Here is a 1,153,433-nt window from a genome sequence, read left to right as displayed (position 1 = left end):
TAACTGCACACAAATACGTATTTAATCAGCATTTCTAATGTGCTAAGCTAGCACAGCAGCTGATATTGTCATGGGGCTAATGCATAGTCCTTGCTACACTGAGGGACCATTGTTTGTTTGCTGCTTGTCATGATGGGAATTGCAGTTTGCAGACAGAGCTATTTTGCAGGTTTGAGCTCATCAGATAAGTGTTATTCCTTAAAATGTTTGTTTTTTAAAAGAAAATAATAAGAGAAACTAGTAGCAGAGATCTAAAGATACTGACAATAAAGGTAACACAAATCTAACAAGAAAAGGAGTACTTGTGGCACCTTAGAGACTAACCAATTTATTAGAGCATAAGCTTTCGTGAGCTGTAGCAGATGAAGTGAGCTGTAGCTCACGAAAGCTTATGCTCTAATAAATTGGTTAGTCTCTAAGGTGCCACAAGTACTCCTTTTCTTTTTGCGAATACAGACTAACACGGCTGTTACTCTGGAACAAATCTAACAGATATCAGTAGCATTGAGTGAACCTTTTGTGACACAGTCACAAAGTAATGGAACTGTTCATTACAAAATCTTACAAAAATAGGGTAGAATGGAATCCTTTTTTAAACAAAATCAATTCATGTTGTTAACAGTGACATTCTTTGGCTCAATAGCCTGTTAAAACTATTTCACCCAGCCCAGTAGCTCTGTGGTTTCTCCTTCATACTACTACGTGAGTAATCTAGGTTAGATTCCCAGTTCCAGGGACTTGTTTTGGGAGCTGAGAGGGATATAAAAATGGAGAAGGGACCCTGTGGATCCCAGGAAGACATGGTGAGGATCCTCCTTTCTTCCAAACCTGTGTTTGGCAAAGATGTGTTTATTCGCTTTTAGAATGTATCCTATATTTAAATCTAGACTGGGGTGGATCAGACAGGTGGTACAGTTTAGTGAATTTAGCGTTTTGTACTTAAGACAAACTATCTGATATATGCAAAAAGAAAAGGAGTACTTGTGGCACCTTAGAGACTAACCAATTTATTTGAGCATGAGCTTTCGTGAGCTACAGCTCACTTCATCGGATCCGATGAAGTGAGCTGTAGCTCACGAAAGCTCATGCTCAAATAAATTGGTTAGTCTCTAAGGTGCCACAAGTACTCCTTTTCTTTTTGCGAATACAGACTAACACAGCTGTTACTCTGAAACCTATCTGATATATTTCACACATTTTTATTTTGGGGGCAGTGATGGCAACTCTCACTGAAATCACTGTGTGAGTCTCTTACCCAAAGAATGAATGTAACCAGTTCCCAAAATTTTGCCCAGCTAAGGGCTGAATTGGTAATGTGCCAAAAAAAAAAAAAAAACCCAAACATAACCAACCAGAAAACAGCACCAGATTTCCATAAAATAAAGCAAATTGCAACCACCTTAATTTAATAGGCAGATGAAGCCTGCAGAGGCTACTGGTTCCAGCACACAGCATTCCAGCTGAATTCTTTGAAGATGAGGTACAGGATTACACTGAACTGCGTGGTGTGCCATTTTCCATATGGCCATACCCACTCTGATAATGGTAGCAGAACCAGCTCTGCTTTAGTAGAGACAGTTGTTTACAATAGAAAAAATGAGACCGTATGGCTGCCGGGCTTATTGTGGGAAGGGAATGGAAGGAAGCAGTAAAAATAAGAAATGGTACTGACTGTTGCCCAACTTCTCTGTTAAGTGGCTTATCCTGATTCAATGTTTTTTCCCCCCATGTAATATGTATCTTGGATTTACTGCAAAGACGTCAGAAGTAAAAGCAGACAGAAGTCAATAATGTATGTGATTAGATGGCAGTTTGGAAGTCTATCTGATCAGCTTTTATGTGCACACCGTTTTCAAAGTAATCCCCAAATAATAACAATCTATTAAAGATTTTTATATTGAGTCAAATGACAGGCAAAGTGTTATGCATCAGAAAACTACTTTTATATAAAAAATAATTAAGCTAACATGCTCATAGACATTTTTTAAGACCAGCTGTCAGAAAACTCTTGCAACAATTCTTTTTAAAATGTTTTTGATGTGGAATAAAAGACTGATTTCCCTTTTAAAGTGTTTAAATTATATTGATGGGGGGTTAATTCTAAGCAAAAAGAAGCTGTAAAAATCTTTATTGCAAAAATGAAATACTCTTTATTTGTGAAAAATGAAATCCTTCTCCTGCAGTTTAGGACATCAAGATAGATGAGCTAAACCCCTAGGCACCTCATCTGTGTCCCAGCAGACAAAAGTCAGTAGACCTCACAGGGGACTGAGCAGAAATTATATTTAAACTAGTTGTAATTCATTTATTAGATAACCAGAATCTGTAATTTTAGTCCCTACCTTATGCTTTTGTACCTGCCTTTTGGTTTTAATTTATAGATAATTATCTATACTCTGAAAATTTTAAAGAACTACTGTAAACAAACATGGTATACTCTCTGACTAATGATAATAAAACACATTAACAAAGACAAGTTATTAATCCTAAAAAATGCAATCCAGTGAATCATTTCGGGGCTACTGACCTTATCAAAGAAATCATTTGACACATAATTGGCACTCTGCCATGCTTCGCTGACACAGGAAAACCCCATTAGGTAATGGTGGAGTGAGAGAACAAAATATTTGAAAACATGTTAATTATTAACACTGTATGTGAGCAATGTAAGTAGAAATAACAGTACAAATGTTAGACTGTCAGCCTATTTTCAGAATGCTGTTTGAAAGCATAGTAAAATAAAATATATTCTAGTTGCTACATCATTGAAGTCTAATGCACTGAGAGTTAGGACATATGGTATAGTCAGTAGGATCACATGTCTTAAGCTAGTGTGTATTTAGGTTGTAAGCTTTAGGCTTGTAAGCTTCATTATCTGAGGAATGTGATACCAGAATCAATCATTTTTAACAGAGGCCAAAAATTAAGCTAACAAAGGTAGGTCAAAACAGCATAGATGGTGTTGAACATGAATGCCCATGGTTAAACCAAATATTTTTCTAACTTCTGGCAATCAGTCATGCAGTAAAGTTTTTTAACTTAATGCTGAATAAGGCCCAATCCTGCAAAGACTTATGTTCATGCTTAACTTTTATCACTGAGCATTCCATGTGGGCCATTAATTTTAAAGAATCTTTTATTTCAACCAAGAGCCACTTCAGCAGAGCAAAAATCCCAAGGCAGAAGTTGCTGCACTTCAGAACATCACTTTCTCTTTGTTTTTTTTAAGAGAGCACAATCATTTCATGTACCTAATACAGAGACATCTGACTGTAGCTGGCTACTATATCCAAATTTTGTCAAAAGTTAACAAAATTTGTTGTCTAAAACTCATTAAAATACATTTCCACATTCATTGCCAAGGGACTCTTGTGGGTCTGCTCAAAAATAATTTCTTTGAAATGACTCTGCAGCAGGACAGACACTTGCTAATCTCTGATATGGTTCCTTAAGTAATAACTTCCTAGAATGCATACATTTATCTGGTTGTATTTTTTACAGGGCCTATACATGCATTAGTGTGTTTTTAAGTACATTATTACTTGCGGGAGGTTCAGACTCAAAGTTATCCTTTCATATTTCTCATTCTGCGAGTTTTTAAAATGTTTGTTTAACCTTTGCCTGTCTAATGATTACAAGTGAGACAATTTAGCTACTGCATAGTTGAAGCCTGTTTGAATGTTCTTAAAATATGGATGTAAATTTTAAAAGATATAACCAGATAAATGTTGGTTTTAAATGTATGCTTTCTAGGAAGTGATTAGTTTAGGAACCATTTCAGGGATTTGCAAGTGTGTGTCCTGTTCGAGTCATTTCAGAGAGATTATTTTCTTTGTACTGCTATAACAGTAAATGTGAACAGCTGTGATATCCGCAAAGTAGACTGTTCTTTTGCATCTATTCATGTGGCAACATTTGAAATGTTTTCCTGCACAGGGGGATTTTGCATTTTATAGATTTAGGTATTTGTAGTGCATCCATCACTATGTATCTTCTTTCATTGTTCCTTGCAGTGAATGACACAGAAATGTAGTGGGAAACAACATTTATAACTGCTGTCCCAGTACTTAAAATTCTTTCAGGACCCATATGGTCCACAAAGGGAAAAGAGCCAGGAAAACATGACCATACTGTAACAACAAACCATAACAGGAAATTGTGTAGTTTAAAGGGAAACTATGCTTTAGATTAAATATTTTGGGGAAATGCTGTTTAATGCAATACAGAAATAAATGTTCTCACAATTGTATTATCTGTGGGTGTTTATGGAGGCACAGATGTAAATCATCAAATATAGTAACAAACCTTGCAAATATTTATCATCATTTATTTTGCCTACGCACAAGTGTTATTAATCCGATCATTAAAAGCTAATTGTTCAAATCAAATACAGTTATGTTATGCTGTTTTGGTTTAATGTTGCTTTATAAAACAGAAATATATCACTGGGAATCTTGTTAAGAAAAGGCATTGTTAGGGGCAGGGCATATAATGGACACAATCAGAAGTGATGAGAGATGACTCTACTTGCTGATTTGCCTAAACAAATATTTCACCATTAGAACAGAGGATAAAAAGCAATCTTTCACTAATTGGGTTCAAGAACCCATAACAGACTATTCTGTTAAAGATCATCTATGCACAAAGCCAAGTACACACCCAAAAACACACACTCTAGAGAGACAGCCAAAATAAATGCCTACTTGCACATAAGATACGTTTTTGTCTCCTACTCAGGGCTGCTTGTGACACATAGTCAAATGGACAGCTTTCAGGAATTTGTGGGGATAAAAATGAAAAAGAGAATCTGGTCTTGTCAGTTACGAAATTCAGCTAAAATGATACGTCACTTACAAGGCTGCTTAAAAGTGACCACACCCCTCTTTGCACCAGTTTAACTAAATCAATTTAAAAACCAATTTTAGTTAAACTGATTCAACTTCTGGCTGTAGTCAAGATCTCTGTAAATCTAGATAAAATGAACAGTCACATAAGGTATGGAGCACTGACAGAATATCTGGAAGTATGAGCCCATTGTTGGAGTTTAAAAAGTTAATAACAGAAGCAGATGCCATTAAATATTTAATTAAAAATAGTGTTTGCACTGGCAGTAGGTTTGAAATGTTAGAAAAGTCTGAGAATTTGGATATTCCTGTTTTGAGTATCTTGAGCGATAGGAGTTACATGCCCCTATCTCTCGAGATACTCTAAACAGGACGGCATCAGCTCTATAGAAAGCCAAATTCCCCAAATTAGTTTTAAAATTAAAGAAGGTGCCTTAAAAGTTTATAAATGCTCTTTTATAGTATATAGTGCATGTTGAAAATGGTGTGGTGTTTCAGGAACAAGTGCAGAATTTTGTAGGTAGCCGTAAAATCCCAGCCATTGTCTTGGAGTCACTCCTGAGAAACAAGTTTTGCATGGATGCAAGTTTTGCATCTTGAAAATTAATTTTCGATTTCTAAATCCTATTTAAACACGGAATATTCAAATAAACTTTTTTAATCAAAAGCTAAACAGCCACAGGAACTCTTTCATCTGTCAAAATAAATCAGACATGCTAAGCTCAAACTGTTGTGATTCATGGGTCTTTCAACATGCAAGTCATGGGTCTATACATTTTTAAAGTGGTAGCAATACATTCTTAACTACAGAGTAGTGTGGCCAATCTGATGCAGAGATCTATAGAGTACCAGACACTGTAAGGAACAGGTTTGCTTTTTCAGCCCCCATCCCGGCGGCACAAGCCCTGTGGGAAAGTAATCCTTCTCTCCAATCTTCGACAACCTTTGGGATGATATAGGAGCAGCATTAATTGGTTCAGTGGTAAATCCTGTCCAGGCTTTTGATAGAAGGTTGTTTATAATACAGGTTCTTAAAGAATGGTAAGGTTAAAAAAGCAAACGTGAAATAGAGAAACTCATCAAGGCCCTGAGACATCCCCGAGGGAGAAGAGGGATGTCACGCAGTGTATAAACCTGATACTGAATGCTTTTCAAGTACTTGAGAAATGTTTAGATTTTATCTAGATTATAACTCCTGGTAATGTATTACACTTTTCACAGTTAGATATGCTAACTGTCTTTGATGCTGCATCTATAAGTAACTAGAAGGGTAATTGAAATGCTTATCAAGTACATTTTGATAAGTTTAATCAACTACATGTGATACTGTACAATATATCAGGAAATGTAGAGAAAAACTGATGAATTAGTACTTTAAGAGTTTATGGTCTCAGGCTGTGATTTTATCAGATGTCTCAAACTAAACGGGATTGTGCTGCAACAGTTCTCTATGGGAGATAACTACTTTCATAAGCACCATGTTTTTTTATTTATGTTGGCAATTGAGTAAGGCCATGTGTCCTGCCCTCTGAGTCAATATAGAACTAGTTTCAGAGTAACAGCCGTGTTAGTCTGTATTCGCAAAAAGAAAAGGAGTACTTGTGGCACCTTAGAGACTAACCAATTTATTTGAGCATGAGCTTTCGTGAGCTACAGCTCACTTCATCGGATGCATACCGTGGAAACTGCAGCAGACTTTATATACACACAGAGAATATGAAATTCTCTGTGTGTATATAAAGTCTGCTGCAGTTTCCACGGTATGCATCCGATGAAGTGAGCTGTAGCTCACGAAAGCTCATGCTCAAATAAATTGGTTAGTCTCTAAGGTGCCACAAGTACTCCTTTTCTTTTTGCGAATATAGAACTAGTTCCTCAGCTAGAGGACACTGTGCCAGATATTGGAGAGGTTGTCCTCAGAATATATGTAAAATAGAGATGGAGAAAACTTGGAGTCATCAAGTTTTTTTTCTTTCTCAGGAGAAAGGGTGCTAAACTCAAGTGTCCTGGCCAAATTCTATCTTGAAGTATTATTCTAAATACTATTTCTCTTGCCATTTCAAATGAATATACTGGTCATATTTGCATTCTATCCTAATGGTCTTGTTGTGTTACTGTTTGTAATCAAGGGTTGCCTATTTCCATCCCAAAATTCACTTTCATTTTAGTGTTGGAAGAAGTGATACCTGAACATGTGTGTGGCTAAGCTTTTCAGACCTGTGTGCTTAAAGTAAGGTGCCCACATGTGGAATTAGAAGCCCAAATAAAAGTAGGTTGATTTCGAAATTTGCTTAACACCTGCACTTCCCACTGATTTTAGTGAGACTTTTGGGTGCTGAGGACTTCTGAAAATCAAGTCATTTACCTTTAAGCAGATGAGTGAAAAGCCTAATTTAAGCACCCAAATTTACACACACATACTGTAGTTTTATAAAACGTATATACCATGTTTAGGGATCCTTGGAGGTAAAAGGCCCTATATAAATGTAAGACAGTAATATCATGGGCATGCTCTAGCTTCTGGGGGAAATATTAAACCTTCTGTCAAGAATGAGAAAAAGCACCAGAAATTATGGAAATCTGACTACTTCTGTAACCTCCTGTAGGCCTTACTTCAAACTCATGATGTAGTGGCACATGAAGTTTACAGTGACGAAGCTTTGAGAGTTACGCCTCCTCCCACCTCTCCATACTTAAACGGAGATTCTCCAGAGAGCGCCAACGGTGACATGGATATGGAGAATGTAACACGAGTCCGACTGGTACAGTTCCAGAAGAACACAGATGAGCCAATGGTATGTAGGTAACAGTACTGTTCTCTTAACTCTGTAAATAGGACGAGGTGACAAACTATCTATCTTAGTAGCTTCAAACCACAGTGTTTATACACAAAAGTCGTATTGCTTTAACTGTATGAGTATAGTTGAAGTGTGATACAACCAACATAATGTGGACACAGTAATACCAGTTTTAACGTGCTTATACCAGTATAGCTTATTCCCATATGGAAAGGGGAATACACTGTACTGGTATAGTTACATAAACATTAGAGGCTGTACTAATATACGTAGTCTGATTAAAAACAAATCACACCTCTAACTGAAATAGTTATACCAGCACAGAAACAGTGTGTAGACCTGGCCTTAAAATTTAAAATAGTACTGGATAGCTTGCAGTTCAATAAATTATTTTATTTTAATAAAATAATGGTTCTTATGGATTGTTTGTACGGCAGTTACAGTCTTGAAGAACTATAAAAACATGATAAAAAGAAACCATGTTAGTGGAGTTGCACAGTTTGACACTCCAATTACATAAGTCCAAAAATAGATGCCCTGTTAAGATTTCGTAAGGAGGAATGTATTTTGAATACACTTCTCCAAAACACTGTTATACTGTGTAAAATTTTTATTGATTATCATAGATAGACTATAAAATATGTAAAAAGAAAAGGAGTACTTGTGGCACCTTAGAGACTAACAAATTTATTTGAGCATAAGCTTTCGTGAGCTACAGCTCACTTCACATTGGATCCGATGAAGTGAGCTGTAGCTCACGAAAGCTTATGCTCAAATAAATTTGTTAGTCTCTAAGGTGCCACAAGTACTCCTTTTCTTTTTGTGAATACAGACTAACACGGCTGCTACTCTGAAACCTATAAAATATGTAAAATTCTTTTATGCTACAGCCTGCATACTAAATGACGGTGTCTTCTTCTTATAAAGAATCATTGTCTTTACTGGTAGCAAAAAATGCATCTGTGTTATAACCAAATTTTATCAGTTTTTTAAAATAGGAAATTAGTTCAAATAGTAAATGGAAAGACCTGTAAAAAGAATATTACATCTCCCGGAAAACAAATGGTATGCTTTGATTTTTGATGGGGTTTGAAAAATAGCAAAAGGGGAAACTGTGTGTATGTTCAGCATCTGGAATGTTTCCATAATGAGTTTTATGGTGGTTACTTGATCTCATAAGAGCAACAGTGTATAAATTCATAAACTAAAGGTGAAATTCTAGCCTCTTTGAAGTCAATGGCAAAACTCCCATTGATTTCAATAGGGCCAGGATTTCCTTCTAAAACATAGTTTCATCTCAAGCTTGCAGCAGAAGTGACCATTCTTAGTGGTTGAAGCAGGTTGCTGAATATTTTTTCTTAATGATTTAACAATTTCTTTTACTAGGGAATCACTTTAAAAATGAATGAGCTGAACCATTGCATTGTTGCAAGAATTATGCATGGAGGAATGATTCACAGGCAAGGTAATCTTAGGATGTAAATGGTTTTATTCTCAAATTGGATTACTCCCATAATCAAATACATTTTGTGTAACAAGTGAGACCCTGATCCTAAAACGTACTGTTCCACACCAGTGGATCCCTGTGTCTGCATCGAGTCCCATTAACTTCACAGGGTCACCACTCAGGTGCAAGGGTCTGCTCACCTGGAACAAGTTTCAGGAAAGGGCCCTGAGTGTTTAATTTTAGCTTTAATAGGTAATGATGCAGGTCATCTCAAATTGCTTCTACAGAATGTCAGTTCTAAACTATATGTAGTTTTGGAAAGTCGTATTTATCTAATTATTTTCTAAAATTCTCAGAGTAAGCAGAATATTTTTTCTTGATATATCAAAAGTCTCTGTTCAGCAGAAATTCCACATTTCTCCATGTATTGTCACAGAACTTCTGAGACTCTTGGCAGTTTGACTGCTGAGGTACCTAAATGTGAATCTGGAACCAAAATTTTTCTCACCCATGCAGCTTGTATCTTTGTGTTTGGCTTTCACTGCTCTGAGCTATTGCCAAACCTTTAGACCTGTGCCTGTTCCTCTGTTCCACTCCCATCCTGTGTGCCCAGATATATGTCAAAAGTAATTAATGGCTGAGCTGAGAGTTACCTACTCAGTAGTGAACTAACTCTGGCAGACTGCAGGTATGAGTTGTGTGTCTCGGGAAGTTTGCAATTTAAAAACTGTCATTTTGTGACACTGATCAAACTTTTCTTAAAAGTGGCAGATTTGAATTTGTGTGAACTTGTATATTTGCTTAAAGGGACACCATCAGCTTGAATCTAGTCAGCTTTTTTAAAATGAGTAGAAAAGGAGATTTGGCATATAAGAGTCAGGTTGCTTTTTTGTCATTGACTTCCTTTGGGATCACTTAGATGGTAATCATCCGCCATGTAGTAAATAGGTTATTACTTTGTATAATAGCCAGAGGTGCTTCCAAAATTAGGGGGATAGATCCTTTTTAAGTTGTTATAGAATTTTCCACTATACCCATCAGAGGATGGTGCCTTGCTATTTTTAAATCATTGTACAGCATCTGGAATTTTTGAAACTTCTAGGAGGTATTTAAGCTTTTCTGTTTGTGCTTTATTTAGCTTTGGAATGCTTCTGAGTATATTTAGAAGTCTTGAAATGTTGCTACTCTTTTGAGTCTTCTACATATAAGTTGAGGCAAAATACAGCAAATGCTTTAGCATTTTCATTACTCATTCATTTTTCTTGGTGTTTTAATTGGATATTCCAGGAGTCTGCTGACTTTTTATTAATTTATTCAAAATTTCTTTGAGTTGTCCAGTTTAGCAACTAAAATGAAAGCTGCCAGTAGTTTCACGTGCTACACCAGCCCCTGAATCCCCTGACCAAATTTTGTGGGTTTACCATCACATTTTCTTATTTTTAAAAATTGTTTTTTTTCTTCTATTAATGTGAGGTAGAACAGAGGGCTTCCTAACTAAACAGGAAAACTGACAATACACAGAGGACTGTCAAATACTCCAAGTAAACAAACTGGAAAAATAGCAAAGTATAATTACCCCCATTTTAAAGATGGGGAAGCAGAGGTTGGAAGCTGAAGTGACTTGCTCAAAATGAGTAAGTGGCAGAGCTGGAGTTAATCTCAAGACTTCCTGACACTCCATTTTCTCAGTGTGAGGCGTTTTAATTAATCATAAATTAATCACTGAAATAATTAATGTGTTGGATTCAGATCCCAAAAATTCAAGGGGAATAAAAAGGTAAAATAGCATCTTTGAAATGCTGTATGACTTTGTATAGACTTGTGTATTCTCTTAAAGGGACAGCACCAGCTGGAAATCCAGTTGGACTTGACATAAAAGATTAAAGGGATACTGTCCGTTTAATAATGGGACTTCTATTTGAACTTACCTACTACTGTTACAAAAAACTTAAGATTACTCGACATGAAAGAGATTAGAAACAATGTTTGCCCACCTCTAAAGGGATTTGCAATGTCTATCGTGCTTTGAACAAAAAAAATAATTATATAAGTGCTTACTAATGGGTTGTTCTAAAATAAAAAGTGTAATTCTTTATAGAAACAATTTAATTGCCAAATTGTCTTTTGTCCTCTCGGGAACAACTTATATTTAGGTATTTGGTTCTGTAGTTTCCATAGAACTGTTTTTAATCAAAAGTAAACGTAATCTCAAAGTGGAGATTTTTCATTATGCGTTACAGCAATAGTGAATTATTAACCAAATATAACAATAACAAAAAATCTAACTTCTTGTTCTGTTTGATGAGCCTGACTAAACATTGGTAGTAGTTTTTATTTCTAATAGTCTTCTGCAATCAGTGATCGAATATAATGCATGTGATTGTACCATGTAATGTACTGTCCCCTATGTGGCTTATTAGCTTCAGCTGGATATCATTCCATATATTCAGTATTCAGCCAAATGCTATAATTTATATATTCAAAACACTCTTAATTTCCCTGCTGTAGCTCTCAATGGCTGCATGCCAGTGTCAGTTTTCTCTTCTTCGTGAGTTGGCAGTGTGGCAGGTGAGCTAATTTTTGTGCTCTCACCTTTTTCTTTGTCCTACATAATCAGTGTTTTCCAAGCAGGGTCAACCTGTGCAAAGACTCTTTCATCCTTGCTCCATGTGAACTGGTGGTAACACCCCAGTTTCAATCTTTAAGAATTGTACACTTTTGGGATAAGTGCACAGATTGTATTTTAAATTCTTCCACAGTGGCTTATTTATGTTTGAACTTTTGCCCTTGTATCAGTACTTTAACACAGAGTACTTGTGGATTTTACTCACCTGGAGAATATGTTTACACTCCAAATAGTGTTAATGCATTTTTCTTGCGTCTGCTGTAATACAGCTAGACTTCCTGGCAGCTTCAAGCATCCAAAACCCAAATGTCTAGGTTTTCTGCTGTTAAAGTTTTTGTTTTGGCACATTTGTGTCAACAGGTGTATTAATTTTAAATAGGGATTAGGCACCAGTATGCTACTGCTGACCCAGGACACAGACTTCCTGCAGAAGACATGATGCTGTAGGTTGCCTATTCATATCTGTAAGAAAATGATTTAATTTGGAGCTCCCACAAATAGTTAAACCATGAATCTGTAAACACCTATGCCCTAGAACAACTAACAAAGCATTTTGTGAGCAAAGATTATGCTATTATAACAGCATGAATATGATTACATGGTGAAAAGAGACTACGGTAGTGTACATGGACTGCCTCCAGCTTTGCCAGCTGCAGAACTCTCCTCCAGCTGCAGAATTTGCTTCCTCAGAGGAAACTGTTCCCTGCTCTGTCCACCGGAGTGAGGCGTGTCTCTGACTTTTATACATCACAAGAGCACATACTGGCTGATGCTGTGCTAATTTGGGTTAGGTGAAGGCAGAGGAAGGAGATTGCCAACCCAGGGGCACCCTGTTCTTTATTATTGTAGATTTATTTATATATTGCCATAGATACAGAAAAATACAAAATACAGTTGATAAATAGAAACTACAAAATACAGAAAAGCCCCTGCGCAAAAGAGCTCACAGTCCAAAGTGTGAATAAATAAAATACAAATAATAAACAAGGGGCAGGACAGGGTGTGCTGAGCAGATGTACACCATGGTATGGGAGTCATTAGGCTGGGGGAGAAGACACCACATGGAGATGCCAGGAACATCACCTCCCAGCAGAAAAATGGGGAGAGGTTGTCCCAAAATGATAAAAGCCTCAAACCTCCCTCTCTCTCCAGTGACCCAGTCTGACCTCTTTCTCCCAGCTACTAACCAACCCGTCTCTCCACCAAGACAAAAGTTCAGAAGTCTGTAAATCCCCTCTCAGTTGCACACCTCGTACACACACCAACTGCTACCTTCCAATTATGGATTGTCAGTACTAGCTTCTGCCACAGCGTAAAATAAATGGAAAACATTCAAAAGAAGGGATTGTATTTAACTGTATTATCAAAATGACTAGCCTGAAGAGCATATTCATGATCTTTATTTCAATTTTTCATTCAATCATAATTTGTGTTTGGATGTTTCCCAACAATGTTTTTACACTGTTGCAGAAAGTATAGCATGCCCGGGGATATTGTGCATTATTGTGCCATAACCATGAAGGTATCTGCATGCAGAGCTTAGTTCCAGCATGGTACAGAGCTCTAATTATTTTGGAATCAAATGTATTTTTGTAGAAGGTGTAAAGGGCTGAGAAAGTTTGCCAATGCTGAACTTGTATAACTTTTTGTTAGAGGGTTAGGTCATCAATACGCCAGCTGTGAACTGTTTTCATTTGAAATTCAAATACAGAGCTGCTGCATTCGCATACAGTAAACTATTAACTCTGTTGAATCCTGATTAATGTTCCAGAAGGCAGGACAGAGGAATTGCGCTGGAGTCCCTACCCCTTTTTGCTGTCAATAGGAAGCTCCTGTGGAATTGATTAAAACATTTTTTGTGGGATGGAGGACTTTCTCCTGAACAGATTAAAAGTTTGAGAAATTCTGTTCTGTAGCCTTCTGGGAGCTTTAGTGGTCCACAGTGCTGTGTAGCAGTGTCACAGACTGGAGTCCAAAGGGTACTCAAAAAGAAAAGGAGTACTTGTGGCACCTTAGAGACTAACAAATTTATTTTGAGCGTAAGCTTTCGTGAGCTACAGCTCACTTCATCGGATGCATCGAATACAGACTAACACAGCTGCTACTCTGAAAAGGGTACTCAGGCATTGTAGTTCATGATAGTGCCTGTTAGGACACCTCTTGTTAAGTCAGGCTCTCTTTCTGTTATAAAGCACATGGTTTTGGAATTCAGTATTTCTGCCATTTCAAATCCAAGCTGAAATTTAAAACTCAGATCATTAGCATGAATGTATTTTTTTCTTCAATCAATATGGTCATTCTAGGTTTAGCAAACAGCAAAAACACCATTCGTAGTTTAGGTGATTTATTGCCAGCGTCCGTTTCCAGAATGGCTTCATTTTGAAAAATAGATTGCCAGCTGTTGGTTCTTCAAGTAAAACTAATTATGTTTGGTAAAGTATTTGGAAAAGGATACTTGGAAAAAGAATTTAGTTAATTCACAAAACAAAAAGTAATATAGTAAATGTATAGTGAATGGACTACCTATGTAGAATGATGGCCTTGCTACATAACAACCACTAGCAACCACATTATTTTACTGTAAAATCTTTCACAATATGCACATTTTTCTTAGCATCCAAAGCTGCATTGGAATGGACAGCACATTTGCACCATTGATTTCAATGAGACTTTGTGTGGTAAAAACTGTGTACAGTTATGCTCTGTAAAGAAAGAAAAAAATATATTTAATAACAATTAAAAAATCACGGTTTCTAGAGTAGAATTGTTCACTCTGAGTTCCATTGCTTTGTGGGTTTCAGCTAGACACTAAACCCTTATTTTAACATTTTATTTTAATGTCTTTGTACTGCCAAACTCTGTTTTAGTTTTGGTATTGTTTCACAGTTATATTATAAATGTACACATTAACTATTTGTTTCATTAATTCTGCAGGTACGCTCCATGTAGGGGATGAAATCCGAGAAATAAATGGAATCAGTGTAGCAAACCAAACAGTGGAACAACTACAAAAAATGCTTGTAAGTCCCTAAAAGTTGGTTGACATTGGTTGTTTAATATTTTTTAAATAAAAATTGATCCTTTTTTCTTTTAACAAAGCCTCCCTAAATCACAGTGTTCTCCTTTGTCCTTCCTTTCTTGGTAGCTTACCTGATCCCCCAAGACAACCCCTTTCCCCATCCTAACTCCCCCCCGCCCCCCCCCAAAAAAAATCATCTAACCAATTAAGCAGTTCTCTAGCAAACCACAGACTTCTCCAGGGTTTCTTCCACTGTGCCCATTTGTGCATGGAACCCCCTCCCTGAACTAATCCATCAGACCACTATCCTCTCCTCCTTCAAATCCTCTTTTGTGATGCCTCCAAGTAATCACCAAGTGTTTGTTTGAATAAATAGGCCAGGGGGCAAGTGGATGAAAGGCACTTGGCATAGATCCATACGTACTTATTGGAGACAATCCAGTATAACGCAAAGAAAAGGGCATATTTTAAAATTGTGTCTATTAGATTGTCTCCATCTCTCTCAGTATCTACCATATATGTGTTACCTGTCAGCTAAGATTATAAATTCTTCAGGAGTAGGAATCATGTCTACCTCTGTACAGTGCCAAGCACAATGACAATCTTCCTTTTTGTGACTTTTATGATCATTTCAAAACCCTGTTGTAAGAAGCATACTGTAAAGCAAAAGATTTAATTACCTTTATTGTTATCTTTGCCTTCATAGCTACAGATGTAATTAATTATCCAAACTTTTTAAAATCCCACCACAGTATTTGACTCCCAACACCTTTTTCAATAGTGAACTTCACAGGCTTGACGCTAATTAGTATAAAATATTTTAATTTGTCCCGCCCATTGATTTAATCAAGTGACCATTTGGTCTCATTACTGGGCAAGGTAAAGAAAAGGGATTGGCAGGAGCAGCACAGGGCAGTGGGGGGAGGGACAGCTGAACTGCCAGCAACTGATAGCCTGCTGGGCGGCTGCCACACAGGGAACTTAGGGGAGTGGAGAGCTGATGGGGGGCTGCCAGCCCACCCTGGTTCCAAGCCCCCACCAGCTAGCTCCACCGGGCTGCTCTTCCTGCAAGCAGTGGACAAAGCAGGCAGCTGCCAAGCGACGTTATAAGGGAGCATTGCACAACTTTAAACAAGCATGTTCCCTAATTGATCATCAACGAAACAACATTAACTGGGATGACTTTAAGTGAGGCCTTACTGTACTTCACCGTAGGATGCGCGCACCCATGTGCCCTCTTGACAGAAATTTGAATTAGAAGTGTCCATGAATCCATACCTGCATGTTACAGAGCCTTGTGCTTTAGAGCAAAGGCGTATAGAAAGGAGTGGACGTGCTGCTACTACAGTTCCTTCTCAACTGGCTGCGACTTGAAACGGAGCAACTGCATGACTGCTGCTTCCTAGCAGATATTACCAGTTCTTTTATTTGTTTGCTTTCTCCTTTATTTTCTCTAATATTTAGTTTAAATTTTGTTTATTTTGTTCCCTTCTTTCCACAAATTTATTACATTTTAGAGAGGTTCCAGACACCACCCCCTTCCCAATTCAGAACCAGTTCCTTTTTCTACCAGCCTTACTCTGGAAGTATGACAAAAGCCCCAGGATTCATAGCCTTCCAGACCTGCAGTAGGTACTTTCCCCAGAGCACTGGGCTTTCTATCTGTATTCAGTGTCTCAGAGACTCTCATATCCCATTGAAGTGCAAAGTTTGCACAGCATTTAAAAGGGAGATGAGATTGAAGCTTCCCCTTATGGAACACTCTTGAAGACCTGCAGGGTCAGAGTCCCCCCGCCCCTTCCCCCATTACTTCAGCGGTGACGGAGGTTGCTTCAGAGACAAAGGACTCGAAGAAAAGAAAGCTTCCTTCTCCTAACAGAGCCTCCGGGAAAAGAGGTAGATTACCTCTTGGAACTGAACCTGAGGAGACGCCGTGTTCCAGGGTGAGTACCTCCAAGGATCCTACAGGCACCAGCATCTGGGCTTTGGTACCATCAAAATCAGATAACTCAGAAAGATAAGCCTGCTAGTAAGCACCATAGAGAGCCAATTATTCCAGCACCACTAGGCATCAAGACTGCTAGAAGCCTAAAGACTTGAGGAAACCTAAGGCACCAGCACCATCTTCAGATAGTATGCACCTAGAGCGTAGAGGTGTCACCTCAACAACCACTTCAGCACCATCCTCATAGGTGCCTCATTTTGTATCTCCGGCGAGGGTCCCAGTACCATCCCTGGTCCATCTACACATTTCTACAGCCCTCTGGCACCTTCAGGGTTCTTGTCACAAAAGGACTTATCTACATCAGAGGAACTGGAGTCCCCCCTCTTGCAGGTACCAAGAGAAGTTCCCCACTAATACCAGTACTACCATGCCAGCCAGGCTCCTCTCCTCCGCTCTCAGCAGGTCACCCGATACCTGTCCATAAGCACCTGTGGTAATGCCTCACCCTCTGGTGTCATCTCCAGCACCAGTGCCCAGAGCCACTCCTTTGCATTCTGGGATAACACCTCCAACTCAGAAATCTCAGTACAGGGCTGCTCAGCTTACTATTTGACACCTCGGGCAGTGTACCTGGACAAGGACACACCAGAGACTAGACAATACCCCAGACCCTCCAAACACGTATAACCCTTCCGTACCCACAACCCCAGTGCGCCTGCTGGAATCCCTGGACTGCCTATGTGGACCAATTCTATAGGGTTCCTGCCCACAAGAGAGAGACTGGAAGTTCCACAGGCCTCAACAACCACCAGCACTGCAGCTACAGTCACCGATACTGCGTGGTTCTCTGGTACGGAAGGAGGATCAGGAGGAGGATCTACAGCCACCTCCAGAGGAGGAGATATCTTCTTCTCATAAATCCTCCTCTGCCCCGGAGAAGGCAGTTGTGCCAATAACCTTCTTTGTATGTAGATAATATTAGGTCATTTCAGGACCTAATAAAGAGATGTAAAGGATCGCTTCAGATCTCAACAGAGGAGGTGCAAGAGTCCCAGCACTCTGGTGGTTATTCTTTACACCACCCCACAGAACACAATAGCACTGCCCGTTAATGAGGCACTCTTATCTCCAGCCCATAATTTGTGGCACATACCTGCCACTTTCGCACCTACATGTAAGTGGATGGACCAAAAAAAATTGCATACCAGCCAAGGGGCTGGAAATATCTTCTCCCACCCCAACTCCCTGGTGGTGGATGCAGTTAATGAGAGAAAATGCCAGAGTAGATCAAGATCCACATCTTCTGACAGAGGCCTCTTTGGTAGGAAGAGTTATTCCTCTGCTGCTCTTCAGTTCCAAGAAGCAAATTAACAAGCCATGATGGCAAATATGACTTTACTAGCCTATGCCAAATTCACTAATTTTATTAACAATTTGCGAGAGGACAAGAGGGAGCAATTCTAGGCCCTCACTTCTGAAGGACAACTGATAGCCAAGACCTCTTTACAAGCTGCCTTTGCTGCTGATGATACAGTTTAACCATCTTTAGCTGTTATGTGATGAGGATTCTGGCTCCAATCATCCAGTCTGTCCAGGAAGGTACAGAATACGGTGGAAGACCTCCCTTTCAGAGGGCTGAAGCTGTTCAGCAACAATAATAACGCCTCATTGTATTCTCCCAAGGATGCAAGAGCAACCCAGAGGTGTCTTGGGATCCATGTTCCTGGAACAAAGAGATGTTTCAGCAAATCAGACTGCACAACGATCATAGCTATTCCAACATCAACAGTACCCGGCCTGTTCCAGACCTACTGAATCTCCTAGAAGGAGGCCTGGGCCTCACAAGAAAGGGTGACGATCTCCCTACCTGGACCTCCCTCCAAATGACGGTTATGGCAACCTGGTCAAGGGACATGAACCATGCCCTTCCCTGAAGCCACTGTGCAAGCCTATCCTCCACTCCACCTCCCTTTGGGGACAGCCTATCACAGTTTCTACCTAATTTGAGAACTTATCACCACAGACAAATTGATTTTAGAGGTAATGGCTATGGGATACTCTACCCCTTCCTCCTCTCTCTTCAGCGACTCCTCTCATGAGGATATCTTGAAACAGGAGGCCCAGTCCCTCCTCAGTATGAGAACAATAGAGCCACTCCCCCCCAGAATTTGTGGGAGGAGGATCCTAGTCCAAATATTTTCTGGTTCCCAAAAGAAATGGCATTGGAGGCCAATCCTTGACCTTAGGATCTGGACACCCATATTCATGCACAACACTTCTGGATGGTGACTATGGTTATCATAATCCTTCTTTGAGTCAACAGGTTTAGTTTACTGCCCTCAACCTTCAAGACACATATTTTCACATTGTAATGCACCCTTTCCACAGACATTTTCTGCACTTCATCATTGGCTCAGAACATTATCAATACCATGTCCTTCCCTTTCACTTTCCACAGCCCGCACAGATTTTTACAAAGGTCCTCTCAGTAGGTACAGCTCACCTACATCAAGACAATATTTCAGCCTTTCCCTGTTTAGACGATTGGTTTCTCTAGGGATGCTCCACTCTGGATGTCCAACTGGCAACCAACAAGGCTCTAACCTTGCTTCAGTCCCTGGGTCTTTGTATCAACCTAGCTCTTGTCCAGAGGATAGAATTAGTTGGAGATTCCCTGGACTCTCAAACTGGTAGGGTCTATCTACCTATCTCCATTATATCCCATCTGATCACTACCCTACAGCTAAGTCCCCGGCCGAATTCAGCTCCTAGCTCATATGTTGGCCCTGTCATTCACTACACTACACGCAGGACTGCATCTCCAATGCCTTTGGGCCTGGCTCAAAACCTCATACACACCAAACAAACACAGCCTTATCAAATGCATTTCCATACCCCCCCCCCACGGGTGCTGGGCTCCCACAGATGGTGAAAAGATCTCCGATGAAGGTCTGTGTGGGAATCCCATTCTCATTCCTGCTGCCAGCATGAATCATCACAATGGATATCTCCCTTCTAGGCTGGGGAGCTAACTTACAAGGTTCCACAAACAAGGCATATGGTGTCCGCAAGCAATGTTGCTTTAGAACGAAGGACAGTTTATGCCTGTGAGGTCTTTCTCCACACATTTAGGGTCATCATGTCAGAGTAATGGTAGATAACAGAGCTGCAATGTCCTGTATAAATTGACAAGATCCCAGTCTTTATGCACAGAATCCCTAAAATTGTGGATCTGGTGCATTGCCTGTCACATAGAGATCTCTGTGATTTTCCTACCAGGCCTCAAGAACATGGTACCAAAGGCTCTAAGTAGAAATTTCCATCAGGACCACAAGTGGGAGCTCAACAGTGTGATCTTTCAGAACATCTGGAAAGTATGGGGCCTTCCCTTAGCAGATCTCTTTGCAACCCTGACCAATACAAAATGTCAACTCTTTTTCTCCAAGGGGAGACTCAACTGCGACTCTTTGGTAGATGCTGTAGGGACCAGGACAGGGGTGGTGAAGCCTAATGGTCAGAGCTGGGGTCAGACGCCAGGAACCAAAGCCAGAATCAGAATCATGCCAAGCTCAGGACTTAAGTCAGGGTCAGGAGTCACACCAAAGGTTGAGCCAGAATCAGTGTCAGGAGTCATCCCAAGGGTCAGGACTGGAATCAGAATCAGACAGCTGTGCCAAGGATCAAGCTGGAGTCAGGAACCAGGGAACGGTGCCACGGTCAAGAGTCAGCAGTATCAAAGATCAAACCAAAATCAAAGAACAATGCCAGGGTCAAGCAAGAGTCAAAGTTCAGAACAGCAGCAGGTCAGGAGTTCACTCAATTGCTCAGACAACTTCTTCTAAATTATTCTGGCTTAAATAATGCATCTGTGCCAGATGTCTCCTCCAATGAGTAGCTTCCTAAGCAGAGCCTATGGTGGGCCAGAGTTCTGCTAAACCCCTCCCATGCTGGTTTTGCAGAGCTGTCAGGAGACTGTCATGGTCTATGAACTGCTTGGGGACTCATGAGCCCATGTTCAAGACCCACAATCCTTCACAGGTGCCCTACTAGTCCCAGGGCCTCGTTGTCTCCTCTGTTCTTACCTCCAGTGCTGTTAATTCTTAAGACATTGATCAAACTACAACAGCAGCAGGCGAGAATCATCTTGATGATGTCTTTTTGGTCCAGACAAGTGAGGTATTCAGATCTACATCACCTTTCTATAGAGAGACCCTGATGCCTCCCTCTCAGATCAGACCACCTGAGGCAGAACTCTGGCACCATGAGACACCACCAGGCTTCTGTCCCTGAACCTTATGGCCTGGCTGCTGTGTGTTTCTTGGTTTTAGAGTCAGACTGTTCAGCAGAGATACAATCCGTACTCCTGAATAGTAGGAATCCCTCCACTCATAAAACTTACTTGCAGAAGTGGAAACATTTCCTTTTCTGGTGTTCCTGTCACTCTATATCTGTTTCTGAAGCTCTTCCTGCAAGGATCCTTGATTATTTGTTTGAATTAAAAAAACAAGAACTATCTATGAGTTTTGTCAAGGTGACACCTAGCAGCTATTATGGCCTTTAATTCACCTATCCAGGGCCTCTCAGCTACATTCCTCAAGGGTTTAGCTAATCTGTTCCCATGTATCTGGAACCCCACACCTCTGTGGGACCTTAACTTTGTCCTCAGTGTCTTAAGGAACTGTGCACTCGAAGCTCTGGGCACATGTTTGTTCCTTTAAGACCCCCTTCCTGGTACCCATCACCTTGGCTAGAAACGTGGAAGAAGTTGGAGCGCTTTCGGCTGACCCACCTTACGCTATCTTCTGCGGTGACAGAGTCATGGCCACGCCCTCATCCTCTGTTTAACCCTAAAGTTTTGTCAGACTTCCATATCAATCAGGATATTCATCTGCCAGTATTCTTCACCAAACCACACTCCTAGAGAGAAGAGGCAAGCCTTCTCACCTTAGACATTCGGAGGGCACTAGCCTTCCGTCTGGACCCTTCATGGTTCCCCTAGACTGGAGCTGCTGTGGCCATGTAATGAGCAGATACAGACCTTTGGACACTGGTAATTCAAATCTCTGGACAAGAGCTTACAGGCATACATTACACCTACAATGGAGCACCCATAGGGACAAAACATCTTGAACAACTCAAGTTATTGAAAGGTAAGTAACCTCTCGTGTATATAACATATAAATTGAATGGGAAGAAAAATTAATTTCTTCTACAACAAAGGCACAATGTAAATCACAAAAAAATAGATGAGGGGAATGGAAATGAAGAAAAGTTTACTGATGTGTACTCAATTCTCATTTAAAAATACAGCTGTAATCTCTAGATTTCTGAGGACCTGTCATGCTAATTCACTAATGGCGTATGTTTGGTTTTATGTTAATAAGAGACCATCTGAATGCGTTTGGTTCTAAGTGAAACCACATGTTGTAAAAGTTTTCCAGTTTATTTCTGAATGTTTATTTTTGGAAGAACTGCTGCTGCTCTCAGAAAGGTTGTGCTGTTTCCTTACAGATATTAGAGTGGTTTCTTGTGTTTTATCTGCAATGTCTTGTTTTTTAAAGAGAACATTTTCTTTCTCCAGAGGGAAATGCGGGGGAGCATCACGTTCAAGATTGTTCCAAGTTATCGCACTCAGTCTTCATCCTGTGAGGTAATGAGTTTAATGAACCATTCCCATCCTTTCTCAGTCCTGTAACTAACTGCCTGCTGATGGCTGAATGTTACTGCTTTCTGGGAAATTTTCTGCCTGTGCTGTTAGATCACGCACACCAATTTTACAACAAAGATAACGGAACAGGAGTAGGTCCCACCCACCTACTCAGCCCTGCCTTCATATTCATCTCATCAGCACCTTAACTAGCCCTTTACAGCCTATGATGTTAAAAGAAAAAGGAAAAACCTCTCAAGTGTCTCTTCAGTTAACATGGAAGTATGGAGTCCCCTGTTTTAAAATTCATGATTTAAAATACTTTCTCCAGGAAGTCTATTTGAGCTCCTAAGTTAAGGAGCTTGAATAAATATTTCTGCTCTGTTTAACATGAGAAATGTATGGATTGATTGATTGATTTGGGCTGTTAAGGGTTAATTGAAGATCCTGTTTCTATATAAATCTGTTCAGGAAAATTTGTGATAATTAAATGTCTGTAACAGTAACGTGGCTAAATATTATGTTTCTATGCAGAATTGGTAATGTATCATTATTCAAGAAAAACAGGTTTGGAATTCAGTACTCTTTGAATTAGGAAAGTGGTGCTATGGTTTTGCAAGTTTATATAACTCTTCCTTGCACACACAGCTATTTTCCATGTGAAACTGAAAGGAATTAAAACAGTGAAAATGGCTATTAGGGAAGGATATTCTTCCTATTTGCGCTTACAGATTGGCATAAGCACTGTGTAAGCAATGCTATTCTTTCCATGGTGCATGCTTGGTTCTTCAACAGGAGGCAGACTCAGTATTACACCAGGGTGCAATAGAGAGCATTCCACCTCAGTACCAAGGGAGCGGGTTCTATTCCCCATACTTCCTAATCCCCAGAAAGGGCAGGGAGGGTGGAGACTCATCCTGGACCTTCAACAGCTCAACATCTTTATCAGGAAATGGAAATTCAGGACGATTTCACTGGTATCTGTAATCTCCTCCCTGCAGGAGGGAGTGTGGTTCATGGCCCTCAACATGAAGGACTCGTATTTCCATGTGGATATTCATGCACCATAAAGGCAGTTTTTGTGGTTGGACAGGAGCACTTCCAGTTCCGCGTCCTCCCCTTTAGGCTTGTGATGGCACCCAGGGTGTTTACAAAAGTATTCACAGCAGTAGCAGCCCAGATAGATGCCAGAGGTTTATGGTGCTCCTATACCTGGTCGACTGGTTCCTGGTTGGACAGTCTCACCAAGAAGTTATCTCAGCAATACAATCTCTTCAGCACCTCCTTGCAACCTTGAGGGGGGGAGTGTAAACGAAGACTGTTTTGTCACCCACAAAGACAATACATTTCATAGGGGCACAGCTGGATTCCATCTCTGCACGAGCTTTCCTCCCTGAAGACAGCTTTTACACAATGAGCACCTGTTCTCTCGCATTATCCACAAGCCTCAAACTACAGTGCATTAGTGCCGCTTGCTGTTAGACCATATGGCTGTAGGTATCTATATGACATCGTTCACCAGACTCCACTTGCGGTGCCTTCAAGCCTGGCTCCTCATGACCACAGAATCATTGTTCCCTCTGCAGTTCTCAGCTCCCTTGCTTGATGGTCCAACCCAAACAAAGTCAGGGTGGGGACTCCCTTCAGCCCTCCCACAAGAGCCACCATCTTGACGGATGCCTTCCTCACAGGTTGGAGTGCTCATTTAGACTACCATAGAGCCCAGGGTACATGGACCCCAGAGGAGGCCTGGCTCCATATAAACCTTCTGGAGCTCAGAGAAATCTGCCTAGTCTGCAAGGGCTTCCTCCACCTCATATGCTCACTTCATGTACAGATACTATCAGATAATATCACAGTGGTCTACATACCAAACAGGGAGGAGCGAGATCTTGTCCTCTCTTCCTGGAGACATTTGGGCAGTGGAACTGATGTATCAGGAATCAAATTGCCATACGGGCCGCATACCTCCCAGGTGTTCAGAATTCCCTGGCAGGCAGACTGAGCTGGAGCTTCTGTACAGACCGCAAAGGGGAAGTGCATGACACAGTTCTAACCAACATCTTCGCAAAGTGGGTACTCCCCGATAGGAGCTCTTCACGTCACAGTCAGAGAGAGAGCTTCCCATGTATTGCTCCAGGGGAGCCATATGCAGACACTCCCAGGGTGATACACTCCTGCCCTGGACAGACTGTCTCAGCTATATCGTTTCCCCTATTCCCCTCATACCTCAGGTTACATGGAAGGTCCTCTGCAACGGAGTCACCATCATCTTCCTAGCACTACTGGCTCAGGCAGTTCTGGGTCACAGACTTCCTAGCAGTGTCCGTGTGCCCACCCATCAGGATCCACCCATTTCTGGATCTCCTAACCTGAGACACTAAACTGGGAGGAGAGGTAGATACGCTGGAGGGTAGGGATAGGCCCTATACAAATTAGAGGATTGGGCCAAAAGAAATCTGATGAGGTTCGACAAGGACAAGTGCAGAGTCCTGCACTTAGGACAGAAGAATCCCATGCACCGCTACAGACTAGGGACCGAATGGCTTGGCAGCAGTTCTGCAGAAAAGGAACTAGGGGTTGCAGTGGACGAGAAGCTGGATATGAATCAACAGTGTTCCCTTGTTGCCAAGAAGGCCAATGACATTTTGGGCTGTATAAGTAGGAGCATTGCCAGCAGATGGAGGGACATGATCATTCCCCTCTTTCGGCATTGGTGAGGCCTCACCTGGAGTACAGCGTCCAGTTTTGAGCCCCACACTACAAGAAGAATGTGGAAAAACTGGAAAGAGTCCAGCAGAGAGCAACAAAAATGATTAGGGGGCTGGAGCACATGACTTATGAGGAGAGGCTGAGGGAACTGGGGATGTTTAGTCTGTGGAAGAGAAGAATGAGGGGGGATTTGATAGCTGCTTTCAACTACCTGAAAGGGGGTTCCAAAGAGGATGGCTCTAGACTGTTCTCAGTGGTAGCAGATGACAGAACAAGGAGTAATGGTCTCAAGTTGCAGTGGGGGAGGTTTAGATTGGATATTAGGAAAAACTTTTTCACTAGGAGGATGATGAAACATTGGAACGCGTTACCTAGGGAGGTGGTGGAATCTCCTTCCTTAGATATTTTTAAGGTCAGGCTTGACAAAGCCCTGGCTGGGATGATTTAGTTGGGGACTGGTCCTGCTTTGAGCAGGGGATTGGACTAGATGACCTCCTGAGGTCCCTTCCAACCCTGATATTCTTTGATTCTATGAGACGGTGGAACATTCAAGCACCCCATTGTGGGCTCACTCCACCTCGCGGCCTGGTATTTGGATGGGCATTGGAGATAGAATGCTCCTGCTCTGCGCCGTCCCAGAAATCCTTAATCAAAGTGGGAAAGACTACTAGAGCCTGCTACAAGGCTAAATTCTTCCACTTTTTGGCCTGGGCACAATGCCACCAACATTCCCTTGACACAGTGGGCATTCCAGTTATCCTTGACTACCTCCTTGCCTTAAAGAAGTCAAGTATAGCCCTTAGCTGGCTGCAGGTACTCTTAGCAGCATTTAGCACATTCCTTCCTCCAGTGGAGGGACATTCTGTCCTCATGCATCTGGCCACGATGCAATTTATCAGGGCCTTCCCACCAATCATCAAACCTGTGCCTCAATGGGATCTTAATCTTGTCCTGTCAATGCTCACAGGCCCGCCCTTCAAACCTACCATGACATGTGCCATGACCCACCTCTCCATGAAAATGGCATTCTTAATGGCCATCACTTCACCCAGAAGGGTCAGTGAGCTAGCAGCCATGATGTCAGCCCCGCCTTACACAGTATTCCACCAAGAGGAGGTCTCCCTTTGGTTATCTCTGAATTCTATATCAATCAAGCAATCTATTTGCCTGTATTTTTTCTGAAGCGTTACGCTTCTCCTGAAGGTAAGAGGCTGCACTCCCTCACCCTCAGACGTGCCCTGGCATTCTAGCTTCAAAGAACCAAAGCCATTAGGAAATCTCCAAGGCTTTTTGTCACCATAGCAGAAAGGTCATGTGAACAAGCCGTATCCTCACAGAGAATCTCTATGTTGGTCTCCAGATGCATATTAGAATGATACAATATAGCAAAGCTCCTCTTCCCCCCTCCCCCACGGGGGTGTTATATGCCACTCCACACGAGGACAGGCAGCCTTCATAGCATCCTTATCAGATGTCCCGATGCAGGACATTTGCAAAACAGCAACTTGGTGCTCTGTCCACACGTTTATGGCACACTACTCCCTGATTCAAGTGGCAGCTGTGGATGCAACAATGGGAACAGCAGTATTGCAAGCATTGCTGCTGTCAACTTCCTCACACCCTCCTCCAGGCTGAATACTGCTTGCGAGTCACCCACGTGAAGAAGAACTGGAGATTCCTTACTGTAGCTGGAGGTTCTTCGAGATGCGTGGTCCCCTATCTGTTTTCCACTACCCACCCTCCTTCACCTCTTCTTCAGACCCTACTACATTACGGTAAGAGGGGGATCTGGAGAGCGGTCAACCTGCACTGCCCCTTATACCTTTGGACAGAAGCATGCAAGAAGATACTGCACGTGTGCATGTCAACGGACACTGCTTGAAAGAATTTCTGAAATCTGGCACATGGCAACCATGTGTACCCACATGTGGAAAACAGATAGGGACCACATATCTTGAAGAACCTCCAATTACAGCAAGTAACCTCCATTTATGTTCATCGCTTTACATATAATGTTATTACATACATTTCACCATGATATCATTGACCTGCAAGCTATTCATTTTCAAATAATACCTCACAAGGCCTATTCTGTTTCAAGATTATTACAGTGGTGTATAGGGTGTGAATACAGGGGTCCGTTCGGTCACAATCTGGTCTTAAAATAGTAACATAATCTACAGAAAAACTATTCTAGTAATTTTTGTGGCGGTTTCTAAGATTTATTGTTCTTCCTCCTCCAAGGCATGGACAATTAAAGTCATCATAGTACTGTAGTCCAGCTTTACATCTAGAGGAATACAAAATTGGTGCCACTAAAATTCTTTAAAACTCTAAACCGTTGATCATATGAGTCAGATTTTTCTCTACACATGAATTACCCTCAAATAAACAGAAGTAACTGTTCTTAAAATCAAACATAGTATGCTAGTATTACTTTAGATATAAAGGCATATTATTTTTCTACATTTGAAAAGTACCACTTTTGAGTACCTGAGACTTGCAGCTGTCCAGTTATATCTGTCCTAATATGTGGCTCCTAAGTAATGTTTAATGGAGTGCTTGTTACCTGAACATTAAGCCATCAGTAATTGTAGAGATATCATATCCCTTCATGCCTGCTGTAAATGAAGTTTGATCCTCCGATTGTGTAGAGTCTCCATAGTTAATCACTTCTGAATAATGTGGTTACTCATAATGAGATTTAATCCAGGCTGTTGTTATATTTGGTTGAGATTTTCAAAGGCAGGTAGGGGATTTAGCTACACAACTTATGTTAGCTTCAGTGGGTCCGCTTTGAAAATCTCAACCTGAGATTTATTCCAAGCTTGTTCAGATCTCTGGCTGTCACACAGTGCATATGCTTCGCCATCTTGTAGCAGATTTCTTCATGCATTTCTCATGGCATGAGGGACATAGGCTCCTGAATCTTGCTCATCCATGATAAGGTAAAGTGAAGTAGGTTTGGAATCTGGGTTTTATTTCACTTGGGCAGAATTCAGATTTTTCTTCACCCAGGGTTCATTAATTTTTGGAAGAACTAGTTGAGATGCTCTAGAAGGACCAAAAGAGGACTAAAAGACAAGCCAAATCCCTGATGCCTACAAGAGGAGTTACCAATTAAGGCTAAACTATGTAGTGAGACATTAATATCCCAGAAGGATATTTTGGGACATTTCCATGCTTTCACTATGGTAATAGACACTTTAGAAAAATCAAAGACAGAGAAATTGTATTTAGCATTACTGGATTAGCTAGAAAGGCAGATCTGACTAACTTGCCAAATTCCCTACTTCTAATTACTCCAGGGAAAATAGAAGCCAATGCAGAGACATTGGTTTCAAGAGTGACAGTGGGCTGGCAGTCTGCCATCTCACTGGGCATGTGTTTGAGGATTAGAGACTTAATTTCTAAAATGGAATTTTTATTTCCTGGCTTAGATTTTGCTGACAATACATTGTTCCTAAAATCACTGTTGTGTAAACTATTGATTATTCATCTATTGAGGGCATCTGCCATCCAGTTATCAAGGTAGTACACAGTCTGAGTCCTACTGATACTCACATAGTGCAATATCCAGAAACGTCTTTTTTCCTCCTTTGGCTAGCCAAGAAATTGCACCCTTCCTCTTAGACACAGACTCTAGCCACAGTGATCACTGCAACACAGTCTACCAATGGTTGATTGTGAATACCATGCAGAAGTTTCAGCTCATACAGTATATAGTGTCCCATCCAAAATAAGACATGAAGAGAGCGTATCATACTGGCATTCCATGTTCCGTCTTGGCTCCCTGTCTAATTCTTTATCTACTTCAAGTTCCTGGTCCAAATTGTTATGCCTCTCAATGGGATGTTTTGCTTGCACATTCACAAGGAAGGACAGTGACTGACAGCTGATTGAAACATTTTTGGTAGAAGTGCTTGTGTTGCGGAACTTTTGACACAGAAGACCAGAATGAGTTTGAGTCTCACCCTTTTCGGAACACAATGCAAGACTCACTTTGTTACATAAATCTTCCCTTGGTAAAGACATCTCTGGTTTTCTCCTGAAAAATCAACCAACAAAAATGAATTTTAGAAGTGCAACAACCTAGACAAGGATTGAGAAAAGAATTATTAGTCAGACTTCTTGTACTTGCCACCTAGACTAGACTAGACTACTATTCTGAACTATACATTTGTAGCGATATACCAGTCAAATACTCTTACTTTCCATTTATACAAGAACCTGAGGAATGATTTTCAGTTTAGGATGCAAGAGAATGCTGACAGAGGTACATATTTGCAAGTAACTCTTCTCTGAAAAGAGCAACTTCTAAGTCTTTGAAACGGTCTATGTGAGACACAGGCAACCATTAAAAAAATTGAATTGAATGGTAATCTCTAGTGGACTCGGAAACACTTAATAGAAAGCATTTCTTCCCCCTGGAATGTGTCATTTTTGGTGCCATTTGTAATGTATACAACCCTAGGCCTTCCCAGAATCCTTCCTGTAAAATTACAGAAAAATCTTTCTAGATTTATCCATGAAAACAGGACACCTTGCACCAGATTGGAATTGAAATATGTTCATAGATTCTAACACTCATTTCAACATACATTGTGGGCTTTAGTCTTATCAGATGTGAAAATGGAACCATAACCTGGCTGCTGTTGCTGGGGTCTGGTTTGACAAGGGATTAATCAAATATCACTAATAGTGAGTGCCGAAAGGTCACTTCGCTTCAAGTCACTAACCAACACCTTACCTCCACCAACACTTGGAAGTGGTGGGGATTGTCTCAGCTAATGATGAAGATATGGTGGTAGAGCTGAAGAGTCCGTCCAAATCCAGGAGCAATGTGTCCTTTTGTTTGTTCTTGCTTGGCTTTGGGGTGACATAGACGTATCACTTCACTTCTTTCTCTCCTTAACGTAGTGTTTGTTTAGGTGGCCTAAGCAGGACAAGTTTGGGAAGTCCTGGGGCTCAGGTAGTACTGCCTTAATCTAGGCTGTTGAAAACATCCAGTCCAAACTTGCATTAATTCTGGCCTTCTTGGAACGCCTGGTCCATCCTGGGTTTGCCTTCTCTCCCCCAAGAGGATTGACATTCTTGGACACTTTATATGAGATATAATTCTCCCCTTGAGCTGTTCTCCAGATAGAATCTGAATTTTTCTAGTTCTAAGCAGTCCTGGTATTCTAAGAAGAGGTCCATTGTATCTGCTATTTTCCGATAGGCTGTATGCAATGCACAATTGTGCTCTCCTAGCTTGGAGTCTTGTCTTTTTTAGAAGAAACTTCCTAGACATTAAAAATTGGATGAATGCCTCTTGTAGTTGTCAAATCAAGATAGCCCTAAGTTCATAGTTTCCACCATTCCCTTTAGCTTTTTCTTAGACTCATAGACTTTCAGTCCAGAAGGGACTATATGATCATCTAGCCTGACCTCCTGCACGTTGCAGGCTACAGAACCTCCTCCCCCGGCTCCCGTAATAGACCCTTAATTACTGAGTCCTCAAATCATGATTTCAGTTAGAGACTTTACCATTTACACCAGTTTAAATCTGCAAGTGACCCATGCCCCAGGCAGCAGAGGAAGGCGAAAAACCCCAAGGGTCTCTGCCAATCTGATTGTTGGGAAATTTCTTCCTGACCCCAAATATGGCGGCCAGATAAATCCTGAGCCTTTCTGCAACACCCAACAGTCAAACACTTAGGAAGGAATTCTCTATAGTATCTCAGAGCCCTCTCCATCTAGCATCCCATCACCAGTCATTGGAGATATTTGCTGCTAGCAGTCGCAGGTCAGCGACATGCCCTTGTAGGCTGTCTCATCATGCCATCCCCTCCGTAAACTTATCAGCTGAAGCCAGTTAGATTTTTTTGCCTTCACTGCTCCCCTAGGGAGGCTGTTCCAGAACTTCACTCCTCTGAAGGTTAGAAACCTTCATCTAATTTCAAGCCTAAACTTGTTGATGGCCAGTTTTATAGCCATTTGTTGTTGTTGTCCACATTGGCGTGTAACCTATATAACTCCTCTCCCTCCCTGGTATTTATCCCTCTGATGTATTTATAGAGAGCAATCATATTTTCCCTCAGCCTTCTTTTGGTTAGGCTAAACAAGCCAACCACTTTGAGTCTGCTGTCGTAAGGTAGGTTTTCCATTCCTCTGATCATCCTAGTAGCCCTTCTAAGCATCTGTTCCAGTTTGAATTCATCTTTCTTAAACATGGGATACCAGAATTGCACATAGTATTCCAGATGAGGTCTCACCAGTGCCTTGTATAACGGTACTAACACTTCCCCATCTCTACTGGAAATACCTCACCTGATGCATCCATCCTAGGATTGCATTAGCCTTTTTCACAGTGGCTCGTAATCATCATGTGATCAACCAGTACACCCAGGTCTTTCTCATCTTCTGTCACTTCCAACTGATAAGTCCTCAGTTTATAGCAAAAATTCTTTTTGTTAGTCCCTAAGTGTGTGACTTTGCACTATTAAGTTTCATTCCAGTTTTCAAGATCTGTATGATATTCCGGTTCTCCTCCGTATTGGCAATTCCTCCTAACTTTGTGGCATCTGCAAATTTTATTAGCACACTTCCACTTTTTGTGCTAAAGTCAGTAATTAAAATGTTAAATAACTTTTGTCCCAAGACAGATCCCTGAGGAACTCCACTAGTACCCTCCCTCCAGCCTGACAGTTCAGTTTTCAGTATGACCCATTGCAGGCTCCCCATAAACCAGTTCCTTATCTAACTTTAAATTCTCATATTAATCACCACATTCTCCCATTTAACAAATAATTTCTCATGTAGAACTGAATCAAATACCTTACTGAAATCCTGGTAGATTAGATCTATTGTATTTCCTTTGTTAACAAATCAGTTTCCTTCTCAAAGAAGGAGATCAGGTTGATCTGGCACAATCTACCTTTTATAAAACCATGTTGGATTTTATCCCAATTACCTGTTTATTTCTATGTCCTTAACTAATTTCTCTTTCAAAATTTGTTCCAAGACCTTGCATATAATTGAGTTCAAACTAATAGGTCTGTAGTTTTCCAGATCACATTTTTTCCCTTTTTTAAAAATAGAAACTATATTACCAATTCTCCACTCATAGTGTATGACCTCTGAGTGATTCTTGGTTCCCAATGTTGGGAAGCGGGGCACTTTTCAAAGGGGTACCAAACTTACTCAAGGCATGCTTTTTAAAATTTTGCTTGGGTTTGTGATAGTTTCCAACCATTCACCTGTTCAAGGGGCACTATATAGATTTCATGGAATCAAACGTAGCCCACAAAACGTTGACTACCTAATGCTACTAGGAAAGTCAGGACAAGACACAGTCCTCTGAAGCTCCTCAGAAGTAAAAGCTGGTCAGTGGAGCATTACACTGAGACAGATCTCAGAATACCCTCAGGGCCACAGGCCTTTGTAGTAGGCCAAGAAAACTTCCTTGGGGAGGAGATGCTGTCAAGAGCCTGTGCAGCTATGTGGTGCCTTCTGCCTCCATCTGAACTTTTTCCTACCCAGGTTAGACAAATAGGCTGAGTCTGCTTCCAGCACTTCCCAAAGTTTGCCCCTTGCCAAACTGTCATTTGACAGGCAAACCAAATCAAAGGTATCCAAGTTAAGCCATATTTCATCTATACTAGACAGTCAGAGAGGTGGGGAGAGCCAACAGGAGATGACCACATCTGAGGGGACGAATGACTCCTCCATATGACTGTCATAATTTAGTGCTAACTGGAAAGGGTCTGCTGAAAGTGGAAGGAAGCTCTCTATGTAGGAGAAGGAAATTACAACTTTTTGTCTGAATGCATCCGATGAAGTGAGCTGTAGCTCACGAAAGCTTATGCTCAAATAAATTTGTTAGTCTCTAAGGTGCCACAAGTACTCCTTAACTTTTTGGAAGGAGAAGTGTCTTCTACACACCATCTAATGTTATTTAAAGGGGCAGATGATAACCCAAATACAGCAAAATAAGGAAAATTCCTTGAAGCATAGATAAAAAAATGTTAATACAAAGTAACTTATTTGGTCTCATTTGGATAATTGGAAGTTGTTGCGCTTGAAGATTTTTGCAAAAAAAAAGAAACAATAGACGTGTTTCTGCCAATCTGTTAAGTACTGTCAATGACTAAGGCAGCCAAATGACTATGTATTTTCTCCAAACCCATCTAATGGAAATATCCAGAGCTATTTGGTTTTTATGGTGGATTTTATTGAGATAAAAAGATCTTAAAAGTGATAAGACTAGCAAACTTGCAGCTCTGCTGTTTCAGGTCTGGAGCTCCTCTAGGTGGCTACTCATGGAATTTCATCTTAAACCATACCCAATGAGTCAAAACTTAAGTCCTGAATGCTTTGTTGAGTTTATACAGCACATCAAATAGTACGGGCAACAACAATAAATAGTGCCTGTTATTTGAACTATTCATTCGCATTTTGAGATAGTTATGAGTGCTGTTATATAACTTTCTTGAATATGTTAATACATTGTTAATGGTGAAGTCTAATCAGATAAATGTCTCGTGAGCAGTGTAGGTGGGGTCCTGGCTTCTAATCTTCTTGTTAAATGCACTGTCATTTGATAAGCTATACGCAAAGGATTTCAATTTTTTTTTTAATCTGGTTTTTCTCATTTTGTTGTCTGTAACGTTATGATGCTAACAATTGAACATATCTAAAAGGATTTTAGACATGGAACATTACAGTTCAGCACTCTTGATTTTTATACAATGTGTGAATTACTTATTTTGTTTGCTGAATAAGTATCCAATTAGCGCTTGAGATTTCTTTGATGATGAGCTCATATTGTAATGTACTGTGCGCTCCAAATATCAAGGGTAAACAGGAGGTTCAGCAATTAACCCTTTTTTCCCCTATACAAGACCCAAAATCATCACAAATCGCCATTTCCCATTCCATAATATGTCCCAGCATGCGCTTTGCAGATAATGTCTCAACCACCATGGAGCTCCCCTGGAGCATAGAGCCACCTTGCAAGGCTCAGGCAAGTGGTGGCTTTTTTGTTATATGGAATCACAGAATAATAAAGTGCAGGGCTGGAAGGGACCTCGAGAGGTCGTCTAATCCAGCTCCCTGTGCTGAGACAGAACCAAGTAAATCTAGACTATCACTGACAGGTATTTATCTAACTTGTTCTTTAAAAACTTCCAGTCATGGGGATTCCACAACATCCCTTGAATCATAGAACATCAGGGTTGGAAGGGACCTCAGGAAGTCATCTAGTCCAACCCCCTGCTCAAAGCAGGACCAGTCCCCAACTAACTCATCCCAGACAGGGCTTTGTCAAGCCTGACCTTAAAAACCTCAAAGGAAGGAGATTCCACCACCTCCCTAAGTAACGCATTGCAGTGCTTCACCACCCTCCTAGTGAAATTTTTTTTCCTAATATTCAACCTAAACCTCCCCCACAGCAACTTGAGACTGTTACTCCTTGTTCTATCACTGCTACCACTGAGAACAGACTAGATCCATCTTCTTTGGAACCTCCTTTCAGGTAGTTGAAAGCAGCTATCAAACCCCCCTGCCCCCCCCCCCAATTCTTCTATTCCGCAGACTAAACAATCCCAGTTCGCTCAGCCTCTCCTCATAAGTCATGTGTTCCAGTCCCCTAATCATTTTTCTTGTCCTCCACTGGACTCTTTCCAATTTTTCCACATCCTTCTTGTAGTGTGGGGCCCAAAACTGGACACACTACTCCAGATGAGGCCTCACCAATGGCAAATAGAGGGGAATGATCACGTCCCTCGATCTGCTCGCTATGCCCCTACTTATACATCCCAAAATGCCATTAACCTTCTTGGCAACAAGAGCACACTGTTGACTCTCATCCAGCTTCTCATCCACTGTAACCCCTAGTTCCTTTTCTGCAGAACTGCTGCCTAGCCACTCAGTTCCTAGTCTGTAGCAGTACATGGGATTCTTCCGTCCTAAGTGCAGGATTCTGCACTTGTCCGTGTTGAACCTCATCAGATTTCTTTTGGCCCAGTCCTGTAATTTGTCTAGGTCCCTCTGTATCCTATCCCTACCCTCCAGCATATCTTTATCTACCACTCCTCCCAGTTTAGTGTCATCTGCAAACTTGCTGAGAGTGCAATCCACGCCATCCTCCAGATAATTAATGAAGATATTAAACAAAACCGGCCCCAGGACCGACCTTTGGGGCACTCCGCTTGATATCAGCTTGATGTACAACTAGACATGGAGCCATTGATCGCTACCCGTTGAGCCAGATGATCCAGCCAGCTTTCTGTCTACCTTATAGTCCATTCATCCAGCCCATACTTCTTTAACTTGCTGGCAAGAATACTGTGGGAGACCATATCAAAAGCTTTGCTAAAGTCAAGGAATAACAAGAAATCCTATTCCAGAGCTTAACTATCCCTATAGTTAGAAAGTTTTTTCTGATATCTAACCTAAATCTCCCTTGCTTCAGATTAAGCCCATTACTTCTTGTCCTACCTTCAGTGGACATGGAGAACAATTGATCACTGTTCTCTTTATAACAGCCTTTAATATATTTGAAGACATTATCAGTTTTCCTTCAGTCTTTTTTTTCCCCAAGGCTAAACATGCCTATGGTCAAGTTTTCTAAATCTTTTATCACTATTGTTGCTCTCCCCTAGAGTCCCTCCAATTTGTCCACATCTTTCTTAATATGTGTACCCAGAATTGGACACATTATACCAGCTGAGACCTCCCCAGTGCTGAGTAGAGCAGGACAGTTACCTCCTGTGTCTTACCTATGACACACCTTTTAATGCATCTCAAAATATTAACTTTTTTGTCAATGGCATCACATTGTTGACTGATATTTAATTTATGATCCTCTATAATTCACATATCCTTTTCAGTAGTACGACCACCTAGCCAGTTATTCCCCATTTTCTAGTTGTGCCTTTGATTTTTCCTTTGTAATTGTAGTATTTCACATTTGTCTTTATTGAATTTCATCTTGTTGATTTCAGACCAATTCTCCAATTTGTCAAAGTTGTTTTGAATTCTAATTCCGCCCTCCAAAATACTTGCAATCTCTTCCAGTTTGGTGTCATTTGCAGATTTTATAAGCATACTCTCACTCCATTATCCAAGTCATTAATAAAAATATTAAATAGTATTGGACCCACGACTGACCCCTGTGGGGCTCCTCTGAATGCATTCTCCCAGTTTATCAGCAAACCATTGATAACTACTCTTTCAACTAGTTATGCACCCACCTTATAGTAATTTCATCTAAACCACATTTCCCTAGTTTGCTTATGAGACTGTCATGTGGGACTGTGTGAAAAGCTGCAGTTTAGCAGAATTTTATTCTGAATGTATTTACTTATTAGAAATGTATTTATTTTGGCAAAATTTTATATTTATACCAAGGAGAGTATAAAATTTAAAAAAAACTTGAAACTTTACAAAGCCATGGCATAAGGTGCAAAAGAAAAACAGGAAAAAAAATGCAAAAGTTTTAAAAAGTCAGTTACCTCACCCAACCAGCCAGCTCTAGGCTCCAGCTAGGGTCCTCCAGAATGGTTGAGGCAGTGTGCATAGGGACATTTCATGGAGCAGGAACAGATCATTCCCAACATTGGCACACCTAAATGACTAGAAAGTTTGTTCAAAATCAATTATATGCTGAAGACTGCTGTTACCCATCCTATTTAAATTGTTCAGCGTATAATCTTTAATGTTTTTGTGAAAGATAGCTGCTGATGTGCAAGATCATTTTGATTGCCACATGAGGCAACGCTTAAGAAGTGGTCCCAAATATTGGGGAAATTCAGAAAACTGACTCTTGAGGTATTAGTAATATTTAATGTATAGGATAAACAAGCAAATATCAAATTATGAAAAACTATTCCATATTTTGGGATACTTGTGCAGTTTATAGTATGGAAACTTTCTCCAAAGAAACAGCTGAAGAAAGTATTATAAAGCTGTGGATGTAACTCTTCTTTTAAATATATCTGTGTTCCTGTAATAGTGTTGTGTGTTAATGAACCTTGTGTCTTATTTCAGAGAGATTCCCCCTCTACATCCAGACAGTCCCCAGCTAATGGTCATAGCAGCACTAACAATTCTGTTTCGGTAAGACCTCCAGTTCCAGACAGAGAAAGTGTGCAAATTTTGTTGGTGCTCATCTACCATTACTGTTATAGTTACATGTTTTCAGTGGAAAATTATGTTCTGCTGATATAATCAAGGCTACTACAATTATAACTCCCCATTTTCTCCTTTTAAGGTTTTTTTTTTTCAACAACATATTCTTCTCATTAACATTAAATTAATTAAATATTAATAAGTGTAACATGGCAGGTCATTCATCCTTAAAATGTTCTTAGCAATCCCTTGGTCCTAGTTGCCTCAAAACTAAGCAAGGATTTAAAGTGGAAGCATTATTTCCATTCTAAACTTCTGAAGCAGTGTTTCAAGGAAGAATAATTGCAGAGTAGGTATTTCAGGGCTTTTCCAATGTTGGAGTTTTGAGAGACCTCTGGAATGTGTATTCGTTTCCGCTATCTGAGTTAAGGAATTGGTGTGCCCTCTGCTGTTGTGGTACGTGCACATACTTTGTGAAATATGAGCCTTGCCTGGGTATGGAAAGCAAAAGGAAGTGGCTTTAAACTGCACTACAAACCAAGCTAGTATCATCACATCTTTAACACAAAGTACTTCCAGTTCAGCATGTATCCAGGTAGAAGGTGCTCTTGATTTCAGATATTTCTCAATAGATGTTGAAATTTGTATTGTTTATCATTTGTCACTGTCGTGATTTATATGGCAAAACATTACAAAGCATCTGTATCTGCAAGTTCCTTCTGTAAGATTTCTGTAAGAGTGCTGCTGACACTCACAGTTGGGCGCACTCTGGTAACTTCAACAATGCCATCACTTCATGGGATTGTGTATCATCTGAAAAACCCAGACCAGGGCAACTTTTCCATCAACTATTAAAAGTAAATTATAGTTTAGAAATGATTAGCTTCAAAGTAAAGTATTTTAATTATAACAATGAAAGATAATTATGTGGATGGAGAACTTCAATAAATTTCTGTGAAAAATACTGAACTTGCAACATAATAGACACACTCATAAATTTATTCCTGATCACAATTTAACATTTAATATCTTTCTAAGATAAAATTTAGTAATATTTATTGTAACTATTTCCTATTTTCTAGAAACACATCCAATTTAAAGTATCTATTAAATTGAAAAAGGCATTCTTATAGAAAGCCTCTTTCACTTGCAGGTGCTTTTGTGTTGAAGATGCTGAATCATTTATTTAAATAAAAAAAAAAAAGCACATTTTCTATCTGCTTAAACTTTTACCTGCTTTCTTCAGCTTGCTGCTAAACAGCCTGGGTTTGATTTTCTTTAAGAAATAAGAACTTCTAAGAAATGGGTTAATGTTTTATACACATGTACATGTAACATTTTGCTGTAATGTAACAAATTATACTAACAAATGATGTTGTATACTCTAAAAAAGTAAAATGAAAATTTCTTCTCCTGGGTTGGCTTTGTTCTGCAGGACTTGCCATCAACAACACAACCAAAAGGACGACAGGTGAATAGATATCCTCCATGGAAACTTTTCTAAACTTAGCTGCTAGTAGCCAACCCCTTCTTACCTTTTTCCATTCTGTATGTGCTGGACTATAACATTTAAGCTTGAAGAATGCGTCCATTTTGTTTTTAACTCATTGTATATGGCTAATGCACAGTAATGTTTTTTCCATCCATTTATTTGTGTGTGAGAGACACTGGGAGGTTCATTGTAATTTCAGACTATGTCATTTTAATTATTAAGAACACATTCATAGATACATACAGCACTATTCAAATTTGAAACCTGCACAGGTTTTCACTTTGGAATAAAATACAGCTTTATGCTGTGCCAGGAATTTAGATCAAACTGTGGCAAATAAAGGAAGCTTAAAATAACTTAAAACCTCATTCTGAGAAAACTTTAAAAGTTGTTCATTATTTTAGTTTAGTTCATAACTGGTTATTAATGTTTACTAAATGCTAAGGATTACTTTTATGAAGGGCCACTAAATCTGAAGTTATCATCCCATTTATAAGGCTAATTTACAACCCCATACTCTAGCTTCACCAAAACCAGCACGCTGCAAATTTCATGCACCACATTTTATTCCACGGTACAGATTTCTTCTGGAAAATTTTGAGCAAATTTCACAAAGCATTTAAGGGAAAGAGATTATTTTTGTTTCTGATCTCTTTTCAAAGATTTGTATAATGTTTAGCTCTTATCTCTGTAAACTGAATTACAGTCCATCTTCATTTTTCCTGTAGTGCTTACGGAGCACCTTGGTTTAGTTAGATATTTGAGGGTGTGTAAATACCAAACACAAGTAATTACATTTTATATATATAATATGCACCTGAGTTTGTGTATTATGTGAATGCATCTATTTGAAATACATGCTGCAATGTTTGCATCGCTCCAGCAGCACTTTGTCCTCAGTGACAGGTGTCTTCTTTGGGCCAGATTCTGCTTTTAGGCTCTTTGGATAGGACCTTTCTTGGCTGTTTATGGAACAAAGCAGTACTCTGAGTGAGTACGTATGGCAGAATCTGGCCTACTAATAGCAGCCCCTGCTTTTTCGCAGGTAGAGGGAGCAGAGGGCCCTGGCTGCATTGGAGCCAGGTGACATGTGAAACCATCCTTCACCACCAGCAGAGAGGGAAAAGGAGCTCAGCTGTTGGTGCAGGTTCTCTCTCAGAAGTGCATCTTGGGTCAGAAGAGCGGGAAGAGCCAGGAGGCCCTTGATTATTTAATTTATTTTTTTTTAACATAAGGCACTCAAGGGATTTTTCAATCCCTTCTTACCCTTATGATCTTGGCCTGAAGTAAAACAGTCTTACATAGTTTCATAGGCCAAAGCAGGACTTTTCCCTCCCAAGAAAATTCCAAGAAACTTCTTTAAGGTTTCTGCAAATGCTTCCTAATGATTCTCCTCTGCAGTTTCAAGGAACTTTTCTTTGTTTCAGCTGCTGTGCCATCTTGTAGCACAAGAAGCCCCAGATCCATCTTCATCAGTGACTTCTTGTAGGCCCAACCTTTCCAAGGACTGCCTCTGAGGAAGGGGAAACTTCCTCTGAAACTGAACTAGAGATTCAATCCCTAGCTCTAACAATGCAAAGATTTGGAAATAATTTACAAGGAATATCATTATAACTATGAAATTCAAGGCACTTCAGGATGAACAGATTTTGTAAACGTCTTTTTTTATCAGGCTCAGTCAGCAGGGGGACCTGTTCAAGCAATGGGTTACTCTCCTTTTGTTTCCCGTTTTTGAAGTCCTGCAGTTTCCTTTTGTTCTCTAGAGGTCCCAGGCAGCCAGAGTCTAGTCGTACAGATGCTCTGTGAAACACCCTTTAAGACTCTGTATTCAGCTGACTTTTTTGCTTTCCTTCCCTTGAAGTATTTTTCTTAGTGTCCATCAGTTTGGCCAGGACAGTGGAAGAATCACCATGGGCCCAGAATGGAGTTGGACCCATTCTAGGTTTTTGTAGGGCTCCTAAGATGTATTTAAAGAAGTCCAAACTTTTCCTTAAAGGGCCACAGCAGTCTCTGGATGGAGACATAGTGCATAGGGAAGAATCATACTAGAAGTAAGAGGGAAAAGAAAGGAGGAACTTCTAGGGGTACAAAATATTGATCGCTATTCTAGCCTGTTTGTACCAGAGATGGGGAAAGGCAAGGGTGACTGCAGTAATAATCAAATCACAAAAAACAAATTAGTAAAAAGCAATGAAAGTGTTTTTAAATCCCCATTTTACAGATGTGTCCATTGAGGAAAGAGAATAGGTGACTTACCCAAGATCACACAGAGTCAATGGCAGTGAGGATAAGATTTTAAAATATTGAAAATCCAGCCTTCTACTCTGGCACCTGTCATCAGATGCTATCATTTTAAATAGATTTCAGGTATGAAGGGCGGTGACTGACGATACTAAGATTGCAGCCAAGCATATGGTAGAAACATTGTTGAGAAAAAGAATTGGGTTAGTTATGTAGTGCCATAATGCTTAGCATCCGGGTGCTATTACTAAACTGTTAGAGATTTATTGGAGCTGAATTTGAAAGGAAGTAAGGTGGATAAATGTTTATAAATGTAAGTAAAATATATTGCTCTGTCTTCCAATCATTTATTTAAAATACATATGATTTAAAGCAAGCAGAGCAAATTATGGTCAGAAAAGTGTCTGTGTACAAACAGCTCCTCTTTACTGTGTGTATCCAGAGACATATCTGCTTACTTTTCTGACCAAAAACACCTATTAACTTTGTATTGCAGAGCCAATAGAGCTATCACAGACTGAGCTATATCTTTTTCTGGGGTATATGGCACCAACAGAATCCTAAGTTCCAACTGGAGAATTTTTCTTACTAGTGAGTCTGCAAGAGCCATAAAGATCCCAGGTTGAGTCTTCAAGGCTTCCAGTTAGGGAAAAATATCTTACTGGCAAACCAAGCACATTTGATGTGGAAGGTGGTATTGTGCCAATAAACACAAAATTTCACAGTGCTGTTTTTACAGTCACTTTTCTGACTATAGTCAAATTTTAAATGAGGGAACGGATGGTGTCACAGACCTGGTAGCACATCCCCTGTTGGACATTCACCAGGCTGCTGAGTTTGGATCCAAATTCTGGATCCTGCATGCTGCTAAGCCTTCTGAGGTAGAGCAGCATCCAAGCACTGTCTCTAGCCTCTCAGGCTTTCTCTGGGGATACAGTTTCCCTGTCTAGTACCCCTTGTCAGAAGTGGGACCCCACTGCCCTAGGTCCCTCGACCAGTTCTGTACCCAGGTCTCCTCATTATCTTTTTCAGAGCCCCACCCTCATGGATACTCTGGTTTAGTTTAACCCTTCAGGAACATGTGACAGTTTTTTAACAAGCAACCCATAGGCTTTTCAGAGTAACTTCTTAAAAACACGTGCATTATTCCTAAGGAAAGCGTAGAGATTTACAGATCCGTACACAAGTAACAAACCATCATCACCACAACCATTGCAAATCCCAAAGGGACATAGCCTCCTTACATATTGAGTGCCAACCAGACTGATCTCTAGCTAGGTCCTTAAGACAATCCAGCTGGATGTTGCATCTGTTTTCCGTCACTGGCAATCTTGCCGTGCCATTGAAATGCTTAACGACCACATAATTGTCAGCCATGTAGCAGCATTCCTTAGTAACCACACTTCATAATTCATTGGTCTTCCATCTTAATAATATTTCTATACCAAGAAAGCTGCCAGAATTAAACCAGTGCTGATGGAGGTGGTTGTGGGGGTCAGCCACGAATATCCTCGTTGCTAAAATTGTCCTGCCACTTAATATGGATCAGCTGTTGAAGACAACAAGAGGTAAAAACATCAGTCACCACTCTTCAGCCTTCCTTGGTGCCCATGTTTCATTGCTATATGGTACAGTTGGCATAATCATAATCCTGTAGATCCACAGCTTTGTAATAAGCCTGATGTCCCAGCTTCTCCACAGAAACCACTGATGAAAAGCCTGGAATGTGGCAGCGGCTGCTGCTATACAAGAATCCACTTCTTTCAGACCACAGCAAACCTTGCATGCAAAAGCCCTCTCTCCGGTTTCCTCACCACTCCAAGCACCCTGTAGGGTTTTGGTCAGTCCTTTCAGGGTCTTAAGAGTCTCCTTTCCCCATTCTCAGCCTGCAGGTTTTTTCTCTCTGCCTCACAACAATTACGGCAGTCAAAAGGTTCTCTCTAGCTGAGAATGTGTGTGTCTTTTTAGCAGCAGCTTCTAATGCCTCTTCCTTTGTTCTGCCTTTCTCCTGGGGATTCCTTTGCTCCAGCCCCCCACTGCAGACAGCCTGAGATCAGCAGTTTCCTTTAGCGTGGCCAGTCTCTTTAGCATATTCATTGTCCTTCTTGTCAGGGTGCATGGTATTTGACATGGTTCCTGTCAACGAGTAGCTGATTCAATCTATGTTGAGGGTTAGTTATACATAGAGTTCATAAAATCAATCAGAATTCATAAAGGCGTACATTGACAAATTTCCCAAACCATCACATCTCATCCGATGAAGTGAGCTGTAGCTCACAAAAGCTTATGCTCGAATAAATTTGTTAGTCTCTAAGGTGCCACTAGTACTCCTTTGCTTGTATCACTAATGTAACTTTGGAAGTTAGGATATCTGTTTTCTATTCTCAGTTCTGTCACAGATGTTTTGTGTGACCTTAGTCAGGACATTTAACACCTTTGAGATCCTCTGATTCATGGCACTACATAAATGCAAAGCCTTATATTATTTAAAACAGAACAGTTAAAAACTTCATGTCTGCTGTGTGTACTCCTGAAAGCATACCCTTTTCAGACTATTCATTTTAATACCATTGTTCTAGGATGACACACAAAGTAAGAAACTGGTATTGAAAGAACTGCAATTGCCTATCATTATTGGTGCCTATGAGTGTATATACAACTGAGAATGGATTTGCACTAATTTAAACTATACAGAGATTACCTAGATTCCATCGAAGCAAATATATTTAATAGGGACTATACTGGGTTTCTTATTACGTCTAGTGAGAATTTGGTTTAGTCTAAAGGAGTACTGATAATTATATAGTAATACTTCTTACCATCAAAATCATTAAAATATAATCCAACTTGAAAATGTGTTATGTAGCTTTTGTTGAAGGTAAAGTACAGTTCAAGCCATGAAATGTAGTACTGACTTTCAACGTGTAATTTTAGATGACTGCTAATAATATACAAATTTAGATTTTAGTTTTAAATTTTCAGTAATACCAAAATCTATATTAAAGATTTGTAGATAAGATTCCACACAGAATGCGAACATTTGCTGTTACTCTTAGACTTTACAATATGTCACCAGTATTAAAGGTAACATCACATTGTCTCCATTGTTTTCAGCTGTCACTTATGTTTTCATCATTGTTTCTTCTGCTTGTAAGCATACAGTGTGTGGTAGCTAGAGGTGCAGATCAAATTTTCACCTACTATACTTAATACCAATGAGTGGTAATATGGCAATGTTCTTTACAAACTCCTGTTTTATAGATATATGTAAGAGCACAATTTGAATATGATCCAGCAAAGGACGACCTCATCCCCTGCAAAGAAGCTGGCATCAGATTTAGAGTTGGAGACATTATCCAGATCATTAGCAAGGATGATCACAATTGGTGGCAGGGTAAACTAGAGAACTCCAAAAATGGTACTGCCGGTCTCATTCCTTCTCCTGAGCTTCAAGAATGGTATGTTTTTTGGTTTTCTATAAAAATGAATTTATCCTTGTCATATTTACCTTGGTATAGAGCAGTGTTCTCAACCTTTCCAGACTACTGTTCCCCTTTCAGGAGTCTGATTTGTCTTGCATACCCTGAGTATCACTTCACTTAAAAACTACTTCCTTACAAAATCAGACATAAAACCACAAAAGTGTCACAGCGCACTATTACTGAAAAATTGCTTACTCTCTTGTTTTTACCATGTACTTATAAAATAAATCAATTGGAATATAAATATTGTACTTCCATGTCAGTGTATGGTATATAGAGCAGTGTAAACAAGCCATTGTCTGTATGAAATTTTAGTTTGTACTGACTTCACTAGTGCTTTTTATGTAGCCTGATGTAAAACTAGACAAATATCTAGCTGAGTTGATGTACCCCCAGGAAGACCTTTGTGTACCCCTGGTTGAGAACTATTGGTATAGAGGGCATGCTGGGTTGGGAGTGGTATGTCTCAGTGGGGGTGCAACATGCAGCAGTGTGGAGATTTTGGCTGGCACTGCAGCCTATAGGGCAGCCCCAGGAGACTGCTGTATCTTACCCAGGTCTTCGCTCCTGTCTAAATTATGCCAGGGACATCTGCAGACCCTGAAGCAGCCTAGCATCAGGGACACAAATGTGGTTTAAAGCCATCTTAGTCCCCTCTTTCTCCTGGGCTGTGAGCTCTAAGAACAGTCCTGATAGCAATGCACCTATAAAATATATGTATTAATATTCATCTCTGTAACTGAACATCTTTAATAGAAGAAAGTTTTGAGAAGTCTTGCTCTACACTCGTAAATTAAAACAGCCTTCTTTTTGAAGTATCACATGTCCTTTTAAATACATGTTTATAATAGAAGAGTTAATACTTCAGTGAAAAATGGATACTGTAGTAGGTTGTCCGTAACAACAAGCTAATTAGTTATTTTTTCCCCTTCACATGCCAGGCGAGTAGCTTGTATTGCCATGGAGAAGACCAAACAGGAGCAGCAGGCCAGCTGTACTTGGTTTGGAAAGAAAAAGAAGCAGTACAAAGACAAATACTTGGCAAAGCACAATGCAGGTATGAGAAGCAAGGGTCTTTGAGACCGGGTTAAAAATTGCTTTGCCAGCCAAACCTTGTTTGTTGTTTGCCAGCTGGCACTGCCATGAATCTAGTGAGTTATATAGGAAAAGTTAAGTAAAGCTGTAGCTGTACCAGCAGTTCTATCCTGATTCTCTGTCCAGTATTTAAACTTATAGTTTAACCAATAAGATTGAATCCAACAAATCTGCAACAAGATTAATTCACTATAACATATCCAACAGTAGTATTGTACTGCTCTGGTTTCGGTATTTCAAGGAACTGTGGAAGCTAATGAGATATAACTTTAGTAATCTGTATAAAGTGTTTTATACCATACTATACTTCCTGTCTACAGAGGACTCTGCCGCAGCATCTAGACATTCTTGTCAATAGAGATTGTGTAAATTAGAACATCATTTGCAAAAGGGTGTTTTCTTGAAGCTTTACAGCTGAAAGAAGAATAAATGGCACTCTGAAGTTAAAAAGTGTGATTTCACAGTTAAACTTCCAATAGAATAACATATAACTTCTGCTCTGTTCTCAAGTTATACCGTAGATTCAGCTTTAAACATATATAACCTTGATTGCATTTGGCTGAAATTAGACAAATTCTTGGAGTTATTCCCTTAATGCCTGCAGTTGGCTGAGTTCTGAGGACTGTATTCTATCTAGAATGGTAAAAAAAAATTAAAAGTGTTTTGATAGACTTTGAAAAATTTTGAAAACTGAAATTTTGCAGACTCATAGGGCCTGATCCAGCAAATCTCTCAATAACTTCAATGAGAGTTGGATCAAGCCAGTAATTCTTTATGTGGATTTGAAGTATCTTGCTATTTTAAAAAAATTTAAAACAGTCAATATGTTTAATCTATTTTTACTGCATTTTTATTTACGTTGCAAACTATGATGGTAATACATTATGATACTCTTGTCATTAGAGCTATTAAGATTTTATCAGAATCACAGGATACATATCTCCAACATTTTATAGTGAAGTGTCTTTATGTTTTACATTAACTGCAGCTTTTCCAGTTGTGACCCTCTGGTGTCCAAAACAGAAAAAGCCCATTACAGTGTCAGTGGAAGCTTTCAGTTTTCTCAAAAGATTAGTCACAGTGTAATGTCAATTGCCATGTCAGTACAGCTGATGTCCTACTGGCCCTCCAGTAGAACATATGGTACTAAAGATAAAACCACTCGTTCCAAAACCCTTGTTGTACTGTACCTAAGCATTAAAAGACCAGATGAATACAGGTTGAAAATCTTTTAATTTCATTTCTTTTATTGATATGAGTTACTCTTACCATTTTAACATTTGCATTTAATTAAAATAGTGTTGCAACCATCTTACAGAAATTAAAAAGAAAACTAGAGAGAATGAGAAATACATGCCAGACTTTCCTAGTGACTTGATATAGCAGAGATATTTCAGGTTACGATGGAGGTGTGCTGGCTTGCATAGTGCTTGCCTGTTTTACTCCTATGGCCAGTGCTGTTAGCCTGTCACCTCCAAGAGCACCATATTTCTCACAAAATATAAAAATAAAAATAGAAGATCATCATCACAAACACAAGTTTAAAAAAAAAGGGTATCCTTGACATAGTACCATTGGTACATATGCCCAGAAACAATGGGCTAATCGGACTATGGGTTCTAATTAGGGTCTGTTTGGAAATCTTGATTCAGTTTTAGTGTCTTTGATTTAGAGAAATAAATTATCTAATGCAGGAGATTGCAGGGCACCAAAAATAATACTATACCTATAAGACATAATTAAGTTTGGTAAATGCAGTACTGAATAGAGCTACCCTCAAATATTATAGTATTCTTTTTCTTGTATATGATTAGATTGATTTCCTGAGGTGTATATAGCCTTGTGAAAGTGAGCAGAGCTATAATAGTTTGTATTTAACCTATGTTCCTGCTCGTATCCTCTGAGTACCAATAGGCCAAGGATAAATTGTTCATCTTCAGAACAAGATAAGGTTATAGTGTGGGGCTAATGAACAATTAGGGTTTGAATGTGTGGTTGCCAGAATCTTATCAGCAGTTCTTATAAGATTTGGGCCCCAAATGGCAGTCATGGTTCTGTGAGATTTCTCATCTTGAAAGGTAGAAATTTTACAAGATCATCTGTTTGGAGATTTCCACCGTTTTGAGTCATGATGTCACAAACTGGCTGTTTTCACAAGATTTTAGCAACATCTGCCCCGGAACTGGAAAATAGGCTCTTTCTTGTTTTGGATCTTACTAGGAACAAAAAACAGCGGAGTTAGTTTGAATCTAAGGAATCTAATTCAAACTCCATAGAGGGAGTCACACAAAAGCATCCCAAGGTAGAATTTGCTCCTCTTTGTTGTAGGAGCATTCACAGGAAATTTTTAACATACATATATTTTAAGTCTTAAGCATTCTGAGTATTTTCCCATGCTACTATTTTATGGAAGAGAAAAGGGTGCTGGAATGTAGTTGGTACAACAGCCTTGCAGGCAACTAAAAATGTATGGTTTCTAAATATTTAGGAAAATAGCTTAGATTTTGGTGTGATTTTCCAGGATATCAGCAGCGCTTGTCACCAGATTGCTTTGCAAATCAAACAATTTATGAAGCCATGGAGAAAATAGCGTAATTGCTTATTATATTAAAAAAGACAGAATTTTCTCCTTTGCTGCAAAGATAATTGCTGTCACACCTCACTTTTGTCCTTAATCAGTTCTCAAGTCTTGGGCCAAGTCCTCAAACAGTGTACAATAAGAACATGCCAGATCTTTCAAAAGTCTGTTTTAAATCAACCAAAGTTAACATTACTTAATAGTTTGTCTTTATTAGATTCAGTTACCATTTTCAGGTGTGTTATAAGATACGTTATAGTGATATTGAAATGTATTGGGAAAAAAAATATTTTTTTTATTTTTTTGCAGAAATGCTATTGCAGGACTTCGTAAAATATCATTCCTCAGATTTTAAGTTATGCTTCACAGTATGCATAAAATAATGACTATTAGAATACTGCCAAGCTTTTATAAAATGCGTTTATCATTTCTTAATGTTATTTATTTGCCTTGTGTTTAGAATATTGCATGGGAAAGTTTATTTTGTGCATATACTTTTTATTTTACTAATATATTACAAGCCATATCTCAATGACCCCTGTACATTTTTCATGCTGTCTTACTCCCAATGGCCTCTGTGCATGTAAGTAACCTGTCAAGTGACAATGCCTCTTTATTTGCTTCTTACTGTTTCCTTTCAAATAACTCCTTTTCTTTATTAGCTAGTTGCACAGAAACATTAAAAGTTGTTTTTAAATGTGTCCCTGTATTCCTCATATCTTGTGTACAAAAAATCATTTTCCACTTGTGTATGGAAACCCTACAGTCATTAGGTAATCCCGTTCAGACCAAAGCATATCTTCTCCATGCTTCTAGTTTGTGGTTAAGACATGAATATGCACCATTTTTGTTCTTTGTTTGTGGTGTTTGTTGTTGATATGTATTTCAGTTCAGGAAGAATAAAGGCTAGATTTTTTTCCAGTGGGATGAGTTATTTGAGGGTTAGATAGTTAAAGTGACAGAGACGGTTAGCACAAAATAGATATACCACTCTTCCTAATGTTGAATAAACTCGTTAGCTAATTTAAATGAATTCAAGTTACAGCAGAGGCATACTCCATCTTTGTAGGTTCTTGGAGTGAAGAAAAATATAACCAGAACCTTCCTCTAAAAGTACATTTTAATATTTGGAGAAACTTTGAGGGAGATATTTTTCTTTAAATTGAATTTGGAAGGTTTTCTGACAGACTAACAAGTTTGCAAATCCATATATTTTCTAAGTTAAGAAGTCTTAAATAACTAAACTGACCAGTTTACAGTGTGACCAACAGTGTGTTGAAGTAGTTGTACAAAGGTTTCTAAGTACATTAAATGGATCTGAATTGCAAACTACATTACTGCAATGACTACTAGGATTCATTAAAGCCATAATATAGTAGGCTTCCTTCCTTTTTAAGACCAGGATTGTAATACTGGTAATTCTTATTAGAATGGATCCCCCTTCTTTTTCGTAATTGCTGATTGCCACAATCTTTATCTCTAAATTAAAGCATTCTTCTTTATAATTAGCAGCCTCCTGCCTCATTCCTTCATTAGAATTTTACTGAAATGATTGTGTTACCACAAATATTCTATTATTGGCTATAAGGAGGAACAGCATTATTTTAGTGGAGAAAACTTGATTTGACACACATACTGTACCTTGGCAATTGACAATGATCAGAATAGGCGCTGCAGAAAATATACATTGCAGTTAAATTAAGATTTTACTAAAATGAGATTTTTTTAAAAAAAATAAATATGCCCGCAATATGGTAGAGGTTCTTTCTTGTGCAGAAATGTCATCACTTTTTGTTGCAAATCTTCATTCAGTGTCAAAAGTTTTAAAAGCATGTGAATAAAAATAGCATGTGTTTGAAGAGAACTCTACTTATAATTAACATGGTAGTTGTTTAAAAAGAAAACCACAAAACCTAAATTCAAGCTACTTGCTTATGCATTTCTCATAATTCTCTGATAAAACATGATTACTAAAAGTAGCCTCTACCTTTAGTGTAAATAGATGTTCTCATATTGTATTAATGTTGGTCACTGTCTGTATACTTTATTTAGTACTGCTAATTTCCTAGGCATGCAAAAAATGTGATAGCATGCCATTTTAACTAGTTTTGATGATCTGCTGAATGCTGCATGAAATGACATGCAAGCTGTTCTGAGCCGTTCAATAGCTTTGAATGTTAGTACGTTTTTAACCATTTTTGTGGACTTAAAAATGAATGTTTTTATTAAACTTGCAACCATAAAATGTCTAATTAAAATACATTTCAGTATGGTCAGTTTATATTTTTTAGAAATATGGTTTTGGAATGTACATTTAATATTACTAAAATTACAGTTTGGCATAAATGAAAATCTATTTCTTAACTCACTTCATACACATTTTTCTCTTATCTTTCTATTTTGTGTTGTTTTAGTATTTGATCAATTAGATCTCGTCACGTATGAAGAAGTAGTAAAACTGCCAGCATTCAAAAGGAAAACACTAGTCTTACTAGGTAATTTTGAGTATACCGTATCATTCTAAACAGAACAGTAATTTTAACAGTATGTTTTGAATCTCTTAATGGTGATGAATATAAATTTCCTCTTCGTGTTGTGAATTAGGTGCACATGGTGTTGGAAGAAGACATATAAAAAATACACTCATCACAAAACACCCAGACAGATTTGCATACCCTATTCCACGTAAGTAGCAATGTTAAATATAGCACAAAATTATATGCATTACCTATATGATGATATGCCCAGTTCACTGTTGCATGTGTAATTGTACTCTGTTAAAGCTTAAGTATAAGTTAATGGTGGTTGAATCATAATACTGGGGAGGAGAAGGAGGATGTGGTATGGAAAAATACCATCAATTTTTGCACCTAAATATATACAGCATCCCTTTCATTTGGAACATTTTCATACTATTCACATAAAACCTTCCCCCAGATGTTTGGCATTTTAAGGTTTAAACCTAACAGTCACTTTATTCACATATATTATCTTTTAAGTATTTAGTTTATGTGTCGGATCAGTCAAGACAGGAGAAGGTCTTCAGGTCACAAAATTCCCATGAAAAGAAATGTAAATTGGATTTCGATTAAACATTCTATACATTTACCTTATTTAACTGTTTTACATTACTCTATACAGCCTTGAGGACTGTTACTTTAAGTTCCTGTAGAATTATCCAGAGCTGAGGTTAAGAGCAAAGCGCAGTTCATTTTACTGTTTGCAAATAAATTGTTACCAAAATCCCTGATTCTCCTTCATGACCTTGCTGCCACAGATCCCCACTATAGGATTTGCATGCCCTGCCGCAGGAGCCACAGAACCCTCTGCAGTGTAATTAACTACTGGGGAGCAAACATTTATTCCTCAAATTCAGCGTTCTGAGACCAGGGGCATAAACACCTCCACCAACTAGATGTCCCCAGTTCCACTCTCTTCATCGGTGTGAAGGGCCACAGAACCCAACAGATCCCCTTCATGGGTGCTCAGACATGACAGTGATGGTTGTGGCATAAGAACCTAGACAGATTTATACCTTGTTAGCTTTTTGTTTTATAATTAAGGTTAGACGAGTTGTAGTTATGGGAAGTTAGTTGTTTTTGTAGTTAATGGAGCCCTCGGTGTTAATTTTTAGAACCTGTCTGTGCTGGCGGACACAGAAAAATCATATGGGTTTAAGAAAAGTTCTTCTTTGCCCACAAAATCCTTGATTGTGTTGGTTACTCCCACTGCCTCAATTGCTTCCCCACTAAACTCCCTCTTAGAACCCCTTCGTTATGGCTTCCACCCTATGCTTTTCACTGAAGCCATTTTTACTAAGGTCACTAATGACCCTCTCATTGCCAATTTTACAGGGCTTCTCTCTCTCTCCCTGCTGCTTTCAGCAATCAGTTAATTCCTCTCTTACCACTCACTCTCCACCTGTGGCTTTTGGGATTCTGTTCGTATGCTTGTAATTTTCTGACTATTCAATAAGCCTCTCCCTGGGCAGCTCCTTTTTCTCTACACTGCAATCATGCTGTCATTCATGGCTCTATCTGAGGCCCCCTCCTTTTCTCCTATACGCACGCTCGCTCTCTCGCTCTGGCAAATTGATCCATGGTCATGGTTTAAACTACTATGTATATGGTTATGACTCCTAAAAATCCTTCTGTCACACTGTCTGGAGTGGTTCACAACCATGAGTGCCAGACTCAAGGCAGACTGTCAGAAAGCGGGCCAGACACCCCAACTGGTGGTATGTTCTGTAATTAGATTTCACCAACACAGTAGCAAATGTGAGCTTGTGGATCACTGTAAAAGTCTTACCATGGGGTCACCCTTGGCCACTCCAGTCTATCTTGCCACCCAGGCAAGCTGGACTTAGTGATAAATGGTCACGTACATCAAAAATCACAAAATATTCAGGTTGTTGCCAGTCCCAAGAGACCAGTCACTAGGGTTACCAGACAGCAAGTGTGAAAAATCGGGACGGGGTAATAGGAGCCAATATAAGAAAAAGACCCAAAAATCAGGAGTGTCCCTATAAAATCAGGACATCTGGTCACCCTACCAGTCACTTTACCCTCAGATCAATTTGCACCTTAGATCTCACAACAAAAACAACACTGGTAGCCAATTTTACAGTGAACTAACTAAGGATTTATTAACTAGGAAAAAGAAACGAGAGAGTTATTTACAGGTTAGAGTAGGCAACATATAAGCACAAATGAGATACAATCTGTGGTTCTGAAAGGTGACAGAGATGTTGTAATCTGTCCACTGAATGTCTTTTAGGGCTAACCCAGCTTGACCCTGGGGATCTCTGTTCTTACTTCTTAGCTCCAGCCCTTGTGAGAGTCCAAACAGCAAAGAGAAAGCTATTTCTTCTTGTAAGCATCTTTATATGCACTTCCCCCAGAGTTCAAACCACTGGGATGATTGCTCCTGCACTTAACTTCATGGGTGGATTGAGCAGTCAACGAAGTTTTTGTCCTACATTGGCCCATTTAGTTTTGATAGTCCTTCTTGATGGGAAGGGGAGCCACTCTTCTTCCTGCCTAAGTTCACAAGTTCAAAGCAGGCATTTTTCCAATTATAAAACAAAACTTGCATATTTCTTATAGCATGGGATACAGCCATTATAAGTTACATTAATGTATTTAGCAACTTATGGACATCTTTACAAGTCTAACACCTACTTTGAACAATATTGACCTATGGGTGAGCTGATCTGGTTTCCAGTTATGAATTTCAGTACTCAGTTGACACCTACAGCCTTGGCAATTGCTAGCACCTGGTTTACCAGCGTCACGCTCTTCTCTCCCCACATTCCTTTGCCCAACAGCCCCTGGCAGCTGGGAGAAGCAATTGCAGTGAAAGTTCTGCACAGACCCTACAGCCCTGTGCTAGAGCAAGCTCAGTGGAGAATCTAGCTACCAAACTCTTCACACAGGCTCGGAAGAGAGGTGTTACTGTGATTTTTTCAGAGGCTTCTAACTTGGCCATATTTGGGTGAATTATCATGAATACACCAAAAGACACATCCCTGACATTAGGGTGACCCCACCCACTGCCAAATTTCATGTCCCTGTTCCAAAGCATAGAGATATGAGAGCTTCTGATCTAAATGGTTGTTTTAAAATAAATAAATAAATAAAAATTAAAAGCAATTGAAAACAGGGTTGGGCAACCTTAACTACAGCTCCGTCTATAGTACCAAAGGATACAAGATTGAGGAAAGGGAACTAGAGGAGAGAGGAAGCGTGGGAGGATGAGAGGTGGTGAGGAAATTTTGGGAAGATGGGGCCAAGGCCTTACAGGTGGAGAGTCAGAATGATGCCTTGAAGCCCAAGATTAGATTGAGACAGGACAGGTAGGAGGGAGTGCACTGGAGACCTCTTTCAGAATTTATCAAGGTTTGAGGAGGGAATTGAAGGCAGACAAGAGTCACTGGGGGTTGAATATGCAAGTGTCTATCAGGAGGGTTTATTCACCAAGGACGGAGGAAGGCTTGGAGGATTTCAAAATCCCTTTCTCTTCTCTGTGCTTGAGGCCTACGCATAGTTGTGATACAAGCTCCAAAGTCAATTGAATTACTAGTGTCTTCTACCAAACTAGTCACCATTCTGTGCTAGCAATTATTCAGAAATGGGATGGGGGGACACACCTTACAGAATGTCCTCTCCCTGCACCTTTGAAGTTTAAAAGAATCATTTAAAATAATAGATGGTTAATGTAATCCTTGGTTCAGCAAGTGAATAAAACTTTGAAAATATAAAAAATATAATCAAGATTTAGAACAGTTTGGGCAATGGGTTGTTACATGAATAACTATTACTAGGTCAACAAAAATTAAAATTTAGATTGTGTTCTTTTGCATTCCTTGACATTTCAGACACAACCAGACCTCCCAAGAAAGATGAAGAAAATGGAAAGAATTATTACTTTGTATCGCATGACCAAATGATGCAGGATATATCCAACAATGAATACTTGGAATATGGCAGCCATGAGGATGCAATGTATGGGACAAAACTGGAAACAATACGGAAGATCCATGAACAGGGACTAATTGCAATACTTGACGTAGAACCTCAGGTACTTATTGGAAATGTATAAAAATGCAAAGCTTATCAGAGACACCTGAATTTTATTTTGTTACATTCTATCGCCAGTCATTTTTTGACCTTAGAATTTAAGACATATAACTCATCATACATTTAATGTGAAAAGTTTTTAGTATGTGGGGCAATGGTTCCACACAGGGACTTCAGTGTATGAAATCATCTTCTACTGATCATTAGGGTAAAACTAAGAAGTAGAAATGAGCTCACCATTTGGTTTGGCAAGGGACCAGTACTGCTATGAAAATCTGCTTACTGCACACTTTAATATAATAAGGGAAATTATTGTTACATTATTGTTCACTGCACTTTGCTGTCCATTGAAGCAGCTGATTGTCTGTGCCAGCCAGCTGTAACGTATTAATATGTTCAGCCCTAGATTTCACTTTGATAGCACACCCAGGAGGGAATTTTGTTCTGCATTGTCCTGACTGTCCCCTACTTCCCTGCTGTTACTGGGTCAGCAGTCTCAGAAGTAGCATTCTCTATCATCACTGATGCTATAGGAAGGTGTTGCCTATAGAATGGCTATAGCTGTATTTATTAATGTCTGTGTGTGTTATAATAGCATCAGTGAGTAGGTAAATTCACAAACTCAAAGAATATGAATACTTTATTCACAGTGTTGCAATTTTGATATAAAATCCTAAATGGAACATTTAGACTAATTTCCTTTGGAACCTCCCACGTTGATATGAATTTCAGTTGATGGCCGAGTATTTATATGTTTTATTTTTAGCTGTGGTGCCTTTGAATTCATATTCAAGCAGGTTAAAGGACATGGGGAAACAAGAGACCAGTCCTGAAATAACTTTCAGGAGCCAATTAAAAATATGAGCTGCTGAGCCCAGAAGACAAGTCTGACAGTTATTTTCCCTGGGTCATGACCTCTCTGCATTCTTTCTCACCAGCCATTGCTTTGGTTTGCAGGGCTCATCCCCCTGTGAGCAAAATTAACTAGTCGTGACCAATATTGTCTGTTTTCTCTACACTGGCTCTTCTCTTCTTTTGTGGCTGGATTCATGAGATCACAGGTTTGGTTCTGGACAGTGCAGTTGATGGACTTTGTTTCACCTAAGTGGAGACTTTCAGAACAAAAATAAGACGTCTGACTACATTGTATAATGCAACTCACCTAATTTGTTACAGTTATGGTAGTACTTGTCCATGAGCCCAGTTCTAGTTAATTACCTGTTTCTGTATTCCAGGTTCAGGTATTCTCAGTTCTGTGAGCTTCCCTGACTCATGTAACCATGTTTTTCTGTAGAAACAATGCATAACTGATGATATCTGAAAGTGGATTTCAAGCAGCAGAGAGGGACATAAACTCAGCTGGCTGTCAGGCTAGTTTTTAGAAAAGGACCTCTTTGTACTGCTTTGAAGTGGAATATAAGTGTCTTTCACTCTACATTCTGCCCAGACAGTTGAGATCAGCTAGGTTATGTTTGCTTGCTACCTACCTATCCCAAGTTTCAGTCTGGATCAAGCCAGGTGGAGGGACTCATTTGTGGAACTACCTATGTCACTCATAAATCATTACTGTTTGAGTCAGGTTAATCATAAGCATTGTCTTTACATTTCCCTTCTGCATAGAGGTAGCTTGGAGCTTCTCTAGCAGGGTGCTTGGTCTCAGTTTATGATTATTGAATTATTAGTATTTTCAGTGCCCTCACGTTTTGAAAGCTTCATAGTTTTCACATCAGAACATTTTTGCTTCAGCAAAAATAAAAATAAGTTTTTATCTGTAGGTTGAGCAATATTCGCAACCACAAAATGTTTTGTTATGATATTTTAGTCAGCGTTTACTATAAAGTACAATTTATATTTTGACCCATTTAGAATACCATAGCAAAAGTTTTTCTAGCTAATGCAAATTTTTCAGCATAAATATAAACTGATTTTTAGTGTTTTCTGTAGGAAAAATATCCTGCCTATGAAATCTTGGATGCTTTCAATACCATGGCAATTCTTTATGCTGATGAACTTACAATTTGGGCCCCAATCTTGCAAAGACTTAGTGGAGTAAATGGGACTGTAAACTTACGCATATCTGTAAGTCTTTCCAGGATCAGGGTCTTAGTTCTTAATATTTCTTGGTTATATTTTAAAACTGATCTAGAGTCTTGTTAGTTCTTCCCTCTGTTTGTATATTTAAACTTGTATCCTGTTGATTGATTTGTTCTTCTTCTCAAGTATTTAATGTTTTTTACGTAGGCACTGAAGGTCCTGAGAACTGCAGAGTTTGCTCCTTTTGTTGTTTTTATTGCTGCACCTACGATTACCCCAGGCATTAATGAGGTAAGGCTTATTACAGGTAAATGTTTTTATCAGGAGACACAATTAAAGGGATAATTCAGTATGTGAATAAGATCAACATTTTAACTGACCAGTTGTCTTTTATAGTGGGGTCAGAACACCACTGAAGTTAAGATTGAGATGATTTTACTGAATAACAGATGATTTTTCCTATGTTTAAATATAAACTTGAGCTGCAAGGATCCGTGCACTGTCACTACTAGGGCAGCACTTCATAGTACTCTTAGCTCTTCACATGACAACTTTAACATCAGCTGATACATAGATCAGTACTGATCATTTGATATCCTTTTAAAATATATTGTTCAGTTTTATTTCCTCCCTACCTAAAAGAATTGTTTCCAAAATCCTTGCTATGGCCATTGAGCCAACTAATTGGTCAGCTGTCCAAGAATTTCCATTTTCTGAGTCATTCAATGTACTTCACTCTTTCCTCCCCAAGTAGAAGGAGGAAGGAAGCTGCTACTAAGTTTCATCTTTGAGAAAAGAAATCCCAAAGCTATATACCAGAAACTGGCTTATTAAATTCAAATAACATTGTGATGCTCGGGATTGTGAACAAAAATGGAACGGATACCTGCTTGTGAGAAAATGTTAAGTGTTCATGTTCAAAGAGAGTTTATGTAAGGATTTCTCAGGATTTAGCTTAAACCAGAACAAACAAAACATTTATAACCAGTTCCTTCCTTTTTTTTCACTCTAGAAAGGTGTTAAATGTATCTGAATAAGAACTTTCTCTTTGTAGCAAATCCCTCTTCCATCTCTTTGATCCTGCAGGGAAGTGATAATCCTGTGTTTGTAGCAACAGTTGGCTTCCCCAGACATAATGTGTGTAATAACACAAATATAGAATTAGGACTTCACTACAGATTCTTGCAGATAAATGATGGGCCATAAAGGATAAAGATGTTCAAACACAAATACCATAAATAATTAGTAAAATGGCAAGAAAATTATGAAAAAAAAAAAGGAAAACAAAACCTTTTTGTTTTTCAAGTGTTAAGTTACCCAAACACGGAAATGAAGATGTCTCAGAACATTCTGATTTTAGCTATATTAAAATGATGTAGTGATCATTCCTCTGAAACATTGCTGATGTTATCATTTACTGTAAATTTATATGGACAAATATTAAAATGCTGCATCTTAGTCCCCTGTAATGGTAGATATTCTTTTGCACAGCAGATTGCATAACTGTTTAGGGCGGGGAGCTCAAGAGCGCAAGAATAGGTCCTGGATTGTTATGCAACTTTTCTGATTATTTTAGCTGGAGCTGTTGTACAACTCACTGTAAATGCACAAAAGCCCCTGAAGATCTTCAGTACTATTTTTGCCTTTTAAAAAAAAATCCATGTGTCTTTTGGCCCAAAGGTATTACAGAATTATCTGATTGTTCCAATGTGTTGTTTCAAATCTCCTACTCTGAAATACCAGTGGTACTTCTCTTTTGACCATTCAGAAGTTCATGTTGTAGAATGTGAGATGGGGGAGAACTGGGAGGGTTAATATGAGAAAGTAAATTGCTGTTTGGGGATGTACTGAGCTACAGTGTGAGCACATGCAAGATTGGGCTTTTTTTCCTTCATTGGGATAGAAGACGTAGGGGAAGTTAAACCAAAAAAGGTTTAGGGTTCAAATATTTAGCCTCATTATTATGCTCTTGTGCTGTGTTTAGTTTTTATGGCCCAGATCCTGCAATTTGATCTGTGTGGCATAAAAATTCATCCAGGTGGACTCTGTTGCAAAATCGGAATCATGCTTTAATGTTTTGTATATTTGCTAAAACTGTCACTGTCTGTGAACCACTAACACTCACTTTAAAAAACAATAAGAGTGGACACTAATGCAATCTGGGTCCTACTCACCTGGATCTATTGTGCTGCATGAGAGGGAATGGAATATATACAGAAGCTGTGGTATGATGAGTCTCAGCAAACTGGGTTTTTGTGTGCATACTTCATATTTCTCATTCATTTTTACTTTTACAAAAGATTCATTTGCATAAAGAATAGCCCTTTCTCTTGACCTGTTTATCCTGCTTTGTTTCATTTTTGCAAACACATCTGTAAATGACTGTCTTTTTTCCTTATGTTTTTTCTTGAATTATCATCTTTGCCTTTCTTTTCATTTTCCTGCGTTCGTATTCATTTTACATAGCTGCCAAAATGGTGCAGAAAATTGCCTGTAAGTACCGGCTAGAACCTGATAAGATGCAATCCTAATTATTTTAATAGATTTAGAACGTAGACATCCTTGTTCCCACTCAACATTACTTTTGCCATTAGAATAAAAGTATAAAGTAATAAAGACCTCAGACATCTGTGCTAAAGCTCATTCAAATGAAAGGATTATTCACTGGCAAAAAGAAAAAAGTTAAAAGGATAGCCTTAAAAACAAGTGAACCCAGAGACTTTTATTCCTACTCTAGGAAATGCACATTATGACTTTGTGATTAACACGGTTCAAACAGCCTTATCCTGCAATGCACGGTTGAGCCATTTTAACCGACTGTAGAATGCATGTGCAGTATCTCCAATTTACAGGGATCCCACTGTGACTGAACAAAGATACAAAATACAGTGCCTTTCTGGGTAAATATTGCATGGTTCTGGTGGTTTTATGAAGCACAAAGCCAAATGCTTGCTGTCGTCAACCACAAAACATGTAGTAATCCCCAGAAATGCATGGCCTGAAATGCGTTACTGCCTGTTAAAAATACAAATTTTAGAGATTTCAAATGTCCTTGCAGATCTCTAGTTTTAAAATTTTAATTTAAAAACAAAAAATGATACCCGGGCTGGTTGCCAAGCTAACCTTCACTATGTAAAGAGAGGTCTTAATGGGATGTCAGCTTTGAAGCCTGATTATGGCCACTTACATGCTAAGTGACATAAATCCTTTAACTGCTAATGACCTTACCAGAAACATTTAGCGAAAGCTGTTATCCAGTGTGGCTATATATATATATATCTTGCGTTCTGATATTCAGGTTTTTTTTAAAAGACAAGTGCACAAATAGTGCTGTAAATTTGGACTATGCAGATCAGAGATAATTCTGTCATATATTCAAATTAGAGGTGGGCCCAAACCAAAAACCTTGATCTGGCTCCTCCTCCCCAAACTTTGAGGAAGTTTGGACCCACTTCAGAATTTTGCAGCTCAGGCCAATCCTTAATTCAATAATGTAAAAGACTTACTATTGTCCTCAAGAATGTAGGGGAAAAAGTACTCCTGGGGGAATTCTGCATCACTGCACATGTGCAGAATTCATGTCCCCCACAGATTTCTTTTCTTCCCTGCAGAAAAATGACTTCTGACAGGGAAGCAAAGGGAATCTGCAAAAGCAATCATCCTCCCCTCCCCGGCAGAGCAGGCAGATTGGTTCGGGCACCTGGAGCAGCCAGCAGAGATGTAAATCACTGACAAGGCAGGGGGGCTGTAGAGTCATGTGTGTGAAAGAGAGAGACACTCTGTCTCTCTCGCTTGCTATTGCATCATGCTTGGCTTGGAGGGGCAGGGCTTCAGGGTGTTTCTGAGGAGGTAGGCATGGGACAGGCACTGTCCCATCAGGCAGAGCAGAATGTAGCAGCCTGCCTGCTTAGTGAATTGTTCCCATTCTCTTTGTGAATTCCCCCAGGAGTATAAAACAAGTGTAAATGTTTAATAGCTCCTTTACATTGCCAGAGTGGTGTAAAGGACAGTATGGCCTTATAAATGCTTATGGTGCTTTAGAGATTAGAACTAGTCTAAATTTTTGGACCAAAAAAATTTCCTATCAGAATGTGCTCAATAAAGTGTTTCCTACTGACCTTTCTGGAGATGGTCAGTAGTCAATATAAATTGTGAGTTTGATTCTCCAGCCTTCACTTACTCTTCAGTTGCCTATGTTGTAACACTGAGCGTATGGCTGCATATGTTTGTTGACTAATAACTAGAAATAAAGGGTCAAACCTAGTTACATTACTGTTAGGCAAGGGGGTTTGGGAATTTCCTCCCATGCTCCCCACTTCAATTCTCCATCCATTGTATTGTAGTTGAAATAAATTACCGAAATAAATTGAAACCAAAGTGATTATATTACATTATTTTGACAAATAAAATATGCAGAATTTTATAATATTGTGCCTAGAATTTTTAATTTTTTGCTGCAGAATTTTTAATTTTTTGGCACAGAATTCCCCCAGGAGTAGGTAGAAGTAACATTTTACATTTCCATGGGGGTAAGTGTAAGTAGTGTAGGTCTCCCAAAATGCAGTCTCCTTAGTTGTCTATAAAATATTACTTAGGAACAACGACGACAGTTAAATGTTATAATCTAATAGATATTTTTGAAATACCCTCTTTGTTTTTGCAAAATCTAGGGCCAGAGCCAAGTAGAAGTAAAGATTTGAGAACAACTCTTCTCATTCTTTTCCTATTTTCTTTTCCTCATTTTCTTTTCCTTTTACAGATTCCCTGCAGATTTCTATTGTCTGTCCTAATTTATCATTATTAAATAGGAAGTGTAAATAAAAAAGTTTATATCCATAAATTTATTGCGTATTGCTGACACAGGCATGAAACTGTCTGTGAAAACCTACATTTGTCTCCCAAGTTCTAAAACCTTTTATATTCTGACATACAGTATTAGTCCAGTGGCTTCAGGTTTATTATACTCATTTGAAATATACAGTGTCCAGTACGTTATATTTTTAATAACATTGAGGTTACAGACATAAAATTAATTAGATATCTTGAAAGTGCAAAAAAAAAGTAGCACTTGTACAAATATAATTTTTCACTTTGTAGATCAAACACAAGGGGTCAGATCCTTAGCTGATAGAAATCATTGACAGGTTTTAGAGTAGCAGCCATGTTAGTCTGTGTCGGCAAAAAGAAAAGGAGTACTTATGGCACCTTAGAGACTAACAAGTTTATTTGAGTATAAGCTTATGCGCTAATAAATGTGTTGGTCTCTAAGGTGCCACAAGTACTCCTTTTCTTTTTGCAGAAATCATTGGAGCTCTGTTGAAGTCAGTTGAGCTATGGTAATTTATGATAGATGAGGAATTTGCCATGGTTGCTGTTATTTTAGGGGAATGTCCCAGTGGTGTATTTAGCACAATCTAAGGTCTCTCTTTATCAGTAGTTGACTTGAGAATAGCATAGGACAAATCTGCACATATCATTGTTTTTCACAGAAGCCTCATGTGCTTGTTTGGATGCATAATACTCCTTAAAAGGACATTCTCTGTACACGTCTGTGTGAGGAGCACTTGGCTACATTTATGTTTGAATGTAGTTTTCAAATATGGAGAGAGTGAGTCACCTTCTGTTGACTACTGGGGACTGTACAGTTTGATATGCTTCAGGAAAGCAGCAACTCCTATCAGGATCTAGAATTGTACTCAAGGAAATGGTTAGTTTCATGGTACAGGAAAGGAAAAGTGCCTCATTCCAGTTTTCTCCCACTGAATGCTGATTTTCGGATGCCCCAAAAGGTGCAGCTTCCACATCTTTTTTTATACAGTGCAATCCCAGATACTTGGTCAGTTGAAGAAAGGGAACCCAGTTGACCTCGTAATATGAAGACTCTGGAAATCAAATGTTGTGACCCATATAAGTTCAAGTAAAAAGACCACTCAGTGCTGCTCTGTGCTTTATAGCACAGGAGTGCTGGGCTGCAACTCTTGGTACATAGAGAACTGAACCATGGCTAATTGAACTGGTGGGATAACACCAGGGTAGGTTCTAACAATGCAGCGTGACCACACTGGCCATATTGTTTGGGGAGTAGTTTTGTCCCATTTCCATATTGCACTGTGCAATGACATTTCATTTGCACTGCCTCCTGGGCACCTATTCCACAGTTCCTAGAAGCAGTGGCTTGTGGGAGATTTCAGATGATCTTCTAGTATCCCTAGGGAATTGTGAGAAGAGAGTTTAAACTCCCATCATTCATTCTCACCACAGAACCGAGGCAGCAGGCGGAGGGAGAGAGTCATCCATAGAACAAGCCCCCTGCAACCCTGCTCCATTTGGAAGCCCAGAATGTGAGCAGTGCTGGCCTTGGAGGAGCATGGCAGGAGCACCCACAAAATATGATTCCAAAGGCCATATATGATAACCTGGCCTCAATTTAGGGCAGGTTCCCGAGACAACTCCCAGAAGAGGTGGAGGTGGTAAAACTGGTGCAGCTATTCTTGGTGGGTTTGAATTGCACCAGTAGAATTTAGAATTAGAATACAGTCTCGATAGACCATAAGATGTTAGAAGAGGGTTATAATGAAAGAGAAATTAGAAAGTAATAGAGTGAGAATTTCCTAAGACTGTCCACAGTAAATATTTATTAAAGTAAAAGGAAGTGAAACTCGAAGACTGATGCTGAGTAGTAATAGACATTACAGAAATTGTCCAAAAAGAGCTGAAACTTGAAAATTCATCCTGTCATGCTTCCCATATCGATGTCTGGATAGATGCCAAACAGCTTGTATTTGTCAACTGGATATGTTTTCATTCATGAACTGACACTCTTTCCATGTTTGTACTGGTTCTTACTTTTATTTTTTGTAATCCTTATGCGCTAGCCCATGTCTGTTTAACCCTTCCCACAAATTAGATAAGTGTCCTGATGTGTCTTGAGTAACCTCCGTTGATGGATTATGATTTTGTGTAAAGTTACAAGGATGAGGCAAGTTACAATTTCTTCCTTGTAACATGCATGGAATTCGACGTTATGTAGGGGGCATAAGTCATTCATGAATCTTTAGATTAGGTTTTATTTTTGCTGTTTCCTTCTCCGTAACCAACAAACAGAAAACTGAACAAAAGAATCTAATACATCTCTCTTGCTTTCTTTTCCAATCATTGTGCAGGATGAATCTCTTCAGCGCCTGCAAAAGGAATCTGAAATCTTACAGAGAACATATGCACACTACTTTGATCTAACAATTATCAACAATGAAATTGATGAAACAATCAGGCATTTGGAGGAAGCCATTGAGCTTGTTTGTACAGCATCACAGTGGGTTCCAGTCTCCTGGGTCTATTAGGCCTTTCACCAGATAACTGAAGAATTTTATCAATACTGGGAACCACCTCATACATGGAAAACCTCTTTGTTATTGACCTTGTGTCAACAGATCTTGGCCCCTAGAGACTACCTAGATGTAGTGTGACCTAAATTTATAATTATTGTCATGTCCTAATAGATAGGAGGAGAAAAAAATTAAACACTAATTTAAAGAGACAGTATCTTTTTTTAATCAGTTCTCCTAAACTTTAATAAAATGTATGTTTCAATATATGTATTATTCAATCCTTTGGAATGTTATATTTTTGGAAATCATAGCTTTTTATTTCAAAGGCCCCTGAAAACTGCACAAAATAGATGCTGCTTTCTATAATCTATTTTAATAATAATAAATGATTCTGTTACCTTAACTTGGGGGTGGAACACTACATTCTGTTTAGAGTCTGATTTTATGGATTGGGATAACTTGCTTTCCTTTATTTATTTGAAATAATTAGTCTAGTGATTACAAAACAAATTCATAAATTTTAAAGGCCTTTCTTTGCTCCTTTTTTTTAGAATAGTACTTTTATGTAACATCCAGATAATGTGATACTGTCTCTTTGAAGAACTCTGTAAACCTTTTAGAGATTTGAAATTGGGTCTTGACCCTTAATGCATGTGGACAGTCGCAAGCGTTCATGCCGTTGGTGTATCTGTGTTGAAAAAAAAACCTGTAATCTACAGCAAAATACATTCCGTTCTTGGGAAAACGTACCCAAGGGAATAAAATAAAATATTATTATGACTAAGTTGTAAACCTATGCACATCCCTTGCATTTTGGGCAACTTTATAAAAAAACTGATTTTTATTAATAATAATCATGTAGTGAAATGTGTTTGTAATTTTGTCTCAATTTAATTTGTTGTAAGGTGGGCGGGGGAAATTACTGGTTTCACCATTTCAGATCTGTGTTGTCTGAGAGTATTAACGTTTTAATTAAGTTTAAGCAAAGAAATGCTGATTTTTAATATGTATGTAATTGTTTAAAAAATGCACACATTTTAAGAGAAAATCCTGTGCAATGAAGAAACCAGTTTAGGCAATGCGATAAACTGGCTATTCCAAAAGACTCATCTACAACAGCCCTGTAAATTCCTTAAAAATGGTAACTGACTCTACAGTCTGACCAATTTTTTTTATTTTAAATATACTTCCTTTTATGTGTTCAACAATTAAATGCCTTTGGGTCCTTCATTTCATCATAGATTTCTTCAAGTAGTTCTGAAAACAGTCAGCTCACTCTTAGATTTTAAGAAATCTTTCTTGACCATACTTAAATTAATCAAAGGCTCTGATGTGAATTCAAGTCTATCATGGGACTCTGCTGAGCACATAAACTTCATAAACACAGCTTGACCAATTTATGAGCAAGAGCAAAGCCCAAGAAAGCAAATTCAGCCATGTATTCACTTCAGAGCTCTGTGGTTTCTGTTTCGTCATCTCATTCCCCTTGGCCTGCGTGGTTTACATTTCCTCTTAAAGCAGCTGAGCTAAATTGAGCATCATCACCACAATTCATGACATCATAATCTACCTGGTCACAGGTGACAGACATATGATGATCCAGAGTCTTTCTCCTAAGAACTCAGTTGTCTGTTTTATTGTATAACATGAACTTTAACTTGTGTGTTAAATTATAACATGGCCATGAAAGGATTATCCTCAAAGTTAAAATGTGATTGACCTGCAGATTGTTTCAACTGCTTGTGAACGCTGCATATAATCAAGGTATGTTCTCACTGTAAAACCTTTTCTCAAGAGACTAAAAGCTTTTAAAGCATATAGGATGATACTGTCCTTCCTCCTGCCCCCTGCAGCACAGACCATGCTGATTCTGCTCTCTTTTCTCCTTGTAAAGTCCTTAGACAGCAACAGAGTATCTTAGGGTCCACCAACACTTCAGATACAGCTTGATGAGCCAGGTTGCAACATGGCTATTCTGTGAACCAGTCACAACACAGTTCCAGTCTGTAGTGTAGATGAAACCTTGATCCAAGGCTTTACCTCGGTTACAGGACCCATCTACAATATACACTAGAATTGTGTTATGTCCCGGTCACAGAATAAACATTTTGTAATTGAGTCCTTTGACTTAGTTATATTTGTAACGTTTGTATATAGGCTGTTGGAAATCTGATAACAAAAAGGTTCTTATGGACCCTCACCTATGTAGCCCCAACAAAAGTGTGACATCGATTGTTTAACAAGGGATAGCAAAAAGTGTATTGTTGGAAGTTGTTCATCCACTGTGGCCTTAGCATTTCCAGAATGTTTTAAAAATAGACTGTGACCCTGGTAGTAAGTGAAAATCCAGAAACAATCGTCAGCATTCACTAGTGCAGTAACACTGTAATTACGGTCACATTTGAGCAGACATTCTTGCAGACCAGCTCTTCATATAGCGACACTAGCCTCAGCTCAGTGCTAGGTCAGGACACTCTCAGTCTACCTATATGCCTGATAAAGCACGAAGATGAGCAGACTAAACAAAATGCAACCAGGAAGCATTCCTGTTCTTAGAAACACAAGTCTTATTCTGTGGTAAGTATATCTCTGACTTCATTGACACCTTCTTTATCTTCAATGTTTGTAAAGTTAAACAGGTATTTGTACAGTAACGTGTATGCTATTTAGGCCATAATCCACCAGAAGGAAAATTGGACTAAGCAGGACGTTCTGGTTCTGTCAATTTGAATTACTTGGAGATTCTTTACAACCAGCCTCCTAGAAAGAGAAATCTGCTACTTTACATATTATTAATAAGCAGTGATTTAATGTAATTGACTTGTGGGAGGGAAGAAAGTGGAGTCCCTCATTTAGGCAGTGCTATACAGTAGTCTCTGTCTCAGTAAACAGATCTTTGGATAGATTTGTTTCTTGATGCAATATGTCCAACCGAGATCAGCCTACCTTTAAGGAATTCTAGATCAGATCTAGATGCCTTCTCTGCTCCATTTATGCCACTCACATGGCAGAAAGAGCCGAAAGCTGCCATAGCTACCCAGCTGAGGGTTTCCCTGGTATGGGGAAGACAAACAGGTATAGAACTAGTGGTGAGGGGATGCAGCTCATTGTGTTTCAGCTGTCCCCAGCTGAAGGGTGGCCCCTGACATTATGTCTACACTGGCGGGTGCGGGGACGGAATTGCAGCAGTGAGTCTCAGAGCCTGTGTGTACAGACTTGGACTCACGCTATGACACTAAAAATAGCCAAGTAAACATTCCCGCTTCAGCTCTGAAATTCTGGGAGGCAGTGGATTCAGAGCCCGAAGATGTTTTACCTTATGTGGTTATCCTTACATAGAAAGAAATCCACCCCTTCCCCCAGTTTCAGAGCCCCAGCCCTAGCGGGAATGTCTAAATGGCTATTTTTAGGGCTGTAGCATGAGCCCAAGTCTGTATACCTAGGGTCTGAGTCTCACTACCCCGTGTGTTTTTTTTTGCAGAGTAGACATACCCTTAGGGACTGTAGCCAGCCAACCTAACTTAAAGCAGACATTAGGCTGCTCTAAATTGTGTTGGGACTGACTCAGAAGTGGCCCTGGAATAAGAGAGTTGTACCAGTCTTTGGCTCCAAGTCTTTATCATTCTTTAAGTTGCTTGTGCACTGGGGCTCTTAGCATCAGAGAGTTTATTAAGTAAATTTGATCCTTCCAGTATGCGGCATCTTCCATCTGCCTCTTGCCTGTGGAGTTAGAAGTTGTAGGATTCTCTATTAAATGTTCTTTTAACATGTTTCCATTTCCTTCATAAAAAGAGAGAACCCTTGTTGTTTTATGTTTCAGGTGATAAGATTATAGAATTGTAGCAGTAGCCAGTTAGGAAGTTGTGGCAACTATACACGTACAGCTTTTTAATAGCAGAAGGACGTCTCCTGTTCCCTTCCCCTCTAGATTTAGTCCTCGGACATGGGGTGGGTTTTTTGGTCAAGAAAGATGCATTGCCATATTCTCTTAACTTCAGAGATCAGTAGCTACCTTGCACATTTAGCAGTGTGTTTTAACCTAGGAGATTTAAAATATTTGCTCCATTTTAATGCTTCTCAGATATGTTTCGTCATTATTAAAAATGAAAGGTGTCCTCTAAATTTCACCTTAAATATGGCTACTAAAAATCACAATAGGAAAAATACTTACATATGCAGGCTGTAACTTATTATTTATTTTCCATTCTTTGCTCAATGAAAACTGAAAACCACCTTACTGGAAGCTGAATATTGGGAAAAGTTGCTGAACATAAAGTTGACCTTTCAAAATGTAGATAAAAATATCCAGTCCAAGCACTTTGTGGTCTTGCTCTACTCTACTAAGATTAGGCCTAGCTGCTCTTATTTAAGGCAGTTAAAACCTGGATCTAAGCAGTAACATGTTTGATATACAAGATTTTCTAGAGAACACAGAAAACCTACAAAACCTTTCTAATGAATTCTAGATGAATTAGAAGTAAAATATACTGCAACTCTGCTGCTTACAAAATATTTTCTTAGGTCCAGTCAAGTAGGTATAATGGGTCTGGTATGTGTGTGGTTCTGCAGCGTGGAGTCGGGAGTGGCTTAGCTAATGTGGGCATGAGCCAGGATATGGGACACATGCAGTGCAGACCTACCCTGAGGGTTGCTTCACATAATAGCACTCAGACACCAGGGTGGTGGGCGCATTAGATTAACTAAGGGAGAACAGTTTTTTTCCCAATATTATATAGAAATATTCCAAGCAGGTTACAAACATAATTCTTGACATTTTTTCTTCTAGCCTTCAATTAAGTACTATTAGTGCACCCGGCAACAATTTTTGCTTTCTGTTCTACTCCAATCCTTTGTAAGAGGGGTTAGAGTGCTGAGACAAGGAAAGAAGCTTTTGACCTCTGATGATCTAGCCTTGGTGTTAAAGGCTTTTCTAGCTCATTTCCCAAGCCTGTACATTACAGAGAATTTTAGTTCTTACCATGGAAGGATGTTTCACTTAGCAGTAACCTCAGCCAGGCATGCTGGGGAGTTACCAGCATTAATCACAAATAGCCTTTTCTTAGTTTTATGAAATGTAGTTTTCTTAATCCTCTAGTTCTAGAAAGAAATAAGATTTTTTTTTCCCATGCCGTATCAATTACTGGCCACTGATACAGGGAAACCAATGCCATGGCAGTAAGTGTCTGTATTTCAGCAGTGCTGATGTAAGTGCTGGACACCCCCCCTGGCTTGAAGTGGTTTCAATCATATACAGGGTTTCAGTTTGGTTCAATGGGTCTCAGCGCCCCCACTATACAAATTGTTCTCAGACCCCTGAGTGCTGAGCTGCCCCAATTCCAACTGCAGTCACTGGGAGCTGTGGGTGCTCAGCACCTCTGAATGGCTGGCCCCGAAATGTGATGTCCTCTTTCCTTAAAGTTGTCTGTTTCTTTTGGAGATGAGAGAGAAGGAAGAGATCCACCAGATATGCTAGGTGAGCCCAGAGGGTGTATTCATGTTGAACCAGCGGTTAGTATTGTTCAAGAGAATGATCTAGGTGCATCTTCTCATGGAACATTGTCATAATGGTTTGTGTTTGGTATTAGCGAAGTATGGCAGTTGCAAAGTTAACATGTCCCTGGCAAGTAACCATCACTAATTTTCTCACCAGTGCAGAGGAAATAAGCCAAAGGAAATGAAGGAGCTGGTTTGTGTTTAAGTGTGACTCACCTTTAACTTCAGACTGAAGGAGCCTTCACTTTTACTGCTTTTAATTAAATAGTCCAGGATAGTGAGGTGAGAGTCTCTTAAGCAGGAGGGGAAAACATGGTCTTTGTGCGGCAGGAGCTACGTTGGGTATGTCTACACTGGGGGGGAAAAAGTGTGTTCTTAAGTGAGCTAAACCATGTTAACTACCTCAGGTTAAAATAGTGGAGATGTGGCAACTCGGCTGTTAACTCTGGTTAGCGGGTACAAGGGAAACTGGGGTTGAACCTTAGCTGTTAACCCAAGCTAAAAGCTGAGTTGCTGTGTCTTCACTGCTATTTTAATACATTAGCCACCACAGGTTAGCTAACCCAAGTTAAGAACACGCCTTTTTTTTTTTTTTTTTTTTTTTTGCAGTGTAGATGCACCCTTAGAGCCAGGGATGCCACCACAGGGAGTGCCCACCTTTTTAAAAAGATACACAATTTGAGGGATTTGTGGTTTAAATTATCTTCTGAAAGGTCACCTGTGACCAGGACAGCTGTGGATTGTTTTTTGGGTGTGGGAGGGAAAGGTTGACATGCTAAAGTAGCACAATTACCTTGTACTAATACCAGGATATCCTGTTTGTTTAATTGTGGTGTGGAAACATCACAATTGCAAACCTGATTCTAGGATTTGTTTTTCATAAAATGTTCCCATCCCCCCATTACTGCCTTTTTATAAAAACAAAAAAAAACAGTTTTTTTGAAGTATTGTCTCCATGATAAGAGGGAGAGTTGGGGATATTGTAAATTGCACCATATCCAATTTAAGTAGCAGAGCAGTGTATTCATGTACAGTGACACTGGTATTTGGAGGTTGTCCTTTACCACCAGAACTATGGAGGATTTTAAAAGCTTCAGATTCTTCATACACCTCCGGCTTTCTCCTAAATGTGTATCTATGTATGTGCCTTTGGAACACCTGAGCTGGTGGCTGTTCCTCTGCCCGCTTGCCAGAATAAGTATAAAACTGATGTAATGACTAAGTGTCTGAAGCATGAGTCAATGAAGCACTCTATGAAGTTATCCATTGCATGGAGGGGATTAGAGAAACTCCACATTATTTATAGACTGAACATAGGAGACTGAACATTGGAAACTTTAGAAATGGGCTTTTGTCATTTCAGAGTTGGAGAAAATAATCCATAAATACAATGTATAAAAGGCAGAAAGGACATTTGTCTAAGCAGCTGGCTCAAGATAATTCAGTTATGAGATGATCCCTAAAATAGTATGTAAATACGTTTTTTGCTCTTTCCACTGCAGATGTAAGCCGGTGTCTAATTCAAGCACACTGAGGGTTTCCTAGGACTCACCTGGAGGAAGAGGGGAGAAATATCTTCCTCATTCTCTCTCCTGCTGCCAAAAAATAGTTCATTGTTGTTCATTAGAACAACACTGCTGTAGAAGAGTGTCTGTCACCCTGTTAATGCTGAGTTCTGTTTCTGGAGGGTTTTAATATCTCTGCCAAATCATAACCTGATGTGACAATTTGGGGATTTCTCTGTTCTAGAGCAGTTAATTTTATTTTTACAGTATGTAAACTAATGTAGCCTTAATTATGCTGATTTCTGAAGGACAGCAGGAAAGTGTTCCAACTCTCCTGTACATGATCATATGCCACACAGTGAACTCAGTGACTCTCTTTTTTTTAAATGTTGTTTTTGCAGACACCTAAGGCAGCCTGGTCTTAACCCACTGAAGCCAACGGAAAGATCAGTAGGCTTTGGATCAGGCCCTTAATCCTGTGTTTGTACTGGTGCCTATTCATGTTTTTATTTACTTATTTTTCTGATTGCTCAGGCAGTTAGTTTGAAAAATGGCTTCTGCGGAAATGCAGTAATTCACTTTTCATAGTTGTTTGTTTCAGCTGTGCGTTCCATCTTTGCCATGGTTTGAGTGCTGTACAAATCTTGACATTGTATGGAATTCGCATACTTCACTTTACCTCAGTAGGGATCTTTCAGAATTGTCAAGTGGGTCAAATCCTTCTCGCCAGACACACACAAGCTGCAGTGCGACTCCAGATGTGAGTCCAGCCTGAAGGGTTTAGCGAAGGGCATCGCTACTTATTAGAGTTTTGCAGGGCAATAAATGATATTCCATGCATTCTATTCTAGCTGCTGAGAATCCCAGCAAATGAAGCCAAGTGCACTAGTTGTGATTTGTTATATGTCGAAATTGTGCTTAGCTCTGTTCCAGACACAGGAGAATTAAGTTCCTGCCCCAAGGAAATTATAATCTTACGGCCTACATCTGAAAATCCAGGTTCATGTGAGCAGTCCTATTGAAGGAACTAGTTGCATAAGTAAAGACTATTAAGGCAGGTAAGAATTTGCAGGATCTGGCCCTAAATATGTAATAATAGGTAGAATATGGTGTAATGGCCGGGCAAAAATGTGAAGCTCTAACTGCAACAAAAAAAAACTTGGTTAAAATAAAATTAAACATCTGTCTAGGTAAGGCACAACCTCGGTGACTATAGTTGTGTTCTGTGACTCAGCCCAGAGAGCCAGGCAGTGTTTAGGCTGCAGCTTTAACTCTGAATTTCCTTGCCTTTAATGGTTTGACAGTCCCTGAACCTTACGTAAACAGTCTGCAGCGTGCGGTGGAGATGTCTGATGTTCACTCCCCGCCAGAGCTGGACTGATAGTGTGTCTGCAAAGTAGAGAGGATATATTGGTATTAATCCAACCAACAGAAAAGTGGGCTGCCTGTGGAGAACAGAAAGTATGCAATGGTCCTGCTGACAGGGTACTGGTCAGGAGACCTGGACTCTGTTCTTGGCGCTCCCACTGATCTGCTGTGGTGAACCTGGGTAAGTCACGTCACCCCTCTGTGCCACTGTTTCCTCTCACATCTATTGTCTGTCTTGTCTATTTAGATTTAAGCTATTTGGGTCAGGGTCTGTCCCTCACTGTGTGTTTGTATGCCACCTAGCACAATGGGGCTCTGATCTCAGTTGGGACCATTGAGTGCTACTTGAATACAAATAATACTTCTGCTGCTTAAAATTGCCCACTAGGCTGAATGACCCTGAAAATGGGCCTCTGGGTGAAAGTCTGAAGAATGGGGAGGGTGATTTAGGGTTTATGATGTATTCTTTCTGTAACAGTAACATCTCAAGGCTCTGATCAGGATTGAATTAGGTGCTGCACAAACACAGAGGAAGACATGATCCCTGCCCGGAAGAGCTAAGTCTAAAAGAAGTGTAGAACATTACACCTGTTTGCTTGCAGTAATTGGTTTGAAGAGTACCCAGAAGTTACCTACTACAGGACAGGCCCAACAAAGAAAATAACAGAATGCCACTAGCCATCCCCTTCAGCCCCCAACTAAAACCTGTCCAGCACATCATCAAGGATCTACAACCTATCCTGAAGGATGACCCATCACTCTCACAGATCTTGGGAGACAGGCCAGTCCTTGCTTATAGACAGCCCCCCAACCTGAAGCAAATACCAGCAACCACACACCACACAATAGAACCACTAAACCTGTCCTTGCAACAAAGCCCGTTGCCATCTGTGTCCAAATATCTATTCAGGGGACACCATCATAGAGCCTAATCACATCAGTCACACTATCAGAGGCTTGTTCACCTGCACATCCACCAATGTGATATATGCCATCATGTGCCAGCAATGCCCCTCTGCCATGTACATTGGTCAAACTGGACAGTCTCTATGTAAAAGAATAAATGGACACAAATCAGATGTCAAGAATTATAACATTCAAAAACCAGTCTGAGAACACTTCAATCTCTTTGGTCGCTTGATTACAGTTCTAAAAGTGGCAATTCTTCAACAAAAAAACTTCAAAAACAGACTCCGAGAGACTGCTGAATTGGAATTAATTTGCAAAGTGGATACAATTAACTTAGGTTTGAATAAAGACTGGGAGTGGATAGGTCATTACACAAAGTAAAACTATTTCCCCATGTTTATTCCCCCCGCCCCCTCTGTTCCTCAGACGTTCTGGTCAACTGCTGGAAATGGCCCACCTTGATTATCACTACAAAAGGTTCCCCCCACCTCCTGCCCCACTCTCCTGCTGGTAATAGCTCACCTTACCTGATCACTCTCATTACAGTGTGTATGGTAACACCCACTGTTTCATGTTCTGTGTGTATATAAATCTCCCCACTGTATTTTCCACTGCATGCATCCGATGAAGTGAGCCTTAGCTCACAAAAGCTTATGCTCAAATAAATTGGTTAGTCTCTAAGGTGCCACAAGTCCTCCTTTTCTTTTTGCAGATACAGACTAACACAGCTGCTACTCTGAAACCAGTAATTGGTTTGTGTCTCAATTTGAATTGCTGTAAATTTTGAGGTTTTTTAAAACAATTTTGCATTCCTCATGTTGTAACGACTTCAGAGTTTTTCTTTCTAGTATTGCTAGTGTTCTCTTTTCATTCTTGTCTTCATAATAAGTGCATATCCTCCTTCCAATACATAGGTTACTCATGAGAGGTTTCTGACAAAGGCAAGGCCCCATTTTAGTGCCTGTGGAAATGATTTTTTCATCACAAAAAAGCAAAGCTCTGCACACGGTGTCTTGAAAACAAGCCCTTGGCTTTTGTTTGATTTTCACCCATGAATACCAAATGCTTGCTGCTCTAACGTCACACCCTTGCAACGTTTGTTTTTAAAGCTTAGTGCGCTAGTGTTAATGGGCGTAAAAGCATCTAAAGCCTTGTATCAGCTCCACTTTTACTGCTGAAAACAGAAAAAATATGCACGGGGGGCATCTCTGAAATCGTTTTGGTCGCATCATATCTGAACTGAGCGCTTAATTGCTATTTATTTAATGGTGCCCAGAGGTCATGATCCAGGATCAGGGCTATGTTGACCAGTTCAACCACAATGGTAGATGTGGTCTTTGTCCAAAAGAGTATATACCATGTAAGATTAATACCTAATTTCTGAAAGAGACTTTTTCAAAAGGCCGACCTATTAAACCCCCCAAATTGTGGTTTATATTGAAAATGTCAACTCATCTAGACTATAACGTGGCAGTCAGTACCGGGCAGCATACTATTACGGGGACAAGTATCTGTGGTGTCCTACTGCATATTATCAGCAGTCTAGTGATCAATCTGATGTAAGCCAACAGGTCAGACATAATGGAGTGGTCGTTTTTAGGCTATTAAGGAGAAGTAGTAAAGTAAAGCAGAAATGAATGAATAAAATACCAAAAGAAAAGAAACGCTGAGAATAGTAAGCATGGAGAATGCCCGTAAACCTGAAAGGTAAGGTAAAGCCTAGTAAAGAATGTTTTTGCTGTTCTTACCCTGTGGGGCTGAGTGTTTGGAGTGAAATTCTTCCCTCTGCCAGAGGACCAGCACAAGACATATGCATTAAGCATTCAAGATAAAGTTTCAGTGGGATTTAAGAGCTACATGGAGGGAAAATTCAGTCCCCATTGAGAGGGCATGACAACAAATTACAGCCATCACCACTGACTGGTACAAAGCACTTGCTGAATTTTTCCTGAAACAGGATTTTTTAAGCAATTGAAGGGATTTAAGTAATGCCCTCTGACATCTCCTCCTCTATATGACGTTGGGCTGTAAATACAAGTTTTGTCTCTCCCTCCTTTTAAGGCAAAGAGTTTCTCAAAGTGGGGCTTGGGAATTTGCATGTAAGTCTGATTTCATGATAATTTGTTTAAAACTTTTCTTTCTGTAAATGTTTCTGTTATTTCAGTATGTCTTTACAGCTGGTGTCGGAGCTTCGTGTCAACTCTTTAATAAGAGTCTATTTCATACAGTTACATGCACCAAATAAATATAATAGCTACAGCCAAGAAGAAAACCATCGCTAGGAACAGGCATTGGTCTGCTATGTTGTTTACCTCCTCAGTGAGAATTTGAACGACGTTAGCCATTTAAATTGGATCCAAATACTTCAGTACAGTTAGCTGATTAGATTTAGCTACATATTGCAGCGCAGGTCCTCATTTATAAACGAGAGGTTCACTGCACAGCTTAGGAAGTGAAAAGCCAAGGTGGCTTTTGTGCTCCCCTGATCCTGGGGTTGACATGGGCAAAGTTGCTCCTCTAGTGCAAGTCTCCTGAAGGCTTCTGGAAGTTACAATGACATGGGCAGATGCCATAGAAATCTGGGGTCAAAGGTTGGTGTCCATAATCAACACAGTTCCTCTTTTCTACCCTAATCAGCCCCTGCTCTTGCATAGTTTAATAGCTGCTACTATTAAAGACAAAGAGGAACATCAGCAAAGAAGTATATACTAGTATTTATTCACTTAATAAACTGAATTGCCACTTATGCTGCCAAAAATCTTGCAGGAGCCTGCATACCTCGCTGTGAGAGTCTGATGTTTTTCAGCTGACATCAGTGTAAACACCTCTTCTAGCCTACTAAGGACAGCAGTACACCTTGACTATGTGCAACAAGGAAGAGGAACATCTGGGCTCAGTGAAGGCCTTGAAAGGATCCCGTGGAAGAAGTTTTCTCCAGAAATGTGCAAAATAAAGGAGAGCTGGGCTTGATCCCAAGCCCCATATTGACGTTGGACATATCTGAAATCCAGAGCTAGATTTTTCAAATGGCATCTATCATTATAATGGCCCAAGCCAACATCCCAGATCTCAATGACACCCAACTTTGGGGTCATTTTCCATCTAGCTAGGGGCGCTGGAACAACTTTTATAGTGGGGGCGCTGAGAGCCATTGAATTGAACTGCAACCCCTGTATAGGATAGAAACCACTTCAAGCCAGGGGGTGCGGCAGCCCCTATGCATCAAATTTTGCAGCTTGAGCCCATCCCTAGAACAAAGTCAAACTATTCAAACCAAAGATAAGACTCCATTTTAATTTGCCTCCTACTCAACAGAAGTTATTTAAAAACAGTTTTACTGTTACTAGATGCCTCAGTGTAATACTCTGTATGTTAAGAACATAGGGTCTTAGAAAGAAGCTTGGTGAAAGGTAAACAAATAGACAGGACATGTATAGCCCAACACATGCTTTAAAATTCCCACGGTGCACTGAAATATCCTTCCAGGCTTTCAGTTGCAACTATTGGTTAATGAAACATAACCCTTTGTTTTCCAGACTTCTTCTTTACTGGGGGGGAGCCACTGTTAGGATATAGATATTCAGGCCTGTCTGTAAAGGCCTGTACTCTGAGAATTTAGGTGTATTCTTCTCACTTAGCAAGTTATAGAGGTATAAAAGAGAGAATCAAAATCACTGTCTGCCAGTGTAAGGGCCTTCTCTTACTATGACAGTCTGAGGCCCTGTGCTTAGGCTAAGGCCTTTGGCTAAGCAGCAGAGGCAGCCATAAGCTGGGAAGCGACCGGTCACATCCTCACATTCCAAACTAGTCACATTGAAAGAAGGTGCTATTGGGCTGTTAGGAATACAATCCTGTCCTGATGATGCCTATGGCCTCCAGAGAAAGGGAAGTGCCTAGAAAATGTAAAAGGAAACTTAGTTTAATAGCATCCTGTCTGGCAAGAACTCACTTATCAATAGCTGGGATGTGAAATCCTCGCTTCTGTATTGTTTTGTCATTATAGTTCCCCTTTTTGCTATTGTTTGTCTGTATAATCTCTGACTGGTTCTGTGATTGTTCCTGTCTGCTGTATAATTAATTTTGCTGGGTGTAAACTAATTAAGGTGGTGGGATATAATTGGTTACATAATCCATGTTACAATATGTTAGGATTGATTAGTTAAATTTCAGGAAAATGATTGGTTAGTATAGCTAAGCAGAACTCAAGTTTTACTATATAGTCTGCAGTCCATCAGGAAGTGTGTGGGTGGGGGAAATGGGAACAGGGAATGGGAGTGGGGAAATTGGAATCATGTTTGGCTAAGGGGGGAAATGGGAATGGGGGGGAATTGGAATCATGTTTGGCTAAGGGCAGGAATGGGAACAGGGACACAGGCGTAAGGCTCTGTGGTGTCAGAGCTGGGAAGGGGGACACTAAGGAAGGAAACTGGAATCATGCTTGCTGGAAGTTCACCCCAATAAAGATCGAATTATTTGCACCTTTGGACTTCTGGTATTGTTGCTCTCTGTTCATGCAAGAAGGACCAGGGTAGTAAGTGAGTGAAGGAATAAGCCCCCTAACAGTCACCAAATCAGTCAGCCAGAGTTAAGGAAATGTATTAACAATGTGAGTCAAACTGTTTCATGTTAATGAATTTGCCTGTGTGTGTACATGCACATACTATGGCCTCTTCTCAACAGAAGTAGAACTGCTCAACTGTGTGTCATATGTTCTATACTGGTAATAACATGCCAATTGCTTCTTAGCTCAGGTAGGCTTTTCAATTGGGAGAAGATGAGCTCTGGCCCCTGTGGTGCAGTGAAGTTGAGTGGCAACGCTGTACAGCATATTAACAGCTATGAAGTTTCTAGGCAGCCACAGATTTATTACGGAAAAAAGCTTTCTGGGAATGGTAAGACTATTTGGCTACATAATTTGTAAGGAACTAAGACCACTGCCCCAGCACTCTGAATTTCTAACTGTTGTTATCAAGCAGTAAAATGTCGTATGTGGTGGCATGTTCCTCATCCCACATTATTGTTTCTCAGATGTCACAGCTGAATCATAAACTTTGAGTTGATTCAGATTCAGAGCTTAACCTGCCTCTTCGGAATTAAAAAGAAAGACCTTTGAAGCAAGAGTTAACTTGAAATCTACATTCTGCTTCCCTGTAACAATTGCACAATAAGATGCCCTTCAGTTTTTGTGTATCGTGGAGCAGAAGATAAAAATATTCCGTTCATACAACAAATATCTATCTGTAGGAAATGAAAAATAACCCCTGTGCCCAGTGCACTAGCAACTTGTGTCAAATTTCTATTGATAAACCTTCAGTGATGGGGTGAAATAATGCTCCTCTAAAGAAATCTTCAACTTAGTCTACAGCATTTGGCTGGTACGGTTTTGAAAAACAACCATTTATAATCCACAGATGAATTTAGCATTTAAGAAGATTAATGCATTCATAAATAGCCTGGAAAGCCAAAGTCATTGAATTTAATGCACCAAACAGGTCAAACTGGCATTTATGAAACCATCTGGCATCCTCACTGGGAAAAAAATTGAATATAACTACAGACAGATCAGGAGTTTACCTCCACTAACATGATTTAATTTGGGAATATTTACCACTCCACCAGAAATTGCTGGCTGTTAATTGTCATGCAGTTGTTTTTCTTTGAAAAGGTGGGGTAAATAATACCAGAGCCCAATAGAGGTTATCATTAAGCCCCGAGAGACCCCTGTTTTGGCTGGTACACTTTACTGAGGAGGAGGATACTTCTGCTTTTAAAAACCAACTGGGCTGGAAGTTCATAAGCTGAACAGTCATTTTGCATAAGTTAAATGGCCATGATTTCTCCCATCTCCCATGAAACTTGCAAGAGGACTGGGTTTCCTCATGACCTTCTTGTGGGCATAGAATAGAATCCTAGAATATCAGAGTTGGAAGGGACCTCAGGAGGTCATCTAGTCCAACCCCCTGCTCAAAGCAGGACCAATCCCCAATTTTTGCCCCACATCCCTAAATGGCCCCCTCAAGGATTGAATTTACAACACTGGGTTTAGCAGGCCAATGCTCAAATCACTGAGCTATCCCTCCCCCCCAAATAATGCTAGTCCCGTTTTTTCACTGGGGGCTGGGCAGGAATCTTTCCCTCACTGCCAGTGTGGCCAAGGCAGGGTGGTTTTTTTCACCTTTCCCACAGCAGATCTGGGACCCAGTACAGTGGGGTAGGGGGGTTAAGTCATAATATCACCCTTTAATAGGTAAAACTTGTGGCCGGTGTCCAGTACACATACGCATTATGGAAGGGTCCAGTCACCCACTAAAACGGACAGAAAAAAGATCTGAAAGAAAGCATCCCTTAAGGATTCTGAGGAAGGGGTTGGAGTTCCCTTTTCTGGTACAGCAGAGAGCTGACTCCCCCCATCCCCTTCCCCCCCACACACACACTTTTTTCTAGCTCTCTTTAAGGGAGCTGAGGAAGGACAGTACTGGGCTCCTGTGTCTGGAACAGCAGGGAACCAACCCCACTTCTTTGAGTCCTCTTTTACCTTATACAAGGAGATGGCGGCAGGATCCAGCACTGGGACTGGGTGGGAGATTATTTTGAAATGATTAAGGAAAGGATGGTGACCTGCGCTGTACAATTTACTGCCAGATATTTTAAGTGAATAAAGTTGTGGCCTAATTACCACATCCATTGCTGCCTCTTTTCAGTTGTGAGGGGCTTGGCAGAAACGAGGAGTAGACCTGTTTAACTCGGAATGGTCACATTCCTTGAGGACACAACCACTAAAGAGTTGTTAAATAATGGCCTAGTGGAAGCTATTGTGGTTGGCCTGTGTGACTTACATGCAGAATCAGTCATATTTTTAAGCCCTTTTTAAAACTCTGTTTCCCCAATTCTTCCCGGCAATAGCCAGTCACAGATTTAAGCACAGGGAAACTGCTAAAATTAGTTTTTGTGTGGTGAAATCCTGTATTACCCACCATCATTCAGCCATTTATTCCCCAAAGTCTCTTGTCTATTTTCCTTTTAGTTTTGTCCTCCCCAGAGAGTGCGGGGTTGGTTTGTGTTTGTATACCCACATACAGGCCCCAAAGAAATTACCAGGTCAGAGAAGCCTGCTTTAGAGCCATATTTCTTCAGGTGCCCCCACTGTTGGTCTATCACCAGCACAGCTCCACTGGTATTAGGTGGGAGGGCTAATATAGACAGGCCACTGGTGGTTTTGCCACCGTGTCATCTAAATCTGCTCTAAGGAGGGTTAGACGACAAGTTGGAAAAAGCATTGCTGCCCTCTCTACATGAGCGCGCTCACTCTTCTGAGCACCACTGAGGCTGTACAGGTGCTAGAGCAGTGTCTCTCAACCTTTTGGGTACCAGGAACCGGCCTGCTGCCTTCCTAAACTGCGTCAGGGCGATCACAGGGACTGGCACCGGTCCACAGACCGGTCATGGAGAAACACTATATTAGAGCAGTGGTGGGAGAATGAGAAAAATGTAGGCCCAGTCAAAATGGCTTGCTCTTCCCAAATGCAATTTCCAATGTGACTGATAAGCCACAGACCTTAGCACAGGGCTACCGACCTGCTCACTTTCCCCCCTTCCTCTTGGCATTGTGTAGAATAGATCTGATTCTCCTCCCACCTTGGTGTAAATCAGAAGTAACTCCACTGAAGTCAATGGAGTTATATCAGCATAAAACACCATAAGCAGATGATCAGGTTCCTTATGTGTCTCAGGATCTATGGGTGAGGCTCGCAGTTTACAGTTCAATCCCTGCACCCATGAAAATCAATGGGAGTTTTTCCAGAGACTTCCAGGGAATCAGGATTGACCCTAAATGAATATATGCTGCAGTGCTGTCTTCAGTAAGGTGCCCTTTCAGTTCACATCTAGCGGGGGAAAGCTGCGGTCCCAGAGACAATAGTTGGCTCAAACTCCTTATTATTGCTGCTGTCTCATAATGTTCTGTCAAAGTACATGGGGTTTTACAAACACAAAAAAGATAAAATCCCTGCCTCCAGGAGATTAGTTACTTCCAAAGATGGGCCCAAATCAAACTCCTGGACCCAAACACCCGCTGTATTGCCGGGAAATTTGGAGTCAGATCAGCATCTGAACTCTGCAGCATCAGCTCCTCTCTAATGACTACATTCTACAGAAACTCAGTTCTTAAATAGCAACGTGCTTGAGGCAGCCCTTGGGTTATTTACTCTGCAGAACCATCACTGCTTGAGCTGTAATGAGTGCCAGGAGGTGGAAAGAGCAGGAGATAGCATATTCCCCCACCCCTGAAGAAGCCTCATCACCTAGCCTGTCCAACAGGGTGGTGTTGGTTAATATTTCAGAGGTGTTTGCCATCCCCTCGGGAAGGCCCTCCTGGAGCAGAAGTTTGGAGATAAGGCTGCTGAACTTGCTCTCTGTGGTAGAGTGAGGCTCTTCAGTCGGGGTTGGGCTGTAGGACGTGACGTTTAACTCCACTGGGTCAAGACAGTAACCTTCAGGTGATCTGTCAAATAGCACATCCGCCAAGTCAATACCAGCTACTGAGGAGGGGGAGACACAAGGAATATCCCTGACAAGTCTGTAATTCTCCATCCACTCCTTCAGCCATTCAAGCCTGCAGTCACACTCCCAGGGGTTCCGGAAAAGATAGAGCCTTCCCAGGAAATAGACTGGCTGGAAGACGGAAAAAGGCAGGGTAGTTATGTTGTTACTGTTCAAATGCAAAGAGACCAGGCTGGTTAGGTTTTCAAAAGCCCCTTCTTCAATGTAGTTGACCCTATTTCGGTCCAAGTACAGAACCTCCAGTTGAACCAGGTTCCGGAACCAGGTGTTGGACACATTCCTGAGAAAATTCCCACCAAGATTGAGCATTTTCAGGTATCTCAGCCCATCAAAGGAGTTTTCTGGGAGGTCACTAAGCAAGTTGTCATTCAGATAGAGATACTCCATTTTCTGACAATCTTGAAAGGCTTGGTCATGAATGACATTTATTCTGTTGTCTTGGAGGTTAAGATACTTCAGCCTGGTGAGGCCTTGCAGAGAATTATAGGCTACAGCTTCTATCTTGTTTCGCTCCAAGTAAACATGGGTCAAATTCTCCATGCCTCGTATGGCTCCAGGGATCCTTCGGAAATTGTTCTGGAAACAGAAGAGCTCCTGAAGGGCAGGGAGCTCTATGAAAATCCTGTCTGGGATGTTGAAAAGGTTGCAGTCAGCAAGGTCTAGTCTGACAAGCTTTCTGAGGGCAGTGAAAGTGCGAGTGTGCAGGTAGCGGATGTATTCGTTGTGAGCCATTTTAAGCTCAGTCAACCTGGGAAGCCCTTTGAAAGCCCCAGGAGTGATGAAGGAGATGTTGTTGTGCTGGAGTGAGAGAGATTTGAGGGAAGGCAGGGTCCCAAAGGCCCTCTCTGAGACGAATTTAATACTGTTTTTATCCAGGTTGATAGAGGAGGCTTCACAGGGGAAGTCGCTGGGGATCTGCAGAAGGCCGGCACGGTCACACAGGACGGAACAGCTCCGCTCCTGGGTGCACACGCAGTTGGCAGGGCAGGAACGTACGCAGGCCCACACAGCATGGATGTGAGGGATACACAGAATGACTGGTGGTGGGAGCAGTACAATTGCCACACAGATAACGGGGGGTTGGGGGGAAGAGGAGAGAGAGAAACAGGAGCAGTTAATAAATGTTAATTATGACCAAAAGACTAATTTATGCCTCAGATCTAGCCAGACCGCTAATAATGACCCATTAAATACAGTTTCACTTAAGGAGAACCAGGAACTCTCATGGAAGAATCCTACAGAATTTACTCAAGAAGGGTTATTTGGCCTCCTGTGGAATTCTATAATGGATTTAATCTCTCTCAAATTCTGTCGGTTCCTATATAATCCTGTTGAATTTATTTCCTACTAAATTCTTTTAGGAATGTTTCCACCTTCTGTCACGTCTTTCTCAGTATCACCATAATTAATGTCTAGGTACTCCCACTGGGACTGAGCCTGGGATGCTTTGGGGGTTGGCAGGTCTTTCAGCTGGGCGGGGGATTGGCTTGTTTGTTTGGGAGAACTGCAAGCAGGTTTGCCAGCTAGCAGGAGGAGTGGTTAGTTGTCTGAGGCATTGCAATGTCCACAGGTTTTGCCTCTTTTTCCTGGGATAAGTCCATTCATTTTTAAATTTATTCCACTAGTGACCTGGGTAGGAGCTTTAATATAAGGAGAACTATCAGCAGTTAAAAGTAAAGTGTAGTATTTAAAAAGCCATTCCTGCAATGGATTTGATGGAAAAACATGAGGGAAAGGCAGGTTCAGGAATATCTTTGAAACACATTTTTCCTCAGACTAGACATTCCATATTAAAGGTGATGCTCTGAGCCTCCGGTATTGTGCTTGCTTTGCTCTACCCATTGGTTACTATTTCCTAGCACCCTGGCTGCCTTGCAAGTGTGTGGCTGCCATAGCGTTCTGGCTGTGTAGTTAGGATCAAGCAAAAGGATGTACAGTGATGAGGAAGGTGAAAACTCCCTGGTTCCACTCAAACAAGAGGAGCAGGAACTGGAGGCAGTGTAAGCAGGGACAGATGAGGCTGTGTGTGAAGGGAAAGCCTACACAGCTGGAAGTCTGAGAAATACAGTCTTCAGGGAGAGAACTGAAAACATTTCATTTTGTACTTGCTCTCCCAAGGTGTGTCCCACCTCCTGTTCAACTGGAATGAAACAGAGCATCCGCAAGCTCTTGACATTGTCATTGGCAGGGTGTCGCCTGCTGAGTGATTTTTCTGTTGCAGTTTATCAGCTCTCATATCACTGCTACTTTTTAAAAAAAATAACCAGGTGTCCTCCTCATTGCTAGCCAACTCTCTCACAGGACTGCCAGCCTCACGAGTTTCACGCTGGGCCCTTGAGTAGCAGAAGGGGCATTCACTGGTGAGACTGCCCATTCCTCAAAGGCAAGCTGCAAGACTAAATGGTGCCTGGCCAGATTTGCTCTCCTCGGGGACTAATGGTGCAGTGATTGCTGCCTTTGCCTGCTCTTCTTGTGTGGTGGTTTGGAAGATCAACCACTTGTTTGTGGTGATTTTGCTATAAAAGATTAAGTTTCAGCAGCTCTCCATCTTCTATATAACTAGACTCTTTGGCTTTCCTATACAAATCAAATTGTTGTTTGAAGCTTTTCTGGGTGTTCTGAGCATTTCTGTCCCTTTTCAAGGTGACCTGTGCAGAAATTTTTTAAAATTGGGTTTGTGCCTTTTTTAAATCCTTCTTCGGGCCCCAATCCTGCAAAGCAAACTGCCTGACAGAACCCTTTAAAATCAATGGGATTCCATGAAGGCATTGGGGTCTGACCATATGGGTCTCTGGAGGATTGGAGCCCTTATGTTGTATAAAGAAAGCCTGAACATGGGAGCAGGGTGCATCCCCACCAAAAAAAATTCTGATTGTTTTTTACTTTAGAAATTACCCTGGAGGCTATGTGGGAACTGGAGAACTAGCAAAACGGTGACACTACAAGAATCAAGTCAATGAACATAGAATAATTGAAAGGGGGGAGGAATTTTATTCAGACTGTTTAAAATTCTTTTTTGTTTTGTTTTTCTTAACATGCATTTAACTGCAATAACTAATTAACATTTTTGATAAAGGAAGTCCTTTCCTAATTCAGCAATCAAATCCCTTCCATTATAGCTCCTCCGGCAAAACAAGAGATGACCTGATTTGACTTTCCTGATAATTCCAAGGTAAAAAATAAGCATAATATTGTTTAAAAAAAACACTTTTCAGACTCTTTGTAAATTATGAAGAGGGAAAAAAAGCCCAAACCTAGTGAAAACTTTCCTTTGCAAGTCATCGTAAAGGTTGGTGGAGGATTTACAGATTTCAGTCACGGTTACACAGCAGCCATTTTAAATTAATTATTTCCATTACAAAGATGTAAACTGAGACCAAGAGAGACTAAGTGACATGCCCAAAATCATGCAATGAGTCAGTGGCCAAGTTCAGTACAGACCCCGGGTCTCCTGACTCCCAGTTTGCTCTCTAATCCCTTGACTTTTCTGAAGAAAACATCTGAGTTCAGGTCAAGCCAAGTCACTTCCTAGTCTGATGAGATTCTAATAACAAGCAGTTTTTTTGTTGGTCTGCTGAATGTGGATCTACCGCTAGCAGATTTTCACAACACAATAGGTTGTCTATTTATAAATAAATCTCTCTAGTCTGCATAAAATATTGAATCCATTATTGGGGACAATCCAGCCTTAGAAGACAATGTCCTCCAAGCAACAACTCTCCTCCCCCCCACCAAAAAAAAAAGCGCAGAACCCCTCACTATCAGAAGATTTGCAGTATTTTTTCCCTTATTTTTTACAGTTAAGCATCCTGCTAACATCCTTCACCTGAACACCACCAAATTCTGAGAGGGTGCAAAATTCAAACCTAGTTGCCAATCTGAATTTGCACCTTGATCCCATTTCTAATCTCTTTTGACAGCAGATCTGTATTCAAAGCACTGACACATTTATGCTGTTATTATGCAAATAATTTTAAAAATGATGAATGTGTTTAAATCTCAGCTGGAAACAGGAAAACTCTGTTTGTTCAAAACTTTTTTTTTCCCCCAAAAAAACACATTTGCTCCTTGGGCTACGTCTGGTACAGTTCAAGCAGCTATACTGGCTGGAACTTTTATCTCCTGTCAGCTCAGACAGAGAATCTGTGGTAATATTGGTTGAATTAAATATGTGTAATATAAAAGAATGAAAAAATATTGTCAGTTTCAGAATATCACCAAACTGGTTCTGTGATTGAGATTGAGAAGTGGGGGGTGGAGGAGGGGAGAATTTTTTCTCAATTCAATTTAACTGCAACATTATTTTAAATAACTTTAATATTTGCACAAATGAATGAGAAGACCTACAAGTTATCTGCATTGGGTTTTCAGCAGCACAAGGAGACAACGTTTGAAATGATATAGTTAGCCAAAAACATTCAAAGTGATTGGTCTAATCCTAGAAACTACTATTGGCTTTCACAAAATAAAAATACTGCTCACCATTTAAAATGATGACAAACATCACCTTGATTATTCACTTGTGGCATTTCAGGTCTGGCAAGTAAACTTCTGGGATCTAAAAGTAGATGGAAGGAACGGAGATCATTTCAGTCCATTATCATTTACACATATCATCATCCCATTATAAAGTCTGTGTCTAGAAAGGAAGATTGAAATCCACAGAGAAAGGTTTTTCTAAACCAACTCTCTCCCCTAAGCTTCAGACCATCGTATTGATTTCTTCCTTTTATTTATTTTTGTCACTGACCTTTTCAGTGCACACTTCGATTTTGTACTATTCTTCACAGGGCTTTTCAGCAAGGGCTTGCCCAAATCTTTAACATGAGGTGAACCACTGAAATGTGCCTAGATGGATGGGAATAAGGAAAAATCATTAGGCTGCTAGAGACTGATCACGTAATCAGATCTACAGATGCTTTTACACAGCAGCGTTATTGAACCAGCAATGAACTGCCACAACGAACCCTTAATAAAATAACTCATTTATTCATGGTTACATCACTTACCTAATGGAGCAATGGCCGCATCCGCCATCCTTCTCTGGACCTGGCCATTAGTTCTACTGGTCCCTCTCTGAAGAGTTGGCATTTTTTCCCCTCCAAAGCTATCATTTAATGGCAGGAAAATCCTCTGTATCAGAGGAGGATTAGCAGAGCTGGAAGAACGTTTCTGTCCTTTAAAACTCCAAAGCAAAACAGGGATTGCTGACAAACCAATCTGCTGCATTCTCCCCCCCACCACCACCACTCCACAAAAAAATCAGCCTAGAACTGGCTCTCTGCCATCAACATAGCATTACTAGGAATCTAAAACAAAGCCATTACAAAACAGGGGGGGGGGGGAATGTAATTATATTTTTGGGCAAGCACAGGCTTATGATTTCAGCTAATCGAAATAACGATGGCTGAACTAACCAGACCAACACAGCACCCTCAGCTTAAAAGCCTCCCAAACTCAGGGATATGCTCCAGTCCAAACCACAGGCCCAATTCTGATTTCCCATCGTTTGTTCAAAGGTACAATTCTACTGACCTGAATGGAAGTTGTCTCTAAATTACATGGGCATGAATGAGAATCAGATTCAAGCGTCATGTATCTTTTGCACTGATACACAGCCTGCAATGAAACCTGGAGGAGAGGGAAAGAGGACCGGGGGAGATGCACAGTATATATTACTCTTGAGAGAAAACACCCATTCTGTCTAAGAGTATGTTCTGCTTGCCAGGCTGATGTTTGTGTGTGGAGTTGTCAGGACAGGATCTGTACATGGCAATACTGTTGCATGCAGGACGTGAGGCAATATTTAAAGCCTCTTTTGACAGAATAATAATGGTTTCTTTAGGGTGTGTTAGAATTAAATGAGAGAGGCTGGGATCACTCACTAACAATGCCTGGGGGGTGGTGGAAAAACCCTTTGCCTTCTTTTCCGGTGAATTAATTTCACTCTTTCAGTAAATGAACTGCAGCTAGAGCCAGTTAATCTGAGTTTGGGAGCAAAGCCAGCATGTCCCCTGGTATCTTCAGTTGGCATCTCCTCACCCCTCCTTACACTGAGATCCTGGCCTACCTTCCCCACCTCTTTCTCCTTTGTGTGCCCACCCCTCCTGCCCCGCCATATCTCCAATCTGTCTCAGGTCCTTGCACACTGCACTGTACTTCCTTCCTGTCTCTACCCCAAACCCTCCCTTTGTGTTTGCTCTCTCCTCCAGATACTATGACTTCCCTGCACCCTCCTCCTTTCGTAGCAGCCCTAGGCACTGACTTCTGCTAACGCCGGTGGGTGCTCGACCCCGCTCCTGCCCCTGCCCCACCCTCATTCCAACCCCTTCCCCAAATCCGCCCCGGCCCTGCCTCTTCCCCACCTCCTCCCCTGAGTGTGCCACGTTCCCTCTCCTCCCCCCTCCTCTCCCTTCCTCCCGAAGCTTGTTACGCTGTGAAACAGCTGTTTTGCAGCCTCAAGTGCTGGGAGGTAGGCAGAGAAGCGGGGATGCGGTGCACTCGGGAGGAGGCAGAGGTGTAGTGGGGTGGGGGGGCGGAGAGAGGAGCTTGGCTGCCGGTGGGTTTTCCCCGTGGGCGCTCCAGCCCCGGAGCCCATGGTGGCACTGCCCACTGCTGTTGCTGGTGGGGCCTGCGGCCTCTCTCACTTGCTGCTGTTCCCTGTGTGCTGCAGGTGCTGCAAGGAGGTACAGGACAAGGGAACAGGGAGAGGGGCAGTGAGAGCTGGGAGGAGGAGGACAGGCAGGTTCTGAGTTCTGCAGAAAAGCTGAAAGAGCGGCTCCGGGTCCCCCAGACAAAGGCAACTCAGTGAGGCCTGTGACTCAGGGCTAAAATTTGAGTGAAATCGGGAGTGCTGGTAATACACTTCTAGAGGAGGCACTCAGGTGACAAACAGTTTGGACCCGCTTCCTTTTTCCTCTAGAAGGGATAGGATAGACAGCCACCAGTTTCTTTCCCCTCCCTGCATTTTCCTAGACAGGGGGGTGAGTAATTCAGTCAGCCCAGGCACTGAGCGTCAGGGGGAGAGAGGCTGGCACAGGAAGTACCAGTACTGACAACAGTAGGTTATTCTTTAAACTGGTAGGGTATATTCCCAATATCCATCCCAGGGTCCAACCGCACTAGATAAGCATTGGAGCTTCATGTGCCTACCAAAATAATCAGCAGTGAAATAGTTAACCTCTAATGGGGCATTAGGCTTCAGAGTAAACACATTGTTTAGATGGTTTACTGAGCACAAAGTTGTTAGTTCACACTGAGAAGCCCGTCTGACTCTATTACAACACATATGGCTTAGTACATTCCTTTGGAGTGCACTGGTCTGACTGTAAGTGAGCAACTCCCAAATGACCAGGCCACCTTTCTCTGCCTGGAGCTAGCTGTGATGTTACTGGGTCAGGCTGCCTATTTGTGAACATCAAGCTCTGTGGACAAATTGCTGTAGTTTTGTGGTTCACATAGCATGTTGCCAACTCTTGTGATATTTGGGGGTTTTCTGGTTGTCCCAGCTCCTGGAATCATGTGAATATGTGAGGATCTCAAATGTGTATTTTATATATATAGTGAAAGTGCCTAGCACTCATGGCTGCAAAGAACAGAAAAGCTGGAAAATGTGAACTCTAAAGGTTCAAAACCAGAAGGCAATTAAAAATTGTATTTTTATAAGCTCATGATTTTTAAGGCAATCCTGTGATTTGGCGGGGGAGGGGTCTGACTCATGATTTAGTAATGTTTGGGGTTGGCAATACGGCTAGAGTAAGTGTGGGAACGTCCATTGTGGCTGCTGTTGAGCTGAAACTGTGCTTAGTGTTACACAAATTATTGCTGTGCTGTGTGAGTGTATTTTTGGCCACCGGGGCCCTTTGCCAGGAATCAGCCTACTGCCTTGTTTACCTCCTGAAACTCCACTGAAGTCTGATGCCTGGATGCAGCTGAGGTCAGAATTTGGCCTGGTTTCTCTATTGCACAAAAATCTGTTTACTTCAGTATTTGTGATCCTCCTGGAAAGAATCTAGAGAATCAGTTTAACTCCTTCAGTGCTGCACTGGTGAGGTAACCATTGATATTGCTCAAAAGCTGGCGGTGGGGAAGTGATACTTCCAGCACAACCCCCACCAATATCCACATCGAGATTGCTTCTAAATATGGCTCTTTCTTGTGTGGGTGTTTTGATTAGCAATGAGTCCCATGACAGTTATGGGTTTCTTTGCATATCATTATGTCTGTCAGTATGTCAGGCTGAATGGATTTTAAGTTGTCACTTGACAGCACTAATTACTGCAGTTAAAAACCTCTTTCAATTCCTTTTAAACCTACCTTTGAAAATAATGGAATTATTTTAATGGAACTTAATACCCTAAGACACCTCCAGCCAAATTCTGTTCTCTGTTAAAGCAGTGAAAATGCAGAGTAGCTCCACTGACTTGAGTCAGTTTAAATTTTACATTCAGGCTTCTGAGAGCAGAATTTGGCCTGCTGCCTTTACAAGCATTGTATGCAGTGTAGCTATAGCAGTGTAGAAGTTGGTCCATAAAGCTATTACCTCACCCACCTTGTCCCTTTACAAGTGATACATTCCTAAGGTTTGTGGTATATAGAGACCATGCAACTGTGCACTAAGATTATTTAACGGTCTGCCTATATTACAGCACTACAGTTACTGCACTGGAACTGTGCCTGTGTAGCACTGTAATGTTTATGTTTCCTATGTTGACAGAAGGGTTTTTTCCCATAGATGTAGTTAATCTGCCTCTCCAAGAAGCGGTCACTGTGTGGAAGGAAGAATTCTTCCATCAGTCTAGCCGCATCCACACCGGGGATAGGTCAACCTAACTACGGCACGCAAGGCTTGGAATTTTTTCACAGCCCTGAGCAACGTAGCTAGGTCGATCTAATTTTTAAGTGTAAATGAGGCCTAAGCCTCTTGCTGCCAACTTGCAACGTGTTTCATTTCATAGCCCTTCCTGTCAGCAGCTGGAGCTGATATATTTTGACTTAGTTCCTATTAGACAGAGGTACCCATAGAGGTATTTTTGTAAACTTCATTTGACTTGTCGCTGTGCAGCGTGCATATAACCCCTGCGGTGTGCTGTTCAAAGGAAATATAACACAGCCATCTTGCTAACCCTCACCTGGGCTCCTGGATGTGGTTCAGTGCATCATGGCCTGGGTCCACACCTGAATTTATCTGGATAATAGAGCCGCTGTACAGAGGCTGGTATGCAATTTGGGTTGAGAGACACTTTTTGAGAGCTCTCGCTAGGAGACTGCAAAATTTCAAATGAGCAGAACAGATGGCGGCTGCAGCCTCGGGCAAATGTTTTTACAAACCTGAAGGGGATGTTTCAAAAATGCATGTGTGAAGTTTATTTGGCATGTTGGGCTATTAAACTATTTATTTAAACCTAGGAAATGACCTACGCAGGGCATTATGTACTGCCATATGCACCACAAATACACTCCAAATTGCTCTGCATTCCAAACCCCAATTTAGCACCTAACCCGGTTCCCCCCCCCGCCGGAAAATCTGGGAAAATAGGTGAGGCCTGCAGCTTTCTTTGAAGGTCACCAATTCTGTCAGATGAAGGGAGGTGGGGAGGAGATATGTCACACCAAGCCCTTCCCATTTAAAAGCCATTGGCTGTTAGCTTGGCATCGCAACTGATTACAGCTGACCTGGTATCACAAGGTTGTCAGGACCCAAATCATTTAGGCCAAACTCACCTTAAACTTCACCTGGAAATCAATTTGTAGCCAATGCAGGGCATGGCGCATAGGGATAATAGGCTCCCAATTTGAAATGCCCCTTGGTACAAGAAGCAACTGCATTCAGTTGCAATTTCCAAATAGATTTCAGGTGTAGCCCTCTGCGGTGCACACAACTAATCTAACCTCCAAGAGGAGAAGGCCTGGGTAGCCCCCAAAAGAAAATCACATGGATCAAACAGACTCTTAGCAGCTGCTGCTAACAGGACATGCAGAAGCAGCTGGAGAACACACCAGGCCTCATGTGAGTAACAAGTTACTCAGCCAACCCCAGTCAAGGAAACTGATCTCATCTCTGGCATTTCTTTGTCTCGTCTCCCCCAGCTTCAAAGCCCCACCTCAGTCTTATTCGGAACGAGTCTCCACGTGCTAATTCTCACTCAGGCCTCAGCCTCTGCTGGATACTGGGCAAGCTTTAGTTTATTGCTTTTGTATCAATGTAAAATTGAAAGTAACTAGTCAGAAAACATTTCGACTGGCCGTATTTCCTGCACTGGCCATGTCAGATGAGCTAGAAATAGAGGGCCAGACCCTGAGCCCAGTTAAGGCAGCTGCAATGCTCTGGTGATGCAAAGCTGCCTAAAACCTGACTCAGCTGGCCAGGGAATAATTCTTTCTATATAAGGAAATCATACAGGAGCACAGAATTACCATAGTGGTGCCCATGACACCCCCAGTGGCCTCAGCAAAGAAGTGTGCGTGGCTGGAGAAAGGGGATGTTGCCAAAGCATCTCTGCTTGAATGAACCTTGATTGCCAGCCTAGCCTCTGGGGAACAGCGGGCAGCTGTTTTACTTTACGCCAGAGATCAGGGCTGGTGTAGCTTGGCTCAACATGGTTGAGGGAGGGTGTATAGGTGGCTTAAAGCTGTATGATGGACTTGAAGATCTGGCCTATAGAGATGGGTTTATCTATATAATGAAAGCACTGCAACCCCCCACCCCAGCAGCCCTGCTATCCACAGTCATGGAAGGGAACCATGGTACACCCTGCAAATGAGTAATTAGCTGTTACTGTCTTCTGGGATGTCTGAGAAATAAAGGAATGGGCTCACTCCATAACACCTCCATCTACTTCCCTAGGCTCTCCAAATTGGCCAACACCTCTTTATCCTCCATTGTGTCAAAGGCACCCAACAGATCTAAAAGAATCAGCATGGAAAGTCCATCTCTATCCATCCTCAGAACCACTTGATAGCCAGCCAATGTGGTCTTCGGGTTGCCAACTTTCTAATAGCACAAAACCAAACACCCCTGCCCTGCGGTCCTGCCCATGCCCTGCCCCTTCTCTGAGGCCCCACCCACTGCTTGCTCCATCCCCCCTCCCTCCATTGCTCACTCTCACCCACCCTCACTCACTTTCACTGGGCTGGAGTTTGGGGTGCAGAAGGGGACTCCGGGCGGGGGCAGGGGGCTGGGGGTGTGAGGGCTCTTGCTGGGTGTGTGGGCTCTGGGTTGGGCCAGGAATTAGGGGTTCAGAGTGCGGGAGAGGGCTCCAGGCTGGGGCAGGGGTTGGGTGCAGGTGCTCCGGCTGGGAGTGTGGGCTCTGGGGTGGGGCTGGGGATGAGGGGTTTGGGTGCAAGAGGATGCTCTGGGCTGGGATTGAGGGGTTTGAAGGGGGGGAGGGAGATCAGGGCTGGGGCAAGGGTTTGGGACGTGGGAGGGGGTCAGGAGTACAGGCTCCGGGCCATGCTTACCTCAAGCAGCTCCTGGGAAGCAGCGGCATGTCCTCGCTCCGGTCCCTATGTGGAGGCGCGGCCAGGTGGCTCTGCATGCTGCCCCATCCGTTGGAGCCCCCGGCTCCCATTGTCTGTGGTTCCTGGCATGGGAGCTGTGGGGGTGGAGCTTGGGGCAGGGGCAGCCTGTGGAGCCCCCTAACTGCCCCTGTGCATAGGAGCTAGATGGGGGGACATGCCGCCTCTTCCCAGGAGCCATGCAGTATGGAGGCTAGCAGGGAGCCTGGCAGCCCCGCTGCGAGGATTCCTTTTCAACCAGGTGTCCTGGTCGAAAACTGGACACCTGGTCACCCTATGTAGGCTCTATATGGCATACTTTTAAAATAGCTGTTCCCTGGCTGAAATATTCTCTGTTGTCCTTTTGAGGAAAGCAGAGAGCACTCTGGGAAAGAAGCAACCCAGAATGCTCGCCACTTGCACCACAGTGCTTCAGCACTATGGCTCCATCTTCAGGAGGGGGAAATGTTGCAGTCTTTCTGAGAAAGAGGCAACACTGGTGGACATGCAACCCTTTGGGATGCAGGCCCTGGCAGATGTACACAAGCTGAGGGCCCCAATTCCTGGAGCGTTAAAGAAAGCTTTATTAGAAACAATACTCAACTTGCTGGGTAAAGTTACTCTGTCCAGGCCCCCTCTGGAGTCTTCAGGGACATTCTTAAATTCCTGTGTAATAGGCAGAGCTGCTTTTTACCTAATTACTCACCATTTTGCACATTCTGAGTCCTTCTGTTTGGGACAAAATGTTTGTTTAATTTATTATCTAGCAATATGCATACACATTCAGCAACCCTTCACAACGACTAGTAGTTTCCTAGCTTAGTTGGTACTGAGGCTATTAATCCTCCTAAAGCTGATGTAATAATTGTACACAGGCAATTTACAATGAAATCAGACAAATCACTGAGAAGCTCTTGTTGAAACATCCCTGCTATGTTAAATGTGTATGTTCCAAGGTATGATTCTGCTAGAAGTTGGCCTCAAGGGTGCTGGAACAGGAGGGGTCTGGAGGGCCATGGCCCCACCACTTTTAAAAGTGCTGAGAGCCTGGGGGGTGGGGGGTAGGAGTTTGGGGGACTGGGCAGTGTGAGGGTGGGGGCTTGGGAAGTAGGTGTGGTATGGGGGTGGGGGCTTGGGGGAAAGGGCAGTGTGAGGGCAGGGGCTCAAGGAGAAGGGTTGATGTTGGGGCAGGGCCATGGTTCAAGCTCTGGTGGCCCCCACACACTTCTAAGAAAGTTTCACTGCTCCTGGCTGGCCTGCACTGTATGTGTAATCAGGAGATGTATGCTCTGTTCCCTTCACTGCCATTGTCTTGCTCCTTTGCAGTGGCCAAATACTAAAGGTATGTTTATGCTACAGTGGCACAGCTATGGTACTGTAGTGCCGGAGTATAGATACTTCCTACATAGATGGGGGCAGGGAGGGCGTTCTGTCGATGTAGTTAATCCTCCTCTCTAAAAGGTGGTAGCTAGGCTGATGGAAGAATTCTTATGTCAACCTGGCAGCATCTACATGGGGGTTAGTTCAACCTAACTACAGCGCTCAGGGTACAAATTTTCTCACAGCCCTGAGCAATGGAGCGAGGTAGATCTAAATTTGTAGACTAGACCTTAACCTCGGGGTGTCACCCTTTGTCCATCCTGAAAATGGGGACCATACCATCCTTATCCCATTAGGCTTCTGTAAAGCACTTTGAAAGCCAATTTGGGGCTGTGTGTTCACATATGTCTGTACAATGCCTAGTACATGGGGGCTCCAATCCTGATTGGCGCCTCTGTGTGCTATTGAACATGAAATAAGGAATAGTGTATTGGAAAAATTTCCTGGTATAAAACAGTGATCTTTAAGTAATAGCTGATGAAGAGCCACTTTTGTCATCTACCATAGGTGCAGGGAGCAACAAAAGAAACCTATTCCCATATCAAATCATACCTAACAATCAACTAAATTAACACTCTAAGCTTAAGATTACAGCATTATGTATTTAAACTTATTTTGGGGATTTACAAAATGAGCTTCTCATGCTTCCTTGAGCACACGTACAAAACTGAAATGCCTTAGCTTACTAACAAAATGGCTATTAACAAATTGACCCAAAGTCAGTTACGAGACTTGGCCAAAAACCCAGCAAAAGAACTTAATAAAATCCTCACCCTAAGGTGATATCCACCACACTAGGTACAAAGCTGTGTCTTTAAAATGCGTTAACACCCCTGTGTGTAGACAAGGTAATTTGTTTTTTAACATATATTAGCTGTTACAGGTCCAGCCTAGGTTCCCCGGTTCCCCTCTCCCCCCAGAGTTGGTCCCCTATCAGCTAAAAAGGTGTTTAAAAAAAAATTACCTTGTCTACACACAGGGGTGCTAACACATTTTAGACAAGGTAATTTTTCTTTTTTTAACACCGGTTAGCTGATAGGGGACCAACTCTGCGGAGGAGAGGGGAACCTAGGTTTGACCTGTAACAGCTAATATATGTTAAAAAACAAATTACCTTGTTTACACAGGAGTGTTGACACATTTTAAAAACTCACCCTTTTTAACTGCATCTCCGCCCAAGTAAATGCTTTGTACAAATAGCTGCATCAGTGGCACGCCCTAAAGGTCAACTAACATATTTTTTGGACCAGTCGGAAGGGATTTATTGGTTTCTGTAGACAAATTAACTGGGGAGGGGGGAAGCAATGGTAGAGCCCAGCACGAAGCGTAAAAAGACGTGATTAAACTGGAATAGAGTTTTTCTTTGGTCACACTCAGCTACACTGTGTTCGGCACCCCACACCCATTGCTGACATCAATTGTCAGCAATGGGTATTTTTCCTTACATAGACAAAGATTGTGTGAGCAATGTGAGGGTATCTGCAGTAGGCCCTGTGCATGTTTACACTGCAGCTGGGACTGAGTCTCTCTGTCTGGATTGACTGACTTACACTAGCAGAGCTTGAGCTAGCGTGCTAAAAGTAGCAGTGGGGATGGTCAAGCTCAAGCAGAAGCTTCAACTCCCAAGCTCACCTGACCCCCTAGGCTTCAGAGCCCAAGTTGGAACATCCGCAGCACTATTTTTCACATGCTAGCTCAAGACCTGCTAGTGTGAATCTGTCTATCTGGGCTGGGAGACTCACTCCCCGTTGTAATGCAGACATGCCCACAGAGGCTTCAAACAAAATAACAGGCCTAGGTGGGCATCTTAGGGCTGGTCTACACACGTTTTTTGTACCAGTATAAACAGAGGTTCCAAAAGTGTGAGGTGAGGCCCCATAGGGGGGCGTGGTGGGCCTGAGCCAGGCCCCCCTCGGGGGAGGAGAGGATTCACCATCCAGCCCCACCCCACCCACAGTTCTGCTCCTGCCCCACCCCTGGGTGTGTCCCCGGCCCCACACCTGGCCCCGTCCCAGACTCAGCGCAGCTTCGCACCTGCTGGGGGCCCAGCTGCCGATCCCCACCGCGGCCTGGCCACAGCTCTGTTCCCAGCCCACCCAGCTGTGGGCCTGGCAGCTGTCCCCCACTGTGGACTGGCTGCAGTTCCACTCCCAGCCTCAGCCCCTGGGGGAGACACAGACAGGGGTACAGGGCTGGGGCAGGGTGGGGAATGTGCAACCCTGAAAAGTTTGGGGACCACTGCAGCATAAGTATATCAGCTAGGGGGTGTAATGGTTTTAACTAAAATAGTTATATTAATACAACCCCCAGTGTGGGTGCAGTTATACTTCTATAAAGATGCTTTATATTGCTCTAGCTTATTCCCTTCTTTATATGGGTATATAAGCTATACTGCCACAAGCCCATTTATACTGGTTAAACTGCTGCCATACTAAGGGGGGGTGTACTGGTTTCATTATGCTAGTCCAGCTGAAGTGGTACAACTTTTGAGTGTAGACAAGACCTTACATTTCCTGCCACACGTGGGAGGCCATATTGGTCCAGGAGCAACAGTTGCTTGTGCCATTTTATTTAACAACCCCAGAAGAAACAAGACCTCCACCTGATGGCAGGTAAGGTGGATCTTCTTGCATAAGAGCTGGACTGGGTCCCAAGCCTAGCAGCAGGAAGGCCAATAAGGCCCTGGCCACCCAGATTAAAACCACATTATCAGCTGCATGGTTCTGGTCCAGTTCCTTGCAAACCATGCTATAACCATATTAATAAACTATGTTTTAGTCTAGGTGGCGGGAGTTGTCTCCTGTGTTCCCCTTCTGTGGTCCACTCCAGGAGTGCCCAGTCAGGTCTATCCTCATATTGCCTGGGTATATGTCACCTCAGAAAGGGATACACAGCTAAAATTTCTAGACACCATTAGCTACTGCAGTCTTTATCTACCCCAAGTTCTTTCTTTGTCTTTTGGTCTCTGGAAAACCTAGTTTGAAAGAGTAGATGCAAACCACCAGGGGCGATGTATCGCTGGAGTTGTTTACAGTCTTAGTGACTCATCGTAATCACCTCTCCCCTACTGTTTTTAGTTCTTGGAGGAGCTATGGTAACCCTCTCCCATGGGGCAGAACAGTCTTATGAAAAACATTCATAAATTTAATACAATGGTCCCCAAAGATAATGCATGTGGTTGCAATATCTGTTACAGGGTTTCCTATTGAACAGTTTGGTTAGCACGGTCTGGAGGGAAAAATCTCTCTCTACAGTAGTTAGGAAAACTACTAGCACCAGCTATGCTTTAGCAACAAGCGTGTTTAAACTGGTTTGATTTTAGCCCACTTTAAGCCATTGTGGAAAACTGGGACTGTCCCAGTGTGTGGTAAGTGGAGTGAGCTGACACTGCCCTCACTGGAGATTTCCCAACACACCGGACTAATTGCCCACCATGCAATAGCAAACTGGAGTTGCAAGCTTTCAGATGGCAGTCACCACCCGTGAGGGCAATTCTCATCATGCTGGTGCCTGTGTGCTGCAGGGCTGGGTGGAGAGCTCAGCACAAGACTTGAGGAACGTGCCCTCCCACTGAGGGCTCTGAAGACACTGCTAGTCATCTCAGCTTTGCATCATGATCCAGCCCTCCCACTTGGTGCTTGGTTGGGCACAGGCCCAAAACAACCATGTGCAACCAGTCAGTGAATACCTGCAGTAGCTGTCTGGTCAGTTTTATTCACTGCCCACTCATCCTCAGCAGTGGCAGATAAGCCAGTGGGCCAATGGGGCCTGTGCCCAGGGGCCCCGACCCGCTCTGCTTACCCAGCACTCCTGGCACGTAGCGGGTGCGGGGGCTTCCCTGCTCCCTGGCAGGAGTGCCAGGAGGGGAGAGCGGGGCAAGCCCCCGTGCCCCAACCCCATCTCCCTAGCAGGAACAGGGGTGGGAAGAGACTGCAGGTGGAAGGAGTGGAGAGGGGCCCCACTTGCTCTGGCCCAGGGCCCCACAAATCAGTAATCTGCCTCTGCTCCTCGGTACCCTGTGTCTGAATGCTAGGCTCATCAGTACAAAAGACTCACCTGCCCTGCCCTGCCCTGCCCTTCAAATGAACGAGAGCATTGCTGCTCTGTGCTGCTTCCATGTTTCTGGCAGTGAGCTCGAAAATGGCATGAAAAATAGGGAAGGAACCGAGGGATTTATGGGAATTTGACTCCAAACTCCCACCATTCCCTGAAAGGCATGAGGGTATTGAGGTTACACAGGAAGTCTGTGACAGAACCAGGAACTAAACCCAGCTCTCCTGAATGCCACTCCATGTCTTCACCACTCTATTCTGATCTTGGTGCATAAAGTGTAGCGTTAAACTCCCTGCTATCCATTCAAAAATAAATCCTCAGTCATGGCTGTATTGTTGGTTTTTTTACATTTGTACAAAAGTGAGATAAGCCAATAAAGCTTAACCAGAGACTTAAAATGTGGTTATTGGTTATTACAAAATTGAAAATTGCGAGCAATTAGTCTCTAATGTGCACTAATTGCTTACAGTAATTAGAGGGGATAAATTAAACTGTCAAGAATTTGGAAAAGTGACCGACTCCAATGGGATTTGGTTCAATTAACTATCTGAGAATGATAGGCTTCTGTAGAGGCTGTTACTGAAATGGTGGTGCTTGTGTTCTCAGAAAGAAAATCCCAGATATTTTCTTCTGCCACACTGACACGCTGATTTATTTTCTCCTCCTTTGGAAACAAAAGAGGAAGAGCCAGTTAATGGTAGCTTATCATGGTGGTTTCTCTCCCATGAGGCTGTAGTCTAAGATCTGCATACGTCACTCTTCCCGCATGTTTGATGTTACCCCTGACCAAAAAAAAAAAATAAAAAAAATTAGAGCTGCAATAAAATGTAATTAAAAAAAATCTGGGAGAGCAGGAAATATCAAGTTATATAAAGACGTTTCCTAAGCATGAATGGTGTCACAGCCTAATTAACAGGCCCTCCTTCTGTCCTTGTTTAGTAGCAGACTTACGTTACCATACTTGCTCAGAACCAGGGTCTATTTAGTCCCGTATGCAGCCTCTGATAGTGGCTAGCACCAGATGGCCCCACAGTAGGTAGATGTGGGATAATCTGCCCTCCACATTAGGCCTTTGGATTTAGTTTTTGGAACCAGACAACAGTCTTATTCAGCTTTGGATTCCAGTTACATTTAAGCCTGTTTGTCAGTTCCATTTGAGCTGAATGGGAGCCTGAGCTGACCTATTGCAATTCTGACACAGGTTTGTTTTCCTTTGCCATTACAAGTGCAAAGAACACCCAAAGCAATATGCTTGAATGGAAAACCACAAACAAAAAGCATTTGCACTGCACGGCAGTGACTAATTTGTGCACCTGTACAGGGTGTGGCTCTGAAAGTGAACTAAAGTGCATCAGATTATAGGTGGGGCTGAATGGGGTGGTCACACCTGTACCCAGTTAATGAGCAAACTGCTTCTATTTAAACTGGGATGGGCGCTAAGGAAGCCAAACTAAAAGAACAGAGCTTTAATTATTTCATAATTAATTAAACTCTCTGCTGCTCATTTGTAACCTATTTCAGAGCTTATAATTTTTCCTGGCAGGGCTCAGATAAGCTTTGTTATCAAAACCCACTAGCCACAAGGAACTCTGCACCTTATAGCTGAAAGTCAGTTTGACTTGCAGAGTTCCAGTTACAGATCAAGCTCTCCTCCCTTGGAATGCACTGGGTCGTGTGCAGATATAATTCTGCTAGTTGACACACATGCAGTAACAACAATGCTGAATCACAGAGAAAGATCAACTCTTAATTCTCTAAAGTCAAATAAGGCCACAGCTCAGCCCATGATGTTCCCTAGTCCCAGTTCTTAACAATAATAATTCAGTTTATCATCCTTTCCAAACTATACCTCCAACCTCACTGTAATTTTCAACCACTTTATTCCCCATCATTCAGTCCCATAATCTAGAAGAGGTCATTTCTGTAAACAGCCTGAGTCCGGTCCCAGAATGCACTGTGTTCAAAGTAAAAATTGGGATTTTTTTTTTTTTATTATATCTTTTCTCTGGTTACTCGGGAAACTGGCAGGGATCTCCTCAGGCTGTACACATGGCTTTCTTTTACATTTGTTTTCACTAAGGTTTCACTGCCACCCCGGTACAGCAGAGATTGGCATCTTATAACTGCAATACATCATAGCCATCTCTATGTTAAAACTGCCCAGTACACTTTTATTTTTAGTTTCATTGCACAGCCCTGATTCATTCCCTGAATATCCTCCAGCTTGTGCACTTAACCAGGCAGAGGTTCTGTGGAAACAACAGTATATGATCCTGTAATTAAAACATCTGCACCAGATCTTTGATGGATGTAAACTGGAGTGGTGCCATTTACATCAACAGCGCTATGGCAATTTACACCAGCTGAGCATCTGGCCCATCATCACAATGCATGCACATAATTTTTGAGTGCTTGACTTTGTAGCCTTAATAATGTTCTTTTAATTAGGTTGGGGTTTTCTTTTGTTTTTTTGGTATGTACTAAATAAGCTGCATCCGCATTCTGCATGCAACAAAAGCATGAGCTTTCTATTGCAGCTACTTTTTTTTTTTTTTTTTTTCTTTTTCCTGAGTGACAGAAACTAAGGCAGTTAGGAATGCACCAAGGATGAGTGAATATGCTGGAAATGAAGACTGTAGGTGCATGTTAATGTACCATATGCTTGATTTAGCTGCAAAGCAAGTAAGAGCTATTTGTGTCCTTGCTGATTAATAACAGCCACATATCCCTGTGGCCTTGTTTAGAAACTAGGTCCCTGTGAAATAGATCTGGCATTGGAAAGGAAGGCCCTGTCAGGTGAATCAGCAGAATGTACAGTGATTAACATGTTTACTGAACAAACAAACAAAAAGGAAATGTTGAAACTGCCTGATGAGTGTAAGGGTGCTGGAGCCATTAACATAACAAAAGAAAGACTTGTCCTACGCTGTGTTTGTGTGTGTGTGGATGAGAGAGGTGGGCCCTGGCCCATTCTTTTAATTCACACCTTTTTGTATTGCAGCTTCAGCTAACTCATGGATGCCTTCAGAATATGCCTGTCAGACACGTTTACTGTTGCGCCTTCCCCTCACCATTTTGAGTCTTTGGGCAGGTCTACACTAGAAGCACTACTTCCGTGCATCTGCACTGCTACAGCACATCTGGTGAAGACTCTTTCTGCCGATGGGAAGGTGCTCGCCCATTGGCATAATTACTCCACTTCCATGAGAGGCAGAAGCTGCGTTGGCAGGAGAGCATCTCCTGATGACAAAGCACCAATGTGGACAGCACTTACGTCACTGTAGCTTGCGTTGCTCGTGGTCGGGGGCAGGGGAGTCTGTTTCACATCCCAGAGCGACATAAAGTAGCTCAACTTAAACTGTAGTGCAGACCTGCCCTTTGTTTTTATAAGTTTCCATTGTTGACTTGTACTGAATGTAATGTAAAGGTGATGCATAAAGAAAATGATTGGATGTGTGCTCTTTTCGCTTCTTTATGAGGTGAGATGGTGGCCGGAAAAAATTCTTTTTTCAAAGCATTTTTCCTGTTCATTTTTACCTGAGAAATTCAGGTCATCTTGACCCTGTTTTTCCTGAAAGCATCTGTGGAGAACCACGAGGCTGCTGGCATCAAGGATATTGTGGGTGTGCAGTCTGCTTCATGGAGAGAAATTATTTTTCTTCAGGCCATTTCAAACACTTTTGTTGTTGTTAAAACCTACTTAACACAAATGTCTAAGAAACACAGGAGAAAATGTCTTTAAGAATCCAACACTCCTGTCTCTTTGATTAAGGTCAAGAAATTTCACACTCACATCTGAGACCTCCCATGATAAATCTATGTCTCCAAAGGCTACCCCAGCAAAGTCAGGGGAGATCAGATTCAACTTGCCTCATTTGAGGGTGGGGGTGAAAGAAAATTTTTTGAGCCTTCTGTATAAATCATAAACAAAGTAAAAAGGAGAGAACCAATTTTTCCCCCTTCCTTGTCATCTTTAATGTCTCAGCAAGCCTGGAATACTGTGTATTCTCATCTGGTGCACAGTTCCCATCTGATAGAAGAACTGAAAGTTACAACTAAAGATCTCAAAAGGAGAGTAGATGCAGCTTTAGGTCTCAACGGCCCCAGAATGAAAACTATTTTGCTATAAATATTTAAATAGTTTAGCAAAGCTTTGACCTCAGCATCTCTTTATTTATAACTGCCTAGAAGGTCTTAGAAACTGGAATCTGCTTTTTTAACTTTCATTTCTCTTTTCAACATGAACAACCATTTATAGAATCAGAGGGTTGGAAGGGACCTCAGGAGGTCATCTAGACCAGCCCGCTGCTCAAAGCAGGACCAATCCCCAATTTTTGCCCCAAATCCCTAAATGGCCCCCTCAAGGATTGAATTCACAATCCTGGGTTTAGCAGGCCAATGCTCAAATCACTGAGCTATGCCCCCCCACTCATTAGTTGTTGTAGGATTTATCATAAGTTCATTTGGTCTGCTGGCACTGATTTTTATTATGAGGAATGATTAAACATTTGTTTTGAGATACTTAGATGTTTTTTAACAGGTATAAAAAGGAGGTTATATTTGGGGCCTACCCTTGTTTGGCTCTTTTGCCTGAGAATTGAGCGTCCCACCCAATCTAAGATTTACAACGTAGAAATATCCCTGTGCTGTTTTATATAAACCCAGAATATTCCATTTTAGCCCTGCACATAGAGGGTAACATTTTTCAGTCATGCTGTCGTTTTATTTTATGGCCCTTCCTTTTCATCTGCAGAACACAGTTCTCCGAATAATGAAGGGCTGCACTTTCCTTGCTCTGATATGAATATGCAAAGTGATGTATTTACAGTAGAGGTGACAGGACTTGAGTTTCTGGAGCCGCTTCCAATGTTGACTCCATCACCCTAGAAAGGGCAATCGTTGTGTATTCTTTCACTCAATCCCCAGATCTGAGTGCAATTTCGCAGTTGTCACTTGGAATATTTTAAAGAGTTGCTTTCTCCAATTCCAAACACTTTCAGAAACTAGAAGATCGGTCCAAGGCGAAGTCCCCGTAGTGAACAATCTTGCAGCCTTACCTCTGGGCGCACATTGCAGCTGTAGGTAGGAGGGTAGAGAGCTAAGTCCAGTCCCAGCTGGAGCTCACAGAAATGATTCCATTTATTGGGAAGGATTAAAAAGAAGATTTAATTAATCTCTGAATTTCCAGTGTGCAGGCTCCCTTAGGGATCTCAATAGTGCAGTGCCAAGGCAAATCATGAAGCAACATTCATTTATTTTTCCCCACCCATGAAATTCAGCAATTGAATACTAGAGTGTCAGACTACATTTTGTCAACCAGGGTTATTTAGGGGAAGTTGGCATTGAATAAAAAGAAATAGCAGACTAACATAACACTTCTTGAGAAGGATGCATAGAAGCCCATATTACAAGGGATGTTCCTCTCTCTGGACCTAAATTTACCTGCATCCCACACAAATCTGGCATTATTTCCATTTGAGTGCTGTGAACTGTTTACATCTGAAATGCTGAATCATGAAAGTGAGGAGATAGAAAATGTCATCTGGCCTAAGAAAAGGAAGTGGCAGTTGGCAGGAGCCATGGCAAGACAGGCAGCTAAAAGGTGATTCGGGAAGGATTTAGAATGGTGGCCCATGGATGGCAAAATGAACCAGCGCAGCTGTGAGCCAGATACAGAGTGGAAATGGCAACATAGGTACAAGTTCTTTAGGACAGGGACCGTCTTTTTATTTTGTGTCTGTACAGCGCCTAGCACAAAGGTCTATGATTTGTATTACCAAGAAGCTATGGTAATAGAAATCATAAATAATTTTGGGATGGGAAGAGCACAAGACTCACGAAAGTTGTGCTGAATGCGGGGAGCCTTCATCCAGCCATGGACTGAAAAAATCAATAATTAAAGAGAGAAGAAATGAATCCTACATTGTTTAAAGCTTCCTGCTCTAATAATAAGAACAGGTTTGTGTCTGTCTTTCTGGAGATTCCCCTCTCCTATCATGTCCCATATTTGGGCCTTGTAGAACTGAGAGCATCTAGATACCATAAATGCTGACACAGATTAGATAGAGATGAGTACATATAAGAGAAGCTAGGTAAACAATCCCAAGCCCTTCTAACCATGCATACACATATGTACAGAATGGGGGCTTTTGGGTGGCCTTCATGATACATTGGGTAGCCTTCTGGGTCCATACAGGACAAGGGACTGAAGAGATTCATAGAATAGATTCATAGAAGGTTAGGGTTGGAAGGGACCTCAGGAGGTCATGTAGTCCAACCCCCTGCTTGAAGCAGGACCAATCCCCAATTTTTGCTCCAGATCCCTAAATGGCCCCCTCAAGGATTGAACTCACAACCCTGGGTTTAGCAGGCCAATGCTCAAACCACTGAGCTATCCCTCCGCCCCCCCCCCCAAAAGAGCGTTTGTTTGCTTGCTATTCAAAGTTTCTGTTGTAGATATGCACACAAAAATAAATGTGGGTCTACATCTAAATTGGATTGTCTGGAGGGGAAAAGATGCTTGAGAATGTCTCCTTGGATCAAAGTGGCACAGTCAGATATTGGATTGTCTGTGCCAGATCAAGATGAATTCATCTAAATTATAGATTAATGTTCGAACTGGAAGCATAAAGGAATCTCTCTCTCAAATCAACTATAGTCTAGATTTGGTTAGAATTGAATTAATTTGTTTGTCATATGAAAGATGCCTGAGCTTTGGCCCTGGGGCTTTTAGAGTTTCACACTTTGCACTGAGAAGAGAACAGCTTTTCATTGTTTTATGTACTGAGGATATGCCTGGATTCCCTAAATCTGAGTTACTGACTTTTACAATACACTTATGCCCACTGTAAGATCCAAAAATAGGGAGGCTGAAGTTTTGAAATTATCTTTAAGGATCAGATCCAAAGCTCACTGGAATCAATGGAAAGACTCCCATTGACTTTAGTGGGCTTTGGTTCAGGCCCTACATGTTTTTGCCATTACACTACAACCACAATGAGTGAGGGAGCGTTCTGCTTTCCTAGAGTCATTGATTATAAAGCCAGCAGGGACCACTGTAATCTCCTACATAACAATGGCCACGGACTTTCCTGAATGAATTTCTGTTTTTCCGAAAGATAAGATCAAGTTCAAACATCCAATCCTGATTTTAAAATTGACACTGATGGAGAATCCGCTATGCCCTTTGGTAAGTTGTCCCAATGGTTAATTACCCTCACTGTTTAAAAACTTGAGCCTTATTTCAGTCTGAATTTGTTTAGCTTCAACTTCCAGCCATTGTTATACCTCTGTCAGCTAGCTGGAAGAGCCCATTATCAAATTTTTGTTCCCCATATAGATACTTATAGACTGTTGTCAAGGTTCCTCCCCCACTCTGAACTCTAGGGTACAGATGTGGGGACCTGCATGAAAAACCTCCTAAGCTTATCTTTACCAGCTTAGGTCAAAACTTCCCCAAGGTACAAAATATTCCACCCTTTGTCCTTGGATTGGCCGCTACCACCACCAAACTAATACTGGTTACTGGGGAAGAGCTGGTTGGACGCATCTTTCCCCCCAAAATACTTCCCAAAACCTTGCACCCCACTTCCTGGACAAGGTTTGGTAAAAAGCCTCACCAATTTGCCTAGGTGACTACAGACCCAGACCCTTGGATCTTAAGAACAATGAACAATCCTCCCAACACTTGCACCCCCCCTTTCCTGGGAAATGTTGGATAAAAAGCCTCACCAATTTGCATAGGTGACCACAGACCCAAACCCTTGGATCTGAGAACAATGAAAAAGCATTCAGTTTTCTTACAAGAAGACTTTTAATAAAAATAGAAGTAAATAGAAATAAAGAAATCCCCCCTGCAAAATCAGGATGGTAGATATCTTACAGGGTAATTAGATTCAAAAACATAGAGAACCCCTCTAGGCAAAACCTTAAGTTACAAAAAAGATACACAGACAGAAATAGTTATTCTATTCAGCACAGTTCTTTTCTCAGCCATTTAAAGAAATCATAATCTAACACGTACCTAGCTAGATTACTTACTAAAAGTTCTAAGACTCCATTCCTGGTCTATCCCCAACAAAGACAGACTATAGACAGACCCTTTGTTTCTCTCCCTCCTCCCAGCTTTTGAAAGTATCTTGTCTCCTCATTGGTCATTTTGGTCAGGTGTCAGCGAGGTTACCTTTAGCTTCTTAACCCTTTACAGGTGAGAGGAGCTTTCCCCTGGCCAGGAGGGATTTCAAAGGGGTTTACCCTTCCCTTTATATTTATGACAACTGTGATCAAGTCACCCTGTAACTTTCTTTGTTAAACTAAAAAACTTGAGCTCCCTGAGTCTATCACTACAAGGCAGGCTTTCTAATTCTTTAATCATTCTTATAGCTCTTCTCTGAACTCTCTCCAATTTAACAGTCTCCTTGAAGCGTGAACTCCAGAACAGGACACCGTGTTCCAATAGCAGGCGCACCAGTGCCAAATACAGAGGTAACTTAATTTCCCTATTGCTACTTGAGATTCCCCTTTTCAGACAGCCAAGAATCTCATTAACCCTTTTGGCCACAGCATTGCACTGGGAGCTCATGTTCAGCTGACGGTCCACCATGACACCCCCGCAAAAAATCTTTTTCAGTCACTGCTTCCCAGGACAGAGTCCTCCATCCTGTAAGTATGGCCTACATGCTTTGTTCCTAGGTGTATAAGTTTGCATTTAGCTATATTTAAATGCATCTTGTTGCCTTGGATCCAGCTTACCAAGCAGTTCAGATCAATCTGTATCAGCGACTTATCCTCTTCCTTATTTACCACTCCCTCATTATTTATGTCATCTGTAAATATTATGGGTAGTGGTTTTATGGTGTCTTCCACGTCATTGATAAAAAAGTTAACATGCATAGGGCCAAGAACAGATCTCTGCTGGACTTCACTAGAAAAACACCTGCTCGATTATGTTTCCTCATTTACAATTACATTTTGGACCCAGTCAGTTAGCCACTTTTTAATCCATTTAATGTGTGCCATGTTAATTTTGTATCATTCCATTTTTTTAATCAGAATGTCATGCAGCACCAAGACAAATACCATACAGAACCTCTAAGTATATTACATCAACTCTATTACCCTTAGCAACCCAACTAGTAATCTCCAAAAAATATCAAGTTAGTCTGACAGACTCTATTTTCCATAAACCCATGTGGATTGGAATTAATGATATTTAGGCTTGGATGGATCAGATTTTTAGAGGTAAATGTTAGTAAACATTGATTTCACTGTACACACCCAAACAGATGAAAAATATTTCCATTGATGATGATAATCAAAATGTACAGATAGGCAATGAAGAAAAATGCTGCTTGAAAACGTCTTAGAGTTTGATTTAAGGATTTTTACTTTGTATATTTTGACATGTGATGTGGACAATTTATATTTTACTGGTTATTCAGCTTTGACTTGTTGAACTCAACGTCCACGGTCATTAAATAATTGTCTGGCCTCCCTCACTGTCTGACCCTGCCTCCTCGCATAATTTCCCACCACTGTGAACATTTAAATTGAAGGCTGGTTTTGTGGTTGGTTACACTGGACTGGGATTCAAGAAGAATGAGGGGGGATTTGATAGCTGCTTTCAACTACCTGAAAGGGGGTTCCAAAGAGGATGGCTCTAGACTGTTCTCAATGGTAGCAGATGACAGAACGAGGAGTAATGGTCTCAAGTTGCAGTGGGAGAGGTTTAGATTGGATATTAGGAAAAACTTTTTCACTAAGAGGGTGGTGAAACACTGAAATGCGTTACCTAGGGAGGTGGTAGAATCTCCTTCCTTAGAGGTTTTTAAGGTCAGGCTTGACAAAGCCCTGGCTGGGATGATTTAACTGGGAATTGGTCCTGCTTCAAGCAGGGGGTTGGACTAGATGACCTTCTGGGGTCCCTTCCAACCCTGATATTCTATGATTCTATGACCTGGATTCTATTCCTGAGTCCTTGGGTGACCTTGCCCACTCATTGTATCTTGCTCTGCCTTGGTTTCCCCATGTGTAGGCTATTTGGCCTCTTCAGGGTCCTCCGCAGCCTACAGTGGCTTGCTTAGAATTCAGGAGACAATTCTGGCTGGTTTGGTGCTGAGGATCCTTCCAAGGCTTGAAGGATGAGGATCCCACACTCACAATCACCTCCTGTCTTGGGAGGACCACAGGAGAAAGCAAGGGTTGGTGGATGGGGCAGCTGCAGGCCTAGCTGCCAGTGTTATACTTGGCATAATGTATTTTTAGATCATGCCTGTGACCCTCCAAGGTGTCATGGTGTGGGAGAAAGGGCAGCTCCAGAGTCTTTTCTCATTAGGAACCTCCTGAAGTGAAAACACAACACTGAGACCAGAGGGAACTGAGAATAAGACTGGCTTGGTGCATGTCATAGGCACTCAGTGCTGAGAATGGGGCATGTGGTAAATGCTACGGGCATAGAGCACTAGACAGTGTGGGGAACTGAGAACAGGTGGACTTGGGGCATGTCTCCGGGCTTCATTTTCCCCATCCGAGGTTTTGCGCTGGGCGGATCTCTTCATTTAAGCAAAGGAAAATGCTCTGAAGCTGTGTGAAAGGGGAGCTGTTATCCTTCTGTTCTAATCTGATTTGTCTCACCCCAGTCCTTGCCAGTGCTAAGTAATCCAGGACATCTTCTCCACCCATAAGGCTGATCAAGCATATCCTCCAACTTCCTGCCAGCATGTGAATGTCCTCAGCCAGCTACCTGAGGTGCAAAGGCATGCAGCTGCTAGCTTTGCCACCACCCCATGAATTGTTACTGACTCCCTGCCTTTTCCCTCTACCAATCACACCTCTCTCTCTCTCTCTCTCTCTCTCTCACACACACACACACACACACACACACACAAAGGACAGAGAACTAGTGGAATTTTTGCTTTTCCTCAGTCATGTGGGAAAAAGTAGAGTTAGTCCATCAATATGCATTCAGAGCTTTGTTGGTGTTCCCATTGAAGTCAACTGAAGTTTTGCTATTGACTTCAACCAGCGCAGGATCAGGCCTCAGTCTGTAGTGACAAGATTGAATTGTCCCTCTTTGCATTAATAGAACTTACCACGCTTAGTGGAAGGGTCTGTCTAATAACCCAATAAATAGTAACCACTAAGAGTAATAATACTTGGCACTTGATGTCTTCAAGGCTTTATACAGACCTGTCTTAATGAAGCCGCACAATAGCCGTGTGAGGTGGGGAAGTATTACTATCCTAGTCTTACAGGTGGGGAAACTGAGGCATTTCTAAAGTCCAGTATTAACCTAACTCGCCTCTCATTTAAGTCAGTATTTAGCTCCCTTTCAGTTAAGTGGGAGCAGAGCTACGCCAGCACTGAGCACGTTGGAAAATCCAAAGAAAACATATGGTTTTACAACCTCGTGTTAAAACCCTGGTTCAGACCTCAGCACGATCAGCTACAATACACAAAGGCAGACAAAGGTCTTGTTCAAATGGGCCCATAATATATGGAACTACTCCTGTTCCCATGAAGCCAAAGGTAAAACTGCCTTTGACATCACGGGGAGCAGACCATGTAAGCCAGACAATACACCAGCTGCTGAGATGAAGCTCCCTTTTCATCAAATGGTGCCGATTTTACAAAAGGAAAATATCAAATGATACAGAGCAGTACATGTGAGTAACAAGACAGAAATTCCAACCAGCAGAGATGCACCTTCAGCTCTGTAGAGTGTTTTCCAAAACTGGAGCAAACTGAGCAACCCCGTCGTTTCTCTTGTTAGCTGTGACCCACTCACTAGCACAGAACTTCAAATGCCCTGAATTGTGAACCAGTGACACAGCTTCACCCAAAGAATTTTCATGTTACAACACACCGAAGAAAGTATCCGGTTACATTCTGAACGCACAACTTAATTCTAGTCAGAAAAATGAGGCAAGGACTGACGCCTAAGTCAAGAACTCAGGAACTAGCTCTTCCTTCACTTTAGAGATTGTCTGATATTTTTGCACTATTAAGAGTGTATAATGACTTATCTGGGCATGCAGTTGATGTCTCCTGCAGAACTGCTTTGATTTGAGAAGTACTGATGGGGTAAATAGCTTATTATGAGGATTTGGGGGTTACTATATGTAAATTTGTCAATCTGCATCAAAAATATGTCCCTGCACAATTAGTGGAAAATGACTTAGCTATCCCACTAATCTACACAATTGAGGTCTGACAAGGCAGTTACATGTTCTTGTTTGTGGCTAATGATTTCTTGGTTGTATACCATCTACTGGCATTTAATTGTTTGGGGGTGTTTAGGTTTTTTGGTGTTCTACTTAAACAAATTCTTACAATTAAAGAAATGTAGGTGCTAGAAGAACACATCATGGGAAATATAAATCCCTAAAAGCCTGGAAAATAGAAATGTATCTACACAGAAAAGTTTTAAAGTGAAAAATCTAGCTAGTGTCTATAACTTTTCCCCACCCACAACAGACACAATTTATTTTCCTGCTCCCAGAATTTTGGCCAGTTTCCTTTAAAGTGGTTTATACCACTTACTACTGATGTGTACAGGAAATTTGTTTTATTTGTGCCACTTTTTTTTCTTTTTAATTAAGACAAAAACAGCCCAAATCTGCCCTGATCCCAGCATGGACAGGGCTGACTCATTGACGTCCCGTGCTCGCACAGATGTGTTACTGATAAAGACCCCAGTTTAGGACAGCACTTAAGCACATGCTTAAAGTTAACTGTGTGTGTAAATCCTATAGCATATGCTGAAATGCTGTCCTGCTTAGGGATACTTTCCTGAATTGGGGCCTTGAAGATATCTGGTGATACCAGCATTAACTCCAAGCTCCAGCAGGTTTGAATTAGTTGCTATCTTAAACAGCTCATTTGCATCAATCTGTTCCTCTCCTTTCAGAGGCTTATCTACCCCATAAGCGTCACTCTCCACTCCTGCCTTTTGTTTTACTAAAATATGTAGGTCATCAGCAGACTTGCTTAATCTTTCCTCGTAACTCAGATTCTCAGAATCCTGGCTCATTTCATTAGGTTTCCTTCTGCTACAGCTTTTCGCCTGCCTTAATATCCTTGATTATAATATGGTGAGTAAACAATATACTCTGTGCACCCTAAACCCACACAATTGAATTCCTCTCACCTATCCCCCCTCCATTTAGGGGTAATCTCACATGCTCAATAATTTTCAAACATCTAACCAGATTTCAGCTTTCTGCTGCTTTTTACTCCCTCATACCTGAGATGCTCATGTGAATTCCATGCTTAGGAAGGCAGTAGATTAAGAGACCCGACACTTTCTGTTTACCCACAGAACAGGCAGTAACAGTGCCAGCTTCCCCACAACACTTTAAGGCAGAGGTCTCCAAACTGTGCAGCACGCCCCCCTCAGAGGAACGTTCGGGGGCGCTTGGCGGAGTCCAGGCCAGCCCCCACGGGATGGGAAGGGAGCACCACCCAGCGCTGCTCAGACCCCCCAAGCCTAGCCACGGCCTCAGGTCGGAGCCAAAGGCTGCATGTCTTTCTTCTTATAACGTGCATCTTTTTCTCTAATCTTCCGATCCAGCAGGCTTGGATCCAACGTAATGGGATCTGACATATCTAAGCAATGCTTTCTAGTCCCAATGTTGGTTCCTTAGTTTTTTGTTCAGCATACGTATCTGCTGAATGTCTGCCTTATGGATTGACTCTGAATACAGAGGCTGACACCTGTGCTCCTGTGTTTAGGATTTGCTGATTTTGGATCTTCCTTCTGAACTGGTGTTTTCTTGGAGTCCAGAACTATGGTTGACATGATTTTCAGAGATTATGTTGGCTTTTATTGCTAGGTGAATCAGAGGCAGAGGAGAGTCTATGCAATCTTTTGGCTCTTCTAAGAGGCTCAGACCTTGCTGGCTTGGCTGCCAATGCTTCCCATAAAAATATTGCTTGCAACCTATTCTGCCTTTTTTTGGGAGCCTTCGGCATGAAGGTTGAACTAATGAAGCATCTCGATGGACTGTTCCTTCAACATGTCTCCGCCTTTTAGGCCTGTTGGACTCCAAGAAGACCAAAAGGCAGGAGGCACAGTGATTAAAACCTGCTTGGTTTGAGGATGTCCCATCCCAGAACTGAAGATGATCTTATACCTAACTATTTACACTAAGACTTTAAAACCTATAAAGATGTATGTAATTCTATCTTAAAACTATTTAAAAAGGACTGAAAAGAAGGAGCAGGTCATCAGTCAGATGTGGTAAGAAGACTGATTGTCCTTCATGTGGGAACAAATTATACTGCTAGATCCTTGCTGGGATCCACCAAGGAAAACTATGCCAGGCTCGGAAAGATGCTTAATGAAATGGAGACCCACATGCTCTTCAGTGGGTTTCAACCCGTCCCTAGCAGAGGAGAACGAAGGTGAGACAAGAGACAAGATTATGAAGATCAACAGATGGCTCAGGCAGTAATGCTATAAGGAGGTTTTGGGGATGTTCAACCACTGGGAGGCATTCATGGACAGAGGACAGTTCTCATGGGATGGACTCCACCGGAGCAGGGAGGGAAATAAATTTCTGGGATGGAGATTGGCTCAACTGATTAAAAAGAGCTTTACACTAGGAATTTAGGGGAGATAGTTGGCAGATGTTCATGCAATCTCCATGCCTTATTCTAACACTGAGTGGGAGAAAAATCAAGTGAAAGAGGATACAGCAATGTAGAAAGAATCAACAGAGGGTAGGAGAATGGACAAGAGGAAAGATTGTGCCAGTACCACTGATGGTAACAGCCAGGTAGGTGATACTGGCGGTAAAATGACCTTACCTAGTCTGGCAAGGAATCTGGGTGAGGCCAAGCAGGAACAACTATGATGTCTATACATCAATGCAAGGAGCCTGGGTAACAAACTGGAGAAATTAGAACTACTGGTACAGGAAGTGAACCAGATATTATAGGGGTAACAGAAACATGGTAGAATAGTTGTGATAACTGAAATACAAGTAGTGAAGGGTACGTGCTGTTCTGAAAAGAGAGAAATAATAGTGAAGGTGGTGGAGTAGCATTGTATATTAGTGATGAGGTAGATGGTAAAGAAATTTGAATGGATAAAACGGAATCTGTTTTGGGTCAAAATCACTTTGGGGAAGAACGACAGCAGAGGCTCCACTGGGATAATGCTGGGGGTCTGACACAGACCCCCAGGATCCATCGGGATATGGATAAAGATCTCTAATATTTTTCATGAAATAAATACTACTGGGAATTGTGTGATTAGGAGAGACTTTAATTTCCCAGATCTAGATTGGGGGACAAATGCTACTTATAATGGTAGGACCCAGGTATTCCTGGATGTGATAGCCAACAGATTTCTTCACCAAATAGCCACCAAACCAACAAGAGAGGATGCCATTTTAGATTTAGTATTTGTAAGTAGTGAGGACCTCATAGAAAAACCCTTTGTAGAGGACAACTCTTGGTTCAAGTGATCATGCATTAATTCAGTTGAAACTAAATGGAAGGATACACAAAAATTGGATCTCAGAGTGGTAGCCGTGTTAGTCTGATCTGTAATATAGAAATCTGCCTTGATTTCAAAAAGGCAAACTTTGAAAAATTAAGGGAATTAGTTAGAGAAATTGACTGGATTGAAGACCTCAAGGATCTGAATATGGAGGAGGCTTGGAATTACTTTAAGTCAAAGTGGCAGACACTATCTGAAGCCTGCACGCCAAGCAAAGGGAAAAAAATTCATGGGGAAGGATTGCAGACCACACTGGGTGAACAAGCATTTCAAACAGGCTTTAGGTAAAGCAGAAAGTCTACCAGGAATGGAATGAGGGATGGATCAACAAGGAAAGCTCCCTCCCAGATGTCAGAAATTGTAGGGGAAAAGATAACTGCCAAAAGCCAAGCAGAGCTGGACCTTGCAAAGGGAATTAAAACCAATAGTAAAAGGTTCTTTAGACATATAAGGAACTGGCACATGAAATTGCAAGCCCATTAGCAAGAATTTTTAATTCATCTGGAAACTCAGGGGTTGTACCGTATGACTGGAGAATTGCTAAAATAGTTCCTATTTTTAAGAATGGTAAAAAAAGCGATCCGGGTAACTACAGGCCTGTTAGTTTGACATCTGTAGTATGCAAGGTCTTGGAAAAAAATTTGAAGGTTAAGGACATTGAGGTCAATGGTAATTGGGACAAAATACAACATGGCTTTACAAAAGGTAGATCGTGTCAAACCAACCTGATCTCCTCCTTTGAGAAGGTAACAGATTTTTTAGACAAAGGGATTAATAACAAGAATTTCTGTTATAAACTGGGGACGCATTACTTGGAAGTAACAGAGGAGGAGAAGAACCTCAGAGTGCTGGTTGATCACAGAATGACTAATGTTGGATCATATTAAAGAAGTTCTGTATTAAAATCACAAATGAGTTTGATTCCCCATAGTTTAAATTCCAGGGTATTATTAATTAAGAGGTCTCTTGGTTTTTGGTACTGTTTCTCTTCTTCTATGTGTGAAACTTGCAAGCTGCTAATTGTGTTAGTACATTCTAAGACAGAGTCTGTTCTCAAAGCAATTCTTTGTAACAACAACCACTCACACAGAGAGAGACTCAAAGCAATACTCTGTAACAACAGAAACAGCACCCAGAGGCTCCCCACCCTTTTGTTGTATTAACAATTGTGATTAAAATAGAGATAGAGGATGTATGTGGATGGATGCTTGGTGTGGATAATAACTGACTGATCAGGAAGGTGCCAGCCTAAGAATCCAGTGTCCATCAGCTGAAGAAGGCGTCAAGTGGAAATAACCAGAGGACCCCCGGAGGGCAGACTGGAATCCACCCAACAGCCTCAAGAATGGGAGAACCAAAGAACAAGATAACATCTGGCAGCACGGAGCCATCAGGAATGTGACATCTGCTGATTGATTCAGCAACAGCATGATGAAGCAATTCCCATAGTCTGGCATAGGAAGAAACTCCTATAAAAATGGACTCTAGAAAGTGAGAACTTTGGGGTCTGATTCTGCAAACCAACTTCCAGGAGCATCAGATGAGCGTCTGACGAGGCCCTGCTCCCTCCTCATGTCCAGGCCACCTGGCCAGTGGGTTAGCACGAGCAACTCTAAGGCTGGTAACTATGATAACAACCTTGCAGAACCTGTGTGTGTGTGTATGAATGAATGTGTGAATAGATATGAAATTGAATGGAATGTTATAGCTATAACTAACTGCTTACTATGATTCTTTCTGTATCCACAATAAATGTGGTATTTTACCTTTTCCCCTTTAATAAGATCCTGCTGGTTTTTATTTTATTGGTATAACATTTTGGTGGAGAATTGCAAAAGGGGGAATATTGGTAAAAAACCTCAGTTATTGTAAATATTGGTGTGCACACTGCCAGCTTTATTGAGCGAGGCATTTCTATTAGGTTAACCAGACCTGCTGGCCTCCGAGAAGGTAGCAGGGAAAAACAGGTTAACCAGACCTGCTGGCCTCCGAGAAGGTAGCAGGGAAAAACAGGTTAACCAGACCTGCTGGCCTCCGAGAAGGTAGCAGGGAAAAACAGGTTAACCAGACCTGCTGGCCTCCAGGAAGGTAGCAGGGAAAAACAGGTTAACCAAACCTGCTGGCCTCCAGGAAGGTAGCAGGGAAAAGTGTATAAATTAAGCTAAGGTTACTAAAAACGATGAGGTTTAACCAGACCTGCTTGCCTCCGAGAAGGTAGCAGGGAAAAACAGGTTAACCAAACCTGCTGGCCTCCGGGAAGGTAGCAGGGGACCTGCTGGCCTCCGGGAAGGTAGCAGGGGAAAAACGCATAGATTAAGCTATGATTTCAGAATCTAGGCTGTGTCACTTGCTAAGTAATACCAGGAGTGACAAAGAGATTAAAATATCCGTGTTAAAATGTTTAAAAGAAAACACGGTAAGCTAGTACCAGAGGGAGGAATGGAGTCAGAAGGAACTCCAACCTCATCTTTTGTTAAAAAAAAAAAAATAAAAAAAAATTACACCTTTTAAACAAATCCTTCAAAAATTTGGGCACAGTCCTTGGACTAAACAAGCCCTAGCTGATGTCTGCACTATTTCAGACCTAGAGGATAGATTGGCTCAGTATATCCTCATATACAAACCTTCTAGTGCTGCCAAAAGAGATGCAGCAGCAATTTGGTTGTTGTGGGAGGCATGTAAGGATTCTTCCCTCCGCTTGTCTTCATGTAAAGAGGAAAAGGCACAAACGGAAAAGGGAGCAGACAATTGGAAGGTGCTGGCTACAAATATCCAAAGCCAGCTGAAAATAGTGAAAGAGGCACTCCAGGAATACAAAAGAGTGAAAAAGTTAACTCTGCAGAGGCTGGAGGGACACAGGTAAAGGGGGAGAAAGTCCTATGAATGGCACCCCCAGGCATAATTACAAAAAGAAAAGAGAGTAAAAAGATTAACTCTGCAGAGGCTGGAGGGAATTAAGCAGCTAAACTTTGTGAAAATGTTAAAAAGGAAAAGTGTTAGAGAAAGAGCATTCTTGGTTTCTTTGCAGCCATTCTGAAGGAAAAATGGGCCCTTTTCCAAAGGAATGTCTGTAAATTAGCCAGGCAAAAATAAACTATCTGATTAAAATCATTTGATTGGACAATTTAGTCAAATTTGCTAAAAGAACAGAAGGGGGTTCTATTGGAACTTAACTGCCTCAAATGTATAAAGGGAATGTAAGATGTAAAAAAAAAAAAAAAAAAAAGAGCAGCGTGGAAGGGACGTTAAGGAAAAGAAAATGTGTATGTATCTGTCTGTGTGTGTGTAAATATGTAAAGTTCTAAGGACCAACTGGTTTTGTTTTTGTTTTAAATAATGCCACTAAAAATCCATTTGACTCTTTAATTCAAAGTTGCAAAACTGACAGACCTGTTTGCTAGATACAGGTAATTAGTGTTGTTTGGCTTTGGGATTTGGCATTTAACCCTTAAAAGGTAGCTCAATGCTTTAAAAAATTTAAAATGTTTTTAAGTTGTGGCTGCAGCAGGGCAGTCAAAATCAGGAAAATATAAAAAAAAAAATTCTGGATTTCTTTTTGTTTGTTTGATTTTTGTTTGTTTGTTTTTGTAACAAAATAGCAGATGAGAGTTTTCAGAGTAACAGCCGTGTTAGTCTATATTCGCAAAAAGAAAAGGAGTACTTGTGGCACTTTAGAGACTAACCAATTTATTTGAGCATGAGCTTTCGTGAGCTACAGCTCACTTCATCGGATGCATACCGTGGAAACTGCAGCAGACTTTATATTCTCTGTGTGTATATAAAGTCTGCTGCAGTTTCCACGGTATGCATCCGATGAAGTGAGCTGTAGCTCACGAAAGCTCATGCTCAAATAAATTGGTTAGTCTCTAAGGTGCCACAAGTACTCCTTTTCTTTTTGCAGATGAGAGTTGTAATAAAAAAAAAATTAAAAAAAGACAGTGCCCCTCTGAAGCAACAGCAGGGGTGAGGTGCACAAAACAAAAAGAAGCAATGTTAGAAACACTGAGTCTTAAAATGGCTCTGAGTAATCAGACTGTCACTTTGATAAAGGTACATGAAAACTCTGTAAGCAAAAAAAAGAAATAATTACACCTTATGTAAAAATGGATCTGGATAATGTTATAGAAGTTAAACTATGGAAGGAATGTGCATTTGCCCCAGAACATGTGCAGGGTATATTGTAGAAGGGGCAAAAGAAATGCAAACATACCATGCTACTTAATTAAAATGCTATTAGGGCTCCAAAGGGAGCCAGAATAGGTTGGGTTTTCTTTTTCAGATTGCTGTGTGTTTTGGAAGCAGAAGTTAAAAGTAATCAAAACTCTGGTGAAAGTTGATTGTGTCCCTTTTAAGATAGAGTCTCTGAGCTGCTGATGGCTTTAAATCCAAAAGCAGGAAGTGTCTGTGAAAATGCAAATGACCTAAATGATAAAGGAAGGAAAGAACTAGCAGCACAAAGGAGCTGCAGATAAAAGACTCACCTGGTCAGCAAACAAATTGTCTAACTAAAAGGCATGGGATAACAAGATAATTTTAATAAATTTAATGATAATAAGTACCCCTGTAACAACGTATAGTGTGTATGATTTTTGGAAAAATCCTTTAAGGTTGTATGGTAATGATGCTTCTCAGCTATTACCTGTAAATAAACTTAAAGCTTAACACAGCAGGAAAAACATTATAAACTTGGCCTGCTGTATAAGAAGGAAAACTGAGGTACCCCACCTCATGGATTTAATGACTAAACAGTGGGATAATTTCCCCATAACCCTTAAAAGATAGAAGCCATTGAAACCTGGCCTGCCTATAGAACAAAAACAGGAAAATATGGGGGTAATTCCTCTGTTTTGCCTACAATCAGTAAGGGTATTTGTAAAAGAAATATTTTAAGCAATAATCTGCCACCCCAAAAAGGGGTAGAAACATGTTTTTTTGTCTTTCAGAAAATCAGGAAAAGCTGATGCCAGCTGAAGAGCAACCCAATACCATGAATTTACTGTCACAATAGAAACTGTGTTTTCAGTTCTGTGTTTTGTCTTGTTGCTAGCACTGTTGTGTGTTTAAAAAAAAAAAAATACTGAAGACCTGCAGGTACTTAAAAATAAATTAAGCTCTCTGTCCCAGCTACAGGACAGCATGATACAAAAACAAGTACATGCCAATGTAGACTTGGTCCAAATTGGTCTGGGTAACCTAAAAGCCCGATGGAATCTTTGGCAATGGCTTAATACTACCACATGGCTTATGCATAAGAAAAAAATTTAGAAATAGGAAACTACACAGCTATAGCTATGGGATGCACTGAAATGCAGATACTTGCCCTAGCTACTTTGGAACACAAAACGTTCTGGGTCATATTGGGAAATATTAAGGGTTTGATGCATTTGTTAAAACAAAGAAAGAGATCATTGTTTGACACTTATCAATATGAATGGATGCAATATGTTTCCAGTATTGTAAAACCAGACTTGTTAATGGGAGAAATTGTTGTCAAAATTGCACACCAACAGTCCCTGGAGGCAAAGGTATTGAAGGTTAGCCCACTCCCCATATTACACATGGGATCCTTCTGGATACCCTGGACCTCGAGCCAGTGGGCTGCGGAGGGAGGGAAGCTATTGGACACTAGAGGTTGTACGAATGGACTCCTCAAAAGTGGGTGTGCCTCACCTTGCCTGTTGCCCCAGAACTTTGTAGTAAAGATACATCACTAGGATCATGTATGTGGGATGAATTGGAATCACAAACTCAAATTGCCTCACAGTACCTTCTCTTGAATAGGCTACATAGAAAGTGACACTGACGATTATAAATCTTAGTGTCAAAAGGGGGATTATGTTGGATCATATTAAAGAAGTTCTGTATTAAAATCACAAATGAGTTTGATTCCCCATACTTTAAATTCCAGGGTATTACTAATTAAGAGGTCTTTTGGTTTTTGGTACTGTTTCTCTCCCTCTATGTGTGAAACTTGCAAGCTGCTAATTGTGTTAGTACATTCTAAGACAGAGTCTGTTCTCAAAGCAATTCTTTGTAACAACAACCACTCACACAGAGAGAGACTCAAAGCGATACTCTGTAACAACAGAAACAGCACCCAGAGACTCCCCACCCTTTTGTTGTATTCATCTCGCTTTGTTAACAATTGTGATTAAAATAGAGATAGAGTATGTATGTGGATGGATGCTTGGTGTGGATAATAACTGACTGATCAGGGAGGTGCCAGCCTAAGAATCCAGTGTCCATCGGCTGAAGAAGGCGTCAAGTGGAAATAACCAGAGGACCCCCGGAGGGCAGACTGGAATCCACCCAACAGCCTCAAGAATGAGAGAACCAAAGAACAAGATAACATCTGGCAGCACGGAGCCATCAGAAATGTGACATCTGCTGATTGATTCAGCAACAGCATGATGAAGCAATTCCCATAGTCTGGCATAGGAAGAAATTCCTATAAAAATGGACTCTAGAAAGTGAGAACTTTGGGGTCTGATTCTGCAAACCAACTTCCAGGAGCATCAGATGTATATCTGACGAGGCCCTGCTCCCTCCTCATGTCCAGGCCACCTGGCCAGTGGCTTGGCATGAGCAACTCTAAGGCTGGTAACTATGATAACAACCTTGCAGAACCTGCGTGTGTGCGTGTGTGTATTTGTATGAATGAATGTGTGAATAAATATGAGATTGAATGGAATGTTATAGCTATAACTAACTGCTTACTATGATTCTTTCTGTATCCACAATAAGTGGTATTTTGCCTTTCCCCCTTTAATAAGATCCTGCTGGTTTTTATTTTATTGGTATAACAAGGTTATGGGGCAAGTGATGCTGCTTTTCCACAATTTCAGCCCGTGCACGTCAGCAGAAGCATTCTATGTAGAAGTCCAGTCTGTTGTTTTGACCTTCAGGAGGAGTCCACCCAGAATCCTTCTTTTTGTAGTGTTGGTAGGAAGGTCTCTGTGGATTAGTATGTTGTTCAGAGGTGTGCTGGAAATATTCCTTGAGTCGGAGACGTCGAAAATAGGATTCTAGGTCACCACAGAACTGTATCATGTTTGTGGGGGTGGAGGGGCAGAAGGAGAGGCCCCGAGATAGGACAGATTCTTCTGCTGGGCTAAGAGTATAGTTGTATAGATTAACCATATTGCTGGGTGGGTTAAGGGAACCATTGCTGTGGCCCCTTGTGGCATGTAGTAGTTTAGCTAGTTTAGTGTCCTTTTTCTTTTGTAGAGAAGCAAAGTGTGCGTTGTAAATGGCTTGTCTAGTTTTTGTAAAGTCCAGCCATGAGAAAGTTTGTGTGGAGGGTTGGTTTTTTATGAGAGTATCCAGTTTTGAGAGCTCATTCTTAATCTTTCCCTGTTTGCTGTAGAGGATGTTGATCAGGTGGTTTTGCAGTTTCTTTGAGAGCGTGTGGCACAAGCTGTCAGCATAGTCTGTGTGGTATGTAGATTGTAATGGATTTTTTACCTTCAGTCCTTTTGGTATGATGTCCATCTGTTTGCATCTGGAAAGGAAGATGATGTCTGTCTGTATCTGCACGAGTTTTTTCATGAAGTTGATAGATTTCCACTCCATACGGCTAAATGCAGTGCCTTGCATAATGACAGGTTTCAGAGTAGCAGCCGTGTTAGTCGGTATTCGCAAAAAGAAAAGGAGTATTTTACATATTCTATTTCAGCTCACCATGAAAACCCTTTTTGGGAAGTCTGTCCTTGTCCATCCTGACAACATGACCTGTCCATCTAACCTGAGCTTTGGGTGATCATTGTCCCAATGCTGATTGATTTTGGTCTTTCAGGGATGTTAATGTTTGAAACTTTGTCTCATCAGTGAACCTTCAGAATAGAGTGCAGACAGTGCAGATGACTTTTTTCAAGTTGCTTAATGTGTCTGTGGTAAACTGTCCATGTTTCGCACAGTTAGAAAAGGGATGCTCTCACTGCTGCACTGTATATCAGTTTTGTTGACTGTTTGATGGCGTGCTGACTGAGTATCCTATGGTAAACTCTTCCAAAGGCCTGCCTTTCATATTCTATTTACAGTAAAAGCTTTGTTATCTGGCGTGTTGGAGCAATGGGAGGTGCCAGTTAGTTAAAAATTTCAGTTAACCAAGAGTTATACTTGCCAATGGAATACCAATTTTCAAAGAATTAGAAAACAATAAAATTAATAAAGTATAAAATAATATACAGGTACTCACTAATCCAGTATTAGTACTGCAATGCAAAGTGGTTGGTTTCTTGAAGCACTTAGGTGTATACAGGTTTTCTATACAGTAGAAACAACAAGGAGTCCTTGTGGCACCTTACAGGCTAACAAATTTATTTGGGCATAAGCTTTCATGGGCTAAAACCCACTTCATCAGATGCATGGAATGAAAAATACAGCAGGCAGCTATAAATACACAGCACATGGAAAGATGGGAGTTGCCTTACCACTCGGTAGGCTCACATGGTAAGGCAACTCCCATCTTTTCATGTGCTGTAATATATGTACCTGCCTACTGTATTTTTCACTCCCTGCATCTGATGAAGTGGGTTTTAGCCCACGAAAGCTTATGCCCAGATACATGTATTAGTCTCTAAGATGCCACAAGGATTCCTTGTTGTTTTTGCTGATACAGACTAACACGGCTACCCCCTTGGAAATCTATGCAGTAGGTTATCTTATGACACTACATATCACTGTGGACAGTGCATGGTGTACACCCAGATCACTAAAAATACACTTAACAATAAAACTATACTGAACATAATTTAAACTTTCTTTGATGATTCAGAAGGCACTTCAGGATCTTGCAGTGCCTGATGGTCATCATTACCAACATCAATTTTCATTGTAGAAGTAGAAGGTGTAGGAGCTTGGGCTGAATCTGTAATGATCCTATGACACACCCTGGAAGCTGCTTTTTTGAATAAATCCCTGATATCAGCTTGCTTACTTGTCTTCTGCTTCTTTTGCATAAAAGTAGAGTGCAGAATGTGCAATTGTATAATTTCCTGGGCAGTATACTAGTCCCAGTTACTAGATTGAAGATTTGTATTGGGAGATATCAGAAAAGCTGGCTAATAGAACTTTCTGGTTGATAAAGTGCTGGATAACACAGCTTTTACTGTAATATTTCTTGATCCAGGGAATCATTACTTGAGATGAGGCTGCCAAGGTATGAAAAGTGATTGACACTCTTTAGTTCTGTACCATCAATGTTGATGTTTGGCTCAGTGGTAATGGATGATGGAGCAGGTTGGAAGAGGACTTCAGTTTTTTCCAGGCATCTGATGGTGAGTCCAAACACTTTAGTTGCCTCTTAGAAACTGTCAAGGATAAACTTAGGTCACTTTCATTATGACTAAGTTGAGCACAATCATCTGTAAAAAAGCTTACGGGTTCCTAAGCCTTCAGAGACTGAAGAGTTTTCTATGAGTTCTGTGCCCCTTATGTAGATGCCATTTTGAAGATTGTCCAACTGCATAACTCAGAACATCTGCAAAGAGATCAAAAAAGGCTGGTGCCAGTACACAGCCTTGTTTCATCCCATTAGATATGGAAATGGTTTAAAAAGGCCACCACCTGAGTGTACTTGACCAGTCATGTATTTATATAATTGACATGGTGTTAATGAATTTGGTAGGACAGCCAGAGTTTTCTAGAATTTTTCAGAGCCCACTTCTGCTCACAGTGTCAAACACTTTTTTTAGATTAATGAAGGATACTTGCCTACTTTGTAAAGTGCTTTGAGATCTACTGATGAAAAACACTAGAAAGAGCTAGGTATTACTAGCAACCAACTAATATATTGGCAAAACCACAGGTGCAATCTATTCTCAGTAGGTTTAATGAAAAAAGACTAGCTGAGCGGAAGCCTCAACAGACAGTCTATATAGTATCTCTAATAAGTTTGCAAAACCTGTTTTCAGTGATTTTGTACATGAATGCACTCAAATAGCAAATGTTTTACAAGGTTGGCCTGTGTACTAATGAATCAGATCTACTCTGACCAGCCTCACTAAGGTCCATGCAGCTGTAAGTAGAATAGAATAGGAGAGCGTAGGTAAGGATTACTCATTTGGCAAGTGTAGAAACATTAAAGGAGATGTTATTCTACTGATTATTGTCCATGATGCCCAGGATATTCTGCGTTATACACCAATGAATACTAGCAAGGACGAATAACACTTTTTATGGGAGGAGTCACGTACTGTTGGAAGGCTACAGGTGCAATGTAAAGAATTCCCACTGGAAATCATTAGATAACTCTGACGTTTAATTCAGATTACCAGCATCCCCTTCAGGGTGTAAACTCCTCGAGGCAACAGCTGTCTTTGTTTGTGCAGCACCAAGCACTCTGTCACTGGCCTATATATACTATATGCCCTGTATGCTATCAAGCCATTGGCCGCTGACTCTGCTCTGCCAACAATGCCATTTGTCAAATTTTCTAAGAGGTACTGTGGTGCTTTCTGGTATGCAGTGTTTGTGACTATTAGTCTATATAATTGTTTCCTACTTAAAGATTAACTATGAAAAATAAGTTATTTTTGATAATAAATGTTATAAACAAGTGCAAAAGAACCAATAAGTCTAAATTAGTCCATACCAAAAGGCCTACTGATATAGTTCAAGGACTATGTTAAGATTGGACTTAATAATTAAAAAATATAGGGCAACCACATTACTTATTGCCAAATTTGGCTTTATGGAAATGGATTTAATTAGTAAACAAAATAATGAGGGGATAAACTATGCTGCCCACTTTTCCCCACCTCTTTTTTAAAGGAAACTTTAAAAAAGCATCTTGGCTTCTCAGCTAATCTCATGTTCCTTGACCCCAAGACAGAAGGAGCAGACCGGAGTGAAGGAAGGCCATGACATTGGCCTTCATCAGACCAGTGGGGATACCTAATTGTCAGAACTGCAGTCTGCAGCGGAACGTAAGACCCTGTTCTGTCTCCCTTCCCTTTTGTGTTACTTTCCCCTGCCCCACTGTTTTTTTACCTTTATGCTCTCTTAGCTTTTCAGTGGATCCCGATTTAATTGCACTGCATGCGTTACCACAGTAAAATGAAAAAAAAAACCATTCAGCCCTGCCCTTTTGAAGGAAAAAACAAACAAACAAAAAACAACCAGACAATATCCCTGACCGAAATGTAAGCCCAAGTTCAAGCAAAAAGCGTCATGGCCGATGTATCTATCTAATGCCTTGCCTCCATCCATGACTGACCAGCCATCAGTGTTCCAAGAGCATCCAAAAAAGCCATATTTCCCCCACCCGTTGTAACCTGTCTCTCCTCCAACTTGTCTGGTTATTAAAAACAGAAATAAATACACTTCACACAAGACTGAGTAAAATTAACCCTTTCCTTTTCACAAAAAAAAGATGTGAGTAAAAATTAAAAAACTCTAATAATTTGCCTCCAAAAGGGGAGAAACTTTAATAATACGTTTTAATTGTTTGAAATGGAATAATTATGCCAACCAGTTTCAGTGTAAATGCTTGCTTTGATTTACTGTTTTTCCTTGTGTTTAATCAATACAGTTCCAACTTTAAAATGTATGCTTTTGGGTATTTGCCAAAAAAAACCAGCATCTCTGTAGAAACCCCTCTCAACTTTTGTATCACTATTTTAATGTTGGACAATTTTAAAAAAGTTTAACAGCAATGCAACAGGATTGCTCCTTATGCTCAGAAGTCCCCATAAAAATCCACATGGCAACACATTGTCCCTCAAATACTGCCTTAAAACTTCTCTCTGTCATAAAATCTATGAAGGCCCAGCAGCAGTTAAGCAGCGGGTGTGTGGTGACCACAGCTTATCTCGTTGGTCTTAATCCTTCCATTGTTACCTTGGACGCCTTCCTTCTGACTGTTATCCACCTGTTGTCACTCATCATATATTTGACTTGTAACCCCTGAGTTACAGGGAACTGTCTCTTTCTTGTATGTCTACATGGTGACTAGGTCAATGGAGCTGGGACCTCCGAGAGCAGTGGTCCCCAAACTTTTTACCTTGTGCCCCTCACCCCTGGAACCAGGGCCAGGAGCATGGCCATGCCTCTGGGAGGGGGAGGGTTAGGGGGCCAAGGCTGGAGCCACACCTGGGGGCGGGGGCAAGACCAGGAGCAGAGCTGAGGCTGGGGGCGGAGGCTGGCAGCCGGGTCCAGGAGTGGAGCCACAGGTGCTGAGTCAGCAGTCAGGGCCTCAGGCGCGGGGCCAGAAGTGGAGCCTGGGGCTAGCAGCTGGCTGGCAGCAGCAAGAGTGGAGGGGGGCCAGGAGTGGAGCTGGGTGGCACTCCCTTCCTGCTTTCCCATGGGGGCTGGCCAGGGCCCCAGCCGCGCCTCCTCTGCACACTCGGGGGGGGGGGGGCATGCCCCACAGTTTGGGGACCTCTGCTCTAGACATTAGAGTATTACAAATAAGAAATAACACTGATAATTAGGAATCAACCTTTTAAAAAAATAATATACCTGCATGTTAGTGCTTGATTTAATTCAGTAAATGAAACCAGCTTTTCCTTAGCTTCCTTTTTGGGATGATTCCCCCCACCCCACCCCACCCTCAAAAATCCTTTTCCCCGCTGCCATAATGAGGAGAAAAAAACAGTTACCTACCTCTCATAACTGTTGTTCTTTGAGATGTGATGCTCATGTCCACTCTACATCCATGTCAGGTGTGTGCGCTTGCCGCATGCCCTGGTGCCAGATGTTTTTGCCCAGTGGTATCTGTAGGGCCAGTTCTAGTGCCCTCTGGAGTCATGCGCATATGCGCTGGTATAAGGGGCACCGTTGCCCCCTCCTTCAGTTCCTTCTTGCCAGAACTCTGACAGAGGGGAAGGAGGATGGGCAATGGAATGGACGTGTGCAACACATCTCCAAGAACAAGAGTTACGAGAGGTAGGTAACTGTTTTTTCTTCTTTGAGTGCTTGCTCATGGTCATTCCATGTCAGGTGATGATCCTGCATTTGTCACACACATAGGTCTCCCCAAGGCAATTCAAGCTTCTCTGATGGGGATCACCGACAGGATTGGGCTTCTTGCACAGCTTGCATGGCTTGAAGCCCAGGGATGGGGGCATGCCCCGTCCCCGGGCTAAGTCCCTCAGGGGACTATCTAACAACCTATGCTAAATTAACTACACTAATTATATACAACTATATACACTAAAATCACTGCTGAAAACAGATAGGAAAGACCACTGGTATGAACCACTTGCTGAGGCAAGAGGACATTCCCGTACCATCACTGGCAGTAAGAAGGAACTGAAGGGAGGCTGGCAGAGCATATGCGTGTGACTCCAGAGGGCGCTAGAGCCAGCCCTGCAGATACCACTGGGGGAAAATCTTCCGGCACTGGTGCATGTGATAAGCGCACATACCTGACATAGAATGGACATGAGCAAGCACTCGAAGAAGAACCAGGCTTATACAGTCCAGTGAGCTCTTGAATGCCTCACCTCTATCCCCATCCTAGATTCTCTGCCTCCAGGTTTCTTCCCACTAATGGCATTTACTTCCCTATGTCTGGCTAACTGGAAGGGCCTGTCCTCAGGGTGGTAGATATCAAAGGGCAGGGGAGGTTAAGCCTCCCCTAACCCAACCCATGGCTCTGCCCTGAGACCCTGCCCTCACTCTCCCTCTCCTGCAAAGCTGGTGAGGGGGCTCAGCTCCAGCCAGTGGCCTGGAGCTCGGAGCTTAGGCCGGTAGTCAGGGGCACTGTTCCCTCTAAGCTGATCCTAAACCCTGGCAAAACACCACGCGCACAAAAATTTGCACAGAAGCACAATAATTGGTACAGAAGACATTTTTTACGCACATGGCCAGTCAAAAATTAGAGGGAACATTGGTCAGGGGCGGCGACGGCTTGAGGTGCTGGCCATGGGTGGGGGAATGTTTGGGGCTCTAGCGGATGGGGGGAACGGGTCCTTGGATGGAAGGGCCGGGGGCTAGCCTCCCCGAAGGAGGGGTTCACCCACCGTCCAGGCCTGTCCTTTTTACTCATCCTGTTTTGGTCTTTCTGCCATTCTCAACACTGCCAGACACTGCACTTTTGAGACACCGTGCTTTCTTGGTTTCCCTGCTTTGCTTGTCGCTTCTCCAGTAGCTCCATTAGTAACTCCTTTGCCTCCTCTTCTGCCCTGTGCATGTTGCTCAGGGTTCTGTCCTCAGGCTGTGTCTAGACACCCACCATGGCTGGCTTATGTCAGCTGGCTCGGATTCACAGGGTTTGGGCTACGGGGCTGTTTCATTGCTGTGTAGACTTTCGAGCTCGGGCTGGGACCCAGGGTCGAGGACCCTGTGAAGTGGGAGTGTCTCAGAGCTCAGGCTCCAGCCCAAACCCGGAAGTCTGCACAGCAATGAAAAAGTCCCACTGGCAGAGACCTGCAAGCCTGAGTCGACTGGCAGGAGCAAGCCGTGGATGTCTAGTTGCTATGTTGACATACCCTGTGCCACTTCCCAGGGGATCCAGGGTTCTGCGGCACCTCACCACCACCTGCCCTTCGTGCATGTTGATGGGAGTCTTGTCTGTGCCAGCTGTGGATCAGCTCCCTAAAAACCACCACCCTGTAGCAACAAAAGCACTGGCTTCCAGGACTCTGCAACCCTCTGCCTCTCTGGCCAGGTTAGTTATATTACAGAGAGACAAGATGGGTGAGGTAATATTTTTTATTGGAAGGGCTTACTGTGGGGGGAATCCGGGTGTGGGGTGAGAGGATTCTGTGTGGGACAATCTGGGTACAGGCAGCCCTGGGGGAGGGGGGAAATCTAGGTGTGGGGGGATAAGACAATTACCTTTTCCGTAACTGGTGTTCTTTGAGATGTGTTGCTCGTGTCTATTCCACAATAGGTGTGCGTGCTCGCCACGTGCACCGGTGCTGGAAGTTTTTCCCCTAGAAGTACCCGTAGGGGGAAGCGCCCCCGCACCCCCTGGAGCGGCGCCTTCCTGGCACGGTATAAGGGGCGCTGCGCTCCCCTCATCCTCATTTCCTTCTTTCCAGACAACTCCGACAGAGGGGAAGGAGGGTGGGATGTGAAATAGACATGAGCAACACATCTCGAAGAACACCAGTTACGGAAAAGGTAACTGTCTTTTCTTCTTTGAGTGATTGCTCCTGTGTATTCCACAATAGGTGAGTCCAAGCTATATCTGTTGGAGGTGGGTAGGAGTTCACAAGTTCTTGGGATGGAGGACAGCCCTGCCGAACTTGGCATCATCCCTGGCCTGGGAGACGATCGCATAGTGCAAGGTGAATGTGTGAACCGAAGACCACGTAGAAGCCCTACAAATGTCCTGGATGGGGACATGGGCCATGAAGGCAGTCGAGGAGGCCTGCACCCAAGTTGAGTGTGCCCTCACAATAGGCGGCGGGGGAACCCCCACCAGCTCATAACAGGAACGGATGCATGAAGTGATCCACTTAGAAAGCTGCTGAGTGGAAATTGGCTGACCCTTCGTGCGCTCAGCCGAGGCAACGAACAGTTGCAAAGACTTTCTGAACGGCTTGGTCCGCTTGAGGTAGAAAACCAGAGCTCGCCTCACGTCAAGTATGTGGAGACGGCGTTCCTCGTCGCATGAGGCTTGGGGTAGAGGACTGGCAGAAAAATGTCCTGACCCATGTGGTAGGCGGAGACAACCTTCGGGAGGAACGCGGGGTGTGGGCAGAGATGGACCTTGTCCTTATGAAAAACCGTATACGGTGGTTTGGAGGTTAGGGCCCTGAGCTCCGAGACCCACCTGGCTGATGTGATAGCTACCAGGAAGGCCACCTTCCACGAGAGGTGAGACCAGGAACACGTGGCCAGTGGTTCAAACGGGGCCCCCGTGAGATGAGCCAGCACCAGGTTTAGGTCCCATTTCGGAACCAGGGGCTTGGAATATGGGTAGAGATGGTCCAAACCCTTAAGGAACCGGCCAGTCATAGCACAGGAAAACACCGAGTTCCCTTGCAACGGGGGATGAAAGGCCGATATGGCCACCAAGTGTACCCTGACCGATGAGGGCGCAAGTCCCTGGGCCCTCAGGTGGAGGAGGTAATCAAGGATAAGCTGGATCGGGGCGGCCGTCAGGGAAACACCCTGGCCTGCTACACGCCTCGAAAACTGAGACCACTTCACCGCATAGGAGTGGCAAGTGGAGGGCCATCTACTTTTGAGGAGGACGCGCTGAACCTGTTCGAAGCATGTCTTTTCCTCGCAACCTAGCCACTGAGCAGCCACGCCGTGAGGTGAAGCATTACTAGGTTGGGATGGAGGAGGCAGCCCTGAGAGAGCAGGTCTGGGCGGAGCGGCAACTGCCATGGCGGAGCTACCACCAGCCCCGAGAGGGTCCCGTACCAGTGTTGCCTGGGCCACGCCGGGGCAACAACGAGGACCCTGGCTTTGTCCATCTTTATTTTATCCAGGACCTTGCTGATCAGAAGGAACGGGGGAAAGGCGTAGAGGAGCTGGCCTGGCCAGGACAGGGTAAAGGCATCAGAGATAGCGCCCCTCCCTAGGTCCCCCCTGGAGCAGAACCGGGGGCATCGTTGGTTCTGCCTGGTCGCAAATAGGTCCACCTGGGGAGTACCCTACCTTCGGAAGAGCTGTTGGAACTACTTCTGGGTGTAGAGACCACTCGTGCTGAGAGGAAAAATTCCTGCTCAAGTGGTCCGCCCTGACATTCTGGGTGCCCATCAGGTGAAAGGCTTTTAGGTAGATGTTGTGGGCTATACAGAAGTCCCACAGACTGAGGGCTTCATGGCAGAGGGCAGAGGATTGGGCCCCACCTTGCCTGTTGATATAGAACATCAAGGCCATGTTGTCCGTGAGGACCCTGACTACCTTGGCCTCCAGGTGCGAGCAGAAGGCCATACACGCCAGTTGCACCACCCTGAGTTCCTTGACATTTATATGAAGGGGTAGGTCTTGCAGAGACCACAGGCCTTGGGTCTGAAAGTTCCCCACATGGGCCCCCCAAGCCAGGTCCGACGCGTTGGACACCAGCTCCAACGAGGCCATGTCCCTGAACGGGACCCGTTGGAGCATATTGTTTGGGGCAGACCAGCACCGCAGAGAGCTGATCACCGAGTTCGGCACGGTGAGGACTTTGTCCATTCTGTCCGTGGCCTGGGAGAACTGCAAGGCCAGCCAGAGCTGGAGGGGCCTTATTCTGAGTCTGGTGTGACGGACCACATATGTGCACTCAGACATGCGATCCAGCAGTTGCAGGCAAGCCCTAGCTGTTGTCCCCGGGAACCTTGTGACTGAGTCAATGAGCCCTTTCAGGGTCTCGAACCTGTCTGGTGGGAGAGAGGCCCTGGCCAACATTGCATCCAGTAGCGCCCCAATAAACTCTATGCATTGGACCGGGACTAACGTGGACTTGGTGTTGTTTATCAACAGGCCCAGGGCAGTACATGTGGACAGGAGGAGCGCCACATGATCCCTCACCTGTGACCGGGAGGTGCCTTTGACTAGGCAGTCATCCAGATATGGGAATATTTGGACCCCCTTGCATCTGAGGTAGGCCGTTACCACCGCCATACATTTTGTAAAGACCCTGGGGGCAGTGGACAGACCAAATGGTAGGACCGTGAATTGGTAGTGACTCTGTCCCACCACGAAATGGAGGAAGCGTCTGTGCCCCTTGAATGTGTGGATGTGGAAGTACGCGTCCTGTAGATTGAGAGCAGCGTACCAGTCCCCAGGATCCAGGGCGGGAATGATGGAGGCCAGGGAAACCATGCGGAACTTGAGTTTCACCGTGTAGTGGTTCAGTCCTCGCAGGTCCATGATGGGCCTGAGCCCCCCTTTGGCCTTTGGGATAAGGAAATACCAGGAGTAATACCCCTTGCCCAGGAACTCCTTGGGCACTGCCTCTATAGCTCCTAGGTCCAGGAGCCACCCCACCTCCTGCTCGAGCATAGCCTCATGAGAGGGGTCCCCCAGGAGGGATGGGGGCGGAGGGCGGTTGGGCGGGGAGGAGGTAAACTGAAGAATGTAACCTCAGGAGATGGTGTTGAGGACCCATCGGTCCAAGGCGAGCTGTGACCATTCCGGGAGGAAAGCACATAACCTACTGGAAAAAAGGAGCTTTACTGGGGGTAGGTCCCTGCTGAGAACTGGCAGGGTACCCCTGAGTGTCCCGTCAAAAACGCCTTTTGCCCACCTGCCTGCCTGTAGAAGACCCAGGCTGGGAGGCAGGCTGGGATTGCCATTGCGCATGCTTTCCATAGTCCCGCTGCTTTTTGTGGGTGGCCTCAGCAGGAGCCTGCTGCAGCTTGAACTTGGGTTTTGCCGGAGGAGGGACATAGAGGCCCAAGGTCTGGAGGGTCGTATGGGAGTCTTTCATGCCATGCAGCCTTGTGTCTGTTTCCTCAGCAAACAGAGCCTTCCCATCGAAAGGGAGATCCTGCTTCACTGGAGAGCTCAGAGATCAGAAGCCATGATGCCCGTCTCATGGACACCGCTGAGGCCATGGACCATGCAGCTGTGTCCGCTGCATCCAAAGCAGCCTACAGGGATGCCCTTCCTCCACAAGGGCCTTAAACTCCTTCTTATCGCGCTCCCGGAGGGGGTCCTCAAACTTGGGGAGGGATTCCCAGAAGTTAAACTCGTAGCTACCCAGGAGAGCCTGATGGTTTGCTACTCGTAGCTGAAAGCTTGACGACGAATAAACTTCTCTCATGAAAGTATCCAGCCTCCAAGAGTCTTTGTTCTTGGGGGTTGGGGCTGGTTGCCCCTGTTGCTCCCTGTGGTTGACCGACTCAACCACCAAGGAGTTGGGCGCCTGGTGGGTATACAGATACTCGTGTCCCTCGGTGGGTACAAAGTACTTGCACTCTGCCTTTTTAGAGATGGGAGCCAATGAGGCCGGTGTTTGCCACAGGGCATTTGAAATTCTTGCCACCCCGCCCGGTGCTGAAGGGAACAGCACATTGAACAGGGAGTCTGAGGGCTCTTCCATCTCCTCAGCCTGGAGGTGGAGGCTTGCTGCCACCCTTTTTAGGAGGTCTTGGTGGGCCCAGTAATCCTCCTGCAGAATGGAGGGGCACGGAGCAGCAATCAGCTCCTCTGGACGGGGCGAGGCTGGTGTGGGGCTTTGGGTATTGTCCAGCACCAGAGGATCCACCACCTGGTCAGACTTGGGGCAAAGTCCCCATGACCTTTCTTCTGGTGGTCGAAAGATGGACGCTGATGGTGCTTCTGAAGCCCCGGCCATTGAGCAAGCCCCCACTGGGCCACGGTGCCCACTGGGCCGGCCATGACATTTGGTGCCATTGCGCTTGCTGAGGTACCGGCGGGGCCGGCTGTTCAGGCTGGCGAGATTGGCCTGTAGACGGGCGGCTGGGCTGGCGTAAGATCCGCTGCTGCCTCTGGACTGGGAGTAGCGGTGGTGCCAGGATCTACATTGGCCACGGGACCATGATCTTGACACGGAGAAGCGGCACCGACGGTAGTAGCTGCTCAGTGAATGGCCTTGACAGGTGGACCAACGTCAGCGATATGCCAGCAATTGATGCCCGGGGCTACGGTGCCTTGGTGGGGACTTGGAATGGGAGTCTGAGCAGGAACGGCGTCGATGATCATGCCACGACCAACCGTGATATCTCCTGCGAGACAAGGACAGTTGGCGACGTCTGCCACGGTCCTGTAGGTATTCGCTTCGCGAAGACGAGCAGTGCCAGGAGTCCCAGTGGGGACGGCACCCATCCAGACAGTCTGGCCAGCGTCGAGGGCAATCCATGTGGACTGAGCCCTGAGTGGTTGCTGGGCGGTGTCAGGAACGTTTGCTCGACCAAGACTGGTACCAGGCCAGTGGCAATTGCGGTGATCCCAGCAGTGGCTTGCCTCTGGAGTGTGGGGCCAACATCAGCATGGACATGATGTCCCTGGCTGCCTGGAGGGCTTCGGGCATAGATGACATCCGGAGAGGCCTGCTCCGAAGGGGCTGGGCTACTCCACTCAACATGAGTCAGAGGCCTAAAGCCCGATGGGGATCGAGGACTACCCGACATGGGCCTAGCCTCTGTCCCAGACTTCCCTCGGTGCTGCTGCGAAGAGGGAGTCTTTCTGGTCCTCTTGGCATGCCCTGTGGACAGGGAGCAGTGCCAACTGAATGATGGTACCGGTGGGTTTCTGCATACTGACACCATGGTGTGCCAGGGTTGGGGCCAGCGCCAACTCCATCAGGATTGCCCAGAGCCTAATGTCCCTTTCTTTTTTGGTCTGGGGCTTGAAAGACTTGCAGATCTTGCACCTTTCGCTGATATGCGTTTCTCCCAAGCAGTCTGCGTGCAGGTGGCTCCTTGGCATAGAGTGCCTACAAGAGCCACACACCTTAAAGCCTGGGGCATGCCCTGGCCTGGGCTCAATGTCTAACTAAACTAACTGAATTAGCTAACGGACTACAGGTACTACTGAGTTCTGGGGACGAACTGCAGCAAAGCTGGAGCTGAGCAGTTCTGACGCACCTTCACTGGTGGCAAGAAGGAACTGAGGGTGAGAGGAGCACAACCCCCCCTATACTGTGCCAGGCAGGTGCCACCTGAGGGGTTGGGGGGGGCACTCCTCCTTAAGGGTACCGCTAGGGGAAAAACTTCCAGCACTAGTGCACATGGTGAGCACGCACACCTATTGTGGAATACACATGAGCGATCGCTTGAAGAACTGGATGCACAGAAGTGCGTTTCCCAGGTGAAAGTGGTGAGGGCTCTGGGGGTGGGAGTCTCAGCAGGGGGGTTGAGGCTCAATTGGGTGGTGTTTGAGTATGGAGAGCTAGGGGGGTTCTGGGTTCCCCTAGGAGTAACTGCAGCTTACTAGTTATGCCTTGCACCACAGTTTGGCTGAACACACAGGCACAGTGCTTGTATATATAGTGACAAAGTTTATTAGTACTTCATATCAGAAATAAGTGGTTATATATAAACTAGTTCTTCTCCTGTCTCAACTTACCCAATGTTGTCTCTGCTTTTTTCAAGCAAGCCTGGCTGAGATTGCTTTTCCATGATGCAAACCTGCTGTCTGTTAGTGGCACCCAAACTTTTCCACTTGCACACCCCACCCCTGCAATGGACTCTCCCTGCCCCCCCGGGGCTGAGTCATGGTAAGAGTGGAGCTAGGTAGCACTCCCTGGGGGAGGGGGGGTGTCCAACAGTTTGAGGACCACTGCCCAAGATTAAGGATGTCAGTCTTTCTTTCTTTGCACTCCTATATATACCAGCATGTGCCCTCAGGATTTACCACTTCATGTTAGGTTTCAGAGTAGCAGCCGTGTTAGTCTGTATTTGCAAAAAGAAAAGGAGGACTTGTGGCACCTTAGAGACTAGTGTTCTGTGTCTGCCAGCTTGTCATTCACATTTGACAGACACCCCCCAATTGTAGGAGATATGTACACAGTGCTTCCCCTGGCAATAAGTGGCTCTCTCACTGGCAGAGTGTACCTCAAAAGCAGGCCACACCTAGGGCATGTGTCTTACCTGCATACTTTAGACTATGTGAGGAGGTTGGTGCACACACATTCTTTTCCTGTCTACACTTTTATGAAAAGCACTATGACAGAGGCTTTCAGTACAGAACCAGGGGGAAGCCAAGGTGCTTTGCCAGTCAGCATCCAGGTTTCTTTGGTCACAGTCTCCTCTGGGCATCCAAATCTCTTTCAGTTTTATGGTGTAATGGGTCAGTACTAGTTCCACCCAGATTGTTGGAGGTGGTGTTGCCAGATTTGCTGGGATAAGTGGCATCCGGGCTCTGATGTTTTCTTCCCCGCCTTCTATTTGCTGGTAGACCAGAAGGGGGGGTGTCTGCTCACTCACGGAGCCTCATCCTTTGGGCTCTTTGGAAAAGGGCAGCTCTGGGTCTGAAGTGATGTGTTACTCTTATGTCCCTGAATGTATAAGTCCTGCAGGCAGAGGATTTATACACTCAGTGCCTATTGGGAAATTGACCCCGCCCCCCCTTAAAAAAGGCATCAGCTATGCCTATTGACCAAAGAAATGAGTCTATTAGAGGTCAGCTATAGTTTAAATCCTGAGAGTTTAGCATAAGGCACCTCACTCCCAGTCCCCAGGGGGTTCTTTTGAGTGTGGAGGGTGGGGGTTAGGACTGTCAAAAGGAGGGCAAAGATGAACTGTCTTTACAAACTAGGCTAGATTATTAATTTGATGCTTGGAGACAAATTAGACTGCTCACCCATTCCCTCTCCATCCTAGGTGGGCAGGTTCATGGCTGCTCTGTGCCCCTTATATGCCTATGTACAGTGCCAAGTCATTACTATGAAAAAAGTAATCTGATGTTACAGGCATAAGGATAGAGCCTACTGTTAAGGACAGTTGCAGGTCATTTGAAAGTTACTGCAACTGCTCCAGAATTCTTTTTTGCTATGACTCTAACTCAGACACTATTATGACCACCATTTTTTTTTAGTAGTGCTTAGTTTTTCAACCAGATTTGTGAAATGTCTTTTGACAGTAACTTCCGCATCACCCCACTCTTCCCTTGAGACATTTGCCTCTTACAGTGGAAATTAATCCTGTTTTACCAACTCTTCCCCCTAAAGTTCATGAAGGCATTCTGACTACAAACCTTAGGTAGGCTAATTAGCAGCTCTGATTCCATTCCCATTCAAGTCAGAGGCAAAAGCCACCTTGACTTCTTGGTAGCAGAGACAGAGTCCCCTTTCCTGAAATACTGTCATCCTAGTTCCTGGTTTCAGAGTAACCGCTGTGTAATCTGTATTCACAAAAAGAAAAGGAGTACTAACCACTTTGAGCATACAGCTCACTTCATCAGATGCATACTGTGGAAAGTACAGATCTTTTTATACACACAAAGCATGAAAAAAAATGGGTGCTTACCACTACAAAAGGTGGTCTCTCCCCTCCACCCCACTGTCCTGCTGGTAATAGCTTATCTAAAGTGATCACTCTTACAATGTGTATGATAATCAAGTTGGGCCATTTCCAGCACAAACCAGACTCCAGTGAGAGAGTGTTGAATTGGAATTCATTTGCAGATAGGCTTGAATAGAGACTGGGAATGGCTAAGTTTAATTGTAGCCAAAGTCATTATGCAAGGTAACGTATTTCCCCTTGTTTTTTCCTACCCCCCAGGTGTTCTTGTTAAACCCTGGATTTGTGCTGGAAATGGCCCACCTTGATCACACATTGTAAGGAGAGTGATCACTTTAAATAAGCTATTACCAGCAGGACTTGGGGGGGAGGGAAGGAGAGAGAAAAAGCCTTTTGGAGTGGTGAACACCTATTTTTTTCATGTTTTGTGTGTATAAAACAATCTTCTATACTTTCCACAGTATGCATCTGATGGAAGTGAGCTGTAGCTCACGAAAGCTTATGCTCAAATAAATTGGTTAGTCTCTCAGGTGCCACAAGTACTCCTATCCTAGTTCCTGTATCTCTAATACAATTGTAACCAATTTCTCTGCAGTGAAAGGCCAGTTGAATCATTGGGCAGTAGCTGAAGCCCTACTTTATCATTGAGGAAAAAAAAAAAATGCATTGACCTTGTAATGTATTTTGGCAATAGTTTGTTACTTTGAGGCTCCTTAATTTAAAACAGACCAAATAGAAAAATGTAAGACAAGAAAATGTAAGGGGAGGCTTTGCCCATGCCACCCTTCAGGCATAGGAGTTCCCCGTAAACACTCATGAAGCTGCCTTGTCCTTTAAATGGCTCCTGCCCTGGTGCCTGTACAACAGCTCTCCACCACGGCTAGGCAGGAGATCTAGTTTTCGTAGTATTCAGTTGCACTCCCATTCTCTACCTTTTTTAATACTTAATTCTTCAGTATTCTACACAGCACCTTGTACAATAGGGGCCACACGACTGATGCTGTGATGTGGAATTATTTGAATACTTACCTCCTCTCCCCAGAAAACCAACTTAAAATGATCCCCATCTGACTTCTGAAAGTTTTAAATTTTCCTTATAATGTCAAATAGATAATTGCTTGAGCTTCACCTCTTGTCAGATTGGAGATTAGAATGACCAGTCTGATCCAGTATAACAGTCCCACCTAAGCCCCATGTTTTTCAGAGGCAAAGAAAGAACAGGGTGTTTTATCATGTGATCCTGTCCTCTAGTCCCAGCTTCTGGCAAGGCCAAATGTCCCCACATCTGCCAAATCATATTTTAAAAAGCAGGCTAACATTTTCAGAAATGCCACATGTAGAATGTGCACCAAGCCTGAAGACATCTGTCCATTTAGCTCAAGGGCAGTCCAAGGGCCCCATTTCAGTTCTACAGCTTTAGTGCACATATGGCCAGCCTTTTCATCAGTTGCACATGCCTTGTGCATAGAAGGGAGTCTATTCCAGCATTCCTTTGCTATTTCTAACTTTGAAACATTATAAAACTGATTACACACAATTAGAAGTTTTGTTAACGATTGCAAAGTTTTTGGAGCCACTAAAAAACAATTCATAAAACAGAGCCTGGCCTGTTCCATTGCAGAGATGGAAATTTAGTTAGAGGGCCATGTTCATTTTAACAAACCCTTGCTAAAGACAATAGCTCTAGCTAAACAAAAGCTAAGCATTAGGAGGGCTATACCACCATTAGAATTTTATCCCATTTCCAAGATCAGTACATCTCAGTAACATGTTGGAACAGTACAATATTTAGTTCTTGCAATTTTCCTACAGTGGAAGCTCTTTCCATTAGCCAATGCACATTATCCCTGAATGTGTGGTTGTGACCCTTTACAGTTTCAATTTGGTAGATTACACCAAGCATAGGTGGTGCTTGGAGGCATGACTAATTGCCACTCAGCAACAGTGGCTGTGCACTTCAAGATCTCACCCCTTTTCAACCCAACAGCCAGTTTTGCCTTTGTAATAGGTCTTTTAAACTAGGCAGATCCTGATTTATGAAAAATGTAATCATTCTGAAAATGAAAATTCAGGCTAACCTGACTTTAAGCTGTTTCATATGTGTGGTGTACCATTTACTACAGTAAATTTGTAAGTCAATCTGCAGCTGTAACATGTCCAAGACAATGTAGGGTTTCCTGAAGAAGCACACACTCAGGTCCTGGACATTTTTTTAATCCCATTAGAACAGCCTAATTTTTTGCTATGATCTAGTCTCTCCAGGACTGCCTGGAATCTGCAGCCCCAGGGAGGTGAAGCCTAATGTGTCTAACACATTTTTGCACCCTCCCAATTCTAGGCTACTCTAAAAGTTTAATTACTGACAGTCAGGGGCCAGCAGCTCTGCCCAGAATCTCCGTGCTGCTGTTCCACCCTCTCCTACCCACTGCATACCCTAAACTCCCATTTGTGATGGGGTCCTCAAAAGACAGCTTGTGGCAATCTGCCCCAGATTCAGTAAATTGTGACCCCTGGCCAAATCAGACTTTTAGAGCACCTTTACCTGGCATTCAGGGGCTGGAGTAAGGGATGGGGGGGGGAGGAGGAGAGGAACACAACATGATGAACAAACCAAACAAAAAACCCACAAAACACACTCACCTTCCCTGTCTACTTACTGCAGACTACAGTTCTCCCATATACACAACAACTGAGGCAACACTTACCCCTCTCAACTGATAGCTATACAGGACAACTCTACCACTATATTTTGTGCTTGCAATTTTGTAGCACATCAGAGCTGGCTGAAAGAATAGAACACAGTCTGGCACCTGGCATCTTTATGCAAGATCAAAGATTGTGCCAAATTGTTCAGTTTACAGATATGACATGAAATAGTGATGCTTAAAAATGAGTGGACTCTGTGCAGTTCAACTTTTTATTTTAATAAAATCAAGAGTAATGCACAGCACATGCAGTGCTAGCATCTAAACTAATACAATAAGCAATTACTAAACCTACAGTGACTTGAAGTTGAATTTTTACATTCAGCAAGTTTAAACCCATTCTTTGCATATGATTTTTAATCCTTATTTCTGAACTGAAAATATTGTTGGCTGATAAAACTTGCTAAAATGCACAAGTCACTGATTATGCCAATACAACAAAGATAACCACATGTTTGAGGATTGCAATGTGCCAGACATTCACTGAAAAATAAACAAAAAAACCCACACACAACTAAACAAAACTCACGCAAACAAACATCTGAGAATCTGGACACTTCACATCAGTGTTTAGAAGTGTTTCATTAATATCTTAAGACAAGTGTATCAAAACCTTGGCATGTTTAATTTTAAGTTGCCAATTTTTGTTTTACTATCAGAAAGTTATGGCTACACCGCCAATGCCGGGTCTGCTTAATTTGACTTAAGAGTTTAATATGACTTAAACATTAAAAGCTCACACTACCCCGAAATATATAATTTCACGCATACGGTGACATTCAACATTCAAGTGCCAGTGTTTTTGTACTGTCTTTTGGTCAAGTTTCTTTAAACTTTCAAAGAATCACTTTTAGGCTTACAAAAATAAATATTTGTCAAAAATGTTCAATAAATATTACACAAAACTAGCAGCAAAAAGTATCTAGAAATCTCGTGTGCAAATAGTTTTCTTCCCAGCTATCATTCCCATGGTCCCAAATAAATTTTAGAATCTAGTTCCTTCTCCTTAGACAAGCTGCGTTCAATCTCCAAGAGACAAAATAAGATTGGAAGTTAAGGACACGCACACAAGACCTATATAAAATTCTCTGAATGTGCAATAAAAGAAGTATTTTGTAAAAAGTTATGGGCAAAATGTACAAGGGCCTAAACCTAGACTAATTGAAATAGCACCATAACAAATGACCTCAATACTGTCAAGTGCACCTACTTAATAAAAGTTTTAGAACAAGGCACAATACACTTGAAAAAATCTATTGCACTTTAGGAGATTTTTGCCATTTTCCTATGCCACTGTAGATTAAGAGTTGATAATGGCTCTGGCCACAAAAGTTAGCACAGAAATTCCAAGTGGCAGAGGCATTTTACTGGTGGACAATACTTATCTTTGGCCAGATTTAGCATAAACAGACTATAAATACAATGGAAACCTATGCAACTAAAACTGACTAAAACTGCACTTTAATAGCAGAATTGAAACCTTGTGCAGTTATGTACATTTCCAACCTCTGTGATCTCAAGATTTGTTAGTTACTCTTCTGGAGCCATTTTACAAAGTCTACAGTAAGCCAGTTTAACATCTCAACGCAGCTTGAACAGAGTAATGTGAATCTGCATTAAAATAAAGCCTGCTGCATAATTCTTCCTGTTCATACCCTCTTGACCAAAAAACATCAACACTAGCATGCGTTATTAGACCAAAATCAGTCAGGCCCTTAAGGAGGACCAGTCACTGTTGTGGTCAGCCATTCTACCATTTCAATTTCATATGGCAGGCATTTTTAAAAAGTCTAAATAGATGAATTCTCCTAAAAACTATTTCAAGTTATCAGACCTTTAAACGTTCCCTGTAATATTCTGCCCACATTTGGCTAGCTCACATTAATGATCTGCCTAAACATTGAAAAAGGAATTGCTGTATTTACTTGCATTAACTTCAAAAACAGTGCTTTTAATGTATGCATGTATCCATACATCATCTCATCATGACTGGAATGGCTTATTAAAGACTATCAGGTTCTAAGTACCTATCCAGGATAGAGTGAGCAAATCAGAACTTTAACTTAGTACAGTTTTGCCACATTAGAAACTAATTCCATTGATATGCTTCAAGATGTTTGTTTGTTTTTTTTTTCCAAATCTGCAAGTATCAAAAGCCCTAATGCAGGCTACCGCATAAGTTTTTGTAATATTATGGATGAATCGATGATTCCTGTTTAAGTTGTATCACACCTGTGTGCCAAGGTTTGATTTTAGCTCAAGTTCAGTAATTTTGATTTTGTCAACAATTGATATCTTGAGCATTACTGAGCCAACAGGACATCAAAATAAAAGTTGTCTAAAGTTAAAGGCACAGTACATTAACAAACAAATGATCCTCAGTCACAAAATTAGAAATGCAGTTTGGGGTTGGGGTGGCTGGGAGGGGAGTTAATCCTGACTACAGCAATGGAATCTTCACCTTCAAAATAGGGCTGCTTGTTCCTTTTGTTTCTTCTGTGACCTTGAGCTCCCTTAAAAAAAATTTCAGTGGAGAATCACAGCTGGTAATGTACTGCGAGTTCTTGAAGCTACACAAGGTATAGTCTGGCTAAGTTACATGTGGTTTCCATATTAGCTTGTTTGGTGGGATGTCTGCTGCAAGCAGACTCAGTTGCCCCACCAGTCAACCCCCTGGGAGTTATAGTTTCCTCCATATCCATCACTGTTGTAGAAGCCGCCTCCATAGCCACCACCTATTAGGAAAGAACAAAACCACATCAACTTACTAAAACCTTTATGTCCTTACACAGGCTACCCTTTTCTCTTCTTCCCTGGACAGAAGCTTTCTGTGGACCAAGACCGGGGGGGGGGGGGGGGGAGGGAGGCAGGGGGAAGAGAGGAGGCAGCGGATGAGAACACACTGACAATACATGGTATCATAAAGCTAAAAATTAAAAAAAGAGATTAGGAAAGCTTCAGTGCGTAACCAGTTTACAATAATTTTGGGTGCCACAACAGATATATTGTGCCAGCTAAATCATCCGCTCAATTGTAAAGTTCAGTGTAACAGGCTATAGTAAATTCACAGCCCTTACACAGACGAACATTTAAGAGTGGGCTACTTTATAAAATTTGTTTTAAGACAAGACTTTGTTTTCCTAAAAAAGGTTCCAGAGCTTGTTTTGAAGCTGCCATCACCGGCCCCCTCCTTTGTATTGGATTACAAGGACAGACAGACAATTACCTCCAAATCCTCTGCTGCCTCCATGGCCGCTGCTGCTACTGCCACCACCACCGCTGCGGCTGCTGCTTGGTCGACTACTGCTAAAGCTGCTACTGCCGCCACCGCTACTTGTTCGATAGTCTCTGGCACCAAATCCTCCACTGAACCGACTACCCAGAAAGAGAAACATTCACAGCTTGTTCTTATTGCGGTCTGGCAGAATGCAATTATTAAGATAGCTGCTTTGAAATCTAGGGCAGAGTTTTGTAAAGCTGTTTGAAATGAATTTCTGCAGAATATAGTAGTGCCCTTATCGCTTAGTTTCAGCGCCACTGTTTGTTGCTTGCAAGCCTCTCACTGCAACTTGGACAGCATGAGGCTGTCAATGTTCCATTTGAAAGAAGCAGAAGAAAAGGCGCTACTGTCAATCTATGCACCTTACTTTTCAGTTGACTAAACCATAATAGATGGCAAGAATGTAGACTCCTAGACTACCGAGAGAGTTGCTTTTTTAGAGTTCAGCTATAGGTCTGATACAGTACAACCCCCCCAGTTGTACAGGGGTGAAGAGGAAGCATCTGAAGAGCAGTACTAGCTATTTAAGGAACTAGTGACAAATACCACTATTCACTCAAAACTGATAACTACAGATCATTAACATGAAGAATAAATGAATGACATTTCATAGGCACTTGTTTTTTAACCCCCCATATTATGCTGGGTATTTATTCTGCTGCACCATCTAGAGTTGTTTCTATATGAAGGAGTTCATTCCCTCTTAATCTGTAGCCATCTAAAGATGGCTACAATATCTTCAGCCCCCATGTTCACTGGCTTGGAACCCACAGTATAGCAGTGCAACAAGAAATATTCTTGTCCATATGGCAGCAATTCATTTATTGGTTAATAGGACAGAATGAATATCTTACAGCAGGAAAGTGTCTCAGCTGATGCAATATGATTGAGACCTTGCTTTTTACTGCATAATAGTGGAAGCTATTAAAAAAATAAAAATCACATTTATCTATTCCAAGTGGTAAAGCACACTTGGTTTTCCAATGGTTTCTAATGTGTAAAAAAAACAACCAACCTTGTCTTATTTGTTCCTCTTCCCAAAATGATTATTCAGCTCTTAAAAGAGGAATTATTCCTATCTAGTTTAACTGGATTTTGGAGACTTTCAGAATAGGAGATTTTAACATAGAGGGGACTTTAACGACAAGATGTGGCTTCCTACAGGGGGCTCATTTTGAAACAAAAACTGAAGGAAAAAAACTAACGGAAAAGCAAATTCTCAGAGATCCTTTATAGTAGAGTTGGAAATACAAATGAAGGCAAATGTTAAGACCAACAACTTGGAGCAGTTTAGAGGACTCACACTGCAATCAGACAGCAATACTAAAATCTCTCAGCTAAAACTGTCTTCCATGTTATCTGAAGTTTAATTAAAGCAAAGGTTTAGGCAATAGGAACCTGAATCTGCAACCGTGGAACTGGCATAAAATGGATTATGCCCTTAAGTAGTCAGAGTCCTATTCGAGTTACCTCTTCGAACGCCCACGACTGCTACCACCCTTGTGAATCTGCTCATAAGCCATGTTTTCCAACCATGATGGTACTTCCTGTTTCGCTTCAACAAGGAGATCCAGCAAGTCCTTGGTGATGTTTATGTTCCTCTCATTGAAGAATGAGGTGGCAAGCCCTTTAAAAAAATAAAATAGATTCTCAACATTAGGTAACTTGGTATGATGCTTCAAGACACTATTTCTGTGTAGCTCAGATGAATGTGTACTTGAACAGGAGGAAAAAAAAGTACTTGGTGGGTTTTATATTGAACAGGCTAGGCTTGTACTGAACTTTAAAGATATCTGAAATTGGTCTTAGGACAGGAAGCTGCCTAATAAAATAAGTATCCATCACAGACACCACTAGGCTTGGAGTGCAGACAAACTAGTTAGTTTCTCTTTACTTGAGAGCATCTCAGGCAATACAAAACATTAGAATACTATGTAATTGGGGTATTGCATAGGAAGATACCTAGCAGATGCTGAATTTCCTCTGAGATTTACAGTAAATCAGCAAATGTCCAAATATTTGTTCCCGTTTCCCTCCCTGGGAATTCACTTTGAGAGTTCTCTCTCAATGAAGCAGAAGTGTCAGTGAGCCTTCTCTTGTGGCAAGTTGCCTTATTAACCTGATGTTAGGTAGCCAGCCTACAGGACTTGGTATAAATTTTATCCAGATTATGGTGTTATACTAGCCTTTGCAGCAACAACCTGACTGCAAATAATTTTATTTGTGTTTTAACAGAACATGCATAAATGGCAGTTGGTCCATGTGCACTTGCATGCAAGAATTTAGCAGCTTTCTTAAAGAGAAAAGCCAACTGGAGCTCTGCTATACTGGTTTCTAGGGCTGTTATTTAATAAGTTAACACATGCCATTAACTTAAAAATTAATCAGCTTTAATTGCACTGTTAAGCAATAGCATACCAGCTTAAATTTAATTTTTGGATTTTTTTCTACATTTTCAGATACATTGATTTCAATCACAACCATTTACAGTGTGAACTTCTATTAAAAATATTTCTGCTATAAACAAAATATTTCAATTCACCTCATACAAGTACCAGAGTGTAATCTTTGTTGTGAAAAGTGCAACTTACAAATGTAGATTTTTTTGGGTTCCATAACAGCACTCAAAAAACAAAACAGTGTAAAACTTCAGTGTCTACAAGTCCACTCAGTCCTACTTCTTGTTCAGTCAATTGCTAAGACAAAACAATCTGCTTACATTTACAGGAGATAATGCTGCCCTCTTATTTACAATGGTCACCAGAAAGCAAGAACAGGCATTTGCATGGTACTTTTGTAGCTGGCATTGCAAGGTATTTAGTGCCTGAGACGCTAAACATTCACATGCCCCTTCATGCTTTGGCCACCATTCCAGAGGACATGCTTCTACGCTGATGTTGTTTTTTTTTTTTGGAAAAAAAAAAAAAAAGCGTTAAATTTGTGACTGAATTCCTTGGGGGAAGAATAGTATGTCTCCTGCTCCATTTTACCTGCATTCTAACATCTGAGACTGCTATAACTAATAACCCAGCACATTGTTCATTTTAAGAACACTTTCTTTGCGTTTTGTCAAAATCTGCAGTGAAGGCACCAATGTGAGATTTCTAAAGTTTGCTACAGCACCTGACGCACTGTTTAAGAATCTGAAGTGCCTTCCACAATCTAAGAGGGATGAGGTGTGGAGCATGCTTTCAGAAGTCTTAAAAGAGCACACTCCTGATGTGGAAACTACAAAATCCAAACCACCAAACAAAAAAAGCCAACCTTCTGCTGGTGACATCTGATTCAGATAAAAGTGAACATGCATCAGTCTGCACTGCTTTTGATCACTATTTATCAGAACCCCTCATTAGCATGGATGCATGTCCTCTAGACTGGCGATCACAAAGGGATATATGAACCTTTACTGCATGTGGCACAAATACTTTGCCACACTGGTTATAACAGTGCCATGTGAACACCTGTTCTCACTTTCAGGTGACAAAATAAAAAGCGGGCAGCTGCAACTGTAAAACTTGTTTGTCGGATTAATTGGCTGAAGTAGGACCAAGTGGACTTGCAGGCGCCAAAATTTTAGCTTGAAGCCAAAAATAAAACAGGTTTTTTGGTACTTAATTCTACATTTGTAAGTTCAACTTTCATGATAAAGACTGCATTACAGTACTCATATGAGGTGAATTGAAAAATAGTATTTCTTGTTTATAGCACAATTTAATATAAAGCGAGCACTTTACACTTGTTGTAATTGAAATCAATATATTTGAAAACTTAGAATATTGTTTAAATTTTGGATGTTTTCTAAAAAATAAATCACAGTTAATCACTTGACACCTACTGGTTTCCCATACTGCCTTCCTACCTATTCTACTATGGCTTTAGACATGGGGAAGGGGGGGAGAAACTGGAGCAATAAAAGACTTGCATGGAATTTTGCTCAGTTTAATAAAACTGGAATTAAGATTACTGCTACAAAGACTAGACGTGGGTTTGTCTGAAACAGTAGGTCAAGTAAGCTTTGTTTTGTAGTTCAAGTTTACTCTATAGCTAATCTATATATAGTGTTACTTATAACCCACTGGAATACTACACTTGAAGAGCATCTTCTAGCAGACAATTCACTTTTAAGAGTCTTACCAAGGTTTCCCACACGGCCTGTACGACCAATGCGATGCACATATTCTTCAATGTCACTTGGCAAGTCAAAGTTTATGACGTGTTTCACATTTGAAATGTCCAATCCTCTTGCTGCAACCTAATGGTGAAGAAGTTCAACTGTCAGCTCTTAGCAAAGCTTCACAAGAATGAAGTGAAATTTAACATACATCTTCAGAAAGAAAAAATTAGGGACTTACTGCTGTGGCAACCAGAATTGGGCTTCTGCCTGAACGGAACTGGTGCAGAGCTTCTTCTCTGTCTCTCTGAGAGCGATCTCCATGGATGCTTGTACAAGCGTATCCTTCGTGGTAGAGAAAGTCCTCCAGAGAATCAGCTCCCTTTTTAGTCTCCACAAACACCAGAGTCAGTGAATCTTTGCCTAATGCAAGAAGTTAAAACTACAGATTTACCACCAGCAATGCTACATCTGCAAATATTTAGCACCCCCAACTGGTAAAAGGTAGTTTCTGTATCTTCGGTTGCAGTTTAATTGTGTATTTATTACATTACTTCATTCAATGAGAGATGAGTACCAAGGCCATTCCCCCTCCCATGATGTTTATATTACCCAAGAAGTTTATTTGCATGCATACTGTTTTAAGTCAAAGCAAAAACATTCACAACATATGAAAAAACAGGGAGGAAAAGACTAACAGCTTTTCCTCCACCTAACATAGATTCTCATTACCTGAGCCATTAGAGCTGTGTTGAAATTCTCCCAAACAGTCTTTACCTGTGGCATTTAGCAGGTCAAGCAGAAATGACCGTTTGTCTGACTCTTCCACCCACACTACTTTCTGTGTGATGTTCTCAGATGTAGAGCCAACTCTGCCAACAGCCAGGAAGATATATTCATCCAGGAAGTCACGGGCAAGCATCTAGGAGGTAGACAGACAAAAAAAAAAAATTCACCATTTTTCCCCCCACAAAGGACTGGGGGAGTTCAGAAAGTACATTAAGCTTGTAGGTCAAAAAAGCCTCAAGCCAGACAGTACCTGGATTTCCTTGGGAAAAGTAGCACTGAACATCATGGTATGACGAACTCCCTTTGGTGGCATAGTATCTTGTTCAACAATACGGCGAATTTGAGGCTCAAACCCCATATCAAGCATGCGATCAGCTTCATCCAGTACCAGGTATCTGGGAGTAGATGAAGAGGATCAAAATTGCTTAAAGTGAGGAAAACCGGGGTTTTTTTTGTGTTTTAAAAAATCCACACACATACCAGGCTATTTTTTCCAACCACCATTAACTATTTAATATAGTATGACAGAATTATTCAGTGATAGCTTGTACAACCCAATGTGAGTCAGGAAGTATTTATGAGCTATATGCAGCTTTAAAATGACAGAAATAGTCAATTTAACAGTATTAAGGCATCCTTTTACAAATGTTTGACAGCTAATTTGACAGCTACAAATGTTTGTCAGTAAAATTCTCTGCACACACCAGTATGATCATTCCCACTGGAACCTCAGCTTAGAGTAGGGTTTCCTCAACAAATTTTGGTTGCCTCAGAGCGTGGCCACCAACTCTTGGCTTACTGACTATTTTTCCTAAAATACTAATTAATTTTAGGAAAACACCAAACATGCATATAAGTGTCCCAAACCATTGTAATTTATGAAGAGTTTGGGTTTTTTGTTGTTAACTGAGTAATAAAAATGAAGTAGTTGTCTCTATTCTTTACCTAGCCTAAACAGAACAGAAACAAGAATAAGGTGTTTTGCATGCTCTTATCTTTTGTTTCTTTTGCTGGCCTTTAAAAAAGGCCACACATTTGCTAGCTAGTAAGCCTGCTGCTGTGAAAAGTGGTATTTGTATGTTTGCTTCTGTGAAAAATATTAATGAACATACAAATATCACTTTTCACAGCACATTTACTCAGCACTGGCAAGCTAGGGGAAAATTAAGCTGTGGATGTGGAGGAAGGTAGCGGGGCCAGCTCAGATTTGGAAGGTGGGGGGTGAGCCTGGAGCCAGCACCTGAAGCCCTGTGACCAGGAGCCCACTGTCATGCAGCTCAAAGATGCAGTGGGGGCCAAGGGTGATGGGTGAGCCTGGGACCAGAGGCCAAAGCCCCGTGGCTGGGGCCTTGGGATGGAGTCCACTGCTACACACCCAGAGCCCAGGGATAGATGAGGCAGCGGGGGCCATAGAATCATAGAATATCAGGGTTGGAAGGGACCTCAGGAGGTCATCTAGTCCAACCCCCTGCTCAAAAGCAGGACCAATCCCCAATTAAATCATCCCAGCCAGGGCTTTGTCAAGCCTGACCTTAAAAAACTTCTAAGGAAGGAGATTCCACCACCTCCCTAGGCAATGCATTCCAGTGTTTCACCACCCTCCTAGTGAAAAAGTTTTTCCTAATATCCAACCTAAACTTCCCCCACTGCAACTTGAGACCATTACTCCTTGTCCTGTCCTCTTCTACCACTGAGAATAGTCTAGAACCATCCTCTCTGGAACCACCTCGCAGGTAGTTGAAAGCAGCTATCAAATCCCCCCTCATTCTTCTCTTCTGCAGACTAAACAATCCCAGTTCCCTCAGCCTCTCCTCATAACTCATGTGTTCCAGACCCCTAATCATTTTTGTTGACTACAGGCAGATGGTGGTGAGCCTGGGGCCAGCACACACAGGCCACTGCATGGCTGGGGCCAGAGCCTGCTGCCCTGTGGCTGAAGTCCAGGGCCGAAGGAGGCAGTAGGAACCAGGTGTGGGGTTTTTTTGGGGGAAGGGGGGCGAGGAAGTGATAAGCCTGGGGCCTGCTGCTCACCACCATGTGGCTGCAGCCACAAGCCCAAGCCCCACCGCCCCCAGGAAGGTAGACAACTCACACTAGCTGCCTGCTCCTCCAGCATTTCTGGCTCCAGAGGGGGCAGGACTCAACTCCTTCTAGCAGGCCCAGGGGATCCCCCCCTCCCCCATCACTACCCAGGAGGCAGGGAACCCAAGAGAAGGCTCTGGTGGCCATGTTTGAGAAACACTGGCTTAAAGCATCCCCTAGCTTGCCAGTGCTGAGTAAATGTGCTGTGAAGAGTGCTATTTGTATGTTCATTATTCATACAACAGGTATAAAGGATTAGTATTGTGAAATTTAACTGTTCAACTAGTAAGCCTTTCCTAAATAACTGTCTAGCAAAACATCAGAAAAGTCTTATGGATTACTATTATTTACATTTAGATGTTTTTTCGGTGTACAAACCAAACAGCTAAGTCCCAGGATCTTGTCAGAAATTCTATAGACATTTCTAAGATTATCAAATTCCAAGACCATTTCACCTACTTGCAAAAGTCCAATCCAATCTTTCCCCTCTCCATCATGTCAACCAGTCGTCCTGGAGTTGCCACAAGCAAGTGACACCCACGTTCCAAGTCACGTATCTGTTGACCAATGTCAGCACCACCGTAGACAACACAAGGACGAACTTTGGAACGATATGCAAACTGTAAGAACAGAACTAGTTATTTTCTGTTTTTTTAAAAAGCTCAGGATATTGTACTGACAAGTTGCCAAAGATACCTTTCTGGCTTCTTCATAGATCTGCACTGCCAGTTCTCTAGTTGGAGCCAGGACTAAAGAGATTGGGTATTGCTTACGGCGTCCATACCTTCCATTTTCCTGAAGACAGACATTTAGAATAAATACTTGAAACTAGAGCCATTTCAAACCCTGCACACATGCTTCCCGCATAATTCTGAAACTTTGCCACCAGCACAGCACTCTCGGCTGAGCTTGGATCACAGACAAAATGGACCATCGGCAGCTTTCTTTGCTCTAAAGTGGACCACTACCTGCAATTGAGGCTCTCAATGTTATTTATATTTCAAAGGACCTGTTGCTGAGTTGTTAAAAAGGAGTACAGGAAGTCTTCCACTGCAGAAAGTCTCAATCATGCTTTAGGCACTGGTTCTAAAGACTTGTGTCCCAGGTACACTATCAGGTATACCAGGTGACAATGCTAACAGTGTGTCTTTAGGGGGCAGAACTGCAGAGATTTTAAAAACCCCTGGTGAACATTACTTATTTTTAAGTCTGAAAAAAGGGATTCAATACTCTGGACTTTTTTTTATTGGGGGAAAAAAAAAGTCTTATTGCTGCACCAGGGAGTAACTTTACTTAGAAAAAGCCACATTTCAGGGTAGACGGCTAAGGCTACAAGACATGCTTATTACCAGTATGTTTTTTTCAACCTTCATTCTGGAAGCCACACTGCAAGCAATCCTCTCTTTTTGAAGATTATGTGACTAGTCCTAAAGGAGAGTTTGGTCCCTAGACTATCAAGAATGGCTCTGTAGTCCTCTACCAGCCTAAACTAAATAGAAATTTGGCTGCAAGCAGTTTTGTTTTAAGGTGTTCCTCTTGTTATAAGAGCCTGATTACTATAATTAACATAATATATATAATAATTATAATTTAGTATGTATGTTTGTCTGAATGAAGACAGGATTTGTTCATTAGATGGTAATACGCTTTGTTTGTGAGCCAATACAAAAAAAAAACCATGAGGACCATGATGCCTATAGGTGAGCAGACAAGCAACAAATGAGCAGCTCTCTGAAACGCCCCCAATAATTTAGAGGGCAAAGAAATTGGGCCCAGGCCTCTCTGAAACAGACTGCTTGTTAGTATGAATGCTATAATTGGACATCTCTAGAAAGATGAAACAAGAATTGCAGACAAGGAAAGCATCCTTTGGTGGACTCAGCTTGTTTTAACATTTCTGGGATTGCACATCTAAGAACTTGCCTTCATAGCCCTCAGAGCATCACCTGGACCATCTGTATAGATCTGACTCAATATTGGTAGAAGAAATGCAGCAGTTTTCCCAGAACCTATAAGAAATACAAAGGTTAATCTTAACTCAATGGAAGTATTGATGCTTTTATTGTCATCAGCCACAACACCTTACACAGTATTCTAAACACCTAGCTGAACTAGACTGTACTCCTGACATTGCTAACAAGGCAAAAGATAAAAACGGTTACCTTTTTGAAACTGGTGTTTGAGATGTTGCTCATGTCCATTCCATTTTTGGAGTGTGTGCCCACCACGTGCACTGGAAATCCCCCCTGCCAATGGTATCTGCAGGGGACGGCTCTGGTGTGGCACATGTATGCCCAGGCATAAGTAGTGCTGCTGGCTCCCCTCCACCCTCAGTTCCTTCTTGTTGGAAACTCCAATAGTGGGGAGGAAGGGGTTGGGTAGGGTCATGGAATAGACCTGACTACTACATCTTGAAGAGCACCAGTCACAATAAGTCTTTTCTTTGAGGTCCATTCCATTGTAGGGGACTCCCAAGCAGTACCACTGGAAGCAGGTAGGTGTTCATGGACATGTTGATTGCAACAATGCTCTGCCAAAGTCAGTGTCATCTCTGGCCTGCTGAGAGTGATGGTGAAATGCATTGTAAACATGTGCAGTGAAGACTGCATGGCAGCCCTGCAGAGGTCCTGGATAGGGACATCTGCTGCCTTCCTGGTGCAAGACACCTGAACCCTAGTCAAGTGAGCCTTTGCTATCAGAGGCACAGCCTCCACTAACTTGTAACAAGTATGGATGCAGGTGGTGATCCAATTTGAAATCCTCTAAGAGGACACCTGGAGGCCCTTCATTCTGCCAGCTCTCATGATAAAGAGTTGGGTTGGTCTGTGGAAAGGCTTGGTGTGCTCCCAGTAGAACGCCAGGGCATGCCAGAAATCCAGAGTGTGAAACTGCCTCTCCCTATTGGTTGGGTGAGGCTATGCACAGAACACCAGGAGGAAGATATCCTGGTTGACATGGAAATGCAACACCACTGTAGGCAGGAAAGCTGGATGGGGCTGCAACTGGACCTTGTCTTTGTAGAATACCATATACAGTGGCTCCGAAGTGAGGGCTTTAGTTTCTGATACATGCCTTGCTGAGATAATTGCTACAAGGAATGCAAACCTTCCGTGACAGATGGGAAAGGGAGCAAGAAGCCATGGGCTCAAAGGGAGGGCTCTGCGAGCCTGGAGAGAACGAGCCCAGGTCCCATTGGCAGAAAGCTATTCAAGGCCCTTCAGGAATCTGACTGACATCTCATGCAAGAATACAGATTTACATTGGATGTGAGGATGGAGAGCTGATATGGCTGCCAAGTGCACCTTGAATGAAGAAAAGGCAAGGCCCTTGTGCTTTAAGTGAAGCAAGTAATCCAAGATGAACTGTAAAGGTAACTGGATCAGGGAGATGTTGCGCTCAAATGCCCAGTAAGAGAAATGCTTCCACTTTGCCAGGTAAGTTGCTCTGGCGGAGGGCTTTTTGCTTTCTGAGAAAACCTCCAGTACCTGACTAGAGCAGGCTTGTTCCTCTGGATTCAGCAATGCAGCATCCACGCTGTGAGGTGGAGGTACAGTTGGCTCCTGCACTCCCAACAATGATCCTGTGACAGGAAGTCTGGGTGGTTGGGCAGAGGCCATGGCCAGTTCCATGAGACAGTTGGAAAACAGGAGAGCAGGATCCAGGACACAGGCTGGAAAGTCACCTTTGACCACACCCTCAAAATGCCTGCTCACCACCCACTTGGTTATGGGTGGAGCTCAAGCAAGCAGAGGATGGTGGCTGGTGGTCTTGCTGGTGCTTCTAGCCCTTGCCCTTCTTACAAAGGGTCTGACTGAGGTTGGCTCTCAAACCTATGGGTCTGTTGCAGCTTAAACCACTTCCTTACTGGCACGTACAGGCCCAGTGTGCAAGGTAGCCCTCAAGTCTTTCAGGCTGTGCAATTTACTGTTTGTCTGCTCTGAAAACAATGTCAGACCATTGAATGGAAAGTCTTGGATCAACTGTTGAACCTGTGCTGAAAGGCCTGACAACGGCAACTAGGACACTCGCCTCATTGAAATAGCTGAGGCCATGGTTTGGGCTGAACCTCTGCACCAGTATCCCTGGCTTGCATCTGAGGCCACTTGTAAGGCTGCCTTGGCCACCATCCTGCCCTCATCTAGGATAGCCAGGAAACCCTTCCTGGGTTCCTCTGGCAGGGAGTCAGAACTTGGCCATGGACTGCCAGTTATTAAAATTATAGCAGCTAAGCAAGGCGTGGTGGTTTGCCACTCAGCTGGAGATGTAGAATAAGTTTTTCTACCAAAGAGGTAGAGCCGCTTTGCTGCCTCCTTCAGTGTTGAGCATAACACAAGGCCAACCAGGATCATTAGCTGCTGACACAATCAGTGAGCTTGGGGCTGGGTGGGTATAAACATACTACATCCCTGTTAACGCTGCTTATTTGGAAATGGGGGCAGCGAGGCAGGTGCCTGCCCCACGGCCTTAGTGATTTTCATCACTCCCTTGTGCACCAGCAATGCCACTGGCAGGGGCTGCTGCACTCAGTACATCAAATGAGAACTCGACCTCCAGCCCCATGTTTGAGGTGACCATCTTCAAGAGCTCCTGGGGAGCCTTGGCATTGTCCTGGGGGGAACTGGGTGAAAGGGCTTTGCTATCACCTCATAAGGTGAGGATGAGGCAGGTATGTGTCTGCCAACTCTGCCACAGGATCCTTAGCCAAGGCTGGCTAAACCCAGGGAGCCTGCTCTGACTCTACATCTGTGTCAGGGGTGGGCGAGAGGCTGTTGCTGACAATTTGTTGGATACCTATGATCCTGCGATGGTTGGGGAAATCCCTAGGGGTTCCAGAGTTGGCAGGGGGCAGGCCACTGGCCCTGGGGCCATGCTGGCAGGAATGCTGGTGCCCTTGATGGGTGGTCCTAGGCCACAGGCATAATCTCCTCCCTGCTGTCGGAGCCTGAGGAGGGGGGAAATACACATCTGGGGGACCAGGATGGTGCCAAGGCTGCCTATCTACCCTGATCATCAGTTCTGGCCCTGAACTTCTGCAGAGGATCTGTATGAGGGTGATGGCTCCCAGTGCTGTGATCCTGGCACCAGTAACCTGGCAACTGACACTCTGTGCTTAGTGAGGGATGCCGTTCTGTTGAGCAGGAATGTGAGTAGACGGACATGTCTGAGACTGCCGACATGCTTGTGGTGAACTGTACCAGTGGTCCAGCAATGGGGATCTAAGGACTGGTGTCTTAATCCTCTGGATTGGTGCCATGTCCTGGGAGGGTGGCTCAGGTGCTCAACTGCTCAGCCCTCACAGATCTTTGCTCTTCTCCAGCCCTCTCCTTCCCTTTACAGGATGTAGGAGAACATCCCCTCCCAGCCTTTGTTTTTCAGCCAGTAGCAGCAGATGGGCGCTTGTCTGAGGCCGGCGCCAGCAGCACGCTCCGCAACCAGGCAGTGGTGCTAGGAGCAGAATCCAATCTGGTTGGCTCCAAGGCTAAGGAGCACCCAGAGACGAATATCCCATTCCTTTGTGTTCTGTGGTCTGAAGCTCTTGCAAATGTGACATTTGTAGCTAATGTGAGTTTCCGCTAAGCACTTCAAACAGCTCCTATGGCAGGAATCAGCAACCTTTGGCACATGGCCCACCAGAGTAAGCCCCTGGCAGGTCAGGCCAGTTTGTTTACCTGCAGCATGTGCAGGTTCCCACCTGACCACGGTTCACTGTCCCAGGCCAATGGAGGCTGTGGGAAGCAGTGGCCAGCACATCCCTCAGCCTGTGCCCCTTCTTGCAGCAGTGAACTGTGGCCAGTGGGAGCCACAATCTGCCAAACATGCAAACATGGCAGGTAAACAAACCTGCCTGACCCACCAGGGGCTTACCTTGGCAGGCCGCATGCCAAAGGTTGCTGATCCCTGTTCTATGGGAACTCACCTCACTGGCATGGGTATCTTACAACAGGCAGAAGATTTGAAGCCTGGGGACCAGGGCCTGCCCTGTCCCTAGGCTAAGTCCTGTTTGGGACTAACAAATCCACTAAAACCACACTAAGAGAACTATTAAATAAAAATTCTAACTAGCCACAGCTGAGAGGAGTAAACTTGCAGAGGCAAGGAGACATTCCAGCAGCATCACTGGCAGTAAGAAGGAACTGAGGGTGGGGGAGCTGACAATGCTCCTTATACCAATGCATACGTGTGCCACTCCAGAGGGCGCTAGAGCTGGTTCCCTATGGATACCACTGATGGGAAAGAACTTCTGGCATGAGTGCATGTGGTAAGCACACCCCCCCCCCCCCACAATAGAATGGACATGAGCAGCCACTCTAAGGGCATATCTACACTTACTGCCAGTGTGATCAATCCCGCAGGGGGTGGGGGGGTTGATTTATTGTGTCTAGTGAAAACACAATAATTGACTGCTGAGTGCTCTCCCATTGATGCCGGTACTCCACTGGAGCGAGAAGCTTATTTTCATAGCTGAAGCTGCCTAACAGACTGACTTAGCTAGCCTGCCACCACCCCTGCCCAGTGTAGACCAGGCCTAAGAAGAACCAGGTACTCAAGGCAAGTAATTTTATCCCCCCTACCTTTCACTACATTCTGAGTTAATACTGATCCCACATGGGCCAAAGAAACACTATAAAAACATGGCAGTTGTCTCAATAGACAGAAGCCACCATCTGCCATTAAAATTATGTACTAAGCCTTAAAAATGCTGTATTCTAAGTACTAAGAGGCACCTGGCACCCTCAGAAGAGGACATGACAAGTCAGTCACCCCCACCTCTATTATTGGTCAATCCAGATTTTGCGCTAGTGTGCTCTTGCTCAAAGGATAGCAGGCTACAGTTCCCAGTATGAGGGAAACTCAGGAGCACTAAGTTTGTCTGTCATGAGCAAGCAGCTGCTTCCTTTCTTTAGAAATTTTTAATCATCATCTGCAGTTTGAAGATTTGATCCAATTCCCACCCATTTCAAGCTCAACTGGAAAGTCAAAATTGTTCTAGGTGCAAGGTCAGAAACCTACCTGTCTGGGCACAGGCCATCAAATCTCTCTTGTCCTTGATGATAGGTATAGCATGTTTCTGAACTGGAGTAGGACGGGTGTAGCGAGTGAGCTCAATGTTGCCCATGATAATTTCTCCCATGTCAAGGTCACTGAACTGTAACAGACATGGAGGGGTGGGGGGAGTAGAAAGGAGAGTTAATGGAGAATTGACTTCAGAACCTTCTCACCTGAAAATATAACTCAGCCCAAGTGACTCATGTATCCATAAGATTAATCTGCTCAGTACATGTACATAAAAAACAAACTTAGCAACATTTTAAACTTGACATATTCAATGATGTACTTGGTTCCTCTTTGCCTGTGTATAAGCAGCATAAAAGTTTAAGACCAAGTAGAAGTCAGGCTTCCAAGCAAATGAGACTTATGCATAACCATAGAACTAGTGGTCTCATCATCATGTGACATCCCATCTAAAAATCTTCTTAGAAAGCTTTAAAAAGTGACAAACCCCAACCTCATCCCTACAACTAAAGCAACAAGCAGCTCTCACACCACTTCTATAGACCAAGGCATCTTCCAGTAAAGTCTTTCAGGCATTTAAACCACGCCCCACCCCCCAAAAACCCACACACACCACACACAGAAGAGCATCACTAGTTCCTTCTCTGCCCCCTTCCCTTGAAATCTGTCTTTAAAGTACTGCAGTGGTCCTTAATTCAGAGTTTAATCTTGCACAAAAGACCAGTGTGGTCAACTGAGAAACCTGCAAGTCATGATTAGTTCATCATGAAGAGATGCTAGAAAGGCAGACACTAATCAGATATTCCAAAGTTTATTAGTTGTCCCAAAGCTCTTGCGGACTGACTACATGGCAGGTCTCCTGATCATGGACATACTGGCAGGCCATCACATGTGCTGAGAACCACTAAAGTAATAAAAACCCCAGAAAGCAGTGTTCACTTGTTGCTGCCCTACTTCACCATAGAGTAGAATCTATCTATCTATCTATACAGTAACTGAAGTGGAGATGTTTTATCCCTATGGGTGGTCCATCATAGGACTGATATAGAATTCTCAAAGCACTCAAGCAGGAAACAAGGATGGGGTATAGGATCACCTTGTCATGGTAAAAAGGCAGTATAGAAAAGGTCAGCCATGAGTGCCCCCAGATTCCCTACCCTCTGGCCAAAGTTATGGTGATTAAGAATCAAGTCTTCAGGAACAGGTGGAGGAGTGAACAGCTGGAGGACCCCACAAGTTCAAACGGAGGGTTCCTTAAGTGAGGAAACAGATAATACAACATGCTGAGGAAAAAAAATAAAGTCCTTTGACTGGTGGATAAGAGGCTATATAATAGCAGCCAAGTAAACTGCAGTAGAGCATAGGTGATTACCTGCTGGATTTATAAAGCACCAGGGTTATCAAGTATATCTGAGGCGAGATTCAGAAAGGAATCCAGACTGATGGATACACTAGACTTGAAAGCACCTCAGCTTTTGTAGCTATGTTCTCTCCTTGCTGCTCAGGAGTAGGGACTGAACCTCAGGACAGTAGTCCAACTCTATGCCATAGAACCAGTTAAGGAACTATGCCTTATGGTATAGAAATGAGATGGGTTATGGTACCAGTGTCCTGCTATCTCCAGAGATTCGCTACAAGGGAAAGACAAAGGCACTCAGATGTGAAGCAGGTCCAGGAATCATTCTTGCCTTAGCTAGGAAGATGCTATTAGGATAGCTACTACTTGCTTATTTCCATTTGTTCAAAGCCCTGAAGATCAATGGTGTGGAAGCAGGTGTACAACTGAGTGGCCTAGGGATAGAGAGGATGCCTCCACCCATGGAGATTAAACTATTCCCTCAAGAGCAGAAGGGCTGCAGAGATCTACTTCCAGGAAGACTTGATTGGCAAAGACTTTAAAATATCAAGTTGCTGAGTTCCTAGTCATGGCCTTGGAAGTGCCTGCTCAGACAATATGCTATGGAGTCCATTAAAAAGGGACACCCCCCCCCACCCCTCCTTGCTTGCCTCCCCCCTAGGACTTTCACCTCTGGTCCAACCCCCACAGCTGGTCATACCCTGCACCTGTCCTTAGGCCTAAGCACAGAGGACATTACAACCCAGCCACAACTTTGGACAATTACCTCATTATGGCAGTTGACCTTCCATAGCCTGGGCAACAAATAAAAATGACCCTATTCAACCAGACACTTATGGATTCCAACAAATTCCAATACCTGCTAAAGGACAACAGCTCCCCAACCACAGGGCAAGGAGTCCAGGACTGAACTGTTACCATTCTACACTGGCCTCCAAACAGCCCCTTCCATCCCCATTGCCTACACAAAATGGGGATGTGTTGCAGGGTAACCAAAAAAACAAGAGGTGTGGAAACTCAAGTGCCCGTGGTGGGAAAACAAAGGCTGACTCAGACATGATGAAACAATGAACCCAACCAAAAGCCTACCTGCATTCCCAGAGTTCAGCATAGGAACTTATCAAGTAGTTCTGGACACCCCCTAAAGGAGTTCCAAGGAAAGACCCATGAATCCAATCCTTGCCCTTCCTGGCTTGTGAATGGGTCATGCACACCTGATTCAGAGGAGAAATCTTCTGTTCCTCCTTCAAACATACAATAGTCTGACCAACAAAGAAACCCAACCTGGAGATTTCAGCCCTAGCCATCTACTGCCCAGTGGCAAAACTCCCATTCCCAAGCAAGCTCAGAGAAACGAGCGAGACCAACTACAAGCTCATCTAACTTAAGACCGCATTCTAGACCAGCACAATCTGGATTCGGGCCAGGACATGGAACTAAAACAGCTTTAGAGAGCATTAGTGCCACTTTCAGTCAATAGATACAGGACAGACATCCATTCTCATTGGCCTCTCTGCAGCATTCAATGCAGCTGTCTTACTAGAGATGTGATGAGTCCAGGGTAATGCACTAAAGTGGCCTGAGTCCTTTCTGGAGGGATGCACCCAAAGAGTAGTGATGGAAACTACACCTGCACCACTAGAACCCTTGCTTGCAGGGTTGTACAAAGATGGTCCTTTTCAATATCAACACGCAACTAACAGATGAACTGTAAGATCATATGGACTCAAGTACAGCAAGATGCAGATGACAGCTCTACCTATCCTTCAGCACAAACACCACAAGACAGCCCAGTGCTTGGATGAGGCCAACTCATGGATGAAGCTGAACCTGGGTAAAACAAAACAGGTGGTGCTAGTGGTCAGAGAAAACTATTGAGTTCACAACCATGGTGTAGATTGCAAGTTCCCATTTACAATGGGTCAGTTCAGTATGTAACCTAGGATTGCATTTGGATTCTTTTGGACACGGTTTCACATTGCAATAGCCACAAGTAATGCTTTTATCATCATCTCCAGTTGGCCAGGAGACTGTCCCATGGTGGTGAAGACCTGGCCTCAGTCATTCATGACTGTCATCTCTCAGCTGGACTACAGCAATACACCATACTTGGGCATGAAAAAACCTTCGACACTTTGTAAACTCTGGCTAGTATAAGACACTGCAGCTCATCACCTCACAACACAAGCTACTGTGAGCATATCACATCTGTCCTTCACTCTAAGTGGATTCAAAATTTTATGGGAAGCCAAGTTGTAGGTCTGTTCCACCCCCACCATACCACACCCTGCACTGCCCCAATGAGCATCCCACATCTAGATCCCCAAACAGCTGAACCCATACCCCCACCCAACCAGCACCTTGACACCCCCTGTGCAGCATCCCATTGTCCCTGCACCCTGAACCTTCCCAACAAGCCTGTGCCTCCAGATCCCCACACTGAGCTGCCCACACCCAGAACCCTCTCACCCCACACTAGGATCCTGCTGAGCTGAGCCTGTCCCATACCTGGTGTGGAGGGGCAGGCCCTTGTGCTGCATCAAGGTTGGGTGCAGTCTCACTGCTGAGTTGGGCGGGGGGGGGGGGGGGGGGGGGAGGGAAGGAAAGGGGAGGCAGGACCAGCTACAGGGTGCTCCCCATTGCCATGCTGAAGCCTCTACATTTTATTTGACAAATAAAATTTGCAGAATTTTAAAATACCGTGCAGAGATTTTTTTTGGTGCAGATTTCCCTCAGGAGTACACAACAGAATTCAAGGGAAAAAAAATCTGCACAGGAGACAAACCTTCTCCATGGGTGATGAGACAGTAGAATGAAGTCTCCCAGGAACTGAGGGCCATAAACCCTCACCACCTTCTACTCTAAGTGCAAGGTGCAGTTATCTACTATAAGCACACTGCAACAGGTTTCACACACAAAAACCCAACAACTTACAAGACACTTCACCACATATGCTTTGAGTGAAATCTTTCCAGCTGCACACCTATGATGGAGCTATTAAAACATAAGGGAAGCTGTCAAACAAGTGACTCTCGCCATTCAGAGCTTGCTTACCAACTGCTTGGTCACGCTTTCTGATTCACTGAAGTATGGTGGATCCACTATGTATCAGGAGGAAAAAGTTGCTGGACATAGTGTAAGCATTAGAAGAACCAACTCTGATTCATCAAGTTTCACCTGGAAGTTTACTTGGTATATGGCAACTGAGTCTAGATTCAATATTAAAAATTTATAAAAGCTTACACTTTCAATATGTGGAGGACAGTTGCTGCCTGTTGCCTCAACAGGAATGTCATCGTATTTCTCAAAGTTAATGCCTGTATTGCCTCCGGAGAAGAGCTCTCTGAAAGCAGAAGAAGATCGAAGAAATCAGTATTCCACTAGTTAACCTAGATTTGATTGGCATGCTGATACCTAAATGGAGTTACATTACTCACTGTTCCAGACGATCACTTGGTGGAAGTGGTTTTGACCAGTCATCTTCATCTGACTTTTCAGACCAGCGACTATTTCCACCACGGTCAAATCTGCCAAAGCCACCCCTATCACCACGACTGCCAATGCCATCATAGTCACCGCCTCTTCCACGGTCCTCAAATCTAAATACAGCAAAAAACCTAGTTAGAAATCTAGCTCAACAAGGGTGGTTGTCTGACATGGAAACTGAGGCCCATTACGTTTAACTGCATATTAATTCCACACAGTAGGTAGAATAAGGTAGTGCGATTCCAGATTTGGAATATAAAATTCAACAAAACAGGGCCCTGCCCATTGAGCTGGTGTATATTACATATACCCTTTGTTTGGTAAAAGTTAGTGACTGATATTTTTTGGGGAAACCTTAATAGTGCTGCTTCATACATTAACTGTTCAACTGTTTGTAAACAAGAGCATGGATAGCCTAATAATCAAAATAGGAAGCTAATTATAGGAGTTAAGAATTTTTTTAAAATACTGTTACTTAAGAAGCAAGTTGAGAGAAACTGAGAGTTTACCTGAGGAATGGCAATTCAGAATTCTCCCTTTACCTGAGTTTGAATTACAGGTTTTAGTGGACACCTGTTCTAGAAAGGTGAGAGTTTTGTACAATGGGGAGGCACAATAAGCAATGTTAATTCATTGAATGTACTTTATAGTAAAAAAATTCACAACTGGCAAGTTTAACTTGCTCCTACATTTTATTCCTCACACAAATAGAAATTTTCCAAACTGAAGTACACATGGCCCTTTGTCATGTCAATACGTGCATTATACAGGCAAGCTCCCTCTTTGTAAAATGGGCTTTGGATAAAAGGTAGGAAAAAAAAAGTCCTTACCTGGGTTGCATTTAGTTTTAGGTCTGGTAAACCACGTTTGAGAAAATTCAGGATACGGGACTAACGAGTCGAAAAAGGTCACTCTCACCACACTTGTGCATACAAACATGAGGTGTTTAGAACTGACCAAATAAAGGGAGAGAACCTGCAAGAGTCTTGCCCAATTGTTTTATTAAATTCACTCAGATTGTTCTCAGCTACACTTTTAAAGAGAAAAAAATGAGAACATTCTAACTTCAATTGTGTCATTTTACATTAATCACTTCCTCCCGATAACTAGTAAGTGTTCATCAATGATGCAAGCATCCTATTGCCATTTCCACAGAAGTGGCAAATCACTACAACTCAAATATCATTAGCTAGTCCAAAGACTCAAGCCAATTCACTCAGTATTTCTCAACCTTTGTGCTGGCAACCCCCTGCCTCAAGCTTGGGGCTTCAGCTGCCCTGCAGCGTAGGGCTCCAAGAATCCGCTGCCTCATGGGGCTGAAACCATGCACTTTAGTTTTGTGGTGCCCTAGGCAATTGCCCTGCTTCTTACCTGCTAATGCCAGCCCTGCTTACAACCCCTAGGTTGAGAAACACTGCTTTAAAGTTATTTACAACCCTGCCTACCCTGAAAGGCTAGTTTTCCAAGCAGGGTTCTCATTCTGCTGCCCCAAATTAATAAGTAGCCCTGTTTCCATGTCATATTGAGACCTGAAGCTAGAGTGTGGCAAGATCACAGTTGTACCATAAAACTGGTATTAGTGCAGATGTAAAAAAAAAAAAAAAAAGTTTTGCACTGCATGGAGCAAGAAGATACTAACCTGCCTCCTCTTGACCCATTCCCACGTTCACTGAAGAAGCTTGATTTTCCACCACGGTCACTCCGAGCACCAAAGCTGCTGTATGCATCCTTGTCTCTACCAGAATTCCACCCACTGTCAAATCCTAGACATGGAAAAGAAAAGGCTTACTTTTCTAGTCATAAAAAGTCAGTACGTCTCTGTTCAGGGTAAGAAGCCAATTTCAACACGCAAGAGACTCCTTTCAATCTAAAGCCACCATGAAGGTGCACATGGGTTAGGAGCTAGCCAAAAAGAAAACATCGGAGTGTATTCTCCCCACCCCCACACTTTAGTGATTTAGCACAGGAGAGAGATTTCAGACACATGGCTCGCTATACTCATGTAATTAGAGGATATTGGAAAGTTGTACAGTATTAACAAAATGACAGGTCAAGCAAGAGATTCACATTTTGGAGTCCAACTATGCAGTTATTTAAATCTACACTACACAACTTAAACACAATGACTTAGTACAGGGATAGTGAAAGTATGGCTTGTGAGCCACATACAGCTCTTAGTGTTGAAGTGTAGCTTGGAGCCGCCGCCCCCCCCCACAAATTCTCCACCTACCAGATGGAGGGTGGGCAGGGAGAAGGGAAGCTTGGGACCTCTGCCTTACAGCAGGGTGGTGGGGTTGGGACTTCTGTCCAATAGGGAGGGGGTCTTGGAGTTTCAGCCCCATGGAGTGCACCTGCCAAGGCTTGGGGCTGTAACAGGAGCAGAGCTGAAGCCCTGAGCCCTGTCAGGTGCACCCCAGCTCTTGAATTCTGAGACTGTTGTATGTGGCTTGGAGTATCAGTAAGTGTGGCTACCCGACTTAGTATAAAATAGTCTCAGTATGCTGTGCTCATAACATCAGTACCTGAATTGTTGCAGTTTAAAAAAGCCCCAATGGAAAGCAAACTGAGCTCTAATTTACTAGTCTAATCATATTCTGGGAAGGAATGTCCACAGGTACTTAATGAAGCCACTCTTCACCACTCCCCAGCCATAGTATCTCATTCCTTACAGTTCCACTGTACTGCAAATAATAAGACACCCATGACTGGCTCAATCGCTATGTTATCATACATTGTTAACAAAAACTGGAACTACTAGCAAACTGCTACCCTTGAAAAGTCTAGCTTTGGAGTTGGGGAATCAAGCAGATCCCCCCCCTCCCCCCCCCTTCTTGTGCATAAGTCTGAGTTCCAACCTCCCTTGGCTGCTGAAAACAAAATTTCTCCAACCCCTACAAGAAAAGCAGGCAAAACTCCCCAGTCCCCACCCAAAAGTGAAGGGGTCAGTATGTCTGTGTAAAATGATATCTTTGCATCCAGAAGTTTTGAAATTGTGACCTGTAGGATCTACTTTGAATGAGCCTTCTGACCTTCAAGAGCAGGAAAATCAGACTACAGACTGTCCCTATCTTTTTTTGGCTACCTGTTTTGAGACAAGAAATAAATACTACGTCAAACAACTCCCCTTTCCTGTAAAGACACCAGGAGGGTTAAGAGTGAAATATCTAATATGAGACCACAAATGCTAAAGACAGATTTGCAGATGTATGGAGTCATGAAGAACAAAGTTAAAGTTTTGTGATAGTTGTAAGTAATTCAGAGAGACTAAAAGCACTGACACATTGGTTTTGATTTGGGAATAGTTCTACGACCATATTTGCATTTTGGTCAGGCAACCTGCAGTTTAACATCTCAAAAACCTTTATTAGCAAGACAGTTTAATGACTAGAAAAGGCACCCCTTACACACAAGCAACAGTATGCTGTCATTTTGTGGGTGCTTTCCAGGGACAAAGTTAAGAATCTGAGATTTTGATTACTCCACTTGAGCTAGAACACTGGTTTGTAGTTATGGCACTGGACTGGGAACAAGGAAATCAGTTTAATTCCTTGTTTAAGTACAGACTTCCTGCATGACCCTGGGCAAGTCACTTTGGTAGCATTTCTCTCCTTTTAGACTGTAAACTGCAGCAAACTCCCACCTCTTGTATTCTCCATTTACAGTGTAAACTCTTCAAATCAGACCTTCTATCCATGTATAATGTAGCAGCAGCAAACAATGGCATCCCAATCTCAATTAAGGCCTGTAAGCCCTACTGCTTGTATCCTGGTAGGTGAAGACAAGCAGATCAGCACTAAACCAGAATTTCATAAGCCACAAGCATTCATGTGAGATCTGTCTCAAATGCTACAAACTTAAAGGGAACTGAAACTTTCAGCAGTGAAACTATTCTAAAGTTATGGCAGAGTAGTTCTCATCAGGTCTCCTGCAATTTGGTGTGGAGTGCAATTGGCTGAAAGGTGACAGTTTAATAATCCCCTCGCCCACCTCTGTCATCATGTCCAGATCCTCCTCTAGATCCAAACCCATTGCGATCACGATCATAGCCATTCATCCGGCTGTCTCGGTCATAGCCATTCATATAGGCATTACCTCCGCGACCAGAGTCCCAGTTGGGGGAATCTTTGGCAGAGAATAAAAAGTGAAACAATTAAAGGAAAAATGTCACTCATGCCAGTGAGCAGTTTGCAAGCTCCATAGCACTAATCCAGAGGTGGTGTGTAATCTTTACTGCCAGAATGCAAAAAGCTGCAGCAATACAGAATCCTTCCAAAGACAGGGGATCCTTTTAGGTTGCTATCCTTAATTGGGGTCACAGGCCACCTATTGGGAAGGATCCATAGCAAGAACAGTTTCTAGTTTACAAAAACTTGTTCACAAATTGTTAACTCTTATTGAGGAGATTCCAAACTCAGCCAAAATCAAGTCTGAGTTTGTTCAAAAGGCTTCTCTGAAAGCTAGTTTAGTGAGATAGGTCAGAATGTTAGTGACCTGGAGCAAACATCAAGACTATCCTGTGCACTATGGTTATTGTCATACTTAAGTTGGAGCCTGCTGCAAGAACTCTGGGTTCTTGAGAATAGCTCCAGTACTTCATATGAAGATAATTGAAAAATAGTAATTGAAGGAGATTTAAGATTCTCCCCTCCAACTTTATGTGCTCCTTAGTTAACAGGTTAGAATAAAGGAAGCCTGACGGCTTGGTTTAAGAGTCAGGAAAGCCAGATTTTAGTATGTTACACAGGATGAACTCCTAAGAATTTTGGATTATTATGTAGTATACTGTGTCACATAAGCGAAGCTGGTTAGTCAGACAAGTCTTACTAGCAAGGCACTATTGGAAGACAGCTCACAGTAAGAATGGTTTTGAGAAAGGGGAATAAATGTGGTTAGCAATGAATCAACGACTGGGTCCAGAGAGTTAACAGCTACATTAATGGAGAGGTCTCAATTGTTAAGATTTCACTGGTGCAGAAAGAAACAGATCCTAGGAGGTGAAGATTTTGATATCCTCATTTCCGATATGGAATGATGCAGCAAGACATGGGCATAGTGAATTAGTTTCAGCAAGGTTTAGACCCAGTCTCACTACACAAAGCTGTGCCAGTTTTAAAAGTCAGTCCAGCTTTCAATTGAAATAGCACAGCTTTGTTTCAACCAGGCCTTAGTAAAGAGATATGCAGCCACTCAAAGACAAACATCTATACCAAGGCAGTCAATGTCATACTAGCTAGAGAAAATAGTATTCAGAGAGAGTCTTCACTCTGAGTGAATTGTAATCTTAAACTTGTGAAGGCAAGCAGAACAGATTACAAGTTTAAGGAATGAGCTGTGCAGTTAACGTGCAAGAACTAGGAGACAGTATTTTAAATGGTGAACTACACTAGTGATGAAAGAACATGGCAAGCAAGATGCAGGATTTTACCTAGTGTCATTTATACCCATGCAAGTGTCCAAGTTAGACGGTACACACTTTCCTCCACATTAGGAAGTGCAACTCAAATAAGCCAGTGGAAGTCAATTTTAACTTTGAGTCTCATTATGCATGATGGCTTTCATCAGTTTCCAAATACAGAGAAGTCTCAAACCTTGGTGCAAATAGAACTGCAATGTTAGAAATAAGAGTCTGATGGGAGTTGACTTACTCTGCAAGTGTTTGTTGAGTCCTTGGCTTTATAACTATTTACAGGCAATCTTTGCCAAAGTCATTTTACAAGGCTTTCCCAGTAATGGAATGGCAACCTTTCATCTCCCAAATTACTACTAGACCCCATTGCCTCAGACACCAGTTCTAGAGAAAGCCATGCTAAATGTTGTACTATGGTATAGTAGACAAAGGCTTAGGGGGAAAAACAACAATTTAAAAAACCCATCAAACATGCTTTTAAACCTACTCTTCATCCATCCGTGGTGATTAAATGCAGAATGGTGCTGACTTAGGATAGTTGTCCTTTTAGCCAAATTAGCTAAGGATAAAAGTCTACAAGGGTGCCATTTCTTACCAGTGTAGCCCCACTGTACTCATGAAAAGCAAGAACTCATCTATATGCATGTCTTTCTTCTGCTTTAGAATTGGTATAAAGGTTACCATTAATTACAGCCCATGAACAATAGCCAGCATCAAAATGCTTTGTTTTGGAAGCTTGCTTGGATACCAGATACATGTATATTCTTAATATGTCACTTTAAGGTAGTTAAATATATCTTAGGTCCGTAGAAGCTGTTAAAAGTGTTACATAAAAACATTTTAAGCCAGGCAGCAGATAGTATACATGTATATCCAAAACAGCTGAAATGCTGTCAGCAAGGACATGGTTACCAATTTATTTAAAATGAAAAAAAAAAAAAGCAAATTCAAATATCACTTGTTAGTTCGTTAAGTCACTGCTGTATGGCCAGTTCCAATTCATGCTATAGAATAGCATAGTTATACATCATTGCACTGATGATATTGACTTACAGCTTCTTGGTAGTGGCCCTGAATTGGAATGGTGGTTTTTCATGTAGTTACAGATATTTCCTGTCGTAAAGAGAGCCATGAAAACTCCAGGGATATAGCAGAGTCAAAACCAAAAGGCTTAAAGAAAGCTTAAGACACAGAATGTATTCTATTATTTCTCCAATCAAGCATAGTTCCATCAACCTGATGATCAAAGAGGCATTACAGAGAACCTAAACGTACAGAGATAAATTTTAACTGCCTGGTATGGCTACAAAAGAAAGGGGGAAAGACAGATTTCCCTAGAGGACAGACAAAATTCCACAAGTTAAAGGCTTTTGTTTTCTCCCATGCATGCCACAGACAGTGGCTGGCACATTCATGAGTCAGCTGAACAGTATAGCATCTCATTTCATCCAGTAAGATTGAACAGTGATTTAGCCAGTTAGTGATATGTAAACCCTATTAAAGAGCAATGGTAGAAATCTTTCTTTAAGTAGTATTATCTTGGGCCAGCAAGCATTTGAATCACTTCCACTTCAGAATTACTTGAACACTCCGCCTACTCCACCAGAGAAGAATTTGGTAGCAAGATGGTCTCCGTAGGCAGTTCAGAAGAGGATTTTAAGGATGTACCCACATTAGAAATAAGGCAAATGCAGAAGTAGCTCTCTTCTACCCCACAACATGGCCTTGGATCCACAGCACCAGGACTTTCCAATCAGTAACTGCATCCTGAAGATTAGAAGCTATGTATTTTTTGTAACAATCTTGGAAGCAGGCTAGAGCATTTTCTGCCATCTGTAGTAAGGTGAAGTAGTGGCATCCCCATAATCTCAGGGCTATGCCATGGGTAAGTTTGGAAAGTTGTGGGCTAAAGGGAAAAAAAAATCTCATGTCCATAAGCAATGACAATGGGATTTAGAATGAGTTACCATGCATAGAAGGGGAAGTATCAGCAGTACTTTGGCTCCACCTTCCTGTAGCTGAGCAGTCAGGGAGGTTTGGGACTTCAGTCTACTAGGTCTGGCCCATCCTATTACTTATCAATTCATTATTTATATGCAGTATTTTCAATTTAAACATGAATTGACAATTTTCTTTACCAGACCACTCTTCAGCCCCAAAGGCTCTACACATTCCAGCATATTCAACTGATAAACAGGCTGACTTGGTGCTGCTTTAGGCAATGCCTACCTAGGGAAAAGGTGTAATTTAATGTTAAGGTAAAGGTTAGTCATAGTATGGGGGGGTATGCTTCAACAGCCACAAACCTGGGGATTAGCAAGTGCTCTGCTCAACAGTTTTAACCTTGAATTTTAGAAGTGCTTGCAAGCAGAATAAGTCCGTTTATGGTTTGTGCTAAATGGCTCCAGGAGTACTAGGCTGAAAGGTCAAATTAATTTCCATTTCAGTATCTCCAAAAATCAATTGGTGCCATTATCCCAGGAATACTAGTACTTCAGACTACCTAATGTTGAGAAGTGAATTAATACAGGGATCTCCAGAGTTCACTAGGTTATCAGAAGTTGCTAAGTCAAGTAGCATTCAAGATGCTTTGTATTTGTTTTAACTAGTCAAGATTTGACAATAAAAATCTATTTTAAGTCATACTCTTGTAATTAATGAATAACAGAATACAGAGTTTATGGGATGGATTACTGTTGTGGTTTTGCTAAATTTAGCACGATACCAGATTCGAGCTAGTCAGTCTTCTTTCCACTAGCAAGTTGCAGGAAGTAATGTGACACAGCTGATTGCCAGGTTCTGTAGTTTTAGTTGCCCAATTCTAACTATTAGGCCAGCGGTCAGCAACCTTTCAGAAGTGGTGTGCCGAGTCTTCATTTATTCACTCTAATTTAAGGTTTCACATGCCAGTAATACATTTTAATGTTTTAGAAGGTCTTTCTATAAGTCTAAATATATAACTAAACTACTGTTGTATGTAAAGTAAATAAGGTTTTTAAAATGTTTAAAAAGCTTTAATTAAATTAAAATGCAGAGACCCCTGGGCAGTTGAGTGCCACTGAAAATCCCCTCGCGTGCCACCTTTGGCACACGTGCCATAGGTTGCCTACCCCTGTATTAATCCATTGTCAGAAATTATGCCCGTGCCATTTTTGCTCTACCTGTTCAAGTGGATATCATGTCCACACTCTACTGCAGTGGAGTGCAAATACCACTCATTGAGCTGTTTGAAGGACTTACCTCTTTCAGACTCACTAAGATAGAAAAGAAAAATGGAAGAAGGCAGGATTCCCCTCCTATGTATTACACTGACAGGGATACAATTTCTATGCTTCCTCCCAAACTGTGAACTATCCATAAATAGGTAAAGATTAGACAGCTTCATTTTATCTGATGCCTCACAATTTTATTGTACCGTAAGCAGCCCTCTTCATAAGCCATACATAAACCACAGTTTATCATATATTCCATGTTTCCCTATGGCAGCAGGAAACAGGTGTGTGGTTTTGGACCATAGGAAAAACAACAAGGGTATACCACGGATACTGCACTGCTGCTATTACCCATGGGTTTGTTTTTAAAAAAAAAAGACATTACACAGAATCTTAACTGAAGTGTACCAGAACCATTTTTACTACTCATGCCAGCCAGCAACAGTATGTACGGAATCAAGAAGTGCCTCCTATCCACAGGAAAATGGATCCCGACTATATACTTCCTCAGAAGCGACAGCAGGAGTGAAGTTAAACTAATTTTGGCAGATATCACACTGCACTTGAGCTATCCCCACACTAGCACCAATGAGGGATTAGAACCAAAACTGCTGACCCCAGATCACTACAGCAAAACAATCATTTGTAAGACTAAGAGTCCATCTTGCTTCAACATGGTCCATTTGTTTATGACCTACGCAACTTGGAAGCTGATGTAGTCTCAGGCTCCCATTTCACAAGTAGCTTGGTAGACATCCTGTGCAGTATAATCAAGTGACTGTTCAACTACAACAAAGATCAAATTTAGTGTTTAAGCTAATGATGCAGCCAATGAAAGCCAAGGACTTGTATGACTATGTAAAGAACAATCTAGCAGTATACATAGTCATTTACACTATGAAGAGTAGTGTAAAAATATCTTACTACTGAGATGAGCGTTCAATCATGATTGGATACTTGCAGTTGTTCTTTGCTGTATATTAGCATTAATTAATGCCACCACATTAACAAAAACACATACCCTGTTTTGAAGGTTCTCTATTCCGTAAATGAGGAGGAATGTATCGACCTTCTAAAAAAAGGAAAAAAGAAAAAATAGTTAGTTTTGTTCAAGAACCACATACAAATGTGTAGCAGCAACATCTGTTAAAACTGGTCTTCTCCACCAAAAGGGTCTTTATCCTGAGAAAAATCTGGTTCAACTACCTGCCTTAGTCAGGGGACTCTTCATACAACCACACCATCCCAATTAAAGCCCATAGAACCTGCCTGAATTCTAGAGGCTTCAAAAGCAGCCCAAGACAATGCAGTTATGACAGGCATTGTGCTGTACACTGTTTCACAAGAATGTATTTGCCAACCCCTTCTATTCAACACAAATGTAATAGTGCTATGTGGCTTTATGGCTTCATAGCAGAGAATTGGCTGGTTCTCCAGTTTTCCTTGGTCAGTGGAGTTTGGCAGCATTTTGGCTAGCTAGATTTGACCCAACCCTCTCCTCTGACTTTCGACTTCTGAGACTAAGGGTAGAACTCCGTTTTAGCATGTTGACACTTCAGGAAGCATTGGCCTTACATAATACCATTTTAGAGGACTTTCCCTAGTAAGTCCATTGAAATGCTTCTTGCTGGCCTCCCCAATAGGGACCTTTCAGAAAGGACATCTTGTTGCATCTCTCTAGAGAAGACTGTTTATTTGGTGGGCTTGAGTATAGTATAGGAAGATGTTCTCTCTCTATAGTACTCTACTACTTGAGCATCATCAGTCTCATACAGATGCTGTCAGGAGATGTTGATGTCTCTAGATATCCAGAGACAACCCCACCCCCACCCCTTTCAGAGTACTACTAGAAGCAAAATGATTGCTCCTTTGCTCCCAATTCACTACGTCAGCAGAAGAGAACACCAAGCTACCCTTGCTTCATAAATATGAAATCCATTCAGTCTAAAGGAAGATTCCCTACTGACACCACCCATATCAGGGCCTCAATCCTGTGGTGCAGTTAAAGAGCCTCCCAGAAATGCAATTAATTCCATGTGCCAGAAATTGCAATTCATGTCTTCAAAGCATCACTTAACTGACAAAGTGGAAGTAGACTGGCATCCCAGAACCACTATGAGAAGATGCCTATGCAAGACAAGTAACAGCCCCAGTAGGCAACTAAATTTGAGAGTTGAAGGGCCCCTCATGCAGCTTAGCTTCTAACTAAATGCCTGCTTCAAAGACTTATCCAGTGGTGAAGACCAGAACAACTAGTCTCAACCTTGGAGACCAGCTTCTGTCAAGTTAAATCCTTAAGGATCTGAATAGGTTTTGCCTTTAAACAGAGAAGTATTAACCCATGCTACTCATTGATTCAGTGCATCCCTTTTCCCCACCAAAACAGTCAACCCCTTTGATTTCCCTCCTTACATTAAGTCACTTAAAATAAAAGCCCAGAAATAGGTTGTTTTTTAAAGCTGTACATAACAACCAACAGCTATTTTTCTACCTATGTATCTGGGTATAGCCAAAAGAGAATATGTACATTTTTAAATTATATACTTACTTGCTGTGCTTCCACCACTCTGAGAGTCTGAGGAATTCAGGTCTAGACCAGCAAACTACCAAAAAAAAAAAAAAACACACAAACCATTCCTGTAGTTTATATTAACACATTGCCATCAATTCATATCATGGCATTAAGAATTAGATTACTAATGAAACTTGGGTTGCTATTTGGAGCACTGGAGAGATTCATAAGAACAAATAAGCTTCTAATGTACAGGAAGAACAATTGTAGAAGAGTTGAGAATGATCTTTGGTCCTATTCTACTTCCACAGCGCAGGGAAAATTCACTTTTTGAATGCCTTTATACTCACAAATGAAAAGTGCACCACATGCAATGGCTGCTTGGTAACCAGAACTTAGCTCCCAGCACTTGCAATTCAACAATTAAGATTATCAAACCAAAAACTGCCATCATTTCCCTCTTATGCTACTAAATTTTCTTTAGGACCATGGGAACACTTTAGAAAGCATCCTTGCAGCGTTTTCTACAATGAATATCAAAGTTCCAAACACACAATTTTAAAAAAACCATGGTTGTGCCAGAAGTGGAAAGAGCACAGAACAGTTTTAAGGCACAATAAATAAAGTTTGATTTTTGTGTAATCATATAAGATGGCTGTCTTCCTGTCACTAAACTAAACAGTATGGGGGTAAGGAGCCACTGCTTTAGTAACACTTGCAAAGTAACTATATGGCATTCAATCTAGGCCTTAAGAACTAGAAAAAGGTTGGTTTAGAATTTTATTTTAAGTTTTCTTTTACAATAGAAAATACTAAATTGAAAGATTAAAATATATTCAGTGGGTATACAAGCTTTTGATACAGGTACATTACTATGTGTTAATGTATTAATCTGCCTGTATTCGTAGCTTTGTTTTCATCTATATTAACACAGGCAAAAAAAATCTTGCTATTACAAGACAAGCTGTGATTTGCCAATAGTTGTCACAAATCGAGATTCAACGTGGAGTGGGGTTAGGTAGCCTACTAGTTGCACAAACCAACTACCATTTATAAAAAAAATTCAGAGTAAATCTAACTCCTGGAAAAGCTGAAGTACATTTAAGCCTGCTTACAAGAATGTCTACAAGTGTTCGCTGAAACCACGATTGTGTAAGATGACAATTTTTTTTATGTAAGTGGAGATGGCATGCTGCCAAAAGCCAAGTGGAAGAAACCTTCCATATGCACACTGTTCTTGATGTCACTCTATGTAACTTGCATAAGGGGGGAATGTTTCCATTTAGGTAACAGATGCCCAACTCCCACTTCAAAATAAAATTTGCTAATTTTTTTCCAATCCTATGCAAACGAAGTACACAACATATGGGCTGTTAGTTTCAGAGGTATGGTGTTTACACTTGCTGCCCACTGACACCACTGCTGTGACAAGCAAGCGTCACTCCAAATTCTGGGGACAGGATCGGGGGAGAAGGTAACCCAGCGCAGAGATTTCTCCGATTTGGAGTTTCAACTGTATCCTTAACACGGCCTGCCATTTTAACCTAAGGCTTATGGACGGGGCGGAGTCGGGAACCGCTGCAGCCGCTGTCCTGGCTTTTCCTCTCGAAGTAGGACAGACAGCCGGTCCGGGCTCCGAGGAAACACGTGACCAGTTGCCGGATTAGCCGGGAGGCTGCTCCCTGCAGTATCTGAAATCCCTGCCTGCAGCGCTTGCTGCACCGCCGCAATGAGATGGCTGCCGCAATGGCAAATGCCGGGAGGAGGGGAGCGGGTTCCCCGTCACAGCGCCGCCCAGCGAGGGCCAGACTCGGGAAACGAGCGAGCGCGCAGCGCGAAAAAGCAAGGCCAGTCCAAGCAGCTCCCCGGGCTACTTGCCCCGCTTCCTTTCCGCGCTCCCAAAGCGCTGCTGAGGCACGTGGCCAGAGTCACTACCCGACCCCGCGGCACGAGTACATTAGACCTGCGGGCCCCTAGCGACTCCGGGCTTACCCCCCCCCCCCCCGTTAGATGCGGCCACCAGAGGCTCCGCCCGCGGGGGGAGGGGAGGAGGCGGCAGCGCGAAGCCGGGTCCGCCCGTGACACTCGCCGGCAACGTCTCAGATACGTCCTGGCTCAGCTGCGTCACTGGGGCCCAGGCAGGAGCGGGCGCGAGAACAAAGAAACCCCCCCCCCCCGCCCCCAGTCCCGGAGCGCGCGAGACAAAGGCCCGGCCCAGCCCGCCGCCTGCCTCCGTCACTCGCACAATGGCCGCCATTGTCGCCCCCCCCCGCCCGCCCGCCGTTCCCCGCAGCCGCCGCCAGGGGTGCCGGCCTCACACAAAAGCCGGGCTTGGGGCCTGCTCGCCAGGCCGCAGCGACACGCGCAGCCCGGTGGCCGGGAGAAACCTCGATCCCTCGCCCCGGCCCCGCGATCGAGACCACCGCGGCGATTAATCGCAACAATTAAGTGCGCAAGAAGCCGGCGGGGGGAGGGGGGGGCTAAGCAAGAAAAAATATCGCGACGTCATCATCAAAGATTGAGGCCGAGTTCGTAGGTTTCAGGATAATCGTGACTCGATGCTACTGCTCCCTCCTCCGCCCCCATCGTCGCTTATCTCGCGGCCCCGGCGGTCCCTCACCTGCTGGTCTAGACTGAGGGCATTTTCCACCGCCACATGACTCATAACGAGCGATCGTCTCGGGAGGTCGCGCTCCGCGTCTAGAGAGTCAGATTCGCCGGGTCTCGAACTCGCTGCTGCTGCCGCTTGTTCACCTCGAATCGTTTCGCCTCTCTAACTGAAACCCCCCCGGCTCGGCCCGCCCCTTATATACCCCCGCCCCCTCCCTGCCAGCGTGCTGACTTCAGCACGCAAACTACGCCCCCTTTCGGCTCGCTCCCTTCCCCCGCCCCTGCAGCAAGGATCCCGCGAGAGAACCGGCAGCTCTCGATTAAGGGAGGGGAGGAATCCAGAACTATCGCGATATCTCTGCAGGCTCGTCCCCTCGGTTTTCGATGGAGGAGGCTTCGGAGACGTCGCGCGAGATCTCCTACCATGGGCTTCTATGACCCCAAGCGGAGCCGCTCGGCTTTCCTGGAGGATACCGCGAGATCACCTCCTTAGCTGTCCCCTCACACCCACCCCCGGATTCCAGGAGAAAAGACTCCCGAAGTATCGCGAGATATTTTCGCTTTCCCCGCCTCCCCCCTCGACTCAGAGCTCGCGACAGCGCGCAGTCAGCCCTTCTCTCGCGCGGTTACGGAACGTTCTCTCCAGAAGGGACCCGAATCTAGGTCACGTGGGCGGCCCGGCGCGGGCCAGCCGCCATGTTATGAGCTTCGCCGGCGCTGCTGCGCAGGGTCTAATGGAGGCGCGGCCCGGCCCGGCCCAGGCTCGAGCGCTGCGAGCCGCGGTTGGGTGCGGGGCAGAAACTGCTCGTGTAACCGGGGCGCGGCGTGACCCGCCCGGCCCGAGTGTGACCTAGAGCCGGAGCCCGGGCAACGGGGGGAGATGACCCCCCCGCGCGGGCTAATGCCCCGTGGTAGCTGCCCACGCCGGCCTGTCCCTGCCGCCCCCAGTGTCGCTGTTTCTTCCCGCTCTGGAAGATCCAGCCTTGCCCCCGCCAGCTGGGGGGATCCGGGCAGCCGCCTCTGCTCCGGCCTTGGCTGCGGCGCCCTGCCTCGTTGCTGCTGCCATGGTCTGCCCGGCACATGGCCCTGAACCTGGCAGCTCTTGTTGCCTCCATCTCCCCCTTTAGCGTCCCGCAGCGGCTACACCTCCAGGCGCGCCTACCCCAGCCAGCCTGTGCCGGCTGGGACCAAGTTGGAGGGCCTACACAGAAATGCACCAGCTTGTCTTTTGAGACACCCGCTCTACCCATCAGATCTCTTATTTCGCAGCAATGTCCGCTGCGAGTTTTGGTTTGGCAGTGATGGTAGCCTTGTCTCACCTCTGCTTCTGCCATAAACACTGTTCTCATGGTTCCCATCAAAATCCATAAAGTCACCCACTACCTTAATCTCAAGATTCAGCTGTGCTGTAATGTCTGTGGCATATTGCTAGCCAGTGTTGGCTAGACAGGCAGGCAACTAGCTCTTGTTTATTATGCAAGAGCATGATTGTGTGCAGAAAGTGCAGTAACAGTAAAACAAACATGTTTCATCCACCTGCTGTATCCACAAACCTTGAATTCTGGTCCTGTAGATATTAGTAATGTCAGTCACTTGAGTAGTCCCATCAAGGTCAATGAGACTACTCAACTTGTAGGTCAGAGCCCTCAGCTGTAAATTATCTGGGCCAGGAATTGAACTTTTACTACATATTTGTATAGGACTTAACACAACTGGGCACTGATCATGGCCTCTAGGGCACAGATTCACAAAAGGCCATAGGCACTTAAGTCCAAAAGTTTGGCACTACCAAATTCCTCAAAAGCTGCTCAGCTGCTGCTTAACATCCCTTGGCCCCTAGCTTTTTGCCATAGAGAAGAGATTCTCATACTGGGTGGCACGGAATGTATGGGGGGGGGGACACAGGAGAAGCTTTAGCAGAGGGAAATTGCACACATTCAGAGCTAGGTGGCTGGAGAGCAGTGGCTGCTGGTTGGGCACCCAGCTCTGAAGGTAGCACCACCCCTAGCAACAGCAGAGAAATAAAGGTGGGATGGGATTGCCACCCTTACTTCTGCACTGTTGCTGGCAGCAGTGGTGCCTTCAAAGCTGGACACCTGGCCAGCAGCCACCACTCCCTGCTCTGCCTTTAGAGCTGGGTACCAAGGGAGGCAACTGTTGGCTAGGTGTCGCAGGGGGAAAGGCATAATCTAGTACAGACACAAAGAAAGGGGGGGGGGTGATTAAATAAGTTTGAGAACCACTGTCTTTGAGGTCCCATGGCACGTACAATACTGCTGGGGATGTGTGAAACACCTATCTCACACTTAAGCCCCAGCAAGCACCTCAAGCCCAGTGAAGATAGCTATTACCCTACCCATCTTGCCTGCAGGACCTGATCTGGTAAGTGAGCTCTGAGCACATGTACTGGATCATCGGACCATATAAGACTCCAGAGGAGTTGGTGCCTCCCTTGTAACCTTTTGTCTAGTTAGTGGTTATAGCTCTCACCTGAGGTATCAGCGATCTTGGTTCAAATCCCCTCTCTGCCTGATGGGCAAAAAGGATTTGAGCCGGGGTCTCTGACCTCTTGAGAAGTGTCCTAACCATCACTGTGGAACAGCTTCAACAGGAGAGACTGAAAAAGACACGCTCCCATCAGAATATCTTATAGCCTATGGTTCGGACACTCCCAAGAGGTGGGACTGGAAGTCCCCTCTTCAGATCCTTTCATCCCAGTAAGCAGGGGGAAAAATGAAGCTGGGTCTCCTCCATCCCAAGTGAGTGCTCTAACTTGACCTGGGTACTTTCACAATGTAGATACACCCTTAGCTTGGGGGTGGGGGAGGCACATACACCCACATCACCCATTTCACAGTGGTTCTTCCTCTACAAACACAGGGAAGGAGAGCATTCCTACCGCATCATAAACATAGGTTGACTTACTACTGTTATTTGTACTATCCCTATAACACCTGTGCATCAAAATCTTTTCTCTCCTATTCAAATGTGATTTGCAACCACCTCCTACCCCAAAATTCATACACAGGCTTCCCCCAACCTTCCCTAAAATTGAAACTCTACAATTTGAAGTCCTCTCCTAGGATTAAACTCTAGCAGACTTGGGTACAAGCAAACAACCTTCCAAATGAATTGTACATAGCCCCTTTCACAGACATATAACAACTATTTAAGGAGCATTATCTCTGTTTTTAAGCAACATATTTACCATTCTTCTGCTTTGTTCCTCCATAAAGCTCTCCTAGCTGAATGTGTCTCAACAGAGTTAAAAAAGCATGTCTGTTTTCCCCCCAGATGTGTCTATTTATGTAATTTAAATGTTTGTAGGTGTGTCTCCATCATTGTTGGTGCCTAAGATTAAAGGAAAACTGTTGGGTAGTTTAGAACCCAAATTTAGTGTTTAGAGGGGAAAGGGTTCTAGAAAACGTATTGTTAACAAGCGTTTTAATTCATTTTCTTCTACATTTTGTTTGGATTTAAACTTCCCCCTACAATGTTTGCCACCCTGACACACCCTTGCCTCCCTCGGCACCCAGCCCCCACTGAGCCCCAGCCACCTTCACCTGGAACCCCCCCACAGATTCCGATTCCCACTGCACCCTGAACCCCCCCAATGAGCCCCTGTGCACCCAGGTCCCCAATCCCCCTGCATTTGGACCCCACACTGAGCAGCCCAAACCAAGACTGCCCCACACAGAACTCTCTCACCTCACACTTGGATCCCCCCACACTAACCCTTCCTCCATACTTGGATCCTGCCAGGCTAGCCCCACACCTGGATTGTGGGGCAGGGCTGGAGATGCGTGCAAGATTCTGTTCCTCTTGCTCACTATCTTGGTGCACCTGGCATGGAGGGGCAGGGGCAGGCTTCAACAATACATTTGTTTGATGTGTGTATTGCATGTGCTGAAGAAAACCATGATTACTGGACAGGGTCTGTTTTGTGCTGAGAAAACATCTTAGACTTATTTTATTGAACAACAACAAAAGGTAGTAGCCCTTCCATCCCAGGAGAACAGGGTGTATTTCTTTCTAAAAATATAGGGAAAGAGAAAATCCGATCTACCAGTCTTTCTGAAAGACATATTTTGACATATGTCATATAAGGATTTCATTTCAGTTTAGTAAGGTTAATAAATCAAAAGTGGTTATTAAAAATGAGATTAACTCTGTGGCAAGTGATGCAAGCAGATCTGCTTCATGCAGGATACGTGTGCCATAAGGAGAACTTATGTGCAAGATAGAGATCTCAGTTTGGAGTGGGCTGTACAAATCTTGTTTTGTTGATGTTGCTTTCCCTTTTCTTCTCCTCCTGCATGTTTGCCTGGAATTTGGGGAATAAACTGAAAGCTGAATTCAACTGAAGTTCATCTGATTTCAGGTCCTCATACACAAATGGACCCAAGTTCACTCACTGGACACCCAAGTGGAGCAGTTGTGTGGAATAGGGATGGAACCAACAGGTATCTTTAGAAACATCACGGGGCTCTATAGCCTCTTCTAGTTCCTATAGAAAGAGCTAGAGGTCAAAGGGCAGGTCTACCCAAGAAATTTGCATCAGCGCAGCTGCACTGATGTAGCTGTAGCACATCTGGGGAGGATGTTTTAAGCCGATGGAAGAGAGAAGCTCTCCTGCCGACATAGCGCAGTCGACACAAGGTGGGTTAGGGTCAATATAACTATGTCAGACGGGTTGGATTTTTCACATCTTTGAGTGATGTTGTTATACGTCAGTAAGGGTGTAGTGTAGACCTTGCCAAAGACTCCTGTGCCTTCAGTGGGAATTAGATGAAGCACCTTGAGAAATTACTCTAAAAAACTATATCGAGGATATAATTTTCTATTACATTCCATAGCAGAGATGGGCAAACTACAGCCCACGGGCCACATCCAGCCCTTGAGTTCCCAGTCGGGGAGGCTAGTCCCCAGCCCCTCCCCCACTGTCCACACGCCACCAGCACTCTGGCCCGCCACTTCTGCTGGGTGGCGTGGCTGCAAGCTCCTGCTGCTCTGAGAGGCATAGTAAGGGAACAGGGAATGGTGGGGGGATGGGGTTTGGATAAGGGGCAGGGGGTTTTGAGGGGCAGTCAGGGGACAGGGAGTGGTTGGATGGGGCGGGGCAGTCGGGATGGGGAGCAGGAGGGGTTGGGTAGGGGGTGGGGGGGCAGGGGACAAGGAGTAGGGGGGTTGGATGGGTCAGGGGTTCTGAGGGGGGCAGTCAGGGGGCGGGAAGTGGGAGGGGCTGGATAGGGGGCAGGGGCCAGGCTGTTGGGGAGGCACAGCTTTCCCTACCCGGCCCTCCATACAGTTTTGCACCCTGATGTGGCCCTCGGGCCAAAAAGTTTGCCCACCCCTGTTCTATAGGATGATGCAAAACATCTATGGAAAAGTGACTCTGTGACCTTTAAAAGTTTTAATTTAATTAAAATATTACTCTGTTTTAAATTAGGTCCATCAAATTATTTTACTATATCTAAAACCAAGAAAAGCTAACAGAAGGGAAAGACAATTGCGTCTACATTAAGATAAATACAGTATTTCTATATTAAGACAATGTTTATGTAACTCTAAAACCAGGGAGACATGATTCATAGTTACATTAAAGTGTCTGGTTCTGTTTATTCAATAATTTGTTTTTATGTTAATGTTGATTTTTAACTGGTAGCTGGTAAACATGGCAAATAATTAAGTTAAAATTTTAAAAAGGGTGATTACATAATGAACATAAACTGTATTTGTGATTTCAAGTACATTGTAATTTAACTACCACTAACAATTAGTAAATCCAGAAATTAGACTGATTCATATTAAGCCCCTTGCCCCCCCCAAATATAGAAGTCAGATTATGCCTATGATCCTCCTTAACCCACACAGCAAAGCAAGCAGAAAGGAGGTACTACTTCCCCTCTAAGGGGAATGAGCATTTGTACTTTCACTATCCCCGACATTTCTTGGTGATGGTGGTAGCTGCTACGAATGGGAGAGATGACACGAAGCACTGATGCTAAAAGGCAAAAATGTGAAGAGGCTGGACTTGTTTGGATGCAATCTTCATTCTACAGGTAGGCTGCAACTCAGAATTGCAAACCAACAGGGACTCGTGAGCACTATGACTTCATCTTCTGGGAGAACATTCTAAAATTTGCAGTAATGGTGGATGAGGGCAAGCCAGTTGCCAGAACTGCTATGCAGGACACTTTGGAGGATGTAAATGCAGCCCAATCTCAAGATCTGCTGAAAAGAAAGGGCAAGGGTTATAGGAAATAACATCCGCCACCCTCTTTTTCAGCATCAGTGTGCTCATCCCATCCAGACATCTCGTTCAAACAGACATTTTGTTTCATTGGTCAAGGGCAATGTATCAGTTACTCTAGTTCCATCTGTTTCCCACCTTTTGTTTACAGATCACTTACCCACTTCCTGAGTGCTTAGACCAACATAACATCGGATTGGTGGGTCTTAAGGATGGTGGAACTAGGATATGCCCTGTGACAGGTTCAGTCACAGAGATCCTTTTGGGACTGTCACCTGACGTGCTGAGATTATCTCTGAGCCCGTTTTCCCTGCCAGCTTGGGACTCCAGAACCCTGCCTTATTGAGCCAGACATGCTAGCCTGCTGCAACACAGACCCAGGTCTGAACCACGCCCCCAAAGCTGCAGACTTTAACTAAAAACTGCTCAGCAGGTTTCCTATCTCCAGCACCCAGACCCCAATGGGATCCAAACCCCAAATGAATACGTTTTACTCTGTATAAAGCTTATTCAGGGTAAACTCATAAATTGTCCTCTCTCTGTAACACTGATTGAGAGATATGCACAGCTGTTTGTCCCCCCACGTATTAATCACTTACTCTGGGTTCATTAATGAACAAAAGTGATTTTATTAAGTATAAAAACTAGGATTTAAGTGGTTTCAAGTAATAGATAGAACAAAGTAAGTCACCACGCAAAATAAAGCAGAAACACACAAGTCTAAGCCTAATACATTAAGAAACTGATTACAGGTAAAATCTCACCCTCAGAGATGTTCCAATAAGCTTCTTTCACAAACTAGACTCCTTCCTAGTCTGGGCCCGATCCTTTCCCCTGGTAGAGTCCTTGTTAGTTCCAGCAGACATCCAGCAGACACCAGATTTAAGATGGATTCCAGTATCATGTGACACGGTCACATGTCACTGTAAGACCTCATTCTTCATTACCCACAGGCTGGCCCACACATACACAGAAAGGCTTGCAGGTAAATAAACCATCTACAACCAATTGTCCTAGTCAATGGGAGCTATCAAAATTCTAAACCACCATTAATGGCCCACACTTTGTATAGTTACAATAGGACCTCAGAGTTATACTTCATATTTCTAGCTTCAGAAACAAGGATGATACATGCATACAAATAGGATGAACACACTCAGTAAATTATAAGCTTTGTAATGATACCTTACAAAAGACCTTTTGCGTAAAGCATATTCCAGTTACATTATATTCACATTCATAAGCATATTTTCATAAAACACGGAGTGCAACGTCACATGCCCTTCATTCAGTTCATTTCTACCCCTCCTTCCCACTCCCCTTCTCCACCACTCTCATGAGATCGTCCTTCAGCAAAAGGTTCAATTGCCTCTTCAGGCAGGATCCATAGAAGAAGTCCCACTGGGCCTTGGGGGAAAGGCTTCTACTCTCAGTAACTCCTTATCCCCAAAGCAAAAGGAGGTCTCAGGCCTATTTTAGATCTAAGAGAGTTGAACAAATTCCTGAAGAAAATAAAATTCCACATGATTACTCTAGCCTTGATTATTCCCTCCCTGGAATAGGGGGACTGGTACATTGCCCTCAATTTAAAGGATGCTTATTTCCATGTCGCAATACGACACAACCTTCGGAAGTTTCTCAGATTTGTGGCAGATGAATCCCACTGTCAGTTCACAGTGCTCCCATTCGGTCTCTCAGCTGGTCCGCGGGTGTGCACAAAGTGCCTGGATGTGGTGGCAGCACATCTATAAAAATCAGAAGTTCATGTGTTCCTGTCCTTGGACTACTGGTTGATGAGAGATTGGTCTGAGGCTCAGGTGTTATCCACTGTATCCTCCATCCTGTCCACATTCGACGTCCTGGAGCTTCTCGTAAATTGGAGCAAGTCAATTCTAAAACCAGTACAGAGGATAGAGTTTATTGGAGCAATCTTAGACTCCACAAAGGCCAAGGCTTTGCTACCGCAATCCAGATTCCAAACAGTACAAGGCTTGGTGCTGCAACTTCTCACCATGGCATGCAGCTGTCTCAGTCTCTTGGGTCACATGGCAGCATTGTACCTATGTGGTTCAACACACCAGGCTGCATCTTATTAATCTGCAAGCATGGCTAGTATTAGTGTGTGTCCCAAGTCGTCATCATTTGGACAAAGTGGTTTAGATGCCCTTGTCAGTTTTGTCATCTATGGATTGGTGGATGCACCCTCTGAAAGTCTGTGTGGAGATCCCCTTTATCCCCCTGCTACCAACCCTAACTCTAGTCACAGATGCATCAGCCCTGGGCTGGGGGACTCATATGGGGTCCCTGCAGACTCAAGGTCTCTGGTCATCTCAGGATCTAATGGTTTATGACTAGCCCATTCAGCTCTCCTCCCACATATAGTAGGAAAGAACTTGTTAATTCTAACAGACAACTCTACAACTATGTTTTACATAGACAGGAAGGAGCACCTCAGCACAGTTATGCCAGAGGCAATTCACCTTGCTGCTTACCTTCCGAGGAAGCAGAACAAGTTGGTGGATCAACTGACCAGGACCTTCTCTGAGCACCACCAGTGGTCTTTACTCCCAGACATTGCCAGATCCATCTTCCAGCTCTGGGGGACTTCCCAAGTGTACCTATTTGCAACAAAATCCAACAGAAAATGCCATCAGTTTTGTTCCCAGGGCGGGTCTCAGCCCAGGCTTACTGACAAATGCTTTTCTGCTACCCTGGAGCGACACACTCCTTCCCTCCGGTTCCCTGGCTGCTCAGAGTGTTGTTCAAAGTCAAACAAAACCATGACAGGTTTCAGAGTAACAGCCGTGTTAGTCTGAAGTGAGCTGTAGCTCACGAAAGGTCATGCTCAAATAAATTGGTTAGTCTCTAAGGTGCCACAAGTACTCCTAAACAAAACCATGTGCATCTCATCCTTATAGCACCGGCGTGGCCCCAACAACACTGGCACTCAACCCTACTGTCCTTCTCAATCAAGCCTCTGTTGTCTCTCACACTGGAGCCAAACATGGTTTCTCAGGATCACGGCTGCCTGCTCCATCCCAACCTGCGAGCCCTCCATCTGACAGTATGGATGTTTCATGGTTAATACCTTTGGAGAAATCCTGTTCTAAGGATGTTCAGAATGTGTTTCGGAATAGTAGAAAACCCTCAACTGGGGCACGTACCTGGCTAAATGGAAGTGCTTCTCCATGTGGTCCTGTCAGAAAGGTGTATCCTTACACCATGCACCCTTGAACCTCATACTGGACTATCTCCTGTGTGTAAAACATCAGAGTTCGGCGATTAGCTCTGTAAGACTACATCTGGCAGCTAGTTCAGCCTGCCATACCTCAGTGGATAATAGATCCCTTTTTCTCAAACCTATCATTACCAGATTCCTAAATGGATTGGTCAGATTGTACCCACATGTGCAAGATGCTATACATCCTTGGGATCTGAACTTGGTCCAAGCAAAGTTGATGGGACCACCATTTGAACCGCTTGCAACTTGCTCTCTGCTCCACCTCTCTATGAAGGTAGCATTTTTATTTGCCATTACCTCAGTCAGAAGGGTGGGCGAGTTGAGAGCCCTAGAGTCCCCTTATACAGTTTTCCATAAGGATAAAGTTTATCTTCGCCCTCACACAAAATTTCACATGATGGTAATCTCTAATTTTCATGTTAACCGGGCAGGCTATTTGCTGACTTTCTTCCAAAACCCCCATGCATATGGAGATGAGGAGAGACTTCATTCACTGCATGTGAAAAGGGCTTTAACTTTCTACCTGGCGCATAGTAAGTCATTTAGATCCTCCATGCAGTTATTTGTTGTGGACAGAGCTAAGGACCAACCAGTTTCCACTCAGATAAATCTCATCTTGATTATCTGGATCTCTTCATGCATTCTTTTATGCTACTAATTGGCTAATATAACCCCGCCAGCTAGAGTACTGGCATATTCTACTTGCTTCCAGGCATCTTCAGTAGCTTTCTTGGTGCACGTACTGATCATAGACATTTGTGAAGTAGCAACTTGGTCATTGGTCCACACTTTTGCTTCTCATTATGCCAGTTCCCATCAGTCTAGGGACGATGCCAATTTCAGGCAGGTTGTCCTATAATCAGTGATGAGCTGCCAAAATCTTAAGAACCGGTTCCCTATAAAAAGTTCTGATTTAAGGGATGTGCCCCGTTATGTATTTTTTGTACCAACAGGGTTACCATTCCCAGGAGGAATTTTTAAATTCCTGGGCAGCGATTTAAGAACCAAAAAGCCTGATCTGTCCAGGAAAATACGGATGTATGTTAACCCTGCCTAAAGTTCTTTTTTAAAAAGATGGGCCTGAGCTAGAAATGAGCTCCGTTTCACATGTGTGGGTCCCCGCCACTCCCTGGGGGTGTGCTAGGGTGACCAGATGTCCCGATTTTATAGGGACAGTCCCGATTTTGGGGTCTTTTTCTTATATAGGCTCCTATTAGTCCCCTGTCCTGATTTTTCACACTTGCTGTCTGGTCACCCTAGGGTGTGCACATGTGTGGGTCCCAGCTGCTCCCTGCCCCCCTCATTGAAGCAGGTGTGCAGGGTTACTGCTCTGGGAACTGCAGGACAGGGGGTGCAGAGCTGGCTGGAGACAGGGGCATGGGGCAGGGCTAGCTGGAGGCAGGGGGTGCGGGGCTGGCTGGAGACAGGAGAGTGCAGGGTTGGCTGGAGGCAAGGGGGTGTGGGGCTGGCTGGAGACAGGGCAGGGGCTGACTGGAGGTAGGGGCTGGCTGCAGGCAGGACAGAGGGTGCGGCAGGGGCTGGTTGCAGGCAGGGAGTGCGGGGGTGGCTGGAGGCAGGGGCTGGCTGCGGGCAGGGCAGGGGGTGCAGGGGTGGCTGGAGGCAGGGGCTGGCTGTGGGAAGGGGCTGGCTGCGGGCAGGGCAGGGGGTGGCTGGAGACAGGGGCTGGCTGCAGGCAGGGGGGTGCGCGGGTGGCTGGAGGCAGGGCAGGGGGTTGCTGGAGACGGGGGATGGCTGCAGGCAGGGGGTGCGGTGGTGGCTGGAGACGGGGGCTGGCTGCAGGCAGGGGGTGGCTGGAGGCAGGGGCTGGCTGCAGGCAGGGGGTGCGGGGGTGGCTGGAGGCAGGGACTGGCTGCGGGCAGGGTGGTGGGTACTCACGAGGAGAGCAGCAGGACGCAGCCCAGGTCCAGCAGAGCAGCCGGGGACCCACCAGGCAGCATCGGGAGCCCCAGGGCTAGGGGAGCAGCAGCAGCAACAGGGTTTGTGCCCAGGGCCAGGCAGCAGCCCACATGGCTCCCGCAGCGCCCCCGGTGGCCGGAGGAGGAATTACATCACTTCCTGGCTGGAGCCTATCAAAGCCTCAGCGCCCCCTGCAGGGAAGCAGGTTAACAACCGGTTCTAAAACTGCTTCAAAATTTAACTGGTTCGCGCGAACCGGTGCGAACCGGCTCCAGCTCACTACTGCTTATAATCACTGTTCAGGTAGAGGCTGAGCCCACCTCCATGTTTGTCTGCTTGTAATCACCAACAGTAGAATGGACATGTGCAAAGACTCAAGAAAAACTGGTCACCTAGCTTCCTATAACTGTTGTTCTTTGAGATGTGTTGCACATGTCCATTCCATGATCCATCCTCTTTCCTTTCTCTGTTTGAGTCTATCCAGTACAAAGGAACTGAGAAGGGTTCTGGTCAACTCTGCCCTTTTTTACCAGCACACAGTGTTGTGTGGTGACAGAGGGTGCTTGAGCCACCCTGATGGGTACTGTTGAGGAAAAGAGTTGTCTGACAACTGAGCACGAGGCACGCAACTACAGTGGTATGGACTCAAAGAACAACAGTTACAGAAAGGTAGGTAACCATTTTTTATTTAACACAAAATGGAACATTTCCAACAGGAGAGAGTGAGAGAAGCCCACCCCAGAATACCTAATAGTGTGCTGGTTTGGACACTCACCTGAGCTGCGAGAGACCAGTGCTCAAGTCTCTGCTCCAAATCAAGCAGTGCTGGAATTTCAGTCTGTGCCTCCCACATTCCAGGTGAGCACCCTATCCAATGGGCTGTTGTTTGTCTTGCTGTTTTTTTCACAAGAAAGGGCTGGTTTAGATTCCCTACTCTAGGAGAGCATTCACAGCTCAGAATCTCAAGCAGAACAAGGCACCTCCCTCCAGTCCATTGGTCAGGAACCTAAATATCTTTGAAGATTTGGTCCTATGCCCTGCCCCTGTTTTGTGCATTTCATTCCTGGTTAACTTAGGTGACACCCTGCTCATGTTGGCTTCTGAGACTTCCTTTCTTGGATGCCTAAGTCTGGCCACACAATGCAAGGAGAACCTGGGTGCCTCACTCAGGGCCGAAAATTCCACCAGGCAGCAGAGCACATAGGGGTTAGATATTGCAACACTTAAGTACCTTTGTGAATCTAGCCCTTTATGTATAGCCAGTCACTCAGGCTGCAATCCTGCAAGCTGCTCTGTACATAACATGGGGTCTGCCCATATGGAACTGTCCGCAGCATTATTAGCATCAGTTTCCCCTGTTATTTTTATGGGATTTTCACACAGCAACAGGGAAAAAATAAAATAAGAAGATATGATTGCCCAACCACAAAAAGTAGCAAGGGCGGGTCAGAAGAAGGGGTAGTTCATGAAGCTACTTTTGATTTTGATTTTTAATTGTCTAGATTTAAAGTTGATAGTTTTAAGTGCAATGTAAAAAGTAAATAAATAACGTAAATTATTACCATTATTTTTTAAAGTTCTTCCAGTGTGAATAATTGGTTGAGCTTATGAGGCCTTAAACTAAATTCAAAGGCATTTCTCTGCTCATCTGAATCATGATAACATTTGAATACCATGTCCAATCAACTGCAAAATTTCAGGGAATATTCAAGGCATCATTGGGCAGAATTTTATTGATTTAGGGGAAAATTGGGAAAATGGAAGAACTGGGGACACACAAAGCCCCGACACCTGGTTAGAGCCACCAGTCTCAACCAGATTGATCACAGAATCCAGTTAAGGCAGCCATTACCACCTTCCACAGTAACAATACCCCCATCTCAAATATTGACACCCTGAATGACTTATCTCAGAGCCAGAAACAAAAGAAATGACAGTAGGTGTGATTGGTATACAAACTCCCCACTCGACAACCAGGGGTTAGGGGGCTGCTCTGGGCTTAGCCTGCCAGACCTGCAAGGCATGCACAGGCTGGAGGAGAAGATTAAAAAGGGGGCAGAGCAGCTCACTTGTGGGTATATCTGGGAAGAGGACAGACTGTCAACCCTCAGCCCCTGAGCAAAGGACTGACTGAATGTAGGAGCTTCCCAGACAACCACTGCCTGAAGCCATTCCTGAGGGAAATGAGGGCCAGATTCGACACACCCTGAGCGGGATTCATTCCCCTCCGACTCTTATTAATTCAGTTTATTTACATTAATTCCCCTGGCTTTTTGTTCACAGACAACCCTGGAAGGGGAGAGACTTTTAAGTGACCTGGTCAGAGGGCCAAGTCACAGAAAGAGGCATGTTGCTGCAGAAGTGGAGCAGCCATTAGTGTGAGACCTGCAGTGGAGAGAGAGCTGCTATGTCATGCCTGGCCACACCGAAGCACCAGCAGTGAGTGGACCCCTTCACGGGGGCACCCAAAGCCACTGCCGTAGGGGGAGGGAGTATACAGAGTTCCTGATGTGATTTTATGCTTTGTTGTGTCTGGATTATCTGCCATATGAGATCTCACTCTGACACAAATTTAATTAACAATCTCCAGCTTTATTGTGGCTGCTTACAACATGGCTTCTTCAGCCTCATAGCTTCTCAAACAGTTCCCCAGGAGGTGTCGCTTCCAAACAGTTTCCCACAGAAAATATGCTGCCTGAAAGGGGCTGCTAGCTTTCATATGGTTACATCCGTTCTCTTTAAAAGAAAACTGTCTAGCACCTGACCCCAGCAATAACTGATAATCTAATCTAACATATTCCGTTTTGATTCTCACCATTCTTGCAGTTACTGCATTCATCACCTTACGAGTTTGTTTAGCTATATAACTGTCCAACTGGGAAGTCCATCACACAAAATCCCCCAGATGAGCAGATCTGTTAACAATCTGCCCTCCTCTAGTACAGTGTGATTCACTGGTACCGCCCTGGTGCTGTCTTCCTCCTATCTGGTCAACTACAGTCTCTAGGCTTGGTGTTCTTGGAGTCTCCACCAAAAGACCCTCTTCTTCCTGTTTTTCCTTTGGTAGGCCTCTGACACTGTCTTCTTCTACAACTCTGGCTTGGGATTCTCCTGCAGTAGAACACTAGCATGTGTTGTCTGTATTGTCATTAGAGGTTTCTTTTGTTTTCTTGAGGTGCCTACAGTTTCACCTCACTATCTGTCCATTGTTCATGTTGACTAGATGAAACCTCTGGTTTCCTGCTTGCACCACTGTAGCTTTGTGCCAGAACTTATCCTGTTTTGTTAATGGTTGTATATGCTCTTTGTCATCTGACTCCAGATCTGGCAGATCTGTTATAGTAAAACACTTGTCTTTTTCTGTTGGTTCCTCCATAGTCGCCAAGGGAAGCACCGCAGTACCCAAGCTCTAACAACCTTCTGATTGTCAGCAAGAGTGTCTTCGTTCTCTGGCTCATCAGTCTTTGGGACGGGTACAATTTAGGTCTTGTGGGGGAGTATTCCTATGATCTAGCAGTGCTAAGTATGGGTCAGCATGTGCAGTTTTTGCTTTTCTCAACAGTTACTTTAGCAGTTTTTACTGCTGAATCTACTTTGCTGTTGCTTTGAGGATACCCTGGTGAAGATGTTATGTGATCAAAATCCCAGTTCTTACTGAACTTCTGGAACTCTTCTGAAACAAACTGTGGTCTGTTATCAGAAAACATGATACCTGGTATGCGATTCCATGCAAAGTGTGCTTTTCTTTTCCATATGACTGTTCTGGGTCCTGGTTTGGTAAATAGTCTATCTCCCAGAACCTGGAAAAATAGTCCACAACAATCATGTATCCTTCATCCCCAAAGGTAAAACAAATCCACTCCCATCTTTGCCCATGGTCTTTCTGGAATTTTTGTTGCCGCAGGGTCTCTTTTGGTTGACAGTCTTCCCAGGATCTGTATACCTCACACTTTTACATGAATATCCATAAATTGCTCATTCATTCTGGCCAGTATAAAGTCTCTCTTGCTCACTTTAAGCAACCTTCAATTCCCAGATTGTGATGAATGAACTTTGTGCATAATCTCATTCTTTAGAGCTGCTGAAATAACTACTCTTTTTCCCTGAAATATAACATCATCTGTACGCACAATTTGTCTCTCTACTGAAAGAATGGTGTTACCTTTCTAAGTACTTGGTCTTTTGTCTCTCACCATCCTTGTGGGATCATGAGTTTCAATGTCTGCAGCATTCTCTCTTGCACTGTATCTCTATGTATATCTCTCAGCCTTTCTTCCAAGATAGGTAGGGACTGTACCATATTTATTTTCTCCCTCTCAGTCTCTGCAGATCCTTCCTTACTGGGTTCTGGCAAGTATTCATGGGCCTAAGATGTGCACCAAAACCAAGTCTCTGCCTGAGCAATACTTGATCTGTATGTCGTACATCTGAAGTCCTATCATTGTCTGCTGTAAGCACTTTGCTATACTGAGTAATGGCTTTCATCCAAATGCTTTTGAGAGGTGTATGGTCAGATCATATATCCACAGTGCAACTGTAAGTATATTGGTGATTTTTTTCCATTCCAAAGAGTATTGCTAACAACTCTTTTTCAATGTGAGCATAGCCCTTCTCTGTCACAGACAATGCTGTGCTTGTAATCACAACAGTTTGTCCTCCTTGCAACATGGTAGCCTGACACCCCAACTCGGATGCATCACATTGCAGCATCAGGGGTTTCTCTGTATTGTCATATTTCAGAACGAGAGCCTCCTCAATCATGTTTTACTTTCTGGAATGCTTGCTTGTGTTGGTCTGTCCATTCCCATAAGGTGTTTTCGTGTGTCAGCTGTCTCAGGATTTCGCAGCTCTCAGACAGATGGTTGAAAAGCTTTATCATATAATTGGCATTGCCAGGAATTTTTGGACTCCTCTAACATTGCTGGGTCTTGGTATTTCTCTAATTGCCCTCACTTTCTCAGGGTCTACTTTCAGGCCTTTGGAGGTCAACAAATGTCCAATCTGTGGCACCTTGGTTATGGTCAACCTGAGCTTGCTAAATTCAATTTAATATTCTTTTTTATGTATCGCTTTAAAAATTGTAGTAATTTGTAGTCATGATCTCGTTGCGTTTGTTCTGGATTGTTACCCTCTCCCACTATCAGCACATCTGATATTGTCTGGATTTCCATCAAGTCCTCCAGTGCTTGGGTCAATCTGCTCTGGAATACCTCTGTCTCGGACTGATTCCTACTAGCATCTTTAACCATTGATTGGTATCTGCCAAATGGAGTTGGTTGTAAGTAATAAGAAAAGGAGTGCTTGTGGCACCTTAGAGACTAACCAATTTATTTGAGCATAAGCTTTCGTGACCTACAGCTCACTTCATCGGATGCATACTGTGGCTTTCCACAGCATGCATCCGATGAAGTGAGCTGTAGGTCACGAAAGCTTATGCTCAAATAAATTGGTTAGTCTCTAAGGTGCCACAAGTACTCCTTTTCTTGTTGTAAGTAATGTGATTCTTCATCCAGTTCAATATCCCAATCTCTTCTTTATATTGCATACTGTAAAAAGTCTCGCTTTAGACAGATTTGGTAATATCAGTCCTCAGTTGTCCTCAATAATGGTCCTCAATTGTTGGCAGAGGGAAATGCTCCCATTTCAAGGCTTCATTTAAAGGCTTTGGGTCTATGCATATTTTCAGTTTTCCAGATGGTTTTCTTACCACCATGAGACTGCTTATCCAGTCTGTGTTCTTCTCTACAGGCCGTATGATTCCATAGGCTCAGCAGTTCCTCATTTAATGGCTGTAGTAATGCACTGGGTACTTTTTTCTTTTTGGCAATTTAAATGGCTTCACACCGGTGTCAGTCTCTATTTTATAAAAAGCATCTCACTGTCCATCTCCCTGAAACACACTTGTATGCGCCCTCTATATCATCTTCTGGGCCCAGGTAATACCATCCAAGGTATCTTCAGTTACCCTGCTATCTGCTTTCATTATGTTCTGGAACTGTATTTTTATCAGGTTCATGGCTTGGGCATCCTTGCTGCCCAGAAGTGGTACTGCTGTCTCACCATCTATGACCACAAAATCCAGTCTGTATTTCTTTTTGCTCCTTGGATTTCTTAATTAAATTTTACATTTTCCCATGGGCTTTAATGTGGTATGATTGTACATTGTTAACAGCTGGTTAGTCTCTTCCAATCATATGTCTGGGTTCACCAGATTGATTGGGATAATGTTACAATTTGCACCACAATCTAACTGAAATCGTATCACTTTCTTGCCGAGTAACATGACTGCATACAACCGTTTCTTGTGCTTATTAGGGTCGGTCTCCTTTCACTGTGTTTACCCGCTATTCAGTCACCTACATAACGTCCTCATACTCAATATTGTTCTCTTCAGTTACTCTGTGTGCCTTGGATTTGTTTTTCTTTTCTCTGGACATACACATGGCTGCAAAATGATTAAATTTGTCATAGATGTGGCATTTTTTCTCATAAGTCAGACACTTATTTTTGTTCTATTTCACATGTTTTCTCCCACAGTATTTGCATGTGCCTGTACTGTTGTCATCTACTGATGTTGTATCTGTTTTTTATTTCTCTTATATACTGTGTGGGCAGTTTCTTCTGCCTGCCTTTCCAGGCTTCTAATCGTCTTTTGTATAGCTCTGCAGCCCTACATATTTCCAAGTTTCTCCCCCAAATCAAGTCAGCTTCCCTCAGCAACTGCTCTCATACTTACGAGTTTCATCCCACATGCTGTCCAATCTCTTATTAATGAATCTTTAATAATTCCAAAATTAGAACTGGCTGCTAGCACTTTTAAATCAATGCTGTACTCATCTATACTCTCTGCAACTGCTTCTTGGGGTTTCAGTGAATATCAAAACAGCCTGTTATTCTTTCTAAGGTGCGTTGAGCTTCGGGAATTTCCATGCACAAAGTCTCACTTATCTTTCTCCCTCTTTCTCCAATATGGTAATAAAACAGTTTCATTTTCACAGCATCCTCTATCTGCCAGAGCAATAACTACATAGAGGTTAAAATTCCTCTTTTCAGCTCTTACATGCCTGAGCTAAATTCTTAGCTTGCAGATTTAATGTCCCTGAAGCATTCAGACTCTCCATTTTCTGTTATTAGCCTTTTCTCGTAAGACAAACAATGTACTCACAGAAGTATTCTGCCCTCTGCAGTGAAGCTCTGAATGTTCTCTCCTGCCGTTTCAGATTTAATTACCACTGCCACCATGTTTTATGCTTTGTGTCTGGTTCATTTGCATTTTAAGATCTCACTCTGTCACAAGGTTCATTTACAAACTCCAGCTTTATTGTGGCTGCTTACATCATGGCTTCTTCTGCTTCATGGCTTCTCAGACAGTTTCCTAGGAGGTGTTGCTTTCAAACAGTTTCCCCCAAGAAACAGTATGCTGCCTGAAAGTGTCTGCTGGCACTTGCATATTGTTACAGAGGGAAAGGGTGGCATATAGAGTCCTGGGAATCAGGGGAACACACAGAACCCCTGGCATGGAGGATTCTAGTTGGTGGCAGTTGGGATGGTGTTTTGTAATATGGACAGCTGACCAGCAGCAACAGAACTGAGACAATTAATTTATTTCACATAAGTCACCAGTCTTCAGAAACTCAATTTCAAATCCATTTGTTTTAACAGTTAAGGATAATGAGATCCTGTGGCTCCATGGGTTTCAGCTCACTGAATTTCCATCTTTTGAAAATGTGGCTCTTAATAGTATGAATCTTTTTATCAAGAGGTGCTTAGCCATCTCAAAGGAAATTTGATGTCAATTGATACTTTCAAAAAAATTATTTTGACACCACAGCACATCTATAACTTCTTTAGACCCATTACACTGTGAATGGAAGCATTACCACTTGTCCCTCTGTGTTGATATAATAGTTGGTTTGCCCCTTTGCAGATATGAGATATAATTAAGGTTTCATAATGGAAGATTTGACAGGGCATAACCTATCCCCTGCCTCATAATTTGTAATAGTCTAAAGGTCTCTGATATATTACCTTCATTTGTTACCCTTGTCACCAGGGAGTTATTTATACATAAAACCTTTTTTATACAGAATACTTCATGCTGCCCTGTTAAAGATTCTTCCTGCAGGAAGAGATGTTGCAACTACCAGGTCAAGAGTTTCTTTTGCCACCGCCTTACAACTATCAATCTGTGAACCTGTCTACACTACTGCAGAATTACATAGCAAGAAACCCATCTGGTCCTTGTGAGCAGGGACAATAGGTATGTTTATACTTCGCTTAGGAGCTGTAGAGGGCTGAAGCCTGAAGCTAAGTTCCTGCAGAGCTCTTAAACTCTACAAGAGTGGAATTCCTCTTCAGTTCCACACTTGGGTTTTGCCTGCACTTGCATTTTTACAGGATATCTCCCACCAGTGCCCTACCACCAATGCAGCTCTACTAATAAAACCAGTGGTGGGTGCCCTAGTATAGGCAGAGCTCAGGTGCTTTTACACTGTGCCATCTGGTCCTGCTTCAAGCAGGACTAATTGACATAGTGTTAATGCATGTGTCAGCCAACAGCCCATCACACTAGTGCTTTCAGTGTTACTAACACCAGTGGAGCTGAAGCATTGTTAACAATGCTGGGAGATTTTTAGAAAATCTTAGTGTGGACAGGGCCTCTGTGAAGAAGTCAATATCCCCTCCCACAGCAGAGGGCTGGAAAAGCTGGAGATCAGTTTGCAGGCTATTATGATATCATTGTCCTACTCTATTTCTCAAGTCCTCCAGAGAGTTCTCCATCAAAAATCAGTGACGTCATTGATAATGCTGTTATTTTTAAGCTTAAAAATCAGTAGAATCCCTCAGTCTCTTTTTTAATTACATGGCCTTTATACATAATACAACAATAAAATGTGAAAGCAAAAAAAGTCTAGTGCACCATCAAAGTTGAAATATAGTTTCCATTCTAAACTCTGTTTGTTAATTTGATTTTTATTGCTGTAGAATAGTACAGTATACAGGCTCAGAGATACATTACAAAATACAGGGTGGAAAGCTTCACTCTTCATTACTACAAAATAAGGGAAAAGGTTTTTGACTTATATTTTTAAAAATCATTAGGCACAGTAGTCAATACTTTATTCGATCCCCCCCCCCCCCCCCCGCCCCGGCAAAATTGGACAGGAGTGAGAGGAGCTGGGAAAAGAGGAGACAGGAGAGGATCAATGTGTCAGATTTAATCTTAGGATATCCTTTCAAGAAACAGTCTCATTTACAAAGTGTGTGTGTGTCAGGGGAGTGGGAGGTTGTTCCTAAAGTGGTCCGTGGAGAACACCATTTATGTGCAAACTTCGGTCCCAACCCTGAAGTTTACAATACATGTGTAGGCCTACCCATGTGTTGTGAGCGGCAGGGTCAGGGGCTTTTGTGTGAAATCCACCCATTGTGCAGAGGCCAGTGTAAGGCCTCCACACTTTGTAAGCCCTGCGTAGAGGATGTGCAGGGGGCCTGCAGCAGAGTGGCTGCACTCCCACATTTACTGTAGAGAAGACCTCTCTCCTGGTTCAGCTCCAGGAGACACAGAAGGCTGTGAAAGATGACAGCCAGGTGAAGAAGCACAGAGGAAACATGTGCATGCAGATCTGGTGTTCAAGACACCCCCTCACTGGTGCTGCTATTCTAACCTGTAGTTTGTCAGAAAGGTGGGAGAGCACTACACATCACTGCAGATCTATGTCCTGGCGCTGGGATCAACTTAATCTCTAGTGCCTTCTACCTGCATAGACACTGATTCCTTAGGCATTATGTGGGTGGATTTCACCTTTTCAGAGAATGCTACTAAATAATCATTATTTACACAGATATACATCACTGTGCACATTTGCTTAGTGACACAAGGTTCCAAGCTAGTTGAACCTATTCCAACAGAAAGGGAAAGTCAGGATTTTTCAACCTCCTGCAAATAACTGTTCAAAAACCCAGCAGCAAGAGTTGAGTTAACATCCAGTTATGTCTGTTGTACCCCAAGACAAAATTCCAGGATACCGGGAACCAAAAGGCCAGTGATTTTTCTCACTGTCAGTCAGAAGATGAAACTACAGTTGAGATTGTCTTGGTACAGTATAAGCATAATACGCAAAGCCACAGTCCCTATGGAGCACCTCCAACAGCTGTGAGAGGAGAGATTTGCCATCTTGCTTAATTCCACTGCTGTCCAGTACCAGTGTGTTAAAATCTGGGAACTTGCAAACTGATCTGTAGAGGCTCATATGGGCTCTGCGCAGGCATAACGGTCCACCCACACAGGTCTGATTGCAGATCTAATGCATCTGAGGGAATTGGCTGATGTGATTGCAGATCCATTAGCCATTATCTTTGAAAACTCGTGGAGATTGGGGGAGGTCCCAGACAACTGGAAAAAGGCAAATATAGTGCCCATCTTTAAAAATGGGAAGAAGAAGAACCCTGGGAAGAACTACAAACCGGTCAGCCTCACCTCAGTCCCTGGAAAAATCATGGAGCAGGTCCTCAAGGAAACCATTTTGAAGCACTTGGAGGAGACGAAAGTGACCTGGAACAGTCAACATGGATTCACCAAGGGGAAGTCATGCCTGACCAACCTGATTGCCTTCTATGATGAGATAACTGGCGCTGTGGATATGGAGAAAGCAGTGGACGCGATATATCTTGACTTTAGCAAAGCTTTTGATACAGTATCCCACAGTATTCTTGCCAGCAAGTATGGATTGGATGAATGGAGTATAAGGTGGATAGAAAGCTGCCTAGATTGTCGGGCTTAATGGGTAGTGATCAATGGCTCAATGTCTAGTTGGCAGCCAGTATCAAGTGGAGGGCTCGGTCCTGGGGTCAGTTTTGTTCAACATCTTTATTAATGATCTGGATGATGGGATGGATTGCACCCTCAGCAAGTTAGCAGATGACACTAAGCTGTGAGGAGAGGTAGATACACTGGAGGGTAGGGATAGGATCCAGAGTGTCCTAGACAAATTGGAGGATTGGGCCAAAAGAAATCTGATGAGGTTCAACAAGGACAAGTGCAGAGTCCTGCACTTAGAACAGAAGAATCCCATGCACTGCTACAGGCTGGGGACCGATGGGCTAAGTAGCAGTTCTGTAGAAAAGGACCTAGGGATTAAAGTGGATGAGAAGCTGGATAGGAGTCAGCAGTGTGCCCTTGTTGCCAAGAAGGCTAACGGCATATTGGGCTGCATTAGTAGGAGCATTGCCAGCAGATCGAGGGACGAGATTATTCCACTCTATTCAGCACTGGTGAGGCCACATCTGGAGTATTGCATCCAGTTTTGGGCCCCCCACTACAGAAAGGATGTGGACAAATTGGAGAGAGCCCAGTGGAGGGCAACGAAAATGATCAGGGGGCTGGGGCACATGACTTACGAGGAGAGGCTGAGGGAACTGGGCTTATTTAGTCTGCAGAAGAGTGAGGGGGATTTGATAGCAGCCTTCAACTATCTAAAGGGGGGTTCCAAAGAGGATGGAGCTTGGCTGTTCTCAGTGGTGGCAGATGACAGAACAAGGAGCAATGGTCTCAAGTTGCAGTGGAGGAGGTCTAGGTTGGATATTAGGAAATACTTTCACTAGGAGGGTGGTGAAGCACTGGAATGGGTTACCTAGGGAGGTGGTGGAATCTCCACCCTTAGAGGTTTTTAAGGTCAGGCTTGACAAAGCCCTGGCTGGGATGATTTAGTTGGGGATTGGTCCTGCTTTGAACAGGGGAGTGGACTAGATGACCTCCTGAGGTTTCTTCCAACCCTAATCTATGATTCTATGATTCCAAGTTTAGAGCCTTATATTGCAGCCATAGGCGCTGATTCTGTGGGTGCTCTGGGGCTTGAGCACCCACAGAGAAAAATTAGCTGGTGCTCCGCACAACTGGCAGCGAAACTCTCCTCTCCTTGCCTCTTGTTCAATCCACCCCCACCCCAGTGCGCCATGTCCCTGCTCCTACCCCTCCCTCCCAGCACTTCCCGCTGCCTAATAGCTGTTTGGCGGTGCTTAGGACTTTCCGGGAGGGAGGGGGAGGAGCAGGGACGTGGCACGCTCAGGGGAGGACACAGAGAAGAGGCAGGGCAGGGGCGGGGAATTGGGGGAAGGGGGTGGAGGAGGGCAGTGCAGGGGTGGGAAGAGGTGGGGCAGGGGAGGGGTGGCGGGTGTCAAGTACCCACTGGGCAGAGGGGAACTCGGCACCTATGATTGCAGCTCTAATAAGTGCAGTGAAACAGTATATCACGTGTAATATGTATTATATCTCTAGTGTGAAAGGGTGTGAAAACTCCTTTCTCATTTAGCCCTTATCCAATACCTACTGGAGTCAATGGGACTATCTCCAGAGATTTCAGGGTACTGGGTCAGGTCCTTAATCATGAACACACAAAGAGGACAGAGATTACATCATGCAGCCCTCTTACAACAGGCTAAATCCTGGCTTTGACCTTGCTTTTAACTTTGTAAAAATTCCTTTTTTATTTAAATGTCTTATTCTTAATTTCAGCTCAGAAGAAATTTATTTTTGTGAGTTATGGAATTTGGTCAAATTAAATACTAAATTACGGGGACATCACCTGCAAAATCATTCCTCAATCTGAATTTTTTAACCTGCTTTTGTTAACATATCCTAGGATTACTAGAACTGAATGAATTTAGTGAAAAAATATTTTCTGGATTTTTTAAATTAGTTTATTTTCAGCATTTTTCAAACAGTCAGTTTCAGCATTTCTCAAGTACAGTCAGTTTCCTTATTGTTTATCTGTATCCTTTCACCAGCAACAGGGGAAAGAAAAGAACTGAAAAAAACTGGAAAATGTGATTACAAAACTATATCCATTGGCCAGGGAACTAAGGGGCAGGTGTGTTACCTCCTTCTAACTCATTTTAAAAATTGGACGCGTTTCAAGTTGAGAGTACCCCTTTAAAAATAACTTACAATAAAAGAGTTCCAACTAGTCCTATGGGCTAGTCCTTGCTGAGAACTACAGCATGAACTGATTTGACAAATTTCTGTTTTGAAATGGAAAACATTTTTAAGACAAAATAGCTAATGTTGGACTGTCCAGCAAGTCCTAGACTAGCACAAAATGCTGGCAGGGGTTACCATTTTTGTTAGACACCTTGTTTAGATTTATGATGATTGTTGTCTGTGCCAGCAGAGCTTTTAACTTCGGTAGGCCTCTTTTTAATACGGTACTATAAACATTACAAGTTCCACCAACACAGCTATGAAATGTGTGTATATATATAATATATATATATATATATATATATATTAGGGCAGCAGAGATTGTAATTTCTGTGAGATCTCTGACTTTTAAGATGTGTCTCAAAAGTTATAATCTTCACTGGCCTAGCTGTGCTGGCATATACTTTTATACTCATTAAGATCTTCATTAAAGAATCCTCACTCCCTTAGGATTTACTTCAATAAGCTGAGGACAAATTACAACTTTTACCCTGTCTACACTAAGATTTAGCTATTTCGTTGTAAAAAAACACCTAATTTTCCTAGAGTAAAGATGGTCCAAAACAGCTTGGCTCTTACTCTACGTGTAGGAGGCAAAGACAGCAGCATTAACACTTCTGTAACATTCCCCACAAACCCACTATGGGCTGGAGACCCCATTGTACTCTTTTCATGCTCACAATATGGTCAAGGCACCCAGGTGTAGCTCTTCTATTTCCAGTATGGGTCAGAGGCCCAGCTTCCAGATAAAAACCAGAGAACTTCATGTAACTTGTTCATCCTAAACACAATTGCTGTGGTAACCAGTATTCCATGCAACCTATGTGATCTGAAGACCTGGTCGTACTCCATATAGAGGTTGGCAGGGAGGATGTGAGTTAGCATCATACAACAAAAGACTATAATGGTGTCATTCATATACTCAGAAAAGCAGAGTTAAATTTAATATAGCAAAAGATAATATTCTCTGGCCAGTACATGGAGGTTGGGTGAGGATAGGTGGAGAACTAGAAGAACCTCGAATGAGAATTACTTCACTTTTAATCATTTAGTTATTTTTTAACTATGGCATTTCAGTAACACAGTTTTCTGTAAATTTATACCATGTAATCTCAACCTTAACTCTGCCTTAAAGTTTTTTGCCCGGAAATATTTCATGTAATGTATTTCCATCTAGTGCCCATTCCTGTCTGGTGGTATTAATACCTCAGAGCAGGGAATGTTTGTAGAACACTAAGCACTCTGACGGCACTCACTAAATAATAATAAATCAGACTTGCTTACTGTTAACAACTAGTAAAAATAATGTTCATGCTCTCCTTGGATACAAATCTTCTGGACTCTGCTCAACAACCTCATGTGGGTGAAACTGGATATAGCACTGACTTTAATCCAGCAGTTTAGATATTTGGCATGGATAAAGCCAACACATTAGTTAAAGAAGATCTCCAAATCCACAGTGTAGCTCCACAGCTAGAGACTATTATATATTATAACAAGGTAGAGAAACAGAGTAGCAAGTGCATCCAGATCAGCATTTACAACATGCAAAAAAAAATAATAATAATAAAAAAATTCAAGCCCAGACTCTTTCCCCTGCTGCAGTCTCTTAGCTCAGCTCTGGCAGTGCAAAGGGTCAGGAGAGCTACTGTAGATCAGGATTCCCCTGGCAGAGGAGAGCACTCATCTGATACAGGCCTTGTCTACACTCAGAAAAAAGGTATGATGTTAGATGAACACATTTGAAAAGGCTAGGGTAAACAAGGCAGTGTAGACTTTAGCACATCAGGCTGGTTGAGTTAAATCCCTAGGCTCTCCCCTAAACTCTAAGTAGACCAGTTTAGCATGTATTAAAGGCAGTGTACCTTGTCTACATTAGACTTTTAAAGTGTATTTAGCTAGAACATGTTAGCGAACATGTGTTAACATCACACCTTTTATTCTAATCTAGATAAGGCCATAGAGACTACTCAGCCAATTCCTTTGCCACTCCTCCATCCCCACAATCTCTGGCATAAGGAGCATATTGGGGATGGGAAGGGGCAAGTCTGCATTTCAGGTATTCTCCACTGGTGGATGCTCCTTTGTATCCAGATGATGTAGTATAGAGCAGCCCACAGGCTGCTTAAGTGAACCACGGTCAGCATAGAACACACCTCAGAATCAGGGAGTTGCAACTCATTTCGCTGATGATATACACACATTCTGGAATGGGAAAAGGCACCACTGGGTAACCTTATCTTTGTGTTAACGATGTTTTTGGTAATTTAATTTCCTTGGTTTAAAAAAAAGAATTCTCAGTACCCCCATGTACCATAGTCCAACTCTCCCCTCCGCTGCCTCTGGCTTGTTGGCAATGTTTCCCTGTCCATCATCTCATCCCCTATCTTTCTGCCTGTCCAGAACAGCCTGGATCTCCCTTCTCAGCCCTCCCTCTCACAGAGAGATAGGTGTAAGCCCAGAGCCCACACACTGAAGAGCTGGGGAGAGAACGCAGGAATACTTTAGGGACTAGAAGGATTCAATGGGGACAGTTTTGAAGATGAAGGGACAGACATGGGATGACATGGATGTGGGAGTTTTGGGGGAACAGATGAAGCCGCGCCAACATTCCCCACTATACATCTCTGACCCTCTCCTTTTTAGTCCACACTTCCCTGCACTGTTCAGATACCCCCCCACACACATTTCCACCTCACTGCTCAGACTCCCCCACTACTGTTCCAAGTCTTTCATCATTCCAAATGCTCTGACCAACTTTCCTGCTCTTCCTGGTTCATGCACCACACATGCACACCAGCGCCATACTCCTTGCTAGAGGCAGGAAGAGAAAGGAGAATGGAGATGCACAGTCCCTGTCCCAGATCTGGGCCTAGTGTATGGAGAAGGGACTCTACATATCCATCTGCAGCATAGAAGGTTCAGAGAGGTGTGACGTGGCCCATTCATCTCAATGAGATGTTCTCAGCTAAATGAGTACACCCCCTGGAGGTGACTAAACTTTAAATCAAATAGATCCATCCAACTCATCGGTGTTTTCATCTCCTCTTCCTTCCTCTTCATCCAGGCTCACACATGAGGGGGAGAGTGATTCAGAGCCCCCTAGACAAACAGGGATCCCCAGGTCACATGGGAGGGGGATAGAGAGAAGGGTTAAGAACCCTCCAGAGCAGCAGAGCCCCTCAGATTTCAACACACACATGGGGGCAAGGAGAGGGGCTTAAATGCGCCCATAGTGGGCCCCATATGGGGGGTTAGGACCCATCAGAGGGGCAGTACACCTAGATCCTGGCTCACATGTGGGGGATCCTTGCCCTCTCTGGGACTGGCTGGGGTTCTCTGCTGCCCCATTTTCCCTTCTCTTTTTATGTGCATTCCCCTCCAAATTCTGGTCATAGAATCATAAAAGATTAGTATTAAAAGAGACGTCAGGAGATCATTTAGTCCAACCCGCTGCTCAAAGCAGGACCAACACCACCTAAGTCACCCCAGCCAGGGCTTTGTCAAGCCAGGCCTTAAAAACCTCTAAGGATGGAGATTCCACCACCTCACTAGGTAACCCATTCCAGTGCTTCACCACCCTCCTAGTGAAATAGTTTTTCCTAATATCCAACCTCGACTTCCCTCACTGCAACTTGAGACCATTGCTCCTTGTTCTGTCATCTGCCACCACTGAGAACAGCCGAGCTCCATCCTCTTTGAAACCCCCCTTTAGGTAGTTGAAGGCTGCTATTAAATCCCCCCTCACTCTTCTTTTCTGCAGATTAAATAAGCCCAGTTCCCTCAGCCTTTCTTCATAAGTCATGTACCCCAGCCCCCAATCATTTTCGTCGCCCTCCACTGGATTATCTCCAATTTGTCCACATCCTTTCTGTAGTGGGGGGCCCAAAACTGGACGCAATAGTCCAGATGTGACCTCACCAAAGCTGAATAGAGGGGAATAATCACTTCCTTCAATCTGCTGGCAGTGCTTCTACGAATGCAGATCAATATACCGTTAGTCTTCTTGGCAACAAAGGCACACTGTTGACTCATATCCAACTTCTCGTTCACTGTAATCCCCAGGTCCCTTTCTGCAGAACTGAGTTAATCCCCAGCCTGTAGCAGTGCATGGGATTCTTCTGTCCTAAGTGCAGGACTCTGCACTTGTCATTGCTGAACCTTATCAGATTTTTTTTGGCCCTGTCATAAAAATAAAGGGAAGGGTAACCACCTTTCTGTATACAGTGCTATAAAATCCCTCCTGGCCAGAGGCAAAACCCTTTCACCTGTAAAGGGTTAAGAAGCTAAGATAACCTCGCTGGCACCTGACCAAAATGACCAATGAGGAGACAAGATACTTTCAAATCGGGAGCGGGGGGAAACAAAGGGTTTATCTGTCTGGGTGATGCTTTTGCTGGGAACAGATCAGGAATGCAGTCTCAGAACTTCTGTTAGTTAGTAAGTAGTCTAGCTAGAAATGTGTTAGATTTCCTTTTGTTTAATGGGGTATAATAAGCTGTGCTGAATGGAATGTATATTCCTGTTTTTGTGTCTTTTTGTAACTTAAGGTTTTGCCTAGAGGGATTCTCTGTGTTTTGAATCTGATTACCCTGTAAGGTATTTACCATCCTGATTTTACAGAGGTGATTCTTTTACCTTTTCTTTAATTAAAATTCTTCTTTTAAGAACCTGATTGATTTTCATTGTTCTTAAGATCCAAGGGTTTGGGTCTGTGTTCACCTGTACCAATTGGTGAGGATTTTTAATCAAGCCTTCCCCAGGAAAGGGGGTGTAGGGCTTGGGGGGATATTTTGGGGGAAGACGTCTCCAAGTGGGCTCTTTCCCTGTTCTTTGTTTAACACGCTTGGTGGTGGCAGCATACGGTTCAAGGACAAGGCAAAGTTTGTACCTTGGGGAAGTTGTTAACCTAAGCTGGTAAAAATAAGCTTAGGGGGTCTTTCATGCAGGTCCCACATTTGTATCCTAGAGTTTAGAGTGGGGAACCCTGCTCCCCTACACTAATCCCTCCCCTACCACACATTCCCATTTATCCCCCTCCCCCGAAACCTCCCTTCCTTTGCCACAGCCCCAAATGCCTCTTCCCATATTCTCCCCATTCATCCACCCCTTCATCTCCCCTTCTTTACCTGCACCATTCCCTCATACTCATGCACTGATCCAACTCCCCCCCCACACACACTCCTCATTGCTCTGACACCCTGCCCCCCATATTCCCTATGTTTGTACCAAAAATGTTATAGGAATCTGAAAATGTTATGAACAGCTCACATTAGGGGTGCTGTGTATTAGGAACACCTGGACCAAATGACCCAGAAACTTGTTTCCTTTGATCACAGTCAGTCCCATTGTTCAGGAAACATGATTACATTAGCCTAACTGCTTCCTCAAATCTTCCTCATTCCTCCTATTTAATTAATGCCAATTTCCATGTCAGTACTTCTAAATTAAATTGGAGTCTGCATGTGAATTTTAGAGAACTTTAAAATACTGCTCTTTATCAGAAATTTTGGTCTCAGGGCAAAACTTCCAAGGGGAAGTTCATTCTATTAGGAGCATCAGTTTGACATACAGCACCCTGGAATTACAAACTTTACCCTTAATAACTTTTTCAATATTGCTTCCCCAAAGGGCCAGTAGGTGACATGCACTAGCTGAGATAAATCCCAAGTGACTGAGGTCAGTTTGGGGATCACAATCACAGTTTGACCCCTAGGTATGTGCACAAAAGGAGATGATTTTTTAAAATGCTGTTTTTGTGGGGCTGTAACTTGGTAACCCTTTGCTCAAATGACTCCAAACTTGGATCACTAGCACTAGCCAGTATCCCTATGAGGCACAGCCAATTTCATGACAATCCAAGTCGGCATGTAGATTTTAGAACACTTAGAAAAGTCCACCTTTAGACAGAAAGTGGCACTCGACCTTAACTGCAGCAGACCTGCTGCTTTATTATAATATTTAAAGAAATAAAAACAGAAAAAAGAGTAAACCTCCTCCTCCTGTCATATTTGCAAAGTAGAATTACAATTAATTCTATTTCAGGATGTCAGCTGCATAATAATAAACAAAAAAACAAAATATTGAAATACTGAAGCTGTATGTCTATAGCACATAAATAAATGCCCTGCTTAGAATAGTCCAGAGTGTGAGGTAATACAAAGTCTTCATATATTTAACCAATGGTCAAAACAAGATAGGATAGTTTTCATGTAGAAGATTAAATCATATTACACAGTTAGTGTCAAGGTTCCTCCCCCACTCTGAACTCTAGGGTACAGATGTGGGGACCTGCATGAAAAACCTCCTAAGCTTATCTTTACCAGCTTAGGTCAAAACTTCCCCAAGGTACAAAATATTCCACCCGTTGTCCTTGGACTGGCCGCTACCACCACCAAACTAATACTGGTTACTGGGGAAGAGCTGTTTGGACGCGTCCTTCCCCCCAAAATACTTCCCAAAACCTTGCACCCCACTTCCTGGACAAGGTTTGGTAAAAAGCCTCACCAATTTGCCTAGGTGACTACAGACCCAGACCCTTGGATCTAAGAACAATGAAAAAGCATTCCGTTTTTTACAAGAAGACATTTAATAAAAAATAGAAGTAAACAGAAATAAAGAAATCCCCCCTGTAAAATCAGGATGGTAGATATCTTACAGGGTAATTAGATTCAAAAACATAGAGAACCCCTCTAGGCAAAACCTTAAGTTACAAAAAAGATACACAGACAGAAATAGTTATTCTATTCAGCACAATTCTTTTCTCAGCCATTTAAAGAAATCATAATCTAACACATACCTAGCTAGATTACTTACTAAAAGTTCTAAGACTCCATTCCTGGTCTATCCCCGGCAAAGACCCAGCATACAGACAGACACAGACCCTTTGTTTCTCCCCCTCCTCCCAGCTTTTGAAAGTATCTTGTCTCCTCATTGGTCATTTTGGTCAGGTGCCAGCGAGGTTACCTTTAGCTTCTTAACCCTTTACAGGTGAGAGGAGCTTTCCCCTGGCCAGGAGGGATTTCAAAGGGGTTTACCCTTCCCTTTATATTTATGACAGTTAGTCAATTTTTTAATCTACCAGAGCTGAGATGTAGTGTATTTAGATCTCAGTACACACAGGTAATGAATTAAAAAAAAATGCAATGTACATTAAGAGCTATTCATCAAAGGCCTTACATTTTTTATGAAATGTGTTCCTGACTGCCTCCTTAGCAGGCAGCCCTGGGGGTCTCTTCTGGTTTATGTCTGATGTTCCTAAGCTCTCATGCTTCAGGGCCTCAGCCAGTCACCTGCGGGGGTTAGGAAGGGCTTCCTTCTCTCCCCCAACGTATTCTGGTGCTATGTTGTTTTGGGGTTTTTTTTTGGTCTACTTCTTCTGAAGCATCAGAAATGGCCATGGCTGGAGATGGAACACTATACTGGGCCTTTGCTCTGAGATGATACTAAGAATTCTCTCTCTCAGGGGACTTGGCTTGGCTGGTTCTTGCTGACATGCTCAGGGTCTAACTGATCACCGTATGTGGGGTCGGGAAGGAATTTCCCCCCAGGTCACATTGGCAGTGACGGGGGGGGGGGGGGGGGGTTCACCTTCCTCTGCAACATGTGGTGCGGGTCACTTACCAGGATCATCTGGGTATGTCTTACTTAATCAGTTCCCTGACATTGCAGGGCCTCAGGCATTGGTGCACCTCAATCCCTCCTATTCTCTGTCTCTGGCACACAATATCATAGATTCTGACAGGTTGTAACAGTGTGGTCTAATTTCAGTTGTTGGGGGTGGTATACGGATGGCTGGGTAGTGTTTCGTGGTCTGAGATATGCAGGAGGTCAGACTGGATGATCTGGTGGTTCCTTCGGGCCCTAAATTCTATGTCCTCCCTATCAAGAAGATGGCGGTTGAACTGGTTTAAACAGGCAACTATTGGGCCAGATCATCCCTGTCATAGTACAACTCATAAGGAGGGGTTCTGGGGGAGGAAATCTCTACAAACATTCCACCATGTGTCTCCCTTGCGTTGCCCTGTTAGGGGTGTGAATTTGCCCCACAGCAAACCAGGCCAAGGGGCCCACCCAGAAATCATGCAGATTCCAGGGGATCTGCTCCAGGTTGTATTATTCTTAACTTGGAAAGGCCTCAGGACCAGTGAGGGAATGAAGTGTGTCCCTCAACCATGTCCCCATTCAACATAGCCTATTCCCAGCCCCGCATGGATCCCAGCCCCAAAGATGGATCTCTGTGGACTCTTGGAGATGGATTGTAGAACAGAGATGACTGACTTTCCTTCTGACCAAGAAGGGAGAGATCCATATGGAGGTCTCAAGGGGACAATCCTCCCTATTTGTTTTAGGTGCTAGGCATGAAGCTGATCCAGAAAAAGAAAAAAAGAAAAAAAACCCCACATCTTCAAGCAGCGCAAGCCCTGTGGTTGCTAGTTCCACTGCAGTCTGATTCATGCAGGAGATAAGTTTGCCTATTGCAGAGGGCCCCAAAGGGGAAAATGCAACCTCGTGTGCCAACACTCCACTACCACTGGAACTGACTCCCCCCAAGCAAGGAGCCTCTGCATCACCTCCACAGGAGTCCTCGGTGCGGGGTGTGTTTCAGGACATGGCTGGGGGAAGACCTGCTCTCTGGCAATTATACACCCCTGCAACGGCACAACTTTAGGGCATCTGTCAGAGCTTTGACTCTGCCACAAAGACGGCAGCAATTTTGGGCTGCTGTGTAAGACTGCCAACGGGAAAGCACACTGTGTGTGTAGAAATTGGTATGCAGAACTTCTTATTGGCCAGCAGCCACAAAGGCTGCTTCTTGCTGGATAGAGCCCTGAACTTTAATTGCATCTTCTGCTTTGATGCTCTTAGATATTTTGATCCTGCGGCTAGTTACAGAACACACATTCTGAAGTAGGATTGGTGGAATTAAATTGAACTTCACATCAGAATCTCTCTCTCTTGTGTAATCATAGAGCAGCCCTGTGGGTGGTTTTTTTGTGCAGCTGTGTTTACTTTATGCAGTATGTAGAACAAGAAAATAAGATAATTTATGTTCTAATCACTATCTGTTTCCCAAGTACTAATTTTTCTGCTAGGTTTATTGCTCCTTTTAGACCTACCATCCTCAAGCAGGGATTTTTATGGTTCTTGTACTTAGAGCTGGTCACATTTTTTTGTTCAAAACTTGTTTTAATTTAACTTTTAATTTTTCTACAATTTATGTTTTTTTAAATTTCAAAACAAAAACTGTTCGGGGGTCATTTCCCCCCTTTTCTCTCCCTCCTTTTCCTTTTCCTCTTCCTCCTCCTACTCCTCTTCTCCCCAGAATTTGGTTAGCAGGCACTCCTCAACAATGTGTATCATTGTTTGATCTGTGCCACAGCTGCAGCTTGGATTGTCTCAAAGACCCCAGTGGTGTTGGTTGGCTGCACAGAGGCCTTGCCCCGTTCAGAATCAGTTAAGAATGGCCCATGGATGTGGCATGTCAAAGCTGGTGGGCAAGTAGTAGGGTCTATGACAAGGAACTGATTGCTGGTTGATGATAAGCACCAGTCTTCCTGCCACAGGGACTCTGCTGTCATGTCGTAGTGTGGCAGCCTCGACCACAGTGGGTGTCGTGATGAAAGACGTGCAGCTGGTGGGCTAAAAAGGTCGTTGAACAAGGGAAAGCTTGGGTTGACACCTACCTACTCAAGCAGCTTGCCAGCTGCAATCTCCCTCCTGATGTAAGGAGGAACAATGTGGCTCAAAACTGGAAGCCATGAAGGATGAGTCAGTTGGAGAGTTCCTATGATGATGCGCATTGTTGAGTTGAGTTGCACGTCAACACGTTTGGTGCGTGCCAACCAAATCCATACTGGTGTACAGTACTCTGGTATCGAGTACAAGGTGGCAAGGGCTGAGGCCCTTCGGACTGGAGCATCCACTCCCCATGAAGAACTTGCCAGTTTGCTGAGAAAGTTGTTGCATGTCTTGACCTTCACTGCTATCTTGCTCAGGTGACTTTTGTATGTCAGTGTTCAGTCAGGGTCATGTCTAAGTAAACTGGGCATGCTTCATGCTTCAGCCTCTGGCCATTCATTATCATGTTTAGTTCCCTCTTAGCGTTGGCTTGGTGGAGGTGCAATGTCTTGCTGGTGCTGGGCTGAAAGCGTCATGTCTTGCAGCAGTCAGCCAGCTTTGCAGAGTTGTCACTCAGGGTCTTCTTCAGCTCAGAGAAAGCTGGAGCCTGTAGCCCGCAGCAGATGTTGTCTGCACAGATGAACTTTCAAGTCTGGGTTGATGGCATGTTATTGATGTACAGATTGAACAAGGTTGGGGTGGGGGAGGGCCTAGAATAGACCCCTGGGGCAACACATTCATCTGTTTTTTCGAAGCACTTTTTTTCTCATCCATGTGCACCCTGAACCGTCTGTCGCAGAATAACAGTTTGATGGCATCAGTAGCCCATGGTGGGAGGATTCTTGATATTTTAACAAGTTGACCTGTGTGCCGTACTGTATCATTCACTGAGTGAGGTCAAGGAAAATCGTGCCTCTTTTCAGGTTTCTTTGAAAACCATTTTTGATGAATGTGGTTAGCATAATCCAGAGCTTGCCCTGAATCTTTCACAGTTCCAGAATTGGACTGTTATATAACATCAAGTCTGGCACTGCTGTTGGCTAGGACAATGTCCTTGCAGAGTTCCTGAAACATCTTGGCCTATGCGCCCACTCTTGGCTGGCTCAATTGTGCACAAGGATCATCAATGAAAGAAGACTGCCGAAAATCTGATGCATGTCAAAAATCATTGGCCTCACAAAACCAGGTAAAGACCCAAACCAGGCATCAAGCTATAGCCTGATATCACTGCTTTCTGTGTGTCCTAAGGTTCTAGAGTGCTTAATATTATTGCGAATAACATCAGAGGTGGAGAACAGCTTGAATATTGAGCAAGCAGGCTTTCAACAAGATTGAAGCACATGCAACCAAATTTGAAAGAAAGAAAATTTCAAAAGGTTTCATAACAAAATTCAAAATTATCAATTTTTCTCATGAAATATAGTTACCATTTTCCAACCAACTTATACTTCAGATAAAAATAACCAGCCAATCTGCATGTTTAAAAAACGTATATACACTAAGCATTTAAAGGTGTTCTGAAAAGAAATGCCCCTTTCCCCTCTTATTAATTTACCATTTACCAATTTCAAAAGGCCTTAAAAGTTTTTGTCATCGTTGTTGTTTCTATCTTACAAATATCAGGAATATAAAGTTTTGTATACATTGTGTTTGCTGGAGGACTCCTTAGAGGACCAAAGAACTGAAGTGGGAGTTTCTGGACCCTCAGCTGAAAGGGGTAGGGGAGTCTGAGTCTTTAATAAACAGAGCTTTTTTCCTATTTGTTTGTCAGGTGTTTAGGTGCTAATAAAATCAAACAAAACCCAAAGACTTTTATAGGGTTTGATTAAAACTCCATTCCCCTCTCAACTGCTCAGGTTTCAGTCTCCTGTGAGTCCATAATCCCACTAGTTCCCTAGTTATCTATAGAGCAAAAACATCAAAAACAAAGCAGGTGAAACTTAAAATTTCTAAGGTAAAAACAAGAAGGAAAAAAAGCCCATCACCCAGACTTGTCATAACAAAACCAAAAAAAGCCAAAACCAAAATTCGTTTTCCTTTGTCAGGTCATCTTTATGAAAGAGGGAATCTTTTCAGACTGCTCTTGGTTTCTAAGACTGCACGCACAGGCTGCCCTGACTCTAACCACCAGGGATACTGCCACCAAACAAACCTTGTCATTAATTGGTTGTTAGGAGGCCCAGTAGGAAATGCAGAATGGAAAAACAAGGCAAGTAAAAAAATGAATTCAGTGAAAGAATCAAGCAACATTAAAGAGACACATTTGCAAAGGTCTCTGTGAGGTCACTGTAGCATTATATATTTGCTAAAGCCAATGGGTCTGCACTGTTTTTTAAGCTTACGCGTTGCTCTGGGTATCTGTTTCACCTCTTCCAGCTTTTCTGTGCTTGTCTTGCTAAGCTTCTCCATGGCTCTAAAGCTCTCTGTCAACTAACTCCCCTGTGCCACTCCAGGCCTCTTCCTCAACTCTTTCTTCTTTTGCAGCTCCAATTCTCTCAGCCCCTCCAATACCATTTCAATCCTATGTCTCAGCTGCTCTAAAGAAAAGAAAATTAGCTTAGTAAATGTCTCTCACTCAGCTATCCACTCAAAGATTTCTTTCTCAGCAACAATCACCCAAACACTTTCTCTCTGCTCACTGAGCTACCCTTGCACTTATTTATTAAAAAAATCAAGGAATATATACAACTGAAAAAAATCCAGAACCTATTATCCAGGCATTCATTAGTTATTTCTTCATGCAATTATTTTTTTCAAAGCTTATTTTATTTTTAAAAATATTGTTCACATTGTCACCACTGCTTTTCTCAAATACATTTGGCTTGTCCCTGAGTATGTTGGGTTTTTGTGGTTTTGTTCTTGTCATTCTCAGCCTCCTAAAAAGACTTTTCAGAGAAGAAAGTGGATCAAATACAATCCAGTAGAACTGGTGAGGCATTCCAGCACACTCCATGAGCAAGGTCCAGTCCCCAATGGTCCCAATTCTGGAAAGACGTGGCACATGTGAATAATGGGACTACTCACATGTGTGAAGTTACACTTCTGCTTAAATCTTTGCAGAATCAGGGATTAGAGTCTACATTAGAAAAGGTTTTCTATATAGCTGTAGCTATACAGGTAAACTCTCATAGTGTAGACACAGTTTATACTGACAATAGTGCTTTTGCTGATATAGCTTATACTGGTTCCATGAATGAAATACGCTATACAGGTAAAAGCAGCTTTTTGCCAGTGTATCTGCATATACATATACCCCTTCATTTTCAGTTTAAACTGATTTTTACTGAAAAAATCCCAGGTTTTACTAAAAGTATTATTTGTTTTTTTCCGATTTTCACCCTACTTTTATATCATTCAAATATATAAAAAATAACTTGTTTTATTAGGAAAATACAGTATATGAGATATATGTATTACGATAATACACAAGTCTGTCTGTATATGCAAACCTGCCTGTTGAAGTAAGGTTATGTATTAGTCTAGAAGATACACACAGTAAACAAACAGGCACACACATATGACTGCTCTGAAGTGCATTCACATCTGAACATACTGATGAATCTCACTCCCACCACATACACACTTCAAACTATCAGCAGATAATGGTTTAAAGATTTGACACACTAAAATGGCAAGAAAACAAAAATCTGTATTGGAATACGTTTCAGAACACAAGGAAGTATTCAAAAGTTTAAAAAAACAAACAAACAGGAGCAAAGGATGAAGTTGAGTATATGCGCTGCAAATACTGTGGTCCAATTATTAAATGTAAATATTTATAGGCGATTAGTTCTAAGGCTACAACAGCAAACTGTTTATTAAAATGAAAAGTTTTATTTGGGGATTAGCGATGTATTGTTTTCTTAAACTCAGAGGTGGCATTGTGTTTTGAGTTCTGTTTTAGTTCTGCAGCAAACCACACTGAATTCCATTCATCAAAGCATTAATCCACTGAATACTTTCTACCCATCCTTCCATCCATCAAAATAAACCCTCATATTTACCCAGAAAAATTAATAGTTTTTTTTGCACCCATTTTCACCTGTTTTTGTTGTTGTTGTAATAACCATTGATAAACTCCTGGAAAAATTAAATAAAATAAAAACCGAAAATGATGGGCCCTACACATACACTAAGGTTTGGTCTACACTTAAAAATGAGATGGATCTGAGCTGTGTCGCAAGTCCTGGCTGTGAAACATTTTGTGCCTTGAGCACAGCAATGTGGTCAATCAACCCCCCCAGGGTAGATGCAGCTAGGTTGATGGAAGAATTCTTCCGTTGACCTAGCTACTGCCTTTTGGAAAGGTGGATTAACTACATCGATGGAAAAACCCCTTCCATTGTTCTAAGAAGTGTTTATGCTATGGCACTGCAGTGCCATAACTGTGCCACTTAAGTAGCTGTCATATAGACATGCTGTAGCACCACAGTATAGACACCTCCTACATTGACGGAAGGGGTTTTTACATCAATGTAGTTAACCCACCCCTCTGAGAGGTGGTACCTTGGGCCTGGTCTACACTAGGAGTTGAGGTCGAATTTAGCAGCGTTATCTTGATTTAATGCTGTACCCCTCCACATGTCGAAGATCTTTTTTTCCGACTTAAAATCAGTTTCTTTACTCCACCCCCGATGAGGGGATTAGGGCTGAAATCGGCCTTGCCGGGTCGAATTTGGGGTACTTTGGATGCAATTCACCGGTATTGGCCTCCGGGAGCTATCCCAGAGTGCTCAGTTGTGACCGCTCTGGACAGCACTCTCAACTCAGATGCACTGGCCAGGTATACAGGAAAAGGCCCACGAACTTTTGAATCTCATTTCCTGTTTGGCCAGCTAGACAAGCTCACCTGCACAGGTCACCATGCAGGGCTCATCATCACAGGAGACTATGCAGTCCCAGAAACGCCGAAAAGCTCCAGCATGGACCAAACAGGAGGTACGGGATCTGATCGCTGTATGGGGAGATGAATCCATGCTGGTAGAACTCTGTTCGAAAAAACGAAATGCCAAAATATTTGAAAAGATCTCCAATGGCATGAAGGACAGAGGCTATAACAGGGACCCGCAGTAGTGCCACGTGAAAATTAAGGCGCTCAGGCAAACCTACCAAAAAAAACAGAGAGCAAACGGCCGCTCCGGTTCAGAGCCCCAGATATGCCGCTTCTATGATGAGCTGCATGCTGTTCTAGGGGGTGCAGCCACCACTACCCCAAACCTGTGCTTTGACTCTGTCCAAGGAGTGGGAGGCAACACAGAAGCGGGTTTTGGGGGTGAGGAAGATCATGAGGAGGAGGAGGTTGTAGATAGCTCACAGCAAGGAAGCAGTGAAACCAGTTTCCCAAACAGCCAGGATCTGTTTATCACCCTGGACCCAGTACCCCCCGAACCCACCCAAGGCGGGCTCCCGGACCCTGAAGGCGGAGAAGAGACCTCTGGTGAGTGTACCTTTGAAAATATTATATATGGTTTAAAAGCAAGCATGTTTAATGATTAATATTCCCTGGCATTCGCGGCCAGTACAGCTACTAGATAAGTCTGTTCACGTGTCTGGGGATGGAGTGGAAATCCTCCAGGGACATCTCAGTGAAGCTCTCCTGGAGGAACTCCCAAAGCCTTTGCAAAAGGTTTCTGGGGAGGGCAGCCTTATTCCGTCCTCCATGGTAGGACACTTTACCACGCCAGGCCAGTAGCACGTGGTTGTGAATCATTGCAGAACAAAGCATTGCAGTGTATGGTCCTGGTGTTTGCTGGCATTCAAACAACATCCGTTCTTTATCTCTCTGTGATACCCTCAGGAGAGTGATATCATTCATGGTCACCTGGTTGAAATAGGGTGGTTTTAGTAAGCGGACATTCAGAGGTGCCCGTTCCTGCTGGGCTGTTTGCCTGTGGCTGAACAGAAATCTTCCCCGCTGTTAGCCACGTGGTGGGGGGAGGGGTAAAGCCATAATCCCAGAGAATTGAGCGTGTGTGTGTGTGGTGTGGGGGAGGGGGTTAGTTGGGTTTTTGCAGCATGTGAACCCGGAAACTACAGACCCTCCTTTTAAATGGCCAACCTATTTTTAATGGCCAACCCAATGGCTACTTCGTATGGGAAATGGGGGCGCTGCTGTTTGAAACCATTCCCACATGTTATGAAGGTTAAAGAAGTCAAAAGACTGTGGCTTACCATGGCTGCCTGCAAGCCGAATTCTGCTGCCTGGCCCTGCGTGAGTGATCTCTCACACCAAACCAGCATACCCTCAATAAGAGGCAAAATGCGACCTTGTAATGAAAGCACATGCACTATGTAATGTTAACAGCAAGGTTTACCGTGAAAGAGACTACCCATTGTTCTATAAAATGTGTCTTTTTAACTACCACTCTCTCTTTTTTTTTCCTCCACCAGCTGCATATGTTTCTCCTTCCCAGAGGCTAGCGAAGATCAGAAGGCGAAAAAAATGCACTCATGATGAAATGGTCTCTGACCTCATGCTGTCCTCCCACACTGACGGAGCACAACAAAATATGTGGAGGCAGACAATCTCAGAGTGCAGGAAAACACAATATGACCATGAGGAGAGAAGATGGTAGGTGGCATCAGCTTGCTGAAAGAAGGCAGGAGTCAATGCTCAGGCTGCTGGAGGATCAAACTAATATGCTCCAGTGTATGGTTGAGCTGCAGGAAAGGCAGCAGGAGCACAGACTGCCACTACAGCCCCTGTGTAACCAACCACCCTCCTCCACAAGTTCCATAGCCTCCTCACCCAGACGCTCAAGGATGCAGTGGGGGGTCTCTGGCTACGCAGCCACTCCATCCCAGATGATTGCCCAAGCAACAGAAGGCTGGCATTCAATAAGTTTTAAAGTTTTAAAGTGATGTGGCCTTGTCCTTCCCTCCTCCACTACCCCTCCCGGGCTACCTTGGCAGTTATCCCCCTATTTGTGTGATGAATAAATAAAGAATGCATGAATGTGAAGCAACAATGACTTTATTGCCTCTGCAAGCAGTGATCGAAGGGGGGAGCGGAGGGGGCTTGGCTTACAGGAAAGTAGAGTGAAACCGGGGTGGGGGTGGGGAGAGGGGTTTCTGTCAAGGAGAAACAAACAGAACTTTCACACCATAACCTGGCCATTCCTGAAACTGGTTTTCAAAGCTTCTCTGATGCGCACCGTGCCCTCCTGTACTCTTCTAATGACCCTGGTGTCTGGCTGCGCGTAATCAGCGTCCAAGCAATTTGCCTCAACCTCCCACCCCCCATAAATGTCTCCCCCTTACTCTCACAGATATTGTGGAGTGCACAGCAAGCAGTAATAACAATGGGAATTTGGTTTCGCTGAGGTCTAACCAAGTCAGTAAACTGCGCCAGTGTGCTTTTAAATGCCCAAATGCACATTCTATCACCATTCTGCACTTGCTCAGCCTATAGTTGAACAGCTCCTGACTACTGTCCAGGGTGCCTGTGTATGGCTTCATGAGCCATGGCATTAAGGGGTAGGCTGGGTCCCCAAGGATAACTATAGGCATTTCAACATACCCAACGGTTATTTTCTGGTCTGGGAAGAAAGTCCCTTACTGCAGCTGTTGAAACAGACCAGAGTTCCTGAAGATGCAAGTGTCATGTACCTTTCCTGGCAATCCCATGTTGATGTTCATGAAACATTCCTTGTGATCCACCACTGCTTGCAGCATTATTGAAAAGTACCCCTTGCGGTTTATGTACTCACTGCCTTGGTGCTCCGGTGCCAAGATAGGGATATGGGTTCCGTCTATGGTCCCACCACAGTTAGGGAATCCCATTGCAGCAAAGCCATCCACTATGACCTGCACATTTCCCAGAATCACTACCCTTGATATCAGCAGCTCAGTGATAGCATTGGCTACTTGGATCACAGCAGCCCCCACAGTAGATTTGCCCACTCTAAATTGATTCCCAACTGACCGGTAGCTGTCTGGCATTGCAAGCTTCCACAGGGCTATTGCCACTCGCTTCTCAACTGTAAGGGCTGCTCTCATCTTGGTATTCTTGTGCTTCAGGGCAGGGGAAAGCAAGTCAGAAAGTTCCATGAAAGTGCCCTTACGCATGCGAAAGTTTCGAAGCCACTGGGAATTGTCCAGACCTGCAACACTATGCGGTACCACCACTCTGTGGTTGTTTCCTGGGCCCAGAATCGGCATTCCACGCCATGAACCTGCCCAATTGACACCATGATGTGCACATTGCAGGGGCCCGTACTTTGTGAGACGTCTATGTCCATGTCCTCATCACTCTCATCACTGCACTGCAGTCACCTCCTCTTCACCTGGTTTTGCTTTTCTTGGAGGTTATGGTTCTGCATATCCTGCTGGGTAATGCGCACGGTGTTTATAATGCTCATAGCTGCCGCAGTGATCTAATCGGCTCTCCATGTTCCCAGTGCTATGGCGTCTGCGCTGAAAAAAGGCGCGAAACGACTGTCTTCCATTGCTCTGATGGAGGGAGGGGCGACTGACAACATGGCTTACAGGGTTGGCTTACAGGGAACTAAAATCAACAAAGGGGGTGGCTTTGCATCAAGGAGAAACAGAAGGATAGAACTCAAAACCCTGGGTTGAGCAGGCCATTGATTTCACGGAGGGAGAGAGGAAGGGAGGAGAAAATGAATACAAAACAAATCTGGTCTATTTATTGTTTTGATCCACTTCATCTATCTTTATACATCTTGCTGGCAGCAGACGGTGCAGTACAACTGCTGGCCATCGTCATCTCCTTGGTGCTCGGCAGAAGACGGTGCAGTATGACTGCTGGCCATCATCGTCTCCTTGCTGCTCATTAGAAGACGGTGCAGTAGGACTGCCATCAGGACTGAATCGCCATGAGATGAAACTTAAAAGGGAAATGACCTGGCTGAGTCACTTCCATGTTTGCCCAGGCGCCCCTGACTGACCTCACTGAGGTCGGCTAAAAGAGCACCCTGGAGTATGGCGACGATGGCTACCATCATACTGCACTGTCTGCTGCCAAAAGGCAATGAGCTGCTGCTGTGTAACAATGCAGTACCACATCTGCCAGCACCCAGGAGACATACGCTGACGGTGACCTGAGCGGGCTCCATGCTTGCCGTGGTATGGCGTCTGCACGGGTAACCCAGGAAAAAAGGGGCAAAACAATTGTCTGCCGTTGCTTTCACGGAGGGAGGGAAGGAAGGGGGTGCCTGACGATATGTACCCAGAAGCACCCGCAACAATGTTTTTGCCCCATCAGGCATTGGGATTTCTACCCAGAATTCAAATGGACGGCGGAGACTGCAGGAACTATGGGATAGCTACCCAAAGTGCAATGCTCCGGAAGTCAATGGTTGCCTCGGTACTGTGGACGCACTCTGCCGACTACATGCACTTAGAGCATTTGTCTGGGGACACACACAATCGGCTGTATAAAAACGCTTTCTACAAAACTGACTTCTATAAATTTGACCTAATTTTGTAGCGTAGACATAGCCTTGGTCGACAGAAGAATTCTTCGGTCGACCTAGCTGCCTATATGCCGGAGATTAGGTTGAGCTAAACTACAATGCTCAGGGTGCCAAGTTTTTCACATCGCTGAGCGACATAGCTGGGTTGATATAATTTAAGTGTAGACCAGGTCTCAGTGGGACAATGCATGCAGAGCCATCCCTCAGGGACAGCAAATCGGGCGACCACTCTGGGCCCTGCGCTTTGGCGGCCCCCGTGGACTGGTGCAATTGGCCAGCGCCACATGGGCAGCGGGTGAACCGCTGTCTGGGGGAGGCTATCCCCAGCCCCACCTCTTCCACGCGTGACCTCCCCAGCCCTGGGAAGGTGGACAGCGTGGCCCCAGTCCCCTGGAGCCCAGCAGCGAGGCCGAAGTGGGGCCTGGGGGGGAGGAGGGGAATGGAGTGTGGGCAGGGCTATGCCTGGCTGTTTGGGGAGGCACCACCGCCCCCCCAGCTTCCCCATCCACCTTCTGTGCAGTAGGTCCCAGAAGTGATGTCACTTCTGCCCCGGGCCCCACACTGACCTAGGGATGGCCCTAAATGCATGAGGTGGATTTTTGCAATATGTGAAAGTCAACAGAGTTTGTCATGTTAAGCTTGTGGCAGTGGCATGTGGAATAAGGACATTATTATTATTATAATTATATTATATTATTATTATGGCATGTGGAAGGGGATGGGTTGATACAAACTACTTTTCACTAGTAACTGTGCTGTTAGGACTGGAGTAAACACTGGTTTGAAATTAAAATTCCCCAAAGCTCCAAGGATGGTATGATTCCCATTGTTCCAGGGCAGTAAATGGCTATATATATAATTTGATCTTTATAAATAAGTTTTGTGTTAGGCCTCTAGAGGTCCCCATAGCCTCATGAATGAGAATGTACTAGGCAGATAGGAATGAACAGCACAGCTCTGTTTTGTTTGTATTTCCATCTCTGTTGGAACTTTGAAGCTCTCATCTTCCAATTTATCCAGGTTTTATTTAGTTGTGAGATACATAAAATGCCTATGACACTATAATTCATGGGAAGGCTTAAAAATATAGCAATCAGAGTCCCTTTTGTTTAAAGCGTTGCTCTGAAAAGTAACTAAAAATGAAACTTTCTTACTGACAAAACAGGCTGTTCCATATGCATATTCAGAATCACTTCCACTGACTTCAGTGACAAAAATGTTTTTACTGCTTTCTATCCCTGACAGCAGTGCATAGCCAACAGAGCTGAGTCTGCACCCCCTCATGTATCAACACCATTCTTCACTAAACTTCAACCACATCTTTGCAGACCCACTGATCACAAGAGGGTTACATAAGTGTCAGTGAGGGAATAATTTGGCATGTAATGTCGTTTTGCTATTCATGATACATGAAAGGAAAGAATCCAGGTTGGCTCTTAGAGTCCAAGCTGAGTTTGCTGGGCTGGAAATTAGTTTAAAAAACATTCTTTTACTTTTAAACTAACTGCATTTGATCTGGAACTAGTGAGATTCAAACAGCTGCACTGTAACATTTAAGAATGATAACCAAGGGTTAAATTGTGCCCACAAGATCTGCCCAAGACCTTTCCTGCCCCGTGTAGGAGCAAAAGGGGCTCCCCGAGGCCTCATGGAGGGCTCTTCATGGTTTGGGGAGTGAGCAGGCTGGGTGAGGAGTGAATAGGGCATAGCTACAACGGGAATGCGCATCAACCCTGCCTGCACAAAGGATTAAACAAAATATTCTCTCTTCAACGTGAGGAAACTCCTTTAGGGGAAATCCAAGGTAGTGGCTGCCTGTGAGCAAAGATGTGTGTGTTGGGGTCCATGGCTAGAATGGAAGCAATGGGTTTCTGTGAATTCTTGGAGATCCATGTAATCTGAATGCAGAACCACAGCTTATTGCAGGAGGGTCAAACCCTACCCCAACAGAAGAATGTGAGAAACTCTGTGAGGGAATCCTTAGCAATTTCCTTCCCTGTAGTGCCCTTGTGTGGAAGTGGACAATCTGCCCCCTCCGCCCGATATTTTCTCAGCTTTGGCAGTGGCTTGAGGGTTCTTTTGGACACTCTACAGTAAGTGAACAGATGTCACTTCTACGGTCTGTGCAGCAATTAAATTTTTCCTTTTACATGAAACATTGTAATTCATGTTTCAGAGTAACAGCCGTGTTAGTCTGTATTCGCAAAAAGAAAAGGAGTACTTGTGGCACCTTAGAGACTAACCAATTTATTTGAGCATGAGCTTTCGTGAAGTGAGCTGTAGCTCACGAAAGCTCATGCTCAAATAAATTGGTTAGTCTCTAAGGTGCCACAAGTACTCCTTTTCTTATTGTAATTCATGTGCCTGTTGCTTTTCTCCCCCTTCCTCTGGTGATAGCAGGTTGCTTCCATCTCTTGTATCTTGCTTATGTGAACTGCAACACGTATTAATGTGTTTGCCCATGTATTTGTAAATCTCTCCTTTGACATTTTTATAGAAGATTAGTGTGAATGTTTTTTTTGTTTTTAAACATACTCAGGCTTTGATCCTGCAATCTGATCCTTGTGGCTGGACTCTTAATCCCATTCAAAGCCCTACTGAAGCCAATGGGGCTCAGCACAACAGTAAGAGTGCACTGGTTTGTGGGACTGGGCCTTAATCTTCATCATGCATGAGATACAGAAACCATCACTCCCAGAGGTAATTCATTCACACAAAATGGTTTGTGGGATAAGCATATTCAGGTAACAAAAGAGAAGGGCTTAAATTCAGTGCAAGCTCTGTTACATTTTACCTGGGCACATGGGGGCAATTTAATTGCACTAGCCCTTAGTGTATTTGAGGCTAAGGTATACGCTCAAATTTTGTATAATGCAGAAATGTGTGGATGGAATGATCCCAAGTGACTGGAAATGATTGAAAACAAATTTCTTAGAAGATTCTTGGTCTCCCAAATAATACCTGTCTTGTCTCTAAGAGCTGCTGAGTTATCAATTCTCTTCTGTTCAAAGTGCAACAGCACAATATTAATTTTTGGATTCATATTCATTGTATTCACCCAAAGCATTTGCCAAGGTTATGCTTAGAGAAACAGCTCAGCAGGCCTTTCTCACATAAGGTCCCCTGGTTGGAGCATATTCAAAATTCTTTGCATTCTCTAGGCATCTCAGAATTAGAAATGAGTAGATTTAACTTTAAAAATGTAAAATCCCAAATCAAGTCAAGAATAGAGAATATTAATAAGCAACTGGATATGGCAGTTATTTCTATCTCAAATATGTCACCTTGGTTCCCCCTTATTAAAAAGCATCTTCAAACCATACAGCTAGCTTACTTAGAAGGCCGATATATTGGTATAGAGAAATATAACCATCTCTGTCCATGTACCATAGGACAGGTGGAAGACCTACCCCGTTATTTATTACATTGTAATTTGTCTTGCCACTTGAGCCAATAATGACTGTCCGTATTTTTGCCCCAGATACCCTTTTTTTTTTTTTTTTACAATCTCTCAAAAAACAGAATATTTGTTAAGAACTGACAGTGAATCTGTGAGCTGAGCGGTTTCCCTATTTGCATGCTCAGCCGCAAAAATAAGGAAAAGGCAAGTGGCATGGTGATCATATATGGTTTAATGTTGTATTTCCTTGTTAATTCTTATTGACAAGTAATTCAACATTTTAATTTTGGATTTAGTTTTAAGTTATATTGTAAGACTTTTCATTTTTTGCACATTGGCCCAAGGCTAAGTCGCTCTTACAAACTATTGATCACTCCCAGAACGTACAAAAATAAGATAAATACTTATAAACAACTGTAACAAGGGTCTTATCACTGATCAACTACTAACACTTTCCTCTTTTAATTTATACATGCAAAAAAAGAATCTAGTCTCTTCTCATCCTGCTGACTCAGGGCTGGCCTTACCATGAGGCGAACTGAGGCGGCCGCCTCAGGTGCCAGACTGTGTGGCAGCACCACTAGGACCCAGAGTGTAGAAAATTGTGTCTGCTGCTGGGGCATATGTATTCTCTCTGCTCTAGATGCACAGAGATGGTGGAGTGCTGTGCTGGAGGAAGGAGAGCACAAGAGACATAACAGGCAGGCAGGAGAAAAGGTGAGAGGGAATAACAGAAAGCAGCAGGAGCTGCAGGGAGAGAGAGGAGGAGGAGCCTCTTATATACCTCTCTAGCACCCCCAGGAACCTGGACTGATTAACACCAGCTTCTCAGGGAGCTTCCTGTTTGCTGCTGCTTCCCTGAACCTACCTGAGGAGAACAGGCAGTCAACTCAAGTAGTAGGAGCCAGTTAGGCCCTTAAGATGCTGATATCTTCCCTCACTCAGGCCCCGCTACCAGCCTGCTTATTTGTCCTCTTCAATTGAGTGTTGAGAGCCACTATAGCTGGCACAGAACAGCAGTCATGAGTGAAAGAAGAAAACGCCCCTTTGGGGCAGCATTCAGAAAAAGAAAGAAAGCAAAGGAAGGTTTTCTATATATGCAGGAAGCAGCTCTCCTGAGATACATAGACACAAATGTTCACGGTGAGCCTTCCGGCCCCATTGAGGATGTGAGTGGTGAGGAGATGCCTGATCTTCCAGTTAGTCAGAGTGCAGGTGACCTGGCAGCTACTGCAGCATCCATATCTCCATCTCAGATGGATGTAACTGTGCACATTCCTGAAGAAAAGTGTAGATCAGAGAAGAGTGTGGTAGAGGCGCAAGAAACAGCTGCTGCTGAGTTTAGTTCCTTAAATCTAAATGATCCAGGACTGTGGACCCACTTGAGCAGTAGCCTGAGGGACTTCCTTGTACTGCATGGGCCACAGCAAGTGAAAAACTTCATGTTCCCCAAAGACAATGAAAATAGAAGTTTCCATCCAACACATTACTGGTGTGAAATCCCCAATGGTGACAAAGTGGAGAGGCCATGGCTTATGTACTCAAAAACCCAGAATGCTGCATACTGTTTTTGCTGCAAACTCTTCCAGTCTAATGTTCCAGCCACATTGGGTTCTACAAGAACAAAGGACTGGAAAAATCTGGCTAGAAATCTGGCATGCCATGAGAAGGCAGCAAATCACCAGAGAGCATTCCACAGGTGGAAAGAGCTTGAGATGAGACTTGATTAAAGGCCACCATGGATGACCAGCATCAAGAGAAGATTGCATCAGAGTCTCTTTACTGGCAAAATGTTCTGAAAAGGCTCGTTGCCATTGTGATAATGCTTGCTACTCAAAACTTAGCACTGTGTTGCACTTCAGATCAGCTGTATATGCCAAACAATGGAAACTTCCTTAAAATTGTGGAGCTGATGGTTGAGTTTGACGCTGTACTCCAGGAGCATTTAAGAAGAAATGTACCACCCAAGAAATGTACACACACCACTACCTTGGAAAAACAATTCAAAATGAGACCATACAGTTACTGGCAACAAAAGTCAAACAGAAGATTGTGGCGGATCTGAAGGCAGCAAGATATTACTCTATTATTCTGGACTGCACACCTGACATCAGCCATATGGAACAAATGACTTTAATGGTGTGTTTTGTAACAACAACAGAACCTAGTGAAAATGACCCTGCAAAGGTGACTGTCAGAGGGCATTTTCTAGAATTTATTGACACTGATAGTACAGGAGCTGGTATGACAAATGTGCTTCTTAAAAAGCTGGAAGATACAGGAATTGCGATAGCTGACATGAGCAGTCAGGGCTACGATAATGGTGCCAACATGAGAGGAAAGAACAGAGGAGTACGGACACATATCCGAGAGTTCAACCCTCAACCTTTTTAGTCCCATGAAGTTCTCATTCATTGAACTTGGTGGTCAGTGATGCAGCATCAGCTTCTAGTGAGGCTGCTGAATTTTTTAATGTAATTCAAAGCATCTATGTATTTTTCTCTGCAACAACTCATCGATGGCAAATTTTGAAGCACCATCTGGGAACATCCTCTCTGACACTGAAAGCACTGAGTGCCAAACGATGGGAAAGTCAAGTGCAGGTGATAAAGCCTATCAAACACCAAATTGGGAAGATAGATGATGCCATAGTTGCCATTATGAAGTATGATGCTCTGACAGGAACTGTTCATGGGAGAACAGTGGCAGAAGGAAATGGAATCACCAGAAACATACATAACTTCAAATTTCTGTGTGGCTTAGTGTTGTGGCGTGACATACTGTTTGAAATAAATGTTGTAAGCAAGAAACTCCAAGATTTGACCTTGATATATCTGGAGCAATGGAACAACTGGACAAAACAAAGTCTTCCCTACAGTCTTACCGGTCAGATGAAGGATTTCAAAATGTTCTGAAGAGTGCACAGGCGTTGGCAGAAGAACTTCACACTGAAGCTATTTTCCCACCCATTTGAGAATACAAGAGTCACTGAAGAAGAAGACATTTTGATTACGAGGCATGGGATAATCCCATAAGAGACCCCAAATAACAATTCAAAGTTGAATTCTTTAACCAGGTGCTAGATTGTGCAATACAATCAGTTGAAGAACATTTCATGCAGCTCAAGGAACACAGCAGTATATTTGGGATGTTGTAGGATATTCCAAAACTCCTCACTAAACCTGAAGAAGACCTACACCAGCAATGCAGGACACTAGAGGCAATGTTGACACATGATGACATGCATGATACTGATGCGAGTGATTTAGGTGATGAACTGAAAGCCCTTTCAAGATACATTTCAGCAGGATCAACTCCAAAGGCTGTTCTGGAATATATGTGCACAAATAAGATGATCACCCTCTTTCCAAATGCTTTTGTTGCTCTGCACATACTTCTAACACTTCCTGTAACAGTTGCCAGTGGAGAATACAGCTTCTCCAAGCTGAAGTTAATAAAAACACATCTGCGCTCCACAATGACACAGGAGAGGCTGGTTGGCCTTGCAGCCATTTCACTAGAGCATGAGTTGGCCCAGACTGTGGATCTTCGGTAGGAAGCAGTTCAAATCTTTGCAACCAAGAAGTCACAGAAAGCACCACTTTGATTATTCAAACAGCTAAAAATGTCAGTGTTTACTATGCAGACAAGAAAAGTTACATTTGCTGTTCAGGCATTTGAATGTTAAGTGTTACTTAAAATTTTTGAACAAGACATTTTAAGTTGTTAGTTCTCCTTTATTGGGGTAGGTAGCAGAGCAGTACCATGAGAGGAGTAGACCAGGAAGAAGGCAGAATTGAGACCTTTCAAAGTTTTGGCCCAAACAAGGGAGAATGGCGGCGTCATTTGAGCTCCCCGCCTCAGGTGCCAAAATGTTGTGGGCCGGCCCTTTGCTGACTTCCCTTTCAAGATGTTGTTGGAGGGAAACGCTTCTCCCTGTTCCTTCATTGGATGGCAATCTCACAGAAATACTGTCCTGTCAAATACAAAGTATCTCCCATCTGCAACAAACAGAACACCCTAGCCTTTTACTAGTTACAGTGCAATTATACTATAGCCCTGGGGTCTAAAACACACAGCCCGCAGGCTGCATGCAGGCTGCAGAGTTATTTTCTGCAGGCTGCCATAGGCGCCTACTCCACCGGCAGCCAAACTACCCTCACCCCCTACTCCTCTCCCCCCCTCCAAGCGCACCACACCCCCACTACTCCGCCTACCTCCCAGCGCTTCCTGCCACCAAACAGCTGTTTGGCAGCACTTAGGACTTTCCAGGAGGGAGGGGGAGGAGTGGGGATGCAGCATGCTCAGGGGAGAAGGCGGAGAAGAGACCGGGCCAGAGTGGGGATTTGGGGAAGGGGTTGGAATAGGGGCAGAGAGGGGGCGGAGTTGGGGCGGGGACTTTGGGGAAAGGGTTGGAATTGGGGTAGGGCCTCATGGACTAGACAAGCAATCTGAGGTATGAAGTTCAGCATGTATGATTCTTTGCTGTGAGTAGTTGGGAAGAATGTTTGTTAAAAGTGGCAACATATTTTGTATGAATAGTTACTTTAAAAAGTTCCTTCCATTACAGCTATGTTGATAGACTGGTTTTGTGTAGATCATCATCAGTGTTACTGATCACATAAGCAATAGTTACAGGTGTTGCAGTTCAAATACAAGACAGCACAAAGCTTTAAGCAAGCAAGCAGGCTGGTCTGCCAACGGGCTGCCCCTGTCAGCTTTCCACCCTCTCCTTTATTCTTTCTCTCCCCCCGCGCATTACATTCTCCAACAGATAAAAAGAATACACTGGCTTTGTTTAACATTCTTATTTACCAATTTCTATCTACCGCATTCCTTGCTCTCGGGCCTTGAGCCCAGTCCTGGGAGGCTTCCCATGGTTCATGTCATCTGGGCAAGATTCCAAGGTTCATGCCCTTGAGAGGAGCTGTGTGTGCACTGTTCCTACACAACACTCCGGGTGTGCCCTGAATGTTGCCAAGTGCATGAACCTTGTATGAATGCTACATACAGGTGTTTATATTTTATTAAAACCCCTCTTTGCATTACAGTTTTAAAAAAGTTAATACATTGACTTTTAATAGCATACTATATTACTATTCATTTTTTTTCATTTTTGACTATACTTTTGTTTCGTTGTATGAAAAAGTTTCAGTGATGTGGCCCTTGGGCCAATGTACTAGTCCTCATGTGGCCCTCGTGGTGATTGGAGTTTGAGATCCCTACTATAGCCCATTAGCCTATAACTGTCATAAAAGGATTCAATAATGCAATATACACCCATGACTTGTATACTCCGTGGAACTAGTGCATACAGTTTGTATCAAGTTAATGGAGAATTTTTCTTTAAGTTTGTTTGGGTCCATCAGTGTTTGAAACCCCATAAACTGTAAGCAAAAGCAAAATGGGATTTAAGCACATGCTGAAGGGCTTTGCTGAATCAGGGTCTGAAAAAAGCTACTAGGGACAACAGTAGCTGGAGTCTTGAATTTGTTCAGTAATCATTCCAAGATTACTTTCTGCTGGAAATGGGATGGTCACAGGATAGTCCCATAATATATTTTACAGTCTGTGTCATCAAACATCCCCTCCAGCAATGATCCACCTTGTTAGGGAATAACAACACTACCGTGTTTGAAACTGCACTTTGTTAATGTACATGAGGGAACTTCTAGTGCACACCAGCAGGGTCTACATGGTTTGTGTGCAACACATTGGTGCACTTTAGAAATCACACCCCTCTAGTGTGCATGGCTGCACCATGTGGACAAGCTCTAATAGAAATGACATACTTATAAGATGAGAGATAACTTAGATTGTAAGCTCTTTGGGGCACGGACCCCTTTTTGTTCTGTCTGTACAGTGCCTAGTGCAGTGGGGTACCTGGTCCATGACTAGGGCTCTTAGGCACTATGGAAATACAAATAAATAATAATAAAAGTGTGACAGAGTATACTACAACATTATACAACTATATTTATCCTTACCTAATTGGTTACTAGTTACCACTCTTCATTTGCTGTAGAGGACACAGAATAGCAGTGACCAGTATAATGTGCTGCTTATACAGATAACATGTGAAGATTCATACAGTGCCTTAGTGTCAGGATGGTTTGCCCGTAATGACGGAAGGTTTTTAACCCCCTTTTGTCCTGGGGAAACCATGAAGCAGAAAGTTTAGCACAAAGGAAATTCTGGATGTTTACATTTAGCTCAGTTCAATGAGAGGAAAACGCTGGCCTACAAACAATTGCACATGTGAGTCTACACCTGCTGTGTTCATTCTAATTTCCCAGTGACCCAAACTGAAAACAACAATAGACTCACTGTGCCGGAAGAAAGTAAGTTGTGATAGTATTGGTGATCCCATAAGAAGGGAGCGGGACCTCTTCCATGCTGAAAACACAGGCTGTAACAGCAGTTTAGACACTCTTCACTTCCCCTTTTCATAGAGGGACAGCAGCTGATTACGGCCAGCCACCGAGGGAATTATCTCCAGTTTGCAATAATTGCAGTTTAGCTCCTAATTAATATAGATTAAAATCTGACAAAGGCACCTAAAAATGGCTGATGAAGAGTTTTCATGAAGATCCAGATTCACTTCTCAGCCCGAACAAAGACTATTGAACCTCAACTAAATGATGTAGAAGTCTTTTTTAAAAAGTCAGCCTAGGCAACCACTTCACACAAACAGCACTGTCTATCAAGCCAGTAACTGGGATTGCCAAGTGGCAGCCTACCTTTGGAATGGGTCTGCCAGCTCAGGGAAAGTGGCTTGATACAGGGTCTCCAAGGTTAGAAATGACATTAACCCCCAGATATTTAAAAAATGAGATATAGAGGTACAGACCATTATTTCTTTGATCAAAGTGTACAAGCGTTTTAAAAGACAAACAAACCTAAACCTTTAGAGTGGTGTTCTGAAATAGTGCTTTTTACAGAGAGGAGGAACCTTAGCAAGGCTTGGGTAACACAGTTCTAAGAAAACACGCCCTGTTCACACTGGACAGGCAAACCATGTCAGAGCCCTGCTAGCAACACCCATACTTAAACAAGAGGCTCGTATACCTGCACATCCACCAATGTGATATATGCCATCATGTGCCAGCAATGCCCCTCTGCCATGTACATTGGTCAAACTGGACAGTCTCTACGTAAAAGAATAAATGGACACAAATCAGATGTCAAGAATTATAACATTCATAAACCAGTCGGAGAACACTTCAATCTCTCTGGTCACGCAATCACAGACATGAAGGTCGCTATCTTACAACAAAAAAACTTCAAATCCAGACTCCAGCGAGAAACTGCTGAATTGGAATTCATTTGCAAATTGGATACTATTAATTTAGGCTCAAATAGAGACTGGGAGTGGCTAAGTTATTATGCAAGGTAGCCTATTTCCTCTTGTTTTTTCCTACCCCCCCCCCCCCCAGATGTTCTGGTTTAACTTGGATTTAAACTTGGAGAGTGGTCAGTTTGGAAGAGCTATTACCAGCAGGAGAGTGAGTTTGTGTGTGTATGGGGGTGGGGGGGATGTGAGAAAACCTGGATTTGTGCTGGAAATGGCCCACCTTAATTATGCACATTGTAGGGAGAATGGTCACTTTGGATGAGCTATTACCAGCAGGATAGTGAGTTTGTGTGTGTGGTTTTTGGGAGGGGGGTGAGAGAACCTGGATTTGTGCAGGAAATGGCCCAACTTTATTATCATGCACATTGTGTAAAGAGTTGTCACTTTGGATGGGCTATCACCAGCAGGAGAGTGAATTTGTGGGAGGGGTGGGGTGGAGGGTGAGAAAACCTGGATTTGTGCTGGAAATGGCCCACCCAATGATCACTTTAGATAAGCTATTACCAGCTGGACAATGGGGTGGGAGGAGGTATTTTTTCATATTCTCTGTGTATATATAAAGTCTGCTGCAGTTTCCACAGTATGCATCCGATGAAGTGAGCTGTAGCTCACGAAAGCTCATGCTCAAATAAATTGGTTAGTCTCTAAGGTGCCACAAGTACTCCTTTTCTTTTTGCGAATACAGACTAACACGGCTGTTACTCTGAAACCAGCACTCTACTTTGACTCCCCCCATCAGGACGGAGGAGCCAGGGGTCCCTACTTGAGTGGACAGTGGGGTGGCCACCATGGGGCCCCCTACAGTAGCGGCTCAGCGACAGCCTCAAGCCCCCCTACAAGCGCGGGGAGCTGCAGGGCGCGCAGTCCAGGGGAGCCGACCCGGGGGCGGGGGGGGGTTGCTGAGCGTTAACCAGTGTAGAGCGGGACCGGTGTGAGCGCCACGTAAAACATCCCGGGGGACGCCCCCAGCCTTCGGCGGCCATTCAACTAAACTAGGTTGAACTAAACTCGGTTTCAAAATGAAGTTAAACCGGCGCAACCCCGCGTGTAGACAAGCCCCCTCAGGCTCGGGGCGTGGCAGCCGCGAGAGTGGAGTCGAGCGTAGGAATGTGGGCGGGGCGGTTACACGCTATAGCGTCACCGCGGCGGTTACTGATTTGCGGAGACGTGCCACGCTGCACGGGCCTGGCTCCCAGGAGCGAATGTGACACAGCGCCCTGCTCCCGACGGTAATGACGTCACATAGGGAGGGGGCGGGGGCTGCACTTAGAGACACGCCCCTTCCCTCAGCATCACTGGGCCCAAGCACGAGCCTGGCCTCCTCTCACCCTCCATGAGAGGCGCATGCGTCCCGCCCCGCCCCTCACCTCACCTCACCTCAGACTCGGAGTTCGACCAGAAGCGAAGGCGACGGGACTACGTTACCCGGGAAGCTAAGAGGCATGACGTCACCGCGCGGCGCCCGTGCCTTGCCCCGGAAGGGTTTAGCGCCGCCATGACCCCCCCCTACCGTCCTTCCCCCTTCCTTTCTGGAGTAGGCAGCGGAGGAGGTAGGAGCAAGGTGACGCTACAGGAGCCGGGTCCATCCGCCCCCATCGGGGGCGACCCAGCCCCGGCCGCCCCGAGCCTTCCCTCGGCTCTTCCCTGCGCCCTTGGCGGGAGGGGTTTGAACGGGTCGCGAGGTTTCGGGGCGGGACCGGGCAGGGGCCCGAGGTCCGAATCGCAGCCGGCTCTTGGGGCCTCCTCGCCTCGCGCCCGGTTGTCGGCCCGGCCTCCCAGGGCGGGAAGGGCCAGCGCGGCGCTGCGGGGGGCGGCGGCGGCGGTTGGGTTCGGGGGCGCGGCGCGCGCAGAGTCAGCGGTTTGTCGCGAGCCGGGTCCGTTCTCCCCGCAGAGCGCCATGGGCCGCGTGATCAGGGGCCAGCGGAAGGGCGCCGGGTCTGTGTTCCGAGCCCACGTGAAGCACCGGAAGGGCCCCGCTAAGCTGAGGGCGATCGACTTCGCCGAGAGGCACGGCTACATCAAGGGCATCGTAAAGGTGGGTCGGGGGCTAGGGGCCCCGCCGGGGGGCGTCGGGCTCAGGCCGCGGGTGGGAGCCGGCGCGGGGGTAGCACGTGTCATCCCCCCGGCCATGGCGGGACCGGACTCGGAGAAAGGGCAGTGAATTGCTCGAGGCAGGGGTGGATCGATTTAAACTCTGTTTTAATCGCGATTCAGGTCAGCCAGCTGCAACCTATTGCAATTACTTCAATCATGTTTTGTATTTGTTCTCATGGGTTGATATACCCGTTAAAACATGATTTGCAACTACAGGTAACCTTTACCTTAAATATGATTTCCATGGCAGTTAAGGCCAAACCTTCCTAGGAGCTCTTGTCCTATCATTAGCTAGGTAGCTGCTTTTTCCCTGGCTCTGAAAATCTAGCTTCATAAATTTTTAAGAACACAATTGTTTCATTCACTCTTGTTTTTTGATAAATTAGAGGCGGGAAATAAAGCTTTCATCCTGTCTCAATTTCCAGTCTGAACTTTGAAATAGTGGAAAATGGAAAAAAATATTCTCCATCTGCTAACTGAACAAACCAAAAGCAATTAAGGGAGAAACTTTAATGCACGACAAAGTACTTGCAGGTGGATGTATGTAAATACCAGAATTCCCTCCATTGTAAGGAATGAAAATATAGATATTTAATGTGGTACCTCATGTTGACCTACTTATAAAACCTAAGTTGATATCAAAGTTAAAGATTAATTTCCCCTGATTCTGTATAATTAAAGCAGTGCTCTTTAATTGCAAAATTTGAGGGTTCATCAATACAACATATACGCATTTTTAAAATCTACACTGGCCCTGTGTCTCCCAGGAGGATAGTGCCAGAGCTGGAAGTAGAACCCACATCTGACTCCCAGATAGCTAAGGGAATGTCTACAGTTACTCTTCTGTAGTGGCACAGGTATAGTGCTTCATCATAGACACTACAATGATGGAAGGATTCAAGGGGACAGGTAGCTGGATGAAAGAATACTTCCATTGACCTAGTGCAGCCTATACAAGGAGTTAGGTTGGTTTAATGACATTGCTCCTGGGGTATGGATTTTTTCACACCCCTGAGTGATGTAGCTGAGTCAATCTAATCTAGTGTAGACTAGCACTAGACCAAACATTAGCTGGGTTTTTTTAACACAATAAATTCCTCTAAGCTTCTTAGAAAAAATACTACTCTTAGCTTGACACTTCAGATGGTTGTCAGGCCAGAAGGGAGTTAGTCTGAAATCAATTTGAAAGTCTTTTAGAGGAATAGAACTTGTTAAGTGACCCAGATTGTTTGATGTTCAGACAGATCCTCTGAGCAGCAATCTAATTGCAACAAATCAGTGTGATCCTATTGGAGGAAAGAAGGGGCAGTCTAACAATACCAAACACACACCTACAAAAGCTAAATGAATTTGGCAGTTCCAAATCAATTAAGACCTTTACATAAATATATTGGCAGTTCTGAAACTCTGACAGATGTGGATTGGGAGGAGTTACTTGGAGAGCAGTTGAAAAAGTTCCTCTCTTTTTAAATGGTTCTCAAAATAGCTTTTTGGTAGGTCTCAATTAAAATATGCATAAACATCTTATTAAATTGATGTTAGTGAAAGCCAAATGCCTAATTTTGGAAGGTCTGCAGGGATTAAAAAAGGGCAGTAAGTGTGATTAGCATGAAGTAATATATTTAGCTGAGAACTGTTACAGCTAGGTTTTTGATCTGGCCATCTTGCAGAAGTGAACTTGATCTGAACTTAGAGTGAGGGTTGAGTAAAAGACTGGGAGTGTGTTTAAGTAAAGATTAGTACCAGATTCTAACTTTCTGGAGGAGTTAGAATAATGTTTAAACTACTTGTCTTAAGAGCCTGTTAGGTTTAAGTATTTGCTACAAGCTTATGTATTTGTCACTAATCTGAATAAATGACATAGCTGTTTCTAAATATGCTTTTTATCACATCAGGATATCATTCATGATCCTGGCCGAGGTGCTCCCCTTGCCAAGGTTGCATTTCGTGATCCATACAGGTTTAAGAAAAGAACAGAGTTGTTCATTGCAGCTGAGGGTATTCATACTGGCCAATTTGTTTACTGCGGCAAGAAAGGTGAGTTAGGACTGCAGCTAGTCATGTTTAAATGGCCTCCAGAAGCTGGTAGTTTAGACCAGTGGTTCTCAACCAGGGGTACATGTAGCCCAGGGGGTATGCAGAGGTCGTCCAAGGGGTACATTGATACTCATTTAGATATTTGCCTATTTTACAACAGACTACGTAAAAAGCATTAGTGAAGTCAGTACAGACTAAAATTTCATATAGACAATGATTTTTTTATACTGCTCTATATGCTATACACTGAAATATAAGTACAAAATTTATATTCCAATTGGTGTTTCATAATATGGTAAAAATGAGAAAGTAAGCAATTTTTCAGTAAGTGTGCTGTGATACTTCTATTTTTATGCCTGATTGTGTTAAGTGAGTAGTTTAAGTGAGGTGTAACTTGCGGGTACACAAGACAAATCAGACTCCTGAATAGCGTACAGTCATCTGGAAAGGTTTAGAACCACTGGCTTAGACTCATATGATGGAATCTGACCTGCATGTTTGTCTTCCTGAGAACTTTACGGCATGACCTTGTGAGCCCTAAGATTTCTAAAAGTAATGTTTAATGCACTGGCCTTCACTAGCTGTTTGCAAAGTACTATGTTTTTATATGGAGCTGGAAACATTTCACCATCCAACAAATTCTGCAACTAATTACAACATTTATAATCTAACAAGGTGCATTTTTTTTGTCCAGGCCTCTGACAAACTATTCCTTAGAATCCCTTACATTTGACTGACTGATTACCCTAAAGTCACTGTTATTGAAGGAAGGGGGGAGGGAAAGTGTACCCAGATAGCATCATGTTGGTAACCCTATAAATACATCTAGTGATACGTAATAGTTTAATACCTTATTTCTGGTTTGAGTCTGTATATTGTACCTGAAGATATCTATACATATTTCTGGATTTTTCAAGATTACAGTTAAGCTTCAAAAAGTCCCTCTGAGGAACCTGGCATTGGCCACTGTCAAAAGACCAGATACTGGGCTTGATGGACCTTTGGTTTGACCCAGTATGGCCGCTCTTATGATGTGCATCTACAGATAACTAAATGGGTCTATTTTTTCAGCTCAGCTTAACATCGGAAATGTCCTACCTGTTGGCACTATGCCAGAAGGCACCATTGTCTGTTGCCTTGAAGAAAAGCCTGGTGACCGTGGTAAATTGGCCCGTGCTTCTGGAAACTATGCCACAGTTATCTCCCACAATCCTGAAACTAAGAAAACCCGAGTGAAGCTGCCTTCTGGTTCCAAGAAGGTGATCTCTTCTGCAAACAGAGCTGTTGTTGGTAAGTCACAAGTGACAGTGGTCAATTTATGTATTGTATCTTAATGGTGTCCAAACTATAGTGAAAGGGGTGGTAGTAAATAGGCTCACTGCTTAATACCTCAAACACAGGTGATCTAGGTTGGGGTGTGTGTTGCGTCTTTGAAAGCTAACTATACACACGTGGACCCAAAATAGCCTACATGTTATATAGGTGTACATGTGAATAAATAGTTTGTACATGGGAGTTTAATGTACTGCTTTAATGTGGGTCTTACTGCACAAGTTGTGTTATCATAAAGCCTAGAATCTTTACTATGCTAGGCATTATACAAAGAACAGAAGACATTCTCAGCCCCCAAATAACTTAACACATTAGCCTATATACTTTATCATTAAGAGTTATTAGGAAGTTATTGTGTTGGATTTAAGAAGTTCTAATGGTGTGTAGGCTTGGAAATAGAGTTCAAAAGTAGACTGTGATAAACTCCAGTTCCAGAGAGGTATCATAATACACATGTGCAGAGAGCTGATCAGTTTATGAAAGCATGCAATTCTGCTACCCTTGCTTGGAAGACTTGCAAGGAAAACCTTCAGTTCTGTAGGAAACAGTATTGGTGTTCCAAGAGGTGGCAGGCTTCCTTTCGAGTGAGTCTAAGGCTAAAGCCAAAGCCCCATCAGGCTGTTGCAGGTGCTCTGTATTAGATGAGACATACAGCAGATCCTGACTATCTGATCACTAAATCCTGTGGTACTACTTGCAGAAGTTGGGATGGCTGCTTAACTGTCCAGTCTAAAAGCTGAGTTACACTGTTTCTCAACCTGGGGGTCATGGGATGGGTTCAGTGGTGGCAAGCAGGACAATTGCCTGGGGCCCAGCAAAGCTAAGTTCCATGCTTTAGCCCTGGGTGGCAGAGCTCAGGCTTCAGCTTAGTGAAGTCCAAAGGCAGTTACCAGTACAAGAAAGTTGAGAAACAGAGTACTACCTGCTTTTTTGAAATTGCATGAGGACACAGTATTACTTATCCTAAACTATTATAGCAGGTGCTATGTGAAGCTAGCAGGAAATTGTTTTAAAAACTGGACATCTTTCATTGTAAACAATCCATTTTACCAGTAGCTAGTTTTTGGACTTCAGTAGCAAACTCATTACTTCCCTGTACATTTCTTCTCTGCCACAGCTGGGTAGGGTTGCTAATTTTCTTTGGACATAGTCCTGGAGGCTTCGTGAGATAACAATCTCTAATTTCTAGAGACTCCAGGAGAATCCTGGAATGTTAGTAACCCTACATCTAGGGGCACAGGGAGGCTTGACAACTTTTGCATTTAACACACATACTGGTGGAACAGAATAAGGGCAGGGGAAGCAATATAAAAAGACTGAATATGCAAATTACACAGGCTACAGTAATTTTCATAGTTAATTCATTACATATCTTAAGCTGTTATTAGCAGTGTGCCAAGTCAGTTATGACCAGTGTGTTGAAGGTAAAACCCAGTAGGCGTTAACTGTTTCTCCTGATCTTTCAGTGATGATTTGTTCTAACTGAAAGGTTGTCACATCTCATTACTCCAGGCAGCTGTGTTGGCGTTGTACAAGCAATTCTGGGAAGTATGACCAATGATCTAGTATTCAGGACCATCTTTTGTGATCTAGTCTTACTATTAAAAGGAGAAAAGTTACTTAAATAGAGATTAAAATTAAGAACTCTTCCTTTGCAGCCCACCTTCAATGCATAGAGATACTAGAACACCTGTTTGCAAGAATGTAGTTTCACAGTATCTAACCTTCATGAAGCAATTCATACTCTTGTCCTGGGTGTGAAATGTTTGTGTGGACAGTTGCACATTTGTGACTCACTTTCACAGATTAGCTAGCTAGACAAGATTTCTAAAACAGTTTTAAAATCGCAAAATTGCAGTCCATTTTTTCCTTAGTGTGAATGGGTACTTCCCCTTAAATATCCCATCACTAACAAAGCCATTTGCTAATCATTTTAGCCAGACTTCACTGCATGAGCTAAAGCTTTCAAAATATAAAGTGATGACCATAACATCTTAACTCGCAACTAATTAATTTGTATTTTTAAAATTAATTTCAGGCATTGTTGCTGGTGGAGGTCGTATTGACAAGCCTATCCTAAAGGCAGGTCGTGCCTATCACAAATACAAGGCAAAGCGAAACTGCTGGCCACGTGTCCGTGGTGTGGCTATGAATGTAAGTGTCTCAGCTTTCAAATGTCTGTCCTTCTATAGTTCACGTAAGGGCTTAACAATTGTCATTCAAGATTCAGTGGTGCTTTTGGCAAGAGCTATTGAGTGTAGGCGATATAAACTGTCTAGAAAGTGCATATAGTATTGCTCTACAGTTGCAAACATCTGCTGTAGAGCATGCATGGTAGGTAAAATTATTCCTTGATATAAAGTAAGGAGATAAAAGGTATAAAATAAGTTCTAGAGCACACTTACCTTGGTTTGAGTGTTAAGTTTAATTTATTTAACTGAAACATCCCTTTGTCTACATTTTTGACCTTGTTGACTTTCTTTATAGCCTGTAGAACATCCCTTTGGTGGTGGTAACCATCAACATATTGGTAAGCCTTCAACCATCAGGAGAGATGCTCCCGCTGGTCGCAAGGTCGGTCTCATTGCTGCCCGTCGTACTGGTAGACTGCGTGGAACCAAGACTGTGCAGGAGAAGGAGAACTAATGTCTTTCAATACAGTTTACACAATAAAAGGCTTTAAAAACCCCCATATCTGTCTTGTGTAAACCTTATGAAGGAATGATATCAGCTTCTCGGGACTCTTCTATTAGTGAGGAGACTTTTGTAGGGTGAGGGTGGATTGTGGAACTCTTGCTTTCACTGAAGGGATAAATGGGACTTTAGTCGCAATCAAATAGCCTGGTACTAGGAATAGGTTTTAGAAACAGTTCAGATCAGATTCGCTATGGGATGAGGATAAGATTGAAGCTATCACCTAGTGTTAAGGGGGGGGGGTAAGAACTTGGTCACCCACCTCTCCTCTTCCCTGGAAAGGAATGGGTGGCCTCTACCCATGCCTTCCTCTAAAGTGTGGATTAATAGGTGACGGTTCTCTTTCACATATGCACTCAGTTTTCTGTGGAGGAGAATCTCCTTCAGGCACTAACTGAGAAGTGTATTCAAGTAGTTCAAGGATGGCTTATGCACTAGACCATTTGAAATAAACTTTGTGGAAGGGGAAGGTCAGGAAAGTCTATTTTGAAATATTACCACTGGCTTATAAAAACATCTGCCCTGTCTAGCCTTAACAAAACTGAATGTTATGGCTGCTGTTCTATTTGGTGCTAGTACAGAGTGAGCAAGCTGCAATAATAAAGCCTTGTGGTGGGGAAAGCTTAGTGACCAGCAAGTACTACCCCATGATTGTCTGTTAGTATGCTAACTCCACACAAGGGAGTACCTGCTCGTCAAGCTACACCAGAACCTCCCTTATACCATCAGCATTATGCATTAACATTACAATTTTTTGGAAAGGCAGCCACAATGCTGTTCTGCCTGAGAATACCTCACACTTCCCTCATGCCTCCCTGTAAAGAAAAAGGCAGATCTTTGGGTGGGTAGGACAAAGGCAAGAAGATGATTGCTCTCAGTGAACATATAAGCTGTTGCATGAATCATGCACATACTGTTGTGCTGGAAAAAAATTTCAGCTTCTTGTGAACAAGTCCTGTTTGGAAATCACCTATACCTTCTCACATTAGCCAAGGGGCTGCTGAAAGTAGTATCCTCCATAAAGGACCTTTGCTAGGCACTACATGAATCCACATCTCTTCCATCAAGCAAGTGTGGGGGGTGAAGAACTGAAGGAGTGCTCCATGTCAACTTAGGGTATGTGTCCACTACGAAATTAGTCAAATTTATAGAAGTCGGTTTTTTAGAAATTGGTTTTATATATTTGAGTGTATGTGTCCCTACAGAAAATGCTCTTAAGTGCATTAACTCAGTGGAGTGCTTGCACAGTACCAAGGCTAGTCGACTTCTGGAGTGTTGCACTGTGGGTAGCTATCCCACAGTCTCTGCTGCCCATTGGAATTCTGGGTTGAGGTCCCAATGCCTGATGGGGCTAAAACATTGTCACAGGTGGTTCTGGGTACATATCCGTCAGGCCCCCATTCCCTCCCTCCGTGAAAGCAAGGGCAGATAATCATTTTGTGCCTTTTTTCCTGAGTTACCTGTGCAGACGCCATACCACGGCAACCGTCACCGTATGTCTTCTGGGCGCTGGCAGATGCGGTATGGCATTGCTACACAGTAGCAGCAACCCATTGCCGACTGGTAGCCGTCCTTGTCGTGTCTGAGGTGCTCCTGGCCACATCAGCTGGGAGCGCCTGGGCAGACATGGGCGCAGGGACTAAATTTGAAGTGACTTGACCAGGTCATTCTCTTTAGTCCTGCAGTCAGTCCTATTGAACCATCTTATGGTGAGCAGGCAGGTGATAAGGATTGCTAGCAGTCCTGCTGTACCATCTTCTGCCAGGCAGGCAAGAGATGAGGATGGCTAGCAGTCGTACTGTACCATCTTCTGCCGAGCAGCCATGAGATGTGGATGGCTTGCAGTCCTTCTGCACCGTCTGCTGTCAGCCAAAGATGTAAAAGATAGATGGAGTGGATCAAAACAAGAAATAAACCAGATTTGTTTTGTACTCATTTGCTTTCCCCCCTCCCCCATCTAGGGGACTCATTTCTCTAGGTCACACTGCAGTCACTCACAGAGAAGGTGCAGCAAAGTAAATCTAGCCATGTATCAATCAGAGGCCAGACTAACCTCCTTGTTCCAATAAGAACAATAACGTAGGTGCACCATGTCTTATTGGAACCCTCTGTGAAGTCCTGCCTGAAATACTCATTGATGTAAAGCCACCCCCTTTGTTGATTTTAATTCCCTGTAAACCAACCCTGTAAGCCACGTCGTCAGTCACCCCTCCCTCAGTCAGAGCAATGGCAGACAATCATTCCGCGCCTTTTTTCTGTGCAGATGCCATACCAAGGCAAGCATGGAGGCTGCTCAGCTCACTTTGGCAATTAGGAGCACATTAAACACCACACGCATTATCCAGCAGTATAGGCAGCACCAGAACCTGGCAGAGCAATAGCAGGCGAGGAAGCAACATCAGCACAGTCACTTGAGTGATCAGGACATGGACACAGATATCTCTGAAAGCATGGGCCCTGCCAATGCATGCATTGTGGTGGTAATGGGGCAGGTTCATGCTGTGGAACGCTGATTCTGGGCTCGGGAAACAAGCACAGACTGGTGGGACCGCATAGTGTTGCAGGTCTGGGATGATTCCCAGTGGCTGCAAAACTTTCGCATGCGTACGGGCACTTTCATGGAACTTTGAGACTTGCTTTCCCCTGTCCTGAAGTGCACGAATACCAAGATGAGAGCAGCCCTCAGTTGAGAAGCGAGTGGCGATAGCCCTGTGGAAGCTTGCAACGCCAGACAGCTACCGGTCAGTTGGGAATCAATTTGGAGTGGGCAAATCTACTGTGGGGGCTGCTGTGATGCAAGTAGCCCACGCAATCAAAGATCTGCTGATATCAAGGGTAGTGACCCTGGGAAATGTGCAGGTCATAGTGGATGGCTTTGCTGCAATGGGATTCCCTAACTGTGGTGGGGCCATAGACGGAACCCATATCCCTGACTTGGCACCGGAGCACCAAGCCGGCGAGTACATAAACCGCAAGGGGTACTTTTCAATAGTGCTGCAAGCTCTGGTGGATCACAAGGGATGCTTCACCAACATCAAAGTGAGATGGCTGAGAAAGGTACATGACGCTCGCATCTTCAGGAACTCTGGTCTGTTTCAAAAGCTGCAGGAAGGGACTTTATTCCCAGACCAGAAAATAACTGTTGGGGATGTTGAAATGCCTATATGTATCCTTGGGGACCCAGCCTACCCCTTAATGCCATGGCTCATGAAGCCGTACACAGGCAGCCTGGACAGTAGTCAGGAGCTGTTCAACTACAGGCTGAGCAAGTGCAGAATGGTGGAAGAATGTGCATTTGGACTTTTACAGGCGCGCTGGCGCAGTTTACTGACTCGCTTAGACCTCAGCGAAACCAATATTCCCACTGTTATTACTGCTTGCTGTGTGCTCCACAATATCTGGGAGAGTAAGGGGGAGACATTTATGGTGGGGTGGGAGATTGAGGCAAATTGCCTGACTGCTGGTTATGCACAGCCAGACACCAGGGCGGTTAGAAGAGCACAGGAGGGCGCGGTGCGCATCAGAGAAGCTTTGAAAACCAGTTTCATGACTGGCCAGGCTACGGTGTGAAAGTTCTGTTTGTTTCTCCTTGATGAAACCCCCCGCCCCTTCTTGGTTCACTCTACTTTCCTGTAAGCTAACCCCCCTCCCCTCCTCCCTTTGATCACTGCTTGCAGAGGCCGTAAAGTCATTGGTGCTTCATATTCATGCATTCCTTATTCATTCATCACACAAATAGGGGGATGACTACCAAGGTAGCCCAGGAGGGGTGGTGGAGGAGGGAAGGAAAATGCCACACAACACTTTAAAAGTTTACAACTTTAAAATTTATTGAATGCCAGCCTTCTGTTTTTTGGGCAATCCTCTGTGGTGGAGTGGCTGGTTGGCCGGAGACCCCCCCACCGCGTTCTTGGGCGTCTGGGTGTGGAGGCTATGGAACTTGGGGAGGAGGGCGGTTGGTTATACAGGGGCTGTAGTGGCAGTCTATGCTCCAGCTGCCTTTGCTGCAGCTCAACCATCCACTGGAGCATACAGGTTTGATCCTCCAGCAGCCTCAGCATTGAATCCTGCCTCCTCTCATCACGCTGCCGCCACATTTGAGCTTCAGCCCTGTCTTCAGCCCGCCACTTACTCTCTTCAGCCCGCCACCTCTCCTCCCGGTCATTTTGTGCTTTCCTGCACTCTGACATTATTTGCCTCCACGCATTCGTCTGTGCTCTGTCAGTGTGGGAGGACAGCATGAGCTCAGAGAACATTTCCTCACGAGTGTGTTTTTTTTTCTTTCTAATCTTCACTAGCCTCTGGGAAGGAGAAGATCCTGTGATCATTGAAACACATGCAGCTGGTGGAGGAAAAAAAAGGGACAGCGGTATTTAAAAAGACACATTTTATAAAACAGTGGCTACACTCTTTCAGGGTAAACCTTGCTGTTAACATTACATACATAGCACATGTGCTTTCGTTCCAAGGTCGCATTTTGCCTCCCCCCACCGCGTGGCTACCCCCTCAACCCTCCACCCTCCCCGTGGCTAACAGCGGGGAACATTTCTGTTCAGCCAAAGGCAAACAGCCCAGCAGGAACGGGCTCCTCTGAGTGTCCCCTGAAGAAAAGCACTCTATTTCAACCAGGTGACCATGAATTATATCTCACTCTCCTGAGGATAACACAGAGAGATAAAGAACGGATGTTGTTTGAACGCCAGCAAACATACACTGCAATGCTTTGTTGTACAATGATTCCCGAGTACGTGTTACTGGCCTGGCGTGGTAAAGTGTCCTACCATGGAGGACGCAATAAGGCTGCCCTCCCCAGAAACCTTTTGCAAAGGCTTTGGGAGTATATCCAGGAGAGCCGCAAATGCCGGGCAAATTAATCCTTTCACATGATTGCTTTTAAACCATGTATAGTATTTTAAAAGGTACACTCACCGGAGGTCCCTTCTCTGCCTGCCGGGTCCAGGAGGCAGCCTTGGGTGGGTTCGGGGGGTACTGCCTCCAGGTCCAGAAACAGTTCCTGGCTGTCGGGAAAACTGGTTTCTCCACTTGCTTGCTGTGAGCTATCTACAACCTAATCATCATCATCATCATCTTCTTCATCCCCAAAACCTGCTTCTGTGTTGCCTCCATCTCCATTGAAGGAGTCAAACAACACGGCTGGGGTAGTGGTGGCTGAACCCCCTAAAATGGCATGCAGCTCATCATAGAAGCGGCACGTTTGGGGCTCTGACCCGGAGCAGCCGTTCACCTCTCTGGTAGGCTTGCCTCAGCTCCTTAAGTTTCATGCGGCACTGCTTCAGGTCCCTGTTATGGCCTCTGTCCTTCATGCCCTGGGAGATTTTGACAAAGGTTTTGGCATTTCGAAAACTGGAACCTAGTTCTGATAGCACGGATTCCTCTCCCCATACAGCGATCAGATCCCGTACCTCCTGTTCAGTCCATGCTGGAGCTCTTGCGATTCTGGGACTCCATCATGGTCACCTCTGCTGATGAGCTCTGCATGGTCACCTGAAGCTTGCCACGCTGGCCAAACAGGAAATGAGATTCAAAAGTTCGCGGTTCTTTTCCTGTCTACCTGGCCAGTGCATCTGAGTTGAGAGTGCTGTCCAGAGCGGTCACAATGGAGCACTCTGGGATAGCTCCCGGAGGCAAATACTGTCGAATTGTGTCCACAGTACCCCAAATTTGACCCAGCAAGGCCGATTTAAGCGCTAATCCACTTGTCCGGGGTGGAGTAAGGAAATGGATTTTTAAGAGCCCTTTAAGTCTAAATAAAGGGCTTCATCATGTGGATGGGTCCAGGTTTACATCGATTTAACGCTGCTAAATTCGACATAAAGTCCTAGTGTAGACCAGGGCTAATACAACTTCCCCTCCACATTGCATTGTCAGGGCATAAGGCCGCAAGGTTCAATGCCTCTTAATGGCTTCAGTTGTAAGGAGATATAATCAGAATTGGATACATTATATACAAAGGTTTCAGAGGAACAGCCGTGTTAGTCTGTATTCGCAAAAAGTCTTCAGCAGGAGTGTCTCTTTGAAATCACAGCAGCTGCTACAAATCAAGGAAAGTCCTTTGGCAGCTGAATACTATTGACAAATCTAGCCCCATTTGTGTGTATTTGCTGTGGCATCAGCTTGCCAGTTTTATTCAAGTCCATTGCTGGCACAGCAGTCAAGAAGAAGAATTCTGACCTCACTCACCCATGAGTTATACAACATGCACAGGGTTGTGTATGCTGGTTTATTTTTTTAAAAGGGAATAGAATACAGCTATGTTGGGGCTAGAGACCCAAAGAAAATAAGCAATATGGTTTGTAAGAACTAAGCTCATTTCAACCAGTCATGTGATGCTACCTGTAGCATTTTTGGTGCTGTAACAAGAAGTGCTGTTATCAAACCTCACATGAATTCAAATACACATTCAATTATGTAGCACTATACACTTTGGAATATAACTCAAGAGGAATTGCAGGTTAAGGAGAGCAGCAGCCACTGTTCTTTAAGGCCCATTTATTATGGTTTATTTCATCCACTTTATACCAGCATTCAATGTGCTGAACCCACCAGTGGAGTGTTAATAAAAATCAGAGTAATTTCCACAATACCTCACTTTAAAAATGTCTAAACCACACAGCTTCAACTAGGGGAAAGGCACTTTCCTCTGAGCACTAGCACAAAGTTTAAAATATCAAAAAAGGTCCATTCACAACAATCAGAATACCAGGGTTGGAAGGGACCTCCGGAGGTCATCTAGTCCAACCCCCTGTTCAAAGCAGGACCAATCCCCAATTTTTGCCCCAGATCCCTAAATGGCCCCCTCAAGGATTGAACTCACAATCCTGGGTTTAGCAGGCCAATGCTCAAACCACTGAGCTATCCCTCCCCCCATATTCACCTTTTACTCTGATTCAAAAAGGGCAAACACCCCCACCCCAGCTACCACTGAGCAAACAGGTACAAATTTCAGACCAAATGGTCATAATCTCAGTTATAAGAGCTAGCCTTCCCCCCTGCCTCCCCCCATGGTGGGTACCTCTCATTTGGTGTCAATTAAATACAAAAAAAATGTTAGTTTCCATTAAGGGCGAGGATGTAAATTTCTAGCCCACTCCCGTAAACTGATCAATGCAAAGTATTGCAGTGATTTGACCTAGACATTTTTTAAGCACCCACAGTACAGGGAGACAGTCTGTACCTTACAGATTCTGAATCCTTCCCACAGCCAAACCACTTAGAGGCCAACCTGTGGCTTTTCAGAAGTTAATATGCGGCTCCTTGTATAGGCACCAACTTTCCAATGTGCTACAAGGTGCTCACTGCTCTACCCCTGGCTCTGCCCCCACCCCCTCCCCTGCCATGCCCTTGCTCCCCCTCCCCGCATGCTACAAAACAGCTGGTCAGGAGCTGCAAGGAGGGAGGGAGGGGGAAGCACTGGGGCAGGGGGGAAGGCAAGGAGCTGATGGGGGACTGCTGATGTATTACTGTAGCTCTTTGGCAATGTACACTGGTAAACTCCAGCTCCTTCTCAGGCTCAGGTTGGCCACCCCTGACTTAGAGCACAAACAAGGCTCTACCACTCCTGTCTATCCTGAGCCACTCTGCATGTCCTTTAGATTAAATTCCCACTAAAAATCATTTTCCTCAACTGCTAAAGGCAGCTTAGTGCACAGTGGTGCAATCACACTAGGCAGAAGTCTGTTACATTTGCAGGGATGAGGAAGGAGGAAAGAGAAATACTGTTTCATATTGTTTCATCTAGAAGTTAAGGCCAGCTCTGGTTGTAAGTGCCTGAGAGAGGCATTTATAATGGAAGTGCCTTTTGATAATAGCCTCAGGTTTGACCTGTCTAAAACAACTTTGGGTTAAGTTGTATTGTAGAGCAAAGTTTTGGGGAAAATTATATAAAAAGCAATTTAATTGGCCAGTCTTATTGTGTACCGTCCATTAGTAGTGCAGCTGGGTGGTGTGACAGTTTGTCCTCTCACATGCCAGCCACTCCTGCCACGAAATCATAATCCAAAACATTCCCTTGCTCTGGATAAAAATCCAGCATTATAGCATCAAACCTAGAATAGGAAGAGGGAAGATGATTCAAAGGTTTGAGCTTAAATTACTAACAAAGGGAAGAACCAAGGTAAATATAATTACACGTTAAGTCTAATCCATTTGAAACTTTTCTCATGCATGAAAGTTGCTCTTTAAGGCTAGTTGATGGAAAAGAACATCAAAACCAATTTGCATGAACTGTATCGTAAGGATCCACTAACCTACACACTTAGGACAACAGCAGCAAAAACAGTACCCCACTATATTGCTGAAGGCAGCAGCAAACCTATTTCATGTAAATATACAGGATGCAATGCCACATTTCATTCTACATTCACACATCCAGAAGAGGATTTTTGAAGACTTGAGTCTGTTCACTCTGCACCAAACTTATCAAGAACGAACACCCTTTTAATGCATAACTAAACTAAAGGCTGTATTGTAGTAACTGATGCAGCTTCTAGTCTGTAAGTAAAGATCCCTTCCTTTAGTTTATGTAGAGCATCCTTGAATATAAAGAGCAAGTTGTAAACACTCCTTTGGAAAGACCCTATTTGTATGTATAAAAATCCTTGCACTCAGGAGAAGTCAGGTTGGACACAGATTTCAAAATTAACTCCATATCTGGTAGTAAAGGACCAGTCACTTATTACAGATGAACTAGAAGAGGGACAGGTTGAGATTCCAGAGGTTCATTCCAGAAAGTGAATGTGATAAAGTTTAATAAAAATAGACCTAGGGACAAAAATAAGAACTGGACACATCTATGTACCGACAACAAAAATAGGGAAATGGTTCCTGACATAACAGGGATTCTTGCAACATGATGGAATGACCAAATCAGCGGGACACTAATACCCGGAGACAATTGCACTGGAAATATAGACTAAATCATAGAGATGGAGTAGCAGTGCTATGCTTAGAAAATTCCATAGACTCCTACAGGGTAATGATGGGGAACACCATCCGGTAGAATCTGTATGGATGCAAATTCCAGGCCACAGGAATACAAATATACTAGTTGGGTCCTAGCACCAAGTCATGAAAAGGACACTGAGGTTCTGATCCAAAGTCAAATGAAGTCAATGGTACTTCATTCCTATTGACTTAATTCTGCTTTGGATCAAGACAAGAGTATACAACATAGAGGGAGATCAAAAGAGCTAGTAAGTCTAGTAAAACAGTAATAATGGGTAATTTCAACTACTGCACATAAACTGATCAAATGGCACAACAGGACAACTTACAAAATCCCTTCTTGGAAAAATGAATTCGAAAGCACACAAGAGGAAGGGCTATTTTCAATATAGTCTTAAGTAACACACTGTTTAGATCAAGAATAACTCCGCTATTAAGTGACCAATGCATAATTAAGTTCAACATTCTTGTGGAGGAATCATACCAAAAACTAGTATCGCAACTGTAAACTTAGAATGAGGGGTTTAAATTAAAAATGAGGAAGCTAAGTCAAAAGGCCCTAAAGAAAACACATTAAAATCTTAGATTGAGCATAGTCTGAATCATCATTCTCAGAGTCACAAAAGGTGTTCGCACCGCTAAACAAACATAGAAGCAGGAAGGTGGCTGGCTGGGGGAGTCAAGTTATATGGCCTGGGTTAAGGGTTCCTTTTAAACCAACCAGTTTTCATTCAAAAATGGAAATTTAGCTGAAGTGATGACAGAAAAGAGCATAAACTATGGCAGTTAAAATGTAAGTGGAAATTAGGAGGGCTAAGAAGGAATTGGAAATGCAAATAGCCAAAGATGTACAAACAAAAATTCTTTAAGCATTTCAGAAGCAAGAAGCCTACACGAGAATCAGTGAGTTCACAAGTCTGCCAGGGAGTAAAGGGAGAAGTTAAATAGGATACGGACTTCACAGAAAAGCAATACACCATTCCTCCTCACACTGGATGCTGGGTTGATACTCAACCCAGACCTACCCCTTTCAGGTAAAAAAGATGAAGCACTGTCAGAGACTGATGGCGCTAGAGCAAATAGATGCATTACAGAGCAACTGGTCTCCAGGATCTGATGGTATTCACTCAAGAGTTCTGAAGGAAATTAAAAATTAATTGGCTGAGCTGCTGAGAAAAATATGCAAACTTTCATCGATCACTTGCTATGCCATAGGATGGCAAGGTGGCAAATCGACTACTTATCTTTAAAAAAAGATGGTAGGGATGATCCTGAGAATTGAAGACCTCAGATTCACTGCAATGCCAAATGGATTGAAATAATTAAAAATAGAATATTCTATCTGTAGAAACCTATGGTAAGTAGAGCTGGACATGATACAAGAGGGATGACCTAGTGCAATTTCTGTAAAGGAGAACTGTGCCTTTTCAATCTACTAGAATATTTTCAGCAGGGCAACAAAACAGATAAAAAGCACTAGTTGATTTTTCATTTGGAGGTTCAAAAAAGCCTCCTGCTTTTTTTCACTATAGGAACCAACCACTAATTGAGGGGGTTGAGTAAGATGGTTTCTCATTTTGTATAGCCCACAATGTGGTTTCTTGCAACTTCCTCTGAAGCATCTGCCAGTGGCCATTGTCACAGACAAGATACCAGATTAGATGGACCACTGGTCTGAGGCAGTAAGGCAATTCCTATGTTCCTAAATAGATGATACTTCACACAAAACATCCGCATTCATGCTGTTGCCTTTATGTTCGGTATTGTTGCAGTCCATGAATGTCTATTTGATTTTGGTGTTGCCCGGGTTGCTGTATTTTTCAAAGCTGAAATCAGATTTATATAATGAAAGTTTAACTATTCAAATCCCCCCCGTTTATCAGTATTGATATCAGTCACCTGCTGGCACCCAGTGCTCCTCCCATTTCCATTTTGAAATGCTCCAATGTTGCTAACAGGATGGATATCATGTAGTTCTCAGAGCACTGGGGGGGGGGGGGGCACAGACACAGACAAGCCCAGTGGTAAGACTGTTCGTTTCTTTCTTCTGTAACTTTACTTCAGCAGCTTTATAAAAAAATGTAAACAGTAAAAGAGAGCAAAATAAATATGAATAACGTAGAATAAAAGTGTGTCATCAAGGGTGCCTTGCATTAAAAACATCTTATTTGTGGCCTACGTGATAGTCTATGGTTCTCTCACCCCTACCACTAAAGGGCACACACTTGTATTAATCTGGACAGCAAGTACTAATGTGTAACAAATGCGTATTATACCCACTGACCTGTTCAAACCAGCTGTTGCTGGTTATTGAGAAGGAGACACAGATTATACAATTTATTTGCTCACATAATTTACAAACAAAGGAAAGATCAAAATTTTTATCACATGGTTAATATAGTGTCAAAATTAGTTCAAAGCAAGTCCAGTGTTAATGCAGCACAATAGGCGAGATTTAAAGAACTACAGCACTGGTCATTAAAAATGACAAGAGAATTGTGAAATATTATCTTCAGTTAAGATCTCGCCGTACTGGAGACTCTGACAGGAAGTAGATCACGTTTCAGAAGCAAGGTACTAAAATGCCAATGTTCCTACATGAGTTTCCACTGCTCAGTTCTAGTACAAGGCTTTGCTTGCTACAAAGTATACATGCAAGTTGAATACCAAGAGGCTTCCATTCAAAATTGGAAGCTTTAACAGTGGAGCTCTAAAGAGATAAATTGCATTTTCTTTACACCTTCATAAGGGCATGTTGTGAATCACCAAATTTTAAGCAGGGACACTATGCCATACAGTATGGCATTCTTTGAAAGTTTACCTACTAGTATGAAAAGGAACTGCCCTATTACAATTTTTTTGGGGACTTTTACAAATTAGTCTTAGGATGGTCACAAACACTGTGGGTGATCCTTATTTGTACACACACACAAACAGATACAAGATCTTACTAACAGATATGTGAAGTCTACTACTTCACTAGTATTGTCTCCTCAGTCCAAGTGTAATTGAACAGATCCTCTGTAGTGATTCAGAAGTGTCCATGCACTTCTGAGCATTCTCCATCTACTCATCCAGGAGTAGTGGTGAAACAATGGATCTTGAGTGAAATATAGGAGATATGTGTTTGAGGGAGATAAATCAGAGCTAAATGATACAGGGCAGTGGTTCTCAACCAGGTGTATGTATACTCCCGGGGGTACACAGAGGTCTTCCAGGGGGTTCATCAACTCATCAGATATTTGCCTAGTTTTACAACAGGCTACATAAAAAGCACTGGTGACATCAGTACAAAAAAAAATTCATACAATGACTTGTTTATACTGCTCTACATACTTACATGGAAATGTAAGTACAATATTTATATTCCAACCGATATGTTATAATTATAGGGTAAAAATGAGAAAGTAAGCAATTTTTCAGTAATAGTGTGCTGTAATACCTGTATTGAGGCATGAAAGACAAAATCAGACTCCTGAAAGGGGCACAGTAGTCTGGAAAGGTTGAGAGCCACTGATACAAGAGAGCCCTGAGAAAGTAAAAGGCCTTATCTTCAAAAGTATACACTGTAGAGTTTATAATGGTATCTATACTTATTACACAAGTGAATATGAAAAATCTGAGCATGAAAAGTGATTTGGGCCATATGTTCAACTGGTGTAAAATGGCAGGATGTGAATACTTGACAGGTTTCAAGCAGCTCATTGATAAATCACTACACTTCTATCTTTTTCACAAGTAAAAGGAAATTCACAGTTTAAAAAATCTGATCCCCCTTAGCACTAGAGATTACTCCTGGGGAAACTGACTACTGGCAAATGGGAAACATTTGTGGGATTTTTAAAGTTTTGAGTTGCCTTAATCAAAAACTTTCCCTTTTCTGTTTAGCACATAAAACAGAGTGGTAACTGTAAATGTACATATATTGGGGGCATCTGAAAGAGTTTAATTATCATCATTGTGCTTTTTTTCATTGAAATACTAATGGCTGGTGCTGCAACATGCACTCAAGACACCATGGTGGTGGGTGACTTTATAAAAATATAGATAACTAGAGCAGATTCTTATTCTTGCTAGAGTTCATGCACTTCTAAGGGTGGCTTGTTTCATAATGTGGTTATTTTTTTGTACATCAACACCATAAACCAACACAATCATTTACTGGGCCCCACTTCTTCTGTGCAAAGTGAACGTAAAATGCTACTTAATCCAGAATTCTTCAGTCATAGGACACACAACATTTCACTCACTTTGTACAGTCCATTCCAGGTTCTGGCCCTAGCTCTGATGGTGCAAAGCTGGCTTGTAAGAAGAATCCACAGGAGGCATTTAGCCATCGGTGGCTCTTCAGCACTCCCCCTCGGGTCCTGGCCTAGGTGGCAATCCTGAAGGAAAGTGGGCACAGCTGGAGTATCTGCATTCTCTCTGATCGCAGCAGCTGTGGGCAGCCAAATATAAATTAGACCAGCCTTTGGGCTGTTCTAAGGGAGACTGGGGTCCAGTCTGGCCCCCAGCTGGCCTCAGGATCCAGGGACAACAGAAACTTCAAGCTACCTTTCTCATCCCTGTTCTGCACGGAGCACAGTGCAATTGAACAGAGAATCTGACCCCAAATCATGACAGTGGATGCAAGGCAGAGGACAATCAGGCTATTTTGCTTCTCACACGAAGCACAACAGGTTTACTTCTGTCTCCAAGATGCTTAAAGCAGATACAACTATATTTCATTTGCAGTTCAAGACATCCACAACAGAACCTCTCAACCAGCCTGTTCTTCAGCTGAGTCCACATTTTTCTTCATGCTTTGCTGGTACTACTTTGGCCCGTAGAGTCAAATGCCATACTCATCATTTGAAACCTATCTAAAGAACATTACCAAACTACTCTGAAGACAGTATATAGCACCATAATACAAATCTGTCCTAGGTTATTCTACAGACATTACGATCTACAGTGACAGTAATCCTTTGGTTCAAACTGCAGAAATGTTCAGAAAACCACTGCTAGACTTTGCTTGAAATATACTGATTATAGTTACATTGCCTGCATAATCAATGTAGCAACTTAAAAATGCTCAAACTGTGATCTGTGGAACATAGGTTTTTCACATGGTACTAACCCTCCTTTCCTTATTTCCAGCTATTCAATTGCTTGGACAACTAAAAATACATACTTCATGTTTATTCATGTAAACAACAACTGTGGTTGTCACAGGGATGTTATGTGATCTTCACAATCTTGCACGCTTCCTTGAGATCAAATGGCAGGGGGAGGAGCATGCAAGATTGTAAATGGGAGGAAAATAGTCCATGAGACAGTCTATTAAGTGGAGGTCCTAGGTATGAATGTCTGACAACCCCCACTTTAAGCGACCCACAGGCATATTATGCGTGGAATCAGAGTTCAAATGATCCAAGACCTTTGCTCCATGGGCTAATGGGAGCCAGATACTACTACTATAGTGGCCCATAGGTGGGTGGAAAAAAGTCTTTGTCTAGAAAATTCTGCAGCTGCATGGGTGTTGAAAGAAGGAACAAGCTCAGCTGGCTGTGAGACCACTGCCATGTTTCAAGTAGTATCGAGTCTCGGTAGGAGTTTCAGGATGTAAAGGGTAGAAAGTGTCAAATGACCACGGTTAAAGGCTCTGACCCACCCATGGCTGAGTCCTAACACCCTGTTTCCATAACGGGTTCAGCTGTGGGGTGCAAACCACAGCAGGAAGCCTTATAAAGCAGCTGTGTGGTGGCTTGAGGATACTTTTGTGAAGACCTAGGGAGAAAAGGGCAGAAGAGAATGACTTACACACCATTCGGTGGAGATTTTTCTTATCAGTTTAGGAGGGACTCATGGGATACATAGAAATTGCTGCTTAGATGGGAAGATGGTGGCTGAGAGAGCTTTGAAGACACAGGGTTAACATGAGAGGTGGTGTCCAACACCGAGGTTCAGTGAGGCGAGGAGAATGGTCTCTTGGGAACTGGTAACATAGGCATGTGTGGAATAGCACCACTTTACACATGCCCAACTTCTGTCCCTCCCTCCCCAGTTAATTGGCTGAAAAGTTTGATTTTTATGATCAGTTAATGAAATAGGTTCTGCTCCTGCGTTTGCAGTTAGCCTGGATAATCCTAGGCTTTTGGATTTGCTTTCAAAAAGGTAAGGACATTGAAGCTTCTCTCAGATTTTTTTTTTTTTTTAAATACAGCCAAACACAGCAAGAGGTACCTAAGTTAGACACAAGTTTTATGATCCAGAAGTGGAGAACTAGAGAAGCCATCATGGATCTACTTGCCAAGAGACAGGAATTGCTTGAGAATGAAAAAAGGAGGCTTGGATTCATGAACTACTTAAATTTAACAGTGTGTGTAGTAGCACTAAGATATTAGATTCCAAAAAAGCCGTTTTTGAGATATTGAGAAATATCGTGAGATCCAATAGGAAGATATTGTTATCACAAGTGTAAGAAGCGGCTAGTTCATTGTAAATGAGAGAAATCCTAAGAGACAGAAAAACTGTACCATTTTCCAGATCATCTAAAATACCTATTGATAAACAGATAAATAATTAGAAATTTATAACTATACAAATCAGTATTCTAGGGAATAAAAATACCTAAATAAATGTACTATATTCCTGAAAAACACTATTGGAAAATCATGGGAAACTAGGGGTTATCAGATGATGTAACAAGAGCAAATGTATCAATCTTTAAAATAAGATGACAATAATCCTAGCAATTTAAGGGGAGAAACCTAGAAAGCAGTAATGCTGAGATGGACAAAAATTGAACATGATTTTAAAGGAATAAAGCAGCAAAAAAAGCCAAGACAATTTTGTGCTGCATACACAGAGGCATCACAGAAAAATAAGACAACAACTCTCTACCTGGCTCAAGAGTAACCAGACCTGGAAATACAAATTCAGTTCTAGTCTTGTCATTACCAGAAAACCATCACAGAGTCCAGAGAAGAGCAAAAAAAAGGTCTTGGATCCTGGAGCAACTGATTTACATGGAAAGATTAAATACATATAAATTAACTGGTGACTAAAGGGGATATAAAAGTGTACAAATTTATAAAGGTGCAAATATGAGGACAGACATTTATCACAATACAAAGAATGTTACTAGGAGTAATAGAATTATGTTAAGAAAGGGAAAAATTAAGATAATCATCAGAAAGATTTCTGTCTTCCAAGGGAAGTGATAGAAGCCCCATTGCTTGGGACTTTTAAAACTAGACAGGACAAAATATTAATAGATCTGTAATAAGGAACAATCCTACATTGACAGGGAGATGGACTGGATGACCTAATTTTCTTTCACCAAATTTTACTGTTCTGTGACATGGAGATTTTGGATAAGATTTAAGTTTATTTACTTAGCTCTATTTCCACTTTCATGACTCACCATTCATTCAGAGAGATTAAAAAATAGATTAAGTTAGTAATTATTTTGTGAGATTGTGTTCAACAGTGACAGTGATTTTCTATGCTAAAGCTCTATTTACTACAAGTTAGTCTAGAAGTTCATTTAGTTTCTGTCAAAAAGTGGCTTTTAGTTACTAAGCGGTTTGAGTTCTAAAGTTGAAAATATAATTTGGATACTTAAAATGTGGCAGAAAATTAGCCCTTATTCAGGAGAGATTTTTCTTCCCAAGAGTTAAGTCTGTTCTTAATTCTTTTGATACCATTTCCCCACCTACATTTAAATACAGGTGCTCTGGATGTGGCTTTTGGTTTAGGCCCCAAATCCAGCAATGTAATTGATGTGGGCAGATCCCTGAAGAGCCCAACTGATTTAAAACAGGACTCCTCACAGAGGAATTTATGCAAGTCCAGTCAAGATGATCAGATTGCAAGATTGAGACCTTTGACTTTAGTGTCCTTGGGACAGGAACTAGGTCACCTCCAGGTCCTTCACAGCACCCTACACATATTTTATGCACTAGCACTTAAGTCAGCACAATTCTAAGTACAGCCTATAAACTGCTGCTGCAGAGGCAGCACTGAACAACATTTCTTATGGGAAAGGAAAATAATGGCCACTTGGCATTTCAAATGTGAGAGAGTCAGGAAGGCAGTTTAATAGAAACAAAGACACCAGACATTTTGGTACTAACTTTAAAAATGGTTAGATTGTGTAAAAACTGACAGTGCCAATTACAGTGGATTAAAGCCCTTATTGCACAGTAGATAATTTTGCTAGTCCTTATTAAAGTGGAGGCTTAGTGCAGATTATTGAAATTTAGTCACAGCAATCCCCACCAGCTGTGGGGAGAGGGCCAGAAATGCCCTGAAGCAGGGCTAGGGCATTTATTGTGCCCCTCCTTGCCACTAGTAAATCTGCTGCAGCAGCTACATAGTGGTCCCACTTCGTCTGCACAGAGAAGTGGAACAGAGATGCTCATCTGCAGTAAGGAATGGAGACCTTTAGGAAACCATCCCTGCTGCCACCTCTTTGCTTCCCTGCAGCATTCAGATTACTTGTGAGAACAAAGAGAAGCTGGGGTCTCTCTTTCCCCTGAGCTCAGAACTCGCAAGAGTCTCATTTACTTTCACTTTCTTAGAACTACAGAGATCTTAGTGAAACATGGAGTATTCACAAGGCGGTGATTTTTCTAAAGACCTCTGCATCTTTGCTCCAGATAAAAGCCTGGTCATTTCTGTGACTGTGGGCATAGCGAGAGCCTGAGAAAAGGGGAGCTGGGAGGATGAAGAGCACAGTTACATGTACTCTCTGTTTCAGGGCACTACATAGTGCTGACCCGGAACTCCCACACTGGCCCAAGGGAAATGTGAGGTCTAAGATAGCGGCCCCATCTCCAGCAGACTTAGCAAATAGCAATAAAGGAAATACACTTTTAATGTGGGTTTGCAGTTTACCAGATTGTGGGCTAACAAGGTTTTACTGCAATCAAAAATAGCTAACTACTACTCTGATCCTTTCCTAATATCACACTTCTCCCTTTATTTATACAATTTAAAAAACTTTAAATCATAACATTTTTCTAACTTGTTTCTAACAATGCAATGCCAGCATTGCAAACTTTACAACAACACTTAGATGTTAAAAATTATTTTAATAGGAATTATATAAAAAAGAAAAAACACCCATATATTTTAAATCATTTTACCAGCATGCTTATTGCAGGCCAAGGATTTTGAGAGCTAGGAAAACCAATTAACAAGCATATAAAAACCAAAGCAAAACCTAAATAAAGTTGCTACAGTGGGCTAATTTCAGCCAATTTAGCTTTGGCAGAGTAGCAAATCTGATTTGCTGTGAGTGCAAAGTGTTATTAGGAGGGTTTTGGAAGAGTAACTGCTCTTCCTCAGCATATACACTGAAATATACACACTAGGCACAACAGAAGGATTGAGAAAGCATACAGTAGAAACTTCAACTCACTTTCCTTAATTGGTTTGTTTCTTAAATGATCAGTTTCACTCTGATAAGTGACCCCACAAAAATGGCATTGTGGGACTGCATGTTTGTGTCTCAATTTCCACAACGAAACATACTAGCTTACAAACAAAAGTATTTATTTCCCCCTCCTAACTGCCAGTCCTGCAAACTCATTCAGAAATCTCCAAGTAAAGCTGGGTGGCTTTCCTTCTTGTGCATCACCACCAGTAATACAAATCCTGCAGGTCAAATTATGCCCCCACTGACCACTGTAAAAGCCCGTTTTCTTCAATGGGTTTACACAGGGGTACTTGATAAGTTCTGAAATTAGAACTTAATACTCTCATTGAAGCATAAGGAAGAATGGAGTCCCATTCACACATACCTGTGTTAACCCTGCAGTAACAATAGTAAAAATTTATTTTAGTCACTAATGGTAGCAGGAATTAATCTAAATACACAGAGGGAGAACTTCTGTTAGGTAAAATGCAGCTTTTTATAGATACACTTTACCACCACATAACATGACCTATGAATGTTCAATTTGTATGCATTTAAATGTCAAATTGTCAGGAAAATGAGAAATTGTTTTATTATTTATTGGCTCTTATTTTGTGGAAGACCAGAGATTCCCCACTATCTGTTCTAAACAAAAAATATCATCCAGAAATTATTGAAGGGGAAATTAAACCTTTAGGCACTTTGAGGATGTGTGCCATATCAATATTGAGGTATTGGATATAGCCTGAAAATGACCACTGCCATATTGCTGCAACTGTAACATGCATATTAAACTTTTTGCTAGTACATTTGTTACTTAAATGAATACAATGTAAAAACTATTTTGCCCAGAGTGAAGAAAAGATTTTCTCCCCAGCACACTTTTTGCTGTAGCTATCTATTTTGAAAAGCAAACACCACCACAGGCTAGCTTTCTTCAAAGTGGCAGATGCAGGATAACCTCAACTTGCCATCTGAAAAATAACTGCTACCAGTCATGATTCCCCAATTCAGGGGAGAGGGGAAAAATCACAACCTTCAAAAAATCTCACAGGTTTTTACATGTCTCTACAATCATTGCACTGTTAAAATTAATCACATTTGGCAAGGCTGAACTAGCACATTACATGTTCTTACCTAAATAGAAAAAAATGCACAATCGTCTCTGAGACAGTGTGTTTAACAATAATTACTGGTCCAAATAAATATGAACTATTTCAGCTCTAATATGAAGGCTACTATTTTGAGTTATAACTTCCAGTAAGTATCCCCAAACACATGTGGGAAAACTTCTCCCAAATTTAACAAGTTTAGGTAAAATGGTATTATTAAAAAACCATGAAAAACTGAAGTAAGTGGTTGAGCACTAAAGAACACATGGAAGCACAAAAGTGATCACTGCTACATAGAATATTAAAAAAAAAATCAAATGAATTCATCTCTGTAGCCCTCCCTTATATTACACTAAATGCATAAGAATGCACTTATGATTTTTTTTTTGTTCATTTCAACACAGACCTTCTGTTTGATTAAGCAGCTTTGTTTCTATTAACTTAGTTGTAAAAAACACCATCAAGCTTGTGCTCATTAAATATATATATATGTATATATAAAAACATACAAAAAGTACAAGATAAATCACATTAAGAAACTTTTACAGGGTAATTGTCCTAATTTTTTATTCTTAGTCAAGGGCCCAATTTTTCTGTGCACAAAAATCTCAACGTGACTGTAGTTCCAGAATTCAGCATAGTGCCATTGCACAGAATTAAACTTTCTGTGCAGTCAAAAAACAAAACAAAAAAACCAACACACACCACAGGACAAAATATTCTTCTTAAATCAAATTCTATTTGTGAATTCAGCAAAATAATTTCTATAAAATAAAACAGCAAAATATTTAAATAGTATAGGGTGGGCTGTATCTGTTTTGCAGGGGTATTTGGTTTTTAGACAGGTTGCAAAAAATTACACACATTCAAGTTACCAATTTTCATTTAAATACAGTATTTACTGATGCGTTTCTTGAAGTCTTTAAACAAATGTTTATTCCAGACTAGAGATACCTTAGAATTGTATGTGACTAACCAGTAGTTTCTTTTATAATTAAACCCTGCGTCTAAAGTCAAGATTTCTCGTATAATGGTTAAAGAGCTAAGACAATTCTTGCTTTCAAGTAGAACTGTGAATGAGCAGAAAACCAGCAAGTTAACTTGGTGCAGTAGCACACACAAGTACTGTGTGATTTCGTTGACTTCCACTTCACTGGGATGCAGTAGAAGGAAAGTGTTAGTAGTTTATCTAATAAGCTCTACCAAAGAAACAAAACAAGCACACCAAATACAGTCTATTATGCTCCAGGCATCCTGGCATAGCAAAATTTTTGCATATTTGTTTTAAATCTTTTAAATTCCTATTACTGAAAACTAAGTGTTTTTATCCCACCCAGAGACAGAACTGTCCAACATTAGATGTGAGGAATATATGTGCAACTGAAAACCACTTGTTTGTCACATTTTCCCTCCCTCCCCCATTTTGTAGTCTAGGTGTAAGAAAAAGCTCTGAGCAATACAGTTGTCACTTTGGGACAACTACTGTCATGGTTGGGTTTTTTGCCCCGATTGGCTACACTAACCTGGTGTGAAGCCATGCTAAATGTTACAGCATAACTACAGCTTCAAAGTGATTAACCTAATACCAGAATGAAAAAGGCAATGAAAAAAGATCTAGAAACAATGTTACATCACCAATTTTCCACATCAACCAAATAATTAAAAGGTTACCAGCCATTACGTTGCTCATAGTAAAATCGACTCCAGTGGCAAAGAATTAACATGAAACTATTTTTGTGGTTGACATGGATAGGCTTTTTCATAAAGGAGTTGATCCAACTGCCATTAGGCAGGCAACACTGGTTGCAGAGCGCAGCGGATATATCAAGAAGTTACTTTTTGTTTTTGTAGATCTGTGAGTCTCATCAAGACAAAAAAAATGTTTCTTGCTTAAGAATTAACAGTCAAACATTAATATACTATATACACCTTTGCCATTTACACATTAGCATCAGGCCATTTATTACAAAACACTATACACTTTCCACTGCAGGCAGGTTATATATTGACAGCAATTTTCTGCAGATAAGACAGTGAATAGACTCTCCACTCCATGTTGATTAGGAATAGTTTTTCTAGTTTTAAATATTAGCCAGACACAGAGAAAGGTTGGACTGTAAGGCCTGGGTGCACAGTCTTGATGGAGCAAGTTAATTGATTATGTGCATTTAACTAATCTTTCGTCTGAGGCGGGGAAACTTCTTCACTGCCTTCATAATTTTCTTGTGCTCGTTGGCCAGTTCGTTGAGGGTTGTTCATATGATGTGCTGCTGGACCTGTATATGGCTGTCCATGCACATGGTTATTCTGCAAAATAGAATAAAACATTTTAAAGAGACCTTATGCTTGGGAAATTTTTTCTAAGCAATTATATTGATTCCCCCCTCCTTTGAACATACCCCAAAGCATAGTGAACTGGTTAATTAGTAATACATATTTCAGGATGTTTATTAATTACTGTGAAGTCTCCTGCTTTATCTTTTAAATGAATTTATGCTGAAGATTCTGAATTGGAATTGCGAAGATTAAGCTAGTGAAAAATTAGTAATTCCAGATTTTAAATTGCAATTACATGCAAAACAAAGCAGGAAAAAGAGGATGAATGGAATGCTGCCTATGTGATATGTACAGTTTAGATTAAAATGTAGATATAGTTCTACCAGAAGATAAAACGGTATGGGAGAAAAATTTAAACACACACAATAAAAGAAATTAGTTATAAATTGTGCAAACATACATTAAGTTTTGCTCGCTAAAAAATAATTGCAACGGAAGTCAATAAAAGCTGAACAGTTATTTTCCCCAGATGCTAACAAGTACAATTTTTCAAAACTAACTAGTACAATTTTTAATTAAAAATACACCTATACAACTGTCAAATGTAAAACGTTGTCTGCCTATGACACTTCAGGGAACTGCAAGATTTGACCAAGCATAAACCTATTGCAATACTAAGAAAAAAGGGTTGTTTTTGTTACAGGGTGAGAAATGCCAGCAGTTGTGAGAAAGTGAACACATCACACAAGTAAAGAATTAATCAGCGAGTTTGTGATAAACTGCAACTTAACTCCCAGGGGACGGAGGAGTCTATATCACTTGCCAACTGCTCTGCTGAGAACATCAGTAAGGAAAGCAAGATGAAGGGGGAATGGGTTTGGGCAGGGCAGGAAATGAAATGAGCGGATTCAGAATATATAAGTGATTTGAGAAAAGTAGGAAAATAAAAACTACAGTTAATTCAGGGACCTACTAACTTCGGTATTACCAGCTCAATAATTCTAGTATGGTTTCTTTCACATCTAGCTTTCTATTTAAATAGATGCTAACAAAATAAGTCACTTAACCCTGAAACAGATTTAAATTTGATATGCACTTTAAACTTGGATATCAGGTTCACAGAACAAATTATATATGGGACAAAATCATTTTTAAGTACTTACTGAAGTCTAAAACAATTTACTAATGTAAGGCTGGATTCTATCATTTAAGTCAATGGTGCAATTCGCAGAGTAAGGTGCTAAACATGGAAGAAGCACTGCTTAACGAAACCAGTATGCATTCGCTAGGGGATGGCAGTCAGCATATATGCTTTTAGTATGAACGATAAATAACTTTATGGTAAAATTTGGGGTTTTATGTGAAATTCTGATGGAGAAATTGCTTCTAGTAAATGGTGCTCAATGTTCATCCTTATGATCACTCTATAAGTGTGAGATTTGAACTATAATGTGTTTCTAGTTAAATATTTACTACAGTGAGAGTTAGCATGAAAGCTAAAACAAAAAGTTAGACTTTAGATCCTTCAACGGAAAGTGAAACTCTGCACTGTTTACCTGTTGATACTGGGAACCGGGTGAATGAGGATACAATGGCGCATCTTCTGGTGGGGAGGATTCATGTTCATCTGGGGCATCTGGGTCATCTGGTTCCTAAAATTAACATACAGTAAAATATTATTTTCAAGTCAAATCCAATCCCATCCTTAAACTGTAATCTCACTGTTCTTGGGAGACCAAGACACTCCTCCTCTCCCTCCCCCCAACATTTTAAAAAAGTAACATTAAGTGACAGCTTGCTCAATATCAGAGAAAAGACTTACTTCTGATATAAGTTATCAGATATCACCTTATCTCTTCCTAGAATTGAATTTCACCATTTTAGTTCAATTAGGGGTATTCCAACTTTGGAATCAGTTAATGCCAGTACAAACAGTAAACAACATGAGAGAAGATTACTACAAACCATCAGCACTATACAACTGGCAGTCAGTGGAAACTACTGTTAATTTTAGGCAGTTTCAGACTAGCAAATGAAGTTACAGAACTTCTTACTTCTAAAACGAGCAGAAACCAGGAACAATCTGCTGCCCAACTCACTGTTGCTACTACTGGATAAAGTACAAAGGATTTTGAGCATTTAAAGCAGTAATTTTATTTAACTTCCCATTTGCTGTGAAGTCTAATTTTTTACCTCCTCTGGGCAGAGTTCACAAGCTTTTGCAAGGGTCATTCTAGCACTGTGTGATCTTTCCAAGAAGTAACCATTTGAGGTTTCATTACTCTGTACGGGGGGAGACCAATTATTATACGTGTATTGTGGATTTCCAGTATATGGCCTACGCTCAAGCTCATCTCCAAGCCATTCTACTGCCCAGGTCCATTTTCTCTTCAAATCTCCATTGCTCTGCAGAGATAGAAAAGTGACAGTTCAGAATCCCATTTTTATTCTTCAAACACCAATACTTCTCTATTGCCACAACATCCACGCATTGGAAAACAGGTTACTGTCTTCACACCAGCCCACTGTTTAAGCAAAAGTTCTTTTTACTGAGTACATACATTTTTCCCCCGAAGGGAAAAGCATTGGTGAGTTTGGAGCAGCTGCCACACAATCATTAATACAATCTGTATATTACTGTCAAGTTTAGCTGAATCCCTCCCTCCCACTTCCTTCTCCTGATCTTTTGACAAAGAAATATCCAAATGAGTTTTACTTAGAAGAAGAGGGCAATTTACTCTGTTGTAATTTGCTTAACTTACTTTTTGTCTAGAATTCTAAAACAACAATGAAGTCAGAATGGAAGGTATCACCTGTAAGATTTGGTAGGCTACAGGACAGTTGCTGAAAAGAGCTACCATGCACTTGATACACTGGTAAGCTCTTTTCTGATAATGGTTCTTAGAACGCTGAATGGTGTCAAATAGCCCATCCCTGTCATCTGGGATTCCTTTAAGTGCATTGTGAATCCTGGAGGGGGAAGGAAAAAGGAAAAAAAAAATTTTAGTCCTCAAATTTGTTACACATTATAGAACAGTAACTGGAATGACACTTCAATTACACTGTAATTATAAAAGTTAATATTCTGATTACAGGATTTTGTACTAGGTGTGTTCATCAAAAAGTATAACAGTAATTACAATGCAATGTATTAATTAGGACTCTAAAAGGGTTAAATAACAATTCAGTTATATGCTTGACCTCCTGGATATATTAAATCAGAGTAATCACAGATACCAAAAAAGCATAACGACAATTATAGCTATAGCAATAAAGTGTCACCCATTAATCATTAGTTCTCAATCAACAGAATTAAAACAAATCCTTTCCATAAATATCTACCACCCATTGTAATGTTAGAATATAGTTGCATCTCAGAAAGAACGGTTGCTTACCTTACAGTAAATGTTGCCTGAAATGTCATCAGTGTGGATCCCACTATAGATGCACATGCGCCTCATGCATGTGAGATGATAGTCTTTTGCTGGGACCGTGCATGCACCCCGTGCTTCTTCACATTCCTTTACGAGGGTATAAAGGGCGGAGCGTCCGCAACTGCCCCTCAGTTCCCTCATCAATTCAGAATCCCATATGCTGAGGGCTCCGAAAAAGTTGTTATGGAGGAAGGGTTGTGGGATCCACACTGACAACATCTTGAAGAAGGTTTAGTTCTGTCCACACAGAGGATGAATGAACTTGAAATTCCACAGTATGCAGTTTTAATCCTGGTACAGAATGGGTTTTTGGAAAACAAATTAACTTGATTTGAATGGAATTCTGAGACCACTTTAAGGATGACCATATGATGAGGTATCAGTACGACCATGTCTCCGTGAAATGTCATGTAGACAGATTCAGCCACAAAGACCTGGAGCTCACAGATTCTCCTAGCCAAGGTGATGGGAACCAGAAAGACCATCTTTAAAGTAAGATAATACAGGGTGCATCCCAAGAGTAGCTCAAAAGGGAAGCACAGTAAGATTTAGGAAGAGGATATTACGGTCTCACACAAAAGAGTTAGTTCTTTACCTGGGGTTAAAAATATAAAGAGGTCTTTGTGGATCTTCAATACAGTTGGTTGTGAGACGATCAAAGACAAGTGTACAGGTGAATGACAAGCTGAAATTGCTGCCAGGTGAACCACACATAGAGCTAAATGAAAGGCCAGAATGTTTTAAATGCAGTATGTAGTAAGATCTTTGGTACCTATGTTTCTACTGAGACTGGGTTGTGCTGGGCCACCCATATGGAGAACCGCTTCTATTTTGTGGAATTGGTCCTTCTTGTATGTTGCTTACAACTATGTATAAGGATTTTGTGCATCTGAAAGGAGCAGAGTCTGTCAATGGTTCTCAATCAGCCAACGTCCAGGCTGTCAGATGTGGTCACTTTGGGGCTAAATGCAGAATATAATCATTGTTCTGAGATATGTCTGGCAGAGATATGGGAGACCTGAGTGGACATCTGTAGCAGGTTTCTCACACAAAACTGCCTTAGCCAGTAAGACGCCATGAGGGTAACTGTGGCCTTGACCTGTCTGATCTTACATATTACTCTGGGAAAATTGGGGAAAAGGCATAAGTGAGGCTTCAGTTCCACAGACTTCCCACGAGCAAAAAGTTGGACATTTGGTGTTTTCCCTGGTGGTGAAGAGGTCTTTTGTGGGGCTCTCCCACTTCGAGATATCTGCTGGATGATGGAGCTCTGCAGTGACCACTCATAACTGGCGAGTGATTGTCTGCTTAAGAAGTCCTCTAGGCTGTTGCTGACTTCTGGGAGATGAAGAGCCACTGGGGTTATCCTGTGTTCCTGACAACATTCATAACACGATCACTCCCTGGAATGGGGGTAATAAGCACACACTGGTGTGTTTATGTAGACCACTGAAGATGTGTTGTCTTTTATGCAGAATTTCATATCACCCTAGGACCAGGACCCTTGCATCTCAGGTGGTCCAGGTGACCACCCCAACCTGTCTCTGACACATTTGTGATTAGTGTCACTGTTGGAGGAAAAACAGAAAAGGGTATTCCAAATGTTTTTGGGGTCTAGCTACCAATTCCTCTCTGAGATGACTCGAGGTAGAATATCTGATGACTTACTGGGAAATAGACTGACCCCTGAGTTTTAAGGGTCGCAGGAGAAGTCTAGCAAGTGGTGAGAAATAATTGCCATACTGACATTTGACTTAATAGTCTGAGACAGGCCTGCACTGTCATCATGGCCAGATTTGATTTTATTCCATTCAGCAGTCATTGCAAAGAGGGGAACTTGTCCTTGGAGTGACGTGAGGAGGCTACCACAGTTCCTATGATTGCTCTTTTGTGATAGAGTAAGGAATAATTTCAGTTCACCAAGAGGGCTAGCTGGGTGAAAAGGGAGAAGGCAATTTTCAGACCCAATGCTCTTCTGCTGGAATCCACCTTCGTTCAGCCAATCATTCCAGGTAAGGGTAGATATGGATATCCCTTCTCCTCATATAGGATGCCACAACAGCAGCCGATTTGTGAATATTGTGTGTGCTATGGAGAGTCCAAACAGCAATACTTTGTACTGATAATGGACTCCACTGTGAGGCTTAAGCCTGGTCTACACGGAGAAGAATATCGATCTAAAATACGCAACTTCAGATATGAGAATAGCATAGCTGAAGTCGATGTATCTTAGATCAACTTAGAATTACTAACTTCATGTCCTCATGGCACAGGATCGACGGCCGCCGCTCCCCCGTCGACTCCGCTTCCGCCTCTCGCCATGGAGGAGTTCCGGAGTCGACGGCAGAGCAATCGGGGATCAATTTATCGCGTCTACACTAGATATATAGACATGGCCTTAGGTACTTTCTGTGGGCTCGGTGGATGGCTATGTAGAAGTACACATCCTGTAGGCTGAAAACGATGAATCAGTCTTGAGTCTGAAGGGATGGAATGATGGAGGCAATAGTTACCATTCTGAATCTGAGATGGTGTATATATTTCTTCAGAATTCTAAGATCTAGGATAGGATGAAGACACTGTCTTTTCTGGAATGAGGATATATCAAGATGCCTCTTCCCCTGTATTCTTGTGAGACTTCTTCTGTGGCTCCTAGATGAAGCAACAAGGCTAATTCTGTTTGCAGAAGGCTGAAAAGGGTCCCTGAAGAGGGATGGGGAAGTGGGTAGGCGGGGGAAAGGACTGGAAATGGATGGGACAGTGGGCAATGATGTCTAGCACCCATCTGTCTACTCTAATTGCAGACCAGGCCTATTGGAAGGAGGTAAAGTTGGCTTGCTGAGGTAATGATTGGCTCTAGACAGGCTTTGGTGTGGCTCTCAACACTTCTGTCAAACCTGCTACCTCAGTGCAGGTACAGTGTGCGTGACAGAAAAGGACAGTGGTTGTCTCCTGGAATACTGGGGCATTTTTCTGAGAGTGTTTTCAGGTTTCCTACTTTGGGAGCAGGTGGATGTTCTCTGTCTCAGTTGTGATCGGGCTTGTGTATATACCTAAACACTGCAGTGTGGCCCGAGAGTCCTTTAATGAGTGGAACACCACATCACCAACACATAGTAGGAAGGTGATATGGAAGGGGGGGGTTCAGCTGTTGTGACCTGCACTGGATGTGCCATGTTTGTCTTTCTTCCACAGGACAGAAGCGATTTTGTCTGTACAAAGTGCAAGCTGGTCTCCATATTGGAAGAGAAGATTGAAGGTCTGGAGCAACAGATAACGACCCTGCGTTGCATACGAGAAACGGAGGATTTTCTGGACAAAAGTCAGGATATGCTTCTACGGGCACAAAGCTCTAAAGATTTAGAGCGGGTTGCACAGCGGAGCCAAGAGGCCAGTGAAGAAGCTTGGCAACATGTGACCTCCAGAAGAAGAAGGGGGAATGTCTGGGTTCCAGCAACGCAGACACAGGTAACTAACCGCTTTCATGTTCTCTCCACAGGTACCATTGCGGAGAGTGGACCAGATGATATGTCTTGGGGGGTGGGAGCAGAAGGAGACTCCGCTGGTTGGAAGGCATAAGATGCACTGTCCTGAGATGAGGGGTTCCACGACCACCACTCCCAAGAGAAGGAGGTGGGTGGTGGTGGTCGGGGACTCTCTCCTCCGGGGGACTGAATCATCTATCTGCCGCCCTGACCAGGAAAACCGAGAAGTCTGCTGCTTGCCGGGGGCTAAGATTCGCGATGTGACGGAGAGACTGCCGAGACTCATCAAGCCCTCAGATCGCTACCCCTTCCTGCTTCTCCACGTGGGCACCAATGATACTGCCAGGAATGACCTTGAGCGGATCACTGCGGACTACGTGGCTCTGGGAAGAAGGATAAAGGGAGTTTGAGGCGCAAGTGGTGCTCTCGTCCATCCTCCCCGTGGAAGGAAAAGGCCTGGGTAGGGACCGTCGAATCGTGGAAGTCAACGAATGGCTACGCAGGTGGTGTCTGAGAGAAGGCTTTGGATTCTTTGACCATGGGATGGTGTTCCATGAAGGAGGAGTGCTGGGCAGAGACGGGCTCCACCTTACAAAGAGAGGGAAGAGCATCTTTGCGAGCAGGCTGGCTAACCTAGTGAGGAGGGCTTTAAACTAGGTTCACCGGGGGAAGGAGACCAAAGCCCTGAGGTAAGTGGGAAAGCGGGATACCGGGAGGAAGCACAGGCAGGAATGTCTGAGAGGGAAGGGCTCCTGCCTCATACTGAGAATGAGGGGCGATCAGCAGGTTATCTCAAGTGCTTATATACGAATGCACAAAGCCTTGGAAACAAGCAGGGAGAACTGGAGGTCCTGGTGAAGTCAAGGAATTATGACGTGATTGGAATAACACAGACTTGGTGGGATAACTCACATGACTGGAGTACTGTCATGGATGGTTATAAACTGTTCAGGAAGGACAGGCAGGGCAGAAAAGGTGGGGGAGTAGCACTGTATGTAAGGGAGCAGTATGACTGCTCAGAGCTCCGGTGCAAAACTGCAGAAAAACCTGAGTGTCTCTGGATTAAGTTTAGAAGTGAGAGCAAGAAGAGTGATGTAGTGGTGGGAGTCTGCTATAGACCACCGGACCAGGGGGATGAGGTGGATGAGGCTTTCTTCCGGCAACTCGCGGAAGCTACTAGATCGCATGCCCTGGTTCTCATGGGTGACTTTAATTTTCCTGGTATCTGCTGGGAGAGCAATACAGCGGTGCATAGACAATCCAGGAAGTTTTTGGAAAGCGTAGGGGACAATTTCCTGGTGCAAGTGCTAGAGGAGCAACTAGGGAGGGAGCTTTTCTTGACCTGCTGCTCACAAACCGGGAAGAATTAGTGGAGGAAGCAAAAGTGGATGGGAATCTGGGAGGCAGTGACCATGAGTTGGTTGAGTTCAGGATCCTGACACAGGGAAGAAAGGTAAGCAGCAGGATACAGACCCTGGACTTCAGGAAAGCAGACTTCGACTCCCTCAGGGAACAGATGGGTAGGATCCCCTGGGGGACTAACTTGAAGGGGAAAGGAGTCCAGGAGAGCTGGCTGTATTTCAAGGAATCCCTGTTGAGGTTACAGGGACAAACCATCCCGATGTGTCGAAAGAATAATAAATATGGCAGGCGACCAGCTTGGCTTAACGGTGAAATCCTAGCGGATCTTAAACATAAAAAAGAAGCTTACAAGAAGTGGAAGGTTGGACATATGACCAGGGAAGAGTATAAAAATATTGCTCGGGCATGTAGGAATGAAATCAGGAGGGCCAAATCGCACCTGGAGCTGCAGCTAGCGAGAGATGTCAAGAGTAACAAGAAGGGTTTCTTCAGGTATGTTGGCAACAAGAAGAAAGTCAAGGAAAGTGTGGGCCCCTTAATGAATGAGGGAGGCAACCTAGTGACAGAGGATGTGGAAAAAGCTAATGTACTCAATGCTTTTTTTGCCTCTGTCTTCACGAACAAGGTCAGCTCCCAGACTGCTGCGCTGGGCATCACAACATGGGGAATAGATGGCCAGCCCTCTGTGGAGAAAGAGGTGGTTAGGGACTATTTAGAAAAGCTGGACGTGCACAAGTCCATGGGGCCGGATGTGTTGCATCTGAGAGTGCTAAAAGAATTGGCGGCTGTGATTGCAGAGCCATTGGCCCTTATCTTTGAAAACTTGTGGAGAACAGGGGAAGTCCTAGATGACTGGAAAAAGGCTAATGTAGTGCCAATCTTTAAAAAAGAGAAGGAGGATCCTGGGAACTACAGGCCAGTCAGCCTCACCTCAGTCCCCGGAAAAATCATGGAGCAGGTCCTCAAAGAATCAATCCTGAAGCACTTACATGAGAGGAAAGTGATCAGGAACAGTCAGCATGGATTCACCAAGGGAAGGTCATGCCTGACTAATCTAATTGCCTTCTATGATGAGATTACTGGTTCTGTGGATGAAGGGAAAGCAGTGGATGTACTGTTTCTTGACTTTAGCAAAGCTTTTGACACGGTCTCCCACAGTATTCTTGTCAGCAAGTTAAAGAAGTATGGGCTGGATGAATGCACTATAAGGTGGGTAGAAAGTTGGCTAGATTGTCGGGCTCAACGGCTAGTGATCAATGGCTCCATGTCTAGTTGGCAGCCGGTGTCAAGTGGAGTGCCCCACGGGTCGGTCCTGGGGCCGGTTTTGTTCAATATCTTCATAAATGATCTGGAGGATGGTGTGGATTGCACTCTCAGCAAATTTGCAGATGATACTAAACTGGGAGGAGTGGTAGATACGCTGGAGGACAGCGATAGGATACAGCGGGACCTAGACAAATTGGAGGATTGGGCCAAAAGAAATCTGATGAGGTTCAATAAGGATAAGTGCAGGGTCCTGCACTTAGGACGGAAGAATCCAATGCACAGCTACAGACTAGGGACTGAATGGCTAGGCAGCAGTTCTGCGGAAAAGGACCTAGGGGTGACAGTGGACGAGAAGCTGGATATGAGTCAACAGTGTGCCCTTGTTGCCAAGAAGGCCAATGGCATTTTGGGATGTATAAGTAGGGGCATAGCGAGCAGATCGAGGGACGTGATCGTCCCCCTCTATTCGACATCGGTGAGGCCTCATCTGGAGTACTGTGTCCAGTTTTGGGCCCCACGCTACAAGAAGGATGTGGATAAATTGGAGAGAGTCCAGCGAAGGGCAATAAAAATGATTAGGTGTCTGGAACACATGACTTATGAAGAGAGGATGAGGGAACTGGGATTGTTTAGTCTGCAGAAGAGAAGAATGAGGGGGGATTTGATAGCTGCTTTCAACTACCTGCGAGGTGGTTCCAGAGAGGATGGTTCTAGACTATTCTCAGTGGTAGAAGAGGACAGGACAAGGAGTAATGGTCTCAAGTTGCAGTGGGGGAGGTTTAGGTTGGATATTAGGAAAAACTTTTTCACCTAGGAGGGTGGTGAAACACTGGAATGCGTTACCTAGGGAGGTGGTAGAATCTCCTTCCTTAGACGTTTTTAAGGTCAGGCTTGACAAAGCCCTGGGTGGGATGATTTAATTGGGGATTGGTCCTGCTTTGAGCAGGGGGTTGGACTAGATGACCTCCTGAGGTCCCTTCCAACCCTGATATTCTATGATCTGTTTGGCTACTAAAGAGCTCTATTCCCTCAATAATCAGCTCCTCTATTGTGCATTGCACCTCCTTAGGAATGCTTAATGCTTGCAACCAGGAGGCCCTTTGAATGTTAACGGTCACAACCACTAACCTATCAGCCATTTCCAAGGCATCCATGACTGTTGCTAAGACAACCTTATAAACAATTTGGCCCTCATTTATAAAGTCCTTGAGGTCCTCCATGCTGCCCTGAGAGAGTCTGGTTAGGAAAGTGACCACTGTCACAAGTAAGGGAACTGTATTCCACAAACTGAGCTTGATAGTTTGCCAAGTGAAGTTGTAAGAAGGCAGAGGAATAGGGTTTATGCTCAAAGAGAACCAGCCTTTTAGGGGCTCTCTTTTGGGGGTACACTTCTTGATTTGGACTTTTTTTGGACCACTGAAATCACCAAGATACTGAGTTAGGATCAGCACAGAATTATTAAAAGCCCTTATCTGGTATTTAGAATGTCTTATCAATCCTCTTGGCTGTAGGAGAAAGAGTTGCTGGAGCCTGCCAGAGTCCCTTTGCAAGCTCAAGTATTCCCTTGTTAATGGGGAGGAAAATCCTGGCTGTGATTGAAAAATTCAGGATGTCAAAGAATTTATGAGACGACTTCTGGATTACCAAGATTTCAATGTCTAGAGTCTCTGCAATTTGAGCCAGTAGCTCCTGGAATGCTTTGAAAGAATTCAACACCGGTGCTGCCACATCCAGGGAGAACAATGATTCCTTAGGGGGGGGTCAAGAAGGCTGTATGTATTCCTCCAGTGCTGCCTAGATTTGTCCGTGATCACCTGAACCTGGCTCCAGCATGGGAGGTTGAGCTAGCAATTACAGTGGGAGTGAGATCTCCTTCCCTTCCTTAATAGGTGAGAAAGGGATCTGCTTTGAGAGACATGCGAAGGTGGTCCCAATACAGCCAAGAGGGTATACTATATTGGTATTAGCCCAGTTAAGTTTGACCTGCCCACTGCCACACATTGAGCTTATGATGGGCTCTCCAAGAAGGGAGCCTCCAGTGTCTTCTGCAGAGTCTCCTCCTGATCGTAGAGGAGATAGATCTCTGCTGAACATGGAGAAAAAATGAGGTGAAGGTGAGGAGGAGCACATCTCTTCAAGTGGCAGTGCCGTAATGTGGGGTGATCTTGGTAGCAGAGATGCCAGTGCCAAGCTCTACTCAGAGGACATCTCGGGTGGAGACGTAGACTCTTGCCAGTATATACACCTCAGGGTTCTACCAACAGTGCCCATGACAGTGGCTGAAAGACTGAGAATGTTCTGGCTGGTAACATGCAACCATGTCTTTCTTGAGCCATGCTAGTGGTTGAGCTTTTATCCCTAGCCCTCACAGTAGCAGAGCACTGTGACTTTCCTCAAGGCAGGACTGGTAGTGGCTGCGCCCAGTGGTGAGTGGAACAAGACCATCACAGGATAGGCAGGAATCAAAGCTGTGGGATTTTTAGTTTGCCTTGAGGTGTGGCAGTTGGTGCAAAGTGCCTAAACCCTCTGTACTGGAAGGCTGTCCTGTTTTTTTGCAGCGGTTCAGTTGAAAGCAGTCCACTTATTAGTGGAGAGAAAGAAAAACAAATTCTTCAGGTAGATCAGTGAAATAGAATGGCAGCAAACACTAATAAGTAGTGGGGTGGACCTGGGCAATAAGAAGGAACTGGGACATGGCTGTGATCACTCCACCCTATATACCCTCATAAGGGAGCATGAGGTGCCACAGACCCAGTGGACACTGCTACTCAAAACGCTCTTATATAACATGCTTGAGATGCATGCACACATACAGTGAGATCCACAGCATGCATACTTGAAAAATCCGAGTTAAACTCGTATTTCAAATGCTGAAAATCCAACAGCTGGACATATGAAAAGCAGTAACATTCAGAATCCCAAACCAACCCAGCACTTTTGCACGTCTAATGTTGTGTCTTATTAAATTGTTTCCCTCTCCAAGAGTGTTTCTTAAGCTAAAGACTATGTGAACTTTATACATCTAGCTCAGTTGGATATGCAAGTGTTGACACACCATACAGGGGTTCAGAATCTGGGGAATGTTTACACTGAAGCTGGGAGCAAGCTTCCTAGTCTGGGCAGACAGATTCATAATAGCCTGGCTCAAGCAAGAACGCTAAAAATAGCAACATGGATGATGTTGCGTGACAGCTCAGGCTCTCAAGCCCATGTTACACTCTGGGTCCAAGCTCAGGTGGCTAGCCCAAGCCTGCAGTGGCGCCACAATGTTCACACTTATGTTTAGTGCACTAGCTTGAGCTGAGCTAGTAAAAGTCTGTCTACCTGGGCTGGGAGCAAGGCTCCCCTCCGTACTGTAGACATATCCTGGAAGGTTTGTTGGGAACAACTTCCTATCAATATGTAAATCAAGACTTAGAAATAAATAAATAAATTTAAAAAAAGATCAGTCCCCAGTCTTTGGAGCACAGCAAGCCACACCACTGTCTTTTCAGAGGTGGTCTTCAGGGATATGTCCAGGTAGCAGCTGAAACTAGAAAGTCCAATGCAACTCTAAAGGGAATGACTTAAGGGCCCCCTCAAATATTTTCATCATTGCAGTCAGTTTTCATTGTAACACTCTTTCAAATGATTTACTAAAATCTAACTAACAACATATTTCCACACACAAGCTATCAAGCAGTGGCTGTATTTCAAAACATGGCTTACTACCACCTAGACGACGTTTATTGCAAGTTGTACCCCTCTTCCATGATACTTTTGATTTTGATTGAAGCTACCAGGAAAAAAAAAGTCAGTATTCATAAAGTTGCAAAGAAAAAACATTGAGCATTTTAATGGTCATTTTAAAAAGTCCTTATTCTCTCAATTGGTGAGAACTGTGTTTCAAACTGGTTTGAATATTTGGACACTCTTAAAAGAGACAACTGTCTATTAAAATGTGACCTAATGTAGAATGTTTACTGTCTTCAAAAACCGCAACTCTCCTAACTTCATGCTTCATACGTGTCAAAGGTAATAAATAATCCTATCCACATAGGAATGTGTCATGACCAATAACACCACTATTAACACAGTATACTCCTCTTAAATGGATTAGCCACTTTACTTTAATGTTTCCAAGACAGCAGTCTAGCCTAATGACACTGAGTACCAGTGACTGCTGCTTAACTGGAATATTAGTAAAAGGTTCCACTTTTAGAGGGATGCATTCAATTGGTGTTAAGTGGCTAAGTAGCTTTCTGCCAGCTGTGAAAAAAGTGAAATTCTAAGCTCAAGTTTTAAATACACAAGTTGCCTAATTTTAAAAGTAGGGATAAAAATGAAGTAAGCTGAACATAAGTTTTGTCCTTGTGTTTTGAATACCAGAGTTTAAGTCTTTTCAGATTTTTTAAGTCCATTTCTCTTAATCAGCAGAACCATTTAGTTGGGAAGAGAAACTGTCCAACAGGGGTGCCCCATATTATAAAAAGATGGGAGTCTACCGTAAAATGGAAAAAAAAGAATACTAACCTGTGGGTCTGCCAAGAGTCCTCAATTAACAGGATTTGCAAAAGCAGATCCAAGTAAGGTCGAAGTTCATAGGTGTATGAATATGCAACCTTAAAAGAAGTGAAAATGAAGTGAAAATTATATCTCAGAAAAAAATGTTTCTTAAAATATTATGTTGTAATAAAGATAACTAGGACATGAGTTTGAGATGGTTGCAATATTCACGTTCTGAATTCTCAATTCTGCTTCTCTGGCACTCTCTCTCAGACAGCATTGTCACTCTGGGGCCTTCGCTTCCCCAGGATGAGTTTGGCAAAACTCCCTCAGCTCTTGGGAATTTTGATTCCAAGGGGTGGTGGTAGTAGCAAGCACTGCACAGAACATGAACCAGGCCCTTACTAGCTGTTGCACACAACCTCCCCACTATTACAAGATATAAATATTGACATTTCAGCATCCCAGCCAATTACCTCAGTTGTACAGCATATGAATCTCCTGAGGAGACAAGACCAGCAGAGAGATTTACAAAGGAAAGAAACGGACTAAAAAATGAAACTAAAGAAAAAAGAACACCTCAAAAAATGTGACACCCAAACTCTGAGGGGAGGAAGGTAGATGAAGGAGAATCCTGTTTGAAAAATATAGCTTCAGAGAAGCAGAACAACAAGAAAATACTTTCTATTACAATTCTTGCTTCTGGAGAGTAAGCAGCATAAAGGTTATCCCAAAAGAAAAAGTAAACTGCAAATAGCTGCAAAAAGCAGTAATATTAATGTCAATGTTGTTTTTTAAAGATACCACTAGACACTCCAACCTATACGATGAATATAAATGTCACAGAGAATAAAACTAGTCCAACCTAAAATAAGGGACATCCAAAAGTAAAACAAAACTTCTACTGGGGTGGGAAAATGTGATCTTCCTTACCTAGGAAAGAGTTTTTAGAGTAGAGCTTGGAATCGAAAACCAGATTCCTTCCTAAAGACTGAATCCAAGTAAACATGCTTTGTAAATGTGTGAGAGGACTACATAGCTGCTTTGCATACCTTTGCAAGAGAGACATGTCAGATAGCCAGTGGTCATAGCTTTGGCTCTAACCAAGGGAGCCTTGATATGGCTGGCATGAAGATGAAAAGCTAAGTCATTATAGAGGTGTCTGGCAGCAACTTCATGGTTAGCTTTGCATCGTAAAATAGACTTAAAATAGGGAATAATTTCCTCTCTCTCTTTAAAAGTAGGTGGCCCAAATGGTGCAAAATTTCACAATAGGTTAGTTTGTATGCCCTTCAATTTTCTGTGTGGATTCTGTTTGGCTTCTCTTCATACATTTTTAAAAGGAAGTCTCAAGTTAGGTTCTGGCTGAAAATTTCCCTTGGCAGGCCTAAATTTTCATTATTGATGACAGACAATGCTTTTTAAGAGCTATCTTCAAGGAACTTGCCAGAAAGGTCGGTTTGAGAAAGCCTGTGCAAAGGAGAAGGGTTTGTTAAGTGTTGGATTTAAGGTAATTTTTAGCCAGTATTCACATTAAAACTGGAAGTTTACATACTATGCATGCAAGCCTGGTTGATGGGAAGGACCTGGCTCACACAAGCCGAGCTGGTTGATCGAGGGGTCTGGCATATGAAAATACGACTGGTTGAAGGGGGTACACATACTCCTTAATCATCCCTTATTAAACTAGTAATACACCAAATATCTATAATCAATAGTGTTGGAGGGGAAATCTGGTAAAGGGGTGAATGCAGAAAGATGAAAATGGTGCATGGTCTGTGGTGCACACTAGTTGTGGTAAAGGTAAGGTGGGTGCTTGTGAGTGGAGTACAGTCTAGGTACCATTAGGTGGCTTAACTTTTGTTTCTTTGCTTGTGTGTGTTTGGATCAGGCATACTGAGTGTGTAGGAACCCTAAGTGCTTCACAATGGACTTCGTGTATTAATAACAAAAAAAATGCATGATAACTAGACGCACACAATCCTTTTAGTAATAGCACTGCCCAGTGAATTGCTGTCAAAGGAAACTAAGTAGGGTGGACTTTCTAACGGTTTTAGTTCACTTTAGATAATCCCCCCTAAGATCTTTTGGCATCAAGCATATGAAGAATGTTCTCACTGGAATGGGCATGCCAGCTAAAAAACAGTACTCAGCAGATAACCTAGCAGATACACTGAAGTTTTGCAACATACTGACTGGAAACAAAAAAAGGAAACTTGAAGACATGAATCAATGAGACTGAAGCTCCTTTGCTGACTGTGCCTAGGAGGGAACTAGCCAGTTTGTGGGTGGCGACACACAAAGGCCAGTTTGATCTGGTTGTGCTATACCCTGTTATCATTGCCCTGGGGGCTCCTAATTCTTAGGATCTGGGCAAATTCTACAGTACTTCAATATGAAGCCCCAAGAGAGAATCCCAGCAGAAGGCATCCAAAGAGAAGTTTATTTATCACATATAAATACAATATCTAACATGGATATCACTTCTCCCTGTATGGCATATTTTTACACTTACATATGCCCAAACTTATCCCATCTGCTTCCCTGATTTTTATTTTATTTTACCTGCCAGAGAAGTTCACTTAGGACAGTGGAAGAGAACTGAGGATTTTCCCAACAACAGAAACGAAGCAATTTGATGGTCTCTTCTGAGTTGCTACAGTCTTCAATGATTTTCTTCACATAGCTAGTTCGTACGAACAAAATGTCTGCCACGTTCTGCTGAAGTGCCATTATAGGCTGTGACAAATTAGGATCACCATAAGGGTTTGAAAGTGGGGGATTACCTAGAACAAACAAACAATACTGATGAAACCGTACTTAAGTACTTTTTAATATAAAACGAATACATATTTAAACTCTGGGACTAACAAATGAAAGACACATGGTATAGTCAATGGAAAGACTTAAAATAAGACACTGAATTTGTAATAAACTATCCTCTCTGCGAAAAGTTCTCTGGCATACAGAGCTAGATTCTCTGACATTGAGGCAGGGGACTTGTGTGACCTGAGTGAACTACCTCTTGTTTCGTGGGGCATTACCACAGTTGAGGTCACTGAAAGCATTGGAGCTCTTCTGGTATATAAAAGAGAATGACTTGTTGGCAGGGTGTCCTCAGTGAGGGCCCTTCAACTTTGGAATATACTCATTGTCCCACTTGTCTAAAATAAGCCCAAATCTGTTTAATTTTAGAGCATGGTGCAAAGTCCAACTGGCAATTGGGATACGAGGGTGTGTGGTGGTTTGGATGGAGACAGATTTTTGTGGAGGGGGGGTGGTCACTGGTGAGGAAGGTAAGAGCCTGTGCAGGAACTGAGGTTGGGGGATTTAGTTCTGTAGACTTATTTGTTTTGTACAGAGGAAAGTTGTTGCTTTGCTCCTGGTGTTTTGGTTTTAGTTGGATTATATTTAGGGTGACCAAATTTCCCTATGCTGAATACAGGACACCTGGTAAAATTACTCATATTCAAGTGAGTTCAATGGCAATCAATGAGAACTATGCAGTACAAACGTTCAAATTAACATCAAGTTGACTGAGCTCCTGTTAAAAAGAAATACTACACAATACTTTCTTATCTTTAAGGCTTTAGGGTTCACTCACTCCTGTACACCTCTCACATGTGGGGGTGACCGACCGACCCTCCCTGCCCAGCACTCTCTGACCTCCATAGGACCCGGACTCGCCTCTCTTGGTACCCAGCGCAGCATCTTCCCGAGGAAACACATGAGGGGGGCGGGGGAGGAGGAAAGGGGACATGTAGGGTCACATGCCCCCTCCCCAATATCTGCCAGGGTTTACACCAGAATGTGGCCAGCAGCAGCCTTTCAGCACTGTGCAAGATGGAAGGGACGGGAGCTGCTTCCAGCCGCAGGGGACAGGCGTGTGTGACCTGGCTAGCGTCTTTGCAGAGCTCATCCCTTACCCCCTCCCAATTCCACCCCCATGGCTGGAAGCAGCTTGTCCCTTCCTGCCTGCAGAGTGTTGAAAGGCAGCTAACAGCTGCCTCCTGTCCCCCAGCTACAGCGTGGGTAGGAAGGGGTTAAGCCCTAAGGATGCACTGTGCACCAGAGCCCAGGGAACCTGACTGCAGGGGCATCATGGAACCTGGCCAGAGAGGTGACTCAGCAGGGGAGGGTACCTAGGCAACGGAGCAGCCCCACACTCCCTGGGGACAGGACCCAGGACGGGGGGAGGAGGGAATGAAGAGGGTGCTAAGCCCCTGCCAAGGGGACTGCTGTGGAGCCTGGAGGTTTGGGTCGGGAACAGGATGGAAATCGCTTCCCTCCCGCCACTCCAGAGTTTAGCTGAGGGGTGCAGAGGCTTCCTCGTGCCAGCACTGTGTGAGGCTTTGGCACATGCAGGGCTCGGCTCCTTCTGGCCAGCACCCCAGGCTGCAGGATCTTGGGCTTTCCCGGGGCACCGGCTTAGCAGAGTTAATTTTTAGTTAACTTCTCATCAGGTATGTCACTTCAACTCCATTAATTTTAATGAGAAGAATTTAGCACAGTCTTTATAAACTAAAACAGCTAACTGCAATAGGTTTGATATTAATAGGTCCTCTATACCTTCCTAATTGTGTTCTTTTAAAAGGCCTACACAGGCTTAATGGAAAATGATTTGTAGTTTTAGTGAGTTATGTATATCAAGATAGGATTTGGCCACCGCAGAATGAGGAAAATCTTTATTGCAAAATGTGAGAAACTGCTAAACATAATGAACCTCCTAAGACTATTGCTCCAATCAGTACATTTAATAAATAGCAAAACACCGCATATACTAATAATTTACCAACTTATAACCAATGTTTTCAATTAATTTAAAGAAAACATGTAAAATTCACTATACCATTGATAGAAGACTGCATACGTGATGACACATTGCAACAACGGATTAGCTGTGACACTACAGTGTACAATTTTCCCAGTTCAGCATACTGATATTTGATTGGAGGGCCTGGGCCTTCATCCAGAGCCACAAGCATGAACGTTGCAGGTACGCTTAGTTTCAGAAGTTGTGTCTTTTCTGCTACACCTTCAGAGGGGACAAAAAAATTACACCTCATGGATAGTATTGACAACAATATGTTATTACAAGCTTAACTCTTACTGTTCTTATGTAGTTGGATTTTTTGGAAAAAATTCTGAAGAATTTGAAAAAGTCATTTTCCACTGCTGGTTTTTATTCATGCTCTCAGTTATACATTCCTTCCAGGAGGGAGATGGGGGCACGGGGAAGAAGCTGGACTGGATTCTTATTAGAGTTTAGCTGAAAACTGCATATATCAGCAGAATTGTGAACAAAAACATTTCCACAATGGTGCTCATTAGTGCTCACATAACTAGAGATCAGTCGCTAAGAACATAATGCTCCAATAAGTCTGTTAGTCTATAAGGTGCCACAGGTCTCTTTGCCACTAAGAACATGAGAACGGTCATACTGCATCAGATCAATGGCCCATCCAGCCCAGTATCCTGTCTTCCGATAGAGGCCAATGCCACATGCTTCAAAGGGACTGAATAGAATAGGGTGATTATCAAGTGATCCATTCCCATTGTCCAGTCCCAGCATCTGGCTGTCAGAGGCTCAGGGACACCCAGAGCACGGGGTTGCATCCCTATCTTGGCTAATAGCCACTGATGGACATATCTTACATTAACTTATTCAAATTTTTTTAAAATATTTTTGGCCTTCACAACATCCCCTGGCAATGAGTTCCACTGGTTGACTGTGTATCATGAGTCTCAACTGTCTCCAATACTTTGCAGGAAGAAAGGTAAAGCCCACTTGTATCAGACTGGGAGAGAATCAGAATCCAAAGTGATTAAGTTGTAGATCATTACTGCAGCAAAAACATGCCTTAGAGTACCTTTATGCTTCATGATAACCTATATAACTATCAGTCATTCAAAATGCTGACCACAAAAAACTGACATTTTAAATTAAAAAGATTTATCGAGTTGTGGACAAGCTTAATTAATCAAATCACAGTAAACAACTAAAAATCTCACCAACGGCTAAACTGTGCTGACTGACTGAAGCACAAAACAGGGAAGCACTCAAGCCTACCAGAAAGCAGCATGTCAAGAATGATAGTGAATAGCACCATACTGCATCAACACCAGTCATTAGAAAATGATTAAACTTACATTATTTAATGAGTAGACAGCCACCACGTATTCAGTAGAGTAAAAATAAAGAGCCACTGTAAGCAAATATTGCCCCCAAAATCAATATTAAGATTAAAAATAAACAAGCCTTGCAGTCTTGGGAAACAGAAGATTAAGTCCAATTCTTAAGGTTTCCTCTCTGAATTGGTTACATGATGTAGTTAGAGAACCCCTCCAAGTAACTGATTTGCTCAGCTGATCTTTGCCAGAGCATAACTGCTTATCTCATTATAACAAGTCCACAGCAACATGATTAGAGTAACAAACTGTGCGACTCATCATCATAATGCTTAGTTTTTATATAAACACTTTACAATGTCTAAACACTGTACAAACTTTAATTAACCTCCCTCCCTGAACCCCCTGAAGTTATGTACTAAAGTTTTTAATGTAATTTAAAATTGTGATATGCTGTTCAGCACCTGGAGCAATTTGGCAGGGGGCTATTTGTAAAAACAATATTACTATCACCATTTTAGGATAGAGGAATCAGTGGTTAACTGACTTACTCAAGGTTAGCAAGTCTTCTGCTGACCTAGTATTAAAAGTTTATAGTCCCAATCTTTGGCTACTAGACCACACTGATAACGTACAGTCTAGTGAGACTTTGGGCAAACCATTTAGCCTCTCTATGCCTCACCTTACTTATTGTAAAATGGGACATTATTTCACAAAAGTGTTGTGAAGTTTCATACACCCATTGTCAGAAATGTTTTGAAATACTCAGTTGGAAGTGCTATATAAGTACCTAATATTCTTAAAAGTATTAACACCCCCACAAGTACAATATGGCCTGCAATTTCTTATTGATCCTGGTCATCTCATTACTTGAGTCAGCATGGTTAGTTTCCTATATGTAAAAACAGAGTGCCTTACAGCAACACCATTAAGCATATTTCATAAACTACTTACCTAGGTTGGCATACATCACAAACAGATTGAAATACTGTTGCAAATGGCGCCCATGCTCAGACACTTCCCTTCTAAGAAGGTTTAGTACTGCTCTCAGCAAGTGATCACTCAAACTTAAGTTATCATAGGCCTGCAAAACAAAAAAGTTCTAACATTAATGGCAGTTCCTGAACAGTTTCCATTCAGTAAATCCATACATGGGAGCTCAATACCTGATAACACGGTCAGCCTATTTAGGTGTCATTTTTCATGCAGCGAACTAGTATAAGGTGAAGCCCTTTTAAAGTGGAATAGTTAAAAAACAGGTTTATGAAATTCTAAGACAGCCTCAACTACTGGGTCCAAAGTGAGAGAAATAAGAACGCTTCACAGTACTCGACAAAAGAAAAATATTCACCGTTTTCCAATTAAGATGCAGTACATATACTGGGAAAGACAACCAAGTGCCCAAATTACAGTTAATTTTTTTAAATCAAAAAACGTATAATTAAAAGAAAAACCCATTTACAACTAGTGAGGAAGGAGAATGGGCAAGCGATATTCTACTATAAACATAGACTTAAGGGAAAAAATTGCTTGCATGTATTTTGATCCTCTCTGGAAGTTAAGAACTTAAGATAGATCTGAACTATCAGAGAATAAATTCGGATATGTATTTAAAATAAATGACCTGTATATTAATTAGAATGTGACCAATCATCATAGATAATGCAATAAAAATAAGCGCTGTTCCTTAGCAAGAGTAAACAGCCTCCAATAAAGTAAAGAATTAAAGGATTTCCCTGTTAATTCTCTGGGGAAAAAATTAAGAGTTCACAATTTTAATATGAAGTAAAAGTTCATATACCAACACACAGAAAAACCTCTCTCTCCAGATTTAGCACTGGTACTCATCACTATACTACCTGAGCACGTCACAGGATCATAGCTGGCATAGTGAGGTACCCTTGTGAACTTTATTAAGTCTTTGGCTCTTCTCCCTTTCTCTGGTTATGGGAAGCACTATTTGAGTGTGGGTCCCATCCCCCCCAAATTTTACTGAGGATTTTTTTTGGGGGGAGGGGGAGGATAGGGTGAACAGAGTTTGATTGTGGCAGAAAAGGTTTATCAAAGGATTTGCAGCTTTCCCTACATGTAGTCACACTATTGATTAGACCCATCTACTGTCTAAGTTTGTTCACTGGCTTGGTCACCTCAACCACCAATGGTTTAACTCCAGCTCTGATATGCTTCCTTCTAGGCTTTGTGATTTGCAATGTCCAAGAGTGTATCTGTCTTGGCAGGTCAGAAATGGGTGATATGGTCTCTAATGTAGCTGAGATATGATTCCTTACTGGCATTCACAATCGGGACCAAGGACTTGAATTGGCATGAGAAGGAGAAGGAGCCAGTGGAGGGAGTAAAGTACAGGAGTGCTGTACTTATGGCAATCTATCCCATGGAGGAGAGGGCAACTACATTCTGTGCAAATTGGAGCCTTTGAATTGTTTACACAGTCAGCTTCTGACACAGTGAATAATTCAACCTGGAGATGACAAATCTCTGCATCAATGTGGCCACATCCTCATCTGGAAGGAAAAGGTGAATTTTCCTAGAAAGCTGCAGGTGGAACATGGTGTTTATCAGTGATGTAACCTGCTCATGCAGGCTCAATGATGAGCTAAAAAGGACCCCAAAGCTTCTTACCCCTTTAATGAATTGTGTGTGCGTGTGAACACAAAATTAGATATTTTTCATTGTTGTATGCAGTACTGTAACTGTGTTGGTCCCAGGATATTAAAGAGACAAGGTGGGCAAGGTAATAGTTTTAATTAGACCAACTTCTGCTGGTGAGAGACAAGATTTCGAGCTGCACTGAGCTCTTCCTCAGGTACGTGAGAGAGACAAGCTTTCAATCTACCCGAGAAAGAGCTCTATGAAAGAGCTCAAAAGCTTGCCTCTCTCACCAACAGAAGTTGGTCAGTAAAACATATTATCTCACCCACCTTGCCGAATACACAAAATTAAAAAGATGGTGGAAACAGTTGGTCATTTAATCCAGAAGATAGGCCTTTGTTCTATAGTACTGAAAGGCCAAACCTTGCTTCATTGCAAAGAACTGCCAATAGTAAGTCCTCAGAATTTGTGGTTCTTTCTGTATCATGACAAAAGATCAAGCCTCAAGATCATTCAGGGCAGTTCTGGAATGTTCTAGGGCACTAGTCTTCATATAGAGATTGGTTCAAACAGTTCCCATCCACCACCTTCTTGATTCATTTTCCTATAAAGGTGAATTGCAAGATTGGGTGATAGCTGGATGAATATTTAGCCTTTATAGATCATGTTATACATCTTCAAGTCACTTCACAAACACTATCAATCCTCAGTGTCTCTCTCTGTCAAGAATTATAGGTTAAGTGGTACCCATATTTTGAAGATAGGAAACTGAAGCAAGAGAAAAATGACTTGTCCAAAATCTGAGTGGGTGGCCAAACCTCAAGTTTCAGACTCCCTATTCTGAGCTCAAACTACTGGAAAACACTGTCTTCTGCCTCCTTCTATGACTTCAGTGTCAAGTGATGGCTTCCCTAAGCAGCAGTTGTACCTCAGCATATTTCATAAAATCAGCTCTGTACCCTACACTAAGGAATTAATAAATCAATCCAACCAGTTACTAACTCCATGTTGACTTTTGCTAGCCATTATCAGCTAGGATATCCACCCACAAGCAGTGGACTTAAATCCATAATGGATTCTCCAGACGTCGTGAGGTATGACTCTACCAAATAAATGCAGTGGATGTACTCATGCCTTCTCACTTGGACAACTGTGTATCTACACTGAGACAAACTGAACAATGAAACTTCTTGAGACACCAATTAATTAGACTCTTCACCTGAAGAACAGCTCCAATCAGTAATGGCAAACCATTTATATTTGCATTGATTACAGCTTTGTGAAATGTTCCCTAGACTCTATTGAGTGTTCCTCTGATCATAACTTCATCGTTCACTCTGCTTGTGACTCATGGTCAGAACAGGTAAGAAAAAAGACCCAAAGCTGACGCAGCACAGTCAGCACTTCTAAAAAGTGCTATATTGTAGCAGGCCATGACCACCTCCCACCCCCAAAAAACCTCTCCTCACAATCCAGATGTGGCTCCGACCACCTGTTAGAAATAAACCCTGATATGTGGAGCCAAGAGTGACTGTGGTGGCTACTAATCTAATTTTTCAATTGAATGAGGCATAAAAAGAATGCACAAGTGTGTCCAGAATGTCTTTTAGTTATTGATACATTACCAGTCACTGTAGTATCTAATTGGAGACTTGCAGCGACTTGAAACATTATATAACATTGATGAGACTAATATTGATATACTGCATCCAGTTCTGGGGTCCACATTTTAAAAAGGATGTTGAAAAATGGGAGAAAATGCCTTAAGCTAAACAACTTGAGTCCTTTGTCTTTCAGTGTATCTAAAGAAGAACGAGGGTTGACTTGATTACAGTGTATAAATACCTTCACAGGGAGAAAATATGGAGTACTGAACAGGCTCTTAAATCTAGTGGAGAAAGATATAACAAAAAACAAGGTCTGGAAGCTGAAGCCAGATAAAAATTAGTGCCTAATTTTTAAAATTTAATTTACCAGTGAGGGTAGATAGTCATCAGCCATTGCAACAAACCACCAAAGGAAGTGTTGTCATCTCTTGGTAACTTCAAATCAAGACTGGATGTCTTTTTGGAAGGTATGTTTTAGCCAAACACAAATTATGCTTTAGTCAAACAAGTTATTGGGCTCAATACAAGGATATATGGGTAAAATGTAACAGCCTGTGATATACAGGAAGTCAGATTAGATCATCTAATGGTCCCTTCTGGCCTTAAATGTCAAAAATCTTGCTCCATAATCACATCATCAAACCCAAGAGCTAGGTTTCAAAATCTCTTTGACTGAGATGACGACATCCATTGTTCTAGTCAGACAAAAGAATAACTCTTGAAGCATACTGGCATTAGGTGGAGCACAGTCAAAAGAGATCTAAGTGAGTCTTTCCAATTCTCCTTTAAATAGATTCTGAACATGAGTAAGACAGATTCCTGAGAGAAAGCCACACAAAAGTCATTAGATGTCTCCTTCACTGAAGACCTTATGACCAAAAGCCTGCAGACAACAGGTAAAATAAACGTCAAAGACGACAGAATAAAGTACCTTAAGTTCCCAGTGAAATAGTGGCCCAGTGGCCATTGCTAGCCTGGAAAAAGAGACTTTAAAATTTGTCCATACTTTTGGTTAAGGAAATTAGTCAAGTAAACGTAAATAAAGGTTCCGAAACCCCAGACGGTCTTGGAATAAAACATACACACGGTGAGACAGATTGACACTTAGGTTCCAATCCTGCAAACACTTGTGAATAGTCCCAGTGAATTTAATGGAATGACTCGTGCTTAAAATTACATACATGGTAAGTGCTGCAGGACTGGGGTCTTAAATAAGCACTACAGCAATCATAATGGTTCAGGTGCTTTGGTACCTCATATGGCATAAATGATGAGACAGAATGAGATGTCCCTACAAGCTAACCTCTGGTAGACATCTAGGTTAGAGGACATCTTTCCTCAACAGAGTCTGAATTGCTTGATATTAAACTGATAGAAATCTGCCCTAAAAAAACCCATCAAGGTATTTAGCAGATTCGCAAACTTCCAGCTAAAAAGACAACTAAATTAGTCTTAGTGTATCAGTTGTTATTATCTGTAGAACTGTAGCATGTATGGGCCATAGTCATGTACCAGGACCCGATTGTACTAGGCACTGTACAAACAGATAGATTACAAACTCTTCAAGGCAAGGACTAAGCAAATCTCAGTAGACCACAGTGCATAGTCATAAAGGAATGTGGAGAGATGCATTTACTAGGTCCACAGAAGTGAAAAAGTCCCCTTAGAGATATTACCACTAAATCTAGAGTCTCCATCTGGAATCTAATTTTCTTCATCCATTAAGCTGTTTGACATCTAGAATGGCTGACCCTGCTCGCTTCTGGACAATGAAGAAAATGGAGCATAATCCTAAGAATTTTTTTCTCGGGGAACAGTTTCTATTGATCCTATGTCCAGGAGATGAAGAAGTTACTCACATTATGCAGTAATGATGGTTCTTTGAAGTGTCCCCCCCAACAGGTGCTCCATTGTAGGTGTGTCTGTGTCCCTGAGCAGCTGATCAGAGAACTTTGGTAGCAGTGTCTGTTCACCCAGGACATGCGCTGCTCCCCACCTGCCATGGGGCTAGTTAATATGCATAGGTGAACCCTACCCTCAGTTCCTTCTCTACCCATAGAGTCTAATCAACTACTAGAACACCGAAGTAGATGGGAGGAGGATGGGTCGTGGAGTACCCAGAGAGACATGCATCTCGTAGAACCATCATTACTGCACAAGGTGAGTAACTTCGACTTTGAGTAGTGTCCCTATGAGTACCCCACTTTAAGTGACTCCTGAGCAGTACCCACCACTAGAGGCTGGAACTTTGCAGTTGAGTTTGATATCGATGATAGTGCTGTGGGGCACCAAATTTGGTGTCTGGATCCGAATACTCCAGGATGGCACAATGTTTTTCCAAGGTGTGTGCAGATGCCTATGTAGCTACTCTGCAGATTTCTGATATAGGGATAAAGCGACGGACAAGGAGACTGACCTGGTAGAGTACATGCATACTGAAGATATGTTGTTACATTACACAACTGTAACAGAATTTCACACAGCTTGAGACTCAAGAGTGTCCTTGAGCTGAAATCGCTGAACCTTTTGACTTATCTGTAATGGAGAGGAAGAGTCAGATTTTCTGAAAACTCTTGTCCTGTACAAATAGAAAGCCAAGGCTTTCCTCACATTGAGCGTATGGAAAATGGATTCCTAGTATCCTGAAGAGGTTTGGAATAAAAGGCTGGAAGCTGAATAAGCTGTTTCATGTGAAATGCAGGAGTCATCTTGGGAGTGAACTCTGCATGTGGTCTGAGCATGACTGTCAGGGAAGAACACAGTGAAAGGGGCACGTGCCATCAGAGCCGTTATCTCCCCTATCCTTGCAGAGTTGATGGCGATCAGAAACGCCGTCTTCATGGAAAGGTGAGTCAATGAACAAATGGCAATAGGTTCAAATGGTAATCTAGTCAGTCCTTCTAGCACTAGGTTGAGATCCCGTTGGAGGGCTGGGAAGTCTGGGTTGTGGAAAGAGGTTTGCCTTTGAGAAACCTCTTCATAGTCAGATGGGAGAAGATTGAGTATTCTTCTGCCTGCTGGTGGAAAGTTGCAATTGCTACTTGATGAACCTTTTGCAAACTAACAGAGTCCAGATTTCTTGAGAGTCCACAGGTAGTCCAGAACTACCGGTAAGGTGGCTGTAGTAGGAGTCACACCTTTGGGCTGGCATCAGATCAGAAATCTCTTCCATTTTTGTAGATAGGTACAATGAGCAGCTCCTTTCCTCCTGTGCCTCCTCAGAGGAAGATGTGTTTATGTGCTGGACCCATGAAGGAGCCATGCTTTGAGCTGCAGAATCCGCAGGTTAGAATGGAGAATCTGTCTCCTGTTCTGTGATAGGAGGTAAGGTATGATTGATATGTGGCAGTAAGCATCTTGGAGGTCGAGGGCCAAGAACCAATCTCCTTTCTTTAACGTTAGAATGATCTTTGATAACGTGACCATCCTGAACTTCTGAGCCTTGATAAATTTGTTGAGGGCTTGGAGGTCCAATATGGGTCTCCAACCCCCTTTTTTCTTCAGTATCAAGTAGTAACAAGAATAGAAACCTCCACCCCTTAGATGTATGGGCACTGGCTCATTGAAGAGGGACAGTGAAGGGTGTTTGGAAGGAGGAAAGGAGGAAGAAATGGATCAAGTATACATCCCAGATGATCTCCAGCACCCATTTGTCGGAGGTTATTCATTCCCAGGTGCTGCAGAATGGAGGGAGATGGTTCCCTAAGGGATGGAATTTTCCAGAGTGATGCAGCAGTTAGAAGAGTGTTCTATAAACACCTCAACCAACCCGTCAAAACTGTCTTTTCAAGGTAGAGGGTTGAGAGGAAGTTTGCTGAGATCCTGATGTTTTCTGTCTAGGGAACCTGGTCTTCTTCCTTTTGGGTTCATATGATCTCTGTGAATATTGAGATGAATATTGTGATGAATGGAGAACTACATTTTCTTTTGTATCCAGGAGTACAGATCCTGAGGGATCAAAGGGTGGCCCTGGAATCTTTTAATGTGTGAAGGGAGGCATGGGTCATCTCTGTAAATATTTTTGTCCCATCAAAGGGATGGGACTCCACAGTCAATTGGACCTCCTTTGGGAAGCCAGACAGATGAAGCCACGAAGACTGTCTCACTACAATAGCAGTAGAGATGAAACTAAGCTTGGCATAGTTTTGACAGTCATATTTAGCCAACAAGGTATGACAATTCGCTACTAGGAACTGGAGGGTGGCCAAGGAGTTCCTGCAAAAAAGGTCAAGGCGCTTCCAGTTACCGTCATAAAGGGTTGACTTAAACTGGTGTTGGCGGCCCTTAGAAATAACTGCATCCACAATATTAGAATTGGGAGGTGGGTGTGAAAACAAATTCCTGCGTCTTTCGCTGGCACATAATATTTCTTGCACGCCCACTTGCAAGTTGGTGGGACAGATGCAGGAGTCTGCCATATTATCTTGGTGGGGTCCAGTAGAGTCTCATTAATAGGGAGGGCCACTCTGGAAGAGGTGGAGGAACGTAAAATGTCCACCAGCTTCTGGTGCAACTCAGTCACCCCTTGCAGAGGTATTTGTAGTGCTCCTGCCACCCTCTGTGCCAAGTCTTGGAATAGTTTAAAGTTATCAGCCATAGATGGCTAAGGGGGCATCACTGTCTCACATCAGATGACAACAACGAGAAGTGGGCTTGAGAAGTGATTTCCTCCACAACTTGGGCCTCCAGTTCCTCCCTTGCCTGCTCAGGGGGTTCAGAGGCCCTTGAGGCAGCAGCTGAAGGAGGGTACTTCCTTGGCTACTGGTAGGCCACTGTAGAGATGGAGGCCTGTTACCTTTGGGCCTGCCAAGGATCCCAGTACAGTTACTTTGATGGGAAGGTGCCCAGTGGTTGATACCACAGCTACCTCTCTCACCCACTTGTCTGCGGTCAATCAAGGCCATTCTCTGAGAAGTGGGAAATTCTGCCAGCTAGATTCAGGTCTGGGTGGAGGCACGTTTGTTCTCATAGTGGACTCAGAATGGGTGGATCCACTTCTGGATCTTCCACCTTCATCCAGGGTTTCTGCCCTGATATACCCATTGTCTTTCATTTGATTCCTTTGTGAGGAGGATGTACAAAAGCAGCATTTTTGTCTGTTGCTGGGTTTTGTTGTCCCTCAGACTACTGGGTTGGGAGGGGCGAAAGTGTTTTGGTTTGGCTATGGCTTCTGACACTAGTTTTTCCCAAAAAGGAGAGAGCCTGGGAATTTAGATGAGCATACAATTTGTTTAGAGTGAGCATCAACCTTCCAGGGACAAAGCCAGATGTGACATCCGGCTGCTGAGGTGGATACTATGGCCCTGACTGAAAATCTCATTGTATCCATTGAGGCACTTGCCACGAAGGCTGTTGCTAGTGAAAATTTTCTTACATGTAGACCAAAAGTCAGGATGGTGTCTGTCTTTCGTGGCCTTAAGGTCAACCAACTAAAACATTGTGGCTCTTGGAAAGCATGTAGCCGCTAGGATGCTCTAAGGGTGGCTGATGAAGCCCCTTCTGCAGGTGGCTTTCACCTTTCTATTAGCTGGATTTTTGGTAAAGAAATCTCATTCAGATGAAATTACCATATCTTTGCGAGAGATGCCACTGCAGCATCAATCTTTGGTATATCTGTAACATTTTTTGGCTATTGCAACTTGTAATACCCAAGTACATGCCTGCTTATGCTTTTACCCTTATCAGGGGTTTTCCACTCCTCTCTGATCACATCATCCAAAAATGGGTGAGATGGGACTAGTGTCTCAGGTGAGGATTTAGAAGGCAGGTTATTTACTTTTAGGTTTGTCCCTCTGCCTGCTCAGTAAGCACTACCACCTTTCTGTAGCTAGCTTTATGCAGTGCCTTGAGCCCTCTGGATACGTCTCCCGCAGTGTCCTCCCCTGCGGAGTCCCACTCCCTCTGCCAAGGGGATGGGATTTCATTGCTGGAGTTCCCCAATTCAAACTGGGAAGAAGAGGAACAGAGAACTTACACTGCATTTTAGGTCTAGGGGGAGTGGAAATCTGTAAATCCTTAAGGGTTTTTTCCGTCCGGTCCTGTTCTTCCCCAGGATTTACCAGGGCCGCCCAGAGGATTCAGGGGGCCTGGGGTCTTCAGCGGCGGGGGTCCTTCCGCTCCGGGTCTTCGGGGCACTTCACCAAAGACATGGTGCAGAGGTACCCCCGCCGCCGAACTTTGCTGCCAAAGACCCGGAGCGGAAGAAGCAGCGGCGGGGCCTTCACTCCGGGTGAGTTTGGCGGCACTGAAGGACTCGCTGCTGAAGTGCCGCCGAAAAATCTCCGGGGGCCCCTGAAAACTCTCGCAGGGGGGCCTCGGGCAAATTGTCCCCCCCTCTGGGCGGCCCTGGGATTTACCCCCTGGCTTGGCCAGATAAACTTCTCCTCAACCTTGGAATCTTTCCCTCTCTGTGCTGCCAAATCAGGATTTTTTATGCTGGAATTGCAACTTCTTGGGGCAGAAGGACCTAACATGCCTGTCCGATTCAGAGTCCCGTGCCCTAGCAGTGCAAAGGTTGGTTGGTTGAGAAAAAACAGGGCATAACTGACCCTCCAAAGAGCCTGCAAAAGCTGTCTCACAAATAGCATATCGCTTGGATTTAGCTCAGTAGCTCTGCCATGCCGGGACACTGGGCACCGAGGGGCACTATAGTGCTGGCTCTGGGTGATTGAGACCATCTCACTGCTAAATAGCAGATCTAGGAAAGGGAGAGATAGAAACCCTGTTCCCTAATACATGAAAAAAACAGATACAATAATAAGTTAACAAAGAAAAGTCAGGAGCAAAGTGAACCACCACGTGACTGCTGAAGTGGAGGGAGACGATCTGGCAGTACACAGGCGGCCAGAGAAGCAGGTATGGCTAGCACAGGCTGTGCTACAGCTTTGAAATACCTCCAGAAACTGCAGACAGGAGGGGAACAGCCCGTATTTATCTGAATTGTGGGAGACACTGGGCTACAGAAAAGAGCCTACTATTTGCAACTCCCTATTTCACATAACAGAAGCCTGTGCTTTTGATTCTGAAGGTCCTGGCTTCAGACTCCAGCTGACATCCCACAGTGGAGGGGTCATATATAGCAGTTCTCAAAACTAAGAGCAGGAGACCACTAAGTGAGGAACTGTAAGAGGTTCTGGAGAACTGCACTCGGTAGCAGAATTCAGAATCAGAGGACATTCCCACATTATGTTTGTGTTTGTGACACAAACACAAACAAGGACACACAAAATGTGTCTGCACTGATTTCCAGAAAGATCTACAACCACTACCTCCACCTTCCTCACCCCCACACCTTTTTTTTTTTTTAAATCAAATCTGCTTTCTGCAAAGGTAGACAACAGAATGGTTGAAACAGCTGGGCTGCTAAGGAAGAGGGGAGGTAGTAGGCTCAAAAATCCCAGCAGCCGATCCATCTATTTACATTACAAAGGAACTTGGAGCTGCCCCATTTTTCAGACTAGATACACTTGAACAGAAAAAATGACTGTGGGACCAGGGGATAGTGCATCATTATTTATTACAACAGTGCAATAAATAATGCAGATGCAGAAGTTTTCATTCAGCTTTTAATATAAAAACACCTGCTGGGTCTAAGTGCATAGCTGATACATCAAATCCACCTGTGGAGACTATAAAAGGAGACCAAACAAGGATTATATAGCAAAATTTGAGCTGCCAAATGAAGTAAAACTATCAGTGATTGAAACATGCCCAGCTTCATCTTCATCATCACAGATGCTGTATTGCTAGATTTTACACCATTTACCACTTTCTGAAGAATACAAATTGAAAATTAATAAAGCCTACTGAAGGTTTGTTTCTGGAATTTTAACAACTACAACATTGCAACAGTTTTACGCATCCAGACTGACCAGATTAAAAAAACATAGTAAACTTTTTTTTTCTTTTGAACTATATTGAAATCATGATTTTTGGTGCCTCTAGTGTTGCAGGAGTGTGAATGAAAAACCTGAAGCTCACCTCCATTAAAACCAAATGATTTGTAAGAAATTATAAACAAATATTTGTTTATAAACAATTGTCCAAAGTTTGCAGCTTTGATGCTGCCACTTGTTCCAAATGAGCATTTAAGTAAGTTGCAAAACAAATAAGTAGATGTTTAGACTGAAAACTGTTGTAAATACCTGACTAGACGGTCCAGGAGAGGCAAAAGGTGAAGGACATGGTCCGTCTTGCAATGAAAAATGTGCAATAAATACTATAAGCTTTGCAAATGCACCCCTCACTTCAGCACTAGGGCATTCCAAAAGATACTCAGAAAAGCGGTTTGAAACATTAAAAAGGACGTTGTGTGCAAACCAAAAGCGTACATTCTTGCTGTGACGAAGGAGGATGCATAACGCATCATACCTGAAACAGAGAAGATACATTACAACTGTGATATTAACATCGACATTAAAATAACAATAACTTTAACAGATATTTACAAGATGCAACCCTCATTTTCTATAGCATAAATGTCTTCCATTTGCTCTCTTAACCACCCATTCCTTTAGAAATTGAGGAAAAAGCAGATTTCTGTACAAACATAGGTCTTTTTGATCATCTGTCACATCTCCACAGAAAATGTGATTACTTATCCTGACTAGAGCTGTCTTAACTGTTTTGTTCACTAAACAGTAAAAAGGACCATACTGTGGTTTTCTTTCATACAAATTATTTCAAATGAAAGTACTGAAATTAGAATTAAATATTAAGCCAGAAGGTTTTCATTTCCATCTCCAACATATGCCAAAAAGCAATACGTACCCCAACTTCATCAAATTTGCACTCTAATGTAGGCTCCCAAGCTGAGAGTCATTGCAGACTCAATTCCTCTGTGGATCAGGCACGGGGGGGGGGGGGGGGGGCATAACTGATCAATGGATTACACAAGCACCAGGTGGGTCAAGACAAATATGAAATGTGTATTTTGGTGATTCACACCATAATTTACAGTTTATCGTAGTTTCTAAGTACAAAACCTGCTTTAAAAAGGTCTTCTGATTGTGGGAATCACATGCAGTTGTACTACCCCCACACACAGATCAGCAGTAGGTTATGAAATGTTTTGATCATCAGATTCCTAGCTTAGACCCTTCCTACTTGAGCTACAGGCGTAAATGCTCGCTCCTTTCTAGACCAATCACTGGAGGAGGGTTTAACACCTTCCCAGCGTGTTATACGACTATTTACGAGTCAGCAATTGAGTACTGCTGATTCTGTTCCCAGCTCTGGAAGAAGTGTGGGGTTTATGGTGGTTAGAGATTGACTAAACCAGTATGGGTTAGCCTTTTTGAAAGACAGTATGGTACAGAGCCTAAGACAGGTTTCTCATGTTTCAGACCTGGGCTCTTTGTTTAGGCAGTGAAGTTGCATAAACTCTCAGCTAATGTATTTTTAAAATGGGGGTGATATGTGTGTGTGTCCCAGAGTATCAGATTTCTTGCAAAAGGGTAACAAAGAAAACAGACAATCCAGCGGAAAACTGCCAAACGTGGTGATTGTAAACTCTTGCAATTCTTCGCACCACATCATTTTTTATCAAACCACCATGAGACATTCAAACAGCACTCAGAGATTATATTCTATGTTTTGGGTTGTGCCATTGCAATGGAGATTTTTAAAGAAAGTACTGTTAAACATGAATTCTGTAACACAACCGTTACTATAGTATAGCTTATTCCTGCACAATCATCATATACATCAAAAGGAGGCTAGCCCTCACTTCAATTTAGAGCTCAATATCTCCCCTGTACTTCCCCATCCAGATTTAGCTCTCATCTCCACATACACATTTGAAATAGACATGGAATGAATACCTCAAACAGCTTTAACCCTATTTTTACACAACCTGAATTTCTTAAAGGAAACCAAACTGTCAAAATGGTACAGTCATTGTTAAAGACTAATATACCAATCACTGGCAGGGCCACGGACTATTTTCTTTGTGTGAAATCCTGTGGTGAACAGAAATCTAGCAGCTAGCTGAATACTGATCATAGTTATTTCTTCTGCTTCAGGCAACAGGTGATCTTGTCCTAAAGAAGTGTAGACAAAATAAAAAACAAATAATTTTACCTACAATTGGCAAAAAGACTAACTAACGTTCTTGTTTGGTAGCATAAACCTGGTCAAAACAGAATCTAACATAACGTCCAGAACCTCTCATTACTGATTAAGGCCTAATCTTTCAAAAGTGAACAGTAATTATGGGTTAACTTGAGATACCTGAAAGAGGCACAATTTTCAGAAAGTGCTCAGGTTCCACTCTGAAAAACATAAGCCGCTTTCAGGTAAATCTGTGTGCCCAACTTGAGATATTAGTCACTTCTGAAAAATTAGATCTAACCTTGAAAATTTGGTTAGATAACAGCTGACTGATGGAGTTAATCAACCAAAGCAGCTGCTGCTAATTACTTTTGCCTTTAGTAACATACTCAAACAAAAAGTAAGAAACTTCAACGAACAAGTAAGACTTCAAGAAACGATGGCAGGAAAAAAATGTCAACAGTAGTATAGAAATTTAATACATCTGGTATCCATAAGAATTATTTTAGTGATTTTTGAAACACAGTTTAACATAATAGATAAAAAATAAGGTAATAAATCCTTTTTAAAATGAAAATCAGAAAAATTATTCTAATGGTGCAGGTAACCTTAAAGGAAAGCAGTACCCATTAGGAAAAAAAAATGTTCAAAACGAAATGCAATATATTAACTTTTGATAGGACTCAAGAATTCTGAACAATGATCATAAAATCTTTCCTGGCAACAGAGACTAATTTTCTATAAGAACAATAGATAATAAACTTTCAAATACTAACCTGGAGGAGGATTTAAGTAGACACTGTTACAAGTAAGCAATTTCTTTATAAACTGGAAATATTCTAGACTGTACTGCATACGGTTATGCATGAATTGCACATTCTGTTTCCGTACACTTCGCTCAATGGCTGATGGCATTTTAATCTGGTGGGGTTTAGTGGTCATAGCTAGTTCTGAAATATATTTTATTAGTTCATTGTCTTTATCCATTGTGTCCATACGTTCATAAAAAAGAATGTAAGCATTCCACCACCTCTTCTGGCGTCTGTAGGACATGCGCTTCATCATATGATCAAACACCTCCCCCATGTACTCTCCACCAAAACACTGATTTTTCATTTCTTCATCATCATCCATTTTACACTCTGTTACATCTCCATCATCAAATTTATACCATCGATTTTTCTCACCATCTCCACCATTTCTCTGGATAATGTAAGAGTAATAATGTCCACCACTGGCCTGACCACTGTGTACTAATACACCAACTAGCCTGTATTTAGTGCTCCCAGAGTGCTCATTTTCCGGCTGTTCATTTTGTATCAACTGATTTTCAGGATTTACATCATCTCCTTCCAATTTAGCTACACCTGCCACTGTATAAGGCTCCATGTCCAGCTCCCGTGGAAATTCAAAATAATCATTGAACTTGATTGCACATTCCCTTTCCCAGTCATAGTCAAATCGTTTTAACTGGATAGCAAGAACTGGAGGCAACTTCTTAATCAACAAGCGTTTCACTGTATCAACCTAAAAAAACAATCAAACAGTATACTAACAGATATTGATTCTTAAATTTTCATTATCACTCAACACAAAATTTAAGGTCTAATGATGAAAAACCCATTTAATAAATGCTGTCAATGTTTACCAATAATATACTGAGAAACTTCAGCATCAATAGAATCTTGGCTGCAAAGCAAACAACATAGTGTAAATAGCATTTCAAATTTCATACAATAAGCACGCAATGGACTTGGAAGTAAAATAATATTGTTAACATCTCATTGAATTATTGCTAACTATTAAAACAGTAGCAGTTCTCTACAGCCTACATCACCATGATATCATCTGACCTGTTTAGGCCACTGTTAAGCTATCTGTTATACATTTCAAACAAATTTCCAAGTTACTTCTGAAAGGTTTGCTTACAAATCCACTTTTCCATAAGCAGATACACACTTTCAAAAAAATGCAACACTAAAAAACAGGGTTGCAGTAACTTTAGATATAGGAGAGAAGCAGGTTGGTCATTTGAGATCTGGATTCCTGACACAAATTCTGAAGTCTTATTTAAATAAATGACGGTTTCCTAGAAATATTCACAGTGAAACTGCCTCACCCAACCACAGACTGATAAATTATGTGCTAAAAAATAATCAAATTTAAATATATTATGCTAAAAACAAGCTAAAACTTTGTTAAACCAGTAACAAACTTGCACAAAAATAAATCACAAAAAGGATCATTACCTTTTTGTTGCATTTTTCACAATGATATGCATTTGCACCTTCCAATAAGTCTCCTTTGACATATTGTTCCAAAGAATCAAGCAGGTTTTGGTGATTTCTAATATCTACATTCAGAGTTGTAAAGGATTCCTCGCACTCGTACCTACAGATATGATTGGTGGGGGGGGAGGGGGAGAGGGAAAGGGGGAGAGGGAAAGGGGGAGATACAAACGTGTTCATTTGGCAATTTTACATGGTTTGCAAAACATTCTAGCACAAAATGTTTTGTTAGACATTTGATTACAACAGTGACACACCAAAATAAGAAGCCATTCTTTATTATATAAATGTATGTATTTAAAGTCACTGCTTCGACTATCAAAGATGACAGTTGAAATTACTTCCTCTTAAGTGCTAATTCAAAATGGTAAATCTTTGAACACATCAGCCTGTTTTAAAAATAAAGTACAATAGGTTTGTATTAAGCTTCAACATGAACTCCTTCTCAAACCACACCCCTCCACCAGGTGATTGATAGTCCAAGCAAAGGATAAAGGGTTTACAAAAATAAATATTTGCTACAGAAAACTCAACTCCATCCCCTAAAGCTAACAGCCACTTGGAATGAATCAATAAAGATGGTACCACAGTAAGCAGACATGAAGAATGACTAAAACAATATGCTACTGTATGTGTTGCATTGCAGATTTGAATTGCAGCACTTATCTGTGTGCACTCCAGCTGCGTTCAGTGTGTTAGGTGTAGTTGTATTGAATGGTGGCATGATTAGTTGGAGCAGATTAGCAGAGGTGTAACTATGAACCTCTTGCTTAAATTTCAACCACTAATCCTACCCTGGACACTCATGAGGCATTGCAAATTTCAAAACAATCCAAGCAAGCAGAGAGATTTTAGAGCACTTAGAAAAACAATCTGTTAAAACAGTGGGTCTCAATCTTAATAGCTGCTCAGTTATAGTAATAGGTGCATTTTTTTTTTATAAGTAACACATCAGATTATACTTTTTTCTGTGTAGAGTGTTTGACTACACAACGTATAGTCAGTTTCACTGGTTCCTTTGTACAGTCACTCAGTCTCTCCTGCTGAGCAGGACTCTGGCACAGCAACAGTACAGAAAAATATTTTAGAGAGAGGAAAATGCAACTGTAAAACCACAAAATTGGTAGGGGCAGTCAGAGGCAGGTATAGTACCTGAAACTACTTTTAGCTCATGTGTTCGAAAGTGCATACACAGGCTAAGAATAATTGGATTTTTACTGGTAAATGTGGGTAAACATCTATTTCACTGCGCACATACAAACAGATGAAAAATAATGCCACTAATAATAAGCAAACTGGACAGATAGGCAAAGTAAGAAAAATGCTGCTTGAGAACTTAAGGTATGATTAAAGATATTTACTTTGTATATTTTGATGTGATGTTAACAATTTGTGTTTTAACTGTTGTAAAATTTTAACTTTTTGAATCACAACATCTACTGTTCTACATTATGGCCTGACCCTCCACCATAATTTCCAACAACTGTGAAGATTTTGATAAAAATAAAAATATTAAAAACATTGATATCTGTCAAAACTATAAAAATTAAATAGAAATTCTGTCAAACCTATGCATACATTTTAAGCTGATATCCCTTTAATTATAGGTAAGAAACAATGTAAGAAAAATTACACGCAACTGTCTCTTGCTAAGTTAAGGATAAAACAATTTTTAAAAATCCCCTTTTTTAGTAAGAATAGAACTGTGGTCATTTAATTAGTGAGCTGCAAAGCTTTAAATCACTTGTACACTCCTATAGGCTCAGTACTGTAAACACACTACTAGGTGAGATGTTTACTACTTTGAATAGTACCATTTATTTTAACAGTTCTATTTACCGCAGTGAATTCCCTGACTAGCAGCAGTTTTGCTTGATTGGGTCCTAAAAGCAGCAAATATATGTATCTCTTTAAACATGTCAGACCTGTGTTTTAACAAAATCTGAGACAATTATGAGACCCTGAGGAAAACGAGCAGACGACTCCTGTTTCCTCTTCCAGAGAGGGACTGATGTTGTACCTACCATAAATACAGGCTGAAAGAGCTGTTCTATTCACACAAAATCTTTTTGGAATGAAATTCTTAATGCTTAGTCTCAAATTAAAGCTCCAAGAAAATGTTTAAAAAAAAAATCAAATCTATTTTTGAGTTATATAAGCATGAAAAATGATGCATTCCAATGATCCAAATATACATTAATGTATATAAGTAAAAAATGAGAATGAAGAACCCAGATGCTGCATGGTCACTCAGTTGGGCAGCAAAACAAAACAATCTTGAATCTTATTCATATGAGCTCAAAACTATCACCTGGTTTTGTTGAAACTTCATACACACAGTCCTTTAACTTTAAGGAAAGGGTTTGTCTGCACACTGACTTGCACTAGTTTAGTTAAACTAGTGCAAACCCGTGCATGGACAACCCTTATTCTGATTTAGTGTAAATCTGACCTAACTTAAACAACCCTGGTTTAACCCAGTTTAAATCAGTTTAAAATTGCAACTTTTGTTAAAGCAGTGCAACTGTGTTTAGACGAGCCATATATCTGGAACATGAGAAAATTCATAACCCTTCCCCAAAAACAACACTTATGAGTAAAAAAAAAATCACTGTAACTATCTTTTGGTCTTTGTAATATCACTCAGAGAAAAAGTCTGGATCTCAGGATTCTCAGCATTCTGAACAGCTCTTTCCAATTTTTGTTAAAACATGTAATATCACTACTATATTTTAACAGCTAGATATTCTCCCATTTTTGGGGCTCTCAAACAACTTTTTAATTAATCTTTTGCAGTTCAGTAATCAACTATAATATACCCAAAAGTAAGTTTTGTATGTTTTATAATCAAAAACAAATGGTAAAAATTAGAGACCACCACCTGAATTGTTCTATTACATTACAACTTTTTAAAAGTATTTTTGGAAATTTTTCTATTTCTTCCATTAATAGTAATCCTACTTCTTTCAAGATATCAGTGTAGGCTAGTAAGCCGAGTATGCATTTAGGGTCCATGCCAGGTATGTAGTACATTTGCTGAAGCTTGCACTGCACTGTCTTCACTACTGTTACCTGCACTAGTTGGATTCACACTAGTTTAGGTAGGCTATCCTGTACACAGATTTTACTGTGTACACATACCCCGAAACACAAATAGGTTATGACTGAAGAGCTCCTCTAACCTACAAATGATCTAATCTGCTGTTAACCTTAGAGCTTCAAGAAAATTCAAGTGGGAATGTATTATTGTATTATATATTAATTTACCCATTCACTTTACTTTCAATGATCTTATTCTGATAATATTATAGTATTTTCTATTAATTATGCACTTTTCAATCTTTGTCCTCAAGGCACTTATTTTAAGAAGCTCATAGAAATTACTTAATTTTCCTAAACTTCAAAAAAGGTGGCAGATGTTTATCTTTAGGATTATTCATTACATGCATTTTTCAGCACCTCACATCTTTTAACCATCTAAGATATCTTGACAGACTTGCTTAACTCTCAAGAAATGAGTGGACAAGCGTGCACTGACAGAAGATTGTACTTTTATAACCCAATTTCCAGCTGTAATTTTTTCCATAGTTGACCTTTTATTATCTGGAGTTTGGCTTTCCCAACTTGATAAACTATAGTAAGTACTTTATATTAGAGCTAAAGTGATGGCTTCAAACAGCCACCCTAGGAGGGTATATTTAGCTTCCTATCTGAAAATCTACAAGATAGAGACTTTACAAATCAGTTGACACTTTCTGGCATGTCTGACTTAATGCGTTCTGATGTGACCTTCAAATTAACAAATCAGAGCAATGAAGCAGCAATATATGGAGACAATCAATTAGGACATATCCTGGACAGTAGCTGACCTTATTGATATTTATCAAATGAAAGGAAACTGAATAGATCAAAAGGGTTCTGCCTGTTCTACACAAATGTAAAGAATCTTTTTCTCTAACTTGTAAGCTGTTGTATACTCTCCTCTATTCTAGGCTTCTATGATAAAATTACTATTATTTTGAATCCATTCCTTCAAAACATTCAGTGACACCACCTATATAACACTCATGAATTTGGAACTTTTACTTCCCTGCCATCTCTCTCACTCTATTTACCACCAGCCTCCTCCTCCTCCCAAGACACCATTCTTCCAGGGCCATCCTTTTTGCTAATAGATACTGTTACATAAGTCTGGTAGAAACAAACCCATAAGCCAGCTAAACCAAATATTTTCAAAGGCCAAGAAGTAAACATACAACCACACAAGTTCCTGAACTTTGAGAAACACCCAGGTTATTACACATCTCTGTCATTTTACACACATTTAGCCTTTTCGTATGGGGAAGGAACACTTTTTTTTAAATTAAAAAAATCCAATGTTTTTAGCAACTTGCAGTATTTTTGCTTTCTTCTAGCAAGAGAGACATATTAAACTCATAGCTAGCAGGTACTTACTTCTCTTAACATTATTTCTTGAAGTGGTTACAGTGCGTGCCCAGTAATTCAACTGGGGTCAACAAAACAATCATAATAAAATCCAACTGGATCATTATTGACCAAATCTGCCTTTTCTGTTCGTTTCCAATAAAGTTATATTTCTCAATAAAAAGGTACACAAAATTTTAGGACACAGATACATTGGCAATTTAGGAGACAGTTGCACCTTTCATAAATATATTTAAGTATACGTTATTTTAAATAAGAAATAATTGTATACTACTATAATATCTGATTTAATTCGCACCTTTTTTATTTAATGGAAATAGCTTGGTGCTTGAACTGAACAGAAATAAACATGCAATATGGTCAACTGGGTCTTCATCATGTTGTTCTAGGGTGAAAACAGCAGTGGGGCATGTTTTAGGACTTTGCAAAGTGCATTTGGTCCTAGGCACCCCTGTTCTAGTACAGATGGTTTGTGTTCACAGAGTGATTTAGAAATTTTTGAACACAGTTGATAGTGGGGAGCAATAAGACCAACAGAAACACTAACACACTGTAAATATTGTTAAGACTTTGGCCAAACACGATAGCAATTTCCGTTAAAGGCAAAATATATCCTCAATATTAATGGGGTTTTCCAACGTACGCTTCTTCTAACAGAAAGACTTTTATAAGGCAGTTTATTTGCTTTACAACATTTTTGTAACCATCTTCTCTCATAAATGTAGAATGTTTTACTGTGAAAAAGGTGAAACGAAACACTTACCTATGTGGGCATCCTTGACAAATCTTCTGATCAGCGAAGGACCCTCCCAAAACCTTACTTAACATGGCTGGATGCCCCAAAGCTTTTAAAGCTTCATCTAGACTGTCCACCAAGGAATTAAAAAATTCTAAAGCATCATGTTGTTCACGGAGATTAACAGGTTCACCCCAAAGTCTAAAAAGAAAAAAAAATGTTTTGGGGGTATTTTTGGAGGAGAGAAAAATACACTGAAATTATAATACCTCTATTCACTTTTACTGAGCATAGTTAACTGATTGCTTATGGTGTTGTGCATCAACTGGCACAAAAACTAAACATTCCCTTTCACATATAACCTAATATCTGGCTGATAAGTCTCAAAAATTGCTAGAGTTCAAAGATGTCGCTGTTACTTCTGCTCAATTCAGCTTACTTTTTCACCATTCTAAATAGCACATATAAAACCACATGAATCTTTAAATTTATACAAACTGTTTATGTCTAATACTTTTTTCATATCACTGACTTCTATTATATTTTAATAGTCTCAGTGACCAGAAATCAATAGTAAAAACCAATTCTCTATTTACCTGAATTGTTTCCAAAACCCTCTTGGTACGTAGTATTGTAGTCTGGAAGCTGCTAAATGACCAAAGATGACTTGGAGATGTCTCAGAACTCCAATATTGTATTCTTTTCTATCTTCTGTTTTACTTAACACTGGTTTATCTTCATACTGATGTGGATAACCAAACACATCATCCCGAGGATCTACATTGCTCTATCAAAAACACAGTCATGTAATCTTCATTAACATAATGAATAGAAGCAGAATATAGGAGAACTAAAACTAGCAACAAGGCAACATGTACAGTATGGTGCACTCTTCGTTTACAGAACGATTATCGGAAAAAACTAGTAACTTGTGTACTGTTTCCTCTATTTTAACTTATACATGCTACATGTAGACTGTTTAATCGACATTGTAGATGACATTTTCAATCATGTATTCCATCTGAGGGAGAAAAAATGAAGGGGAAAAAGCAAGCCTGACCTTTAATCTTTTGGACCTTCTACTTTAGTCTATAACATTTCCAAATAAGAAATATTAGGTTACAGTTTTGTTGCCAGAAATGTAAGGAAAACCCATTAAAATAAAATTCTATCTGATGAAAAAAGTTATGACTTAAACGTATTAAAACAGATGACCAGCAAGTTCTGTACAATTACCTCATTGTCCTGCTTCTCATCCCCAGACATATCATCGTCTACATCACTGCCTGTGCCTTCAATTGCAAGAATACCATTTCTGATAGCTGGAATCATGTATAGCTGCTGAATGACAGAATTCATGTAACAAGTAGCACCAGCATTTTTTAATCCTACAAATCCCTTTGATGGCCGAGGCCCAACAGGTGGCAAATATTCCCATTCTGTAAGTGCTTCACAAGCTACAAGAGAATAACCAAAATTGATTTTAAAATTATTTTATTACAAAACAATATCTATTATGATAATCAAGGCAATTCCATAAAACTGAAATTACTATTTGTTCACAACGTTATATTAAACGAAGTTTAACTTACCAAACCTTCAAACAGAAAATAGTTAAAAACCTCTAAAATTGATGCCCGCATTTGTTGCCAATGACAGTTTAAGTGCAACCTTTAAGTACACTATCTTATATAACCAACTTAAAAATAACTATAGCTAATGCCAAATTAGCAGCAGAAGTACTTATTCCCTTGAGACCAGTGATTTGCCTTTTAAAGACACTTAAGTTGAAGAATTCAAAATCCACTAGCAATGACAAGGAATCAGAGTTCAGAATACTGCACCAGTTTGGCTCTGTAACTTGTTTCCTTATTAAAAGTAAATAAATGTCTTAGAAGAATACTTCTCTAGTCAGACTATACTCCTCTTAAATCTCTTATTCTACATCATGTTTATTTATGCCACACATTTTACTTCACAGTTGAAAGCAATTTCACATAAAGATATCAATATGGCTTACGGTTGGGTTTTCTCTGAAAATGGGTGTTATTTACAACTGGAGGTTCTTCGAGATGTGTGGTCCCTATCTGTATTCCATATGTGAGTTCGCTCCATGTGTCCAAGACTGGAGACTTCTAGCAAGTAGAGTGCACTGGTCCACCCCTGAACAGTTGCTTCCCTCATGCTCTGCACCAAAGGAATAAAGGATGGTGCGGACCGATGCCTCTCCAATTCCTTCTCTTACCATGAATCAGATAGGATTCAAAGCTAAGGGGAAGGAAAGCAGGCAGTGGAATATAGATAAGGACCACACATGCCTAAGCAGGTCCAGTTTCAAGTAAGTAACCTCCATTTCTTCTTTGAGAGCTGGTTTCTATGTGTATTTTCACATGTGGGTAATTGGTAAGCAGTACATAAACAGGAGCAGGGAGCAAGGATGCAATTGGTACAGATGTCTGTAATACTGCTGTCCCAACAGGTGGATCTGCAGAAGAGGTCTGGACTAAGGCATAATGTTAAGGTATGGATGGAACTCCAAGTTGCAGCTTTACAAATGTTCAAAGAGATGCTACAGAGGTTGCCTGTGCTCTAGTGGAACGGGCCCTCACCCTTTCCAGGGGAAGAATTACACACTGATGATAAAGAATGATACAGCTGGACATCTACTTAGAGTCTCTGATCCAATAATGCTTGTCCCCCATGATCGCTCTGCTATCGTGACAAACAGTCTACGTGTTTTCCTAATTGGTTTCTTTCTTTCTTTGCAGATATATTGCCTACAGCTCTTCGCTGTAGAAGACAGTCCACCTCCTGACAGAGGATTTCCTTGTGAGCATGGTCCCTGAAAAAGGGTCAGCAAGGGCATGGTCCCTGAAGAGGGGGAAGAGACTCGATAGTGCAGTTGGACGGAATGATCTCTAGTACCCACCTGTGACCTGTTATTCCCCTTCAGTTGTGGGTGAAAAGGGTGAGTCGACCAAAGGTTTGGGGGGCAGAAGGGAGTGATATCAATAAGGGTACATGGTTCTCAAGCATCCCATCAAAAGTAACCTGGTTGGTGGATGGAGGTTGAATGGATGTAGCTGTGGTGGAGAAAGCTGCATATATAGGCCTTTATGCCCTCTGACGTTTGCACAGAAGTTTTTAAGGGACTGGTTGTAGAACACCTAAGGGAAAGGTCTTAGCTTGTACACTTGGTTTATGGTGTTTTCTCTTTGGGGCCAGGGTATAAATACTCAAGGAGTGGAGAGTTGTCCTGGAGTCCTCAGCAAGCATAAAGATTAATCAGTCTTTTCATTTAATAGATTAGGGTCCTCAAAGGGCAAGTCCTCAATGGTATTCTGGACTTCCCTAAGGAACCCCAAGAAGTGGAGCCAAGGTTCACGCCTCATCACTACAGCTGTAGCTATACCTCTAGATGCAGTATTAGCCATGACCACTGCACCCTGAAGCTTAGCCATCAGTTTACCTTCATCGATGAGGACTTGAAATTGGGCTCTGGTCCTCCTGAGGGAATTTGTCTTTGAACTTCAAGTGTTTGTGAAAACATTTTTTGCCAATAGAGACTCATAGTTAGCAATTTTGAACAGAAGGCTGGTGGATAAAAATATCTCCTTTCTCTAGACGGTCAAGGTATTTAAGCACCTTGTCTGCAAGGATTGCCTTGCAGTGCTATAAGCATGGATGTCTTAGTGGCTGCTTGTACTACTAGGGAGTTGTGGGCAGCGGGAGTAAACAGAAACTCCGTCCCTTTAGCTGGTACAAAATATTGCCTCTCAGCCATTATTGGGATGGGAAATTAGGAAGAAGGAGTATGCTAAACTATCCTGGCTGGTTCCACACTGGCCTTGTTTGCTGAAGGAGTATGCTAAACTATCCTGGCTGGTTCCACACTGGCCTTGTTTGCTGGGTGGGTCACCTGACCAGGATTCAGAGGGCTGCAAACTGTCAAATGGAATCTGGATCTCACTCCGCACCTTCTGCAGGAGCTTTTGATGTTGCCCATGGTAGTCAGGTGGGGATGGCAGGGATGGGGTAATTGCCTCATCAGATGAGGAAGGTGACACCATCAGAATCATTGGTACTGGTGAATCTGGTTCGATTTCTTGTATACTGACATTAGCTAGAGGAGGAAGGCCAGCAGTATCCATGTACTAATCTGGGGTGTCTAATGTAGGGATCTTATGGGCATCAATATGGCCAGTATGAAGGATCAACCCATTGGGGGGACCCCAAGACACTGGGTACCACTGGTCCTGTGGGTACTCATATTTGAGTGGAGGATGGATCCAAGACCTCCTAGAGTCTCTGTCCAGACTAGTCTCCTTCTGTGGCAGCAATGGCTTATGTAGAACATCTGAGCCAGCCAACTAAAAGGTAAGTTCTGGTTCCAACAGCAATGCTGTTGGTACTAGTGAGTGAATGTTCCAACTTGTGGACAGGATATGGAGTATCCTTTTCTCCTTAAGGTAGTTCCTCCTCCAGTGTGGAGATGTCACTCAGGAGAACCAGACCCGAAGGGAGAGGCAATTGAGGATAAGGAAGGGTGAAAATATCCTCTGAAAAGGTACAGGTTTCAGTCCATCCTGGAGGGTGAAGTGTCCCGATGGTTATATGCAGCATATCCATGGTCATGGTGGTCTGTGGGTCCTTCTGGGGACAAGACAATACCATGTAAGAGGAGTCCTATCTGGAGTTCCTAGTTGGTGTCAGCAGGTGTTGATCCTTTGGCTCAAGAGCTGGATTACTATAATGGGATCCATTGGTACCATTCTCCTTTGCACCTTATCCTCATAATTTGGAGGTTTAGATGATCATAGGTCCTTAGGATCCAATCATGAGGACTTGCCCAACTTGGACAGAGTAGGAGAGGGATCCTTTCTTTTAGGAGAAGACCTGGAGGGGGATCTGTTCTTGAGTATATTAGTGTGCCCTTTAGTCTCATCAAAAGCCCAGACGTAGTGATTCCCTGGGCTTAGCAGATCTGGCCTCTGCTTCTGAGCTTGTGCTTGAAGGGATGGTGTTTTACAATGGTATCAATTTGTGAGCAAGACGGTTTCCCTGGCCTGGATCCACGTGGGGTCCCATGGCTTTCCCCATGAGGTACTTCTTCAGTCAGAACTCTTGTCCCTCACAGGTTTGGAGAGGGAGAGTGGCAGCTGCTGACCTTAGCAGAGATATTAGCCTCCCCAAGACTGTAAAGGAAACACTGGTGTTCATCACTGACCGAGAAGATGACAGCTCTTAAACCCTAGGACTCTAAGCACAGTCCTTTTCCACAAGAAGAGGATCCCCAAGATGGGGAGAAACTAAACTAAACTAGACTATAAAAATACTAAAATGCTTAAACACTATGAATACTAGAACTATATACAATTATATTTACAGGTTTTGAAAGACTATGCAAAGATAGCTTCAGACACAGGATTCTGACTCAGGCCATGAGACAATAAGAAGGAACTTGAGCGGTGTTGGTCTGCACCACTCCTTATGCTCTCAGTAAAGAACACGAGGGAGCAACTTGACAGAGGCCCAGACTAACAGAGTACTTGCTAGAAGTCTTTGGTCTCAGGTGCATGAAGTGCATGCATGCCATGTGTGGAATACACATAGGAACAAGCACTTGAACTATTCCTTGCATCCACACCCCCAGACTCTCAACTAGTCTTTTACTGTCACCAAGTAAGCTAAAATCAGTGACCAACAGGCCAACCTAGTGATGTCCCAGCAACATTGTAATGCAAGCAACTCTGATTTGAAAGTGACCTATAAATTTATTCCCCATAAGCTTGTGATCCATTGTGTATATAACACACTTAGGCTCCCGTGCCTTTGCCATTCCTATGAAAATCCATCCAAATTTGGAGAAAAGTTATAAGCCTTTGAAAAAATCGCTGTTTGCATATGCTCAGTAGACTTTAGACTATAGTAACTAAATTCCCTGAAGATTCCATCTGCACTGGGCATGCTACAGCCCAAGGGTCTTCAGGACTTTCCCTGCAACTCTGCTGGGTCTGGGCACCGGAACTGAGAGAAGGGAGATGGTCTCCTGGGCTCTCAGGGTACGTCTATACTGCAACATCAGCCCCTGCTTGAGCCTGGACTCAAGGCTAGCCTCCCTTGTGTCTATACTGTAATTGTGCTAACCCAGGGCTCTAATGCACAGTCCCAGGATCCTGCAGGGCTGGAGTGTCCAAGTTTGAGTCAAGCTGGGACCCAGGTTTCAAGCCCTACTGCTTTGCAGTGTAGATGCAGCCCCACTTGACTCAGGTCCCGGGAGTCATCTGGAAGTATCCCACAATTCCATGGGACAACTTAGTCCTCTCTATCCCAACAATCTGGAATCCACTCTATTGAAAATGGAAGCCACAATCCCTCTGCAAACTGCAGAAATCCAGGTCAGTGTTAACCCATTCTGGTCTGATCACCTATTTGCAAGCACACTATCAGAGAGCCTCCTCGTTTTGCAATGCAGAGAAAACAGATCAAACCTTTTGCAAAGCAAGCTGCTTCCTGGTAATGTTCAGGGTGGGCAGTAAAGTTTTCCCACAGCACTTTATGGTCCTAGGGCTAGAGCAGCCACATGGAGGGGATGGAGGTGCACCATGGGAAGCCTAGGGATTCTAGGATATGGTTACTTTGACTCAGGTTTGCACACTGCATTACGGATGCCAGAGCCCTTGGTTTGAGCATGGGTCAAAAAATTCTTAACCTAGTTAAAATACAATGTATTTTATATTGGGCTTACATTGCAGTGTAGACCCTCAATGACCCTCCTGCTGGACCCAGGCAGCACAGAGGAGGAAGCTGCCAGATTCAAACGCAAAAGAAACAAGAAGCAGACCTGTGGGGGAGCGTGTGGGTGGAGGTAAACTGAGACAAGGAGGCTGTGGCAGAGACTAACACTGGAGGCTAGGGATTGGGATGTGTCATGACTGCAACTGTCTAATCAAGAAGATGGACTAAGGAGTAGAAAAAGGTGATGGGAGACCAATCTGAGGAGGAGCTGGAAGAACTGGGACTGACTGAGACAAGTAGACAGGGGATGAAGGACACAAATAGGGCAAGGAGTTCAGGGAGGGAGACAGGGAGTATGGGGGTGGAAAAGAAACTGGGACAGTCTGGGCAAGGAGACTGGGATGTGATCAAGTTATTAAAGACGATCATAATGCATACAAACCATGGGGCCAAAGTAAGGCTGCAGAAGCAACCTTAACACTGGTATTCCCTAACTTTGTAGTGATTGACTTTACAAACTTAAAGTTAAAGATTCTTTTAATCGGTGTGTATGTGGAGGGGTGTAATTAGCATCAAAATCAGTTGACACCACAAGTTACTCGTATAAGTGGGAGGAAACACTTACATACATTATAATACATAGATTAAATAATTAGAAAATAGATGGTTAAAAATACTACATACTAGTTATTGCTGTACCTATGTAATACATTTCAGTCAAGGTGTCTACTATTTGTTTGAGGTTTCGGACACACCCCACTGCTAGTGCAACTAGCAACTCAAAACCAGCATTAATGGTAGCTGGTGAACTACAGACTGGTATGGCTTGCTCAGCAGGCAGTTCTCCATTTCTCATGTATTGTAAATATACATTGGAAGCTGGAAAGATGAAGTCATCTATCAATTCCTGAAAAACAGAAAAGTTGTTACCCGTTACTATTAAAAAACTGAAGTATTTTTCAACAGTCTGGAAAGCTTTACATTTATGAGAGAGATGACTGAAAAGAATATAGATAAGCTAAAATGTATTTCATTCTATAATAAAGAAGAGCCTAAAAAATTTGAAGTGGTAGTCTTATTTTTTTGGAAATATTCTATCTTCAAGTTAACTCTCTTTTTAGAATTCAATTGTAAGTCTCTAATCAATCTGGATCAGTGACAAATCTTGCTAAATTAGTGTATCACCTTTGGAAAGTACTATTCTAGCTGTTGCTTTGTGTTCTCAACAAGAGAGCTTCAAAGCTCAGAGCTATCACCCTACTCATGCACAGAAAACACTTGATTAACTATTCAGACATGATGGAGTTGTACATAAACTTGAACACAAAAGAATAATAAATTAATTAGCAAGAGCTAATAGACTGAATTTGGGACATGAAAGGAAAGAATCTCTGTGCTCTATATCTGTCTCACTATGCATAGTTTGTCAAGCTAACTTGTTGCTTCAGTTTCCCCAGCTGCAAAGCAGACTATAAGTAAGGCCCTACTTGAACTGTGGGAAGATTTTCAAAAAATTGCGGCTGAATTCTGAACAAGCCATAGAAAATTGCAGAAAAGTAATAATGGAAATTATTTGCGGTAATAAAGTCTGTTATTACTTTTCTGTGATTTTCTGCTGTTGGCCGCCCAGGCTGAGAGTAGGAACACTGGGCTGCTTCTGCTGTTGGTTGCCCGGAGCTGACAGTGGGGGCTCCCATGGTCAGCCTCAAGCATGGTGGGACTCCTGCTATCAAAATTGTGGTGGAAGCTAAATATTGTGGAATATGCAATTTCTGCAATATTATAAGTGGGGCCTTACATATAAAGTTATCTCACTAAGTTGTAACAGATCAACAAACGGTGGTCTGAAGATGTAAAAGGCAATGTAAACGCTAAGTATTCTTAATAGACCAACATGTCCATTATACTTTGAAAAGTTTAATAAATTCCAAGTAGAACCATTTGCTTTACAAACAAAAAATGCTTCATGGAATGAGGCACTTTTGTGGTTCCATTCTGTAAAATAAAAAGTTTCTCCACATTTTTTTTTTACTGGTTTCAAAGTAGCGATATTCAAAATTAACATATAATACAAACTGTAACTTACTTTAATGAGATTAGCACCTCCCTTTTCACAACCAATATGATATTTCTTTTCAGGAGTTTGGAATGCCAACAACTCTTTTGTTACTCCAAGGTGGCCTTCCAAGATCGTCTCTTCAACACCTGTTTCTCCTGTTCTTTTCACTTCATCCTAATATTTTAAAAAAGTTAGAAGGCTTGAAATTATGTATCTTTTGTGAAATTTACAACTAAACTTTAATCTGAATTTTTGGAAGACCAATCTCTATAATTCACCTGATATTACAACTTACCCTAATCCTTTTAAGCCAGTCTATTTCATTATTAAGAAGAACTTCAGCATTGGGCACATTAATATTACTGTTGTAAGCGTAGTTAAGAAGGTGTCTTAATAGGGTGAAGTAGTCTCCTGAATGCTTAGCTCTCTCTCTTGCAGTACTCTAACACAAATATAAATAAATAAATTTATAAATGCCTTTTTTATTTAGAGCCACTAAACCCAGACAATTTTTTCCTAAGCTGAATAGAACTGTAATAGAAAAATAAAATGAAAAAGTTTAATATTTGAAGAGATTAACAGTTGTGTGTAAACTTAAAAATGACAATTTATTTTGGAACTAAATACTTGAAAAGCAGCTTCTTTCACTAACTTGTAAAGATCAACTGAGGAGATAAAACGTTTAATACAGAGCCAGAAGTACACTGAGTTTGAAAGTCCTGACAGGTACAGAAAATGAAGGATGAACTGCTTCACAAATATGTAGCTTAAAAACAAATTTATTCATAATTTATGCATATTTATCTAATTTGCTAAGGAATAAACATTTCAAAAGAAGTTTTGCCATTCACTTTTAAAATAGTTACATTTTAAAAAATATATTTTTAGTATTTGTGTAAGAGACCATTTTTACCGCTATCAAATTGGAATGATCCTACAACGCATTGCAACACAAGAGCCATAGCAGCATAATTAAAGAAAAAACGTTCAAAACATGTAAATTCAAGTGCATTATACATGGTAGTAAGGTACTCTTAATTGAAATTATTTTTTATCTTATCACTCATTTCTTATAGAACACCAAACTGTACTAGAATAATGGAAGTGTTAATTTCAAATGCCTTACCCCTAACACAGTAAACAGCAGTGTAATGAAGAAAAGCAGAGGTCTCTGTCCCATACAACACCTGGTAGCCATTAAAAAGAATTGCTCCTGTGCCATCTGACGAACAGTTCTGAAAACAGTGAAAAAAACATTTAATTTTTCCTATAAAGGATAAATACAATTTTAATGTGGGCTAAAAAAAATACCTCTTGAAATCCACGAAAATTTTTGTTAAAAGAGAAAAACACACAACTGTAAATTATATGTTAAACTGCACAATATAGTCTTTTTTGGCAAAATGTAAGCAACAACAATACCTTCACATTTTAGTTATTGTCCCTCATTTGTTTTTTCTTTCAAGAGAATCACTATTTATAAACCAAAAACTATAAAAGAACCAACCATTAATACGACAAACTTTTAAATATCTCACCTTGCCCTTTAAAACAAGATGAGCAAAAAATCAATGATGTTGTCTTTTAGTATAAGTGAAGGTGATCTGCAAACAGATTTAACAAACACCCACAATTTTGTATGACTGCCAGCCCTTGCTCCATGGCCCAATACCAACATGGTGACATTAACCCCATACTGGAATCCACTAGAGAGCGTGGGGTGGTCTATTCAGTACTTAAAAAAACAAAAGGCCCCAATACGTTTGTAGACTGCAGCTTCTTTTTAAATATCTTTTATTCCATAGGGTGTAAACTGCATTAAAAGAACCTTTGCAAAACTATGCAATACAAATAAGAACAGTTTATTTCCTAGACTGTCTCCTTATTCTATAGCAGATGTAACTTCACCTGCAGACTTATATGCATTGGGGCATCAAATGAAGTCAAAACTGATGACCGGGACTTTAGTGAGATATGAGAATGCAAAGTTTAAAACAAATTACATCCTGAATGCCCTCTACCTTTGCTATTTGTGAATTTCAGCATATAATTCTCAAGTTACTGGACTTCTGGCATCCTAATTGCAAATCATATTTAAAAAAATCAGAGTTGAAATGATTTATGAGCACGATGTACCTAATTAAGATTCTTCTAGTCAAGTAGTACGACTTGCTGAGAATCCCCTTAAGTGATCCACGTTTAAAATTAAATGCATATACTGCAAAGTAGGGGAGGAAGACAAGGATGTAATCAGAACACATAAGGAAAGCTCTCTGAATATTCAAGCGGCTGGAAAGGATAGAGAATTGAGACGATCATGCAACATAACATACAGCAATACTGAATCAACATGTAACATGCAGCAACATATACATGTAAAAAAGAACAATACCATATGTTCACAAATGGTTGGAATTCGATGAAACTTAGTTTCACCATTTAAAATAAAATAATAGAAACTGGAATATGCAAAAAAAGTGCTATTTAAAAGATATTTTTAAGCATAAGGTAATTTTTATTTGGCAAACACGTAACAGGAAAAACAAACAGGCCAAGTTCTCCAAACCAACCAACACACACACACACACACGTCTTTGTCATTGTGAACTGTCATCACACTAAGAGACTAACCAATTTATTTGAGCATAAGCTTTCGTGAGCTACAGCTCACTTCATCGAATGCATACTGTGGAAAGTTTAGAAGATATTATATACACACAAAGCATGAAAAAATACCTCCTCCCACCCCACTCTCCTGCTGGTAATAGCTTATCTAAAGTGATCACTCTCCTTACAATGTGTATGATGATCAAGGTGGGCCATTTCCAGCACAAATCCAGGTTTTCTCACATCACTGTGAGAGAAGCAATTAAAATATACTTTAATAGAATTGATCAGTTCAGGAAAACATCATCCCTGTTCAGTTCCTTCCACCTTTAAATGCCTAGATCTGCAATGAATCCACACTCTGTGCATCTAGTGAACCAAGTGCTGTGTCATTGAAGCCTATTCAGCCACAGACAAAGCGTATTCCAAAATGGATCAGATCCCATTCATTGTATTCCACAGCGGCCTTCTGGGCAGAAGATATGGGCGCCACAACAGGGGAAATCTGTAAAATTGCCACCTTGTCAACCATCAAGACTGTTGCATCCGATGAAGTGAGCTGTAGCTCATGAAAGCTTATGCTTAAATAAATTTGTTAGTCTCTAAGGTGCCACAAGTACTCCTTTTCTTTTTGCGAATACAGACTAACATGGCTGCTACTCTGAAACCTGTCATAAAACACTGTAAGCCTTATTTTTCACTCCCAAGCAGAAGTGTCTTTTTAGCAGGAAGATGCTCCAAGAGGTGATCCCAAAATTACTAATCTCTCTTACTGTAGGGAGGGGGAAATATTCCTCTATTTTTGTTCTCCCTTCATACTCATTTTTTCTTACTGCTCTTTCTCCCCGAGTACAAGATAATTGGAACAATTCAAGAATGGAAAAAATGTACCAGATTTCTTTTCTGTGACTGACTTCTTTTCAGTTCCACCCCCGCTGAGTGAATTTTTTCTGGATATATATACGATGACCTATTCAAGGTTCACGTCTATATATATTTAGCACAATGAAAGAAGGTATTAGAAGATTATAACCTCTTAATAAAACTTTAATGATTCCATGCATCTGTGAAAGTACTCATCAAGCATGAGAGTGGGAGGGGAATAGCTAATGCTCTGGAACTTTTTGGATGAGTCTGAACTGCCACTAGTAGTTTCAAGAAGAGAGACACTACCCATGTCCAGAAAGGAATTCTGTTGTACAAAATGACTTCATTTAATCATTTTATCTGATAGATCTTAGTGTGATGAGTCCAAAGAGCAACCGTTTTTCCTCTTGAAAAAAGCAGTAAATCTTGTACCTTTTAACAGCAGAGATTTGGTGACCACTATGCCTTTATGGGCCACAAATATGAAGTAATTGTATACAGTAGATTTTGAATAGATGGGTTAAGAGAGATCCCAGACACGGAAGATCGAGATAACTGCTGGTTTGGTTAGAGACGCTGCTCTAACAAACTTGGAGGCTGATCTACATCAGACTTGGATGAGTCTGAGACTGGTTTATACTAACACATGGGATGCAATGGTGGTTGGTACATGGTCAGGTTTAGTTCCATCCTGTATGGAACGCGGAAGAGCTGAAACACTTGATATTTCCTAGGACTGATCTATTGTGAACACCAGTGGGATGGATGGAAGGCTTGCAGCACCTGCTATTTTGAAAGAATATTGCCATGTTTAGGAATTCAACAGTCCTGGAATAAGTGCTCCTGCCTGTTAGTAAGCTGATAGAGTGGAGACATGAGATCTCTACTTGGTCTGAGTACCATACCTTCAATATCTGTTTTGGGGGATGAGAACAACAGCTGTCTTACTCCTTTTTTCATCTTTTGACATACTTAGCCTAATAGTGAAAGAGTGGAGGAAAGCCAATCTGCAAATTTGTGAGCCTGTTTCCTGATGAAGGAGAGCCTTGCCTTTGTGTTACATCTAGATAGCTCTATGGCATCTCTGAGTGGTGTAGCTTTGAAATATGAGCAGAAACACTTTTGTTGCGGGGACAATTTAAGGACCATTCTGAGGTGTTTACCTGTTAATTGTTCAGCCAGTCTCCTCTTCTTTTCAGGGTATTCCCTTATATTTTATTGCCATAACAGAAGGTAGGTGACATTTTGCCCACAAAAGAATCCAAATTTCTCTGACATTTTGATTTGAGTTTCTTGAACCCTGCTGCTTATTTATGTATGCCAGGAGCATTGTGTTGCCTGACTCAAACAGCATTTGCCTTGCTCTCAGGTGATCTGGGAAGTCCAAAAGAGCCAATTCAACTACTTTCCTCTAGGAAGTGATAATTCTGAAGATACGACGCTATGAAGATCTGACCATGCCCACCTTCCCCACGTATTATGGTTCTTCAGCTATGATCAAAGATTTGGGGGAAGTGGGGAGAGGAGATTGCAATCATATTCCAGGTCCCCAAAAATAAATCTGGAAACTCTTTCTTATGTGATCTTGCCTGTTGAATAATCTCTTTGCATGAGATCAGAAGACTTATGTCCTGGATATAGATGGAAGAATGACACTTCAGAAGTCAGTCCTTGGATCTTATTAACCCCTCTCTGCTTTAGGAAAACTGACTTATCTCTATCTTGACTCTGAAAAGAGAGATTCTTTAAATTGATCATAAATGCATATTGTCAAAGAATGGAGAGGGCCCTCTGGGTTACTTCTAGTGGTTCCAGGAGAATGCTGTTCTGATGAGCAGGTCCTCTAAGAATCGGTATAGAGAAGTTCCTAGAGTTCTCAGCTGGGTTATCACCACTACTAATAGTTTTACAAACACTTGAGGTAGACAACTGACCAACGGGTAACTTATTGTATTGACTGTGCTGACATCCTTCATTTTGCTAAATCTGGCTTGCTTCACCACGATGGTGGAGAAGGGAAAACCAGAGATAAGAAGCTCAGTGGGTGGCCCCATATAAGTGGATGAGTCCCTTAAATTTTAGCACATGTGAGAGAGAGAGAGAAAAAAATTGTTAGCTAATGACACCATATAATCTTTAAAGGCTGGGATCGTAATGGATGACTCAGGAGAACTAAAGTGCTGCTCTGTTTAGCAAGTTGGACACAGAATTAAGACATGAGGGAAAAAAGGGGTGTGGGTCAAGCCGCAGAACGCAGGTATGTTTGAACTGCCTCTAGCGGTTGCAGGAAGAAAGACACAGTACAATTGTCCCATATACTGAGAAAGGTCAGGATACAGAAACAGAACAAAATTTCTCAAAACTAAAGCACCACTTCAAATTTGGCCCCAGTTAGCAGCAATCAAAAGTAAACACTGTCTCTTAGCTGTTCACTTGTAGTCTCTAACCTAGCAGTCAAAGGCATAACAAGATCTAATGGCTGGAAGCTGAAGCCAGCAAAGTTCTGACTGGTAATAAGATAGTTTTAACAGCAAGGTAATTAAACACTGGATTACCAAAAGGACCTTATAAATTCTCCATCATTTGGAGTCTTCAAATCAAGACTAAATGTTTTTCTAAAACATGCTCTAGCTTGGCCACAAATTGTGGTAAGATGCAAGATCCAGAGTGAAATTCTACAACCTATGTTAAGCAGCAGCTCAGTTTAGATCAAAATGGTCCCTTTCTGGCCTTCGAATTTATGCATACTCAATTCGAATTCTGTAGTCCAGTTACTGATGCATAAATGCCAAGAACAGAAAACTCATTATTACAAATGGCATCTTTGACAACCAGTTTTAGCAGTCTCCTATGACTGAAGGGGTCTGGATACATAGCTTTGAGGTGGGGTTGATATGCTATTACTATATGCTTTCTGTAAACAGGTTACTTCACTTTCTAGTGCAGTCAATCCAATACCTTTCATAAGTAAATTTACTTGAAGATTTAAAATTCATTCTAAATGTAATTTGTAAGATGTTTGTAAGTTAATTCTGTGACTTATCAGCACTGAGAAATATACAGCATGTTATACTTGCATCAGATGTTTATGCGAATGCCAAATATAGTTAAATGTTAAGTTAAATGTCAGTTCTTGCAGCAATACAAGCAGTTGCTAATTATCATTAAAACATGATTTGTCATTACAAAATAACAGATGTCATTCATAGTAATAAAAGACTAACCTAAATAGTTATTCTGGTTGCTCCTTTCAATGTCAAAATATTAGCCACACTAGCAGGACCAAACAAATTAAATCAGGGGTGGCCAAACTGTGGCTTGTGAGCTGCATGCAGCTCTTTTACAGTTAAAGTGTGGTTGCGGGGGGGGGGGGGTGGTGGTGGTGGGGAGTGCACACGCTTAGAACCTTTACCTTGCAGCGGGATGATGGAGTAGGGGCTTCTGCCCAGCGGGGAGGGGGATCTTGGGACTTCAGCCCTGTGGAGCACGCCTGCTGGGGCTTCAGCAGGAGTGGGGCTGAAACTCTGAGCCCCAGCAGGTGCCTCCCGAGGGGCTGAAGCTCCAACCCCCGGCCAGTGTGCCCCATCTCTTGAACTTCTGAAGACTGTCATATAAGGCTCAGTAACTTGGGCCACCTCTGGATTAAATTATATAGTGAAAGGAAACTTAATGCAAAGTGGTCTATTGAATGCTCATGTAGAAAAAAATTCAATAGTGGAGGGATGCCCAAGTGTGATCCATGACAGACTACCAGGTCTCACATAAAAAAAATTCAAAAAGTGTGTAACTGCAGATCACAAATTCCTTGCCTTGTCAAAAAACCCAGTTGAAAGAGGATGCAGAAATCTATTTGCTTGAGATACCACTTTTAGCTGCTATGACAAAAAGAGTATACTGCTGGAAAAGTCACAATAAATCAAACACAACAGTTATGTTGTTGGAAAAAACAGAAGATCTAGACTGACATTTCATGCAGAAGATTTTATAGTACAATGGTCTTTATTTTAAAATAAACTACTTCAAATTTAAAAGTTACTGGAGTTAACCAAGCATCAAGCCATTTAGTAATGGAGACTATATGAAGCAGTGTGTAACACACACTGCAGATGTGTATCCCTAAAGGGAACTTTCTCTCAACAGTGCTTGATATGTGCTGCACAAACACTGCATGGCACATATTAGATATAACTGGACATGGACGACCTCATCATGAATGGTGGGTACCTCACCTACATCAATCAAAAATTGCAGGGGAATGTATATTTTGCCTCATCTACATTTGATTGTCTTTCCAACTCTGAAGGAAAACAAATTTCTACACACACACAGAGTCTGATGAGATGAAAATCTTGATTGATCTATGCAGTGTTTCATTTCCCAATAAATGCAACATACTTCTAGATCATTTAACACATGGAGTGTGAGACCCACTTCCTAGAATTCAGATCTTATGAGGTATTTATCTCTGTAAAGGAAAATGCTACTATTAAACCAAATGCAGATGCCAGATTCTTGAATAACCTTATACTAAACTATCTCAGAGATGTCAGGCATTATTCAAGCTTGCACAGTCAGGACTGCACAGCTTTGTACGAAAAAAAGTCTTCCAACGTTCAAGAAGAGGTGAACAATGAACAACTTTACCTATATCTCTGCTACAACCACCCTCCAAGTTTGATGTGTAATGTGCATACACTTGGAACCAAAAAACCCCTTGATTTTATATTACAGAAAGGCTGCTCTAAAAATACAAGAGATTGGTGAAAAATAAGTCTATTTAATATCTGTTAGCGTGATTAAAAATAAAGTTAAGCACATTTTGTCTGTCTGCATTTTTTTTTACTACAAGCTATGAAAACTAATATGTAAATTAATTAGATGTGGATCTCAAACTTTTGTGAAGCTGCTAAAGCAACAATCAGTATCACAAGGTACTAGCAGCCTTGTTAACTGCAGCCTATGATAATGCAGGGATACTTAATCGTACGGCTAAAGAACACTACTGTAAACTGTAACACAGTAGTGAGGAATGATACTTACCATTTTGTTGTGATTGATACTCAAAATATTCATGAACAAAATACTACGGGCAATGGGCCTATTACTGTTCTTCAGGTCACATTTTACTGCTATATGTTTAGGGTTCATAGAATTCATTTGCGATAACTGATTTCAGAAGTTGAAAAAACAGCATCTTGAAACACATTGTGTGTCAGTTGCTTTCACACCCACAGTCTGGCCTTTTGACGGCTTTCAAGCAAACCAAAAGATAGAATGTGTCCTTGCTTCAGGTCAACGTGAAGTAATTATGCTTATTCTCTGGTATTAAGCCTCCCCACTCCCTGCAAAAAACTTCATACCTGAAGTTCATGTTCCTTGTGGCTATCCTCAGCTCATATATAACTAAGTTCATTTATCCTGGTACCAGTGATTCAGTCTTTGAAACACCTGTCTTAGATAACATTCACTCTGGCTGACGTGGATTGCTATATTAAGAGGCAACCACATTTCAAGTGTTTCTCAACGGAAAGGATTTGTTAGGAGATACACACAGAAAAAATGTTTTTCCAACACTAGTGTACAAGATGTGCTATATGCTAAAGAAAATGTCTGGAAAGTTAATCACAGAACTTCATGCAGAGTAGTGTAGAAATCTTTACAGCTTGTCACATCTAGATGGAAAAGAAATCAAACACTGTGGGTGAAACCCTGACTCCATATAAGTCTATTTCAAAACTTGTATTGACTTCAATGGGGCTAGGATTTAACCCAGATAACTAACATTCCACAGATTGGACAATCATGACTTAACTCACTTACCTATTGTTGATCTTTCAAAATACAAACTCAACAAAATAAAACTCAACTTTTTTGAATGGCATTAAATACAACATTTACTGGTCTTTTTGGAAGCTTAATAAGCACTCTGTCAAGTCAGTTGGACATTTATAATACATTAAGGGTTCTCCCTCTTACCAGTAAAAGAAAAGGATTAGAGTTTTTGAACAAATGAGTACAAGTGGAAAAAGTAACAACATTAGTGTTACTAATACATGCATCACATTATGAACGAAAGTCAGAATGGCCAAATACCCTCTTCAGGATTTCTAAAACACTATTTTCTGGTTTAACTGACTTTTGAAATAAACAGCACAATGCTTAGTGGTACTGAACACCTGCAACTCACTGATTTCAGTGAAAGTTGGTGAGACACAGAACCTAGTTACAAAGTTATATTGCTAAGCAGCATACTAATACATATTTGTACATGAGTAACCAGTTAATCATAAAAAAGCAAACGTATTTTGAACTTAACACAAAGCAAACCAACACTGAAAGTCTTTAGTATTTCTGTACAAAAAACCCCCTTGTAGTTAAAAAGATGATAAATAGCTGCAACATCTACTTTGTGTTTTAGATTAGTTTGTACAGTGTTTTGAAGAGGTAAAACACTATACAAGTGCTATTTATTTTAAATCACTTACTTGCTGTGACAGTGCAATAGCAAGTCAATGATAAATGTCTGCCATGCCTTTTCTTTACTAAGTGCATCCAATGCTGTTGGAATCAAAGCAAAACACAAGGTCATCACCTCCAAAGCTTCACAGCAAACTTGTTCATCTTCCATGTCTGGCTCATTGCCTGCATTTGTCTGTAAAGTGAATCAAATGAACAGCATGAATGGATATGGAAAAGTGCAACAAATCTGCCTGGCATCTAGCTATACACTTAAAACACAAGGGGATACCAAGAGTTTGTGTACCAATGCCCAGCTAAATCTACAATGCAAGTTATCACATACATTGATTCAGTCCTCTCTCCCCTAAACTCTTTCCACTCACCTGCTGCCTTGTGTCTTAAATTATAGGTTCTCTGGGGTAGGAACTGTCTTAGTATATATCTAGTAAAGTGAAGTGCTGACCTGTTTGGGTCCTGCAGGTGCTAGTGTAACAGAACGAATACATAGTAATATATGCAGAAGAGACTGTGCCTTTTTATACTTAAGTTACAAGCACTTGGATCTTAGTTATAATTGTTTAGTTACTTTTCCTTCCACTTTTACATTGGTAGCGTCTTAAATACAATATTAACCAATTTCTTTCCCGCCCTTGTCACATTAGTATGCCTTAATATTATTCCACCCTCCCATCCCCCAATTAAAGTTTCTCAATACTACTTGTCAAACTAACACATGAAGATATGGACTGTATAAAGCACCACATAACAAAATGCATAGTTATACCAGATTAGTAAAGGCAAAGCTCAGAAAAAAAGATGCAAAATAGGATGCCTATCCTTTTGGTACATAACTGAAATCCTCTCCAGCAAAAGACAGTTCACCTAGTCCAACTCAACAATCATTCCCTCTAAAGAGATAAGAAAGCAAAACAGCTTAGAAAAATTTTATTTCTATTGGGGGGGTGGGGGGGACCTACAAACTGCTTAAGGCTTTAGACACCCTAACACACAACTACAATACTATTCAAATCTCAGAAGCATTAAAATGATCAATTCAGAGAAGCTCAGCCAGCCACTTACAAAAACTAAAGCATATTCTCAGTCTTCTTCAAAATTCTTATGAATAAGCAGACCCCCATTTAGAGTGAGCATATTCACACATACTGTATACTTACATGTATTAAAAATACTCATTTAATGTTAAGACTGAGAAATTAAGCACTCAAGGACCCAGAAAAAAGTTCTGGTCCCCTCAGGTAAGGGACCAGATCCCCAGTAGGCAATAGAGACAAAGTCAGCTGCGACAACACAGGCTGCATGGCAGTCCCATTGCAACACAAAGCCAGACAGCTGCAGGGTCATCCCAGGAACAAGGTAGTATGAACCCAAGCCCATGGGACAGGATGTTCCGCAGTACATTTCAGGGTGTGCATGGAGGGCCAAGATCCTGGAAGGTCCTATACACCCTTGGGCAACACCACCATGTTTTTATATGTTCCAGAAGAGTCATTACTTCGCAAACTGTGCAGAAGGAGGAGGGATGAATATTGGGTTGGAGTTTGGGGGAAGACCACGGAAGCGCGAATATCAGTTTTGTGGAAGAACTGAGGTGCAAAAATGGAGGAGCTAGCGGATAGAAGTTACTATCACTGTATGTTACTGCTAGTTGCTCACATTTTTTTTTTCAATAAAAAGAAAAAAGTTTCCAATGCAGTGCAAATGTGGAGTTTAAAATTTTGCAAGCAGAGCTGTTCTTCAAGTACAGCAGAGTTGTCCCTGAGGAGTTGGTCTATGGTTCTAAGGTGCTCAGGACCTATTTGACTAACTGAGGTTCTTAGTACTCCTTTCCTAAAATCAGAAAAGAATAGAATTTTCTTCAGATCAAATAAGCCAAATTTGAATGGTCATCTTTTGATCATTTTTGATCAGACATGAAATTTTTTTGACTGGAATACAGCCACTCCACCATACCTTCTTGCATAACTAAAAAATGGCTGAACTGATTTTGCCAAAGTTTCTACAAGGTGATTTTTAAAAAAAAAGCAAGCACAGGATATAAAAAATTAACTGGTTTGAAAAAGCTTTGCGCCAATAGAACATATGCCAAATTTCAACCTTAACCATCGCCAACAGTTATATGACAGTATTATAGAGGGGTATATACACACACACACACGATATGCATTTTAGATGACAGATAGAAAGATCACAGGGTTAAGTATGTGGGAAGAAGAGAAGGGTAGAGTATCTTGTGTTAGCCTTCTCACAGGGGTGATTTTCACCCCAAGTGAAAACTGGGTGAGTATCTAAAACAAATGTGAGAAATTCCTGAAGCAAAGTTAAATGGCATTTAAAATTAATGTGCAGGAAACATTCTCATCTTGTGTACAATTCTCAACATCATTCGTCCAACTATAGTTTCTCTCTAGTTATTTCTGTGGCCATATACATTCTTATTTAAGATACATACTCACTGCCTAATGTTTTCAATTCTATCTTTAAATATATAGTTTACATATACAAACTGTAAAGCCTGAAACAGACAGTACAATACAGAGAGTGTCAAGGTTCAACTGTGGCTTTGCCACGATGCCACAGTAAACAGCAGCACATTGTTGCACTGCTACCCTTCCACCTGGTTTCCTCGTTATTCTAAGGAGGGAGTAAACTGTGACAGGTCTATAGCACAGCAGAGGCTCTCCAGTATGCCAGGGCAGCTGTACTGGCTAGAGTGTTGGCAGAAAAGGGGACAAGGAGCCAAGACTTCAAGTAGTTCTGCCCTAGCCTGCCCCCTTCCGTACACCTGCATATGGATCTTGCTTCCCCTCCCACACACTTTTTTTGTGATATGGGTAGCAAGTGAAGAAACATTTGAGAAAAACTTCTGCTTCTCTACTACCACACTAGCTTAGCCAGAATTTAGCCCTGTTAGCAAACTTCAAATAAAGGGAGGATTACTCTTCTTAGTGAGGAACTCATTTTGTGAGAAATTGAACAGGATACCTAGGCAATCAGAAGTGCTAGGGCTACTAAGCTAGCTAAACGAGAAGCTGCTTCTTCTGGAAGTAAACCTATTTTTCTGTAAATCAAAAATTTAAGCAAAAGGTCTAGTATACAAAGAATAAAAGCATCCCATCAAATTCCTTCTTCCTTTACTTAGCTAAGTACTTAGCAGTGCCAGACTTGATTAACTTTGAAAATTCAGAGGAGATAGTGAAGAGACACGTGAGACAAACAGAACTTGCTCTTTCCAGAATTCAGCAACTTCCTCAACTACATCATCCAACGATACACATGAATTTGCAATACAATTCTAGGAGTTGGTTATGTCATTACTTTTAAAATTTTATAAGCCACCGTTGATAAGCTGAAGGTTACTTTTACAAGAACAAGGTTCTGAGTAGTGTATACCAAGGGGAAAAAAGATCCAAAAGCTTGAGACAGTATAAACATTTTGCATGATACCCAGAAATATCTCCAACTCAGATTGGTCTAACCCACCCCTTAAATCCTGTGTATGCAAAGATCTGATATTTTACACTCCAAGTACGTGCATAAACAATTAAGGAAAATAAACCGCTATACATGCTATCACTCAGTTTTACCAGTGCTTCAGTGTCAATTTCAAAATCAAATTTCTTCCAAAAAAGGCAGGCTAAAAACATTTTTCATTCCATATGTGCCTAGTCTGAGCTTTAAAGACTAAAGCATTTGAATTATCTAAATTACAAAAGTACACCTGAAAAATTTAGCATGATGTTTATTTCATATTCTGATACAACAGAAAAAATGTGACTTCAAGTTTAAGAAATTTCAGCCCCAAAATAATTGAAAATAGGCACATGGCATGGAAATGCCATCTTAATCTTAACTTCAGTATCACAATTGTGACCCTACATTAGAATCCAAAGCATATTACCAACAAGAATATAACTATTTGAAGATAGGTCACATTTTGAGCCTAAATTACTTGACACTGTCCTTTTTATAGCTGACCAAATAATTAAATAGAAAAAGAAGTTGCTTAAGAACTCTTACCTTTTCATAAATTTTACTAATTTCCTCATTTGAGCTGAACACCAGCTGTACTGACCCACACCCTGATGCCCAGACAATTTTTTGTACTGCTCTAATAACACAGATATCAGGGATGTATTTTGAAGCCTGGAGACAAAGAAATAAACAAACCACGGCAACATTAAAATACAGTTGCTAGTAATATTAAAATGGACTCTACACCATTACGGCAACTAACCTCGTAAAAATAGAATCTTTACACTACTTTTTAAGACATTTTATATTGAAACAAAACAAAAAAAGATGCTATAACTTAGAAAGGCTTGTGCCTTCATTTAGCATTTTACACTTCACTTTCATCTTAGCAATGCTCATGAAAGCCAAATATGAGTATTAGGTAGTGTCTCAGGGTCTTCCTTCACGCCACTATAGTTAGTGAGATATAAGTATTATAAACTGATATTAGATAAGTGACAAAAATATTTGATACTGGCCAAAATTTGGCAAAAATATTAAAATTATTTTCAATATTGTTTTTAAAAAACCTAATCTGCTCAGCCATTTTTCATTAGAGAAGTATACATAAAATATACATTTACTGGATTTGTTTGCTTAGTTCTCAACTCCAAAACAGCTGTGATTTGGAAAGCAATTAGCCTATAAAATGGCATAACTAATTTTGATAAAGAAAAATAACCAAGATATTGCATGTTAGCTGCTATCCAAACACAGAAGAGTTCACCCAAACCCCTAATTAATTTTCAAAAGGAATTTTGCTACACATAGGCCCTACAAAGTTTATCAGAGAGCCGAACACCTACAAAGGTTATCTGAGTCTTGTTTTATGAATGAATTACTAGAATTCAACAGTTTTGGGGCATAGTTCCTAGTTTATATACTAATTTTTTTAAACTTTAGCATCATGTTTTTATCTATCACTAATTGCTGCAAAAGAGTTGTTTGTTTTCCAACATGCTTTATAAAGGTGTGATTAATTTAAAATATGCAACCAGAGAGAAATATTACACCTTTCCTGCCCCCCCGCCCCACCACCTCATACACAAACACAAGTCCTTAACATTCTCCTTCAGGAAGGAGAATTAGCAAAAAGTAAGAGTTAAGGACCACGTTTTAGTTTTGAGGAGTACTGCATCTCCTTCCTCCCCTTGACCACATTTATGTCATAGAATGTAAACTTGGTTTTATAAGCCATAATCACCTTATAAGAACACCTAATGTATTTTTTGAAAGCTGGAGGATATGGTATTTGAGAATATTCATAGCAAATTATATAGCCCAAGCTTTTAAAAAAAAACTAACAAAATCCTATGCCTCAAGCTAGCCTTGCAGGTCCAGATGCTGGCATCTAAGTAAGTGGCCTGGCTTTCCAAGGTGTTGAGAGCACAGAAGCTCCGAAGCTGCCTAACTTGAGAGACATTTTTTAAAATCCTGGTCTCTGACTCCTCTTTTTAGACACTAAAAAAAGTATTCCGTTTAACATTAACTGTACTCACTTTATATAATGAAGAGGAAGAAAGCAAATTATACTCTCAAACATGAAAGTCAGAATTCTTGCAATTTTATATTTTAAGTAACTGAAAGAAGTCAGTCTTAAAGTGACAATGTCAAGATTTATAGGTCCAAAATCTGACTCTCCCCACCCAATTTATCTATTTTACAATAATAAGCAGATAAGGATAAAATCCATCTACAGTCCTAATGAAAAGTCATGCATTTCAGCTATGGTGTAATTAGACATTTCTCTCTACTGTGAAGTAAGCATGAAATATGACAGCCAAGTTAAGTTCCCAATTTTTATAGCACCTTAAACAAAAACAGTAGTTCTCATACTAAAGCCAACTCTATGTTTAGTTGAGTTACACAGTACCTTTGGGAGCCCTTATATTGTATTTTGTTGATGGGAGCTATACAAACATAAAATAATTCCAATAGGACTGTTTGGAACAGTAAAATCCAAGGCCAAAGGGGAAAATTGTTAATACATAAAACCATCTGCAAGATCCCAAGAAGTTAACAGAATGTATATTTCAAATTAATTACTATAAATACATATTTGGTAAAGGTAAGCAATAAGTTTTCTGTTGCTTTACTTTTAGTAACTTTTAAATAAAGCACTGTATTGATTCATATATATCAAATATTTGGTAGTACAAACACCTAAAACATTACAAAAAATTTAAATACCACAATCGTAACTTCTCCCAGTTTGCAACAAGCTTTCACCGAAATTTCATGAGTTCATATTCAAGGCAACATTGTTCAGGAAGCATACGTCCCTCTAATAGGGGAAAACTTCCAATATCCTTTGAGAAGGCTGGTATCTAGTCACCTTTTTTCTGTCAATGTATATCTTCCAATACTCAGATTTATTAAACACTGAACATAAAAAGCTTAATAAACTGGTTCCATCATGAGCTTTTAATCCTAGATGAACCTACACTACGACTATGGAAATGGCAAGAGCTAGAACAGAAAGTAGGAACTTCACCAGTCTCTCCACCAACTGATTCACCTTGCATCAGAAGCATCTCAGTAAGAACTTTCACATATTAAGAAAACAAAAATAGGTTTGTTAATTTAGTCTGGAGAAAAGTTACATTAAAAACTTGAAGTATGATTATTAACAAATACGTAGATTTTTTTTAATGCCCTTCAACTCTTACTCTATTCTTCCCTCACAGGCTGCATCCAATGTCTCAAAATTAAATAAAAAACAAGCAAACAAAAACATTCTGCTGAAGAACAACAAATTATTGGCCACCAAATCATACAAGAAAAATCTTGCAGGATAAACCAGATAATACTTCAGATTTAGCTCTTCAGCAGTTCTCTTCATTTTTGCAAATAGAGACTATTTTAGCACTGATGCAGTGTAATCTGAGTCTCGTTCCTTTGATCTGTCTCGCTAGTGTTCTGCTTTTAATATTTTTTTTTAAGAACTTCATTCACACAGAGCACGTAAAAATCACATTTCACATCCTGCCCTCCCTCCAAGATCTATTTCTTCTATGGAAAAATCTGTGTCTAAAGTAAATGTCTCTACACTGGCAACTTCATATACAAAATTCATGACTGATGCAGCTCCATCAATGGTAGCAATGATGAAAACTAGGGATCCTGTTTTGGTGTCCAGTTCCATCAACCTCTTTTTCTCAAGCCTGTGTCTTTTTTTACTTGTGGCAGACGCTGTACATTTCATATTGTTAAAATGGTCATGGAGGGTTTCTACACTTTTGGATATCTCAGCAATGTTCTGAGGTAATATGAGGACATTATTTCCTATACAGGTCCTGAAGTCCAAGTCAGCATTGCTTCCACTTTGGAAGCTGATGCAGCACCAATCATCTGGAAAGGAAGTTGTAATTTTTCCTTTGGCCACCCTTTTACCTGACAGGCCACAACGTATTAAACGCATTACTAAAAATTCTAAATCTAATAACTGAGACAACATGGGTGAAATACTATCTTTTACTAGACCATCTTCTGTTGGTGACAGAGATAAGCTTTCCAGCTTACACAGTGCTCTTCTTAAGATATTATCTCACCCAGTATTGCATAAATCTAATAAGGCTAAGTCACACCATTTAGATAGATGATCCATTTGTGAGCAAAGCTGTTCACTTTTCCTCCACCCAGGTGATCCAATTTTCAATTATGTGTAGTTTAAACATTTTTATATTATATATATTGTTAATAATCTGAGACCTCAACAGTTGAATTTTTTGTATTAAAAGGCATTTCAGGTCACCTTTAATAAAATATTTAACCTTTTTCTCTCCATTTTTCCTATTACTCTCTAAAAAGCATATTACCAAAGACAAACATAAGAGTAAAAAAGACTATAATATTAGTAACAATATTTTCTTGTTAAAAATATTTCTCTGGTTATTCTTCAAATACATTGATTACCTCAAGAAAAATTATGCTAAGTTTACTTTTAAAATCTGCAACAATACTATACCAACTGCGTTCTGGTCTCACAGTATCAGAACCCATTAATATAGATGTGCAGAACCTTACATAGTTCACTTAGCTAATACCATCTGAACTCCATTACACATATTGGTTTTCCCAAGTAACCACATGAAAAAGATGTAAATAATTTTGTAAAGAAATAAATCATTCAATATTTTAAGTGTTAAAAAATAAAAAGTATGCAAAATATCCTACTTGTATTTTGAATTTAAGGAAATCTATCATTTTCCTATATGAAAGGAAATCTAAGAATATGATGAAATAAAATGAAAATCTAGTAAAGAAAACTTAGGTTTTACAGGAAAGAGTATACTAACCTCATCAGATATTTGCTGGGCAAGACGTATTGCTACATTTCGTAGCATGCACTCTGAAGTTGGATTGGGAATGTTCTGTAGGGCAGTTTGCAGCACCACTGCCTGGTCATGGGTAGCCTGGTTTATCTGGAATAAGTTATTTTTATTATTTACATTTAAAAAAAAAGTATTGAAAACCCTAAAGTATGAAACTAGAAATTATCTGATAGGCGTGGGGAGAGGAGACGAGTGGAAGAAGATGTATTATATTTAAATACAATACACATGCAAAAAAAAGACACTCATTTTTGTTATTTCGAATACTAACCAACCTTTCAATACACACATTCATGTATTTGATATTTTGTTGTTAAAATTGGTATTCCAAACTCAAGTTTTGGATAAAGTCCAAATAGCTTCTTAAAACATTACAAAAATGGGAAAATGTAACTGTAAAACTATAAACATACTGGCAAGGAGAATCATAAATAGGTATAGAATACCTGAAACTAGTTTTAATTCTTTTGACATTTGAATAAAGTTTTAAATTGACAGTTCCCTCTCCCCCCCATCTTTTGAGACAGGAAAGGAACAGGTTTATGGGATGCCATTGGACTGTAAACAGCTGGTGCCCTTAATGGTGTCATTCTTCAGCTAGATGTTGCTCTCCAGAAAGTGTCCAGAAAAGTACACCTTAATTTTCTTTTAAAAATATAAATTCGCTGTTTGGACATTATTAGAACTGATGTAAAACTTGAGTCAGAAGTATAAGAGAATGGTCTTTAGTAGTTCTCTGAATTCTTTTTACTGTTTTCCAATGCCTGGGTCCATGCTTTTAACATGTGACTTAGGAAAAACTTCCTCAGAAGTTTTTGATCCTCTTAGCTTTTAGTAGAGGTTCTTCACAAACACATTCCAGTTGATTGGACCTAGTGTACACCCTCCAATGCCCCAAAGTAAATTTGTTTCTGCATAAGAATTTAACAGTCAAAAAACAAAAATAAACATTCCACAGAATGGTAAAAAAACAAACAGCTGTAGCTTCTCAAGCTCTGAAAGGTGGTAGGTGCAAAAGTGAGAATCCAGACAGACATAATCAAGGAACAAGCATTACAAGTACGTAATTTTCTTTTCTAGATTTTTGCTAAGGCTAGAAAACTTGAATGGTATTTCTAAAAGAAAAATGTTATAAAAACTGCAGCAACTAGAAGCAGTGTCTACAGTGAACAACAACATAACATACTTTAAAAACATGAATAAGAAAATTTAGGGGGAGGGGAGAGGAGAGGACATTTTATCTAGACAAAGAAATCTCCAGAAGAAACCCAAATACATCAAAAGTGAAAATTAAGGCAAAAGTATTCAAAAGGTGGACATCCCAAACACAAAATTATAAAAGATGGGAGTCTGGGCACCCCTCACAGGGAGATAGGAAAAGTAGCACAGAAAACCTGGATTTTTCTCTTGATACTAAATCTAACAATGATTTGTAAAATGCATGGAGAAAACACAATGTGACTGTTTTAGAAATCTCCTATAGAAAGAGACAGTAAAACTGCACTGGAGTCTGCCTTGTGACCACTAAGTTCTGATATGGTACGAGGAAAACTGCCGTGGTCATGAGACTCCCTCTATTGTATGGTTCCTGCTGGCTCTGGCAACTCCTTTCCACTACATTTACAGCATCCTGGATCATGTCCTGGAACATGAAGATATTGACTAACTACACACTAACAGTAGCATGGACTGATCCTTGGATCCCTTCCAATGTGGTGTTTCTGATCAGCCAAGAGTCAGGTGTTGAGGAGACTAGCAGGTCTGCATGTCTCAGGAATAGTTGTGGAACCAGGAGCTTTGGTACAGAGGTCAGCATTGCTGGCAGCAAAGGAGTGCGAGTTGTAGCCACCAGTGCTGAGGGTTTTGAGCTGTATGGCGTAGGTACTGCAGGTGGCACCACTGCACTGCTTGGTGCAGAGGTTCTTTTCAGCTCAATGGGTATTGAGGTGGAGGGTTTCACTTTGCTTTGTGAGCCTCGGTTTGAGGTCGCCCACGTAGGGTCTTTCACTTTCTGGGAACTCTCAGTACCTGGCCTGGTATCTGTCAGACATAGTATGATCATACTGCATACATTTAAAACTAATGAGTTGTTTGTCCCAGACAACCATAGGGAAGATGCCCTTCAAATCCCACAGAGACTAGCTAACAGAGTCGAGCAAAGAGAAACATTAAAAAATTCTTCCAAAGAACTGTTCCATACCAAGAGACAAAGCCTTGAAACACTACCAATACTGTGTGTTGGAAGGCTGAAGCTTCAAAATGTGTACAGTGTTCTGCACTAAAGCAGTACAGATATACATACCAGAGACCCAAAGGCAAATGGCACAGTGCCAAAGGATTGAAGCCCCCCACCCCCAAACAGTGTTAAACACCAAAAGTAAAGAGCCCGATAAAGGTATCGCCCAAGCCCCTGCAACCCATGTTTCCAATACGCTAGTTAAAGTAGCCCAAGTGAATGCATGAAAAACACATGAATTACTTTAAAAAGAACTTCAAAGACTAAAGGGAAAGAATTACTTACCTTACAATAACTGTGGTTCTTTGAAACCACATAGATTTCACTTTTGGTGTGCATGTGCCCCATGAATGGGAGAGCAGATTTTTCTCGCCAGCAGCATCTGTTGGGGCAGCACCTATACCTGACATCATAAAGGGAAGAGTGGGCCAACCACATCTCTGTTCCTTTACCAACAATATACCCCAGAGGAGTAGGACGGGTCATAGAACCCATGTGGACAACACATTTTGAAGAACAGTTACTGTAAACATTCTTTCTTAAAGTAATTGTCCATTTGGATTACACTGTTGGTGCATGTAAGTGTCAGTAAAGTAACAGCATCAGCATCCGCCTCTCACGAGCACTCGTCTCTGGCTGATAGGTGCCTACAATCACTCAGTGTTTTTTTCCAAGGGGCAGCACCCACCTCTCACAGGCACTCCCTTTCCGGTCAGGTGTGAGCCTGCTTTTCTTTCAGTTCTTACAAGGGGTGGCACCCGCCTCTTGCGAGCGTCTCCCGGTTGATGGCTATTTGACAGGTCTTCAGCAACTCAGCCCTCTGGCCAAGTCTCTCACACTGTCCCCCCTTCTGAGGAATACAGTCTCTAGTTCTTTCTCACGGTCCTGGTATGGGGCCGTAGCACCAAGGATTCCTCCCCAGAGACACTGCCTTTTTTAAACAGACCAACAGGGCTTGCTACCCTCAGTTGGTATCCTTTTGGCAGCCCTTGCCTGGGCTCAATCTTCAGCCAAATTAGGAAGGCCCATCACAGTACCCTTGCCTGGTCTGGCTAAGTTCTGGGCTCAGTCTCCTGGGCTCAGCCTGCCTGCACTGACCTGCCCAAGGTCCTGCTGTTCTTCCAGCCAGCCAGGCACTCCTGCTTCAAGATCCAGGCAGCAACTGACTGATCTGCCTCTGCTGCTCCTTTTTACAGGGCCCTTCTGGCCCCTCGCTGTCAGCTGTCAGCTCCAGCAGCCCCTCTGGTTGCTTCTCTTCAGCCATTCTAGACCACCTGGAGGACTTCTCCTCTGCTCTCTTCTGGGGCAGGGTGAGGCATAGGTGCGTGGCTTCCAGCAGGGGACCTCTGGACCTAGTCTACGCTGTCGCAGTGCACAACAAGCAGATATACATTTGTTTGGAGACTGGAAATAGGAGTCCTACTTAAACAATGACTGCAAGACAATCACACCAAAGCAGGCATCCTATCTGGAAGCCACCGTCAAAGAACAGGTCTTGTAAAGGTGTGTATCAAGCACCTCATAGCTGCCCTACAGATTTCAGAAATAGTAAAATTCTTCAAACAAGCAGCAAAGGTTGCCCAAGCTCTACTACAACTAGGTAGATCTAACCTGACTAACTACTAACATGCCCGTATACAGTTGAAGACTAAGATAAGTTCAGAGAGGATACTGCCTGATGCACATCTCTCTGCAAAGGCCATAAAGTTTAGGTGTATTCCTGAAGGCTTTTTCACCTGTAAACGTAAGAAAACTGTGCCCTTTCTTCATCAACTGTGACACGTTTAGCTTCCCATGAGGGGGAGTCAGGCTTGAAGAAAAAATGGGATATGAATAAACTGGTTCACACAAAATTCTTAAAACAGGAATTTGGAAGGAGTCCTGAGAGTAACCCTATCTTAAAACATTATGCTCCTGCATTCATAGATTATAAGGTCAAAAAGGACCATTGTATTCATCTAGCCTGAACTCCTGCATAACAGAACATAGAACTGCCCCAAAATACTTCCTGTTTGAACTACAGCATATATTTATTTTAGAAAAACATCTAATCTTGATTCAAAAATGGTCAGTGGTGGAGAATCTACCACAACCTTAGTAAGTTGTTCCAATGGTTAATAACTGTCACTGTTAAAAATTCTCACCTTATTTCCAGTCTAAATTTGTCTAGTTTCAACTTCCAGTCAGAGGATCCTGTTATACCTTTGTCTACTAGACTGAAAAACCCATCATCAAATATTTGTTCTTCATTCTCATGGCTCTTTCCTGAACCCTCTCCAAATTAACATCCTTCTTGAACTGTGAACACCAGAACCAGATACAGCATTCCAGCAGTGGTGACACCAGTGACAAATTCAGATGTAATTTTACTGGCTCTGAATATAAGATATGACCTCTGTTTGCAAAACCATGTCAGGTAGAACAGGTAGCGTGACTGAAGGATGAGTTGACAGGTTCACCAGATCCAAGTACCAGAATTGTCTGGGCTAAGCTGTGGCTACCATGCTCAGAGAAGGAACCTAGGTCTCAAAGCCCAAGTTTCAGTCCAAACTGCAACTTCAAAGCACTGTTTATACAGTTAATTTTAGAGCACCAGTGTCACCCCCGCTGACCCAAGTCTGTTGACTTGGACTGGGAGGCGCTCTCTTGCTCAGTCCAAAATTCTGTGTAGAGATACCCTTATAGTCCACTAGTGTTTGTCTGCTGTCTCAATTTGCCAGAGCATTTTGCAAGCCTGGAAGATGGTCTGATTTGATGACAAATACTCCACCCCAGACACAAATGGCTTCTTTGGAGAGCAGACATGATTGTACTCCTATCTTGACATAACGTATGGCTGTGGTGTTGACCATTATCACTTGGATAATGAGTAGAAATGATGTGCATGAAGATGTATGGCTCTGAGCTCCACAACATAACATGAAGTTGAGCTTCCTGGGGTGACCTAATGCCCTTGTGTCTGCAAGTGGCAAAGATGAACTCCCCAGCTGTACGCAGCACATCACCAGTGTCTTAGTAGGCAGCGATGCAGCAAAAGGTACTTCACACATGAAGTGGGTTCCTCCACCAACCTAACAGGAGGACTGGAAGGGACCTCCAGGATTACTGAGCCTTATCTCCTGCTACTGCAGGCAACCCAGTCATATAATCCCAGCTTTAGAGGCAAGGATCCTTGTACCAGATGTATCCCCTAATATATACATACACTCTTATTTATTTGCCAAAAATAACCCCCACCCTATTATCTACATTAGTTATACTAACTACTATTAACTAGCCTAACAAGACATCACGATGTGCAGAGTAAGCAGAGACTGGGGTTCAGTCCTGCTGTCAAGGGTGGTAAAAGGAACTGAGAGGTGGTAAACCCACTGGGACCTTTATGCCCTCTGGTGGGGGGTGTGATGGACATAAGGGTGCAGGTGCAGCCCCATCAGGCACATCTTGTCAGAAGAATCTGATCTTACATGCACAGGATGCATATGCACCAAGAGTGAAATTCACTTGGACAGTCATTGGAACTCACAAATACATGTAAATGAAGGATCACAGCAGCAAATACCTAGTGAGACAAGCTGGAACAGTATTGGAAGAGCTGTTCTTGCAGTAATTCTGTTACTTTCCAGAGTCAGAAAGGAACTGAACTTGCAACAATGGAGGTGCTAGGAATTGGTGAGGCAGAACCTTTTACTATCTCAGACATTTAAAAATGATTATTATTAGTTCCTTATTAATCACACAGTTGAAATATACATCTAACACAGAAAAATAAGTAAAAGTGGTATTATTATAGGAAGGCATCTTTGTAGACCTGAATGTAAATTACTGCATATTAGTGTTTCTATAAAAGACTGACTTTTTTTTTTAAAAAAAACCTCAAAAAGAAATGTACATTACCGGTGAGACTGGACTTGTGCCCTCTACAACTGGCTGACAAGCTTCTGCCACAGCTCGAACATGGCCAAAGCCAATTGCTGTTAGCAACAATTTGGCTATTTTTAGAGCATTAAGGTAGGCTCCCCTTCTAGTTTCCATATCTGCGTTTGGCAGGAAATTATTTCTAGTCAACATGCTCAATACAAGAGGCAAACCACCACTTTTTAAGAAGTTATATTGGAAGTCACTGGCATCTTCCCCCAGAGGTGCACTGGCAGGCATTAACAAGGCATAGACTACCTGCAAGAAGGAAATAAAACATTAGCAAACGCACACGATACACTTTTTCTAAACACATACACCAAAAAATGGAAGTACACAGAAGTACATTTTATACAATGATTTGATATTTCTCCCCATGCACACCTCCCACACTTTGCTGCTTTGATAGGTATTTTGAATCTTTTTAGTTTTACACCAGAATTTGATCCTGTTCTTCAACTCCACCATAGAAAATGTAACCTTAATGCCAAAAAGAGTGTTAAAATATAAATAAAAAAAGTTTGGGTTTTTATGTTTAAAGAAAAACATTACAAACCTCTGTTAGATATAGCACTTGTGAGGCAGAAGGGCCAAAGAAGAGAGAGTCAAGGGATGGACTAAGGCTGCTTTCACCAAGTTTTGCATGGTCTAAGCAAATAGCTCTTAGTTTCTCTACTGTAGTGTTATCTGCAATAAAAACACAACCTCTAAACATTACTGCCATAGTTACCTAAAAATAAGTCACTGAAATTGACAATTAATAATTAATACCCATCAATTTGAGAAACTTCAAAGGACATCAGATAAGAAAAGATGCAGGAATTGTAACTGACATACAAATTCAGATTCTTCAGAGTTTACTGTGTTATATTTATTACCAAAAGCACTTAGAAACTCCTCCTATACAGTAGTAAGTGTTGCAAAATAGTTTCAATTTTAACACCTTTCCCTATTTTCAAAGATAAACAGGCACTGACAGCTAAAAAACTCTTTAAAATATTTAACTTTCTATTATGGACAAGATATAGCAATACAGGAAATAAATGAATGAACAATCATGACTACCATACAACTAAATTAGTAGGAGGAAGGATTTCATGATAAATATTCCACTTCCAGAAAATGGATGAGATATAACCTCAAAATATAAAGAGATTAAAATTATATTCTGACCTGGTGGCATAAGTTTCATAAGGACACGTGCTCCATCTCTAAGAGGTGGCATATTTAGGCTACTGCCTAAGTCTGCAACTTGCCAAAGAAACGAGATGTATCTAGGATGCAGTGACATGATCTAAAACAAAAATAAAAACTTGTCATGCTTTTTCAGCAACTGAAACAATTTGTGCTAATATTTACAATGTGTCATTTTTTAATTGCATAAGATTTTTGGACTAATACATATACTTACCACTCCAGGCAAACAGCTTTCAATTTCTGGGTTTGGACCGTCACTATAGTGATTGCCATGGTTGCCCGGAGAACCAGTTGAAGAGTCAGAAGAACTATCAGGGCTTGAAGGCATATTGGAACTTATTTGCGTAAGCTTGGCTGTAATTAGCTGAAAAATAAATTTGTAGAAGATTAATATATTTTAATAAGTATCAGATATGAAAACTATAAACTTTAGAACATCTTATACTAGTAGCTACTAACATAACATTTCACTAAGTTGGAATGGATCATTTGAAAAAGTATGCAATATTGCAGTAATAGTGTTTGTCCCACGATATTAGAGACAATATCTGTTGGGTCTTCCATTGGTGAGAGAGAAAAGCGTTCAAGCTTACACAGAGCTATTCTTCAGGTCTGGGAAATGTACTCAAGATTCTCACAGCTAAAAATACAACATGGAACACATTGCTTAACATAAGTAGCAACACATTTCAAGGGACTACTCAAGGTTAAGTGGCCTGTTAATACCTTTCCAGTCATTGGTGTGCGGGAAGCTGGGGGGCTTTGGGGGAACAGTGGGTTATAGATTGTTGTAATAATCCATAATTACATTATGGCTTACAATAATAATTATAAGAAGTCTTCATTCTTGAGTACTTTCCCCAAATCTGAAGAAGAGCTCCGTGGAAGCTCGAAAACTTGTCTCTCAACAGAAGTTGGTCCAATTAAAGATATTACTTGCCCCTCACATTTCTAATAATGATATTCCTGCTCTCATTTCTCACCAATAATTATAGAAATGGAGTAATATTAAATTACTCCATTTCTTACTTTACTAATTGACTAAAGTAATAGCACTCACCGTTTTATCTTTAAGATTTAATTGTCCAATTAACTTCCTATCATCTGCGGGATCTATCAGCTCACCACCAATGAACAGTTCTACTTTTGTATGTGCACTGTTGGCTTTAATACGATTCAGAATACAACGCCGTACAGAACCAATTGTGTCATTGGTGTGAGACCAAATATCCAAGTCTTCTACCTGCCGACCTTGGTTTGGAAAACGAACCACCAGCGTGATATGTTTACCACGAAAAGCTCTGCAAAACAAATGGAGAGCACATGCTAAATAAAGTCGTTGCTGCTGGCATAAAACAAGTACAACAAAAGTGGTTATTTTTCTTGCAGTCATTTGTACTGCAACTATTACAGAATGATTTTCTGTAAGTCTTTTGGAATGTGCAAGCATATGACTATTTTGCACATGCACTGCTGCATTAAATTGAACATTTGTGCAGCCACAAGTCAGAGTGGAAAATGCACACCCACAAACTTACTGAAAAATCAGTTCTACACTTGCATTCTGAACATAAGTAAAAGTAATTATGTAGTTCAAATTTTGGGTCTCTCTTCACAGTTTGCAATTCTCTGTTCAAATCTTGGAAATAAAATTTCAGTCCTATTGGCTTATTCTGTTCAGTTTAGCACTTATATTTTATTCTTTTTGCAGCATAAAAGTCAACATGAATTTGCCTTGTTTAATTTGTTGTTGTAATTACTGAATGCTATTAGTATTTTAACTAACTTTTGCTCCCACTACTGGAGCAGCACTTCAAAAATATAGCAAGGTCATGAGGTTTTAAAATTTCTTGGCAGCAATGGTGAATTAAAAAAAGATTTAGTAAACTCAGAACATTCTCACCAGATAATTAAGATGGATTTTCATGGTGAGTAATCTTTAGGAACCTCAATTTATCCTTTACTTGTTTCTCAGAATTTCTTGCCTCATTTGTTAATTATTTAAGTAAATCTGGAATGGTTAGTAGTTAGTCTTCCCTCCTATTTTGCTCTGCTTGTGACAATCATTTCTACAGCAACAGACTGAAGTAACCAACACAAGACTACTGAATATATGACAGAACTAGGAAAACTAGGACTTGTGAAAACCTTTTACCCAAGCACAAATGTCTAAAATAATATCAAAGTGGACATGGAAAATTGCTGGTCATATAGAATCATAGACGTGGAAGGGACCTCGAGAGGTCTTCTAGTCCAGTCTCCTGTACTCAAGGCAGGACTAAGTAATATCTAGACCAGTGGTCCCCAAACTTTTTCCATCACTCCTCCACCCTTACCCATAAAGGAACCTATCTGCACTCACACCAGAAATCATGGTCGGAAGCCATGGCTAATGCTGCAGTCAGGAGCCGGGACCAGAGCTGCAGTCAGGCCAGGGAGCAGGACTGCAGCTGGAAGCTGAGGAGCATGATGCCCAGGGCCCAAGCTACAGTTGTGGCTTGGGCCAGAGCTGGGGGAAGAGTGGGGCTGAGTGGTGCTCCTTCTCCCACCCCTTGGGGGCTGGCTTAGGCCCTGCCACACTCCCCCAAATGTTCCTCTGTGCCCCTCTAGGGGTGTGTGCCCCACAGTTTGGGGACCGCTGATCTCGGCCACCCCGACAGGTGTTAGTCTAACCTGCTCTTTAAAAAAAAATCTCCAATGACGCAGATTCCACAACCTTCCTAGGCAATTTATGCCAGTGCTTAACTACCCTGACAGTTCGGTAGTTTTTCCTAATGTAATTTAAGCCCATTGCTTCTTGTCCTATCCTCAAAGGTTAAAGAGAACAATCTTCCCTCACAGGTCATGTTTCCTGGACCTTTAATAATTTTTTTTTCTCTTCTCTGGACTTTCTCCTATTTGTCCATATCTTTCCTGAAATGTGGCATCCAGAACTGGACACAACACTCCAATTGAGGCCTAATCAGCGTGGAGTAGAGCGAAAGAATTACTTCTTTGTCTTGCTTATGACACTCCTGATAATACATTGCAGAAAAATGTTTGCTTTTTTTTTTTTTTGCAAGTGTTACAACGTTGACTCATATTTCGCTTGTGATCCACTATGACCCCCAGATCCCTTTCTGCAGTACTCCTTCCTAGGCAATTTTGTATTAGTGCAACCGATTGTTCCTTCCTATGTGAAGTACTTCGTCCTTACTGAATTTCATCTTATTTTCTTCAGACCATTTCTACAGTTTGTCCAGATCATTTTGAATTTTAATCCTATCCTCCAAAGTACTTTCAGCCCCTCCCAGCTTGTTATTGTCCACAAACTTGTAAGTGTACTCTCTCTGCCATTAAATCATTGATGAAGACATTGAACAGAACTGGACCCAGAACTGATCCCTGCTGGACCCCACCTGATATGTCTTTTCATTAATTAGTCTGTGAATTTTTTTATTTGTTGTTTTTACTTTTGCTCCAGTATAAAAAATTCACTTTAAGGTAATCCAAAACGTGGAATGCAAGTATTTTACAGTATCCCAGTAAACATCTCTTGAGATATAAGAAGGCACTGACAGCACTAACCACAGTACTTATTGCAGCAATAGTGGTCATGTCAAGCAGAGGACCGGCTTTCCTCTACAAACTGCATAAAGGATCTGAAGTGGAGGTTACTTACTGTAACGGGAGGTTCTTTGAGATGTGTGGTCCCTACCCGTATTCCGCACGTGGTACGCATGAGCGCCATGCACCTGAATCCAGAGATTTGGCCCACACATCCTCTTGCTCCCACTAGAGGGTATAAGAAGCAGTGTAGGTTGACGCCCTCTCAGTTCCTCCTCTTACCACAAATCTAATCAAATCTACAGCATAGTGGATGGAGGGCATGTAATGGAATACTGATAGGGACCACACATCTCAAAGAACTCCTGTTGAAGTAAACTCCACTTCTTTGAGTGCTGGTCCCTATGTGTATTCCACACGTGGGAGATTCACAAGCAATTATCAGATCACAAGTGGGTGTGAGGAAGCCTGCAACGAAGATGCATGCAGCTCCGCAGCAGAGGCTTAGATTAGCGCATATCTAGCAAATGTATCTATGGAGCTCTAGGTGGCTGCTCTGCATGTCGCACACTGGGACCTCCTGCAGGGATTCTACCGTGCTGGCCTGCACTCTGGTGGAATGGGCTGTTACAGTGACAGAAGGTGGGATGCGAGCCAGCATTTCTTAATTCTATAGCATTTCTTAATTCAGCCATAAACACACTTAGCAATTCTTTAAGAAGATACTGACCACATGATCTCTCCGTTATCGCAACAAACTATCTTGGAGATTTTCTGATGGAATTGTTCCTTTACAGGTAAAAGGCAAGGACACTCCTAATGTCGAGGGAGTGAAGTCTTCTCTTCAGGACAAGCGTGGCATTTCACAAAAAGGACAGGTAAGTGAATACGCTGGTTAAGGTGGAATCTGGAAACGACCTTGGGGAGAAATTTAGGGTGAAGGAACACTTTGTCCCTGCGAAACATCGGGGGGGGGGGGCGGGTTGTGTCCACCATAATGGCTCCTAGTTCACTGATCTTCCTGGCTGAAGTAATGGCCACTAGAAATGCCATTTCCATGGATAGACAGGACCACGGAACATGTTGCTAAGAGTTCAAATGGAGGTCTAATAAGCTTTGACATCACGAGGTTCAGACCCTATAGCGGTGTGGGTTTAGTGACTGGTGGAGAAGCACTGATGAAGCCCTTCATGAACCGTGTCGTAGTTGGCTGGGTAAAGATAGACTGTCTGTTGGGGAGAAGAAGCTACTAATGACTGCTAGGTTGATCTGTAACGAGCTGATCAAAAGAACAGATTTTTTTTTTAAAAAAAAGAGACAAGAGGTAATCCAGAATGATCAGGACGACGCTTAAAGGGACTGGGAGTGACTGATTGTGCTGCACCCAGGTTGACAACTGTTTCCATTTAGCCAGATAACAGGATCTGGTCTATTCTTTCCTAACTCTGGGTAAGTATAGCCTGGACTGCGGCTGAATAAGAGCGATCTACTTTTGACACCCATCCAAACACCAGGCTGTGAAGTGGAGACAACCCTGGTAGGGGTGTCTGACCCTTCCCTTGTCCTGCATCAAGAATTCTGGGAAGGGGTAGATCTTGATTGGAGACACTGAAGCTTTGGGAACCAAAATTGCTTGGGCCAGTAAAGCACTAGGAAAATGACACTGGCCCTGTTGTAACTTATCTTTCTCAGCACTTATGGAAACAGGGGGATGGGAGGAAAGGCTCATCCACGAAACCGCTCATCCATGACAGTAGAAGCATGTCACCTTGAGAGTCACGACCTATGGCTCCTCTGAAATAACACAGGGGTAGTTTCTTGTTTGTTACACAGAAAGGTCCCATAGAGATGTGCCCCAAAGCATGAAGATGTTTGTCAGGCAGAGTCACAGACTTCCCATTTTTGGTCTGCTGGGAAATGCCTGGGGTAAAGTTGCCTGCTAAGGAGTTGTGGATACCAGAGAAGTATGCTGCCTGGATGGTGGTGATGTGCCTGATGCACAAGCTCCAAAGCCTAACTACTTCAAGACAAAGTGAGAGAGACCTCACTTCTCCTAGTTTATGTAGACCACAGTGGTGATATTGTCTGACACTACTGGGATGTGGACGGAGCGAATGAGTGGAAGGAAGGTCTTGCACACAAGGCGAACTGCCCGCTGCTCCAGGATGTTGATATGTAGTCTGGCCTCCTGCCTGGTCTACATGACTTGTGCAGCGTAGCCAGAAGGCGCCACACCAAAAGGGATCGCATCTGTTACAATAGTGGCACTAGGAACAAGGGGGGACAGTCATCCTGGAGTTGATGCGGTCTTTGTTGGGCGAGTAGACCAAACTGAGCTAGGCCTACAGGAAACACAGATGAAGCCTGGCAAAGGATGTTACATAAGTACACACTGCCATACAATCTAGCAGCAATAGGCACATCCACACTATAGTCCTTGTTCTGCGGAAAATCAAAGAAATTAGGTTGTGCATCATCTGAAACCTTTCTGCAGAGCATGGCTCTTACGTAAACAGATCCCAGCACTGCCCTGATAAAGTTTGTCCGGGGGGGGTGGGGGGGTGGAGGGGAAGGGGGAGAGATAAAAGAGACTTTTCTCTGTTCACGCAAAGCCTCAGGGCTGTGAAGCTTTGAATGAGGTACTGAATAGCCAACCTGACCTCCTGTCAAGAGCGACCTACAAGGAGCTAGCTGTCGAGATATGGAAAAACTCTGTGGCCCTGACTTTTCATCTGGGCCACCACCACAGAGAAAACTTTTGTAAACTCTCTGGGAGCTGTTGCTAGTCCAAAGGTGAGGACCTGGTATTGGAAATACACCTGGCCCATGATAAACTGTAAGAACCTCCTGTGGGGGGTGTATGAATGTCTGTATGAAAATATGCATCCTTCACATAGAGAGCCACAAACCACATCCCTCCTTGAAGAGAGGGCATTATTGATGCCAACATGACCATCCTGAATTTCATCTTCTGTAGGAAGACTGGGAGTTGCCAAAGATCCCGAATGGGTCTCCATCCCCAGTCTTTTTTGGGGACTAAAAAATAAAACCCTCTTCCTTGATACTGAGGATCTATTTCCCCTCAGTGTAACAGGGACTCCGCTTCTTGTGGAAGAATTGCCTCATGAGAGTGGTCCATGAAGGGCAATGGGGAAGGGAAGGAGATGAACTCTATGGACTATCCCTGATGTATAATCTCCAAGACCCAACTGTCAATAACAGTTAACTCCCAGTTGGAGGCAAACAATGAGATGGCCTCCAAAGGTGACAGAAGGAGAGGCAGGTGGCATCAGAGAAGGCGAGCAGGTCTTGACTAAAATGTCAAAAATTGTTCCTAAACACAGACTGAGAATGGGTCACGGTCATGGTAATTGGCAATGCGGAATTGCAAGCCCAGAGAGAAGATCTTTCTCTCCAGGAAGTCCAGTTTCTTGGAGCCCTTTTCTGATGGGGTGGTCCTTCAGTATTGAGACCTGTTACAGGCTGCTAAGGAATGTACCACCAGGGAGTTGGGAGCAAAGTCGGAGAACAGGAATTCAGCTCCCTTTGCTGGAACAAAACAGCGTTTCTGAGCCGTCTTATGTGTGGGTGTGAAGAACACTGGGGTGTCCAGACCAATTTTTCCAATTCCAATAAGACCTTGTTAACTGGATGCAGAACATCCAACGGTCAGTGGTGTGGGTCTTGGACTTCCTCCAGAGATATCTGGACATCACTAGCCATTCTTCAGAGTACGTGCTGGTATTGCCTGTCATAGTTTGGTGGGGATGAGGAAGGAGAGACTGCCTCATTGGGGGAAGAGGAGGAGATTCCTGTCATCATCTGTGGTTCCGGTTCAACACCATCATCATCCTCACGCACCAATGGAGCCAGTTGTTGGCGCAAGGGAGAAGAGTAGAAAGACTCCTGTGTGGGTCCCAGACATCTATACAGAGATCCTATGGTCCCCAATAGGGCCAGAAAGAGGAGTTTGATTGCAGGCCCATAGCATATGGAACCATCGGTCCCTAGGGAGGTCATGTTCATACGGGCAGTGACCATAAGTCCTGCATCGCCTGTCTGGGTTTGGTTCTCACTGGGGAGGTGAAGGATAGACTGGTTCACTGGATTTGTCCGAACCCAAAAACTGCTCCTGCTGTAATGACAAAGCCGTCAGCACCAGGGCAATCCTGCCTGATGGTTGTAAGCGGGATGGTTCCTGGGATATCCAACTAATATCTTCTTCTGGTGTGGTAATGTCCCTCAAGAACACTGATCCAGAGGAGACTGCGGGTAGTAGAGAAATATATCCTCCAGTGCTGTATAGATCTCTGTGCACCCTGGCACATGGGGAGTTCTGATGGCTGGCACTGATAGTACTAGTGCATCCCTATTTCTAATTCCCTATTGGGTGGAAGTGTCGATAGCACAGAGTCTGGAGCTGCATTTGTGGACAGGATCAGTGGATAATGGCCATTGTTCTTCAGTACCAGAATCATGAACAGAAAAAAACGGTCACTCAGTTTCTTGTAACTGTTCTTGTTCGAGATGTGTTGTTCATGTCAATTCCAATCAGGGACGTGCACACCACCCGGAAGATTTTTCCCTTAGCAATGTCTGTACAGCCAACCTGGCGCCCCCTGGAGTTGCCCCTTCATGGAGCTCAATATAGGACCCTGCCGACCAGCCACCCCCTTAGTTCCTTCTTACCACTGGTGACGGCTAGCTGGAACAAACTGCTGCTCTTGCTTTGCAGGCACGTTTGGGCAGTGTCCACTGTTCGTGTTTATAACTTCTAGTTTTAATAGTCCCAAGGGTTCAGGCTCTGTGAGAACTGTGGAATGTTAATGCCTCAGAGCGACCTGCACTCTTCCTGTCTTCGGTGCCTGGGGGAGAGCCACCAGAAGGAGAAGAGCAGAATTTGCAAAGGGTTCCGCCCTAGGACCTTGAAGGACAGAGGTCAAAGATCCTTCTTCCTACACACCTCAATGGGCTTCAAGAAGGAGTCTCTCTCTTATGGACAGTCTTTGACCCCATGAGAATGCCCCTTATTCTCATGGGAAGCCTTTGTGGAAGAGTCTTTGGGCAGAGACACCCACAGCTCTGCTCCTACTCAGAGGGGTGGGCACTGCTTGTTTGGTGAGGCCAATGGGGCTGTGGGGGGGGGGGGGGAAGGGAGTCTTACTGACCCAGATAGGAGAGAGGCTTCCTTGACTTCTCCATTAAGCGTTTTCTAAGGTGAAGCTCATACCTTTGCGAGTTGTTAGTGGAAATGAGCAACAAATACTGCCAAAATAAGGGTCTCACCCAGACAGCAGAGATAGCATTGGTGTTCGTTGCTGACGGAAAAGGGTCTAGGGCAGGAGATGCAGTTTTTGAAGCCCAGTCCCGAGAAACAAACTATACTAAGACTAACTGACTAAGCTAAAGAACTACTTACAATCTTATCTACAGATTTTCTGAAAGGCTGAAACAAGAGATGACACTGAATTCTGACTCAGACCATGTGGCAGTAAGAAGTGAAAGAGAGGACATCAACTCACACTTCTTATACCCTCGTTCGGGAGCACTTCTTATACCCTCGTTCAGGAGCATGAGAAGATCTACTGTGCATATACAGGCCAATGAACGCTGCTTGTTAAAATCTCAGGACTCAAGCACATGGTGTGCATGAGTATCATGTGAGAAATACACACAGGGACAAGCACTTGAAACAAGAATCCTTTTTCTTCAACACAAAAAATGAATATTTTTGAAATAAAAGGAAATATAGCAAAAAAAATACTTTAATGACAGTGTGTGTCAACTACAGGACCAAGTGCCAGAAATTCAGATTTAATTCTAGTTCTGTTAATCAATTAGTTCCTACCTGCATGTGGATGCTTACCTACCTCACAAAGGAATTGTGAAAGTTAGTTATTTAGAATGCCTAATAAGTTCATTACATTAATTTAAAGGTGTTTTTGAAGGAAATTAAATGTTATTTGTTCAATAGTTTGTAATATTCACTTAGGATAACTGCTACAGGATTTGTTTTATACACTGGTTAAGGAAGTTAAATTAATTTTGAAACAAACATTTTCCACTGTTAAGATCACTTTAATGAAGATGAATCACAGTAGTTCTGAGTTCTTCACAAACCTTGACATAGGAAGAATTGTTCTCTCTTCATGGTAATCACTGTCACATTCATTTATATACTCCCTTAAAACAGTCAATACTCGCACCATTCGTATTGCTTCTTGCCTTGCACAATTAATACTGTCTTTATCTCCATCCAAAACACACAGTGTATCATAGGAGGCCTTCAAACGATCAAAGCAGGATTGAATGAAGTCTTCATGGATAACTACCTAATGTAACGTACAAAAGAAATTGGGACAATTACAAAATATTACATAGCCACCTTTCAGCTGCAGAATCAAACAAACGTGCTATAAAAACTTAACTGAAAACCAAATCTTTACTCAAGACTATTCACAACTTTGGTTTTCTCCACACTAACATTACAGTTGATAACAATCTAATACAGTGTACTTTTTTCTTTTTTTTTTTTTAAATACCAGTGCTAACTCTACAACTTGTGTGTATAGTACAAACCTTGCCCCTCAACCCACCAACTTGAACCAAATAGCTGCAATGTAAGCAAAGTGCAGCTCTGTGCAGGATACTAAGTTGGACTGCTCTCTCATTTAGTTGCCACTCACCACAGACTAGAATATGGAATATTTACATATCCACCTGGCAGGTAGTACCTATATCTTTAGACGGTATTTTGCAGACTGCTGGTTTTGAGGACTAAAAAAAAGTGTCCTTAATGGAACAACAAAGGACAGTGGAGTGTAGCAAGGAGTTGTGGGTTAAAAAATACAACTAACATTAGATGCAAGAAACTGGTTGGAGGTGATCTGGAGGGCACAAAAGTCCTCAAAATCTTAGGATTATGTTTTCAAATGTTTATACTCAAAACTACTGAATTCAAGAAAGGCACAGAAGGTTTCCGTTACTGCACTGCCCTCCCTGGCGCCATGGCTGCAATATGCATGAGCAAGCTGGTAACAACACTGCCCACTAGTACTATCTTGATAACAACAAAGGAAATTTCAGAAATCCCAACAGTTTATCCTTTCCATGATCTTTCTAGAAACTTGCAAGTCTCTCTCACTTTCTAATGAAACATACTAATAGGCAAGTCTGAATCTTGAGAGAAAGGATTTGATTCTCCAGAGCTTAGTTAAGATTGCTCATTTCTGAGAGCTTTGCAATGCTCTCTTATGTGAGAAGTGAAATGCATTCAAGGGTTGTATTAGCCACCATTGGCATGACCTAGCCCCAGCCAGCGAACACACTGGACAAAATATCACATACCTCAAATCCCAGCAGAATGCAAAACTAAGTATCTGGCACGAGCCACTGTTTTGCTAATAGAAATACAACAGACATAACTAACAAGTGCATTAAACTTTGAGATTTCTCAAAAGCCAGTAATTTTAATCTTTAAACACTGTTAGTAGATCACTAAATCTCTGCAAACAGCTAAAAGGAATGAAAGGGTAGGTTCACAAACATGCTGTACATATTAAAATCTGCACATGGGCAAGAGTGCATTGTCCAAAAGGGCGTTCCATGGATGGAAACTGTCATTTTCAAAACTTTAAGCTATAAAAATATCACAATTGTTAAATTTTACGATAATCTTTATTCAATTTTACATTCCACTCAATATTTTTTACCTGATTAACTTGTAACCTTGGACCAAGATTAGTATAGATCTCTTTAAGCAGATCTATTGCTCTGCTGGCAATGTCATCATTTCCCTGAATCACAACCTAAAGCAATAAAAAAGTATGAATGCATTTTAACTCTTTTTGGTATCCAGTTTAAAAAACAAAAGGACTACACATGAACATATCCTCATAACAATGGATAAATTATTTCTTCTTGTTCATCAGAACAAAAAAGTAACTAGAGTATATAATCAAAATACAATCATTGTAAATTATCTGTCTAATTTCAGAGTAGCAGCCGTGCTAGTCTGTATTTGCAAAAAGAAAAGGAGTACTTGTGGCACCTTAGAGACTAATCAATTTATCTGAGCATAAGCTTTCATCACGAAAGCTTATGCTCAAATAAATTGGTTAGTCTCTAAGGTGCCACAAGTACTCCTTTTCTATCTGTCTAATGTGACCCTAATCAAGATTAAGATTCAATCAAATTAACTGCTTTAAAAGAATTCATCGGTGTCTGCAAAAAACAGATCGTGCTTTGTCAAGTGACAGAATGGCACACAAAATTTTCTCCATGCTATGTTTCTAGTGCCACTAGTTTTAAAGAATATGCATTCTTGTTGTATCATTACAAGCTAAGTTTGAGGCCCAGAAAAACATTTAGTTAGCTACAATTAAATCTTAACCTTCCAATGATCTAAATGTACCAGTACTTACAAGTTTTGTGTTTATGTTAGTTAGGAATTCTGGGCAATTAAGAGAAGTTAATTTTTTAATTCAACAATTTAATATCATTAAAGACCTCTCTCAACTCAAGATAATCTGTGCCACCATTTAAGATGAGATTTAAAATTTACTTCAGAACCTAGAAAAAGGAGTGTTGTACCTAATTTGAATATTAGGAAACTTACTGCTAGCCACTGGCCTGAATTGAAGCTGAAAAGCTGTCATAAATTGGTCCCACTAAGTAGCAAGATAGTAGCTCCAAGCAGAAGGGCAGATCCAAGGAAGTTACTGTCCACAACTGACAGCTCGGAAGAGCACCTCCATTGCTTTTTCACTGGGCATATCCCAAATGTTTGGATTACACTCTAAGTCAGGGATCGGCAACCTTTGGCACGCGGCCCGTCAGGGAAATCCTCTGGCGGGCCGGGCCGGTTTGTTTACCTGCAGCATCCGTAGCTTTGGCTGATCACAGATCCCACTCGCTGTGGTTCACCATTCTAGATCAATGGGGGCTGCAAGAAGAGGTGGCCAGTACATCCCTCGGCCCAATGCCACTTCCTGCAGCCCCCACTGGCCTGGAACCAGCAAACTGCAGCCAGTGGGAGCTGCGATCGGCCGAACCTGGGGACGGGACGCTGCAGGTAAACAAACCAGCCCAGCACACCAGCAGATTTCCCTGATGGGCTGCGTGCCAAAGGTTGCCAATCCCTGCTCTAGGTACTTCAAGTGCTTTACAAAATGAAACATTAATGCTGATGCTGTAGCACAGCCATTATACACTAGACATCAAAGGTATTTCAGAAACGGAATGCTGAAAGTTGGAGTTGATAACGCCAGTGTGCTCTATTTAATAACTATCATGGGATCATCAGCTGCCACCTAGAAACCACCAACCTTGAACAAAAAAGGATGTCTAATCTTTCATCCAAAAGACTGCATCCATAACTCTGCAGTAGTGAGCATAAGCTCCATATTTAGTAAAAGGACTAAAACAATGATCACCTTGTTCAGAGATGAGAGCGCAATACCTGTTTGTTACTTACACAATACTGCAACTAATTATATGAGCCAGTTTCTCAGATGCTCAAAATAAAGTTCAGTTCCATTTCCTGTTAACTGGAAAGATAAATCTTTTCCCGTAACCCCGAGATGTTACTGGCCATTAGTGGAAATGGTGATTTCATAAGTAAAATCACTGGTGAGTGAGAGCATAAGGTAAATGAACAATGCACATCAAAGGTATTTTAAAAATTAAACAAATGGGATTGGTTTTATGGTACAAACAAAACATTAATTTCACATGCACAGACATTACAAATACACTCAATTTTTTAATTCCTCTTTCTTTGTCTGTCATATTCGGAGTTCAAGGTTCAGCCCTGAGAAATAATTAACTTAGGAGTATGAAAGGAAAACAGAACCACCAATTTTCATGCAGTTAGTCTGAAAAACACTTAAATTACAAAAACGTACGTCTACACAGATTTAGTTACAGTCTTAAATAATTTTGGTTTTAACAAAAACATAGCAGTAAGCCATTTGCATGTTTCCTCTTTTGTACTTACCCTCCAAAGGTAGTCTAATCCTATTAATTCCAAGTCATCCATCATATAAGCTCGTCTTTTCGCTACTAGCTTCCCTTCTCGACAGTTCACAGCTTTGAAGAAACGTTCAAAACATTTCATTCCATTTTCTGTTAATAGGGAAGGATCCAACTGAAGCACATTATTTTCAAAGAAGTCTTTATTAATGTCAGGGTCTAAATCTGGTTCATCGCCCATTAGTTTGGAATACCACTTAAAACAGGCTTCACGATCACAAAGATAGACTGCATTTTCGGCTAAACACTTCCATATTTGCTTCGCCTGAGGGGCGCAGAGCCACAGCTGACCATCCTTCAATAAAAATCTTGAGCAAAACAAAAACAATTAATAACACTGACATCTTAACATTTTAGAGACACTAAAATTACAGTCAACATATGTTATAGGCCTGAGTCTGAAAACTTTTACTCATATGATCAGTCCTCATTCACGAGTGGTTCCATTGTCTTCATCAAAGTAAAAGTTTGTAGGATCAGGCCCCAGAATTCTAGCTATGTATGGAAACTAGATTAGACAAAAATATGCATTACCTATAAAGTATTGAACATGATTTTTTCTCTCCAAAGACATTTAACTAACGTCATTACTATACAAATGATAACTTGAATTTTTATGTCATGCTTCTTTCCATATTAAGCAAAACTATATTTAAGCAACCAAATCACTGGATTATCTAAACATTCTTAGCCCTCTTAATTCTGAGGATGCAACAGAGTGAAATGAAAAATTACATCTAACAATGGATTGAGTTATCGATATTAGATTGGAGGTAGGAAGTTAAGAGAGTCTGAAATCTGTAGTGAAATTCTAGGGTACTTCATTCACAGTTCAGAACATAAGACAGAATTACTCTTCATGCATCTTTTAATTCCAAGAAAAGTCTTGGAGAAGTTTGTAACTTTACAGTTATCTTTCACACAGATATACTTAATAATTCTTGTAAGAACATTTCAAGAAAATACACAATAGATTTTACTCTTCAAGAATCAGTTATATATGGATCAAAGTAATATACTCTGACTGTATGTGAGAGAAATAGAGGACTAGAGTAACAAAATCGTTCATACCAATCATAAACCTTATGTTTATAGTATATTATGACATGCAATTATAAATTTGGCAATATTATTCCATTATATACATACCAAAATCATTGCCAAATTTCAAGAAAAATATAGTTTAACTATTAGAAGATGATAGAATGATAATTGTTTAAAGATTGGTGGCCAGGAGTTAGTCCCCACTATTTGGTAAAGTAACCATTTAATAAGAGATTACTTACCTATAACTGGAAGTTCTCTCAGACGAGTGGTCCCTCTCTGTATTCCAGTGAGGGTGGGTTTATGGAGCCAGAGAATTTGAAAATAGTCACGCCTGTTCGTTTGCGCACGTGCCCTTGCTTTGCCTTACGGTTTTGTCAGAGGCAATAAAGGGTAAGGTGGACCGACCGTGTCTCCAGTTCCTTCTCCACGACAAATCAGATCCGCAGCAGAGGGGAAGGAGAGCGAGAAGTGGACTATAGATAGGGACCACATATCTCAAAGAACCTCCAGTTACAGGTAAGTAACGGCCTCTTCAAGTGATGGTCCCTATTATATTCCACTGAGGGTGATTAACAAGCAGTACTTAATTTGGAGAAGGGTGCAAGGACAAGGATGGAATGGTTGAACTAAGGACAGCCACACTGAATGAAACATCCATTGCAAAGTCCTGCACCAAGCTGTAATGTGCAGTGAAAGTATGTACCAAACAACATACGGCTGCCCTACATACGTCTGGAAGTACCACATTGTGCAGGATGGCCATAATCAATGCCTTGGCTCTTCTAGAATGGGCTCTCACCCCAAGGGGTGCAGGCAGTTACTACAACTGACAGAACGTAATGCACCCCAAAATCCTGTGTGTGGAGATTGCTGGTCCCTTAATCCTCTCAGCTATAGCTATAGGGAGTCTAGAGGACTTCCTGATTGGTCTCGTCTTCTGCAGGTAGAAGCTCATGGCCCTGCGGACACTGAGGGAGTGACAATGCTGCTCTTCCACTGAGGTGTGAGGCTTTGGAAAGAAAACAGGTAAGCATATGGGTTGATTGACATGAAACCAGGATACGATCTTCGGTAGAAACTTGAGGTGCAGGGACAGGGAGATTTTGCCCTTATGGAACGTGGTGGTGGTGGTGGGGGGTGTCTGCCATCATAGCTCCAAGTTCACCTACCCTTCTGGCCAAACTAATAGCCATTAGGAAGGTCATTTTCATGGAAAGGAGGGACAGAGCATGAAGCTAATGCCTCAAAGAGCAGTTTCATTAATGCAGCTAGAACGAGGTTGAGGTCCAACTGGGAGGTGATAGGTTGTATGGGTGGTAAAGTCCTCAGCAGACCTTTTCAAAACCTGAGGGTCAACAGATGTGTAAATATGAAATATCCTTCCACGGGAGGGTGAAAGGCACTGATAGCTGCTAAATGGACCTTGAGAGAAAAAGAGTCCTGACATCTTCAAGGACAGCAGGTAGTCCAAAAGGGGAATGTCCACTTCCTCCAGGGAAAGCCCATTCTGCTGGGCACAGGAGGTGAAGTGTTTCCACTTGACCTGGGGAAGGTGTAGCTGATCTGGTCTGACCAGTGGAGGATGAGAACATCACCTTAAGAGTGGATGACACCACCTCCCCTTTGAGCAGTATGCGCTGTATTTGTTATTGACGTGGGAGGCAAAAGGGTCCCCCATTGGCTGAAGATGTCATTTACTATGGAGTTGTGAAGCTCCCACTTGTGATCAGCAATGAATCTTCAGCTAAGTCTGCAATCACATTCTGAGTCCCTGGAAGATAGGCTGCCGACAACAGGATCTTGTGGGCAACGCACCAATCCCATAGTTGACCACTTCCCTGCACAGAGCAATCAACTTCGTGCCCCCTTGTTTGTTGATGTAATCAACAATGGTGGTGCTGATAAGAACATGATCGTAGCGAATGGAAGGTAGAAATGCTTGACATACTTGTACTGCCCAGAGTTCAAGAATGTTGATGAGCATCCTGGTATCCCAAGGGCTCCACGTCCCTTGTGTCATGTGTTCTTTAGTGTGTGCTCCCAATCCTGTAAGGGATGTGCCGGATAATTGGTCTGTCCATGGAGGATGGGAGAAAGGGGATCCCTGTACAGACCTGCTGTGCATCTATCCACCACTGGAAGGAAGAGAGCACTGTGCCGGGGGACTGTCAGCATAAGGTCCATAGCATGTCGCGTAGGTAAGTAGACTCTCTGAGGCCACATCTGTAGACTGCAAAGGAAGCGATGTACATGCAGACTGCCATGAGGCCAAGAAGGGATAAGCAAGTTCTGAATGGGACAGATGGACTGTTGACTACCTGGACGAGTGCCTGCAGAGTATGGAATCTGTCCGTTGGCACGTAAGATCAGGCTGTGACCAAGTTGATGGAGGCCCTTATGAAGTCTAAGGACTGTGTGGGAATTACAGTTGATTTTTCCATGTTGATGCTGACTCCCAGGGAAGAAAGGAGTCTGAGCAACATGGAAGCTGAGATTCGAGCTTTGTCTGTGTATCATGCTGCTAGCAGCCAATCGTCAAGATAGGGGAAAATAAGGACTCCTGAGCATCAGAGAGGGCTGCTATGACAGAGAACTTTGGTGAAGACCCAGGGAGCAGGGGTGAGTCCAAAAGGAAGGACCCTGCACTGAAAATGCTAAAGGCCCACCATGAACCTCAGGAATCTTCTGTGGGCTGGATGGATGTCTGTGTGAAAACAGGAGGCCTACATAGTGAGAGTCATAAACCACCTGCCTTTTCCTAGAGACGGTATGATGGCTACTAAGGCGAAACTTGGGCTTGCAGATAAAGCGATTGAAGTTACAGAGATCCAGGGTAGGCCTCCACCTCCCCTTCTTATGTACCCAAAAGTAAGGGCTGGCCTTCACTATAGGGAGATTGACGCTGCTGCAATCAATGCAGCAGGGGTCGATTTAGCGGGTCTACTGAAGACCTGCTAAATTGATGGCAGAACGCTCTCTGGTCGACCCCGGTACTCCACCTCTCCGAGAAGAGTAAGGGAAGTTGACTGGAGAGCACCTCCCGTTGATGCAGTGCAGTGAAGACACTGGGGTAAGTCGACATAAGCTACGTCAACTCCATCTATGTTATTCGCGTAGTTGGAGTAGAGTGATTAAGGTCAACTTACGCCGGTAGTGAAGACAAGCTCCAAGTCTAATAGAACCCCATGCGCGGATAGTTCGGAGGAATGTGCTCTATCACTCCCCTTTGCAGTAAGGAGTCTACTTCTAGTACCTGGATCCTGTCATGAGAGTGGTCCTTGGAAAGCGATCAGGGTGTGGGATGTGGATGAGGTAGGGTGGTGAACTCAACTGTATAGCCATAGTGGATGACATCCAGGACCAGCTTGTCTGCTGTTATTGAGCTCCAGACTAGTAGTAAGAGTGATAGATGACCCACGAAGGGGGTGAGTTGGTTACATGGCAGTAGGCATGGTGGTCGACAGCTCTTCAGTGGCACTCAAAAATATTGTTTCTGAGCAGTCTGAACATGACAGGATGAAGACTGCGAAGGCAGGCCTGGAGAGCAGGATTGTAGAGTCTTCCGGTACTTACGAGGAGGTTCATATGGCCTCTGGTGGAAGAAATGGGGGGACCTGAATCCCTGTGTAGGTGGCGGGCAGTAGAATTTTCACTGGATAGATACCCAGTGATCAAAGTGTGGCTCTGGCATCCCTTAGGGAGTGGAGGGAATCATCGGTCTTCTAATTAAACAGGTGTGACTCGTGAAAAGGGAGGTCCTCAGTGGTATTGTGCACCTCTCTGGGGAAACCATATGAGTGCAGCCATGATTCTCTCTGCATGACTATTTCCAGGGCCATCAAGTGTGATATCTGCAGCATCCAAGGCTGACTGTAGTGCTGTTCTAGCCACCAGCTTGTCCTACTCCAGAACAGACTGGAAACAAGCTCCATCTTGCCGAGGAAGCTTTTCAGTAAAGTCCTCCAATTTACCTTTGTTAAGGAAATCATATATGATCAACAAGGCCTGGCAGTTTGAAAATTGGAAGCTTGCTGAAAAGAAGACCTTGCTTCCCAGAAGGTCTAAGCTTTTACCCTCATCTGTTGGGGTAGATCATGGGTGTTGCAGCCTGGACCATTCCACTGATGCTTGTGCCATGAGGGAATTGGGTGGGGGTATATATAAAAAGAGAAACTCCGAACCCTTCACTGGTGCATAGTATCTCCTGTCTGCCCCTTTGGGGATAGGAGTGCAAGTGGTCGGGGTTTGCCCAACTTTTTGGGCTGGTTAGAGAATGGCATCGTTGATCAGTAGAGCAACCCTGCTCAGTAGTGAGAAATGAAGGATGTCCAGGAGCTAATGCTGCTTGTCTTGTACTTCCTCCAGCGGAATATGATGCTTGTCTTCCATGGTTCGCAAGAATTCTTGGAATTGCTGAAAGTCATCTGGCGGCAAGGGGGAGCCTGAAGTTGCTGCAGCATCTGGAGAGGACAATGGGAAACACTCTTGCTCCAGTGGTACAGGACTGAGCGGTTTGTCCTCCATAACCAGTTTGAAGTGCCTGGTCAAGAGTGTCATAAGCAGGGATGGGCAAAGCCTCCCCCACCAAACATGCACGTTCTCAGGGTGGGTACTGGGGCCAGAATCCCCAACAGGGCCAGCAAGATGAATCCAGCATATGCTGAAGAGGGCCCCATGGGGAGGGCAACCAGTGACTTCCCTGTTGGTGGAGAAGGGATACTCCCACGCCACTGGTGATCCTTTCAGGTACTCGTACTGACACTTCTACTCCAGCAGAATCCTCCAACGATGAGAAATCAGATCCTGATTCCAATGGCGGTACCGTTGGAGACGGCAGAAGTCTGTAAACCACATGAGAATGAGTCAAAGCACAATCAGACTTTAGCAAGTCCTATATAGGAGATTGGACCGCCCTAGGTGAGGTTTGCAAAGGAAAGCATGGAGATCTCTGTTCCCTTAGGGCAAACTGCTCATGTGGCTTTGGTGCTTTCTCCCATCACTCCAGAATTAATGGTACCGGTTCTGTCGCCAAAATTGAGTGCATGCTCAGTACCAGCGGATCTGCCAGTGTGCGCAGTTTCTTCTCATGCTTGTACGCCATGGAACATGCGGCCTCTCCATGGCTGGAACTAGTGGGAGATGCATCATCCTTTGTTTTGGAGGAAGACTTACTGCCATGCTTATACACATGCTTCCTTGCCTCCTGACTAGGCCTCAGCACAGGGTCCATAACCCTAACCCGGGTCTGACTGAGGCCTCCGGCGACTTCCGTGAGGTGCTTCTTGAGGCGGAGAGCCCGGCCTTCTCAGGTATGGCTTGGGAAGGACCAGCAGATACCGCTCCTGAATGAAATGTGGGCTTCTCCCAAACAGTAGAGGTAGCATTGGGACTAGTTGCTGACCAAGAACGAACGCGGGCAAGAAGCACAGATCTTGAAGCCTGAAAGCTTCGGGATAATCTGTTTACTGGTCCTACCAGCATCCACACACAGGTACTGGATTATGCCGAAGATTTCAGGCTTCAAGATCTGTGCTTGTGTGTGATCTGTGTGAATTCCCAGTCCTACTAAAACTAAACTAGGTAAAAAAACAAAACAAAAAAAAAACAGCAAAAACAGTAGACGCAAACTAACTAAAAAAAATTCAGAATTATATATAAAAAGTGTCAGACGAGAGGACACTAGCAACTACAGCTTGGATTTGGACCATGCAGTGATGAGAAGGAACTGGGGACGCAGTTGGTCTGCCCAGCCCTTTACAATCTTGGACGAAATAATGAGGTGAAGCAAGGGCTCACGCGTGGACCAATGGACACTAGTACTTCCAAATTCTCTGGCTCTGGACACATGGCACGCATGTGTAAACCCACCCTCAGTGGAATATAATAGAAACCATTACTCAAAGAAGTACTATTTAGTTTAATCTATAATCAGTTCTGAAATTCAAAGTTATAATATGAATCTGCATTAAAGAATGAGTTTAAAAAAATTTAGGATCAGACAAATGGAAGAATGATACAGTCACAAGGATAACAAATATACTGAGGGAGATAAACTGTGAAAGAATACCGTTATGTCCAAACTAAGAACTTGACAAGTTTCAAGCAGTATCATTCTGTGGCAAATAATTTTTAATATTCTCTTCCTAAATCCTTTGTTTTCTTACTTTATTCAAGAACTATAACATGGTCGTTATAAAATCCAAACTCACCTTTTCCATGTTGCTCACAGTAAGTCAATCATTTTAAAAGGTTTATTTTAGGCATGTGCATATGTTAATGGCTAAGTAACCAAGAGTTTATTGCTGCACCGTTTGTTACCTTCAGTTATTGTGCCATGTCTAATATTAAGCCACGATCCTAACCTGATACGCACAGAGGTGCAGCCCACCACACACAAAGAGCTTCTTTAAATCAATGGGACTTGGCACATGCACTGCGGTGTGCCGGCACACATTTTAATGCACAATCAAGGCCCCATATTGTAAATTCTGTGGGGGAGGGATTATGTCTTTATGTATACAACCCCTAATACTCTCTTGGGTATTCTAATACTATGTCCTCTTTCAAACCCAGGAATTCCAGCATTTTACTTTATTTTGCTATCTTGATCTGCTGGAATTAAATGTTAATGCCATACACTAAGCTGGACAACTGTATAAAAGAAACAAAAAAGTTCAACATAATTGTTTCTTTCCATTTCAGAAGTTTAAGTTATGAACTTGTTTGCCTTCTAGAGAAAATGACTTAAGTTACTCGAAACTAACCGTAGGAAGTTAAGTCGCTCCTGTACTTCTTGCACATGACTGTATCTACTTCCTGGTCTTACAGTTTGTGGATCATACTCTCCATGCTCTGCAAATTTAAGAAGTTTTATTAAGCAATACATACAGAAAACAGATGCTGATTCTAAAGTCTTGTTGCTCTGCAGAAAACCAAACCAATTTTAACAAAAGTGATTCATAAATCTGTAATAAGACAATCTTCAGAGACCTGCTCAGAATTAAAGACTAAATTAAGATATACACTGTCGAAGATGCTTGGCCTACAATTAGATTCACCAACTGTATTTTTACTTGCAGATGTGCACGTGTGTCTTTCATTATGAATAGAATATTAAAATATCAAAGAATACTACGTTCTGCTTACTCAGACAGCTGCATTTCTCCATCGCTCAAACTCTTATTTCTTTGAAAAACAAAGCAAGCAGAGAAAAAATCCTGTACACTGGATATATGGTTGATAGGTTACCCAGCAATGTCGACATTTTAACAATATTGTAACCAGCTTTCATTGTGGCAAGAATTATATCACTTTAAAAAGTGGTTTGTTTTAAAGATGGGTTATATATTGGAGATACCAACTATGACAATGTTTCTTTAAAGCTACCATAAACATTTGTTGTCACATCAGGGGTTTAGGAAGTAGGGAGGGAGAAGAGGCACGACAGCTATCCAAAGCAATTTTTATATTGATGAATCAGTTTTTTTACTGAAATGTAGATACTGAGTCATAAACTGGCAATTTCAAGATAGGACAGAACAATATTTATTAGCAGTTAAGATGTTGTTACATGTAGAATTAGTATTTCTAATCCTTTCATTGTAATGGAAGTTTTTTCAACTTTATTGTTAGTAATGAGTCAAAAGTCAAAGCTACAAAGAATGCATGTAGAGAAAGAGCAACATGATATCGTTTGTCAGGCCAAGTTATATATTTTGGGGTTTTTCTCCTGCAAGATTTAGCAAACTGGTTCTTCTCATATCTGTGTCATATCTTATACACTAAGTTTTATTTCTGCATTTGTACATGCTACAAGTGCAACTAGAATACAACATGGTTTTATTGTGACAAAACCAGGAAGAAAGATCTGAGCTGCAGTGTTATATTTGAAAACTTCAGGAAGATTTACAGTAACTAATTTTACTAATCATTAATAGTTTACAACCTCATAGTATGATAGTGACAATCATTTAGGTGGAAATAATACTTCCATTTCAAATCCCTAATTTCAATCCAAACTAGTAAAGTTAATTTTGAGGCTGAAATTTCTTGCATCCTTGATCTCAGCCCAGAAATGAATGCATGTGTTTGTGCTTGCACACAAAGTTTCATAAAAACATTCTATTTGAATTACCTCACTGAAAAAATAAAAGCATTTTGCAAGTATCATACAGCAAGTTATCCACCAAATCATTTAGATTTTCACTCAGGATGAACACTACTCATTTTTCTTGGAAAAGTAACTAATGATGTTATGTGATTTTTAAAAATAGTAAATATGAGCCAGTTATTACTTTAATAGGTTATCAAAGAATATCTGGTTGTCTAGACTCCTTGCTTCTCTAACAAATATGGATAAATTTCGTCATGTCAGAGTTTACCCATAAATAAGTTCCACTGATTGTCTCACCTAATGCCCCATTCCAAGTGGTCTACAGTGTTATATATGAGCAGAGGTTGATTCCTTCTCTGAATAAAGTGCTCCATCAATAATAATAAAAAGAATAATCCTTTACCCATACTGCTATCAGCCAAGCCCTGCCAAGCCCCATAATGAGCAAGGGTGGAACTTGGACCTTCTAAGGGCTTGTCTACACAGGAAAGCTACTGCAAAATATGCTAGAGTATGAATTTAAAAGCATAACAACCCACACTAACTCAGCACGTGGACACTTATTCCACACTAAAACTGCCTTTGTAGTTTAACAATCCATTTCTTATGTATTACCCACTTAAACCACTTCTCTGTATTACAGCTGTACTTCCAAAGTGGATTAAAGCTAAATAGCACAAAGGGTCTTTTATTGCAGAATAAGAGTGTCCACCTGGTAAGCTAGTGTGAAATAGCTACTGCGTAATACCTATTCTAGCCTATTTCCCCATGTAGACCACCTCTAAAAATGCAGTCTTCCACAAAGAAACCCAGCTTGTGTAACAGACTGCAACTAGTTCCATCTCCTAAAAAAACCTGTCAATGTGATTCTGGTTGCTCTGCTTCAATTAATTCTTCTCTTCTTTGAAAAAGGTCTGAGTCAGCATGTGAAGTACCAGTTGTGCTTATCAATGATTAGTGTACTGCTGGCTTGAACACACCATTGACCTGCTACTGTATATAGATATAATAATCTCCATGAGTACTTAATTCACAATCACTAAATTAAAAGAAACTCGTATATATATAAATTTAAAGAAAATAATGCCCCTTCCTCAGTTACTAACACTTAAGATTAGTAAAAGTAAAATTTGAAAAACTAAATTTATTTTTCACTATTTATGACACTATTTGCTGCTTTTCATAAAGTTATCCAAGCTGTAATGGAAAAAAAATAAGAGGTATAAATGGTTAAAATAATGAAGGATGAACTTGTGGTTAAGGCATGAGCCTGGATACAATTGCCAGCTCTGCCACAGATTTCCTGTGACCGCAGGCAAGTCACTTAATCTCTGTGACTCAGTTTGTCATGTGTAAAATAGAAAGTATTGTTCTCCCTTTCTCCAACCCTTTGTATGTTTTTTCTATATAGACTAAATTCTTTATAGCAATGACTATTTCTTACCACGGGTTTCTGCGGTCACTAAAACATAAACAGGGCCACGATCTCTGGTGGGTCCTGCCGACATTACTCTAATACTGTTGTTGCTATTAATTGTATTGTGCTAGAATCTAAATGCCCCGGTCAGGAATTAATGCACTAACATTTTAGGCACTGTAAAAACCTCAGACAGTCCCTGCCCCAAAGAGCAATAGATGACAATAATACTTTAATTATATTCATAGTATTAACTTTTCTGTATCACCTGTTGCTAGTTCATTTCACTTCGTAGTAAATGTTCTCCATAATAATGTTCGGGTTCATGGTACTGTAGAAGATTTAACTTTAAAAAACTGAAATATTTTTATTTAAATAAGGTTTTGTAAGAGCCCCCTAGCTTTGTAAATAACTGGGTGTGTTTGTGTGGGCCTGTATGGCTGTCATAAAATTAGATCATATCTGGAGCAGAGCTCTTTGATGAAAGGACTGTCTTTTTATTATGCTTCTGTACAGTGCCTACCATAATGGGGCTCTGATCCTTGAATGGAGCAGCTAAAAGATACTACTAAACATGTGTTAGCCACAAATGCATAACAACCTCATTATAATCCAGAGAAACAACCAGACTAAATCTGACAAATAACGTGCATTACTTTTGACAAATGTGACACGTGTGGGAAATTGTGTCATGATAGCCAGTCTCTCTATGCAATTCATATATAGCAGAACCCCATCTATCCAATCTAACTGGGACAGAAGCTAGATCAGATAATCAAAAATTCGGAGAATGTGGAGAATGGGTAAGTGCAAGGCTGCAGCACCACCTAGGGGCCACAGGAGAGACTGCCTGCTTCTGGACCTGTGTGCACTGGTTGTTTGGTTAATAACAGAGAGCCAGATAACGAAGGGACATATAAACGGGGTTCTACTGAATTGTAAAGATACAAAATAAATCAATTTCCTATTGCTTCTAAGAGAAAAAACAAATTTATAGATCCAATAGTCAAATGCATACTGCAAATGGTTCAGAACTGGGGGAAAGGAACGGTCTGAAAAGACAGTCATCTATGAATGTGTGAAAAAAGGTACACCAACTTAAAAACTAGTCAATTTAGTCAAGAATTTCAGGTACTATACCTGTCCCTACCAATCTCTGTGGTTTCACAATCACATTCCATTTTAAAAAAAAAAAGATTTCCCTACTTTGTTGCTTTGTGAAAGACCCATGCAAACAGGTGAAACTGAATATACTCAAGAGCACTATCAAATACACAAAATAAACTAAATAAAGAAAACTATGTTTTTCCCATTCCATTATAGTAATCCCAGGTGTTATTTGTCACAGTAGAAGATTAAAAAAATATATATACAAATGTGTGATTTTTATCGTCTAGTAAACTTATCACTGGGAATAGGTGAGAGAAATGTTACATTTAGGAAGTAAATGCTGAATAAATTCTACACTTTTCCGTGTCTGAAATTCAACCGTCTGTTTTCCTACCTTGGGCTCAGTCATTTGGACGTTCGCTATTGCTCCCACACTTCCCCTTATCTCAGTGGCTATTCTTGGGAAAGCTCTTCTGACAGACAAAAGGAATAATCTCTTGAGGTACAGATTTTATTCTTCTGAGTTTCCCTCGTTTCCATTTTCTCTTTCATTCTCCCTTAATTTCTCTTCTTTCCTCCTCTTGATTTCCCCACTCAGTCCTGCTTTCTGTCCCTCTGTGCCTCAGCATTTTAGTACAGCAGTTCAACTCAGCCAGAAAGTTTAATTTTCCAGCCAATCAAGAATAGGTTCTCAGGCAAAACTTTACACTCTAATAATTACGAAAAATGTCTGGAATATAAATCACTCTGTTGGGGAGTAAAAAACCTATCTACCTGAATCACTACAGAGTAATACTGAAAGTCCTAGGCCAGGTAAACATCAGGCACGTGACAGAAGAAAATGACAAGGAACATGAAAAATTTAGATATAAACCATTTATTTCAAAGAAAAGACAACTATACATCAAATCTACTCAGTCACATGCTAAAATCAAGAGAATAAAAATGAGACACCTGGCACAAAAGTTCAAAAAAGCACACAGCAGCTACAGACCCTAAAACAAAAGAAAAGGAAGTAAAATCCTTAGTTGTAAAGTCTCAGAGGGCATGTGTACCAATGAATAAAAAGGGAACCAGGAAAGTAGGTAGTAATTCAATATGGCTAAAAGATAAAAATTTAGAGAAACTATTCAAGCCAAAGAGAAATCCTTCAAAATTTAGAAATCTAACCATAGTAACAGAAGTATAAATACAGCAATCAGTATGTAAGGGGAAAATCAGGGGGACTAAAATTAATTATATAACATTCAACATTCAAAGATACAAAAACGAAGAAATTCTTGAACTTCATCAGAAGTGGGAAACCTGGAAAAGAATTTGAGAGTCTGCTAGATCAGCAGGGAACATAGGGCACAATTAAGGAAGATAATGACGTTGCTGAGGAGCTAAATTCACCAAAGAGGATGTTGGGGAAATACCTACCATAGATTTACTCTTTTCTGATAACAAAGATGAGGTACTGTCAGAGATTGAGGTGTCAGAAGAAGTGCTAGAACATACTAATGACTCAAAAGACAATGAGTCACAGATAGTATACCTCCAAGAGTTCTAAAGAAGCTCAAGAATAAAATGGTTGAGCTACCACCAAAAATGTGCAAAAAGATATTGTACCAGAGAACTGGATGACCACAAATGCTGTATCTATATTTTATAAATGCCTGTGGAGTGGCCAGAGGACTTATAGATTAGTAGGTCATACATATTTGCCTGGTAAATGTGTTGAAATAATTATTTCAGGGAATTCTATGCCAAAAATTAAAAATTCTGCGACAAAACTGCAAAATTCTGCAATTTTATTTGTCAAAATAACACAATATAATCATTTTCAATTATTTGCTGATGAGTATTTTGAAATAAATTACCAAAATAATTGAAAATGGTGTGATTACATTGTTATTGCATTTAATCACATTTAATATAGCATTTAATTTCAGAAAGGGGAACTATACAAAAATGAAGACGTTAAACAGAAATTAAAGACTACAGTTCCAAAAATGAAATCTCTGCAAGCTGCATGGAAACTTTTTAAAGACAACGTAATAGAGGCTCAACTTAAATGTATACCCCCAAATTAAAAAACATAGTAAGAGAACCAACTATGGCTAAACAACAAAGTAAAAGAAGCAGTGAGAGGCAAAAAGGCATCCTTTAAAAAAATGGAAGTTAAATCCTAGTGAGGAAAATAGAAAGGAGCATAAACACTGGCAAATGAAGTGTAAAAATACAATTAGGAAGGCCAAAAAAGAATTTGAGGAACAGTTAGCCAAAGACTCAAAAAGTTATAGCAAATAAAAATATAAATATATATTTATATTTAAGTACATCAGAAGCAGGAAGCCTGCTAAACAACTAGTGTAGGGCCACTGGATGATCAAGGTGCTAAAGGAGCACTCAAGGACGATAAGGCCTTTATAGAGAAACTAAACGAATTCTTTGCATCGGTCTTCACGGCTGAGGATGTGAGGGAGATTCCCAAACCTGAGCCATTCCTTTTAGGTGACAGATCTGAGGAACTGTCCCAGACTGAGGTATCATTAAAGGAGATTTTGGAACAAATTGATAAATTAAACACCAATAAGTCACCATCATCCTACTACCCCTCCCCTCCGCACCCAGCTGGGACTAATATCCTTGGGTGGCCAGGGCATCCACGTGTGCGCACACACAGATTTACCTCTCCCTTGGCTGCCTGAACAGATGAGCCCGGGCTACTGGGGAGACAGTGAGTGAACACTAGTGCAGCTTCTCTTTGTTACCTCACAGAAACCCATTTTCTGCAGAAAATAAAGAGAATCTGCAGGGAGACTTTTTTCTGCATGAGTGAGGGAGCGCGGAATTCCCCCAGGAGTAAATATACATTAACAAAACATCCAGAAGATCATGATATGACACGATCTAACCAGCATGGTTTCTACAATAGAAAACCATGTTTCACTAATCTTAAAATTCTTTATACATCCAAATAAAGCAGTGGATAAAGGAGAAAAAATGGTTACCTACCATCTCAATTTTTCTTGTTTGAGATGTATTGCTTGTGTCCATTCCATTCTAGGTGTATGTGCACGCACGTGCACAGTTGTTGGAAATTTTTGCATTAGTGGTATCCGTATGGTCGGCAGTAGCGTATATCAGGCACCGCCGGCCCTGCGCCCTCAGTTCCTTTTGGCGGGGAACTCCAACAGAGGGGCAGCAGAGCAGGTAACTGACTAGACATAAGCAACACATCTCAAAGAGCAACAATTATGAAAAAGTAGGTAAATTTTTCTTCAAGTGCTTGCTCATGTTGATTCCATTTCTTGGTGACCCACAAGCAGTGCCAACAGAGGTGGGCTCAGAGTTCACCGTCTTGCATCTTGCAGCACTGCTCTGGAAAAGCCAGCATCATTCCAAGCCTGCTAAGTAAGTACATAATGGGACAAAAGCATGTGGACAGATGACCAGGTAGCAGCTCTACAGATCTCTTAGATCAGCACCTGAGCCAAGAAGGCTGCTGATGACACTTGCGCTCTAGCTGAGTGCACCTTGACTATTGCTGGTGGAGGCACTTTCACCAGCTCATAGCAGTATTGGATGCAGGCTGTGATCCACGACAAAATCCTCTGAGCAGAAACTGGGCTCTCTTTCATCCTTTCTGCCACCGCAACTAACAGCTGTGTTGACTTGTAAAACAGCTTTGTCCTGTCCATACAGAAAGCCAACGCCCTCCTGACATCCAGGGCATGCAACCTGCATTCCTATTTGGATTTATGGGGCTTCAGGAAGATTACCTGTAAGCGTATGTGCTGGTCGGTATGAAACTGGGAAACCACGTTGAGCAGGAACGCTGGGTGTGGCCACACTTGGACCATATAGGGTAGTTCTGAAGTAAGCGCCCTGATCTTAGACACCCTGCAGGCAGACGTAACTGCAACTCAGAACGAAACCTTCCAGGAGAGGAAAAGAAGAAAGCAGGAAGCCAGAGTTTCGACGGGAGGCCCCATGAGTCTCGACAGCACGAGATTCAACTCCCTGGGATGAACAAGATCCTGGATGTGATGGTAGAGACACTCCAGACCTCTCAAAACTCGGGCCATCACGTTGTGAATAAAGACCAACCTGCCTTGGAACAGAGGATGGAAAGCCGAAATAGTGGCCAGGTGGACCCTGATCGATGGCAGGGACAGGCCCTGAAGTTTGAGATACACAAGATAATCCAGGATCACCTGCAGCGAGAACTGCTCAGCCTGGACACATCGTTCCAAAGCCCAGCCACATGAACCTTTCCCACTTGGCCAGGTAAGTTGCTCTGGTGAAGGACTTTCCGCTACCCACCAAGACCTCAGGCCAAGCTCTCCTGCTCTTCCACATTCATCCATGCAGTAGGCATGCCAACAAGTGCAACGCCTTCAGGTTCAGGTAGTCCTGGGACAGCAGGTCTGGCCAGAGAGGTAGCCGCAGCAGGACTGCTACTGAAATTTCCAATAGCGTGCTGAACCGGTCTTGGTGAGGCCGCTCAGGGACCATCAGGATAACCTTAGCCCTGTCCTGTTTGATCTTCACTAGAACTCTGTGGATCAACGGCACTGGTGGGAACGCATACATCAGGCCACCCCGACCATGGGAGCAGGAAAGCATGTGGCAGGGAACCCCTGTCCATTCCCCAGAGCGAGCAGAACACGTGGCATTTCCTGCTCTGAGACAACACGAACAAGTCCACCTGTGGGGATTCCCCACTTTCATCATACTGACCTCCTCTGGGTGGAACAACCACTCATGGCGAGACGAGAAGGTCCTGCTGAGGCGATCTTTTGCTTTCGGGATTAGGAAGTAACAGAAGTAGAATCCTGTCCCTGTCATGTCTCGAGGGACTTCCTCCACTGCCCCCATAAGCAGGAGGTTCTCAACCTCTTGAATGAGGACTTGCTCGTGAGAAGGGTTCCTGAAGAGGGACGGGGGCAGGGAGAGGCGGCCAAAAAATTCAGGGTATAGCCTTGAGACATTATTTCCAGAAGATGACTGAGGAAAGAACAGGGTGGATTCAGGGTGCAGTCTTCAGACACTATCTCCAGAAGATCTCCAGAAGATAGTTGAGGAAAGAATGGGGTGGATCCTGAGAGGGGACTGGGGTGTCTCTCCTGATTACACCCTCAAAATGAGGGCCGGGTTGTGCAGGTGAGCAAGAGGAGAAAGGGGGGCAGCAGTAGCTGAAACTAACATCTGTCTCTTCTCCTTGCAGATCCTGGACAAGACAGCCAAGGCCTTGGTGGAGGGGGTGGCTAGAACTGTTTTCTTGCAAACTGCGGCAAATACATGCCCAACCAGCAAAGGGTGGCCAGAGTGTCTTTTACCCCATGCAACCTTGCATCCATTTGCTCTGAAAGAGAGACAGAACCCATTGAATGGGTGGTCTTGGGAGAGACTGGAGGTCTGAAGCCAGGAGCTGCACCTCATAACCACTGCCAACATGACCACCCTAGCCACAGAGTCAGCCATGTCCCACACCATTTGGAGGGAACACTGAGCGGCTGTGGTGCCCTCCTCCACCAGGTGTGCTGAATTCCTGGACCAAACCTTGCGGGAAGGACTCCTTCAATTTACGGAGGGAGTCCCATAGAATTTCAATTTATCTCCCTCGGAGGACCTGATGATTCGCCACCCGGAACTGTAGGCTGGCAGTTGAATAAAATTTTCCTCCCAAACACGTCCAATATTTTGGCCTCTTTATTTTTGGGAGTCAAGATGGTATGCCCTTGTTATCTTTTTAATTGGGCACAGACCACCAGCGAGCCCGGGGAAGGGTGGGTGTAAAGGTACTCAAACCCTTTGGCCGTGACAAAGTATTTATTTTCAGCCCTTTGAGCTGGGAGGGATGGATGAAGGAGTTTGCCAGAGGGCCTTGGCAATTTTGAGGACTCAGTCATGCACTGGTAGTGCGACAAGGGCCAGGGTAGAGGCTGACAGGACATTAAACAAGATGTCTGCCTACTCAGCCATTTTCCCCACCTCCAGGCCCAAGTTCTCAGCCACCCGTTAAAGCAGGGCCTGGTGTTCTTTAAAATTGTCCAGCAGGTTGGCCCTCGAGGGTCCCGAAACCACCTTGTCTGGGGACAAAAATGATGACTATACCGTCGGGGGAGGCCCTGGGGCATCTTCTCCCATGGGGGAGGGAAGCTCAGGGGTGGGTGCAGTCTCCTCTGCCTCGACCTCCAAGCATATCTCATACACCAAGCCCGATGCAGTCAGTGCTGCCAGCTGTTGCTCCGAAGAGGCAGCCGATGAGTGGTGTGAAGGGGACATGACCATGACCGGCACTCCCCACGCACTCCAGTAAGGCCACTGGCCGTGCTGCCCAGGCGGCGCTGTCGATGTTGACGCAGCCTCGGGTGCCCATTCACACCCCTGGAGTCTAAGCGAGGGGCTAAAGGAATCCATGCCAAAGGAATCCCCTTCCGGTGACCATGATGGGGCCGTCGATACCTGAGTCTGTCTGCTGACCGGCACAGTCGGAGACCTGTGCCTGGAGCGAGGGGACTGGTGCCAAGGGGACCGGAGACGTGACGGAGAGTACTCCCACGGGGTAGGCGACCAGGACCTGCACTAGAGAACAACCAGCGAGAGGGCAAATGGTCCGAGTAGTATGGAGACCAGCGTCTCCCTCTAGATGATCTGTGTGGAGATGGCAGGGACCGCAATTGCATTGGTGGTGACCAAAAGCAAGCCCAGAGGCTCTGGCCTGCAACTGTGGCGATCTGCAGCACAGAGCTGGAGACTGCTGCTTTGTCTCAAGGGAATCGGCGGCACTCCACTGCCCCCTGAAGGGTTTTAGTGGCTGGCTTGGCAGAGGCTTCCCACGAGGGCAATTCCTGTGGCATGTGCTGCATCGTAGGCACGGGCAGAAGCCTTTGCTCTCTTAGAGCCGGCTGAGCTTCTGAAGGCGTCAGTGGCGTCAGGGGTTTAGGTCCCATGCCGCTTCCGGGAGGGCCCCAATCGGAGAGTCACGAACTTGTGGCTCTGGAGTGGCCAGGAGGCCCGAAGTGGGTCCCTTGCCCAATGACCCATTGCCCTTCTTGCCTGGTGCCAGGAAGCGGTGCTTTCTCACCTTCTTTTGGGGCACTGGCGACAGGGAACCATACTGGGCAGAGACTGGTGCCAGCGGTGCACTGCACATCAACGCTGAGGTATTCAGAGTCCTGGCAGGATGGCACGGAAGCCGGATGAAGGGCAGACTCTGTGAGGAGAGATCGTAAATGAATATCCCGCTCTTTCTGCGTGCAGGGCTGAAAGTTTTTACAAATATGGCACTTATCTCTCAGGTGTGATTCCCCCAAGCACTTGAGGCAGCTACTATGTTGATCGCTTACAAGCATAGGCCTGTTACAGTCCACGTGAGGCTTAAACGCGGGAGACTGGGGCATGCCCCGCCAGGGGCGAAGTCCTTGCTGGGACTCTAACTTGTAACTACAACTACACTTAACACACTAACTGCTATAAAAAAAACTATTTACTAGGCCCTAAGGCTCGAAGTCAGTAAAGATGAAAAACTGCTAGCCCTTACTACGCAAGGAAAGGTGCTCCGACTAATCATCAACGGCATTAAGAAAGAACCAAGAGGGCATAGGGCTGGCGGCGCCTGATATACTAATACATGAGTGCCGACCCTACAGATACCACGAAGGCAAAAATCTCTGACAACTGTGTACGTGGGCGGGCACACACCTAGAATGGAACTGAAATGAGCAAGCACTCAAAGAAGAACTGGTTAATTTTTTTCAACTTTCTAAAGGCCTGACAAGGTTCCTCAAAAGAAACTAATCACCATGTATTTCTCATGGATCAAAAACTGGCCAAAAGCAGGAAACCAGAAGTGTGGGAATAAATGGTCAACCTTCTGCCATGATAAAAATTGAATAGCAGGGTGCCTCAAGTGTCCACATTAGGTCCATTTGTTGTTTAATATACTAATGGCTGGGAAAGGGGGACTGAGCAGTGAGATAATAAAATCTACAGTGGCACTAAGACCTGGTCTACACTACAGGGTTAGGTGGAATTTAGCCGTGTTAGGTCAATTTAAAAATGACTGTGTCCACACAACCAACCCCGTTCTGTCGACCTAAAGGGCTCTTAAAATCATCTTCTGTACTCCTCCTCGATGATGGGAGTAACACTAAAATCGACCTTGCTGGGTTGAATTTGGGGTAGTGCGGAAGCAAATCGATTGTATTGGCCTCCAGGAGCTATCCCAGAGTGCTCCATTGTGACTGCTCTGGACACCACTTTGAACTCCGATGCACTAGCCAGGTACACAAGAAAAGCCCTGGGAACTATTGAATTTCATTTCCTGTTTGGTCAGCGTGGTGAACTCAGCAGCACAGGTAACCACGCAGTCCCCCCAGAATTGAAGAGCGTAGAACTTTTCTATGCTCCCCCTATCATCTCCATCCCCGAGGTTATCGCAGATTAGAAGGCGAAAAAACACACACTCGCGACGACATGTTTTTTGAGCTCATGCAGTCCTACCGCACTGATAGGGCACAGCTTAATGCATGGAGGCATTCAGTGGGAGAGGCCAGGAAAGAATTAAGTGAGCGTGAAGAGTGGAGGGAGGATGCAATGCTGAGGCTAATGAGGAAGCAAACTGACATGATGAAGCGTCTGTTGGAGCTGCATGAAAGCCAACACCCCCCGCTGCATCCACTGTATAACTGCCTACCCTCCTCCCCACGTTCCATAGCCTCCTCAGCCAGATGCCCAAGAATTGGGGGTGGGGCGAGGCGGCTCCGGGCACCCAGCAACTCCACTCCAGAGGATGGCCCAAACAACAGAAGGCTGTCATTCAAACAGTTTGATTTTTAGTGTGGCTACAATAAGCCATGTGGCCTTGTCCTTCCCTCCTCCCCAACCCCACCCAGGCTACCTTATCCCTTATCTCTTTTTTTCTCCCCTCTTGTGCTTGCATCTCCCTCCTCATTTGTTCTGTCTGAACTCATCGGAGTCTCTTGGAGCTAACTTTTTTCTCGGGGGTGGGGAGAATTGGGGAGAAGAGGATGGAGAGGGGCCCTGGAACTGGCCAGAGTTGCACACAAAGGGGTGCTCCTACCATCTTCAAGCCAATGTACAGGGGTGTCTCCCCAGTCAGAAGCAGTCCCCATGAGGAGTCTTCAGAGTCTGAACTCTCGACTGTCTGTCCCGCCTCAGAAATAACTGGCAGATACAGGATCTGGGAGGGATATGGGCTTCCCTAGGCAGTACAGACAGGCAATATGACTGACTGTTACTAGGAAAAGCTTTTGGCAGTCTACACAGCTCTTGAAGCTGGGAATCCTTGGAATGCTCTCCCTGTCGCTGATAGAGAACATGGGAGCAGGATGAGCGTGTGAATTGCTCCCCACCTAGGGCAGGGTCCCAAAACTAGGAAACTGAACTCCACCACTCTATCTAATTTAGACTAATTAAAAAAAAACAAAACAAAACTTATTTTGGGGGAAGGGTGGGGGCGGTTATTTACAGAGAAAGCAGAAGTCGTCAGCACACACAATGAGCCTCCATTCCAGACCATGAGCAGTGAGATGGAAATGAAATCGCGGTCGGTCTGGCAGCCCCCTTTATACCTTCGGTGCAGAGCATAAGGAGAGCAGGGGCAGATGTGTGGAACAAGTGGACACTGCTAGGGAAAATTCTCCAATCTTGGTGTATGCAGCACATACACAATCTAAAGTGCATTACTCATAGGAACAAGCACTCTGAGAAGAAAAAAATTTTTTTTTCACAGAATACATAATTGAACTGTTGAACTCATTGCCAAAAGATGTCAATGAGACCAAACACACCACAAGATTAAAAGGAACTGGACATTTAGAGGACTAACAAGAATATCCAGGGTTATAATAGTGCCAGCAAATTTCAGGCAAGATTAAGCCTCAAAATTCATGGTTTAAAACAATCTGACTACTATGGATTAGGAGATCTTTCTTCTGAAGGATCTGGTGCTGGCTACTGCTTGAGACAGGATACTAGACTAGCTGATCCACTTTGGGAACTCCTATTCCAAAAGCTCACTTTATTTTAATTTTAGAGAATGACACTATAGCCCCAAAATGGCAACCACAGTGTTTTCTTATCAAGCAACCAAATCTGAAGTCTTGTTTGTCCAAAATATGCCTGGTTGGAATTCAATACAAGTATTCAGTCTTTAAAATATCCAATTTTCTTTTGAAATTAGAGGCATTAGACTGAACAATAGGCTACTACCAATTAAATGCTTGTGGGCTTTACATTGTTGGGGAGCCACTGCAATCCTGAAAACAGCATGAATGGACTGAAGACAGCATGAAGGGCTTTTGAAAATAATTTTAATACAGAACATTTGCCGATACGGGCAAGACAAAGGAAGCTACATCAAAATACCCAAAATGAGATCTGCAGACATGCCAAATACGGAGTGGGACATATTCAATTTTGACAAATGTTTAAGAGCAGACCAGAAGTGTTAAGAGGACAATACCGTTGTCAGCATCAACTTAGGTGGTTTATTTATTCTTCAGAGCAGAATTTACCTGCGCTGAAACAAAACCTGTCACATTTGAACAGTTTCTTTAACAAGGCCCTACATACAACCACACAAGCTAGACCAAATTTCTGCAGCAAAACCACCTCCTTTCTACAGCATTTATGTGCTAAAGAATTGACATTTTGCAGCAGCTTCATTTCATGTGAACAGAATCTGTTTTCATATTTTTATATTAAATATACTTTATATTCTTTCCACATTTTCAGTTATTCTTGGGCCACAGATATTCATCTTACCAATCCTTACCTTAATCAAAAGTTGAGGGGGAAGCTGGGGCTTTTGGCACCCAAGGAGGTATCGGAAACATTTTAGAATAAATAAGCAAATTAGCTAAATCTTTCTGCTAAAATAAATCAGCAGAGAGATAGGTAAACAATATTGACACAAACTATCATCTTTTGGTTTCAGAATTTAAAATTCTTTGAGATGAGTGGTTCAAGTTCACACCTCTCTATTTTTCAAGCTGTCTGTAGACACAGGAAGACACCGCTGTATTGGAATACATTTGTTTAATGTGTTCTTCACAACCATGATGACCAGAATCAGTTTTATTTGCTGATCAAAGCACAAAAGAAATAGGGCTAATTGCACTATGAAGTCCTGCACAATTCACTATAAATAGCAACTAATTTTGGTGTCATGAATGCACACAGCCTAAAAGTACCACAACTTTTTTCCTCCAGTTTGACCTATTACCCTGATTTTAATATCCATTTCAACATAAAGGAAAAAAAACACCCTTAATTTTATCAAAAAGAAAAGGAGTACTTGTGGCACCTTAGAGACTAACAAATATATCTGAGCATAAGCTTCCGTGAGCTACAGCTCACTTCATCGGATGCATTCAGAAAATCATCTGCTTCTCCCATTCTTTTTACCAAAGACAATATGTACTGTGACAGGGTCGGGCCGGATGGCTACAGAAGAGTAACAGAAGGTAGATATATTAGCCCCAGGTTAAGTAGGTCCCTTTCCCCTGTGTAAGGGGAAAACAGGGAAGATTCCAGAACAATCAGGAACCTTCTGCAGACAATTAAGACAGACAGTCTGAGTAGAACACCTGCAGACAATCAAGAAGCTGTTAGAATCAATTAAGGTAGGCTAATCAGGGCACCTGGGTTTTAAAAAGGAGTTCATTTCAGTTTGTGGTATGCATATGAGGAGCTGGGAGCAAGAGGCATGAGGAGCTGAGACTGAGAACGCGGACTGTTGGAGGCCTGAGGCGTACAAGCATTATCAGACACCAGGAGGACGGTCCTATGGTAAGTATAAAGAAGGTGTTGGAAGGAGGCCATGGGGAAGTAGCGCAGGGAGTTATAGCTGTCGCACAGCTGTTCCAGGAGGCACTCTAGACAGCTGCATTCCACGGGACCCCAGGGCTTGAACCGGGAGTAGAGGGCAGGCCCGGGTTCCCCCCAAATCCTCCCAACTCCTGGTCAGACACAGGAGTCGTCGACCTGGACTGTGGGTTCAGAAAAGTGGCCAACCTGAGGCTGCTGTGAAGCTCCAAGGCGAGCAAATCCGCCAATAAGCGCAAGATCCACCAAGGTAGAGGAGGAACTTTGTCACAGTACCCATCCTGAATACTTTCCCAGGGAGATTCACTCCTATTTGATAGACAAGAGGAATGCCCAGACTCTGAAATCCCAGATTCAATTCCAGATTCTGGAATGAAGTGTTCTTCCAGTGGTTACAGACCTTTCTGCCATTGCCTCATTCTTCTTCCCAGCATAGCCAATAGCATATCCTTGTTCCCCTCCAACCTCCAAACTCCTATTTAACCCAGTGTCTGTCCATCTCCCTACCCTGAATTCAAGCCAGACTGTTGCCTCTTCCATGCTACCTGGGTGCCAGCAGGGGAACAGTGAAAACACAGAAGCGAGTCTTCCCTCTTCTAATATACCTCCACTGAGCCTGGGCAGACAGTAATATTCATAGGTTTACAAGCTGGCCAAATTTGGGTGGATTTTCACAGGGAAAGTAAAAAAGAATCTTTCTGATTCCAAGAGGCAAGCTCCCTGACAAATTCCAAGTCCCTGCTCTAAACCATGGAGGCGCTAGACCTTTCCACTTAACATAAGGAAAACAATTTCTCCCCAACTTCATTCTCAGAAAGGGCTGACCTGTTTTTGATGAAACTTTCCAAATATTTTCAGCCCAAGGAAGACACTAGGCATAAAAAAATATGTCAGCATGAATAGTTGAAGTTTGGCAAACTTATTTGGAACTGGGAACGACCCCACAGGCAAGTATTAGACAACCTTAACTATAGGCAGCACCACCAATGATATAAAACAAATAAAAATTGAAGCGGGAATTCAAACAGAACTTCAATACAAATTGGTGGCTTAAATTTGGTGCATGGAATGTGTTCCAAGAAAAAAGTCTTTGGAGGTCTCCTCATCCAATTACTGAAAGAGGTCAACGTGGCTTTTTTAAAAATCTGACAAGATCAGCCCTATTCAGAATGGTCTGACCCACCAATTTCAAACTGTTTCATTAATTGCAACTTTTACTATTATTTAAAATGTATGTATCCTGGGATGAACATATACAAGATTTACATACTCGGAACATCTGTTACCCACTAAGTGTTCTAATTCTAGGTTTCAGAGTAACAGCCATTTTAGTCTGTATTCGCAAAAAGAAAAGGAGTACTTGTGGCACCTTAGAGACTAACCAATTTATTTGAGAATAAGCTTTCATGAGCTACAGCTCACTTATGCTCAAATAAATTGGTTAGTCTCTAAGGTGCCACAAGTACTCCTTTTCTTTTTGTTCTAATTCTGTGAACCTTTGTACCAATAAGCTGAAAAGGAAAAAGTGTTACTGTTCCAGGAAAAGAACTTTGGACAATGTTGGTTTTAAGAGAGCTAAGATATTCATATAAAACATTAACTTCCTGTGAAATAAATGTAATGGTACTCTTCTCCATTCCCCCTCTTTGTTCTAGACAAGTATAATCGGTCAAATATCTGCATTTGTGAATATTCAGTACATTCCTCCAATGGAAGTCTGAAGTCAAGAAATTAACACATGGGACATCCTGAGAATGGTATGTTATCAACACTTATCTTTTCCTTATTGGAAAATAATGGATTTTACATAGTTTGTCCTCATTCAGAATTATATATTATCCTAAATTTCAGTTATCCAATATTTTAGTTATCCCCAACCTAAATATTCAGGTAACTTTAAAAGTGCCACACCCATTTTTAATAAATGTTTATGCACAAAGACTAGCACATATCCCACTCCATTTTTCCAGGCAAGACAAAGCCTGAGTTATGTCAGCACACACAGTAAATTTTGATAAAGTTATATACAATTGAAAATAAGCTATTAGAATAGAAGTGCCATCTCTACATTAACTATTGCAGTGCTATTATAAATGTAATCACTTAAAATAGGAAACACCAGATGAAGAAAAAAAAAACTGACTGTGCAGTCTCCAGGTCTCTTAAATGAAGGTTGCTCTCAAGGCCTTGTGAAAATAGGTTGAAGTAAATCTTGGATAGTAGCACAAGTTCAAGAGCTGAGCTCTTTAGGTTACGAAGTCAAACACTGAAGAGTTAGGAAATGCCTGAATTAAGGCTGTCTGTGCAACATGAGTAACCTTCTTTTAACAGTTTTTCTGTATGTAACCCCTCGAGGGAGGGCGTTGGGGGGGGGGTATATAAAAGGAAAAAAAAAATTTCTAATGTGCAGCTGTAATAACAACCGCCTTCCCCCATCATGCATCTGTAAAGTTTGAATCCTGAACTCAACACTGCAGCACAGATATCTACCATTTGAGCTACACAGCTAATTACATTAAGCTCACAGGCTGTTAAACCCTGGGGTGGAAGTGGGTGGCTAGGCACATATGTTGGGTAAGCAGGGCACCCAGCTCTGATCTCTTTCCCCATTTCACCCTCTGTTTGTGGGGGAGAGTTCCTGCCCCATGTGGTGCCAACAAGGTGGACGATGTGCCCCAGTTCCATGTGTTGAATACAGGGCAGGCTGGGCACTGTTGACATGACCTGGCCCATCTTTCTTCTTTACCTCCTCATCCCTGCTACAGTTGTACAGCAGCGACTAGGTTGCCTGCTCTTGGGATTCCCAGTGCAGAATAATCTACAGGGGACTGGCCTGACATTGGAATATGTGCATATTCATTATTATTTTGGCATACTGACAAAGCAAGCAACAGAAAAGAAGGGTTTTTCAGAAGTTTATAACTCAGCTAAATATTAACAGAATTTCATGTAACTAATAAATAGCACTTCTCTGGCCTCAGGGCTTTCTCCCTACCAAGTTTTAAATGCTTGCTGTGAACAAGGAAGATGATAGAGCTTCTAAGACTAAGAATATTTTATGATGGTAAGTGCTATGCAACCGAAATATAGGTGTTACTACCAACTCCCTCTGTAATAATGAATAATGAGATTTACACAAAGCTACAAGTGGGACAGAATTTAACATTTTCCACAAACACAACTATCACAAATTAAGCAGGGCATGAAAGGATTATCTTTAACTTGAAAGTAAATACAAGCAATGAGACTGCCACTTTTGAAGTTCCACTACAAAACGCATTTGGTTTTTTAAATTTACATTTACAAGAGTAATCTTAAAATTTAAATTTGACTTGTTTTGGATTGATATACATGTGTAGGCCTCCAATATCTAACAACCTATGAAAGTGAAATAAACACTCTCTCTCCCCACTAGCAATATGTTGCTTTAAACACCGATTTTCAATTGGAATTATGAAACACTTGATTTAGGAAGCAAAAATATAACTTACCTTTAGCATACTGTCTCATGCTTTCCATATACGCGGACAGATTTTCTGCAACCAAAGTAACTAGGGCGTGATTGTGCTGAAGTTGATTGATTAAGTCATGGCGGTAAAATACATGGGGACTTCGCTGAGTCTGGCTGTAATTAATACACAAATTTTAGAGTAAATAAGATTTCTTGCATCTAATGAATTTTTCTAGAAAAATTCATTTTTTTTTAAAGGAAAAACGTTATTAGGACTTGACCAATAATCAATCACATGGCTATATTCTGGGATGCCAACATTTTTCATTGACATTTGAAATTTTTTTATCATTTACGAAGTGAATGGAAACAGTTTGACAGACCACTCCCACTGTCCGTTCTTGAATAATAAAATACGCAACTGTAAAAACAACTATGTTCAAATATTTCAACGTAATATATCTTGAATTAGCCCTATCAAGGAGACAACAGAATCACTTCTCTTTGAGTCTTCGTTTGAAACTATAAAGTGTGGAGGCCCTCGATTTATTATCCTTTATCCAACCCCTATGTCACAACATAGCTTTGTCTTCAATTAAGTTGACAGCATCATCTTAAAACTGTTCAGCCCAGTATTAAATATGATCATAATCTGATTAAAGTTAATTGATCTTTTTTTATTTGCTTGAAAGAGGTCTCTAATTTTTTAATTCTTGGGAAAATATCACCCCATTTTCTACCTATATAGATTACATAAAGTAGTAGTTGTAATACCCTCATTCTCGGGAGCACAAAGGGAAGGCAACACCTGCACAAGAAGGGGATCTACTTCAGATCACCTACTATTCACTGAGGGTTCTCCACCACTCACATTAATAGTAGGGTTGATCATGTGGATCCAGTTGTTTCTAATATTTGGCTTCCAAGGTGACCTATGCTTTTTAAGTCTGATTTGTCAAAATAAACCACTTCTCTCACAAAGTGAAAAGCAAAAATAAAGCAACCACTGCAAAAATTAGAGAATTATAGTTGGTGGAATAACCCAAGTTTTTTTTTTTATTTTGCTCATTGAAATGCTACATGGTCCCTCAGAAAAGCTAATCCTCCATCAGGCTGATGGGCTCAAAAGGGAAGAAGAATTTCTGTCCACTCATAGAAGTAGCTCTGGTAGCAGCCACACTGACCAATAACGAGCTATATTTTCAGAAACATTGGCAAATTCCACAACATGAGCACTCAAGTTATTTCTGCAAATACTGACAGACTAGAGGCCAATTTTACCCATTGGTCTGACTGAATTGTGACATCATACTTTAGTAATAATTTTTTGTAAAGAGTAGCTATGAAAAATGAAAGCCTGTATCACACACAGCTATATAATCTTAAGGAAATTTATCATTTCCATAGAAGCAAAAATATTTGTTGAACCTACTAGAGAGAACAATCATTGACTAGATTGTCCCTTCAACTGGAAAAAAAGATTTTGGTAGATTTCACCTTTGCTGTCATTTTAACACCAGTAAGTAAATTAAAATATATCTTTAAAAGATTTTATGTTGTGTTGTATTTATTGATACCAAGTGGTATCATGACCAGTACAACTTGCAGCCTTCAAAACAGAGTTCTCCTGCCAAATTAACAAAGGTTAAATCTTTTAAACAAAAACTACAGGTCTAACTATCAAAGATCACCAACAAAGTGCAAATTACTTCCCTGCCCACAATCAACAGAGTATATTGAAAGCAGATTAGGGCTCGTGAACCTGAAGACAATGAGTCAAATTCCCTGCTGATGCGAGTGTGCACAACCCCAGTGAACCGTTTCAGAGTGGTAGCAGTGTTAGTCTGTATCAGCAAAAAGAACGAGGAGTACTTGTGGCACCTTAGAGATTAAAATTTATTTGGGCATAAGTTTTTGTGGGTTAAAACCCACTTCACCAGATGCATGGAGTGGAAAATATAGTAGGAAGATATTTATATATACACACACACACACACACCATGAAAAGATGGAGGTTGCCTTACCAACTCTAACAAGACAAATAAATTACAGTGGTAATCAGTTGAATTCGACCCTATGATGAAAGGAGGTCTTACCCCTGTTGAAACTTTGGTTTCTTGATGTTGCTATTCTGGTTAAAGTAAGGCTATGTCTGCATAATTTATGTAGCTCAGGGGTGTGAATAATCATTCTGAGCGACATAAATTACACTGAAATAAGCTGTGACACAGGGCCAAAAAGGGTTAAGCAACTTGCAGGCTAAATGATCCAAATTCAACCTTTAAAGGCATATTAGAGAAGTAAATAAATGGTAATTAAGGCTATTCCTTATAAATAGCTAACATAGCCATGTTAGACAGAGCTTTGAAATGTAAGCTTGTATTGTTAAAGAATTAGAGGCAATGCTCATTGTATGTGTTCACTTATATCTTGTTACATGTTAACCATGTAAACAGATACTTCCTGTCTCTTACTGTATCTGTTAATTCAAAGATACAAAGGGATTATGAAACTTGGGTATAATAATGTCATTGTCTACATTTCACTTTGAAGTTAGTAGTAAACTGTCTATGAACTGCTTAATGAATTACCACCTTATGCTAGTAAATGTAGCTAATTACCGGTCATTAGAAAAGAGAAGGTTATTTCAAAAGCCTATTGTTCACCCAAGGACTGCCCGTTACCAAGAGACTGCAAAAAATCTCTTGAAAGACTCCTGGGACCTAATCCTTTCAACTGAAATCTGCTTAAACTTTGACAGGGGTTTGAGTTGCAAGACTGTGGTCTCCAATGCATTCTGGATCGCCCTGATATTGGATGACAGGTTTCAGAGTGGTAGCCGTGTTAGTCTGTAACAGCAGAAAGAACGAGGAGTACTTGTGGCACCTTAGAGATCTTGTAGGTGTTTGTCTCGGTCTGAGGGGTTGGAGCAAATGCGGTTGTATTGCAGAGCTTGGCTGTAGACAATGGATCGTGTGGTGTGGTCTGGATGAAAGCTGGAGGCATGTAGGTAAGTATAGCCATCAGAAGGTTTCTGGTATAGGGTTGTATTTATGTGACCATCGCTTATTACACTGTAATGTCCAGGAAGTGGATCACTTGTGTGGACTGGTCCAGGCTGAGGTTGATGGTGGAATGGGAATTGTTGAAATCATGGTGGAATTCCTCAAGGGCTTCTTTTCCATGGGTCCAGATGATGAAGATGTCATCAATGTAGCGCAAGTACAGTAGGGGCATTACGGGACGAGAGCTGAGGAAGCGTTGCTCCAACCCCTCAGACAGAGAAACATACAAGATCTCTATCAAGCCTTCTTACAACTACAATACCCACCTGCCGAAGTGAAGAAACAGACTGACAGAGCCAGAAGAATACCCAGAAGTCACCTACTACAGGACAGGCCCAACAAAGAAAGTAACGGAACGCCACTAGCCATCACTTTCAGCCCCCAACTAAAACCTCTCCAGCGCATCATCAAGGATCTACAACCTATCCTGAAGGACAACCCCTCACTCTCACAGATCTTGGGAGACAGGCCAGTCCTCGCTTACAGACAGCCCTCCCAACCTGAAGCAAAATAGTCACCAGCAACCAGACACCACACAGCAAAAACACTAACCCAGGAACCTATCTTTGCAACAAAGCCCGTTGCCAACTCTGTCCACATATCTATTCAAGGGACACCATCATAGGACCTAATCACATCAGCCACACGATCAGAGGCTCATTCACCTGCACATCTACCAATGTGACATATGCCATCATGTGCCAGCGATGCCCCCTGCCATGTACATTGGCCAAACTGGAGAGTCTCTACGCAAAAGAATAAATGGACACAAATCAGACATCAAGAATTATAACATTCAAAAACCAGTCGGAGAAACTTCAACCTCCCTGGACACTCAATTGCAGACCTAAAAGTCGCAATTATTCAACAAAAAAACTTCAAAAACAGACTCCAACGAAAAACAGCAGAACTGGAATTAATCTGCAAACTGGACACCACTAAATTAGGCTTGACTAAAGCCTGGGAGTGGATGAGTCATTACACTAACTAAAAACTATTTCCCCATGCTAATTTTCCCCCTACTGTTACTGGCACTTGCTTATCAGCTGTTTGAAATGGGCCATCCTGATTATCACTACAAAAGTTTTTTTTCCTCCTGCTGATAATAGCCCACCTTAATCGATTGGTCTCGTTAAGAGTTGGTATGGCAACCCCCATTTTTTCATGTTCTCTGTTTGTATCTTCCTACTGTATTTTCCACTGCATGCATCTGATGAAGTGGGCTTTAACCCATGAAAGCTTATGCGCAAATAAATTTGTTAGTCTCTAAGGTGCCACAAGTACTCCTCGTTCCTTCTCCTGATACTGGATATGGACACTGGACTATAAACCTGATCAACTGATTCTTTGCAACTCTGAAGCTCACCATCGCTGCTATGAAACTGCCCTAAGAATTTTATTCAAGTCTGTAAGTATAATCTTTTAACCAATACTTTTTCTCTTTTAAAAAATAAATCTTAGTTTAGTTAATAAGAATTGGTTGTAAACATGTATTTGGGCAAGATCTGAAATATTCATTAACTTGGTGGGTAATGTGTCCACTCCTTTTGAATTGGTAGAACTTTTTATATGATGAACAAGATTTTCAATAATCCTCATCATATTTGATTTGGCTGTCTGGGTGGGACCCCAAAGGCTGGGTTGATTTAAGGGAACTGTGTTTTGGCTTCTGGGTAACCAATAAAGTGTTACAGAAGCAGATTTGTTGCTAGCTTGGTGGATCTAAGTATTAGAATAACCTCCAGCTTTGGGGATTGTCTATCTCATTCTTTGCAGTCTTAGCGTGGCCACCCTGGAACCCCAGTCACATAAGCACTCGTGTGCATAGCACTACGTCAGCAGGAGGGCCTCTCCTGCCGAAACAGCTTCTGCTTTTTGCAGAGGTCATTTTATTAAGTCAATGGGAGCGTGCTCTCCCGGCGGCATAGAGCATCTTCAGCAGACATACTGCAGCAGCCCAGCTGCATCGGTACAGCTGCAGTGTTGTATGCACAGACATGCCCTAAGTTTCCCAAAAGGTGTACCTTTTCCTTGTAGTAAGAAGTCTGCTGTGAAAGCAACTATCCAAGTATTTATAGGTTTCAGAGTAACAGCCGTGTTAGTCTGCATTTGCAAAAAGAAAAGGAGTACTTGTGGCACCTTAGAGACTAACCAATTTATTTGAGCATAAGCTTTCGTGATCTACAGCTCACTTCATTGGATGCATTTATATTTATATTGCTCTCAAAACTTTGTTCATGTGCAAGTTAAGTATGACACCTAGGCCATTCCCCTGAAGAGAATCTCTCCTGTGCAAGAGAGATAATTAAATTTAACCTTAACATCCTGCTGTGAACTCAATGCCCTTATCTTTTCTAAATAGCCTTTTAATTGCCAATGGCTCAGATACCCAAGTGGGAAGCAGGATACATCATCATAGAGATTGCATACATCAATATTGCATGCAACACTCTATGCAGTGTTCTTCAAATGAATTGTCACAAACATCTCTGATTGTTCTAGGAGTTTGATTTGAAAAACAAATTCCAGAGACTCAAGTGATAATGTGCACTGAGAAAAACAAATATCCACTGTTAGCAAATATGTATGTATTGCACACCATATTAATATCTATTACACACTATATAATACATAAATGGTAGCACAAAGCTTTGTATGTGAATGGTATTATTCTTACTCTTGTTCACTCATGCTAAGTATATCCTATAGTACTTTGCAAAACTGACATCAGCTGTAGCAGTAGCAAATAAAATGACAACCCATCAAGAAAAAATAAGTGATGCTATCATCTGTTACAAATTGCACATCATCCCTCAATTTTTTCAGTCTTATCCATTCCTGTAAGCAGACAGGGTACTGAAACTCATTTGAATACTCTGCCTGCTCACAGAACTATTCAGGTAAAACAAAGGAACAGTGGAACATGCATACACAAGCACAAACGTTGGAGTTTGCAGAAACTTCAGCACCCATACTGAAATTTTCAGTTTTGAGGGGTCAGATATTTTTGTGATGAGGAGACACAGTAAGTGAAACTAAGCTTGTTAATTTCAACAGATCCTATTAAACAGTTAATATATAAAAAAGATTTAGGCTAAACTTTCACTTTCTTTTATTCCAGAAAAGCATGATAAAATAGAAAAAAGCAAAGCAAAGAACCAATCTGTTACAATTAGAGAATTTTAACTAATGGAAATTTCTGGGTAATCTCCAATTTGCTTTTCTTAAACAACTTATTAAGAAGTCAAGAATTCCCCCGAAAAGGTCATTTTGCATCAACAAAAATCCCGAAGGTAATTGAGCTGTGTGATTCTAATTAGGTAATTATATGGCCTCTATCTTCAGAAAGGTTAAAATCTATGAATTTATACTTTCATTACCACTATGAGAAAGGGAAGTATTATACAGACTAGGGACTGAATGGCTAGACAGCAGTTCTGCACAAAAGGAACTAGGGGTTACAGTGGACGAGAAGCTGGATATGAGTCAACAGTGTGCCCTTGTTGCCAAGAAGGCTAACAGCATTTTGGGCTGTATAAGTAGAAGCATTTCCAGCAGATCAAAGGACGTGATGATTCCCCTCTATTCAACTTTGGTGAGGCCTCATCTGGAGCACTGTGTCCGGTTTTGGGCCCCACACTACAAGAAGGATGTGGAAAAACTGGAAAGCGTCCAGCGGAAAGCAACAAAAATGATTAGGGGACTGGAACACATGACTTATGAGGAGAGGCTGAGGGAACTGGGATTGTTTAGTCCGTGGAAGAGAAAGGGGGGGGGGGGATTTGATAGTTGCTTTCAACTACCTGAAAAGGGGTTCCAAAGAGGATGGATCTAGACTGTTCTCAGTGGTAGCAGTGATAGAACAAGGAGTAACGGTCTCAAGTTGCAGTGGGGGAGGTTTAGGTTGGATATTAGGGAAAAAAATTTCACTGGGAGGGTGGTGAAGCACTGGAAAGTGTTACTTAGGGAGGTGGTAGAATCTCCTTCCTTTGAGGTTTTTAAGGTCAGGCTTGACAAAGCCCTGGCTGGGATGATTTAGTTGGAGATTGGATCTTGCTTTGAGCAGGAGGTTGGACTAGATGACCTCCTGAGGTCCCTTCCAACTCTGATATTCTATGATCATCCCCATTTAACAGCTGAAGAATGAAAACTCAGAGATATGAACTGAATTGCTCAAGGTCACACAGCCCAATGAGAGTGTAATTAGGAGATTGTAACATCTCAGTTTAACAGTCTATATACACTTGAAGTAATAAAGTAGTCAATGATTTATTCTTGTGCCTGAATGCTTAAATCCAATAATTTTTAAATGGTTTATACAGGCGCACGCGCACACACGTATTTTAACAGCAAAAACAAGCTTCAACAAATATAAAATTCATTACCTATCCTAGTTTATAAAAAACTAGGACGTTGTCCACAACTCTATCCCATTCACATTAGTTCTTTACCTCAAGTTCTGTGGTGCTTCACCAAACAAACTACAAATTTCTCTAATTTGTTTCAGTGCAGGAATGACCCATTTGTCATTTGTGCGAAGCTCTTCTATAAAACGATCTATCCACTGGATCTTTTGAGTATCCCGATCCTTAAAAAGCAAGTTTTCACAGTTTAGTATACATCAAAAACAAATTAAAACTGCTTTATCCATTTTTATTTTTCTATCTATGTGCGTGCATAAATATAGAAGAAACAAGTAACTGAACTATCAGACTAATTTTATTGAGCTCTGAAATTTCAAATCACAAGAGGGAAGTCCAAGTGGCTCATGGCATCAGCAGAAGACTTCAATGGTGTAACAGATCCATAATTTGCAATTTGTTCATTCTACATATTAGTTCCATGAATTTTAAAATTTGTTCTTTTCCCTTTGCATCTCCACAAACCTGCCAGGAGTCTGCCCTGAATCAAAGTAGTTGCAGGATTTGAGTACACTAGAAAAACTACCAGATGTTGATAATGGATGTTGGCAACAGGTGCATCTGAAATGGTGCTGATTTTGGTAATCATGCTTAGAACCTTGACCTTACTAGGCCAAAGAACAAGTGTTTCAGTATCTTTTTCTGAAAAGAGAAGAAACCAAGGACTGGTCTAATAATATTCTTCAGTGCCACTGCACATGGAAGGATTAGCAACTTCCAGATACTGAATATGTAGTATGATATATACTTTGGTACAAGTAATATTGAGGAAGGGATAGAGAAGAATACTGAAAATGTGTCATATAAATCAGTATTACTCCTTTAAATGGATTATATTCAATTCTGACTAACCCATCTCACAAATGATATAGCAATAGAAAAGACTCAGAAGGGAAATGAAATCATTAGAGGCATGTAAAAACGTGGGAGATTTAAAAATTGACTATTTATTTTAGAAAACATCAGTAAGAATAAATGGTCAATTAGGTTCTTCCCATTTATCTCCTTTATCTTCCAATAAAGAGTCAAGGATTACCCAGAAAACAAAGCAAAAAATTTAAAATTGACCGGGGAAATGCCTTTTTCCTCCCAATTCAGTTGAGGACCACCTCTTACTCCCACGTTACCATGTGTCATAGGGTAACTGAGCTCTGAGGAGGTCAGGCACTCAGCCTACCTGTGACAGGCTCCGCTAAAAAGAATGAACCAAACCAGGTGGCTGTGAAGCAGTTAATTAGTTAAGGAACACATGGGCCTAATAAAGACTTACGAGAGTTCAGTCAAGAGCCCCAGAACACAGGAAGCTCCAAGGAGAGAACCCCCAAGACTCCTGGTTAGGAAGCTACTTCCAGTGATGCCTCCCTGGTGAGCAGAGGCTCAAAGAGAAAGAGGAACAGAAATTGTTCCCAGGCAAGGGACCTGAGCAGCCCAGGAGAATGCACTGGGCATGAACCTCCCCAGAGAGCTACTAGGGACTTGCTCAGCAAAGAGTGACGCACTGTGGGGGGGAAAGTAGTATCCGGCTGAACACGTGGCAGAGGCCTAACCTCCAGGCAGGGTATTCAACCTGGTGTGTGTCTAGCTACAGAGCACCTAAGACTGCTTACCCCAGAGAAGTACGGACAGAAAATATCATAATGCCACTACCTAAATTCATGGTGCACCCACCCCTGGAATACAGTGTACAGTTCTGGTCGCCCCATCTCAAAGAATACAGTAGAACTCAAAAAGGTTCAGAGAAGGGCAACAAAGATGATTAAGGACATGAAATGGCTTCCATACAAAATGAGACTAAAAATAATAGGGCTGTTCAGCTTAGAAAAGAGACGAGTAAGGCAGGGATTATGATAGGAGTCTATAAAATTATGAATGGCGTGGAGAAAGGGAAAAGAGAAGTGTCATTTACCTCTTCCCACAATAGAAAAACCACAGGTCACTGGATGAAATGAATAGGCAAAGGGTTTAATACAAACAAGAGGAACTACTTTTTCCACACACTATACAAACAACCTGTAGAACTCATTGCCATAGGATGTTGTAATGACCAAAATTACAACTGAGTTGAAAAAAGAACTGGTTAAGTTCATGGAGGATAGGTCCATCAAGTGCCTATTAGCCAAAGCGGTCAGGGACACAACTCCATACTGACTACCAGAAAGTGGAGTGGAAGACCGAGTGGATCACTTCACAACTGCCCTATTCTGTACACCCCACCTCAAGCTCTGGTACAGGCCATTGTCAGAGACAGGATACTGAGCAAAACAGACCATGCTCTGACTCAAAATGGTAGTTCTTATGCCCTAATAAAACCACAATCAATTTCTTACCTGTGAACAGCTGTAATCTAAAATTTTAATGTGGGCACTAAGAGCCTGGTCCATGATATCAACAGGTACATCATCACTATGTGCCAAATTCCACAGAAGGTTCAATACTTTGTGTGCCATCACACCATCTTTATCATCCTCTGCAAGACGACGGATTAACTCAAGTAGTTTTTCCCGTTGTTTTTTGCTTGCATTTGTCCAGCTTGCCTGGTAAACAAAGAATTTCATTCAAAATGAAAAGCCACCAGATTTTTACGTTTGATCTTATACATTATGACATGTCCAGTTACAAAAGAATACTGTGAAAATAACCTCCTCATTTATTTTTAATTAATTGTCAATCATAAAAGACACATATTAAGAGCACAAATTTCAGTGATTACTGTTGTACAACAAAGTTCTTTTAAGAATTAAAAGAAATTCTGGGGTTTAAGGGTTCCTTAATTATGAACATCAATACATTCCATTGTTTTGAAACAGCTGATAAATCATTTACTGTTGACATTTTAAACAGTAACCAAAATGGAGTGGACCTCGGCTGCTTTTTGTTATTGCTTTCTAAAGACTCCCCTGCTTATAATTAAAAGCCATCTAGTAAATCATTCAAATGTTACTTGTTAATCATTTAATAGTTATAATACTGATCTCTCTGATGCAATAGACTGCCTGATAATACAAAAATTTTTACTAGCATACCTGACCCAAAATAAGTTACTCCACATCCCTTTTCTTAAAAGAGGCCACAAATGATATTAACATTTACTTTCCTTTTAATGTAATTTCTGAGTACTCATTTGAATAATTTAGTAAATACGGTTCTAACTTTCAATAAATTTGAAATATATATTTGAATCCTTTATTTACATGAAAACATTGACTAAAGAAGCACCTATCCAGTCAACTGCACACACAAATCAGAGAACTGGATCCCACAAAGCAGGCGCAAACTTGCTGGTGCAGAAGTACCTACTGATCTACTGAAAAATCGGGCCCTATACTTTTAACGGTGGCTATTAGATCCAAGTATGCATGTCAGTATCTTTTAAAAGCAACTATAACCCACCCCTTCAAAAACGTGCAGAGAAAAAACAAAACAAAACATTCCTGAATGTCATTACACAAAAGCACTTGGCATAAAAATATGTTATGAGAATAATTTCAGCATCACTCAGTATAAAGCTAGTGCATGTCATATAGTTGCAAGTATACAAATACAATAAAATATTTTGAAATACAGAATTTTCCATGTCCGACATGTACATATACATACACATACTGCCCTTAGTTGAATAAAAGTTAGCTTGACAATGGGAAGGAAACATCTGAGAAATCACTCTTAACACTAATATTCCAGGACAAATAGTTAAAAGTAAGTGGTTTAACAAACTGACAAAAGCTCAGAATTTAGAAGTCTGTCATTCCATCACAAAATTATACCACTGTGAGACATTACAACAAGAGTTTCAGTATATTTACCAAATTTACATATACTGATACTGTACTAAGACTTGAAATGCTTTTTTTTTTTTAAATCATATCATTAGGGATCTGCCTATTGGCATAGTAGTAAGAAGTTACTCACCTTGTGCAGTAATGATGCTGTTTCAAGATGTGTCACTATGGGTGCTCCACTGTAGGTGTGCTTGTGTCCCTGCACTGGTGATTGGAGAACTTTGGCAGCAATGTCCATTAGGCCTGCACCTGTGCGCTCTCTCCTCATGCCCCACCATGTTAGGTGCACGGGCTAACACCCCTCATTTCCTCCTCAGAGTCATTGACAAGAACTCTGAAGTGGATGGGAGGAGAGCAGGATTTTGATGCATCCATAAGGACCCATCTCGAAGAACCATCGTTACTGCACAAGGTGAGTAACTTCTTCTTCAAGTAGTGTTTCTACTGATGCTCCATGTAAAGGACTCCCGAGCAGTGCCCCTATTGGAGGGCTGGGGTTTCAGAATCTGGTCAGTTACAGACGACAGTACTGTAGGAGCCAAAGATGGTATCGGAGGCAAAGTTCCCATTGATCACATAATGTTGTGCGAAGGTGTCGACTGATGGCCATATCACTGCTCTACAAATTCTCAGATAAGGACATTCTTGAAGGCTGCGACAGATGAGACCGACCAACCTTGTGTAGTGTGTATGAATAGTATCTGGAGGGGTTGGACTGCAAATGTAGTAACACTGTCTAATGCAGTTTGAGAGAGACACTTGGAGAGGCTCTGGGCTGATACTGCTGAGCCGTTGGATCTTTCCGCAATGAAGAGGAAAAGTCTAGTGGGCTTCCTGAAACCCTTCGTCCTATCCAGGTAGAAGCCTAGGGCTCTCCAGACATCTAGAGTGTGTAATATAGCCTCCCTGTTGTCTTGGTGAGGGTTGGGATAGAAGGTTGGAAGGTGAATCAACTGGTTCATGTGAAAAGGGGAGGTTGCTTTAGGAATGAATTTTGGATGTGGTCTGAGAATAACCTTGTTCCAAATAATACCAGGGGGCAGAGGAGGAGATGCATCATCAGTGCCACTATTTCTCCCAGCCAAGGTGACTGCTATCAGGAAGGCCATTTTCACTGAGAGTTATGTAAGTGAATAGGTAGCCATGGGTTCAAAGGGGGGTATGGTCAGTCCTTTCAATACCAGGTTTAGGTCTCACATGGGGGTAGGGAGTTGGTGTTGTGGGAAAAGATTTACTATACCCCTGAGGAGTCTTTTAGTCATCGGGTGTGATAGCACTGAGTCTCCCTCTACAGCAGTGGTCCCCAAACTTTTCACATCATGCCTGCCCCCTTCTCTAGGGAAGACGGGGCTGGGAAATAGACCGTGGCTTGTGGCCTGTTGCAGACAGGGGTAAAGGGGCTAAGGCTGGGGCCACAGAGGGCAAGTCTGGGGCTGGGGGCAGAGAGTGTGACTGCAGCCAGTGAAGATAGGGAGTGCTTCTCTGCCCCCCTCTGCAGCAAGGCTGTCTTGGTCGGGCTCTCGGGGACCAACAGCATTCGGCAGAGCTGCGGTGGATACCTGGTAATCCACGCCTCACGCTCCTCAACTGGCACCGGGATGTTGAACAGGACCGTGAGCTACTACAGGCCAGTGGCCAGGAGGATTGTCCTGAGTAGGGCAACCTCCTTCTTGGAGACAGGCGATGATGGCCCAGCAACTGGTGGTCTCTGGTGTCTGATCGGCCCTGGGCCCTTGGAGATGGTCGGGGCTGGTCCCAGAGTTCTTGCCAGGTGGCACGTGCCTCAGAGGGCCTGCACCAATCTACCAGCGAGGTACGCCTCAAGTCCCTCAATCAGTGCCCCTGGCGTGGGTACCAAAGAGGGCTCAGCTGAGCCTTCCTCTCCAATCCTGAGGCGTGACGGCTTTGGGTGGGCAAACGCTGGCAGGACATCCCTCTCGATGGGGATCGGTACCACTGAAGCGGGGACACATGCACAGGTCCCAATGTGGGTTTTACCCAATATGGAATGGACATGAGCAAGCACTCGAAGAATTACTACAACTTCCTTATCTTCACTAGGATATTACCTCGAGTTAACTGAGTTAAAAAACACCCCTTTCCCACCCCCCCACCAAATGAAGACAAGACCCTGGACTACAAAAAGGGAACGATAAATAGCTTCACTTTTAAATTTACTTTCTGAATGAAATGATAGTGTTCAAGGAATAAAACTGAATTTACTGAGCTTGAAGACACAATGAAGATGCATTAGCTGAAAAAGCCAAGGGAAACTAGATAAACAAGTTGTCAATAAAACAAGTAGAGTATGTCTACACTTAAAACGTTACAGAAGCACAGCTGCACTGCTGTAGAGCTTCAGTGTAGACACTACCTACACCAATGGGAAAGATTCTCCTGTCAACATAGGTAATCCGCCTCTCCAAGGGGCAGTAGCTAGATCAACAGAAGAATTATTCCGTTGACCTAATGCTGTCCACATGCGGACTTAGGCTGGCTTAACAATGCTACTCGAGGGTGTGCTTTTTTCACACCTCTGACCAATGTAGTTAAACCAGCCTAATTGTCGAGTGTAGATTATGCCATAGTCTAAATATTTGTTTTATTTCAGAAGAAATATTCTGAAAATATCCCAGACTGTGCTCTAAACAGTACAGCAGTATACAAAAGTTACAACCCTGTTCATACCTACATGCAAAGGGAAGTCCCCTGTCTGCGGAGACTGCTAAAGAGTATGACAGACAATTTAAAGAGTTCTACTGTGGTAATTTGAATATATAAAAATGCTTTTAGCAAATTATGCACAATCAAAATACTAATCTATTTCATCCAGTACATTAAAGGCAAGTTCACTGTATTCAGTATTTACAGTAACAGAACAGCTGAAAAATGCAGTGTTACCTTAAAGCAATCAAACAGGTGATCAAGTTGTTCAGGAGAGAAATCCCAAGCCAACTTTGCAAGAAGATCATGTACATTCTTAACAATGGCTTCATGTTTTCCAGCCTGTCAGAGAAACAAAATTAACATTTGTAACTATCTATACTAAGATAAACATAGTAAGATATAACACTTCAAATTTGTCAGATGATTACCTGAAATGGGTAGGAAGGATTACTACCCCACCACCAAAGCATAACCCACTTTGACTACATAGATTTCCTCAGTGTAACCTGATTGTCTGGTTTTATTTTGTTAGTTTAAGTTTAAAATATCAGGTGAAATTAGCCCTGGTCTACACTTGGGGGGGTGGGAAGTGGGAGGGGGAGAATATCGATCTAAGTTATGCAACTTCAGCTACATTATTCATGTAGCTGAAGTCAACGTACTTAGATCGATTTACTATGGTGTCTTTACTGCAGTGAGTCGACTACTGCAGCTCCCCCGTCAATTCTGCCTGTGCCTCTCGCGGAGCTGGAGTACAGGAGTCGACAGGAGAGCACTCAGGGGTCGATTTATCGTGTCTAGACTAGATCCGATAAAATCAATCCCCGCTGGATCGATAGCTGCCCGCCAATCCAGCAGGTAGTATAGACATACCCTTAGTTAGTGAGGGATTGGGTTTAAAAATAATCTGTAGGTCAAAGCTTGCCCGATTTTTCACACTTTTATGTAGAAGATAATGATTTCTGCAAAGAATTTAAATTGAAATTTCTAACTGAAACAAGCTGTCCTGCACTTCAATCCATATTCCATCATGCTGCTTTGTTCTGTGTCTAAATGGATTTTCAATACAATATTTCTATACTGTATCTTAAAGTCTTCCTGAGATAGTAGTGGAGGATGGCTAATTGAAAGCCTTCCTTAAAAATCTGCTGACAGCACTCTAAAGGTGAACCTACTCATTGATCAGCAGTGCATCAGAAAACAGCCATGGTAAGAGAGGTGTCATATAAAGACTTTTTGAAATTGAGGGGGGAGAAGAGAGAGGCTTAACCAATAATTGTTGGCATTTTGATTTAGGGAAAAGGTAGAAACCAATTTTTTTCTGGTTTAATGCTAAAAGAGATGCCTTATTTGTGTTCTATGCCTATCAAGCATGAGGATTCCTGACTAGATGAACCAATAGTCTGATTTGATATGGCATTATTTTAAGCAGACACGTTTCAAAAAATTAATATGTAGAGTTGCGAGACTAACCCATTATTGTAAATTGTAAAGCTTCGCAAACAAAATTTAGAGATACTGTCAATCTCATTCAGTGTTAAAAATTAATGCATTAATAGTAATGAAATTCACTATTTTGTAAACTCTGCATCAGTATTTCACTTCACCCCTTGCAGTACTCAATTCAGTATCTTAAAATTATATGGTGTGCAGTGTTACTACTTTATATTTGTTCTAAATTTTATCCACTGACTTTTACTTTCATATTATGGTCCAGATTTTAAAAAAAGAGGGAGTGACTGTGGCAGTCATACTGCTGAATACGCCAAATGTTCAGTAATTTTAATTTTCCTGATTCAATAAATCTACTCCTAATTTTAAATTTAAATAATTCCAATCTATTTGAATACGACCAAACTTTTTAGAAATTAGTGTCCCCCTGCTGACCAATTCAAATCTCAATTTTTTTAAATCAATTCCTCCAGTTTCTTCTCTGGACTTCTTTGAACTCCCTCCAATTTGTCGTCTTTCTAGTATTAATGTGGCATGTATTTAAATGCTAACATCTCATTGCCATTAAACCAACACCATATGGAGAGAGATGCAATCACCAGTCCAAAGTGGCTTTGGCCTTTTTTCCTACTCAGATCTAATTTATCCACTATCATGCCAATGCCTATTTTTGGCATTTCTGATTTTTAGCTTCTTTCCTCCCACTGAATCGGTTTATGATTATTTTCCCCAAGTCAATCTCAGTTTGTTATTTTCAGCCCCGTTTCTGAACTTATTCATTCTTTTTGTTACTATTTATGATGCGTGCCTTTCACATTATGGACAGCTATGAACACAAGGTCACTGCACAAAGGACAGTATAAACACCACAAACACAGAAGAGGGGATTACTCTGTCCTCAATGGTGTTTGCAACACCTCTCAACTTAGTATCTGTGAATTTTCAGTGGGGAAACTTGTGAGTTTTTACGCCAATGAACTGGACAGCATTTCTCTGTCTAATCTTTGAATCAAAGAACCAGTTGACGGTAATCATTAACACCTTCCACCCTAGCACCCCATCTGTCCATCCTCCCAATAAAGTTTAAAACATTGACACCATGAATGACTTCTCTCCAGACAATAAAATGAAGAAAGAACGGTGCATGGGGGCCCACACAGTGCCCCTAGAATGGGGAAGAAGAATGTGGGCACTCAGCCCATGGCATGTGGCAGAAAGGAGATATCAGCGGGCTCATAGCAGAAGGAGGGGAAGGAGGGGCAACAGAGCCCTTTGCATGAGGGAGAGGGTCAGGGAGGGGGTGCAGGGAGTCCCTGAAATAGAGGTGGGTGAGAGAGAATCAAGGAATGGAAAGAGACCCCGGTGTGTGCAATGTGCTCAGCCTGCAGAAGCAATGAACCCTGTGACCCTCTAGGTAACATGCTGTTTATTCCCACTTCTAGATCATTAATGAAGGAAAATAAGATGGGGTCCCAACACCAATTCCCTCCCCTCATGACACTTCCCTTAAACTCAATCTGTTGCCATTGAGCACTAGTATTTGCTTGCAGACTTCAGTATTACTCCCCAAACCTACATGAACTAATTCTGTTGGCAGGAATTCATGAGACACTTGAAAATGTTATACCGAAAGCTAAATATTTTAGATCTCCTAACAGGTTAAAGCAGCATGATTTCCCTTGTACCCCACAACACGTGCTGGTTTGATCTTATCACTGTATTTTTATTTGAGTGCTGTAACAAGAGGCTGAATCAGTTTCCTTGGAACTGAGGTGAGCATGCATTGTAATTGTTGGACTCTTCCTTTTGTCTTTTTTTTTTTTTTAAAAAGATGAGAACACTAGTGACACTACAAGCTTTCAGGAACAGTCACTAGTTTTATGGATATACCGGGTGTTCAGAATTCACTGTTTCACACTTTATTTCCTTCAGAAGCTTCAGAATACTCATTTGGCTCTCAGATTTATTGCACTTAATTTGCTCCAGTAATTTCTTCTTAGGGCTTGCCTACACTTTAAATGCTACAGCGGCACAAATCCATTGCTGCTACTGCAATATCATAGCACTTCATTGTAGACATTACGACGCCAACGAACAAGGTTCTCCCATTGGCATAGGTAATCCACCTCCCCAAGAAGCAGTAGCTAGCTCACTGGAAGAATTCTTCCTCTGACCTAGTGCTGTCTACATAGGGGGCTATGCCAGCCTAACTACACTGCTCAGGGGTGTGGATTTTTCCGACCCCTGAGCAACATAGCTGGGTCAACTTAACGTTTCAGTGTAGACCACGCCTTCGAGATTTCATGGGAAATGGTATGTGTTCTCAGCGAAAATTAAAGCACTCTCAAAAAACTCCCTTGTCCTCTACAGTAAAACTAAGACAAAATATTCATTTTAAATGCTTTACACTACTTCATTATCTTTAATTGCCTCATCTTGTCCACTGGTAGGCTAGAGAATCTAGAATCACACGCCGCTTAATATATATTAATCCCTCCTCCGTACCATTTTATCATCTATGCCTTTAGAATTTATTACCTCCTGCCTAGTTAGTCCTGCCCAATGAACTTGTAGCACATCTGAGAAGGCAGTCTGAGATCCTGGACTTGAGTCCACCTAGCAGTCTAAATTTAGTTTTCAAGATCTCCTCCCCCATTTCTTTTTGTATATACCAGTGCACACCACCAGCAACACAATCTCAAAGCACCCTCTCGTCTACATGAAATCCAATACCCTCCTTCCTTATTTGATAACATGCATGCCATTTGCTATGTTGAATAAAAGTCATGATTTGACTTAAAATTGTAAAGAGGTGCTATAAAGTAAGATCAATCCTGCTTAAGGACAGGGCAATAGTTTAATTCCTTACCTGAGCTGCCCAAATGTTGTCAAGATCTTCCAAAGTGAGGGCTTTTTCTTTGATGACAAAACGAAGAATCTTCTCTAACTTTTCTACGTATTGAGGCTGATGAAGACTATCTCGTAATACGATTGATAAAATATTATTTTGCTGGATCCATTCCTAATTTTAAATTAAAATACAATTTCAAAATACTGAAGTTTTTGAGAAGTAGATAGTTAAAGTTAAACGGAAAATGTAAGCCAGAAATCATCATTCTGTCTCTTATAAAGGTAACACACACCAAAAGGGAAGGATATTTATACTTCACTTCCAATTTCTAGAATGCAATACCACCACTCCCCCCAAATCAAAGCAAGTCAGTGCTTTATACAATTCTGATTCCCTACCCATTGTAATAAATAAGATTTTTTTTCCTGCAGCTGTCTTCTGAAGGCAAGGTCGGCAATAATTCCCATGCTTTGTAGCTTCAGTGGACAAGGATACTTCACTACAAATGTTTTTCAAGCAAAGCGCAACAGTGAAATCTGAACATAAAAATTCTCATACAGCTTCCAGTGTAAGGGGACGGGGGAAGACTAAGCATCTACTTTTTCCAGGGATACATTTTTTCAGTAGCTTGGAGCCACTGAAGACATTTCAGTGACTCAGGTGTAACCTTTCTGTAACTCAATTGGTACACTTATAGCATAGCATGTTACATAACAAGAGGATGGTTGAACACTGGAAAACATCAGGGAATGAACTATATTCTGAAAAGGGTACTCCTTAATCAGCTTCACCTCTTTAAATGCCTCAACTTCTACTTGAATTAGAGAAAAAAAGAGTTCAAGCAAGATTTAAGAAGTGGAGACAAAAATTAAGATGATTTCAAAGGTTGCACTGATATAGTGCAAGGAACGCAATGTAGTCCAGCTCTTTCGTTCAGACTGAGGCATCAGCAGAATGTCTACTGAGTGCCAGAACTAAAAAGGAATGAGAGAAGGTGGCCATTCCTTCAGAGTTGCTATATTTGATTATATAATTAGAAGAGTCAATCTGGCACCTCATGTAAGACTTGGACAAACAAGGTTTTTCAATTATCACCTGTACTTTATATTTTCCAGTATAAAGAGATTATTTTTGGCAAAAAATTTTTTTAAAAAATGAGTATTTCTAACAAGAGTCAATCCTGCTTGAGATGCCTAATCCCACAGTTGTGTCAAGAGCCACTTATTCACTTATATAGTACATATAGCGCAAACGCTGCATAATCCTGCCCCATAGCATTACTTCTCCAGATTATGAATTTCACAGCAGGGAAAAAAAGTCACTAAACCCGGAGAGCATGTGAACTTTTTACTCTCTTTCTCTCGCTCTCACTAAAGCAAACATCTGTAGCAATTACATCTTAAAATGCAGCATGCTGGAACTTGATAAAGGTTCTATTTCAGGGATTCCTCAAATCTGTACTCAGGGACAAACCAGCACTCAAAGCAAGTGAATGTATGGACTGTATATTAAATTTAAAAAATGATTATGAATGTATTTAACATAAAATCAGAATGAGCCGTTGTATCTATAAAAATATATCTTTAGGTAAATTTATAAAAGTCTTATCACAAAACTATTCTACGAAAAGTTTTTCGGTCAAACAATTAGGATGTATACTAAAGACCCACATGTAGGGCAATCACTTTCAAAATTTAATTTGAACTGTTTAAATAATTCTTTTGTAATTATCAACATTGCTCTCTGAGAAATGACTCATGTAATTTTGTTTAAATTAATGCTGTACTAATTATAGTGGTACAAAAAAGTGTCAACTTCAGTACACATCTATTTTTACGTTCAATTTAAAAAAAGAATTCTTTTAAATTGTGCTACACCTTGACACACAAGATCAACTTCGAAAATAATTTTTTGCAGATCTTATAAATCTCTGAATACATTTTAATAGCAATCCTGATGGTAATATAGTGATGTCAACAGCAAAGCATAAAAACCCTTATGACACACTAGTAATTACTGTGACTAATTATGAAGATAGTTAATTTTCATGACTTTGGATAACACCAGATAATGAGGATTCACATAAAGTAATGTACATTATTACTCTATCTCTGAAGAATTACTACTGCATTTAAAGAAAAAAAGTCTTAACCTAATTCAGGTAATAAGAACAAAAACTTACTGCCATTCTCTCTGCTGTAAGCCACTCTTCCTCTTCAGGATTACCATGCCGATGCGTATAATATGACACACTAGATATCACCTTGTTAACTTCGTTTAGTGCATTCATTTTACCATTGAAAGAGGAAATTTGCAATAATCTGTAAGAAATATTAAGTGTAAGAAATGCAAAAAGACAGACAAAAAAATAACCATTCCAACAGAAAGAGTGCCTTACCTAAGTATCATTTTTAACCTAAATATTTCTAAGTTTTTTACTGTTTCTTCTTGTCCTGGGACTCTGGAAGCTAAGTTCTTTAGAGATTTGATTATCATTGACAGAGCATCATTTTTGGCTTCATTCTTTGCTTCTTTTTTCAGTTCATCATCAGTTAAGTTTTCTAAAAACTGTGGAACCATTTCTATAATTGGAAGGAAGTATTTCTTGACTGTGTGTAGCGTTAGAAACTCATAGCATTGTCCAAATGGTCTAAAAAACAATAAAAAACATCAGATGTAATGTGAATACTTGGCTACTTTTATTAAGATATTAGAGTATTTTGTTCAGGAAACTGGTTTATTTACAAGTGAACAAAATAACAAAAGGTAATTCAGATTCTGGACATTCAAGTAAACAATACTGAATAGCAGATCACAGTACCCCTTTTCAGAAGAAAAAAAATAAATGATACTTGAAATCCTTGCATTTATTTTCAATGAACATATCCCAAAACTACTATGCTTTCTAAGGAACTTACTTGATGAGAGCTGCAATTATCTGAACATTCAATGCTGAGCCACTCATAAAACGATCATGCAGGATCTGAAATCCATTTAATGTGCCAAACTTGTTGATGAGATCTACTAGCCAACCCTGCAACACAATAAATTAGTTACTTCCTCATTTTTAAAAACTGTTACCATTATAAACTGCCAAAAATACAATATTTGCCACTACAACATAAACATCACTTTTGTTTAGAGACTCATTATGCAACCAATATAGTCATGTTTTTCTATTTGTAAGGGTAACACAAGTTACATATGATCCTACACAATCCAGGACATGCTGTTTCTGGGTTGTGGTGTTTTGTTTTTTCAGCAGAAAGACAATTCTGTCTTTATTCATTAAACTGAAGCACAGGTATTGTACCTATTAATTATTCAAAGAACTTTGTCAAATATAATTTGTTTGTGTATACATGTACTCTGAGTAGTAAATTAATAGTAAGCAATGCATTTCTGTTCTTCTAATTTTGGTCAAATTAATTTAGTAGATACTGACTAAAGTGAAAAAGCAAGATGAAAGATTCATTAGGTGAAATCTGCCCCACTAAAAAAACCTCCCACTGACTTCAGTATGGCAAGAATTTTGCCATTACTTATTTCCATGGGTGAGACTATTTGCACTAGGAAGCCCCAGAAGGATAATCAATTAATTGTTTGATCATAAATGTCCAAAAGTTGTAATATAGGATAACATACATTCCCAGTATTATTTAAAACTTGGACATGTACATGCATAAAATCACTTTTCCTCCCCAACATCTATTCCTATCAATCTATTTTTACATTGTTGGTAAAAGGTACCATTGAAACAGTATCAAATACATTCTCTCTTATTGTGCACTGCAAATCAGAATTGCTTCTTTTCCACATGAAAGCCAGTTTTCTTTCAAGGTCATTCGCCTACCAAATCCTTTTTTCCCCTCATTAGATCATGTGAAAGTTCAAATGTACCACATTCCAAGTCTCTTTCTGATCATCTTATGTGATCACCAAAAACTGACAAATTGCGGGAGAAGAGGAACGTTTGTTTCCTGTTCATCCTGAAGCCATTGGTTCCACTCAAATTAGCTTCCTATAAAATAAACAGTTTCTCTGAAAATAGGAGAAACATTATGCTTAACTTGGAAGTTACTGGAAGAGCAGATCAATTAAAGTTGGTTTTGATTTCTAAAAAATCACAAAATGTCTTATTAGTAAACTGGCCAAACAAATATATTTCAAGACTCTTGAAGTCTCTGAAACTCTCAAGTTCATTATTTCAGTTAAAGCCTATATTATTTGCAGTGTGTGTCACTAGCAATGGAAAAAAAACAAACAAAAAACCTCATTCTATCTAATTCTACCCCAAACCTAAACGGTAGTTCTCTAACAGATAGGCACACATTTATGGAGGACATAATTATTAATAATCCCAGTAATCTATAAATGTCCGCATTACCGCTACTTCCTGCTTCAACTGTGATCCAGCATTTGGCTAGATGAGAGTTCCACCAAGCCAAAAAAAAAAAAAATTAATCTGAGTTGGCTGGATTGAGAAAAATCACACATTGCTTGGAACAGCTCTCTCACCCTGGTTAATCAGTGGTATACATTATACCATCATCCTCTCTATACCTGTTATTTCTATCTGGGATGACTATAGGAAAGTGTGTGTGTGTGTGTGTTTGGGGTAGGGGGGAGTGGACGGGGGGGATGTTAATAAACTAGGCAAAATGTTCATTAGACCATGGTTATTTTCCCTGGCCAAGAATTTGGGCAGCTCTCCTAGCATTTCATATCATTTTTAGTTTGATGAAGTAACAGTTTGATACTTAAATCATATAGATGTTCTAGGTTGAAATTTGAATTCCCAGGTACCTTATACAATGTGGTGTTCATTTACACAACACTTTTCTGAGAGAATGACTTTTTTGAATCTGGCAAATATACAGCTAGTTTAAGCCAGACATTTTCCCAAAAGATGATTTTCATATAATGTTAAGGAAGTGTTTGATTTAATTAAAAATAATATTGTCCCATGTGCTACTCTGTGGCATCTTCCAGTTTTATTCCTGTAACAAATCAGTTATCCACTGTCTTCTGAGCAAAATGCTCCATGGCCAGTGCAAAAAGTAAAGGATACCGCAGACACTCCTGATGAGTTCCACTATATAACTATCAGAGAACACTTAACCCTACTAATTCCCATAGTTGCTTTTGGTATGGAAATAAGACCAGTAATCCACTTAAGGAAATAAGGACCAATGGGGAACAAAACTTTAACTAAAAGATTCCACTACACCCTATCCAACACCTTCTGAGTCAAGTGATCAAACAAAATTTTTTTTTAATATTTGGCACTATGAATGATTTATACATTCAATAGATTCCAAGGCAAGAAGGGGCCCTTTTGATCATCTAGTCTGACCTCAAGTATTGCATAAGCATTATCTAACACTTGCCTACTCTTAATAACCCTACCCTTGCCTACATACCCTCTGATCCAGATGTATGTAAACTAATAGTTTGGACAGGAAACATGGAGCTAGTATTTTTGTTAAGATTTTTATATCATGATTTGATAATTATATGTGGTCCAACCTGAGGAAGAACCCACAACGGTGGCACCCTGTATAGATGGAGGGCTCATACACACAGTGCAGCAATGCACACTATGGGGTGCGAATTCTGAAGTGCACCAAAGTTGAGCACTAACTAGCTTGTGTAGACTGTGCACAGCAGCAAGGATTGCACGGGCCAGTTAGTGTGCAACATGGTGTGTTTTAAAAATCACACCCCACAACATGCTCTGCAGCACCATGTAGATAAGCCCTGAGATCTTTCCCTAACAAAACAGTATTAAATGTACCCTTTGAAGGACCTCCTAATATCTCCTTGTAAAATTAACATGGCTAGCCATAAGACCATGAAATTTATCACTTTTCTTGCTTGCTATTGTCTCTATGACCATCACCTAAATAATTTCTGCATCCGAAGTTGGTTTATGAATCTCATGATCTGTGACAAACCTGCTACTTCCAGATATTTTCAAATAACTTCAGACTGTGGAGCGTCTGAGGTATAGGGGTTAATCTACTGAGCATCAAAAGCTGGCCATATTTCATGAGAGTAACTAGCTTTTGCTGATCATTTTTAAATGGTGGGGGAAAAGCCTCCAGGTTTTTAATCCTCAGGTTTTTCAGCCAACTTACTACATGTATTTCCTTTTTCATTTAATTTCTCTTTGTATACTTGAGGGCTTTTTCAGTGATGTCTATGGTCATGATATTCAGTTTTCCCCTAACAATAGCTAATTGTTTATCATTTTAAGCCTATATGAATGTGCTATCTCCATCTTGTGTTCCATTTTTCGAGGTCCCCCCTCACCCCCAAAAAAAGATTCTGCTTATCAACTGACCTAAACATTGCTTTACCTGCCTCCCATAGAAACTCCTTCTTTAAACTGGCTTTTATCACACATTTAAAAGTACTGAACAATGTCATCTTGAATTACTGCAGCCTAATAGTCGTCCTCAAGCAGCAATTTTCCAAGCAGATGATCTTTGTATCCTATACCAGCTATCAAATATTACCCTTTGTAACAGTATTAATTTCTACAAATCTTGCCAATTTCAGTAATCTAAAAAAAATTACTTATTTTAGTATACAAAATGATAGGTGTGGGAATACCATATACAGTCTTGTTTCCTAAATACAAGTCTCTCCAACGAGACGTCTTTAGGACAAAAGTTGATGCAGAATCTGTTCTCTCACCTCCCTGCACCCCTGCCCAGTTCAGCCAAATAAGAAACCTGTGAACTCCTTACAACTCAGGTTAAAGACAATATAGTTTCTTGTGAGCAGTGACATTAAAAATGCCATGCCATTGTGGAGTTGTGTTTACTGTGCCTCAATAATTCTGTATTAAAAGTAAAAATGTGTGTTTTTGAAGTCCTACCCTCAACTTGAGATCTGAAAATCAGGCTGTATTATTTACTTCTGACACATCACTACTGGTAAAACTGACCCAACCACAGTGTAAGAGATTTAATTAAGTTGCAATTGAGGTGTATATTTCAATTTAAAATCATTCAGATCACAATTGCAACTTAAGTACATCTTTGTGGTAAAGCATAAGAAAAACAGCTTGACCTTAATATTCCAGGTTAATAAGCCAGACTTCTAGAAGTTTTACTTGTGAACTCAGCAAGTTTGACAAAGTCAATAAGATAAAACAAGAGTCACAGAAAAAAATGGTTAACAACCTTTTGTAACTGTTGTTCAAGATATGTTGCTGATGCCCACTCAATGCTAGTGTGCATGCGCCACGTGCACTGTTGCCACAGATTTTTTCCCTTAAAGGTATCCATAGGGCCTGCCCTAGAGCCCCATGCTTATGGACCAGTATAAGGGGCGTCACCGGCCCAGCACTCTCTCAGTTCCTTCTTATAGGTAACTCCGACAGAGGGGTAGGTGGGCGGGTCATGGAACGGACATGAGCAACATATCTCCAAGAACAACAGTTATGAAAGGTTTGTAACTGTTTTTTCTTCCTCGAGTGCTTGCTTATGTTGATTCCAAGATAGGTGACTCAAATAGTATCCCTGGAGGTGGGCTCAGAGTTCACAGATGTGCTGATTGCAACACTGCCCTTCCAAAACTGGCCTGCTGGGTGATGGCATAGTGGGATGTGAAGGTATGAACTGACGACCATGTCGCAGCTTCGCAAATGTCCTGAATTGGTACTGAAGAATTCCACTGACAAAGCTTGAGCCCCTGTGGAATGAGTGGTCACCATGGCCAGAGGCAGAACCTTTGCCTGCTCATAGCAAGCCCGGATGCAGGTGGTTATCCAGGACGAGATTCTCTTGGATGACACCAGGAGACTTTTCATGCTGTCTGCCACTGTTACAAAAGGTTCACAAAAGTTAATTTACGCAGACATCTGTTGCAGTACCCAGGCCCGGATGTTTCACGAGCTTGATGCCTCCTTACACTGGGACATGATAAAGTTAGCTGGCTACTGTAAGACTTGGCGCCTCCAACCAACCATCATAAAAATAGTCTCCAGTTTGTCCAATCTTCATCACACCGGCAGAAACAGAGAACTGAATGATTATCTGAATGGTCAGAAGGTGAAGCATGAAGTAGAACCGGTCAAGCTAGGTGTGACCTTCGACTGCACACTGTGTTACCATGCCCACCTGAAAAAGACAGCAGCTAAAGTTAAGACACGCAACAATCTTATTAGCAAACTAGCAGGTTTGTCATGGGGTGCTAGTGCTCCACCTTTGCAGATGTCAACTCTTGCCACCGCATATTCAGTGGCAGAGTACCGAGCACCAGTTTGGAGTCGATCGCCACACACTAAACTGATGGATACACAGTTACGTGCCACCATGCGCATCATCTCTGGTGCCCTACGTTGGGCTTCATTCCCATGACTTCCAGTTCTAAGCAATACTGCTCTTCTTTATATCAGTCGAGGGGTTATCACTGGCAAGTTACTGAAGTAAATAGGCGCCAACTCAAGCCTACCGCTGCATGACCTTTTTCAACCACCAACAGCACGTTTGCCATCACGGTCTCATCTGCCACGCCAGAATGTTATGGAGGAAACACTCTGGTGAGAGGAATGGATATCTGTTATAATCCCCAACCAGTCCCTTGTCGTTGACACCACAATTTGTCTGCCTGGTTTTGACCTGCCCTGTTGCCAGTGGTCCCTGTTGAACAGGTTCGGGACCAGGCAAAGTCTCTGTGCAGCCAACTAGTATTGCTGGGGCCTTCGTGACAGCCCTTTGTGCAGCTGCAGCGCAACACAGACGATGTTGCACATTGTCGATGAATGCCTGCCGACTAGGTTCAGCGGTGGCCTAGAAGAACGGCATCACACCACTAAAGATGCCATCGCTTGGCTAGACAACTATGCACACACTAAAACTGCTGCAAAGAGCTGTGTTGACTTGCAGAAAGGTTTAGTTCTTTCAATGTAGAAGGCCAGAACCAGTTTAACATCTAAGATATGCAGTCAACGTTCCTCATCAGTTCTGTGAGGCTTCGGGAAGAAGACAGGCAGAAAAATGTCCTGATTGTTGTGGTACTGTGACACTACCTTTGGTAGGAAGGCTGGGCGCAGCTAAACTTTGTCGCTGAAGAACACCACGTAAGGGGGCTCTGAAGTCAAGGTTCTCATCTCAGAGACCCACCCTGGCCAAGGTAATTGCCACAAGGAAGGCAACTTTCCACGAGAGGACCAGTAGAGAACAAGATGCCAACGGCTCAAAGGGGGGAGGGGGGGGACCTGTGAGCCTTGACAGTACCAGATTTAAGTCCCATGGGGGAATCAGGTTGCGAACCTCCAGGTAGAGCCTCTCTAAACCCTTCAGGAACCGAGACGTCATTTTGTGGGAGAAGACCGATCTACCTCAGACCAGAGAATGGAAGGCCAAGATGGCTGCCAAGTGAACCTTAACTGACAATACAGCCAGGCATTGGTGCTTCAAATAAAGCAGATAGTCCAAGATGGACTGCAGGGATGACCGATATGGAGAGAGATTCTATTCTGAGGCCAAACAAGTGAAACACTTCCACTTTGCCAAGTAGGTCACTCTGGTGGAAGGTTTCCTGCTGCCTACCAAGACCTGCTAGACATGCTCCAAGCAGGCTTGCTCCTCTGGATTCAGCTATACAGCAGCCGTGGCATCAGGTATAGGGAGGAGATGTTCATATGGCGCAGCCAGTCTTGATTCCTCTAGATCAAGTCAGATTGGAAGGATCTGCCACCACCTCGTCCGGAGAGGACGACGAGGTGGCTAGTGGAACAGGAAGAGCTGTAGCATCCCCCTCATAGAATATCAGGTTGGAAGGGACCTCAGGAGGTCATCTAGTCCAACCCCCTGCTTAAAGCAGGGCCAATCTCTAATTTTTGCCCCAGATCCCTAAATGGCCCTCTCAAGGATTGAACTCACAACCCTGGGTTTAGCAAGCTAATGCTCAAACCACTGAGCTATCCCACCCACCCTCAGCTTGTCTCACGTCCCTTTGGGCCAACTTGGCAACCTCAGTACCATGGTCAGTCCCATAATTGGGATACAGTGACAGGTGGGATAGTGTCGCTGTCTGCCTCTCAGATACCGTAAGTACGACTGCTGAGAATGGGGACCTGGTACCAGAGGGAACCCCCACGGGCTCCAGCCCTGCCACTGCATGGGCCAGCCCGATGGCCAAGCTGCAGCACCAGTGCCGCAGTCCAGTGCATATGCTGGTAACCAGTACTACTACTTGAGACACTACAGACTCCACCTCAAATTCTGATGAGATCTCTTCACCTTGAGACCATGGCGGAGCCGCACCCGGTTCCACTTCCCTGTGGTGCTGGGGCACTAATGACAGATGCCAGGCCAGGGATCATTGAAGTGGGGCCATACAGCGCTTCCCTCTGGAAGGTGCTGCTGCCACTGTGGAGCTGTCCAGTCTGTGTGTCCCTCTATCCTCAGTAGCCTTGGCCAGGTCAGGACCTTGGGGAGTGGGCGGTACTGGGAGCGACAATCAGTCTTTTGCATCCTGGAACACCTCCAGTGTCGAGGGGGCTCGCAGGTGCAAGGGACCACAATTGCTCCCGGGATTTGAACACGAGTCCTGAATAGGGCTCAGCACCCTTGGCAGGGTCGCTGAAGTAGACTGCAGCTCTGGGGAGCGTGAGTGGCCCCGCACTGATCTCAGCATGTCACCTGCTCCCCTTGCGTCCCTTTTCGGCGCCAGCAAGCACCCTCTCCCCGCACACTGTTTCTTGTGCCTCTTCCTTGGCACCAGAGATGATGAGTGGTGCTGGGAAGAGAATGGTGCTGGCGCTGCACTTCGCACTGATCAGAGCAGGACGGCTCCGAAGATGGTCTGAGGGCTGCCTCCATTAGTAGAGCCTTCAAATGAATGTGTCTATCCTTTTGAGCCCTTGGCCCAAAACCTCTGCAGATCATACACTTGTCTTTGATGTGAGCTTCCCTGAGGTACTTCAGACAAGCTGAATGCAGGTCGCTCACGGGCATAGGTTTGTCACAGGTGGAGCACGGCCTGAAACCCGGAGACCTGGGTATGCCCAATCCGCAGGACAAAGTCCCCCAAAGACTGGAACAACTATCTACACTTTAACACTCACTATCTTAACTAGGCTAACTAGAGAGAACTATATACAACAGAAACAAGTCCAAACCACTAGAGCAGGAAAGCCTTGCAAGAGCAAGAAGCCGTTACAGCAACCATCACAGGCGGTAAGAAGGAACAGAGGGTGGGGGGATCTCTTATACCGGTGCATAAGCTCTATGGATACCATGAAAGGAGGAAAAAAATCTCTGGCAACTGTGCACTTCCCATGCACACCCCTAACATGGAATCAACATGAGCAAGCACTCGAAGAACCACTTTTAAAGTCACTTTTCAGAGCAGATGAAAAATATTATTGTACTTGAAAACTATCACTACAATAATTTTATTTTTAACTGATACATATTTTGTCCATATTCTTTTGTTAGTTTCACTCAGTGAAATGATGCAATGTGCATTTTGTTTTTGACGAACTTCCAATAAACTTTACTACTGTACAATAGTCATGTTAATTCTCTCAAATTATATTGGCTCAAATTTGGACCAAATTAAAGCTTCAACAACATTGTAATAGTTATAGGATTTTACTAAGTACTTCATTCAAATGCTAATCTAAGAACCTGTCAAGTCAAGTTTCATATAAAACTTAAGCTTTATGAAAATCACCTTTTCAAAACTCATGACTAAAACAAACGTTACGATTCACTTTGAAAAATTTAAGTGGATTCAGGTTTTTTTTTTTTTTTTTTTTTTTAAAAAGAATTGTCTACATTACTTACAACCCAAACTTTACAATCTTGTACTTGAGGATAAGAAAGGCAAAGCGACTAGAGATAGGTCATAAGTGAAGCCAGTTAGTCTAAGTCAATTTCCCTTGTCAAAGCTTTAAAAAAAAAAAAGCATATAGTGAAAATTAAATTAGATTTTAAAATTTCTTTCAAGTTTTAACATCTATGGTGTTATTAGTAACAAATAAGGAAAAATGAAGGTTATACACTTGCAACCACAACTATTTGAGATGCTTCTTCACATTCACATTCTTGGGATGTGCCAACAGTGTAGCTTGGACCAGTGTAAACTTCTATTAGCAGTGCCCTTTGGAGCACTCTTGTACCTCCCAATGTTCAGAAAAAGGGGCCATAAGGGGGCAGCCCAACTACCCCAGTTCCTTCCAGTGCCTCCTCAGGTCCAAAATTATAACTGGGACTCTGAGAAAGAGGGGAAGGTGAGGAGTGTGAATGGGCAGAGGCTCATCTAAAAGAACAACGGTTACAGATTAGTAATCTTCACTTCTCTGCACGGTCTCTGCACATTCCCAACTCTTGGGCATTAGGAAGACAGTACTTTGATGGAATGAGGAGGCCCAGTTAAATAAAAATTGTAATATTGATTTACCAAACTGTGCATCTGAGACAGATGCCAAAACAAAGGAATAATGTTTTGTGAAAGTGTAACTCAAGATCCAAGAGCAGCTCCACAGATTTCGAATATGGGATTATGTCTAAAGCAGGCTCTGGAGAAGGCCTTTGCTCTAGCTGAGTGCTCTCTCAGCCCTTCTGCAAAATGAAAACAGTGTGTTTACAACATTCTTCAATATAGAGTCTAACCTACTTAGAAAGGCATTAGGATGGGATTGCTTTTATTCTCTCCCATATGAGAAAAATAGTCCAGGTGATTTCCTGTTTTCCTTAGATCTAGTAAATGGAAGGCTAATAATGTTCTCTTAGCATCGAAGGTGCTTCCCCTGAGTTAGACCTAAGGAAAAATACTGGCAAGTTAACGGAAAGACAATGTGGCCTACTGGCTAAAAAACTGAACTAGGACTCTTGGGACCAGGATTCTAGCCCCAGCTCTGCCACTGGCCTTTTTGCCTCAGTTTCCCCATCTGTAAAATACACCGATCTACAGATGAACAGTACTATGTAAGCGATAAGTATTTTTTATTTAGGGACTGGTTGAAATGGAATAGTTACTATAGTAGGGACAAATTTCAGATGTGGATGAAGAACCACTTTATCTTTGTGAAAGGCTGTAAAAAATGGGGGGAAGTCATGAGAGCTCACTCTCTTAGCGGATGTGATAGGTATACTAAAAGCGGTCTTAGCTGAATAATGAAACAATGAACATTCTCTCATGGGTTCAAAGGACGTTTTGTGAGTTGAAGTAGTACTAAATTGAGGTCCCATGTAGGTTGAAGTTCTCTAAACTTCATTAACCCCTTCCAAGAAGTTTTACTGTAGCATAGGTGAATATAGTCTTTTACCTAATGGAGTAGTGATGAGCCAAGATGGCTGCAACATGTACTTTTACCAACAACGTGAAGAGTCCATTCTAGTTTACATATTTATATGGACCCCATTACCATAGTATCTAAGGCCTGGTCTACACTTAAATTTAGGCCAACATAGCTATGTCCATCAGGAGTCTAAAGAATACAAACCATAGCTATGCCAACCCTAGCCTCCGGTGTAGATGCAGATAGGTCAATAAATAACCTAGCGACTGTCACACGGGGAGTGGCATTCCTATACCAATAGAAAAACCCTTTCCATCAGTGTAGGCTGCATCTGTATTATGGGGTTATAATGGCATAATTACAGTGCCATAGCTATACCAGTATAGACCCCATAGTGTAGACGCTTACAGTCTCACAATCTTTCACTATATTCATTCTTACACCACCGTCAGGTAAGGAAGTACTCTTGGCCGCATTTTACAGATCGGTAACAGAGATTAAACAACCGACCCACGGTCACATAGAACATTTGCAAAAAGAGCAGGGAATTGAACCTGTCTCTCTCAGGTCCCAAGCTAATGCCCTAATCAGTGGGCCATCTTTCCTCTTGAGTCTCAAAAATTTCAAATCAAGTACATATAAACTGAATACTAACTGAAGCTGGGTTTATGGTATTATTGGTTGCCCACAAAAATAATCTTTTCTACTGTTATCAAAACAGATGAGGTGACGACTTCCTAAAGTTTAACAGACTCATGTACTTTCACTTAACAGGACAGTTCTAACTCTGTCAAAGTCATATGGCCCATGCTGGGCAAGCAGAGACAGCATGGATCCAGATAACAAATCTGAACTCTCTGCTGGGTCAATAATTTCAGAATTGCAGGAAGAAACAGTAAATTGTCCTGTGACAGTTGCAGTATATACTTCTGGGGAGTGTTTCTGTGTCACTGCGCATGTGCTGAATTCATGTCCCCTGCAGATTTCTTTGCTTCTCTGTAGAAAAATTACTTGTGGTGGCGAAGCAAGGGGAAGCTGCAAGAGTGGTCAGGCACCCCTTCCCGGCAGCGCAGGCAGGTTGGTTTGGGCACCAGTAGAGACTTAAATCACCAACAGGAAGTGTGTGCGCGCGCACGCATGCCCCTCTCACTCACTATTGCGGCATGCTTGGCATGGAGGGGCAGGGCTTTGGGGTGTTTCTGAGAAGGTAGGTGTAGGGCAGGCTCTGTCCCCTCAGACAGAGCACAATGTAGCAGCCTGCCTGCATAGTGAATTATTTCCACTGTCTTTGTGAATTCCCCCAGGAGTATAAAACAAGTGTAAAAGTTTTAAGGCTCCTTTACATTGTCAGAGTGGTATAAAAGACTAGTGTGGCCTTATAAATGCTTGTGGTGATTAGGACTGGTCTAAATTTTTGGACTGAAAAAATTTCCTATCAAAATGCGCTCCATGAATTGTTTGCTGCTGACATTTCTGGAGATGGTCAATAGCCAATATAAATTGTGTGTTCGATTCCCCAGCCCTTATCACTTGCCTATATTGTAACACTGAGCATAGGACTACATATATTTGTTGACTAAACTCGAAATAAAGGTTGAAACCTAGCTACATTACTATTAGGCAAGGGGGGTTGCTCTCCACTCCCATTCTCTATCCCCTATATTGTAGTTTAAATAAATTACTGAAATAATTGACACCAGAGTGACCATATTGCGTTATTTTGACAAATAAAATATGCAGAATTTTGCAGACTTTTAAAATAAGTAAGTATATCCAAGAATTACTATTGTCTTCCACAGGATGGAACAATCAAAATCATCTTGGCTTTTCTTGTTTAATTTCCCCGAGAACTGTCTGAATTAGATGTGGAAAAAGGTGGAGGGAGAGAGAACTACAATGCTTTCTCCACTCTAGAAGAAACATTTGAGATAGGCTGGTTGTCTGCTCTTGCTCTGGAGCAAAACCTTTAGATATTTGGAGCTATATTTTTTTGCAAATAAGACTCTCTCCGGATAGTTCCACACAAGGAGATGATGTTCTTGAGTGACTAACTCATGCTAAATGTGCAAGTCTCTGCTGATCTGATAGTATATTGTCCTTGTCTGTAAGGTGGACAGCTACAGGATAAATCTGGTGTATTATGAACCACTCAGAGAATTTTGGCCTCTTTGCACAGCTAACTGGAATGTGCTCCCCCTGCTTCTTCATGTGAAATATCACTGTAGTATTGTTAGTAACTACTTGAACTATTCTGCAAAGCAGATGGGGGAGAAAAGAGCAACAAGTTGGGCTCTGAATTCCTAATTATATAACACTGATATGGAGCTTTTTCTCCCATAAATTCCAGTGACTGATTCTTAAATTCTTGCAATCAGTTCCACACTCCAGACTGAAAGAGTCAGAGGTGGCTATGGAAGACAGAGCTGGGTTGTTGAATGCAACTCCTCTGAGGACATTGATGTGCAGACCACCATATGAGGGTTAGGGATACATCCTAGGTAGTGTCAAATTCATAAATATGTTGCCTATATTGGGCATATATAGCATCCTGCTAGCCAGTGCTGTAGAAGCCTCATCTTTAAATGAGTTTATGGAGTTACGTATGTCACTGAAGTCATAAGGCCCACCAAACTAAGGAAGAACACTGTTTGAAATTAATTTTCCTGTAGTACTTCTATTGCTATAAGGATTTTTAAATACCTTTTCTTCTGGAAGAAAAACTGTATTTGAGAGTCCATAACAGCCCTAATAAAAACTATAATCTGGATCGGAAATTGTGGGTCTTCCACTTTATCTTGAACACCAGTGTTTGGAATAGAGTCATGACTGTGTCATATCCTTTGCTACGTCCTTCTATGAGGATATCCTAGTGAGCCAATCATCCAAACAAGTAGACATGGATGCCCCTACACTGCAAATGTGCTGCTTCCATTGAAAGGCACTTTGTGAACACGCAAGGTGCCGTAGACATGCCAAATAGACTTTTGCATCGAAAATACTTAAGGTTGGTTATGAGAAAACATCACCACCAGTACAAAAAGATATTCTGAGATGAGAATAGGTACCCTCTAAATCAAGAGGTCCCAAACCAAGCGTAGGTGGATAAAAAAAGGATAATCGCAGCTAGGATAAGGATGAGGAATTTGAACTTTCTAATGAAAGAGTTAGCTTCCAAAGGTATGAAAGGGGTTGGGAGACATCTATAATTGTTTGAGATCAGAAAATACAAGAAATAAAATCCCTTCCCATGAAACTCTTTAGGAACTTCCTTTATGGCACCTGACTCTACTAATGAATGAGCTACATGTTGGAGAAGATGCATCAGTCGGTGACAGTACTCCAGGTATTTTAGAAAAAGGAGAGTTTGTTTCTAAATGAAGGGCAGATAACTAATATGTTTTAAAAACTCGTCTGTAGTTCCCATACATCCCTTCAATCCTGAGGCTGAAAGGCTTGTGCAGAGATTGACGATGCTGAAGATCTCCCCTTCGCTTGTGGTTTCTAGGATTTACTTCTCTGCTGATGAGGAACAGAAGGCTTTTCTTGGTATTGGTTCCACTGCAGTGAACAGAAGCAGAAGCTGGGTATGGTTATCACTGGTTAAAAAAACACTGGGACCTCAAATCTTTTTAGTTGAGGACTGAGCAATCTTGAGACCTTGTAGCACACCTGGTGTCTTTCATTTTCAATAGAACCTTGTCTGCTCTACATCTGAACAGCCCCTTCACCGTCAAACAAGAATTTTCCTACTTGGTTCTTAGCTCCAGAAGAAGGCCAGATGAATATATCCAAGAGTACAGCTTCAAAATAACTGTGGATGCTACAGCTCCAGAAGCCACATCAGAAGCAGTGAAGTATGCTCTCAAGGAGTGCTTAGCAACTAACTGATCTTAGCTGCATTGGGCATTGGCCAGTTCTCTGGTCTTCCAGCACTGACTGAGCAACACAGTGCAGTTTTGTCCCATAAGTAATAAGGGAGAACTCAGTGTCCAGTTTCTCACCTTCTGTATCTGAAGGAGTACTGTGGATTTCACCCCTTCAGCAATTTGAACCACCACTACCAATGATTCTGGAACTGGAGGGGTTTAAAAGAACAAAAAACCATTAGGAGACAGTTGATATAATTTATCTATATTTTCAGAAATTGCCAGTCCTTCATTATTCTTATTCACAGACCAGGATAGATGCTGGATTTAATCAGATAATTCTGCCTGCTATAATAAACCATCAAGAACTGATAAATTAATCTTACTCCTAGAGATGAACCCAAAGTATCAGAAAACAGGTTTGTAGATTCCTTTAAGATTATCAAAGGGATAAACTAGAGCACCTTCTGGAGAGAAAAAAAGATGGATGCATCCACAATGTCATCCAGCGAAGTATGAAAATCCACATCCATATCTACATTGAGAGGTTCAACTGGCCTCTAGCATACCTGGGATAAGTAAAGGAGACTGCTCCCTTGATATCACAGAGTGACAGATCTAGGCAGGGTCACTCCAGTGCAGGACATTTCTCTTCAACTCTTTTGGAAGAAGGCTCCCTTAGTAGCTGTCTTTTTTTCAGTCCTTTTAAAATCAGGATAATACAGAAGGGAAAGCCAATATGGTGACAATGCCCATAGTGCTACCTCCCAGTTCTACCAGTAACCAATAGGAAATTCCAACTCAATTTCTGGGTGAAGGAGGGTGATCTTGGTCAGAAAGATTGGAATCCAGAAGTTCAATAATGCTTTCTAGGTCTCCTGATCCGTTCCCTGGGAAAGTAAGAGCAGAGAAAAGCATCAGGCCAGTAGTTGAGACCTGATTCTGGATCTGGGTGTGGCTCCAAAGCCCAGTCTGAGGAAGTTTCCAAGCGTGACAACAACAGCCTGGTAAAGCAAAAAGCCAAAAAAGAGATTAGACTTATTAGCTTGGGGGAGCTTCATACATCTCCCAGGAAATTTGTGTAGCTAGGGAAACTGATTACACCTTGAAAGAATTTTTCTTTATTTCTAAAGAAAAAAGAAGGAACCAGCCTCACCACCTTACACTTCTTTTCTTTATATCTAGAATTTAAAGATAAAGAAATGTATCCAGTGCTGCATAAGAGGCCCACAAATCCAAAGATACACAAATTAGGATGTTCCAAGGGTCCAACACAATGAACTGAGCCATCATGGTAACAATGGATCCAAGAGAAACTGATAGTTACACGAAAGTATCAGGAGCCTTATCAAGCTTACAATGAAGTTTCAAGCATGGAACTCACGACTTCAGATCCAGGGCAGTTTGAAGTTATGTAATAAAGCTTTGGTCCTCTATATGCTGTGGCTTCTGAGGTGGGACCTTATGGATATGCTTTTGTACCATCATTGTTTGGAATTGAAAGTACTTAACGCTTACGAGTATACCCCACAGTGTCTCTTTAAGTAGAGACTGACACTTGTGAAGCCAAATATTTATGCTCAGTCAGAATCAATCTTTATGAATCTTCATGACCACTATCTTTGGTTTCACTCCAGCCAAGGAAGCAGATACCTGCACTCAGGCTGTGCAGTGCTTTTTAAACCCTTTGAAGATAGGAACTCACGCTGGTTTCCAAGCACTTACAGATGTCTGCATTAGGAGTCAGAAGGCTTAGCTACTAAATGCTTAATTCTGATGCTATTTTCAGGCAAAACTACCTCCCTCACAAGCAGACCAAAACAATACATACAACCAAAACGGGAAAAACAGCAGGGCAAGAAGCACATCTCCTGAACCCTGGTTTCTTTGTCTTTGGTTCTAACATATGGTACCCAGGACCAAAGCCAGGAGGATCTTTAGGCAAAAAACAAGAAGAGCTAACAAAATTAAAATGGACCACATTAGGAGTGATTCATTCCAATTAGTTTGTGTCCAAGGTCTCAACAAGGCTCCTGGTCCATCTGCTATTGTCAGAACAAATGGGGGTAGTCCCTACTCCATGCCCCACCTTGTAGGGCTGCACCCTCTGAACAATCAAAGCCAGGAAGAATGGGGTAGAGGCATGAGAGGATTCCAGTGGGCTCTACTACTAGATGGCTCCCCTGGTCCAAGCTGCACCATTGCCACATCCAAAGAGTGTGAATGTGTAGATGTCACTCAAAGACTAACTCTGCTTTTGACAATATGATTAACCAGATGATGCATCTTTACAACCCTGTTACACCTACAAAATCAAAATGATATGAAAAGGGAAATCCAGTCACTCTAGCAAAGACTTCTGGCCAACTAAAGCAGTGAAACTGACATTCCAAATACAGTTATGCCAGCACTGATCACTGGTGGGTACCTCACCATGGGGACTCTGATTGTGGAGCAAAGATTAAAAACATGAGGAAGAAGGGAAAAATATTGGAGAAGCTCTTACAGTCACAAGGCAATCAAATATCAAAACAAAAAGCAGCAAGTCTTATGTGGGTTCTTTCCTCCTAAATGATTTTTCTGATTGGATTATGAGTGATTTTGTTTAATTACAAATATTAATATGGACTTTAGTTTTAAGGTGTTAGGATTTTAGTTTGAAAAAATATCAATTTACCTTTGGTGATCGTGGGTCAGGAGGACGGGCGTAAAGTTCATCTTCAGCCAGCTGAACTCCCGCAGGAACTGTTTCAGAGGGACGTGTACCATTGTAGAGATGAAATTTGCAGTGTGGATTTAAGGCCATTGCAAGCAGTTCAAGAAGAGGAAACCAATCTTGGGACAACTTGGCCACACATAGCTCTACTAGACGGTGAGTGTTGTTAATAATACACCTCTATTAAGAAAAAGATATTTAAAAGTTTTGGCAGATGATTGAAATGTAACAAATTATGAACTGTATTACTGCATTCACAGAAGCAAAGTTACAAAACTTTGTTCTTTGCTTCCTCGAAAAATTTGTCTGAGCTGAAGCTTCCATGCCTATTTTCATAATTGGGGGAAGAGGTTAAAATAAAATCTGAGCTAATCTTCTCAGTGTTTGAGTTATCAGTGGGTAGAAGAAATACATATCTTTTCTATTTAAATTTTTTTCCAGACTTATTTACTCACCAGTAACTCCACCACCTCAATTTTGGCTAGTACTTAATGAGAGGAAAATTTTAGTGTTTAAGAAGTCGTTAATGAGCATGCACAAATCAGCAAAGTTTCTAAAGGGTTTACCAAAATCTGAAGACATAGCTTCATGCCCCTGAACTATATAATTACTCTGGGGAGTAGAAAGGACATAGACGTGTCCACCATAACCAGGAGCCCAACAAGGGGTTGCACTGATAAACGCAGGAAGGGGACCTTGATACCTCATCATACCAGGCCCTACGTTTGATTTTTTTTCAACCCAAACTTCCTCCTAGCTCAAATGTAATCTCCTACTAACCCAATCTCTCTCCCTTCACCACTCGCCCTACAGGTCAGACCATGAAGCTGTGAGGAGCGAAGAGAAGGAAGGAGAAAATTTATTTCCCATAAGTCATGGAGTTGTGCAGAACTGTCAGAAAGAAGAGGATTTTCAAAAATTGTTCATGGCTGCAAATAAGCAGATGGCCTCTGCAGCTCCATCACTGTTTAAAATTATTTGCTTTTCATAAAATACAATACAAACTTACATGAATCTCAAACTTCCAGCCGCTCACCGCCTCATCTGTAAGGATTTTTGTGAAAGATATTGTTAGCCCATCTCGAAAAAATCGCTGACATGCTTCACTTTTAACATCAAGGCCTATTTAAAAGAGAAAAGGGAAAGATCAGTTAATATACTCCACTTTACTGGTTGTCTACAATGCTCACTTAACATTAAGAAGAGTCATATTTTGGACTTACACTTTTAACATCCAAGGATTTCAAAGTGCTTTACAAAAAATGAAGACCTAAAACATTGAGTAGGTAGCTATTATCAAGCTCCTTTTATAGACTGATAAACAGGTGGGGGGGGGGGGGAAGGGGTTCAGTGATTTTACTACTGGATAGACAGTGAATCAGTAGCAGAACTAAAAATGAAACACAGCAGCTCCGATTCCCAGTCTCCTACTCTAACCACTGACTTCTTCCTCCCTATTTTTAGATCTCAGCTCTTAATATTTGAAGAACTTCAATATACATTGAAGAGTTTCAGTTGTAGATATTGCCTAATGAAAGGAATATAGCCATGCAAACTAAAAAAAGAATAGCGTTCTGTCAGAAAGTGTCAAAATTCAGTACTAGACATTAAAATTGCCAATTAATTTTCTCTTCTCCTATCAAATTTCACTTAACATTTCGGCTTCAAAGTTTTCTTTACATGACTATGTAAATTTTAATTTGGTGAAACTAATTAATTCCCAAAAATTGTTTTTGATAGAACATCCTTTTAAAAATAGTATGTCCTATATTTAAATTGCTTTAAAAATTGTAAATGTTTTCTGCTCCCTTGAGACTTAAACAGTCTTTTGGGCATGTCAAATCAGAATACAAAACCACAACCCTTCCACTCCTTTTTCATTTTGTACACACTTGCGTTTTGTCTCTTCAGTTTGCTGGTAGTGGTAAAAACCAGCTTGCAGGGTACATAAGCAGAGTCATATTTACAATATAGACACTAAACACCCATCTCTAGGCCCAACATCCTTGAGACATGCAACTACAGAGAGCCTGAAACAATGGCTCTGAGAGGGGTGGACTTCCCCATACATCTCAAAGCAGTGTTAATTCTAAGACCCACCACTCTGGTAGGTCTCACCAATACTACCCCAGCAGAAGACTGTGTGAGGCAGGAAAAACTAGAGTTGGCCCTCCTCATTCACCCAAACAGATACACCTGCAGGGGTAAATACTAGAGGGCCCCCTTGCAGCTCCCCATGCCTCTCCAGGGAAGGGGAGGAGAGGAGAAGCCTAATGGTGTTCCTGCACTGAACTCACTCCAAAGCAGTACCTGAGAGCTATGCTAATGAAGAAGACAGGAAATGAAACTGACCATCAACGAAAACAGTGAAATCGACCATATACAAAATAAACAAAAAAGGAGGAAAGAAAAATACTGCACTCTTTCAGTTATGTTAGCCTTCAGGGTTACTTGAAACAGTACGCCCCAAATTTTCACACAGAAATGTAATTTTTAAGTTGACATTGTCCCTTTAAAGTTCATTTTTCATTTGAAAATAACTCAGTTCTGGGGACAGAAAAGAAAATATATATTCAATGTATTGAGTCACACATACACTGAATACAACAGTTTGCAGAAAATGAGTTCAAACCAATTCATTCAGGGAAATCAATGGCCTGTATTATTCAGGAGGTCAGACTAGATGATCACAATGGTCCCTTATGGCTTTATCTACAAATCTATGAAAAGAGGAATTACGTGAATATAAACTATTACATTAATAGCCAAGAGGTTGTATCCTGCACTGTTATTGTGCAGGACATGTTTCATTTTCAGTCCTGAAATCACACTCTTTATGCAATATGACATGTCCAGCCTCAGAAAACATTGACCAACCAACCACAGGCAATACTGGGGACCCAGAAAATATATAATTCCTGTTCTATTCAGTCTAGATGAATAATGGTCAAGACATGTCACTTCAAAAGAGTAACAGAAGATACACTTTTCCCTCCCCCACAATTCAACAGAGATTCAAAGAGGCACCCAGAAAGAGCTCAGTTCAGGGAGCTAGCAGTAACTCCTATATTTGAGTTGCCTAATACCCTCCATTATAAAATATTCTTTAATTCTTGTGATCTTTTGTGAGAAACTCTAACACCTCCACTGCAGCAGGTCTTTGAATTTCAGCAGAAATAAAGGGTTGAGTTATAAGTTGTTAAAACTTGACATTTCCTTTCCTCTTGCTTGCACCAGTCAGGAAAATGTTAGCAAAATGAAAAAATAACTGAACATGAACATTATAAAGAACCAGGTCCATACCACAAAATCATGAGCTGAGGGAGCACACACCATAATGGGAACACCCAGCAGCTGTCAGACCAGCTGTAGCAGGGGTTTTATGGGGGAAGCAGAGCATAAGAGCCAGGCATAATTTTTAAGTGTGCTTCTATTTTTTGTCATAATATATGTTATATAGCTCTATTATTAAAATTTAATTTTTGGAGTAGCTGCCACTATTCAAAAATAGTATCCCTGATTTTAGTTATTTTATAATTATTCAATAGCGAGCTGATAGGTACCATTCTTTCAATAAGTTGCTTCTCCAATCTCAGAAAAACCTCACACAACCACCCGAGTGCCTCTTTAAACTGAGAATATATTCTCTCCCTGAAAAAGAGTTTTCTCAAAGATTAAAAATAAAGTAAATACCATCAGACTGCCAGTGCCACAAAGTATTTTAATGGTTCAGTGATCCTCCTCCTATGTTACTCTTTCCCCCAAATTAGCAGGAGATAATACCAATACAACCACCTCATCTTATATAACACTCTTCATCAGTAGTTCTCAAAGTCACCTTACAGATAAGGACTCAGAGAGATGAAGTGACTGGCCCGTGGTCGCACAACAGTAGCTGAGTAAGAAACAGAACTCAGATCTTGAATCCCAGTCCAGTGCTCTATCCACTAGGCCACACAGTTTTTCAAAAAACATGCAACAACAAAAATAGTTTTGTTGTGTAATAGTCTAGTGGGCTACCAAAACAATATCTGGTTCCTCTGCTCTAAAGTTCTGGTGAGCTACAGATCTCAGTGCAAAATTACATCAATGCCAATATTAGGAACACAGTTATTCAATTTCAATCCCTTCTTCCAGTCCTCATCCTCTCTGTATCCATTCCACCAGATACCATTTGGATTTAAAGTTTAAGTCCACATATGGGTGGTAAGGTACCTAAACTCATAAAATCTCACTGAAGACTTACGTTTCCAGCAGATTAACAGAAAGGTTAAATCATAACAACAACAACAAGTCATCATTCTTGGAGTATATTGCCTCTGCATTTCCACACTTTCGAAGTTCAGAACCATTTAGCAAAAGAGTGCCCCACTTCAGAACAGCTAAGAACCTCACTCGTAAATCTGACTGTTCAGAGTTATAAAAGGGACAACAGCCTCAGCCATCCTCCATTCTTCAATGAGTGGGGAAAGATGTTACTTGTGTTGCCTACATGTACACACTTCCTAACAGTTTCTGGTAACCTCTCTTTCCACTTGTGGGAAAGTAATCTGCAGCATAAACTCCAGGGGTGGAATGACCAGTGGTAATTAACAGCAACTGTAGAAACATATGCCTAAAATTGATATTAGAACTAGCGCTAAATTCAGCTTAGAACATATTATATAAATGGAGCTCCAAATTGCAGCTTTGCAAATCATCTTCAGAAGGGTAGGGAGATGTGTGAAAAAGATTTCTCAGACTGATTGTCAAATCTGTTGCCTTGTAGTGGAGTGTGTAGGTGTTGTCCGCAGAGCAGCTGAAGAAGCTTTCTGTCTATATTTATTTGCTACACTACTGACAGTGTTGTGATTTTTTAAAGACAGACATAGCTGCTGCCAGCAGCCAAAAAACTCCTCAAACTAGAAACCAGAGGATTTCTTCCTACCAGCGTGCTGCAGCAGCAGACCCAAAGATGTAGCTAGTTGCATCTTTCAAATTTTTTTTTGAAAGGTAGCATTTGTATTGTCATTGAACAAATGTGACCTCTTGAGAGATCTTCTATGTTCACCTGAAGATTTCAGCCAGGCACACATGTCTACCAAAAGTCAATGGCCACTGGAGTCCCAGAGAACAGATCAACTGCACAGTAAGACGTGTGTATCACATCCAACCTTTGGTCTACGCTGCAATAAAAGACGAACTGCATGGCCACAGCTGGACCTGGGTCTGCTGAAGCTGGCACCCAGGGGTCAGGCTGCAGGGTTATAAAACTGCAGTGTAGAAGTTTGGGTTCAGGCTGCAACCTAGGCTCTGAAAGACCCTGTGAATTGGGCGTGCCTCAGAGACGGTCTTGAGCCCAAACACGTACATTGCCATTTTTTGCCTCACAACCCAAGCCAAAATCCATTAACCCATGCTCTGAGACTCCGTAACAAGGGATTTTTATCACGGTGTAGACATACCCTAGATATTTAGAACACCACAACTTTTTTCTTGAGCAGGTGCTTCAAAACAGGTGACTAACACTCATACAAAATAATTCCTGCAGGCCAGAACTGCCTGCTGACAACAACCTTTATTCCTTGCCAATTCTAGGAGTAAATATTTATCAGTGAGGTAAGTTCCTCCTAGTCCAACTATCCAAGGGTAAAGAACAGGCAATTTTATATTGTAATAAAAATATATATTTAAAACAGTACTATTCTTCCTCTAAGGCAGGGGTTCTCAAACAGGGGGTCATGAGGTTATTACATGGGGGGGGGGGGTTTGCGAGCTGTCAGTCTCCACCCCGAACCCTGCTTTGCATCCAGCATTTGTAATGGGGGTAAATATATAAAAAAGTGTTTTTTAATTTATAAAGGGGAAGGGGGGGGGGGTCGCACTCAGACAAACAATCATTAACTAAATCATTCTAATTGTTTTGGGTCACACTGTTTCTAATGGTTCCAAATCTTGTTTTCTAATATTATCCAAAGTGTCTAAATGTAGATTTTGAAGAAATGTTTTTAGCAAGGTATTTGTCAAAATTTTTCTGAGAAAAAAAATTAAACTTCAAAGTTTAAAATATAAGAATTTGTCAGGAAAATAGACCTGATCAGGTCTGATATGCAGGTAAAAATACAGAAAACAAGTGGGAAAGGATCAACAAGACTTATTTTATAGCTGTGGGCTCAGTGTTCCCCAGTGCTTGAGTCAAGGTAGAAAATTCATAGCTATGCTGTTTTCAAAAGATCTATGCAGCTTTTCATGCTGATCCAGGATGTGGGACTCTTGGATCTCAATTTATTAAAGAAATAAAGCTCCAACAGGGACATGGAGGACCTTTAAGGAGTTAGATTTACACATTCCTCTAGCAACCATTCATTGTATTTTCAACTTACCTTTTTTACTAAGATCAATAGCAGCTTCTAGAAGAACTTCTAACTCCCCTTTCGGCAACACAGGAACAACCCATCGAGGTCTGAATTTTTAAAAAAGTACTGCATTTTAATTAGGTTTCTGAAAAGAAATTGAAACGTATCTTCCCCCTCATTATGCCCTTAGGTTAGGATAAAAGTGTAAAATCTATTTTTAACCCACTAAAGAGGGCTCAACTTTAGAAAAAAAACCTCACCAACCCCCATCTCTTTTCTTATTTCCCCCCAAATCCGCAAATATGCAATCTAATACACAAACACAAAGCCAGGCCCATAAATTTTGATGGCAATGTTAAGAGATTTTACCTATAAACCACACGATTAGGAAGAGTACATCAAACTTAAAGTACCTGTTGATCATGTCATCCAACTTTGCCAGATCTGTGTGTGGAAATGCGGGCTCCTCATCTTCAAGTTGGGGTGGGGCATCCCCTTGACCCTGCTCATCAGGAGGGGTAGCTGGGGAATTCTCATTGGAAGAATCAGGTGAAGAAGTCTGAAATAAAAACATTTCAATGATTTAAATTAAATACTGTATGTACAATATTCATCCTACTTCTCAGATACTATAGTAGATGTACATCATTTACTCTTGGCTTCCTTTTTTCCCCCTTGAAATTTCATTTGAATTTTGAAAGCAAACAGAGAATGTCAATAAAATGTAAAAAAAAATCTTTAAAAAAAACACACCACCACAAAATATGACTATTTAAGGCTTTTAGAATTTAACTAAAATTATTTATTAGTCCAATTATATATTTTATTTAGTATTCAAGTAGTCTAAAAACAATGCTAGTTTCCTGGAATATGGAAAAAGGTGTCATTTGAAACAAAGTTGGTCCATGATTTTGTTGTTAGTGGACCAACTTTCTATTTCTCATTGAAAAGGCCAAAATCAGGGCTTTGGGAATTCTGTGCATGAAAGAGTGTCTTAGCGAAAAGGAGGGATGCTCTTTGTGCAAGTAGAAGGTCTTCAAAGATGCACGAAAGAATGGAGGTGGTCTGTCCACAATGATGGAAGTGTAGGGAGATCAGGTGTCTCATTTCAAGATGGACGATGTCATTGGGAGTGAGGAGCATGCATGTTGAGTGTCAAGTGTAGAGAACAGCTAGCAGAAACAGTGCAAACTGCAAGGCTGAGGCAATAAATCACCTCACGTATTTATGACAAAATAAGGCAACTGCCAATACACACAAAATCTGTTTGTATTACAAACTCTGATGGTCCAATATAAATCTGCCCCCTAGTTTATCTTGTGACTTTCTGAAAGGCTCCCCCACTTCTAAATTTATCGAGTGTAAAATTACGGAAAGCAATGCATAGTGTGAAGACTCAGCTATACACGCCTTGCTCGATATATTCCACCTTGACTCCACAAGTCAGGAGCCTCCCTGAAGGGGAATGTTGATTTGGTGCATGGCAGCTAGATTGTACTGAATCCAGCCAAGATAACTGGCTCACACTGAAACAAGATTGAATGAGCAATGGTTGGCAAGCATTGCCACTATGAATTCTATGCCCTGGTTGGGTTCTCCTGGTTGTATGGATCACAGATAGTTGATAAGACAAATTACACAGGGAGTACACATGTCTTCCACTGATCATGAAGAACCACATGCTAAAGATTTCTATTTATATAACCTGTTTGGTGTTGGTTATACCCCTGCTCTCTCTTGTGGGAATCTGGTACCTGCCAAGCAAGCCTTGATTTTCTTTTAATGTGACTATTGTTATTCCATCATCTACAGTTTGCCAGCTGCAGGAAACAATTTCTTTACTTGTCCAAAATGCAGCACATATGAACTTAACATTACCTCCCTTCCTTCTTACAGCAGTTGCCAATAAATTACAAACCACCAATATTAAGCATGATTTAAATCAAGCAGGAACCTTGCTTTAAATCTACTTTAGTTATATTCCTAAAAAGAGATCAATTCTAACTGGTTGGTACTACCATTTAAACACGTTGATTTGCAACTAAACAAAGCCTTTACACTGAATTTGGTACTTATTTTTGCTACCCAGGATGACATTTATTTAAGCAAATTATTTATTTAAGCAATTATATCACTCAACATATTTATTCATAATCTTAATTTTTATATTTTTTCAGTATGTTAGAAAATGATGAGGGATGCATTTCTTTATTTACTAGATAACTTTTTTATTCCAAATTCATCCTCTCAAAATGCATCTGGATGGAAACTGACATTCAATTAAAAACAAATGGAAACAGCACTTTCAAATTGTTTTTATTAGTTAAAACTAACTTAAATGTGCTGACACAAGAAAATAAGATTATCAAATCATGTTTTTTTTAGTTAAAATTGATTTATTAAACAAAAGTATTAACTGTACTTAGTGAGTTGATTTCTCCTCAGAGCATTCTGTGCCAAAAAACTAAATTCTGTGCACAATATTTTAAAATTATGCAAATTTTATTTGTCAAATAAATGTGGAGGCTCCAGCATGGCACTGGGGAGCAGAGGCCACTGACTGCACAGAGGTGGGAGATCACTGTGCAGCTCCCCACTGGGACATGGACTCAGCGGTGAGGCTTCACCCGACACCGACACAGCACAAGGACCGAGCCTGCCCCAGAAACCCCTCAGGACCCTGTCCCTCTGCACCAGGTGTGGGCAGGCAGGCTCAGCAAGGGAGGATCCAAGTGTGGAGGGGCCTAGTGTGGGGAGACCCAGGGGTGGGTTGAGACGGTTCTAGGTGGGGCAATCTGGGTGCCAGCAGCTCAGTGGGGGATCCAGGTGCAGGGGGTGGGAGGAGAAGAGTGTCTGGATTTACAGCGGTATGTTGAGGGTTTCTGGGTGCAACAGTAATGGGACTCTGCAGGAGGATCCAGGTGAAGGTGGTTGGGGCTCAGCAGGGAGGGCTCAATGTGTGGGGATAGAGCTTGGCAGATGGGTCTGGGGAACTCTGGGGGGAGGGTCCAGATGCTGGGGGAGTGGGGATCAGTGTGGTGGGGATCTGGGTGGCTCGCCAGGATGGTCCAGGTGCAGGGGGGCTCATCAGAAGAGCGGGTGGGTTGAGTATGGGTGAGGCTCGGCAGGAGGGTCTAGGTATGAGGGGTCTGGCTACACTGGGGTTGGGCAGATGGGGGAGCAGCTCCCTGTACAGGGATCCCTCCCCCTGCAGCTGAGGAGCGATGGGTGCAGGAAGCACAGAGGGTGGGGGGGGGGGAAGAGGAGGAGGAAGGAGAGAAGAGGAGTTGGCAGAGCTTCCTGCAGCTGGGGGAGAAATCTGGGAGTGGCTCTGACCCAGCTCCAGATGCCATGCAGGGGAAAAGGAAGTCCCATCCTCCCCAGCCCAGCTGGGACTAGCAGCTGAGCCCGGCACAGGGTAGGAGCCCCCTGCCCCACAGTGATTTACCTCTCTGCCAGCTGCCCTGGGCACCTGAAACATACTGCTGGGGAGGATCACATGACTGCTCTTGTGGCTTCCCTTTGGTTCCCAGACAAAAATTTATTTTTCTGCAGGGAAGCGAAGAAATCTGCAAAGGTACATAAATATCGCACATGCGCAGTGGCGCAGAATTCCCCCAGGAGTAAAGTAGATGAACTGTGTCATCTTGAAAGCCTAAAGACCTTTGAAAATCTGTCCCTGTCCTTCAGTGTTTTACAATTAGATCTCATCCTCTTCCATTTTTTATTCATAGACTGAACGTTTTCCTGTTGTTTCCACTGTTTTTCAACTTTGAAAAAACGAGGAAAATATTCTCTCTGCACCTGCTACCTAAACTGAAAACAAAAGTAATACAGGCAAAAGGTTTTCTGCACAACAGAAACAGAAAGTACTTACATCTGGAAAAAAAAATACCAACATTTGCTCCACTGTAAAGACTGAAAATAATATACTTAATACCGCATATAACACTGTAACATTTAAATGGCTTGCGTTGACCTCAAAATTTAAGACGTTTTCCCCAAAACTGTATACATACTTTAAAAAGCAGTACCTTTTAACTTATTAAAATTGGGAAGGGCTCATTGATGCAGCATTTTATTTCCATTTTAATTTTAATAGATTATATAGTAAGTTTAGAACTTCCGTTTGTCAATTTCACATTTAAAAAGAAAAAGAAATGTATTTAATTTAAAAAAAATAGTGAAAATTTATTTTTAAAAACAGATTTTTATCCACCCTGCTTTTCTGACACTAAAAAGTATTAAATAGTTGAAAGACCGGGCTTGGTTGATATCCTTCCCAAGAACTGTAGTCCTCTTCAAACTACCTCTTGGTTCCATCACTTGCACTCTTAATTAAATGCCTAAGTATGGACTGAGGGACCTAATTTCAGACATAAATGTTTTAATAACTTAAAATGTAATTAGCATATTTTTACACTCCACTGCAGTTTTCCTTTGACTCAGGGTTTCTTAACTCTTGCACAATTACAATTTCAACTTTAATACAGCATGAATGTAGTTTCATATAGTCTCTTCTTAGATCAGAGTTTAGTCTTCCAATAATGCCAATAGAAAAGTAATTTTAAAATTAATTCAATCAACAAAAAATATGGTAAAGATTTCATTACTTCAAATTTGAACTAGGCAGTGGTCCTTTATTTAAAATATTTGTATTTCTGTAGTACGCATAGGCCTCCATCAGAATCAGGGTCCTGTAAATTAGGGTTGCCACTTTTGGTTGGACGTATTTCTGGGGGTTTCATCATATGACAATCTTTAATTCCTGGAGATACCAGAACAATTCTGGAGGGTTGGCAACCCTAATTGCTGCACTGAACATGCTACATAAAAATGAGACAGTCCCTAGTCCAAAGAGCTTTCAATCTAAAGAAAGGACAATATAGCAGAAGGTGCAGAAACATAAGAGGAGGTGAAAGATCAATGCTTTCTTTCCTGTGTAACTTGGATCACTGAAATTAAAAAAATTCGTAAGATCACTTTTTTTTTTTTTTTTTTAATATTTGCTGCTAACTTTTTGCATTTCCATGAAGCAGAGCCAATCAGTGGAATAATTTCACTCTGATTTTCATGCACTAGAACAACACTACAATGTTTGGGGGTTGCAAATACTTCAGGGATGTTTTCAAACCAGTAACAAATGTAAATGAAAGTAATTTTAACATTTCTATTTGTTTTGAAAAAAATCATTACACAAAAACCTAAGTTGTCTGGGCATAAACTTTCTGAATCTCACATTAATGTCCCTCAGCATTCTAAACCCCATTTTATTATTTAACTTACAGTACTTAGAATCTTAGCCATATTAAGTTGCAACCTTCAATTCCCTTCACTATTTGGTATGGTGAAAGCCAAAGTCAGCCCATGTGCTAACAACTTCAGTTCTGACACAAGAGAGACAGATTTTAGTTTAAAATGCTTTCAGTCACCTATATCCACTTGGCCAACAACACAGGAAGCCCTCCTCGCTATTCCTGAATTTTAGATCCTGATTTATCTTCTCCGCCACACTCAAATCTACTTCTCACTTGTTCTATTTAAATTATATTATTTAAACTTTCATCAGAAATGTTGAGTAATGAAACTGCAGGTTGGACAAAGATACCTTTGCTAAAGAAAAATTCTGTATCATTTACATTTGTGCTATTTTTATTCCCTATAATTGGGCATTAAAAGTCTAACAAGTATGTTCAGTAGCATATGTTTCTATACATTGACCTATTAATTTGCTCCAAGTTGCAGACGACCACATCTATAGGTGACAAGATAATTCAAACTTGATGCAATCCTTGGTCACTATGGTGAGATTACGATCAAAGATGCCAGTTATGAAGGTGGATTTTGACCTGGATTTCTCTTCACTAAGAACACTTCATATTCACAGCTGTTTTGTAGTCAGATCATTTTTACTCACTAGTGACATGGGTCAGATTGAAACCAAATTAGAAGCGACTCTCCCTTGCCTTGTCTACTCCAGCCTCTCTTTTCCTAAAATTTCCTATCATTCTTACTACCAGAGCAACTCTATTGGTAGAAACAACAGTGGGGAAATATGAAGAAAAAAAAATCTAAAGACAAGGCCATACTCATTACCAATGCGTGAATCACTGAAGATCCATCTGCCCTAAATTATTCATCAAAGGAACATTGTCAACTTAAATTTGAAGCAAATGTTTGCAAAAAAGCTTTAATGCAGCAGTACCAGACTTTTCCACACTGTTTTTAAAGATTCCAGTGAAAAAAGTTCTGAAATTTGTTATAGTTGTTTGAAACTCTGAAAAGGGGGAAGTTATATAACTGACCCTTACTACTCTGAAAAGGGCATTTTTCAGGTAAACAGGGATCATTTTTTTCTATTCTCCATCTTAAGATCAATAGGTCTGCTGACAGTGGGGATTTTTATAGCAGTGTACGTTCAAGGAGGGCAGAATTACATTAAACTATATACTGGATTTAAACCAATTATCTGATATGAGAGGACTACAACATGAAGCCCTCTCTTACCACAGGCAACTCTGGCAGATATCTGGACCCTCAGCTTGTAAATCCTACAGAAGGTGTGAATTGCCAATGCTTTTCAACTTACAGCATTTGGAAATGGACCATTCTGATTCAGTATACTTGAAGAGTTCAATCCGTTTAAGGTGACAGGTAAGTTAACAAAATGGGTCCAAGTCTTGCAGAACTGCTTAATGAAAGGAATATAAATAGACCCAGGGTATGCTAGAGTTTCTTTCAGACAGACAGTTTCTGCAAGAAAGACAGGAGAACTATTACCTGTGACCTACAAAAGATGAAGTTGATCTCCAGAATAAAGCTTAGGACACTCCTATGTGTTACTTTACCCAAACAAAAGGTACAGCACTGCTCTTCTATGCAGAGGGCCCCCAATTCTGAAACCATTCTGGTGGATGTATCAGCCATTAAGGCATCAATTTTAGTGAATGAAAACAGGTATCTCTCTTCCTCAGGAGAGGGGAGGGGAAGGAAGGGTCAAAAAGGTGTTTCAGAGTGCTGAGTATCAAGCTGACATCACAAAATCTGAGGTAGGTGAATCAGACATGGCTCTGAAGAAGCATCTGACATCCTGGTATGCAGATTTCTTGCCCAAAGTAAAGACACTTGGAAGGGCAGCTTACTTCATCACTGTGGATTTTATCTAAAGGCAGCACCTTCTGCAGTACAGGGTCTCCTATCACCATACTGAGGCAGTTGTTCAGCAGTGACTCACCTACAGACTTCCAACAAAGTACAAACTAGGCCTGACCCTGCTTCAACGGGTCATAAAATCATACCCTAAGGAGATTTTGAAAGAATTACCTGAAAAAAAGTAATATTGAATGCTGCAGAACTATTGTCTTTCTAGACAGCTTTACTAACAGCATTAGCATCATACCTGATTCTGTTGGAGGGGCGGCTGAGACTGTCCATCAGGAGCCTGGCCCTGGCTATCATTCCCTCCTACTGGAGAGCCACGGGTCGTGGCTGTCATACTCGACACAGGGCAGATCTTTGCAATTTTGTCTGCTTATGTAGTTGTCGTGATAGAAGAAATTATAGTCCGCTTAATAAAGTTGAAGTACCAGCATAGGTCTGCCTTAAAAAGCTCCAACTCAAGAACAAGCCATCTTGCAGAGACCATTGCATAACCTGAAAGAAATAAAAAATATTAGAAACATACAAATTTATTTTAAATCCACATTCAGGAAGAAACCAAAGTATCAAGTCAAATACAACTTTATTAAAGTAAGAAAACTTACTCCTTGCCAGTGAGTATAACTAAACATTTACTCATTCTTGACGGAAGACAACATTTCTAATAGTCTAACTATTGTATGCTACATGTAATGCTATACGAGGATTAGCATCAAGAGTATTCAGAAACTGAAATCTGGACACAAAAGTAACTTCAACCAAAACCCTCCAAACCACCAGTAAGGGATCCAGTAGTTCTTTATTATTTGCCTATTCCAAATATGCTGATATGTTACAATAATAATTCTTTATTTGAAGTTTTCTATAATTTGCTGCTTATTGCACACTTTTTACTTATGCTTCTTTTTAACTGCAAATAAACCTCCAATTTCTGCATTTTATACTGTTCTTTACCTTTCTGATTAGCCATACCACTCATTCATCTATTACACAGCAGCAAAAAGTTAATTGTAGCCTTGACAACTGTATTTTAAAATTCTTTCCAGCTTTCTACTATTGATTACCTAGCTGTACTGTTGAATTCCAGCCATCTTATTTAACTCATTCTATATGCACTCATTCTGAATTTCTAGAGTTAAAGCTTACTAAAGGGGTTCATTTGGGCCAACTGGAGAGTCTTCAAAATCTGAACCAGTGTAAACTGATGCAGGGATGGCTCTCTGAATCTGCAAATACCCTGAAATAGCTGAGAGGTCTGAACTGCCCATATGCTATGTGGATTTCATGGAAGGGTTTATTAGATCTATTACTGAGTTATTTTGCTCTTGGGTTCTGTTTACTTGTGTATTTATACTAAAAGACTGTCAAATATGTCCTAAGCTCTGAATGGGCACTCATATTGTAGAGTACTAAAAAACAGAAATATTCACCTCTACAGCATGTTAAATGAAGTCTAATATGATAGTTTAAATATAAATATTTCACTGTTGATCAAAGCTCATAGCAAAGAAGGATGAACATACAATGAAGATAGGCGCAAACTATGAGTAGTAGAGCTGGTCAGGCATTTGTCAACTATATATTTGTGTCAGAAAATGCTGATTTGTCAAAACCAAAGCTTCTGGCAGAAAAGTGTTGGTTTCAGGGAGAAAGAAACCACCCCAGAATACCTAATGCCCCATCGGTGAGGGACTCCCCCAGTATGTGGAAGACATCCGTTCAAATCCCTGAGCTGCCTGACTCAGACCAAGGACTTGAGCCTGAGCCTCCAACTTTCTAGGTGAGTGCCCTAAAATCATTGGGCTAGAGAGTTTCCATCAGTGACTCTGGCCTAATGTGACCTAGTTATACAGTAGAACAGCTCCACCAGGAGAGAGAGAAAAAAAGAGGTGGAGACAACAGTTCAAGTCCCTGGTCTGAAACAGTCACTGCAGGGATTTGAACCAGTGTCTCCAAAATCCCATCAAGCTATCAGCTATTCCGAGGTGGGGGAATCTCACTCTCTTTTTCACAAAGAATTTCAATAAGTCTCAGTTTTGTTCCACGCTGAAATGGAAACCCACGTTGAAAATTCAATTTTTCACAGAACAAATGTTTTCCAGCCCACTCTAATTATGAGTGGAGTCCCACTTTGGCATATTGTTTTGGTATGGCAAATGGGCAGAACTTCGTGGACAGCTCATGGGACAGGACTCTTAATTTTTCTAATTGCACACTTGTGGTTTCCAGATCACACCAGATAGAGTGTTTTGGATACTACACACACTACCAAAAATGAGTCCCTGAACAGAGTCAAGGGACAGGACCTTTTTCTTTCCAGCTGGAAGACAGGAAACAGCTCCACTGTTCTCACACTCTGCTTCTGAAAAGGAATGGAACTTCACTATCTTTCCTCTCCTTAGCTTTCTGGCCTTAACGGAACCACAACATAACCTTGACTACCTGAATGACATCATGGTAGGATGATGATTTTCTGAACAAAATTAAGGGAATTTTCAATGTAATAGACACTGGAGACAATCCTTTATCAGACAGTTTTTGGTAAACTAAGCTGCATAAGAAACAAGTGCATTTATTTTAGTATAAGAGATACATACATGAAGTATAATATTTCAATGTGTTTAAGGTTAAGGAAAGTATGCTTCCCCCCCCCCCCTCTAAATATTGTGGATTTCTTGAGCACCTTCCACCCAAGATTCTCAAGCCTGGTTTATACTTAAATTTTAGGCAACATAGCTATGCCAGTCAGGAATGTGAAAAAAAATAACAGCCTTGAAAAAAAGTTACGCCCACCTAACCCCCAGTATGGATTTATTTCTTTCAATGGAACAATGTTTCTGTTGACCTAGCTACGATCACTTTGGGAGGTGGTGTTCCTGCACCAACAGATACCCTTCCATTAATGTAGAAATCTCATGGGGACTACAACTACGCAGAAGCTCATCTCAAGTAACTCCAGTTACTGGAAAGTAACCACCATATCTTTTTTGAGAAGCCTCTGCGTATTATCACTTGTGGGAGTTTAGCGAGCAATACAATCCTTAGGAAAGGGAACTAAAGAATTCTAGATAAACAAGGACAGAGGTTTTGTCAGCAGAACTGACAAAACAGGCAACAGCTCTGGATAGTTGGGTATACTTAAAGGGGCAATGAAAACTCCCCGACACTGCTGACTATATACCTCTTTGGTGTCATGTCAGAAATTCAACATTTGAATTTGGTCAGCAGGAGAAACCTTAGAGGTCAAATAGCTTTCAGCTTCAGTATATCGATGTGGAGTATCATTCACTGAAAAGTTCACAAACCTTGAAAAGGATACGATCAAGGTGAGTTACTCAGTCTACTACTGAAAATGTTACTGCACTTGACAATGGAGGGGAGAAGAGAACTAGATGATAGCATGTCTGTTTGTCCTTTGTTTTTCCCGCATTAAAGCACAAGTGTCTTGAGTCACAATGCCTACGGCCCTATGAAATCCACATTAAAGAGAACACAGACGGAATCAAAACACAGAATCCAGTGCTGTAAAAAAACAAAAAATCCATGGCTGGAGGAGCTCTGTTCCCTCACCCATTCAAGGTGGGATCCAGGGACAAGGTTCACTATACCCCAATGTCCGATATTGTAAAGGGCATTAGGGTGTACCGTATATGCGTTTTTGCCCTCTTCCGTCTTCAGAAAGCCAGTCAGAAAGTGAAGATGGCAGGCACACCATGATGGTCTCCCCTGATGTAATACACACAAGATGGAATAGCTGGTTTCAGGCAATAAAATCATGCAGAGCACACTGATCTCTACCAGGACTTTTTTGAAAAAGAAGTCATCAGCACAGGCTGTGACAAACCTTTAGACATTACCTAGCAGTCAGGAGAAATCAGACTTGCTGAAACTTAAGACAGCTTTCATATCTGAAGCTTGTCCCAAACGGATAACAGCACCAACCATCCTTGAGGATACCCACTGCCCTACAGCTAACCATCTCTTGCCCATCCCTCACCAGAATTGTGTGAACAAAGGTTGGTGTTTCTGTGCAGCACTCAGAATGAGCCCAACCCAGATCCACTGGATCTCCGACGCTTACTGGAAGATAAGAATGTAAGAACAGAAGAACCACCATACTGGGTCAGACCAAAAATCCATCTACCCTAGTATCCCGTCTTCCGACAGTGGCCAATGCCAGCTGCCCCAAATGGAATGAACTGAACAGGTAATTATCAAGTGATCCGTCATCCTGTTGCCCATTCCCAGCTTCTGGCAAACAGAGGCTAGGGACACCATCCCTGCCCATTCTGGCTAACAGCCACTGATGGACCTATCCTCCAAACTTATCTTGTTCTTTTTTACAGATTATAAAGGGACGAGTGCCTAAAGTAGCAGACACTGCCCTACCTTACATCTTCTTTCCTGTCAGATTTTTAGACACAGAGAGAAGCTTTAGTAAATATGAAAATCTACTTACAGACAAGAGGGAATCACTTTCTGAGGATAATGCTAAAAGGATAACCATAAATGTACCACAATGGAGATGTCTGCCAGAGATAGCAAAAATATTTAAGTTTGTCAATTTGTAATACTACTCAGCAATAAACTGTTGGTTTGATAGTCTGAAATTATTTAATCAAATTTGAAATTAAGTTAAACATTCCTTCCGAATATAGGAAGCTTGAAAGTTAGAGTTTAATTTAAAATGACAACGACTGCTGCAAAGATCAACTATTTTATGTTTAGTGCATGTTTTTGTTTTTTAATTATTCAAATATGAATTCAGTTACATTGACACTGTAAGAGACTCTTACTTCCGTGGACTTCTTGTATTACTGTTCAGCAGTATCAGTTTGGTCATACTACCAAGAGCTACTTTAAAAAAGCGATTTAAAATGTGTTACTTTTACATATACTGTATATCTGCAGGATGTTTTGTTTAAATTGTAGGATTTTTTTTAAATCAGTTTTTCCCCATTGTAATCCAATTCTGAATATTTTCATGAATTTATAGTAAGGCTACTTAATTGTTGTCAAAGTATCCAAACAATTTTGATTAAAAAAAACAAAGACTTTTTTTTAAAAGGAAAAAACAAAAATCGGAAAATAAATCCACCATAATAAAACAGATTCATAGGGCCCAAAATGTCACACGTGTTCATAATCCAAGACAGAGGTTGTATACCCATAGCAGACACACAGAGGCCTAAAATATAGCATGATGAAAGACTGCACCCAGGTGCAGTAGGAACCTGTCCTCCAGCAGGGAAGTTTGCTGGTTTAGGCCCCATTAGGGATCCAGTGACCCCCAACCCTTTCATGTACGGATTAAAATAAACCATGTTTTGTTTATACAACGTTCCAAGAACTGAAAGGTGCAAATACTCCTGCGAGCCAAAATCTAGACACAGAAATTAATGCCCTAGCATCTCAAAAATTATGATATTCAACCATTTGGTGAAAACTGGTAGTGCTAGAAAAATGCCCAAGTACAGAATGCTATGTTATTTGGTAGATGTCTTCCATTATACTAGCCAGAGCTATATTAAATGAGAAAGATCAAAACATAAAAGTAGGCATCTTTCAAAACTGTACCATCAAGTGTGCGGACTGAAACTGCAATTTACAAATTGCAACGCAACTCAATGGGCAAGACCCCATAGGTAAAACAAATACTTCTGGCTGGGTGCAAGTCAATAAGCACTGTCTGTGGAACCTCAGTGGGAAAGGCATTCTCTTGTATCAATTCTCTGATGGATAACATATCTGAGCAGTAGCAAGCCACATGTGAAGAAATCATGATCAGCACTGCTTGCTAGTTGGCTAAGGAATAAACCTTACACACCAATAAGTCTTTATCCTTAAATGTTAATCCATGGGTTCCTAGACTAGTGTTTCTTCCCGTAAGCCCACATTTGGCTGAATTTAAAAGTGCTCAAGGAACTGAAACAGACTGTCTGCCACCAAGAAGTTGTAAATAATCAAAGCTAGAGCTGCTGAGACTCCCTCAAATACAAAGCATGACGGCGCCACTGGATCCAAAGGGGTACTTGGCAAAAATTTCTAACACCAAGGCGGGGCTCAGTATCACAGGAACAGCACTGACCAATTCCACACTCTGGGAGGGTGCTACGGACTATAGCTGCCCACTCCATACCAGAGTCACTCCAGAATTGAACGCCAAAAAGTGCTGCTCTTAGTTTAGTACTGGAAGCAAGTTACAGCAGCTAGTCAGTAATCCAGAGGGGGGGCTTGAACTGATGAACTACAAAGGAGATAGATGGAATATATATGCCATAGGACATGAGTGAAGTAAATGCTAGCCTAGCATAAAACACCAAACTGCAGTCTACCCCAAGAGAATGAGTAAGAAAACCACAAAATCTCCACACAGATCTCAGTGTCCATCCAGAGTCATGTTAAGGAGCCGCTCTTTGCAGTGATTGATCCTAAGCACCAGACTCGGTCAACCAACATGGACCTACGGATTTCCATGCCACTTAGACTGAGCATAGACAACAGAGCTGGAATCCCTAAGCAGAGAGATCTGGGCACCATTGCCTCTTTGGCAAGCTCGCTTCATAGGCAAACATGCTTGCTTCTTGGCACTGGACTCAACTGATCCAGAAGAGCTCTAGACATATAATGCTGCTTATGTCAGACACAGAACTGGTTTGAAAGTGCTTCATAACTGATGACATTAGACCACAGCACTAAGAATTGATCCAGATGAATCCAGAGAACCTTGGTGCTGCTTATGTCAGCAACAGAACTAGTTTTAGCTCTCCAGAGAGAACTGTTTCAGGACCTTGAAATCAAACTCTGACTGCAGTACAGTCTATGTCTGAAACTCTTGTTTTATCTAACATTTCCAAGTCAGAATTGTTGATTTAAACAATCTGAATCTTGTACGTTATTGCTATATTTAATATCTGTTAGACAATGTGCCATTACCTTCATAGCTTTCAGTATCATAGGGTAAGATGTTCTTTTTCCATTCCATGAAATCACAATGTAAAGAAGTGGACCAGACAGTGCTCCATATTGTCAAGTGGAAGACCAGATTTCAATTCCCATTCCTGGGTCTGGCTCACACGACAGACAATGGGACAGAACGGCTGAAAAGGAAGCACATTCAAAGATTGAAAGGGATGAGTGCCTCACCTCTTTAAATAGAAAGTCCTCAGGCAAATGGAAGAACAGACTTCCTTCAAAACCTATATATTCCTCAGTCGAGAAGATGGTAGTTACAATGTAGGATCTAGGGGGTTGTTAAAGCAACAGATAGCCTTAATGATCCTTAAGATACTGGTTAACAGAAGGAGAAGGGAAAAACTGCATCCTCAACTATACAGACGTCTTAATTCTACTGTGGCATTATGGTGACATCAGCATGCCTTAGTACACTGCAAAATGTACACAAATTACATGTTAATAAATTGTTTTTCCAACTCACAAAGCAGAGGAAAGAATGCAAAACTACAAGATCCCCGTGCAGAAATCTATAGAAAGTAGGGGGGTTATGCACTGACTATTCCTATTCTGAGTCTGCACCTATTCTGAGTTTCCACCTATAATGTGGGTGAAAGCCTGAGATTCAGTTGTTCTAAAATTGAGACTGAAAAAAAGTTGGAGTTGCTGTGTTTAGGTGGTAACAGAAGAGAGAAATTAGACCTTGGTCACATATCTGTGAGTAAAACAAACTAAAGTTTGCAAGCTGGAAACAAGCAACTGATGTTAGGCAAGTTTGGCAAAGAAGACAGTGGGAAAATGTGTACTACAACTTAAACAATGAGCTTCCTAAAAGTTTTAGGATCACTCCTACTAGAATGGCCTTCAAATTGTTAAAAGATTTTTGAAATTTATGATTGTGCTTTCTACCTATTATGAAGACCCTTTCTTGTCTACTCCTAGACTTTCATTACCAAATGTGTGTGACAATGGAAAGAAATTTAAGAGATTTCTCCTCACCTGGGGCAAAATTTATAGCAAGTGACAACCTCAAAATAAAATTTAAAAAAAAAAAATCGAAGGTAAGAGTACTGCACATATACATTTCAAATTGAGGACGACTTAATCACATGCCTGATAAACAATACAATACCATGCTTTCATTTTGTGTTTTTCAGATCTACTAAAGGACAGCATCCCACAGAAGTATTCTTGGCAATATAACTGGTTGGAAAATTTTGAAAAGTTCAGAAGTCTGACAAAAATGTGGGAAGGAAAAAAATCTGACATTTTTCATTGTTTTCCCCCTACTTTCCAATCAGCTGTACTTGACAATCCAGGATAGATTAGGGTCTTGTACCTTCCCAGTGTCAAATCATGTCCATATAGAGGAAATAGCCTAAAAAGTCAGTTAACAGTTTACCTACTATACTGGCTTCTAGTATGTATTGCTTAACAAAACATTAAAAAGTGTGACCTTTTAAGTATCCCAGAAAGACACAAAAAGGTGAGTGTATTGTACTTACCTCCTTTCTACTGTTGGGCACTATCTGCATTTCAATCATTAAGACAACATCCCATGACAAACAAGGACAAAAATTGCTTAGACTTTTTATTAAGGAGTTTTGATTGACTCTCTGTTGCATCTTTGGCAGATAAATCTAAGATCTGTCAATAACAATTACAGTAATTCCTCGCTTAAGGTTGTAGTTATGTTCCTGAAAAATGCTACTTTAAGCGAAACAATGTTAAACTAATCCAATTTCCCCATAAGAATTAATGTAAATGGGGAGGTTAGGTTCCAGGGAACCTTTTTTCCCCAAAGACAAAAGACGTGTGTGTGTTTATATACACACACACACGGGGGGGGGGGGGTGTTAGACAATGCAATACTGTACACAGCAATGATGATTGTGAAGCTTGGTTGAGGTGATGGAGTCAGAGTGGGATATTTCCCAGGGAATGCCTTACTGCTAAATGATGAACTAACACTCGGCTAAGCCTTCAAGGGTTAACACATTGTTGATAATGTAGCCTCACACTCTACAAGGCAGCACAAATGGAGGGAGGAGACAACAGATGCATGGCAGTGGCTGCAAACAGTTCCCTGCGGAAACTGAATGTGATGATCCCATGCTATCCCACTGGAGCGCACCACTCCCTCCACTTTCCAAAGTGCGGGGGGGGAAGGTGTTACACACATACATACATATATATATACACATACATATGTGTGTGTGTGTGTGTGTCAGACGCACATTGCCCTTTTAAGTATGCCAACCCCACTCTAAGTACACTGCCTTTTTCAGCAGATCAGCAAGTTGAGACAGCAGCTGCTGCCAGCAAGCTCCCTCAGTCCTGAGACCTGCCGTGTGCCCCCTTGCTCTGTGGAGATGGGGTACAAGAGCGGGTGGAGGGGGACACCCTGATGACAGCACTCTTCCCCCTGCACAGCTAGCAGGAAGCTCCCAGGAGCAGCTCCAAGGCAGAGGGCGGGAGCAGCACACAGCAGTAGGGGGAGGGACACCTGAACTGCCTGGCAATTGATAGCCTGCTGGGTGGCTGCCGCACAGGGAACTTAGGGGAGCTTATGGGGGGCTGCCAGCCCACTCTGGTTCCAAGCCCCCACCAGCTAGCTCCAATGGGTTGTTCTTCCTGCAAGCAGTGAACAAAGCAGGCAGCAGCCAACTTATAAGGGAGCATTGTGCAACTTTAAACAAGCATGTTCTCTAATAGATCAGTGACGTAACAACGAAACAACATTAACCGGGACAACAAGTGAGGAGTTACTGTACATCCAAGGCACCACTGATGTTTTTGCTTGGCCGTTATTTTATTGCAAATGTTTTGCATTTTGTTCAAAACTGGTCATAAGAACCTTAGACTGTTCATTTTAAAGTTGACTAAAATGTAATGCCTTTTCTTCACCTGTAACTCACTCCCCAAAACCTCCCCTCCTCCTTTCTCCACTTCTCTCTCCTCACAAAATCTTGTCAGTTTTCTCTTGGAAGAAATTGGCAGAACGCAATATAACCTTTGCCCTCCCCTCAGCTTGCCTTCCCTTTCCCCCTTCTCTCCCCATCACAAAGTTTCTTGTCTGCTCGCCTCCCCTAACCCTTCCATTTGCCTCAGTAAACCCATTCCAGCTCCTGATCTCCCTCATGCCTGCTCTCATCCCCTCCCTTCCTCTTCTCCTTATCACACTCCCTTCTGGCTCTTTCCCATCACAACACAATCATGCTTTCATCTTAAAAACCCACCCTTATCCTACTTGCCTCTCCAGGTACAACCCCTTCTTCCTTTTATATCTAAGCTCACTGAACATGCTCTTTACAATAGCTGTCAAGAGTTCCTCTCCTTTAGTTCTATTCTAGATGCTTTACACTCTGGATTCTGCCCCTGGCGCTCCACTGAAATTGTTCTCGTCAAAGTCTCTACTGACCTCTTCCTAGTTCAGTGGTCCCCAAACTTTTCAGAGCTGTTCCTGCCCTTACCCCTGTTGGGAGCACCCCCACAAGAGTGGGGCTGTGGCTCTGTGGGAGGGGAGGGGAGGGGAGCTGCATGGACAAGGGTAAGAAGGCCGAGGCTGGGACCTCAGCTGGGGGCCGGGCTGGGGCAGCAGCCAGGTGGTGCTCCCTCCTTACCCCCCGTGGGGGCTGGCACAGGCCATGACTCCCCAAACATTGCTCCATATCCCCCTGGGGGGCATGCCCCACAGTTTTGGGACCACTGTCCTTAACTAAACTCAGAACCAGTACTCCATCCTCATCCTCCTTGACCTGTCAGCTACTGCTGACAATCATGCTCCTCTTGAAATCTTGCCCTCCCTTGGTTTCTCTGTTCTCTCATGGTTCTCCTCCTACCGCTCTAATTGCTCCTTCATTGTCTCTTTCAGAGTATCCCCTTCTCCCACCCTCCAACTTTCTGTGGAGGTCATAGAGTTTAAGGCCAGAAGGGACCATCAGATGATCTAATCTGACCTCCTCAGATATATCAGAGGCCACCAACACCACTCAGCACCTGCACACTAAACCACAACAAGCAAAATTAAACGAAAGTATTACTGATCACAGGAGACTAAACTATTATTGTGCTATAGGCAGAGACCAGGAGGGACTGTGGTGCATCAATGGCTGAGGCCCTGCAATGGCCGGGAACTGATTAAGGGAGATATACCCACATGTTCCCAGCAAGTGACCCGCACCACAAGCTGCAGATAAAGGCAAACTCCACCAGCAAGGTCATGCCAATCTGGCGTCAGGGAAAATTCCTTCCTGAACCCACATACAGTGATCAGTTAGACCTTGAGCATATGAGCAAAAGTCAGCCAGCCAAACAACAGACACAGAAAGCGGGATGCCATCTTAGAGTTTCCACAAGTCTCTGTCTTTGGTCCCCATCTCTTCTCCCTATGCACCTTATTGCTGGGTAATCTCATCTACAAACACAAATTAAACTTCCACCTTTATGCTGACGACTTACAGATCTACATCTCTACTCCAGACCTGTCTCCTTCTGTCTAAACTAAAACCTGACATCTCCTTGTGGATGTCTAGCCATCACCTAAAGATAAAAATAGTTAAAAGAACGCTCCTAATTTTCCACTATAACTTCCACAAGGCCTCCCAACTACCTCCTATCGCTCGCTCTCTCTCACTGTGGATACCACCATCATCAGAAATACACGAAAAGCAGGAAGCCTGCCAAACAATCACGGGGCCAAAGGATGATTAGGAGTACTCAAGGAAGATAAGGCCATTGCAGAGAAGCTAAATGAATTCTTTGCATCTGTCTTCACTGCAAAGGGTGTGAGGGAGATTGCCATACCTGAGCCATTCTTTTTAGGTGACAAATCTGAGCAACTGTCTCAGACTGATGCATCAATAGAGATGGTTTGGGAACAAATTGATAAATTAAACAATAATAAATCATGAGGACCAGATGGTACTCACCCAAGAATTCTGAAGGAACTCATGAAATTGCAGAACTACCAACTGTGGTATATAACCCATTGCATAAATCAGACACTGTACTAGACGACTGCAGGATAGCCAATGTAATGCTGATTTTTTAAAAAAGGCCCCAGAGGCAATCTTGATAATTACAGGCCAGTAAGCCTAACTTCAGTACTATGCAAACTGGTTGAAACTATAGTAAAGAACAGAATTATCAGGCAACACAGATGAACAGGATATGCTGGGGAAGAGTCAACACTGCTTTTGTAAAGGGAAATGATGCCTCACCATTCTATTAGAATTATTTGAGGGCGTCAGCAAGCACGTGGATAAGGGTGATCCAGTTGATATAGTGTACTTGGACTGTCACAGAGCCTTTGATAAGATCCCACACTGAAGACCCTTGAGCAAACTAAGCAAACATGGGATAGGAGGTAAGGTCTTTATAGATCAGTAACTGGCTAAAAGACAGGAAATAAAGTGTTAGTTTTTACAATGGAAAGAGGTAAATACCAGGGTCCCCCAAGGATCTGTACTGACAATGTGTTGTTCAGTATATTCATAAATTATATGGAAAAGGTGGTGAACAGTGAGGTGGAAAAGTTTGCAGATAAAAATTTTATGAAATCTAATGTTAAAGTATATAACACACAGGTTAAGAAAAGTGTCTATACATCTGGGCATAGTGCTTACATTATCCACAAATACAAAAAGTTTGTTTTAAAAGTCATAAGATACATATACATATATACAGAGAGAGAGAGCGCGCGCACATAATCAGCAATAACCTAAATTTAGGTAAATAAATGTAATTAAATTAGCCAAGATAGTTAAGTCCAAGATAGCTAAGATCACCGTAAAAAGTTACAAAGGAATCTCACTAAACTGGGTGACTGGACAACAAAATGGCAGATGAAATACAATATTGTTAAGCACAAAGCAATGCACACTGGAAAACAATCCCAATTACGCATACAAAATAATAGGGTCTGAATTAGCTGCCATCACTAAAGAAAGATCTTGCAGTAATTGTGGATAGTTCTCTGAAAAAAACTGCTCAACATGCAGCAGCAGTCAAAAGAGCTAACAATGTTCAGGAACTTTTAGGACAGGGATAGATAAGAAAACAAAAAATATAATGCCTCTATATAAATCTATGGTACATTCACACCTCGAATACTGCTTGCAGTTCTGGGCACCCCACCTCAACTGGAAAAGGTATAGAGAAGGAGAACAAAAATTATTACGGGTTTGGCATAGCTTCCATATGAGGAGAGATTAAAAAGACTGGGACAGTTCATCTTATAAAAAAACCTAAGGGAGGATGTGATTGAGGTCTATAAACTCATGAACGGTGTGGAGAAAGTGAATAGGGAAGTGTTATTTACCCCTTCACATAACAAGAACTAGGGTCACCCAATGAAATTAATAAGCAGCAGGTTTAAAACAAATGAGGAAGTGCTTCTTTCCACAACACACAGTCAACCTATAGAATATAGAAGGTTCCCCCTTCTCTATCACTTCAAACATGAGCTGATGATCTTCACTTTCGAGACCCTTCAAGGTCTATCCCCCCCCCCAACATCTCATTTGCTATTGAGATGTTGCCTGTTGTATCCATTTGGCCATAATGCCAGCCTTCATCACCCGCTTCTTAAAATTTTCCAACCAACAACTTCATGTTTTCTCCCATGCTTCCCTTTACACTTGGGAGAAGCTCCTTGTAAACATCCACAAAGCTACCTCATTACTCATTATTCACCTTGAAAACCCTCAAAACTTTGCTGTGATACTTACAAAAAACAGTTAGGCAGTATGCTCAACACACCAGCAGCCTATCATGCTGACCAATATGGTTTCACTGTTTCCTTGTATTCAGTCATCTGTCAATCAATCTGTTGCCTTTTGTTTTAGATTGTAAGCTCTTTGGGGCAGAGAGTGTCTTTTTGTTTTGTGTTTGTACAGTACCTACCACAGTGGGTTCTGGTCCATGACTAAAGCTCCTAGGCACTACAGTTATTTATAACACTAATAAAAATGAACACATTTTGATAGATCCATAAAAATGCTGGATGACTATTTAAAGGTGAAATACAAAAGTTAGTTTCCTTAAACATTCCTGAATAAACTGGAGGGGACCTCAGACTCTAGAAAAAAATTAAACCTTTTTCAATAACAGACATCCATCTCCCCACCCACATATAGTAGCTGCAGAATCACCTAATAATTAGTAGAGATTTCACCAAGTTTTGTGTTTTATTTCCCACACACACCTCTTTTGCAAGTCCACTTATTTGTCACTTCAGGAAAGTGACTGTCCCACTGGATGGAGACAACCCAGCATGGACTAAATCAACACCAGTAATATCACTGATCATTAACAGAGCATGGAATCTCCTTTTGTGGCTGTAGGAAATTGCACTTTTCAAAACAAGGCTCCCAAACTACCTTAATTCTGTCCCGAGATGTCAGCCTATCATCTTCCCTTCTTTACATGTAGAGTATCAAAACTGTGCATCACAGAACACGGATTTTATCATTTATTTCATACACACATCTGATACTGGATGTACTGCTTTGTTACCACACTAACCTTTGCTTTCTTTAGTAAGAGCTAAACTTCTTGATCGGGGTATACAAGGTTCATATGTGGAGACATGCTACCTCTCTGCCTGACACTTAGCCAACTGGATGGCAAACCGAATCATTGGGCTCAATCCTGTAAGGTGCTGATCACTTCCTACTAAGAGGCATGTCTTCAGCATCTGGCAGGATTGGACCCTTAACAATGAGGAATGATTGCCTTCATGTTGCTATCCTTCTATTAAGTAATTCGTAAAACTGTATGTATGAATGACTGTAAAAGAAGACACTAAGCAGTGCAACTACTATTCAATTAAGATTAAGGCATCCTCTCTGTGTGGTCACAAAAACTTACGGATAGACAATACGAGTTCCTAATTCTCAGACCCAAATTAAAGCCACTTGAATGCCTTGCTTAAGTGCAACCATAACTCTATTTCTTGAGTTTAAGGGATTTTTTTTGTTTATAATCTCAGGTTCTTTTAAAGTGCAGTCAAACTATTGATATGCATCTGGTACTTTCACTTCATAAATTTGCATAGTTTGTGTGGGAAATTCTTTAGTTTTAGGTTGGACTTTTTCCAGTCTGGTCCTAAGGCCTGCTGGAGAGAAATCCTGTTCCTATAAACCCTAGCATGTCTACAAAAGGGACAGGCCTAATCCAGCAGTGTTAATCAGGTCTGGCTTTAGGATGGAGGTGCCAAACCCTCTGTGATCCATAGGAGAAGTACAGAAGTTCTTCCCCTACACTCTAGTCCTGCAAGCCCAATTTCCCTCTTAGCTGAAGACCTTAGGAGGAGACTGGCAGTCATTTGCACATAATGAAGTTGGCAGGAGGGGTAAAGCTAGAGCATTCCCTACCCCACATTGATAAGCCCAGAGATGGGATTACATTTTGAGGTCTGCCTTTATGAAGAAACAGGCCAAAAACTTTTTTTTTTTTTTTTTAAAGCAGCACTCTTAGGTCTTCAGTAATCTGTTTAACATTTTACACTATGCTTGCAGGAGTCTACATTCCACAGACATGTTACTAATTTACAAATTAGCTAATTTTGAAATTACACATTAGCAAACTACGTTTTGGTTAGGGATCAGATTCCAAAAATGGCACTGGGGCATTATTCTGAGCTCCACCCATTAAACACCACACACAGTAGATTTTGCAGATGTTTAAAATGTAACCATGCACACTCTCCAGGCTCCTTAGTCCCACTTTCCTTTCAGGGGCATATGAATACATCCATTATGGGTCTGGCTACCTCTCAAAGAGGCTCACATGGCTTGCTGGGCTTCTTAAACTTGGCTTCTCATTGAGAGGGCTTAAACATCCCAGTGGACTCTTCTAGGCTCATTAGGCTTTTTCTTGATTGAGGGAGGGAAAATGTGGCAGTTTCCCAAGCTCACTCACTGGTGGTACTAAAATGTGTTCTCACTCTCAGTTGATTATGCATCTTCACACTGTGCAGATAAAGATTTTTAATAAGTCCAATATATTGTATACATTCACGTGTACATGTTTAAAAGACATTCACCCATACATTTTTAAGTGACCTATCAGTAATAAATATTCCCATACCGCCAGCCATAAATTTCACGCATGCAGTTCCCTGCGAAACTAGACCTAAGCATTAGCACCATGTGCACTCCTACCACTCTGTATGACTTCTGTTAAGGCCAGTCTACACTGAAAACTTACATCAGCATAGCTGTCTCCGAAGGGTCTGAAAAATCCACACCCTGAGACACATACCTATGCCAACCTAACTCCCAGCATAGTCAGCACTACACCAGTGCAAGCATTCTTCCATCGACCTAGCTACTTCCTCTGGGAGAGGTGGATTAACTACAGGGATGGGGGACCCCTCCCATCACTATGACGTGTCTACACTGAAGGGCTACAGCTGTGTGCTGTAGAATTTTAAGTGAAGATAGAGCTTGAGATGGACAACATTAAAAGCATTGCCATGGCACCAGAACAACACAGGATGATAGTGTCCCACTTCAGACTTTTCTTCTAAATAAGTTATATTGGGAAGCATTTAAGTTTTCCTTAAAAGTATATTAAAAATACTTTGAACAAAGTGAGAACTCTACACACTATGTTTCTCTCATTAAGTACGAACCATAAGCTATCCCCGCAAACTAGTAACCAAACAACTCACTGCAGACTACCTGCAAGCGGCACAGAATTTGTAAAGCAGTGGTCCACATGCTCTGCTATAGTAGTCAGCAATGCTCTTATACCAACAGGGAAAATAGAGGCAACTTTTTAATTTCATTCTTGAGTCTTGACATAGTTCAATTTTGTTAATCCTCAACATTTTCTTTTAAATGCTTTCTAAATTCAACAAAAACTCTGTTCCTCTTCTAGTGCTACTAGCTCTATCCAGCACTGCAGTTTTTTTATACTCTATTTTTCATTTTACTAAATGATAGCAAGAGGTGAATCCAGTGCAGGAGCAAGGATGCTCAACATCAAGCACAATTTAAGTCTCTCATCAATTACAGAAGAAGTTGGAAATTATGACTATAGGTAAGGCTGCCTAATACTTTTCATTACAAGACTATGTTTTCAGTAGCTTTAACTGTAAAACGTCAACCACTTGGGCTGAAATTTTCCGCATCGGGCATCTGCCTCAGCCAGAAGATTTCTGTAAACGGTTTTCAAGAAAAAAAGGCTAGTGAAAACTGTTTTGTCCATATTCAAAAAACTCTTACAGCCACTTTGGTGAAAAGCTGTAGATTTGGGGGGAAATCAGTTCACACAAGCTCTGTAGAGGTTTGTTAGAAGCTCACAGCTAAAATCTTTGAAGATCCTGTCTACACTAAAATGCTCTACCCCTGAACATACCCCATCCCCAAAAAGTGACTGAGCATGCTCCAACCTATGGCTGAAGAGAACTTTTCCAGCATGTGCTCTTCCAGGCACAGGAACTGACAAAAAGGTACACTCTCCCCTATGCTTTCAATGTTCTTCCTGCTGGCACCTAGGCAGCATGGAGAAGGATGCAGTCTGACTTGAACACAGAGGGGTGAGAAGCAGAGAGCTGATGAGGAGAGTGAGCAGTAGTGGGGGACAGAGAGTAGTCCATAGTGGGGTGGGGGGAGTTTGAGGAATCAAAGCAGAAGGGGCAGGGCCAGAAGGGTTGATAACTAGCAGAGCCCACTGCCCTCCAGAACCTGGAACTGAAACCATTATTTCTGAGTCTCAACATTCCTTTGTTGTCTATTAAATGAATGTGAAACTTAGGAGCAAAGTGTGTCATCATTCCCCTCTAACTGACAGATCCAAAGAAAAGATAGCAGCCTTCAATTGCTATCAATTATTCTGTTAGCTCACATGGTTAAGGGCTATGCTGTGGATTTAAAAGGTCTCTCTCTTCTGATGACCAATGTGGAAATCAATATAGTTTCATATGATCAACTTCAGATTTATTTATCAGCTTTTCAAAAAAACAGGAAATTACACAGATTATAAAAACTACATTAAAAGAACACTGTTACAAAATAAAGCACTCAAAAAAAATTAAATGGCAAGATTAAGGTTGCATGGGCAAAGTTACTTCAGTCCCCCTTGGGTATGCATTTTGATACAATCTGTAGTTAAAGACAATTTTTTCCATAGGACCACTACCTCATTCAGTTCATAGGGTGGACAGGGTTCAGGGCTGTTCGGTGAATGAGGCTGATGTCTGCAGGACCCTTGCCTCATCTGTTGAAGAAGCTGAAAGGTGTATACTGAGAGAGGCAGGATATTGCAGGAAGAGAAAGGAAGGTCTTGTAGTTAAGGGAACTGAATGCCACTCTGGAGAATTGGATTCTATTCCTGTCTCTGGCACAAAGATCCTGTAAGTCGCAAACTAAAATTTCCACAGGTGGCAACTAACTGCATGTTCCTCATTTTCTATCCCTATCTTGAGATACCAGGGGCCTAATCTGCACAAGTGGTGAGTTCTCAGTTGTAAGTGAAGTCAATGGGAGATGTGTTTTAAACACATGAAGGGCTCTAAAAATGCTAAATACTCTGAAAATTCAGACCCTAGGCACCTGAAGTTGTGGACCCAATATTAGTAATACTTGACAATTTTGCCCTTGAATTCTTTGCGACTCAATTCCCCATCTGTAAAATGGTGAGAACACTGCCTCCTCACCTTGTGAAGAATAATTCATTAATGCTTTTGAAACACACAGATGTTAAGGTAAGACTGCCACAGAGAAGCTCATGAAGAATTAAGTATTCAGTGCTGAGTTTGGATGGTGTTCAATAAATAAAGCCTAGGATAAGGAAGTGTTTATTGTATCTGGGAATTTTCCACCTGCATAAGGATAGCATAAGAGAAAACAAAGGTCTTTATGAAAGGACCTGGCTGGTACATGGTAAAGACTGGGAATGTTGGCACAGAGAAGGAAGGAGCTGATGTCATGAAATGTTACCAGATCAACTAAATAGTGTTCGATTAAACTGTGAAGGATCTTGGAATGTAAAGACAAGAAATTCATGTGTTTGATACAGCGGTTAAGAGGAAGCCAGAGGGACTGAAAGAGGTGGGTGATGTGGTCAGAATGACAGGCCAGAAAATGAACTTAGCAGCATTATTTTGAATAGATTTCAGGGGAGTGAGAGTGCAGTAGTCAGGGTCAAAGAGGCCAGTCTCCGGAACGAGGGGCCAGCCGGAGGCAATGCGGTACAGCAAGTCGGGGCGGCCCCACTCGCCGAACCCAGCATGAAGGAACAGTTTACAAACTGGCAGCTGCCAGATGCACACTGGCCCATCCGGCACTATGCTGCTAGTGTGCCCCTTCCCCTCGGGATTGGCCCATGTCACCCCACACTGCCCCCCAGCCCAGCGCCTCCCAAACCCTATGCCCAGCATCCCCACACTGAGACCCCCCTCAGACTCCTATCCCCCTGCCTGCAGAATCCCCCACCACAACCACACAGCGCCCTGCGCACCACCACCACCCAACACCCTCTTGCCCAGCACCCCCCCACAAGCCCTCCAGAGACCCACTCCTCCACATCCTCCTGCACTCACTGGCCCCACTGGGAGGTGACCATATCTGCCAGGCTGAGCTGGCAGCATGGCCAGAGCCAGCCCCGGGACAGGGATGGCTCCAGCCCCTCGGGAGTGTGCAATCAGCCAGGTCAGTGTGGGAGCAGATCTGGGTTGGGATCCCTCAGAACCCACTTGCCTGGTGGGGCTCGGTTGAGCCCCCCATGCTCCCTCCCTCTCCCCAACTGGCCGAGACCATACCAGCCTCTGCACCAGTCCCACTGCTTCAACCCTAGGGAGGTAGATGGGGCCCCACAGGTGGCAGGCAGCAGAGACCACTTGGAGCCAGAGCCACACTGGGGAGTGGGACAGACTCCTGGGATGTAACCCCCGAGAGTCCTCCCGATCATGCCCACTTGCCCCACAGCCAGCAGCCCTGCCCAACCCGCATGGTGGAGCCCAGCTGCTGGGCAGCGAGCCCCCTACAGGGGAGCACAACCTGCTGGCTGGGAGCTGCTTACACAGCAAGGTCTGGGTGCTGGACTGCCCCTAGCAAGGGCCCAAACCTGGCTGTGTGGATGGGTTAGATGGGTCATTAATGGGGTTCTTCCCAGTGTGGGCATGGCAACATTGTAAACCCAGTATTCCACCTAACTCAGCCAAGATAGGAGAAGCAAAAACAGAACCACAAGGAAAGTACAAGGATGAGAGAGCATAGAGGAAAAACAAGGGAATAAGAGCAAAGGAAGACCCCAGGTAAAAAGTGGAAGACAAAAACAACGAATCTGATGCCTTGGTTAATTAAAAAACACCATCACAATTTTCTGTGACAGAAAGGGAGAAAAAAATACAATGGACCAAATGGAAGAAGAAAAAACTCAAAGGTAGTGAGGGAGAAAATGAAAAATTATGTTTACCTTTGACACCGAGTAAGTTTGCACTGTAAGACCATGTTTTCAGTAAGTTTCCCAGACCTGAAAAAGACCTGTGTAGCTCCAAAGCTCTTCTCTCTTACCAACAGAAGTTGATCCAATAAAAGCTATTACCTCACCCACCTTGTCTCTCAAATGGAAGACCTGACGGTAATTCTATCAGATCCAAACAGGATTCAATTTTAACTATTCCTTAAACTTAAAAAACTTAACAGAATAACTAAACAGTTTAGAGCTGATTAAATAAATAAAAAAAAAATAGAAAACCTGATTCTATAGGCACCTAAAAAGAAAAAGTTATATCCATGGCTTGTTAAAAAAAAAATTTTATAGAACTTTTTTCCATAGCTATTGTGCCAGTTTTCAAAATCAGACTAACACAGATGTTCTCAAACTGGGCATTGTGAGGTTATTACACAGGGGTCACTAGCTCTCAGCCTCCACCCTTAAACCCCACTTAGCCTCCAGCATTTATAATAGTGTTTATTATTTAAAAATGTGTTTCTAATTTATAAGGGGGTGGGGGGGTGTCGCACTCAGAGGCTTGCTGTGTGAAAGGGATCACAAAATACAAAAATTTGAGAACCCCTGGACTAACAGGACCCCAATTATCATTTTTTGCAAGCCTCACAAGTGAGCAAAAACTGTAAAATTAGACCAGTGGTTCTCAACCTATTTACCATTGTGGGCCACACATGCAGCTCTCTGTGTGTTATGTGGGCCGCATCCACACAATATATACACTACCCATATGGTCTTGAGGATGTTACATGGGCCACAGCTGTTTGCTGATTGGGCAGCAAGCAGCCCAAAGTTTAAGACCTACTTTATTAGACTATGTATATAAAGATCAAGCATCTTCAGAGTGAACACATCCCTAAACTTCAGCACCAAGTTGTGCAGTATTGATGAGCAGACCTGAAGTTTAGGAACAGTTTATACTAAATCTGGTTGGAGAGAGATTAATTTAGATTGTAAGAGTTACTGTAGAAGTAAACATGAGCAGCTCCTACCCGCCAAAATTAAGACTGGTAGAAAAAAAAGTATATTTAATAGGTATTTGTTCCCCTTAGAAAACACTGACTAGCTCAGTTTCTATACAACACAATCATTTTTGACTTAAGAGTCAAAGTTAAAAACAAAACAAAAAACAGTTATACATCTGGTTTGCTCCACAAAGTAACACCCATAAAACTGAAGGGCTAAAAGTTCTCAGGTAAAATCAACAACTGTTTTTTTAAAAAGTAAGCCAAAACAGCACGAACATTAACAGATAAGAATTTTCCCAAATGATTCGTATTACTTTGAACTAGATATTAGTTCTTACTGCTCTGTTACCAGACACATCACAACCAGGTTACACTAAACAAAAAAGAGTTGGACTGCAGAAGAATTCTGATTTCTGAGCAGCAATTTTCATTTAGAATTTAAACAATTTTAGAATTGCAAAGTCTTTTTTTAAATACTTAAATCATCACAGTTATCCTAAAGTCAGCTGACATAGTAAAGAACAAAAGTTGAGATCCTTTCCTGACTATACACTTTACACACCAGTATTCAGCTCATATTAGCCTGATTTTAAGAGGTGCTTGGCAAATCTCACTTAACTCAAGGCGAGGTGTAGTTGCTCTTCACCTCTGGAAAAAACAAAAACAAAACAGGCTGTGTGTCTTATATCCACCTAGAGAGGAACTGTAGTCTAATGGCTAGAGCACAGGATCAGAGTCGAGAAACTTGAGTTCTCTATGTCCAAATGACAATTTTCTGTTTAACAACAGACAAGTTACACAGCCTCTCTATCTCAGCTTTCCCACCTGTGAAATAGAGATAACCTAACTATTCAAACTGAAAGCTTTGGAAGAAAAGTGTATCAAGAATAAAATATAATGGTGAACTTCAAAACACTTTACAAATATTAATCAGTCCTCACCCATGTGAGAAGTATTATGCTCAGGGTTTGGGAGAGAGAAAAAAAAATCAATCTATTCACTTCTGGGGAGATGCTTTCCCTAGTGACTTGGAAGTGGGAAAGGGAGATCTAAGTTCAATTTCTGCAGAATCTAACCTTTCGTGTTTTAAAAATTAAGTCCCCACTCCATACAGTTATGTAAAAACCTTCCAAGTGTGAACTGAGGATGAATCAATGCAGTCTGAGTATTCAGACAGCCTCTGCTATTACTCACCTCATTGCCATGGAGGAACACAGTGAAATTTAAAAGATTTTGGTCATTTTCACTACTGCTTTTCAGCTATCTCTAGGCAGCAATGAAACTTGCTGTTATGGGGGAAGTTGTAAGTAACAGCAGAAGCAAACACTGTCCAAGGGGAAACAATACAAAAAAGTGGAGGCCAAGGCAGGGACCTACTAGGAGACACTTCTACATCCTCCTGCCAAGCAATACCAGCCAAGACTCTTGAGCAGGAAGACACTAGTAAAGACCCCCACTCAAAGTCAGAAGACACTGTGGCTGGAGTGCTGGCAAAGATGAAGAAAAAATATCCCCCCTTCCAGCATACAAGGAAAAGGTGATCTTCAAATTCAGACATCTACTAGCAAGAGGCTGATATTAAAGATGGAGCCTCTGAGCAGGGTCAAAGCATCTTGGAAGTACTCTCAGCAACTGCAGGTGGGACTTCTCAACAAAGATCTTGTCTTGGCCCCCACTGGTGCTCCTCTCTTCACATCTTTCATATTGATCAAAATTCCAAGCCCTATTTTCCAGTTTTACAGATGGGAAAGCTAAGGCAAATGAATTAATGGTTTACCCTATGTCACAGAGGGAGTCAACATCATAAGCCTTGTCTACACCAGGAAAATTACCCACTGACAACAAATGTCAGTAACAGGGGCAGCTGAACTGGTGCTGAACATAATTTAGTGCAAACAGGCAAGGACAAACCTTGCTCCGCATCATTTTTGGAAACCATAGCTAAGCCCTGCTCTGACCAGATGTGGGGAGAGAAGAGAAAGAGGGAGAAAAAATAGTGATGGAGCTAGAGTATAACATAGGAAAAGAAACATGGACATGGTGTGTGACTTGGGGGACATGGCCTTGGCAGTTTGACAGCTTAGGTAGCTAGTATGAGAAATAATCGCCTTAGTAACACTAGTGCTCAGTTGGCAAGAACAAATGGGACAAATGCCCAGTTTTGCCAAAAAAGTCAGGACATCTGGGACCAAAATGGAAAGTATGGTCATCCTAGGTCAGGGGTCCCCAAACTTTTTCAGTCACACCTCCCCCTTACCCAGTCCACCCCTCTCACCCCCGGGCAGCCAGGGCTGGGACCCGCAGTCAGTGGCTGTGAGTAGCAGGGTGGCCATGACCAGAGACACAGCTGGGCCTAGGGACAAGGCTGGGGTGGGAACAGAGTGGAGCTAGGGGTAGGGCTGGGCCCTGCTGCATCCCACTAAACGTTCCTCCATGCCTCCCTAGGAGAGCATGCCCCAAAGTTTGAGGACCACTTCCCTAGGCCGTGGTAAGAGCTGCCCAGGGAGTTCTGGCAGCTGTGGGGAGTCCCAGACCTGCACCTGCTTTGGGCAGGGGGCCGGGGTGACCGAGAACAGGCCCAAGACCTTGTCCCTGCCCCACAGGGCGCACCACCCAGGGAAGGTGGAGGGTCCAGGGCTCCCCACAGTGGCCCAGGCTCCCTGGGAAGCTCTGACCATGGCCTGGCTTCTGGGGCTTTGGGGGGTGGGGGGGGAAGGGAAGGAGCAGGGGGGAGCATGTGGAAAGCCCCAATATTCTGTGTGTCCAGGACCCCAACAGATCTTAATCCACCTCTGTAGGGACCATGAAAAAAGTACAAGAGACATCTGAGGTATTAAAGAAATCTGACATTAACACTTTACCCTGCTCAGAAAAAAAGATTAAAGCATTACTGTCAGAAGGGATAATTTAAAGAAAAATACAAGTTAAAATGCAAAAACTAGCATTTTGAAATTTAAGGTTCTACTGAAGTTAATCACGTGCCACAGGGGTCCACCCACATGGAGGTCTGTGTAGAATCTGAGCTTAAAATGGCAGACCAAATCACTGATTTTTCGGGACAAAACTATCCTATTTCCAGCCAAGCTCCAGATTTTCTATATTTTCTGGGACTATGCCACAGTTTTTAAATGACTGAATATTATCACAACCAAACACCTACCAGAATTGGATAAAAAAGGAATGTTCAAGTCATGAATAACTAACATTTTCTTCACTTTTGCAAATGAAAAATAAAACATTATCTATTGCCTAAATCTAGGATTCCATGCTTTTACAAAATTTTAGGCTAACGTGTTTTCACTCCCCAAACCCCTATAAAAGGATAGACTAAATCAAATCTTCCAATAATCCCTTTTTCTTTCTTTTATTAAAAATCATGCACACAGACTTAGTTTGATGAAACTTGTAAAAATGTGCTAAATATTTTATTGGTACAACAGAAACAAGAAAAAATAAACACTAGTATATTAAAAACATATACTGAGATGCCAATCTCTTTCGATAGTAACATTTCTCATTGTATAACTTACACTGCTATTATGGAAAACCAATAAAGAAATTTTTAAAAGAGGCTTCCCCTCCACATAATTGTAAGAGGTTTAATTTCTAGTACAAAAGGATCAATAACCTAGAATCCAACCCACATTTCTAGAACTTCTATACTGCATCACAGTGTTGAGGGAAACCCACCTCTAAAATTCTGTCTTTTATGAAAGAGGGATCTTATTTCAAGATAATTCTACACATTCCTAAAGAATGTGCAAGTCTAATGAGGGTCAGCTTCCCCCCTTTCCCCCCCCCCCAACCCCTTTTGCTGTTTTCCAGTTACCTAGACTCATGGGCTGAGAATCCCTGTTGAAGACTCAAAACTGGGTATCCAAAACGTTTCAAAGGGTCACATGGCAGCTCCTGTGGCTCCTGTCCCACAGGGCAGTACAGGCTCACCTCCCTACTCCAGGCACTGCAACCTCTGGGATCCCACCACCACCCAGGTTTGGTCCAGCTGTCTTGACTACATGAGTCTAGGTAGGCTAAATTTGAGTGGCACTGCAAGCCCATGAGCCAGGTCACAACTCAACTCACACAAAATTGATCCAATTAGGTGTGTGGGGCCAAATCTGACTGGCACCGCAACCCCAGAGGCTGCAACGCCCAAAGCAGAGAGCCAAGCCAAGCCCCACCCAACCAGCCTCACAGCACAGCGACTGCAGGAGCTCCCACTGCGGAGTGAGTGCTGGCAAGACCACCTTCTCACTCCCAGGGGCAGGATCTGACTGAAACCACGCCAGGGTCTCTACCCCTAGACTATTTACTGGGTTGCTAGAAGCCATAAGAATTTACAAATGGATCCTGAGCCCAAAAAGGATGAGAATCACCGATCTAGAATATTAAAAGCTCCCATACTGCAAATACTTGTACTTTACTCTATTCCAGCCCTACTGAAGCTATATGCATAAAGTTAAGCCTCTACTTAAGTGTCAGCAAGATCGGGGTGCCTAGGGGATCTAGAACACAAAGTACAGTAAAACCTGTCAAGAGCAACCACTCATTGGGGATAGCAAAAGTGGTCACTTGTAAGATGTGGTCTCTCTTCAAAGGTTTGCACAGCAGACAACGATCATATTCCGTGGCCTCTGCAAGAAGTTGCTCATAACAGCTGGTCTCTGAGGCAGGTTTTACTATATATGCCTTGTGCATCAAAGGAGGTCATATTAGAGTATTAAATACATATTTTTATATATATATTTTATACATATTAAATACTAACAGCTTTTCAGGTCAATGTTTATATTCAGCTCGTTGCAAGAGATGCATTTCTTGTAGACAAATGGTAGTTGTCTGTTATACTTCAGGTACCATGGGAAAACAGTCCAGAACCTAATGAAAAAGAAGCCCATACAATCTAGGATTTTCCACTAAAGTAAGCATGTATCAAAATGTAAGTTTTGTATTTTATTCCATCAATGTTTGCATGCCTACTATCATCCAAAACATTTGTCTCAATAACCAGAAGACAGCAAGTCCTACCCAGCAGCTCAGAACTGAACTTTCTGAAATACGTGAGTAAAATTACTTGTTTTGTACAAAGAAGAAATATTAGTAAAGTTCACAATGAAAAATGTAAGAGGAATTAGGTGGGTTAATCACCTTCCTTTTTTTTAAAAAAAAAAAAAAAAAAAAAAAAAAGATTCCACTTTGGAATGCTGTCATCTTTTAAATTTATTCTCCCCCTCCCCTCAAGTCAGATGCTCATATCCGAGCTGCCTTGTACCTTTACTGATATCCAACTTGACAAATCATCCAGAAGGCCACTAAACCAGATTTATTCTACTCACAGGAAATGCATGATGTAAGCATGCGGCGTGGGGGAATCCCTAAAGTCTCCCAGGGATTCCACAAGCGAAGTTCTGAGAGGGTAAAATTAAGACAAATAGACAAATGCAGAAACCCTGTCCACTCTAACAGACAACTGCATCATTAGAAGACCTACTTAGAACAAAACTGTCCAACCCAAGTTAAAACATGATTCTGTACTCAAGCATAGTTGGAACCCTTTTTTAATTGCATTCCAAAGTAAAGCTATCACCATGTCTCTGTTCAGGAACACGGTCAAAAAGTACAGTTATTTTAAAAAGGCAGTTATACCCATTATGACAATACTATATCAAAGCTAAAAAATTGTAAATATCACCATATTCATGGGAGAAAAAAATTACAAGATTAAAATATAAGAAGTCTGGTGGTAATTTTTAGTAATTCAAGAATCCAAAAGAACTCAACCTTTAAACTGTTCGTCTAATACAAACCACATAATGTTATCACCACCCACAAGCACACACTTTATATCACAGACTACACACCACAATCTTAGTTCCGCCACCTAAGAATGGCAGCATTCCATCACCCTTGTAGCCACCCCCTCTGCATACCCGGGCTGTATGGTCTGTGGTATACAGCAGCTGAGGTAATAGTAAGGTATTGTGCTTGCAGGTAGAGAACTAGAGGGAACTAGAGGGTACTGTTAGGGAATGTCTACACTGCATAGGAGAGCAAGCCTCCTAGCTTGGTCCACAGACCTGCGTTAGTGGGGCCTCCGGCTAGAGCTCAGGCTCTAAAGCTCCAGGGGCTAAGGGGGCTTCAGAGTCAACATACCAGGCCAATCTGTAATATCAAAGCACCATCTACACAGCTATTTTTAGAGCACTAGTGGAGACCTGGGTCTCTACCCAGGCTGGTAGGCTTGCTCCCAGATGCAGATTAGATGTACCTTTAGATCAGGGATTCTCAAACTGGGGGTTGGGATCATGAGGTATTACACAGGGGGCCATCAAGTGATCCATTCCCCATCACCCATTCCCAGCTTTTGGCATAAGGGGCTAGGGATACCCATCCCTGCCCATCCTGGCTAACAGTCATTGATGGACCTATCCTCCATGAATTTATCTAGTTCTTTTTTGTACCCTGTTATAGTCGGCCTTTACAACATCCTTTGGCAAAGAGTTCTACAGGTTGACTGTGCATTGTGTGAAGAAATATGTCCTTGTGTTTTAAACCTGCAGCCTATTAATTTCATTTGGTGATCTAGTTCACGTGTTATGAGAAGGAGTAAACAACACTTCTTTGTTTACTTTCTCCACACCAGTCATGATTTTATAGACCTCCATCATATCCCCCCTTAGCCATCTCTTTTCTAAGCTGAAAAGTCCCAGTATTATTAATCTCTCCTCATATGGCAGCCATTCCATACCCCTAATCATTTTTGATGCCCTTTTCTGAAGCTTTTCCAATATATCTTTTTTGAGACGGGGCGACCACATCTGCACGCAGTATTCAAGATATGGGCATACCATGGATTTACACAGAAGCAATATGACATTTTCTGTCTTATTATCTATCGCTTTCTTAATGATTCCCAACATTCTGTTCGCTTTTTTGACTGCCGCTGAAACTGAGTGGATGTTTTCAGAGAACTATCCACAATGACTCCAAGATCTCTTTCTTGAGTGGTAACAGCTAATTTAGACCCCATCATTTTATATGTATAGTTGGGATTATGCTTTCCAATGTGCATTACTTTGCATTTATCAACAGTGAATTTCATCTGCCATTTTGTTGCCCAGTCACCCAGTTTTGAGAGACCCTTTTGTAGCTCTTCGCAGCCTGCCTGGAATTTAACTATCTTGGAGTAGTTTTGTATCATCTGCAAATTTTGCCACCCCACGGTTTACTCGTTTTTCCAGATCATTTATGAATATGTTGAATAGGACTGGTCCCAATATAGACTGCAGGGGGACATCTCTCTCCATTCTGAGAACTGACCATTTATTTTACCTACCCTTTGTTTCCTATCTTTTAATCCATGAGAGGACCTTCCCTCTTATCGCGAGCTGTCAGCCACCACCCCAAACCCCACTTTGTCTCCAGCCTTTATAATGGTGTTAAATATTTTAAAAGTGTTTCTAATTTATAAGGGACATCACACTCAGAGGCTTGCTATGTGAAAGGGGTCACCAGTACAAAAGTTTGAGAACCACTGCTTTAGATGGCTTAACTTTTTCTTGTGTCTGGATTTGTGTAAGGTACATTGTGCGTAGCAACCCTAACTACTTCCTCAGTAAGTCTGCGTGTATTATTACATTATGTTAAATGACACACTGTAAAATACAAAGGAGAAAGACTACAACCCAGTACCATAGGTACATGATAATTTATTTTTTGCAAAAGATATACCGTCTTCTAGGACTAAAATAATGTCCAACCACTCAAATTTAGTTCACATAATACACCTGAACTACAACTTTAGCCCCTAAATTTAAAACAGATATGACAAGAGCAATACAAGTATTATGTACTACATTTTTAAGGATTCACGCAATAATCAAATTAATGGTTAAGAAGAGCACATACTTCCAAAGCATGATGTTCCTAGCAAAATAATGATTCTTGAACAGCAGCAAGAATTTTCACTTAAGCATTTGGATGTTAACATTAGTATCCTAAATTATAAGAGAGACAAACCCTCATGTTTATAACCTCTACTAGGGATTAGGAGGAAACTTTCCCCATGTGCACATTATTCCCCATTAGGGTTTCTAACACCTTCATCTGAGACATTTGGTTTTGACTACTGTTGGTGAGAGGATACTGGATCAGACAGACCACTGGTCTGATTCAGCATAACAATTTCAGTGCTCTTTGGAATGCAAGTAAGGATAAAAGCATTGTTTCTTCCCTTAAAATATGATCAAAACAGACTGAAGGAAGTAATTTTAAATTAGATGTTTATTAGTAAAAATGTTTTCAAAATGTTATTGCAATTTTTAATTCTATTTATCAGCTAACAAACGCTTTTTCAGAAAAAATAGCTATGCTGCCTGAAATCCATGTAATTGTTAAATTCTAGTACTTTAAATACAGTTGAGTATATTGGGAAAAATAAAAAGGTTCCTATGACTCTTGAAGAAAAATTCTCAGTAATCAAGTAGATGTGTCTCAAAGATATTTTTATCACAGTCAACAACAAAATTCTTATTCAGTTTTACTCAGGATATCTGACATTTTGAAAATTCCCTACATGAATTGCATATTTAGACTTGAGAACCCCAGCAAGAGAATACTACTGTGGTTACCATAGGCATTTCTAGTTCCTCAAGTGGCTATTTACTTATCTTTTCTCATTTTCTTTGTAACAATTCCAGCATTTTCAATACAATACACAACTGACAAGACTGGATACATAATAGAAACAGGGGTTGCTTGACACTCCGGGGTACCCTCAACCGTGAATGCACTAAACTGGAAACAAAACACTTCTAAAGGGGGTGGTGTTCTAAAGATGCAAAAGCCACACCTGGTCTGCTCCCACTGCCCTTACTGATTGGTACCTACAGAAGCAGCCCTTCCTGTCAGTTCAATAGGAAGTAGTATCACCAGAATAGTAAATTCACCAAGACGCAAAGCAGCAGGCTGGAAACAGTAAGAGGACAGCAGAGGTTGCTCAAAAGAAATGTTTTAAAAAGACTATATAAAGAGGCAAGATGATAGAAAGGGCACAAGGTAAAAGTGAAAAAGTAGAAGAAAAAGTGGTGCAATCTTATGGGTTTATTTTTAACCTAGAGCCTTTTTTCACATAACTAGATGCTGGAGGTTCTTCCACAGCAGTTCATTCTAGATTATACTGATTATGTCTTTATTCAGAGCTATCTTTAAGTATCCATGACATCCAGCGCAGCTGGCCTTTACTCTCCTGCTCCAAATACTGCAATTGAAGGAAATAATTTTAATATTGAGAAATATGACTGAGAAAATTGCTGAGTTCTGGTTTGCGAAAACAAATGGTGCTGCTGCCTTGCAAATAAACATCATTACATGTTTAACAAAAACCTCAAGATCAATGTACAGTAGGATTAAGATTTCGCTGAAATAGCTGGCTTCATCCTACATGTTCCTCAATCAGGAATGCTAAAGGAGGAAGCCCCACCATTTTATCATAAGCAGCACCCAAACGATCCAGGACGTATCTAGCAGTTTGAAATTTGTAGATAGCTGCTAATCTGTTACCAATAACCTCTCAAAGTAGACATGTCACTACAGCTACCTAATCAGCAAAGACCCAATCCTCTCAACACTTACCACCAGTCCCACAGCCCAGCACAATTGTAGTTAGCTAGCAAACGGATAAGAGATCCAATGACAAACAAACCTGCAAGTCAGTTTGCCATAGCAAGCGTTCCTAGCATATTTAGTACTATATATCAAAAATAAATTAGCCCAGTTTTAAAATTTAGGCCTCAATCCTGCAATTAGGTCCATATGGGCAGATCCTTGCACATACCCAAAATTAGTCCAGTGAGGCTTTGTTGAGATGTAAAGGTCTTCCCACACTGAACCCAACTGCAGGATCAAGGATTTAAAACATTTTGCAGACAAAAATCAACATGCCTGGTAGAACCATAATACACACCTGATTTGTATAAAGAATTTTAGAGTCCTTTCAAAATTCTAATTAGAATTACACACTTTTATATTAAAAAAATAATTTTTGCTACATGATCATTCAATATACAACTTGATTCCTGAACAACAATAATCAAATTAAATATGGCATCTTACAACTTAGGACATTTCTATGACATTTATATAGAAACAAGTTTATTTGGCAATAAGAGACTGTTAGTATGGATTTTTCATATACATCCTCACTGTACACAGACAATGGTGCCAAAAGTGAGGTAGAATAGTAGTTAGATAACTCCGGGGGGGGGGGGGGGGAGAGAGATCCTGTGGTCATCTCCTCAATTACCTTTTATATTGTCAATAAAAAAAGAGGGCCAAGACATTAAAAATTATGTCCCAACTGCCCTGCCGCAGATATGAATCTCAAAGTAAAGTTTTAACACTGGTGTAAACGAACAACTGGAAAGTCTTAAGTGGTCATTTTGGAAAACTAACAGGGTGAACTAAAGAGAAAGGGGCATAAAAGGGTAAGGCCGTTTTCCACACAGGAACAGTTTTATTAGGAATGGGAGCTAGAGGCGGGACGCACTTCGCCCGCACCCGTGTTAATAACGCTTACAGCGGCTGGGAATGAGCTGGTGCTGCTGGATTTCACTCCGATTTGGGGGAAGAGTCTGAGCAGGGCCTTTTATTTCCAGGCGTAGCCCAGGCCTACACAGCTCCAATCACTCCACCTCAGTAATGGCGCTTGGTGTGAAATGAAACGAGACTCAGGAGAGGTAAAAGCGGGTGCCGCTCTGCGGGGAGCCCCTCTCACCCCAGCGGTCCAGGGAGGGGCCGCCCGGCGGACACGCTCCCCGAGGGTACCAGGTTGGGTGCACTCCCTCCAGCCCGCCTCGCAGCCCCGCACAGGACGGGGAAGAGGAGGAGACGCCGTCAGCCATTTTCCTTCACGCTCCAAAACACAGCGATGCACGGACACACGCCGGGGGCGGCGCCGCCGCCACCTCCCCCCGCAGCCACAACACAGCGGCCTCCGGCTCCCCACCCCGCCTAGGTGGCCCCGTCCCCCGGGGCCAGGGACCGCTCAGCCTGCGCCTCCCTGCGCTCAGCGCGGCCACCGGCTGCGGCACGAACCGCTCCTCTCCACCCGGCCCCGGCCCATGCTCACCCCCGCACGGTGTCCTCTTCTCCCGCTGCTGCCGCCGCCGCGGCCCGCTCCCCCGCTGTGTGCTGCTGCAGACGATGCGCCGCCGGGGGCTGTCTCATCCCAGGCAGCCAGCAGGGCAGCGAGTCATGCTCCGCGCAGAGCCGGCGGGCGGAGGGGGCTGCCCGTTGCCGGGCCCCGCGGCGCTGTGCGGAGCTGCCCGCGCTCGGATCCCGGCCTAGCCGCTTGGCTCCCTCCGGCAGCGGCGCCGGGGCGTCTCTCCTGCGTCACCAGCTCCTGCCCGGCAGCCCGGGGCTCTGGCTGGGGCTTGGCCGGGGCCTGCACGCTCCGCCCCGTCCGGGGCACAGACACACACACGCCCGGGGGAGGGGCGCACACGCTCCCCGCGCCGCTCACCGGGGCCTGGGTTCGGCGGGGGGGAGGGGCCGGGCACTGGCCACTCGTTGCGTGCACGGGGCGGCGGAGAACAGACGCGGCGGCGTGGCCGGTTCCTCGCTCCCGGCGCTAGCGTCTCGCTACGTCCTGGGCAATATGGCGGCTCCGGCAGCGCTGGGCCAGCGGCGCAGACTCCGACCTAACGCGACGGCGGCCCCGCCACCCAAACAGCGTGACCCCCCTCCCCCTCCCCTCCTCTCTCTCGCCGTGTGTCACTCAGCCCGACGGCGGGGCAGGCCTGGCGGCCGTCACCGCCCCCTCGAGGGGCGCGCGGGGCTCCCCGGGGCGGGGGGAGGGGAGGGACGGGGAGGGGGCGCGGCGCAGAGCGGGGCGGCCGGGCCGCGCTCACTGGGGCGGGCGGCTGCGCGGCCGTTTCATGTCGGTTAGGTTCGTTGGGGTTCCATTGTGACCCGCTGTGCGAACAGCGCCGCCGCGGAGAGCCCGGATAATGACGTCAACGCTTCCTCCTTCGGGGCCGGGGTGGGGGAGGGGGAAACGGGGACTGGCGCGCGGGGGCCTGGTGCAGCCGCTGACGTCCCGCTCCCCCGCGGGGCCCGGAGCCCCGCCTCAGGCCGAGGGGCGCCGCAGGCCGCCTTCAGGCCACGCGCACCGGCGCAGGCGGGTGGTGCCCGGCGGGAGAGGGAGAAAAGCCCGGGCCGGCCGCAGCGCTGTTTGCCGACTCCGGGTGTTTCCGCCGCACTTCCCCCCTTCCCCCGCCCCCAGCAGCGGGCTGCCCGTGGCTTAGGGCACAAGCAGTAGCCGTAACGCAGAACCGGCCAGACAGCCCCTCGCCCTGGCACGGGCACGGGCGCTGGAACTAGGGGAGTTTCCTCCAGCTGCCTGGCACCGTGCATGCAGACCGGCGGCATCACTCGTTTTTCATGCGAGTCTTGCATGCATACAGCACCCTTCAATCCGAAGCCTGTTACTAATTTAGGACCCAGTGCTGCAGTTGAGTCAGACTATGGAGTTTTGCCTAGACAGTAGGAGGGGGCCCTTAAGCTGTCATACAAGCAGATACTGTATACATATAGCAATTACTTCACCCTTCCCTGCATGCAGCCACCACTGGAGTAAGCCACCATCATAATTTAAAGGGCATCAGCACTGTAAAACTCAAATTTATCTGTTTTCCTTCTCCCACCCCCAATTGTTTTCTTGTAACACTTAAGGTTACTATAACAAATATATTATTTTTGTCTATTTTTTCTTCCGGTTATTTGCTTGACAGCACTTAGAATATAGTAAATTCAATATTGTCACATCTCTCCATTTGTGTGGACTTTGTGTATAGCAAGAGGAGGGAGAAAACATTTTAAAAATAGGGAATAATCTAAAACCACAAAAGTTGACAGGGAGATGGAACTCAACCAGATCTAGTACCTGAAACTACTTTTACCTTTTTTTAAAAAAAATTGATCATATTCAAGTTGAGTCTCTCTCGTTATACAGCATTAGCCAATATGATGCTAACAGTTTCAGGGCAGGCAGTGAAGACAACAGTATCCAATTAAAAATGCAGCGGTAACTTTATGCAGAATGTAAGGAGTTGGAATTTGCCCAGGAGGTCAGGGCTAACAACCCTAACTTGTGAAAAATGTTTATCTCCAGTGTTTGCAGTCTGTACAGACCAAAACAACAACTACTCATAGTGACTGGCCTCAGGGATTCTCTTCTAAACAGTCTTTAGGACTTCGGACTGAAGGGTGAATTATGGTGCAATTTCCTGATTTACTTATGTTTTCCTGCCAACCCTTAGCATTTGGAGAGGACAGCAAAAGCACATCTTAGGGCTGTCTACACTATAAAATTATGTCAACCTCATTTGTCAACATACAGCCGCCACAGTTACTAAATCACTTGTGTGTGTGCGCGCACACTTGGCTCCTTGTGTTAGCAATGCAAATCCTCATCAGGAGCGCTTGTATCAATTTTATTGTCAGTGTGGAGCATTCTGGGATGCCTTCTGAAAGCCAGTAATGTGCACAAAGTAACCCAGTGTCTACACTGACACTGTGTCGACTTAGTTACATTGACCATGACTACACTGCTCAAGGAGGTGGTGTTACTAAATTGGTGTAGAGAGGCACTTTGGCAGGAAACCAATTTAAGAGAAGACACATCTACAGCTAGGTTAATGCAAGGCTGCTTACATAGACCTAACCCTGCAGTGTAGACCAGGTCTTAGTGTTAAGCACTCTGTAAACAAACCAGTACACGCTGCTATCCTGTTATAGTACAAATGCAGCAGTTTGTTTACTGTCAGACTAGTTTTTAGTATTTTTACCACCAACAAAAAATATAAGGAATTAAACAAGGTAATAATTTCAAACTATGGTCATTGTAAACATCAATAAAAGTTTAGGCCTAACAACCTTTGCTTTTAAGAACTACATCAAATACAGCCCAATTATTTCAGTTTTGATGACTTCCTACACCTCTTCATGAGATTTTGATGTCTCAGTCTCACTCTCTTGTTATACCTTCCTATCCCTTTTCTCTCTCTGCACCATCACTCATTCTTTCCTTCTATTCCATTTTGATTTTGTTTTGTCACCCACATTTCCCCTCCTTTCCCCTCTGGGCAGACAGTAAAGTGAAATTGACCAGAATGTCTGCAATTCTACTTCATTTCATTTCTTGTTCTGCCTCAGTACTCTCTGTTTTGCAGGAACCCTCTAGGCTCTGACTGTTTCAGCTTACTTACAGAGGTGTAAGTGCATTTTCAGAATAGATCAGAATTTTCAAGTTGTGTGCACTTCTCAACTGCCTCCAACCCTGTAAAACAATTAGTAGTGTCTAATTACAGTCATGTCTCTTTCCTATTTATCTTTAAGTGGATTAGTTTCATTTTTATGAAAAATGCCAGGTTGACAGCACTGAAAATTAAAGTTCCCTATGTATCCAAATAATAGTACAAGTAATAACAGTGCAACCTTCCCTATGCTGTCCTGACAATATAACATTATCCTAGGTTCAAATAAGGAATATGTCCTTCTGTCTTTAGCACCTCTGATGGCATCAAACAGATTGATAGGTGTACTGGCAGTTTTTTTAATGCCCACTAAGAAATGGACTCAGACATCAGTTCAATTTGCATAATTCAACAAAAGACCATTAGATACTACTAATAGCCCTATTAAACCCCAAGCACCTTTTAGTAAACAGGATAACTACGTTAACTTGTAAAGAAGGCTTTCTTTAACAAAGAAAAGGAATAGAAATTTCATTGCATTTAACTGAAAGCTTCAATTTAAGGTACAAAACAGATGTGAGTTCTCCATGACTTTCCAATGTCCTTGGAGGTATTTTCCTCATTTGAGATTGTAGTTTACTTCCATTTCACACAAACCTAGTGTTATGCAATTTTTTATTATTGTAATTTACTAGTCTCAAAAATACTGAAACAAAATTGTGCATTTATGCTAAAGAAATTATGCCCATATTTCTTCTGGTACTTTGATATTTTATCTCCTTTATCAAACATTTTAAAAAGATGTGTTTCAAAATATTTTGCCAGGACAACAGTTGCCTGTAGCCATATTAATCAAACATCATGATAGGCTAACACAGACAGGTATTTATGGCATCAAACAAAAGGGGGCCTAGGATAGCAATGGGTCTGTTGTGGTTATTCAACAAGCAAATCCCAAAACAGTCTTCTCTGACTGTGCAATTCTTCCATTCTAACCAACAACAAGAAATAAGGCCTCTGTTTATGTTCATTTGAGCTTCCGAGATGTGCCTCAGAATCCTTTGAGTTGGTTTCCTCAGCTCATTTTATGAAGTTTTGTTGCAGCTGATGAAAAAGTCTGTGGACCACTTTTGGGCACTGCAGATAAGTGCTGCACGCAAAATGGGAACGTTATGGAAGAGAAAATGAACAGATAAGGGAGTAGATAAATTATTGATTAAAGAGGATTGGTGGCTGGAAGACAGCAGTTGGTGAGCAAGTGCTCACAAAGCCCACTTATTATTCCATAATAAAGTATCCACACAAGCATCTATTCCAGGATAGCTATTGCAAAATAGCTTATTTCATAATAACGATTCTGGACAGGTTTCCCCTGTAGACTAGCCCTAATCTGATTAGAAATTCTTACATGACATTTTAAATTCAATTTAAAAAAATGTAGGATTTAGGCATTCCCCTGCACGGTTTCCAACTCATTAAGCTGCAGCATTGTTCTAGTCAGCATACCAAACTCAAACTGAAACTAGCTATAAATATGTGAAACTGACTAATCTAGTTTCATTGTCCAACCTGTAAGAAATGCAAAAAGTAGACAGCAATGAAGATTAAGATGTTTAAAATGTTCAGTTTAATATATTATGAACAAGGATATTTAGATCAATTACTCTACATGTTCCATATACTAGATTTTTATCTTGCAGTATCCCTTTCAATAGTTATACATTTTTATTACTTTACAACTTTTCTCAGAATTAGCACTGTAAATGGAGGGATCTCAATAAAGACCAAGTCTCCACATGAACATATATCTTGCTGCAACGCAATGCAAGTGTTCAGTATAACTCTACAAGCTAGGACTGTTCTACCACATGACCTGCCTTTGTAGCCTTATGAAAAGCAGGGGTCCAGTGGAAAAAAAAAGTATATCATCATGTAATTTAAGACTATCATAATGCGTACACAAAAGAAGGCTGAATTAAGGTAGCATAGGCCATTTTAATTTTGGCGTTTCCTAACTTTTGAGGGATTGAGTTTTCATCCTTAGTTTTTTTAGTGTCGATTTTTTATGTAATCATATATGAAATTATGTAGGTAACTAGCAATCAGAAATAATATGTGAGCTGACATTGCTCTGAACTTTTGCATTTCCTGACACTTTAAATTAACTTGGCATTAGTATTGGTTTTTGTATTCTATGTCATTTTAGAGAAAACAAAGCATTTGTTATAAAGTTGTGTTGCGTAATTTGCACAGCTCCATAAACTAAAACTCGTAGACTTATTCTACACTTGACATTTCCCTAAAATGCACATTGTTTCCACCACTGACATAGCTTTGCCATGTTAAAGTATCATGTTTTAACTTTGGTAGGTATTGGAACTTGGGCTAAAAAGGGTTCTTAAAAGTGGTTATAAAGACATGTTTTCTTCTGTCTGCCCAAAAGATATAAGGTGATTGTGCCACTGTGTTAAAACATCTTAGAATCTGTAGATGGGAAATGGCCCAGGTAGGGACCATCGAATTGTGGAGGTAAATGTGGAGGTTATGCAGGTGGTGTTGGAGAGACGGCTTTGGATTCTTCGACCATGGGATGTTCCAGGAAGAAGGATTGCTAGGAAGAGATGGGATCCACCTACCTAGAGAGGGAAGAGCATCTTCGCAGGCAGGCTTGCTAACCTAGTGAGGGGGGCTTTAAACTAGGTTCGCCGGGGGATGGTGACCTAAGTCCAGAGGTAAGTGGGGAAGTGGGATACCGGGAGGAAACACAAGGAGAAGGGTGCAACAGGGGAGGCCTCCTGATTCATACTAAGAAAGTAGAGCAATCAGCTAGTTATCTTAGGTGCCTGTACATGAATACGAGAAGCCTGAGAAACAAGGAGGAAGAACTCAAAGTCATTTCACAGCAAGGAACAATGATGTGATTGGAACAACAAAGGCTTGGTGGGGTAACTCACGTAACTGGAGCACTGTCATGGATGGGTATAAACTGTTCAGGAAGGACAGGCGAGGGAGAAAAGGTGGAGGAGTTGCACTGTATGTAAGAGAGCAGTATGATTGCTCAGGGCTCCAGTATCAAACTGGAGAAAAGCCTGTTGAGAGTCTTTGGGTTAAGTTTAGAGGCAAGAGCAACAAGGGTGATGCCATGGTGGGCGTCTGCTATAGACCACCAGACCAGGAGGATGGGGTAGATGAGGCTTTCTTTGGACGACTAACAGAAGTTTCCAGATCACAGGCCTGAGTTCTCATGGGGGACTTCAGTCGCCCTGACGTCTGCTGGGAGAGCAATACAGCAGTGCACAGACAATCCAGGAAGTTTTTGGAGAGTGTTGGGAACAACTTCAGTACACGTGCTGGAGGAACTAGGGGCTGTGCTCCTCTTGACCTGCTGCTCACAAACAGGGAAGAATTGGTAGGGGAAGTAGAAGTGGGTGGCAACGTGGGCAGCAGTGACCATGAGATGGTCGAGTTCAGAATCCTGACAAAAGGAAGAAAGGACAGCAGCAGAATATGGACCCTAGACTTCAAAAAAGCAGACTTTGACTCCTTCAGGGAACTGATGAGCAGGATCCCCTGGGAGGCTAATATGAGGGGGAAAGGAGTCCAGGAGAGCTGGCTATATTTTAAAAAAGGGCGCAGGAACAAACCATCCCAATGTACAGAAAGAATAGTATATATGGCAGACGACCAGTTTGGCTTAACAGAGAAATCTTCGGTGAGCTTAAACACAAAAAGGAATCTTACAAGAAGTGGAAACTTGGACAGATGACTAGGGAGGGGTATAAAAGTATTGCTGGAGTATGCAGGGGTGTAATCAGGAAGGCCAAAGCACAATTGGAGTTGTAGCTAGCAAGGGGTGTGAAGGGTAACAAGAAGGGTTTCTACAGGTATGTTAACAACAAGAAGGTATGGGAAAGTGTGGGACCTTTACTGAATGGGGGAGGCAACCTAGTGACAGATGATGTGGAAAAAACTGAAGTACTCAATAGTTTTTTTGCCTCTATCTTCACAAACAAGATCAGCTCCCAGACTGCTGCACTGGGCAGCACAGTATGGGGAGGGTTGAGCAGCCCTCAGTAGTGAAAGAACAGGTTAAGAATTGTTTAGAAAAGATGGACATGCAGAAGTCGATGGGTCCGGATGTAATGCATCCAACAGTGCTGAGGGAGTTGGGGATGTGATTGCAGAGCCATTGGCCATTATATTTGAAAACTTGTGGCAATCACGGGGGCCCCAGACAATTGGAAAAAGGCAAATATAGTGCCCATCTTTTAAAAAGGGAAGAAGGAGAATCCAGGGAACTACAGAACAGTCAGCATCACCTGAGTCTCTGGAAAAATCATGGAGCAGGTCCTCAAGGAATCCATTTTGAAGCACTTGGAGGAGAAGAAGGTAATGAGGAACAGTCAACATAGATTCAACAAGGGCAAGTCATGCCTGACCACCTGATTGCCTTCTAAGATGAGATAACTGGCTTTGTGGATATGGGGAAAGCAGTGGACTTAATATCTTTACTGTAGCAAAGCTTTTGATATGGTTTCCCACAGTATTCTTGCCAGCAAGTTAAAGTATTATGGATTGGCTGAATGGACTATAAGGAGGATAGAAAACTGACTAGATCTTTGGGCTCAATGGGTAGTGATCAAGGCTCAGTGTCTACTTGGCAACCGATATCAAGTGAAGTGCCCCAGGGGTCGGTTCTGGGGCCAGTTTTGTTCAACATCTTCATTAATTATCTGGATGATGGGATGGATTGCACCCTCAGCAAGTTCATGGATGACTCTAAGCTGGTGGGAAAGGTTGCTATGCTGGAGGGTAGTGATAGGGTCCAGAGTGACCTAGACAAATTGGAGGCTTGGGGCAAAAGAAATCTGATGAGATTCAACAAGGACAAGTGCAGAGTCCTGCACTTAGGACAGAAGAATCCCATGCACCGCTACAGGCTGGGGACTGACTGGCTAAGTGGCAGTTCTGAGGAGAAGGACCTGGGGATTACAGTGGACGAGAGTCAACAGTGTGTCAACAGTGTGCCCTTGCTGCCAAGAAGGCTAACAGCATATTGGGCTGCATTAGAAGGAGCATTACCAGCAGATCGAGGGAAATGATTGTTCTCCTCTATTCTGCACTAGTGAGGCCACATCTGGAGTATTGCATCCAGTTTGGGCCCCCCACTACAGAAAGGATGTGGACAAATTGGAGAGAGTCCAGCGGAGGGCAACAAAAATTATTAGGGGGCTGGGGCACATGACTTACAAGGAGAGGCTGAGGGAACTGGGATTATTTAGTCTGCAGAAAAGAAGACTGAGGGGAGATTTGATAGCAGCCTTCAACTACCTGAAGGGGGGTTCCAAAGAGGATGGAGCTCAGCTGTTCTCGGTGGTGTCAAATGACAGAACAAGGAGTAATGGTCTCAAGTTGCAATGGGGGAGGTCTAGGTTGGATATTAGGAACCACTATTTCACTAGGAGGGTGGTGGAGCACTGGAATGGGTTACCTAGGGAGATGGTGGAATCTCCATCCTTAGAGGTTTTTAAGGCCTGGCTTGACAAAGCCCTTGCTGGGATGATTTAGTTGGAGGTGGTCCTCCTTTGAGCAGGGAGTTGGACTAGATGAGTTCCTGAGGCCTCTTCCAACCCTAATCTATGATTCTATGATGAAATAGGATACACAGAATCCCTACTTCCTAAACTACAGAGTAATGCAAATATGTGTTTTCCAAAACTCCACAGGATTTAAACTACACCTCTCAGTAGATGAAAGAAAACATACAATAGATGTTGTACTCTGTAGTTCCCCAGTGTAACACAGTGGAGCTTTCAACTGCATAGTAGTAGATGACTATAACTGAACATTTATCACAGATGCAAAAATCAAAACGTTTATCATTTATAAACTTTTTATTTTATGTTTTGTTTAAAACTTAGGCCCCAATCCTCCAAATTGCTTCATGGGGCAGATCCTGAATCTACAAAGAGATCCACTGACTTCAGTGTGTGTTCACCCGAATTAGACTGCTTGCAGGATTGGGGTCTCTCTCTTACAGAGCAATTATTTATCAGATTGTACTAGTCACAGTTCAAGTTTGGAGTTTAAGATAAGCCATTTGAGTCAGTTTTATAAAAATTATAGATCTTAAGGTTTTTTGTGTGTTTGTTTGTTTGTTTGTTAAGGTATTTTTCCTGTTTATCTAAAAAATAGCTAGATTGAATTTTGCTCAGACATTTCCAAAATATTCATCTTTGAATTTAGACCAAGCAAAGGAAGTTTCAGCTTAGCAGAAGAAATGTTATAAAAAGTTATGGGTGAATGAAAACCGGGAGCTATAATAAAAATTGAATTGCAACCTTAACTGTAGATTTTACTATATTCTGCTTTTTTGCAGTTACTTTTATGCTTTCCCAAAAAAACAAAAAAGAATTCTCAAATAATATTTCTAACAAATTGTTTTCAATCAGATGTACCATTCTTTGGATAAACACCTTTAAGAAAAATGTACCAATAAAATACAAACACATTTTCATAGCTCATCTACCTAACTTTGGTTTTACCTTTTGTAATTTACTGCTGTGGTATATATGAATTAATTCTATTCAGGACTACATAGTTTCAGAAAATATGGACGCTATTACATTTGCAAATAACTAAAAATGATTATATTTGGATCCTTTTTTTTCCAGTTCAGTTTATCAAACATTGTGTCTTCTGACCCAAAAAATCTTTCAGAAAATATGGCCAATCCTGCACACAAATAAAATGTATAAATTTATTTCAAAAAGAAAAGATTAATGAAAAATATCTGGTTTTCAAGCAAATGTGAATTACTGCCTTTGGCATTAGGGTTTATTTTTAAAGGGCATCCCTTCTTTGGGGCTCAATCCTGCAAGTTGCTGAGCATTCTGGCCCCAATCCAGCAAGTTACTTAAGCATGTGTGTCATCCCATTCACTCATGAGACTGCACATTTACTCAGGCAAGCCTGTACTTAAGTGTTGGATTCGAAAAAGAGTGCTCAGCACATTGCCTGATTGAGCGTTTGGTACTCAATGTCCCGTGCCCTATCTCAAATAAATATAGCATGTACTTTATCCAGTATTTCAGCAATAATCACACAAGGATATGTTTGATTTTGAACAATAAATATGCAATTGAAAGGTAGTATCCCTTAAATCAGAGGTTCTCAACCTTTTTCTTTCTGAGCTCCCCTTCCCTTCCTCCTCCCCAACATGTTATAAAAACTCCACAGCCTAATTGTGCCACAACAACTGTTTTTCTGCATATAAGACCCAGGGCCGGCATTAAGGGGTGGCAAGCAGGGCAATTCCCCGGGGCCCTACACCACATGGGGCCCACGAAGCAAAGTTGCTCAGGCTTCGGCTTCAGCCCCGGGTGATAGTGCTCGGGGCTCTGGACTGCAGTCCTGCATGGTGGAGCTTTGGCTCTCTGCCCTGGGCCCTAGCGAGTCTAATGCCAGCCATGGTTGGAGGACCCCAGAAACCTGCTCGCGGCCCCTGAACTCCTGGTTGAAAACCACTGCCTTAAATAATAAGGGCCTTTTATTTTTTGTAATTGTCTTTCTTTTCCCTTTGAAACTTAGATGGTCACCCAATTTGTAATAGAACGTATCTTAGTTATGACAAAATGTTATCATCTTGGGAATTATAATCAGTCTCAAACTTTTTTTATTCTTCCAGTAATAGTTAATATGTGATACTTTCAAACTCAGGTTGTATATATACATATTCTTTATATGTATGTAAACACCCTATACTCTGTATGTGTAAAAGATGATGACTGAATAGAGAAGGGTTCCAGAGATCTGCAAAATTTTCTAGGCTATATATTTGTTGACCCTCATCATGAGGCTAGCCATAGGAACTAAGTGTTTACAGTTCTCTTGCAATTCAAGAGTGTATACAAAGTGGTATGATTAGTGTATTCAGCAAAGGAAAATACTGTATCACGGTCAAAAGACTATGTAGTGCTGTCTCTTAATTCAGTAATTCAACAACCTTTTAAATATATTATTCCTATGACACAAAATATCAAGACATTGTAGGACATTAATTTATATTTTACAATAAGTTGGTTTTCTTACTGGACGAATACATCCTTTTTCTATTTTGTTTTGTGTGAAAAGATTTGTCATGTACAGATATATGCAGAGCAGTGTTTATGAACATGATCTATAGAAAAATAATCAGAACTCCATTTTCTAAGCACAAATATGAATACCTTCCACTAATATTCTGATAACTAAGCATAAAACTAAACTCACGTATTCTGAACATCAATAATCAGAATACTATTAAAATCCTTATGTATACCATGTTTATATATACACAATAGATACTCAAAATTCTCAGTATTTGGAATGCAACTTTTAAAAAGTGACATATATAAACACACATAAAAGTTGTGTTGAAATTTTAAGAAAGAAAAACCCAACCCATATTTAACTTTCTTCGATTCTTAGATGTACCATTTTCACCCTAAGTTCCCATTACTGCATATTATATTTATATATTTGTTTCTAATTCTGAATGGTGATTTATTATTCCTATAAAAGTTATACACTGATATGTTGCAAAAGCTGCTCTGAAGTGATGCTGGATCTCCTTTCTCCAATGAATAAAGGTCAAGCAAAGGCATTTCCTGTTGTTTTTGCTGACATGGCTGTTATGAGTGATTAGTGCTGTTCACATGTATGGAAGACTTCCTTCTTCCTCTAATTCATAGCCTCTCCAGATCTGCCACTTTTGATTCTTAGTTGTGTCAGACACTAGCAGGCCACTCAAGCTGGAGAATGCGGTCTAGTTATTAATAGGTTTTATGGTAAGATGAATGTAAAAAGTGTTGTATAATATTGTTTCAGCATAATGTATTTTAGCGCTCAGAAAAGCTGTTAAATTAATACCATAACAAAGAGAAATCCTATGTTTATCCACCACACACATTGAGTACGTCACAGAAAATTGTTGTGCAAACTTCCCTTTATTGCCCCACCACTGTGCCTATTAATCCCCACATCCCTATTTTGGAGGGAAGGGGATAAAGAGTAGTTTAGTCTCCCTGCCTATTCAGTCCTTAACGTCAGTTTAAACAAATGAACCACATGGTGTCTTTGTGAAATAGATGCCAATCTAATAGAATGTGAACAGAGTTCACCAAAATGATTCCACTCCCACACCCAGAAAGTCCTCTGCATCCATTTGAACTTTGAAGAGTCCTGACTTCTTTTCTTTTAAATCTCTACTTACAAGGCCCAGATAGAGCTCATCTTGAAACTAGACAGTGATATTCTTCAGTCTGCCAGATGAGAACCATTGGTCAAGAGGCCTTGGAAAATTTTGTATGTCCAAGGGCTAAGTGCACTGATTTTTCTCCATTATTTTTCTACATTTGGTTTGATTGTTCGCCCTTCGAGTTTGAAGATGACTAGAACATCACAGGTTGGTTTGGTTTCTGTGAACACGTGAGTGGCTGATCAGGCCAATTCAAACTTTGAACTGTCTGTGGCACACTGAACAAGAGATGCCTCTATGGATTACTTGATTAACAGCGGACATGCTGTTGTTGTGAAATTTACGCTGCTAGCAGTTCTCTGCTCATAGACTGTAGCTCCAGTATGGATGAGGCTTTGCCAGGTAGAATGATCATGAGCAAGATCTTCCCAAAACTCTGGGTCAATGTTGAAATGTCCCAAGGATAACTCGAGGGAATCCTTGAAATGTTTCTTCTGGCCTCCCTGAAAGCATTTCCCCACCTTTAGCTTGCTATAAAAGATCTTCTTTGGCAGTTGCTCATCTAACATTTTGGTGACATGGCCTGCCCATCTCATCTGTGATTTCATCAACATAGTATAGATGCTTGGAATGCCTGCCCATATGAGAATCTCAGTATCTTAAACCTTTTCTTGCCATTTTACCTTCAGCAGTTTCCTCAAACAGCCCATGTGAAAGTGATTCAGCTTCATAGCATGGTATCTGTAAACTGTCCAGGTTTCGCATGCATACATCAGAGTTGGGAACACAGTGGCTTTGTAGACCTTCAGTTTTGTTTGTTGACTAATGCCTCGATGCTCCCACATATTTGCACATAGTCTGCCAAAGGCCACACTTGCTTTGACAATTCTGGCGTTGCTTTCATCATCAATGTGAACTGCAGGTGACAGTGTACCGCCGAGGTAGGTGAACTTGTCCACTGTCTGGAGGGTATGGCCATTCACTGTGATAGGAGGCTCTCCGTAAGGCTTTCCTGGTGCAGGCTGGTACATCACTTCTGTCTTTTTTATGTTAATTGTGAGACCAAAGTTGTCACAAGCTGAAGAGAAATAGTCCATAGTCCGCTGCATGTGAGGCTCAGATTTGTCATTCACTGAACAGTCATGAGCAAACAGAAGATTGCAAACAGTCACTTCCTGTACCTTCATCTTTGCCTATAATCTCCTCAAATTGAAGAGCTTGCCATCTCTCTGGTATCTGATGCCAATCCCAGTGTCACAGTCACAAAAGGAATCTGTAAACAGGCAGAGAACATCATACTGAAGAGGGTTGGGGCCAACACACAATCCTGCTTGATTCCATTGCTGACTGGGAATGGTTCAGATGACTCACTGTCACCCACAATGCGAGTGAGCATGCCATCATGGAATTGCCAAACCATTGTGATGAATTTCTCCAGGCAACCAAATTTTGCCATTATTCCCCAATGGCCCTCCCGACTGACTCTATCAAATGCTTTTTCAGGTCAATGAAAGTCACATGCAGGTTGGAGTTCTGTTCTTGGCATTTCCCCTGAACTTGACGAGCTGCAAACACCATATTTATGGTCCTGCATCCTTTCCTAAAGCCACACTCACACTCAGACAGGAACCCTTGTTCAATATGTTTTCTACATATACCTCTGCACACATAGCACGTGGTCATTTTTACAGTATGCTGTGTTAATGCATGCGAGTGGAAACCCCTGCTCAGAAAGTTATATGTTGATAACAGATGAGAAAGGAAGCAAAGTTTGTAATTTTGCACAGCTATAACATTATTTAATTCATGATAAAATAATTTGTAGAATGTTTCTTAATCTTGCACTACCAACTTTTTCTTTCATCAGTGCTTTTCCCATTAACAGTTCATATTCTGAGCTATAGTCACAGCTAAAAGACTAATTTGCTGACAATTGCAGAAGCCCACTCATAGAATATCAGGATTGGAAGGGACCTCAGGAGGTCATGTAGTCCAACCCCCTGCTCAAAGCAGGACCAATCCCCAACTAAATCATCCAGCCAGGGCTTTGTCAATCCTGACCTTAAAAACTTCTAAGGAAGGAGATTCCACCACCTCCCTAGGTAACCCATTCCAGTGCTTCACCACCCTCCTAGTGAAAAAGTTTTTCCTAATATCCAACCTAAACCTCCCCCACTGCAGCTTGAGACCATTACTCCTTGTTCTGTCATCTGCTACCACTAAGAACAGTCTAGATCCATCCTCTTTTGAACCCCCTTTCAGGTAGTTGAAAGCAGCTATCAAATCCCCCCTCATTCTTCTCTTCTGCAGACTAAACAATCCCAGTTCCCTCAGCCTCTCCTCATAAGTCATATGTTCCAGTCCCCTAATCATTTTTGTTGCCCTCCGCTGGACTCTTTCCAATTTTTCCACATCCTTCTTGTAGCGTGGGGCCCAAAACTGGACACAGTACTCCAGATGAGGCCTCACCAATGCCAAATAGAGGGGAATGATCACGTCCCTCGATCTGAAGGCAATGCCCCTACTTATAGAGCCCAAAATGCCATTGGCCTTCTTGGCAACAAGGGCACACTATTGACTCATACCCAGCTTCTCATCCACTGTAACCCCTAGTTCCTTTTCTGCAGAACTGCTGCCTAGCCACTTGGTCCCTAGTCTGTAGCTGTGCACTGTATCACAGTATTCTATTATCTCACTGTGGCTGCTCTTTTCGGAGGCAAATGATCAAATTAACACCATGTTGAGTTTGTATACAGCCTTACCTTCCAGAGGGAGAATATACGTTAAGAATATTAGGCCTTGTCTACACTGCCACTTACAGCGCTGAAACATTCTTCGCTCAGGGTGATGCAAGTTTCAGCGCTGTAAAGTGGCAGGGTAGATAGTGCTACAGCGCTGGGAGCTATCCCCTCGTGGAGATGGTTTTATTACAGCACTGGGAGAGCTCTCTCCCAGCGTTCTGCCGTGACTACGCAGCCAGGTTAAAGCACTGCTGCAGCAGCACTTTAACATCGGCTGTGTAGACATACCCTTAGATTCATAGATACTAAGGTCAGAAGGGACCATTATGATCATCTAGTCCAACCTCCTGCACAACGCAGGCCACAGAATCTCATCCACCCACTCCTGCGAAAAACCTCTCACCTATGTCTGAGCTATTGAAGGCCTCAAATCGTGGTTTAAAGACTTCAAGGAGCAGAGAATCCTCCAGCAAGTGACCCGTGCCCCATGCTGCAGAGGAAGGCGAAAAACCTCCAGGGCCTCTTCCAATCTGCCCTGGGGTAAAATTCCTTCCCGACCCCAAATATGGCGATCAGCTAAACCCTGAGCATATGGGCAAGATTCACCAGCCAGATACTACAGAAAATTCTTTCCTGGGTAACTCAGATCCCACCCCATCTAACATCCCATCACAGGCCATTAGGCCTATTTACCATGAATATTTAAAGATCAATTAATTACCAAAATCATGTTATCCCATCATACCATCTCCTCCATAAACTTATCGAGTTTAATCTTAAAGCCAGATAGATCTTTTGCCCCCACTGCTTCCCTTGGAAGGCTATTCCAAAACTTCACTCCTCTGATGGTTAGAAACCTTCGTCTAATTTCAAGTCTAAACTTCCTGATGACCAGTTTATATCCATTTGTTCTTCTGTCCACATTGGTACTGAGCTTAAATAATTCCTCTGCCTCTCCGGTATTTATCCCTCTGATATATTTATAGAGAGCAATCATATCTCCCCTCACCCTTCTTTTAGTTAGGCTAAACAAGCCAAGCTCCTTGAGTCTCCTTTCATAAGACAGGTTTCAGAGTAACAGCCATGTTAGTCTGTATTCGCAAAAAGAAAAGGAGTACTTGTGGCACCTTAGAGACTAACCAGTTTATCTGAGCATAAGCTTTCGTGAGCTACAGCTCACTTAGCTTTTTTGATGGCCATATCACATTGGCGTCTCATAGTCATCCTATGATCAACCAATACTCCAAGGTCCTTCTCCTCCTCCGTTACTTCTAATTGATGCGTCCCCAGCTTATAACTAAAATTCTTGTAATTAATCCCTAAATGCATAACCTTACATTTCTCACTATTAAATTTCATCCTATTACTATTACTCCAGTTTACAAGGTCATCCAGATCCTCCTGTATGATATCCCGGTCCTTCTCTAAATTGGCAATACCTCCTAGCTTTGTGTCATCTGCAAACTTTATTAGCACACTCCCTCTTTTTGTGCCGAGGTCAGTAATAAAAAGATTAAATAAAATTGGTCCCAAAACCAATCCCTGATGAACTCCACTGGTAACCTCCCTCTAGCCTGACAGTTCACCTTTCAGTATGACCCACTGTAGTCTCCCCTATAACCAATTCCTTATCCACCTTTCAATTTTCATATTGATCCCCATCTTTTCCAATTTAACTAATAATTCCCCATGTGGCACGGTATCAAACGCTTTACTGAAATCTAAGTAAATTAGATCCACTGCATTTCCTTTGTCTAAAAAATCTGTTACTTTCTCAAAGAAGGAGATGAGGTTGGTTTGGCACGATCTGCCTTTTGTAAAACCATGTTTTTTTGTCCCATTTACCATTGACTGTACTATGATTCAAATTATCAGAGGATCTTTTTATATATAATTTCATCATAAACAGGAAAGCTGCTTTTTCCCATTGCATGAGATTCCTTTTTATACTCTTATCTTTCCCCTGGGTAGATGGATGTAAATGTGAGTCTGGAGTATATGGATATGATACAATATAAGGACAAAAACTTTAAAATGATGTTGTAAACAACAAATGTTTACCTATATTGCTCACACCTTTGACTGAGTAAAAAAATTGTAAAACCTATTTAATTGTCACTATTTATGCTTGTTGTTTACTTTTTTATTGCTGTCATTTGGACATCTAAATCTGTAGTCATTTTCAATTTCAGGTCTTCAGTGCTGCAATATTTCAGTTTTAAACAATATAAGGGAATGTTTTTATTTAAAAACAATGGTACTCACTGGATTTTTTTAAATTATGGAATTATTTTTGTTGCTCTTAGTCCTTATTAAAGCTTGTTTACCAAGTTTAAAATTTGGGTCAATGTTAAGATGACAGCGTCCCTCTAACTTTTGGTTTCCTTTGCTTTTACACTTGCATACAGTGCTAATATGAGGTTTTATGTGCTTCTATATTTTACTTGAAAATCTTCAGTAAAAGTAACATTTTCAGGTAGAGACAAGTAGGGTGTGGTATCTTTTATTGTACCAACAGCTGTTGGTGCGAGAGACAAGCTTTCAACCTTACACAGAGCTCTTCTTCAGGTCTGGAAAAGTTAGGGCTTGTCTACACTGGCACTTCGCAGCGCTGCGACTTTCTTGCTCAGGGGTGTGAAAAAACACCCCCCTAAGCGCTGCAAGTTTCAGCGCGGTAACGTGGCCGTGTAGACAGTGCACCAGTGTTGGAAGCTCTGCTCCCAGTGCTGGTAGCTATTCCCCTCGTGGAGGTGGGTTTTTTTATAGCACTGGGAGAGCTGGTGCCGCGACTATACAGTCACGTTAAAGTGCTGCCGCATTTTACTCAGGCTATGTCTGCACCACAAATTGATTTGGTATACCTTACATTGCTTAGGGGTGAGAATAATCCATAATAAGTTATCCCGACCAACAGGGCTGGCTCCAGTGCTTCTGGTGCCCCAAGAGGCAAAAAAAAACAAAACAAAAACCTTGCCACCGTACATGGAGGTGGAATGGTGGTGCAGCCGCCGAATTGCCGCCGGCGCTGAATTGCCGCTGAGCGCGAAATGCTCTGTGATGGAGCTGCCGCCAAATTCCTGCCGCCGCTGAGGGTGGATTGCCGCCCCCGAGGCCGACCTCCTGCTGCCCCTTTCTATTTGCCGCCCCAGGCACCTGCTTGGTTTGCTGGTGCCTGGAGCCGGCCCTGCCGACCAAAGTGCCAGTGTAGCGAGTGCTATGTTGGGGAAGCTTTCCCACCAACAAAGCTACCACTCTTGCCGAGGCATGAGTTATTAAGTCAACAGGAGAGCTCTCTCCTGGACGCTTAGGCATCGGTGCAGCTGCATGACTGTCGACGATGTAATGTAGACACAGCCTCAGGGCATATCTTCACTGGCAACGTTAAAACTCCCAGCGCCGTAGCACTGTCTATACTGGCATGTTACAGCGCTGAAACTTGTAGCGCTCAGGGGGGTGTTTTTTCACACCCCTGAGCGAGAAAGTTGCAGCGCTGTGAAGTGGCAGTGTAGACAAGGCCTCAGAGTGTCACAGTCTCACAAGGTGGAACAGATTGTTTAGCAAGAGTAATTAACACACATTTCAAGGGACTATTTAAGGTGAAGTGGCCCATTAACACCCCTCATGTCATAGGGAGGAAAAGAAATGTGGGGGTGGGAAGAGGGAAGTAGCTGGGAGGAATTGTTAGCAGGTTATAAATTGTTGTAATAAACCATAAATCCAGTGTCTTTATTCAGTCCATGATTGTTAGTGTCTAGCAAAGTTATGAATGTAAGTTCCCAGGCTTGTCTTTTGAAACGGTTGTGCAAGTGTCCTTTGAGGATAAGGGCTGATAGGTCAGATATAGAGTGATTGCTTTGTGAAAAGTATCCACACACAAGTGATGGAGATGTGGCATTTTTATCTTTTCATTTTCCTGTGAGAGTTCATTCAGGAATGTAGTGATTGTCTGGTTTCACCCACATAGTTGCTACTGGGGCAGTTAGTGCACCAGATGCGGTACCCCACATATTGTGATAGGCATGTGTAGGACCCAGGGATCTTGAAAGCTGTCTTGTGAGGGATGTTGATCATTGTAGCAGTGGCGATATGTCTGCAGATTTTGCATATGTTGTTCTGGCAGGGTCTGGCGCTCCTTTGAGTAGTTGTGTCCTAGTCTGTGGGGAGCTTGCTTCTGATTATGAGCTTGGAGAGGATGGGGGGTTGTTTGAGGGCTGGAAGTGGAGGTTCAAGAAAGATTTCTTTCAGGATGGCATTCATATCATGTATGAGTTGTAGATGTTTGGTGATACCCCATATGGGTTCCAGTGTGGGGTGGGTAGGTGGACAATTAGGGATGTGTGGTCAGAGGGGTTTTTTTTTCTCCTGTATTGAAGCAGGTTCTCTCAGGTATTTGAGTGACCTATTCCATGATAGGTTTCAGAGTAGCAGCCATGTTAGTTTGTATCCTCAAAAAGAAAAGGAGTACTTGTGGCACCTTAGAGACTAACCAATTTATTTGAGCATAAGCTTTCATGCATCCGATGAAGTGAGCTGTAGCTCACGAAAACTTATGCTCAAATAAATTGGTTAGTCTCTAAGGTGCCACAAGTACTCCTGTTCTGTTCCATGATGTGACCTACTTCTCTGGTGGAACGTCCTTGTTTGGTGAAGGAGGTTTTGAATGTGTTAAGGTATATATCCTGGATTTTCTCCTTGGAGCACATTCTGTGGTATCTGGCTCCTCATTGTAGATAACAGATTTCTTGGTGTGTTTGGGGTGGTTATTGGATCTGTGAAGTTAGGTTTGGAGATCCCTGGGTTTCTTGTATACAGTTGTCTGTAGGGTTCCATTGTTGAAGTTGATCATGGTGTCCAGGAAGTTTCAGGTAGATATTTAGTTGAAGATAAACCAGCTGTTCCCTCATTTTCTGAGAAGACAGAAGAATTCTAAATATCTGTGTATTTATTTATTTAGTTTTAATAAGCTTTACAACAAACCAACGTTAAAATCTGAGCAGTTACTAATTATTTTAATTGGTGGATATCCAGTCATCACAATGGAAGGTCAACTCCTGTTCACTGTACTCAGCTGAATAGTCCTATAGAAGTCTATGTGGCTACTGCATTGATAGGTTGAATTTGGCCCGGAAACAGTTGACTTCTTAGAATTCCTAATTAATTGCCCTTATTGCAATGAGGTTTAGAAATATATAAAAACTGTGGCTGAAGTTTTCAGGTGATTGCCATTTAGCATAAAACTAACCTCTACCCAGTGAGCTATATTCATCCCAAGTGTATCTCCATTATTTCAAATGATTAATTTGACCCAGTATGTTTTGAGCACCAGTCACTTAAACTGGGATTTTTAAAGTAGTGTAAGGGAATTAGGTGGCCAACTCCCATTCAGTTTCCCAATCTTGAAGTATTCAGGAAATATACTGCCATGCAAAAGATTTGAGATAGTTGCCAGAACAGAGTAGTAACTCTCCCCTCTCTGAGTTGGGAAACAGACATCAAGTATATCCAAGCTACTCACCTCAGGAGGATAGAGATTTACAGAATTGTTAAGAGGCCATATTATGACGACTAATCCATGCAGGGGCATCAAAGGGTACTACTCATTTGTTTTCCCAACCAGAGATGAGGTGTTGCAGCCGTTAATAAGAGAGAAAGATAGAATGGAATGAGAATGGACACAGTTGCTTTAACTTAAACCAGGATAATAGAGCTGGTTAAGTACTATGTAAGTAGTATTTGAAAACGTTCCTTATGATACCAAACAGCTGTTTGACGCAACCATGTTCAGACCCTTTCTTTACCATTCATGAACATTTGTACGATTACAAGTGTTTAGGGTATGGCTCTTCTCCACATGAATATTTGCACTGAACATACAAACAAGGGTGTTCACTATTCATCATTCACTATTCCTCATTCTCCTGTTTGAAAGGCCTTGCTCATTCGATCAGGAATCAAAAATGATTTTGTGACTTAGCTGACTAGTCAGACATCACAATAGCAAAAAGTCAAACAGTTCACAAATAACTTGTAGGCTGAAAAACGTTGGTGCAAACTGTTCTTGAATATTTACAAGCACATGCATTTTTCACAGAAACCCAGATTAATTCACAAATATTAAATTGCACTAAAAGGGCAGGTGGTTTGTTGTCATATTCCACAGTTTTTACAAACATTAAATGTTGGCATTTTTCATGGCAGGGCAAGTCTCCTGAAATTATCTGCTTTAATATCTAAAAACATTCGCTACACTGTAGAGTATCCCAATTTCATACATTTCAATAAATCAGAAAGAGGCACACTAGTTTTCTCAGCTTCACTGAATATCCATGTGTTTTCCCCATTTGTTAGGTTTCCTTAAAAGTCACCAAAGGTCATGCATAAAAGTCAAGCAGGTACCCCAATGGCAAAATTTGGCACCAAGTGTTTTTGGCAATATTAGTGCAACCTTATTACCTATCTGATTATCCCTAAATTCATTCAAGGCCAGACTAAGAATAGTTTTCTCAGATAATGGTGTTTAATGTCTTTGGAGGGAGATTATTGCTTGATAATTATGTAATCTTCCAGTTCAAGATAGAAATATGGCTCAGAAACTGAGGAATACCATCATAAAAAAGTATGGAGTTTAATTTATGACACCTTGACATCCTGTAGGTTGTGGCTATGCGAAGCAAAGATGCCACAGCAAGGATGCATTGATTCCATGAAACACTTTGCTCATCTTTCCAATGTAGGCATTGATCCAGCAACACTGTTAAAGAATTGATTTCTTCATATTCATTGCCACTATCTTGTTGATTGAAGTGATGGGAAAAGGTGAGACAGTGGCTAGTAGGGTATTCTCTGTGAGGGCCCCTGGATTATGGAATTTGCTTCCAACTTGACCCACCAGAGCTCAGCCTGCTAAATTTTCAGACACGTTGGAAAGGCCAAGAGATTTCTCTCTGAATCCCTTCTCTCTATTTTGATTAAAGGAAAATGCAGGTTTCAGCTTATCTAAGAACTGGAGCATATTAAACTTTTTACCTGGGTATACAGCTGTCTCCTGCACAGTAAGAAACACAACAGCAGCACATTTTGATGAACTCAGACAAATACAAAACTTATAGTTCCTAATGAACTCTCTCCTACTCTCGCTGCCCCCGCCCTGGGGCCAGAGGAGTTCTCTCCCCCTGCCAATTATTGGGGTGTGGTGTGCCCCTGCTTGCCCCCCCTTGTGCACACCCCGACTAGATAAAAATGAGTTTAGTTCTCCTGTACATTAATCAATCTTTTGTAAATGCAACATATTTATACAAATTCCTTGTGAATTGGAAAAATTGCATAATCTATATTTGTAACAAAATTAATGACTTCAAAAATACCTATTATACATACAATTTAGCTGCAGAACTACTGCTATTAATATGAAAACTATGTTTTACAAGTAAGAAATGAGTCACATGACCATCCTTGCAGCTTGTGCCAGAGCAACAGACATCACTTGGTCAGGCAAACCAAGAAGAGCAAAATTTGAAAGTCTCTGAGCAAAGTTCTCCTGATCCTCATGTCATTATTCAACTCTGGTATGCTGTTCTCCCTACACATGAAAGATGCTCACTGACTTCATGATCATTGTTGCCTACACAGTCACTCACTCATAAGTCAGGAAATGTGAAAATGAAGATAATTCACAATGTAAACTTTGCCCTCTGTGTATGTTTACTATAGTCTAATTATGTGATGACATAGTATACAACATCAAATAATACATACTCCATCTAAGATAACAGTAGCACATAAAGACTATATCAGGAGAAACAAAGGTCTGCAGTTTGCTTGGTAAAGAACCAAACATGGAATCAAAATGTCAGAATTCTGGAAACTGTCAGGTGCACACCCTGTAAAGCCCCAAAATAAAAATTAAATAAATTACCATAAGAAAGGAAAAGTTCCAACCTGCAGTAATCCATTCATTGTTTCTAAAATGACTACTATAGGGATGCAGGTGTTTCCTCATCTGTAATTTAAATGTCCAGCTGCAAAAATTGGAGTATGCTAGGGAAAGTTCCAATATAAAGGAAGAGAACCCCCTTCCTCCCCCCAACATAGGAGGGGGAAGGTGAATGGTTCTAAAACTACTATATAGTCAAGCTGGTTTAAAAGTAATAAAATTGTTGACCTCAAATGTAATGAGTTAAGTTTACCAAAAAATGTGAGATTAGCTTTAAAATCAAGAGTCTATGTGAAAATAAGAGATGTGATGTTCTTTTAATTTGCCTTCTGTTTCTTTAGCCTTTAGGGTGCATTGGGGTCATATTTTGAAGTTTTCTCTATAGCCATGAGGGCTCAAATTTTTCTTTAAGAATGAAGGCTGAAATCATCACATATTCACTTGACTCTAGGAGCTGGAGCTTTAAGGAAAACAATAATTATCATAAAAAGAAAAAGAGTACTTGTGGCACCTTAGAGACTAACAAATTTATTTGAGCATAAGCTTTCGTGAGCTACAGCTCACTTCAAGAATGCATCCGATGAAGTGAGCTGTAGCTCACGAAAGCTTATGTTCAAATAAATTTGTTAGTCTCTAAGTTGCCACAAGTACTCCTTTTCTTTTTGCAAATACAGACTAACATGGCTGCCACTCTGAAACCTGTCAGTAATTATCACGAGACTCATGACAAGATCATGAGAGTTGGCAACAATGAATAGGCCCAAGGTGCTACTAATGCTCTGTAAAACTTTTATTTTTAGTAGTAAAGGTAATACAGCTCAGAAAAAGAGGGATATGGCCTATGGGTGATAATCTTTAGTCTTCATTTCAGAGGTAACTTTTTTAAAGTAAAATACTAAGGTATTTTGATTCTACTGCTAGTCTTATGTAGTGGCTCTGCTGAACTACATCAGCAAATATTGATTTAGGTGTAAGCAGTGTCAGGATGAGCTCCACCCTGACATCTGGTGGTGAGGTGTGGCAAGTTGTGGAAAAGAACTTCAGGGGCCGATCTCATTTGCATAGGCACACCCACCACGCCTAGAATGAGACCATAGCTGCCCAAATGGTCACTTTGGCTGCTGTGGGATCCCCAGTGTCTCTGTTATTGGGGCAGGAAGAATAAATTGTTATTACCCTGATTATGGGAACTGTGCTTGGAACTGTACGTGGCCTTTTGTTACGATGGAGGGATTCACCATCATCTAAGTAGCACTCGCTAGGCAAGGGTCATGGGTTCCAAAACTGTGTGAATGGAGAGAGGCTGGGGACAAGTATTAATACTTGGTGGCATGGGCCCCTTGGTGAGGGCCTTACATGCTAATTGCACTTCCTCCTCTCTCCACTGTGGAATATCAGAGCTAATTTTGATTTCATTAGAAGTCTAGTTATAGGCTGCTGAGCTCACTTTGGGCTGACAGTGCACCAGCACTGGGGCTCCCCTATTATAAGCTGAATTCACCTAAGTGCTGAAATCACTGAGTGTTGTGTTAAGTAGTGGGGGAGCCTGAAGATATATTGTGGAGCAGTTTGCGGGACGGCTGGCGAAGCAGTTCGACACGGAGCAGTGTGTGGATGGCAGGAGCTGCTTGTGGGCCGTGGAGCTGAGTGAAGGAGTTCGTGGGGCGGCTGGCGGAGCGGAGCGCAGCTGAGCGAAGGAGTTCGTGGGGCGGCTGGTGGAGCGGAGTACAGCTGAGCGAAGGAGTTCGTGGGGCGGCTGGCGGAGCGGAGCGCAGCTGAGCGAAGGAGTTCATGGGGCGGCTGGCGGAGCGGAGTGCAGCTGCGCGAAGGAGTTTTGTGGGGCGGCTGGCGGAGCGGAGCGCCGCTATGGAGCTATGGGGCGGTCAGCTTCAGATCACGTAAGGTGCCTCTTACCCCCGTCCCATTTCCACCCAGGTTGGGAGGTAAAGCTCCGCCGATAAACTTTCGAACTCTGGGGCTGCCCTGACCAGGGACAGAGACTTTTGGGGCATTGGACTTTTGGGGTTGCTGGACTCAAGAACCAAAGGGAAAAGGGCATGCCCCAATTTGCCTGGGGTGGGGTTGTTTTTGCTCATGGGTTGTGTTATGAATCCGGTTGGTGGTGTTTCCCCAACATAATGCCACATTGTTTCTCTCTGTTATTAAAAGACTTTTGCTACACTCAGACTATGTGCTTGCGAGAGGGGAAGTATTGCCTCTTGGAGGCGCCCAGCGGGGGTGGAATATATTTGTCCCAGGTCACTGGGTGGGGGCTCGAGCCGGTTTGCATTGTGTTATTGGAATGGAACCCCTAGATACTGAACCTGGCCCTTGTTGCTGCCAACTCTGACGGGCAGAAGGGTTACATAGGCAATTAAGTCCCTTGCGATTAAAACAAGAAGGAGTTAAACATCTCTTATCTTCTTTGTCTAAAATAATACAAATGTGTTTTTGGGGGAAAATATTTAATGCTGCTTGTATTCAGCCTTTGAAAATGCACCTGGTGGTTGAGAAATTGAGAGGGATCCAATATACCACAACAGTTAAATAAAAGGTTTCAGAGTAACAGCCCTGTTAGTCTGTATTCACAAAAAGAAAAGGAGTACTTGTCAAAAATTATAACATTCATAAACCAGTCGGAGAACACTTCAATCTCTGGTTACGCGATTACAGACATGAAAGTTGCGATATTACAACAGAAAAACTTCAAATCCAGACTCCAGCGAGAGACTGTTGAATTGGAATTCATTTGCAAATTGGATACAATTAACTTAGGCTTGAATAGAGACTGGGAGTGGCTAAGTCATTATGCAAGGTAACTTATTTCCCCTTGTTTTTTCCTACCCCCCCCATTCTTGTTAAACCCTGGATTTGTGCTGGAAATGGCCCACCTTGATTATCATACACATTGTAAGGAGAGTGATCACTTTAGATAAGCTATTACCAGCAGGAGAGTGGGGTGGGGGGAGAGAAAACCTTTTGTAGTGGTAAACACCCATTTTTTCATGGTTTGTGTGTATAAAAAGATCTTATGTACTTTCCACAGTATGCATCCGATGAAGTGAGCTGTAGCTCACGAAAGCTTATGCTCAAATAAAGTGGCTAGTCTCTAAGGTGCCACAGTTAAATAAAAGACATTTTCACATGAGGGCAGGAAACTGTAAAATATAAAACTAATTTATGTGAGGGACTAGAACTGTGAACAGCCCCAAGATCAATCTTAAACCTAAACTGAGAGAGGATTTAAGAAAAGCTGCTGGCACATGTTGGTTAATCATGGAACAACACACACCCTACAAACTATTTCAGTAATGAGACTGGCTATGTCTCAGAAATGACCCACACAATGCATAAGAGACTATGTGGTCAATTGTGAGTTGAATTTAATGAGGGGTTATTTTAATGCCTTTAAAACAGATGATTGCCCTGGGTGGAAGGTGTCCATTAAAAGAGAGAGAATTTAATTGTGATTCTTCTTCAAGTCAGTAAATGAAAAGAGGGACAGTTTACACCTTAAAATTGACTAGCTGAGTGGCAGAACTTGTATGATGTAGCTTAAAGTATATTTATCCTCATGTAAATTAATAACCATAGCTATAAAAAAGTGGTTTGGGGTTCCAGACATTCACCTTTCTTCAGTCCTAATTTGCAGGAGTTCCTTGGGATCTGTTTTTTGTTACATTTTGTACTGTTAATACACCTAATAAATCTTTCCATTAGCTGTCTTTAGATAGTTAATCTGTAAGAGGCCAGAATCACTATCAAATAATTGAGAGAGAGAGAAGGGCTGTTAGACTACCTCTCCCTCTGGAAGGAAAGCTCCGAGTCTGCTTCTCTCAGTTTTCCAACAAAACCAAGGGAAGAGGTGGCATTTCCAAAAATTTAAAAACTGACAAACAAAACATTAAATAACATCAGGCCCTATACAAAAAAGGGAACTTTTTTCCTTTGCTGGATACCGTAATTCCAATTTTGGAGGGAAAATGTGGAAATGTTAGTCCCTGTCAGGACTGCAATTATTTTGTTTTCCTTTTTTGATTTAAAATAAGTTTGCATTTTCCAAGGCTTGCCTTTGAAGATTCCTTAGCAATCCTTGGTTTCCAGTGGAAAGGATGGTCTGGACTTGAATCACCTATGAGTAAGGAGTGAGAATTTGAAAGTGCTTTTAGAAAATCTTAGGGCAGTTCTGGTTCTCTCAATTTCTGAACATGGGTTTATAATGGAAGTGCTGACACATACTTAAGTAAAAAGTTGTCATGTTACCACAAAGCAGCTAACATTTTAAAAGTAACTTTCTAATAGTTATTTCCTGTTTATTAGTATTATTTCCTATTTCAATTATAGCAGAAAACTCTGTCTTTGTATGTTTGGGCAGCATCTGCACATGGTAGGTGTGACTGAAGTAAAAATAATCATTTCAGACACCACACTGTGGTAACCTGACAAATCCTGATTCTTCAGTTACAACCACTTAGCAGAGGTGACATCTAAATGAGGTAGCTAAAAGTCTTCCTATGCTATATTTTATGTGCTATAATGAGTGCAGAGGCTACTTAAAGGAGTTATATATTTCTTAGCAATGAATAGTGAACATCTTGGAGACAGGTATGAACTGTAGGTCCCTATTATGTACCTAGGTAGTATAGTGATGGATGCCTTTATAAATACATATGACAGCAGTGCGGTGTTGGGATTTGGCAGCCACGTCCTGGATTCTTTGCCACTAATAGTGTCAGCTTCTGAGCCTTTTTACCTGTCAGCAGAACTAGTTACTGTCCTGGAAACACAAGTTATTCACTGAAAAAGATTTCAACCATTATATTTCAATGAGGCTTGGGCTGTAAATCAAACCTTTTACCCTCAGTACAGTGAGATGATATCCAGGTTGGCACTTACCTTTCCAGGGGGATTTCACAGTCTGGTTGTCTCTCTTCCCCTGGTTCTGTTGGGTTTTTTTTTTCTTTCTTTCTTTTCTTTCACCTCTTTGCTTTCTGCCTTTGTGACACACACAGCTCTACTCAGACCCATAACCCAGCTTTCCACTAGCTTTCCCTCACTGCCTGTCTCTTCTTCCTGCCTCCTCTGTTCCCTTCCAGCTGTTCCCCACTCCTCTTAGCAGGGAGGTGGGGGGAGGGTCAAGGGAGACTCCCATGTTCTTGCTTCAGTTTTTCCCTTTTCTCTCCAATTGTCAGACTCTTTTGATTCCCGCGTTCTGTCCTTTCGCTTGGTGGAGGGACCTCATTCAAAAGTTCTGCCTGTTTGGAGTGGAGATAAAAAATCAAGCTGTGCAAATCCTGGTGAAGCACTGTAAGAGCTGTATATTCCCGTGTCTGAGGAGTTTAAACACCTCTGATGTCATGTACAAAAACACAGTTAAAAGAACATTGAGGTTGCAAAGTCAGGCAGTCATATATTTGGTCAGGCAGAATTAAAGCTCTATGCAGTGTAGTTGTAGCAGTGTCTGCCCCAGGATATTAGAGAGACCAGGTAGGTGAGGTAATCTCTTTTATTGGACCAACTTCTGTTGGTGAGAGAGACAAGCTTTTGAGTTACACAGAGGTCTTCTTCAGGGCTAAGAAAGGTACTCAGTGTCACAGATAAGCTATCTGTTTGATCTTGAATATAGCATAAGTAGCTAGCATATATTCTAAAGGACCATTCAGCCTCGTTTTTGGAAAATGGCTGATTCAATTTTTATTCATATCCAATGCAAAGACAAAGCATAGAAAACTTCAACTCAAATTATTCGTTTGCCAAAGTCCTGCCAAATTGAAAAAAGGGGTTAAAATGGGTAGTATCAGGCAATCTTAAGGTATGTATTTCTACTACTCCACATGTTGCTACAAAAGCATTCACACAGCAAAAATCAATTAATCAAATTGTGTGCTCCAGGGAGACTTACAAATATCAAATTAGCCAGTCAAATCTATCATTGGATAAACCCGTGCAATAACGGCAGACATTCTTAAACCTATAACGTAATAATAGCTGTCCCTGAAATACTAAAGTACAGTTCATACATTTTAACAGTTTACATATAATTACACAGGAACATTAAGTTTACATACCATTGCAGAGAAAAATAAACAATGCTCTGCATAGATATGTGCTCTGTTTCCTTGTTTACTGTTACTCTATCTTTAATAGTCATGCTTTTAGGCTTCCCCCCCCCCAACTTCTCTGTCCCCCACTCCCCCCCTTAGGCTTCATTAGTGAAGAGAGGTGATGATATTCAGGTTTATTTTGAATTGTGCACTTCCTAAGAAGATCTCAGTGAGCATCTGTCATCTTCTGGGGCGCAGTTCAGATGCGTAAGGGGCTGCCACCATCTGCCCTGTAACCTTGGATGCCTCCATAGGTGCAGGAACTCGGGGCGCAGGGGTTAGTGCAGCACACCAAGTTTTGGGGGTTGGGTCCCAGCTGCTGGCTCTACTCCCTGGCCACCGGCTCCGCACTGGAGCCCTGCTTCCTGACTGTTGGTCCTGTGCCTGGGGCCCTTGCCCTGGGCTCTTCTCTTGGTGTGCTGGCCCTGCTCCCTGCCGGCCCTTTGCTCCCAGGGTTCTGATCTCTGGCCCTGCAGCCAGGGCAGTCATTCTGACCCTGTGCCCACCCCCAGCATTTGCCCCCTTGCCCCTGTCTAGGTTCCTCCCTCCCAGAGATATGGCACTGCTCCAGGTCCCAGCTGAGGGCGGGCACAGACAGGGATAAGGCAGCTGGCTTTCAGCACCCCCACTACAGTAACTCCTTGCTTAATGTTGTAGTTATGTTCTGAAAAATGCTACTTTAAGCGAAACAATGTTAAGAAAATCCAATTTCCCCATAAGAATTAACGTAAATGGGGGAGGAGGGAGGTTAGGTTCCAGGGAATTTTTTTTGCCAGACAAGACTATATTTTATTTATGCACACAGTATAAGTTTTAAACAAACAATTTAATGTTGTTAGCTTGGCTTGGCTGAGGTGGTGGATTCAGAGGGTGGGATATTTCCCAGGGAATGCCTTACTGCTCAATGATGAATTAGCACTCGGCTGAGCCCTCAAGGGTTAACATATTGTTGTTAATGTGACCTCACATTCTACAAGGCAGCAGGAATGGAAGGAGGGGAAGTAGCATGGCTGAGAGAGACAGAGACATTGTGTGTGTGTGTGTGTGTGAGAGAGAGAGAGAGAGAGAGAGATTCACATTGCCCCTTTAAGTACTCTGACCCCACTCTAAGTACACTGCCTTTTTAAGTAGATCAGCAAGTTGAGACAGCAGCTGCTGCCAGCAAGCTCCCTCCATCCTGAGCCCTATCGTGTATCCCCGTTCTCTGTGGATATGGGGTAAAGGAGCAGGGGGGAGGGGGACACCATGACATTAGCCCCCCTCACACACAGCAAGCAGGAGGCTCCCGGGAGCAGCTCCAAGGCAGAGGGCGGGAGCAGCACACGGCAGTGGGGGGAGGGACACCTGAACTGCCTGGCAATTGATAGTCTGCTGGGCGGCTGCTGCACAAGGAACTTAGGGAAGCTGAAGAGGGGCTGCCGGTTCACCCTGGTTCCAAGCCCCCACCAGCTAGCTCCAACGGGCTGCCCTTTCTGCAAACAGTGGGCAAAGCAGGTGGCTGCCAAACAACATTATAAGGGAGCATTGCGCAACTGTTAATGAGCAAGTTCTCTACTTGATCAGCAATATAACAATGAAACAATGTTAACCATCATGACATTAAGTGAGGAGTTACTGTATTAAAAGGGTTCCAGCACCACTGGATGCCTCACAATGATATGCTGTTGTACTCCCAGCCTGGGCTGCTCACAAACAGCCTGCCAGCATGCAGGTTGCACCCTGAGAGTCTGTGTACAGCTGCAGCCCTGGTCCAACAACTCTGACCCCAGCAACCTGTCAGCAACATTCCAGCCATCCTCTGGCTTCCATCAGCCTTGGTTACTACTTGCAGGGTGATCCCAACACACTTCCAGTCCTGACTTTTCCCCAAAAACATGTGTTCTGCACAGCCTAGCCCTCTCCTGGACAGTTCAGATATCAAAGGGGGTCAATCTGCAAAAGGGGTCAATCTGCAAAAGTTTGCTACTTTAAACAGAACTCTGGATTAGTTTTGAATAAAATATAAAACAAGTTTATTTAACTACAAAGAGATTTTGAGTTAAGGTCAGAAATGGTTACAAGAAGAATAAACGTAAAATGTTCTTTAGTAGGTAAGACTTAAACTAGATTTGGTTTAAGCTAAAATCCTTACCATTGGTTCCCAGAAACATGGCTGACCAATTTCTCAGGTCAGGATCACCCCCAAAGTCAAAGGGTGTGTGTGTGTGATCGATCGATTGTGCAATCGATGGATCCCAGAGTGTTTTCCCCCCTCAATGTTATAGTAACCCTTTGAAATGCATTTTCTTGAGGATTACACCTAGATAAAGTTCCTTCCAGCTGTGAGGATGGAGACATGGAGTCATGTGGTGAAAGAGGGTCCATGTTGTTGTTTGCTAAAATGCAGCTCAATCTATTCCTGCCCCTCTTCCTTGCCAAAGAACATCCACTTGACAGATGATTGACAATCAACTTTGATGACACCTGGCAAGAGGCATCAGCTTGTCCTTTTTCTTTGAGAAATAGATTTACTACCTCTGCAGGCTTGTCTGGTAAACACATTTCAGTCATAATTTCAGCTTATGTTCATAACTTTACACACAACTTTGCTACACACGTTTCACCATGATATGATTGACCAGTGAGTTATTAGTTTTCAATTGATAGCTCACAAGGCATAGTTTGTACAAAGATTCTTACAATACTGGGGACGTATGAATACAGGGGTGCATTCAGTCACAGCATCTGGCATCCTATTTGGTTTTCAAATGAGGGTAGCTATGAGACCCTTGCTTCCTGCCATATCTCTTCTTACCAGTGACAAAGAAGGATGTTTTTATTTGCATGCTTTGGAATGTGGCAGAGTCAGCCTTATAGGGGAAATTAACACCTTTGCTTTTTCTATGAATGGCAAAACTATAAACAATACTTTGAAAACTGTCAGATGTGGGGAAAACTGTATTTTGGAAAATAAACCCATATTCAGTCCAGTTCTTGAGTTAACACAGACAAAAAGGGAATCATTTGCTTCTTTTGAAAGGAGTCGTGTGTTTGCTTAGAATAGGGAGGTTGTGAAAGCTCCTTCACTGGAGGTTTTCAAAGGGAGTCTGGATAGGGACTGCCATCTGTCTAGGATGGTTTAGACCAGAGGTGGGCAAACTACGGCCCATGGGACCATCCTGCCCGGCTCCTGAGCTCCCGGCCCAGGAGGCGAGCTCCCGGCCCCTCCCCTGCTGTCCTCCCTCCTCTGCACCTCAGCTCACTGCACCACCAGCGCAATGCTCTGGGGGGTGAGCTCTTGCCAGGCAGCGCAGCTGCAGAGCCACGGCCTGACCAGATGCTCTGTGCTGAGCAGTGGCGTGGCTGGCTCTAGCTAGGCAGCGCGGCTGTAGCACCACCAGGCACTAGTGCTCCAGGCAGCGCAGTAAGAGGGCAGGGAGCAGGGGGGGTTGGATAGAGGGCAGGGAAGTTCGGGGTGGTGGTCAGGGGGCGGGGGTGTGGATAGAGGTCAGAGTGGTCAGAGCACGGGGAACAGGGGGATGAATGGGAGAAGGGGGGCAGTCAGGAAGGAGGGGGGATTGGATGGGGCAGTGGGGGGCAGTCAGGGGCAGGGGTTCCGGGGGTGGTCAGGGGACAGGGAGAAGGGGTGGTTGGATGGGGCAGGGGTCCTGGAGGGGCAGTCAGTAATGAGAGGAGGGGTTGGATGGGGCAGTCAGGGGACAGGGAGGGGTGGATGGGGCAAGGGGCCCGGTGGGGGCCATCAGGGGACAGGGAACAGGGGAGGCTGGATGGGGCAGGAGTCCTGGGGCGGGGGCCGTCAGAGGGCAAGAAGCAGTGGGGGTCCAATAGGGGGCGGGGACCAGGCCACGCCTGGCTGTTTGGAGAGGCACAGCCTCCCATAACCGGCCCTCCATAAATTCTGGAAACCCGTTGTGGCCCTCAGGCCAAAAAGTTTGCCCGCCCCTGGTTTAGACTCAAAAAATCCTGCATCTTGGCAGGGGGTTAAACTAGATGACCCTTGCACTCCCTTCTAACACTATGATTCTAACATGTAGAATGAAATAGAGTAACTTATAAAATCATAATTTTATAAGCTACTGGGCTGGGTAGGTTATGTAGTAGTAATGTATAAACTGGCAGTATAATTAAAATAGACTTGCTGAGAGTCTTTTCTTTGATACAAGACTCAAAGAACATGAAATGAAATAGTTAATGTAACTGCATTATGATAAGTTTCAGTAATAGCAAGAATGAATGCAAAAAATATTTTCACACTAAATCCATGCAAAATTTACTTCGGTAGATTGCAAGCCCATCATATGTATTAGGCTTTAGCCCTGAAGAAGGCCACATTAGGGTAACCACTTTGGTTCATCACCTTAGGGAATTTACACTCTCAAAGCAGTTCTAACTGGGGTAATCTTATTGTAATCATTTTAATGTGTCATAGTTAAAGAAACTAAGGTTTGTCTACACGAGCACTTTTGTTGGCAAAACTTTGGTCTGTCAGGGGTGTGAAAAAACACCTCCCGACCGACATAAGTTTCACTGACAAAAGTGCCTGTGTGCACAGCGCTGTCAGCAGGAGAACATCTCCCACTGACATAGCTACCGCTGCTTGTTGGGGGTGGTTTAATTATGTCAGTGGGAGATCTCTCTCCTTCCGGCATAGAGCGGCTACACAGGAGACCTTACAGTGGTGCAGCTGTAAGGTCCATAATGTAGACATAGCCTAAGTCAGTACTGGGTTTCCTTTCTTTTCTGAAGGTGCATGATCGTATTTGCCAAATGCCGTAGAGATAAGATTAAGCAGTTGTTTCCATTTGAACCCCCTGTTTTCAGTCACTGTTGACTCTATTACATTTGTTCTCGTTGGTTGAAAAGTGACCCATTTGCCTCAGCCCAAGTTTACCAAACAAATTAACATTTGGGCTAAGTCATTTGGCCATTTTTGAGTTTCTGATGTGTGATGGGGGATAGGGGGAGGATTTTCAGTGGAGCAAGTGTTAAGAGTGTCGTTACTGTTTTTAAAAAATAGCACCTTACTCCTCTGTGAGTAAGTTGAGTCATATCTGCTAACTTTGACATTATATCAATTGTTTTGTTCTACTCCTGTTGTCCCTGCAAAGCTAATACAGAACTGGGAGATTGAAATGGATTCTTTTCAGAGTAGCTCATCAACAGAATTATTATATTTCAAATGCAGAATCTTTACTTTGTCTACAGGTAAAGATAAACTGTACTTTAACTACACCTGTAATACACCTCAGTTGGGTCAAGGTTACTGGTGATGTGTGAGCCATAAAGAATGCAGTTTGCCATTTGGTTTTTGTAGCTAATGAGCAAGGAAACTACACAATCCTATTTAGTCACTATCCAGTGGCTGGTCTATAGAGCTTCATTTTAAAACTTCTTTTTGCATTCCACTCAAATCTCTAGGGTGAAATTCTGGCCCCACTGAAGTCAATGAAGGTTTTGTTACTGACTTCATTATAGCTAGGGCTTCACCTCTGAAGTATAAAACTTCAAACTTGTCAGATTTGTAGTCATGAAGGAAGAATACAATCCTAGTTGAGTATAAAAAACCTCACTCGTTTTAAAGTTGCAGGCATGAGACAACATAGACCAATCAATCAAAGTTACATTGGGTGTAAGTATTATGTATGTGGAGGTAATTTAACCCAAAATATGGACATCACATGGCAGTTCTTTTCTTGGAATAAAAGTTATCTACTGCACATCTAGTAACTGCATGCAGGGCTCCAGGACTAGAGCTACAAAGTTTCCCTAGGCTTGCTGGTGGTGGTTAGGTTCAAAGACTGCCTGGCAAAAAAACAAAAAAACTCCAAAGATACCAACCAACCAACCAACTCCGGCCTTGTCTACATAAGAAAATTGTACCAATGTAATTAAATTAGTTTCAAAACAGATGTAATTAAATCTGTACAATACTCTTGCGTAGATCAGCCCAGAGTCTGTGTTTAAATGTCTCTTTCAGGTAATTAAATGTGGCAGTTGCAGTTCATCTTTCTTAATCAGGCCTTAGATCAAGCATCAGCAACCCCTGGGAAAAGTTCAAAGGCTATAACTCGAGAGTGACTGGACTGCAAACGCCACAAAGCAGAAGCGAAACAAAAGCTCTAATACATTGTGCTTATTACTTATACAGTAAGTGCCCTACCTTTCTTTATTATGGCTCCCCACACTGTCCAAAATTAGTAAAATTGCCAGACGTGACCCTTTCAGTCTGGTAATCAGGGCACACTTACTAACATTATTAAAATACACTGCTCTTTCCCCGCAGGGGGGAGAGTGTAGTAAATGATTAATATTTGCCAAAAACTAGGAACAGTCTGAGTGTGTAAGAGGTGCTCTGAATACCCACATTCAATCCTTCCTCTATTATTCAATGTAATCTTTTCTCTTAATTTCATCCCATTACATCTAGTAACACCCTCATGTACCACTCAAAATAACTGCACTGTCATTCATGTTTACACACTTCCTTAATAAACCATTGGCACATTGAAGACTGAATCCAATTGAAACCCCATTATTAGTCCTTCGATAACATTATTTAGCGAATGTGCCTTTGCCATGAACTCAACGAGTCCACTTAGTTCATAATGATAGACATTAGAAAATATCTGAGAGTCATTCCATCGTGAATGGAAAAACTAATATGAAACTATTCAATTAAACAGCTATACAGTGTAATCAACGCTAATGCTGAAACAAGCAAGGAAGACACTAACTTTATTGAGTGGATTATTGAATAGATGAGTACTGATGTCACTCAAGAAAACACTGTGCTGTAGAGGAATAGTCTAGTGGTCTTTAGTGTGACACAGGAGCCCTTGGTTCAATTGCCAGTCCCAGATTCTTGTTTTCAAGGCAGGCAGAATCTGGGAGGGTGGCAGAGACAGAAGGCACAGTTCCTGAAAGGAAGGTAGTACCTCTCACTGCTCAATGGCATCCCCTCTGTCTGACTAAGATTGATTCCTCTAGCAGGAAGTGCTATAAAATTCCCAGTTGCTGGAAAATAGTGTGTTACAAGTAAAAGCTTTATGGTCTTTCTGTACTTTAAAGAAACCACTAGCCTAGATATAACTCTGCAATAAACTACTACTAAAGCTACTTGACAGTATAATCCACCCCCTACACGATGAGGGAGTGAAGTCTGAGGCCCGGCTTTATCAAGTGGTTATAGTGACATAGTAATTCTCAAAGCAAATATTCCATATGCACAGGACCTTCAGCAACAATGGCTGCAGGGCAGTAGAGTGCTGATTCCCTCCTGCTCATCAACATACAGAAAAGTGTATTAATCTTCTGGTGCCATTTCCACCAATAAAGCAAATGCTCCTTCGACTGCAAAACATTAAATGATCAAAAATGAAATGCGAATGAAAGCATGATCTACTCACATGTAGCACTGCTCCCTGAGCTCAGCAACTCCAGCACCCCTGACCTGGGCAGCAAATAGTCCCACCCATAACTGAAAAATGCTCAGGATCCTAGACCAGCACTTACACCACCAATACACCAATGAGACACTTTGGAAGAACAACGATGAACAGCAACAAGCTAAACCGTTTGAGATCCCCGCACAGAACTAGATTGCGTGAACAGACTACCTCCTCATCGTGAAATATGGAAAAGTAGGGACTAGTATACCGACAGGTTATGTATTGTTATAACTATGCCAGTTGGGGTGTGATTTTTATACTGAAACATTTATACTGGTACAACCCCTAGTGTGAATGCATTTATACCACTATAAAAGTGCCTTATACCAGTAAAACTCATTCTCCTCTTCGCATTTAGGAATAGCTATACTTGTGTAAAGCACCTTTACACGAGTATAACGGTGTATACTTGTAGGGGTTTACTGCTTAATTATACCTGTATAGTTAAAGTGGCGCAACTTTTGTGTTCAGATCACCCTAATACAGACTCCCACCAAACACTGAATAAGTAACCATAAACTAGAGGTGGAATTTGGGAAGCACCAAGCACAGTTTAAACCTAGAGACTGTGCAGTAATGAGAAGAAGGATGGTCCCGTGGTTAGAATCCTAGCTGAGGACTTGGGAGGTCCACATTAAATTCTCTGTTCTGCCACAGACTTCCTGTGTGGCCTAGGGTAAATTGCTTAGTCTCTCTGTGGCTCAGTTCCCACCTGGGAAATGGAGAACAGCACTTCCCTATCTAACTGGGGTTTTGTGATGATAAATACATTAAAGATTGTGAGGTACTATGGTGATTGGAGGGAGCCATATAAGTACCTTAGATAGACAGCTTGAGAGAGAGACGTTTTCTACTCCAATTTCTGAAAGTAAGGAAGTGTGAGAAAGATATTTCCTCAAATTATCAGTAATCATAAAAGACTTCTCATCAAAAAGTGATAATGAATATTGTACCTGACCCTGGGAGAAAGGGAAGTAATAGCAGTAAGCCTGCACTATGTAGCAACCTGTCACTGGATCAGGAATGGGTAAACAAGGGGCCTGTGAAGGAAGAAGAAAACTACCATAGATCCAGCATTGTTCTAGACTGAGATAGATAAACTACCTCTATACAGGTCGTTGATGACTAGGCAGCTGCAACTGTAAAGGTAAATCCTGATAACCCTACTGCCAGTGAAATCAAAGGAAGTTTTTTTCCCTTAGTACTTCAGGATTTGGATGATTAAAAACATGAGATTTGGCTCCTGTTAAAGTACTGGTAGTACTCAAACTCAAGTTTACTTTTGAATTTTAGGCGAGGCTAAACATCAGAAGAGGCAGTTCAAAAAGTAGCCTTATATTGTGTACTGTATAAGTTGTACTACTCTTTCTTCAATTTGTGGCTTGGCTACTGTACACTTTAATCCTTTTAGCAGGGAGTTATTTAATGTTGCTTTTGATTCACCCATTCCTTCAGGCTGAGGGGTTGATTGCCATACTCGTGGAAGTACATACATTCTTTTAAGATTTCCAAAGTATAAGTTAATCAAATAGCATTTTATACCTCTGTTGTATTAATAGCATACAACAAGCTTATGTAAATGGCATCCAACACATTCTGTGTGAACTATACTCCTAATATGTCCCAGATGCTTATCTTTCTAGGTATTTGTATATAAATGTTTAAATATATGTTCTCCTGCTCCATTCCCAAGTTCCCTTGCGTAGAAAGTGGACCTAACCTGAGCTTAGTTATGTGAGATCAGGGGCAGACCGGCACATGGCATGATGAGAGTCACCTTATGTCTGTTTTCTGATATACTACATTTTCTGTGTATTTTTGAAATGGGCTAGCCATGAAGTTTGAGGAACTTGTTGCTCCTGACAGGAGTGTGGTCCCCCCTAGTTATGTAGTGAACATATGCAAAACAAGTGTTCCATTTAGGCCACGCTGATAGTATTTGATGCTCTAGAGTTTAAAGGGTCTCATCTAATAGTTCCACTTCCTGTCTGTCAGAAACAAGACTGATATGTGAATCAACTTTCTTGTAACCCTCTCCTAGTCCAAACAAAACTCTTTCATATAGCTCATAAACATGAACTATCGTGTAGCTCTAGCACAGAGCAACTAACAATCATTTTTTGAGCTGGTCTTTTTGCCTCTTCTTTAATTGCTGCAGAAATAAACAGGAATGTTCTCCAAAATTTTGTGATCAGGTCTAGAAATGAGTCTTTATTTTCCAGAAACACTTTACGGGATCAAGAATGCTAAACAATTCCTCTGGAAGCAGGTTATTCAATGGATCGTTATGGAGTTACTTGTTGTAGAGGTATGACAGATGCATAAGTTTGCAGTTAACAATTCATTTGAATAACACTTGGCTATCTTTACACGGACTGCTTAGGAATCTATAGGTGTATGAATAATCACTTGGGATAGGTTAAGGGTGAATCTCTCTGTACAAAAAAGAAACTTTATGAAGTTTATAACTTTATAACTGTCAAATTATAGATAATCTACTATCAGAAGTAAAACTGCTATTATGTACATAATTTGGGTGGTTGTGAGGAAAACACATCATATACGAACCTCTTAATTTGAATTTAATAGAAGCTTCTGAAAGGGGGAGAAAACATGAGGGTAATGAGAGAAATCAGTTATTGGAAAAGCTCATTCCAGACAGTGAATAACAGTGCTATTGGAAAGAAGAGGCATTCAAAATATGCACTGGAGACATGCAGGAAATAGGGGGCAAAGGGGAGGGGAAGAGGGACATAGGCAAGGTGGCTGCAAAACTATAGTTTTTTGTTGTTGTTTTTTGGAAGAGAACCAAACCAAGGAAGGAGGCAGGAAATCAGGAAAAAATGAACATGAAGGGGAAAGAGACAGATGGTGAAGAGGAAATAAAGAGAGGACAGCAGAAATACATTTCTAGCATTGTTTTGCTTGTACATGGAACACTGAAAAACAATGCCCCCTCCTCCTCAGACAACTAAGGAAAATCATCGAAGAGAGACAGATACTAGGTGAAAGAAAAGCGAGCCATATAATTAAAAGAAATTATCCTGGAGAGGGCAGAATGTTGTGGAAATAGAGGATAATAAAGGAATATCAATAAATACTCTAGGAAAAATTAAGAAAAACAGACAAAATAAATAACAGTCCCCTAAAAAATGGGACCAGTGGCTAGAAGTTGTAGGTAGAAAAATTCAGACTGGAAATAAGGTGTACATTTTTAACAGTGAGGGTAATTAACCACTGGAAAAACTTACCGAGGATCCTGGTGGATTCTCCATCACTGACAGTTTTTAAATCAAGATTGGATGTTTTTCTGAAAGATACACTCCAGGACATATACTGGGGAAGTTCTGTGGCCTGTGTTGTACCGGAGGTGAGATGATCGTAATGGTCCTTTCTGGCTGTGGAATCTGTGAATCTCTACATCTACGGGATAATGGAAGTATGAGTACTGAGTACCGTTAAAGCTAGACAGTGTCTCCTAAGTGTTGTATATGATATTGATTCCGTTTGGATTTGGTCTGAGCACTGTGTCACATAGATTCAAAAGTAGCTAAAGAACTGTAAAGTAAGGGTGGTGACTGAGGGCAACGTACAGAGTTGGGGAGGGAGTTGCCCTAGGTCTAGTCTTAATATTTTCATTTTTGATCAGGAAATGGGATCAAACACTATGTTAATGAAACTTATATACCATAGTGAATTAGGAGGTTTTTGCAGCATCAGTGAGGTCAGAGAAATAATACAAAAGGAGACAGAGATTAGAAATGTGCAATAAATAAACAAATCCAATCAAATTCAGCAAAAAAATGCTAGCTAACAAATCAAGGGAAAATAATCCAAAACTAGCGCTAGTCAGAATATTCAATGTGAATAATATTTGTTATGATTTGGGCCTGCTTTTATATTTTGAATATTTGTATTTGCTGAATATCTTATCCTTAGGTGAGCAAATTTCAGCCTATTGGTTATTTTCAAACTGCTCACCACAATTATTTGCTATTTGTGTTATGATTGATTGCCTAAGTCACATAATATTGTGAATGGTCCCTGGTAGGATGACTAAAACTTTTTAAATAAAAAAAAGTCAGATAAGAAATAACACACTTCTATTTTAAATGTTGGGGTGAATAATCATTCATGATACAGTTTATGATTCACAAACATTTTCATTAGCACCCAATAGCTGGCTGAATGTTCACAAGCAATTAATATGACTCTACAAATAACAGTGAACTGAACTCACCTCTTTTATTCTAAAAAATATTTGTGAATTGCTTCTCATATTATTTGACTACTTCTCTCCAAAGCACATTATTCAATAGGAGTGGGAAACTCACAAAGCAGTAATAGAGGAAAACCCACAGGTGACAGTGGACAGTAAATTACTATAGACATGGCTTATTAATCACATTACATCAAAAAAGGTAAATCTGACTGGGGTTTTTTGGGCGGGGGGAGGTAGAAGGGGCTCTATGTGTAGACATATAGAGTCACTGATACGTAAAGTGAAAGCATGGACTAAAGCAGAAAGATGGAGACCACATCTGGGAACACTGGATTCAGTTTTGGACACTTCTGTACTAGCTAGAGAGGTACAAATTTGATGGAGTCCAGAAAGAAACAAGACTGTTATGAGCATGCCTAAGGGAGAACATAATACCATTCAAATACATTTAGATAGTTAACAAGCATGGAGATAATGGGCTTGATTCATCATCATGCTACAGTAGAACCTCAGAGTTATGAACACTTCGGGAATAGAGGTTGTTCGTAACTCTGAAATGTTCGTAACTCTGAACAAAACATTATGGTGGTTCTTTCAAAAGTTTACAGCTGACATTGACTTCATACGTCTTTGAAACTTTACTATGCAGAATCAGAATGCTGCTTTCCCTTTATTTGTTTTAGTAGTTTGCATTTAACACAGTACTGTAGTCTATTTGCTTCTGTTTGCGTTTGCTGCTGCCTGATTGTTACTTCCAGACCAGTTTTAAATGAGGTATGTGGTTGACTGGTCCGTTCATAACTCTGGTGTTCATAACTGAGGTTCTGCTGTACTATAGTTTTACACCCACTGTAGTAATTTTCATTTACTGTACTGTTCTGCTCTGCTCCCACCATATGGTCTGTTTCCCCTGTCTAACACCCCTGCAGTACAGGATTCCAGGCTGCCACCTTGACGCCCAATGTGCAAATCTCAAAGGTAGGTGGGTAATTTACTATGAAGCAGACTAGAAAAGTCTCCTCTACTTGAGCCTTGACATTTCACTAAAACCTTCTTCAGAGATGAAATACTTGAAAGGTCTTAATTTCAAGGAAATTCTGTGAGTTTTTGTAAGCTCTTTGTAAAGGTTTTTTAAGTATTTAAGTATATGAAATAATATATATTTATTATGGTATTTATGTAGCAGCAGGAGACAATTAACCTGTGACAATGTTGTATTGATGCGCTCCCTGGAATCTGGGCAAAGCAACCTTTCAGTATATTTGTATGAAAAAATAAAAAGCTCTTCAGGAGATTCCTCTCCCAGATAGTCACTGTCAGTTTCTCCATAGCTCACATTAATATGGTTAGCTATTTTCATACTTACACTTACCTTTCTGTTCACGCCCACATGCCTTTCGGGACCAGTGACCTTATGACATCTTCTTAGGGTTCTTTGGCAGTTCATCCATCCGTTTGTCAATTAAAGGGAAGTAGTTGCCTTAGAGGGCATTTTCCTAGCTTCCATTCTGCCTCCACGTGCTCCAGACTTTACAAATGGCTCCATTGAGAATTTCAGATGAGGAAGAGGCAAGATGTACATAACTCATCTGTGGCGGCTACATACGCCTCTCTACAGTGGAGCCTTTTTTGCAGCACCTGTGATGTGGATCCATCTGTGTACAAGACACCCAATAGGACACCACACTGATTTGCAGCACCCTCTTCAGACAGGTGGCTTACCGGGGGATGCTATTGCACAGAGGAAAATTAGGGTGGGTTCCTGACCTCCAGCCCTGTGCTCATTCTTGTAGACCATGCAGCCTCCATGAACAAGTGTTTAAACTTCATTGAAGTAATACAAGTTTGCTTTACTGCAAACAGAAAAACATTAACACCTTACTGCATGGTGATTCCATGGATGACAGGTCCCCTACCTCCTGAAGCCTCACAGCCATTGAAAAGGAGCTATAACTAAAGATCAGTGCTTCTTAACACTTAAAGAAAAGGAGGACTTGTGGCACCTTTAGAGACTAACCAATTTATTTGAGCATAAGCTTTCGCGAGCTACAGCTCACTTCATTGGATGTAGCTCACGAAAGCTTATGCTCAAATAAATTGGTTAGTCTCTAAGGTGCCACAAGTCCTCCTTTTCTTTTTGCGAACACAGACTAACATGGCTGCTACTCTGAAACCTGTCTTAACACTTAGTAAAGGTAAGAATGGAGACTTGAAAGAGTGATGATTAAAGCTGAGTATTTGGAAGACATGCAACCAAAACCTATGTAATTCTCTCTCCTACTTAATTACATCCAGTATTGCAGTGTCAAAAGATAGAGATGCCAAAGTCATGGTTGAGATGGCACTTCCACTCTAAACTCCTGTGTTCAGTTGCTTATTACCATTGGAGGTGAAATTTCTTCTGCTTTGACCTTGACTCAGAAGTGAAAATGTTTGGATTTTTGTAACCATTTCATTCTGTTCCATTTTAAATAATGTTGGCCAGGTATAAGGTGGGTGGTGTGTTTCATCTGAGAACTCTCACATGCTATTGTTTGGTGTTTTAGAACAAAATTGTTGGCTTGTACATTCTGCAGTATTGTGCTTTTGCCAGTTTTGAAACAAAAAGTTGGTTGTGGAACTGCAGAAATATTGATGCTTGAAAAAAGTGTACTTAGTGAACAGTAAATTCTGTAAAAAGAAAAGGAGTACTTGTGGCACCTTAGAGACTAACCAATTTATTTGAGCATGAGCTTTCGTGAGCTCATGCTCAAATAAATTGGTTAGTCTCTAAGGTGCCACAAGTACTCCTTTTCTTTTTGTGAATACAGACTAACACGGCTGTTACTCTGAAACCAGTAAATTCTGTCCTTCACTTCAGAAAGAAACAGCAGGCTATAATGCTCAGTGTTTGAAGCTGTGGATAGATGAGAAGACAAAATTACATGTAAATCATTTTGAAACCATAAGGGAATGTCTGACTTTATTAAAAGGGATCTTTGGAAACATCACTCAATAGTTATATACTCCAATTACTTTGGCTCTTTTATTCAAGGTGAACACTGCTCAAGCACCTTTGTTCTGCACCTGTGCAGCATTTTATAAAAATGTAAAGTTAGTGGGAAAGCAAACTCAAATAATGGTGCAGATGTATGAGTGCATCCTGAGCAGGATAAATTATGGAAGTCATGGTAAAATGTAACTGACAGGGCAGCACCTGGATATTTCAAAACCCATAGCCATCGTGGTCTGAATTGGCCTCATCTCAATAGTACTTTTAAAGCTAAGCAGTTCTGAGGTTGGTGAAAGTTTGGATGGGAGAATACCAGCTGTCCTATCTTTATTACTTCTGTGATGGTAATGCCTGTTCATTTATTACATTATAGATTTGGAGTCTTTGGCAGAAACTTTTCATTATAGCCCTCAAGTTGGGCCACTGCTAACAGAAAAACCAGGTTCTTCTGTAACAGAATAGGTAGCCCTGCTACTATCACTAGATGCAAGGGCCTGTTTTCCAGAGTCACCACTGAAACTGATTCCTTGCATAAATTGTTAGGAAAAGTGGTTCCCAAAGTGGGGTCCCTGGGTCCCTTGGGGTCTGCTGTGGGTTATGAGCCAGGGTGGAATGTGCCGGAACAGCGTTCCAGCACTTTTCCTGAATGGAGGATGCCGTTTTGTTGTCAAAAGGGCATCCTCCGCACAGTGTGGCCTTGCACACGCTATGCGTGAGAGATCACGCTGGTGTGGGGGTGTTCTGGTAGTGCCAGAAATGAAAGGGGTCCAGGACATTTTGTCAGATGCCAAAGGGGTCCTTGGTGGAAAAAAGTTTGGGAACCACTGGTTAGGAATATGCCATGCTGGAGCAGACCAGTGGTCCAACTAATTCTATAGCCTGTCTCTGGGCCCAATTTTTAACAAGGTCCTTAAACATATGCCTAATTTTAACCCCCCTGAATCGTTCCATCAAAGTCAATAAAATGACTTGTGCTTAAACTTAGGCATGTGCTTAAGGACCTTACTGAATTTGGGCTTCTGACAGTAACCACCACGAGATGTTTCAGAAGAAGTAAAAGAAAATTATGGAATAACTTACTTGTAGAGGAAATTTCTTCCTAACACCTGACATTAGTGATTGACTTATGCCCTGAAGTACGAGGATTTATGTCCTTTCCAATTTTTAAAAATGTCTGTTTTATGTAACTGTAGATATTCTGATTATCCATATATGTGTGAAATCTATTTTGAATCCTGCTCAGTTCTTGATCTCTGCTGTTTATTCCCAATTTCCTTTTTACATTCTGCACTGCCCACATCCAGTTTTACAAACTTTGTATTTTTCCTCAGAATCTATTTATGCATTAGCACTTTTTATTTACTGCTAATTGTTGAACTACTGGACACAAATGGTATGAACTGCAGATTATGATAAATAAAAACATTGAGCTCAATAGCTATAACCCACCTGTTGCAGCAATGCTTTAGTGAAGACTGTGATGTGGGTTCTATTCTACTTATTTCCCTCCACTCCCTTTACCGCCTTTCCTTTAAAAAACAAACATGTCTTTCATTGTGACTTTTTTCCCCAAGTGAAAATATCAGACCTGTTATGTCTATGAAGCGCAAGAGAGTTACTGTCAGTTTCCAACTAGGAAAGTTCTTGCTCCATGTAGGCCATTCAGTTCCCACCACGTACATGAGCCAACAATTAGTCACACTTAATGCTGGGTACATTGCCTGGTGTTTTAGAAACTTCCTTCACCATTGTCTGAAAGGAAGCATTTAGAGGAGGTCCTACAACACCAGTTGCTTGGTCAGACTTGGTAGCCCTAATACACTGGAAAATACTTTGCCAAATTACCAACAACCCCCCCCCCCCCGCAATTCTATACACTTACGTGCCTGAGTTACATACACAACCCTAACACCGTCAGCACCTGACATATAAAACTGAAATACCCGGTTGTACGACAGCATTAGAAAAGCCCATCCTCTGTTATTGTAACAGTGTCTGCTAGGCTGCGTGGCATCTTTCTTACAATTGTGCTGTCGCTTTTCTCTAGTAAAGTAGGAGGAAAGGTTTTGGCCATGAGCAATGGGTATCATAGGCTAGGGAAGGCTGTGCCTCCCAAACAGCCTGGTGTGGCCCCGCCCACGCGTATAGCCTTGTTAGTACTAGGCACCCACCGCCAGTACCAACCGTGCAAAGACTGAGGCCACGTCTATACGTACAGAGCTGCCGCGGCACAGCCGTACCGACACAGCTCTGCTGCTGCAGCTCGTCTGGAGAAGACACTCTGTGCTGCCGGGAGAGAGCTCTCCTGTTGGCATACTAAAACCACCTCTGCCAGCAGCAGAAGCTGTGTCAGCAGGAGACGCTCTCCCGCTGACATAGCGCTGTGCACCCGAGTGCTTATGTCGATGTTGGGGTAACTTACGTCACGCAGGGGAGTGGTTTTTTCATACCCCTGAGCGCCATAAGTTATGCTGACATAGGCTGTACATAGCCTGAGATGGTGGCTGCTCTGTTGAAGGGCTTTTTGTGGCCCCCCACTCGCTCGCTCATGCAGGACTAGCCATACTCTAGCCCTAAGTGCAAGTTAATACATTTCAGAGGGCTACGTGCTTTTAAACTTTCTGAGTTTGAAAAGGTTGAGGAGGCTGAGACGGTTTTGTAAAGCTCTTAGTGCTGTTGACGCCACTCATGTCTCTGGGAGAAGGGAGAGCGTTGATTGCAAGATTTAAGCAGACCAGTTGTTCAATAATAACTGCAACCTCCACTGATCGTTAGAACTAAATTACTCTGGTATGGTAACTGCTGAGCCTGAACAGCAACTGACCAGAGCAAGGGAAAAATTCCATGATGTGATGTCTTACAGAAGGGAACACAGAAGTCCTTACGCAGCCCCTTTGTCTAACCCCTAGATAACAAGCACGGCTGCCACACCAGGATGCACATGCTGCTTATTTTCAAGTAGTGGTGGGGCTGCTGCAGTGGAGTGTGCTTGGAATGTCTCTGGGGACTGGTGCTGGGGAAGTGTCTCTCTGCAACTTCCTCTTTCTCACCCTCACCTCTGTGCAAGCTCAGCTGTTGGCATTAAGTACTCTGAAAACAGAAGGGCAGATACCTAGTACCATGTATAGCCTTCCCTCTTACGGTACATCTACACTGTTTTAAAACCCCTGTGCTGTGTAGACATACCCTGAGACTCGTGGTTCCCAGCCAATGGGAGCTGCAGGGGAGGTGCTTGGGGTGGGGCAGCATGCAGAGCCCCCTGGCTGCCCTTACGCTGCTTCCAGGAGTTGCGTGGAGCAGGGCAAGCCCCAGACCTCACTCCCTGATGGGAGCTCAAGGGCCAGATTAAAACATCTGAAGGGCCGGATGTGGCCCCCGGGCTGTAGTTTGCCCATCCCTGGTCTACACAGCTGGTTTAGCGCCATAGCATGAGTCCTGCAAGTTCGAGTCTGTAGACCCAGACTCTGCGACTCACTGTTGAGGGTTTTAAAATGTAGTGTAGACGTATCCTTAGTGTTTACCTTGACACTTGTGAAACTAACACATGTGAAAGCTACAACCTGCCTTGTCTGTACTAGGATTTTATCGCATATTAGTTACCATCTATTAGCTAATAAGTGGTTAAAACTAAACTAAACCCCTTTTCCTAGTGTGGATGGACCCTCAAAGGGAAATGTTGAAAAGAGGCTGTGGCTGTAAGGCAAGATAAGACGAGTGACAAAGTGTGCATGGTCTGGGCTAAATTCTGTTCTCCTCAACTCTTGCTGTTGGCTGAAGTCGATGGGAGTGGCCCACATGTACCTGAAAGCAAACTGTAGTTGTAGATTTAGATGGCAAACATCTGACTTGCTGGTAAAGTGAAAAAGCTTAGCTCAAGTACAAGCTACTTTGTCACAGATGATGGGTATTTGACTTTGACCCTATTACACTTTTCAGGCTCACTCAGTTCTTCTGAACATTAAGCTTTGTGGTTTCTGGATGAATTGCTCCATTTTTTTTTCTAAAGGAAAATCTGTTTATACTAATACCGCGATGCAAAACAAATAAAGCTGGTGTATTAAAAATAGCAACAGTAGGAAGCTTCCTGTCCAAATAAAGATAGTATACTGCAAAACAGCTTTATTGAGAAAGTGTCTTGTAATGTTCATTCCATTCTTTTAAAAATGCTTCTTTTTAAATGAATTGTGCAAAGATTACGCATAATAGTTTGCCTCAGGGCTCTGCTGGATGTTTTTCTGAATCACTGATGTTAATATGGGGACTGTGGGTGTTTAAGAAAAAGGATCTAAATTCTGAGGAGTCCTCTCATTCAGTTGCTGGAACTTAGTTTACCACTTTCTACTAATTCGTTTTTCTGAATGCTTAGCTTCTAGGGAATACAACTCATGCAAAAATGCTCCCAATAAATCATCAGCTACATGATATTCCAAGAGGTCATTATATCTCAGGCAGTGAGAAATAACTCTTACTGTGCAGTATTATTCAAGCAATTAGAAATCATACTGTGTATAAAATATCAGATCTCTAGGCAGCAATGTTTGGTCCTTCGTTGTGCCTACCTAAGTGTGGAACAACAGCCAAAAAAGTACTATCGTCATAATATCATCATATTCTACCCATTATACTAACTAATTCAGATAAACAACAACATACAGCGAACGTAACCTAATTTCTCCTTGGTTAAATTCTCCCAGACTTTCTATCCTTGTATTAGCTCTCTGGCCTTGCATAAACCCTCCATTTGTCACAAAGAAATAGGTGCAGCTCTTTGGAGTCTGTCAGTGCAATTTCTTACTTTGGCAAGAGAAGATCTCAAGGGAGAAAAGTACAATATTCCTTCTCCTTAGGAATGAGTACCTTGCTTCCACAATTCTCCTGACCACCGCTACCCTAGCATGCTAGGGGCTTGACCCCAAACCTTTCTGTCAGTGCATTAGATTGCCATAAGAATAGGTGTAGCATTTGCAGACATTTGCCTCTGAAAAGCCACAATGGGCTGTTTTCACTAGAAAATTAGGTTGTATTAGAACATAACCGTCAAGAGTCCTATTAACCACAACTTTGTATTCAGTGTAGACAGGGACTAGTTATGTTTAACACTGTGTCACCTCATCTTGGGTAAACCCCATTGGATCCAAGCCTAGCATGTATTTACGTTCAAGTGAAGTTAAACCCAGTGACAGTATCTGATGCAATCTCCTAAGCATTGTGCATACACTAATGAACTGGCCTTACAACACCCTTGTGAGGTAAGTATTGTTGCCCTCAGTGTCAGACAAGAACACCCCCCTGCCTCAGACCCTTGTGCTTTCACCAGGCAATGCTTTCTGTAAAGAAGCAGGAAATATTTGTATTATGCAGAAAGGTCCATAGTTGAATATTAATTTCCCCTGTATGTGTGTGAGGGGTGTTGTAGGAGCAGCAGTGATCTGTATGCTCTGTATGACTATGCTATAACCTGTATGCTCAAAAGGTCTCTTATACTTTCCCCCACCCCTTTTGTCTCCTCTCCCTCTTTGAATACCTGTGAAGTGGCTGTCAAGGTTCCTCCCCCACTCTGAACTCTAGGGTACAGATGTGGGGACCTGCATGAAAAAACCTCCTAAGCTTATCTTTACCAGCTTAGGTCAAAACTTCCCCAAGGTACAAAATATTCCCCCCGTTGTCCTTGGACTGGCCGCTACCACCACCAAACTAATACTGGTTACTGGGGAAGAGCTGTTTGGACGCGTCTTTCCCCCCAAAATACTTCCCAAAACCCTGCACCCCACTTCCTGGACAAGGTTTGGTAAAAAGCCTCACCAATTTGCCTAGGTGACTACAGACCCAGACCCTTGGATCTTAAGAACAATGAACAATCCTCCCAACACTTGCACCCCCCCTTTCCTGGGAAACGTTGGATAAAAAGCCTCACCAATTTGCATAGGTGACCACAGACCCAAACCCTTGGATCTGAGAACAATGAAAAAGCATTCAGTTTTTTACAAGAAGACTTTTAATAAAAAATAGAAGTAAATAGAAATAAAGAAATCCCCCCTGTAAAATCAGGATGGTAGATATCTTACAGGGTAATTAGATTCAAAAACATAGAGAACCCCTCTAGGCAAAACCTTAAGTTACAAAAAAGATACACAGACAGAAATAGTTATTCTATTCAGCACAATTCTTTTCTCAGCCATTTAAAGAAATCATAATCTAACACATACCTAGCTAGATTACTTACTAAAAGTTCTAAGACTCCATTCCTGGTCTATCCCCGGCCAAGACTACTACAGACAGACACAGACCCTTTGTTTCTCTCCCTCCTCCCAGCTTTTGAAAGTATCTTGTCTCCTCATTGGTCATTTTGGTCAGGTGCCAGCGAGGTTACCTTTAGCTTCTTAACCCTTTACAGGTGAGAGGAGCTTTCCCCTGGCCAGGAGGGATATCAAAGGGGTTTACCCTTCCCTTTATATTTATGACAGTGGCTTTCCCCCTCCCGATCCCTCCTGGAATGCTTGTGGGATGAATGGGCTGGTTGAACAGCTGGAAGTTCAGAAGAGCTCCCAGGTAGACAAGGTGTCTGGGACTCTAATTAGGCAGCGCTCACACACCCAATGCATGGACACTGCACGGACACTGCCTGAGGTGGAGTGTGACCAACCAGACGCGGCCAAGTCATCTCTCGTAGCAGGCCATGAGGAGCAGGCCCTTAAAAGGGGAAGGGGTCATGTGCTCAGGAGCGCACTCACAAGCTTGTACCTCCCGTGAAGGCCCTTCTCCTGGATCGCCTGACCAGTGGTTCACCACATTGCATTCCATCGTGCCTCGGGAAGACTTACCTTCATACACTTACCTTGAAGAATCCTGACATCTTCAGTGCTATGCCTGTCCTGGGAGCGTGGGTATGCGAGTGTGAGTGTAACACCCCCACCCCCTTCTTTTGAGCTTAGCTATCAATATAATAAACGTGCCGCTTTCTGCCAAACTCTGGTGGGTCATTAGTCCTCCCTAAGCTTACTAGCTGGCCCAATTTCAGGTAACAAGGGGATCCTCCAAGCTCCTCTCAAAGCTCTGAGTATCCCTTCCCGCATTGCCTCCTTTTTCTCCCTCACAAGCATTGTTTCTTACCAATGATTCCCTTGAATGCAGGAGGGTTGGATGTGATTCCTTACTCTTCCCACTATTACTGCTCAATGCATCTGGCAGAAGAGATCAATGGAGTTGCTCTTCTCCATAACTCCATTGTAGGGAATGAGCCTATTCTTCATATTGCCAGCTTGGGAAGCAAGACACAAGCATACGAGCTAGAATTTGGTGACCGACCACAACAGCTATGTTTCTCTGTCTTGGGTGTTGCTGAGGTGCCTATGAAAATTGCCAACCACATTTGCAAGTGTTAGAGACAGGGCTTTCTTGTTATTGGGCCCATGATTGTAGAACTCGGTGCAAGGGTTTGATTCTCAGTGAAGTCAATGAAAAGTCTGAGCAGAATGAGAGAAAACCTCACTGATGTCAGAGCAGGGTTGGCCCACAACATTTTGGCACCTGAGGTGGGGAGCTCAAATGATGCCCCCCATGTCCCCTCGCTTGGGCCAAAACTTTGAAAGGTCTCAATTCTGCCTTCTTCCTGGTCTACTCCTCTCATGGTACTGCTCTGCTACCTACCCCAATAAAGGAGAACTAACAACTTAAAATGCCTTGTTCAAAAATTTTAAGTAACACTTAACATTCAAATGCCTGAACAGCAAATGTAACTTTTCTTGTCTGCATAGTAAATATTGGCATTTTTATCTGTTTGAATAATCAAAGTGGTGCTTTCCATGCCTTTTTGGTTGCAAAGATTTGAGCTGCTTCCTGAAGGTCCACAGTCTGGGCAGCTCGTGCTCTATTGAGATGGTTGCAAGGCCGACCAGCCTCTCCTGTGTCATTGTGGAGCGCAGATGTGTTTTTATTAACTTCAGCTTGGAGAAGCTGCATTCTCCACTGGCAACTGTTACAGGAAATGTTAGAAGTATGCGCAGAGCAACAAAAGCATTTGGAAAGAGGGTCATCTTCTTTGTGCACATATATTCCAGAACAGCCTTTGGAGTTGATCCTGCTGAAATGTATCTTGAAAGAACTTTCAGTTCATCACCTAAATCACTCGCATCAATATCGCTCATGTCATCATGTGTCAACACTGTCTCTAGTGCCCTGCATTACTGGTGTAGGTCTTCTTCAGGTATAGTGAAGAGTTTTGGAATATCCTACAACATCCCAAATATACTGCTGTGTTCCTTGAGCTGCATGAAACATTCTTCAACTGACTGATGAGGTTCAATAAGGATAAGTGCAGGGTCCTGCACTTAGGACGGAAGAATCCAATGCACCACTACAGACTAGGGGCCGAATGGCTAGGCAGCAGTTCTGCGGAAAAGGACCTAGGGGTGACAGTGGATGAGAAGCTGGATATGAGTCAGCAGTGTGCCCTTGTTGCCAAGAAGGCCAATGGCATTTTGGGATGTATAAGTAGGGGCATAGCGAGCAGATCGAGGGACGTGATCGTTCCCCTCTATTCGACATTGGTGAGGCCTCATCTGGAGTACTGTGTCCAGTTTTGGATCCCACACTACAAGAAGGATGTGGATAAATTGGAAAGAGTCCAGCGAAGGGCAACAAAAATGATTAGGGGTCTAGAACACATGACTTATGAGGAGAGGCTGAGGGAGCTGGGATTGTTTAGTCTGCAGAAGAGAAGAATGAGGGGGGATTTGATAGCTGCTTTCAACTACCTGAAAGGGAGTTCCAAAGAGGATGGCTCTAGACTGTTCTCAATGGTAACAGATGACAGAACGAGGAGTAATGGTCTCAAGTTGCAGTGGGGGAGGTTTAGATTGGATATTAGGAAAAACTTTTTCACTCTGAGGGTGGTGAAACACTGGAATGCGTTACCTAGGGAGGTGGTAGAATCTCCTTCCTTAGAGGTTTTTAAGGTCAGGCTTGACAAAGCCCTGGCTGGGATGATTTAACTGGGAATTGGTCCTGCTTCGAGCAGGGGGTTGGACTAGATGACCTTCTGGGGTCCCTTCCAACCCTGATATTCTATGACTGTATTGCACAATCTAGCACCTGGTTAAAGAATTCAACTTTGAATTGTTGTTTGGGGTCTCTTATGGGATTATCCCATACCTTGTAATCAAAATGTCTTCTTTGGTGACTCTTGTATTCTTGAATGGCTGGGAAAATAGCTTCAGTGTGAAGTTCCTCTGCCAACTTCTGTGCACTCTTCAGAATGTTTTGAAATCCCTCATCTGACCGGTAAGACTGTAGGGAAGACTTTGCTTTGTCCAGTTGTTCCATTGCTCCAGATATATCAAGGTCAAACCTTGGAGTCTCTTGCTTACAACATTTATTTCAATCAGTATGTCATGCCACAACACTAAGCCACACAGAAATTTGAAGTTATGTATGTTTCTGGTGATTCCATTTCCTTCTGCCACTGTTCTCCCATGAACAGTTCCTGTCACAGCATTATCCTCCATAATGGCAACTATGGCATCATCTATCTTCCCAATTTGGTGTTTGATAGGCTTTATCACCCCCACTCGACTTTCCCATCATGTGGCACTCGGTGGTTTCAGTGTCAGAGAGGATGTTCCCAGATGTTGCTTCAAAATTTGCCATCGATGAGTTGGTGCAGAGAAAAATACATAGATGCTTTGAATTACATTAAAAAATTCAGCAGCCTCACTAGAAGCTGATGCTGCATCACTGACCACTAAGCTCAATGAATGAGAACCGCATGGGACTAAAAAATCTTGAGGGTTTAACTCTCAGATCCGTATCTGCACTCCTCTGTTCTTTCCTCTCATGTTGGCACCATTATCGTAGCCCTGACCTCTCATGTCAGCTGTTGCAATTCCCGTATCATTCAGCTTTTTAAGAAGCACATTTGTCATACCAGCTCCTGTAGTATCATCAATGTCAATACATTCTAGAAAATGCTCTCTGACAGTCACCATTGCAGGGACATTTTCACTAGGTTCTGTTGTTGTTACAAAATGCACCATTAAAGTCATTTGTTCCGTATGGCTGATGTCAGGTGTGCAGTTCAGAATAACAGAGTAATATCTTGCTGACTTCAGATCCGCCACAATCTTTTGTTTGACTTTTGTTGCCAGTAACTGCGTGATCTCATTTTGAATTGTTTTTCCAAGGTAGTGGTGTGTGTACATTTCTTGGGTGGTGACTCTTCTTAAATGCTCGTGGAGTACAACATCAAACTCAGCCATCAGCTCTTCAATTTTAAGAAAGTTTCCATTGTTTGGCACATACAGCTGATCTGAAGTGCCACACAGTGCTAGGTTTTGGGTAGCAAGCATTGTCACAGTGGCAATGAGCTTTTTCAGAACATTTTGCCAGTGAAGAGACTCTGATGCAATCTTTTCTTGATGCTGATCATCTATGGTGGCCTTTAACCTTAGTCTCATCTCAAGCTCTTTCCACCTATGGAATGCTCTCTCGTGGTTTGCTGCCTTCTCATGGCATGCCAGATTTCTATCCAGATTTTTCCAGTCCTTTGTTCCTGTAGAACCCAATGTGTCTGGAACATTAGACTGGAAGAGTTTGCAACAAAAACAGTATGCAGCATTCTGGGTTTTTGAGTACATTGCCATGGCCTCTCCACTTTGTCACCATTGGGGATTTCACACCAGTAATGTGTTGGATGGAAATGTCTGTTTTCATTGTCTTTGGGGAACATGAAGTTTTTCACTTGCTGTGGCCATGCAGTACAAGGAAGTCCTTCAGGCTACTGCTCAAGTGGGTCCACAGTCCTGGATCATCTAGACTTAAGGAACTAACCTCAGCAGTGGCTGTTTCTTGTGCCTCTGCCACACTCTTCTCTGATCTACACTTTTTTCTTCAGGAACATGCGTGGTTACAGCCATTTGAGTTGGAGATATGGATGCTGCAGTAGCTGCCAGGTCACCTGCACTCTGACTAACTGGAAGATCAGGCATCTCCTCACCACTCACATTCTCACTGCGGCCGGAAGGCTCACCATGAACATTTGTGTCTATGTATCTCAGGAGAGTTCTTTCCTGCTTAGGTAGAAAAGCTTCCTTTGCTTTCTTTCTGTGATGGGTTGGATCACAGAAACCTCCTTGGGGCTGCCAACTGATGTGCCAAGACTACTTCTGCCCCTGCTTTTCCTGCCAGCTTGGGACTCCAGCACCCTGTCTTGCTGAGCCAGACACACCAGTCTGCTCCAAAACAGACCCAGAGTCTGAACCATGTGCCCCAAAGCTGCAGACTTAACTGAAAGCAACTTAAGAAGTGTTCCTGTCTTTGACACTCAGATGCCCAACTCCCAATGGGGTCCAAAACCCAAATAAATCCGTTTTACACTATATAAAGCTTATAGAGGGTAAACTCATAAATTGTTCGCCCTCTATAACACTGATAGAGAGATATGCACAGCTGTTTCCCCCCCCCCCAGGTATTATTATATACTCTGTGTTAATTAATAAATAAAAAGTGGTTTTATTAAGTACAGAAAGTAGGGTTTAAGTGGTTCCAAGTAGTAACAGACAGAATAAGGTGAATTATCAAGCAAAATAAAATAGAACACGCAAGTCTATGTCTAAGAAAACTGAATACAGATAAAAATCTCACCCTCAGAGATATTTCAGTATGTTTCTTTCACAGACTGGATGCCTTCCTAGTCTGGGCACAATCCTTTCCCCTGGTACAGCCCTTGTTCCAGCTCATGTGGTAGCTAGGGGATTTCTCATGATGGCTGCCCTTTTTGTTCTGTAAGGGATTTCCCTACTCCCCCATGGGGGTGTTTACCCCTTCCCCCCGAATTTCCCCAACACCTCCCGCCCCCCAGTTTTGTGAACTAGTTACATGCAGTGTTGCCAATTTAGTGATTGTTTGGAAATTTGAATTGAAATTGAAACATTAATACACACTTTAAAAGCATATAGAGTGTATGATAAAATACATGTATCTGAAAAAGTATAATAGATTTGAAAAGTATGAACATAGATTAACTTCCTTGTACAGCTGTTGTTTTTATGACCAATGTCAGTGCATTCATTTCGGTGATGTTGGCCAACCTCATAATTTCAAATTATGATTTGTAAGCAAAGTCTAAATGAGCTCTCCCTGACAGCTAATGATGGGCTGGGGGGAAAGGCTTCAGGACCAGATTGTATTTACATTCACACCTAATCTACCTAGGTATCCAGCAAACAGATCTGTGTTGCCCAAGTGATAGATTTTGGGTGGGGTTGGGTTACAAATCACTTGAATGTGGGGTGGGTGTGGATAATGAAATGTTGTTGTTCTTATTATATGAGTAAAGGGCAGTAGAACTGTACTTAGTCTGTGTTGATTGAGGGCATCAAGAGAGAGGGTGGGGACAGGTGTTTTGCTTGATGGTCTGCCTGAGTCACAAGTACTGTCTGACCTGCCCCTTTCCACTGTTTAAAGACAGAGCTGATTAGGCTCCGTAGATAGTCTTTTGTTGCGTTAAGTGACCACTACAGTGAAATCACTGATAATGAGGTCTAAGTGTTTAGACCTGCTGTGGAACAGTGTTTCTGTGGAAGAGACGGCCCAGTCTGCTCTAGCAGCGAGGTTCCCCCACTGAGAGCTCAGCTGAAATCACTGAGAGCTGGGTGGAACGTCAAGAGACCAACTCGCAGAGGTCATAGTGGCAGCTGGCAGCAGAAGGTGATGGCGCAGGGCCATTGGCAACAGAGCGATGGAGTGAACAGTGGCACACTGAACAACAGTGGCCAGAGCAAACAGTGAACAGCTGGAGGAATGAGCAAGGTGCCTTCTTGCCCCGCACCTGGGAGGTGAACTCATATGAAAGCACCTCTGAACTCTGAGTCTCCACTGACCAAGGACAACACTGGTGTGTGTTAATGAAGCTGTTAAGAATGCTGGAGACACAACACAGTTCATGGGAACAAACATGGCCGTGGCAACATACTTTCTATTTAAGCAAAAGATACCCCAACACTACAAACTGGAGGCCAATGTTAAGTGCATTGTCACTTGTTCATCCTGAAGTTGAACACTGGTTCCAAACAAGACCAGCAAATGCTCACTATCTTTCTGCAAGAAACTCAACTGACTGGTTAGACGCATGTGGTGCAACAGTGAAAGACTCAACAGTTGAAAAAGTGAAGAACTTCTTACCACATTCAAAAAATTTACATACATGGCTGATGAATGCACCAGTGCAAATGGTCATCAAGTATTAAGTCATTGTGTACGTTATCTTGATGTCAGTGGTAGGCCAGTAGATGTATGTCTAGATGTTCAAGTTATAGAAGACAGATTGGCTGCATCTGTGACAACCCACATTTTAGAAAAGTTAAATGCTTGTCAGTGGACCCCAAACAGATGGCTGCTTGTGCATTTGATGGAGCTGCAAACTTCTCTGGAAGACATGGTGCAGCACAAGCTTTGCTCAGAGAAAAGTGTAACCCTAGTCTCTCCTATACACACTGCAGAGGCCATCTACTCCAACTATCGCTAGTATGAGCTGCAGACTCTTCAAAAGACATTAAACAGCTATAAATTTAATGTCTTCATTATATTCTTTTTTCAGCAAGAGTCCAAAAAGACTGAATATCTTGGAAAATATAGAAGATACACAAGGACTGAAGTTCAAATTAGTCCAACCTGGGAAAACCCTCTGGTTTTCTCATGAGCGCTCTTTAGCTGTTTTCTTAAAATTACTCCAGCCATTATTACTGGCTTTGGAAAGTATCTACCAAGAGGGGATAGATCTAAGTAGTGAGACTGGTGGATTACTTTTGCTACTACATTCAGAGAAGATTATTGCCATTCTCTCTCTTGTAAGTCTACTGTGGAAACCACTTGGGTCATTAAAACAATGCCATCCAGGCATCTGCTACAACAGTAGTAGATCTTTGTCCAGCAATAGAAGCTACATTTGGATCAGAGAGCTATCCATTGAAAAAGTACTGGAAGAAGCAAAGACTTCAGTTCAGAAGTTGACTAATGAAGGCATTTATACTGAATCCTTAAGTGAAGAGGACAAGAAGTGTTTGTTAAGACAACTGAAAAAGTACACAGACTTGATTCTTAAAAATCGACAACAGCGACTTCTAGATTCTACTCAACCTCTATGTAACTTTTACAGATCCTTGTCTTATAAAACACCGACAGTTGAGTGGAGTGAGGCACTACCAGCAATGGGGCTGCCATGTGCTCAGGACAGAATAGAGAATTTGAACACAGAGTGGAATATCATACGACGAATGAATGAAGGTTTGACTTCAACTTCTTTTTTATCATCACTAGTGGCTTGACCCGATTTTTATGCTATGTTTCCTGGGCTGAAAGAAGTAGGAATTCATCTCTTGCTACTCCCAGCCACAACAGCTACAGCTGAGCATTCTTTTTCATTATTGAATAGAATTTTATGTTTTGAAAGAAGTCGCCTGCTGCCTGATGAAGTGAATGAACTAATGAGCATATCAATTGAAGGAATGGAAGTACCGGACACACGAGAAGCCACCAAAGATGAATGCATTGTATTCAAGAAGTTCATTAACAGAGTTGTGCAAAATTATAACAAGAAACCAAGAAGGATGTAGATGTAGTGCTTCATAGAAGACTTGAGTAGCCAACTTTAATTTGTGTGATCGTTTTGAAATCTAATAAAATGGTCATGAAACATTTTTCAGTTTTTACTATGGTGCCATACAGCCCACCTTCACCCTCATGGTCTCACCCCTCATCGGCCCTCACGCCCTCCCCGTCAATTTGAACACCCCGCCTAATTTCAATTCCTGGGGAAAACACTGGTTCTGTTCCACCCACTTATATATCTTTTGCATAAGGTGGGAATCTTTTGTCTCTCTGGGCCCCCACCCACAAATGGAAAAGCACCAGGTTTAAGATGGATTTCAGTACCAGGTAAACCGTCACATTTCCTGTGAGACTCCAAGCCTTCATTCCTCCCAGCCTGACTCACAGGAAGGCCTGCCTGCAAACAGAGCCATCCACAGTCCATTGTCCTGGCTGATGGGAGCCATCAAGATTCCCAAACACCATTAATGGCCCACACTTTGCATAATTTCAATAGGCCCTCAGAGTTATATTTCATATTTCTAGTTTCAGATACAAGAGTGATACATTTATACAAATAGGATGACCACACTCAGTAGATTATAAGCTTTGTAATGATACCTTACAAGAGACCTTTTACATGAAGCATATTCCAGTTACTTTATATTCATACTCATTAGCATATTTTCATAAAATCATACAGAGTGCAATGTTTCAGAGTAGCAGCCGTGTTAGTCTGTATTCGCAAAAAGAAAAGGAGGACTTGTGGCACCTTAGAGACTAACCAATTTATTTGAGCATAAAAAGCTTTCGTGAGCTACAGCTCACTTCATTGGATGCATTCAGTGGCTGAGCGTGTGGCACAAGCTGTCAGCATAGTCTGTGTGGTATGTAGATTGTAATGGATTTTTTACCTTCAGTCCTTTTGGTATGATGTCCATCTCTTTGCATGTGGAAAGGAAGATGATGTCTGTCTGTATCTGTACGAGTTTTTTCATGAAGTTGATAGTTTTCCACGCCATACGGCTAAATTCAGTGCCTTGCATAATGACAGGTTTCAGAGTAGCAGCCGTGTTAGTCTGTATTCGCAAAAAGAAAAGGAGGACTTTTGGCACCTCAGAGACTAACAAATTTATTTGAGCATAAGCTTTCGTGAGCTACAGATCACTTCATCAGATGCATTCAGAGTGCAACGTCACACTTTCTTTTTCTGAATGCTGCCCCATAGGGGGATTTTCTTCTTTCACTCATGACTGCTGTTCTGTGCCAGCTATAGTGGCTCTCACTCAGTTGAAAGGGACAAATAAGTAGGCTGCTAGCAGGGCCTGAGTAAGGGAAGATATCAGCGTCTTAAGGGTCCAACTGGCTCCTACTACTTGAGTTGACTGCCTGTTCTCCTCAAGTGGGTTCAGGGAAGCAGCAGGAAACAGGAAGCTCCCTGAGAAGCTGGTGTTAATCAGTCCAGGTTCCTGGGGGTGCTAGAGAGGTACATAATAGGCTCCTCCTCCCCTCTCTCCCTGCAGCTCCTGCTCCTTTCTGTTATTCTCTCTCACCTTTTCTCCTGCCTATGTCATGTCTCTTGTGCCCTCCTTCCTCCAGCACAGCACTCCACCATCTCTGTGCATCTAGAACAGAGAGAATACATATGCCCCAGCAGCAGACACAATTTTCTACACTATGGGTCCGCCTCAGTTCGCCTCATGGTAAGGCCAGCCCTGTTTCAGAGTGATCTGCACAACTCACTACAGTCACCTGGCTTTCTCACAGGTGGCTGGAACAATTTATAGAGTGGGGGTGCTGAGAGCCATTGAACCAAACTGTAAATCCCACATATAATGGAAACCACTTCAAGCCTGGAGGTGTGGCAGCACCCCCAGCTCCCCTAGTTCCAGCACCTCTGTAGAAGCATCTATAAAAATCTGACCACCAGGTGGAAGGGTAGAAGGAGAGAATAGCAGAACTCCTTGTGTATATAACGTCTACATTTTGTAAGGCATTCAGTTTCCATGACGATGCGTGTGGTATAAATAACCTAGATAAATCTCCCTTGTGGCAGAGTGTTATGCTGCTCCTATGCCAACCTTTGCATAGTGATTTTGGTAGGCTTTTTCCCAACTTGCTCTTGGTACAATTGTGAATAACTTTGTTCAGTATTGAAAGGAATGGGCCAGTGAGCCAAAGTATTTTTATATTCTTGCTATAAGCCACAACTCACAAAGATGAAACATATAACCTACTTTTCACATGGAGATGGAAATTTCCATCTTTATTAATTTATATACAGGTTAGCATCAAAGAGGAGGAGTTAAATTCCACTAAGGTTGGTCAGATTTGAATATAGACTCAGCACAAACTTTTCCAGCAACATTTCAATGCTGCTGAATCCTGAGTTGCACAGGAGTTTGAAAAGATTCGGATTAGCCAGTAGGAGAGAGGCATAGCCCTGAGCAGGGCTGGCACCAGCGAACCAAGCAGGTGCCTGGGGCGGCAAAGGTAAAGAGCTGGCAGTACGTCAGTCTCTGGGGCGGCAATCCGCCCTGGGAGGCAGTGGAAATTTGGCGGCCTCTCCGTCACAGCGCGTTTTGCGCTCGGCGGCAATTAAGCAGCGGGGACGCGGCTCTTCTTTGTTCGCTGGCCGCAATTCGGCGGCTGCACCATCACTCCGCCTCCGTGTTCGGCAGGCAGGATTGCGCCTCCCCGTTCGGCGGCAAGTTGTTTTTTTTTGCCGCTTGGGGCAGCAAAAACGCTGAGCCGGCCCTGGCCCTGAGCCAGGTTCAATTAATAAAAAACGGTGCCAGTGTTTCATACTGTGGGAGCCCTTCAGTTGGCTTTTCCAGGACGTGTGCAGCCTTGTATGGTGCAGAAATAGGTGGATTGAAAAAAACCAACCAAGAACATGACTCTGTGTTTAGCAGCTGGTAACACCTTTTAAAAGCCTCTCCACTACTTACTCATTTGTCAGTCATGTAAACAGCAGCAGTCACACCTGCCAGTGAATATCTCTTCCATGTTCTTTTTCTCTCTGTTTTATTATCTTCCTTTAGTTCAGAAAAGAAGCAAATAAAATCTATACACTCCCCTACTGTAGGGGCCCTGAACTGCCTGCAAAACTGTCAAAGATGGTTGAAGGCCATGACTCCACTGCGAAAAAATGTGTGTTCTTAACTCAAGCTAGCTAACTTGAGTTAATGCAAGGTACAAGCCTGGTAATGACAAGGCAATTTGTAGTTTTCACATGAGTAAGCTGGTCAAGTTACAGACTAGTTTCCTGCCACGTTCTGGGGTGCAATACAGACCCAGGAAGGGTTGTGTCATCATTTTCCCCATAACTCTGAGTGCCTTAAAATGCTCTGCTGCTGTAGTTCCCTTGGCTGGATGCTCCCAGCCAGCATATAAGCATGTACTGAGCATCTGTGTGATAAGCTGCCCTGGACTAACTCTGACTCCAGAAGCCTGCATGTTATAGCATAGTCACACTCTGGCCTCCAAAAGCCTTTTTTACCCTGGCAAGATGGGCCCAAAACCTCCCAGTCTTAAATTTCCCCCCCAAAACTGTGTGTTCTGCAATGTCTAGTCCTTTCCTGGACCATTCAGGGGAATAATAAGGTTTGTTTGCTTCTCTAAAGAGACAAAATGCATAACTTACCCCTTTAACTGGAGTTAACAATCACTTCAATTCAAACACAGCACTGAGTTAGTTTAAACCACTGCTACTCACACCAGGGCTCCCAAGCTGCAAGTGGCTCTTTAATGTGTCTCTTGTGGCTCTTTGCAGCACATGCTATGAAACCATTGTGTGATTTAATTATTAACCAGTCTAAGTTATTAACCAGTCACGATGCTTTTACTATGTTATTAACCAATTGTAGTTGATAAAATAATAATGCCTGGTCAGTCATTTTGCTGTGAAAATAATTTATATATATAGTAAATGAAACAGTGAATTCACACTACTGTGGCTCATTTGGGTAATGTTAATTGCTAATTTGGCTCCTGAACCACTGAGGTCTGAGCATCACTGGTTTAGATTAAAAGCAAAACGAGCTTATTAGCAAAAGATGATAGGATTTTAAGTGAGTTCAAGTATAAAGAATAAAGTTATAAAAAGGTTACAAGCAAATAAAAGTGAAAAACACTTTCTAGAGGCTAAGACTTAGCAAAACTACAGTCTTGGTTCAAGGTAAGATTTTTACCACACAATCTACCAGCATGATGGCTGACCACCTCTCTGGTCAGGATCTCCCACAAAAATCCAAAGTTCCTTTGTCTTCTGGTGAAACGTACCTTGGGGTTCTTTGCCCCTCCTCATAGTCTAATGAACCTTTGAAATGGAGTTTTCTGAGGTTACCCCCCGAAGTAAAGTTCATCGAAGCTGTGAGGAAGGAGATATGGAGTATATTGGTGAAAGAAATTCCATGCTGGTTTCTTCCCCCACTGGTGTTTGCTAAAAGTCAAATCAATGGCCACTTGACATGTGTGACGGGGCAGCTGCCCCTCACTAGCTGTCAAAGGGTGAATAGTAGCCCTTGGAGTGGCACCGCAGAACCCAGCCAATCAGAGGAATGCTTAGAAGCATCCAATTAGGGCCAAGGGCTGCAGGGCAGAGAAGAGCTCAGTTTCTTCCTAGAGGTGGAGGGAGAAGGACTGGCTGCCTGTAGAGAAGTACCTGGGACAGAGCAGTGCTGGGCAGGGTCAGGGGAGTAAGCGGAGCTCCAGCCTGGCTGGCTCCCAGATTGAGGCCTCAATATGGGGGCTGAGTAGGTGCTGGAGCTATGGGGAAGTGACCCAGGGAAAGCAGGTAGTGGCAGAGGGGAAGGAGAGGCAGTGAGCGGCTGCCAGCTATAGGGTACCTGGAGGGTCAGGACCCAGAGTAGCGGGCAGGCCTGGGCCCGGGCCCTCCGTTTGCCCCACTGGCTGCCAAAGGAAGTGGCCAGCCAAAGGATTTCAGTTTGCCCCTGACCGAGGGGCTGGACTAGGGGCTGCAGTTTGCCACTTTGGGGAGAGGCCGGGCAAAGGACTGCCGATTCTCCTGGAAGTGGGGAGACAACAGAGTTGGGGCACAGCTGGAGGGCCATGCTCTGAAGAGGATGGCATGGTCCCTGAGCGATGCAGGTCCCCATGGACAGCAAAGACAGTGGAGAAGCAGTGATGGAGAGTGTGACAACACTAATTCCCAGAGCAACCAACAGGAGGTGCCATGGTGGTGAGCACCACCCGTTACAACATGTGATTGCTTATCTACACTGATGACACCTGGCATGAGGCCCCAACCTGTCCTTTGGCTGGGAGAAACCTGTTTACCCACTCCCCAGACTTGTCTGGTAAACACATTTTAGTTCTACATTTCCTTCATATTTGTATGGTCCCTTGGCTGTTTATCATATGTACACTATGCAAGAATATTAATGATCAGTGTGTGTTATTAGTTTTCCAATGACCCCTTACATGACACATATCAGATACAGTTTGACATTAATGAATTGGGGCACTTTGAACTGTTTAGGCCAGCTGAAACTCACTACCAAATACCAGTGAGTCCTTTGATTTGGGATGTTGTTAGGGACACAGTTCCCCCATAGGCTTTAACTTAACCTGCTAACTCATGTGAAAATTACAAGCTGCCTTGTCTTCACTAGGATTTTATTTAACATCAGTTAACTCAAGTTAACTCAACTACAGTTAAGGACACACCTTCCCACCTCCCACTACAGTGAAGACAAGAGAGTTTGTCCTGAAATAAGTCAGACATGGGATCAGTCTCTCCTCTAACCATTCCTGACTACCATGAAAATTCTGTGATGGGTGGACCCTGTGGAAATAAGGGAGGTTGAACGGGAGGGGAAGGAGTCAAAGAGCCAACGTGTGTGACGCATTGCCTTCCCTTCATCTACACCAACACAGCATCACATCTGACACTGATTCGCTGAGATTTCTCTCTGTCATGTTTTTCCCTTTTATCCTCTGAAGCCCATCAGAAGGAGTCAGAGCACAAATGATTGGGGAGAAGCCAGGAAGGGTGCATGCCCTCTTATCCGAGTGAGTGGAGCTATTCAGCAACTGTTACTGATGGTGATATTGTATTAATTCAATTGAATTTATTTCTCTAGCATAAATATAATTTCCGCTAACCTTCATTTTAAATGAAAATAATAAAAATAAGGGAGCCCCAGATGAGCTTGGGGTGGGGTGGGGGGTGCAAGGAGGGAGGGCCACTCAAGATCCATGTGGATTGTACTGAACATATCTGAAATGATGTGAATGTAGTTCTGCTGGATTTCTTTGCTGTAACTCTAATAAAATAGTGTGTAAAATAAAACTATACAAGCTAAACCTTTTCATGGGTTGCTTTTGCTATACTTGTTACCTGAAAATCCATCTAAGACATGGAAAATAGAATTTATGCATCCGATGAAGTGAGCTGTAGCTCACGAAAGCTTATGCTCAAATAAATTGGTTAGTCTCTAAGGTGCCACAAGTCCTCCTTTTCTACTCTGAAAATAGAATTAAGCTTTCCTTAGGCAAAGCACCATACTTCAAGGTGAAGTGACTCATTGTGTAACAGGAGGCTGAGAAGAAGACTACATTAATTATGTGTGTTTGTTGCATGGAATTGCACCTTCTCGTAATTGATTGCCTAACTTACCTTCATGCCAATATGCCACCCCCAGACACACCGAAAGAGAAGAACTGCAGTGTGTGAGAGAAGATCTGGCTTAGCTTTCTTCTCAACTGTGAAATGGATTATGTGTAACCCTTCTGCCTGTCAGAGTTGGCAGCAACAAGGGCCGGGTTCAGTATCTAGGGGTTCCATTCCAATAACACAATGCAAAACCGGCTCGAGCCCGCACCCAGTGACATGGGACAAATATATACCACCCCCGCTGGGCGCCTCCAAGAGGCAATACTTCCCCTCTTGCAAGCACATAGTCTGAGTGTAGCAAAAGGCCTTTTAATAACAGAGAGAAACAATGTGGCATTATGTTGGAGAAACACCACCAACAGGATTCATAACACAACCCATGAGCAAAAAACCCACCCCAAGCAAATTGGGGCATGTCCTTTCCCTTTGGTTCTTGAGTCCAGCAACCCAAAATCACCCAAAGTCCCAAAAGTCCAACGACCCAAAAGTCTCTATCCCTGGTCAGGGCAGCCCCAGAATTCAAAAGTTTATCTGCAGAGTTATACCTCCCACCTGGGTGGAGATTGGGGTGGGGGGAAGTGGGGGTTAAGGGGCACCTTACGTGGTCCAAAGCTGATGGCCCCACCTCTCCATGGGGCTCCGCTCTGCCAACCACCCCATGAGCTCTAGGCATCCAACAAACTGCTCTGCTCCACAAGCCGTTCTGCAAACTGCTCTGCTCCATAAGCCGCTCTGCTCACTGTCCCGCAAACTGCTCCACCATATATCTTCAGGCTCCCCCACTACCTAACACAACAATCGGTGATTTCAGCTCTTAGTAAGTTTAGCTCTTTCATGATTTCAGCTTGTAGTTGGGGAGCCTCAGTGCTGGTGCAATATTAGCCCAAAGTGAATTCAGCTCAGCAGCCTGTAACTAGACTCCTAATGGAATCAAAATTAGCTCTGATATTCCACAGTGGAGAGAGGAAGAAGTGCAATTAGCATATAAGGCCCTCACCAGGGGGCCCATGCCACCAAGTATTAATAACTGTCCCCAGCCTCTCTCAATTCACAGGGTTTTGGAACCCATGTCCCTTGCCTAGCGAGTGCTGCTTAGTTGATGGCGAGTCCCTCCATCATAACAAAAGGCCAAGTACAGTTCCACTGTCCTTGATTCCCATAATCAGGGTAATAACAATTTATTCTTCCTGCCCCAATAACAGAGACACTGGGGATCCGACAGCAGCCAAAGTGACCATTCGGGCAGCTATGGCCTCATTCTAGGTGGGGTGGGTGTGCCTATGCAAATGAGATCAGCTCCTAAAGTTCTTTTCCACAACTTGCCACACCTCACCACCAGATGTCAGGGTGGAGCTCATCCTGACTCTGCTTACATCTGGAAGTTGTCACAGTTCAGAACAACTTTCACCTGTATTTCCCCCTGGCAGTTCAGCAAGGGCACTCTAGGTTCCCAGCTCCTCAAATGTCACCTCTTGGGAGACACCTCTCTCCCTCTCCTGACCAGGGGTTTTCCAGTTCCCTGCCTACAGGATGAATTCGCCAGTGAGTCAGACTGCTTCAGCAGACCTGCATCTATATTTTGCTTTCTCTTCACAGGCTACAAACAGTGTAACTGCCCTCAACTATAAGTATCACACAGCTCTTTCTAAACCAACACATTTATTTTTAAGGTGAAAGTATTGCAGAGAAAACCTATCAAAAGCAATAAAAGAACCTACACACATGCTAAAAAGCTTATCAGAGATCACCTCAACTCCAACAAGGGCTCTGTCAGGTGGTCAGTCCTTCAAACCCCACCTAGAGGTTTTTCTGTAGTTTCAAGTTCAAAACTTCTTTTGTTCAGAGCAGGAATACCCCTGAATAGGTCAAGTCCTTCCAATTCTTCCCAGGAAGGATTGGGGCCTCCTTTGGATAGAAGGTCCTTTTTGTTTGTTGGATCAGAAAGCAGGCCCTGAATCAGTTTTAACTCAGGCTATTTATCCAGAAGTCCTTTCTTTGTTTGTTGGTTCTCTAGGGAATCCAGTTTGAACCAGTATATGTGAGTCACTCCAGGTGATGGTGCCTTTCTGGAGGTGTTACAACCCAAGTGAATTTGCCTACACATTCCCCCCTGTTGCTAGCTCCTGGAAGGCTTTGGTCTCCCTCCCCATGAAAATGCATACAGTACTTGGCCCACAATGATACATAAACTTAAGTAAATGAGGTTTGTCCAGGATATTGCAGGAAATTGCCATCTCTGTCTCAATACTAATTTCCAGATGGATATAATGAAATACTGAGATGTTAAGTGATTTGCCCAAGGTGTCACTGTAACTAAGTGGCAAAGCCTGACTCTTCTCTCCTACTCTAGCCACTAAGCAGCACTGCTTTTCATCATGTTGCAAAATTATAATTGGAGGAGGGAGAAAAGAATCCTTCCCAAGTCACATAATTATATGTACAGGCAAAAGAGTGTGCTTTGCCATAGTTAATTGTCAGTATGCTACCTTTTCCGGGAGGGTTATCTTAGTGTTACACACCCATGGATAATTCTCTTGCAGACTAGTTTCCCGATGTGGTGTCAGAAATGAAAACTAGTTGCAAAGGGCAGGGGAGAGGCCAAAGCATGATTTTGCCACCCCTAGGCCCAGAAATAATTGCTGCCCCGCCCCCCAGCTCACCTCTGCTCCGCCTCTGCCTCCTCCCCTGAGCATGCCGCCGGGTCCTGCTTCTCCCCGCTCCCTGCCAGTGCTTGTGCGTGAAACAGCTCCACGAAGGAGGGGGGAAGGGGGGGAATGCAGCGCGCTCAGGAGAGGAGGCGGGGCTGGGGCGGGGATTTGGGGAAGGGGACCAATAGGGGCAGGGAGGGGGCAGGGAAGGGGTGGAGTTGGGGTGGGGGCGGAGGGCACACACCGGCACCGGGGGAAGTAGCCGCCTCTGGCTGCTATTATAAATTTGCCGCCCCTGCAAATTTGCCGCCCTACGCCTAGGCCTTGTTGGCCTAGGCGTTAATACACCGCTGGGAGAGGCACATTAAAATATATATTTAAATAGAGGTGGGTAAGGATTTAAAAGGTTTATTTATCTGTAACAATCTAGAATTGCATCTACCTGTAAATTTTAAAATGTAGCTAGTATTTTCTTTTCAAAATAAATTACATAAATTAGTGGGGCAGGATTAAATTAGAATACTCCATGGACTGTTTTTAATCTCTGTGTGCATAGATATATATTATGGTGAAGTATGAGTAAGGTTGTGTTACAGAGTTCAGTTTTAGCAGGAGCTTTAAATCTTAATTTTGTAAAAACCTCACTGAAGTGGCAAAAAACCAAAACATTAATAATATATAAACTGAATATTCTTGGAATTTCTCATGGTGGTTTGATGAAGAATTAATTGATACAGAGAGAACAACAAGAATTTAAAAGTCATCCCTTTAGACAGTTGTTCACTGGTTTGTCTCACTTTTCTTCGTACTCTTTTGCAAGAAATCTAACATGCTCTGGGACCTGTCCATTGGCCTCATTGTTGCTCCTTGTGTGCTCATTCCTAGAATATCAGTTATACACCAGGGTTGTTTGATTATGGAACTTTTAATAAACATTTTAGCTATAATGTGTGTGCAAAGGTGAACCTGCTGTGGTGGGGACCAAATACTTAAGCTATTGACAATGCACTCCATAAGCACAGGTACTCTAACACAAATTCTTAACAGTGACTTCACCAGTTTTAAGGCAGAATAATTTGCCAAAAGCACGGAATGTGTAAGTCAGATATAATTGATATAAAAGCATGAAGACACTGTTAGGGTTTTGCATTAGATTGGTAGTTTGATGAGGGTACATAGTGCTTTGGTGCATCTGTTGAAGATGGAATTGAAAGCCTCAGAGAGCGCTGGTGTTTGTTACTGACAGTGATGGAGGCAATATGAAGGTGGAAAGGAATGCACAAGTCTGTCCCCTTACCTTATGTCCCTACTTTTCAGATTTTGGGTGGATGGACCATCCTGCCACAACATTAACTGTCACTAAATGTGGTTTTCCTGGGGTAATATATATTTATATACACCACTTATGAAGTGGTGATATTCATGTGATACATTGCATTTATCATGCAGGCTCACCTACAGTCTGTCCACTAGTACTGAAAAACAGTTCTCCAAAGTTTTAGTTTCTCCTGAGGAAAAACTCACTCTGGTGTTCATAGTATTTAACATCTGTAGTTTCTGTTCTAATGTTCTTTAAACAACTTCAAGTTTTTTGAACTTAGTTTACTTAATTTTCCACTTGTAGAGGAACCTGGTCAAGTTACACACAATTGACCTAATTAGGGGGTCTGTTTTTGTGTTTGTAAATCAGCATAGGTGCTCTGAAAGTATAGTGATGAACATTGTTAATACCTAGATTGTGAGAAAAAGGCTATTTCATTCTACAGAACCCACTTGAGTGCAACAACAGCTAGGGAGAGCTAGTCACTTGAATTGTGCCCATGGGCAGGTGCATAGTGGTTCAGCATACCACTCCTGCAGCCAGATAAGCACATTCAGAATATGCATTTGTGGTCTGAGAGATTCTAGCAAATGAAATTCTGGTAACACCTAGACATCTGCAGTAAACTGGGAGTTCCATGAGAGAATCAATTGGGGCAGCATTTTGCCTTATGATATTAGAGCTTTTAAGAGTAGAAGACAAATTATACCAAGATACTAAAATGCTGAAGAAAATGGAAAGTATTATTTAAACATCTTTTCACTCTTCTGTAATGGATCCATGAGAAACATACTCCAAAAACAGACCTAAATATTGGTAGTGTTATATGCTTATTGTATTGTTATTCCCTTTGACCCTATATTCTATGGGTGGCAGCATGTTTGGGCACATGGTGTATGTTTCTGCATGTGAGTCTATATGATAACTCTGGAGAATGAAAACTTATATTCTTCCTTTTTCACTGTCTGTATTATGCAATGAGACATTAAATAGTAAAGCCCTATTAGAAGATATTGATATCAACATCCAACATCTGGGCTCACTACTGCAAGTCCTCCATCTGCTGGTCTCCCACTGACTTTAATGAGATCTGCACACAGACAGACAGCAGGATAAAGTCCCAAGGGTGATTTCAGTGCTTTGTAGTGTTCTGAGTTACTGGCGCTAATCCAGAAAAAAAGTATTGAGCCAGCTGAGGACCTGTCCTATAGTGTTCAAATTCTACATAAATTATAACAGTTTCTGTCTATTGAACTATTTCATTTTCAAATACTTAGAGAGGATAAGCAAATAACTGAAAGCCAAACACAGTTATTTGGGGAAAGAATATGGAGCAACAGCACACAATAGTATTTGCCTTACATAAGGCATCTGATACTGTCTTGCATGACCTTCTCATAAACAAACTAGAGACATACAATCTAGATGGAGCTACTATAAGGCGGGTGCATAACTGGTTTGAAAACCGTTACATGAAGGGTTAATGTCTAGCTATTCCACCTGGAAGCAGGCGGGGCACACCCTGACTGTTTCCTAGAAGCAATGCACACATTGCTCTATCCAAGGACAAGGGCTAGATATGAACCCTGAGAACTTGATTGTTTGGACAGCAACTGTGGGAGGTTTCTTTAGCCTGGGCTCAAGGCCTGAGAACCAGGATTGTAGTAGATAGAGGATGGTAACTAAGCATATGAATCAACGTCATACATTCCTTTGTGTAGCAGTGTGTAATGCTTAGGGGGAGAAATATAATAAAAGGAGAAGGTGGAAGGCAGGGGGGGCAGAACAGCCCATCTTCGCTGACCAGCCTGTTTGCTTGCATAAAGCTGTGTTCTGTCTCATCACTGAACCGCAACAACTGGCGCCCAAACGTGGGGCCCTCAGCACTCACCTCGCCCGGCAAGGGTTTCAGACGCGTCACTCATCCACTTCGTGGATCCCGGTGAGTATTTTTCATTGTGGTAAGTATGGGAAGCTCCCTCTCTGCTTTGCAAGTGCAACACCGCAATGAGCTGCAGTATTTGCTGCGTAAGGCTCAGCATGACTGCCCGGCTCGAGAACTCACTCTCCTGCTACAGGAGGTGCGTGCCAAGTGCCCGTGGTATCCTGAAGCTGGAAGCCTTAAGCTAGCGGACTGGGAGCGATTGGGCCAGACATTGCACAAAGAGCCTCGGGCACCCGTGCAGGCTTTACATGCCTGGCACCTCTGCCGCGACGTGGTACAGCGTGTCGCCTCGGACAGACCCTCCCTCGCGAGGCTGGTGCTCTCGCCGCCCCCGTCCGCCCCTGCAGCCATCCCCCCTCCTGGCGATGCAACACAGCATGTCGCCTCGGAAAGGCCCTCTCCAGCCCCAACAGAGGAGCTGCCGATCCTGCCACCCCCGTCCGCTCCTGCAGCCATCCCTCCCCCTGCTTCGCCCCCAGTGCCTCTATTACCACCGCCTCCCTGGCCTTCCCCACCGGAGCCGGTGTGTGATCACCCTCCCCCCATGGGGCCCCCCGGAGAGTCATCTGCATCTGCTCAGAAGCTTTCGCTGGTGCAACAAATGGTTCACGCAGCGAAAGCTCGATCAGATCTTACAGCAGAGGAGCTGGCTGATCTGGTCTCCGTTTGCCCGGTGACCTGGCAGAATGATGACCAGGGCAACCCCGTGGGCACCTGGACCACTCTGCCATACTCGGTGGTTAGAGAGGTAAAGAAAGCAATTCGTGAATTTGGCCTGACTAGCACCTTTGTGCGTGGTCTCATTGAAGGGATGGGTGCTGGGTACTCCCTAATCCCTGAGGATTGGAAAACGCTGCTGCGCATGATGTTGTCACCCAGTCAGTATGTTATTTGGCTTAGTGAGTATCGGCAGATGGCAGAACGCCAAGCCCAGGTATATAGAGAGCAAGGTATCATTTATGAGCATTTGGCAGGGGAGGGCCAGTTTGCTACTATTGGGATGCAGTCTCAACTCCCTCAGGCTGTCTTCCCCATTATCTCCACCTGTGCCCAGCATGCTTTCAAGAAGGTCCCGGATTCAGGCAAGCCTACCAAAAGCTTTGTCAGTATCCGTCAGGGTGCCTTAGAGTCCTTTTTGGATTTTACCAACAGATTGCAGGAGGCTATCCTCCGACAGGTGGATAACACTGAGGCAGCTCACGAGCTCCTGTTAAAATTGGCAGTTGAAAATGCAAATGAGGATTGCCGCCGTGCTCTCCAGGCAGCACAAGTCTCTGGTATTTTAGAGCTCTCAGACATGCTGCGGGTGTGCCAGAACATTGGCACACAAGCCCACAAGGCTGGAGTTCTGGCTGCCGCCCTCAGAAAAACCGGGAAGGAGGGGAAGCGTTGTTACCGCTGTGGAAAGGAGGGTCATTTTCAGCGGGAGTGCCGCTCATCTAAGGCACCAGCCCGACCCTCAAAGAAGTGCCCCAAGTGTGGGAAAGGTTATCACTGGGCTAATCAGTGTCGTAGCGGGTCGGGAAACCGCGCGACGGGTCCCCCCCGAACCCAGGGCCAAACGGGGGTGTTTCCTACTCAGGCAATCGCTCCTCTGCCTTGGAATCCGTAGACTCTATGAGGGCAGCGACTGCTGGAAGTGCAGGGCTTGATTTGATCATGCAGGAGGACACTGACTTTCAGTTGCCAGAGGAGGTCTGTGCCATACCTACACAGGTGACGGGACCTCTCCCTGCCGGCTTTGTAGGTCTTGTTCTCCCTCGCTCACATGCTGGGAAACAGGGCTTTTTTGTCATTCCAGGGGTCATTGATGCTGATTACACTGGCATTATTAAGGTTCAGGTGTGGACTCATCTTCCACAGTCGCTCCCACGTGGACGGTCAATTGCACAATTGATTTTAGTCCCCTATCAGGTGCCAGCTGCCGAGGATCGAACTTGGGGTGGAGGAGGCTTTGGATCTACGTTGTCTCACTCGCCGTCTCACAGCGTTCAGAATTGGCTGTTGTTATTTTGGCCTTTCAACTTTTTACTGATTGTCCCTTTAATTTAATTGTGGATACCCATTATGTTTATCAGGTAATTGATCATTTACCCCTTGCCCTCATTACCCCTCAGGTTGATGCAGACCTCCTTCACCTGTTTTTGTCTTTACAGCATCTTCTTGCCACTCGTCATTTCCCTTACTTTGTTGCTCATATTCGCAGTCATACCCCTCTGCCTGGGCCACTCACTGAGGGCAATGCACGCGCCGATCGCGCGTTGCGTGGTCAGGTAAATTCCCTTTTTTCTGACCCCATTGAAAGCCATGCCTTTTTTCATCAGTCTGCCTCTGTTTTGGCCCGGCAGTTTCACATTCCTGCTGATCATGCACGTTCCATTGTTCGTTCCTGCCCCCACTGTGCTGCTGCTGCTCCTACTTTTTCTTATGCCGTTAACCCCCGAGGTACCGCAGCAAATCAGCTGTGGCAAATGGATGTTACTCATGTACCACAATTCCGCCCCTATTCATTTTTACATGTTTCCGTTGATACTTATTCAGGCTTCCTTTGGGCAACCCCACAACGTGGGGAAGCCACTAACAAAGTTATTCACCATTTGCTGGCCTGCTTTTCTGTTATGGGTCGCCCTTGCCAAATTAAAACAGATAATGCCCCAGCCTACTGCTCTGCAGCCCTCTCCACCTTTTGTGCCCGCTGGGACGTCCGTCTTAAACACGGAATCCCTTATAATTCCACGGGCCAAGCCATTGTTGAACGTGCCAATCGCACACTCAAAACCTTGCTAGATAAACAATTAAAACAAGGGGAGCTGCGTCTCCGAACCTTAGGAGACATTCAACAACAAATGTATATCCTCTTGTTTACTTTAAATAATTTAACACTGAATGCAGATCAGCAGACCCCTGCGGATCGGCATTTTCACAAATCTGAGGTACTGGAAAGACCGCGTGTCTTTTACCGTCAGCTGCCCGATCCACAGTGGCTGGGCCCAGCACCTCTAATCACTTGGGGTCGGGGATATGCTGCTGTGTCTCTCCCTGCAGGACCGTTGTGGGTTCCAGCCCGGTGCGTGCGACCAGCACTTAAACAACATGGCATGGCACCAGGGGCTGTCGAATCCCATACCAGAGTTTCAGCTGACCTTGGAGGAGACCGCGTTGCCCCCCGAGTCGACAATGGCGGGACGGAAACGGAGGAGGCGTAGCGTCCCAAGCCAGCCCGTGACATGGGGAGCAGTAAAAGCATTGGTCGCCACGGCTCAACGAAAACTGGCAGCAGATCAGCAGCCAGAAACTCCTAAGACTTTTTTTGTGGCGATTCTCGCCCAAATCACTGCTAATTCTGTGATGATTGTGTGCCTTTTGTGCCTGCTATTTCCTGTAGGGGTTGGCTCGGAAGCGCCTCCCCCGTTACAAGCCCGAAGGAGAATAAGACACTGTTCTCTGCTTATGCTAATCTTTCCTCCCAGTACTCTAGCATGGCTAATTGGGGCCCGGCCAACTATATTCTGCCTCGCACGGCTATATCCCTTCACACACCGTACCCGGCCGGGGCTCACAATGTCACCTGTGCGCGTGTAGTTAACTGCACTAGTACAAAGGTGCCATTGGGCTGTCAAAAAATTTCTCAATCCCTTTTAAATTGTTCCCATGCTGTTAATGTTTTATATAATTATGGCCATATCATCCTACCATCAGGATGGGTTTTTACTTGTGGTTCATGCACCTTTAATTATATTCCTGCAAATTTAAGTGATGGCACCCTTTGCTGTCTTAGTAGAATGATACTTATATTGCCTTTTGCTGGTTACAATTGTAGTAAAAGAAGTGTACCCCTTTTAGATGATTATATTGCAGATGTTAAGTTTTTGGTTATTTTGTGTTTGTAATCATTGGGCTTATTTTTTGTTGTTGCTGTGTACAATGTATTCCTTCCTTGTTAAGACTTTGTGAAATTTTGCCCTGGAAAGCTCCCCAGGTTATGTCCTTGTCTGTCTGGGAGTTAAATAGCATGTCAAAACAAATTGGCGGCTACCATGAGATGGCCAACTTCAATAAACAAAAAAGGGGAGATGAAGGGTTAATGTCTAGCTATTCCACCTGGAAGCAGGCGGGGCACACCCTGACTGTTTCCTAGAAGCAATGCACACATTGCTCTATCCAAGGACAAGGGCTAGATATGAACCCTGAGAACTTGATTGTTTGGACAGCAACTGTGGGAGGTTTCTTTAGCCTGGGCTCAAGGCCTGAGAACCAGGATTGTAGTAGATAGAGGATGGTAACTAAGCATATGAATCAACGTCATACATTCCTTTGTGTAGCAGTGTGTAATGCTTAGGGGGAGAAATATAATAAAAGGAGAAGGTGGAAGGCAGGGGGGGCAGAACAGCCCATCTCCGCTGACCAGCCTGTTTGCTTGCATAAAGCTGTGTTCTGTCTCATCACTGAACCGCAACAGTTACAGCTTGACTGTGAACCACTGATAACTACTCTCTGGGTTGGGTCATTACAAAACCTAAACCTAATTTCCCCCATACTAATTTCTCCCTACTGTTACTCACACCTTCTTGTCAACTGTTTGAAATGGGCCACTCTCATTACCACTACAAAAGTTATTTTTCCTCCCTTGGTATCCTACTGTTAATTGAATTGTTTCATCAGACTGACCTCACACTTGGTAAGGCAACTCCCATCTTTTCATGTGTTTATACCTGCTCCTGTATTTTCCACTCCATGCATCCGATGAAGTGGGTTCTAGCCCATGAAAGCTTATTCCCAAATAAATTTGTTAGTCTCTAAGGTGCCACAAGGACTCCTCATTGTTTTACTCTCTGGGAAGTGCATATCAAGGTGGTGTCCAGTTCTGTTCAATATTTTCATCAATGATTTAGATAATGGCACAGAGAGTACTCTTATAAAGTTTGTGGATGATACCAAGCTGGGAGGGGTTGCAAGTATTTTGGAGGATAGGATTAAAATTCAAAATGATCTGGACAAACTGGACAAATGAAATTCAATAGGATGAAATTCAATAAGGACAAAGGCAAAGTACTCCACTTATCAAGGAAAAATCAGTTGCACATATACAAAATGGGAAATGACTGCCTAGGAAGGAATACTGCAGAAAGGGATCTGGGGGGTCAGAGTGGATCACAAGCTAAATATGAGTCAACGTTGTAACACTGTTGCAAAAAAAGCAAACATTTTTCTGCAATGTATTATCAGGAGTGTCATAAGCAAAACACAAGAAGTAATTCTTTCGCTCTACTCCACGCTGATTAGGCCTCAACTGGAGTGTTGTGTCCAGTTCTGGATGTCACATTTCAGGAAAGATGTGGACAAATTGGAGAAAGACCAGAGAAGAGCAACAAAAATGATTAAAAGTCTAGAAAACATGACCTATGAGGGAAGATTGAAAAAATTGGGTTTGTTTAATCTGGAGTAGAGAAGACTGAGAGGGGACATGATAACAGTTTTCAAGTACATCAAAGATTGTTACAAGGAGGAGGGAGAAAAATTGTTCTTAACCTCTGAGCATAGGACAAGAAGTGACAGGCTTAAATTGCAGCAAGGGCAGTTTAGGTTGATGTAGCGAGGAGGTGTGGCCTCCTTCAGAGAGTGATGGGGAGGAACCACAACACACACCCCTGGTGGTCCGAACCAGGAAATCCATGCCTGCCCTGCCAGAAGTGGAAGGATGGGACAGGAAGTGGAAGTACAAAAGCCGGGTCCTGAAGTTCAGTTGGGCTAGAGCCACCATGGGAGACAGATGAATCCCGCCTGCTGTTGGAGCCTCCTGAGGACTGGCCAGAGCTCCCAGGGCCAGTGGCCAACTGAGACACTGACAAGCTTCTGGGGCTGCCGCTGGCCACCTACCCTGGGGAGATGGAGGACAACTACAACGTAGAGGTACCAGACCCTGGTGATGTAGGAAGTAGCTCAGATGGTCTGGTTGAGTGATGTAGACGACAGTCTGGTTGAGTGATGGCCCGATACTAGGTCAGCGTGTTGCAGGTGGATCCAGTGGCGGACCACTCTGCCACTATTAGGGCCCTGGTCAGGGACATGGTGGAGTTGGGTGGTCCTGTGTCCCCCTACCCCTGCCACGCCACCCTTGGGGTGGCAGCATGTCCATCTTAGGCCAGGAGGCCTGTGGTACCTTCCCATCCACACCTGCCTGAGCCCCTAGACTATGCTGGTGCTCACCCTTATCTGAGCCTAGGCTATATTTTGTTGGTGCTTACCCTTACCTGGGGCTCATAGACTGCTTAACCGCTCTGCCCTGATTGCAGGTCAGAGCCTACTAACTATTTGCTGCCCCATACTGATCGAGGGCTGGAGCACTACGTGTAGCTAATTCCCCCCCTTTTTGAGCTCACCTTTATAGATATGTGACAGTGAGGAGGCGTGACCTCCCTCAGAGAGTGACACAGCGGGATGGCCACGCGGCTTATAGTTGGACATTAGGAAAAACTTCCTAACTGTCAGGGTGGTTAAGCACTGGAATAAATTGCCTAGGGAGATTGTGGAATCTCCATCATTGGAGATTTATAAAATCAGGTTAGAAAAACACCTGTCAGGGATGGTCTAGATAATACTTAGTCCTGCCATGAGCACAGGGGACTAGACTAGATGACCTCCTGAGGTCCCTTCCAGTCCTATGAGTCTATATAAAGACAATCTTAGTTGGTGCTAAATCTGCCAATCTACCCGGGGAAGTAAATGCCTTAAAGGAATTAAACATAATAAGCAACAAGGAAATTTGTATGCAAATGGGTACTCAAGATATTGGATTGCAGCACGGATAAAGTGGAGCTGACGTGAATGGGAAAAGTAGAGATTAAAAGCTTCCTGCACACCATTATGTATTTTATTCCTAATTCACAATAACTGCGGCCAAGGCAGTATGTATGATTGAATACTTTTGAAAATCTGGCTGTTAGGCACTCAGGGGTCTAAGTCCCATTGACTTTAAGTGAATCTTAGGCTCCTAAATGCCTGCATCACTTTTAGCCCCACAGTGCGGGCCCTAGTCAGTTGACTCAGGCTCTGAAACTCACTGCCCTGGCTTCTTTTTCTTGCTATGTAGACGTACCCTAATTGTTTTTGCTCTTCCCTGGTGCTCCGGTGGTGATGACAGCGTATGAAATTATAGCCCCTGCTGGTATTATCAGTCTGGTCCTTTATATCATCCACCTACACACACTCACACATTCATTCTCTTACTCTTTCTCACTCATAATTTATTCATTAAATTGATTTATTTATGTAGGTCATTTTTAGTAGTGCTTGATTATTTGTAAAGCTAAGTTAGAAGGACAAATGAGTTACAAAGTTAAGGAGAGGCTTAGTGGGACTTGGATAATGTCAGAGAGAAACTCAGCCCTTCAAGTATAAGCAAAAATACACCAGTGTACTGGTTCCGATTTTAAAATGTCTCTCTCTTTCTCATGTATGCAGGGTAGTTGCAGCCATGTAGGTCCCAGGATATTAGAGAGACCAGGTAGGTGAGGTAATCTCTTTTATTGGACCAACTTCTGTTGGTGAGAGAGGCAAGCCTTTGACATATACAGCTCTTCTTCAGGTCTGGGAAAGGTACTGCACCAGTGTCACATCTACATGCCAGTGGAACAGATTGTTTAGCATAAGTAATTAGCACATATTCTAAGGGAGCCTTCCAAGTAGAATGGCCCATTAACACTCTTGCAGTCATAGGACAAAAAGAGTTGGTTAGTGGGTTATAGAATTGTAATAAGCCATAAATCCAGCGTATCTGTTCAATCCATGATTTTTCGTGTCTAGCAGAGTTATGAATTTAAGCTCCCAGGCTCATCTTTAGAAAGTATTGTGCAGGTTTCCTTTGAGGATGAGGACTGATAGGTCAGATACAGAGTTATCACTTTGTGAAAAGTGTTCACCCACAGGTGACAAGGTGTTTTTGTCTTTTATCATTTTCCTTTGTGAGTTCATTTGAGGCTGTAGTGATTGTCTGGTTTCACCTTTCAAGATCCATGATCCTGCATATGCCTATCAGAACATGTGGTGTACCTCATCCAGTGCACTAAATGCCCCAGTAACAACTATGTGGGTAAAACCAGACAATACTATGCTCTCGAATGAACTCACGCAGGACAATGATGAAAGACAAAAACACCTTGTCACCTGTGGGCAAACACTTTTCACAAAGAGCTCAGATATAGAGTGATCTATCAGTTCTCATCCTCAAAGGAAACCTGCACAACACTTTCTAAAAACGATCCTGCAAGTTTAAATTCATAACTTTGCTAGACACTAAAAATCATGGACTGAACAGAGCCACTGGATTTATGGCTTATTACAACCATCTGTAATCACTAACCCCCATTTTTGTCCTGTGACTGCAGAGGTGTTAATGGGCCCCTCTACCTTGAATGGTCCCTTAGAATCAGTGGCAGATTACTGTATGGGCCGAGGGAGCCCATGCCCAGGAACCCAGGCCAATTTGGGGGCCCTGCAGACTGGAACTCTGGCCCTGTCCCCTGCTCCTCCTCTCCCTCCCGCCCCAGGCCCTGCCGCTCTGCTCCTCCTCTTCCCCCTGCTGCCCCGCCCTCTGGCCAGGTCTGATGCCAGAGCTGTGGTAGGGTGCGCATATTCCCCGCTGCCTCCAGCGTGGGGCTGGCCGAGCCTCCTCTCCCCCACGTGGAGCTGCTCCCCCCAGCCCCTCTCCTTCCCCCTCTCCCTCCCATGCGGCGCTGTCCCCCGCAGCCCCTTCCTCCCCCACTCCACCTCCCATTGGAGCTGCCCCCCCAGTCCCTCTCTCCCCACCCATTTTACACATGGGTCTAATGAAACACACAGACATTAAGTGAATTGCCCACAGTCAAGCACAAAGTGAATCAAGTATCACTGCTAGTTAAAGAACTCAAGAGTCCTGACTCCCGGTCTCCTACACTTACCAATAGACAATGCTGTTTTAAAGAAAAAACCCTCATGTCTCAGCTATTCCAATATTTGGCACTTAGGCAGAGTTCTCTGGCATAATGTTGTATTATGTGTACAGACAGCTGCAGCTGGCCACACTCACTCACCTGAAACTACAGGTTCCAAAACTACTGTCACAAGTATCACCAGGGTTTTTAACTCAAAACCAAACAATTTATTGACAAGATCACAACTTTAAGAGAGATACATTTTTAGTGCATTGAACCATTTATTTTCATTCATATTTATTTCTATGCTTCCTATTTTATATTAGTGTTTTAAATTCTTTGACATGTAAAGAGACGAGGCTCCTGCCCTGAGCAGATCACAATCTAGTATTTTCCCAATAAATATGTAGCTTATATTTAGTGTTTTTAAACTTTGACCTGCTTTATAAAAGCTAAATAATTAATCCGCACTCCCTTCTGGGAGGTAAATAAGTAAAAGTCATTTTAGGATGTGAAATTCAAACAATGCAAAGTTATGCAACAAACAAAGATCACCGAGCAAGGAAGAGAACTCATTTTTCTGGCTCCACAGCTTGTGCTCAGACGCTCTGATTACATCAGCTTCTCAAACCACTTAAAAAGGAAAATTTACATATCATATCAAAGTTAAACAGGAATAATTGAAGTATTTGAAATCATTACATGTTTTTCTTTATTAAACCTGTTGCAATAAGATAGGCATCTCTAACTCATTTAAAACAAAGGCAGTAAAATAAAGTGCAGCAACTGTACATGATTCCTTTGTTGTCTTCAATAAATAGCTGGTTTTCCCCTATAGCTGTTTAAAAAAAAAAAAAATTTCCAGCTAGCCGAGTACATTATATATAAGCTGTCTTAGGTTTTCTCTGCTCCCCTCTCACCCTCACTTAGCTTCATTCCTTCCTTATTTGAATGGGCCTTTTAGGCAGCCAAAATTCCCCCTCTCTTTAAAAAATAAAAATAATATATATATATATATATATATATATACGCACACACTGTTCCTTTGCTCCCTGTATCTGTAAACAGATCTTGCCTTCTAGGGAACCCCCGGGTCCCTCTCTCCCCCTCCCACATATGGAGCTCTGCCCCCTGAATCCCTTTTTGGCCATTAAAAGTCCGTTCCGTGACGCTGTGGCGCTAAAGCAGGTTAGTCCCTACCTGTCCAGCTCCTAGGCTGGGGCGGGGGCAGGGCCACGGGGCTCTGCATGCTGCCTCTGCCCTGAGCACTGGCTCTGCAGACCATTGGACAGGAACCGGCCAATGGAAGCTGGGGGGCGGTGCCTGCAGGTGAGAGCGGCGAGAGGAACCTCCTGGCCCCCCCGCCTATGACCTGGACCTGCTGGCTGTTTCTGGGGCTCGGGCAGTATGGTGCCAGGACAGGCAGGCAGCCTGCCTTAAACCCCCCCCTCCCCCCCCGCTGTGCCACTGACTGGGAGCTGCCCAAGGTAAGCCCACGCTCCAACCCCCTGCCCCAGCCCTGAGCACCCCCAGCCTGGAATTCCCTCCTGCACCCCAAACCCCTCATCCCCATCCCCACCCCCACCCCAGAGCCTTCACCCCCCAGGCCAGAGCCCTCACCTCCCCCCTGCACTCCTGCCTCAGCCCAGAGCCCCCTCCCACACCCTGAGCTTCTCATTCCTGGCCCCAGCCCAGAGCCCTCACCCCTTCCCACACCCCAACCCCCTGCCTCAACCTGAAGCCCCATCCTGCACTCTGAATCCCTTGGCCCCACTCCCTAGCCTAGTGCCCCTTCCTGCACCCCAAATCCCTCATCCCCAGCCCAGAGCCTGCACCCCCAGCCAGATCCCTCACCCCTTCCCACACCCCAACTCCCTGCCCCAGCCGCTTCCTGCAGCCTGAACCCCTTATTTCTGGCCCGACCTCAGAGCCCACATCCCCAGTTAGAGCCCTCATCCCCTCCTGCACCCCAACCCCCTGCTCCAGCCCAATGAAAATGAGTGAGGATTGGGGGAGAGCAAGCCATTGAGGGAGAGGGAATGTAATGAGTGGGGGGCAGGGCCTCAGGGAAGGGGCGGGGCAGGGGTGAGGCCTTGGGGAAGGGGTGGGGCTAGGGTGTTCGGTTTTGTGTGACTAGAAAGTTGGCAACCCTAGGCCCCAATAAATCTTAATCCGCCTCTGCTTATAATATATACTAACTGCTTACGCTAAACAACCTGTTCCACCTTGCATGTAGCTGTGACACTGGAAATACCTTTCCCAGACCTGAAGAAGAGCTCTGTGTGGCTCGAAAGCTTGTTTCTCTCACCAACAGAAGTTGGTCCAATAAACGATATTACCTCACCCACCTTGTTTCTCTTTTTCTCAGTCAGAGACTGATCAAATCATAAGTAATTTCACATTCACAAACTTCGAACAAATGATGACTTCACAAGTCTGACTTGCTATGGTTTATGAAGGTGGGTGACCATGCTCAGCTATCTGATCACATATTACCTTTGTGTTCTTATCTAATTTAAAGCTAGTCTATAAATAAAGTGCTGAGAATCTTTCACTCTCTGAACCATCATTTTAACCCATCCTTCCTATGTCTTGTCTGACAGCTATGATTACAATGTTCTTTTTCCAAATGGCAAGATGAAAGCCTTTTCTGCTCCATAATCTGAGTAACCAGCATTGTCCCTACAAGTTGGTGGGTGGGCTGAGCTCCACTGATTGAGCTCCACTGACCCAGGGAAGCAAGGGAGAACCCCTGAACACAACACTCCCGGCCTGCATTAGTAGCAGACCTAACCTAAACACTGGAATATTAAAATAAAACCAGGTCACCATTATGTCTCAAACTACTTGACACTGCCTCTGCATCTAGTTACCATTATTTTAGTGTTCTTGATCTTTCACCCTAATTGTATTTTTAAATCCTGTATACCACATGGATCTATATATATATATTCAGGTAGTCACCACTGAATCTGTATTTCCTGTTCTCTATCTATCCCAACTCACCCTGGATAAGTACCCCTGAAGTTTCAGAGAATGAGAGGAGTGCTGTATGGAACCCCTTTGGGTTATATGATCTGTAGGCCTCTAAGATCACTCTGCTCCTCAGAAACGTTACAGAAATGGGTGAAGCACTGTAAACCATTAAGGATCAAAGGCGGCATACCCCACTAGTAATTGCAGTAGCCATCCACAAATGAAATATACAGGTGTTAAAGTAAGGGGGCTCTGGACAGAATGGAAGTGGGTATAACTCCCATTCCTTTTCTAAAGCAGAGAGGAGCTCCCTTTTCTCTCCCTAGCTTAGATAAGCAGTGCTCCTCTTCTTCTTTTATTTATTTATTTTTTTGGCCGGTGCAGTTAGAACTCCTCCTCCTCCTCCTCTTTTAATGTACTTAAACCACTGGAAGTGAATGAAACTGCAGGATCCCCATTTGTTTAGAACAGTGTTTCTCAAACTTATTTGATCGGGCCCTTCTTTGTGTCTATAGTTGTTCCCCCCCAGTACATAGACAACTGGACTGCTGGCCGGGCTCCCAGCTCTGAAGGCAGCGCTGCAGCACCACAGAAGTAAGGGTGCAATGTGAACAGTACCACTTTTCACAGCAGACTTAGTGCCCGATTGCCACCCTTACTTCTGCACTGCTGCTGCTACTGTCTTTGCCGAGGAAAGAGTCTGTCTGTAAGACAGTAACTAGCTAGAGCCTCACCACCGACAGGTGTGGGATTGTGGGGGGAGGGAAGGAGACCCTGAGCCCGGGCTGCCTCCCAGTGAGGGATTGGGTCCGGGGTGGGGGGGAAGAGAGAGCCCAAGCCTGGATGGTGGGACTCTGGCTGTCCCCTTTATCTCCACCTTCTGGGTGTGAATGGCCTTTCTGCACAAGCCCCAGCCACCCAGGGCTGACAGCCAAAGCCCTTAATAATAATAAAAAAAAAGCATAGAGCTTGTGCCTCCCTTGACACATTCCTGTGCCTCCCTTGGAAGGCCCGCTCCATAGTTTGAGAACTACTGGTTTAGAAGAATAATTTTTGAACATATATACAGCACCTTAATTCCTAACCCAATGCTTTAGAAATGCTTTGTCACCTCTGCCCTTGCATGGCAGCAGAGCAACTTGGCAGTAACATAGGACCCAGTCCTATATTCCTTGGGCACCTACTGAAGCAAATAGGAGTTTTGGGCATGCATGGAATGCAGAATCAGGCCCTAGAAGAAGACTTTTGTGTTTCTTGAATTTTAATCTTCATCCTGATTTGGCCTGGGCTACACTGGCGGGGGGCGGGGGATGTCGAACTAAGATACGCAACTTCAGCTACGCTATTCGTGTAGCTGAAGTTGAAGTATCTTAGTTCGACTTATCTGGCCATCCTCACTGTGGCGAGTCGACCGCGGCAGCTCCCCGTCGACTCTGCTTACTCCTCCTGCTGAGGTGGAGTACAGGTGTTGATTCGGGGATCTATTTATCGCATCTAGACTAGACACGATAAATCAATTCCCGATAGATTGATCACTACCTGCTGATCCGATCCGATCACTACCTGCCAATCCGATCCGGTGGGTAGTGAAGACGTACAACAAATGTTTTCTCAAATCAGACTCTTGACCCCTTTGTTCTTGGGCCAAAGCAGTAATTATAGAGAACCGCATCCTTGAATTACCAAGGACCAGAAGTTCTAAACAATTGTTTCCCTAGCTGTAACCCTTTAAATTCAGATTTTTTTTAACACATTCATTTGAAAATGTAATGTCTGAATCACAAATACAAATGTTACTAGGTCTCTGGCTTTGGTGATAGATTTTATAAATTGCACCTTTTAGAAATTTCCCTTAAATCGTAATCTTCCAGAAGTTTAACTTCTAGTTTCCGAAGTAGATTTCACTCTCATTTGTCATTTTAACCTCCTGAATTATGACCAGCCATGTATTGTTTCTTCTGTCACAATTTAGATGTACTCAATATCCCATCTTGCTGCCTACAGCTTGTTCATTTCTCCAACTTTCTTCCCTTTTCCCATATGACAAGCCTGTTTTCCTATGTCAAGATTTCTTTGCCATAATCTGTAGCAATCCTTCCAAGACATGGGCCATCATAAACAGATCACACGGTTCTCTTGCTGCTTCTGAAGTAAATTAGCTCCAACATTCACTCACTTCTTGCTGTTCTACAGGTTCTTAATGTGCTACACTTACTCAAATGTCACTGTTACCCACCTAGCTGCTCTCATTCTTTCAGTTGTTCCTAACTAGTTTTCTTTCCTTATTATCTTAAATGAAACTATCTTTTTCCAGATTCTCTCCATACGTCTTCCTGCAGCAAAATGCTGCGTTAGCTGAAACTGTGAGAAATATATTTATGCCAGGCCTATGCATCTTCAGGCTCTCTATATTACTGTTGCCACATGACCCAGGGTCTTCACTCCTGCATATCCTTATACAAAAAAACTGTAGTTCAAGAGATGTGCAAAATAATATTAGCTGTTCATACATTTATCCCACACTGGAGACATATTTCCACAGTGATTGTGTATCAGTGCCATGTGTGTATACAGTGCCTAGCACAATGGGGTCCCAGTCTTGATTCAGTCCTATAGGTATTTCCATAATACAAATAATAATAAGTTGGGAGCTTCTCTGACAGACAAGTTTTGTGTGGGGGAAAATGAAGGCACAGTTCAGAGTGACATCTCAGCCCTTATTTAGAATCCCGTTACTTGTCTTGGGTTTTGTTTCAACCTTAATTTTTTTATTACTGTATTTTGGGCCTGATTCTGATATTACACAGGTGTAGATCCACACTAATTGCATTATCTGGATTTATGCTGGTGTAACAGATCAAAATCAAGGCCCTCTGTTTTCAAGTTCCTGTTGTTTTGTTTTTAATATCTATCTCAGTGGTATCAACCTCTTCAGCCTCAGGGCCAAACACATTATTTCAAAAGTCTCAAGGAACTGAAATCAATACTTTGTGGCAGATTCTCTTCCATGTTCTGCTTCCTTGGAGCAAAAACAACCTACGATCACCTGATGGAAATTCACTCAGAATACGAGGGTCCAGAGTGCAGAGACAGCGTGTCTTATTCCTATGTCTCCCGGCCTGCAGTCCCTGGCTGGTGCCAGAGGAGTGTTGAGATGGGGAGCGGCATGTCAGACACAGGGAGTGGGAGTGCCTATCCCCAGGTGGTGTGTGGTCCCTGCGAGCAGCACAAGTTAGAGCAGATCCCTCTAACTTGTGACAGAGCTGGGGCAGAGAATCAAAGAACCATAGCTGGCTGTTTGTTCTCAGCGTCTCTTCTTTTCCCCCAGGGTAGCCAGGCATAGGTGCCGACGACGTGGGTGCTCCGGGGCTGGAGCACCCACGGGGAAAAATTGGTGGGTGCTCTGCACCCACCGACAGCTAAGCTCCCCGCCCCAGCTCACCTCACCTCCTCCTCCTCCCCTGAGCGTGTCATGTCCCCGCTTCTCCTCCCAGCACTTGCCACTGCAAAACAGCTGTTTTGTGGCGTAAAAAGCTCCGGTGGGGAGGAGCAGCAACACAGCACGCTCAGGGAAGGAGATGAGGAAGAAGGGGGGATTTGGGGAAGGTGTCCAATGGGGCAAGGAGGGGGCGGAGTTGGGGCAGTGACTTTTGGGTAAGGGTTGGAATGGGGTAGGGCAGGGGTGGGATGGGACGGGGCACGAGTGGAGTCAGGGCGGAGGAGGGTTGAGCACCCACCAGCACCAGGAGAAGTTGGCGCCTATGTAGCCAGGTGTCCAGTTTTCGACCAAAAAGTCCAGAAGAAAAGGGAACCTGACTGTGTCTGATCAGTAGATCTGACAGCAAAAGTCTGGTTACTGCGGGTGGGGGACGCAGGGAGGCACTGGATCACCACCTGCGGCCAGCCCCTACTCATCCAGGGCTGACTCCTAGCTGTGTTGGGCAGCTGCAGCTCCCAGTCCTGGCTCTGCAGGCAAGTCCCTCCCGAGCCGGGTGGGGGTGGGAAGGGGAGGGAAGAGCAGCAAGCAATGGGGGGAGGGTGGAAGAGGACTGAATGGGGGCGGGGCTTTGGGGAAGAGGTAGAGCAGGGGAGGTTCCAGCACGCCTGCTGGAATATCTGTTTTTTAAATATTACAAAGTTGGCAACCCTACCCTCCTGTAGGCTGTCCCGGGGGGGAGCTGTGTGGGGGAGGGACACTATCAATTGGCAGGTGTTCCCCTAGGCTCAGGGAGAACCAGTGAAATGCCTATCCTGATTCCCTTCCTATTTTTTTCACTTGTTGTCCCCAGGAATTAGTTCATCCCTTATTTTTTTCTGGTCCTTCTGCTCTGTAGAGGGGGCTGCCCTTTTGGTTGAACAGATGGATCCCATTTGGGGATCCATCATAAACATGGGGACCAAATAGGTCTGCTCTTCTTGTATGTCTCACAGCCTGGCAGGGAAACAAGCAATGGACAGTGGTTCTCAACCTTTTTACTATTGTGGGCTGCATATGCTGCTCTCTGTGTGCTATGTGGGCTGCATCCACACTATGTACTATATGCATCCACCCTACACACTATATGCATCCACCATACAGTACCTCTGTGGCCCTGAGGATGTCACATGGGTTGCAGCTGGGTGCTGATTGGGCTGCATGTTGAGAACCACTGATCCAGAGCTAGTTTCGTCCTTCCCCTGTGATGCAGCACTTGGCCCCTGGGGGAGCTGCTGAGCAGCTGCAGCAGGGAAGGGAAAACAGCTGGTCAGAGATCTCCTGGCTCAGGCAGAATTGCTCTTGGAGCTGGGAGGAAAGCAGTCGGAAGCAACTGGGGAGATTGAAAGCAGTCGGAAGCAACTGGGGAGATTATGTTCCCTTCCTTCTCACTGTAGTGATAGAGCTTATTCAAACACTTCATTTTAAAAATCAGACAGTGCAGTTTAGGGAACATACTTTAAATTCATGATCAAATACAAATGACCAGTTATTAATCTCAACATTTGCAATATTATTGTTAAATTTAAAATTGATTCAGTGGCACAAATGACTGAATTTTAAAGAGATTTTAAGCAGATGAGTCTAGCTCTCAGCTGAAGCAGCCCAAGATAGTGTTCAGTAACCCAGGAAGCCAGATAATTTGTCTGGTTCAATTCAAAGTCTTTACTAGCTCTGAAGGCCAGGTGTGTGACATCTTTGTCATTATTGGGCCACTGTAAGTAGTCTTCTAGACTAAACCACAGCCATTAAGATGTACCTCATACAAGGCATAGAGGAAGCAGAAATAGTGTTTGGTAAAAAAATCCCTGCTTAAAGGAGAACCAATACAGATCCTGCACAAAGACAAAGCCATGCACTATGCACTAGCACAGTGGTTTTCGACCTTTTTTCATTTGCAGACCCCTAAAAAATTTCAAATGGAGGTGAGGATTCCTTTAGAAATCTTAGACATAGTCTGCGGACCCCCAGGGCTCCACAGACCACAGGCTGAAAACCACTGTTCTATGGTAACGACAACCTTTTGTGGACCTTAGACATAGTCTGCATACCTCAGGTTGAAAGCCACTGCACTAGTACAGCAGGCAGGAGGGCAGGGATCCCAAGGTGAAGAAAGAAATGGATAGGATGGAGTTGGCTGGTGTATTATTGAATCAATGAAGTGGCGGGCTTCTATGATGCCTATTATGAAAGAAAAATGACATGCCTGGGTTGAGGCTGAATGAAAAGGAGAGAAAAACATATTGCTCCCCATATGGAATATATATGCTCCAAGAGAGCAGTGATACAACATTCTCCTCACAGCTGTGGTGCTTACAGATCATTCAGTACTTAAGGAGTTTGCCAAAGCTCTGCTTTGTTCTGTGTCTGGTTTCAACTGGCTGTGCATAACTGCAAGACTTTCACAGTGCCCCACCAAGAAAGAGTCTCGGCCTGGGAAGCTCAGCTGTAAAGACACAGTCATAGATTCATAGATACTAAGGTCAGAAGGGACCATTATGATCATCTAGTCTGACCTCCTGCACAACGCAGGCCACAGAATCTCATCCACCCACTCCTGCGAAAAACCTTTCACCTATGTCTGAGCTATTGAAGGCCTCAAATCGTGGTTTAAAGACTTTAAGGAGCAGAGAATCCTCCAGCAAGTGACCCGTGCCCCATGCTACAGAGGAAGGCAAAAAACCTCCAAGGCCTCTTCCAATCTGCCCTGGAGGAAAATTCCTTCCCGACCCCAAATATGGCGATCAGCTAAACCCTGAGCATATGGGCAAGATTCACCAGCCAGATACTACAGAAAATTCTTTCCCGGGTAACTCAGATCCCATCCCATCTAACATCCCATCACAGGCCATTGGGCCTATTTAACATGAATATTTAAAGATCTATTAATTGCCAAAGTCATGTTATCCCATCATACTATCTCCTCCATAAACTTATCAAGTCTAATCTTAAAGCCAGATAGATCTTTTACCCCCACTGCTTCCCTTGGAAGGCTATTCCAAAACTTCACTCCTCTGATGGTTAGAAACCTTCATCTAATTTCAAGTCTAAACTTCCCAATGGCCAGTTTATATCCATTTGTTCTTGTGTCCACATTGGTACTGAGTGTAAATAATTCCTCTTCCTCTCCAGTATTTATCCCTCTGATATATTTATAGAGAGCAGTCCCCAATTCTATGTCTTCCATTTTAAGCCAAACCTTAATAACAGTAACATTTAAAACCAACATTAATATAACACACAATTACAAATACTTTTAGCCAATATAATAACTACATGTACTTACAACGTTCAATTACTCTTTAAGGTGCCCTGCACTGTTGCATGGGCCTCCCCTGGTACTTCAACCCTACTGCTGTCAGGAGGCAGCAAGCCCACTTGTTCTGGTTGTTCCATGTTCTGGAGCTCCAATGCCTCAACCTGCTGTGGTTTGTGCTTGTTAGAGACCCTCTTGGTGAAAATGGCAGAGTCATTGCTACTTATCTCCCTCCTTTCTGGGACTTGTAAAAGGTGTCATCTCTTTGTCACCCCAAAAACCGGAGAAGCTCACATCAACGCAGGGCAATCACTGCTGTTTGTCACCACTGTTTCCCATCACATAGATGCACAGCATCATTTTCAAGAAGTGGCGGGAGTTCCTGGGATCCCAAACGATATAATTTTTGCCTAAACCATCTGCAAACCCCCGCCCCGTGACTGACATTAATTTCTAACTGCAGGCATTCTTGTTTTGAGTTTTCTATTGAACAAACTATCAGCAAGTGACAACACAGGCTTCATTGGTGGCATTCTGTAATTTAACAGTGCTAAGCACTTTATTATTTTCACACCATTTTTCACCAACTGATTGGATCGGGGACAATGGGGAGTAGCGGCTATATGTCTAAACCCATACTTCACTGCAAACTGCTTAAACTCATGCCCACTAAACTGACCCATTGTCAGGCAACTGACATACTGGACTCTTAAACTGATTTAAGGGGTCCGCACAAGGGGGTTGCACTTATTTAATTTGGTTTTTAAACCAGTTTTGTTAAATTCATACAACTTTTGTGTGTAGGCAAAGCCTACAAGCTAATTATAAATAAAAATGGGAAGTAGAGCTGAGTCATCCATTACAAAAAAGTTATAGGCTGGAGTACTGCTGAATTGCATGATGATTTCTAAAAATACCAGACTGAAGTGAATTAAGTGTGAGTGAGTTCATAGGTGTTATACTGCATTCTGAAGGCTGCTTAAAATTAGCTGTGAATGCTCTGTTTGTCCTAAATATGCTGAAAAGATACCATTTTTCTGCACGTGTTTCAGTCTTGCTTTGAGCTGCTATACCTGCAGAACTAAACTGAAAGTCTAGCACTGTATGCGGTAGAGTGAGGGAGATAGCTTTTCTATTGCTCTGTTTTTCAATCATGATTTCAAGCCCGAAGGAAGAAGACTCCTAAGAGATGTATGGAGAGGAAGCTCAGTCACTTCCCCATATGATATATACAGTATATGTTACAACATTGTAGTACCTATGTTTTATTTATTTTTGAGGAGACATTTGCATTATAAAACTTTATTTTCAGATGAGCATGGTTTTCTGTAACACAATCCCCCACACACAATAATTGCCCTTTGGACTAAAAATTATCTTTGTTCTCAGCCTAAAGGAAAATGTTAAAATTTAGCAAAATTCCATGTCAGGTTTTTTGCACTATCCAATGGTGAAACAGCTACATCAAATCCTCATCAGTTAGGGTTTCTTTACAGCCAGACAGGCTAGGAACATATTTCTTTTAAATGAAAGTTTAAATTCTGCAGAATCTGGTGGGCCAACAACTGGCCACATTCAGCCTACAGGCTGCAGTTTTTGCCCCACAGAATAAGAAACTCAAAACCACCAATGGGCCAGATTCTAACTACTCTTTCGTGAGTGTGCCATGGGTGGAGAAGAAGGACCAGGAAGCAATCCCTCTGGCTCCTGCACAAGGGGCAGCCAGAATCTTGGTGCAAGGAGAAAGGTCTTAGTGCCTCCAGTAGAACTAGACCAGTGGCTCTCAACCAGAGGTACGTGTACCCCGGAGGTACTCAGAGGTCTTCCAGGCGGTACATCAACTCTTCTAGATATTTGCCTAGTTTTACAACAGGCTACATAAAAGCACTAGTGAAGTCAGTACTAACTAAAATTTCATACAGACAATGACTTCTGCTCTATATACCATACACTGAAATGTAAGTACAATCCTTGTATTCCAATTGATTTATTTTATAATTATATGGTAAAAATGAGAAAGTAAGCAATTTTCCAGCAATAGTATGCTGTGACACTTTTGTATTTTTATGTCTGATTGTGTAAGCAAGTAGTTTTTAAGTGAGGTGAAACTTGGGGGCACAGAACACAAAGTGAGCTGTAGCTCACAAAAACTTATGCTCAAATAAATTGGTTAGTCTCTAAGGGGCCACAAGTCCTCCTTTTCTTTTTACTCCTGAAAAGGGTACAGTAGGGGTACATACTCCTGAAAGGGGTACATATCTGCAGTGGTTGAGAGCCGCTGAACTATACAACCTAAAAGAGAGGTGATGCCATGACCTCATTTTGCCTCAGCTGCTGTTTCAAGGCTGGCAATGGGTGGAGTTGTTCCTTCTCTGTGCTTGCCTTTCCCTAGCGAACCTGATGGCATTCTGCTTGCCTCTCTTTTCCATATGCAGAGTGCTACCAGGTACTGCCACTTGTGCAGTGCGCCTCATCTCCAATATCTCTGCAGTGGCTGCTAATACCACAGTCTGTGCCTTTACTGTATCTCTTCTTTTTACCAGGCCTGTCATTAATGAGTCCAAGGAGTTTACCAACAAACTTTCACCTAAGTTTTCAGCCATTCAGTTAAACATGAAGCCATATGTTAGATATCTGGGACCTACCCTACTCGTTGTATGTTGTTTATAACCTACTTTTACATGAAGGCATGGTGAAGGTAATTTACACCTACCACTCATAAATGTTGTGTGAGATTGTGAAATTACCCCTTCAAAAATGTTGCCAGTCCTGGAAATTGTCCAAGAAAGGTACTCTCAGAGAGTAGCTCAAATTGGAAACTCAGACAATTACCTAGGTAACGTTGGTGTGGGCTGAGAATGGTGATTCAGGCTTAATTCTGAATGTCCTCGCTTTTGACTGGTGTAGGCCTGTATTTTAGGGCTGTCAATTAATTGCAGTTAACTCACGCGATTAACTCAAAAACATTAATCATGATTAAAAAAATTAATCACGATTAATCGCAGTTTTAATCGCACTGTTAAACAATAGAATGCCAATTGAAATTTATTAAATATCTTGGATGTTTTTTCTACATTTTCACATATATTGTATTCTGTATTGTAATTGAAATCAAATTGTATAATTTTTATTACAAATATTTGCACTGTAAAAATGATAAACAAAAGAAATAGTATTTTTCAATTCACCTCATACAAGTACTGTAGTGCATGCAATCTCTTTGTTGTGAAGTGCAATTTACAAATGTGATTTTTTTTTTTGAGTTAGATACCTGCATTCAAAAACAAAACAACATAAAACTTCAGCGCCTATAAGTTCACTCAGTCCTACTTCTTGTTCAGCCAATCGCTAAGACAAACAAGTTTGTTTGCATTTACAGGAGATAATGCTGCCCTCTTCTCATTTACAATGTCACCAGAAAGTGAGAACGGGCATTTGATGACATTTTTGTAGCCGGCATTGCACGGTATTTACTTGCCAGATATGCTAAACATTCGTATGCCCCTTCATGCTTCGGCAACCATTCCAGAGGACATGCTTCCATGCTGATGACGCTCGTTAAAAAAATGTGTTAATTAAATTTGTGACTGAATTCCTTGGGGGGAGAATTGTATGTCTCCTGCTCTGTTTTACCTGCATTCTGACATATATTTCATGTTATAGCAGTCTCAGATGATGACCCTGTACACGGTGTTCATTTTAAGGACACTTTCCCTGCAGATTTCACAAAACGCAAAGAAGGTACCAATGTGAGATTTCTAAAGATAGCTACAGCACTCGACCCAAGGTTTAAGAATCTGAAGTGCCTTCCAAAATCTGAGAAGGACGAGGTGTGGAGCATGCTTTCAGAAGTCTTAAAAGAGCAACACTCTGATGCGGAAACTACAGAACCCAAACCACCAAAAAGGAAAATCAACCTTCTGCTGGTGGCATCGGACTCAGATAATGAAAATGAGCATGCATTGGTCCGCACTGCTTTTGATAGTTATCGAGCAGAACCCGTCATCAGCATGGATGCACGTCCACTGGAATGGTGGTTGCAGCATGAAGGGTCATATGAATCTTTAGCACATTTGGCACATAAATATCTTGCGACGCCAGCTACAACAATGCCATCAGTACACCTGTTCTCACTTTCCAGTAACACTGTAAGCAAGAGGCGGACAGCATTATCTCCTGCAAATTAAACAAACTTGTTTGTCTGAGTGATTGGCTGAACAAGAAGTAGGACTGAGTGGACTTGCAGACTCTAAAATTTTACATTGTTTTATTTTTGGATTCAGGTTTTTTTGTACATAATTCTACATTTGTAAGTTCAACTTTCATGATAAAGAGATTGCATTATTCTGTGTTGTAATTTAAATCAATATATTTGAAAATGTAGAAAACATCCAAAAATATTTAAATAAATGGTATTCTATTATTGCTTAACTGTGCGATTAATCGCGATTAATTTTTTTAATCGCTTGACAGCCATCATTTATTTGTGGATTTACAAAGGGTATTCAAGTAAGAGTTGGAACCAGAATTTAGTTGTCTTAGAAGAGTGGGCCTCATTGCGAGTTTGCACAATGTGGATGTATTAGCCAGCAGCAGTTAACTATGATCAAGCAGTCTATTTGTAACTTAACCAAGATCTCTGTACAGAACACTTCACAGCTGAAATCCTTCTCCCACTGGGCATGACTAATCAGGCCTACTTTCCCTAACATTTTCTCCATCTTTTGAGGAGCTTCTATAGATAAATTCATTTCTCCATAAATACTTTCATGTTAAAATATTTGCTCACATTGTATTTTCTTTCTGTATCTTTTCCCCCTCCAAATTCTGTGACTAGCACTAAGCAGTAGACAGGGAAAACCACGGTTTTAGTGATAATATTGTCAACTTCTTAAGGCAATAACTGAATGTTGCAATTCATCTCTTTACTGCCATGAGCTAGATCAAGGGTTTCGTTTTCTTTGTTAGCCTTTCCAAGATGTGGGGTCAAAAAACGATATAACTGTTTTGCTCCTATTTCAGAATTACTTGTAAAACTGCACATTGCATTGCTTCACTAATGAAAAATACAGTTTGTGTGGCTGAGACAGTAAATTTAGTTATAATTAATTGGATTGCAATAATGATGACAACCACTCTTTTGAGGATACAAAAGACTGTTAGTAACTCTAGTTCCTGTCTCCTACAGACAGACTGATTTAGAATTTACAGTGGATATCTACTTTGTTGGTAAAGTTCAGAGCAATGTGAATATGGTCAGAATCTAAAACTATGCAATTTGCAGTATTTCAAGAGAAGAGACTTTTTGTATATTCACAGATAGAAAATAGAGTCTTTTATTTTGACTTGGAGAATGTTTCTTTTCTTAAGTTGTTCAAGACATATAATTAGAACTGTAATGTACTTTACTAAACTGTACAAGTGATTCTCTGTCACAGTAACACACTGTTTTACAAGGCATCAGTGATTACCACAAAATTTTCACCTGTTACTGTAAATTCTTTTACAATTTAAAAATGTAAAAACCAAATGTTTCCCAAATCTGATCATATGAACAAAATAGAAAGAAAATAGAACCACCATTTAAAAAAAAAAGACATTTAAAGAAATAAACTTGGACTTTTAATAATCACAAAAAGTAGTACTTATAAGCAATACACAACTAATACTCTCCCCGTTGTACAAAGAATGCTCTACTGTAGGTATAAAAATCCTGCATAACTGACAAACCAATGGTCTGTGTTACAGAACACTGAATTTTCAAAGGATAAAGTAGTCACTAATAAAAACAAATGCTATAATAAACTAATAATTTGTTCCATTATATTACTTTGTGATTACAATAACATCAATAATTTTCAGTTGAACTGTATCATATCCATGTAGATGAAAGTTTGATACTGATAAGATTGTTATAATGGAAAAACCTAACATTTTGATATTGATATTTGTATAATGCATATTGATGTATGTTAGTTTATAAGTACTGTATACTTTAATTTTATTGAATGAAAGTTTGAAGCTTTATAAACTAGTGCACTTTACTTAGCATTACAGTAACGGATCTTGTATGTGAAAGGTGAACTATACAAACATTTTCTGCCTTAATTCTTAAAAGCATTAAATGTATATAAAACATATTATTTATAGAAAACTTTTATTGCACATATAATTTATATAGGCACTCAGACATTACAGTGCTAAACACTGTAGCAAGCCTGTAAATAAAACAAATGATCAATCAACAAAACCTCTGCAATGTATAATATTTTTGTGTTGTTTACATATGACTATTAGAAGAGCTCTTCAGTACCAAGTGAAGAAAGTATTTGTGTCATTAAGCAGTGCTGTGTGACACCAGAGATTGACGTTATATTTGTTGTACTTGGGAACCAAATGACCAAGCTCTAAAATATACTGTGACAGATAGTTAGAAAGTACCCATATAAAGAGTGCAGTCCATCTTTCTGGCTCAGCTAAAACGTTTAAAAGATGGCTCCAGAGGAGGACAAATATTTAACCTGCTCAAGAAAAAGAAATTTATCAAGTTGCCCTCCCCTTTGATTCTAAAACCTTGTCAGCTCTGCAGCTAAACAGAAATACGTCTGATTCACCAACATCTAAGTTCTCTATTATGAATATTTGAGTGCCAATCTAAAATATCTACAGTATGCTTTATTAGTTGTACTTTATTTAGCACTTTTCATCTGTAGCTCTCAAAGTGCTACAGAAAGGAGGTCAGGTATCATCATCCCCATTTTACATATGGGGAAACTGAGGCACAGAAATGAAGTGACTTGTTGGAGATCAAAAAGCAGGTTAGTGGGAGAGATGGAAACAGAACCCAGATCTTCTGACTCTTAATATAGTTTTCTGTCCACTGAAACATACTTTCTTCTCATTATTAATACAGATGAATTTGTAGTAAACTTTAATAGGCAGAACACTGGGAACTGCTGAACTAAGCCATCGCATGCAAATAAAAGTACAAGAGAAATTTGTTAATTTGCATTTAACTAGCCTGGAAACCCCTTACCTCCCCCAGTGGTCCACTTCCTGCTTCTTAGCAAAGATTTAATAGGAGAGTCCTATAAGAGTCAAATTACAAAACACTTCATTTACAGACAAAGTACATTTATGTTGTATTATTCTTACTTACTAAATTGCAAATTTCAGTAATTCACTATCAATGTCCCAGTTAGTTTAATTTAGTGAGGTCTATTGAATGAAAGAAGGTAAGTTAGATAATGTTTCAGTCTCACATATTCAATGTATAGAATATCCTCCATTAATACTATATGCATTTTACATGGAATTAAATTGCAGTACACTTTAAAATAAGACACAGAGCAGTGATATTTATCTTACTTAAAAAAAAAGTGATGTTACATTTTATGTTGCACATGTACAGGATACCTTGGGCCTGATTTTGCATTCTTTAGTCAGGAAATATCACTTATTTATATGATGGCATAATATTTTCATTTGTTTGTTTGACTACACTTTGAGCAGAATTTTTTATTGAACTCTCCACAGTGGCATCCAGGTTTTTTTTCTCAGTGATTGTAGTTAATTTAGATGCCAAACATATGTATCAGTTCATATAATTTCTTCTGATGTGTATTATCTTGAATTTGTCAACACAGAATCTTATCTACCATTTTGCTACCTATTTACCTGCCTTTGACAGGAACTTTAGAAATACTTTGCAGTTTTCTCTAGTGTTAACTATCCTAAATAATTTTGTGTCATTTGCAAATATTTCACGTTTTTCAGATGTGAAATTAAACATATGTTAACTAGATAATCCTGGCCTAGGATGGAGCCTTTGCTACTCAGATTCTTTAAAAGTCTGTGAGGAATTGTGTCAAAGGCACTTTGGGAAAGTCCAAATAAAATTGTCAGCTGGTTCTCCATCTATTATTCTGTTGATGTATTCAAAGAATTCTATCACATTAGAGAGGCACAATCCTAAAATTAAAAATAATTACCCATCCATGTTCTGCTTTTCCAAATTATCTTTTAAAATATGTTTATTAAATTATGACAAAGGTAACATAAATATTTAATAATAATACATTTTGAAAATGAAACCAGTTACTCACTGGTTCCTTATTTTCACTAGTTTCCTTCAACACTTGAGGCAGATATTTTCCTTTCTTTTGCCTCTCGCTTGTCCGTTTGCCGCCTTAGGCTATAATCAGTGATGAGCTGCCAAAATCTTAACAACCGGTTTCCTATAAAAAGTTCTGATTTAAGGGATGAGCCCCAGTATGTATTTTTTGTACCAACAGGGTTACCATACGTCCGTATTTTTCCGGGAGGAATTTTTAACATTTAAAAATTCCTCCTGGACAGCAATTTAAGAACCAAAAAGCCTGACCTGTCCGGGAAAATACGGATGTATATTAACCCTGCCTAAAGTTCTTTTTTAAAAAGATGGGCCTGAACTAGAAATGAGCTCCTTTTCACATGTGTGCGGCAGGGGCTGGCTGCGGGCAGGGGGTGCAGGGGGCGGCTGGAGACGGGGGCTGGCTGCAGGCAGGAGGTGCGGGGGTGGCTGGAGGCAGGGGCTGGCTGGAGGTAGGCAGCGGGTGCAGGGGGTGACTGGAGGCAGGGCAGGGCAGGAGGTGTGGGGGTGGCTGGAAACAGGAGCTGGCTGCAGGCAGGGGGTGCGGCAGGGCTGGCTGCGGGCAGGGGCGGCTGGAGACAGGGGCTGGCTGCGGGCAGGGGATGCTGGGGTGGCTGCAGGCAGGGCAGGGGGTGGCTGGAGATGGGGGCTGACTGCAGGCAGGGGGTGGCTGGAGACGGGGGATGGCTGCAGGCAGGGGGTGCGGTGGTGGCTGGAGACGGGGGCTGGCTGCAGGCAGGGGGTGGCTGGAGACAGGGGCTGGCTGCAGGCAGGGGGTGGCTGGAGACAGGGGCTGACTGCAGGCAGGGGGTGCAGGCTGACTGCAGGCAGGGGCTGACTGCGGGCAGGGTGGTGGGTACCCACAAGGAGAGCAGCAGGACGCAGCCCAGGCCCAGCAGAGCAGCCGGGGACCCACCAGGCAGCATCGGGAGCCCCAGGGCCAGGGGAGCAGCAGCAGCGACAGGGTTTGTGCCCAGGGCCAGGCGGCAGCCCACATGGCTCCCGCAGCGCAGCGCCCCTGGTGGCCGGAGGAGGAATTACATCACTTCCGAGCCAGAGCCCATCAAAGCCTCAGCGCCCCCTGCAGGGAAGCAGGTTAACAACGGGTTCTAAAACTGCTTCAAAATTTAATAACCGGTTCCTGCGAACTGGCTCCAGCTCACCACTGGCTATAATTAAATGCAAATAAGGCATGACTAGGTCCGACTCTGTTTCAAGTGTAAGATGCAAGAACAAGGCAACATCCTGCGCAACATTCCACCTTCTCCCCATTATTAATATTTAAAAAAACAAAACCCTACATGAGGGTGTCCAACTTGCGACACCTCTCTGGAGTCTGATTTGCAGCAGGTGGCGGCTCGGTGCTGTCCGAAAACCAGACCCCCTTTAACCTGTCTCATGTTGGGCACCCAAAAACGGACGCTCCCAACCGGATTGTGCACTTCGCAAAAGCCAGGCCGCACAAAGTGCGCGGGCCCGGCCACTGAAGGCGCCGTTCCACGTGATGCCCCTGATCCGAGCCCCCCGCCCGCCGGGGACAGCCCGGCCACCCGACTAGAGCAGCGACTGCTTCCCGCCGCCTCGCGGCCACTTGCCCCACCCCCCGCCCAAGCTCCGGGCCGGGCTCCCTCCCGCGCGCGGCCCCAGCGCCAGGCCCATTCCCGGGCTGCGCTCCGCCGCCCCGCCCCCTGCTGCTTGCCCCGCCCCTTCTCACTCGAGCAGCCCCGCCCCTCCGGCTCGCTCTCGAGACCCGTCCCCACCCGGGCTCGCGCCTGCCCTAGTCTCTGTCCGCACCCGACCATCTCCCCCCCGCCCGCTCGCTCGCTCCCGCGTGCTTGGACCGTTGCGCGTTAGCCCCGCCCCCCGCGCTGCCTCGAGGGAGCCGCCGCTCAGCCGGTGGGGTTGCGGACTGGGCTCACCGGAAGGGTTTTCGTTCCGGTCCGCCGCAGCGGTTCTCTTCCGGTTCGGCATCCCCCATCATGGCGGCGGCCCCTGCGCCGAGCGGGCTCTGAGCTCCGCGGAGGCTCCTGGCGCCGCCTTCTCTCCCAGTCTCCTGCTGCTGGAGCTCGGCCGCTCGCGCCGGGTCGTGGGGAGCCGCCGCGGGGTCCCTGCGGCTGTTCCGGCCCCGGGGGGAGCCGGGGCCCCGCGCGCGCGCGCGCTTCCTGCCCGGGCTGGCGCGCTGCCGCCCCCATGGCGCCGGTACAGCTGGAGAGTAACCAGCTGGTCCCGGCCGGCGGCGGCCCCGCCTCGGCCCCGGCCCCCCCGGCTCCGGGCACCGCCGCGGCGGCGGCCAGCCCCGGCTACCGGCTCAGCACCCTCATCGACTTCCTGCTGCACCGGACCTACGCGGAGCTGACGGTGCTGGCGGACCTGTGAGTGCCGCGCTCGGCGCCCCGCTCCCTGCCCCTGAGCCCTGTCCCTGGGGAGGGTGCTGGGTGCCCGGAGCTGCCCCTGCCCGAAGCCTGCACCCCGGGGGAGTTAGACCTTGCGCGGCTTTGTACCTGCTCCAGGTTCATCCAATCCCCTGCTAAGTGCTTGTGGGGAATCCGTCAAATGGGCTAAAAGGTGGAGAACAGAGAAAAAGCTTGGACGGAAAGCATTTAAATTTGCCTCTAAATTAATTCTAATGGTATTGGAACTTGAAAGTTTTAAAATTATCTGCATTAGTAATATGTTAAACTGAGAGATTCTTAAAGTCTCACACTTAAGTGTTTTAAAATAAAAAACATAGCTTGGACAATGAGAACAAGCTCGTCCATCTTTGTCTTGTTTCCTCCTACTGTTGGTTGCTGCAATGCTTGTGAAAACACAAACAAGGAGTGAATTTAAATCTAAAGACTTAGTTTAGACACTAAATTAAACAATCTCTCATCTGTTGAGTTATTCTGATTAACATTACAGGGTGGTGTAGGTGGGTATACAGAAAGGAGTAACTTATTGGGCCAATGAGAAAGTACCTGTAGTTCTGTGCAGAACAAGAACTACTGAATCTGATGATGCAAACTGTATATCCATGGACTTGCTTACTCTCATGACATGCCCACTTTAGAATTTCTGCTGGTTTTGGAGAGGCACATTTGTGGTGCACTGACATTTTATAAATCCTATCCACAAGTAATCTGTAAAGAAAATAAACAATCTTGGTTCAGTGTCTAGCGTGTGTTAATTTGAGTTTTAGGGTTGTCACAGTAAAATGCACTGAATGTAAGTGCTACTGACTTCTTGCATTTTCACATTCAGTTAGCTCTATGTATTATCAAAATATTTGCATGAGGCACACTGTGTACTATGGTGTGATACCAAACATTGCAACTTCATGTAATTAATACAAAATAAAAGTCAGGGTTAACAGTGCTTGAAGAATATGTTGGACAGTTGATCTACTATTGAATTATAGGCTGTCCAGGATCTCAACCAAATGTGAATGTCATGGATTTTCAATGCATGCCACATGTTCTGTGCATTTGGCTAGTAGAGGGGCTCCTTAGCGCTATAAAATATGCTTATTTTTGCATGAAGATCTCCTTTGCGTAGAATTCACTGTCCCACACAAAGTACTGACATGTCCAGATCTGTGACCAAAAATGTAGCTTCCAAGTACAGAACAAAAAACGCTTTCTGCCCGAGAAGCTTACAATCTAAGCATGACAAGACACAACAGGCTATTACAAATAGATGGGAGGAGTTCAACAGAGACAACATTAGTCAGCATGATAGGTAGTGGTCTGTGCACAATAGTGGCCTAACCATTGCAAAGCTTTTTCTAGGCATCATGACAAAGAAGAGTTTTGAGGAGGAATTTGGAGGTGGATAATGAGATAGCTTTGCGAATATTTACAGGCAGCTCTTCCCAATCCATCTCGTATCATTTGGGCCAAAAGTTATTCTTGTCTATTAAGTGACCTACATTAAATGAGTTAGTTGGTCTTTGATAACCCTCCAGAAGACAGGACAATGAGCTACAGTGATTAGGGGCCTTATAAGTACTTATTGATATCCATATTGGCTAGCTCAGCAGAGAGGCAAAAGTCTTTCATCTCAAGTTGATTCTTCTAATTCCAGTTTTAGGCAGGCTGGTAGATCATAGTGGTGGATCTCATGCTGATGCTGTCTATTGTGCACCTGTTGTATGTATAGACAACTCTTATTTTTAGGGCTATCAAACTAGCACTTTTGTTGAACAGTAAAACTTGACAAATTTAGTTGCATGAATATGGAGAAGTACTACACAACATCTTGAAACAACCTTTCCAAAGTGTGTGGTGTATTCATGTTGGAGTAGTGCTAACTCTTAAATTTAATCATTTCATAATGATAAGATCTCCTCAATGGATGCAAATGAATGTATAGCTAAATATCTAAATGTTTGAAATGTAATATAACATTAAATAATGCTTTTATGTTTTTATTAGACTACCAAGAAAGACTGACATGGAAAGGTGAGTCACAACAAGAGTGGGCTATTAATGCATGCTTAAATTTAACATTAAGGTGAGTGTGGGATCATTGAAATAAAATATTTTTTCTTAATTCAAGACTTGTCTGAATAAAAGATGATTTCTTTTAAAAATTATTTCTTTATTGGATTGTCCTTGTGTTACTGTATAGAAGTAGCATTTTTCATGATGCAATAGCAACGTTAATTTGAAACTACCTAGGATTGTTGGATTCTGTTGCTAATGTGCCTCTGAACAGTTCTTTCCCCAGCAAGAAGTGCAGTTTAGCTGAGGGCATTACCCTTCTGTGTGGGAAGAGATAAGACATTAAAACTTGGAGGATGGGAGTGCCTGACCTGATATTGAATCTAGTGGGAAAGAGAATAAGAACCTAAACAAATACAGATGTGTCGAGAAGGAAATTCTCCCAATGCAGGACTAGTAGCTGAAAAATATACATAGAATAAAGAAGCCTCTTGTTTGCCCCTCCTATATAATAGGAGATCCACCTTTTCCTTAGACAACATTTGAGGAAGCTTTGTTTTATGACTTGGGAACCTGTTTTCTTCAGAAATATATCCCTCTTTTTACTGAGGTCAAAGTACTGTACTTAATGTGCTTATTTTGGAGATTTGAGTAGCTTCTATAGAACCTGCCAGAATATGTAATGTTGGCTTCTTTGCTATCTGTGCTAACTCTTTCTTATTGATCTAGTTTATTTTGAAGATATACGGAGATCATTCAATCACAATAATTCTAATGACAATTATATGGAAAATGCTATCTCTCAAGTCAAGCATGTACTTTGCATAATACGTCATAGATTTCAATTGTACAAAATTATTTTTAACAGGATTTAATCCAGGGGTAGGCAAACTTTTTCGCCTGAAGTCCACATATGGAAATGGTATGGTGGGCCAAGAATGCCTGGTGGGGGAGGGATGCTCTATGAGGTGTAGCATGGGGGGGGGGGCTCTATAAGGGATGTTACCGAGGCGGAGAGAGGGAGGGACCGATGGGGGGGGCTCTTTGGGGTGGTACCGGGGACTCCTAGGGGCCCTGCAGTGAGTGACACCAAGCACCACAGGTGGAGGCAGCCTAGCTGAGACGAGTGCGGCCCCTGGGCATTTTCGAGGCTCTCGAGGGTGGGGCCATAAGAGTTGAGGAGGGGATTGGGTGCGCTGCCGCATGGTGAGGGGGGGGTTGTTGTGGGGGGGGGGTGGTTTCCAATCCCAGAAACAGCATGGTGAAGTCGTGCCTGTGCGGTGTGGTTCTGCGTGCTGGAAGATAGTGCTCATCAAGGGAATTGTGAGTCAGGGGCAGGGGGAGTGCTGGGTAGAGCCAGGCAAGGCCCTGACCTCGCTCCCTGGTGGGAGCTTGAGGGCTGGATAAAAAGTCTGATGTGCCGGAAGCGGCCCATGGGCTGTAGTTTGCTCACCCCTGGTTTAATCTTTTCCACAACCAGATCCTGATTTTAGGGGAGTCAAAAATTGGGATGTTTTCTTGAGACTTCTTTTCTCCTCTTCTCTTGAAGACATGCTGCGTGCCCAATATTCTCTCCTCTTTTCATTTTTAATGTTCCATGTTTCTTACAATTGTTACTCCATTTGCTACAGGCAGTGGCATTCAACCTGTATCTTTAGCCCCTGGGGATGTTCAGTGGGGGGTGGAGTGGCATACGTGGCTGTTGTGTCATTTGTGAGTTTAATTGGAACTTGCTTTGTGAGGCTCACACAGTCAAGTTGGTCAATAGACTGAATCAGCTTGGGTGTCTTTCACCAGGTGGGGGAGAGGTCCTTCCTTTCTCCTACAATGCTTGTGCGTCTCTGTAACCATTTAACAATCTGTCGTGTCTGAAATAGAATTGTGATATTTGGATCAGTATGTGGTAAGCTGCAGTGTGATATTAGGATGTATTTTTGTTGTTGTCTGATGCCATTTGGTGAAGTGGTTCTCTAGCTCTCTAAGGTTGCCTACAATTGCTGTAAGGGATGTTGCTTAATTAATCAACTTACTCATTTGCTCCTGCATATGAGAGCTGCCATAGCAGCAGTAATGATACAGAGAAATTTAATAGTATCAGACTCCTGAACCACCTCTTAAAGGAATAGTGGTTGCTTGCAGGATGCTGTCTTGATGACAGGCAGTATACACCCATCAGTGATGAAGGCGTGATACTTGGCAGGCTTAAACTTAACATGGATTTTAATTAGAGCTTAAGTCCCTTTCTAGGGTTTTCTTCTTGAGGACCCCTTGATAAGCAAAGCTTGTAGGAAATTATGGATCCTGATATTTTACGATCTTTTTGAAAGATATGTAATTTTATTATATGCAATGGACACCACTAATACTAGATTCTAACTGCTCCACATAGATAAGAGTAAATTACTTTTAGTATTACATGCAATAATACAAAATAGCAGTTGGACAGGAAACTACCTTGATATATTACAGTGGTACTGAGAACTTATTTGTAATGCAGTGGGAAAACTATGGGTTTGGGTTTTGATAACAGGTAACTTGTGCATTCTCACTGTTCATAATTCCTGTTTCCTTCCTTGCTCTCTAGTGACATATAAAGTAGTGTATATTTTTGATCTAAGTGGATCAATGACTTATATGATGCATATTTTTAAATTGAACTTGCAGTACGTCAACTCTTAAGGGTCCTGCTTTCCAATGGATACAAATAGAAATTGAATTCTCATTCCTGCTTTACATCAGCAAAGAGTTCCTGCTGGGAAGTATTAAAAGAAAACTCTTGTTTATATAGCTATTCAAAGTATCTGAACAGCTATATAAACTTTCAGTTTTCCAAAATAATCTCTGTGTTTGTAGTCAGTGAATGAGGTGTTATGTCTCAACAACAGTAGATGTCATTTTAATTTGCATTAAGGGCCCTTTCTACACAGGAGGATTAAAAGAATCTACTTTTTTAATTAAAAAGCAAAACTTTTGAACTTCTTTTAACATAAGGTTTTAGTAATTAAAAATAAATATTAAGTTACAGTAATAGCTCTGAAACATTGACTGACTTTGCCTCCTAATGGCAAGAGTTATTTACTCCTACTTCACGTCTAATCTACCTTCTGGACAATTTTTTTTTATACTTGCTAAATATCCATTAATACAGAGGAGCAGGCTTTTTAGTGATCTCTCTTACGTAGTGATCAGAAAATTTGTTATGCTCTTCTTTTATACTTACATGTTTTATCCAGGCTTTACACTAGCTTTTTGAAGCGCCATCTTTATTAAACAATATGTCTCTTAATAAAGCCATATGCAAGCTCATACATCTAAGAACAAAGACTGTAGGTCACATTTACCTGATGGGGGACTATATCTTGGAATGCAGTGGCTCTATAAAAGGCTTTTAAGGATAGTGATGGATAACCAGTTGAATTTGAGCTCACTGTTCAATGCTCTAGCTAGCGGGGTCCATGATAAACTGAGGACTATATATTACTACTAGTAGTAATAGTAGCAGGAGGGTGGTATTACCTCTGTATAGGACATTAGTGAGACCTTTATTCGAATACTGTGTCCTGTTCTGGTGCTAACACTTCAAAAAGGATGTTGAAAAATTGGAGAAGGTTCAGAAAAGAGCTACAGAATGGATTTGCAGTCTGGAAAATAACACTATAATGTGATTTAAGGGGCTCCACCTTCCCTAGCATAAGCGAAATAGATTATGAGATGACTAGATCGTGACTAGAAATACCTACATGAGCCAGAGATTTCTTATAATAGAAGGCTCTTTAATCTACCAGGAAGATACAATGAGAACCTGTGGTTGGAAACTGAAGCTAGAAAATTTCAGATTAAAAACAAGATGCAAATTTTTAAATGTAACTGTTAGAACATCTTGCCTATGGATGTGGTGATTTCTCCATCACTTGAAGTCTTACAAGACAGGATATATTTCTAAAACATGCTTTAGTACCAACAATTTTTTTTTGCTTGATGCAGAAATTACTGGATGAGGTTGTGTGTCCTGTGTCTTGCAGGAGACCAGACTAGGTTATCATAATGGTGCCTTCTGGCCTTAAATTTATGTATCTTTATTGACTACAATTTTTTTTTTTTTTTTTTGTGAATTGCTTAATGTAGCTTAAACCTTGCAGTAGCATTTACAGCAAAAAAAATGTGTAAGTTCAAAGTAACCCCTTGGAAGTCAATAGGTTCTGACCAAATTATGTGAAATCAGAAGCTTCCCATACCGTAGATGGTGTCATACAGACTGGAATGAAAGCGTGAATTGAGATCCAAGCATTACTCTCTGCCTTTCTTATCTGCTATAGACAGGCTTCTGCTGTGGTGAAGAGTACAGATGGGGCTATGGATATAGGCTGTGGCCAGTATCTAATAGAGTAATTGTTAAAAATGTGGGGAGGGAGGAGCGGGGAAGGACTGGACATGTAGCATTTCTGCAAGTAAAGAGGAAAAAACAAAAGTCACAAGAAGGCATCCTGAATTTTGGCTCCTCAGCACCACGCCCTGATGTATAAAAAAATTAAAAATTTTTTCCTCTGATGTGGGGAAAAAAATTGTACAATTGAAATTGATGCTACATTATGCAAAGTATAAACTTTATGTGATGCATGACATTTTCTATGTAATTGTCTTTAGCAAACTGCACTGCAACTGAACTGCAGCTTTGTGAGATGTTTCAGTACTGACTTAACTCTTGATTTTTTTTATTTTACAGAAAAATAGAAATTGTGCAGTTTGCAAGCCGCACACGTCAACTGTTTGTTCGATTATTAGCCTTAGTAAAATGGGCTAACAATGCTGGGAAAGTGGAAAAATGTGCGGTAAGTTAGCAACTTAACTTGGTATAAAATGACCTAAAACTTGTCGGTGGGCTTTTTAGTACCTTCTGAATAGATTATAAAATGCTCACATTAAAAAAGCCAGATTCCATATGATAATGTACGTGAAATGTACATTGCTCTCCTCGTTCTGTTCAATAATTGTAAGTTATAATTTGTACAGTAGTAATGTCGCTTCTCTCTTTAAGAGACAGTTACACTGTTGCAGTAAACCCCAAAAACTCATGAATAGGGAAAGCAAAAGGCATGACTGCATATTATCTTCAATATTATTTTATCAGGAGTGAGAACATTTGGAGGTTAGGAGATGGGCTGGGGGTGAAGGGCAGGAGCATTGATCTCAGCACTAGTTCTTATTGTTACACTTGGTTGCATTATGTAGGCACTGTGAGATAGTAAAGTCCTGCTGTTGGTTAAATGAGTTCAAAGTCCAGCATGTTGCAAAAAGTCAGTTTATTGGCAGAATATAAATAAGTATGGCGGTAATCCAGTAACAGTCTGCAAATTAACTGCCACAAACGTACCATAGTATGTAGGAGTGGAAACCTCTACTGTGGAGTACAAGCTGAAACCAAATGATTCTCCTTAACATTCCATCCAAAATACTAGACACACAAGGTGGATGAGAGATCTTTTATTGGACCAATGAGTACATTTCCCAGACCTGAAGATGAGACCTGTGTAAGCATAAAAGTTTCTCTCTCTCACCAATGGAAGTTGGTTCAATAAAAGATTTTACCTCACCCACCTTGTCTCTAAAATATACTGGGATTGACACAGGTACAGCAACACTGTCTCCAAAATACTCTTCTAATTCTGGTGATGGATATCCCACAGATGAAGCATTTGTGAAGTACTTAAAAAATAAATAAATAAAAAACGCCAAGGTCCCATTCGCATTTTCCACATGCTCTGTGAAGAGAAGTAGAGAGAGCTGCAAGCCACTAATGGAAGCTCTGTTCTCAGAGCACTTGAAATTGTAGTGCAAAGGCAGGAGCTAGGACTGTTCCAACTAAGCTCCCTGAACTTGTCTTCCTTCCCTAGGAGTTTCTTAAATTCAGACTTGAACCACCCTGTAGTAGAGGTGAAATGAGGTACTTACCTTTGATTAAAGAGTGGGAATCTGGTATTTTTATCTATAAAAGATTTGGTCATGGGAGAAATAAAATGTATAAATGTCCTTGATTAAGTATTTATTTAAAAAACTACCAAAATATTCCTTTCCCCTCACCCCAAATGTAGGCTTTTTTGAATTGCGGGGGGTGGAGGGAGAGAAAAGGGGGAAATACTATTTAGAGATACTTTGGGCAAGGGATTGACTTCAGCAGTCAGTATTTTTTTTTCTCTTTTATAGATGATATCAAGTTTTCTAGATCAACAAGCTATCCTTTTTGTGGACACTGCTGATCGTCTGGCATCACTAGCTAGAGATGCTTTGGTTCATGCTCGCCTGCCCAGTTTTGCTATCCCATATGCTATTGATGTGTTGACAACTGGGTCATATCCACGTCTCCCAACATGTATAAGGGTAAATGTCTTTACAGTATAGCTGAAAAAGATCCCTCCTAAAATATCTTATCAGGTAACAGACACAAACTAGTGAAACTAACGGTGTGAAACATCTTTCTCCTCCTGTAATTACTGCAGATAAAGTACATATTTCTCTTTAAAGTGCATGCTAATACAGAACCAATTATAAAATGTGCAAAATTCTAACTTGTTTATATTTAGAATATTTCTTATTAACAGGCTAACTTTTCCCTATCAAGGATTCTATCTTGCTAGACTACTTCTGCTCTAGGACCCAACAAAGTAACAAACCTTTTTCCTTTTTTGTCAGTCATTTATTGGTATTTGCACACACTAAACCAAAACCCCAGAAAAATATACAACTAACCTAAAATGAGATTAAAATCTGCTGCTCACACTGTCTCTGGTTGTAGCGATGATCCTCTTAATGCATGCTATTATAGTATCCCTCCAGGATTAAACAGCTGCCTTTTTTGTGTCTAGAGATCCATGGAAACACCTTCAGCTATCTTTAATGCTGCTTTGTAATTTCCTTGTTTAGCTTGCATTCTGGTTAAGCAAGCTTTTCTGAAGTCATGTAAGACCATAGAACTTTAGATTATTTTTCTTTTAAATATAAAAATCTGGCTATCAACCTTAATTTTTGTAGCAATATCATTTAAGAATACTAAGGCAACTTGATGTACAAGGTCTGCAATAGTCTAAAGTGGGCTGAGTTTAGTGATTTCTTCCTAAATATGAGGTGGTTTGTCTAGGGCACAATCCAGTTCACTGGAAGGCAAATTCAAGAGGCTATGGAATGCATGTTTTAAAACTGCCTGCTTAAATATAAATACTGCCTCCTATTCTACTTTCAGACTTCCAGTGTTAGTCTTCTCTATCATTTATGAAAGTTAATTTATTTAGTAGTGGTTTTACTTCGGTTTGAGAGATATAGACATGTTGATACTTACCTTAACAGGATAAAATAATTCCTCCTGACCCAATAACAAAAAATGAAAAGCAAACCACACTTCATCAGCTAAACCAGATTCTTCGACATCGACTGGTGACTACAGATCTTCCTCCACAGTTGGCGAACCTTACAGTTGGTAAGGACCTGAAGTTACTTTTAAAGACTCAATTGTTTGAGGCTAATTAAAATAGTGATTTTAGACTTTTAACTAAAACATGACTGGGAAAAAGTTTCTAAGCATCTAAAAAGGTTGAAACCCTGCCCCTATGGGACATTAGTGTACATACTTCCCACAGCCTGAAAGAATTGGGAGTCATATAGTCTTATTTAAACCCACCGTACAAATCTCCAAAAAGCCCTACTTTGACAACAGAAAGAAAGGTTGCTCTTCTGTTCTGACTGTAGCATTGGTCTTCATGAGCCATTGTTTCTTATATTTCTGCACAGTTTCTACTGATCAGGGGTCTGCTCTTAACTCTGTGTCCTCCTCTACTGCTGCTTGGTAGACAAAATGGCCTCTCCTTTCTGTTTCTTCTCACCCTCATTTCCTGTGGCTCATTTTCCCATTGGTGTTAACTAATAACCTGATTTTAGCAACTAGGGTTTTGCAGTTAAAATTGTCCATTAGTGCATGTAATAGTAAATATGAAGTCATTGAAACTTCAGTATTGGATCCATTTTTCTCTAGGCAGGGTAACTGACTTGGGTTTTTAATCTTTGAATTTTCTGGATTTGTCAGTTACTCTGTCTAAATGTGTAGTATTTGGTAAAAATTTCAAAAGTACTTAAGTGACTCTGTTCCTTTTGAAAATTTTACCCATTGTGGCCTTTGTAAAAGAATGGTAAGTTATATAATCATATGGCATACTTAGTCACATGATTGCAGTGGCCCTTGAGTGGAAGGATGGTCCAGTGGTTATGGTGCTAATCTGAGACTTGGGTTCAATTTCCTGTTCCACGATGGACTTCCTTTGGACCTTGGGCAAGTCAGTCTTCTGTGCCTTGGTTCCCTATCTAAAGTAGAGATAATACTGCTCACAAAGGTGTTCTTGGAATAAATATCTAAGACAGATAGATGGCCTAAATAGCCTTGCTCGTGTGTGTGTCAGAATCTCTCACACCTGCGGATGGAACTATAAAAGGTCAAACTTGGTATGAGTAGCCTTCATCAAGGTGCATTACTTGTACTAAAGTTGGGTGTTCGCAAATTTGTAAATGCTTGAACTCTCACTTGGGGGCACGCACAGGGCACTTTGTACACTTGTGTGCATTAAAGAATAAAAAGATAAGGCTAGAATTTCAGGCTTGGTCTACAATGAATGCTGTTATTGGCATAGCCATGTCAGTCTGGGTGTGAAAAAACAGTTGTTCAGACCAATGCAGACACAGCTATGTTATTCAGGGAAGCAGTGTTCCTGCACTGACAGGAAAAACTTCTTCTGTCAGTGTAGGCTGCATCTACAGTAGAGGGGTGTTCTGGTATAGTCTCCATAATTGAAGATGCATTCTTAGTGATTGGTAAAGTAGTTCATTAGCCTTTCATTTCTGGAAATGTTAAACTACCAGTTAAATATTTTTTTCATGTGATTCAGTGTCTGCAGGCTGCTCAGGAGATAATCTATACTGAACTGACAGGTGTGTTACAAGTCCTGACTAAAGTAATACTGTTTAAGGAAATTTACATGGGATTGGCCCACACTGTGCTGGCTGGTATTTCTGCTTTCACAAACATTAATAGTTGACTAAATTTTTATAGAAATGCAGGTAGCAGACTAGGGATCATAAAAGATTAATTTTGTTTTATAGTGGAAGTCTTTTTGCACTTTAAAGTTTGAGGGCCTGTTTAGCATGCTGAGCATAAAAAAACTAGCTTGAACTTTCTCCTAGCTAATGGCCGTGTGAAATTTCGAGTTGAGGGGGAGTTTGAAGCTACCTTGACAGTGATGGGAGATGACCCTGACGTTCCATGGCGCCTCCTCAAACTGGAAATTCTGGTTGAGGACAAAGAGACTGGAGGTAACATCAGACGTCTTTTATTTTTACTTTCTTAATGTTGATCTGGGGAGCGCTCTGAAAATGGTGTTTTATTAATCAGCATTAAAACTAATTGTACAGCCTATGTTTGCACTCTACCAACTTGATATGGATAAATTATACATATTGTCCAGTTTTTCACCACCTTGCTCTGTGTACTTTTTACCTTTAGGGTACAGTCTCAATGGCATTTCCCCAAATATACTGAGAAAACTGTTTCTTTTCAGTAGAACCCAAGTTGCTAAATACCTTTTAACCTTTTGGAAGCTCTTCAGTGTGGTAGTCTTTTCCTAAAATGACTTAATGTCTAGATCTCTAATGTGAACTATTTTTAATTCATGGAAGATGGTCGAGCTTTGGTTCATAGTATGCAGATCAGCTTCATTCATCAGTTGGTTCAGTCTCGACTCTTTGCTGATGAGAAACCACTTCAGGACATGTACAGCTGCCTACGTATCCTTCCAAAGATGGCTTTTTAATAGAATGATGTAATAGCCTCACCCTCTAGTGATTAGAGCTCAAAAGAGAACATAAATGCTGTTAAGCTCAAGGATAATGCCCATTAGCGTAGAGGAAATGGTCTTTGGGGTTATTCTCATGGTCCAGCAGGAAAGATTCATTGCAAGAAGCAGTGTCTAATACTTACCTGGATAGTGTCATTCACTTGATTGTTCAGGTCACCAGGAGGCAAACAGGATGGGTAGCTTTGTGTACTAAACTGTTTACCCCTACAACACTTGGGTAGCTGCATGTGGCAAATGATCTAGAATAAAATGCTGACTTTCAAGGTGCAGTAGCCAACAATCTTTATTGGTTAATAGGTGCAACAAAAGTCTACAAACTGTGGATAGTAAAGTGGAAAATAATTTATGCACGAGTCGTTACACTGACTTTGTTCACACAAGGGATAAATTAATATTTGGGTAGTGTGAAATACTTTTCAATGAAACGTGATTCTATGCAAAAATAAAAATGTTCTTAAGATAAGCTTGTAGTGTAATAACAAGAATGTAAGTTTTTCTACCAGCTTCATTATGAACTGCATTTCTTGTAATATTCTCCCATCGCCAAAAGGCAGTCTGATTTCAAATATCTGAAGCAGCTAAACTTCTAGGGTACTCTTTTCTAAGACAAGATGCTGTGCAAGAAGTTAGATAAAGACAGCTTTGAAAAATACTTGACACTGTACAAAAATAAACTACCACCAAATATTTATTTACTTATTATAAATAATATACTTATTTACCAAGTATTTTGGGGAAGCAGTAAGTATGTATAAAGGACCATAGAAAAGATTTTTGATGTTCTGTTGTCTTACTGTGAATTGGTATAGCATACAGAGGGTGTTTGTATTTGCTTAACTCCATTCATTAGACTCCTTCTGCTTATCGCTTCAATTAGAAGTTTTGCATTCACAAACACTAATGCTGATTCGGGAACGTTGGGGTGACCTTGTGCAAGTGGAGCGATATCATGCAGGGAAGTGTCTCTCGCTCTCTGTTTGGAAGTAAGTTAAATAATTTTAAGGACTTCTTGCATGTCTTTCAGCATAAATAAGACTCTTAAATGTTGGTGTATTTGTAATTAATAAACTTAGCCAGAATTTTCAAACCTGAATTTTGAAAGCTAGGTCTCCTCAACTACCATATTTAATCACCTAAATATGTGGTCTGAATTTCAGAAATGCTGAGCACCTTCACATCATATTGACTTAGGTGGGGATGGTGGGTGCTGAGTGCCTCAGAAAATTGAACCACATTTATTTAGGTGCCATATGTTAGCTAGCGTAACTGTTGGTGCTGTTTTGATTCATATATCTAATATGCTTTAATCTGACATCTTACTTGATATCTTGCAAGTAGTGAGTCTTGTAAGCCAGTTTATGTGCTCAGTTTAAATATTTCATTTTATCACTGTTCTTCTAATCACTTTTAATGTAGCGCAACTGGCTTAATGTTTTCTGTGCAGTGCTTTTGTAATCAAATATTGACTACTGAAGAAACGTCTTCCTCCTCACTATGATTACACTAGCTGTAATATCACCACATGGCTTGGAGTGCTTCAGCAAGAATAACCTTTAGACTGTTTTAAAATATAAAATTATTTAATATTGCATTTTTTTAATTTTAAGCCAACAGGTGGTTGGGAGAAAAACAGGAACTGCATCTCTGCACAAGGTCACCATTAAAATTGATGAGAGTGATGTCTCAAAACCCTTGCAAATTTCCCATGAACCTCCCCTGCCAGCTTGTGACTCCAAATTAATGGAAAGAGCCATGAAGGTAAGGCTCTCCAGCTGCAGCAGGCATTTAGTTTTCTAAATCAAGCATTTTTAACTATATTGAGTTAATACATAGTCTCACTACCAGATTGTATTCAGAGAGTTCAGACTCTAGTTCAGCATCAAATTCTGTTCTCGGTTAGGTACCATTTCTTTTGTGACCTCCACAAATTGCTGATCTAGAGGATATTTCAAAGATTACTATAAAATTTCTGGTTTCAGAGTAACAGCCGTATTAGTCTGTATTCGCAAAAAGAAAAGGAGTACTTGTGGCACCTTAGCGACTAACCAATTTATTTGAGCATGAGCTTTCGTGAGCTACAGCTCACTTCATCAGATGCATACTGTGGAAACTGCAGAAGACATTATATATACACAGAGACCATGAAACAATAACTCCTCCCACCCCACTCTCCTGCTGGTAATAGCTTATCTAAAGTGATCATCAAGTTGGGCCATTTCCAGCACAAATCCAGGTTTTCTCACCCTCCCCCCCCCCCCCCCCACACACACACAAACTCACTCTCCTGCTGGTAATAGGCCATCCAAAGTGACCACTCTCTTTAAAATGTGTATGATAATCAAGGTGGGCCATTTCCAGCACAAATCCAGGTTTTCTCACCCCACTCCCCCACCCCCCTCCAAAAACCACACACACAAACTCACTCTCCTGCTGGTAATAGCTCATCCAAAGCGACCACTCTCCCTACAATGTGCATGATGATCAAGGTGGGCCATTTCCAGCACAAATCCAAGTTTAACCAGAACGTCGGGGGGGGGGGGGTAGAAAAAAACAAGGGGAAATAGGCTACCTTGCATAATGACTTAGCCACTCCCAGTCTCTATTTAAGCCTAAATTAATAGTATCCAATTTGCAAATGCATTCCAATTCAGCAGTTTCTCGCTGGAGTCTGGATATGAAGTTTTTTTTGTTGTAAGATAGCGACCTTCATGTCTGTGATTGCGTGACCAGAGAGATTGAAGTGTTCTCCGACTGGTTTATGAATGTTATAATTCTTGACATCTGATTTGTGTCCATTTATTCTTTTACGTAGAGATTGTCCAGTTTGACCAATGTACACAGCAGAGGGGCATTGCTGGCACATGATGGCATATATCACATTGGTGGATGTGCAGGTGAACGAGCCTCTGATAGTGTGGCTGATGTGATTAGGCCCTGTGATGGTGTTCCCTGAATAGATATGTGGGCACAGTTGGCAACGGGCTTTGTTGCAAGGATAGGTTCCTGGGTTAGTGGTTCTGTTGTGTGGTATATGGTTGTTGGTGAGTATTTGCTTCAGGTTGCGGGGCTGTCTGTAGGCAAGGACTGGCCTGTCTCCCAAGATTTGTGTGTATATATAATGTATATTATATGCATTATATATATAATGTCTTCTGCAGTTTCCACAGTATGCATCCGATGAAGTGAGCTGTAGCTCACGAAAGCTCATGCTCAAATAAATTGGTTAGTCTCTAAGGTGCCACAAGTACTTCTTTTCTTTTTATAAAATTTCTGAATGCCTCACTTACTGTATCACAAAGGGGTGGTGGAAACTATGGCAAAGAGTTTAAAAAGTAACTAGTGATTTTGTGTGGCCAGCTTGAGACATCTTGAAAGGTCTAATTTTCAGGAGTTCCCACATACTCGCCTTTGAAAATAAGCCTCTTCAGAGTGTCTCAAGTTGGCCACCCAAAACTACTAGTCATGTTTGAAAACCTTGGCCTATATTTATAAGTATTATCCTAAAAGTTTAATACATATTCAGTTTTTAGAAATGTACAACTTAATTCTGCACAGTAACTGTAGATAATCTCACTGGTCTGTTTTATTGCATCTTTAATCTACTAATGCCCCTGATCTTAAATTAACAAAATATGTGGGGATAGTCAGAGTGGTCTGAAATAAAGAACTATACCCCTCATCCCTATTTGGGTGCGATATTTACTTTGGTAACTTCCATTGACATGGTACTAGTTAAGTTTGGCGAAACAAACCTCTGTTGCCCTGAATTTTTAAGTAATTAAGTCTTTTGTAACTTCCTTGTTAAATCAGATTGTGACATGCTGATACCAGTGCTTACCATAAAAAGTAAGCAATAGAAATAGTTAACTCAGGTTAGTTATATGATTCTCAAACCATCATGAACATCCTTACAGTGGGAAATCTTTACAGCACAAAACAAACCTTAACTCTGCCCCTCTAGAAGTAACACTAGCCCCTGATCTTCCATTCTTTGTTCTCTTCATACCTAAGGCTTGATCCTGTCAACCCTTTCATTGTAAGGATGAAGGACTCTGCACCCCGCAGTCTTTTAAGAAGTTTGGACAATAGTTGACTGATAGCCACTGATGTAGTAACTGTACCATGACCTTCCTCCCACTTTCCGGCTTACTTCATAACAGATATAAGGAGTTTACAGTGTAATTATATAGGCCCCAAGTCAGAAAAGCACACGCTTAATTTTCACCATGTGTGTAAGTCCCACTGACATCAGTGGAACTCAAGCATGTGTTTGAGCACCCTTCCTAAAACAAGACTGCAGTTTATAGAGGTATGTGTGAAGCCATTTTCAGTTCATGACTTACCACACACTGGTTCATTTCATCTCACTGTTCTAACTTGGTGATCTGAGCCTAGAGACCTTGTATGCATAGTTACGCACTCCCTCTGTATTTATTGTTTGCATAATAATCTCATTGGGTAGATTGACATCATAGTAATAAGGGCCTAAACAAAACAAAAATCTTAAGACAGATGAATCTATGGAGTCTTAATGGAGAATGATGACTTGAAGTAAGCTGTTTGTCTAAGCAGGCTTGTACAATATTTGTTGTGGTTTTTGTATGGTTGTAGAAGAAACTGGAGTCATCCAATATGTGATTATGAGGAAGGAGTTCCACTGCTATTGGTCACTGAGTTGAAACCCTTTGTTATGGATGGGTAAGATTTGTTTCTGAGAGCTTGTCTTACGTGCTATAGTATTAGCAAAAGTGTGAATTTAAACCACTATAGTTATATTGATCTAACCCTGAGTAGACACACTTTTATTCTGGTATAAAGAGGGCATTTTTCAGGTTAGCTTCTGTCTTTTTGGAAATGGTTTAAGCTAAGCCAAAAAAAGCCCCTCTTACTCCAAAATAAAGTGTTTCCACATGGGCAGTTATACCAGTATAACTTTTGAATCTTTTCTCTGCAGACAAGCTGTAAGTTCTTCTAGTTGTCTCTCCCCCAATTATCCTTCAGTGTTAAGTTGCTGCACTAGGGGCAGAGCTAAGGTTATTTTGATGTTGGCCAGACATACTTTAGTTGTGGGTATAAATTTATGGTGTATTAAGTTTCACAGAGAATTGTACAGTAAACCAATCTAAAATGTTCACTTGTAAAGTTAGGAAGTGTTATTCAAATGTATTACAAGTTCCTCTCGTAGTACCTAGATTTTATTTTAAACTTGCTCTTGTAATTTTATTTCTACAGATAGACCACTTATCAATAGAAAAACTCTTAATAGACAGCGTGCATGCGAGATCTCATCAGAAACTTCAGGAGCTGAAAGCCATCCTTAAGAGCTACAATGTTAATGACAATTGTATGTGTGTTTGTTATGACTTCTACGTTTAATCTTATTTCTTTTAGTGTGTATGTAAATGGTTTTGTCATCTTTGTCCCCCTCACTTCTGAGTTCCTTGTTTCTCAGTGCTTCTTTTAGCTTAATGATAAGTTTTAAAAAAAGTAAAATGTATTCACAAGCAGCAAGATATGGTTTCAAGTCATCATACATTGATAGCTGCTTTGGAAAGTTTACGTACTTAACGTGTTCCCAGCAGATAATATCTAATTTTACATATAGCATAGAAGCTAAAGTTTGTAGTGCATTATGTTTTGGATGGAGGGGCTGAAGTCTTCTAGTCTGAAACTTGTTATATTCAAAAAGAAATAAAAGTCCTTTCAATGACTTCAGTAGCCTTTGGATTGAGCACTTATGTCTGATCCAACTCCTATTGAAACTGATAGCAGTTGGATAGGGTCTTCAATGTTCTTTATGCATCCTGTTATTAGTAGGTGTTAGGGATTTGACTGTTCTCCCTTAACTATAAATTGCTTTTCTGGCTGCTTTTCCAGCATTAACCTTGTTTCAACATAGGGGCCTTTTTTCTTGCAACTCCTTATTTGCATGAGAAATGAGGTAATGTGCAAATAGTCCTGCTGAATTTGGTAGGAGTACTTACAAGTGAGGATTACTGATATGGATTGGCAGGATTAGGATCCTAGGTTTGGTTGACTGTGATGGGCCATTGTTTAATTAAGTGGATCAGAACGTCATGTGCAATGTAGTAATTTTAATTTTTATTTAGCGTTCATTGAGACGGCTCTTCCAACTCTTGTTGTTCCAATTTTGGAGCCATGTGATCGATCAGAATGTCTTCACATTTTTGTAGATCTTCATTCTGGAATGTTCCAACTAATGCTTTATGGAATAGGTAAGTAGGTGAAATAGGTCATACTTAATACTTCATAAAGGCTCTAATCTTGCTTCCTTTATGTGAGTAAACTTCATGTGAGTGATTCCACTGACTCCATGGAACTATGTAGATGAATAAGGCTTACATGAGTGAATGTTGCAGTCTTGGTCTAAAATTAGGTATATAAATTTACAAATCCTTAATGTGACTGGATTTGCAATTAATTTAAGATATTTTGAATACTTAATCCTTTTACAATACATACTAAATAGTTAGGCTTTGTTTAAATTGCATGTTTTGTATGATTCATCATGATTGGATGGTGCTTTTATTGGATGGAGTGATTTAATGCACATTATATTTAGAGTTCTGTGTAAACAACTGGCGTGACCTAACAAGTTTTAAGATTCTGCTCTTGTATGTGTGTGTTCAGCACAGCATGGCTAACAGGTTCGGTGACTTAAGTTTCAAATTGTATGAGAAAAGTGGAAATAGGTTAGTTTTTCAGAACAGTATAACTAATTTTTTGTGCTGGGGTAGTATTTCAAAAGAGTTATTGCTCACTTTTAAGTGTGTGTGTGTGTGTGTGTGTGTGTATATATATATATATATATATATATATATATGTGTGTGTATATATATATATAAAAATGTGGGTATGTGTATCAAATTAGACAGAAATACAAGAAGTTGTCTCTTACTCAGAGGTCCAAATTTCACTATTTACAAAGTAGATGTTAGACTTTTTGCTCACTTAAATATTTACATTTTTATAGACCAGCTGACACTGGATGACGTAGAGAAGTCAGTCAATGATGACATGAAACGCATTATCCCTTGGCTTCAACAGCTCAAGTGAGTGATCTTGGAATTATTCATTTAACTTGCATATTATGAATTATAACATGTAAGAATAAGTTCTTTAGCATTGTGGGGGACGTATCCTTTCCCTATCGCAAGTAAGTTAGGGTGCTGGCTATCTCCTCTCCCTCTGCTGGAGTAGACTCCGTAGCCCTTTCCTAGCCTGCCTTTATCACACTCTGTCTGAAAATCCCTCCCCACGTGAGTTTGCACAAGGAGCTCCTTTGTAGTTGGGCTTCGCAACACTGCATGGGTGAAATCTTGTCTCATCTGAAGTCCATGCCAACTCCTACTGACTTCATTAGGGTCAAAATTTCACCGTACGTGCAGACCTGCACAGTATCCCCAAATCCTATTTCCCTCCTCCCACATTCTTACCCAGTTGAATGTTACTAGTTCTGCTGCAAAAAAAATCTCTCCTTTGTATCAGCAGAGGAAGCAACAGGAGTTGCCCATTGTCTGCATAATGCATTCCACTATTTTAGCACTTCAGTTTTGATCTGTTTATACCATTCAGGTATGTTCTAACTTATAGATTTAGATGTCCTCTGAAGCCCTAAGATTGCTGCACCTAATAATTTTAAGCAAATAATATATTAACTCAATAAAATATATGCCCTTATGTCCCTAGAGCCTTCCAAGCCTGACTGTAACAAATAGTACAAATACAATTTAAAGCCATGTGAAAACAAAATCCGATCTTCTGTTCCCCCGCTGCCCTGAAGCTCCCCAAAATCCCAGCACACTACTGTAAGAGTTGTACTCTATTGGCACCCTGGGAAATTATCAACATTCCTGTGTTACAAATTGTGGCCTGTAACTGAAGGCCAAGATAGCATTGCAATCCTTGAGGTAGCTCTGCTCTATTCTAAAACAGCCATTAGGACATAGCAGGCTTACTTTTGGGCATTATTATCCTGACTTGCAGAGGTTCCAAGCACCCAAAACTCCAGCTGGAGACCACAGAAACTGGATACTCAGTACATCTGAAAATCAAACTCTATATCTCTGGCTCATTCTCAGACCTAGCTGTGACTTGTTGTCTTGCCTGTGTGATCAGAATCCAATTGTATATATCTCAAATATAAAACTGAATTGGAGTCAGAATATTAGGATAAATGTGCTGTAATATCTTCTATGCAGGTCAGGCCGCCTTCATACCTGAAATTTCAGGTTCATATAATTGTGCTAGAAAATAGCAGAAACCAACAGAATAGTGCAGTATCAATGTCTGTTTAAAAAATAGTGACACAGCTTGCCAGAACACTGAAGAAAGAATAATTTTTTTTTTCAGTAAATTTTCTTTAATGGGTCATGGTAAAGTTGGAAGGGGCCACACTGTGAACTCACTAAAACCTTCAGGGTTTTCTAAGGTGTTCTCTAATTGTGTAATCCTACAGAAACGTTTCCAGCAAAGTCTTTTAAAATCTTACTGAATATAGTTCTCAAATGAAAGAACACTTCCCTGTAGTCTCTAAAATCCAAGTGTGGCAGCAGTAAGAATCTAAGCCTGAAATGAACTATAAATAAATGAAATTGAATTATCGTTACCTAAGCTGATGGAGACAAAATATAAACATAAATAGTGACAAGTAAATCTAATTTTTAAAATTCTATTGGTCTAGGGTAATTAACTTTAACCTCACTTTGTATATAACTTTTAATTTGATAGTGACCCTGTATGACTTATTGTTTTGGAGCATTCTAATACATAAAAACTCAAAGCACTAATGTTTGTTTCTTTTTTAATGGAAGGTTTTGGCTTGGACAGCAGCGATGCAAACAGTCTATAAAACATCTACCTACAGTAACCAGTGAAACATTGCAGCTAGCTAATTATGCTAGCCATCCTGTAGGAAACCTTTCCAAGCACAAACTGTTTATTAAACTCACTCGCCTTCCACAGTACTACATTGTAAGTAATTGGAAAACACTTTTCTGAACTTTGTGCTTGGAGACAAAAGCATAACCTACTGTTTTTGTTTTTTTTTAAATGTTAAATACAGCATGTTAGACTATATACCAGTGATGATTGCTTTAAATGTCTAGTCCCCATTTCTCTAGCTCCGAGTGTCTGTCTGTTAAGCAATATGGTTTGTATGAATGTAATCCGTTTTTGTTACCCCACAAGCCTTCTAGCTTTCTTTTTATTTCCTAGCAGGCTGGTCTCCCTTCTCTTCCTGAGTTCTTTTCCCTACTACAATATAATCTTTTTAGAAAGAGACAAAATAGTTTTTGGAAGAGGAAAAACACCTAATGTAGTTAATATATACTTTTTTTTTAAAATTTTTTTCAAGGTTCTTCTCAAAATGAATGTTTTGTTTTAAATATAGGTGGTAGAGATGTTTGAAGTTCCTGGCAACCCCACAGAACTGGAGTACAAGAATCATTTTCTCTCTGTGAGCTGTCCTGAGGGAGATGACAGCCCTGCTACTGCACTTTTACTACAGCAATTCAAACCAAACATAGAGGAGTTGGTACTAGACACAAAAAGTGGGAAACACGCAAAAGGCGGTGCCAAGCGCAAGGTTTGTACCTCCATATAGAAACAGACATTAAACCTGTGTTTGCCTTCAGATTGTGACTGGTGTCTGGTTGTAGGTGAATTATAAGTACCTAAAAGATTAATTTGTTCCAGTTCAAAGCTAAATGCAGCTTGTGGGGCTCGCTGCCAGCTTTACTAATGACATACTTGAAATGTTGCGTCGCTTACATCTCACAACAATTAGGGCTTGTCTACATGGGGAAATGAAGCAGAATGGCTATTGTGTAATAAGCTACTCTGCAGTAGCTATTCCAGTAAAGTTATTGCGCTTTAAATACACACCCTCCCTTATTCCATAATAAGATCCATTTGTAGATGAGACCTTAGTCAAATACCCTTTCACTGTGTATGGTCTTCCCTTGTTTTAGCAGCTATACAAACAGATTAGGGGTCTTGAGTTATTCTGACTTTACTACTACTAGTTTTGACAACCTGGGCTTACATATTTATTTTAAATAAAGTAGATGTTAGATAAAGGCAACATTTAATTTGTTATATTGGAATAGTAATAGTAACTTAATTAAACTTGGCTCTGATACTCAAATAGTTGATCTGTTTTTAATCACTAGAGTCTAGTAACCCTAAATTATGCTTTTACATGTATACAGTTTTAACTATTTACCTTTTTAAGTAGTCTTTGCCTACTCTGCCTGGGGTTATCATGGATTGAATATATGTAGAAGGTTTTTTAGGGAGATATTTTACAAGAAATGGTGAATAGATGGAAAGAACTTTGAGTTCACATGATGGAGTTATATAGTGTAAATTTTCCAGTTAAAAATGTGATGACTATATGAAAGGTAATAAAGTTAAAGGGCTCTTGTTCAGTTCAATTTCAGTTGGCAGCTTTGTGCTATCAAGATCATCTATACAATTTCTTGGTATGGAAACTTTAAAACTTTAATCCTACAATGAGATCTGCATGGCAAAGTCCTGCTGAACTCATCACTGAGACCCCTGCAAGGAGCCTGTCTGTGTTGTGCTCACTGCAGGGTCAAGATCTAGAAAATTAATTTTCAGCTCCCAGTCCTATGTGACTATGGGTATGTCTACACTGCAGTTAGACACCTGTGGTTGGCCTGTGCCAGCTGACTTTGGCTTGGGCTGTAGGGCTGTTTAATTGTGGTATAAATGTTTGGGGTGCAGCTGGAGCTCTGGGACCCTTCCACTTCAGAGTCCTAGGGCCTGGGCTCCAGCCTGAGCATCTACACTACAATTAAACAGCTGCTTAGTTTGAGCCCTGCCAGCCTGAGTCAGCTGGCATGGACCAGCTGCAGGTGTCTAACTGTAGTGTAAATACCGTAAGTGTGGAGTGTTCTTGGACCTAATGTTTAAAGATATGTAAAGTGTATGTTTTAAGTGTGACTTTGTATTTCATTTAAAAATAAACAGGATGATTGTGGTGATTCCTGGTTATTTCAGTTGTGTTTAAGTAACTCTTGTTTGTGTGGGGGGTTCTTTTTCTTTTCTTCTTAACTAGACCCTTGTCTATGCTACATAATTTTGGCAGTTCTGGAGCCTTTCTAGTTTCCGAAATATCAAATATGTTTATGCATTATAAGTATACCATCTTATATATTTTAAAGTGCTTGTTTATAGGGTTGTGTTTTACATTTTTGCTGCAGTTCCTTAGTGTCGTCTGCTGATGTTTGCACAGGGAGCTCCTTTGTTACAAACTAACTTCAGATATAATGCAATGAGGAGGCTGTGACTGGACAGTGAGAAGGGATAGGGGAAAGGATGAGGCAGCATCAATAAGATGCTGTGATTACTGAGCAAAAGCTAGTGTATTTCAAATATTTCAATGATACAGTGAATCTGTAAGAAGTGTAAGTAGGAGGTTTGTTGAAGTCTTGGGGCTTAAGTGAGTATTCAGAGGGAATTTAAAGGATTGTAAGGTAATGTAGATTGCAAGTCCCAAAACCTCTATTTTGAGGAGTTGGTCTTGTCACTATGTGGAAAGGTACTTCAGGTTGACCCATAGTATTTTGGGGGGAGTACTGTGTGTGGACACAGTAAACTAGTTTACACAAGGAAGGTTGGAAAGTGTGTTAAACACTAAATTGTTCTGTGAGAAAAAATTATAGAATGCTTTTCAATGAGCCCGATTGAGTCCTCTAACCCTTAAGAGTAACCATATGTGCCCAATGAGTATTAGCTGATCAAGGTTTTGTTCTGCATTACCACATTTTGCAGGGTGACCGTTTTTATTCCAAACAGGCTAGTACATATCATCTTTCTCTGTTTGAATTCTAGCTGTCTGGTGATCCGTGTTCTGTAGAATCTAAGAAACCAAAACGGTCTGGAGAAATGTGTGCCTTCAATAAAGTCCTAGCTCATCTTGTAGCAATGTGCGATACAAACATGCCATTTATAGGACTTCGTATGGAGGTAAGTATTATGAGATTAAAATTTTCCTGGAATTTCTTTATACAAACTGATTGATTTATCTATATTTGGGGGCATGTGCTAACATGTCTTCCGACATGCCTGCATACTGTTCTTTCTCTAGTCCTCTCTGCTTTCCATCTAAATGTCAGGAATCTGTTTGCATGGGCCAACTGAGTGCTTTAGAGCATGGTCCTCCTACTCCTGTTGCAGCTGTGGCTCCCTGCCACAACTGATGCTCTGGAGAGGGACAGGGGACAGTGAAGAGAAAAAAGGGGAGATAGTGGGATGTGAAGGGGAGATGAGATTGTAGTGTGGCCCCCTGTGTTCTCAATTTTCCATGCTCAGAATGTGAAACTGTCACTTGTAGCAAGATACACACTTTGGGAAAGTGCACACTCTCTCTCCCTCCCCTCTCCCGCATGAATTTGTTTGTTTTAACTTAATGAAATCTTCCTTTTTCTTTAGTTGTCTAATATGGAGATTCCACACCAAGGAGTACAGGTAGAAGGAGATGGCTTCAGCCATGCTATACGTTTATTAAAGTAAGATATTGTTATACACTTCATTTTATCAAGTACGTGAACAGTATTAGGAAAAAGGAGCATTTAAAGAGTTTGACACCTTGCAACACTAAACTTTGAAAAGCATTTTCGTTTTAAACAATGGCTTATTTTACACCCCCAGTCGTTTAAGGTAATGTGGCCTGTGGTGGGGAGGGGAAGAGTAGGAAAATAATATATTGCCCTTTATTGTTGGAACAGCCAGTCCTGGTGTCTGCTCATAGATGAGAATTGACCAGCTTAGGGGCATGGTCTCTGTCTCTTCCAAACATGACAAATGCACAGCAGCTATAAGTAAGGCTAAGATTCTGTTGTGTATTTTTAGTAAAAGTCATGGGCAATAAAGAAAAATTCACAGAAGCTTGTGACCTATCCCTGACTTTTATGGCAAAATGGGGAGCTGCAGGGTCCCCACACTGCCCAGGCTCAGAACTGTTGGGTTCCTCCACCTCCTGTGGCTCTCAGGTTGGGGCATCTCCGCCTCCGGCGGCGGCCCAGAGCACGTGGGCGGCGGCCCGGAGCTTGCAGTTCCCAGCCACCACGGGTGGCAGAGAGACCCTGCAGCTCCCTGGCACTGCAGGCTCAAGTCACGGAGGTCTCTAGAAGTCAAGGATTCCGTGACCTCTGTGATAAAATCGTAGCCAAGATCTGTCCGTCCTTGTTCCAGCCAAAGATGGCTTGCTAACTTAGCATCTCCTGCTACCATCCTTGGCAGGAATTGCAGTTCTACAACTAGCGTGTGGCCCAGGTTTCCTGTGTATCTCTTAGCAATCGGGAGGTTAGAACCTTGGCTTGGGACGTTTCACAGTACCTCTCTCCAGGAATGTGAATTATACTAATACATCCAGCCCATAGTTCTTAACAGCTTCCTTCTCATCCTTCTGCCAGGTGAAGGCTTTAATATAGCAGTATATGGTTTTCTTGAACTGTACTTCCTTCTTCATTTATTTTTGTAGATTTGAAGTGTGCCCTTTTTTGTATTTTGGCACACCTGAAATTAACATAATTTTAAACCTTTTTTCAATAAGTGAAAGAAAAGGGATGTTCTGTAGAAGCCAGCAATTTTTATTTCCCCACATCTCAAATCACTTGTCCTCAAGCAAAAACTTGATTGCTTTAACAAGAGTCCCTGGTATTGTGCTCTGAAGATCAACAGACTTGGGCTCTAATGGACCAGTGGAAGGAAGCTAATTCCTAACCTGAGGACTTTTCACTGAGAATACTCATCAGTAGGCCCAGATCCTAATATCTAGAGACAACTGGTTCAGGCAACTGCAGGTGACCTCTGTAGTGATAGCTCATGAGGAGAGTTCTCTGATGTAGTCATGGCTTAAGCTGGTAATGTAGGAATTGCCATGCTAGATCAGACCATTGGTGCATGTGGTTCAGTGTTCTGTCTCCCACAGTGGCCAATACGAGCTGTTTTAGAGGAATCCTGAAGAGAGAAACTGCTTGTAGAGGAAGTTTCTTCCTAAGCCCCCTCATTTATTGCCTAGCTTATACCCTGAATCAAGAGGATTTATATCCATCTTAAAAAATCCTCTTGTATAATATAATGTAACCTTTTCATACTTTGGTAATGAAAATAAGCTCTACTGATAAAGCACCTTTATACTGGTATAACTATGTCTACCCTAAAGTCGTGCTGCTTTAACTACTGATTTAGAAACAGCTATAGTTAAAGTAGTACACAACTGTGTATACAAGCCCATATTTCATGTTTCAAAGGGATATATGAAGTCTAAGCAAGTTTGAAAGAAGGACTGTAGAGGGCATGTGAACTTTTAACAACTTTTAACTTTCCAAGTGTTGGAAAGAAGATGCAAGTTACATCAACTTAAAGTCCCTCTAGGAGAGGGGTTCCCAAACTTTTTGCCAGCATGACGCCATTTTAATGAAGTCTTTTTAGCTTGGGAGCCCAAAGAGCATGGCGGACATCATTTTGAAGAGCAAAATGGTGTCCCCTTCACAGGGTGACCTTGCACGCACCATATGTGTGAGATAATGCCACGTGGAGAACGCCATTTTGTTCTATAAAATGACATTGACTGCACAGGGTGACCTAGTAGTATTGTGCATGTGAGGTTATGCTGTGCAGAGGATGCTATTTTGTAGAGCAAAATGGCATCCTCCAGGCATTGTGACCTCGCATGCACATAGGGTTGCCAACTTTCTAATTGCACAAAACTGAACACTTTAACCCCTTCCCTGAGGCCCTGCCCCTACCTTGCTCTTTCCCCAAGGTCCCTCGCCCCCACTCACTACATTCCCCCTCCCTTGGTGCCTCGCTCTCCTCCACCGTAACTCACTTTCACTGGGCTGGAGCAGGGGCTTGGGGTGCAGGGGGGGGGAGGGGGAATGAGGGCTTTAACTTGGGGTGCGGGCTACGGTGTGGGGCCACAAATGAGGGGTTCAGGGTGCGGGTTGGGGCAGGGAGTTGGGGTGTGGGAGGGGGTGAGGGCTCCAGCTGGGGTGTGGGCTCTGGGGTGGGGCTGGGGATAAGGGGTTTAGGGTGCAGGAGGGGGCTCCAGGCTGGGGGGGTGGGGCCGAGGGATTTGGAATGTGGGAGGGGGTTGCAGGTTGAAGGAGGGGGTATGGACACTGGGTTGGGGTTGCGCGCTCTGGGGTGGGGCTGGGGATGAGGGGTTTGGTGTGCTGGAGGGAGCTCCAGCTGGAGGTGGGGTAGGACCGAGGCATTCAGAGTGTGGGAGGGGGTTGTGGGGTTGAGGGAGGGGGTATGGGTTCTGGGCTGGGGTTGCAGGCTTTGGGGTGGGGGTGAGGGGTTCAGGGTGTGGGAGGGGGCTCTGGGTTTGGGTAGGGGGCCTCAGGGCTAGGGCAGGGGGTTGGGGTGCAGCCTTACCTTGGGCGGCCCTTGGTCAGCGGGGCTAAGGCAGGCTCCCTGCCTGTCCTGGCTCCACACTGCACCCTGGAAGCGACCAGCAGGTCTGGCTCCTAAGCTGTGGGGGGGTCCAGGAGGCTCTGGCAGTTCCCGGCCAATGGGAGTGCAGAGCCTGTGCTGGAGGTCGTGGCAGTGTGCGGAGCCCTGTGGCCCACACCCCCCAGGAGCCAGATGTCCTGGCTGCTTCTGCGGTGCACCGTGGAGCCAAGACAGGTAGGGACTAGCCTGCTTTAGACGCACAGCACCTCTGACCGGACTTTTAACAGCCCGGTTGGCAGTGCTGACCGGAGCTGCAAGGATCCCTTTTCAACCAGGTGTTCCGGTTGAAAAGGGGACGCCAGGCAATCCTACGCGCAAAGTCGTGCTGTGAGGAGCAAAATAGCATCCTCCGCACAATAGGGATCACTGTGACCCCATCTTCTGATGATCCCATATGGGGGTTGTGACCCAAAGTTTGGGAACTACTGCTCTAGGGGTTTCTCTGAATTTGCTCATCACTATTTGGTGTATGAATATATTTTTGGGAATTAAAATATTAGCCAAGTTTGTTATATTGACTTTAGAATGAAGACTTATTTTAAAAGGGAAACTGGATCCCAATTTGTGGCCTGGGTAATAAAATATCAAAGTTGACACTAGACTCCTACAAAGACCTTGTTTAACTACTCTCTCTACAGAAGTCTCTCATCAGTAAAGTTCTACTTTAGCCAGGAGGGCAGAATTGAGCTCCTTTTAGAGGAATTATTTTGACAACAGCTTTGATTGTAGATCTATCTGAGGCTGATCTTCCCCTCATTTAACAATGTCTTGTAGCGTTTTCTTATGATTTACTTGCATTGTAAGACTGGCATTTCATAGTTCGATACAGTTCTTGAAAGGAATAAAATACCTGGCTTCGTTTCTCCAGTCCCAGTTCTCTTCCATTTGTTGTTCTGCAGAGCATCTTTTCTTTCAAGTAAAGTTATTTACATGTCTTTCTGGAAAATATTTTAACATGTATTCTATATTATGCACTCATGGAACTGTAATGTGTACAACTGTGCACTCTTTTCTTCATGGACAGAATTCCTCCATGTAAAGGTACAAGTGAGGAAACCCAGAAGGCTCTGGACCGGTCTCTCCTTGATTGCACTTTCCGATTGCAAGGTAGAAATAACCGCACATGGGTGGCTGAGCTGATATTTGCGAACTGTCCACTTAACAGCACATCTTCCAGGGAACAAGGTTAGTTTTGCAGAAATATTTTGCAGATTTAACTCCTTTCTCTTTACCATGTTCTCTGTCAAATGCTAATCATTATTGACACTGCAGGACCAACACGTCATGTCTACCTGACTTACGAAAACCAATTGTCTGAACCAGTTGGAGGTCGAAAAGTTGTTGAGATGTTCCTCAATGATTGGAACAGTATTGCTCGACTGTATGAATGTGTGCTGGAGTTTGCACGATCTTTGCCAGGTACAAAAATATTCTCCTTTCCTTTTATACTTTTGGTGCATCTTATATAAATATGTAAGCTTTCTCACTGTACCTTCTTATTTTTTCCCCTTCCTCAAAAGAAATACCCAACCACCTAAATATTTTCTCTGAGGTTCGTGTCTATAACTACCGCAAGCTTATCCTTTGTTATGGAACTACCAAGGGAAGCTCAGTAAGTAACTCTCTTAGTACACTTCTAAAGCTGCATTTGAAAACAGAAACTATACAGGTTCAGAGCTTTTGGAACTTAAGCAAAAAGCCCTCCACCTTATTAAAATAACAGTAAAAAATTCATATTAATAAAAGTAGGGAAGCTATAAGTAATAGATGCAGACCATTATTAACTTGCTGGATGCCTAGATATTTGCATAATTGGTATGTTGTTAAATACCAGGAGGACAGTTATGGATGGAATGCTGTCTCAAAAAAAAAAAGAAGTCTCTGACAAAACTTCTGAAATTTAATGTTTTTTCTACTTTTAATCTAAAAAGGAGTCATATGAAACGTTTCCCCATTTTACTGTGGACTGTTTCAATGCCACATGGACCTATCATGGCTCTCTTTAACCTGGGTTTTTAGAGCATTTTTTTGCACATGTAGAACGTGTATTGTCATGGTTAGTTACTTTCCATAAATGGCACGAATAGCCCACTGGATTTTGCATAACATTGCCATTACACATTGGCCTGACCCATCATAGCGTCTGTGTGTTGTATTGGTGAGGCTGGGTGCGTCTCAACTACATCTGTTTTGTAGATATTGAAGTATCAAGCGCTCAAGTCCAGTTCCCTTATCTCACCCCTTTTTGGTCAAATGAGGCTTCTGGTTTCTGAGTAACACACTAAGGAAATAGCCTAATTTCTTTCTATAGTTGCCTTTTCCCCCCATCTCTTGCTAATTATCCTCATGGGGATTTCCTAGATAAACTTAGCAAAAAATCCAACCCCACGCTTTTGTAGAAAGCTATACTAACTTTCTTCATGGCATTTTGACTTCAATTACTTTCATATTTATGTATGTGTAATTCTCAGTTTCTGGTTCACAACTTGCAATCTGATCTAGTTATTTTATTCAGTTTCTAAGATTTCTTGTGTTCTTGGTGTTCTAGATCAGCATTCAGTGGAATTCCATACATCAAAAATTCCACATTTCATTGGGAACAGTTGGCCCAAATTCAGGTTGCAGTAACTGTCACAATACCATCCTACACCAGCTCCAGGAGATGTTCAATAAAACACCAAATGTGGTTCAGTTATTACAGGTAACTGTATTTTATTTCTCTTTATGAAAAGATAGAATTTAGAAAAGTGTAAGATAATTAAGGCCAGATTCTGATGTTTGAGGTTTTTTCTCAAGGGTATCAGAATCTGACCCTTAATAAATTACTGATAGTTCTTGCTGATTGAGGAAGAGCAGGTAATGGGCTCATTATCCTCCATGACTTGATTTTTCTTCTGAGGCCATGTCTACACTATAAACTTGGGTCCATGCAAGTTTCACCGGCATGAAGCCATCGCAGTTGGCATATCGCTTGTGCACATGCATTCTTGGCTCCTTGCATCTGTGCTGCTTGTGTCGATGCACAGTGTGGTGTACCATGGGTAGGTATCCCAGTGTGCAACCCGCCACTGGCCAGCACACACTATTTTGGGAAGTTTTGGCAATGCATGGGGGAGTAGAAATGAGTTATGCAGGGTGATTGGAAGCAAGGGGTCAACTTCCCAGTGTGCATCTGTTTCCATCCCATAATGTCATCTATATCCCATAATTTTCACACCCTTTTAAAAAAAAATAATAAAATCCTATGAACCCATGCAGTGCTCCTCCCTGTCTGCCTTCTCTAAAAGAAGCATGGACCCTGTACATCTCTGCGCTACTGCCATAAGTGTTGCAAGCCCAGGACACTCAATCTGGTAGTTGTGGAGCCACAAGAAGAACTGAATCAGCAGGGAATGTGACAATTTCTTTGACAGATTGCTGTGGGATATAGCGAGAACCAACTCAGTGTTGGTGGTGCTGTTCACAGTGCAGTTGCGAATGGTGGAGTGCTGCTTTTGGGCCTGAGAAATGAGTGTTGACTGGTGGGATCACATTGTAATACAGGTTTGGGATGATGAGCAGCGGCTGCAGAACTTTCAGATGTGCAAAGCCACATTCCTGGCTGAGTGTGCCGAGCTCATCCACCCTTCCAGCGTAGGGACACCAAAATGAGAGCAGCACGGACAGTGGAGAAGGGAGTGGTGGTGATGGTATTGTGCAATGACAGATTGCTACTAGTCAGTGGGAAATCATTTTGAAGTTGGAAAATCTGTTGTGAGGGCTGTTGTCATGCAAGTGTGCAGGGCTATTAATCGTCTCCTGCTGTGCAGGACTGTGACTCTTGGCAATCTGCAGGATATAATTAATGGATTTGCAGCCACAGAGTTCCTGAACTGCAGTGGAGCAATAGACAGCGCACACACCCCTATTTTGGCACCAGACCACCTTGCCACAGAGTACATCAACAAAAGGGGCTATTTTTTTTTATGGTTATGCAAACACTGATGGATCACCGGAGGCACTTCACCAACATCAGTGTTAGCTGGTCAGGGAAGGTGCATGACGGTTGCATTTTTAAGAACCCAGGACTGTTCAGAAAGCTGCAAGCAGGGACTTTTCTTTCCCAACTGGCGGATTACTGTTGATGATGCTAAAATGCCAGTGGTGATCCTGGGAGGCCCAGCCTACCCCTTGCTCCCCTGGCTCATGAAGCCGTACATTCCCCCGGACAGTACCAAGGAAAGATTCAGCTCTGGCTCAGCTGGTGCAGAATGACAGTTGAATGCACTTTTGGTAGATTGAAGGGACAGATGCTGGTGGTGTTTCCTCACAAGGTTGGATCTCTGTGAGAAAAGCATCCTATTGGTTATAGCTGCCTGCTGTGTCCTGCATAATAACTGTGAAGCAAAGGGGGAATGTTTCTGCCCGGATGGAGTGGCTGTCTGCTGAGTTTGAACAGCCAGACACGGGCTGTTGGAGCTAAGGGCAGAGCTATACAGAGAGAGTATGAAAGTGCATTTTAACAGTGAGCCACAGTAATGTATTGTGGTATACTGTGCTCTACCTAGCCTGCTGTTTTGGGGCTTGTTAGGAATTGTGTGATGCGTCGTGCACATCTATGAATATAACACTGTCAATGCACCTATTAATTTTGCAGTGCTAGTACATTTATGATTATTACACTGTTTGACTGATCCTATGAGTTGTCACATTGTACAATAACAAGTAAGTGGGTGATTTCATAACTGCTAGGCACTCTGCAGCATAAATTGGGCACTAATAATAAAGATGAATTATTTTCCAAATAGTTTTATTCAGTAAGAAAACTAGTGCAAAAAAAATTCTGTGCAATTTAAAAGTAAATACGTTAAGAACTTAATAATGGAATAAAGCTTAACAAAGGGAAAGAACGTTCATGTCCATTTTACCTATGCATAGGGCAGCTGTGGATCTCACAGGTTACTTAATGTGTAGTTGTGGTTGTCCTTAATGTCACCTGGGATGGAGTGATTCAGGGTATGGATGCAGCCCCTGATGCCACATGAGAATGTTGAGGGGGGTGTAGGGAGGTGCTGTAATGGAGTTCTTTATGTACTGCAAAGGGAAGTGAGCATGTGACTGTGGAACCTGTAGGTCCACAAGAATCTGCAGCATCTGTGTCTGCTTCTGGAGAAGGCCCATTATGTCCTGATGCATCTCCCTCTTCTTTTTCTGCTGGGAGTCCTGGGTCTTTTGCCTGTCCACTTTTTCCTTTTCCCAGCTGTTTGTTCATGATCTGATGTAGCACTGGCTTACAGGATCTCACTGAACATGTCATCCAAAGTCCTCCTCTTTCTCCTTCTTATCTGGCTCAGGTGTTCCGTGAGTGTAGAAGGCGAACCCCTCAAGACCAGAATAGCAGCAGCTGTAATTAAAACACACTGAGGTACCATTGTCAGTATAGTCACAATGGAAAGTGAAAGTTAAGATTCAGAACTCCTTTCCCTTCTTCCCCATAAGTTGTAAACAAGACGTGCTTATTGACGCTTCTGCTGTGGGTTCTTGTGCATGGCGCCATTTACAGCACTAGGCATGGTGAGTATGGCCCACCAGGGGTGAGGGAAATGGGGAGGGAATTGTTTGGTTGCATGAAATTGAGTATAGGGCAAAGGCACTGAGTCCTAGCACCATTCTCCACAGGTGGCAGTGACTTTGGTTGACACCTGACTCCTGAGGGAAACGAGCACAGAGAGCACAGCTGCTGCTCGTGTCCTGAAGCCCCCAGGGCCTGGTTGTGCTAGCCTGTGTACTGCAGCGGTGCCCGCTGGAGTCCTTGCAGGATGGTGTGAGAGAGTGCCCTACAGTGGAGAAAGACATAAGGCTGCCATCCCTTGGGAGAGGATTGCAGAGTATCTCCATGAAAGTTTCATCAGAATCACTCAGGAACATCCCTGTGGACATAAACAAACTGCTCTGCGTGGCCCCTTTGCCTGACTCCACCGGGGAGTGAAAAGCAGATGGCACTGCCTTCTGCAGTTGTGCTGCTACCTCTTCTACTATGAGTAAATTAATGAAAAGTTGATGGCAATTCCAACTTAGCAGGAAGAGCTAAGACCATAATGGGACATATATTTACAGACTTCCCAAGTATCCTTTCCCTTCATTGGGCTCACCCATGCTTAACTGGTGGGACTGACTGGACTGTGGTGGAGTCTCAAACAGGTCTTGGCTCACGGCATAACTGACCCCCCTGGTTTCAAGACCTGCTTCCTCTTCATCCTTCATGTTCACAGCAGGGGTCTGTGTCTCGGACTCTTCAGAGGTATCCGTGATGGAATATCTGCCAAGTATGGCTTTGTAAAGGCATCGGGTCTGTGGCTCAGCGCTGGATCGACGGCTGGCCTTTCTGGCCTTCTGATAGGCCTGACACAGTTCCTTCATTTTCATGTGGCCATGCTGCTGGTCCTTGTTTACCTGCATCCCCCGTGCAATCTGCTTTTAGATGTTCGTGTTTCTGCTGCTGGTCTCTAGCTGTGCCTGCACAGTCTCTTCTCCCCACAGGCCTGGGAGATCCAATATCTGCTGTTGACTCCAAGCTGGAGTGTGGCTGGAATGTGTAGCTGGCATGGTGATCTAGGCAGTTGCAGAGAACTAAAAAGTTGCCAAGATGGACAATCAGAAAAAGGCATTTAAAAAATTCTCAGGGCTTTAAGGGCGGGGCCTCTGTGATCTCTGGGCAGTGGAGTTCACAATTGTGACTAGGGTGGTCAGTGTCAGGAATTGTGGGACAGTTGCTGGAGGACTGTTAGGGTCGACATAAATAACACATTGTCTACATTTTCACTTGTGTTGATCTCGGTACATTGACTTTGAGTTGGGGAGGTGGTATTACTGTGTCGCTGTAACAGGGCAGTTATGTTGGTGGGAGACAAATTTAAGTTTGATCCAGCTGTGCATGTATCTATGCCAGGTGGCTTACAATGACCTAACTTTGTAGTGTAGACTAGTCCTGGATCCTTAAAGATAGACTCTGTGATTGATTGTGGAAGGTAATTGATCTCTCAACGTCTGTTCTCTTGCAGGTGTTGTTTGATACTCAGGCTCCATTAGTTGCCATCAACAAACTTCCAACTGTGCCAATGCTGGGTCTGACTCAACGCATCAACATTGCTTATCAGTGTTTCTCAATCTTGCCTCAGTCACCCACACACATCAGGCTGGCTTTTAGGAATATGTACTGCATTGACATCTACTGCCGGAGCCGTGGGGTGGTGGCAATACGTGATGGAGCATATAGTCTTTTTGACAATAGTAAAATAGTTGAAGGTTTTTACCCTGCACCAGGACTAAAGGTAATTGTTTTTGTGTTTTCTGGCGTCTTATGGAAGCATCACTCATGGTTTCATTGTGCAGATTGAGATGAACTTTTCATTTAAAGCCAATTTATATGTGAAGAATACACTGTATCTCCTCAAAATTACAGCACTTACTCTTTTTGAGCACAGAATTTTCTGGTTTACAAGTAAACTGGTTAATTAGTATAAATCTATTTTAACTCAAAATGTGTCCAACAAGAAACTTAGCTCTCAATGTGAGACTGTTTTTTGTTTTTGTTTTTTTTTTTGCTCCTGAATGATCTTAATAATGAAATCATGCAGACACTTCAGGCTTCTTTCATACCTAAGCCTCACTGAAATCTTGTGCCAAAGCTACGTTTAAAGACTTTTTTAGGATTAATGGTAATTTTTCCCCATTCTTCATAGTTGAACGCTTCTTCTTCAGCAGGGCCTGATGGATAATTTTCTACTTCAGAAAAGTCTATGTAAAACTGCCCTCTTTGAAAAGGCTGTAGTCTCCCGTTGTTCTCAGCAGGACTGAAGCCAGAGGCTGCTCTTAAAGATGATGGCTGGCTTGACTCTCGCTGGAAACAGTGGGAGGCAGTGGTCCTTTTGAAAAAGGGCACCTATGCTTCAGTCCTACTGAGAAATGGGAATGGCAGCCATTTTTAAAGAGGGCAGTTTCTGAATTTTCTGAAAGATTTTTATGCACCAGCCTCTGACAGAAACTTTCAGTTATGAAAATTAATGGCAAAGAATGAACACTAGTGCTAAATATTTTTCTTCAACATCTGCCCTTGCTCCAGAGCTACACAGACGGTTGGAGAGGAAGTAGGGGTCTGTAGTGGGGAAGAGGACAGGAAGGCGGGGGAAGACTGGTGTGCTTGTGTGTAGGGGAATGTAGGAGGTACAGGAGAGAGAGAGGAAAATGGGGGTGTGCAGGAGGGAAAGAGGAATTGGGGGTGTGTGCAGGGTATATTGGGAGATGCAAGGGGGAATCTGAAGTGTAAACTCCCAGTACTTTCTATTGTTCTGGCAATAAAAACAAAGCAGCTCAAAATGCAGTTTAACTGGCCAGTATGCTCTGCACTGCTCCAGAATAGCATAAAGCAGCTAGAGCAGACAAGTGAATATGGCAATTTAAAGTTTTTAATTTTAAGGCTGATGCTTCATATCATTAGAAATCTCTCATGGTACCATTCTCTTTGGATTTATTTTTATACTGATCATGTAAATTTTTTGGGGGAGGAGAAAGCTTGCCTAAGAATTTCCCTATGTTCAGATGGAATTATGGTTGAAAGTACATATCAGTAATTAGTAAAATACACCTCAAGGATTTTACCATTTTAAAATCAACCCAAACATGGTAAGATATTGAACAGTTTGCACAGAGTTAAGGTTGTGTGGGTAATATGTGGAATGGGTTGGGGGGAGAGAAAAATCTGACTGTAAAAATCAGTTTAGGATAATCCAGGACCAACAACACTAAAATACCTTAATCGTATGATTATTGCTTAGTGATACCATAGGGCAGAGTTTAAAGTTCTCTGGATGCCTGCATTTCTGTAGGTTAACAAGTTTGGATTTATTTTTGGTCAAATTAAGTAAGGTTCTGTGGGCACTCATTGATATTGTAGAGTCTTTCTTTAAAGAAGAGAAGAATCTCTTGAAATGACACACGCTGATTTGATCATAATTCCTCCAAGTAAGTTGTATCTTCCAGAAGTGTGGTGGGTTTTTGGTGGTGGTTTTGTTTAAGAAACTTCCAGGGACTAGCTGTGCTCTTACCCTTTTTTTTATTCCTGTTTTTTTATAAGCCATAGATTCTGAAATTAGTGCTGTGCATAAATGTCCTTTGGTTGCACTAGAAACTCTTTTCAGATAAATATTTGATATCCTTAATAGTCAAATTCATTGTCTTTTTTCTGTGCCAAGTGGCTAAAAAACAAAAATTTCAAAGCCTTCTAGGAAATTGGTGGTTGGTCAGGGGACACTGGGAACGCAGATTCCTTTCCAGTTTACTTGACTTTCTTCTTGAGGATACCTTCTAAGTAAAGGGTTCATTTCTAGTTGAGGAGGTGAAAAAGGGAATTGTTATAAAGATAATTTTTACACTTGCAAAATTGTAAGTACAACTACATCTCAATTGATGGTCCTATCTAAATACAGAATCTCTATAAAATTATTTTCCAGTGACTAGTATGTGATGATTCTTATACACTTACTTCTAATTATTATGTACCTTATTTTATTTCTTGGTTAATGGTTTCCTTCAAGTTTTAAACCTTCTGAGAGCTGTTTGGCTTCACAAATGTTATAGATCTTCCTGAGTTTGATTTAACCAACCTGGAGTCAATTTTTTGTATTTGAGGGCTGGAGACGTAGATTTCCATCTTTTGATAATAGTTTGGCACAAGCCAGTAGAACTTAACAGGAAGGGGGTTGTTTTTCCAAAACTTCTATGGGAATAAACTTGTACTGATCTAGAAAACCGGAGTTGCTTAAAACATTTACTACCTTTTTAATAGGAGATTGGTATGAAAGGCTACTGAATTTTGAGGGTGACCTTGCCAGAGTGGCGAACAGCAACAGTTTCTTTGTAGCCAAATTGGTCTTTGACTTCCTGATCTTGTGAATTGTATTTCAAGTAATGGAATTTATATTTTAATCTAGGGATAACCGAATAAGTTATAAATAGCACACATACACTTCTGCTATTGATGCTTAGATCAGTTATAAGTATAGAGTTGCTGTTAGAGGCATGTAATAAATTATAATAATCAAATATATCCACAGACATTCCTGAACATGTTTGTTGACAGCAATCAGGATGCACGAAGACGATCTGTAAATGAGGATGATAATCCGCCTTCCCCTATTGGGGGGGACATGATGGATTCATTGATATCACAACTTCAGCCCCAACAATCACAGCAACAGGTAAAATGTAGGCAAAATAATAAAACCACAAGTTACACTGTATCTCCATTGTTCTCCATAATTATGCCTACCTTTTTAGAAAAATGTATGTGTTGTGTCTTCCCCGAGAGGAATGGCAATAGCAGATGAGAAGCGAGTATAAACCAGGGGTCTCAAACTCAAATGACCACAAGGGCCACATGAGGACTAGTGCCTTGGCCCGAGGGCCGCATCAATGACACCCCCCCCCCTCGCTGCCCCCAGCCCAGCCCCCACTCCACCCCTTCCCCGCCCCCATTCCAACCCCTGGCCCCCGGCCCCGTGCTGCTCTGCTCCGGGAAGCAGCCGGAACCACGTCCCTACAGTCCAGGGGAGGGAGGGGACTTGAGGGCACAGGGCTCCGTGTGCTACCTTGCTGCTCCTCCAGGTACCTCCCCTGAAGCTCCCATTGGCTGTGGTTCCCTGTTCCCAGCCAATGAGAGCTGCAGGAGGCGGTGCCTGGAAGCCAGGGCAATGCAAAGAGCCCTCTGCCGCCCCACCCCGGCGCCGCAGGGACATTGTGCCGGCCGCTTCAGGGAGCAGCGCGGGGCCACAGGGGGCAATCCTGCGGGCAGGATGTGACCCACGAGCTGTAGTTTGCCCACCCCTGGCCTGGAGGTAGGCCGGGTGGGGAGGGTGCGGGCTGCTTGGTGGGCCGCAGGAAATAGCCCCGCGTGCTGCATGTTTGAGACCCCTGGTATAAACTATAGTGCTTTGAAATAGCCCTTGGAAGATTTATTCATGTTTTAAAATGTATATTTACTTTGAGATAGCATTATAGATAGCACATAGCATGTTGACTGCCAATCTGGAGAACCATTCAACATGTCTTATTTAAAACAGAAAAGGAGCATGTAATTGAGGGGAGACAATGTGGTTTTAAACTACAAGATTTTTTTGGTAACCTGAGGACCTGTATTGGATTTTTGGTCTTTGGAGGGTGGAAGTGAAGAAGAGGGTGAGATGTGTAAAGGTAGTGTTTATGTGATTTGAGGGAAGGGAGTGAAGACTTCAAAAACCGTGGAACAAAGCAACAAGCCCTGAATAAGGAGGTCTGAAGACTTGGATGCTATGGTGTTAAGCTGATTAGACAGATCTGATATCAAACTACCATCAGTTTTTTGCGGAATCTATTAACATTAGTACTTAGTAGATTCAGTGTGAAATCATTGAAGACTTCCATTTTACTGTGTTGACACTTTCAGCCATTTGCAAAACAGGCAGGAGCATCAGGAGCTTACCCTCTTACTTCACCACCCACATCCTATCACAACACAGTGACCCCATCTCCTTCCATGATGCATACACAGTCACCAGGTAAGATGGCTCTCAATTCTATATTGGCAATAGATGTTATGGAATGTACGCTTTTTATATTCTCAAGAATAGTATGATTTACGGCATACTTCTCTCATAAAGTGACTTTCTGTTACTTATGAGGCATGCACAGTGTGGTTGGTCTTAGCTACACTGCATGTGAGCTTTACATGAACTTCAGCCATGCTTCCTTAATTGGCATTTACTGTGCTTGCATAACAGGTAATTATTTTTACAGGCTCCTAAATTGATCAAATCAAACAGCTTCACTTTTAGAGGTCCTTTTCTGAAAAGGCTATTTCAACTTTCTACTCCCAGACGTTTACACTTGGGTGGAGACCAAAACTAAGTGTAAACGTCAGAAAGTTATGAGCACCTGAGAACAGAGCTTAAATTGGAAATAGTTATGCAACCTTAACTGTAGTTAGTTTGATGCGCCTGCTATAACAAGGAAAAATGTTATACCTATTGCCTAAGAATGTCATGTATTATACATGTAAAATGTACTATAGAATTTCTAGTTCACATTTGCCTTTGAAGAAGGATTGGTTACTGAATAAATTGGTATCATGGTTGCTGATTCATGTCCAAGATGCAGCTTCTGGGGGTAAAGATAACTCTGACTAGTATGACATGTCTCTAAAAAAGAGAGAGCACTTTTTTTCTGATTTTTCTTTGCTATTGGTTTACTCAAGCTTTTGAAGGAAAAGTAGGAAGAAACAATGAATTGCTGTTTGTATCTGGCTACCTTTATTAGGAAATCTGCATGCTGCAAGCTCCCCTAGTGGTGCTTTGAGAGCTCCATCACCAGCATCATTTGGTCCAACTCCTTCACCTTCCTCCCTTGGAATAACAATGGGACAAACAGCTAACTTTGCCAGCCCACATGGTGAGTTCTTGTAATAGTACACCTCTATATTGACATGAACAATAAACTTTCTTAAAATTAAGCCCTGTCTGTGCAGACTTAGAGACAAGGTAGGTGAGGTAATATCTTCTATTGGACCAACTTCTGTTAGTGGAAGAGACCAGCTTTTGAGCTACACAGAGCTCTTCTTCAGGTCTGGAAATTTACACTGTTTGGAATAATGAGTGTTTAGCAATTGAAATAGCAGTTTGTGTGGATGTGGATTTTCTTGGTAATTATAGCCATACAGATGCTTTCAACTACTTTGATGTGTTGCTAGTCTATTGAAAATTAAGTACAGTAACTCCTCGCTTAATGTTGTAGTTACGTTCTTGGAAAATGCAACTTTAAGCAAAACGATGTTAAGCAAATCCAATTTCCCCATAAGAATTTATGTAAATTGGGGGGCGGAGATGTTAGGGAAAAATTTTTTGCCTGACAACAGACATTATATACACATACAGTATACGTTTTTTAAACAAACAATTTAATACTGTACTCAGCAATGATGATTGTGAAGCTTGGTTGAGGTAGTGGAGTCAGAGGGTGGATCGTCCAGTTGATCCTCTTGCTGTTCTTTCCAAAGTGCCTGGGGGTGCTCCAGCTCCTCTCCCCGAGCATGCTGTGGCCTTTCCCCTCCCCCCCCAGCCTCCTGAATGCCACAGACCGCTCCCTCCCTGTGCCTCCCACCCACAGCAATCAGCTGTTTCGGGGCATTCAGGAGGTTCAGGGGGGCAGGGAACGCTACACACGGTGTCCTTGCTCCTTCCCCCTCTCCCCAGAGCCTCCTGAATGCTGAGAATCCGCTGATTGCTGCAGGTGGGAGGTGCGGGGAGGGAGGGCGGAGTTGCTGATCTGTGGGGCTGCCTGCTGGCAGGCGGGAGGCGCTGCGGGGGTGAAGGGGAGCTGATGGGGAGGCCACCCTGGTTCCAAGCCCCCACGGCCAAACAATGTTATAAGCAAACATTGTACAACTTTAAATGAGTATGTTCTCTAATAGATCAGCAATGTAACAACAAAACAACGTTAACTGGGATGACATTAAGTGAGCAGTTACTGTACCAATCACTCACTGCCCCTTACTAATATGTGGAAAATTGACCTAGACTATCATGCAGTATCACTAAGAGGCCATGGTTTCAGCTGAATTTAATTACTTTACCCTGTATCTTTAAATGTAAAACAACTTCTGTTAATTACCTTCACATGCAGCTTGAATGAAAAAGGGAAGTAATTGCGAACAGGCTAAAGAGATTCAGTAACTTAAAACTTGAAAATTGTTTACCAAGTCTTGTTGTTTTACAGTGCACAAAAAAGTGCAACTGATCCTTCCCCCCACTTCAGTTATTTAATTACTTGGAAAACTCTATTCAAATTACTTCTGCTATAATTACAGCACATTAGATTCTGCTCTCGATAACACCACTACTACTTAAATCACCAAAAATTAAGAGTGGATTTATTTTTCAGCATATCAGTCAAGTAACTGAGAAACAATCTGTTGTAGACATTATAATCTGATTTGTTATTAGAAGTATACACAAATGGATTTTATTATGGAACTTTACTGCAGTGAAGTGAAGTTACTGAGGCATTTTCCCGAGTAAACTACACCCTTTGTCTTTCATTATGTCCAGCTTTCATACAGCTAGTGGGAGGTAGAGATCTGCTATAGTCCAGTGGGACTCTGTATGGAAGGATCCCTTTGAAGAATCTAGTTAATAACTAATAGAATTTAAAGGCAAAGTAATAAGTATGTAAACTTGTATTTTAAATTTAATTCTTTAAAATGCTTACATCTTACAGATGGAGTGTGAGATAAAAGGATGCTGTGTCATATTGGTATTTTAAACGGAGTTTTTGAATACTTCGTTTGAAAGCATTGTGTGTGAGCCATATTTTCTGCGACTTAAGAAAAGCTTTAATTAAAAAATAACCTTGAGAATTTCACAGGTACCATAGACCCTAGTTCACCCTACACAATGATGTCGCCCAGTCAGCGTGCAGGGAATTGGCCGGGATCTCCTCAAGTGTCTGGTCCCTCACCAGCTGCACGCATGCCTGGAATGTCACCAGCCAATCCTTCTCTCCATTCTCCAGTCCCGGATGCCTCTCATTCCCCACGAGCTGGAACAAGTAAGTTATATTTAACAGTATTATAATTGTGACGCACTTAAAGTTAATATTTCTTGTTCCATCTCTTTTGTAGCATTCCTTATTTTTATCTGCTACCCTTTAGTAGTAAAATAATACTTTGCTACATATATGCATTTATTCTGACCCAGTGTGAGTCTTAAATAATTAATAAAAAATGGAAAGCAAGTCAAATCATGGTTAGCACTGGATCTGTTTTTATCTGGTTTTTTGTTTATTTACTGAGCTGTTGATATTGAATATTTGTGTTTAAGCCTTTGATACCTCAAGGTGAGGAGAAGTCCAGATGAATAGCAGCAATGTGAAGAAGATCTGAAAGTACATATGAGTACAAGAATAGTAAAATATCACATCAACACTGTAAAATGATCTTGGCAAGATTGATTTAACTATACTTCTTGATCACTTCTGCCCACTGTTTGAGTACAAAGTTGCCATCTGCTGGCTCACCCCTAACCTCTGATGCTTGGGAGAGAAAAAAGGACCAATATACTAGTTGCTAACATTACTGAGATTCTCTGCATGGGTTGAGTATAACCGCCATAACTACTTGACTTTGTTGCTATAGCTGGGCCTATGTTATATGGCAGCTAGTGCTGTAAATTCCCTTGAGGAGGAGCTAACTGGGAAGATAAAGCAAAAATTAGTCATTCAATATATGAAGTTGGCAAGATGAAACTTCCGCTTTCATGGTAATGCTATTAGTTTTGTTGTTACCTTTTCCTCCAAACCCATTCCCATTTACTTCTGGGTTTTGTCCATCAGTTCCATGCTGTCTGACACCATGTGAGCTCCCTGGGGCAAGGACTGTCATCTTTGTTACTATTTTGTACAGTATCTTCCAAAAATTTGAAAACATAACGTGCAGTCAAACTCTGTACACTTTCAATAAGGGAGAATTTTTCTATTTCCATCAGGTTCCCAAACAATGCCAACTAATATGCCTCCGCCTCGTAAACTACCTCAGCGCTCCTGGGCTGCATCTATCCCCACGATCCTCACTCACAGTGCCTTGAATATTCTACTGCTGCCCTCTCCTACTCCTGGGCTTGTACCAGGACTAGCTGGTAGCTATCTTTGCTCCCCTTTAGAGCGATTCCTTGGATCAGTTATTATGAGGCGACACCTTCAGAGGATCATCCAGCAAGAAACGGTACTTAAATGATTAATTGGTAACTCCCTAAGTATTGACTTTCAAGTGTAAATTTCTTAATAGGTGTTTGTCACATGCTTGCATTGTAGGTCTGGTTCATAAGAAATCACAGACTATTCTGTCTGAATTGTAATTGCTTTCAGCATCTGAGAAAAAGAGAAAGTAAGAGCAGATATCCAGAATGTTGCTGCTAATATATGTTTCCAACTTTCTAGTTGGAACACCATACACCTTCAGCATCCATTTTGAACAACTGTGTATAATAAATCTAGAATAAATGAAGTCCAATGATTAGAGTAGGGGTTGAAAAGTCAGGATTCCTTTGTGTTCTATTCCTGGCTCTCTCACTGACTCAAGAATGAACTTAAGAAAAAGTTCTGAATCTCCCTGCCTCAGTTCTTTTCATCAGTATGATGGGCGTAATACTTGCCTAACCCTCATATCTGGGTGGAGGGGTGTGAGGGCTTAATTAATGCTAGTAAATCTCTATATAAATATGGAGGATCTCAAACTTACATTTTAACTTTCTTGCTTATGCTATTCATGCTGTTGGCAAAGTAAAACAGTAGTGTATCAGTCTATTAATGCAGTTTAACACAGAATTAAATCCCCTTCAAAGTTAGGCTGACCGTATTCTGAAGTCTTTAACTTCAGGGAATCCCACACTTCTAGGTGTGGAGTCTCCTACTTATCTGACTACAGTAAATATCTGGTCCCTCTGTGTAGGCATTTACATGTTTCCATCACAGTAGTATCTGAGTTCTTGATAAATGACCCTTCCTAGCTGTATGCAAAATATTGTGTGATTTCTCCTCCCTTCCCTCTTGCCCTTCCCCCTACCCCCCCTCCCCCAAAAAGGAAAACCTGTGCAGCCGTATAACGTGATAGCTGTTCTTTGGAAAAAAAAATGAATAAATAAAAGATGATGATTGGGGCCCAGATCCTCTGATACCCAGTCCCCCCAGGTGCAGCAGGTTGGGGTGGAGAACCATTATGGTGTCAGATTATGGATCCCTGATCTTGGGGATGGTTTTACTCCTAAGTGGTGCATGGAGCAGGCTTGGGGCTGCTCTGAACTTTTCCAGCTGGCTGTACATTCCAAGGAGTCTCTTCTCCCCTTCCCCTTCCCCTTCCTCTTCCCTCCCCTCCTCCCCCCCCCCCCCCCCCCAACAGCTGGAAATGACCAGAACTCAGCATGCTTTAGCTATACCCTTAGCCCTAGGGATGGGGAGGAAGTGCTGAAGATTCCCTCCACGCTGAAGTAAGCAACAGCTGTGGAGAGGAGGTCAGTTTCTACTCCTTTGTGCTTCCAGACGAATGCAAAAGGAGCAGAGTTGGGGCTGGGATCTAGCACTGTATTATTCTCGAAGGTGATGTTTTTATATGGCCAAAACTTAATTGGTATTCTTATTAAAAGAAATAACCTTCAAAAATTTTTGTGGGGGTCTGAGGAGTGAGTTTGTTTTTCTCCTGCTCCAAGAAGTACTAATTAGATGTGTTGTTTCTGTTCATACAGCTACAGCTAATAAACTCCAATGAACCAGGTGTAATAATGTTTAAGACAGATGCACTGAAGTGCAGGGTTGCCCTTAATCCGAAAACCAACCAGACTTTGCAGCTAAAAGTAACACCTGAAAATGCAGGACAATGGAAGCCAGAGGAGCTACAAGTTTTGGAGAAATTCTTTGAAACAAGAGTATGTACTTAAACTACTAACATTCAATGTCTTGTTTTGAATGTCACTTTAATATTGGCCTATTTTGCAGCTCTTATTCATGAGTAATTCTCTTGATATCAGTGGAACTAGTGATGAGAATAAGGGCTGCAGGATAAGAGTAGAGATTAACAGCTATGCACAGTTGTGGTGCTATATACATAGCAAATGGACCAATTTTGATCTCGATGGACCGTACTAATTGGTATTGTATTACTGTAGGTTGCAGGACCACCATTTAAAGCAAACACGCTAATAGCCTTTACAAAACTACTAGGAGCTCCTACACATATCCTCAGGGACTGTGTACACATCATGAAACTGGAGTTGGTAAGTTACTTTTTTTAACTTTATTGACAATATTTAGACTACTGAACTCTAAGTCTGTGCTTAAAATAATAAAAATCTGTTTGTTTGTGACTGCAGAATGAGTTCCACCTTGTAGTGTAAATGAAGATACAGAATGTAATATTAAATGCATAAATTCAATAAAGATGTGTTCACTGTGCTTCTTACGAAGAGGTCAACAAAAACTTGTCCTCTCCCTAGACGCTAAGCATTTGATGAAGATAACACAACTGTGTGTGTGTATAGTATTATTTCATTGCTATCTCAGTGTAGATTCACTGAACCATTCTCGTAGCAAGAGGAGATTAGTTAACTCTTAATTATATTTATATTAAATGTGAAATCGTCTGAAAGCTTGAAGAGTCTAGCTTAAGTGTCATTTAACAGTACCAACATGCTACAGTAGTCAAACATATGTTACCTTAATGTGCCTTGCTTTATCATGTTCTCTGTGGCATGTTTTTAAAACAGTTCCCTGATCAAGCAAGCCAATTGAAATGGAATGTGCAGTTTTGTTTAACGATTCCTCCCAGTGCCCCACCAATTGCACCTCCAGGAACACCTGCTGTTGTGCTGAAATCCAAAATGTTGTTTTTCGTAAGTATAATAGCTGTCTTTATTAAAAGCTGCCGTGTGGACAGGGTCTGAAAGAAGAGCAGTGTTACTAACCAGCTAGTAGAAGGGTCAGTTCTCTAAACCTGGCTTCTGTCTGCACATAGCATGGCTACTCTTGGCTAGTAACCATGGTAGCTAAAAATGTTGCTGTTGCAAGAAGCCTAGGGTCGCATACTGGGGGTTTTTTTTCTATCACTCGTTCAGCACACTTTTTCCCTTTCTGTGGCTATGACCCCAGAACTATTCCTGCGTACCTTGTTTGTTTAGTCGTCTTCCTTCCTCTCTGGAGATGCTGTGATAAAGTATCCTAAAATTCATTTCTTCATGCACTGCTGGTGCCATTCTGTATTCGTGTCCTCTGGTCTTTCTGTTCTTTGCTGAAACACTATGGGATAGTTGCTTGCATTTTCCCAGAATGTTGCGATACAAATGTGGTGTGATGTCAGGAGAGCCACTGTGTGGACACAAACTGAACTGTGTTAATCGTCAGGCTTAGATGATGGTGCCTTCAACCAGTTACAAAATCAGTTGTACTGGCAGTGCGAATGGGTCCTTAGGAGGTTATCTCAACTATAGTGTCTTGAGACTGGATGTAGATTATTCCTAATTATTGAGCTGTTATCTGTGAAATATGAGATGTGTATAAAATATAGGCCTAGAAATGTTTAGAAGTTTTGCTGCAATGAGCGGTTCCGTTTTGGACAGTGGGCTCATATAAAACGGGAAGAATTTATTGTGTATATGCAGTAGGATGAAGACAATGTGGAAAGCTATGGCCACAATTCGTTTTACTTCAATACTTTTTCTTAGGTATAGAATCTTTATGTGAAACCTAGATTTTGTGTGTTACTGTATTGAAAGTGCTCCCCACATAGAGATAATTTAAAAGGAAATTAAATAAAAAAAGACCTGACCACAAGCTAGGGCTTGCAGTAGCAAGGCAACTATCCTAACATTATGTGTATGTCTGAAAAATACTGTTTTCATCTTAATGCACTCTTTATCGTTTTTGTTTTACCCACAGCTTCAGTTAACACAGAAAACTACAGTCCCACAGGAAGCCGTTAGCATTATTGTCCCAATAATTTATGATATGGCTTCGGGTACAACGCAACAGGCAGACATTCCCAGGCAGCAGAACTCTTCCGTTGCTGCTCCCATGTTGGTTAGCAGTATTCTAAAGAGGTTTGCAGAACTGAATTCTCCACGACCAGGTACTGTACATATCCAGTAGACAGAACTCAAGAAGTATTCAGACTTAAGAATAAGTGGGATTTAGTTTTAGTGATTTGTAATGCATGTCTGTGTGGAGAGAGGATTGATCAGCCTTTCTTGAGATGATCTTCAGGTCCCCATAGGGTTAATTTATGTGTTGTTGAGTACTATTGAGACCATACCAGTCATTTGTGCTAGAGGGTTGTATTAATGGCACAAGCTAGTCTACTGTTTGTCTAGGAGGTAGAATGCATGTATTTTGACATGGCTTATGCTACTGCAGTCACAGCAACATAGTGTTCATGAGTGGACTCAGTGTAAATAACAATTTTAAAGCTGTGGTAAAACATCTGATTTCATGGTTTACCATAGATTAATAAACCATTTCCATAGAATAGCATAAAGATATATTAAAGCCCTGATCAAACACTGTCCGTGTATCGTGAAGAATGAAAAATGATCGGAGAGATTGTTTGCTGAATGTACGCTTTACCAGTGTTGTCATGGGTGCAGTGAAAACTTTCACTTTCTACCAAATGTGCTGTGAAGCTCTTGCATGTAAGTTGTTCCTAGGAATGAAAATTGTTTCAATTTTGCTGCAACGTTTTTATTTAACCACTAAAAAAAAGTGTTTTTTAAAACACACCAGCGATAGGGTTTAAATGGTGAACTCAAAGGCTGAATTCTGCTTCTGTTCTAAGTATTTATATATCTTAATCTAATTCACAATACTTTTGTTATACTTGATGCTTCATTTGGAGTGACAGAATTTTAGAATGTTAACATCTTAAATTGCTAGGGATGTGCCTATTTTTATGAAAATCATGCCACGGTCACATTAATATTGCATCTTCTGTTATATTAAACTTAATAGCAATGTAGATGAGTAGGGGGGAAAACAAACAAGGCTTGGGCAAGGCTTCCCAGACCTCATGGGATCCTCTACTTTAATTCTTTCTGTGGCTTGACTCTTATCCTGTGTTAGACCCTTTCTGAGAACTAGCAGGATGAGAAAGAGGGCAATTGAACTCTGAGATAACTTTGAACTTGCAATTTCATTTTTCCAAGAGCCGTGTGTGAGAGATCTCAGGCCTGCACCATCTCCCCATTTGTAGATTTAAAGATAAACAGGTTTGGGCACTTTATTACTGAGCATGATGTTACGTATAACAGGACATGTTTGTTCTACTTAACTAACCAAACATAATTGTTTAAAGTTAATAGGTAATGATCTTGATGTTTTGGAATAACATCTTACACAGTGATAAATATTTTTTTACAAGGAGTTTTACCCACAATATTTCTGTACACAATAGATTGGAATGCTCAGTTGGGTAAATAGCACTCCTTCAAAAAACAAAGTTAACTGAATGTCTCAGAAGTGCAAGTTCTCTCTTGTTGAGTACTAGTGGGGAAAAATATGGATATTTCTCCGAGCCTAACTGGAGTACCTCAGTTCCTGAAGTTATGATTAAATGAAATCCACATTAAAATATTGTTGGAATGCCACGGCATAGGGAACAATCTTCAAAGCTACTTGGAATGTCCAAAATTGAGATATCTGTTCTTTGGTAAATTGATCATGATAGGAGGGTGGAGCTCACCAGTTTTTGTAGCTGTCACTATAGATCTTGATGTAATGAGATGGGACACAGCTCATGGAACAGAATGGGGACAAGAAAAAAGTGTATCTGAAAGAAGCCCATGTCCTCAAGTAGGATCCTATCCAGTCAAGGAAATATGTGGAGTAGGGTAGGGGACATTCCTGTGTACACCAGCCCCATTTCTACCAGCATATAGTGTCTGTATTGATGTGTGTTTAAAAAAAAAAAAAAAAGTTGGGGGTTGGGGGGGTCCCTCTGCTGGAAACTTTTGAAATGTTTGATGCAATTTGCTGCCATTTAAAAAATATAAGACCTTTGGAAAGATGTATAGCTGGGTGGAGAGTGTTCTCCTTTTGTCTGTTTGGAGGGGTAGGAGAGGTTATACCTTTCCCCAGTGAAGGAGAGGAATAGCTAGTTGGGGACAGATCTCTTTTTACAGGAGGAGTGAAGAGGGGTTTCCTAGCTGGGACATCACTTTTGACAAATGCTATTGTAGCTCCACCTACTGGTTGGAAGGATTGGGAGACCCAGAAACTTCCCAGCAAGGCACTAGCTCCTTCTGCTGTTCTCACTTTAGATTCATAGATGCTAAGGTCAGAAGGGACCACTATGATCATCTAGTCCGACCTCCTGCACAACGCAGGCCACAGAATCTCACCCACCCACTCCTGCGAAAAACCTATTCCCCAGCTTGGTGAAATTTTCACCATACCAGCCAGAGTGGAATGGGGACTCCCTATGCCAGGGCAAAGAGGAAGAGCTTCCTGCCTGGTTTTAGCCAAGGAAGGAGAATTGCACTCCCTGTATTCTAGCACCTACTTCTGATCCATTGTCAGAAAACTATAGTTTTTGCAAGACTGTATTCATAAATATGGTTTAGGAAAATGCCTCAAATTGTTTAATTTCAACAAAGACAAATACCTATTGTCTGAATGATTGTGACTATAGCTGATAAATGTTCCATCCTTGTGGTTACAAAAACATGCACACTAGGAATGTGATTTGCAGCAATAAAAATGGCAGGAAATGGCAAGACTGACTTACCTGTGTTATGCTCACAACTGAAATATTTGAGAGAGGATGGGACAAATGAGATGAACTGATTAAAAATCCATAAAGTAACACTTATGGTACTATTTACACTTATTGTATACTATAATCAGTGTTGCCTCATTTTGGCTGTATCTTTTACCTTGCTCTCTCTTTTTGTGAGAGAGTATTTTGTACTCAACTTCATTTTCCTTTTAATAAAATGCTAGTAACTGAAAAGTGACTTTTTTGGCAGAGTTTTATTTTCAGGTACCTATTGTTAAACACTGCCTAAATCTTTGTTTCCTGAAACATTAACTCCTGGTGAATACACAGTGAATCTCTTCCAGGAAAGACTTCCACCCCACCTCCCCAAAAGGAAATCAAATACCAATTGTTCAGTAAAAGATTAACCTTACATTGAAAAAAGGCAGAGAATCCCAAGAGAAACAGTATTTTGTGGACCAATGTGGTTAAGCTTGTGCCTTGGTCCTGCAAGCTGCTCTGGACCCTGTGGGGATGCCAGGGTTTGCCTATGTGGAGGAGCTTGTAGGGCCAAGGCCTTCAAACACTTCAGTTTTTTTTATTACACTTCACCTGAGCTAATCTTTTCTGAATATCTGATTTTCACTGTGGTACTGCATTTTACTTAGCCAATTTTTGCAGCTGGATGTACGGTGCAAGTCGATAATGACATGTCCAAAGTCATGCTGTGACTGTTTGGTTCAGCAGTCAGGATTAATGGCTCCCAGAGCACTTGGCTCTAATCACTTAGATCACACCATCATCCCTCGGCAGCAGAACATAACAGATCTTAATTGACACTGCTTAAGTAGCCCAAAGTTAAGTGGAGAGGAAGAATGCAGCCCAAAAAACCTGACTAGGCAAAAACATATTGTTTTAAACTCTTTTTTTTTTTTTTTTTTTTTTTAATTGTACCATATCCTTCACTGTACATTTCCTGATGGAAAGGAATTGGAGAACTGTGTGGCCTGAGATGTGGAGTCTTGCTGGAATAAAGATGAAAATTTCTTGACCTTGGCTTGTGGTGGTTTATATATTTTTATATTTTTGTCAAATTCTTCTAAAACAACTGTTGAGGTCATTGAAATTGATCTGCATAAGAGGTTTCAAATAGGGACATTTCTGGGAACTTGTTGCTGAAAATGTTGGTTTGTTGAAACTGTTCATGAGAAAGGGTTGATTTTGAAGAATTTTCCCATTTCAAAAAAAATTTGAGAAATTTTGAAATTGTCATGTCCCACTTTGACATTTTTGAAACAACAGTTTCATGTTTTGTGTTGAAATGACTTTTCACTTCAAAATTTAAGTTAACTTAAGTGGGGGGAGTTTCAGTTGATCCCATCTAAAACTTTTTTGCATTTTGACTTTGCCTTTTTATCCTGATTTTTAGGATGGGAATTTTTTTTGACATCTTAAATTCTTGTGGGATAGGAAACCATTTCCCACCCAGCACTAGTTTCAAACTTCTTGGGTTTCTTAATCAGCTACTCTATGTAAACTTCTGTCAATTTCTTGAAGTTTTTATGAAACCAAATGTGGTCAGATGCAGCACGTGTAAGCTTTTTATGAACAGGTTACAGAAGAACTAGAAATTCCTTGTATGATAAATCATCCCATGGATTCATGAGACTCAAAAGGTATTAAAGCCTTAATACTAGCTACCACTAGTTTCTGGCAGATTCATGGCTGGCCAGAGACTGTGCTGAGAAATTCAAGCTGAAATTACTTTACCTGACATATTCACAAATTCTAACTGTTGGAGTGAATGGGTTTGGAAACTTGTACCAGAGGTACAAAAACAATATTCCTGAAATGACATATTCATGCAGGCAATGTCCTTGAGGTCAGTGGAATTTGCAAGTCTTAATTAGCACTGTCTTTAAGGCTCTTTCCCTTCTAAGGCTAAAACCATAGTCTAAACAATGCTTTTATGCTGGTAATCAGCCAGTATGGGTAAATTGCAGTTGTTTAGACTATGTTAAAGTATTACACAGTATTTAAAAATCAGAAAGTACTGTGTGAGCCCCAGCGTGGAGCGAGCTTGAGTAGCATACTTTGCTTGCTTGTTACAAATTAAATTAACCCCTGATTGTTAATTCATTTTTTTTTCTCTGTCATGCTAACTTGTATTTTTTTTCCTTTTCCAGGTGAATGCACAATATTTGGAGCTGTTCGTGATTTAATGGTTAATCTTGCCCTAACCCCTGGTGGGCGCCCATAGAGACTTTTAAAACAAGGCTGAAAAACAAGAGACTCAGCAGCAAAAATCTCAATCTCTGAAGTAAAGCCTTCAATTAAAAAAAGGAGAAAAGGACATTTTGACATGTTGCGTTTTTTTTAAAGAGCTAAATATATTAAACTGGGAAACTTTCAGGGATGCACTTTCATCAAATGATCATCAACATAACTTTTATATAGTGCTCTTGTATAGTGTGTTTTAAGGGATACATTTCAGACTAGGTAATAGATTAAAGTGTCAGCTTGCCGCTAATAGATTTAATATTCTGTTTTATACTAAGATTATGAAAATGCCAAACTTGTTTGTTTTGTTTTTTTTGTTATGTTTTGGTGTAATAGACTTGGGTTTTTTTTTAAGACAGATCTGTCATTTTGAATACTGTAAAACTGTGACAAACTTTATATTGAAACTGTATTTTAATATTACTGCTTTGAATCTTTAAACAAATTATTTGGGCTTGTTGTAAACATGACCCCAAAAAGCAATATTTAATAAACTAGATAAAAACCTTAAACTGAGATTGTATGATTTCCATGAACTTCTCTCCTTCTTTCTGTTGTATCACTTTAGGAATTGAATTGTTGTAAAATGTTTGACTAGAATTTGATATACATGTTATTGTCTTAGATGTGACACATTTTATAATTAAAAATACTATCAGGTTTTTTTCAGCCACTTCAGATCATTTGCCTTATCTCCTACATGGCTGTTTGTGTTTTTGGCCCCATCCTTTCTCTGACCCCAACCCTGTGGAAGAAATAATTTTGCTCCCCAACAATGACTTCTTCACTCTGCCAATAATTCTGATTATTTTTAAATCTTAAGGAAACTGTACGTACTTAGTGTATCAATTCTAGTTTATAAACATTATTTAAAATATAATTTTAGTTTGTTTTTATCAAAGTGAAAAGAAGCCACATATACGTAGCAAAGGCCACATGATATAGTGGGAGTAGGCATGTTTACTCAGTGCTCCTGCATTCTTGTTCTGCCTTTCATTTTAAGGACCCCCCTTCTCCCCCCACTGCTGTTACTATTTAAATCCTTAATTTTACATATAATGTTTGAATAGGGGTCAGATGGTGAAAGGAGGAGAAGTAGAAGAATTACAAAGCCATCTTTTTTCAAATTGTGTTCAGTGAAGTTGGACAAACTGATTCAGGAGAGCTGAAGTTGACTAAGAAAAGTGAAGAAATAACTTCATGTTTAACTTCTCAAGTTGGACACTACATTGGGAAACTGGAAAGTAAAAGGAAGGTATGAAAAAGTTTGTCAGTCTTAATGAAGATTCTCAAATAGTTCTATGACTACCCATTCATCTTAAGAATCAATTCCAAACTAATTTTAAAAATGCTCCGTGGATTTACTCATGCCTGCTTTATGGACTTTGTGTTTTTACTCCTTTCTCTTTAGCAGCAGCTTCCTGGGCTTTCTACATGCATCTGTTTTGGTGGAAGAGCCATCTCCTCTCAAGTTCCTGCTATCTGGAACATCCTTCACGTTGGTTACGGCTTCAAATTTCAGCTATTTTTTTTATTCCTTCTGTGTATATTGGTCCCTTTCTCTTGTATTTATCTATTATGTAAAAGATGGTTAAACTCTCTACACTTGAAACTTTTAACCTAGTTTATTCAACTCCTGCCTTCACATGTAGGTTGAAATTAGAAACTAGATGAGGGATGCACTAAAGATGTCTGCAGTAGAACAGAACTCATGGAGCTGAAAAAGCATTACATCAGATACTAGACTAGGTTACTATTCATGGTATAATAATTCCCATATTCACTAGCTGCCTGCCCTAAGGAACCAGTTTCTGGAGAAGGGGATGTGATCACTGTTTTACTAATGTTCAGGGACGGGAGTGCTGTGAGGCAGAGGGCTTTGGATGGGCCGAGCACTTTAGAAAGACACTTACACCCACTTGTCACACAGAGCATTATTGTTATGGAAAGGTTTGGCTGTCCATTTGAGTAACTGAGAATACTGCCTGGGAGCACAGCACTTTCTGCTACTTTCTGACTCTGTTTCAGACAAAGCTGCCTACTGACACAAGAATGAGATAAACAATGGAAACATAGGGGGCTGAATTAAGGTTTCACAGGCAACCTTAACTCTGGTATTTCCTAACTTCTGAGTGCTTTGCTTTGCTTTGCAACATTAAAAATGGGTTTCACAGATATTTGCTGACAGCAGAGGAATCGTGAGATTCAGGCTTCCATTCCATGTTCTGGAGCGGAATGTGCTCCAGTGGGCACAGACTCTGCTCATCCACCCTAGGCTTGACTCCTGGCCCATCATCTCCAATCTGTTTTTCTCCTCTCTGCGCCCCGCCACTCAAAGTCCCCAGTCTCTACTCTTTAGGCTTCTGATCCTAGTCCATTCTCCTTGCCAGTAAATCCTAGTCTTGCTCCTCCAAGTGCCTTGTCCCAGTCTCCTTGCCTAGCCTTTGCCAGTTCACTCTCCAATCCCCCAGTTTGTCTCTCCCTTCTCCACTCATGCTCCCTGTCCCTTCTGGCTCCCAGTCTCCTCCTCCAGCTTCCAGTCTCTCCCCCCACATCCCAGCTTGTTGTCACCTCTCTCTCCTTGCTCCATTAGTTACCAGTTGTCCTGTCAGCCTCAAGTCCCAGTCTCTATTGACCAGGCTTCTTGTCCCAATCTACCCCCCCCCCCCCCACAACACCCTATGTCTGAATCTTGTCTGCATTTGAATCAGGAAGCTTCATCCTCCTTGATGCCTTGGTGCCAGCAGGAGGTCACTGTGAGCACAGGAGGGATGGGCTCCCTGCTCTCAGTTCTGATACCCTAACCCTAAGCAGCTGTGAAAGTGTGGCTTTGCTCCTTTAGCCTGGAGTAAGCCTAGCAGCTCTGAAGATGTTGCATGTGTAAGAGCTGTGAGGAGATGGAGCATGCTCAGTGATGATAGGATCTTCATAGAGGTTATCTGTTAAGCTCTAGCAAGTCTCCACTGAGCACATGCAAACTGCTGATGTTCTTTGAGGAGGGTCCCTGTGGGCTCTCCACTTTAGGTGAATCTGCGCCCGTGCATTTGTAATTGCTACTAAAATTCTCCAGTGCCTGGTTGGGTCACACATGTGCTGTCCCTGTCTCACGCCATCTCAGGTGGTTACATAGTGCTGTGCGACCAACCCTCCCTCCGTTTCTTCGCTGCCGCCGTGGGCTTGAGATTTAACAATTGGCAGCACCTCTGAGCTAATCTTAGTCTATCTTTAATTTTAGAATACTAGTTAGTTAATCAATAGTTAATAGTTTAATTTATTACCCTATGTCTTCCCTGTTCTTATTTTTTTTTGTTTTTATTCTTAGGAATTTAAGTTTCAGTTATTAGGCTACATCTTAGTGTAGTATAGTTAGCCTCCCTCATGCCTGGCTCTCCGGGTTTTAAATGTTGCCTCACTTGCCAGTCCTCAATCCTGGGGTCTGATGGGCACTCACAATGTCTCTGCTGTCTTGGGGAGCGAGACCTACCATAGAAGTGCTCATACTGCCATACTTTCCTTGTGCCAGGAAAGCTAGAGATCTACAGCTAAAACTCCTCATGATAAAGTGTGCCTGGTGTCTGAAATCACAGACCCCTCCTGGGCACTGAGCACCAATGGTGGCATCTGGTAGAGGTTCCCCACCACCCTCTCAGAGGAACACTGCGCCAAAAGGATGACAAATAAGCGGGCTCAGACCTCCCGTCCTCAGGAATCCGCCAAAAAGAGACGTTCCCCAAACTGTCGGACCCCATCGGTACTGACCACACCAACACCGTTCATCTCTGAGGTAGCAGGAACATCCAGTACAATGGGTGCTATGTGAGGCAAAGACCCTAAGCAGGCTGGCTCGGAAAAAGGCACTAAAGGGAAACTATCACACCTACCTTGGTACTGCCAGAGTTGCTCAAACATGTGGCACCAAGCAGCTTGGCAATGCTACAGTCTGGTGCCACCTTCTGCCTCTACAGCACATAGTACATGACCCTCCTCGCTGAGGTAAAGGCATCAGTATGGCCGACAAGACCCTCCTCGGTACTGATGCTCTTGGTACCGCAGCAATTTCTTCTCCATAAAGATCTTCTAGTCTTGGCACCGGAATCTCCACTCCTCGGTTCCGACCTTACTCCAGCATGCTTGATATTGTGCCATCTTACCACACCACCCAGATCAGCTCCCCCTTCATCTAGCAATGAGGATGATGATAATGAAGAAGGGGAAATCTTCTCCTCCCATCACTCCTCGCCTATCCTCACAGCTACAAGACGAGGTCCACCAGAGCACCATAAATACCAGATCTGAAACTCAAGGATGGTACAGACACCCATGAATGCTGCCACCTATGTCATTTCTACCACAGTGGCCTTACTGGGACCCATGAGCAGCATACTGCCCACACTACCCTAAGCCTCCCAGTCCACTCAAGGAGAGGTCAAGGCATTCTCCATCACTCTCTGTACCTGGGCCCTCTGAACCTCTGGAAGAGGCAGTCGAGGAACTGGAGGAGACTTCAGATTAGGAAGTCATGCCAGATGCCAATTTTTCATCCTCCTCTCCAGATGAATCTATTGTGCTTCCACCACCCATGACGGGGATTGACTTTAAATAGTTCCAGGACAAGTCTGAGGATTGCAGATTCCCTGGAGATTCTGTTGGAAGAAGTTGCGGAGTCCCAACGTAAGTTGCTGGACCTCCTCCAGGATTGCCCTCCCAATAAATGAGGCTCTTGTGGACCCAGCTAAGACCATCTGGCAGATCCCAGCAACAATTCCGCCCGTCTGCAAAAGAGCAGATTAAAAAATACTATGTCCTTTCCAAGGGAATGGAATTTCTGTTTTTACACCCCACATCAAACTCTGTGATGGTAGAGGGCGTGAACAAGTGGGGCAGACAACACCATTCCAGATCCACCCCATATGACAGGGAGTGGAAAAGGTTGGACTTTTTTGGACGTAAAGCTTACTCTTAAGCAGTCCTACGGTTTTAGGATCGCAAATTATAAAGCACATCACAAATTATAATGGCCAAATACAGTCACTCAGATTACTCAATGTCTGACTTTATTGAACACATACTTGAGGACAAAAAGAAACAATTTAAAGCGTTTATATCCATGGATCAGCTCCTAGTTTGCACAACTTTACAAACTTTATTGGACTCTACAAACATGGCGGCACATTTCAGTGCCATGCCCATAGGAATGCAACAAGCTTCCTGGCTCCACCTTTCTGGTTTTCCCAAAGAGGTACAACCAGCTGTGTCCTGTTCAAAGGCCCCAAGTTGTTTGCAGCCAAAACACACGAGTCCCTTCACACTTTGAGGGACTCCCGAATGACTCAGATCTATGGGGACACACACACACACACTCGGAGGTATTACTTGACGATGGAAAGATCTAGATCTGCGCCTTACACACAACCTCCGAGGCAACGTGACCCGCAGAGGCAGCGACTTGCAAGATGGAGACCACTCCCTTCCCAGCCCTCAACATCCCAACAACTTCCCTCTAAACAACAATGTTAAGGGTTTGGTCAAGGACCAGAGACACCTGCCACTTTTTCTATTGCTGGACCCGTCCAACACTATCCATCCATTCGTTTCTCCACCTCTCGATTAAAGGTGGCCTTTCTCGTCACTATCACATCTGCCCGACCAGTAGGAGAACAGGGCCCTTATGCCACACCCTCTACACAATATTTTTTTAAAACTATTACCCTGAGACCAGATCCGAAGAGCGCTAGCATTTTACATTGAGAGGCCAAAGTCTTTCAAAAAGTCACTAAAGTCATTTCTTTCCATCACAAAATGATCTAAGGGGGATACCATTTCCAAACACAGGCGGTATAAATGGATCTCCAGCTGCTTTTACCTTTGCTGTCGCCATCAACAGCTAGAACGCCCACCAGGGATCCATACACACTCCACCAGAGCACACTCTGCCTTGATGGCCTTCCTCAACAATGTACCAATTATGAACATCTTCAAAGCAGCAATCTGGGCATCAGCCTATACATTCACACAGCATTATGCCAGAGAGCAGCACTTGTCATCAGATGCTTTACTGGTAACTGGTTTTATCATCTGCCATGGCTGCAACTTCGAAGCCCCTTCTTTCCATAGAGGGGCACTGCTCTACAGTCACCTAAAGTGAAGCACCCACATGTGGACGCTCCTTGAAGAAGAGAAGGTTCCTCACCTTGTGCAGGAACTGAGGTTCTTTTGAGATAGTTGTCCCTGTGAGTGCTCCACTACCCTCCTCCTTCCCCTCTCCTTTGGAATTTTTTTGCACCATAGAATGTAATAGAGAAGAAACTGAGGGAGAGTTGGTCGCATAGGGTTATGTAACCGTGTCAGATGGCACAAGATTGGGACAGCACATGTGTGACCCAACCAGGCATTGTTATTAAAAATCTCTGATTACAAGTGTGGGGGTGCAGATTCACAAAGTGAAGCACCCATGGGGACAACCATCTTGAAGAACCTCAGTTACTGCACCTCCACCCCACCCCCAAGTCTTAAAATGTGGTCAAATTTGGATGTGTTTTCACAAGGATGATAAAAGGCACATCCCTGACTCAAAGGTTCATCCCCTACCAAATTTCAAGTTCCTGCTCCAAAGCTCGGGAGCACTAGAGTTTTCAAAGAAAAGGTTGCCAGAATTTTTTTTAAATGGACAACAAATCATTACCAACCCTCCTTTTTTTGGCATTGCTGAAGTGTGTTTGGCTGAAATTTTTTATTTTTAAAAAACTGAGGCAGACACCTGGCAGGGAAAATTTCAGTCTAAATACTTATTATGTTGCTAAACTTTTAACTAACTGAAAACAGTGTCTTATAGTGGAAACTACATTGAGATCCTTCTGCTGTTGAACAAATACTAAGGAAGACCATTATGCAAAGTGTGGATATTTATTTTCAAAAGCAGATGAGTGATGCTTCTAAATGCTGTTTACTTTTATTTCCCTCATACTATGTGGGTGGTGTAGATTCCACCTGACGGATAGTAGGATATATGTAGGATATATGTATTTTGATAAAAATGTGCACGAGAATGATCTCTTAGAGAATTTTTAGTCTCTAGCATATGTAATAAGTCTGTCAGAAATAAGCTCCTCTGTCAAAGCAGAAAATGTTTAACTACACTGCATGCTGAGGGATAAACGTGGCTTCTAACAGGGTGAAGGGTTTTTGTAATATATTAGTGAATGGTCAGCCATTCAGCAATCTGAGTGGCTACCAGGAATTCCCCTGCAATTACATTTCAGTAAGATACTTTTTAATTGATCATCACAGGGCTTCCTGCATGGAACCTTTTGAGGTATACTACACTAACAGACTTCTCCCCTTGGACAAAATTAATTTGGCTGGACTTACACCAAGGTAAAGGGTTCTCTTCCTCCATAAAGGTCTAAGCCTGAGCTGTAAGAGGTACTGTTTTACTTATGCTTTTCCTAACTTCTGGCTCTGGTGACCTTAAGTGTTCAGGGTTCTGCTAAGGGTTTTTTGTCATAGGTTTGTGACATTGCAATGTTTTGGGAATATGGCACCTTATGCTTGGGCTGTATTCTTTATTGTCTTAGTCTTTCCTTCAAAGTAGCAATCTCTCATTATATCAACCTTTAACATACATGCATCATAATCTAAACTGCCCTCCTTTGCTATGCTATCAGAGCAGTAAATAAGTGGCTCATTGAGGTGGTATTCCTTCTCCTCACTTAGCAATGAGGGGTAGATTATATCAATTGAGGAAGATGGGATTTGCATTTGGATCTGAAAAAGAAGGGCCCATGACAGGCGTAATCATGACTCATGCAAGTACAGCCCCTGAAGGTTAGCTTGTCATTTCAGTAGGCGAATTGCAAGAGGAGTTTCTCTTAAACCCCCGGAAGGCGATACGGGGCCGGGCCGGGCCGGGGCGGGCCATGGAGCTGGCGGAGCTGGCCGCGCGGCTGAACTGCGCCGAGTACAAGAACTGGGTGAAGGCCGGGCACTGCCTGGTGCTGCTGCGGGACGCCCTGCAGCGCTTCGCCGGGGAGCAGCTCCGCGCCTTCCACCGCCAGCTGCTCGCCCGCCTGGCGCCCCCGGGCCGCCTCTGCCGCAGCCGCTGCCTTCCCCGCGGCCGGCAGGTGAGAGCCGGGGCCCGCGCGCTCGGTGGGCGGGGATTTGCTCTGGCTGGGCTGCAGGCAGCGCGGGGGGTCCAGCGCGGGGGAAGCGGGTCCCTTACAGCCCCTCAGACCCTCCCCGCCGCTCAGGGGCGCTAGGCTCAGCCTGTGCATTTTACTCCCCCAAGGTGTAGCCGGCCTCCCGCAGCCCGGTGCGAGGGGTGGAGGTGTTCCTGGAGGCTTCCTCCCATGACACTCAGTCTTTAATTCAAGATTCATCTTTAACTCCCGGAGTCTCCGGGACGCTCCTGCGAGGTCGGCACGCCTGTGCCGCGTGGAGAGCCCCAACCTTGCGCTACCCCGAGGAAGGGAGCATGGCCCGCCCTGGTGATGTCATTGTGCCTCTGGTGATAACTGAGAGTTTTCTTAAAGCTCCGGTTTCTGCAGTGGGGTGATGATGAGAGATTCTGGACTGTCATTTGAAGTAAGTTTTTTACCTCTCTTGGTGGCAGAGAGAACCTTGAAAACATGATGCGAGAGCAGCCTGAAGGCTGGAGAACCAGCGGGCAACTAACCCCCCGCCTCCCTCCAAGCATATTGCTTTTTAAAATTCCAATGATTTTTAGAGGGCTGATTCATGAATTTTGAACACTTGGCATCAGCAGTGTTATGCGTGGCACTGCTGCTTAAATAAGCACCAACAAATATAGGAACTGGGCTGATTTGAGGAGGAGGTGTTGGAGTTTAGGAGCAGAGCACAGAGTTGTGAGCGTTATATTGTGTTAAACCAGGGGTCGGCAACCTTTCAGAAGTAGTGTGCCTAGTCTTCATTTATTCACTCTAATTTAAGGTTTTGCATGTCAATAATACATTTTAACGTGTTTTAGAAGGTCTCTCTCTATAAGTCTATATATTATATAACTAAACTATTGTGGTATGTAAACTAGGTTTTCAAAATGTTTAAGAAGCTTCATTTGAAATTAAATTAAAATGCTGATCCTACGCCACCGGCCCACTCAGCCCATTGATGGCCTGGGGTTCCGTTCACCTAGGCCGGCAGCGGGCTGAGCAGGGCCAGGACCCCGGCTGGGAAGAGTCTGGCAGCTAGAACCCCAGATTGGCAGCGGGCTGAGCAGGGCCGGTGGCCAGGACCCCAGACTGGCAGTGGGCTGAGTGGCTCAGCCTGCTGCTGGTCTGGAGTCCCAGCCCTGTCCCCATAGAGTAGGTACCTACCTGGTTCTAGCCATTCTTTTCCTTTCTCTGCACTGAGATGAGGGTCAGAGTGTGCTGTGAACAGGGCTGGGGGTGAAGGAGCAGGCTGGGGGTTGGCGTGCCCTGATTCCACCCTCTTCCCCGAGGTCTCTGGAGCAGAGAGCGTGCTGTGGCTCCACTTTTCCCTCCCCCCCCTGTGGCAAGGGCCGTCAGCTAATCGGCCACAGGGGGGGAGAGAAGGAGGGGCAAGAACCCTGCACACTGGGGGAAGAGGCGGGGGAAGGGGGAAGCTTGCTACCCCGCAAGGAGAGAGCGGTGGGTGGAAAAGAGCGGGCCGGGCCGGGCAGGATTTTTAGTGGGTCCGGCAGACAGCAGCGTGTCATTAAAAATTGGCTCGCATGCTGTGTTTGGCACGCGCGCCATAGGTTGCCGACCCCTGTGTTAGACCATTATCCTTTTCTCCTTGTCTATTTCAGTCCTTTATTTTGAGTACCTTAGTTCTTAAAGTGTTGGGGGGGCTGCTTCTCTCTTCTAGCCCTAACTGCAACTAGACCCACATGAGACCTCGCAGTTCTACCTGTACAACTCCATTTACTTAATCGCTGACTACAGTCCCAGGAAGGCTGCAGGATTGGGCCATCCCTCCTTCCTTCACATTGGGGTTCCTGATTGTTAGCCCAGAAAAGAAGTTCTAGGTGGGATGTTAAACAAGAAATGAGGAGATGGAGAATTTCTTTGCTTTCTAATTCACAGTTTTATGGTCCATTATTCCCAGCCATTCAGTTTATGAGTCCAATATTGGCTCAGCAGAGGGTGCTATGGGACTGACTGGATCTCTACCCTGCTCCTTCTGCAGCTTACTGTGTTCTCATCTACAAGGCACTTAACTGCTAAAGCCCTGTTGACCCTTGTATTTGGTCTCAGCTAGATATCTTTTTGTTGTTGTTTGAAGATCAGCTGTGATTAGGGCTGTTGATTGATTACAGTTAATTTGCAATTAACTCAAAAAAATTAATATCTATTACAAATTTATTGCGATTAATCAGTTTTAATCTCACTGTTAAACAATAGAATATCAATTGAAATGTATTTAATATTTCTGGATGTTTTTCTACATTTTCAAATATATTGGCAAAGAGTCCTGTGGCACCTTATAGACTAACAGATGTATTGGAGCATGAGCTTTCATGGGTGAATACTCACTTCGTTGGATGCATATAGTGGAAATTTCCAGAGGCAGGTATAAATATGCAAGCAAGAATTGGGTTAGGGATAATGAGGTTAGTTCAATCAGGGAGGATGAGGCCCTCTTCTAGCAGTTGAGATGTGAACGCCAAGGGAGGAGAAACTGCTTTTGTAGTTGGCTAGCCATTCACAGTCGTTGTTTAATCCAGAGCTGATGGTGTCGAATTTGCAAATGAACTGAAGCTCAGCAGTTTCTCTTTGAAGTCTGGTCCTGAAGTTTTTTGCTGCAGGATGGCTACCTTTAAATCTGCTATTGTGTGTCCAGCGAGATTGAAGTGTTCTCCTACAGGTGTTTGTATATTGCCATTCCTAATATCTGATTTGTGTCCATTTATCCTTTTACGTAGGGACTGTCCTGTTTGGCCGATGTACATAGCAGAGGGGCATTGCTGGCACATGATGGCATATATTACATTGGTGGATGTGCAGGTGAATGAACTGGTGATGGTGCGGCTGATCTGGTTAGGTCCTGTGATGGTGTCGCTGGTGTAGATATGTGGGCAGAGTTGGCATCAAGGTTTGTTGCATGGATTGGTTCCTGAGTTAGAGTTAATATGGTGAGGTGTGTAGTTGCGGGTGAGAATAATGCTTCAGGTTGGCGGGCTGTCTGTGGGCGAGGACTGGCCTGCCTCCCAAGGCCTGTGAAAGTGAGGAATTGTTGTCCAGGATGGGTTGTAGATCAGTGATGATGCGTTGGAGAGGTTTTAGCTGAGGACTGTATGTGATGGCCAAGGGAGTTCTGTTGGTTTCTTTCTTGGGCTTGTCTTGCAGCTGGAGGCTTCTGGGTACACGTCTGGCTCTGTTGATCTGTTTCCTTGTTTCCTCATGTGGGTATCGTAGTTTTGAGAATGCTTGGTGAAGATTTTGTAGGTGTTGGTCTCTGTCTGAAGGGTTGGAGCAAATGCGGTTGTACCTCAGCGCTTGGCTGTAGACAATGGATCATGTGGTGTGTCCGGGGTGGAAGCTGGAGGCATGAAGGTAGGCATAGCGGTCAGTGGGTTTTCGGCATCAGCTGGTGTTAAAGTGACCGTCACTTATTTGCACCGTGGTGTCTAGGAAGTGGACCTCCTGTGTAGATTGGTCCAGGCTGAGGTTGATGGTGTGGTGGAAGCTGTTGAAATCGTGGTGTAATTCTTCCAGGATTTCCTTCCAATGTTGTCCAGATGATGATGTCATCAGCGTAACGTAGGTAGAGAAGGGGCATGAGCGGACGAGAGCTGAGGAAGCGTTGTTCCAGGTCAGCCATAAAAATGTTGCCATATAGTGGGGCCATGCGGGTGCCCATAGCGGTCCCTCTGTCTGGAGGTATATATGGGCACCAAATTTGAAATAATTGTGCATGAGGATAAAGTTACAGAGCTGAGCAACCAGTTGTGCTGTGGCATCAGGGATACTGTTCCTGACAGCTTGTATTCTATCTGTGTGTGGGATGTTTGTGTAGAGAGCCTCTACATCCATGGTGGCTAGGATGGTGTTTTCTGAAAGATCACCAATGCATTGTAGTTTTCTCAGGAAATCAGTGGTGTCATGGAGATAGCTGGGAGTGCTTGTGGCATAGGGTCTGAGTAGAGAGTCCAAATATCTGGACAGTCCTTCAGTGAGAGTACCAATGCTCGAGATGATGGGGCATCCAGGGTTTGCAGGTTTGTGGATCTTTGGTATTAGATAGAATAACCCCGGTCAGGGCTCTAAGGGTATGTTGATTTGTTCCGGTGTTAGTGTAGGGAGTGTCCTGAGTAGATGGTGCAGTTTCTTAGGGTATTCCTCAGTGGGATCTGAGGAAAGTGGCCTGTAGAATTTGGTACTGGAGAGTTGTCTGGCAGCCTTCTTTTGGTAGTCAGACCTGTTCATGATGACACAGCACCTCCTTTATCAGCCTCTTTGATTATAATGTCAGGGTTGTTTCTGAGGCTGTGGATGGCATTGCGTTCTGCACGACTTAGGTTATGAGGCAAGCGATGTTGTTTTTTCACAATTTCTGCCTGTGCACGTTGGCGGAAGCATTCTATGTATAGGTCCAGACTGTCATTTCGATCCTCAAATGACAGTCTGGACCTATACATACAATGCTATCTACTACCCAAGATCCACAAATCTGGAAACCATGGACGCCCCATCATCTCGGGCATCGGTACTCTCACATCCTAGCCACCATGGATGTAGAGGCTCTCTACACAAACATCCCACACATAGGTGGAATACAAGCTGTCAGGAACAGTATCCCATCATCAGCATGGACGCATGTCCTCTGGAATGGTGGTTGAATCATGAAGGGGCATATGAATATTTAACATATCTGGCATGTAAATATCTTGTGACGCCGGCTACAAAAGTGCCATGCAAACACCCGTTCTTGCTTTCAGGTGATATTGTAAACAAGAAGTGTTATTGAGCAGCATTCTCTCCTGCAAATGTAAACAAACTTGTTTGTCTGAGCGATTGGCTAAACAAGAAGTAGGACTGAGTGGACCTGTAGATGCTAAAGTTTTACATTGTTTTATTTTTGAATGCAGTTATTTTTATACATAATTCTATATTTGTAAGTTCAACTTTCATGATAAAGCGTTTTCACTACAGTACTTGTATTAGATGAATTGAAAAATATTTTATTTTTACAGTGCAAATATTTGTAATAAAAATAAATAAAAAGTGAGCACTGTACGCTTTGTATTCTGTGTTATAATTCAAACCAATATATTTGAAAATGGAGAAAACATCCAAAAATATTTAAATAAATGTTTAACAGTGTGATTAATCACAATTAATTTTTTTAATCGCTTGACAGCCCTAGTTGTGATAAAACTTTGTTTTCAGTTTCTAGGAAGGAGAAAGAAGGGTTAATACAGTAGAACTTCAGAGTTACAAACATCAGAGTTATGAACTGACCAATCAACTACACACCTCATTTGGAAGTGGAAGTATGCAATCAGGCAGCAGCAGAGATGACCCCCTCACCCCCTCCTCCCCCAAAGTAAATACAGTACTGTTAAATGTAAACTACTAAAAAAAATTGAGAGAGGAGCATTTTCCTTCTGCATAGTAAAGTTTCAAAGCTGTATTAAGTCAACGTTCAGTTGTAAACTTTTGAAAGAACAACCGTAACGTTTTGTTCAGAGTTACGGAACACGTCAGAGTTACAAACCACCTCCATTCCCGAGGTTTCATTACTCTGAGGTCCTACTGTAGTAAGTGGTAATGCACACGAAAGTGAAGGTTTAATAGGACTGGCTAGGGTTGGGCATAGTGGAAGCTTCTCACATGCCTTCTTTCGTACTCTTGTGAAGAAAATCTGATGCTTGTGCCAATCTATGTAGGGTAGTTTAATGTTGTGAAGCAAGCTTCCCCTAAGCACCATAATGAGATTCCTCAGCTCCTTTTCACTCATGTTAATTTATTATGTTAGATATCGCTTGTGAATATTGTAATTATCTACAAAGAAGCATTATCAACCCAGGAAATTCAGAGTTATGCTTAGATATAAAAGAAGTCCAAACAAATTAAGGTATGGAAATGGAGTAAGGGCACCCAAACTAGCTTGACTGCACTATAGTAACACCATGAAGAAATTAAATAAATTAAATGTATTTTAAAAATCTGTTTAGTCTAATCTGGGACTACATTCTCAAATGCCTTAATCATGATCCTATTGTTCTTATGATGATGTCCGCATACTCCATTATTAAGCTCATAGGGCCAAAAAGGACTTAGACAGGATGAATATTATAAAGGACCTATTTCAATCAATAGAAACTAATGAATGAGTTTACTTGTACATTCTCAGAAAACTCATTCTGTGCTCAGAGTAAATTCCATAGTCTTGTGGAGGATATACTGTGTTTTTCATACGTAACAAAGAGATTGAATTTCTGTGTTAAGTTCAAAACTAAATTCAACTTCAACTGTGGAAGCATGACCTGTGACTCCATAATATCCAGTATTAATCATCACTATTATTACATACCAAAAAATGTGTATTGAGAGCTGGCAGTTCACTGATCCTCTCTGATAGAGTACATTTAAAAAACAAACAAATCCTGTAACATAATTCAAGATAACAAACATTCACTTTAGTGTTCTTCAGTGCCACCCACAATTATTTATTTGTGCAGCCCTATAAGAGTGCTGGGTGCTATATTAGACCTACAAATAAAACAAAGTTTCTGCCCTGGGGAGTTTACAGTCTAATTCACATACTCATTTAATCCATCTGCCCCACAAAGTTAATGAAAAAGATGGAGGAGTGTTTGTATGTGCGTGCACATGTCCCGATTTTATAGGGACAGTCCCGATATTTGGGGCTTTTTCTCATATAGGCTCCTATTACCTCTCACCCCCATCCCGATTTTTCACACTTGCTGTCTGGTCACCCAAGTGCAGATGGAGAAAGAACAATCAGAAAAGTTAAATCGGAATAAACTGTTATACGTTTTAGCTGTTAGAACATGCTTCCCAGTTGAAAATTCCCTAAGGATTCAACCATGTTCAGATATGGCTTTCATTAACCCTAATGTAAACTGTAAAGAAAAAAATGCATAACTTCAAATTCTGCTGCTAAAGCATTCTTCTCTTTCACCACGGGGTTTGTCATGCAAGCCTCACTTGAGACCTCTGGTTAGCATTGGCCTCAATCCCTGATAGGAGAAGCTTCAGACTCGTTTCTAGTTAAGTCCTGACTCTCATTGAACCCAGGTCTCTAGAGGTGAGAGGCTACTGCCCTAACCTACTGTATTATACCTAAATTTTCAATTACATCTCTGTGTAACAGTTCAGCATACTGCATATGAGAATTTGTGCATTTGATCAAATTTCTGACTGAACGTTCTTTGAATCCTTTTTCTAGCCTCTGCTGCAATGTAATAATAACCCAGTGCACTTTTTAAAGTGTAATTTAAAGGGTGCAAGTACTAAGGTAAATTACTTTGGATTCTTTCCTATTTTTTTTTTTTTTTTAGTTTCAGCCTATCTGTTCACTGTGCACCGAGTGGAAAAAGGAGATTTTGAATCATCACACCAACAGGAATGGAGAAGTTCACTGGGGAAACTGCAAACCTTGGCTTTGGCCTTCTAACTCATGGGAACTTGCAAAGGTAACATAAATTAAATTAGAATCACACTTGGGGGTCAGCTCCTATTCTCACTTTCATCCGTGTGTGGTTCGATAATGAATTCAGTTTGGTTGCATAGGAGTCTGTCAGGGCAGGATTTAGACCTATGGTGCAATCCTGGCCCTGTAGAAGACAATGGCAAAACTCCCATTGTCTTCAGTGGGGGCAGGATTTCATCCATGGAGAGCAAACTGTTGCACATGTATTGTCCTTTTTTCTTGCTAATAGCAGACAAAAGGAAAGGTTTCAGGGGCTAACCTGGTGCTTTTCATTATCTGAGCATCCAAATCACTACCCTTTTGGGCTTACCCAACTTGATTTCATTTTATTTCATCCTGGATTTGAAAACGCATTGACTAGGCTTAAATCCAAGCCAGCGTATAGCAATATTTCTTTGGGCTGAACTAAGAAATACAATGAAAATGTATTAGGAAAATAGTGTTTGGTAATATTTACAGTGTTATAAAGTTCAATGGTACCATACAAAATTGTTGGCATTTCTGCTCTGCTTCGTGATTTGCTGATCATCCTCTAAAATAACCACTAACTGAAACATGGTCTGTAAAGTACTCAGTAATGTATCTAAATTCTCAGTGGAATAAATACTTGTAGTCTCACTGATCTCTTTCAAGAAATCCTTTAAAAGTGAAGCTTGTGCATCAAAAGATGAAATTCAATTTAAACTATTTAATTAAAAAAAGGAAACCCCTTAAGAGTAGCAAAATAACACACACAAACTTTTATACTAAATAGGCTATTTTCATCTGTCTGAACCAATGTGTTAGTGGTGGTGGTCTGTGCGGGTAGGCGGTTAACCCAGGATAAAGTCCCCATATAATCCCGGTGCTTCATTCTAGAATATAAGAAGGGCCATACTGGGTCAGACCAAAGGTCCATCCAGCCCAGTATCCTGTCTACCAACAGTGGCCAATGCCAGGTGCCCCAGAGGGAGTGAACCTAACAGGTAATGATCTAGTGATCTCTGTCCTGCCATCCATCTCCACCCTCTGACAAACAGGCTAAGGACACCATTCCTTACCCATCCTAGTTAATAGCCATTAATGGACTTAACCTCCATGAATTTATCCAGTTCTCTTTTAAACCCTGTTATAGTCCTAGCCTTCACAACCTCCTCAGGCAAGGAGTTCCACAGGATGACTGCGCGCTGAGTGAAGAAGAACTTCCTTTTATTTATTTTAAACCTGCTGCCCATTAATTTCATTTGGTGGCCCCTAGTTCTTATATTATGGGAACATATAAATAACTTTTCCTTATCCACTTTCTCCACACCACTCATGATTTTATATATCTCTATCATATCCCCTCATAGTCTCCTCTTTTCCAAGCTGAAAAGTTCTAGCCTCTTTAATCTCTCCTCATATGGGACCCGTTCCAAACCCCTAATTATTTTAGTTGCCCTTTTCTGAACCTTTTCTAATGCCAGTATATCTTTTTGAGATGAGGGGACCACATCTGTACGCAGTATTCAGGATGTGGGCATACCATAGATTTATATAAGGGCAATAAGATATTCTCCATCTTATTCTTTATCCCTTTTTTAATGATTCCTAACATCCTGTTTGCTTTTTTGACTGCCGCTGCACACTGCATGGACATCTTCAGAGAACTATCCACGATGACTCCAAGATCTTTCTCCTGATTAGTTGTAGCTAAATTAGCCCCCATCATATTGTATGTATAGTTGCGGTTATTTTTTTCCAATGGGCATTACTTTATGTTTATCCACATTAAATTTCATTTGCCATTTTGTTGCCCAATCACTTAGTTTTGTGAGACCTTTCTGAAGTTCTTCACAGTCTGCTTTGGTCTTAACTTTCTTGAGCAGTTTAGTATCGTCTGCAAACTCTGCCACCTCACTGTTTACCCCTTTCTCCAGATCATTTATGAATAAGTTGAATAGGATTGGTTGTAGGACTGACCCTTGGGGAACACCACTTGTTACCCCTCTCCATTCTGAAAATGTACCATTTATTCCTACCCTTTGTTCCCGGTCTTTTAACCAGTTCTCAATCCATGAAAGGATCTTCCCTCTTATCCCATGACAACTTAATTTACATAAGAGCCTTTGGTGAGGGACCCTGTCAAAGGCTTTCTGGAAATATAAGTATACTATGTCCACTGGATCCCCCTTGTCCACATGTTTGTTGACCCCCTCAAAGAACTCTAATAGATTAGTAAGACATGATCTCCCTTTACAGAAACCATGTTGACTTTTGCGCAACAATTTGTTGTTCTGTGTGTCTGACAATTTTATTCTTTACTATTGTTTCAACTAATTTGCCCGGTACTGACGTTAGACTTACCAGTCTGTAATTGCCAGGATCACCTCTAGAGCTCTTCTTAAATATTGGCGTTACATTAGCTATCTTCCAGTCATTGGGCACAGTAGCTGATTTAAAGGAGAGGTTACAAACTGTAGTTAATAGTTCTGCAATTTCACATTTGAGTTCTTTCAGAAATCTTGGGTGAATACCATTTGGTCGCGGTGACTTGTTACTGTTAAGTTTCTCAATTAATTCCAAAACCTCCTCTAGTTGCACTTCAGTCTGTGACAATTCCTCAGATTTGTCACCTACAAAAGACGGCTCAGGTTTGGGAATCACCCTAACATCTGAAGACTGAAGCAAAGAATTCATTTAGTTTCTCTTCCATGACTTTATCGTCTTTGAGTGCTCCTTTTGTGTATCGATCATCCGGGGCCCCACTAGTTGTTTAGCAGGCTTCCTGCTTGTGATGTAACTTAAAAAACATTTTGTTATTACCTTTTGAGTTTTTGGCTAGCTGTTCTTCAAACTCCTTTTTGGCCTTTCTTATTACATTTTTACATTTAATTTGGCAGTGTTTATGCTCCTTTCTATTTACCTCACTAGGATTTGACATCCACCTTTTAAAAGATGCCTTTTTATCTCTCACTGCTTCTTTTACATGGTTGTTAAGCCACAGTGGCTCTTTTTTAGTTTTTTTTTTATTTGGGGTATACATTTAAGTTGAGCCTCTATTTTGGTGTCTGTCTTTCAGCTTGCAGGGATTTCACTCTACCTTTTAATTTCTATTTAACTAACCTCCTCATTTTTGCATAGTTCCCCTTTCTGAAACTAAATGCCCCAGTGTTGGGCTGTTGAGGTGTTCTTCCCACCACAGGAATGTTAAATGTTATTACATTATGGTCACTATTCCCAAGTGGTCCTGTTATAGTTACTTCTTGGACCAGATCCTACACTCCACTCAGGAATAGATCGAGAGTTGCCTCTCCCCTTGTGGGTTCCTGTACCGACTGTTCCAAGAAGCAGTCATTTAAAGTATTGAGAAATTTTGTCTCTGCATTTCATTCTGAGGTGACATGTACCCAATCAATATGGGGATAATTGAAATCCCCCACTATTATTGAGTTTTTTATTTTGATGCCTCTCTAATCTCCCTTAGCATTTAATTGTCACGATCACTGTCCTGGTCAGGTGTTCCTAATAGATCCCTACTGTTATATTCTTATTAGAGCATGGAATTACTATCCATAGAAATTCTATGGAACATGTGGATTCATTTAAGATTTTTATTTCATTTGATTCTACATTTTCTTTCACATATAGTGCCACTCCCCCACCCGCATGATCTGTTCTGTCCTTCCGATATGTTTTGTACCCCAGAATGATTGTGTCCCATTAATTGTCCTCACTCCACCAGGTTTCTGTGATGCCTATTATATCAATATCCTCCTTTAACACGAGGCACTCTAGTTCACCCATCTTATTATTTAGACTTCTAGCATTTGTGTACAAGCACTTTAAAAACTTGTCACTGTTTATTTGTCTGCCCTTTTCTGATGTCAGATTCTTTATGTGAATGTTTCTTGTCTGATCCCGCCCATACTTTATCCTCTTCCATCCTGTCCTCCTGACTAAAACCTAGAGAATCTCTATCAATAGACTCTCCTCTAAGAGAAGTCTCTGTCCGATCCACGTGCGCGTCTGCAGCAATTGGCTTTCCCCCATCGCTTAGTTTAAAAACTGCTCTGCAATCTTTTTAATGTGACGTGCCAGCAGTCTGGATCCACTTTGGTTTAGGTGGAGCCCATCCTTCCTGTATAGGCTCCCCTATCCCAAACGTTTCCCCAGTTCCTAATAAATCTAAACCCCTCCTCTCTACACCATCGTCTCATCCACGCATTGAGACTCTGAAGCTCTGCCTGCCTACCTGACCCTGCGCGTGGAACTGGAAGCATTTCTGAGAATGCCACCATAGAGGTCTTGGATTTCAGTCTCTTTCCTAGCAGCCTAAATTTGGCCTCCAGGACGTCTCTCCTACCCTTCCCTACGTCACTGGTACCTACATGTACCACGACCACCGGCTCCTCCCCAGCACTTCGCATAAGTCTGTCTAGATGCCTTGAGAGATCCGCAACCTTCGCACCAGGCAGGCAAGTCACCATACGGTTCTCCCGGTCATCACAAACCCAGCTATCATTTAGTTATTCTAATGATCGAATCTCCCATTACTAACACCTGCCTTTTCCTAATGACTGGAGTTCCCTCCCACAGAGAGAGGTAACCTCAGTGTGAGAGGATATCCCAACATCATCTGGAAGGAGGGTCCCAACTATGGGAAAGTTTCCCTCTGTTCCTGTTGACTGCTCTCCTCTGGGCCTTTCATCCTCCTTAACAGCACAGGGACTATCTGACTGGAGGTGGGACAAATCTACAGTGTCCCAGAAAGCCTCATCAACATACCTCTCTGCCTCCCTTAGCTCCTCCAGTTTCACCATCCTGGCCTCCAAAGCCAATACACGGTCTCTGAGGGCCAGGAGCTCCTTCCACCGAATGTACACATATGCCACCTGCCCACAGGGCAGGTAATCATACATGCTACACTGAATGCAATAAACAGGATAGCCCCTACTCTGCTGCTGGCTTCTGCCTGCATTTTCTCCTACAGCTACCTAGGTTAAAGATCGGGTTTTTGTTTAAATCAATAAGTTTTGATTATAGTTTAGTTTTTAAAGGTTTTAAAGAATGGCAAGTGTACCTTGCCCCCTTCCCAACTCTCTCTCGAAACTCCTGTCCCTGTTTGCAAAGCTCTCTGTTTGCTTGCTCACTGCTTTATAAAGCCCTGACCTTCTTGATAGCCCCGCCCCCATAGGGCTCAGCCAATGAACAGAGGCTTCTAGATTTCAAACCTTGTTTAGAAGCATATATAGTGTAGCTGGGTCGTGTTCAGGGAACAGGGGTGGTATGTCATGCTGGAACACGTGAACAACAAAGCATCTGAAGTGAAAAGTAATATTTCCCCCCCAAAAAAACTTCCTGGTTGTGTCTGCTATTGCAGGTATGTGTATTTAAAATATCTTTTTCCTTTCACTCACTAACCTCCCACCTGAATGGCTGAACTTGCATTGCTCTATGCTCAATTTGATGGGATACATCTGTTTGTCTGTAAGGTGATAACTTTTCAGTGCCGCATCGGATCAATTGCAAAATTTCAAAGAATGTTCTAGGCATTGGTGGGGAGAATATCAATTTTGGTGAAAATCACAAAAACAAAAGGGTGAAATGGCATCTGGTTAGCAGACCTAGCAACTTTAACCAGATCCGTTATGGTCTATTGCTGTGGTTCTCAACCTTTCCAGACTACTGTACCTCTTTCAGGAGTCTGATTTGTCTTGCATATCCCAACTTTCACCTCACTTAAAAACTACAACTTCAACCTCCATTAACGTTCTTGTACACATCTGTAAATGACATAAAATGCATGTCTAATACATTACGTATCCACACATCACGTTACCATATAATACAGTATATAGAGCAGTATAAACAAGTCATTGTATGAAATTTTAGTTTGTACAGACTTCACTAGTGCTTTCTATGTAACCTGTTGTAAAACTAGGCAGATATCTAGATCAGTGTATGTACCCCCTGGAAGATCTCTGCATACCCCCAGGAGTACACCTACCCCTGATTGAGAACCATGGATCAAAGAACTGGTTGATGGCAGCCATTAACTCCTTCCATTGTAACAATACTCCCCTGTCTCAGTTCTGCCCAGCCTCTCAATGCAGTTTAAGATGTTGACATCCTGAATGATTTGTCTCCTACTCCATGGGGGAACAGGGGGCAGGGGCAGTGGATTCTTCCTAAAAGTGGTGGGGCTATGAAGCTCTGCCCCCTCCGTGGCCCCTGGCCAAGCTGGAGCTGAATTGGGAAGACTGGGCCCCTCCATCTGCCCTGGGTGAGGGGACCCGAGATCAGTCCCTGGCGTGTGTTTTTCCGCCTCTCCACCCCCCCTCCCCCACCTGGACCCTCCATCTGCCTTTGCAGGGGACACAGGTTTGGGGCTGCTTTCGAGCCTGCCGACCCTGGACAGGTGGAGGGGTGGGTCCCCACAGCTTCCTGGGCTCCCAAGGCCAGGCTACAGCTTTCAACCTGGCCGGGGGGCAGAAGAGCAGCAGGGGTCCAGACCCGTTTTGAAAAGTGGAAGACTTTAAAAAGTTGGAGGGCCTTGGCCCGCCCTGTTCCGATGCCCCTGAAGGGGGGCACAGCACCTCACATGGGGTGTGGAATTGGGAGGTATAGATGGTGGGAGGGAACACAGAGCCCCTGGCATGAAGGAGAGAGTTGGAGGTTTGGGGTGTCCCTGAAATAGAGGGGGATAGGAGGGTTGCACAAAAGAAGCTCATGGAGGGAAGAGCTGAGCCAACACAAGCTTTAAATTGTGCAACTCCCTAATGATGTAGGAAAACCATGAGTGTGTGTAACTATACAGGTTTCAGAGTAGCAGCCGTGTTAGTCTGTATTCGCAAAAAGAAAAGAAGGACTTGTGGCACCTTAGAGACTAACCAATTTATTTGAGCATAAGCTTTCGCGAGCTACAGCTCACTTCATCGGATGCATTCAGTGGAACTCGCGAAAGCTTATGCTCAAATAAATTGGTTAGTCTCTAAGGTGCCACAAGTCCTCCTTTTCCTATAACTATACAATATGTTATAGTGTTAGTTTAACATTGTGACTTCATTGCAGAATCAAATCATCAAGTAGGGAAAGATTTAAGGGTTGTGAAGGAAATAACCATTTGCTTGAACACATTGTTAATTGGCAAATGTAGCAAGTGGAGTTGTAGAGATTGTGTTCTAGTTTATTGCATTTACTTTAGGCAATATCATTTTGAAACATTAACAGCGCTTATAGGCAGATAAGGAAATCACATATTTGTGTACTTCCTGAAACCAAAAATGACATTGGTATCATGCATTTCTGTTACGTAGGCTTATATGCCTCGTGGGCAGATGGATATTTCTGGACCGGACAAGTGTGATGCAGCTGCTCTTCTAAACCTTTTCAACTTGTGTGATCACTTCAGTGGAATTGACCAGAAGAAAGTCAGAGAGGTAAAATCAACCAGACCATCTCCAAGAACTATTTTTAATTAATATATATTCTGTAAGATACTGTAAATTGTGTGCTAGGATGGCTATGACCGTAATGTGGCAGTGCTGTTTTTCTTCATTCTCCTGTTTAGGTGATTAAGTGCCGCAATGAGTTAATGCATTCTTCAGAAATGAAAGTTTCTTCTTTATGGTTGGAAGAGTTTGGAAAGAAGATTCAGAATTTATTAAAGGAACTCCAGAATGTTCCAGAAGTTATGACAGCTAGTACACGGATAGAAAAGGTAAAAGAAATAATTCTGATCTGTAGTTTTTTATTATGAATTGTAGGTATAATCCAGTACATTAGAAATTTGCAAGGACTTCTAAAAGTCTGTGGAATTTCACTGGAGGTTTATATTTTTCTACTCTGTTTATTTAAATGTCCAGTTTCATTGTATGTGACCAAAAAAGTCAGATACCTTACGTCAATGGGACTATTCATCGTAGGAAGCACTACGCTCTAGTGTTTGGAGGTTCTGGGTCAATGGTAACTCACCACTGTAAATCAAATATTTGTGAGGCTGAGTGGGAACCAGCCAATTCTCAGAAAAAGCCCTTTTCTACCAGATGTTTTGACCCTGATCCTACAGTTCATCCAAGCTCTGTTTGGCACAAGACCTGGTTGGTGTGGCAGAGGTGACTATGCCACCTTTGAGCTTCCCCAGTCCCTGGGCTGCTCAGCCATTTGTTCCTCCGATGCAACCATCCATGCTCCTTTCTCCAGTTTACCCTCCCTCTATGAGGTAGTTACACTAACCTGCGTGTCTCTTCATATTCATATACAGTTCAGAGACTTACCTCTCCCTCCCCTCTATACTGAAGAGACAGCATCTTCCTAACTTGCCCTCTGAATGCAATCCTCTATCTACTACTGTAAGCAACAGACCTGAGTCTGCCCCATCCGTCTATCTTGTACCTAGTCTAGAAGTAGTTATTTATCTAATCCTCTTCCTGATGTTGGGTCAGGACCACACTATTCACATGCAGCGCAGATATCCCTCTTGACTCTGTCTTCTACGTAAATACCATCTCCGCATCCCAGAGTATCTCATTCTTCTGCACATGCTCTTGTCTTACCTGTTTATATCTAGAGAGCCTAGGGGAGTTGGCATGTCTATCCAACTTATTACTTGTTCCAATATTAAATACTACAGCTGCTTTTCAGGTGTTTAAGAGGTTATATAGACCTGTATTTACTTTTATATCTGTCTGTTGCACAATGTGGTGGGATGAGGGGATAAAACGAAAGGCTGTCTGTGCCACGCCGCCTATTTGCCAACAGATTTAAGCAGCAGTTGGGAAGGTGGTTTTAAGGGAATATTCATTTGAGGAATTGGTCTGCAGAAAAGAACTGAAATTGATCATGCTGCCTGATCAGAGGAAATGTAGGGTTTTCTGGGCTTAAGTCACTGTTAATATTGCTTGTTTTCTGTTACTAATGGACTGAATAGAGTGGTTTTATTAAAATAGGCTTTTGAGCCTGTGACCGACTGACAAATTTTCTGCAATATCCTGAATGAACTTTATAGAATTAAGCTACACCTTACTGAATTAGGCTTACTATCTTTGGGGTCCACTGTACTAAAAATTCAATTGTGTACGTGCTGTTGTGGAATTATATGCACCTGCTCTGGCAGAAGGGGAATGCTAATGAAACTCCTCCCTTATCAGACCTTTGATGCTACCCCTTGGATAGGTTGGAATATACTAGTTCAAACTGGATTCTCCAGGGACCACCAGGCAAAGAGGATTTTTTTGATAAATAGCCTGGTTTTAAACTGGCTCAGGTTCTTCTTCCTGATCCAGCAAATGGACAAGATCCCTGTCCATGGAGGGCCCCACTTCTTAGGGTAAGGCTGGAAAGACTGGGCCTACTGAGGCCACATAAGACTGTGTGCTAGTTCTGAGCTGAGGCTGTGATGAACTTGTATCCAACACTTTGGTAAAGTGTTGAAGGACTTCTCCTGGAGCCCATGGTGCAGTTGGGGTGATCTCTGGTGAGCTTATTAGCATGCATGTAGCTCTTTTATTGTATTTAATATATTTTCTCGGTAGTACTTTTACCTTAAGAATAAAGAAGGCTTGCATAAAAAGAGCTGTGAGGTAGCATACAACCGTTGACAATCGCTCTTATCAGTCTCTGAAGAGAAAGCAAACAATTGTGCTTGGACAGCCTGTCTCTGCTGGGAATAACACAGTGAAGACAGGAAACTGTGCAGCCTAGAAATATTCCATTCTGACCAGAGTGAGAAGTCTGTCTCCGCCCAAGAAAGGCAAAGGCTGGAACTGTAAGCCTGAAATGTGGGTGCTGTTGCTGGACCACACAGGGAACTACAGGTGCAGTTACCCTCAGCTGTGACAAAGCCCATTAAACAAGCTCTTGCAGAGGCTCTAGAGAGAACAAATAACTTTTCTTTCATTCTTCCCTGTAAGGGCTATGTGTAAATTCCAAAAAACTGTCACACAGCAAGCTGATAACTTCTGACACTTGGTACGCGGTATCCGTAAATGTCCAAGAGATACAGCCCCTGTCTGTCCTGTCTTTGGGCTGAGGCTACAGACTGAGAATTGGTTCTGAGCTGTTTAATTACACAATACAGTGTAGTTATCATAGATGCTTCCTTTATACACATTATCACCAATCTCTACCACAAGACTGATTTTCGTGTTTCAAACAAACAAAAAATGGGGGGGGGGGGGAGGAAGGGAATGAGTGGGGTTAAAGGGCACTGTATAATGACCATCACACCAAGGGAGTTCAGCCTCTTGTATTGTGAACAACACCATGATGGACAGATTATTTCAGGGATCTCTTCCTTTCCCATTCTCCATCACATGGACCACCTCCCCGTCTTTTTTCCATTCCAAAACCAATTAAGATGGTTTTATTTAACAAAAAAAGACCCTAAGGCAACCACAGCAATTTCTTACATGAAAAGTAACAGCAGGTGTATGGAAGTACGTATTTATGTTTCTGTCTTTGGAATGATAAATGCTTTGTACTTTTCAGAAAGAGTTATTCACATTCTCTCCTTTTTGGGATGGATTCATTTAAATCAAAGCAATTTATATAATTGATTTTAGTTTTGTTTTGCATTGCATTTATACTTTAGTTATTTTCTTAAAGAAAGGTTGAGCCTTACTGGTTGGGAAGCATTAAAACATATTGATTTGCAACTAAATACAGCCTTTGTACTAAATGTGGTACATCTTTTTTGCTAATCAAGAACATATCCTATATATATACACATTTATTTAAGCTAAAGAGCTTAATATACATTTATTCAGATTCTTAACACTTACATTTTTTAATTAGAAAATGGTGAATGGTGCATTTCTTATTTACTAGATTGATTTTTTTTTTTTTTTTACTTCTGTTGAGCTCTATTTAGATATAAATTCAATTAAAAATGCACAAAAACAGCATTGGGGGGGTTGTTAAATAAAACCATCTTAATTGTGCTGGATACATGAGAAAAATTTAACAAAATATGTTTGCATTTAAAATTAATTTATTTATTAAACAAAGGAAGTATTATCTGTAGTTAGTGAATTGAACTGATTGTTTTTGATCACCATGTCCTTCAAGATTTTAGAACTAGTAGATCCTATCCTCTCACATCTAGCTTTTATTCATAGATTAAAAAAAGGAAAACAAGTTTTTATGCTTTTTCAACTCCCATTGTTTTCCTTACTTTGAATGAACTAATCATTGAACTGAACTAGCTGAATAAAATAAAATGAGAAGATATTCTCTCTGCACCTGCAGAAGATGCTACTGTTGTCAAAAGCTGGTTTAACACTTCAACAAAATCAGATTACAAGTGTTTAGCCAGGAACTACCACCAATTCAGTGGTTTGGCTTTCTTTAAAACGTGGCAGCAATCATGTACTGCTTAATATTTTTTTTATTTAATGTAATTAATTTTAATATAGTAAATTTAGACCCTAACACATTTCATAATTTCACATTTAATTTTAGAGGTTTATTTTTTAAAAATAAATCTGTATTTAATGTAAATTTTAAAAAATCTGATTTAAATAATCTATTTTTCTAAAATCATAGATTTTTATCCAGCCTGTTTGTTTTGCTCTTCCTTTTGTCCCCTCCACCTCACCCGTGCTGTTTCTCTCAATGGAATATGAGAGCCAGTACCATGTGATCAGCCAGCTCTGTACAGACAGCTGTTTAAGAGCACCTAAGTTTGATCGCTTATGCATGTTGGAACAAATTAGCTGAAATCCTGAAATAACCATTTTATATGTACCCCCATATATTCTAAATTATGGAGTTAGTGTTCCATATGTCAGTTTCATGTGCTTAGAGCACTAGACCTTTGTGCTGGGCACCAGGTTAATCAAGACATGACACCACAAGTGCTTGCTTTGTGGTGTTGAAGGTAAAAGTTAGCATAAAAATTCACTTTGTACAGTGATAGAAATGAGGAGCTAAAAGTATTCAGGAGCAACACTGATAAAGATTATAGAAAAGTATTTACAGATTCATTTAATCTGAATTTATTGCATAGTTTAAGTAGTTTGTTACACTACTGAAACCACAAAATGTAGGGCTGCTCTATTACAGTAACATTAACTGGAGCTCTCTCTATGATACCAGAAAGAGTGCCTTTTTAAATTTAATCACTTATTTCATTTTCCTCTTGTACACCAAACAGCTTCTGTCATCGGATTGGACTGTTTATATACCAGGGGAAGAAGATCAACCAGATGGATTGGAAGGAGAAACAGAAGTTTGCATGAGTGGGAGCCAAATAAGTGAAATAGAGATGGAATTAATAAAGGAAAGACTTAAAGAGATCTATCTTCTGGTAGAAGAGCAGGAGATGCTGTCTGAAGAGGTACTTTTAAAATTAAAAAAACATAAATGAAGGCTTAATGTATTAGTCAGATATTTAAAGGAAAGCAGTTAATGGCTCATTCTGGGTAGTGAACAGGATTCCTCTTTTGAGTTCAAACCAATATTTACTGGAAAAGGCCTAGCCAAGTGAAGGCAGGCTTACAGTTTACCATATAGTAAACTTGAAATCCCTCCAGGAGCATAAGAGATATTCCAAAAATCTCCAGCTTTAGTACTACATCTAGGCAGTTTGACGCTGGGATATCGAATGGAATGTGACTGTCCTGAGAGCACCTTTCCAGGGACTCCTAAACTTCAGCATTGAAGACTGGCTAGTTGAGATACAGAAGATGCTTGAAAATGTGAATACTGTATCATAGAATCATAGAATATCAGGGTTGGAAGGGACCCCAGAAGGTCATCTAGTCCAACCCCCTGCTCGAAGCAGGACCAATTCCCAGTTAAATCATCCCAGCCAGGGCTTTGTCAAGCCTGACCTTAAAAACCTCTAAGGAAGGAGATTCTACCACCTCCCTAGGTAACGCATTCCAGTGTTTCACCACCCTCTTAGTGAAAAAGTTTTTCCTAATATCCAATCTAAACCTCCCCCACTGCAACTTGAGACCATTACTCCTCGTTCTGTCATCTGCTACCATTGAGAACAGTCTAGAGCCATCCTCTTTGGAACCCCCTTTCAGGTAGTTGAAAGCAGCTATCAAATCCCCCCTCATTCTTCTCTTCTGCAGGCTAAACAATCCCAGCTCCCTCAGCCTCTCCTCATAACTCATGTGTTCCAGACCCCTAATCATTTTTGTTGCCCTTCGCTGGACTCTCTCCAATTTATCCACATCCTTCTTGAAGTGTGGGGTCCAAAACTGGACACAGTACTCCAGATGAGGCCTCACCAATGTCGAATAGAGGGGAACGATCACGTCCCTCGATCTGCTCGCTATGCCCCTACTTATACATCCCAAAATGCCATTGGCCTTCTTGGCAACAAGGGCACACTGCTGACTCATATCCAGCTTCTCGTCCACTGTCACCCCTAGATCCTTTTCCGCAGAACTGCTGCCTAGCCATTCGGTCCCTAGTCTGTAGCGGTGCATTGGATTCTTCCGTCCTAAGTGCAGGACCCTGCACTTATCCTTATTGAACCTCATCAGATTTCTTTTGGCCCAATCCTCCAATTTGTCTAGGTCCTTCTGTATCCTATCCCTCCCCTCCAGCGTATCTACCACTCCTCCCAGTTTAGTATCATCCGCAAATTTGCTGAGAGTGCAATCCACACCATCCTCCAGATCATTTATGAAGATATTGAACAAAAGCGGCCCCAGGACCGACCCGTGGGGCACTCCACTTGATACCGGCTGCCAACTAGACATGGAGCCATTGATCACTACCCGTTGAGCCCGACAATCTAGCCAGCTTTCTACCCACCTTATAGTGCATTCATCCAGCCCATACTTCCTTAACTTGCTGACAAGAATACTGTGGGAGACCGTGTCAAAAGCTTTGCTAAAGTCAAGAAACAATACATCCACTGCTTTCCCTTCATCCACAGAACCAGTAATCTCATCATAAAAGGCGATTAGATTAGTCAGGCATGACCTTCCCTTGGTGAATCCATGCTGGCTGTTCCTGATCACTTTCCTCTCATGCAAGTGTTTCAGGATTGATTCTTTGAGGACCTGCTCCATGATTTTTCCAGGGACTGAGGTGAGGCTGACTGGCCTGTAGTTCCCAGGATCCTCCTTCTTCCCTTTTTTAAAGATTGGCACTACATTAGCCTTTTTCCAGTCATCCGGGACTTCCCCGGTTTGCCACGAGTTTTCAAAGATAATGGCCAATGGCTCTGCAATCACAGCCGCCAATTCCTTCAGCACTCTCAGATGCAACTCGTCCGGCCCCATGGACTTGTGCACGTCCAGCTTTTCTAAATAGTCCCTAACCACCTCTATCTCCACAGAGGGCTGGCCATCTCTTCCCCATTTTGTGATGCCCAGCGCAGCAGTCTGGGAGCTGACCTTGTTAGTGAAAACAGAGGCAAAAAAAGCATTGAGTACATTAGCTTTTTCCACATCCTCTGTCACTAGGTTGCCTCCCTCATTCAGTAAGGGGCCCACACTTTCCTTGGCTTTCTTCTTGTTGCCAACATACCTGAAGAAACCCTTCTTGTTACTCTTGACATCTCTGGCTAGCTGCAGCTCCAGGTGTGATTTGGCCCTCCTGATATCATTCCTACATGCCCGAGCAATATTTTTATACTCTTCCCTGGTCATATGTCCAAGCTTCCACTTCTTGTAAGCTTCTTTTTTATGTTTAAGATCCGCTAGGATTTCACCATTAAGCCAAGCTGGTCGCCTGCCATATTTACTATTCTTTCGACTCATCGGGATGGTTTGTCCCTGTAACCTCAACAGGGATTCCTTGAAATACAGCCAGCTCTCCTGGACTCCTTTCCCCTTCAAGTTAGTCCCCCAGGGGATCCTGGCCATCCGTTCCCTGAGGGAGTCGAAGTCTGCTTTCCTGAAGTCCAGGGTCCGTATCCTGCTGCTTACCTTTCTTCCCTGCGTCAGGATCCTGAACTCAACCAACTCATAGTCACTGCCTCCCAGATTCCCATCCACTTTTGCTTCCCCCACTAATTCTTCCCGGTTTGTGAGCAGCAAGTCAAGAAAAGCGCCCCCCCTAGTTGGCTCCTCTAGCACTTGCGCCAGGAAATTGTCCCCTACGCTTTCCAAAAACTTCCTGGATTGTCTATGCACCGCTGTATTGCTCTCCCAGCAGATATCAGGAAAATTAAAGTCATCCATGAGAATCAGGGCATGCGATCTAGTAGCTTCCGTGAGCTGCCGGAAGAAAGCCTCATCTACCTCATCCCCCTGGTCCGGTGGTCTATAGCAGACTCCCACCACTACATCACTCTTGTTGCACACACTTCTAAACTTAATCCAGAGACACTCAGGTTTTTCTGCAGTTTCGTACCGGAGCTCTGATCAGTCATACTGCTCCCTTACGTACAGTGCTACTCCCCCACCTTTTCTGCCCTGCCTGTCCTTCCTGTATACAACATACATTTAATTTCCCTGGTTTAACATGGCAATAATCTGTGCACAAGATCTCTGATATGCATGTGTCTATATAGTCTGCTTTTCAAGATGGTCTCGTCCTCTTTTGATATAGTTATGTAACTCCCTTCAGCATTAATAGTAGTTACATGTTTGTATCTAGAATAGAACAGTTCCCTTAAGCAAGCAAGATATCTTTGCTGAATTTTCTCCTGTACATGTTCTATATTTTCTTTAAATTTTTGTCCTAAAATTAATGGTGTTACATTTGAGTTATCAGAATTTCTAAAGGTGCATTTTAAAAAAAATAACTTTTGAAGATTTTTAGCACAAACTTCTAATTGTCTTAAAACCTGCCTCTGCATATATAGCTGAAGGAAGCACTATTGGGAATTTTAATTAACAAAAAGTTTTCTTTAAAACAACATTTTTACAAAACCTAAAATTGATTTTTTTTATTCTGATGAAAATTAGTTTTTTAAAATAGAAACATCTCCCTCCCATGTTTGCAAACAGGAGCATTGTATTCACTAACTGAAACAAAATGAAACTGACTAGTCAATTTTCCTTTTTGTACATGTGTAAAAATCAGAGAGCAAACACCACAAAAGGAGAAAAGTAAACTAGGTTCAAATTATTTTGCTTTCAATACTTTAACCTTTTGTTAGTAGCAGACGTATGGGAAGACTTTTTTTATTTAAAAAAAAAAAATCTTACCTTGACAGTATTTCTGTGAATTTTTAAATCTCTCCTCTATTTAAGTTACAAGAAAACTTTAAAAATGTAACCTTGATCTCAACGTAAGGCTTTGCACGAGCATGCTGAAAGCTGTGACAAATTCTGTAGATCCTCTCCAGGGATTGGCAGAAAGAGGGTTAACACTGACTGTAGTCAAAACTACAGGAGCTTGCTGTTATCCTAGTGATTGTCAGAGTGACCAGACTGGGCCAGTTGTTATGTATTAATTTCCCAGGATACTAATAAGAGGGAGGTACTTCCAGGTGCTGTTGAGTGCCACAGCACTTGGAGAAGAACCTTCCTCCGAGGCAAAAAGAAGAGAAACATGCTATCTAAAAAGCTCTTTCTTGTTTTAAAACAGACTGCAGCCATGACTGCACAAAGCCTTTTTGAGCTCCAAGTAAGCCTTGACTGGGGGAAAGAATGTTTACTTTTTACAAGGCTCTGAACCCAGGCTGAAAGGAAGATTTTTTTCTCTGTTTAAATTCTGTGGGAAGGTATTGAAATAAACTAGTAAAATAATTCCCAAGGCTTGGACAAACCTGGTTGAATCCATGTGATGGTCTGTGGACCTTGTGATACTGTCTCAAATTTCATCTGGCTTGTCACAATAGAAATTAAAAGCTTTAAACAGGTTTGATTAAACAGGGATAGAACCAGACTTGTTGGGTGTCTTTTTTTAAAAATCTTTTCTAAGCACCTCTACATCTTTCTTGCATCTTCAAGTTACCGGGAAAGAACCTAAAGTGAAACCTTGAGCAAAAAGCTTTCTTAAAGTAAGTGAAACTTTGGCCCTGAAACCTGGATACTGTCCAATGTGTATGTAATTTCTAGCATCTTTTTTTTCAGTGTCTTCTGTGAAGAGTATGTTGTCTGGATCTCCTTTTTCTGTTGTAAGAAATAGCCCACCTTTTCAACAGTGTCAGTTGTTATTTACACAGCAATTTCTCCCCCTCATTCTGGGAAATGGTGATCAATCTGTACATGGCTCATTCTCTTCCTCCACTGTAAATTAGGAAGTAAAACAAATGCTTAACAAACTTGGCATTTCTTTATCCTCTGTCTTCCATTCTCATTGACATCTTTATTGAACAAACTCAATTTTACCTTTTGCAAGTGTTTTTGAAGAACTTTGCTAATGAAAATTTTCTCTGCAGTTGAGTATTCCTCTTGGAAAAATGCCCTCAGTTTGGCTTTCCTTTCTGTTTCAGTCAAAAAACAAAATTGTTTAGTAAAGTATGTAGCATGCATAATTCTCATATAAATTGAATGCTTCTCATCCCCAGAAGCATGCATGATATGCTTAGCATCCATAAGAAAACATTTTAAAAAGAGGGAAAGACTTTTGCCCTTTGCTGATCATTTCCACGTCCCATATTTCATATTTGTTCCCCACTTCTGCTGTGCTCCCAAAACTGAGTTGAGAATATCCCTTCAATACAACTTTTAAAATGGTGCCATATTTTAAAATTAATCTTTTTGGTCTAGGTGTTTTCCAACTCTCATTTTTCTGTCCACTTTGAGAGAGAGCCTTTCATGGTCACCTTCTTCCCCTCCTTGCCCGGTCACCAAATGTTTGATTGCACAGGTTGAAATTTTGACACTATTGGTGGTCCACAGACATAGTCTGAGAACCTTTGTCCTGGTCTACATTTTCCTCCCATCATCAAATGCTTCTAACTTTTTTAAATTTAGCTTTTTCTCTATGCCAGATGTAAAAATCCTCATCTTAACCCGATGAGAATTTTTTTAAAGAACCCCACCTTTTCAAATAAATTCTAAACAATAGTTAAATTTAAAAAAAAATCCTTCAACATTATGTCAGATATTTTAAACTTGCATGCCATGCAAAGATGTGGTCACCACAGTGGCTTCGTAATTTGGCTTCCTTGCATGTGTGTAGTATATGCTGCCTGCTGGTCTCTGGCAGAGTTGGGAATTGCTTTTCTCAGGCCCTTCTTGCTGCATGCTTGAGTTTCCCCAGAGCTGCAGTTGCTTGTACCATCTGAAAAGATCTCTTCTGGGATGAGCTGCCTCCCGTAGTCTCCATCTGTGAGCCGGGAAGACTTGATTACCAAAGACTGCAAGTGAATTTTCCTCTCACATCATCACACGATGAAGGGGGGGAACCTGCCAGAAATTGGGAATATTTTTTCAATTGAAATTGCAAATAGGCCAATATCTTACAAATAAAATTTAACTTAACTCATTTCACCCTCGCTTTTAAAAAATAGAGAGTTTAGATAGCCTTACGTCTTTGCACTGAATTCTTGCTTGTGGGGAGAGGAGAAATGAACTGGGAATATACATTCAAATACATCTAGCATATGCTAGAACACACACAGATGAGTCCAGATGAATTAAGGTTACTGTAACAACCGTAAGCTATAATTTTCTTGCTGTTTGTTAACATCGCTCCACTTTAACAGAATATTAATCTACGGGTATAGTTTCAAGTCTGAGACAATAAAATCAGAGAAGTGGAAGGGACCTTGAGAGGTCATCTAGTCCAGTCCCCCACACTCAAGGCAGGAGTATTATCTAAATGTAAAATGTACGGTGCATGTGCCATAACAGGTTTGGTAAGATGCATATTGGATTTGTTTTGCTGTGAAGCTGTTCGGACTTCATCGACAGAGGCAGCTTTACAGTCCAATCTTCCATCAGTGATCACCTGCCTTTGTCAAATTTTTATCTGCTTACATGATAAAAATCCTTCATCCACAGGGATGGTCTGAACAAGTCCTTTACGTGGACCAGTATCTTAAAGATGATGTGTCATACCTGAGTTTAAATTCTTCTCTGCTGAGGATTGTTAGGCAACCTGCCTTCAGCTTCACATGTTTCCCATATTCTCTGTCCTCGTTTTGCTGAAGCTACACTCCCACTCACCAGCTTTTGCTCTAAAAAGAGCTTAAAATAAATTAGCTCTTAAAATACATACAGAGACAAGATGGGTGAGGTAATATCTTCTGTTGGTGAGAGACACAAGCTTTCCAGCTTACACGGAGTTCTTCAGGTCAGCTCTGTATAAGCTCAAACACGTGTCTCTCTCTCACCAACAGAAGTTTGTCCAATAAAAGATATTACCTCACCCACCTTGTCTTTCTAATGTCCTTGGACTGACACAGCTACAACACTGCATACTTAAAATAAATGAGTCTAATAGCAGGACTATATATTTCTGGCCAGAAAATGCAGAAATCCTAAACAAGCCAACAAAAAAGCCTTTTTATAATTGGAGAATGTGGAAATCATATGCATATTGAGAAAGTGTGATTGTGAAGAAGGTTATATTGTAATGATTTGGCTCTGTCGATGCGTTTTTGTTTTTTTGCTGCTGCTGTAGAACTTAAATAGGATACAGATGACAAAGGACTTTTTAAAGGACAGCGGTGATCTCCAAATAAGTTTTCAGGCAGATATGCAGAAGCTAGAAGGCCTTGAAAAAGAGGTGTACGACCAAAGAAGATCTATGAAAGAGACTGGGAAAGAATATCCCCATCAGGAGGAAGATGAAGGCAAGTTTACTCATCCAGGAAATGTGCTTTTCCTCTCTCTTAAGCTGTCTTGAATGTAGGGTGACCAGATGTCCCGATTTTATAGGGACAGTCCTGATTTTTGGGTCTTTTTCTTATATAGGCTCCTATTACCCCCCCAGCCCCTGTCCCGATTTTTCACACTTGCTGTCTGGTCACCCTACTTGGATGTTACAAGGAAAAATTTGTAAAGGAGTTTGAGGAAAAGAGTACTTTCATGTAGAATAATTCTGTTTATTAGGATGTGCTTCTTTGACACACACGCTTTAGTGGGGCATCTCCCAGGGAACTAATTAGGCTATGATAATGAATGGCAGTGACTACTGCACAGTGTTAGTGAAACTTTTGTTTAATTGGGACACATTTTGTCAGGGCCATCAATTGTTGTATTTCAGCAGGTGTGGAATTGTTCAGATTCAGTCGTCTTTACAGAAATTATCAAATACAGGTTAAAAGAAGGAATAAAGAGATAATCTGGGTGAGGATTTGTTCCACAGGTTAGGAACCACCAGGTTAAAAACCATAAAAAATACTAAAGTAAGAAACAAGTGCAACACTTGATTAGAGGAGGATTCACTGATGCGTTTTGTTTTGTTTTTTTGTTTGTTTAAATATAGGTTGTTCATTAAAGAAAATGAAGTGTATTCCCAAAGAACAACTTTTGTGAAAGTGCCAGTGACTGCATTTTGAAGAGAAGTTCCTGTAAGTGATTGACTTGTCAACTGTCCTTCACTGAATGAGGATATGCCCAACCTCTTCAGTGGCTTGGAAAACCAACTTAAAGGGTGAATTGTCATGAGATGCCTTTCTAAAATTTCAAAACTTCCTGTTGTGGTTTGATGATTTTGTTTCTTGGAAGAATGTCATGTACTCCCCCCCCCCCCCGGCGTCCTTTTTCAATTTCAAGAACGTGGAGAAGCATAGCTAGAGCCAGGAAATAAACTGTAGGTTTGAAGGAATTGATCTTGCAAGGGTATGGAAGGCTGAGAGAAGGCAGTACTGAGCCACTGCGGCTTTGTTCTTGTTGATCCATTAAGGCAATTAAGCTGAATGGAATGGATGTTGGGCAGCAAAAATACAGTCCTTAGCATATGCCATGAGGCTTTGAGCAGCTGGCTGTAAGCGATATGGTTTCATTTCTTTCTGTGGCTGGGCCTCAAAACACCCTCTTTTCTCAGTTTACCATTGGCTCCTCAAGTCACTTTTGTGTAAAGCAGCAATACTTAAGGGTGGCAGCAAAATAGTCTTAAAATAATTAAAATGACCACTGTACAACAGATTTATACCGTTCCCTGACCATGTCCCATCTTTTCTGACAGAATGATTGTTTTTTCCCATTCATGAGCGCTCATTGCAGCATGGCCATAGAGGTTTGCTTACATGATTCAAAACTGCATACATCTCTCAGTACCACATGCAGATCGCTGCACAGTTCTTGAGAAAATGCTCATCACCAGTGCTTTAGCTATCCATGTTTCTTTCAGTGGTGCTTTGCAGGGCTAAGTCCTATGTAGTCACTTAACCCTGAGAACATTGGATTCCGGATTTCTGCTAAATTTGCAGCTGTCAGAACCTTGTAGTATCAATTTTAATGGAGCAAAGTCCTGGCTTTTTGTGCTTTTTAAAATATTTTTAAAGCGTTTTTTGCAAGTGCAATAAAACGTTCAAAAAATAAACCTTTAGTACTGGCAAAGCATAATTTTGTTAATATTTGTTGAGATTATCAATCCCAATTTTTCCCCACTTAGAGCACATGGTCAACTAAAATCAGACATTTATAATAAAATATTTAAAATCAATGTCCTTTCAGATTCCTTAAACTGATGTAATTTTTAAAAAATGGGCACTTAAACCTTTTATGTTTTGCTTTTTTCAATTTTATTTCTTTTCTCTTTAAAATAATGAAAATCAGCAAGGTCATGCAGTCCATTCAATTTTGTGCAGTCCATATTACAACACTTCAGTTTCTTAGTGCTACGTTGTTGTTTTTCTTTTCAGACACTGTTTTTACTTAAATGTTCCCTGCAACTATTTTGTTAGATTTTATTTTTTAAGGGAAACATTTCTATTAGTCTTAAGTTTTATAAAACCTCATTTTTATAAATTGTGAATGTTAAGGTACATTTTGCTTTCCAGTACCCTCTAAAGGGTTGGCAGCAACATAAATGTATTTAATCTCTTCATATCTACCATTTCTTTTTAATAAAGACTTTGCAATCAATAAAAGGAACAAAATTCATATATTATGAATGTGTAATGTTAATATTTGTGTCTCCTCTCCTCAGATTCATTGTTTTTGTTATTTTTATGTATATATTTGTCCCTTTTTCATGGCCTAAAATATTTCTTTCTTACTTACTTACTGGGGCAATTGCGTTCTGATGTTACTGGAATTTACCAGCCTGCCTGTTGTTAGAATAGTGGAACAGGTGTATGGGAAGCGAAATGAGCAGATGATACACTTTGGGGATTTTTTTTGCATTTACTCTGAAGGAGGTAGCCTAGCCTCACCTCCCTGGAGGTTCCCAGCAGCCAGTGATATTCCTTATTACTATAGTTTACACTACAATAGCTAATATTTTGAAAATCTGACACTGTGTTGAATATTGGCTACAGCAATTACTAGGGGTGTTCACTTTAGAGAGAGGCTCTGATCCTGCCCCCAATAAAGTCAATGGAAGTTTAGCTATGGAGATAAATAGGAGCTCCCAATTGCAGTTCTGAGTTTGAGTTTGAGAACAATTGGCACATTTTATTTTTTTATTGTAGCAGAGAAGAGGGATTACAGAAATTTGATTTGAGATAGGACTTGAGATAGTTGTCTGAGCAGTTTTAAGGGTTTTGAGGCTCAATGATGAAGTTCTCCGTTAGCTAGGTTTTTGATTGACGATATTCCGGGCTTACTTGCTTTCCTGTGTGATGTAGTAATTGTCTGTCAGTTCAGCAGTGGCCTAAATACTGTAATAGATTATACAAGTGTAGTAATGGACTCCTTTGTACTGTCAGTTATTCTCACAAACGATTTTGACTCCAGCATTATAAGTGAATACTAACAGGGAGGGGCTTACCACATAAATAGAAATATACTGGCACTAAGGCCTTTCAGTAGGCAGTAACCTCTTAATGAAATACAGCACTTAAATTGCTTTTTTTATGAAGCATACAACATTTACAAAATACATTTTGCCAGAGCACTAACCAAGAAATGTATTCGTTTCCAGTAACATGACATTCAGTGGAGTGAAAAAACATCCTTGTGATGAATTGTATTTTAACAAGAAGAAATCCTGATGCATCAAAATCCATTGGTGAGAATTCAAAAAGGTTCTGATTCTTTTCAGATCCAGTTTATTGCTTAAATTACCAAAAAGCCAAGGAGAGGATATTGCCCATCCCTAAACCGAGGGTCTAATGCAAAGGCATCAAATACCCACCTTTCTTTGTGGAATTATGGGGCCCATGTGGGTGTTCTGAGTTTATAGAGTCTAAGATTTCATTTAACCACAACAAGAAGATTCATATCTCTTCCTAGTTGTGATGAAAACCATCCATATGAAAATAGAGTAACCTGCTGCAGTATATTTTGTAAGTCTACAGAGAGCCTGAAATAATGACTGACATGACCTTCCCACCCCACATTTAACTCATTGGGTGTTAACACCAAATTGATTACATTTAGATATCAGCATTCACATTTTCATGTCTGATGATCTTAGTGGATGGGCAAGAGGTGGGAACTGATGCTGCAGGGAAGGAAGTGAAGGGGGAAGAAGGGAGAGACAGACGTAGGAGGTGAAGAGGGAAAAACTGAGAAAGATGAAGAATGAAAAGTAATAAAGGACATAAACAGCACTGCTCCGGTGGGTGGGTGTATTTTCCTGCTGAGTGATGTGGATGTGACTATAAGATACTAAACAAATAACTAAGCTAAACTTGTATTTATTTAGTACATAAGGGCCATATTCTACCCTTGGTTTTGTACAAACCCCACTCACTGGATGAATTGAGTATGTTTTCATACATGTATGAACCATAATTGGACCATAATTAAAAATAAAACATGGCCCTCTGTGATTTGAGTTTGACACCCCCGTGCACTTTGACTGTGCTTATGCAGTGTTCTGGAATATTACCATGAAAATCAGCAGATTTGTAAGTGATGTGTTGAGCGTGGTGATCGTAGGTAACAGGATAGCTATGGCAAGGCTGGTTGCCGTAGAATTCATCATTGTGCCACGAATCTTGAGATTCCTAACCAGTAGGATGGTTCTCTTTATCCTTTGGTCTTGTATCTGATGATGTATGTCCATGTGTTAGGAGAGTCCTGATGTTCAGAAAGCTGTCATTAGCCAGCATTTGATCATAAATGCACCCTAGCTGCGTCATCCCCACTATTCCTCCATCTGTCCCAGAAGAGTTTTCCTAATGACTCATCTCAAATTGGTTTTAACAGATTCTTTTTCCTTAAGCTGCTTTTCCAAGCCAGATTCAGAGCCCTGTTTATCAGAGTCTAGTTAAGGCATAAGGTGGAGAGCATGCGCTGGAGAGAATCACTCCCTGGGCTGTTGTAAAAATTGATTGATCTCACCAGAGGCTGTCTATAAAAGATAAGGGGGAATGTCTGCAGGAACATTATGTGGGTCTCTTGATTCTGGTAATGAATGAGCCTACAGCAGCAGCCACTGTCTCTGCTCTTTTTATCATAACAGAGCATTGTTGCACAGAACTTCCACACCATATATCCCGTCATCTGTCATGTGAGAAGCACAACACAGAAATCTGTGTAGCCGAGGTAATTTAACAAAGGGATGCTTTGAAACCCTGTGTAGTATCATTGCCCTGTGAAGCCCCACTCATGGGCCTTTCCCCAAATCTTCAGCTGATGGATGCAAATCTGCCACTGCCACATTAGCTATATTCACTTAGAATGAAATCATCAGTGTAAGTGCCATGGAGAAATCCGACCACAGAAGTGGTGTACAGCACTGGAGCAGGTGCCCAGGGGGAGCCTGAAGGTAGTGGGTTGGCGAATGCCAGTGAGTCTTCACTTACGCAGATCCAGCGACCATAAACTTGTGCATAGGGGTTATTGCAGACTATGGTGGGTTCTTGCTGCAGGAGGAGGGATGTTGCTGAAGAAGTGAGAGCTAACTCTTGGGGTGAGTGAGCTTGTCTGTTTTGGTTTTTCTTCTGGTTTGCTTAAAGTTTACAGTGTGGTCTTTTGGGAATTGTGTGGTTGTGGGGGCCAGAGGCCTACTAGCAGCTAGCTGAGTGTGCATGAGCGAGGCTGTCACCTCCTGGCCTCTGAGCCTTGCTCACTCTTTCTCTGTGTGTTAATGAGGGGGGCAGGGCTGACTAGGAGAAAGGGGCTTTAAAGCCAGCAGCTAAATAACCAAGGAGCAGCAAACAGGGAAGTTTCAGAGGGATCTTATAGGAGGGACAGACAATAAAATCATGGTTTGGAAAGGCTACATCAGCAGTGCCCACACTGCTCCTGGCTCCTCTACCTGCACCTGTGTCCAGCCAGAGAACCCAATCATGGAAGTCTCTACCCAGGCTTTGGTGTGGATTTGCAGACACTGTGGCCTGTATTTCCCCATCATAGAAAGCCAGGCTGGGGAGACCACCCAGGGTGAGAGGAGCACACTGATAGGCACCACAGGAGGTGTGCTGCATCAGGGACCTGTATCCGATACATTACAGAAGTATTGTCAAGGGTCGTCCAGCCCTATGACTATTACCCCATACTGTTCATCCGTGTAGGCACTAATAATACTGCGAGGTAGGACACTGAGCAGATCAGAAGTGACTATAGGACGCTGGGAGTGAGGGTGAAGGAGTTAGGGAGCACGTGGTGGTCTCATCAATCCTTCTGGTCAAGGGTAGGAACCCAGGCAGAAGCAGACACATCCTGGAGTGAATGCCTGGCTGTGAGGATGGTGTCGCCAGGAGGGCTTTGGCTTCCTTGACCACGGGATGCTGTTCTGAGGAGGACTGCTGAGCAGAGATGGGGCCCACCTGTCAAGGAAAGCTTTGAATGCAGACTGGTCACCTAGTGAGGAGGGCTTTAAACTAGGTTTGACTTTGGCAGGAGACAAAAGCCCACAGGTAAGTCCAGAACATGGAGACCAGGGTGAAGGGCTGGAATTTCGGGGGAACATGGGCACTCATAGCGGGGAACAAAGGAGAGACAAGAGGGGACATAGATGTTCATTAGATTTCTCCTCTTAAATGTCTGTATTACTAATACAAGAAGTATGGGGAATAAACAGAAGACTAGAAATACTAGTGAATAATCACAATTATGACATAACTGGCATCTGAGACTTTGTGGGATAATTCACATGATGGGAATATTGGTATAAAAGAGTACAACTTATTTAGGAAGGACAGGCATGGAAAAAGGGGAGGAGGTGTTTTCTTGTATATCAAAGATGTATACACCTGTATTGAGGTCAAGATAGAAGTGGAAGGCAGACATTGAAAATCTCTGGGTAAAGATATTTGGTAAAAAACAAGGGTAATGTCATGGTAGGATCTACTATAGATCACCTAAGCAGGAAGAAGAGGTGAATGAGGCTTTTTTAAATAACAATCATCCAAAGCACAGGACTTGATGGTGATGGGGGATTTTAACTACCCAGACACCTGTTGGGAAAATAACACAGCAGGACACAGATTATCCAACGAGTTCTTGGAATGCACTGAGGACAAGTTTTTATTACAGAAGATAGAGAAAGCAAATAGTGGAGCGGCTATTCTGGATTTGATTTTGACAAATCGGGAGGAACTGGTTGAGAATTTGAAGGTGTAAGGCAGATTGGGTGACTGATCATGGAATGATAAAGTTCATGATTTTAAGAAATGGCAGGAGGGAAAACAGCAGAATAAAGACAATGGACTTCAGGAAGGGAGACTTTGCCAAATCAGAGAATTGGTAGGTAAGATCCTGTGGAAGGCAGGTGAGTTGTCAGTTTTTTAGAGACATTAAGGGGACAAGAGCAAACTATCCCTATGTGCAGGCAAGACAGGATGTATGGTAAGCGTGTTTAACCAGGAGATCTTCAGTGACCTGAAACTCTCAAAAGTTCTACAAAAAGTGGACACTAGATCAAATTACGAAGGATGAATATATATAAAAAACCAAAAAAACCCAAGAGCACATAGGGACAAAATTAGAGGCGCCATGGCACAAAACAAAATTAAACTAGGGATATAAAGTATAACAATAAAACATTTTACAAATACATGAGAAGCATGAGGAAGGCCAAGAGTGAGCCCATTACTTAATGAGGATGGAAAGACGATGACCAAAAACACAGCAATGGCTGAAGTGTTAAATGCCTTTTTTGTTTGTTTTCACCAAAAAGGTTAGCAGTGGTTGGATGGCTAACATAGTGAACATCAGTGAAATGGGGTAGGATCTGAGCCTAAAGAACAAGTTAAGAATTATTTAGACAAGTTAGATGTCTTCAAGTCAGCAGGGCCTGACAAAATACATCCTAGAATACTTAAGGAACTGGATAAAGAGATCTCTGAGGCATTAGCGATTATCTTTGAGAATTTGTGGAGGATGGGAGAGAACCCAGAGGACTAGAAAAGAGCAAATATAGCATTTATCTATAAAAGGGGGAATAAGGACAATCCAGGGAATTATAGACCAGTCAGCTTGACTTTGGTACCAGAAAGATAATGGAGCAAATCATCAATTTTTAAGCACCTGGAAGATAATGAGGTGATAAGCAACTATCAATATGGATTTGTCAAGAAAAAATCAAGTATACCAAACCAACCTAATATCCTTCTTTGATAAGGTAATGACGTGGATGGGGGGAAGCAGTAAATGTGATATATCTCAAGTTTAGTAATGTTTTTGATGCTGTCTCATGTGACCTTTTCATAAGCAAACTAGGGAAATGTAGCCTCAATGAAACTACTGTAAAGTGGGTGCCTATGGTTCACAGTCAAGCTGGAAGGGCATATTGAGTGGGGTCCCACAGGGATCTGTCCTGGGTCCAGTTCTATTCAATATCTTCATAAATGATTTAGATAATGGCATAGAGAGTATGCTGATAAAGTTTGCAGAGTATACCAAGCTGGGAGGGGTTGAGGACAGGACTAAAATTCAAAATTATCTTGACAAACTGGAGAAATGGTCTAAATTAAATAGGATGAAATTCAATAAGGACAAATGTAAAGTACTACATTTAGGAAGGACTAATCTATTGCACACATACAAAATGAGAAATGACTGCCTAGTAAGGAGAACTGCAGAAAAGGATTTGGGGATTATAGTGGATCATAAACTAAATATGAGTGAACAACGTAATACTTTTGCAAAAAAAGTGAACATCATTCTGGGATGTATTCGCATGAATGTTGTAAGCAATTCAAGAGAAGTAATTCTTCCATTCTACTTAGCATTGATAAGGTCTCATCTGGAGTAAAAATTGGGTTTGGTTAGACTGGAGAAGAGAAGATGGAGGGGGGGAGAGGAAGGGGGTTGTGGGAGAACATAACTGTCTTCAAGGTTGTTATAAAGAGAAGGGTGTTAATTGTTCTCCTATCCAGTTAGGACAGTACAAGAAGTAATGTGCTTAAATTGGAGAAGGGAGATTTAGGTTAGACATTAGGAAAAACTTCCTAACTGTCAGGGTGGTAATGTGTTCCAGTGCTTAATCTAGGGAGGTTGAGGAATCTCTGTCATTGGAGGGTTATAAGCACAGGTTAGACAAAAACCTGTCAGGGATGGTCTAGATCAATGGTTACCAACTTTTTTCCCCCAAGGACCCATTTGGCATCTTACCAAGTGTCCTGGGACCCTTTTCATTTCCAGTACTACTCGGAACACCCCTTCCAGCATGAGAGCACCTCCGCCAGTGTGACCTCTCACACACACTACATGCAAGGTCATGCTATGTGGAGGACTTCATAATGAGAATAAAATAGCATCCTCTGTGCAGCAAAAGTGCCAAAATGCTGTTCCAGAGTGTTCCGGCCTTGGCTCAAGGGACAGACCCCCCACATAATTCATGGCAGACCAGACCCCCAGAGATCTGAGGAACCTCCTTTGGGAACCATTGGTCTAGTCCTGCTTCAGTGCAGGGGACTGGACGAGATAACTTATCAAGGTCCTTTCCAGTCCTACAGTTTTTGTTCTTTCTTATTAAAACAATTTAGGAAGTTGTAACATGTTTAGAAACCCTTGCCATGCAAATATCAAAAATAAACAAAGCTAACTGCTGTAATGATTGTTTTGAAGAGATATACAGGAATATAGTCTTCAGATCTTTCTGTTTCACACAGTGTTACCGTATTTCAGAGTGAACATCATTACAATGCCTATGTCATTTTAGTGATTATATTGATTTCACTCAATTTAATAAATATACAAATATTTAACAGACCAGGTATGTGTCTCAAATGTTAATATTCAAAAAAATTGGACAGATGTGCCTTCTTGTTTTTGCAGGTGAATATAATTTGAGTACTGAATGAAAGGTATTTAATTATCTATCCTCTGTCTATTTTGCTGGATACATAATCGGTGTGTTAATTTTTCCTATCCACCACCTCCCATATTTTTTTAACCATTCCTCAATGGTTGGGCTATTTTTCTTTTTTCCAGTGAGAGGCTACCAGTAGCCAAGCAGATGCTAGCAGATGAGAGATTAATTCTTCATTTCCTTTTGTGTCAGTCCTATGCTTCTGTGATTCTATGTAGTGGCTGTGGTCGTATGTTGGTTTTATTTATTGAAGCTCTGCCATCCTCCCAAACACTCTTTGCATAGTTAGCAGCACAAAGCCCCTTTACAGGAAAATGACTTTCACGTCGTTCTGGTGGTTATAGTTTCCCATTCTCCTGGGCCTGCACAGGGACAGCTTGCACTATAGCTCTACCTGACAGGAAATAAGCCCCCAGTTTGCCCTTTCTCTTCCCATATATTTTGCTGTCTTTGACTGGGAAGCATGGCTCCCTCGCTTCAGTCCTCCTGCTCTACTCCTAATTCTTTTCTTGGGTGCACAAAGATGAGAAGGCTAACAGATCCAGCTTCCGCCCCTCCTTAGGGCCCATTGAGATGAAGATTAACCTAGGAGAGTGGAAGACCATAATCAAACCCCTGCTGAGAGCAAGAGGTCTCATTTTCAAGACATTTTCCTTAGTTATAGCATGAACCGTGTTTCCCCTGCACCTTGATGTTCTCCATGTAGTGTGTAGAGTGGGAACATGTGGAAAAAAGGTCTCAACTCCTGTCCCATGCCAAAGTGGAACTCAGTCTCTCCAGAGGATCCAAATATTACCAGTCCCTGAGGTAGGTGCAAATCTCCTCAACCAGGGGTGCCAACCCCCTGCCTTTAATTTCACTGGCAGAAGCCTTGGCTTTTCATTGGATCTGTAAAATCACAGCAGTTACTCTCGGGGTTGCTCAACATTTTGTGTTCTGCAGGTGGACCACAGAAAAGGTCTCCTTTGTGTCCCCTCTCCTTGAACCTGTCCACAAAGCTCGTATTCTTTCAGATTCTGTCAAGGGCTCTTCCTTACTCATACCTGCAAAAGTGCCAGGATCACTTCAAGATCTATGGAGGTTGTCACTGTATGACCATGGACATGTTTAAGTTGAAGGCTGGAATGATGAGGTGAGTGCAAAGTTTAATCTAGGTTTCCGAGTAGCAGCTGTGTTAGTCTGTATCCGCAAAAAGAAAAGGAGGACTTGTGGCACCTTTGAGACTAACAAATTTATTTGAGCATAAGCTTTTGTGAGCTACAGCTCACTTCATCGGATGCATTCAGTGGAAAATAAAGTGGGGAGATTTATATACACAAATGCATGTTACCATACACACTGTAACGAGACTGATCAGGTAAGGTGAGCTATTATCAGCAGGAGAGCCGGGGAGGGGGACAGGACTTTTGTAGTGATGATCAAGGTGGAACATTTCCAGCAGTTGACAAGAGCGTCTGAGGAACAGTAGGGCAGGGAAATAAACATGGGGAAATAGCTTTACTTTGTGTAATGACTCATCCACTCCCAGTCTTGATTCAAGCCTAATGTAATGGTGTCCAGTTTGCAAATTAATTCCAATTCACACTTACCACCTATTGAAAAGTTTAGAAAAACCTGCATCACTATCTCCACTCAAGTGGCCTGTTATCTCTTGCTGGTGCTGCCCTTTGAGTGATACTTCACTGAAAGGCTCCTATTGGAGTAAGCAGATTAGGAACAAGAGCATATGGGACCGTTGAAAGTTAGAGTTGCAAGTTCTGTTTAAAAATAAATAGAATTTAGCTGTCAGCCTAGACACTTTGATTTTCAATTCCTTCTTATTGCAAAGCTGCTGCTTTCAGCCCTCCTTTGTTAAAATGACAGCTCTGTCAGTCCTTTGTTAGATTTGACAGTTTTGTGACTTACTCTTTAGGTTTAGATAATCTGTATAGAAAAGTACATTAACTAAAGTTTGTAAAGGGCCAGGATATTGGGAATTTCACTTACTGGATACTATTGCAGAAGTATTGAAATCAATATACTGGACAGCACCATCGCCTCTCCACCCCTTCCAAGACTCATCACTAGCTGAAAGAAAAATGTATAGGTGGAAAGCGGTGGCTTTTCTTTGATTAGTTGAGAACTAATAATTAGTATCACATCTTGGGGGGGGGGAACAATATTTCTAACAGTTTTTGACTGTATGCTCATTTCAGTTTTTCTTAGAGTACCATAAAAATAAGTTAAACATTGAACTGCTGTTTTTCCATTTAAGGGATAAGTATGTTTTTTTTTATCTGACAATAGTCTAGTTAAGTAGACGAACTATGGGAAACCAAAATAAATACCAAGGGATAGCTCAGTGGTTTGAGCATTGGCCCGCTAAACCCAGAGTTGTGAGTTCAATCCTTGAGGGGGCCATTTAGGGATCTGGGGCAAAAATTGGGGATTGGTCCTGCTTTGAGCAGGGGGTTGGACAAGATTACCTCCTGAGGTCCCTTCTAACCCTGATATTCTATGATTGCGTTAGGTCTCAAAACATCAACAGCAGGAAATGGTTCCAAAGAGTCCAACCTCCCCCCTGCAGAGACTTCTTGGTTTTTGTTTTGTAATGGGAATTCTGCTCACTTAACTGTATGGCAGAGAATGATATAACTACTTGTGGAGTGGGGAACATTACAAATATTCCTTCTCTCCTCTTAGGGATTAGTGACCACTTGTAAAAGCTTTTTACAGATTATGGTAGTCTTGCGATGTCAGAATGTGAAGTTCTCATTGCACACTTATTTCTACAACAAAAGCTAGTGTTTCATTTTGAATGAACTCTAGTTTTGCAGGCATTTGGTGACAAGATCCCTGTATGTCCTCATCTGTCCCTTCTTCCCATCCCCCAAATCTACTACTCAACTATGAGTTCCTGCTCTAATGGTTAGCCTTGGTGGTTGAAAAAGGAGTAGTCAATAAGGGCCTGACCCAATGCCCATTGAAATCAATTAGCGGTTCCATTGATCTCAATGTGTGTTTATCTCAGGCCCTTACCGACTGCTCCTTTTCCAACTACCAAGTTTTCCTTTGGGGGTGACGTATTGGTAACCTGACATACAGATAACTGAAGAGGCACAGTTTTTGTCATTTTAGATATATCTGACAGAGCTACGACGACTACCTCTCTCCGAGCAAAGGTGCTGCATTTGAGGTGGAATGCAGTGTGGTGGGTTCCTTCCACAACAGCCAAAATCAGCAGGCAGTGAAAGTTAATACCTATAATACTATTTTATAGTCAAAACTGCTTAGCACTTTGAAATGTCAACTCTATTTGGCACTACCCTACTGAAGACGAACTGGAGCTGTGGTATAACTGAGGTATAGTAATATTTAATTCCTGGTTTTATACTTAAACCATGGTAGAACACTGAATAGGTAAATATGTCTTAATCACAACTGAATTCAAGCTTGAGCAGGTAATGGTCAGTCGTTTAGATAAGGCCTATTTTAATTGTTAAAGGAGCTTTTAGTTGTTCAGAAGAACATGTACTGTATTGTCCCTTCTAGGAGACAAGTAATTATAGAGCAAGTATTTTTTACACACTTCAAGAATGTGACAGTTTACCTAGTCTGAGGAAGTGAGCTGTAGCTCACGAAAGCTTATGCTCTAATAAATTGGTTAGTCTCTAAGGTGCCACAAGTCCTCCTTTTCAGTTTACCTAGTATTAATCTAAATTCCATTACATACACTGCTGCTGACTTGTCTGATGGTAGGGCATCCAGTCTCACTAAGCTGCAGCATCTTACCCAATTAAGAATAAAGACACAGTCAAGCTTGCACAGTACATGAACATGTGACAGACTAACTGCCCCACCCACTTTCAACTTCCACAAAGATGCTGAATGTAACTTAGTTAGGCTATTTTCTATTTTGGGATGGAAAAGGCTCCACTACTGATAGTGGGAGTTAAACAAGCGAAGTGAATCAATATCCTAGCTTATAAAATGGTGAGACTACACAGCAACTGTCAGTTTCCTAGTCTTAGTACCAGTGAAATAAAACTGTAGTAAGCCATACCAGTTCCAGCTGTTTAATTGCAGTATGCTAACAGGAGCTTTCAGCACAAGCCTTTATGTAATAAGATTCCTTAAGAGTCACTCTGAAGCCTGGAATGGCTGTAGAGGCAGGGTGAGGCAACCAAAACAGCTACAAGCATGGCTCAGGGCATTTTGGTTAGAACAGCACCAGATTGAATCATCACTGGGTCTTACAGTAGGCTATTGTTCAATTTTTGAATTCTCACCCCTTTTGATTTTAAATTGTACATCCCTGCAGTACACAGCTATATTAAGGCGTATATCCATGCCATGCCAAGAGTCCAGTTACCATGCTGTCTTGATAGCTAATTCATGCAAAGGTCATTGGTTGTATGAGGGAGAGTGCACAGCTGGTGGAGTACTTGGCCCAACTCCACCTCATTCACCTGCACACATGAACACAGATCTTCCACATACGCACTGTGTATGTATCACTTTGAAAAACCAAGGATCTCTGACTCAGTGTGAAAGGATGGAAACAGCTATGAACATGACTGGGAGCATTTTCCTTTAGAATAACGCCAGGTTCGATCACTGGGCCCTGTGAGAGCCGGATAGAGGCCAAAGGGTCTGTGGCGGTTGGAATGCGACAGTTGATCAGAGGAGGTGGGAGTTAACAGCTATGTGGGGTGACTGAGCTGCTTGTGCCTACAGCCAGGGGGCAGCTCTGTGCACAGGCTTTGGGGACCATGTACAAACAGCAACATGGCTCACTACAGCACAGAACAAGAGCCCCAAGATACTACCTAGATATGTAGCTTTACTGCTGCTCTATATGGTTTTCTGTTCACTGGTATGTCATAACTATAAAGGGAAGGGTAAACACCTTCAAAATCCCTCCTGGCCAGAGGAAAAACCCCTTTCACTTGTAAAGGGTTAAGAAGCTAGGATACCCTCGCTGGCATCTGACCAAAATGACCAATGAGGAGACAAGATACTTTCAAAGCTGGAGGGGGGGAGAAACAAAGGTTCTGTCTGTTGTTTTTGCCAGGTACAGAAAAGGAATGGAGTCTTAGAACTTAGTAAGTAATCTAGCTAGATATGCCTTAGATTCTGTTTTGTTTAAATGGCTGAGAAAATAAGCTGTGCTGGAGGGAATGTATATTCCTGTTTTTGTGTCTTTTTGTAACTTAAGGTTTTGCCTAGAGGGATTCTCTATGTTTTGAATCTGATTACCCTGTAAGGTAGTTACCATCCTGATTTTACAGAGGTGATTCTTTTATCTTTAATTAAAATTATTCTTTTAAGAACCTGATTGATTTTTCATTGTTCTTAAGATCCGAGGGTTTGGGTCTGTGTTCACCTGTACAATTTGGTGAGGATTTTTATCAAGCCTTCCCCAGGAAAGGGGGTGTACGGTTTGGGAGGAAAGACGTTTCCAAGCAGGATCTTTCCCTGTTATATATTTGTTAAGAGGCTTGGTGGTGGCAGCAATAAAGTCCAAGGGCAAAAGGTAAAATAGTTTGTACCTTAGGGAAGTTCTAACCTAAGCTGCTAAAAATAAGCTTAGGGGGTTTTCCATGCAGGTCCCCACATCTGTACCCTAGAGTTCAGAGTTAGGAAGGAACCTTGACAGGTATATGCTGCTTTATGGTAGCATGTTTACTGGTGTGATGTTGGGAAAACAGTACACAGGCACACTGGTGTGAAGGCCTACCACAAATACTGAAGTTACCTGGTCCAAGAATTAGACAAGTGAATAGTTTCCATACATACCTATATATGGGAGCACTATTACCAGTACTGATCTAAGCTTTGACCATACCCACTGCCAGGAAAGAAAGCTACGCTCACTGGTCACAGCAACCCTAAGGAAAAATTAACCAGATACAGAGCACAGATGGTGGATTACCTGAGCCACCTGATACACCTGTACAACAGCATAGGCTTTCATCTACTAGTTATCCAAGTAAAGGTTTTGTGTAAACAATACAGAAAGCAGGGAGCAGCTTTGAATAGTTAGATCACTACTGGCTTGTGAAAGCCTTTAGGTATTAACTTTCAAAGCACTAAGATCGCTGCATGAAAAACACGCTACAAAAAGGTGGTCAGTGTCATTCCAATTTTTTACAGATGGGGAAACTGAGGGACAGTGATGGAACCAACTTACCCAAGGTCACCCAGCAGGCCAGTGGTAGAGCTAGGCATAGAAGCCACAGTTCTTGTCTGTGCAGTTTTTGGTGTTTGTTTTTTTAAGAGGGCCTAATGGATTTAGACAGATGTAGCCTTCTGCATTTGTTTGGTTTAGCTTAAGTTAACTCAGTTTTGTGCTGAGTATGACTACCCCTTAATGGAACTGTGCAGGAAAAAATAAATGAACTCCAAAACAAATAACATTTGCTCTGTTTATTGAATGGTTGAAACACATGAGTAATAAAAATGGAGTATGGTTAAGTGCCAGTTATTGGTCCACTTTTACCACCAAAAACAGGTGTTTGAACAGCTACAGCTAGTAACATACATGGAAAGAATTAGAAGCATCATAATGTAAGCTTCTACAGTATATTACTTTAAGCACCCAGACTATTTTCTATATTTGTAGTTTCCTAACTGTATAGACCAACCACACCAGTGTTCTTACCTATCATCTCTCTGCAGTCCTTTTAAATGCAGCAGTGAGCTGATAAGATCTACACCAAGCCTCATTTTGGCTATGGTTCATGGTGGTGGCTGGAATGTAAAAAAACCCAAATACTGTTTCAACCAGAATTGTTCTTGTGGAACTATTCCAATTTGAAGGCTTTACATAAATAGCGCTATAATCTGTTTTTCCCTGAACACTACATGTGCCATTACAAATATTTATATCAAACATTTACATCTGGTTCATAATATACAACACAGCTTAACAATAGTTTCTAAACCTCCAGTGTAAAAAGTTTAAATCAGAAAGTTGCTATCATTTCAGTGCATTTTTTTCACATATTTATTCACAAGGAATACAGGGTATTATTTCTAAAATTCATTTTGTGTTACCAAAATGGAATGAAGGTATATAGTTTAGTAATAATTAGGTCATGGTTTTATAGCAGGCTGTAGATTCACCTTTGTAAATCCACTCTGGTAGTACTACTCACATCTAAAGAGAGCCAAAAGGAAAACACAAGGAACCATTAGAGAAATAAAAGCACCTTTAAAGACAGTCCACATTTAACCATGCCAAAATATTATTTTAACACACTTCAGAAGTGGCCATACTCCTTTCCCAGGAATGAAGTTCAATCCATTCTTATCTTCTGATTTGTCATCCTGTAAATAATGCTGTCATAGCCAGGATCCATGTTCCAGAGGTTGTAGGAAATTACAATCACAGCTAATGCAAGGCCTATCATGAGCCACAGAACTATGTTGAAGACCACAGCATAGTTGAAGTTGTATGAATACCCTAGGTTATATGAGGTGCTCTGCAGTGAAAGAAGGAAAGTATGGTTTAAAGAAGTGAGACATCTGGAGGCCAGCAGTCACAATGCTCCTGAAGTCAGCCTTCATGCAGAACACATTTCTGATTATACTAACATTCAGACTGTCCAACCAAGAGATGGATATTTTGCACAGGCAACTCCGGAGTTACTGGCACTAAATACTAATGCACTTAAGTGACTGGCATCATAAATGGATACAAGGTCATTTCACTTACTATGTTTGTTCATCATACCTAGTGTCTAAGCCACTAAAAGTTGAAAAGGTTGCTACAGTATCAAGTCAATATTCTAGTTCTGCAAAATGGAGTGATACACACGTTCACATTTTTAATAATTAATCTGCAGAACAGGGGTTTAAAGCACATTCACTACCTGTGCAGTCTGGAGAATGGATCGACTCTTCCTCACAAGGGGAGTATCAAATGTCTTTGCAGTCACCACCTCTACCACGGCATTCCCACCATAGAGATTATACATCTCATCTGCAAACTGAAAGATCAACAACAGTTTAGTTTCAGATATATGCAATAGTTACTAAATCTGACACTCTTGTAACAGAAGATGCACCAACACAGAAGATCTGAACAATCTGGAGAAATCATGGAAGTCTCCAATGATTTGAGTCTGCGAATGAATGCCAACTGTTAGCTAGTTTAGACCATCTCTTTACAGACCACTGGTCACTTGTCCAGGATCCTAAGAGCTGCTTACTGACCTCCTCTGGATACATGTGCTCTGATATGAAAGCTGCTATATCCCATTACACATACTCTGGGTCATTTTATTTCCCCAGTTCTGTACTTAATTTAAGATTCCTACCGGAGAGCAATTCTGATCAAATGTGAACATCTGACACACACTGGACTGCTGTATATGAACGGAATATTTTACAGGAGAGATGTTTAACTTAGTGAATTAAGAATCTAGTATTTTGCCTCACTATATTTTGGCATCAGACTTTGGATACTAGCAAGATGGAGTTGTCTCAGTTCTTGATGGACATTTGTTTAGATAAAATCAACAACTGGCAGCCTGCTCAGGAAAGGAATGAAACAGCAGGTATTTGGGAAACTTGGAAATGGTAGAGCTGCTCAAGGTGGGAAAAAACACACAGCACCTGACCACACTGTACTGAGCTAGAGCTATTTCCTTCACATTTTCAGCCAGGTTAAGAAAGAAATGCCTACAAACAACGTCTCTGTTTTTAAACCAACTCATCAGGACATACTGATTTACACATTTGTTAATATCACCCTCCGACTCCTACACGAACAGCTCTGACCTGCCAAAAAGTCCCTCCAATACCTTTCTAGCCGAGGAGTGACCAAACTACAGAAGTTTGATTTGATAATTGACCGAGGGACTAGAGTTTACCCAACCAAGAGATGGTGAGGCCAACACAAAAATGGCAATTCACACCAGAATGCTGTATGACCAATGAATATTGATGTTCAGCTGTCTTGTGAATATAAAACCAGTACTGTTTAATTAGAATTGTTATTCCAACAGACTTTACAGAACAGTATTTATGGCAGATCTCCTTTTACCTTTTGCAGGGAATCAGCAAGAATCTGAGAGGCATCCTTGAATTGCTGAGAATCTTCCCCATAGCGTTTCCCAATCTCTTCCAAGCCAGCCAGTTCCAGTGAATACAGATCTGGGGAGTGATCCTTTGCCAGATGCTTATGTCTAGACAGCTTAACGGGGCGGGGGGGGGGGAGGAAGTGAACCACAGGGAAAAAATGGGTTAGTTTAAATACTCAGTCCAATGAGATTTAATCACTGATTGAGACCGCTTCATTTTTGTCTGACATATTCCATGCAGACTTGGAATTTTGCCAGAACTTGCCATCTTGGATCAGAGAAGTGGCTGTAGCTGGCTCTATTGTCTTCAAAAGGGGAGGCAGGGTAGCAAGTGCCTGGGTAAACTTATGCCAGAGATTGTTTTAAAAAGAGGCACATGCAACAAGAGTTACAGTTCCACTGAAAGGGTCTCATCCATAAACTTAAGGAACGCCTACGGATTTATGTCAAAATCCTGATTCTAATATTGCTGTAGTAAGTAGAGAGTTTGCATAATAGCATGAAAAAAAATGCATAAATTCAATGGATGCCCGTGGTTTCCTGTGCTACTAAATTGACCTTTGCTGTGAATTTTATTAATATGAAGTTTATTTTTTCTGCTGTCCAGCTATATAAGCAGTATTTCTTCAAGATGTGAAATCTCAGGTATTTGACTGCCCCCCCACCACCAATCACCACAGAATCCAAGCACCTCATAATCGTTAATGAATGTACCCCCGTGACCCTTATGAGCTAGGAAAGTCCTATTATCCCCATTTTGCATCTGGGAAGTGGAGACAGACTATGTGACCTGCCCAAAGTTACACAATCTGTGGGAGAACAGGGAATTGAACCTGCCTCTATCATCACTGCATTTTTTTTAACCTCGTTTCTGGTCTTTGGTATATTGGCAAGTCCTCATACACGTTAAGGCCAAAAGGGACCATCACGATCATCTAGTCTCACCTCCTGCATATTGCAGGACATAACCTCATGCACCCATTACTACAATAGACCCCTAACCTCTGGCTGAGTTACTGAAGTGCTCAAATCATGATTTAAAGACTTCAAGTTACAGAGAATCCACCATTTACACTAGTTTAAACTGCAAGTGACCTAGGCCCCATAGTAAGGCAACCTCCCTCCCACAGTGTCTGCCAATCTGACTCAGGGGAAAATTCCTTCCCAATCCCAAATATGGTGATCAGTTAGACCCTGAGCATGTTGGGAAGACCTACCAGCCAGACTCAAGAGCCCTGTAGCAACTCAAGAGCCCTCCCCATCTAGTGTCCCATCACCAGCCACTGGAGATATCTGCTGCTAGCAGTCACAGATCGGCCAAATGCCATTGTAGGCTGTCTCATCATGCCATCCCCTCCATAAATGTATCAAGCTCAGTCTTGAACCCAGTTAGGTTTTTTGCCCCCACTGCTCTCCTTGGAAGGCTGTTCCAGAACTTCACTACTCGGATCGTTAGAAACCTTCATCTAATTTCAAGCCTAAACTTATTGATAGCCAGTTTATATCTATTTATTCTTGTGTCAACATTGGTGCTTATCTTAAATAACTCATCGGCCTCCCTGGTACTTCTCTCTCTGATGTATTTACAGAGAGCAATTGTATCTCTCCTCGGCCTTCTTTTTGTTAGGCTAAACAAGTCATGCTCTTTGAATCTCCTCTTGTAAGGTAGGTTCTCCATTCCTCTGATCATCCTAGTAGCCCTTCTATGAACCTGTTCCAGTTTGAATTAATCTTTCTTAAACAAGAGACCAGAATTGCACACAGTATTCCAGATTAGGAGTCTCACCAGTGCCTTGTACAATGGTACTAACACTTCCCTGTCTCTACTGGAAATACCTCGCCTGATGTATCCTAGGACTGTATAGCCTTTTTCACAGCTGCATCACAGTGGCAGCTCGTAGTTAGACCCAGGTGTATTGGTTGATCACAGGCTCTCTCCTTCTCTATCATTTCCAACTGATATATCCCTAGTTTCGTGAAAAAATTCTTGTTGTCTTAGTCCCTAAGCGCATGACTTTGCACTATTAGATTTCCATCCCATTTCTATTCTCCAGTTTTCAAGATCATCCAGATTTTTTGATTGATATTCCTATAACTCCTCCATATTGGCAGTACCTCCCAACTTTGTGATATCTGCAAATTTTATTAGTACACTTCCACTTTGTGTGACAAGGTTATTAATAAAAATGTTAAATACAATTAGTCTCAAGACCAATTCCTGAAGAACTCCACTAGTAACCTCCCTCTAGCCTGACAGTTCATCTTTCGGTATGACCCTTTGTAGTCTCCCCTTTAACCAGTTCCTTATCCACCTTTCAATTCTCTCATTAATCCCCATCTACTCCAATTTAACCAATAATTTCTCATGTAGAACTCTATCAAAAGCCTTACTGAGAACCAGGTAGATTAGCTCTATTGCATTTCTTTTTTAAAATGATCAGTTCTCTTCTCAAAGAAGGAGATCACGTTAGTCTGGCATGATCTACCTTTTGTAAAACCATCTTGTATTTTATTCCAGTTATTGTTCACCTCTATGTCCTTAACTAATTTCTCTTTCAAAGTTTGTTCCAAGCCCTTGCATACAATTGAGGTCAAACTAACAGGCCTGTAGTTTTCCAGATATTTTTAAGAAAGGAAAACATTAGGTATTATATTAGTAATTCTCCAATCATAGGGTATGACCCTCAAGTTTACAGATTCATTAAAAACCCTTATTATTGGACTTGCAATTTCATGTGCCACTTCCTTTAATATTCTTGGATGGAGATTATCCTGGCCCATGATTAAATCCCACTAAGCTGTTTGAGTATGACTTCCACCTCAAATATGGTCATTTCTATTTTCATATCCTCATTTCCACTAGCCAACCTCCCACTATCCCTAAGCTTCTCATCAGCTTTATTAAAAATGGAGGCAAAGTATTTGTTTAGGTGTTGAGCCATGCCTAGATTATCTTTCATCTCCATCCCATCATCAGTGTTTAGCAGTCCCACTTCTTTCCTTGTTTTCTTTATTTATATGGCTACAGAACCTTTTACTATTGGTTTTAATTCCTTTTGCAAAGTCCAACGCTGCTTGGCTTTTGACAGTTCTCACTTTATCCCTACACTTTCTGACCTCCAAGAAGTAGTTTTCCTTGCTCATCCCTCCCATCCCATGCAGGCTTGCTGCTTTCTCTTAAGTCACCTGTTTGAGAAGCTTGCTCATCCAGCTTGGTCTGAAATCCTTCCCTATAAATGTTTTCCCTTTGCCTGGGATGCTGGCTACAGATAGCTTCTGCAGCTTTGACTAGATGACCTCTCAAGGTACCTTCCAGTCCTATGATTCTATAACAACTCTGTATTGAAATTTAACCCACATAGCCAGCTATGGCTTTTGACTACTGGTTGTGGAAACATGCACTAAAGCAGCAATATCCAACCTCTTCACCTAGAGATTTCATTTCAAGAAGGTCAAGGAGCCAATATCAGGTTCATATTCTCTAACCCTGTTCTACTCCTATTGCACCATTAGGCAGCATATAAAGAAAACAGGAACCAACCACAAAATCACCTGCTGGCGATTCCCCAGAAATGTTGGAAGGGAAAGCAGCAGCTCAGAGTGCCCCAACTCACACCAGGATTTTTGCAGGGGGACAAGAAATGATGCCACCTCCCCCATTTTAGTGGCAGAGCTGATTCAAAACACTTCAGTTTAGAAACTACAAGGTACATCTCTAAATACACACTTTATTAAGTCACTTTTGAAGGCCACAGTTCAAATCCCTAAGAACTACAAATGGTTCCTGGGAATGCAATTTGGATGTCACTGCCCTAGAGATCTTCACACATAGGATGACAGACTTTAAGAAAAGCGTCTTTCAAAATTCCCTCAATCATATATATAAGACATATAGAGTGTGTTTGAAAAGTTGTGCTCACCAAGCTGGAGATATCATGCAAGACTTGTAGTTCTGACAGAAAAAGCAGGTCAACCTAGGGGAGAGAGAGACAGGTATTTTCTGAATAGAAACTGAAGATGATGCAGCCTAATTTTGTTGCACATCTCAGCAGACTGCAGCTATAAGCAGTAGCTTTTTGTTACTGGATCTAACAATGCCCAATATCAATTAATCACCATCTTCTAGTACTTAAATATTGAAACTTGGGGGGAAACTTCCCCCTTGGACAACAAAGAGATGAAAAACAAATGAGCGTATTTCTTAAACTGAACTTAGAAAAGTAGATCAGAGGCAGTTTAATTAAAGCAGTATTCATTGGCCACTGTCTTACCTCATTGTTTCTGCTGAGGGAGTTGAGGGGAAGTGAACTGAGAATGGAGTTATCCTGGAAAAGGCGGTTCCGTAGCTGTCGCAGCGTGACGGAAAGGTCTTCAAATACAGAGTTTGCCTTTCCCACCATATAAACTCTCTGTAAGAACAGTCATTATGTAAATATGAACATAGTTCAGTTTTGGATTTTTCGAATTTCACAGATTAATTCCATTACACATGCATGTGCTTTTGTAATACAAGGTGGTCATACAGCCAAGAGGTTTAAGCATATCAGTTCCCAATTGTGTGGTTTAACTCTTATTTCAAATGGTTTAGGAGATGCATCAATACTCACTTCCTCACTGGGAGCCAACTGCAAGACTACAGGGGTTTCCTCAGAGAACAAGGTATGAATAGCATTTGCAACACTGTCAAGACTGAAAGGAACAGCCTGAAAAACAATAAAGCTCTAATAAGGAATTCTGGCCAAAATGGGGTTAAAGCAACATGTCCCAAGGAATTTCCATCCTTCTCTACAAGAACTGTGACTGTTTTGTACATTGATTACATACTTATGCTCAAACAGAGACATTTATACAACAGTCAGCATGCAACCAGCCTTAATTGATAAAAGTGCAACAGATGTGTCTGTGCATTGTGGGCATGATATCAGCATTTTAATACTTTCCCCAGAAATTTAGAAAAAGGGAATAATTTTAGCCTCCTTTGTTAAATACAAAATTAACCTCATTAAATTGTATTAAAAATGAAGATGCAAAATGGAAAGGAATGCATACTATTCACCCTACAGCTAAGATATTTTCTATAAAAGAAAACGCAAGCTTCATATGCTCATGTTACATCTACAAGGGGTGCTAGGAAATTCAGAGTAAGGGTTCCCAAAGCAACCTCACTGTGATAGAGTTCAAAAGTTCAACACTAGAAAATGTGACAAAATATAAACTGGGTAATTGTGTCAAGATAAAGACATTCCTTGAGGGATGTTGGAGAGGCACACGACTTATGAAGAGATAGCTGGACTAATTTAATAAATTAGTATTAGTTTTGTTCTCAAGAACAGCTTGACTTTGCAAAGTTTTAGTCACCCATTCACTTTTGATGACTGAGTAAAATATTAACTACTTCATTATGATAAAGGTGAAACAGGTTTTCTACCTACAATAAAACATTTCAGGAAGATTTTGCAAAGGTTGACTGCTCTTTTAGGAGTCTGTAGGGGTATGCAGAGTTGATTCGCTTTCACCCTCAAAAGGAAACATTTTCCAAAGCTGAGGAAAAATGAGTGAAATTGATTGGGAGGAATAGTTTAGACAGAGAAATGTGAATTAAAACTGACAGTTCTTAAAGAAGAGTTTATTAGATGGCCAAAAAGACATGATTCTACAATCAAGAACGAGGACAACTTTGGCTAAAAGCCCATCCTGGTTCAGTGGCACAGTGATGGCAACAGTTAGAAATTTAAAAGCAATACATAAGTGGAAAAAGGAGGAAATAGATATAAATTAGAAGTTATATGGTATAAAAAATTTGAGGGAAGGTAAAGACATTGGGGAAAAATCTGGCTGGCGAGGTTAAGAGCAATAAGAAATTAAAGCTCATTTGGAACAAAATAAATTCTAGCAATGGAATAAGCCCATTACTAGACAGATCGTTAAATTGTTAATGATGGTATAAGTAAAATAAATATTTCTGTTCTGTATTTGAAAGAAGCAGGATGTTGTACTCTTATCACATGAGGATGATGAAGTACTTTCCAGTCCATTAGTAATTAAGGAAAATGCTAAACAATCATCTACTAAGAATAAACAATTTGTAACCACCAAACCTAGATTATATGCACCCAAGAAGCCTGAAAGAGTTCACTGAGGAGATCTGGTTTGCTAATGTTAATTTTTAATAAATCTTGGAATACTGGGGAAATTCCAGAAAATTGGAAGAGGACTAATGTTGTGCCAATATTCAAAAAGGGCAAGCGGGATGACCTGGATAACTATATGCCAGTTAGCCTGACATCAATGCTGGTGAAAAGAATGGAAAAGCCAATACAGGGTTCAATTGATAAAGAATTAAAGTCTAGGAATATAATTAATGCCAGTCAACTTGATTTTTATAGAAAATACATCTCAAACAAACCTGATTTCATTGTTTATTAACTTTATCAACCAAACTTGTAATTTCAACTATACATTTGTAATATACTTTGACTTAGTACCACATGACATTCTGAGTACTGATATTGTAAAGTGTCAATTTTAAAAAGTACATGCAAAATGGATTAAGAACCAGCTAACTGATCGATCTCTAATTGTCAACGGGGAAATCATCATTGAATGGGAGTGATTGTAATTGTGGCAGGATCAATACTAGGTCCAATGCTATTCAACATTTTTGTCAATGATCTGACAGTAAACATCAAAATCATTGCTGATAAAAGATGACACAAAGATTGTTGGAGTGGTAAATAATGTGAGGATAGGGTAGTCATACAGAGCAATCCACATTGCTTTGTATGCAGGGCCTATTCAAACAAGTGGCTTTTAATACAGTCAAATGCAAAGATATACATGTAGGAATAAGGTACGTGGGCAATACCTACAGAATGGGGGACTGCATCTTGGAAAGCAGGGACTCTGAAAATGATTTAGGATTCCTAGTGGACAAGCAATTCAATATGAGCTCCCAGTGCAATTCTGTGGCAAAATACGATTCTTAAATATATAAACAGGGGATTAGTTAGTAGGAATAGGGAGGTGATTTTACTTCTGCATATAGTATCGGTGAGACTAAAACTGGACGACTGTGTCCAGTTCTGGTGTCCACATTTTAAAAAGAATTTTGAAAGATTGTAGTGGGTTCAGAAACCCACAAAAATGATTGGAGGGCTGGAGAAAATGCTTTATAGTAAAAGACTTAAAGGGAACCTGTTTAATTTATCAAAAAAGATTGAGAGGTGAGTTAATTTCACTGTATAAGTATTTTCACATGGAGAAAACACCATGTATACTAAAGGGTTCTAATCTAGCAGAGAAAAGCATAACACGAACCAATGGCTGGAAGCTGTAGGTGGGCAAATTCAAATTGGATGTGAGGCACAAATTTTTAACAGTTACAGCAATTTAACATTGGAACAAACTACCAGTAGAAGTGGTGGCTCCTTCACTTCTTGATGTCATCAAAACAAGACTAGATGCCTTTCTGGAAGATGTGCTTTAGCCAAACACAAGTTACTGGACTCAATGCAAGGGTAACTGAGTGAAGTTTACCATCCTGTGATTTCCAGGTCAGACTTGATCTAACGGTCCCTTTTGGCCTTAATTCTTTGACTCCATGAAATATAAAAAGCATAACTGGTGAAAGGTTAGCTTGTGGGATTTTTTTCAAACACCAAGCAATACTTTCAGTATTAACAGAAGTAGGAGTAACACAGACACAAATACAAAAAATTGCAGATACTTACATTCTCAACAGGGTATGAAATTCCATCTTTAGGTATCACCAGCTTATCTACTCCCTTCACAGTCACCAGTACAGTAGCTCGAGGACGATGAAATATATCACCCACTGCAAGCCCAGGCCAGGAAAGGTCCTGGTAACAAATTTAAAAGCAAAAACTTTTGCTTAGCTCGAAATCAAATCAAACTATATCAAATGATTAATGTAGAGAATTTGCAGTGATATCAATGAATCTTTATAGGAGAACCCACTGGAAACTTAGTAGGGAGTCTAAAAGCTTGAAAGGATCTACCATCCCACAAAAGTGTGTTCCCCTTCCCCCATGGAAGTTTCTTTGTTAATTCTCTTAACAGCAGGCCATCCATAACATTATTGTAAGAAAAAGTGTCATTCACATACTGTACAATGTTGGCTTATTAAATGGCCTATGTGGCTACTGAACCAAGTTTCACAGTTGAGACTGCCACATTCCACAAGATTCACTGAGAGAGTCCATTTACGATGATATTAAAAGCAACTTCCCATGATTTGAGGGAAGTAGCAAGCTTCTCTAGTATGCAGGTAGCTGGAGGAATATTTTTATTCAAATACATGCTTTTTATAGACCAATAATATTTAGCCACAATGGAAAAATACATTGCCGGGATGTTTCTGGTACAACTATAAACAATAAAGGCTCATGATTCTGACATTTAAGTAGAAGTAATTAGGCTCTAAAGCAGTGGAAAGGTTTTGCAACACAGACAGATGCTTTGGCAACTTGTTAAGTGCAAGAGCTGGGTCTATTTTGCATGTAATTGTATATCTGCAGAAATTACATGAACATTGACCAGGGTATTTTTCAACCACAAAAAAGTTACTCAATACAGGTGTCAGTTTTACAAGACCAAGATAAATACACTTTAAAATTAACCATGTTTGCTATGACCTATATATTCCTTATAGGAGAAAGAGAAATTGATTGAGATCCCCATTAACTGAAAAAAAAGATTAGTTTTATCCCCCCCCTACAGGGAGAGAACGGCAGAAGGATTTGTTTTGGAGACCCCTATTTTAACATTTCAGCCTGTTCAGCAAATGGGGAAGTTCAAATCTTTTACGTGTTTCAGATTGCCCAATAACTTAACAGTGCATTAGTACACACTGTGATCACTTTTTAAAAAAAATTAAAGTTTGAATGCCAGAGGGTCTGAAGGGAGAACCCTAAAAATCCCCTACAGCGAAGTTTCTAATCTCCTAGATTATGATTCATATCAAGACCACAAATTAAGGCTCCAATCCCGCAATGAGCTCCCCACAGCTGCAGGAGTCTGCCTGTATGGAGTTTATTATGGGATCAAAGCCTTAATCATGATACACCTCTACCCCGATATAACGTGACCCGATAAAACACAAAATTGGAAATAACGCAGTAAAGCAGCACTCTGGGGCGCAGGGCTGCACGCTCCGGTGGATCAGCGCGTCTGGCTCCGACACGCTGTTCTGAGCAGTGTGTTAAGGGTGCTGGGCCCGAGCTCAGGGGTTGGATAAGGGGCAGAGGGTCTTGGGGGGCAATCAGGGGACAGAGGGGTGGATGGTTTGGAGGTTCTAGGGGCAGGGCGGTCAGGGGCATTGGATAGGGCATGGGAGTCCCATTGGGCCTGTCAGGGGGTGTGGGTGTGGTTCGGGGCAGGGGCAGTCAGGGGACAGAGGGATTGGGGGGGTCCTCTGGATGGAGCGGTCAGGGACAAGGAGCAGGGGGGCTCAGATGGGGTGGGGTCTTGGGAGGGGGCAGTCAGGGGACAAAGAGCAGGGGGGGGTTGGATGGGTCAGAGGTTCTAAGCAGTCACTCAGGGGCAGAAAATGACTATTAATCATGGAAATGTTTGAGGCCAAAGCAAGTTCAATATAATGCAATTTCACCTATAACACGGTTAGATTTTTTGGCTCCCAAGGACTGCGTTATATCGGGTAGAGGTGTACTTGATATCTACTTTCACTTTGTGTGTTTGTTTTTCTGGGTGGAGGAATAGTTAGCTGTAACACAATTTGAAGGGTTCTCCCCTTCCCCACACTCTTCTAACATTTTGTTCTTTATGTGTATGGGGGGAGGGGGGAGCCTGCTAGATCTGGACAGTCCGAAGGGCCCGAAGTTAAGCAGGGACCACTTAGCTTAGAAGAAGGAATAGACTGCTGAACAGAATAAGTTTTCCATTTCATATCACAGATACCCCAGGAAAAGCAGCGTGGTGAAAATCATGTTGCCTAGTTGGCCAAAAAGCATTTGATTTTACCTTGTGCCTCAAGCGGATGTTCAGCGCATGTAGTACATAATCAGTCCTGCTCTATTTAATGGAGAAACTACTAAAACTATTCTTAAGAAGTTCTGCTCTTAGTTTCAAGACAGCAAGTGTAGTTACCTGTTAACAGGGTATTTTCACAGTCCAAAAGATAGCACACAAGAGGCCCTGTAGACATTTTATTATTAATCATTTATATTGTAGTTAGCCCTTTAATTACAGTTTCACTGTAGAGAAGGAAGAACACAAGTTAGATTCCCAAGGTTTCTGAATTTCCTCTTAGTGGTCTGTTTTACTAGTTCCTACTTTATTTCCAGCACATTTTATAACATCTGTGTACCACAACTACAACTGAAAGCTCTCAGAAACAACCAATCTGAATTTTACATTTTACAGCTTTTTCAAAATTAAACCTGAAACATACTTCTTCAACAGAAAAGCCCATGGATAATGCAGCTATGTCTGGGATCCGCTCCCCTGGTATTGGCCAACTTCCATCTCGGAAAACGACAGATTGGGGTGATCGTAAGACACTAAACTCATCACCGGAGACACCTAAAACAGAAACACTATTGACAGGCAAGTCTGGTAAAGCATGAGTTTTTTAAAACCCTGTGAAGCAGATGTGTATTGCAACAACCTCTTCTTGATTCTTATCCTTCCAGTGCACATATCTACCAAGTCAAGAGAGAGAGTTAAAGAGAGCCATAAATTTCAATGTATTAGGATGCAATGGAAAATTCCAGCACAGTTATGTATAGACAAACTGAGGTATTAAACTAAATCAAGGCACAAAAGCATGAAAGAGGTTCTATTAGTAAATTTTTCAATTAGTTATACCATTTTGACCTTGGGGAAAGAGGGGAATGCTCCAAAACCTGATTCTGGATCATAAATTCCAGGCAGGTGTTGACAGTAAATATAAGCCATGATATGACATTCATACCAACTGAACAAAGCATGTCTCAAGAATTTCAATTTGTTGCTCTCAAAACAATGACAGGCAGAAGAACAGAGGAACAGGTCAACCTATAGTTGTTTGCCAAAAATTCAAGCACTTTTTTATTGATGGCAGCTCATCCTGCTGAACAGCTGCAGTTTTAATAGAGTAAGGACCCTCATTTCTAAGGACTATTTTTCTGGATCAATATGGGTGGGGGCAATTTACAGACTAACAATAATAATACTGGTAGCCTGTCAGCCTTAACATGTTTTTTTACTACTTTACAGGCTACAAGACACTCACACAATTTACTCTGGACAATTTGGCTTACATATGGTATCTGATTTAGAGCTTTTTCTTTTTTAGACCCAATTTTCCTTGCTGGGTTGACAGGCACAAACAGTTAAGTTACTTGCTCAAGGTCACAGTGAGCAAAACTGCATTTAAACTCAGGAGCCAACCGTCTTTCCAGCTATGCTATAATCATTTGACCAAAAATGACTCATTGGGCTACAAGTTCCATGAAGCCTTGGAACACAATTTTGAATTACAATTCATCAAGCATATTCCTACCAAACACTGAAGGGTAACGTAATCATAAGGAAAGGAGGACTTGTGGCACCTTAGAGACTAACAAATTTATTTGAGCATAAGCTTTCGTGAGCTACAATGTTAGTCTGTAAGATGCCACAAGTCCTCCTTTTCTGTTTGCAGATACAGACTAACACGGCTGCTACTCTGAAATGTTTCAGAGTAACAGCCGTGTTAGTCTGTATTCGCAAAAAGAAAAGGAATACAAGGTGCCACAAGTATTCCTTACTCTGAAACGTAATCATAAGGAGTCACCTTATGGGTCAGGTAGTAACTTTTTCCAAGACCAGAAAGTTCTGGCATTAACCACAACTGACACTTTGGGTCACACCCTAGGACACGGATGTCCAACTTGTGGCCTCCAAGGGCAGCTGTGTGAAAGGAGAAGGCCTGTGTTCCACAACTGTTCAACTTTTTGAACCAACCCCATTGGTCCGCCAATGAGGTAGGGGTACTGCCTCCCCCGCAGCACCTCCGAGGCGAGCAGGGCAGGCTCCCAGCAGCAGCTGCTGCAGAAACGGGTTGGGGCACCGATTCCTCGGGCGATGAAGCTGCTGAGGCTCTGGGAACTTGGGGACACCGCCAGGCTCCGGGCTGCACCGGCGCGTGGATGCGGCTACCCGGGCTCGCTCTGCGGCGCAGCCACACCCGGCAGCAGAGTCCGCCGCGGGTCACCCGCGGGGAGCGGCCCTTCGGCCGTGACAGCGACCGGGCACGCGCCCGCCTTCCCCCGGGAAGCGCCGATCTGCCCGCAACGGCCACCGCCGGCGCTGCCCAGTGACAGGGCCGCGGACCCCGAGGGGAAGTCACGGGAGCGGCCCGGGCTGATCCCCCCGGCCCCGTCCGTCAGCGGGAGCCGCGCAGCGACTCAGCGTCACCCGCCCCGCGCGGGCCGGATCCTGTCGGGCAGCGCCCGAGCCAGAGCGTCACGAGACCCAGGCAGCAAAGCGGCACGAGCCCCCCCGCTCCGCCTCGCGGCCGCCCCCGAGCTCGGGCGCCGGAGGCTGCTCACGAGGGAGCGGGCGGCTGTTGAGCCGCTCGTTAGCCTCGGTGACCGCCGCTGCCGCCGCCGCCGCCTCTCCCCGGGCCGAGCTGGGGCGAGCGCGCCCCTCGGCCCCCGCGGGAGGAAGGAGCTGGGGCCCCGCGCTCTGCCAACCCCCGGCGCTTACCAGCCAGGAACGCCGCCGCCAGGGCCCAGAGCATCATCCCCGCCCGCCCCATCCCTGCACAGCCACGGCCCGACACCTCGGAGACTGGGGCGGAGCGACGCCCGGGCCGCACACACTGAGTCCCACAAACCCCGCCCTCCCAAGAATGCTGACTGACAGTCCCGCTAGCCACTCACAGAGCGCCCATCTGGCAGGTCCGAGGGGCAAGGGGTGGGACTATGTTCTGAGTGACAGGGGAACTGACCACTCATCGTGTGAGGGGTCTCTTCCTCTCCCCTTCCACCCTCTCCCAGTGCGTCACTGCCCCGGAACTGACCGGCCAGTCCCTAGTCCGGGCAGGAGGCGGGGCTTTTTCTTGAGTGATACCCAGCCTGGCCGCTCACCGCGTGAGGGATCGCAGCATAGAGGCCTCGTTGCCGTCGAGGGGGGGGGAAAGGGGCGGGGTCACTCCAGCAGCAGGTGGGGTCTACTCATAAATGGCAAGTAGTGTGACCACTCACAGTGCCGGAGATCTACCCCCTCCCAACCCCCAGCCCCACTGTGCCCACTCCTATCCCACGTGACCACTTGTGCAAGAGGCGGGGCCTGGCCGGGATGTGGGCGGGGCATCTACCTGATTGACAGTTAAGTTAACCATTCACCGTGTAAGGGGTCGCTGCTCCACCCTCTTCCACACATAGATGGGGAGACAGGCCCAGCTGCCTTGGTGGTTCTGTGTGGCCAAGCTGGCTGCTCCTGGTGCAGGTGAGGGCTGCCATGTGTTTATAATTATTGTGTCAAGCCAGGGTGTGTGGTAGCACCCCTGGTCCAAGCACCACTGGCAGAGCATGGCGGCCCCTTCCCCACCTCGCTATAGAGACTGCTCTGAGAGCAGGGTCTCTCCCGCCCTGGCTGTGTGCCTCAGTGACTCCCTGCTCACCCCAGAGTGATGTGCGTGACACTTGCTTTGCTGCCGCTCTGACCCCTGCCCTGCAATGCTGCCCCTGGGGCCAGAGGGCATGGGGTAGCTGGTGTGTGGTGCACTCGGCCTGACGGCAGTGAAGGTTGGCGGGAGCCTGCCAGTGGCTCCCAGCCTTCTTCAGAGTGGTGTCAGCCTTTGCTGGTAGCCATACTGCCACCCTTGAGGCTGCTGCTGGTTCTTGTTGGTAACAGGAACATGCTGTTGGGTACTTATGCCCTGCTTCTGTGTGTTGTTCATAACAGCTGTAGCAAAAGCTCCCAAAGACCGTGGCCCTGGCAGGGATTTCCTTACCCCTCCTCAACTCCCTCATCTCCCCCTGCCCAAGTAATCAATTAGCTACATGTAGTGTTGCTAGTTTAGTTGTTTTCCAACTAGATTTAGTTGTTTTAATTTTTTTCTAGTGGGGGGGAATTCCATTTAGTTTTTTATTAGAAATTTAAATTGAAAATGAAACATTAATACTATGGTGAACATACAATCACATTTTGCCTGGGACAGTTCCTTTTTAAAGCGCTGTCCTGGCTATCCCAATTTTTTTGGCAAAAGCAGGGTGCAGAGGAACATGTGAGGGTGAGTGGTGATGGCAGCCCTGTGCAAAGGGGAGGTAGGGGCCCCAGCCTCACATAGGTGGCAGGCAGGAGTTGGGCAAGCAGCTCAGGCCAGGGTCGCTCAGGCTAGCCCCATTTGGTGTTCCATTTTCCCTTTGGGAAATATGGTCTCACTAATACACACTTTAAAGCATATATATGATAAAATACTTGTACCTGAAAAACCATAATAGGTTTGAAAGGTATGAACAATGACTTGCTTCCTTGCACAGCTGTGTTTTTTATGACAATATCAGCAAATTCATTTTGGCGATGTTGGCTGACCTAATGCTTACAAATCATCATTTGAAATTAAGGTCTGAATGAGCTCTCCCCTGATGGCTAGTGATGAGCTGGGGGGAAAAGTCTTCAGGACCAGACTGTAATTAAATGAACACACCTACTCTGCCTAGGTATCCAGCAGGCAGAGCTGTGTTGCCCAAATGATCAGTTTTGGCTGGTGTTGGGTTACAAATCACTTTTTGCTTTCCACAAGTTACACTTAGTATAACTTTTTATTAGTGATGTATCTGAATATTTGGATGCTAATATTTAAACTGTATTATTAAATTTATTAACCTTAATTTGGGATATTGCAGATTATGTACTATATGTATTTTATAACTTTTTAAACCAAACTTTGTACTTTTGAATAATTTAAGCATTATACCCAAATGAATGAAACTATTTCTTTAACCTGTGTATTAGTTAATTTTAGCATTAGCTTTAATAAATAAATTTAAATAGAATGCAGGGGTAATAAAATGTGGTTATCCTTATTGTATGAGTAAAGGGCAGCAAAACTGTATTTAGCCTGTCCTGTTTGTGGGGGTCACCCTCAATTGAACTGAACTCACTAAGCAGGGTGTTCAGATGCCAGATCCCCGTTGAGAGTGAGGATAGGTGTTTTGTCTGGTGGTGTGGGCTCTGCCTAAGGCACCACTGGTTACAGGCACCATTTGACTCCCCCTTGCTCCTGTTTAAAGATGGAGCTGATTAGACTCCATTGAGAGTCTTTTATTAGAGCTGAAATTACTGCTAACCACGTCTAAGTGCTTAGGCCTGCTCTGGGACAGGGTTTCGGTGGACCATGCTGCCTAGCCTGCACGAGCAGTGAGGTTGCCCCACTGAGAGCTGAAATCATTGGGAGCTGGGTGGAACCTCAAGAGGCCAACTCTCAGAGGTCACAGTAGAGAGGCAGGTGGCAGCGGAAGGTGGTTGTCAGGATTCTCTCCCCACTCTGGGGAACAGATGTGGGGACCTGCATGAAAGACCCCCTAAGCATAGTTCTACCAGTTTAGGTTAAAAACTTCCCCAAGGCGCACATTCTTCCTTGTCCTTGGGCGGTATCGCTGCCACCACCAAGTGAGTTAGACAAAGATTCAGAAAAAGGACAACTTGGAGTTTCTATTTCCCTGAAATATCCCCCCCTACCCCTTCACCCCCTTTCCTGGGGAGGATTGAGAATAATATACCAACCAAAAAGGTAATCAAGGTGAGGTGAGCACAGACCAGACCTTTGGGTTTTTAGGACACTGAAAACCAAGCAGATTCTCAAAAACAGAATTTTATTATAAAGAAAAAAGTAAAAGAAGCACCTCTGTAAAATCAGGATGGAAGGTAATTTTACAAGGTAATGAGATTTAAAACACAGAGAATTCCCCTCTAGGCAAAACTTTAAAGTTACAGAAAACCAGGAATAAACCTCCCCCTTAGCATAGGGAAAATTCACAAGCTAAGACAAAAGATAATCTAATGCCTTTCCTTCTTATTACTTACAATTTGTAATCTTAGATGCTTATTTCAGGTAGGATATGTGTTTTTTCCTGCCCTGGTCTCTCTTTGTTCCAGAGAGAACAACAAAAGACCCCACAAACAAAACCTCCCCCCATAGATTTGAAAGGATCTTCTTCCCTTATTGGTCCTTTTGGTCAGGTGCCAACCAGGTTATTTGAGCTTCTTAACCCCTTACAGGAAAAGGAGGTATTTTATGCTACCCTTAGCTGTATGTTTATTACAGTGGTGATGCAGGGCCTTTGGTGATGGAGCAGATGATGGAATGGTGGCATGAAGAACAACAGCAGATGGAGGAACGAGCAAGTTCCCAACCCCCCGAACCCCTCGGGGTGGGAGGTGCATTCATGTGAAAGCATCTCTATACCCTGGGTCTCCATTGACCAAGGACAACAACTGTGAGTGAGGAGGGGCACATTAAAGGAACATTTGTCTGTTGGACTATGTTTTAGTGACTTTGCTCCAGACTGCTAGACTTGTGACTGGGAAACATATAAATGTATGCTTCCTGGTAGGCCAAGTTTTTTAAAATGCATTATTTGCCAAGGTTGTTATCTCGCATCATTGCTCTCTTGAGAGGTCACTATCTTGGGGAATTTCTGTACTAAAGATTTTATTATTATATCATAATTTTTTCAAACGTCAATTTAAATTAAATACATTTTTGAAAATTTTTTTGTTTTGTTTTAGAAATCTTTTATGTGATTTGGTATAATTTGCATTATCATTATGTTAAATTTACAGTATCCTAAGAAAACATTTAATTTATTCATATCTGTTTCATAGTTGCAGGTCAAAGTGAAGATAAAAAGACCAAAAAAATTTCTTTCCACTGAAAGGCATCAGAAACGAACCAATATGAAGAACACACCAAGAATATACCAACACGTCAGCTGACTGTTCAAGTGCTGTATCTACATCTGAACAGCCCAAAGCACAAATAGTGCTATCTACTGAAGAAACAGTGTGTACACAACCTGAAGACAGTTCCCGATGTTTGTCAGTCAAAGTTTTCCCATTTATTGAAGTTACAGAAGATGGTTACTGGTGCACCTCTTGCAAAAAAGCTTATGAAGAAGAAAAGCTTCCCACTGCTACAACTGGTAAAACTGGAGGAGCTTGGTTTGCCAGACCAATCACCAAATTAATGCTGACAAACTACATGAAAAGGATACAAAATACCAAGCCTCTGGACTGCATCAACATGCAGAAAGCCCTATAAGCCAGTCTCTGTCAAAGCCAATCTTAAAAGTACTTAATGAGGCTGTTAAGAATGCTGGAGACACAACATAGTTTATGCAAACAAACATGGCTGTCAAATCATTCTTTCTGTTTAAGCAAGAGTTATGACACACTACAAACTGGAGCCAGGGCCGTCCTTACCCATACGCAAAGCACGCAGCTGCGTAGGGCACCACCAAATTTCCTAGTGCCCTGTGCAGCTGCATGCTGCTCCAGCCCCTGCTCCGGCTCTTCCCCAGACCCCAGACCCACTCCCACTCCCCTTTAGATTGCAGCCAGGCCTGACCCTGCACTCACTGCATGGTAAGTGGAGCGACCTGGCCCCAGCCTGCTCCGCTCCCCTGGCTCCCAGCCATGCTGCTGGCGACTGCCGGCGGTTACCCCCTCCCCACAAGCCTGGGAGCCAGGGGAGCAGAGCAGCCTGGGGCCCAAGGCCTCCGCGGGTGGGAGCGGGGGTTCTGGCCCCAGACCTCCGCGGGGTCACTGTGTGGGGCCCCAGGCCTCTGCGGGGCTGAACACTTCCTGCAGGAAGTGGAGTGACCCAGCCCAAGCGTGCTCCACTTCCCTGGCTCCCAGGCTTGGGGGGAGGGGGGAACCGCCCCTCAGCACTCACCGGCGGCGCAGCTGGGAGCCAGGGAAGCAGAGCAGGCTGGGGCCGGGTCACTCCACTTCCCACAGGAACTGGCCAGCCCCCGTTCCCCACGGAGGCCTGGGGCCAGCCCCCCCATGGAGGCCTGGGGTGGGGCACCACACAGCCCCCCCCCAGAAGGGGGCTGCATAGGGCATCAAAATAGCTAGGACGGCCCTGACTGGAGGCCAATGTTAAATGCATTGTCACTTGTTAATCATGAAGTTAGACACTGGTTCTGATCAAGACTGGAAAATGCTCACTATCTTTCTACAAGAAACTCAACTGACTGGTTAGAAGCACACGGTGCAACAGTGAAAGACTCAGCAGTTGAAAAAACAAAGAACTTTCTCACTGCATTCAGAAAATGTGCATACATGACTTATGAATGCACCAATGCAAATAGGCATCAAGTATCAAGTCATTGTGTACGTTATCTTGATGTCAGTGGTAGGCCAGTAGATACAGTCTAGATGTTCAGGTTATAAAAGACACATAAGCTGTATCTGTGATATATTAAAAGAGTTAAATGCTTGTAAATTGAACCCCAAAGAGATGGCTGGTTGTGCATTTGATGGACCTACAACTTCTCTGGAAGACATAGTGGAGTACAAGTTTTGCTCAGAGAAAAGTGTAACCCTAATCTTTCCTATGCACACTGCAGAGGCCATCTACTTCAGCTAGTGCTAGTACGAGCTGCAGAATATTCAAGAGACATTTAAAAAAAGCCATAAATTTAATGTCTTCGTACTCTTTCTCCCCGGTCATGTGACTGAACTAATGAGCATATCAATTGAAGGACTGGAAGTACTGTACATATGAGAAGCCACCAAAGATGAATGCACTGCATTGAGAAGTTCATTAACAGAGTTGTGCAAAATCACAACAAGAGGCCAAGAAGGATGTCGATCTAGGGCTTCATACAAGGCTTGAATAGCCAACTTTAATTTATGTGATGATTTTAAACCATGAGTGTTCTGTCAAACCTTTTTTTCCAGTTTTTTTTCCCCATACAGCCCACCTTCACCCTCACAGTTTCATCCTGGGCCCTCACCCCCCTGTAAATTCGAACAGTCTTCCCCCCCCCCCCTTTAAATACATGGACAACACTGGACCCAGGACATGCTGGGGCTTTGACTCTGTAGTGATAGATGTGCAATAGGCTTCTGTGCCTAACTGATGCTCTAGTGACTTCAGTGAGGCACCACGCTGCCACGGGAGACATGCCCTGGGTTTGAATCAGGGTCATGTAGCCAAGGAGGCTGGTTGTCTGTAGGATTCTTGCCTCATTTGTTGCAGTAGTTGGAAGGTGTGTAGTGAGTGAGATGGGATCACAGGAAGAGAAGGAGGGTCTCATGGTTAAGGCAATTCAATACTGCCCTGGAGAACTGGATTCTATCCCTATCTGTATCACAGAGTTGCTGTGTGATGAAGGGTAAGTCACTTACACCAAACCTTTCATAGGTGGCCACTAATTGTGTGTTCCAGATCTGAAAAAGTGTTGATCGCTCTCAGCTGCAATTAAGATCTGTGGGAGCTGTGCTTTGAACATTTAAATGCTGCATAATGCTGAGTGCTCTGACAAGTCAGGCCCTCAAATCAAACACCCCAAATTATTGGACATTTGATGTTAATCTCTGTGTCTCAGAATAACAATATCACTTCACAGAGGTGCTGTGAAAATAAATTATTGATGTTCATGAAGGCCTGATACACCACAGTGATGGGCACCATAGAAATTTCTAGGAGGAAGTTAATAATTCTGTCTTCACAGCAGCATTTGAACAGTGTGCAGTAAACGTGGCCTGGGGCCACCCATTGAGCAATGAAGATAAAACAAAATATTGAATCACAGCTCGTTCAGTGAGCCCCATTCATCCTGGGCACTGAATAAGGAAGGAGTCCTGTGGAAAAAATAGTTCATGATCATGTAACTAATAATTGTATCCGATGAAGTGAGCTGTAGCTCACGAAAGCTTATGCTCAAATAAATTGGTTAGTCTCTAAGGTGCCACAAGTACTCCTTTTCTTTTTGCGAATTGTATCCTAGTACAAATGCATAAGTGGGTTGAATTAAGGTTGCCTGTGCCACCTTAATTCTGGCATGTCCTAATTTTTGAGTGCTTGACTTTGCAACTGTAGTCTTTTAATATAGGGGTGTCAGAGTATTTTACCTAGATAAGTTTCTTGCACTGAGGAGCTTGTAATCTAAAGTAGACAACCACAGGACAATGGCTCAAGAAAGGGGTGATAATGAGCATAGGGCAGGAAGGATGGCTTAATGAGCTGACTTTTGAGGAGTGCTACAAATCAGAGGGTGCTTGGGGTATGAGAATAGGTGTTCCAAGTGTAAGGGGCAACATGGAAGGAAGCACAAGGGAAAAGAAGTTTGTGATTGGGGGCAGGGGTATGTTAGAAAAAAGTAGTACTTTTGCATTTAATCTAAATCAAGAGTCCTTCGCTCCTGTTACGTGAGTGTGGTGGGGGGGGAGATGTTGTCTCAAGGATCAGAATGAGGCTGTCCTGTGACTGTTATCACTTTTGTCTTTGTCATATATCTACATAAGTTGTGTTGTCAGCTTGCAATTGTATAGGTGTCTCACAACACTTGGTGTTTTGCTTAAAGCCCCAGCTCCTGAAGTCATGTTAATACATAAAAATCTCAGCCTGAAGAACAACTCTGTGTGGTTCAAAAATTTACCTCTCTCAGCAACAGAAGTTGTCCAGTAAAAGATATTGCCTCACTCACCTTGTCTCTCTTACAGCCTGGGACCAACATGGCTACAACAACAGGGCAAACACATCTCAGCTTTCACTTATATATATATATTTTTTTAAAAAGTTTCAGGCCCTTATGGTTGCAGAGCAAATCTTGAAAATGTGAACTCTGGAGGCTCAAAACCCAGCAGGAAAATCATAGAATCATAGAATATTAGGGTTGGAAGGGACCCCAGAAGGTCATCTAGTCCAACCCCCTGCTCAAAGCAGGACCAATTCCCAGTTAAATCATCCCAGCCAGGGCTTTGTCAAGCCTGACCTTAAAAACCTCTAAGGAAGGAGATTCTACCACCTCCCTAGGTAACGCATTCCAGTGTTTCACCACCCTCTTAGTGAAAAAGTTTTTCCTAATATCCAATCTAAACCTCCCCCACTGCAACTTGAGACCATTACTCCTCGTTCTGTCATCTGCTACCATTGAGAACAGTCTAGAGCCATCCTCTTTGGAACCCCCTTTCAGGTAGTTGAAAGCAGCTATCAAATCCCCCCTCATTCTTCTCTTCTGCAGGCTAAACAATCCCAGCTCCCTCAGCCTCTCCTCATAACTCATGTGTTCCAGTCCCCTAATCATTTTTGTTGCCCTTTGCTGGACTCTCTCCAATTTATCCACATCCTTCTTGTAGTGTGGGGCCCAAAACTGGACACAGTACTCCAGATGAGGCCTCACCAATGTCGAATAGAGGGGAACGATCACGTCCCTCGATCTGCTCGCTATGCCCCTACTTATACATCCCAAAATGCCATTGGCCTTCTTGGCAACAAGGGCACACTGCTGACTCATATCCAGCTTCTCGTCCACTGTCACCCCTAGGTCCCTTTCCGCAGAACTGCTGCCTAGCCATTCGGTCCCTAGTCTGTAGCTGTGCATTGGGTTCTTCCGTCCTAAGTGCAGGACCCTGCACTTATCCTTATTGAACCTCATCAGATTCCTTTTGGCCCAATCCTCCAATTTGTCTAGGTCCTTCTGTATCCTATCCCTGCCCTCCAGCGTATCTACCACTCCTCCCAGTTTAGTATCATCTGCAAATTTGCTGAGAGTGCAATCCACACCATCCTCCAGATCATTTATGAAGATATTGAATAAAAAGAATCCCAACTTCCTGATTTTTTGGGGCCGGTTAATGATGTTTTCCCTGGTTAATGTTGGTAATTCTGTAACTTGCTATCCTACTGCTGGAAATAGGAAGGAGAACAAGGGCCCGTAGCTGGCAGTTCTTGCCTCTTTTATGTTGTTTCTTCTGTTTTGTTGTTTGGGTTTGTTTTCCTCCACAAATCCCAACAGGAATATGGTTTGTAAAAGAACTTTCTGTTCCACTCGCTGTGTCTTGCTCTTGTGTTCTGGTTCGCTCTCATCTGTTTTTCTTCCATGGAAAATATCTTAGCAGAAACTGTGCTATGAAATTGAACTTTTGCTAACCCTTTACACCAGTTTGCCCTGCCCAGTGGGAGTCTGTTTGTCAGTGAAGCCCAGTATAGGACAATAATACCGTAAATGTACAGAGGGGGAAAACTCTTAACCTTTTCTCTGGGATCTTGGTTAGGATCCAAGTTGTGCTTCTATGAGAGTGAATTTTTTCATCCTGTATTCAGTCTCTTGTGGCAAAACCTCCAAGTCTTAAAACTGTCTGATGAAACAGACTATATTGTAATTTGCTGCTTAGGGTAGGCCAAAAATGAGGTAACATGGACTTTGTCTCTATAAGGATTTGTTTTCTAAAATCTCCTGCCATTGTACTACTGTTTCAGTTCCACTAATGGTAGTAAGAGCCATAGGTGCCAACTCCATGAGTGCTCCAGGGCTGCAGGACCCATGGGAAAAATACAATGGGTGTATCCACCAGCGGGACCCACTGATCAGCTCCTCCCGCTCCCTCCCAGTGCCTCCCCCCTGCTGCGATCAGCTGTTCAGCGGTGGGCAGGAGGAGGGGGTGGAATGGGGCAGGAAGAGGTGGGGTGGGAAGAGGCGGAGCAGGGGTGGGCGCTTGGAGGAAGAGGTGGAGTGGGGGTGGAGCTGGGGGCAGAGCGGGGTTGAGCACCCCTGGGAACTCAGAAAGTCGGTGCCTCTAGTAAGTGTAGGAGAACTAGTGACCACCAGCATTTTAAGCACCATGTTCTGCAGACTTGCCCTGCGCTAGATTAGATAATGTGGTGCTTAAAATGTTGCAGCTGTCTGGAGCCCTGTCTCTACTAGCATTGTCATCAGTGAAGATAAAATGATGGTAGTGCAGTGATGGATCATAAGAAAAAGCTTAGGGCTTGTCCACACTGAAAGTGCTGCAGCAGTGTACCTCCTGGCATAGGCACTCCACCTCCCTGAGAGGCAGTAGCTAGTAAAATAGAAGCCCTCCCCTTGCCATAGCACTTGCTATACTGAGAGTTAGGTAGGTATAGCTGTATTGCTTAGGGGTGTGGCCACACCCCAGAGTGATGTATTTATACGGCTCTAAATTTGTAGTGTAGATCAGGGCTTAGTGTATGGGGCTCAGGAATTTAAGTGACTTGCTAAAAGCCACTAGCCAATTGATGACAAGCATGTTAGCAAGTGGTGCAGCTGGACTGCTACTAACTGTGCTGCAACTGTAAGTATAGAGAGGCCTAAACTGTAGTTAGCGTTATAGACTCAATCACAGTTTCTGAAATGGTGCTGAACATAGTGGGGTCCCATCTATACTTGCACTTATCTGTTTTCAGCACTGCATCAGCTTTGCCTGTTGTGAGAAGTGGATAGATTTCCTAAAGTAGACTGAAAAGGAGTCCTTGTGGCACCTTAGAGACTAACCAGTTTATTTGAGCAGAAGCTTTCGTGAGCTAGAAACCTAAAATAGACTGGGCTTTTATGAATTTTTAGCACAGCTAGTGACAGAATCCAGGGGCCTTATTCTGCTGCCACAGTGGTGAAATATTGGACCCTAGAAGGAGTCCTGACTCCTAATTCCCTGCTCTAACCACTGGACAACACTATTAACCTAACAGGTGCCAGACCCTCATTGTAAACACCAAAAGTCCATTTAATGAGAGATACTATTAGGGCTTACAGCACATAGAGAATTTATCTGGAATCTGCAGAAAGAATAAATATGGAATTTTAAAATGAAACAGTAAACACTCTGAGTGGATTTCTGTGATGCTTCCACTGTAGTTTCTGACATTTTTTGATGCACTAATAGAAAGTGTGCTTCAACCAGTGAGGGCTGACAACTCCTTTCCTACTGTGTCAAGAGACTGGGCAAGTTCCAGAGCCTTGCTCTATTATTAGCCTTCAGACTGCTGACATACAGAGAGACTCGTCAGAAGGACAATCATTTCGAGGCATGTGTGCCTGCTTTAGGGATTTACAGTATTTACAATGTGACAGACAGGTCCAGTGTGAAAAGTTGTCAGCCCTGGCATTGAACTGCCTGTGTTTCTAAGTATCCGACCCTTGTTTGCAGCTTCTTTATGTGAGCAGAAATAGTCTCATTTCTGTCTGCAAAGCTGGGCTCCTAGACTGAGCTAATCAAAGACAGCTCAAATAACTGCCAGAGGCCTCAGATAAACGTATTACTGGGCTAGCCCCAGACTACTTCAGAGCTTAGTGCTTTGGAGACCTGTGTGTTAGGTTAACTCAGGTGCTCTTCTATCTAAACAGCAGACAGATGCTTTCAGCACCTAGGGAGGGAGGTACACTGTGCTTTTACTCCTTCCCCAGCCAGCCTCTAAGTGGCTTTCGAATCTTGGAGACTACTAGCCTTCTAATCTGAACCACATTGAGAGCCATCATTCATATAGGAAAAGTCTCTAATTTTTAGGATCAGCTGCTATACACATAGACATTAATAAAGATTCTGTACATTAGTCAAATATAGCAATGGCGGGAGTATTATTTTAGCCTGACCACTGGTGCCGCATGTTTATTACCCTTCCCCCACACCAGGTTTTATTTATTTAGATTATGGTAGAATCTAGAAGCCCCAACTAACATCAGAGCCCCACTGTCTAGACACTTTACATACCTGTAGTAAGCTACAGTGCCTGTCTTGAAGAGTTTACAGAGAAGGCAGATAAACTGAGGGGAGGTGGCTCAGCAAGGGGAAGTGACTTGCCCAAGATCACACAGGAAGTCAGTGGCAGAGTCAGGACTTGAACTTTGGGATCTTGGACTCCAACCCCAGGACCCGCCCCTAGCCACCAGACCTCATGCCTCTTTTCCTCGTTAATCTCACTTGAATGATTGTCTTTGAAGTTTAGAAAAGTGTTTCAAACATTTTTCCACATTCTAATAATTTTTGGGGTATAATTCATCATTCTGGTGGTTATTAATAACAATTAAAAATAGGATTTTTTTATTATGTGTGTAAGAAATAACTCCATTTTATCTAGCTAAAGATTCACAGCTTCAAAGTCAAGCAAGTTGCAATCCAGAGTAATTACCATCTTTGAATGACAGGTTTCAGAGTGGTAGCCATGTTAATCATATCAGCAAAAACAACGAGGAGTCCTTGTGGCACCTTAGAGACAAACAGATTTATTTGGGCATAAGCTTTCATGGGCTAGAACCTGCTTCATCATCTGCATGGAGTGGAAATACAATAGCAGGTATAAATACCCAGCACATGAAAAGATGGGAGTTGCCTTACCAAGTGGGAGGTCATTCTAACAAGACAATTCAATTAACAATAGGATACCAAGGGAGGAAAAATCACTTTTGTAGTGGTAATGAGAGTGGCCCATTTCAAACAGTTGACAAGAAGGTGTGAGTAACGGTAGGGGGAAATTAGTATGGGGGAAATTAGGCTTTATAATGATCCAACCACTCCCAGTCTTTATTCAGGCCTAATTTGATGGTGTATACCTGGTACACCTGGTTTATACCCAGTTTTTGTATGAGTATAACTATGTTAGGGGTGTGATTTTATATATATATATAGGTATACCAGTACAACCCCAAGTGTGGGCAGTTATACTGGTTGTTCGCAGTTCCCACACAGGAATAAGCTCTACTGTTATAACTGTATCCACACCTGAGGAGTTGTTCTTCCTTTAACTATGCTGGTATAGTTAAAGGCATACAAGTTGCGTGTGTAGAAGGCGGTGATAATAATGAATTAAATTTAAAAAAACATACATTTTTCCTGTGTCTCTGCTGTAACGGTGATAAGAGAGGTGGTGAAATAAAAGGGAGAAACCCCCAATTACAGTAGACAGGTCTTTTTCACCGGCACCCAGGGTCTGTCACCTGTGAAGAATTTATCTGGTCCACTCCTCCCACCTATGTACGTGTATGCAGAGAAAGAAGAGGAGAGAAACAAAGCTCTTCGAAAACACAAACAGTTTATTTGGGAATAGCAACAAAGATAGAAAAGGGGAAAACTATTAACCGTAAACAGATAAGCAGTTGTGGTTGCCTCTATGGGTATTAAACCTGGGCCCCAAATACTCCTCACGTGGTAACAAGTAAAATAAAGGAAAGCAAAATACCCCAATATTCTACTCTGTCAGAGGCTTCTGGGCAGATGATGTTAAAATGCTGTTTCTTTCGTAGCTGGTGTTTGGAGGGCCTGGGACCTCAAATCGCCTGCCGACTGATTTCAGACCGAGGCAAGAGGAACACAGGATCGGACTGGATCTGGAACCAGGTAAATTAGTGACTCTGGATATACAGGATACCGGACAGATAAGTTCAATTATATGGTATAGGCCCTCCTCGACAACGCTGGTCTCTTGGTCCATCGCCGCGCAAAGACACTCGGCTGCCTCTCAGATGGACAGCAACAGCTAACAATCGTGGAATCCTTTTTACAAGCACCAGGGCGCCAGAGTTCCACAGCGGCTCCAAGTGGAACTGGATTTCACGCGAGAGTCTGTCAGCTTTTTCCGCCCTTAGCGCAAAGCGCGTGAAAATGTCCAAAAGGACATAACTTAACCCTAACATTGAACAATTGTCATAACTATTAATACAAACAGTACTCAAACATCACAGAACACACAACACACAAGTTTTTATCCAACACTGCCTGGAAAGTAATTCAGATTTCTATGTGATGCATGCTAATTTTAGCTGAATTAAAATATAATGAACAAACCATTTCAAAACATTCTTGATGAGTTAAGCAAACAAGCCCTGAGGAATAGGCAAAGCAAACGTGGCTTGTGCAGGGTGTCACAAGGCAGAGAGACAAGAAACAGTTCCCCATTCCTTGATTAGACATTTTAAATTGGTTTCGCTATATACAGAGCACTCCTCTAGCGCCATCTTATGGTCTGAAATAGAGCTGCATTCTCTGCAGATGGACATTCCCCTCTGCAGTCCCCCACCAAAGGTTAAATTAAACCAAAACAATCCAGATCAGCATTTCACTTTATTAGCTATCCTTCCCTTTCAGGTTCCAGTTCTGGCCCACTACAGCTTTTTTTATTGTGTACAGTAAACATTGGCCTAGAGCTGCCTAGGTGATGACTGAATCTGAGCCAGAGCTAAGGCAGATGGAAATTTGCAGGTACTTTTGGAGAAATCTTCAGGGTTTCCCTTCCCTCCAATCTACAGAATTTCTATGGGGAGTTATAAATTTGTTTCCTATCCTACCTGACCCAGCTCTTACATTTTAATAAGAGGTAAAAGCTTATTCCCAACAGTTTATTATTTTATTATAATCTGCCTACATTGATGCTAGACTAAATTGTATAGAAAATCTGCAAAATCTCACAAGCTGGTGCATGTTTTGAAGGTAATCACTGCAACTGCAAAGGTGAGAGACTTAGGGCTTGTCTACACTTGAAGTGCTACAGCAGTACGGCTTCAGGGCTAAGGAGCACAGCTGTAGTGCTTCAGTGTAGACACTGCCTCCGACAATGGGAGGAATTCTCCTGTCAGCGTAGGAAATCCGCTTCCCCAAGAGGCTGTAGCTAGGTAGATGGAAGAATTCTTCTGTTGACTTATCACTGTCTACCCCAAGGATTAGGTCAGTTTAACTGTATTACTCAGGAGTGTGGATTTTTCACATCCTGAGTGATGTAGCTGGGTCAACCTAACACTTAAGTGTAGACCAGGCTAAGGCCAAAATGTTTAAATTTGGGTGCTTAAAATCAGGCTCCAAATCCATATTTAGTCACTTAAATAAAAGTAGTCTGATTTTTCAAAGTTGTTGAGCATCTCCTATTCCCATGTTTTTCGATGGAATTTGTGTGTATTAAATACTTCTGTAAATCAGCCCACTTGCATTTACATTCCGCGCTGGGTCTTGCCTGTTATTGATACCTGTTGTGGGCTGGGAGAACATACTTAAGTAAAACCAAACTGGTTTGAGAAAGGCAATGTAAGAAGTCAATCTGCTTAGGTTACCAAATTTTTTTTTTTTGGGTTGGGGGGGAGAGACAATTAAAATGTGTTTCCTGTGATAAATCACAGAAAATCACCCTGGAACAGTCACCTCTTATGTGAGAAGTGCTAGAATTTGAGACTTTACAGACAGCTCTTACCCTTGCAGTTGCAGTGATTACCTTCAAATCATGAACCATACATAGGGTGACCAGATAGCAACTTGGAAAAACGGGACGGGGGGCAATAGGCGCCTATATAAGAAAAAGTCCCTAAAAAACGAGACATCTGGTCACCCTAACCATACATAAACCACCTGAAACAATAGCTCTGTATGAACTGCTCCCATGCATCTCACAAACCTTTGGAAGCGTAAACAGGAATTCAGCCGCAAGCCACTAAAAGGTCTTTCTACCATATAAGATTTCATCTTGACTTAACCAATATTCTATAACTAAGTTTTGGGGCCAGCTGAGGGCACTTTTCCTAGGGACCCACTAAATGTAGTTTTATTAGCTGGCTTTCATTTTGTGCTTTCCTTCTGTATTAGATGTGAAGATTGTTAAATTTAGGATAACTGTGTTGAGGCACTTTGAAGTGAAAGAAACTGAATTCTAATCTCGGAGGAGACTGAGTCAGAAGTGGGGGAAGAGATGAGTATCTAGTCAAGGGCATCCGGAACGAGCAATGTTTATCCCTGAACAATGCCATAAAGGCGATGACATGGGTCAGTGTGGGTATGGAATGAGCCACATGACCTTAAGTGGGGTAGACCATTCCTTAGCTATAGAAAGTTGGTGTTGTTCAGAAAAGACTGGAGGCTGCAGCATTTCATTGAAGCTACTTAGATAGCTGACAAGTGAAGTAGTAGGCTAGCATCATTTGGATATATGAACATTAGAAATGAGCCTGAACCCAAATCTTGGCTAAGAATATCTATGAACTTCAGCTCTTTGGATCCAAAGTCTGTGTGTGGTTCAGCCAGTCATTGATGAAATTAGGCTTCTTTCTTCTTGTTGTTAGCCTGGGCCCATATTCTCTGAGCAAGGGACCACAGTTCTGTAAGGCTTACATAGGTTTTTATGAGAACATTAAACGCTGAACGTTTGAACTTCCTTATGGTTTCCCTACTTTGCACCCTGTATCCATCGAAGCTTCCCCTCTCCAAAAAAAATAAATAAAAAATGCTGAGGCCTGGATCCACAAAGGGATGTAGGTGCTTAGAAAATGTCAGGAACAGCACTGTGATCCACAAAGCCTGAGTTAGACACCTAGGTTCCTTTACAGTGAATGGCCGGGGGAGCGGGAGGCGAGTGTTAGAATGAGATCCACAAAAGACAGAACTCTAGGTGGGGAGCTGCCTAAGCTAGCCAATAGAAGATGCCAATGAGATAAGTGCCTAAGTCCAGGCTGCAAGGAAGCACCTATCTCTGCTAGAGCACCACAAAGTGGTGAAAGATCGGTGTTCCTTGGCCAAACTTGCTTGCAGGGCCCAATCTGGTAGGGAAGCTCAGACACCACCTAACTCCACATAGAACAGTCAGGGGAGGGGGAATAAGGCAGTTTTCTTTTTTAGCCTGGTGGTTAGAGCACTCACCTAGGATGTGGGAGACCACTGGTTCAAGTCCCTCCTCTGTCCTATGGGAAGGGATTTGAATGGGGATCTGCCACTTCTCAGGTGAGTGCCATAGCAAGGGTGCAACCGTTGCTTCTCAGAGCATAACGGACACTGGCTCCCCTCTGAACAAAACGCGGCTCCAGCCTCTGCTCCTATTGGCATATGACAGAAGTAAAGAATTGCAGGGGTCACTTTTTTTCTTACATTGCACAAGGGGCTTTATCTGAATAAGGAAAACAGTATTATGCCTAAAACTGCTTTGTCTCTTTCCCTGATTGACTGCAGAGCTTCTGCCTGAAACAGTCCCTTATAAACAAATGCTACATTCCAATATGATGACATGGCAGTTACACCATTTCAAGCTGTACTGTGTATAGTTGTTACAGAGGGATATTGTAGTATTATAAATGACAGTACTTTTCCCAAATACCAGAACTTGGAAAAGTCTTACTTCAGAGGTTTAGGTCACTGCAGTGATTTTTAAAGATAGTTATAATTTTATTTTATCTAGAAATTATGTGTTCTGAAAGAGCTGGTTTTTGTAAAACTTTTGTAATCAGAAATAAAATAATAACATTTTAGAAAGAGGAAGAAGTATTAAAAAGCTTCCATTTCACAGAGCAGAACAATAATGTGTCAGGCAGCATCAATGCATTAAACAATAGTGTTTGCATCATTAACACCAAATGACATGGCTTAAGAAACCAATTAATGAGGAGGTTAAAACATAAAGTTATCACACAATATAGTTCTTCAAAGTACTAAAAGTTCTATCTGGTTCAAGACACAACTTCCCTGAAGCAAATAATTTTCATATACAGTTACATGAAATTTAAAGAATTTTTTTTCTATTATTTAATAAAATAACACTTCATTTTTGTATCATTTCACATGGTCAAAGCACTGAACAAATAGTAACTGATCTACACAGCGCCCCTGCCAGGAAGGTGAAGTATGTATTATTATTGCCATTTTGCAAATGAGGAAACTAAGGCAGAGAAGATTTGGCCATTGACCATGTCAGATCATGGAGTAGAAATCAGAAATTCCTGGCTCTCATCCCTGAACCCAGCACATTAGATAATTCTCTCATTAGATCATGCTCTTTCTTAATTAGAGGAATATGTTTGCATATGATACATTCCAGAAACAAGACAAGGAACAGAATGACCCCAGTATTTGTAAAATAAAGAGGCACTGTCAGCTTCAGAATCATAATCTGAAATAACTGTTTTATGTTTTACTTTATCACTAAAGAAATCAGTACAAAATTAAAATAAAATCTGTTTGCTGATTTGTCTTTCATTAGCATTATAACAGTTTTTGCTGATACTAATGAGAATTACTATTTATTTCGACAGTGTGACATATGTGCATGGGGCTGCACCGCTAAATGCAAAAACATAAGGATCCTGCCCAGGAGAGCTTGGTCTAAAGCAGTGTTTCTCAAATACAGCCACCAGGAGCTTTTCTTGTGGCCACAGCCTCTTGGCTGTGATTGGAGGAGGGAAGGCAAAGCAGCGGTCCCTCCTTCTTGCGTCTGGATGCACCACCTTGATGTTGGTTGTTGGGGCCACCAGCAGGGGTTGGCCCTGCCCTCCTTTGGAGACACCTGGGGCACAATGGTGGAGGAGCAGGCAGCTGGTGGGGTTCCCATCTTCCCAGCAACGGTGGGGTCAGGCTTTGGGCTTCAGCCCTGGATGGCAGGGAGGCAGGATCTGGCTGCAGGGCTTCAGGCTCCAGCCCTGGGCTCTGGCTGTGCAGTGGCAGGCCCCACATTCTGGCTGCAGGGCTTCAGGCTCCAATCCCCTACCCCCATCTCTCCTGGCCCCCCACTTCCTTCCCTGACCCTCCATCCAGGACTTAATTTGTCCCCAGGCTTGCCAGGGCTGAGTAAGTCTGCTGTGAACAGTGAAACTTGTATGTTGGTTAATATCACTTTTCACAACAGACTTACTAGGTAGCAATAAATAAATTATTATTTGGACATGTATATGTGCATATTTATTTGGTTTTCCTAAAGCTAATTAAGTATTTTAGGAAAAAGTGTGAGAGCGGCCACCAGCAAAAGTTGGTGGCCGCACTCTGAGGCCACCAAAAAATTTGTCTTGAGAATCCCTGGTCTAAAGTGAAACTGGTATTGTTAGTATTCTGGTCACAGCCAGTTCGTATCAACGCATATACATTGCCCTGGGAGCCATGCGATCTTCAAATGCAGAATTCTGTTACTTCTGGTTTGGAAGCTAACTTTTCTTTCCATCTCTTAAAGGAACAGTGTTTTGTGGAGGTGGGAATATGCAGAAAGAGCTCTTTAAGCATTTATATGGCAGTTATCATTGTAATACATAAGCATAAAAAGCTGCAACGAGAATGCTAGTAAATAAATCTGTTTAATGTTATATCACTATTAAATATTTTTAAATAAAAAATCCTCACATTTATACCCTGTGGGTCAAATTCAGCCTTGGTACAAGCAGTGGAGTTGCATCAGGGTTAGATTTGGTCCAGTGTTTCACTCCTACTCCCACTTAGCCTCCGAGCCCTGACTCTGCACTTGCGTGCATGCTTAACTTTTAAGCATATATTGAAATCCATGGGACCAGGCTTTAAATTAAACACATGCTTAAGTGCTTTGCTGAATCAGGGCCCCAGTCAGTAACGATTTCCTTTTCAATCCCTCCAAAATGAAAATAAACTGAAGACAAAACTCCTGTATTTTCCAATGCCCCTTTCTACTGCTTCCCTTGCATAGTTTGACCAATTGCCACCCATGCTCACTCCCTTCCCACAGCAAGCAACCATCCCTGATCAATTCCCATCTTAAGCTTTGGGGATGCTTCAAAACCATTTCCTTTGGCAGTAGCAGCAAGTGGGGAAGGGAAATTGTCCCCCAGCTGTAGCTGAAGAGGTCTTTGGTGGCGTGGCTGGCTGACCCACCCCTCCACTGAGAGGTGACTTTAGAGGAACAGATGTGGGGTTCTTTCTCTGCCACTGCAGGGTGTTCCAGTGGTTTCTTCCTCCTCTCCTGCAGAGGTCCTGGAAACAGCTGCTTCACATCACCATGGAGGGGTCCAGGCAGCATTTTCTTCTTCCCTTCATCTCACTGTGGGACATCATGGTGGCAGCTGCCCAAAGGGGCCTGCCGTCTGGTTGTTGAGCACTTGAGAGACTCAGAACTCTGTTCAGGTAGCTACTTCTGTGATGGCTGTTCCTTGCATGCTGTGTCCATATGCATGCGCACACGTGTATGTTCGTGAACACATTCCACCCTGCGGGCTTTGGGTCCTGGACACCAGTGACAAATGCTTGAAGCAAACAGAAAGGATTACAAGGAAAGTTAAAACCAATGTAGAAAGTAGAGATTTAGATTCCCCTGCTCCCCCAGTGCTGCATTTGGGGTCTTAATTAAGTTGACAGCATCCCTTTAATGTCTGTTTTCCCAAAGACACTTTTTATCATGGATACTTTTTCCGACTTTGGGCCTGATCCAAAGCTCAGTGCATTCAGTAAAACACTCCCTTTGATTGCAATGGGCTTTGATCAGGGGCTGAAAGCCCTTACAATGCTTTCCTTCCAAAAACAAAACAAATCCTTATTTTTCTCAGAAATTAAGTACAAAGCAGCAAAAACTCTAAAACATCTGGCACTCTTAGAGCCTCCCCCCACCAATGGTCTTCATTGTCCATGAATTTGAGGGTCCAGATGTTCTCAGCCCCCTTGGTGTCACCACTTTCATGTTATTTAAATGTTGTTTTGCTTTTGGGGAATGTGATTGGGCTTTGTTTTGTAAATGCTTTTGGGATCAGTGGAGCATTGCTGGACAGCCTTCAACAGCCTGGACCAGGCAAGAATTTCTTGTGTGACAGTGTGAGCATCTGGAGGGTTTCTGTGCAGATAAAGCATCTGTGTCATTGGGAAATCATTCTGGTGTTTTTGCCAAACTGAAAGGAAAACGTCTATGCCTAATTGGATGGCAGCATTTGAATCACAGACTAGAACTTTCCATGCCACAAACATGCCCACAAATCTTACAACAGAGTGAATCGCTTCAGGATTTACACAGAAAAATTATGCACCTAATTCACTAATGCAATCCAAGAGTATTAGAGGCAGCTGAAAAAAACCCATTTTTAAAGCTAACAAACTAATCACAAATGTAATTGAGGTTTTCCACAGCTCAGTATCAACCTAAGGACCATTTCAGTGCCAGGCAAAGGAGGCAGTAGATGAAGGAGAGTTGTGTTGTGTCACTTTACACAAAACAAGTAAGCCCAGTAAAGTTTTACAAGGTGCTGGTGGACGTCGCGTGTGCTAGAATGAACAGGCCTAACAAAGAGGCCCTTGAAATGTGTTGCTTCCAAAAGAATTTCTGTGTTTCTATGCTTTGGAGAAGATGATCTAAGGGAAATAGGTTGATTTCCTCTAAATAAAATCCTCTGGGTTACAGCATGAATTCAGTGATCTGAAAAAGACAGCAGGTCAGTCTAGCTGGAGAGGCTCTGTGTGCCAGCTGACATGTGCAGCTGATATAATTATAATCAGCCCATCATAATGTGATAGGGGCTTCAGTGAGATAAATGATATCTGCACACCTTCAGAAGCCTCACTGACTGTTGATTATATATCACCTGTAGTTTTCATCCCAATACTTGCTCCTCATGGGGCATAGTGAACTGTGTGGCTCAAACCATACTCAGAGTCATCCTTGGATTGAGTCGTGTGTGTGTGTGAGAATCAGCAATGGTTTGTCCATAAGCCACCTGTAGAAGCTTTTTGCAAACTTTGTTGCCCTATCCAGCTGCTATTCACAGTGTATTTTCAAGTCTGAGCCTGGTTTGTTGGGATGGGTCACATGGGGGAAATTACAGTGGGCGGCTTTAAAATATGGGTGTTTTCTGGACCGTGACATTTGCCTCTACATCTGTATTTGCAGTATGCTTTATACTTAGAATGGGCAATATTGCAACGTCAGGTCCAGGGTGGTAAAGACTCTGAGCTGAGTCTCAGCCCCAATCCATCCCCTTTGTGCCACTCAGTCTAGCAAAGAGGCATTCTCATCTGGCATAAAGACAAAAAAGCCTGCTTTTACACCAACTGCTCCCCTCTGCCTGGCATACCCAAACCTTTGTAAAAATGTGGGGATCACCGGCACCAAAACCAGGGACCAAGGGGGCCACGCCTTCCCACTTTTTAACATGGGCATAATTTGGGGAATAGGGGGTGGCGTTGCCCCCGCAAACTGCAAGCCTCTGGCAGGCGTGAAGAAATCAGCTCCCCCACTACTAAGCACAGCTTCTGCTGGCGCCAATCTGCACATGCCTGAGGCTTGCAGTTTGGGGAGGCAACGCCACCTCCTGCCCCCCCATATTATGCCTATGCCCATGTTAAAAAGTTGGGGGCCATGTCCCCCTGACCACCCCTCCCCAGTTCTGGTGCCATTGGCATAGAGGCCATGTTGGGAAGAGCTGGAAAGGGGGTGGAACTCCACCATGTCAATTCTCAACTGGTCCCTTAGGGACCATATAGCTATAAGGTTGCCAACTTTCTACTTGCACAAAACTGAACACCCTTGCCCCATCCCACCTCGGAGGCCCCATCCATGTCCTGCCCCTTCTATGAGGCCCCACCCCTGCTCACTCCATCCCCCCCTCCCTCTGTCGCTCGCTCTCCCCACCCTCACTCACTTGCTCATTTTCACTGGGCTGGCTCGGGCCTGGGGTGTGGGAGCGGGTTGGGGCTCCAGCTGGGGGTGCGGACTCTGGGGTGGGGCTGGGGATGAGCAGTTTGGGGTGCAGGAGGATGCTCCTGGCTGGGATTGAGGGGGTTCAGATAGTGGGAGGAGGATCAGGGCTGGGGCAGAGGGTTGAGGCACGGGAGGGGGTTGGGAATACAGCCTTTGGGCGGCGTTTACCTCAAGCGGCTCTCAGAAGCAGAGGCATGTCCCCCCTCTCGCTCCTACGTGGAGGTGCGGTCAGGCAGCTGTGTGTGCTGCCCTATCTGCAGGCGCCCCCGCAGCTCCCACTGGCCACAGTTCCCTGCCAATGGAGCCCTCTGCCTGCCCCTACACCTAGGAGCTGGAGGGGGGACATGCTACTGCTTCTGGGAGCCGTGTGGTGTGGAGGCTAGCCTAGCCCTTCTGTGCAGCGCCGCCAACAGGCCAGTCAATGGCCCAGTCAGCAGTGCTGACCGGAGCTGCCAGGATCCCTTTTCGACCGGGTGTTCCTGTCGAAAATTGGACGCCTGGTCACCCTGTATAGCTAGTTGTAAGATTGAAACACCCCCTAGCCTGCTCTAATTTAGCCTGCTAGGGCCAGACAGTTTAAGAATCAGCATGGGCTCTCTGATGGTCCATTCTCTCTCCTATGCTTTTGGCACAGCAGAGAATCTGGCCCTCAGTTTTTCATGGTGCAAGTCACTAGGTATTTCTTCTATGTCCTTGATTGGTTGAAAGTCTCCCATGTGAGCAGGAGGGGCAGCCTAGCTCCGTAGCAGCTATTTCCACTTGGTTTCTCAGAAAGTGGCTGCATTTCAGCTGAATTCTCTGAACCAGCTGGAAAAAGTCAGGAAAAATGTGGTCTCTTGTCCCTTGTGTCTGTCTGACTCTGGCAGCGAGTACTTTAGCACATTGTTATCTTCAGTTCCCACGGTTATTGGGCACTGTCCAATTCACAAAGCGCAGGACTCTTTGGATCAAGAGCGCAGAAGGTGCAAAAATGAAAATCAATGGAGGGAAAAGTTACCTCAATTTTTATGAACCTAAAATATTTATATTGGGTTTGGCCTGGAGGTTTGGGTCTGAACTATGTCAGCCACCTCTGCTGTTAACGCATGTTTAGTGCTCAGTTTTGCAATTGATTTCAGTGGGACTGTTCATGTGTTGATCTTCAAGCATGCATGTAAGTGCTGTGCTGGATTGGGCCAGAGTGCTTAGTGCCTTGCAGGCATGAGCCCTTAATTAAAAATACCAGGAAATTCCCTGCAATTGCAGTTTCTCAGTCTAATTATCCATCTATCATACACAAAGCACGCTAATTTCTATTTGACCTATTAGTGCAGAAAGAAGATTACCAATAGGGATAAGCAAATAGTTTGGATAAAATAAGAACCAGTCCTAAGCTAAACCCCCAAATCTGACTGTTTTGAGGTTTGGAAAGTGTGGTTAACTTTTTAAATTTAATTTTCACAGTCCTCTCTACTTCCCACTTTTGAATCATGCCAGAAGTACCCAAGTACCTCAGGTAAGACCATCATGATATTTCTAATCTGGATGAAATCAAACAGTATCAGATATCGCACACCTACACACGTGTGAATTCTTGCACAAAACACCTGTTGAATTTTCAGGACCAATTTCTAGATCAAAGAGAGTCAGATCACAACCAAACTTTAGGATACTTAGTCAAGTCAAAATGCAATTTCCACATTGAAAATGTACCCAAGTGCTAAGTCCAGATTCAAATCAAGATCAGAACTTTCCCAAAGTTATGGGGTCTTTGGGTTTGGGGTTTTGGTTCAGAGCCATGTATATACAACAAACTTTGCAAGCTGCACCAATCACTGCTTGCCAGCAGCTTTATGTGAGCATTTATAGGCTCAAAATTCCAGTTGGCCCAGCTAATGCCATCTCCTTCTTCCTTTATCATTTGGGCTACAACATGGTTCTTTAAATATAGTTAGAAGGTTTTATTTCTGTCTTCAGACAAGGAAAAATAATATTATAATATAGACAACTCAAACAGGGGCAGATAGCCACGAGCCAGCATACAGTGTAGCTTTCTCCAAATGCTTTCTTCATTTCCTGACTGCCTAGTTTGAAGCTTTTAGCACTGATGTATAGACACAAGAAGGTTCTGTTACTGACAGTTACTGCTCTACATCTCCATTCCTACCACACTCTGTGAAACGAATTGATACGCTGAATGTTCCTTTTTGTCAACTCTTACAGTTATGTTCAGTAATACATCTGCCAACGTTTATGAACACTGTTGCCTGATGTTTCTGAAAAAGAAAAATAATCTGCCACAAAAATAAAGCATATATTCTTGGGGCTAATACTTCCCTACCTCACAGAGGTGTTGTGATGATAATACATTAAGGGTTGTGAGGTACTCAGGTACTATTTGGAGTGGGGCCATATAAGTTCCTAAAATACATGCCAGTTGTGTAATAGAGTTGCTTTATGGGTGTTATTTATTTTAGGAACTTATATGGCCCCGCTTACCATAGTAGCTGCACACCTCACAAAGGTTAATGCATTATCATCTCAACACCCTTGTGAGGTAGGGAAGTGCTTTTAGCCCATTTTACAGAAGGAGAACAGAGGCACAGAAAATGGCTGGATTTTTAAAGGCATTTAGGTGCCTAACTGACACAGGAAGTCTGTGACAAAGCAGGGAATTGAAATTGAAATCCCAAGTGATAGGCAAGGGCACTAATAACTGGACCATCCTTCCTCTGTTACATACCTTTCTTCTTATCCTATCTGAACTGTTGCAGAAACACTGTGGCTAGCTGATGACCCTATTCACCTGTTTACTTTGTATAGGAGAGCAATGGGGGAAAGAAGCTGCAACAAACATATTGCAGAAAAGGTAACTGCATCCCCTCTTCACGTGCAGTTTACTGATTAGTAGACCCTTCCTGACTGAGAAACAGCAGACATAGTTCTTCCTCCCTGTACTGCAGAATATATAATAAACACACTGAACCAGGTCAGGAAACCCTGGTCTGAATCCTGGGCTTCCCATCTTTGGCATTATAGTGAAGTGTAAGCTCCAAAATTGTCTTCTATCTTAAGTAATTTGGTCTGGCAGAGCTGTAGCCTGTATTAAGTATAAGACTGGCCAAAGTTATTAACTCCCTGTCTGCCTTCCCTCAAGATACAGGAGGGCCTCTGAGCTTATGTCCAAATCACTGCCCCAGTGTCATGTTAATTTCCTAGTGGGACAGCTGCAGAGTTCTCAGCAGTGTAAAACTCGTTGGCTTGCAGTTGCATTTTCCTATTAGCTTTCTGTGAGAAAAGTGCAGATTTTGTGGGTAAGTACTGGCCAGAGGCCTGGTGCTCTGCTCCCTTTCTGCAGAAGAGATCTGGCCTACAGCCACATTCTCACATTTCTTAACCAAGGGAGAGCTACTGACCTGGGAGAAAACATTGGCTATAGCCCTGGCATCTAATCCATTTTCCACAAGAGAAGCATATTTAAGACAAGGCTGTTCCAAGTCTATGTTAAAAATAAGATCTAAAAAATAGTTTTGTTTTATTTATTTATAAATGTAAAATAGAATTCTTTGAACTTCTGTAAAACTTTTCATCTTATGATCCGAAAGTCTTTACAGGCACGGAATCAATTAATTTTCACAACACCGGTGGGATGCAGGAGAAGTAGTATCCACATTCGACAGATGAGCAAACTGAGACACAGAGAGGTTAAGGGTCTTGCCCAAGATCACTCACTGAGTCAGTTGTAGAGTCAGAAATCAAATTTGGAAGTCAAAACTTCCAGTTCCCTCCTCCATCTATTAGGTCACAATATATAATTAGAGCTGGTTGGAAAACAGGAAATTCTTTCTCTGAAAAATGTGTCCCTTATTTTTTGTGTGTGTGCATGTATATATAATAATAGCAACATTCTCAGCCAGCTTCCTGTATATTATAACTGAGATGTTTCTATAAGGCACATTATTAAGTTATTTGATATGCATGAGATTGAAGCATTAGTGATTTTAAAGGTACAGACAGATGGTCACTGTAATGAAACCAAACAAGTTAAAGATTTGTGTAGGTCCAATAAGTTTGAATAAGGCCATCAAATGTAAGCGTCATCCCAGGAAAACAACTAATGCTTATCGTCTCTCAGTAATGTCAGTTTTTCATTTGCTTATTTTACAAATGAAAAGATTTTTTTTTCTAATTACCATTCCTGCATGTTCAACCTGAGTTATGAGAATGAAACTGGGTTCTTTTTGGCTCATTCATCATCACTAGTAGTAAAAATTCTGCAGTTGGTACTTTTAATTGAGAATTCTGTTGCTGATACAAGAGCCAGAAGAGAATCCAGCTCACTTTCCCAGAATTGTGTAGCGTCTGCTGGGTTAACAGGAGTAAAACTAAGAAACATTTATGTTTGTCTCTGAGTCACACAGGGAGCAGTTATGATGAGCAAGAAGGTACCATTTGGAGGAGAGGATTATTCAAAATGACCTTGACAAACTGGAGAATTGGTCTGAAATGAACAAGATGCAATTCAGTAAAGACAAGTTCAAAGTACTGCACTTGGAAGGAAAAATCAAATGGGGAATTCCTGGCTTGATGGAAGTGCTGCTGAAAAGGACCTGTGGCAGGCAAAAGGGGGTGGCAGTGGATCACAAATTGAATATGAGTCAACAATGTGATGAAGTTGCGAAAAAGATAAGTCTCATTCTGGGGTATATTATCAGACCTGGTATATATGAAATACGGGAGGTAATTGTCCAGCTCCGCTCGACACTGGTGAGGCCTCAGCTGGTGTACTGTGTCCAGTTCTGGGCACTTTAGCAACAATGTGGACAAACTGGACAGAGCAGAGGAGAGCAACAAAAATGATAAAAGGCTTAGAAATGACCTATGAGGAAAGATTAAGATCCAGAATAGGCTTCCAAGGGAGGTTGTGGAATCCCTGTCGTAGGTTTTTAAGAACAAGTTGCACAAACACTTGGCAGGGATGGTTTGGTTTACTTGGTCATGATTCACTGCAGGGGGCTGGACCTGATGACCACTCGGGGTCCTTTCCAGGGCTATGTTTCCATGAGTCTATGATTTTTACACAGTTGCTTTTCTGACTGTATCTGTACTTGAAGTAATTCAGAAGGGCAGGGGTCTTTTCTGCTGAATCAAACACACAAATTCTAGTGTAAGTTCCTGAATGGGCATGAGGAGCACTGAAGTCAGATTTGTAACATGCGGTTCTGCATGATGTTTTCATTTCAGAAGTTAGGTTCAGCTTCCAAGGGCAAAGCATGAGATTAAACAGGGCTGTGTAAAGAATAATTTTGTTTGAATTTTTAAATATTAATGGAGCATTGACTTTAGGGAGCTTTTTCACCATGTTACTAATTAATTCATGTCCCGGCGTTAACCTGTATGTATGGAATCAAAGTGCACATCAAAAAAAAAGCTTATGAGATGATTATCTGTTCTAACAGAAAGTACTAAAGGTGCTAATTCCAGCCAAAAATACACTGCTGCCTTCCTATACTTCATTAGCCCTCTTTCTTTGATTCAGCCTAGTGTCAGAATAAAGTTAAAAGAAAAGGAGGACTTGTGGCACCTTAGAGACTAACCAATTTATTAGAGCATAAGCTTTCGTGAGCTACAGCTCACTTCCTCAGATGCATATCGTGGAAACTGCAGCAGGCTTTATATATACACAGAGAATATGAAACAATACCTATTCCCACCCCACTGTCCTGCTGGTAATAGCTTATCTAAAGTGATTTCCAGCACAAATCCAGGTTTTCTCACCCTCCACCCCCCCACACAAATTCACTCTCCTGCTGGTGATAGCCCATCCAAAGTGATAACTCTTTACACAATGTGCATGACAATCAAGCTGGGCTATTTCCTGCATAAATCCAGGTTCTGCAAATCCAGAACCTGGATTTATGCAGGAAATAGCCCAGCTTGATTGTCATGCACATTGTGTAAAGAGTTATCACTTTGGATGGGCTATCACCAGCAGGAGAGTGAATTTGTGTGGGGGGGTGGAGGGTGAGAAAACCTGGATTTGTGCTGGAAATCACTTTAGATAAGCTATTACCAGCAGGACAGTGGGGTGGGAATAGGTATTGTTTCATATTCTCTGTGTATATATAAAGCCTGCTGCAGTTTCCACGATATGCATCTGAGGAAGTGAGCTGTAGCTCACGAAAGCTTATGCTCTAATAAATTGGTTAGTCTCTAAGGTGCCACAAGTCCTCCTTTTCTTTTTGCGAATACAGACTAACACGGCTGTTACTCTGAAACCTGTCAGAATAAAGTTAGTGCATGCAAATGACATCACACCGTAGCCTGAATTTTACAACTTTGAAATGAATTTCAATCATGTATTGGAGAAAGGCTTTTAATGTCTTTTTTTACTACCGAAGTATTTCATTCATGTTCTAACCGTGTAACTTAATTAGGGGAAAAAGTATAACCAGATGAACCGGATTGCTCAGGGACAGACCCAGGTTACAAGACACGGATCTGAATCCTGATGTAGAGTGCTGAAGACAGCCAGGTTCTGGTTCCCTTTCTCACCCTTTCCCTTAGATTAGGACTCTTTGTGGAGTACGGTGCTACTCAATATGACTAAAGGTATTGGAATCTGTCCCAGCGTTTGGGAGTGTTTGGATCTGAGATTTTGGTTCAACCTGTTATAAAGATTGGGGCCAGTGGCAAAATTCAGGTCTAGATTTCAAACAGCCCAAAGTTTAGAGGTGTTTGGATCTAAGGCTTTTGTTTGGAGTCCAACTGTGTGGTTCTGCTAATAGATCTCCTGTATGTATCCTCGAGGCCCTTTTGTGTTCTTGTCAAGCATGGATGAAGATGAAAGGTGGTCTGGATTGACCTAAAATTCAAGGCCACAATTCCACACGTAGGGGAAAGAAGAATGTGGAGTGCTTCCTGATGGTATTGGGGTGGATGCTCTTTTCCTACTTGAGAAGGGGGAAATGGCTTAATCACTTTGGAGGACCATCCCTTTTGGAAAATTTTGGGCTCCCCTTTGGAAGAGAGGGCACAGATCAGCTGATTTATTCAATCTACCGCTTCAATCTATTCCTTCACAACACTTCAGCTCTGACTGTGGGTGTCTGAACCTCTCCTTCTGAGTCAGTGTAAGTTTTGCCAGCTGGTAGACCAAGCAGCTGTACGCTCCAAAAATAAGTATCACTCTATAGCAAGCTGAGCCCTCATTGGGCTAGAATCAGACTGCAGGAAGTGACCACTCTGGGACTCAATGTGATATCCTTTCCTTGCACTGTGAGGCTGGGACCATTACATCTTTATCTTATTTTCAAATAATTTATCACCTCATACACAGCTCTTTTTGGAACCAAAGCTGTTCTTGACCTGTGGATTGGGAATTTGTATGACGGGAAAACAATAACGATCCAGACAGAGTCGGTGGAATTTGTACTGTACACTAAACCAAGCATATGCGCTGAATTGGATGCTGCTTCTCAGTGCCCTCTATTTTCTTCTTATTCCCTAAAGATTCCGGTTTTAGTATTTCAGGATAAAGAAACTCAAACAACTGCTGAACAACCTGGATCAGACATGCTTGTTAGATGTTTATATGATCCCATTTAACAATGTGGGCTTTTGTTTGTGCTCTCACTCCTGACACTGTTCCAAGGCATCAGTTGGTAAATCCAACCATTTACCTACAGCAGACAGGGGCGGCAGGTTTGTATAATTTTTGGTGGTGCCCAGAACCTGCCCCTGCCCAAACTCCGCCCCCCACCTGCCCAAGGCTCTGGGAGGGAGTTTGGATGGGGGAGGAGGTCTGGGGTGCAGGCCCTAGGCTGGGGCAGAGGATTGGGGTGTAGGGTGCAGGCTCTGGGAGGGAGTTTGGGGATGGGAGGAGGTGCAGGGGTGAGGGCTGTGGGGTGTGGGAGGGGCTCAGGGCGAGAGTAGGGGTGTAAGGGGGTGAGGGCTCTCTCTGGGGCTGGGGGGTTTGGGGTGTTGGGAGAGGCTCAGGGCTGGGGCAGAGGGTTGGAGTGCAGGGGGATGAGGGCTCTGACTGGGACTGGGGATAAGGTGTTCGGGGTACTGGAGGGGCTCGGACAACGGGTTAGGGTGTGGGGGGATGAGGGCTCTGGCTGGGACTGGAGATGAGGGGTTTGTGGTGTTGGAGAGGTTCTGGGCTAAGGCAGGGGGTTGGAGTGCAGGGGGATGAGGGCTCTGGCTGGGACTGAAGATGAGGGTTTTGTGGTGTTGGAGAGGCTCCGGGCTAAGGCAGGGGGTTGGAGTGCAGGGGGATGAGGACTCTGGCTGGGACTGGGGATAAGGTGTTTGGGGTGTTGGAGGGGCTCAGGGCTAGGGTTGAGGGTGTGTGGGGGGGTGAAAGCTCTGGCTGGGGGTGTGGGCTCTGGGATGGGGCAGGGCTGGGGATGAGTTTCGGGTGCAGGCAGGCTGCTCCGGGACAGGGGCCAGACTGGAGGACTCCCCCCAGCCCTTTCCTTGCCGGCAGCAGCGAGCTCTGGGGGAGGAGCCCCCCTTTCCCGCCCCCCGAGCAACACACTCACCCCCACCACTGTCTCTGCATGTGCTCCTAGGGCCCCTCTCAGGTCCAGGAATCTCCCTCGCCTCCCCCGTGGTGGGTGCCGGGGGCTGCTGCGTGCGCTTCCTCCCCTCCTGCTGCCCCTCACTGTAGCCTCACTGGGGGTGAGGGATGGGGCTGCCTCCTTGCCCAGCATGGGGCAGGAGCAGTGACTGCAGGCAGGGGGGCCCCCTGTGCTGGTGGAGGGTCCCGCCGGAAAAGGGAAGGGTCTGAGGTGGAAGGGCAGGCTCAGTCAGTCTGCCCTGGCAGTCGAGATGGGGGGCACTAGGATCCGTTGCTGCAGGGAGGCAGCATGGAGCTGCTCAGAAGAGGCAGCCAGGGATGCTCTGCTCCGAGGCCCGGGGAGGTGAGTGGGGGCAGCAAGCCGGGGCCGGGGGACACTCGGGGGAGGTGTGTGGGGAGGGGGCCGACAGGTGGGCCGGGGGGGACACCCGGCCCCAAATATTGATGGAACTGGGCCCTTGGGCTCTGAATATTGCTGGTGCGAAGGCCCCACGTGGAGATATAACTCGCCGTCCCTGACAGCAGACAGGCTGGCAGGCCTAGCCATCCAGGGCATGTGGCAGCTTTTGTGCTTGGATGCCCCTGCCCTTTTCTGGAATGTCAGATTGGCTCATGCACATGTTAATTCCCAGCAGTGAAGCTGCTATCACAAGAGCTTTGTTCCTAATGGCAGCTGTTGGCAATACCACCCTGTAGTCTCCTCCCTTAGGCTCATCCCCCTTTAATTATGCCACATCAAAGACCTTTTTAAAATCTTTGCTCCACTACTGTCAATTTCCTTTACTGGATGAGCTAGAGCAGAGCTGCTCCCTGAGCAAAGGTCTGTATTCGTAGAGCCAAGGGGCCGGAGATTAAATATCCCAGTGGTGCATGTACAAATCTGGCTGACACCTGGAAATCTGGCATGGATGCAACCTTGGATTGTTACTCGTTTATACCAACTGTGTTCCAAGAGATGGTTGGCTGCCCCAGCGTACTTCGGGAGCCAGGCATTTCTTGGAGAGGATTTTCAATACAGGCACCATCATCTATTTTGATGGGAGTATTCCAGCTCATTGGGTTTTGATTTGAGAATTCAGCTGTTACTTCTGGATTTTCTGCGTTCTCTGTCTCCCTGTCCAGAAGGCAGTGAAGAAAATTCAAGGGGCTGTGGGAAGGGGACTGGTAGATAATGTTTAAAGACAAAAAGGTGGCATCTATGTTCTTCAGCTGCAAGCCTATTTTAGTAAAATACCAGCATGTTTCCACATTGCTTTGCCATTTCTATCTTATTTTGTTTCCTATGTGCAGGGGTCAATGGCAAGGCCTGACAGCAATTAGTCCATTCATATAGAGCCACCTGACAAGGTGCTGAGCACTCTCAACTCATGTTACGAGTTTATAGGTATTTTTCCACAAAAGGGGAAATTAATATAGGGACATTACTTTTTAGGTATTTTAATAGCAACCATTACAATAGTATGAGGCCCTGATAATGAAGATATTATAGGCAATGTATATAGCCATATCTGTGCTAAAGGTTGCCTGAGACTTCCTATTATAAGTTCCTATTTTCAGTTGCTTATAACTTTGTCAGACTTCAACCATTTGGGCTGAAATTTTCCATGCCTGGTGTCAGCCTCAGTTTGAAGGTATTCTGGGGAGAAATTTCGGCTAAAATGATTCAGCCATTTCTCAGATTGAGGGTAAGAGAAATTATGTTATTTTGCCTATATGATAAAATTCTTATAACATGTTTCATTGTGAGGCTTTAGCGCCTCTGTGGTTTGCAGCAGGGACTTGAAATTTGGCGGGAGAGGTTTCTCTGGTGTCAGAGAGGTGCCTTTTGATTTTCCTGTGAGAAACCTCCCATATCTGGCCAAATTATGTGCCTCTGAAAATTTCAGTTCACAAATGCTCAGTAGCAACTTCTTAGAGGTTTGCTGCTACATTCTCTTCAAATTCCATTTGCACTGAGCATGCTGGGGGTGCAGGGGGTGATCAGGACTGTCCGTGAAAAGCTCCTCTTGCCTGCTGGGGTCCATGGTGCTGGTGGGCACAGGAGCTGAGAGCAGGGAGATAAGATGTTCTCTCTTGTGCTTTCAGTGTTTCCCCGGCTGGCACCCAAGCAGTATGTTGGAGAAGGAGGAACCACCTGACTGTAATGTAAGGGGTGTGAGGATCCAGGCCTGGGGGATGGAGGAGGCAAGGGGGCAAACAGGGACAAGGACATGACAGTGAGACTGGGCCCAAAAGTCAAGGTGGGGAGGGACACAAGGCCTGGATGAGGAATCAGGGGTAGGTGGTTGATTCCCATCATCACATGAGGTATGTGTAAGGCTGTGAGTCTGTCACAAAGGTCGCGGAAGTTACGGATTCTGTGTCTTTCCATGACCTCTGTGAAATTCTGGAGCTGCAGCGGCTAGTGTGGCTGACCCCAGGGGCCAGCTATATCGGCTGCAGCTGAAGTGGCCCCCCAGCCAGCCGCACTGGCCACTGCTGGAGCGGCCCCAGGGGGCAGCCACACAAGCTGCTGCTCAGCATCCCTGGGCCGCTGGCCCCGGGGGATCGCCTGAGCAGCAGTTCCAGGGGTGGCCGGAGCAGCGGCCAGAGCGTGGCCCCGGGGGTGACTGGAGCAGCGGCCGGTTCAGCTGGCCCCACAGACCACCTGAGCAGCGGACGGCTGGCCTGGCTTGGGCTCTCCCAGGGCAATGGGGCCCAGGGCAGCTAAGATTTAGTCAGGGGTGTTTATAGTAAAAGTCACGGGCCGTGAATTTTTGTTTATTGCCCGTGACCGGTCGATAACTTTTAGTAAAAATACCCATGACTAAATCTTAGCCTTAGGTATGAGTAGTGCTCTTTTACCAATCAAGAAGGGCAGGGTTGATGACCCTGATTTCCATTAGCACTTCCATTACTACTTGTCTGGGCAGAAGTCTTGCAAAGAGGATATTGTGTATCTGGCCCTGGATTATTGTTCTTCATGGCCCATGAAGCACTGGCTTCTGAGGTTGAATGGAGGCACAAAGTTGGGTTTACAAAGTGATTTATGATCAGGAAAATTTCTTTGCAGCATGAGGAGAAGTAGGAAGGCCCTGTCTCATTGGAAGGCCCTTATCTCTGCACCCTCCTCCCTCCAGATCATAGGTTTGGTGGGAATAAGAACAGAGTATAAGATGTATTTTTTATGTCAGACTATTGATTAATCTCAGGAACAATTTAATATTTGAAATTTGGAGGTTGTCATTTTGTCTGCAGGGAAGATGTTGTAGTATTTATTAGGTCTATAAGCTTAAGGATTTATCTGTATTTTATTTATTTATTTATAATTTTTTAAATGATAGAAGATCCCCAGGTATATTAGTGGTGGGTGCTGATAAAATTTCTAAATAAATACATTGTTTATTATACATTATAATTACATAATCAAGAAGGGAGTTATTTGGAAGACTCATCACTGATCTGCCATCAAGAAGGGATCCAGCCTCTGGCACAGTGCAGCCTGTCATCTGTGACAAGTAGATGCAAGGCCCTCTTGGGGGGAAACAGCTGTGAAACCACAGAATAAAGAGTGCTCATCTACAAACAATAGCATAAACCTAGATTGCATCAGATTCACTTTCCTTCAATCTTTCTGTCCACCTAATATACACTGTCAGAAAATCCTTCATTACTTTATTATCCAGAAAGATCCTGGACAATTCAGCTACAAAGGGATTTGGGTCTGAAATTATCTTTTTTTACTTTCTTTTAGTCTGGTGAGAGATCAATTTGCTGTTTTTCTAGCTGACATTGACCACAGAACTAAGCTTCCCAAAGGAACTTCCAGACCCTTTTACATTTAAAAACTCTTTATGGCAAGGATTGCATCTTCTCTGGGTGTTTTGAAGGACAAGCACACTGCCTCTGATCAATAAATAATAACAAGCCACCTCTTAAATGGACATTTGCCATTTTTCATATGAACAGAATTCATGCATGTAAATCCAGTAGAAGACTGCTTGATGACTCAGTCTGTGTGTGCAAAATTGCTGGCACAAATATAATGGTCATCTTTAAAAAAATTGGCCCTATCCGGTTCATTGACAGATTTTTGCTTCTGCACATTTACTGTATGTATCCTCGTGTCCACAGATATCCTGGCCTAGCAAAATAATGTGGTGAACACCACTAGGGTTGCCAATTTTGGTTGGCCATATTCCTGGAGGTTTAACCACACCACATAATCTTTATCTTTAATTAAAGATTAATCTTTAATTCCTGGAGACTCTTGGACAATCCTGGAGGGTTGGCAACCCTAAACACCACCCCTAAAACGCTATTGGGTTGGATTAACCCCTGCCAGCACAGGAAAGTGCGATTTGCACCTCCTTCCATCTGAGGGTTTCACTTTGCCCCCTGACTCCAAGTAGAATCCAGCCTGCGGAAAGGAAGACTGAAAACACTACCTGTTCTTCCCACCTCCAGTGGAGGTTTTTGAGTGAGGCTAGATTTTCTTTCCTCTGAGCACTCTATAGGAACCCATCTGGCAGAAGCCACTGAGGGAAGGGATTCACTGGGGAATGGTTTGAGCAGTCAGTGTATCTGCTGGCTACCCTTGTCATGCTCTTCCCCCTCCCTGGCCAGCATTACCTACTTTTCAGGCTGCACTACTGTTTGCAAAAAGAAAAGGAGTACTTGTGGCACCTTAGAGACTAACCAATTTATTTGAGCATGAGCTTTCGTGAGCTACAGCTCACTTCATCGGATGCAGGTTTGCAGGTTCCTTGCAGACTTGGGGTTACAGCTGCTTTGTGCTGGTGGCCCCGTGCCTTGGTGTATGCTGGCAGAAGGCAGTGCAAACTCAGGTGAATTCAACATGTTCCGTACTACTCCACTTCTTGCCATGAGTGGGTACTACTCTGAAGAGTTGGAAGGGCCTGAGTTCTGTCTGAGAAAACTAGCGAACTGCAAAATCCCCATTTACCAGTGCGGGTGGGGGGCTTCAGGGTCAGATGGCTATTCTTTTTCATTGTGGGAAACAGCCACACTTCTGGCAATCAAATGCAGCCTGACATTTTCACTTCCTCTTTCACTACTTTATTTGCAAAGAGAGTTTATTATGGCCTTTGGAGCCATCAGTAAAACATCAAAGAAAGGGAGTTTCCCTGCTTTCCGCAGCCTTAAAGTTAACAAGGGGTTGTACGTTTTTTAAAATAAAATAGACTCTGGACTAAGCTGGTTCAGGCAGAAGGTAGGATTTGATTAACAGGGACACCTCCATGGGCAAAGAATGTTCCAATTAGCCACCTGTCCCTGATAGCTGATGTTGGGGGTTCACAGAGCACAGGCATCAGGAAGCATTATGAACAAAAACAATGCTACCAACAGGGTGTACATTTGTAAATGGTATTTTATGTGCATTCTATCTTCATTATTTCAGTGCTGTAAAAAATGGTTGATTCTGAATATTTCATGCATCTTAAACAATTGCCCTTTCACTTTAATGCCACCTGAATTGTTCCCCTGAACATTTTAAATGTAAAAGTAAATGCTGTGCTGTATAGAACAGTGTTAACTGAGTGTTAATGAGCTGTCACATCAGCTTCCAGCCTTCTCTAGAATCCAGCACGTGGTCTCAGAGGTGTCACAATAAAACAGAATTTAAAGGCTATTAAATAAATTTCATGGACAGGGCTCCCAACCACGTATCCCAGTGAAGTGGATGTCCTTATTATCTTGGTGTCAACTAAATGGTGCCAGCTGTATATGTACATTGGGACACAACCTATCTGTGAATGGGGGCCATTGTTTTACTGCCCACCAGTCCTCATTCAAACCAGGTCTGAAAAGGTTTAGTTCTAGAGATGGCTTCCCTTTCAAGAGCTGATGCTAACAGGGACATACACTGCTGGGTGCTCTACTGTGAAGCAAATACAAAACACAAGGATGAAGATGACTGGCACCTGATGGCGGCCCGAGTCCCCAGAACTCATCAAAATTGGTGATGCTTTTCTGGATCATCCTGACAGGTATGTTTGCTGCCTTTTCAATAAAAGTGAACCAGGGACAGCCTGGAAACTGTGTTGGCAAAATTACAATGAGGCACTACTGCACCCGCTGCAATATGGTGCTCCATGCTTGTCTGAGAAACATAGTAATGATATAGAATAATATCTAGGGAAAACTTTATTCTCCTGCACATTTTCCCTTTTCCTTTATTGTTCTATTATTAGACGAAAGGTAGGGAACTGGCCTAGGAAAAAGTAGACAGCAGTTCAAGAGGCAGTAGAGGGAAGGGACCTGTACAAGGTCCTGCACATGTCAGTGGGCATTAGGTAGCCATTAAGGTGGGCAATCAGCATTTCCCCTGGATGCCCTTGCTGTACCTTATGCCCTTTATCGCTAGCCCTCAGCAATATGGAGATGAGTGTGCTATAAGTGTCTGAATAGAACTGAATAGAAAAAGATGCTCTCTCGTTAGCAGCACAAGTTAAAAGCAGAATGAATGTAGGAATTTGTCTCCAATTTGGGGCAGTCTAGCCAAAATTGGGACACTTGGCAGCCAGATATGCAAAGTTTATTAAGTCTTGATCCTTCTGTGGTCGATGTCAGCTGAAGGAGTATTCCATCACATCGGTCGGGGTGAGATTGGGTGTGTTTTGTTTTCCAAAATTGCTGGGGGAGAATGAGGCCATTGTTGTTGAGAATGAGCTGGAAGGAGCAGGAACCAGGCTGTATTCAAGTATGAGCTGACTGTTGCTAAACCAGGCTGTGTAAGGGGAATCTCGGCTGTGCGCCTAATCTGTTTGACTCTGTGATTAGCTTCTCAGGCTCTGTGCATAATTTGCTTGGGGGGAAGCATTATTCTACACATTGTATTTTCTTCTTTACTTTATTTTATTAAAATAAACAGTGTAGAACTTGGCACTTATCACAGAGTGTATGCTTCATAAATAACAATAATAGAATATAATTCAGAAATAACATTTAGGCCCCACTTCAGCAAAGTAATTGAACATGTACATAAGTTTAAGCATCACATGCTTAAAGTTACATAGATGGTTAGTTATCTTGTTGAATAGAGCCTTACTGGATAAAATTCTTACATTTTCACAATTTTTTGTTGCAATTGAGTATTATTTATGTTTCAGAATCAAACACTGTAAGTATACTTCTGTGGAATTGGGTTAAGAGTAAATGTACAATTTCAAGTATAAAATCCTGGATAATCACAGTTGTTAGAAACCCATCTTTTCCAATGTGGATGAACAGACTGATTTACCAGCTTTGGTTTAAGAAAAGATTACACCATTGTAAAGATTTCCTGCAGAAAGGAAGAGTAATTTCCTTTCCTTTTTCTAATGAAAAATAATTCCAGCCTACAGAACCATTTTTTGTGTTATGTTGATCAGAGATTTCCTACTAAAAATGTCTATCGAATGTAAAAAAAAAAATGTGTTGTACACACATTGGCAAAATTGATATTATCTGGAGGTCAGCACAGGAAATGTATTTCCTCCTGCATTAAAGTCGTTGGGGCTATGATTTTCCCTAAACCACAAATTATATTTCTCCAGTGGTCTGAAATGTAGAAATCACTAATTGAGGATCTAATTCAGGAAAGCACTTCAGCATGTGTGTAAATTACATTGAGGTCAATTGGACTTAAGCACATGATTTTCTGAATAGGACAGAATTATGTGCTTGAGCATTGTCCTGAATCAGAGTCTGGACTCTCATTCAGAATTACAGTGGTCTTAATCTGGTTTGTTTTAAAGCTAAAATGAATGAAGGCCATTTTAATTCTAAATGAGAGTGTCCATGCAGGGGTTTAATGTGCTTTAACGAGTCTCTTTAAATTCACATCTTTAGTTAATTTGAATTAGCTTTCCTGAATATCCATGTTGTGTAGATGAGCCCTGAGTTAGGCCTCAATCCTGCTAATATTTACACAAATGTTTTATGTCAATGGGACTATTTACATGCTTAAAGCTAAGCATGTGCATAAGTGTGTGCAAGATCAGTGCCTTTGAGAAGTCATGTGCTTTAAGAGCTATATACAGCTCTACAACATGTGACATGACATGAGATAGATACAAATATACCTCATACATACATTTTCACCATGCTTTTACAATTACAGGCACAAGGTTTCCCAGTGCGTGCAGAAAAGTAATCTGACTGCTTCCTCTCTTTGCCATTTGAATAAACTATTAATTACCGTATGACAAGGAGAAGTACTTGGCACTTTATTCCAGCTAATAAAACCAGATTTTGGAAGACTGTCAGAATATCTGCTGCACTCTGATTTTATATTTCCTCCGGGTATTTATGATACTCAACACACTGTGTTTCTGCATCAATACTCAAAAAAGTTTAGTTAATAAAAACAAATAATCTATGCTTCTTTTTTTCATTCCATGTGTTTGACTATCTGTCTGATTCTACAATTGGGGTCCAATTCTGCTCCCACTAAAGTAAATGGCAAAACTTCCATTGCCAAAATGGTGCAAGATCATCCAGTGGCTCCAATCTTGCTTTGATTGAACTCAGTGGGAGTTTTGCCATTGACTTCAATGGAAGCAGAATTGGACTGTTCACTCATGCCATAGTTTGCATACTGTTTAAATTTTGTCATTAATGATTTCCTGCCTGAGAACTTAATGCTAAAATAGATTATGGGGCAGCATCATATTTCCATCCAGTGCAAAAATAGATTATAGGAAATGAGTTATTTTAAAGAGAGCTGTAGATCACGCTTTTTGATAGCTATGCTCTCCTACTCCACAGCTGAGCTAACAGGCATATTCTTTTCACTGATCTTTTATCTCTTCTCTTTCTCGTATTTTGGCATTTTTCCTGCTTCAGACTATGGTAGTGGGGCAGACTTTTGAGACAATACTTGATGTATTAGGCCTTAAGGGGTTATTTTCTTTTAGTACTCAGTACTTTTTTGGACATTAGCTGGGTGAGAATACTCAGTTACTCATAAGGAGAGCTGAAAGAATAATTCATAGTAAAATGTATTTGATGATGTTCACTTTTTTGTGTTCATAAACTGCCCCAGAACAATTTAAAATTTTTGAAAAACATCTTAATTTAACAAAATTATTTACTGATAAATTCTGCAAATAATTCTTGGTCTGTCGCTTGTTTGTGAGGAGTTGATTAAGAGTATTTGCAGTTTGGAAATTTGAGTGGTATTGGTTAGTTTTCATTTGTTAGATCACAAGTTACATTTCTGTGCCCTGCTTAGTGTAACTCTTAGAATTGGGTTTCCTGTGCAAATACTTGTGTTCACTAACTCAGAACTGTTTTTCAATGAATGTTTACCTAAAATTCACTCTTCTGATGAGGATTCCTCCTAAAAATAGATTTGTTTGCTAGAACATTATGGTGAATCTGCTGAACAGCAAATTCCATACTCAACTTTCCTGCTCCAGGGAGTGAACAAGAGGGTCACTGATCAATAGGAAGAGAGCTTGTTCTTAGGAAGGAAGGTGTGATGGGACATGCCCCCATCCCACTGGTAGAAAAGCTAACAAGAGTTCCTGTACTCAGATGGTGCCAATTTGGGGCACCTGCAGAACATGTGCCACCTGGAGAAAGGGAGCTTAAAAAGGTGAAATTGGGTTATGATGGACTATCTACCCTATACAAGGCCTAAACAGGTAAAATAGACCAATTAACTTTATAGGCTGCACCTGTAGGAGAGCCAGGGACTGATGAGGCCTAACAGCTGATGAAACCCAGCTGGCGGAGGAGTTGGGATAGGCTTATAAAGAAAGGAAGTTGGTGGTAGGAATGCTTCTAGAGACAAGTGAGCTGTATGTAAGGGGACTGTTGCCCCTCACTAATATTCAGTGTGGGTGTTTTAGTTGCTAGCTCCCAGTACTAAAAAGGGGGAAGGGTCGATGGGGAATCAGAACCCTGAGACTGACAGCCCCCAGGAACAATGGGGAGAGGCCAATGTTCCAGGTCAGCCTGAATGACAGGGTGGGCAGGCTAATCAGAGAGTCAGGAGGCCACGGAGGTCCCGTCCTCTGTGTAAGCTGGATTTGCCTGGGTCAAACAGAGTGGGGCCAAGCTGAGCTGGGGAGCAGAGCTGGGCCAGATGCAGAGAGAGCAGCCCCTGTCCTGGGAGCAGAGCTGCAGCCCCAAAGCCAGAGGCACAGCCCAGAGAGAGCAGACTTGCCCTGGGAGCAGAGCTGCAGCAACCAGAGCCAGAGGGGCTAGAAAAGCAGCCCAGGAAGCAGGTCGGTGCTGGGAGCAGAGTCACAGAAGCAGCCTGCAGAGCAGACCTGTCCTGGGAGCAGAGCTGCAGCAACCAGAGGCAGAGGGGCCAAAGAAGCAGCCCAGGGAGCTGGAGGCAGAGCAGCTGCAGCAGTGCAGAGACGGAGTGGTGGAGCTGGGGCTGGAGCAGTCCGGAGCTGGGTGCGGTGAGCAGCTGAGGAGACCGAGGGGGACCCTGGGCAGCAGGCCCAGCACAGGGAGACAGCTCAGCCAAGGGGCTTTGCAGGCCAGGCTTGGATCGTACCCCTGACAGGGCGGGGGCGACACTGGGAAGAAGGGTCCTACCACTTAGAACTTGAGAGCGTGTGGCCACCACCAGAGCAAGTGTCCAACCCACAGCGTCCCTGCAGCACAGCCAGGGCCTGAGAAGGAGGCCTGGGACTTACAAGGAACAAACTGTGAACTGCCCTGACATTGCAGAGACACTGTTCGTGATGTTCCCTGCCACGGAGCAGGTTGATGTGTTTCCTTTAATCTTTCCCATGTTTCCTTATTCTTTTTCAAATTAATTGTTGATTAAATAACTTGCATTTGCTTTAAATTGTATGTAATGATCAGTGGGTCAGAGAAGTGCCCAGTGCAGAGAGAGTACCCCGGAGTGGGGACACCCTAGCCCCTGTCCTAGGTGACCACAGCAGGGTTGGGGATTGAGCCCCCCAGGAATCCTGGACCCAGCCTTGTTGGGGTTATGAGGACTCTGCCAGACAGGAGAGTGGAAGGGGAGTCCTCAAGGGCAGGGAGGCCACTGGGTAAAGGTCATGGGAGCGAGGACTCAGGTGGGGTGGTGCAGAAGCCAGGAAAGTTCCCCACAATAGCGGGACTATTCTCCCGCTTACATGTAGTTGGACTCTGAAAAGACCCCGAAAATGAACTGAACTCCAGCTGGAAACAGTAAGATTGCCCAGGAATGGCGCTCCTGCACGGGACCCAGAGGCAAAACACATAATGAGACTACGCCCAAGCCCAGACTGAGGGCTGGCCAACTACAGAAATGAGCTCATTTTCAGCACTTGCTTGAGGAGGCTCCAGGCCTCCTTCTCTACACGTGTGCCAGGAAAGGGGAGTGCTTAGAGCTGCTTTCAGCGTGTCACTTCCCTGGCTCCCCAGCTGTCAGCTCCTGTGATGTTCTCCAGGTGATCTAGCTCAGAACCTCCTTCCCCAAAATACCTGCCGAGGAAGAGGAGAATTTGTAGCCAAGTTCAGGAACTCATGTCCCAGCTTTCCAGGCCCTGGCTGCTGGACTCAAAGCAGGACAGCTTGCTAGCTTACACTTTTGACCTCACTCCCTGGCTGCAAGCTGGACTCCAGCTCCGACTCCTGAACCCCCCGCTCTGCTTGACTGTATCAAATAGTGCAGGGCATGTACTGTAATCCAGTTAACCCCTTCTGTGGGGAAAGATGGAGACAAAGGCTAACATAAAATGCTGCACCACTGTAGGGCTTTAGTGCAGACCCTCGGTACAGCAACAGGAGGGGTTCTCGCATCACCCATAGTTAGTCCACTTTCCCAAGAGGCAATACCTAGGTCCACAGAAGAATTGTGCCATCGACCTAGTGCTGATGACAGAGAGGGTTAGGTTGGCTTAATTACATTGCTGAGGGGTGTGGATTTTTCACATATCATGGCTATGCTGCTGTAAGTTTTCAGTGTAGAGCAGCCCTAAGAGGCAGCTGGAGGAAGGTTCTGGCAGAGCAGGGAGACAAAATAAAATGTCTGGCAGTCTGTATTGCAAAATGGTGAATTCTGTGGCAAGAATTATTCTGAGGCGGTCATATGGGAAAAATGTAATGTTACTCCGCCATTGAGTCAAGGAGCCCCTAGTGAGATGAATGGGGCGGGTCACATCTTTCAGAACTGTTGTTTCAGATGCTGTGCAGCCTCAAGTGGGTGATGCTGTATCAGTTGGCACTCTGTTCCTGTTTCTGAGGTTATGTCTGCAACTATTAAGGGCTGGAAAGCGGATATGCTGGACCACAGTTCTGCAGCGAGGAATGAATTCCACAGCAGTGGAATCATAGGATACGCAGCACTCTGATTATAGTGAAACGATAGCTGCCTGTTGTCCTGACTTGGCTGAGACTGTCCTGGGTATCACAGTCCTGTCATGGCTGTCATAGGACTGTTGCAGTTGCAATTGCAATGCCAGCTACCCAGCAATAGGGGCCACTGTGCTGGGGAGCCTGGCTAGAGGCTCTGTCTCCTCTGCTTGCCTAAGCTGTTCTCTCTTCCTCTGCCCAACGTTTCAGGCCTAAAATATAAGTCTACAGAACCATGGCTCTCATGGGTGAGAAAAATCCGCATCCCTGAGCTCCACAGTTATGCCATCCGAGCCCCTGGTGTAGATGCAACTAGGTGAATGAAGGAGTGCTTCCATCAACCTAGCTACCTTTGCTCGTGGAGGTGGGATTCCTACCATGACAGAAAACTCCTTTCTGTCACTGTAGCCTAGGCTGCATCTACCGCATGGGGTTAAGCTGGCATAGCTAGGGCACTGTAGCTACGCCCCTGTAGTCTCCATGGTGTTGACATGTCCCAAGTGTAGGGCAGCTCAGCACAGCAACGGCCCTGGGGCCGGGGGAGTGAATCAGGAGGATGGGAGATAGCGAGGGGAGGTTCAAAAGAACAGAGAGGTACAGGGAGAAGGAGAAGTTATCACTATCCCTTTAGGGGCAAAGAGGAAAAATCGGTGGTACCTACTCTTGCTGCCAGTCTCCTAGTGAGAGTTCAGCTATGGCTTTCCACAGACACTCACTTGCACAGCTGCCAGCGCCTCCTGCAACTACAAGGGGCGAAGAGAGATCCCCCCCCCTCCCGTGGCGAAGGGGAGGGGGGTATTTTTGCCACGCAGGCCCTCTCCTGTTACAGTGAAACTCTACTTTAGTTAGGTATTTTCTTTCTGAGGGGGTAGGGAGAGGAAAAGGCACTTCATTATAAGATGGTCCTATTTATTGCACCACTAATAAGAATGAGTTAAGGGCATGTCTTTACTGCCTGTACCTCCTTCTGTAGCTGTTCATAACAGCTACAGAAATATGTGACCGCAGTCAGGGGTGAAAGTAACACAGAAGACTTAGGGGTGTGGGGCCCCAGCTCCAGGCCCCTGGAAGGGGCAGGTCCTCTCGCAGAAGGGGCGGGCCAGCTGCCCCAGGGCCCGGCGATTTAAAAGGGCCCAGGGCTTGCAGCTGCTACCACAGCACCGGCCGGAGCCCCGGGCCGTTTTAAATCGGCGCCGGAGCCACAGGTAGTGTGCATGGGCTGGCTGGGGGAGGCTGACCCCCAGCCCCACCCTTTCAGCCTGAGGACCCGCTCCTACCGTCCGAGGGTGGGGGCAAAAGGAGCAGTGAGGTTAACATCAGCTGCGTATGGGTGGCTACCGACGGCCACTTCTTACCGGTGCGCCGTACCAGCCCGTACTGGCCTACTTTCACCCCGACCTCAGTGCAGTTCCAAATACCTCACGTACCATGGACCTAAGAGAAGCTGCAAGAGATCCCATAATAATTTAATAGTAAGGCGTTGGCAGGAAGGGAGAGACACAGCTTATCATGAGGCGTTTCGGCTTATGCTTGCTGCCTAAAAATGGTGCTGAATCTAATAAAATGGACTTTGTGAAGCTGAAGCTGTTGTTTGAGTGTTTATGTTGGTGAATCACTCCAGCAAAGGAACTCAGCAGAAAAATGTGGAGTGGAATTCTATGTACCCATGTGATCTGTTACTTAAGGGCTTATCAGGGTATTTCTACAACTCCTCTCTTCACAACCCACTGGGCCAAATTATCCAAATTGATTTAAATAAATGCGGTTACATCAGGAATCACTTTGCCCCATTATTTTTTTTAAAATGGACTGAAGAATGTATACTTTTGTTCTGTGTGCGTGAGAAACTCTTACTGTAGTGGATTTCCAAGGCCTTTTATGATGTTGATGGTATAGAAGGACAAGGTTATTTTTCTAAAGCCAAGCTTCCTTGTATTCTTCTGATTTTGATTACTCTGTGCACCTTAAGAAACAGTTTGTGATAAGTGACTTGTTTAAATCTTTCCCCAGGGACAGTGCCTTGATGTGGTGGGAAGACATGTGCACCCTGGTGACGCTGAGAGTTAAGCTGGCAGGAGTAGAATTCCTGGTAGGGCCACCCAAGCCAGGTAGGGTCGAAGGATAGGAGCCAGACTAAAGGCTAAAGCAGAAGTGGCCAAAGTGGGACTTCATATCAGTAAACAGAAGACCAAGAACATGGAGATAGGAGAGATGGCTGTCAACAATGGCCAGATGTGTGATTGATATAGAAGGGTACAAAAGAATTGAGTATTACATCTGTCTTGGAAGTACAATATCTGCTAATGGCCAGCTCACTAAACAAGGGAAGACAAGGTTCAGCAAAACCAATGGATCAAATGTCCGGAAGAATAAGGAAATACATCAACACACTAAAATGAGATTGAACAATTCTATTGTCCTCGCAACCTACTGTACACCTCAGAAACATGGAAGTACACAACAGGAAGTCAAATGCACTCCATCAGTGTTGTTTAAGAAAAATCTTGGGAATTTTTTGGAGAGATCATATAACCAATGTGGAAGTGGTGCATTGCACGGGTCAACACGCTGTGGACTTAGTAATCAGATAGAGAAGACTACTGTGGTTTGGCCATGCCATCAGGCTACCCTGTGGCAGAAACACATGGTATGTCTTAGCTTGGATCCTACCTGGAGGGAAGGGAAAGTGTGGAGGACAAAGAATGATCGATTGCAGGACAATCAAAAGGATGTGCCATCATGGAGACAACTTACGATGGAATGAAACATCTTGCTCTGGACTGACAGCTGTGGGGGAAAATGAGTTGCCTCGTGTACCCCTAGGCAAAGGAGAGTCTAATGCTAAAAAGCTAAAGTTAAAACGACTCATTTAAATGCTACTTAGTTTAATATTTCATTTGTTGCCTTTAGATGCACATAGAAACTACCATCAACATCCTTTACTGTGTTCCTCAAGGTTGCCTTCTATCAGGGAGATTACTGATTTTTGACTTTTTGAAAGAGACTTGGCCAAAAATAATCTTCTTGACAGAATTTCTACTTGGGGCAGGAGCTGAGAAGGAGCAGTTTAACAAAAATAGGAAACACCGTTACAAATAAAATAAAACTTATTTCAGTCTTATGAAGAAATTCTGTTAATTGCACCAGCTCTAACAATAAATTATCTTGGTGGATGAAGTCTGCTTTCCAGTGTAGAGAAGTAGAAGAAATACCAGTCCTTGCTTTTTACGATGGAGTTTTCATGTCAACAAATGGACAACATTACATTCTTTAAGAATCAGAATTTCAGAGAGCTGTTGATTAAGGATTACACAGGGGAGAATTTGATTTCCATATAAAAGTGGATAACCTGATGTTTTCCATCCTAAATTACAGTAGATATCCAGATCTCGCTCATGAGAGGAGAATGGCAGTGTCAGATGTGAGCTTAAGACATCATTCTGAGTTCCTCTGCCTTTGGCCCTGTAGTGAACTGGGTAAGATAGACAGGCACCTGAAGCTTTGTCTCATAAAACCATTCTGTCCCCAGAGCATAACAAAATAAAAGTAGGTCATATGTATTTTAATGAAAAACAATGATAAGCCATTGATTATAGGTAGGGCCTAATGTAAATCACAATTTTTTTTTAAATTCACAGTAGTGTAAATTGCAAAGTACTGAATTTCATGGAGTTTGCATGGAATTAATTTCACCAGCCAATTTAGTCAGTTTCAAGGAGGGAATGAATTTCACCAGCAAACTTAATCAATGAGTGTGCTGGAGTGAAATTGACTGTTTGTTGGTAAAACTCATTCTGTCCTTGAAAGTGACTAAATTTACACACAGCAATCTATTCTTCTACATAGACATGCGCACAGCGCTCTATCTTCCACACATACCAGCTACAAAAGCACTGATTAAGCTTGAGAGGTTCCAAACATGATTTTCTCTATGTAAAGAATCTTGACAGAGCAAGAAAATCCATACAGATGGGTTTGTGATATTGCCCTGTCACATACCGGGGCACAGTCATGACTAGCGGGGTGGCTGTGTCACCCCTGTCTGCAACCTCAGGTGCCTTACGTCTTGCTGTAGTAGTTCCCCCGTGGACCACTCACAAACAGCCTTCCACCATGCATGCGCTGTGTGTAACTGCAGCTTGTCAGCTACTCCCTGGCTCTGACCAGCCTTATTTATGCTGCAGGGTGACCCCTACACACACCCCAGTCCCAGATCTTCACTTAGAAATGTATGTCCTGTACTGCCCAGCCCTCTCCTGGACAGTAAAAATATATTAAATCCATTATTCCCTTAAGGGAATGATATGCCATCTTATTACCTTAAATGTTACCCAGACACTTCAATTTAAATACACTGGATTAAATAGAACAGTAAAACAAGTTTATTAACTAAAAAGAGAGATTTTAAATGAATACAAGTAATGAAGCATAAAAGTTAGAAATGATTGCAAGAAAAATAAAGATAAAATGCATATTAGTGCCTAACTTAACAAACAATATTAGATTCAGCAAAGTTGAATCTTACCACATGCTCCAGTAGATTACTGACCAAACTTTCAGGTCAGGACCCTGCCTTCAGAGTTCAATGACTGTTTTCTTTTGTCGTCTTAGGTGTGATGCCAGAGACAGACAGGAAGAGAGAGGAGGGGTGTCTTGGTATGTTTGTCCCTCCTTTTAATAGTTTCAGATGCCCTCTTGAAAAACTTTTCCAGCTGAGACCCAGGAGAGAGAGAGCCTATGTGGAAGTATATTCCCTGCTGTCTTTTTCCCCACCTGTTTGAATTTCCTTTGTTTTCCCTTCCTGCTTGATGACTCTGTTTACTGCTTAAATGCAAATTAAGACAAGTACACATTTCTTTGTTTAGGACAGATCTGTTTGTCGACTTCGCTTGGGTGGGGCTGTGGGGTTTGGAACGTGTTAATAACATCATACAGGAAAATCTTATAACTTCACATACAATGGTGCTACATATATGTTATCAGGACAGTACTGACCAGCAAATTATTAGTTTTCAAATGACTCCTCACAAGGCATGCTTTGTACAAAGATTATTACACTAGTGTGCAGTGTGTGAACACAGGGGTGTGTTCAGCCACATGCCCTTCTCAGGAAGAGGAAGGGTCTCAGGAGTGTCCTGGGCAGTATGGAAAGGAGAATTCCCATCTAGAGCCTCTTCTGAGAGCTCCTGAGAGGCAAGATATGGGAGGCAGCAGCTTCTTTGTAGGGGAATGCGTATTAATAGGCCTGCTCAACCAGTACCATACCCCAACACAGGCTAACCCATTATAGGACCTGCTAAAACTGGTTGTCTTAGGCCTGGTCTGCACTACAAAGTTGGGTCAATGTAAGCTGGCTTCCATCAACTTAGTTGTGCATGGGTAATTAATAATTAATCTCATAAATTAATCTCCCACTGATGTAAGCTCTCCATTATGCCAACATAGTAACACCACTAGAGCACTGTGTGGATACAAAATTTGTATCCGCGCAAACATGGTCCACGGATATCTGTAGACTTGAAGGGCTCTAGATATAAAATTTAGATCCGAATCAATCCACAAGCTGAAAACATGGTCTTCAGTTACCTGCATCCGCATCTGCATCAAGATCTTGATGAAACATTCCTGGGGGTGGTCTTCAACCCTCTGCCAAAGATTTCTATGGATGGCAGCCTTACATCTTCCTCCGCGGTAGAACGCTTTCCCACAGCAGTCAGTGATAACTTTGGCAGGTGTGTTTGCAGTACAGGCTAGCAGCATATGAGCCTAGGCGGCTTCAGAACACCTGCAGCAGCTGTGCTGTCTGTGTCTTTGTTACCCTCTGGAGTGAGATCAGCTAAAATTGTCACCGCCTGAGGGAAAAGGTGCCAGTATTCAGTGATTTTCCCTATTCTCATAGTTTAATGTAGCCGAGCAATTCCCTCCTCATTTCCCTTACTTCTGGCAGGCCATACTCACCATGGCTGGTGCTGTGAATGGTGCCATGCACAAGCACCCCAAAGTAGAAGCATCAATAAGCATGTCTTGTTTACAACTTTAGCAGTGCAAGGGAAGGAAGTTCTGATTCTAAAGTTTTGCTTTCCATTGTGACTGTACTAACAGTGGTACCTCTGTGTATTTTATCTGGAGCTGTTGCCTTTGTGGCCTTGAGGGGTTCACTCGCCACACCTGCGGAACTCCTGAGCCAGAGAAGGAAGAGAAAGAACAGGACTTGGGATGACATGTTCAATGAGATCCTGCAAGCCAGTGCTGCATCGTACCTTGAGCAAAGGGCCTGGAGGATGAATACTGCAGGCTGTGTGGAGAAGAAAAGAGCAGACAGGAGAAAGGCCCAGGAGTTGGAGATGTAGATGCACCAGGGCATAATGAGGCATTTCTGGCAGCAAATACAGATGATGCAGACTCTTGTGGGCCTACAGGTTCAACAATCCTGTGCTCACCTTCCTTTCTAATCCATGGAGATCTCCAATATAGCACACACACCCCCATGCTCACCCTCAACATTCCACATGACCTCAGGGGCTGCATCCCTAGGCTCACCATTCCACCAGGGGACATTAAGGACAACCACAACTACACATACACTAACCTATGAGAGCCATGGTTGTTGTATGCATAGCCAACATGTCAGTGAATGTTCCTTCCCCTTGTTTAAGCTCTGATCCATACGTTTATTGAGGTTTTAATGTATTTGCTTTTAACTTGCACAGAATTTTTTTTTGAAATGTTTTTATTACTCAGTAAAACAGTATTGTTTGGAAAATCATTCATTTTTATTAGTTCCCAACATATGCTGCAGAATGCCTGGCCGTAGTGAAAGCACCCATTTTATTGTTATTGTACAGCGTGACACAACTCATAGGATCAATGACAAACACAGTGTAATAATTATAAATGTACAACAAGCACCACAACATTAATAGGTCCATTGACAGAGTTATATTCATAGATGTGCACCAAGCATCACACAGTTCCTAAAAGGCCACCAAACTGCAGGGCCAGGTCGAGCACAGTACATCACAATGCATTATACAATGCATCACAAAGCATTGGGCTTGCTGTTAAAGTGCTTTTTCAAAGCCTCCCTGCGCTGAATCGCTCTGATAGCCCTTGTGTCTGGCTCTTCAAACTCAGCAGACAGCTGTTCCACATCCACCCTCCACCCGAGCAGCAATCTTTCCCCTTTGCTTCACAGTTATTATGCAGGTAGCTATGACAATTGAGATGTTTTTGTCACTGAGATCCCATCCTGTGAGTAAACAACGTCTGTGCCCCTTCAGTCAACCAAAAGCACATTCAACTATCATCATGCACCTGGTGAGCCAGTAGTTGAATCTTTCCTTAGTGTTGTCAAGGTGGCCGGTGTTTGGCGTCATGACCCAGGGGAGAAAGAACAAGGCTGTGTCCCTCAGGCTCACTATTGGTATTTCTACATGTCCAATGGTAATCTTCCAATTGGGAAAGAAAGTCCCTGCTTGCAGCTTTCTGAACAGTTGTGTGTTCTTAAAGGTGCATTCTGTGCTTTGGATCAGCCATTATTCTGCCCTCTGTGCTTTGTCCAGTCTCCTGTTTTCTATCCGTGGAGCCCTCTCTCTCTATCAATTTCCTCCTTAAATTCATTCCTTCCAGGAGTCCTTCCTTATTGTGCTCTACATCAGCAATAATCTCCCTTTCTTGACCTTTCCCCTTCATTTTGTCCTGTTTCTTGTCTGTGTTTGTCTTGTCGATCTTAGGGCAGATCTACACTACCACTTAAGTCGATCTAACATACATTGCTCAGGGATTAAAAAAGACACCCCCCTGAGCAATGCAAATTATAGTGACCTAAGTGCTGCCCACACCAGTGCTATGTCGGTGGGAGATGCTCTCCCGCCAACATAGCTTCTGCTTCTCGTTGAGGGGGATTAATTATGCTGATGGGAGAGCACTCTCCTGTCGGCATAGAGCATCTTCACCAGATGCGCTACAGTGGTTCAGCTGCGCCGATGTAATGCTTCTAGTGTTAAACCCCTAAGCAGGTTATTTCAACAGGGAGCTATGGATTTACCCCCAAACCCCCACACTACAGATTCGTCCCCCTCCCGTATCTATCACTGGGTATGATTAATACCAAAGAGGCAGGTATAAAGTACAAACATAACAAGGTTTATTAACAAGGACCCCACAAACAGAAAACATATAACAAAGCAAAAGCACTCACTTGTTAACTATAGTCTGGCCTGAAGCCAGGAACCCCAGAATAATACAGGCATAAAAATTCTTTCCCTCAAATTTCTCAAATAGAGCCTGACACTCCCTATTTTTCTTCAAAACAAATTACTATTTCAACTCTCATAGACCTCTGGATTGTTTCCCCTTAGGCTATTGCAATGCATTTATGATGGAAGAAATATTAGTTTTACTGAGGCATCAGCAGGAGCTGGGAATGCCTATTGTATAGACTGATGTGAAATTTGTTAAGTTTAGACCATTCCCTTTAATTATATTTTGCTGTAAATTTTCCTTATTTTTACAGAAGGTTTGTGTGATGACAGTACTGTCCACTGGAGGTCCATTGTTCCTAATATATTATTTGTGACAAACTACACAAATATTACTTGTCTCTTTGGCTATTTTAGAATTGCCAACCTGAAGAGATCAAAAATCATGAGTCAGTCCCCAAAATACCAGGAGACTGGCCCAAACAATCATGAGGCTTTTGAAAAGATTATATGGGGCAGGGGGGAGGCGTTGACTTTGTTTTAGGGCGGTCTATTGAGTTTTGAACTCCCCTTGCCTGGCCCCAGTGTGTGTATGAGACAGTGTTGCCCACTCTCCCAAATGTATTGGGTAAGGTGATTCTGGCCCCTGCTGAAGGAGCCCCCTTCAGTTCAGCCCTTCCAATCCCCATCTCATCAATTCAGCACCCCATTAGCCTGTCCTCATCGGTTCAGCCTGCTCCCCCAACTTCCCCTCAGCTCAACCTCTCAGCCTCACCTCTGCTCCTCCTGAGATTCTTCACTCCCCTCTCCCAGGCCTGGAGGGCTGCAGCAGGGTTCCCTCTCCCACTTCCAAGCTGTGGTGGGAGCAGTTCTGGGAGCTGTTCACCCTCCTTTGCCAGGTGGCAACACTGCTTCTTCGCATTTGATACTGTGTATAATCCTGACTGAACTGTTTGAAAATTGGGAATTTCTGACCTGTGGGAAATTCTGCTGTTTCAATATTTGTTTTCATTCTGAATTGGGACAAAAAGGTGACATATTCCAATATTTTGTGGAACAGAAAGTTCCCCCCCCAAAATTATTTGAAATGTTTCATTTTGACATTCCTGAAATGGACTGTTTGGTTTGTTAAATTGAATCAAAACATTTAATCTCAGCTCGGTTTGACATTAATCTGTCCCCTAAACTGCCACAGTGCCTCATGGGATTTGTAGTTCTAATGTCTTACACTCTCATTCTCCTGTGTGGACTGGGCTCCTGAGTCAGACTGCATTTCCCATTGATACATTATGGTCTTGTGACATGAATCAGTTCAATCAGGAGGTCGACCACAGTGCACAGTACAAGGACATGTAGTCTAGCCGTGGAGACTGGCCTAGAGGAAAGAATAAATACAGTAAGCACCTGAACTGCAATTCTCATGTGGCACTGTGGCAACTCAAGCAGACACTGATTGATATTGAACGGACCAAAACAAAAACATTTTTATTTAGGTCAACCTGACATGAAGTGAAATATTTTGTTTTGATTTTCCCAATAGAAAACTGATAATCAGCAAAATCAAAATTTTTCCACAGAAAATGTTGGTTTTGTAGAAACTGCATTTTCCATCAAAAAACATTTTGATGTAAAATTCCTGAGCAGCTGTGGGAATATTGCATTTCCAGCCTGTAGTAGGGTTTTAGGAGACAAATAAGTAAACACAAGCATGAGATGAATAGAATCTAGCTTTATTTACAACATGTACAGTTCTTGATGATTCTAGATGTGAGAACAGGTATGGATATCAATTTAGGCCTAAACTATGTTGTTTTTTCTATGTGTCCACAAATGTCATAATTTTCCTCTTCAAGACAAACTCTGTCCTCCCAGCCAGCACATTCTGACTTTCAGGTGAGAGTCTGAGTTTAACCCAAAGTTGCCAACTCTTGCAATTTTATTGAGTCTCGCAAATATGTGGTGTCTTTCTTAAACCCTAGCTCCCTGAGTCTTGTGAATACATGAGAATCTCAGCTTTATTTCTTTCTTTGCTTGGAACATCACGTAGTTCCTAAAAAGAAAAGGAGTACTTGTGGCACCTTAGAGACTAACGAATTTATTCGAGCATAAGCTTTCGTGAGCTACAGCTCACTTCATCGGATGCAGACAGTGGAAAATACAGTGGGGAGATTTTATATACACAGAGAACATGAAACAATAGGTGTTACCATACACACTGTAACAAGAGTGATCAGGAAAGGTGAGCTATTACCAGCAGGAGAGCATTAGGGGGCAGTAAAAACATGTGCATCAATACATCTTGTTACAAACCTAGTCATACTGTGGGGAGAAGATATTTTTAAAAACAAACAAGCAAATAAAACTTTAACTTTAAGCAAGTCCTAGTATTTAAGTCTTGACATAAAGCTCTACTTTTTCTTTTTCAATCTATAGGTTATCCCATGTACTAGAGAGAAAGGCTGGCCCAGTGATTAGGGCACTAGTTTTGGATCTGGGGAACCTGAGTTCGTCTTTATTCAATATTTAAGTCCCTGTTCCATCACAGACTTCCTGGGTGATCTTGAGCATATCACTTAACCTCCCTGTGCCCCAGGTCCCCACCTGGGAAATGGGGATAATAGGACTGCCCGACCTTACATGGGTGTGGAAAGGATAAATACAAATAAAACCTGTGAGATGGTCAGCTCCTAAGGTAATGGAGGCCATATAAGTAAACTTAGGTCAATAAGATAGCCATGTTAAGAGGAAATTGAATCTGACTTAATTAGTTCAGAAAATGTTTTTATCTAATTCATATACTCCAATATATCATTATAAGGAGGGGTGTGGTTTTCTGAGGAGTGGAGGGAAATTGACCTAACAATTTATAGGGTCTCATGTTCTGAGACTGTGAGATCAGTCCCTGAGTTTGCTTTCCCTCTTAATTAATTGCCAGAGATGGGGAAGGCTGGGCTGGCTTGTGAGTTTCTGAGGCACCGTGAGGCAGCAAGCAGTCCTGCTTATGCTTGAGGCTCGCCCTGGAGATGGGGGTGCGGTACGATAACTGCACTGTTGGGATGTGTTCTGAGCAGGCTTTGGTTATATTATGAAACCATTTTATATTTGTCTTTTTCTCGCCTTCAGAATGATCTTAACTGGGTTTGAATGGATCTTGACTTGACAAGTGAATTGACAATTTGTGAAGGCATAAATCAGCTCAAAAAGAAAGTGAGTTAAAAACAAAACAACTAAACAAAATCAGAACAAAACAAAAGCAACCAACAACAAGAACAAAAACCCAGACTTCTCCACACTGCATCCTAGCCACTGTCTTGCATGGAACTGGGAGCTTGGATATACAGAAGTTTCAGAAAACTGTCTGGTACTCTCAATCATTTAATTAGAGCTTTGCTTTGCTGACAACCTAGGAGGCATATTTACTCTCACTAGGTAATAGGGCATTCTCTGCCAGGCATGGAGGCATGCACAAAGTCATCTGGAACTATGATAGCATGTGTGGAAATCTAAGTATATTTACTTGAGGTACATCATCTGAGTGAGACTGTTCTCATAGGACATCATAGTAATCAGCACATGATTACATGGCTCTCCTCTGTGTTGACTGACAGCTGGGGAGCTGAGGTGGTTGTTCAAGAGCAGCAGTGGGAATTGGAGAGAAAGACTGTGCTCCGAGCACTTGCCTGTACTTTCCTGAAAGGTGGGAAGGCAGAGAAAGGGAAAAGCCTCTCCGATAAGCAGCACTAAGGAATCATCTGAGAAAAGGCAACTCTTTGCCGGAAGTTTAGACAAATATTTATTTTCAGACCAGCTATGTTTAAAATTTTTTTCTTATCCTGAGACCAGTGATGTTTCTGCTTTGATTTAAGCATTCATTTGGGCCTGTACCTAAATCGCCTCAGATTAAACTACCACACAAGTGGGGCTCTTGAAAATATCCATGGCCTTATTCACCCTCAGGCTTCAGTTGTACCACAACAGATGAGCAGGGCTGGATTTACACCTTACACGCCCCTAGGCATAGCATCTTCAGGACCCTCCCCCTCCCCCCGGCAGTTGCCTTTTGTGTTGCACACAGTTTTAGAGAGGTAAGGTGCCCCTACAATGCCGGGTGCCCCTAGGCACAGGCCTAATTGGAAATCCAACCCTGCAGATGAGGATTTAAATTTAGTGCCTGCGGGCAAGAGCGGTGCGTGGAGCCTCCTGGCCCCCCCGCCTGGGATCTGGACCTGCTGGCTGCTTCTAGGGCGCGCACAGCACCACGCCAGGACAGGCAGGCAGCCTGCCTTAGCCCCCCTGCTGTGCCACTGACCGGGAGCCACCCATGGTAAGCCCATGCCCCAACCCCCAGCCCTAAGCCCCCCCCTCAAACCCAGAGCCCCCTCCTGCACCCCAAACCCCTCATGCCCAGCCCCATCCCGGACCCTGCACCCCCAGCTAGAGCCCTCATGCCTTCCCACACTCCAACTCCCTACCCCAGCCCAGAGCCCCCTCCTGCAGCCTGAACCCCTCATTTCTGGACCTATCCCAGAGCCCGCACCCCCAGTTAGAGCCCTCACCCCCTCCCGCACCCGATCCCCCTGCTCCAGCCCAGTGAAAGTGAGTGAGGGAGAGCAAGCCACGGAGGGAGGGGGAATGTAGTGAGGGGGGGCAGGGCCTCGGGGAAGGGGTGGGGCTAGGGTATTCGGTTTTGTGTGACTAGAATGTTGGCAACCCTACGTAGGGGATAGCACCAAAGTAACTAAGTCAACTCAGAAATTAGTTAGAGTTAGATCAGTGCAATTTCTGTGTGAGGCAGTCCTTGCCTGCAGGGGTTGATGACTGGGAGGACATACTGGGGAGAATAGAGAGTGATGTTCTCTTGGAGTCAGCTCACCATAAACTGGGGGACAGAACAAAGCAAAATGTGCAGACATGGACTCTGCCATCTAACTTCACCACTGTCAGTCTTTAATCTTTGTAACATACGTTGCTTGACCTCTAGTGCTGCAGCTTCCTGTACCTATGTCTACACATGAGTAAAGTAAATACTTTGTCTGTTTCTCTCCTCTTTCCCAATATACAATATGTTGTTTAACAGTAACTATAGCTTGCATTGGTCTGTTGATCTGGAGATTTCAGCTGTTGCCTATAGATCCCTGGGCATGAAGGAACTCTTCATGAGTGGAAGAGGAATTGGTTAGGGTAATTGGTCCACAGACCAAGGACTCATGCGCTTTCTATCCCTATATGTGCCACAGACAATGGATGGAGGGGTAGGGGTTCAGGAATAAAGAGAACCCTTCTACCTTTGGGTGATGGGGTGGAGGAACTTGCTTCTGCAATATAGAATGTGTATGTTTCTTGATTATTCCATGTAATGAAACCCATATGAAACCAACTAAAATGTCTAATAGATTGTTTTCTCTAGCACATAAGTTACATGTTTGAAGAGCCATCCTTTACCTGGCTGTCAGCAAATTGGCTACGAAAACTAGTTGTATGGAATTTTTTTTTCTTTCATGCTGAGAAAACAGGAGCCTTCTGCCCAGATAAGATTAACTGTCTTATTTCTGTGTTAATCTGTATCTGGCCACATTCTGAGCATTAGACAGAGCAGTACAGAAACAAAAGAGCTTGAAACAATAATTGGAGTTCAGGATGGAGAAGTTTTGAGTGTAAGCAGCATCTATTACCGGAGTGGATCCAAGTTTTTACTAAGAGGGGCTGGACTGGAGGCAGAAAGGTGGGACTATGTACAGATTGTCTGAATCTCTGCTGCTCCAGAAACATTATGTGCTGATGGTGTGATCTGGGTACCTGGGCAATTTCATTATATGCAGTGGGGACCTGGATAATACATACCAAGCCTTGCGCTGGCCACAGCATCCTTACTGTGTGAAGGACTGGTGGGTGCTGTGACAGGTGGTACAGAAGACTGGAAAGAGAGGCTTCATCATCTTGATTCCTTCCTTCCACAATTTCCTTAGCCAAATGAAGCACATCCAGCCGGAAGGGGGAAACCTGAGTGCAGGAGAGTTCTCCCAGGTGCAGCCAATAGTAGAGTCTTGTCTAACGATGCTAGTCTGAAGCTAGAAGAGTGGTGCTGCTTCAGGGCACTCTCCCAGCGCGTGGAGAAGGCTGTTTTCAGGAAGGTATGTGCGCTTTGTTTTACTCCCTGCTGAGCTGTGGACGTGTTTGAAATGAGCAACCAAGAGCTGAAGTCCTTGTTTTAAAGTTTGCAATGCCAGCTGTCTGCAAAGAAATGAGAGGGCAGGTGTTTGTCCTACCCCTTGATGTGCTCTGCTTTTCAGACTCTTCGGAACTGGGCTCTGCTGCAGCCACAAAAACCATGGCCAGACGACACCATGCTGCTGATGCCATAGTCTGAGCAGAGAGGTGTGGCGTCTGTAAACCAGGCTGTCATTGGCCATCTCTTCTCAGCACACTTTATGAAAAGTAGATGTTTAAAAAACAAACCACATAACTTCAGTTACAGAGACAAAACTTAAACCTTTCCCGAGCAGTAGCTTATTCAAACTGGCTTCAGTTCTCCTCTGAGCTCCTGCCTGGCTAGAAGAAGATTTTCCCCTCCTTTTTGTCAAGCTTTAGCCCCACATCCAGTAGCAGCCCCCTGACCTGCCCATTCCACATCCTTTTAGCCAATAACCATTTTTTGTGCCCTTGTATGGAAAATCACCTGGAGGAGGAAAAACTGGTGACTCATCTTAGCTGCTCCCTCCCCTAACTGCTATTGGGAAACAGCTATGTTGAAAAGCCACTTTCCCCCATCTCGGAATGGCTGCCTCTTCTGGTTTTAAAGGGAAGGAAAAGCCTTGGCTGTCCAAAGAGAGGAATACGTAGCTGGAGTGTGCACTTGCCTCTTAGACGTCTAATAATCTAACCTAAACTCTCGCCACTTTTCAAGCAATCCCATGAACGTCCACCTTTCCTACCATTACGTTAGGTTTTCTTTAGTGGCCGTCCCAAGATAAGGCTGCTTCTTCCACGGCTTTGAGTCAGTTCCGAGTTTACAGTGGCTCCATGAAGCCAGGCCCATACTCAGAAGGGGCCCCGACCTGCTCTGCTTGCACTGCGCCCCGAGATGCCGCTGGCTTCCCCCACCCACCGCTTGCTCCTCTTGGCCAGTCCACCAACTGGTCGAGGGCTCCTCTCCACCCCCTGATCCCACCCCCTGTTCGTCTCAGTCCCCTGGCCGGACCCCAGTGCACCTCCAGCTCTGGGCAGTCTCTGCTTCCCATCACCTGTGGGGTCCCACCTGTCTCCCCAGAGCTGAGCAGCCTGGGATTGGTGCAGAAGTGTGGCCAGTCTCAGCCAGGTGTATGTGTTGGGAGGAAACAGTGTGGAGGGCTTGGCTGGGCCCCTCCAGGCAAATGCGTCTTGAGGGATCCTGGCTGGGGCAGGTCCTGGCCTGGCTGATCGCACCACTTCCTAGGGGCCAGAGCAATTCCCGGCCCTGGGACCAGCCCTGGCTGTGCTGCCAGCTCAGCCCGGCAGACACAGTCGCCTCCCAGCAGGGCTGGTGAGTGCGACCGGCAGGCAGGGCGTAGGGGAGTGGGTCTGTGGGGAGTATGGGGGGGGCGGTGCTGGGCTGTGAAGGGGTGGGGAAGATCTGTGTGTTGGGGCACTAGGGAGTGGAGATTCCGGGGGGTGGGTGCTGGGCAGTTGTGGTGGGGTTGTAGGCAGGGGGCTGTGCATTTGTGGGTGGGTCTGGGGGGCCTCTTGCCATTGAGAGTCAGGGGATGTTGGGCAGGGTGTGTGTGTGGTGTGGGATGGGAGCTGGCAGCACAGGACCGGGCAGACCACCATGCGTCTGGCAACGGCCGGTTTGTAAATAGTGCCCTTGCAGTGAGCTAGGGTGACCAGACAGCAAGTGTAAAAAATCAAAACGGGGGTGGGGGGTAATAGGAGCCTATATAAGAAAAAGACCCAAAAATCTGGACTGTCCCTATAAAATCGGGATATCTGGTCACACTACATTGGGCAGAGCGGGGCTTCCCCTGCCATGCCATGCCCCATTGCCTCTGGCTGGCCCCTCAGTCCGGGGACTGACCTCTCCGCACCATGCTCCATTGCCTTCATGGGGGCCCACAAATATGTTTGGCGCCGGGCCCACAAAAGGTTAATCTGGCCCTGCTTTGAGTGTGCTATGATTGCTTTGAGAGAGAGATTCCTTTTATACAACATTTCCTGGGAGGGAAAGGGGAGTTGCCACCGCTCGTCTCTAGTACACTGCAGTTTGCAGGGCCCTTCAAAAGGTATCTGAACAAACAGCACTGAGTCTTAAGGGTTTCTGTTAAGCTTATGAATATGCTGCTTGTCCTGTGACCCTTACTACCCTGCTCAGCATAACACAAGGAATAGAAAGTACCAAATTAACACAGAAGCATACACCCGTGTGTTAGTGTCAATTGCTTCATCCTCCACCGAAATGCAGCCTGCCTCTAGGGTGAAAAGTGGCAGTAACAGCATGCAGCAACTCCACATGCCATTTTAGGACTGCCTTAAGAAGCTGAGACACCATTGTTTTAATGAATCCTGTTAATTTATGTTCGAGCAGGGGTTCTCAAACTGGGGGTCATGAGATTATTATGTGGCGGGTGGCAAGTACCTGCACGAAACAAAGGGCAACTCCTATAGAATAGATCATTTAAATCCAGTGTTTTAGAAAATGACACACACCTTTCTGTCGCAATGTATTTACTTCAAAAAGTATTGTAAACGTATAATGCAGCGATCGTTGTTGCCAAACAAAATATACATTTGTATTATCACCACTTTAAGGCAATTGGACTCTGCGGATTGTAGTATTGTGCGCGCAGGTTTGTCGTCTTCAGGTGGGACTGAGACAACATTCGAGGGCTTGACAGTTCAGCAGCTGAAGAGCTGCATTAAATCGACCAATCTGAATACTGAGATCGACTTCTTTTTAAAAGAATTTTTTATAATTCAACAGTCACACACAGGCAGGGGTGGCACTAGGGGGGGCTTTCGGGGACTACAGTCACCCCAAAATTTGCCTTAATTCCTCTTCCGCCCCCTGCCCCTGAGCCCACGCCTCCCAGCATAAAGGTCAAACGTTACACAGAAGTAAGGGTGGCATGGTATGACATTGCTATCCTTAGTTCTGCAGTTCTGTGCTGCTGCTGGCAGCAGTGTTGCCTTCAGAGCTGGGCACTTGGCCAGCAGCTGCTGCTCTCTGGCCGCACAGCTTTGAAGGCAGCGCCTGCCATCAGCAGTACAGAAGTAAGGGTGGCAATGGGGCAGGAGTAAGTCCATTGTGAAAAGTGATATTGACAATTTATTTGTACCTCCCCCAGTATTAAACAGTAACTATTTTATCATTATAAGCAGAAAAGTTATTTTTTAATTTGATAAAAATATGTTTTAGTCTTAATTTAAAAGCAGTGACAAAAGGTAAATTCATTTTAACTTGTACAGTTATAAATGTAGCATTTAAAATAATGTTAAATATAAAAAGGTGTTTTTAATTTATAAGGGGAGGAGGGTTGCACTCAGAAGCTTGCTGTCTGAAAGGGGTTGCTGATACAAAAAGTCTGAGAACCTCTGTAAAATGCAGAAAGAAAAGGAGGACTTGTGGTCTCTAAGGTGCCACAAGTCCTCCTTTTCTTTTTGCGGATACAGACTAACATGGCTGCTACTCTGAAACCTGTAAAATGCAGAGTAACTCAGCAGCATTACCCAACACTTAAAAGGGGTCCTCAGTGAAACTGACAAATACTTGTAAGCCAGAGACCCAGGTATGTCTATGCTGTGTTTCTTTATTTAAAAAAAACCCCAAACAACTCATGGAAGAATATCTTAGAGCCCAGGTTAGCTGGCATGGGATTGCACTTTGGGCCTACATATAGCAGTGTAGATGGTTGGGTTTGGGGAGGAGACTGCACTCTGAAACCCAGCAGGAATGTCTACTCTATTTTTAGCCCAAATGCACAAGCCTGAGTCAGTTGGCCTGGGCTCTGGAACTTGCTATGGTGGGACTTTTTTGGTTTTTGTTTTTTTTTCAGTGTAGACCTACCTGAGTGTGAAAATGTCACTGCAGTCTCTCTGGTAGCAGATTCTTACATTTGCATACAGGTATGTCACAGCAGAGCAATTTCCTCTCTTCCCTGTATTCTCAGTAGATTAATACAACTATCTGAAGTCTGCAAACCGACATTGGTTCCAGAGCTCGGTGTGATTAAATCTGCACTGACTTGCATTCTGTGCAGCTCCATTGACTTTACTGTGGTTGCACACAGGTGGCGAAGTAGCACAGAAAGTGCCCCCTCCCGCTCCCAAAGCAGCTAGACTTGTCTTAGAACAAACAGGAAACCTTTTCAGCCTCCAGGAAAAAATGAGCATGTTTCTGAACTTCAGTTCTCATAAAGTCCAGGGACTGTCTACGGCCCCTCTGAATGACAGGTGCTCTGTCTTTATTGTATCTTGGACCTCAAGAGTGTGGCAGTTGTAGACAAGTGCCCAAGGTGGGAAAGGGGACTGTGAGCCTTTCCTCTTGTGCAGAAACCCAGTGCTTTGTTCTGCACAAACAGATTGTGAAGGGGATCAGAGTACCCTCCCTAGCACTCTATGCCCCTAAGGGGAAGTAGCTGTATGGAGTGGGAGCATGTCTCCCTCCCTGCCGTGCAGTGTTTTAGCTGACAGTCCAAGGCCAGAGCTGGGGGAGTGTATGCTGTCAGCACCTCCAAAAGGGGCTGTAAGAAAGGCCCCTAAAGCTGCTCTCCTAGAAAGCCTCTGACCACTGCTGCTGGTGTGCTGCAACTTTGTGCTCCCCTCGTCTGCTCCCCTCGTCTGCTCCTGTACTGTGTCCTGGAAACCAACTTTTTTCTCAAAATGAGCTAAACTGTATCAAATATGAGAACTTTGCCCACACTACAGATGACCCATGTTGGATGGCAGGTGCTTGTTCAGCATAAGCATGAAGGAATATTTCCTGATTACTGGCTGCTGAAAAACAAGATAGATTATTGCAAACTCAAGCAGAGTTTGTGAGGGGTGGCTGCTTGCCAGGCCGTGACTTCCCTGCGCCTAGAAATCCCCACCTCCTGCAGCAGCACCAGTCAATGTCACTCCCCTGTGGTGATGTAGTGATGGTGCCATGGAAAAAACACCAAGAGAAAACATTTTTTTTCCTTATATAGTAACTCCTCACTTAACGTCCTCCCACTTAATGTTGTTTCAAAGTTATGTCGCTGCTCAATTAGAGGCATGCTCGTTTAAAGTTGTGCAATGCTCCCTTATAACTTCGTTTGGCTGTCTGCTCTGTCCACTGCATGTAAGATTTTGTGGAAGAGCAGCAACTTTACAAGGGAGCATTGCACAAGTTCCTCTTCTCTGCCTCCTCCCTCTCACTCCCAGCGCTTCCTGGGATTTCTCATGAGGCCATTAGGATAGACAATCCATTCTGCATCTCCTTTCACCCTTCACTTTTCCTATTCAGACAGCCTGCTCTGCAGACTGTTGTCATCTCATCCTGGGTAGCCTTAAGTACAAGGGCAGTTTTATTCGTTGATCACCAGTAGGAAGTCACTGGGCGTGCAGCAAAGAGTCTCATATTCTGGGCAGAGGGTGCGGACAGACACCATCTGTCTTGGCTGCTGAAAGGACTCAAACACAAGCAGAAAACTCTCTGAAGACAACTCAAAAGAAAGATCAGGGAATGGTGTGCTTCTCCTAACACATGTCCCCACTGCAACTGAAAAGATGATCACAAGCATAATCAAAGCCAATGAATTGTTTGTAGAATAGTAAATATATCTGTTAAGAAGATGGACATTATGCCCATATGTGTATTGGTTGGGAAGCAGAGTTTATATTTTAACACTACCTGTCATTGGTTATTTATCACATTTTTTTTGTTGCTCTTTGCAGCTGATCAGGACAACCTAGCTACAGCTCCCTTGTAAATGTCAATCCTTCTGCCTGAGATGACTTGAAGTCAAAGCCTTAAATGTGCATTGTAACACAGAGAAAAATATCCTCATTTTGGTATGCATAGATTTCTGCATGTAACTGATTTTGACATCAAATTTCATCACACTGTTATGAAAATGCCCTTATTTTGTAACAGCCACACATACCATAGCAGAGATGTGCAAAATCAAAACCTTGAATGCAAATATTTTTTTTAAATGGGGAGTGGGTTCAAATTTGATTAGCTTGATCTGAAGCTATCCCTCTTATGCCATTCCTTTGAACCCAAAAGAGCCTGGTTTCCAGCTCTGGTTTAGATAACTATAACTGCTCAGAAGATTTGGCTAAGTTAAATCGTGGTTCTCAACCAGAGGTAATTGTACTCATGGGATACTCAGAGGTCTTCCAGGGGGTATATCAGCTCATCTAGATATTTGCCTAGTTTTGCAACAGGCTACATAAAAAGCACTAGTGAAGTCAGTACAGACTAAAATTTCATACAGACAATGACTTGTTTATACTGCTCTACATACTATACACTGAAAGGTAAGTACAATATTTATATTCAAAATGATTTATTTTCTAATTATATGGTAAAAATGAGAAAGAGTGTGCTGTGACACTTTTGTGTTTTTATGTCTGATTTTGTAAGCATGTAGTTTAAGTGAGGTGAAACTTGGGGTACGCAAGACAAATTAGACTCCTGAAAGGGCTACAGTAGTCCGGGAAGGTTGAGAGCCACTGAGCTAGAACACCCACATGTGAAAGGGCAGAAAGGAAAATAGTGCAGCAGGTTGTTGATCCAATGGCATGTGAGTCTTATGAGATGTTCTGTCCTTTCTAGGTACTCATATGGCCCTCATCACCGTAGTATCTGAGAACCTCACAATCATTAATAGATTTCCTCCTTTTAATACCTTTTGAGGTAGGAAAATATTCCTATTTTATTTTGGTACAGGGTAGATTCGGTGATTTGCCCAAGGTCACACAGGAAGTTTATGGCTGACTCATGACCTGAATCCAGGTCTCCTACATCTATGTCCAATGCTCTATTTACTAGGCCATCCTTCTGATGAGAACAATCTTCTGGCTTTGATGAGCTTTGTGTGACTTCTCTGCTACAATCACATTCCAGTACATAAGGGGGAGCCATACCTCATGATTTCCTCACACTTTCACATGCTGGTTCTCTTAGACATAGAGAAGAAGAAAACTGAATTAAGAAGAACCCGGCGGTGGTGGTGGTATATGTACAGAGAGATTATTTAATTCTAATAGGAGAGATGCTGATCAAGAACAGCAATGTTTTATGCACTCTATCTAAGATTGGTTTCAGAGTAGCAGCTGTGTTAGTCTGAATCTGCAAAAAGAAAAGGAGGACTTGTGGCACCTTAGAGACTAACCAATTTATTTGAGCATAAGCTTTTGTGAGCTACAGCTCACTTCATCGGATGCATATAGCTCACGAAAGCTTATGCTCAAATAAATTTGTTAGTCTCTAAGGTGCCACAAGTCCTCCTTTTCTATCTAAGATTGTGTTAAGTATCAGTGGCTTTAGTGTAAATTATCCAGCAGCCTGCTTGGAGCCCTGCAGTCCCCTACCTGAGTCTTGGGAACAAGGCTATCAAGGTAGGTCCCATGCCAGTCTTTTTGCAATGGAAATCTATTAGTTTTTTTGTTTGTTTGTTTTTTGAGAGAGAGAGAGATTAGAAACTGTTGGAATTCCCTTATGCTCAGTTGTGAGCTCCCCTGCTTCCTTTTGATGCTAGCCACAGTGTTGGGAGCACTCACTAACAGTCCTCTGTATGTATACATTGGAGCTGAAGATGTAATTTCCAGCTTGAGCAGACATACATACCCACGCTAGCTCTGAGCTGTAATAGAAGTGTGGCTAGGGCAGTCTGAGCACTGGAGGAGCTAGCCATCATGAGTATGTGCCGAGGATTTCAGGCAGTGAAGAATGGTTAACCTTGTATGCTACTTGTAGCTTTGAAATTTATTTTTCCCTAGCTGGCAATGAGTTTTTTGTTACTTAAGTTGTTAAATAAATAACAACTCCTCCCTATCCTCGTCCTTTGGTGCTCACCCTTCTCTTTCTGTTGCTGCAGGTTTTTTCCCCTCTTGCATACCTTCCCGGCTTGCCAAGATCCTCAGGTTTTTGGAAAGGCAGAATCCTATTTGGATGTTATCCATTACAGGGCTGCATAACTTGCCAAATCTGTCTAAATCACACTGAAATCTTAGGGCTAAATTCTGATGTGACTGGGAGCAGAATTTGGCCCCTAGTTAAATGATCGTAGGTAAGAAGGATCCTGAGCCCTCTGTGGCCTGAAGAGTACAAATTCAGAGTCTTTTCCTTGGCCTATGTCTCCCGGAAGGCAGGACTGATGTCTGCACTCCCGGGTAACCTAGAATGCAAGTAAAGGAATTTAGATCTGTAATTGGCTCCCTCTTGGGGCTTGGCAGGCTCCTCTGCTGGCTGCTTGGAACAGTGAGATTGTCTGCGGAGGCTGTGTGTTAAAAGGCTAATTCTCTCCTTTTCAAACCCGTCAGTTCCTCATGAGATCAGTGCAAAAGGAGTTTCAACATTAAAAAAAGTGTTGTTTTCTCATGCCCGTTTTTCTGGATATGGAAATTTCCTCCAGTCAGCCCACATGCTAGTGAGCAAAGAACATTTTCCTGTGGTGTTTCTTTTGTGAATCAAGAATTAAATCCATGGCCCTATCTGCCAAAAAGAAAACTGGGCTCTTTAAGGATTGTATATTTTTCTTTTAACACTTACTGTTGTATTATCAAAGTGTGTGTGTCTGTATGTGTGTTTTCAAGAGGAAACTAAAACAAACTGAGGAAGAAAGGCACAAATTCACAGTAGTTTGTGTGATGTGTTATGTTTTACCTACCATCCCCTGTTTATACAGCAGGGCTTTAGTTTTCCTTTTATATCAAAACATAAGAGTACTTTAATTTCTTCATTACAGATAAATGATTATTTTAGATATCTCTAAGCTCACGGATTTTCACAAATTTCATGAAATATAATTTTCTCTGTGCATTTCTTGATCCAAAAGCTGTTTCCTACTGGACTCCTGAGCTCTAGGTCCTAAAAGAAAGCTGCATATATTGAAATCAAAAGTTCATGAGATGAACTTTGCTACAAATGCTGCATCTACAGATGCATGGTTTTCATAACCAGAGTCATATGGTTTTGCTTTCAACATTTCTACAACTATATGTTATTTAAGTATGTAGTTTCTGAGCCAGGATGGTGTAGATTTCTGAAGTTCATTAAGGTGAATTGGAAAAGCCAAACTATGTCTGGCTGAAAAGTAACCTTTTCAACCAACACCACCAAACCTGTGAATATTTCTGAATGCATCCGATGAAGTAAGCTGTAGCGCACGAAAGCTTATGCTCAAATAAATTTGTTAGTCTCTAAGGTGCCACAAGTCCTCCTTTTCTTTTTAAAAAAATGTCAGTTAGGGATACAGCAGGTGAATATTGATGTTGCATTTACAGAGCTTGTGACTTGTGCTGGCTTCTCTATTGGGCATAGAACATCCTTAAAATACATGTTCTCAGATTAAACCCTCTAGAGCTTTTTTTCAAAAGATTGTCTTCAGAGTGTGTGGTTGTTTTTGTTTGTTTGTTTGATATATATATATATATATATATAAAGAGAGGTGAAAGTCAAGGAGACAGATTTTGGTTTCTATTTAGTTGAGGAAAGCCACTGAATTTTTGTAATATAGAAGCTGTTTTAATTTTGTCCCTACGCATTCTCCTCCAAAACAGTGTAGCTATAGACAAAGGACCATGTTGCTTAGCAACCAGAGTGAAGCTAATCAACATAGCTGTGGATTTGACCAAAAAATAACTTATCCTGGAATTTTAAGTGGATCATTCCTCCCGCCTTCCTTCCCCCCCCCCCAAATATTTCAAATTAATATTACCCACTGGTACCCATGATTTAATCCTGGTAGGCCAAATCCAACTCTGGTGTTACTCCATTGTCTTCAATAAAGTTATACAAGGGATGAATTTGGCCCCTTTGCTAAATAGAATAAATACCTTTCTCAAAACCACTTTTTTCTGCTGTGATTTCAGTGATGCACTTACATATTTGAAAGTCCTCCTACTTTCAGTGACGGGTGATTCTTGTTTCTTTTAGATGATGCATCTCCTGGTCTCACCTCTTTTCCAGCTTGTATGCAGTGTTGCTGTAGCAGTGTTGGTCCCAGGATATTAGAGAGACAAGGTTGTTTACTTAATTCTCAGTCTCCTTGCCCAGATTGAAGGACCCTGCACGTTGTCACTCCAGCTGCTGTGTCCTCCTGTGAGTGGATCTCTCAGCAGGGTACAGGATGTTCTTTGAGGCCACTGAAGGGGCTCCAGTGGGGAGAGAAGAGACTGAACAAAGTAGAGTGAGCTGCCTCAGAATCCAGTTAGCCAAATAAAAGGCTCAAATGCCTCACAAAACAAAGGCGTTACCAAGTGACATTCACGGCAGTGCAGAGGGCCAACATGAGGCTTATGCACCACGTGAGTCCCACTTACACTGTATTTTGAGGGCTTTAAGTGGAACTGAAGGGGTACATAGGCCTTGTACTGGCCTTTGGCCAAGGGGTAAACTGACTTGTATCAAGAGGAAGAAATATTCAGCACCATGGAAGATATACTTGGTTGGGTTTGGCCTTTTGTTGTGCTGCTTGGCAAAAATGTTGGGGGAGGATCAAAGTATCCTTTTTTCCTCCCCACCCACTTCCATGCAAGAAGCAGGGCAGGATGTTTTGTTGGTGCACATGAGTGTGTCAGTACTATTGCAATCGTACAAACACCATGTACAGAAGGGGCTTGGTGTGAAGGAAGAGGGGAACTGTGAGGTTAAATCAGTGGGAACTAGTGGATGCTCGGCCCTTCTGAAAACAAGGCCACTTATTTAGATGCCCACATATGGATTTAGGCTCTTAAGTTTAGGCTCCCACTTTTGTTGTTGTTTTGAAATCTTGGCCATAATATATAACCCCTCTTCTGGTACACAGTGAGGCACAGGATTCTACTGTGAGCACACTACAGTGGTAAGAAGTGGGTGGAGAACTGCACTTCTGTAAGTGATTCCTTTCCATCATTTTCTGTGGCAAAATTATTTTAAAACAAGCTCTTTTAATGACTGCAACGGGTCTGCACAGACATGAACAACTCTGTAAAGAGAAGGCATTCGCATTAGAAACCTTATAAAGAGATGGCTTCGTGGATGAGCAGCGACTTTCTTAATAGCAGGCAAAAGCGACTTGCTTTAAAATCCAACAGAGTCATGACATCTGTCAGCTTTCTTTTTTTAACTGATTCCCCCTCCCTGCAGCCCAAGTTATATCTAATATAAGTTAGACCAAGGGTTCTCAAACTCTTCAATTTTATGGAGCCCATCATAATGGAGAGGTTGTCATGTGAACACCTCACACCCCCTTCTTGATTGTGTGAGCCCGTTCCCCAGCTACGCACAGTCACACAAACCATCTGCCTTGGTGTTTGTGGTCACATAACATGTCTATCTGGGGCCACTGCAGCCATTGCTGACATGGAGAAAGTAACATAAGGAACAGATTTCATGGCTTTTTCTTTGTCTTTAGAGTAATACATGATTTGTCGTTTGGAAAAAGTTAATGGCCCAACTTGATGATCACTTTAGATAAGCTATTACCAGCAGGACAGTGGGGTGGGAGGAGGTATTGTTTCATGGTCTCTGTGTGTATATAAAGTCTGCTGCAGTTTCCACGGTATGCATCCGATGAAGTGAGCTGTAGCTCACGAAAGCTCATGCTCAAATAAATTGGTTAGTCTCTAAGGTGCCACAAGTACTCCTTTTCTTTTTGTTAATCGCACTGGGACAGATCCTCAACTGGTGTAAATTGACAAAGCTCTATTGATTTCATCAACTACTTTGATTTATATCAACTGTGGGTCTGGCCTACAGTTTGTGTCTAAAGATACTCCCTCATCTAGGACCTGATCCAAACCCTTGGAAATCAATGGCATTCTTCCACTGATTTCAGTGAGCATTGGACCAAGCCCATAGTCTACATAGATATATTAAAAAAAATCACTGTGAATTGGGCCTTCTTTTGATCTCACTTTCACCAGTTTTATTCTTGTCTATCTCCATTGGTGTCAGCAGTGGTGTAAGAGGGAGAAGAATCAGGCCCACTAAGTGCATTGCAGACAGAGCAAAGCATGTCATGCAGCAATTCATGTACAAATATATGCAGGAGTATTTGAGGAGGTTGGGGGCGTGAGAAGGTGGGACCAGGTGTGAGCATGTACAAGAGCTGCAGCTACTTGGAGAGGGAACGTGAACAGTCGTGCGCATGTGTCACCCTCATCCTCTCCTAGACTTGTGCCAGTTCTCCATAGTATGGCTTCCCCTTTGCAAGTTACAGTGTCATTCAAACATGCTTTTAGTATTGTCTTCATGATGAGGCAGCTCTCATTTTGATGAGGGTGCAGGATGGCACTGGTGAAAGATAAGCATGTGTAATTGTTTTTGTCTCTCTCATTCTCTTTAGATGCCAAATTAGGAAAGCTATTACTTTTTATTGCTCCCTCTGTCTCTTTTTTGGCAAGACAAGAGCAAGGGCAGCAGCATGCTCCAATCATCTGATCACAGATTTTCCTGCACACCAGTGACAGCAGTTAGCATGTACACCAGGCATCCTTCAGTTCCCTGAGACAGGGTCTCAATATGTTAGCTGGACAGAGTGGATTGTTTTCCTTTGTAATTCTTTGAAACAAAATTTAGAGCTGGTGAAAGGTGCTGGATTAATAAACCAGGAGCCTGAAGTCCTTCCTGTCCCCCACAGAATAGGTACAGCGTGGGTAGTAGCTGTGCAAGCTTCCTCACACTGCCGGGCCAATGTGCTTCAATCCTGTTCTGGAAGAGTCACCTATACAGATGGGACGGTGAGCTCACCCACTCCTGGGCCTCGCTGCTGAGATTCCCAGTGCTGCTAGGATGTTTGGTGATGTGTACTCTCATCCACTTGGAACTGAACTTTGGCAACCAACTGATTTCACATTGGCCACCAGACAGTAACAGGTTGTGGTCACTATCTATCTAGCTGGACTTGAACGAGTGACCTACAGGAGAGTCACTGTATGCCATTACTAATTCCCTTAGTTATCCTCAGCATGTCATTAATCCTTCACCCACCCTTAGGAGTTGGAACACTTCAATATCCAGCTACTAGGAGAGTAAAAATTGCTTCATGCTGCATGCCCCTTCCCCTCTGTGGGTGAGTGTGATGGGGCATCTTCTGGTTAAAAGCAGCCCTAGGGAGGCTGCGCAGGAGGCAGCCAATCAGGGCTGGGCTGGTCCATCCAAGAAGGTCAGTAGACTGCAGGTCCCCCCAGAAGGGTGGGGCGGGAGACATAGTGTGGCACAGCCAGAGGGCAGTGTCACTGAAGAGGACGCTGTGGTCCTGGGAGTGGCACGGGTCCAGGAACAGAGATGATAGCGGGCGAGACACCACTGGAAGAGGGTGCAGCACTAATTCCCCGTACAGCCCGCAGGAGGCACCGCAGTGGTGAGTCGCAGCCTGTCACACGTGGTGGAGAATGTGGGCACACTGTCACCCCTGATATCAGTGGAGGATAGAGGACTGTGGGGGTGATTGCCTGTCTCAGAGTTGAGAGACTGTGGGACACAGAAGCTGGAGACAATGGAGTCGGGGTATGCAGAGGCCTTCTTTGCAAAGGGTTCTTGTGGCTTCCCAGACTGGACTCTAAAGTTGGTGCCCCTGTGAAAAGAGGCCGACAAGCAGCAAGAGTGGCTTCAGACCCTGCTGCTGCAGGTGCTCACAACCCAGCAGAGACAATGGGAGGCACAGGAGTACCTGCAGGCCTCAGTGACTAGCAGAGCAGCAGCTGTACCTATTCAAGTCGCTGCAAGTGTGGGGTCCATAGAGGCCATGGAGAACAAGAGAGGAAACCCAGCACCAGGGCTGGCAGCTGGGCCAAGTAAATGTTATGCCTGTGGGCAACATGGACACTGGAAGAGAGTGTGCCGCTACCGGGATGTGGGGACAGAAGCCTCTCCCAGAGACTGGGAAGGGGCAGGAGCCCAAGAGTCCTCCCTGTGAGGAGAACAGGGAGCAGATAGGCATGTTGGACTTGTGGGCAACAGGGGCACCTGAAGAGGGAGTGCCTTCTTTGTTGCAGGGATGAAGCTAGCCCAGAGGAAAGGTCTGAGCAAGGGAAGGACAACGGGAGGCCCATGGCCAAGGGGAGGCAAAGGGCTTGCTTCCGGCACCATGAAGCGGGCCATATTAAAAAGGCAATGCCCCCTTTGGAGAAGATGGGATAAAAAGGGGATGACTGAGAGCTGGGCGGGGTCTGAGACTGCCCAAAGGGATATGGCAGTGACTACTGTGGACCCGGTGTGGAGTCATCTCTCACACCTAGCAGGGGGTAATAGGAAATGGGTGGATAAGAATCCCCTGATGGGAAAGGGAACCCACACAGGAGCAGAACATGACACGATAGGGACTCAGACCCTGGAGGAGTAAGGCAGATGGTGCCTCCTGATGGAGAAACTGAGGCAGGAGAGGGATATCCTGCGGGTGAAGCTGCATGGGAAGTAGGGAAGGTAATTCTCTTTCCCCCGCACCCAGGTGGTTGGTCTTAAGGAGGAGGGTGTATGATGGGGCTCCTACCCCACACTGGCAGAAAAGGGGTTAAAAGCAGCCCTAGGGAGGCTGTGCAGGAGGCAGCCAATCACAGAAGGGCTTACAGGAATGGCCAGGCTGGCCCATATAAGAAGGGCTGCAGAAAAGAGCAGGGTCAGTCACTCCCTGGAGCTTGAGAAGGGAGGAGGACTGGCTGCCTTGCAGGCAGAGGACAGCAAGCACCCTGGACAGAGCAGTGCTGCAGGCAGAGAGCTAAAGGCAGCCCCTGGCAGGCTGCAGGGATCTGCAGACTGAGGCTCTGCAAGGGCAAAGAGGGTGCTGGAGCCACGTGGGAAGTGGCTAGACCGTGGACTGCAGTTTGCCACTGAAGGGAGTGGCTGGACAGTAGGCTGGAGGTCCCCCTGGAAGTGGGGGAAACATAGTGTGGCACAGCTGGAGGGTAGTGTCACTGAAGAGGATGCTGTGGTCCTGGGTGTGACGTGGGTCCAGGAACAGAGGTGACAGTGGGCAAGACACCACCAGAAGAGGTGCTCAGTGCTAATTTCCCATACAGCCAGAAGGAGGTGCCACAGTGGTGAGTCACACCCCGTCACTGTGTGTCTCCTCTCTTCAGCCCTCCCAGGTCCTGCTGGGGTGAAAAAACCAGTGTTCTCAACTTCACATTTCTTGAGATTCTGAAGTATCCATGCTGTGTGTGTGGTCCCAAGGAAACAATATTTAACATTTGTAAAATGCTCTTCCCCCTTTCACTTAAAAACAGACCAGTTGACTAATGAATTCTCAACATCCCTGGGAGATAATGTTTATCTCCATTCTACACATGGGGAAACTAAGGCAGAGAGGCAAAGTGACTTGCTCAAGGCCACAGAAGCATTTGGTGTCTCAGCCAAGATAAGTGACTCAGGAATTTGTCTCCTAATCCTGCATCTGGGGAATTAGACCAGGCCTCTTTCAAACAATACAGACCACAAGCTGAAATAAACAAGAACTAAATAACAGTGCCCAAGTTAATTACATTTTAAAACGTAAGGAAATGATGCAGTTTTGGTTAGCAGAGTAGACTCTCAGTTTGTGGCTGTGATGCTGGCAGACCAGGTACCAGCTCTTGCCTCAGCTGCAGGCATTAGCTAAGAACTAACAAACTCATAGCTGAAGACCAGACCAGTCCACCTGTATGTTAGCTTTGCTCAGAATAGGTATTCATTCTTATAAGAATGTATTTAGTGTTTAGACTCTATGAAATGCTTGTAAATTACTGTTTGCCATAATCTCACTTGTAATGTCTGTATTCCACGCTATAAGAAAATACAGTAACTCCTCACTTAACATTATAGTTATGTTCCTGAAAAATGCAACTTTAAGTGAAACGATCTTAAGTGAATCCAATTTCCCCATAAGAATTAATGTAAATAGCGGGGGTTAGGTTCCAGGGAAAAAATTTTTTGCCAGAAAAAAGGCATTATATACATTTTAAATCATTTTAAACAAGCAATTTAATACAGGTATAAGTTTTAAACAATTTTAAAGAAACAATTTAATACTACAATCATCACTGCTGAGTATGAAGCTTGGTTGAGGTGGTGGAGTCAGAGAATGAAAGAGGACGGATTGTCCGGCTGCTCCTCTTGCTGTTCTTGCAAGCACAGGCACTGACTTTGCCCAGGGCAGGGGCTCAACCCTCGGCCCATCCACTCCACCTCTTTCCCCAAGCCCCCACCCTTGACCCACCTCTTCTTCCCCCCTCACTTCTCCTTTACTTCACACGCTGCGTCCTCGCTCCTCCCCCTTCCCTTCTGAATGCTGCAAGCCAGCTGATTGCCGTGGGCATGAGGCAGGGAAGGTAGCGGAGAGGCATGCCAAGTCCTCACTCCCCCCTCTCCCCGCATGGGGCAATCAGCTGACTTGTGGGGCAGGAGGGAGGAGCGAGGACTTGGCACACAGGCTCCCCCTCCCTTCCCTGCCTCCTGCCAGAGGCAATCAGCTGGTTTGCATTGTTCAGGAGACAGGGAAGGAAGGGGGAGCCTGCGCGCCTAGTCATCGCTCCTCCCTCCTAAATGCCGCAAGCCAGCTAATTGCTGTGGGCAGGAGGTGGGGGGAGAGGAGGGGGAAAATGCTGATCCGCGGGGTCTGCTGGGGGGTGGGAGGCACTGTGGGGATGTGGGGGCATAGGGAGGCTGCCAGCTGTGGAGAAAGCAGGCAGCCAAACAACGTAAGAGTGGAGCATTGCACGACTTTAAATGAGCATGTTCCCTAATTGATCAGCAACGTAACAACGAAACACAACGTTAACCGAGACAACTTTAAGTGAGGAGTTACTGTATGCAAGTTTTGCTTTATAACTTTGAAAATGTTTGCTCTGAACTTGTGAACCCAGGCACAGGAATCCCCTCCCACCCAGGAGGACTATCAAAATTTAAATGGGCCATTAAAAGATGAAACCATTGTTAATTGCCCCACTCATGGAGAAATAGGTGCAGAAGGCCTCATCCCATCACTTGGAATGCTGGAAGAGGGAAATAAAAAGAGGTGACATAAAGATTTTTCATCTCTTTGCTGCTTGAACTTTCACAGGGCTAGAGAAACCAAACTAAACCCATAAATCCCCAGCGGTTACCTCCAGGGTCTGCCCTAAAAGACGCTTTGGATTGACAGATCACTACAACTCTATTACTCTTGGGATTTAGATGGCAACTCATTTGTGTGCATATGTTTACTTGCTTTAACCTGTAAATAACTCTCTCCTTTCTTTTTCTTAGTTAATAAACCTTTAGATAGTTTATTACAGGATTGGCTACAGATGTTGTCTTTGGGGTAAGATCTAGGATACCAACTGATCTGGGGTAAGTGACTGACTGGTCTCTTGGGACTGGAAGCAACCTGAATATTGTGTGATTTGTTTATTTATTTATTTATTTTTGGTGGTATGTGACCATTTATCACTAAGTCCAGTTTGTCTGGGTGGCAAGATAGACTGGAGCGTTTAAGGGTATGTCTGCACAGCAACTAGACACCCATGGCCGGCCTGCGCTAGCCAACTCACGCTTGGGCTATGGGGCTGTTTCATTCCTGTGTAGACTCCGAGCCTGGCAGTCTAGTTGCTGTGTAAACATACCCTTACAGGACTGTCTCTGACTCCATGATAAGACGGGTACAGTGATTCTGGAGTTCACATTTGTTCCTGGATTGGTGAAATCTAATTATAGAACACACCACCAGTTTGAGGTATCTGAGTGGTTTCTGACAGTCTACCCTGAGGCAGGCACTCACGGTCGTGAGCTACTCCAGACAGTGTGTCAGTGATAAGAGTTGTAGATAATTTCATCATTCTCAGAAAGGCTGCATTAAGTCAGCTACTATGAATTGTATGAGGTTATAGCGGGAGAGAGAGGTAATGCATTTCCTGCAAAAGAACAGCTGCATGGTGTGAATATACTTCATCTGCCAGCTAGGAGTGTAAGTATATCTCTGCCATGCTTTCCCCCCATTCTCCTCAGGAGGAGATGGGAGCTGCTGTTTTGTAGGGCCTGTTACACTTTTTCTGGTGCTGTGCTCATCCTATATAAACCAATTGAGTTGCAGAAATTAACCTAAACAGCTAACTTTCTTGCCACAATATTAGATAAGGAGCCAGATTCTGATTGCAGTTACACCCATGTAATCTAGAGTGATTCTGTTGACCTTGGTGGAGTTGCTCCAGATCTTTGCCATTGTAGCTGAGGAAAGAATTGGCCTCGAGAATCTATCTATAGAAAGGGAGAGGAAAATGAGAGCATCTCTGAGCCGTTCAGCAAGGATACTCTGCTGTGCTGCCCACCAGCACTATCGAAAGCGCTGCTGTAGGGAAGCCTGCAACAGTGTTTCAGTCTTACTATTAATGAGTATTCCGACCCTTACTAAGTGGAGGAGTTGGGGACTGTGGAATCAACAATGCCCCTCAAGACCCAGCCTATATTATCTAGTTGTTGGTTTTTTTAAAAAATATTGTACTGACAATTGGACAAGAGTGCCCTTAATTTTAGTTCTGTATTCAGGCATATTATTCCAACCATTTTAAGAGAAAAGGACAAGCAAGGACAGTCCTTCAGTCCAAACTACATGAGGTTTATTTAAAAATGCAAGGAAGGGGAGAGGCTTTTAATTTGAATTATGTAGGTGCCCACAAGCATGGCAATAATTAAAGGTCTGCCAGCATTTCTATTATATATTCTCTTTTTGTGCATTTTAATATTTCAGCTGCTTCAGATCGCATCAGGCTGATGCTTGACAAACATGTTTTCACTCTGGATGCAAATCAAAACCTCATAAACACAAGCCTCAACATGGTGTTTACTTGAAAGTGCAGGAACTTGTTGTCTAAATACAGGAAAGGCTAGTGCATCAACATACATTGCACAACCTTGTGTAACACTCCCAGAGACGGAGAGGGGAAAAAAGATCCCTCCTAGTCTGGTCTGGATTGAGGCATAGATCCATAGAATCTTTGTCCCCTCCCAAAATCTTCATGTGCCCTCCCGCCAGCAGGCTCGGTGTGCTCTGCATGCCGGCTGAGTCACTCCCAAGCTCCTCTGTCCCACCCCTGCTCCGACCATGTTGTGGAGTGATCTGTAGGGCTTAGGAAGCACTGTGGACTGAGGGTGCCCTTCCCCCCTCTCTGGGTCCTGTACTGGCAGCAGGTAACTGACAGGAAGCAATTGACTGTGCTTCATGCAACCCATTAACTTGTTGCTACATTGGTGCCACCACCTCGGGCCACGGGGCCAAGTTTTCTGCCTTAATCCTCTGTGCTTCTAGCACACTGTTTCTATGAGAGACCTAGGATATTTATCATCCTTCACCTCAAGACTGTAGGTTTATTTTGAGCAAGAACACAAAACAACAAAGCATGAATTTACAGTAGCCTTGTAAATATGTAAAAGAGAGTTGAATAGTAAACAATGTAATAGCTTGCAGCTGTGGCCTAATGCTTAATGCAGTGCATGAAAGCTCATGGTCTAGTTAGGAATTGGCTACAAAAAGAAGTAGATCAATCATAAAGTGAGTGATATGATGGATCAATCAATAGTATTCAGTGTAAGTGTCTCTATAGGCTTATTTATGAAGCTATATGTTGGGTGTGTGGTATCCCCTTTACCAGTATTGCCAACCCCAAATGTTCAAAAATCAGGGGATTATGTAAAAATAATAGATGTGGCATTCTTTTTATTTGCTTTCTGCTTTTTGAACCTTTAGGGTGCACTGGGGTCACACTTTGAAGCTCTCCCCATAGCCATGAGGGCTAGAAACTTATTTTCTTTAAGAATGAAGGCTGAAAGCATCACACATCCACTTGACTCCAGGAGCTGGAGCTTTAAGGAAAACAATTATCATGAGACTTATGACAAAACCATGAGAGTTGCTAACACTGCTTTACCCACTCTCTGCGCTTGATCCTGATCAGCTCAAGAATAGTTCGATTGTATGCCAATAATGAAACCTCAGTGATGAGTTCGAAGTAGAACTGAGTTCTTGGGAACCAATTGGATAAGGTCTTGAAGGCTACCCCAACAAAGATCTCCTCAAGAAATCTGTCCTGGGGCAGTGTTGGCACAGAACCAGGGTGGATGAAACCTTTGCACATCAAAATGATCTTGATAAATTAGAGAACTGGTCTGACATCAATAAGATGAAATTCAGTAAAACCCAGTGCAAAGGACTGCTCTTAAGAAGGACAAATCAAATGCACAAATACAAAGTAAGAAATAACTGGTTACACAGCGTACTGCTGAAAAGGATCTGGGGATTCTAATGGAACACAAACTGAATAGGAGTCAACACCACAGGTGAAAGTAAGTTAGAGGACTTACCGGTATGCCAGAGTCCTGAGCAGGGGGTGTGGCCTCAACCAGAAGAGGCGTGGCCTTAACAGGAAGAGGCGGGGCCTTAAATCCCTGGGCCCTTTAAATCTTGATTTAAAGGGCTAGGGCTCCAGCTGCGGTAGTGGTGGCTGGGAGCCCGGGGTCCTTTAAATCACCCCCGAGCTACCAGCTGCAGAGGCGGCTGGGAACCCCGGGGCCTGGGGGTGATTTAAAGGGCCCAGGACTCCAGCTGCCACTACCACAGCAGAGCCCCGGGCCCTTTAAATCACCGAGGAGCCCTGCTACCCCAGGTTCTGGGCTCTGGCAGAGCTTTAAAGGGCCTGGTGCTCGGCTGTGGTAGCGGCTGCCGGAGCCCCAAGCCCTTTAAATCCCTGCCTGAGCCCTGCTGCCTGAGACCTGCGGTAGCGGCGGCTGGGCTCCATCAGGGATTTAAAGGGCCCCAGGGCTCCAGCTGCCGCTACCACCCAGGCCCTTTAAATCCACTCCGGAGCCCTGCTGCTGCTACCCCAGGCCTCGGGCAGCAGGGCTCCGGAGGGGATTTAAAGGGCCCCAGGGCAGTAGCGGTGGCTGGAGCTCCAGGGCCCTTTAAATCCCCACCAGAGCACCCCCACTCCTACCCCAGGGCTCGGGCAGCAGGGCTCAGGCAGAGATTTAAAGGACTTGGGGCTCCAGCAGCCTCTACCGCCCCAGCCCTTTAAATCCCAGCCGGAGCCCCGCTGCTGCTACCCTAGGGCTCAGGCAGCAGGGCTCAGGTGGGGATTTAAAGGGCCCCGGGGTGGTAGTGGCATCTGGAGCTCCAGGGCCCTTTAAATCCTTGCCTGAATCCTGCTGCCCAAGCCCTAGGGTAGCAGCGGCGGGGATTTAAAGGGCCGGGGAAGTAGCTGAGGCTGGAGCTCTGGGGCCCTTTAAATCCCTGCCAGAGCACCGCCACCACTATCCCAGGGCTTCGGCAGCAGGGCTCAGGTGGAGATTTAAAGGGCCAGGGCGGTAGCAGCGGCTGGAGCTCTGGGGCTCTTTAGATCCCTGCCACAGCCCTGCCTCTGCTACCCTAGGGCTGTAAATTGCCCTCTGGGAAAGCCGGTCCCGGTACGGCACACCGGCTCTTACCGGTATGCTGTACCGGGGCGTACCAGCTTACTTTCACCTCTGGTCAATACTCTGATGTTGCAAAAAAGGGAAATGTAATTCTGGGATGTATTAACAGGAGTCTAATATATCTGACATGGGAGGTGATCATTGCACTCTACTCTGCATTGGTGAAGCCTTAGCTGGAGTATTGTGTCCAGTTTTGGGAACCACACTTTAAGAAAAATGTGACAAATTAGAGAGAGTCCAGAGAGAGCATAAAAATAAGAGATTTAGTAAACCACTGAGGAAAAGTTGAAAGAATTGGGCATATTTAGTCAAGAGAAGACTGAAGAGGGACACAATGACCAAATATGTAAAAGATTGTTATAAATAGGGTACTGGTGATCAATTGTTCCCCATGTCCACTGAGTAGGACAGGAAGTTACTGGCTTAGTTTGCAGTAAGAGAGATTGATTGGATATTGGGTGGGGGGGAAGTCACTAAGTATAGTTAAGCACTGGAACAGGTTACCTAGAAGGTTGTTGAATCCCTGTCACTGGAGGCGTGTAAGAACAAACCTCTGTCAGTGATAGTCTAGGTACACTTAGTCCTGTGTGTGGGGATGGACTCACTAGGTGATCTCTTGAGGCGCCTTCTAGCCCTACATTTCTGAGTCTATCACAGTTTACAACACTCAGAAAAAGAACCCAGGCACTTACTTTGTTTTTATTTTAGAAAGCAAAACAAAAAATGGGACTAAAAAGACATGTGCCTGTCATCCTGAGAACTTTGCTTGTATGTTGTATCCCATTCTCCGTCTCTTCATCCATTTTTCCTTTCAGATTGTAAGCTCTTCAAGACCGGGACTGTCTCTAACTGGGTGTTTGTACAGTGCCTATCATAATGGACCCTTGAGCCTGAATCAGGCCTTTCAGTGCTATCATAATACAGATGATGATGATGATTTAGGCTGAGTTGGTCACTGTCCTCAGACTTTGTGAATTCCAGTGCTTCTTGGAGATCATAGGTGGGATAATACATTCTGGGGCCCTGTGAGCATTGAAGAGTTCAGCACAGTAGATGGCTGGAGGCCAGCAGAGAGAGCCATATCTCAATTGTCCAAGGAAATATAAGCAAAAGTAAAGGGCTGACCATTTTAAAGGAGTTAGGGTTTAGGGGTCCTGTTGGGATCTAGGGGAGAGAGTGGAACGTCAGATGAAGGATTTGATTGGATAGATGCAAAGAGGGACTGAGAGAAAGATGATAATTGAGCCTTGAACAGATTCAGAAAAATATCTGAGGCTAGTTTCTGTACCAATTTACCCTACTTCATGCAAACCTACTGGGGATGTGTACTGTGAAAATCTGTGTAGAATCCGCTGAAGTGAGCTGTAGCTCACGAAAGCTTATGCTCAAATAAATTGGTTAGTCTATAAGGTGCCACAAGTCCTCCTTTTCTTTTTGTGTAGAATCTGACTCCCAAACTTTCAGTTGATTATTCAAACCAAACCTCCAAATCTCTTTTGGATTTTGTAATCTATATTTTCAGTCTATTTATCAAAGTGCTTGCACTTCCTGTTTAAAGGCAAGTGAAATATTCTTCATAAATATTGAGTGAATAAAGGTAATTTGTAGCCCAGAGCACAGAAGCTGATAGAAAAGAGGAATTGGAGTTGCTTGAAGAATTAACTAGGGATTGTTGAAGCACAGGGGAGTTTAGAAGAGATTGGAGCAGCACAGGGAGTTGACAGGATTGGAGTAGCCTGAGGGAGCAGAGACCATAAGATCGGAGTGACAATGTCAATTGTATGGATTCTGTAGCTGTAGGATTGTAGTCAGGGAAGGAAATTTCGGGGGTGGGGGGGAACAAATTCATGGTACTTTTCTCACAAAACAAGCCTAATATTTCCTTTCTGACACAGCCATTATTTAAGATAATATGATTTCTGTGGCCATTGATTGACTAACTCAGGGTGCTACATCAGGAAAGAAGAACAGTATGGGCATGAAAGGATTAACTATAAAAAGTACTTACAAACTTTTGAAACAACTTTATTTTAAACAGATCTGTGCTGGTCCAAAACTATTGGCTAAATTCATGCGTTAGCTAAGGCATGACTGAAGTAGCAGCTGTTTTGGCCATTGTAGAGTTTTTACTTCCTAAGGAGAGAGATTTTTGTTTTATATTCATCTCTATAACTATTTTAAATTGTGCTGCCTGTTATCAATTGCTGTGCTGTGCATTTGCCCTACTGTTTCCTGCCAACAAAGAATGGCTGATATTACACTTAGTAGGAATCCAGAGGTAAACCTTGCCAGATGCAGAGTTCAGTGGTAGCAGTTATTGAGACAGAGTAGGAGAGGAATCCGATCAAATAATGTCTTATATTTATGTAGTGTCCTTCATCCAGAGAATCCAAAACACGTTGTAAACTGTTTACTGTAATCCTCTGACCACATCACTAAAATGCAGCCATCCATCTCTGAGATAGAACACTGAATAACAATTTAGGTCTTCAAGTGAGAAAGGATAGTGTAGCTATTTGACACTATAAGGATTATTTTACATAGACAAAATACAACTATCCAGATTAGAATTTGGCCAGGATACTCTATTTACACTTACAAAGTGTCATAGTAGCTTTAATACCACAAATAGTCAGAACCCCTGGTTTTTTTTTTTTCACTTCTGCTACTTAAAAGCAGTCCAGGCCACAGGTTCTCTGCTGTTTTAGGGTGGCGTTTACTGAATCCGTAATGCCACTTCATCTCGTACCCTGGATTTTCCTTGGAGATCTCCCATCCGTGTACTGATGTGGCCTGACCAAGGTCATCGTGTGAGATTGACAAAAATATGCAGCCCAAGCCCTTGGCAAGTTTTACCAGAATGTCAGCAGCTCTTTCCACAGCATGAGGCTGGTGCAGTGGCTATGGCACCAGTCCTTCAGAAAGGAATCTACTCAAGTCTTGGGAGGATGGTTCTACTTTGCTCAATGACTGAAACAAATGGGGATGAAATTACTTAGTACAATCTTTGAAAGAGTTTGGCAAACTCTATAGCTGTATAGGTGGTACCATCAAGGAAATATGAGCCATGCATACACAAGTAACACCTGTGAGAGGTAGGAGCAAAGTATTGTTGGGTTGGTCTCAAGCAATATGGGCACATTTTGAGCCTTACACAGAGCAGTGAAATATGGCAGAAAAAGAGGGGTCCATGGATGAGGGATGTATAAGGGGGCACAAAAGAGGAATACAGAGGTGGGGAGCAGAGAGAGAAGGAAGGAACCAGGATGCTAACTATGTTGGGGTTCAGTGTGGGAGGGAAGCGGTGAGAAGGAATTGGAGCATGAGATGGAGAATATGAGGAGGGTTTAGTGCAAAAAGGAGGGGGCTGGGACTCAGAGTAGCACGCATATGAAAGAGGAAATTAGAGTGCTAGGAAGGGATCAAAGCGGCAAGAGGAACAATAATGGATACAATGTTTTGCTAAGAAATAAAAAGGTGGGAGTTTAGATTGACGTGCAGATGTCATTTACGGAAAATACAGTTTCCAGGGAATTTCCAGCAACAGTATTAATAAATAGTCCTTTTATTATAAGCTTTGCTTTACAGAACCATTCCTACTCTCACTCTGGCTGTTATCATTTTTAAAGGAACATTGTCATAAGATTCTCATGTACCAGCATTTTTTAATATGTATCCTCCACCCTATTTTTTGTGTGTATGCAAACTGAAATTGATATAAATGGTAAGAACACCACAGATTTGGGACCAGATTCTCAAGTCTTGCACTAATTGCATTCCCCACCCTTTTAGGGAAGGAAGAAGTGTGTTGGCAGCAGGGGACACCAGCAGAAAGCAAGTCTGAGTTCTGCTCTGCCAGCTTCCAACTGGCATGTGGTCCTTTACGTTCACTGGTGTAAGTTAGAGCAGCCCCCATACTTGGGCCGCAGCTGGCACAGACCAACCCACAGAATCAGGGTGCCATAACCAGCTCCTAGACAGCCTCCCACTCTCCAATGCAAAGCAGATATCAAATACGGGAGCGAATCCAGCCTTTTTGTTTTCCTTTGTCATTCCAGTCCTCTTTCAGACTCGACCTCACTTTTATAGACACCCAGCTTCTGTTATCAGAGACGGAATGCAAGTGGAACAATGCATACAATCCTATTGTCGTGAAAACACACACTGTGGTACAGACAGGCAGACACACCAAAACAAAATATTTGTGCAAAAACTGCATCAAAATAACATCAAGGGTTTCCGTACTTCAAACTTGGTGAGTTACAAACTTGTGATCACTGTATAACTTTCATTATTTCAATCTAATTACTAAAACCAACAAGAAGGACAGAAAATTAATGGAAAATTGATAGTCCCTTCTGGACAAATCCCACTTTTTTTTTTGTAATCCACGTACAGCACCTAGATGTCGTAGTGATAAATGTTTTAGCAGTGCTTATAGCTTAGATTAATTTGACCCATGTTGTTTACAATACAGTGGTTGAATTTTGCACTTGTGCCTCTGGAATTTATTAATTGCACTGGGTATTCGCCTAGCACAGATCAACCTTTTAAAATGCATTTTGCTTCAACAAAGAGCTATTGGTGTAAATAGTAGTAAAAGTCACAAATAAAGATAGTGCATTATGTTTGTTGCACAGATTGATTGGAGTTTTTATGTATAGTGACTTGTAAAAATAACAATAGGATTAAGGAGATAAGACCAGGCCATGAATAAAATCACTTTGTATATCAGCCAGCACAATCCAAATGTTAGATATGCAAAGAAATGCAGAGATAAGGCTGTCCATTCTGTCCCTAACTCACCCACTCCATGCCTAGACATTGTAGCAATACAGTATATAGTAGTGATGGGCACACCACAAAAGATTTGGCTTTGTTCAGAGTAGCATCCAGATTTATACGGACACCCAGACTGTTTGAAATACACTTGCAAGGGTGGCTCTAGATCCATTTGTGTCCACAGTTAAGATGGGGCCCCTTTTCCCCTATTACTCTCTGCTTCTTTCCTCCTATTGGGCTAAGCAACTGTTCCAGTCCCCTGTTTGAATTATTTCATCCTCAGAAAGGTGCCCCTGCTTCTGTCCAGCATGAGGGCAGGTGGGAAAGGCAAAGCAAGGGGACAGCTGAGCAGCAATTCCTCAAAGGGAGAAAAGTTGCTTGACTGAAAATAAACAAAATGGTTTCTTGGTTGCTGCTGGTGGTGCCCCTTTAGGCATGAAGCCTTAAGTGGCCACATGCTTATTTTATGTCTAAGACCCCCCCCCCCCATTGTTCCTCCCATAAGTCTCCTGTGACAATCCCCCAGCTCTTTTTCCCAGCAGGGGATCTGCTAACAGGCCTTAGCTCCCTGATTGAGGTCTAATTGTGGGTTCAGTCCCCACCTCCAGTAGCAGTTAGATCTTCAGAGGGAAAAGTGGGTTTGCCTCTCTGGTAGTGCAGTGTCCTTTAGAAAAGGTTTGTGACCCTCCTTCTGCCCTCTCTAGTAGCAAAGTTTTCTTTGAGGGACACTGCTACTATTTACATTTCATGCCACACTGGGGCTGTCATGCTTGGGTCCACCCAGATGCACAGCATGCCGCAGAAGCCATATCCTGAGTGTCATTTGACCAGCACTGTGGTTTCCAAGGCGCACTCTGGGGCACTGCTAAAGGGGAAACCCGTGCCAAATTTGAGACAGAGCAATGGTGGTGCCCAGCAGAGATGGTGCCTTATCCTCAAAAAGAGGAAGAGAGACGTGATTGCCTGGGTGGGATGGAGCTGGGTTTGGAGAGTGGAGTGATTTAATTGAACTTGTTTGAACCAGAAAAAAGGTAAGTTGACTTTAGGATATGGGCCTTCTTATTTTGCTCATGGCAGTTCATCTGCCATTCTGACACCCACCCCCACGCTTGGGCTAAAAGTTCATGTGAATGGCTAGGACTAAGCAGGATGAAGCTGTGTTAAAGACAGCATGGAAATCTAATTCTTCCTAGCATCTTTGGATTTAAATCTGACCATTATTTTAATGTAGATTTAAAACCATTTGTTACTTTTCCTCATTTTAGAAAGTGGATTAAGGTCAGTATATTGGTTATTTTGCCAAATTGAACAGTCAGTCACAAATACTGAAACATGCCTGTGAAAAATGTCCAACAGAATATTCTTTATCTGAGATTAAGCTCTACCATCCATGCTTAATTTAGGAGCATTAATGATGTGTGGATTTGACATAAGTTTCTAAGTATGTAATATTTTATTATGTAATAATGTAATTAAAATGTCACTTATCAAGGGGCAAATTTTAATGAAGTTAAAAGCACCTTGATAGTATATTATTTGACCTGTTATATAAGAGGATTATTTCCCTGTCTGTTACTGACTGAGTGTTTTTTCATAGTACAAAAATGATTGTTGTGCAATTAGCTTTTTCTTTAGAGAAGGGTAGAGCCATATGCTACAGCCTTGTTATTACCACAGCGATTCCCTGCTAGCAGAGTTAAACTGAGGGTGCCCTCTGGTTTTACACTTTAAGTTCATTATCTCCTTCAACTGCTGAAGAATTGGTATATGTTGTTAGTTTGTGGTAAAATGTGTGAAAAGTGGGCCAGGGAGAAGACCATTATAATTACAGGGATATCTGCTGAAGGTCATTTGTACAGAACTGCATTCAGTTGGGGCTGAAGGGATTGACTGGTGCGGAAAGGTTAAAAGAGTGCAGTACGTATAGCTTGGCAAAGCGATGACTAAAGGGGGGACATGAGACCCATCTACATCAAAGATGTAAACACCAAGGAAGAAGTAGAATTATTTAGCATGGTACAAAGTGTTCTAGCTAGGCATGATGGGAGGACACTATGAAAGCTTTATCTTAATATGAAATCCTTCCTAGGAGTGAGATATATAGGGAACTGTGGAATAGGCTTCAGGGGCAGTGGTAGGATTCTTTTCATCAGGCACATTGGGAATGAGGCTGGACACTATTGTTTCAAACTGTGAGGCCCATACTCAAGCAAATTCCCACTGAAGTCAGTTGGAGGTTATCTGAGTAAAACCTACATACATTCATCAAGATTGGGCCCATTGTGATTGTAGGTATACTTCTCTTTTTTTTGCCATAGCACCTGTGTTGTACTAGGCCCTTTCTAAAAGGGCTAGTCTCTGTCACAAGGTGCTCACATTTATAGAGCACTGTATGTTTCTGTGGTGCTGTCAAAGTGGGCTCCTGTGAGGTGCTGAGAACATGCTGAGACATGAATGGGAGTTCCTTTATCTGTGGTGAGAGAATTGGGACCCAGTGATGGAAAATAATTAGTGAGGGTGTGTGACGGGGTGAACTAGGAAATCGAGGTTCAGGTGATCTTCAGTGGGATTCTGCCTGTTCCTAGAGAAGGGCAACAAAGGTGTGACAAGATTATGACTATCAACAGATGGCTTAGGCAGTGGTGCGATAAGGAGGGCTTTGGGATGTATGGCCACTGGGAGGCATTCATGGACAGAGGACAGTTCTCTAGGGATAGACTCCATCTGAGTAGGGAGGGAAATAGACTTCTAGGATGGAGGCTGGCAAAACTGATTAAAAGAGCTTTAAACTAGGAATTTGGGGGAGATGGTTGGGAGATGTCCAGGTAATCTCCACGCCAGATTTTAACACTGAGAGGAAAGAAAACGAAGTAAGAAAGGATACAGCCATAGGTAGGAGAATGGACATAAGGAGGAAGGGCAGTGTAGATACCAGTCTAATAGGTCATACTGGCGGTAGAATGTCCCTGCCTAATCGGGTGAAGAAAGTGAGCGAGGCTAAACAGCAAAAATTAAGATGTTTGTACACCAATGCGAGGAGCCTAGGTAACAAAATGGAGGAACTAGAGCTACTGGTGCAGAAAGTGAAACCAGATATTGTAGGGATAACAGACACATGGTGGAATAGTAGTCACGACTGGACTATGGGCATTGAGGGGCATGTGCTGTTTAGGAAAGACAGAAATAAAGGCAGAGGTGGTGGAGTAGCACTGTATATCAATGGTGAGGTAGACTGTAAAGAAATAAGAAGCGATGGAATGGATAAGACAGAGTCTGTCTGGGCAAAAATCACAGTGGGGAAGAAAACTACTAGAGCCTCCCCTGGGATAGTGCCTGGGGTGTGCTATAGACCGCCGGGATCTAATCTGGATATGGATAGAGCCCTTTTTAATGTTTTTAATTAATTTTAAATACTAATGGGAACTGCGTGATCATGGAGACTTTAACTTCCCAGACTGGAGGACGAGTGCTAGTAATAATAATAGGGCTCAGATTTTCCTGGATGCGATAGATGATGGATTCCTTCACCAAGTAGTCGCTGAACCAACAAGAGGGGATGCCATTTTAGATTTGGTTTTGGTGAGTAGTGAGGACCTCATGGAAGAAATGGTTGTAGGGGACAACCTTGGCTCGAGTGATCATGAGCTAATTCAGTTCAAACTGAATGGAAGGATAAACAAAAATAAATCTACGACTAGGGTTTTTGATTTCAAAAGGGCTAACATTAAAAAAATTAAGGAAATTGGTTAGGGAAGTGGATTGGACTGAAGTATTTATGGATCTAAAGGCGGAGAAGGCCTGGGATTACTTCAAGTCAAAGTTGCAGAAGCTATCAGAAGCCTCCCTCCCAAGAAAGGGGGAAAAAATTCATAGGCAGGAGTTGTAGACCGAGCTGGATGAGCAAGCATCTCAGAGAGGTGATTAAGAAAAAGCAAAAAGCCTCCAAGGAGTGGAAGATGGGAGGGGTCAGCAAGGAAAGCTACTTTATTGAGGTCAGAACATGTAGAGATAAAGTGAGAGGCTAAAAGTCATGTAGAGTTGAACCTTGCAAAGGGAATTAAAATCAATAGTAAAAGGTTCAATAGCCATATAAATAAGAAGGAAAAAAAAGGAAAGAAGAGATGGGACTGCTAAACACTGAGGATGGAGTGGAGGTTAAGGATAATCTAGGCATGGCCCAATATCTAAACAAATACTTTGCCTCAGTCTTTAATGAGGAGCTTAGGGATAATGGTAGCATGACAAATGGGAATGAGGATATGGAGGTAGATATTACCATATCTGAAGTAGAAGCCAAACTCAAACAGCTTAATGGGACTAAATTGGGGGTCCCAGATAATCTTCATCCGAGACTATTAAAGGAACTGGCACATGAAATTGCAAACCCATTAGCAAGAATTTTTAATTAATCTGTAAACTCAGGGGTTGTACCGTATGACTGGAGAATTACTAACATAGTTCCTATTTTTAAGAAAGGAAAAAAGAGTGATCCGGGTAACTACAGGCCTGTAGTTTGACATCTGTAGTATGCAAGGTCTTGGAAAAACTTTTGAAGGAGAAAATAGTTAAGGACATTGAGGTCAATGGTAATTGGGACAAAATACAACATGGTTTTACAAAAGGTAGATCGTGCCAAACCAACCGGATCTCCTTCTTTGAGAAGTTAACAGATTTTTTAGACAAAGGAAACGCAGTGGATGTAATTTACCTCGATTTCAGTAAGGCGTTTGATACGGTGCCACATGAGGAATTATTAGTTAAATTGGAAAAGATGGGGATCAATATGAAAATTGAAAGGTGGATAAGGAACTGGTTAAAGGGGAGACTACAGCGGGTCATACTGAAAGGTGAACTGTCAGGCTGGAGGGAGGTTACCAGTGGAGTTCGTCAGGGATTGGTTTTGGGACCAATTTTATTTAATCTTTTTATTACTGATCTTGGCACAAAAAGTGGGAGTGTGCTAATAAAGTTTGCGGATGACACAAAGCTGGGAGGTATTGCCAATTCAGAGAAGGACCGGGATATCATACAGGAAGATCTGGATGACCTTGTAAACTGGAGTAAGAGTAATAGGATGAAATTTAATAGTGAGACTTGTAAGGTCATGCATTTAGGGATTAATAACAAGAATTTTAGTTATAAGCTGGGGATGCATCAGTTGGAAGTAACCAGGGAGAAGGACCTTGGAGCATTGGTTGATCACAAGATGACTATGAGCCGCCAATGTGATATGGCCATGAAAAAAACTAATGCGGTCTTGGGATGCATCAGGAAAGGTATTTCCAGTAAAGATAAGGAGGTGTTAGTACCGTTATAAAAGGCACTGGTGAGACCTCATCTGGAATACTGTGTTCAATTCTGGTCTCCCATGTTTAAGAAGGATGAATTCAAACTGGAACAGGTACAGAGAAGGGCTACTAGGATGATCCGAGGAATGGAAAACCTGTCTTATGAAAGGAGACTCAAGGAGCTTGGCTTGTTCAGCCTAACCAAAAGAAGGTTGAGGGGGGATATGATTGCTCTCTATAAATATATCAGAGGGATAAATACCAGGGAGGGAGAGGAATTATTTAAGGTCAGTACCAATGTGGACACAAGAACAAATGGATATAAACTAGTCATTGGGAAGTTTAGACTTGAAATTAGATGAAGGTTTCTAACCATCAGAGGCGTGAAGTTCTGGAACAGCCTTCTAAGGGAAGCAGTGGGGGCAAAAGACCTATCTGGCTTCAAGATTAAGCTTGATAAGTTCATGGAGGAGATGGTATGATGGGATAACATGATTTTTGCAATTAATTGATCTTGGACTATTAGTGATAAATAGGCCCAATGGCCTGTGATGGGATGTTAGATGGGGTGGGATCTGAGTTATTACAGAGAATTCTTTCCTGGGTATCTGGCTGGTGAGTCTTGCCCACATGCTCAGGGTTCAGCTGATCACCATATTTGGGGTCAGGAAGGAATTTTCCTCCAGGGCAGATTGGCAAAGGCCCTGGGGTTTTTTTGCCTTCCCCTGCAGCATGGGGCATGGGTCACTTGCTGGAGGATTCTCTGCACCTTGAAGTCTTTAAACCATGATTTGAGGACTTCAATAGCTCAGACATAGGTGAGAAGTTTATTGCAGGAGTGAGTGGGTGAGATTCTGTGGCCTACATTGTGCAGGAGGTCAGACTAGATGATCATAATGGTCCCTTCTGACCTTAAAATCTATGAGGCCCTGAAGCCCCCTGGTGGAGGCCTTGTGGCCCTGCCACACCCTGCCCCAGAAAAGGGCAGTAGAGAGGTCCCCTGAGCTGACTGCTTCCCACACAGCAACTCTAGCCTATCAGGGTCCAACAGGTCAATATAAAAAGAGCTGCAGGGCCAGAGCAAGTTCAGCTCCTTGCTAGAGCTGGAAGAGAGTGGATGGTGCTCTGGGATGTCTGCTGGTACTCCTCCAGGACAAGGCCCTGAGGTAAGGGTGAAGAATGTGCTGGAGACACAGGGAAGTGGCCTAGGGAACTGTAGAAGAATCAGTGTATTTAAAGGGCCATTGCAAAAGGCTACTATCTATAGGGTCCCTCGGCTGGGACCTGGAGTAGAGTGCAGACCCGGGTTTCCCTCCCCCTGGCACCTCCTGGGGAAGTGATTTGGACTTTGAGGCACTCCAGAAGGGGGACTGAACTGTAGCAGCCCAGCTGAAGAGCTGGGGCCAGAAAGACCCTGAGAGCGTGAAGACATTGCCTCCAGGGAAGGAGCCCTAGGGCACTGCTCTATTCTGGAGCAGGGACAAACTGAGAGAGGCCTCTGTTGGACTTGTACCCTGAAAGGGGTTTGCTTTGCTTTTATCTCACAGACAGACTGTGTATGACTTGGCCGGAGGGGAGAGTGCAAACAGAGAGAGTGCAGGCATAGTCACTCAGCCAGGGGGCGCTCGTGAGAAGTGAGTGCAATCCTGTTACAGTGTGACACAAAAGAGAAATGGGATGAATTCTAAGAGACAATTTTAAGACTGAGTATCAGGAAAAACTTCCCACCAGTGAAGTCTATTAGGCTATGGACCAGCATGGAAATGTCTGAGATATTTAAACTAGCCAGGACAAAGCACTAGTAAAAATACTGCAGGCAACACTCCTTCAATGGCAAGAGGATGTACTGTATTACCTGGCAGGTCTTTTCCAGCTCTCATTTTTGTATGCATTGTAGTAATCTAGCCTTGAGGTCACAAAGGCATAAATCACTGAGGTAAGGTTCACATTGGAGAAAACCAGTCATACAACTGGCTCACCTTTTTCATCTAATGCTATTACATTCTGCTGTTGTCACCTGGGAACCCAATCGCAGTGATGTATCCAGTGTGATCTCACAGCTAAGTACTGTACTAGCAAAGTTTTGATCGATACCTTTGAAAGGTGCTGGTATAGGTGCAGACCCTAGCCTGTTTCTCGAAATGGTTTGCCTTGTCTATCAGTATCATTTCCATCTTCTCCAGACTAACCCTAAACCAGTTTGCTCCTATCCACATCCTGGTCTCTTTCAAACCTGAGGAAAGCATGGATACCATGATAGCTGGGTTTGATAAAAAGACCAAAAATCTACTTCCCTGGAATCAATGGGAGATTTGCTATTGATGTCACTTGCAGCAGCTTCAGGCCCACAGATCTGACTGTTGTCCACATTCTGATGACACTGCAGGCCAAAAGGCATTCCTGTTCCCTTTCAAAGGTCCAATCTCCACATTAAACAAGAAGTTAGGAGATGGAATAATCCTCAGTCTTATTTCTTACATGTTTATTTTTCATCCCTCATTTTCATCAACCTGTCTTTGCCTCCAGGACTCTGAACTGATTCGCAACCATGAATTTTCCCGCAGTTAACATGTGAGTGTTCAACTTTGACTTCAAAAATGTGACAGACTCCTCTAGCAGGCAAGGGGCTTCAGAACTTAATGTAAATCCCACCTGTGCACCTAAGTACCCTCACTCCCACCAACACTGTCTTCTCTAGTCAATAATAATTAAAGTAATCAAACAAAACCCCCACAACGCTAAACCTGCTTCTTGCTGGCTGGGAAGAAAGATGGAGATGTCACTCTTTTTATTCTCAGAAGGTTCTCAGATACATTGGTAGCCATCACTGAAGTAAAGGACTGAAAGAAGCGAGGATCATTAAGCTGAGTGAGCACCTAGAGAAATGTAAATCACCCCTTCTCAGTCTGAATAGAATTGCTGCCGTCCATATAAACTGTATGGTGCCCTTTCTTGTAAGGGATCATTGACTAAGATAATGAATGCTAACACTTCTGTCTGCAATATTCTTGAACCCACAACACACATGACAGAGACACTGCTTTGTATGGGTCTGATCCTGATATGCATGGAGGGACACATTTTCAAAGGTATTTTGATGTGTAAAGATGCAGATAGGTGCCTTGTGAAAGTTTCAAAAGCACCTAAGTGCCTGTCTTCCACTGAACTGGATAAATGTGATGCCCTTTGTCTCAGGATTAGGCCCTATGGATGATTCTGAATTGGTGCTGCTGGCAAAGAGAACTGTCCTTTCACAATAAGATTTCTAGAAGTTGTAAGATACTTTAATTTCCTATTATGCAGTACTGGGAGGAGCCTGGTTCGTGCCCCATTTAAGAACTACAAGACTTACTCCTGGGGGAATTCTGTGCCACTGCGCATGTGCAGAATGTATGTCCCCCACAGATTTCTTTGCTTCCCTGCAGAAAAATGACTTTCTGACAGGAAAGCCATAAAAGCAGTGATATGACCCTCCCCAGCAGTATGTTTCGAGTGCCCAGGGCAGCCGGCAGAGAGGTAAATCACTGTGGGGCAGGGGGTGGGACTGGGGAGCACCAGGGTGGTGGTTTCTACCCGGCGCCAGGTTCAGCTGCTAATCCCAGCAGTGCTGGGGAGGACAGGACTTCCTCTTCCCCTGCATGGTAGCTGGGGCTGTCAGACCCACCTCCAGATTTTTCCCCTGGCTGTAGAAAACTCTGCGAACTGCACCCCCCCCACACACACGCTTCCTGCATGCATGGCTCCTCAGTTGCAGGGGAAGGGATCATTGTACAGGGAGCTGCTCCCTGTCCATCCAGACCCCTTCATACCCATAGGTGCCAAATTTTCACGGCACCAGTGAGAGCTCGAGCTCCTCCCATCCCCTCCTGACCCCGCCCCCTTTCCAACCCCTTCCTCAAAGTCCTTGCCCCAACTCTGCCCCCTCCCTGCCCCTATTGGACCCCTTCCTCAAATCCCCATCACAGCTGTGCCTCTTCCCCGAGAGCGCTGTTTTGCGGCGGCAAGCATTGGGAGCTAGGGGGAGAAGGAGAAGCAGCATGCTCAGGGGAGGAGGCGGAGTGGAGGTGAAGGTGAGCTGGGGTGGGGGTGGGGCAGGGCAGGGAGCTGCTGGTGAGTGCAGAGCACCCACCAATTTTTCCCCATGGGTGCTCCAGCCCCGGAGCACCCATGGAGTTGGCACCTATGCTCATACCCAGACCCTTCTGCCAAGCCTCACCCCCACACCCAGAACCCTCTGATGAGCCCCACTCCCGCTGCACCTGGACCACCCCAATGAGCCACCTGCACCTGGACTCCCACCCTACTGAGCCCTACTCCCCCAGCATCTGGACCCTCCTACTGAGCTCCCTGTACCCAGATCCCCCTGTTGAGCCCTATCCCCCGCAGCTCCCAGACACACACCCCTGCTGAGCCCCAACCACCTTCACCTGGATGCCCCTATAGAGTCCCATTACTGTTGCACCCAGAACCTCCCAACAAGCCCCTGTGCATCCAGATCCCCCCCCTGCACCCGGATCCCACACTGAGCTGCCCACACCAGATTGCCCCACACAGAACCCTCTCAACCCACATCTGGATCCCCCCACACTAAGCCCCTCCACACTTTGATCCTGCCTTGCTGAGCCTACCTGCCCACACCTGGTGCACCTGGCATAGAGGAGCAAGGCCCTGGAGTGTTTCTGGGGCAGGCCCGGTCCTTGCGCTGTGTCAAGGTGGGGTGTAGTGTCACCGCTGAGTCCGTGTCCCAGGGCAGAGTTGCACATTGATCTAGCAATGCTTCCTAATGCCATGCTGGTGCTTCCATGTTCATTCAACAAATCAAATTTGCAGAATTTAAAATACTGTGTGCAGAGTTTTTAATTTTTTGGCACAGAATGCCCTCAGGAGTAAAGACTTCTGTCTTTAAGCAAGCCTTCCCACAGCAATAGACCCTTCCGATGGCAACAGCCGAGTTTCTCCAGGAAGACAACCATGCACGTCGATTCCACAGGGAATAGTGGCTTACTGTGTTTGTGTGGGGTGGATAAGGTCCTTCTCTGAGGCCTAAATTATGCAGTTGTAATTTTGGACAGGAGGCTGTCACAGAGCATGTAGGCCCAATAAAAGCCCAACAGTATCTGATTCCTGGTTTCTCTCCAGGATAGATGTATGTGGGGGAGTGAAGGGTAGCTCCCAGTGACAAGGGAGTTGTAGATCTAATGAAGAAGAATGCTTGGAAAGGAAGCTATATATAAGCAACTCCTTTTCCTGAGTGAGGGAAAAGGCAGGTGCTTTGAGTATCTCCAATCGGAGAGCCTGAGAAGGCACATGCTGAGGTAGAGAGCCCAGAAGGAACAGGCTGTGGGCTCCTTTCCTGTGAGGGAGCCTGGGAAAGAGTCAGGAACTCTGGATACTGCCACTCAGGAAAAAAGCTTGGGAGGGGCTTTGGGGAAGAGGCTGCTCAAGGAGCATGGGAGCAGGAGGCCGAAGAGGCAGGAGGAAGACAGCAGGATAAGAAACCCTGGGCAGGTGGTTGGTTTATTTTGGGTTTCGGGGGCATTTTTTGGGAACACGGTAGTGGAGAGACGTATCTTTGGGTCAAAGAATTGACCTTGGGCAGAAAAGCTGTGTGAGAAGGAGCCCTAGATCAGTTGTCTCCTTCCTGTGAGAGGCCCAAGGTCAGAGTTTCTAATAGAGGGACAGTGGAAGCTCCTCACAGTAGGATGCAAGTTGATGGTAAAGCTTGGTGGTGAACCTTGGACCAGAGTGACCAAAGACTGGTGTTATTTGCTGGGAATTTGACCACCAATGCACTAGACAGAGTTTGGGCCCTCGGGAGGAACACCTGAGAAGGAAGAAACCTGGTTTGTTTGGTTTGGATTTCTGTTCCTTCTTGGAGGGTAGAGAGCTAAACTACCCTGTGAGGCAATGGCCACCCATACCTAGATACTGTGGTGATGGGCCCATACATAGCTATTGTATTCAGTTGATGTGATGGGCAAAGAAATTAGATTGACTATTTAGAGACTGTAAAACAATAATATGAAGACGTTCAAAGTCTCTTGTGTTAGTTTATGATCAAATGTGCTAAAGAAACATGTTTTGAATTTAATTTTAAAGCATGAATTTTGCTTTCATAATTACATTAGTCCAAAATTAGAATTCTTAATTCAAGATTGAGTCAGATTTTTTAGGGGCAAGTTTTCAAAATTCCTCAAGAGATGGGAGCACAGATCCCATAAGGAAACACTTGTCTTTGGGACCTGTCCCACAAACCCTTACTCGTGTGAATAGTCCCTTTGAAGTCAATGGCACTACTCAAACTAGTAAGGGCTTACAGGGTGGGTATCCTCCTACACAGTGTCTGCTCTAAAAGCATATTCATTCTTTTGTGTCAAATATTTTCTCCACATCCTTAGAGACAAATTTTGTTTCACCAGAGTTTGTATGGGGTGATGGGGCTATGCAGCGGATGGTCTGGTTACTCATAGGTAAGTGTGTGCACTCATGCAGTGTTTCAAAATGGCGATATACATCTGAATAAATTTGGATATCATGCAGATTTAGTGCAAAATGCATTGGTGGGGAAGACTAACCTACAGCTAATACATTTCACCCTGTCAGCATATTCTAATGGGCTGATTAGCAATTTTATTGTGTTTAATTTGCACCAAGGTAATTCAGTGTCAGGCGGAAGAGCTATCAGGATGAAAAACTGCATCAAAATTAAAAACCAATGGTCAAATTTCAGTCTGAATGAGCTATCCTCATCGAATGATGAAGCATGATTAATTAGGAGTCAGTTCTGGCCATCCCACAACAAAGTTTTATGGAAATACATATGTGTGGGTGGAGAGGTTGGTTGTTCCAGTTACTCCACATACAAGTTAGTAAAACGTGTACTGCAGTTGGGTTTTTAATCCCCCATGCTCTTTAGTAACACTGAAATTGTCACTGTTCAAGGTGGTTTTTGTTCTAGCTCTTCTCCTGCTTTTTAAAACTCTTAAATTTAGACAAAAGTTTGTTGTACTTTACCTCTCATTTCCAGACCAACAAAGCCTCACCTCTGGTCATATTGACATGAAAATATACAAAATATAATCAAATTACCCGTAAAGGTGGAAAGTCAGTCCATGTATTCCTGGGGAAAATATTAGGATTATTATTGATTACCAACAGGGTACTTAACGCTGTACAAAATATAGGGGAAAACACAGTTTCTGCCCAACAACTAACTTGCATTCTGAATGAAACAGCTAACACAGTTCTACACGTAAATACTGGAGGGCAGATTCTTCCCTTGTTTACAGCTGTAAAATCCCAACAAAGACAATTTGGGTTCGGGGGCGGGGAGGTAGAGCAGGTTTCATTATGATCAGAATTGGTCACTGGAAAAACAGATGAAGATCTGACCTTAAAATAGAATGGATCCTTGCAATGGGGTGTTCACCCCACACTAGCCTGGAAAGGGTTAATGCGGCTGCAAAGGAGCCAGTGGACCAGATAGGCTGCACCTGAGATGAATTAGGAAGCCTAAATAATCCCAGATTAATGACAAAGCTGAGATGGAACAGGTAGGGATAGTGTGAAGCTGGCAGCAGAAAAGGGTTGTAGTGTGGGAACCTGCAATCATGCTCTGGACATTAGTGAGGGAAAGGAGGAAACCCAGGGGGAGAGTAGAAACCCAGGGATCCAGGCCCTGAAGGAAGGGTTTATCCAGAAGGGTGGTAGAATGAAAGCCTGACAGAGGTTGAGTAGCAAAAGGCTCAGGGAAATGGCAGTAAAATGGGACATTGAAGACCTTAGCTGAGCAGGAACCCAGAGTAAAGGGCAGGCCTGGGTTCCCCTACCAGCTACTGGGGAAGTGGCACAGTCAGGGCAGTGGATCTGAAGACTGCCTGGGACCATTAGTGCTGTGGGACTTTGATACCCTGGAAGTGGGAAAACACATAGTGATCTGGCTGGAGGGCCAACCCACAAAGAGGGAGCTCTCTGAGTTGCAGAGAGAGAAAGAGGCTGCATGGCATGTGAATGACCAATGGAGGCTGAAACAATGAGGAGTCCTTGTAGCACCATAGAGACTAACACGTTTATTGGGCATAAGCTTTCATGGGCTAGAACCCACTTCATCAGATGCACAGACTCCATGCATCTGATGAAGTGGGTTCTAGCCCAAGAAAGCTTATGCCCAAATAAATTTGTTAGTCTCTACGGTGCCACAAGGACTCCTTGTTGTTTTTGCTGATACAGACTAACACAGCTACCACTCTGAAACCTGTCACAATGGAGGCTGCATGGCATGTGAAGGACCAATGGAAGGCCCTGGAAGGAGCTAACTCCCAAAGCAGCTAGAAGGAGGTGCCCTAGTGATGAGTGTACCCCAGGATAGTCCTCTTTTTGGTGCTGATTCTGCAAACCCTTAAGCACGTATTTAAGACCTTGAGTCATCCCCCTGAAGTCAATAGAACTATTATGGTTCTTCAGTTAGGCATGTGCATAAGTGTTTGTAGGATTGGGGCCCTTATTTGTGTATTTGAATGGGTGTTTGTGACTTTTTTTTTTAAAGGCTTCCTGATTATGCTACCACTTTCAGTAGCGTAAAAATGGTGTAACTTACAGGAGAATAAGAACCAATAGCCCTGATTGCCCCCTGCCTTCAGGAGTCATTAACACCCTGTGTGAAATGCCACCAGAGCAGAACACGACCACTTTTCACCCCCTCTGCACAGGAGTAAATGGCTAGACAAGACACAATGCAGTGAAGAATCAGGCTCAATGTGACTTAGGGAAGGATTCAAATGGAAAGAGACAGATTTATTGGAATGATACTTCGTCAAACAAACAAAGAGAGAAACTGATTAAAGTAGAATTCACAAGAAACTGCTGGATGAAGCACAGGAGAAATTGACAGACGTTAGACCAAGGTTTACAAGGATGAAATCTGTAAAATAAAATATACAGAACAACAGTCTAATCTTATTTAAATCTTCTTTGGAAATTAAAATGTTAATTTTTTTTCTCCCTAATGAAAAACACATTCCAGGTTACTTAAATAGCATATATATCTGTAATAGCCTTTTAATGTGGAGCTGTTTTTCTTTAGGGCCTTGGATGTATACAAATGGTGGCCGGGGGTGGGGGGGGTTGAAGTGCAAATGAAGCACAATAGCCTGTAAATACTGAGGAGTGGGTGACTGTAAAGATCAGCCAGAAAGGAAAGCTCATTAGTTTTTTGGGGGTATTGAGCATCTAGTCACTCCTCCTATATGGAAGTAAAATTGAACTAGCTTATTACAGTAGCTATACGTGTGTCAAAGTATGTGCAGGAAACAAAAATTAAAACTATTCTATCGTCTCCACTGAGACAAATTATACAGATCAGACTATTTCCATTTCCTCAACTCTGATGGCGTAAGTCTCAGAAGGCAGTGTTTAAATATGAATGACATCAGGTTTATGTGCATATTAACAATATGTGTACTAGTAAAGGCTCACAGAGATGCAAATATTGCTTTGCATACATGCCTTGTCCACTGTGTTGGCATAGAAAAATAACATGGATAAATACAAATTGGCAACAATAACCACAGTCTTCACCAATAATGAGAAAATGTACAAGGACTATAAAATCTATTCTCTAAAACAGGTGCATCTTACTGTCGAGCTGATAACAGAATTCCCTGGATTTCACTCAGACTACTTTCTCACTCATAGTTGTGAGAGGGAATTCCTTCTACACAAAATATTTGAAGAAGAGTGGAGTCTACTTACATGAGGAGCAGCTGCAAGAATAGAGATGCTTAGAACACTTGGGTTCCGCACGCACAGGTTTATTCAAAGTTAGAGATCCTGCTGATTTCTTTTTAAATGAAATGGTGGTGAAATATCAAGCCTGGTAAACAAACCCTTCGGGTATCAAATGGGAAATGGCTCGTGCCAAATATCCAGTCTCGTAAACAAACTCGTCTGTTTGGTCCAATTTGCAGCAATATTTTAAACATACTCTTTTAAACAAGAACTTGGGGAGGAGGGAGCCCTGAGAAAGGTGTAACACTAGCTGTGTATAAGTGTTTTCTGCAGCATTATCACTGAAAGGGTCACAGGAGCTCATGTCAGACACCTATTGAATGCCAGGAATATGTGTCTCTGACTCTGCTGCTGTTTTGTTCTTTAGAGCTCGCAACTGGTCTGGAAATTCGGAGACCTGGTCTATACTACACAATTAGGTCAATGTCAACCTACTGTCTGTGTCTACACTACCAGGTCCCTTCCACCAACGTGTCGCACCTGCTACGTCGACTTAATTACTCCACCTCCGCGAGAGGTGTAGCGCTTAATTCGACAAAGTTTGGCCGATGTGGTGGCAGTGTAGACACTGTGTTGCTTACGTTGATTTAACTGGCCTCCAGGAGATGTCCCACAATGCTCTGCTGTGACCAATCTAGTCACCGCTCTCAACTCCACTGTCCAGCAGCCAGGTACACAGGAAACAGCCCCTCCTGTCTTAAAGGACCAGGAAATGTTCAATTTCTATTTTCTGTTTGTTCGGCGTGGAGGGCTTGCCAGCACAGCTGATCACGCCGGCTCCACACCCCAAACGCGCTCCTGCCTGGAGGACCCAGGAGGTGGTGGGGAGAGGGGGCTGTGCAGTCACAGCTCACATCCGGCCATAGAAACGGAGACATCTACGACCAGATTGCACGGGGAGAAGGGCTACACCAGGGATACACAGCGGTGCCCCAGGAAAATCAAGGAACTGCGCCAGGTGTACCAGAAAGCAAGGGAGGTGAACAGTCGCTCTGGTTCAGCACCCCAGACATGCCGCTTTTACAAGGAGCTGGATGCTATTCTCAGCAGCGACTCCCGCCATGACCCCCACACAGGCAACACTGAGGAGAAGGTCTTGGACGAGGAAGAGGAGGAGGAGCATGGGAGACAGGTGAGTGGGGGAGCCATTGTCCCAGAGAGCCAGGTGCTGTTTTTAATCCTGGCGCAGGCCAGCCAGTTGCAGCAGAGCAGCACGGCCAAGCGTGATACTGGGGCAGGAACCTCTGGTGAGTACGCAATTCCAATTGATATTTTGGGGTCACACGTTCTTATATGCTATTTTTTTATTTAAAAAAAAAAACAAAACAGTTGAAGTAGAGTTGCTATCTGCTCTCCAGTGGCTGCACCGGCTAGGCAGAGGGTGCCCTGCGAAAAAGACTGTTTACGTACACAGGGATGGCCAGGGAATCCTCCATAGAGCTTTTCTGGAAACTGTTGTGGCGGAACCCGGCAATCCATTGTAGAAGGTTTCTGGGGAGGGTTACCTTATTTCTTACATCGTGGTAGGACACTTCCCCAGGCCACTCCAGTATTCATTCATGGCAGTACACAGCATAGCAGCATAAGGACCCGGCCTGTACCCAGACGCTTGCAGCAGCTGTTCCCTTGCCACCTCTGCTACCCTCAGGACCTAGGGGTGATGGTGGTAATTTTTGTTTCAACTGCTTGAACTGCAAATACTAGTGCCTGGGCTGGGCTGGGCCGGGCCGGGCCGGGCCCTCCCCCCTTGTGATTTTTCTGCCCCTTCACCCACACTTAGCAAAACACAACTGTAATTTGGATGGCAGGGGTCTGTGTTGACCTCAGACACTGCAAGCCCCGGGTGCTGGAGAGCGGCAGCGGGGGGTGTGGGGCATGGGGGGCAGGTGGTGGAAAATGGTGGTGACCATAGAGTATTGCAAGCACACCCCCTCAGCACTGCCTTTGCCAGGACTTGCAGCTTAGGAGGTGGACCATTGGCCCCCCGACCTCCAGATAATGTCCCTCTTAAAAAGGGGAGGAGGCATGGCCCCTTGCTCACCTCCGATACTGCTGCCGGCTGCCCACTCAATGCTGCTGACAGTCCAGGGCCAAACTCAGCCTGGCTGGGCAGCAACCCCAGTGAATACCCAGCAAACCCAGTGAATACCCTGTGTAAATAAAAATGTTCTGCTTTACACTTGCGTGGATTCAGGGGAGTGATTTTTATTGTTTTTTATATATAACAACTCTGCACTGACAATGGTTGCTTTCTGCTTTCAATGGCTTATAGCTGAAAGTGTGGCCTTCAGCTCTTCCTCCACACTGGTAGAGAGGCTCTCCCAGATAAGACGAAGGTGAAAGAGAATAGTGATGACGTATTTGAGATTATGACCGCCTGTGGGACAGTGGACACCGAGCAGAGAGCGTGGAGGATTTCTCTCTCTGAAAAACTGGACATGGACACTGTGACATGTTGAGGCATCTGGCTGATCTTCAGGAGAAACACCTTGAGGCTCGACTCCCTCTGCAGCCCCTGCAGAATGGTATTCCTGCATCGCCATACTCCCCTTCTCCCCCACCACACATTCCACTCGAGGCGAGGGGGACAATGCAAGATCCCTTCCACTCAACTGCAGGGGATGGCACAAAGAACAACAACTGCACATATGCTGACGAGGCCGCTGAGCTTTTAAAGACAAGATGAATATGTTTTCCCCCTTTCCAGTTTTATTCCACTGTCTTTCCAAGGTTTAATTCTTTGTCAGATCTTTCAGTGTCTAGATCTGTGTGCAATAAAAGTGCATGCCTTGAAAATGAATTTTTTATTAATTCAAAGCATAGTGGGGAAGGGGAGGAGAGAGACAGGGAAACTGAGGCACGAGGGGAGAGGAGGATGTGCACGAGAACGAAACCCAGCAGTTACAGCAATGTTCAGGTTATCGGTAGGCACAATACAGAAAGACAGTACACATTACTGAGAGTCATTACTAAAATGGATTTTCAAACTCTCCCTGAGATGCATTGCTCCATGCTGAGCTCTTCTCATAGACCTGGTATCTGGCTGCCCAAAATTAGCTGACAACCTGTCTGCCTCCATGCCCCACCCCTGCGGAAACTTCTCACCCTTTGCATCTCAGATATTATGGAGCACACTGCAGGCAGCAATCACCGTGGGGATATTGCTTTTGCTGAGGTCTAACCTAGTGAGCAAACTTCACCAGTGACCCTTTAAGCGGCCAAGGCACATTCAACCACCATTCTGCACTTGCTCAGCCTATTGTTGAGCCAATCCTTGCTGCTGTCCAGGTGTCTGGTGTCCGGCTTCATTAGCCATGGGAGTAAGGAGTAGGCAGGGTCTCCCAGGATTGCTGTTGGCATTTCAACATCATCAATGGTTAATTTGTGTTCCAGAAAGAAAGGCCCTGCTTGCAGCTTTCTGAACAGACCTGTGTTCTTAAAGATACAGGCATCATGCACCTTCCCAGACTATCCCTTGCTGATGCTGGCAAAATGTCCCCAGTGATCAGCACTTGCAGCACCATTGAAAAGTATCCCTTTCTGCTTATGTACTCTTGGGCAAGGTGGTCTGGTGCCAAGATAGGGATATGCGTGCCACCTATCGCCCCACCGCAGTTAGGGAATCCCATTGCGGCCAAACCATCCAGTATCTCCTGCACATGGCTCAGAGTCACAACCTTTCTTAGCAGAAGTTAATTAATGGCCCTGCATACTTGGATCACAACAACCCACACAGTGGATTTACCAACTCCAAATTGATTCCCCACTGATAGGTAGCAATTTGCATTGCAAGCTTCCACACAGAGATGGCCACTCGCTTCTTCACTGTCAGAGCAGGTCTCATTTTAGTGTCCCTGTGCTGCAGAGCTGGGGAGAGCTCAACACACATGTCAAGGTTCCTTCCCCACTCTGAACGCTAGGGTACAGATGTGGGGACCTGCATGAAAAACCTCCTAAGCTTATCTTTACCAGCTTAGGTCAAAACTTCCCCAAGGTACAAAATATTCCACCCTTTGTCCTTGGATTGGCCGCTACCACCACCAAACAAATACTGGTTACTGGGGAAGAGCTGTTTGGAAACGTCTTTCCCCCCAAAATACTTCCCAAAACCTTGCACCCCACTTTCTGGACAAGGTTTGGCAAAAAGCCTCACCAATTTGCCTAGGTGACTACAGACCCAGAGCCTTGGATCTTAAGAACAATGAACAATCCTCCCAACACTTGCACCCCCCCTTTCCAGGGAAATGTTGGATAAAAAGCCTCACCAATTTGCATAAGTGACCACAGACCCAAACCCTTGGATCTGAGAACAATGAAAAAGCATTCAGTTTTCTTAGAAGATGACTTTTATAGAAATAGAAGTAAATAGAAATAAAGAAATTCCCCCTGTAAAATCAGGATGGTAGATACCTTACAGGGTAATTAGATTCAAAACATAGAGAACCCCTCTAGGCAAAACCTTAAGTTACAAAAAAGATACACAGACAGAAATAGTTATTCTATTCAGCACAATTCTTTTCTCAGCCATTTAAAGAAATCATAATCTAACACGTACCTAGCTAGATTACTTACTAAAAGTTCTAAGACTCCATTCCTGGTCTATCCCCGGCAAAGACATCATATAGATAGACACAGACCCTTTGTTTTTCTCCCTCCTCCAAGCTTTTGAAAGTATCTTGTCTCCTCATTGGTCATTTTGGTCAGGTGCCAGTGAGGTTACCTTTAGCTTCTTAACCCTTTACAGGTGAGAGAGTTTTTTTTCTCTGGCCAGGAGGGATTTTAAAGGGGTTTACCCTTCCCTTTATATTTATGACAACACAGTTCCTGGAAAGTGGCCTTTTTTGCCTACAAAATTCTGCAGCCACTGATCGTCGTCCCATAGCTGCATAACGATGTGATCCCCCCAGTGAGTGCTTGTTTCTCAGGACCAGAAGCTGTGCTCCACCGTATTCAGCTGCTGCGTGATTGCTAGCAGCAACCGGGAATTGTTTCATTCCATGGCTTCCAGCAGGGCTACTTGAAGGCCATTGCCATGTTCCGTGCAGTGGTTCCTCTCGCGGCTCTGGAAATACTGCAGATAAGGTGCACGGTGTTTGTATGCAGGATTACAATGGGGTTTTCCTTTTCCCCTAATCCCTTTCTGTGGGTTTTTGTTTGTTTGTTTTCCCCAGAATGGGGAGAGTGGCCACAGGAGATGCTCAGTGACTTCTTTTTCCCCCAACCATATATACCTGTTAATACTTCCCCCACCTCCTCCAAACCAAACCATGACACTAGTCTGTCGTGGCCATACCAGGTTTCAAGTTAAATTTCATTTCATTTTGTATAGTGCTCCCAAATCCATTTTTAAAAACTGTAGTTAGATGCTTTCCTTTAATGGTGGAAAAATGTGTGTTCCCACTTTCCCATAAGCCTAAAACACCTTTTGAATCAAACTTCCAAAATAAAATAAACCCTAAAAACAGACCGCAGCCTGTCATGCTGACCAAGGAAACAATGAGATAATTTTGTACTTACCTGTCTACATCCATCTATCGTCTCTTGCCCCTGGAGATTGGAACCATTTTTGTGCTGTGCTCATAGAGCGCCTGACACAATGGGGCCCTGCTCCATGACTGGGGCTATGGTAACACAAATAATAAAAACATACATCTTTTTGACCAGAGACTGTGTGAGAATCTCAGTCCAAATGTTGAATGTTTGCAAAAGTCGTGAGCTTTATGTGCAAACAGGGAAACTAAAATGGAAAGTGTTTTTGAAACCTTAACCATAGCAGTCACTACCAGCAACTGTTATAATGAATCGGCACAGATGTGATGCTTTTTAATAAGTTTTTGATTAGCTCAGTTTGTACTTGACCTTTGTCCAAAGACCTATCATGTTCTCTTCCTTTTCCTCTCCTCTTCTCCTGCAGTTCGTCTCTTTTTTTTAAAGATTATATGGTAATATGGATCTCTCTCTGTAATCTTCCATTGTTAACCAGGAACTTTATCCCTATCTTAAATAGATGTAGTTCCTGTATTTGTCCTAATACGCTGAATTTTAAGAGACTGTCTCAAGTGTATTCCAAGTGATCACACATACAGAAGGCACCTAAAGAAACAAAATCATGTAATCAAACCTCCTGAGAAAAGAGATGATAGGTGTGCATCAATTAGGCTTTCACTGTCATCTTGATGCTGAGGAATAGAGGTTGTTTTTCTGTTTGGGTTTTTTTGTTCACTTGAATTTTTTTAAAGCAGTGTCATGCAATAGAATTGCAACTGAATTACTGTATTAGCTATTGAATAGATGTTTCAGTTGCTTTCCCCATGCTGTTTTATCTCCTTAGGATTCTAAAGGATCCAGTCCAGCAGTTGTTACTTAGACAAAATTCCCATTGAATGTAATGGGAATTTTACTTGAGTGAGAACTGCAGGATGAGAGGGTAAGTGTGTGCACATCTGCAATTCAAAGATACATTCCGTTCTAATTCAGCAAGGGCCAGATGCCCCCACTGAAGGGGTTATGTGGAGTTAGCCTGCACCATGGGGAGGTATGGGCGGCATAATGCTTCAAAGAGGTGTAGTCCTGCATGGAGCTGCTATGGCATTATTATACAGTGGGCAGTAACTTAATTGTTTCCTTCTTGTGCTGAAAGTTCCAACCCCTAAGTTTACTGTAAATAAAAGCAGACAGGAAGGAGCCATCCACTCAGGGTTTTGAGTATTTGAGGGGGTCAGTGTCAGGAATCAGGGCCTGCAGCAGAGCCAGTCTCTGGGCAACGTAAGGAGTAGAGCTGGCCTGTAGTAGCCTGATTGGCTGCGTCACCTGATTGGTGGCTAGAGTCAGCAGGCCAGCTCTTAAACTTGGCAGCAGTTTGGTGGTGACCTAAAGCATTTGGCCATGGCTGCGATGGTTCTTGCCTTGTCTCTGCCGTACTTCGCCTCGCCCTTCCCTGTCTTGCCTCATTTCAGGTAACCTGACTCTGGCACTGGGCTCCAACACTTAACTTCTTGCTCCAGCTCTGGCATCTGCCCTGGGCGCAGACTCCTGGCTACAGGCTCCTGCTCCAGCTACTAGGCAAGACCCCACCCCACATCCCAGTCTCTGACAATCAGTAGCCATCTCTCCAGTGGCTACTGTTACAAAGGACACTCTGCCTTTTTATCCCCTCCAGTATTTTGGACACTTGATGGGTTTCATGTATAATACCAGAAGGTGCACAGGACTGCACTGTTTGGTCCTGTGTGGGTGCATAAGGTAGGTTAGGAGGCAACACTTGAAAACTTACCCAACACCTGCTAGCCCTCAACAGGCTGAAATACACCAGTGCCATGCTCTACCCAAGCCATGCCCCTCTTGGCTGATCTCTGGCTGGGCAGGTCCCTCTGTTACCCTGGAAACAGAATTTGGGTACCCCCAGAATAGCTCCCCTATTGCCCCCTCCCAGGTTTGCCACGGGTTCCCTTAAACCAGCCCATCTATTCACCTATTATAACCAATCTGTTCTCATTAGGTATGGGTCTCCAGTGTGGCCAAGGGATATCTTGGGCTTGGCAGGGGTTCCCTGTTTTAGAAGCTGCCTAGAACAGCTTGGACCTCTTACCCCCAAGGACACAGCTACAGCCTTCCGCTGATGATTGACACAACCAGTTTACTTTCTGAAACAAAGCACCCCTTTATTGGGGCAAATAAGAATCCCTAATACAACAAACTAAAACATCATAATACAAATCCCTATCACAATAACAATATTGATGTCATAAAACACAGATCCCCCACAACAAGCTAGAGAGTGCCTCAAACTACATTACCACATAGTTTGAAGTGATGCTAAGTGGCGGCACCCTGCTTACAGTGATCAGTCGTTCACATGCTGCTGATAGCTCCTGGTAACAGTCTTTAGAGTCTTCCTCTGAGGACTTCTCCTGCTTCTGGTCTTTTCCCTCTTTACTGGACTGGATGGATGATACCAAACGGGCACAATGAACGAATGGAACGCTGCTGTCCTCTACGTCTCCGCTTATATCTTCTTCCGACAGGGCTGATTGACATGTTGTTTTGCTTGCTTTTGCTAATATCTTTCTGCCAGAACTCTCCAGAGTGCATACCACTTGCAACATTTGTTTCTAACATACCTTGCTTCCTGATCAGCAATTACCTCATTACTTGCCATTTTGCAATATAGTTTATAATGTACCCAGTCTCATGATCAACAACTGACTTATTGCAGATGTTCGTGCCACTTTGCAACATTGTCTCTATTGTACTCAGAAGGTGCCCAGCCTCATGGTCAACAATTACCTCATCATTGTTTTCCCTGCCTATTTCTCCCCTGCCAATTTCAGAGCTACCTGACTTACAGCTTTCATCTAAAAGTGAAGTGACTCTTGCTTATTCAAAATGGAGGCTAATGATAGAAGATGGAGTCTGGGGACTTCAACATGGGGTTTCTCTGGTATCACCCCGTCTAGTTCCTGCTCCCAAGAGCCTCATCTCCTAGTGGCTGAACTCTGCGGTGCTAATTACTATGGTCCTGCTCACAATACACAAATCATATTAATCAATTAATTCTGTCCCACCAGTCAATTAATTCTGGGCCCAAGTTCAGTGCCTTCTGGTGGGGTGGTGTTAGCAATGGCAGCATCCACCTCCCAGGATCCCCTGTTTGATGGGATGGTGTAAGTGACTGCACTTACAGGCAAACATCTGTACAGACGAACACCTGTCAGGGAATGTCTAGATAACACTTAGTCCAGTCCCCTGCAGTTGTGGCAGGACTAGATGACCTCTCAAGGTCCCTTGCAGTCCTGCAATTCTGATTCCCTCAGCCTTGTCTGCCTGTGCAAAGGTCAAGCACAGTCCCAGAACATGCATGCATTCAGTATCGGGTGACCAGATAGCAAGTGTGAAAAATCAGGACAGAGGGTGGGAGGTAAAAGGCCCCTATATAACACAAAGCCCTGAGTATTGGGACTGTCTCTATAAAACTGGGGACATCTGGTCATCCAAACTGAGCATGAGGACAAGACAGGGCTATGTCTGAAAGACGCACTTTCCTCACTGAAAAATGGGGAGAATGGCCCTGCCCCTTGGACCAGCCAGCAAAGCTGGCAGTGCCTGGGGTGGCAAAAGTGCCTGGTGCCATAGGCAGTGAGTTATATGGGCCCGTGATATCCCTGTTCCACCAATATTCAGGAACATGGGCCCAGCTCCACCAATGTTTGGACTTATATTTTTAGAGCCATCCCATCCACAGGACAGACCAGGGCAACTGCCCTGGGCCCCGTGCTTTGGGGGGCCCTGTGCTTCAGGGGGATGTGGGGTCCAGGGTGGCCTGGACAGTTAGCGGGGGGGCCTGGCGCTGGCCTCAGTGAGCGACCTGGCCCCAGCCTGCCCTGCCCTGCCTCTTCCCGCCCCTGCTTCATCCCTACCCTGCCTCTTCCCGCCCTTATTTCACCCCTTCCCCCAAGCCTCCACCCTGCCTCTTTCTAGCTTCCACCCCCTCCCCCGAGCAACGTTGGGAGCTGGTGGTGTGGGGCAGGGTGAGGCGGGCTGGGACCAGGTCGCTCACTGTTGCCAGTGCCAAGCCCCCTGCTAACCTCCCAGGCTGCCCTGAACCTTGTGTCCCCCTCAAGTGCCGGGCCCCCAAAGCATGGTGCCCAGTGTGTTTGACCCAGTCCGTCCTATGGACAGGATGGCTCTGCTTGGACCCATTCTGGGCACCACCAAAAACGACACAAACCTGGTGCCCATGGTGCCCCTTATGTAGCAGTGCCTGTTGTGAGCTCCTCTAGATAATCTGGGGGAATTTTGCACCGTTCACAAGTGCAGAATGAATGTCCCCCGCAGAGGTGATGCGTGTGGGGGACATGCGGGGTCACGTTGTCCTCCCCAGCTTTCTGCCAGGGTTTGCTGGCCCTGCTTTGTCACATGGTGTGGCTGGGCCCCTCCCTGCATGGCAGCTGCCAGAGCCAGTGAGCTGCGCCCTATGGGGAGAGGCAGGAGCAACAGCTGGGAGCTGCAGGGATGAGCCGCTGCTTTCCAGGAGAGGAGACTGAGGGTACAGGAGAAGGCCTTGCATGGGGGATGTGTGACTTCAACTCTTTGGAGGTGGCCAAACCTTTAAGTTGTTCTCCCCCACCCCACCACTATCAGAAGGTATGGGTCATCTCTGGTCCCCCGCAGATTTCTTCCCCCCTCCGAATAATTGATTCTGACAGGGAGGCGAAGTGAAGCTGTAATTACACCTTTTGTCCATCAGGGGCTGATGTGGTGCCAGAAGAGTGGGCAGCTGGATCACAGGCCAGAGTAGCCAGCAATGGCAAAGGAGGGACACAGATGGCCTTCCTCACAGCGCCTTGCCCACGGGGTCAGGTGAGGAGGCATGGGATATTGGGGGTGGGGGGACAGCTAGACAGGGGCACACTGCTGCTGGGGAGTCACATACATTGGGGTTAAGAAGGGCTAATGTGGGGAGGAACAGACTGGGGCAGGGTCACAGGAGTTAGTGGAGTGACAACACTGAGCCAAGGGCTAAATAGGAGTGGGAGTGCAGGGCCACATGGGAATGTGTGCAGATATGCCTGTCCAAATAGGGGTGCAGGGACACACAGGGAGAGGGGCAGATGTGCCTGACTGAATGGGAGAGGCTAGGGTCTGCATGGGGGAGGCTTCCCAACTCCTTAAAAATCCCCCCCCCCCCAAAAAAAAACCCAAACCCTGTTCCATACCCACACCCAGGTTCACTTCCAGGCTCCTTCCCAGCAATTACTTCCCTCTCCTCCATTACCCCTGACTCCCCCAAGCTTTTGCACTTCTTCTGAGGGGTGAGGGAAATACATTTCTGTATTGCAGTTTAAATGAATTATTACTCCAAGTTCTGTATTAATATGCCTAGTAAGGAATCTATTGATCAGAAAACATTTCCTGGATCTTTTTTTTGTCTGTATTGTTACAGAGATACTTGCTAATAAGTATTTTGAAATAACTTACCAAAATAATTGAAACTGGCATGATTATATTGTTATTTTGACAAAAAATTGCAAATTTTAAAACATTGTCTGCAGAATTTTAATTTTTTTGTGTGCGGCATTCCCCCAGTGGTACCTAGAGTTACAGAGTAGCCTATATCGCATCTCTGATTTCACTCTTGAATTCTCTGAGAGAGAATAGACGGTCCCACTACTGTGTCTCGGAATTTGTATTGACAGCTTTCATGCTGTGTCATGTCATCTGTTTCATGGTGAAACTTCAGCCCAACATGATATAGGATTGAAATTCTGAATACTGTAGCAATTTAATTGCAGCTACAGATAAAATTAATTATAATGGGTTCTTGATAACAAACAACACTGTTGAGATTGTTTTACACTCTCCATTGTACCCTCCTGTTCTCACATGTTCATAACATTTTGAAAAATCCACCTTTTTGGATAAAATACTTCATGTTTTGTCCTTGCTCAAAGATTTTTTCCCCCCTCAAAGGCTGAACAAAATCTTTCTGCTGTTTTTTGAATCTTAGTCACTGAGATAAGTCTTAGCTTTAGCCTTTAAAAAGCTAAGACAACAAACTAAGAAACAGCTTCTAAAAACTAAAGTGATCACTGTACAGCACACACTGCAATAATCCCACTTGTTATGAAAGAATGACACGAAAATGCTGAGTCTAATTAGTTCTTGTAGAACTAATATTGTACATTCATGTCTAGGCTATAATCAAGTGACATTGTCAGGTAACACGTTATGCCTTTAAAGGTACAACCCAGTTGTCAAATACTTGGGAAAACACGCTGTGACTAGGAAACAAAGTATTTACACTCATTGGCCTGCTCCTAGTTGCCTCTTTACGTATGCTGCTTTTTCTTGTCATGTGCTGAAGTAGTGTCAGTGCAAATAAGAAATATAGGTGTGACAGAATCCCCGCGGGGTGCAGCCTGGGACTGTGGGACCGCTGTGTCCCCTTAGCTCTCTCCAGCCTGGGCTGTCTCTCACAATGCCTTGCTAGTGACCAGCAGCAAACCCCTCCAGGTGCTGTGCTCACTCAGCACAACCGCACGTGGAGCCCCACACACCCAGCTAGATTGCATGAATGCTCCCAGAGCTACTCATGAATCACACAGAGAAAGACACCAGAGCCAAATCCCCCCAGCACTGTACCTCAGGAATATACCGTCTTGCACTGCTCAAGATGGGCAGTGCAGATTTATTAATTGGTTCACCACTTCAGCAATGGAAAGTGGTTGTACAACAACCTTTGCAAAACCTGAGATTTGCCACACACTTCATACAAACTCACGGATAAAGATAAACAGTTAAACAAATGTATTGACTATAAAAGATAGGCAAAAAGTCAGAGTTAGTTACCACAATGAAAAAAAATATAAGCACACAGTCTAAACTCTCAACCCTCTTAGACTGGGCAACATCTAGATTAAGCAGTTTCTCACCCCACTGGATACTGCAGTCCTTAATATACAGGTTTGTTCCTTAAACCTGGACCAATCTCCTCTATTGGAGTCTTGTCTTCTTCTCAGTGTCTAAGTTGATTGCAGCATAGGTGGGGGCAGGAGAAAAGGCCCAATATGGTCCATTCTGTCTGTTTTATACTCTCAGTTCATGGGCTTGGAAAACACAAGTCCAGGCATGTCTGGGTGGGCCTTGCTGAGTCTTTAGGCGAGGCTGAGCAATTCCCCTGGTGTGGCCTCATGCAGGTGAGTCATTTAATCCTAGTTCCCTTGCTGGACAATGGTTGTTGCTGGATTGATACCCCACCTGGGTGTTGGTTACTTTCCTTGCTGTTGCCTCTGGGGAGCTAATGTCTGGCTGATTCCCCCAATTTACAGCATGTTTAGTGACCACCATACAACACAGTTCTCATAACTTTATATGCATTAACAATATACACATATGGCTAGAGAAATGACTTTCAACAGATCATAACCTTTCCCCTGATACCTTACAAGGCATGCTTTACATGTGAGATAATGGTTATATAAAAATGAGGACTATGGGGATTCCAGGATGCTCTCCCAAGGTACAGAATGTCACAATAGGCATTTCAGACTTAAAAAAAAAAAAAACTTGTTCCAATAGGCACAAGGCCCTGTAAAGCTCATTTATTTCTCTAGCTGTTGATCTTAAAATGTGATGGCTAAAAAAAATTTACCACTGCCCAAACTCCAGGTTCCCTAGCCCCCTTTACAAGCCTTTGCATCTCGCCCATTCATCAGGCCCTGCATGCTGACATACCCAGCAACAGGCCCCAGCACCCAAGAAGGAGCCATCGTTCTTGCCATGACCCCAATCACACAACCCTTTGTAAATGCACAAGATTGCAAAATTAAGTAGGTCACAGCAAGAAACTATGGCTGTGTGTTTGGATCCTGGGTGTGGGGGGAAGAGCTGAGAATCACAGTCACACACTGCAGTGTGCTATTAAACAGCTGCTGCATTCTACCCCAGAGGTGAATGCATTTCAGTGGTAAGTGAAGTGATTATCTAGTTGTGCACACAGAGTGTTATTAAGCTAGGACTGTTGTAAGACTAACTTTATTTTTCAGTAAATTAAGCAAATGAGACTCAGAAGATGCAACAGGTACAAACAAATGCATTACTATTTTTTTAATCTGTTTGTTTAGTGTTACCTTAAAACTGCAAGGAGATACAATACAGGATACTAGTTTAAAACTGCTACTAAAGACTAATTTAGAGGTTATCCAAAATGAACAAATCAAAACCTAGCAGAGAAATCATTATGTTGTGATTTTTCTTTCTTGTAGCCAGCACTCACATGTAGCAACTTGCATCAACCTTGGTGCTGAAGAAATTTTTTTAACCATTTGAGTTGTTAAACGTAATTTTAGGGACAATTCTCTCAGCAAGAATGATGCATTTACTGGAGTAAGAATACAGTACGCTTTTCCTGGAGAGTGGGGAGTCAGCTCTCATTCCTTGCAAATTGCAGGATTGGGAGCTAAAGTTTCTCTGCAAACATACACATGCATGACTTCCCTCATGTGAGCAGTCCCACTGAAAGCAGTGGGTTACTCACATGCATAAAGTTATCCATGTGCATAAGTGTTTGTCAAATCCAGGTCCTTGTGAGCAAATGGCCACTGCAGAAGGCTTTTGTCTGGTCTGAAGCAAACCTGCAGATTAACAGAACTGGCAAAAACAGTATGAGAAGGCAGCTATTTTTCATATCAGCAAGTAGGGTCTCATGAAGCTCTTCTTAGTTCAATGGCCAAGGTTTAATGTGATCTGAAGAGGTAAAAGCAACACATGTATTCTAACTGAACGCAGGCCATCAACTGGCTCATTTTAGTGGGAATGCGTTAATACGCCCTTCAGCCAAAATGTTATAAAAAATGCTAACTACAGCTGGGTATCATGATACCAAAAGTAAATATGAAAGGCCTGATCCTGCAAAGTACAGAGTGCTCTCTACTCCTTTGTTCAACATGCTGCAGGATCAGGCCATCCTACAGCACAGGAACGGTTAAGATAAGAATTCCCAAAATATCTAATCTCTTTTAGCAACCTGTCATGTCTGAGTTGCCTTCTTTCCTCCTCTTCCAGACATACAGACACCTGCTAAGGAAAAAGTGATACAAGCCAAGTACTGTCCTGACCTAGACCAAGTACCCTGACCTCTGCGGCCTTGCTCCTGCAGTCCTTACTCAGGCAAAATGTCCATGTAAGTCAATGAGCATTTGCCTGCATTAGGATTGCAGGATCCAGGTTTGTTCTCTTTGGCACCCATCATGAAATCAGAATGAATTTTGCCCCTTTCGCTCCCCATTCAGTACTGGTGTTGGCACCTGACAGACAGTACAGAAGGCAAGCTAGCACTGGAGCCTGTCAGCACGGCAGAAGTCTCTCTCTCAAATGTCTTTTCATGTTTTTCTTGTGTTTGATTACACACCTGTTCGACCCATTCAGCGTCTTCATACCCAACCAGATCTTCTGTTCCCCCTCTGCCCCTTTGAGCAGGGGGTTGGACTAAATGACCTCCGGAGGTCCCTTCCAACCCTGATATTCTATGATAACATCACATTGCAGCACTCTCTCTGTGCAAAGGGGGCCATGAAAAGCCTCTTAACCAGATACAGTAACTCCTCACTTAAAGTCATCCCAGTTAATGTTGTTTCGTTGTTACGTTGCTGATCAGTTAGAGAACATGCTCGTTTAAAGTTGCGCAATGCTCCCTTATAACGTTGTTTGGCAGCCGCCTGCTTTGTCCACGGCTTGCAGGAAGAGCAGCCCGGTGGAGCTAGCTGGTGGGGGCTTGGAACCAGGGTGGGCCGGCAGCCCCCCATCAGCTCCCCTAAGTTCCCTGTGCAGCAGCCACCCAGCAGACTATCAATTGCCAGGCAGTTCAGGTATCCCTCCCCCCACTGCCGTGTGCTGCTCCTGCCCTCTGCCTTGGAGCTGCTCCCGGGAGCCTCCTGCTTGCTGTGCAGGGGAGGGGGGAAGAGGGGAGACTAATGTCAGGGTGTCCCCCTTCCCCCTACTCCTGCCCTCTGCTTACCCCTTCTCCATATAGAGCAGGGGGAGACACAACAGGCCTCAGGAGGGCGAGAGCTGGCCGCAGCTATTGTCTCAACTTCCTGATCTTTTTAAAGGCAGCGTACTTAGAATGTCGTGTCAGCGTACTTAAAGGGGCAATGCACATCTATCTCTCTCTCACAGGCAGGGCGTGTGTCTCTATCTTTGTCTGCCACGCTGTCTCCCCTCCCTCCATTCGTGCTGCCTTGTAGAATGTGAGGCTACATTACCAAAAATGGGTTAACCCTTGAGGGCTCAGCCAAATGCTAGTTCATCATTTAGCAGTTAGGCATTCCCTGGGAAATATCCCACTGTCTTCCACCCTCTGACTTCACCACCTCAAACAATCTTCACGATCATCATCGCTGTGTACAGTATTAAATTGTTTAAAATTTATACTGTGTGTGTGTATATATATATAAAATACAGTTTTTTGTCTGGTGAAAAGAATTTCCCTGGAACCTAACCCCCACCCCATTTACATTAATTCTTATGAGGAAATTGGATTCGCTTAACATCGTTTTGCTTAAAGTCGCTTTTTTCAGGAACAAAACTACAACGTTAAGCGAGGAGTTACTGTACCAGCGAGTTCCTTCAGCATAAAAGGCGTCATCACATGGTGTAGAAGCTACCCCCTCCTCAGCTCCTTGTCCAGAGGGGCATGGCCAAAAGACCTTTGTGCTCTGGCTATCCGTGGCTGCTGGAATGCCCCTGCCAGCCATGGGCAGCTGGCTGTAAAGTACAGTACTTTTCCTTGAGGCTGCTCTAACTTACACCAGACTGGATTGGCAGTGGCCAGCCCCAGAATTGGAGAGCTGTAAGGAAGAGCTAAAGCCCCCATTCTTCTCTTAGGGTCCTGCACTGAGCACAGCTCACAGACCAAAGATTCAGGTCCAAGATCTGCAAATATGCGGTCTTCAATTTCCAGTGTATTTATTTATCACCTTAAAGATTTTTTTTGCAAATATACTTTGCAGCAAATAGTATCTGTAGTGGAAAGTCACTGTGTCCCCTGTGAACGTCTGAGGACTATTTTATCTTGTCAGTTGCACACATATAACTCCCATTCACATCGGTGGAAGTTACATGCTCGCCTAGAGGCCTCTGCAGTCTGCTGTGGAAAATAATGCAGTATGTTTGCCAAGTTTAACAGAGCAGGCTATAGGGGTACTACTGCAGGGCAGTGGGGCTGGGGGGAGATTCACCTTGGAAAGAAAGAGGACGCTGTGATCCCCCATATGTGTGAAGACGTAGGAACAGCAGGAGCATCTACCTCTGATTTAATTTAAAGGCCATGGTTTAGCTAATGCACTACTCCCTCTTCTGAAAAAAAGTGCTTAATCACAAACTGATTTTCCGCTCCAGACTCCAAACATTACCTTCTGCCAACATTTGAATGACCAAAACATCACTCATTCATAGCAAATATTGAAAGTGCACGAACATGGCAAACTGAAACTCAGTTTCTGATTTGCCAAAATGTCTTCCCCACTATCTGCCTGTCTGTAGTAGCAGGTGGCGTATTTCAAATGCAGTTAGCTTGGTGCCATACGAGCTTCTTATACTCTTCTACAATCAACTTGATCCTGGCAAGTAGATTTCTGAAATCATAGGTCTTAAGAGTCATAGAGCTTAAAGATGGGAAAGAACTTATTACGTGAAATAATCAATGCAGGATATAGTGCTCTGTCTGAGGCCTTATTGGATATATTAAACCGATAATGCTCTTGCCTAGAGGAAATTAGTCTTTGAAAAATGTACATAGGGAAATATGTTAATAATGGCAAGCAACTGTAACAGGTAGCCACATGACACCATATGCTGACGAATATGAAGGACTAAAAATTTATGTTGAGCATATCAAGTGGTAGTATAGGTTTTGTACAGATATACATAATGAAAATAGGTTTCAGAGTAGCAGCCGTGTTAGTCTGTATTCGCAGAAAGAACAGGAGGACTTGTGGCGCCTTAGAGACTAACCAATTTATTTGAACATGAGCTTTTGTGAGCTACAGTTCGTTGTACTACAAGTACTCCTTATAATGAAAATACACACACATTAACATGTGTATAATTTGTTCATTACCTCAAAGACTGCCTAATATAAATGTACTGGTTTTTTGATTGTCTAAAATTAGATCTGTATGCATCATGGTCATTTGTATGATCATACAGATGACTGCTATGGGATAATCACTGTATTATAATAGATTCTGAAGTGTTTAGATCTTGATCCAACAAGGTACTTAAACCTGTGCTTAACTTGAAGCATGTGAAAAGTCCCATTGCCAGTGATGGGATTACTTAGATGCTCTAAGTTAAGCAAGTGCTTTGCTGGATCAAGCCCTAGATGCTGAATAAAGTGAATGTGAATTTGCTGAATAAATGTGGTATAGGGCTAGAGCCCTGAAATTCCATACGTCTTGCCGAGTGACCTCCACTGAATAACACTGAGTTCCTGTGAAAATGGCACTCCTTTTCTCCGGAATGGGTGGGATTTTTAAAGCTCCAGCACTGTTTGTGAACAATCAGACCTGACTTGAATTCACTCCACAATTTTACTTTGGGATTATTTCCTGTTTCTCCTTTGGTTGTGGTTTTGGATCACTTTTGCACTGCTTTGAATCTAAAAAAAATGGCCTAATATCCCAGCTCATATTCTTGTGAAGCCTCATTCATATAGGGGCCATCAAAAATTCCCAAATGCTGGTGATCTGGTTAGTGACCTCAAAGGCTGCAAAATCCGATCACAATTCATTTTTTGTTTGAACAGTGAGTCAGGAGTCAGGGGCGGGGCAGGGTTGGAACATGTTCAGGGCTGAGCCTGTTAATGAATCCAGCCCTTTGTTCTACTGGGGTCTGGATGCTGACAAATGTGCAGTGTCGTGAAAGCTATGACATCTTTGTCCTGTGTCCAGGTGCAGGTTAGATACTGGGGCAGCCTGTTTTGAAAAGGAAAAAAATATTTTTAATCCTAAAATTTCTTAACATCAAAAGGGGCTTCAGCCCAGGAAAACATCAGAGCCTCTTTTCATCCCTTGGCTAGTCCTGCGATGCTACCCTAATAGGCCTGCTTGAATCCAGCTGTTATCTCAATCTTTGCATAGACATCACCTTCTTCTTTCTCTTAAGAATATTTTTATTGCCAGTTAGGTCTACATTGTATTGCATATTGAATAATCAGCCACACATGTACTAAAATACTGTGCCATCATTACAAATCTGCTTCTTCCATGTACTAGACACCTGGCTAATTTCAGGCCAGCAGGAAGATAACCATGAACCGTAACAAACTGAATGCTAAATTCTCAGATATTGTTTGTCAGATCATTTTATCCCAGAATTGTCTCCAATGTAGTAAATAGGGACCTGATTGTCCCATCAATTGTATGTAGCAGCCCCCACTGAAAGTTAATAGGAATTAAATTCACACAACTCCCAGGGCTCATGGGAGCTTAGGCACTGGGGCCCAGATTCATCCTTTCCTGAAGGATTCTCCAAGCAAGGTATGACTCCACTCACTTCCATGGTGTTACAAGAGGAATTGACTTTGGCCCTGGATGTTTTCCTTGTGACTGGTACCTGTGCTAGCACAAACCAATGGGTATTTCGTTTTGCATGGTTAGTGGACACACCAAAGGGTGCTCAGAGTATCTTTTTGGAGAACTGTGGTAACGCAGTTTCCCTAATTTAGCACTGAAACACAGAATCATAGAATGTCAGGGTTGGAAGGGACCTCAGGAGGCCGTCTAGTCCAACCCCCTGCTCAAAGCAGGGCCAATCCCCAATTTTTGCCCCAGATCCCAAATGGCCCCCTCAAGGATTGAAGGATTGAACTCACAGCCCTGGGTTTAGCAGGCCAATGCTCACTGAGCTACCCCTCTCTCCCCCACCCCACTTAACAATTAAATATAGGCATGGTTCATATGTTTTACAGCTGTATATATTTTAAGGCTAGTGTAGCTGGTATGTGATTCTCAAGTGCACAATATGAGCACAATCCAAAGCTCACTGAAGTTGACAGAAAGGCTCCACTGAATTTGAACCAGGCAATAAACTACCTGCAAATATGATGATTTGGGGATGTTACAGTATTAAATGAAGCTAAAGCATCACAAAGTAGTTTAGTCAAAACCAAGTTTGCGCTGGATAGACTAAGCTCACATCATTTTGTTTATGAAATGCAGCGTAGCCTAGTGGCTCAGACACAGGACTGGGTACCAGGGAGTCCTGAGTGTTAATCCCCCTGTTGTCAATTATTGCAGTGTGGCCTTGGGCAAGTCACTTAATTGCTTTGGGCTGGATGGTAGATAGCCTAGTTCATGTGCACAAACGTATGGGAGACGGCCATAACCCAAACATCTTCCAAATGGGCTAGTGGGGCAAGGCCGATGACGGAGGCATGCACGCTATCTTCTTTCAAACAATGTGCAGCTACCCCCCAGCGATCCTGGAGACGTTATGAATGCGCCAATTAGCCAATGGAGGCCTTCTATCACAGCCTTCTGAGTGGAGAGCCAGTTTAATATTAACACCGCTCACACAAGCTGAGGTGCTGGGCCTTCTGCCGGCCTTGTTTAGAGCTCAAAAAGTTAAAACACTCCCTAAAAATACTCTGTACACTACTACTACTGGTATACACAGCTGGGATGTCTTTCATCCAAGTATCTCAAAGCACTCTACAAACAGTTACTTAGTTAAGCCTCACAATGCTCCTGGGAGGTTTGTATTGTCTCTGTCTTACAGATGGGTATATTGAGGCATAGGGTTAGGGGTTAATACAATTTGCCCGTGGTCAAAACCGAGACTAGAGCAGGTCAGTCTGGATTCTAAGCACTATACCACCCTTCCTGCCAATGCACCAACTCCTGAGAAGGGCTGAGCACATGCAGCACACATTTAAATCCATGGGAATTTCAGTGCTCAGCACTTGTCAGGCTTTAGCTAGATACAAATAAAAGGATTCCTTTGCATAAGAGTGGGTGCAATAGGTGGTTCAGCATTCTGCCTCCTATTTGGCCTATCGTTATTTGTCCAGCAGCTTATGGATTTTTTTTTAATTTTTTTTTTAAAACACAAAAAAATTGGCTTCTGGATTTTATAAATCATGCTAGTATGTAAATCACTAGCTTTTCTAAGGAAAGGCTCTATTCTAAATCCTATGCTGAATCTCCATTCTACAGAGGTCATCAAGTGTGCAATTCCTGAAGGATTCTCCAAGCAGGTCAGTAAAATGCACAGCTATAGATCCTCTTCTTGAAGGAGCATTTTTAATTGCATATTTTATCCAGCTGGCTCAACGTGGCCTTTGGGAACAGCACCTATCTCTTTACTTGGCAAAGGCTGATAAAAGACTGTATATTTTCTATGATCACATGCTCATGCATTAGTAGCTTTCATTTACTTTCTCCATTTCACTCAAAGATATCACACAGCTGAAAAGCAGAATAAAAGGAATTTGCCCTTTTGACCAGTTCTCTTTTCCTTTAATCTCCAGTTTTTCTTTTATTTCCCCTTCTCTTACATGCAGCACTATAGATCTTTCACAATGGCCTTTATCTGATCTGGGTGTATCATTTAAAGGCTGGTAATACTGTAGCAACTGATTAACATTCTCGCTTGCCTAGAACCCCTTGCATACCCTTCAAGGTAGGGTAGAACAGAGCTGAAAGAGAGCATTGCAATATGCAGAAACCTGTCTGAATGAATTTCTGCATGTCTGTAAGACACTTACATAGTTTGTTTTTTCCAGAGGGTGCCCTGATACCATATGCAGAGATGTCTACAGCCAAATCAGTGCCATCTCACTGGCCCCAGGCACATTCACTGTGGGGGTATTGTAGGAGTTAAATATTGGAACTAATGTTCCGTAAAGAAAAAGTGTGTTGTACTGGAAACAAATACCCTGCTATGCTTAAAGCTTCCATTAGATGTCTCTAGTCCCCTGATCTTGGCAAAGAAGGAAGTGGAGCATGACAGTAGGTGGTTAGTAGCTGAAGATGGAGTTGGAAAGTGGCCATTCATCCTTCTAGTTAGCAAGCAGGAACTGATACAAAGTGTCAAACTGCTCAGGAAAGAGATCCCCTACTGCAAACCAACTTCTGACAAATTGAGGTCCTTTCTGACCTCTGGTGGCATTGGGCTTTCAGAAACAAACAGTCTAGATATTAAAAATATTTGTATTAAAGGAAAGCATTCCTAGATTTCAGAGTATCATCCGTGTTAGTCTGCATCCGCAAAAAGAAAAGGAGGACTTGTGGTCTCTAAGGTGCCACAAGTCCTCCATTCCTAGATTAGCATTGTTCCGTTTTATTAATGTGTGTTCCTAACAATTTTTTCCCCCATTTTTTAAAGAGGCTGCAGTTTTTCCTTGTTTAGTTTGATTCCTTAAACACAATACTTTCCCACTGTCACCTTCAAGTACAATTAACAGTTTTTCAAAACAGTCATGGCTACGTTTTCAAAACCACTTTGCAGACATTAACAAATGGAAGCAAAATGCACACTGATTTCCGTGGCGCAGGAGCAGGCCTTTAATAGGAATCACTAAGTATTTCTATCCATATTTTACATATGCATAAACTGGGGTACAGAAAAGTTAGGTGACTTACCAGTATGTCGGGGCAGAGCGGTAACTAGAGCTCAGAAGTTCCTCAGAGGGTCCCAGCTCCGTGTTCAGTCCATTTGGCTAAGCTGCTGCTAATATTTTCATGCCATAGAACAGAGCAAGTAAGAGTGGGCTATCTATTCGTTTCCGTTGACTCATTAAAAGTAATCAAGAACCTAAATAGCTGTTAAGATGAAGGAAGGTCTCTAAGGTAAAGAGACAGGGATTGGAAAAACTGCAAAGCCCTAATGACATTAATTGCATCAGTTTGAGTAAATTTTCTCCTTCCCCCTTCTCCATCAATAAACTTCTGAGAACCCAGCCCTAGGAAACAGCCCAGCAGCAGGGCCTAATCTCCTAGCCATACTCACTTGTCTAGTCCCACTAAAACTGATGGCATAGTAGGCAAATAAGCAGGGCAGCAGGGTGAGACCTGCAGTGACCATATCCCCTCTCTATCTTAAAACAAAAAAACTTCAAATCCAGACTCCAGCGAGAAACTGCTGAATTGGAATTCATTTGCAAATTGGATACTATTAATTTAGGCTTAAATAGAGACTGGGAGTGGCTAAGTCATTATGCAAGGTAGCCTGTGTCCTCTTGTTTTTTCCTACCCCCCCCCCAGATGTTCTGGTTTAACTTGGATTTAAACTTGGAGAGTGGTCAGTTTGGATGAGCTATTACCAGCAGGAGAGTGAGTTTGTGTGTGTATGGGGGTGGGGGGGATGTGAGAAAACCTGGATTTGTGCTGGAAATGGCCCACCTTAATTATGCACATTGTAGGGAGAATGGTCACTTTGGATGAGCTATTACCAGCAGGATAGTGAGTTTGTGTGTGTGGTTTTTGGGAGGGGGGTGAGGGGGTGAGAGAACCTGGATTTGTGCAGGAAATGGCCCAACTTTATTATCATGCACATTGTGTAAAGAGTTGTCACTTTGGATGGGCTATCACCAGCAGGAGAGTGAATTTGTGTGGGGGGGTGGAGGGTGAGAAAACCTGGATTTGTGCTGGAAATGGCCCACCTGATGATCACTTTAGATAAGCTATTACCAGCAGGACAGTGGGGTGGGAGGAGGTATTTTTTCATATTCTCTGTGTATAAATAAAGTCTGCTGCAGTTTCCACGGCATGCATCCGATGAAGTGAGCTGTAGCTCACGAAAGCTCATGCTCAAATAAATTGGTTAGTCTCTAAGGTGCCACAAGTCCTCCTTTTCTTTTTGCATATCCCCTCTGTTTGTCTGTGTGGCAATAGCACTCTATTAAGGTCTGAGCCTGCAGCCATTTATCATAGGAGGACTCCCACAGGGCATTTTGCAGGGTATACACTTGTGCCTCTAGATGGAGAGCCTACCACTCTTCCTCGTACAAGCAGGCCTTACACAAGTAATCCCCCTGAAGCAAGGATTACTCACGTGAGTACGGGCTATGCAGGATCGGGCCCTTGGTTCTTTCTCTGGCATGTTCGCCCCATGCACAGCTCCAGGGCTGCGTGAACAACTGATCACTGAACATGAGCTCGCTGTTGCTGAACCTCTGAGAAAGAGAGTTAACCGAGCTGCATGAAGCAAACTGGAAGTGTTTAAGATTTATGGCCGGCACAGCGACCTTGCCGTGACACAGCGGGAGTGTCACTCCGCTCACCCAGCGGCTGTGCCTCTCTGCAGCACTGCACGCCCGGGGTCTTAGCTGTGCCCTGGCTCCACGTCTCCGGGGGCACGTGGGCCGGTCAGTAAACACACGCCGTGGGGCTCGGGTCAAGAGGAAAAGGCTCCTCCCTGCCAATCGCACCCTCCCCCACCCGCTCCGCCCGGCCCGGCCCGGCCCGGCCCTCCAGCTCCGGCTTTGCCTCGGGCGCCCTGCAGAGCACCCGACTGGCTCTTGCGGGGAGGGCCGTCGGCCGAGAATGCCCGGCCCTCCGGCCCCGGAGATTTCAGCCCAGGGCCGCGGGGAGAGGCGGCCTCGCCCAGCCAGCGGCGCTCAGCACCCGGCTGCTCCCCTTGTTCTCAGCGAGGATCTGCCCCGCCGCGCGCGTTCCAACACCTTGCCTGGCAATGGGGGGCGCGCAGGAAGCCAAGACGTGTCCTGGAGCACTGGGCTAGAACAATCCCTCTCGCTCAGGTTGCCTGGCAGAGAAGCAGGCACCGCCGCTCCCAGCTGAAACATCTGAAGGCCTGAGGCTGCCTTTAGGGCACAGAAGGTGGTTTTGTTGTTTACAGTGGGATAAATTGCACAGAATATCAGGGTTGGAAGGGACCTCAAGAGGTCATCTAGTCCGACCCCCTGCTCAAAGCAGGGCCAATCCCCAATTTTTGCCCCAGATCCCTAAATGGGCCCCTCAAGGATTGAACTCACAACCCTGGGTTTAGCAGGCCAATGCTCAAACCACTGAGTTATCCCTCCCCCAATTTGTTAGTCTCTAAGGCGCCCCAAGTCCTCCTTCTCTTTTTTTAGTGGGATAAATGTTAGCGCCCACCCTGAAATTCTAAGTGGAGACAAGGCACCTGTAGGGTTTTATGTTTTGTTTTTGTTTTCCCCTCAAGGTAGCTAGGTAAGGTCAGCACCATACCCTAGCCAAGGGCTGGCATCAAGTTTACTTTATGCTAAAACCACAATGCCTTGTCTCCAACATAGATTAGTTAACCTTCCAGCAAAAGCACTGGTTTTGTCTTCACTGCCACCAAAACAAAAAAAAAAAAGGGTTTCAGAGTAACAGCCGTGTTAGTCTGTATCCGCAAAAAGAACAGGAGTACTTGTAGCACCTGAGAGACTAACCAATTGATTTGAGCATAAGCTTTCGTGAGCTACAGCTCACTTCAAGATAACTTTCCCTGGCTGGGAATAGTCAAGACATGAACTATGCAGCTGCCTGACAAATATGATTAAAAAAATACTTTCTATTTCAGTCGAGATACAGTGTGAGCTATGGAAAGGCTAAATATGGTTATTAGTGCTGCAGACCAATGCTGAGTGCCTTATAAATGGCTATTGGAATCAGTAACAGAAATGACGGTTAGAGGCATAAGGCACTAGGAGGTTTTGGATCTGTCACATGTCTATTCTACAGATTTATGTCAACGATCATAAGTGGCTTTCATAACATTGCTTGTGCACATCCGCACAAGACTCCTTGTGTCGACAAAGCATGTCTACAGTCATTGCTCTTGCACTGACAGAGAGAGTGTTGCATCATGGGCAGGTATCTCACCATGCAACTTGTCACCCTCTGCTGCCGGGAGCTCTGGGAACGGATCATGATGCATCACGGGGACGTGCTCGCTGTCCCATGATGCAGTTCTTTCTGTCCCATAATTCCATGGGTTTCCTACTTGGTTTTGCACCATTTTTCAACAGCCCTTGTAAACTGTGCACCTGCCACCTTTACCTGAGAGAATAATTCATGAGCTGCTGACTAGTCTAGTGATGAGCATTCTGAACACAACATGGCAGGTCCTGCAGTATTTCATGAGCTGCAAAACAGAGAGTGAATTGGTGATGCCTGCCCTGCTCTGTGCCATGGAAAAAGATAATTCAAGATTGCTGCTGGCATTCATGGAGCAGCTGCACAGGGTGGACCATCGGTACTGGGCTCAGGAAACAAGCCCTGAGTGGTGGCATCGCATCGTGATGCACGCATGGGATGACAAGCAGTGGTTGCAGAACTTTAGTATGGGCAAATCTACCTTCCTGAAACTGTGTGTGAAGCTTGCCCCAGCACTGCAATGCAAAGACATCAGAATGAGAGCTGCCCGCTCTCACTGTGGAAAATTGAGTGGGGATCACTGTGTGAAAACTGGCAACTTCAGACTGGTACCAGTCAGTTGCGAATCAGTTTGGAGTTGGAAAGTCCACCATGGGGGTTGCGGTGATGCAAATGTGCAGGCAATTAATCACCTCCTGCTATGAAGGACCGTGACTCTCGGTAATGTGCAAGAAATAATCGATGGCTTCAAGGCAATGGGATTCCCTAACTGTGGCACAGCGATAGATGGAACTCATATCACAATTTTGGCCCCGGGCCATCTTGTGACGGGGTACACCAACCAGAAGTGCTGCTCCATGGTCTTACAGGTGCTGGTGGATCACCAGGGCCATTTTATTAACATCAATGCAGGGTGATGCAATGAAGGTGCATGATGTGTGCATCTTTCGGAACACTGGACTGTATAGGGGGTCTTTCTTTACAGACTAGAAGATTCAAATGGGGGCTGTGGAAATGCCAATAGTGATCCTGGGAGACCCCACCTATCCTTGCTTCCTTGGCTCATGAAGCCTCACACCAGGAATCTAGACAGCAGCAAGGCGCTCTTCAACAACAAGCTCAGCAGGTGCCAAATGACCGCTGAACATGCCTTTGGGCTGATTAAAAGGTTGCTGGTGTTGTCTTTTTGGCCATTTAGAGCTCGAAGAGGAAAATATTCAGATGGTCATTGCCGTCTGCTGTACTCTGCATAATATTTGCAAAGTGAAGGGGGAAAAGTTTCCCCAGGGGTGGACAACTGAGGCTGATTAACTGACTGCTGATTCGAATCAGGGAGGCTTTGAAGGAGCATTTTGACAATGATTCCCAGTAATGTGTCTTTATGTGATGCATTTGGCCAGGCAATGTTTACTCGCTGCCTTGAATGACCCCTGTACTGCTTGCTTCCTGAGTGTTAATTGTACTGAGCAAATATTCCTACCTATAGCCACTGCATTTCAACATTAGCACTGACTGATGCGTGTACATCACAAATAAAGACTCGAATTTGAAAGACTCAAGTTTAATAACAGGACAAAACCAAAATTTTTGGTCAAACAGGGGACATGACAATGAGGAACAGTCGCATGATTAGGGCTCTCACAGCTGAGTGTCATTCCAGCTTTCATTGGGAAACCAGTCCCCAGGTGTGGTACGGTGTGGGACCGGGAACACGTGATGAATGCAGTTGGGGAGTTTGGTGAGGGCATGGACTGGAGTTCTCTGTTGACTGCAGGGGGAGTCGTGCACGGATGTACTCAGATTACCGGGTAATGAGGGACTTCATCATCTCTGTCTGGCCCTCTAGGAGCTTTATCATCTGCTCCTGCCCCTGTGTCCTTTCCAGGTATCCAGCCTCAGTCTTTCGTTAATTGTCTCCTTCTATGTTCTTCTTTTGCTATGTGCTGCATCTGCTGACTGCAGCACCTTGAGAAACATCTCCTCCTTACTCCTCCTGATTCACTATATTATCTGACAGAGGCGCTATGCCGGTGTGGAGGAGGGTGTTCTCAAGGGCACATCCACAGAAACCAAAGAAACAATGAACAGAGACAGTATTGTGAGTGCGCTCACAGCCATGAATCACAAAAGTTACACACACCTCTTTCTCACTGTCCCTTGGCTAGCACACAGGTTGCTGTGAGTCCCAATTATGGTGAGTTCACCTGGGGGGCTGGGAAGGGGGAATGGGCAAGAAGGGACAAAGGATGGTTCGCAAAGGGGGTTACTACAAGTGCCTATCCCTTAGGGAGACTATTCTGAATATTGGTACCCTTTTCCACCGGCTAGGATAATTGAACCCAATACTTCCTTCCTAAGGGTAACATCTCCTGCATGTGTGTGGCTTCAGACTGGGTCCGTATGCCGCTTGCCTGTGTGCCTCTCTGGTCCCTAAAGAAATAATTGCCAGGTGGTGTGGCAAAGTTTCCTATAGCAGGGGAGAAACAAGGCAGCTCTGCCAAGGAACCTTCTTCAGAGGATTGCAGAATTCCTACAGGAAAATTTCCTAGAGATCATTATGGAGGATTCCAGAGACATCCCAGTGTACATTAACAGACTTTTCCACCATGGCCCCACTGCGTAATTGGACAGGGTCTGTGGTTAATTTCTGTCCCTTATCCCTCCTTTACCATATAACAAAGTATATGAGCGCTTGATTCCTCTCACCCTGCAGTATCTAAGAAAAATGAGCACTTAGCAGAGCTCCCCTCTCCTGCGTCCTGCATGCCCAAGCTGGAGTGCTGGGACTGGCTAGACCCCTGTGGAATGGAAAAGAGTCCGGACCCGCCGTGCCACTGGATGACAGTGCCATGTGCGCCACCTCATTCTTTAGCTCCATCTCCTTGTCCACCACTTCCTCATCGGGGTTGAGTCCGCTGGCTGCTGCCTCCAGTCCCCCTATGTGTCCATGGGGCTGTTGGTGATGGAGGTGGGGTCGCTGCCGAGGATAGCTTGTAGCTCCTTGTAGCAGTGGCATGTTTTCAGTGCCACACCAGAGCAACTATTGGCCTTCCTTGCCTTCTGGTACACCTTCCTCGGCTCCTTGATCTTAGCACAGCACTGCTGCATGTCCCTTTGTGCCCCTTCCTACATGCCACTAGCAATCAGCCCGTAGGTATCAAAGTCCCTACGCCTGGAGCAACGCCGACACTGCACAGCCTCCTCTCCCCATAGACCCAGCAGATGCAACAGCTCTGGTGTGCTGCACACAGAAGCACGTCTGTTGCAGGAATCTGGCATGGTCAGCTGGGAAGATGGTGTGTGAACTGTCCATGCCGAGCAAACAGGAAGTGGAATTTCAAAAATCCCCAGGCCTTTAAACGGGGGAGGGGCGCATACCTGTGTACCTTCAGGGCAGCGGAGTTCTGACTGCTGACCGGAGTGGTCATGGTGGGCATCTTGGGACACCTGCTAGAGGCCAATTAGGGCAGCATAAGCAAGTGCAGTGTCTACACTGGCGCTGTGGCGCTCTAACTATGTTGCAAAAAGCCCTATGCCACTCGTCGAGGTGGTTTTATTTTGTCGGCTTAGCAGGAGAACTAAATCGGCGGGAGGAGCATTGCAGTGTGTACACCTCCACTGTTTTGTCGATGAAAGCTAACGTTTTCCGACAAAACTGTGTAGTGTAGACAGGGCCTCAGGAGACTCAGGTAAACCTTTTCAGTGTGTCAGAGATTCACACATTGTTGAGTTTTGTGTTTAAGAGGTGAAAGTTCAGGCCTGGTCTACACTAAACATTTAGATCGACACAGCTACGTCTTTCAGGGATGTGAACAATTCCCTTCCCCACCGCTGTCCCCGTCACCTCCAGCACTGTAGCTGCACTGACCTAATCCCTAGTGTAGACGCAGCTAGGTCGTAGAATGCTTCTAGAAACCTGGTTACTGTCTCTCTGAGGTGGAATTCCCGTAGGGATGGGAAAACCCCATCCATCATGGTAGGAAGCATCTATGCCAAAGCACCATACCTGCGCTGCTTTAGCACCTGTAGTGAAAAGATCGTGTCAGCCTGAAACTCAGAGTGTGGAGTTTCACCTGGCTCTGTGACCACTATGAAAAGCTATTCGTTTCACTTGGTTTTGATGCAAAACCATCCCTTGACCCAGGTTTGCTTGCCTTGGGGCCTGATCTAAAGCCCATTAGTCAATCCATGGAAAGACTCCCTTTCATTAAGCTTTAGATCAGATCCTGGGTGAACATTTCAATTAACCTGAGCTGAATTTCATGTTTGTATGGAAATCTAAACCCAGGTTATCTTCATGGGGCTTGGGGGGTTTCACAACGAATATTTTGCACAGCCCTATTTCCAATAAAGAACAGATTCTTCAAACCCCGCAGAGCAGGAGCAGCAGCCTTAGGCAGAGGCTCAGCAGGTGGCCATGTGGGACCCATGTCTAGTAGCTTTGAGACCATGGTGATCAACTGCCAAAAAGCAATTCCCAAACCACTCTTCAACTTTGGAGTTTCTACTCAATTCCTCTTCGGGGGGTGGCATAGCTCAGTGGTTTGAGCATTGGCCTGCTAAACCCAGGGTTGTGAGTTCAATCCTTGAGGGGGCCATTTAGGGATCTGGGGCAAAAATTGGGGATTGGTCCTGCTTTGCGCAGGGGGTTGGACTAGATGACCTCCTGAGGTCCCTTCCAACCCTGATGTTATTCTATGATTCTATTCTATTCTATGATTCTCTTCCCTTATTGCAGCACACAATCGGGAAGAATCAGCAACATTCTTTCTGAAAAGGAAATTATGCGGACAAGACTAGATGGGTTACTTACTTTGGGTAGGAGGTAAGAAGCAAGGAGTGCGGAGGAAGGACTATGTGAGTGGTAACAACCATAGTAACACCTTGGGGTGGAACGGTGCCACTGTCATGTGGCCTTTAATATGCCAGGCGGCCTCTTTACGTAGCAGTTGTATCCTCTTTATTTCATCTCAGTACCTAACTTAGTTTAGAATATGGTTAGAGTTGCAGTTTCTGCCACTGCTTTTGGTAACTTGCGCTGCATGCTAATTCCTTTCTGACTGAAGCACTTACTCCTGAATGTCCGAGGTGCCTGTTCCTGTCTTCACTCTGGTTTGGGGACTCTTGCTTTTGAAGCTGTTAACTTCTAGAATTGTGCTGCTTTCAGCATTAACCGAGTTGAGATCAATCATTGCTATGTAGACGGCTTAAACTTTTTCTTCAAAACCTCAGCATTAATCAGGCTCCATCCCTTATTTACATTGCTGCTGTGCTGCTTGTCTCTCATCCCACCAGTAATGTTTAAAACTCAGCCAGAGCGGAAAGAGCTTAAATGTAGCTTTCAGGGACACCAGTCCTACACTTTACTCAACTACCGTTCAGTTTCAGAAACATTTCCCGGGCTGTTGCCTCAACCATGTTCCTTTATCTCTTAACAGTATTTATTCTGTATCAGCCTGAAGAGGCTGCGTTATGATGACAACCTGGGTTTTCTATGAGCCAACTTTGATGTCCCATAGCATGAAGAGTGTAACCAATTTTGATGGCATTTAAATTGATGCCTCAAACATTTACTCAACATGGCATTGCAACCTCTTAATATATCTTCTGTTGGGGGGTGAACACAATGTAGGGGATGTCACATCCATGAGAAATTAATTTAGGTTGTGTCTATGCTAGTGGCACAGCTATAGGAGCTTACAATTTGATGAATGAGAAGATGCCACAGGTGGGTGAAACTAGGCGTCTTCCTAACTTATAAATATTATGTATTCTCTTCTAGGAGACCCTGCCCTCATAGAAAGAAAATGGAAGATTGCTTGCCTTGGGGTCTAATCCAAAGCCCATTGAAACGCTCCCGCTGATTTCATTGGGCTTTGGATCAGACCCTTGGTGAACATTTCGATTTACCTGAGCTGAGCCTGAGTTTCAGGTTTGTACTGAAATTAAATCCAGGTTAGCTTCATGTGGCTTGGCGTTTCACGCAGCCCTATTTCCAATAAAGAATGGAGTCAATGCAGGAGCAGCAGCCCTATGGGCCTTATGTGCAGACCCTTTGACTGGCTGAGGATGGCAAAAGCAAACAAAACAAGAAACTAAAAAAAACAAGTCAGAAGGAACACAAGTACAGTAGGATACAGAGAGCTGAAGAGAAACCAAGAAAGCATTGAGCATTGGAAAACATTCCTGAGAAAGGGAAGGGGCCAGTAAAAGCTGCTAAGTGAGTGCTTCAGTCAATAAGCTAGTCACAGACTCTCATTGAACTAATAAAGTACAGTTACAAACAGTGATTTGTTGACAAATATATTATTGGGGTGGGGCTTGTGTAAACAGGGACATAAACACTGGCAGTACCATCCTGGGACACCTCTGCAGCATTAAAACAGTAGAGTGGAGTTTTAATCCTCTTCTTTCCAGTGTTAAAAACAAAGAAAAGGATTTGAACACTGCTAAAGGACTGTAACTAGCTAATATGTAGAGAGAACACTGCTCTTTATGTTTCATTCAGAAGATGGGACTCCCGGGACAGATCCCTGGGTCCCACTCAGCTGCATTTGGCATAGAACCGAGGCTAGAGGGCCGGGGTGAGAATGGGGAAGGTAACTTAAGCTACCTTCCTTCTCCCTTGATGCTGGGGCCAACAAGGGGCTGAGCCAGTCCTGAACATAACTAAAAACAGCCTGAAAGCTGCTTTAAATGATGTTAGCTAAAATGGGTCCCTTTGGACAGATCCACCAGCTGGGAACTGCTGGTAACCCTTCATGCCCCCCCAGTGTCCAGGAATGCCTACAGGCAGGGAGCAGGTGGTGTAGAACTGGTTATCCTGGCATTACGCCATCCAGGGATTTCCCTTACGTTGTGATAATCCCCAGGTGTCCTGATTAAGGCAGTTCTGTGAAGTAGTGCAAAGGAGCTGGAGCTGGGGTCCAGGATTTGGCTAACTGTATACAAACAATACACAGAAAAAACCCAGAACGGATTATTCCAGTGCGCTGTCAGTGTACATCTTGCATCCGCGCTGGGTCCTGCGCCCCCTTCGTGGATTGAAGGTATTTATGCAGCTGGTGAGAAGAATAAAAGTCTCTTAAAATTAACTACTTGCGTTACGGTCTGTCCAATCTGCTACTGGAAATTCCAAGCCTCCAATGGCTAAATGGACTTCGGCCAAAATCCTCTCCATGGCACCTAGCCTGGGCAACTTGGCAGAATGCTGGGGAACTTGGTGTGGGGCAGGGCCTCCTGGGCTGTGCAGGAACTGCAGCTGGCCCTGGAACCTGCAAGGAAGGAGTGGAGGAGCCAGTCAGTGCCTGTCTCCTGTCACTCCATGTCACAGTGCACAAGAAGCCCCTGCCGAGCTGTGTTTCCTACCCTATAAGGTCTGAACGGCCCTTGCACTGCCTGCCAGAATCCCCTCACGCTGCTGCGGAAATGCACTAGCTCCTTTATGAGAGGACCCTCCATGCCCAAAGAAGAGGGCAGGGTTTTCCCTTCCATATACAATCTACTCTGGGTTGGCTTTCATTCTAACCCCTACTGTGGTATCACAGTCGGTCTGAAGTGGGAAGCAGATCCATCAGATGGCTTTCCTCTCCCCTGAAACAGCATGAGGAATGCTCCTCCCGTTCAGCATCATAGACAGAGTCAAAAGTGTGCTTCTATTGCGTCTCTCATCAACAGTGATGAGGACTGAGGCACAATCTCTAAAGTGCAACAGGAGTTAGCGCTTTGGTTTGCTGCGCATAGGCTGTGTGCAAAGACGGCCTGATGGCTGATCTCCTTAATGACCTTTGTGCTCCTGAATGAGGAGAGGAAGGATAACTATAATGCAACATCAAGAATTATGTGATGGAAGATCTAGTATAGTTATCTGATCTATCCATCTGTCATACATACACCCATTCGTTCTATATATGTATATGTTTGCAAAACCCTTAACAAATCCTCCACTGTCAGAAGATTTGCTCTGACTATTCAGACTATGATTTCCAATCAAACTACTGTTTTTAGCTGCTCCTATGTCGCTTAAATTGTTTCCTTTTTTGTGCTGGAGTTTCCATGCTTGGCCTCAGCTCAAAGTTTTGAAGGAAAAATTGAAATCTCATTCAACCATTCTTACATTCAACAAAGATGAAAAAAATATTTTCCCCATTTTTGTTTTAATTAGAAACCCCGCTGTCCAGGCTGACCCTAGGGGATACTGATTGGACAATTTAACTGAGGGGATTACAGTTGTCATGAAACAAAGCAAAAACTTCAGTTCCCCCAGTCCTCACTCCCTCGGAAAGGGGGGGGAGGCAAACCAAGTTATTTACCAGGGCAAGAGAAAATGGTGAAGGGGGGTGGGGGTAGGCAGGGGAAATCTTGTCACCCTGTATTAGCAGCAATCTCTGGGATATTCAAGTTCTAAGCTTTCTTTTAGAATACTCTCAATTGCAAAGATTCAGCTGTCTTCTTGTATACTGACATGCTGCTGCCCTGTTAACAACCCTGGAGCAAGCTGTCTCCAGCCAAACAATAGCAGCTGTAAAGACAGGACCTCCCTGCACCCCCATGCCAGTTGCCTCACAGGTGTGAATCACAAAGCCTAATTAGACTATTTAAATGGTAACATTATTTAGCACAGTCAATTTCTCTTCTCTCCCCCTTCCTTCTTTTAAAAACAAGCAAGGAAGTCAGTGCAAAAAAACCCCCAACTCCCCCTCCCAAAAAAACCCCTTTATATAAATGCAAGTTTAAGGCCCCCCCACAGTTAACTTTTAGATATCCTGACTTTTTCAAACGTTAAGATTAGTATGACAATGTTAATTTGCCCACATTGTGTGTATTTTACACTAGACAATATAAACAGAAGAATATTAAAGCAGAGCATGCACTCACTGAAGAAAGCAGGAATTGCTGAGTGAGGTTCTATGGCCTTTGATACCTAGGAGGCCAGACTAGATTATCACACTGATCCCTTCTGGCTTTAAAATCTATTAATCTACAATCTGTGAATGATAAAGTACTACAGATGCACAATGCAAACAAGTTAATGGTGCTGTATGGCCTTAACGCTTGCATTTCCTGACTTCTTAGCAAGTTTCTTTATTGCAGCCTTAAGGGTTCTATTAACATAGTGTTTTGCATTACGTAACATTGACAAGCAGCAGATTTTAGTGTTGGGCTGTTATCTTCCTCTTTTTAAAAAATTAAGTGTGAACGTCTACCAATACAATATTTCAGGACAGTCTAGCCTAGTGGATAGAGCCCTGAACTGGGACTCAGGGAGTCTATTTTATATTTGATTATCATGCACATTGTAGGGAGAGTGGTCACTTTGGATGAGCTATTACCAGCAGGATAGTGAGTTTGTATGTGTGATTTTTGGAGGGGGGTGAGGGGGAGAGAGAACCTGGATTTGTGCAGGAAATGGCCCATCTTGATTATTATGCACATTGTGAAGAGAGTTGTCACTTTGGATGGGCTATTACCAGCAGGAGAGTGAGTTTGTGTGTGGGGGGGTGGAGGGTGAGAAAACCTGGATTTGTGCTGGAAATGGCCCAACTTGATGATCACTTTAGATAAGCTATTACCAGCAGGACAGTGGGGTGGGAGGAGGTATTGTTTCATGATCTCTGTGTGTATATAATGTCTGCTGCAGTTTCCACGGTATGCATCCGATGAAGTGAGCTGTAGCTCACAAAAGCTCATGCTCAAATAAATTGGTTAGTCTCTAAGGTGCCACAAGTACTCCTTTTCTTTTTGCGAATACAGACTAACACGGCTGTTACTCTGAAACCTATTTTATATTTCTGACTCTGCCACTGGCTTGCTGCTAGAGACCTTGGACAAGTCACACCACCTTCCTGTGCCTCAGTTTCCCCATCTATAAAATGGGGATAATGCTACTGGCCTCCTTTGTAAAGGGCTTTGAGAACTACGGACTGAAAGTGCTATATCAGAGCTGGGTATTTATAAGCCTTCCAAGATTTAAACAACAAATGACAAAATAATTGGGGTGAAATTCACCCCCACGCCCTTCCGGTGGAGTAAAGCCAGGGCTTTGTGTGGGGTACCATACTGGTATGAGAGGGCATGGAATCCACCCTCCCAACACATAGTCAGGATGTGAAGCAGCTCTGAAGCCACTATGGCAACTTCTGGGCTAAAATAAGGGACAGTCTCTGGACATCCCCTACACAGGGCTTTGTGAACCCTAGATGCAGTGCAAAGTTCTCCAGTCTTGCAACCACTCATGTCCTGTGCATAGGGTTGCCAATTTTGGTTGGAGGTATTCCTGGAGGTTTCATCACAGGACATAATCTTTAATTAAAGGTTAATCTTTAATTCCTGGAGACTCCAGGATAATCCTGAAGGGTTGGAACCACTATAGTTCCAACTGCGTTAGGGATGTCCTCTTCCACAGAGGTGGCTTTTGTCACACGCTACTTTTCTTCATTTAGAATTATCTAAGACCCCCTCCCTGCTTCATATTGCAACAGTCACACTGGTGCAACACTGGAGAATTAGTCCCAGTAAATCCACTCTATACCCAACACACTCAGGCAACCACAGCTCCAAAATATACTCCCGTTCGATTCCAATTTATACAACTGGCCCGAACGCATACATCCAATGGCACTAAAGTGCCATACCGGACGTCGCACCGCCTACTCGCTCTAGCTGGAACTAACACAGTCTAAGTTACTGCTGCACATCTCTCCACAAATAAGTCATCTGATGCCAGCTGAAGATGGAGATCAGGATGAGTGTGTATGTGTAATGCCGAGGAATAGGACATGCACGTTGTGGTTGGATGTTTGCTGGAATTGAAGGGGAGTTTGTTGGTGGGGCGGAGGGAGAAGAGGGTGTTACAATGTTTGTGAGGAAGGCCTTTAGAACTGAGGTTGGCAAGGAGGTGAATTTTGGCTTAATTGGTGATTTCCTGGATTTCAAGGGGTTGCATTGCTAGGAAATGAGTTTAAGCAATCTTAACTGTAAATTAACAACATTTTTTGGTGAGGCTTTGTAAAGTGGTTTGAATGTATAGGGTAAATTGATGTCAGTGGAGCTATATTGATTTACATCAGCTGAGGAGCTGGTCCTGTATTTTTTTATTCCTAACTTCTTTTTCGTGGTTTAAATAATATTGACGCAGATTCATTTTGAAATTGCAGTCTGACATGACAGGCCGTGTATTTTGCTGGCATGTTGCCATGTGGTTGCAGTTCAAGGCCAAAGACCTCATGCCTAACAACCCATCTGAGGTGTGGCGATATGTTCACTTGCGTGAATGGATAAATGCGTAAAATCAGCTGCCTGATCTTTGGGCTGAGCTTGGTTCAAGGATGAGTGCAAGGTGGACATGCCAGCATGTATCCCCTGAAGCTTCAGCACTGCCTGCTACATTGGACTGGAGCTGAAAACTCTTTCTTTTAAAGCTGACAGCCCTAGAAACTATCTACAGAGCAGGTTCAGCACTGGCAGAGACAGTGTTAGCACCTATGCACCGCTCTGCTAATGTGCCTCAAACCTGTTCTGCAGAGACCACTTCTAGGGGCTAAAGAGCAGTTCACTCTCTATGCTAATGCTAACTTTGGCATCTCTGCTGAGGCTAGTGAAGCTGGGATTCCAAACACTACAACCCAAAGGAGCATTCTTATTTAAATTGCACTATACATGGGCCAGGGAACTGTGACTCCATTCTTCCTCTGAGTAATAACCAAAAAATAAAGTAGCCTAAAAGACTAGAGCTGGCCAAGTAATTGACATTTATAAACACAGAGGATGCATTTACTGCATGGAGAGCAATTGCTGTTCATCCCTCATCAGCCCTTAGTAAGGATACTTCTAAAGGGGAAGCCTATGCAGGGGTATGTTTAGCCAACTGTGTGCCCAGACAGTTGTAAAACTCAACAGCTCCCTTCCCCATGAATAGTTACATTAAATCCCCTATGTATTATAAACTGCTTGAGTTTAAAAAACACACCCAAATCTCTGGAGAATTAATTTAGCACTTCTTTAGTGGATTATTGTATTAGGAAAAAAGACAGGGCCAGAAAGGTTTTAATATTCACCTCTAAACACATGAGAGGTTGTACAGAAATGTAACTTCTTAATGACAGGCCTGGAGCGTACATAATTGATGCTGTGGTGGGAAGTGCTGATGTGACACAAAGGATGTTTGCACCCTGTTCTTCCAATATGCACACACAGGCCACACCTTGTGCTAATGAATCAGACTGCATTTACAATAACCGCTGGAAGTACTGCAGCCATGTGGTAGACAATGTATGCCATGATGAATGTGTTCCCTTTGGGGCCCAAACTCGGTGTGGTTTCATTCCCTTTCACTGAACTGTTTCTTTAATTTATAAAAAAACAACCAACCAATCATACAAAACAAAACACTCCACTTCCCACACAATCCCACCCCTGGGGAGAAGATGAGACAGAATGAACCACACATGACACATTAGGCCACGGCTGCACTACAAACGTTGGTTGACGCACGTTATGTTGGCGTACAACCTCCAAAGTTTGTATCTTGCTACAGGTGGTGGTGGTGGTTTTAGTTTCTATCTCGCTCCTGAGGGTCACAAAGGCACTGAGAGCACAGCTGCTCCTGGCATCCTGGGCCCATATGCCACTTGCCTGTTTACTGCCATGATGCCAGCTGAACTCATCTTGGTGTGGGGTGGGGAAGTGTCCTACTGTGGAGGAAGAAATAAGGCAGCCCTCCCTAGAAACCCTTTGGCAGGGGATTGCCGAGGTTTCATTGAGATCTCTCAGGAGGATAAAAGGGACATCCCTATTCAAATGAACAGTGCTCTGCAGCCCCCCTCCCACCCCTGCTGCTGCCTAACTCTGCGGGGGCGTGAAAACCAGATGCTTACTCAACATTTGTTTGTACCGTTACTTCTTCTGGTAGGAGTAAAACAATGAAAAGTCATTACCTGAGTCTAGTTAATTTGAGATTGGGCTGGGTGTCATCTTTACATTTTAAATATTGTAAGGAAAAAATGCATGCGAAGTTGCCCAAGGTCCCTTCCCCTTCCTCAGCTTATCTGCCCTCCCTTGGTGGGACTGGCTAGACCAGGGGTTCTCAAACTGGGTTCGTGACCTCTCAGGGGGTCGCGAGGTTATAATGTGGGGGTCGTGAGCTGTCAGCCTCCACCCCCAAGCCCTGCCTTGCCTCCAGCATTTATAATAGTGTGAAATATAAAAAAAGTGATTTAATTTATAAGGGGGGGTCACATGCAGAGGCTTGCTGTGTGAAAGGGGTCACCAGTACAAAAGTTTGAGAACCACTGGGCTAGACTCTGATGGAGTCTCAAACAGGGCCTGGCTCGCAGCTTTGCTGGAGTCCCCAGCCATGTCTACTCCCTTCCCCCTTGTTCTTGTTCACAGCAGGGGGGGTCTCTGTTTCGGGCTCCACTGAGATATCCACAAACTTGGTTTGCAGGGTGCTGGCAGAGTCACTACCAAGTATAACTTGCAGTCCGTTGTAGAAGCACCAGCTCTGTTGTTGCCCTCCCTGGTCTCGTAGTACACTGGGTAGTGCTCCTTTGCTTTCCCACAGCACTGCTGTTGTACCCCTTCCACTGTATCTCCTGTGCACTCTGCTTGCAGATGTCCGTTTCTGTGGCTGGTCCTTAGCTGTGCTGTGTAATGCCAACAGACCTCGGTTGTCAGTGTGGGGGACTGAACCTGGGACCTCTAGAGCTCAATGCATGAGCCTCTACTGCGTGAGCTAAAAGCCACGTGGCCCTTAGCTAAGGCTGTAGCAGACCCATTAATCTTGAAGTGGTTTCGAGAGGGGACAGAACACTGCACCCAGAGGGTGTGTGGGCTCCACTTGCACAGCCTCTTCTCCCCACAGGCCCCAAAGAGCCAATAGTTCCTGTCTACTCCAGGCAGGAGTGCGCCTCGTGGCTCTCTGTGCAAAGAGCTGGCATGGGCAGCTGGGCAACTGTACACAACACAGGTGAGCTGGTAGGTGGGCAATCAGAAAAAGGCATTTCAAAAACATGTAGGGGGAGATGTTAAGGGGCGGGGGGGCAGCTTCCGCTATCTGTGAATCCTGGACAGTGAAGTTTAAAATGGTGACCAGAGCAGTTACTGTTGCAGGGAGTGGGGCACCATGGGACAGCTGCTGGAGGATTGTTAGGGTTGACACAGGTAATGGAGTGTCTAAAACATAGGCACTGAGTTTCTAATCTGCTGGGTGGTGCTCCCACCTTGGCTCCACACAGGCCCTGCCCCCAATCCACCCCTTCCTCCAAGGCCCCACCACCACCCTGTTTCTTCCCACCCCTGCTCCACCCCACCTCTTCCCACTGCCACCCAGCCTCTTCCCCACCCAATTCCCCTCACTCCCCTAAGCGTGCTGTGCCCTCGGTCCTTCCTCCTCCCCACCCAGCGCCTCCTGATGCCACAAAAGAGCTGATCCATGGCAGGCAGTAGGAGCTGTGGGGGAGGGAGAAGTGTTAAGAGAGGGGTTGCTGGTAGGTGCTCAGCACCCACCATTTTTTCCCCGTGGGTGCTCCAGCTCCAGAGCACCCACGGAATCGGCATCTATGGTCTGCTAAAACATGGCGCCACACCATTTGTGGAGGTGGCTTTACTCTATCGCTGTAATGGGGCACTCACATTAGCCCGAGACAAATTTGAGTGTAGACAGGTGCACAAGTAGGTTAACATAAGTCACCTTGCGTCAGCCTAACTTTGTAGCATAGCAGAGGCCACAGTCGCATCACAGAATGCACTTCTGGAATGTGCTCAGACACCACAGGCACATAAGGGCAGTAAAATGACTTGCATAGAATAGAACTCGAATTCAGTATTGGTGCAAAGAGATAGGTATCTTTTTAAAATAAGGCTACTTTACACTTCTAGAGTGCCTTTCAATAGAGGAGCTCAAAAAGCTTTACAAGTAACTTAATCACACAACCCATCCTGCTGTAGAACAACTCAAGCTATTTCTCTATTTTACCGACAGAGAAACTGAGGCAGGATGAGATTAAGTGACTTCCTCAAGGATACACAGCACATCAGTGGATAAATGAAGAATAGAAACTGGGACTCCAAATCCAGTCCTGTTTGCTCTGAACATTAGACTGTATTGTAAATAAAGCTTTAGTGAGGTGTCCTGCAAGGAGGTTGTGAGGGAATTAAATCCAGGCCCCAAACCTAGAGGCAGGCTACTACTCCAGCCTACCCAGTAGAATGCCAGCCCCTGGTCCCCCAGTATGACCAGGTGCCTTGCTTCTGGGTTTGTGATTATCAGATCAGGGGCTCCATCTTTAGTTTGCTTCAGTATTCTTGCCATGGAACCCATCTACCCAATATACAAGGGGGTTTCCTTTATGCCCTGCAACTTTAAATAAAAAAAAACCACAAGACATTAGATTTGTGGGCTGAATGGTGATGGAATGTGTCAGCTTGGATTTGAGTTTTCTTATTTTTACTGTCAGATGTCACGGCTTTAAAAATGACCTGAATGTAATTTTCTGTTGTGGGTGGAGGTAATGGCATAACATGAGCAGGTATCTTAACTTTTAAAGAGTTTATGGAGTAGATTTAGAGTTACTTTAATTGAACAAAGCCAGTGCTATAACCACCGGCCCTGATTCTCAGAGATACTTTTGCACACATGGTCGTTTCTGGAGCTCTTGCTGAAGTCAGATGGCTTGCTCTCCTCACACTGCATTTTTACCAGAATCTCGCTTGCGTTCCTCTGGTTAGCTAGCAGCATGCTTGACGCAGGACTTCTTGTTAGTGCAGGCCATAGCTAACACACAATAGAGTTCAATATGTCCTGTTGAGCAGTCTGTGTGGAAATCAAGGGTTAAATACCAAACAGCTGTATTTGAACCAGGAGGTTGCTTCCAGTTCCTGGCAATCGAGTTGGAAGCCTGGGGATGGAAGGGCCAGGACACACAGGCCTAGGGGTATTTGTGGGATAGTGTTGACAGATTCTCCAGATGTGAGCCTGGTGACTTGGGCTTCAACTACATCCACACTGCGAAATGAGTGGGTTTAGATCTATGTCATAGCGTTTGGACCCAGACCCCTGGGTGAGTCCGCAGAGCTGAGTCCTGAGAGGTTTCTGATGGTAGGAACATTTGGGCTTAAACCTGAGTCTGATCCCGGGTGTACTATACAGTGTAGAGATGTCCTAGAGGGCTTGGCTACACGGCACTTTACAGCACTGCAACTTTCTCGCTCGGGGTGTGGAACACTGACATAAACAAAAGCAGCTTTGGGGCTCCTCTAATTTCTGCCTTGTTGCCTACAGCCCCAAGGGGCTGTTCTGGCACTTGGAAATAGCAAGAATGCAAAAATGCTCTAGCCACGCTTTCTTATCCCCTGCCATGTGTCTGTTCTGAGAGCTGCAAGGGAGCATGGCATAGTATCCCCATGGGATTCTTTCCTAGCCAGATGAATGCTTAGCTGGTTAGGATGACTTTGCCTCCCCTCCGGAACACTGCAAAGGGGCCATAGTGGAAATAGACATTGGGCCTATGGTGTGTAATTCATACCCTAGCGCAGACAGTATTCTTGGCCCTTTAAAAGAGAGGGGGAATTACATTACCATCTTTCCTCCCTCTCCCACAGTCTGCCTTTGACAGAAGCAAACAGACAGGGAGTAGAGAATGGATTTATAGCACCTGGTTTCTCAACAAAAGTAGCTCTGAGTTTAATATAGGGCAGGCTGTTGTCAATGTTCTATCAGAAGAACAGATGAAATCAGACTGATTCTGGATGTTGTAAACTAAAGGCCAGGGGAGAAAAAGGCAGCAGAAACAAAATAGTCTGGTGTAAGAGTCTTCAGTTCTGCATAACTCAAGAAGTGAACTGGAAAAATAACTCTCCCTCCGTCTGCATAGTAGCCTCATCATCATCACCACTCCCACAACCGCATTGGTTGTTGGGGGCACCATCACTGATGAGCAATCAAACAATTGTCTCCACCCCTGCCAATTGTGTGTCACTGCTTGAGTTGCCACAAAGTCCATTCCTGTCCACTCTTTTATGTTTTCAATCCATCTTTTCTTCTGTCTACCTCTTCTTCTCTTCTCCTGTACCATAGGCGGCAACTTCTGGTGCCGGTGGGTGCTCGACCCCCCTGTGCCCCTGGCCCCGCCCCAACTTCACCCCTGCCCCACCCCCTCCCAGCCCCATTCCAACCCCAAATACTTGAACTGTTTCTCTGTCTCCAGCTCTTGTCCACTGACAATGATATGTGAGCTGATACTGTCATGTTTATTTGTCATCAGTTTGGTTTTCTCTGCACTGATTTCCATGCCATATTTTGCGGAGGTTTCATCCAGTCGTTTCACAAGGTTGGCAAGTTCATCTTTGGTGCCTGCCAGGCCATCAATGTAATCAATGCCAGGCCATAGTAACCTAGGGATAAATAAAATCCCGGAAACCCCAGTCACACAAGTTGTCCCACTGAAATCTTTACTCACGGCCTGCAGGAGCAGACATGTTGTTACATTCAATGGATATCATTTTATCATTCATTTTTTTAAAAAAATCACTCATTTCTTAAGACACATTTTTCTGTGTTTATACTCTAAGTGGAGGCTAAAGACCCAAAAACTGTGGACATGGAATTTTCACAATCCCTCTCATCAGTTTGGTTAAGTGCTCATTTCATTTATTAGCTGGGTTTTAGCTTTCCTATGGATCACTTGGCTCTTGAAATTCCATAAGTACTGAAAGTCAGCAAATTTTGAAAAGTGCTCTCTTGAGGAAAGCCCTGGAACTCTTACAACAGGAATAATTTTCATTTGTGCATGTTTAGTGATCTCACAGAATAAATAAGCATTAACTATCCCTGCAACTAAACCAAAATGCAATAGTTTTGTAGACCACCATGTGCTGTAATGAAGGCTCAGCATTTTACCTTGCCGGCTAATGTCTTTGTGAACAGAGAGTATATACCGCCAGATGAAACAGATCAAGAATATCTCTGGCTTATGGATTTAGTACATGTAATGCCAAGCAAGTGATTTTTTGCATTTAGATGCCAACAGAATCTTGAGAGAGAAAGGGACATTTTTGATTAACCCTTCTGGCCACTGGGTGCCACTATCGATTTGTTAGGTTAACAGCACAGCGGAAATCTCTTAACTTTACAAGAGCAATCCAGGATATAAACCTTTTCAGTTAGGGTTTGTCTACACTACAGATGTCACGGGGCACAGCAACAGCACTGCAGCTGTGTCGCTGTAGCACCATCGTGTAAACATTTGCTGGAGCCACAAAAGGGGGTTTTCCCTCACGGTAGTTTCACCCCCTTGAGAGGCAGAATCCTTCCATTGACCTAGCAGCCCCTATACAAGGGCTTAGGTCAGTTTAACAACATCCCTGAGAGTTGTGAATTTTTCACATCCTTGAACAACGTAGCTAGGTCAACCTACATTTTAGGTGTAGACAAGGCCAGAAATATCACTCTGTGGAAATTCAGAGTAATCATATTAATTCAGAGTAATCATATTAAATCCGATGCATCCGATGAAGTGAGCTGTAGCTCACGAAAGCTTATGCTCAAATAAATTGGTTAGTCTCTAAGGTGCCACAAGTACTCCTTTTCTTTTTGCGAATACAGACTAACACGGCTGTTACTCTGAAACCCATATTAAATATATGTAGGTTGCATGCTTTCTAAATGAATCTAATTTCCCTCCACCCCTCCCTCTCTGACTCTCTCTAACTTAGCCTGTGTCTACACTACAGAGACTATACTGGCATTGTAAGTAGTGTAAACACAGCCTATGCTGACAGAAGGGGTTTTCCATCAGTGTAGCAAGACCATGTCCCCCAAACAAAGTTAGCTATGTGAATGGAAGCACTCTTCTATCAGCATAGCTGCATCTACGCTGGGTGTGAGGTTGGCATAGCTACTTTGTCATGGGTGTGGAGGTTTTTGACTTAACTACCTCAACTTAACTTTTAAGTATAGCCCAAACTAGGTGTCAGTATCATTCAAATCACTAGTAAAGAGGCTTTGTAACCAGCTCTCATGAAGCCAGATTCAGCAAAACACTTAACCCTGTGTTTAACATTAAGTAAGTGAGTAGTCCCATTCACAGTGCTTTGACTTCAATGGAACTACTCACATGCTTAAAACTAAGCACATGCTTAATTGCTTGCTGGATTGGGACCTCAGAGTATCAGGATCTAAGAGACAGCACTTTGCTGAAAGGACCATAGCCCTCCCAACTAAGACTGTACATTACCTTTGCCAACATGTTTATAGTCATATAATCCATGACCAGGGAGATAAGCCCAATTCTGTCCCCATACCCAAAATAATTGTAACTCCCATTATTCTCAAGTAATTCTGGCAGCGGGTAGACTGGGAGCCTGACCTATAATTCCCTTCTCTGTGCCTCTCTAATTACCACCATGTTTCTCTCTCCTTCCTTTGGTCTCCTAAACTGTTGAGCATTCCATCTACATTCACTGCCTAGAATGATGTTCTCTCTTCCAGTTTATTTTTGATTCTCTCCGGTATGGGTTCTCCCCTCTCCACTCCACACAAAGGGCTTGTCTATCCACAGAAACTGCATTGATTTAACTAAAGGTGTGATAGAGAGACAAGATGGGTGAGGTAATATCCCCTTTATTGGACCAGATTCTGTCGTTGAGACAAACTTTTGAGCTTACATGGAGCTTTTGGTAATGTCAGACCAAATTGGTTAAACTGGTGCATCTCTTATATGTATAGACACATCAGTTTAAACCTGGCTTCTATCATTTTAGTTTGCAATTGTAAACTTACAGGGCAAGCTGAACCAATATAACCAGTTTTAAATTAATATTAATTTGTGTGCCCACCCAGGATTCTACACCAGTTTGCAAATTGATGTAACTTAAACCAATGCACCTTCTGTAGAAAGCCCTAAATTGCAGGTAAATTATAGGTGCAAGCTAACCTGATATAACACAGGTTTAAAGAATGCACTGGTCTGATATCCCACCTCTGCTAACACTGGTGCAATGTCTGTGTATAGACCAGGCCTTAATCCCAAACAGAGCTGTGCATTAGCTGTGTCAAGAGACAGCAATATTTTAAGAGGGTCTTTTGACATGGCTCATTCTGTGGTGCAGATGGGATAATGGGAGCATTTCTGGTGGGGGGAGGGGGGTTATTTTAATCTTTCTGCTGCCTTTGATACCGTTGATCACTCTCTCCTCTGCTTTTGGCTTGCACAATTCTGCACTCTGACTTTCTGCCTCCCTCAGTGACTGCTCCTTCTGTATCTCCTTTGGTTCCTCATCCTCCCTTATACTCCTTGAGGCTTCTGTTCTCAGTCTCTTCTCTCTATAGTTCCTCTCTAGGTGACCTCAGCTCCCCCCATGGTTTCAGCCACTACTTCGGTCCATGTGACTCCTAGCTCTCTACCTTTTGATTCTTGATCTACACCCATTTTTCCAGGCATATAGCTCTAACTCTCTGAGATGTCTCCCCTTGGTTATTCCACAGCTCCCCCAAATGTAATCTTTCTAAAACTTGTTTTTAATCTTTCCTGCTAAACCCTTTCAACCCACCTCCCCCCTTCTCTGTCATCCCTATCAACTCCACCATCCTTCTCATCTCCCAGACTCCCAACCCTGGTCATGTCTGTCTGTTCTCTTTCCCTCCCAACCAAAACATTCACTCTGATTTAAATTGTCCCTTCTTTGCACTCTTCCCAATACTCAAATCTCCTTCCTGCTTCTCACCTCTCCCTTCCTTTCTTTTTTCTTTCCCACTGCTGCCGTCACCCCACCTCTTTGAATTATATCACTGGCTTTGTCTCTTATTGCCTCAAATTCAGGCTCTTCATCTTCCCCTCTAAAGCGATACATAATCTCAACCCCCGCCCCTTACAGCCCTGCTCCCATTTCCTTCTACTCTGCCCCTTTCTCCTTAAACTCCTCCTAATCATCTACCCCGAGGGTTCTCAAACTGTGGGTCAGGACCCCTCAGGGGGTCTCAAGGATATTACATGGGGGGTTGCGAGCCTCCACCCCAAACCCCGCTTTGCCTCCAGCATTTATAATGGTGTTAAATATATAAAAAAAGTGTTTTTAATTTATAGGGGGGGTCACACTCAAAGGCTCACTATGTGAAAGGGGTCCCCAGCAGAAAAGTTTGAGAACCACTGGTCTATCCTCACTGCTCCATTACACCCCTCTCCCTCCCCCTCAGTTTAGCATCTTCATTCACGCAGCTCTGTACGCAAGGAACTGTCCCCTGCTTTCTTTTGCCTAAGCACTCTGCTTTCTTTGATACTCTCCTTAAAACCCACTTCTTACCAGAACACTTCCTTTCTTCTCATCACTAACCTTCCCAGACCTGACTTCTTGTTCCATGCCTTGTCGCTGTCTTCTCAGATTTCGATTGTAAGATACTTTGAATAGGGAACATGTCCCACTACATGTATGTAAAGCCCCATGTGAATTTACAGTGCTATCTAAATGAAATTATGACACTGTGGTTGCATTGGTTAGAGGATAACTAATCAGGAGAAAAGCACAGCTTGTATTCTGATACTGAGGAATTTGTAAATACTATTCCCAGTCTCCCAATTGCTGTACTCTCACAACTCTCACTGACTATCTCCTCACTCATGTTGGATGATTGATCTGCAATGATCTATTTGGCATAGCAGAGCAGGGGTGGAAGGATGCCATCAGGGAGCCAGTTATGTCTCCCTGATGATCTAACCCGGGGTGGGCAAACTTTTTGGCCCAAGGGCCACATCTTGGTATGAAAATTGTATGGTGGGCCATGAATGCTCACGAAATTGGGGTTGGGGTGCAGAAGGGGTGAGGGCTCTGGCTGGGGGTGTGGGCTCTGGGGTGGCGCCAGAAATGAGGAGTTCAGGGTGCAGGAGGGGGCTCTGGGCTGGGGTAGGGGGTTGGGGTGCATGGGAGGGGGGAGGGGAAAGGATCGAGCTGGAGATGCGGGCTCTGGGGTGAGTCTAGGGATGAGGGATTTGGAGTGTAGGAGGGTGCTCCAGGCTGGGACCAAGGGTTTCAGGGGGTGGGAGGGGGATCAGGGCTGGGGCAGGGGGTTGGGGTTCAGGAGAGGGATCAGGGCTGGGGCAGGGGGGTTGGGGCATGGGAGGGGGTCAGGGGTGCAGGCTCCAGGCTGCGCTTACCTAAAGCAGCTCCTGGAAGTTGTGGCATGTCTCAGCTCTGGCTCCTATGCAGAGGTGCAGCCAGGCAGCTCTGTAGCATTAGCTATAGTTCCCGCCAATGGGAGCTGCGGAGGCGGTGCTTGAGGCAGGGGCAGTGTGCACAGCCCCCTGGCTGCCCCTAAGCGTAGGAGCCGGAGAGGGGACATGCTGCTGCTTCTGGGAGCCTCGGCATGCACGCACGGAGAGGCCTTGGACCCTGCTCCCCAGCAGGAACTTGAGGGCCAGTTTAAACCAGCTGGAGGGCCGAATGTGGCCGCCGGGCTGTAGTTTGCCCACCCCGATCTAACCTGTTTTAGATCATATTCTACCTGGGAATCAATGGAGAACAGTGCCAAAAGAGTTCCAAGGGCCAGGAACACAGGAGAGCATTTGGCCCATAAACTTCAATGAGAGTTGAGTGCACAGTGATTGTAAGATTGGATCTTGATGCATAAATGAGTGTCTCATTTTGAAAACCATGGTTCACTGAAATTGTTCTGTTGGTTTTCAGTGGAGCTGCTTGGTTTAGTAAAAATTTGTAACACAGTACAACAACAAGTAAGGTGTTTTCCTTTGCCCAAATCAATGTAATGCATTCCATTTTCTAAGGGACATAGGACTACATTTGTAATTAACACAGGCATTTTCTCCTTCATGCCTTTTTAAAAATGCTTCTAACTGCTCCTTTGAGCTACATCTTTCACGTAAAATAAGGCTTTCTTTGCAGGAAATAACCATGTCATTAAGTAAATATACCTTTGGCTGATGACCCGTCTCAAAATCTGGAACTTCTTTCGTCTCATTAGACCACCATATAAACTGTAGCAATTAGCAGTGTGTTTGTGTTTCTGGATTACCATGTTCTAGGCAAGAAAAATTGCTCCTGAGATCATTTAACCCCCCTGTGGAGATGACAGGAAGGAATTAATCTGCTGTTGCTAATCCGCCCTATACCGCTGGACCAAAAATTGGCATTGATGGGGGTTCCTCTCTTGGGGAGCCTGCAATGGCATTCACAATCTATACAACCCCTCGGACCCTGCCCCCAAATCAGGGAATATTGGGAGATCAAAAGGACAGATAGTTCAGGAAGCGTATGTAATTTGCTGTCATGTTTTGTGCTTTCAATTGCTGGTTTGGGAGGGATGTGCTGTTTTCACTATTACTCTATGGTCTAATCCATGACAGCAAAGCAAAAAAGCATTCACAAATATTCTTGCCAACCAAACTCTCCATTGATTTTGCTGCTATTTGCAACCCCTTTTATGCCCTTTTGCATGAACATGTGGGTGCATGAGGTTTTTAGCCCCCAGAACGTCTGTGGAAAGTAAAATGCACTGGTGTGAATAAGTGCATGTGAGCGTATTTGCACCAGAAGTGCTTTTGCATCAATTTTGGAACACTTTTTATTGTGCACACAATAGAGTCAATGAACAATTCAGAATGTTTGCAGACAGCATGCAAACAGAAAAGAGAGCTCCTGTTTTTAGAGCTTAGCTCTGTCAGTCCTGGACATAGGTCATGCCATGTGATGTAGGTGACCAATCATATGGCACGCATAACAAACAGTAAATACCCTTAGTGACTAGCTTGCCGGAGAGCAATTGGCTAGAAACGGTTCACACACCCTACTTTTCAAACAATTGTAAATAATGAACAAACCTGTACAAAACCAACTTTGCATAATTTGTGAACAGAAAAAAGCACTACATTTACGGGACAAACTACTGTATTTGCAATGAGTAGTGAGAAACTAATGCAAGGAGCTCTGAATATAGAGGGTTTGAGCCTATTCTCACTGGAGTCAAAGGCAAAGCACTGATTTCAGTGGGAGCAAGACTGGGCCTAGCAGTGGTAGGTTTTTCACTTTGAGAAGCTGACAGCTCCCTTCTCCAAAACATTGGGAGCCGCAGATATGCCATGTATCGTAGCCATATACAGTGCAAGCACATGCTTGGGACCCTGCATTCTTGCAGGTCTCTCCATTCTGCCCTGACTTGGGCAACTTGCAGGCTGTCCTGAATGCTTCCTGTGGCAGCAGGATGGAGGAAGAGGAGGACCGCATTGCCCAGTCCTGATTCCCCCTGCCCTCCAGCAGAGCAGGGAAACGCAATTAGTAAAGCGTGCTGGGCCCTGAATACAAGAAGAGTTCTTCTCCCTTGAGAGAACAAAAATGAAGGGCATGCTCAGGCAATATTCAAATTAAAAGGGGGGAGCTTGGAGGGGTTCTATACGTGTGATGATTATTTCCTGCCTCTGAATTTGCTGATACAATCCCTGCTGGGGATGACTTAGCTCTAGCTCATAAAAATACTTCACAAGGGTGATTTTTTTTACCTTTAAAATGCACCAAGTGGCAATTTTAAGCAGGGGGGGAAGGGGGATGGAGAATTTTGAATATCCCCAGTTCCCTGCCTTACAAAGGCTTCACACCTCCCTCCCCCCTTTCAAATGACTCCACTCTAACACGGCTCTCAGGAATAACACATGGGCACCATTAAAGCCTGGGAAACTGTGTGTAAATGAATATTTTTATCTTTTTAAAGGGGAAAAGAAATGGAGAATGTGACATAAAAACAATTGTGTGACATTTAATCTTCCATTTTTGTCAAGTGGTGATGGGGGGATGGGGGGCTATTTCCACGGGGTTTGGGAATTGCAAGAAGCACACCATGGATTTTTTTTTAAATTCCTTCTAACCCAGGGAAGCAGGGAGACTCCTCAGTATTTCAGCAATGTTGACATCAAATAGACAGACCGTGTAGTTATTACCCTGTTCGTAGAAAGAGGCTTGTTATACAAATATCCAAGATGGACCCCTTTGAGACTCTTGTCATATCTTGGGTGTCCCTGCACATACAAAGCTGCCTTCAGTGTTTCCCTGGGACCTTCTGAAAGGCTTTTGTAGGCCGTCTGTTGATCCTCCAGCTTTCTGAAGCTGCTCTCCCTACCCCCAAATCACTCTGAAGACGCCACACTGACAGTCTCATTGAAGCTGGTTCTGAGGCTGCTGCTTCTCTCTGTACATTTTAAACTCTGATGTTGGATGAAACCGTGCCTCCCTATGAATGAGATCATTTGTCTTCTGTGTTTCAACCATAGGGCAGCAACAGGTAGAAGTCATTGTATCTAGACATGTTCTTTTATACTGATACTCCAGGTTTTGATACTCTTCTCGGCTGCAGTCAGGGGTATTGTATTATTAAACCAAAGACTGATCATACTTCTGTAGATGATGCAGATACAATCATTACATTGTCATTTTTGTCTTAGTTTTTGTTTGTTTCTTTGTTTGTTTGCAGGATCACTTAGCCTTCACAATCAGGCTACAAGTAATATTTGGTTTCAGAGTAGCAGCCGTGTTAGTCTGTATTCGCAAAAAGAAAAGGAGGACTTGTGGCACCTTAGAGACTAACAAATTTATTTGAGCATAAACTTTCGTGAGCTACAGCTACTTCATTGGATGCATTCAGTGGAAAATACAGTGGGGAGATTTGAGTAAGTTTAGGGTGGCACTCCTATGTATTCTGTTGCAATGAGAGTACACTATGAACTCAGAGATCAGTCTCCTTAGATTAGTTTGCTACTGGGCATTGTGGAATAATAAGCAATACACCTAAGCATTTAATTCAACTCTTCTGAAAGTCAGAAATCCCACTGCTGCTTATTGGTTAAAGTGCAGAAGGGAGTGGCTCCAAACTCCAGGCGTACTACGGCTGGGATCCACAAAAGAACTTAGGCACCAAGTCTGGGGTTTAGGCACCTATGTCCCAGTTGTGGCTCCACTGTGATCCACAAAACTCCTGCTGAACGCTGCAGACGCCTAAACTCACTTGATATCTAAGTTTTCGGGGTAAAGAATTCCCTCAGCACCTATGTTTCCGCCTGTGAGCATGCGCAGTGCTGCCTCACTCTAGGCATCCAGACGGTTATTTCCTGCCTAAGCCCTAGAGCAATCCACAAACCAGGGGAAGACAGGCATTTGGCCACCTAAGTCATGTGTGGGGCCCAATCCAGCAGGCGTACTCAGAAGGCCTGCTAGATTGGTCCCATTCAGAATCTGGCTGGAGGAGGCAAATGGTGCCCACATTAACTTTTAGCCCAGTGGTTAGAGCACTCATGTGGGATGTGAGACACCAAGGTTCAATTCCCCCTTTGCCCAATGGGAAGAAAGGATTGGGGTCTCCCACCTTGCACTTTAGCCACTGACCTATGGGAGATCCTGATGTGGGGCTCCCTCAGTCTCTCCCATTGAAGCTATTCCACTCTCTGAATAACAAGTGAGTGGAGCAGGAGGACTGGATCCAGAGTCTCCCACCTCCCAGGTAGGTACCCTAACCACATGGCTACAGAGTCATTCTCTCTTGCTCTCTGCTCAGTCATGGTCCAGAGAGAGGGACTTCCTAGGCCAGTGGTGAAACAGCTTCAATAGGAGAGACTGAGGGAGCCCCACATCTGGAGCTCTCATAGCTCAGTGGCTAGAGTGCCGGGTGGGAGACATCCCCACCCCGTTCAGATCCTTTTTTTGTGTGCATCCCTTACTTCTCCTGCTCTGGCTGTTGTGTGTGGAGCAAGGCAGGTGCCTGACTTGTTCCCACAAGAAATGCCTTAGGCAGCCTCAGCCACCTGACTCAAGGCAGCAAGTGCCCATTTTCCGATTGCTAAACAGAGCTCGGGGCAGGGGGGCTGGAACAATTTGTACAGCAGGGGTGCTGAGAGCCATTGAACCCCACTGTAAACCCTGAATATGATGGAAACCATTTCAAGCTGCGGGTGCGGCAGCATCTCCATCACTTCTGGCTAGGTGCCTCCCTGCAGTCCGGATTTAAACAACTGTCGTAGAGAGGGGGGCTTAGCACACAGCCTTCTGGTTGGCATCTCCCACTGTCTAGTGTAAGTGACTCTCCGCCTGGCATGCTGGCTTTGTGGAGCCTATTCTCAGGCACCTCTCTCTCCCCTTTCATTATATAAGACATCTATGTGCCTGAGCCCTGGTCTATACTAAAAGTTGAGGTCAAAATTAGCAGCATTAAATCGATTGAACCCTGCACCTGTCCACATGACGAAGCCCTTTTTTTTTACTTAAAGGGCTCTTAAAATTGATTTCCTTACTCCAACCCGACATGGGGATTAGTGCTGAAATCGGCCTTGCTGGGTCAAATTTGGGGTACTGTGGACACAATTAGATGGTATTGGCCTCCGTGAGCTATCCCAGAGTGCTCCATTGTGACCGCTCTGGACAGCACTCTCAACTCAGATGCACTGGCCAGGTAGACAGAAAAAGGCCCGCAAACTTTTGAATTTCAATTTCCTGTTTGGCCAGCGTGGCAAGCTGCAGGTGACCATGCAGAGCTCATCAGCAGAGGTGACCATGATGGAGTCCCAGAATCGCAAAAGAGCTCCAGCATGGACTGAACGCGAGGTACTGGATCTGATCGCTGTATGGGGAGAGGAATCCGTGCTATCAGAACTAGGTTCCAGTTTTCGAAATGCCAAAACCTTTGTCAAAATCTCCCAGGGCATGAAGGACAGAGGCCATAACAGGGACCTGAAGCAGTGCCGCATGAAACTTAAGGAGCTGAGGCAAGCCTACCAGAAAACCAGAGAGGCGAACGGCCGCTCCGGGTCAGAGCCCAAAACATGCCGCTTCTATGATGAGCTGCATGCCATTTTAGGGGGTTCAGCCACCACTACCCCAGCTGTGTTGTTTGACTCCTTCAATGGAGATGGAGGCAACACGGAAGCAGGTTTTGGGGATGATGAAGATGATGATGAGGAGGTTGTAGGTAGCTCACAGCAAGCAAGCAGAGAAACCAGTTTTCCTGACAGCCAGGAACTGTTTCTCACCCTGGACCTGGAGCCAGTACCCCCGAACCCACCCAAGGCTGCCTCCCGGACCCGCCAGGCAGAGAAGGGACCTCTGGTGAGTGTACCTTTTAAAATACTATACATGGTTTAAAAGCAAGCATGTTTAATGATTAATTTGCCCTGGCATTCGCAGCTCTCTTGGATGTACTCCCAAAGCCTTTGCAAAAGGTTTCTGGGGAGGGCAGCCTTATTCCATCCACCATGGTAGGACACTTTACCACTCCAGGCCAGTAGCACGTACTCAGGAATCATTGTACAACGAAGCATTGCAGTGTATGTTTGTTGGTGTTCAAACAACATCCATTCTTTATCTCTCTGTGTTATCCTCAGGAAAGTGATATCATTCATGGTCACCTGGTTGAAATAGGGTGCTTTTTTTAAGGGGACATTCAGAGGTGCCCATTCCTGCTGGGCTGTTTGCCTGTGACTGAACAGAAATGTTCCCCGCTGTTAGCCACGGAGAGGGTGGAGGGGCTAGCCACATGCTGGCGGGGAGGCAAAATGCGACCTTGGAACGAAAGCACATGTGCTATGTATGTAATGTTAACAGAAAGGTTTACCATGAAAGAGTGTACCCATTGTTCTATAAAATGTGTCTTTTTAAATATCATTGTCCCTTTTTTTTCTCCACCAGCTGCATGTGTTTCAAGGATCACAGGATCTTCTCCTTCCCAGAGGCTAGCGAAGATCAGAAGGCGAAAAAAACGCACTCGCGATTAAATGTTCTCTGAGCTTATGCTGTCCTCCCACACTGACAGAGCACAGACGAATGTGTGGAGGCAGACAATGTCAGAGTGCAGGAAAACACAAAATGACCGGGAGGAGAGGTGGCGGGCTGAAGAGAGTAACTGGCAGCCTGAAGAGAGGGCTGCAGGTGAAAGGTGGCGGCAGCATGATGAGAGGAGGCAGGACTCAATGCTGAGGCTGCTGGAGGATCAAACTAATATGCTCCAGTGTATGGTTGAGCTGCAGGAAAGGCAGCTGGAGCATAGACTGCCGCTACAGCCCCTGTGTAACCAACCGCCCTCCTCCCCAAGTTCCATAGCCTCCTCACCCAGATGCCCAAGAACGCGGTGGGGGGGGCCTCTGGCCACCCAGCCACTCCACCCCAGAGGATTGCCCAAGCAACAGAAGGCTGGCATTCAATAAGTTTTAAAGTTTTAAACTTTTAAAGTGCTGTGTGGCTTTGTCCTTCCCTCCTCCACCACCCCTCCTGGTGCTTCTCTCCTCCACCTCCCCTCCTGGGCTACCTTGGTAGTTATCCCCCTATTTGTGTGATGAATTAATAAAGAATGCATGAATGTGAAGCAACAATGACTTTATTGCTTCTGCAAGCAGTGATCGAAGGGAGGAGGGGAGGGTGGTTAGCTTACAGAGAAGTAGAGTGAACCAAGGGGTGGAGGGTTTCATTAAGGAGAAACAAACAGAACTTTCACACCATAGCTTGGCCAGTCATGAAACTGGTTTTCAAAGCTTCTCTGATGCGCACTGCGCCCTCCTGTGCTCTTCTAACCGCCCTGGTGTCTGGCTGTGCGTAACCAGCAGCCAGGTGATTTGCCTCAACCTCCCACCCCGCCATAAACGTCTCCCCCTTACTCTCACAGATATTGTGGAGCACACAGCAAGTAATAATAACAGTGGGAATATTGGTTTTGCTGAGGTCTAAGCGAGTCAGTAAACTGCGCCAGCGCGCCTTTAAACGTCCAAATACACATTCTACCACCATTCTGCACTTGCTCAGCCTGTAGTTGAACAGCTCCGGACTACTGTCCAAGCTACTTGTGTACGGCTTCATAAGCCATGGCATTAAGGGGTAGGCTGGGTCCCCAAGGATAACTATAGGCATTTCAACATCCCCAACGGTTATTTTCTGGTCTGGGAAGAAAGTCCCTTCCTGCAGCTTTTGAAACAGACCAGAGTTCCTGAAGATGCGAGCGTCATGTACCTTTCCCGGCCATCCCACATTGATGTTGGTGAAACGTCCCTTGTGATCCACCAGAGCTTGCAGCACTATCAAAAAATACCCCTTGCGGTTTATGTACTCGCTGGCTTGGTGCTCCGGTGCCAAGATAGGGATATGGGTTCCGTCTATGGCCCCACCACAGTTAGGGAATCCCATTGCAGCAAAGCCATCCACTATGATCTGCACATTTCCCAGGGTCACTACCCTTGATATCAGCAGATCTTTGATTGCATTGGCTACTTGCATCACAGCATTCCCCCCAGTAGATTTGCCCACTCCAAATTGATTCCCGACTGACCGGTAGCTGTCTGGCGTTGCAAGCTTCCACATGCCACTTGCTTCTCAACTGTGAGGGCTGCTCTCATCTTGGTATTATTGCGCCTCAGGGCAGGGGAAAGCAAGTCACAATGTTCCATGAAAGTGCCCTTACGCATGCAAAAGTTTTGCGGCCATTGGGAATCATCCCAGACTTGTGCGGTCCCACCAGTCTGTGATTGTTTCCCGAGCCCAGAATCGGCATTCCACCGCATGAACCTGCCCCATTAGCACCATGATGCCCACATTGCCAGGGCCCGTGTTTTGAGAGAAGTCTGTGTCCATGTCCTCATCACTCTCGTCACCGCGCTGACATCGCCTACTCACCTGGTTTCGCTTTGCCAGGTTCTGGTGCTGCATATACTGCTGGATAATGCGTGTGGTGTTTAATGTGCTCCTAATTGCCAAAGTGATCTGAGCAGGCTCCATGCTTGCCTTGGTATGGCGTCCGCACAGAAAAAAGGCGCGGAACGATTGTCTGCCGTTGCTCTGACAGAGGGAGGAGCGACTGAGGACATGGCTTACAGGGTTGGCTTACAGGGAATTAAAATCAACAAAGGGGGTGGCTTTGCGAGAAACTGAATGGCCCCCTCAACGATAGAACTCAAAACTGGGTTTAGCGGGCCATTGATTTCACGGAGGGAGGGAGGAGAAAATGAATACAAAACAAATCTGGTCTATTTCTTGTTTTGAGCCACTTCATCTATCTTTATACATCTTGCCGGCAGCAGACTGTGCAGTATGACTGCTAGCCATCGTCATCTCCTGGGTGCTCGGCAGAAGACAGTGCAGTATGACTACTGGCCATCCTCTTCTGCTGGCTGCTGATTAAAAGACAGTGCACTGCCGGTCAGACTCAATCGCCATAAGACGAAACTTAAACGGGAAATGACCTGGCTGAGTCACTCCCATGTTTGCCCAGGCGCCCCTGACTTCATTGAGGTCAGTTAAAAGAGCACCCAGGACGACGTCGAAGATGACTACCAGTCATACTGCACCGTCTGCTGCCAAAAGGCAATAAACTGCTGCTGTGTAGCAATGCTGTACCACGTCTGCCAGCACCCAGGAGACATACGGTGACGGTAAGCTGAGTGGGCTCCATGCTTGCCGTGGTATGGCGTCTGCACAGGTAACTCAAGAAAAAGGGTGCAAAATGATTCTCTGCTGTTGCTTTCACAGAAGGAGGGAGGGAAGGGGGACCTGACGACGTACCCAGAACCACCCGTGACAATGTTTTAGCCCCATCAGGCACTGGGATTTCTACACAGAATTCAAATGGGCGGCAGAGACTGCGGGAACTGTGGGATAGCTACCCACAGTGCAACGCTCCGGATGTCAACAGTTGCCTCCGTACTGTGGAAGCACTCCGCCGACTACATGCACTTAGAGCATTTGTGTGGGGGGACACACAATCGGCTGTATAAAAACACTTTCTACAAAACCGACGTCTATAAATTCGACCTAATTTCGTAGTGTAGACATACCCTAACTCAGCTTTGTAGATCACAGCATTGTTCCTGGATTTTCTCGGTGTCTAGAAATTAGGTGCTGTGACACACAGTATTGAAACATCTGTTCCTGGATCTATGGCCTATGTTAGGAAGGAGGTAGATGATCACAATGGTCCCTTCTGGCTTTAGTGACAGCCCATGTCACTACTTTGAGCTCTGGTGCTAAACTTGAGTAAATCTCAGCGCACTACAACGGACTGCTTCAATTGTGTACTACCTGATTACATGCGCTAAGCATAACATGTTCTAATCCAGTGGTTCTCAACCTGTGGCTGATAGGCTGCTTGTGGCCCAGTCAGCGCAGAGCTGCGGCCCATGTGACATCCTCAGGGCCATACAGGGAGTATTGGATGCGGCCCACAATGGTAAATAGGTTGAGAACCACTGTTCTAATCTAATACAATTTCACACAAGGAGTCTATGGGACTATCAGTTGTAATAGACATACTTGACATGACTGGGAAAATCGAATCATGGGCCCTATCTAACATGACATGGTTAAAAACAAACAATTCTGGTAATATAAGCAACAGAATGTTTCATTTTTACATGAAAAAGAACTTAAATGCAACAGTGCAATAAAATACAGAAACCTGCCTTCTACTGTGTCACACACATGTAATTCAGAACGATTACAGTAAGGGGCCTTTTACAAAGACAGACACTGTAAAATGGTGTTCTGATGGATTATCCATTGCTCAATAGTAACTTTGCTCGTAGACTCTTGCATGATTTGATACTGGCTACTCGTTTTCTCAGTATGTTAAAAAACAGAAATTAGTTAGCTGTGTATCTGTGGTGAGGATTTGCCTTACTGGTGATCTGGAGATCATTTGTGCTCAATCTCTTACGACTCTTTCCCCCTCACCTCATAGATCTTAGTTGTGTTTCATGGATCTGGGGCTTTAAAATAAAGGACTTCTCACGTGAGTGAGGCCCGCTCCACGCTAGTTTTTTCAAACGTTTCCCAATGTTAACTCTAAGCCAATGTTAGCAATGTTGGGGCCCAAATAGTAGTTGAAATTCTAGCTGCCAACACTGTTTTCAGCACTAACTCTGCGGGGAGCAAACCTAATCACTATAGGTGTGGAAACCTGTCAGCAGCCAAAACCCCATCGACATGAGAGCTCCCAGCAGAGCTGATACAGATTTAGCTGAACTGGTGTTAGCGATGGTTGGAAGTTCCCTAAAGTAGACAGTCATAAAGTTAGCAGGTCTGGCCACTGATGACTATCAATAAAAGCTGTTGTTTTTCCATTAACCTGCAGGTGTTTCTACTGCTGTTTCCTCACAGAACAGGAAAGCAACTGTCCTAGCGAACACTTACTCCAGCACATGCTGCGGTTAAAAAATATGTACCTGAAGACTCTAATTTACAGAGAGTTGGCTTTACTTCTTGTAGCACTTCCCCTCCCCCACTCAAATCCATATCAGGAATAGCCTTTTAAGCACAACCCTAAACTGGAGCTCATGCAGTGAAGTGCCACTCTAATGGAAACAGGCACAATGCATCCTGGGGCTCCAGTGACTACTGCAGGGAGAAATAGCCATTGCTACCCCCTTTACAAACATATGCTCTCCTCTGCTCTCAGGGTCCACCTTGCACCCGCTGACATCAATGCCAACACTCCCACTGCTTTCGATAGGTGCAAGATCAAGGCTTCAGCCAAACTGAGTGGTGTAGAGCAGGGACAGGAACTCAGCCCTTTCTCTCCCATCCACTTTGGAGAGGCCGTGGCCTACCTGTACAATAATTTCTTGCATTCAGAGAAGCTCCGAGACTGCCATTGTGGTTGGGGATAGACCCTGGGTGAATACACAAAGACTGCACTTTTTTCTTTCTTGTGCAACTGTGCAGGGTCAGCCACAAGCTTGAGATTAGTGTGAGTTTGTAAAATTTCCCCAGAAATGGACTCTTGGGAAACCTGGCTGCAAATTGTGAACGGTTTTGACAATCTCAGGATGAAGAGAACTCTGATTTCACAGCAAATCCAGGAAATTCAATCTTACCTCTAATGAATGTACTTAATACACTGTTAGGACACTTTTACTATTTACATTAAACTTGAAGTCAGATTTTACTGGGAGGTGCTCAGTAGTGACAAGTCTATTTAAAGTTTAGCTGTAGAAAGGAATATGATTTAAGCAATAAGACAGCAAACATAAGGTTAATGATTCTTCAGATAGGCTACAGCTGTACAGTACTTGATTGGACTAAGGGATAACATAAACATGTTTTCAACCACCTAACTGTTTTCACATGTATAAAAAACAGTGCTATTCATTGTCAACCTAAACTTCATCAACCGTATCCCACATGAGTATGATATGATAGATGGTGACAAGAACCGATGAACCCCAGGGTGGGTTACTGCCTGCACAGGAGAATGCAAAGCTGAATCTCCTAGAGCTGTACAGGTTTTGTGAATATCAATTTACTGCAGTGGTTAGATGCCCAATGTCTATTCTCCCCTAACAAGTTGGCTCCTCAAATATTTTTATACAGGCATTCTGCAAATATTTTCCTTCACTAAGCGTCTCAGACAAAGGAGAATCCAGTCCTCCACAGCCTGATGAAGCTAAGCACATTTGGAGCCTGTCATTTAAAATGTTTGATACTACTGAGCAGTGCCTGGCCTCTTACCTCTCGCTTATGGGTCAAGGTCTAGGGCCACATTAGGCAGTCAAAAGAGAGGCAAAAGGGTTACATGGATGTAAAATGTTTATATTAATGTTAATTTGGCTTAGTCCTTGGTTTTGTTATGGCCCACTGTCCGGGTTTGTTCATGTGGGTCAAGATAATAGAGAGAGGAGGAGGCAAATTTGTAATTCAGCCCTTAGGTGAGACAGGAAACATTTTAGTGCACAAAACTGGCTAATACATCACATCCATTAGGAATTGTATAAACAAGTGGCTACCTTACTATACTGATAAGTCTGCCTGTTGCTCAAGATCAGGGCCAAATCCTGCTCTCACTTGCACCAGTGTAACTGGAATAACTCCATTAATTTCAATGGCCTCACACCACCGTGAATCCAGAGCAGAGGCAGCTGAACTGGGCTCTCGATGTGTCTGCAACTAGAAGGATTGTGAGTATAGTTTAAATTCAGAATTGTTCATCTTCCACATCCCATTTTAGTTTATATTCTCCATCTGGAATGTTTTATTTGATGTGGGTGGTGGCTTACCACTTCCCACTTCAACTGTAAATTATATTAGCAACCTCTGCTGACAAAGGTTCAGATTATGGAGAACTGCTGTGTGTACTTGCTAAAATAAGCTAATTCAGTCTAATAATTATGGAGGAATCAGTAATGACTCAATAGTTAAGGCTGTGTTGAGATTTGCAGTTAAGATAGAACTAAAATCCCTCATTCTCATTTTAATTATTTGATTTCCTTCAGATTTTACAGACTAATTCTGCATAAGGCAATTTAATCGTCTATATTTTTTGTGTGAGATATTTACTAACTTTCATAGAGGAAACTTTCTAAAATGTTTCCACTTTGAAATATTGCTCACATGTCTTTGCCAAATGACCGTAAACTCCAAACTTCTCTCACATGCCTCTGAGAGCATCTCCAGTCATAGGCCGCTGCTTAACTTTTAAAATTAAACCTGTAAGAAGTTATTTTTCTCTTCCTCGGATAATTGATTCTAGTTATGTCATGATTTGCTGATGTGTATAAGTATCAACAGAGATACGTTGACACAAATCAGAGTTTTAAAAGCTAACTGTGGTAGAGGAATAGAGGGCATGGCAGGCACTGTAGACGTGGAAGTGATGGAGCAATCTAGATCATGGTCTGAAAGCACATGGTACGTGTGGGGAAGTAAGCGGGGAGAGAGAGACGAAACAGGGTTTTTGCATGGAGATATGGGGATAAGTGTAGCTGTGAGGAGGGCTAGTAGGAAGAGTGGTGATATGTGGAAGGCACAGGGGTTAGCAGGACTCTGTGAAGAAGCGTAGAGATGAGAATACATGAGCTATCCACATCATCTATCAATGTTTTTAAAGTAGAAATCCCACCAAACAAAAAAATATTGTTAATAACCAGTTAAAGTTACCATCACTACAAACATTAAAAAGCCATGACATCCCTAGTTGAGTGCTCAGCCATGCAACCATGATTTCACCTTCATCACACTACCACATCAATATTCACAACCTACATGCCTCCTCCTTCCACCCAAAACAGGCAACCTTTACTTTGAACAAAAACATCACCCATAGGTGCTGGAACTAGGGGTGCTGCGGATGCTGCCACACCTCCTGGCTTGAAGTGGTTTCCATCATATACAGGGTTTATAGTTTGGTTCAACAGTTTTCAGCACTCCCACTATACAAATTGTTCCAGTTCCCCTGACATCACCTGGTAAGAAACAAAATGCAACACCATTCTTCCTAACTACAGCATCTAAATTGCATTACTACAGATATTACAGGCAATAACTTCCCAGTTTGCAATAATGTTTATCACAATTCCCTACCATTCACAATCCTCCAGCACAGCACACTTTTAACCATCATCTAAAAACCTACATCATCCACTCTGTCTACTTCAAGACAACACCAGTTCATCATTCTGAACAACTGCATCCTTTTCTAATGACTCCACATGGTTAGTCTATGGTAACACGTTCTGTGTGGGGGTGAAGGGAGGAGGCATGCGGGTTGTGGGTGAGGTAATGTGGAGAAGGTGAAAACACAGTTGTTGATTGCAAGGGTTAGAGGAGGGCTAAACTAGCAACATCATGGCTTTTTATGGTTATGTTAGAGCTATGTTTATTTAAAGAATCCTAACTGGTTTTTAACAATGTTTTTGGTTGGAATAAATATTAAGAGACAACAAAAGTAAAGTTAGTGACTGTGGCAAACATAACACAAGCATAAGTAACTATTTTAAAAATCCTTTGCATGTTTTTATTTGCTTGTACTGTGTTAGTAAAGCCAACATCTGCAACGAGAGGTTTTCTCCTCTTCCCATCTCGCTTCTCATTTTCGTATGAAATCATAATGATGTATTTATGCCATCACACTCTGTTGCCTAGGAAATGCCGGTGATATAACATGCAGTATTATGACACGGCAGGATCCAGTAGGAGGAGCAGATGGCTTGAGAGAGTGAAATCAGTGTTTAAACAATGAATATCATCCATACCTAGCAAAAGTAGCAAAGGAAATTATTTTTAAGTGTGTAAACTTCTGATATAAAGAAAAATTTAAAACAATCCCCCTCTCCCCCACTTTGTTCCTCTTATATTTATTAAGTAAATTTAGGAAAAATTTTTCAAAAGTGGCTTGAGTGCATCAGTGTGTGAGTATTCAACTTGTGACATTTAAGGGTCTCAGACTGAATACCAAAAACCAAAGTGTCTAAAATCAGTGACCACTTTTGAAAATGTTGATCTCAGAGTACACAATTGTTGCTGAATTTGTAACACTGGAAACTATCCTCAGAATTAAGAAATTTATTAGAGCAAAAGCTTTCGTGAGCTACAGCTCACTTCATCGGATGCATCTGATGCATTATTATCAATGCATTATTGAACACTTGGCATTTTTGCCAAGATTGCCCAAAAGGATGTCAGTTATGACAGACACCTATCCACTTTGAATTAGCTGAAGTCCACCAGCTCATTCACACAAGCCTTGAGTTACTGCCAACCTACATCCAGTATGAACTAGTGAGCTAGGCCCAGATACATAAAGGTACTTAGGCATCATGGGGCATGAGTGAGCGGGCCACTGCCTGGTGGTTAGGGCACTCTCCTAGGAGATGGGAGACCTGGGGCTCAGTCTCCCTGTTCCAATTACTCTTTAATTATTTAGCCAAAGTTGAACAGCTTCAACAAGAAAAAGTGATGGCGCTCCCCCTCTCCCCCTCCCCACACAGCATACTACTCCAATAGCTCAGTGCCTAGCGCACTCCCCTGAAAACTGAAACGATTTGAACAGGGGTCTTTCTCTCCATTGGGCAAAGGGAGAAATTGAACCTGGGACTCCCAGGTCCTAGCTGAGTGCTCTGGCCATTTGGTAATATGGTGTAAGGGAGGCAGTAATTCCTCTGGCTGGATTTGGTATGGGGCCTGATCTGGTAGGCAGTGCCCCACTTATCTTTACCTGCCAGAGCTTGGACACCTAGAGTGGGGCCTTGTGCGTCTCCCCAATAACAGATACTTGGTGCCAGGGAGACCCTCATGGCCAAAGTGTAGGTGCCTGTGTCGTTAGGTGGCAGCATAGGAGGGGTTTGGAGGCTCTCAGTGGCACCTAAACTTTGGATTTAGGCACCTACAGTGGGAGTTAGGTGTCTACATTTCTTTGTGCGTCTGGGCCGTAGAGATTAGAAATGACCCTCTTTAAGGGCCTGACACAAAGTCCATTCAAGTTGATAGGAATCTTCACGCTGACTTTAATGGGCTCTGGATCAAGCCCTGAGAACCTAATCCTACAATGCACTGAGTACTGTCAGCTCACCACTGGCTTTAAGGGAGCTGAGGTTCCTCAGCACTTTACAGAAGGTGCTCAGCAACCTGCAGGACTGGTTCTAAAATATTCACCATTTGAACATGTCTGCTTTCACTGGGACCAGAATCATGATGCTGGTCACTTTCCAGTACCAAAGAGCATTTGAAAAAGCAGTGAAGTGTTTTCACTTATGGTGGGTGAGAGAGAAAGAGACACACACACAGCCCAAAATGTTTCTCCAGCAGGCAGAGCTCTTTCCTTTGGTCAAGCAGTGTCATAGGAGAGGCAATAGTTTTAGTCCAGGCCTCCATAATATATTAGAGCATAAGCTGATCTTATTAGATTGTTTAAAAACTCACTCTCCTCATCAGAGCCAATTCAGTGGATTGAAGTCAGACCCTTTACACAAAAGTCTGGGCACATGCTGGAAAGGGTTTTAAAATTGGAGCACCAAGTATAGGGATCTGGGGCAAAAATTGGGGATTGGTCCTGCTTTGAGCAGGAGGTTGGACTAGATGACCTCCTGAGGTCCCTTCCAACCCTGATATTCTATGATTCTATGAAATCAGCACTGTAATATCAGCAACCAGCTGTGCTTTGGTGCCTGGAAATGTGGGAGGTAAGAGTGGAGAGGCACTGGGCCTTCCCGTATCCTGTCCCCTTCCCTACCTGATCAGATCATAGTGTGTTACTTGTGAATGACCCAAGTGAAGATTGAGGGTTGTCAACACCTAGCCGAACCATGACCTGGGACAAACTCAGGGGTGAAAGTAAAACTGAGCTCTTACTGGTACGGGGGGCAACTCCGGCCCCCCCAGAAGGGGCAGGACCTTGGGTGGAAGGGGTGGGGCCGGGGCGTCAGTGTCCCCCCAGCCAGCCCATCCGCGTTGCCTCTCCTGAGCCACTTGGGGTTCCAGTGGCGATTTAAAGGGCCCGGGGCTCTGGCCGCTGCCATAGTAGCAGCAGAAGTGGACGGAGCCCCAGGCCCTTTTAAATCACCAGCCCCAGGGCAGCTGCTCCTTTTGCACCCCCCAGCAGCAGTGCTTTAAAGTCAGCGGTATGGACCGGTACCGGCCATCTTACTTTCACCCCTGGACAAACTGCAACTAAAAATGGTGGTGAGTGCCTCTATGGAAAGTGTATTGTGAGCTGCAACCCCAAGTATCCCCCTCTAGAGTGGGCCCTCCAGAGCGGAAGAGGTGACAATGTTGCGGAAAAGGCCGTTTGATGCTTGGCTGCTGGGCCCCTGGAAGTGATGGTCCATCATCTTACTGCCACTGCCACCAAACACTGCTGATCATATGGCTGAAAATCCTGGGCTGCTCACTCCGTCCACCCAAGCAGCGCCATTGAGGCAAACATGCCAACTCTCGCAACTTTAACGTGAGAGATGCGATGATCTCCCAACAGAACTCAGCCCTGACTGAAAACAAAACAAAAGCAAAACTGACATTTGAGAGTTCTAGCACAAGATCATGAGCAAGGTTTAACTTTATTTAGAAATTGCTATCAGCCCCTGGTGGCCAGGGCTCCCCACTGTCAGCCTGGGAAGCAGAAGAGAGGGCCCTATTGCAGCACCCCCAGGCCTGGGGAGAGTGAAGAAGAGTAAGAAGAGCTGAGAGCAGAGGTGAGGCTGTGAGGGCTGAACTATGGCCCACTGCAGGGGAGCTGAAGTAAGGAGGATGAGGGTCAACTGGGGAAGGGGCTGACATGATGGAGTGGTGATGATGGGGGCAAGGGGACTGAACTGAGGGGGAGCTGAATTGAAGAGCGTTGGGTGGCAACAGCACTGATGGGGGTGGGGGGATTGAGGGACAGGATTAATTGCTGGGCAGGAGAGTGGCAGACGTGAGGGTGAGAGCTCCTGCAGCAGCCGCCAAAATCCCCTTACCTAGTATTTGTGGGAGAGCGGGCAACGCTAATTGTCACAGGCACCCACCCTGGGGATGGGCAGGTGGGAGTTAAAAAATCAAGAAACTGACCTAAAAAAACACACTATCGTTTTTTAAAAGAATCTCGTGACTTTGGGGGGGGTCTGACTCCTGATTTCCGATGACTTGAAGTTGGCAGAGGTGCCACCCTTTCACTCCTAGCTGTAGGTTCCAGCCACCCCCCTGTCACAGTGGGAGGGGCACTGGGGGTGACTCAGGCAGTTAACAGCAGTGGAAGGTGTTGTGACTCAGAGGGAACGTGACAAAAAGTCTTTTGGGGACAAAACTTTCAGGCGGGGGGAGCGTGATGGGAGGAAGAGAGGGCAGCCCAAGTGGGTGCCCCGTCCCCACCAAAGCGTGGGAAGTGCTCACGTTCAATGTTAGGCTTGATCCCACCCTCCTCTTCAGCAGGCCCTGGGAACCAGGGGGAGGGACACAGGGGCAGGCTGGGCGGGGGGGGGGGGGGGAGGTTGGGTAGATCTCACACCTGCCTGCAGCCAAGAGCACCGGTGTAAAAAGTCAGGGCTCCAGCGCGAGAGCAGGAGGCCCCGGCTCGCCACCCCAAGGGCCGTGCAGAGCGGGGCACAGAGGGCGGCTCGCTGGGCCCAGGCGAACACAGCGGGGGAGGCAGCGGCCCCCGGCCCCCGCCTTCAAACCCCTGCCGCGGCCGGGCGAGGGCGGCTGAGGGGGGCGGGCAGCCGCTCGGGCAGCAGGAGCCGAGGCCGGGGCGGGTCACGTGCCGCAGCGGGCAGGCGAGCGCGAGCCCCGCGCCCCTGCCAGAGCCGGGCGGGGCAGGCAGCGGCAGCGGCGGCGGCGGCGGCGGGGTGGGGCCGGCAGGAGGCCGGGCGGGGCTGCGCTCTGCTGGGCCCCCGAGGGGCAGGGGCGCGGGCAAGCTGAGCCCCAGGGCGGGGAGGGCCCGTTCCCCAGGGCCACAGCCGGAAGGGCCGGGCTCCCGCGGCAGCCGCCAGGGCGGCCCACGGCTGCGGGCCGCCGCGGTTACCTTCGTGACTGCGCCCCGCCTCCGGATCAAAGGGACGCGCGGCGCAAGCGGCTTCCCGGGGCGGCGGCGGCTGCTCCAGCCCCTCCCCCGCGCACCCCCGGGCCCTGACCCGCCCCCCCCCCAGCACGGGGGGGGGGGGTCCTCAATTGCATCCGGCTCCGAGGTTCATTTTCCAGCCGCGATTCCCTGCGAAGGGGAACATGCTCCCAGGGTCTGGCGCCGAAATGAGGGGCTGCTCCGCGAGAGCCGGCCGCCTGTGGTGGTGGTTAAACTGGGGGGGGGGGGGGACGGACACGGAAAAGATCCCGCTTCCCTCCCCCCAACACACACACTTTCTGCATTGTAATACCCGGCGCCGGGGGAGCTTCCTGCAGGGCCGCGGGGAGAACGCAGCGCGCGCTTGCTTAATAAAACAAACAAACGGGGCTGTCCTCCCTTGGCAGGGCCAGTTGGCATGGGTGTGACAGCTGCACACGGCAGGCAGTGGCAGGGGATTATCACACACACACACGCCTTTGCGTGGCAAGAAGGAGCGAAGCAAGGTGCCTGTGCTGCAGGCTCCGGCAGGGAGGGACGGTAAGGTTTGCAATGCAGCCAGCAGCCAGGAGGGGACGGGAGAGTAGGTGAAGCCGCTTTCGCAGCCGATCGCTGCTGTTTGAAGCCTTGCCCCTGACCCGAGGGCTCCTATTACATTACACTCTGCAAATACACATGGCCTGTACCCGCGGGTGGCAAGGCCGCTCCAGCAACGCATCCGGAGACACCCGCCCTTTCCCTTTTGTTCCCCAGCGCCCTTCCTCTTCCGTCCCGGAGTGTTAATGCATCAGGACTGGCAGTGTCCACCTCGCTGGGCTAGGGCCCCTCACTCCCCACCCACCCCAGCGCACACAGGCGGTGTGTGCTCTGTCACTTGCAGCCGGCTGAGCACGAGTTCTGCAGCCTGCCCGTGCGGGCGGCCACCCTCCGGTGGCTGCTACTCCATGGCAGGCGGTTGGGCTGGGGAAGTGGCTCCTGCAGTTTCCCTTCCCTTCCCCCGGGCGGCTTGCTTGCACATCTGCGTCTGGCAGAAGATCTGTGCGGTGTCGGGCGAGGGGGTGGGGAGGCGGCGAGACGCCATTTGCATCCACAGACTCGGCTCAGACTAGGGGATGGGGGGGGGGAGCTGGGGGCGCAGCTGAAGCGAAAGGCAGAAAGCGGGCGGGTTTCCTTTCTGCAGCTGGGAGCGAGGCAGGGCTGCGACCCGGGAGAGGTGCCTTGGTTTCGCCGTGCGTGTGTGCGGTTGGTTTTTTGCTGCCTGATCGCTTGTTCTGTGCAGAAACTTGCGTGCTCCAGCTGGGGTCTGAAGGGCAGAGTTAAGAGGCACGTTTGAGGGAGAGGCCTTTAAATCCTGTTCTGACTTTGCAATCAGACTTTGTATTCCGAGAGCTCAGTTCTGTCTTCCCTTATACACCCCTGTAGCCCAGGGTAGATTTTGGCCTTGGCTACTCTTAATGGTACTGATGGATCATTCTCAAAGGCATTGGTTCAAACAGGCCTTTTCTTGCACACAGTTTGTTAGTTAAGCCCCACGATCTGTGTAAATCCCGCCGCTCTCAGGCTTGCAGCCAGTGTGTGAGCTCCCAGCTCATTTTCCAGCCATGAAACAAACACCTCCTTCCTCCAAGCGATAGCAAATAACTTCGTAGCACAAATGAAACTGCTTGCCATTAATGCGCTTAGCTGTATTGCTGGGGAGGAACACGCCGGGTGCATTCTGGAAGAAGCCTACTTGAAGGGGCAGCAGAGGGGGGAAGCCTTAAGCGTTGCGTTTGCCTGCGAGACATGTTGGGACTGGGGAAAGTGAATTCGGAATAGGACGAGAGAAAGCTGCTGAAATATCTGCGCTAGCTTCGCCCGCTTACAGCCATTCCTTCACGTGTATTTCAAACACCATTGTTGACATTTTGTATTTCAAGCGGGCAGCTTAGAGATCAGTGATGAATATCGCAAAAATGCTTTGTCAGTGGAGGAAAGCAATGGTGTGTCTCGGGTATTCGACATATCACTAACCATGTGTTTGTGGGAAAAGTGGAGTCATCACTGGACTGTTTCCTCCGGGCATATTTGTTTATGCTCACTCCCTCTTCGAGAAAGGCCACTTCTGTTTAATTGTTCTTTCGTGTTGGGACTCCTAGGTTCATCACCGGCATATGCAGGTTATATTGCAATTCCCCTCCCCACGTATTGGTTTATCTTATGTTGTTATAAACCTCACATCCATGGTGATTTTTTTTTTTGTAAATAATGCAAGACCCCAGTGACCAGGGCTTATAATTTTAATGGAACGCTGTGTGTGTGTTTGTGTACACATCCTTCTTGCATATGCCTGAGGTTACAGCTTCTGATTAGACAATATTTAAGTGTCAGGCAGCTATGCTCTGGCATTCTTAAATACAGCTGCACATTAATATGCAAGAACGCAAAGCTAGGTATTTGCTCTCTACTGCAGGGATTAATTCAGTCTCCTCTTTCGTCAGTGCATTGCTTCTTTTACGTGTGGAATTTCCAGTCTGTTGTCCGTAGTTTCAACTTTCTTGTCTCTCTCTTATAACAAAAAATTTGATGACTTATCCGTTTGCTCTCCAAGAACCAGAAACCATGATTAAGTAGGGTTATATTTCTTCAGTGCATTAATTTAAAGACAGTCAAACTTAAGGACATCTACAGGGCTATGAATTGAAGAAACAACTGGGAGTACAGGGACCCAACATAAAGTTTAATATGCAGTGAGACATGTAAGGAACCTGGCTAATGTACAGTGCTTAGGGGGTGTTATCATGAGCACACAGCTGACTTAACAGATTACTTTATTATTTAGAGTGATTATTAGTTTTATCATTTAAACACTGATGAATGCGTGGAACATGACTGCTGCAATTTACATGCCTTAAATCAATGGGGAGTACGGCTTAAAAATCGAGGTAGCCCAATGTAATGCTGTTGGACCATAAACACTCGCCTCCTTTCGTAATAAACCACAAAGTGGCTGTGAAGTACCGCCATTCTCTTGAAAAGAAAGTTTTCATCGGTGCCCCCAGTATAAGTCACTTTTGTCCCTAACAATGAGGTGTCAGAATAAGGTTAGAGAGAGGAGTAAGCAGCCTTTTGAAATCCCTCATGCAGGGATTGTTAATTGCATTCGCCAAAAGGATAAAAAAAAAAGGTGTTTAAATGACTCATCTTAATTAATTAGCCTCTTACAGTTGGTATGGCTACTTCCACCTTTTCATGTTCTCTGGATTTATAAATAGATCTTCTTACTTTATGTTCCATTCTATGCATCCGCTGAAGTGAGCTTTAGCCCAGGAAAGCTTATGCTCAAATAAATTTGTTAGTCTCTAAGGTGCCACAAGTCCTCCTGTTCTTTGTGTGGATACAGACTAACATGGCTGCTACTCTGAAACCTGCCTGAATAATATGTGAGTGCCTTTGGTGTAGTGCAAAAAAAAAAAATTAGATTCAGACCCGTCTTTAGATTAAATACTGAGGCTTTAAATACTAAGGCTTGAGGTTAGAGGTGCGAGAGAGATGCACTATTTTTTATGTGTTTTGATGAAAAACTAACGTAGTGTAGCTAGTGATTAGAGTAGGGGATGGGGAGTCAGGGTTTTTAAACGTTACTTCCATCTCTGCCACCGCCTCGCTGTGTGAATCCCAGCTAATCACTGATTCGCTCCATACCTCCCTCTCCTCTTTTGTAAAATGGGAGTACTGATAAACGAGAGTTGGGATTGTGGGGCGTATTTAATTCATGTTTGCAAAGGGCTTTGGGGCGACTATGACCATGCAATATATTATTAACGATACCACTACATCTCTTTTTATTACTGTTATTAGTACCAGTGTGTATGAGGCAAGGACGGGTTTTAAAAAAGCAAAGTGTTTGCCAGTGAGGGGAGGAGTTTCTGTTCATTACTTAGCTTTTCTCACGAGACAAACCATGGCTGCTGCACGCTGCGTATCAATCTTCTGTCTTGTCATTTCAATTCTAACTAGTTTTCATTAAGGAAGGAGGGAAGCTATTTCTTCTTCTCCCTCGTAAGTGATCACCCTGCCGTCAAGGCCCTGAACTCAAGCCTCCTCTGGTGAGAGAGTTCTTCCTAATTACACGGTCTTTTCCAACAGGGGGCGTGTAAACCCAGCAGCCTCTTGACTGCAGTTTCGCCTTCGCTACGCTAAATAGCGTTCTGGCAGCGTTTTTACTTATAAACCTCTACCAGGAAGGGGATCGAGGATAATTACTCTGCAATAAAATCTCTCTCCAGCCTAACATTTGCCACGTACGGCCTCGCGCCAGGAGGGGATTTCTTCTGTAAATTGTTTTTTGGGGGGAGGGGGGAAATCTGTTCTTCTGCGTAGGCTTGATTACAAGGAAAACTCACCACCCCAAACAAACAATTATAGCTGGGTTTGGGCCCCTTTTTGCCTCAAGTAAAAATAAACCTGCAGCTTTATAAGGAGATTGCTCTCCGCTGAGATCGATTCCCTGAGATCATACACGGCTGCATAAATGCTCAGTAAACACCATTGTGTTCAAAACAAACAAACCGACCAGTCCAATGCTTCTAGGCGAGACAATGCCGTTTAAAAAGTAGCGAGTGCCCCGCCAGAGGCACCGTGCATCACAGCTCTCAGCGCAGGTTGAATCTAAACAACAGCCGGCGCTTTGCATGAGACTGTCTCCAGCGCAGGGTAATAAGGGCTGCTTCAGCCAGTGGCTCCGCAGGCGCCGCTCCCGCGTCAGAGCCGGAGCTTGGGAGCATCCGTCTCTCCGATTCCGGGACAGACCCTGCTCCTAATCAATGGCCAAAGCCCCGCGGGCCTGAGTGGGAGCAGGATCGTGCGTGTCTGCGGTTCCGGGGAGCCCATTCCCGTCAGCCGCGGGCTTCGCAGTGTCTCCACTGCCCGGCCACTCTGCAGCTTGTCCATCCCAGCACGGTCCGCGAGGAATGTGTTGGGGGCAGGGGGTTGCCGGGAGGAATGCCCCAGCCAGGTCTCTCGGCCGACGTGACCAGCCCTTAGACCCACCCTCAGATATGTGCGTGGGCTCAGCCGCTGCGCCTCGGGCGCTGTTGGCGTGTCTCCCCGCGCTTCTCGCCGGAGGCACAGCCAGCCAAGGGAACGCGAGGGATAAAGGATTGGCTGAGCGAGCCGGAGCCAGGAGCCGCTTGGATCTGAGCGCCGAAGGCATAATCCGCTGTGTGCAGTCCGGGCGTAAATAACCAAGGGGAGGGAGGAAGGACGTGTGTCGCCGAGCGGGAGTAGGTCCTGGGGGTGCCGTCGGCTATTCTGCACGCCCCCTCTGTTAAGAATCTTGTAACTTTACAGGCATGAGAAGGAGAGGGGAAGAGCTCCCTTGGCAGGCTAGGGAACCCGCTGGGTGAGCCGCTCTTTGTAGGGCTTCAGAGTAACAGCCGTGTTAGTCTGTATTCGCAAAAAGAAAAGGAGTACTTGTGGCACCTTAGAGACTAACCAATTTATTTGAGCATGAGCTTTCCTGAGCTACAGTTCACTACGGCCTCACACCCCCCCCCCCCACCCCAGCACACACTTATTCGCTCAGTGCTGGCTGGCAGCAGGCAGCTCCACCGGGCCGAGCAGCGGGGCGTGACGGCCTCAAGCGCAGGCCCTAGCCAAGGTTCCCGGGTTTCCCCCAGCCCTGCGCTGGGATGGGGCTGGCTCACGAGGAGGCCCCGCGCGATGCTCCGATAAGCAGCACAGTCGATTGCAAGTGCTCGGGGCACAACCCTCTTCCCCGGGCAGTTAAACCGCGCTTGGAGCCGCTCTTATCGCAAACGCCTCCGTGTTGTTCCCTGCACCCTCCAGCCGCTGCCCTGTTAAGGGAGCAGCAGCTTAGCCAAGGTGTGTTTTCATTCCCGGGTAAAAGCTACGCGGCGTCCGACCCCCCACGAAAACGGCATTATTCTTGCCGTGGAAGGGCGAGAGCCCGCACACGGACCGGGCTGGCTTGCGCTCCGCAGTCACAGCCTCGCGCTGCGGGCGGTGTGGAGCCGCCCAGCCCCAGGGGGCGCTTCCAGCGCAATCCCTCCGAGCTCCCGGGAGCGCAGAGGCATCGCGGCTCGCGCTGGGGCCGCGGTAATGAGGGGCGCTTGGCTCCCCTGCGCGCCGGTGCCTAGCGCTATGGCTCCGCCTCCTGCCCCTGCGGATCGCTGCTGGCGCCTGGGGGAGAAGGGAGGAAGCTCGAGGCGCGGGAGCTGCTGTTCTTCTGCCCGGTGCCGGCCCTGGCTGCAGCAGTTCCAGAGGCTGTGGGCTCTCGGGGTGTCTCCGCGCTGCACAGCCGCGTAAGGGCCGAGCGGAATAGTGCAAGAGTGTGGGGTCACTTCCGTGTTAATTACTGGGGGTCTGTTGAGAAAGAGGGAGGGGGGGTGTCCATCTTTTTTTCAGCTGATCATCACCTTTTGTGTACTGTGTCTGGGCAGCTTGAAAACAAAAGTAAAATTGATCAGTTCCTACTTTAGGGGGCTTATAGGGCCCCCGAATTTCCCTCTAGCTGGCGAATAGAGTCTCTCCTTTTAGCAAATGGCGTGTTAAAAGGAGAAGATGTAAAGAACACCGAGTGACTGACTGGGAAGAGAGGTGAAACTCTCCCTTTGGGTCTGCACTTCCCTGAAAATCCTAGAAACCCGGCTGTCTGTATAGGCCTAAGTCCCTCTGAGCCTGTTCTCTTCTTCCGACCACTCCTGCTTTCCCCTGACAGTCACTGTTGTTTATAAAGGACGTTAGAACGTCGGCAAAATCTGCGGCCTTTCTCCTCTGAGAAAAAGAAAAACATGAATTCTGTAGCATGAGTGATAATGAATGAGGATCCCAGAGGTGCTAGTATACTAAATTCATTTCTGCTAAGCCTGGGTTTGTTTACTGATTAGTCTTTGTATATACAAAGATCTTCAATAAACATGCAGGGGGACAAGTGAGTTCTTCTAATAACCTATACCATGAGCCCGATCCTGCTCACGAGACATCTCCATAAAGTAGTTATTAAAGTAGTCCGGTTTTTAGGAACGTTTACCTAAGGGAGTAATCTTTACTGACGCCAGTAATCCCACTGGAGTCAATTAACGGCACATCAGGAAAAAGCGTTTGCAGAATTGGGCCCTACGTGTGGATCAACGCCTCATAGAAAGCACGTTCCAATCACTTTTTGTCCAGCGTGTAGAATGGATGCATTGGAAATAAAAACAAGCCCTGAAAGGATACGTATAACGATCTACATCAGCCGAAGGGCTACGCTTAAAACGTGTCTGTTTGCTTTGAAAGAAGGAGAATAGAACGTAATCAATTTAATGTGATTTAGTGTTTAGCATCTGTGCCAACATTCCAAGGCATAATTAATAGGGAGGACAGGAGTGGACCGGGAGGGGGCAATACCAGCATGCTTTGCCTCTGGGCCCTCATTGAAACCAACGCTGGGAGGACAGAGTAAAAAAAAAAAAGGCCCTGCTACTTTTGCTACAAAATAGAGAGGCTGCTTCTTTCTAAACAGCAGTTGAGTTGATTTACAGGTAGACGAGAAACGTGCTGTAAGAGCCTCGTGACACTTTCCTCAGCTGGATTCAAGTAATGTATAAAGACCATGAGAAGGCGATCTCCCGAGAAGCTCCTAGGATGCGTGGCGTTGTTAACACATGTTTCAGTTTTGGATTGAGACTGTCAATTACCCGCTGAGCTGCGAGTCTTAGCCTCAGGCGGACCGGGGAAAGGGGACGGTGTACTTATTAACCTCTAGAGCTTGGCAGAGCAGGGCTTCCCGTCTGTTTGGGCTTTCTCGCCCCTTCTCCGCAAGCCTTTGTAAACTGGGACTGTTTTCGCTTCTTTCTCTGAGCTAGCTGTACTTTGACTCCTCCAGCCACACTCTGCTACACAGGCTGTCCGACGCCCGTGCAACAGCATTCATTCATGTTGTCACCAGAGGACCTTGATTCATTTAACAGCTGTTTACCCTTTCGAAACCGAGATAAATTTTGTTTGCCAAAACAACACCAACGCCAGCACTGAACGGTAGGGGGAGGGGAGGTCTATAGGCATCTTTTCCCTGCTTCAAAAACGCAGTACGTTATAAATCCCTCTTGGCACCTAAAATACAGATTCTTCAGGCGAGAGAGAACTTTTTTCCCCAGATAAAGCCGCAGCAAATATATTCTGTAAGAGAGTTTTCTAAGGAGTGTTAAACTAAATGCCTGGCCGTCTCAAGCAATTCACATTTAATCTGTTATCTGCAAATATTCAGAGTTTACAGCAGTCAGAAAAGTGAATTCCTTCCTGCATGCACACCTTCTCTGCACTGTACGGTAATTACAAAATACTTAGAGCCATTTTAAGACGCAATTTGTTTCTTAGATGCTTACAGTCTCCTAGTTTCTGCATTGCTGCACGCCAGCAAGCCGGGACTTTGCCTGCTAGAGAAATCCACTAGAGTGGATATTTGAGACCACTTAACACAAAGCCTAGGTTTTGTATTTGCTTATGTAGATTTCCCTATAGTCATCCGAAAAATGTCTGCAGTTTACATTTCGCCTGACTGGTTGAGGTCACCTACTCACAACCTTTGCTGACCTGCAGTGTTTGGACTCTAAACTTTAAAGTTGGACTTGTAGCCAGTATAAGCTAAGTCCTTTGTCACTAACTGAGCTGCTGTAGCTCCCACAAGGGCTCCTGTTAGTCTCTCTGGGCTCATTACTTTCCAGCGCTCCCTTAAGATCTAGCGCAGATCCGTACAGCTGTCCTTTATTGTAGCCTGCGCATATTCTTCTCGGTACACCCGCACCCAGCACCTTCAGCCTCCATGACGATAAAAGCATTGTAGGCAGCCTATAAATAATTTCTATTATGTTCATCTGACGGCGCAAGGCGATTAATTTTAATAGCTGTATATTTGCCTGTTTCTCCTAATGCCCTGTAATGAGATGAGAAGCCACCGAATCCCAGATGACTCCATCCTCTTGCAAAAGGCAACGGGGCGTCTGCAGCGCCTCCTAGTGGACCGTTAGGGAGCCCGAGTTGTCCTTATCTTCTCGGTCCTGTCTCTCCTGCCATATCTGCATGTGCCGAGAGCACCTCCCTTGTCTACCAGCAATAGGAGCCATTATGACATTGCACGTTCAACTGTCTGACGCGAACCACTTGTGGACAAAGATTCGCTCCTCTGTAACCGGGCTGGAGGCTAGTGGTTGCTCCTGGCTCGGTTATTTCAGAATCTGTATTAGATCCGGTAGCTCAGACAGTGACTCAGAGCCCTGGCGGGGCTGCCAGGGGGCAGATAAAGGCAGAAGTAAATGTAGCAGATCGATGTCGTTAGGGAGTGAAGGGCGGGCGGAGGGGGAAAACAGATCAGAACACGCCCTATTAACCTAAATGTTGTATTATCATTGTGGCCTACGGTCCTTCCCTTCAGGCTGCAGGAAGGGAAGTGGAGGTGGGGGGAGCAGGGGAAGAAACGCGTCAGAAGGTGACTGCTTTGTGGGATCCGGGAAATAAACACTATGCATCTCTCCCAGGCAGCAGCAAGCAATGTGGTCTCTGTGTGTATGTGTGTGTGTTCGTGTGACAAAGCCTAGCCGCCGTGAGCGATCGCTCTCTTGCCTCAGCCACGGGGGAGGAGAGGAGGATAGAGGAAGTGAGGAGGTTTCTAAATGTAGAGGCATCGTAGCAGGTCCCAGACTGAGGGAGAAAGAGTCCATCCATTGGTAGGACGATTCTGTTTAACCAGGTGGAACCGCGTTGCAGCGAGCACCTGTGTCTTTTTCGACAAGGCGTGTACTGATAATTAGAGCAGTTAATTGCATTTCCTTGAAGGTCCTTTGAAGTTACACGCTGGGTTTTCTTCTCGTGCTAGCAGACCGTGCATTTGCTGTGTTTAAAATGTAAATCAGAGGGTATCCGCATAAACCTGTGTCATGGGATCGAGGCGTAATGGATTCACGTTGGCTGTGTCTGAGGTATGCACAGTGCAAACTGAGGCGGGCAGCTAGAAACGCACGGGTTTTCTTTTAGGAAAGGCAGCTGGTGAAGAACGTGAAAGGATGAAATCGCGAAGGGAAAAGGAAAACAGGCATGGTTCTCGAGCAGAGCCAAGAACTGCATTTACCCAGCACAGACACTCATCTTTACCAGTGAAGTTTTATCTCTTCGCAGAGACCACACGAGAAGGTTTGGGACTGTTCTGTGGAGGTCACATCAGTTGTACGGAGCCCAATGGTAGCGCCCTTAATCATGTCGATTTCAGAAGAGACCCAGCGCTCAGCTCATTTATTTTTTTCCAAATAGCTGTTTACTTCGTGAACTTTCCTTATGTTCTTTTCCTCATTTTCACTTGTTTCTCCTGAGCTCAGCTAGGGGGATCGCTCGAGGTCCCAGGCCACTTTGTGGACCTACCTCTCTGGAGGGGGGCTCAAGGGACATCATTCCAGGGGGCTCTGGCATCCCCCAATAGAAAGGCGTTATTTTGCTGCAGAGGCCCATAACAGGGTGGTGCCTCTTGTGAGGTGGGTTAAGGCCCCAGGGGCCAACCCAGATTCTCCGGCCTCAAGCCAAGCGGCAGGGATGTGACACACAATAAATAGCCCAATAGCCCTGTCTTCATTTCTCACGCGAACAGTTTGGCTTTGGTCCTGCCTGCTCTCTTCGGGATCCCCATGGGGGAAGGGAGCGGTTGGCCAGAAGTCCGCTTCAAAGCAGGCATGTGGGAGAGAGATTGTCACCGCCTGACCGGAGCTGCAGGCAGGCGGAAAGAGTGCTGCGGGGGAGGTCTCACAGACATGTTCTTGTGGGAAGAGCCCAGTCAATTTGGGTAAGAAGTTGCTTGGGGTGGGGTATCTATATATTGCTTTGCTGGTGGCCCCCCGACGTTTAGATCATTAATACCTGACTTGGGTAAATTTCCCAGTGAATACAGGACTTGAGTAACTAGGGATCTGTGACCCCAGGGCCCCATCTTTCCACAGAGCTTACCTTAGATCTAAATAAATGGCCAGTATGGTATCAAAAATTCAGAGGCACCTCTCCCCACCCCTGTCATGTCACAGAGTCATAGGGCTGAGGCACCTTGGTGTGGCACTGAATCAGCTGCGCACATACAGACTACCTACACAAGAGGAGGAAGTGCCTTGCAGAGGCCACAAAACAACATTTTTTCCACCCTTTAAATCATACAGCATCTCTGCTGGGAGGATTGCAAAGCTCTGAACAAATATCAGTTATGCTCACAGCACACCTGTGAGGTAAGTAAATTATTATAATTGTACACAGATGAATACAGTGAGGTAGGAGTTCAAGAGAGGTGGCCAGGCTACAGGGAGTCAGTGATGGAGCTGGGAACAGAAGAGGCGATTCCTGGCTCTCAGTTCTTTGCTGGCTCCAATCACTAGAAACACTTCCCCTTGGAGATGATGGTGCCTCCAGCAGTCACCTTAGTGCCATATAAGGGTGTGCCACAGAAGGAGAGAGCAAGGTCACCAGAACAGGCCTTGCTATATACAAAACTTGCACTGGTTTAACTGAGGAGTGGGGGAAAGGATGGGATGGAGAGAAAAGAAATGTGATAAGGGTGATGAGACAATATGTATTAGATAAGGGGAATCAATAAACAAATAGAAAAACAGGAAGAGAACCAAGGAGGAAAGGAGACAAAAATAATCCATCCTACCAGAAATAGTGCCTTGCCTTTTGATAACTGGAGATAGGAAGTGCGGCTTCCCCAATAGCCAAGGTAGGCAGCTGGGAGTAGGAGGAGTCATCCTGCAGCCCATCCCTTTGACTGTACTGATTGTGCAGGGTACTCCACTAAGTATGAAAATAGTGCAATGGACTGTTTGCCTTTGTCAAAGAAAAACAAACAAATTTTCAACTGAAGTTTTGCCTGTGCAAGGAATGCAGGATCAGTAACATTAAAGGTAGTTCTGCATCTCCCAAGATGACCTCCTGTGCTTGGTTATATACTCCTCAGGAAACCACACAACTCCCATTTAACCAAGTGTGATATCAATGTATTCTTTTACTCTGCATTTACATACTAAGGTGAGCCCCCTTATAAATACCACTAGGGAGACAGATTTACACTCTAGGTTTTTCTGCTAGTTTTGTCACTGGTTCCAGTTGTAGGTATGGCTGTCTTCATTTCTTAGAAATGGGTTAGTTCAATACTATCAGTCTGACCACGGGGATTAAGGGTTTCTTTTTAAAAAGGATGTTTGAGCATTATCACCAACACTTGTGTTCAGGTCTTCCGGTATTATTTATTGTGTGAAAGATTTTCACCATCTAGGTACTTCATATTCAGAATGTTCTCCATTATTTTATTTCACAGTATCAGCAAAGATGACTTCACAACCCCTCTGGGTGAGGCCTGCTTGCTCCATTTTCATCACCCCATGTGGTTGCATGACCCTGTAAGAGGCATTATACCTGTCTGGGTCCCTTTTATCTTAAATCATAAAATATGTGCACAAATTGCCCCCAGACACTCTGTGAATAGTCTTGACTCAGGGTTATCGTGGGTCGTCTAGAATTGGCAGTCAGCGGAGGATGCAGTAACAAGATTAGAGGCATCTTGAAACCTTGTGGGAGAGGAGGGATCCGGGAGAGAAATTAAGATGAAAATTCTCCATAAATACTTGCACCTAAAAGAGCAAACAAAGTGGGGTTAGGAAGGGCCTCCAGGGAGGGGACGTCTCTGACAGCCTGCTGCGTGGGGCGGAGTCAAGGAGATTTCCAATAGAAGGATCATTAATCAAACATATTTTGACGGCGGTGTTGGCTTGCTCTGGATTTCTGCTCTACCGGGCGAGGGAAGGCACGATTTACTGTTATGGTTTATTACATAAAACAAACACAAGTGTTGAAAGCTCCGCTCCCTTGGCAAGCCCAGGGCGGTTTGACACAGACACAAGCGAACAGGACCAACGCCTAGGCTGCCATCGAGCGGACAGGGCCCGGAGACTCCTGGCCTGGCTCTGAACATAGCCCGCCCCCAGCCCCCGGGCCGCGGACAAAAGCTCCAGCCGCACATGGTGTGCGAAGAGCGGCCGCGGCGCTCGGGCGAGGCGGGCTGGCGGGGAGCCGGACTGAGGTGGCAGGGGGCGGGGGAGGCTCTTATCTGGGTCACTGGGGTTAGAGGGCGCGCAGGAGCCGCGCGGAGGGAAGGGGAAGTGCCGGCTCTCGCCGCCGCTGCAGAGATGGAGCCGAGATACGGGGCAGGCAGGCACGGAGCGGCAGGAGGGGGAGGCTGGCGGCGGCTGGCTCCGGAGCTGAGCCCAGGTGCGCGGCGCGGTTTCGCTCCGACACAGCCGGGCCCCCTCCTCCGCTTAACCCTTTCCCCCGGCGGCTCGGCCGGGCTGGGGCCGTGCCTGGGCCCGCCGCGTCCCCTGCTGACACGGGGCGGAGAGGGGCCGGCCTTGTGGGGCTGAGCGCCGCCCTCGGGCAGCTCCGGTGATGACCCGGCTTCGCACGCACGCGAGCCAGACCCGGGGCCAGCCTCCGCCCCCTGCTGCTGCTGCAGCGGCTCTCGGCGCAGCCATGCTTTCGGGGCTGGGAGCGCCGGGAGCCAGCCGCAGCCGCCTCCCCCTTCCTGGGGGGCGAGGGGACGTGGCGGGTCTGCCCCTGGCCGAGCGCCGAGTAGGCACCGCAGCCCCGGGCCCTTGCAGGGGTGGGGGCTCCTCGGGGGAGGCGGATCCGGAGCCGTAGAAATAACTATTATCATTCTCCTGCCCAAGCCCCCACGCTCCGAGCCCTTTAATCAATTTCACCCGATTAATTATTAATTTTACGCCAGTCAGGCTCGCCCGGGAGGAGCGGGGGGAGGGGAGCCCTGGCTAGCAGCCGGAGTTAGCCGCGGGGTGTGTGTGTGTGTGTGTGTGTGTGTGTGCAGGGCTGGTGGATGAGCCCCGCGCGCTCCCTGGCCGGGTAACTTTGGGAGCTGGGGGGCTGCTCGCAGGCCTGTGCAAGCAGAGAGCAGGAGGTTGTTGCAATTTCAATTCTGGTGTATGCTGCAGCCTCCTGTCCCCGCCCCGGTGCAGGCACATCCATACAAGGGCCCGTTGCATTGCAGCGATGATGGATCGTGCCTGGCGGGGGTGATTTGGTGTTGATCGCACATTATCACTGGCAGGTTGGACTGGTTGCTGATGGACGGCTTCTAGCAGCGGCTCCTTCAGACAGCCGGCCGGGGAAGGGAACAGCTCGATCTATATAGCCTGCCTTTAACTCCTTCCCTCACAAGCACGCTTAGGACAAGCATCTGTCACAACATCTCTCCAGTTAACACTTTCTCGTTCCTCCCACTGCGTTTTCGCCCAAGCAGCTCCGAGGACGGGTTGCACCCTTCTGTCTCTCACACAGCGGCCGACACCTGGGAGGGACCTGGAGGAGCAGGTGATTTTTAACCCTCCCTCCCCCACCAAAAAAAAAAAAGCAAACTAGGGAACACGTTTAATGCAAGCCCTGCATTGACTCAGCAGAAATTACTGTGCAGGTTCTCCACGTTTTCCTAGTAAGAGCCCCTGATCCTGGTCCTGCCTTGCTGCGCTCAGGGAAAATTTGTATGTAAGTGCAGCTACAAAGACGGTTTCGTAATGCCTCCCGTCTGCCAGAGCCCGAGCCCTTGGCTAACCTTTCGAAAACTAATTGCAACTGCCTGTTAGCAGTCGGACTGCCCGCACAGGGGACCAAGGGAGGGTCATAATTTAAGCGACAGACAGGGTGGCGGTAGCCATAGCGCGAGGCCTGGTGAAATCCTTCCTCCCCAGAAACGCTTCGTGCGAGAGCGGAGTCTCTAGCGAGAGAGGAGGTTAACCCGTTCGCTGCACACAGCCAGCCCGCTCATTGGCTCCCTCCGGTAGCCATTGAGCCCGAAGCTGCTACCTACAAATAACCGTTTTAAAAGGCCGCTGGCTGCGGGTGCCACGAAGTTGCCCCCTTTAACGTGAGCTTGTGTTGGACGATGGGGTGCAACGCCTGGCGTGGCTGTGGTTAACTCCTTCCTGGAGGCAGAGCGCAGGTTGCTAGCGCTGAGGCTTGTTTTCTGTTTGGAAATCGGAGAAGGGGGAGGTTATTGACAGGGAAGCAAGCGCTCGCTCGCTCTTGCTCTCGCTCTCTCTCTGGAGAGCTCAGCAGCTGCTCTCCAACAGGCAGCGCAGCGCCTTGAAATCTATTTAAAGAGAGGGAAAGGGGAGGAGAACAAAGGGGGGAGGAGGGGGGGGGACGAACCAGAGTCTCCGAGAGAAGCGAAAACGATGGATCAGCCGCTTTGCAGCGCGCATCGAGCTATCACATCTGTATGCGCTCCGATCGATGAAAAGAATGGATAATATTTGTCAGCTGCAGACCTTTTTCTCTCACTCCCCGGGAAAGGGAGGGGGAGGAGGACAGGCAATAGGCTGCTTCAAGGCCAGAGGCACTTCCTGCTACATCGAAATGAAATCTATGAAAAGGAAAGGCTGGGGATTGTTATTGTTATTACTTATTTTTAGTATTGCACAGCAGCCAATTGGACAAGCGGCGGAGCTTCCAGTCCTGCAACTCAGCTGCTACCTTGCAGGACTGGAAACGTTTTGTTGTTTGAACCCTTCGCCACAGCGCGTGGGGAGCACAAAGACGGATCTCTAAGTCCTTGTGGTACAAAACAACACGCATCCGAAGAGAAGTATTTTAAAAGCACGATTACACACGCTCTGCATTTTTGGCCTGAAGGGAAAAAATGAACCCCCACCCACAGACGTCCCAGCCCCCGCGCCTGGTGCCTGCAGTTACGCTCTGAGTAAATAGTTCCCACACATGGTCCACATTTTGCACAGCAGCAGCGTGTTTCCTCTCGGTCTCTCGTTGCTGTTTTCTGAGCAAGAAAGAGATTTAGAGGAAGTTAAAATCAGGCGAGCTGAGAAAGGACTCTCTGTGTTACACACATCCTGAGTGAAAGCGAAAGGCCAGCGTTTTGGTCCTATAAGCATCAAGCTTTCACCTCCTTAACAATGTCACTAAGGTCCACGTTGGACATATCATACTAATTACTTACACCCGGCTAGCTGGCCTCGCTGCTCGCTCACAATGGTATTGCCAGCTCGAAAGAGAAGCCAGGGAGAAGGCAGGAACAGTTACAGCGCACTGCTTTTCATTTTTTAAAAGCGCACTTATGTGGCTCAAGCAAGCACGTGGGGGGGGGGGACAAAGTAAATACATCTTAAATTGGACTTTAAGTCCTAGCCATTCTAATGGGGGAAATTCCATTCAACCATATCGCCTCTTCAGACATCTCAAGCGACTAGCAGAACTGAAGGAGGATTCCTGCCCCTGGGATACAATAGGGTGCCAAGCAGCGAAGCCCTTGGATTTGTTTGCTAAAATGGCGATTTCCGCTGAGTCCTTAAATTTTCTTTCCCAGTCTGCCAAGTATATTGCGAAGGGACCCGGAGCAGCGATTTGTTTTAATTGTGGGAACTGGCAGCTTTTCTCTGTGTGTGTGGCCGGTGGGGATAAGGTTCTGTATCTATGGTACGCTGGGGAGGGGGGCGGTCTATGGACGTGCTATGTGTCTGGACACGTGTGTATATGGCGGTGTATGATATAGAGAAGGTGTGGGTGGCATGTACCTGGACCTGTACGTGTGTTGGGTGGAGGAGGTGCAGGCGTGTGTTCGCCTCTGTAAATTGGTGTGCAATACCATTGTCTGCCGTCTTAATTTTCTTCTGGCCATTCTAGCCTGTCCGTTGCATCCACGTCTGCCCTTTCGCTGCGGGCAGGAAGCTTATCGTCTGGACGCTGGCTGGGTAGGCGCCGCTTTGTGGGCAGCTCAAGGACTCCGTCTCTTTCTCTCCCTTTCTGCGCCTTATGTCCCCGCCGCCCCAACAAATCTCTCGCCGGCGTTCTCCCAAGGCGAGCCGCATGCCACACCGCAGCTTTCCCTGGGCGACAGCGAAAGGCAGGGCTGTATTCTCCAAAATAGATGCTCAAGCGTTTTCCAGTGGCCGCCCACACAGCCTGCTTTCGGAGGGGTGGCTATACCGCGGTCTCTTTATCACACTGGCCGTGCGGTAGGCTTGGCTTACTGGGAAGGAAACTTCTCAGCCCGGCGCTCCTCAGCGGGCTTTTTGTAAGAGAAGCTTAGTCACCCCCAAAAGGCTTACCCCAGAGGAAGGCAATAACTGTAGGAGCAGCCGGGGAGCCCTAAAAAGGGAGGAATGTGCTTGTGTCTGGGTGACTTTCCCAGCTAGCGCACACAGAGAGGCTGTGCACTGGGAGGGCCATTAGGAGGTATTGCTGGAAACTCACCAACCGCAGAGTTATTTCAAGATACCTTATTATTGTATTTGCTGGAAAGGCAGCTTGGTTTGGTCGGCTTTTAAATCTCCCCCCCGGAGCGGGAGAGGAGGCCGCCGTCGGCATTAGCGGAGGCGAGCCCCGCTGAAAGAGGGCACATCTGACCCGGGAGCCTTGGCCGGAGCTGGCAAAGCTCTGGCTGTAGCGGGTAATGACAAGGGTCAGGTAGCCGAGAGTACAGCAGGTCAAAGGCCATCGCCCTGGGCTCTTTCTCTTGAGGCAAACGTCTGATTTAATGCTTCTCTCGCTGGATGGCAGCGTGCTCGCTCGAGTGGGCGGATACGTTGCATTTTACAGAAGCGCGCCCGCACCCCCCCCAACACACTTTCTCCCCCCACCTCCCAGTCCCGCTCCTCCCCCGGGACCCACCAGACCATGCTCTTTGCTGCCTCGGGAGACGAGGGCGCTGGGTGACTTTGTGGCACTGTTCAATTAGAGACCTGCCAACTAACGACGCTTAGATTCAGTGAAGCTTTGTGCTTTATCCGCGGTGCTTTCAGCGGGAGCAGAGCCTTTGCCAAGCAGTGGGCTTGAGAAGCAGGGGGTGGCAAACGTGGCTGCAGCTCTTCTCTCTGGACGGGCGTTGGCAGTGCTTCACAGAGCACCCGGCAGAGAGGAGAGTCGACGGGGATGTCCCAAAGCCTCGGCACTCTTAGCTGGTGCTGCACCCCCAGCTCTGCGGGCACCCCTCCCACTCCTCCCCCCTTTCCTGCAGGATGGCATTGACCCTCTCTCTGTCTGAGGGCTTCTCTTGTTTCTTGGTTGGCTCTGCTAATTGATCAGCTGCTTGTTGAATTTTCCAGATCGCAATCATTTAGTCTTGCATATGCCCCCTCCCCCCCAGCCCATAATGAGCAACTTGTTAGCTGCTCCTAACGTCAATGCCTTTCAAGGGAAGAAACAGCCACCAAATCTCCCTCTCTCTCACACACACACAGTTCCCTGCTGCAGCCCCCAGCCCGAAAAGGACCAAGAAGGCAACAACATAATGGCAGGAAATAATTTGACTGGTCGGGGAAATAACCTAGTAAAGCCACGCTATAAATCTAGAGCCGTAACAGAGAGATTTGTTATGGAACAACAGGGAAGAAGGTTTCATGCACATGACAGTAGCCGTGTCTGTAACGTTTATAACAGCAACATAGCGATCGCTCCTGTTTCGCCAACATTATGTTCGATAATCTGTGTCAAAAAGAAATGAAAATACTTGCGACTACTTTAATAAAAATTGCTTTTTTGTAGAAAAGAAAAGCTCCGTGTGCTTGGCAGCCTTCTGTCATGGCCCCGGGGGCTGGGCTGGGCTGGGCTGGGCTGGGGTGGGGGACACGACCAGTTGCAAGTTAAGATCGGAATAAAAGTTTCTTTTACATCAAACCGGTTATCTCCGTAGTTCCTGGTATAGCAAACGGACATGGGGTTACAACACGCTTACCCACCGAGTCGGCAATCTCATATAGTTAGCGACCTACACATGCAGGGGTGTTCATGCAGGGAGGGAAATGATTGTACAGTGCAGGAAAAGCAGAAGTGAAAGTCTGTAGCGTAATGCAAGATACTGGAGATAAGGAGCTGGTACAGAATTCCCTTCTTCTGCCTTGGCAATTTTGCGCCTGCGCACTGCGGCTGTCAAGGAACTGCTGGGCTGGAATCGTTTACTTGTAGCTGACCAAGCTGCCGATCTCGCTCCGGAATCTCGCTCCATCATGGCACAATGTGAAACTGACTGCTAAACCGAAGTGAATTTGTCTCAAACGGGAAATAAGGTGTCCCTTGTTCTAATGCGTATGCACATTCAAAACTTCCTGTAGTCCTTTATTACACCAGTAAATATGGAATCAGAAGAGATCCAAAGCAGTTTTACTACCGTGTGCTGTGCCCGTAGAGGTATCTGGTTCCATGAGCCCAGGGGATTTGAATCGGTAGTGGCCACGATAAACCTTGTGTTTCACTTTTTGGACCACACCAGAACCATAACATTATAACCATTCCATTTACAAGTTTCTATTTTGCATTTGGAAAAAATGAGAGAAACTACTGCAAGACTGCAAAGATCTGTGCCTGTGTTTGGTAAATACTTTAGAAATGTAGCAATCATTTTACTAACATGTTTTATCAAGCTCCAAAGTTGCTGAGGAAGCATTTGAAACATTTGTTCTGAGGGCAAAGAAATTCAGACTGATGCAGTTACTGAAGAAACCCCGTAATCCTGTGTTGGTGTTTTTGTTTTTAGAAAGTTATTTCCTATGTCGATCAGTATTGATGTGAAGTTTATTATCATGAATACTGCACCTTGGCCGGATTGTTAATATATTGCATTATAGTTTGATAGCGGCATAGTGTGTTATGATGAAAAATGCCGCATGTTTATTTACAAGTACTCAGAAGTTATTTGATAAGTGCAATCTTAAGGTAAATGTCTTGTGCCTTACACTTTCAGATATACCGTAGTCTGTAGTTATGCTGTGGAAATTATGCCTTCAATTTCAATATTCAGCTATTTTTAAAGTGTTTTAATGTTCTGATCAGGAAAGCACTAACTTGTGTATCCTTGGCTCTCATAAGGACTATTAAAAAGTGTGCTAGGAGCCCATGACTTTAGTATTACCCTAGTTGTTATTATTTGATTATTTGTATGGGAGTAGTACCTAGGATTCCCAGTCGGGGACCAAAACCTCACTCTGCTAGGGGCTGTATAAGCACAGAACCAAAAGATAGTCCCTGTCCCAAAGAGTTTACAAAGTAAGAAGAGGAGACAACAGCTGGATAAAACAGTCAGGAAGAGCACAAGAAAACAATATTGGTCAGTATGGTTGGCAGGAGTCACTGCTCATCAGTAGCCTAAACTGTTGTCAAGTATTTTGTTGGCATCACTGGCAAAGGAGAGTTGTAAGGAGGGCTTTGAAAGAAAATGAAGAGATAGCCTTGCAGATGTTTAGAGGGAGCTCTTCCCAAGGGAGAAGGGTAGCATGGGAGAAAACACAAAGTTGCTTGTTTGAAAATTTAAGAAGTGGGAGATGAAGGCTGCTATCATGAGGGTATTGGAGAAAATCTCCATAGGGTATGAGAGATGATATTTGGTGGGAATAGGCCACGGTAGACTTTGAAAGTGAAAATGGTTTATGGCTGATGGGATGGAGAAAGGTGAGAATGGAGAGATGCAAAGAGAGGGCAGACATGGTCTAAGCTAGAGCTAAAGAAATGATCATTTGCAGCATTTTGAATGGATTTGAGCAAGGGATATTATTGAGTTTGTCAAGGCCAGAGTATAGGATGTTGCAGCAGTGAAATGGCAGATGATGAGATTCTGGATGAGAGGGAAGGAAAGACCATACACAGAGATTTTATGTGATTATCTTTTATAAAATCTAGATTCCTCCTCTGGTGTCCATGTATGCCAATGTAGCAGGATTCTACACTTCTTTTTCTTGTAAAATTATGTAAATACTGCCTAATCCCTGTATTGCGATTTAGAGCAGCATTCTGATTTTTCAATATGTTCTGATTCCTGTTCTAATGTCATTTTCCTGTGCAAGGATAAGTCAAGTTATTCAGATTCCTGTTCTGCTGTAAGGACATGTCAATATATTTTGATTTGATATGATTTGTTTTAAGAGAACAATTATGCATCCAATGAAGTGAGCCGTAGCTCACGAAAGCTCATGCTCAAATAAATTGGTTAGTCTCTCAGGTGCCACAAGTCCTCCTTTTCTTTTTGCGAATACAGACTAACACGGCTGCTGCTCTGAAACCTGTCATTAAAAAACAACACTCTATTCAGCTTTACTACATGAGACACTTTTCCTGCAGAACTTCTATCCGATGGCTGCACACTATTTCATTAACAATTCCCTTGATGTATTGATTTTTTAATGTTTGTATTAAATGTGCTGTAAAATTGAACTCCTGGGCTAGAAGATATTGTGCAAATCACAAGTCAAGACTCTCACTTGACTGTTATGTTTCCGTCACGAAACAACAGTTGGAAACAGGCCAGGAAGTGAAAAATTCTCCATGGGGGTGATGAAAGGCTGTATTTGGGGAACAGCGGGAGGGGGGGGGAACGGGACAAAAGCACTCCTCCTCACTGAGAATAGTGAGCCTTGGTTGAGGCCCCCAGACCATTTTAAATCTGCAGCCACCACCGCGCAACCAGAGTCACCATCCTCCCAAGCTCAGGGGGCACGTAGGCTACTTCTCAAACTTTCCTGAACCTGACGCTCTCCCCGGCAATTCGTGCTCCGCTCTCTAACCCGGGTGCTGTCGCTCCGCTCGCCCCCTTCCCTCCATGTTGCCTCGCTCCCCGTTCCGTTCCCGTGCTCTCTTTCTCGCTCTCTCCATGTCGCCTCCCTCCCCCTCCTGCTCCATATGGTCTCTTCCCTCCTCCCCCCCTCCATGTTGTCTCGGTGACTCTCCCCTCTCCATGTTATGTCTCTCACCCGCTAGGTAGCGTTTCCCTCCTGCCGAGGCTGCGTGGCTGGCGGGCTCGCTCGCTCGCTCGCTCGCTCGGCGCTGCTAGCCGCCAGTGAAAGTGACTAGCGTTGCGATCGGTGAAGCTAGCGCCTGCCGCAGAGCGCTGCCGAGCTCCAGATTTTAGTCAGTTTCACTCTGTGGCCACCAGCACATGCGGAGCGGCGCCGCAGGGAAACACAAAGCGGGGAGTGGAGGAGGGGGCAGAGAGGAAGGAAACAAGAGGAGGAGGAGGAGGAGGGGGTCTCTGGCAAAGTGTGTGCCGGGGGGGGGAGAAGGGGGAGACGTTAGATAGAGCTTCCAGCAGGAGAGTTGTATCGGAGATCGGTCTGAAAAAGTTACAACCCCCTCCCCTCCTTTTTTTTTTTTCTTCTGAACTTGAGAAATTCGGAAATCAGCATAATTCACCTGGATCAAAACCTTTGCCAGCCGAAAACTAATGGCTGCGCTGAGAATAGTGTTTGGTCTTCCATGCATCATGTGTGTCAAATAAATGCTGGACTGAGGCCCTCAGCGGAGGATTTAGCTTTCCTTGTGCTGGAAACGCAGAATAGAAAAAGTGCTGTGGCGTCCTTATTTCACGGTTGTAACTGATCCCCTATTCCTGGCTTCAGGTCTCGATTTGTCTCTTTTTCATCTGCGACTCCACTTCGTCCCTCTCCTCCCCCGATCAAGAAAGGGCGGGGGAAAGGCGGCTACAGGAGTGTCACAGGAATGTCAAAGTGAAATACAACTCAATCTGTGTCGACAGAGGATTCCGTTTAATTAAACAGACAGCATTTGATCATCGTACTCCCACCATAGGGGCCTAATCACTGTATACTGCTTTAGCCAGCCAGAAGCCCACCGGATGATAAAACTCAGCAGAAAATGGACAGGACGTTTGAAAGTGTTATGCTGGGCTCAGAAAGGGAACCCCAAGTTTTGATGGTGAATTAAATGAACATGCGATCTGAATATAAAGGGGGGGGGCTCTTTTAAATCCATCCAAGCTAATAACCACTGGGTAGAGGTTTAGGATTTCATCTACTGTCCTCTGAGCCTAGGTATTGCTGGGATCTTCCATTGTCTGCCCTCACTGTGTAAGCTCCAAAGCTTGTCTCTTTCCCCAACAAAAGTTGGTCCAATACAAGATATTACCTCACCCACCTTGTCATGTACCTTCCGCCTTTGGAATGATGGGGCTCCATAGCAATTTACTTTTATTGATGTAGTTGGTTTAAGTCAGATCCCATTTCCCAGAGGAAATGAATGCTCAGATTACCTTAAAGGCACCAACTAATTAATGTTATGTAAAGAAAAAATATTTATTGTACATTGACAGCGTATTAAGAGTATTTTAGAGCCGAGGACCACCGCTATAGACCACAGTGGGTCCGTGTGTATTGTCGAATCTTTGGTTTGTGGATTATTGACGACAGAGTTTGGAAGGGCTTCTAAGACCCCTGTTGTCCATTGGGTTACGCATACCCCCAACTACAAAACAGTCGGTATAACTCTTCGCTTTCCAGTGCACACAGACAACAAACACACGAATGAAAGAAATAATGACTGGGGGGAAAGCAGCCCAAGTGCACTGTGCAGCAAATGCTTTTCAAGCCCCAAGACCTGTCGTTTCCAATTAAAAAAAACCCCCACCCATCCCCAATATGCTCCAATGACCTGCACTTTCCCCTTCTTTTCAAACTGAAAAATGGCCAAACTAGCTTAAAGTTAATTTAGGCGATCGGGCTGGGAGGTGGAGGCGGGTGAGGGGGGGAAAGCACTCCGGACTGCGATCGCTGTGTCTAGCTTCAGCCACACCGACATTTCTGGCAGACTTCCAAAGTCAAAGAAATTGGAAAATTGGGACGGGGGGTTGTTCAGGCAAACGGGTCAGACCCCTTGGCAGAGAGGCAGGAGCGAGCGGGCGCTGTACGAAAGGGATGAATCAGTCAAGCCATCTGAGCGGAGCACAGGCATCTTCCGCAATCCATTCATTCAGTGAAGCGCGTGAAAAGCTGCCGATCGCTGCCATTGTTACTCACAGGCGATGTGGGAACCGGAGCCTCCACTCTGGCGAGAGATAAATAGTCTGTGACAGCGCCTCTCCGCAAAGAGATCTCATCGAATTTCACACGGCGGACGGTCACAGGTCTGTGTTGCTCTCTTTCATGTGCGTCCCTTTAAATCGCCATTCTCTCCCCTCCCGCTCCCTCTCTGTTGTGCCGACCCCCCCCCCCCGGATCTCTTCATCCCTCCCTTTAATGTTTTTCCGTCGGGGCTGGGAACGATGTACAGTATTTGCCTTCGGAGTGCTTGGCGTGCTGGAGTCCGGATTGAACTAGGGAATGCGGGGTTAAAAGGCTAACCCAGCACGGAGCCCTTTAAAAAAAACAAACAAAAAACAAACAAACAAACCAAACCAGGTCTCTGTTGAAATAGTTTCCGCAACCCGAGCATTGCCACTGGTCTTTTGTCTGGGGCCGAAGGGCAGGGATCCCTGGTCATTGGCAGATTTCTGGAAATGCCCATCCTTGAGCTAGATGGATAATGTTACCGTGGAACGATGTCATAAATATTTAAAAAGTATGGCATGAGGCTGTTCTCAGGGCTCTTGCGGTGGGGGAGGGGGTTGTTATTTCAGGTGGCTCCGATAGGTACATAGGATTAGACTTGTTCACACCTTGAAACCGGCTGATTAGGAGTAAGTCACAGGTCCACGCAAACCCTGGAGTTACTGCGGGCGGATAGCTCAGGCACGTATTTGATTGCAAAGGGCAATCAGCGTTCAGCTTTCCAAACCGAATGGTGCTCGCCTGCCCTTCACATTTGCCGTCGGCGCCGGGGGGAGACCACGGGGTTACGTGGAAATGGAGCGAGGCTGAGCCCGGCCTAGTGCGCATCTCTCCCCATGCCGGATTCTGGCTCAGGTAAACTAGAGCCTGACAGCTCCTCACCTCGGCCAGGCAAAGCGGGCTGCCCGGACTCCCCTTGGAAGGGAGGGTCTGTTCTGCGGTTTGGGAAATCACGCAGCCTGTGGGAGATCGCACTCACCATCCTAGGCTGCCTTTCGGCTTGAGATCCCCTCTTTCTACACAATGTTGCGGTGTAAAAGGGGCGCCCCAGTCTGTACAGTGCGGGTTTGAATCAGATAATGGAAGCAAATGTACTGAGATGAAAATCTGACCCCTTTCCTGGTTTGTGCTGCTTCCAAGTCCTCCTCCCAGCACATTTGCTGGCAGCCTTTGTGTTGTGGCCAGGCAGCCAAACGTGAGGCTGGCTCCCGGAGTAAGCCACATCTCTGCCTCAAGGCTTTTCCTGCGCAGAGAACTTTGAGAAGTCCAGAAGACGCGCTGCGATCCCGGCAAGCAGGCTCAAAAGGAGGTCTCTTTCCGGAGAGAAAGTTGCTCTTCGGTTTCTGTCTCCTCTCGGGTTCCTTTAAGAGTGGAGCTAATCGATTCGACAATTGCTGTACAGGGGTCCCTGGGCATCAGGAACCACCTCGGATGCAAACCACAGAGGGGAATATGCAGCAATGTCGTGAAATATTGAGAAAAATCTGCACTTTTGCAGAGAAGAAAAAAACGAATAGGCCGGTCTGATGTGAATGTGTCATGCAAGGTTATCTGCGCATTTCGAGTGAGTCATTGTTTCCAGCCTGCTGCTTGGATAGCACATTTCAGGTATAACAATCCCGGGGAGACAATACCTGGGCAAACAAAGCAGGAGACTGGAATCTTCTAAATTTATGGAGCCTGCGTGAAGCGGGGGGACAACTGTCTGGAACAGCCACATTTTCTTTGCTTGCAGTTTTCTTAGGACGAGCGCCGTCCAAGGGGCGCGGGAAAGTGTTTCTTGGCAGGATGTCAGAATTTACAGGATTTGCTCTGTGCATTATATACCCACGGGAATGCAGGCAGGGTTTTCCAAACGCGTCTTTCCAGTTACCTTTAATATACTTGTAGGTGATTGTTTTCCCTTTTCACTTGTTTGTCTCATGCTAGTCTCCTAAACTGCCTAATGATTTATTGCCTAAACTAAGTGCTTAATTTGTGAATATGAAACAGATTAAAAGGAGATCGGCATATTTTAGCAGGCAAGCCAAAGCAAGACCAGCAGCTGTTTCAAATCTGTAAACGTTCTCAACCTCATGTAGAATTTAAACTAGCCAAACTGGAGAAGAGTTCCTGTGAGATTGAAGGCCTGAGTCTCTTCACACCAATTTCTACACTGGAGTGACTCCATTGCCTTGAATGATGTCACTCGGATTTAGATCTCTGTGAGAGGAGAATCAGACCCCATCTGCCTACAGAGTGTTGAACTGGTTGCAGAAATCACTGGGTGAAATCAGCTTGTGGATACGAGTCAGACTGAATGGTCACTCTGACCTAAACATCTGTGAATTTCTACATGATCAGAAGGGTCTCCTGGCTAAAAAAAAAAAAAAAAAAAAAAGACAAACACCCAGAGGGTTAATGTACACACTGTCCTCTTGAACTAAGAATTAATTTAAGCTAAAGTAAATACAGCAATAGGAGGGGTGGTCACTGACAAAGGCACATGGTACAAAAGTAACACAAGCACACGGTGGAGAACAAAAACAAAAAATAATTCGAGTTAGTTCTGCAAATAAACTTTAGTAGCGATAATACAAAGAAGAAGGATGGAAGCTACAGCCAAAAGATAATTAAAATAAACACCTTTGAGGTAGCCCAAGCTTGCTACTTCCTACTCTTAGCTACCTAAATAAGGAACTAGTACAATCAAAACGCTTCCTTTGAAAAGACTCCATGCACAGACAGTAGTTTGGCTTTTCTCATAGACAGTGTCACACATCAAAGGATAACAGCATGTTCCTTTAGCGGCTTATTGCTATGAAACTCAGGCAAGCAGATATAATGGCCACAAACCGAACTTCTCTGGTTGTTGATTGATTATCTCGATAGGGCATCACTGAAAATCTAATGGTTTTAAGGATTATGATGGAAAAAAACTAGGCCACTGGATCATTTCAGGAAAGTGCTATAGGGTGGGGGGGTGGGTCTTCTAATTTGTAATGTTAACTTGCTGAGGCTTAAAGAAACTGGACAGAAGAAAAATATCGGGGGAAATAGACTCAGGACCAAATTCAGCTGGCTCCAGGACTGCAAAGAATCACATTGACTGCAGTAACGCGGGCAAGATTTAGCCTTATGATTTCACTTGAACATCGTCAGAGAGTTGCCATCAGCCTTTTTGTCTGGCACCCAAGTGTTCCTGCTAACGTCGCTCCCCGCTCCCATCTTTCAGTCGATTACAGTTTTATCCGCGCTCCTCTCTCTTTCCATATGCGAAGGTTCAGGGGGAAAGCGCAGAACGTGTGAATTATCTGTTCCTTGCGAAGTGACTTCTCATGCCTGCCTAGCACATTGGAGGAGCTCGCTGGTTAGCTTCGCACTTGTTACAAATAATCCTGTTTAAAATTCCTAGTTTTGCTGAACCACATAAAGGCATTAAAAACTCTCCTGGCGGGGGGGGGTAAGGGGGGGGGGAGAGAACGTTCTTGCACAAATTGGACACGTGGAACTGGTCCGTACAATGATTTTGGGCAGCGCTGGGCAAGTTCTGCAGCCTTCCCGGATTTTCCATCACCAAGTGCCTGGGGCGATCATTAGCTGTGAATGGACAACATTCTCTGCCGGCTGGCACCCCAGCAGTTACCGTGCTGCGAGGAGGATTCTCTCCTTCCTGTGTTTCAGAGCCCTTTTCTAGGAAGGGGAGAAATCCCTGCCTCTTCATATGAGGCTACCTATATAACAGAGGGTCCCGTTTAAAGAATAGAGGGTATTTATGGGTTGGAGGCAAGGAAGACATCAGCCATTGACAAATCCTTGCAAACGAACAAACAAAAGGGCCTTATGAGTACAGCTACTAAACCTAAGAGAGCAGAGAGAGAGGCAAAAATCTATATCCAGCCCCATATCTCTGTACATTGCTTAAGAACACCTAGCAAGAGTGGGTCATCCTCAGCAGAGCAGAACAGACAGCGCTGGCTAAGAGACAAATGACTCAAGGGCCCTTGTTGCACCCCAGGTTAGCGCTTGTGCCACAGATGTGTCTTGTGCCAGAGCTGTAGAAATAGCTGTAATGGGAGAGGAAACTGACTTTGTCCAAAGCACAAAGACCAGGTGTGCAATGTAACTGAACAGGTTGCAAGAACAGTTGATCCTTGATCATATGTTACTGCCACTGACTGGAAGAGACTATGTGCATCAATTTAAGATAGAGCCATAAACACAAAAAAGGTGTTAAAACAACTTTATCTGGGATAAAATGCAATGTAATCTATGACATGGAAACAAACGTGTGTATGTTGACACGGAAATACATGTGTGTATATTAGAGTGTGAGAACACACACCCGTGAGCAAGGGAGCACATGAAGAATTTGGAGGTAGAGTAAACGAGCAACAGAGCATGTCCCTGGCAGTGAACCTTCTTCAAGATGGTAGAAGGCAGCGCCCCTCTTTCTTGTTCTTGGCAGTGTCCACTCCAAGTCTCAGTGTTCACTGATAAGACAGTAGCTGAACATTTGAATGTAATTAAAAGGGCTACAGCTGAAATTCACCTCTAGGGTCTATGCACCTTGTGCTGGCCTCCTGAAGAGAGCTGTTATTTTGCCGTAGACATTCAACATCATCAGAAATAACTAGGGTTGCACCAATACAATAAAATTGTCTATTTCCTTTTTAAATATGATGATTATCATAAAGAAGTAGCATTTAGAAAGAAAATGGCAGACTAAGAGGCAGAAAATTTTCAAAATTCTTGCCCCGGCCTTAACAGTCCAACCTAACTACCCTAGCCTATACCACGAGTTTGGGCCTTGACTACTCTAGAGAAATTTACCTTGCCAAAAATCACGTGGTCCTTTTAGCACACTTGTAAAACACATCAGATCCACCTGGTTTATATGCATGCTTTAGATGGATTAAACCAGGATTTTGGAGCAGAGCCCGGAGCTGGAGCATGGAGCAGCTCCAGAGCAGTGGAGCTGCAGGTTTTTGCGTGGAGCTGGAGCACAGCTCCAAATCCCTGGATTAAACATGCTTTCAACGGGGTGCCAGTTCAATCTGATCCAGTTCAGCCTGCACTGGTTTAATGCCAGTGCAGACTGTACTACAATGGTTCAGAATGGAGTGGTTCATATAGTCCTCCACTACTGTCCCATGATACCCTGGTGGCATTTTCAAATCTCCCTTGAGGTTCTTCTGAGATCTGTGCCAGGAACTGTGGGCTACTACCTTAATTTTAATGCCAGATCCAGTCAGGAGTTTCAGATGAAGACAGACACTCTGCAGTCATCCCCACACCAAGGAACATGTGCTTCTTATCTCCTTCCCCTTTCTCTGATTCTTCTGCCCACTCCTCCCAGCCCAGCCCAGTCCATTGTTTCCTCCACTTGAAAACCTGATCTCAGCTGAGGCCCCACCTACCCTCATGCTGAAGTGGTCTGATCTCACAGTACAGGGAGAAAACAGAAGGGAAGAAGCATGGAGATCAGATGTACACCATTTTGAGGAACAGACTATCTTCTTCTGAAGCCTGTGGACATTGTCTGGCCCTAAATTAAAGAAAAACAACTTAAAGTACAACCAGTCTCAGTAGAGGTGTTCAAAGACCAATGCTTCCCCATTTATTTAAATGGAGGATTCGTTTCTTTCTGGCCTAATTTCTCTTATGAGGTGACTGGCTTAAGCTCAGACACCTCCATAGGCACAGAAAAACTTTGAACTTGTTGATGTGTATCTTAATTAATTTTTAAGATAAATTGGAGTGCTATTTATTTATACCATACTTAATAGGAGAACACTGAACATTTTTAAAAATAAAGACAGGGTGAAACTCACTTTTGTTCAGAGAGCAAGCACATGGCCTATGCATCTCTTAAGACCCACTTACACCTTCAAAACAGGACTTAAGTGAGGCATAGGCCTAGTGCTAGCCTTCAGGGGTGAGCTTCACTCACAGTGAAGGCTGAAGTTCTGCAAAGTTGTACTGGCTACGTGGCACCTACATCAGCCAGCCAACAGCTTGCAGAGAACAGTACAGATCTGTGTTGGATGAGTGAGACCTCATAGAGGCTGTTGGGTCTCCAGTGTTTTTAAAAAGGAAACAATAGCTTATAGGGGAACAGTTCTCCTGGCCTAGGTACCTGTGGTCCCCTCTGATATAAGATATTTAAACAAGGGTATGTCAATATTGGCTTTAGACACATGTATCCCAATCCTGTTCTCCTTGAAACTGGCAAAACCTCCAGAGAGTCAGATGGGAGCAGGAGCAGGCCCAGAAACAGTACATCAAACTAGAAGAACTTTCCTCATAGCTGAATGGAAGAAAGAACATGTTGTAATGAATCGTTTCGCTATGTGCAGCGATAGGTGAACTAGAAAGGATGGAAATGATCCTGAGCATACAGTGACCCAAAACTGCACGTCTTCTAGTTTTTAGCTCTTTAGCTTTATAAAATTACAAATTGCATTTTGATGCATTGAAATTAATGTGGAGCCCATGTGACTTACCTCCAACCCAATGATGCTTTATAACAAAGGTGACTACTCCATGTTCACTTTCTATAGAGAGGGCAAACTAAGAACCGACTTTGAATGTGAGGTCTACGTAACAGTCATTTAGAGCAGTGCTTCTCAAGCTATCTGATGTGGGGGACTGGCATTTTTTTTTCCAATGTGCGCGCAGACCGGCAGCCAATGGCTTGCGGACTGGCACTGGTCCACGGACCACCACTTTGAGCAGCACTGATTTAGAGGGCAGTGATAACAACTGTGTGAGAAGATGTCCATGATCAGGATAGACAAATATATCTATAGACACAACCTTTCTCTTAGCTAGGAAAGTTTGGGCTGTATGTAGAAAGACCAAACCTATATGGCTCAGTCATCGTAAACTGTGGGTATCTGAATGATTGGTGCTGTTAGGAGCTGAAAGTTGTACCATGTGTCATTGCAAAAGTAATTTCCCCTACATGCTCAAATATAAGGGCCTAGAACCTCTGGGGTAGTTATGCTGCACAGAGCATATATCAGGTGTGTGTACAAAAAGGTGGCTTAAACCTCACATTTGCACTGCCCTGATCCTGGTGCTGCCCGGTGCTGGCTGATCCCCCTGTGCTGTGTTACAGAAGCCTGAGGCTCCTCTACTTTACACCAGGGGGCAAAGATGCATCTGGGGATTTGCATAATGCAGGTGTATCAGTGCCATGTCCCCTCTCCTGTAGCCACATCCATTTACATGGATACACAAGCAGCAGGAAAGATGAGTTGCAGAGGAGACCCTAGTTCTGAGCAGCTGGATGATCACCCTTATGTAGGGTGAGCTTTCCTGTGCCAGCTAAACCAGCTTTACCCCCAGACCGTGTGAGTGGTGCAGCCACACCACACCAACTGATCTGGCCAAAGTCTCCAATCTGTACTATGACCTCTGACATAGTATATATGCATTATTGGTCCATTGTGAATATATGAACTCTTGGTCTAGATTGCAATTCCTACGCCAATAAGGTTAGTATTGATTGTAATCATCTCTCTAGGATGGTGTATGACCATGATATAAGAGTGTATACTCATTCCCTGAATGGGTACTTTTTCTAAAAAGATCTAAAGAACCAATCTAGAACAAAAATTAGTCTCCATCATATTTGGTAGAAAGGGTAATATAAATATTAATGCATGTCCAAGCTGTGTATGCTAAAGAAGCAACATTTGGATGAGGGCAGAGAGGAAGCCTGTTTATGAGGCTCAGGACAGTAATTTATAAGAAAGCTCTTCAGGTCAGAGACTCTCTCAATGTATGTTCGTACAGTGCCTAGCACAATGTGGCCTTGATTTTTGATAAGAGTGTCTAGGAAAGACTGTTACACAAATAATAAGAGGAAGCTGGCGTTCAATCATAATTTATTTTATGTAGGTGAATCTAATCTTTTGGCATCCATTCAGCTGTCTTTGAGTTAAAACTGCAGGTGTAGCTTGAGAATAAAGAGGGGAGTAGGGAAGTAGGTGCTGTGAAGTTAAGACATCTATCCTCCGGGAACCTTTGACTGATATTCTCACATACTTGGACAGGCAAGTTGAGCCCCTAGATAAGGTCATCCTTAGGTCCAGAAGATGACCCAGAATGTAAAAAGGATGAACATAACGAGGGTTTGTTGAGTAATGTCAACGATCACTTCTTTTCTCATGTTTATAATTTACAGTTACAGCTGGATTCAGGTGTTACTGATGAGGAAAGGCAGAAAATGCAGGAGTTCTGCAGTCGCTTCTTTGTGCTTCAATAGATTAACGGATCTCATGGTTTAGCACTAATCTGAAAGCCCTGTAAATAGCTAGTTTTGAGGAAAAAGCACTTCACTCTGTCTGTAAGACTTCTGCAGCCACTGTGAAAGTTTATGGTGGTCAACCTGTGCAAAGTAATGCCTACCTCACAAAACAAATGCTCCTTAGTTTGATCAACTGGTGCCCAGTATGCTGAAAACAATATCCTGCATGCAGATGGGTGACTTATAAACAAAGTCAGTGTTTTTAATAGACTATATTGCAGAGAACAACTATTAAAGGTGATCTCTACAGGATTTTAAACATGGATTTGGTCTCATTTGCTTCTTTATCCTGGGGAAAGAAGGTCTGAATGACATCTTTACTTGCAGCCGTGTTAGTCTGTATCCGTAAAAAGAAAAGGAGTACTTGTGGCACCTTAGAGACTAATAAATTTGTTAGTCTCTAAGGTGCCCCAGGTACTCCTTTTCTTTTTATCTTTATTTCTCAAAACAAGGCTTTTTTTCTGTTTCATTGTTTTCTGGGTTTTTTTTAAATCTTAGTAATATCTGAAAGGAAATATAAAATAATTGCTGGCAAAGTTTGCAGATGATACAAAAATTGGCAGCGTGATAAATTATAGTAAGGATGGGTCTGTTCTACACAGCGATCTGGATTACTTGGTAAACTGGACTCACTTTGAATGACATGTTTCAATACAGCCAAATGCAGTGCCATACAGTAAGGGACAAAAAATGTAGGTTTCATTTCCAGCATGGAGGAACTGTATTTTGGAAAGCAGTGACTCTGAAAAGGACTTTAGAGGCCATGCTGGAAAACAAATGAATGTTAACTCCTAGTGTGATAGCATGGCTAACAGACGAACACTACTTTTGGAAAAAAGAAAAGGAGGACTTGTGGCACCTTAGAGACTAACCAATTTATTTGAGTGTAAGCTTTCGTGGGCTACAGCTCTTTGGGTGTGTCAGCAGGAGAATATAGAGTAGATATAGAAAGTGCCTTTGTTTCTGCTTCCAGCATTAATGAGACCATTACTGGAATACTGTGACCAGTTCTGGTGTCTGCATGTTAAAATGGATGTTGAGAAATTAGTATGGGTTCAGAAGAGAGCTACAAAAATGATTTGGGGTCTGGAAAACCTGTTTTAGGGTGACAAACTAAAGAAACTCAATCTATTTAGTTTACCCAAGAGAAGGATACGAGCTGATTTGACATGGTATTTACAAGTATCTAGAGGTGGAGATTTCTGATACTAGAGAGCTCTTTACTCTAGCAGAGAAAGGCATAATTAGATAAACTGGTTAGAAGCTGATGATATGAATTCAGACTAGGAATAAGAGGCACGTTTTAAACAATGATGGTACATAACAATTGGAACAATGTACCTAAGGATATGGTGGATTCTCTGGTGCTTAAAGTCTTTAAATCAAGATTGCATGTCTTCCTAAAAGTTCAGGCAAAAGTTATGGGCCGGATGACTGGGTGAAATTCACTGGCCTATGTTATGCAGGAGATCAGACTAGATGATCATAATGGTCCTTCCTGGCCTTAATATCTGTGAATTAGCTATTTCAAGTCTCTTAATCCCTGATATTTCCAAAGGTCTCAAAGATGTGTATTGTGAACACTCAGATCTTAATTGTAAATAGGCAAGGGTGTTACAACTGTTTAAAATAGACTTCTCTTTCAAACATTAATTGGGCAATGGAGTTAAATAGTGGTTAACAAACAGGACAAAGAATTCTAGAAGGTCTGACAAAAACCACTTCCCAGTTGTGCAGCTTTGTCTTGTGATGTCACAATTTTACTAGTTCTCTAACTGCCATAATATTACAGGTTACGTAAGAGCGGATATGTTCATGAAAATAAATAAATAAATAAATAAATAAATACGCAGCCAACACCCCTGAATGCCACCCCTTTGCCCCATAAAATCTCCTTCCAGCCCTTCTTTATACATCACAAAGAAGCAGAAAAAGGCAAAAGGCAATGGGACCTGTTTTAAAGATAGAAATCCATTCTCTCACAGGAGAGCCCTGCAATTTGTCTGAATGAATGGCAGGGGAAAGGGTAAGGGGGTTTAGAGAGACACCTAGATATTCTTGAGATTATTTAAGCTATTAACTTTCCTGAGGTTTCATAAAAACACCTCCAGCCAATTGTCTTTACTAAACCACAATATTTTTCTCAAGAGGGAGGAAGGAGGTAAGTTTTCAAGGCACAGCTTGGTTTCTAGTCCCTTATATGAAGAAAACCTGCTATGACTTTCAGGGGTCTTGTAAATCATACCTGTTGTTCTGTGGAGATACTAAATATAAGGTACATTCAGTGCCTTGTTAATCTTCCTAATCAGAAATGGAACCAGAGATTGTAATTGGTGCAACAAAACACTGAGTTAAGTGTCTCAGAGACTGAGCTCTGTGATTTGATGTCTTAAACACACACTGGAGTGTTTCATGTGCAAACAGTGAAGTAGGGAATGATGTCAGGGAAGCCTTGCAAATTCACCAGGCAGGCAGACCAAGCAAAGTGTCCACTTTGAATAAAATTAATATGACTGACCACCAACTTCTGGTCAGCTTCATGCTCTCTAGTGACTTGTTCATGAGCTTCTCTTAGCAGATAAGAGGGTATCAACTTACACTCACTGCACATGAGAGAGATAGGGAGGTCAATGGTGATGGAAAACAGCACAACCAAATGTGAATTCCTAGCTGGATAGGGGCGTAAACCCATTAGTTGTACATAATTTGAGATCACAGATCAACTTGTCATAACATACTACCATAAATCTATGCTGCTCTCAGAACAACAATGCAAGAGTCCACGCCCTTTGGGAACTGGAGGAGTAAGCAGGAAGTAAAATTTACATCCAAGTCAATGACCTAGGTCAGGACACGATCCTTCAGTACTTCCCCAAACAAAACCTCCAGGCTGCACAGAGTGGCCCCTAACATAGTTATGGCAGAGAAGTCTTGGGGAAGCTTATTTCATTCAATTTCAAAGAATCTGAGATTGCAGGGCTTGAGAGACTATTGTTAGGAACACAACACAAGAGGATGAAAGGAGCTCTGTAGTTCATTTTACATGTCCAAGAGGCATTTTCATGCTCCATAATGAGAAGGGATAATTTTGAGGAAGTTCACATCAAAGGGGAAAACATCCTGAACATTTGCATAATTGCAGGATTTGGAGAATAATAAGACAAGCCTGCTGCTTAAGAACCTGGACATAGGCCTTCAACTGGACTTAACATCTGGGGCTAGTGGTGTATGTTTACTTACTTGGTCTAAGACCTCCTTGGAGGCCAGAGAGGGAGATCTGGAGATGTGGCTATAAAAATAACTTTGACCTCATGGGACAAAAAGAATTAAAAATAGATTAGCTTAGCTAGCTGTTCCTACTCCGAAGCACTCCAGGCCTGACTGGGAGAACTGCAAGCCTTATGCAGGGATTAGCGTTGGGGCCCCAGAAAATGCAGGACGGCTAGATCATTGAGGGCCATTGCCTTGTTGAAGAACCAGCTCCATTTGTTGCTAATGACTTGGAATGCCAAACCATAATCAGGGTGCTCAGGAAAAAGGCTCCAGGTTAAATGCACATAGTTTGAATTAGCTGCTGATAGCAGAGGGCGGGGTAGTCAGCAACATCTCGTGTTTATGTGGCAACAAATGCAGTTTAAACAAGGCAGATCATTTCCCCCAAGAGTCACCCCGTGGGGCACCATAGAATTAGTCAAACGTTTCTCTCAGAACTCAATGGTGCAAGAAGTAGGCGAGAACCTTTAGTTTCAGGGTCCAACAAGGGGGGCTCCAAAGAGTCGATTCATTAAGGCGCCGTGTTTCTAGAAATACTCGACAAAAGTCTAGAAGTCTGAGTGTGTCATCTCTGGGATGCCAGCTGAGTCCTCCCTTTTCAGCGAAGACTGAGGCAAATGCCAGTCAGAGCCTCCTGCCGCAGAGTGAGAGCTAGCTATATACCACCCTGCTGCAAGACACATCGCTGCCAAGCCAGCGAAGACTACCGGTGCTGAAAGGACACTGGAGCACATTCCCCCCAGCTGTCACTATCCATTTGGTACCTCTGTGGATTACTCTGTGCTCTTACTAGGTGACATATGCGTCACGTAGCAAACACACTGCTAACATAGCCTCCTCCTAGCCAGTGCTCAGAGCCTCCCAGTCCTCACCAACCACTTTGCTGACACAATCACACGAAGACTTGTATAAATGGATTAAATAGCAGGTTCGCATTAGTGCAGAGAAATACTTCACCCAAGGATCTCTGCTACCTCAGCGTCACACTGCCACTTTCTTTAAGCTCGTCTGTAACAATCTACTAAGGAACGGTCCCCTAACTGGTCTTTGAGCATCGCTTTATAAATAAAATTAGTGCCTATCAAATTTGTTAGTCTCTGAGGTGCCACAAGTACTCCTGTTCTTTTCACCCCAGAACAGATATTTGATGTAATCCCGATTTCCCTGCTACAGTTAATGGGGTCATTGTATTCGTAACAAACTCGCCTGTTCAGAAGCATAGCTGGAAAAAAACAGTTTGAGTTGAAGGTTTTCCTTCAAAAGGGTGTTTCCTACCAGGTGTGTTTATATGTGCCTCTGCACCCCAGATGTAGCTCTTAGAATCCATTCAGCCATGTTACAGATGTCAAAAGAACAAAACAACCCATGAAATAAAGATGAACAGCCAATAATAGCTCCTTAGCCATTATTTAAAAGTGTGGTTTTGGCCTATGTCTATGTACTTGTTGCAGAGACATTTCAACCTTGCATGCTTTCCCAAGAAGAAATTTATGTAAAAGTTGGAAGAAGTCATACTCTGGTAGCTAAAGCCCAGCCTTGCTGAAGATTTGTGATTCTGCCCTACTCATTGCTGAACTAGTACTTTAGTCTGTGATTAGTCCCATTCAAGCCAATGAGTGTACTGGGAAGCCTTATACTATTTCTCTCAAGCTGGAGTCAGTCCCTAAATAATTAGTCCCTCCTGCAGACCTTATTCAGGCAAAAATCCCAATAATTTTAATTTCTCAACATTTTGGAAGCAGACTTTTTTTTTTAAAGACAACAGTGCATGAGATAAGGAGGTTAAGTCCTAAATGTTAGCTCCTTGGCTTTTGCCATAACCTTAGTGTTCTTTAAAGGGTGCTCTTCTATTCAGATTTAGCACAAGCCCTGAAGTGACTGTGATACCAGATAAGTAGGGACCTACCAAATTCAAGGCCATGAAAAATGTCTCACAGACCGTGAAATCTGGTCTCCTCCCGTGAAATCTGGTCTTTTGTGTGCTTTTACCCTATACTATACAGATTTCACAGGGGGAGACCAGCATTTCTTAAATTGGAGGTCCTGACCCAAAAGGGAGTTGCAGGGGCTTGCAAGGTTATTCATTTTTGGGGGGGAGGGTCATGGTATTGCCATCCTTACTTCTGTGCTGCTTTCAGAGCTGGGCAACTGGAGAGTGGCAGCTGCTAGTTGGGCACCCATCTCTGAAGGCAGCAGTGCAGAAGTAAGGGTGGCAGTACCATACCATATCATCTTTCCTTCTGTGCTGCTGGTGGCGGGGGGCGCTGCCTTCAGACCTGGGATCCTGGCCAGCAGCCCCTGCTCTCCAGCTGCCCAGCTCTGAACCAAGGCTGCCACCAGCAGCAGCGCAGAAATAAGGGTGGGAGTACTACAACTCCCCCTACAATAACCTTGTGACCCCCCCTGCCCCACAACTCATTTTTGGGTCAGGACTCCTACAATTACAACACCCTGAAAATTCAGATTTAAATGGCTGAAATCATGAACTGTATGATGTTTAAAATCCTATGTCCCTGAAATTGACTAAAATGGAGCATGAATTTGGTAGGGCCCTACAGATAAGTCATTATGCACTTATTTCACATATTTTTTAGAAGCAGCCCTGTAACACAAAGATAAACCTGGCACCGAATTGCCAGGCCAAGTGACTTAAATATGTTTATTCTTGCTTGGGAAATCCAGTCTGCGTGTAGAGCCCCATCCTGCTTTCATGACACAGGCAAAACTGCCATGGCAAAAAACGGGGTTGGGCCCTCAGAGAGCAGAGCCCGCTTCTGTTTGCTCGCTGTAGCTTCAGCTCTTATCATTTCCCCTGTCATTTATAATCAACCCCCCCCCCCCCAGCCCCCTGAACCCTTCTGAGGAGGGAGGGAAACTAAAGGCAGCTGCGCGCAGAAAAAGGTGCTGGAGACGGAGAGTGACTTTTGGGGCTAGAGCAGAGCCTTGGAAAGGAGAGATTTCTGTTCAGAAAACTCCGCTCGCACCGTTTCTGTCCTGCCCTTGAACTGACAAGCGAATATCTGCCTCACAACCAGAAAGTAAATCACATCGAGCCTGGCTCAAGGGAGAACGTACAACGCTTCCCTCGGTTGCTAAGAAGTGGAAGATTTCTGCTTTCCAACACAGTCTGTTTTCTATGCAATATTTACTCTGGGAGCCCGCAGAAATGCGTTCGCTGTTTATGATGGTGAGCGTAGAGCAGCTCCCATTTTCCTGGTACAAATCAGTTGAGGAACCCCCGTGGCGAGGAGTATCAAAGTGAGATCGGCTTGGTAATCCTCCCAAATCATGGTTTTACTGCAGCTCTCTGGAGACTTTTGAGCAGGGTGCAGCGTAGTTAAGTGAAGGTCTGGGCGACTCTTTCTCCTTCCACTTTGCAGGCAAAACCTGCCTATCCTGTGCTTGTTTAGCTGTGTAAACTTCTGCTATTTACTGCCCGTTTCCTTAGGCGAAGGGAGTTTGATCAAACCTTTATGATATGCCGAGAAGCAAATGCAAATGGGATTTTGAACATTTAACTGAGTCAACAGACAAGGCACTTGCCCCTGTGAGCGTATCGGTTCAGTAATATGGCTCCGAGGGTCAGCCCGCATGATTTTTAATCTCAAAAAATATCTAAAACTAGCCCTACTGTAATCGTATTAGCCCAACTGCATTTAAGGAGGAAAGGGCTTGGTGTCTGCCTTGCCAAAAGCAGACAAAGGTCTGAAAGGCAAGGCCTCCGGGTGTGCCGCAGGGGGTCGAGATTTGTTAATGTTCAATCTTGAATGAGAGACCAGGTTAGTGAAACGTCTCGAGATTTTTCTAAACAGCGCATGATTAGACGATGTAGAATTTCCCTTCGTTTAGCAACTGAGTTTGCCAGTCAGGCTCTTGGCAAAATTTAAAATGGAGGAAGTAAAAACCCAACATATAGGACAAAGTATCCCGGAGTGCTGCTTTTCCTTCTGCCACTTGGGTATAATTTCTCTTTGGAAATTATGCTAAAATAACATTGTGCATAAATTAATGATTTATTTATTTGGCTAATAACTTTCACATTCTTGCTTATATTTATCTAGGCTAAAGGCCATCTGTAAAATGCCCCGCAGCTGTAGCCAGTGCTAAAACAGAGTGCCTTGGAACCAGAAATCAATGTCCCTGAAATGAACAAGTGGACAAGTTACTAGGTTCAGTCACTCCACACAACCATTTCTTGATCACCAAATAGATGAAGTAGGCGTCCGCTAACGGAAACATTTGAAAAGGCCACATGCAAACCCTTTCATTGCCGTCGATTTAGACAGGCTAATTTTAAAGTCACAACTGACCACGCACAAAAAATAAAAAACCTTTGGTCAGACTAGGGAATGTGAGAACGATCACATGCTATCCAGATTTACACGACAATAAACCACAATTAGCTATGATAATGGCGCCAGAAATAATTGATAAAGTGTCTTATTTCTCTTTGTATACAGAAGGCAAAATAGACACCCTCAGTGAGATCGCACTGTGGTACAAAGCCTCTGCCCAGAAACACCAGCCCTGATTGTGCATTTTACATTTAAGGGGGGGAGGGAATATGTGCTCCTTTAATGCAAATCATCTTTACACAAATAGATTTGCAGGCTCACAAAGCCCCCGCAGACCTGACCTCTCCCTACATAGTTCGTAGCTGTAAGCTTGGGCAAGCGGCTAACCCAAAACCCACGTCCCTAGAGCAGATATTATCCGTGAAAACGCCTTGAAAAATCAGTCACAACTCAGGGCTGTTTTAAGAAAAGTCCGATTAGGAAGGGCTGGAACTAGCCTGCAACTAATTTCCGAGGCCTTCATGCCTCCCTGGCGAGCAGCGCCCCAATGCCATGTGCAATTAACAGAAAAGGACTCGGAGAGAGCAACGCTGAATTGAATGTGCAGACTTAAAAAAAAAAAGTTAGCACTTGGGCAACTCTGAGGGCGCCGCAGAGGGGGAGAGAGATCCCAGAACTGTTAGATCAACGTGCCCGTCTGCCCGGGAGGCTGACACCATCCTGCCGCGAGTCCGCCCAGCAGAGCAGGTTTAACCGGGCCAAATGCAAAGCGCCAGGGCCGCCTTTTGTGTGCAGCCCCATAAAACAACTCCAGGCAGGTAAAACTCCTCCGAGCCTGGCGTGCCTCTTGCACTAGCAGGCCACCAGCGCTGCGCACCTCCTGCCCACTCCCCCCCAGGCGCGCACCCACGCACACTAGATCTTTCCCCCGTCAAGAAAGGTGTTGGAGACCATGGAGACCGGAGGAGGGGGAGCCCCGTCACGTACCAAAGCCCAGGGCAGCAGCAGCAGCCAGCTGGAGCCCAGCGAGGTCACGTTGTGTCTCAGACCCAGCCAGATCCCCCGCCAAAGGTTCCCCTTCCCTGTTGCCCGTGGGGAGAGGAAGGAAATGGGGGGAGGAAAAGCTGCTGGGGGAGTCCCCCCCGCCGGTCCAAACTGCCTCCCCGGCCAGAGAGCAGCAGCGCCAGACAAAGGCGAGCCTTGCAGAGAAAAGGGGACCCGCCAATACCGGGCTGGGAAAGGCGGGGACGCGCCGCGCGGCTGGGAGGCTAGTGGGGTCCGGCCGACCAAGGGGGCTCGGAAACCTGCCCTGCTCAGCTGGCCTGGCGGGGAGGAAGAGGAAGCCGAGCGAGGGGGGGAGGGGAGACAGCGCCATCTTTTCCTGGCACAGCCACACAGCCAGCGCTCGGCTCGGCCACGGTGCCTCTCGGTTTCTTTTTAGCAGCGGAAAACGTGCGATTAGCAGGCAGCCAGGCGGAGCCGCCCTCCCAGCCCCGCGCCCACACAGCCCGCAGCTCGCTCCCCCCTCCCTCCGCGTGATCCCGGCGCGCAGCCTCTCGCTGCAAAGCCAGATCGCAAAACAACGCCTGCCCCAGCCTGAGCGCGGCCAGCCAGGCCCCGGGGTGGGGGGCAGCTGCGGGCCCGACCTCCCTGCGTGTCACAGCGCTGCTGCGAGTGGGCACTCGCCCCTGGAGCCGGAGCTCCGCGCCCCCTGCTTTGCGCAGCTGGCCCCGGGGGGCGAGCCCTAGCCCTGCCGTACCCAGGGGTGGGCTGCGCGGTCACCGCTTCCGACAGCGGGGGCGGAGAGCCAAGGCCCGATTCCTCTCGCTTTTCACACCCTGCACCTTATCGCGGGGAAGCAGCTGGGCGATCCCCGCCCGCCCGCCAGCCAGGCAGCAGGGAAAGGAGGAGCCGGCGTTGCAACCCTAGAGCTTTACGCTCCCTCCTAGGGGAGGGGGAGCCGAGGCCCCGCTCCGGCTGCTGCCTCCTCCCTCGCGGGGCGAGGGTGGGGTGCGCTCCCAGTTCTCCGCTTCTGGGGCCCGACCGTGTGTGTGTGTGTGGGGCGGGGGGGGGGGGTCCTCTCCGGGCGAGAGCTACCGCCCCTGAGCCGGCACAGCAGCCCACAGCCCCCTGAATAGCGCTTTATTATCCAGCGCTCAAACCCCTCATTGTGCTTGGCAGAATCACCTGCCTCCGCTGGAGCCGGGCGCGGCAGTCCGGGCCATACGGAGCTCGCGCCGGCCCGGCCCGGCCCGGCCCGGCTCGGCTCTCCCCGGGGCGCGGGAGGAGGGGCAGGCAGCTCGCGGGCGCCCCGCACACTGGCTCGCCCCGGGAAGCCTGGTCAGGCAGCGGCGGCTCTGCTCTGGCTCCGACGAGTCCCACACAAGCCAAGCGCGCGGCCGCCTCGCGGACCTGCTGCTGCCTGGGGGTGGGTGGGGAATTTAAACGGGGCGGGGGGGGGGCTGAGCCTGGTGAGGGGGATTTGATGGGTGGTTGGCTGAGCCGGGGGAAGGAGGGGGTTGGGTTGGCTGCGCTTAGTGATGGGGGATTTGAGAGCGAGAGAGAAGGGGAGGGAGGTGTTGGCTGCGCTTGGTGAAGGGGGATGGGGGGGGCGGCTGCCGCTCATGCTGGGGAATTTTTCTGAGGGGAGGGCTGCGCCTGGGCGTGAGGGGGGATGTGGTGTGGGGGTGTTGATAGCGCCTGCCGAGGGGTATTTGATAGGAGGTGGGAGAGACAGCTCCTTGTTTCTAATAAAGGAAAGGACTTTTATTGAAGGATAAATGCAGGGAACGAAAGTAGTGTGGGTTGCGTCTGGTGAGGGGGGGATTAGACGGGGGCAGCCACTACCCTTGGTGAGGGGGGATTTGGTGGGGGCAGGGATGGCTGATCCTGGTGGTCGGGATATGATGGGGAGAGGGTTGGCTGGCCCTGATTGCTGGGCGGGGGGGCTTGATGGGGGAGGGTTGGCTGGCCCTGATTGCAGGGGGGGGTTGATGGGGGGGGTTGGCTGGCCCTGATTGCGGGGGAGGGCTTGATGGGGGAGGGTTGGCTGGCCCTGGTGGTCGGGATTTGATGGGGGGAGGGTTGGCTGGCCCTGATTGCTGGGCGGGGGGGCTTGATGGGGGAGGGTTGGCTGGCCCTGATTGCGGGGGGGGGGGGTTGATGGGGGGGGGTTGGCTGGCCCTGATTGCGGGGGAGGGCTTGATGGGGGAGGGTTGGCTGGCCCTGGTGGTCGGGATTTGATGGGGGGAGGGTTGGCTGGCCCTGATGGGGGTAGTGTGGGCTGCCCCAGGTTGGGGAGTTGATGGGGAGTGCGGGCTGCCCCTGGCCAGGGGCTGTGTGTGTGAGTCAGGGGGTGGGGAGGTGTCGGCTGCGCCTTGCCGGTTGGGATTTGATAGGGGCGGGTAGGAGACAAGTCTCCTGTTTCTAATAAAGGAGCCGGCTTTTATTGAAGGATAAATGCAGGGAACAAGAGTCGTGTGGGTTGCAGCCGCCGAGCTTCGTTAGCTGCTGATGTGACTGTGAAGAGAAAACGCTTCGCAATCATTTGAGAGCGAGAAACGCCTGGGAAGGAGCCCAACACCCCCTCCTGCCCCCCGGAGAGCCCCCCCCCACATCCTCTGTTGCAGTCGCCCCAGACTCAGTAGCTGAGGGTGTCTGGGGAGCCAGGAGACGCAGACCCTGCTAACGGCTGGGCTTGGGGGCTTGCCAAGTTGCTGTGACTTAGGGGAACTCTGGGGATGACTAATCGCCTAGGGCTAGGGCTTAGCGAGGTGGTTTTTTGTCATCAGCTGCTGACCCACTCGCTACGAGAAAATAACTGCGGCGGGTTTCTGAGAAGGAGCCTGGGGCTGCGCCTGGCCTCAGGGAACTCCCCTCTCCTCGCATGGAGATCAGCTCTGCGCCCTCAGCAACTGCCTCGGCGGGGCTGCTAAGCCGGCCGGGCCCGGCGTGCATCAGTGTGTGCGCTCCCAACTAGGAGGGGACGGGGTGTGGGGAGGGTGTGTTATGGCGGAGGGCTGCGCTGTCTGTCTAGGCTGAGCCAGGGTTTGCGAGCTGCACCCTGCGGGGCATGACCGGAGGGAGAGAAGTGAAGAGGAGCTGCCGAGGGCGGAGACTCAGCAGGACCAGGCCCTGTGGCCTCGGTTTCTTGGAGTGGTGGGAGAGGGTGTCTTCATGCCTGGGCCCTCTTCTCAGCATGTGTGGGAAGGGGATGAGGTGGAGGAGATTCCTGGCTCTTCCTGGATTTAAAGTCTGGTCGTAGGGGGTGAGTGAAGGGATAAACATGTCCCGATTCTGTCCTGGTGGAAAGATGGAATGGGGGTGGTTGTGCTCAGAGGAGTGTCACTTCATATTCCAGGCTGGTTGTCCTATGCCTATGTGTCTGGTGGTGGGGGCTGTATATCCTGCGTCTTTCCGCACTGTCTTCCGAGTTCAGAGGTGCTGAATGTCTCCAAAAGTTACATTGGAGAAATTGTGTGTCTGGGCCTGTCCGGCTGGAGAAAGGGGCTGCATGTCCTTTTACTTCTATTCCAGACCGCGGTGTCTGGGGATGTGCCTACAACAGGGGATGGGAAGAAGCCGCCTTCTTTTAGCTCCAATGAGAAGCAGATAGCATATAAAATAGGGTGAAATTGTAGAACTTAACTAGATGTATAAATCTGAGAAAGCCCTCTCTTTTGTGAACGACTTTTTTTTTAAAAAATCTACTTCTGCACTAGTTCAATCTGCAGCCAGTCCTATGGCATTTCCCCCGTTTTTAACTCTAAAAAGGCCTGTAAAAAGTCAGTAGAGGCTCTTATTTTATATTAACAATCACCATATGTTGACACTGTTATGTGACCCTCCCAGATACAGCTACCTGTTTAGTTTCAACTCAGTGAGTGGTTAGTAAAACAAAGACAAGTCCCCTAACTACTAAAATAAAAGCCTGGCTAGTAGCTCAGTGTAGTGAGTGAGAACAAAAGCTCTGATGCACAGTAAATCTTAATTATTCCTAGTTTTATTTAATTTAATCAATTACGTGAATAATTCTGGCTTCCAACAGCCACATTTAGAAGAAAACCTTTACTGACTGAGCTACTGCTTTGTTTTAGTTATAGAAACCGGTGGAAGGGAACTTGGTTGTGAATGCCTTTTTTAAACTGAAAATACTTTTATTTTCCTTTGGCTTTTTGAAGCTGTTTTCGAAATGAACATTTCAGAGATAAGAGGTGACAGATCCAAATCGCTGGGGGGAGGTTGTAAACGGACGTTTTGCCCCAGCTTACTGATATCTTATCTTTCACACTTGCAGGGCGAAAAAAGTGGCTTATCTTTGTACCCACCCCCCTCTTGCCTTAATTGCTAAAAACACTGCGAAGTGTTAAGTACAGGACTAAGGAATCTCTCGGTGTCTTCCATGAAAATAATTATGTTTAAAAATTTGGAGATGTTCTCTGTACAAACACAGAAACCCTCCTATGCTTTCCCTCCGCCGTGCTTTAAGGCTGCACATATCCATCTCAAACGTGTGCATTCAAGTTAGGAAAACCGCTGCTGCTGGGCTTGCAGCTGAACTGAAAATCCAGTCACTTAATACCAGTCAGCCCACAAGGACGAGTCATTGGTACATTCTGTCGTTTTCACGTTTAATTCTAAAGTATGAACTTACAGTCACCTCTAAAATAGATAGAATAAAATCCCTGTTTATCAAACCAATAGCAGAATTGTACTGGCTCTTCAGAAACAGGATTAGCTCATGGCTTTACTCCCCCTTTAAAATAAGGTAGCTGGAGGTGATTCACCGATTGTATCAAATTATTAACATATAAGCTAGTGTCTGCAAAAACACGCTTTAAAATAATGGCGTTTCCCCCTTCCATTGTATGATATTTAAACTCTGGAGCTTGGTGGATATTTGGTCGTTTGTCTGTGTCACATGCAGGCCGCTAATGGCTGGGATTCCAGGCGCTGTGTATTGCGCATTACAGAGATGCCTGGTACATCCTGAAGGGTCTGATCAGTGTTTTCAGTATAAAACCCCATCATGGAGGGTTTATAAATCAACTGCAAAAATTAGCTGCAGACTCAGACGCAAAGGGCTTTAATTTAAACACGAATTTAGCAAGCGATTAGGGCGCACAGAGATTGAATTGCTCTGTTCACAGCTCAGATTCTCTCCGTAGTAGTTTCAGTGTCTGCATGCACAGTCCGTGTATGCTACCAATATTTAGATCATTGCGTTGCGACCTAGAGTATAAAAAGGGCTGTAAAACCAAAATAGTGTATTCTATTTTTTATTCCCTTTAAGAATTCTCCTCCCCCGCCTCCCTTCAGCCCCCTGCTTCGCAGCTGCATCTTCCTGCTAGGAAAACTGGACAGGATTTCAGACAGTAGTCCTTTCAGAACCTGTCAGCATCGCTCCTTGATTGGTTGTCAGAGCACTGGGAGGCGAACCCTCCCCCTGGGGATGGGCATGCTGCTGCTTCCCCGGCACCCCAGAAGTGACAGGCAGAGTCTGATAACACAACTCTGCTCTCCAGTGTGCCAGCAGAAAAAGCTACTCTTTGCTCACCAGTGCCTTCCCTAACTATTTCTAGTGTTTTGAACCAACAAACAATCAAAATGGCTGAAATATTAAACTTCAAGAGGTAGCTACTGTTCACTCGCTATATATGGTTTTGTTTTGGAGATATTAATCATGGTTTTCCCAATATGCTTCCCAAAAGACGAACTCGAAGGGACAGCCTTCTTTGTCCAGGAAGCACGTATCTTTATGTAATTTACCTATTCAAGGAGCTGATCAGGTACATGATACATAAAACTGCCTAAGTAGAGAGAATGGAGGGATAAGTGTACTAGTCTGGTGACTACAGAGTATTTCAGGAAGGTGGGAATTATTAAATTAGTTTGTTACAATTTTGTGTGGTTTCTGCCATGTACCAAAAACAGCCAGGAAACAGACAAACAAGGCTGACACACTATCCTTAAAGCTTTTGCTGGGTTTGTTTCCTTAATATTATAAATTAAGGACTGAAAAACAGCCTCAACTTTGAATTTTCTCTCTGATGCGGATGAGTGTCACAACTTTGATAAAACCTAAACATATTTTTCCTATTTGGTTATTGAATGATGCTGATCTGTACAAGCCATAGACTTTGCCATTATAATAGTTATTATTCAGGGTTTTTAACTGTGAGGTACCAAGTAATCAGACCTAAACCTGGAACACAAATTATAAAACTGAATCTTTTGTTGTTAGTTAAGATGGTTTAAAACATAGTTGGGAGATATCAAAACCACGGATACTGTTTTATTGAGTGGGGGAAGGATGTGAAGCAATATTTTGGTCATTTCCCTTTGGAAACAATCTCAGACCGTAGCCATAAGGAACTAAAACTGGATCTAATATGAACAGAATTGCCCTGTGCTACAAAATACAATTATAGGAGTTGTAATATGAAAACTCACTTTGATTTCAATGGGAGTCTGTAGGATTTTGTAACAATATGCTGGCATTGTGTCAGGCCTGAAAGAACTACTGTACAGACCCTGCATAAGGCTGACTGAAGCTTGTCTTGCTTTGTTATTCAGATTTCTCCACGTCCATTAAAAACAGACTTACAATTTGCAAGGATAAAGGTCTGGTTTAAGACACACACTGGCAGGACAATTCAAAGCTCAGGATAGTGATCGGTTATATGTAGGCTTTTTCATGGCACTAATCATCATAGTTTCTGAGCACCACAAATGCATTATTTAATGTATCCCACAGTACCTCTGTAAGGTGGGGAAGTATTATTATTACCATTTTGCAGATGGAGAACTGAGGCACACAAAGATTAAAGTCCCAATCTAGTGCACTAGCCATAAGATTTTCTTTGAGGGCTGGTCTGGGATTTAACTGTCACCTTCTAGTCTAGAAGTAAGAGTGATAACGGAGGTACACACAAATTTCAGAATAAGGTATTATTTGTACTATTGTGATTCATGGAATGGCAGGTAAATGAAAGAGGGAGTGAAATAACCTCCTTTTTAAGGCCTCATGTTAGAAGTCCCATTCTACCGTTAACAATGGATTTGTCTTTACGAGGTTGTTAAGTGCTTAACGTTATTGGAACAGTTGTGTTTGTGAACGCATTCTCACCATACTTTATAAAAACATCAGCGCAACGACCCCAGCGTCTGTGTACGGCGGCGCTCTCTCTAAGCTTTCATTGAAATCCTTCCTTCACTGAGTGCAGTGTACAGCGGCCTGACCTCCGGGTCAGCTCCCTTAAGGGCTCGTGGGAGGGGGAAGGCGGCCTGATAGTCTGTAGGCAACACTAGGCTCTGAATTTACCGAGGCGTTGCCTTCATCGGCTTGAAGGAAATGCAGCCCTGTGCGTTCAGAAGAACCGAGCCAACCCGGTTGAGGGATTGAACTGCAGCTCCAATGGCTTCACAGGGAAGTGTGGATCACATCTGCCACTCTCCAATTGCAAAGCTTTGGGACGTGAAAACAACAATAAAGCAGACAGAAGAACAAACACGTTTCTGTTCCTCCGAACAACGAACAAAGTTAAAGAAAGTAGTTTTAAAAAATAAAAGAGTGATCAGTTTGGTCTTTTCTCAAGATAATTTGAACAGGAATAGTTCTAAAAATACGTGTGAAACAGGGCCCTTTTTAAACTAGGGACGGGGTGACTGTTTCATTACAACATGCAGCTTTCATATACACTGTGAATCAGGAAATGTAAAGAAGAAAATATTTTTTTACAGAGAATTAACTCAATCCAATTGCAGACTTTACCCACAAGGAGAGGGGAACCTATAGTTCTACCTTTCAAGTAAAAAAAAAAAAAAAGCAATTTAATTAGGTTTTTCCCCAGGGGAACAAAAATACCAGAGGCCTTTCCTCCAGCTCTGTGTCTGTAACTCACGTATGTTCAGTCTAATAACTTTTAATGTCTAGCCCTAAAACGTCTTTATAAAAAAAAAATCGCTTTACAAGGTAATAGGCCAGGTGTCCTTCTGCTTGTTATCCGAGATTAAAAAACCTGTGTGATAGTTTTCAGATGTAAACCCAATAAACCTGGAATAAAATATAGAAACTTTTTTCAGTGTTTGAATGTGAACCCTTGGTATCATCACAGTGGAAAACATCTCAGATGCTCAGTATATGCCTAAGGCACTTGCAACTCTTTTCTTAAGCCTAGATATCTACCTACTGCTTAAAAATCCCATTTCATTTGCATCAGCTGTTTTTAGAGGCTTGAAGGCAAGGCAATTCAGTTGTGTGTCTAGAGTTTCGGGTTTCAAACAGTTGATATTTCACTTCTGCTTTGAAAGGGACGATATTTTTAAATAGACACATACCGTGGAAAGCTAAAACAGTATGAATAAAATCTCACAGAATACCAACTCTATTGTCAGAACTTTTTAATTTTTTATCTGCCTGGTAAAACGCTGTTGGTTTCTAAGATTCACGACTTCAGTTGTTTTTTAGTCCAGTCTTCTTTAGGGAACTTCTGTTTTTCCACCTTTAAAGACAAGTCACTCCTGTCATTACAAAATACATCTTTATGAACCAATACCTTTTGTTCCCCCTATTGAATAGACGCCTTTTTTAGTCAAGATTAAGGGTTTGTAAAAGTACTAAGGTGAACACGTTATTCAATTTCTCACACTGAATCCTCCACGTAGAGATGAAAAATACAATGGGTTAAATTGCCTACGTTAACCGTGCTCTATCTGGACAGAATTAACAAAGAACAGTACTAATAAAGGCCCGCTTCTGCTCCCATTAGATGCAATGGCAAAACTCCAAGTCACTTCTATGGGACCGGTATCGGGATCCAAAGATTACTTGTGTGAGTAAAGCGAGCAGGATTTCCCCCTCAGCATCCTTAAATGGGGGTAGGGTTATGCTGTAGTCTCTCTTCTGCTGTTAATTTCAGCTACTAACACTATGAAAAATGACGGAGCACTTTGTATACCTATACCGCTAACGCAGAGCAACCAAATGTATGAGTATCTGTCAAATCGGGCGTTAAGAACATGAAATTTACCAGCTGAGCTGCCTGAGCCAAAAGCTGCGCTGCCAAAGTAAATAGATGCAGTAGATAACCACCAACCCAGCGATTAAAGGGCTCCAAAACCTATGCAGAAATCTTAAATCAGCAGTAGAAAATCCAGGAAGGAGAACTGCGTTCTCCAAGCGCCACCCCACCCCACTATTTCCAAACAATTCACACGCCATGAAAATGTGTTAAGGAGTCTCCGACTTGGATCAGGCAACAGATTTATAATCAGAGTGGCGTTTCCACGCCGAAAGGGAAGCCGTTGAGATACGGTGCTTTTTAAAAAAAGGGATCAGAGGGGAAATGTGGGGAGAAGTAGAGCAGTCCAGTGGAGGGGTGCGTGTGATGAGAAGGAGAAGCTGAGCGTTGCGATGTGGAGAAAGACATTTTTGGGGCAAGGGCTGCCGGGCGAGGGACGCAGTACGGGAAGGGGGCGGGGGGGGGGAGCGAAGTAGAAAGTGTGTTTTGGAGAGGGAGGGGATAAAGGCAATCTTCCACTGGAGAACGATTGTCAATGAGAATTTAAAAAGGGCCTATGTTGTGGCGTGGGGGGAGGTGGGGAAAGCACTTGGGACGGAAAAGCTGGGGAGGGCCGGGAAAGCCGGGGGGGGGGGCGTGTGACTGAGAATGGAGAGTCTGATGGGGCAGCGGCGGGCTTGATAAGGAAACCGTGTACTTCGGGAGTGCCAAGGAGAGCGAGCGGGAGGGAACAAAGGGGCACTTCCAGCTGGGGAAGGGGTGCTGCGGGTGGGGCTGAGGGGCGGAAGAAAGAGAGCGCTTCGCCGGCGGGGGAGGGGGAGTCCCCTCACCTGAGCAAGCGGGGGCGATTCGGAGTAAGACTGGCAAGGGGGAATAAAGAGCTTCCCCCCCGCCCCAACACAGCCCCTCGGGAAGGGGGCTGCTGCGAGCGGATGGAGGCAGACCGGCGAGCCGGCGGCTGCTCAGACAGGGCCCGAGAGCCCACGCCACGCGCGGGAGCGGGAGCGGGGCTGAGCCCGGGAAGCGCGCGCGGAGCAGGAGCAGGGCCGGGTCGGGTCGGGCCGGGCGCTCCCCGGCGGCAGCGTGCTGGGGCTGAGCGGCGTCCGGCGGGCTGTCTGGCTGAGCGAGCTGCTGCCGCCGCCGCCGCCGCCGGGCTTTGACAGCTTGGCGGAGCGGAGTGAGCGGAGCTTTATGGTAATTGCGGTTCTCCACTGGCCTTCTGGGTAGCGAGCAGGGGAGCAGCGGGCGGGGGAGACACTTTCCCCTCAGCCGCTGCTGGCTGAGGAGAGCGCGGAGTCTCCCCGGGACGCCCTCAGCTTTGGGGCGGGGGGAGCGGGGCCGCGGGGCCGCCCGCCCGACGGGACGGGACGGGAAGGGGGAGCCAGCCCCGAGGTGCGGCCGGCCGGGGGCAGGGAGAGAATCAATTAAGGGACGAGAAAAGGCTCGGAAGGGAAACGCGGGCGGGGGGTAACTTGCTCCGGGAGAGCGCGGCGGCGGCGCTGCTGCTGCTGGCGGCGGCTCCCTCAGCGCAGCGCCCGCCCGCTGGGGGGAGGCGGGGGCGGCGGCTGGAGGAGGAGGAGGAGGAGGAGGAGGAAGGGGGGGGATGTGAGGGGAGCGCGGCGTGCAGCACACGGAGCCCGGGCTCCCAGCGGCAAGGGGAGGAAGAGCGGCTTTCCCGGCGGAGGGGGATTAAATCCCCAGCCACACACACAAAGCCGCGGCCAGGCCACTGGAGACGCCGGCCCCGCGGCGGGAGCGCGATGTAGGAGGGCAGCCGGCGCCGGCAGGGGACACTCAGCCCGGAGCAGCCAGCAACATGGCGCTGCCAGCCCAGCGCCCGCAGCCCGAGTGAGCCTGGCGGGCTGCGGAGCCCAGGCAGCAGCAGCAGCGTAGCCCTCGCCGCGGCCACCTGCCCCGCCAGCCTCTGCTGCTGCCCCCCGCGCGGCACGGAGCGCCCCCGCCCAGCGCCGCAGCGCGGACACACGCCCCGAGAGAGGGGGAGGGGAGCAGCAAACTTTTTGCATCCACCCAGCCCGAGCTTCCCTTCCGGGGAGAGGAGGGGACTACAGCCCCGGGACCCGGGCGGCCGCACTCGGCGCTGCTGCTCTCCCTGCCGGAGCACAAGGTCAGTGCTGCGCGAAACCTCGCTGCTGCGCGGAGTCCGGAGCGTCCCTTCCCCGCGGCCGGCGGGGCGGCGGGGCTCTGGGGAGCGGCCCGGCCCGCCCTAGCGCTCCCCTGGGGGACGTGGGGCGAGGGCTCGCTGTGTGGCGGGGCCCAAAGGGCTGAAATGGGCGAGCCCAGCGGGGCGAGGGGGTGGCAGGTAGCCGTCGCTGGCCGCCTGGGGGCGGTGGGGCCTCCTGGGGCGAGCCTCGCGGGCGTGGGTGCCGCGGAGAGGAAGTTTGTCGGCAGTTGGCTGGTAAAGATGCCCCCGGGGAGGCAGGGTGGGGTAAGCAAAGGGGAAGCTGCCGGTCGCGCTCTGTCTGCGCCCCAGCAGGAAAGAGGAGGTGGGGGGTTCCCGTCGTGTCTCGCTTTCCGATCTGGAAAGGGCTGTGAAAGCCCCACCTCTGGCAGCCGCCACGGCTTGCTCCCAAGGGAAGGGGGTGGGGGACACTTTTAAATCAGGGGAGAGGGAGGGCACGTACTCGGCTTCCCCTCCACGCCAGTGCATCTGGTGGAGAAGCCCAAGCGAGAAGAGCCACATTCATGGGGAAGAGGCTGGGGCTTTCAGGCGCTGGTTGTTCCAGGGCCAGGTAAAGGGTGGACTTTTAACGCTGTTTTTAAAGGAGCTGCTGCGTGAGGTTTTCTCGTTGATTTGCGAATGCAAAGGGGTTTTTGTTCTTTGAAGCTGGGGGCGGCGGGGGGGAGGAAAGAGAGCCAGTCACCGTGGTTACCCATTCAAAGATCATTGCTGGTATGGGGTCCGGTCTGATGTAGAAGTTTATTCATTTTAAATCTAGTTTTTAGTGGAAAAAAAAACTACAGGGACGATAGGAACTTGCTATCAAAGGCTGATCAGGGAAGGACAGACAGGTCTATTTTCTGCAAGCCCTCGCCAACTCTGAGGCTGGTCTGCGCAGCATATGGGGCATGTATTTGATGTTCGTGAGGCGAGTCCGGGGGCGATATTTGCGAAGGTTTCACGTTCCTCTTTTTTTTTCTCTCTCTCTCTTCCTTCCTTTCTTCTTTCCGCGATGTGTGTAGGATCCGAGGTTGCGGGCGGGCGGGAGGAGGGGAGGGGGGAACCAATGACTGGTGTAACACTGACGAACTGTGGGATTGTGTTTAATGGTCTCGCCTCAGAGCTTGTTGCAGCATTAATTTCTTCTAATGAATCTTTTGCAGAAAGTCCGCTCATTGCTTTCATCTGCTCCTCGGAGCCTGCAGCTTTGCATTCGTGTTTTGTATTAAAAACGAAAAGAGCCTAGCCCGCCTACAATGTGGTAGCGAAGCCTGGTTGTTTCAAGGCTTTATTAACTTTTCCGTGGTGAAGAGGTCATCGCTCCCTATAAAGTGGGGATTGGCAAAGGGCTGTGTAGCCGACCGTACTAGTACGATCTGGGAACAAAGATAAAAAGGAGGAAACCTCTCCATAAGGTGGTGTTAAGTACAGTCTTGAGTATTTCTTGCCGTGGCGTTGGAAACAGACACCAGACACCGAAATCAATTGTTACTGGGTGTTTAATTCAGCTTTGCCAACAGAATTGCATTCCCCCCACCCCCAATCGCAGAACATTTACATTCTGTTAACCTTGGAGAATCGTGTCTGGCTGCTTCTGTCACGCGAGTCCATTAATGTAGCTTCTTCACTGAGACGTTGGTGCTTATATATTTGTCTAGGATTCGGTGCAATTGCATTTGTACACACGGATTAATTTTCCTTTCAGTTTTTAAGTGGAAGCCGTCAGTTTTTCTGAGAGGAAGACAAGGCAACGGGCACCTTAACTGCTTTTGGGGGGATTAGGAAGGCGGGTGTATGGGGGCGGGGGGCGTTCAGGCAGGGGTTGCAGTTCCGCTCTTTGAATTGCTGTCACAAATATGTGACTGAGAGTATGCTCTGGATCAATGAGTTGCACAGCTCATTAGCTATTTCCCAGCTTTTTGCAGGATTGGACCTCCACCTCTAGTACCGTCCCTCTTGAATACGCAACTCTTAGGGAGAGCTAGAGACAGAGCAACACTTCAGTTGACTATAGATGGGTGTGAAAGAGCGTGATTAAGAAACATTTAAATTTTCAGGTTAATAGGTTTGTTCACTGGGGGAGGGGGTTGTTCTTGTTCTGCCTTCCACACTGACCCTGTCTTTCTCGAAGGGCGGGGAAGGCCCTGGCACTTTGAGCTAAGTGTTATGGTCGTGGAATAGAAAAAGTGTGTATCGTAGCAAACGCTAAAAGAGCAGACAAAATCCTATTTGTCAGGCATGAAGGTGGGCTGTTTTGAAGGCTACACATGTACAGTGAAGGATTATGTTGCGGACACTGTTTCTTTATTTCCTTCGCCATTTCTAAGGTGAGTGGCGGAGGCTGAGGGACCGGGAAAGGGCTTCTCCTGGTATTGTTTGTCCGTCTGTGATAGATCGGTCTAGACAGCCGTTCAGGCTCCCTGCGAGCTCAAGAACCGGAGCCTGAAAGGGAGAGTGGGGGGACCGAGAGGAAAAGGTCACGGCGGTATTTTTTGTTAACCCTTAAAGATGAGGAAAATCTAGATGGCTGGAGTAGTTAAAAGAACCCGAGAAGCGATTGGAAGGAGCCCGGAGGGAAAAGGGGCAGCGCTGTGGATCGTGGGCTTACCCCATGCATCTAATTGCATTTTAAGAGCTGTTTCCCACAACAGGAAAAGAGTTTACGAGGCGAGTGCCAGATTATTTCGTTCCCAGAAGTTTCCTCTGTTTAGAAACTCTGAGGAGCGCGTTAACCCCGTGTCAGATTGGTGCGGGGCCAGACAAACACAGAGGGGCGCACAAAGGCTGAGCCTGGCGTGCAAGGGGCCCCGCGAGAGAGCAAGCGAGCGAGCGGAGCACGCAGTTCGTGTTTCCCCATCTCTTCTCTCCGCCCCCCTCCCCCGGGTCACGATGGAAAACCCACAACGGAGATTCACAACCACTCCGGGCGAATACCGAAAGGAAAGCGAGTTTCCGCGAGAGCTTTTCAGATCGGATCAACTTCTCCCCTCCCACCCCGGAGCCCTAATGACCTGGGGGTGGGGAGGGAGTCGACTTTGTTTTATAGCACGGGATGCCCTCGGTTTGTTTAATGTATACACGGAAAGGCAGGCAAACCTACCTCAGGTTGTTTTGAAGCACAGCGGACTTCACAGGGAGGGTCATACCTCGTGGCCCGAAAAGGCAAACAGGGACTAAGGCTTGCGTTCCTGTTTGGGTTACTTTGAGTAGCGTATGGGTTTTCCTTTTGTAATAAGACGTTGTCAGTGGAATACAGGCGACCGTGTTGTGTAAGCCTATGCGGTGCAGATTAAAAGGAGTTAAGGCTCCAGAGCCGTAGATAAAAGCTGGTTTGTGTTGGATTTGCCTGCAGCGCAGACCATCCTCATTCCTCTTTGTTTGAGCCCTGGCTCAGGGCGCTCCAGCCTTATTGGAAATATTCCCGAGGAGTCAGCGCGGAGCCAGGGCAGCAGGCAGCTCAGCGTTTATTTACACTTCACATCTAAATACATCTTTAATTAGATAGAAGGAACACCGGAAACGGTAGATTGGTTGCATATCTAATAGAGACGAGTACCAATAGACCCTACAGAATTTCCTTCTTCTCCCCTCCCCTCCCCTCCGCCCACCACCACAAAAAGAGCCCATGAAAACCAAGCCAAGAATCTGGAGACTGAACTGAAATAACCTCGTAATAAACCACACAGATCTCTTCTGAGGTTATTCTAATGTTAAAGAAGTACTTAACATATGAGAACTGAGGGCCCAAACTGCAGTGTACTGAGTGGTTAATAATATATTTCTGGGGTCTGTACTAGCCTGGTGGACACAGGCTAGAGTGCTGTGCACACTGAGTCCCTATCCTTCAGTACCAGGATGAAATCCTCATCTATAGACGCCTTGCGATTTGGCAAATTTCATAACAACCCTACCCAAAACAGTTCACTTTCTTCATAAACAGGGGCTTTTTAAAAAATCAGGACGGTTCATAGCCATTCTAAGCTAGTGTTTAGAGGATTCGGTAGAATCACTGATGGAGAATTTTGGTTAGTCCTAGGACTGAAAAACAATACACAAGGTTTAAATCACATTGGTCCGTAATTTGTGGACATAAAAAATGTAAGGCTGCCATTTAAAAAATTAAACAATCCCCACACTAAAGTCTAAATTATAGGAATGAAAATCTGTGACTTTTTTGTCTTCCAAAGAACCATAAGACTTTGAAAATTGAGTGGTTAAAGGACTAATTCAGTCTAAAGGCCTCATCTTGCTCCTGGTAGTGGGGGTGTAAAATATTGTAATTCCATTGACAAGGGAGTTAATTCCTGTTTTACTCAAGCCTTTTAATGTTGGCTGATGTACACAAAAGGCCACTCAGCTATCTGTTTGTAGGACTTGGATAGTGCAATACACTTCATTACACGGATGACATGTGATACTGTCTCTTACGTCTACATCTATAGCACATTTTAGTGTGGGCCTTTGAACAGCAGTGCACAGGATAGGAACAGCAGGCTTAATACTTCCTCCTTAAACTGATGTTGTTTAAAAATGAATGGTAGCTAGAATGAATGTTATGCTTCTTGCTTTTTGCAGTAATCTAACCACTCAGAGATCAAGTAGATTCCTTCCAGCGAGCCAGACTAACCCCTTTTAACTACATCGAAAAGCTCTCGCCCTGTGTGTATAATGAGAGGCAGAGGAGGCCTCATCTGCAGACAGGGGGAGTTCCCTTGTCCGTGAGCAGCACTGGCTACATGTAATCCTTGTGTCCTTTCACCGAAGAGGCTGATATGGAGTATTACTCTGAATCGACCTTTCCCTCAGACCTGTTCGGCTGTCAGGACTTGAACCTTTAGCTCGAACGATCTTTCAAGCAGAAGTTAATGAATGTTTCACAAGAGTTTCTCTGTCATGTGTAGCACCTTTTAATGGATGAGTTGACTAGTTAGGGACAGAAAGCAAGAAGGCCACCAGCTCACAGAAAATATTTCCCTGAGAGAAGTTCTGTTAATTTGCAGGAGGCGCTTCTATTTTTTCTTTTTGCCGGACAACAAAACAACCTTCAACTAGTATTAAGATTTTTCAAACTATTTTTTACCAGTGGGACAAGTTAATATTCTTTCATTACTACCTGCCCACATATATATTTAGAAATAGCAAACTAGCATACTAAGATGATGTAGGGCTTATTTTGGTGCTATTTTTCTGTATGAAATTTACCTTTATACGTTAATAGATTTGGTGCCCTGTGATTAGGCATGCAAGGAAGTCCGCTTGGAGAAGACCCTGACAGCATAAAATATAATTTGTGATCTGAAAGACAGTTTCCAGTATAATCTCATTATGCACCACAGACTCCTGGTGTTATTTTGTGGAAGGCGGACAATGATCAATTTACATTGACCTGGGGCTGGGCGAGCTTTTAGATGGTAATTGCCATATTGATTTGCATGCAGAGAGGAGACCTGTTAAAATTAAAGACCGGAAGCTAAATTAAACTAAATTTATTGTCTAGGTACAAACTAAAAGACCTGTTAAAGTGTAAGGTAGAGTTTAAGAATCTGAAACTTGGAGGGGAAAGATATTTACATTGCTAGTCCCTTTAAAAAATACATATTCTTAGAAAGTGGAATGTAAATGCCCAGTTCCGAGTGAAAGTATATATGCCAATTCTATTTCACTTAAGGATTGTTACTTTTTTTTTTTTTTTAAAAAGTATAATAAAATCCTTGCTTTTTTTTTAATCTCCTCCCCCAAACTCTTTTGTGATTTTGTTTTGTTAGTGTGACAGTAAACACACACACACAAGCTTTATTTGGATAGGACAATTGAAGTAGAAAGTACAGACTCCACCAACTACACTGGAAATTCTTTGTATAGAGTTGAGCGTGACCCTTAGGAAAGAGAGTAGGTTAAAAGTTCCACTCTACCTCAGCACTCACACCAATAAGTACTTCATGCAAGTTTTATCACCTTAATTTAATATCAGCAAGATCACTTTTAATAATATCTAGCTCTTATATAGTATGTTTTATAAGTAGATCTCAAAGCGCTTTACAAAAAAGTCAGCATCCTTATCCCCATTTTACAGTTGGGGAAACTGAGGTAGGAGAGAGGTGAAGTGGTTTGCCCAAGCTCACCCAGCAGATTAATGGAAGAGACAAGATTAGAGCCTAGGTCCAGTGGTCTATCTAGTAGGCCACAAATTAACTTTTCCTTTAAACTATGCTTAGCAAACATGTAGAACTCCCATGCCACTGAAAACTGCAATAACATAACAAAGCTATATGCTATCATTCACTTTACAGATGTCTCAATGTATTTTAGTATGGTATAAGTATGTCAATACTTCCATTTAACAGTTACTTGTAAGAGTTCTGTCACAATTTTTAAAACAGATTAAACTCTTACCCTAAGTGTTCATTTAAAATACTCTGGAATGTATCACCTAGTGACCCTTGCCTTTAAATAGCTTCATACCACAAAATACTTAAGCTTGTGTTCTTAGTTTTAAAAGTCCAGACAATGGGACAATTGAACAAATGAGTACTCCAAAGTAATTGATGTTTGCATTCACACATTATCAGGAATGTTTTCATATTTTTGTATAAGTCCAACCACTCAGTAGTTCTATAGCATAGGAGCTAAACCGTATAGACATTTTACCTAAATAACTAAGAAAATATTACCATTACATCTAGGTTCATGCTTTGTGTTAGAACTAATACCCAAACAAAAACACTACCTGTGTGGGGGTTTCTTTTGTGCACCAAAGGGAAGGAGGAAAGAATTAAATTCATCCAGTTTTATATTTGGTTAGTTGTACTTCCTCTGCTAAGGTCGGATATTAGCTGATGTTAATCTGTTTTTTTTTTAATGCTGCAGCATATAGACACACGGAAGTGAATTAAGGATTGAGAGGCAGATTCTCAGTATTGCTTTGAATTCTCAGAAAACTTTTGAGTGGTATTAGAAGGGACAGAGAGAAATCCATTTTCACTGGAAGATTTGCTGCTGCTGTGACCCAAACATCTTCCACATGATAGTTTAGGACTTTGGATAGGTACCACCAGGGTTCCTTAATCCACCCACTGGTGCTATAGAATCTAAATTCATAGAAGTAGGGACCTTTTAATGCACATATTATTGCTAAGACAGACAGTAACATGTTTTTAGAGTCATACTATTGAACATTTAGGAGGGTATTTGAAATCACCTATAATCTGGGTACCATAGTGTGCCTACTAAAATAGTTGTGAACAGAAGTGTGTGCGCCTGCACGCAAACTGCACTCTGAATCTCCCTACCTCATTCATCCCTGTATCCAAATGTATTAGCCCTCATTGTGGGAACTACTTTTAACATGTCACTCCCAGCCATTATACATTGTTAGGGTCAAATTTAATTGGCCCCTCAGGAAGCAATACCTTTTACATACATCCCCAAATATATCAATCAAAACACTTTACAGGTTTATGTAGGGGCTTCATTAGCACAATTAACCATAGAGGTATCCATCTGGTACTCAAAACAGCCCCATATACTTTCCCTTTCCAAGGTCTGCCTGGATATAAAATCAGGGGAAATAAGACGTCCCAATTCCAGCCAAAGCAATTTGGTAGCTCAGAACAGTACTATGCAGCAGGAAGTAGTCCTCCCCTCATTTCTCCACTTCTTCTGGTCCAGTGAATTGTGACCTACCATATGTGTGGCCAACATTTGCTTCAGCCGTTTTAGCACATCCTCCCCAAGGCCTACATCTTTTGGGAGGATGGGCAAGGTCTGAGCTCCCTCGCAGCTTGGCCAGAGGGCCTGAGTGGAAGGTTGGCATAGGCATGTTTGAGGTAGACTTCAGCTAATGCTGACCCAAAATACATCTGCCTTTTTTAAAAAAAGAGCTGTAATGTGTTTTAATGGTAAACAGTATAATGGCTATGTGACTTGATGTTAAAAGGGCCCATTAAAAATAGCTGTTGGTAGCTGAAGTCGGAAGATCCAGTCGGGAAGAAAATATGTGAAATGTAAGTTTTAAACTATCACTTTCCCCATAAGTTAGTGAGGTGGGGAGAGAGGAGAGGGCCCTCCTGAGCAGACATTTCAAGGTTGTTTTATTTTAGCTATAGAAAGAACCCGTTACTATGAGATCGCATATTCAATAAACTGTATTGGCTCTCCTCTTTATACAAATTGCTGGTATGAAAGGAAAGCAAGCCTATATGCATGGAGGCAGGCATAAGCTAGTGAGATCAGGTTTCCGACTGAGCTCCCGGAGGAGAAGTGAGCATTTGATTGAAGCTACACTTGGTTCTTCGTTCCCAGGGGACAGCAGCCCTGAAACACGAGAGCTCTCCCTCCCTCCCTCCCTCTCTCTCTCTTCTTCCTCTAAAAGCCTTTGTGCTGAAAGAGCTTCAGTAGGCACGAATCGCTGGTCTCTCACAAGAATGTGTTGCAGCCTTTGCTGACATTGTTTTGTTAGCAATGGGTTTTACCAGGCAAGCAGATTCTTAGCTCCGTACAGGCAATGAATAGTCGATGCCACCAACCTGCAAATACCTACTGGAATAATTTACAGGGGAAGCTGGTTGGGAAGTTCAGTGCAGACCTACCATGTCAGTAGTAGCCACTGTGCCTGCCTTGAGAAACGTTAACCTTTAGCAATACTTGGGCCCAGATGACAATGCTCTTTTAAAACAAAACAAAAAATCGTCAGTCTTTTCTTGCAGCCAGTCACAAAGCTATATATTGTGCATCTGCGAGCCGGCTCTCAGTCTCTTTATCAAATTTAATCTATTTTAAAACTCTTAGGCGAATACGCTTATTGTTAAACATTTCTGTAAAGATATACATTCCAATTAATCATACATAATTTAGCCAAGAATAAATTAAATCAGTCAGTTCTAGCGAAATCTCCACCTTTCCCTTCGCAACAGAAAATTTGCACAGAATGGGAGAGATACTAGCACAAGTGTAATCAATGAAAGAGCAGGCAACTTATAGCTAAGCTGCTGTTTAATTATTGTACAGAGTATTTCACAAGGAAAGTTTGATTTGCATCAGAATAGTAGATTTTTAAAGTAGGAAAAGAGAAACTGCACGTGCATGATTTAAGGTCCAGTTTAGAAACATTCTTAAGACTTGAGTGGAATCAATAGAAGTGACCGTTTATTTTAACTGGATATATGGAGATAGAAAATAAAGTACTTCTTCTGTTCAAGTGTTTGGGACAATAAGGGATGTCCATTGTGGGATAATCAATAAATGTGCAGAGCTCAAAGCAAGAGGGAGGTGGAAGGGTGCAGGAAACCCAAGGGTAGTAATGTAAGTATGACGCACAGCCCCTTTCATTTGCTATGTCAAACTAGAGGCAAACAGATTTGACTCAATATCTTAAAATCTAATCGTAGTTACTTTACTCACTCCAAAAAGTCACTGGGGATATCAACCTGAGCAAAGCCATCTGGAATGGTCCATTATGTAGATTCGGTATTGTAATGCAGCTAAAGCGGATTGTTCCTTACTATAGGCCTTAATGATGGGGAAACTTTATAACAAAAATATCTTAAGTCATAAAGTGAGGTTTATACTTAAAGAGGAGCTGGGGTGCAATTTGCACCGATACTGACGATTATGGAAAGTCAGTTTAATACAAAATAAAGGAAACTTGTCCTCACCCCTATGGGGGCAGTTACTGGTATCCATTCAGTCGTGACATTTCTGCAGCAGAACAAGGGGCCTTAAGCTTCCAAACGCTACAATGACCGAGACATAGTGAGGGGCACGGCGTACTTTACAGGAGAAAGTCAAAGCTGCAGCTTTGGGGCTTCTTGTGACGGGAAATCAGAAACAATTGAAGTTGTGACAAAACTTTATTATCAAGGAAAAGAGTGTGTGCGCGCGTGCTTGGTCTGTCTGGAGTTTGGAGAAAAACTGAAATATCCTCTGGTGGGGAAATTAATAAAAGGAACTCCACTGTATCGGACAGCAGCAAGATTCTGTTCGAAAAATCGGATGAAACAAACAGAGTTCTCTCCACAGTAGGAGTGGGGTAGAGGGGGTTCCTTGTTTGGACTAAACCAGCTGCAGTAGTTGATGCTACAGCACTGAAGGCAGACACAATGCTGCTGCTGTTGGTTTGATCTCGAACTGTGGATTGTTAGTCTGGATTTAACTATGCGGTGTGTGTGGGGGGGATGTGAAGGCTGTTTACAGCTAGTGCAAATAATGTGACAGCTGTTGGAGCGCGAGTAGCCCGCGCCTCTTCGGCACCTACAACAAAGCTCTCACTATGCAGGCAGCAGTAGCACGGCAGAGCGCTCGCACAGATAGCGACCGCGCGGATCAAGAACTAATGAGCTGGGGGGGGGGGCGAGTTGCTTTTTAATGTAATAGTTCGCGAGAGGTGTGATTTTTCTCATCACAACTTGTGTGCACGGACCTGGGCTAAATTTCAGACAGACCCCCAGATATCGCAGTTGAGTAATACACCTGTAGGGGAAAAGCTCTTCCTGGAGTGGAGGGTCTCTCTAAAACAAGAGACTCTATATAGATATGACTTCAATTCCTTTTGTTAGACTTGAGAGAGAGTCTAAAGGTCAAATTCTGCCCTGGCCGTCAGCAAGGGCAAACGCACTGACAACAGCAGGCTGCTTTGGAGTCTAAACCAGCTCGGAATTTGGCAAAAAAATATGTTGGCTACTAAGCCCTGCTCCCTTTCCTGGAAGTGCTGAAATTTGCATATACCGGGCCAGATCCTATTGAAGGCAATAGCAAAGTTCCCGTTGCATTCCCTGAGAAGAAAAGCAGGCCCTGTGGTGCAGGGGATTGTACACATGGGAGGATGATGTTCTGAATTTCCCATAGACTGAGCTGACGATGTGAGATGACTCCAACTTGGACAGCATTTCTCAAAAACAATATGCTGAATTGCATTGTTTGTTTTTAATGCAGGTGCTGCTGTAAAACAAAGTTGTTATTCTGAGATCAGTTGTAGGCATTCTCAGCTCAACTAGACTGTATGTTGTCAGGAAGGTGTGTAAGATTCTGGGTCAAAAACAGCTCCAAAAAGTAAAAATGAGACAGTAATTGATCAGGCTATTGCTCTTAAAACAAAGGCCTTTGAAACTTAAAGAGAAAATTCACTACCTATTTCTGTCTGTCCTTAAGGTTTCCTTATGTATCCAAACTCAGCCCACAGCCTTTATGGAAGTCTCCCAAAAGTCAGATGGAGTTTTGTATGATTAAGAACTGTAGGATCTGGCCTGTATTTTCAAATTAGGTAGTTTTAACTGCAACAGAGAATCCTTATGTTTTTACACACAAAGTAACCTCTAAAATCTATTTTCCTTTGGCCTGGAACTCTCTAGAAAGACTTAATTTCACACAGTGAGTATAATTTTTGTTTAAGGGTAACTACCTTTATTATCTTTCTTCGGTCTCCCTTTTTCTTCTTCTTATGCTGTTGAGTCTTTATGAATAACGTTGTGCTATTGACGGTGGAAATTACTCCAATAGTAATTCAATAATCTTAGCGTCAATGCTATAAATTAATCTTTCATATGACGTATGCCATTTCTGTAGGAACATTGCTTGCGAAACTAGTTTCGCCTTGAAGCTAAGGCGGAAAGATAAACAAGTCTCCGTCGCCAAAATACTGGCACTCTCTTCCTTCTTCCAAATCTTTTAAAGTCACGGAGCAGTATTTCCAGGATTATAGTGTTGCCTCTGCGGAGGGACTGTCGCTGGCTTTAAAAAAAGCTAATGCAAATTAGAGAAAAATAATTTTCTTTCAGAGATATGCAATGTATTAGTCACTTGTTATCGTGCTTAGAGGCAGACCTCATTTGCGCGTCTGCCAACTCGCTCACATCTGCTCAGAGCTGTTCAGGGCATTTTAACCTTGGCGGTGTAGTGCTGTAGTCCCACGGATCAAGAGCGAGTAATTAAAGCTCTAAGCAGCAGCAAAAATTCATAGCCGCCCATCTGCATAGCAGTTGCTTCAGTGTTTTGTTTTGGTGCCGAGTTCTAAGACGAAAAAGCAGAGATTGCAATGGTCCTTAGTGTTTCCCTGTACGACCGATGTCTGTGTGAGTCTTCCTACAACTGTGGGTTATTAACCCAGAGGAACATCGCAAAAGTTTGTACAGAAAGCCTGGCTTTGCTTTTACAGTAACTTTCGGATTCACGTAATAAACGTACGATTCTGCTGTTTGAAGAAGAGTCTTAAAATCAGATGACTGGCACATGCCTACCTGCTCTCTATAGGATAACCGTTTCTTTAAACGGTCTGAAGAAGATGATGTGAGGGTTTGGGACCAGTAGTTATGTAGAAACCTATAGACGTGCGCGCAGCTGCTTGTTTATAACTGCTGTCTAAAATGTTCCGTGATTTTCAGAAGTACTCGGAAAGTATTTCCCAAGAGGGGGAAACATTCGCATTGTAAACACTGTATATATTTTGAGGCGGGGTGGTACTCTTCAAGTATTGCTAAGCATACGCCGACTGAGTTGTTTGTAAGCCGCTCCAACTTCCCAAGCGCTTTTCTTAAATGATCGCTGAATATAACTGTCCATCTTGTGTCTAAAACGGTGCAGTTGAGTCCCCCGCCCCTCTCCCTCCAAACAAACCTTGCTGCATAGACAAAGTCCTGCGGGGAGCAGAAGGATCTCAGGCTAGTTAAGCTAGATAAAACGTTAGACAGAGGAGCAAGTTTAATATCTCGCTGCCGGCGCGCCGGCCATTTGCTGTATAATGAGTAGCTGCTTTACTCTCCGGAGAGAATCGCCTTCAAACTGCCTCCTCCTGGTGCTGGGTTGTGTGTCTGTCTGGGGAAAGGGGGGGAGGGGGCTGCTCCTAATCAATCAGCATCTCAAAGCTGTTGCTCCGTAAATGAGGGAACCACAGGCACTGTCAGCCACAATTATGCAAAATCAACTCGTCCGTGATCAATATCTGCTAACGTCCCCTGTGGATACTGCGGGGGGTCGGAGGGGTGCTCCCCCACCGTACGATACAGCGTGAGCAGCTGACTGCGAGAGAAAGCAACGTGGATCGGGGCGGTCAGAGGAAAACCAAGGGCGTATGTCCCATTAATCATTCTAGCAGGGGGTGCCGTGTGGGGAGAAGGGGCCCGGAACGGTGGTATTTATAGCCAGATAATGCTGCGGAAATGAGTGCACCATTTCGCTCGGTTCTCACAGAAACAGGCGGACTTATCTATTCAATGTGTAGGGGTATTTTTTTTTCCAACCTGAAGTTTCCTGTCGGCAAAATAAGTGGGAAGGGTGGGATGGAAAACGCGTTTGTTCAGGGAGCTGAGTTAGATGTGCACAGCGAGCGTGGCCAAAGCCAGCCGTGTGTGTGTGGAGGGAAAGGTGGCTAAAGGTGTGTGTGTGTGTGTGTGTGTGTGTGTGTTCTTAAAAGCAATAGCCATACTAAATCAACCCAACATGGAAAGCTCCTGAGGTGTAAGGACTCTGAAGGGTTAATGGGGTGAGGGAGCCCGGCCCTGCGCGCTCTCCCTTTTCCCCGAGACTCCGCTCGGCGGATGCAATGTTCGCTTAATTACCTGAAATGCACATTTGTGCCAGGCCGGCTGTATCTATCTCTCTCCTGCTGCTCCTTCTGCGCAGCTCAGGCTCGGCTGCTGCCTGTTGTCTCTGGCGGCAGCAGCGGCGGAAACCCTCGCTCCTCTGTGTGTCTCTAAAATGGCGCGGACGGTCTAGGAAGTGAGAGATGCAGACGAGGGGGTCGGTGACAGAGGGAGCCTAAACTATCGCTTGGAAAGGGGGTCAAGACTGTGGCTAAGGGCCATCGATAAAAGGGGTTTAGATCTAGTGGCTCTGTGGCGTATGGTGCAGGAGCTGCCTTCTCTGGCAAGCATGTCCGCCTAGCTACCTCTCCCCCCCCCCGCTCATCTCCTCCCCGGAGGAGGAGGAGGGGGCGTTCTTAATGTCGCTGCTGGAGAAGTGGCAGGATGAAATGCGAAGCTGCCCTTCGCGATTTATACTCTAGAACACCCCCCCTCCCCGTGGAGCCGAAGCCTTTTCCGCTTCAGCTCCGCCATTCACACAAGGGAAATGTGTGGCGGGGGGAGAGGCGCAGAAGCGCAATGGAACTGGTGTCGCCACTCACCGCTTGCCAAGTACACGTTTCAGCGGTGACCCCTTCTAACACTCTCCCAGGGTGGCCCGGGGAGGGTCAGCTTCCCTGTGTCAAGGCCCCTCTTCACCCTAAGCAACCCCAGCTTGGGTGCCAGCCGTGTCTCTGCTTCAGCAAATAAAATATCCTCCTTTCCCCCCACCTCCTCGATGTATTTCAGTGGGGGGGGGGGGGTTCCGGGTCAAGCATGTGCCCCACGCTGAAGCAGATCTAATTAACCTGCAGACGCCGGCACCTCTGTGAACTCACCAAAGTGAGCCGGGTGCTCCCTTCCCAGCCCCATGTGCCGGGGGGGGGGGTTTCTCCCTAAAAGGTGGGGTGGTTCCCCAGCGGATCGGCGCTGGCAGGGAAGGCTGGGACTCTGTCGCGTACGTGGGCGAGACGGCCAGGGTTATTTGAAGGCTCGCCAGCCATTTTAACTTTCCCTCGTTGGCCTCCTCTCCGCCGCCCTTCCTCCGATCCCAGGTTTATCATTAATTTAAAACTTTTGTTTGCAAATGGCGGTGAGAGCGCGGCACCGCTTCGCCTGGTAGCGTAGGCAGCTGCTGGGGGCTGGACTGGGGGAGAGAGCGGGGCCGCGCCGCGGAGTTACTTTCTGTGGCAGGCTCAGACGCGCGAGAGAGACCGAGCGGAGCCGCCGCACGTGAACCGAGCGCTGCTGCTCTGCCTCCTCCCGGGAGCGTCTGGCGGTGAAGCGTCCCCTGCCCGCGCCCCTGATCACGCACCGAGGCGGAGAAAGGGGTGCGTGCGGGAGGGCTCCCACACGGGGCAGGGAATCGTCACTGGGCCAGGCATGGAGGGACAGTGCTTGGCCGTGAATGGGGAGCGATTGAAGTCCTCGTTGCCTTCCTGCCCCGTGTCCCCGGCCCCCGGGAGGCCCTCGTATCCTTCGCCCCAGTGGGAAACACTCTCCTCGGCCCCCTAGTGTCTAATGCCTCCGCCCCCTCCCCCCCCTTTGATCCTCTCTGTCGGCCCCAGGGCCGGGGGCTTGCCCTTTGCGGCCCTCCCCCGCGAATCCAATCGCTGGCAGCTGGAGAGCCGCAGACAGAGGCCACAGTCATCTCTGCCTCCCCACTTCCCCCTCCCGCGGCTGCAGCGTCTGTCTGTCTGTCTGTGGGTGGAGTCCCTCTGGGCGCACCCCTGTCCCCGTCCTCTTCCCGATGTAGCTGATGCCGAGCAGCAGCTCTGACTGCCCTCAGATGGCTCCGCCGCGTTTTGTTTACACTGTAGAAAGTCCTGATAGCCTCGCTACACGTGACTGTGTGGGAGCCTCGGCAGGAAAGAGGAGTCAACACGCAGAGGAAAGAGGTTGTTTTAAAATCTTAAAATAGACACCGACCCTCGTGTGTGTGTTTCTTAAACCGAAATGCACTAGTGTTATGCATGACTCAATATGTATTTTAAATCGGTTTAGAGACCTAGCTGGCACATTTGTACTTAGCTTTATGGTTAAATGAAATGCCACACGTCACGGGTAAAGGTCAAACTTCTTTTTCTAATCCCCAGATCCATGCGGCGGCTACTTAGCCTGCTGCTTCCTAGCCTGGCTTGCAAAATGTGTTTCAAATCAGTGATGCTGTGTAGATCTTTCAAAATATACCTCGGGTATTTTTTAGTTTAAAAAAACCCTCCCCTTTAACCGCTGGTCTAATATTGGACCGCCGCTGCCAAAGCTGTACACTCGGTATCAAACTGTGCAATATGGTGTCTTTAAAGTAATTTCTAACAGTGGTGTCGGTAATTGTATAACTTGTAAATATGTTAGCCATAGGTATAAGAGAAACGAGGTGGCTAAACACGTTTACAAGCAGCTGTCCGTATTTAGGCTTCTAAATACTGTAGGAGTCCTGCTCTATAAATCAAAGTCCGGCTGAACAGTTTGGTCTAATCGAAGTCGATTGCTATGAATCCCCAATCCCTTTTCACTTCTCTTAGGGATTTTCACAGACCTAGAAAGGATCATTCCAGTGGCCTGCAGACAATCAGGACGGGGTAATTTATTGCACTATTTTCATTTCCGAAGGTCAGATTGTTTGTTTGACTACCTCTTGCTCTGTCGGTGCCACTTGCTTACTACATTACTTGCAGACTTTAACCCATGAAGCTTTCTAGCCGCCTGCAGTCCCATTGAGGGTGGGTCTGTGGCTTTTGCAGTGGAAACTGGCGAGCTGCCAGAAGGAGCTGGAGGTGGAAAGAGTAAAGGCGCCAAAAGGGAACTCGTGCGCCGCTGCATTCTCTCCCCTTCCTGGCTCTCTGCAGCTGCCAGTCCCCAGCCGGGCGTCCTCTCCTTTCCTTACCCTGCTTTCACCTTTTCCACTTGTTCCTAATCAAGAAGACGTCCTCACAATAGTGACTCAAGGGAAGTGGGGGGAGGGGCAAGGCGCTACCACTTTATACACTGGCTTCCCTGCCCAAGAGGCAAGAATGAGCGGCGGCGTCCCCTGGCCCCCGGCATCGGGTTTTTCTAGTTTCCAAGCCAGGAGTGTGTTAACAAAACTTTGCTGCTGCTGGCGTCAATGGCTGCCAAAAGTCTGTTGACGTTGCGAGGGAGACCCAAACGTTTCCCTTTTTTAATCAAATGCCCAAACAGCGCTGTGTGTGTCGGTGTCTGTCTCTGCATCGCGGGGCTGTGGCTGCGCGCGGAGAGCGCCGGGGACTGGGTGTTCCGGGCACCAGCGCGGCCGTCTCAGGCTGCCTGGCAGTGAGGGGGAAGGGGGCAAGAGAAAAAAGGAGCCAGGTTAGTGTTTTTAAGTGCTTTTAACACGCCGGCAGTGCTCTGACATTGCGTGTGTATCACGCTCTATATATAGCACCAAAGGGCTCGACCCGCCAGACACCTCCAGGAGGAAATTCCACCCTGTCTCACAGGAGGCTGAATTCTGCTGGGCAACCCCGGTAGCAGGCTAGTTTCCGAGGAGTTGGCGGAGCAGCGATCGGTAATTCCTGCCCCCGAGGGGAACGGGCTTTCCAGTCCGTGCTGGTACGTACGCGAGAGCTGCACGGCAGCAGCTGCAGCGTTGACTCTCGTGCGGAGGCGGCGGGGTCTCGCACCGACTGACTCCGGACTGGATAAACCAGCTTGGAAGTAGCCGGCCGTGGTGTGGATGTTTCGGGAAACTGGATCCGAGTTGGGCGGGCAAGGGTTTAAACGCGTCCTTTATTGCCCTGGCTGTAGTCACACACGCACAGTTCTGTGTTCTGGAGCGCGGCCGCGAACGCTCCAGCCCAGAGATCGGGGCGATCCGCGGAGGAAAATACCAAAGGAGCCGCGTTTCTCCCTCTCCCTGCGGGGAGGGTGGTGGACCCGCTGTAAATGGAGGGCAGGAGCCCCCTCTCCCCCCTTGCGTATTAAATGCTTCAAGGTTGGTGGAAGCGACAGAGGGATTTGCCTGCTGACAAAGGGGTGCTGGGGGGAGGTGGATTATTTGTAACGCTGAGGGGAGCCATCCCCGAGGGCGGTGGGTCACCCTCCTTCATCTTGCGACCCCTTGTCCGCAGAGGGAAAAAAGGAGTCGGAAGAGTTAAAGTCTCTTGCTTGTTGCAATGAAATTATGGCTGGCAGTGGCGCCGCTGTTTGTTCAACAGACCTCCACTTTTAAACAGTTCACAAAAAGTTCATCAGGGCGGCGATTATAAATACATACACACGTACGTATCCACGGCACCGCGCGACCCCGAAAGCGATCGCCAAGCCACCGCCTCCCCCCTCCGCTCCGAAAGGATAACTGGGATCAGTGTAGCCCTGTTAGAGGGCATTAATATTGCACGCCCTCTAGAAGCTGCTCAGCTGCACACGCGAAACGAGTGTGTGCGCGCGCGGGGGACGTGTCTTCGCTCACTCAGGGGATTGCAGTGGTGCTTTGGAGAGAGGATTGCAACATATTTCTTTGCAAGCGCTCAGTAGCAGGTCTGTGCTTCCAGCCGCACGCAGCCTGCCGGCACAGACACCTCGGCCTCAGGCAAACTTCGTGCAGCTGGGGGATGAGGGGTGGTTCTTGGCTTGCAGTCGAAAAGTAGGGTGTGTTTTTTAAATACTTCGGGCGTTGGCTGCCTTATTATTGGGCCCTTTGAGTTTGATCTCTTGTCTTGCCGGATCCAGCGAGTGAACCTTGAAGCCGCGAACGTAATTTTTAGTATTTCATTCTTTGCAAATGGCAGGGGCTTGACAGGCTTTAATTCAGGCACCGCAGCTGATGTTAATGATACACTTCCAGTGAGGAAACGAGGAGCATTAGCAGTTCCGCTAATGAGTAATATCAGTCTGCCTTTCGTGCCCTCCGTTTAAAAAAGGGAGAGCAGTGGGCCCCTTTACACACAGCCATATCTATTTGGACTTTGTGTCCATTCCTTACAGATGAGGCAGCGCACGGGGCGGCTACTAACCGTCTGTAAAACCCTAAATCACTCTCTCCATGCTGCTGCTCTATTGAAAACATTACGAGCCGTGCATCTGGAAACCAGTAAATCTGTCCAGAAACCGTCTTTCCAGTGAAATAACTCCTTTTGAATGATAGTGCGCTATCTAATCTCTACAGATTTTTGTGTCCTCACTGCAGGTTTTGTGGACTTCATTATTGAAAGCTAACAGTTCTGGAGGGAGGAGGGGAAACATGCTATTTCATTAATATACATTTGTTCCAGGCATAGGGCTTTACACAAAAGACTTCTCTAAGGAAAGGAGGAGAAAAAAATGTTTGAGAACACGGGGCTTTCCTGCCGTTTTATTTCCTGAATCTCTCTGAACGGGTGTGAAGTGGTGTGTTAAACACATAATCTGGAGTTCTTCCCCATTAAATAGCAAAGTAATCATTTGCATATCGTGGACTCGGACAAAGGAAATGAGTTTACTCGAGAAGCATATATGCTCTGGGAAACGTTATGGATTAAATTCCCCATGGTCAACCATCCATTACTGGCTTGTCTGCATGTGTAAAAAGAATGTCGTGCCTCCCGTTTGAAGGACTCTATTTTTGTAAGAGAGGAAGAGCTGAGGGATATCCTGTGCATTACAGTCTCCCCCTACTTATTAACCCAGCATTTAACAGCAGGATGCAGGCTGAAGCTCAGTCAAAAGAAACGACTCAACCTCCAAAGAGCAATTAAAATCCTGCACTGGAATAAATCATGCGCCGCGATAATCCTGTTAATAAAACGCAGCTTGTCCTGACACTTCACTCATGCAGCAAACTAGAATTTAATGGGGGTGGCGATGGCATTAGAAAGGGAAGAAAAGGCATTCCCCCTCCGTCGCTAGACGCGACAATCCGGTTACCTTTCACCTGCCTTTGCTGCTGCACCACACCGCGCCTATCCTCTCGGGCTGCTAATACTCCTCCAGCGAGCCTGCTAATGATTCCTTTCTCTGGAGTAAGCAGGCGTCATTTGAATTACTGAAAGCACTCGCAGCAGCTCCAATGCAAAAGCCATCAGGGTTTGGTGCTTAATCAAATCAAGGGGTGGGGAGCTCAGCAACCCACTTGCTATTTTTAACCCATGTGCAAACGTTAGAAGGGAGTTTTCCTTTAGCTCTGTTCCGCAGAAGCGCCTCTTCAGTTTAACTCGTACCGTACGAGCTTTCTCAGTAGTTAGTAGGGTGGGTGATATAGAGGGTATATACTTGTTGTTGTAATGCACTTTCTGCTCTTGTGTATTCCTAACGTAGATTTTTTTTTCTCCCCAGTTTAAAACGTACTATCCAGCGCGCAGAATCTCTCCTTATTTGGGTGTACATAAGGTGCATGGAGCACTTTTGGGGAACAGTGTTGACTTTGCCAGTCGAATTGTTTCTCAGTTCAAATTAAATGCATTGGAGAAACTTTTTTTTTTTTTTTAAATTGTCGATAGCCTGAAATGATTCTTAATTTTGTGGCTGTGCATGAGGGAAAAGATCCATCTCCTCTGACCTATAAATGCCCTCAATTTGCTCCTTTATTGCAGGGTAGCTGTCCCTTAGCGTTTAGCGTAGGCAGCTCACTCCCCACACCAATCCTGCATTCATTATTAATTACACGGAGGGAGGCTGGCTGGCTGCTCCACTGTGCTGTTTGCACTTCCTCCTAGACTAATCTCCTTAACTTTTGTTTTAATAGAATATAAAACCCTGAAGAAAAAGCAGCGCTTTTAAGACGACGACATGCTTTCTGCAACTCCCCTGTATGGCAACGTTCATAGCTGGATGAGCAATGAAAGGGTCCGCATGTGTGGAATTAATGAAGACAGGTAAATATTTAAGCTTCTGGCAAGTTAAACCACGCTGAGATTCTGTGATGTGAGATTTCAGAGTTCATTCGCTTTCCTAATGCCGGAGCAGATAGCTGCCTTCTTGCATCGAGATCAGGCCAGCATTAGGAGGGAAAACAGACACGTGTGTGACAGCAGTAGACCAGTCCCTGATTTACTGTTTAACAGGCACCTGGTTCAGTGAAGCAGTAGTGTCCTTTAAAAAATATTACTCCCCTAAGCAGCCTTTAAATGCACTTTTACACTTAATTTATTTTTTCATTCCTATGAAGGAGTATTAATCCAAATACATACTCTTTTAACTCTAAATGCTAGGCATGCCAGTCCCATCTGATTTGCCTCTCAGTGCCTTAAAACAAATGGCTTGCCCAGTGCTTAAAAATCGAAACAATGTCCTTTTTATCTAGGTACTGGATTCCTTATTGTCATCCCATATGTTATTTTTTTTCTCCTACTACTATTAATTCAAGAATCTTAGTTATGCTTCTTAATACATATTTTCTAAGTGGACTCTATGGCTAAAGGGACACCACTAACTTGAAATCTAGTTTATTTAAAAACAATAAGCCTCAACAGTACTTTCAGAGACTACACTTAGCTTTGAGTAGCCCAGCCAAGTTTTGTGATTTTTTTTAAACAATAACATTTTCCTGTTTCTTCCCCACTCCTCCTCTGTTTTTAAAGGACTTTCTTCTTTGTTGCTGACTGACAGCCCCTCAGAAACAGGGGTTTGCAATCTATGCAGGGGGAAACAGTGAAAGTGACTATTTGCCAGCTCTGTGCAAACACACAGTAAACAAACTGGGGAAAAAAGTTTTGCTATTGTTTTTCCTAATTGCTTCCAGGTATAGTAATATTAGGGGTTATTTGTATCAGTAACCGATTTAAAAAAAATCAGGAGTGTAACTTCAGTTTTTTTTCAAGTAGTTGTTAGCTCTTTAAATATCAGATGGTTGAAACTGTTTCTTCTGGGTAATGATGAAACTTTCCTTCTGCTTCATGTCAGCTGTTTTATTCATGGGATTTGAAAGTTGGCACTAAAGTATATTCTTTATCAGTGCTTTCCGTGATAAAAAGTCCCAGCCCTGTAACACTGGTATGGCGCAGATGTGGAGCTTCCTCTTTAGCATGGAATAGGTGACACTTGTATGACATTAGTGTATATTTAATTTTCTCTTTGCTAACACTTAGAGATGGTATGTGAATATGGTACGTTAAATGACATAATTATCACTAGATATGAAGTAGTTTTTTTTTTTTTTTTTTTTTTTAAAGAAAAAAAACTAACAAGTCACCAGCCTTCTGGGATACGTTCTTTTGAAGTGGACTGAAACATTTTCTTAATGTCAAAACCTTTTTTACCTTGAATCTGTTCTCAGGCAGTATTTAAATATCATTATATTTTGTGAGTTAATGTAGAGGATAGAGACCATTTCATATGGGATTGTTATGGGGAAATTGAAATATGGAGCCTTACAATCTTTTATTAATATTATATGCAAGGAATATTTTCAAATAGTAAGCTTACATTTTTAATAGGAAAATTCCAGTAAATGATGGCGATGCTCCGAAAAGCAGACTGGAATTAAGGGAAGAAAATCATCTGAATCACAGTGTGGTAAGAGATTAATAGCTTTAGACTGAAATAACATCTGTTTGGTTTTTTTTAATTTCATTTTTGTGAGAAGTTTCATTTAAATAAATGATTAAAATATTTTAAGTGCAGCAAGGACTACAGTTAAGACACAAGTTCCTTCAGGTAAGAGGCCTTCTTCAAGCTGTGGTAAAAGGTTATTTTTTATTTTTCAAAGGTGTGAAGAAGGCCTCATGGTAGAAATAATTTCATTCTGTTCTGTTATCTTGTTAATTCTTTTTTATGCAGAGTGGTACAACACCAACACTGTTATTTCTAAGCCATTAGGAATAATGTGTTGTGGCACACTTGTGATTCTAGCAGGATTAGTTTATAAAGTCACTAAATAGCCAAATAGCTGGTGTTTTGATTTATCTGTTTAAAAAGTTGGAAGTGAAAATCAAAAAATTTCAGCAATGTTTCATTGATGTACTTTTCATAGGGGCATAGTACTGGAAGAGACCTCCTGGATTATTGAGTCCAGCCCCTTGCTATCACTGGCAACCCGTTTATATAATTCTGTTAATAAATTTGTTAAGATTGTTTGTTTGTTTTTTGTTCTCCCACTACTACTGTTGTAGAAAAGGGGTGGCGAGTTTGGGTGTGGACCATACGTAGCCTCCTATCTTGGATTTTCCCTTGCAGACAGACTTATAAAAATGATGCCTGTTGGATATTTCAAAAGGCTTGTGCCCCTGAAGGGATTGCATTTTGGGATGACATAGTTGCTGTCATCTGCCTTGTAGAAAGGGTTTCTGCTGAGCAGTGGAAATTTAAGGAGATGATTATTTAAAGGCAGTATTAACGAAGTTAGGTTCCAAGTGCAAAAGGTTCAACACATTTGTCAAATTATTCATTTTAAAAACTTGTTTTAGTAAATGGTGCCCCTTTACAGCTAGTCAGGATCTCCAAGACAAAAACGAAGCAGCCAACATCTTAATTAATGAGTTTTATTTCCGGCAGTTGTGTTCACCAGTTCAATCAACCTACATACATTTTAACAATGAACAATGTATTTGTATTAGTATTGTTTCTCTTCAAAATTAAAGATGTATCTATAGTCTTGAGTAATGTTGTTTTTAACAACATGCAAAAATAACACATTTCTTATTCTACAAAGGTGGATGCAACCACAGCACATCGCATTGACAGTCTTGCAGCTCTGAGCATGGACAGGTCTGGACTTATGCGGGAAGGACTTAGAGTCCCCAGCAGTATTGTCTATTCCAGTTTATGTGGACTTGGCTCAGAGAAAGCACGGGATGCTACAAGTTCTATAGCTGGTCTTGGATTTACTCCTGAAAGAAATCCAGAGATACAGTTCAAATCGAATCCCTCTGAAGCAATAGAAAGTGCATCTGTCTCTGGAAAACCCCCAAATGGCTTCAGTGCTATATATAAAACACCACCTGGAATACAAAAAAATTCTGTTCCAACAGGGGAAACGCTAGGCTTGGACAGAACTTCAAGTGACAAACAAAGTCCTCTTACTGTCAATGGTGCTAGTTACCTAAGGCTTCCCTGGGTAAATCCTTATATGGAGGGTGCAACACCCGCTCTATATCCTTTTCTTGACTCACCAAATAAGTATTCATTGAACATGTATAAGGCATTGCTACCTCAGCAGTCCACATACAGCTTACCACAACATCTGACGTATTCACCTGTATGTACAAATGGTGAACGTTTTTTATACCTGCCGCCTTCTCACTACGTTACTCCCCACATTCCATCATCTTTAGCTTCACCAATGAGGATCTCGGCTGCTTCAGCATCTCCAGCAATTCCCCCACTAGTACACTGTCCAGATAAAAGCTTGTCTTGGAAGATGGGAGTCAGTCCTGGAAATCCTGTTGACTCTCATGCCTATCCACATATTCAGAACAGCAAACAGCCCAGAGTCCCATCTGCAAAGTCAGCTGCAGGTAATATGTCAACAGACCCTGCTATCTTGTTATCTCATTCGCCGAGACCATCTCCTAGAGTTCATCTGCCCACACAAGTTGGGGATACCTACTCAGAGTATCACAAACAGTTTTCCAGAATTTCGACGTCTCCTTCTTCAGTTACGCTCCCAAAGCCATATGTGAGTGTAAGTAATGAATTTCCTCCTTCCCGACTGTCTAATGGAAAAGTTCCCAAAACACATGACACTGGTGAAATTTCACAGCAAGCTACAACACATGTAAGAAAAACAGGTCACGATAGAAAGGACAGCCGGTCACCTCTGCCACTAGAAAAACAAACAACTGCCAAAGATGTCATAGACAAACCACTAGACTTGTCATCAAAAGTGGTTGATGCAGAGACAACCAAATCTGACCTTATTAAAAAAATGGCACCAACTGTTTTAGTTCATAGCCGAGGTGGAAGTGGATTAGTTTTACCTGGAAGTGATGTTCAGAAAGAAACTATTTTTCCTTCAGGAAATGGTTGTCCTCTTTATAGACCTGAAATAATTAGCACCGCACCTTCATCCTGGGTTGTTCCTGGTCCAAGTCCGAACGAAGATACCAGTGGTAAAAACATGCAGTTGAAAAACAAAGCATTAGACTGGGTGATACCACAACAGCGAAGCTCTTCTTGCCCTCGGATGGGTGGAACAGAAGCAGTAGTCAGTAATATTTCAGGGTCTGTGTCAAGCGGAGGTCGGCCCGCATCTGCTTCACCAGCTCCAAACGCCAATGTAGACTGCACCAAGACAAACAGGAGTGCTATGGAAAGTACTGCGTCTGTCATACAGCATATAGGACAACCTTTAGCAACGTCTGCAAAACATAACAGTAAAGTGACTAAATCCAATAATCAAGAATCTAGTTTCAAAGCAAATGAGAATGCCCTTGCATCAAGTTCCATGTTTTTACCTCCAAATGAGGCATTCCGATCTCCACCATTGCCGTATCCAAGAAGTTATCTCCCGTTTCCTGTTCCAGAGGGTATAGCTATAAGCCCTTTATCTTTACATGGAAAAGGACCTGTGTATCCTCATCCACTTTTGTTACCCAATGGCAGTCTTTTCCCTGGGCATCTGGCACCAAAACCTGGCATTCCATACACCCTGCCAGCTGCTAGAGGAGAGTTTATGACCTATCAGGATGCCCTGGGGATGGGGATGGTACATCCTATGTTGTTACAGCATTCAGTTTTGGAAATAAATAAGGATGAAAAATCAGAAAGAAGATCTAGGTCACATGAAAGGCTCCGCTATGAGGATCCTGCTACAAGAAACAGATTGCCAGAGATGCTGGAAACCAGTACAAAGACACATTATGAAGTACCTATTGATAAGAACACAAAATCACACCAAAGTTCAAGTCATAGTAAGAACGCGGCCAAAAGTGACAAACACATCTTTACAGATCTTCTGCGAGATGAACAAGATGTGAAAAGTGAAACAAATGTAGCAAAAACTGGCTTTACTACTGAAAGCAGTAATCAGACTAGTGACTCCACAAAGCGCAAGGTAGAACAAGTGTTGCAGCACAGAGATTTTATTGTAATGAGAGAAGAGTTTGGAAGAAATAATGATTTCCACGAAACCTATAATTTTAAACAGGCTCAGAATTCATCACTGTTCAATTTAAGGAAAGAGGATGTATCAGGAAGCCAAAATAAAGAAAGATTACCAGTTCAGCCTTCCTCTGCTTTCTTAGAGAATACTCATGGGAGTGATGGTCCAGCTATGTGTTTTGGCAAAGTACAGGATGGTGCAAAACAACTTTGTATGGGAAATATACAGTCAAATATTGAATCTAATCAGACATATACCAAAGATGGAACTGATGATCTAGAAGCTACTGATGGCAAAATTTTGAAACCCAAGCCGTCTAAATTGGCAAAAAGAATTGCAAACTCTGCTGGCTATGTAGGTGATCGATTCAAGTGTGTTACAACTGAACTGTATGCAGATTCTAGTCAACTCAGCCGAGAGCAGCGGGCACTGCAGGTGAGTCTGTGAGGTTTAACTACCAAAGCATTTGTTTGTGTTTTTTTGTTTATAAAGTCACAGTCAAGTATTAAATTTGATATATCCTACACAGGTGGGGAATATGTTATTTGGTCTAGATGTTGCCAGAAATGGTAACAATAACTTTTTGTTTATAAAACTGTGAAGCCAGGTTATGTGAATAGTAGTAGATGTGAACTATATGTGAACTATATGTATTCACTAGTCAGTTTAAAAAATGCTTTAAATGAGAACTGATAAAGTGCTGATAACATAAGTATTAAATATTCTGCAGTTAGGGAAGCTGAAGAATGCATGATATGTTAGACTCGTGGTTGCTTTAGCTTCTCAGTAGGCTTGTACTGTAAGATAGCAAAGGGTATCCAGAAGTTCTGATTAGTATACCATACGTGACATTTGATGGAGAGGAGTAGCAGCCATGTGTTGGTGGGTGTTATGCAACTTTTATGCAACCTTTTCACCAATCAAGAATGTAGTAAAAGAATAGAAGCAGTATTGAATTTGATGTTGAGCGATGACAGATATTGTATAGGAATTTCCTTAAGATACTTTACTTTTAATTAAAAGATGAGTTAAACCAAATTGTTGTGCATTGTTAAGAAAAGAATTGGTTATGCTTATAAAAATGGATGAAATTATTTAAATGATCCATTGAGTGCCCATTTTAATTACATAGATGGAAGGATTACAAGAGGACAGTATTTTATGTCTACCTGCTGCTTACTGTGAGGTCAGTTCTTCAAATTTTTATTACTAGAATCTTACATAAACCTTTGAGTTAAATTTCATTTCCAAATACACAAAGGGAAGTTTGTGGGCCATGGTCGTCTTTATTCATTGTGCAGTTTCTGTTTTTATGTTTTTGTTTTGTTTCTTATACCTCCAAAACAGAATGTTTTTGTTTATATACAGTATATCTTTATATATGAAAGAATTGTGTGGATTTTTACATATAGATACTAGAAATTTTGAATATTTTTATACAACTGAGATATTTTAAACTTTTATATATTAGATATATATCTCAAACCTTGGTTTTGAGCAGATTTTTCTTTGGAAATACTTTCATATAAGGTAAGGTAAATGGAGTAGCTTTTATTGTGAGATTTTTTTTCATATCAATTCTCTTTCTAGCGTGCAATGATGCGCTTCTCAGAGTTGGAGATGAAAGAGAGAGAAGGCCACACAGCAACCAAAGACTCAGAGGTCTGCAGATTCAACCAGGCAGACTGGGAAAACTTGAAAGGAAATAATGAAAAGAAGCCAAAGTCTGTCACTCTGGAAGATGCCATTGCTGATCAAAATGACAATGATAGATGTAAGCACATTTAGAAGGCTTTTTGAAGTGTGTGTGTGTATGTATGTATACTGTAGCAGTTTGTCCTAAAACTACATAGTATATGGAAACTAGTAGAATTTTTATCACTACAGAATGTTGTAAATAAAAGAGTGATTAATAGTGACAGCAGTAACTAATACAAATTTACATAACCGTATCTAGTCACCTTTTCGTATATAGAGTTGTGACCTCTGCCGTTTTCCATGCATATTTTTTGATCTATGAATGTCGGTTGAAAGTTGCACCTTTCGGCAGGTTATTGTCATAGTAGTTCTCGCTCTAAATGGATCTACTTTGCAGTAGATGAACTAGTACCTTAACAGATTAAACTAAAAACCCAGGCTCTTATTGCACCATCAGTTTTTTTTAAGTTTTTAAGAACTTTCCGATTTTCCCTTTTGTGACGTTCTTTTTAAAAACGGGTGGCACCGTTAAGTTCCAGTAATGTAGCTTTCCTTCACTATATGGGGGCAGGCAAAATGGAAGGGTGGCAGGGGAAGTCAAGTATATAATCTACGGCATCTACTTTATTTATAAATAAACTGTAGCTGTGAAATTGAAAATGCATGTGTAACTATCTCATCCCCTCCACTTATTACTGTGGCAGGGTATGTATGTGTTAGACCATCAGAAGTCCTCAAGGGCAGTCACCATGCTGTGAAACTGTCTGTTGCTGATGCCATTGTTGTTTGGACCAAGGGAAAGAGACTTTGCAGTAGCGTGGGACAGTGTATGGAAGTACTGTCATTGAGCTCTATTGCAAAAAGCACAAAGCACTTTTTTTCTTAAGTCATATTAATTTTTTAATGTATATTTGTAAAATTAGTTCTAATTCATAGCAAGTGGTGTGGGTTCCATCAGTGTCCAAACCGTTTTCCTTGCAACAGCTTGTAACAAGGTAATTAAGGAGCTGATCACTGTTTTATTCCGTATTTGCAGAAAATTCAAAGTTGCAATTCAAGAAAAACGTTAGTAGAACACTGGATGGTCTGTAGTATATGTATAATTTGTTGGGTTGATGTGCATAGTCGGGAACTTATGAGTAGGGCTGGTAGAAAATGTCATCTAAGCGATTTAATAATTGTGAGTTATTGTCCTGGTCTTTGTTTAATAATTTTGGTGGACAGGATGATGATCTGCACCTGCTCAGTTCCTCACCTAAGTCAAGTTACTGTGGTGTTGCGGCCACTAAAATAAAATATGTGAACAAAAAAGTAGCTTGGCAAAGTAACAGTGAAGATTTCATTTTTAATCTACAGCTAATATCAGAATGGCAACCAAGCTTAGCTTCTAGAAACTCAGCCTCCTATTCCCTGAGGTCTATTGAGTGAGTTTTCAGGAGCAATGAGGCCTTGTTGTTCTACAGTATCCCATTGCCTGGTCATAAGCATGATAGACTTTCTACAGGGTGCTACTGCTAGAGCTTTCAGTTCCCAGCATTACTCACACCTCAGAGTGCACTGCACACTTGTAATGGCCTCCATTAAATCCCACACACATTTTGAAACATCAAAGTGGTGTAAGAGCAGCAGCATCTGGGTCGTGCCACCTGGATGCCACTGTTGGAGGGAGGGCAGGTCACCTAAGCTCTCACAGAGGTAGGCTGAAGGGAAGAACAGGCTATTGCCAAAAGTAGATCAAACCGGAGTTGATTAATGAGAGAGAAAACAGGGAATAGTCCGGAGGGTGAGAGAAGGAGAGAGAAAAGTTTCTTCAGATGCACATCTCACTTGTTTGAGGATTATCCCTCACTATTATAAATGTAATCTTAATTACACTTTTGAAGATGCAGAAAATAGCAAAAAAATAAAACCAAACCGTACAATTGCAGTTGTCTCAAATCCATAACTTAGCAGTGTTCTGGCTTATGAGACTCCATTGGATGAAATGCATTTGGAACTAGTAAAGAATTGCTGGGTGTGGGGGAGGGTATTATGACGTTTTGTGAGTATGTTCCTGTGCGCAATTAATTAGCTATGAATTAATGGGAAGTTTTATAGGCTTGCTAAAATTGCAAAATCTATAAACTTTTAAAAATGCAGCTTTCTTTTAGCAAGTTTCTCTTGCATGTGATGGGCTTTGCAGCAACTATGCTTGCAGATACTAATTTGGTTCCCAAGGCAGGTCTGCACTTAGCCCTGGTCTACGCTGCAGGGTTAGGTCGATGCAAGGCAGCTTACGTCGACCTAACTCTGTAAGCATCTTAATTAAAATGTTGCTCCTGCCGATGTAACTCGGTCCGCTATGCCAACTTAATAACTCCACCTCTGTGAGAGGCGTAGCAATTAGGTTGACACAGTGTCAGTGCATTGCTTACACTGTTCTGAAGCCATCCCACAGTGCCCCACACTGACAGTACAATTGGCACAAGTGCTCCTGGTGAGGTTGTGCGCTGCCGACACAAGGAGCATAGTGTGGCTATGCAAAAGTGATTTAATTACTCATTGGCTGTACATCAATGTAACTTAAGTCAACATCATTTTTGTAGTGGGACATACCCTTAAAGTGCTGCAGCGGCATAGCTGCACCGTTGTAGAGCTTCAGTGAAGATGTTACTAGCCGACGTGAGAGTTTCTACCATTGGTGTAGTTAATGCACCTCCGGAAGAGGCAATAGCTATGTTGATGGGAGAATATAGCACTATCTATAGTGGGGGTTAGGTCAGTATAACTGCATTGCTCAAGGATGTGGATTTTTCATACCCCTGAGTGACTTAGTGATACCGGTGTAAGTTTATAGTATAGACCTGGTCTCAGTAAAAATTTTTTACGGCCCTGTTTCACCTTCTGCTCCTTGGTATAGCAGCTGATTAAATCAGGGATATGAATTTTGCACTTCTTGAATGCCTCTAGCATAGTATTTTTGGTGCTCTGGTGCAGCTTGAATTGCTGGGAATCCTGACCCATCTCTCTAACCGAATAACAACTGGCAAAGATGTGATAAACTTTGCCTAGTGTTCTCCTCAATTTACCAGCTGTGGCTTTCAACAACCATGCTCACAGGAGAAAATGTAAATACTCTCATTCCCCCCCCCCCAACCCCCACCATCCAATTCCTAATCTCTGCTGAAAGGTTTAAAATTGAATAGAACTTTAAACAACTGTATTTCAGAACTTCTCCTAGCTTATGCTCTGCCTCCTATGTTGGATCTTGATGCTGAAAAGATGCTACATTTTGTTTTATATAATGTTCATAAATTTCTATCTAATATTACAGCAGTAGGCCTTCCAGATGCTAGCAGGAAATGCACGAACAAAATTATTTGATTAATCAGTAATTTTTGGTAAAATGTTAAATTTGAGCCCTGCTGTGAACCTTCAGCTGGCTAACCTGAATTTGAAAGAAAAACAAATACAATTTAAAGCCTGATCCTGTAATGTGGTATGCAGCTCAACTGCTGTGACCTTGCAAGGCCCCAGTCATGTCAGTGGGGCCCTGTGCAGGGTTCAGTAGTCTGTGCATAGAACATAATACAGGATCATTGCCTTAAGATCTAGTGGGAGTTTCAGACACTACTTCTATAACTCTTGCCTCCTACAGCAATAATAATGGTATAATGAATATTTTTGCCACTCTGCCTTTTTTTTTTTTTAAATGAATTCGTACAGCCATCTGACAGCCCCAGTTTTTTTTCTGGGCTGTCTCGGGGGTTTAGTCAAGTGGCACATGGGTAAAGCCTTGCCATCCCCCAAAACTCCATGATAACGTAATAAACTGGTTCACATTGTCTAATGACTTCTAAGACGTTTCTTCAGTGTTTAGAATGCAGACTGTTGCTAGGAATAGGCTCTCTCTCTCTCTGCAGAAGAGTACAAAGATTCAAACTTGGTTAAATAGAGGGATAAACTGTAAGTGTCTTAATACTCTTCTATCTTGTTTAGGACTCAGTGGGAAATATGCGAACAGTAGTGAAGCTGCTTTGTTGCTAAGGTGACTAGTAAATGTTGCTGTGGCAATGCTTCTATAGAGCATTTCCATAGCACAAACACAATAAATTATGGGATGTGTGTGTCGTGAGTCATAGAAATGTTCAGTGATCAAGTGATTTAAGCATACAGATAGGTACATTTACTTCAGTGTAGGTCATGTGACACAAGCATGTTGGTAAACCACCACAATTTTTGAGCAGTACTAAAATCATACAAAAATATGTAAGAGTAAATAAAATTCTACAAGCTGCAAATGTCTTGATAGACAAACTGGTAGTTTTGCTTCTCTGATATTACAGTAGAGAGATACCCGTTTTTATTTTTCTCTATTAAGGATTAAACAGTATGTTCAGAGATTTTGGGGAATGTGGGTGTGAGGAGGAGATTATGGCAATTCTGTGCATGGAAGTATAATGCCTTTTATTTGCAAGGAGGTTAAAATTCAGATGTTAAGAACTGATCTGCAGCCTCTTTGCTAGGTGTCTGTTTCTTAGCACACAGCATGGGTAATCCTTCAGTTTCTTGCTTGTATGCATGCTGAGTAATGAAAGATCAAAACAGCAAACATTCTGTTGTTGCCATTTGGCTTGGTCAGCATTACCTTGCAATGACTGGCAGTGGTGCAAAAAAGCCTCATGATTCTGAATATAATGGATTTAGGTGAAGGGAACAAGGATGGAAAATATCCGGGAAAAGACATCCAGAGAGGGAAAATGTGAATTTTTTCCCCCCATGGGATAGTCAGAATATGGCTTGCTTTATCTTGACAAGCGACTTGGCTGAATGAATTCTATTTTTGTTGTGATCTTGGTGATGAATGCTAGTTCATGTTCAGATAAAGTGTCCTGTGAAAAGTTGGGATGAGGACTAAAAGGCATCTTACTTAAATGCCTGCAGTGAGAAGTCACTGAAGAGGAGAGGAAAAACTGGTTCTAGTTGCCACTTTATCTATAAAGAAAGAACTGCAGTTTAAAAACTAAGGTATGTGTTTTCTGTTCACATTGTATGGGAGATGTGTTGTTAAATAGAATTTGTGCTGGCAAGAAAAGGAAGATGGAGAAGAAAATGAAGAAAAGTTTTTAATAATCATTTCTTTCTCACAAAGTGTGACCAGTGCACTGGGGATACTCCTTCAAGTGGAAAACAATACGTGTAGAGTCGTCATTCTTTACAGTTTCCAATTTTAAAGGATAGTAAAAGGTGGCTTTTGTTGCTGAGTTAGTATGACTGGACTGCGGTTAGCAAATGATGTCAGGAATGTGTTGCCCTTCACTGTAGCAGCATTTGCTGTTTTAGAGTTAACCTTCTTATGTGATGTGTTTGATGTGAAAACTAGCATTTACTATTATATTAGTCTCTTTCTGCTGCTTATTATTTGAATAGTAGTGGTGATTTGAAAACTCCAAAGTGCGTTTTCAGTTTGCTTTCTTAGCAGAGTAAAGGGTACAGGGGAGGCATGAGTGCCTGAGGAAGACCAAACTCTGCGTATGGGCCCAAAGAGGGGAGACTATCCTTGTGCTAATGCACTTTTCTTTGATATTCATACCTGGATTTTGGGAGTCCTGTGTCTTTGGTCCAGATGGCTTTCCAAACCAGTTTCAGGACAGAGTGGAATCTGGTGGTAAAATATTAATAGAGTTCACAGGAGTTGTGTTCTGTGAAAATACTGCAGTTGTTCTGAGCAAAAAACAAAAAACTAACAACTTCTTGGCATTTGGCATAACTAGACTCCATAATGATAATGCTTTGATGTAGGGCACATGCCTGAGAAGACAGTGCCAAACTATGGGCCATCTGAAAGCCCAGACTTTTTGTTTGTAGAACTTTGCTGAACAGAAATGAGTCTTTAGTTTTTAAGGGCATTACCAGTAAAATTGTAGAAAAGTGTATTTTTGATAGTCTGCAAATACAGTATAGTCAGTATGCTTCCCAAAATATTTTAATAACTTTACAATTCTGCCTGAATATCTCTTCCCTCACTTTGCAGCATTGGCATAGGCAGATTATAATGTGTCACGTTTTATATACGTTGAGCATCTAATGTTCCTAATCTTTTAAAATGGGTCAGTAAAGAACTGGCCTGCTAGCTTGACAGTAATAGGTTATCATGCTGCCATCATGGGGGCATCACTGAGTTTCCTACTGCTTATGTGGTAGACTCAGAGGACAGGAATGAGTGGAACTACTCCCATCAGCTATTTGCCACAGACATGTGGACTGGCATTGGTGGTGGTTTTGCTCTTCTCTCTAGAAACAATGTATCAGAAAAACTATGTGAATGAAGGACTGATGATAATGAGACTAAAGTGAACATCGCCACTTCTTCATTCTTGGGGCTATTCTTTGCAAGGCATTCTGGGTTTCTAGGTCAGATCCTGATTGGAAATAAAAGAATTAGGGATGTCACTTTTAGGGATGTCACAATAATTTGATGTCACTTTTTCATTAGTAACGAGGGGGTGCTAAATGGCTGTTCCCTGCAGATCCCACCTGCAGTCTCTGGATGGTCACAATAAGGATTGCTCCTCCTCCAGGTCCTTACAAGGGATCTCTAGGAGGTAATCAGGGTGTTCCTGCCCTTTCTCATTCCAAAGTGCATTATCGACAGGGAGACCGTTCCACAACAGTGATTTTCAATCTGAAAGACGCTACATAATTTCTGGTATGGGTGAACACCTAAAAAATGTAACTACTAGAAATGTGATGAAATACCCTTTGACCTTGTCTGTTCAGGGAGTTAAACACAAAATGATGAGAGAGAGTGTGTAGATCACTTTATCAGATTTTATTTTATGTTTTTAGAGACATTTTTGAAGTGATAACTTGAAGTGTTGCCGGTCCAACTTCTTTTAAATTTGTGCAGAACAAATCTGATGTGCTGATGTTATATGAGGCTGGATACTCTTAGTACATTGTTATCAGATGTGCAGGTGTCTAATATTTACAAGTGCATTTTGATTTTGGACAGTAACTTTTTGGAGAAAGAGTATAATAAATTAAGGTCGCTGCTCCAGTCTTCCAATCTTTGTTTTCTTTTTTTAAAAAGAATAAGACATATCAGTGTTATGTATAAGATGAACAATCTAAAAAATGGGTTCACACAGTACCAAACAGCCACAGAGAGGTATGGTCAGGGCATGAACATTCCACAGGACAAATATAGTGCTTTCTTGAGAAAGTGCCTCTGGCTTTTACCTCTTGTCCTTTTATTGGTTGAGTTTGTAAGCTTCTAAATGGAGTTTAAACTTTTATGCAGTGTTTTTTCTGGAGCCTGCAGACAGCTGAAATGCCTTAACTGCTGCTTAGAGCTTTTCCAGGTTACAGTAAGTGGAAACTGACCAGAGGCTGCTTCACTATCGCTGCTGCTAAAGGAAACCCTAAGGGCAGCAGTAAAACTGACAGACATGAGGTCAATTTAGCTTTGCTTCAGCTGGGAAGTATTGTGGTCAGCAGGGGATGGTGGTAGTTTTGGAGCTGCTCTGTGGTGTGGCAGAACATAGACAAAGCCTAAGGAAGGACTTGATACCATCCTTATAGTAGTTAGAGAAGTCTGAGGAGAGGTTTGGGAAACACGCTCACTTTTCACCCCTCACCCCCTTCCTTCCAACAGCCAGACTATTTGGGTGCTTGGCTTTGTCAGGAACCTATTCGCTCAAGGCTACAAAAGATGATGCCCCAAGCAGGGTCCAGGTTCTGGTAGGAAAACTAGCATGAACTCCTCGGGGGGAGAAAACCTTTCTCAAGCTCTAGTCACTTATGACACACTATGATGGGGTAGTCAATAGGTACACTGTGGGCAAAGTCCAGACCCCCAGACTGAACAGACCCTGAAATCCTTATTTACTCATTTATTATTATTTTATTTATTTATTATCGTTGGGATTTTTTATTATTTTTTTCTGGAATCTGGACCTTGACTATATGTTGACCAAGAAATTTGGACCTTGACACACACAAATTGACTACCCCTGAACAATGAGATGCTGCTTGTAGAAGACTTTTGAGATTTTCATAATAGGATAGTCCTCTTTTGTGTTCTTTGAACAGCAGTAAAATAGAAAATAATGAAGACAATGTAAATGTCAACATGAGACTTCAGAACCAGCACCTATTTAAGGAAATACTGTGCACTACACATAATTATTTCATTCTGTCTGCAGATTCATGCAGACGTAATTGCATTGGTTTGTAGCTGATTCACATTTTGAAGGTTGTCTTTTAAGTTCAAGGAGCAGAGGAGGCAGGCACCGAGGAGAAGTACTGGCGAATGGAATGGTGGTGAGCCAGCTCAATTTACCCTCTGCCTTTCCCAGTCAATGGGGATTGGCTTTTCTTCTTGCCTGGGCATTGCCAAAAGGAGAGTGGGGACCCTTAATATAGTTCACAGATAGTTGGGGTTCTGGAAAATGTGTCAAGCCCTGTGTAAGAAGGGACAAGCATGACTAAGTAGATGGGATGGGTGGAGATGAGTAAATGGGGCCAGGGTGAGTGAAAGGAAGAGGGTAGTGGGTGAGCAGATGTGGTTGAAGAGAAGAGATTGATGGGATAAATGAGAAACGAAGTGGACTTTGTGTATGTGAGAGCAGTTTTGAGGGGAGAGGGGCTGAGGAAGACATGACAATGTATATGGAAGCAAAAGGGATTTGAAATGTTGGGAGATGGGGAGAAAGAAAAGAGGAAATGGACTGTAAACAATACTTGGGCAGGGGGGAAAGACAACAGAAGAGTGAGCCAGAAAGGGTAAGACTTATGAGAGATGTAAACTCTAATATATAAAAGTGTGTGTATATATAATATTAAAAATTCAAAGTTGATGGATGTGTTACTTAAGTGAGGGATAGCTCAGTGGTTTGAGCATGGGCCTGCTGAACCCAGGGTTGTGAGTTCAATCCTTGAGGGGGCCATCTGGAGGAAAAATTGGGGATTGGCCCTGCTTCAAGCAGGGGGTTGGACTAGATAACCTCCTGAGGTCCCTTCCAACCCTAACCTTCTATAATTCTATAGTGCATAATAAGTAGTATGCACCTATTTTGTTTGTTTGGGTTCTGTTTCAGGAAATAATCTCTAGTCAAAGAATCCCTGTACAATGTTTAAGTCCCCTTGAAATTAAGCATGCGCTTAAGATCCTGAATCAGGTTCTTAAGTTTGAAGGGACATGGTAGCATAGGGTTTTTCTCCTTGGCTAGTAATCTTATTCAAGTATCAGAGGGGTAGCCATGTTAGTCTGGATCTGTAAAAGTGGCAAAGAGTCCTGTGGCACCTTCTAGACTAACAGTCTGTTAGTCTAGAAGGTGCCACAGGACTCTTTGCTTACTCAGGTAGCATCAGGTAAATTTTTCAAGGCTTATATGGTCACTGTAGCTGCAAAGTTTCATGGAATAAGTGAGTGCTGGATTTTTTTGAAGGAAGAGATGGAGGGAGCTTGCTATACGGTGACTGGGAGATTATTACGGGTGTACAAGGCTTCATATAACCTTAAAATAAATTCAGGTAGTGTCTTATCATTTCACAGCTATTCTTGAAGTGTTTTTCGTATCAAAGAGTGAGTGCTAGAATGTGCATTCACTTGTTTTCCATTTGTACATCCAAGGACACACAGTAGCAGGGTTGAATTCTTGTAATCAGGCTCTGCAGTCTGGCATGATTAGTCTTGCATTGACTTAAAGTATCAGAGCTGCTGAAATTAATTTTATAAAAGCCATTGCAGAAATGAAGCTTGCATTGCTATCTGATTTTTAAGGTTGCTCTTTCAAAAGAGTATGTGCTTTTGATATCTAAAGGTGATTCTTTAAAGTCCTGGAAAAACCCTGAATTAAAGAGAAAGGTAAGTATACTGTGGCATTTCTATGGCTACTTGTATGGTGAAGTGCCTGATTGGATGCTGGCTAAAAATTGAAGGCCGAAAATTTGAAGACGTGCTTGGTTTTCAACTTGACTGCTGAGAAAGTTGCTGTTTTACAGCTGACTGTAGCAAAATTTGATCTAAAATAAACTATTTCTTGTTTTGGTTCAGAAATCATAAGGATATATTATTAGGAGATTGAAATTGAAGAGATCAGAAATGAGTTATTTCACAACAGACTCAGTTTTGTTTTTTAATTATTTTTAGGTGATTTTAATAGTGCAGAAAACAGCCAAGATCATTTTCTTGAAACCTCAGAGGAAAGAGACCCTCCAACTGAGAAATATTATCTGGAGAGACATTCCCTCTATGAAAATATAGGGGACCAGTCAACAGACTATATCGGTCAGCATCCATGCCCACGTCTGGATAGAAAGCGTAAACCCTCTGGCGAGAAAGTACAGAATGGGGCCAGCCAAAACGAAAACTATGTGGATGAACTGCAGGATGAAGCTGTGTCAAAGGCAAAAAAGAGGAGGAGCTCCAAAGGTAACCCCATTGCTTTGGTCTCCCTTAAGGAATTTCTTGTGAAAGGAGTATCCCTATGAATTAACGTCTCCATTTATGAACTTGATAGTTACCAATCTGAGCACTGTCATTTCACTTAAAATAATCTCTTGGTATCTGAGGGTAAAGCACTAGTGATTGGACACTGTAGCCATAGCAATGCAAATGACCCTAGTGCATGTGACCCTTAATGACCAAACCTTTTAAAATGCATAGTGTGGTGGTAAAGCTGAGACTATATGCCCCGCAAGTGAAATGTAGTTTTTGTTTTAAGTTGAGGGGGCTTTTTGATTAATTTTTAGTTATTTTTCCATTAGATGACTGGCCTGAGAGGGAAATGACAAACAATTCCTCTAACCACTTAGAAGAGCCCAATTGTAATGAGGTGACCAACCTGAAGGTGTGCATTGAATTAACAGGGCTCCATCCCAAAAAGCAGCGTCACCTGCAGCATCTTAGGGAACTATGGGAGCAGCAGGTGTCACCAGAGAGATCCCCGTCCGGCAAGTTGGGCCGGCAAAGCAGGAAAGATTTAGCTGAGGCTGTTCAGCCAGAGGCCACTGCAAAGGTCAAAGACTGCACAGAAGAAAGGCACACCAGGAAAAGGTCAGAGGTCAAAAGCAATAGAAGTTGGTCTGAAGAGTCCCTCAAAACAAGTGACAATGAACAAGGTATGCAGAGACTACTAGGGAAACATCAGCTGGCATAGCATTAGTAGTGATGCATGCTGCCACCACTGTTAAGGAATCGTCAGCAGTTTTTATAGAAGTCCACATGTATAAGGACTTACAGCTCCACTATAAAAAGATCACTAGCTAAAATTTGTCAGGTGGGGGTGCGTGTGTGGTGTGTGTTTGTTTGTTTTAAATTGTGGTTCAAATGACTTTAAAATTGAAGCTTTGTGTCTGCAGATCTTTTGGCATTCTTATAATTCAGGAATAGTTCTGATTTAGAAAAAAAAAATCTCAGGTTGTTAGTCCATGTAAAAATACTTACTGCATGTATAGCTAAATGGATTAGTGCTTTTTGGGTATAATTAAAAACAAACAAGAAGTCCAGTATGAGTACCATGAAGACTCTGATTCTCTATCTTGGGAATCTGCTGTTCCATCAGGTTAAGAACTGCTGAGTTTTTCTGCTTTCTCAAAGGCTTAGAGGCAGTCAAGAGGTTACCCCTGTGTTTTTCCCTTAGTGCAGTCTGCCTGTTTGCTTTCTCTACAGACACGCCTGATGAACTGCCCTGACATTGCTCCCCAGTATTCTTCCATGCGCAGGCGCTGAGCTTCCCTCAGCCACGCACTGAGGGCTCTGTTCTTCAGGATATCTTGCTAGGTTCTCTCTCTCTCCTGCTCCTCTAGTTCACTGTGCATCTCAGGCCAGGTCCATGCTGTAAACTTACATCAGCATAACTACGTCGCTCAGGGTATGAAAAATCCACACCCCTGAGTGATGCAATTATATTGACCTCAGCGCTATGTTGATGGGAGGGCTTTTCCTGTCAACATAGCTACTGGCCTCTCAGGGAGGTGCATTAAGTGTGCCGGCGGGAGAAGCTCTTCACTGAAGCGCTACAGGGATTCCCCTTGACTAACAGTATGATTCCTCCCCACCCCCACAACTGCTTCAATAGCTGAGCAAGGCCCAACCAGCAGCATCAAAGGCTCCTGTTCCTGTATTTAGCTCCGCATGCTGGCAGTCTTCTCCTGATGTTCTATTACTTCAGTCTGGGGGCTTCTCCTAAGCAGGACTGTCTCCCCACTTACTCCAGTCTGGAGCTTGCTCGCTTCTTATTTCTGCTCCATCACCATGGCAGCCAGCAAGTGTTGAGCCAATGGGTGGAAGAGGTGTGCTCCCAGAGACCTCCCCTGAACTGTCACAGTGGCCAGCTCCAGCTGCCCACAGTATTCCAGGGAGGGGCCAAGCACTACGGCTCTTTCCCTGTTTTACTGCCCCTCCCTCCCACCATTCACATGCTGCTTCATTTTTGTCTTCTCTCTCCCCTTCCCTGGCTGTCAAACCTCAGGTGATTAGTTACCTCAGTAATTTGAGGAGGCATTGCTCCCACAAACCTAAACAACTTAAAATCTCAGCTGCACTTACATATCCTCAACATGCTTTGTGCTGTCTTGACTGGCATCCTGCAAACCCAAACCATGTGGCTATTTCTGCTCACAGACCCTCCACATCTTCTCACATAGCTCTTCCTTCTTCCTCCATCCCACTCTTAAAAGTAGAGGATGAAGCTCTCCTTCTCCCTTTCAGGATATGCAGATCAAAGGCTGTAAGTATTGTCTCCTTCCTCCTTCCACCCCCAAGCAAATCTAGTCTGTTTGTTTTGAGGACTCTCCTAGATGTAACTAAGGCCTGGTCTACATGAGGAAATTAGGTCGATATAACTATGTTGCTTAGGGGTGTGGATTTTTAACTACGTCACTCAGGGGTGTGAAACTGGCCTAACCTCTAGTGTAGACAGCACTATGTCGACAGGAGAATTCTGCCACTGACCTAAGTACTTACTGCCTCTCAGGGGGCAGATTACCTACGGCGATGGGAGAATCCCTACCATTGCCGTCAGTAGAGTCTTCACAGAAGTGCTACAGCTGCAGTGTTTTAAACGTAGACAAGCTCTAATATTTGCCCCAGTTCTTGGAGGATGAAGAGGAGCTTCCCACCTGCTCTGAGCACTCTGAATCAGATGTCCCAGGTTGCTTGTTCACTAACAGACTTGGTTGATTTGATAGCCTAAAACCTGCAACTCATCCAACCTTCAGCTAGGACCCCGTCACGATGAGGCATAGGAAAAGCTGCTCCACTTGCCCCATACCGAATCTCTTGAGAATTGCTGAGGCCAGGTGGTCCAACCCCAACAAAAAGAAATCCAGTCAATAAGATCTCTAAAATGGTATCCAGTCCGATTGCATAAAATTACCAAATTGTCCCAAAAATTACCTTGTCTATCCTTCATTTCAGTCAGGATTGTTCATGGTGGGGATGGAGATCTTGATGTTAATCGATGGGGTAGGTTTTAGTGGACCTGAAGATCGACAGCTGTCTTAGGAGAGTCAAAACCTCTTTTCTATTACTTTGTGAGCTACCAAGGTGTGTGTGGCAGAAGAAGAGGTCTTGTAGGACCCCAAAGAGGGGGAGGCCAGAAAGCTGGATTCTGTAATGTTGATGCTAGCTTTCCTTTGCAATGCCTGATATGATATTGCCAGACCTTCTCTTCTCTTTTTAACATTTTGGCTTGAAGCAATATGTGGTTTTTAGATTCCAGTGCTATTTTCAGAGGCATCCTGGCACCCTTTGACAATGTGAAACAAGAATAAGCCCTTAATAGCACCTTGGACATGATTTAAATTATGCCCGGCCCACCCATTCTCAAGAGACACTTAAGGGCTTTCAAGTCATTTTGTCGTAACTGTTACTTCCATCCCCACTGAACTGTAAATTCTTTGATTTGTTTTTCTCCATTTACCAGGACTTGGAAATTCTTCCCCATCATTATCTAGATAGGCCTCTCCATGCTCAGAAGTTGCATGAGGAGGAAGTCGGCCTTAGCTCTTCTGATCCAATAGTTCCCCAACTTTTCTCATGATTCATAGATCTCAAGCAAGTTAAAGAGTAGAACCTAGCCTTTATGTAGTAACTAAACTTTATTTGATCAGCACCTTATTGTTGCATTCAGCATCACTCAGTGGGAAGACCTTCTGTTCTTTGGGACCACTGCTTTTTCAGCCTCTGTCTCTTTTCCTTTCCTGTCCTCCCTTTTTGTGTTTCTCTCCCTCTTCCACATCTCTTAGAGTCTTCTCTATTCTTCTATCTCTATTTATTTATCTGCAGCAACTCCTAATTCCACCATCTTCCCACTGCACCCCCATTCAGTTTTATTCTCGCCCTCTTTCCCCTATTAAAACAACTGGTGATTAAATAGATAATGATGACATTGAAGGATGTTATTGGGCTTTACACGTTACACCAATGAGACTATTTAGGGGAAGGTGAGTTTGTACCTAAGTTACTGTTTCAGTCTGTATGCAAATTCAGGAAGACAACACCACATTGGTTATGTGCTGTTCATGTTTGGAAGGTTTTCATGGCCCAGAAACCTAAAAACTTCAATTTTTTTTTTTAAAAGCGTAGATTTTTGCATCATATGGGCCAATAAATACATCAGGTAGGCCAGATCTGGCCCCGGGCCATATGTTTGACACACATGTTTGGCCATTTACTCTAAAGAGCTGGTTGACTTTTCTCAAATCCAGAAAGCCCTGTGCAAATTGATCTTATATGGGTAACTGAAAGAAGACAAATCCCTAAAGAGATTCTGAACATCCTACTAGATGGCTCTCCTAAGACTCTAGATTGAAGTGCAGGTCTCTGTCCTGAGTGCCACATGTCCTCTCTATTCTAGTTCCAGCTTGCTTCATCCACATTTCCCTTTCTGAAAGCATCATCACTTCAGAGAGCCCTGATCTGAGGCCCTTGGGAACAACAGAGCCTCAGTCATCGGATGACCCAGTAAAAATAATAACATTGAACCCAGATAGTCCCTCCATTATGTTGATACAAGATTTGTTTTAATAGAGAACTAAACAAGAGCAATGTAGTTGATGCTAATCAACATTGTTAGTTTGACAGGATATCTTTTTTAGATGAGGTTACAAGTTTGGTTAATAAAGGTATTAGTGTTGATGCAATAGACTTAGCCTTCTGTAAGGCGTTTGACTTGATACCTCATGACATTTTTATTAGAACAATATAAAATTAACATGGCATATATGGATTAAAAACTGGCTAGCTGTTAGGTCTCAAAATGTAACTGTAAATGGGGACTCCTCATTAGGGCCCTACCAAATTCACGGTCCATTTTGGTCAATTTCACAGTCATAGGATTTTAACAATCGTAAATTTCATGATTTCAGTCTGAAATTTCACAGTGTTGTAATTGTAGGGAGCTTGATCCAAAAAGGAGCTGTGGTGCTAGGGCTTTGCAGTACTGCCACCTTACTTCTGTGCTGCTCTTTCTTCAGAGCTGGGCAGCTGGAGAGCGGCGGCTGCTGCCTGGGAGCCCAGCTTTGAAGGCAGAACCGGAGTCAGCAGCAGCACAGAAGTAAGGATGGCATGGTATTGTATTGCCCCCCTTACTTCTGCGCTGCTGCCTGCAAAGCTGGGGCTTCAGTCAGCAGCAGTCAGTCTTCGGCCACCCAGCTCTGAAGGCAGCACAGAAGTAAGGGGGGCAATACCACAACCCCCCTAAAATAACCTTGCAGGACACTCCCCTTCCCCGGGCAACTCCCTTTTGGGTTAGGATGCCCAATTTGAGAAACGCTGGTCTCCCCTGTGAAATCTGTATAGTATAGGGTAAAAGCACACAAAAGACCAGCTTTCATGGTGGGAGACCAGATTTCACTGTCCGTGACATGTTTTTTATGGCCGTGAATTTGGTAGGGCCCTAATCATCATCCAGTGGGTCTGTTTCCAGTGGGGAACTTCAGGGATCGGTTCTAGGCCCTATGCTATTTAATGTTTTTATCAATGGCTCGGAAGAAAATATAAAATCATCACTGATAATGTTTGTAGATGACCCAAAAATTGAGGAAGTGGTAAATAAAGAAGAGGACAGGTTGCTAATTCAGAACCATCTGGATCACTTGGTAAACTGGGTGCAGGCAAACATGTTTTTAATATGGATAAATGTATCTAGGAACAAAGAACACAGGCCATACTTACAGGATGGGGGATTCTATCCTGGGAAGCAGTGACTCTGAAAAAGATTTGGGGGTCATGGAAGATACAGCTGAACATGAGCTCCCAGTGTGATGCCATGGCCAAAAGAGCTAATGCAGTCCTGGAATGCATAAACAGGAATCTTGAGTAGGAGTAGCGAGGTTATTTTGCCTCCGTATTTGGCACTGGTGTGACCGCTGCTGGAATATTGTGTCCAGGTCTGGTGTTCACAATTCAAGAAGTATGCTGATAAATTGGAGAGGGTTCAGAGATGAGCCACAAGAATGATTAAAGGATTAGAAAACATGCCTTATAGTGATAGACTCAGAGCTCAATCTATTTAGTTTACAAAGAGAAGGTTAAAGGGTGACTTGATTACAGTTTGTAAGTACCTGCATGGGGAACAAACATTTAATAATGGACTCGTCAGACTAGCAGAGAAAGTTATAACACAATCCAATGGCTGGAAGTTTAAACTAAGCAAATTCAGACTGGAAATAAGGTGTAAATTTTTAATCGTGAGAGAAATTAACCATTGGAACAATATACCAAGGGTTGTGGTGGCTTCTCTGTCACGGAAAAATTTTAATTCAAGGTTAGATGTTTTTCTAAAAGAGATGCTATAGGGATTATTTTGGGGAAGTTCTGTGCCCGGTGCTATACAGTTGGTCAGACTAGATGATCACGATGGTCATTTATGGTCTTAGAACCTGTGGATCTAGGAAGAAAAACAGCAATCTCTCTCACTTCCCCCAGTGATTCAGAAAGTGGTTCAATAAAATCTGACTGAAGTTTTCCTTCTTTGTAGCCATTAGGATGGGAAACTTTTGTCCCCTTTCATCAGACGGCTTTGCTTTAATTTTTTCCAAAGAAGGTGGTTCAGAGGTCAGCCCCAATTCTGTTCCTAAGAGAAATTCAGATTTCTGTTTAAAATTATCATGTTCTTTGCCCTCACTTTATCCTAGACCCCCTTGCGCCCTAGAAAAACTACACACTTTACATGTAAAATTCTACTTCTGTAGAACTAAAGCCTGAGGAAGCCCAATGCTCTGGGAAATGTAGAAAGGGGATAAAGCATCACAATATTTTGTATGTAGATAGTTTATTTAATTCATCTTCCAGTTTTACAGGGCATCTAATCAAAGTTGTCTTGAAGATCTAGTTGCTCACTCCACTAGGAATCCATCTACTTTGTAGGCAGAAAGTCACAGCAAGCCTATTTCAGAATTATTTTGAAAGCGCTAAAACACTGACATGCTGCTTTCTTCATCCTTTGTTGTCTTTGAGGATAGAGTCCTTTGAGTCTTCCCTCAGTGGTCTCCGCCAAAGACCCTCTCTGACTGTCAGATGCTTGGACTAGATGATGGGATGTATCGCTTGATAATTGTTCTGTTCATTCCTTTTCAAGCATCTGGTATTGGTACTGGGCTAGATGGACCATTGGTCTGACCAAGTATGCCCATTCTTATTTTCTTTAACTAGAACACAAAATATCTCCCCCCCCCCCACCAAACAACAAACCTCTTGCCTGCCACTTAAACTTGGAAAAGGCAGAAAAGCCCAGAAGTTCCCAGCCTGATGAAGAAGGTGAGTTCCCATTCAGATAAGACAATTACAGGTAAGGAAACTAATTTTGTCATTTACACCCACCAAAGCCAGGAAATTCACAGCTGAGACTTTCTGCTCCTTGTTTTGCCCTTCGGGCTAGAGGTTCCAGTGTGTAGGTTGCATATCAGTGCACTGATAGGCCTCTGCAGTACCTAGGCACAATAGTGATAGAGAATTTCCTGTAGTGGTTTTATCAGACAATTACAACTATTTTAAACTTAGCATGTTTACATTTTGAATGTGGAAATTTAAAATATTAATGACTTGAAAATGTAATTGGTGAATCTCTTAAACAGGAAAGGAGTTAGTGTTAAGTGTTAACTATGCATTTTCCTCTCAACACACCATGCAACATGTAATGCCTTTCCTCCCATTTAGGACTGCCTTTATTCATGGTCTCTCCGCCAGTGAAGAGCCTTTCATCCACCAATGCAAACAGCAAAAGGCAGACTCAGCCAAGCTGTACTCCAGCCTCGAGGTTGGCTGCCAAACAGCAGAAAATTAAAGAGATCCAGAATACAGATGTGCTGTGCACAGATGAAGAGGAGGATTTCCAAGCTACATCCCTGCTGCAGAGAGATTCTGAGTGCGAGAAGCCATCAGGGAAACGTCAGTGTAAAACAAAACACTTGGCACTACAGGAGAGGAGAAGGAGATCATCCCTGACAGGCGATGACACCACAGATATTGAAAACGCTGAAGATAAGGTATCTTTATTTGGACTTAATCATCCACTAACCACACAGAGTGTACAGCAGAGCCAGCCTACTTGAGCTAACATGTTATGGTGCCATGTACAAATATAGGACACCCTCACTGTAACAAACCTATTGGGATCCAAATCATTTGTTCATTAGAACTAGGCGTTCTTTATAGTGAAAAAGTCCTGCCTCCGGGGCAGGAGGGCGGCTGACATTTCCTCCAGCTATGCTGTCAGCCCTCGCCGCAGCGGCAGGGGTCGAGGTGGATCTAGGGATTGGGGTCGTTCTAGCCAAAGGGTCATTATTATGAAGGATGTTCTAGCGAAGGTGGACTGTAATTTTATTCAAACTCCTCCCCCTTTTTACTCTTTGCATATTACGAATTTGTTCTCTTTGTGTATCTGAGATAAAGCCTAGTGCGGGCATAAAGACTGAGCAGTTGTACATTTAGTAACAGTAGTAGATTTTTGTAATGAGAACAGAAATGTAATTCTTAACTGGCCAAATATATTCCCATCAGTGTATTGTTAAAAAAAGGGGGGAAAAATCCAATAATGATTTTGACAGGTCACAGTAACAAGAAGATTCAGAAAGCGACCAGAGCCTACTTCAGACTGTGACTCTTCACCAGCCAAATCATATGAGCAGAAGCTGTATGATCGCCTGCAGCAGACTTCCTCATTATTACCTGTCTCTCAGCCCTCGCAGTTGCAGATTGCAAGCACCCCTCAGGAGACCACCCCAAGTCGTCCCATGCCGCCTGAAGCACGAAGACTTATTGTCAATAAGAATGCTGGCGAAACTCTTCTACAGAGGGCAGCTCGTCTGGGATATGAGGCAAGAATCCCTTTTAAATACTCTGAATTGAGATGCGGGAGCTGTTTGCTTTGTTTTAAAAAAACCTCTTTTTTTTGTACACAGGACTAAAATCACTTTGTGATTCTAGTTTTTGTAATCCTGGTGCACTGATGAGGTAGCTACAAACAGATTTGTAGTTTATGCATTTCTACTCTTTGAGGGGTTGTTGTTATTATTATTGTGCATTAAAGCATCATTTAATTTGAATGTTTACAGTGATAGTGAGGGGCAAAACTGGATAACTCTCTTGGACATAGGGTGTTCAAGTCAGGCCTAAACCTATGGTGCTGTGCACCCTGAACTCCTGTCATAGCTGCTGGGAGTGGAGGGCATGCAGTGCCTTGAGAACTGGACTCCTACATAGAAGGTTTTATAAGGGGTTGAAACCCCACCGCTATATTGTCTGACACTGTATAAAATCACAAATTAATGTTCCGTGTGGTGTATGGAGAGCTTTAATGAGCTGTGGTTTTGCTTTCCTTGGACATGTAATTTACAAAAGAAAACGGACAGTTTTGATGTTTGAGCCAGAATGTAATGTTTGGTATGTCCACTTGTGTGTTTGGATATATTGCAGAAAGTGTTCTGAATGTTTTTAGAGTTGGACGCTTCTCAGCATCTATACGTCTCTAAACAAACAGACCTGGCTTCTACAAAAATCAGTTGCTGAATCCACCATTTCTGAGGTCTCAGAAACATGGTTTTATTTATTGGGGGAGGGGAAAATATAGTGGCATTTTGTAATAGCCTATTAGGGTCTCAATCTTACAAAGTATTGCTGTGACAAAAGTGGTTCATCACAAGTGTGTGATTACTGACTTGATGGTATTCGTCAGAGCAGGGATAAGGAGCTATAAAACTTGCCCTCGCTTTGAAAGAGGCAGTTTGGCCTGGGAGCTTGGGTTAGACAGAGGCTTGCTCCAGTTTTGAAGATTGAGTCAGCCTGGAAGCCAGGTTTCAGCAGAGGCCTGTCCAGCTTGAAAGATTTGCTCTAGCCCATAAAGATTTTGTCTTGTTTGGAACCTTTGTTTAGGCAGAAGCCTGTTCCAACTTTGGAAGGCTGAATTGAGTCTGGAAAATCTTTCGTTTAGCCTAGACAAACACGTATTCTAGTTCTGGGTTTTCTTACTTTAGCTAGAAGTTATGTTATTATGAAGTTGCTGTGGGAATCTTCATAATTTGCATTATTTCTGTTCCCATGGGACCTGAAATTTAAACATAGGGTTTTTTTTAATGCTCCAGAGTCTTTCTTGCTCTTGCAGTAGCTGAGTCTCTGAACCACAGTTCCCATGTCATACTGCTGTGTGATGCTCGTGAGCGCTCTGAGTCGTCTCATTGAAGCCAATGGGACTACACACAGTGCATAAGGTTAAGAACATGCATACGTCTGGGTAGAAACAGGGCAGAGCCGTCCCTAGCAATTCTGGGGCCCTATGCAGCCCAGCTGCGGGGTTGGGGCTCCAGGCTGCCGTGGGGGGGTGGAAGCGAGGGGGCTGGCTCCAGGTCTTCGTGGGGCGGGGCTGGCTTGGGGGGCAGGGAGGAACCACCCACCAGCACTCACCGGCAGTGCGGCTGAGGCCGGGTCGCTGTACTCTGGCTGCCGGTGAGTGCTGGCCTAGCCCAGCTGCCAAGCTCAGGGGAGGGGGGCTGGGTCAGAGTAGGGGCTGGAGCAGCATGCAGCTGCGCAAGGCACCAGGAAATTTGGTGCACCAAATTTCCTAGTGCCCTACACAGCTACATACTTTGCGTATGGGTAAGGATGGCCCTGAATCAGAGCCTAAAACTCTCTTCCATAGTAAGGTGAACGGGCTCCAGGTAGTTCTTTTCTCAAGTGGCTCCCGGAAGCAGTGGCATGTCCCGCTGCTTCCAGCTCCTATGTGGAGGCGAGGCCAGATGGTTCTCGGCCAATGGGAGCTTCGGGGGCAACGCTGGGGCAGGGGTAGCATGTGGAGTGGAGCCCCTTGGCTGCCCCTATGCATAGCAGCTGAAAGGGGGACATGCTGCTGCTTCAGGGAGCTGCGCAGAGCAGCCCCCGACCCTGCTCCGGCTGAAGTGCCGGAGCGGGGCAAGCCCCAGGCCCCGCTCCCCAGCTGGAGCTCGAGGGCCAGATTAAAATGGCTGGCGGGCAGGATCTGGCCTGCGGTCTGTAGTTTGCCCACCCCGATCTAGAGCGCATATATCCAAGTATACTGAGAGAGCTCAGTGTATCATTCTGTAGGTCCCCAGCAAATAACTCCAAATATATGTTTAAAAGACACTTCATCTGTCTCTCTATGCAAGACTAGCTGTGTGATTTTCAGAGCTCTGTGCAAAGCAAGACAATGAGGCCCCTTTTTAGCTTTCTCTCCACCTAGGACCAGGTCCTCCTTTTGTAGTCCATGTTCTGGGGTTGCATCTGCTGAAATAAATGATATGTGCATGCAGGGAGCCTTCAGTAGACGTATAGTTGAATGATGCATAGCATAAGTCTAAGAACCCCATTATGCTTATGTTACATCTAACTCTCATTTGCTCTTTGTACTCAGTGAAACAGTGGGAGAGGCTCACTGGAAAATCGGAATTTAGCTTCATCCAGAAAAATTACTGGAACTCCCTTTTCAGTGTCCTTGTAGATAGAGGCTCTCAGTTGTCATTACTCATTCCCTTGCCAGTTCTGCACAGCCACATGAATTGAAAATGGGGAGGACTTCTTCAGGTTTATAATGGTATGTCTACATTGCGATGATAAACCTGTGGCATCGGATCTCAGAGCCTGGGTCAGCTGACTCGGACTTGGGTTGCAGGGCTAAAAAGAGAAGTGCAGACATTAGTGCCTGGGCTCCAGAGACCCTCTTCCCCTTATAGGGTCTCTGAGCCCAGGCTTCAGCCCAAACCCAAATGTCCAGTTTTATAGCCCCACAGCCTGAGCTTCACAAGCCCCATTCACCTGACCCAGGCCAGCCGTGGCCATGTGGTAGGTTTTTTTTACTGCAGTGTGGACACATCCAAATAATACTGAAGGGGGGTACAACACTGATGCAATGTTTTAAATGAAGGCAATGTATTTGACACTGCTTTACAAGCCTTTGATAAAACTATTCTCTCCCTCTATGCTTTCTTAGCAGGTAATGTGCTTTTGTCTCCCCTCTCCCACAACACCTTCCCATTCTGAATGATGATTTATAATCCTGCCATCAGACCCTGTTGTAGATGACTAGAGTAAAGAACATGCCTGGAATTTCAGAAAGTTTAGTGGTTTATGTTTGGCAGCAAAGGGGTCTCTTTTTGCAATAGGGCCGAGTAGCACTGGAAGCTCTAGAATCTCTGCAAGCCCCTACCCAGATTGTCCACTTACTTGTCTTCAAATGAAGGCTTACTTTACCTCCTTGACCATATTTGAACATTTTCAGTTCTAATTCTTGCGTAGTACAGTGTAGATGACTATGACTGTCACTTACCCTAGATTGGAGTATTTGTTTGTGTATGTGAGTGTGCGTGAAACAGGGATAAAGTATCTAGTGATAAATCTGGCTCTCATCTGGGCAGATGTGTAGCCTGGCTGCAGCCAATAGGGCTACGTAAGCAAGTAGGGTGGAGTAGTCTTTGGCCCTATATGTCTTTAGGGTCTGATCCAAAGCACACTGATGGGAGTCTTTCCATTGACTTCAAGGCGGTTTGGATCAGGCCCTTAGTTAACTAGGATATTAGTATTATAAGTACATTCTGTACCAGATCCATTAAATAAATATTTATTTAAATGACTTAAGTACAATTTTAAGTACACTCTTTTGTTGTTGTTGTTCGTTGTTGCCTGTAGGGAGCAGAAAGCCACACACTAAAGGCTTACGTACTGTATTTGATTTGAGCTCAAATACTCCTTTTCATTCTGCGTGGTGCTTTTAGTTAGTGTTTGTACCTGAAAGTTTTCAACAGTCTTCTCCCTAAGTCAATTCAGGATTACATCATGCCAGGAAAGGCAGCGGCATTAGGGAGACCTCTGATAGCTGATGAGGGGAGGGCAATAAATGCAGGAGGAGCCTGGAAGAAGAGGACTGAAATTCCCCTCAGGGACTCTCCCCATTGTTTCAGTGGAGATCGAGGATGGGGTTTGCCTCATTATGGATCATGCAGGAGGCTTGGCCTGAACAATCCATGGATTCCCAGGATGCCCTGCAGGCTAGGACCATCTTCCCAAAGCCTTGTGCTTCTGTGCCACCTCCCAGCCACATGTTGTTGTTCTTCCCTAGTCCCCTTTTCACGAGGCTGCATTGGAGCTGCGCGGCCGCTTCCCCTGGGTTTACCCCACCCCCACCCCCCCGTAAGGTCGAGAAGAGGCTACCTCCATGGTGCAGAGTGGCTCAGCAGAAAAGAGAATACAGACTTCAGCTGTGTTATCTTATCTTATCCAGCGGTTTCCACACTAGATTGGGTGGAGGATAATCCATATAGCCATCTGTGGGTCTAGGGTGAGAGAACATGTTGCACAGAGAAAACTGACCTCCATTTTCATGTGGAAAGGGAGAGATTCCCATTAAGATCTGGGAGTGGGGGGAAGATCTGCCCTCTTTATTTTAAATATGTTAAAGTTGTGGCGGGCATGTTACATTTTATAATGAGGATAGAATTAAAACTTAAAGCTTTTTAAATATGTGGTGTTTTCCTTAACATTACTATTTAGCTAAAGAAACTGCAGGCAGTGAAAACAGCTATGGTATAGCTTTTGCTGGTGGCAAGCTAGCTGGTTCTTTGGATTTATTAAGCTTGTGATGTTCAGATCACTGGTTTAAATGGGCCACATGAATATATCTAAATTAGCCCATGCGAGCTTCACAACCTTTCTCTAAGGTTAAAGAGAAGGAGGCTTATGAATCCAAAATGTTTGTGCTGCCACACGTTCATACATTCAGCAGTGATGGTTAAATTTCTACGAGTTGAGTAAATCATCTTTAAAAAAATGTTAATGAGGCATATAATTAATTAACAATGTAGAGTTTTATGGTCTTCATGCTTACATTTTGTGGTTAATAACCTTCTTCTTGTTGCCTCTTAAGATGAACTTGTCCAACAAAATTAGCTTTTGGTCCAGTAAATGTTTTGTCCTAGAAAGTCTTTCCTTTTTACAAAAATAAAAATAAAATTAATAAAAACTAAATTTGGAGGCTTAAAATTGTTTTAAAGGGTAACTGCATTTTAAAACTACAGCTCAATATTATAGGAACTGCTGTTAGCTAAAAGTCAGCTAGTTTGCAACCAATAAGGGCTTCATACTTAGTCCAGTAAGTGGGCTACATGCTACTCATCTTTTAAAGAGGATTGTGCCACATTCCACCTTCGAATAAGCAAATGCAAATCTGAGTGCATAATTTGGCCAATTGTGTTTAACTATATACAGTTGAGCAGTATTATATTTGAAACCAACATTACTATTTCCCTGTTGCAGTGAAAAATTACTAAAATGCTACAACAAACCATTTTCTTTTAATCAGTCCCTTTTATGATGTCCCTTAAAATGTGTGTCTGCACGCACACATGAATTTCTACCAAAGTAAAAATCCCTTAGTCTGAAAATTTTCAATCAACATTTTTTATGTTTAAAGCAAATTCAGGTTCCAGAATTAATTATACAGACCCTTTCAGGTAGGCATGGGGGAATTCAGGTAAAGACCATAGTTCTTTGATTTTGGCCTTCAGAATTATTAATAGGAACAATAAAGCTTTTGGTTGGTGAGACACCAGACGACTGAGATAGAGGTAAATTGATCAGTGCACCAGCAGTAAGTGGCTGATGCACTTGATCCCAATGTCATGTGACTGGGTTTCTTTCCTTGGCTGGGATAGACAGCTCATTAGCTTACTGCTATCCACTTTAGTTTGGTTAGTGAGGGCCTGCTAAAAGAACAGCTTCATGCTGTATCCTAGATACCAATTCTCAGGTCAGGTATACCAAGAGCACAGATTATTGTAGGGTTTCTGGTAGATTTTGAAACTGAAAGAATATTATGCATTGAGCCCAGCATTTTATTTCTTCCTGTCTGAGAAAGGAAACTACCCCACATTGCTTCCAAATAAACATGCGGATAGTTCACTGCTTGACCTTTAAAGGTAGAGAATGCAAAATTAATGGATTGCAGCTAATCTTAGAGCACATGAGCTGTTTTACTTACTGCATCATTTGTTTGTGCCTCCCACAAAAATAAATGAAACTTGCACTATTCCCAAATTTTTGGTTGACTGATGGAGCAGTCATTGATTCAAGGTTGCATGAGAGCACAGAGCTGAGGATGGCCTAGGCCTTCAACCATGGTAAATTTGACTGCAAGATGAATTGTGTTAAATCCACATGGCTTCCCACAGTGATAGGTTATTTATTGGAAACGAGCATCTGGCTCTAGTTCTGAATGAAGAAAATCACTATGGGTGAAATTCTGGCTCCATTGACTTCATTGGAGCTAGGATTTTCTTATGATTAGTTTTCTAATGGAAACCATTGTCCTTCATGTCTTTACAAACTTTCTTTATCAAGCTAACATTGAATACATGGCTGCTGTGCTTGGAACATTTTCATATACATATTTAATACACGGGGATAAGATTAATAACCTTTCTAACAGTTTACATCAAGCAAATTCTGAGGAAACAGAAGCCATAATTTAGTGTGAAATGGGTACATCCTTTCTCTGTGTTTTCTACCATTAGTTAATGCAGAAAATCCCACTGGTGTGCATAGAGATCTTAGTGCTGCGCAATACAATGCTGCCTTGCTTGTGAAAAAACAGCGGTCTTTGGCTTTTAAAATTTTACTGCTATGGGGATGAGAACCACATGATTCTTTCCTCCTCCCCCCCTCCACTTCTTTCCAACCTGAGACTGCCCATTCAAAGAGAGAGAACCCAAACATGTTAAAGGTATGCACATCTCCACAGCAACAAATAACATGACCTATCTATTCTCCCCCCCTTCTCTATTTTCAGGAAGTGGTTCTGTATTGTTTGGAAAACAAGGTCTGTGATGTAAATCATCGTGACAATGCAGGTTATTGTGCCCTCCATGAGGCCTGCGCCAGAGGCTGGCTGAGCATTGTGCGACATCTCCTAGAGTATGGGGCTGATGTTAACTGCAGCGCTCAGGATGGAACCAGGTTAGCAATGTTATAGTTACTAAGATAAAATAACTAGTGCTTTGTGGCACATTAATGAAATAACACATGATGGGATAAATGTCACATACATGGTATTAGCTGTTTTGAAAGAATGATTAAAGAAAATTAATTTCTCCAAAAGTTGGTGTGCTTTCTAGATCTATCACTCTTTGGTCTTGTAAATTCTGGAGTTAGCTAAAGTTTATACACTGGAAAATTTAGAACTCCTGTGAAGTAGTTACACCATGTTTCTTTAGAGTAGCAGCCGTGTTAGTCTGTATCCGCAAAAAGAAAAGGAGGACTTGTGGCACCTTAGAGACTAACCAATTTATTTGAGCATCAGCTTTCGTGAGCTACAGGTGCCACAAGTACTCCTTTTCATGTTTCTTTAGCACATCTGGCCTCTAACCGTCAATTCATTTTTTTTTTCTGTTGTCCAAAACTGATGTGAGAGAATCTTCACATTCCTGTCACTTTCTTTTCCACTGTGGGAGACACATTTTTGTATTGTGGGTTGTTTGATTTACCGCTTGTTTTACCTATGAATTTTAATAGTGTTTGATATACTGGTATTTTTCTAGGAAATAGTATACTTGGTTCTCTGGAGTTTTATGGAGTTTCTTATTGAACATCCAGAGGAAACGATACCTGAAGGCTATGATCCTCTTTATACGTTCCACATCCTTTATTTTTGCTAAAGTTGTGTTTTTGCTCCATTAAAATTTGTGCCCAGCAACACTCTATTTGAGAGCCTCTCTTGCATTAGCTATATTTGTGTGTCTTGATACTCTAATTTGATTTATTTTTAATCTAAAACAAATTCCTTTTAATTCAGCAAACAAGATAATTTTTAAAGTAGATCTGTTCCTTTGGTGTTTTGAGTTGATGGTTCCTCTGCTGGCATATTTTGCCTTCCTCAGAATCCCCATATGCATTTAGTTCCTGTTTTGAGTAGATGCTGAGCCTTTTTCTGTAAGTGGGGGTTGAGGAAGTTGCCATGCATGATTTCTCAAGCTTTGAATGTATATCTCTTTGTGCTAAGAAAGTTCTTTATCTAATTTAATTGTAAATGGTTCATCCTCTGATCTGGTGACAACTTTTCTTAAATATATTAAGGAGCATGATTTCTTGGGGGCAGGTTATTTTATATTCTACTTCTTTTAAAAATCCTAGGGGGAAGGTGCTCCTGCAGTTAGTTAACTTGAATGTTTTATCAGATATCCCACCTTCTACCCAGGACATAAAATTAGCATAACTATGACTGTCTCTTTTTTGTTTTAAAAGTTTTTGCATATCAGCTTGAAATAGTTGGTGGGAGGATTCAGAAAAACAAAGCTCCAAGAGTCCTGCTAGAGATGGTCCATTAGAAGTCCATGATGGTCTGTCATTACCAGCCCATCAGTTTGGAAAGATGTTTCTGGAGAAACATTTAATCTAGGGCTGAATAGTAAAAAATTCCTTTCCCATGACCCACCTCTTAAAAATACAAAGGGGAGAGATCTTAAACAGAAAAGAGTTTGGTGGAGGGTTTTTTGTTTGGATATCATCTCTGGGACTCCCTAAATCAGTCACGCATAAGTAAGGTTGCTATAAAAAAGAATCCTAAATGGCTTCTAGCTCACTTGCCAAAATAATCCGTATAGAAAAATGACTTAAGAAAGTTTCCAAACAGTTGTTAGTATGTATAAGTTCAAATTCACAAATGGAGATTATTCCAGTTATGCCAGGGAAGAAATATTAGTACGTATGCACTCAGGAGCTAGTCATATTTCTTTGACGTGTTTTGGAAAAAATGTGTCTTAAAATACAATTTATCATCAGCTTGTCTGTTCAACAGCTCACTCATAGGTGTTGCCCTCAGAAATCATCCTGTGGTTCCCTTTGCTTCCTGGTGGCAGATTCTCTTAGCTGTTTCAAAGGCTTCTGAGTAGGACAGCTTATTCCAAATCAGATCTGCCTGGGTTGTTTCTTGAAGTTCAGCAGGATACAGAGCACAAGTTTCTGTGAAGGATTCCTTAAGGAGGATCATCTCCTCCTCTGTTTTGGCTTCTATAGCCAAGCTTGTATCTGAGTATAAGATAGTGCTGGTCATAAGACAAATACCGTTTCTCCCTTGGAGCCTGAACTGTATTTTCTCCTGTAAGCTTGTATGTCCCCCCCCCCCCCCCCAAAAAGGGGGGGGAGGGGTTTTCTCAGCCACCTTGTGTTTTTCATCTCTTCTGCTACCAAGTATGTTCTCCACTTATCAGATCAAAGGAACAGTAGTCAAATACAAAATGTTGACTGCTTTATTTTTTACTGAACTAAATATACATTCTGATGAAGTGAGCTGTAGCTCACGAAAGCTTATGCTCTAATAAATTGGTTAGTCTCTAAGGTGCCACAAGTACTCCTTTTCTTTTTGTAAATATACATTATTGCCCTCTGATGGGGAACGCTGATGTTGCCAACCAATGATTCTCAGAGTTCCATCAGATTGCTGAAGTGAGTTTAAGGCCAACCCACAGTGACACATCTACGTGCACTATCTGTTTCTCTGGTCTGCCTGTCTTGGCTTTCAAATTGATCCCAGTTAACCAAATTTAGGATCTGAATTGTATTGCCTTCTACCTTTGGTCAGCTCTGTTGGTTGGCTCTGTCAATGAAAAGATGTGACAGCTGAGGTTATTGCTGGAGTCTGAACGATATGACGCTGTCTTTGTGGCTTCCTGAAATCTGAGGGTTTTATGAAATCACTGTAAAGTCTGCTATGTATAATTGTCATGCATATAATTTTCCTCATGTTGAGTGCCTGGGTACTGTAGTGATGTGTACTTCAAAAAATAACTTTGGTTTGATAAGTCACTGGGCGGTCTCCTCTTGTCTCTGGCGTTTTTAGATATGCATATTTAAGATAGAAAATAAGGCAAAGTACATGAATGGAAGAAAGTTTCCTGAGTAATATTTGGGTGTTCTTGTTTATTACTTACCTTTTTATATTTTTTGAAGGGTCCAAATCCTATGAAATATTGCTGAACTAAAAAAAAAAAAAAAAACCTGAGTAACAGAAGAAATTAGAGGGTGCAACTGCATTTTGGTGTCATGAGTAGGGCACAGTCATGTTACCCATACTCCCACTGAGTAATAATTTAAACCAGTGATACTACTTGTGGATTAAAGTTTAATTCAGTGAGAACAAAGGTGACAGAATCCAGCCGGTATTGAATACAGTGATCTTGGGTGTCAAATGTGGTTTTAGAAATCCAGTGCTAGGTGGATGTTCACTAGAATACTTAGTTATTGCTGTAGTGTCAGCCTTTGCGAATACGTGTCTATTTTGTTGCTAAACTATTGGCTAATCAAAGATTATTGTAGAAAAGATTGAGATCTTTAAGTTGTGTCTCAAAGATGCTCTTAACTGTATTCCGTTTCAACAACGGATGTAAGACAGCCATCTGATATTTGCAAGTACCATTATTGGCATGTTGGGCCTTATCTCTTCCTTCTTATTTGTAACAACGAATGTGCACTTTTCCATTTTTTCATGATGAGCAGACATTCTTCAGCTGAGATGCAGGCTGTTTTAAACCTAAAAGTTTTTACGCTGGGGATGCTGAAGTCTGATGCACATTGCAACCATACATTTCTATTACCAGGCTCTCTCTCTTGTCACAGATTCTGTGGTCAGTTCACTAGGACATTAGACTCACTCTTCACGGTCAGCTTTTTGTTCTTTTAGCAGCTGAATTTAGTCAGTCCTCTTCCTAAGGACCAAGCCAAAACTGGTGTCCTCCTATGTTTTTTCCTGTGTTAATCTTGACAAGATGATCTCCTGTAACAGCTAATTTTACTAGAGGAACTTCAACTGGAGTAGCCACCCTCCAAGCAGGTTGCACCTCATATGCTCTTATAGGGTAGCCCCTTATATAAAGGGATGTATTTAAATAAAAATCTGGCACGGAGACACTACAGTGCCTAATAAAATAACAAACTACTAAATTACAGGGCTACCGTTGCAGCAAGGGAATTCTGATGGCGTCATAAAGACTGAGCACAAAACTTGAATGGCATGTGTATTGCTAGCACCCAGTGATGGAATTATAAACCTCTGCTTGCAAATTTTCCTAATTTAAGAGGAGATAAGAAGAGGTGATACATGGGAGAGAATCTGAATCCATGCTTTTGTGTAGGATGCTACTGCTTTGGCAGCCCACCCCTGTTCCCAAGGAGGGACCTCCTGCTTTTGTAAGGGCCTGTCTACACACAGGTTGTACCACTTTAATTGTACCCGTAGGTATAGGTAGCAATTCCTTTTGAAATTCCCATAAAATAAATACTTTGTGGGAGGTGGTAGTGAATAAAGCCCTGTATGGGGATTCCAAGGGAACTTTTTGTAAAATAACTATTATTTCATGCATTCTGGTGTATCTTTATGGGCCAGAGGTAAAAGTCGTCATCCCTGGCAGAAGTACTTTAGCAGCTTACAGAGAGGGCAATAAACACCACTTGAAACAGGAAATCTCCTTATCTCCTCTTCATCAGTATAAATATTAGTACCTGCTTGTGCCTTTACACTGTTTTGGTAGGGACTTCATTTGCTAACCCCGTATGCTTACAGTGCAACGACTGTCTGTTTTATTCTCCCATCTTTCCTCCTCTTTATCTACCCTATCTCTAGATATATTTTTCCTCTTGTTCTGAGTGGTGTACTCTTTCCTTTTCTCATTTCCTCCTCCTGCTGTCTCTCTCTCAACCTTTCCCTGTGTTGTTCCCTTCCCTTCTTCATGGTCTTGTGTATCCCATTTTTTTTCTCAAGCCACCTTAACTTGTCACTCCTGCTACTTTTTTAAAAAAGCAGCCTCCTCACCTCCCCCTCTCTCACCCAACTGCGGACAGCCGAGGGAGACAAAAAAGAGGCGCTTCTCCGTGGCAGGGAGGGATGGAGGGTGGGTAAGGAAGCTCAGGCAGTTCTGCTTGCCACTGGGGTGTGTGCGCGCAAAGAAGATAGGGCTCTGAGGCCCTGAAGAGCAGCTGCTTCCTGTGCAGGCTTCCTGCTGCACTAAAGTAGGGGAAGCAGTTCCTCCAGGTCACTTGCTGCGGGGGGAGGGGAGGGGAGGTGAGTTAGACAGCTGCTCTGCACAGCAAGCTGCAATCATCACAGGCCAGTAGGGGGGAGGAGATAGAGGAGCAGGGATGGTCCTCTGAGCCCATCGCTCATAGCCTCAGCCAAGCCTGCCCCCAGAGGAGTGGCACTGAATGCAGCAGGTGTTCTGATCTCCTATGCTCAGTCAGACCTGCTGTGACAGACCTCTTCACAATCTGGTTGACCCATGGAGCAGGAGCAGCATGCCTCCATAGAAGAGTACAGCAGATCCGATACTGCTTCCCCTGAGGAGGCCCCCTCAGGGCAACTACATTGATTTAGTAACACTAGTGCAACTTCTGCACAATGTTCCTTGTGTAGAAAGGCTTTGAGGAACATCTCAGACAAACCACTTCTTTAAAACATAGTTAAGATTGTAAATAAATATCAATAAAAATAATTGTTAGAAAATCATAATAAGACACTGAAAGCCAAAGAATTCAAAGTTTAAGGCTCCAATAAATGTCACTAATAGAAAATTTGTACTTAATGTCTGCAAACAGTCTAACTCTGACCTGCTATCAGTGTTCATCCCGTCTAGCCAGCAAGTATCTGCTTTAGTCCCCTACAGGTACCAGACCTTGTGTGCATTTTCAACATAGTTCAGAGGTTGTCCCTTCTGCTATTATCAATACAAATATATACAATAGCTCAGCAATCACATATGGGCCAGTGACTCAGACTTCAGCTTCTCTTCTTTCTATGTACGTTCTTACACCATGTTCATCACCATAGTATTGGAATGCCTTCCAGTAGCACATTAAGCCACTTGGCTACACATCTTTCACATGTTGTTTGTTCTCTTGTCCTCCCCAGCAGGAAAAGCATGGGTAATGGAGTGTCCTGTTTTGGTAGGGTTTTATATTTGGTTGTCTCTTTTTAATGCATGTTGCTATGTGTTTTGTGTTGGAGAAGGCAAGGTCAAAGAAATGTGCCTTGCATTTGGAGTGGAAAGTGGTGAGGTTTGTGGTGATCCTTGCTTTCTGGGGGAGTTCACTCCACTGTCTCAGACCAGCCCTTGAGAAAGTTCTGTCTCCAGCACAGACAGGCTTTGCCCTTATTGTACAGAGTTCTGTTGTGCCAGAGGAGTGTAGAAGCAAGAAACTCCAAAATTTCTTCTTGTCCATAACAGCCTCAGCTGCATGGGCCACCAGAAGCAGATTGAACTGGTTCTCTGCTCACTACACTACGGGCTTGAAGCAGGAATTACTGGGTGATGTTTTGTGGCCTGTGTTATGCTGGTCAGAGTTGATGATCATAATGGTCCCTTCTGGCTTTAAAAATCTATGATATGACCTAAAATACCATATCAACTTCATGGTCTTAATCCTCATTTTCAAGGCATTCATTGGTTTGGGGCCAGGATATCTAAAAGTTCTCATAAAGCTGTGGGATGAGGACCAGATGTGACAACTCCATTCCTTCAGCACAGTTGAGCTGTCCATTGAAAGGGTAAATTTGTTTGTATAGTAGAGGCAGAGTTTTCTCAGTGGCCTGTGGAAAAACTGGGGGACAAGCTTCCACAGGAACCAAGAACCACCTCAAACCTCACCAACTTCTACAAAAGTGCAAGGTACACATCTTCCACTTGCTTGTCTAATATCAACACACAGAATCGTGTTCATAAAATTTATAAAAGTAAGATACCACACTAACACGATTTTCTATTTGGGGAATGAGACCGAGACAGAATCACGTATGACGGATGTTGGTCACATTGCATCGTTTGCTTCTGGAAGGTACTTGGATGCTACCGTGATGAGGGCAGTATAAGACACTGTATAGTGTAGAATTGAATAAAAAGCGCACACCGTTTTGATAGTTACACTCTAAATGCATCCGATGAAGTGAGTTGTAGCTCACGAAAGCTTATGATCAAATAAATTTGTTAGTCTCTAAGGTGCTACAAGTACTCCTTTTCTTTTTGCGAATACAGACTAACACGGCTGCTACTCTGAAACCTGTAATTGTAAACAGTATCTTACTTTTTCTTGTGTCTGGAAATACTTGAGTTTGAAAGCTTAAGTTCCCTTGTGTGTCATGTTTAGCGGTAACAATGCTCCTATTTGGTAGCCTAAAAGTGGAAGCCTATAAAAGGACTCTTACCTCTTGGAGAAAGTGAATTTACTCTGCTTTAGAGTCTGTTGAATGTAAACACCTCTTCTGGATCTACATGCCTCCTCTACTCACTTCCTTCTAAAAGCTGGGATTTTAAGACCTATTGCTCATTAGATCAATGGTGTAGTATGTTGACTTTCAAATAACTCCAGTTACATTGACTCTGTATTTTTAAAGACAGATATTAATTACAATTTTGGGGGAGGTGTCTTAACTTAGAATTATAGGCATGCACAATAGTTTACTGCTTCTGTAGGCTCAAAGGATACTTTTAGGTTTTTTTTCACATTCTTAATGTTTGTTGCTGTAAAACTTCTAACTTTATTATGTAACTTTACACTATATATTAATCTTAATGCAGCATTTTTGATTTTTAGATTAATAGTATTCTGCAAGTGGAATTTATTAATCATGCTGTGAATATATATAAACTACCACTTAAATAAATATACTGTGACATTTTAATTCATGGCAGGTTTTCACAGATGGCTCCTATGTACTTAAGTTAGAACCTTTGGGTAACTTTAAAAGAAAAGGAGTACTTGTGGCACCTTAGAGACTAACCAGTTTATTTGAGCATAAGCTTTCGTGAGCTACAGCTCACTTCATCGGGTGCATACTGTGGAAACTGCAGAAGACATTATATACACAGAGACCATGAAACAATACCTCCTCCCACCCCACTCTCCTGCTGGTAATAGCTTATCTAAAGTGTGTGTTTTGGGGGGGGGTGTTGAGAGAACCTGGATTTGTGCTGGAAATGGCCCAACTTGATTATCATACACATTGTAAGGAGAGTGATCACTTTAGATAAGCTATTACCAGCAGGAGAGTGGGGTGGGAGGAGGTATTGTTTCATGGTCTTTGTGTATATAATGTCTTCTGCAGTTTCCACAGTATGCATCCGATGAAGTGAGCTGTAGCTCACAAAAGCTTATGCTCAAATAAATTGGTTAGTCTCTAAGGTGCCACAAGTACTCCTTTTCTTTTTGCGAATACAGACTAACACGGCTGTTACTCTGAAACTTGGGTAACTTTGACTTTCAGCTATCCTCTGGGTAGATGTGTGTCCTCCCCAGCACATCCAATTAAGTTAAATTGGCTGAAATTTGGAATGTTGTTGTGCTTTGCCTATAGTGAAGTATATTGTGGTGATACAAATTTGTTCAAATTCTGCACTTCATTATATCAGTGTAATTATTACAGTAACAACTGAGAGGTGCTAGGCAATGTACAGGCATATAGCAAAAGTGCCTTTTTCCAAATTGCTTTTGCTCTGAAAAGAAACAGTGGGGAAAGATGAAATGATGATGCACAAGCAAACGGTGCAAGGTAGTGACTGGTAGATCTCTTGATAGTTCTGTGTTGATTTTTTAATTTGTCTTGTGTGTATATATAAAGTGTGTGTGTGTACCATATATAATCTGAAGTCAGTGGAGTCACTCCTTATTTACACTGGGGAAAGGGGGTAAACTTGGCCCACTGTTTCTAAAATTTTAACACTAAGACATCTTTTCCTAGGCCGATCCATGATGCAGTAGAAAACGATCACTTAGAAATTGTCCGCTTGTTACTTTCTTATGGCGCTGATCCAACGCTTGCTACCTACTCAGGTAGAACTATTGTGAAAATGACACATAGTGAACTGATGGAAACGTTTCTAACCGGTGAGTAACTCTATACTCTGTCTGCTATTGTGAATGTAATGTGACATTTCCTGTCTCTGCCTCCTAGGCGCCAAACAACCAAAGTTTTATTGTTCAATGTAAATAACAATTACTAGAACACACTTAACAGACTTTATATTTTGCCTGCCAAGAAAACACTGAGTGGTAGAAATTAGAAGCATGTCTATGGATACTATCGTCTTATATGCTATGTGGGATGTGTGATATGCTGCCATCAGATTTTATGGTTTGGAGACCAGCTAATTGGACATTGATCAGTGTAGTTTCTATTGGTACATAAAATTTTACTTGAAACTAAAATAAAATTACCAAATGTTATAGCAATATGTTAAGTATAATTCGTTACAGCTATTCAGGTGATACAGATTTTTTACCTTTTAGTGTCAAGTTTTAGAGAATTTTTTTTATTCCTCCCCTTAGTTTTCACCTTTATAAAAGTTCAACCTACCATTTTATTTTTAAAAAAACTATGATATGAAGGAGTTGAATATGTAAATGGAGTGGGTGGGTGTGGAATTATTTTAATACCTTCACTTTCCCTGTTAAGGTAAACACAATTGAAAATCCTTTTGTCATTTCATTGGCTCACAACTGAAAAATATCCTATTCTTTTATTGTTTGTAACAAACGAGTTTAAATACTTGTGTATAAATACAAAATGGTACTGTTTGTGGAATCGTTAGTTGCTTTAGGTCTGTATTGGAGTCCAATGGGTTGGCGTTCCCAAATTAATCCTAATGTACTTCCATCTTATTCATTGGTAAATGCCCGAAAATTTAAGGCTATTCACAAACTAAATACTGCCTCACAGTTATGTAACCTTAGGACTTGTGTTCTCTACTGGGGTAAGTCGATCTAAGTTACGCTACTCCAGCTATGTGAATAACATAGCTGGAGTCGACATAGCCTAGGTCGTCTTACCCTGGTGTTTTCATTGCACTGCGTCGATGGGAGATGCTCTCCCATAGACTTACCTTACTCTTCTCGGAGAGCTGGAGTACTGGAGTTGACCAGGGAGTGCTCTGCCATCGATTTAGGGGGGTCTTCACTAGACTTGCTAAATCAACCGCCTCTGCATCGATCTCAGCAGCCTGGATCCCCAGTGAAGACCAGCCCGTAGTGTGAAAACCTTTTCCCTTCTCATGTCTGCTACTTACCTCCCAAATTCCTTATCTTTGAAAATTGTGGAGAATGGAAAAATTTGATTTTTTTTCAAGGGCTCAAGATTGCATCTCTCAGAAAATTAAGGTGCTGCAGTGTAAAGCTCAGGAATTCATGGGTCAAAATTTGTCTCTGCAAAGAGTTGGGTTTTGTTGAGGATTTTGAGGGGGGTGGAAGGGACCCCTAGGGCTTGGGGGGAGATGAGAAAAGTGTATTCCAGGAATAGTCACAAGAATGGTATTCTTCATAGTATGTGCATCAAGAATATGTTGTGGATTTTAGATGGGAGGTATGAATGCATATTGTGACTCTGGCAAGCTTAGCGGGCAGTGTATCATACAGCTTTCCATTCTGATTAGTTTGTTTTTGTTGTTGTTTCCCTCTCTAGAGTATTTAACTGACCTGCAAGGTCGAAGTGTGGATGACCCTGGTTTGTACTGGGATTTCTGTGGCAGCTCTGTGTGTGGTGAGCAAATGTTATCCTTTATTTTTTGTATGTGAAGAAGTTTCAAAACATTATCTAGCATGTGGGGGAGTTTCTTTTGCTATATGCCAGAGGAAGTTTTGAAGGGAAGTGTCTAGTTTTATTTACTGCGTCAGTTACAGGATGATAAAGCAAGACTTGCAATATACACCTAATGCTGATTGGACCCGCCTTTTTTTTTTTTTTTTTAAACTAGATCCAAAAGATGAATCTGGTTTTGACATCCTGGCAAATCCCCCTGGCCCAAGTGATGAGGATGAAGATGGCTTTAGCGATGTGTTTGAATTTGAATTTTCAGATGGGCCTCTCTTGCCATGTTACAATATCCAAGTGTCTCTCTCTCAGGGGTAAGAACTGATACCGATTTATGAAATAATCTGTTTGGGGTAGCAGGAGTCTGTGCTATTCTAAAAGCAGCATTCAGGCACTATTTAAACTCTACATTGTATTTCTGTACAGTTATTCATGCCATGTGCCACTGTGTGAGGTGGTAGGGAAGAAAGCTGATATGTCAGTTCTAGGGTGGAGTTCCAAAAGCGTAAGGGTACGCAAAGAAATTGCAGTCTAAACATTCTGCTTGTGCTGACTGTATTTGCCATAGTATAAAGTGCTTTACAAAATGCTGTTAGCATAGATAGCTGGTTTTACATCCCAGAAAAGAGTGAATTACTGTTTTAACCCAAGATATATCAAACGTCCTCCCACCACCCAAAAAAGGATCTTGATGGTCCCAAAATAACACATTTGCTTCTGGCAGATTAATATTAAGTAATTTAACATTTTATCTTGAAATTTTTCCTTGTGAATTTGCATCTCTTTATCACTTAATAGACACTTCATGAGTGACAACATGGCAGCGTTACTACAGTTTTAATGCTCCAGTGCAAAGCTGGATTTGACCCATGAATAATGCATTGGATCAAACACATCGAGAAATGGCTTATAGCATATTGGTTGTATACAGATATAGGAACACTGTTAATCACAAGCAGAAACCTGGACTGTGTTAGTTGTGTAGTATCTCCTAAATGTGAATCAGCTCAGTAAACAACTGTTCATAGTTTGCAACAGTTGCAGAACTTAAAACTACAGTGTTTCTTCACAACCTATTATTTCTGAAGAGTTTATAAGCCATGTCGGACTAGCTTTTTTTGACTGTGGTTAAATAATGCTCATTAATCAAAATTTGACAAATATAAAAATTGAATTTAATATTTAGTATTTAATATTAATCTGAAAAATCCATTGTTTTTTCCCATTAATTGCTTTTTTAGAATTCATAGCTGCCCAAGATACTGATTATTTAACTGTAAGCTAACTCTTGATTGCTAAATAAAAGGCAAGGCTTCATTGTGTAAACATTTACACATGTGAGTAGTGGTCAGTGTGACTGTTCACCTGTGTAAAATTATGAACCACAATTTACGGGGTCAAGGCCTGTGTTGATATATCATATGACTAGCCTGTCACATGAATACTAATGTCATCCACGGCTTTTGTGCATGTCTATCTACATGCAGCTGGACACTGCTAAATTCTAATCCCACAGCTAGTCTCACTGATGCAAGTAAAAGTGTTTGCAGGAGTATGGTGAGCAGGATTTGACATACGATGTAAAGCTACTGCTTACATAAGCAGGAGGATTATAACTTCATGTCAATTATTTAAGCCCTTTTTTTTTGTTCTGCAGACCACGAAACTGGCTATTGCTGTCGGACATAGTAAAGAGGCTGAAAATGTCATCCCGCATATTCCGTTGCAACTTCCCTAATGTAGAAGTTGTCACGATCACCGAGGCAGAGTTTTACAAACAGACGTCTTTGAGTCAGTTGTTCTCTTGTGCTAAGGACCTTGAAGCTTTCAATCCAGAAAGCAAGGAACTCTTGGACTTAGTAGAGTTTACAAGTGAACTTCAGACTTTACTTGGATCTTCACTTGAGTGGTTGCATCCAGATGATGATGATCTCTCTGATATCCATTGGTGAGCCACCAGGCTATTTAATGTATAGTACCATATAAAGTTAATTCTTTATGTATATGTGTTAAAAATGCAATTGTTTCTGTAAAGAAAGGACACTATTAAATATTAAAATATCTTTCCTTTATATAAGAGATTTGAATTCCATTTTGATGGACTTTGGGACTTTTTTTTTTTTTTAAGAACTTTAATCAGTTTTTACAAAATTGTTATATAATGTTTCTTTAAATGCACACAGGCTTTGGGATACTTTTTGTTTTTACTTGGAACACATTTAAAAAATATAACACACCCACACATTGACTTTGTTTCATACAAAGCACTGATTACACAGAACATACTTTTATAGGTGATGTGATCAAAGTCATGTGGCTTGTTTGGGAGATAGAATTTGGTAAGGCACTTCATGATATTATTTTTGTTTACAGAATTACCTGCTTCGGCCAGGTAAGCACTATTGAATATAATTCAATAGCTTGTAATATAAATTAAAACCATATCCATATACACCAACTAATTGTATGAACTTTTATATCCTAATTTAAAAGCTGTGAAATTTAGTTTTCACACATCAAACCGGATTGTTTATATATGTTTAAACATTTTATGCTCTTTATTTAAAGAAGACTTTGAACTATTTTTTCTGTATCTTGTAAAATATTGAAAAACTAACATATGTTGAAGTTGCTTGAAACTGTACATAAACTAAAATTTTCTGAATTGTGTGTTTACGTTTGAAATCTGTGTTTTAACTTTGTAAGTAAATTCTCCTGCCTTTGTATTTATATTTTACAAAAATTTTCTTAAAGGCAATAAAACTGTTGAGAAAATGAAGATGTTGAAATGAGTTTTATTCTGTGCATGATTATAAAACAAACTAGCTTCTTAAAGTTTGTAAAAGGAGGATCTGATATCATTTACTGGAGCCAAGCAGGAATGGCTCAGGTGCTGGGGAGCCATTTATAAAATATGATGATGAATCTATATTAGCCTTCTATGGTCAAGGTCAAAAGAAAAATATCTCATGAGCCTTTTACAGGGACAGACGTTTAAAAAAACAGTAGTCACAAGACTTTCTGGAGTACCTTTTCGTTAAAGAACGGTGAATCCATTTACTATGTTTTTCCAACTTGTCATCTTTAAAGTTGGACTGATTTGAATTTTTTTTCTCAGTGGTTCCTAATGGGAAAAAAACAAGAGAGAGGGTAGATGTTCTGTTAGATAATTTCTGTATAGAGGCATCGAGTATGTGGGCACACTGTGGGCACTTCGTGTGTGCTCTCCTGTTACATAAGAGACAGCCTTGAACCAAATTCCTGGTTTTAAACTTCATACCTTTATAAAGTGCCTTACCAAAATATCCTGAAACCAAATCCTTCCAGATCCGGGGGTTTTGGCCTCCAAATGTGGATCTAACTTTCCTAATTGTCTAGGTCTTTTGATTCAGTGTTCAAGTTTGGTACATTAGATTAACAGGTTCCCATTGTGAACCAGATCCTGAGTTTTTTGTTTCAGATCCATCTCTAATATTAAAGTGTGCCCTGTGTGAAAACCAAACACTTAAACCTCCTTATACGTCAGTTTTGCAATATATTGGATGTTCTCTCTGACCAGTACTACCATCATGTGCTTAAATAGATTTAGAAGCAATGCAGTTAGCCAAAGTAAAATGTCTACAGGATTGAAATCTAAAGGAACCGTTGAGGGCTGTCATACAAACACCTGACTTTCTATAGACACAGTAAGGTTTTTATTTTTTCTTGGGTTGTTTTCTCTCTCTTGCACTGTGACACTTCCTCCATTGTATTAAGATTTGGGGAAATACAGCAAAGATTCATATTGTGCCAGCTGCAAGTTATAACTGAGTGTTTTTCCTGTAAAAGAATACCTAAATTTCTCCAAATGCATGAGGACTGTAAAGGGGGTCAGAAATGGATCCCTGAGAATACCTCCTATGCTCTTGAGTGTTCTCTCCAATTGCCACAGAGCTCAGTGTCAGCCCCAGATCTACAGGGAAGAAGGACTAGGGGCATGCAGGAGCTGTGACTGGCTCACTGTGTGCAAGTGAAATCTGCTTCCCAGGGCCCACTGGTCCCTGAGAAGCAGTGAAGTTAGTGCATCTGTGAGGTTGCACTAACTGATGCTAGCGGTTGGCTGACTCCTAAAAGGGCCCAGAATACATGAAGCATTAGGGTTAAAGCGTCTTCTGGCACCTTCCCCCATTGACTCCTCCCCCACAACGAGGAGTGGTGTTACTCATAATGGGCAGGTTCTGATCTGGGCACGAATTTAAATCTAGACTACCTCCCGCCAGAGGAGTTATGACAATGTGAGATCAGAAATAGGCCCAACACCCACATGTGGCGGAAGCCAAGATGCTTGTAGAAGGTCAGAGCAGAAACGCACTCACTGAAGCAGTTTTACAGTATTTGCACGAAAGCAAATTAAATTTAAAATGCAAGTTCCCCTGTTTAATTAAAAAAAAAAAAGTACACGTTTTAGAGCTCCTCTTTTGAATGCATAGTCTGCAGCTGGATTTTGGAAATAGGCATTTTGCTTTGCTCAGCTGTCTGCCAGCAACTGAAAGTGGCAAGTTCTTGTTCTTAATTGCTGGTTGCATTTCTTCTCATTTCCATGGCAAGAGTAGGGTTTAAGCATAGAAATTAAGTTGTGTGCAAGTATTAAAAACACATGTTTCTTGGACCTGTTTTCTCTGGTCAGCTGCTTGCTGATTGGCTCGTGATTTCTGGGTATGTATCAGCAGTATACCACTTTATGGTGTATTGGCAGAGACCACATCTCTGGGCATGGAGCGTAAAGGAGGGAAACCTCTGTGGGTTTCATGTTCAGTGGGTAAACAGGAAATGGAAGTATATTTCCTTTTCTGAACCACCTCCTTCGGAATGGTCTGAAATGTGCTCAGAATAAATATCTGCCTAGTCAGAACCTTCAGCATCAGCCAATGGGGTCCTTTCATAATGCTCAGTATACACCCACGCCTTGTCCACATCAGGACTTTTTCAATTTCAGTTAGAAACCTGCACTGTTGTTACAAAGTGTTTTGTGCACATTAAGGACCTGTCTACGCTATGTAAATACAGCAATGGTAGGGGAGTTCCTTACAACACTTATCCCTGATGCGGTTTAAAAAAAAATAGTTGTTCTCTTTTATGATGCAGCATGTAGGACTACTTCCTTTCCAAACACCTGCCAGAATGTGCTGTGGTGACCTTGCTGGCCCAGTTGTCTTCGATCAACATCTTTCGGAGGCAGTGGAGCTGCTCTCTAGTTGTGAGTCTGCCCACCAGCTTGTCTGGAATCATGTTGCTCAGAATCTGGCATTGCCCATGACAGTTTCCCTCAATTCCCATCGGTAATTAGTCAGATTCAGCTGCTTACAAACCAGGTGGGAACTGCGGTGGTGCCTGTGGCTACTTTTGCTCTCACAGCTCTCTCAATGTACAGTTTATTTTGGTTGGCATTTACTTGGTGATAGTTGAGGAAGTCTAGAAAACACCCTGCTCCAGGCTAGGTGGGGAGCAAGCCTGATCGTGGAAATGGTTCCTTCGAGTGATGCAAAAAGCTCAGCTCTGTGATGCTTAAACCTACCTTTTGCTCCCTCCGATTCCCAACAGGGCTGAATATTTATTTAGGTCCCCAGCTACACATGCAATCTTCCATTTGGGGCCTTTCTCCCCTAAAAGAGTGCTGGCTTGGGGTTTTGTTTCATCCGTACGCACTCCAGAATCCTGCCGCCTGGCTGTTCCAAAGAGCTTTAAAAGCAACACTTCTAGCTATAGACATAGTAACTGGCACAAAAGAAACCTTTCATGGTGCTGAAAATGGCCCTTGGGGAGTGCACTCCATGTAAGGGAGTACCCACGCAACACAGCTATTGAAGCAGTCCTGTAGTAGCTCCCAGTGTAGGAGACAGGGCCACAGGAAGCAGAGGGTAAAATAGAGCAGCCCTGAGTCTGCTCTAACCATTGCTAGGGGCCATGCTGATCCTACAATAGAGAGAGTATGAAGATGGCTACCCCCCTTCATTTCTTTGCCAAGCACAAGATGTACTTGAGGACTGATCTGTGGACTAAGCATTAATGTGAACTGATCAGCAAGTCAGAGTAAGGTAAATATAGACAGCAGTAGCTCTAGTCCCCTACAGATTCTGTAATACTTGATGAAACAGTCTTTAAACACTCAGATTATTTCAGTTTATAAAAGAAAACTGAAGGCATTACTATTTTTAACTTGTACAATGTAAAGTAGTTTTTAAAAGTGTCTGTTTAAAATTATGTCTGTGAGCACTATCTTTTTATGTCAGTGTTGATTCACAGGCAGAAAAGGGGAATTTATGGTAAAAGATTTGATGCCACAAATATGTTGATATAATATTTGATATTTTATGGGAACAGATTTGTATTTACACTATTTCATTTCTACATATTCTGGAGATACACCTGCTTCGGGGAGGAATCAGACCGGACACACACCATGAGATTAGGTTGGCTCATTAGGCGATGAAAAACACCCCAACAGATCTAAAAGAATTGTTGCATGTAATGCTTCTCAGTGTGTTTGTGTGTGTATATGTTCACTCCTAGGTTAATCATGCTAGTTTTGTTTTCCAAACTGGTTCGCTTTGACTGCAGAGTGGAGAGATTGTATCTTCTTGCAAGTAACAACCGTGATGAACTGGTACAAGAAGCATTGCCTTTCAACTTTGATTTCACTCAGAAGTCTCTTAGAAACCTTTTGCTACTTCTGATGCTTTATACGGCTACAGTTCTTACCTCATTCTACATGGTACATTTCTTTGTTCTCCTCCCAGCAATGTCTGTGCCTCAGTTTCCCTGATCTGTAAAATGGGAATGATAATGCTTTGTAAAGGGCTCTGAAAATGGTGAAAAGTGCTATACAAGTGTTAACTCACAGTTGGGTAAATAGTGTAGTATGGTGTTAGTCTAGATGTTAACTTCCCCCCCCCCACACACACTCCATGAGATTGAAGTGATGGGAATCGGCTGCTCTCTTTCACCAGGTATGCAGTACAGTTCTGCCACTAAATAGATTTTCCTTTTGTTGTCACATTAATTTGCAACTCATTAATAGTGACAGAAGTGAAGTATTGCACTGATGCAGATTTACATATTCATGAGGAAATTATTATTAAACAAGATTTTCCTAGCTTAGGAAGCACCCAAAGTAATGCTACACAGTACATTACACCAGCCTGGATGGTTTATTTTTCTCTTAAATATGTTAATAGATGCAGTTGTGTGTGGTTTTTTTAAAGTAAATATGCATTTATAAAACAATGTAATATTAAAAATTCAGAATAACTGAAATACTAAGCCATTCACAAAATTGTCAATAATTGAACAGGAATATCTATTTAATACAAGAATCAATTTATACCTTTTAACTTTGGCTAATGAATATTATACAGGCAACATCAGCAAGAGTACAGCAGAATTTCTTCAACAGTAGGGTGAGCAATAGGCAGATTAGTTGCTACTGGACTGTGTGGTTCAGACAAGCAAACTGAACTTACTATCAAAAGTTTGGTATTGCTTTTGCCCTGTCCCAGGGTGGTTAAAATATACATCAGTGCTGGGAGGGCAGAGGAAGAGAAGTGTAACACGTCCATCTCGCTTGTCAAACAATTGTCAGGGTTCTCACAGATGTTCAGTGTGGTGTTTGTTTTTAAAATGGAGAGAGAAAGCTACACCCATCCAGGAGCCTGACTGCAGCATGCAGTGCCGCTGATGAGAAGCTACTCACCACTGAACTGACTGGCTCAGCAGGCACTGTGTGTTTCCACAGTTTCATCTAAGCTCTGGTCTACACTAGGACTTTAGGTTGAATTTAGCAGCGTTAAATTGATGTAAACCTGCACCTGTCCACACGATGAAGCCCTTTTATTTCAACTTAACGGGCTCTTAAAATCGATTTCCGTACTCCACCCCTGACAAGTGGATTAGCACTTGAATCGGCCTTGCCGGGTCGAATTTGGGGTACTGTGGACACAATTCGACGGTATTGGCCGCCGGGAGCTATCCCAGAGTGTTCCACTGTGACCGCTCTGGACAGCAGTCTCAACTCGGATGCACTGGCCAGGTAGACAGGAAAAGAACTGCGAACTTTTGAATCTCATTTCCTGTTTGGCCAGCGTGGCAAGCTGCAGGTGACCATGCAGAGCTCATCAGCAGAGGTGACCATGATGGAGTCCCAGAATCGCAAAAGAGCTCTAGCATGGACTGAATGGGAGGCACGGGATCTGATCGCTGTATGGGGAGAGGAATCCGTGCTATCAGAACTCCGTTCCAGTTTTTGAAAAGCCAAAACCTTTGTCAAAATCTCCCAGGGCATGAAGGACAGAGGCCATAACAGGGATCCAAAGCAGTGCCACGTGAAACTTAAGGAGCTGAGGCAAGCCTACCAGAAAACCAGAGGGGCGAACGGCTGCTCTGGCTCAGAGCCCAAAACATGCCACTTCTATGATGAGCTGCGTGCCATTTTAGGGGGTTCAGCCACCACTACCCCAGCCGTGTTGTTTGACTCCTTCAATGGAGATGGAGGCAACATGGAAGCAGGTTTTGGGGACGAAGATGATGATGATTAGGTTGTAGATAGCTCACAGCAAGCAAGCGGAGAAACCGGTTTTCCCAACAGCTGGGAACTGTTTCTCACCCTGGACCTGGAGCCAGTACACCCTGAACCCACCCAAGGCTGCTTCCTGGACCCGGCAGGCGGAGGAGGGACCTCCGGTGAGTGTACCTTTTAAAATACTATACATGGTTTAAAAGCAAGCATGTGAAAGGATTAATTTGCCCTGGCATTCGTGCCTCTCCTGGATGTACTCACAAAGCCTTTGCAAAAGGTTTCTGGGGAGGGCAGCCTTATTGCGTCCTTCATGGTAGGACACTTTACCACTCCAGGCCAGTAACACGTACTCGGGAATCATTGTACAACAAAGCATTGCAGTGTATGTTTGCTGGCGTTCAACCAACATCGGTTCTTTATCTCTGTGTTATCCTCAGGAGAGTGAGATATCATTCATGGTCTCCTGGTTGAAATAGGGTGCTTTTCTTCCGGGGACATTCAGAGGAGCCCGTTCCTGCTGAGCTGTTTGCCTGCAGCTGAACAGAAATGTTCCCCGCTGTTAGCCATGGGGAGGGGGGAGGATTGAGGGGGTAGCCACGCGTTGGGGGGAGGCAAAATGCGACCTTGTAACGAAAGCACATGTGCTATGTATGCAATGTTAACAGCAAGGTTTAACCTGAAAGACTGTAGCCACTGTTTTATAAAATGTGTCTTTTTAAATACCGCTGTCCCTTTTTTTTTCTCCACCAGCTGCATGTGTTTCAATGATCACAGGATCTTCTTCCCAGAGGCTAGTGAAGATTAGAAAGAAAAAAAAAACACACTCGTGATGAAATGTTCTCTGAGCTCATGCTGTCCTCCCACACTGATAGAGCACAGACGAATGTGTGGAGGCAAATAATGTCAGAGTGCAGGAAAGCACAAAATGACCAGGAGGAGAGGTGGCGGGCTGAAGAGAGTAAGTGGCGGGCTGAAGACAGGGCTGAAGCTCAAAAGTGGCAGCAGCGTGATGAGAGGAGGCAGGATTCAATGCTAAGGCTGCTGGAGGACCAAACCAGTATGCTCCAGTGTATGGTTGAGTTGCAGCAAAGGCAGCTGGAGCACAGACTGCCACTACAGCCCCTGTGTAACCAACCGCCCTCCTCCCCAAGTTCCATAGCCTCCACACCCAGACGCCCAAGAACGCGGTGGGGGGGGCCACCGGCCAACCAGCCACTCCGCCACAGAGGATTGCCCAAAGAAAAGAGGGCTGGCATTCAATAAATTTTAAAGTTGTAAACTTTTAAAGTGCTGTGTGGCATTTTCCTTCCCTCCTCCACCACCCCTCCTGGGCTACCTTGGTAGTCGTCCCCCTATTTGTGTGATGAATGAATAAAGAATGCATGAATGTGAAGGAACAATGACTTTATTGCCTCTGCAAGCAATGATTAAAGGGAGGAGGGGAGGGTGGTTAGCTTGCAGGGAAGTAGAGTGAACCAAGAGGCAGGGGGTTTCATCAAGGAGAAACAAAGAGAACTTTCACACCGTAGCCTGGCCAGTCATGAAACTGGTTTTCAAAGCTTCTCTGATGCGTACCGCGCCCTTCTGTGCTCTTCTAACCGCCCTGGTGTCTGGCTGCGTGTAACCAGCAGCCAGGTGATTTGCCTCAACCTCCCACCCCGCCATAAATGTCTCCCCCTTACTCTCACAGATATTGTGGAGCACACAGCAAGCAGTAATAACAGTGGGAATATTGGTTTCGCTGAGGTCTAAGTGAGTCAGTAAACTGCGCCAGCGCGCCTTTAAACGTCCAAATGCACATCCTACCACCATTCTGCACTTGCTCAGCCTGTAGTTGAACAGCTCCTGACTACTGTCCAGGCTGCCTGTGTACGGCTTCATGAGCCATGGCATTAAGGGGTAGGCTGGGTCCCCAAGGATACATATAGGCATTTCAACGTCCTCAATGGTTATTTTCTGGTCTGGGAATAAAGTCCCTTCCTGCAGCTTTTGAAACAGACCAGAGTTCCTGAAGATGCGAGCGTCATGTACCTTTCCCGGCCATCCCACGTTGATGTTGGTGAAACGTCCCTTGTGATCCACCAGAGCTTGCAGCACTATTGAAAAGTACCCCTTTGCTGTTTATGTACTCGCCGGCTTGGTGCTCCGGTGCCAAGATAGGGATATGGGTTCCGTCTATGGCCCCACCACAGTTAGGGAATCCCATTGCAGCAAAGACATCCACTATGACCTGCACATTTCCCAGGGTCACTACCCTTGATATCAGCAGATCTTTGATTGCGTGGGCTACTTGCATCACAGCAGCCCCCACAGTAGATTTGCCCATTCCAAATTGATTCCCAATGGACCGGTAGCTGTCTGGCATTGCACGCTTCCACAGGGCTATCGCCACTCGCTTCTCAACTGTGAGGGCTGCTCTCATCTTGGTATTCATGCGCTTCAGGGCAGGGGAAAGCAAGTCACAAAGTTCCATGAAAGTGCCCTTACGCACGCGAAAGTTTCGCAGCCACTGGGAATCATCCCAGACCCGCAACACTATGCGGTCCCACCAATCTGTGCTTGTTTCCCGAGCCCAGAATCGGTGTTCCACAGCATGAACCTGCCCCATTAGCACCAGGATGCATGCATTGGCAGGACACATGCTTTCAGAGAAATTTGTGTCCATGTCCTGATCACTCACGTGACCGCGCTGACGTTGCCTCCTAGCCCGGTATCGCTCTGCCAGGTTCTGGTGCCGCATATACTGCTGGATAATGCGTGTGATGTTTAATGTGCTCCTAATTGCCAAAGTGAGCTGAGCGGCCTCCATGCTTGCCTTGGTATGGCGTCCGCACATAAGAAAAAAGGCGCGGAACGATTGTCTGCCGTTGCTCTGATGGAGGGAGGGGTGACTGATGACATGGCTTAAAGGGTTGGCTTCAGGGAGTTAAAATCAACAAAGGGGGTGGCTTTACATCAAGGAGCATTTCAGGCAGGACTTCACAGAGGGTTCCAATAAGAAATATTGGAAAATATTGCTCGGGCATGTAGGAATCATATCAGGAGGGCCAAATCGCACCTGGAGCTGCAGCTAGCCAGAGATGTCAAGAGTAACAAGAAGGGTTTCTTCAGGTATGTTGGCAACAAGAAGAAAGCCAAGGAAAGTGTGGGCCCCTTACTGAATGAGGGAGGCAACCTAGTGACAGAGGATGTGGAAAAAGCTAATGTACTCAATGCTTTTTTTGCCTCTGTTTTCACTAACAAGGTCAGCTCCCAGACTGCTGCGCTGGGCATCACAAAATGGGGAAGAGATGGCCAGCCCTCTGTGGAGATAGAGGTGGTTAGGGACTATTTAGAAAAGCTGGACGTGCACAAGTCCATGGGGCTGGACGAGTTGCATCCGAGAGTGCTGAAGGAATTGGCGGCTGTGATTGCAGAGCCATTGGCCATTATCTTTGAAAACTCGTGGCGAACCAGGGAAGTCCCGGATGACTGGAAAAAGGCTAATGTAGTGCCAATCTTTAAAAAAGGGAAGAAGGAGGATCCTGGGAACTACAGGCCAGTCAGCCTCACCTCAGTCCCTGGAAAAATCATGGAGCAGGTCCTCAAAGAATCAATCCTGAAGCACTTGCATGAGAGGAAAGTGATCAGGAACAGCCAGCATGGATTCCCCAAGGGAAGGTCATGCCTGACTAATCTAATCGCCTTTTATGATGAGATTACTGGTTCTGTGGATGAAGGGAAAGCAGTGGATGTATTGTTTCTTGACTTTAGCAAAGCTTTTGACACGGTCTCCCACAGTATTCTTGTCAGCAAGTTAAGGAAGTATGGGCTGGATGAATGCACTATAAGGTGGGTAGAAAGCTGGCTAGATTGTCGGGCTCAACGGGTAGTGATCAATGGCTCCATGTCTAGTTGGCAGCTGGTATCAAGTGGAGTGCCCCAAGGGTCGGTCCTGGGGCCGGTTTTGTTCAATATCTTCATAAATGATCTGGAGGATGGTGTGGATTGCACTCTCAGCAAATTTGCGGATGATACTAAACTGGGAGGAGTGGTAGATACGCTGGAGGGGAGGGATAGGATACAGAAGGACCTAGACAAATTGGAGGATTGGGCCAAAAGAAATCTGATGAGGTTCAATAAGGATAAGTGCAGGGTCCTGCACTTAGGACGGAAGAACCCAATGCACAGCTACAGACTAGGGACCGAATGGCTAGGCAGCAGTTCTGCGGAAAAGGACCTAGGGGTGACAGTGGACGAGAAGCTGGATATGAGTCAGCAGTGTGCCCTTGTTGCCAAGAAGGCCAATGGCATTTTGGGATGTATAAGTAGGGGCATAGCGAGCAGATCGAGGGACGTGATCGTTCCCCTCTATTCGACATTGGTGAGGCCTCATCTGGAGTACTGTGTCCAGTTTTGGGCCCCACACTACAAGAAGGATGTGGATAAATTGGAGAGAGTCCAGCGAAGGGCAACAAAAATGATTAGGGGTCTAGAACACATGAGTTATGAGGAGAGGCTGAGGGAGCTGGGATTGTTTAGCCTGCAGAAGAGAAGAATGAGGGGGGATTTGATAGCTGCTTTCAACTACCTGAAAGGGGGTTCCAAAGAGGATGGCTCTAGACTGTTCTCAATGGTAGCAGATGACAGAATGAGGAGTAATGGTCTCAAGTTGCAGTGGGGGAGGTTTAGATTGGATATTAGGAAAAACTTTTTCACTAAGAGGGTGGTGAAACACTGGAATGCGTTACCTAGGGAGATGGTAGAATCTCCTTCCTTAGAGGTTTTTAAGGTCAGGCTTGACAAAGCCCTGGCTGGGATGATTTAACTGGGAATTGGTCCTGCTTTGAGCAGGGGGTTGGACTAGATGACCTTCTGGGGTCCCTTCCAACCCTGATATTCTATGATTCTATGATTCTATGAAATGGTGCACCTAAGTTATTGTTCTTATTGGAACAAGGAGGTTAGTCTGGCCTCTGATTGATACATGGCTAGATTTACCTTGCTGAACCTTCTCTGTGAGTGACTGCAGTGAGACCTAGAGGAATGAGTCCCCTAGATGGCGGGGGGAGGGGGGAAGGAAATGAGTACAAAACAAATCTGGTCTATTTCTTGTTTTGATCCACTCCATCTATCTTTTACATCTTTGGCTAGCAGCAGACGGTGCAGAAGGACTGCATGCCATCCACATCTCATGGCTGCTCGGCAGAAGATGGTGCAATACAACTGCTAGCCATCCTCATCTCTTGCCTGCCCGGCAGAAGATGGTACAGTATGAGTGCTAGCAATCCGTATCGCCTGCCTGCTCACCATAAGGTGGTTCAATAGGACTGACTGCAGGACTAAAGAGAATGACCTGGTCAAGTCACTCCAAATTTAGTCCCTGCGCCCATGTCTGCCCAGGCGCTCCTGGCCGATGTGGCCAGGAGCACCTTGGACATGACGATGACGGCTACCAGTCGTATTGCACCGTCTGCTACCAGAAGGCAATGGGTTGCTGCTACTGTGTAGCAATGCCGTACCGTGTCTGCCAGCACCCAGGAGACATAGGGTGACGGTTACCTGAGCGGGCTCCATGCTTGCCGTGGTATGGTGTCTGCACAGGTAACTCAGGAAGAAAGGCGTGAAACAATTGTCTGCCCTTGCTTTCATGGAAGGAGGGAGGGAGGGAATGGGGGCCTGACGATACGTACCCAGAACCACCCGCGACAATGTTATAGCCCCATCAGGCATTGGGATCTCAACCCAGAATTCCAATGGGCAGCGGAGACTGTGGGAACTGTGGGATAGCTACCCACAGTGCAACGCTCCGGAAGTCGACTCTAGCCTCGGTACTGTGGAAGCACTCCGCCGAGTTAATGCACTTAATGCACTTAGAGCATTTTCTGTGGGGACACACACACTCGAATATATAAAACCGATTTCTAAAAAACTGACTTCTATAAATTCAACCTGATTTCGTAGTGTAGACATACCCTTACTCTCGCTTCACCATAGCCTGTCCTTTGCTGGCATGGGGAACCGTTTCACTCACAGCTATGCAGGGACCTGCACCACTCACCCGTATCTCTGCAGTCAGGCACTCCCCCCATGGAACCTGTTGACATTTACTAGTGTTCTGTTAAGTCAGTCCCACATAGGGAGAGCGGTACATATGACTAGACCACCATTATGGTGGTGGCAATGTATTCAGTGTAAAATAAAGCTCCGCATTTTAGAGTGGCTGGCCATTCAGAAATTCCGGTTCAGCCAAAGGTAGGATCTTAGGCCTATACACCAGTCAGGACTGGGGAGATGGAGCTAACTGCAGTGTCCCGTCTAACTCGCAGGGCGCTGGGTAATTGTGGTTCATCCCTGACCATTGATAACATGCCAACAGGGAGAGTGAGCGAAATAAGGGAAAATGCCCATGTGCAAAGAATATGCTATTAAAGCACTATCATTATTTTATGCTCTGCAGAAAATCAATTTAAAAACTCAGAAATTCAATAGCCACTTGAACTCTACTGGCCCATGCTGGGGGAGAGGAGATGGGATGCGTATGAAGGGCTATGTATTGAATAGTTGTATTGTGGTTCATCAGCTAGTAATCTGTGGTAGTCACTTTCAGCTTACTTACACTTTTTTTGTCTGTGGGCCGATTTAAACACAGAAAAACACCAGCTTTCTTTTCCCCTGAGCATGGCCAGCATTTTAGAAGCAGAGAAAGAAGAACAAAATTGACTCAGCTGAGGTTGAGAAATGAGGGGGATGGGATGGTTCCTTCATTGCCCCAGTGCATGTTGAAATCCCTCTTAAATACCTCATTACAGAGGCGGATTTACAGTAAAACACAGGGTGCCCTGGCATGGGCCCCCCCAATGATAGGAGGCCCCAGGGCCGGGCAGCTGCAGGGACAGAAGCTTGGTCCTGGGGCTCCTGCTGCAGGCTCTGCCCTCACCGACAGCCAAGGTCCCCGCCTCCTCCCCAGAGCATGCCACGTTCCCTCCCCACATTTCCACTGCCGAACAGCTGTTTGCCAGTGCTCAGGTCACTCTGGGAGGGAGAGGGAGGAGCGGGGTCATAGCACGCTCGGGAAAGGAGGCAGAGAAGAAGCGGGGGCGGGGCCTTGGGGAAGGAGGTGGAATCGGGGCAGGGCAGAGCAAAGGCGGGGCCCCCACATACCCCCTACACATAACCCGCCCCGCCCTCTGCCATGAGCCACTCTGGGCAGAGAGGTGGGAGCATCCCAAAGACCCCAGCCCACACCCCCAGCTCCCTGACTCCTGCACCCCCCCATCCCAACCTGCATCCCTCACACCAAATGGGAGCTGCCCCACGTAAGTGCTCCACACCCCAACCCCCAGTCCTGAGCCCCCTCCTGCATGCTAACTCCTGGCCAGACCCTGTACCCCAGTGTCTTTTTACATTGTTTTTATCAAGCACTCTTATCCAAAGTGCTTTACAATCATTAGCTAAAGGTACAAACAATATTGGGAAAGATCATTAAGTGGTCCATCGAGACCCTCTGCGATTTTCAAGTGGTCTGTGGAAAAATAAGTTAGACTACAAGAACAATCGAGGTACCTCACTTTATTTTCATTTATTTGCTATTACTTCTAGGAGGAGGATGAAGAAAAAAAGAATGAAAAACGGGGGCTGGGGAGAGATGAGAGAATGTTCTTTTTCTTGGCTAGGTCCCAAGGAGGGGCCCCAAAAATGAAGCTGAGCACAGGGCCCCACTAACTCTAAATTCACCATTGCCTCATTAAACCTGTATTTGAGTTTCTTTCTGGCTTTGTGACTTTGATAAGGTAATGAATATTACTGGGCCCATGGGAACACATCGGTTACTGCAAAGTTCTGCTCAATTGTCACATGTTGTTTTTCTCTCTTTAGAATTTCCAGATGATTTTGCAGAGCTATCCAACTATTCGACTGGAAAGTGGTCCCTACAGCTCTTCCTTTTTCTGGTGCCCTCTGACTTAGCCCCCACCATTTTTGTACCGGTCACAGGTCAAAGGCTGAAGTGAAGTCTCTTTTGGACATGAAACCAAGCCCAGTCTGCACTCCCAAATCTTTCAAGCTTGAGGTTTTCTATTGCTGACTAATCTCAAGATACCCAAGGACTTTATGGCCATGGTGGGATGTAGTTTCACCCTCTGTGAAGAACATATACTAGAACTGTAATCTCAGGTCTCCCCTACACTTAAAAATTAGATCTATTTAGCTACATCACTCAGGGCTGTGAAAAATTGTACATACTAATCACTCTATTTGGGTTAACCTAACCTGCAGTGTAGATGAGGCCGGGGCAATGGAAGAATGCTTTCATTGATCTAGCTACCACCTTTCAGCGACGTGGATTAACTATGCTGATGGAAAAAAACCCTTCCATCTATGTAGGAAGTGTCTAGTATGCTGCTGTAGTGCAGGCATTCCCTCAGAGGTTGTATCCCTGGGGGCATGGTGCAAGGTGGGACAGTTTTAAAGAACATTTTCAACCTTTACATCTCCATGCTCTTTCTCTAAAGGAGAATAATTCTGTTTTCAAGTGCGGATGGTTTTATCTTCATCTAATCTGTAAGGTTTTTCTCCAGTAGAGGTAGGAATTCCAGCATGTTTATTAGAAAGACAAGGTGGGTGAGGTAATAGCTTTTATTGGACCAACTTCTGTTGGTGAGAGACAAGCTTTCGAGCTGACACAGAGCTCTTCCTCGGGACTGTTCAGTGTCAGTGGTTCTAAGGGCTGATTCCTGGGCTCCTTGGTTGGAGCCATTTTAATGTACTGTGGGTGTCGATGTAGAGCTAGTCAACACAGGGACCAGACACTCATGGTGTCAGAGCTACAGTTCAGTGTTTGTAGCTGTAGACATTTCTGTAATGAAAGCCCTGTGCCTGTGTGCCGTAAAACCGTTGTTGATGTACAATTTACATGAAGGCCTGTCCTGAGAGCCTTCTGAAATGAAAAGGGCAGATTATTTAACAACTCATCAACATTAATAACCCTTGGCAAATATACTATGCAAATGTAACTCCATAGCTAGAATGCTCAAAAGATGAGGCTCTTAAATAGTCTGGCTTAGTCTTGAATAGCTCTTAAATAGTCTAGGTAAAGGGCATCTATGTTTTTATTGATAGAGCATGGCGTTGGGAGTCAGGAGACCTAGTTGCTAAGCCTAACTTTGCCACAGATTTGTTGTGTGATCTTGGGCAAATCATGTGACGTCTCTGTCCTGCCGATACCCCTTCTGTAAAATGGTGATGATGACGGTTTGCATTGAGATCAGTGGCTGGAAATCACTATAACACTACAAAGGCATAAACCTGACTTTAAACTGTTTGAGACATCACATGACACCCCTTTCCCTCCCTCCCCCCGCCCTGAGATTATCAGTTCCAAATACGTTTGTGTTTAGCCCCCAAAATCCTGCTTCTCAACACTTGGTCCACCAATGGCTAGGTCCAAGATCACAGCTACGCGTACCACTTCACCCCTCCTATATTGCCCTTGGTCATATTACCACAGGACATTGTACTGTAAAGTACAAAAATTGAACCAAAGTGAGGCTTTGAGTTATTCATATTTTATTTATTCTTCTCAGTCACAATGCCAGTGATGAGTTTGTAGATACAGCCGCAAGGTTTCAGCAGATGATTGACACTGCCTTATGTGATTACAGTATGCAGTGGCGTCGGAGCTGTGTCAGTCCCAGGATATTAGAGAAACAAAGATCCAGGCGGTAATATGTTTTACTGGATCACCTTCTGTTGGTGAGAGAGACAAACTTCTGAGCCACAGACAGCTCTTCTTCAAGACAGTGTCACAGCTATATGCAAGGCGTAGCAGATTGTTTAGTGTAAGTAGTTAGCACATAGCCTAAGAGCCCATTCAAGGTAGAGGGGCCCCTTAACACCACTGCAATTCTAGGACAAAAAGTAGGGGTTGGGATGACAGATTGTTGTAATAAGCCATAAATCCAGTGTCCATGTGCAGCCCATGATTTCTAGTGTCTAGCAAAGTTATGAATTCAAACTCACAGGTTCATCTTTCAAAAATGCTGTGCAGGTTTCCTTTGAGGCTGAGGAATAATGGGTCAGATATAGCGTGATCGCATTGTGACTAGTGTTCAAAGACAGGCCAGAGGGTTTTTGTCTTTTATCATTTTACTGTGAGTTCATTCAAGAGCGTTGTGATTGTCTGGTTTTACCCACATAGTTGTTATTGGGGCATTTGGTGCACTGGATGCGGTACCCTACATGTTGTGACAGGTATGTGTAGGACTCATGGGTCCTGAAAGGTGTGTTGTGGGGGCTGTTGTAGCAGTGGAGAGATGTCTGCAGGTTTCGCATCTGTTGTCCTGGCAGGAGCTGGTGCATTTCTGAGTTGGTGCATCCTGGGCTGTGTGCAGCTTGCCTCTGAGGATGAGCTTGGAGAGGTTAGGGGGGTAGGGGTGGGGGGGTAAGAAGGGGGGAGGATTGTTTGAAGGCCAGAGGAGGGGATTCAGGAAAGATTTATTTCAGGATGGGGCCCCCATTGGGTAGGTAGTTGTTTGATGCTACTCCGTGTGGGTTCCAGTGTGGGGTGATAGGTGACAACTAGGGGTATGCAATCGGAAAAGGTTTTATTTCTGTGTTGAAGCAGGGTTCTCTCAGGGTATTTGAGTGGCCCATTCCATGGTGTGATCTACTTCTCTGGTGGCGTGCCCTTGTTTGGTGAAGACAGTTTTACATGTGTTAAGGTGTATATCCCAGACTTTCTCCTCGAAGCATATTCTGTGGTATGGTCTCTGAGTGGCTGGCTGTAGATCACAGATTTCTCGGTGTGCTTGGGGTGGTTACTGAATCTATCCAGGTAGATGTGGTGATCTGTGGGTTTCTTTTATACAGTTGTTTGTAGGGCTCCATTGTGGAGCTGATTGTGGTGGAAATTTATGAGAGCGTTTAAGCCGTCCATCCCGAAGATAAAAATATCATCCACGTATCTCAGGTAGATCATTGGTTTTATGGTGCATTTGTCCAGAGATTCTTCTTCAAGGTGGCCTATGAAGAGGTTGGCATATTGGGGAGCCATCTTAGTACCCATGGCTGTTCCCAGGGTCTGGACAAAGTGTTTGTTCTTGAATGTAAAATTGTTGTGGGTGAGGATGAAATGGATGAGTTTGGTGATGTGTTTGGGGTGGATATCTGAAGATTGTCCATTGTCTTGTAAATATTTGAAGCTGGCAGCTATGCCGTCATTGTGAGGGATGTCGGTGTATGGGGAGGTGACATTCATGGTGGTGTGGCTGGTGTTCTGAGGGAGGTTGTTAATGTTGAGGAGTTTGTGGAGGAAGTCAGTTGTGTCCTGGGGAAACTGACCCTTTGTGTGGTGCGTGGTTTGAGGATGATTTCTATGAGTCCTGATATTCCTTCAGTAAGAGTGTCATGGCTGATATGATGGGTCAGCCTGGGTTCCCTTGTTTGTGTATCTTGGGAAGCATGTAGAAAGTCCCTGGGGTGGGTTCGTGGGGAATGAGTTTGTAGAGTTTCTCTTCCAGTTGTTTGGGGAAGGATTTGATGATATCTCTAAGTTCCTGGTAAATTGTGGTGTGTGGGGGGGTCTTATTTGAGTTCTTTATGTAGGTGGAGTTGGCAAGTTGTCAGCTGGTCTCATTAACCTACTCATCATGGTGGAGAACTACAATTACAGTTCAGCCTTACCCTGGATGTTATTAGAACCATTTCAAAATTCACATCCTTAACTCTAGGGATAGAGTTAAGCACAGTCACTTCACCCGTCACATCAAACACTAGCTGGCTTCATGTCGTTTTCCTCACCATTAAAGGCAATTTACCAAGGGATGGCCATTGTCAACACCAAGGGACCAAAACAGAACCATGTCACAAGTGACTCTAGACATTGAGTATTGCAGGGGCTTGAGCTGGTGTAAATTGTCAGAGCTGCAGTGGTGCAAGGCCTGCAGTCTCTGCAGTGACTGAAATGGCAGCTGTGTCCAGAGAACAAAGGGCCTTTGATTATCATTGCTTTCAAAGCCTTAAAAGTAAGTTTGATTAGCAAAGTCAATAAATAGATGTCAATACAATGCATTATAAAGGCACATTGTTATTTTCAAAGTAAATGCCCTTCCTCGAGGCAAGCAGTGATTGTTGGTGCTGGAAAGCACAGAAAAGGAAAGGGTGTGTTATTTGGGAGACACTGGCGATTCAGAACAGATCTTATCTTGATGTAGACAAAACAGTTTATCTGTCACCAAGGTTATTTCATAGCACACAACTGCTGTTTGAAGTAGAGAAAATCTACCCATTTGGGCATCAGGCTGTTGAAATGTTCATATTTTCATTATTTCCAGAATATATAAGGAGTTTCAATTAAAACAAAACAAGACTGCGCCCCGAAAAAAGCCCAGTTCCAGCAAGGGCTTACTTCTGAGATGAGTGTTCATGGCTAAAATACACTAATCCGCCCTTTCCAGGTGTGTGTGTGTGTATGTATGTGTGTAATATATATATATAAATTCAGTGGAGTTTTGAGGGGCAAGTTGCTTTTTAACAAGGTTATGGTGTGTTGCAGCACAACATTTGCAATATTATTACTGATACTTCAGAAACACCCAAAGTGTGTTAGGCACTGCTGCCATAGTGCAAAAGATAGTCCCTGCCCAATAGTTATTATTTAATCACAAAAAAGGGCTAGTTTATTACTTATCTTAATTCTTCACCTTTTTTGTCACAATTCACTCAAACCCCCAAAGTGATTCAGCATCTCAGTCGGTTTCTGTGAGTGAACATGGAAGATATACTTTTAAAATACACAGTGAAGACTCCTCCAGTGCCAGGCCTCTCTGTAAAAGAAATAAACCTGTCAAATAAATTTACTTATCAGGTATTTGTTTAACCCCATGACACCAGGAGAGTTGATTTCCTGGTACTAACCTTAAAATGTAGACTCTTAGAGTTACTAACCATAGCAGACAGAGTCCGCAAATCCTAACCCCAGTGCTACAGGTTTAATGATGTATCCCCGGTAACTTCAAGGCAACAGCTACAGATTCCAGGTATTCATTTTAACAGTGCATTTTACACATATCTCTGTGGGCTGGCATGATATACAAGACCTGTGAAAGTAAAAGTTGACAATAATGCTATTGTAAACAGGTCCACATTAGCTCTTCACTGTACATTTTAGGTTTCAGAGTAGCAGCTGTGTTAGTCTGTAGTCACAAAAAGAACAGGACTTGTGGCACCTTAGAGACTAACCAATTTATTTGAGCATAAGCTTTTGTGAGCTACAGCATCCGATGAAGTGAGCTGCAGCTCATGAAAGCTTATGCTCAAATAAGTTGGTTAGTTGGCTAAATGCGTCCGATGAAGTGAGCTGAAGCTTATGCCCAAATAAATTTGCTAGTCTCTAAGGTGCCACAAGTCCTCCTGTTCTTTGTGCGAATACAATTTAGACTGTTTTCTGAAGTCAGAAGCGGGAACTGGGGATGGGCTTAGGGTTTTCTGGATACCGTGAAGTTAAAAAAAGAACGTTCACATGTGGCTCCTCGGGATGGGAGCGTTAGGAACACATACAATGGATAAAGTGTCTTATTTACCATGCCATCAATTTTGCAACATTGTTGACTGATCAAATACAAATACCTAAATCAAAAATCCATGTAATTAAAATCAGATTTATTTACAAACTAGGGATAGGCATTAAATGACTTAGACTATGATTATGTAGTATCAATGTGGAAACCTCGTGAATAGTGCACCTTAATCCATTAAAGGAGGAAGGTAGTTCCTTATTTATTAAATATCCTAATTTCTTTTAAAGATATCTCATAGCTTGATTAGTAATAATACAGTAATATCGTCTACCATAGCCTTCATCCAAACATGCTTTATAAATAGGCTGGGAAGGATTAAATTTTTACTGGTAAATGCTAATAAACATCTATTTCACCGCACATACAACATACAAACCAATGAAAAAACATTTCAGCCAATAATGATCAAAATTTAGAGCTGGGCAAAAAGAAGAATAATGCTGCTTATCAGAGGTTGAAGGAAGGACATTTATTTTGTATCTTTTGACATGCAATGTTGACAGTTTGTGTTTTAATGGTTATAAAGCTTCAACTTTTTAAATCTCAACAGCTTCTGTCATTAAATAATTATTGTCTGACCTTCTTGATAATTTCTCACAATTATGAAAATGTGTATCAATAAAAATTGAAAAAATGCTCACAAATAAACAGCAATATACTCTTTCAAAATGATGAAAACAGAAACTTGAATTCTGCCAAGCCTATTTATATTTATATTCATAAAGTATAGATCTGCTAATCTCCTTTCATGCACATTTTGTGCAGAATGAGAAAATAAACATTTAAAAAACCCCACAAGGCTTTGCAAATCCAATCTACCAGCCTTTTCAGGGGAGAGGTTTGCTGATGAATGGAAGAGGCGGGGGTGTGGTCATCTTATAGTGCATGTGTCCTTAGCTCCAAAGGGAAATCTATGGATTTTGAGTATTTGAATATGAGGTCACAAATCCACATGCTGCCAGTGGCCTCCTTGCCCCCGCAGGGCAGCTCACCATTAGGACCCCACCTTGCCATTGTCCTCCTCTGGCTGCATCTCACTATAGAAATGCACCATTTCCTGCCTGTACTGGGGAATGAACTGGTGCAAACTGCACTGGTTCAGTGCTTATTTCTGTTCTGCATGAGGAGCTGTGAATGTGCCAGGCAGGGCAGGAGTTACACCCTCTGTGGACACCTTGGTAGAGGGTCACTGGACACCCTGCTGCACTGGCTCTGAGCCTGGAGCCCTGCTATGATGAAGGGAGGCTAAGGATTGCAGAGGTATGGGCCTTAATTTCATTCTTTTAATTAATCTTTTCAGTAATTCTTTTAATTGTAAAGGTGTGTTTTCAGGTTTTTAGTTTGGTTTGCAGCTGAACCAACTGCCCTTCCATAGAATCATAGAATATCAAGATTGGAAGGGGCCTCCGGAGATCATTTAGTCCAACCCCCTGCTCAAAGCAGGACCAATCCCCAATTTTTGCCCCAGATCCCTAAATGGCCCCCTCAAGAGTTTAGCAGGCCAATGCTCAAACCACTGAGCTATCCCTCCTCCCCTCTGGTGATTCCTTCTAAGCTCCAAAGAGGGGAGTGAGCCAGGCCCATGTTTGGAGGGAGTCCCGCCTTCCAGAACTCTCCCCGTTTCTTCCAGCCCACATGTAATGCAGGGGGGACTTGGGATGACAAATGGGTGGTAACACACCTGGGGAGTTAAGCGGACCTACCTGGGCTAATAGGAAGGATCGGAGGGGAGGGGGAAGGAAGGAAGTTTTTAATTTAGCTGCAAAACAAACAACAGCAAACCAAACACAATGATAAGAATTACTGATTAAAAGAGCAAAAAGAATGAAACCAGGCCCCTTCCCTCCTTGACCCCCACTACCCAAAAGAGTAGTGCTCCTCATCATATATCCCAGACCTGCAGTGGCTCACAGGCCAGACAAATGGTTCTTCACCAGAGTATCTGCGCTAAAAGTGTGAGGTAGACGGGTGTAGCCTCTGTCTGTCACAGCACATGCGTGGCTTCTGGTACAGGACAGGACAGAACCATTCAAAGGATCCATTGGAAAAAACCACGAATGTGAACAAGTGCAAATAAGGACTACTGAACCAGACACTATGCACATGCTCAAGGGAGCTTTGCCAAGCATTATGGGATAGATGCAACAATTCACAGGCCTACAGTGATGGCAGGGAGAGCTGTGGGTGGCCATGCTGCATTGTGTTTACCTGAAACAGGATGGCTAGTGTGGATACACTACACTGACAGACTTGCACCAGTTTAATCAGACTGTCATGCTATTATGCTGGTGCAATTCTTTAGCAGATACACCTTGTGTGACAACTGGTGGCTATTGCTAGTGGTTTGTTTAATCAGGCTTTTACAGAGTATTCTAGGAGGTTCCTCTTTCTGGCCTATATTAAGGAACACACAACAGTTTAAGAGTGGAGGTTAGAGGACACAAGAAGTTGTGAAAGAATAGCAAGCTGGAGCCATCAAGTAAGACAGACGATTTGGCAACATTTCAGAGAATGGGGTGGTCTAGTAAGGGAGTACAGGAAATTGTCTGAGCTAGATTAAACATTTTCTAAAACCTTCTGGGTGCTTGAGATTTGACTTGAAAGTTGGCAAAGTTAAATACAACAAAAGTTAACACATTCCCCTCAATTAATTTTGTTATAGAACTCTTATAAAGGCAAGTCTATTTTTCATTATTTTGAATGTATCCTTTAATATGAATATATGCACAGTAAAATCCAGGGCTATTTCACTTATTGGCTGCAGGCCACAAAAGCTTTTGTACACATTTCAAAATATCTAACTTTTAGGCATAAAAGTGAATTTGTTTCTAATGGAGCTTTGTTTTACAAGAATCTCGGTGTGTCTGTGGCTCACTGCTGTATTACTCCTGCACAAAATCCATGTGGTCTGGAACCACACCACTGGGTTCCATATTCCTAGTGCTGGTTCCAAGCCCAGACAACGTTGGAAAAAATGGACATAAAACTTCAGTGGTTTCAACCTGCTTCATCTGCTTTGGCAGTTTCATCTGCTACTCACAACAGCACTAAGCTCCAAGATTCATCTATTCTGTGATATGTAAAAGAGTTGGACTATATGATGGTGATGCGGGAGGAGGGAAAATGCCTGCTATAAAGAACGTCTGTCTACGTCTTCAGCAATGTCAGTATCTGAAGATGGGATTGTGGAATGTTCAATCATTAAGAGCTGTGGGAAAATGACTGAATGTTGATATATGTGGTGTGCAGGAGACATGGTGGAATTTGAATATTGAGAGCACAACTCCGACTCATAGTGGTCAGAACTTTTGATTGCTGCTTGCCTGTGATACAGCTGATGGACACATTGCAGTTGCTCTGGTTTTGTGCCTGAGGGCGCAACCTGCACAACTGGCTTGTCAGGCTTATTCTCCACGCATAATAGCTGCCATTTTCAGGTTGAAAATAGGATGTGAGGTAGTTATTAGCACATATGTGCCACATGATGCAAGGCTTGATGCTGAAAAAGATACTTTTTGTGCCATGTTAGGTGGCGTAACTAGGACGTCTTCCCAACTTCGTATTGTCATTTAAGCCTTAAGGAGATGTGAATGCAAGAACTGGCCATAACAGAACTAGATATGAACTGGTCCTGGGATCACAGCGCTGCATAGAAGAGAGCACGGGGCACGGGTCCCTTGCAGGGTTAAACCAGTGTAAATGGTGGATTGTCTGTAACTTGAAGTCTTTAGATCATGATTTGAGCTCTTCAGTAACTCAGCCAGAGGTTAGGGGTCTATTATAGTAGTGGGTGGGTGAGGCTGTGTGGCCTGCAATGTGCAGGAGGTCAGACTAGATGATCATGATGGTCCCTTCTGACCTAAAAGTCTGGGAGTCTGAGATCACATAGTAGTGTGCATCTACAGAATTTGCTTTCACAGATGGACTATTTTTAATGGCTGCCTGGTTCCAGCACAAGAATTGCCATAAGAATACATTCTGATATCCATTGGGTGACAAACTGCAACCTTGGCTCACATTCTAGTTTGGAAGCCCTTGATTAAAGTCATGTGGGATGTACATGTGTTTAGTAGTGCTGACCTTGCTCTGGAATCTGATCGACTCCTAATAGAAACAATGATGTTCTGTTTAATAAAGTTTCAGAGATGGGTATCAGTTGCATAGAAACACTTCAGTGTTGATATGCTTCATGATTAGATGATTGCTAATAGTTATGAAGTAGAGATTTCCAACAAATATTCTATAGCGGATGACTAGCTGTCCATGCCAGAGGAAGAGTAGACTTTATTTCAGGACTCTATCATAGAGATTGCTGGAGGACAGCTGGGACAAAGAAGACTGAAAAAGCAACGCTGGATTACGGATGAGACCATCTAGCTGCGGCAGAGGAAAAAGAAGTGTGGTGCAGAATAGATGCAGAACAAGCTCAGAGTTGAGTCAGTGAAAAACGGAGAGAATGGGCAGTAGAAGAAAATAAATGTCTTGAATAAGCAGCCAAGAGGGCCTGTTGGAATGACCGTAATCAATGGCGAAATAGTATGATGGAAGACGTCTCTGAAAGACATAACCAGAAATGTGTATTTGAGACTCTGAAGATGCTAATTGGGCATCCATTCTCACAATTTCTGCCAGTTAAGGACAAAAACGAAGAATTCTGCCAGGCTGTTGATGCACAACTTAAGCATTGGATGAACATTTCTGTGAATTAATGAACAGATCCCCTCCAAGATGTAAACTCACAAGTTAATCCAAAAATGAATCCAGTGGAAAATAGACCAGTGATATCAGAGGAAGTGATGCTTGCAGTCAAACAGTTACAAAATGATAAAGCGCCTGGTAGTGAGAAAATTTCATCAGAATTGCTAAAGAGTGGAGGTCTGAATTTAGTTCACTGGCTTCATAGAGCTGTCTTAAAAGTATGGGAAACAGGTCACGTTCCAGAAGATTGGATAAGGGACTGCATCATCCCTTTTTAAAAAAATGGAGAGTGATCATCTTGCTCAAATTATAGAGGAACAGTACTACTGTCAGTCCCAGGGAAAGGGTTTATGCTCATACTACTGAACTGACTGAAATATTGTCTCAACCCAAAACTGAGAGACAACCAGTGTGGTTTCCACAACCAGTCCATGCTATGTACGCGCTGCAGAATGTTACTGAAAAATGACTAGAGTGACAAAGGAAGCTTTTATACACTGTGCAGCCACTTTTGGTACTGTGCATTGACCAGGACTTTGGAAACTGCTATGCCAGTCTGGTGTGCCAGAGGATTTCATGTGAGAAGTGGAGTGGAACTCGCTCACAGTACACTTTGATGGGTCAGGGTCAAGGGATGTATTACAGACAGGTTCTCAGTAGAATCATGAGTACGCCTGGGATACGTTCTTTCACTTACATTATTTCATGTTCTAATAAACTAACTGATGACAAATCTGACTGAGGCCAAAGTAGGAGGTGTGACATTTATAATTTAGAGGATCTTGAGTATGTGTATGGTATTGCCTTACTTGAAGAGGCCAACTACAGCTAATGCTGGAAGAGCTGCGAAAACTGCAGAATCTATGGGACTTAAGATCAATGATGATCAAACCAAAGCTATGCATGCCCCTGACAAAATGGAAATGAATGACCTGCCTACACTGCATGTAGCTGGCAATGACACTGAGTGGATGAATAGTTTTATTTATCTGGGTAGCCGGCTGACAGCAGGAGGTTCTATATCTGAAGAAGTCACACATCAGATTGGTCTTGCGTCAATAATATTTCAGACTCTTCAAAGGCCTCTGGGTGGCGGGATGTCTATGTGACAACTAAGATATGAGTGTGCATAAGATATGAGAGTTCAGTGCAGTAGTGATGACAACTCTGTTATATGGAGCAGAGCAGAAACATGGCCATTAAAAACAGCTGAGGAGAGTAAACTAAACAATGTTCACTGTCAACAGTTATGGTGTATTCTCACCATCTGTTGGTTTGATTTTGTCACAAATGAGAAGATATTTAGATGATCCTGAACAAGATGACTGCCGTGGTGGGGTCATGCCCCCTATGCAGAAGGGGTCCAAGGAAGTAGAGCACAAGACCAAGCATGACTGAGGCTGGAAGATGCAATTTTGACAGATTTATGAAACCTAAATCCTCCCATACTGACCCTTGCCAAAGGAAGAAGATTTGCAAGGGATTGTTTAAGATAAAAGTCCGTTCTGTGCACCACCATAACTACATCACAGCCATGTGAATCTGCTGCTGCTGTACTCTGTTTTGGAGCAAAAAGTGCTACCTCTGTTCAGACTGGGGAAGTGAGGCATTACAAACCTGGTGGTCCATCGTTTCTCCCTCAACTCTGAAACAGAACCAAACACAGTACAACCACAGGGCTCAAGGGTCAGCTAGAACACATTTAGTATAACAAACTCCATTCTAGGATTTACCTGTCAATGTAACACGTGAAAAGTGCTTGCTAATGGAATCAGAATTAGTGTCAGACAAGGCATGCACTTCTTTAGTTTGACAATTCCCTGGAAATAATGAATTAAGGAAGCCACTTAAACAAATAAAGTCACAAGTAAATCTTAGGCTAGCATTTTTTTGCCTATGCTAAATACCAGTTAGTTCCTGTACTGTAAGGGGTAGACTGAGCACCGCTTCATTTAGCCAGCAGAATATTATTAGTTGTAACTGTATTACAGCAGAGCTCTTTTGGCCTGCTTTGGGTGAAGAAAGAAAGGCAGTGTGAGCTTAAGAGAAATAAAATAAATGCAGATATAAATCAGAAAAATGCAGAGAGCAGTAACAGCCTCTTAGAGGGTATATTAGAAAGAAAAACCAAAATCTCTTATCACAGTTAGAGCAAAGGAGGCCATCCCACTGAAGAGAGGAGACAAGGAGGACAGCTAACATCCTGCAGAGAGAGAATCTAAGGCCTCGAGGAGGGAGAGTATAGCCTCAAAGAGGAGGCAGCCGTAAGAGGCTGCAGCTCTTAAAGGAGTAGCTGCACCAGAAGCAGGGGTGCTGACAGGCAGTCTGAGCAAAACAAGCAAAAGAGCAGTTATGGGACAGTTACCAAGGCTGATGGCAGGTGTGAGCATGTATGTTTTAAAATAATGTGTTTTATAGATTCTTTGCTGTCCACAAAGTCCCAGGGGAAACAGAGTCTAAAGAGCCAACTGGAATCTGTTCAGATAATGGTGAATTATTAAATGAACAGATTTGTTGCTCTTTTATTAGCACAATGGGGAAAGCAATTGTGAATTCTCTATATCTACAATGGTAAAAGGAACATGGAGAAGAATAAAGTTCCACCTTAGAACCAGGGAGAAGCCATTGACCTGCCTTTGGACAAGTAGCAGTCAATAACATGTCAGTTCGAGCTTGGTGCCCAGTCCATTTTGGTAGACTGCTAGCTTCAGAGGGACAGTGCAGTTGGAGCAAGAGAAAAAGCTAAGGACACATCTCCTACCAAACATGGAAGCTGTAAGGCAGTTGCAAATTATGAGACGTTCGGGTAAGTACTTCCCATACCAAGGGCTGCACAGATCAGCATTTGGAGGATGACACCCTCAAATCCACTGTCAGCCATTCACTCTCCAAAATATTCACTACCTGCTTATAGAAGCTGATCACACTCTGACCTCCATCACAAGAGGCCCAGGGTGCTTGTGGGACTCTGGAGGCAACACTGGTTTGGAGAAGGAGAAACTTCCTCACAGGGGAAAGCGCAAAACAGAGAAAACACCAAAGGTAAAAATATTTAGGGGAGAAGGGACAAATGAGAAAAGAAAAGAGTCTTTGAACAAAGACAAACATTTTAAAGAGGATGAAAAATTCTTGAAGAATTTGTAGGAGAGACACTGAAAACACTGAAGATATCACGATGGAGATAAAAGTGAAGAATAGGAAGAGAAAGGGAAAAGGAAATGTATGGAGGAGAGACATTCTTTTACTTCATTTTATAGAGGGTACTTCATTTTATAGAGGGTTTGTTTTGATGCTATGATTTAATGGGGGCTTGGCTGTTTTTACGATTTAAAAATAAATCTGTAAATGTTGCAGCATTGGCAGGTGAGGGGCCATGACACACACTCTCCAGCTTTGAACAGACCAGGGATGCTAGAGAGGAACATAATTTTCTTTTGGTAAAGTTGACACATATGTATTGCACATACGCAGAAGAGGCTTGGGTGAAGGAGGGGAAATGAAGCACACTATACACAATGCTCTTACACCATGTCTTTGGTTGAATATAAGTCAAAATTATTAGTGAAAGGTTTAAAAAGGCTGATTCTAAGGACGCTCACCCATTAATACCGCTAGCCAGACTGTGATTGCTTTGCTTTATCTGTCCACAACTTGATGACTATTTAAGTAGAACTTTAAGTACATTGGCCATTTTGGTTTATCTACTGCCTGGAAAACAGGACTTAATACAAAAGGTGTTAGATGAAGACAATTTTAACATTCCATGATGTCTGTTTAATTTCAGGAATTCACCTTCTGGTATTCAGATGACACTGTATGGGATTTACTAAGACAATGAGTGTCCAGTGCTTGCTGAAGTGTAGAATTGTAATCTTGCATCATATTACCTGCCAGAAGTATAGAGCCACAGCCATCCTGTTACTTAGAAGTATTCGTTATACTTCTTTCAGTGTAAGACTGCCAACCTGTCTGTAGCACCATATAAGAGAGAAATATTTTTTAAAACACTTTTATATTATTCACTTCCCAGAATATACGATGTCACTGACACTCCAGTAAATATTTTCTGGTAGGCAGTAGAGATGGTAGGAAGTCAAAATTAATACTTGCAGTGTATACCTCTGAAATACTGAAATACCAAGAGATAGCCATTACCCCCAAATTTGGAGTCCACTGTTCAGTGCCTAAACCTACTGAAGTGAGTGAAATGGTTTGTCTGGAAGGGAGCTCTCACATTTCTTCCTTCTTTTTGAAAAGCGTGCTAAACACTTTCTCTGACGGCAAGTGTCTCTTGTCCATTGATAATGTTCCCTTGGGTGAAATCCTGGCCCCACTAAACTCAAGGGGAATGTTGCCATTGACTTTAATGGGGCTAGGATTTCACCCGGTGTTTATTATCTTATGTTCACCTGCTTTAACAGTCTTTAAAAGGCAAAGCCCCTCTTAACGTGCACAAATCCCAGTTAGAATGAATGAATAATAAAGCTGCACCATCATCACGCCTCTCCCAGTCACATTTTTGACTGTGTTCCCCATTGTGTATAGGGTTTGGGGCTCTGGGGTTCACCCCCATTTACATCATTGGTGTTAACAACCGAGCTGTTGTTATATTATCTTAGTTTGCAAGGAGTCCTAGCCTGTTATTGTTATTCTTAATAAAAATACCACCTGACTGTTTGCAACCTCAGTCTGCCTTTGTCTTAACTACACAATTATTGATGGTAGATGTGGAGGGGGTAGAACACTGCAGATGGCCCATCTTCTGTAAAGGAAAACCTAGTTCCAGCTGTCTAGGGCTAACACCTTCTGGCCTTCAAATCTATTTACTGGGGTTTTCTCATGAGCTTTTATTTTTAATTCTTCCCCACAGCTTCTGGGTGCCGATATTTCATTAGTGTCTATAACAGTTACATTGCCCATAATGTGCTAAATGTAAATGAAACAATTTGCACAGGTTGATTTATTTTGAGAGTTAGTCTCTTTTCTTGATCAAAGTGTGAATTCCTCCCCTCTCTAATTTAAAAATAAAAGCTGCAAAACAAAATTACTGCCGTCTTGTGTTGTAGCAAAGTCAATCTGGAACCAAGGCAAAAGCAGCAAGGGAAGTTTCTCTCTGATCCCAGCAGTTATGGTTTCCAAACCGGATGGCAATATTTGTGGCATTGTGCATGTGTATGGATGGCCTTCAGACGCATTAAGGTACATTTCTGCAGCAGGCCTACCATGTTGATATTTACAGTGTGTTCAGAAACAAAAAAATACTTTAAAAAAAGAATTACACTGAAAGTGTGTTGTGATGGAATTCGGGTAGCAACTACAACCACAATCAGCATGCTCCATTTTTTAAACAATACTGCACCTTTAAAAAATCCTGTTGTCTGGAAATGAACAGCTAAGGGATCCAGCCTGTTTCCCACTGCCAATCTTTTATCACTCACTCTTATGTCTACGCTACGAAATTAGGTCGAATGTATAGAAGTCGATTTTTTAGAAAGCGATTTTATACAGTCAATTGTGTGTGTCCCCACTAAGTGCATTAAGTTGGCCACAGTACCGAGGCTAGTGTCGACTTCCGGAGCGTTGCACTGTGGGTAGCTATCCCACAGTTTACGCAGTCTCTGCCGCTCATTGGAATTCTGGGTTGAACTCCCAATGCCTGATGGGGCAAAAATATTGTTGCAGGTGGTTTTGGGTACATGTCGTCAGTTGCCCCTCCCCCCGTGAAAGCCACGGCAGACAATCGTTTTGTGCCTTTTTTTCCATGCGGGCGCCATACTGCTTTCAGCAGATGGTGCAGTAAGGCTGCAAACCGACGTCATCGAATGACCACTTCCGCTGCCACTCTGCTCTCCTGCTCTCCTGGTGCTATGAATCCACCTCGCAGGTCCTCTATATGACTGTCATCATCCACCGCTTCTGCTGCAACTCTGCTCGGCTGCTCTTGTCTCGGCATACCACGGCAAGCGTGCAGGCTGCTCAGCTGTTGTCCTGGCAGCAGACAGTGCAGTAGGTCTGCAAAACTGGTCATCCAACCACCACTTCCCCTACAACTCTGCTTTCCTGTTCGCCTGCAGATGCCATACCATGGCAAGCATGGAGCCCGCTCAGATCACTGCAGCAGTTATGAGCATTGTAAACACCTCATGCATTATCATGCAGTATATGCAGAACCAGAACCTGCAAAAGCAGGTGAGGAGGCAATGGCAGCGCGGTGACGAGAGCGATGAGGACATGGACACAGACTTCTCTCAAAGCACGGGCCCTGGCAGTTTAGCCATCCTGGTGGCAATGGGGAAGGCTCAGGTCATGGAACACTGATTCTCAACCTGGGAAACAAGCAGTAGACTGGTGGGACCACATAGTGTTGTAGGTCTGGGATGATTCCCAGTGGCTGCAAAACTTTTGCATGCGTAAGGGCACTTTCATGGAACTTTGTGACTTCTTTTCTCCTTCCCTGAAGTGCAAGAATACCAAGATGAGAGCAGCCCTCACAGTTCACAAGTGAGTGGCGATAGCCCTCTGGAAGCTTGCAATGCCAGACAGCTACTGGTCAGTTGGGAATTAATTTGGAATGGGCAAATCTACTCTGGGGGCTGCTGTGATCCAAGTAGCCAACTCAATCACTGAGCTGCTGCTAGCAAGGGTAGTGACTCTGGGAAATGTGCAGGTCATAGTGGATGGCTTTGCTGCAATGGGATTCCCTAACTGTGGTGGGGCCATAGATGGAACGCATATCCCTATCTTGGGACCGGAGCACCAAGGCAGCCAGTACATAAACCGCAAGGGGTACTTTTCAATAGTGCTGCAAGCTCTGGTGGATCACAAGGGATGTTTCACCAACATCAACGTGGGATGGCCGGGAAAGGTACATGACTTTCGCATCTTCAGGAACTCTGGTCTGTTTCAAAAGCTGCAGGGAGGGACTTTCTTCCCAGACCAGAAAATAACCATTGGGGACGTTGAAATGCCTATATGTATCCTTGGGGACCCAGCCTACCCCTTAATGCCCTGGCTCATGAAGCCGTACACAGGCAGCCTGGACAGTAGTCAGGAGCTGTTCAACTACAGGCTGAGCAAGTGCAGAATGGTGGTAGAATGTGCATTTGGACGTTTAAAAGCACGCTGGCGCAGTTTACTGACTTGTTTAGACCTCAGCGAAACCAATATTCCCATTGTTATTACTGCTTGCTGTGTGCTCCACAATATCTGTGAGAGTAAGGGGGAGACATTTATGGGAAGTTGAAGCAAATCACCTGGCTGCTGATTACGTGCAGCCAGACACCAGGGTGATTAGAAGAGAGCAGCAGGGAGCACTGCGCATCAGAGAAGCTTTGAAAACCAGTTTCATGGCTGACCAGGCTATGGTGTGACAGTTTTGTTTGTTTCTCCTTGATGAAAACCCGCCCCCTTGGTTCACTCTACTTCCCGGTAAGCCAACTGCCCTCCCCTCCCCCCTTCGATCACCGGTTGCAGAGGCGATAAAGTCATTGTTGTTTCAAATTCATTGATTCTTTATTAATTTGTCACACAAATAGGGGGATAACTGCCAAGGTAGCCCAGGAGGGGTGGGGGTGGAGGGGAGGAGAGAAGGACAAGGCCACACTGCACTTCAAAACTTATCGAATGCCAGCCTTCTGTTTCTTGGGCAGCCCTCTGGGGTGGAGTGGTTGGGTGCCCGGGGCCAACCCTCCCCCCCCCGCGTTCTTGGGCATCTGGGTGAGGAGGCTATGGAACTTGGGGAGGAGGGCTGTTAATTACACAGGGGCTGCAGTGGCGGTCTGTGCCTTTTCTGCCCCTCAACCATATGCCGGAGCATATCAGTTTGATCCTCCAGTAGCCTCAGCATTGCAACCTGCCTCCTCTCATCACGCTGCCGCCACCTCTCCTGTTCCTCCAGCTATCTATCCTCTCGCGCGTCCCTCCTGTCCTTGCACTCATTTTGTGCTCTCCTGAACTCTGACATTGTCTGCCTCCACGCATTCTGCTGGGCTCTTTCAGTACGGGAGGACTGCATGAGCTCAGAGAACATTTCATCGCGAGTGCATTTTTTTCGCCTTCTTATCTGCGCTAGCCTCTGGGACGGAGATGCTAGTGGCAGCGTTGAAACATTTGCAGCTGCAGAAGGAAAAAAAGGGAGAGTAAAATTGAAAAAGACACATTGGCCAATTAAAAGGAGGGGCTGATATTTTCGGGTTAACGTGCAGCACAATCCCAACTTAACCCCCCCCCCCAATTCTCTGGGATGATTGCTTCACCCCTCTCCACACCACGCGGCTAACAGCAGGGATGATTTCTTTTCAGCCACAGGCAAACAGCCCAGCAGGAATGGCCACCTCTGAATGTTCCCTTAATAAAATTTCCCTATTTCAACCAGGTGGCCATGAATGATATCACTCTCCTGAGAACACAGAGAGATAAAAAACGGATGTTGCTTAAATGCCAGCAAACACCGGGACCATACGCTGCCATTCTTTGTTGTGCAATGATTCCAGACTACGTGCAACTGGCATGGCGTGGTAAAGTGTCCTACCATGGAGGACGCAATAAGCCTGCCCTCCCCAGAAACCTTTTGCAAAGGCTTTGGGAGTACCTCCAGGAGAGCTTAATTGAGATGTCTCTGGAGGATTTCCGCTCCATCCCCAGACATCTTAACAGACTTTTCTAGTAGCTGTACCGGCCACAAATGCATCCCAAGTCTTCAGGGCAAATTTGTCATTAAACACGCTGGCTTTTAAAGCATGTATTATATTTACAAAGGTATTCTCACCAGAGGTGCCTTCTCCGCCTTCAAGGTCCAGGAGCCCAGGTTGGGAGGGTATTAGCTCCAGGGTGATAAACAGTTCCTGGCTGTCAGGGAGAACGGTTTCCCAGCTTGCCTGATGTGTGCTATCTTCAACCTCCCTCCATCCTCATCATCTTCGTCATCCCCAAAATCCTCATCTCTGTTGCATAAGACTCCCTTGCAGGAGTCCACGTACAGGTGTGGGGTAGTTGTAGGGGCACCCCCTAGAATTCCATGCAGTTCATCATAGAAGCGGCATGTCTGGGGTTCTGACCATGAGTGGGTGTTTACCTCTTTGGTTTTTTGGTAGGCTTGCCTGAGCTCCTTAAGGGTAGGCTTGCCTGAGGGTCCCTGTTATAGCCTCTGTCCTTCATGCCCTTGGAGATTTTTGCAAATATTTTGGCATTTCATCTTTTGGAACAGAGTTCTGATAGCACGGATTCGTTTCCCCATACAGTGATCAGATCCAGTACCTCCTGTTCGGTCCATGCTGGAGCTTTTTTGCGATTCTGGGACTCCATGGTCACCTCTGCTGATGAGATCTGCACGGTCACCTGTGCTGATCAGCTTGCCAAGGTGGCCAAACAGGAAATGAATTCAAAAGTTTGCAGGGCGTTTCCTGTCTACCTGGCCAGTGCATCCGAGTTGAGAGTGCTGTCCAGAGCGGTCACAATGGAGCACTCTGGGATTGCTCCTGGAAGCCAATACCGTCCAATTGCGTCCACACTACCCCAAATTCGACCCGGCGATGTCGATTTCAGCGCTAATCCCCTTGTCGGGGAGGAGTACAGAAATCGATTTTAAGAGCCCATTAAGTCAACAAAAATGGCTTCATTGTGTGGACGGGTGCAGGGTTAAATCGATCTAACGCTGCTAAATTTGACCTAAACTCGTAGTGTAGACCAGTATACCTTGTAGCGCCACTCAAATATAATTTGGAGTATGTCTACTTTTGAGCTGGGAGGTGTGTTTCCCAGCTCTCATAGGTGTACCCAGGCCAGCTCTGCTCGAGCTAGTGTGCTAAAAATAGCAGTGTAGCAAGAGCAGCATGGGCAGCAGCTCGGGCTAGTTGTCCAAGTACCTACCTGCTGCCCATGCTATGCCAGCTACACTGCTATTTTCAGCACACTAGCTCCAGCAGAGCTACAGCAGGTATGTCTATGTGAACTGGGAATCACAAACCTTCATTAGCATTTGCTCTCCTTCTGCCCCCGCACACCTAGGCCAAGCTGTTCTAGAGTTAATATCAGCCAAAAAAAAGTTGGTGAGGTAATTTTTTAAAACACTGTAACTTTAAAACTCCTTTATTTGGCTTTTACCAAACTTCCCAGTAAAATTCTACTCTGGAATGAAATATGGCAAGTGAAATTTCAAGGAGAACCATTTCTTTCTGAGGTGGGGGAGGACTGAAAATTCAGACTTATGATGGGAGCTAGCATCAGCCTCAACTACAGAATGGCTACCACATTCCATAAGTAAGACTAGACACACACCAGGCTCAGTGTCTAAAGTTTTGAAATAATCATGGGTGTTCTAGAAATACCTGACTCGCTCAGGGAAGCTCAGTTACTGCTAAGCTCCTTCTCTCCACCCCAGCACCAACACACACATACACACAAACACACAAAACACACACAGCTTTTTTTTTTTTTTTAAATGACGCTAATTAGCAGCAGGCAGTGAATATGAAAAGTGTTTATCTTTCCACCCTCAGTTCGCTATCCTGCTGTGTTATGACAGATGGAATGTTAATGAACATGACCTGGCAGGTAATATTTAATACAACACAGAGTATCACAGAACTATCTGACTTACTCAAGGAAGATCACCTACTAATCATCTGCCTAAAACCCACTTTTGTGCATTTCCATACCTACCAGTGTCTGCATCTCTCTTATAATAGAGATAATCCAGAAATGGACTTTATGGCTTTGTCTATGCTACCATTTTTCTAAAAATGTCCCTCTAATTACAGTGTCACAAAAGCACAAGATCAAATCCGCACAGACACACCCCTGGAACTCCGACCTGGGATATTCTATCTACTACCCAAGATCCATAAACCTGGAAATCCTGGGCGCCCCATCATCTCAGGCATTGGCACCCTGATAGCAGGATTGTCTGGCTATGTAGACTCCCTCCTCAGGCCCTATGCTACCAGCACTTCCAGCTACCTTCGAGACACCACTGACTTCCTGAGGAAACTACAATCCATCGGTGATCTTCCTGATAACACCATCCTGGCCACTATGGACGTAGAAGCCCTCTACACCAACATTCCACACAAAGATGGACTACAAGCCGTCAAGAACACTATCCCCGATAATGTCACGGCAACCTGGTGGCTGAACATTGTGACTTTGTCCTTACCCATAACTATTTTACATTTGGGGACAATGTATACCTTCAGATCAGCTATGGGTACCCGCATGGCCCCACAGTACGCCAACATTTTTATGGCTGATTTAGAACAACGCTTCCTCAGCTCTCGTCCCCTAAAGCCCCTACTCTACTTGCGCTATATTGATGACATCTTCATCATCTGGACCCATGGAAAAGAAGCCCTTGAGGAATTCCACCATGATTTCAACAATTTCCATCCCACCATCAACCTCAGCCTGGTCCAGTCCACACAAGAGATCCATTTCCTGGACACTACAGCGCTAATAAACAATGGTCACATAAACACCACCCTATACCGGAAACCTACTGACTGCTATTCCTACCTACATGCCTCCAGCTTTCACCCTGACCACACCACAAGATCCATCATCTACAGCCAAGCTCTGCGATACAACCACATTTGCTCCAACCCCTCAGACAGAGACAAACACCTACAAGATCTCTATCAAGCATTCTTACAACTACAATACCCACCTGCAGAAGTAAAGAAACAGATTAATAGAGCCAGAAGAGTTCCCAAAAGTCACCTACTGCAGGCCAGGCCTAAAAAAGAAAATAACAGAACGCCACTAGCCATCACCTTCAGCCCCCAACTAAAACCCCTCCAACGCATTATTAAGGATCTACAACCTATCCTGAAGGATGACCCAACACTCTCACAAATCTTGGGAGACAGGCCAGTCCTTGCCTACAGACAGCCCCCCAACCTGAAGCAAATACTCACCAGCAACCACATTCCACACAACAGAACCACTAGCCCAGGAACCTATCCTTGCAACAAAGCCCGTTGCCAACTGTGCCCACATATTTATTCAGGGGACACCATCACAGTGCCTAATAACATCAGCCACACTATCAGAGGCTCGTTCACCTGCACATCCACCAATGTGATATATGCCATCATGTGCCAGCAATGCCCCTCTGCCATGTACATTGGTCAAACTGGACAGTCTCTACGTAAAAGAATAAATGGACACAAATCAGATGTCAAGAATTATAACATTCATAAACCAGTCGGAGAACACTTCAATCTCTCTGGTCATGCAATTACAGACATGAAGGTCGCTATCTTACAACAAAAAAATTTCAAATCCAGACTCCAGCGAGAAACTGCTGAATTGGAATTTATTTGCAAATTGGATACTATTAATTTAGGCTTAAATAGAGACTGGGAGTGGCTAAGTCATTATGCAAGGTAGCCTATTTCCCCTTGTTTTTTCCTACCCCCCCCCCCCCCAGACGTTCTGGTTAAACTTGGATTTATGCTGGAAATGGCCCACCTTGATTTTCATACACATTGTAAGGAGAGTGGTCAATTTGGATAAGCTATTACCAGCAGGAGAGTGAGTTTGTGTGTGTGGTTTTTGGAAAAAGGGGGGGGGGGTTGAGAAAACCTGGATTTGTGTTGGAAATGGCCCATCTTGATTATCATACACATTGTAAAGAGAGTGGTCACTTTGGATGGGCTATTACCAGCAGGAGAGTGAGTTTGTGTGTGGGGGGGGGGGGGGCGGAGGGTGAGAAAACCTGGATTTGTGCTGGAAATGGCCCAACTTGATTATCATATACACTGCAAGGAGAGTGATCACTTTAGATAAGCTATTACCGGCAGGAGAGTGGGGTGGGAGGAGGTATTGTTTCATGGTCTCTGTGTATATAATGTCTTCTGCAGTTTCCACAGTATGCATCCGATGAAGTGAGCTGTAGCTCACGAAAGCTCATGCTCAAATAAATTGGTTAGTCTCTCAGGTGCCACAAGTACTCCTTTTCTTTTTGCGAATACAGACTAACACGGCTGTTACTCTGAAAAGTGTCACTGGTGGTAGCACTAGTGTAGACAGGCCACCAATGTTTAACCACTATACATGATCTGAGCAGTTAGATGACACAGTGGTTAGACTGATGATGGTCTATCTATACTATCTATCTATTTTGGGGGTTTATATTGCACTTGTCACCATTTTATTTGAGCTCTTTACATATAAAATGGATAGCAATAGTGAAGTCCTTAGTGGACATCATGGAGTCTTTGGAATGTCTCTCTTTTTGGGGTAAAAAAACAAACTCTGCCCGGTTTCTATTTATGCATTTATTTGTGGGTTGGTTAATGTATTTGTTTCAAGGGTAATTTTTTTTTTCGGTGGGACAGTGTCTGGGTAAAAGGGCCTGTCAGTGTTGCGAGTGTCATACTTGCAATGGTGAAAAGGCTTTTTCAGAGGAAGGTTTGGCAGCATTTTCTAAAGATGGTCAGACTCTGGATTTGCCTAATCTCTTGTGGAAGTTTGTTTAATAGCTAGATCCCCTCAACAGAGAATGCTTTGTCCCCAGCTCTCACGTGCTGTGTCCTGGGCTTTGTGATCTTGTCCTAGAGGAACACAACTGTCTCAGTGGTCTGTTGCTTGAAATGCCATTTTTAATGTAGCTGGGGTTTGAGCCATTAATAGCTTTTGAAGATTGGGACCAAGGCCTTAAACTGGCATCAGAAGCTGACAGGGAGCCAATGGAGGGATTTGAGCACAGGCCTGACCTGCTCACAATGGTCCTAGGCCAGGGAGGAGGTGGGCAGCTGCATTCGGTATCAGCTGGAGCCAGTGCATTGTCTTCACATTCAGCTTCAGATGCAGCAAATTACAGTAATCCAGCCACTGATGCTTCCAATTTTGCTACCACCAGTGGAACAGAAGGAATGGTAAGACAATGTGGGGAAATGTGAGGAAAGGAGATTTAAGAAAAATACCAGACACAGTATATGGCATCTAACCAACCAATCAAAGATACTTGCATTCTGCTACACGTAAACCAGATGCCATGGTTCTTCAAATTACCAGGATAATGCATTGTTTTAAGCGTCTAAGTGAAAGTACGGTGTTTTGCCCTTAGTGGGCTTCATTAACTTCTCTCAGAGCTTCTGAAAAAATGTGCACCATGTTTACTTTCTACTTACCAGATCACCTCTCTAGGGTACAGCCAACATACAATGGATATCTTCTCCAAGGAACCCTGCAAAGCATGTTGAAAGGGGGACATTGTCCAAGTATAATTTAGACCAAAATTTAAGTTTTTTTAAACTAACCTTTTGTAAAAGCTAAGATCAATACAAACATTTACGCAATTGAAAAACAAAAATATCCAGTGGAAGCTTTTTACAAATAAACACCCTTTTTTTGGTAACATTACAGCACCGTTACTGCGTAAGAACTTCCACGTGAAACTCACTAAAAATTAACTGTGAGCAAAAGTAAAGCTGACTCGTCTAGTTTAATTGCTCTAGCCAAGAGAAATGCAGAAACGAGACAAACAGTGTGAGTGGTAATTGTAAGCTCTGAAATTATTTCAGTCTTCACAGGTAGACAGTTCTGAACACAAGTCAAGAAAAGCTTCTTTTTTTTTTTAAAAAAAATCTTGTTCAAAATTTTCAAACTTGGTTCCATAAAGTTAGGTGCCTCAAGCCATATTTAGGCACCTCTGATTTTCAGAGATATTGAGCACCCGCGAGCTCCCATTGACTGCTGGGGAAAGGCATGGACTTCTAGGGGCCCTGCAGATAAGCAGCACCTCTGAAAATCAGGCCACTTTTATTTTGGTGCCTACATTTAAGCACCTAATTTTAGGTGCCCACTTTGAAAATTTGGGCCATGATTTTAAAATGGAGTGTCCCTTTAAAGAAAGCTTTTCATTTATAAAGAGACATATTGAGATGATAAAGAAGCCTTACAAAGCTTCCCCCTCCCATAACTGAACTATCAGAATGTGTGCAAGCTTTGAGATACTACCTAATTTAGCAGAGTAGTAACTAGATACTGTCTCTAAAGAGATCTGGGCCAGTAATTTCTAATAATTTTAATAAACATGAGTACTATGACACACACAAACCTTCTTGAACTGTAGGAATAAAAAAAAGCTACTTTATCTGTAAAATCCTATATACTTTTACTGGCATCAGCAGGCTTTCTGACCACAGCTATCTAAAAGACAGAGTGGTCTTTGGGTACTATTTAGTTCCAAAGGGGCTATAAAAGGCAGATGGTCTCATTAGAAACAATTTATGCATATATATTTCTAGGAGTTGAACGCTGCCAGAACAGGTTTAGCTCTTTCACCATAGAGGAGGAAAATATCACCACTTGCAAATGTTTCCAGTTTGCAAAATAATGACCTATCCAAAGTAGCTAAGCAACTAATTACTCAAATACTAGAAGGTTATATGCCAATATTATCACATTCTTGGTCTCCTGGGCAAACAACTTCACATTCCTCAAACTGCCATATACTGTCATTAGATTTTGCAGGAAAGGCCTTTCTTAATAGTGTAGCAGCAGCCCCAATGCCCCTGTGCTTATGCCATCATTTCAACTATTATTTCCAATCTCCAAGTCAAATCACTTATTAATTAGAGAGGCAACTCTAGCAAACTCAATTACCCGCAGGCAGTTTCTTCCCAGATGTGAAGCCCCTCTTGGAAGCAGGCCATGGTGTTCCCAGCTGCAGGGAAGTGTTTTGAACTTTTGTCTCTCTCGCTTCCCAGCTGACATCAATGGCCCCCAGAATCCACATGCCCAACCCCAGAAATATTTTTCCTAGCCCTGCCTCCCACGTCTCTTCACTGCATTCCTTTTCCTGTCTCCAAACCTTAGCGAACAGGATATATTGTCTTCTTGATTTTAAAATAAAATATATAAATTAGATGGGGGATTTTCTTCAAACGGCAGAGAGAGAAACTCCCTATCTACTAGAGAGGGAGTGTACAGTATGCATGTACCTATATAAGGTATGGGGTATGGATGTGCTGGGATTTATAGGGAACACATATATAATGTGAACTTTCAACACCAAAGCACAGACCTCTACTAGTTGAGTTGAAGAAGTAATGCCATTCACCGAGAACAGTACGGGGCTGTTCTCTGTGGGTTAGCAGCTTGAGGGGATGTAATGCATGTGCATGTATGAAGCAAGCATATTTTCTTTGTATGGGGTGCACATGTATTGGACGTAAAAGGAGCACGTGGAAAGGTGTGTATGGAGATTGTATGGGATGCATATAGGGTGCCTGTGTTGTGTGGGGAAGGATTTGGGTTACATACACAATAGTGCTTTCTGATAAATATTGGGTGTGTGTGTGTGGTGCATATAGGATGTACTGGCATACATGTGGGTGCGCATGGAATATGGGGGGGTATGAAGAGTGATATGAGGTTTGTGGGAGGGGGTGGCTGCCTGTTTCATTCAGACAACTTGATCATGCTATCATGTTCTCCGGATGGTACTCCAGTCCAGACCTTTCTCTGAGATAATGATCGGATGGACTAAATACACAAAAGCAAAAATGTCCTCAGTCCATATAGCTAGAGAAGAATCTGTGTTTGCATTAACACCTGTAAATTATTCTGTAGCATCCTTAAAATAGATTGTCCTTTTATTAGCTAGTTATTACCGTAGGCACCCATTGCTGTAATATGTAAGCACCACAATCGAATGCATTAACCCTTACAATACCCCGGGAAAGTAGGGAAGTAATATTCATTGCTGTTTTACAGATGGAGAACAAACAGACTGACCCCAGGTCTCACACGAAGTCTGCGGCACCGCAGGGACATAAACTCAGGTTTCTGAAGTGTGAGGCAAACACGTTAACCACCAAACCATTTCACTAGCATGCATGCTAATAATGCACTATCTGACTAACAACAGATAGTGTATTCCTGCTAGTCAAATTGGATTTCTCCCTGAGAAATGAACCACTGGTCACATGTTTACCTTACATTTGGTCAGGAACAAATGTAGAACAAACAAACAAAGATACTTGCCAACTTCATAGATAGACAAAGAAACAGCTTTTGATTCAGTTTGACCTTAAGTTACCACAATATGGCTTTGGTGGAAAAACATAGGATATCATTAAAATAAGCAGCTGGCTAAGAGAGATCAAAACATGGATGTAACCTCAAACCATGCTCTTTCCAATATACATGCCACTGACCTATCAACCCTTTTGGAACAATTTCCACATCCAGCACTCCCACTAAACAACTCAAAGATAAAATTCTGACCGTATATCTGTGAAGTAGTTCATACTATCACCTATTCAAGATGATCTCCAAAGAATGTGTGTTTTGGGGTGGGGGTCAGGGAGATGTGTGCTTGGGAAAGGCCCCACTGATCCCAGCCCCTTGGCAGATTAGAGGAATTTAGTAAGCTGAATAGCAATTGCCCCTAGAAAGCCCTCTCCAGAAATTTCTCCTCCTCCTATTTCTATTCCTCACAGATTCATCTCTTTATCAAAGCAGCTTTGCTGGCTCAGGATGTAACTCCGAACTAGAGGCAGGAGCAGCCAAATCAGTTTCTCTAATTTATGTCAAGGGGGTTGTTGTGGGGAAAAGGGGGAGCTGTACTGGCCCCCTTGGAGCAGTCCAGAATTAGAGGGGTGAAAGGGCAGCGGGAAACCTGCCAACCCCCTGGGCGCTGCATTCTGTGCTGTACCTTCTGGAGGCACAGAACAAAATCCCAGCTCAGATCTCTAGGGTAGATGAAGCCTGAATGTTTAGTGTCTTCTCAGCCAAAGCAGTGCATGCTTACTCCACCACAAAGCACCAGATGAAACTTAAGGATGAAAATTTAAATCAAGATGAAAGCACGATCCATTCATATATCACTTCCTGGTCTCAACAACACCAACCTTCTGACCAATGCAGCAAGCAACTCCGCTCCCAACTGAAAAATGGCCAAGACACTACACATCTAAATGACCAAGAAACAAATACTAGGAAGCCCAAATCAAGAAAAAACAACCTAGACTGCTGCAGATCCCACATTAGCAGACTACCCCATTGTAATGAAATGTACAAAGGTACAATAAATTCTCACCAAGTACAGAACCAGTGACCATAAACTAGAGATGGAAACAAGGGAAAAACAAGGATGAGTAGTGACTACAACCAACGGGATCAAGAAGAAACCCCTTCTTCTCCACTGTCCAACTTACATTATCAGGAATGACAAAAGTCTTTTAATCAAACAGTGATGAGGTAAAAATATCTAACCCTGGATGGCAATAGAAGCGATGGCATCATGCTCCCAGAGTGGAGCAACCCATCTCTAGAAAGGGAATGGACAAATGGAGACAAGGAATAAAACCCAAACAACGTGAATCCCCATCCTGTGCAGATTGTATCTACCTCTAATAGGTAGCTGACGGAGCTGTCTCTTTTAGATTTTGTTCACATACCTGTACTGCCTCTGTGATCCTATCTTGGTTCTGATTCCCAGACAGAGACCTGTGAAGTCTTGTCTTTCACTCACACTTTGGCAGGCCTGGAATCACTTGCCTTGGCAGGCCTGGGATGGCAGGGATACGGTGTGTCTGTGTGTACCAGGGTCAGAGGGTCTTTGTGCCAGGCAGCGGGGGATGGGATGTGCATGTGCAGAGTGCAATTTGGGGTTTCTGGGGTTATCTGTGTGTGCAGGGTATGTGTGTATGGGGAGGTGGTATAGTGTGTCTGTGTTTCAGGGGTACAGGATGTGAGGGATGCACGGGTACAGGGTGTGCATACGGGATGTTTATGGAGGTGCATGCATGGCATATATGAGTGTATCGGGGCTACCGGGGGTTTGGGCTGGAGGTATAAGGTGTGTGTGCAAGTGGTATGGGGTCACTGTGCAGTGGGTATGAGGTATGTGTCTGTGTGTGGGAGTACAGAGTGTGTATGTGTGTGGGGATATGGGCTGTGTTTAGTGGGTACTGGATATTAGTCTGTCGGGGGTATGAGGTGTGTTCAAGGGATACTTGAGAACAAAAGAATGGCCATACTGGGTCTGACCAATGGTCTGTCTAGCCCAGGATCCTGTCTTCCAATAGTGGCCAGGGCCAGATGCTTCAGAGGGAATAAACAGAACAGGGCAATTACCTTGTGAGCCATTCTCTGTCATGCAGTCCCAGCTTCTGGCAGTCAGAGGTTTACGGACACCAAGACCATAGGGGTTGCATCCCTGAGCATCTTGGCTATTGGCCATCGATGGACCTATCCTCCAGAAACGTATATAATTCTTTTTTAAATTCAGTTATACTTTTGGCCTTCACAACATCCCCTGGCAACAAATTCCACAGGTTGACTATGTGCTGTGTGAAGAAGGACTTCCTTATTTTAGTTTTAAACCTGCTGCCTTTTCATTTTATGGAGTGACCCTTGGTGCTTGTGTTATGTGTAGGCATAAATAACGCTTCCTTAGTCACTTTCTTCATTCCATTTGTGATTTTATAGATGTCTGTCATATTCCCCCTTAGCTGTCTCTTTTCTAAGATGAACACTCCCAGTTTTTTTAATCTCTGCTCATACAGAAGCTGTTCCAAAACCCTCATCATTTTTGTTGCCCTTCTCTGTATCTTTCCCAATTCGAAAATATCTTTTTTGAGATGGGTGACCAGAATTGCATGCAGTATTCAGGGTGGGGATTTGTACAGTGGCATTTGATATTTTCTGTTGTATTATTTATCCCTTTCCTAGTGGTTCCTAACATTGTTAGCTTTTTTGACTGCTGCTGGACATTGAGATGTTTTCAGAGAACAATCCACGATGACTCCAAGATCTTTCTTGAGCGGTAACAGCTAACTTAGAACCCATCATTTTGTATGCATCGTTGGGATTATGTTTTCCAATGTTCATTTCCTCACCCTTATCAACATTGAATTCCATCTGCCATTTTGTTCTCCAGTCACGCAGTTTAGTGAGATCCCTTTGTTACTATTCCCAGTCAACTTTGGACTTAACTTTCTTAAGTAATTTTGTATCGTCTACAAATTTTGCCACCTCACTCCTTTTCCAAGATCAGTTATGAATATATTGAACAGCACAGGTCCCAGTACAGATTCTTGTGGGACCCCACTATTTACACTTCTCCAGTGTGAAAACTTACTATTCATTCCTACCCTTTGTTTCCTATCTTTTTACCAGTTACTGATCCATGAGAGGACTTTGCTTAAGAGTCTTTGGTGAGGGATCTTGTCAAAGGCTTTCTGAAAGTCCAAGTACACTTTATCAATTGGACCACTCTTGTCCACATGCTTGTTGACACCTTCAAATAATTCTAATAGAATGGTGAGGCATCATTTCCCTTTAAAAAGCTGTGTTGACTCTTCCCCAACATATCAAATTCATTTATGTCTGATAATTGTGTTCTTTAGTACAGTTTCAACCAATTTGCCTGGCTCTGAAGTTAGGTGTACCAGACAATAATTGCCAGAATTGCCTCTGGAGGCTTAAAACCCCCCAAAAGCATTACCTTAGCTATCCTCCAGTAATCTGGTACAGAGGCTGATTTAAGCAATAGGTTACATGTCATTGATTGTTTGGCAGGCTTCCTGCTTCTGAAGTCCTTTTTTTTTGTTCTGTTAGTTTTAGTGTCTTTTTCTAAATGCTTTTCAAATTCTTCTTTGCAGTGCCTAATTATACCTTTACACTTGACTTGCCAGAGTTCATGCACTTTTCTGTTTTTCTCAGTAGGATTTGACTTCCGTTTTTTAAAGGATGCCCTTTTGCCTCTAACTGCCTCTTTTACTCTGTTGTTGTTTAGTCATGGTGGCATTTTTTGGTCCTTTTACTGTTTGTTTTTTATTTGGGGTATACCTTAAGGGCTTGTCTACACTGGCAATTTACAGTGCTGCACATTTCTCGCTTAGGGGTATGAAAAAACACCCCTCTGAGCACAGCAAGTTTCAGCGCTGTAAAGTGCAGTGTAGACAGTGCACCAGTGCTAAGCCCCTCGTGGAGGTGGGTTTTTTAGAGTGCTGGGAGAGCTCTCTCCCAGTGCTCTGCCGTGAGTTGTAGCCTCTATTGTGATGCTTTTAATTAGTTTCCATGCAGCTTGCAAGCATTTCACTCTTATGACTGTTCCTTTTAATTTCCATTTAACTAGCTTCCTCATTTTTGTGTAGTTCCCCTTTTTGAAGTTAAAAGCTACTGGTGGGTTCTTTAATATTCCCCCCTACAAGGAGGTAAATTTAATTACATCGTGGTCACTGTTACTGAGTGGTTCAGCTATATTCACCTCTTGGACCAGACCCTGTGCTCCATTTAGGACTAAATCAAGAACTGCCTCTCCCATGGTTTCCGGGTGTTGCTCCTCAAAGTTCCCCAGTTCCTAATAAACCTAAATCCCTCCTTCCAATACCGTTGTCTCATCCATGCATTGAGACCGGTAGTCCGCCTGTCTAACTGGCCATGTGCGTGGAATGGCAGCATTTCTGAGAATGCTACCATGGAAGTCCTGGACTTTAATCTCTTATCTAGCAGCCTAAATTTGGCCTCCAGGACCTCTCTCCTATCTTTCCCTAGGTGATTGTTACCTACATGTACCATGACCACAGGCTCCTCCCCAGTGCTGCACATAAGTCTATCTAGATGTCTCAAGAAGCCCACTACCTTTGCACCTGGCAGGTAATTCACCATGTGGTTCTCTTGGTCATCACAAATCCACCTATCTATATTTCTAATAATAATAAACTCCCATTCCTATTACCTGTCTCTTCCTAATAACTGGGGTCCTCTCCCCTGGAAGGGTATCCTCAGTGCAGGAGGATTCCATGACATTATCAGGAAGGAGGGTCCCAACTATGGGAGCATTTCCCTCCACTCCAACTTGATGTTCTTCTTCCCCAAGACATTCATCCTCCTCAACAGCACCAAGCCTGTCAGACTGGGTGTGGGACTGCTCTACTGTGTCCTGGAAAGTCTCCACTAAGTACCTCTCTGTCTCCCCTAGCTCCTCCAATTCAGCCACTCTGGTCTCAGGAGCCCGTACTCCATCACTGAGGGTCATGAGTTGCTTGCATCAAATGCACACATATGTCACCTGCCCACAACAGAGGTAATCATACATGCTGCATTCAGTGCAATCAACTGGAAAGTCCCCACTCTGCTGCTGGACTTCTGCCTGCTTTTTTACTCTTGCAGGGTTTTGTTTTGCTTGTTCTTTGTTTTTTTGGGGGCTACTGGCCTTGTGGCCTAAGCGTATTAGGTGTATATGGCGCTCGGGCTCCCTTAACACCCTGTTTCCTGCTCCTGTTCCCTTGCATCTCTGTTTTCCTTGGGGGTGTGTGTGTGTGTGCGTGTGGCGGGGTGGAGGTGTGTGTACTGGATGCATTCAGAAAGCACAGATGGAGATGGCACCCTGGCAGGGACCAGTGCTATTCACTTTATCCCAGCACAGGGCTCAGGCTGTGCCTGCTGCCAGGGCAGGAGGGAGATGGGCGCAGGATGTGCACAGAGCCAGAGGGGTAAGGAGCTGTAGGGGGCAGGGTGTGCACGGAGCAGGGGGGCGTTTGGGGGTTATTCAGCAGCTACAGGGTGTCCATGGGGGGGCGGGGTACGGCTCTGTGGGGGGCATGGGGTGTCAGTGGGGGGAACAGGGAGTGCCTGTGGGGGCACAGGTGTGTTTGTGGTGGGGGAAGCGGCTGTGTCTCTGGGGGGTGTTTATGGGAGATCTGGGGGGTGCCTCTGGGGGTGTGTTGCGGGGGGCACACGGTGCGCCTGGGAAAGGCTCAGAGGCGGGGGCCCGGTGCCGGCTGCGCACGGTGCACGCCCGGGCTCGGGGCACTGGCTGCAGCCCCCCAGCTCGGTGCCGCCGGGCCGGGCGCGTGACGGTGTCGGCTCCCACCCCCGGGAGCCGCCGCCGCCGCTGCACCAGAGCGAGCCCCACCCGCGGGCCGGCGGCACGCGCTCCCCGTCCGGCTGCTGCCCCGCGCGCGCTCAGCCCGCTGCAGCGCCTAAAGGGTTAATTCCCCCCTCCCCCACGAGAAGGGGGGGGCACGGATCCTGCGTGGGGGAAGGGGGAGAGTTGTTGTGGCAGGTGCATTCTCCAACCCCTGCCCCGTGGGGCTGTGCCTGCTGCAGCCCCTCAGCCCCCGCCTCCGTGCACCCCTGCCCCGAGCAGCTCCTCCTCCATTGTCTCTGCTCTGTGCACGGCCTGCCCTCTGCACCCCCTTAGCCCCCAGCCCCTGCTCTGTGCACTCCCTGCCCTCTGCAGCTCCTTACCTCTCTGGCTCTGTGCACATCCTGAGCCCGTCTCCCTGGTGCCTGGGCAGCAGGCGCAGGCTGAGCTCTGCAGGGATGCAGTTAATACATTGCTCCCTGCCAGGCCGCCATCTCTGTCAGTACAGTTGCTCTGCCAGGCATCAGGGCACGACCCCCCGGCCCTGGTACTTCATTGACTTAGCTCACGGGGGGCTATTTTTCCTTAATTGCAGTAGCACCAATCTCAGCTGTTCAAAAATCATGAATCAGGCCCCTCCTCAATCATAAACTCCATGAGATTTTATTAACAAGTAATGAATTGTGGGTTGCTTTGATTTGCCCTTTGAGTCCTGAGCTGTTGCGCTGCACTTGTCAAATTTTCAGGCTTTTTGCAACCATGAGGGCCAGACCATTTTTTTCATGAATGCTGAGGCTTTAGGGAAAACATCAAATATCACAATATTTAGGAATACTGTGATTGCCAACTCTGGAAGCTAGGTGCTTCCCATCTCCTCCAGTAATAAATTTCTGTTTGTCTACTTATCCCACCCTCATCACCTTAGTGTCTGCAAAAAGAAAAGGAGTACTTGTGGCACCTTAGAGACTAACCAATTTATTTGAGCATGAGCTTTCGTGAGCTACAGCTCACTTCATCGGATGCATACCGTGGAAACTGCAGCAGACTTTATATACACACAGAGATCATAAAACAATACCTCCTCCCACCCCACTGTCCTGCTGGTAATAGCTTATCTAAAGTGATCATCAAGTTGGGCCATTTCCAGCACAAATCCAGGTTTTCTCACCCCCACCCCCCCACAAACTCACTCTCCTGCTGGTAATAGCCCATCCAAAGTGACAACTCTCTACACAATGTGCATGATAATCAAGGTGGGCCATTTCCTGCACAAATCCAGGTTCTCTCACCCCCCCACCCCCCTCCAAAAAACACACACACAAATTCACTATCCTGCTGGTAATAGCTCATCCAAAGTGACCACTCTCCCTACAATGTGCATGGTAATCAAGGTGGGCCATGTCCAGCACAAATCCAGGCTTTCTCTCACCCCCCCCCTTTTTTTTTTTCCCCAGGGACACACACACACACACAAACTCACTCTCCTGCTGGCAATAGCTCATCCAAACTGACCACTCTCCAAGTTTAAATCCAAGTTTAACCAGAACGTATGGGGGAAGGGGGGTAGGAAAAAAAAGGGAAAATAGGCTACCTTGCATAATGACTTAGCCACTCCCAGTCTCTATTTAAGCCTAAATTAATAGTATCCAATTTGCAAATGAATTCCAATTCAGCAGTTTCTTGCTGGAGTCTGGATTTGAAGTTTTTTTGTTGTAAGATAGCGACCTTCATGTCTGTGATTGCGTGACCAGAGAGATTGAAGTGTTCTCCGACTGGTTTATGAATGTTATAATTCTTGACATCTGATTTGTGTCCATTTATTCTTTTACGTAGAGACTGTCCAGTTTGACCAATGTAAATGGCAGAGGGGCATTGCTGGCACATGATGGCATATATCACATTGGTGGATGTGCAGGTGAACGAGCCTCTGATAGTGTGGCTGATATTATTAGGCCCTGTGATGGTGTCCCCTGAATAGATATGTGGGCACAGTTGGCAATGGGCTTTGTTGCAAGGATAAGTTCCTGGGTTAGTGGTTCTGTTGTGTGGTATGTGGTTGTTGGTGAGTATTTGCTTCAGGTTGGGGGGCTGTCTGTAGGCAAGGACTGGCCTGTCTCCCAAGATTTGTGAGAGTGTTGGGTCATCCTTTAGGATAGGTTGTAGATCCTTAATAATGCGTTGGAGGGGTTTTAGTTGGGGGCTGAAGGTGATGGCTAGTGGCGTTCTGTTATTTTCTTTGTTAGGCCTGTCCTATAGTAGGTAACTTCTGGGAACTCTTTTGGCTCTATCAATCTGTTTCTTCACTTCTGCAGGTGGGTATTGTAGTTGTAAGAAAGCTTGACAGAGATCTTGTAGGTGTTTGTCTCTGTCTGAGGGGTTGGAGCAAATGCGGTTGTACCGCAGAGCTTGGCTGTAGACGATGGATCGTGTGGTGTGGTCAGGGTGAAAGCTGGAGGCATGTAGGTAGGAATAGCGGTCAGTAGGTTTCCGGTATAGGGTGGTGTTTATGTGACCATTGTTTATTAGCACTGTTGTGTCCAGGAAGTGGATCTCTTGTGTGGACTGGACCAGGCTGAGGTTGATGGTGGGATGGAAATTGTTGAAATCATGGTGGAATTCCTCAAGGGCTTCTTTTCCATGGGTCCAGATGATGAAGATGTCATCAATATAGTGCAAGTAGAGTAGGGGCTTTAGGGGACGAGAGCTGAGGAAGCATTGTTCTAAATCAGCCATAAAAATGTTGGCATACTGTGGGGCCATGCGGGTACCCATAGCAGTGCCGCTGATCTGAAGGTATACATTGTCCCCAAATGTAAAATAGTTATGGGTAAGGACAAAGTCACAAAGTTCAGCCACCAGGTTAGCCGTGACATTATCGGGGATAGTGTTCTTGATGGCTTGTAGTCCATCTTTGTGTGGAATGTTGGTGTAGAGGGCTTCTACGTCCATAGTGGCCAGGATGGTGTTATCAGGAAGATCACCGATGGATTGAAGTTTCCTCAGGAAGTCAGTGGTGTCTCGAAGGTAGCTGGGAGTGAGCTGTAGCTCTCGAAAGCTCATGCTCAAATAAATTGGTTAGTCTCTAAGGTGCCACAAGTACTCCTTTTCTTTTTGCAAATACAGACTAACACGGCTGTTACTATGAAACCTTAGTGTCTGTGCTTCTTATATTAATCCTCACAGTTTCCCAGTTTAAACTGCAAAGTATTAGACCCCTTTTACAGATGGGGACCTGAGGGTATAAGAATTTTATTAAGATGATATTAAAATAAAAAGAAAATGGTACAGAGTTTAAACATAAAAGTTTCTGGTTATCAGGGAATAACGTACAGATTAAGAAGGGGTGCGAAGTTCAGTTTAGTATTGGATAGCGTAAGGAATACATAATCTGCAATATTCCCAATTGGGGGTAAAAGATTAACAGGTCAAAGTACAGACATTGAGATATGAGGGTATATTGTTCATATAATGGCTATGTAACTACACAGCAAGTAGACACCCACAGCTAGCCCATGCTAGCCGACCTGGGCTCGTGGGGCTAAGGCTCTGTGTCTGCTTTATCGTTGTGTAGACTTCCGTTCCGGGCTCGGGCTGGAACCTAGGCTCTAGGACCCTGTGAAGTGGGAGGATCCTAGAGCTTGGGCTCTCGCCCAAGCCCAGAAGTCCACACAGCAATGAAACTGGGGTATAGACATACCCTGAGGCTTGGAAAGAGGAAGAGCGAGGTTCGCAAAGGGAATTAAGCATTGCAGTGCTCAATGGGAGTACGCCTATTTTGAGAATGCTGTGGGGAATTAGGTGTGAGTGAGGGTGCAGAGCAGCTTGTTAGCTGTGTGGCAGGATTATGATTTAGGTGGTTTTGGACATGCCCTCTGGCAGAAATTTAGGCACCTATAGGGTTAGGTTAGGTGGCAGTAGAGTGGTGCCTAAATCCAATTTAGGGCTACATTCATAAAGGGCTAAATGTTGCATTTAGACACCTTTGTATCTTTGTGGATCTGGTCCTAACTGATTTGTCCAAACTATTGGTCAGAGCTGGGAATTGAACTCAATTTTTTCAGGGGCCTGTAGTAGTGTTTTAAGCACAAGACTATCATTCCTTTCCTTATGTTTATGCAATCCCATTGTTTTTAAATGATGCTATTAGTGACATCTGTGTAACTCAGCTAAAGACAATGGGGTTGCACAGATGTCATGAAAGGTGTACATTTGGCCTTGAGATTATTTAGTGATGATGATGATGATGATGTGTCAGAAGGAAAGAGTTCATCTTGACTTTCTAATTCCAGGGGTTTTCAGGGGTACAGCATGGAACCACTACATAAATCCATAAATGGCCATTTTTTGGGTGGGTAAACTGAGGCACACAGCAGTTGCATAAGTAGTTCAAAGTAATTGGAAATGTATGGCAGAGCTGGGAATAGAGATCATTGTTCTGGACTCTCAGCCCTGTGTTTTAGCAAAAAGACCTGAATTCATGTCATAGTCTTTGTTCTATGCTCTAAAAGAGTATACTGTTATCTACACTGCAGTAACATGTCACACTGTACACTTGATCACACAATCATCTTTCATCACTGTCCACAGCTCTGTTGTGAGGATCCACGAACAAGACAGTTAGTGTGTAATTTTAAAATACTGCTGCTAGATCCCTAAATGTCTTGCAGCAGTTCATACTATGCTTGACATTTTGCAGGCATTTGATTTCAACACACACTTTGCAAGAAGGGAAGAAACATGAAGGAACAAAACACAGTTTTACGTGTGCAATATTAAGGGGAAGTGAGGACAGCAGGTCCAAAAATTCCAGTGTTTGTAGTCCATTTAGCTTCTGTCTTCATGGCGCATTTGAAATTCTCCCACAGAAAGATGTCTGCCCAGAAACTTCACCGTTACACACAAATAAGAGCTATTCCATATCCTTCTCTTGGATTGTAAAATATGTGGGTAGATAACAGCACCTAGAAAGTTTTTCATCTTTTTAAAGGAGTACACACAGTACACAAGGATAAAATCTTTTTTTAATGTTGAATCTGAAGGTTGGTTCTCTGGGAAATTAAAAAAGAAACTTTCCTTTTACTATCACTTTGAGAACTGCTGCCAAAGGAAAAGCAGGTAAAGACCAGCACTTGTCTAGTGTGTTGATCTTTACAACTCATGAGTTCAACACTAATGAGTTATGGGTTGGCCCACGAAAACATAATGTGTAAATTAGGAATTTAATGATGTGTAAGATTAAAAGCTGTGCAGGGTTGCATTTATTTAAGGCTGCCATCTTGTGTTCAAAGAGGAATTACTTTATCAGACAATGTCCCTTTCACTAGGTTTAAACTGATTCCGTTATGCATGTTATGGAGGATACTCAAGTGCCCGAGAGTGCCAGCTGATAGTATTTCCCACTATATGTCCTCTCTGCTCCTTTCTTCGCTGCCTCACATAAGCAAAACGTACTGTAAGAGTCTTAATGGCTTCAACAAAAAGAACAGGAGTATTTGTGGCACCTTAGAGACTAACAAATTTATCTGAGCATAAGCTTTCCTGGGCTACAGCCCACTTTATCGGATGCATAGAATGGAACATATAGTAAGAAGATATTTATACATACAGAGAACATGAAAAGGTGGAAATACCCATACCAACTGTAAGAGGCTAATTAATTAAGAGGAGCTATTATCAGCGGGGGAAAAAAAACTTTTGAAGCGATAATCAAGCTGGCCCATTTCGGACAGTTGACATGAAGGTCACCATAACTCTCAAAGGAATAGGCTGCGGGATTTTTTCCCGTATGAGTTTGCGCACAGGAAAGTCAAGATCTTGTACAAGAGATGTAGACAAGAAATGCAAAAATTACATTTGTTTTCTACACGTTACTTCGTTTCCAGGTGTGTAATTGCTAACTCTTCCCAAACCCCAGAAGTACACTCCACTCCAAACAAACCAGGTAAACCTATAGGTTAGAACTGTACACCACTACATTAATCATTGTGATGTATTTTGAAGGTCTAGCCATATACAGGGTGACATCATAGCATCACTTGGTAAACCAGAAATCCTAGTTCTTGAGCCATTTTTTGCTGACTTGGGTAACTGATGTGAGTTCATTTGGGACTTTGGCACTGAGTCAAGCAGGTGTGCTGTAGCAGTGCTCACTGAGACGGTGAAGGGAACCTGTGTGGGAGGAACTTGAGCTGTTCTATAAGCCTGGAGGAAAGAGGGATTACAGTTTCAAGTTGCATAACTCCTCCTTGATACAACAAAGAAAAAGAAGGAAGGTGGGTGGGTGTCCACTTTATCTGTATGGACATGCTGGAGAATGACTCTAGTGTGATCTGAGACTACATATGTAGCAAAGTTTTAAATAAGGAGCGAGTGTAGGTTTACTATAAAAGTGATTTTAATAGCTGTCTTGGATAGATTTTCATATGGCTTATTTTAAATTGTACTCTCTTTGGAGCAGGGACCATGTCTTCATAGGTATTTGTACAGGGCCTAGCACAATAGAGCTCTAAGGTCTCTGGGCACCATTTCAATAGAAATATTAAAATAGAGGGGTGTGTGTGTGTATATATATATATATATATATAGTGAAGAAGTTCCTGCTCTACCTTGGTGGGTCTTGTGCTTATTGGCGGATTTGCTCACCTTGGAGCTTCACGGCAGCCCTCAGCTTGGCTGTTTTTCTGAATTCACAGTCCAGGTCGACTCCTCCTGTGTCTGACCAGGAGTCGGGAGGATTTGGGGGGAACCCGGGCCCACCCTCTACTCCGGGTTCCAGCCCAGGGCCCTGATTAGCCTGCCTTAATTGATTCTAGCAGCTTCTTGATTGGCTGCAGGTGTTCTAATCAGCCTGTCTTAATTGTCTCCAGAAGGTTCCTGATTGTTCTGGAACCTTCCCTATTACCTTACCCAGGGAAAAGGGACCTACTTAGCCTGAGGCTAATACATCTGCCTTCTATTACTCTCCTACAGCCACCTGGCGTGACCCTGTCACAATATATAATATATATATATATAACATATATTTTAATATATACCCCCCATTTAATATTTCTATTGAAATAGCGTGTTTGTACAGTGCTGAGCACATGTGGGGCCCTTTTATATACATATATATATATATATACACACACACACTTTCCATATATAATGCATTCATATAGTTCATACTACTGTTTATTTTTATAACCTACTATTATTTTTACTTTGTAGGTCTAAGTGTTAGAGATTTCAAAAGTTTTATTCTTATTCTATAACCTTGTGACTGTTGTTTTACAGGAAATCGTATGTGGGAGAGATTTGGTCTCAAAAGCCCTTGATAACATTATTATTATTATTATTTATTATTTATTTATTTGTGTTATGTTAGTGGCCCCAGCCAAGGGCCCTACATGTGCTCGGCACTGTACAAAGATGCTAATCTTTTATACAGCACTCTGGTAAGGGGGTCAGGGAGGCAACATTTTGCCTTGAGTAGTTTATACAAAGAAGAGATTTGGTGGTAAGGTAAATAAATGTAGATTATGCCCCTGGGAATAAGCTCCAATAGTTGCTGTGTTTGTGTTTGTGTTTGGCCAGAAGAAGCTGGCCCCAACACCTATGATATATAAAAAACAGAGATAACCAAAACATTTCATCTGATTTTCTCCTAAAGGTATCCATAGGAAATTTAAGAAGAACGAAACACATCTCATGGACAGAGGTCATCCACTCCACTTGCAAGAACGGTCTGAAATCCTGTTCTGAAGCTGCATGGTAAGATGCTTTCTATACTTTAGTCACGGACGGGGCACCTCCCCCAGCGCCAATGTATGTGATTGTAGCACCATTGCATCTTTTTAACAGGATGCAAGCACTTAGTATGTTTCTGGCTAATATTTTTACAGCAGAGGCTTCTGCCATGAGCTCCACACAATTTATGCAGAATAATAAGAGCTTCTCTCAGGATCACTTTGAGCTCTCCAGTCTAACAAATTGGCATATGACTGTCATCATGTCTGGGGAGAACTCAAGTGTCACAGCTGAGTCCAAGGCTTCCATTTGGTTCAAGCACCAGTGCAAATTACAGAATCCTTCCTTGTTTTCTGATGGCAGGGATATTTGATGATCATAATGCTGTGAGAACCTTCGCTGTCGGTCTTTGCTCACAGAATATTACAGTTCCATGGCTGTGTAGGAGAAGAAGCACAACAAGGTTCCCTTCATGTCTGGAACTGTTTTGATGTCTCATATATAATGTTTTATTTTAAACTTTAAAAAATTTTGTGCCAGAGAAGAGAGAAGCAAAATAAACCCTATTGATTGCTGTTTCTAACATAACATGGTGTAAGGAGACCTGGGTGAAATCCTGGCCTCATTAGATATGTCTACTATGCAATTAAAAACCTGCAACTGGCCTGTGCCAGCTGACTCACGCTTGCAAGGCTCGGGCTAAGGGGCTGTTTAATTGTGGTGTAGATGTTCCAGTGAGGCTGCAGCCCGAGCTCTGGGACCCTCTCACCTTGCAGGGTCCTACAGCCTGCAATTAAACAGTGCCTTAGCCCAAACCCCACATGCCCGAGGCATGGGTGTTTAATTGAAGTGCAGACATACCCATTGACTTTACTTTGAATTTTGCCACTGACTTCAGTGTGGCCAGAATTTCATGCTCTGGGATTTTTAAAGTGTCACAAGCATGTTTATAAGAAACTTTGGATTGAATTTTTCTATTGGCTCACATTGATTTTATTAATTTTTTTAACATCTGTAATATTGCTACTGTTGGAAATTGAGGAAAGAAGAAAAACAAATAATTTTGTCCCTGCCCTGGCAGCAAAATAAAAGCTTTTAGCAAGCATGAAAACTAGAAGAACTTTAGGGCCATTCATTATAGGGCCAGATTCTGATACCCTTATTTATGATGAATGGTGCTTCATTTCACAAGTAGATCCTTTGAACCCAATGGAGCCATTCATGGAGTAAGGTCATACTCAGTTTGTGTATGTGTATCATAATCTGGTCCATAATTAGGGTCACATCAAGAACCAAACATAAGACTGAACCATTTTTTGTAGCAGGGCATTCTCTCCCACATAATGATATGACTGAAAAGACCATTCATTTGTCTTCCACTTTAAGACATCTAAAGTGTTTTATTTTACTTCAAAACACTTCTGAACTGCTACATGTGTGCACTCCAAATACAATATAAGCCGATGTTGGCAAGCATTCCTTTGGTGTTTTGCACATTATAGTGAACTCATTCTTGAGCCAACCCCACTCCCTGCACATCATTTTCATGTATGGATATTAATTTATGTGTTCACTTGAATACAAACTCTCTCCTGTCTCTGTAAGTTATAGAAGCAATCATCCAAGGAAGATCAGAAAAACCTAAAGTCAGTTCTGGTGTCATAATTTCATACTCTAACCTGAGATGCCAAATGGTTGCTCTTTTAGATGAGAAGTGGGGGTGTGAAAACACTCCCCTCTTCAGAATGGCAGACTTCATTTCTCTATAAAATATATTTATGTTTTGAAATAAGAAGTGGCTAGCCTGGCAGAGGAACGTCTCTTGGGAGGGCTGTAGCGGCATGCTCAGATCCAGATGAAAGAGAGCACCTGAAGCTTTCATGCAGGGATTCCTCTCACTCACGAGGTGTCTTGTACAGTGCCTAGCACAATGAGGCACCCCATTATCAGTTGAGGCTTCCTGGCACTACTGTAGTAGAACTAAATAATGATGTTGAGTAACTCCCTTCATCTGCCCCGTCTCAATCATGTGAATCTCCCTACCTGATGAACGTGAAGAAACACTTCGTAGATGTTTTGAGGGCCCTGATTTCACAGCAGTTGTCCATTGGCTAAACTTGGCAATTGCTTGGACAGCTTAGTCCTCCCTCCTGATCACCTTTAATTCTATACACTTTTGGTACCTTGACTGAAGGTATCTTTTGATGCTTTCCCCAAGATAAAACACAACTCTCTAGGAAGAGAGAGCAGCAAGTATTACCTGGGGTGACATTCAGTTAGTACAAATCCTTTTACAGACCATGTAAAACAACATACAACGCAACCACCACCCATTTAATTTGATTTGTATAGCAGTGGGGTAAGGTCAACCACCACAGCACCCCCATGTGGCCCACAATGACATCACTCACCCTACCTCAGTTTCCCCAGGGATCTTTAATGAGACAGAGATTAACCCTTCTTGCCTCAGGGCTTTCAGCTATAGGCCTATCTTCCTTTTAGTGAGGTTGTGGGAAAGCAGCCATCTCTGTCAGTATCCTCACAGCAGGCCACTGATAAGCTTAAACGATAGTGTCAAAGGAAACATAAAACAAAAGGGTCTTCCACCCTGCTGGGCCACCCTTTCACCCAGTCTGGTTTCCTCACAGGCTTGCTCCTTCATCCCTTGGCCATCTCCACAGCCTGCCTTAGGAGTCTCTTCCACTCCCAGGAGACAGTGACAGACACTCCCCCTCTCCCAGCTCTTCCAGCCTTTTAGGGAAATCACCCATCTCCTTTCCAGCTGAGCCTAATAACTGACCTAAGCCAGCTCATCCTCAGCATTTCAGAATGAACTGGGGAGGAGGGGAATTGTAGCTGATGCATCACAGGCCAGGCTGAGCCTAGCTCCCCGCCTGTGACAAGTGGGCAACAAAAACAAAACAAAAAAAATTGGGGGGATGGGGAGAGGGAAGGAAGTGTCTTCTGGGATTAGTCCCATTTCACCCTCTTTACTTTCTTTTCCTCCATACTTAGCTCTTAAAGGCCATGAAGACCACAGTATGTGAGGGAAAGATTAGCCCCCTTCTGAATTTATCACTGTCACTTCAAGCCCTGGCTAGTTGCTCTTGAGAGACATACTGGTCCTTTCTCCTTGCTCCCTGGGTCGATCACACTTCGTCCTCTGTAAACCTACATCCTGGCAGCCCGAGGAGCTAGGCCCACATCCACAAAGGTATTTAGGTTCCTCATTTCCAGCATAAACTTGTGGATCTAGACCCTGGTAACTAAATTGGATTCCCAAACTTGAATGTGTGAGCCTCTATGGCTGCCTGCGGGGCTGGTGCTATGCAGTAGTTTTAGCCCCAGCATCCCAGCTGCACTGTTTATTAGTTCAGAGCTCACTACAGTACTTTGCTATAATCAAATAATTTTGGATGATACAATGTTACTCCACTGAAGAAACTGGTTTATTTACATAGAGCTTGTGTGGAATAAACAGGGGATAGGATATACCAATAGATCTTTGACATAAGCCAAATTTCCTAACAACCAGTTCATGGGGGAATGTCTTGGACTTTAGACAGATTAAACGTGAATACAGTCTACACAAGAGATGCCAAATTTAGTAAGAGCAGAGGGATTTATTTTAAGAAAACAATGCTAAGTTGTGGCTCTCCAGGGTAGTGAGAGGTGTGTTGGTGCACTAAGTTTCTTTGAATAACACAAACTATTAAGTGCTTATGAAGCATTAACTAAAAAAAAAATGGAGATGAAATTCCCGTGAAAAGATGATGTACTGTACCTATGCATTTTATAGCACTGGGTAAGTAGTTTAATGTCTCTCAGCCAATATCAAATCTGCATTTGCAAATCTTAGTATGCTGAGCTCCCTAGTATTCCATGTAATAAAATGGTATGGTTAAAGGGCATATCCTTGCATTAACTATTCTTTCTAAATTTGAAGGGCTAGTCATTATAAAAATATTTATTATAATTAACAGCTGAAGTTCTCATGTTGTCCTACTTTGCAGCAGTTGTCTGCAGTTACAGTCATTCACAGGCTGTGATTCACAATCTGTAAATGGTCAGTTTTTCAACTACTTGGAAGAGGAAGTGAGCAAAGAGGTGGGGCTTTGCTTGTCCTACTAATCAGACGTCATTGCTATTGATGTTAATCACCTGTTCACTTAAATTCATTTGATAAAGAATGACTAAATATAGGACAGAGGCAGGTGAGTCATGGAAAGACCACATAGCAGCAGATGTAGTGCAACATAGTGTGTTTGTTTTCACGCTGCATGCCACAATGCTATGGCCACACTTTTTATTACACTGTTCTGCCTTTAAAATATTGTTCAATTTGTTTGACTTCTAAGATGCATGAACACGTGAGCTTCTGGAGCTCTATCTGAATCTATGCCCAGGAGGAGAAAGGATTCTTTAAAATTTAATACTGTGAGGTAGCTTATTGGCAGAGCAAACCAAACTGCTGACAGGAGGACCCAGGATTGTGAAGTGGTTTCAGGATCCTGGGCTCTGGGCCAAGACAGGTGATGGACTCAGACACTTGGTTAGAGGAAAACAGTCTGCCTCCTGGTAACAACACTTCTGTTTGACTTTTCTATAACGTTTTAACAATAAAGACTCCGTAAATAACCACTCTGTAAATATAACGAGGAGTCCTTGTGCCACCATAGAGACGCATAAATTTATTTGGGCATAAGCTTTCGTGGGTTAGAACCCACTTCATCAGATGCATGGAGTGAAAATACAGGAGCACGTATAAATACATGAAAGAATGGGGGTTGCTTTACCAAGTATGAGGTCAGTCTAATGAGATAAATCAATTAACAACAGGATACCAAGGGAGGAAAAATAACTTTTGAAGTGGTAAGAGAGTGGCCCATTACAGACAGTTGACAAGAAGGTGTGAGTAACAGTAGGGAGAAATTAGTATTGGGGAAATTAAGTTTAGGTTTTGTAATGACCCAACCACTCCCAGTCTCTATTCAGGCCTAATCTGATGGTATCCAGTTTGCAAATTAATTCCAGTTCCTCAGCTTCACGTTGGAGTCTGTTTTTGAAGTTTTTTGTTGAAGATTTGCCACTTCTAGGTCAGTTATTGAGTGACCAGAGAGATTGAAGTGTTCTCCTACTTGTTTTTGAATGTTATGATTACTGATGTCAGATTTGTGTCCATTTATTTTTTTGCGTAGAGACTGTCCAGTTTTGCCAATGTACATGGCAGAGGGGCATTGCTGGCACATGATGGCATATGTCCATCCAGAGGCAGGCTAAAACATTCTGCCTCCCCTCCTTGTTTTAAAAATGGAGGAATCAGTCATTCAGTAAAAGAAAAACATGACAAACTTGCACTTTTAATTTTAGTAACTACCCAAAAAAATGAAAACACACAAACAAGACTAGTTTGAATTATTTTGTCTAGCAGCGTCTTTAATGATCAAGAATCCAAACATTCCCTTGTTATCCTTCCATCTTCTTCCCAACCTTCCCCTTATATTGTGTTTTGCTCTGTTCAAATTTTCTCTTCCCCCACCCCACAAGTCATGGAACACCAATCTGATCATTCACATTAAGCTGCAGTGGTGGCATCCTTAATATGCTAATGCTGCCCTACTTTGTCTAGTGCCATATTTTTATTTTTACATGATGCATGTACCCTCTGGCTTAATGCACAGGGTCGATGTTCAAAGAGCAGGGTTGGTTGTGAAAACAGTAACATAACATCTTGTTTGTTTGTTTGTCTTAGACTTTATTACACTCCCGACATTTCATCTCCAATACATCTAGAACACCTTTAGCAGTCCTGGCATGAAGCTACAGCACAGGGACACTGCATCTTCAGTCTAAAGAATTCCAGCTGGTGTGACCCCTGCATGTCTGATGACTATGCTGCGGAGGGAGCTGCAGTTTTATGACATTAAATATTAACAGCTGGATATTAATAATGAAGGCTGACAGCTCCTTTCCCAGTTTCTGAGGTTCTCTTTCCCCCAGCCTGCAAGTCCAGCAGGACTTGTGCTTTTTCATTGCCTAAGCAATATGGTCAAGGGCCCCTGATCTTTAAGGTCACAGAAGGTAAGAAAAATAACACTGTGGTGTCATCAGTGTGAATGAGAGTCATCTCCCTCTGACTGGCCCTGTACTGCAACAGCCTCTGGCTGCCTCTCTCTTTAGCCTTGTCAGGGAATGTTGATTGGAAAGCAATTTACAGTTAAAGGCAGAGAAAATCTACAACGCTAATAAAAAGCATGGCACCAAGAAAACCTAAAAGCAGATCCTCGTGCATAGTTTCAAGATGGAGAAGAATATAATATTTAATATGATATTCCCTCTGTGTAATTGTGAAAATAATATACATTTTAAAAATCCTCCTCCCAAATTACATCTTTGCTTTCCCCTCCTTTTAGTCAGTTGTTGCTCTTCGTCAGCATAGGATGGGAGCTGAAATGCTGCCTCAGTCTGTACCTATATCAGTCTTGTTCCCCTAAGTAATTTACAAGAGACATTAATGCACAAGGCACACTACCCCCTCCTACCAGCAGCTTCACCGCAGCTACATAAGTCATGTCTGTGGCTCAGATCGGGCGGCCTGAGGACAAAAGAACACAAGTCCTGTCTTGAACTCGTGACCCGCAGTCCTGCTTGGAAACATGCTAAATGTTGCTGAAAAGTAATCTCAGAGGAATTAGAACATGGCTTTATTTGAATAAAAAAAGTGCTAGAAATACAGTAGACACCGATAAATCACAGGCTACTTTATATTAGTAGTGCATCTCTATCTTCTTTTTTCCACATGAGACTTTTTTCCAAATGACATATTCCCAGTTGTGCATTCCAGCTCTTTTTACTGCGTGACAAACTGAGGTACCGCTTATTATTTATACTTGCACTTTAATATTGTCTAAGTTAGATAGTTCAGCTTTGGACATATAAGTCTGCTCTTTGCAGAAATTACTTATTTGGATCAGTACCCTTTCCTTCTTTTCTCTCTGCAAAAGTTGATATCTAACCTTGTCTACTGTACAGTGAAACCCCTTCTATCCAAACTGCTTTAATCCAAAGTGCTTTCTAAGTCAAAACTAGTCTGTGTTCCCTCCTGTGACCCATGTTTCTAGTAACATTCCCAATTTTCCCCAAACCCATTTATGGAAATTATTTTTAATGCCCTCAAAACACTGAAGATAAACATGGTCATCCTGCTGTCAATGGAATTGCTCTGGCTTTACGGCAGTGTAGCTGAGAGCAGAGTATGGAAGTGGAGATGAGTGGGGAGAGGAGCTTTGGGCTGAGCTAAGTAGAACCCTGAGTTGATGCTGTGCATTGTGACCTGAGACATAGGGAAGAGTGAGGAAGGAGGTTTGAGAGGGGAGTAGCCTTAGAACTTGGGCCGTGGCGCTTTCAGCTTTTTAAAACTTGTTGCGGCAAATATTGTTTCTCTTTTCCATGAGTCACTAAGGCCTGGTCTCCAATAAAAATCTTACCGTGTGATTTATTCTTGTTTACACTTAAAGTAGTTAACATAATTTCTGATAACCATTTTCAGACACAGTCACATTTTGCAGTCTAGATCAGTCTTACAGATTTTTTTTTTTCGTGAAAATTTCCCCCCAGGGTAGTTTTACCCTGCTCTGAACAGGTATAGACAATACAATGGTTAAACAGCGGTGGCCTGTCTACATCGTCCGTGCAGCTCCACCGGTAGTAGCAATGGTGGAAAATGAAAGAAAGAGCGTCTATTGTAGATGAGGCTTGCTGTCTGAGCCCGCAGGGCTCCTGAGTGCAGAGTGGATAGAATGCTGATCTGGGCGCTTTCCCAGCAGCCTGCCAGAGGCTTTCACACCAATGGATAGGGTGGGATGTATTAGCGTTGATGAGATGGTGGCCACTTTTTGCCTATTACTGGAGATGTTAATGGCACTAATAAACACACACAATAATTAATAAGAGACCTGGCTTTTTCAGCTGGTTGGCACCAACTCTGGAAGCATCATGAAAGGAAGCAGAGAAAAAGCCTATATCAGGAATGTCAAACCCATTCAGAGGTGAGGGCCAAATTACACCTTCAGTTACAGTCTGTGGACCGGAAGTAAAAAGTTCACTGCGGAGGGGCATATTTTGTGGTTCTGGCTGACTGCAGATTGTGCCTCTTGACTTAGGCAAGCAAACTCTCTCCCTGTCCTCCTCCCCCAACCACACACTTACCTGAAAGCCGAAAGAGGCTGTGTTCCCTGATGGAGGCAGCAGGAGGCTGCTGGATGCCGTTCCCTGGAGGAGAAGTGGCAGAAAAACAAGATGGATGATCCTGGAAGCCTGGTGTTATGGGGCTTAGTTGACAGCAGCACCAGGAACCACAGGAGGGTGGGGAGTGAGGAGGAGGGTGGGTCGGGGAGCAGAAGGGTAAGAAAGAGAGTCTCCAGTTTACTCCTTCCCAACCTGAAGCAGCAGCAAGGTTCAGGTGGAAGGGGAGCCCCAAAGACCCCCTCTTCTCCTTCCCTGGGCCAGGAGAAGCAGCAGCAGCTGAGGGGGAACCTAGATAGATTTTGTCTCTGGTCTGTGAGGCAGAATTGGCCAGAAGGGAGAGTGATCCTCTTCTCCTTGGTCGAGGGTTCTCAGTAAAGGAGGGACTGCTGCTCTGGGGCAGGAAGCATGTTGAGCTGGAGCAGTGGTTCTCAAACTTTTGTACTGGTGACCCCTTTCACACAGGAAGCCTCTGCGTGCAACCCCCTCATCCCATAAAAATTAAAACCACTTTCACACTATTATAAATGCTGGAGGTGAAGCGGGGTTTGAGGGGAGGCTGACAGCTCGTGACCCCGCATGTAATAACCTCACAACCCCCTGAAGGGTCCCGACCCCCCCAGTTTGAGAACCCCTGAGCTGGAGACTAGAGATAAGGAGGAGTGTGCTTGATTGCCTGTGACTGATCAGGTATAAGCCCCTTCCTTAACTCCTCATCCTCTTCAGTAAGTGTCTACTTGAGCTCCAGTTCTCTCTTAGCTCCTGTAGAGCAAGCAGCGAGCCAGACTGCACTGATGTATGCCGAGTGAGCTGCAGGGCGGATGTGACCTGTGTGCCTCTGTTTGACGCCTCTGGGCTAAAATGATAAGGGAAGAAGGCTCAGTATCTTGTCCAAGTGTTGGAGCATTAGAACAGGTAACGTCCAAAGTTTTGTAATTTCTTTCTGTCCTGTGTAAAGGTAGTTTAAGAGCCATCCCCCACCCCTCCCCAGAAATGAGAGAGAATTTAGCATAAAACATTTATCACAAAATCAAGACCGCTCTCATATAGTCTTGCTACAGACATTCCTCTCAATCTGCCAAGACCCAGCTGTGGGAGGGGGACTTAGACGCAGGACACACCAATATGATCCCTAGAGGGAGCTTAAAATGATGCACAGTTCTTTCTTTAAGCGTTGATGCCATATTCCATAACCTCAGATCCTTCAGGTTTGATGTAAATAATGTACAATGCTAAACGTGGGATAAGCACTACATTTGCATGGGACAGAGGTAAATTTGGATAAAAGGAGGGCTGTTCATCTGGAAGAAGATGATGAGGACAACATCCTCAGTCTTTGTTGGGGACAGAGTGTGACAAAGAGGGGGCCCAGGGAGAGGCTTGCGGCCTGCATTACTCATTCACTCGCTTCAGCTGTTAGTTTTACAATAACGTTGCTCTCTTAGCAAAAAGTACCTCTCCTCCTAGCCAGTGAATTGACCACATCTGCTGCTGGGAGGGAAGTGGATGGGGTTTATAAGTGGGAGGAGGGAATGAATCTACACTGAAGGCATGGCGGGGGGCGGGGGGGCGGGAAGAGAAATCTTAGCTTTCTTCTACCCTTTGGGCTGCCTGTTCTTATGAGTCACTTCGCAGGGAAGATTCAGGCCCTACTGGCATAAAGGCTGGTCAGGGTCAATGGGCTAAAAGTGAGGCAAAGAGAGCAGCTACCAAAAACAAACCAACAAATGCCCCCCAGTGAGTCCATTACATTGGCTTGTACACTAATATTTTAATAGAATAACTAGATCAGCGGTTCGCAAACTGTGGGGCGGGGCCTCCCAGGGCAGTGCAGGAATGTGCCAAAGGAGGTGTGAGCGGTGTGCTTTTTTTTTTTTTTTTTAAGGGCTCTGGCTGTCAGCCCTGGGTGGCTGGGGCTTGTGCAGAAGGGCCATGCACACCCAGGAGGTGGGGATAAAGGGGAAAGCCAGAGCCCTGCCACCCAAGATTGGGCTCTCCTTCACCTCCCACCCCCATTCCTCACCAGGAGGCAGCCTGGATCCCAGGCTCTCCTTCCCCCGCTCATTCCCTCACCAGGATGCAGTCCAGGTTGAGGCTCTCCTTCCCTCCCGCCCAATCCCTCAACTGGAAGCATGGGGTCCGACTGTCAGCCCCAGGGTGGCAATGGGGCACTCAGTCTGCTGTGAAAAGTGATATTGACAAATATCTCTGTTCACATTGCACCCTTACTTCTGTGCTGCGGTGCTGCCTTCAGAGCTGGGTGCCCTGCCAGCAGCCACTGCTCTTCACTCTGCCTTCACAACTGGGGGGCGGTATATGTACTTGTGGGGAGGGGAGCATAAAAGACTACAGACACAACCAATTGGGGGGCGGGCGGGATTGATCAAATAAGTTTGAGAGCCAGTGAACTAGATAGCCCACGTCAGAATCCTGGTAGGCTAACCTTCAGAGGTTAATAAAATAATTTCCAGTAATTTAAGGATGGAAAAAATCCTCTAGATGAGACCTGCCTGCTCTCGAGGGACATGAAAGATTCTGAGGCATTTTTGTAAAAGTGGAGGTTTGTCCCAGTGTCCTTGGTCAAAATGTTTCACTGTGTGCTGGCTGTTTACATGGTTGCAGTCCTCACACTGCAGAAGTGGCTGCATTTCAGTGCAGGTATAGTGTAGTATAGTTTGTCAAGTGTCTTGTGATTCTTTAGGATGGAAGGTATTCTGTACATGTAGCTATGATTGTTATTACCTTGCTTGGATCACAAGTAAAATGAGTCTGATGGTCTCAGACATCAGTCTGAACAAGGCATTTGCCCATATTGAACAGCTCGTACACCATGCACTGAAAAGAGCAGGGATGTTGATAACTAGCAAAATTGAGTTGTCCAGTCACAGAGCTTTGGCCCCAACCCTACCGTCAGCAATATGTCAGTCAAACCTTATGCCGATGTGGAATCCTGCTGTGCTCAATGGAGCTCTGCCCGTGTGTCGGTCAAATTGCATGCTCAGAGCCTTAGCATGGAACCTTTTGTGTAGTACATGGGCCCTGCTAGCCCTGGCTTTAGCCAACAGGGTTGGTCTTTATTTCTTCATAACCCACTATATTTTTAAAATTCTAATTATGAACTGTCTGGGAGAAGGCTGTCGTCAAAAGAGAAGAACGAAGTAGATGTGAACTGGCAGGAGCTTTCACTGAGATTTCCTCCCCCTCCCCTTGTGCTTATATAGTCTACAGAACATTCCATGGGAGAATGGGAGATACAGGAAGATGAGAATTTCGTGACAAGTTGTCACATTCTGTGCATACATTTTTGTAAAGTGTGAGGCACTGCTGGTGGGAGGAGCCGTTAGGCCACTCAGTGCTAATCCTGGAAGGTTTAGAAGACTTTATATGGCTTTTATGAGTGTCCCTTGGATGGAATAAACATTGCTTTTCCAGCATGATTCCTGCCCAGGGCATATAATCCACACATTTATTTGGTAAAGCTGCCTGTAAAAAAACAACACCCAGACAACACTCCCAGTACTAATATGAGTCCCTTTCCCCCTCCCCATTTTCATCCACATACCCACCAACCTTCTGCAGCATGAAATAACTCCAGAAATAAGAATAATACTCAGTGCTTCTTTTCTTCAGAGCACATTACATGTATTAACTAAGTTATTTTCACAATACACCTATGAGGTAGGTCAGGGGTTACCCTTGTTTTTACAGAGTGGGAAACACGGGCAGAGAGGGTCAGTGCCTGATTTTCCACGGTTCTGGACACCTACCATTCTAATGAAAGCCGGTGGAGCTGCGGATGTGAAGCACAGCTGGGAAAACTAGGCCCTGACATTCCTAAGACCAGGAGAGGGCAGGGGGATACTATGAGAACCAGCTTTAGAAATCAGATGCTCCTAGTTCCCAAGCCTGTGCTCTCACCACAGCTCTATCAGGTCCTGCTTCGAGAAGATGGCATATCCGGGAAAAGCATTTCAGCGTCAGCAACTCAGCATTTCCAGCAGAAGCCTGTTCTAGGAAGTAGTCCTCCAGCAGTTGCACTTTGAGGAGTAATATTACAGTGTAGTGCATAACATGGAACCTCTTCACCCTACTGGATCAAATGGTACCCTTTGTGATCTGTGTGTCAGCATACTCCTCTGGCTTTGGAGGTAGGTGGATTTTTCTTTAGCAGTAATGGGACATCTCTGGGACGTACCAAATCATAGGCACTGAGTTCTACATTTTCCCGGGCGTGCACTGGCCTGAGGCGCTGCCCCCACTCCACCCCCAACAACCCCAAGGTCCGACCTTTGCTCCACCTCTTCCTGCCCCTGCTCTACCCCCTCCCTGAGGACCCTGCCTGCCCACTGCTCTCCTCCCTCCCCAAATCCCTCCCCAAGCCGCCAAACAGCTCTGGCTGGTGGGTGCTAAGCACCCACTATTTTTTTTCTGTGGGTGCTCCAGCCCCAGAGCACCTGTGGAGTCGGCACATATGGATAGAACTCCTCTCTGTCATCCCCCAACTTTATTTCATGAAATGCATTCTCTGGGCAAGAGGCACTCTGGAGAGGGAACAGGAATGGCTGTGCTGTGGCTGGTTTCAGAGTAACAGCCGTGTCAGTCTGTATTCGCCAAAAGAAAAGGAGTGCTTGTGGCACCTTGGAGACTAACCAATTTATTTGAGCATGAGCTTTCATGCATCGGATGAAGTGAGCTGTAGCTCACGAAAGCTTATGCTCAAATAAATTGGTTAGTCTCTAAGGTGCCACAAGTCCTCCTTTTCTTTGTGCTGTGGCTGGGGCCCACAAGAGGATTTCTAGCTCAGCGGGAGCTCCAGCTCCACCATATCTTGACAGGGTGAATTCTTGCCATTTCTTGGACAATAGGGAGCTCCTTGCACTCACCCCACTTGTGCACCCACACAGGGGCTGGCCAGACTCTGGCCCTTTATTTTTATTGTACGAATATCTAAGCTGCCCAGGCCTATTGTTTTCTTGCTGATTTCAATATTCCCTCCAGCAGAGAGCAGTAAGCAGAGTGGGAGCGTAGAATGCAGATGTGCAGGGCCCCTTAATGGGCTGCCCTGCAGCCCTTTGCACTGGCAGATGTAAGGCCCACTGGAACAGGAGGCCGCCCACCAGATACAGAGACAACTCTGCATTGCCTCTGAAAAAGTCCGTGATACTGAGGAACCCACAGCAAGAGAAGACGGTCCAATAAAAGCTAGTACCTCACCCACCTTGCGTTTCTGATGCAGCGACATTCCAGGTGAATTAGGTGTGAGTGTAAGGGGCATCAGGAGGTGTGGCCAGAGCATCCCTATACCCTTTCTATTCTCTGACCATGCAAGGCTCAGAGGGACAATGGCAGCCAGGGCACAAGTTAGGGCTCTCTTAATCAGATCCTGGGGCTGAGCTGGCCCCAGCATACCATGAACTGTGGCGCTGCAAGCCACCTCCCCTTGATCTCTGCACCGAGCTTAGTGCCAGCAGAGGGATACGTTCCTGTCCTGGGCAGGACGGAGGGTGAGTTCCCTAATCAAAATACAAACCATGATCAAAATATTAAATTCTGCATTTTTACCCCTTTGCTTTGCTTGTTTGATGGGGGAAGGAAGGCAGCTGCATTTTCATTCACTGCGTATGAATTAGAATTCATCTCAGGAAAACAATGATTTCTCAGGTTCTAGGAGTAAAGGTCATTGTATTACATGGCCACACCTAAACAAGGCTGTGCTGTGCAGAACCTGGAGTAAGCAAGTGTCTGGTATCAGGGTCACGTCAGTGCACCCTACGTGACCACAGTAATTCAATCCAGCATCTTACCTGTCTATAAGAGAGTGTTGTATGGACATCAGATTTTACAGCTCTTCAAGGAAGATGATAAAACATTGTTTATTGACACGCCCCGAAGTCCTTTCCAAATCAAAATTCTAAACATTTATTTTTCTTTTGGTGTGTCTCATCAAACCTCTGTGCAGTTGACATACACTGGCTAAAGCTCTCCTTCTCCTTCATAAAAGATCAGCTTTAATTTTGCTTTTTTGGTCTAATGACTTAGATGAAATATTTAAGCTCTCCAGTGTAAATCCCTTTTGGAGCCTCAGCCACAAGGTTATGTAGCGTGGTTGTGGGGCAGGTGTGTGTGTGTGTGTGTGAGATATGGATTAGCATAGAACTGCAGCCCACCTAGCATTTCACCTCTCCCTGCTTGCAGATTGGTTCCCAGGTCCAGCTTTCCAGGAGCTGATTCGTGCAGGCTTGGAAGTAACCAAACTGTGGCAGCAGCTCCCATTCAGACGGAAGAAACCCAGCAACCAGCTCAATAGATTGCTATAGACAGCAAAGTCCTCCGGTGAGGAGCAGTGAAGTGAAGAAAAACAAAGACTGTTCCACTGCTGCTACAGCAGACAACAATTGAGAGCAAAGAATCAGTCTTGTGTGGGTGTGACAGGGAGAGAAAAGAAAATCAGATGGTATTTTCTACAGCAAACTAAAGACTTAAATGGTTTCCTTCATTTTTTCCATGAAGAGAAGGAAAACAAATAGAACAAATATTGCATAGATTTCCTCTTCTTTTACAGAAAGAATAACTAGCAGAAGCTTCTTCCTCTGATTGACTTTTCAGATGGAAAGTCGTCTTTTTTTTTTTTTTTTTTTAAAAGCAGACAGTTCCCTTTAACCCTGCTTGTCCCTGATCTTCATAGAAGCATATCTCTGGCTCCAGCAACCTAATAGGTTGATTGCTGAGCCTCTTCTGTTCCATTTAGTTTTGACTGATTCTCAGGTCTGTGAAAACCATTCAGTGCAGCCACCATCCCAGGAACCAAGCTGTAGCAGCTGAGTATGAAAATAGCTTTCATGAGCACTTAGGAGGGGAGTTCAAGCCTGTTTCCTGAATATAAGGTTGCTGCAGGCCTCTCTCACAAACACTTCTGTGTGGTGTCTGGTCAGTGCTGCTCTGGATCACGGTCATTCTCAGGTCCAGCCTAGGACGTGACTGGGGAGGCTTCAATGTCTTTGTGGTTTCCTATTTTGAGACTATGAAAGGCCAGTTTCCTCCCGCAGCACCAGTCAGAGCAGCCTCAGAGGACTGTAGTTGACTGGAGAATCTGGCCTACTTTGTCTGCAATAAGATTTATTAGTAATTTCCCACCATTCCTATCACTGGTTCAGCTCTACCAGTGGAAACATCTAACCCTGCTCAAAGTAGGTCTGTGCAAGATGGTGCTGAAAACAATTGACTGCACCTTATGCAGGTACTTCCACCATTGTTACCACAGTGCAGCTGCACTAATGCCCACCAGGGTTCAGAAAAGAAAAGTCTGATGTATTCCAGACTGAGTCAGCTCAACACTTGCCAGGATACCCCTACATCCTTATGGTACACTGTCTGCTGCTTTCCTTGAACTGAAAAAAAGCATTCCAAACTCTCTTGTGTCTCCCTAGCTACTGAGGCTAGACGGATCTGCCTGTGAGGCACAGATTCTCTTACAAGTTATGTGTCTTTTAGAGCTATCCCCTTGCATAGGATATGAAGAGATCCTAGATCACAGCAGAGCAGCATCAGGGGGCAAAAAGTTCTGGCTGGAGAGACACACTGCCCCAGGGGAGAGGACAGGCCATGGTAGAAGGGAGTTCTGAGTGTATTGACCATGTGGGCCCAAAATCCTTCTGGGAAGGGACCTGTAAGACTCTGCTCTTCCTAGAGGGAACAAGGAGTAGAACAGAAGATGGAGCAACCAGAGGCAGGGAGGTGCCCCCTTGTCACCTCTAGCACCCATGGGAATAGACAGACTGTATGGTGAGGGGATTATCACAGATCTGGTCAGATGCCCCCTTCTGGTCACCCACCAAACTGCTGTGAGGAGAATCCAAGCCTTTGGGTCACTGGGTCACCCATGTGGTTTAAGCTCCCCTAGGTTTCAGCAGGCTGCAGCACTGGTCCCTCCCTTGACCTCTCTGGCACATTTTCTAGACACTAACCCTCTTTCTGCTACCTCTTCATGGCAATGGAGCTCCTCGGCCCACCTGCCCTTGGCCCCCAGGAACAACTCTGACCCCTAGATACCACAGTTACTTAAACACACCCTCTCCCAGAATGGCACCCCAAAAGTGTGAAGCGTCTGGTTATAGCTAATGTCTCTGAAGCCATGCATTAGTTGTGAAGCATTTAACACAGAGATACATTTTGCCGAGAATCTAGCACAATTGCTCCTGTATACTCTCTATCATATAAAGCACAAGAGAGAGTACAGATCACAGAAATCAACATACCCTGCATTTCCCTTTCTCAGTTTCCTCATCACTCCAAGGCATTTTTTGGGCCAGGGTCAGTGTCCCTTGGGTTGTCCAGAGACCTGCTGCTTCAGTGCATGGCTTGTGGGATAGACCATTAAGCCTTCTTCCCCCTAGGTCAGCTTGCTTCCTTTGCCCTTGACCAGTCCAGTCTGACTCTTTACCCTCGGAGCCGCAGGGGCCATCTGGGCTTAGGAAAGCAGGCAGGACCCCCTGCCTGATGCAGGTGTAACGCCAACAGGTGTAACCCTGTTCATCGGTGGGCAGGATCGAACGGGGGACCTCTGGAGCTTAGTGCATGAGACAACTGGCTGTTAGCTAAGGCTGTAGAGCAGACTCATTTTATCTCTCTCTCGCTAAGTGGTCTCGGTGCCACTAAATGGGACACAACACCACACCCAGGAGATGTGTGGGTTACGTACTTCCCCTAGCTGAGGAAGAGCAGCCTGAGCTTCAGAGACTTCCCAGTTGAAATCCTGGATAAGCCCCCACTTGTAATGCCGACAGACCCTGGTCGTCGGTGGGCAGGATTGACTTGGAGACTTCTGGAGCTTAGTGCATGAGCCTCGACAGCATGAGCTAAAAGCCAATTGACTCGCTGTCACTCAGTGGTCTTGGTGCCCCTAGATGGGACAGAACACTGCACCAGGAGGTGTGTGGGTTACACAGGCTCCTACATGCTGGGTAGTGTCTCCCTCCTGTTGAACTGGAGACAAAATAGACAAAAAGAAAGATCAATTCCTGTCTCTCTATAACTTTTAGCTCCCTCTATCAGGTGACATCCTTGCCAGCTGTCCACATGGGCACAAACCCCTGCCGGGTGACTTCATTCCCAAGGTGACCTCTCCCCGGCTAAACCAGTTCTGCTAGTTGGGAGCCAGCTTATTGTTGAGAGCTATTCCATTTCAGTGGCTGAGCATTTTAAGTCAACAACGCTCTTTTGGCATTCTTTTGCCACCAGTCATTGGATTCTCAGCCCAACATGGATGCAAAGAGACCACAGAGAAGGCAAAAGGCTGCAAATTCAAAATGGAATTTGCGGCTTGGTAAACAGAAATAGAATTCGTATATTGTACAGAGGGATTCCCAAAATCATCACAGGGAGTTAATCTGAATTAGCATATCTTGAAAACTGATACTAAAATATTCACCAGTCCACTAGGGCTCTTTCTATTCAGCCCACACCCTCAGAAAAGCCTGCGAGAATAGACAGACCTCACAACCTGCCCAGACGTTCAACAAACTCAGGCTCTGTCAGCCAAAGAGGGGAAGCAAATGGCAGAGCTGAGGGCAATCTCACGAGAAGGCCTTAAGCCTATCACATACAAACCTGTTTGTGACTTCAGCTTCCTACCGGAAATCTGAAGACAGACCTATCGCTGGGAGTGGGACTGATTTACACAAGAGGGCCCTGATCTTGTAAAGACTTACTCTCATGCGTCACTTTTATGCATGTGATTAATCTCTTTGGGAAGAATTTCCCCCTCCATTATGGCCTCTATACACTGCTGCATTGTCAGACGGGGGCCATAAATGCTTTGCAGCCAGCCAGAGTGGGGGAGGGGACAATTCCTCCAGAGCTGGCAGTACAAGACAGCTGTAGGCTGCCTTATGCAAGCCTTCTCATGTACGGGCCATGCTGGAAGGTGGCAAACACACATGCCACCACAACTACTGTGTGGAGTTCAGGATTTGCAGAATTGTCCAGAGGCAGCCCAAGCAGGGGTGCTGTATAGTAGAACAGCACCTGTGCTGCATAAATTACACACTGGGACTGTTTCAGCCTCTCCCCCCAGCCCAGAATCTCAAGGGCACAAAAGTGGCTGTTCCTCCATGCATGGCACTTCCTGGAGGGACAGCACACAGTCTAGTCCCTTGAGTTCATGGGGGCCTCTCGTCCAATGAAGCCCAGAGCAGTTTTTCCATTGCTTTTAATAGAAACTGGGCCACCCAGTCACATGTGTAAAATTACTCACATGTGCAAGACTGGGGCACTGGTGTGTCCTGGAAGTCTGCTTGCCCACTGCAGCCAGTATGGTATGTTTTTACTTATTTCAGTTGATACACAAACGTAAATAATCCTATTCCTGGGTGTAGCTGCCCTTGGCAATATTTAATACCACAATCATTAACATTTAAAACTCTTTTAGTCACTGACTTAACCAACAGTGGCCAGACTGAAACAAGCCCCACTAGCCCCACAGAATTAACCGTTTCTCCCCTCCCCACCTCCACTTCCCTTCATATTCCTGGCTCCTCACCAAAAGCCAAGGACGAGAGATGGATTTTGTAGCATGCCTTGAAGGCCAGAAGGTTCAGCCTATTTTGGATCAAGGTATGGGGTCAGAGTCCCAAAACAGAGCCCTCAGTATGCAGAGAAGAATTGGACATGACTAAACACCTGCTGTGAAAATCCCTGGAGTGCCCTAATTTACAAGGAGCCCCTGTTGGACAACAAGTGATTTGTGTCAGCAAAGACTTTGAGAAATGTTGACCTAAGTGACTAGGTCCTGCTCACATAGTGAATCTGGAGAAGAGCTAGAACACAGGGGTTTTGACCCCCACCCCTTTGCTCTTTTAATTTAATTGGGGATTGGTTTGAGCAGGGGGTTGGACTAGATGACCTCCTGAGGTCCCTTCCAACCCTGATATTCTATGATTCTGTGATTCTATGATTCTTACCACTAGGTCACAATCCAAAGCCAGCTGTGACTGCACAAACTAGTTTAGTCACAGCCCTCTAACTAAAAAAAGGAACTGGTCCCCAAAGTGGCAGTTTAAGTCACGGATGTTATGCATTTTAAGTCATGTCTAATTCTTCAGAACTGGTTTTGCCACATCATTTTTTCTTAGAATATTATCAAAGTTGAAAATATGACTTCTATTAACTCTATGGCAAAAGCAAGAAAAGAACTGCCCCGTAGTCTGTCTGAAAAAGAAAAGGAAACTTTGGGAAAATAACCTGTATCCCTTGTGAGTAGTAGTAGAGTTTAATTTCATCTAAGGGATCCTGGACTCGTAAAGCTTTGAGAGCAAGTGCTGTAGTCATGCAGCCCCTGTGAGGAGATTGCAACCTCTGAGACTGTTGCTTTGTATTAGATACATAGTTCCCCCTACTGTTTTCAAAAGACATTTTAGATGCAGTGCCTTAGTAAACTTAGAAAGTAATGCCCACTGACCATAATGTCAGAACAATGGTAAAATTATTAGCTACCTGCAAAATGAAGGAAAGATTAGGAGGTAGTGATCTTTCTTTTCTATTTGTTGCAAACTATTAATGGCATCATATTCTACAGTACAACACAGTAAATGAATTTCAAGACAATATTCTGTAGTATTAAATCTATAAAGTTAACAGTCCAACTCTACTGAAAGGGCAAAACATGTCATGAACAAGAGAGCCAACATGACTTCATGTTGTAGTTTGATGCGAGTTTGACACAATCTAAATCCGAACAAAGGCTTTACAGACCCCAGGGGCCAACATCTGTATAGAACATCAGGTGGTCCTTAAACCGGGGCAGAAGAGTGTAACAATGTATCTTTGCAATAGTGTAGGAGCAGTGTCCACATCCACCAGCTGCAAGTAATGTAAAATATGAAATGAAGAGCCAGAGCCAGGATGGTATTTGTCATGTAAATATATGGACAAAATTCAGTCACTTCCATGATCCTTTTGGTTTCACAGGCTAATAAAGTTCAGCTGAAATTGCACCAGTTTCAGGCTTAAGATCCAATATCTTATCAGACAAGTAATGCAGCCATCCTAGACTTATGCCAATGAAACCTTTATGCTATCATCCTTTCTCTCTGTATCTATATATAGATAGAAATTTAAGAAATGGAGATCATTTGATCCTTGTAACATAGATAAGAATTTGGGCCCTGATTCTGCAAAGCACTTACACATGTGCTTAAGTGGCTTTGAAATTAATAGCTTTGTTGAATCATGCTTGGTAACCACCACACTAGAATCTAGGAGACTATTTAGATTGAACTCTAGATTGAGTAGGGTTCTTTAAAAATAGGTGGGGGCCAGGGGATTTGGGGGCAGCTGGAGCATGCTAGTGGAAACTGGGGTGCAGGCAGTGATGAGTTGCCAGAAGCTCAAGAACTGGTTCTGTCACTTGCTCCAGGTCTTTGACCTGGGGTTAGGGGGGAGTCGAGCAGCAGGTGCACTGGGGAGTTGTAGCCTGCATATTTGTATGCACGTATTGCATGCATTTATGGTTGACTTTTCACCCTGTAATTGTCATACACATTTTTGGGATGGTCAGGGGGAGCTCAAAACCCAGAAGCCTGACAGAAAAACCTGCATGGTTCATTCTTTATTTTTTTAAAATCTCTTTATTTTTTAGGACAATCTCATGAGTTTTTGGGGTTCTGACATGATTGTTTAACTTCTGTGGTTGGCAATATTGTGAATGTTTCACATGGCTTTGTGGTTTATTACATGTATACCGTCTCTCTCTCTGCACAGATGTACATAGGGCCCTACCAAATTCACAAATTCACGGTCATGAAAAATGCGTCACGGACCGTGAAATCTCGTCTGCCCCCGTGAAATCTGGTCTTTTGTGTGCTTTTACCCTATACTACACAGATTTTATGGGGGCAGACCAGCATTTCTCCAACTGGGGGTCCTGACCCAAAAGGAAGCTGTGGGGGGGTCACAAAGGTTATTTTAGGGGGGCCATGGTATTGCCACCCTCACTTCTGCGCTGCCTTCAGAGCTGGGCGGCCGGTGGTCGGGAGCCCGGCTCTGAAAGCCGCGCCCCACCAGCAGCAGCCCAGTCGGAAGGGGGGCAATACCATACCCTGCCTCCCTTACTTCTGCGCTGCTGGTGGCGGCGCTGCCTTCAGAGCCGGGCTCCCGACCACCAGCCGCTGCTCTCTGGCTGCCCAGCTCTGAAAAGGACCTAGGGGTGACAGTGGACGAGAAGCTGGATATGAGTCAGCAGTGTGCCCTTGTTGCCAAGAAGGCCAATGGCATTTTGGGATGTATAAGTAGGGGCATAGCGAGCAGATCGAGGGACGTGATCGTTCCCCTCTATTCGACATTGGTGAGGCCTCATCTGGAGTACTGTGTGCAGTTTTGGGCCCCACACTTCAAGAAGGATGTGGATAAATTGGAGAGAGTCCAGCGAAGGGCAACAAAAATGATTAGGGGTCTGGAACACATGAGTTATGAGGAGAGGCTGAGGGAGCTGGGATTGTTTAGCCTGCAGAAGAGAAGAATGAGGGGGGATTTGATAGCTGCTTTCAACTACCTGAAAGGGGGTTCCAAAGAGGATGGCTCTAGACTGTTCTCAATGGTAGCAGATGACAGAACGAGGAGTAATGGTCTCAAGTTGCAGTGGGGGAGGTTTAGATTGGATATTAGGAAAAACTTTTTCACTAAGAGGGTGGTGAAACACTGGAATGCGTTACCTAGGGAGGTGGTAGAATCTCCTTCCTTAGAGGTTTTTAAGGTCAGGCTTGACAAAGCCCTGGCTGGGATGATTTAACTGGGAATTGGTCCTGCTTTGAGCAGGGGGTTGGACTAGATGACCTTCTGGGGTCCCTTCCAACCCTGATATTCTATGATTCTATGAAGGCAGCGCCCCGCCAGCAGCAGGGCAGCAGTAAGGGTAGCAGCACCGCAGCCCCCTCACAACTCCTTTTTGGGTCAAGCTCCCTACAATTACAACACAGTGAAATCTCAGATTTAAATAGCTGAAATCATGACATTAACGATTTTTAAAATCCTATGACCGTGAAATTGACCGAAATGGACCATGAATTTGGTAGGGCGCTAGATATACACGTACACGTGGTGTGCCCCGTGCATATGTGTCTGTGTGTGTATATATATATATGATTAATCATGTATTGTTATTCATACAATGGCAAAAGTTTGTTTGTTTGACACTACAGACGAGAAGGAAAGCAAGTTCCCTGCACTGAGGAGTTTACAAACTAGATATACAAGGGTGGGATAAGGGATGCTACACAGAGTGACTGAGTGGTTATGCTGGCACACATCAAAGCCTCTTTTCCATTCTCACTCTTCCCAGTCTGTTCCCTGCCTTTGACATGGTTGATCTCTCCTTCTTTCTAAAGTCTTTCTTCCCTATGTGCTTCAGAGACTGAGCATTCCTAGCTTTCCTCCTCTCTCTCTCTCTGTCTATTCCTGCGCCGTCTCCTTTGGGGACATTTCTGCTCCCCTGCTGTCAGCATCCCTCAGCACACCATCCTCGTCCCTCTCCTCACCTCCCTTTACACTTTGTCCCAGGACAGCTTTATCTGACCACACTGTTTCAACTACCATATTTATACTGGCGACTTAGAGATCTACTTCTCTACTTCTGTTCGGTCTCCTTGCTCTCTGACAGCCCTCTGAGCCAGCTCCTTCTGCAGGCCAACTCAAGCTCAGCCCCATGAGAACTGAACTCCTTATCTTACCTCCACAGCCCTCTTTTCTTCCTTCCTGTCTTATCCCATTGGAAACACACCATTCTTCCAGTTCCATAGGCTTTCAACCTCTGTCTCATTTTTGTCTCCCATCTCTTCTCCCCATACGTTAATACAGGGTAGGATTTTCAGAAGTGCTAAGGCCCAGATCCTCAAAAGTCTTTAGGCACCTAAATCCTATTGAAATCAATGGGAGCTATGTGCCTAAATACCTTTGGTGATCTGGGCCTATCGGGGATGTCTACACTGCAATTAGACACTTGCAGCTGGCCCATGCCAGCTGACTCAGGCTTGGGCTAAGGGGTTGTTTAATTACAGTGTAGATGTCAGGCTCAGGCTGGAGCTCGGACTGTAGGACCCTGAGAGGTGGGAAGGTTCCAGAGCTCCGACTGCAGCCTGAGCCCAAACGTTTACACAGCAATTAAACAGCCCCTTAACCCGAGCCTCACAAGCCCAAATCAGCTGGCACAGGCCAACCATGGGCATGACACAGGATCCCCAGGGTACAACCTGGAACTGGGGTACCGCTGAGCCCTCTGGCTTACCAACCAGGCTCTTTCTGACACTGTGCTGCTGTGACAAGCTGCAAACCTCTCCAGGTACTGCACTTACACAGATATCTACCAGCAGGGACACACCCAGCTGAGTTACACAAATGCTTCTCCCAGTCACTCATGAACCAACAACAGAGAAGCTCCAGCCAGTTCCCCCCAGCTCCCCAGCCTAGGACACCAGAGCTGTCATGTCCTGCCCTGATCAGAAGCCTGACCAGTGTAAGTTCATTACCCAATCCGCCCCTCCTTCAATGTGGAGAGGACATGCACCAGCTTTTGTACACTGAGCAGAGGTTTATTAGCTACAGAAAGATAGATTTTAAGTGATTATAAGTGGTGGGCATAAAGAGACAGAGATGGTTACCAAAGAAAATAAAAATAAGCACACAATCTAGAATCTATAAGCTAAACAGGATTTGAATCAAGCAATATTCTCACCCCACTGAATGTTACAGTCCTTAATACACAGCCTTCCCTCCTGATGCCTGGACCAGTCTCGTCAGATGACCTTTGTCCTTTTGACATCCCAATTGCTTCTGGCGTAGGTGTGGGAGGAGAATGGCAAAGGCCTGCTGCAACTGTTCCTTCATTTATACTCTTGGCCCATGTGCCTGGCAGACACTAGCCCAGACATGTCCTGGTGGGCTCTGCTGAGTCACAGTAAATGATCAAAAAGAAAAGGAGGACTTGTGGCACCTTAGAGACTAACCAATTTATTAGAGCATAAGCTTTCGTGAGCTACAGCTCACTTCTTCAGATGCATATCGTGGAAACTGCAGCAGGCTTTATATATACACAGAGAATATGAAACAATACCTATTCCCACCCCACTGTCCTATTGTGTGGTGCTTGCATAGTTGAGTTACACAGTTGATTAATGGGGGGTCTGGTCAACACCCACCTAGGCAGGGATACTTTGCATGCCACTAGCAAACTCAAAGCATATTTCAGTAACAACCATACAGCACAGTCTCATAGCTTTATATACACTAATGATATACATATTTGGAGAGAACCATGAGTTTCATCAGATAATGACCTTTCATATGATACCTTACATGGCATGCTTTGTATGCAATATCACCACCATATATGAATGATGAATATGGGGGTTACACGGTGTCATTCTGAGGTACAGTGTGTTGCAGTGTCTAATTGCACTATAGAGATACCCTAAGTGACTTAAAAAGAAAAGGAGTACTTGTGGCACCTTAGAGACTAACAAATTTATTTGAGCATGAGCTTTCATGAGCTACAGCTCACTTAATCAGATGCATTCAGTGGAAAATACAGACTTAGAAGCACAAGTCTAATTGAAAGTCAATGGGATGCATGCTCCTAAATCACTTGAAAAATCTCACCCTTTGTCAATAAATCCTACCCGTTTTTCCTTGCTAGTCTATCTAGCTAACAGAAAACTCACAAATGTTGCTTGTGAACTCAGCATTTCACACAGCTGTGGAAGTAGGACCTCTATTTAATAATTCCAGCAGTATCTAAAAAGCTAATTCCTTCAACATAGCTACAAACAACATAGCTCAACATAGTTCAATATAGCTACAAACAACTCTGACTGCAGAAGAGCTTTGAGTGAATTTATTACTCATGAAAGGTGCTAGATTGGCAGCCATCTAATAGAGACTGGCCCTCTATTTATTCTCAGAGTTGGCAATGGCAGTGCAGATTCCTCAGCCTGTATCTTAAAAGGCAATCCAGTAGCATATCACCCCTAAAGGATTTTGGTGCTCCCAGTACCAATGGAAGCAGTTCAGTATTAATTCAGTGCTTGGAGTCCTTGTAAAATACACCATGTCCAGTGTGAAATGTGGTACAATATTATTGGGTATTATTTGTAAAACAGTATGTGATTGAATAAATAAAATCTGTGATAAAATCTATACACACAAGGGCCAGAGTTAAGATTAAATGTGCAACCTTGCCTTTAGAATGTCCAGACTTCTGAGTGCTTCACTGTGCATCCTTCGGGCTAAACGGTGCCACAGTCAGAGCCCTGAGTATGGGGCAGAGTGGAGCTACCCTTCCTCTAGGGAAGTGGCTGGGGAAGCACAATCCCTCTCAGAGTTCCTTGTGGCACAGTGGGGATCCCAGGAGGCCATCCTTCCCAGTGATGCAGCCTGCTCTGCTCAGTGTGCTGAAAGTTGGTGTGCTGGGTCATGGTTGCACCTCCACCTTTCCCCTCGCCAACGCTTTTGGCAGAATGGGCCTGATCCAAATCCAACAGCAATCAATTGAAAGACTCTTCAAATGCGCTTTGGCTCAAGCCCCAGGCATGCCCAAGGGGAGTGCATAGAGGGAGCAGTCCCTGTGCATCACAATGAAATCAATAACTACAGCAGAAACTCTGAAAATAATTTCTTTAGATGCCTAAACAAGGTTTTAGGAATCTAACTTTAGGCACACTAGTTCACAGATGTTGGCCCTCATTATGCACTCCTCGAGAAACTATGTCACACAGACACTGTATATCAGGCTACAGCATAAGGGAGTTATTGCAGCGTGTCTGAGCCCTTCACTGCTGCATCCCGTTGCAGATTGTGTGTCGCAGCAGAACCCTGAGCCTTCCCTTGGAAGTACCAGCATCCCATTAGCATGTCAGCACTTCAGCACCGGATGTTCGTTTTGCACTAGGTACCGGGAATGTTACTCAGAAGAACAATGAAGAGACTGTGCTCCGTTTGCGGGACCAAAACAATGGTAGCCATGCAGACAAACATCCAGATGTGCATCGACATTTTAAAACCATGCATTGATTTGTTACGAATATGCAGAGAGAAGATCAGGCCGAGTATTTTATTTCCTTTAGATGCAGCGACTTTAAAAAAAAAAAAAAGCAGCAGCTTTTAGGCACTACCAATTTGAATAGTGTTTTCCCTTCCGCAAATGAAAGGCAGGATGTTTGGGGGGCTTGTTCCTTTCTCAATAATTAAACAGCTCTGCACTTAAGAACACTCTTGCCCTGTCTACAGACTAGACATTTTGGCCAAGGTTTTCCACTATTGCTAACACCAGTTAGCACCATCAGCAGTAGCAAAGATTGAGGGGTCTACTGTGAATGGGGTGGCTGGCTGCCACTTGCATTTTAAGCTTTGTTTAGATTAGAACCACTCTGAGCAGGGTTAGATGACATGGTGCTTAAAAAAATACCAGCAGCCACTGGTCTCTATTTGGGCTTGCTGCATTGGGGTAGAGCTGCACTGCTGTTAGCAACTGGGAAATGTTTGCAAAATCTCTTTAGTGAAGACAAGGCCTCAGGGTGCAGAAATTCTCAGGGAGTCAACATTTCAGATTTGTATTCCCCCGGAATAATATGATTTCTGAAGCATAACAATAAATGCAATAAAATAATATTTTGCATTTATGACACACATTTATTCCCGAAAGTGTATTAAAAATGTGGCTTACAGGAAAGATGTAGCCATTAAGGACAGCAGTTAGATGGACAACCAGTACAAGAGAGAACTAGGGACGGGTGGGGGTGGGGGCAGGGGCAGGGGGGAAGAGGAGAAACTTTGGCCAAGCAGCACTGTAGCAAGCCCCCTGCTATTACAAGAAGGAACAAAGGATCTTTAGTTTCTATAAAGAGCAGGCAAGTCTTCTCAGTGGGTAAGGTCTCATCTAGCCCCATGCTGTAATCTGCATGAGACTTCATTTATTTTCCTCAGAGGGCCAATAGGCTACATCCCAGCGTGGATGAAGTTTGAGTTTGTTTGTTCAGACCAGTAGGAAAGGTCCCTCCAGATCTGTGGATGGGTCAGGAGCCTCTGCTGTTTCATATTTTCCTCTTGTGGGATCCTGAGAGGACCCTCCACCAATCTGAGGAGCCATGTGTGCAGGGGGCTGGGGGGTGGGGCAGAAAGAATGTGCGAGCTGGGGCCAGAGGGAAGTGTGTTGTCTCTCACAGCCAGCAGTGGTAAATCCAGTGCTTTATTTGTAATGAAAGAGGTGCCAGGACTCAAGCAATTCGGTGCCAGGGCTCCAGCAAATTTTTTTTTACTTTCGTAACTGATGCGGGAAGTCCCGAGGTGCCAGGCTATGAACTGCCAAGCCGAGTGGTGCTGGGGCTCAGCCCTGGCACAAATTAGGCACTGGGTAAATCTGTTGAAAAGTTAATGCAGCAGGGGAAATCCTCCATTTAAGGGAATATCCAAGAGCAGCAGGGGAAAGTGGTGGCCGAATTGGAGCTATTCTGCTAGAAAGCTGGAGTAGAGGCAGGAAGACAGCAGATGCAGCCCCTGTCTGCTGAGGGCAATGGTCTCCTGTGGCTCCCTAGATTCTGAGGAGGAAGCTCTGTCTCTTCAGTGGAGGTCCTGCCTCTCTGCAGAAGACATTAAGGAAAACTAGGGGAGGGTCCTCTTGCCAAGTTTCTTTCCTCCGGGACCCTGGCCTGTTTGTTTTCTGATGGCTGATGTGGTCCCTGAGACTTGGTCCCTAAGAAATTCCCTCTGCTGTATTCTTTTTTGGCCATATTGTGTCTCTTTATCATGTTGACTCTTGGTATTTGAAGATGGCACCGCATGCAGTAAGTGCTGCAAGAGACCCAGCAGGGAAAAGGGAGTGGCTTTCAGCTCCTTGAAGCAGACGGATATGCTGTAATGTCTGACAACAACTCAGAGTCATCTGAATGAAGAATGAAGAGTCTTCATTCCCTCTGCTGTATTCTTTTTTGGCCATATTGTGTCTCTTTATCATGTTGACTCTTGGTATTTGAAGATGGCACCGCATGCAGTAAGTGCTGCAAGAGACCCAGCAGGGAAAAGGGAGTGGCTTTCAGCTCCTTGAAGCAGAGGGATATGCTGTAATGTCTGACAACAACTCAGAGTCATCTGAATGAAGAATGAAGAGTCTCAGAGCCACTTCTGATTAAGGCATCCACTCTGCTTTTGTCTGTCTTTTTTCCCTCTTTTTTGCACCTTCACCTTTATTTATATTATTTCCTGTGTCAGAGCCATGATTAGGTGGTTATTTATATATGATATATAGTTCTGTGAGATTGTCTGTCGTTTAACTGCATGAGACTTTTCACATGAAAGAGTCCTACTTCTGGGGTATATTTCTATCGTGGGCTTTTGTTGGTTTTGGCCTGGTCTACACAAGAAAGGGTTTGCCCAGCATAGCTATACCAGCAAACTCTTCTAGTGGAGATGCAATTTATATGGACAACAGAGTGTTTTTGCTGGTATAGATTATACCAGTTCTTTGAACAAAATAAGCTATACAGGCAAATATATTTTTAAGCTGCATCTCTACTAGGGCTTTGGCCTACACAGCTGCGGGTATGATTTTTTGTTCAAAATTACAGAAAAGTGTAGGCCAGCCCTTATGCTCTTTCTTCTAGTTTTGCTTCTATATCACTTGTTTGCCCCAGCCATTTACTCAGTCACATCTGGGTCGATATTATTTTCTCAATGGCTAAGAGGAATGACTTTGAGGGCTGTGAAGATTCCACTCTTTTGGATTCCTCAGCCACCAAAGAGGGGCTCCCAGTAACTGCCCTATTCGAAATCTGGATCCTGATAGTCAGGAGAGAGGAGAATGCGGTGAATGGAGGGAGCCAGGCCAGCAGGCACAGGACCTGGGCTCTGGGGATGGAGCTGAAGGGGGAAGTTGAGCCAGCAGGACGGAGGGAGGTGGGGGCAGAGTGGATGGAGGGAACATCCCATGAAAGACAGATTTGGGCAAGAGGGGCAATGGTAGAGGGAGCTGGGCAAGATGTATTCATCTTCATGGGCATCAGTCACTTCATTAGCCAGTATTTCAGTCTGATCTGGGATCAGATTTGTCTGAATGTGGCAAAATGAGGAAGCCTGTCGGCAACTGAGTTCTCATTCAGATATTTGACACCCCTCAAAATACTTTGCGCTTCACAGATGGGGAAACTGAGGCACAGAGCAGTCAAGGGACTTGCCCAAGGTCACGCAGAAAGTTTTTGATTGAGTCAATCATACGTCCCAGTAGCCCTAACTCCCAGTCCCTGGTCTAACTGTTGGAAAGAATTCCCCATGTCTTAGCTCCAGCTAGCTAGACTATAAATAAAGGCAAAAGGCCAGAAAGTTTCAAGAGAGTTACTGCAGATTCTCTCTAGATCTATTTTAAAAAAATCCCAAATGATTGGAATTTGTTTTTATTCTACTGATCATTCTGCTGGGCAGAAAGAATGGAAGCAGCACGAGGATTGTAAATCAAAGATCTGCTTGAGCCAGGGCTACCAGACACTCTGTGTTAATTTGTCCTTGGCAGCAATCCTCGTGTTTGAGAAGACTGAAGGCCCTTCTGCTTACACCACTCCTAAATTTTTATATGACTGGCTCAGTCTCAGATAGTCAATACAACTATTGGCAGATGATTATATGTTATATTAGTAGGTGACACATCAAACCCACATCAGAAACAACTTCAGATTGGCATGTTCACGCAGGAGACTGGAAGCCAGATTCTTTGGTCCTTCAAGGTGGCTTTGTGTCATTCTGGTGGCACAAAGTGACCTTAAACCTTTCTTAATTGGTAGTGGAGGATTCCCTTTCCACAGAGGAATTCTCCTGTAGTATAGGGTTGCCTTATTGGCTCCTATGACATCCCCTCTCCCCTTAGTTTCTGGGGTACAGGGTCTTGTTACAGAAACAGGGATAAGGCCAGGGCTCTGCTGTGCCTTGCTGATGGAACATCCCTGAGAGGCTGCTGAGTCCAGAGATGACTTTAGGCTATTTTGTTTTCTGCTGGGAACTATACTGGTGGCCCTGGAATTGGGAGAACAGAAAGGTGGTTTTGCTTCTTTGACCAAACAGACAGCTGAAATTTGGGACTTTGTGAGGTGGCTCGATTTGATTGAGAAGTCACTGACACAGAGTTGGGGTAATCCTTGGTGTAATACATTTATTCACAGAAAAGCATACGCACTGTGCTGTAACCTTGACCAGCAGTAGGAACGCACGACACAGAAGACTTGCAGAAATCTCAAGTCAGACATCCTAGCCAGGTGCCCAAGCAACTGCTTGTCCTCAGCCTCTGCTTCCTTTCTGGGTCACACTGCAAATCCTCCTCCTCCAGGGCTCTCACAGCCCCACAAACCAAACTGTCTCCGACAGCTCAGCACCAAGTTTCTTTCCTAGAGCTATTTGCTGGTTGCTGAATACACAGTATTAACACACACCCTTTGCTCCTTTCCCAGCTCCAAAGAGCAACTGAGCGCTCATGCTCTAGAGACCGTGTGTCTGGGCATCACCCCTCCTTTTGTGTAGCCACTCCTAACACAAAACCTCATTAAAGTTTCCCTGCATGAGTGTGGCAATTGCATCAATATCTCTGAATGGCAAGCTATTACAATGGCTTTAAGCCACCTTGGTACCTTTGATTATGTGTGTTCCTGCCACATGCAGCTTGGTTGGTCCAGAACAGGGGTGGGCAAACTTTTGGGCCACATCTGGGTGGGGAAATTCTAGACAGGGCCATGATTGTAGGGCTGGGGCAGGGGGTTGGGGTGCGGGAGGGAGTGTAGGGTGTGGAGGGGGTCATGGTGTGCAGGAGGGGGCTCAGGACAGGGGGTTAGGGTGCATCAGGGGGCTCAGGGCAGGGGGTTGGGATGCAGGAGGGGATGTGAAGTGTGGGAGGGGGCTCAGGGCAGGAGGTTGGGGTGTGGGGTGCAGGAGGAGTTGGGGTGTGGGCTCTGGCCCGGTGCTGCTTACCTCAAGCGGCTCCGCGGTGGCAGCGGCATGCAGCGCGGCTAAGGCAGGCTCCCTGCCTGCCCTGGCCTCGCGCCACTCCCGGAAGTGGCCAGCATTTCCGGCAGTGGCTCCTTGGGGTTAGGTGGGGCAGGCGGCTCTGCCATGCACTGCCCTTGCCTGTGGGTACCACCCCCTAAGCTCCCATTGGCCACAGTTCCCCCGCTCCTGGCCAATGGGAGCTGCGGGGGGTGGGAGGGATTCCTGCAGGTGAGGACAGCACAGGGAGCCCTCAGCCCTCCCCCTTCCCCCAAGGGCTGCAGGGACATGGTGCTGGCCACTTCTGGGAGCAGCATGGGGCCAGGGCAGACAGGGAACCTGCCTTAGCCCCGCTGTGCCACGGGGCTGGCAATCCCGCAGGCCGGATTGAAAGCCCTGACGGGCCATATCCGGCCCGCGGGTCGTAGTTTGCCCTCCCCTGGTCCAGAACATTTGTGCCAACTGTTTTATATTTACCACTTTTCAATACTAACACAGGTCACTTACTTATAAGCAAGTCTTGGAGTACTGAAATGATTCAGAGAGAGTGATCCAGAATGCATTGCAATGCACATATCTACCTTGGAGTATGAGTTACATCTCGGTTAGCCAAAGTTGCCTTAGTTCATAGAATGCAAAAAGAATAACAATACCTTCATTTGACCTGATGCTTTTTATGTTATTGTTTTTACTGTGTTTTATGTGAGGTGCTTAGGGATAGAAACATAAAAACTAAAGCTGTTTATATTATTACTTCTAATAAGACTCACTTTTTCTGCATTGGCCGCAAGAACTGAGTTAGTAATTAAAAGCAAAAACATAACCACAAAACTTCAAATAATTCATCTCGTGGGCTTCTCAGAGCATCCTGTCTTCTCTGTGTCTGTGTACCTCCTATCAGGTGTAGTGCTTACTAACATTGTGAGATCATTATTATGTATTATTTGTAATGCAATAGTGCTTATGGTTACTAATCAAGTGTCGGGCCACCATCATCTTAGGTGCTGTACAGACACAATTTAATATTGACTATTTCCCTTGGGATTAATTGAGGGCTACAGCGATTAGTTCCATTAAAGCCCATTGAACTACTCCTTGTAGTAAGAACTATGACCAATGGTGTGTATTTGGCCTTTTAATTGTAAAATCTTTAGGGCAAGGATGATCTCTGTCTTGTGTCTTTTGCAGTGCTGAGCACATTGTTGGGTCTTAAATAAGAAATAATTATAATAATAGTTATGAATACCAAGGTTTATAGCTTCCATCCAAAGTAGTGAGCAGTGCTCACTGGTGAGCTTGAAGCCACACTGTGAGAACCTCTATAGTCTCTTAAGAATGGATTTTCTATGTGGGGGAAAAAAGGATAATCAAGGGTTCACATCAAGGACTGATGATGCCCTGGCTATGGGAAGTTCCCAATATGATCAGACAAGAAACTGATCCTCTCCGCCTAGATGCCCCAGCCACTGTTAAAATTAGAGATCGGCCTGAACTAAGACCCCTTCAGCTTTGGGGGAGTTCATATACGGATCCAAATGTTGTGGTTAACTTCAGGCCCACCGATAGCCGAAATTACTTCAAGAGCAGCCACCAAACACACCTTGGATTTCAAATTAAAGTAAGATTTACGTTTATAATTTGTGCTCTTGACTGACTGCTTTGTTCTGTGCCTACAGGCTTTGCAGACCCCAGTCGCTAGCTGTGAGAGAGACAGTGTTACACAACTACAGAGGACCGGCAGGAACTGAAACCGGCTCTGTAATTTATAGCACTAATAAGGCTCAACTGCCATTTCTTGCGGTTTCCTCCCAACTTGTCTTTGAAAATTTCTACTTGTACCCTGTGTTTGTTGTTGCTGCTGCTGCTGCTAAGGTTCACTTGTTAGGTAACTGTTATAACGTTTTGCTGGATCTGTTCTCTTTGGCTCTGACTACATTATTAAACGTTTATATATCAGTGGTGCCTAAAGGCCAACCAGCCCCATGGGCCCCATTTTGCTAGGGGCTGGACAAACCCTAAATGACACTCTCTGCCCCAAAGAGTTTACAATCTAAAAAGTTACCCATAGCTCTTTTCTTCCGATTTCTCTCTGTCGCACTAGTGCTGGTGCAGCTCCTCTGGTATGAGTGCTTGTGTAGACCAGCCACTAGTGGTTTTACCAGAGAGCCATCTAATCCTGCTCAGAGTAGTTCTGTAGGCAGGCAGGGTGTCATTTCTGTCTGCTGTCTGGCTCCTTTACGTTGCCGGAGGGGAGCAGCGTAAAGGGTCTGAGGCGGAAAAAAAATTGGGCCCAGTGATCCTGGAGAGAGAAAAACCTTCCAACATAAAACTTACATTGCAAATAGTTTCACTTATGTAAGAGTTTCACTTACCCATTGGTGTGGGGAGGGGAAAGTTTTCAGGGACTGTTGAGAGAAATTGTATTGCCTGAGGTCCTGTCCTTTGGCTGCAACCAAGTGGAGAGATCATGAGTCTTTCTACTAATCTCTGGTAAATTTTGAACTGCTCGCCTTTGTAAATCTGGCTCCATGAGAGCCTATGAAAAAGACCAAAGTAAGTGGTCGCCCAAGGCTATTGACATCTTCACTGATATGGTCCACTGCTTGATGGTCATTTGCCTCCCGGAATGTGTGTTGGGGATTGCTGGAGGCCAGGTCTGAAGAATGCCGCAAGTAGGTGCAACTTCAACAAAAGTGTCTGACTTTCTTTCAAGAGCTCCCAGTGGGTTTAAGTGTTGTACCTCAGTAGAAGAGAGATGGGTCAAAACTACAGTACAACCAAAACAGCCCAGCTGTAGCATAGCGTGGATCCAGTTGTTGCAGCTTGGCTTAAGCTGCTCTTTGCAATGTAGTCGGACCTATATGCTCCTGCTGCATCTTCCCTCATTGCAGACACACTCTGCCGTGCTTCACAGCATGGCCGTCTGTACATTTGGAGACTCTGCAGAGAGGGACTATGAAGGGGTGTGTAGACATTACCAGGGAATGGACATTGAAGGGTTAAAAAAGGGAGTTATCACCTCCCCAGCTGCAGCCTATGGGCAGGCTAACAACAGCAGGGATAAAAGGCTGCAGCCCTGCCCCAGCCAGAACAGGGTGGTTGCTGGAGAAACCTAGAGCCACGGTGAAGGGGCTCCACAGGGTCAGGCTGGAGGAAGATGCCCAGAGAAATCAGTTCTCTGCCAGAAGGGATCAGAGAAGATTACCAGACAGGAGGTACCAAGTAGGAAGCTGGGCGGGGAAGCCGTACAAACAAGTCCCTGACTGCATCCCCTAGGATCTCTGGGCTAGGGCCCAGATGAGAGCTGGGCCTGAGTCCCCCTACCACCCTCATACAGATAGGGTAGCGACTGCTGAGAACTCCTCGGACTATTGAGTGCAGGACACTAAACGGGCAGGTAAAACTCTAAGTGAGGCCAGCCTCCTTTCAGGCCTGAAAGGGGAGACACAAGTAGCCCAGCTGGAGGCCTGTATATACAGATGAAGATTGATGGATATAGGTTCCATCCCTAGACTAAGGGGCACTGAGGCAAGTAAGGACTATGGCAGTTCCATAGCAGATTGCCAGGGCGTGCTGCAGGGCTGAGGTCCCTCTATTACAGAGGCAGATTTTACCCCCACTTATATATGCACAACTTCCAATGAAACCAGAATGTAACTAAGGGCAGAATTGGGCCCAGTGTTTGGAGTGATTCTTGCAGCTGGATGACAGAACCAGTGATAATAATATTTAGCATTAATAGAGCACTTTACTTACTCCTCACAACCTTGCTGTGAGATAGGTTTTATCTCTTTTTTACAGAGGGGAAGCTAGGAGAAAGTGAAATGACTTGTCCAAGGCTGCATGGGAAATCAGAAGCACAGCCAGGATGACAGCTCATGGTCTCCTGACTCTTAAACTTGTGCTCATTCCTCCAGTCTACCCTGTAGCTTTGGCAGATTTTGCAAGAGGCTTCACTTCTCTGTTTCCATCACAGTATTGTAAATAGCAACGTGCGCCTTATAAGTCAGAAGAAAGAGCATCTCAGGCCATTTTGGGTTGCCCATATTTGGGAGCACCCTGAATTGGAATTTCTTCAATAATGTTTTCGGGAGAGCTGGTCAAAAAGGAAAAAATAAACTGCAAACTCCTGGGAGTTTAAAGTTTTTTTTTTTAATTAACAAAACTAGCTTAGAAAATTTTTGTGAAATTTTGTACTGAAAAATTTTGCATTAAAAATATTCAGTTTGTTTTCTTTCTCCCCTCCCACTTTTTCCTTTTTGCCACTGAAAAAAGGGGGAGAAAATGGGAGATGGGGCAGAAAAGAGAAAAGGGGAGAGAAGGTGCAACCACTCCCCCCAAAAACAAACAAAACCCCAAGCTATTTTGTTTCTTTGCAGAAAAACAATAAAAACAATCCCAACAAAACAAAGCCAAAAAATAAGCTGGAAACGTTCAAAAAGTGGAATATTTTGTGAAATTTTCATCTTTTTTTAAAAATAGTCTTAATTTTCCAGCAAAAAGATTCATTTGAACAATACCCTTGTCATCTGGAAAATGTCAGTCAGCTCTAGTTGCCAGTCTCTTTCTAAAATCTACATCAATGTGATAATACACAGAGTACAGATATATTTGTGGGTCAATTTGTATCATGAGTATATACTCGCTATTGACAGGTCAACACGCATCGTTGTGTGGTCCTTTGTGGTATTTGTTAATATAAAATTATATTAGTGTATTGAACTCATTTCTACCTTTAGTTTGCAAGATGTTAAGAGTAGGGATTCTGTTTGTCTGGCACACTCAATCTATTGTAAAGTTCCATACATACATCATGGTAGTATCTACATGATTGCAACTTCTACTGTAAGCTATGTGCTACAGGATGCTTGGTGCTATACATGACTTGGAATAGAGACAGCCTTTCTGTATCATTCAATTTAAATAAGACTTTGCAGTCTAAATAATCTAATCATAATCAATAAGGACTCGGGTATCTTGTAAACATGACCCACATGGTAAATCCTGCCACGTATTAATTGTGTCTTTGGAACCAGTGATCAGTGTTTCCCAAGGGTGAGATGTTTCCTACTTAGGGCATAGCTACACTTGCAGATGTAGAGCGCTGTGAGTTAAACCCATCTTCAGAGAGCACAGTAGGGAAAGCGCTGCAGTCTGTCCACACTGACAGGAACAAGCGCACTGGCGTGGCCACATTTGCAGCACTTGCAGCAGCATTGGGAGTGGTGCATTGTGGGCAGCTATCCCACAGAGCACCTCTTCCCATTCTGGAGCTGTGGATTGTGGGAAGGAGGTGGGGGGTGCGGGGCGTTCTGGGTCCTGTCCCAACGCCCCGTGATGCATCGGTTCGCATCCCAGCAATCCCTGTGCTTCCATCCACATTTGGTGCCATCTTTCAACATTTTTTGTACTGTCTTCCCTTTCAGTCTGCGGGAATGGAGCTGACCAGTACGTCACGCCAGCATTTCATGTTTGGCAGTTGAGTTATTACTTATGATCCAAAGTGACAGTGAGGGCTATGACGATGATATCGACTCAAGTAATGCATATGACACAAGTTTGCTTGTGGCATTCACGGACATGCTCACCACCATGGAACGCCACTTTTGGGCTTGGGAAACAAACACTGAGTGGTGGGATCACATCGTCATGCAAGTCTGGGATGACGAGCAGTGGCTGCAGAACTTTTGGATGAGAAAAGCCATTTTCATGGGACTGTGTGAAGAACTCGCCCCCACCCTGCAGCGCAAGGACACAAGATTGAGAGCTGCCCTGCCGGTGGAGAAGCGGGTGGCTATGGCAATCTGGAAGCTGGCAACTCCAGACAGCTGAAGATCGGTCGCTAACCAGTCTGGAGTGGGAAAGTCGACCGTTGGAATTGTGTTGATGAAAGTTTGCAGGCCATTAATCGCATCCTGCTCAGAAGAACCATGACTCTGGTAACGTGCATGACACTGTGGATGGCTTTGCACAAATGGGTTTCCCTAACTGTGGAGGGGCAATAGATGGCACGCATATTCCAATTCTGGCACCAGCCCACCTAGCATCCGAGTATGTTAATCAGAAAGGGTATTTCTCTATGGTTCTCCAGGTGCTTGTGGATCACTGTGGGCATTTCATTGACATTAACACAGGCTGGCCCGGAAAGGTGCATGACACACACACACATCTTTCAGAACACAGGCCTGTTCAGGAAGCTGCAAGCCGGGACTTTTTTCCCAGACCAGAAGATCACCGTAGGGGAAGTCAAAATGCCCATTGTGATCCTTGGAGACCCCGCTTACCCTTTAATGCCATGGCTCATGAAACCCTACACAGGGAGCCTTGACAGCAGCAAGGAGCAGTTCAACAACAGGCTGAGCCGGTGCAGAATGACTGTGGAGTGTGCTTTTAGCCGTTTAAAGGGCTGCTGGTGCTCTCTGTATTGGAAGCTGGACCTGGCCGATGACAGCATCCCCGCGGTTATATCCGCGTGCTGTACCCTCCATAACATTTTATGAAGGGAAGGGTGAAAGATTCACTCAGGCATGGAACTCGGAGGTTCAACACCTGGAGGCTGAATTTGAACAGCCAGAGAGCAGGGCTATTAGAGGGGCCCAGCGTGGGGCTGCAAGGATTAGGGATGCCTTGAGGGAGCAATTTGAGGCTGAAAGCCACCAGTAATGTCTGGTGCCCTGCATGGGAGTGAAGTGCAGTGGTTCCAATGTTAGTAGGAATCTGTGTTTGCTACGCTGACTTGCAGTGCCTGTTTCTTTCCTGGGCTAAGGTATCTTTTACTTTATGCAATAATAAAGAATGTTTTCAAAGTAAAAAAATCCATTTATTGAAAAGAAAATTCATTTATTGAAAAGAAACACAACTGCTTGGGAAACACAAAGGGCAAGGGGGTGAGGTGGGGAACGGTACAATCACAGATTTGCATATGTCCTGTTATCATACTCAGCCTTCCTGTCTGGAGTCCTGTGCAATGAGTGCTGCACTTCAGGCTGGCTATACTGCATGGAGATGGGGGTTGAGTGCAGTGGGTAAGGGTCGTAGTTTTCAGGGCTGGGTGGTGAAGCTACAGGTGTTGGAGGCAGCTGGTGGCGGTAAGAACCTGGATGTTGTGGAAAGTGGGTTGGAACTTATATGGGGGCACAAGAGAGAGAGTTTTGGGACAAGGGCTGCAGCGGGGGTCGGGCACGGTAGTGCTCCGCCTGAATTGCTACGAGCGCCTGGATCAAGTCTGCTTGGCGCTCCATTATGCTTATCAGCCAATCTGTGCTTTGCTGCCGAAGCACCGTGCTTTTGTGCTGGTGCTCCTCATTGTGCTGGTGGATCCTCATTTCACTGTCCCACCACTCCTGCACTTTTCGATTTTCATTACTTGAATGCTGCATTACTTCATGCAACATGTCTTTGTTGCTTCTATGTGGCCTCTTTCTGATTCTTTGGAGTCTTTCAGCTGGTGATAACACAGAATGGCTGAGATCTCAAGGTTGCATCTGTAAAGGCAAAATGCAACACTTAACAGAGGCAGCATTGTTCACAACAGAAAAAGAAATGATTTCCCCATACTTAAGGGCAAGCACAGTCTACAGAATAGCATAATTTGCCCATCCCAAAGTGAGCACACATAACCCATGGGAGCCCCAAAATGGTGAGTAAGCACAGGGTCAAGCGTGACTGATTGTTTCACGACTGTACTGTCCTCTGGGGTTCTGTGCCCTGGAGAGAGCCAACAGCGGCAGGGGGCCCCTATACTGAACACCGTCCCCACATTTTCCACAGGAGTTCGTCCTGGAAGATATCTCGCTGTGAGGGTGACCTGGGAAGCAAGGGAGGGTCTTCTACTGCAATGCGGCTTCCGCCCTGGCCCATATGCAGCTTGCCTGGGTGCAACAATGGTCCCCCCACCCCTCACGGCACAGTGGCATTGACATGTTAGCCTGACTGGGACAAGGACCACAGTGGCTGTCCGGAGAAACCTGCGCAAGCGCATTACCCAAGTTCTGGATGAGACCTTTGAAGAGATCACTGAGGCCGATTACCATGATGTGAGAGAGCACATCAACGCCCTATTCCGCATCTAGGCATGCATGTAGCCCTAACCCTCCTCGCCCCAAGAGCCCACACCAAATAACTTCCTTCCCAAAATAAAAGTCACTTACCAGGAACCTCCTCTGGTGTTTGTCCTTCCCCAAGCACCGGCCTCTGAGATTTGCTACATTCCTCCTGGCTTGCGAACTGCTCCTGGCTGCATGCATCTAGGGATGCTGGGCTGTCTCCCTCCTCCTCAGCACCCTCGCTCCCGCTTTCTTCCTCCTCCTCCTCCTCCTCCTGCCTTGTTGAACTGGGCTCTGAAGTGTCTATGGTGGTACTTGGAGTGGAGGTGGGGTCACCCACAAGTATCACATCCAGCCCTTTGTAAAAACGGCAGGTCGCGGGGGCACCACCGGAGTGGCTGTTTGCCTTGCGGGCTTTGCAGTAGGCATTCCGCAGCTCCTTCACTTTAACCCTACACTATAGTGTGTCCCAGTCATGGCCCCTTTCCATCATGTGCCTTGATATCTGCCTGAAGGTATCGTAATTCCAAAAGAGGTAAGCAAATAGGAACCTGTTTTTACATCTATTTCTTACTGATAATTTAAGCAAGACACATTTGAAATTTGGAAAAGAATGCAGCTGCATTCCTTTTAATGGAAAATTTGGGCCTCTATGTTGGTTTGTCAAATCCATAGAAAAGCAGACAAAACCCAAAACAAAACCACCATCCTCGCCAAACAAACAAACAACCCTCCCCCAAAACAAACCAACTCTAGAGTGCAAAATTTAATCTTACCCAAATGGCAACAACTCTCAAATGGCACTGTGTCATCGTTCCAGTCCAAACTCCCAAATCATTGAGTAGCTCATGGAGGGGAGTACTGAGAACATACAGTATAGAAGAGAAAGTGAAAAAAGTTGGATGGCTTGGATAAAATCACACACGTTTATAGTTGATATCCCTCCCAACAGCCAACCATATTGATACAGATGATCTGTTTGTTTATTTTACCCTATGACTTAATTACTCACTTATCTAGAGAGAGATAGGAGGGGAATAAGGACAAATAAAACTGGGGATTGTTCTGTTTTTAAGGGGGGGAAAGGGATGATAAATGATGGAGAGTGGATGTGGGGAAGAGAATTTAGGCTTTGCAGCCTGAGCCACAAAGGTATACCTTCGATTGTCCATGTGGAGTTCTACTAAAGTCAAGGCATGGACTAGACTACAGGATCAGTTCCTGAGTGCATTTAACTTGAAAAAACACAGACAAAGGGCCAAACAATAAAAATAACTAATAAGCCATGTACTTACCCCCATGTTAATCACTTTGCTTGCAACTTCATCCACCTTTCTCTATTTAGATTGCAACCTCTTCAGGACAGGAACTGTCTTCTTCTCTGCTTGGCAAGCACCTCACTCATTTGGGCACTGCTGCAACTAAATAATAAACTACTTTAATAACAGATGTAACAAATGTGATATATACACATACACATCTGTGCACTAGGGTTGTCAAGTGATTAAAAAAATTAATTGTGATTAATTGCACTATTAATCGCGCTGTTAAACAATAATAGAATATTATTTATATAATTTTTTTGATGTTTTCCACATTTTCAAATATATTAATTTCAGTTACAACACAGAATACAAAGTGCACGGTGTTCACTTTATATTTATTTTTTATGATAAATATTTGCACTGTAAAAATAAAAGAAATAGCATTTTTCAATTCACTTAATACAAATACTGTAGTGCAATCTCTTTATCATGACAGTTGAACTTACAAATGTAGAATTATGTACAAAAAATAACGGCATTCAAAAATAAAACAATGTAAAACTTTAGAGCCTTCAAGTCCACTCAGTCCTACTTCTTGTTCAGCCAATCACTCAGACAAACAAGTTTCTCTCAGATATTGGAAGGCACTTCAGATTCTTAAACCTTGGGTCAAGTGCTGTAGTTATCTTTAGAAATCTCACATTGGTACCTTCTTTGCATTTTGTCAAACCTGCACTGAAAGTGTTCTTAAAACGAACAACATGCTGGGCCATCATCAGAGACTGCTATAACATTAAATATATGTCAGAATGTGGGTAAAACACAGAGCATGAGACATACAATTCTCCCCCGAGGAGTTCAGTCACAAATTTAATTAACACATTATTTTTTTAACGAGCATCATCAGCATGGAAGCATGTCCTCTGGAATGGTGGTCAAAGCATGAAAGGGCATATGAATGTTTAGCATATCTGGCATGTAAATATCTTGCAATGCCAGCTACAAAAGTGCCACGTGAACGTCTGTTCTCACTTTCAAGTGACATTGTAAATAAGAAGCGGGCAGCGTGATTTCCTGTTAATGTAAACAAACTTGTTTCTCTTAGCGATTGGCTGAACAAGAAGTAGGACTGAGTGGACTTGTAGGCTGTAAAGTTTTACAGTGTTTTGTTTTTGAGTGCAGCTATGTAACAAAAAAATCTACATGTGTAAGTTGTGCTTTCACGATAAAGAGATTACACGACCGTACTTGTCTGAGGAGAATTGAAAAATACTATTTCTTTTGTTTATCATTTTTACAGTGCAAATATTTGTAATAAAATAATAAAGTGAGTACTGTAAACTTTGAATTCTGTGTTGTAATTGAAATCAATATATTTGAAAATGTAGAAAAACATCCAAAATATTTAATAAATTTCAATGGTATTCTATTGTATAACAGTGCAATTAATTGCAATTAATTTTTAAAATCGCAATTAACTTTTTTGAGTTAATTACATGCATTAACTGCAATTAATCGACAGCCCTACCGTGCACACATCATATACTGCATAAAAGTTCCTCTAAGTTAACCTGAAAAGATTGCATTTTATACTATGTGGTCTAAATCTTATGGCTGATGCTGGGTACAGTGTATTGTGCCCTGGTCTTAAAAATAGTGACAATAAGACAACCAGACAGACCCCTGCACTATACCACTTTATACTGAATAGCTGTGGGGTGGTAAGACTGTAATGTTTCTAAACAGTGGAGCAATCTATCTTGTACTGTGAAGTGTTGATCTAAAAAAGATGCTGAAGGAATAATGAAACGGTATGGGAATGGCACATTAGGTAAGATTTAATACAGGTGTGATTGACTTGAGCCAGGGCATTGCTCAGATATGACAATGAAGATGGTGGTAGGAGAACCTATATACAATACAATAGAGTCCTGGGTGTCAGTGACTGGGACATGGGTGGTCATGCCTAGTGGCTAGAGCAGCAATCAGTAGCCAGGATTTGGAGCCCAGGGTCAGAGGCCAGGTACTAGAGCCAAGGGTCACAGACAGAGTCAGAAGCCAGAACATGGGTCAGAAGTAGATGCCAGAGCCAAGGAGCAGCAGAGCCAGTCAGGAATCAGAGCTGAGGAGTAGAGCTAGGTTACTTGAAGTGAGACAAGACTGGGGCCAAGGCAGAAGCTCTCTCCATCATGAGCAAATGCTTTAAGCAACCACTGAAAAGCTGGGCTTAAAAGGTGGTTGTCTGACTCTTCCAACCAATAAGGTAGCATGGACAATTAGGCAGCCTACTGTAGGCTGTGCTTGATAGGTTGCCCAGAGACAGGTTCTGCTGCAGGCCCCTATTCTAGACACCGGGTTGGAGAGTGGTGAGAGTCCTGGTTACCACTGAGATTCAGTCCCTTCACTCCATCAATGAAGATCTGAAAAAGCTCAAAATCCACATTTCTGAGACTTCAAACAAGTTATCCAGAAAACCAGACAAGGTAAAAAATGAGCAGGGGAAAAACTCCATCCCGTTCGTATTAATGATACAGAACCAAATCTAGGGCACAGACATAGTTATTCCCAGTGAAGATCACACCTAAGATGGATGAAAAGGTGGTATAATGGCCTGCTTCAAAAACCTAATGAAGTCAACAGGTCCTGGACTACAATTCGAAAGCAATCTTTGCAAAGTCACCTACCACACATTTGTCACTAGAACTGGCACTGTCTGCTCACATTTAATGTAAGACCCCAACAATGCTGTATGACTTACGGGATCACACTCAGTTCTTTTGTTTCCCTAGGTCTGCATGGACCGTGAGGGAAGGAGAAGTGGGTGCCTCATGTTACTTCCTAACAAGCCTTTTGGCCAGCTCAGAGTTCTGTTGATGGGCTTATGAAGCATCTGCATTCAGATCTCTTCTGTTGGAATAGGCTCTGGGGTGGTACATTTGTGAGTAGGTAAGTGAATGGGGAATGCTCAGGGACCTGAATGTTGCTTGATCTTCTAGGGAGTAAATGACTACTAGTCCATAGCAAATTATTTCAGGTCATTTGGTTATACTCAGTCCCACCCCTGCCCCTATTGTCTTGAGGCAGAACACAACAATGCAGTCACTTCTGTGTTTCTTTTTGCTAGCCACAACTCAGCCCTGCCAACTGGAGATTTGTGACTTGAGAGAAAGTTTTGGTTCCTTCAAGAGTGTGTCACGGCCAGGTCACGGGCAGCCAGATCTCATAGTCACAGCCAGAGCCCACAGTCATGAGACAGGAATCAGTTTAATCAGGATACCAGTGGGTCAGACGTGGGAGACAAACTGGTGATCAGAACCACCAGTCAGAAAATCAAGGAGCAGAAACTCAATTGTTCAGACAGCTTCCTGTTTCTGCACCAGGCTTAAGGAGGACCCAGTGGGCCAATCAGCTGCTCTGGGACTCTACCAATCAGACCTCAGGGCAGAGGCACATACTGGGCTCAATGGGTCCCATTTAAACAGGCTGCCAGGAGGAGGGTTAGTGTATGGCTGCTTCCATGAGCCCTGCAGACCTGGGTTCATAGACCCATGCCAGCATGTCCCTCGTTGTTCAAGGAGTTGGATATGACAGCCCTATTCAAATCCTTTTGAGTCAGACCATGCGACACGCCCACTTTCTGTGGACCACTGGCCTGTGGATCACAGTTTGAAAACCACTGACCTAGACAGATAGGTCCGTAGGCTATACACACTCATGCCCCATTCAGACACTTTAAAACACATTGTGTGCATTGTGGCACTGAGCCGTGGCCTGTGGTGCCACTGTAGTCAAGTCACGCTGTTATTCAGCAGCACTCCACATGGTGGTGCTCCTGTCTTTATCTGCTTACCTGCATGGAGAGGGGCTTCACACACCATTGATGGCAATACCATTTTCCCCAGTACGCTAATGGTAGTTCATCAACATGCCCTGGTACATTACCTTCGGCTCATTTTAAATTCTGAGGCCATACTTTAGTCTATAATTCCTTTATTTAAGTGAGGGGAAAGTCATCTCTCCCATTATTCATATACGAGAGGAGGAAAAATAGAATGCAGCTAGCCATGGCCATGATGCCATGAAAGGATACACATGCCTTCCTGGTAAAGGGAGATAGAAATAGGTAATGATGGAAGCTGTGTACAAGTGCATGAGCACACACACACACACACCCCGCTGGCCCCTCTGGCTATAAAATAGAATTGCTACGATACTGAGGAGCACTTCCAGTGGTTAGGGGCCTTTTTTATAGCATCTGTTCTTAGCTCTGGGTGCACTAAACATTTGCGCTGGTGAGGGAGAAGCGATGTTCAGAAATTGCCTGCTTGATCAACCTGACATCAAATCTGTGCATGTGCAGTAATAACCACGATACCTTGGAGGGACAGAGCCTTTACCTTTTCTCTGAGCTCTGTGCACTAAATAGCAGTGTCTTGTTCCCCTCGCCTGGCTTTGACACAGGAAAGAAAATAAAGTATGCTGAGATCAGACTGTAAATCAACACTTTAAACCTCTCTTTGAGTCCAAAAGAAGGTCACTAAAGGACAACAAGAGTATGGATGCCCCCAGACAAGCAGCAAACAGCAGCTCTACGTGAAGCAATACACAGAGCCGGCAAAGTATTATAGACAACAAAGTTGACCCTGGAGTCTGTAGCATAATCCCTTTGATCAGCAAGACTGGGGTTACTGTAGGGTCAGCACTGACATAAAACCAACCAATCAAGCAAGACCACCTAGGTATTTAAATTAATCTTTTTCTTTGGGGGGAGAATACATATTTCTTCAAGCGTTTCCCCCCCCCCCCCGCACCCCGCACAGAGCTCCATGTGCGCTCTGTTTTCTTCCTCTCTTATTGCTGATACAGAAACAGGCATTATCATTCCAGGTACTTAGCCCTGTAATACTGTACAAGAAAAGGGTGAGATGTCCATTGTTTAAAAAAAAAAAAAAAATCTTCTCAACCTGCAGAACTTTCCAAAGGCTGATGTATGTTGCTCTTGTTAACCCCTCCCCCCCCGAATGCCTTTAAATCGTACTTGTGGTTAAAAAAATACACAAATATTCTTTTTTCATTTCCTTTTGCAGAGGGGCAGTGGAATCAATTTGCCATGGTTCTGCGTCCTGCCAATTGTTTAGAATTTCCCGGATTTAATCTTTCATCCTTGTGTGTATCCACTCTTTACCTTTGAATGAGATAATGCATTATGCATTGGGCTTTATGGAAATGAACCATGAAAACCTACGTTTTGAAGACCTGAAAGTTTCACTCCCGCTTTGTGGCCTTGCCTATGCTGGAAAAATTGTGCCCATGGTACAGCAACTGCTACCAGGAGTGAAGCTGCTTTTAAGTACAAGGATTAGTTTAGAGAGGGCTAAGATGTTTTCAGCACCATGTGCAGAACAGTGATTTGTGACGCACTAGCCCTGAGTTCTGCCTACCTCACTGATTTAGCTGCTGTGAAGGTGCACCATTGCTGCAATATGGGTATGCATTTTTCAACCCTACTTTGCTGCAAGGAGTAGCAATGAAATGCACCAGCACTCAGAAATATTGGTGTTGTAAGTAAACAGTGGCCGAGAGTCACGATGGCTAAAATCATCATGCTGGTGCCGTTAGCAAAACTGCCCACACAAGCAGAACATTTCCCCTTTGCTCCCACTGTTTCAGCTCCGGCCATGGTAGCAACAGTGGCATGTCAGCATAGACAAGGTTCCAGGCAGCCATCAGCATTATATATGGGGTCATCTAATCTTACTCAGGGTTGGTCTATCCAGTGGTTAAAATGCCAGTGGCTAATGGTGCCTTCTCGACACAAGCGCTCTCAATGTTGGGAAATTGTAAGGAATAAAATCATCACGTAGACAAGGCCTATAAGGGCCTTAGAATTAAAAAAAAAAAAATTACCACATTTCAGAAGACATGATAGGATGGTTTGGAAAATTGGGCCAGTAGACACAAAGAGAAGCTGGAATCATCCTGAAGTTGGTAGTTTCCTCTGTGATCTTTTAGCCTTTTAATAAATGTTCCTTTTGTGTTAAGTACTCACATGCTTTGGTGGAAGTGAAAATGGAAGGTCATTATCCTTCCCATGCATGCTAAACAGCTCTAATAAAAATGACATTAGCCAGAATACTTTTTTTCTCTTTAATGGAATATTCAGTGTACTTCAATTCTGAATTGGACTAGACGGTTACTAGTGTTTAGGGATCTCAGGGAGGCTTACCAACTGCAGTGTAACATGATAAAAATGTAGAGGGAAGGTGGAGAAGGCTGCAAATAAATAACACCTGAGGTCAGTAATAGGGCATAGGTCTTGTGGGTTAGCATGAAGTTGTCAAATGTGACAGGATCGGTCTGAAGTATAAGGAGCTATGTGTGTTTTCTGGACATAGTTATCCTTGGGTTGAATGCAATTTTCTGCTGTATATGCAGAATTCAGTCAGGGAAATGTTATTTGTAAAGAGGAGGTAACAGTAGCTTTGCTGCAAATCCTGCATGATACTATCTCTTGTTCTAAGCGATGGGTCTGTCAGCAACCGTTAGTGGAGACATAGCAACACTTCTACATACTCCCCCCCCCAGTTTCGGAGCCTCAAAGAGCCAGACTCAGCAGAAGCCTTTTAAGAGGTTTCCTGTTGAGGGAGTGGTGGGTGCAAGTGACAGCAGGCCTGTTCTGGGGAGTTCTTGCTGTGCTTTCTTTTCCTTGTGCTAAGATTTTTTTCCCCCCAGACATTGGGTGTTTCTTTCTAAAACCTTGTACAGGCCAGAGCCAAGTGCTGACCCGTAGCAAAATGCATACACATGAGAAATGTTAACCTGTGTTCTGCATGAGAAAATTTGGCTAATTGTGATAGACACAGAAAAGAAAAGCCCAAAAGGTCAAGGACAGGAAATTCAGTGCACAGAGTGAACTAAACTTTCGCACATTGCAGTGAATTAAGAGAGGGGGAAAAATCAGTGATGTGCTGCCAGTATTTTAACAAGGGTGTGGGGGGGCTCACCTAAATGTCTTCCGTGGCCTAGGGTAAATCCCGCATCCTATTTATTGCTAGAAAGGTGGCAGTAGCACTCAGGAACCTGAGCACTAGTTTGCCCATTTTAACAAAATCGTTTTCCCACACCCACAGTTGAGGAAGGAGACAAATGAAGGCCCTGATCCTGCATTGGGAACCACACAGACACAAGGGGCACCTTTGCTGTTCTCACTGCAGGAGCAGGGCCACCTTTTGCTTCACTTTGGTGGAAACGTTTCTCCTTTGTTCCTTAGAAATGTAGGCCTGCTTCGCCTCTCCCTTATCCCAGTGTAACTCAGGAGTAACTACTAGTCAGTGCAGGTATGTGAATGTAAGCCTGGTGTAAGGGAGAGGAGAAGCAGCCTCACAGAATGGATTAATAGCACAGTATTCAGCTTCAGTAAAATGATAATGCCTCCTTGCTCTGACATAATGTTTTTTATCCAGAGATCTCCAAATGCTTTACAAAGGAGGTCAGTATCCTAATTTGATGTGAGTATGGGGCTGAAGATCTTGTAGTGGGCTCTCCCACTGAGAAATCATTTAGAAATATAGTTTGTGCTATTCAATGCCCTCTGGTCCATTCCAAAGGCCAAACATGCACCCTTCAGAATGGTTTTTATGAGCCCCAATGGGAAGCCATTTGGGGGCAGGGAGGATTTAGGAATATCCAGAGAAGGTGTGAATTCCATCGGAAAAGGGAGATCACCCCCCCAGTCAGATTGCTAATTGCTTTTTCTCCCTTGGTGTGAAACAGAAAAGCCCAGCTGTTTTTAGCCCCCACTCCAGCACTGCATCGGGCACTGTCCATGAGGGCTCCTGTCAAACTGGTTACGAAATTTTAACAAGAGGCTCCTAGAAAGCCCAGTGTCTGTGTACACACTGCATCACTCTACTAGACCGACATAAGCCCTGCGCCCCTCGTGGAGGTGGAGTTATTATGTCTGTGTAGTAGGGCACCTACCATGGCGGGAGCAAGGCTGTAGTGTAGGCACTGACCTAGTTCTTCCACGTAAGCTGCCTTATGTCGACCTAACTCTGTAGTGTAGACCAAGCTTAAGGCATGTCACTGGAGAGGAGACCCTGTGCTGGGCTGCACCTGGGTGGACTCTTGTACTTTCGTGGAGCCATACTGATTTCAGTGGGGCTCTCCTCATGCACAGTGCGCTGCCTGATGGAGGCCTAAAGAAGACTGGGCTTAGTCTGTTTCACACAAAGGGCTTTATTCATGGAGAGAAAGTAATCGGCCAGGGACCATGAAAGAAGCACATCCAGGAGCTTTGTATGTGGCAGGGTAGGGGAGTCACATCAACCCAGCGGACTCCCTCTAGTAGGCAGCCTACAGTGCAGCAGTCAAGAGTACCTTGGAGAAAGGCACAGAGGCACAGTTTGCCCTCTGAGTGAAGGAAGGAGAGGTCAGAGCCAGCCTTAAGTTTTGCAGGGACCCTGTACAAAGTTTGACGCTTGGGAGCCTCATCTCCATTTTGTGTCTGTTAGGGGCTGAGGGTAATTTGTTGGGCTGGGAATGCTGGCCAGGGGTAGGAGGTGCTGGCGAGGAAGTGTGTGGCAACTGGAAGGAAGGTCTAGGGCTCTTCGAACCAGTCCTTTCTTCTCCCTGCGTACTGGGAATGGGGTTCACATGAAGCACAGGTCTAGGCCTCATCCAGAGCAAGGCAATGTAGTGGCAGTCTCTAGGGTACATCTACATTGCAGCTGGGAGACACCCACCCAGCCCAGATAGACAGACCTGAGTTGGTGGGACTCACTCTAGCACACTAAAACTAGCTGTGTGGACATTCTGGTTTGGGTGGAAGTTGGGTCTTTCAAGCCGGCCTGACCTCCTCGGTTTCAGAGCCCAAGCTGGAATGTCCATACTGCTATTTGTAGCATGTTAGCTTGAACCCAGCTAGCACAAAGTCTGTCTATCCTATACTCCAAAAGGGCAAAGGATAATTAGCTAAAATAACCCTGATGTGGGCCAAGTCACAGTCTGGTCTGGGCCTTCACCTGCCAGACTTTCACCTTGAGTCACATTAAATGTTCTGTTCAGTGTCCTATCGAACCAACGCAAACCCAATCAGTCCTCTATATAGAGACTTGGTAGTATCTGCTAGGCCATCTGGCAAGTGACTTTCTGAAGGCAGAGGTGGAAGCTCAGTGTGTGCTGGCAGAGTGTGCTGTGTGTAGGACTTTATGACCAAAGAAGACCCCCTGAGAAGCAGACATATACAGAAGGGCGTATGGGGTGCAGGCTCTGGGGAGGAGCGGGGGGAAGTTGGGGTGCGGGAGGGGGTGAGGGGTGTGGGTTCCCAAAAGCAACTTACTCATCCCTCTGGCAGCGGCTCTAAGGCGGGGGGGCCGAGGAATCTCCCTGCACTGCCTCTGACTGCAGGCACCGCCCCCGCTGTTCCCATCAGCTGCAGTTCCTGGCCAATGGGAGCCGTGGAGTTGGCGCTCGGGGTGGGGGCAGCGCACAGAGACCCCCTTCCCCCACCCCCAGGGGCTGCAGCGACGTGCCGGCTGCTTCTGGGAGTGGCGCGGAGCCAGGGAAGGCAGAGATCCTGCCTTAGCCGTGCTGCGCTGCCAGACTTATAGTATGCAGGAGGTGCTGGGAGGAAGGGGAAAGAGTTTAGGGAGGGAGGGGGAGGAGTTGATCAGCGAGGCTCGCGGACCCCCTAGGATACCCTCGGGGACCCCCAGGGGTCCGCAGATCCCAGTTTGAGCAACACTGGTCTAGGGGGATGGCCACATTGCTACCTCCAGCCCCTTAATAATTGTCACTGGTTTTCTCTGCTTTCCTTCTAATTTGCCAACATCTTCCTGGCAACAAAGCACCCTGAACTCAGTGCAGTCTCCCCGTACAGAGTGCATGTATGGCTGTACCTCTCTGACATGATGAGGCATGGCACTGGGGAGCTGCCTGAGGCACTCATCTCATACTCCTGAGCTCTGAAAAAGAGAAAATGGGAAATAACAACATTACTGAAATGGCAACTCCCTGCCCCCTAGATAAATCTCAGCTCTCCATTTACCTTCCTCTGGCGCTCCACCCTCCATGGGTCACCCACCAACCTCTGTAGCACCAGGACATTCCACAGGGGTCACACTGCATCAGGTGAAGAGTGTGTGTGTGTGTGAGAGAGAGAGAAAAACTGGCTGGGCTGAATGGATGGGCCCACAAGAATGCCTCAGAGCGAGGCCATTTCTATCTCTGGATATTAAAAAGAGATCTGAAAGAGAAGGAAAGGCCTGAGCCAAAGCCCACTGAAATCAATGGGAGCTTTTTCGTGGACATCAATGAACTTTGGATCAGGTCCTAGTTCAGCAATAAAAGTAAAACAAATAAACTTCCCCTCCCCCCCCCCCACAAAAGAAAGTAAATCCCTCAAGCAAGAAGTAATCAACTACCTAATATAATATAAAATAATAAAAACAGAACAATGAAAACCCCATTACCTCCCCCAGTACTGCCATCCAAAGGCAGCGATGCTCAACATAATAGATTCCAGGCCACCAGGTACCGTTCATTGCTTAGAGCCTCAGGCTGGTGGCCGTCTGCCATGGCATCTGCGTAGATACTGTGAAGGTCTAGGCCCTGGTCCTCACAACACATGTGTGGATTTGTGTGCAGGCCAGAATTATTCAAAGCAGTCATTGGAACAAACCAAAATTGTCAACACGGGCAAATGTATATCATACGGCATATCAAAAAATATTACACTTTATGTTACATATCCAATATTTACAATGAGACAGGAAATGAAGGTGTGTGTGTGTGTGTGCATTTGTGTGTGTAAGAACACATACATTAAGCTTTTACATTATCTATGCATTCAAATATGTATTGCAACATACACATCTGCTAACATGCTAGAAAGTTTTTGTGCACCTGTGATGCACCTTGCCTGGGGAGTTGTTCCTGGCATTGAGACACTGCTACCAATATGCTCAAGAACAACAACAATTGGAGGGAGTGTTGTGTGTAGACATACTGATGCAGCTTACACAAGACAGGTTGGTTAGTGGTTTATCTGCTAGGTAGATGGGATAAAGCCAGTTTCAACACTGCTGGACCCTGTCTACACTAGAGGATTTTTCCACAAATTCCCTTTATTGCTAACACTGATTCTGCTCCACTGATGTTAGCAGAATAGGGAGCCAAAGGTAGATAGGCTGCCAACTGCAGACATTGTTTTAAACACGATACTGCCTTACCCTGCTGAGGCTGTATCTGACTGACATAGTATTTAAAATGGTGGCAGGTGCCAGCAGCTTGTCTACACTAGGACTGTCAATGTTGCTGGGACTGACCCAGTGTTAACAATGGCAGGGAATTATTTTGCACAATTTCTCTAGTGTAGACAGACTTAAGAGAAAACGTGATTATGATTGCATTCCACCAGATCTCTTCCCAGCTTCCCATAACAATGTTGAAAATGTTTTTATCTAGTGTGCCCTGTCCACCAAATCAATTTTCAACACCAAAACCAATGGGTCATTTCCCTCTGACAGACAGACCCAAGATACAAATGTGGAAGCTTTTGTCTGGGAAGCCAACTCCCCCAGTATTGGTCTTTTGGCTGAAATCTGTGGTGCAAATCTCAGCCCTGGGAAAACCTGTGGCTTGGGAAAACATGTGATCACTTCTTCAGTGAGCAGGGTTTAAACACAATCCTCGCTAGAAATATGCTAATACTGACAGACCAAACCCAATGCTTAATTTTTCCCAGAGTTCTCAAGCCATTTTATAATTGTCAGTCTAATAAAGTTGAGATTACAGGCAGCTCTCTTATGAACAGAGATTGGCTTTCAAGCTGACTTGGGACAAAGCAGTGCTATTCCTGCTGAAAGTTCTTCTAGGGAGGAGAAAGGCTAGTTTTCTTCAACTTCTATACTGATGAAAAGCATGCTATCATGTCAGACCTCTGGCCAATATTTTAAGCTAGCAGGTTTATGTTTCCATTACATTCTAAAATTCTTTAAACACTTAGTCTGTTAAAATTCACTGGGTTTTTTTCCCTTGATGGGACGATGTGTGCCAATCAAATCTGGATTGGATTTATTCCCATTTGCAATCACCTGGTGTCAGAAGCCCCGTGAATCCTGTGAGTTTATCTGATTTGAGTCTGAGGCATCCAAATGTACCTTTCAACTTATTTCTTCATGCTGTGCATGTCCAGAGTGTTTTGCAGTAATACCATAAGCCCCTACAAGTGCACAGATTGATAGGAAGGAGCAGAGTAAGATATTGTCCCTGGTGTACCACGTAGCTTGTAGGAAGGTGCTGAATTTGAATCGCGCCATACCCACCAATGGAGAATCAGAATGAGAGCTGTTTTTCTTTTCTTCTTTCCTTTTTTTATTTAAGAATTCTCTTTTAATTAAAGATGCCATCAAGTGATTTAGCACTGGTGTGAGACTCTTCTCGTGTAATAATTGTAGAGTGCTAAATAAAATTAACAATACATCAGTACAGTATACATGCCTCATATGTGGCCAGCAACTTTCTACCACTAATATATTTGCTTGTTTGTTTGTTTTCTACAATTCAAGAATCTAAATATATATCAGGGTCTCTATATAGCCTGGTTAATGGATTTCCACTGAAACTCTTTTTTTAAAAAAAGGCTTAGACTTTCTACCAGCATCCAGGCTAATGCTATCATTTTAAAAACTTAGGGCCAGATTCAACTCAGGGGTTCTATGTTGGCCAGGGAAATTGTGTTAACACCTTTCAAGAGAACTTGCACCCATAAACACTCTTCTTGCCAGAGAGGTGATAACAGTTTCCCTGGCCACGGTAGAAAGGGCTCATATCTGCTTTAAACTTCTTTGTATAATAGTTTTATAAACCTTTTTAAAGAACAGTTAGGGTTAGTGGACAGCAACGTCAAACCTATGTCAATAATCCCTATCAGATACAAATGTCTGATTCTTTCCCCCTTAACCTGTAAATATTTCATGTCATCCTATATTGTTAATAAGGTTATTGTGCTACTCAGAGAGCTGATATCATGTGCCCTTTGTCTTTCTGACTCACAACAAAACCAGAGGCGTTGCAGTGATGACTGAGAAATTCACTGCCTGTTAGGTCTTATTGTTTAATGATAATAATGCAGGTTAGTTGCTTTTCTTCCCCAGATCTTTTTCTCTATTTCCTTCTGACTGCCTCCCTTTATCTGGTGTCGTCATCAAACTGAGTAAAAAAGCCGAACGGCTACTAAAAGATCCCCTAGACAGGAGTATGAATAGTCCCAACCTGAAGAAACAAATAAAAGTAAACCTTGTGAGGGACATGAAAAAATTATTTATATTCACCTTCTGTGGAATAAAATTAGCCCCATTCCTGTACATTAGAGATGGGCTGGAACCAAAACTAAGAGTTCAGAACTGGCACTCATGCTACAGTGGATTGAGCCATGATCTTAGGCCTTGTCTACACTACAAAATTAAGTCGACTTAAGTTACATTGACGTACAGCCACCGCAGTAATTAAACTGCTGTTCCCGTCCATGCTACACTCCTCGTGTAGCCAGTATTCATCCACAGCAGCAGCACATGCGTCGATGCAGAGAGCAGTGCACTATGGGTAACTATCCCACCGTGCACCTTGCCACCATCTAGTGCAGGGTGTTTTGCAATGCCTCATGGGTAGCGTTGCCAACCCTCCAGGATTGTCCTGGCATCTCCAGGAATTAAAGATTAATCTTTAATTAAAGATAATGTCATGTGATGAAACCTCCAAGAATTCATCCAACCAAAGTTGGTAATCCTACTCATGGGTGAAAACAAGTCACGCAGGTGTGGCTGGGAACATGAGTTCAGCGTCCCACGATACAATTTTCTCCATCCCATCATTTCATGGGTATCCTATTACATTTCATGTCTCTTTTCAAAAGAACAAAACCTGCACATCCGCCATCGCTGTGAGCAGCATGGGTCCAGCACTGCTCTTCAGTATTGCGCTGAGCATTACGAAAACAACAAGCCTGATCCTGCAGTATTTCATGAGCTGCAAGTCTGATGATGATGCCTTGCTGTGTGCCATTGAAAGAAACAATTCAAGATTGCTGTTGGCATTCACTGAGCAGTGGCACACAGTGGCCCACTGGTTCTGGGCCTGAGAAACAAGCACTGACAGGTGGAATCGCATCATTATTCGGGTACGGAATGACAAGCTGTGGCTGCAGAATTTTTGGATGCGCAAGACCATATTCCTGGAACTGTGTGTGGAGCTCACCCCAGCCCTCCAGCACAGCGACACCAAAATGAGAGCTGCCCTGACAGTCTGATCGCTTTGTGGAAGCAGGCAATGCCAGATTACTACCGATCGGTCGGGAATCAATTTGGAGTTGATAAATCCACCCTGGAGGAGTTGCTGTGAGGCAAGTGTGCAGGGCCATTAATTGCATCCTGCTTTGAAGGACTGTGACTCTGGGCACTACGCAGGAAAGAGTGGATGGTTCTGTAGCAGTGGAGTTCCCTAACTGCAGGGAGGCAATAGATGGCATGCATATCCCTATCTTGGCATAAGACCACCCTTGCAATGGAGTACATCAACAGAAAGGGCTACTTTTCTATGTTGCAAGTGCTTGTGGATCACTAGGGTCATTTCAGTGACATCAGCGTGGGCTGGTCAGGGAAGGTGCATGACGCACACATCTTTAAGAACACAAGCCTGTTCAGAAAGCTGAAAGCAGGGACTTTTTTTCCAGACCCGAGGATGACCGTTGGAGATGTTGAAATGCCAGGAGTGATCCTGGGAGACCCAGCCTACCCCTTTTTCCTCTGGCTCATGAAGTTGTACACCAGCCACCTTGACAGCAGGAAGGAACATTTCAACAACAGGCTCAGCAGGTGCAGAATGACAGCTGAGTGTGTCTGACCATTTGGAGGACAGCTGGTGCTGTTTACTTATGAGATTACACCTCAGTGAAGAAAATATGCCCCTGGTCATAGCTGCCTGCTGTGCACTCCATAATATCAGTGAAGCAAAAGGGGAGTGTAGTGTGAAGGTGGATCGGCTGTCTGCTGATTCTGAGCAGCCAGATAGTAGGGCTGTAAGAGGAGATCAATGCGGGAAGGGCGGCTTTTCAGCTCAGGGAAGCATTGAAGGAGCAATTTAACAATGAGCCACAGTAACGTGTGTTGCTGCAGTGTGTTGTGCCAGGCATGGGTTTTTTGCACCATGCTATGAACCTTGTAATGAGTGACATGCGTGCGCTTATATAACAATGCAAATGCAACTGTTGCTAGTACCTTTGAATCTTAGCCATAGCCATCATATGTTGGGGACTAATAAAGATGAATTAAGTTTTCAAAAATAGACTTTTATTCCACACCAATGCAAACATACCTATTTAAAGATTAAATAAACTTCATACATACAAGGAAAAGTATCTCTAACGGGGAAGGAGCAGGGAATTCACAAACGCATCCACCAGTGTAGTCTCTCACAGATGGGTGTATGTGCGTACTTTCCCACAGGATGTAGTGCCTTGGGTACTGCTGTGGCCCCAGAAGATACATGGAATGTGGAAGGGGGGACTGTAGGGAGGTCTTAGAATGCAGTTCTCTATGGGCTGCAGGGGGAGGCGAGCGCGGATGTGTTCAGCCTGAAGTTCAGTCTGGGACTGCAGCATGTCTGTTTGCTCCCTAAGAAGTGCTATCATCTCTTGCTGCCCATTTCTTCTGTCCTCGCTATTCCTCTACATTTTGTCATTGATCGTGACCCTCCAAGCCTCTGCTCGCAATCCGACACGCCAGAGGCTTGCAGGACATCCCGGAACATATCTTCCTTTGTCCTCCTTTTTCTCCTCATCTGGCCAAGCTGCTCTGCTGGTGTGGACGGAGAGACTCTCAAGGCCACTTTTGCAGCCACTAAAGAAACAATGGACAGAGTTACTATTGTGAGTGCATTCACTCCCCTGGATTCACACAAGTGACAAGCACAACATTGTCACTTCCCCTTGGGATTCATAGAGCACGGTGGGTGAGTCGGCACAATAAGCCGGGGTGGGGTGGAATTTGCACTCGGGCATCAGCACAAGTGGCTAGGGCAATTGAACTGAATACTGGCACCATTCTCCACAGGTGATGATGATTTTTGCTGATATCTCACTCATGAGAGTAACCGAGGCTGAAAGGGAACAGCTTCTCCTGCATGTGCCTGGCTGCGGGCTGTGTCCGTATGCTGCTAGACAGTGCATTGCAATGGTGTCTGCTGAAGTAATTGCTGACTGGTGTGGGAAAGTGTCCTACCTTGGGGGGAAGAAATAAGGCAGCTTTCCCCAGAAATCTTTGGCAGAGGGTTTCAGCCAGAGGTGCTGACTTTCTCATTTTCCTGTGGGTGCTCCACCCAGGTCTGCCCCAGGCCCTGCCCCCACTCCTTCCCCTAAGGCCCCGCCCCTTCCTGTCCCCGCTCTGCCTCTTCCCACCCCATTCAGCCCCCTCCCCTGAGTGTGCCATGCCCTCGCTCTGCCTCTTCCTGTCCCTGCTCCTCCTCTCCGAGCGCTTCCTGCATGCTGCTGAACAGTTGATCACTGGTGGGCAGGAGATGCTGGGGAGGAGGGGAAGGAGCTGATTGGCAGGGCTGCCGGTGGGTGCTAAGTACCCACTATTTTTCTTCCCTGTGGGTGCTCCGGGGCTGGAGCGCCCATGGAGTCAGTGCCTATGTTTCAGTCTACCTTCAGGAAAGCTTACTCAAGATCACTATGGAGGCTTCATGGGACATTCCGGCGCACATAAACAAACTGCAGGGCCCCCTCTGCTTTGCTGAACAGGGGAATGAGAAGCAGATAGCAACTCTACCACCACTGGTTATTTCACTACCTCTTCTAGCCTGATTAAAAAAAAAGTCTATGAAAAGATGAGTCCCTGCAAACTGAGTACTTACCAGAGGCCCCCTGCCCTGCATCAGGCTCTCCAGTGCTGGACTGTTGGGACTGTCTAGACTGCTCAGGAGTCAAAAGAGGTCCTGGCTCACCAGGCCACTGGATTCCCCTGTTGCTTGTTTCCCCATACTCCTCCTCCTCTTCCTCATCCAGCGCCTTGTCCTCAGGGTTCACTGCGGTGCCCAGTGACTCCAGCTCCCCCAAAGTATCCACAGGGAGCTTGGTGGTGAAGGTGAGGTCACAGCCGTGGGTGGCATGCAGCTCCTTGTAGAAGCGGCACGTCTGCAGTTCTGTACTAGAGCGACTGTTTGCCTTCCTTGCCTTCTAGCATACCTGATGCAGCTCCTTGATTTCCCCACAGCATTGCTGGGTGTCCCTGTCATAGCCCTTCTTCACTATGCCCAGAGCGATCTGGCCATAGATGTCGACGTTGATACGGCTGGAATGGAGCTGTGACTGCACAGTTTCCTCTCACCACAGATCCAGGAGATTCACCACCTCCGATGCACTCCAGGTAGGCGTGTGTCTGCAGTATGGAGCTGGCATGGTCAGCTGGGCAGTTGCTATGTTAGCTCTCCACACTGAAGAAACAGGAAATGGAATTTTAAAAATTCCCAGGGCTTTAAAAGGGAAGGCCGGGTGCTCCTGTGTACCTGGCCGGTGGGCAGTGGAATTCAAAAAGGTGATCAGAGCGGTCACAGTGGGGCATTGTCACACCTCCTGGAGGCCACTAAAGTCGACGTAAGCAACTCAGTGTCTACACTGACGCTGCATCACCTGAGCTACATCGATTTAAGCACTCTGCCTCTCCCCGAGATGGACTTATTAGGGTGGTATAGCAGGTGAGTTACAGGAGAGGGAGGAACATCGTAGAGTAGACACTTACACAATTAGGTCGACATAAGCTGCCTTACATCGACCTAACTCTGTAGTGTAGACCAGGCTTGTGATCCAAACAACTGAATTTTGGGGAAATGTGGATGAAGATTTAAAAGGTGCACGGACACCACAGCGATGGGTAGAGATCTAAAATGTTAGATTAGATATAGCCAGAGACATTAGAGAGTTTCAGAAAGTTAGCTTGTGACTTGCATCACATCCCTGTGCAGAAGAGGAATGGCCACTAAAAATTGCCTCTATGCTGGCAAACTGGACCCTGAGTTCATGCATCCAGGAATAAGCGGGGGCAAACTCTGGCTGGTGCAAGAGGGTGGACGTGTTAACTTGCCAACAGCAAATTAACAACCTGTCCGTTGCTGGAGCAAGGGGGAAGCTAGGAGGGGATTTTGTTGCACAGAGGTGTCTCAGACAGTGTGTCTCCCAAGATTATTGCTGGGGTGCTAAGTTCCCTCTAAGCTGCATGGCCGCGCAGCAGGCTATAAATAGCCATTCAGCAGCTATAAAGGACAATGCAGCAGGGGCCTGGAGAGGGGAGAGGTAGGGGGTGGGCGGAAACTGGGGAGGGGGACAAGTTGGGGGGATGCAGGGGGGCTGTGGGCCCCTCTCCCAGTCCCGGAGCTCTGTGTTGTTGGCAGGGAGAGAGGGACTTCTCCCCCGGAGCACGCTGCTGCTGGTGGGGAGAGGGCTGGGGGGAGTCCTCTGGCCCCAGTCCTGGGGCCGACTGCCTGCACCCCAAACTCCTCATCCCCGGACCAACCCCAGAGCCCACACCCCCCAGTCAGAGCCCTCACCCCGCCACATACCCCAACTCTCTGCCCCAGCCCTGAGCCCCCTCCTGCACCCCAAACACCTCATCCCAAGCCCCACCCCAGAGCCCCCACCCCAGCCAGAGCCCTCATTCCCCCACACCCCAACCCTCTGCCCTACCCTGAGCCCCCTCCCACACTCTGAACCCCTCGGCCCCACCCCATTAATTTTGTTATGTGCACCAATGTGGAGGTGATTTGTCACACATCACCTCCAAATTGGTGAACATAACAAGATTCATTCTGCATATGAGTGAAAAAAATTAGAAGGAACACTGCTGATGTGGTGCAGCTTATGCATCAGCACTTGCTCAAGGCTGTGCCCAAAGGGACAATCTAGCTCAGACTTCATTGGTCCCATGTTTAATATAAATAGGAATCTGGGCAGGCATAAGAGACCCTTGCCAGTTTGCTTCAAAAAGGTACGTTTGTGGGGAGACATCCCTAGGAACAATAGCAAAAAGGAAGACAACTTTTGTAAAGCTCTTGTGTTTTCCCATGACATGAGAGGCCAGGTTCTGAAACGTATACAGGTCATGAGTAGTTCCGTTGGAACCAGTGGGACTAATTGTGTAGCAGGGTACTAATCACTGTGAGCAAGAGTGGTCAGACTCTGGCCCTACCTGATCAGCAGGATCTTGGCAGTGGATGTAATGCAAAGCCCATCAGATTTAAAGCCCTATGCTAGAAGTCTCCAGCCATACAATTCTAAACATTAACCTTGTATACCCATGTGAAACGGTGGAGGGGAGTATACATTTTGGTTTTGTTCTTACACATTTCAATGGAGTGTGCATCTCAGCCATTTCAAGACACAGTCACTTTTGCCGGTTCATTAATTAGACTTGTTGGAATGAAACTTGGTTTTCTACGGTGTTACCCAGATGGCGTGGGTGGGGGGAAACGCAAAAACAGGAGCAGCAGTTTTCAGGCTAGTACTGTATTTTTGACATTCAAAATTCAGATGTATACTAGACAACTACCTTTAAGATCAGACATTCTGGGTTCTTAGTAGGGTTGTGCAGAGCCTCTAGGATTTTTTCTGGTTATCTTTATTTATATTGGTGTTTTTAATTTTCACAGTTTTTGTGACACTATCTTTTCAGGGGTCAAAATAACAAATGAGGGTATCTTCTCATGGCTTCGCAGTTCTTAGCAGTACAAAAAGATAATGATACTTTGTATTTCTCTCATAGTGCTTTACAGACATACATACAAAATGAATCTGACAGACTGGTGAAATTAGGTACTATCCGTATTTAAGTAATATAAAAACTAAGGTCTCCACAGAGTTTTGTACTCGTATACCTATTTTGATTGAGGGTGTGATTTTTACCATCACAGTTAAAGTGGTACAAACCCTGCTAGTGTGGATGCAGTGATAACATAATAATGGTATTTTATATTGGTATAGATATACTGGCATTAGCACCTTTATAGCAATAGAATTACTATCTGTGCAGTTAAAGTGGGACAATTATGTGTGCAGAAACACCCTAGTGGGTGAAATCTTGGTTCCACTGAAGTCAGTGGCAAAATTCCCATTGAGTTAAATAGGCCCAGATTTCACTCAGAGAGATGTAGGCTCCATGTGCAATATACAGATCCGGGGCCCCAGTGATAACATAGGTGTTTCCTGAGTCACTAACAACATGGCAAAAGTGGTAGAGTAGTCACTGCCTAACTGTGTCCCTGGAACTAGATTAAAACCCTAATGTAGGGACTCTCAAACTTTTGTATGGGGTAGCTATCTTTTGATAGGGAAATTGTTTCATGGACAGCTGTGCTTTCATTCCTGATCACATGAACCACCACTCCTTCCTTTTGTAATCTCATGATATTTCTATGGCTTCTACAGCAATTTTTTAAATGGGGAAGTAAGTATAGAATGTATATTAGTGTCTTTTAATGCAGTTTAGCTGCTAGAAAAAATGAAGAGGAGCCAGCATCTTGTTACTATTTAGCTCTCCAGGGCAGCCAATCTAATACTGTGGAGCCCACAGACTGAGAACCCTTGCCTCTGCATTGTGCAGGGTTTTAACCTGGTTCCTGGCACACGTATAGCGTCTACTCTGTATCTTGTATTCATGTAATAACTGGAGCATGGGACAGCCACATCAGACCCACCCACCCCCTGACTCAGAGATAATTATAACGCACATGGGGACTAACTGACCGAGCTGAGGTCACAAAGAAAGTCTGAGCAAAGCTGAAAGTGGGACCCAGATTTCCTGACTCCCTCTTCTAGCGTTAATCACAGAACCATTCATTCAACCAATCCATTCATTCCCCATTCATTGCCTGCATCATTAAAACCCACCAACCAGCCCTGTGCAACACAAAGCTGTCTGGCTAGATTTGCAGCAGAATATGAATCCATAGGCCTAGGAACAGATTTTCCCAGCAGTACGCTAAGTAGCACCCTACTCCTCAGTCAATCCCATATATTTCAGTGGAACTGTTCACGTGAGTAAATGCTGATCCACGTGAGTAAAGCTTGCACAATCCAGCCTTCACATTTATTAGAAGCGCTCACTGACAAGGACGGGTTTTGGTAAATAATGGAGTGGTCAGGTCACTGATACAGAATGAGCTGGATCACTTGGTAAGCTGGGCACAAACCAGCAATGATGTCATAGATGTCATAGAACCATAGGGTTAGAAGGGAGTGCAAAGGTCATCCTGCCAAGATGCAGGATTTGTTGTGTCTAAACCATCCAAGACAGATGACTATCCCTATCCAGCCTCCCTTTGAAAGCCTCCAGTGAAGGAGCTTCCACAACCTCTCTAGACAGTCTGTTCCATTGTCCTACTGTTCTTACAGTTGGGAAGTTTTTCCTGTGATTCAATCTAAATCTGCTATGCTGTAGTTTGAACCCACTGCCTCTTGTCCTGCCCTCTGCAGCAAGAGAGGGCAACTTTTCTCCATCTTTTTTATGGCAACCTTTCAAGTATTTGAAGACTGCTACATAGGCGCTGACTCCATGGGTGATCCGGGGCTGGAGCACCCATCGGGAAAAAATGATGAGCTTCCATTTCACTTAACCTGGTACCAGGGATTTGTTTAGCCTGGAGCTAATATATCTATCTCCCACTACTTTTCTATAGCCTTCTGGCCTTGCCCCATCACAGTATGGATTGTCTCCCCTGATCTACACATGAAGGAAACCCTCCAGACATGGATCATGTCCCTTCCGTGTGGAAGGAGAGGATCAGTGGCCTCTGCTGAAATTATTTTGCCACATTTAAAAAAAATGACTGAATAGATTTTCTAGGCAAGCCCCGCTTCCACACTTCTCTCAAAATTTCCCTTTGGAGGTACTACTAATGAAGCCCCATATTTAAAGGCCTCATTCCAGCAACTACTGAATGAAAGTGATGGGGTGAGAGGAAGCAGAGGGGGCAAAATGCTGTTTTTCCATTCATCTGTCTACTTGCTTGCACCTGCTAGTGTTTGCCACCACAATTAGTTGCACCGCCAGTAGAAGGCTAGTTGAGGATTCTTTTAAAATGTAACCTTGTGAGTTTCATCTCCAAAGGAATGTTTGGCTCTTATGTGTGTGTAAAATGGACAAAATCCATGCAGCCATTTTGAATGAGGCAAGGATTTAACAAAATAAATACTACTATAGTGCTTTTAAAAAAAACGTTTTGGTTTTTGTGTTCACCCCATTAACGCTGAGATAGTTGATTTTTGAAATGTCAGACTCAGTGTGTGGTCTGTTTGCAGTGCAGCATACACAATAGGCTCTGTTTAAGCAGACAAATTGTTAGACCATAATGAATTGCTGCATCTGGGACAGAAAGTGGTGTTTTGGGCATGCACAGCTCTGATGGTTCCTCAGTGATGAGAGGACCTCATCCTGGGAAATGTTTCCCGAAAGATGTTCAGGCCTTGTCTGCACTATACAGTTTTGTCGACAAAAGTCAGATTTCGTCTACAAAATAATGGAGGTGTTCACACTGCAATGCTCCTTCTGCCGACAAAACTCTCTTGCTTTGCCGACAAAAAAAACCACCTCGACGAGAGGCATAGAGCTTTTTGCAGCAAAGTTATATCAACAAAGTGTCAGTGTAGACACCACACTTGGTTATGTCGCTGCAAATGGCCTCCAGGAGGTGTCTCACAATGCCCATCCTGACCGCTCTAGTCAGCAGTTTGAATTCCGCTGCTCTGCACCCAGGTACACAGGCATCATCTGTCCCTTCCCCTTTAAAGGCCCGGGAATTTTTGAAATTCCACTTTCTGTTTGCTTGGCATGGGGAGCTCACATCACATCTTCCCAGCTGGCCATGGCAGCCCCACATGCAGGAAAGGCTCTCCCGCTTGGAGCTCACCTGAGTGACCTCAGGCTCCAACTGGCTTCAGTCAGAGGGTCGAGGGTGCTCAGCACCACAGAGGATTATGCCCTTGTCTAGCTGGGGATGAGTGTGCTCTATGAATAAAATTACAGGGCTAAATTGTGATTCAGACTATATGTCTGTGCAGGGGAATGAGGAGGAGGAATACCCCCCCCCCCCTTTATTCCACTGTGTGTAACTTTACTTCTCCCTGAACCTTGAGTCTGGGCAGGGAGGGGAAAGCTGTGCTACTCACTCACTTCCTCCTTCCCCAGAGCAGGTAGGGGCGTGGTGTGGTTAGAGCCTTGGCTCCATCTCCTTCCCTCCCTGGCCAGGGAAGCTGAGCCAGCCTGGCAAGGTCAGTGCTGGTGTTGGGCTGCAGTAAATGGCTACCCCTCAGACTGAGGAGGAAGCTGAGGAGAATGTGTGACTTGGAGGGTGCCTACATCACAGGATACGTGGACACGGCAATAAAACACCCGCAGCTGGATCCTCCCCACTTCTGGAGTCCCAGAGCTTGGGCTCCAGCCTAGGCCCCAGTGTCTATACTGCAATTTTATAGCCCTGCAGCCTGAGCCCTGTGAGCCTGAGTCAGCTGACACAGGCCAGCCGAGGGTGTTTTATTGTACTGTAGACATAACAATAGTGTTTCCTGGGGTTATTCTTAGGGAGGTGCTGTTTATACGTCCCCCCACCCCCTTTTACTCAGGCTGTGCCTAACTTCGGAACTTAGCATGTAGTGCACCAACTGCTGGGTTTTAAAGCTATATATAATATTGTATTATTACTATTATTATGTCTGTGCTGTAAAAATCATTAGCTGACTGTAAAGAAGAGCTGTGCGGAAGCGTTCCTCTCCCCGTGGAGACACCCCACCTGCTAACTCAGACAAAAGCCAGGTGCACATTTCCTTTCTGGGATTTGAACTACTGTGGCCTCAGACACAGCGCCTGCCCAACACTACACTCGGCAAAACAGCTACAGAAGAAGGCAGCTTCCTTCTGGGCTGAGTTCTCAGTGGCATCTGCTTCTAAAGGCAAAGGGATGGCCTGAGACAGGGAGAAAGGGGTCCATTTCCTCCTCAGTTGTGGCCTCTCCTCATTCCTGGTCTTTTTCTTACTCATTCCTCCTCCTCTGCCTTCTGTTATCATCTTTCACCCTTCTTGGTCTCCTATACCCCCTATTTCTTTCATGTCCCTTTCTTTGGTTGCCTCTTCTCAGCCGAACCCCTTTTAATATTTATTATTTGTGATGTGGTAGTGCCCAGAGGCCCCACTCAGGAACTGGACACCCATTGTGCCAGGTGAAGCACACACACACTTTTCTCCATTCTGTCCTTTCCCTTTACCGTTATTTCCCTTCCCTGGCCCTTGCTTCCCCATCACTCCCTCTGGCCCTCTCCCCCCTCTCCCCTTCTTTGTTTGGCTCTCATCTTTATACGTTTCCATGGGATTTTACATCCTCTGTTGGAAGGATGTTATTGCTGCTGCTAGCCCTTGGTGGTCCCCAGCTCCGCAGCTGAATCAGTGCTTCTGAAGGCAGAGCTTCCCTTCAAGTGATTGACAAAAGGCGCTGATTCTGGTTGTACTGAATCAATAGCCTGTGTGGGACCCAGCAGCAACCACATTAGGAGGATTTACAAAAAAGATAACGCACGGAGCTGAGCTTCAACTGCTAATCCCGCAGCACACAGTTCGGCACTATATTGGGAATTTTGGCCCAGCTGACAGGTACGCTGCTCTCATCCAATTATCCCTACAGCACTTATTAGCCATAATAAGGGGCAACTGGAATTACAAACAATTTCTCAGTAAATGCTTAGCTCCAATTCTGAATGATCTCTCAGCAGTAATCCAAACCTAATCCTCGGTGTACGGAGAGGCTGCTTTCAAGACAGCCCCACTTTGCGCAGGGACTCAGTAATGCCTGGATGTCCTGATTCGTCAAATAAAGGCAGAGAGAAAGAAAAAAGCCACATTGGTTCCGCAGAGTCTTGTCAGGGCTGAATAAAATGAGGGAAAAACGTGTCTGATCACGTGCACATAGTTTATCATGAGAAGATTAGCCACTTGGTAATTATTTCTTGGGGAGAATAATTTTACACTACACTGACCATATATGAAAGTTTCAGACGGGTTTGATGCATCTAAAATTAAACAACAAAAAAGCGCCCTTATTATGAATCACCTCATGTTGTATTGCATCCAATTGTCCCCCCCCGAAGAAAAACGCAAACTGGAAGGTGATGGGGAGGTTTGAGACTCAGGGAAGTTAGCAAATTGCTGGCTAGTGTCTTCTGCAGCCTCCTATATACGCTAATATTTAATGTAAGATGACTCCTTATAATCTATCAAGGTTACTTATATGACCCCCATTAATGTAGTATCTGTGCATCTCACAATATTCAGTGTATTTGTCCTCACAACACCCATGTGAGTCAGGGAAGTGGTGTTGTCCCCATTTCTGAGGCACAGAGAAACTAAGTGACTTAATCATGAAGTCCATGATAGAGCAGCAAACTGAACCTAGGTCTCCAGCATTCCAGGCTATCGCAATAGCACTGCACCACCCTTTTCCTCATATACAGCAAGCCATAGGAGCAAAGCATTATGAGCACTGTCTATAGAGGTACCGTTAAAATATTAACAGCTTGCACTTCCCATCCAGTGTTCGCATGGTCTAACATGGGGGTGCGCAAACTATGGTCCATGTGTCAGGGGACTGTTGCCCCCTTACTAACATTCAGGCCACCCCTGGCTAAGACCAAAGTTTCAAAAATGTGCTTTCATTTGTGTGCCTCCACCTTTGTCCACACAGACACCTCATTGAGCACTTCTTATGCACTGAAACACTGGCTGTGCAGGTAATGGAATTTACTTGTGCAAAACCTATTCAGACAAATGGTTATTGTTACCATGCGGGGACATTTTCCATTGCGTGTATGCACAGCTGCTAGAATTTATCAGCTGCACAGAGACAGAGGTGCTGGAACTGTTTGTATAGTGGGGGTGCTGAGAGCCATTGAACCAAGCTGTAAATCCTGTATATAATGGAATCCACTTCAAGCCACGGGTGTGGCAGCACTCCTAGTTCCAGCACCTATGCAGGGTGCATGTATGTGAGAATGTGTCTGCACGTGCAACTTGTGCTTGCACAAATTGAGGTTGGATAGAGGCCTCTAAAAATTTGGTATTTGATCTAATAGACACTCAAGTTTCATACTTTATCTACTTTTAATAACACTTTAGATATGGGAACTTTATAATCGGATGATACGTGATCCTGCAACATTTTTTCATGTGAGTAATCCTGGAGTAAACCCAATGAGGTCTTACTTTGCTGAATAAGGAATCTTCGATGAGTGAGGGTTGCATCAAACAACCCTGAAATATACTGTGTGGAAATAGATTTCCAGACCCGATTTCACAGGGAGTTAGACTGGGCTGTCCATGCTTGGACATTTTCTATAATTTCACAGATACATCCTGTTTAAGCGCATTGTGGCACTTTTCAAACAAAAATGCTGGGTTAGATTTTTCTCATCTATGCAGTGGAAAAATGATGGAGGTGATCATGCAGCAAGTTTTCCAAACTACCTGCTATTAGGATGAAAGAGAGACACTACTAGAAGAAATTTACTCTTTGCTAGAAAATTCTGAAAAAGCAAATAGAATTTCCGCAGTTTGTCCATTCATTTGTTTCTTAAAAGAGGCAAAGGAATCTGGGAATCAAAAGGGTTTCCACCTCAAAATCACTTTGTCCACCGGTGGCTTGTAATTTAAGATTAAGTTATCAAATTTCATGCAGTCTTGCTTAAGATTCACTACCACACATGTTGCCACCATATGCTTTTTTAAAAAAAAAATCCAAACACCTATAAAACATGTGTAAGTTCATAAAAATGTCCAATGAGCTAGGAGATCACACAAGAAACTTAGTAAAGATGTCCTCACAACTATTAGATTTTTTCAGCCCAGCATTAGGGGCCTAGCAGATAAGTTCAGTGGCTATGCAGTGTCAACACCCAGGCTCATACTTTAAGCAAGCTGCATAAATCACTGAAGCAGAAATACCTCCTTCTCTCAAGCACCTGAAGCCAGTGCCAATTCATCCCTTCAGACCCACTCGTCCTTCTCCTCATTTGAATCTACCCATTGCTTCGAGCAGGGTTTGAAATTTGACATTTTCTTCCTGCACCAAGAGGCCCATATTGAATGAGGTGCACTGCACCGCAAGATTCTAGCTCAATGGGAATATGGAAATGAGTGAGGTTCGTTAGTCAGTGAATGGCCTATTACAAGCATCTGTGTTATATTAGAGGTTTCTCATTCACAGAAGGTGCAGTGCAATTACCTTTGCATTTTTATTTCACTAGATCCCTGAGTGATTGCCTCTGTCTTCACTCCATGCTGCCACAGCTGCAGGCAGCAGGGGTGCCTAAGCTGGATCCCTCTCACTAAAAAAAAAAGAGGGGGCAAGTGGCAGAGCATTCCTTTTGAGGGTCCAGGATTTAGGAAATTGTTCCTCTGAAATAGCCTGAATTTGGTGACCTTGTAGGCATGGTACAAATATCATCTATTTGATCAGCTTTTTGGAGAGGGCTAAGAGTATTCTGCCTACAATGTAATATATTTCCTATTGAAATGATTAGGTTATTGCTGCTGGAATTTTACTGTAGTATTAATGTCGTGTTAGGGCACCTAAGCCTTGGCTAGGCAGCTTTTTATTATTTTAGTAGCTAGAGCACTGGGCTGGGGCTCAAGTGACCTGGGAGCTAGTCCTGGCTATGCAACTCGTCTGTTGGGTGACCTTGGGCAAGTCACTTCACCTCCCTTTGCCTCACTTTCCTCATCTGTAAAATAGAGAGAGTGATACTGACCTCCCTTGTAAAGCACTTTGAGATGCACCAGTGAAAAGTGCTGAACAAGACCTGGCTCTTATTAGTAAATAAAATAAACAAAACATATAACAGGAATACCCTTTAGTTGAGAGCAGAACATAGCTTCTATTCATAGGAGGCAGCTGTTATGTAAGCATGAATGAACCAGGTTTTCTATAAGGGCTTTCAACAATAATTTGGGAATTTCATCTTTATCTTGAAATTACCTTGCTCCTCAGGGGCTACAATTATGATGATGATGATGATTATTATTATTATTACAGTAGTGCTTAGAGGCCCCAACTGAGATTCGTGGCCTCTATGCTGAGCACTGTGGACATAATAACGGCCATACTGGGTCAGACTGATGGTCCAGCTAGCTCAGTATCCAGTTAGCTCAGTCAGAAGGCAGTGGCCAATGCCTGATGCTTCAGAGGGTATGAAAAGAACAGGGCAACTATTGAATGAGTCATTCTCTGTCATCCAGTCAGTCATAATGTCAGTACTGGGCAAATTAGTTGAAACAATAGTAAAGAATAAAATTGTCAGACACATAGAACAACATAAATTGTTGTGCAAAAGTCCACATGGTTTCTGTAAAGGGAAATAATGTCTTACTAATCTATTAGAGTTCTTTGAAGGGGTCAACAAATGTGGACAAGGGGGATCCAGTGGACATAGTGTACTTATATTTCCAGAGAGCTTTTGACAAGGTCCCTCACCAAAGGCTCTTACGTAAATTAAGTTGTCATGGGATAAGAGGGAAGATCCTTTCATGGATTGAGAACCGGTTAAAAGACAGGGAACAAAGGGTAGGAATAAATGGTAAATTTTCAGAATGGAGAGGGGTAACTAGTGGTGTTCCCCAAGGGTCAGTCCTAGGACGAATCCTATTCAATTTATTCATAAATGATCTGGAGAAAGGGGTAAACAGTGAGGTGGCAGAGTTTGCAGATGATATTAAACTGCTCAAGATAGTTAAGACCAAAGCAGACTGTGAAGAACTTCAAAAAGATCTCACAAAACTAAGTGATTGGGCAACAAAATGGCAAATGAAATTTAATGTGGATAAATGTAAAGTAATGCCCATTGGAAAAAATAACCGCAACTATACATACAATATGATGGGGGCTAATTTAGCTACAACTAATCAGGAGAAAGATCTTGGAGTCATCATGGATAGTTCTTTGAAGATGTCCATGCAGTGTGCAGCAGCAGTCAAAAAAGCGAACAGGATGTTAGGAATCATTAAAAAAGGGAGAGAGAATAAGACGAAGAATATCTTATTGCCCTTATATAAATCCATGGTACGCCCACATCTTGAATACTGTGTACATATGTGGTCCCCTCATCTCAAAAAAGATATACTGGCATTAGAAAAGGTTCAGAAAAGGGCAACTAAAAGATTAAGGAATTGGAACGGGTCCCATATGAGGAGAGATTAAAGAGGCTAGGACTTTTCAGCTTGGAAAAGAGGAGACTAAGGGGGGATATGATAGAGGTACATAAAATCATGAGTAGTATGGAGAAAGTGAATAGGAAAAGTTATTTACTTGTTCCCACAATATAAGAACTAGGGGCCACCAAATGAAATTAATGGGCAGCAGGTTTAAAACAAATAAAAGGAAGTTCTTCTTCACTCAGCTCACAGTCAACCTGTGGAACTCCTTGCCTGAGGAGGTTGTGAAGGCTAGGACTATAACAGGGTTTAAAAGAGAACTGGATAAATTCATGGAGGTTAAGTCCATTTAATGGTTATTAACCAGGATGGGTAAGGAATGGTGTCCCTAGCCTCTGTTTGTCAGAGGGTGGAGATGGATGGCAGGAGAGAGATCACTTGATCATTACCTGTTAGGTTCACACCCTCTGGGGCATCTGGCATTGGCCACTGTCTGTAGACAGGACACTGGCTGGATGGACCTTTGGTCTGACCCAGTGTGGCCGTTCTTATATTCAGCCCCAGCTTCTGGCAGTCAGAGGTTTAGGGAAACCCAGAGCATGGGGTTGTGTCCTCGACCATCTTGGCCAATAGCCATTTATGGCTCTGTCCTCTATGAACTTTCCAATTCTTTTTTGAACCGTGTTATACTTTTGGCCTTCACAATATCCTGGGGCAATGAAGTCCACAGGTTCACTGCATTGTGTAAAGAAATACTTCATTTTTATTGTTTTAAACCTGCTGCCTATTAATTTATTCGGGTGACCACTGGTTCTTGTGTTATGTGCAGGGGTAAATAACACTTCCTTTTTCACTTTCTCCACACCATCAGTGGGTTTATAGACCTCTCTCATATTCATCCACAGCTGTCTCTTTTCTAAACTGAACATTCCCAGTCTTTTTAATCTCTCCTTGTAGGGAAGCTGTTCTATACCCCTCGTCATTCTTGTTGCCCTTCTCTGTACCTTTTTTCAATTGTAATCTATCTTTTTTGAGATGGGGGACCAAAACTGCACACAGTATTCAATGTGCAGGCGTACCATAGATTTATACAGGGGCATTATGACATTTTCTGTTTTATTAGCATCCCTTTCCTAATGGTACCTAACATTCTGTTAGATTTTTTTTTGACACTGCACATTGAGTGGATGTTTTCAGAGAGCTATCCACAAATACTCCAAGATCTTTTTTGAGTGGTAACAGCTAATTTAGACCCCATAATTTTGTATGTATAGTTGGGATTATTTTTCCCCAATGTGCATTACTTTGCATTTATCAACATTGAATTTCATCTGATATTTTGTTGCCCAGTCTCCCAGGTTAGTGAGCTCCCTTTGTAACTCTTTACTGTAAGCTTTACATTTAATTATCTTGAGTAATTTTGTATCATCTGGAAATTTTGCCACCTCAATGTTCACTCCTTTTTCCAGATCATTTATGAAAATGTTGAACAGTACAGCTCCCAGTACTGATCCTTGGGGAACCCTGCTATTTACCTCAGACACATAGATAAATACAATACGTATTTATCTCACCACTGGGAAAACCAGCCATTTATTCTTACCCTATGTTTCCTATGTTTTATTCAATTACGGATCCACGAGAGGACCTTTTGTGTCACCCAAGGCGGCTTAGTTTGCTCAAGACCCTTTTGTGAGGACTTTGTCAAGGATTTCTGAAAGTCCTCTGGATCCACCCTTGCAGTGGCATATTATCGCCTAGGCCAACAAGGCCTAGGCCTAGGGTGGCAAATTTGCAGGGGCGGCAAATTTATAATAGCAGCCAGAGGTGCCAACTTCCCCCAGCATGAGTGGGTGCTCGCGTCCCCCAGCCCTGCCCCAACTCCACTCCTTCCCCACCTCCATTCCCCACCCCCATTCCAACCCCTTCCCCAAAGTCCCCGCCCCAACTCCACCCCCTCCCTACCCCTATTGGTCCCTTCCCCAAATCCCCACCCCAGCCTGCCTCCTCCCCTAAGCATGTGGCATTCCCCCTTCTTCCCCTCTCCCTCCCAGCCACGCGAAGCTGTTTCACACACAAGCTCTGGCAGGGAGCGGGAAGAAGCAGGACCTGGCGGTGCGCTCAGGGGAGGAGGCGGAGTAGGAGCGGAGGTGAGCTAGGGCGGAGTGGGGTGGGGTGGGGCGGGGAGCTGCTGGTGGGAGCTCTGCACTCACCAATTTTTCTCCTTGGGTGCTCCAGCCCCAGAGCACCCATGGAGTCAACGTCTATGGATGCCGCAATTCTACCAATCATAGAGCATATTGAAACCACCAATGATGGTGCAAATTTGTAAAAAAACTAAAAACAAGTTCATATGGGGGTGGCAATTATTTCAGGGCCTAGGGGCGTCAAAATCATTAATCTGCCACTGCACCCTCGACCACATGCTTGTTAACACCCTCAAATAATTCTAATAAATTGGTGAGGCTTGATTTCCCTTTATAAAACCCACGTTGATTCTTCCCCAACGTATTGTATTTATCTATGTGTCTGATAATTCTGTTGTTTAGTACAGTTTCAAACAATTTGCCTGGTACTGCCTGTAATTGCCAGGGCCGCCTCTGGAGCATTTTTTTAAAAAAAATCAGCATTACATTAAGTACGATCCAGTCATCTGGTACAGAGGCTGATGTAAGTGATAGGTTACATATCACAGTTAGTAGTTCTGCAGTTTTGTATTTGAGTTCATTACAGATCTAGTGGGTGAATCCCATCTGGTCCTGGTGACTTATTACTGTTTAATTTATTAATTTGTTCCACAACCTCCTCTACTGATGCCTCAATCTGGGACAATTCTCAGATTTATCACCTTAAAAGAACGTGCCTGGATGTGGGGATTTCCCCCAGATCATCTACAGTGAGGACCAATGCAAATAGTTCATAGAGCTTCTCCTCAAAGACCTTGTCTTTCTTGAGTGTCCCTTGACCACCTCAATTATCCAGTGGCCCCACTCGGCTGTTTGGTGGGCTTCCTGCTTCTGATGTACTTAAAAAAACCGTGATGTTAGTTTTTATATCTTGAGCTAGTTGCTCTTCAAGGTCTTTCCTGATGTGCCTTATTATATTTTAACACTTGACTTGTCAGAATTTATGCTCCTTTCTATTTTCCTCAGTAGGATTTGACTTCCAATTTTTAATGGATGCCTTTTTGCCTCTCACTGCCTCTTTTACTCTGCTGTTTAGCCATGGTGGCATTTTTTGGTCCTCTTTCTATTTTCTTTGATTTGGGGTATACATTTAGTTTGAGCCTCTAGTATGGTGTTTTTAAATAGTTTTCATGCAGTTTGCAGGCATTTCACCCTTGTGACTGTTTCTTTTATTTTTCATTTAGCTCGCTTCCTCATTTTTTAGTACCTCCCATTTTTTAAATGAAATGCTACCATGGTGGATTTCTTTGGCATTTTCCCCCTACAAGGATGTTAAATTATCATAGTGACTCAGTTATGTTCACTTCTTGGACCAGATCCTGTGCTTCACTTAGGACTAAATCAAGAATTACCTCTCCTCTTGTGGTTCTAGACAAGCTGCTCCAAGAAGCCATTGTTTATGGTATCTAGAAATTTTATCTTTGCATCCCCTCTTGAGGTGACATATACCCAGTCAGTATGAAGATAGTTGAAATTCCCCCATTATTATTGCATTTTCTACTTTTGAGGCCTCTCTAATCTCCCTGAGCATTTCACAGTCACCGTCACCATCCTGGTCTGTTGGTACATAGTATTTTCCCACGGCTATACTCTCATTTATGTCCATAGAGATTCTATGGTACAGTGTGGTACAGTACAGACATATAAGAGAAAGTCACTGCCCTGAGGAGTGTGCCAGCTAAATAGAAAAGCCAAAGTATATGGGGTGGGGGTAGGGGTGGGGGGGGGCATGGCAGAGAGAAGGCAAGCATGTCCATTTTACAGATGGAGAGCTGAGGCAGAGAGGGAGGAAATAACTTATGCTAGGTATCACAGGAAGAGCACAGCAGAGCTAGAAATAGAACTCAGATGTCGAGCTGCAGTCCAGTGACTTAATCACAAAGCGACCCTTCTGCTCTACACTTTAAATAACTTAACAGCCCCATTCCCTGCAGTCAATGGACAATGGAGACGGGCTTCCTCACACTGAATGGCTTAGAGCAGACACTGACTGTCTGCCCGGTAGGGGCCTTTGGCACACTTAAAAGTCTAGTGGCATAAAAGACAAACCCAACAGCTTCTTAAAACCAGAAAGAAAGAAAATAACCAGCCAGAGATTAATTCAACCTTCCCTCACCCACAAAGATTAGTCCTTATTGTGGTCTTCTCTTCCCAAAAGACTGAAGACCATTAGATGGGCCTAAAGACCAGAAAGCTTGGATGCCAACTCTTTAATCTATATGCATCCTATGGGTTGTTTCTCCACAGTCCCTATCCCTTCTCAACCCGAGTCCTGACAGATGTCCAAGAGCACCTAGATACTGAGATTATAAACTCTTTGTGGTAGGGGCTGTTTTTTTCTTCGGTGTTTGTACAGCACGTATTGCAGAATGGGGTCCTGGTCCATGACTCGGACTCCTAGGCACTATCATAATACAAATAATAATACTAAAGTGTGAGACACTTTTTAAATCAGTCTCATTTGTTCTGTAACATTGTTCATGGCCGAGACTTGAGAAGCCAGTCTTAGTGGGCACTTGAAACCAGACAAGCTCATTTCATCCAATTTTAAGGCAATTACTCCAAGAACTACTGATGCTTGAACTTTGGAAATTCCCATGATGAAAGATTATATCATGATATCTAGTTCTGATCTAATGTGATTTGCTGTTAAGTCAAAAATCAAGCCTGAAGATAACTCCTTCCAAGTGAGTTCTATGACAGTTTCTTTCTACCAACCATAAAACTGTCACTTGCTAGGAAGTATCAGCCTTCTTATATGCTCTGCAGTCGCCCCTACCGGATGGACACTTACTGTGTTGAATAAATAACAGTCTCTGTCTGTCTCTTGCACAGAGCAAACTACTCAAATTGAGGCCTATTTGTACAGATACTGACATTTGGATTCTCTAGTTGTCTTCTGATCTTGGCATTTACTAATGCCTTGCAGGTAGATGCCCTGAGATATCATATTAGGCTAATAGTTTTGTTGCCTGTCTTATTAGAAACTGAAATAAGCCTAAAAACATAAATAAAATATCAGCTTTTGCTTTGATCCAACAGAAAAACTCTTTGTGTCTATTCTGTGGTTTATAATGGATCTTGAAGCACATTGATGGTTCTGTGGCATTTTCCGCAGTTACAGAATCACAGAAAACGTAGCACTTTGTGCTTTCCATATACATCACCACCTCAAGGAAATTACACATTAATCTCCTAAAAGCCAGTCACTATATGTGACTCCAGATGCATGTGGGAGAAGGTGAAGGCATTCAGACCTGGATTTGGTTTAGTTTAGGGTTTGAGGCTGAATCAATGATAGAGTCTGGATTCATATTTCACTGTGCCAAAAATCTCACAAGCCATTCTCAAGAGAGCTCTGCTCCTATTGGTGGGATTATCAGGAATCATAGACTCAAAGAACCATAGTGTTAGAAGGGACTGCAAGGGTCATCTAGTCTAACCTCCTGCCAAATTGCAGGATTTGTTGTGTCTAACCAACCAACTTGAACAGTAGAAATGTCATTTGATCAGCTGTTCTCATGAGATTTCCATCTATTTAGCACTATCCAAACCAGAACGAACCTGTAACCATAGCTTCAGGGATGTGTTTGGATCTTGGGATTCAAAACCAGCCTCCCCACTGCTGCAATTCAAAGGGGTTGAGATCTGAGCTTCTGGGCTCGGGCTGCACTATATGTATAGTGGTATATGTATAGAGATTTTTAAGGTCAGGCTTGACAAAGCCCTGGCTGGGATGATTTAGTTGGGGATTAGGTCCTACTTTGAGCAGGGGGTTGGACTAGATGACCTCCTGAGGTCCCTTCCAACCCTGATAGTCTATGATTCGATGTTTTCCATATGTATACATACACTAGATTTATACCAGAGCAAATGAAAGCAGATTGTAGCCCTGTGTCTTTCAGCTGTCTGGACCATCCTCTGCTCTCATTTACATCAATTTAAATGTCCTGAAGTCAGTGGCGTTACTGTGGATTTACACCTGCATAACAGAGAGAAGGCATTCCTGGTAAAGTTTGCAGATGACACAAAAAATTGGTGCAGTGGTAAATAATGATAAGGACAGATTTGTTCTGTAGAACAATCCAGATCTTTCGGTAAATGGGTCTTGCTTGAACAACATGTGACAAAGAGTGGCTAGCCCCTCCCACTGCCGCAGCAACGCTCCATATTTTGCGTGCTAGCTCTTTCAGAGGTAGCATGGGTGTGTGTCCTTGAACCGGGATTTACACCTCCAGCTCCAAGTGGAGACATATCTGGTGGCTACAGCTACACTTGGAGCTGGGGGTGTGATTCCCAGCTCATGTAGACATATGTGCACAAGCTCTCAGCTAGCTAGCCTGCTAAAAATAGTAGCATAGACACAGTAGCATAGGCACTAGCATCGTGGGCTAACCTTCCCAAGTATGTACCCACGGTCTCCAGGCAAGTTTGCACTTGCTGCTGCCTGTGCTGCTGTGGCCACACTACTATTTTTAGCACACTCAGTGAGAGCTAGCAGGGGTATGTTGATGTGAGCTGGGACTCACACCGTAGCTCTCAGTGTCGATGTCGCCTAACAGAGCAAGCGTGACTCTTAGAAGTAGGGGAGTACTCAGTAGAGGTAGGAAGGTGTTACTACCACTGTATATGGCATTAGTGAGATCATTAGTAACTTCTGAATTCAGGAGAGTTATACAGGTGTAAATGAGAGCAGAGTAGGGCCCCATGTCCACACTTTAAAAGAGGCTGAAAAATTGGAATGAGTTCAGAAAAGAGCTAAAGAATGATTTGTGTTCTGAAAATCTGCCTTACATCGAGAGATTAAAGCAGCGTAATCTATTTATCTTAACAAAGAGAAATTTATGATATGACTGGATTAGCGTCTATAAGATGCAAGCCAGTGTCTCATTGAGCTCTCCCCTGCTGTCTCTTGATGAAGTGGGGGAAGAAACTTCAGGAGCAGACTGTATTTGCATAGACACACCTACTTTAGCTAGGTTTCAGAGTGATAGCCGTGTTGGTTTGTATCAGCAGAAAGAACGAGGAGTACTTGTGGCACCTTAGAGACTAACCAATTTATCTGAGCATAAGCTTTCGTGGGCTAAAGCCCACTGTATGCATCTGATGAAGTGAGCTTTAGCCCACAAAAGCTTATGCTCAAATAAATTGGTTAGTCTCTAAGGTGCCACAAGCACTCCTCATTCTTTCTACTTTAGCTAGGTGATCAGCAGGTAAATCTGCTTTGCCAAAGAGAGCAGCTGTAGCTGTCTTGGGTTAATGCCGGGGTAATGAAATGTTACTGTCCTGATTGTGTGACTAAAGGGCAGCAGACCTGTACTTAACATGCCCTAACCGCACTTGCTCAGCCTCATCCAAGTGATGCCTCATCCAAGTGAAAGTCAGAGGCGGCATGAGCTCTGTTAAAAGGGTCCTAGATACTATCTGATCTTCCCCTTCGCTACTGAAAGATAGAGCTGGTCAGGCTCAATTTAGAGTCCTTGTTGTTGCTCAGTGATTGCTAGAGCTGAAATCACTGATGAGCAGGCTGAGGGGGCTGAACTGTAGACCTGGCATTGCAGTGAAAGGAAACCCAGAGGATGCCGCAGCAGCGATGCTCCCCACTACCCAGCAAAATCACAAAGAACTGGATTAACTAGCGGAACCTCTGAATGCAGAATTCTAGGGAGAGGCAGCAGCAGAGATGGGGTGGGCACCAGCAAAGGCAGAGGGGGCAGTGGCAGAGGTAGCAGCAAACAGTGGCAGAGACAACTGTGACAGTCGTGAGACATTGGTCGACCCTTCTTTTTTTGGTGGGGGGGATGAACCCTGTGAACTCACCCCTGAATTCTGGGACTTTACTGACTTCAGAAAACCCACTGAGTGGGGTGCAGTGGAGCGAAAGGGGTGTGGAATGTTAAAGAGACATTCATCCAGTGGATTTTAACACCACAAGGTGGGAAACTGAGGCAAAGGACTACTGCCCAAGGTACTGTGAGGCTGGTGTTTCCATATGGGAGTTGCATGCTTTTGAATCAGCGTTGCAGTGTTTTCCCTAATTAATGCTGAGTTCACTCTCCCTTGTAATAAAAGTTCTCTTTTGTTTTACACAGACTCAGCGCTTCTGAGTTGGGCAGTATTGCCTGTTAGTGGTGCCTGGGCTGCTGTTTAAGTTTCCCAGATTTCTAGGTGGAGGCTTGAGCAGTTCTGTTGTGTAATGGTAAGAGGAATCCCTAAATATTGAATGAGGCCCCTGCTGCTGCCGACACCCCCCAAGCAGAAAGAATACACCTCATTTCTGAAAGTAGAGGATGCTTTGTCTTTAATCTAGCAGACAAAGGCATAATAAAATGCAAAAGATGGATTCCTGCCACCCCTAGAGAGAAAGGTCTTGAGCCTTTTGAGTTCCAACTTAAATATTGCCGTATTGTTTTAACTGAAGAGATTGGCCTCGGGTCAGTTTGCTTATGAATAAGGGATCTGTGATCAACAAGCAGATTTTTAGTCGTCTAATAACACTATTTACAATTTTTAACACGGTAAAATTGGAATGAGGTAATTTCACTAGACCTTCAAGCACTGTCAAACCAGTAGACAGGTTACATTAGTATCAGAAGAACACATTAGAACTCGTATTTGTCTAACTGTGGAAGAAATGCCATATATTGGCAGCAGTTTGTGGGATGAGGTCACTTTCCTTGTAATAAAGTTTACACATACTTATATCAGCCTGTGAGTGAGCATGCTCTAGCATAACATACATTGAGTAAATATGTCATCTCCTGTTGAGTAGCATGTAACTTTGAAACCAGTGTAAGTTTTGAGATCGCCTACCAGCTAAATATATTGACAGATTTTTTTTTGCTTAAAATTTGATAAATGGAGTTGAACTCAGGTAACCTTAATTTCTCCAAACTGGTAGCTTCGTGCTCAACATGACTGGCTCACAGCAGGAATCAATATATTTGTTGGACATTTGTATTCCTACTATACATGTCAGGGCTCTTGAATGGTTGAATTCCAATAGAAATGGATGACCTTTTGTTGACATCTGATGGAAATGTCCAGTTTCAAAATTGGGATCTGTTCTGTAGTGAGCAGGCTATAGTAAAAAACCCACCCCAGATTCCAGTTAAATGAAAGCTAGAGAATTAATTGTGTGGGTCAGCGAGTGACCTGTTACAAGCTTCAGTATTATATTAGATACCCACACACAGAGTATATAATAGATCATTCCTATATGGAGTGTAAAGGCATTACATTACAAAAAATTAAGAGTCAACTTAGTGTTCATGAATGGTGTCAGGTCTGACAGAAATGGAAGCTGAAGTCTTTTATCTGTGGTACAGGTACAGCAAAGGTACTGGCAACACGAGCTTCCCCCCACTCCATAGTACATGATGGCTGAATTGTGTTATAGCATTTATCTCTATAAGAAAGAGAGGAGGCATAACTCACCATTGGGATAGCCAAGAATGAATGATCTTGGTTCTCCTTATGAGTGAAGATTAATGCCATCATCACCATGATTTATATTCCCCATCCAAAAAAAATATAAGTCGCAGTTAAAGTTATATATAGATATCAGTTATATTACTACATTGTGTGTAGAGTGTTGTAGTAATAGAAATAAACATGCCTGAAAGCCTGGAAAGCTCAAGTTAAAATTAAAGTTTGTTGTGGATTAAAAAAAAGTCATTAAATTCACAGCTAGTGTTCCAAAAAGTAGCAGTAACTAAGACTGTGTGCCTATATCCCCGCCTTCAGGGAGGCTAGCCTGCCGGCCCTGCCCCTTTCACTCAAGCCCTCCCCCCCACAGCTGGAGAAGCCCCCCGCACACCTGTCCCAAGTCGCTGGCCTCAGCCCCAGTCCCGCTCTGGGCTGCTGGCCCAACCTCCCCTGCTCCCTGGGCTGCTGGCAGGCCTGAGCTACAGGCTGCTGGCTGGAGCTTAGGCCCCGCTGGCTTCAGAGTAGAGGGGGAGGGAGGTTGGGGCCTCCTAGCAGAACTTCGGCGGGGTCATGGCCTGGGTCAGGAGAGGCTTAGCCTGCCCTGGCCTTTGATACCCATCCATGATCCCCTCCCACTGAGCCGATACTAAGAATAGAAATTTCAGTTCACAAGGGAATGTTTTCATAAAGTTAGGGGCTTGGAGGAACTGTATGATAGACGTTACAAACTTGATTATAGTATTTGCTCCCGTATATATTGTAATATATGTCCCCGTTTCTGGAAAAGGGATCTACAAACATGGACTCTCTCTCTTGGTAGAGTCCCATAGGCAGATCTCAGGATCAGGACTTCTATTTGAACACATGCTATGTTTGTGCAGGACCTAACACAATGGGTCCTCAATCCTCATTGTGGTCTTTGATGCTACCGCTATACAAATGATAAATATTACTAATAATGTCACTACACAGTCTTTCATACGGACAATCGCAAGGGTAGACTTGATATCACAAGGGCTACTGTTCAGTTTACACAGATTTCCATTACAACTATGCATTTTTGCAAGCTACATTACATTTTGAATTTATGGAAGTTGCAATTTTCAGGAGAAATTTTTCACAGTTTGGTCTCAGCCCAAAAGCTAATAATTTTTGCAATACTAGAGCAAAACTGTTCAGCCACTTTTGAGTTATGCAAGGCTGAAAAGCAATATTGATAACACTTGCATTAATAGTTGAATCAAAACCGCTTGATAGCACATATGATAAGTTTATTTATTGAGTAAGGAGCAAGAATTGGGAAGACCGAGGGGGAAGGGAAACTATAGATGGTTTGTTTCTGCCATTAAGAACACCCCAAACAAGAACCTGCTATGGTGAGCTGTAACACACGGAAAGTACACTTGAACTAATGCCTAAAACCTGACAGAAACATACTTCATAGTTAATCTGGTTACTCAGGCTTTATTTCACAGTCATAAGTTCTTATGGTGGAAGGGACTCCTGCTGGGTTTTTCCAAGCACATGACTGACTGACTGAATTCAACGTACCAGAGCAGATTTAAACTGCTTACTAAACCAAAATCTGCTCATTTTCTCTTTCCTTTCTTTCATTTATTTAATAAAACAGATAAGACAGACAAAAACTCCTCTGGATGTTTATAAACAGATAATTGACCATTTTTAATGTCTATTTCAAATAAAAAATGAAGATTCCGAGAAAGGACAAGATCGCTGATAGGAGGATATTGGTTAGTGTTGTTAAGGGCCAAGTCATGGGAGGTGCTGTCTATCTTCAACTCTTTTGGGAAGCTCCATGTGGGCTTGATTTTCAAGTGCTGAGCACTCCACTCGAATGGCAGCCTGTGGGAACTATGTGCGCTCAGAGTTTCTGAAAGTCAGAATAAGGCCTGTCTCAGGATAAGGCCTGGTAAAACCAAATCAAATGCACCACAGGGGAACAAACAACTGAATTCATCATCCAGAAAATGTATTAACAATGGCAGATTCCTGGTTTTAAAATGTAAGGAAATAAATCTGTATTGGTCTGCTGAAAGAATTGCATTGTTTCTAACTTTTTAAATATATGCTGCCTTTGATGCTCGCCAGTTGTCAGATTTTAATGGGTGCTTGTTAACAGGAACACTGAAATATTGTGATTTATTTGACCATCAGGCAGATTTCTGGCCTACTGCTGTGACTGTGGGTTTTGTATTGTAATAGGAGTTTTAACAATGCACGGTAAGGAATACTTAAGGTAGTCCATTAATTTTTTCTATATACTGCCATACTCTGGTTTAAATAGTAGAGCTAAATAAATGCAGAAGCAGATTTTTAAAAGGGAAAAAAACCACCCATATACATGTACAACTCTAAGCGTCCTTTTAGATCACTGAGTTAATTTAATATCGGTCACATCTCCTTTCACATTCCACGTCTGGATTCCTTAACAACTGTCCAACATCTGCTGGGAAAGGCTAGCATTTAAACAGTCATCTCTTCTTTGAGACTTGGAGCTGTCTCTGATTAAGCACTAGACTCCACCTTAAAAAGCGCAGGCAGGGCATCATGGAAAAAGCTTATTTCCCCCCACCCCCCCGTTCCTTCAAGTATAAGAGGAACCAACATCTCTCTTGGAGCCCTGCTGGAATTCAGATTCATTGCAATGGGTTAATATATTAATTCATTATGCTTCGAGGCAGGAAGACACCTTCTCAGTCTTTAGAGTGCATATTGATGAGAAACCTAAGCAAGAGACAAGTTTCACAGCCCCTCAGTGAAGCTAGGAACTACTAGTAAGATCAAGAGTAGGAGTAAGAAAATATACTTTACTCTTTGCCAAACCCTGAAGACCTCCCTGAAGATTCACTGCTGTCTAATTTTATTTTTTAAACCATATCCTATATTAATTTTAGAGCTCTTGAAAGCAAGAGACTAAACTTCTTTGGCTTAGTCATGATATAATACAAGCAAGTACTGCCCACGCTTCTCCCATGTAGTTCAGCAAATACACCCTAGTCTTCTGACCTACAATATCCCTGCTAGTCTAATCCTTGCCTTTGCTATTCTAGTCCCAGGGCTGTCATGAGCAGAGATTACTAGGTTATGCTGCATTATGTAGCAGTCTCACAAAAGGATCAAATGTTTAAAATAGTCACCAGATTTGCATCTTGAGACTCAAGTCAGAATTTGAATCCAGGTTTCCAGAGGTGAAAAATCTAGTAAATTAAGACATTGCACTGCTTCATGGTGTAACTGTTGTTTGTTTTAACTTTACCCCCTGGGGAGGAAAAGGTAGAGTCAGCAACAGCTTACATTTAAACACCAGAAAGACCCAAAGCACTTTAGAAATGAAAATCTGACTTGACCGGCAGGACTCAACTCTTAATAAAATGAGAAAGTGAAAAAGCCATCTGTTTGGACTTGAAAAGGTCATGGTAGGTGCTGGAAAAGGTCATGGTAGGTGCTTATTTAATGTTCTCTGGCAGTGTATTCTACCACAAAGGGGGTATTAAAGACTAACAGAACAGGCTCCCCAAACTACATGGCCAGAAGCAGCTAAAACAAAGATCCACAGTAGATGATTTTAACTGGTACCTTGGGGCCTAGGAGGTCAGTAAACTAAAATGATCACTTGGTTCCAGGTTTTTATCAAGCCTTATCTTTTCTGCAGGAGGACTTTTGAAGACACAGGGCCATATACACTTGTCCTCATTCCTCACCTGCGTACACCTGATGTAAATGGAAGTTTCACTCACAGATTAAGGGCAGTACATGGCCCCATGGGGAACCTTAGCTGGAAGCCTGGGTAGCTGAACCAACTCTGGAGAACTCTACTACAAATCCCACCAGCTGGGATCTCATGCTGAGAATGCCAGCGGCTACATTCTGCACCAACAGCGGTTTGCCATTTGTATAGGAGAGGCAGCTTAGTCATGGTGCATTCATTATGTTAATCCACATGGAAGGGAGGTCAAGGACCACAATCATGGCACAATGAAAGGAAAGGTAATGACCAGCTCAGGAAACGCTTTGGAAGCGGCAAATTCAAGAGTAGCCGCAAACATAGGTGCCTACTTACTCAGATCCCAGGGGATGCTCGACCCCCACTCTGCCCCAGGCCCCACCCCCACTCCCCCCTTCCTCCAAGCCCCCACCCCACTTGTTCCTGCCCCTGCTCCTCCCCCACCGCCTCCTGAACACCACTGAACAGCTGATCTGTGGCAGGCGGGCGGGCGGGCCGCACTGGGAGGGAGGGGGAGGCGCTGATTCACGGGGCTGCCAGTGGGTGCTGAGTACTCACTATTTTTTTTCCGTGGGTGTTCCAGCCCCGGACTACCCACGGAGTCAGCGCCTATGACTGCAGAAGCAAAATAAGTCTCAGAAAAGAGACAACAGTCCATCCTAACCCGCAAGCTTCTACAGCTGGTTGCACAAGGTATGTATCCAAATGCTAATTAAATAAGCTGGAGGAGTGGAGTCCAACAACAGGAGCTCAGTTTGTCCTGGCCTGGGTAAAATGCATGTGACAGACATTTATGTTTCAGTGCATGAGTATTTTTCAGTCCCAGCTGTTTGACAAAACATTGTCCTTATGGGAACACTGCACAAAATCTGAGGTGAAATTAAACTAAAAACAAGAACCATGGTCTAGTCGTGGAGCTGAAACAGAAAAATGCAACAGACTTGCTTATATAAATAATTCAATGCATAAAAACGAAAGCTAATTAACTTGCAATAAACCAACTTAACCACTTAGGGGCAGCGTTAACGCAGTTAACATGCAAAACAAACCTGTATTTTATCACCTGGTTAATTCAATATGCACTGGACTATTTATAGTGTATCAAATACTGATACATCAATACACTGAATGATGCAATCTGTCAAATCTGTGACTGCATGATAATAGGAGAAACTCAGCTGCTGCCCCTGCAATGTTGACTTTGATCATTCATCGTTGCTAAACACATTTGTAGATGCAGTACCTTGCTTCTTTTCCTCTGTCAGGGTCAGAGTCTATGTTCCACACCAAGATTAAAACCTAAAAAGGAAGATTTAAAAAGGCTTTTCATAAAACAAACAGAAAAAAGATGAAACGACACAATCCGTCTTTGATAGACGCTGCTCCTCCAAGCATCAGCGGAAAAATACGTTTGCTCTCTATGGCCACATTCAGAGCTGCTTTGCTTTCTCTCGCAAATACTTTTTGTTTTGTATACTTTGAAATATTCCCCAACCCCCTTACAAATGTGTCTAATGGCACCTAAAGCCTATAGATAATTATGTGCCGCCCCTCCCAACCTGTTTTTTTATAGCTAAACAGAGGATCTGTTTCCTTCTGGAGGGTGGCGCTGGTGGGATCTGGAAGAATTGCTTGTTTGGCACGCTCAGTCTCTGGAGCTGTGCACCTGGAGTGCCTCTTAGAAGCTGTAGGAATGTGCTGAGGGAAGATAGAGGTGAAAGGGAAGGGGACCACCACCATCCAAATCGACTCCACGGTCTTTGCAGAGAGGCTAAAGATTAAACGTATATGGAAGCTGTCAGGGGCTGTCTGTCATTTTTACAGTGCGCACGCTTCCTAGCACAGCGGGGCCCTCGTCTCCGATTGGGGCCTCTCTGTGCTACTGCAATACAAGTACCTAATAATTAGCTACCTGCACCAACTTAGGGCTGGTCCCTCCAGGTTAGGGTTGATGCTCACTGGTAGGTTGGGGGTAAGAAGGAGGGGGAACGTTTACTGCCAACAGCATGCCTATCTTATCAAGAGGGGAAATTCAGTCTCCACAGCCGTTGCCCTGTACTAAATCCATTTAAATGAACTCAGCCAAAAAAAATAAACAAACAAGAAAGAAAATAATGGCCTGAAAGGAAAGGGCAAACACAAGGAGCCTAATATATTCACCTCACAGTCCCTCCTTTGGGGGGATGGGGGAAGAATCCCCTCCTTTCAGCTTGGACAGGTGGGTGAGGATGTCTGTGTCAAATGTCTGCTCCCCCTCACCTCTATAATTGAAATTGGTACAAAATCTCCATTTTATTTATTTATTGCATTTGCAGAACATTCAGCATGACAAAGGATGATGTAACCCACGCTCCCCCCCCCCAACAGTAACAAGAGTCATGGGGCTAAGTCACTGTGCATTGCACTGAATATTTACCCCTAACACATACTCTTTTACTTTAAATCTAGCGTGTAATACGCTTTGCATCTAGCACGTTGCTATTATATAGTCTCCCCTTGCCCTGTCTGTCTCTTGCTGGCAGCTGCCATTGTGGAACAAAAGGCAGCTGCCAGTTCCAGCGAACATCTCTCTCTCTCTCTCTGGAGCTGATGCAATACCACTTCACAGATTGACATCCGTCCCTGCCACCCAGAGAGGTGGGCAGCCCCCTGGGAAGCCTGAACCTGTCCTGTCTGAGACACTCCGTGCCAGAGCTTGAAACCTGATTATTTAAACCCTTGAACCTGGCTCCCTACTAGCTGGGAGAGAATCTGCTGTCGCCACGCCAACGCACCAGCTCTGGCTAGCTACACTGTCTGCTGGGCAGGATTTAGTGTTGCTGCTCTTGGCAAAAGCGATAGTTTATTAAATGCAACCTTGGTCTTCTGCCCCGAGATACGTCATCAGATCTTGCTCAGTCACTGTTTATGTTCCAAATCAAATTAAAAATCCAAAAGGGAGGGATAGAAGTGAGGCAGCACTGGGGAGAATGTACTTTCCCTTGTTAAAATGAAGCTACTGTGGGGAGAAGGCAGACCACCACCCCCCAAATAAAAAGTTTCTCTTGGGAAGTCCTGATGCCCATACTCACACTGAGTGGTACGCTACTCCCTAATTAGTCCTGTTGGGTTCAGGGAGGCTACTCACAGAGCAAGATGCCACTCAGTCCAAGAAAGGGCATCTCAGTGTGGCCTAGAACATTTAAACTTCAAGCCCTCTTAAGAGGTAGTCAGCTCAAAGGTCTAGCAGACTGTGGAGCTCAGCCGTTTGCTCTGAAGCAGGCAAAGGTTGGGCAACTTGTGGGAGGAATCATTTGCAGTTCTTGGGGAGGGTTTGTTCTGATGCATCGGTGTCCTCTAGAGCAGTGCTTCTCAAGCTATCTGATATGGGAGACTGGCAATTTTTTTTTTCTCCAAATGTGTTCGCAGACGGGCACCGGTCCATCGACCACCACTTTGAATAGCACTGCTCTAGAGTGTGCTTTGGGAAAACAGAGGTTGAACTCATTGCTATAGAGGACTAGGAGTGCAGATGTACCATCTGCAGGGGGGAAAGGCCAGGTTTAAGCAGAAACCCAGGAGCCGCTGCTTCACCTCCCGGCCATTCCCCAGAGAGCAACGTGGCGTGGCCCTGCAGCTGGGGACCTGCCACCAACACAGGAGACCAGCAGGGATGCAGGCACCCCAGCCCATTAGTGGGGGAGCCCCTGCTGGACTCCCAGCCAGGTGGGCTAGGAGGGGAGGACCTGGTACTTTCTTGAGCCCCCTGCCCACAGTGGGGCAGCAGTGGGGAGGGAGGTCTGGGGCTTTCCATGAGGTGCTGGAGCTCTGGGCCTGCACAGTACTCCCCCTGCACTCTCCAGATTGCATCTGACCCTGGCAGTCCAAGCTTGGCACGTCCCAGCGCTTCCTTCCCTGCCAGCAGCTGACACTGCCTTCTGTAAGCCATACCCAAGTGGTACCCTGAGCTTCAACATCTTCTCCACCCGAGGACAGGTGCTCTACTAGAGAGACATCTTCTCCCTGGGCCCCATCCTTAGAAAAGTTCTGGTTGTGCCCCTGAGCGGGTGGTTGCCTCCGATCACACGTGGTGTAAGGTTTGAAGGCAGTTCAGATAATGTGCTGGATGAGTTCCTCAGACAGGCCTATATCTCCCTGGGGCTTGGGTCCAGAGTTGATAAGAAGCTTTCATGAAGGTTTAGGGTTTGAGCTCATTGTCACAGCTCCAAGATCAGAGTCTGTTCTTGGCTATAGGTGGGTCCTGCTGAAGACAGGCAGTTATTGGGAGTGGGTGGGTGAAAAAGCAAAAACCTAGACAGGGAACAAAAAGGTAAATCAAAATCTAGACCATCCACTTGTGAGATTCTGGCTCACCCAGTATCACATCTACCAGGCCAGCAACTCATCCTAGTTACTTCAAAAATCCAGCCCATTATTCCTATCCTCATTCCTTTCCACACCTTTATGTTCAGACAGTACCATTTTCTTCATTAGTACAAGGGTATCTTCACTTGTCTGTAAGTTCTTTTAATGAAAGCATAACATGGGCTGGTTCCAATAGACAGTCAGGGAAGAGCTTGATTTGACTCTTACTTGAGATTCATTCAAAGCAGATGTTTCCCTCAGGAGAGAAGGAGGCAGGGAAAAGAAGTTGCAGAGGCCAGTACTGAAGTTAGGATGGTTGAGGAACTGTTGGGACAGGAGAGGAAGACACAAAGGGGGTGACAAGATTGTGCCCTTTCAGGCTGGATAATTTCTGTTAAGGAAAACCACAAGTAAAGAATGCCCCAGTAAAAGAGAGGGCACCGTGTGCGATAACAGCCATCTTGATGAGGTTTACAATGCTGGCTCAAGGAGATGTGTAAAGGTGCAGTACACCGAGAACCGAATCAAACATCTCCCCCTAAATCAACACAGCTCCATGCACCTCAGGATCTGGAAGATGTTTACAGACTTTCTGTGACTTAAGTGATGGCACTAATTATACAGAAATTTGTTTGTGGAAATGGCTTTTGTCTGATTTATCTAAGCCACCCATTAGCACCTTATTAAATGGAGATGACTGTAAAGCGGTAGCAACAGAAGTTAAATAGGTGTGTGGCACTTTTAAGCATGCTAGTAGCTACCTTGAACCAGTCCCTTGTCCTCCTGAGATTATATTCGATGATGGTCAGCAGCTCCAATTGTAAGGATGTTAGTTGCTGTAACAGGACATACGGTAAGCCATACACAACTAGCCTGCCTGACAAAGTAACATGTAAAGTGTAGTCTGCTCTGAAAACCTGAAGAGTTATGAAAAAGTCCCTTTCTTACTCCACAGAGCTGTTCTATGCCAAATCTTGCTTGCTTTATTGCCTTAAATCAAGCTTGCTACTTTTTACTGCTGTTAGCACTAATGAACCAATACAGCTCTGGGAGAGTGAGACAAAGTCTATTTCCTGGCATCTACCAATAGACTTCTTAGGGAAGTTCCGCTTACAGGGCCTAATTCTGATCTCAGTTATACCTGTGGGCTTGTCCACTGCCTCAGTTCCACCTTCTTGCCCAGTTAAGGAGACTTCACACTGTGGAAATTCTCAGTAACATTCCCCTTTGGGGAGTCTTGTTTGTTAATGGAACCCCACGCTGGAAACAGATCACCAGGGAATCTCTCGAACGTCTAGGGAATCCCTGATTGGTCTAGCCCCATTTTTCTGAATACTCCATCCTCTTTGCATCCAGTGACCTGTCGCCTTGATTCAGGTTTACTTCCTCAGCACTGCAGCAGATGAGTGCAGGACAAGCTCCAGGAACTGCGGATAGCGCTCCCCCCAGCTGCATTGGGCCTCCAGTTATTGCTGGGCCACAAGCTGCCCTTCATGGTGTTGCTGCTAGCTCTGCAGTAGGACAGCCTGGGTGTTCTGCTGCTGCCTGACAAGCAGGCAGAGACTATAGCCTATCCCATCCTTTTTACTACAGAGGGAGCACTAGCCAAATCCTACCAAGTACACGCATTGCAGCAGCAGCTTGCCCACTCTGGCTTCAGGGCCACCTTGTACCTCAGTTTCCCCTCTCCAGTCACCCCCCAGAAGAATTAAGTCAGTGAGGTGACTTAGCCTTGTGGCTAAGTGACAAATGTCCATCTCTTCAATAGCTTAACTCAAAGCCCAAAAGGAAACAAATCCAATTTTTCTACCCTAGACACTTGCTGGGCACAGCCCTTCCTCTTCAGGTGTGTGCTCCTCCATGATGTTCTTTGGCCCATCTCTTGGGCTCAGCTTCCAGGTCAGTTTCCAGTTCTCTTAGGCTCCAACCAGTCCCTCTTCCCCTTGCTGACCAGCATGGTTGTACCTCCTCCCAAGATGGCGGCACTGGGAGAACCCATGCCCATCCCCTATCATCAGTTTCCAGCCCCAGAATCCTGAACAACTCCGCTCTCTATCTCCTCCCTCAAGCTACCCCCTCTTCCTGGCTGCTCCTCACCAGCCTTCCCTGGCTGCTCTCTTACAGCACCCCCTTCCTACTTCTGTACTCTTTAAAGCAGCTCTGCCAAAACAGAGCCCAGCCCCCTGCCCTTTTATTTCCCAGCAACCCTGATTCCCAGTCATATGCTCCTGTCACATGACCCTTACACTCTTATTCTCCCCACCTGGGGAGGGGATAGGGGGCTAACTAAGCTTATCACAGGTGAGGCTGAGTTGTAACCCCCTTAAAGAGCCAGCTCAGCCTGTGACACTGCAAAATCAGGGAAGGTTTGATAGGAGAGTTAAATCCCAAGGGATATTACCTCACCACTGGACTTCATATCATGATGGGCAAGGAAAAACAAAAAGTGAGCTTAAGCCCTCCCCCCTTCCCTGGACCCTTTAGACATTATGGAGATAGACCCTGTCAAACAACCAGAATACAGGATTCCTTCCCCTCCCCCCCACCCGTTCCTTACTTAGTGCGAGAAACTAGCTCATATATGACTAAAACAATGAGGAGTCCGGTGGCACCTTAAAGACTAACAGATTTATTTGGGCATAAACTTTCAGATGCATGGAAGAAGTGGGTTTTTTTTACCCACGAAAGCTTATGCCCAAATAAATCTGCTAGTCTTCAAGGTGCCACTGGACTCCTCGTTGTTTTTGTGGAGACAGACTAACATGGCTACCCCTCAAATATGACTGATTCTCTCAGTGAAGGAACTAGAAAATCCCTCACAGCACTTAGGGAATGAGACAGAAGAGACCATCTGGACAAATCAGACTTTCACCCCCTCTAACAGGTCTGCTGGGTGATTCTTCACCCTGTCTGTTGTTGAGACAAAGTATTTCTTCTTCTTCAGCCCTCTTGCCTGCTAGATACTCGGTTAAAGCCAAGGAGTGAGTAGCGCAACTTTGGAGGGGACAGAGCAAAAATGACTTTTTGCCTTCCCTGATCCTGGGGGCTTCTCTTTGTTACACTGGCTGCCAATGGCCCCAGGGGGTGATATGGCAGCTGGGGATCAGTGTGACACAGGAGCTTCCCAGTCAGGCCTTCTTCCCCATGCCATGTCCTGTGTGCCAGTAGCAGAGGGGAGGGAGGGCAATAGGAAGAGCAACGCCAGCTCTTCACCATTCCTTTACACTGGGATGATCCTCCTGGGATCAGCTCGGCCAGCCCAGTACCCACCTCCTGCCAGCCACGCAGCACAGAGCACACTGCATGCCAGCATCTAGGCCTCAGACTCAATTTGAATGTTCAAGTTCAGACCCTCCCTGCCTGTGCACAGGGCTTGATTAAGGAACAAGCAAACTAGGCATGTGCCCAGGGGACAGATTCATGCCCCCCAGGCCTCCCCCCCCAAAATAAACCTCATAGGACAACATCTTTCTCCTCTTCTTCACCCCGCTCAGGGGGCACAAGCCAGTTGCAGCAGCACTCTCTGCCGCTGATGGGTGAGGTTGCTCTTCAAACCCCCGTCCCCATTTCCTGCCCGGGGCTTTCCCTCTGCAGTGGGCAAGGAGACATATGTATTTGCCTAAGGTTCAGTGATGGGTTCATCTGGCCCTGCCTGTGCACTAACCTCCTTCTGTGTCATTTAGTTTTCCTGAGTTCAACTTGACACCATGGCAAGCGCTGGGAATGACTAAAAACCTAGGAAGAAACTCAGGGCCAAGGAACAATATACGGCAGTGGAGAGCGCCTCACAAAACCCACAAGGACACTAAGGAGCCAGGAGGCCAACCTCAAACACCAGAAGCTACACTGCTAGTTGTTGATACTCAAATAGCCTCAACTTAAAACTGGATCAGCTGATGCTCCAGGCCCTTCAGTGAGATGATTCTAAGCCCCCCCCCCCCACACACACACCTGGAGATCCATTCTGAAGACGAGCCAACAGGTGACCTGAGTTATGTATATTCTCTGTAATTAACTAGGTAAAGCCTAGGCAATAAACAAGAGTTGGCATCACGGGTGGCAATTGGAATCCAGCAATTTTGAGACTCCAGCAGGATGTAACCAGGGCTGGCTTTGCTCTAAAAGGGCCCAGCAACAGCCATTTAAGGCTCCGACTTTTCTATGGCAATCTCTTTCCCTGACCTGATACTTTTTATACCCTACATCCTGATGGCCTGCTTCAAACCCCTTTGCATAACAGCTAAGAGATACTGAGTACCTGGCCCACCATTAGTCACATCAAGTCACTGATAATTCCCCTGCTTTTGGTCGTGAAAGAATCTTGGAGGAGGTGCTGAGCGGGGTAGAGAACTCTGCCCCTCCCCTCTTACACACCCCCAATTGAAGTTTCACTTTTAAAAGATGTAGGTACTTAAAATATGTTGTTGTCTTGGCCCAGCCCGTATTGTGCATACCTGCCCTAACACTGCAGAAGTAATTCTGAGTTCTGAGATCGATCTTAGCATTAGTTATATACCCAAAAATGTAAAACAGGAAACTGCTGGGGGCAAGGTAGGGGTGGTAAATAGAAGAACACTTATGTGTGTTTAACAGGGTGGTATAAGTGGAGATCTCTTTCAACCATTTTAGACCAAAGATCTTTCTTTCCTATCCCTATTTCTTCAACCAGTACCAGCACTCATTTTCTGTAATATGAAAACACAGGGCCAAATGCAGAATTCTCTGCTCCCCTTTTACCAGTCTGTACTCAGGCTAACCTCCGACTGGTTTCAGTCTGAGTAAGGGCTGCAGGATTTCATCCAGGAATTTTTCTTTAACTCCTCACCCCAGCTAAAAGGACTTTGTGCAGTTCGCACTCTCCCAGAGTCCACACCAGCTCTAAAAGCAATACACTATTCCAGAACCCCGAAGCCTGCAGGGTGTTGTTAGCCACAGGATGGGGGCATCAGACCAGAGGACAGGCTGCTTTCTCTGCGGGGCGTTCCCCACACTGTCCTTCTAAAAAGCCATCCTACTGTCAGAGTGCTCGGTGCCTGACAGAGGGCTGACTCAGCGGGAGGCAGTGGTTTCTGTAACCTATAGCAATCCATTATTACAAAGGGGCTTTCAGGAACTCCTCTGTGCCAGGCACAGCTAGGGTTATTGATTGAGGAGACAGTGTAAATGCACAGAGAGGCTCCATCCATTAGGGCCGCTGCTCTCCACCAATTAGAAAAAAAAATCATTACTCAGCAGCCATCAATGGGCTATGGGCAGCACTGAAGTGCATGCATTCAATCTATCTTCTCCCACCCCCCTGAAAACTTAATGACAACTATTAGAGTGGCTTGCCTGCGCTGACTGCCCAGTGTGTACAGAAGCAAAAAGATTCATTTAGTAATCTTTGTAATTATGACACTGTAGGAGAAACATGCTGTATTCAAATGAGGGAGGAGGAGAGATTAAATTCCAGTATAATGGAACCATCATTGTACTCAGAGTTTCAGCTCCCTCCCCGCTTACACCCCTTGGGTAGATTTTTGTTGTATTTTTTATTTTTCTTTTAAAAGGAGGGAAAATCATTCCATGACAGGAAATTGAAATGGGATTACTTGGCAAATATTCACAACAGCTGGGCGAGGCATAAATCCAGCAATGCTGTTTGACAGCACTGCCCAGAATGATCAAAGATATGGTTTCCTGCATACAAGGGCCAGGAGCATCCCTTTGAGGTCTCGATGGCCTAATAAATACAGGGTCTAAAGTACTTACCCTGCTGCCTCTCATTAATTTACATGTGGTGGAACCTAGCCTCAGTGAGGCCTGCATCTCCCTGATGCACTGTCACTCCCATTTACAGAGATGGCAAAGTCCCAGGAGAGAATTTCTGGAGAACTTAAGGATGGATGAAACCTGTCATTAAAGTTGAAAGGAGCAGTTACTTATCAGTAGTGGTGCTTTTCACAGGCCTTCTTTTCACCAATCCAGGAAGAAGTAAGTCATCATTACTCATGGGCATTTGACTCCTGTCACTAATAGCAACAACCTGATGAGTGCTGTCACACAGTGATATAATCCCAAACCTCCCAAGGAAGAGTACCTGCCACAGTATAAAAGGATAAGTGGAAAGACTTGTTATGGCTGGTTAAGTGAGGATGAGGGACAACAGAAAACAGCACTAATGGTTTTTTCATACTTGCCCCCTTCACCAACCCAGGAACAGCCAAACCACTACCAAGCAAAATGAAGATGAGGACACTTCCAAAAAACCATGAAAAAAACCCTGCTATCAAAAGCTGCATCAATTGAGGTTCACAGGTCCATCTTGCAGTGGGTAATGGAGCTGTGTTACAACATCCAAGTAACTAACCTGTATATTTTTATCAGGGATGCATTAACCACAAGGAGATAAGTCAACTATGATCATCAAAAACCATGAAGAGGTGACAATATTTGAATTTTTAGCTCCTTGTTTGGTCTCATAGACTCCTGTATATGTACTTCAGTGGAGGCAGAATATGAAAGTTACTAAAATGACCAGTGAATGAAACATGAATCCCAGAGGAGAAAAAGGGTTTGAGATAGATAGGGAAATAGAAACCATGAGCCCAAAGTCTAAGGTCGTTGCTCACGTTTTACTCAGGCAAGCTGCATTAAACTGAGTGGGAGTTTTTCTTAGCCTGGATTAAGTAAATACTGAGTAAGGACCTCAAAATGTGGCTGATTTTTAAGAAAAAATGTAGGGGAAAATGCAAAGCTATTTTATCACGAAAACATGAAGTTAAAATAGCTCAGTGGCTAGAACATCCCATCTCCTCTGTACAATAAGAGTGTGTTGCATGGGAGTGGTGGAGAGGGAGTGATCATTATTGTGTGGCCTGTTACATGGCTGGACAATATTACAAAGGTTACATCCCTGTCGTGTCTGTATCCACTGGCTTGAGCATTACTGTTACACCCTGTCCTCTGGGCCACCTCAACAGCCTTTAATGTTAAAGGTTACAAAGGAAGTGAGGCCATCGACTCAATGCGTATGGATCTGTTTTGTTGTTGTTGTTGTTGTTTGCTTTGTGTGGGAATTGATCATTAGAGTCTGTAAAACCAAATTTAAATCCTTGTAGGAAATGGAGGATGCCTTAATTCAAAAAGTGAATTAACAGGTTGGCGAAATCCTCCCGAGAATCCGCTAGTCACTGCAGGAGAGTTCAGAAAATAGGTGGGAGTTGAGTTGAGTGACTCAATAGAATACAAGAGGTGCAGTCAGCAAGGTCTCCTCCTCAAGGGTCAGTGATTATAGCAAGAAAGTAAAATAATTTATCATAATCAGATAAACCCTCCAGCCTGGTTCTTTAAAGCCATGAGTGGTGAGCCTTCCTTCCCCAACGCATCCTCCTGTCTCCCCAAAAGCCTTTCCTATTAGCCCCTTCCCTAAGCACCTGTGCAAGGGGTGGGGGAGTTGATCTGAGACAAAGCTGTCATTCACCCAGGGACCAAGTAGTTCCCCTGCACCTTGTCATGCTAGGCTTTGGATCATGCAAAGTTGGCTTCACAAAAAATACAAAGAATGCCCTACCTGAAATATACCTGGAAGGGCCAGCTGGCTTTTTCAAAAACTCCTTGAAGTCTTCTGAATCTTCTTTCCCACAGAAGCGTTGCTAACAGGCAGAGCCTGGTCCTGTCTGGAGCGAGCACTGGAGACAGGTAGGCTGGCTGGAGAAGACCATACCAAACATATAAAAAGAACATTACCTCTATGGCCCAGAGGATGCTATGAGAATGATTTCTGCTCAGCCATCCAGGCCCTTGTGGAGCCCACTGCGAATCAATGCCAGGGATGACAGTGTGTAAGTAACTTTCTGTTTTTCAGTTCATAGGGCAGGAGCTGGCAGCCATTGCATGTACTGTAGATATGGCCATCTGGTGCAGAAACAGGGTAGCTACGTGGAGGCCCACATGGCAAACAGACTGATCATTGGCTGCCCCAGTTAAAGCAAGGAAGATCTGCAGGCTCAAAATGCATGGCCCCAGGAGAACGTCTCCGTTGTTGAAACAGTTCGCTAAGGCAGCAGATTTTATGGCACATACTGAGGGATTGGAGCAAATGCGGATCCACTTCCTGGACACTACAGTGCTAATAAGTGATGGCCACATAAACACCACCCTATACCGGAAACCTACTGACCGCTATACTTGCCTACATGCCTCCAGATTTCTTCCAGACCACATCACACAATCCATTGTCTACAGCCAAGCTCTAAGATACAACCGCATTTGCTCCAATCCCTCAGACAGAGACAAACACCTACAAGATCTCTATCAAGCATTCTTAAAACTACAATACCCACCGCTGAAGTGAAGAAACAGATTGACAGAGCCAGAAGAATACCCAGAAGTCACCTAGTCCAGGACAGGATGAACAAAGAAAGTAACAGAACGCCACTAGCCATCACCTTCAGCCTCCAACTTAAACCTCTCCAGGGCAACATCAAGGCTCTACAACCTATCCTGAAGGATGATCCCTCACTCTCACAGATCTTGGGAGACAGGCGAGTCCTCACTTACAGACAGCCCCCCAACCTGAAGCAAATACTCACCAGCAACCACACACCACACAACAAAAACACTAACCCAGGAACCTATCCTTGCAACACAGCCCATTGCCAACTCTGTCCACATATCTATTCAAGGGACACCATCATAGGACCTAATCACATCAGCCACACCATAAGAGGATCGTTCACCTGCACATCTACCAATGTGATATATGCCATCATGTGCCAACGATGCCCCTCTGCCATGTACATTGGCCAAATTGGACAATCTCTATGCAAAAGAATAAATGGACACAAATCGGACATCAAGAATTATAACATTCAAAAACCAGTCGGAGAACACTTCAACCTCCCTGGTCACTCAATTTCAGACCTAAAAGTTGCAATTCTCCAACAAAAAAACTTCAAAAACAGACTCCAACTAGAAACTGCAGAATTGGAATTAATTTGCAAACTGGACACCATTAAATTAGGGCTTGAATAAAGACTGGGAGTGGATGGGTCATTACACAAAGTAAAAATTATTTCCCCATGCTAATTTCCCCCCCCTCCCACTGTTACTCACACCTTCTTGTCAACTGTTTGAAACGGGCCATCCTGATTATCACTACAAAAGTTTTTTTTTCTCCTGCTGATAATAGCCCACCTTAATTAATTGATTGCGTTACAGTTGGTATGGCAACACCCATTTTTTCAAGTTCTCTGTGTATATATATCTTCCTACCGTATTTTCCGCTTCATGCATCCAGTGAAGTGGGTTTTAGCCCATGAAAGCTTATGCCCAAATACATTTGTTCGTCTCTAAGGTGCCACAAGTACTCCTCGTTTTTTTTGCTGACACAGACTAACACGGCTACCACTCTGAAACCTGAGACATGGGAGTATGTGCAGCCATAGCTTTCCTCTTGGCTCCCCCAGCATACATAAACTTACTTACTCTGCCAAGCCATGACCTTTATAAGATTCCTCAGCCATATGGAGAGGGAAGAAGGACAAGGTACTGAAATTGAAGGGTGCTGGTCATTTACTACAAATGGCAGACACTCTCTGGAGGACGCCGGAAAACATATTGGACCCTTCATACCATGGGACACTTACTGTATTTTTCAGACATTGGGGCTTAGAGATTGGAATAGACGATTATTGCCCTCAAACATGTTTCCTAAGATATTCGTGTATACTACTGAGATGCTTGGGCACAATAAGCTATGAGCTGTCTTGCCAAGAGACTATAGATATTGCCTTTTAAAAAGAGCTATTGAAGCTATAGTACTATTTGGTGACCTTCCTTCTCGGAGTTGAGTGTGATTATTGTATTTAAGGCTAAGCTACTAAGGTTGATGGTATTAGGTTAAGAAACAATAAAACCTGAAGCCAACATTTGAGAAGAGGTGTTTATACATAAGAACATAAGAACGGCCATACTGGGTCAGACCAAAGGTCCATCTAGCCCAGTATCCTGTCTTCCGACAGTGGCCAATGCCAGGTGCCCCAGAGGGAATGAACAGAACAGGCAATCATCAAGTGATCCATTCCCTGTCGCCCCCTTCCCAGCTTCTGGCACAAGCACCAAATATAAATCCAATTTATAATGTTTACAGAGCTGAACGTTGTTTTTGTGGCACTCCAAGCAAGAACAGGACCTCAAGGTGATCCAAGGGGATGAATTCAAGCTAAGGGTTTCCCATTGCCATGGCATGATGTGATGTGTGTGAATGTCTCCTCTCCAAGGCTTTCATTCAAGTAGTAAATAAAACAACAACAACTGGGCAGGCACACAGCCTAACATCCTCTGATCAGATGCTGCTTTCCAGAGTTCTCTATTGTGTGATTCTGTAGCAGTTCGAAGGAGCAGGACAGACTAGTCTGCAGCTTCAGAGAACGCTCCTACAAAGCTAAAAGGATGTTTTGAAAATGCACCATGCTGTTCACCATTTTGCATGATGGGTTATTAAACTGCATGATGCATTTTCAGCACATCTATTTAGATTTGTAAAAGTCCTCCCCATGGTTGCATCCTGCTCCTTAGAAAGTGCCTCGGCATGAGCATAGCAGGGCTTCGTTTTAAGCATTCTTCTGCCTTTCAGTTGTTAAAAAGAATGTTTTAAGGCTTTTTCAGTGTTTCTTGCTTTGGTTTGGTGATTCAGCTGCCACTTCCTGATGCCTGTATTGGTTTGGTTAGAGGAAGCATTTCATCTCTGACTGACAGGACAGAGGCACTCTTTCTGGTGGGATCCCTACTTGGGGCTTGTCTCCGTGTCTCTCCCCTCTTCTTCCATGTGTATGCCTCTGCTTTGTCTTCTTTTCTCCAGGATTCTTTCTCTCCCTTTATTTTCATTCTCTTCCCCATGTCTTTCCCCCACCACCCACAAAGCAGTTTCCACAATGTTACTCTTCTCTAATCCCCTCCCTACATCTTCTCTCTTTCTGTTGTCCTGCTTTTGTCCACTTGTCAGTCATGTTATTGTCCCTTTGTCTCCCCTGTGTTCCCCAGCTTTGTTCCACTGCTTCCCCATTGTCTCCAGCTTCCTCTTCTGCCCTTTGTCCTTCTTCCTCCATCATGGCCTCTCCTAATCCCCTAGTTGTCCCTCTCCTTCCCCCATACCCCCATCAAGACTGGGCGGTCTTTATCTTGACTGGCTAACTTGTATGAAAACGTCATACTGCCTTGTCTTAAGAACAACCCTTTTCTTCCTAGTGAGGACAAGGCCAGAAAAGGCATTTCCTGTAAGGTGAGTGCATCTCTGTGTAACAGTAATCACTAGAGTCACTGGCAGGCTGAAGGGAAGAGTAACAGCTTCCCTCTCCACTCAGCTGTAGGAAGAGAACAATCAGTTTTTGCTGGCCCCATAAGCCCTGCATCTGCAAGTGTACCTCTGCTCTACCTCTTCCATGAAAAAAAATTTCTGAACCACAGAAAAACCAATTTTTACTCTAAAAAATAACTCATATTTTAGCCAAAACCAAACATGGTAGTGGGGCGGGGGGTGGGAGGGGGGAAGGGGAGAGAGTGCGGGAAAGGAATTCCAAACCCACCAAGGATCCTAGCACCAGAAACCCCAGGTATTCTGTGATATGCAAAGCCTGGCTGAATAGTTTGGAGAACTTTGATGTCTGAGGATCATTGATGTAAGCGCTTCTTTGAACTTGAAAAGCCATCTTCTGACTGATAGAGAATTCCAGGGAGGAGCTAGATAGCAAGGGGAGGAGGTGGAGTCTAATTCAGGAAATCTGCTTCAGGGTGTGGGAAGATGCAGTTCAAGTGACAGAGGCTAGTCAGGCTGGATTCTTCTTTGGGGATGCAGGCATCACTGAGCTATGATACAAAGAACTTCCGCTCTTGATCTTTAGTCATCCCTTTCAGGCTAAGGATAATCTAAGACATTGGGCTTTTATTCCTCTAGATCTGTTCAAAGAGGCAGTTTCCCCAAAAGGAGGCCTTTTACCCTCATCCTGGAAGCTGTGTCTCTGTTCCAGTCTTGCAATCAGAGGTGTTCCTATTAGCAGAAGCTATGGAATGGTCAACTTTTTCTTATCATCATCATGGCAAATCCCAAAGTGGGGTGGCCTCATTGCCAATGAAACGCCTGCCCAGATTGATCTCTGGCAAGGTGCTGAAGGTGGTCTGATTGTATATTCAGTTCTTGTTCAGAAGTGGCAATCTTCTCAAACCACTGAAACTTTTGGCACTCACCGGACTGATGGCCATGTAGCAGCATTCCTTGCTATACACACTTCAGAATTCATTGGTCTTCCATTCTGGTCAGATGTGCATACCAAGAAAGTTGCCAAAACCAAACCGGTGCTGATGGAGGCAGTTACTAGGTTTGTCTTTGAATATCCTTGTTCCTGATCTTGTCCTGCCTCTTGATATGCAGCAGCTGACTGACCCCCATGAGAACAGAAAATGTCAATCCAGAGAAGAGATCCATACTGAAGTCCGTAAGATGAAACCTGGGAAGGTACTAGGGGTTTGTAACATCATCCTTGAATTGTTGAAGCAAGGTGAGAGTATTGTTGTACCATAGCTGCCTACCCTCTTCCAGACCATGTGGCGTACTAACATCATCCCTGATGACTGTAAAAAAGGGGTTATTTTGCTTGTGTTCCAAAAGGGTGATAAGGCTGCATATAGCAACTATAAAGGTCCTATGCTATTGTGGGTCCCAGGGAAAGTCTTTGCTTCCATGCTAACGTCTCAAATCAACAATACACTTCGTGACAAAGGCCAGGATACTCAGTGCAGCTTTAGACCTGTTCATTTCACTGTTGATAAGATCTTTACCTCGAGACAGCTTTTTGAGAAGATGGCTGCATTTCATATGCCATGAACAGCACTTTTTGTAGACTTCCATCAGACCTTTGATTCAATGCATCGAGCAAATTTGTGGGCAGTCAGCCCTTTCTAGGCTGTCATAAAATATCATAGATCAATGAAGCCAAGTGACTTACTGCTCCCTGGGAGTCCAAAGGGAAGTGTCTCCTTCATATTTTGGTGCAAAGACGTAGATAACTGCTTGACAATGCATCAGACTGGATTGTTGTAGCCTCAAAGTCATCACAGGGCTATATTCTCACGGGCATCAGGAAGGGTTTGAAACTTTTGCAGAAGGATGAATTTGCTCTTCTATCTGTATGATTTGAGGAGCAGACACGTAGATAGACACACATTCCATGACCTCCTAGAGGACAAGAATTTAGGCCTTAGTGAACAGCAACAGACCTCCCAGAAATAAAGGCCTGTATGAAACCAGGTTACATTTATCCAGTGTATATTGCATCAAGCATCATCAGTGACAAAGAGAAAATCTGTGACTAGCTGGACATGCACTTCATAAATCACAAGTGTGAAGCATTTGATTGGCAGGGCCACAAAAGTCCTTCAGAACATTTCCTATTGAGGATGACAGTGTGACTATAACATTGCTGGGCAACATTCTATGACGGAAGGCCCAATAATTCGTGTCATCACATCACGGCCAACATTAGAAATACAGGAAAGTTCACACGGGAGCAAAGGCATCGAGACAGCCAGGCCTGGGATGAAAATGGCTGTGGCCTTTAGGAGTCCCGTCAGCTGTCAGGGGGAGATCAGCTTTCACACTAAACGTCCTCCCAAGACATGGATTTGCTTTCTGAAGTGGTCAGGTCAATTTCTGGAGGAAGCCTCCTCTTGTCCTTGTAAAGAGCTTCTCGCCCCTGTAACAAAGAAAGGCAGAAGTGGCATGTAGCTCCAAGAGGTGCTTTGAATCCTCCAGTACAATAGAATTTAATTTTGTATCGCATCGCTCATTACATTTTACCCCAGAGGAGGCTGCACTTAATTTGCAGGCAACATGATTCCTGTACAGTGGTATGAATAAAAGAAGTTAAGAGTCATCGTTCCGTGAAATGAACTCATTGAAAGATCACATACCAGGGGAGGAGCTGACTTGGCATGGTGATTGATAGAGGTGGTTGAATGTTTTTGAATTTGACAAAAAAGTTTGTTAAAATTTCAATGAAAAACAGGGAAAAATATGGACAATTTTTTCATGAATCCTTTTCTCCAACTAAAGGGCAGGTCAATTTTTTTTTCTTCAGAATTTGAAATTTGACAAAGAAACAGGAGACACATTTCAAAAGAGATTTCATGCGTTCCTCCCCGGTCCCTTGTTCTTTGACCAGCTCTAGTGACTGGGGCACTGGAAATATATAGACAGACAGGTAGAAATGGGAGACACTCCCATCTTATCTGATAAGATACATTAGTCTAATTACTGAATATTCAATCTGTTAGCGAAGTCTATAGAGTGATGTGGGTCCATCTGGACGATAGTCACTGTGTTCATGTATGATCATTGCCAGATCATTAACAAATTGGGCCCCCAAATAGAGTTCAATAACAGCACTGAAAAGTTCTACCACAGTAGCAACTGAAAGGAATTAACATGGTCAAGCAAGACAAGAGCCAGAGGGGTGCAGAGACACAGGCAGACTGTTCCTGATGGCAAGAGCTATACTGAAGGGTCTTGCAGCAAGTAACAAGATTTGGGTTAAGGGAGATCAGTGCTAGATACCCAGAAGGAATGAAGAGGTAAAGATACGTATGGGTCACAGCTGTCTGTATCTATGCTATCTAGAAGAAGGAACAATATACGTCCTGGGAGTTGTTATTACTACTTGTGAGAGCACACGGAGTATGCCTACACTGCAAGGTATGCCCAGGTGTTGAATTTAGGCTTTAGCCTAACCCCCCTTCTGTGTACACACAAATCATGCTAACCCAGGGCTGGGACCCAAGGTCCCAGAATGCCACGGGGTTGGAGGGTCAAGCTGGGACCTCAAGTTCAAGCCTTATTGCTTTGCAGTGTAAATGCAGCTCCACTGGAGTTGTGCTCTGGGAGTCGGTACAAAGTATTCCACAATCCCACAGGCCAACTTCCTTTGTCCTCTGGATTTTCAAGTTTGGTGAACAGTCAAGTTTTCCCACACTGCACCAAGAACAAAGGGCTAGAGCAGCCACATGTTGGGATGGTGCTAGGAAGTCTGGGATATAGGTGGTTGGATTTGGGCCTGCATAACGCAGGAGGAACCCTGGAGCCCCAGGTTGGGACCTAGGGTGCAACAGTTCCTAACTTGGGGTTACAAATGAGTGTAGATGCTGAAGCCCTAGGTTAACAAACTCAGGCTCTGCTAATTTTAGTGCTACTAATCCTGGGCTTACATTGCAGTGTAGACATACCCTTAGAGACCTCAATGGGAGTGAGGCCCCCATTGTGTCATACACAGTACAAAAACAGATTAAATGACTGTCCCTGCCCCCAAAGGCCTTACAATCTAAATTTTGGTGTGACAGCAAATTTTTGCCTTCGGTTCCTGGTAGGTAACATGCAGCTAGACTTCATCCTTAGCTTTAACTTGGATTGGTAGAGGGGGACATATCAAAATTACTTTTATCGGAGTAATTCAGGTTGAATAATGGGCTTTAACAAAAAGAAAAGAAAAAAGCTGTAATGTTTTACAAGCCATTTCACTTGCCTGATGAGCAATCTATGGTCAGCTGCAATATGCAGTTGGTAACTTTATACTAATTCCTTCCCAGGGAACTGCTTGGAAAAGGCAATTCTTTCTGTGGGCCAAATGGAGCCCAGATTAACAATGCTCCACTCTTTGTGTGGTTCTGGGCTCTGTACTGACATGCACGTTCTATGGTAATTTCTCCTGTGCCCATTCAGCTGATTAAAAGTCATTTTTTTTAAAGCTGCCAGCATGTGAGCCACAAGGATCTGTTCATTATTGCTCAGCCATGCTGTGAGATGCTGTATAAAGGTAATTAATTTAGCAATGCGTTGGAGCGGGGGTGGGGGGGAAGGCAAAACCCTTTTGGGGAAGGGGGGAAATAGGTGATGCAGAAAGAGAGGAGAAGATGTACATTTTTCTTTGATGTCCATTTTTCTTTTGAAGAGGACATTGTATCATTTGCTGAAAGGGATGGAGGCAGGACCAGAGAATTAAACTCATTTGTTATTTTGCAGTATTTTTCTTCACAGCATGATGGATAAACATGTAACTTTAGCCTGCGTTTTCCTCTTGACTTTTAAAACAACAGTGTAAGCAGGATGTTGTTTGTTGCTGGGGATTTTTATTTTTCATGCCGGGGAAGCCTGTACTTACTTCAAATCCTTCCTGTTAGTCACTTATTTTTCCAGCCAGGGAGGGATTGGAAGGTTTGAGTTGCCATGAATCAAGAGTTTTCAGTGTCATTAGCAGAACATCTGTTATTTTTCAGCTAGCCCTCATATAGTACTGAAGTTTTAACAGGAACTACAAGTTCACGCAGGGGAAAGAGGGTGGAGACCTAGCAGCTGTCAAGCCAGCCCCTCAGCGGCCTATTTATATCCACATTATTTGATTTCAGTGATGGCACAAATTCCCAGCAGGGTTTCTCACCCAGCTGTACATCAGCTGCACTCTGCTATCTAGTCCTGTACTGGTTTCGGCATCACGAACACCAGACTAACAAAAATTGTTTTCTACATGGGCAGCCAGGCAAAACTGCCTTTAAAAAACAAAACAAAACACTTTTTAAAATGCACTTTCCTATCTCCTCCAGTCAGCGTCTGGGACTCATTCATTAGTCTTGCTTAGGCTATCTGGTCATCGAGAGTTCATCTTGGATTTAAGATTGAAGGGACGCAAGCAAGTCCTTCAGGCCAGGAATTTAACAGTTCTACAGCATCTTGTCCTGTGCAGTTCTACAGCATCTTATGAAATGTGGTCCTTCACCCTGAGGAGAAGCTGGGGATGAAACTTGGGGAAACTTGAGGAGTATCGGGGGAGCCAGCCAGAGGGAGAAGACTTGAATGGAAACAAAGAGAGAGGGATATAGATGGTTTCAGAGTAGCAGCCGTGTTAGTCTGTATTCGCAAAAAGAAAAGGAGTACTTGTGGCACCTTAGAGACTAACCAATTTATCTGAGCATAAGCTTTCGTGAGAAGTGAGCTGTAGCTCATGAAAGCTGATGCTCAAATAAATTGGTTAGTCTCTAAGGTGCCACAAGTCCTCCTTTTCTTTTTGGATATAGATGGAACTCTCATGTGGAGAGAGAGAAAGTGGGGGATGAGGGGAAGTCTTTGTGGGGAATGAGGGAGTGGGCAGGAAAGTCCCCCTGAATCTATGCAAATTAGACAGCACATATTTGAACATGGCGTTATAGGCATTGCATAATTTGCCTAAAATCTCCAGGTTTCTGGATTGACAAGCATGTGACTAATTGACTTTTATTTTAGAGTAAGGAAGACAACTGACAATGAATGAACCATGATTAAAGCTTCATGGGAGTGAAAGCAGAGTGTGTCCCTCCCTCACTTTGCAAGAGCCTCCATCTCAAGCTACCTCCCAAAACAGAGATGGCATATATTAAAGGTGCGGTACCTACGAATTGCCACAGCATAATGGTTATATAAGTAATAATCATCTTGTATTAAGATAGGGTCCATCACCAGATCCTTCCGAGGAAGATGCAAGCCACAGGCACTGACTTTATTTTTCCCTATGGACGCTCCACCCCCACTCTGCCCTTGCTCCACCCCATCCCCGGAGGTCGTGCCCTTGCCCGCCTCTTCCCCGAGGCGCCCCAACCGCCGCTGGCTCCTCTCCACCCTCTCCCTCCTCCTAGTGCCTCCAGCCTGCCGAACAGCTGATCAGTGGCCAGTCGTGGGGCCCCACCGGACAGCTGAGGGGCCGCCAACCCAGGGCTGGAACCTGTGTACCTGGTGGGTGCTGAGCACCCCCTATTTTTTTCCAGGGGTGCTTGAGCCCTGGAGCACCCATGGAGTCGGTGCCTATTACGCAAGCGACTCTGCAGTTGCCATCTCTGTCAGGAGACACAAACAAATAGCTTATTACATCAGAACCATCCTTATCAAAAGGACTTTAAAAAGCAGCAACCTCTGGTCACCTTCTTCCCATCTGAATTTGTAGTTAATCACTTGCTGGGAAAAGACACCTTGAAGTTGCTTAGGCCTGGATCCACCAAAGGCCTTAGGTGTTGCAATGTGGAGCGTCAGAATGCCTAACATTACGGCACCTAGACAATCGTAGGAAGAACACTGCGATTTCCAAAGCTGAGTTACGCACTTAGGTTCGTATACAATGAATGGGGAGAGAGAGGTGCCTTAGCATGGGATCCACAAAGCCAGCATGCCAGTAGTCACCTAAGCTAGCCATTGGAAGATGCCAATGAGAGGGGTGTGTGCTAAGCGCCGACCCTCTCAAGGAGAAAGGTGCCTAGGTCAAGAGTGCAAGGAGGAGCCTAGCTCTGCTTTCAATTCAAGAACTGGAAGAAGACAGACATTTGGCCACCTAAGTCACATGCAAGGCTCGATGCAGTAGACGTGCTCAAGGCCACCTAGCTCCACACTAAACAGCTGGGGGAGGGGAGGAAAGATGGCAGCCCTTCAGCCCACAGGTTAGCGTACTCACCTAGCATATGAGAAACCCCCCATTCAAGTCCCCCCTCTGTCTGAGGAGGAGCAGGGATTTGACCAGGGATCTGCCACCTCTCAGGTGAGAGCCCTAACCACTAGGCTATGGAATATTCTGATGTGGGGCTCCCTCAATCTCTCCTATTTTAAATGGCTCCACTTTAATTAAATAATGGACTAGTTAAATATTAACTGGGCCTCTGAAAGAATTAGAATGAATCTGTCTGGCCTCTTCCTCCACTGCTTTGTGTGGAGTCAGATGGCCTTTGAGCACCTCTACAGGACCGTGTCTCGCCTGTGACTTCGGATACTGAACACCTTTCGTTTCCCTGGTTTGTGAATTGCTCTGGGGCTTAGGCAGGAGAAAGGTAGCTGCGTGCCTAGAGAGAGCAGTGTGCATGGTCAGAGGCAGAAACACAGGTACCTAGGTAACTTTTACTGCAAAAACGTAGGTGACTTTAGGCACTTACAGGGTTAGGTGGCACCAAGCAGGAGTTCTGTGGCTCACAGTGGTGCCCCAAAACAAGATTTGGGCACCTAAATTCCTTTGTGGCTCCCTACCCTTATGCCTCCAGTTACCCTTGTCTCTTATCTTTACAAACAAATCCCTCATTCAGCTGGTCCATCCTCTGCAATCAAGTAATTCCTTATGCTGGCCACCCTGTGGCAGAGGATTAACTTCAGATGGGCACTGTGTTTCAGATTTCTTAAGAGGCACTGCCTCTGAGCAGCCTTGTTCACTTTTTAACCCCAAACCTACGTTTTAAAATCCCTCTGTGTCTCTTGAGCCAGCAAGATTCTCTCTCCACTGACTCTGCTAGCTGCTTTAATAGCCTCATGTTTCTCTTGACTCATGGTGCCAAGAGTACTCAGCCTTACTGGTGCTGGATGTGTGAAGAATGCTGTTGGGGTGGCAAATGATCACTGAGTCAGAGAAGTGTTCTGGGTCTCTTGTGCTCAGCACTATCGGAATGCACCAGGCCCTCCATCCTCTGTCTCCTAAGTTTATCTCTTGGAAATTAGCCCTCCTTTGCTCACAGACCATTTCTGCCCTCGCTCACCAGAAGCCAGAAATGTCTTTCCTAAGAGCTGTTATGAAATATTATGATATTACTCTCCCATAATCACAGTTCACACAGTCTAGTCTCAAAGCAGTAGGCAGCATCTCTCTGACTGGAAAAGTAAGTCTCCCTTTCTGACCTACTTTTATTTCTCAATCTGTTCCTGTGGCAGCAATTCCCTTTGTGGGGACTTTTTTACTTCCTGACAATTCATGCCCTTTGGCTGCTCTCCGAGTAACAGTAGGACTCCAAGGGTGTGTCTGCAACGGGATAAAAGACTCACAGCATGGCTGCGGCTGGGGCTGGAGCCCAAGCCTGAATGTCTACATAGCGATTTTTTAGCCCAGAGCCAGAGCCCCACAAGCCCAAATCAGCTGACCTGGGCCAGCCGCAGGTATTTTATCCCTGAGTAGACGTACCCCTAGCACCACCATGTCCTTCAGTCCCATGTCTTGAAGTCTTTGAACCATGATTTGAGGACTTCAGTAACTCAGCCAGAGGTTAGAAGTCTATTACAGGAGTGGGTGGGTGAGTTCTGTGGCCTGCAATGTGCTGGAGGTCAGCCTAGATGATCATGATGGTCCTTTCTCACCTTAAAGGGTATGAATCTATGTCTTTTGCTCCCAAATAGAACTGGGCCCAAATGGAGAGAGTTTGGATCTGATGTGCCAGTCCAGACCCATGTCTACTCCCAACCTTAGGAAAGGGCCACCCTATAAGGTGACTTTCCCTCCTCTTTCTGCCATCCCCATTTCTCCCTCTCATGCCTCTCTTTGAAGATAACTCATGTGAAATGTTAGGAGTGAGGCTGCCCGCTGGAGTGCTCTTGTCTCTAAGAAGACCTTCCCAGGTTCTTCAAACTTTTCCTGGAGAAACATCCGGCTTCATCTTGTAGGAAGAGCACCATGGCCATCACTTTCAAAAGCAACTAGTGATTTTGGGTGTTTCAATATTTGGGTGCTTAGCTTGAGATTCCTTAAAGGAGTCTGGTTTTCAGAGGGTAGGAGCTCAGCACTTTTGGAAAATCAGGCCCCTTCAAGGTGTCTCAAGTTGGGTACTCAAAACTGAGTGACCCAAAATCATAAATTGGTTTTGAAAATCATGGCCGTGTCTGCAAATGGCGGGCAGCTCTTCAAATGCACTTGGCTGTATGAACAGCCAATCCTAGACGGTTGAACCGAGGCAGAGGAGAGGTAGACTGGCTCATATGATAGCTATTGAGCTATGTCCAGGGACACTGTTAGCACCTAGTTTGGGAACGTTTTGGTTGCCTTTTGGATCTAAGAACCGCTGCAGCGTTTATCAGTTGTGCTGAATGGACATTGCACTTACATGATATTTGACTCTCCTGGATAAAAAAGTTGAGAAACGTGACTTATCAACTCTAAGTTATTTAAAATATTAGAGAGTGTTACTATTATTGTGTGTATTACAGTGGTGCCTAGAAGGCTCTGCCATGAAATGGGGCTCATTGTGCTAGGTGTGGTAGAGAGTATAGTAAGAGACAAACTGCCCCCTGCAGAGCTTACAATCTAACTAGACAAGCCAGACAAAGGATGGGAGAAAGGGAATATTTTAAAGGCCTTTAGGTGCCTAAAGATGCAGATAGATGCCTAGTGGGATTTTCAAAAGTGCCTGGGTGCCTAACTGCTATTGATTTCAAGAAAGAAAGATAACTGGGAAATGTTAGGAGCTACTTTAGATATGATAGAAATGGCAGAAACCAGTGAGAGGCTAAACAAAGTACTGCCTAGGCATTTTCAATGCTGTTCAAGTGAACAGGGAGTTTGTGTCATATTGAAAAGTGTCAGCAATGGGAAAATGATTTTAACTATGTCATTACATGTTATATTACTGCCTCTGGAACCAAGGCAAACAACAAAACCTCTAAGAAGAGACTACAGTGTGCTGCCAACTGGAACTCAGAAATGCAAAAATGCAGTCCAGTACTGGCAAGCTGAAGACTAGGAGATGTCACCAAAACATACCTCCTGTATTACTTAGGCCTATGCCCCCTAAATGAGGAATTCTTTCATGTACTACCCTGACCCCAGTGCTGCTGGGGCCTGCTAAGGATATGTCTACAGAGCATTTCAGAGCAAGCTTCCCAGTCTGGGATGACAAACTCAGGCTAAGAGGGCTCACCCTTGTGCTTCTGCTGTGTAGACAGCACTCTGAAGTTGGAGGCTGGAGCTCTGAAGTCTAGGGATGTGAGGGTTGGCTTCAGAGTAGTTGTCCCTATGAACTGTTCTGACAGCTGGCATGAACTGGGATATTGGAGCACTCCCACCATGTCTCCTTCCCTGGCATGCCCCCAGCAGCGTGGATTCCTGTGGGGAGTGCCGTAGAGTTAGCCAGGCCAGTTCAGTGTCTGGCAGGGGCAGTCCCTGCTGGCACAAAATGATTTTAGGGCAGGGATGAATTTTTCACTCTGACTTTTGGCCGTATTTGAAGCCATTTTTAAACTGGCTTGCTTTCACAACTGACATGGCCTCAAACTGTGCTCAGAAACTATCTGATAGACCACACAGAGAGGTAGGTTACAGCATGGTTTGGGCTAGTATGTAAGAAAATCCCTTTGCAGAGTGAACAGGGAATTCACGCTACAGCTGTGTTGGAAAGCTGTTGTCAAACATGGTTCGGGCAGAATTGTTTTTCTTTGACAAGCATTTTTGAACACAGCTGTTGCTCGTATGTATCAAACTGTACTGTGGGCAGAAACTTGGGCCACTGAGTTAACAGTGGAATGGGAGCCTTAGCTTAGAATTTCTTTGCTATTTTACGTTTAGCCAGAAGCTTAAACATTATTTTAGCAAACGTATTTGTTCTTAATGTGCATTGAAACCCAGCTATTCAGAATTTCAGGTGTCATGGTGAGAGACTCATAGAGCTTAAGGCTAGAAGGGACCACCAAATTAACCAGTCTGACCTCCTGTGTAACGCAGGTCACCAACACCCACACGCTGAACCTAACAACTGAAATTATGCCAAGGTACCACAGCCCTCAGGAAACTAAACTATTATGTGCCACGGGCAAAGAACAGGCAGGACCAAGGTGTGCCAATGCCTGTGGCCCCTTCAATGTTAGTGTATTGATTAAGTGAGATGTAACCAGATGATCCTGGCAAGCGTCCTACACCCCACCTAAAATTGAGCTCCGGAGCAGTAACATTCAGTAAAGATCACTGGGCCTTTTCTGCAAGCACGAGGGCATTTTCCTCAGCTTCCTGTCTTAATTCCTATTAGGCGAGCTACACTTTGCTACTGGAAATCTCTCCTGTAGTTTCCACTGGATAAACTATTCCAGCACATCGCCTCCTAAAATCCTTGTTATCGGCATAAAGTGACGGCTTGGTTTTTATCACCCCAGAAGTGGACACATTTCAGTGAAGGGTGAAATGTTGCATCCACTGGGACAGATCCTCTGGTCCAGACTAGAAGCACTCAGTGCAGGACCAGGGAGTCTGATGACGTAAAAGTGGCTTTTTAAGCTACTTCCCTGTTACCAGGGGCAACGAGGGCTGGGGTGGGCTGATTCCTGGTATAAGCTCAAGGAGCCTCACAACTGCTCTAACTTACATCTGGTTGCCCATGGCCGTTCTGTCAGCTAGGAATCAACCAGTTACACCAGCATCCTAGCTCTCGCCACGTTACCTGTGAGCGAGGGCTGGGAGAAATTGGTCTACAAGTTGCGAGAGCAGTTCTATATCACATGCAATGGAATTCTCCCGTGTTCAGATCCCCTTGGATTATGGTTGTTTTCTGCTGCTATGCCAATGCAAAATGGCCCCAGCAGGGCCCAGGATCTGGCTCATTCTGTAAACCAATGGTGGGCAACCTGCGGCCCACAGGCCGCATGCGGCCTATCAAGATAATCTAATTGCAGGCCACGAGACATTTTGCTGATAATGACCATCTGTAGGCCCGGCCCCCCGTGGCTCCCGATGGCCGCAGTTCACCTTTCCTGGCCAGTGGGAGCTGCGGGAAGTGGCGGTCAGCATGTCCCTGTAGCCCGCCCCGCTACCCACAGCTCCCATTGGCCGGGAATGGTGAACCGAGGCCACTGGGACCTGCGTGGGGCTATGCCTGTGGATGGTCAATGTCAACAAAATGTTCCGCAGCCCACAGTCAAATTACCTTGATGGGCCGCAGGTTGCCCACCACAGCGGTAAACCATGCCGTGACCCTTCTAGAGGTACTTTAGACATGTAAGATATATCTGATTGTGTATCTGTAGCTCTACATTCTATGTGAACAACAATGACATCATCACACAGATAATCGGAGAGTCACAGAGCACAATCACAAATACTAGAAAGAAAAAAAAAGTAAAAGTCTCATCTCAAAAACAGAAATAGACAATGTACAAATAATTTTCCCCTTTCCTTCACTCTGCCTTTGCTGAAGCTAATCAACAATTTGAAGTGTCTTGGCGTGCAATACATGGGCAGAATTTATTTCAGATAGACAGAAGAACAAGTATTTCAATATTTAAATTTCCTATTCCAACCGATCCATACCTTAATCATGGTTTGTGTTCAGTTTGTATCACTGTGCTAAAGCTGAGGCTCTAGACTTTTTCTATGCCAATTCTCTCATCCCTAATTCTAGCCTTTGTGTGAAGGGACTTATTCAAGGAAAATCCCAGAGTGTGGAGAGTTCAGGATGAGAATATTCATGTTCATCTAAAATACAGATCTTAAAACTCTGGAGAAAGAGTTACTGAGCAGCAAAACAAGAAATTTTTACAGATTGGAATGAAATGGCCTTTATATACATGTGGATTTCAGTAGCTCTTAACCCCCCCCCCCCCCCCCCCCGGGGGTGGTGGTGGTAAGTTTGTAAATGACAATATTAAAGAAATGGAATAGTACCAGCAGAAATGCAGAAACTTTGCTCCAAAATGTATTTATATCCCAAGTCATAAAAGGCACATAAGAAATGGAATTAATGGTAAAAACACATTACTGCTTTGGGAATCATTTTTTTAAAATACATTTTGTTGTTGTTCTTCATAGGAAACTCACAAACTGAGCTGCAGGGATAATCAAACACAAGAGGATAAACTTCAAAGGTAGCGATACATCTCTTTACAACTGAAAATGTTGAAAAGAGGAAGAAATGAAAGTAAACTATTAATTGTGATCTGTGATTGTTCATGCATGGGTACGACATGGGTTTCCCTTGGCTTCCTGCAGTCAAACATCTATAAACACCGTCTAGACACAGTATTGGCAGGACCTTCCAGTGTAATCTCTGCCTCATGCAGGATACGCTTTCCTCTTTTGTGAGTTCTAATTAGCTTGTGCCAATAGCAGTTTGAACCAGAGGGGGGAAAAAAAGTAATATATAAACTTTAAAGACAGCTAGTCTACCACGTGCAATTTGTATTTTACACCTCATGAATTTTAACAACCAAAGTTATAACTTCACAATTAACCCCACATGTACTGGCACAGTGGTCTTCTAACATCTAGACATGGCAGCACATTTCACTCAGGTTTGACCCAGTGTCAGCACAGTGTTGAAGTGAAAACCTTTACTAACCACAGGGAGAGTTTCTTTGCTTCCTTCAGTAGGCAGAGCTGGATTAAATGATTTCGCTGTTTTCCTCTCGCAGCACTGGTATAATAGTGTCTTTAGGAATTGTTCTTTAAAGGGATAATCAGTTGTTAAAATCCTACATTTCACATTCATTCCATCTGTGTATAGTAGCAAATGCCCTCCAGATACCATCTAGGTGGTTTTTTTGTAACTGGATGACTGAAGTGCTGAGTTAAAAAAAATCACTGCACTTATGCAATGTCCAACACACAGACAAAGCTGTGCCTGTGTCCCCTCTGTAGGGTCCATAGAAACTGTGATTTTAAAAATTTGTATGATAGTGAGTGACTTCAAAAAGAATCCCCTGAGTGGACTCAGAAAGACACTTGCTATTGTAACATGCTCAGCTTTGCGCATATGTGAAATTTGGGGCCTATGCTACTTGACCGTCTCTTTAAATACATGAATATCATTTAACCTGCCTGCCAGCATTTGGAGGTGGGATGCATACCTCCCAAACTGATGAACAAACCAGAATTTTCCTGATTAATTAAACAAGTTACTAGTAGATAATTTGAAATGCTTCCTTTTCATTGTGCTTTAGATTCTAAAATTAGTTTCTTTAGATAATGGCTGGTTTTACTGGCAATACACAACATTAACCAAATTCAGAAGTGATTTTTAAGGTGGTCTAAGTTAAGACTCCTTGTGTCAGTCTGGTGCAACTCCATTGACTTTAATGGAGCTAGTGCAACTGGATGACAAATTTGTCCCCTTTGCACTAATTTGCAGTCCTTTGCACTCAGACTCAGTGGGACAAATTCAGATATGATGTGCCGATGGAGGGGGATGTAAATTACAGAGTGGTGGATGGCCATGTGGCTCAGTGAGTCTAACAGGTTTCGCCCAGACTAGGATTTAAAGGTGTGATGTTAGCTCATTAGCTAACACGTTCTAAAAGTCTAGTGTAGACCAGACAGTGTAGACTTTACTACATGCTACACTGGTTAAGTTAAAGCCCAGGCTCCTCACTACTCTACACTAGACTATTAGAACATATTAGCTAGCACATATTAACTAACACATTCCAACAACACCCTTTAAAAACTTAGGGCATGTCTACACTGCCTCACATTTCTTAGAACCCTTGTGTGAATAGCGGTGCACACCAAAGTATTGTGCTGTAACTCCCATGTGCGCGTGTGCTGTGGACTCGAACAGAAAGGTCCCTGGTTTGCGCTAATGTGGTCCTCTTTGAAGAGCACTATATTAATGAGAACAAGGGGCCCTTAAGGTCGCAGCCGCAGTGTCCCCACAGGGGAGTTACAATGCAGCACTTCAAAACTTTGGGGCAGGGTAGAGACATGCATGGCCTTAGTCAAGACACAGCCTTGAAGGCTAGAGGGCATCTGAGTTGCTTTATTGTCCATGTTGAGGGGATCAGAAGACAGTATAAGTTAGACCAATTGACATCAACTCCCTTTGAGTCTTGACTTAAACATACTTGTGAATTTGGCCCCAAACTGCCTATCCTGCAGGAGCTGACAGATCCCATCCTGGTGTTCCAGACAGCAAAACTGACTGTTCTTATGCAGAGGTTCAATATTTTCACATTTCTATGACAATGGGATTGACTAACCATATTACAAATACAATGGCTCACAAAACTTAGTGATCTAGATCCAAATGTATTTATTTGCTGCTGCAGCTTCACCTGAGCATTTTTAGGTCTTGCTTCTAATTGAATAAAAGGAGAATCTCCATTAGCAGTTGGTAGTAACATTCTGATTCCTTCCTTCTAAGCTTTGAGGTGCTAGAGGGTGAGAGGCCTTTACCAGAGGCCAAGGAACATCGCTCCTAGTACTCTGTTGTGTTATACATTTTAATTGCCGATAAAGAATAACATGTGGAGGCCTTTTCCCCCATAGAAATCGTTGAGTTTGCAATTACAACCCAAGTGGGCTAGAAGTAGCTCTGGTTCTGGTATTATTCCTCCTGCTGGCAGTGGCTTCATTTCTTTGTTGCTTTGGCTGTTACTCATTTCCAAGAGACTGGAAATTTGTAATATATGGCATACTTGGGCACTGATTTACCGTGGTCAGTCTGTTGGTATCACCTACCCTGTGCCCTGGTTAGGCGGTTATACTCCCTGGCCGATGGGCTCTCTCTCACTCAGTGATTGCTAGCGTCCCTCTCTCTGACCAAATGACGCACCCTTCTGAAGCTGTGGTCTGCCCATACCAATGGTATCATCATCTAGCTCCTTCTATTGGCTTCTAGCCTGCTCCCACTAACTATTCACTCAGAAATAGTATTTTTCCAATTATTGAGTGATAGGCTTACATGTACATTCTCTAATTGCTTTTATTCCACAGGAAGTAGTCACAAAAAGAAAAGGAGTCCTTGTGGCACCTTAGAGACTAACCAATTTATTTGAGCATAAGCTTTCGTGAGCTACAGCTCACTTCATCGGATGTAATCAGTGATCTTTCCCTACATATTCTCTTCCTGCTTTATTTGATTTCTACCATGTACCCCTTTACTGTCTATTTTGTATGGATCTAGTCATTTATTGCAGGAGATTTATATTTCGAGCCAAAGCCAAGGGACTGCATATTCTGCAAGGTCACTGAAAGTGTGTTTGTCTTTGAAGTGGTGTGACCGATGCTTTGAAGTGGATTAGTGTCAGTAAACTCTTATCTATGACTGTATTATGTATCTATTATGTATGTATTATATAGATACAGTTTGATATCCCTTAATCTAGAACAAAGTTGAAATATATTACATTGTACTGAAAGTGAATGTTGAGTTATTTGACTGTAATTCACATTTCATGCTGTGTCGATTGGTTTAATCTCACCCAGGGATAAACCAGAGTTTAATTCAATAGTCTTATAACCTCATAGGCCCAGACCCAGTAGTCCTTCCAGCCCTTATATTAGGGGTCTTCATGCTAGGCTCCTCAGTGAGGCTGTAGGGAAACCCAGGACCTCCCTCTAACCTAGGTTCCACACCAGGGACCCTGTAGCAAGTGGTTCAGGACTGTCTTGTCAGACCTCTTGCTTCTTCCCTGGCTGCTTCCGACATCAATGCACCTTCTCCTCAGCAGGCCCCTGGTCCCTGCACCCAATAGGAGAAAAGAAAGAAAACTGAACTAACAGAAATAAAGAGCAGCACCAGGTCTTCTGATCCACGAGAGTCCTTCAGCCACCTGTGCTACCCCTCAAGTTGAGAGAAAACCTAAGGCAGCTTGACTCTGCTATGCTCCTCTCTAGAGCTGAGGCTGAGAGCTCTGACCACCCGCCAGGGCTGGGACCTTCTGAGCTGCGCTTCTCTCTTTTAAAGCTCCTCTTTCAAGTCCCGCATACACCATAGGTGGTGTGGTGGGGCAGGGCTGTAACCCCTTCCTGTCTCATGTGGAGTTTGTGTACCCTGTCACAGAGTTCAGTGAGGTTTCCAGTTGGCATAACTGCCACTGTTTGAGAGAAGGCAAAGCGAGGGTACTCCTTTAACCTCCTTGATAGTGTGACCAGACGTCCCAGTTTTAAAGGCACAGTACCGTATTTAAGCCCTCTTGCAGGTGTCCCAATTTTTTCTTAAAACAGGCAAACTGTCCTGTATTTTCTGTCTCCCCACATCAGTACTGGAGGGTCCTGCTGCTGGCCGGATCCCTGCTCACCATCCGCCTGCCCACCAGCAGTGAGTGAGTATGTGTGCAAGGCTGGTGGCAGGGCGAAGATGCAGCGCATGGGGCTGGCTGCTTCCCCTGCTAGTCCGTCAATGCAGCCCCCGCTGTGTGCTGGCTCTCGGCCAGCAGGGCCATGCCCTTTGTCATGTTTCTGGCCGGCACTGGCTGCGTGCTGTGAGCTGCGGTGGTTGGTGAGTGTGGGCAGGCGCCAGGCAGCAGCCAGTTACGTGTCGCCTTGGCTGCTCACCCATCAGCCCTTTATGTGCTCCTCCTCTCGCTGTCCCCTCCCTGCTTTGCCCCTTCACCACCCCCGCCCTGCTGCTCCTCCATATTTCCCTCCTCCCCCCCAGCGGGGCGCGTCCCATTCCCAGTGCTGTGTGGAGAACCAGCCCCCGTTTAGAGCGCTGAGCTCACCAACAGCCTGGCCAGCAGGCTCCTTCCTTCCCCCACTGCCTCTGGCTGGGCCGGCACCCCAGGAAAACCCAAGACCCTCTGGCCCAGGGCACTGGCCAGGAGGAGCCGAGCCCTGTGTGTGCCAAAGCCCCGCACAGCGCTGGCACGGGGAAGCCTCTCCGCCCCTCAGCTAAGCTCTGGAGTGGCGGGGGAGGCAGGAGGAAGCTATTTCCAGCCTTTTTGCACCCTGACTCTGTAGGCTTCACAGCAGCCCTCTGGCCAGCAGCTTAGCCCCCTCTTCATCCCACCCTGCCCTGGGTCCTGACCCCACGGAGTGTGGGGCTGCTCCAGCCTGTCCCCTAGGCACCCTCCCCTGCTGAGCCACCTCTCTGGCCGGGTTCACTGAAGCCCTTGCAGTCAGGTTCCCTGGGCCCTGGTGCACAATGCATCCTTAGGGCTTAAGCTCTTCCTTCCCGCTCTGTAGCCAGAGTCGGCTGGGTTATGTCGGTGGCCAGCAGCAGCCTGGAGGTGTTAGCTGCCTTTGGACACTGCGTGGGCAGGAAGGGACAAGCTGCTTCCAGCCACTGGGATGGGGGCAGGGAGAAGAGATGAGCTCTGCAAAGACATGGGCCACATTCTGGTGTGAACCCTGGCAGAAATCTGTGTGTGGGGAGGGGGGGGGGAAGGGGGGCCCTCCCCATGTGTTGCCTTGCAGGAGTGGTGGGTGAAATTCTGTGGCCTGCATTGTGCAGGAGGTTAGACTAGATAATCATAATGGTCCCTTCTGACCTAAATATCTATGAATCTATAATCTATGACGCAGCACCAGGTACCAGGAGAGGCAGGTCCGGCTTGGGGGCCCAGCCAGGCATGGAGGGGGAGAGCGCTGGGCAGGGAGGGTCGGGTTGGTCGGTCACCCCCTTCCCCTGGTGTGAGAGAGGTGTACGGGAGTGTGTGTGTGTCACCCTTCCCCATGTGAACCCTAAAGCCTTAAAGATAAGAAGGTAAATAAAAATAATCCAGCTACGCAGTATTTCTTTTTAACAGGGGCTCAGTCAACTTGATGTTAATTTGAATGGTTGTACTGCCTAGTTTTTGCCATTGAACTTGCTTGTATATGAGTAATTTTACCAGGTGTCCCGTATTCAGCATAGGGAAATAAGTTCACCCTACTCACTGAAATGCATTAGCCCATTACATTCAATGAGAGTTTTTCTAATGGGGTTTGGGTCAGACCTTAAAAGGAGAAGATTGCTAATGCTCTGGACATAAATGTGACTCTGTTGTGCAGGGTGGGTAAAATGCAGAAAGCCTGCAGAGGGAATTCACTGCACCCCAATGTGTGCAGGTTTGGGGTGAAGAGTTGGGGAGGAGGGCAGACTTTCAGGGAGAGAGGACTGTGGGTTTGGTGGATCCACCAACCCAAACCCCCCCATGTAAAGGGAGAAACAGCAGTCGCGGGGGCTACTGTAGCGGTCAGAATGCATTGTGGAGCATCTCTGTTGTTGCATCACAGCTGGATGATTCTGCCCTCTCTCCCTTCCAGAACAATTTGGTACCACCCCAGAGAGTACTCTAGCTCTCTGCTGGATCCAGGATTTGGCCTCATGCCAGTAAAACGATCTGCAGTAACACCAGGGAGAAATGTTGCATGTTTGGGGAATTAAATAGAACTTATTCCTTCTAAATAGGGAGTACTGGCAGGTGGCAGAATGTATTATTAAGCATTTACTTACAGCATTTGTCATCCACATTAGTTCCGAGGTATATCACTAAGATGGACCAGGGACTTAGGGTCCAACTGTTTTGGTGATATGGCAGATTACGGTCTGCTATTAATCATATAGAATGCCCGAGCTTGTCAATTTAAGTTGCTCATTGTGCATGGGGTGGGATTTTGCATGGTGCAAAACTTAGTGAGTCACTGCAGCCTGAGGATGGCTGGTTTTGTAACATCCTTCTGTGAACTGATTACTTAACCCCCCCCCCCCCCATCATGACACAGCACAAAGACTGAGCCCTTAGGATGAGAGAATGCAATGAAATCCAAACATATGGTAAAAATTAATATTGTGTTGCCATCAACTCTGCCATTTTGCTTCAGTTTCCCCCATTGCACGTGTCTTCTGGCATTATTGATAGCATTTTGATTCAGAGAGACAGCCTGGTAGCTTCCTGTGAAGCCAACACCACACCCTAAATTGGCCCACAACTTAGTAATGCTTTCTACCCCCTCCATCTGGCTAGGAGGCTCCATCCTATTCTGTACGATAAGTTGGTCTCACTGTCTCTTACTCCAAACCAATTTCTTCAGCACTGCCACCTGGATAGATTCATCCAAAAAGAAGTCATGCAAATGGTCAGCCTGTGTGATCTAGCTTGCAGAATACACACAGCATATGAAATCTAGACGTCTGAATGTAAGATGACTGCTAACTGGGAGTGAAATAACAGTTGGTTATCATAATGGAAGGCAAATATTCCAGTCTTTGGAGGAAAAAAATCCACCAGTCTAAGATTCCAGTAGCCTTACTCTATGAGTAATCCTATGGAAGTCAATGGTGTCAGGGCCTGCTCCATATGAGCAAAGGTGGCATGAGCAAAGATTCTGGTACCTAGAAAATAGTTCCAGTAATGAACTTTTAGCCACCACTGGCCTGCTCCTCCAAAACACAGGTGTTTGGCCTCTTCTCAGTCCTTCATGTTATCTAATCAATAAGATTGTGCTGGTCTTCTTCAAAATAAGAACTCCATACAGAAATCAGTGAAGAGTTTGTAAATGCTAATGGCACGGTACGATCCATTCGTTTTGGACTTTCTGAAAAAAGGAGCAGAAGTATTGTCTTGGGAATAGGCAGCAGGAGGAGAGGCCAGGAAAGCTGAGTTCTGTACCGGGCCCTGCCACTGCCTGTCTGTGTGATTTTGGGCGAGTCACTTTTAATCTCTCTGCACCTCATTCCCCAGCCCCCCGGCGCCAGTGTATTACATTGGGGGTAATTATATTCACCAACCTTTGCAAAGCAGTTTGAAATCTATGGTAGAAAAAAAAGTCTGCCTTCCTCCCCAACCCTGTAAGTGCTAAGTAATATTAATTATTTGTTGGTTATTATCATCAGCACCTAAGGAGGGTGACCTTTATAGGCTGAAGAATGAAGAAACTTTCCCCACTGTAAGAATCTGTAATTCCCATTAAGATCTTTCCCCCCTCGCCAGTGGGGAGAGGCATCAATTATTTTTTTTATCCAGGAATCACCTTTGACATTGAGAAATTTCGGTGCCAATATTTTGATTTTTTTTAACGCATGCGGTGCTCTTCAGACAGACAACCTAGTCCTCTCGTGGTTCCTTTATTCTGTGGCTGCACTCTTCTTTCACAGGCATGCTGCTCATACATCTGATATCAGAGATCAGACACAGGAGCAGCTGGGAAAACAATTGGATGCCAAATTAGAGTGGCTCTTCAAGTAATTGACTGATGGATCAGTGATCCGACTTAAAAAAAAAAAAAGGGAGGGGGGGAGGTGTTGCATGGTGACTCACCAGGTCTGCATTTTCCTGCCTGTGCTCTGAGCTATTTAAAAGTCAGCACACCAAGGAGGTCCTGGGGCAGAGCTATTTTATTCCTTATTGGCCAATCTACCCATTCTTTTGGGAAAAGCCCCATTCAGGATTATTCCAGTCAATGTGGGGCAGTGGTAGGATCCAGCAGCACAATTTCCCTTTCATTAAATACAGTCTCTCTTTCATCTGGGGTGCTAAGAGCTAGACTCTTCATATATTTGCTGGATTTCTAGCTCTCGTATCAGACTCCAGTTGGCACTGAAACTCACGCTGCTTTCAAACAGTACTAGGTACAAGATGTGTGCTTACGTGGTATTATCCAAATCTGGGCTCAAGTCCTCACGCAGTGTAGCCCCGGCATGGAGCCAGCCAGAACGCCATGGCCTGGCCTGAGTCTATAGTGATGTATCCCCGTGTGTAGCCTGAGGAGCAACCCCACTCAGGGATGGCAGTGTAGCGCCCAGGCAGCAGCCAAACCTCACCCATGGCTAGGAACTGGAGTCTGTGACTCTACCAGTCCCACTGCCATGCTCACATACTGGGCTCCTTTGATTGCCAGGGGGCAGGTGTGATCTATGCTGAGCAACTGCCTGATGCAGGGGGGGAACATTCTACCTGGTAACCTGACAGCTGTGGTGAAGGAGCTGTGGGCCCAGAGATGAAGCTCACAGATGAGAGCTCCAAAGTGGATAGATATCATGGGCAGAAGCTGCAATATATATACCCCTCGGCATAGTGTTTTAGTTGCTTTTGGTACCACTGTCCTACTCGCGGAAAGTTACTTTGCCCCAACTATACTTACTAGCAATGGGACCGAACTGTCAGATTTAGGTCTGGATTATGAAAGCGTCAAAGCACAGGAGTGTTGCCATCTGATGGTTTGCTTTGGGCCTGTCTCTGGTAAATTCAGCACATCGTGCCATTGTGCATTTCAAACAAACTCACGTGTGCAGCACTTTAAACTAACAAGCCTGCCTCGAGGAACTGAGTGCCCTGGTCAGCACCCAATCAGATAATCAAATCAGCTGTTTGCTGGGTTAATGTGTGTGGTGACTTGAGAATGTTTAGTTTGTATTCTTTCTCCTCCCCCACCCCCCACCATGGAGGAAGATGCAGATATTTTAGAAATTCAGAATGCAAAAGGCCTGATTCTGGGCTCACTAGCGCTGGTGTGAAAACCAGGAGGAACGCCGCAAGTTTAACTGCAGTGGAAAGTGAGATAAGAATGGGTCCAAGGTTTTCTTACAAAACTCCTGCCTAATGTAGCCAGGGCATATTTCAAACAAGTGGGAAAGGGAAAGTCTCTGCTGTCCTACTTTATAGCAAAAGTGTTGCCACTGATGTCTCTCTCATATATTTTTCATGGAAGAAGATGCTGATTGAGGGTTGGTTTTTTCCCTTCGCTTGGGATTATTTTCTTTATTGTTGCATACAAGGTGGTTAATTAGGAGCCTGTGATAGGGACCCAGGAGCAAAGTTAGAAGTCTGATCAGGAGCTCTTAGCTAGCTTGTTAAGAGGAAAGGTCTTATTAATTTCTATTTGAAATCAGAGTGAGGGTTCCTTAATATGGGTGAGAGGGACGGAAAATTGAGATGCCCAAAGGGAGAGGGTAGCATTGCAAAGAAAGAATATTCTGGCCTCTCATTCCCGGGACACAGACCTACTTTGTGGATGCGTCAACCCATAGAAAAGAGGACTGTTAGGGGGCTTATTCCTTCACCCACTTACTTCCCTGGTCCTTCTCACATGAACAGAGAGCAACAATACCCGAAGTCCAAAGGTGCAAACAATTAGATGTTTATTGGGGTGAACTTCCAGCAAGCATGATTCCAGTTTCCTTCCTTAGTATCCTCCTTCCCAGCTCTGACACCACAGAGCCTTACACCTGTGTCCCTGTTCCCATTCCTGCCCTCAGCCAAACATGATTCCAACTTCCTTACTCCCATTCCCTGTTCCCATTTCCCCCTTTAGAAAACATGATTCCAATTTTCTTACCCCCATTCCCTGTTCCCATCTCCCCCACCCACCCACACACCCATCCCCTCCCACCCACACCCCCCTTAAGGTTAACTTGTCCCCCTTATTTTCAGGCTTGACTTGTTTTTTTCACCTCCCTTTCCTGGAGGGCCTTAATCTGAGTCTTCTAGTAGCTTGTTTGCTGACCAGATGTATTCGTTATTTGCAGCTCCTTTGTGCCCATCAGCTAGGTAATTTGCATTTACACACAGAGGCTTACTAGCTTGCTTTTGGATCCAAAGCTGTTAGCAGTTTAGAGAGTGTCTTAAAAGGGAAACATTCCACTTCCACTAGAGTTCTGATTACTTTCCACTTTCATCTCCTGCTCCAAAACACACAGATCTGAAAAAGAAAGCACAACCTATTGTGGCTCCTTTTGGAGCCCTATTAGGATTTTAATGAAGTACCATGTTTTATTTGCATTTCTTTTACCCCTTCTCCAATATACACCGCACACGTCCTGGGAAAATGCAGATTCCTTCCATATAGTTTAACCTCCATAACATCATATTAGCCAAATTAATTTTACACAAGGTGTAACTGCCTCCCCCATGCCCACAGAGTTTTCATGCACACCCACCAAAGCAACAATCTGATCCCCCAGAGCCACCCCGAGGCTCAGTGCTCCCATCAAGGACCTGCATCACTGAATAGCTGCACTCCCGGAAGATGAAGAGTATGAGATTGTGGCTGCAGTATGAGGTAGCACCTCATTGGGAAGGTGTGAAGGGTGGGGTGTACAGATGTGCATGGGCAATTTCCCAGCCTATCCAGATTTTGGTTCTTGGCACATCTGTATATTCATATTTGGGTCTACACTGTGCTGGGCCTCCTGACAGAGTGCCTCGAGATCATCTCTGCTTCCCATAGTCCCATGTGGATTGTGGGAGTGGTAGGTCTTTTCCCATACTCCCCTGGGGACTTGGTAGGTTTCCATCTTTTTCCTGATGCTAGAATGAAAAAGTGGCTCAACTAATTCTGTGGAAACTTTACCCAAAAGACGACCTTGGAAGGAGACCATGTGTGAAAAAGATACATGCAAAAAGGATTTAAATATAATCAAATAAAGAGAAAAGTTACCTGGGACAGAGACTTAGAACTGAATGTCTTTTCCAATAGCTGAGATACTTCTCATTCAAAAATAAAAGAAGTACTTGTGGCACCTTAGAGACTAACCAATTTATTTGAGCATGAGCTTTCGTGAGCTACAGCTCACTTCATCGGATGCATACTGTGGAAAATACAGAAGACATTTTTATACACACAAACCATGAAAAAATGGGTGATTATCACTACAAAAGGTTTTCTCTCCCCTCACCCCACTCTTCTGCTGGTAATAGCTTATGTAAAGTGATCACTCTCCTTACAATAAGAAAAGGAGTACTTGTGGCACCTTAGAGACTAACCAATTTATTTGAGCATAAGCATATTGTTGCATCCGATGAAGTGAGCTGTAGCTCACGAAAGCTTATGCTCAAATAAATTGGTTAGTCTCTAAGGTGCCACAAGTACTCCTGTTCTTTTTGCGAATACAGACTAACACGGCTGTTACTCTGAAACTTCTCATTCAGTTACCAGCCCAGAAAGCAGGAGACCTGCAGCTCTGATTCCTCAGCATCTGACACAGCTTGTTACTATCTCAGTGAAGATACAGCTCTAATTACATGCTTAAACAGTAGTTCTATCCTTTTTGTCCTCTGTGGAGATTGTGCAAGCACAATTTTAATTCTCAGCAAAACCTTTGCTGTTCACCCTTTTACAGTATTAATGCTTTCAGTCAAATGCTTGCCTTCGTATCTATGTTACTGTGTCACCTCATGAGCTCTAGCCAGCAGCAAACTCCAGGATATCATTGGTGATATGACCTCCTTATTATGCTGAATCTTGTCTGCATAATCACGGTATTTGGGTTCATTTAGCTTTGCTGGTCACATTGGTCTCTAATTCCTAAGTCTTGCAGTAACAATGCTTAGCCCCAGTATCCCCCCCATACACACACAAGTAAGGCTTAGCCTGCTTCCTAATGTGTGATAATGTTGTAATCCTGTGCACTGATGATGAAAGCAGTTGCTAAGGTGGAAATGCAAATGGAAAAGGGAGTTTAACTAGCACATAAGGGGCTGTCCTTTTTCTGCATCCCATGGGTGATTTTTCTGTTTCTTGTGCAGTGTCCCAACATCCAAAATCCTTCATCGAGGAGTGTGTCTGTTTGCACATTAAATGTTAGAAGGAGGTATAGAAAATGCTTCCAAGCACAGAGCAATCCAGCTCCGCACTTTGAATGAATAGAGGCATTTGATACATTACCCTGCGTAGTCACCTGATGATCTAGGCCTGGTGTGGGGTCAGCTGTGTATTAATGGCAGCGAGACCAGTGCAATATCTTTGGTAAGGAAGTTGAGTCATAGACTCATAGAATGATAGAATACCAGGGTTGGACGGGACCTCAGGAGGTCATCTAGTCCAACCCCCTGCTCAAAGCAGGACCGATCCCCAACTAAATCATCCGAGCCAGAGCTTTGTCAAGCCTGACCTTAAAAACCTCAAAGGAAGGAGATTCCACCACCTCCCTACGTAACGCATTCCAGTGCTTCACCACCTCCTAGTGAAAAAGTTTTTCCTAATATCCAACCTAAACCTCCCCCACTGCAACTTGAGACCATTACTCCTTGTCCTGTCATCCGCCACCACTGAGAACAGTGTAGATCCATCCTCTTTGGAACCCCCTTTCAGGTAGTTGAAAGCAGCTATCAAATCCCCCCTCACTTCTCTCTTCTGCAGACTAAACAATCCCAGTTCCCTCAGCGTCTCCTCATAAGTCATGTGTTCCAGTCCCCTAATCATTTTTGTTGCCCTCCACTGGACGCTTTCCAATTTTTCCACATCCTTCTTGTAGTGTGGGGCCCAAACTGGATGTAATACTCCAGATGAGGCCTCACCAATGTCTAATAAGCAAAGGATTCTGTACTCTAGATAAGGCGAATTTCCAAAATGCTCTCATCAACAGAACAAAATGAAACACTGTGAATGCTGTCTGAGTCCCAGCCAACAAGGACAATGGGCCTGATTCCCACTGTACGTCAGGAGTAACTCCACTGAACATCGATGAAGTTACATAGGTGTAAAACTGGTGTAACCACAAGGAGAATCGAGCCCAGTGTTTTATTCCTGTATCACCTCTCTTCCACACCTGGTTGTTGACGCTGGAATGTTTGATGGTGCTGTAGAGGTTCCGTGCCAGCTGTTTGGCTTGGCTCAGTGAGGGAAAACACAAGCCAAGTCACTGCCGTGGGCTCAGTGTGAGAAGGAGAATCTGAAGAGTTATACACTAGGTGACTGGTTTCAGAGTAGCAGCTGTGTTAGTCTGTATTCGCAAAAAGAAAAGGAGGACTTGTGGCACCTTAGAGACTCTAAGTCTCTAGTCTCTAAGGTGCCACAAGTACTCCTTTTCTTTTTGCAGATACAGACTAACACGGCTGCTACTCTGAAACCTGTCATTATGCAAGGCACTGCATTTAGCCGTATGGAGTGGAAATCTATCAACTTCATGAAAAAACTCGTGCAGATACAGACAGACATCATCTTCCTTTCCAGATGCAAACAGATGGACATCATACCAAAAGGACTGAAGGTAAAAAATCCATTACAATCTACATATCACACAGCCTATGCTGACAGCTTGTGCCACACGCTCTCAAAGAAACTGCGGAACCACCTGATCAACATCCTCTACAGCAAACAGGGAAAGATTAAGAATGAGCTCTTCTGTTAGTCTCTAAGGTGACACAATTTTCAGAGTAGCAGCCGTGTTAGTCTGTATTCGCAAAAAGAAAAGGAGGACTTGTGGCACCTTAGAGACTAACCAATTTATTTGAGCATAAGCTTTCGTGAGCTACAGCTCACTTCATCGGATGCATACCGTGGAAACTGCAGCAGACTTTATGAGGAGGTATTGTTTCATATTCTCTGTGTGTATATAAAGTCTGCTGCAGTTTCCACGGCATGCATCTGATGAAGTGAGCTGTAGCTCACGAAAGCTTATGCTCAAATAAATTGGTTAGTCTCTAAGGTGCCACAAGTCCTCCTTTTCTTTTTACACTAGGTGACTGTGACTGCTTGGCTGTGAAGCTGGCATAGTACTGATGGAGTGGCTCTTTCTGAGTTCATCCTCATTTGTGAATATAAAGCCAACTGCCACACACACACACTGAACACTCAGCTTGCCCTGATTAACCTTCTGTTGGCTTCCCTCCCGCCGCAGTGGACCTGCAGGAAGAATTGTGCCTCAGAGAAGCACAGTCCCTTCTGGATCATCCAGATGCATGGACTGAGAGCATCCATTGCTGTACCATTTAAGGTGCACAGCATATGCTTCACAGCCCAGTGTGGAGCGGGGGCAAGGTCATGGACCACCTCATCCCCTTTGAGGCATGCAAAGGAAGGAATAGGACTGCGTTTGAGGAGGGAATACAACTACGCACAGCCACTGCGTAAAGGCATAACGAAGGCAAGCTTCTTGACCCTCCCCTCCCAATGGCCAGGCACAGTGTGGCCCATGAGACTGCGTTTATGCTAAATCCTTTTGATGATGTCTGGGCACTCAACACGCTTACTAGAGAATCTATCACATCAAAACTCAGCAGGGTCAGCTCAATATCCCATGGCACTTTTCATAAGTGTAGGATATTGCCTTTGGATACAAAGTGCTGTGTGCCTGGCTGTTCCTTTGCCACTCCACAAGTGGCTACATTTCAATGGTGCTGCACGAAGCTACCCTAGAGTAGTTTGTCAAGCACTTTGGAGTCCTTTGAAGTGGAAGATGCTGCACAAATTTAGGCCATTAGAGCAAATTCTGCACTTATGGCATGATTCAGCAAAGCACTAAGACTTGCTCAAGCCCATCCCCTTCTGCAAATCACTTAAGTACATAGTTATCTGTAAGCAACATAACTTCAAGGTTTCAGAGTAGCAGCCGCACACCCTTGAGTTCTTTACTGGTCCTTGTTCCAACCACCGATGTCAGTGGAGTTGCATGGGAGTGTAAAGGACCAGGGCATAGGCAGTCTGGCCTAGCAGTCACAGCTGGGCCGGTGTCCACAAGTCAAGGACGGCCACAAGGAGGTAGTCAGTGAGCAGGGATCAGAGTAATTGTGAGAGGTGGGATCAATAGGCAAGAGTCAGAGTCAAGCCGGAGTTGGAGACCACAGATCGTACCAGGCTGGACTCAGGGGACAAGAGTCAGGCTGGGGTCAGATCCTGAAAATTAGAAAGTGAGGTGAGGCCTGCAGGCACAGCACACCTAAAGTTTATATGGTTACCCAGACAACCAGACTTAAATAGTAAGCATGTGCCAAACAGAAGGTTGCAGGGTGCTGTCACTTTGGACCCTTTGGGCAGTACTTCCTACAGCACCTAATCTCCACATTGGTCCTCCTTGGACAGAGCTTTGCATGGCCTGCTGATAACAGTGTGGGAACAGCAACTGTCCCAGGCTCTGAGCTGTGTTCTAGTCCTGTAGATCCTTGCAGGGAGTTAGTGAGCCCTTTTGTTTGTGATCTGGCTTTTCTTTATACAACCATGGAAATTGCAGAATTTTCAAAATATTTACTCAGTTGGCTGTGAAACATGGGTATTTCTTTGAGGCACGGTTCGTTTCTTCCTCAGACAGATCTAGCAACTTCAACTAATGATGAAGCATCACTGAATGCCAAAGCTGTGCTAAATGGCAGCATTCCGAAGCGTGAAGATAAACAGTGGATAGATACACTGTGACATAAAGGACACCCCAATTCTTGTTCTCCATTGTTCACTGGGGATGGAGGTGGTGGAAAAGGGGGGAGAAATGTGCTCCTCTGAATATTCCAGTCTTGTGAGTGTGTGTTTAAAAACCGGTAGTCCTGCCAAATATGGGGGAAGAACAAGTCACCCAATGGACTTCTTTCTATCTTCTAAGGCTATCTTTTCATTTCACTTTGCCATGTCATCCCTTTAAAGTGCTTTGCTTGCTAGCCGATGTGTTTGGTCATCTCTAGCCAGATGCAAATATGACCACTTATCCTTCCTAATATGAAAGGGTGAAGAAGGATCAGAAGATCTGTTAAGTCAGTTCTCACAGTGGAAGGCAAGAAAATAGAGCGCTGTGCTAATTAGTTTAGCTTCCAGCAGGTCTTCAGTGTCCCAGCAATGGTAAATCGTAACTTTCATGCTATAGTGCACCAGGATGCAATTTACTTCAAAGAGAGCACAAATCCCTGTCTGCAGCTCATATCAGAGGATTGTTACATAAAAGTGATTTATGTGCTTCAGTGCCAGGAACAGGGTCACACAAAGCCCAGCCTGTGGTTGGCTAAACATTTTATTCACAAACCATTGACAAAAATATTCTTTCCCAGCCCCTATGCATCATCAGAATTTTAAATTTTGGAGTGGCAATACTGAATGTTCTATGGTTATCCAAGTATATTACCGCACCCCTCTCTTGGGTCCTTTGATTCCTTCAACCACATCACATGGTGCCAAGAAAATCCATCCAGTGGAAGGTGCAGTGCCCAGTTCAGCCAAAAAGCTGCTAATCAAAACTGCAGATGACTTCTTTTTTTTTTTTTGGGGTGGAGGCGGTGAATTTACCTTAAGGGGCCAAATTCCTTCCTCATTTCCACCCCAATCTTTTCAAACTTGAACATGGCAACAACTACAGCTAGAAATTCCAATTGAAAAAAAATGCAACGGTTTCAAGCATGCATGCCAGAATTCAAAGAGAGGAGGAAATGTCATGTTTTGAAAGCATAATGATCGTTCTTATAGTTGTCCTCCCTTGGAGACAGGGGGCCAGATCCTCAGTTGGTGCAGATCAGTGCAGCTCCATTCACTTAGCCGGTGTAAATGGGCATAACTCCACTAACTACCGAGTCCAGAGCTTGGACATTTCGGGCTTGTCTACACTGGCACTTTACAGAGCTGCAACTTTCTCACTCAGGGGTGTGAAAAAACACCTCTCTGAGCGCAGCAAGTCCCAGTGCTGTAAAGCGCCAGTGTAGACAGTGCACCAGCACTGGGAGCCGTGCTCCCAGTGCTGGTAGCTATTCCCCTTGTGGAGGGGGGTTTTTATGAGCTCTGGGAGAGCTCTGCCACAACCACACAAGCCACGTTAAAGCCAAAGTCCCCACTGACTTTCTATAACACTTAGGCCCCAGTCCTGAGGTGCCTAACTTCCATGGGAGTTAGGTGCCTAAATACCTTTGAGGAGCTGGGCCTAAGTCACTTCTAAATATGGGACTTAAGCACTTTTGAAAATTTTACCCTTTGTCTATTTCCTGCCCAGTGTAGTATATTCTATAGTGTGTAGGCCAGCCTAGTTTCAGGTAACTATATTTCCCTGCAAGACATAAATTATCTATCCTACATGGAAAAAAATTAAACTAGAAAACATCCAGACAAGTTTCAAATAATGTAATTTCTTGGATAAATTTGGAAGCCTAGGTATTTTATTAATAGTGTGTTTGGAATGAGATAGGCGGAAATCAATTCTCCCACCAACTTAGTTCAACCAGACTAGTGTTACAGATCCCATATATGCAGATCTGTTTATGCATCCCTTCTGCCGGGATACCACCGTTTGTCTTCTTTCATCAGAATGCTGCCTTTAGCTTGGCTTCATCATGCAGCAATGTTTCATCATTAGTCCAACTTGCTTTATCTGAGTGAGAGAGAAATAAACTATTGCTCACAGAAACACCCATATTTCATGGCCAACTAAGCAATATTGCAAAAACGCCGAGATTCCTTAATTTCCTTGATTGTATGTGGCAGAGACTGATTTGATGGTAGAAAACTGATTAGCACAAGCTTTCCCAGCTAGCATGTCACAGCAGTGAAAACACAAATGTGGTGTGTTTGTCCAGCGACACAAGGACTATTACCAAGTGCATTTTTTGCTGGCAGTGAAAAAAGAGAGGAATATTTGCAGCTGTTTCTATATACTGAAAACAAATTGCAAAAAGCCGGTGTAGCAAAGTGCAAAGGTTATAATCTACGCTAGTACAATATTATTTTCAAATGTGTTCTTATTGGAACTGTAAAATCTGTCTGCTCTCAGGCTGGAACCCCACTGTCATTAATCGAAGGCATTCCACAGCCAGGAGTCTGTACAAATTCTAGGATTGGCTGTGAAACCAGGGAATTACTGCATGACGTTGTCACGCCCAATTGTGCAGGTCCCTTTTAAGCAAATAGTTCAGCAATTGTAGCAGTGTAGCTGAAATCTAATATATATCATTTCATGAAAATATATGGACCTGGTTTTCATTGAATACAGAGACCAAAAATTGAGATTAAAAAGCAGAGGGTTAAATTCCACTGTCAGGTCTAAATAAGCTTAGCTCCAAAAAGTGGCTTAAGTGAGCTTTCCCACAGACTGAAACATTTAACTGGTGATCTGTAGGATGCTATTGTGCTTTAGCTCCAAAAAGTGCTTACGATCTGCATGTCTCCGCATTTGTGATGCTGGAGCTTCAAAAGGGTAGTAGAGTGGGCCAAGAGATAGGGGAAAGCCTATAAATCAGAAGACCTGCGTTCTAATCCTAACCCTCCCACAGACTTGCTAGGTGACCTTGGGCAAGTTACTTCCTTGCTCCATGCCTCAGTTTTCCCAAGTATGGACCAGGGATACAGTCCTTACCCATCTTTGTAAAGTGGTCTGATAACTATGTACGGAAAATGCTGTGTTAGTATTATGAAGAAGCTAAGAGGGGAAGTTTGGGTCAATTTACTATTGTTTACTAAAGTTTGGGTCTATTACTATTCTACCATCTGAAAAAAACACCTACTTGGGATCAGCTTTAGGAGGTCAAAAGACCTCTTCGTTTATTTTAAAAAGAAAAGGAGGACTTGTGGCACCTTAGAGACTAACCAATTTATTTGAGCATAAGCTTTCGTGAGCTACAGCTCAAAGTTGCCTTTGCAACTTTTGAATGAACAGTTTAATCCCGCTGTGTAGTTTACACAAAGGAAAGATAAGCACCCAAGTGAAAAACTGATTGGAATTTGCTCCTGATCACCTCCCTTATGCTTCATCCCATTACACACAATGAAGGGGGCAGATGAGTAGAAAGTTTACACTTCTGTAGGCTAAAGTAATGGAAGAGAGCTGAATGGCGGCTCCATTATGTGCTCACCGTCTCAGGCAACCCACCTACAGCCCTTGCCACACCCATGACTGGGAAACTTGGGAGCAGAGCTGAGGAGCAGCTGTTCTAGGTGATGTGGTCCCCTGGGGCTGGAGCAGATTTCCACTTGAGAGAGCCAGAATAAATGCTGACTGAGGCAGGATTAACTCTCCTGCACCTCCTACTTTCTTGGAGCCTGGTGTTTGGGAGGGATGGTACAGGCATAGCAGGCAAGTAAGTAGGTAGCAGTGGGAATGGAATGGCCACATTTGCAAAGGTTCTGGGATCTGCAGGGTTCCCGCAGAAGTCGTAGAACTGTGAGGTTTTTAGATCACGTCCAGGCCCCTTCCTCTGCAAGAACAGTTTTGGAATCTCAGCATGTTCAGTCTCATGGAAGTTCCTGAACAATTTTCCCTTTGCATCAGGTTTTTTTTTTCCTTGTAAGGAACATTTGGCCCATATAAAGAGAAAGATAAGCATTTTCCCAGGACAAACATTTTGGATCAGTAGCATAATAGGCCCCAAAATAAATCTCTCTCATACAGATTTGAGCGGAAGTGCATTTTACTACTGATGGAGAAAGGAAATGGTTCTGTAACACTGACAGACCCCAGTCGTCAGTAGGCGGGATTGAACTGGGGACCTCAGGAGTTTAGTGCATGAGCCTCTACCGCATGAGCTAAAAGCCAACCGGCGGTGAGTTAAGGCTATAGAACAAACTCATCACTCTCTCTCTCGAAGTGGTCTCGGTGCCACGAGATGGGACAGAACACCACCCACAGGAGGTGTGTGGGCTACAATTCCATTTCTGCTAGGAATTAGGGTTAGACTCTATAAACTGCAACACACGGGGGGCCCAAGGAGCTTTTAAAGACGGGCAGCTGCGGAGGAAGTTTGTTATTAACTCAAGTCCTTAATTTCTGTGAGTAAATAAAATATGTTGCAAATTTCAGCTTAACAAGATTTGTACCCTCTTACATGTTCATTTCATTATATCAGGGATGTCTATACTGTGTTCCACAGACAGAATTTCCTGGTACTGAAAAAGTGTGGAAGGGCAACAAATGGGAGAAAGGTCATTTGGTCAGTGATTTGCAACCCCATAACTGGATGGCCTCTGGGTAAAAAGCCCAGCATCCTCAATTCATCCACATGTTTTTAAGTTATCCAGAAGTTTTCAGCACGTCCAGTTGATATGCCACTGTTCATTGATGCATGCTGTCGACGCACAGTTACCTCGCCTGTATTTTGAAATGATCATTTTAAAATGATGCAATTAAAAGAATCTTGCAGACTGGCAATACCATAAAGTGACAGCAGTGAAGCAATAGAGGGGTCTTTTATGTTCATTGTGATATGAATGGATAGTGCCTGACTAGCCATAGAATAATATTGTATACCATAGGTTTCAGAGTAACAGCCGTGTTAGTCTGTATTCGCAAAAAGAAAAGGAGGACTTGTGGCACCTTAGAGACTAACCAATTTATTTGAGCATAAGCTTTCGTGAGCTACAGCTCACTTCATCGGATCCATACCCTGAAACATAGGTACTAATTCTACTCCCACTTTACTCATGCTGAGTGGTACCTTACTATGAGTATAGTCCCTTTAAAATAAATAGACTACTTGTGGAATAAATGTTACTCCAGTATAAGCTGAGCAGAATTGGGTCCATAGTGGTAACTAGATCATACCCTTACTCACATTGAGTAGTACCCTACTGCCATGGATCCACAGAGTCTGGTCTATGTCCCAGCCTGTAACCAGTCCTGGGGGAGTGACCGCTTAAGTGTACCAAACTCAAGGGCCCACATAATTCCACAGGGGCAGGCCCATGGCCTCCAAGTCTGGGCATTCAGGCACCACCAATCCCAGTCTCTCTCTCTCTCTCTCTTTCTCTGTGGCTCCCTGAAGCAAATCCAGTTGTGACTGTCTCCTGCAGGAGGCTTGCACTTTACTCCTTCTGGGTGCAATGCTCTCAGGGAGTATTTGCAGCGACAGCAGGCCACCTTTTCAAAACAAAGTGACAATTTATTAGTCACCTGGCCTACAACTTCTTAAAGTCGTTAGGTCAGCGAAGAGAGGCAAAAATTAAACCACAGTTCATGCTAGATCAGGCAGTGCAATGAGCCAGCCAAGCTGTGTGGACTCAATTTCTGGCTCTGGCTCCCTCCCGTTGTCCTTAGTCCCTGGTGAGAAAAGCTAAGTGCCTCCACAGGGCAGCCCATAATCCAGCTGCCTGACACCTTTCCCCACTTTGTTCTCCAGATGCATTCAGGTAAGTGGCGAGTGGTCCTTGTCTTTCTAGATCCCCTGCTGTGCTGGATCAGTTTCAATGAGTTCCGTAATGATCCAGTCATTTCACCCAGACCCATAGGTGACACTCCTCCACCCCATGTCTCCTGTGCAGTTCCAGGAGCAGTGTTAACCCTTTTGCACCCACTGGGTAGCACTGCAAAGTACAGAGGGAAACTGAGACACACCTAGGATTAATAAAAATATTCCAGGAAATGCCTGCTTTGTCACACCTTAGTCTATGAATGGTCCAACTGAAAATAGTGGATCTACTTGTGGAGTCTGGCCCTATGAGGCTGCTCATAAACAAACTAGGGAAATTCAATCTAGAGTGAGGTACTATAAGGTGGGTGCAAAACTGGTTGGAAAACCATTCCCAGAGAGTAGTTATCAGTGGTTCACAATCATGCTGGAAGGGCATAACGAGTGGGGTCCCACAGGGATCAGTTCTGGGTTCTGTTCAATATCTTCAGCATAGAGAGCACACTTATAAAGTTTACAGCTGATACCTAGCTGGGAGGGTTTGCAAGTGCTTTGGAGGATAGGATTAAAATTCAAAATGATCTGGACAAACTGGAGAAATGGTCTGAAGTAAATAGGATAAAATTCAATAAGAACAAATGCAAAATACTCCACTTAGGAAGGAGCAATCAGTTGCACACATACAAAATGGGAAATGACTGCCTAGGAAGGAATACTGCAGAAAGGGATTTGCGGGTCAGAGTGGACCACAAGCTAAATATGAGTCAACAGTGTAACACTGTTGCAAAAAAAGCAAACATCATTCTGGGATGTATTAACAGGAGTGTTGTAAGCAAGACACAAGAAGTAATTCTTCCACTCTACTCTATGCTGTTTAGGCCTCAGCTGGAGTATTGTGTCCAATTCTGGGTGCCACATTTCAGGAAAGATGTGGACAAATTGGAGAAAGTCCAGAGAAGAGCAACAAAAATGATGAAAGATCTAGAAAACATGACCTATGCGGGAAGATTGAAAATATTGGGTTTGTTTAGTCTGGAAAAGGGAAGACTGAGAGGGGACATGATAAT

The 1,153,433-nt window shown here is 43.5% G+C and overlaps 9 protein-coding genes and 3 long non-coding RNA genes across 55 annotated transcripts in view; 6 read left to right on the top strand and 6 right to left on the bottom strand.

Annotated features, from left to right (window-relative positions):
* CASK (calcium/calmodulin dependent serine protein kinase) overlaps positions 1–65,210 on the top strand; it is a 421,703-nt gene extending 356,493 nt beyond the window's left edge. For 8 of the 17 annotated variants that reach the window (XM_073358759.2, XM_073358748.2, XM_073358718.2 and 5 more), the window contains 13 exons: positions 7,451–7,639; positions 9,029–9,107; positions 14,650–14,735; positions 22,261–22,329; positions 37,072–37,140; positions 38,588–38,623; positions 44,147–44,343; positions 45,309–45,424; positions 50,455–50,535; positions 50,645–50,725; positions 54,417–54,619; positions 56,860–56,943; positions 63,816–65,210. In XM_073358759.2, the coding sequence (XP_073214860.1) occupies positions 7,451–7,639; positions 9,029–9,107; positions 14,650–14,735; positions 22,261–22,329; positions 37,072–37,140; positions 38,588–38,623; positions 44,147–44,343; positions 45,309–45,424; positions 50,455–50,535; positions 50,645–50,725; positions 54,417–54,619; positions 56,860–56,943; positions 63,816–63,992 (1,467 nt within the window). In that variant the 3' untranslated portion in view covers positions 63,993–65,210. The remainder of the gene's footprint in view (positions 1–7,450; positions 7,640–9,028; positions 9,108–14,649; positions 14,736–22,260; positions 22,330–37,071; positions 37,141–38,587; positions 38,624–44,146; positions 44,344–45,308; positions 45,425–50,454; positions 50,536–50,644; positions 50,726–54,416; positions 54,620–56,859; positions 56,944–63,815) is intronic. The other 9 variants (XM_073358724.2, XM_073358766.2, XM_073358753.2 and 6 more) reach the window with 7 other exon arrangements.
* A 16,241-nt stretch (positions 65,211–81,451) lies between these two features.
* NYX (nyctalopin) lies at positions 81,452–82,891 on the bottom strand (the record flags this gene model as incomplete). Its single annotated transcript, XM_073328284.1, has 1 exon — positions 81,452–82,891. A coding segment is annotated over one exon (1,440 nt), but the record flags the coding sequence as incomplete, so codon positions are not given.
* A 57,080-nt stretch (positions 82,892–139,971) lies between these two features.
* On the bottom strand, positions 139,972–175,817 carry DDX3X (DEAD-box helicase 3 X-linked). 4 transcript variants are annotated; one of them, XM_073358666.2, is made up of 18 exons: positions 175,644–175,817; positions 173,060–173,114; positions 171,533–171,583; positions 165,880–166,014; positions 163,532–163,655; positions 161,844–162,005; positions 161,650–161,749; positions 157,047–157,182; positions 151,959–152,044; positions 150,732–150,830; positions 150,495–150,655; positions 148,204–148,348; positions 147,897–148,086; positions 147,406–147,587; positions 147,188–147,305; positions 144,524–144,680; positions 143,000–143,148; positions 139,972–142,508 (listed from the first exon to the last, which is right to left on the bottom strand). In XM_073358666.2, the coding sequence occupies exons 1-18, from the start codon at positions 175,686–175,688 to the stop codon at positions 142,423–142,425; spliced, it is 2,181 nt and encodes a 726-aa protein (XP_073214767.1). In that variant the 5' UTR covers positions 175,689–175,817; the 3' UTR covers positions 139,972–142,422. The 4 variants fall into 4 exon arrangements, with proteins under 4 accessions (XP_073214767.1, XP_073214776.1, XP_073214786.1 ...); XM_073358675.2 differs by having other exon boundaries at positions 147,942–148,086; XM_073358685.2 differs by lacking the exon at positions 165,880–166,014.
* A 5,415-nt stretch (positions 175,818–181,232) lies between these two features.
* LOC140916791 (uncharacterized) lies at positions 181,233–194,402 on the bottom strand. 2 transcript variants are annotated; one of them, XR_012160664.2, is made up of 5 exons: positions 194,210–194,402; positions 185,051–185,140; positions 184,379–184,504; positions 182,651–183,778; positions 181,233–181,864 (listed from the first exon to the last, which is right to left on the bottom strand). It is a non-coding gene; the product is annotated as an uncharacterized LOC140916791 (long non-coding RNA). The 2 variants fall into 2 exon arrangements; XR_012160663.2 differs by lacking the exon at positions 181,233–181,864 and having other exon boundaries at positions 182,492–183,778.
* Positions 194,403–231,723: 37,321 nt separating this feature from the next.
* RPL8 (ribosomal protein L8) lies at positions 231,724–237,987 on the top strand. Its single transcript, XM_073358644.1, has 5 exons — positions 231,724–231,867; positions 233,822–233,963; positions 235,035–235,253; positions 237,334–237,449; positions 237,783–237,987. Exons 1-5 carry the CDS (start codon positions 231,730–231,732, stop codon positions 237,939–237,941), a joined length of 774 nt encoding a protein of 257 aa, XP_073214745.1. The 5' UTR covers positions 231,724–231,729; the 3' UTR covers positions 237,942–237,987.
* Positions 237,988–258,190: 20,203 nt separating this feature from the next.
* USP9X (ubiquitin specific peptidase 9 X-linked) lies at positions 258,191–913,085 on the bottom strand. 6 transcript variants are annotated; one of them, XM_073358602.2, is made up of 46 exons: positions 460,745–461,406; positions 435,167–435,330; positions 428,472–428,725; positions 421,486–421,631; positions 421,100–421,179; positions 415,747–415,859; positions 414,699–414,917; positions 397,807–397,922; positions 397,287–397,538; positions 397,071–397,209; positions 394,907–395,059; positions 390,820–390,924; positions 386,467–386,673; positions 384,170–384,306; positions 376,694–376,827; positions 357,483–357,570; positions 349,637–349,979; positions 347,352–347,447; positions 345,760–345,971; positions 337,154–337,394; positions 336,308–336,457; positions 336,070–336,190; positions 335,453–335,583; positions 334,876–335,154; positions 328,707–328,832; positions 324,415–324,540; positions 320,403–320,569; positions 311,570–311,678; positions 310,739–310,885; positions 310,471–310,617; positions 309,069–309,291; positions 302,883–303,103; positions 302,243–302,433; positions 301,674–301,847; positions 296,426–296,567; positions 294,953–295,703; positions 294,043–294,166; positions 292,271–292,496; positions 280,864–280,993; positions 278,630–278,815; positions 276,346–276,566; positions 273,808–273,896; positions 262,562–262,718; positions 261,942–262,154; positions 261,305–261,400; positions 258,191–259,778 (listed from the first exon to the last, which is right to left on the bottom strand). In XM_073358602.2, exons 3-46 carry the CDS (start codon positions 428,565–428,567, stop codon positions 259,644–259,646), a joined length of 7,659 nt encoding a protein of 2,552 aa, XP_073214703.1. In that variant the 5' UTR covers positions 428,568–428,725; positions 435,167–435,330; positions 460,745–461,406; the 3' UTR covers positions 258,191–259,643. The 6 variants fall into 6 exon arrangements, with proteins under 6 accessions (XP_073214703.1, XP_073214693.1, XP_073214713.1 ...); XM_073358592.2 differs by lacking the exon at positions 435,167–435,330; XM_073358612.2 differs by lacking the exon at positions 435,167–435,330 and having other exon boundaries at positions 309,084–309,291.
* On the top strand, positions 560,306–613,340 carry MED14 (mediator complex subunit 14). 4 transcript variants are annotated; one of them, XM_073358557.2, is made up of 31 exons: positions 560,306–560,802; positions 562,843–562,869; positions 567,575–567,680; positions 569,053–569,226; positions 570,190–570,319; positions 572,071–572,199; positions 572,563–572,670; positions 573,592–573,724; positions 574,349–574,499; positions 577,974–578,085; positions 578,852–578,977; positions 579,736–579,814; positions 581,576–581,735; positions 582,154–582,348; positions 584,622–584,756; positions 585,222–585,298; positions 589,279–589,439; positions 589,527–589,673; positions 589,775–589,866; positions 590,803–590,955; positions 595,295–595,564; positions 598,346–598,489; positions 599,728–599,824; positions 600,582–600,713; positions 602,685–602,867; positions 603,803–604,038; positions 605,555–605,734; positions 605,975–606,082; positions 606,572–606,697; positions 607,740–607,929; positions 612,735–613,340. In XM_073358557.2, exons 1-31 carry the CDS (start codon positions 560,621–560,623, stop codon positions 612,806–612,808), a joined length of 4,317 nt encoding a protein of 1,438 aa, XP_073214658.1. In that variant the 5' UTR covers positions 560,306–560,620; the 3' UTR covers positions 612,809–613,340. The 4 variants fall into 4 exon arrangements, with proteins under 4 accessions (XP_073214658.1, XP_073214678.1, XP_073214647.1 ...); XM_073358546.2 differs by having other exon boundaries at positions 560,308–560,802; positions 599,713–599,824; XM_073358577.2 differs by lacking the exon at positions 595,295–595,564 and having other exon boundaries at positions 560,307–560,802; positions 599,713–599,824.
* C1HXorf38 (chromosome 1 CXorf38 homolog) lies at positions 620,695–650,381 on the top strand. 4 transcript variants are annotated; one of them, XM_073358531.2, is made up of 8 exons: positions 620,932–620,948; positions 621,357–621,408; positions 628,334–628,468; positions 635,763–635,885; positions 636,017–636,166; positions 640,601–640,783; positions 647,938–648,109; positions 648,745–650,381. In XM_073358531.2, exons 2-8 carry the CDS (start codon positions 621,379–621,381, stop codon positions 648,792–648,794), a joined length of 843 nt encoding a protein of 280 aa, XP_073214632.2. In that variant the 5' UTR covers positions 620,932–620,948; positions 621,357–621,378; the 3' UTR covers positions 648,795–650,381. The 4 variants fall into 4 exon arrangements, with proteins under 4 accessions (XP_073214606.2, XP_073214632.2, XP_073214614.2 ...); XM_073358513.2 differs by lacking the exon at positions 620,932–620,948 and adding an exon at positions 626,196–626,352 and having other exon boundaries at positions 621,210–621,408; XM_073358505.2 differs by lacking the exon at positions 621,357–621,408 and having other exon boundaries at positions 620,695–620,948.
* Positions 664,027–679,544, bottom strand: ATP6AP2 (ATPase H+ transporting accessory protein 2). Its single transcript, XM_073358497.2, has 9 exons — positions 679,410–679,544; positions 677,131–677,261; positions 674,432–674,560; positions 671,309–671,404; positions 670,973–671,110; positions 670,622–670,675; positions 666,665–666,814; positions 665,490–665,606; positions 664,027–665,099 (listed from the first exon to the last, which is right to left on the bottom strand). The coding sequence occupies exons 1-9, from the start codon at positions 679,459–679,461 to the stop codon at positions 664,914–664,916; spliced, it is 1,053 nt and encodes a 350-aa protein (XP_073214598.2). The 5' UTR covers positions 679,462–679,544; the 3' UTR covers positions 664,027–664,913.
* On the top strand, positions 680,085–684,362 carry LOC140905313 (uncharacterized). Its single transcript, XR_012156820.1, has 3 exons — positions 680,085–680,153; positions 682,978–683,149; positions 683,538–684,362. It is a non-coding gene; the product is annotated as an uncharacterized LOC140905313 (long non-coding RNA).
* Positions 731,033–747,305, bottom strand: LOC140905310 (uncharacterized). The gene is made up of 3 exons (XR_012156819.1): positions 747,157–747,305; positions 736,951–737,340; positions 731,033–732,484 (listed from the first exon to the last, which is right to left on the bottom strand). It is a non-coding gene; the product is annotated as an uncharacterized LOC140905310 (long non-coding RNA).
* BCOR (BCL6 corepressor) lies at positions 896,461–964,489 on the top strand. Of its 13 annotated transcripts, XM_073358382.2 has the most exons (16): positions 911,963–912,486; positions 913,114–913,170; positions 917,268–917,397; positions 918,958–919,036; positions 920,172–922,997; positions 923,695–923,748; positions 924,153–924,336; positions 934,396–934,677; positions 935,013–935,366; positions 942,409–942,737; positions 943,299–943,568; positions 950,540–950,706; positions 959,468–959,613; positions 961,184–961,261; positions 961,476–961,626; positions 962,970–964,489. In XM_073358382.2, exons 3-16 carry the CDS (start codon positions 917,312–917,314, stop codon positions 963,262–963,264), a joined length of 5,301 nt encoding a protein of 1,766 aa, XP_073214483.1. In that variant the 5' UTR covers positions 911,963–912,486; positions 913,114–913,170; positions 917,268–917,311; the 3' UTR covers positions 963,265–964,489. The 13 variants fall into 13 exon arrangements, with proteins under 13 accessions (XP_073214538.1, XP_073214473.1, XP_073214540.1 ...); XM_073358437.2 differs by lacking the exons at positions 911,963–912,486; positions 913,114–913,170 and adding an exon at positions 896,461–896,984 and having other exon boundaries at positions 935,115–935,366; XM_073358372.2 differs by lacking the exons at positions 911,963–912,486; positions 913,114–913,170 and adding an exon at positions 896,461–896,984.
* Positions 964,490–1,153,433: the final 188,944 nt, after the last annotated feature.

This window comes from Lepidochelys kempii, chromosome 1 (assembly GCF_965140285.1).
Source record: "Lepidochelys kempii isolate rLepKem1 chromosome 1, rLepKem1.hap1, whole genome shotgun sequence".
Lineage (NCBI taxonomy): Eukaryota > Metazoa > Chordata > Testudines > Cheloniidae > Lepidochelys > Lepidochelys kempii.
Note: the sequence above shows the minus strand (reverse complement) of the source record. Positions and strands in the feature narration are given on the sequence as shown.

Bases quoted from the DNA above. Each gene is read 5' to 3' on its own strand.
- MED14 (XM_073358546.2), top strand. From the start codon at position 560,621: ATGGCGCCGGTACAGCTGGAGAGTAACCAGCTGGTCCCGGCCGGCGGC. The intron at 578,978-579,735 runs GTAAGTAGGTGA...ACATTTTTATAG, and splicing joins ACTAATGCTTTATGGAATAG to ACCAGCTGACACTGGATGAC. The intron at 589,867-590,802 runs GTAAGTAACTCT...TTGGTGTTCTAG, and splicing joins GAACTACCAAGGGAAGCTCA to ATCAGCATTCAGTGGAATTC.
- DDX3X (XM_073358666.2), bottom strand. From the start codon at position 175,688: ATGAGTCATGTGGCGGTGGAAAATGCCCTCAGTCTAGACCAGCAG. The intron at 161,750-161,843 runs GTGAGTAATGTA...TTCTGCTTTCAG, and splicing joins CCAAGTGATCGTCTGGAACA to AGAGCTCTTCTCCGGAGGCA. The intron at 147,306-147,405 runs GTAAGTCCCTAA...CTTCACCATTAG, and splicing joins CAATTCTGGTTGCCACAGCA to GTTGCAGCAAGAGGATTGGA.
- C1HXorf38 (XM_073358505.2), top strand. From the start codon at position 620,745: ATGGAGCTGGCGGAGCTGGCCGCGCGGCTGAACTGCGCCGAGTACAAG. The intron at 635,886-636,016 runs GTAAAATCAACC...TCTCCTGTTTAG, and splicing joins ACCAGAAGAAAGTCAGAGAG to GTGATTAAGTGCCGCAATGA. The intron at 648,110-648,744 runs GCAAGTTTACTC...GTTTAAATATAG, and splicing joins CCATCAGGAGGAAGATGAAG to GTTGTTCATTAAAGAAAATG.
- ATP6AP2 (XM_073358497.2), bottom strand. From the start codon at position 679,461: ATGGGGCGGGCGGGGATGATGCTCTGGGCCCTGGCGGCGGCGTTCCTG. The intron at 677,262-679,409 runs GTAAGCGCCGGG...TTTCTGTTTTAG, and splicing joins GGCGGCGGCGTTCCTGGCTG to GTGTCTCCGGTGATGAGTTT. The intron at 674,561-677,130 runs GTATGTTTCAGG...ATTTGTTACCAG, and splicing joins TGGGCTTTTCTGTTGAAGAA to GACCTTTCCTGGCCTGGGCT.
- BCOR (XM_073358372.2), top strand. From the start codon at position 917,312: ATGCTTTCTGCAACTCCCCTGTATGGCAACGTTCATAGCTGGATGAGC. The intron at 942,738-943,298 runs GTATCTTTATTT...TGATTTTGACAG, and splicing joins TTGAAAACGCTGAAGATAAG to GTCACAGTAACAAGAAGATT. The intron at 950,707-959,467 runs GTTAGCAATGTT...ATCTTTTCCTAG, and splicing joins AGCGCTCAGGATGGAACCAG to GCCGATCCATGATGCAGTAG.
- USP9X (XM_073358602.2), bottom strand. From the start codon at position 428,567: ATGACAGCCACGACCCGTGGCTCTCCAGTAGGAGGGAATGATAGCCAG. The intron at 311,679-320,402 runs GTAAGTGATTTA...CACTGTTTTCAG, and splicing joins CTATTGCACTGTCACAGCAA to AACTGTTCGTCAGATGGCAC. The intron at 262,719-273,807 runs GTTAGTATTCTT...TTCCCCCTCCAG, and splicing joins GACTCTTGGCAGACCCACAG to GATTCACAATGCACTTAAAG.
- RPL8 (XM_073358644.1), top strand. From the start codon at position 231,730: ATGGGCCGCGTGATCAGGGGCCAGCGGAAGGGCGCCGGGTCTGTGTTC. The intron at 233,964-235,034 runs GTGAGTTAGGAC...CTATTTTTTCAG, and splicing joins TGTTTACTGCGGCAAGAAAG to CTCAGCTTAACATCGGAAAT. The intron at 235,254-237,333 runs GTAAGTCACAAG...AATTAATTTCAG, and splicing joins TGCAAACAGAGCTGTTGTTG to GCATTGTTGCTGGTGGAGGT.